The 1,153,433-nt window shown below is 40.5% G+C and overlaps 2 protein-coding genes and 2 long non-coding RNA genes across 9 annotated transcripts in view; 2 read left to right on the plus strand and 2 right to left on the minus strand.

Moving 5' to 3' along the window:
• The first annotated feature begins 79,844 nt into the window (after window positions 1-79,844).
• NR0B1 (nuclear receptor subfamily 0 group B member 1) lies at window positions 79,845-84,432 on the plus strand. The gene is made up of 2 exons (XM_081859948.1): window positions 79,845-81,294; window positions 83,229-84,432. Exons 1-2 carry the CDS (start codon window positions 80,562-80,564, stop codon window positions 83,471-83,473), a joined length of 978 nt encoding a protein of 325 aa, XP_081716074.1. The 5' UTR covers window positions 79,845-80,561; the 3' UTR covers window positions 83,474-84,432.
• A 6,624-nt stretch (window positions 84,433-91,056) lies between these two features.
• LOC309340252 lies at window positions 91,057-191,524 on the plus strand. Its single transcript, XR_014155884.1, has 7 exons — window positions 91,057-91,322; window positions 97,017-97,068; window positions 101,172-101,308; window positions 180,754-180,887; window positions 182,776-182,905; window positions 187,495-187,609; window positions 190,213-191,524. It is a non-coding gene; the product is annotated as an uncharacterized lncRNA (long non-coding RNA).
• On the minus strand, window positions 172,621-848,970 carry IL1RAPL1 (interleukin 1 receptor accessory protein like 1). Of its 6 annotated transcripts, none has more exons than XM_081858878.1 (12): window positions 757,377-757,408; window positions 741,638-741,710; window positions 734,154-734,259; window positions 506,492-506,771; window positions 457,483-457,669; window positions 453,144-453,297; window positions 334,842-334,916; window positions 207,993-208,125; window positions 206,593-206,738; window positions 189,597-189,740; window positions 178,322-178,492; window positions 172,621-174,484 (listed from the first exon to the last, which is right to left on the minus strand). In XM_081858878.1, exons 3-12 carry the CDS (start codon window positions 734,233-734,235, stop codon window positions 173,766-173,768), a joined length of 2,091 nt encoding a protein of 696 aa, XP_081715004.1. In that variant the 5' UTR covers window positions 734,236-734,259; window positions 741,638-741,710; window positions 757,377-757,408; the 3' UTR covers window positions 172,621-173,765. The 6 variants fall into 6 exon arrangements, with proteins under 6 accessions (XP_081715004.1, XP_081715003.1, XP_081715001.1 ...); XM_081858877.1 differs by lacking the exon at window positions 757,377-757,408 and adding an exon at window positions 755,904-755,985; XM_081858875.1 differs by lacking the exons at window positions 741,638-741,710; window positions 757,377-757,408 and adding an exon at window positions 847,937-848,967.
• Window positions 848,971-1,142,657: 293,687 nt separating this feature from the next.
• Window positions 1,142,658-1,153,433, minus strand: part of LOC309340270 — a 26,689-nt gene continuing 15,913 nt past the window's right edge. Inside the window, exon 3 of the long non-coding RNA XR_014155914.1 lies at window positions 1,142,658-1,142,775. This is a non-coding gene — a long non-coding RNA (uncharacterized lncRNA). The remainder of the gene's footprint in view (window positions 1,142,776-1,153,433) is intronic.

Raw genomic sequence — 1,153,433 nt, forward strand, 5'->3', positions numbered from 1 at the left:
GGCAAGTGGGCACTCTTATCAAATGACAGGGCAGGAGTTACACGGAGTAGGGCCTTTGCACTGGTGGTGCCCATTGTATGCCTTGCTCTTCCCAGACATGCTCTCTTTTGGCCTGTATTTTGGAGCTTTATATTTTAGGAATACTTTGGAAGAACTGGTTGACAATTCTTATCAGTTGCTGACGTATGAGCAGATTTTATTTGCTGCTATTCTGTGCTTAATAGAGTTGGCCAAGATGCCAGAAGGGATCCAATTTACAAGCTTTCTCCATCATCTGCACAGCAGGCGTTGTTTAACAGTGCAAAGGCTGAGCTGAAGCACTTCCTGCTGGTTACCTGTTTTCAGCAATAGGGGTCGCTGTTTGGTAGTACCCGATTGGTAAGCTGTCAGATTCTAGAGCTCCCTATTGGTGGTTCTTAGGTACAGTGGTACCTCAGGTTACATACGCTTCAGGTTACAGACTCCGCTAACCCAGAAATAGTGCTTCAGGTTAAGAACTTTGCTTCAGGATGAGAACAGAAATTGGGCTCCAGCAGCGCGGCAGCAGCAGCAGCAGCAGCAGCAGGAGGCCCCATTAGCTAAAGTGGTGCTTCAGGTTAAGAACAGTTTCAGGTTAAGTACGGACCTCCGGAACGAATTAAGTACTTAACCTGAGGTACCACTGTACAGTGGTGCCCCGCAAGACGAATGCCTCGTAAGACGAAAAACCCGCTAGACGAAAGGGTTTTCCGTTTTGGAGGCGCTTCGCAAAACGAATTTCCCTATGGGCTTGCTTCGCAAGACGAAATGTCTTGCGAGTTTTTCCGACTTTCCCCCCCTTTCCCCCCCTTTTTCTAAGCCGCTAAGCAGCTTATCTGCTTATCCGCTGAGCTGATAAGCCGCTAAAAGCTGCTAAAAGCCGCTAAACCGCTAATAGCGCTAATCCGCTAAGCCGTCAATGGGCTTGCTTCGCAAGACGAAAAAACCGCTAGACGAAGAGAATCGCGGAACGGATTCTTTTTGTCTTGCGAGGCACCACTGTAATTCACAAAATACAGAGCCCATTCATAAAACACAGTGGCATAAATCTCCATTGCTACATATTGAGTGTATATTTCAGCAGTTGAACATACATGTTTATGGCCATGCTGTAGTATAGTGTAGACTGTGAATAAAAGGTGGCTGAGCTAATTGTCTCAGGGTTTGGGGGGGAAGAGGTGACAAAACTGATTTCCAATAAGTGCCCCTCCTTTATTTCCATAACAAGTCCTTGAGTTTGTACTCTGAATGGTGACACCAGGGACCTAGAAGGTGCAGGGCTTGTCAGTCCAATCCCTGCACAGTCTCATCAGGGCTGACCTTAAGGCAATTGGAGCAATTGGGCCAAATTGGGCCCCGTGGACTGCTCCTAAGGGGGCCCCAGCACCAGGGCAATCTAGATGGATTTTATTTATATCTATAAGATTTTGTAGACTTTGGCTGTGAACTGGGGCCCTACAAGAAAAAAAAAATCAAGTTGGGCCCCACTGCTTCCAATTGGGCCCCACTGACTAGCCCTGAGTCTCATAGTTGCTGGGCCTGAGTTGCCCTGCCCTTGCACGAAGTCTTGGATTTACAATTTTGTGAGAGGGGAGACTGCGGCGCTGGGAAGTGGACAGGCTGGTGAGGCCCCCCTAGATTAAGAGGCCCTAGGCTTCAGCCTACTTAGCCTATACATAAATCCAGGACTGGCCATAACCCTGTAATGCTTTGTTTGCAGTTTCAACCCCTAGTACTGCCGGCCCAAAGGATCAGGTAGCAGGTATTGTGAAAATCCTTTGCCTTAGACGCTGCAAAGCTGCTGCCATTTAAACAGTCTTCAATGATGTAAGGCAGCTTCCAGTGCTTAAAATAAGCCCTAGCCAAAGCAGCAGAATTCAACAGAAATGTTGTGAAGATGCTGGGAAACAAATATTTATCTTTGTTCACTGAACAAGACGGTATAAATAGGTGTGCCAGCTAACAATTAGATTCAGTCAAGGAAGCAAGCTCATCACCTACTCTCCGAAAAACATTATTTTGAGGAGCTCATTACCTGATTTGCATCACACTGATTTGTGTGGTTGTTGTTTTTTAAAGGGAAAATGAGTGCATGGGATTTTGCTATTTGCATTACAGCCTTTTAGAAGAGAGCAGGAGACTGAGTCTACAAGTCTTGGTTGACCATATATGGAGGTATTTCATTGGACAGATGAGTGTGGATGGAATTTTCCTTTAACTAGCCTCAAACTGCTGTGGGGGAAAAGTGAATGTATGTTCCTAGCTCTGTTGGTAAAAGATTATTATGGTGACAGAAGCCTACAGATTCCTCTGCTATGAATAGGTGTATAGACACTAAACCTCCCCCCCCCCAAAAAAACTGAACTAGTATGCATTTTAACATGTTGCTGTTTCTTGAATGGTCTAAGTTGTTGATTGGTCCAAACCATCTGACTTTAGAAAACAAATTGGCAATGGCTTGGGGATCGCATTGTGGGTTTGAGGTACACCATGCTAAACTTTCAGACAGTTTGGAACAATGCCATTTTTGAAGACATATTTTGAGTCTTACAAAACATAGAGTTTGGATTTGATATCCCGCTTTATCACTACCCGAAGGAGTCTCAAAGCGGCTGACATTCTCCTTTCCCTTCCTCCCCCACAACAAACACTCTGTGAGGTGAGTGGGGCTGAGAGACTTCAGAGAAGTGTGACTGGCCCAAGGTCACCCAGCAGCTGCATGTGGAGGAGCGGAGACGCGAACCCGGTTCCCCAGATTACGAGTCCACCGCTCTTAACCACTACACCACACTGGCTCTCTACACCACACTGACGTAAATCATTCTGTTTTGTTTTGTTTGTTTTTGACCAGGAAATAGCAAAAATTTATTTGAGGTTGATAAATATGTGGGATGTGAGAGTGGGTTAAGCATTCACACATCTTCCATATATTTTATTCTATACACAGCTGCTGTATCTCAGATGCACATGTATTCAGAAGCAGAGAAACATGTACTTCCGTATGTGCTCTTGCACGTATACAGGTACTCATGCCATTGGTCTGTTTAAATGCTTGTGCTCGGAGGTTTCAGGTATAGGAGGAAAAAGTATCTCTGGGCTCCCCTATATCCTTTCTATAAATGTTAAATAATTAGTGCTGTAGCTATAAAGCTTATATATTCCTTGTCAATGACACCTTCAAGGTCTCTGTGCTGCCTACTGCTTGACCTTGGTTTAAAAGCACACAGAATGGAAACCTTGAAACCAAGATGAACAAGATTCATTCTGACAGAAACCAGATGCAGCACAACAGAAACACACACACACACACACACACACACACACTTTATTTCTCTCGCTCTTTTTCAATGCCCCCCCTCTTTTTTTAAACCAGTCTTTAGATTCCTGAGGTACAGGCTGACCTTTGCTGTACAATGCCAATTTCAATGTTCCAATTATAGTTTGCAAAGGAAGTAACTGTAGAAGCATTGTTCTATACCTTGCATATGGGAGGAAAACAAGATGTTCCCGTTTCAAACAGAAGCTGCTTAATGGAAAGAACCCATACTTTTTAAAACCCCAATAATGCCATGTGAAATTTGAACAAGCGATTGTTTACTGCTCCCACGATCAGTTCCCATGTGCACACCAAGGCAGACTCCCAGGGCTCCTCCAGGCAACCTGTTTATCATCATCATCATCATTTTTAATTTGTATACCATCTTTCTATCTTATGATACTCAAGGCGGTTTACAAGCTGGTATTTGTATACCATCTTTCTATCTTACGATACTCAAGGCGGTTTACAAGCTGAAGAAACAAAAAATGTACATCTTATAACAATCTAATGCAATACAAAAATGTGATAATAAAACATATCTTTAAAAGAGGCAACCTACATCAAAAAAGTAACATTCAACAACCATTAGAATAGTATTAAATAATAATAATAACATATAAAAGTTAAACAGAAATCCACTCAACAGTTACAATAAATAATTTCTAAACTATAATCAGTAAAACAACGGCAAGCCACAGTACATAAAATAATACAATACAAATTGAGAAGCAGAGACTAGAGGGTGGGGCAAGGCAGGTGGGAGGGAGGCCTTGCCTGACGGAGTCTCTCCCCTCACAGTTCTTCCTCCAGGAACAGCTCCCTTATGAGGACTCCTAGGGTGAGGCAAGGCAGATGCCTGACGGAGTCTCTCCCCTTATTCGGCAGCCATCCTGAATTACTTGCACAAAGCCTACGTGGTGGTTAGATTACATCTGGTCTTTATTGTGATTTGTTTGGGTGGACGTTATACAACAATGAGCATTTGTTCCACATTCATCCTTCCATTTGCTTACAGGAGCTTCAATCCACTGCCAAATACCTGATCCACCAGCACTAGGATTTACATGTGCAATGGGATTTCCCCTGCTTTCCTCTTACCCACGCACACAAGCCCACCTCAGAACTGCTCCAGAGGGTTAGGGGAGCCTTCAGAATAAATTTAGGAGAGGGTGTGGAGGATGTCCTGCTGCAATATATCCTTGTACCGACAGGACAGTTACTTAGCACTGCATTTGATGATGTCTTTCCATTAGCCACCAGTTCATCCCAGTTCATTCATTTCTTTTGCATTTCCCCTTCACTGTCAAACCTCAAAAAACCTACTTTTGTTTAAGGTGGATTTGTTGAACTAGGGCAGGAGTGAGGCACCTCCAGCCCATGGGCCAAATGAGGCCCAGCGCAGGTCCCAATTTGGCCTGTGAAGTTGTTCCCCATACCCTAACCATGTGCCCCATGCCTGTCACTGTATGTGATGTCAGGTGTGTGGCAAGTAGAGATGAGGTTGGATCTTGAGGATCATGATCATGGCATGGATCCTTGCAGAAAGCAGGGTTGAAGACGCCACCCACCAGCTGATGGGCAGTGACTTCAAGTTTGCTGGATCAAATGCATGACTGAATTCCCAGTGGGGACCTTGACTATGCAGTCGAACCTTGCAGAAAGCAGCTTTTCAGCCCTGCATCGGGAAGCACTGAGCACAGGGCTTGTCAAGCTCCTAACGCTGCAGTTCCCAAGGACCTGACAACCAGCTGGCTGACAGACCCTTACGAACAACTGTGCAAGGGACTTTGACAGGTGGGCAGGATAACCCACCTGCCAATCAACTGTCATAATGATTTCAGGTGATTGACAGGTGGGTGTCCCATCCACCTGTCAAAACTGGCCTGTGAGAGTGGGGACAGATAAGGATTTGGCCTACCAGGCTAAAAGATTCTCTACACCTGCACTAAGGCGATGGAACCCTTTCATCCACTTTAATCTTTCAAACTCCTGGGCCTAGCAGACAATTAGCTGGACAATGCTGATGGTATAAGAATATTTTAAAAACCTGCATTAAACAGAATTTCAACAGAAAATGGAACAGCTGTATGTCATCTTGGAGTGAATACTTTGAATAATTTCTTTTATGTAACTGACAGAAAATCTGAAGTCCTTTTTTCTCTTCTTTTTCTTTTCCTCTTCTATTGTTTCATTCTTTTTATATTATTTCTTCACATTCCACTTTCTTTCATTTTCTGTTGTGTCCTTGGCTCTGGGCTGTTATTGGGGTTCAAGGATTATCTTAACATGAAAGTGATGGATGGTTGATGAAGGACCCTGAGTGAGAGACAGTGAAGGGAAGATCTTGAGAGGCTGGGAAAAGAAAGCAAAGCTCCCAGGTGAGATCTGGGAGGGTCCATCTCTGTATGAGACAAGGGTTAAGTTACCATTTGAGAGAGGACTCTGCATTCTCTTTTTCCTTTCTCTTTTTCCTTTTGTTTGGATTAGTTTCTTTTATTTTATTGCATTATGACAAAGTTTTAATAAAATTTTGTGGGGGTAAAATGGTAGCACAGTTGGTCCACTCATTTGGCATGGTAGCTGCACACCCTAAGCCACCTGTAGCTGCAGTGATGAAAACTGGTTATGGATGCATGTTGTGCTTATTGTTGTCAAAGGGGTTTTATAATTTATTTAGCATCCACAAGCAGCTGAGGGTACAAGATATTGCAACAAGGTCAGTCGATTAGCTGCAGGACACTGGCAAACCTAGAGCAATGGGTGGCTTTTGCTGAGTGCCCGCTATGAAGTAAAAGCAGACAATTGCATCTAAGCTCTCAATTAGAGTAGCAATCAGTTTATTCTATATTTATACAATATCCACTCACTCCAGGCAGTGCCTTTTCAAATGACTGCATTGTTCTCTCTTCCTTCAACCTTGTGACTCATAATGCACCTTAGTCATGCTTAACCTTCAGAATTGCACTCCATCTCTTCTGATTGTTTAACACACAAAACTCAGGGAGACAACAGATAATCTTCTTCAGTAAAATGTTAAGGTAAAACGTTATGGGGTTTTCTCTCTTTTTTCTAAGCAAGGAAAGTTGTTGTTCAAAGATGGGCCAAGACATTTTGTTGCCTGAGGGAGAAAACTCCCATGATACTCTCTGTCAGTGGTAAAATATCAAAAAATGACAATATTTGATCACAATAATTGTTTCTCTTTATTGGAGCCCTAAAGCTGCTGTCTTAGGTGACCATTACCCTTTGCTTAAGAGGAGGACTAGCTTTCTACTGCAAACTAGTTTGCTATACAATTTTTCACAAACATTGATCTTGATGCCCTAATTTTCATTTAGCTTATTCCATGCAAATAATGAACTTGTGGAGCTGCCCTCCCTTGCCGAAAACATGGTCAGTACATCCATTGTGGTTGAGTGCCAGAGAAGGGGGAATTGGACTCTTCCTCCAATAATGGACACTGTTGAATCTGAGAGTGCTAGATCAGTTATGCAGGTACAAAGCAAGAGCACCACATGCAAGCCTTGAGGACCTGATTACAGAGGATTTTTATACCCCCAGTAATCCATTGAGATGATCTACGTGCAGAAATCAATCTCTATGGACAGGCCCTTTCAACAGATTGGGACAAACATTTATAGTAAGAAAGGGCAATGATATTTGCCACTTGTTGTATGGATAAGATTGGATTAGGTTGATCTGGCTTCGAATATTGGCTTAGTATATTGTATACTAACAGTTCAATCCTATGAAAGTCTACTCAGAAGTAAGCTCCACTGAATTTAGTGGACTTACCACTGCCAGGTTGTGGTCTACTAAGACCCCTAGATCCTTTTCACATGTACTGCGGGCAAGCTATGTGTCCCCCATCTTATATTTGTGCAGCTGGTTCTTCCTGCCTAAGGGTAGAACCATACGTCTGCCCCCTATTGGAATTCTTTTTGTTAGTTTGGACCTATTTTTATGATTTGTTAAGGTCACATTGAATTCAGATTCTGTCTTCTGCAGCATTAGCTACCCCTTCCATTTTGGTGTCTTCTGAAAAATTTGATGAGCGCCCCCTCAATTTCTTTGTCCAAGTCTTTTATAAAGACATTGAACAACAATGGGCCCAGGACAGAACCTTGTGGCACCCCACTTGTCACCTTTCTCCAGGATGATGAGGAACCATTGATGAGTCCTCTCTGGGTTTGGTCAGTGAACCAGCTACAAATCCACTTAACCGTTACCTCACCTAGCCCACATTTTATCGGCTTCTCCACAAGAATATCATGGGGGCGTTTGATCTTATTTGGAATAAAAACTGAAAGAAAATTGAATTAACATGCCATCACCTGTTGTTTGTGAGTTGATTTTACCAACGATATCACTAGAATTTCACTGTAAGATGAATTAGGAAGACAGGAAGCTGCCTTATACCAAGTCAGATGAATCTAGCTCAGTACTGTCTGAACTGACTGGCAGCAGCTCTCCAGGGTTCAGGCAGAAGCCCTACTTTGAGAAACCAGGGATTGAACCTGGGACATTGTGGATGAAAAGCAGATGCTCTACAACTGAGCAGCAGCCCTGGCCAACCAGGCACTGGGCAGTGAAATGGACACTTTTTAAATTGATTATTGCATATCATTCTGTTCCATTATATTCCTTTAAAAAAAAAAAAAGCACTACCAAATGCCTTTTAGAGTGTTGTGAATGCCTGCCAAAAGGATGTTTTATATAAATAAATAAATAATTGCAACAAACAGAAAGTCAACCGTGCAATCCTATTCATGTTTACTTGGAAGGAAGTTTCACTGTGTTCAGTGTAGAGAATGGGAAACGACAGCTTTAAGCAAAGCACTCGCCTCAATTCAAAATTTTTTTTTTTTTGAAGAGACATAATTGCAGCTTTGTGCTGTGGTATCTTTCAGATGTAGTCTTTTTCTAATGTTATCAGGGCTTCTATGAATGTCTGTAGGTGGAACCACATTGTGGTGGCAGGTGCTTCCCACCCACATTTATTAGAACTTGCGAATGAAGCAGCTGTGAGTTTGGCTGTACGCATGAAGGGCCTGTCTGCATGATGAGCAGGATCCCCAATCTAAATATGGGTTTGAGTCACCAAATGACATTTTGGCAGACACGATCGTTTCACTTCCAAGCAACTGCTGCACACCCCATCACATTTAAAGCTAATGTAGCACGCACAATCATTTTTGAAAACAATTGAGGAAATAGTGATGGGAAAACATGCAAACCCCCCCCCCAAAAAAACCAAAAAACCCAAAGTTTCAAAACAATGCAACCAATCAGGGCCGTCTTACCCATATGCGCTAAGGGTGCGGGGCACCTGGGTGCTGGGTTCTCACGGGCGCCAGGCCAAGAGTCCGGGGCCCGAGAGTTGAGTCTGGGGAAGAGGCCGCCCGTCAGTCGGAGCGCCATGGCGGGCTTTTCTGCTGCTCTGCGCCATGAGTTTGGGGGCAACTGAGTCAGCGAGACACTGAGGCAGCTGGCTGGCTCCGCCCTCCTACGTGCCTGGGACTGGGCAACCTGGGGGGGGGCAGGCGTATCTTTGCACCCTGGCGCCGCATATGCTTAAGACAGCCCTGCAACCAATACTTCATAAGGGAGTTGCTCCATCCTCTTTATCATTATGTGGCCCTTTCTTGAACCTTTTCCAACTCTAAAACATCCTTTTTGAGGTGAGGAAACCAGAACTGTGCGCAGTATTCCAAATATGGTTGCACCGTAGATTTGTATAATGGCATTATGATACTGGCAGTTTTATTTTCAATTCATTTCCAAATGATCTCTAGCATGGAGCTATCTATTATGATCCCAAGGTCTCACTCCTGGCCTGTCACCTTCAGTTCAGACCCTACAAGCGTGTACGTGAAATGATTATTTTTTGCTTCAACATGCATCACATTTCACTTGTTTGCATTGAATTGCATTTGCCATTTTATTGCCCATTCACTCAGTGTGAAGAAGTCCTTTTGGCGCTCTTTGTAATCTCATTTTACTTTAACAACCCTGAACAATTTAATGTTGGACATTAAACTAACTGGTCTGTAATTTCCAGGATCCCCTTTTAAAAATGGACATTACATTAGCTACTTGCCAGCCCTCAGGTATGTAAATACTGTACAATTACTAGGCATCATGCACAACCATAACCTGTCCCTCTATCAAAACTAGGCAGCAAGGAAGGCATTTGTCATTACACTTCACTTCAGAAATTAGTAGCATTTTTCTTTTCTATCCCAAGGAGTGATGTAGATTCACACACAGCCAGTATGACATTGTAACTGACATACTGGAGCAACTCTGGGCTCAAGGCTAAAAATAAAATTGTTGTTTCATCTGACATTCATTAAGATGTTAATTAACTAATTTAGCCCATTAAACAAAGAGCAGATCATATTTTACTCAAGGCTTCACCTTGAGCAAGGAACTCTCTCACATCAAAAAGGACTTGCTTGAATTGAAAAATGTATAATTATTAACGAGCAATTTTAAAGAACATTCACTCTTCTCTAGCTAGAAAGTGGGTTATTCGAAATAGGAAAGAAGGATCCTGTGGAAATTACTTTTGAAACTTAGGCAATTTAATAGAGAAGAGTATTTCCACAGAGTTTCAAAGCAAAGCTATTAATGCAAAACAATGTGTAGCAAAAAAGAACAAGGTTATACATACAAATTGACATGGGATTGTATAGCCCATGGACACTCTTTATAATTTTGTTCATGTAAGAAATGTTCAATACTTTGAAATATCTCTGTAATCCAAAGTTAGGTATCTAATTGCATAGCACGCCACACCAGATTTAGAGGGGTACCATGAACCCCCAAACCATGGTATACTGGAATTTATTCTTGGTGGGAGGATACTTAACAAAATTCATGTTCCACTTGATTGTAAGAAAACCTGCAAGTGATTTTTTTAATAAAATATATATATAAAAGAAAACATTACTATTATTGATAAAGCATATTTATCAATTCAAAAACATTCAGAAGAAGGTTAAAATCAACAATAGCTAAGAAGAGATAAACACATGTAACATTCTACATGACCTGATAGGCTTCCCTAAAGAAAAATGTTTTAAGCAGGCACCAAAAACAATACAGCAAAGGTGCCTCCCTAATTTCAATAGGCAGGGAGTCCCAAAGTGTAGGTGTTGCCATATCAAAAGATGGATTTCTTACGAGTGCTGAAAAATGCTTCATGTGGTGCCTGTAACAGTGCCAGTTTTGCAGGCTGAAGAGATTGAGTGGGCATATATGAGGGAAGGAAACTGGTCTCAAGCTGTTCATTTAGAAGCTATTAGTGAGTGATGAAGGGGTGAGTTATATTTTCAGGAAATGACCACTTGCCTGAAGATTGAGATTTGAAATAGCCATGATAGGGACATAGGAAAAGGCATTTCTTAACCTGACCAAGTGGTGGAAAGGCTATTGCAGTTACTGAAATGAGCATTTTCAATAGGCATTTTTGATGCTGCCTTTTCAAACCAGTTTTTGACTGATCATGTTTATGTACTGACTAAATTTTTAGCTAATTCAGTTTAGTTTAATCCAATAATGTTTGATCTACCATTGTTAAACTTCTGCCAGCTGTCTGCAAGCGTGGATACTTTTATGGAAAGGTGGGGTAATGTTGGAAAATAAACAAGTAAATGTAAAATCAACTTTTAAAAATGTTAATTCCTAATATACCTAGGACATAGCTACAGGAGGCAGGCCAGGCTCCTTCTGTGAACGTTTGAAGAACCTTCATTGAATTTTCATCGTTCATAAAATAAGGCATGCTTTTAGCACTTTCACTCACAAAAACATAAGAAAAAGTATGCCTGCAGTATTCTACCAAATAGCTCACTATGGTGTATTCTCAGCTCTCAGTTTTCTGGTCAGTGAATACAAAAGCACTGGAATGATTTACAAACATTTATTTTCAATGTTATTATAATCATTTTTTATTAACATTTTATTAAATTATTTCAAACGTATCAAGCTCTGTGTATGGGTTTGTGCTGTATTGTACCTCCCTGGTGTGCCACCTTAAATATCTGGCTACAAACCTGCACATGCCCCAAATAATAAGACCTCTAGTGCTGAAAGATTGAAAGGGCACTCTCTGGGATTTTAAAAAAATAAAGTTCTTAACTATTCCTTACGCTGAAACACCAGAAAATGCAGGCTGTTGTATTCTACTCCCTTCCCCCCTCAAAAAAACAGTACACATATACCCTATTAAAACATTCTTTGTTTCAGGTAACCAAAGAAGCCACAAACTTTTTAAAAAAATGCTCTCAGTGTGAATTCACCCTAGGATGGAAATTATTAAGGGAATTACTCTATGAACATGGAATAATATCAAAATTGCTACTTTTAAGACAAGAACTGCAAACAATTCAAAACACCTCAGCGGGAATCAGCGTGTTTTTACATGAGTAGAATGTGTCCTTTTATTTAAAACGCATCTCTGGGTTATTTGTGGGGCATAGGAATTCGTTCATTCCCCCCCCCACCAAAAAAATATAGTCCGGCCCCCCACAAGGTCTGAGGGACAGTGGACCGGCACCCTGCTGAAAAGTTTGCTGACCCCTGTGCTAAAGTGTGCTTTCAGGTTCCGCAGTGGGTCATTTCAGATGGTCATTTCTGACAAATAAACAACCCTTAAGATTATGTAGTTCATTTATGTCACAAAGGACCAGATTGGACATACTTGTTCAGTTCAGAAATACTCCCAGACTATGAGTCTGTTCCTTCAGAGGGAGTGCACCCCCTTTCAAAAGGAGGTTGCCAACTAATTCCTGAATATGGAAACTGCCCACCCACAACACCTCAATCTTATCAGGATTCAGCCTCAGCCTATGGGGTCACACTGCCCTGTATCACTCCCCATAAAGGTAACCAGTCAGGGCAATAAAAGAGCTGTTTGGCACTAAAACTGGTCTTGAAGCCAAACTGAAATGGGTCTAGATAAACTGCTTACTACTGGCATATCTGCAGCTGGATCACCTTGCCCAGGAACGGAATAATAGAGAATGATTGTGTTATAAAGCACTGAATCCCAATCCTTGAATTACTGATTTGTGAGAGGGCTATCCTCTTATCCCATGACTGCTAAGCTTATTCAGGAGTCTTGGGTGAGGGGCTTTATTGAATGCTTTTTGAAAGTATAAATGCACAGTGTCAACTGGATCACCTTCATCTGTATTTTTGTTAACAGTCTAATTTTTTTTTAAAAAAAAGGTTAGTGAGACAGGACTTAGCTTTCTAGAAATCATACAGGTTCTGCTTCAGCAAGGCCTGTTTTTCTATATGCTTGGTAAATTGATCTTTAATCATGATTTCCATCCATTTTCCCAGATCAAACATCATTAAGCTAACTGTTTTGGTTGGTATTGGCTGTGACACAAACTTCCACTATCCTAGAAAGTTATGTCAGATGTCCCTGTGAAAGATTTTGCTACAACCGTTTGTCAGCTATAGCAACAGAAATCACCAAGAGGTGTGTGGAGTGTTTGTTCTCCTCCTGCCTTGGCCTTTTGATCAGGGCTTCTAACAAAACTGCTATTTAAACATAAGCAGCTAACTTTCCACCTGGATCATTTTCAAACTACTTCTGGAAAAGTACCTCACGTCATCTGAAATGGTGTCCACTAAAGGAGTTCACATACCTGCTTGTTATGTTACTTATCATTGTAAAAAGAAATTGGCTTACGTTACTGACCTTGTGCACATTGTTTTGCTTAAAGGTCCTTGAGTCTAGCTTTGGGCTTAACTAAAAAGCCCAAGAAATTAAACTGTTTCAAAGAACAAAGCTGAAAGTCCATTGACAAATATTGTAACTCTTTTATTCCCCCTCACTAAACTCTTCTGCTTCTTAGAATCTCTGATCTTACAGGGCCAGCAAGGTTATCAGACTTATATGCCTATTGTCTTGTTTTGACTTGCCAAATCAATGTTTTGCTCAGGGAGCAGAACAGAAAGGAGTAAAAGGGAAGGAAGAGAGAATGATGGGGAAGGGGGGAGGGGGAAATGAGAGTCATGAAACTGTCAAGGCCTCCACGGTGGTGATGGTGTGGCTGCAAACATTACCTGTGGTCAATATTAATCAGTGCCTTGAAACACAGGCTCTTGGTGGGTGACAAACATTGAATCAGAGCATAGGAGTTTAAGGCTCTTCAGAAGGAATCTAAGAGGAAGGCAATGAAAGGAATGAAAGACAAAGTGTCAGGTCAAGAAGGTAAAGAGGAAAGGGATGCAGCCACATGATTTATATTTGTGCATAACTGTGTCTTGAATTCAGACTAAAATACATTCACACTGGGTTTATCCACACTTACCTTTTGCCCCACGCTTTCTAAGAACAGGTCTGTGCTTTAAAGCTCCATGTCTGAGCTGAATTGGAACAAACGGCAACTTGGCTTTTTGTGGGGAAGGCGCCGGGACAGAAAACAGCACATTTGGACACAGTTTTAAAGCGCATACATGTGCCTAGAAACAAAGCACAAAAGAAAGACTGTTGAGCTGATATATATATATAAGCTTATGGGATTACTCAGGAGCAATTACTTGTGGAATATAATTGTAAAACTTGTCTGTGAGCAGAACAACGAAAGAACACCAACAGTCAGTTCAAGGGACAGACAGTGGCACCCATGGATAAACCCTTTTGAACTGAGAGGTTCTGCTCAGTTTGTACAAGCTTGAAGTCTGGAAGCTTATCAGAATGAACTTTCTGAAACTTCTGCACTCGGAAAACGAGTCTCTGTTTGTTTGTGGCTCTCCACAAAGACAATTCTAAAGCTAGGGCTAGTGTATGGGAGAAATAAACATACCAGGAATTTACATAAACAAAGAAAAGGAATAAACTGGAGACTGTGAGGCAAAGAGCACAAAGGACAGATCAAGCGACCTTCCAAGTAAAAAATGCACTCCTGTTTTAATTATTATTCTTATTTCCATAGCTTAGGCAGCCTCCTCCCTATCTAAGTACAGTACTGCTAAACAGGGAGGGGAAAGACACAACCAAGGGAAAAAAGCATCAGCCAGTGTAAGGATTTCATACAGCAGCCAGGGCAACTCTTGGAGACTGTATGTGATGATTGTGCTAGAGTCCAATTTGCTGCAGTCCTCCTGTGGCATAATAACATTTTATCTCACCAACAACCTTGTGAGGTAGATAGGCAAAGGGGGTGCAGGGAGCTAGCTGTTCAAGCCCAATCAAAGAACTTCATGGCCGACCCATCTTAGCAGTCGGTCTAATGCTACTCCTTACACCAAATGGCTCACATACAGCTCTACAAATATGTTTTCTCCATGATTTCAGCTACAACAGCCTGAAATATCATCTTTGATGGCAAGACTGCAATTTCATTTGTTTAGACTGCATATACCTGGGTTCTCAATTTGATAGGAATGTTCATCTACTGAGCTTTCGTATATCACTGGATCTCCGTGTCAGGAAAAGCTTTACCTGTTCTATTTCTGTCTTCCATGTAAAAGGAATAAAGCCACTGCAAGGAGGGTGGAGGCAACCTTCGATGGCAAAATCAGATATTGTTGGACCTCAACTCTCATAATCCTTGACCATTTACTCTGCTGGCTGTGGCTGATAGGAGCAGGAGTCCAAAATATATATATTGGGGGGGGGCACAAGTCCTTTAGACATGTTCTAGCACACAATATTACCTCTTGAAGCTATTCTTTGAATGAAAAGGAGGAATTCAAGGTATAAAACAGACTCAGATAAATGCGTTTCACATAAATCCATAGTGTTTAGAATGTCAAAGACAAATGAAGGTTAGAAGAATGAATAAATCGACTATATTTCCTTTCAGCTTTTAGAACAGTTTCACTTCTTTTTGCCCTGTTTTCCGCCCTTCTTCTGTTTTCATTTTTGTTTAAAAAACAGCACCTTGACTTATTGGCTTTCTCCTCTCAATTTCCCTCCTGTATAAAAGCTTTGTAGTCTTTGAAGCACTCAGTTACGGTTTTTTGGGGTCACCGTCAGTTCAGTATCTGGTAGAAAAGTAAGTGTGACCTTCATATTCTTTAAAGATAGAATATTTCTAGCATAACCAATATTGTTGCTTTCACATAAGATTCTGGGTTGACTGGAAACATGGACTTCAGTACATCTAATGGCAAATTGAACATTATTATTTGAAGAAAAGAATATGACACAAGTTATAACTACCTGTATTGCTATCTGTGGCATTGAACTGATTGTTTATTAAAACATGCAAGACCATACTTACTATGGAAAAAGGAGGATGAGTAAAACATTAGATTTGGTTCAATGGTTTGCTAATGTGGAGGCCACACTAAACCATTAATGGAAATAAACTAGGGAAATAATCACATCAATTCTGCCCAGCCCCTGATTTGATTTAAAGCCACATAATCTGTTTTTATGAATGTGAATTATGTTGATCTGCATCTTGATCTAAGAGGACTGACTATATAAAGCTGAGTTGCATGAGTTTGTTGTTGTTTAGTCGTTTAGTCATGTCCGACTCTTCGTGACCCCATGGACCAGAGCATGCCAGGCACTCCTGTCTTCCACTGCCTCCTGCAGTTTGGTCAAACTCATGTTGGTAGCTTCGAGAACACTATCCAACCATTTCGTCCTCTGTCGTCCCCTTCTCCTTGTGCCCTCCATCTTTCCCAACATCAGGGTCTTTTACAGGGAGTCTTCTCTTCTCATGAGGTGGCCAAAGTATTGCAGCCTCAGCTTCAGGATCTGTCCTTCCAGTGAGCACTCAGGGCTGATTTCCTTCAGAATGGATAGGTTTGATCTTCTTGCAGTCCATGGGACTCTCAAGAGTCTCCTCCAGCACCATAATTCAAAAGCATCAATTCTTCGACATGGGTAAGAGATGGTAAAAAGAAGAGATCCAGTAGGCTTAGGTATACAACTTGCCTCAGGGATTGGTAAGAACACTTGAAAACCAACTTTGTCATTTCAGGCTGATTCTTGGAGCACTATCATGGGTTGCCTAGATAACAATATACTAAGCTGGCCATGCAAACTGACCATTGGTGTCACAGTAGAGACAAAGGGAACTCTACACAACATTCTTAGTTGGAAATGCAAGAATGGGGAAGGGAAGACTGCATAAGTCCATACTCTTGGTCACACTTCTTAGCTGTAGGAAAAGTCCCAAAGGGCTGAAAATTCATATTTGCCACCTAGAAGGTGAACTTTGCTCACCCAAACCCTTCAGATAATATAAGTGTTCCTACCCGTAATTCATCTTCTTTTGGGCCTTCTTCCCATACAACTCTTGTAACCTGAGCTGGAAAGAAAGCGATTTAGAAATAGTTGTATGTACTTCTTCCAATCAATGCAGACACTTCCATTCACATTGTGGCAATGGCCCTTCATCAGTGTCTGCCCCCAATGCGAATGTTATTCAATGACATACTGTACTTCCTTTAACTTTCATAGCTAATAGCTGTTGATAGACCTGTGCTCTATGAATATGTAAGGCCCAGCAGATACAGTAGAAGTCTTCTCTAGCCTGATGTTAAAGGCCCTTATGTTTCAGCAATGACAAACAGGCAAGCACCTTCTCTCCAGTAATAAGGTGGCATGCTTTCATAATTTATTTGAGATATATTGCTCATAGATCACATTTGGCAAATCTTGCTGGCATGTCACAGTTTAAACCATTAACCTTCAGGTTTCTGCAGCAACAATTTGTGTCTTTTATTTGTAGCAAGCTTTTAATTTGAATTACAAATTCCTTTGTGCTTGACTTATTAGTAGTTTATTGTAGAGTGAGAGCTTGCAGGAGTGAATTACTTTCCAATTTGAAGTCTTCAGTATCACCACATTATTGAAATTATGTATATCATCTCCTATAGGCATATCAAGTACACTTTTAAACATTCTAGGAGACAAATTCACAGCCTCAGAGATTATTAAATTGTTGAGTTGTTTATTTGAAGTGTATGTGTATGCCAATGCTGCATAAAGGTGTTTGTAGTGTAATATTCTCATTTACTGTTTTTTGTGTAAGATTTGAAATATTTTCATCAACTTGACTTTGTTCAGACCATGAGTACTAGAAGTCTGTTGATCAAGGACACACAGTTGCTTTGAATTTTTGTTTCCAGATTTAAATATTTAAAAACCACATTTAATTCAGTTTAGATTCCCTTTGGATCACCTGCTGCTTGAAATTAAATCAAATTGTTTTAAAATACAAATGTACTTGTTCAGGTAGGAGAAAGAATTCATGCGAGAAATCCAGCCATTACTCTCTTTTTCCTCTCTTAGGACAGTGGCATATCATGGGTTGCTAGCACCTGAGGCAAGACAAGTATCACACCCCCTAACCTTCTCGCGAGCATCATGCAGGGCTGCCCCCTGGAGACAACAGGTGGACTCTGTGGCTGCTCCTCATGTAAGTTACCTGCCACCTGCTGGTTGCCTGATTTGCCTTCTTGTGAGCTCCTGGCAGAGCAGCAGCTTCTGCTCCTTGGCAGGCTTGGCAGTGTCAATGAACCTCAGAACCCCAGATACAGCAGGCATAGGAGGAGGGTGGTGGGGAGCAGGCAAAGGCTGAGAAGCAAAGGGCACCTCAGAGCTGCTGCCTCCCGACTACAAGGTGAGGGATAGGGACCTTGCAAAAGGTCTTGGCGCCCACACTGTTATTCTGTGAGCTCCTTTGGGACAGCCTAAACAGCTTAGGCAGCCCATTGGTCCTCCTCTCGCTTGCAGGAGAGAGCATGGCTGGGCATGGGGCTTTATTTGAACAGTGGCGCAACAGGTAGAAGTTGAGGGAAGGGAAGGGAAGGAAGGCAGGATGGTGGTAAACTTTACCTTTCCTTCAGCACTTTCCCTTGACACTGCATGGTCAGAACCGGCTTTCCTGTGTGGCCAAGTTTTGAATCAGGGTCTGTCGCAGCTCCCTCCAATTTTCTGGGTAGTTGCAGCATGCATTTGATCAGAGTTTTTAAAAAATAATAATTTTTTGTCCTGGGCAACTGCCCCTGTGGCCCCCCCATGCTACGCCACTGTCTTAGCATTCCTATCTGTGATTTTCTCTAGTTCTGTGGTAGTTCTGTTCTGCATTAAGCACCCTATTCTGTACTTTCTATAGCACTGCCCCTGGCAATTAGTTGGTGCATGCTGAGACCCCAATAGGATGGCCACGTACACATCAACCAAAAGAGGAAATTCACCACCCAAAAAGTGAACGAAAAGGATATACATAGTTTGCATATTATAATAGATATGTCTAGAGGCAAATTTTGAGGGAAATACTATAATGTAAACAGAAATGCAAGGCATCTCACCACAGTAGGAAGACTGTGACCGGGTAACCTGTATGTTTGCTCAGTCTGTTGACCAGATGCTAACTGTTGATGGACAACCTCAAAGTCCCTGCTTTCTCTTCTTATGGTTCATCTTTAAACTAGATTTGGATTGGCTAATCCTTTAAATGGAGGGCAACTTCAAATAGTTGAATTATCCACTGACAGTCTTCTAAAATTAGAACTCCTCTAAGTAGAGTAGGGTGCATGCTGACCCTAGGCCTCAAAGCCGTCAGGCCCAGAATACAGTTTGGAGAACTTGGATTTGCTATACTTTGTATAAATGCCAGTCCCTCTAATTTTGTCTAGTGAACAGAGGAGTACTTTGCAGCTGAACTTCAGTCCCACATCCCTACAAATGAGCTCATGAACCTTGGTCTAAGCCTTAATTTGGCTCTGGTTGCCCTGGCCTCTATTGGACAACCTTCAGGCACATGTTCTGTTCCTTAATTTTTGGGAAGAAGAAAATCCTTAAGTGAATGGCTGAGCTAAAGGTAACCTGGCTATTAGAACTGATGTAAAGTGACAGAACGGGAGGCTGATGGATTGCCAATAGAGATGTGATGATCAGACAGTGCAGCTACCGCTTGATTCTTCCTCTGCTTCCTGCTTTCCCTTTATAAGCTGTTGTTCCCCATTGCTTTGCTTCTAGTCAAGACCAGAAATAAGCCATGTCAAAAGAGGAAGGATTTCAAGCAAAAGGCACCTCCTCCTGCCTGCACTTCTGTAATGGAAAACATACTCTCCCCCTGACACTGATTTTACATCTTTAATGTTTATTCATCCCCGAAACTTGGAAGTACATTTCATTTCCTCCCCCTTTTTTGCCATTTAAGGGGGTTTCCTGCAGCTGTACAGCATTTTCCTTTTTGTATGACACTGGCCCACCCACCACCCCCGCTTCTTTGAAAAATAGGGTGTGATGTCAAAGCTTAACAATTTCTTTATCTGTACAAAATGAACCTGAGGCACTTCAACAAGTACTTTCGTGTGTAATCAGAAGGTCTGTTCTGCAACAAGTTAACAAGTCTGATGGATGTTCTGAATTGAGTTTTTGAACCAAACAAAAGGAAGCCTGGGAGTGAGGAAGTTATAGACCTGCCTTTTAAATATATTTTATTTTCTGTTTTCTGAAATCTTCTTCGTTGAAGCACACTAAGTCAAAGGCCAGTGGATCTGTGTACTGTACATTCTGAAAGGTGTTGAAAACGCCTATGATGTCACTACATGAGGGAGATGCATTTTTCAGAGATAACATGCTGTGGGTCATGCCGCACTGTTATGGTCCCACAGACGTGTGTTCTTTTCTTTGTGATAGACAGTATATGTTTCTATCTCTTGTTCACTCTGATTAAAATGCAAGCAAGTAAAGGCAGGTGGGAGGTTAAGTGTACAGTTAGATAATGAAATGCATTTTCTGTTTTGCCTAATCCTCTATTGGTAATTAAGACTGTGCCCCACATTTTGAAAACAAATTTCTAATGCTTCTAAATACATGTCAGCAACAGATAGACACTGCCAAAATCTCAAAACGTTCAAAATTAAAAGCTTGATCATCATCAGCACCTGAATTTCACCATTTCCCCTCTCTTTCTTTTGTTTACAGATAGCTTACTTGACAGTAAGTACTATAAAATAATTATAAAACCATCCACCCCCAAAAGAAAGCATAAACAAGAAAATAACAGTAATTTATATTGACCCACCTTTGTAACAGTATTGTATTCCTAATAGACTTACAAAGTAATATATAGATAAAACTATACTACAGTTAAATTAACTGAAATGGTTTTTAAAATGTTGGATTTCGCTGGAGATGTAAGAAAGCTAAGAACACATTTACTGATGTATGATGGGATTGTTGTTTAATTACGGATTACTGGGAAGAAAATCCACAAAGTGTTAAAGATATCATTAGCTGGAAATCACAAGTGAACTTGACAACAATACTTTTAGGATATTTGCAACATTAGGTACAGAGAAACTCTTGTGTTCTTGTCATACATATGTCATATATACATTAGTGTAGATCAAACCTATCCATTCTTAAGGAAATCAGCCCTGAGTGCTCACTGGAAGGACAGATCTTGAAGCTGAGGCTCCAATACTTCGGCCACCTCATGAGAAGAGAAGACTCCCTGGAAAAGACCCTGATGTGGGGAAAGATGGAGGGCACAAGGAGAAGGGGGCGACAGAGGACAAGATGGTTGGACAGTGTTCTCGAAGCTACAAACATGAGTCTGACCAAACTGCGGGAGGAAGTGAAGACAGGAGTGCCTGGCGTGCTCTGGTCCATCGAAGTCGGACACAACTAAACGACTAAACAACAACAATGGTTGTGGCCCTTCACTTTCTGCCTCTGTTCCTGATGGCCTGCCCGCACATGCTTGCCAGCCGTTGGAAAGGAATTCCCCTCGACCCGCGGGATCCTGGGGCAGTCTTCCCACCAATGGCAGCTCAAATCAGTGGTCCCCCCGGAGGGCTCCAATAAAGTTCTGGCCATTTTAAATCCAGATCATTGTCTGCCTTTGTACTCTCTCACCTCACTATAGTATCAGGCCAAGGGGGTTGGGGAGGCACTGTGACTGGGACCACAATATCTGGAAGCTGTAAGTTAGCCACTTTTGTGCTCAGTGAGCCACTGAAGTTTGTTCAGTGCTCTGTCACTGGAGTGCACCTTCTGTCTAGCTCTATTTTAAAATGTAAGCAAAAATTGAAAGGCTGTGGCGTGGCTAATCCAATCCAATTCATATTGTGCACTTCTATTCTAATTAACCACAATTAACCACAGAACTATTAATATATGAGAGGAGAATAAATTAAACATGAACCAAGAAAATAATTTCTAGGGAATTTCACAAACAGCTGGGTTAATTTCTTTGTCTATTGCTATTCTGTTTAGCATTTCATTATGGTGTGAGGTCAAATATGGAGGAAACATATGAAAGAATCATATGTATTAAATGAAAATGAGCCAAATCTTTCTCAAAGCAGAGGTTGGAGTCTCATAGGAAAATGATAAAGAAAGAGACATTATACAGAGCTGAAATCTGAAATGTAGAAGTAATCAAATAAATAACAACACCCTGGATAAATGTAATCTTTCTTGAAAGAAGACTTAGTTCTGAGGCTGTTAGTGTTTTCAATTGATTAAACACAGCCTTGACATATTTGGCAACGTGCAAAACTAATGGGGCTGTTTTCCATAGTACCTAGGTGAGTAAGGTCAGACTTAAAGCCCGAAACAAGACAATTCCAAGTCTAGAGTAAATATAAATTGCGGGTTGCAGAGGGCAATCAGAATCATGTAGCAATTTCTCTATATTTTCGAATGTGTGACACAGTTCATTCAACCTAGTTTGCTTACATATTCAGCAACAAAGGAGAAGTTAGAGAGACTGAAGAGGCCTGGAAATTCAAAGCAACTTTTGCAGCCTGAAGTAATTTTAAATCTCTTCATTCAAAGGTGAATACCTCTTGATGGAGAATTTACACATCCATGTTCATCATTCAAGGACTGTAACAACAAGGGATAACCTGCATTTATCCAACAGCCATCTGTAATCAACCACTGCACATCATTATTTGTGAGCTTTTCCATCACATTATACACATCCCTAATGTAGGCAGTTTGCGATCCCCCCAAATTAAATAATAATAATAAAAATCATACCACATGCTTATTCTACATCTATAGATTTATGTTAACCTAAGGTTACCCCATTTCCCGGGGACAGTCCCCGGATTTACAAATCAGTCCCCATACAAAATCAATTGAAGCTGAAAAGTGTTCCCGGATTCATTGAAAAAAATCTGGTAACCTTATGTTAACCTGAACCTTGCAACCACCGTCTGAGGCCCTCCTTTGTGTGCCTCCTTCACGAGAAGTCCAGAGGGCAGCAATACAAGTACAGGCCTTTTCTGTGGTGGCTCCTCATTTATGGAATGCTCTCCCCAGGGAGGCTCACCTGGCACCTTCATTAAATATCTTTAGGCACCTGTCAAACATGTTTCTCTTTAACCAGGCTTTTGACTGATTAACACTCTATGTCATTTAAAAAGTGTATTGGGGGGATTATTTGGTTTGCTTATGCATTTTGTGTTATCATTTTGTATTTTTCTGTTGTGAACCACCCTGTGATCTTCCGATGAAGTGGGGTATAAAAGTGCAATACATAATAAATCATCATCAATAATAATAATAATAATAATAATAATAATAATAATAATAATAGTAATTTATTTATACCCCACCCATCTGGCTAAACAGGGCTGTCTTCAGATGTCTTCTAAAAGTTTGGTAGTTATTTTTCTCTTTGACATCTGGTGGGAGGGTGTTCCACAGGGCGGGTGCCACTACCGAGAAGGCCCTCTGCTTGGTTCCCTATAACTTGGATTCTTGATGCGAGGGAACTGCCAGAAGGCCCTCGGCGCTGGACCTCAGTGTCCGAGCAGAACGATGGAGGTGGAGACACTCCTTTAGTTATATTGGACCGGGGCCATTTAGGGCTTTAAAGGTCAACACCAACACTTTGAATTGTGCTTGGAAACGTACTGGGAGCCAGTGTAGTTCTTTCAAGACCGGCGTTATATGGTCTCTGCGGCCGCTCCCAGTCACCAGTCTAGCTGCGGCATTCTGGATTAGTTGTAGTTTCCGGGTCACCTTCAAAGGTAGCCCCACATAGAGCGCATTGCAGTAGTCTAAGTGGGAGATAAACAGAACATGCACCACTCTGGTGAGATAGTCTGCAGGCAGGTAGGGTCTCAGCCTGCGTACCAGATGGAGCTGATTAACAGCTGCCCTGGACACATCAAGTTATGCATATGCATATGTATATGCATATGCATATGCATAAGCATAGGATTTCAGGATTAAACCATGTGCAGTGCATTCCCTCCCACTGAATTGCTAATCATCTTAAAGCTCTTCCATGGTCTGGAAGCTTTAAAACTTTAGGAACCCCTCCTACCTTATGCCCTTCCCCACTCTCTCAGACTGCTGGGGGAGCTGGTATGCCATGTTCCATCCTTAATAAATATCAGAGCTGTAAGGGCTTGGAGCTACATCTTCTCCATGGTATTATCTGGTCTGTGGAATGCTCCAATGGCTGAAACATTTTGGCCTCAGCACTACTCACTTTGTACTGCTTTGTTAAGATACAGCCTAAAAAAGAGGGGAAAGATAGAGCTGGGGTGGGGGGTGGGTAGGAGGCTTGCTGCAGATGCCTCCACACGGTTCTGCCATCTCATTGAATTTTGTCCTAACATTTAGAAATATTTCTAAAGCATTTGTCACAAGTATTATCTTTTTTGTAGTCTAAATTTGTTACTTTGCATTTTCATCAAGAGTTCTCTTGTCCTTGATAGTGTGAGAGCTCAAGTAGCCTGGCTCCAGCTTTCATTATTTTATAACTTTTGTTATTTGGATGGGTTTCTCAGACAACAATCCAGTAGCCACTTACACGCGACTAAGTCATATTTAACTCAATGGAGCTTACCTCTGTGTAGATGTGCATTAGAATGTGCTGATAACATTGGATGCAATCCACATCTATTAAAATCAAAAGCAAATCTTCCTCTTAATTTCAGTGTCACTGTATTATATTCCTGGATTATGGGAAATGCGCAGGTCACTTAATTAGTATGGTCCTGTTAGCTCCACAGCTATCACAGAAAAAAAAATTGTATTTTATAACACAAAGCTATGGTTTTGCAGATCTCTTGATTCACTTTAACAATGTTCCTCTTCATTCCTATGAGGAGAATTTCTGATGGGATGGCCAAATAACAAGACAGACACCAGGACTGGGTTGAACTAGAACCATTTCACTGTCAGGAGCAGGTGTCAGGAATAAATCACATGGAGTACGTGGCATTAATGCTTTATTAGAAGAAACATGGTCAGCTCAGGAGCATCAGGCCTAACGAGCACAGCAACTCTTATTGGTAGGTCTTACCCCTATGAGGAAGTTGTGGAGGTTGCAGGTCCCTGTCTTTCCAAAGTTTCCTAAATCTCCTCCTCCCCAGGCTCCTTCCCGAGCAATCTGAGACTACACCAATATATCTGTCTCTGCTTCACCCTCTTCATACCTCTTCAGGTCCTGGGAGATCAGGGGGAGGGGAGCTTGTCACAGCAGAGGGGGAGACCCCCTGGCTTCTTCATCAGTCTGACTCATGTCTGCTTCTTGACCTCCCCCTGTCCTGCTTCCGATTCTGATTCTGATTCTGATTCTGGACTTCTCTCTGCTGCAGATTCCCTGTGATGGCCTGGGATTCGGACTCGGATCCCAGCCTGCACAGGATTCCCCGCCTCCAGAACCAGCTGAGCTGGGGCTGGGGCATGAGCCTGAAGTGTCCTCACCCATTGCCTGCAGGTGCTCCACTCTCAGCCCCGTCAGAGGAAGCTGAGGTTACCTCTGGGTCTGGTAACCCTCCAGCCTCTCCTGAGCTACAGAGGCTCAGGGCAGAGAGGTGGAGGGAACTAAGTTCCCGCAGGAGGAGTGTTCGCCTCCAGGCCAGGAGAGGCAAGTCTCCAGAGGATTGGGGCCGCCCTATGCCTCGGGGGAGATAAAAGCCAGCCAGCCCCAGTCACAAGTTGTGGGAGCAACATTGTTGGTTGCTAGTTCCTGCCTGAACCCTGTACTGCTTTTCTGCCAGAGCTCCTGACCCATCCTGGCTCCCGGCTTGCATGCCTGTTCCTGACTTCACCTGACTCCCTGCCCTGCACCCAGCTTCAGCTACTACGGACTGCCTCCACGTTGCACCTTTGACCACGGACTGGATTTGGACCTCGCCTCTCGGGTAATGCACGGGACCAGCACACTCCCCCTACTCCCTCTCCCCTTCAGTTTCCAATACCTCCTTCTTCCAATCTTCTCCCTCTAACCACTCATCGTCATCCTATCACTGAGCACTGAGCCTTCTTCCCTTGGGGGTTTCCCAGCTGGAGCTTCCCACCATTGCTCTGTGTCCAGCCAGTCCATGACATTTATTTAAGATTAAACTCATTAAACCCCTGTAGAGGCGGAAGCCTATTGGTGTGGGAGCAAACCTCAGCCTGGATGAAACTTCAGATGCTAGGGCAACTAAACTGCTGCTACAAGCACTGGAAGAAAAGCCATCCAGCCTGCCTGCCACTCCCAGGGCACACAATGGAGAGCTCTTGCCAATCAGTGTAGACCAGAAGCAGCCAACTTGGTGCCTTCCAGATGCTGGTGGAATATAACCCCCATCACTGAACCCTGACCTTTTACCATATTGTCTTAGGATGGTGGGAGTTGTGGTCCAACAATGTCTGGAGGGCAACACACTGACCACCACTGTAGACAATACTTGTGCTTTACTGTTGCTACTCTCCCTAGGATCTTAGGCTGAAGGGGAAATAATAAATTGATGATGATGGTGGTGGTAATGATTATAATTGACAAACTTGTTATAAACTAGCTTTTTATGTTCTTCTTTGACACCCCAACAAGGCATCATCAGAATGCTGTATGTATATGAGATGTTGGTTATTCAAGCTGATATGCCAATGCCTCAAAATGTTCCACATAACAACAGCATATTTTAAACATAACCAAGGATAGCAACAGCTGACTATCACTTGGAGAACCTAAACTGTTTTCAGCATCTCACTAGTACACACAAGGCCAGTTTCTATTAGTTACTAGGGTAACATGTATCGAAGTATTCAAATACCTTTCAAGGTTGAGAGGCTGCCTATTATCTCACTGTCATTGTCCTACCAATCAAAAACTTGTCCCTGTACAAAAGGAAATAATTGCTTGGATAGCATTTGAAATATTTTTTCATCCCTTTTTAAATTTTATGTTTCTTTTTTATTAGATCAATCATTACTTCTACATAAAGATTCCCTTTGGTTCCAACAGGATCCATCACCCATCACTCAGATTCTGCATATCATGTCTAATGTAGGTTCTGTAATGTGAATGGAAACAAAAATGTCAGATTTAGACCTCAGAGTCCATTTGCACAAATGCTAGATTCACAACAGACTATCTGTTCTTCGGCTCTTCATGATCACAGTTGACTAATGTGCCCATGATGAGAAAAAGCTACCCGTTTTCCAGCCATGTTGGTTGTTTCTGTCATGACCACACATTCACCGCAAGTAGGGAACTGCCATGAGCTGAATCAAAAAGTGTCAACCACAAACCGAGCCACTGTAGGAAGGAGCCCTTACTATATTTTAACAAATGCCTTGCCTTACCTTGAGGAACGTCTACACCCACATCATAAGAAAATAAAAAGAGCCCTGCTGGATCTGGCCAGGACCCATCTAGTCCATCATTTCACAATGGCCAACCAGATGCCTGTGAGACGCCACAAGCAGGATATGTGATTTTCCAAGCAATTAGTCTGCAGAGGCATACTGCGACCAACAATTGAGAGAGAACACAGCCATTGTGGCTAGTAGCCATTGAAAGCCTTCTCCTCCTTGAATATTCTAATCCTCTGATAAAAGTTCTTCACTGGGTGTCTGTGTCATCAGAAATAAGTCGAGTGGTGACCAATGCTGATCAGCAATGGCAGCTCAGTTATGGAATGTCCTCTCCAAAGAATTATGCCTGCCTGGTACCTACTCCATTGTCCGTTTGGTGCCAGTTGAAAATCTTTCTATTCTCTCAGACTTTAACTGCTTTCCCCCCTTCATAATTTAAAGAAGGGCAGATTTGCTGTGTATTTTAACATACTGATTTAAAGCATTTTAGTGCCTTTTGTATTTGCATTTGTCTTACTGAATTTTGCTTTAATTTGAATTGTAAAACATTCTAGGATAGTATTATGAATGTTTACACGAAATACTACTAAGGAATAGATGCCCCAGCCTGCCAAGTCTAGCAATACAATTCCTGGGGTGCGGGGGTAGGTAGACTCTTGCAGATCCATAGCAGAGAAGTGCCCACTCACCTTACTTATTGAAGCAAGAATTGGCCTGCTATTTCCTGTGGAAACTTGCTGGGAATAACGTCCCTTACAGAAATTCTGCCCATAGCTTCTAAGGAATGTTATTGGGAAATTGAGTATCTTTTTAAAGTGGTATTCAATTCCAGGGCAACAAAAACAAAGATGGAGCCCGAATCAGCTACTCCAGGGAGAAACAGTTGGTGCAGCGTAAACACCACTCTTAATATGAAAATAAACTGGCATTTACCATAATGCTAGGTCTCGTTTTTCTAACAGTTAATCAAAATGAAATGAAAAACAATATTATAGACTAGTATCTTATGCTTCTGCTGCCATGCGGGATATCTTTAGGGGAAGAAAAGTCTAAGGAGTAAACCCTACACAAACATAGGGTGGAGTCCCTAAGACGGTTGGATGGTGTCTTGTACGCCTCCTTCCAGCAACTCCTGCAGCCAAGCTTGTGTCAAATGTATTGCTCTGCTTTCCTTTGGACCACATTGGCAAGGCCAAGAGGGATGGGTCTTGTAATATGGGCAGCCCAGGACCTCCATATATACTGCCAGGCTTGCGTCCCAGGAAGGTCACTTCAGTGCTGCTAACACAGTGGTTTGACTTCACCCCTGGAGGCACACTCCATTGCCCACAACTGCATTTGGAAATTTGCATCGGTATATATGAATATGTACATCAGTGGGTGAATAACTGTGTCTAGCCCCCCCCCCGATGTAGGCAGTGTTTAAGTGACCACTTACACTGAGGTGACACCAATGCAGTTAGTGACAAAATTGTTCCCTCTGGGGCTATGCATCATGTAGCAGAGATTGGTATTTAAATAGATATAAGATACAACTGAAAACCAGTGTAAAGGTGAATAGTAAGATGGCAGGAGGGAGAGGGCTTTTGTTACCTTACTACTTTAACAAAAAGACACAATCAATAAGCAATTATTCCATAGTTCATAGATATCACTTATTGGCCACTCCTGATCATGAGAGGGAAAAGTACCCTTCAGTCTACACAAATTGCAATGACAATGACTGCTTTTGGGACATAGAGTGAAATTAACTTCTAGGTTATCCCCGTCAAGGGCCATTAAGTCCTGAACTATGAGGGACACTGTGAACAAGTCATATTTTAGCCTCCCCTGAGCACAAAGGAGGCAGGTTCTGCTCTGTCCCTCCAAACCCTGACCTTCACTGAAATTTATGTGGAAATGAAAAGGGGAAAAGAAGGCTGCAGCCCTGCCAAACTCTGATGATGTGACTCATTTTAATTATTGGTATTTGGAAATTAAATGGCCTAAGGCTTGTTTGGCAGTTTGTTTCAGGCAAAAGAATGATTTAAGCTGGCTACAGCATTCTAGTACCTTTTTACAGCAGGTGTTGTGTGAGGCACTCATTTTTCTTTTTACAGAATGTCCTTGTAAGCATAATAACAATTAGGAAGGTAGGCCTTCGAATCAAGATCACCTCTTCTCTCTGACATTCCTCCTTGGGGCTACTTCATTACTTATAATTTTATCAACAAACTTCCCACCAGCCCATCTTTAAAAGTGGTTTTGAATAATAACACCATATGGCTCCTTTAAGAGCAGAGTGTCTAAGGGACTGCACTAATAATGCTGAATAATGAGCTAACTGAATTTATTTTCCCATCAGCGCATTCTTCTCACCGCTCAGTATGCTCAGAATGCTCATTAGCAATGACAAAAAAGAGTGTTCACGTGATTTCTCATAGAAGAAGAGTTGGTATTAAATGAGGTTAAATTAAATTATCTCATTGTATATCCATGTTGTTCTCCTGGCTAAAGGTCTGATCTAGATTTGGTTAAATTTCAGATTTTAATCCTACCCCTTTTCAAAGGCCCTGCTCCTCTCATTACTTTCTATCTTCATCAAACCATAGTGTACAGTTACATCCAAACTGTGGTTTAAGCAGTCCCTCCAAACCAGGACTGAAAAAAAGTTTGATTCCTGGTTTGTAGTCTTCATTTTGAGGGAATCACCTTGCTGGTTCAGACGTAAGAACATACCATGGTTTTAGTAAGGCAGAGGACTGTATTCAACCAAACAGTTGTGCTAGCGGTAGCCAGCACAACGATTCTCACAAGTGCAATAGAAATCCCCTCTCCTTCCCCATGCCATCTCCAAATCTGCTCCAGAAGGTTGGCACAAGAGGCACTTTATCAGACTGATTGAATAAGCTTTATATCAAATGGGTGGTTCACATTCACAACATTGTTTAAAAATGCTTAACTCATATATCAGACCCTACTATTCATTTGAGACTTGAACCCCTGACTGCAAGCTTTACAAATAATCTGGGGTTTTTGCTCTGCTCCCCCCCCCAATATGGATTCACTAAAGAATACTCTGTATTTCATTGCATTTCTTGCACTAAGATATCTTATGTTGATTGGCTGAGCTTGTGTGATGACATGGAATGTTCATAAACGTTTCAGTTGTTTAGGACCATGTTGTCTGAATGTTTGCAGTCCAATATCTATGAGGGAGGGAAAACTTATCCATTTGACTGGGACTTAAGCTCTACACATGTCATAGATGAAGGAGGGTGTTTATGGGGAAGCCTGTGGACAAGGAAGCTATAATAGGGAGTAAGACCACTAGGAAGCCCATAGACACTTAAGAAAGGTACAGAATAGGCAATTGATTGAGAAATGGGAACCTGAGGGAAGGGTGGAATCATAGAATCATAGAGTTGGAAGAGACCACAAGGGCCATCGAGTCCAACCCCCTGCCAAGCAGGAAACACCATCAGAGCACTCCTGACATATGGTTGTCAAGCCTCTGCTTAAAGACCTCCAAAGAAGGAGACTCCACCACACTCCTTGGCAGCAAATTCCACTGTCGAACAGCTCTTACTGTCAGGAAGTTCTTCCTAATGTTTAGGTGGAATCTTTTTTCTTGTAGTTTGGAACCATTGCTCCGTGTCCTCTTCTCTGGAGCAGCAGAAAACAACCTTTCTCCCTCCTCTATGTGACATCCTTTTATATATTTGAGGAATATATAAATATATATATATATATATATCACCCCTTAACCTCCTCTTCTCCAGGCTAAACATGCCCAGCTCCCTTAGCCGTTCCTCATAAGGCATCGTTTCCAGGCCTTTGACCATTTTGGTTGCCCTCCTCTGGACACGTTCCAGTTTGTCAGTGTCCTTCTTGAACTGTGGTGCCCAGAACTGGACACAGTACTCCAGGTGAGGTCTGACCAGAGCAGAATACAGTGGCACTATTACTTCCCTTGATCTAGATGCAATACTCCTATTGATGCAGCTTTTTTAGCTGCTTTTTTAGCTGCCGCGTCACACTGTTGGCTCATGTCAAGTTTGTGGTCAACCAAGACTCCTAGATCCTTTTCACATGTACTGCTCTCAAGCCAGGTGTCACCCATCTTGTATTTGTGCCTCTCATTTTTTTTGCCCAAGTGCAATACTTTACATTTCTCCCTATTAAAATTCATCTTGTTTGTTTTGGCCCAGTTCTCTAATCTGTCAAGGTCGTTTTGAAGTGTGATCCTGTCATGGACTATTATTTTTTTAAACATAGAAAATGTTAATTTATACTTTTATTTCTATTTATTTATAAGGAACTCTTCCAGAGAGGAATAGAGAGCAGTAGTGATGGGTGGAAAAGAGATGGATGAAGGTTATACCAGCCATCACTGAACAGAAACATCTTTGTGACACATTGCAAAACCCCTTTATTTGTACTATCTTTTGTAAGACTAGCAATTCAAATACCTTCTTGTCTGCCCCCTAGAAACTTGAGTGCCTAGAAATTAGAAATTTTTAATAAACTCTGATATCTGGCACTTAAAATTCTGAACATACAGTAGCTTCTAAACAATTTATGCTGGTGATGAATAAATTCAAATATTTTCCCAGCTACCTCATAAGCTTTCAGTGCTTGTAGTAAACAGGTAATCTCTTAGAAATATATTGGTTTTTCTTATATTTACCTTAAATCTACTTCGTTTTCATGTTTGTTACTTACCACTAGTTAAATACACAAAATATTTTTTTTCTCAGAAACTAACAGTGTAATCCAATACAGTGGTACCTCTGGTTACGAACTTAATTTGTTCCGGAGGTCCGTTCTTAAACTGAAACTATTCTCTTTTTTTTATAAATAATATTTATTAAAATTTTAAAGGTTACAAAAAGAAAGAGTAAAAACACCATATCAAACAAAAACAAAACAACGCATCACAATAAGGAAGAAGAAGAAGAAGAAAAAAAGAAAAAAAAAGAAAAAAAGAAAAAGAAAACACAGCTAATCTTCCCATAACTTGTCTTTCATTTGCTTGTTTCCTTGACCTCCTCACACCTCCCTTTTTTGTATTCTAGTTCAGTTAACTATTTCAGCAAATCCTTTCCATCTTTTCCACTTTTTGTTCTGTAATTTATCTTAATATAATGTAACTTTACTTTCCCTCCTTTCACCAATTAACAGTCTATTTTTTCCTAAACCCTTATAACATTTCTGCTAAAACCACATAACTTTATTCCAACATCCTTCTAACATTCATTAATTTTACAATGTTTCTGTAGATAGTCTTTAAATTTCTTCCAATCTTCCTCCACCAACTCTTCTCCCTGGTCTCGGATTCTGCCAGTCATTTCCGCCAGTTCCATGTAGTCCATCACCTTCATCTGCCATTCTTCCCGGGTGGGTAGATCTTGTGTCTTCCAGTACTTTGCTATAAGTATTATTGCTGCTGTTGTAGCATACATAAAGAAAGTTCTATCCTTCTTTGACACCAATTGGCCGACCATGCCCAGGAGAAAGGCCTCTGGTTTCTTCAGAAAGGTATATTTAAATACCTTTTTCATTTCATTATAGATCATCTCCCAGAAAGTCTTAATCTTTGGGCATGTCCACCAAAGGTGAAAGAATGTACCTTCCGTCTCTTTACATTTCCAACATTTATTATCGGGCAAATGATAAATTTTTGCAAGCTTGACTGGTGTCATGTACCACCTGTAAATCATTTTCATTAAATTCTCTCTTAGGGCATTGCATGCCGTAAATTTCATACCTGTGGTCCATAACTGTTCCCAGTCAGCCAACATAATATTATGTCCGACATCTTGTGCCCATTTAATCATAGCAGATTTCACCGTTTCATCCTGAGTGTTCCATTTCAACAGCAAGTTATACATTCTTGACAAGTTCTTAATTTTAGGATCTAACAGTTCCGTTTCCAATTTTGATTTTTCCACCTGGAAGCCAATTTTCTTGTCCAAATTGTAAGCCTCCATTATTTGATAATAATGAAGCCAGTCTCGCACTTTGTTTTTTAGTTTTTCAAAACTCTGCAGTTTTAATCTATCTCCCTCTTGTTCCAAAATTTCCCAATATTTCGGCCATTTGGCCTCCGTATTGAGCTTTTTCTGAGCCTTCGCTTCCATTGGTGACAACTAAACTGAAACTATTCTTATCCTGAGGCGCGCTTTCGCTAATGGGGCCTCCGGTGTGTGATTTCTGTTTGCATCCTGGGGCAAAGTTCGCAACCAGGAGCAACTACTTCCGGGTTAGCGGAGTTCGTAACCTGAAGCGTTCGTAACCAGAGGTACCACTGTACAGATATAATCAGAAATTATGTCCCATTGAGTTCAAGAGAAGTAAGTATACATGCAGCCTTGGATTAAACAAGGACTGTACATGAATCAGTCTCAGAATTTTTGAGCAGGAAGAAAATTGACCTGGCCTTGAAATGCTGAATTATAAATTATAAAGACTAAACATATCTGAAGAGTTAGGTAATGTGCCCAAGTACTATTGTGATCATTCTGAATTGCCACACTTTGGGTGAAAACAGATTTAACAAAGAAGGATAAATTCTGCAAAGTGGGGATTGTAAAAGCTAAGCTGCTATTGTCTGTCACAATTGAAAAGCAGTATAATAAGTCTTACATACCACAAGGAATTATCTGCAGATTCTTCAAGAGTTTTAACTCTCCTACAGAATACTAGAGTTCCGAAGAATTTTCTAGTGGCCTTTATTTTTCTAAAAATGCTACTTATACCCTGTAAGAAATGTTTGAGCATGGCGGAAGGCTAAATGTTCACTGCATTCATCAAATGGATCATGAATGCTATCAGCTCCAATGGTACTGATTGTTAGGTGAAGGAGAGATGTTGACTTATATTAAGCCAAGCACCAAGCACACATTGTTAGGGTATCCACTCATCTCTTGAACCTATAGCAGGTCAATTGGTCTCACACTGTTGAGGGTGGAGCAGGGTTCTCAGGCCACAGAGAAGAGCCTAGACACAAAGGTTGCAACCATTTTATCTCTCTCCCCTTGCTTTCCCTTTAAAAACAGCATATTGTGAAATTACTGAAGGCCGCATACAGCATACTATTAGAATGGGAGATGAAAGATGAAGAGGTAAAATCAGTTATGATTAAATGGGCACAAGATGTAGGCCACAATATTATGATGGAAGATTGGGGGAAATTATGGAAAACTGATTTAAAATTTACAGATTGTTCCCTATTGAAGGAGAATTACATGAAGATGATGTACACATGGTACATGACACCAGTGCAGTTAGGGAAAATGTACAAAACTAGTTCAAATATATGTTGGAAGTGTAAGGAAAAGGAAGGGACATTTTATCATATGTGGTGGGATTGTAATGTAATTAAAAAAAATTGGGAAATGATATACAACGAATTGAAGAAAATGTTCCATTTAACATTTGTTTAAAAACCTGAAGCATTTTTGTTAGGGATTGTAGGGAAAGATCTGCCAAAAAAGCTGGAAAACATCTTCATGTATGCGACAACGGCCACAAGAATTCTAATAGCACAAGGATGGAAGACTGAAGAAACCCCAACTAAAGAATCATGGCAAGAAAAATTGATGGACTATGCAGAACTGGCAAAACTGACATATAAGCTACGGGACAAGGATAACTGTGACTTTAAAGATGAATGGGAACCCTTTACAAAGTATCTGAAGATGCAACAAAGCGAACTGGACTCATTGGCTGGCTTGGAATAAACATTCACAAACTTTTTATTGATAATAATCAGCTAAATAGTTTGAGGATCTATACAACTTTGTAACACGCAGAAAACAGCATTCTCAGAGAAATCAAAGACTGGAACTGAGGGAAGCCGGGGGGTGGGGGTGGGTGGGTTTTGTGTGGGAGGGTGGGGGGAGGGAGGAAAAATGGGGGGGGGGAGAAGGATGATATGTTTCTGGATAATATGTTTTGTTTTAGTTTTGAATAAAAATAAAAAATAAATAAAAATGGCATATCCAGCAAATCAAAGTAATATGCAAAGGTTCTGTCATGATTCTATTAATGCTGATGGATAAGGTACAGGAAATGAAATCGGATTAATTAACGGAGTTGAGTTCAATTTCAATTGAAAAATTAATCACACTTTCCAATGGCGAAAGCTCCACAAACAAGGGGCAATGTGACAGAATGGAAATTAGTCCTCCTTGCAATCATTTAGATACCAGCCTTCCTAGTCATTGCAGTTATAAAGCAATGAAATGCTAGCTGGATGCATTTTCACTGCGAATACTGGATTCTTCCCACAATCTGAAGGAAAGATGTTTGCACCCCCCCCCCAACTATACGTCCATCCATGCTCAGGTCAAGGGAAGTAATAATACTGCTTTGTTTTGCCTTGGTTCAACCACATCTGGAATACTGTGTCCAGTTCTTGGCACCACAATTTAAAAAGGTTATTGATAAACTAGAACGGGTGCAGCAGAGGCTGGCCAAGATGATCAAGGGTCTGGAAGCCAAGTCTTATGAGGAATAGTTGAGGGAGTTGTGTATGTTTAGCCTGGGAAAGAGGAGACTGAGAGCAGATATGATGACCATCTTCAAATATCTAAAAAGCTGTCACATGAAATATGAAGCAAGCTTGTTTTTTTCTGCTCCAGAGGGTAGGGCATGTACTAATGGATTCAAGTTAAAAGAAATTAGATCTAAACATCAGGAAGAACTTTCTGGCAGTAAGAGCTGTTCAACAGTGGAACAGACTCTCCTAGAAGGTGGTGGACTCTCTTTCCTTGGAGGTTTTTAAGCAGAAGTTGGATGGCCATCGGCCCTGAATGCCTTCCTTGAGATTTCTGCATTGCAGGGGGTTGGACTAGATGACCCTTGGAGTCCCTTCCAATTCTACAATTCTAAATTTCTATTATTCTGTCACACTGCTCCAAATAAAGACTCAGCTGTACACTCCACACAACAGGATGTAACAAAAGTCAGATTGAGATTATTTCTAGGAGAAACCAAAGGTGGAAACTACAGTGGAGAAGTGGGTGGGTGGAATCAGAAATGTTTAACCTTTTCTTAGCTGACTGCTTCTACATTCAAAATTGCCCCTCCCCCCAAGCTGCCTGCTTCTCACACGTTTGGAAAAATAGTGTGAAGCATGGCTGATGGGGAGGGTTATTCGTAATGGAATAATGGAATGAAAAGGTTAAGCATCCCTCCCCATTCACTGCCTCCCTCTCTGCTCCAAATCTTCCTCCTGAACTTGCTTTTTCTTAGGGCAAGCCGCAATTGGGTTTTTGTTACATGTTTTGGATCATGCTGCTGGTAGTATATACCCAGTGTGCTTGCACAAAGTGCAGTTCTTGATAGCTGAATCCAAGGGGCACCTCCACAGTCTCACATCCCCCACCTGTGCCACCAGAAAAGAGTGGAGAAGAGGTTGCAGTGGATTCTGGATTCCAGTAAAATCTCACAAGATCCCTTCAAAACCATCTGACAGCCTCCAGAGGCCCTGCACAATCTTGCCACAGCCTTACGACACTAGTAAACGAAGTTTCAGTGGGGATGGCAAGGTGGGGTGGTGGCGGCGGCAATTGCGCAAGGCGGCACCTTCCAGTTTTACCTTCAGGGGAGACACTGCTAGCCAGTGTGGTGTAGTGGTTAAGAGTGGTAGTCTCGTAATCTGGGGAACCGGGTTCGCGTCTCCGCTCCTCCACATGCAGCTGCTGGGTGACCTTGGGCCAGTCACATTTCTTTGAAGTCTCTCAGCCCCACTCACCTCACAGAGGGTTTGTTGTGGGGGAGGAAGGGAAAGGAGAATGTTAGCCGCTTTGAGACTCCTTAAAGGGAGTGAAAGGCGGGATATCAAATCCAAACTCTTCTTCTTCTTCTTCTTTGACTCATTGTGCAGTGATTTGCAATAGGGTGGCATCTCAGCTATGGAATTCCCTTCCGTCAGACCAGTTATGGAGCTCCTCCTGATCCGCTTTGGACATTTTGACAGTATGGTCAGTTGACACAAATTCAGAGGGGAAAAATGGGAGTGCATTCTAAGTGCATTCCCAAATATTTCCTTTCCTCCTTTGTAACCCAGATTGAACTCCATCTGGCCTGCAAAGGAAGACTTCTGCCGAAAGCAGCAACCCCCACTCTGGGCAGGGATTGGCTGCATTACAATGATCTCAATGGGGAATTTAAACTGTTGATGCACAGGAACATTGTTCCTTTTCAGGTGCAGCTCAAGTTTTGTGTGGGAGGGTGGGGGGAGGGAGGAAAAATGGGGGGGGGAAGAAGGATGATATGTTTCTGGATAATATGTTTTATTTTAGTTTTGAATAAAAATAAAAAATAAAATAAAAATGGCATATCCAGCAAATCAAAGTAATATGCAAAGGTTCTGTCATGATTCTATTAATGCTGATGGATAAGGTACAGGAAATGAAATCGGATTAATTAACGGAGTTGAGTTCAATTTCAATTGAAAAATTAATCACACTTTCCAATGGCGAAAGCTCCACAAACAAGGGGCAATGTGACAGAATGGAAATTAGTCCTCCTTGCAATCATTTAGATACCAGCCTTCCTAGTCATTGCAGTTATAAAGCAATGAAATGCTAGCTGGATGCATTTTCACTGCGAATACTGGATTCCTCCCACAATCTGAAGGAAAGATGTTTGCACCCCGCCCCCCAACTATATGTCCATCCATGCTCAGGTCAAGGGAAGTAATAATACTGCTTTGTTTTGCCTTGGTTCAACCACATCTGGAATACTGTGTCCAGTTCTTGGCACCACAATTTAAAAAGGTTATTGATAAACTAGAACGGGTGCAGCAGAGGCTGGCCAAGATGATCAAGGGTCTGGAAGCCAAGTCTTATGAGGAATAGTTGAGGGAGTTGTGTATGTTTAGCCTGGGAAAGAGGAGACTGAGAGCAGATATGATGACCATCTTCAAATATCTAAAAAGCTGTCACATGAAATATGAAGCAAGCTTGTTTTTTTCTGCTCCAGAGGGTAGGGCATGTACTAATGGATTCAAGTTAAAAGAAATTAGATCTAAACATCAGGAAGAACTTTCTGGCAGTAAGAGCTGTTCAACAGTGGAACAGACTCTCCTAGAAGGTGGTGGACTCTCTTTCCTTGGAGGTTTTTAAGCAGAAGTTGGATGGCCATCGGCCCTGAATGCCTTCCTTGAGATTTCTGCATTGCAGGGGGTTGGACTAGATGACCCTTGGAGTCCCTTCCAATTCTACAATTCTAAATTTCTATTATTCTGTCACACTGCTCCAAATAAAGACTCAGCTATACACTCCACACAACAGGATGTAACAAAAGTCAGATTGAGATTATTTCTAGGAGAAACCAAAGGTGGAAACTACAGTGGAGAAGTGGGTGGGTGGAATCAGAAATGTTTAACCTTTTCTTAGCTGACTGCTTCTACATTCAAAATTGCCCCTCCCCCCAAGCTGCCTGCTTCTCACACGTTTGGAAAAATAGTGTGAAGCATGGCTGATGGGGAGGGTTATTCATAATGGAATAATGGAATGAAAAGGTTAAGCATCCCTCCCCATTCACTGCCTCCCTCTCTGCTCCAAATCTTCCTCCTGAACTTGCTTTTTCTTAGGGCAAGCCGCAATTGGGTTTTTGTTACATGTTTTGGATCATGCTGCTGGTAGTATATACCCAGTGTGCTTGCACAAAGTGCAGTTCTTGATAGCTGAATCCAAGGGGCACCTCCACAGTCTCACATCCCCCACCTGTGCCACCAGAAAAGAGTGGAGAAGAGGTTGCAGTGGATTCTGGATTCCAGTAAAATCTCACAAGATCCCTTCAAAACCACCTGACAGCCTCCAGAGGCCCTGCACAATCTTGCCACAGCCTTACGACTCTAGTAAACGAAGTTTCAGTGGGGATGGCAAGGTGGGGTGGTGGCGGCGGCAATTGCGCAAGGTGGCACCTTCCAGTTTTACCTTCAGGGGAGACACTGCTAGCTTTGATTCATTGTGCAGTGATTTGCAATAGGGTGGCATCTCAGCTATGGAATTCCCTTCAGTCAGACCAGTTTTGGAGCTCCTCCTGATCCGCTTTGGACATTTTGACAGTATGGTCAGTTGACACAAATTCAGAGGGGAAAAATGGGAGTGCATTCTAAGTGCATTCCCAAATATTTCCTTTCCTCCTTTGTAACCCAGATTGAACTCCATCTGGCCTGCAAAGGAAGACTTCTGCCGAAAGCAGCAACCCCCACTCTGGGCAGGGATTGGCTGCATTACAATGATCTCAATGGGGAATTTAAACTGTTGATGCACAGGAACATTGTTCCTTTTCCGGTGCTGCTCAAGCTGTGCCTGCAAAGGGAGATCCTTTGTATCAAAGGAATTCTTTGATTTGAAGGAATAATCCAGAGTGCAATGTAAATGCATTCCTGGTTCTTCATTTGCACCAAAATATTAACGCCTTTTGAATTTGATGTATTCTTTTGATTGCTCTGCAGGAAAAGGTGGCTGTGATGTGCCCAAAGCAGCCTGGCAGGCCACTCTCTAAGGTCTACAGGGCAGAAGTTCCCTCTGCCAGCCGAGAGGTACATCACGTGCCATTGTTTTCACCCGGAGTTTTGTTGGGTGTCTGATATGCTTCGGCCAGTTGCTGCTGTATGTTCTGGTTTGATATTAATCTGGTTTTGATTGCTGTATTTTGTTTTTATCTGTTTTAATGTATAATGAGCTGTATTTGTTAGCTGCTGCCTAGCGGGACATCTTCAGGAGAATTAAAGGCTAAGGAACACACTCTACACAAATCTGGAGTGGAGTCCCTAAGGCAGTTGGATGGTGTCTTGTAGGTCTCATTCTGGCAACTCCCACAGCTAAGGTGGTGCCAAATGTATTCCTTTCCTTTGGACCACATTGGCAGGGCTGGGAGGGTGTGTATTGTCATCTGGGCAGCCCAGGACCTCCATGCACACTGCCGAGGCTTGTGCCCTGGAGAGGTCACTTAATGCAGCAAAAACAATTCAGGAAGCAGCAGTTATGAGTTACTAGTCTCTACAACCATAACAGGCACAATGATTCTCGAGTGGGTTGACTTCTCCTTCCGAGGTGCACCCCATTGACTCTTGGGACAGATGGATGCCAGCAACAACAACAAAAGCTGTATTCGTAGTTCACCATGATATCACACAAGGCATGGTAGGAATCATGTGTGTGTGTGTGTGTGTGTGTGTGTGTGTGTGTGTGTGTGTAGTGAGAATTCCCTCTGTAGCTCTCAGCATTTGCTCCCAAAATACTACCACCAGCTTTAGGGTGCAAGACGTTATTAAACAATTGTCAAGATCTCCCATTCATTTCATCACCCCACTTCTGGAACATATAACATACAAAGGAGGTTGCAAAGTGGTTGCTTGCCTCCTTCGCACTCCCTTGAGTCCTTCTGACACAACTGCTTCATCATTGTTGCTTATGCCCTTGCTCCGCCAGCAATTGGCGTTAATTTTGTTCTAAGTACAGTTCATCTTCTATCTCTACCTTCGAGCCTTATAGGCAATCTATTGTAATTGTAGCTTTTATATCATCTTGAGGATGCCCTTCACCTTGGTTTTACCCATATTTCTTTGTTCATCTTGTTTTCCCATGTGATACCAACTTAATATCTTTCCAGCATTGCTCTGCAGTTCAAAGCTTGTGCTCTTTCTTATCTTTCAAAAAGGAGAAGAAAAAAGGGAAAGGAAAAAGGACGCGTAATCTGTCTCCAGTACAAGATTGACACATTCAGGTCCAGAATGCCTTCTTAAAACAAAGGACAGGAAATATATAACTCTAGAAATATTGCCCCCCTATGAACTACAGTATGAGTAGGCAACAGTTTACAGGCCACAAGCTGACTGCTTATTTAGAGTTTTCCTCGAAACTTCAGGTAACTTCCCAGGAAACTGTGGCCTTTGCTGCATTTTACTTTCTAGCTGGCTATTTCAGTGTCTTACACTGGAAGGTAAAGGAAGTAAAACAGGGAGGAAATTGTGTGTGTGGCTGCTAGGAAACTGCAAGCATCTCCTGGTCTTCCCATCATAGGCTGCAATTCAGTCAGTCAATGTGTGTTTCTTCAATGGTTCCATTTCAACGGCATCCACTTCTGAAGGCAGAGAAAACTGCCTTATGCCAGGCCATACTATCTAGCACAGTACTGTCTACTTGGGCTGGTTACAGTTGAGGGCAGAGGAGGGAACTCAGGCAAATGTATTTCGAAGAATCTGCTACCTCATTCTTTTAACAAGAGGTACAGTATTTGTAATTCAACCAGATACCTTTGGTACACAAAACACACCTGTATCACTTACTTGTGGGTCCTTCCTTTCCTTATGTGGTGCACATCAGTGGTGCAACTGGCTCTAGGAAAAAAGTTAAGGAACCCTTCCAATTTTTGCCTGCATTTTCTTTTTGCATGCATACAGCGTTTCACTAGAATATAGCCTGCAAGAAGACATAGAGACACACTTGTGTTATTGTGCAGAAGCAACACACACAGTTCTCAGCATTTGCTCCAATCCAGTAAAAAGTTACTTATAGACAGTGCTTTTTTCTTAAAAAATGTTTACAGGTACTCTCATTTTCCTACTCATATTGAAATACTGCCTCTCAATGAGGCAAAACTTAGATTCACAAAATGTTTAGGGGCATGCGCCCCCACCCCCCGAAAAAACAACAACACTGCTTATAGAAGCTGTGGCATCCAGGTCCTGCAATTCAAATCTGAACCCAGGACATCCATGTCCAAGTCCACTGTTCAACACACAGGACCAATTTAACTCCTTATCATTGCATTTAGTTCAAAGATTTACTCTTCCCATTGTTCACTTTGCCCCTCTCCCCCTCACTCCATATTACTTGTTAAGTCACAGTGTCAAGGAGGTCAGGGACAAAATCGAGGCCAGCTTGCATTTGCATTCACCAAATGTCACCACACAACCTTCCATTAAAAAGCAAGTGTTTTATATATAATAGTAGAACTTTGGTATAATATGAATACAGTCAACATCTTAACATGAGAAACAACAATTTATGTTTAAGATAAAAGGAGCCTAAGATCAAAGGAATGCATAATAGTTACAAATGTAAGAAAAGTGTTATAGTTTTCACCTTTCGGAGAACCTATGGCTGGCTAAGCAAGTCCATTGTGTAGTTGAAATGCAGCTGAACACAGTTCACATTTTTATCATATTATAGATAAGACATAGGCTACAGCCTTGACCAGATTATTTACAAGGAATGTGACAGAGAAGATTGAAGGGCCTGTCATCCTTGCACTGTATACTATACATTGTCCTTCCATCAAGCTGAGATCTCATGAATGAATTCGTATTATGTAGTCTAAAGAGAAAAATATATTTGATTAGAATCAGCCGGCTAAAATTAGCCACTGAATTAAACAAGTCTATATAACACATTTGCCTTCATGAATTGAAAAGCCAAGCAACACACTTATGGAGTATGTTGGTATCACTGACACATACAATGAGACTTCTTTAATATATTATTATATATTATATTTAATATATAACACACTATATGCATATATAATGTACATATATACCAACCCATGATATGGCATTAACAGGTCCCATTAGTCCCCAGGGTTGGACTACCTGAATTGGTCCCCTGATCCATTGTATTCTGTTTCTTATATCAGAGGTGGGAGAGACCCGGCAGCCTTTCGATGTTTCTAAAGTTCAGGCTTGTATGTTAAATTTACGTAGATGTACCTGTCCATTCCACCAATGGGTGATAGTAAATGTGATAGACAGGCCATGTCAAGACACACCTTTATTTCACAATTGCCAACACAGATGGAGAAGCTACATGCAATAACCAGCCTGTATCCAGAGAGGAGTAAGAATGTGAACTTTCATCTGAATACCTGCCCTGATTTTGTTATAGAAAGGCAGGGTGTAAGTGCTAAAATTAATAATAAAGCACTGGGTGATCAGTCAATTCAGCATTGGATGATGGCACAGAATGATGTGCATCTGGATGTGGTGCACACATTCGTGTCTGCAGGTTGGCCCAGCCATGCAGCTTGACATCTAGTACAAATTTATGAGCATGCAGGAATGTGGCTGCCCTTTTTTCCTTGGTAGCAACAGCAACATTCAAATGATTTAAATATGTTCTTATTTTATATTTAATTGTACTGTATTGTTTTAGCATTTCCGTGTTTTCCACTGCAAGGGGAGGAAGGGCAGGATAGAAATGTGATACACACACACACACACACACACACACAAAAAAAAAAATATGTGGCAAGCTTTTAAGTTACCCATAATTCTTCATCCTGCAAGATGTTTCACAAGTTAGGGGTAATTTTTTTAAAAGAATGTTTTTATACAAAAGCACTTTTTTTAAAAAAGGCAACAGCAAAATATTGGCAGATGTTAGCATGTGGAAGGAGAACAAATATTGGCAGTCACACCGACTGCTGCTGTTTCATGTAGGAAGGGTATGCTGAGCCTCCCCGAAACTGATTACATGGTGAAACTGAACCAGCTTACTTAATTGCTTTGTTTCCTGTTCAGCTCAGTGATCTGCATGCTATGACAGAAGTTTAAAAGATACTCACCTCATTGCCTCACTAGATAGTTGGGCACAATGAATCAGATGCTTAATTACGTGGCCAGCCTGGACAAGGATAGTCTCAACACTATATTACCACACTACAGAAGTAATGTAATTCGGGCTTCATTAACATTTATTTAAAAGGATAAGCCATTCTATATATTAGGTCCATAGTCAGTTGGCACCTTTTTGAACCTTTTTCCTGTCTATTTCTTCAACAACAGAAAGGTTGCCCCCAAATAATAAAAGTTGTACATTTAAACAATGACAGGAGATTTGCTTGAAGAGACATAGTCAGATTAATTGTTGTGACTATCAGAGTTGATTAGGTTGCAGAAGCAATTAGAAGTGTATTAAGTGAAGGAGCTGTTTTTCTGGACTGAAGCCAAACAATGCTAGGGGTTTAGCTGCTTGATGATTATTTTATGAATATAAAGGTCAGAGCTCTGGGTGTATTAATAATCCATGTTGTTGGTTTAGGGGAAAGTAATTTTCATAACAAATGTGCTCTGAATGCATTACAACATTGCTATTGTAGAAAAGTAGACAGAAGTAGTGAACTTCAGCTGTTTCCCATCTTGATTTTCAACACCGCGCATACATTTGAAATTTACTCCCAACGTTATTGTATAAGACACAGTGTCAGCGTCAGTAAATAAATGTTTAAGATAAGATGCTTGAGAGCAGCGTCAGTCTCTTTCTGCATTGCTGTGCTCCCTCCCAGCAGTGAAATGTTCCAGGGACAAAATGCTTACCCAGGTTGGGAGGATATCACTAACGGCATTTTGAAATATTTATTTACAAATATATAGGTTGAACATACGTAGAAATGAAGCTTAAACACACAAAGACACAGTCAAAGACACAATCCCATGTCAGATCACCAAAGTAGTCAGCTCTCCTAGAAGACTTTTTTTTTGTCTTACTCAAAAAACTCCTAATTGCAGTCTGTCCCCCTTTGTTTCTTTTTAAAGACACACCCTCAGAAGGATTGTGTGTCTGTTCCTTTGGTTCCTTCCCACAGATGCACACGTAGGGACTTAGACTGCATCATCCTTAACTGTGGACACCCTACAAAATTTTCTGTTCAGTTCTTACAATTCACTTCATTCCAGTGTGGTCATGTATGGGGGGGGGGAATTCAACAATTAGCTGTCATGAAGACGCATCATCTCAGTGAATATCCTAGGCTGTTACCATTATTTGTGCAGTACAAGGCTCTGGCCATGTGTTGCCTTAAGGCTGGGATCTGCAATGTGGTGCCTAGGTGTCAAATCATCACCAGAGACACCTGCCATAGTGGCTACTAAGCTATCCCCCTGCCTCAGATGGTATATTTTTAAAAACCAACACAAACCCTCTCTGTGCTATTCTTCTGGCCGCTTGCTGTTAACTTGCTTGAGAGCAGGTGGGAAGAGGACACAAAAGAGGAGAGCCAGAGTCATGCAGGGAGGACAGGAAATGAGGTGGTTGGTGCCTTAGAGAGGGACAGATGGGGCCATGGCCAGAGGGCAGAACTGGGGCAGGAAAAGCAAAAGCCCCCCCCCCAAAAAAAGTGCCATGAGGACTGAAATAAAAGAGGTTGAGGTGACGGGGGAGGAGAAGAGGTGGTGCTATATGAGGTGTGTGTGAGAGAGAGGGGTGGGGTGGGGGCAGGGACGTTGTTAAGGGAATCATCTTGAAATAAAGATGAGGGAGTTAATTTAGATGTGATTCATTGGAATTAACTGGGTTGCTGTCTCAGTATTCTGTTGGGGGGGAAATGATGGTTTTGCACTGTTGGGTTCACACCCCAGCTGTGCCTTGCACTCAGTTTCTTGGGCATAATACTTGTCCTTTGTGACTAGCCATGCCCCTTGGAGGGACGCGGGTGGCGCTGTGGGTTAAACCACAGAGCCTAGGACTTGCCGACCAGAAGGTTGGCGGTTCGAATCCCCGCAACGGGGTAAGCTCCGGTTGCTTGGTCCTGCTCCTGCCAACCTAGCAGTTTGAAAGCATGCCAAAGGTAAACGGCGTTTCCGTGTGCTGCTCTGGTTCGCCAGAAGCGGCTTAGTTATGCTGGCCACATGACCCAGAAGCTGTACGCCGGCTCCCTCGGCCAATAAAGCGAGATGAGCGCCACAACCCCAGAGTCGGCCACGACTGGACCTAATGGTCAGGGGTCCCTTTACCTTTATGCTCTCTTGGCAGCCATTTGGTGCCCACAAATTAAAATGTCTCCACCAACCCCAAAAGGTCTGAGAGCCGCTGCTATGGGAGATGTTGTCATGGCATTAACAATAACATTCTGCATGTGGGAGGGCGGGAACTTTTATATATTCCTAAAGCCGCAGATTAGGTGTTCAAGACTCTCTAATTTAGAGAAAAATATCCAGCAGCTACCTTCCTCATATTTATAATGTTCTGGTCTTTTTGTGGAACAGCCCATATGGCAAGGGGGCAAGGCAGGTTGGTTGATGCAAACAAAAAGTTCCTGCAAGGTCTTTGAAATGGAATTTTTTTAGCGGTTTGGAAAGAAACAATTAAGCTCTTGACAAATAAGCACTTGCGCCAAAATAGTTTGGGCAGATTTAATAATAATAATCAATCCTTTCTAGCAACTTTGGAATACACTTCTTTTTGTTGTTGTTCACATCATTGGATACTTCCTGTTTTTGGCGTGTTTCCCTCAGGGTTGGTTGCTGCAGCACCAAGGAGAGCTCCTAACAAGGGTTGGTGAACCTTGTGCCTTTTGTGCGTTTGCTTCCTGTCATAGAACAACAGAGAGTTGGAAGGGACCCATAGGATGCCTGCAATGCATGAATATGCAGTTGGCCCATACAGGGATCAAACCCACAGCCTTGGCATTATCAGCACCACGCTCTAACCACCTCTCCTATTCTCCACCTGCCTTGTTGCAGAATTGAAGAAGTCTTCTCCAACCTGGTGCTCACTTCCAGACCTTTTGGACTGCAACTGTTACCATTCCTGATCATTGGCTATGCTTGCTGGGGGGAAAACATGATTACTTTAATTCACCTTGTGCTCAATAAAGTTGCAAGAGATACATAAATATGGAAACAATTAAATGAATAAAACACAATACAGTGGTACCTCGGGCTACAAACTTAATTTGTTACGGAGGTCTGTTCTTAACCTGAAACCATTCTTAACCTGAGGTAGCACTTTAGCTAATGGGGCCCCCTCCTGCCACCGTGCGATTTCTCTTCTCATCCTGAGGTAAAATTCTTAACCTGAGGTACTACTTCCGGGTTAGCGGAGTCTATAACCCAAAGTGTTTGTAACCCAAGGTACAACTGTAGTTTGTGGGAATATTATTTCTGAGGACAGAATTTTGCAGAATTTCAGCTGCTGAATTAAATAGCACAGTTTCCTACAATCTGATGATTCTGGATGCACTATTATTTCTCTGTTAGAGAAATTAAAATATATGAAATGAGAACATTAGAATACATAATGAAAGCCACATTCTCTGACCATTTTCCACATTTTCCACAGTGGTACTTCCAGTATCAAAATAAAAGATTGGGGAACTTTTATCATACAAACAACTGACTGCCTAAGACAAATGAATAGCAAAGTTACTGTACAGTTCTGAGGATCACAACATTTTCTTGATTGTATTGTGGATAAAAATAATATAGCTCAGGTGAGGGATGGAATATCTGAATGTCTTCTTTCAAAACCTATTTAACAGGAGAATTGCTAGCAGGTTTCCCGCAGGCATCTGATTGGCCGCTATGAGAACAGGATACTGGAGTAGATGGGCTACTGGCCTGATCCAGCAGGATCTTCTTATGTAGGGTAAGGTCATCATGTGCATGGATGGCAGAATGATTATTTAATCTATAAATTCTGGATTTTTGTGCAAGATCAGTTGGTGCCTGGAGGTGCTTAACAGTTTAAATAGGTTTATGCTATGACAGAAAAATACAAACCAAGGCAAGAAGAGATAAGAAAATTGTGGTAAGCTTTTTAATTAGTATTCCTTTAAAAAAACACACTACTATGCAGGGGTGTAGGAGTAGTTGAGAGATTACAGATTCAGCCCCACAGACTGCATGATTCTGAACCCTCTGATAAAATTAGAAAAGATACTTTTATTTCCCAAGTCAACATCACCTAGAAGTCAGAGAAAACCCAAAACCAATGGTGTAAACATATACGCTCAGTTTTCCCTCCTACCCAGAAAGGAAACTATAGGAAGCAATAAGTGCTTTGCATTCATTTTCCTTCGCAATCTGATTAGTAAACACAAAAATCTCATTTTTATCTTTTCCTTAATCCCACCGCAATGATAAGCAGGGCACTGCAATTAATTAAGAACTGTGGCAAAGCTTCAGTCAGGGAAAACGAGCCATGTATAATTTGTGTTGAAATCAAGGGAAGAAATTAATTGAAACAATTGTTGTGCAGCTTGTTGTAATCAGTGCTTTTTTCTGGGGATACTCAAGGATATGCAGTACCGACATCTTTTTTTCTAGAAGAAAAGCACTGGTTAAAAGTATGACACTTATTGTAACAACTTCATGGTGGGTACTGGCACCTTTTTCCACAAGAAAAACACTGGTTGTAATGAAAAGAAGATGCTGCAGGATTCTTAGAGTCTCCCTCCCCTCACAATAGATCCACTTTGATCTCTCAAATTATGTAATTATGGGGGATGTACTGCTCCAGTGCAGGTTGATCCTATGTACTTTTACTCTGATCCTATGCACTTTTACACTGGGCTTAAAGGTAAAGGACACCTGACAGTTAAGTCCAGTCATGAACGACTCTGGGGTTGCTCATTTTACTTTACTGGCCAAGGGAGCCGGTGTACAGCTTCTGGGTCATGTGGCCAGCATGACTAAGCCGCTTCTGGTGAAGCAGAGCAGTGCACAGAAACGCTGTTTACCTTCCCGCCGGAGCGGTACCTATTTATCTACTTGCACTTTGATGTGCTTTCGAACTGCTAGGTTGGCAGGAGCAGGGACCGAGCAACGGGAGCTCACCCCGTCACGGGGATTCAAACCGCCGACCTTCTGATTGGTAAGTCCTAGGCTCAGGAGTTTAGACCACAGCGCCACCAGCTTAATGGGGCTTATTTTCTAGTAAGTAGGGCTGCAATATAAAAATGCTGTGCTTTGGGAGCATTCATGTCAGAAGGAGCAACTCCTCTCCAGTGGTGATCACAAGGGAAACTGGTTCTACAGATTTATTAGAAAAACTGCTTGCATGCAGCACTGATGCAGCAACTGCCAGTTTGATCACACAGTCCTCTTTCCTTCATTGAACAGTTTTAATAACTTTTTTTAAAAAAAAACTTTTTAAAAAATAAAATGGACCAAAGTATTTTTGATTGCTTAACTCTAAAAACAATGCTTAAAAAATGTAAAGGCAGATGAGCTGGCAAGCCAGAGAAGAGAACTGCTGCTTAACTCGTTTCAGAGGTGTGGTTGAAGGAAGACAGGCTCTGCCTGTGGTGCAGAATACTATTGCAACTCCTCTTTTGATCTGCTTTGTTCACTTGCACTCTTTGGGTCAAATTAGATGTGATCCTCGTTGCACATTTATTTATTTATTTATAATGTAAAGAGCTGCAGGTGTGCTAAAGCAACAGTGGAACCGCAGGGGATGCGAGACTCTCATTCTCCCTGCTTCTGCTGAGGTGATGGCAAAAGCTGTCCTCTGAAGCCACTATTCATAGCAGGAAGGAATCCCCAAGTTGATGCTTCAGGGAAGTGATTTTCATTAGAGCCACAGAGGAGGCAAAAGGGTGAAATTCTCCCTTTCCCATCTCCTACAGTCCTACTGCTACTTGGGCCTCTCTGTAGCTTTTTGGTTTTTTAAAACAGCGTGTTCATAGCATTCCTGTCAACATGTGTTAAAATGCATTCATGCAATCAATGCCCCACCTAGTTTGGCCTTTAGTCTTTAGGTCCTTGAAGAGATGTTATTCACCATTTTTGCATGTCACGATAAACCATGGGTCTCAGGGTGGAATTCGACGTTGCAACATTACAAACTTGCCAGCTTGCCAGATCAAATGGTCTCCCGTTCCGTCCCCCTGCATGGTGTTCTGGGGGTTCTCCCTACCTTCTGAGCCAATTTAGGGGGGCAGAGGAGGGAGGGGAGAAAACACCACTGCAAAAGCAAAAGCCCTAGTGCAGTGCTTCCACAAACAGGGTATGTTATGTGAATCCCAGCCTCAATCTTGCATACTTCCTCTCCCCCACCCTTCATTTAATGCACCTCTTTGAGCACTTCAACAGCTTTTATTTTCAGTTTCCCTTAAAGTTGGCTTGTGTTGTCCACCCCAGGAATCATAGCTCCTCTCTACTGTGCATGTCTTGTGAAACCACGGATTAGCATGATGTTCAAACAGAACTGCAGTGTTTCTCTTTCAATAGGCTTCTGAAAAGGCTGAATGGGGATTTCAACTCTGCTGTTTAAACCACGACTATGCTGCTAGTGCAGCTGTTACACGCACTCATCATTTTCCAATAGTGTTGAATGCTGTACTTGAAGAACTGAGCTACCAAGTGTATGAATCACAGTATCCTTAACCAACTTGCTATATGAAGCCAAGTAAGCTAAAGGAGTGCTAACTTTTCTCTACATCTTCACTGGTAAAACAAGTTTAACCCTTTCTCTCACCTGGGTCCTTATAGTAATTTGGATAAATAAACTATGGCACGAACCCTGACTCAATAGATAAGCCTTTCAAGTATGATACACTAGAAAAAGATAGTGAATCCATGTAACACTTATGTAGATGTGTAGTGATTAGACCAGCATTCCTCAACCTGGTGTTTTCCAGATGCTTTGGACTATAGCTCCCATCAGGACAAGGGTGTCGGATAGGAATAGGGTTCAAATCCCTACACAATCACAAAGCTTATTTGTTGACTTAAGCCGCCCTCTCTCTCAGCCTAACCTATGATATTGACACAGATTTGTTTTGAGGATAAAAAGAAGAAACATGTACGGCTACCTAAGCTTTGTGGAGGAAGGGTATATAAAATGTAATAAATAACTAGAATAAATGAATCTATCTCAAGCTAATTTATGATATGTTGTCATCAAAGTTTTGTTCTTAGCATGCTAGGAAAACAGTTATATTATACATGTTCAAAGAAAATATTACACTGTTGCTGCCAGATAGTTTGCTTTAAAAAAAGAAAAGATTTTTTGTCATTTCCTTCTACACATGGGAAATAAAAAAAGAAATACTGAATTTAAGGTCACCAACAGCAGACACCACCTGATGTTACAGCCATACTAATTTACTATCAGACTGGAAGCATCAGCTTTGTATGACCTTCATCAAAAATACACCCTAGAGGGTTTATTGACATTATATATGTGAGTAACAGAATGGGGGACAGGTGACTCTTGAAGGAAATTTCTGCTGGCAGAGGTATTTTATTTAATAGTTTATGTGCAACTCATTGAACTATAAGAATATGCAGTTCACTGTGTGGCAGAATAAAACAGCTATTTTTGATTAGGAAGCAGACAAGCTAAAATTAGTTCATTATTTACTCATTGAAAGAAAATCAATTGCTAGAGCATAATCCTGTTAACAAAACCAGTCTGGCCTCAAGGCATATCAGCAGCATGAACTATTACAACACTAAATAAACAAGGGCACAGACCTTGAAATGATATAGGCACCAACCATTTCCTTGTTTCTGTGAAGGTTATAATCCAGCTGTGTAGAAAATGTATCTCAAGTTTAAACACCTTTGAGGATACCTAGTATAAATGTGGACGTGTTCAAGAATGAGAATATAGAAGACAAAATGGCTGTTGGGATAGAACAGGGAATTTATCTGAAGTTTTTGAAAACAGTATAGTTGGGTACTTCCCATTCACTTGTATGCATGTATATATGTGTGCGCACGCACAAACACACACTTGAAACCCCTGGGTTTATTCATCTACATGTGTACAGATGTACCATTAGCAAGTGTGCCATTAGAAACCTCAAACCTTCACTTTCTGCTCTTCTTGAGCAGCAGAAGCACCCATACAAAACAACAACAACAACAACAACAGAGAGAGAAAATCCATTTTAATGAGGAGGAGGAGCAGACTAACAATCCCTACAAAGCACTGAAAAAAATAAAGGTCTCAAACATTTATTTAATAATTTAAACTGTTTTTATTCTACTCTTCCCTCAAAGAAATGCTTCCATAGCAGCTAATAAATGTCAGTGATAACACAGTCCCTGTCCTCAGGTTTACAATCTAAAAGACACAACAAAAAAGGAAAAAGGATTGGGAAGGATGACAGGGCTGGAATGGCTGCTGTTCTAGCCCTACTTACCTGAGAGTAAGCCTCACTGAATTTAGTAAGACTTAGGTTTGATCAGAAATGGCACTGTTCCTTGTTTATGGGATTCTTGTAATAACCAGCTGGAATTGAAAAAAGAGGAGGCAGCCCATCTTTCAGCAGATGTTTTTGTTGTTTTTGTTACCTATTGTGTAGTAGCAATACAGACATTAGATGTTAGAAAGCCCCAGTGAGCACAGTATGATCCTGAGTTTTCCCATAAGAAGAGTGATCTGTGTCTTTATAGACATACTGTTAAAACCCAATTACCTAAAATTGCATTTGTCCCAAATGAGGTCATGTCCCTCTTCAAATATATCAAGGATTTTAAACTTCCTCAATAATCTAAATTCTCATTTCGCCTGCATTCCCATTACATTAGGATAATTGAAGTTTGTCTGTACTGTAATGCATAAAACTAATCAAAACCAATCTTTTTAAAACTACCGAAGACTTAAAGTCATGTACAAATGTTTACTTGGTGTATGCAGTCTCCAACTCCTCCGAAAATGCCAGCACCGTCATGAAAACCCTTAAGCCATGATAGCTTCTTGCTCTCTCATGCAGAGTCCCAAATTCTTATCTTTGTTGAAGTACCCTAACCAGAAATGACCTCATGTTGGAAGAAGTGGGAGGAAGAGAGAACTGCCAGCTGAGACTGACGTCTCATCCTCCTCTACTTATTGTGCTGCTACTCCTAGGAATCAGACAAGGCAGGGCGGGGGGAAAGAGAGAACAGTCTTGTGCTGGGTCCGAAGGAGGGAGCCAGGCCAGCTGGCTGGTAGAATAAAAGCAGCAGTAGCAGAAAGAGAAGAAGGAAGGAGGAGCCACCACAACCACCACCATCCCCGCCATGGGTGGCTGTGACTCTTAAGCCTGGCAGGCTTCCACCCACCCACCCACCCAGCCAGCCATGCCAAATAAAAACAAGTGGTGCTGTGCCAAAAAATTCTGCATTTTTTCAACTTCTGCCTATTAATTAATGAAAAAAAGAAATTGCATTCATAATGGCTCAAAGGTGAGAGGTAAAATTTAGAATAAATTGTGATGGGTGCTGTGCAGGGGTTTTTTTGATGTGCATACCTTATTTCCAAGGCGCCTGAGGAGTGTTTGCGAGGATCCTTTCTTTTATTCTACTTGTCATCTCAATCAGCTCAAAGCCACACACAAATTGAAATTCTGAAGTAATTCTCAAGTGCCCTGAGAAGGAGCAGTAAAATGGAATCTTGTCTAAAAGAGGAATACAGGTTCAAGAACCTAGAGGGCAGATTTCGGCACAGCAATTATCAGCACGGTAACAACAACAGCATCAGTAAAGTGCAGCTCCAGAAGACAATAGGCTATCAGCGAGACAAAATCTAAAGCTCTCATAGGCCTTATTTCCACATGCATGTACAGTACTTGTGAAGCAAAGGTACTCGCGATGTGTTAAAAATAGATCAGCCAGACAGCAATGGAGAATAAGAAGGTGAGGTTTATTGCCAGGCAATAAGGTACCCAGTTGGAATATTTTCCAAAGAACTGGGGACCTCGATTGACAGAAATCCAGAGGTCTTTATACCTGAGCAGAACACAGCAAATCATTGATCATGAGACAATCAGGAAGGATTCACAATATTGTCAGCGAGAATCAGCCAATCAGCAAGCGGTTGTCACGCAACTTGACCCCCGGTCAAACCTTGGTCAGCACCGGATTCCAGTTCTGCTTTCCGATGCTTGTAGTGACGCTCTGTCTAACCTTTCCCCCAGTAATGACAGGACAGGGAGCTTTGGACATTTTGTGGTTTTGCTCTTCCTGTTCTGTGGATTAATTTAGCCTGTATCTGAGGGGATTTTGTACCAGAATCTCTGATTCATGTCTTTCCCCCTTGTCCGGGGTGCACAGATATTTAGGGGAAAGGTCGGCTCCTTATTTCTTGCCGTTTCAAGCAGTTTGCAGCACAGCTTCCCTTTTGATTCAAAATGGATTATAAAGTACTGTAATCCTTGATTTGTATAAGCATATGTGGATATATATATTGAATATATTGAATATATTGGTTTCTGATAATTGATTATGTGGATAGCATAGGGGTAGCCCTTCTCCCTTGCCTCATTCCCCCCTTTTCAAGCTCAGAGAGAAGATTCATCTGACTCCTGAGCTTGAACACCACTCAAGACATCAGAATAAACCGTTGCTTCCTGCAATGGGGCTTGTTCCTGCACCGGAACCGGTTCCCTATGCATTCGCTCGTAACCATCGTCTTCCTCTGGCTCATCTGGCGCTGGTGGCAAAGCTCGATATATTGCCAGAATCTGAGGGTCAGTGAGATGTTTAACATTGCGGGCTATCATTCCTCTAAGCAAAGACAGACAACAAGGGATTACAGAAAGAAACAACAGAAAAACAATTCCTCCTATAGCTAAGGCGGTCAGAAGGCCATGCACCCACCCCTCTCCTGGGATCCATGACCACATCTTCCCCCAGGGATTCTGAGTGGGTGTGTTGTCAACTACCAGGGATTGAAGTTTTTCCAATTCATCCTCGATTGTCTTGTTAAGGTCGTGGAACTTAACCTGGCATTGACCTTTTGGGACAATTTTACAAAAACCACCTGAACGTGCAAGGAGGTAGTCTAAAACCAATCTATGGGTCATCGTCAGTTGGTTCAAATCCTCAACCTCTGACTGCAAAGAGCGCAAGACATGGGTGGTGGCATTGATAGATTTTTCCAGCCTGCATGTAAGAGCAAACAGTGCTTTCTTATTTTGCTCGGAAACTACTCCTGGGTAAATTCCCATTGAGAGGAATCCTATAAATCCACCCCCAACGCTCCCTACAGAACTTGTCAGATAAATTTCATCTTCACAGTGTTCGCCTAGGGCCGCCCTTTTCCGTCTGCTTGCAAGACGAGGTACCATGTGGTTGACCTCCACTGCAACCGGAAAGGTGAATGCCCCTACACCGACACACTGGAAATTTCCTGGGTGGAAATTTGTCGCCAATCCATCATATAGAAACCAGAGGTTAGGATCTTTAATCATCCAACCAGAACAAATGGACCCTTGTCCGGTGAAATTAACTGAATACTGAGGAAAGTATGGGTATAAATCTGATGAGGTCGTATTGCCCTGGTAGGAGGCATTGTGGGATCCCCAAAGCCAAAATTTATCCGAGCATTGGGTATAATTTCCCAGCCATCCTTTGTCAATGTGGTACTTAACTTGGGGCCAATACTTCCATTTGGAATTCCATACTCCAGTGGCATGACAACAAAAACATAGACCTTTTGTGGTTCTGGTATATCTGATATATCAATAGGGGATGTCATTCATTTCAGTAGGTGGGGCTGCAAAGAGACCACTCTGATTATAAAGTAGGCCTGCCAAAACAACATCAGGATCCTTGATTAATCCTGGTATAAGGGACATGTCTGCTACCTTCCTTGGGTGTTCATAATATAGGGTAGCATTCTCCCCATATATCTGGAACATGTGTTCAGCATGGTTTATAAAGACATTACCTACTACCATTGGGCCTCTCTGGAGCCACAAGCACATCAATATCAACAGAAGCTTCATTTTCATTTTCCCCATGTATGCCTTCAAGGTTGAACCTTATCAGTTCTGGCTCTAGGTTGATGTTAATACTGTGATCCTTCTTGTATAAACAAAATACAATGATCAGGACCAGAAGGAGCGAAATTGCAACAATTAAATAAGGTAGCAGGTACCAGAACATACCCTTCAGTGAGATATAGCCTCCCGCTCGGCCGCACCCAGTGGACTTATTGGTGGTCCCCAGGTTCTGATCAAACTGGTGAGGTCAACTCACACTGTATACACTTTGCAACTGCTACCTTGAAGGGACCTGTGGGTGGTGGAGGAAATACAACTACAGTGACCAGTGTAGCACCAGGAAAAGCTCTTTTGGGGAGGTGGGTAGGAGAAGCTTCGTATGGCTCTCCTTGGTTCCCCTGGCATGTACTCTTTCCTTGTATGTGACCTATTGTCTTGGACCTGCTTGTGCCCAATCTGGTATGTAGAGTTCCCAAAGAAAGAAAGGAATGTAACTACCGTATGCAGTTACCCAATCCACCCACTTGTCACGAATGTCCCCCTTTTTGTCCACCCTTGTTATTGTAATTTGCACTAAGGGTTTATGAGCAAAATCTGGCTGGAATTTAGGATTGACCGAAATTTTAACTGGTAGGGGTCCTCCCATACGCTGGTGCAGCTCCAAAATCTTCCGGTGTGCGTAGACTCACTGGCTTCCAGGTGCAGTGAGAGCAGACCTGTAGTCCTGTTGCCCGTGCTCCTGCCCGCTTCCGGAGGGGCTAGGTGCAAGGTTTCCTGGTGAGCTTCAGCTTCAGAGGGTCAGACGGGTTCAGCTCACAGTTCCAATGACCCTCAGACCGCTTCAGACGAGAATGATGAATCCACGGGGTTACTTCCGCTACTTTTACTGCAGTAGGTGTGGCCAGCAGAACCGTGTAGGGACCTCTCCAGCGAGCCGTCAGTGGTTCGTCTTTCCAATCTCGTACCCACACTCGGTCTCCTGGCCGAAAAGGATGAACTGGGTCGGATAAGCAGATGGGAATGCGCTGGAGACACCACCTGTTTAAATCAAGAAAAACACGAGAAAGAGCCTGGATTTGTTCTGCTGTTATCTGCCCCCCCCACCTGAGTCAAGTCTGCTGTTTTCCCCCTGGCTATTGGAGGTGGTCTCCCATACAAAAGTTCAAACGGAGAAAGTTTCAGTCTCTTTGTTGGTGAACATCTGATCCTAAACAAAGCTATAGGCAACATGTCTATCCATTTACAATGAGTTTCCTGGCACAATTTCGCTAATTGTGCTTTCAGAGTCCGATTCATCCTTTCTGTTTTTCCTGAACTTTGAGGTCTATATGCCGCATGCAGTTTCCATTGTATTTGCTGTACCAAAAAGTGTTGGGGAATTCTTGAATCCTTGAGGCAACCTTGTCCACGTTAACTGAGTCTTTGTCCCCTTGTAAGGATCCTCCCATTGAAATGCAAATATTGGCTGACTCTGGGAGGCAACACGGCAACAGAAAAATGCATCTTTTAAGTCCAATACTGTAAACACAGTTGCCTCTGAGGGAATCAATCCTAGGAGGTTGTAAGGATTGGGCAGACATGGATGCAGAGTCTGTATTTAATTATTAATCCTTTTCAGATCTTGGACTGGGCGAAACTGATCTGAATTCGGCTTGCGCACTGGAAAAAGTGGAGAATTCCAGCTGGACTGGCACTTTACCAAAAGCCCATATTGCAAAAACTTATCTATATGCAACTGCATTCCCTCTGCTGCTTGTCTTGGGATTGGATATTGTCGAGTTGCTATCGGCTTTGCCCCTGGTTTTAAATTTATTATGAATGGGGCTATATTCTTTGCCATGCCTGGTGGGTTGTCCTCTGCCCATACTCCAGGTGGGGCTCTCAGATTTTTGGGAATCTGTGAAATTTCTTTTTGAGAGTCTTTACTTGACAAAGCCACCATCATTTTCCATGCCTGTTCCCTAGGCACCTCTACTGTGACTATCCCAGATGCAGCCTGGGGTAATTTCATTTCTGCCCCTTTTGGTGTGAATGTAATCTGTGCCTGGACCTTTGATAGAAAGTCACGTCCCAGCAAGGGAATTGGGCATTCAGGCACATACAGGAATTGATGTGTAAGTGTTTTCCCTCCAATCTGGCATTCTTGAGGTTGCAGAAACGGTTTTAGGACCCTGTTGCCTGTGGCTCCCACAATTGTCACTGCTTGGTTGCTTTTTGCTTTTAATGGCTTCGTGAGCACCGAAAATTGCGCTCCAGTGTCTATCATGAAATTTACTAAACGGCTCCCCAGTTTAACCGAGACCATGGGCTCCTGGGAGCCTAAAGAAAGAGTTGAGCCCGGTCTCTCCTATGCATTCTCATTCTCATATTCCTCCAATTGCGCTAATCCAACAAAATCTCTGCTACTTCCTCTGTTTCTCACATATCTTCCTGCTTGCATCCTTCCTCTCTGCGATCCCCATTCACGTCCACGTTCCCTCTGATCCCTGAATCCACCTTCTCCCTCTGCTTCCCTTGCATCAGGGCACTCTTGCTTCCAATGACCTTCCTTCCTGCAAATTGCACATTGATTCCTTCCCAATGGCAGTCCTCTTCCCCTTCCACTTCTACCTCCACGTGCCCTACTTGAACCTCTCCCTTGGGCACCTGCATCAAATGCCGATCCTTGGCTGATGGCTGCAGCCAAAAACACTGCCTTTTGCTTCATTTCCCGAACTCTGTCCTTCTTAAACTCATTCTCTCTGTTCAAGAAAACCTTTTGAGCGATTGCTAGGAGCTGATCCATTTGCAATGTTTCAAAAGCGTCTAACTTTTGTAATTTCCTCTTAATGTCCGTAGCACTCTGAGCCACAAATGCCGCATTTACCATTTGCTTACTTTCTGGGGTTTCTGGATCAAAGGCCTGAATCTGTAATTGCATCCATTAATTTCCATTATTTTGAACTGTCATGGCTTCCTGGGGTTCTTAATGAATTAGTTTGTTCCCCCCATGCTCCAGACATTTGAAATGTACTGGTTCCTCCTTCCGCTCCCTCTGTCTGTGTCTGCCGGACTGACATGTCCTGGTTGAATTTTTCCTCGGGAGGGGAGGGTAACATGCTTTGATCTAAGGCAGCCGCTTGATTTGGCTGGGAAGGCAAATCCGGAAGGCTAGGCACATCCAGCGTTGCCGGAAAAGGTGGGACTGCCTGAGAAGCTTGTTGTGAGTTATTTACCGCCAGCTGAGATGGGCGGGGCACAGGTATCTGTTGGGCTTGTCCTGCCATTGCATTTTGACTTGGCAACACTTGCCCTGAAGGCGGCTGCATTGCTTGATTTGTGCTGCTATAATTGTATGGCGGTGGAGGGATTCCCTCCTCCTCTGGCGGAGCAACATAAATTTTCCTGTCAGCTGCAGAAGAATTTGTGGTTTTCCTGGCTTCCTGTCTTACAGCAAAAATCTCACAGCTGCTATTATTCCCCTTTATCCTGAGCCAGTCCGGATTTTTTAAACAAATAGTAGTCCATTTTGAAATATAATAAAACTGCTCCTTAAGCAAATCCGGTTTCTGCATTATTGAGTCCATAACTGCTTGACATAGCTCAATCCTGAAGGTACCTCCCCGTGGCCAATTTTTGACCTGTTGGGGCCAAATCTGCTGGCAATATTTCTTTAAAACCTCCTTACTTGGTTTGACCTCTCCTTGTTCTTCTGGGAAAACTCTTTTAAAATTTTCTAACATGCATTCTAGGGGTGTACAGGCTTGAACTGGTTTTGAACATTTTCCCCCCATAGTTGTTCTTTGCAAAAACTTTCCCTCTTCGCCAGGCAAGCTTTTAGCTAGGCAATTTCAAAAATAGGACAAGGAAACCCACAGCACACTTCCCCTTTTTTTTTCCCTTGCTTTTCTGCACTCATTCAGAACCCTTTTCTCCCTTTTTTTTCTTTCAAACACTCTTCCTTTTATATATATCACAGTCCTTACTCATTCAACCACAAGTCCCGGGACACTCTTCCATTCGATCATACACATACACACCGCCCTTTTCGCCCCCCTTTGCCTGCGGCGAAACAACTTTGGCAGAGAAACCCACACACACACACACAGCTGTTTTGTTTCTTGTTTTCCTAACCTTTTCCTGCAGAACTCCCTTATTCCCTCCTTTTGGGCTCACCCAGCTTCTCCTCCCTTTCCCTTCTGGGAATCCTTTTCCCTTTAACGGGAGGTTACTAGTGGGTCGCCCGAGTGTTGATCAAGCACTCATTTTTTATCTCAACTCACCGTGAGTTCCTTCCGTGGCGCGCTTTTCCTGTTGGCTCACGTTCAGATTCTCCTTCCTCGGTCCTTGCCTCCGTCTTGCCGGGGATCCGGGCCGAGGCGATTGCCCCCCTCCTTCGGAAATGATGTCCGAGTGGCGCCTGGAGCTGGAACAAGGTCCCCGACACGCCCCCCCGCAAGAACCGAGCGAGGCTCTTTTGGGTTAAAAAAACCCTACTGGCCTGTCTGATCCAGTCACGGCACCAAATGAAGCAAAGGTACTCGCGATGTGTTAAAAATAGATCAGCCAGACAGCAATGGAGAATAAGAAGGTGAGGTTTATTGCCAGGCAATAAGGTACCCAGTTGGAATATTTTCCAAAGAACTGGGGACCTCGATTGACAGAAATCCAGAGGTCTTTATACCTGAGCAGAACACAGCAAATCATTGATCATGAGACAATCAGGAAGGATTCACAATATTGTCAGCGAGAATCAGCCAATCAGCAAGCGGTTGTCACGCAACTTGACCCCCGGTCAAACCTTGGTCAGCACCGGATTCCAGTTCTGCTTTCCGATGCTTGTAGTGACGCTCTGTCTAACCTTTCCCCCAGTAATGACAGGACAGGGAGCTTTGGACATTTTGTGGTTTTGCTCTTCCTGTTCTGTGGATTAATTTAGCCTGTATCTGAGGGGATTTTGTACCAGAATCTCTGATTCATGTCTTTCCCCCTTGTCCGGGGTGCACAGATATTTAGGGGAAAGGTCGGCTCCTTATTTCTTGCCGTTTCAAGCAGTTTGCAGCACAGCTTCCCTTTTGATTCAAAATGGATTATAAAGTACTGTAATCCTTGATTTGTATAAGCATATGTGGATATATATATTGAATATATTGAATATATTGGTTTCTGATAATTGATTATGTGGATAGCATAGGGGTAGCCCTTCTCCCTTGCCTCACTTGAATATCATATACTTGATGGCTTGCAGCTGAATGGGTATGACTCAGTTTTTGTGGACTGATGTCCAAAGGGGTGTAAGTCAAAATAGAAAACTTGCAGAATTATCTATCTCAGTGAAGTATATTCAGATTGGTAGAGGCTCTTCAAGGTCTCAGAAAGAGGTCTTTCTCATCACATGCTACTTGATCTGAACTATCGTCCTTCCTTGTGGTTGGCTTGATCAAGCACACAAACACATCATTGCTTGATTTTGTAGGTAATGAACATGTATGTATGAAGTGTCACAGAAACCACAAAAACAGTTTTACAACAGCTTTGAAGTAAAGGCATTGTGATACAAATTGGCCTTCATGGAGTTAAACAAGCAGAATGTTTGAGTCATTTTAAAACCTAGCATTATTCTTCACCTTCTAAACAAGGACACCAGATTCAGCACAATGATTTTTTTAAATAATTCAAGAACAAAATAGATCAATGTCAAGAATTTTTCCTCGTATAACAGCAGAACAAATCATTTTTAATTCACTAGGAAAGGTAATCTTTGATTACCTAAATATTTCAGTAAAGCAAGCAGGTGCTGGGGACAACAGAGTAGGGTTTTGTTTTTTTGCTTTTTAAATGTATTCAGTTTTAACACTTTCTTAACATTTAACATTTTCTCACAGGTTTCTGAACTAAACAAACATCACCTATGGATCCAGAACAACAAGCTGCAAGAGATGATGTGCACATATAATTACAAATAATCTTACATTAGTTTCTATATTATAGTATCCAAATATCCTTTTGCAATGCAGTCAGGGAATCCTATTTGTGTGTTTACAAGATGTGAGATATAAAGTCCCACCATGTTGCAAAAAATGTTCCAGGGTTTCCTTTCCTCCGGATATACAAGGTTTGCGGGCGGGTGGGGTGGGGTGTAAGCTCAGCAATTACTAACGTCCACATGTTTTTTATTCCACAGAGACAGCTGTAAGATTTTAAAAATGTTGTTCATTGTTGTGCTTTGGATATTCTGGCTGCTGCCAGCATCTCGGTCATCAGTTCTTCAGAGTGGAATTGAATCATAGCATCACCTCATACGTTCGACAACAGTATAGTTTTATTGTTTGTCTCCTGAAGATTTTAAGCAGAGGCTGCTTTATTATTTTATTTTTTAACCAGATAAAGAGCACCAAAGTAATTAGTTCTTTCAGTCTGCCAAGTACACTAGTTTTCCATGTCTAATAAAAAAAAGACTGCCCCAAGAGAATTCACTGTAACATTATGCGGTTACTAATTTCTTACCTATTCTAGGTGAGATCCAATGTAGTAAAAGTGGGTGTCCACTTAGGATATGGCACTTCTTGCTCTCTTCCCCCTTGCAGCCTTTCGAGTGCCCTTCAAAATTTGCTCTGGGGGTTTGGGGGACCACCTGGAACAGATTTTGGGGCTGCATGGGGGCTAGACAGCAGAGCAGAGAAACTGTAAGTTCTGTAATGTAGGCAGATTTCCTATGTGCAAGCAGGCAGATATCGTTGGATAACATCCTCTGCTATCAATCACACACACAAATATCAGTCCTGTTGAGAGAACCCCACAGGATTGCCCTTCTCTGAACTACTTCTGGGACCCTTTCTGCACTTTAATCTTCCTGCTCAATTCAGGTGAAGCCTGAGAGATGTGGGCTAGAAATTATTAGGGTGTGCTTTGGAGCCTCATGGCTGCACTGGATTGCTAAATTGATGTGAGAATGTATCCATTCTTAGAAATACATTTTATGCTTTTTGCTTCTTTAATATATCTGTGCCAGTTATGTATTAAAAACCATACTCCAGATAAATTGTTGGTTAATGTGCTGAAACAGTATCTTGTTCTCATAATTTAGAGCTATAAATGCACCTCTATTCACCTTTCCTGCCCCGATAGCTCACATGTGTGCCTCTCAGCATAAATACTTTATTGTCCAAGGACAATTATAAAAGCTGGCATGAGAGGGTGAACTCTTGGGAAAGGAGAGATTAAAAAGCTCCGTTACGGATCCTTATTAGAGCAACAATTGGAGCAGTGATGCAGAAGTTTACAAGCCTCAGCAAGGAGCAACACAAACTAATTAGAACAGAAATAAATGACATTATGCATGGCCCACTAAGTGTGTGTGGACATAAAACTAAACAGTGACCTAGGTGTAATAAGAGTTTATTTGCTACATTACATTCCTATTATTGCAGAGCTGATTCTCCCATGAGTGATCATTGTTTGGATGCTCCTGCTGCACATAAAGGTTAAAGAAGCAGCTATTATTTTCTAAAACTACAGGTAGTGCAATAACTTGGGCAGCTAAAGCATGTTCTTATGTAATCATATATAAATTTGATTTTTTTTAAAAAAGAACTCTCTCAAAAGAATACACACACAAATGGAAGTTCAACCTTTCATAATGCTGGTGTAATATTAAAGAGCAAATGTGTCTGAGCTATGTGTCTCAGCTGGAATCTTCTGTGTCCTTGGTTCAGTGATGAGTTCCAATCTGCTAGCCTCAGCTCCTGATCAGTATTCTGTGTATTATTATCTATACACGGTTAGGGCTCTTTTGTGAGACGCTACTCACTGGTACAGAGTATTGATATAGAGTACTGGCACTGCTTGTTTTTGCTGCCCACGGCAGCCATTTTATGCTGGCACACACGGCACTTTATGCTGGCACACAGGAGAACTGGCACCTCATTTTTTTTACCTAGAAAGCACTGTTGCTCTGAGTGGTGTGAGATTCCAGGAGTTCCAGGCTCTTCCACGGTTTGTGTTTCTTGTTAAATCACGCACAGCAGACACTGTGGTGTCTTTATGATACACGGTTTATTTACACATATATACAACCTGAGCGTATGATGGAGAGGTTCACAGCATTAACACCCCAAGAAGGTCCTGCTTCTCCCATAGACACAGCCTTGGAATCCAGTAGAAATCAGGCCTGGCTCTCTGCCTTTCCAGCCCAGTACCGGTATATTATAGTATAGTGTCAAAAAATAAATATATTTGCAAAGTATGGGTAGATATCTTTTCAAAATGCTGTGTTCTATGTTACAAATCAAGCACTGCTAGGAATTGTTTCTTTTTGTTTTCCAGTGTATTTCTTATCAATAAAAAATTGGTGTGGCATAAGCCAATTTTTATTCAGAAAGTGTGGATCAGAGAAAAAAGTTTGAGAACCACTGCTTTAGTTGCTCATTCATTGTTGGTTCAAATCAAATAAAAAAGCAAGGACATGCTTTTAAATATTATCTGTTTTTAAATATATTAAAACTAGTATGGAAGAACTAATGACATAAGTTACAGTATATCTAGTGTAAATTAATAGTGTAAATATATCTATTTACTCAGAATTAAACCTCATTCAGTTCAACTGGACTTACTCTCAGATGTATATAGAATTGCAGCCTAAATTTCCACAGTAAAATATTTCCTGGAATTATGATTTCAGTTCTGCGGGTGGCTTTGAACAGCATATAGCAAGGCTTTGAATGTTATGGGAAATAACCATTTACACTTGGCAATGACAAAACATTTAAGGAAAAACCAATAATCTCTCTCTTTCTCTTATTTTTTTTTTTTTTATAATAATTTTTATTGATTTTACAACATAAACAAAAAACAAACAAACATAGTGCGACTTCCCCAAACCTCCCCTTCACTGCATCCAAATTTCAAAATTTTTAGCAATTCTTCATCCCATTTTTATATTTAATTCTCTTTAAAAAGGGTTTCTGCTTTATAAATTTCGATTTATAGCTGTAATTCTTTGTGTCCAATCCCCTGACATCTTAACATTCCGAAATTTTACAACAATTTTTAAGATAGATTTTAAATTTTTTCCAGTCCTCCTCCACTGTCTCTTTCCTCTGGTCACGGATTCTGCCGGTCATCTCTGCCAGTCCCATAAATTCAGTCACCTTGGTCTGCCATTCTTCCAGAGTAGGTAATTCTTCAGTCTTCCAATACTTCGCCAAAAGGATTCTTGCTGCTGTTGTTGCGTACATAAAAAAGGTCCTATCTTTCTTTGGTACCAATTGGCCGACCATGCCCAGGAGAAAAGCCTCCGGTTTCTTTACAAATGTCCACTTAAGGATTTTCTTAATTTCATTATAGATCATTTCCCAGTAGGCCTTAATCTTTGGGCAGGTCCACCAAAGGTGATAAAAAGTTCCTTCACATTCATTACACTTCCAGCAATTGTTATTGGGCAAATGATATATCTTTGCAAGCTTGACTGGGGTCATGTACCACCTATAGATCATTTTCATTATGTTCTCTTTCAGGGCACTACATGCCGTAAATTTAATACCTGTGGTCCATAACTGCTCCCAGTCAGCAAACATAATATCATGACCAATATCTTGTGCCCACTTAATCATGACTGATTTAACCGTTTCATCTTGTGTGTTCCATTTTAGCAGCAGATTATACATTCTAGACAAATTCTTAGTATTGGATTCTAGCAATTCTGTTTCTAACTTTGACCTCTCCTTCTGAAATCCTAGTTTTCTGTCCTGCTTAAAAGTTTCATTAATCTGGTAGTAATGTAACCAATCTCGGACTTTAGGTTTCAATTTCTCAAAACTCTGTAGTTTCAACTTTTCACCATCATATTCTATAATTTCACAATATTTTGGCCAGTCTGTATCCATGTTCAATCTTTTTACCGCCTTAGCTTCCATTGGTGACAGCCACCTGGGGGTTTTACTTTCAAACAAATCTTTATATCGATTCCATACATTATACAATGCTTTCCTAATAATATGATTTTTAAAATTTCTATGTACCTTTACCTTGTCATACCATAAATATGCATGCCAACCAAAACTATTATCATAACCTTCCAAGTCCAGAATGTCTGTATTCTCAAGAAGTAGCCATGGTTTCAGCCAGCAAAAAGCTGCTGCTTCATAATAAAGTTTTAAGTCCGGCAGGGCAAAGCCCCCTCTATCCTTTGCATCAGTCAAAATCTTAAATTTAATTCTGGGTTTTTTGCCCTGCCAGACAAATTTAGATATATCTTTCTGCCACTTCTTGAAACAGTCCATCTTATCTAAAATTTGCAATGTCTGGAACAAAATCTCTCTCTTTCTCTTAATAGAGTTTTATGCAATTCTAAGCAGACAAAAGACAGGTCAAACCTTTTGTTCTACTAAAATACATGAAAAGTTGGGTTCCCTCAAATGCCAAAAAATAGACATCTGAGCACTACTTTATCACCATGGAACAACCTGGCCATGTTTGATCCAGTTTAGCATTTGAACTTCCCTATGTTGAAATTTACCTTTTGCTTGTTTCTTGAGACTACAAAAGCATGTTTTATAAGCAAAGGCAAGAAATCTGAAGTATTTTTAACCTAAATTAGATAAGAATGTCTAATCTACTGTAGACTTTGTAAATGGCCTTGGTGATTTTAATGAAGGTTCTCTTGGGAGAAGGAAAAGGAAATCCCTAATAAATTGTGCTGTGCATAGTGAAGATAGCAGATAGTACTGAGACGCTAGTCAGCTGTTACATGTCAAAATGTACTGCCCTTCTGTTTATTATAAAACTTCTGTCACTGACCACTTTAGTACTTTCTCACACATTTAATGGAAGCAGGGGCTGTTTAAGAAAGTTGCTAGATTGTTGGTCAGTTGCATTTGAGTGATGACAGAATTTCTTCCTATGAGGTGAAGGACAAAAGAAAGATTTGCTTATATCAAGAATGCTGCAGACTGATGAATATGCTGAAATGGCATGCAACGTGCTTGAAATCCAAAAGCCAAGTTCAGGAACAAACATCTTCAAAGAATAATGGTTCATGGGAATAAAATGGAACAAGAGTTCTCATGATGTGATATCTTCCTAAGGAGGTGGGATAATTGCCAGGGGAGCAGCTAACTCCCTCTGGCCCTTCTTTCTATTGGTAATAGCCCTGACCTGTAGCCCACTAATACCACAATAAGAAAAAGTAGGCTCTGTGTGTTTCCACAACTGATGCATAGATTAGCAGTGTCTGAACCAAATTTTATAATGTTGTGTAGAATGTTATTGTCCTAAGATTTAGGGAACGTAGTCTGTGTAACATTTAGTGGGAAAAAATGTTCTCTACTAACTCATTTTTGCTTTGTCTTAACTGGAAATATAAAGCAAAACTATTTTTTTTTTTTTATAAATATTTATTAAAGTTTTTAAATATCAATGCACAAATAATAAACAGTCTTACTTCTGTCACAAACATAATTTCATCAATTCTTTGGACTCCCTCACGTCTCCCGCTCCCATTTACATCGTTAAAAGTTTTCTCCAAATTATCAACTTGTTTGCAATCTCATGTCCACTCATTCAGATATAATCTAGCACTTCTTCCAAAAAGATTTATATTTTCTTTAGTCTCACTTATCATCAAATTTAAATCTAATTTAGTGGTGGCCAATTTTTTATAATCTAGCATCCTTCTTAACATTCAACCAAATTACAATGTTTTTGTAAATACATCTTGAATTTCTTCCAGTCTTCCTCCATCTTCTCTTCTCCCAGATCACGGATTCTGGCAGTCATCTCAGCCAGTTGCATATAGTCCATCAGCTGCATCTGCCACTCTTCCAGTGTGGGTAGATCTTGAGTTTTCCAATTTTTTGCGATGAGTATCCTTGCTGCCGTTGTTGCATACATAAAGAATGTTCGGTCCTTCTTTAACACCTTCTGGTCGACAATACCCAGAAGGAAGGCCTCTGGTTTCTTAGTGAAGGTATATTTAAATACCTTTTTCAGCTCATTATATATCATTTCCCAGAAGACCTTCACCCTAGGGCATGTCCACCAGAGGTGAAAGAATGTTCCTTCATTTTCTTTACATTTCCAACATTTATTATCAGACGAATGGTATATTTTGGCGAGTTTAACTGGGGTCATGTACCATCTATATATCATTTTCATTACATTTTCCTTCAGAGCATTACATGCGGTGAAGTTCAGCCCAGTGGTCCACAACCTTTCCCAGTCCTCAAACATAATGTTATGCCCAATGTCCTGTGCCCACTTTATCATAGCCGATTTAACCATTTCGTCTTGTGTATTCCATTTTAACAGCAAGTTATACATTCTAGATAGTACCTTAGTCTTTGGTTCTAACAATTCTGTTTCTAACTTCGATTTCTCCACCTGGAACCCTAACTTTTTGTCATTTTTAAAAACTTCTTTAATCTGAGCGTAATGTAACCAGTCTCGCACCTTATCCTTCATTTTCTCCAAACTCTGCAATTTCCAATTGTCTCCATCTTTTTCTAATATTTCCCAATATTTTGGCCATTTGGCCTCCATATTGGGTCTTTTTCGGGCCTTAGCTTCCAGAGGTGAAAGCCACCTTGGAGTTTTATTTTCCAATAAGTCTTTATATTTTGTCCAGACGTTAAACACTGCTTTCCTGACAATATGGTTCTTAAAGGCCTTATTGATCTTAACTTTGTCATACCATAAGTATACATGCCAACCAAAAGCATTGTTAAAACCTTCCAGGTCCAGTACGTCAGTGTCTTCGAGAAGTAGCCAGTCTTTTAGCCAGCAGAAAGCTGCGGCTTCATAGAACAACTTTAAGTCTGGCAGGGCAAAGCCCCCTCTTTCTTTCGCATCTGTTAATATCTTAAACTTAATTCTGGGCTTTTTGCCCTGCCAGACAAATTTAGATATATCTTTCTGCCACTTCCGGAAGCACTCCGCCTTGTCCACAATCTGTAGTGTTTGAAACAAAAACAACATTTTTGGCAATACATTCATCTTAATAGCAGCAATTCGGCCTAACAAAGAAAGCTTCAGTTTTGTCCAACTGTCCAAGTCTCTCTTAATTTCAGACCAACATTTTTCATAGTTATCCTTAAATAGACTCAGATTTTTTGCTGTTATGTTTACCCGTAGGTACTTTACCTTTTTAACCATAGTTAGTTCTGTTTCTCTCTGAAACCGTTCTGACTCTGTATCTGTCAAATTTTTTCCCAACACCTTGGTTTTCTGTTTGTTTAATTTAAATCCCGCCACCCGACCAAAGTCCTGAATCAATTGTAATACTCTTTTCGTACTAGATTCTGGCTCCTGCAGGGTCAAAACTAGGTCATCTGCAAAAGCTTTAAGTTTGTATTGTTTCGCTCCGACCTGAATCCCTTCCACCAACCGGTCCCCTCTGATCATGTTCAAGAGCACCTCCAGAACCGAGATAAATAACAGAGGGGAGATCGGGCAGCCTTGTCGTGTTCCTTTTTCAATTTTGAACTCTTCTGTAACCACATTGTTAACTATCAATTTAGCCTTTTGTTCTGAATATATTGCTTCAATCCCATTCTCAAACCCCCGTCCCACTCCCATTTCTTTTAAATTTCCCTTCATAAATTTCCAAGAAATATTATCAAAGGCCTTCTCCGCATCTATAAAAATTAACACTGCTTTTGTGTTTATGTCTGTTTGCAAAAGTTCCAGAATGTCAATAATGTTCCTAGTGTTGGCAAACATATGTCTACCTGGGAGAAAGCCTGCCTGGTCTTTATGAATTACTTCATTTAGAACTCTTTTAAGTCTACTTGCCAAAATGTCTGCAAATATTTTGTAATCCACATTTAGAAGGGAGATGGGACGATAGTTTTTGAGTTGTGTCTTTTCAGTTTCAGATTTAGGTATCAATGTGATAAAAGCTTCCTTCCACGATTCCGGCGCCCTCTTCCCCTCCATAATTTCGTTACAGACCTCCATCATTGGTTGGATCAAATAGTCTTTTAATGTCTTATAATACTTGGAAGTCAAGCCGTCTGGCCCTGGAGATTTGCCCAGTTGCATGTTCTGAATGGCTTGTTCAGTCTCTTGTTGTGTTATTTTGTTGTTCAGGATTAATCTGTTTTTTTGTGACAACTTTGTTAGTCCATTTCTTTCCAAAAATTGTTTAATCTCAACCTCGTCTTGCGGCCCTTGAGTATATAATTTTTTGAAGTATCTCTGGAAGCACTTTCTAATTTCCATGGGGTTCTGAATATTTCTTCCTTCAATTTCTAGATTTGTAACTGTATTTAATTTTTGTCTCTTCTTCAACTGCCATGCAAGCAGTTTCCCACATTTATTTAGGGAACGTAGTCTGTGTAACATTTAGTGGGAAAAAATGTTCTCTACTAACTCATGTTTGCTTTGTCTTAACTGGAAAGATAAAGCAAAACTATTTTGAGGTGGGGAGTTGACTAGGCTTGGCTTTCACTTGGTGGACACCTACCTAGTTGGGGAGCAGATAAGGGTAGCTAGGATGCTTAGGAACTTAAGAATCAATGGTCTCTGTTACGAAGTCCATTTCTGGTCTCACTGCAGTGGAGCAATACTAGAAAACAGCAATGGCAAGATACCTTTCCACCATCATACTGAGATTGCTTCTGGTGACCTCCCTCTCAGTCCCAATTCAAAGAAAGGGAGGCCTAAAGACCCTGATGTTGGGAAATATGGAGGGCACAAGGAGAAGGGGACGACAGAGGACGAGATGGTTGGATAGTGTTCTCGAAGCTACCAGCATGAGTTTGACCAAACTGCGGGAGGCAGTGGAAGACAGGAGTGCCTGGCGTGCTCTGGTCCAAGGGGTCACGAAGAGTTGGACACGACTAAACGACTAAACAACAACAACAACAGTATCCTATTGTCTCTCCGCTACAGCCCTTCCCATTAAGCATCAGATTGCCTCCTAAATATATAGAGTAAAATTAATAAATTAAAAGCCCTTCCATAATTGCTATTTCTTATTTAGTTTATTCAATATAATGAGAATGTAGACAATAATTCTTTCCTACATGCTTACTCCATAGTTACCTATGGCTCATCATCGTAGCTTTAAATCATTCACTCAATTTCCTGAAGTTACACAAAGAACTGGAGGTTTGGATAATATTCAGATTTCCCTGTTGTCATCAGCTAGCTTTCAGCTGAAAACACCCTTTGCTTCAATGGTGATGCTGAAATATAACATCACAATGGACACTCACTGTCTTCTTAGCCATCTTACTTCCATTTGTTTAACCAATGCTTTTTGAGAAAGGCATTATACTTGGTATTAAGGTAGATGTTTGGGATGTGTTCAACTAAATTATGGAATGTGATACAATTTAAGATTTGTAAGTCCAAAGTAAAGCATTTGCTTTTTGGAAAAGGAATAAAATCTACCGGATGAAGTAACATATTTATTCCAAACTAAAAATCGATACTGCTAAGTACCCAAGGTGAAAAGAATACAATTAAAACAAGTGAGAAATTAGAAGGAGGTTATGTGATTCCATTATGTTAAATCAACTTTTCATTTAAAGAACAAAACAATACCACATTTAGAGATAAGAGATAAAGACGAACACAGTATAGTTAACATTTATCATGGTCCTTAGATAATAGTGCCAAAAGATGCAGATCAGCAGGGCCAGCCTAATAGGTTTTGGCAACTGACATGAACCATAAAATGGCACCCCCTCCCTGCCAGGAAAGAAGGGATAAGTGAAGATCTGCATCAGGAACAAGGGGGAAGTAATAAAGATCTGCATCAGGATCTGCTGCCCCTGTGGATCCTGCCACCCGAGGTGGTAGCCTCACTTTGCCTCATGGGTGGGCCAGCCCTGTAGATCTTTATCTGTTAATTTATTCATCAGTCGTTGCAATGAAAATGTTTCTTTACAGGACACACTGAAGATCTTGTATAGTATGACTCTAAAACTGCAATCCAATATACACTAGACTGGCTTACTTCTGTGGAGGCCTATATAATCTGCACTGTAACTGTCTAAAGATCCTGCTCTAGGCTTGCTCAGGCATTATGCTCCCCTCCTCTGCATTCTTGTGAAGTCTGAAAGCCAACACCCTCAGAGTAATTTACATTCAGAAGTAGTGTTGCCAGCTGCATATTTTCAAAAATGCTAATGCTAAGGAACACAGCCAGAGTAGAATCTGGTGAATCAAAGTGACTCAGGACTAAACCAACTGCTGGCATATGGGTGATGGTTGGCAGAATGTGGCAGGTCCTCATTGCAGTTTGGTAAAATCCACATTTTACTAGAGGAAGAAGAAGAAGAAGAGTTTGGATTTGATATCCCGCCTTTCACTCCCTTTAAGGAGTCTCAAAGTGGCTAACATTCTCCTTTCCCTTCCTCCCCCACAACAAACACTCTGTGAGGTGAATGGGGCTGAGAGACTTCAAGGAAGTGTGACTGGCCCAAGGTCACCCAGTAGCTGCATGTGGAGGAGCGGAGACGCGAACCCGGTTCCCCAGATTACGAGACCACCGCTCTTAACCACTACACAACGCTGGCTACTAGGATTTTAGCCTACAATACTGATTCATTGACTGGTCAGTTGTGACTGGACTAGTAAAATACCGGCAGTTTGGCAATCTTATGAGCATCTAGAAAGTGTAACAGTGACTTTCTGCAGAATGTAGGAGCACATCATTTCATGAAGAATGTAATTATGAATAAACTTTCAGGAATAACATAGAACTAGCACAAAAACGTGCACTTCTATGGGCATTAACATCCTGGAATTGCATTCCAGCACTCTGCATACTTCTATGATGAACCCATGTTCTTTTCAGAAAAATACTAGAAAATATTTTTAGTACCAGTGCCAGGAGAGCAGCCACAGAAAACCAGGCTTGATAGTGTATTTGAATGTCATTTTAATTTGTTTTTATTATGAAGAATCAGGGCATATCCTGGTGGGTTGAGATGGAGTCAATATAGACTCTTACACAGCAGAGGTGGGATCATGGTCTACCGGTGTGGGAAACCTCTGGCCCACACACCAAGCTTGGCATGCAAGGGGGTGAAGCTGTTTGGGCTGTGAAGCTGTTTTTCCTAAATCATACCCAAATCCTGACTGCTCCTTTGCTGGAGCAAGCTGTGCTCTCAACCCCACCCCACATCACAGAGCCTCCAAGTGTCCCTCTTTTCCAGGGATAATTCCAGATTTATAGAAACCGTCCTGGTTTCTGATTAGATCGCAGGATGTCACAATTTTCCTTAGGATGTTCCTATTTTCATCAGAGAAATGTTGGAAGGTGTGGAAGGGTGTCCCTATTTTCATCAGAAAAATGTTGGAGGGTTTAGAGTTATGTGACCCCCGAGCCAAAGAGATAAATGATAACTATACAGCCTTCAGAAGAAGGGATTTTTTTTTTTTTTTAGTGTTTAATGTTTTATTATGTTTTTATATATGTTGGCAGTTGCCCAGAGTGGCTGAGGAAACCCAGTCAGAGGGGCTGGGTATAAATAAAAAAATAATTTTCAATCAATCAATCTTTATTACGGTCCAGAGACCCAACAAATTCTTACAAAGCAATACACAATTCATACAGCCTACCGCCAGGTTAAACAAGCATTTTGTTCAAAAGATAGGGATCATTGGTTCTTGCAACCACTGATAAAAACTTTGCCACTGCTAATGTTCTAGCGTTTGTCCGGTCTTCCAATAGGAACCTTACATAGTGAGCCTCTGATTTTCCCGGGAAAGGTACCAGCAAGGGTAATATCAGTTCAGCCCTGGCTTGCTCATATTGACCCACACTGGTCTTTGAACCTCTGGAACATGAACACATTTTCCACACATCCTTACAAAGACAGAAATAAACATGTTAACCCAGGTCTCCTAGGCCCAAAGAGCCACTGAATGAAGTAAACACCAGGACACCTATGACTGAATAAATTAACAGCAACTGGAAAGTCCAGTTCTGTACAAGCTGCTTATCACTTTTGTTGAAGTTTCAGGTACTAATTTTCCTTGTCACAGGGAATTGCACAGGAAAAACAAATGTAAAGTGATTTGGTAAACTATCCTTAAGTAACAATTTAAGGATGTAAAGTTTGCTTACTTTAGGCACACACTTTGGTTGCATTTTTAAGTATCTGCATGTACTTCATATTTTCATTTCTTATATTAATGTGTTGCTGAACTTATTTCAGGCATATATATAATTGTACTCTGAGATGTCAAGAGAACATCCACACTGATTTTAATGTTGCTTTGAATGTGCCTATGCTTCTGATGTGTTCACAGCAGTTGAGTATTCCTATTTTATCTATACAAAACATCACCTCAACTACAATGGAAAGGTTAAATGTGCACAATGGGGGCCATGTGAAAATGAGAGGGAAACAGATTATTGCATACATTGTGAAGCACCCATACGGTGTGGATTTACTGCACAGTTGTTAATACAGAAACCAGCCCTCAGTTAAAAGTAATAATAATGAAACAAGGGAAGATATTTATTATATTCTAAAAAAATGTTGAGTTAACCTTTCTCAATTGCCTATTTAAATCAAAGAAATGACTTTCTCTCCTCATAACAGACAGTGTTAAAGCCTCCTAGTTCCCTGAGTTAAACCATTTAAAGCTGGAACAGCATCAGAAGTCTCCATTGCACTCGGTAATAACTCTTAATTCTCATCACCAGAAGAAAGAGAACAAGATGCTAAGGTCATCCAGCAACACAGGTAATAAATCTCATAAAATTGGAACTTGCCTCTACCAGTTTACTGAATAAGCCAACAAAACAGTTTATTATAGAAACTCCCATTTGGGGCTGAATTATGAGCACACAATTGATGACTATAAATGAAATATATTGCATGCAATTTATAAAAGGAAATTGAGAGTCCGTAGTAACTTTTTCTATGTTTAGTCTAAAAAAGACTCCTGCAGAGTATAAAGAAGCAAAAACTCAAATAAAAAAGGAACAACATTTATTTCAGGCATATTTGTTAAGGAAATGAGACACACTTGCATCTTCATCTATAAATGTTTCAGTTCAAGTATTCAATTCTATCAAGAGCTGCCAGAGAAGGTTGCACAGCTTGGTGCTGGGAATCTAAGCTGCACGTTACAATACTGGTGAAGTTAAGCCGAGTATGGGAGATTGTGGAACAAACTGTAAGTTCTGCCTTGAGTTCCCTCTCAAGAAAGGCAGGATATACCAGTAAATGAAATAGGCAAAAGCTTGTGCATATACGTGTATAGATACTAAATTATTATACACCTTATTATTCTGTTTATGTTCTTTGCCCATCTTTTTACTTGACACTACCCTTCTGCCTCTGAGCAAATTCTGCTGGAAATGTGCCATGGCTCCTTTTATCCTGCACTAGGGTAAAGGACATTTTTATTATTATCATGGGTCCAATGAAGCCTAAGTAGCAAGTTGAGGGTGTGTGTGTGTGTCTATCATTGTCAGACATCACAGGAGAGGGAAAACTTTTTGACACAGTGCCTATCCAGGCTTTGGACAGTGAGATTTCCATGGTAGCCAAAGAGGTAGGCAGTGAATCAGTGGGGCCAGCTGCACTACAGTAAGAAGGGGACTTGGAAGGACTGACCCAGGTCTTTTTGCCAAGGATGCATTGCTGCCTGTCCTGGCACAAACGGATCCAGCCTACCCACCAGAGTGTATGCTGGCTCCAAGGGGAGCCAGGGAGCTGGGACATTTTTCAACTTGTGAGTAAGCTTCCAGAGTCCACATGCCACTAGAGCCAGAACAAAAGGCAGGCCCAGTGGCAAAAATGTGAAGAGCAACAGATGTAACTCTTAGGACGGTATTCAACTAAAATTTACTCAGAAGAGACCCACTGAAATTAATACACCTAATGTAGTAATAGGGGATGTTGTTGGCACTGTGGGTTAAACCACAGAGCCTAGGACTTGCCGACCAGAAGGTCGGCGGTTCGAATCCCTGCAACGGGGTGAGCTCCCGTTGCTCGGTCCCTGCTCCTGCCCACTTAGCAGTTCGAAAGCATGTCAAAGTGCAAGTAGATAAATAGGTACCGCTCCGGCGGGAAGGTAAACGGCGTTTCCATGCGCTGCTCTGGTTCGCCAGAAGTGGCTTAGTCATGCTGGCCACATGACCTGGAAGCTGTATGCCGGTTCCTCGGCCAATAAAGCAAGATGAGCACCGCAGCCCCAGAGTCGGCCACGACTGGACCTAATGGTCAGGGGTCCCTTTACCTTTAATGTAGTAATGTTCTATACACACACTCCTCTATCCAGGCAAGGAAGTAGATAGAGAGTATCATAGTTCAAGGGTAGATGCCAGTCTGGCATAAGCACTTGAGAAGGATGTAGAAGAAGGCAGGTGAGGAGTATGGTCTGGTTAGAAAGGCCTGGACTATATTTGTCTTCTGGGCCTGCAGTTCCTAACTTTTGTTCTGCACTAAGAATTGTTAGGCTTATTTTTTACCATAAACTTAGGTCTAGCTTTCAGACATCTAGGTATCTGTGCATATAACAAAAGCACAAAGTACAACCACCTTTACTAACCTGGCGCCCTGTAGATGTCTGCTGGCTAGGTCTGATGGAAATTGTAGTCCAAAACATCTGGAGAACACTAGGTTGGCAAAGGCTGATGTACACCAATAATACTTGTTGGACTACTTTGTGAGTTGAGTGCAGTATTGCTTGCATCTCTGTATCTCTTGTCCTTGATACTGTCTTCTGTATTTGGTCAGTAACTAATTACAGTGGTAATGGGACGCGGGTGGCGCTGTGGGTAAAACCTCAGTGCCTAGGACTTGCCGATCGTATGGTCGGCGGTTCGAATCCCCGCGGCGGGGTGAGCTCCCGTCTTTCGGTCCCAGCTCCTGCCCACCTAGCAGTTCGAAAGCACCCCTAAGTGCAAGTAGATAAATAGGAACCGCTTTATAGCGGGAAGGTAAATGGCGTTTCCATGTGCTGCGCTGGTGCTGGCTCGCCAGCTGCAGCTTCGTCACGCTGGCCACGTGAGCCGGAAGTGTCTTCGGACAGCGCTGGCTCCCGGCCTCTTAAGTGAGATGAGCGCACAACCCTAGAGTCGGACACGACTGGCCCGTATGGGCAGGGGTTCCTTTACCTTTACTAATTACAGTGGTACCTTGGGTTACGAACTTAATTCGTTCCAGAGGTCCATTCTTAACCTGAAAATGTTCTTAACCTGAGGTAACACTTTAGCTAATGGGGCCTCCTGCTGCCGCCACACTGCCACCGTGTAATTTGTGTTCTCATCCTGGCACAAAGTTCTTAACCCGAGGTACGGCTTCCAGGTTAGTGGAGTCTGTAAGCCGAAGTGTTTGTAACCTAAGGTACAACTGTATTTAACAGGGAGCTAAGGGAGCTGACAGGGTGAGCTACAGGGACTCAAACCGCTTACTCCCTCAAGAAATTAGCCACAGCCAAAGAGTTCTTTAGTACTATCCTCTCCAATATTATTGCTATTTATTAATGATGATGATGATATGCACAGCAAAAGAGGCATTATCAAAGTCCTCCCCTTATGGACTTCAACTATGAGCTTTTTCCATTCTAAGTACATATGATGTACACTCATTTTCCTACACATGCTTTCATAGCTTAACCTTAACAAGGTTTACAGGGAAGTCTTGTGGCTTAATTGTCATGTTGGAAGTTTTACTGCTTGGTCTGCCCCCGGTTCACTCAGGAGCTTATTTGAATTCTGACTTGCTCCCAAGTAAGTATGCTTGGAATTGCAACCATAGTTTCATAGAGAGTAAAAAGTGATAATGGTGATGCATAAAACACTTAAAAAAAAATAAATTATTGAACAAGTTTAACAAATCAAATTATAAATCAATATAACCAAGTACAATTCCCCCTTTCCCCCCTCCCTCCCTCCCTCTCCCACCGTCCAAAGACTTCCCTCAGCTATCCTCTCTGATTTGTTTATACATGTTATTCTCTGCATGTTGTAAAATTGTACATATCATTACCTTATCTATCATATATTCTGCTAATAAATTTGTGGATGTTTATTCAAAATCTGCCAAAGAGTCCAAATCCTTTTGTTGTCTCTTTAGATAGTTTGTAAAAAGTTCCCATTTTTCCTTGAAGTCACTGTTGTCCTTCTCACATAGTTTATATGTTAACTTTGCCAACTCCACATAGCTCATCAGTTTTTCTTGCCATTGTTCTTTCATTGGGCTTTCCTCGTTCTTCCATCCTTGTGCTAACAAGACGCTGTTGTAGCATACATAAATAAGCTCTTTATTTTTCTTGGCAGGTCTTGTCCTAAAATCCCTAACAAAAATGCTTCTGTTTTTTTACAAATGTCATTTAAAACATTTTTTTCAATTCGTTATATATCATCTCCCCAATTTTTTTAACCTCTCTACATTCCCACCACGATACAAAGTACCTTCTTTTTCTTTACATTTCTAACATTTACTTGACCCAGTTTTGTACATTTTTGCCATTTTTACTGGTGTGATATACCATCTATACATCATTTTCATTTAGTTTTCATTCAAAAGAGAATAGTCTGTAAATTTCAAATCTGCCTTCCACAGCTTTTCCCAATCCTCAAATTGTATATTATGTCCTATATCTTGTGCCCATTTGATCATAACTGATTTGACCTCCTCGTCTTTTGTTTCCCATTCTAGCAGAATACCATATGCTTTCTTCAGCAGCTTCACTTCTTCTATAACCTCCTTTTGAAATCTAGAGATTGTATAGCTAAACCCCTTTTTGTTATCTTCCTTGTACATCTCATATAATTGCCTGTAATGCAGCCAACTCTGAAAATGGTCTTTGATTTCCTCATAATCTTTTAATTTCCATTTTCCTTCTTGATCTCTCAGTAAATCTCTATATGTAGGCCACTTCCCCTTTTTACCAAGTGGTTTGAGTAACGAAGCTTCAATTGGTGATAAACACCAAGGTGCTTTTTGTTTTATTAAATCTTTATACCTCTCCCGCATGATCTCCTGATTATATGATTGTAAAATCCTTTATGTACTTTCCCTTTCCCATACCATAAGTATGCATGCCATCCATATTTGTTATCATGACATTCCAAATCTAATGCTTCTTCCTTTTCCAGTTTTATCCAGTCCCTAATCCAGACCAAACATGCAGCCTCATAATACAATTTGACATCTGGGAGGGCAAAGCCTCCTCTTTCTTTTGTATCTGTAAGTATCTTATGTTTAATCCTTGGCCTTTTGCCCCCCAGACAAACTTGTAAATATCCTTTTGCCATCTTTTGAGGCAATCATCCTTAACCATTACTGGGACTGCTGGAAAAGAAAGAGCATTTTCGGCAACACATTCATTTTTATTGCTGCAATTCTTCCTAGTAGGGAAAGGTTCATTCTACTCCATATTTCTAAATTCCTTTTTATCTCGGACCATACTTTTTCATAATTGTCTTTATACACATTTATATTTCTTGCTGTTAACCATATCCCTAAACATTTTACTTTTTATGGATTTCTATCTCAATACTTTGCACCAAATCATTTTTCTCTTCTTTTAAATTTTTAACTAATAACTTGGTTTTATTTCTATTTAATTTGAATCCTGCCATTTCCCCAAGTTCTTGGATTTTCTCTATTACTCTAGGGAGAGAGTTTTTTGGATCTTCTATGGTAATTACTAGATCATCAGCGAAGGCTTTCAACTTAAATTCATTTTTTCCAGTTTTTATCCCTTTAATCTCTTTATTCGCTCTTATATTTCTTGCAAGTACTTCCAGAACCAGGATAAATAACGGTGATAGCGGGCACCCTTGCCTAGTTCCTTTTTGTATTTTACATTCATTCGTTATCACCTGATTTACAATTAATTTAATTAAGAGAAAGTATAAAAAGAACTTCAAAGAAGATGAGGAGGCATAGAGAAGAGTAATCAAGAAAAAGATAAAAGATGAGAAAAGAAAGTGAAGTAATAGATGCCTGTGGAGAGAGATGTTATAACTGTAATGATCTAGAGTTGCCAAGACTTCTGCTCTGCAGGATTCTGAGCTGGATTTGGTATGTAGGTGTGTGTGTATGGTTTTTTTGGGGGGGAGGGCTGCATCTATAAGTATATCTTGGTGGTGTTGGACAGGAAGAGGCCTCAGGAATTTCAGTCACATTGTTCCTGTTTTTGATGAAGAACTGGCTTTGGTGTAAATACTTTGTGGCTTAGCTGGTTTGTGGAATGCACTGCTGTTTTAGATACACATATCCAGGAATGACCTCTAGCACCACCTTTAAAATTAAACTTATTATGGATTTTAAAGTTAGAATAGGTAGCATAAAATAAAAATACCAGCAATGCCAATTCAGAGCTAATAACATAGATAACTAATAACACAGAGCTAATAACGCTGCAGATTTGTAATCTTGTGATTAAGAAAAAGGCAGCGCCACAGGCACATTCTTTTCCTTAATATTATAATATATATTTGCTTGCACTGCAGTATACGTTATTCATATATCCAGCAAGGAACTTAAAAATATATATAGTAAGAAAGAAAACCAAATTACTAGCGTGTGCCTGCTTTTTAATACCAACAATAACGTGGAAGCAAAAGTGGTTTGAAATTAAGCTTAAAAAAATAGTTTAGAGAATGTTCTCTAACACCTGGATTTCTTAGAAGGAAATATTCCTTTGATGAGTCTCCATAAAACCCAGGGCGCTTTATTAGGTCATTGCAGAGACTCTCTACTCGCAGGCAATTTAACTCCTTGAACTTTGCTCTGCAATTATTTGGCTGTTTGCAAAGAACCTCCTCGCTTTCCCCGAGCCCTCCATCGAAAGAGGGAATGGGGTGGCGAAGGCATGGCAATATATAAATATGGGCATTACTTTTGCCCTGCCCTTGAAGCCGAGTCTAAAGAAAGAGGAGGAAGGAAACGAAAGCAAGGCAACGCAATGCCGCCCGTAAATATTGCGCCTCAGGAGACGGCGGGGCCACATTGACGAAGGGAGCACAAAGGCGAGCGCCTCAGAGCCTCGCGCTTCCGCTGTGTAGCCGGGAGGAGGAGAGCGGGAGAAGGTGGAGTTGGCGCCGGGACTTGGCTCCGCTCCCACCCAACCCTCGCCCTCGCCTCTTCCCTCCCTCAGCGACTCAGGAGCGTCTGCGCCGTTGAACTCTAGCTGCCCGCGCGCTATAAAGTTAAGGGCCGAGCCGAGGGCGAGCACTCCGCTCGGCTGAGGGGCGGAAGCGGCGAGCTTTTCCCGCTCTTTCCAGCCCTCTTTTTCCAGCCGCCTCCCTTTGGAGCCATGGCGTGCGTGGAAAGATGCCGCTGCTGCACGGGCAGCCGGCGGCAGAGCAGCATCCTCTACAATATCCTGAAAAGCGAGGAGCAGCGGCAGCAGCAGCGGCGGCAGGCGGGAAGCGAGCAGCCGCCTCCTCCTCCACCGCCGCCGCCGCCTCCTCCACCGCTTAGTCCGGGCGGGCACGCGGCGTGTCCCGGCTGCTCGTGCGGCTCGCAGAAGCGCGTGGCTCTGCAGAGCCCGCAGGTGGCGTGCAAGGCGGCTTCGGCGGTGCTGGTGAAGACGCTGCGCTTCGTCAAGAACGTGCCCAGCTTCCAGGAGCTGCCCCTGGACGAGCAGCTGGTGCTGGTGCGCAGCTCCTGGGCTCCGCTGCTGGTGCTGGGGCTGGCCCAGGACCGCGTGCACTTCGAGACGGTGGAGACCACCGAGCCCAGCATGCTGCAAAGGATCTTGACCGAGAAGCGGGCCGAAGAGCAGAGGCAGCAGCAGCAGCAGCAGCTCCAGCACCGGCAACGGCGGCAGCCGCAGCACCATTTCCTGCTGCTGCACAAGACCCAGGAGAAGCTGGCGGCGGCGACCTGTGGCAGCAGCAGCAGTAGTAGCAGTAACAGCGGCAGCCCGAAGCTCCCGTCGGCAGAGGAGATCGAAGCCATCCAAAGCTTCCTGGGCAAGTGCTGGAGCCTGGACATTACCACCAAGGAGTACGCCTACCTCAAGGGGACGGTGCTCTTCAATCCGGGTAAGCGCGGGGAATTTGGCGGGAAAGAAGCGCGGGGAGTTGGGGGCGAGACATGGGTCACGGTTAGCTTCTTTTCCCACCATCCGCACTACCATGTTAGCACAAGGCACCACCTGTTGGATTTCTTCAGCTGGTTTCCTCCTGCCAAGTAGCTACGAATAGCACAGAAGCTCTGTTTAAAAAGCCTGGGGGTTTTTTTTGGGGGGGGGGGGAGGAATAGGTGTCGTGGTAGTTGGTCCTGCCTTCTTGAGCCTTTACTAAGAAAGTAAATGCCTTGCTTGAACATAACCTCAGAAGGTGAATTAGTGTGATGGCAACTCAAGTTTTGTTTTGCTGAGACTCTGGAAAGTCTTAGAGCAGTGGTTCCCAACATTTTTTTGGGCCATACTCCACCTAAGCATTCCCCCCCCCCCCGGACATATAATTCTTACTATTCAAAAAGAACTCCAATTCAAGTGGAGGAAGACTAAAAGGCCATTAACTGTTAATAACTTGTTCTTGAATTGGTTCCCTTAAAAATCAAATTGCCCCTCTCCTCCGCGTTGGGAACCGTGGTCTTCAAGGGTTTTCATTGCGCCAGCGACAGGCAGACTTGACAAGAAAGGGGAAAGCTCAGAACTCTCTCTACCTGTTCTGCTCAGGGAAATTTCCCCTCCCCTAAATATGGGCTATGTAATATCCTCGGTGAGTAACAAAAGTGCAATAAAGCATACTAGTAGGCTCGGCTTTTGGGGGAGAGAGAATAAAAACAGTTTCCATGTGCTCTTTTGGTTTCCTGTTGCTTAGCCTGGCAGAACAGCATCCAGTTTTATGTTCAGAAAAACAGACTGTACATGGAGCTCCCCCCCCCCCCCGATAAACCTGTTTAATCCTGGGCTGCAAAGCTAAGAATATCTTCATTTTGTCATCTTTCTCTCCTTCAGAATTTCTTATAAAACAGGGATTCTGAAAGACCCTTGTGAGCAAAGTTTTTCTTGTGCTCTAGAAACTCCCTGTGCTCTGATCAAGTACTGTGGTGTTTAAGGGTAGATGGTGTTTTATTGTGTATTAAATATATAGATTCACTTAGGGACTGGATGATTGTACTGAATTGTAAGGAAACATGTTCAAGTACCTCATTTTGAAACATTCTAAAAAGTTATTTTCAGGGGAAATTGCTACTTTGACCATTAAACTAACACATCTAGTGGATACTAATAATTAACATGTAATAAATAAATAGCAATGTAGAAGAAAGGAGAAAGAAGGAAATTATTGGTAATTATAAAAGGGTCAAATGAATTAAGCACATTTTAAAAATGGTTTAAGAAGTCAGAACCAGAGATGCTGCCTTAAGGCATTAGAAAATATTTACATTACATTCAGAGCTTTTTTATTTGCATTGTAGAACCTTGGAAGTATGGCTGTCTGCAGTGCACATTTTAATATGAATGATACTGGCTGTCAACAGGTTGTGGGCAAGCCTTCTTTTCTCTTTTGCTCTCTCCCTGCCATGCTATCTTTGTCAATTTGTGAACATTTTTATTTCTAAAAGCAGATTGGTGAGTTTTATAACTGATAGGTTTAGACATATTTGTTAGAGAAGTTAATAAATTTTGTAGAAAGTGTCATTTGTTCTTGGTAGTGGGTGGGCGTGTCCTCTGTTCCCTGAAATGAGCACGAAAAATTCCATTTTGTAAAAAGAAATAGAGTTGTACACTTCAAAACACATGCTTCATGTATTGTGTTTATATTCTTATAGTGGTATGATGACTATCAGACTTGTCTTGCTACTAAAAGTTCAGTGAAGTACTTGTTTGTTCTCCGTTAATTCTGATTACTTTCCAGCCATTTTGCACAATGGAGTAAGTCACTTCCAATTGTGTATATTGCAGATAAAAAGGTATTATGAAGAGAGGACTTAATGTTCATGTGTTTTCTTTTTACCCTTCTAGATCTGCCTGGGCTGCAGTGTGTACAGTACATCCAGGGACTGCAGCAAGAAGCACAGCAAGCCCTAAATGAACATGTCAGAATGATTCACAGAGGGGACCAGACTAGATTTGCCAAACTGAATGCAGCTCTGTCTATGCTCGGATCTATTAATGCTAATGTTATTTCCGAACTTTTCTTTAGGCCTATCATTGGAACAGTGAATATGGATGACATGCTGTTGGAGATGCTTTGTGCAAAATTATGAAGCCATGTGTGAATTATAACTACATAATAGAGCAATCCAACATGAAATGTCCCACAACAGAGTAGTGTAAAGTATTGTAAAATAAACTAACTTATTGTTTTTACATAGATAGTATTTTTGTATTCAGTAATAAAATATTATTTGAGTGCTCTTAGCTTTTATTAAATACTCATACCTTGAAAAGTTCCAGCAACATATTGCAGCCCTTAAAAAAAAAGAAAGAACTGTGTAATCCAATGCATCTTACTTCTAAGTAAGCCCCATTGTGTTCAGTGGAGCCTACTCTGGGCAAGTGTGCATAGGATTTAAGCCACAAAGTGCAACTATACATGTTTACTGGAACTAAGTCCCACTATATAGTCAGTGGAACTTATTCCCAGGTAAGTGTGCATAGGATTTCAGTTTAGTTTCCAAAGCAGAGTGAATTTTCTTTGGTATATCTTTAACTGAAACTTAGACAGATCTGTGTATTGTGTTCAAAATAGGAAGTCTCTCTTTTCCGTTATGTCATTCATTGTTATGATCCTATATTCTTGGAACGCATGCAAGACCAAATATGGTGTAATGTTCTACCTTTTCATATTTATCCTGACAAGTTATTTCATAATTTTTTTACTTAAGGGACTTTGGATAGACTTTATTATATCAGGAGAAGTTGGAATCCCTATAGCAGTGTTTGGATCAGGTCAAGGGGTGAAGAAGATTGTTTTCACTACACAAGTTATTTTAAAATCATACTGTTTGCATTTATGTAGACTGCAAAAAAGCCTGATATGTAAGTGTTGGCTGCAAGAGATTCAATACCATGTGTATTTGAAGCTGGAAGCAACTCTATCCTGTAAACACAGTAAATTGTAACAAAGTTGTAAGAATTGTAAATTAATGCAAACAATTTATTTTTTTCTTGCATGTTGTCTACATAGGCTGAGTCATTTATCATAAACTTGTGGACAAAAGCATCCTTGAAATCAGTGGCGTTAATCTAAAAGTTGAATCATTGTTGCAAGGATTAGAATATTTATGCACTTCTCTTATTTTGTCTTAAAAACATCACATGCTGTTTCTGTTTGCAAACAAAATTCCTTAATTCTATGTCAGTTTACATGGTGCAGTCACCTTCCAACACAAAGCTTGATCATATACCGGTAATTGGTGAACCTTTTTCCAGGTTTCCAAACTACATTTGTACTTCCTATAAATACACCAGAGTAAAGTCACTATAAGCTAGATGCAGTAATTAATGGATAGGGAACATATAATGCATTAAAAATACTGCTATAGTTATGTCACATGATTTATTGTTGTAAATAATGGGACAGTGAGAGAGCTGAGAAGTTGTGCATCTTCTTCACTCAGGGTGAAGAAAATTCACAACATTAAATTTAAAACCTTACATTAATGGACAAGTGTCATTTTCAATATTGTTAACACCACATAGATACATGCTGCATATTGCTGTTCTGTGCTGCATCCAAATCTACTGAGTGGTTTTAGAAAAGGACTAAAGTTTCTGTTTGGAACAGAAAGGAAGAAAGAGAATGCAAAATGACTAAATTTTGTAACTAGGTACATTTGTGTAGGTGTGATAATAATAGAAAACCACTGGAATATGTACTGCAGACCTGCAAAATATGTGACTCCTGAAACCAAATGCTCTCCATCAGCCATGGGTGTGTAACATGCAACCAGGGAAATAAAATGTTTGCTGACAGCTTGAGATCGGGGTGATTGAGCACGAGGAAGACTGATAAATATCTCACAAGTTTGACAGGCATTGATGAAAGTTTTTTTAATTGCATACAAATGCACAAAGGTTAGGTAGATGTCCCTGTAATGAACATATGTTTTCTTATTAAATTTAGGGTTAGGGTCTAACTCTGGATTTGTGTAGGGTTTACTCCTTAGCCTTTTCTTTTCCCAAAGACATCTCTCAAGGCAGCAGAGGTTTAGGAACAGTTTTCTTCTAGATGGGCTACTTTCCCAGGTTGATAAGACCCATCTGCCCCATATTATGTTGCTGTTAATTAGACATCCTGAAACCTGGACAAAGTTCCTCCCAGCTAGCACATAGAACACTGTAATTAATATGCATATGTTGATAACTTGCTCTTATAATTTACCATTCCAGCAAGAAAGTGGCATGCAACATTTTTTAATACAATAAATAGGAATTATAACCCTGGCAATGGTGGGTTACAAAGGGGGAGACGGGGAGACACATTCACCTCTGTCCTATAACAGAAGCTAATGAGTATAAGCTGACTTACACACAGATTGGGACCCTATACACACTTATCTGGAAGTCTGAAATATATTGAGCTTACTCTGGAATAGACACATGGGTTTGTACTGTCGGCTACTCTGTGAAACTGGAATCTGCACACAGTAGGGTAGTGCTCTATGCCTCTAGCAAACAGAGTTGTGTTCATGGTTCCTGATGCTGGGCTATGAACCATACATGCAGCATATGGTCCCTGCAAATTGACATGATATTCAATATACACTTTTCTCATTAGTGCTATAAACATCTTGCAGTGCAGATGCCTCTGTACGGTTGGCTGCAATCCAAACAGGTATGCTCAAGGGCTTGGATATTACCTTTTTCCCTTTGAATGGCAGAGCCCATATATCACAAACTATTGCAGTTGGTGTGTGCACGCGTAGGCTGTTAAAGAAACTCAAGCCCAAACTTGCCATGGATACAGTACAGGGCACTCGTCATGTGGTTCTTTTCATCTTGGCCCTAGATGAATTCAATTATCTCTGGGCTGAGTCCATTGTCTCATGAAGCTCTGGTATAAAAGATACAATGCACTACAGTAATACCATTATTAAATATAAAATACACTCTACGCTCAAATCTAACAAATAGTAGAAATCCATGCAGCTTGTAACAAAAGGTCACTTTAAAATCTAATTCTTACTAAAGCAAGATTAATGCAATACAGCACATAGTTTGTCTTTTAAAATAGTAACACTTCCCTCCCTTGTTGCAGTCCTCATGAAAGTTCCCCTGACCCATGCTGCAATTAGCTATGGGTTCTGGGTGAGAGGAAAGCACCCATTGACTAATTTGTTTGGCTTGAAAGGAATATAAGTACAGTACAGTGGTACCTCAGGTTACATACACTTCAGGTTACATATGCTTCAGTTACAGACTCCGCTAACCCAGAAATAGTGCTTCAGGTTAAGAACTTTGCTTCAGGATGAGAACAGAAACCGTGCTCCGGCAGCATGGCAGCAGCAGGAGGCCCCATTAGCTAAAGTGGTGCTTCAGGTTAAGAACAGTTTCAGGTTAAGAACAGACCTCCGGAACGAATTAAGTACTTAACCCGAGGTACCACTAATTTCTTTCCCTGCATGCTAGGAGCCTTATGAAAATTGGCTCCATCTTCATTAAATAAGCAAAAACTACGGATGTGATTGCCAACTATGCATTTAGCATCACATGTAGTAAGGCTGTTACTTATGAAAATTATGTGACAACTAGCTTGGGGGAACTCCAACACCCCCCTCACCAAACCACTAAGCTACCTCATGCATGGAGACTGTTGAAAAATGGGACAGATGCTATGCTAACAGAATCCCTATCCTGTTCTAAGCACCTACCGTAATTTCAGAAAACCACACTCACAACATGGCACAAGGTGAATAGACTGCTCAGGGCAATAGAATCCTGGTAGACCACCATGCCATGCCTACATCCCTCAGACTGATCCAGCTTCTGCCCATAAAAACCAAGTGGACATAACTTAGACCAATTTACCACACACAGACAGACTTCATTCACTCTCTGTGACATGCGCCAAGTAAGCATGTTCATAAATTGCTAGCAGTTTCAAATAAACTCCAGTTGATTTTTAAAAACACTACAATCAGACCAGATGCTACTTGTAAATAATACCGGTAATTAGAGAAAGTCCAGGGAGCTTCCTCAAATGATGTGTTATTAAAAATGCCAGATTGTACAAACAGCTAACTCACCCAGAAATGCTACCAGTGCAACCCAGTGCTAGGCATGTATACTCAGAAGCAAGTCCACGGAATTCAATGGAATTTATTTCTAGGTAAGTATGTTTAAGATTGCAGCCTTCATGTATAATTCCAAACAACATATAAAGCATCCCATAAAACTAATTGTGTAAAAGGATGACATAGAGAGGTTTGGAAAAATAACCCTGCCCAAGGACAGATGTACTTTTCTCTAACATCAGTTCTGAAATGTCAAAACAGAAATGCCTGGGATTTCTGATAAGTAAACCCTGCTTCCTTCTGATTCATTCTGGCTCCTTTTCAATTCTTTCCAGTTTCTGTCTCCCACACTGTCTTCTGACTCATGAACTCAAATTCTGAAAGCTATGGCCTCTAATTTCCCACCAAATAATGTGGGAAAGGTCCTATACATCAGAGATGGCTAACCCTTGGGCCAGCCCTCTGGGGTTCACATGCTAGCAGCCTGTGAGAACAGAATGCTGCCCAGCATTTGATCTGATCTAGCAGCGTTCTTATGATGGCAGTGGCAGTAATCGCCCCACTTGGTACTTTTTTTCACAACACTGAGATACAGAGTGGCTAGTGCTATGTTGCTTTCAGCACCCCCAGCCATCCCTGCCATTGCTGCCAGCCTCTGCACAACATCTGGTAAGCAGGGGCGGGGTCTACCAGGGTGGTACTGGATGATGGCATGAGGCGATACTTTGGCCACTGTGGTACTGTGTCTTCATACTCTTAGCATCTATACTTTGGTAGACACCTTTTATTAGGTGTATACTGACAAATGTTGATTTCTAAATAGTGTTTCCAGAGTACATTTTAGGCCTTTCAAGCTAAAGGTAACATCTTCACATGTTATTTAACAATCCTAGCCTCTATAGCCTTTGTTAGAAAACAGCTGTTGTACATTCTTCCAAACAGTGGCTGTCAAGGTTGAAACGAACATAATACCAGTGTCCTCCTTTTCTAATCACAAAGTTATTCACAGTAGAAGCTTGACATTTTTTCCTGTAAATAAATTTGAGATAGTTAAAAAGGGGAGTAATTTTTATTGAAAAGGCTTTTTGTGTCTTGCCATCTGCTTAAAAAAAATAAACAAAGTAGCTTATATGTTCAGGAAGCTTTTTCATTGGCTTTCAGATTTCTGTTAAACCTATGAGATGTAGATCTGTTAACATATATTAAATGCCGAATAATGTAGTTTCAAATATGATCCCCAAGGCCTTGCTGTGATTTTACAATAGCTATATAACTAAGAAGCACCACATAGTAACTAAAACATGAATAAAACTGCACCAATTATTCTGTGCATCTGAGGATGGGAGTACTTCATCTAGTGGATATTCTTGGTATTGCAGTTAATGTTTTAACATTTTTCAAGAAACCTCATGTGAAAAATGCTTACATTTAACATGCCACCCAAAGCGATAGGTGGTAATTGGAGAAATATATTTGTTGCAGAAAAATTACACTGTAGATTACACATTATCCTATTATAAAAATTCATATGGAAGTAAAATATAAAATGGATTAGTTATGAGAATAGCTACCAGGTACTGTCCTTACAGAACATGACAATTCTTAAAAATAAACAGCAAGGTAAACAAACTCTTTCTTACATGGTTTTTTAACATTAATTCATCCAAGTGAGATTTTGAGTTCTGCCAAACTCCTGGAGAATAAATCTTCATGCCACAAAGTATATGTAGAGGCACATCCTGGTACACACATAATTTGGCTGTTGTTTGTGTGTCTGAGACAAAAGCACCATAAAGCTGAATGGAGCTCATAAACACCCCCACCCCCGCTACCTTACAATACTGTGTCTTTATTATTTAAATCATAAATAAGAACACAGAGGGCCCCCTGAACCTAAGCACTTTGGTAGCAGCTGTCAGAGTTGAGAAATGGATAGCAGGTTTGAGATGAGATGGGAACTGGGAGCCCTGGGACAAGCCAGTAGTCAGGAATGAAGAGGAACTAAGAACCAAAGGACAAACCAGGAAGCAGGAGCAAGCCAGAAGTTAGGCCTGAAAAGCAACCAAAGAACACACCAGAGAACAACTTTGTTGCTCAAGGAAGGATCAACTGCAATCCTCTTGTACTACTTCCAGTCTAGGAGGAACCAGTGGCCAACTGGTGTGGACAGGATCAGTCCAGGACTTGAGAAGCTCCCACCTGAAGTTGTTGTTGCTATTATTATTACATTTATTATCTGTCCTTCACCAGGTCACAGAACTTAGTGGTTTATCACATGGGACAGCTGTCCACAGACCGCAGCAGCTCCTGACAAAAGCAATGCAGTGTTGACAGTGACAAGCAACATCTGCACTCACATGCAACACACAAGCAAGTTTATTATCTATTTAATAATAATAATGATTCTCCAGCATACTGCAGGGTTCATTCTTTCTGCTACCCCATCCCATTTTGGTTCCTTCTTCCATTCTGGTGCCCAGTACACTTTACTAAATAGGAGGCATGATGATGAGGGCAAGGTAGAATTTTGTTTGTGTAATCAAATGACAGTGATATGGAAAGTATTTATGAGCAACTAGTACATCTAGTCACTAGTACGTATTAGCAACTGGTCTTCCTTTGCATTGTTGCTCGTGTCTACAGCATTTTACTTTTGTGCTTTCTCCAATAAGTATGCATTCCTAGGGAATTTTGTGCTTTCTCCAATAAGTATGCATTCCTAGGGAATTTAAACAGAGAAAAAAAGAATGTACCTCTTATTTAATTCATGCTGTTTTCTGACACAACATTCAATCCTCTTCTGCAATGTGTGTCAAGTGGACTTCAGGCTCCTGGATCACAAATGCTTTTCAAAAACCAAGGGACAAATAAAAAGAAAAGATTTATTTAGAAGAAAAAACTGTAACTCCTGCAGTACTGCAAATAAATCCTAAGCAGACTGCAAAGAGCTCCACAGGTATTTCTTCAAACTGCTGGCCTAACTAGGTGTTAAAGGGGACCCACAGCTGCCACTAACTCAAAATGTCCCTTCATGTGCTTCAGTAATGTCTAGAAAAGTGTCACATGTAGCACATCACATCCACACACACACACTACACAGACACACACATATATATAGTATAGTAGTGTGTATATATATATATGTGTGTGTGTGTGTGTGTGTGTATATATATATATATATATATATCCACACACTATACATACACACACACACACACGTACACCCAAAGAACTGTTAAAGCACATGACTTTTCTCAAAGAATCATGAGAACTGTAGTTTGTGGGAACTGTAGCTTGGTGAGGGTGAAACTAGTCCCTAGGTTCTGGGATGGGGGAATCATGGGCCAACAGAAATTGCAGCAGGCTGCAACAGTCAAACACTTAATTGTGGCTGTGTTGTGTAGTTCAGACGCTACTAGCCCTTCATGTTGTTCTATTTCCACAATGAGCTACTTGGAGAGAATCACAAGATGTGTAAGCAACTCCTACAAGCAGGCTGCTACAAACAAGTTCAGCACTCAGTAGCAAGAAGCCCACCCCCTTTTTTCATTGCTGGTATTCCTTTCAAAAACAGTTTGCTATTACTGAAGTGTCCAGAGTCAGCAAAATCTTTTATTTCTGCCAGATAAACAAGCTTTCTCCTGCCCTTCCGTGTCTTTCCTGTTTGTGTGTCACACACTTTCTCCTCCTGTGTGATTTCTCGACTCTCTCCCTTTAGTTCCACACGTTGATTCAGTGTCGGGGGTTGTGCTAAGCCGAGCAGAGCAGGTTCGGTTATGGGAAAAGGATTTGCCAAAGCCTGAACAACTTGTTTGTTTTTGCCTCCCCGTCCTGCATTTTTGGTACAGACGTCTCTGAGGGAGCTGGGATTCTGTGAGTATTCACTTTTAACTATAATTGAATGGGGGGCATATTGCAGCTGAGTTTACTGCACTAAGAGCTTTTTGCAGCTGAGGGGAGTGTATAATCCAGTTGTACCATCAAGTGAAAATGTAAGATTATTAATTTATTTTTTATTATGTATTCAATTTGTCTACCACCCACACCTGTAGGTCTCAGGTTGCAATATACGAAGCACAAAATACATAATAAAAATAAACAAAAACAATTAACAATGCTTATGTGTATACACACTAACAAACTATATGTTCCTCAACGAAAGCCCCTAAACAATACTCCAGCCCACAGATCCAAAAATCCTAATGAGAATATGATATTTTACAACAATTTAAAACAACCCCACCCTCCAGATAAAAGAGCACCCACCCAAGTTAAAACCTCAGCTTGCTCAAAAAATAATTTTAACACAAGGGAAGAAGAGGCCCACTGGGTCAGACCAAAGGCCCAGCACTAGTCCAGCATTTTGTTTCCCATAAGAGCCAACCAAAAGCCTATGGGAAGCCCTATAGCAGGATGTGTTTCCATGGGCGTAGCCAAGGGTGGCTGGGGGCAGTTGCCCCCCAGATCAAGTAAACCAATAGAAATAACTAACTGACCAATCACATAGGTTCTGCCCCCCCCCCAAATCCTTGCTACGCTCATTCCCACTATGGTTCCCCAGTCCTTGATATTTACAGGCATAGATTACCCTGGAATCAGTGCTTTTTTCTGGGGGACGCAGGGGTACACATACCCCTAAACATTTTGTGAATCTAAGTTCTGCCTCATTGAGGAGGGGTAGTATTTCAATATGAGTAGGAAAACGAGATTACCCCTAAACATTTTTTTTTTAGAAAAAAAGCAGTGTCTGAAACTATATGCATAATTGTAGAAGCTTCTGTGGCAATCCTTTAATTACAATTGAGAAAGCGAGAACTGTGTGTATGTGTGCATTGCAAATTGCATGGGGCTGCCAAATCTTTGCCAATCTACTGCAGATTACTCAGAGAGCTACTGGTAGATCCCGATCACATTTCCTTCCACTTATAGAATATCATGGAGTGCCTGGCACTGAGTTTCATTATCATGGTGTAATATTTTATTCATAGTTTCGTAGAATTGTGGAGTTGGAAGGGACCATGAGGGTCATCTAGTCCAATCCCTTGCAATGCAGGAACATTTTGCTCAAACCCATGACCCCAAGATTAAGAATCCCATGCTCTACCAACTGCGCTGTTGGGCACACTATGTTTGGCCTGTTCTGAGACAAAGTATTTTAGTTGATTTAAACACAGAAAAATTATAAGAAAACAACTTTAGAATCAAACTATTATTTAGTCTTATCTGAAACATCTGGGATATGTATAGAGCATAGCTCTGAAGATATATATATATATATATTTGCCTTCTAATTGCTAGATTCTCTGCAAATGTTCACTATTAGGAAAACTTTAACTTGCTCTAGTTCAGCTAGGTGAATCCCATGACTTTCCTTTACTTATATTTGGTAGATTAAAAAGGTTTAAAAACTGCTATCTTAAAACACTAAACAGTAGACGGGGGGTGGGGGGGAATCTAGTTATGGGCATATCTAATTAAATCATTTATTCACAAAGCATTGAAATCCCAATGCATTGAGACAATGCTCTTCATCAGGAAAAACTACAAAAAACATGTAAAAAAAGAAGATGCAATGATTCCTGAACTGTCAGACAGAAAGGTGAAGTGATATGATGGGTAGTTAATTCTCTAATTGCTTTATCTTAATGACAGATCTGTTTTATCAGTCACTTACAATATATATGATTGTCTGATTGATAATCCTTGGGCATTCCTTCTTGATATATTTTCTTTTAATACAAAAAGTTGATATGAATGAGGCTTTTCAAGTTAATTTTTGTTAATTTTTTTTTAAAAAAACAGTCCAGCACCTTTATAGCATCAGTTCAAGTGGAAATTAGCATTCAGAGAAGAATCCTGAATGAGAACAGCTAATCTCTTTTGTTTGCTGCATTCTCAAAGTAGACACTTTATATCTGAAGTTAAATACTATAATTATTCCAGACCTTTTCCTTCACAAAGAGCTCAAGCTTTTATTTCAAGCATATTTGCAATGGAGAGGGAGAAAAGAGATAAAATTGCAGTCATTTGCCTACTGGCAACTCATAGAACCATAGAGCTGTAGAGTTGGAAGCAACCCTGCAATGCAGGAATCTCAACCAAAGCATCCATGACAGATGGCCATCCAACCTCTGCTTAAAAGCCTCCAATGAAGGAGAGTCCATAATCTCCCGAGGGTGTCTGCTCCCTGTTTAGTTAGAATTTCCTTTCTTGTAACTTGAAGCCATTGGTTCAAGTCCTACCCTCCAGGGCAGGAGAAAACAAGCTTGTCCATGTGACAGCCCTTATGATATGATTGTTGTTGTTTAGTCGTTTAGTTGTGTCCGACTCTTCGTGACCCCATGGACCAGAGCATGCCAGACACTCCTGTCTTCCACTGCCTCCTGGCGTTTGTTTAAACTCATGTTAGAAGCTTTGAGGACACTGTCCAACCATCTAATCTGTCTCCTCTTTCCCAGTCTAGATGTACTCAGCTCCCTCAACCATTCCTCATAAGGCTTGGCTTCTAGACCCTTGATCATCTGGGTTGTCCTCCTCTGCACACATCCAATCCAGCTTGTCCATATCCTTCTTAAATTGTGGCACCCAGAACTGGACACAGTATTCCAGGTGTGGTCTGAACCACCCCGTTCTGGGCTGGCATGGTGGGAGAGGAATCCAAGGCAGCAGAGCCAGAATGCTGAAGCAATCAGCTTAGGCATCAGATTCTCAGAAGCAGCAGTAGCCTCAGGTGTTCATCCTGAGCCTCTCAGCTATTCCCTTCTGTTGCTGAGTGGTTTCTCCTGGGCTGCTAATCTGGCCTGCTGTTTCAGGTGTGATGGAGGAAGCTATTGCATCACCAGTGTTTTAGGAAGATAAAATTAGCATTCCAACTGGCTTCTAGCAGTGAAATTGGGAGGGGCTGCCATCTTGTCCTTCACCTCAGTCACCATGTCTGGGGCTGGTCCTGTAGTGCAAAGATAGTTCCTAAAGTGCTGCTAGAGATGTAAAGGTAAGGCTCACAAACTAGAATTGCCTAATAGGCGGCCATTGCAGTTGCTGCAGAGCTGGCTACATACGTTCTTTCTTCCTAGTATTCAGCTGAGAGGTAAGTCATGTTTCACACAGCATGGCTGGGACTTGGTTTTCCAGCCCAGATGCAGATGTCAAGTGTTTTCTCATCAATCTCTTTCCCAAGAACTAGTAAAGCACCTGGCTGAGTCTAAGGTACAGTAGCAGCTGGCAACTCCACCAGCTTCCCATCTTGATGCTGCCACCATGGGGGCAAAACATGGGGCTCCATTACAGTGGGGGTGGGGTACTCAAATGGAAGTGCACAGCACCCAGATTGCAATGCAAGCTTCTATAATATGCTAAGCATATTTAATTGGAGAATACATGTTTGCTATTATCAAAAGGCATGAAAGAAATTAGTTACGCCTTATTAAGCATATCGGCTCAAGCAGAAGCATTACCCTCTGGAGGGAGTCTCAATGGCACTTTGATGTCGGGTATCAAACCAGTAAGAATGTGGCACCTGCTCTAGGAGCAGAATCAGACGCAAGGGAGCTTAACTTTTTATTTTGTTTCTTGGTGTGGTATTTCATTAACACCTCATCAAAGCCTCACTTGAACACACAGTGTTTCTCTTCCATCCGAGATTTACAATTATTAAGCACTTTCACCTGAGGTTTAAGGGAAGAGGGATTAAAAAAAATTACACTATTTTTAAAAATGGCATGTAAGAAATACTTGTAATATTTTGAAGGCCAGGATTCTAGCTGGACAATTGAGGGGGAAAATATGAATATATTCCTCTTGCTCTACCACAAGACCAATGAGAACATTTTTTGTTCTATAGAAATCTAAACAGATTAGATTTAATAGATTGGTGTGCTTGTAATAGTTCCTTAGAAAAATTATTTTCTTGCTATTCACACAAACTGCAGACAGACATATTTATTTTATATAGTGCAATATTTATATACCTCCTTCATACGTCAAAATTAAACTAAAAATGCAATAAAATTCAGAATAAAATAGCATCTACCTTGTCATTGGCAGGTAACTAGTAGAATTTAACTAGTATTAATGGCTAGCAAAGGCCTCCAAGAATAAAAGTGTTTCTCAGCAAGTGCTGAAATTACGTTACTTTATGTGCTTGCCTCAATTTAGAGGAGTGGCGGTTTCTTGGGAAGGACACCACTACTGAAGAGGCCCTTCCTCTGGTCATTGCTAAGATACCTCTGCAGGTCGCAGGACACATGTCTGAGTCATATGACAAAGCTAACATGTGGTGAATTACTGCTTTAAATTCATTCACACTGGAACTACTCTACATGGTGAATTACCACCATACAGAACCTCCCATTTTCACGTCTTGCCATTCATCTACTAGTTTCTTTTATCCAGCATGATAAGAAATCCAGCAGAATCTCACCCAAAATCACTGATGTAACTACAGGCTTGAGAATTATGGCTGAGTACCCACTATACCTTTCAAAGTACATTGGAAGCACAATCTTTCCCACAGAGAATTCTGGGTTCTGTGGTGTTCCCTTAACAGAGCTACAATTCCCCACAACCATTAACAAACCATTCTTTGAAGGTAAAACAATGCTTTGAATGTGTTTTAAGCTCATGGTAGAGACAGTGGTCCATTTAGAACCCCCAACAGTGGTTAATCCTAGAGGTTTTGAAAGAACAGCCCAGGGTGCTTTTGGGGTGTGTTAACACCAGCAATATTCAATGTGATCCGCTGCCGGTATGAAGGGGATGAATTTCCTTTGGGTCTCTTTAAATCTTTGTCTTCTAATTGTGGTTCAAGCCTCTCGGTTTTTCACTTATGAGAAAGATGCAACACGTCCCCCTCTCCCCATTCATGCTTTTATAGCATATTCCCCACTAAGTGGTAGATCTATGCTTATTTCTCAGTGTTTGAGAACTAGTAACACTCTGAAGCGATCATCCTCCCTGCACTGACTATTCAGAGAAAGTGCCTCAGGCAGTTCAAGGCCTTCGTTTTAGTCGAGACTTTGTAAACGGCATCTGCTCCACGTGAACTCATTAATGAAGGGCTCTTACCAAAGTGTCCCTTAGTGCTATCTTGAGACTCACTGCCTCTTCAATATGCTCCTAAAGCTACTACTTTGGAGCCACCTACAGGAAAGGGCATATGTAGTCAATAGCAAAGGGCACTTTCAATGGGTTTCTTACTGTGCTATTCAGTGAAGCCCCTGCTGTTGCTTGGTAGCCTTCTGCTGAATTAGCTGGGCAGTTTACATTGTGAAAAACCAGCTACATAAAGATTCTTGCCTGGCTAAAGCTGGACAATTAAGCAGACAGGGCAGCGGTTTGATTCTTTAGCCATTGAGTGTTTGGCATGCTAGGAAGTCCAATTGGAGGGCACACTGACAAGGAAATAGTAGATTCTCAAATTCTACCATCTTAATAGGAACAATACTTACTTTATTCGCTTCTTTTGCTTTTGCTTTTGTTTATATCTGATGGGGGAAACGAAGCTAGATTTGTGAAACTCAAGAGTACAATAAAAGGCTTTGTAAATAAAAGCCTTTGTGGTTTACAGATACAGTTTCCTATGGGCGGCTCCAACTATTTGTGGTTTGCAGCACGCTTCTGCAAAGGTAAGTCCTGTCTAACCTTTCAGAGTTCTTTGAGAGTATGGTTAGAGGTGATCCAGGACACATTATGTACTGGGCTTTCAAATAGTTTTTGATAGAAGTTCCTCACTGAAGGCTACTGAGTAAATGTAGCAGTCATGGGATAAGAGGACAGGTCTTCATGTTGTTGTTGTTGTTTAGTTGTTTAGTCGTGTCCGACTCTTCGTGACCCCATGGACCAGAGCACGCCAGGCACTCTTGTCTTCCAATGCCTCCCGCAGTTTGGTCACCCTCATGCTGGTAGCTTCGAGAACACTGTCCAAGCATCTCGTCCTCTGTTGTCCCCTTCTCCTTGTGCCCTCCAACTTTCCCAACATCAGGGTCTTTTCCAGGGAGTCTTCTCTTCTCATGAGGTGGCCAAAGTATTGGAGCCTCAGCTTCACGATCTGTCCTTCCAGTGAGCACTCAGGGCTGATTTCCTTAAGAATGGATAGATTTGATCTTCTAGCAGTCCATGAGACTCTCAAGAGTCTCCTCCAGCACCATAATTCAAAAGTATCAATTCTTCGGCGATCAGCCTTCTTTATGGTCCAGCTCTCACTTGGTTAACAAGCTGGCAGCAGACAGTATGAACAAATAGGCAATTCTCACAGTGTTCTAAGAAGTAGGGTCTGTATTAGGATCTGTGCCTTTTAACTAATTAAAAAATGATCTATAGTTAGGGGTGAACAGTGAAGTGGCCAAATTTGCTGATGACATCAAATTGTTCAGGGTGGTAGAAGCTCCAGAAGTATTACTCCGCATGTCACCCAATAAAGCTGAATGTTGGAAGAGTCAGGACAGACAAAAGGAAATAGTCACACAGCACACTGTTAAACAACAAGATATGGCAATGTCCATCAATTTGTATGGCTTTAAAAGGGATTTAAACAAATTTATGGAGGATAAGGCTATCAATGGTTATTAGCCATGCTGACTATGTATCAGAGGTGGCATGCCTCTGAATACCAGTAACTGGAACTGGAGGTTACTGACAAGGAAAGAAAAATTTGGGTCACAGTGGATAGCTTGAACAAAATGTTGACCCCAGTGTGTGGAAGCTGTAGTGGAATCCATGTTGGGAATCATAAAAAAAGCCAATATTCTAATGCCTTTACACAAATTTATGGTGTGCCCACATTTGGAATACTATGTACAGTTCTGGTTGCTGCACCTGAAAAAGGATATTGTAGAGCTGAAAAAAGGTACAGAAAAAGCACAGCCAAAATGATCAAGGGGCCAGAGCAACTCCCCTATGTGAAAAGCTACAATGTTTTCACTTTTCTTAGTTTATAAAAAAACAGGAGGGCAGTGTCATGATAGAGATGTATAAAATAATGCATGGTGTGTTGAAAATGAATAGGGATAAAGAATTGTCTCACCATACTAGAACTTAGGGTCATCAAAATAAGCTGAATGTTGGAAGGTTTTGGAATAGCAAATACTTTTCAACACAGTAAAAAGTATCTGCAAAGTATTGTTCAGCTGAGCTACCTCTGAAGTCTTTACCTTTGGTTCACTGGTATATTGCCTTGTTGATCACGATGTTATTTCAATACCGGTATTCATCAATATGGCGATTTATTGCACAGCCTTAGTGTACTATTGTGCTCATGTCCTGCTTGTGGATTTCCTGTAATCCAGTTGACCATTGGGAGAACAGATTGGTGGGCCAGAGAGGCCTTGGTCAGAACTAGCAGGGTTCTTCTTAAGTTCTTATGTCTTTTTAGTGGGTCATGTCATCCATGGAAATGTGTTACTGCTTTCTCTTTACTCCACTGTGAGGAGTACTGTTTCATCCATCTTCCTACTTCATCTTCCCAATATCACTCCAGCTATTTAAATCCTTTATCACTGACCAAATGAGTCATTTCCACAGTTTCTATTTTTGGGGGGCTTGTATTGATGCTTTTGAATTATGGTGCTGGAGGAGACTCTTGAGAGTCCCATGGACTGCAAGAAGATCAAACCTATCCATTCTTAAGGAAATCAGCACTGAGCTCTCACTGGAAAGACAGATCCTGAAGCTGAGTCTCCAATACTTTGGCCACCTCATGAGAAGAGAAGACTCCCTGGAAAAGACCCTGATGTTGGGAAAGATGGAGGGCACAAGGAGAAGGGTACGACAGAGGACGAGATGGTTGGACAGTGTTCTCAAAGCTACCAGCATGAGTTTGACCAAACTGCGGGAGGCAGTGGAAGACAGAAGTGCCTGGCAGGCTCTGGTCCATGGGGTCACGAAGAGTCAGAAACGACTAAACAATAGCAACGTATTTCACCCAGTCGTTCACTTATTATTCATGTTGTGCCACATCTAGTTTCTTTGGACTCGCGTGTTCCCCATGCCATCCTTGGATTGCCTCATATTCCCAGACAGAAATAGGGATTCCTTATGCTTCTACTATCTTATTCTTATCCCAGGGTTATTTTCTACCTCTATCTCTGCTGTGTCCATTCTTGACTCTTTATAACATCCCTTTTCTCTTTCATGTTCCCAGTATTTGCACAAGTTCATTTTTGTAACTGTAGGAGGAAGGAAATTGCCTTCAGCCAGCGATGCTGGAGCACAGTTGAAAAGGGACTTCCACTACTATTATGGCCAGTATTAACCATGCTGGAAACTTGCCCTCAAGTAACATTTCACTTCATCTGCCATGACCTAATATGTTTGTTTTTGTTTTCTTTTGGAAATGAATACAAAAAAGTTATATTTAAGGTTACATGCGATATATTTCTTGACTCCTATTTAAAATTACTAGGTTTTTTAATCTGTTATAATTTAATTAAGCTACAATTGACACTAGAAAGAGAAAAGGGTAAATTTCAATCAGAAGTGAAATGCAGAGGATTACAACCATCATATATACCAAGGTTGTGCTTTAAATTGCTCTCATGTGTCTGAGAATAATTCATCAGCACTATGGATGAATACACACGATGTGAACAGAATGTATATTATCTGCAAAAAAACCACCCTTGAAAAGTACTGTTGGTAAACATATTGGGATTAAAAATAGTAACTAATGGACCCCCCTACATATGATTTTGTATGTTTCTTTAATATTTCCTAATTTGCTGGTCTCTAGGGTGATTCAGACAACAATGTTGCAACCCAGCAATATTTATTTATTGTTTTATTCCTCCTTTCTTCCCAGAAGAGATCACAGGGCACCTAGCAACATGAAATGATACAACAATACAAAACAATTAACACATCAGCCAAACAGTTTCATTAAAATAAAAGCAGTTAAAATATCTGGTATAGGTCCAAACACCCATGGGCGTAGCCCGGCTTCATGTTGGCGGGGGGTTGGTGGGGCAGAACCTCAGTTAGTTAAGTATTTTTATTGATTTGCTCTTACTTTATTTAGGGGAGGGCAGCAAACACTGGGCAGGGAAACAAGTTGTTTAAGCTGCAGAGCTAAGCAAAATGTTATTGTGCCAGAATAAACACTGTTGGCTCCTTGTGTCACCTGACAGCAGCTTAGTGAGAATTGGCTGCCAACTCCTGGGGGCTGAGTCCTTTTGCTCACCCAATATTTTGGGAGGGGAGAGGGCTGGGGCTCCCTAATGTCTGAAATAATCAGGAAGTGGAGGAGGCCAAGGGCCCGGTCAGTGGTGGCAACAGCCGCATTGAAACCACCTGTTGCTGCCTTTGACTCTGCCCCGGCTCCTCCCGACGTGCGCATTATATCATGATCGGCTCCATCCCAAACTCCTCTCGCAAGTTGGCGCCTCTGATGATAATGCAGGCTTCTGGGGAGGGGATTGTGGCTGATTTGTTTCTCGCTGGTCGCTTTGCTGAGCGAAGCCATGGCTCAACCTGCACTTGTGGCTTAGTTTCCCCAGACAAATTACGAGTTGTAAACCAAGAACAAGCCTTGTTTACAGTTGATGGTTAGTGAACCATGCAAAAGGTTTAACAGCCTACATTCCTAATGCTTCACTGTGCTGCTTGACTTTGTGAGTTTAAAGTCTACTACTGGGGGCTCTCTCCATCTGGAGAGTTGAGTTTAGCCCTGTGTTTCTAATCTAGGCACCAAGGCTACAGGGATTCATATTTTTCCTCCCACATATATTTAACCCAGGCTGTTGTGGCTGCTTGGAGCCCAGTAAGACCAGCACCGGAAGCTAAATGCCTGATCCTCTGCAGCATTTCCCCTTTGCTTCTATCAGCCTTCTCTGGGGGAGAGACAAGGGATTCAACTGTGAATCATCTAGCCTGGTAAGAAGACCCACCCCCAAACTGCATTTATTTGTTGTCTTTCAACTTTCGTTTTGCTCTGTACTTGCACATTGCATTTAGATTATTTATTATTATTTATTTTCAATTTGTGTGCAGAAGGGCAGTTTTGTATGTGTATAGGTTCTGTGTGTGGAGAGGGGAGAGTGATTAAAAACGTGTGGGGGCCTGGAATAGGATCATTGACCCCATTTCCATTTCCCATTTCTGTGCATTTATTGCACATGGATTTCAGGAAGTATGAAGATGGCTACTTTGTGGGGCTTATTGAAACCAAAACCAAAACCGTGGTCCAAGTCGTTTGCTTCCATATTGTGGTTGCCAGACATCATGAGGTGGGGAAATAGTGCTCAGTAGCTCAACTCTGTGAAGTAGTCTAGGATGCCTGTTACTCACTGGTAGAATATTCAACAATGTTTTCAGTTCTTCAGGTGTTACTTTAGTCTCTCACCTGTATATGCCCCCCCTCTGTTTTATGTAATCCATCTAGAAATGAAATAATATCTGTTCTTTGAATTAAGCAAGAAATTCATATTGGAGAACGGTACAATTACATTTTAGGTAACATGAAGGGAACATGCAAGATGACTAAAAGTGGGAAAGAGCCTGTTCTGCCCATCAAAGGCATTATCTACATTGTCACTGAGAGGTGAGGAGAGGTCAAATTGGTAGTTCCTTTTGAGGAAGAATGATCTAAGACAGTGGCACATAGAAAATTGTGGAGTTTTTTGCCTGTTATTTATTGATTCAGAGAAGTCGCCTGCAGATGGCACTGTTCACTAACTGTACTCTTTCTTTAAACCCAAACATGACATCTGCATGTTGTTTTGCTAAAATTATTATTATTATTATTACTATTTCCCTTGGGATATATTTACTTTGTGCATCCTGAATGACAACTGGAAAGTAGAGGGCCTTCAATATGAAGGAGGGAAAAGTTGAAAAAATAAATCTTAATAATAATAACTACTACAACAAGAACCTAGATCTAGTGTTGATTTTAACAGCTATGTGTATTGCATTAGTCATGCTGTTGTGATGGTATACTTCTAAGGGGGCCAGTAGGAAAGTGAAACAGTGCTCCTACACCTTGCTATTATGCAGAAGAGAGAAATGCTGGGAGGCACAACTTTTCTCTTTAAGACAAACTATGCTTGTCGAAACTGCTTCTTCTGTACAGCTATCGAAGGTGCAGAAGCCCTGTGTGCTTCTTTGTTCAGTGGCAAGGACTTTGTGGTGCAGTCATGTAGGGTCCACTTCTTTTCCTTCTAAAAGGGGCAGGGGTTTGGGGAAAATAAATGAGAATCCTGTTTATGAACCATATGAGGTCTTAGAATATATTCTTTTTTTCCAGAATGACTTGTGATATCTGGGAGAAACATGCCATGAACCAGAATTCAGTCCCAATGAATTCAAAGCATGGGGCTATTTCTAGTAGTGTGGGGGCATCTGAGGGTGGGGGCAGGTGGGGGAGTAAAGCAGCCACAGTTTTCTCAATGCGCACCAGCACTCTTGCTCATTCATGCTTAGCTGTGGTTTGGCTTAACATTTATGTGTGAAAGAGCCCAAAGTATTTCAAAATCCACCCAGGACAAACTCTACAAAACAAACTGTAAAAACACAACCATTAATGTGTTGTGTTCTAACTCTTAAATTTAGTCCTGTGTCTTTTGCGCACAAAAGTATCTTGCATGGTTTCCACCACACGGTTTAGTTTTGAACATTTCTTGGTTCAAGATGGGGAATCCTGTGTAATACAGCACAGGAAGAGTAAAGTGTTGCTTTTTAAAAAAGAATACTGTGAGGTAATTGCAATGAAATGTCTCATCTGTTTATTTCTCTATCACCACTTTCCGTTTCTCACCCTTTTGATTTCACTGCCCCAATGTTTTCTTAACCCTTCAGTAGCTCTGTACACAGCTAGTGCTTGGGGAGATGAGATGAGCACTGTTCTTTTTAATACTGACAGCTTCGTCTGCAGCAAACTCTGTAGCCTTTAAATAGCATTTACCCAGGGGCACACCATCTTATACTTGGCAGCTTCTTTAAAAGCCAAATGTAAAGGTGTATGTTGCTCCCAGATCTATAGCTGCTGCTGCTTCTCCTTTTAAAAAAAATAAGCACAAATATGTTGGAACAACCAGATACAAATGTTATTGAGTAGAACAGCTGATCAAATTGGATTTTTAACCATGTAAAGTTAGGGACAGGGAATTGATAATGAACCTTTGATAATTCATGGCATATTTAACATGAACTATAGTTGATAGCCTGATAAAGTTGATAGCCTTTACTTGGACTTTGTTATTTTAACTCATGTGCAACTACTCATTCTACGTGCCTATTTTATAGTTTTGCTTTTCAGCTTTTATTTTTTTGTCTGTTGTCATAACTGTTCTCTCTGTTTTATATACATTATAAAATGAGATAATAAAACAAACTTTACTGGAAACACTGATGTAACATGTAAAAGCAAAGAAAAAGTAATTAACTATATCTGAGCTCCATCTGGTATTGCTTTCCAGAGAACTAGGGGAAACAATAAGAACTACTTGTCACATTATATTTTTAAAGGCAAAACTGTTGGTTTTTTGGTTTTTTTTAGTATAGGTGCCATGTCTGGAGTTATGTGGAAATGTATTTTGAGAAGCAAAAGGCATATTTAATAACGATATTGCGTTTTCCTTTGCAGTAAAATGCAATCACAATGCCACCTTGTACAGAGCAATCATGCAAAATGTTGTTTGGGCTTTAATAGTTACTGTTCCTTTAGTTAAATGCTTCCTGCTTAAAGTATGTGCACCATTTATTACTTACTACCTCCTCAGCTTGAAGGGGATTTATGATGAAGTGCCACAACAGGAGCTCATCATGATTTTTGTTTGGCTACCTATAGCACAATAGCAGTATAAAATAATGCCCCCTTTTTCCTGACCTTATTGTTTCATTCTTCCATAAGAAGAAAAACACTATTTATTTATTCATCTGGTTTAATCTTTATTTTAGAAAGATTAAACCATAGAACTTTTTTCAGTCCCTTTGCTGAAAGCTACCTGGGTCAAACTTGATTTTTGAAGTTTGTAAAATTGATATTATCCTGAGCTGTCCTGTATATATTGGGCAGTACTTTCTACTGCCTCCTTCTATTGTACGTGTTCCCTTGCAGTGAGCCAGCTTCAGAGATTCACCTGACAAAGAGGGAAACAAGTAAAATAAAATTAATCCTTTTTCTGGATGATGCATTGTTTAATATCCAAGTTCAAAATACCTCAACACTCTCTACCTGCTAAATGATACAGTGCAGCAGTTTTGTCATCTGTAGATTTATTCCTGTTCATAAAGTAGCTTGCTTTCTCTCTCGTTTGCTGAAACAGGCTGTGTCTCTCAAATATATGCAGCACGATGTATTAGTAAGTGACAGAAACCACCTAGCTGACAACAGCGTCCATTGGCCCAAGTGACCTTTGCTGTCTCAGTGCTTGGCATCTGCTTGAGATAAGGGGATCTATAATTAACATAATTATTCATGTTCCCATGACTGTCCCTCTATTCTGGTCACAACGTCCTTCAGTATCTGGAGAAAGACTTAACACAAATTCAGTGGATTTCTAGGCCTGAAGGTTGTACTTGCTGATGTTAGGAGGATGTGTATTTTCTCCCAGATGACTGAAGGTCTGAACTTCTACACATGGTAACCTTAGAGAGTGATAACTGTGCCACCAAAAGCTAATACAGCAGTAGAGAAAACCCTGACTGATTGTCTAAAATGTGTTGAGTAAACAAGAACCCTTGGGTGATAGTTGGAAATGGCAAACAGCCCTGTTATGTCCAAACCCAGGCTCACGGTTCAGCTGCCTCAGATAAACTATGAGCTGTTAACCATAGGGCCGATATTGGTTGCAGATCATTGTTTGTCTGGAGAGAGTCGAACCATGAGCCTGAGTTCAAATGACACTGTAAGCCAAACCACGGTGTAGCTTGACACAGAGCAGCAGCAAAATGATCAGGAAGGATAAAAGCAGCTGCAATCTGCTCTTCAGTAGCTTGCTTGTTGATGTTAAGCCATGGTTTGGTTTAGCATTATGTGTGAACCGCCTCACTGTTTGTCAATGAATTATTGGGTGACTTACCTGTATATTTGCCTGTCTCTACTGCAAGCTCACCTTTGGAAATGCAGCAATAAAGTGTTTAATAGGTATTGTTTCTGTATGAGAATCCACTGTCCCTGAGACGTTTACCTGTTTGATTTTTCAGATTTGTTTAACCTTCCTTGTACTAGGCAAGCAAATAATGTCAAGGTCAGCAGACTCGAAAGATGACAGCAAACTATAATTACAGTTCAGTAAACAGGGACCGTTAGCATGAAGCAAAATACCACAACTCTCTCCCACGCCTTTCCAAGGGACACACAAATATAAATGTTGAGTAGGAGGATTGCACATAAACAAAATGCACGCTGCTGTTAAATTCCTTAACTACTTCCGCAAGTCTATAAATTAAACAACACAATTTTTATTTTTATTTTAAATTACCTGAGTCGCATTAATTCAGATTAATATCGGTGGCTGGCATTTCAGTTTGAGGGGTGGGGCATTTGAAAATGATCACAGAACAATTAAAATCAAAGTGCTTAACGTAGAAAGACGTGACTTATTACCTCCCTTCACACACAGTCTGGAAATGCTAACTTGACCCTTGAGAATTTGCTCTTCTCTGAATAGCTTTCCTATCTTTTCTCCTGCTGGCAATGACATATTGATTTCTGTGGTATTTAGCTAAAGGTACTAGAGCTCAGGTTATGCTGGGGGCGTGGCATTTAAACTGATGTGGACTCATCAGTGATGTACAAACTTGCTTCACCTGAAATATCTACAGTGTGCAATATTTTTCTAGGTATTACTGAAATATTTACAGTATAATGCAGGCATCAACTTCTTTGATTCAAATATTTTCAAAAATCAATATTGTATTCTACTTTTGACAGGGCCAGTTTACTAGTTAGACAGGGACAGAATGTTTCAGTTGTTGTTCGCTTGTTTTTATGTATTTGTTCTTACATTAATATCCCACGTTTCCTCCAAGGAGCTCAGGGAGGCATATCTGCTTTTTCCTTTCCCCATTTTATCCTCACAACAATCCTGTGAGGTTGGTTAGGCTGAGAGATGGTGACTGGCTGAAGTGAGCTTCATGGCCAAGTAGTGATTTGATGTTCCAGGTCCTAGTCTAAGATTCATGGACTAAGTTGAGTGTGGACTGAGATAGCATGGATTTGAAGGAGGGCCTTGGATGATGAATTACAACATGGAATAGATCACACTGGTCAACAACAAATTTGTTGTCTGCGTTTTTTCAGTTGATTTAGGACGAATCTGATGCACTGAATCCAAAAATCACATTGGTTTTGCTCAATCAGGCACATTTTTGAGCTATGGCCACATGTCGTTTTTTTATGTTTTTGTTCACATGTACGCTTGTGTGGAGCATTTTAGAAGAAGTTGGTGGGGGTAAAATGCCATGTCGAATAATTGTTTTGATTGGAAATGATTATTTTAATGACAAGAAGTATTCAGGTCCGATAGTTCTGGGTGATTATGTCGAAAAGGGATCAGTTGTTGAAGGACATGAAGACAAAGAAGTGGTTCTTGAAGATGATGCTCCACATCCATTTTCCCAAAAGGAGTTGAATGATCTAGTTTGCGACCTCAGCTTGTCAAAGGACTCTGCCGAACTGTTGGCATCCAGATTGAAGGAAAAAAACCTCCTCTCTGACAGTGCTCGCACCAGCTTCTTCCGCAACAGGCATCAAGAGTACCTCCGTTTTTTCTTGGAAGAGAAGGACTTGGTGTACTGTGCAGATATTGCGCAGCTTCTGCTCAAGCTTGGAGTGCCACAGTACGAACCCAAAGATTGGAGACTATTCACTGACAGCAGCAAGCAATCACTGAAATGTGTTCTGCTACACAGCGGCAACCAGTTTGCCTCTATACCCCTGGCTCACTCGTCTACACTGAAGGAGAACTACGAAGCGGTGAAGTATGTGCTGGAGAAAATTGGTTATGATCAGCATAAGTGGTTTATTTGTGTTGACCTGAAGATGGTGAACTTTTTGTTGGGACAACAGTCTGGCTTCACCAAGTACCCATGTTTTCTGTGCATGTGGGATAGTAGGGACCGTGCTCAGCATTTCACGAAGAAGGACTGGCCTGTGCGGGAGGAATTGGTACCTTGCAGAGAAAGGAACATCATCAACGACCGTCCGGTGGACAGAGACAGAATACTCTTCCCACCACTGCACATCAAGCTCGGCTTAATCAAGCAGTTCACCAAGGCTCTGGACAAGGATGGTGACTGCTTCACTCACTTGTGCCAGGCTTTTCCAGGATTGACCAAGGAGAAGTTGAAAGCTGGCATCTTTGACAGTCCTTAGATCCGTCAGCTCATCAGAGATCCAGAGTTCGGAAACTCAATGAACGAAGTGGAACTGGAAGCGTGGAAGGCATTTGTTCTGGTAGTGAAGAACTTTCTTGGCAACAGTAAGGCCAGAAACTACGCATAACTTGTCAACAACATGCTCACTGCTTTCAGAAACCTGGGCTGCAACATGAGCGTCAAGATGCACTACCTATTTTCACATATGGACCGGTTTCCTGAGAACCTGGGTTCAATGAGTGACGAGCAGGGGGAGAGATTCCATCAGGACATGAAAGAGATGGAGACCAGGTATCAGGGTCGCTGGGACGCAGTCATGATGGCTGACTACTGTTGGACTCTGAAAAGAGACCTCCCTGCCACTGAGCATTCCAGGAGTTCCAAGAAACGGAAGTTCAAGCCCTGAAGTTTGAAAAAGGTGAAGCAACATGCAATTTACGTGTACTTACCTTTATCAATGCCCACCATTCAGTATGAAGTAATCAATGTTTCTATCAGGTAATCAATATATGTTGTTGGAAAAACATTTTCTTCTCTTAAAAACATAACAAATTCCTTCCAGTAGCACCTTAAAGACCACTAAGTCAGTTCTTGGTATGAGCTTTCGTGTGCATGCACACTTCTTCAGATACACTGAAACAGAAGTTTCCAGACCCTTCTATATAGTGAGAAGGTGGGGAGGGGTATTACTCAGAAGGGTGGTGGGAATGGGTGATTGGCAGATAGCTGTGATGAGCCTGTTGACGACTCTTAACGACTGCAATAGGTCTTACAGGAAAAAGCAAGGGGTGAATACCTTTTCACCCCTTGCTTTTTCCTGTAAGACCTATTGCAGTCGTTAAGAGTCGTCAACAGGCTCATCACAGCTATCTGCCAATCACCCATTCCCACCACTCTTCTGAGTAATACCCCTCCCCACCTTCTCACTATATAGAAGGGTCTGGAAACTTCTGTTTCAGTGTATCTGAAGAAGTGTGCATGCACACGAAAGCTCATACCAAGAACTGACTTAGTTGGTCTTTAAGGTGCTACTGGAAGGAATTTGTTTTGTTTTGACTATGGCAGACCAACACGGCTACCTATCTGTATCTTAAAAACATATTTAGGATGATATGTGCTGTCAAAAATCAGCTGATAATGCCACAAAAATGTAATCGATTTTGTCACAAGATCTGATTTTTTTCAAATCAACACAGCACAAAAACCTGACCTGATGGAGAGAAACGGATGCCATTTCCTGATTCAGCAGTGCAAAAATACCCTAAATCAGTTGTAGAAATCTAGACAACATGCAAAACGTAAAAAAATGTTGCCCAGTGTCATGCTTTAAGATCTCAAGTATGGAATCATAGAATCACTAAGATTACTTTGAATCTTCTGAGTAACTGATAAAATGGCCCCAGTTCTGCTTGTGCTCCAAAGTCAATGCAGGTAGCTTATCTGGCAGGTGATCTGCTTAGTTTTAGATACACATGTCTGCTTTACCATTGATATTGCCTTCATAACCTTTCTTCTAACATCTAATTAGTTTTGCATATTAAAAATGGGTTAAGCATCAGATGAACCTTTTAATTTCCTCAAGTTCCAAGCTGTTACTCATATAATATAATCTTGGCCCACCTTTAATAATTCCTCCTGATCTTTTACATTATTACCCTGGTACTTAAATGTGGTCCTCCTATCTACTCTTTGTGATCTGTTCTCTAAGCTGCACATATGCAGTTCTTTAATTTTACTTCCCAGGTCATAGCCACTAAGCCTTTTATCATTTTAAATTCCTCCCTTTGCATTTTTAAACAAACTTATCAATGTCCTTTTCTACATTCTGAACACTCAGAAGTGTACAACTCTTAATCAAACAGGAGAAAAGGGGAGAAAATGACCTAAAAATTTGCAACTGCTATTTTGTGATGATTAGTCTCCCAATTACCATAACTACTCTTTGATTCACAACCTTCTCAGGCTACAAACAATACCTACTGAGATGTAAGTCGTATTGAATTCAGTGGGGCCTACTCTTAGGTAAGTGGAGGTAGGATTGCAGCCTTAAACAGCAGTACTTCAATTTAAGGCTGTTTTCATAAATAAGCTTTGCCCTCAAAATACTTTTCTTAATTGTGTTGTTCTTATGATGATCTGAGTATTCATTAAAGCAACCACAGCTATTAATGTAGAAGGCTCAGTCGGATCACGGGCAGATTGCCTGTGGTGTGTGTGCTACTAGTGGCACAGTCAATAACATTTTGTGATGTATCTGGATGGAAGAAGGATGTTCTGAAGGCCTGGCTATATCATTAAGAAAGATTGTGCTTTTACCTATCTCTCCCATGCTACATTCCTGTCTCCTCTCCAGCTCGATAGACTAGAATGTGTCCCATGTGCAGACTTATAAAGGTTTGGATCTCTGCATGATGTGGTGAGCCACAGAACGGTGGATTGAAGCAGCTGCAGTTTGGAGTAGTTAAGTACCCTCAGGCTCTGAATTAGCCCACCCGGCTAAGATGGCCATTGGAGGACCTTCCTGGACAGAAAGGACTATATTAGGGTTTCCCATATGGGTCAAAAACCTTGCCTAAGTGCCAAGGGAGTGGATATATATATATATATACAACCAACTTCTCACTAGATTAATGTGTGGAGCTTGCCCATGTCTTCTATGTTCACCAGTGCAGATCACCATGGGTGGGTTTGTCTTATGTGTTTTTCTGTAGATCTTCTCCCAGTTACAGATTTGTTCTGCTGTTATGGGATACATACCTATTCTTGCAATAATTCTGAACTGCTCATTGATGTTGGGTCTTCCCTTGTCCTTGGTTCTGACCCGATTTGCTCATTGACTTCCTGATTCCACATCTTATCTTGGACAGCTGCTTATGGCTCAGCCCTGACAAGGACAACACCACAGCAAGGCATAAAGGGCTGCATGCATACTACACATGTGAAGTATCTCAGGCCAACAATGTTAAATCTGCCTTAAAGCTTTGCCTAATGGTAAGTTGTGAGGAAGCATGACATAAGTGCTGTCATACCTGAAACTTTGCAGTCACCAGCTCGTTTCTGATGTTCTGGTACAGCTGGACAATCTATTCCTTATGCCGCCATGGCCTTTGCATAGCTCTTTGGTATCAGTGTGTTTGCTCATTGCATACCTTATGCAAGGCTGAACTCACACAGGAAGTCATATTGTGGTCCTTGCTGTCCAGAAATTTAATTTTGCCCTGTCAGAAACTGTTCCTTTGAGTGACATGAGTGTAGTATTCTTGGTCCACCTCTCTTTCCACCCCCCTCCGTTTTCAGATAAACAAATGATGAAGGCATTAAGCTTTAACCTGGCAACTCTGCTCTGAATTTTATTAGGCAATATTAGACAGCTGAACAACAGATTCCATGCTCTCTGCACACAACCTATTAAGCTACCCTTAATTTTGCTGAGATTTCTGTAATAGTCTCCAAGATGCCTGCCAGTGAGAAAAGGACGCCATAAGGTCATTGAATGACATCTTTTCTTCATTGGCAGTCATTTTCACACTGACTAGAATTAAGGGAGCTATTTTGGTCAGTGACTATTAATATGGATTTAATGGCAAAGAAGCAAACGTTAAGTGTAGGGTTAAGACATTAGCAGTTTTAAATGCTCAACGAAATGCAAAATCAAGCAATATCTGCCCTTGGTGGCCAGCAAAGCAGTTTTCAATCTGGGCAGCACAGTTAGTAGTTTGGTCTACATAGGGTTAGGAATGTGGGCTTTTCAGAATAGAAAAAAAAAAATTATGGCCACTGAAAGCAACCTAGACCTGATGTTCTAGTTAAGCAACTGATCCTTTCACTGTGTAGAAATTACAGCAGTGGTTCTCAAAAGTACCAGGTGAGATACAGGCTCATTTCCTTCCCAGGGAAGTGGGGACAGGCACAAACTCTTTTACAGACACTTGGATGAGTCTCTTAATTGGGCCAGGAAACAAAATAACCACAAGTAACCATTGTTTTCTCAGGGTCTATTCACATGGCAAGTTGAGCCTGTGCCAGATGGTGAATTTTAACCTATGCTATTCTATAATCATATCAATTGTGATAAGGACAGCACTACATGTGGACTTTAGCCACACGGGGATTTTTACATAGATGCAGGATGACTTAAAGTTGGAGTAGGTTTCCATAAGTTATTTTATTTTATTATTTAACATGATTGTGTCCTACCATTCTATGAAGGTTTCACTTATGCAAGTTAATTCATTTGTCCTCACAACAAACCTATGAGATAGGTTAGGGTAAAAGAGGTTGAATGGCTCAAAGTCAAATGGGGATCCAATCCCATATTTTGAAGGTCTAAATCCAATGCTTTGTCTACTACACCAAACTGGTTGTCCTTCAAAGAATTATGAGAACAATTGTGAGAATTGTGTGTTTAATTACATTTAGAAAAGGCCAAAATTTCCTATTGGTTCACAGAAATTATAGCAGTACACACACATTGCAACAAATGTTTTCATTTTCACTCAGAAGTTCAGATTTCTGTTGTCTTATTAGCTTTCTTTTTCTTTTTGTTGTGACAGTTATGACTAGAAGATACAAAAGAATAGCATTTGCCAATGTCCTTTTTCTTACTAGCTCCCTATAATTAAGTCATAATGTTTCCTTTGATGCACATTTATTTTCATGGCAACCAAACCATTTTAGATAAACATTGCTTTTAACGATTTCTGTGTGGAATCTGGGGACTTATTCAATGATAAGTATGTTAACCTCAGGCAATTGTGTTACTGAAGAACCAGCTCTTATACAGCCATGAATACGGCATCTAAAATAATAGCAAAATAAATAAAATTAATAATAAGGTATTTTTGTGAGTGTAGGAAAAATGTGCCCCCTGCCTGAATACAAAGATTTCCATTTCAAATTCAAATGCAGTGTATGCAATTCTACAAGGGAGGCGAGACTCCTGTAATACGAATTCGTTTTCCAAAACTATTATGTTTTATGCTAAAGCATTTAAAATTCAGAACTTGAGTTATCCCATAAGCATAAGTTTCATCTTTCCCAGGAATAAATAATAATAATAATAATTGGAAAGGGAACTGCAGAGAAATGTTGGCAGACTAACTTGCTCCTGTTTTGCAAAACAAAGGCTCCTTTCATACTATGGTCTTTTAATGCTGCTGAGACGCTCATGTTCCACTATCAGCTGGAAACATGATTAAAGTGATGATTCCACCTGACGCCAAATAGAGCACTATTTTGCCCGTTGAAATCAGCAATGCTTCTTCATGCTGCAGGGAGCAGAAAGGCCTCCTTTTGAAAAGCAGTGGGCTGGAGGGAACCTTCTGAGATATATTCAGTGCGGTTTTTTTTAAGAAACGATGTTGCCAGTATTCAAAGTGAAGTTGTTACAGTAAGTGCAACACTTTTAACATTCTTTTTAAAAGGTGCTGGTACTACATACCCTTTAGTACCCAGAAAAAGCACTGTACACTCACTCACTCACTCACTCACTCACTCTTCTACACTAACTTCCAGACCAAGAAATGTGGCTGGAGAGTAGAGACCTCTCAGCACTTAGTGCTTCTTCTCACCAGCCATGGAACTGCTTTTGCCTTTGGCTAGTGTGAGCTTCCTCTTCTCATAGTTGCCTTCTATGCTGGCTGCTTTTTCTGCATCTCTCCTGTTCCACCTTGCCTAGGGCTGCCTGTCCACTACCTTTTGCCCTCAGCTTCTCTGAATAGCTGCTAGGCAAAATCTCCGCACATGACTGTCACCAGGATTTTCCCATTTATAATAATAATTATTTGTTCTTGCCCAGCCTGAGGCTCTGAAAATGAATAGGGAAATCCTGATGGCTTCTACTAGCAGCTTATTCGGTAGCCTTAGGGGAGATGGGTAGGGTATGAATGATGGCATGTAAAACGAATGTGGATGTCATTTAAACAATGAGTGAAAAAAGAAGTTGATTTTTCTGGAGTAAATGCTTCATTGATTGTGTAACCCAGCCAGATGGTCGGGGTATAAATTGTTGTTGTTGTTGTTGTTTGTTGTTGAATATGGACCAGTTTCAGGTGATTCTCAAGAATATAGCGCAAATAATGGATAAAAATGCAAAACTTTCCCCCTCGAATAGATGGATAGTGTGTTTGTAAAGGGATGATTGAAGGGTGGGACTCTTACACCTGATGTGCATGTTCTATCTGTTCAGTTGAAAGAGTCTAAAAACTTTTTCTCCCAGGCTATATTTTCTTGCACTATCGAAAATGGGAGTACTTGCAAGGAAGTGCTACCACAGGAATAAGTCATAAGCAAGAAAAACTGCTCAAAGTAGCTGTTAACATGGCTTTATGTGTTTTTTTCTCCCCATGATGTCCCTAGGCCACAATATTAAGCTCCCCTCTTCTGCTATTCCAAAGAAATGGGGTATACGTAAGCAATGAAACTGTGCATATAGTTGGCACTTTTTTCTCTGGTTGCAAAGCCAAACTCCTGTTGTGCAGTTCTGGAAGCTGTTGCTGTACAAATTGAAATGCAAGCCGTCAAGTACACAAACATAGATCCATCAATTTTGGATTGTAGCCTGTGCCTGACTCCGGAACAAGAACTTCATAGATCATTAATGTTTTTAAGATAAGAGTTTATATTCCCACATGGAAGAAGAGTGAGGTGGGTAAATGCAACCAGAGTCTCAGGCACCATGCCCCTCAACTTGGAGTGAGCTGCTTAAAATTATAGTCAAGAACTTATTAAATTCATTATTATTTTTAAAAATTGAACATTTATTTATTTTCTGAATTATAATGCCTTGGGGAAGTCTGTACAAATAAGTGGTCCAATTAAAAAAAGATAATGAATTTATTCAACAGCCTTTTGCTGTTGCCCAGAGAGTGAGATGTTTGCTTTGTGGGGTTGTTTTTTTTTAAGCTTTTGCAATTTAATTAAGAAAATGCTTCTTTTGTGCCAGGTTGTTGAAGGTGTGGTCTTTGACTGGTATTTACCAATTCTTATTCTTCTCTCTTTTTTAAGGTTATTTTCATATGTAATATTAAACCTATTTGGGCCTCTCTCATGCTATTCATCTTCTGCATCTAAATGTTCATTTGAGATAGAATGTGAAACTGAGTCTGCATTCCTGTATCCACTTAGTTGGGAATAAGGTACATCAAACTCAGTGAGGCTTTCACCTGAATATCTACAGAATAGTGTTCAGTGAAAGAGCTATTATGTACTTTGCACTTCCCTGATAAGTTCAGAGGCAATATTACAGGGTTTTGTTTCCTTGTGGATGTGAGATCAATGTAAACTGATGGTGTTTTTGGTAATACATTTGATTACAAGTGTATACCTGGTCAAGAAGGAGCAGATAGGCAGCCATATGACTAGCCCTAGCATTATTTTCCTTAAAGCAATCCAGAGTTCTTTTGTATTTGTTATGTTTCTATAAACAGCCACAAAAATCAGATGGCTTGAATATTTGTTTTAAATATTGCTAGTGTCAAGTTTGTGATATATGAATGAGCCATTTACAACATTTGCTTCCATCTGGAGTGAATGCAAAATGGCAAGTAAGGTTTAATGTGGATAAACATTGCAGCCCCCTCCCCCAACTTCACTTATAACAGCGATGGAGATACAGTCATACCTCTTGTTACGTTCGGGTCAGGTTACGTCTTTTCAGGTTGCACCCCGCGGCGACCCGGAACTACCAGAAAGGGTTACTTCCGGGTTTTCACCGCTTGCGCATGTGCAGACGCTCAAAATGACGCCACGCGCAGACGCAGGTTGCATTCTGCTCATGTTGCAAATGGGGCTCTGGAATGGATCCTGTTCGCAACCAGAGGTACCACTGTACTGGATTTTTCCAGGATGATGGGCAAATGGGTTTGGGAGCTGAGCAAATGGGACACTTCTAAATCACACCAGTGTATCCTGTGCTGATTACACTCCAAATTGAAACTGCTTCTTTCCTAATCAGTAGTTACATCCTCACAGCACCTGCAAAAAGAGCCTGGACCATTCAGAAATAGCAACTGATCATTAGGAAGCATTATGTTATAAAAATATTTGTCAGTTAGCAATGACTACAGATAATTCCTGCCAGTGGAGATTTTATGTTCACATTAGAAGCTAATGCAAAGGAAAGCCTTACAGGCTGATTTAAAGAAAAGTCAATTTAAGCTTTACATGTGAAAATACTTGTATTACTAGCCATTTCTAAACAATACCCTTTCTACAAATTCATGAATTCATATGCTATGTAAGTGTGGTGTTGTGCTTGCAAACCCCTGACAACAGCTGCTCTGAAGAGGGGGTGGGAGGGGAAAAAATGAGAACAGGAGATAAGCTGCATGAATAAAATTATCTCAAAAGGTTTGAGTGTTCCAAATAAGCTAGTATTTCCTGTTGCAATGCATTCCCTCCTCATAAACTACAAAACAATGAAGCGCCTCAAGATTTTCATTTTTTCTGCTTATTAAACAGGTCTAGTGTATTACTTAAATTCATCCAGTTCTAACATCAGTAGACTTCCATGGCATACAAAGAACGCCACATGCAAGCTGCTGAAATGCTTTTAGGATTTAACTTGGATTTAGGCAGCTGCAGTGCTTGTGGTTGCTAGGGTTTAATCTGAGCCAAGGCTCAGTCCCAGAAGCAAGGGAAAGCCCTGGAACCTGCACGGTGAGACGTTAATGCATTTGCAATGGTATATTTGTACTAAAGAAAAACCTCCAAACCTCTTTTCTTGATACGTACTTCTCTACCACTTTTGCAGAGATGTGTTGGAACATAGAACTGCCATTTCATGCAAGGGCCCCCCACCAACTGTTGCTCAGGGGAACAGGAAGATAATGCCCTCCAGCTGGTGGCAGATCTGTTTTTCAGCTACAATAATTAGAAGGGCTCATGCCCTGGACTTAAGTTTCAATATCTAGTACTGGGACTCAGAAACTTTGAAGTGTAAACAGGCCCTGTTTGTCCTATGATTTCACGTCGCAGGTCATATATATACGACCCCTTTATGCCTTTGCCATTTTCCTTGAGAAAACTTGCATTTTACTGTTGAATCAGAACAAATATCAATCTGCAGAAAACCCACCAATACCATGTATTAGATACCATGTATTAGATTGAACTGTAAATAGGCTCACTACAGAGGAGCACATCTGATCATGGGCAGTGTGCTCCCCCCCCCTCCGAACTGAGCAATTCCCTCTCCCCTTAATATTAGAAGACAGAACTCCTAAGTCAATATTTATTGCTTTTTGGGTGGTGGGGGGCTTCAGTTGTGCCACAATATGGCTTTGCTTAATTAACTAGAATTGCTACCCCTTGCTTCAGTTCATAAGGAACTTTACTTACCTTAAAGCTACCTAGTCTGGAATCCACAAAAACTTTCTAGGAAGGCAATATATAACTCAAGTGGATATTGGACATGCCTTGCTGAAGCATATGACGTGAGCATGTCCAGTGATATTTCATTTTTCGGTCTGAAGTTATTGTCCCTATCAGTTTTGACAAAATCCTTCATGTACATTTAAATTATATTCTTGTTGTATGGAGATTAACAGCAGGACAACAAGAATGGCTGCTTAACAGGTCACGGGGAGAGGGCAGCTACTGCGGTCCATTGTGGTGGGCTGCTATCTCCAGGGAGCAGTGCTGGGGCCAGTCAGTCAGCCGCCAGGAAATCCCCAGGCCGGCCACTTGGGATTGGCAGGCTTTCCCGCCATATGCTTATTTCAGGAGCTGGCAAACTAAGGCCCGTGCGACAGATCAGGCCCAATTGCCTTCAAGATCTGGCCCATGGACTGTCCGTGGATCGGTTTGAGGATTCTGTTCATTCGGGCTGCGCCATTCCCCTCCTGTGCCATTCCATTTCCCCCTCCCTCACACACACCGCGCCTCCTCCTCCTCCCTTCCTCCTCCTATATTATCTCTGCCCTGCCTAGAGGAGGAAGGGGGCTGGGCTGAGCTGGCTGAGCGCCATTTTAAGCAGCCCCTCTCCAGAGACAGCCCTTTTGCGCCACTCATCTTCCCTCCGCCGCTACAGCCCTGGTGCTCCTGTAGGCCAGAGAGCGGAGCGGACAAGCTCGCTCCTCCTACCCATGAGAAGTGGCAGCAGTGGCAGCGGCGGCGGCAGCCCCTGGGAAGGGAAGCACAGCGGCTGGGGCTGGGGAGGAGCACTAATTGCCCCCCTCGCCTCTTCTTCCAGCTCCCCGCCCCCAGTGCAGTTTCTCCGGCCCGCCACAAGGTCTGAGGGACAGTGGACAAGCCCACGGCTAAAAAAAATTGCTGACCCCTGGCTTATTTGAATTCCAGCCAACCTGGCTGGGTAGAGTGGGTGGGGCTACACAGCCATCTATAATCCCGAATGTCTTTATAGATGATGACTTTTTGCATGGTGTGGTAAGCTTTAAGAAAGCATGTTAAGTATGTGCGCTGATGCAATTTCTCTGAGAATTTTTTGCCTCACTATAATGGTGTTCCTTTTGTGCATTCCCTTCAGTCTTTCTCTCTCTCAACAGCAGTTCCTAAGGAATTAAAGGCAGTTATGTTAATAAAAATGTGTGAGTGAAAGTTAGAGGGAAATGAGATCAATTTTTATTGCACAGATAGGAGTAACGTTACATAATGATGAAAGTACACATTTTCTGCTGCTTGACAAAGCAGTCACAATTCATGCATAGGCATTTCTCTCATAGTTTTCCTAGGTTTTAAGAGCTGTCCTACAGAACCTGTTATCTCAGCCATACAGCCAAGAAACTTCGCACACCACTGAGCAGACATGCAGCAACTAATGTTTTTCTCCACATTTTCCCTCCCATTATTATTTACCAGTGTGTGGCAGTGATGCCACATAAAACTCATCCCATTTACTGTTCCTCATCATATGTTGACACTGTTGGTTCCTGGGCTGATACACATTTCCTCTGCCAGTGTTGTCTTAATTGTGAGTTAATGGTGATTGGGTGGAATGTTTTAACGGCTTTTGAAGTAAGGAGGGATTTGTGGCCCTGCAGATGTTGTTGGACTCTTTACTTCCATCAGCCCTAGCCAATATAGCCTTTAGTCACAAGTGATGGGAGTTGTAGTCAGCGGGCGCTGGTTCATTTGGTCAACCAGACCTACCAAATGAAATGTCAAGCAATTTTTTTAAGAAAAGCTTTCACCAAAATCTCAAAGCTGCACTTTCCTGTCCCGTACATCCTTCATTTTAAGTTAGACTGCATGGACCAATTTTAAACCAAGGTAGGACACTTAGGTTCTGAGTTTTAATAAAACATTGGTGTCCACAGTTATGAAAGAGGAAGATAGGGAAAGAATCAGAACGGGTGAAGAAACACAATGTTTCTCCCAGCACACAATCAACTGTGATAGCAAGGACCCCTTCTGAACCGAAAGTAAGGCACTTTTCAGTTTGGTGCTAAGTATTCCTAAAAACACAGATACTTTACTGTCTGCAGGAGACAAGAATGGGAGAAAAACACTTGGCCATGCCCCATGACCTCATTGGCCACACCTCCTGTGACCACCTAGCAAGATCACAGGTCCAGCAGGCAGCAGTAACCACTGGTTGTAGTCTAACAGCATGTGAGAGGCCATTTTTGCAAACTGGGAAGCAAGTTGTATTCATATCCCCTATTATTACTGAAATATGAACTCACTATTGCAGGTTTGTATTTGCTTTGCAGCTAGTCGTGTATAATTTTCTGGAAGACCTGGAAAACTGCTTGTTCTCCTCACCAGTCTATTCTGTTATTTCCAACTTAATTATTAAGAAAAAAATAAATGCCCTACTTGTATTCTTACTTGCATGCCAAACCTTATTCTGACTTCTAGCCTTAATTTTGTTTTTCCTCTCCCCCCCTTCTTCTATACTAAAATTTCTTCAGCCTTTTCATTATGGCATCTCCATTAGTTAACCGCCAATGCTGCACAATTACCTTTGATAATCGGGCATCCTGTGGGAGACCAGTTCTCTCATGTGCAAAAGGAGTAACAATTTTAAAAGGGCATATTTAGAAACAATAAGGGAAGTGGTTAACATGAGGCTGAGGGGCAAAGTAATAAAACTTTAAAAGCACAGACTCGGCCTGGAGGCCATTTAAGAACACTGTAGAAGAGGCACAGATGGTATGCATACCTCTGAGCAAGGGACTCTAAAGAGAGAAGGTGGCATGATTATGTAGAGAATTGCACAATTTTATTAAGAAAGGAAGAGCATCATTCAACAAGAAGAAAAATGGAATGCCGGTATATGCAAGTATAAAACTACTTGTGACAGGTAGATGAAGAATGCAAGAAATGGAAGTGTAACAGTGGAAACTAGCAGCATAAAACAGTAAAGTGACAATTGGTGATTCTTCCAACATAAACAGCCTACTGTAAAATGTGGATCCACATATAGAACTTTTGTGTGAGCAAAGGCATTCATTTTAGTGTCAAGAGACCTCTACATGTACACTATGATTACAGACCTATCTCAGCCTGTGAGGAAGCACCATCAGACTGTTTCCCCTAGCCTAGTGCATACTTGGAAGTGAATAACTGCATAAGCCTTCAAAACTCTCATATGTATTACAAACTGCAGCAGTGACATGGCTCCAGATCAATGATTAGGAAACTGAGAACCTTCTCAGTAATGGTGTATGTCCCATTTGTAGAATTCCTTCCACAGAGACACTAACATAGTTATCCTTTTAGTACTAGACAAAAGCGTAATTTCCTCCACATTCGTAATGTATTTTCTCTTTTAACATTTTGAGTTTTTATTTATCTTGTTCTCTTAACTATATTGGAAGCTCTGATGAAGAGTGGTGTAGAAAGGATAAAGATATAAAATCTTATATGAAATGATGCCTGCATTCACATAACAATAACCCAGTTTTTCTAGCTTTATTGTGGATCACTGTGAATGGACAGCATGCTGATACCTGTTGTCTGCTCCTGGTTTGCTTCTCCCCTGGTGTGAACATGATAACAAGCCAGCATGTCTTGGCTTCTCTTATGGCCAAACCAGGAATTGTTTCTCCCTAATAAGTTACGACCAGCTAGCTAACAAGAAACTATGACTTACAGTAGACTAGCTGTCTTGGCTTTTTATGGAGAAACAAACCACCGAGCCTGTTTTGGATGCAGCAGGAAGCACACTGCTCATTTGCAGTAAATCAAGATAAGGCTTATTACATGTGAATATGGCTAATGGATGGAGCATTGTCTTCATTCGAACTCCAACAGTGTCATACGCTGGCCAAAAAAGCCATTCTTCCCTTCCTCGCTACCTCTCTTTTTTAAAATTCCCCTCATTACTCCTCAAGCAGTAGCCTGAACCCACCACAATATTATTGTGTCCTGCTAGTACATTAGTTTCTATTATATAAGAATTGCTATCCTAGACAGAGCAGTTCTATGATCCTCCTGTGATATGAGCCCTGGTGTGCTACTTCAGTTCTGGATGTACAAACTAATCTGTTAATAGAGGCAACATTCTACCATTTTCTTAGGACACCAAGCAGTACAATCTGATACCGCCTTTATATTCTTCACAGATAATATTCTGTATGTAAGTTGTTGTCATTAGCAACTGTATTTATTTTTTTCTGACATCAATTGGACAAAAATATCATGAAGTGCTTAGATGATGTGCCAGTTGCCACAGGAGGCTCAAGAACTGAGTACTATGCCATGATCTCTTGTCTTTAAAGAGTATATATTTAGTAACCTATCATTACAGCTCTAAGCAGATAACATGTAATTTGTGGATAATGAACCACCTGGAGGAAAAAACAGGGTTTCACTTACTTTCCCATACTCTGTGTGTTTTTGGCTCTTCTGAACGGAGCCTATGTGTGAACATGCTGTACATATATAGGGTAGGTATACATGATCTGTACATTACAAAAATGTAAAGGAGAAGGTAAAGGTAAAGGGACCCCTGACCATTAGGTCCAGTCGTGGCCCACTCTGAGGTTGCGGCGCTCATCTTGCTTTATTGGACGAGGGAGCTGGTGTACAGCTTCTGGGTCATGTGGCCAGCATGACTAAGCCGCTTCTGGTGAACCAGAGCAGTGCACGGAAACGCCGTTTACCTTCCCGCCGGAGTGGTACCTATTTATCTACTTGCACTTTGACGTGCTTTCAAACTGCTAGGTTGGCAGGAGCAGGGACCGAGCAACGGGAGCTCACCCCATCGTGGGGATTCGAACCGTCGACCTTCTGATCGGCAATCCTAGGCTCTGTGGTTTAACTCACAGCACCACCCATGTCCCTGTAAAGGAGAAGGTGTAGCAAATAGGGGATCTAATGTTCTGAAAGTAGTAGATGGAAACATGTGTGGCTATGAGTTTAGCTAGGGCACACACTAAAGCTGTTATGTAAGCATTTAAGTGTATATATCATGCTTTATGGACACTCAAGTAACATTTTTCCTAACTTGCCAATTTGACATGGGCTGATGCTGATCTTCCACAGAGTTACTTCAAATATACACTTAGTTAAGAGCTGTCTGTCTTCTCCCTCCATCTGCCACAGGATGTATGTGAGACTTACCATTCTAGGTTGTGTTGCATTGCAAGTGAGGCATTTCCTTGTGTTTCCTTCTCTGTATCCTGGATATAGAAGCCATGGTTTTGCTTGTTTACTGCAAGTTTTGTTCATCCACTTCCCAAGTGCAGCAATGCTTTCTCCTGGAATCTCTGTGTACAAAAATGGTTTAGAAATAGCAGCAAGAAACATTGCCCTTTCTTCCATTCAGCTAGCCGATGCCTCATCTAAGGGCTGCTTTCAAAACCACTCCACACTGTAGCTGAACTCTGCTTGAAGGAGAACACATTGTAGTGGGAGAAACTAGGCTAGGGAGGTTAATTTAACCCTTGTGGTTCACAACCAGATTATTACCTCCTGAAAATGATGCCAGCCTAATACCTTACATATCAAGTGTATCATAAAAAGGAAACTCTGTGTTAAACATATGTGGCTGAGAGAATGCTGGTAGTGATGTAATTCAAGCAGAATCCTGTATGAGAGAACTGGAACAAGCAGTACTGTGCTACAGCTGCAACCACGTAATACATTGGTAGATCTGGTATTTCAATAATATATCTGTGCATTTGAAATGCTTATAAGCAACCTCTGGCCTGGAGGCCAACTGCAGCCTTCCAGGCCACTCTGCTTGGTTCACAGGACTCTCTCCAGAACACATACCCTCCTGAAACACACCCATCACCAGTTTTGCTTTGCATTGTCCTTGAGCATTTTTGTCTGGCTCTAGTATGATTTTGAACTCTAGTACGTAATTGTTTGGATGGAGGATAGAGAGAAATGTCTTAGTGTGGAGAAACCCAGTGACTGCACAAAGCTAAAATTAACATTATTGCTCTGACCAGTTTTACCTCACCCTACTCACCACCGACAAGTGGCCCCCTGATGGATGCACAGAGTGGGGTGTACTTCCAAATGCGAATGATTCCCCATCTCTGGCCTATAAGACTGCTCTGGTGTTACCCAGGTACTTAATTTCCTGCTCTTCACCCACTTCACCTGTCCACCAGCTCTGCAGTTGAGGGTTTTGTTTTGTTCTTAAAGAAGGTTGTTCTTCAACTGATGAATGGTACGCCCCCACCAATGTATGTTTTGTAGTACAAAATTCTCTTACGAGCTCTCTGTTAACTGTTCCTTAAGGTACATGCGTGTCTCCTTTACAGGCAAAAATTGGACTAATCTCATCATGAATTTGTGCTCATGTTGTACTTGCCTATACCAAAGAAAAAAAGCTTAAAGAACAGCTGGAAATCTTATCCCATCCATCTTGGGTAAATATTGTTAGAACCACTGTATATGTTTATGGGATTAGTATGGAGGCTGTACCTACTTTTTCTTCTACTAGAATTAAGCAGAGGCTTAAAGAAAGAATTCACCTCTATTCTAAGTGATGGGATTTGTATTCAGTTGCACATCTTATTCTTATTGGTACCCATTATACAAAGCGACACTTGGCTTAGAAAATTATTTAATAATCCTTACTGCTGCTCCATTTAGAATATCATTTATAGGCTTACGTCTCCAGTGTATGCCCTCTGCTTTCTTGGATAAGAGGTTTAATAACATTCCAACTCATTAAAGACTCTCTGTATTTGTGTGTCTGGTGAGATTGGAGATGTCTCCCATTACCTGTTAAGTTGCCCCTAATATGAGTACCATGGGCACAAACCTTTTACTTGTATCCTCAGGTCTTTTTAAAACTGACTCATTCTAGACTAGATATGTACATTTATTTCAGACAAAGATGTATTGATCCAAGTAGCAAAATCAGCTCTGGCAGCCCTGAGAATACAAGCCAGGTATCCAAAAAGCTAGTGGACGAGATGTGCTTCTGGTTCATTGTATTTTTAACAGCTTTATAGTTTATTGTAGAGTGGTAATTTGTTACAGGGCGAGAAGTATTATCTTTCTCTTTTTTGTATACAGTGGTGCCCCGCAAGACGAATGCCTCGCAAGACGGAAAACCCGCTAGACGAAAGGGTTTTCCATTTTGGAGGTGCTTCGCAAAACGAATTTCCTATGGGCTTGCTTCGCAAGACGAAAATGTCTTGCGAGTTCCTGCGTTTTTCCCCCCTTCCCCCCTTTTTCTAAGCCGCTAAGCCGCTTATCAGCTGATCCGCTAAGCCGCTAAGCTGCTTAACAGCTGATCCGCTGAGCTGCTTATCAGCTGATCCGCTAAGCCACTAAGCTGCTTAACAGCTGATCTGCTAAGCCGCTTATCAGCTGATCCGCTAAGCCCCTAAGCAGCTAATAGCGCTAATCCGCTAAGCCGCTAATGGGCTTGCTTCGCAAGACGAAAAAACCGCAAGACGAAGAGACTCGTGGAACGGATTCTTTTCATCTTGCGAGGCACCATTGTATATACCTGTCTTTATATCTTTTCTACCTGGGCTCCACCATAACTAGCAATCTCTCTATTGATGCTGAGCTGGACAAGTGTATTGGCAAGGCAGCTACAGCAGTAACTGACCTCTCTAAAAGGGTATGGGATAATGTGGTGCTAATGACCAATACGAAGATGAAGGTCTGCCAGGCTTGCATGTTGAGCACACTGCTTTATGGTAGGGATATGTGGCAACGTACACCCAACAGGAGCAATGCCTCAACATCTTCCACATGCGTTGTGTCAGGAAGATTTTGGGCAATGCATGACAGGTCAGTGTCTCAAAGAAAGACGTGTTTTCCCAAGCCCACATTCCTAGCATGTTTGCACTCCTGTCTCAGAGATGTCTATGCTGGCTTGGCTGTGTCCTTAGAATGGAAGACTAGGATTCCCAAGGACATGCTCTATGGGGAGCCGGCTTCAGCCACCAGGCCTGTTGACAGACCAACTCTGTGTTACAAAGATGTCTGCAAACATGACATGAAGGCTGGCTGGCAACATTGACATCGCTGTGTGGGAGTCCCTTTAGACAATGGCAGCGTCTGGAGACAGTCTGTCAGGTTGTGTATCCAAAGCAGTAAATAGAGGAGGAATGACTGCTAGGAGGAGTGTAGAAAAAAGAAACACCAAGGTGCATCTGTAGCAGCCAAACTGGATGCCTTCACTGCCACAGCTGCAACAAAACATGTCTCTCCCATCTTGGTCTCTACAACCACAGCAGGCACTGTAACTCTCCAACAGTTTTACTTGTAAAGTAAAGACTGCAGTTTGTGGCATGGCAGCATTGAAGGGATTGCTGCACTAGTGCAATATTGTGAGCAAAATCACAGTGCCTACTTGACAAGCTGAAATCATGACTTTGTACTTGTGGTTTTATAATGAGCGGGGAAAGCATGACTGACCTTGACTCTTCTGCATCACTGATGAGAGAAACCTGTATACCAGCAGTTATAACTATGATCAATTGATGGGAGTTAAGTGCAGCAGTACAATAAAAAGTGATGTAGTCAATGTAGTTAACTGCTTTTTGCCTGTGGAAATGCATCCCTGGTTTGCTCACAGCACTGCTATCCCTAATTTGGACTGCAGTTAAACTCTGGTTTATACTCCCTGATATTTGTTTCTTTAGAATTAAGTTATCATTGAAAGGCAACAAAGGGCAGTGCATGTATTTTTGTCTCCAGTAAACATTTATCCAGCACTGTGCAGCCCCCGACTGTTTGGAACCAAGTAAGTGGCTCTTGTGGTATCTGCTTCTGGGCTTTCATTGATGTGCAGGCACCCAAGAAGATTGCTGGTGTGATGATTTGTAGAATAAAAGGAGGGCACTCGTATACTCCATTCAGCCACCTCAAAAGTACGGTTAAGTGCATCAAAAACATGTAGCCCATTCATGAGGACTTCACTTAAATTCTCTCTCCCCATTTGAAAAGTTTCAAATGCAACTTATTTTTCTCATAAACTGATTGAGAGTGGTAGAAGAAAAATGCCGGATGAATTTTCAGCACAACACTAATATCTACTGCCCCAATTGCATATTCAAGCATTATTCCATCATTCATGTGATTTCTTTTATCAAAAACCAAGTTACAATTCATCTTTGACCTCTGTGTAGTTTGATAATATCTAGTCATGCCCAGTTGTGTCCCAGAAGAGTAGCAAATGATCAGATAGGACACTAGGTGATGGGATGAAATCATGCCAAATCTTTATTGACTGTGGTAGGCAGGATAAGGGTTGGCATGGCAGTAGGACCAGATCCATTTCATTCTACTCACGCTCTGTTGGTGGAATGGGATCTGCTGAGGTTGGACAGCACCAAGCCTGTTCCATGGGAGTTGGCCAGGTTGAACCCTGCCATGGTGCAAACCATGCTGGCAATGTCTCACTGGGCCACCGGGGTGAGGTATCTGGCCAGGCAGAGACCAACCCAAGCTTGGCGGATGCTGTGGCCAATCTCACGCCCCTTGTGTTCCCAACCTTTCATTATGTTGATCCTTCCCAATGCAAATTTCACCCTACGTCCCTCCATTAGGATGTAGCCTCTGCTTTTTGGAGCAGACATGCCTCCTGCCCCCATGCATGGACTGAAACATAGATATGTGAATGGTCTGCATATCTGCAAAGTCTGAGAAGAACCAAAAAAACAAACAAACCCTAACTTACGTTGCTGTCCAAGGGCAGCTTTCCCCCGCTTCTATAAATATTCTGAAGCTGCTTGAAGCAGCTTTGTAGATGCTGCATGAGGCTGCATGAGTAAATTATATTTTAAAATGTACCAGGAAGTGATTGTGCATCATAATGTGCAATCCCTTCCTGGCGAATTGTTCATAAATAAAGATGGCTACCCCCATAAATACATGAGGATTTTAATATCTGCTCTACAGAACCCGTTATCTCAGCCATATAGCCAAGTACTATAGTTGGAAGGGATGATGGGACTGTAGCCCAACAGCATTTGAGGGTGTGGGCACTTGTTTTCCATCCCTGATCTAGAAAGTATGTATACTATTTTTTTTTAAGGAAATGATGTTCACACACAGGAATGGAAGAGTAGGAGAAGGGACTAGGAAGTTGTGGGCCAGGACAGATAACTGAACAGTTGGTTCAATAGGTATGTTCATGCTTGATATAAATAGAGGAGTCTGACCACTCATTCACAAGCAACAGTAAATGCAACACTGCAATTTTTCTGATTACAATCCTCATGCTTGTAATACACACACTGCCTTGAGTTTGTACCGAAGTTATTCTGGGGAATTGTCTGAGATTCCACCAGAGATAAATTTGTCTCATAACCAGATCTTGCAATATGAGAAAATGTTCAAGGGAAGTTATAGAGGGAAAATAACTGTGCAATGTACTGTTATCATTTTCATTGCTAGTTCTTAACCACTGCATTTGAAGGATCCCCCAGTTTTGTCTGCTAAATTGCTGTTCCTTAAAAGCAAAAAAACCCTAATCCTTCCATTTTCAGCAAAAGACTCAGTCTTTTCTGCTTTTTTCTTAACACTCTATATGCAATAGAATATGATTAAAGTCACCCAGGAAACCAATCTTCGTAATAGTAAAGTGTTTATTCCATCTTTCTGTTCTGAATGCACTTCTTTTTATTTCAGAATCATAAAAATGAAACTATGTAACAGGTACCCCCCTCCTCCCAACTGAACTGTTAAATGTTATAACAGCTGTTGGACAAAGCAAGCTCCTTCTTCTAGGAGTGTGTGGAAGCGATATTACATACAGCAGGGACCCAACATAAACAGATCTATACCACTGCTGTATCTCTTATTGCTGTATCTCAGGAACCCAGAAGAATGTAAGGGAATGAAACCATTTATACCACGGGTAGGAATCAATGCAAACAGCAGCCACAAATGAAAAATGCTGGAAGCATGGAAAAATCAGTAAAGTGCATGACTGCAGAAGGGTTTCAGTGCAGGTGTCCATCTTCAAGCATTACTGAAAACCTAAGAAATACTTTTGCTAACAGCTTGAGAAGTTTGGGTTTTAGTTAATAAATCTAAAAATATATATCTACCCAAAAAATCACATGGCTGTAGGGAAAAAGTGTAAGTGTAAGTATTCCTGTGAAAACATTTTAATTAATTTAATTGTATCCCAACTTTTATGTCCCACAAAGTGAGACCCCTGGTACAGATAGATTAAATTCTAAATCATAAATAAGCAAGCAAGCATAAAACTATACACTAAAGTTATTTAAAGTATTGAATAAATTAAACCTTATGGGAAGTAGTATGTCAGGCATACATTGCAACAACAATTTATTGTTAGATTGCTGTCTTCCATGTCATTTGCACTGCAGGCAAATGTAATCTCAGATGTAGTGACGGTGCCAGTGTCTCCGCTGTGTCAGAGGTATTCCATGGAAGTTTATGCCATAATGAATGTGTTAATCTTTGAGCTGCCACAAGACTCTCTGTAGCTGCCACAGATTAACATGACCACCCCTTGGAAGTTGTTCCCTGTTAACAAGATATCACTGGATTTTAGCAGGCTTGTGAACTCATACTTGTGAAACCAGCATGGTGGCATATTAAAGGTGCTCATTGCGACATATGGTCAAATGCCACTATGTATTTACAGCTTATGTTGGGCTGGGGCTTGCATTAGAATTGGATAGCGTTAGAGCTTCAGAAGAGGATTCCTGTTGCCTTAACTACCAAGTAATTGCTCTGAGTGCTCACTTGAAGGACAGATCCTGAAGCTGAGGCTCCAATACTTTGGCCACCTCATGAGAAGAAAAGACTCTCTGGAAAAGACCCTGATGTTGGGAAAGATGGAGGGCACAAGGAGAAGGGGACGACAGAGGATGAGATGGTTGGACAGTGTTCTCGAAGCTACCAGCATGAGTTTGACCAAACTGCAGGAGGCAGTGGAAGATAGGAGTGCCTGGCGTGCTCTGGTCCATGGGATCAGGAAGAGTTGGACACGACTAAACGACTAAACAACAACAATTGCCCTCTTCGTTTGGGAGATAGAGCCCACTAAGAATGTGAAACATATGGATAAGCGAATGGATAAATGTGCCTTCTCTTATATTTATGTATGTAAGTTATATAAGGGACGTGGGTGTAGGGACGTGTGGGTGGCACTGTGATGTAAACCACTGAGTGTGGGCTTGCCGATCGGAAGGTCGGCGGTTCGAATCCCCGCGATTGGGTGAGTTCCCGTTGTTCAGTCCCAGCTCCTGCCAACCTAGCAGTTCGAAAGCATGTCAAAGTGCAAGTGGATAAATAGGTACCACTCTGGAGGGAAGGTAAACGGCATTTCCATGTGCTGCTCTGGTTTCGCCAGAAGTGGCTTTTTCATGCTGGCCACATGACCCGGAAAAACTCTGCAGACAAATGTCGGCTTCCTCGGCCAGTAAAGCGAGATGAGCGCCTCAACCCCAGAGTCGTTCATGACTGGTCTTAACTGTCAGGGGTCCTTTACCTTTACCTTTAAGCTGTGTAAACCTATATAGGTCTATTCAGAAGTGAGTCCTATTGACTTCAGTAGGAAATAATCTTAAGTGTGCACAGGATTGCCACCTTAACGTTATCTGTCAGATGCTATTACTACTAATGCTATTTACATGTAAGATGAAACCAAAATTCTTCATTTACTAATCCTGGATATGCATGAGCAGTGTCCCCTCGCACACAACCCTTGTCACTTTTCTCCTCTTAGTGTGAGCAGCAACACAAGGATTGTGCACTTAATTACAGCCTGCCGTTAAGAGCAAATACAGAAACTATAGTTAATGGCTTCAAAACAAACCAGAATTGAAGTCATGGTTGCTTTATTTTCCTTTCTTTGAAGCCATTAGCCAGAGTTTTACTGTGGCTAGTACTGAATTACGGATTGTTTTGCCACTTGCACAATTAAGATTTATTAAGCCAAGAGTTTTTGTTTAGCGTTACGTGTGAACAAATGCTGCATTTTTGTTCCTACTATGGAGGAAATGAATGCAACTTGAAGATTTCTTGTGTCCTCGATACTTGAATACCATTATGGCTCCTATAGTTGCCCAAAACAGCCCGGCATCTGGCCTGGGGAATGGATGTCTGTGATGTCTGTGATGCAGAGCTCCAATTTAAAACAATCTTCTGAGCTTCAGAGGAGCTAGATGTGAGTCTCTAGCATAGACGGCCTGCTTTTTTTGGTTGCCTTCCCTTCTCTTGCTTTCAACTCCCCTTATTAAGTATGCAGACATAGCATTGTTAGAGTTGCTTGTTGTGCACAAATTGAAACAGAGGAGGAAAATATCTAAGTGGAGAAACTTCAAAATGTACTTAGCTCACGCAGAAGAAATTGCATCCCTTTGCAAATTTATAGCATAGTACATTAGCCAATTGCAAATAGGAAAATGAAAATATGTGAGCTGGGACTGAAGCATCCCATTGCACTCCCCGCCGCCAAACTGTACTTCTTTTAGGGAGGCATAAGATGTCATATGAGAAGTATTGATAAAAATAGCACATATGGCAATTTAGAGCTCAGGCAAGTGTTTTGGAACCGTACCAGAAAAGATGCTATAGCATAGCTTCTGAAAATGAATGAGGGTTGAGGTGGGGGTGGGGGAGAAAGATTTGATTCATAATAGAAAACATAATACTTACAGGGAGTGTTAGCAATAAGTTAACAGCTAAGAAAATTCTAGTGCATCCTTATTCAGATATAAGTCTGAGAAAGAATTGACACAGGTCAGAAAGAGTACAAAAATCACTCAAACTATTAAATACACTGATGTTCACATAGGTTACAAAGGCAGAAATCTACGCACAGTCTAAGCTGTGGCATTAGGAAAGCATATGGCAAATGAAATATGCAGGAGTAATGCAGACTACAAAATGCAATCTAAAGGAATGCCAGAAGATGTTATAAGGATTGAGGAGGAAGATTTTTAAGTAGAGCAGAAATTCAGACAGACACAATCCATCCTGAACAGGACTGGAGAGAGGAGGGAAATATCTTATAACTAAAAAATTACTACTCCCTGCCTTTTGCTGCCTTATTTAAAAAATGTCTGAAGGCCAGACTGGACATAACAAAGTTCATCTCTCAAAGTTTGCTAAGTCGTTTGCCCATTATGAGGGAATTTTGATGAATAACAATGACATTTGGACATACAGTGGTACCTTGGGTTACATACGCTTCACGTTACATACACTTCAGGTTACACACTCCGCTAACCCAGAAATAGTGCTTCAGGTTAAGAACTTTGCTTCAGGATAAGAACAGAAATCGGGCTCCGGCGGTGCAGCGGCAGCAGGAGGCCCCATTAGCTAAAGTGGTGCTTCAGGTTGAGAACAGTTTCAGGTTAAGAGCGGACCTCTGGAATGAATTAAGTACTTAACCCAAGGTGCCACTGTATAAAAATGTAATCACTTTTATTGTTTGCTTAGAACAAGGGTGGGGAACCTTTTTTAGCCTGAAGGCCAGATTCCTTTCTGAAGGGCCACATAGCAGTGGTGGGTAAGGCCAGAGACAAAAGTGAGTAATGTAAATGTAACTTTTTACCTTTGTACAGTATGCTAGTTTCCCATCTAGAAAAGCAAGAGGCATCAGACTTGGGGGGAGAAGCAGGCTGGATGGGAAGGAATCAGTTTAATTGCACCCAGGCAGTGGTGCCAGTATTTAGATCCTCACTGCAGCTTTATGGGCTCCTGTTCAAGAGTGATAGATCATGAAATGACTTTTTTGGGTTCTCAGGCCTGGAGCCATAGTATGACTGCCAGTGTTGTGGTAGTTTCTCTCATTCAACAATGCAGAGATTGTGGTTTGTTTCCCACACCCCTTAGAAACTATTGTTTGATTCATGTGCAAACGTATGCAGATAATTCAGATAATTAATTGTCTAAGATTCCTTTATTAGGGTGAGAGCCCTAAGTTTCACTTTCTTATTCCAGAGCAGCTACAACTCTCTGATCCACCTGAGAAGTGAATTTCACTGGCAGACCCATAGTTTTGCATAATGCAGAATATATCATGCATAACACCAGCAGTTAAAGGGATCAAGAAAATATAGTGTAAATGTGTCAAAGTAGGTGTTCTACTTTGCAGTAATGCCTTCCTGTCATTTCAAGATAAACGGCACTAATTTCATACTGGCTTCAGCAGCCATCTGCTGTGTGGTGATCTGCTGCTCTTGCAACAGATGTGGGGAGAAAAGTAAGGATTCTAGGTCCTGGAAGTGCCTTTGGCTTGTATACATGATCAAGCTAAGAATTTAATTTCACTCAACTGTCATAGAAACGACCTGCTAGATATGTTGCTTCTATGGATTTTTCCAATGTGCCACCTTACGTTGTTCAGGTATGCTGGAACAAAGGGGGTGCGTAGGGTGTGTGTGAAAGCCCACAGCACTATGCTCAATCATCAATGAACTCAGTGGTTTTGGAAGCAGAAACAAGGGTACAAGGATGCATTTAAATAATATAGATACACGAGAAGGTAACCAGATACATAGATAGTCTGTGCCTCGGTGCAGTTATGTCCACAATATTTCTGATGGCCACTCAGTGACAGTGGTGTAGTTGTTGTTTTGTCCCATTGTTATCCCATCTGATCTTGCTTGCTCATGTGAGGTTACAACATATTTAAAACCAAAACCTAACATTCTCAAAATAGAGATTAAGCAACACGAGAAAATCCAAACCAAACTAAAACACCTCTAAGCTTTGTTTTCTTCTTTCCCCACAGGCTCTCCATAAAAACTGAACTCCAGTTGTTAAAAAGCAAGGCTGAGTAGGGGAACCTTCCATTGTTTCCAGAGAACCCAAATCTTGTTTTACTCTTCATAATATTTATTTAATTTATTTTTTAGTTACTTCCTTGCCATGGCTATTCAAATCAACTTACAATAATTTCTTTTAAGTTTATGCATTCTCTTGATTAACACATGCATTTTCCCCCATGAACTGTTAGTTTCTCTTAATTCACAGTAATTCTCTAAGGCTGTTAGTTTCTCTGATTCACAGCAAGAGTAAAATGTTTTGTATAATTATGCTTCTAATGTCTGAAGCAAGTGCTCAAGTGAGTCTATCTGCTTTTTCATCCCAAACTATTCCTTCTAAGAGCTCACAAGGCCTTTTACATGTGGTCAGCTATTAATTTCAGTTGCCCTCCAACTGGTAGCTAGCTATGAAAAATAAATACGGAGGACCAGAGTGTGGATGAAAACACATAATTTCTGGGGTTGCAAGTTCCCTCTCATGCATATGTTTTTATCAAAATTCTATGCTGGTGGAGGAAAGTAATTGTAGGAGATATTGCCCCTTGCCCCATAATCCTACCTGTGAATAGAAACTACCAATATGTGGAAGTACTAATCTAACATGTGCCTGCATTTGCATGACAATCTCCTTTTGCCTGCAAATTATTATTCTGCAGGATTTTCCAATGTGCAGCAAACAGAGTTTTCACTGTTCGGATAAGATTCATAATGAACGCTGACATTTCTGAACATATGGAGAAAAGAACATGGTGTTGCCAATGGTGACCAATAAAATGAAATAAAATACCCCTCCCCAATAAAATACCCCTCCCCACCTTCTCACTATATAGAAGGGTCTGGTGACTTCTGTTTCAGTGTATCTGAAGAAGTGTGCATGCACACGAAAGCTCATACCAAGAACTAACTTAGTTGGTCTTTAAGGTGCTACTGGAAGGAATTTTTTTATTTTTTTATTTTGTTTTAATAAAATGAAGACTTACACAAAGATGAACATAGATGTATAGTTTAAAATAAGCTTTAACTGAGTCGTATTGCTGAATGTATATTGTAGCTTGCTTGGGGGTAGTATAAATATTTTGGTAATTTGCTTAAAGGGTGCTGGGGTTTTTAAAGACTCGCCTTTAAAAAACCCAAAACAGGCAATAAAACAAGGCTTATTTGCTTCCAGTAATGTTCTTTGTGCTTTCTTTGGCAAATTAGTTGGAAAGTGGATAAACCAAAAATATAGAAAAAGTTTGTGAATATAGTCAATCTAAGTTTGAAAGTACAGTGCTGTAAGAAAACAAATCAGCAGTGCTGGCTGCATTTTTTATTTAACTATATTTAACTATATATATTAAACTATAGTATTTTTTCTGTTCTCTGTAGCTGTTTGAGACATTCTGTTATGAGGCCCTGAATCTGCCTATCTTTGTGCTTGTGAGGTGCTGTTTTAGCTGAGGATTGAATAAGTAGGTGACATTCAAATCTACACAATTATGAAGGAAAAATGAATTGGCAGAAATATTCTCATCTGTATGCAAATGTTTCCAAAGCTCATCATGTTCAAATCAGTTTACTTTTATTCATGTTTATTTTATTCTTTAAAGCAATGAATATTCATATATCATTTACTGCATGAATTCAAGTTAGAATTTTCAGTCTAGAACAGTACTTTTCACCCTATACTTGCCTGTTTTGACCCAGTTTGCATGTCATGATAAACCGTAATTAATGATTCATTGTAAACATGCTGAATTGCTTGCTTTGCTGCTTCCTGCTAGTGGAGAGAAACCAGCCATGATCTCTGGCTTAGTGTTACATCCAAATCAGGAATTGTGGTTTGTTTTGCTCCAAGCTGTTTGTTCTTGGCTTACCAATCATTTTTAAATAGCAAAACAAACCATAATTCCTAGTTCAAATGTAACTATAAGCCAGAGATCATGGTTTGTTTCTCCCAAATGCTAGTGAGCAGAAGGAAAGAGGGCAAGATAACTGAGGTTTACTGTGACACGTGCACTAGGTCATTCTTCATTTATTTTGTTGAGTGTTTCAGATACTTTTAAAAATCAAAATACCACAGGTATCTCTGTGTCTGGGGTATGAAGGTGAAAAACGTAATTTCTAGCCCAGTGCTTCAGCCAAAGTGTAGTTCCTCTGAAATCAGTACCAGAACAAAGTTAGCGTAACTGTAAATGAGATCATGAACTAGGATCAGAGATACTCATTATCCCAATTCCATTTCCAACCGGGGCTTGTCTTCTTTTCACAAATAACACTATCAAGTGTCATTCTTACAACTTTGTGATATAGGCCGAAGTTTCAAGGCTGAAGCACTGCCTTGTAATTGTCCTTATTATATCTACTATGTAAGCTTTAACCAGTTGAGTGGAGGAAAGGTGGGAAATTATTCTAATTACTCACTGCTTTTGATGGTTGTGAAGTAAAAGTTCCCCTTATATAATAGAGCTCTATCGGCAGAGTCAGTGGAATTTGAAAAATAAGTGTCTGCCACCACCAATCACACAAATGATGTGCTTTCAGCTTCTTTAGGAAAAGCAATGAGTTTATCTTTTGTGTGTCACTGCTTGCCAATTCCATTTGTTCATCTAACCTCTGTGACTCGGTTTGAGTAATGGTTCTACTCGAGTCAGCATGTGGTTTGGAATAAGCTTCACAGATCACCATCTAGTCACTGTATATTGAGTAGGCAAGCATTACTGGCAACTGTGGGGCTTATAAAATTAAATTGGAAATACTAGCTCCCTGTTCTTCATATTATATGAATGAAAGACAGCACTTCAGTGCTGGTGCAGATGAGAAGGTTAAGGCCTAAAGGTTTAATATAGACTTTATTTGGGATGTGTTGGAGACAGCTGAATTATTATTACATGGCCTAGGTTTCTATATAACTTACAAAGGGGGTGTGGTGCTATTAGTGCATAAACAGAGACTGCATGCAGGAAGCTTTGTATGACAAGCTAATTTTATCCAGCTACTCTTCACATGACGTAGTAATACTTCACATTGCTAAGCACCCAAAAAAGGATGTTGAACTGGTTTGATGAACGTTGCTGGCACCATGTGCCACACAATCATTTATTCACATGTGACTGTAATTAAGATCATGTGGCTGTAAGGTAGGTCAGTATTTTTATCAGCTATAATACATATGGGGGGAGGGGCGGTGAATGAGGACACAGATCTTTTAGCTCCTATGCTATGTTGTTGTTGTTTAGTCGTTTAGTCATGTCCAACTCTTCGTGATCCCATGGACCAGAGCATGCCAGGCACTCCTGTCTTCCACTGCCTCCCGCAGCTTGGTCAAACTCATGTTTGTAGCTTCGAGAACAGTGTCCAACCATCTCGTCCTCTGTCGTCCCCTTCTCCTTGTGCCCTCCATCTTTCCCAACATCAGGGTCTTTTCCAGGGAGTCTTCTCTTCTCATGAAGTGGCCAAAGTATTGGAGCCTCAGCTTCATGATCTGTCCTTCCAGTGAGCACTCAGGGCTGATTTCCTTAAGAATGGATAGGGTTGATTTTCTTGCAGTCCATGGGACTCTCAAGAGTCTCCTCCATCACCTTAATTCAAAAGCATCAATTCTTCGGGGATCAGCCTTCTTTATGGTCCAGCTCTCACTTCTGTACATTACTACTGGGAAAACCATAGCTTTAACTATATGGACCTTTGTCAGCAAGGTGATGTCTCTGCTTTTTAAGATGCTGTCTAGGTTTCTTATTGCTTTTCTCCCAAGAAGCAGGTGTCTTTTAATTTTGTGATTGCTGTCGCCATCTGCAGTGACCATGGAGCCCAAGAAAGTAAAATCTCTCACTGCCTCCATTTCTTCCCCTTCTATTTGCCAGGAGGTGATGGGACCAGTGGCCATGTTCTTAGTTGAGCTTCAGACCATATTTTGCACTCTCCTCTTTCACCCTCATTAAAAGGTTCTTTAATTCCTCCTCACTTTCTGCCATCAAGGTTGTGTCATCTGCATATCTGAGGTAGTTGAAATTAAGATTTCTTCCAGCAATCTTAATTCCGGTTTGGGATCATCCAGCCCCGCCTTTCGCATGATGAATTCTGCATATAAGTTAAATAAGCAGGGAGACAATATACAGCCTTGTTGTACTCCTTTCCCAATTTTGAACCAATCAGTTGTTCCATATCCAGTTCTAACTGTAGCTTCTTGTCCCACATAGAGATTTCTCAGGAGACAGATGAGGTGATCAGGCACTCCCATTTCTTTGAGAACTTGCCATAGTTTGCTGTGGTCGACACAGTCAAAGGCTTTTGCATAGTCAATGAAGCAGAAGTAGATGTTTTTTCTGGAACTCTCTAGCTTTCTCCATAATCCAGCGCATGTTTGCACTTTGGTCTCTGGTTCCTCTGCCCCTTCGAAATCCAGCTTGCACTTCTGGGAGTTCTCGGTCCACATACTGCTTAAGCCTGCCTTGTAGAATTTTAAGCATAACCTTGCTAGCGTGTGAAATGAGTGCAATTGTGTGGTAGTTGGAGCATTCTTTGGCACTGCCCTTCTTTGGGATTGGGATGTAGACTCATCTTCTCCAATCCTCTGGTCACTGCTAAGTTTTCCAAACTTGCTGGCATATTGAGTGTAGCACATTAACAGCATCATCTTTTAAAATTTTTAAAAGTTCAGCTGGAATATCATCACTTCCACTGGCCTTGTTATTTGCACTGCTTTCTAAGGCCCATTTGACTTCACTCTCCAGGATGTCTGGCTCAAGGTCAGCAACCACACTGCCTGGGGTGAACGAGACATCCATATCTTTCTGGTATAATTCCTCTGTGTATTCTTGCCACCTCTTCTTGATGTCTTCTGCTTCTGTTAGGTCCTTACCACTTTTGTCCTTTATTATGGTAATCTTTGTATGAAATGTTCCTTTCATATCTCCAATTTTCTTGAACAGGTCTCTGGTTTTTCCCATTCTATTGTTTTCCTCTATTTCTTTGCATTGCTCATTTTAGAAGGCCCTCTTGTCTCTCCTTGCTATTTTTTTGGAAATCTGCATTCAATTTCCTGTATCTTTCACTATCTCATATATAGTGAAATTGGGCGATTCTATAAGCTTTAATGTTTGGCATTACTAAAAGCTAGAAAAATCCAGACTGCACACCTTCATATTCTGGGAACACAAGATATCAGTGCAGTCATTTCCTAGGTGATAAGCAGTAATAGTTTGTTAAAATATATGCATTTGCTGGGTGCCAAGAATGGCTGTTAAGGACTACCATAGTGTTTCTCTTCTTTGAAAACAGGTGACTAGCAGAAGTCAGCATGCTCCCCTTCCCCACCACGAAAAACTAGAAATGCTCCAAAATTGATTTAAATTTGGGTTAGAGTCTACAGTTATGCAATTCTTGGTTACTCCAACAATATTAATAGTTTAAGACATTATTTAAATGTTGAGATTGCATGTATCAGAATAAATAAATAAAAGGCAGTATTTAAAAATAAATCCTAAATGCAGCTCCAAGTCTGGTGCTACCTGCTCATAGATCCAGTAAGAGAGAAATAGCAGTGATTAGCTATTTGGCAGGAAAGGAGGGAATGGCCTGCTGCCCCCCCCCCAATAGCTCATGGTACTAACTGAGGCAACATGATTACATCCCTGTGTGGTGAATCAGGTTGGGCAATGTGCAGCTCACACACTTGAAATTTGCCTTATAAGAATAGAAACCTGCTCCTCTGCAGATAGGGTCCCTAGCTGGACCAGGATGATAGGGTTTTTGGATTCACAGAAGAAAGCAAACAGCCCAAATGTGTTTACCATATAATGCTGAACACAAATACAGAAGCTGCCAGCAGGTAATTTATTCTTATTCAGGCCTGCCCAATTATTCTGCTGCAGTGTGGAAAAGCCACCATTACTGGACATCAGATGTGATGAAAGTCTGAAAATGGTCTTGAGAAAGAAATCAAATTACAGTGGATGCAAAAGGCCACAATTGACCATAATTTAAAAAACAAAAAGCCTCTGAGTTTGAAATGATGGTCCCTGGTCAAGATAAAAATGGAGCAGCAGGTCTCCTAATTCATACTGAGCACATAAAGTGAAATCATTTTATAAAGGTGGCATAACAAATCTGCCCTGTGTGCTAAAGAGCATGGGCTTAGAAAGAAAATAAGCATCTTGTGGAAAAGGCTGAGAAGAAAGCACAATCCCCAGCATATTGAAGCCTTTCATTATGGATGGATTGAATTTTGTTCTGTATGAAACAGAGCAAACAGATTGCCAACAAATATGTAAAATCCTGCCCTCTTTCTCCTGCTTGCCACCTTGGACTCCATTCTTCCTCAGATCCTGATATTTCAGGCACTGTTTCCACAGCCAGTGCGCTGTTCCTGATGCTATTCCAGGCACTGTTTTATTTTATTTAAATAATTCTGCTCTGCATTTCAAAGAACTCTCAGGATGGCATGTAATAGACTGAGGTTTGAAACATAGTCTAAAAGCAAAACAGAAAACAACATTTGTACACAATAAAAACACAGTAAAACAGCAGCAATAGAACTTTCTAAAACAGCAACTCAGCTAGAGTTAAAGGCCTGAGCACATAAATGTTCAAAACAAAACATCAGAAGTCTCTGTGCCAGACGAGGCTCTCTGTCTCCAAAGATGGGATAGCAAAACTGGAAGGGGAAGGCCTTTGCCCCGAGTGCTGTATATCTAAGTCACTTCCAGGCCACCTCTTTATTGCGTATCCATCCTAATTTGTTTGCATACAATATGAACTGTTTTTTGAGTGTTCATTTTGATTTGTGGGAAACCTTTGGCTCTCAAGGTGTTGCTGAACTACACCTCCTGTCAGCCTTAGGAAAATGGGCAACGACCTGGAATGATGGGAGTTGTAGTTGAGCAGTGTCTGGAGGGCCAAAAGTTCCCTACACTTGTTTTTCAGGAAGGTTACATGATGTTCAGTCAGGCAAATTTTATCACACCTTTTCTAGCTTGTTTTAACTTTCTTACTGCAAAAAGTTTGACTTTTGGGGGGAACTGGGTTTGTTGTGCAGGAACATTGAAACCACTTGAACTTCTCGAAACTGAAATGTGCTGGTATGTGATTGAATCTCACCTGCTGAACAGTGACAGTCTGGAAGACTTCATTGGTTCCATTATAGGCTGGCATTTCATTAATGTTTCCAAAGATATTCAAAAACTTCAGTGGTTTGCCAGTGATAGATATAGTTAGCATCAGTTTGATGAAGCCTGGGTTAGGTGCCTTGAAGGGACATGGGTGGTGCTGTGGTCTAAACCACTGAGCCTCTTGGGCTTGCCGATCAGAAGGTCAGTGGTTCGAATCCCTGTGACGGGGTGAGCTCCCTTTACTCTGTCCCAGCTCCTGCCATCCTAGCAGTTGGAAAACTTGCCAGTGCAAGTATATAAATAGGTACCACTGTGGCGGGAAGGTAAACGGTGTTTCTGTGTGCTCTGGTTTCTGTCATGGTGTTCCATTGCATCAGAAGCTGTTTAGTCATGCTGGCCACATGACCCAGAAAGTTGTCTGTGGGCAAACGCCGGCTCCTTCGGCCTGAAAGCAAGATGAGCGCTGCAACCCCATAGTCGCCTTTGAATGGACTCAACCGTCCAGGGGTCATTTATCTTTTTACCTTTATTAAGGTGTCTTCCAACTCCTTACCCACATTGCTGCTTTGGTGCCCCCTCTATTACGCTTACCAGGGGGTGGCAAACAACAGCTCTTTTTCTTTTCTTGTAAAATCATTTTTGCTGGGTCGGCAGAGCAGTGGTGAGAAGAAGCACTAGATGAACCGCTGCCATCTTCACTGTAGCCTAGAGTCATTCTGGGGGAAATGGTGGCTGAAGCTTCCTCTGGCCTTCTCTTCACAGTGGCAAGTTCAGCACAACTGCACGACTCCTTAGTATGGAGCCCATTGGCTCCAACATTTGTCCCACCATGCCAGATACTGAAACTGTGGCTGTGTTGGCTGGTGGATTATGCTGCAACTATACAAAAGAGTGAAGTGTCTTGTTTCTCCCAAAGAATTTTATTCAGCATTGCCAAGCAGTAGAGCATAAATGTCCTCCATTTCGCTATCCTTTCCCTGAACGCCTCCAGAAATACTGGCAGCAGGATCAGGGTCACCAAACAAAATGAATGCTCTTGACACTGGGGGGGCAGTGGCCATGGAAGTGTAAAAATTGTATTTGCATAGTTAATTATGTACATTATGTAACTGTGTCCTGTCTGTTCAAAAGGCACTTGACTGTGCGATCACAGAGCAGAGGCAGATTGTTCTGTTCATTTTCTCCTAAGAGATGGGTTGCTGTTCCTTTTTTTCCTGTGTTACTTTTAGGGCCAAGGACTGGAACAAATAAACAAAACAGAATAAAAATAAACTATATTGGATAAGTCAGGTGAAGTGCCTAAAATGAAAACTGGCTTGAAAACGGGCCTTCTTCCTTGTCCCATCCTTGTTCTTAGGGAAGTTCACCTGTGTTCAAAAAAGGAATGCATGCCTGGAGAACCTGCAGCCTCTCCTGATAAATTTCAGCAGATGTCCTTTCTGAATCTGATCAGTTCACATGGCCAAGGTCGAGGCAGTAATCTCCACATGCCCAGAGACATTCAATTCTTTCTTGTTATTTCACATGTTATAGGCCTAAAATGCCACTGCAAACATTGTAGATTTAAGCTTGAATGAACTTTTGGATCACATTAAGCCACTTACTTTAAGTTGCCAGAAAGTTGTAAAAGTCACCTCTGAAAATCAGTGGCTGCACCAAGTTTAGAAAAGAGGCTTCTGCTTCCTCAATTCATTCAGCTCCTCTGTGTGTCTTTGAGAAAAAGTCAGTTGGTATAAGTTTTCCTTCGTCATTTTTTGTTGCCTTCTAATTAAGTAGATCATCATTGTAGACTTAAAATGCAGGGCAAATGTTAACTCTACACTTGACTACTGTTTCATTATTAGACTTTGTTGCTTAGGCAAGGTTACTTATTGTCATGTGCTGAAATCTACTGTATTTTTCGCTCCATAAGACACACTTTTTTCCTCCTAAGAAGTAAGGGTAAATGTCTGTGCATCTTATGGAGCGAATGTGTGGTCCCTGGAGCCGAATTGCCCAGGGGCAAAAAGCACATCATGCTTTTTTTTTTTTTTAAGAAAGAGGGAAAGCGGGTGTTGAAACAAAGCCGCTGATCAGCTGATCAGCAAGCAATCGGGAGGGGGGGATAAGGGACTCTAGAGATAAAGGAGGCTTCCTGGGAGGAGGGAGCTAAAAGCACATGGAGCCTCAGGATTTTTGCATTGGGTCACCCCATATTCTCCATCAGATCACATGGCATGTCCATGGCTACAGCCTGCACAACCCCCCCCCCCGCATCCACTGTTTCGTGGGGCCACAATGGCGCAAAAACGAGGTTACAAAGTTCATCAGAACTATCCAGCAATATCAAGTTATAGGAAAACCAGTGCTATTAACAGTAACCCTAGTTGGTTAATTGATTTGGCAACTTCCATGCACATGACGTCTGAAGCTAATTCTCTCCCCCCAAAGAGTTAAATGAGATTCAGGTGAGAGTCATATGCCTTTGTCAATCCCAGCAGGTATATAACAGGAAGACCCGGCCTGCCCAAGCCGCAAATAATTCCAAGATCAGTCTGCAAAGACTGGGAAAATCCCATGTCCAACAAACCCTAAAGTCTGTGCCAGCGAGTGTAGAGCAGTCTTCCCATATCTGGTAGCTTCCAGATGTTTTGCACCACGGCCACCATCAGCCCCAGCCACACAGCCAGTGGACACACTGGATGTAGTAGTCCAGTGTGGTAGTTCAAAACATCTGGAGGATCCCGCATCACATCAGATTCTTCTGTCTCACTGTCCTTTGGCTGTTTGCAGGTATGTGAATAGACACAGAAATCATTGATCACCTCATGAGACACATGTATTGCTATGGTGTATCACTTTCAGAAACTGAGGCCATGTAATACAGTTTCATACTGGTCAGGAAGAAGGAAAAAGGATTTTGCTACCCTCAGGTAATTTCTGTTCATCTGCATTTCTTTGCTATGTTGTTATGATGTCTTGTTTTGAAAAAAAAACACAATAGCAATATGATAAAAATGAAATGAAATATGAATACAACCAGAAAACGTTGCAACAAGCAAATGTACTACACAGGCACTCTCATGACTGACTGCAGGTTGCTGTTGAATGTACAGTTGTTGTGTTGATTTGATATGGCCCTTAATCTGCCCACTTTGTGTGGGGTTGAAGCTCAATGAAGGACACAGGTGTGTGGCAGGATTTCATGCTGCATTTCCCAGGTGATTATATTTGCAGTTTTAACAGGGTACCTTAACCCAGGAAATGATTTGACATGAATCATTTTCCTTGCTCCAGAATCATCATCCTTTAACAGTGTCCCCATTTTGGTATACAAAACAAGATCAAAGTTTACACTGATCTATTCTGCATTCCTTTGAAAAGCTAATCTGAACCATTATGCTCCAGACAGCTTGTCTGCTGGAAGGCTTTTCTTTAATGAACCATTATTTTACATAGTTAAACATCTATTCAACTAAAATCAAACATTTTGCAATTTTACAGCTGGTCTAGTTAAAGAGACATTGTCAGGTCAATTTAGGAACAAATGTATAATTTTGCTCTTTAAAAAAAAATATTACATACATATTTCTGAACAGGGTGTTGAGAGAGGGGGAATGTTAGGGGCTGACTGCAGTATCTCTACAGAAATACTGTATCTACTATAACTTTCAAAATGTGACCTACATTTTAGTCAGTGAGCTCCTATTTCCTTCAAGATCATCAGATAAACTTTTACTGGAATCCTGCAGACACGTTGTTTGTCATAATTACCTAATTATGCACACTCCTAATCCCATCGCCACTGCCCCTCCCCCCACATTCGCTTCTAGTCCCTTCTCTTTCCAAATCTCCCCAAAGCATCTACATAGGCTTCTAGTGATTCTCTTTTCTTCTCATGCCTCCCCCTTTTCACCCACCTGCATCTCTCCCCCTTTCTTGTTCCTTTTCCCCATGTTCTTTCTCACCACACATCTCTATTTCTATCATCATCAGATAGCGAAACAGGGGTAGGCACTCTGACAAGGTAAATCTTCTAACTGCACTCAGCTTGAAGCGGCAATGTCTTGCTACAAAGCTGAGTAAAAATGGACTGTTAGACTTTCCCACATTTTTTCGAGCTACTGCAGAAATGTACTATGTGTGAGCAGCCACCCCACCATAGATGTTCATAACTTGAAACAACTTGAGTACATTATGCAACAAGAGTTATTCCATCTTAATTAATGTGGAATACCAAAGTCATGTATGTGGCATTTATCTCCTAATTAATATTCCCTGTGGGTTCGCCTGCTTTTATGAGGACTTCTGATGCTCCCCAGACCATTAAAATAAATGAGTTTGTGCTGAATATAATTTAGTCAAGAGGCATGTAAAATTTAGAATAACAGTCAGTTCACCTATGGAAATGGGTGATGCACAGATGCAGATTTATGCATACAGATCACTTGCTGGATTGGGAGCCACTGGTGTGAATGAGATGTGCAATCATTTGCAGATCGAAATCTGCTTCAGGTCAAGGATGCAGTTTATCTGTATTGTTCCGAATGAGATAAGCATTTTAATATACCTTTCTTTGCATGTATAACCTCATCTACATTTTCACACAATTTGTCGCACATTGTCATCTATTTTTGAAAAGGCATATCTTTATCTCTAGACCAATATTGGGACAAAAATAAACTTGCAGAACTTGTTTCATATAAATACCTTGTTTAGGTATGACCAGAGGTGAAGTAAAAGATGGGTGATTCACAGTAGTAGGGATGCGATAGAAAGACAGAACTTCACTCACTCTTTTCATCCAAATTTCACTATCCCTCCCTTCTTGATAGTGATTAGGTGGGAAGCTATGATGTAGTTATCCCTGCAAAGCACAACATGGTTTGGGGTTTTTATTGTCTTCCCCTTATTGGTTTCTGAGTGTCATTTTGTCAGTACTATTTAGGAAAGGTGTTAGCAAACAATATAAATGAAGAGACAAATAAATAGAGCTGTTAGTCATGTGTAATCAGACAGCTGCTGGCAAATTTTCATCACATTCCTAACAGCATGAGATTTGTGTTTAGAAAGTCTGACTTCACATGGAATCGAATTCCAAGTAAAAACACTTAGGATTGCAACCTAAAGCTGCATTATTATTATTTTTTGCAGAATGTAATGGTGCACTAACAGGTAGGACTTTCGTTCCTATAATAGTTCTGAAAGAGTTAATTTTGGCAGATAGAGTTTGTGAAGCAGGGGTGAGAAGCTACATACCTGCCAGGATTTCTTCTTCCATGCTGTAGGAATCCTGTTACATTTTGCTACTGCACAGTTAAGCTTCTGATATAATGATGAATGGGTTCATTTAAAAACAGAGAGATTAAAGTGAACCTTTTACATTAAAAACTGCAGCACTCACAAGACATTGCAATCTTATGTTGTTAATTATTAACAGGAAATACTTAAGTGAATTAGCACTGTAGTTGCGATGACATCAATATAATAGCCACTGTAAAGCCAACTGTTCTATTTTCATATGTTTAGTTTTATATATTCTTTGGTTTTACCTTTTTTTACACTTGAAATAAGAGATACTTGCCATATCTTACCTTGTATGGTGTAGGGGTAACCAGAGAGTTACTTTATGTTTGTATCTTTATAGTTTGAAACTAAATAAAAACAATTTAAAAACCAATTACCTTACAGGTGAAACTAGGAAAATTAGACTATCTTGGAAAAGTTCATTTATTTCAGTAATTCAACTTAAAAGGTGAAACTAATATATGAGATAGACTCATGACATGCAAAGTGAGATATGTCAAGCCTTTATTTGTTATAATTGTGATGGTCATGGTGTACAGCTAATGAAAACTGCAAATTAACAATCTCAGAAAATTAGAATATTAAATGAAATCAGCAAAACAAGGACTGCAAATAGAGCAATATTGGACCTCTGAGAAGTAGAAGCATGTATATGTACTCAGTACTTGGTTTGGGCCCCTTTTGCATCAGTTACTGCCTCAATGCGGTGTGGCATGGATACTATCAGCTTGTAGCACTGCTGAGGTGTTATGGAAGACCAGGAGGCTTCAATAGCAGCCTTCAGCTCTTCTGCATTGCTCAGTCTCATGTCTCTCATCTTTCTCTTGGCAATGCCCCATAGATTCTCTATGGGGTTTAGGTCAGGCGAGTTTGCTGGCCAATCAAGCACAGTAATCCCATGGGCATTGAACCAGGTTTGGTACTTTTCGCAGTGTGGGCAGGTGCCAAAGTCCTGCTGGAAAATGAAGTCAGCATCCCCATAAAGCTCGTCTGCGGAAGGAAGCATGAAGTGCTCCAAAATCTCCTGGTAGACGGCTGCGTTGAGCCTGGACTTAATGAAGCACAGTGGACCAACACCAGTTGATGACATGGCTCCCCAAATCTCTTTTCTGATGAGAGCAGCTTTTGCATCTCACTTGGAAACCAAGGACCCAGAGTCTGAAGGAAGAATGGGAATGCACACAATGCCAGATGCTTGAAGTCCAGTGTGAAGTTTCCACAGTATGTGTTATTTTTGGAAGCCATGTCAGAGCAGAGATGGGGACCCTCAGGCATGGGGGCCCAGTGCAGCCTCCTGGACTTCTCTGCCTGTCCCTTGGGACCTAATGGCTTTCCAAGAAATCATATTTATCTGAAATATTTGCACTGTCTTGATCTTTGCAGGTAGAGTAGAAAGGCATGCTGCTATTTCATTTCAATTGTAAAACACTTGTAGGTGATAGAAACACATGCAAACAGGCTTGAACAAACATTTTGGAATGCTTTGAATCTTAACCTTGACAAAACATAACAATGCTCTTCATCTCTTGATGCTGAAAACACACAATCATTTTGGTTATACAAATGAATAAATTGTTTTTAGGTTCTATTACATTATGGACAGCATCCCATAGTTACAGAGCTGTGTAGAACACTTGTAATTTTTATAGGATTTTATATTCTAGTGGAGGCTGATCAGAGCGAATGGAGCATTGCCCCAACTTCAGCCAGCTTGCCTTCATAGTTGCATCTGGTCCAGACGGTGGCACTGCCTGCTAGCTTTCTCTTCTTTAGTCTGAATGTTGCTCTTGTAGTACTCAGCAAGGAGGAGGATGGAGAGAGAGCCAGAATTAGTTGGCTTCACCTGTCTTTGTTTCTGGCTCGGCCTTCCCATTGTTTCTGACTTGCCTTCCACTTTGCCTATCCTAAAGGGCGCCAGCTACTGTTGTGAAATACCACACAATTTTATAAGTTACTAATTTGTAAATTTCAGTGGTGTTACAATTTCCGAGAAACGTTTGTTAAACTTTTTTCATCGAAACCACATTTGGAAACCACACACATAAATAATAAAACATGACATTACTGACAAAAAAAATGGGTCACTAGGGGGAATAAAATACCAAACATATTATTTTACAGCACATACTGTAAACCAGTAAAATGAATTCTTCAGTTGGAAAACAGAGTAATAACCGTGAGCTAATGAGTGCCTGCTTATCTATGTTGTATTGCAATATATGTCGTAGGTATTTCTCATCCATGTGTTGTTTCATTCACTGTAAAAGTCTGTTGTATATGGGGTGGAGTATGAAAAGGTTAAAAGAATAAAATATTCTATAGCAGTTTCCCCCCATTTGCTGTGATCGACACAATCACAACACATTCACATGTGGCACTCTTAGAATTTGCAATGCCAGTGCTCCCTGCTCTATGATATGCAATTATTTTTTTCCAAAAGCAAATGATTTCCACAAGCCAAATGAACCTAATTTGGGAAATACAGTTTATAGAAGTGGTTAATGCCTACTGCCTTCAGCAGCAATATAATCTATGCAATCTACTACATTTTCAGGGGGAATAATATTATATGGCTATCAACTACAACCTCAATCTTTTAATAAGTACCAGTTCTGTGCATCCCAGAACAATGCCCAATCACTCTAATTTCATGAGTATACATCTTTTTTAGTTCAGTGCAATCATGTTAGAATAGACAGACGATGATTGATGTTGATATTTGCCAGTGATTCAGTTGTCAAGACTACTGTCATGTCTATTTCATAGTTTCATGTCTGATTTGCTAAGAGAAAAGGATGGCAGTAGTGAAAACTGGGATGTACAGAGAAATGTTAATAAGGACAGGATGAATATTACTTCCAAGGTCTCCATGTAGACTGAAGGACAAATTTATCACTGTGTGGTTTTTATGATTTGGCAGCTGTAAAAAAAAAAGGAAAGCCAAACAATTACCTGTTTAAAGATCTTTCTTTCTCAAAGTGAGGCGCCAACACAGAATCCACAATCTGTTTTACAGAACTAAGCTTAATTCTGTGTTGGATTACTGCCATACCAAGTTTTTTTTTATAACAGTATATGTAGGGACTGATTGTCCATCCTACACTGCTTAAAGGACATTTCAAGCAGAACAAGTGATGTGATAAGTTGTACTGAAGTCAGAAGACAATGTAAAAAAGGTCTTTCAATAGAAATATTGTTACTAGGATTCAGGGTAAAGAGATTCCTTTACTTGAAAATAGCCTAGTGTTTCCTCACCCATTCTGCACACCAGGAATAACCAGCATGAAGCCTGCCAGATGTTGTTGAAATACAATTTTCATCATTCCTGAGTAGGAATGGGTAGGGAAAAAATTCACACTGAAAGCCAGATATATAAAATTTGCACTTCCCAAAACAATATTAGAACTTAAATGCAGCCATCTTTTGAAATTTAAACTTACCTGAATTTTGCAAGGCATTTTTCTAACCAACCTATCTTTACAAAAATGCTTATTTAGGGGAAGTCTACATAAGAATGAATGTATTCATGAACATAACATACAAAAATGCATATTACAAGATTTTGTTTCCAAAAAAGTGCACATTAGTCATAGTGGCATGCACAAATGTGTTTATGAGGAGAAATTCACACTAAAGTGCACAGGATTTTTTTTTTTTAAATCCACACATTGCTTCAGAAATGTGGAAAACTGAATAAAGGATTGGAGAGACAGAGAAAACTAGCTAAAAAATATTGGATACAAATACATACACAGATGCATAAGATTTTAAGGTTTAACATTCAATTGAAGCCAGAACTTTTCCTCTTGGGAATAATGAATATTCAACTAGAAAAAGACAATGGAACATTATTCAACACATGATCACAGTGGTGAGACTTTTATATACACAAATATCGAAAGATTCATCATTACCTACCATTGGAATGGTTGTTAAAATGTTTGGACTTAGCTGAGATGGCAAAGTTGACGTGTTTAATCAGAGACAAATCATTGTCAATATTTACTAAGGATTGGAAACTCCTTATGGATTTTTTGCATGAAAAATAAAATTAACTTATGATACCTGGGTGTGAGGATTTAAGAAAGTACTGGTTTATAGAACATGGAGTTGTTAGGTGTTATCTTGGTGCTGATGTTTTGAACAATTTTCTATATACTGTATAGCTGACAGATGAAGAATAAGAAGTTCTCTTTCCCCACACATTTTTATTTTTTGTTCTTTCTTCCCTTTTCTCTTTTTTCACTTTCTTCTTTACTTTCCTTCCTTTTGGTTTGTGTTTTTATTTAGAATAGGTTTTTTATCTTTCATAAAAACAGTATTTGATGCAAACCTTTGTAATTTCCCCTCACACTTCAATAATATATATATTATATATATTAAAGAGAGAAGTTGAGAGAACTGAAATGGATAGATCCTTCCATCCCTATTCCTAACTAATGACCATGCCAACTTGGGCTGATGGGAGCCGGAATCCAACAGCATCTGAAGGGCAACGCATTGGCTGCCTGCTGTATATATTATTAAACCCTGTCCATATGCTTAGCAGGCATAATTGCTTAATTGATGTATGCATATTTATATTGATTGCACACTTGCTTGTGTGTATTCAGATGTCCAGACAGTTCCTATTGAATTTATTGACTATGAGGTTAAAGCAGAACATTGCAACCTGGAGCCATTTGTCCCATGTAACAAAGCACAACAAGAAATGTATTGTGTTAATGTCAGGGAACTGCCATCGGAGCTCCAAATGGTGGAGGGGCTCCAGGATGCTGGGAGACCCTCGGATGCTGAGGAGGGAACCAGCAGGGGGAGAGGGGGAGTTTCAGCAGAAACAGAGTTGGAGGAACAGCTCCGAGACGCTTCTAGTGAGAACAGTGGGGAGAGCTCAGGACCTCCTCTTGGGACGCCCACTTTGCGCAGGAAGCTGTCACGTAGAGAATCTAGGCGTAGAGTTTCTGTCAAAGAACTCTTATGTTGGAGGAAATTCCGGAAACGCCCACTGACGGATTCTGCCAGCGATTAAGGCAGCCATGCATCGATGGCTGCGCGGAGAGGAACAGTTTTAAAACTGATAACTAAACTCTAAGAGTGCAAGCGCCTACACACAAGTAGCCCCATAGTTCATCACAGTTAAGTTTTAATGGGAGTAAGTTTTAATAAACTGGTATTGTGATATTATAAATATATTCCAGTTCTGAAGCCCTGAGGCACATGAAGGTCACCAAATGACACATTGTATCATTGTACAAATGATACTGGAGAACTAAAATAGAAACAATTTTTTAAATTACATTATTAGGATTATTTTTCTTAGAAAATCTAAAACTACAACATATTTTATAAAATACCAAAATATATACATTTGGTTTTTTATTTGAATGTTAAATGTATATGAATATTGCCTTCATCTCTTGTATATCTATTCCAAGTAGTCCTTAATGCACTAAACAGTGAACAGTAAGCAGCAAAACTAGTCCTGAAAAAGGCAATGTGTCTGTTTGACTTTATTGCTGAATCCTAATTATGGCTGATAACATAAACAGCAGACAGGACATAGCTTATTTTGCACGCATGACACCAGGCCAAGCTTGGCATTGCTTATACAGTATTTCTTTTTTTAAAATGCTGACCAAAATCTAAGAAACAGATAGCTCAGAAACAGACTAATACATGTAGACCAAAATCTGTCACTTTGCAGAACCATATTTTTGACTGCAATACTATTCAATTCCAAATACTGCATAGCAGTTGGATGCCAAAGAAGACTTCAAGCTTTTTTATGACTTCTTGGATGCCCTAGAAATGATTGATGACAAGCATGCTATCATTTTGTCACCAAGAGACATATAAAGAAATGAAATAGAAAGCATTTTCACAGCATGAAAACTGCAGGAGTGAGCAGCAAGGAACTTAGTACAAATCATATCATTACTTTTTTTTAATCAAGATGGCATCTACAATAAATAATTAAATATGAACTTTTATAAAGATTTTTAAAATTGCCTTCACCTTTCAGGCTCACTAGCAATATCTATAGTTTTGTATTTAAATACTTCTTTTAATTAATAGTGGCTTCACAGGATGCATTTTTAATTCATAGTATTGTACTAGATGTTAGTGACTAATCTAAAGAATTATTGACTTGTGTAAAATGAAGAATCAAATACTTTGCTAATGAACCCCATAACTAGGTTTAGTTCTTTAAGGTGAAATCCTGTTTAACTGCAGGCAAAGAAGCCTTCACTGGTATGGAAAAATGGATGAAATGATATCTTAAAAAGCAATTCAGCACATATTTTTTTTTTATTTTTTTTTAAAAAAACAGAGAGAATAGAGAAGGCTTTAAACTAACATCATGCTGTGGTTGACTGTTTTCAAGGTTGGACATGGGAGCTTTTTGTCCAATGAGTTACTGATCCACCCTAGACGTTGTTTTGATTGATAGCATATCTCCAAGGAAAGCCCTGTGTCCTACTGAAGATGTTATGTTAGGCTGCCATTTTCTAGAAATTAGCCTCTTTGCACCCTTCTAAATGAAGAAACAACTAGCAACCCTATTTGTATTCAAGATATGTGGTCTTATTGAATGCAAAAGGTTTTATTCCCATTACGGCTCCTATTATTTGCACATTCAATCATCATCCACAACGGCTGCATGCTTCGACATGTGGAAAGACACAGTCTATGGAGCAAGTGCATAAACCCTTTAAGTGAGGTCCCAAATTAAGCAAACACTTTAAAAAGCTGATTAACTTTAGGGCTTGCTCTGCATTACTTCTGAATATTGATGTTTTCCTGCCTCTAGGCTTGAAAAAATCTTTAGTGTGCCAGAATGGCATTTTGCTTCCAGGATGAAACTGATTTGGAAATAGAGCAGGCAGGGGGAACCTTAGGCCCAGGAGATGAATGTGGCTTTGCAGGCTTCTCCATCCAGTCCTTGGGACCCTCCCCAAGCTGTGCCCCCCCCTGCAGGTCACGCCTCCCATTAGCCCTGCTATGTGCCCTCTTTGCCTGCTTTTGCTGACTAGAATGTGCTTTTGAACACATTTGGGGAGGTAAAATAAAAAAATTCCTTCCAGTAGCACCTTAAAGACCAACTAAGTTAGTTCTAGGTATGAGCTTTCGTGTGCATGCACACTTCTTCAGATACACTGAAACAGAAGTCACCAGACCCTTCTATATAGTGAGAAGGTGGGGAGGGGTATTACTCAGGAGGGTGGTGGGAATGGGTGATTGGCAGATAGCTGTGATGAGCCTGTTGACGACTCTTAACGACTGCAATAGGTCTTACAGGAAAAAGCAAGGGGTGAGAAGGTGAAAAATGGCTTTGTCATGTATAATGAGATAAGAATCCAATGTCTTTGTTCAGACCAGGTCTCTCCATGGTTTTAAGTTTGGTAATAAGTTGCAATCCAGCAGCTTCTCTTTCCAGTCTATTTCTGAAATTCCTTTGTAATAGAACAGCTACTTTGAGATCTTGTATAGAATGTCCTGGGAGATTGAAGTGTTCTCCTACTGGTTTCTCTGTTAGAAATTTGGGGAGATGTTAAAGCAATTTTCACAGTAAAAAATAAAGCATATAATATCTTTTTAAAACCACTCTGTATCACCAGCAGCATTGCCTGCCTAACATTTGCTATGGTTTAATCCTATTCCAAAATGTAATAAAAAGTTGCCATATTTCCAATCAAGAAATGATTGTACAAGATTTACTTTCCTACAGCCATTTAAAATGAACTGCTTTGCAATCAATATCATTTGCCAAGCCCGCCTTCTCTGTTCTTTCACAGTTTGAGTAATATTCCATTTTCCCCACTGTTGTCATCTTTGCAGCAGTCAATAGATTACACACCACTTCTCAGTGTTCAGGTTTAACACTGTATTTCAAAAGCCAAAGCAATGAAATTAAAGGAACAATATAAAATGTTATATATTTTTTCATGTATACATCTCCCCAGTATTGACCTATGTTTACATACTGTCACCAAACATGCATGCTCTCTCTGACTTCTTTAACATCGTTTTGGTGTGGCTGAATACATTCTAGATGTGCAATACTGTTTATATGATATTTTGAAGAAATTCTCCCACACTGTTGAATTAACAGAGAATTAAGAATCACTTCTACCTACGTGGTTTGTTACACATATCTCTGGGGACTTGCATGTATCCGCACTTCACACTTCACACGTGACCCTTAAACATGCTTGCAAAAGGAAAGGAATCTTTATGTGGCCCAATCCGGCACCACCTTTGGCATGTGTCTGGGATTTCAGGATCCAGCAATTCACAACTACACCAAGAACTCAAATGTAGAAGCACCAGATTTATTAAACTGGGGTGGAAAGGAGATTCAATTGCACACTAAACAATGCAGCACAGTACATAAAGCATAAATCCACTAGTGACTCTCACCTTATACCCTGCTGCATTCACAACCCTAAAGTGGAGAATAAATTATTGGAAGAGAAAGAAAGTGAGAGTGAGAGTGAACATGAACACTATGCTAAAAAGTGGAGAAGAAAAGAGATGGGAGCATGTCAGTTTGACACAGAACACTAGGCGACGGGGAGAGGGTTAGTAGTTTACCCATCCAGTGCTCAAGTGTTGCGGGCATGTGTGTGTTCATGCCAGCACTAGGTGTCCGGGCCAAGGATTCTGTGCTGCAAGCTCTCACATGGTTTCAGACCCACTAATGAGCCCCAGTGTTCAGTTCTGTGTAAGGTTGCAACAAGAGGGAGAGCCAGTACCTTAGAGCTTCCAAGTCCTGTGTCCTGCAAACCTTATCCCTGGTGCATGCAACATGTCATATTCCTTTATATTTCAAACAGATCAATTACTGTGCCATAAAGCTTGGAAAGCTGGTTGGCAGTATCTATTTATTCCATTGATTCCCCGCCTCCAACAAAAAAACCCTCACTTTAATAGCTTGAGAGTTGCTATAGGAAACTTTTGCAGCACTTTTGCTCAGTGTATAAACAAGCATACTTTTGATAGGTGTTAGAAATGCTTGGGAAAAATAAGATTATATTACAAGTATTGGGATGCTCTATTTTGGAAACAGTTATTCAGGAAAGAAATTACTTACAGCATGCCCCTCTGTCAACCGATATTCTCCTATGTCTGCTTAATGTAGTGGATAGCTATGCACCATATGGTTCTTAAACAGAGCTTTTACGCGATCGCTTGATTGTGATTGTGTGTAACTGGAAAAATGAACCTCTGTTATTTAAAAAATGTGGGTAGATTAGGTATGGCCAATTTTCACTATGGGAAAAAATATGCCAACCATACTAGTAGAAAAATTTTGTGTCATTTGGATCTTCTTTCTCAACTTTATTGAATAACTTAAGAAGATTTATTAAGCTAACATGCCCATAACATGGGTCTGGTTCCTGCTTTTTGAATATACCTAGTTGTTTGAAACTTTCCTCATAGGGTGACTCACCACAAGGTGACCTTTTCATTTTTGTAGGTCACATAAAAGAAAATATCTCATGGCATGACATTATCACCCATTAAATAGGTCAGTAATGAGTCATCCGAATCCCCATGATCTGTGTAGGAGTTATGAAGTGTTTACAGCCCAGAACAGCAAAATTTTACAGGACATGCTTATAGTTCATCACAGCAGTATTGAGCATTTTTTAAAAATCTCACGGAGAGTCTTCAGGACAGAAACTCATCCTATTTCTTTGTCTAGTCTGAATCTTTCATACAGATGACCTAAAAATCAAAATAATCATAAAATGAACAAAAGCAACCCGGTAGTAAATAATTTTAGTGGGATTGGTCATACATACTGGAAGATTAACACTTGCTCCTAGATTTGAGTATAGGCTAAGAAGTCAGGAAATGAAACACTCAGAATTCAGAGTCATTATAATGTTTACTCCTGCAATAGGGATGCAGGTGGCGCTGTGGTCTAAACCACTGACACTCTTGAACTTGCAGATCAGAAGGTTGACAATTTGAATCCGCACAACCAAGTAAGTTCCCGTTTCTCTGTCCCAGCTTCTGCCAACCTAGCAGTTTGAAAGCATACCAGTGCAAGTAGAAAAATAGGTACTGCTATGGTAGGAAGGTAGCTGTGTTTCTGTGCTCTGTGGCACTCGTCAAAGTCATTGCTGGCCACATGGCCGGGAAAGCTGTCTGTGGACAAACACCAGCTCCCTCAGCCTGAAAGTGAGATGAGCGCCATATCCCCTAGTTGCCTTTGACTGGACTTAACCGTCCAGGAGTCCTTTTCCTTTACCATTTTACTCCTGCAAAACTTTATACAGTTACCTGGAAGTAAATCCCATTGAACTCAGTGAGTCTTCTGAGTAGAGGTGCTTAGGATTGTACTGTAAAAATAACTAGAACTTTTTATTATGATTTCTATGGCACCACAGGTGTGTTTAGCATTTGATGGACATGGTAAGAACCACTGTAATTAAAATTGTCGGTGTTTTTTCTCTATAAATATAATTTACAGAGTATATAATTAAGCCAGTAACATGCACTTGACCTTGGAAAACTCAACACATAATATAATCTTTGTATAATATTTCCTCCTCAAGGCTGTACCTAAGCAGCGATTTTTCAGACTCTTTTCCTGTTATGTTCAAACTATTGCCTGTGTAGACTACCTAAACACATGTAAAGGAAGAAATCACATGTTATCAAATGTTTTTCCCCTACCTGTGTTTCCCTCCCTTTCATGTGTTTGTTTGCCATGTGTAGACCTGTCCTCTTTTTACTCTTGAGAGCACCATGCACACTGATGGCACTATATATGGCATTAATACGATTGATTTGGAATATAATAAGGTAGCTATTGAAATGTGGCAGCTACTAAGACTACCCCACTGAGTTGCCACGATGTCAGAGGAAGGAGGTGCAGGGTGAGAAACAACGCTTGACAGTGTGGATGTTAATTTGTTTAAATACCTCTCAGAAGCATTGAAACAGTTAGAACTGGATATGGAAGAACTGATTGGTTCAAAATTGGGAAAGGAGTACAACAAGGCTGTATATTGTCTCCCTGCTTATTTAACTTATATGCAGAATTCATCATGTGAAAGGCTGGGCTGGATAAAACCCAAGCCGGAATTAAGATTGCCGGAAGAAATATCAACAACCTCAGATATGCAAATGACACAACCTTGATGGCAGAAAGTGAGGAGGAATTAAAGAACCTTTTAATGAGGGTGAAAGAGGAGAGTGCAAAATATGGTCTGAAGCGCAACATCAAAAAAACAGAAGATCATGGCCACTGGTCACATCACCTCCTGGCAAATAGAAGGGGAAGAAATGGAGGCAGTGAAAGATTTTACTTTCTTGGGCTCCATGATCACTGCAGATGGTGACAGCAGTCACAAAATTAAAAGACACCTGCTTCTTGGGAGAAAAGCAATGACAAACCTAAACAGCATCTTAAAAAGCAGAGACATCACCTTGCCAACAAAGGTCCATATAGTTAAAGCTATGGTTTTCCCAGTCGTGATGTATGGAAGTGAGAGCTGGACCATAAAGAAGGCTGATCGCCGAAGAATTCATGCTTTTGAATTATGGTGCTGGAGGAGACTCTTGAGAGTCCCATGGACTGCAAAAAGATCAAACCTATCCACTGCGGGAGGCAGTGGAAGACAGGAGTGCCTGGCGTGCTCTGGTCCATGGGGTCACAAAGAGTCGGACAAGACCAAACGACTAAACAACAACAAACTCGTTTTGACAGGAATGGACTGAATGGAATTTTCAGGCATAGTAGCCCCTCTACAGTGGATCAAGTCTGCATAATTTCAGACAAATGGGCCCATGGGGGCATCTTTCATGTGTACCTGATTGCATGTGCAATTGCACGTGAACATCTCTGGTGATGTGTATGGTATAAGCGCTCAATCATTCCGTCTAATCCCAAACTAGGGATAGAATTTGCTTTAAAAAAACCCTCAATTTGCATGAATTTCTTTCTACTGCCCATCTCACTTCTTGGTGTCAACAAAAGCAGGTAAATTTTTCCTGGTTCCACTAAAAATACTGGTTCTCGCACGATTATACATATTGCTGATAGAAAATGTCTTTTCAACTAATCAATGAGCTAATTAAATACTGAATCTATAGCAAATCAATAGGTAAAAATGGATCAGAAAGTAGATGATGTAAAACTATGTTTTTAAAAAAGCAAAACTAGCCAAGATAATACAAACATACTAAAGAGATCTGAGCCAATGGGAGCACATGCAAATGTATTATTTTTAAGAAGTATAATTATACATTTACTCAGAAACTATAATAACTCTGTAGGAACTGTTTTGGTCACTGTGGTAAATAATTGGTATTTCTTATAACTAAATACATATTTATATACCATGCTAGATGGGGTTTCAAGGACCTAGAATGGGTTCCCTTGGCTTTAAATATGCTGCAGTGTGGCTGATGTAATCTCCTGGCAAATACTGTGTTTTATCATTTTAATTAAAACTGGAAGAATTTGCAACTATTTAAAACAAGTTCAAGTAATATTCAATTAGTTAGATTAGTTGAATACTGTGAGTTAAAATAATTATTTCCTTGTGAAAATGCAAAATACAGTAACAGCAACAATGAAAACTGGAAAAAAAATCCCCCCTTAGCCCCCAAGTCTCATTGTTCCCTTGACACTCCATTCCCTTCATAGCAATAACTCACATGGGTGGGGGAACCCACTTACTGTTCCCCCATCCATGTGAGGGCTTTCCCTACCTCTACTTTCTTCTTGGTCCTTGCCATCATCTATCATCTCATAACATTCTCAAGTCCTTTGCTTACTGCTTGAGCTGTGCTTCTTTATTATTCAATCAATTTCCCTGAATCTCATTTGAACTCAAGAGATTACCCAGCTTCACAGGCCATGCCTTCCATCAAATATCTCAATAGTGTCTTACCAGTCCACACTGATCTAGTTGGTGTTGCAATTGTGTTCCATGTCAGAATGCAATGGTTTGGCAACACTTGAGTCCTTGGTAAAAAATCAGGGAACAAATTAGGTCAATTCTGGAGAAACTGGCTAATACAGAAGCAGCCCATGTATGTATGAGATCAGAGCAGCCAATATTTTGCTCTGCTTTATCTCCCCCCCCCCCCCAATTCCCATTTGCTTTCCCTGCGATATTTAAAACTTCATCGGTGGTATAATGCAATGCAGAGCTACATAAAAGCCTGTCCAAACTCTCAATTTTACAACATATGTTATATATTGTTATTCTTTTTATTATTAAATAATTGCTTACTATTGCTAAGTTTATTCATCGCTTTTTACAAGAATCTCGAAGTTTGCAAAGGGTTGATTTTAAATACAACAATGGCATAAAAACTAACAGAACAATAGAACATACCTAATACCTGAAATCCACTAACCACATAAATAAAAAATATGCATAAGGTGTACATGACCAAAGGTTATTTTGCTACCAACTACCAGTTACGTATAAGGAAGTCCAGATGCTCCATTCTTTAAGGCATATATCTGAGAGATACTGTGAACAGCAAATCATTGGATTATAATTCCAGTGGGATCTATTAAATTCAGTGCAGCTCTTCCAGAATTAGTGATTTCCACAATTTGGAACAATTACATTAACATTAAAGGGAGCTAATGTTCCTTTCCCTTTTCTTCTTAAGAAAATAAAATAGAATGAAAAGGAATAAATATATAAAAGACGAATAAGGTGCCAAGCAGTATTTTAGGTTTTCCTGTCTTCTGTCAGATTAAGAGAAGCATTAAAACAAGATTATTTTTCTGAAAGCAACTGAGTAAAATAAGGCTGCTCCTTATTTAGCATGCTTGTGTTTAGATATGTTGGGGTCTGTGTGAGTTGAATGAAGAATATACATAAAATCTAGCCATTCTGCACATTCATCTTTCAACATGTGCAAGGAATTGTGTTTATACTGCCTATGAAGAATGAACACAGGAGCTGCTTTATATACCATGCAATTCTGACCCAGTAAATTCTGACCATCAGCAGCTGTCCAGAGTCTTAGGCAGAGGCCCTTCCTATCAACTGCTGCCTGATTAATTTAACTGAAGATGCCAGAGATTGAACCCAAACTCTACTGTATGTGCTCTACCGCTGTTGAGGCTTGGAATAGACCATGCCCAGGTGTGGGCGGACAAGGATATGTACACAGATAGGCTGAAGGTTCAGCAGATGAGGCACAAAGGGCTGGGGTGATAGACAGGTTCCCAGATAAACTGAAGATCAGACACCAGATTAAAGGCCGGTACAGAGCCAGCACCAGGTGGAACATCAAATTACAAAGCAGCAATAGAGAGTTGACTGCAGAAACAGATGCAAGGTCAAAGGCAACCTAAGGCCCGTGGGCCAGGTACGGCCCAATCGCCTTCTCAATTCTGCCCGCAGACGGTCCGGGAATCAGCATGTTTTTTACATGAGTAGCATGTGTCCTTTTATTTAAAATGCATCTCTGGGTTATTTGTGGGGCCTGTCTGGTGTTTTTACATGAGTAGAATGCGTGCTTTTGTTTAAAATGCATCTCTGGGTTATTTATGGGGCATAGGAATTTGTTCATATTTCCCCCCGAAATATAGTCTGACCCACCACATGGTCTGAGGGACGGTGGACTGGCCCACGGCTGGAAAAGGTTGCTGACCCCTGATCTAAGGTAGAAGGCAGGAAAAGGTGCAGAGCAGACAGAGTCTTCATACTCAAGACAAGCTATCTGGTCAGATGCATTAGCTTAGCTGAAGGGTTTTTAAACATAGCTGTCAACTTTCAGATTTGAAAATAAGGGATCAGCAGCCTCACGTGTCCCGGTGACAGTCTACGGGGTAGCTAACAATCCAGGATAGCAGCGGGAAGCAGTGGGAAACGGCACTGGAAATTCCCGCAAAAAAAGGGAAGGTTGACAGCTATGTTTTTAAAGGACATTGTGTGCTACAGTTAAGTTGGTGACTCAGTGAAACTATCGTAGCTGGGAGGACTGCTGAATCTCTTTAGGCTAGAATTATAGTCTAAAGGGTGCCTGGTCTGCCTGATTTCCTGGGAGCCCTGAGTGCTGGTGGGGATGGCATCCTCTTGCATGAGACAATTTGGAGTGCTGAAATGGTGGGGAAGTCCTTTCCCCTTGCCACTTCTCCATTCCTAAGTGCCTTCTCCCTAAGCAGCTTTACAAGCACACAGAAGCCTATCAGCAACAGTTACACTCTTTTAGTTTGTGTGGGAAAACTGTCTGTGGACAAACGTTGGCTCCCTCGGCCTCTAAAGTAAGATGAGCGCCACAACCCCAGAGTCGTTCACGACTGGACTTAACTGTCAGGGGTCCTTTACTTTTTTAACAAGTATTTTGGCACTTACTCTCTGGAGCCGTTTTTTTCTGCATGTGCATATGTGTTTAATATAAATCTTGTCTAAGATGCTTGAAGGAGAAAGACTCATTAAAGCTCATCATTAAATAGACATTAAAATCAAATAAATAAGCATTAAATACCCATTATTATTTTTGTTTAGGACTAATACATTTCTAAAATTCCCCACCCTACATCCTTAGGACAGAATGACTCTAAATCTATGCAACAAAGAAAACAAATGCTTTTTTTCATAACTACTACCAGTGTAACTGAAAAGGCCCATTTCTGTAGAAAAGCTCAGCATGAATCTTAGAAGGACTGGGACGATAACACCATGCAAATGTGTGAAGTCTTTGTGCACACCCCCTCCAGATGTACAAGGCCTACCTACTTTTCTTCATGCATTTAAAAAATGAACAGCAAGTTTCAGTGCTTTTGTTTTTGTTGTTTAGTCATCTAGTCATGTCCAACTCTTCGTGATCCCATGGACCAGAGCACGCCAGGCACTCCTGTCTTCTACTGCCTCCTGCAGTTTGGTCAAACTCATGCTGGCAGCTTCAAGAACACTGTCCAACCATCTCGTCCTCTGTCGCCCCCTTCTCCTTGTGCCCTCCATCTTTCCCAACATCAGAGTCTTTTCCAGGGAGTCTTCTCTTCTCATGAGGTGGCCAAAATATTGGAGCCTCAGCTTCAGGATCTGTCCTTCCAGTGAGCACTCAAGGCTGATTTCCTTCAGAATGGATAGGTTTGATCTTCTTGCAGTCGATGGGACTCTCAAAAGTCTCCTCCAGCACCATAATTCAAAAGGAGTTTAGCTGTTTTTCTCTATAATAGTGAACAGGGAAACATGACACTTCAGGTTTCCTGAAGCAAAGTTGTGATCTGGAACTGAGATTCAGGCAGCACCCTCCAAAGAGTTCCAAGCCAAACTGGGCAGTTTTCTGAATTTGGGTCTGAGCTGAATATTATTGCACACCCTGGATATATAACACCTTAGATCAAGCATACTACAGCCATGAGTGCCTTTCCTACTTCGGTATTTATCAGCACAATAGCTTAGCAGTTCATTTTAGGCATTCTTCCAGTGCTGCAGTCCTACAGTATCAATCTAGTTCTAGCAAAATCAGTGGGAGGTTCATTAAATTTTTAAATGCTGTTCTCTCCCCCCCCCCCCCACTTTTTCCTTTTTGGTCAGCCTCTTTCTTTGTCTAGTTTTTTGTTTAAAAAATTCATCTGAAATCTGTCTCATTTAATCTTGCAAAATCCCTTCTGGTTTATTTGTCTTAAATCAATTGCCGCAACTTTATTGCAAGTTTATAAACTTATTTATTTGGGGGGAAACTGAGGTCATTGTTTTTCAGGGAAGAAACTTGTATTCAGTCAGAGACATGTCAACATTTGTTCCAGGCTTCCAGAAGCTGATGGGCATCTCTCTACAAATATGAATGGAAAATTACTTTTGAATTATGTGAGATGGTTGTTTTAAGTGAAATAGGGGCGAGGAGTGCATACTTGACATTCTTTTTTACAGCTCCTGGTGCTCTTTTTTTGGAAGGAGTAATTTAGTTTCCCCACAGATATCTCTTGATGTTTGTTAAGTTTTGTGTATTTTCAGACACACAATACTATGTAGCTGCCAAACTGATATATATCATCTTGACTATTCTTTAACACATTTTAATGCAGTGTTCACTGAGTATAGTGAACATTTCACTAGAGTCTGAAAGTAATGAAGCAACAGAGTACAGCATATTGTTTGTTTGTTTGTTTTGGATTTTATCAATGTTTACGTAAATGGCAATATTATTTTAAAGAAATTTAACATGAACAAATGGTCTTGTAAATTCACTGGTTATAAGGCCAGGTTATACTTCTACTCAGAAGTATGTCCCATTGGACTAAATTAGGCATATTCCCAGGTTAGAGAGTATAGTATTGCAGTCATAAGCACTTGAAATGCTCTCAGTAGAATAATTATGACACATACACCATTTAATTTTTTTGTTTATTGTCATGATGCTATAGCAGTGGGCTGTTTGGTAGCCTATACTATTGAGGAAACCTTTTAAAAAAGTATTATTAATGATGTTTATGGCCCAATCCAATAAAAGAAGATTTATGAGAGTTTGTGCTGTTAACCCAAGACACAGCATAGTCTACAATGATAATAACAAATCTAGTGAAATAGTGCTAGGTAAATTTCAGATGGATTACTTAGGCATTACAAACAAACATAGAGCGGCAATCCCAGTGGCCACTCTGCACCAGGACTCAATATTTATATGATACCTACCTAACCAACTAGGTGAAAAGGGCTGGATCTAGGCACATCAAAGAAGTGTTTCAGTTAAACACGTTGTAAATTTAAACAGGGAAAACAGATAGAGAAAAACAGGACTTCACAGCACCATCTGGTGGCAGTATCGCACTGTTTGTGTGAGCCTCGTCGGGATTCTGCTCCCTGTTAGTTTTTGTCTGTGGCCTCTGCCCATTAATAAGTGTCATAGGGATGTTGCAGTAGGTATGCTGGTTACCTATTGAGGTAAGAGGCAGGGTGCCAGTAGGAGGTACGTCGTATTCATAGCTTCGATAATAGTGTTTCTGGCGCATCTGGGAATGATACGTGTTATGAAAGGTGGAGCGCAGATCAGGATGGGCCGTGGCAAGAGCCGTGGAGGTAGCAGCAGCCATGGAAATTGCTGAGACCGTCTGCAGTTCCCCAAAGGGGCCCTGCTCACTGACATCTAAAATGTTATATTGCACATACAACGCTTTTTCTTTATCAATTTAGCTGAGTCCTGGTTATTCTCTTTCCCTCTGATAGTAACCTAGTGATGTGGGAATGAGTAGCAGGTTCCTTGCCATTTGGCACAGGCTATTAGGGATATTCCATTCTGGACAGCACCAGACTCTGTGTGTGCATGTATATGTGTGTGTTTGGAAATGGATGGGGGTTACATTTTAAATTATTTCTCCCCCCCTTTTTTAAAAAAAAACCCACAACTCCATATATATTAGGCCACTTATACATTGCCAAAAAGAAGGAAATGCATCATCCAATGGGGTATGGGTGAGGAGGGATACAGATTTGCATAAAATTTGCATATGCTCGTATATATGTATCATTGTGCATTTAGAACTGATTACTATGATTTACACAGAAACACAGTACATCTCACCAAGGTGGGGAAGAGTGTGAGCAGGTCACCTGTGTGCCTGCTCCATCTGCTGTCCAGATGCTAATTCTTGATAGGCAATTTCACACACTCTGCTTTCTCTTCTTCTAGTTTCTTACCTTTGAAGCAGACTTTGATTGGACAGTCCTGCAAACAGAGATCTGTCCTCTATAAAATGAGATACATGGTCAGCCTAATGCATGTAGTAAGCTAGGAAGAGAAGATTGTTTGTTTGTTTGAGTGGCTTCCCTGTGTGAAATGGTCTGGACCTTTCATGCAAAACTGAGCTGGCCACATATTATACCAAAGGTAGATTTGTATGTTCCTGGCAAGCAAGGCTGAACATCTGTTTCTGTTACACTTACTGGGCTCAGGTTTTGAATTTATCTTGTGCCACTGAGATCTATAGGATCATAGGGTTGAGCTGGCAAACAATCTGCCACTAATGTAGCCAATTCAAACAGCTTTCAAAACAACTCTGTAAAATTAATACTGGCAGTCATTTGACTTTTTAAAAAAAGTTTTCACACACAGTTTACTTACACTGTTTTATTTTTGTCTCAGTTTGCAAGAGGGGAAGGCTTACTGTGTCATGATAACTTTGCATTTTTGCCAGTAAAAGAGTAAGATCGAAAAGAAAACTGCACATACACCTTTTTTATCTGCTCTGAAATTATGCACTCACCTTTTATTTACTTTATGGAAAGAAAATCTATATTTTACCTACTTTACCGTGTATGTTTCCTCAACCTTTTCCCTTCCTGGGTGTGGAAAAATCAAGGTTTTTTTTTTAAAAAAATATTGCTAGCATGTGCAGCATTCTTAGGAATAAAAGTTGATAGAAATTCAAAAAATTAAGCCTGTTGCAATTGTTTCAGCAAGTCATGTGACTCCATGACTCCATCATGATCACAGGTGCCAAACAAAAACATACTAGTTGTTACAGAATTCAGTGTAAACATGCACAGTGCTCTTTGCATGTTTCTGCTGCTGAATCTCAAGAGACTGGACAGCATTTACGTGAAGTTGGAAAAAACAAACAAATATTCTTTGGATATAGGATTGTTCAGGTTTTTGAGAATGAAACTCTGTTATAGATCTCTTTGTGGAAAGCAGGTAACTTTATTGCTATGACTATACAGTAAGCACTTTCTGTTTAAACCTCAGTGTTTCTATGGCAGAAGTCTGTCAAAGTTCTGCATTCCACTGAGGGCATTTCCAGGCTGTCAATATTTTGGGGTGGGATTTGGTCATATCCCATCAGTGTAATTAAATCTGACCTGAACCCCGGTGAGAAGCAAACCCACTTCTCCAAAAGAGTGGGCTTTTTGCAATAAGGAAAATGACAGGAAAATAGATTGGAAAGTGTGGGATAACACTGGCTTGACCCATGGTAATCTGATCTCCCCACAAACAACTCTAGCTGAATACTCATTAAATAGCTGATGTCTCTGCAAACAATTCAGGCTGAATGCTAATTAAACAGGTCATCTGGGAGTGACCATAGAGGTAGAATTGAACTGAGCTAACTTGACTTTAGTGGGATTGTTGCTTTAAAGTAGAGACCTGTGTGATTATCCTGCTTTGGCGCTGTGTGAATAATTGTTTTGTAGTATGTCCATAACTTTGTAGTATGTGTATAATTGTTCCCATTCGATGTTTTCTAGGTGTTAGGAAGATAAATGTGAAGCATTCTAATGTAATGCTTAAGTTACATGTATAATGCTAATTGTTTTAATTGTCTTTCTAAGTGTCCCCAAGTGCATAATTACAGCTACTGCAAACTGTTCACCAGAGAACAAAAGCTCTGGCAAACACTCCACCCGCCTTGTAAGTGCATTGCTGGTCACCTGTTAAGCTTGTTATGAAGGGTGTCCCTAAAATATCCCCCTGCAATTTACCTGTCAAACAATGAAAAGCATCCTCTCCAAAAACAGCATACATGACTGCTGAGAAAATAAATATCCCTTTGATTAGAAGCCAAATCATATGAAACGGCTACCACAATAACTTCAGAATCGTGAGCTATTTTATTTAAAGTGTGGATGAGAAAGTACACTGCATGATCTTGCTCACGCAGATTATGCTTGTGGTAGGGTATATTAATTAGGGATGCGAGTGGCGCTGTGGGTAAAACCTCAGCGCCTAGGACTTGCCGATCGCATGGTCGGCGGTTCGAATCCCCGCGGCGGGGTGCGCTCCCGTCGTTTGGTCCCAGCACCTGCCAACCTAGCAGTTCGAAAGCACCTCCGGGTGCAAGTAGATAAATAGGGACCGCTTACCAGCGGGAAGGTAAACGGCGTTCTGTGTGCTGTGCTGGCTCGCCAGATGCAGCTTGTCACGCTGGCCACGTGACCCGGAAGTGTCTGCGGACAGCACTGGCTCCCGGCCTATAGAGTGAGATGAGCGCACAACCCTAGAGTCTGGCAAGACTGGCCCGTACGGGCAGGGGTACCTTTACCTTTACCTTTACCTTAGGGTATATTAATTATTACCTCCAGGGAGAAACACTCTCTTTTTAGCATCATCATACTCTTTTTGAGGGCGAATCACTGGGAATATTTCAGGCTGAACCCCTCTTACTATTTATTCCATAGCCCAGGGGTGGGGAATCTGGGTCTTTCTTCAGGCTGATGTACTCTAATTCTCATAAGGCTCAGCCAGCATGGCTAATGATCAGGGAAGATGGGAGGCGCAGCAGAGCAACAGTTAGAGGGCCACAGTTACCTACCCCTGTTGTAGCTTGTTTTCATATTTATACATAGAATAAATGCAAACAGATTAACATACACACAAGCACGAAGCTTAAAAATGGAAGCTGACGATTTTGTAAACTTCCAGTCAATTTTATTAACCTATCTTCTTAACTTCAAGTGTTGTTAATATAGAGAACAAGAACAAAGTATTACATCTTAAGGTATGATGGGGTTAAACTGCTCCTAGAAAACAAAATACTTTGAAAAATATATTAAATTAATTATATTTTACTAATAGTAGGTTCCTTTCAGGCACAGAACAGGGCTATCTATGAATCAGGAAAGTTTTCAAAGATCCATGTCACATTCTGCATGTCACTCATAAGCACTATGCATTTTACAAACATAAGGAAATGGGAGAAAGGTGGGGTAGCTTCCAGGTGAGGTTGCACATAAGCAACATATGTGGTCACTTGTTGCTTTGTGCTGGAATCCCAGGGTGGGAACCAAGAGTTGGAAGCAGGAGTTGGAGTAGGAAGCAAGAGGATTGTAGAGGGAAGCATTCCTTCCCTGCCTTTTGCTTCTACAATGCATATCATGCCCTGTTGAGACTGCTTTGTGGAGAAGCAGTGGCTATAAGGATTTTTGCACACAAAGTGATTCTAGCCTAACATGTTATGGTAGCACCAGAAAAAATAGTGGGGCACAAGGGTTGAGGGACCTTTGTAGAGGCTTGCACCGTATGCTAGATTTCTACAGGAGAAATGTGGCCTCAGTGCAGATTATAGACCAGGCATCCCCAATCTGCGGCCCTCCAGATGTTTTGGCCTACAACTCCTGTGATCCCTAGCTAACATGACCAGTAGCTGAACGTTGCAAGTCTTGAAAAAAGTATATTTTGTTCTATTGCTCACAAGCAGATCCAAAGCAAGCAAAAGCCTTCTTTACTTGACTGGAAATGTCCACAACTCTTGCCTCTCCCTTCTTGTTGCTCCAAGGGCCAGTTACTCATCTTGGGGATGTCCAGGAAGGAGCAATGTAGTGACAGATGCTCTGGAATACCTTCTTCCAGGCAGACTGCACCAAATAGTGTCATTTTGCCACTGAGGAACAGATTTCTAGTGGAAGGGAAGACAGGTGTGTTGCTTTGTTACTTCTTCAGTAGCAGAGTGGGTCTTTGTTTGTTTATTTAAATTAAAACCAGTGACGGTGCCCATCAGCAGTTAGCTATGAACCAGGACAGGGTAAAGGAGGTGTGCAGCTTGATGCCCCCCTCCCCAAAAAACCCCATACATAAGTGGATATTTCCTTCACAAGTCTCTCACAAAATTAGTTGACAATTTGGAAGAGTGGTTGGGACTTGGTTGAGACTTTTTTCCTCCTTCACACTTTAGTTTCCAGTTTAATCCGCACTGTAAGAATGAGGCAACAGTGGTGTGTACCAATTCTTCCGCTTCTCTCTCAGTTCTGTGGATTGGTGCAGTGCCTTTTAGAAGCTAATAAATCTTTGAATGGGAAAAGTATTGCTTATTCTTTTTTAAGTTTCCAAAGCTATCCAAATTTTAGAGCAGATGTGGTTAACCAATAGCCCTCCTATTTAGATTCCCACTACCATGGGAGCTGCAGGCAGCATGGCCAATAGTCAGGGATGATGAGAGTTGTCATTTACGAATATCTGGAGGTTAGCTACCCTTGATAGAAGAATCAAAGCAGCCTTCCTTGACCTTCCCCAATAACTTCCATAAGTGCATGACATGTGAGAAACTGCTTTTGAATCTGAATGAGTCCTCTGGATTACAAAATTTACGTCCCATAGCTTAGGTGAAATGTCATTTTGTCATTTGTTTCTTATGGGTTTGAAACCTGCGGTAGTTGTGGTATATGAATTGTTTAAAGTTCATTACTGCTGTTAAAAGACAAATCTTACATTATGACAACAGGTCTAAAACCGAAGTTTTAAATCTAAACATTTTATATTCTGCTTGATTTATGTGCCTTATATGTTTCGATCTCATCCTGGTTTATTGTAATTGAGAGAATGAGTATTTGCGTATCCCTTACTTTATAGTTGCCCTATCGCCTATTTAGCATGCTCTACTTTTGTATGTAGGTGCTTTTACCTTATGCTGGCCTGTGGCCATAATGAAGATTTGAGTTTGACTTACTTGACACAATTGCAGCTGATCAACAACAAAGATTATTTTTAGTTATTCTTGCCTATTAGCATGACCTTACCTTTATGGTTTTTCCAAGGTACATTTTGTCAACCTGAATGCTATGGGCAGCTGTCATCTCTTGCTTTATCCCCCCATATAAACTGTGAGGGAGACCAATTTAAGGATCATATTAAAACAATGAATGACAAAAAAACCACAGTGGACCAAATGATTTATATTAGTCTTTCTCTGGAGTAGCAAGATGGGAGAGAATGGTGAAGCAGCTAAAATATCTCCAGCGGCTATAGCCTGGCTCAGCACTTCAAAAGAATAACAACATTCTAAATTTTGACAGACAAATCCCTTCATGTTACCAAAATGATATGTGACGGGTATTTTCCTTTGCTCTCCTGCGAAACAAGTGCTTTTTACAAGCAAACTGCTAAAGATATTGAAATGTGTTATGAAGGCAGAGACTGTGTGTTGCAAAACTGTCTATGTTCATTTAATTCCTGCTCTAAGAGTTCCAAAGTGAGTAGAAATGTGTTACAATAAGCAGTAAGTGAGATTTGGATGAGAGTTGAAGCAGTTGCTCTAAATGATGTGCTGGATCTGCAAGGAAAGGGTTGTATTTCATGGTGACTGACGGAATTAACAAATGTGGTTCATCCCACAGCATCTCTGGTCAGCCTATGGATAAGCAGCAGCAAGTATACAAAGAGGCAGCTCTGCTAAAATGCAGGGTAATATTTACAAACACTGCTGGTACACTTGTAGGCCACATCTCCTACCAAGTTGATGTGCTCTTCCATTCCAGAAAAGGTCAATGGCTTAACTTAGCTATATATTTCTAGGAGTCAGATGCTTCTTCCATTCCAAAATGCCTATATCATCACATATTTTCAATCATGCTTTTAAAACCTGGATACAGCTTCTCTTAAAAGAAAAGAAAGAAAGGAAACAAAGACTTTGTTAGGTCCATTCTCCCAATACAGTGGTACCTCGGTTTACGAACTTAATCCGTTCCGGAAGTTCTTAAACCAAGGCACGCTTTTCCTAATGAGGCCTCCCACTGCTGGTGCCCTTCCACCCTTCAGATTACGTTCTTAGACCAAGGTAAACTTCTAAAACCAAGACACTATTTCTGGTTTTGTGGAGTTTGTAAACCAAATTGTTCTTAAACCGGACTGTTCTTAAACTGAGGTACCACTGTATATCTTAGGTCTAAACATGATTGAATTTAATGCATAATATTAAAGAAGGAAGAAAAGAATGTAACAGGAATAAGAGTGTATATGGTCCAGTTATCTATCTAGTATCCAGTGATCTCTGCTTGGTTCTGTCGGCTGGATACTAAGAATAGATGTATACATCTGCAAAAGTACTGTTAGAATTCTATAGGTCTTCAGCATTAGTGGTACAATGGTTATTCACATAACTATCTTTAAGGTGGAAGAATTTCCATGAGTTTAGTGATTTCCTTACTTTTCCGGACATTGGATCCAGGTTCACATTCAGCAGAATTTTCCTCTTGCTGGAGGAAGCTGAGAGGAGACAATCTTAACTATCTCTTCCCTCCCCTTGCAGTGTCCCTTATCCGTTTTGAGGGATTGTGGGACCTAGAGCAACATGAAAAGTACTACAGGGGATGGGAGGATGGGAGAAGAAGCTTTACTCTTCTGCAGAGTCTCCTCAAGATGTTAATGGCTTCCAAGAATGGAAGGGCTATATTTTATTTATGGAAGTCACTGTAGATCCAACTCATTGTGTATAAGTGTTTCCATAATTATCTCCTTATGGTGACATTTTCTTAAAAGTGGTGGTATGAAAAGGCTGTTTAGCAGTACACCTACTACTTACCTTGGACCCTTTAGGATGAGAAAAATCAAAGCAGATGGTGAATGGCCGCTTGTTTCAGAGAATAGTAGCTCCACGTTAAGGATGGTCAGGGACTAAGGAGGTTTAACAGACAATTACTGACTTAATCCATATGACCCCATATTAGCTGTGGATTTTGAGCCAAAGATGTAACCTTTGCCCAGTGATTGTGCTGTTGAATTTGACCACAGTCCAAAACAGATTTGTGGATACAGAAGTAAGCACACTTAGCTCTGCATTGGGTTGTGGACTTTTTCCCCCAAACAAAGTGCTGTGCTTTTATAGATAAGCCTTTAACATGGCTTTGCATGCAAACTTTCACAGAATGCTTCTCTCCCACCTCCTCCTTCCCCAGTAAAAAACAAAGGATAGAGCCCAGGAACTAGGGCAAATACTTTTTTTTCTTTTTATTTTGTGTTCTAACAGAATTTTAGTCAAACATTGAGTACGTGAACATATGACACTTCCTTTACTGTTTCTCGCACAGCTGTTTATAGAAGAGGAATACTTGGGCGGAATGTTTCTAAAGCCAAATATGGCGGTCTCCAGCCATTTGGAGCCTTTATCTCACATACTCTTCCTTTTCTCATTTGTTTGATTTTATTTAATAATATGACAAAGCATTATAAGAAAATCTTTTCTTTAAGTAGTGTGAATATCAAATAGTACCCATTAATCCCTGAATCATGCTATTCAAAGTGCTTAAATCTACATTAAAAATAGAAGAAGAAAAGTATTCCTGGTGAGACTTAAACAAACAAAAAACCTTAAAAAAAGAGAAACCAAACCTGCTAACACCTACAGCGTAGCTGTGGTCATACTGCAATGCTTTACAGTTACTTCACAACTCAGATCTAAGCTTCAAAAATATAAAAGAAAAGGCCATTGCACTGATTTACCTTTTGTTGGGAATTTGGAGAGTGGAGGGGAAAAGGTCTGAGATTTGGAATCTCATTAAAGGCCATTAAATTCCATCAGTACTTGGCAGGTGTCTATAATAGCCATCTTCCATTTTCAAAGAACAAAATGTGCAAAGCTGCTTTGTTGGTCCTGGCAGCTTTATTTGCTTGATGTGATTTATTTGGCACATGCCCAGGCTTTTATTTTGGTGGTGGTGGGGAGCACATACTAACAAAATAACATTATTAGAAAAGGACCTGAGTTAACTGTCACAAAAATGAATATTGTTAGGCAAATAAATGTCTATATACATCCTAAAGGCTCTTGAATATGACTTGCAGATGCTTCCTTTCCAGTTACAACATGAAACTGGATATTTCCAGTGTACAGGTTGAAGCCCACAAGCACCTCTAGAATGCAGGTTACAGATTGTTTCATCACATTGCATCTTATCCAAACCAAACTATAACTTGGCAGTCAAACAAAACACACAGTATCTATTATAGCAGCTGTTACTGGTCAGCTCTTTAGGAAACTCCCTCCATCTGCGGTGAATTCAATAGTTTCAAATAGTCATTTCCAGCAGTTAAATTGTTGCGTTTTGAGTGCAAGACAAACAAAAAGGTCACATTCTGTTCTGGTGTAAGTTAATCAGCATTAGAAGTGTGCTCCCAAAAGGCTAGTGCCATATGAAAAGCAATCCTACTGTTCCTCCCTTCCATGGTTCTTATGTGAAATGTGACTATTGCATCAGTATGTGTAAATATGGAGATTAATGCTGACTGTGTTAACATTCAGTGAATGAGGAGTTAATTGGCTCCATTAATGTCTATGACAAACTCTCCTTGAATTCTGTGTGGGCAAAAAAAATCAGTCCTGAGGTTTATGCAGAGAATGTTTCCCAGAGCCATGTTCCATGATCCTTCTTTAACTTTTTAAAGATGAAATCATACATTTAAAATAAAACTAGTTTATTTTATTCAATAACATTAATTGTTTCCAACATTTCTGGGTCTGATTTAAATATTACTCTTTTATAAAATATTGATGTTTGTTGGTATTTACTTTTGCAACCTCCTGAGATCTTCTTTAAACAACCTTGGAATTAAAAAAAACCCTTCTAAATTATTACTACAAGCTTCTTCTTCTTCTTTTAAAAAAAGATAAGAATGAATAATAAAGAATTCTAAATTCTGGATGTATCAGCAAAAAGAAAAGGCAATGACCAAACTTTAATATACACGGGGACTCCAAATCGGCTGCAAAAGAATTTTCTCATACTTCTTAAAAGACAACTTTTTCGTAATACAATGTGACAAACCATATTAGATATTGTCCTTCTGCTTTCCTTTGGTTTGGAAGCCATCACCGTAAATCTCTGCGGGGTTTAGTGCACTTCAGTGCCTATTGCCATACTTGCCTGATGAATGTAAATAATCTCATTTGAAGAATTTAAAGCAAGAAAGAGATCCACTGGTCCCAACCAAAAACGGAGTGGGGGAGGGAGTCACAAACACATCCAACACTTTCTCAGGAACTGAATGAATTAGAGTCGGCATGTTATTATCTTTATATAAAAGGAATACAACCAACTCATAAAATAAAGCATAACACCCTATTTTTCTTTCTACATACTCCATAGTGGTTATTGTGAACCAAGTGATACAGACTGGGTTGTGTATTTTTATTTTGTTTTGTTTTGTTCCACAACTATTAACTATGTGAAATGTTAAGACATTTAGACCACCTGTAATTTCACTCTGTGTGGTGCTGTAAAAAAGGCAAGGGTAAGGGGGTAAAGTGTAGCAGTGGGATAATGAATGAAGATAGGGCTATGAGACGTTAGTGGGGTCCTCCTAAGAACAAATGTCCCCCTCCCCACACGCACACACACACACTGGTGAATTGCTGCAAGCATGGCCGCTGGGAATCAGGCTAGGCGGGCCAACAAATGGATAGTGCTTCTGGATTCAACATAACTTTGTCCAAGCATTCCCAATAAATGTTTTAAAAAATAACACTCAAACTATACTAATGAAGCAAAAAGGTTTTCCTATCTATACAGCAGTCTCTTCATTTTTTCTCTTTTTTTAAAAAATGCAAATATACAAATCCCAATGACATATAAAACAAAGTCAAAATGTGAATGGCAGGAGACATGGGTAAAACAGGAAGACTGATGCTACAAAGAAATTTGCAAAAACATATGTACAAGACCCTGTTTTTCCTCATATTTCATAGATTGTAATGCATGTTTAACAGCAGCAGTCGAGGATGTAGTTCCAGGCACCAGACTGCAGACTTAGCTTCTACACAAGGGGGGCGAGTTCCCCCTTGCATTTATGTCACCAAATGACACTTGATATACTGGTTTCCCGTGGTAGGAGTGGCAGTATCGCACTGTTTGTGTGAGCCTCGTCGGGATTCTGCTCCCTGTTAGTTTTTGTCTGTGGCCTCTGCCCATTAATAAGTGTCATAGGGATGTTGCAGTAGGTATGCTGGTTACCTATTGAGGTAAGAGGCAGGGTGCCAGTAGGAGGTACGTCGTATTCATAGCTTCGATAATAGTGTTTCTGGCGCATCTGGGAATGATACGTGTTATGAAAGGTGGAGCGCAGATCAGGATGGGCCGTGGCAAGAGCCGTGGAGGTAGCAGCAGCCATGGAAATTGCTGAGACCGTCTGCAGTTCCCCAAAGGGGCCCTGCTCACTGACATCTAAAACCTGCTCGTGTGTGATGGGTTCTATCCTCTTAAAAGGCATTTCGTACTGTAAACGTTTCCAGAATTTGGAATTCAACTTGTTGCATTTTGGTCCGTGCCATTTAATAACAGTTAGGAGTTTGATGGTATGTTTCAGGGCCTCAACCTCCTGGTAGTTCATGATTCCCCGAAGTTCACTGCACTCAATCAGTATCACTTTAATTTCTCCCGTAACTAGCATGTTCCGAAGCCTCGTTTCCAGTTCAAAGATACTCCAGCCTCTTCTTACCACGTAGTTTGGAGTCATGACAATGATCAGTCGCTTGCTTTGGTCTACACATCTGGCCACGTCTTCTATGTATGCTGTAAAGCAAAAGAGGCTCAAGGTCAGGCAAAAATTATACCGGAGCTTCTAATTGCTTAAAAACAAAGTACTTTTTATTTATGCATTATGCAGACATTCAGTGCAGATTTACAAATAACCATTTGGTCAGTCATGTGTGGTAAATAAGAATTTCCCCCAAGTAAGTTACCATTCTTCATTCTAGGAACCAAGAAAGGAATACCCGTTGCAGAGTGCAACTTGGCTTGTACGGTAGGCTGATGTATCTGCATGAGAAAGGGTGGAAAGAGAGGAACCTTCATACTTCCTAGAGTGTTCTTCTAGTGCTGAGCTGTTGATTTTCCTTAAATGTTAGACTGATGATATTAGGGTTGCTGATCACACCTTCTACTCACCTTTCTTTTCTCTGTGCCTCCCTCATGAGAGCAGACATACATGGTGCTTCCTTCAGTTGAGATGCAAATGCAAGCATGGCTCAGTGCATCTCCACCTTAGCTAGATAAAACTATTATTATTATTATTATTATTATTATTATTATTATTATTATTTTATTATTATTATTATTATTATTATTTTACTTTTAATAAAACTTACAGGGTAAGAAAAGAATTAGAATATTTCCTTTAAAAAATGCATTTCCAATAATAAATGCTAGCTTTCTTACTTTCCTAAACCTAGAGTCTCGGTGTAATTGTGTCCAGGGTAAAGTGTGCTCCTCGAACTGGGTTTCGATATTCAGTTCATTTTCTGCTGCACATTCAACTCAAATACTAACATAGCTTTCATTTGTTTCACTTAGAACCAGACTCCTTTCTTTAAAAAGGGAAGAAGTTCTAATAACAAGTTTGTGGATATATCTTGTTCCTAGTAAGGCTGAAAAGGATAAAGTCTGGTCTGTAACTGGGACGTCCAAGTTTGGATAGTTCTTATAAATGAGAAAGACTTGGCCCCATCCTCCACAATGCAGGTCAGTGTCAATGGAGGCTTTCTGCAAGGTAACAATGCATTCCATTATGTCTAATAATGTGGCTCCTTTCCTGTTCCATGGAGAAGGAATAGAGCTCATTGATTTTTGGTAGCAAGCCAACAGGGCATTGGATTGTGGGAGACAAGGGGTGGTAATCTGCTAAATCAGCATGGAGGACATGGATAGGGTTGATACCTCCCACTGGATGTGACAGATAAGGTCCAACCAAATTTTCTGCCTCCTCTCCAGAGGTAGGAGCATGCCTATGCCCATGCAGAGCTTGTCTGAGGGCTGGGGCAGGAGCCTTGTTAGAATAAAGTTATGAACTCAAATAAAAAAGCAGCCAGTCCCTGGTAGGGCCCCCCCAGCTAGTTTAGCATTCCAAAGCCCTGGGCAAGTGTACCTGGCTCTTCCCTTCTCTTCACGGGCCTCAGTAGTAGGAGCCATCCCACTTCCCAGACTAACCCTATCTGTAGGATGTGAAGGAGGTGGTCTGTATAAAGTCTTCTGACTATTTAGTGTGCATTTTCCAACTTTTTCTAAACCCTTTGCCTCTATTTGTGTTGGCTGAGTGTGTTTCCTCTGCTTCCTGTTCTCCTTTTGATTCCTGCTGTGAGCCATTAGTTTTCTTCATCATTCATTGTTTTCCGTCCCCCTTCACATTTGTGATGATCCGTCCTGGAACAACCCCCTTGAAGAAGATAGCAGTGGTTACCCAGATCTCGTGGCTGATTGTGAAGCCTATGCACCCATTCTGCTGCATGTCATTGTGGTTTTCCAATGGTTGACATTTTTAAGGTGGCCATATGGGCTTCTCACACCTTCACTAGACACTCAAAGGTAGATGTGTTCTGTTCTGCTGATGTGGCATTTGATAGGAAGGCCCTGCAGAAAGTGGTGATGTGTTACAGTGGTGCAGGGGAAGCCTTCCCTGAGTATGTTTATTGCTCTACTAGATCCCTCTCCAAGAAATGTCCTCCATCCTGATCTGCCAAAACATGCTAACTTGAAATGCCATGAATTTCCATCTTCCAATTAGGATGGAGGGTATTCTGCCCACCTCTCCTTCTTCTGCACTGTTTGGTGGGTGTAGTAGGCTTAGGGCATCTGTGCTCACCCAGATATGTTAGAGCTTTCTATTGCCCTCTTTCCTTGGGACCAGGAACTTGTTACTTCAATGTGTTATCCTGTTTGAGGATGGTCAGTATGCCTGTTGAAGGTTTTGTTTCAGGTCTCTTGTGGGCATCAGTGACTGTCATAGGATGAGGGGTCATCTTTGCTCTCTCTCAGTTGGTCTGGTGAGTGGGATGACTCCTGCCCCTAAAGAGGAGGCAGAAGACCTGCCTGTCACATCCAGTGGGAGGTGCCATCCCTATCAGAGGAATGTCCTCCAGCCTAATCTGCAAATAGAAATTCACAGTAAGACAAAATTCCTGTTTTCCCACGTAAGCTATGTTTAAGGCTGATTCAAAAATTCAACCCAATAGAACATTTCTGCAGTAGTTGTTGTTGTAAAAGCTGACTTCTTAAATTTCATTGCAAACTGAACCTACTTTTTCACAGTTCAAAACAATTCAGTGTCCCATTATTTACAGACATAATATTGTGTCATTTAGGAATTCCACAAAGTTATGTGCTGTCTGCATATTAATTCAGAGGTTATTCTTGTACAGGCAGGGCATAATGAAGCCTTGTTTTGCCCCACTGTTTCTCTCCATGTAGGAACTGTGTCAGGTAGTTAAGGTACAATGGAAGGAATATGTACACCTTATTACTCTTCCAAGGATTGTAATTCACCTTATTTGAATCAGGAGATGAATTAGACAAAGATATCAGAGGCATGCATGAATTCCCTGTTCCCAGGGTTTTCTTCAGCCGGAACTCCCTGGCGATGGTGGGTGATCCGCCCTAAAAAAAGGTCAACAAGGGGGGGGAAAGCCCTTCCTATTTCCAATAATGGACTAATGAGGCAAGTGTCATGTTAGCCTGCTATATTTTGTGTGTGTGTGTGTGTGTGTGTGTGTGTGTGTGTGTGTACACAACTGGGCGCTGTTATACACCATGGGGATTCCTCTGTTCATGGTCACTGCATTCATGGCAGGATTGGACTGAGTGCCAGATGTTCTACAATTTTTGGTTGAGTTGAACCCGCTCCATTGTCCCATTTGCAGAAGGCAAAGTTGAAAGCATTTCAGTGGTCTTTAGGGTAAAGGGTATAAATCCACCAGAAATTACTAGCGATGTTCTGGTGGCTCATAGGCACCATTTTGTTTGACAAGAAGTCTCTTAGGAATGTTGTTCTTACTCTTTATTTTATTAGGAATAATACTATATCATCTGAAGCCAGGGTGAAGAAGATATTTCCAGCCCTCGTTTTGGGGGACTTTGAGGTGGTGGTGATAATGGTGAAGATCACAGCTGCGAGGAGGAGAAGCACTGTGAAATAGGTGCATTGAAAAAAGGTGACCTGAGAGGCATTTTCAGGGCACTTCTGAAAAGTTTACAGACAACTTTAAGCCTGGTCTTATAGTTAAGTGATATTTTTCACAATATGTTGTAACTTTGAATAATTTTATTTTGTATCCTCAATTTTTAGATACATTTTACATATCAAGTTCCTGGATCACAGGTATTGGGTTTGCGTGATTTATCAGTGTGTAATGGACATTCATTTTCTTCTTTGTTTTAGCTAAAGAGAATACATTGAATGTAATATTTGCAACTGGTAGTATTACTGCTAAACTTTACTACAGTTTTTTTATGAGACAGCATTGAAACAATACTGCATTAAATATATATCTTAAAAAATAAACACACACACACACACATATGTAAAGTACTGGTATACAAACAAACATGTATGTATGCACACACAGAATTGAAACTTACTTCCAGTTGGAATCAGATCTCTATCAGGAATGAACAATTTGTACCCATAATGCTTTTCAAGCATATCTGGTAGGATCTCAAGAGCAAATCTTTCTTCTTCCCCCGTTTCCTGATTCCACTGGTCAGGATCCACTTTGGTGTATGACAGGTATGCATCATAATCTTTGTTATCTGCAGTTTTAAAGGGAAGGGGAATAGGGACAGAAGAAAGAAGACAGACTTGATATTTGTGAAGCAGAATATTTGTTTGTGAGACAGAGAATCACCTTATTGGATGGGTGGCTTTAACAATAGGGACAAATGCCCTTTTTGGACAAACTTGGAAATTTTAGAGGATAGAAGGAAGAGCTTCACTCATTTTGATCATGAGAAACAACCATCTGCATTTAAGCAGAATTTTCTATTTAAAAGCTGATCCCTCAGGGTTCCCAATTGCTTTTTAAATTTCCACTAGTTTAAAATGTTACCACTCCCTGAAATCACCCTGTCTATTTCAAGGTGGAAGCTGTCACCTGAACTTTCGGCTTATTTACACACCATAGGTTTAAAGTACATGGCTTCTGGAGCTGTAGTCTGTTAAGGGTGCTGGGAATTGTATCTGTGAGTTCCTTTGGAGGAAGTGTGCTTTCAATATTCCTAACATGTATGGTGTGCGCACAGTTGTGTGACAAAAAGTACAGGCCCATCACGGGATCACGGCTCATGTTTTCAGTTACTGAAAACTTAGGAGGACGGATGTGCACATAGTGAAAGTTCAAAAGTAATCACGTACAGTATTGATTTCTTCTCTAGCATGCTATAAGCAGAAAAAAGAGGCAGATTTCTGGATTTCGAGAACACATTTTGAAAAAAAATTGTTTCAGTATTATATGCTCTACTGTTCAAATCATTGTCGGATTCAAAATTAGTATCTTCATTAGGATTTCAGGATTCAAATATAAACTTTCGAAATTTGCTTTCAGAAGGAGCTCTTTTTAGCCAGCATAGTCCTGATTTCACATCTCTCTTGCACACAGCATAGGTGTATGCCTTTCTCCCACAAGAACAAATACCTGTGTGTGGCACTACTGTCAATGGGAATAGGGATGGTGGCAGGGAACTCAAGTAATACAGCGAATAGGGGAAGGGGAAGGAGACTAGATCATCCCTTTGCTAATAAATTTAACTGAAATTCTATGGCTCAACTTGCCCATTTTAAGAAATATAATAAAACATGCATAATTGGGATTGTTGGAAAAACTGAAATTATAAATGCAAAGTTTTGCAAATAATGTGAGTGAGAAGAATTTGTTTGAGAAGTAACAGATCAGCCCTCCCCACCCCACCCCACTTCTAACATTCATTTGAAAACAAATCTGGTGGATGCAAGTATGTATAGGTAAAAAGATAATGGAGACTGCAGTGAAAGCCATCCTTTTTATTTCTGTTTCAATGAACCCAGTTCATTGCATTAAGGTGAGTTTTTGTTTTGAATATAATATTATTCCTTTTCCAATGGGAAATAAATGTACTCTTTTCAATATATGCATTCTGTTTGCTTACTTATAAGATTGAATGAAAGAAGCCACCATTAATTTTCATTAAGGGGTCAATAATGCCAAGTGCTCTGGAACTAATTCAGTGGAATAAGAGGTCACATTTTGATGTTTGTTGTGAAGAAAGTAGGGAGAAATCAATGGCAGGAGTAATGAAATGTTAACATCCATCTAACTCTCTAGACAGCATTATGCACAGGCTATAGAGAATATCAATTGCTTGTAAAAAGGTCTGATTGAATATCCTACTCTGTACCATACGTAATGCTAGTGATTCAATGCTGAATTCAGCTATTTGCTAACTTTTTTTTCACTTTACTCCTTTTTACCTTTCAGACACAGCTGTAAAAACAACAGTATGCCAACTTAAGGCAGTGCTGATGTCTGGCTATATGCAAGACAAAGCACAGACCCTTTGCAGATATGATCTCTGTATGTGGAGTAAAATGAAAAGGTCTCCCGTCTCTGACATTACATGTCTTGCTGCCTTTCCCTGCCCCCACAATATTCACATCTTAACTGCAGAAAGCTGCAAAGAGGAAACCTACTCATTTGGGATGCACTTGCATAAGTTCCCAAACAATTAAAAATCCCACATGTAGATGTCCCCATTGCAAATATGTGAGTGTTGGGGGCAGGGTGGGCAGGATACATGAGACTAAGGTAGGAAGCCAGGAGCTATAATCACAGTTACCCATCATGTGTTTAGTTCTAAGAAGATAAGAATCCTGCTGGATCAGGCCAGGGGCCCATCTAGTCTAACATTCTGTTCTCACAGTAGCAAACCACATGTCAATGGGATGTCAGTATGCAGAGCTTTGTGACTCGGATTCAGAGGCATACTGTCTTCTGTAGTGGAAGTAGCCATTTATAGTTTCCCTCCCTGTTTAATTACAGATATTGGTAAGAGAGCCCAACTGCCCATTCAACACTGGCAAGAACTTTGAGTACAGCTGAGAACATGGCAAGGCCAATCACAAACCTGTGTTCAATCAGGAGCTGCTATCTGGATAATATTCTGGCTGTGAAAGGTAATAGAAATAAAAATGTTCCTATTGAAACTGATGGAAAGCCCCCTATCACTGTCCCCTCCTTCTCTCTGTTCCTTAAATATGTCTGCTATCAACAAGTTCTTCAAGATTAGGAGAATTCTGATACCGTGAAAACACACTCACTGACGGGCTCCTGAAAAGAAAGTCAGAAGATACAGAGACTATTTTGTACGTAATAATTTTATATTACAACAGTAGGAATTTTTTTTACTAGTGAATGATATTATCTAGTTTTCTTTAGATGGGATAAGGAAGGAAGATATATTTCAATGAAAAGATGTGGTCATTAATGCAAGTTTAATATGAACAATGGTGCACTGAGTTGACATGCACCATCTTCACTTGCATATTGAAATCTGCTTCTCTGTGATGCAATTCCATGCTAATAGGGAACATGGGTGAATTAAGTGGCTACATAAATGTTCCATTATTCTGGAACCATCTATTTCATATACAGGTTACTGAAAGTGAGAATGTAGGCGAAGCTGAGCACAAGGAAAACTGATTCTTGAGTTGAATTTTGCGGTCACTATCATAGATACTGATCAGGCTTGAGGATTTAGAATTGCCACTAAAGCTCTTGTTATCTGGCACTTAATCTAGCAAATATCTACTGATTGTTATTTCACTGCTATAAGAAGATGGAATATACACATTAGCTCCAGTGCAATGAACAATTCACAGAGAAAGGCAAGTGGATATGTTTAAGAAATACCTACAAAAATATAACAACGACATAACATCTATGGCAGCGTTTGAATGACCCTTGTGTAAATTAAATACTACTCAGCAAGGCAAAACGGTACGATATGTTATAAGAAAGTACTAGAAACTATAGTAAGAGTAAGGTAAGAAGTATAAGTACATTCAATGTCGTAAATGTAACTTACATCGGGAAATGATGGGAAGTCTGTTTTCATATAATTTAGTTTATCAGATTTTTATTTTGTTTTATTTTTGTTTAGTTAGAAAGTATAAGAAAAGAGCATATACAAATACAAGTTTAAATCAATATTTAATGGTATAACTATTTAAGGCTGTACATATACCTAAGATTGTGTATGGATGTCAATTAATAAAAAAAATTAATTAAAAAAATGAATAACACCAAAAAAAAAAATTAAAATTGAGAAAGGCAAGTGTTGCTATAGATATTTTCAAGGCTTGCCTAGTCATTCGTCAATTTTACAATAGGTGAACCACCAACCTGAATCAGATACTATGGTTGCACCTACATCCTGCTAATGATAGCTGAATCCAAATCACAATGGATGGCAAATAAAAGGAATTGTCTTTTGGATAATTTTCAGTAGTACCAAAAAGCAGTAGAGCCATGAGAAAGTTTTGCAATTATTGACCTATGTCTGTTTCTGGAATTTTAGATTATTTACTGAAATGTGGACTCAATTCAAGTTCATAATGTGCAATTTAGAAGCTCTGCTGTACAAGCAACTCCATAAATATATTTCCAACCTGGACTTCTCGTAGGCCAAGCATATATTCTTTAAAAATGTAGTGGAATGCTTCGCCTTACTCTGACTCTACGTTTTTTGATGAGAGCACATGGCTGATTTCTGACTTTTTGCAGGCTAAAGATCAAACAGACAGAGAGTTAAGCTCTAGCAAAGTCTTAGATACATTGTCAGCTTATGCCTCCTCTTTGAATAGAACTTCAATTAATTTTCAAAAGCATGTAAAGAAGCACAGCTAAAATCTTCTATCAATGTATCTTGCAAATGAAGATGTGATTGATTTGTTGCTTGCACTTTGGCTCTAAGTATAGATTATGCCATTTGAAAGATTTGCTTTTTGTCAGAGTAACATGCTTTAGTGATAAAGATACTACCCTCTCTCCTTCTATGCGTAGGAAGAAAAACAGCACCTGCTATTGAGCATATAGAAGCTGGAATGCTGAAAACATTTACCAAGCCTCTTGAACTGGCAAGGAGATTAAAGGCAAGAAACTGATTTCTGAAATCTCTGTCTTGCTTTAATAGGTATTTATTCCAAATGCTGTTAGTATTGTAGTGTGCCACCCCAATCTCCAAGTGGCGCAAGATTCCAGGAATTCCAGGAGCTTAATATACTCTTAACTGGGAAGAGATCCCTTCAAGTCTTCCTGGCTTACTTTTTAGTAGACATGCATTCGATTGCACTGTTAGTTGCCTACTAAGGCTTCTCAGTACAATTCTAACGGCACAATCTATGCATGTTTACTCAGAAGTAATTAACCTCACTATATCTTATTCCCCAACAAGTGTGTATAAGATTGCAGGCTAAATGTACTTTTAATTGAAGATTTCCATTGGCTGCCATGTGGGAGTGGCAGAAACATATATTAAGTGCACTAGGGAACAGAGCAGACTTTATCGCTTGCACTCTTCTTATGAATTCATTATGCCTTAATGTTTAGAAGTCTCAATCACATAAATTATTAAATTCCAGCATTTCTGTGATGTTTTTAATACACACTTATTAAAAATGGATTATACAAATAGTTTGATGTTACATTAGACCCCGCAACATAATAGGGTGACATAAAATAAGCAACAAATTAAGCACAAGAAGCCCAACACACCATCATTTTCAAGTACAATAAAAACAGACCTATATTGTTTATTCTTTTGCTGACTTTCAGTTGTCAGCTCAGCTCTGAAATTGATATAGACACCAAATGCAATGCTATTTAATTAGTTGGACCCAAACTGAATGATCTATTATTAATGATAGACGTTTGCTTAGTTTTACTATAAAAACTTCAGAAATACTTATTAGTTGATCAGCTTATATGAAAAACAAATTCAACTCTTCAACACTTAGAACAAAAATCTCTCTATGCATTGCCACAAATTCTTAGAAGTCAGCCTGAGTTTGAGAGTCAAACTTTTGTTTTTCTCTGTTATGCGTTGAAATTTTTAATAAAGTATAAATTAAGAAAGAATAAGTCAACCGGTTAGGAAAAAGATAAACACTTTTGTAAGCTTTAGTGTTCTGCAACCATTTAAATAATGAGGTATTAAATGCATCTTCTGTTCCGATATTTATATGTCCAAGTCAAAATTTACCTACAGAATCTTTCTAAGGCATAGGGAATAAACTATGGCAAAATTGTTTATTTTCTGCCTTTCTATATCTGGCAGCTAATCTATTACAAACTATCCCATTAAAAGAAAATCCTGCTTATTTATTTATTTATTAGATTTAAACACTGCACCTTCCTCTAAGAAGCCCAGGTGGGCAAAAATCTAGCAAAAGCACAGTGTCATAGACTGAGGAGTTTGTATAGATGAACATGGAACTATTATTTAAATCTAAGACAAGGAAAGAGACTAGGCAGAAGGTCCTAGGTTCAGTCCAAGAACCTTCAGTCAAAGCATCCCAGTTAGCAGGATGGGAAAGGACATAAGCTATAGATCAGGCATAGGCATACTCAGCCCTCCAGATGTTTTGGGACTGCAACTCCCATGATCCCTAGCTAACAGGACCAGTGGTCAGGGATGATGGGAGTTGTAGTCCCAAAACATCTGGAGGGCCGAGGTTGAGGAAGCCTGCTACAGATCTTAGAGACTTGTTGCCGCTCAAGAAAGGGCATACAGGGATAGATGACCTAACAATCTGACTCTGCACATCCAGCGTCAATCAATATGCACCTATGAGTCTTACCAAAAACAACAACAGTGTTACGATTATTCAAATTCAAGAAAGTTGAACGTGTTGCTTTTTTACTTGGTGGAGTAATAATCTGTGTTGATAATTCTCATAAGATTAACTACAGAGGGTAACTGTGGGGCACTCTGGTAAAGTTTCAGGACAGTCAGTTAATGGAAATACAGAATCAAGTCGTTTGTGATATTTAGGAAATCAAAATGAATGAGGTGAAAATTCCGTGTTTACAAACTTATCTCTTTATGCACAACAAAGGAGTTGTGAAATAATAAATCGTCTAATGGGAAATAAACATAGGTTAAAAGGAAAAGCTGAATGGGCAATACTGTGCTTTAATAAGACTTCTGACGAAAAGTTACCGTATTTTTTGCCCTATAGGACGCACTTTATTGCCTCCAAAAATGAAGGGGAAATGTGTGTGCGTCCTATGGGTCGAATGCAGGCTTTCGCTGAAGCCTGGAGAGTGAGAGGGGTCGGTGCACACCGACCCCTCTCACTCTCCAGGCTTCAGGAGAGCCCCACCGCCAGCCCCACAAGCTTGGGGGACAGTGGGGAGGTGGAACGCCGCCATCCCACTGTCCCCCAACTTGGTTAGAAGGCTGGCGGGGGGAGAAGCTTGCTCCTCCCCGTCGCCAGCCCCGCAAACTCGGGGGACAGCGGGGAAGCGCAGCGTGCCATCCCGCTGTCTCCCGACCTGGTTTGGAGGCTGGTGGAGGGCTTCCCCCTCCCCCAGCCCCGCAAGCTCCCAGAGCGATGCCAAAGCTGCACGCAGCTTCGGCATGGCTCTGGGTCCCGTTCTGGGGGCTGGGGTTAGGGGAAGCAGGAGTCCTCTGGCAATGGGGATCCAGTTGGTCCTCTGAGCTGTCCAGGAGGTTGGATTCTAGGCCTGGCTGGTGAATTGGCCTATTGCAAGCAGGCTCGGGGGCAGCCTTTTCCTGGGAGGTGGGACCAACTGAGGCCAGTAGGCTTCACTTGGCTCTTCGGGTAGGCTCTTCGGGTAGTTAAAGCAGCCTGCCCCTGCTCCCTCATGCAGTTTCCTTGTTAGATACAGTGGTACCTCTCAAGACGAAATTAATTCGTTCTGCGATTTTTCTCGTCTTGTGAAGCACGGATTTTGGAAAAGCTTCAAAAATCACCACAGTCTTCAAAAACCTCAAAAAAGGCTACCACACCGCGTGCTATGAGTTGCTCCTCGAAGTCAAGTCGCAACTGCACCCCCTGAATGCATGGTTTCAAGAAAAAGGAAACAAACTTGCAAGACAAAGGAAACAAACTTGCAAGACATTTCCGTCTTGCGAAGCAAGTCCATAAGGAAATCCGTCTTGCGAAGCAACTCAAAAAACAAAAAACTCTTTCGTCTTGCGAGTTTTTCGTCTTATGAAGCATTTGTCTTGCGAGGTACCACTGTATAATCATAATAACCCTCAAGAGCTCTTTCAGAATATTAACATACCAGTTGCAAATGAATATCAGATAATGTGATTGTCATATTATCATGACATCTTTTGTGTCATTCATTCAATGCTAATAGCAAAAGCCCCAGGACTAGATGGTTTCTGATAGAATGGTATACGAGAATATTTATTTCCCATTTTACAATATAAATATTTTTTATGTCCAACAATGTATGAAGCTAATCTTTGAAACTTTTTCAATCCAGGAAGAAACGAACACAATATTGTTTTAACATCTACACAAAGGCACCAGCAAAGACTATATAAAGATCTGAAGTTGTGCCACTAATATGTGAATGATACCTAACTCTTTTTCTTTTTGCCATCATCTCAGGAAGCTGTGGAGCGACTGAACCATTGCCTGAGGACTGCGATGGGGGCCAACCAAATTTAATCTTAATCTTGGTTGTAGGATTTTGTCCCAAAGCAAATTGGGCATATTCAGAGAGATATGGGCATTGGACAAGTCAGATACAGCAGCCATGGATTGTTACAGGTCAAGTTTGACGGCTCAGACTCCGGGGCAGACCTTAGTAATATAGCACCCTGTGCGAGGCCAAAATTTGCTCCCCCCCCCCCAGCAGTCATGCCGCCTTCCCAAAGTCTGGTCAGTGAGGGACCAGGCTTTGGAAAGGGGGCTAAGGGCTCTGCCAGTGTCTTAGAGCCCTTCTGTCTCCTCCCCAAACCTGGGAAAGTGCTAACTAGGCTTTGGGAAGGTTGCTTGAGGTCTCTAGGACCTTGCCAGAGCCCTCACACCTCTTTCGTGAAGCAAGTATTTACTAGGCTTTGGGAAGGAGCACTCTGTTCAAAGCAGGCATAGGCAAACTTGGCCCTCCAGATGTTTTGGGACTACAATTCCCGCCATCCCTAGCTAACAGGACCAGTGGTCAGGGATGATGGGAACTGTAGTCTCAAAACAACTGGAGAGCTGAGTTTGCCTATGCCTGGTACAGAGGAAGTAGTCACGCTGCCCTAAACCCGCCTTTGTCAGGATTGGAGCATCAGACAGGAAAGAGGCAGGCATTGGGTGGTAAAATGTGAGTGATTGTATGGTGGTTCTGGAATTAAGGAAGAAATAGGCATAATTCCTTATCCCCTTCACTGCCAGTTGGAGCTCTCTGCTAGGAGCTCAAAGTGTTCTTTAGATGAAAGAAGCGTTTCCACCCCACAATTTGTTTGACAGAATTGTTACAACATTAACATTTTTTCTGCATACTTGATTAAGATTCAACTAAGCCCCCATGTTCAGGGTTAATCATGAATAGTAGAACTTACATATATCTTCAATTTAGCAAATGCCTGACATATTGTGTATTTTTGCTAGTGCTAGTACCTTCAAAACCAACATAATTTAGACATTACTGGAGTGAAAATTATAGCAAAGAGATATAAAGTGTGATTAGATGCTGTTTGTACTTTATTGATTTTTTCCCCTAATCCATTTTCCTCAATTTCTAAACTGTTAGATCTATTAAATGAATGTTCACCTCTATCAAGAGTCTTAATAAATTGGAACAAGTCAGTAATCAAGCCTAAAACCATAAGGAGAATGAACCTGTACTACAAGGTTGACTGTTCCAGGTGAATATTAATTTTTATTAAGTACCTAAGGTTAATCATAACTGTCAGTTTGTCAGGAATAATCACTGCTAAATTGAATTCTGTGCTAAAAGAAATTCAATCATATTTAAGCCAATGTGAAATAACAAAACCAAACAACAACAACGACAATAATTAGTAGCAGTAGTAGTAGTTTTCCCTTTGGATCCAGATAAAGATATTAACAATTGCCATTTTTATTTCACATATTTACATCTTATGATGTATATCTCTAATAAGCTGAAATACTACAGTTTTGAATTATACCACATATTTGTGTGGTATTTCAGGAAAACTGGAAATTGCATATCGTAAACTGCAGAGTATATGTATATGATTAACCTTCAGTGTGGGGCAGCTAATATCATTAACATCTCAACAGTAGCGGTCCATGAGCAGCATTCCAGAAGCAGTGGTAAGGGCAATGCAGTGGCAAGGTGGGGAAAGCTCTGGTTTGGTACCAATAGTGTCCCATAGGTTTACATGCACCTGTGGGGCAGCAATACTGCCAACCTGCAGCTCCCTTAACCCTTGCATCCTCCTTCTCCCATCCCATCCCCATGCATGCAGAATTACTGGAAGTGCTCCCGTTTCTTCACATGCCGTTGCTAAATTTCAGCATCTTATGGGGAACAATACACAAGTGTTTATAGAGTGCGGGAACTGTTTATTCTTATTATACAATGTTTTGTTCATTTACATGGGTTTTATCTCTTGTTGAATAAATCATTACTATGTACTTAATAATGTTGAAAGAATGGACTGGTCAGAGCGTATGTACTTTGAACGCACAATGAGAAATTTCTTCTGCAGACACCAGTTGCAGAGAATACATTTACACTATTTCCTAACTAATGTTTTAACACCAGGTGCTTCTATCAAGCCCTCTGGATACTACAAATTTTAGATTGTGTTAACCAGGAAGTGTTGAAAAAATGACTTCTCTAGGTCACTGAAAATAAATAAAGATCTGTTACAATGTCATCCCCAGAAAGTAGAATTAAACTGATCTAGATTTAGACAGATCTGTTTAGGACACACTCCTATGAGACACTGACAGAAGTACACATGTGTGGTTTAAAGTGTTTCTTAAATTTCTTGACCTGATCTGCAATGGTATTGTTGTAGAATAGTAACATTTTAGTAACCCCCCCCCCCGTATTTTAATATAGCACTTATATTGTAATTTCAAACATTCATAGTTGAATGTAAGCCCCACTGAACAAGAGGACATATATAGAAATATTCCTGGTCAGGAACAGGTCAGATTCCTGGTCAAACAACAGTGCTGAATTACATATGCATAGGCATATTTTCTTCTGACTATGGCCCCCTCTAGACATCCTTTTTATTGAGCATTCCTGATTAATTGTGTTCATGATTCTATCAAGGTGGTCATACGTGATCTTGCTTTCAAGACTACTTGCTCCTGCAAAAGTTTTGGAATCGTCTTACTGCTTCATTTCTAGTCAGTGCATATCCTGTAATTTTCAGCTAAAATTCTGTAACTGCAAATTTTCTGGGGGATTTCTTCTTCTCCCACCTTTGTGGCATCATAGCCATTCTGGACAGCAATAAAGTGGTAGTAGCATTGGGGAAACATTACAGAACAACTAATAATAAATGCACCACCAATGCACTGTTAGTGTGCCAATAATATGTTGCAGAATACACCTGCAATAAAACATCAGTTTGGAGAGGCCCACTGACTTGTCTGCATCATTTACACATCCTGATTCCCTCAGTTGTTCCCTTTAGCATGTTTTACTCTAGCTGTTTTATAGGCTTACCTATTATATACGAAGGAGTGGAACCAGCGAGTCTTCTTTTTGCTGTTCTTTGGTGATCTTGTGCTTTGACTGCGTTCTTCCTTTTTGTTGCCTTTATTTTAACTTTGTTTCAAATTAAAATTCCATGGGGTTTTATATATATATATATAAAGGGTATATGGAGAGGCTTGCTTGCTTACCTCCATCTAGTTCTTCAGCACCAAAATGATTCCTGTAGAATAGCATAATCTCAATCTTGTAGCACTTGTAGATAGTCACTAAACAAACAAGTAGCAGCAGAATAGCACCAAGCCCGCCAGCAAGCTCAACTGTATACATCAGCTCTGCAAAGAATTATAAAACTTAATAACCACCACATTCTGAACTAAAGGCAGCCATTTATTATCATGTCGTGGGGGCAGCAAATGCTGTCAACAGTTCTAAAATATATGATATTTAGATATTCTGTCTGTAAAAATAGCATGTGTTTTACTAGTTTGTGGTCACAGGTATAACACCATTTTTTATAGAACGCAACAGCCATGATTACCTTTTTGTTGTACACAACAGTCCTGTGATATGCAGTGTTTACATATGTAGTTGCATTGCTCAAGGTGTTTTTGTCAGTCATGTAGGATGAAGCTAAATATATACTTCCCCCCCCCAAAAAAATTTAAATATGTGAAGACAAATTATTTCATGTCTCATGAATCGGTTGTGTTTTAATATCTCTGACACCATTCTCTGTTGATATGCAATTCATCTTCCCTTCTCAACTCTCCATAAACAGGTTTGCCTTTTTTCTCTCTCTCTTAGATGTTGCAAATCACCCCAATTTGTCATTTCTGACATTCAGAGCTGGAACGTGACCACTTTCTTGTGTTATGTTGTACCACTGGAGATTGCATGATGGATTGAGATCACTGTCATGTAGGTTAGTTTTCAAGGATGAAAAAAAAAAATCCACACAACTCAAGACAAATGTAATCATACTGTCTGTCAACAGTAATCTCCTTGGTAATATCACTTATGGATAATAACTGCAAGTGTTAAAGTCATCATTGCCCATTGCCCTCACAATTACCAAGCAGTTGCATACGGGTGACCATACTATTATTCCTGCTGCTGTTAAAACAGGAAATGAGGGGTGGTAAAATGAAGAGAAACATTGCTAAATGTCATAAGGCTGTTGTATTGTTTCACAAGCTGTATTGAAATTAGAGATGAAGAATAGTCTGTCATTCTAAAAAAAAAAGAAAAAATTGAAATACATTATTGCTTGTAATATTTCTATCATTCAGCCTAGAAAAATGGCTGTGGCTCAACATAAAAAAAGCTTTAAAATACTGTTTGACAGATGAAAAGGGAAAAGAGAATGCAGAATTAAAGGACTGTGTTGTGCATGCACTACAGATTAGCGATTTTGCAAAAAAACAAGTATTATATTTATCTATATCCTGCCTCTCCCTCAAGGAGCTTAAGGTGCCCTGCATGGTATGCTCCATATTTCATCATCACAACAACCCTGTGAGGAAGGCAACTGTGAAGCTAAGTACTTACCCACAATATATTGGGCTGCAACATTCTTTTACACATATCTGGGGCCTGACCTGGAAGTTCATGGCGTGACCATGAATAAGTGAAGTAAGCCTGAGTTCCATTATCAGAGGGTATATGTACCTACTATTATACCCAGTGATGGCATGATGACTATTCACTATTCAGTTAGGTTTAAAACAAAACTCAAGAGCCTAGATCATCAAGAGTACGCTAGTCCATGAAAACGTATTATATTATAAATGTGGTAGTCTTTAAGGTGTCACAAGACTCCTTGTTGTTTGTGATAGAACCAACTGACACAACTGCCCCTTGGAAATTTTTGACAGGGAATTTTATCCCATTGTCATGTGTGCTATATTGTCATGGTTTTAGTTTAGTATTTGCTGCTATAACAATTTAATATCATATATTTCAATTATAGAAATACAAAGCTAGAGGGGAAAAAACATAAGCAATAATAGTTCTTTCCACTGCCTAGGTATGTTTATGCTTTTATTACTGAGATGCATTCAACTGCTATAAAAGCCTCAGTGTTCTCTAGAAGACAATAAAATGTAATTAAATATTATTTTTGTTCTTTTGCTTTTTTTTAAAAAAAGGATTTATTTAACACACCGTTCTCTTAAGAATGGTAATGTAACCTCCTTTATATTCTACAGCTTTAAGATCAGGAGTGTTGGTTCCACATATTTGGAATATTTCTTATCTATAGGGAAAAGATGTTTGTTTTCCTCAAATAAATAAACCCACAACAGTTTCATTAGAATAGTAATAAAATGGCTTAGAAAATAAATGGAAATGGAAATTGTACAGCACTGGCTTACTACATTGCTGTTTATCTTTTTCTGCCACATGTGATGCAGCCGTTCAGTGGTAACCAGAAGATGGGGATTTAATGTGCCAGGTTGCTAGGTGCAAAATACACCATTTATATTCCTGCTGTAATGATGATGCATTAAGACAAGGGAAAAATACTAGTATAGAGAAACTAGATTACAATTATTACAAGATCAAACAGAAAAAAATCATGATTTTTTTTTTAAAAAAAACAATTATTGTGTATGCTACTGAATGCTTATGCTACTAAAGACATCTCATTTGGAGCCATAGGATGTCTCATTTGAAGAAGACTTTCATGCATTTTAACAGTTAGAACTATAAAAAACCCCCACATCATATATTTGCTTCAGTTCTGATGAAAGTACACTTAGGTCCCACTGAAATCAACAGGATGTAAGTTTGCTTAATTTTACTCTAGATTGCACTCAATCCCTCCACTTCTCACACATTGCTTGCCAAGCCAGAATCAATCTGGAGAAACTGAGAGTATCCTCTATTGACCTTACTAATTGCACCAAATGCTTTTCATTCCAGAAGCAATGTAACATCCCATGCTCCTACATTACTTCTAGCATGGCATGTGTCCAACACAAAATCCACTTGTTGGTACATGTATCCAATCCAAAACAGTCCCATGACTCTCACCTCCCAAAAATATTTGGAACTTACCTGATTAAATCAGTACAGTTGGAAGGCTGTGGTCACATGACTTTACAAAATGTAAGCCAGAGTAGCTTGACATATCCAGTATTGTCAATGAACTCTTGCCTTATGCTACATTTTGCCTTATTGTTACAGGGCTGCTACATTACAGTCGTACCTTGGACATCGAACATAAGCCGTTCGGGAAGTCCGTTCGACTTCCCAAACATTCAAAAACCAAACCACGGCTTCTGATTGGCTGCAGGAAGCTCCTGCAGCCAATCGGAAGCCATGGAAGCCCCGTTGGACATTTGGGTTCCAAAAGAACGTTCGTAAACCAGAACAATCACTTCTGGGTTTGCGGCGTTCAGGAGCCAAAACATCCAAGTTCGAGGGCGTTCAGGATCCAAGGTACGACTGTATTGTTACAGGGCTGCAGCAGGAGCAAGTATTATACTTTATTTGAAAGTCCTGGAAGTGAGAGATATTTTTTTAATAGAAAATAATAATTTCCCACTTCAAGGGGAAGGAGGGAAGAAAGAAACAAGAAGTGAACACCATTTCATATCTGTTTAAACTTTATGTTATGACATTAAATTACAGGCCTTGCCCTGTTTAAGGACTGAGAGAGCTCTGAAAACTGCACAGGAAAATTACCAGGCATTTCCTTGGGGAAATGGCATTCTGTTAAACACAACAAATGAATGAGTGCTGGAGAGTTACATTTGAGGGCAAAGCAATCATTAGTTACAGGCAATTAACAATAGTCTTGCGGTAGCACAAGCCTGGATCTACTCTAATGGAAAAGTCCATTGATTGCTTTTCAGTTGTAGATTTTTTAAAGAAATAAATTGCTTCAATTTGAAACAAGATTTGCTACAAGCTTTCTGACCAATTGCTACACTTGTTTTCTTATCAAGATAGTTTGACCACAGAACCCAGTGAAAGAAACGGCTAATTAAAATAAAGTACCGCTATTCTCTAGACATATTGAATGATATCATGGGTAATAAATGCATTCATTTTACACTAATCCTACCGTAATTATCAGATGTACTTCTGGGATATCTTTGATCTGCACCTGGTTTTAATTTTTGATAAACTTCTCAGTAGTGTCACAGAGGTAATTTACTTATCATTAACTGCACTTGCACAGAGAAGTAAACAAATGGAAGAGTGCTCTCAGAAGCTTCCACCCACTACTGATTGAGTTTTTGAGAGTCTTTATATCCCCTACTTATCACATGCAAAAATGCTTTTGTATTAAACACTAGGCTGCAAAAATATGACTAAAGTTCCCAAGTATGTAATTATCTGTCTTCCCTCACACACACCACTTAAAATTGTATATATTTTACAGAGTTACCCTGGTCCCTAAACTACAGTTCCCTGCCCTGCAGCCATCGGGACCATTTGCATAGCTCTATCTAAATAGTGATTGGATTAAAAACAGAGAAACACTTTTTAAATTTTCATGCAGTTTGCTCAGCCTTTGCCTTCCTTCATTAAACATGCAAATTTTGACATGAAAGTAGAAACCCAGTTCTAGCAATCTAGAAATTCATCTCAGTTTTAGTCATGAGTATTTTGAACACAGTGATGGTGAGAGGAACAAGCATGTGAGTTGATCTCAAGAAAATAACAATACTACAAAGCATGAGGGCCTTCAGCCAAGCACTACTTTATATTGCACTGCAGCTTCTCCATGATTGCCTCACTGTTTCAGGAGCTGCAGTGCTGAATGGTGGTTGGCTGTCCTGATGAGCTGCTATAGGGACAGTCTCAAATCCCAACCTCAGAATGGTCTGCTGAAAACACCAGTCACCAACCAAGCATCAAATTACAAGAAAGGAGATTCTGACTAAACAGCAAGAAGAATTTTCTAAGTAGGTGCTGTTTGGCGGTGGAATGGATTCTCTCGGATGGTGGTGGACTCTCCTTCCATGGAGGTTTTGAAGCAGAGCAATGGCCATCTGTTACGGATGCTTTAGTTGAGATTCCTGCATTGCAGGCTCCCAGTACTTTTTCAGGCACAGTTCAAAGTGTTGGTGCTGACCTTTAAAGCCCTAAATGGTCTCAGTCCAGTATACCTGAAGGAGTGTCTCCACCCCCATTGCTCACTGAGATCCAGCACCGAGGGCTTTCTGGCGGTTCTCTCACTGCGAGAAGTCAAGTTACAGGGAACCAGGCAGAGGGCCTTCTCGGTAGTGGCACCCGCCCTGTGGAACGCCTTCCCACCAGATGTCAAAGAGAACAACAACTACCAGACTTTTAGAAGACATCTGAAGGCAGCCCTGTTTAGGGAGGCTTTTAATGTTTGACACACTATTGTATTTTAATATTTTGTTGGAAGCCACCCAGAGTGGCTGGGGAATCCCAGCCAGATGGGTGGGTTATAAATAAATAATAATAATAATAATAATAATTATTATTATTATTATTATTATTATTATTATTATTATTATTATTATTACTGCAGGGGGTTGGACTAGACGGCACTTGGGGTCCCTTCCAACTCTACAATTCTATGATTCTATGAATGTGTTTTCTCTCAATTCTCATCTGGAAAATGGAGTAGAATTATCTTTCTTAACCAGCATTAACTATGAATAATTTGCAAAAAGGATCCCCCCCCCCAAAAAAATACAACACATGGTATCATGTATAAACCACTTTGAGGTCGTTTTCTACAATCAAGTAGTATATACATTTTGTGAAATAAATAAAGCTTTGTAGTCTGAAGTTTTAAGGGAGTAGACTATTGTTTCTATTATGATATTCTAATTGCTCATAACATTGGGAACAATTAATAGATGTTGACACATAAAGTATGTTACCACCACATCATGTGTTTGTACCACCTTTAGAAAAATCAGCTATTTTGCAGAATTGTGCTCTATTGTAGTGAAAAGATCTGGAATTTCTTAGATCTGTAGTTGCTGCTATAAAACAGCTGCTACTATAAAACAGTTGCTGCTTTTTGTCCACTCAAGTCCTATTCCTCACAATCACTTTGTGAAATATAAGGCATAATTGATTCCTAATGACTGAAGAAGCTCATGAGATCAGCAGTTTAAGCTGGCTCTGCACTTGCAAAACAGTCTTGTATTTTCATTCTACTTATAGTTTTGCCAGTGATTTTATCAGTAGTGCCTGAGAGCCCTGCTCTTGCCACTTACCATCTGGCCTGAGGCGGGGCCTGACAGGCCTCACTCGGACAGTTGCTGTTACTGCTGGAGGGGCACAGAGTGTTTTTAAAATGTTTTTTAAAATTTCTTTTGAATTTTTTGTATGTGGGGGGTGGGGGTGGGGTGGATGTTTGGTTGGGCTTGGGGAATTTTTTTGATTTTTTTGTTTTTGTAATTTTTACTGTTTTTTTGTTTGTATTGTTTTATTGGTTTTGTTTGTTTGTTTGTTTAAGGTCTTATTTTGTTCTTAAGGGGAGGGGTCAGGGCTGCCAGGGAGTGGGCCCCAGCCCACAAAATGGCTGGGGCATGTTCCACAGGGGGGGGGGATGCACTGGGACAACCGATCTCAGTGATCACGGGTAGGAGGAGGAGTTATGCTAAGACTAGACCATGTCATTACAGAGGGGGCAGGTTCAGTTGTTGTCTGAGGACTATTCCTGCCTCCGGGTCTGGTCCTGACCGGATGGATACTAGAATCAGCAAGGGATACCCACATGACCTGAAGGTGTTGCTGTGCAATGCCAGGTCAATGATTCATAAGACCACTGCCATCCATGACTTGATCATGGATGGAGGATTTGATCTGGCATGTGTAACAGAGACTTGGTTGGATGAAGCAGACGGGCCTGTCCTTGCCGCTGCTTGTCCACCAGGTTTCTCTTACGCACAGCAACCCAGGTCATGTGGGCGGGGAGGGGGGGGTTGCAGTGATTTTTAGGAAGTCATTAGTTTGCACCAGGCGTCCTATTGGGAAGACCCAGTTTTCCAAGTGCATGTTCTGGAAGTTGGGCAAAGGGGCAGTACAGGATTCCTTTTGGTGTACCGACCTCCCCGCTGCACCAAGGATTCCCTGCCCAAGCTGCTTCAGGTCGTGGCGGATGTTCTCCTGGAGACACCTAGTTTGGTCGTCCTAGGGGATTTTAACATCCATGCTGACACGACCTTACAAGGGGCCGCTCGAGACTTCGTGGAAAGCATGGCCTCCATGGGGCTGTCCCTGAATAAGTCTGGCCCAACCCATAGTCGCAGACATGCCTTGGACCTGTGTTTACCTCTATGGATGTTGGTGATCTGACACTAAGTAAAAGCGAAACGAAAGAAGTGCCATGGTCAGATCACTTCCTGGTGCAACTGGACTTCTCTGCGACCCATCCCCTCTGCAGGGAGGTGCGACCAATTCGGATGGTCCGCCCCCGCCACTTAGTGGATGCAAATGGTTTCCAGAGAGTGGTAGGGGATGCTTTATCCCATGTTGATGGCCTTTCAGCTGATTCCCTGGTGGCCCGCTGGAATGTGGAGTTAACCAGGGCTATTGACTGTTTGACTCCGAAGCGCCCTCTCCGATTGCATGGAGCCCGGACAGCCCCGTGGTTTTCCACAGATCTGAGGGCAATGAAACAATCGTTGAGACGGCTAGAGCGCCGGTGGTGGATAACTCCGAATTCCGAATCTGACCGGACACAGGTTAGAGCTCAACGTCGAGCCTACCAAGTGGCGATAGCGACGGCGAAGAAGAATTTCTTCACCTCCTCTATTGCATCTGCAGAAAACAGCAGCAGGAGACTTTTTCAGGTGGTTCACAATTTAGTGGAACCACCTGCAACATCAGGGCCCAGTACGGGCCACATGTTCTCCTGCAATGATTTTGCAAAGTTTTTTGCAGATAATATCGCTCAGATTCGGGAAGAAGTAGACTCCACCGTGGGAGCAGGGCCGGAGTGGGAGAGTGCTAGAGTCCTGTCTAGTAAAGTTGCGTGGGATCAATTCCAATCTGTTACCTCCGAGGATGTGGACAGGCTGCTTGGACGAGTGAAGCCAACCACCTGTCTCCTGGATCCTTGCCCATCCTGGCTTATAAAAGCTAGCCGGGAAGGACTGGGCGATGGGCTTTGTGGGGTGGTGAATGCTTCCCTCCATGAGGGAGCCTTCCCAGACCCGCTGAAAGAGGCAGTTATTAAACCGCTTCTTAAAAAACCATCTTTAGATGCGGCCACGATTGCCAACTATCGCCCAGTCTCAAATCTTCCATTCTTGGGCAAGATGATTGAGTGAGTGGTTGCTGAACAACTCCAGGCACGCCTGGAAGAAGCAGACCATTTGGATCCCTTCCAGTCGGGATTCAGGCCTCATCATGGGACTGAAACTGCCTTGGTCGCACTGGTTGATGATCTCCGGCGGGCTAGGGACAAAGGTGAGAGCTGTTTCCTAGTTCTGCTGGATCTCTCAGTGGCGTTTGATACCATTGACCATAACATCCTTCTGGACCGTCTTGAGGGGCTGGGAGCTGGGGGCACTGTCATACAGTGGTTCCGCTCCTTCCTCCTGGGCCGTGTTCAGAAAGTGGTGGTGGGGGATGAGTGTTCAGACCCCTGGGCTCTCACTTGTGGGGTGCCTCAGGGTTCTGTCCTCTCCCCCATGCTTTTCAACATTTACATGCAGCCGCTGGGAGAGATCATCAGGAGGTTTCGGCTGGGTGTTCATCAGTATGCAGATGATACCCAGCTCTACCTCTCTTTTAAATCAGAACCAGTGAAGATGGTGAAGGTCCTGTGTGAGTGTCTGGAGGCGGTTGGAGGATGGATGGCGGCTAACAGATTGAGGTTGAATCCTGACAAGACAGAAGTACTGTTTTGGGGGGACAGGAGGCGGGCAGGTGTGGAGGATTCCCTGGTTCTGAATGGGGTAACTGTGCCCCTGAAGGACCAGGTGCGCAGCCTGGGAGTCATTTTGGACTCACAGCTGTCCATGGAGGCACAGGTCAAATCTGTGTCCAGGGCAGCTGTTTACCAGCTCCATCTGGTACGTTGGCTGAGACCCTATCTGCCTGCAGACTGTCTCGCCAGAGTGGTGCATGCTCTGGTTATCTCCCACTTGGACTACTGCAATGCGCTCTACGTGGGGCTACCTTTGAAGGTGACTCGGAAACTACAACTAATCCAGAATGCGGCAGCTAGAGTGGTGACTGGGGGCGGCCGCCGAGACCATATAACACCAGTCTTGAAAGACCTACATTGGCTCCCAGTACGTTTCCGAGCACAATTCAAAGTGCTGGTGTTGACCTTTAAAGCCCTAAACGGCCTCGGTCCAGTATACCTGAAGGAGCGTCTCCACCCCCATCGTTCTGCCCAGACGCTGAGGTCCAGCGCCGAGGGCCTTCTGGTGGTTCCCTCATTGCGAGAAGCAAAGCTACAGGGAACCAGGCAGAGGGCCTTCTCGGTAGTGGCGCCCTCCCTGTGGAACGCCCTTCCAGCAGAAGCCAAAGCGATAAACAACTACCTGACATTCAGAAGACATCTTAAGGCAGCCCTGTTCAGGGAAGTTTTTAACGTGTGATATTTTACTGTATTTTTGGTTTCTATGGAAGCCGCCCAGAGTGTCTGGGGAGGCCCAGCGAGATGAGCGGGGTATAAATAATAAATTATTATTATTATTATTATTATTATTATTATTATTATTATTATTATTATCATTATCATCATTGTAGCAAAAGCATTAAGGCATACCCACTGGTTGAACTGCAAGTTCACAGGGCTGGCACCTGCTAGCCTTATCCCCAGCAAGCTTGCCAACCACCACTCACATGTTCACAGAGAAGATCTGAAGAAGGGAGGTCCATCATCACCATATGAATTCAAACATCTGAACAGGGCATCAAGACCACAGTATTTTTTGCAGGTAAAAATTACTGTCCTTATAAAACAAGTATGCTGAATAATGCGAACCCCCCAGTTATTGGTCTGAAGTATAAACTGAAAAAACATAGGGAGGAATTGAACATCAAGCTAAGGTGATCATTCTATCAGGTCAAACATTTTGGCATGACAGAGTAATTCCCCACTGTGGGCTGTCCTAACCCCACAAGCCAGTTTTGGGTGGTGCAGTGTTCGTGCATGAAAGAGGGAGGGCATCATTGCGTAAAGGGAAGTCCCTGTGCAGGGCTTCCACTGAAGGAAACCATTAGTTGAATCCCACCCATAGCCTTGGTTCATAGATTTAGTAGTTTCATGTGATTTCCCCCCTTCCCTCAAAGAAGTGGGAGGTCACATGAATCACATTTCTCTGTGTTTGGATGTTCAAATACAGCATTTAGTTCACACTCAAATTATCTCAAAATGGAGACAGGAATACACGTGCATATGTCATCCACCATGATACTTCAGTAGTGCCTGGGCTTCATGTATGGGCAAAGCTATCTTCATGGTCCCGATAGTTGTTATTGCCCTTAATCATTGCCTTTTTTAAAAAAAATGATGGGGGAAATATCTTATCTGGAATCTAAGGAAGCATTACAGCCTAGTAATTTAAGGTGAAAAATAAAACAGGAGTTTAACAAGCCTAGGAAAGTCTTTTGTGAAGAACATTTAAATAAATTATTACTATTACTATTGTCATTACTATTGTCTACTCACACAGTAAATGAGCGCTCATTCTTTTTCTACCATAGTAAGGACAAATTTCCTTCCTGATATATTGGTGTATTCTTTTATACTCTTGAAAGCAAGTTACAGCACAATCCTATACACTAGCGACTTTTGAACACAGACTTTTGAGTAGACATATATAAGTTTGTGCTGTCGTGCAACAACAGAATTAAGGACACTTTCTTAGGAATGGAGTGAATGAGTGAAGCAAATTCCTACAAGTGCTAACTTAGGAAAACAATACAGAAGATTACACCATCTATCCCTGATCTTTATAGGTCACAAATTTTCAACCAGTGTGTCAGGACCTTCAGGTGGATTGCTACAAAGCTGTCACTGCCATGCTGGACACTTGCTAAAGCTACCCAGGCCAAAGGAGCACTACATATGGTGCCTGAACTAGGATTCTGATGAAAAATCCATTCTAACCATTTCTGGAAGGGCTCCAATAATGTGACAGGTGAAAGGTAATAAGTCTCTTCCCGATAAGGTACATATTTCTTACATGTCCCAGATCCTATACAGTAGCTACACCTCTCTTGAGGGAGTTCTAAATAGAGCAGGAGAATTCTAGTCACTTTGAAGACTATTTCTATGGTTTTCTAGACTTCTTCAGGAATAGAACTATCCTAGAATGCTGAAATGTTAGTTCCTAATTCCTCAACTGCCCTGCTTCCATTTCCCTGCTCCTTGCAGAAGTAGATTTTAGTGCATGAAGGAGGGAAGACAAGGAATTTTAGCTGCTTCTGATCAGATCAGTTACGTGTGATGGAATGGCTGTGAATGTCTATAGGGAAGGCAATAATAGCAGGTAAAAGAAAGTAGGAAAAGGTGTGAGGAAAAAAGAACTTGAAATGTGTGAGAAGATGGAAGGTGTCAGCAGAGAAGAAAAGGCAACAGGGAAGCAGTTTGTGATAAAAAGAATTGTGAAATAAAGTGAGACAAGCAAATGGCAACAGAGAAAGGATTCAGAAAGTGCAAGGAAGAGACAAAAAGAAGGAAGAAAGCAAGCTTCCATTGCTTAGCAGGATTTGCTGCTTGGCTGATGTGAAGGGAAAGAAATCCTGCTTGCTCTGAATGCACCAGAGAGTTTCTTCAAGATAGTTCTCTTGCACACCTGAACAGGGTGCTAAGCCACATCTGTCTGTCTGTCTGTCTGTCTCTCTCTCTCTCTTACACACACACACACACACACACACACACACACACATGCCAGCTGAGTGGTTGGCAAAGGAGAAACCAAGTTATCTTTTGCAAGCAAAAGCAGCAAAGAAAGAGAAAGAAAGAAAGATCTTTTATGTGACACAAACTGAATATAGCATCACTTAATAACTTTGTCATATTTACTAAGCTTACCTTTTAGCTTGAAGATAAGAATAAGCCATTTTATTTTATTTAATAAAATGTATAGTCTGTTTGATTACAAAACCTCTAAGAGGTTTTGATAGATAGAGTAAGAATCTTCATCTGTATCTGAATCACTGTTGGTACCAAAGCTGAGGAGGAGTGGAGGAACATTTATCCAGAAATTTCACGCAAAAAATAATAAACTGAAACAGATCCACAGGGACAAAATTTCTGGTGATCCATTAAAGTTTGGACATACGGGACCATTAAGACTAATTGATGCTAAGTCTAGTTTTACAAATGGCAGAGTGAGCTTTAGAACATCCATCACATATTTGCTATTGGTCTTCAACCTCATATCTGGATTTTTACCAAAGCGACAGTTTTTTTTAAATATAGAGGTTTAGACAAAGAAACAGCTTTCAGGTACTGGATAGCCGTGGGCAAAATATTACAGCTTCATTAGTGTCACAAGAGGGTTGCTTAATGGATTAGCTAAGATGTTCTTATAAGAGCATTTTATATAAAAATGAACCAGTGTACTATGAAAAGTAGAAGATACATGGGAGCCTACTGCTGGATCCTATGGACATAAATTCAGAAGGTCCACTCAGTATAATGTGACTTATTCCATTGCCAATAAGTATACTATTTAACAGATTTAACTATTTAACAGTTTTCCTCAAATTATATCTATATAAATAGATAAGTATGCCTAGATAGATAGATAAGCATAAGTACTCCAGGGCAGTTAGTGGCTGCACTTCCAGGTGTCTAGAAAGAGCCCTGGGAGCATATAACTTGTTTTGACTAGACCTATACTTAAAAACTGAAACCTTATTATAAAAAAATGTGGTCCTGTTGTTGAGCAACTTTGATGATGGGAAGAACAAAATGGTGGAAGGAGACGATGGATGCCAAGAAACTGTCATTTGCTACAAAGAAACAGAAAGCAGCAGCATATTTGTTCAGCTGGCATCATAATCATGGTAAAATATTAGGATAGTGTTAGAAGAAGCTTTTATCAAGGATCTGGATGGAAAAAGCAGGTTAAGAACATGAATTGAGGGAGAACATTTGAATTTTGTGCATGCACCACATTGCTAGTTTCAGTTGAAAAAGGAAGGCAAAGGTTGGGAATTGCCATGAAGTGTTTAACACCATATATTGAAAGGAGAGGCACAGGGCATGCAAAAAGTTAAGGGTGAGTAGTCCAAGTCGAGGAAGGCATTAATGAGTAGCAACAAACAGCCATGAGATAAACCTTGTACAAAACAACAAAATAAGATGCTAAACAACTTTGTGAAAGGCCCCCTACATCTTTGTCAGCTTGGAAGTTTTATATGCATAAAAAACCCAAGTTTTTTTTAAAAATGGAAGACGTAATTAGACAATTAGAGGCTACTTTGTAATAATGTTGCAGTGTAATTAAATAAGACTGCAGGAGGTTGGCTCCATGATGAGTGAAAGCCTCATATTTCAGCAGTGTGCCACTGAATGAGTATGTCCCTTCTCCATTTATTATTATGTTAGATTGCATTATTAAGAGCTTTTATATTTAAACACTATGAGCCTTCCTACCGGCTTGCATTTAAATCTCATGAAAGTATAAAGTTGCAGGACAGCACAATCCCGTCCATATATACATTTATAGAGAGCTTGTTATTAGTTTCAGCACCTGCTGGAGTTTGATGAGCATGTGCAATGCTCCAGTACAATTTGTGCAGGTTGTAACAGCAAAGAATTGTTCACAACAATGAAATTACAGTGAATGGAATCAACATTTCCCCTGTCCAATCATTTCACAAAACATTTGCAGCCTTTGGTATGTGCAACACTGCTTTAACTCAACAACCCTTAACACTAGGAAAGAGACTGAAAAAACCCCTAGAATTGATAGACACATAAAACAAGTGTGTTTGTAGAAGGATTATTGTGACTTCTTCAAATGGACATCTTACCTTGCTAACCTTTTAGATTTCTTTGCAAGTGTCAACAAATATTTACACACAGATAGTCTGATGAATAATGGCAATTTGGATTTTCACAAAGTGCTTCCAAAGGCCTTTTAAAAAGGCTTCTAAGTGAACCTAGAAATTGTTGTATACAACAGGTGGCCTTATTATGGATCGGCAGCTGGTTTAAAAATAGGAAGCAGGTGAAAGAAAGAAGGGGGCTGTGCTTATTGGCCTGTGTGCGGCTAGCTCGATGAGAAGTTGGGGGAACTTGGTTGGGAAAAGGGAGCAAAGCTCTCCAGTGAACCTGGCTGGCACTCGGTTCAGGACAAACATAAGGAAATTAGTTCTTCATTCAGTGTATGTCTACTATACAGGATTAATTGCTGTAAGATGTCCACTTGCTTAGACATTTGAAAAGAGAGAGAGAAATACATAGAAGATAAAGCAGTATGCCTATGCCCTTGCAATAAATAGTAGGGATTAGCTATTTCCCTTGCTTGGGTGTCTAGCCCAGGGGTCGGTAAACTTTTCAGCCAGTGGGCCGGATAGCCTGTGTGCGGGAGCGCATGCACCTGTGCGTATGTGCACACGCCCACTGCTCTCCCCCCACTGGCTTTTGGAGCAATGGCGGGGGAAGAGGAGGCGTCTATGGCTTCCTGTTGGAATCACTTGCCTGATAAAGCACATTCACAGCCACACCTTAGCCACTCTGAGGAAAATCCCTTCCGTAGATACAACTTCTGTTGTAGTGTGGCTTTCAAATCTACTGTGCTGACTCCCCTGTTTTGGAAGGCTTATGTTCAGTTGTCTGTGAGGCAACTAAAAATATACGTACATCAAGAACAGGTTGTGGCCAGCAACTCTCAGACAACACTCCCTGATCTCAAAGAAGTTCCAGCTTCTGAGTAGATGTTTTCCATTCTGAGTTGTTGTATCACCTCCATCTGCTAGGTTTCATTTTTGAACACTGGCAGACAGCCACAAGTTGTGCTATGCATAAACCATTCATTCATGCTGTGAAGATGGCCTTGTTGTGGATCTTGCTGCTATCAGAGGTCAAAATGATGGGCAGCAGAAGCAGGCCTTTTTCAGGAGTGGTGTCCTCTACTTCGAAATCTATCCCCTAGGAGTTTTGTCCAGCTAAGGCACCTTTAGCATGCAAAAAGCTGATTAAAAAACTCTTTTTCTTTCATAGGGCTTTTGATCGTTCAACATTTTGTGATTTTAAGCCTTCACCATTTTATATCTTCACTGCATGTTATGATTAAAACTGTTGTTTAAAAAAATTGTTTGCATATTATATTAATGTTTTGTTATCATATTTGTGAGTTAGGTTAATGGCATGATTTTGGCTGAAAGCTCGGCTAGAAATTTAAAATGGCAAACATACATGAATTAGAAATGGAGGCGCTGGGTTGCATCCAAATAACGTCACATGAAAGTTCCATCACACAAGGATTTCTGCTTGTGCAATGAAACACCCTTCTTTTCTCGTCTCCTGCACTCCCCCAATCTGTTCTAGGGGTTGCCCTGACCCTCTGGAGCAGATTTAGGGAATGCATAGGCCGTGCTGGGCAAGTGGGGAGAGAACGGAAAGTCCTATTGCTAAAATGGAAATATTGCACTCTTTCACTATTCCTTTCCTGAATATTAAATGAATAGAATTGTCCATATGAGATATACCTTTACAATGTTGTAATGTCAACAAATAATAACAATTACTAAATTGGTAAAATGAGAACTGTAACTTATTTGGCCTGCTGCAGAACCAGATAACCCCCACATTAATTTGTAATACTTTTTTTTTTAATAGCCAAGATGTAGGTCGAAGGAAATCTTACTTAAAAGGTTGCCATGGTGAAAAAGAAGAGCCTGCTAACTATGCAGAGTTTTTCCAGCTAGGAACTCTGAGACACTGCTTGATTTTGGTTTTATCTGTCACGGCTAATTTCTCGTTTTATTGAAAAAGTTGTCAAAATGCAAAGTATGTTGAATGCATGCATCAGGTACGTTTCAAATCTTACAGATGCAATCAAGTAACTTCTCAAACAATTCAATTCCTCTGCTATTTCTCCTTGCTAAACCCCTTATCCTATTTCTAACTTTTTGTTATTTGCAAAATTTCTCTGCACTACTGATAAATCATGTCCTCAAAGACCATGTGCAATAGTAATCTTAACTGATACTTTGCTAGGTAGCCATTGTTGCTATTACAATGTGATTGTTGTGAACTGCCCCGAGATCAATGGGTATAGGGCAGTACACAAATTTAATAAATAATAAATAATTGAAATGCTGTCAAGTAATATTGAATTTTTGTGATACCTTCTTTATGAATTTGACACACCTATTGTATTTTATTATTTTGGCTGCAATGTGAAGTAGCTGTTATTGTTGTGAATAACAGACTAACATTTCTGAATGGTGGATGAGAAGGGGAGTTCTATGAACTCCACCGCCATTGGACATTGAACAATGACCAAAAGGACACAGAAAGCTCATTCCACATAGATGCTTCCAACAATTAGCTGGTACAGACTGGTAAACGTATCTGGGTAGAAGCACAACTGCATTAAATTAATGGCCCACTCTGTTTTTTTAATGTGGTCATAGATCCAACAACTGCTGCTCCAAAAGTTGTGGGGTTAGATGGAGATTGTCCTATGTGAGTGCCCAGCCCGCGTACCCCAATTTTAGTAGGTCATAAATGGAAGAGCCTTAATCCTGCCCCCCATAAATGCAGCAAGTTTTAAATACAGCATTTAAGACGACCACCAAACAAACAGAAAACCCTCTGTGAGTTGGAATTAATCAGGAGCAAGTTTCCCAACTTTTGTTTGTTTATTCCCCATGATATATTTCAAACCTATTCCTTTTTGAATTATTTAGACTTATTTCTTACAGAAAATGATTAAACTTCTAGTGTCAATAGCTTCCTGCCAGGCTAGTTCTAGTAAATTTTTATTAGTTCCCATACTCACCGGTTGTTAAAAGTGTTTTCTATATAAACATTATTAAAAAGTGTATTTAACTGCATTCCTCCGACAGATAGCCATTTTTAATGATGGCTTTCTTTTTCTTTTTTTTAAATGTCCTTTTCCAACTGAAGGGGGAAAATGACTAACATTTCCCTCCCTCAGTGTACAGAGGACTAAGGAGCCAAGGAATAAAAATTGGGAGATAGCTGTACAAAACATCAACCATCTCTGTTGTTTTTGAATAAAAAAATAAAATATTCACCCCTTTTAAGTAGAATAACGGTAGCAAGTCTGCGGCCATATCCATTTTCAACATAACACGAGTAATTTCCGAGGTCTCCTTCTTCCACTGAGTCAAGAATTAATGAGATGGAAACTTCCTGTTCCCCGAGATGTTCCTTAAGAACTCTGTGAAAGAAAAATCAGTTTGGTTTTTCCCTCCATATATAATGTTGTTTACACTACATCACATTGAAAGATGATCCTGATGTGATGTTTCTCAGAAATGAAAGCAGCCTGGTTTCAAATTTGGTTATGGTTTGATGCAATCTTAATTAAATTATATAATGCCTTTTTCTTCTTCACTGTTAATGAGGACATTTGGTTCTGCAGATACTAATAAGAGCTGCAATTAATTTGACATCTTTAAGCATACCCTGATAAGATATCAAGGGGTTGTGCACAAATTATTCGTAAAAGGTTTACATGCTCTTTAAATCATATATTAGAAATATTTCTTGAAATTATGGTATATAAAGCAGGTGTTGAAAAAAGAATTTATCTGATTGATCTGACACCAGGAGTGCAATCCTGCACATGTCTCTATGGAAATATTGAATTCAGTGGCACTTACTCTCTTTTGCTTCCCATCTTGGTAAACTAAGGTACCGCTATGTTAAAAGAAATTTTATTTTTAGATGTTTCTCCATTGCTCTCATGGTACACATACAACCCCAAATATGCCCCCTCTTTCATTGCAAATAAATTAAGCTATATCCACAGAGGATGAATGTAAGCACTTTGGGTTTAAAAAACATGTAAAGATAACCTGCCATCCCTTGTTTTCCTTTACCATTTTAAGCAATAAAGGAAATAAAACATTTCACACTCCCTGCTCAACAAAGAAAAAGAATACAAACAGTTCAGGGTCCTTCTGAAAAAAACTCAAAATCACCAAACCCACAAACCAGTGAAAATCCACCACTCGGATTTTTTTTTTTTTTAAAGGCCTCAGAGTATGTAGGTATACATATTTGGGAAAGCTTTAGATAAGAAATGCAACATGTCAGCTGTTCATGTAATATTCTATATGAGAGCTGAGCTTTGTATGCTTATGTTGAAATATGGTAGACCTTAACATATTATTATTTAGCCTAACTGGAGATAATAGAAGCTTCTTCTAGATACTTTTGTACAGCCTCAAAATCTGCATTTTTTCATTTAAAAGAAAATTGTTGAACTTGAGCTTTCAGAGATAACTGTGTACATGTAAAAGAACACACCTTTTATGCCAGTCCCAGAGTGCACCATGTGGAAAAGCAGGCCTGCGATGCTTTAGTGCATTTTAAAAATAAATGTCTATAGCATCCTTCACCTAGCACTTAATTCACTAAAGAATTGCAGATTAGTCTTGACAAAATATATACAATTTCCTCACTTTACCTAATATCACTTTCCCAAACCCGACTTTCATCCAAATCTTCAATAAACTTTTCGCCTTTCATCCAGTACATTAAAGGGCTGACTTCTCCACTGTATCCAAAGAACGCTCGGCAGGTTAGATTAGCAGAATGGCCTGTTGAAAAGAATTAATAAAGAAAACATGTTATTCCAAAACTGGCGAAAATTATTTATTTTATTATCAGTGGCTAAGTAATGTTTCCCCATACAAACCTGAAAGAGCATAGCTTGAAAGCTGACCTTAGCATTCGTAACTTTTAAGAAGCAATTTTTACTCAAATATTGTCAAACTATTGACAGACACATTATCTAGTGCGGAATATAGATCTACTAGTTACAAAAGAATAGAGGCTAATCTTAGTCCTTGAACTAAGATTATCCACAGACAGCTATCCACAGACAGATTAAGTATGTGGTCTTCTTTCAAAGCATGGATTTTCCAAATATGGGATGGCTGCAGAATTCATACACTATGCCTCTACAATACACAGAACCCAAGGATCATACAATTAACGTTTTCCCTTAGAAAGTGATTTATCATACTACAGATAAGAATCCTGCAGGCTGCATTAAATTAATGTGGCCCTCAGCCTACCTCTTTCTGTTCCCCCATACCTCTGTGCAACCACCAACACTCTTGTTAGTATCATACAATCCAACCACAGAGTATGATACATAAAGTGTCATTATGGTTTTTGAAGTGCACATGCTCTTCGGTTGGCTTCAGTTATGTGGCCCCAAAACACTTTCCTGTGGTGCAGCGGTGGAGCTTCATGGTCCAGCACTGGGGGGCAGAGAGCAGGTGGGCGCAGGGCTGGCACGCATCCTGGGCCATGGCATGCTGCCTGTGGGGGCGTGGTGCCCAGCGCGCGTGGGGGAGCAGCCACGATTGCATCCCACTGGGATTGCGCTGCTGGGGGCGGTGCGCTCCTCCCGCACTCCTTTTCCTCCACCAGTGCATAGCTGTAAACTTTTCCCTTTTCTTGTGAGGAATCCTATTCGGAATAAGGGAATTTCCCTTAAAAAAAGTTGATAGCTATGCGCCAGTGCTCTGGGGAAATGTGGCCCTTGGCGCTCAAAATGTTGTTGCACCCCATCGTCAAAGTATTACGGGCAGTCACTTAGGCCTTATTTTTCATTTCTCATTCTACATCACTGAAGCGATAATACTGTTTGAGGCAAGCACTACGAGCTCCCAAGCACTTGTATTTCTAAATCCATAAGTGTTAAGTTTCAGCACCATCACAATATACAACAGAAAAAGATTACTGGTATCAGAAAAGTGCTAGATCTAAAATGTCCCAAAGGTAAACTAAATGATACAAAGTACACACACACATAAAATTCAGACCAGCAAAACCATGACTACCTAAAACAATAACGTGCTGGTGTATGGAATGCTGAAAAACTTGTTAAATAGGTTGCCCTGAATGCTGACTGACATCTTTTGGGAAAAGAAGCCATTTCCACTCTGCAAAACACTCAGCCATCATTAGATGTTACATTACAATGACTTCTTCACTTTAGATATTTTAGGTGAACATCTAAAAATATAGTGTGAACGTGATGAATGGGATAGACACGCATCATAAATGCGCATTTGTTACAGGATCATCAGTTGATGTCAAATGACCATGAGTTTTACTTTTAGCAGATGGAGTGCACCTTGGAATCAAGTATCCCTCAAAAGGAAGGAAGAAGGCCTCCTTCTGTTGTCCCATGCCACCAGCCTCACAACTTTTCCTTTGAGTTCTTTCCACCCAGCATTGCTCACCTGTTGATATCTAATCAGTGTACAGACTGAGCTAGCTGGACTGCAGGCCAAGTTATCCCTTAATCACCAACCTCATGCTCATGGGAGTACTGAGCCATGAAAGCCTGCTGAGCTTTTCCAGCCAGAATGAAGCAACCTGCTGAGATGAACTTCATACTCAGAGGGTTCCGTCAACCATTTACAGGTGCATATTAATGTGTGCATGGTGATCTTTTACAAGGATCTCCTGAATCAACAAGGAAGGGGGAGGGAGGTAATGTCAAAAAGACAAACCTCAGAAAAAGAACTCTCTTCTCATTAAATTAATGGGGATTTCCCCTCCTGGATGAAATATTTAAGTGTATTTTTAAACGTGGAATTCGAAGTTTCTGTTAAATATGAAATATTTATGCCTGGGAAATAAATTAGGAAAGAAGCACCATCTCCCAGCAATATTGTACAGATTACTGCTGAGCAAGGGCCATTAATATGCCAGGTGTTCCACTATAAATTAATACCGAGGCTGCGGCTGCTGTATAATCTATACTTTCCAGGCTGGCTGAGCTTGACAATAAACTATCGAGAAGGTCAGTGGTGGGTCATGCAGGCAGGATCTTTGTGACTAGCTACTACTGCTGTTACTGATGTCCTTGTTTGTTACTTTGAGCTAATAGCACAAGGAATAGGGGGTGTTGGTTCTTGCTTTGGGAAGAGCAGTTTCTTATTTAACAAGGCTATATGTACTCCCAAAAGTGAATCTGTTGCTTTCACTGGAATTCACACACACATGCATCATGCCACTTGTTGATGAGATACAAAAACATTGCAGACATCAGAGGGTTTTTAATTTTTTTAAAAATGGGATGTAATGTGCGCCAATCTTTCATCATATTATTTCCCCATATGTGTGTATTAGTAAGTGCAGATTGAGCTTACTGCCAGTTAAGTGTGCATTCCATTTAAAAATGCAGCCTCAGCCATTGTTTCACACTCATGTTTCTAGCTCTCTGCCCTGGGCTCATCTACCCTGGATTATAGGAAGCAACCATCAAGGATCATCTATATTGTGGGGTGTGGGTGGGAATGGGATCAGTATTCTTCAGAACCAAGACCCACATTTAATGCAAAAATGCATTTTGGACCCCCCCCCCTTTTTAAATCATATATTTGCATGGTGGTAGTGCTGCTGTTATGACCCACGATCCAGCTGTGGTCCACACCCACCATTTGAAGACCAATGGTCTGGAGATAAACTTCAGTTTATTCCTGCCCCACAGATCTAAGAACAACTCTAGCAAGATTCACTTCTTCATGCTTTAGCCAATCTTTGAGGTTCCTTCAGATTTTTAAATGGCAGGTAATTCATAGAGAGCCTTAAGCAATTATTGCTTTTGCAAATGCGTTTTTGAGCTAAGCTTTGAACATCTGGTCTAAAAATGATGCAGTTTGGACAATGACTACGCACATTATGACTCCCGTGAACAACCTCATCTTTCACTTCTTGCAGATGCAATATCATTGCACCTCAATGTTTACAGCCTTGCAAAGAGCTTAACTTTACAGTTGCAACAAAGATATATTTTCTGCCTCTTCCCTCCTACCCCGTAATTTGCTGCATCATGGTCTGAAATCTCAACTTTCTCCATGAGCCCATAAGTGGGTGCTTCCTAATTCATGCCCCAACAACATCTTAAAACAAGTTCAGCAATATAAATGACCATGTGGTGCTGAAGCCAATATAAAATATTGAAGATGTAAGTGGGTAAGTGATGGATAATAAAACCCGGTTTCCTTATGTTGTAAAGTATAATCACACTTTACCTGAACAAACTTGCAGTACCAACAAACACATTTCAAAGATAAACATATTCTTTCCTTACTCAAGTTTATTTATTTAAACTGGGGGAAAATCAGGCTAATCTAGACAACATGATTATGCAGACTCCAATGATAAAGATGCACTTTCTGTTCCAGCTAATTGGATTCAGGCAGAGGCTTTAATCAAAAAGCTTCTCTGTGATTTAAAATGGGAGTTTTTCTTGTTATGTAGCCTGGTTTCAAAGTGAACAGAATGTGAGGAGGACCTTAGAGCATCAGAGGGTGTTTGCTTGAAGACAGCCAATAGCATCAGCAATGACTACATTTGGTCTCACTGCTGTATTTCTCTAATTAGTAAAATGCTGGGCATATCCAGGTTGCTGTTGTGGCACCTTTTCTCCACTAGAGGACAGTGCCTATCTTTCCAATGACCAAAACATTTATTTTTAATCCATAGAGATTGTCTGGTATATAAGCTCTTAATTAAAAACACCAGCATTCGAATAACCTGCTAGTTGTAATTAGAAAACAGAGAATGTTTTGTGATTGAGTAAAATGTCATATTGTATGGACAGCTTATATTTCATTTGCAGCATTAGTCATACATGTTAGAATATCCTGCAATGACATCCATGTTCGCCTCTTATTTGTGAAGGCTCGTCACTGAAGGATATCTATTTCTTTTGGAAGCAGCAGTAATTAGCAGAATAGCTAGGCAGTTTAAATAAACCCTCAAAGAGACTTTTCGTGATTTGGAATCCTGGGCAGTTTTACCCAGGTCTAATAATATGCATAAACTTGGAATACAGAAAAAAGCACAGAAAATCTAAAAGAAAATTAAAAGAAAAATCATTTGGTAATGCTAATCAATGTATCGCAATGCACAGGTACCAAGGCAAACTCATATCCAATGGCAATACTAGATTGTATAAAGAGATTCTGCCAAGTCTGGCAGGAATAAAACATTTCCCTCCCACACCTTTGCTCACATTCTTTTTCTTCAGTATGAGAAGAAAGAAATGAAGTGTAAAAGGAAGAGAATTATCTTTTAAATTATCAGTCTGCCAAAATAAGTGCTGCAGGACTGCTTAAGGTGTCAGGAGCTAAGCAAGGGGCAGTGTTACCTGTCCTTGTGCATGTACAAGCAAAGGTGTGTGTCTCCTAAACATGTCCTTGTCAGATAATGTGGGGAACACTTAACTTTCCCCCACCATCTTCTGTGAAGGAGGAGGGAGAGCTTAGGGAAGAAATCATGTGGGAGAAGAGATAAGCCCTCCATCTCATTCATCACTTCTCTCCTGTGAATGCTGCTGTCCTCCACCATTACTGTTGTGAGGAAAACAAGGGGTTGGGAGCCTGGTGTTTGCCTGGTAACGTGGAATTTATGGGGGCAGATGTTACTTGCTGTGGAAATGCGGGGCCATACCATTTCCTCAGTACTACCAGAGACATGAACATACTACAAAAACTGCCCAATGACTTCATTACTTCGAGACTACACATTTTATGTAGTTATTAATGTATTTATTCTCCCTAAAATCCTTATGTACCACTTTTATATTTAAAAGAAAAGAACCAAATCTACTAGTGGTAAACACACAGACAATAAAAATAATAATTACGCAACACTTTCAAACAGCTAGAGCAGGGTTTCCCAAACTTGGGTCTCCAGCTGTTTTTGGACTATAATTTCCACTATCTCTAACCACTGGTCCTGCTAGTTAGCAATGATGGGAGTTGTAGTCCGAAAACAACTGGAGACTCAAGTTTGGTAAACCTTGAGCTAGAAGAACAAAATCCACTTCAAAATATAACAACACTGTTGTTAAAATCAACAAATAGTGTCCAGAGCCCACAGACATAAACTGGGTTCCTACTGTCTGTTGAAAAGCGGCTAGAGATGGGACCAGGTGGCTACCCCTTGGAAGGGCATAACATAACCACAGAAGCACAAGATTGTGCTCTGGTCTTATTTTTACCAAAGGCAGGGCTGGCCCAAGACATTTAACCTCCAGGTCACCCTGCCCCCATGATGACAATTCCCACAGATCTGGGTCCTCACCCCACTCCCTGTCCCTGCACTGCAGCCAGCCCCTTCACCGCAACGGTACCTTCGCTTTTGGCCACAATGCATCAGTGAGGGCGCTGTGGCAGCGGTGAGGGCAATGGGGCAGCATGGGAGAAGCCTTGGTGGAGCTGGCAGCAGCTCACCGGTGGGAGCAGGGAGGGAGAGGACAGGGGGTGGATTCTCTGCCAGAAGCAAATGGCTATACGTTGCCTAATGCACAGACTGCCCCTGACCAGAGGGCACACATCCACATGTATGCTTTGGGGTTTCACAGGGTTCTATCTTATCCCCATACATAGAAACTCAGTGGTTTGTATGACCCCATCTGGGGATTTGGAGTGCAGTGTCAGCAGTACGGGGGCAACACTTACTGAATCCAAATGAGGCATAGAAGTGCTAGATCAGCGCCTCGCTGTGATAAAAGACTGGATTGTGGGCAATAAGCTAAGGCAAGACAGAAGTACTGATGCTGAAATTTCTTCAGCTGAGAAACTTCTCCACAGGCTACTGTCAAATGGTGGGTGGCTACAAAACACAGGGCCTTTTCAGCAGTGGTCTCTCAACTATAGAGTCCCTGCCTGGTGCCTACTTTAATGTATTTTCAGCATTTTTTTTTATTTTTGCAGGCCTTTTTACATTTTTATTATGCTGTGGTTTAGTATTTTGTATTAGTTTAGCTCTGTCATACATTTCCCTTAGTTGTTTCGTATTATTTGTTTTATTCTGTGCTACAGTATCTTATTCTACTCTTGAGTGATTTGTTTGATCTGGTAATTTTGTTTTTGCTGTGCTGTAATTGTATTGTAGGTCACTGTGATTTTTAATGTTATTGTTTATTTCTTGCTATTATCATAGGCAGATGCAGTGCTCTCCCATCTTGTCAATGCCATGTGTCACTGCCAGGACCAACACAAGGAGGGGAAAGGGAGCAGCATGGCAGCATGGCAGAATGGAGTTTACGCCTTTGCTTTGTGCTGTTTTTCCACTGGAGACTGGCTTTCTCCAAGGCTCTTGTTTGCCCCTTGAGTTTCTGTTTGCATCATATAATAGCAGGCATAGGAAAACTCGGCCCTCCAGGTGTTTTGGGACTACAACTCCCATGATCCCTAGCTAACAGGACCAGTGGTCAGGGATGGTGGGAATTGTAGTCTCAATACATCTGGAGGGCCGAGTTTGCCTTTGCCTGTGTTATAGCTTTGTATCATGCTGAATAGTTTTTTAATGAAGAACTCCACTGAGAAAACACAAGGAATCCCAAGCATGGGATTCAAAGATGCAATGGGTTATATCCAGTATTATTTCTACTCAAAGTAGAGACAGTGTGTCCTATTTCGCTGTTTGAGGAAAAATGGGGCATACCACTTTGCTCTGCTGCTACTGCTGCTGCCACCACTTATCAGCTCCTGCCTGCTCTGCTGCAAGGGGAGAAGTGGCAACAACATTGTTACTGATCTTGGGAAAGGTCATTCCAATTTGGGGTGAGATCTCATCCCAAATCGCTCGAGATATTGTGTGCTCCACAATATTTTGCAAGATTTAAGGTATGCTCTTTCCCAAAATTAGTGCCAATGGCAGCGGGGCAAGTGGGGCAGCCACAGGTGTACTACCTGGGAGGCTTCTGCTACCTGAAGCAGTGACCTCATCTGCTTCATGGCTGGGATGGTTCTGAGTAGACCCATTAAAGTAAATGAACTTGGCTAACCTAGGTTAGTTAATTTCAACTGGTCTACTCTGAAAAGAACTTAGTTGGGCACAACCCATTTAGAGTTACATCTTCTTTGGTCCTGAGGTGACTGCAGAATTGACAGTTCCAGTAGTACAGCTGAACTTACATTCTTGAGGAGAAAGCATCTATCTTCCGGGATAATTGGTCAATATGATTCATGAAAATTCCTTCTTGACTCCAGGTATCTAACACCAAGCATAAAACAAAACCTACCCACTGATTCTCTGCCAAATACAGTGGTACCTTGGGTTAAGAACTTAATTCGTTCTGGAGGTCCGTTCTTAACCTGAAACTGTTCTTAACCTGAGGTACCACTTTAGCTAATGGGGCCTCTCGCTGCTGCTGCACCACCACCACATGATTTCTGTTCTTATCCTGAAGCAAAGTTCTTAACGTGAGATACTATTTCTGGGGTAGCAGAGTCTGTAACCTGAAGCGTCTGTAACCCGAGGTACCACTGTAAGAAGAAGCACTATTGTGGCTCCTTGAAGACTAACATACTTATTATAGGGGACCGGCTGGTGGAAGGAATTCAGGTCGGAGCGAAACAATATAAACTTAAAGCTTTTGCAGATGACCTAGTTTTGACTCTGCAGGAGCCAGAATCTAGTACGAAAAGAGTATTACAATTGATTCAGGACTTTGGTCGGGTGGCGGGATTTAAATTAAACAAACAGAAAACCAAGGTGTTGGAAAAAAACTTGACAGATACAGAGTCAGAACGGTTTCAGAGAGAGACAGAATTGAATGTGGTTAAAAAAGTAAAGTACCTAGGGGTAAATATAACAGCAAAAAATCTGAGTCTATTTAAGGATAACTATGAAAAATGTTGGTCAGAAATTAAGAGAGACTTAGACAGTTGGACAAAATTGAAACTTTCTTTGTTAGGCTGAATTGCTGCTATTAAGATGAATGTATTGCCAAAAATGTTGTTTTTGTTTCAAACACTACAGATTGTGGACAAGACGGAGTGCTTCCGGAAGTGGCAGAGAGATATTTCTAAGTTTGTCTGGCAGGGCAAAAAGCCCAGAATTAAGTTTAAGATATTAACTGATGCGAAAGAAAGAGGGGGCTTTGCCCTGCCAGACTTAAAGTTGTACTACGAGGCCGCAGCTTTCTGCTGGCTAAAAGATTGGCTACTTCTTGAAGACACTGATGTACTGGATTTGGAAGGTTTTAATAATGCTTTTGGTTGGCATGCATACTTATGGTACGACAAAGTTAAGATTAACAAGGCCTTTAAGAACCATATTGTCAGAAAAGCAGTGTTTAATGTCTGGACAAAATATAAAGACTTATTGGAAAACAAAACTCCAAGGTGGCTTTCTCCTCTGGAAGCTAAGGCCCGAAAAAGACCCAATATGGAGGCCAAATGGCCAAAATATTGGGAAATATTAGAAAAAGATGGAGACAATTGGAAATTACAGAGTTTGGAGAAAATGAAGGATAAAGTGCGAGACTGGTTACATCACGCTCAGATTAAAGAAATTTTTAAAAATGACAAAAAGTTAGGGTTCCAGATGGAGAAATCGAAGTTGGAAACAGAATTGTTAGAACCAAAGACTAAGGTATTATCAAGAATGTATAACTTGCTGTTAAAATGGAATACACAAGACGAAATGGTTAAATCGGCTATGATAAAGTGGGCACAGGACATTGGGCATAACATTATGTTTGAGGACTGGGAAAGGTTGTGGACCACTGGGCTGAACTTCACTGCATGTAATGCTCTGAAGGAAAATGTAATGAAAATGATATACAGATGGTACATGACCCCAGTTAAACTTGCCAAAATATACCATTTGTCTGATAATAAATGTTGGAAATGTAAAGAAAATGAAGGAACATTCTTTCACCTTTGGTGGACCTGCCCTAAAGTGAAGGTCTTCTGGGAAATGATTTATAATGAGTTGAAAAAGGTATTTAAGTATACCTTTACTAAGAAACCAGAAGCCTTCCTTCTGGGTATGGTCGGCCAGAAGGTGTTAAAGAAGGACCGAACATTTTTTATGTATGCAACAACGGCAGCAAGGATACTCATTGCTAAGAACTGGAAAACTCAAGATCTACCCACACTGGAAGAGTGGCAGATGCAGCTGATGGACTATATGCAACTGGCCAAGATGACTGGCAGAATCCGAGACCTGGGAGAAGAGAGGGTTGAAGAAGACTGGAAGAAATTTAAGATTTATTTACAAAAATATTGTAATTTGGTTGAATGTTAAGAAGGATGCTAGATCATAAATAACTGCCCACCACTGAATTAGATTTGAATTTGACGATAAGTGAGATTAAAGAAAATATAAATTTTTTGGAGAACTGCTAGATTTTATTTAAATGAGCGGATATAAGATTCTAAACAAGATGATAATTTGCTTGAAAAAATTTTATAACGATGTAAGTGGGAGCGGGAGACGTGAGGGAGCCCAAAGAAGTGATGAAACTATGTTATGATATAAGTAATGTTGTTTATTATTTATGTATTGTATTTAAAAACTTTAATAAATATTTATATATATATATATATAAAAGAAGACTAACATACTTATTATGGACTATACTTCCCTACCTGAAGAATGTTTTGAATACACATCTGCATTATATGTTGACTCAACCGTAGTATGCCGCTTGGCACCAAAATATCAAATGAGGGGGAAGGAGTTTTTGTGACACAGTCTTGAAATAAATAATCATAAATAATCATAAATAATCTAATCATTTTTCTGTGAAGACTATTTCAAAATTCTACTTAGATAACTCCCAATTTTTAATTTGCTTTTATGAATGGCTAGTATTTTACACCCATAAGCTAAAGCTCCCTCTATCTGGCCAAAACTCCCCCGCAACTTCAGCCAAATGATAAATCATAAAACAGGTACCAGGAAAGAGGAGGTTGTGGATAATCTGCTCAGTGTATTTCTTCTGGCTTTATATAAAGCAAAGGTTTGAACCAGAAGAGGTTAAAATTACCATCATCCGAGCAAAAATGAATCTAGACACATTCATTAGTCATCCTTAACATCTGCCAGTTCAGCAGAGAAGATGACACTAAAAAAGGGAGAGGTGTGCTAACACATACCCCTGCTTTGTGCTATTAGCACACAAAACATACTTTATGTAACTTTACATACAATTTTATATTTTATATACAATTAAAATATTCAAGAGTGATGTGGAAAATAATTAAAAATAGCAAAATGCAGAAAAATAATTCAGATACTTTTTTAAAAAACCTTAAAAGCTGAAGCAAAAGAAAGTTGAAAGAATATTATTAACATTTAAAAGTGAAGATAGCAGCAAAAAGATAAGGTTGTAAAAGTAAAAAGCATTGAAAATCTAGGTAAACAAATTTAATTTGCCTTCTGAGGTGTGTGTCTTCCTTGTTGCAGAAGAGCATTTCACAAATGGGATACCACCACTGAAAAGGCCTGCTCTGCATTGACCACCAGCCTGATTTCCCCTGGTGGGGGCAACCATAGAAGGGCCTCTTAAACCCTGGGCAGGGCTCTAGAGGAGAAGACAGTCCTCCAAGTACACTGGTCCTCAACCATTAGGGTATTAAACGTTAGAACCAGCTCCCTGGATGGAAAACAGAAAGAAACTGGAAGCCAGTATAGATATTATATGGCCAGAATTATGGCTCTCCACGTATGTTCACTATGGAAGGAATTCAACATCACACTATTATGATCATTCTGACAGCACATTTCTGTTTCCAAATCTCCTTCTTCTGAAAAAAACTATGGATTGGAGAAATGAAGGAATGAAGCAGGGGGTTAAAGATGAAATATAGACCATGGTCACATAAATTTGAATACTCTGCTGCACAAACTAAGTAATTTTATTTTAAATACTGCAAGAAACCTGCCAAAAATCCTACAACCTTTCTTCTTTTCCTGATGGTTGCCTCAGACAACAAGCAAATTTATTCACGGTAGGCACACATTCCACATCCTATTCAGTGGATATCATTAAAATGTCAACATTTACTAACAGCTTCCACCCAGACACTGAAGTTACTGCACTTTTCCTCCCAGTAAAAATAAGCGTGTCAAAAGCCATTGTGAGATAAATACTGAAAAATACTGTCTTCTTAAGTAGTGATTCTTCTTTGGTTCCCAAAACGGAAAGCCAGATTTACTTGACACTGTGCTAATCAGAAATATTCCATTTCTCACTGTGATTGTTTCATGTTGGTTAATGAGAGCTTGCATTAACCTACTATTCTTATCCTGGCATGCAGCTTGTTGTGCCAATCTCTGCATGCATTAAAGTGCAAAATTAGTCAAAGCAATCAATGGACCATTAAAATACTGATACCAGTTTCCTAAATGATCCCTGACAGTGACCTAGATAAAGAGTTTTGCGATCAGTGCCCTACTTATCAGATAAAACACACAACCCTGAATGAAATCTCTCATTCATTCATTCATTCATTCATTTCTCTCTCTCTCTCTCTCTCTCTCTCTCTCTCTCTCTCTCACACACACACACACACACACCTTACCCCATAGATAAATTTAACATAATCTGAGGTGGATCCAAAGGTTCCTTTTCTCCAGTTGGAGACTTCCTCCAACAGAATCTCCTTCCACTGAACTAATGGATGCTTTAGACTCACCCCTCTGTATCTAAATCCATCTTAAGAGACACAGGTACCATACTTGAAGAGGCAAATATGTGTGATTCTATGCTAGGAACTTGCCTTTAAAAATTAGCTTCTGAATGTCAAAGTTTCATCAACTTGATTCTCATGTACAAATCTTGTCACCCAACAAGATAAATCAAGAGCCTTGTGGCACCTTAGAACGACAAATTTATTATGACATAAGCTTTTGTGGAGTCTGGGCCACAAATGTTTATGCTATACTACATTTCTTAGTCTTTAAGGTGCTACAAGGCTCTCTGTTGTTTTTGCTGCAGCAGTTTAACACTGGCTGCCCCTCTGAAAATTGCCCTCCAACAGTTCATTTTAAGTTGCAATGACAGCTCTGTGTTCCCACTAATGTCAGCTGATCCCTGGTTCATATGATTTTTATGAACCTCACAGACATTCATTTTTAGCTTCAGTCTTCTTTATAATATAAAGTATGACATGTTTAAAAACCACTATCTCAATGTTAAGCTATACCCACAATGTCCAGCTATGTCTTTAATTTTCTTTAGTTTTTTCTTTAGTTAGTTACATGGTGAATACAATGCATAAGGAGTGGAAGTTCATCTGTTCTCTCACCAGCTGGAATCTGGACCACAGATTTGGTACCAATAGGGATGGGTGGGGTTTATTCAGATTGGTTCTTCCCCCCACCCTTTATTCTTTCCCCATACCCTAAGCCTCTTTGTTATCTATCACCAGTCCATACTGCCATGCCTTTAGCTGTACATACAAAGACAGACTCAGGATTCACCTTCTCTACACAAAACATTAGCTGCAGTACTTCTGGATTGACTCCCTGCCAGTTCCCTGTTGCTGGATTCCACCATTCAGCACCAGGGATCTTTGGTTGCTACCATTCTGTCAATCAGTTTTCAAACTAAATTTATAGCCTAATTAGAAATCAGTCAGACTTGTGCAATGATATTTCCTCTCAGGTAAGTGTGCACAGGATTGCAGCCTGAAGACTGAAACTGTATGTGACAGGCGCTGTAAGAAAAGAGTATTTATCTTCAGTCCTTTGTCTCCAGGAGTTATACACAGCATCTGTGCAAGTGTTTTCCCTATATCACCATTTGTCTTCTTTCTTGCTTCTCTAACAGCAGCTATGAATTGATTCAATAGCAAGGGAGATCTCTGTGAAATGGTGGATAATTGGCTGCCTCATCTCCTCTTCCTCTTGCCTAGCATAACCTTCTTTTTTTGTCTCTACAGAAGAGCTTTCTAAGCCTGCCCATGTACTTCAGATATCCATGCCCCTCTTATTACTGATCCAGTTCCACCCACCCTGGTAATCTTTTGGTCTTGACCACCCACTCAGTGTTTCTAGCAACAAAGCCACAGCTAAAGCATTAATTCACAGGCAAGGTGAGGAGCATGTTTTCATCATCCAACCCAGGGGTGACGATTAATTTTATTTATAACTTGAATCTATATTCTGTCCAGCATCACTTTTCATAAACCAGGGCAGGTTACAGAACACAGACTTAAATATAAAAACAATAAAATAAAAAATACAACAATAATGTGGTAAAACAGCAGATTCACAAAAACCAGTTTGCAATTCACACTTCAGATCAGTCTCCAGCAGAAACCTGGGTGAACAGGTATGTTTTAAAGTAGTAGCAATCATATGTCAGGAACCTACTTTAGTACAAAATTCTCAGGTGATGACCCATCGTCACTAAGAGACAGGCTAAAATTTTAAAGAGCATGGAATGGGAACATCTCAGGAACAATCACTGTGCTGTGCTAAAGAACTGCTCTGCTGAAACAGATCTCCAGCATACCAGTAATTAGTACAAAAGCCCTATTCAGATGTTCAAATTCAGAGTTAAGTGGAAACATGGAGGTGCTCCAGAGTCAAGCACGCTCTTGCCTGTTGTCCTCTGATTTTACAGGGGTTCTAACATTTGTGGGACCCTTCTATGGGTGGTATCCAACTCAAACATTCTCAAAATACACCCACTGATTTCAGTGGACCTATTATGAATATGACTGACATCAGCTATCACCTGGCTTTGGACACTCCCCCTCCAACTCCTGAAGGGCAATGAGATTAAGAGCTAAAACTCGTGCACTTGTACCCTGAAGAAAACTAGCATCTATGTTTACATAATGATTTCCCCTCTTGGTTGCAATAATAATTGGTTTCACATTTTTTTAAAAAAAAGAAAAAGCAGAAAATCAAATAAATAAATAAACCACTCAACTCTGAACACTCTGAGAGCTCTTCTGTAATCCTCAATCCCTCACCTTTCTCAGCCTTGAAAACTTATCTACTTTCACATCTCTGGTGCATGCTAAATCACAATAGAACTTCACTACAGGTACTGTAGTACTGCAACACTTGCACAGATTCACATTGTGATGCACTTAAGTACATGTCCAAAAACAAAGACAAATTCAAACTTTATATTGCATTCTAAAGGATGAAAATAACACATTTTGAGCCCCAAAGTAATTCCCTCTCTGGGGGAAGAATCAACTGCCGATTTACTTGGACACAGCCAAATTAAACAAGGATGCCAAGTTTTTGTAAGAAGCAGCTCGACACATCAATTCACACAGAGGCTATCAGAGAGCATAAACTCCTGTGGTTAAACCCCAACCCAATTTGTACATATATATTACCGAAGAGAATGTGTCAAAGAAGTCAAGTTTGTGCTCTCCAATGCTTGGCAGATAAGAAGTGGTTCCTTATTGTTGCATTAAGAGAGCTATTCTCTTACAGCACAGAAAAAAGAAATTAGCTTCTAGACATTTTAGCAGGCCCTTCCTCCTCAGAATGATAGCATCAAATGAGAGCCAGGAGACATTTCCAAAGCTGCCTTTTAATGCTACCTGCAAAACATAGCCTATGCTATGCTTTATATACATTTCTTATTAGTTCACATGAAGACTGGATTTACGCAACCATTATTTTCCACATAACCATCACGATGATCATGTAGGAGTCTGAAGTTTCCATCATGTGTCAGCAATCAGGATTGGAGTACTTCACAATGGAAGAAATACTCTTCTATGAAGAGGGGAACTTATGCACCATAAAATGATAATATGAAAATTACTACTTCATTATATGAACCCATCATGCGGTTTCAAATATGAGTTTCATATTATCATAGCATAATATGGTTTCATAGCATCACTCAATTATGAAACAGGCTATGAACATATCATGGGATGTTGCCACCCTTAGCTTTTAGTCTTCTGAGGGCACAGATTCCATAACCACCCTATTCCATTGCTATACTGGCCTGATAGTGAAAGGTCCTTTTCTGCTCACAATGTCTGATGTGAACTCAACATCTCTGCAATTTAAGCAGCTTGTCCTATTCTCACCAGAGGCAAAGAACACCTTCTTACATGCTCCTTTTGCCTTAATTTCATGTGTTTTGAAGCTGTTCACAGGTTGTAATGTTGGAAATAGGAAAGCTGTATACAGTGGTACCTCGGGTTACATACACTTCAGGTTACATACGCTTCAGGTTACAGATTCCGCTAACCCAGAAATAGTGCTTCAGGTTAAGTACTTTGCTTCAGGATGAGAACAGAAATCGTGCTTCGGTGGTGCAGCGGCAGCAGGAGGCCCCATTAGCTAAAGTGGTGCTTCAGGTTAAGAACGGACCTCCAGAATGAATTAAGTACTTTACCTGAGGTACCACTGTATTGTTATATAGCAGGCTGATCGTAAAGAAAGGGCGTTATTCTCAACACATTATATGTAGGGCTGCCTCTGAAGACGGTTCAGAAACTTCAGCTGGTGCAGAATTCGGCAACCAGTTTGTTCACTAGGGCAAGACAATTTGAGTATATTAAACTGATCCCTGCCCAATTGCAATGGCTGCCAATTAGCTTCCAGGCCCAATTCAAAGTGCTCAGGACCACAATACCTCAAGGACCGCCTCTCTCCATATAAACCGACCCGTACCCTTTAATCATTGTCTGAGGCCCTTCTCATGTGCCTCCTCCACTTGAGAGTGGCAACACGAGAATGGGCTTTCTCTGTAGTGGCTCCCTATTTGTGTAATGCTTTCCCCAGGGAGGTTTGCCTGGCTCCTTCATTATATATTTTTAGGCACCTGGCAAAAACTTTCCTCTTCAACCAGCTTTTTGGCTAATTAATAATCCTACAGCCTTATAATTGGGACTGTTATTATTTAGTTGTTTTTGTTTTAATTATTTACTTGTGTTTTTACCTTATATTTTATTCTGTGAACTGCCCTGAGATCTTGAGATGAAGGACGGTATATAAATTTAATAAAATCTAATAAAATAAACTTTCAATGTTCTTCCTGTACAACTAAGACCTCTTTTTGCACTTGCATAACTCCCCCAAATTTGGTTATGGTTGTGACTTCAAGCTAAAATTTAAATTCTGTTCCCTGGAATTTGAAAGAGTCTGTTAATGCAATGTAGCATGTTTGCCCAAAGGTACATTGAGGGGAAAACAACAAAAAGTTGTGTCCAGTGCTGTCCATGAGCCGAGGAAGGTTCTTTGATCCAGTAGATGGACCCATCAGTAGAATAGGAAGGTAAGCTATTTCAGCTGATTTGCCTTTCCCCCTGCAGCTCCTGACAACTTCCTACAATGTTCTGAAGGGTCCCCTAACCCTCTGGGGGCTGTTTTGGGGAATACTGGGGGATTCAGGGAAGGTTGAAGGTTGAATATGCAAAAATCTCATTCCTTCCATGCTGTTCTGCACTAGGTCAAATAAACTTCTGTCATTGGGACACCACTGGAGATCAGCAAAACCTTATTCCCATGTCCTATTTCCACAAAATATAATGAACTGAATTCTTTCTTTTGAAAATGGAGTACTAGTTGGTGTAAAATATTTACAGTTTTAATTATTTTTCTTTAAAGTCCATCACAAGAGTTAATTAATACTGTGTATATACTTTAGAGCTGAAATACTGGTTAGGTGGAAAATGAATAGGTAACTAGGAATATGAATATATGTATCAATTTTCACCACAGTAAGTGGAAGGGCAGGCAACTATATATGGCAATAATCCTATCCCATACACAGATATATAGTTTATTGAAGAATGCTTAAATTGACTCCTTGGATTTCCAGTTGCCTCAAAATATCACAGCATGAGCCATAACCTAAAGTAGCCATTTACAACTTCTCCAGAGTTATTAATACAGTTTTCCTGTCCTCATTTAATGTGCATTACAGCTAGCTGGACATCTTTATCTATTATTCCAACAGATAGAGTTTTTATTTTAACCTGCAGTATAGTTGTTATCATTAACCCTGCCTATAGTTCTAAATGGCATGAGAATTTGGAATGTGGTATAGTTTTCTAGATCCAATGTATGTTAAACTTGCCTGGAACCAAAGTGATTTACTGAAGAAGGGTTAAACCGTTGACCTTCGGGAACTGTTTTTACTTGGGAAACGCCCCCCCCCCAATCTATCAAAAGAAACTTAACATCCTTTAAATGGGATGAATAATGTTTAATATTGTCAACACATGTTATATATCTCAGATTCAGACTGTAGCTTATATTTGAAAAGAAGTGTCAAAAAAAGGCAAGAGAAAAAGGTTGACACGGCATTTCATACATAATCAAGGATCTTGAAAATAAAAAATCTATATAATAGATGAAGATGTAGCTTGCTGACATGAGGAAGAAATAACAGCAGAGAATGCAGATGAGATTTTTGTCATAGCATATGAAAAGAGCCAAGCAATTTCAACTCTCTGGGGGAAATGCAGTATTTAGACCAATGAAATGCTTGAATTTTGCAGTAAAGCACCAAATATAAAGGATTATTAGTTGGTGTCAATTATGTAGGCATTCAGAGAGTTTGTCATACAGTTGATCACAAGAAGTGATTACAAATAATTTGTATGCTTTTAGTGGCGAAACATTTCTTATGTTAGCAAAAACTGGCTACAGGGTCAGGAAACCAAGAATAAGAATAAATTGGCCAATTTTCACCATGGCAAAAGGTTAACCGTGGAATAACTCTCAGGGTTTATTAATAGACCCTGGTGGGGGAGAGAGTGGGAGGAGGGGAGTTTTGCCCTCAAAGCACATTTCTTCTATTTCAGGTCCCACTGAAATAAATCGGGCTTTTGGTGCTGAAATACTTTGATGATCTGGGAAAAGCTGTTGTCAGATATGACACACAATTTGCTTCAAGTTAGCTAAATCAAGAAAGGATTATGCTCACAGAGACCTAACCGACTGAAGTGAGTGAGCAACAGTATGTGATATGAATATTGACGGATGTGTAGTAGGAAGATATATGGACTTACATAGTGTAGGAGGAAGACATATGAAATCGTACTCAACAGGAGACCAAAATAACAATAGCATCTCGGGAGGGAAGTGATATGCAGCTGCAGGTTTTTTTGGGGTTTTTTAATGTACTGGAAGACATGAAAAATTGTTGTAATGGAGGTATTTGTCATTCTGCCTAACATTTTGACCTTGTACAAGCCTCCTCCAAAGCATCAGGTCCTACTTACATATAGAAATAGAACAAAAGCCCATAACGGTTTGGGTTAACTAGTAAGAGCCACACTTTCCAGCCATCTCAACAGATGATCTCTTGCAAATGGCTATAAGAAGTATGAATGTTATCAAGCAACCAGTGGCTACTCTAGAAGAAAGGAGAACATCCTTGTCTGATGTTGGGGGTAGCGTTGTTGGTTTTTTGTTACTATAAACCAGCTTTCCTCAACTGGTTTCCTTTGTTGAACCACATCTCCCACCAACTCCTTTTTCATTGAAGCTAATCAGCACTTTCTGAGCTCTACATTCCTCTCAATTAATGGAAATTGCTTCAACTTTGCTGTTCTTGAGAACAAGGCAATGCTATTGTAAATCTATGTTGCTATCTATTTAACATAGGTAGCTAGAAGTTGGTTTTCTTTTTTCTGAAGAGAAAAGAGATGGCTCTTGTCAGACTGCACCATGGAGCAACAACCATCGAGCATGTGTAGTGCAGTGCTACACTTAACTACCTGCAAGTGGAAATTCCTCAGTAAGGCCAGGCAACCAGTAGTAAAGGGTTCATGGAAGGAACTTTAAAACATACTAGAAAATTATTCTCTTTCTCCTTGCACAATGGGAAGGAAACAAAACAATTCAGTGCCTATGTATTAGTTTGGTTTAAGGATCATGGACAGAAAGAGCATGCTGTGTCTTGCTGAGTAGAAAAGAGGTCCATGGAGGACAAAGGGATATAAAGCTTTCAGATAAATAGATAAAAAGTTATGTAAAGAGACTACTGAGTCTTACACTGATAAGGTAAATAATCTAATTTGGCAGCTCTTATAATTATGCAGTTGACCTTTTGCACAAAAGAATGTAAAAATTTGCAAGTCCCTCTATGACCAGATATACAAAATAGAGAGAAGACACTGGTGAACAGTGTCAAGGATGTCTAAGAAATATCATCATAAGATTAATTGAGAATATTTTAAGATTTGTATCCTAAGTAGGGAGAGTAATAGCAGGAATATAATTGTGTGTTAGAAAAATATTATGCAAAGGCATAGTAGGAGTAGATTTCCCCCCCTCGTTATGTCAGCTGCAGGGAAATGTTCAATGCATATTGAGAATTTTAACGTCTAAAGGCAATTATATTCTCACTTAGTGTGTAATTTGACTTTCAGAGGGATTGCTATTTATCCAGAGTTATAATTATTAATGTTAATGATGTATCCAGAACATTTAATAAACTTAATATTGTAGCACATTCTACAGTCTCTCATTGCAAGAAGTTATTCCTCAGGTGTCTTGGTAGTATATTACTCCATTTTTACTGGTATCTGCAAAGCTAGAGATAGAGAACAATTTAATATTCTCTATAAAGGCCTAAATTACATGTTACCTACAACTACATGTTCTTCCTAGGGAAAAACAGCTTTTGGGAATGCATGGAGGAACACATGAAGGAGAAATGTTGAACTTAACCTCACTAGCCCACTGCTCCTCCAATCCAGTTTTTATCCAAATACCTTTCTTTTCTCTAGAGTTTCAGGTGTGTTTTTATCTCAAAATATGTATATGGATTACTTAGGAAAAGTAGTGGGGGTGGGGAGGTTGAGGGAGCCACCCCACCTTCCATTGCTTCTACACTACACTACACCCAAACTGCTCTCATAAAACTTAAGTGTTATGCTTTTGTTACACATGAAACAAAAAACACACCTATTCACTAAGGACTTTGACACTTGAGATATGTATAATTATAGAACCCACCATATTCTGGTTGTCAATTCTATGCAATTACCTTCTGATTGTAACATTGGTTTTAATATTGTATTGCAACCTGTAACTTACAGTTTTGCTCGCTGCTTCTGTTGCCTTGTCTGAATCCCTGTTGAATGCGAAATCTGATGTTACATTAATTCTGTTTTGGATTCTGTTAATGTGTTTGCTGTTTTTTCTTTACCTTTCCATTTTCCTGTTTTATCCTTTTGTGGTATACAACATATAAAATATTAAATACAAAAAACAAACAAACAAACAAACCCATGAGAACCCCCAACTTTCAGAGGTTATCAGAGGTAACTTTAAATATTGTTACTGCCACTCCCGGCACTACAGCTGCTACAGATTACTCCAGAACTTCCTGAAGGTGTTGAGTTCTGTACAAAACTCATAATAGAGACTTCCATTGTACCTGAGCCATTCTAGTTCTTGTTGCTTTGATGAAATAGAAGAGGTCAATCCATCTTTTCCTTCTTGTTTGTAATAGGGATCACACGCTTCCTAGGGTCACTCATACTAGGCTAAGCAATTCTTGTACAATTGCAGAGGATGTGGATTGAATTGCTGAGTTAACTTGACTTTCTGTAGATGGAGTGTTCTTGCCATTTCCCCCCAATATGCTCAGTATGACTAACTCACAGACTCAAAGTGAACTTTCAACACACAGAGAATGCTGTCCAGTCCCAAGATGGCTCACCAGGACTTCTATGCAAGACAGCAGGAAGCATGTTTCTAAACTACAAACTAGCAAGCATTATATCTCCAACTCTGTATTTAAAGAGAAAAGCCACAGCTGAAAAGACAAACCGCTATTCCTGACACAGCCTTGTTGCAATATTTTATATGTTGTAATATCCGTGCTGCTGTATTTTAGATCCTTCATACAGCCACAATGGGGTGATTATTCCTGAAAATACCACAGCAATGAAAAAAGAAAAGCTTGCAACAATTGTTATGTTAAGGCAATGGCTTTAAAAATCCCCCAATTTCAGGGAACTCTTTCCAAATTGATTCATCTGTCAGGGGACCTGTCTGTGATGCAAAGGATTCTCAAGAGCATTTTAGGAGATGCTTGCTAATTCTTTTAGGCTTTGCCACTGCTCCTACATGAATTGAAATTAGATACACTCAAGGCTGTCCCAGGACTTTAAGGTGGATAGTGGTCAAGTTGCTTTTTCAGGGAAACGTGTCAGTCCTTAGTGACTGTATCATCAAGGAATCCTTAATAAGCTTACAAATGCCAGATAGAGTTTCAAAACTACTGGCTTAGGCATTTTCCAGATAATAGGCTTCAATCCTAAATTGGCCTTCTCCATATAGAAGGCTCCTTGTAGGAGGGATTTAATCCAGCGGAAGCTCCCACAGTGGAAGGAGGTAGGTGGTTTTGGCAGATCCCAGACCCAACATCACCATTGTCTCAAAGGAATCCTCAACCCCTACAGTAGATTTTTTTGAGGACTAGGGAAACATTGGTAATCAGCAAAAGAATGTCGCCCTCTCTTCCACTGGGAGCAACTTAGGATCAAAGCCTTTATCCAGGGCCGTCTTGACCATAGGCACCAAGGGTGTAGGGCACTGGGCTCTCAGGGGTGCCAGGCCGAGAGTCCGGGGCCCGAGAGTTGAGTCCGGGGAAGAGCCCGCCCGTTGGTTGGAGTGCCGCAGTGGGCTGTTCTGCTGCGGGTGGCTCTGTGCCATGAGTTCGGAGGTGACTGAGCCAGCAAAATGCTGAGGTGGCCGGCCAGCCCCGCCCTCCTGTGAATCTGGGACAGGGCAACCTGGGGGTGTATGTGTCCCAGGCGGATCTTTGCACCCCGGCTCTGCATATGCTTAAGACAGCCCTGCATTTATCTGTAATGCTTAAAATGTAGAACAGTTGCTCACTTGTTACACGGGATTTGCTAAAGCAACTCTGTCTTGTGTTACTAGAAATGCAGATAAATGTGATACAGATAAATGTGACTTTTCTGATATTAAAAGGGCATAATATTGCCATTGGCAAAATCTGATATTCCTGCCTACTAGCACTTCCAATGCTCATGCATTCCTTTCCCTCCCTTTCCCAAGTGCTAACAGTTGTTATCTTGCACTTCCTTCAATAATATTTAATGTAGGTATATTCTGAGTGTTGCTGTGGCCAGCTGTGTCTGTGTCATGGATGACTTCTGATGACAAGAGTAGGGATGAGTGAGAACTATTCCCATTTAGAGCCTGGTAGGAGCTGTTGCACCTAACAGCTGGAATGTTAGTCCAGCCAGGCAACTCTGTATAGACATCTGGCTGGCCACTGTGAGAACGGGCGGGGGGGGGGGGGGAGAGCCACTGGCCTGATCTTATGTTCTTATGCCTTACACACAAGCAAACAGTAGGCTGAATCTCACATGCAATATTAATATTGACAAAGCAAGAAAATCTTGCATTTCCAGTGGTTCAGCCCAAGGAAAGGGAAGGGAAAATGCCCAACTTAACTTTAACATCTTGCCCTTTTTTGTAGTGTTGCTGAGTTAATTTACAACCTCTGATTTCCATCTAGAACCTTTCCTGGAGATATCTGGCATGATAAAGAAAGAAAGCTGGAGAACTCTGCCTGTTTTACAATCTCAGTATTGAAAGAAAAGCTATCACATTAAAATTTTCCCACCTAAAACATGAAAAAACAACCTCATGGACAAAATGGTTTCTTTGTTGTCTGCAGCTAGAGTTTTATTTCCACTTGGAGATGGATGTTCTGTTTTTCTGTTTGTTGTATTTTGTCAATGGTATTATTATTTCATATAGAATTATTTCAGCTGCCATTGTGCAAGAATCTTTTCTATTAAGCAGAGAAGAGATGCAGTCTAAATCACTCCTTAAATCATGACCTGATGCCCAAGAAACTGAGGAATAGGTATAAGGAAGAAATTTAAGAACTGCAGAGCAGTCCATGGAGTGAAATGTTAAGGGTAGTTTTAAAGTGCCCAAGAATCTGAACTGTTTAACTGCAGTGCAGTCAGTTATAGGTAGTCATTATCTCTTACTGCACTACCTTCAATTCCAGAAAAACCTGAGCTGCCTCTGGATAAGAAGACTTAATATTATGGGAAGAAACTGATATTTTCATTCTTTGTTCATGGATGTAGACAGTGATAAATTAGTAAATAGAACAACATTGAATAAAGATACTTGTACTTTCATGGTCATAATTTAGAAAAGAATCATACAGATCACAACCATAGATTGTGCATTTTAAGAAGAATGGAACCCATATTTAGATGATCATATATTGTACATGTCTATGTACCTGCTTCACTGCGCAGATGTCTGTGGAGACTGCAATAGACTATGGGTTCTCAGTGTGTGTACATCTCATATACACAAAATGAAATAATCTATGTATACAAATGTGAGACACATAAAGGTTGCTAGTTTCCATCTACTTGGGAAATGTTTTCTAAGGAAAAAATTCATAAAGTGTGAGGAGACCCATGAGGTAGATTCATGGATCTATATGACTGTTCCTTGCTAACTTCCAGTTTTGAAAACTCACAAATAAACAAATTCTTTCCAAATTTCCAGATCTATAAACCCTCTCTAGCTTCTGTTACACCTCTGGTTATTATCACTTGTTAAAAATAAACACTTTTTTTTACCATACAAAATATAAATCCCTACAAATACATATAATAGAACACCAAATAATTACATTTCAAAGTAGGACAACTCTCTAAAGAGATTCAAGAAACTTAAAAGTGAGACATATTAGGTGAACATAGCAACTGAACAAATCATAATGTTGTCCTAATTCTTACTTATATTCTTATTTATATAAAATACTTTTTATATAAAAAAGTAGAATCAAAAGGAGGAAATCTTACAATAACACTAATACAACACACATTCATAAGTGCTATAAATACAGCTGTCCTTTTTACAAACTGATCAAACCCTTTCTATCAATATGCACCCTCGGGTAAGCTGCATCTTTTATAGCCTCTTGTGGTAAAAATAAAACACTAAGTACATTTCTTTTCTTAACCATTTCCTCCCCCCCCCCTCCGTGATGGCAATGAATTTTTGACCATCTGTGTTTATAAAATATTAATAAAATATTCTCATGCAAGATTCAATCAGATACTAATATTGTGGGTGTTAAATACTGTGCTGAGTTAGTGGAGAAAAGAGGACAAGCCCTGTCAAAACATAACTGAGGTAGTTAGCTTGCATAAATCATTCTGTGTTGACAGAAGTGCCCTTCACACATTAACAGAGCCCCATGAGAACCACTTCACTGTAAATTTATCCCATGGCTCTGCTGTAACATTTAAAAGCCCACAACTAGATGGGCGGGCCTGATCATGTGGATCTTTCCTATGTTACTGGCACCCACGGTGCTACTGCAGTAACATCTAAAAAAGCATCAGAGATAAACTGGAAAGTGTTTAAACTAAAATGGATTGGATATTTGAATAAGTTGCATAAAAGCTCCTTCTTCAAGAGGGGAAAGCCCTCAACCTAGGGTGCTGTTATAGTTTACAGCACAAAGCTGAAAATAAATGTGCTATTTTTCACCAAAATATTGTTCCCCATTACTGAAGAGAAGTGATGGGCCTGAGGGTCTCATGCATTACAAATCTCATGTGCTTTAAATTGCTAGTAAATCACTTGCGTTTTGCCTTTAGTCGTTTTTGCCGAGCTCAGCATTTATTGCTTACAGCTGAATACAGCCACCTAAATCATCCATCACATTTTTATAACCTACTGTAGCTTTCCATTTCATACACCAAGGAACTGGCACATTTTCAGATAGTGCAGGACTGAACACTTTATTCATTCACTGAATAACACAACACTTTCCCTCCCATATGCACAATAGGTTTCACGATTTTGTTTTACAGTAAACTAGGGGAAAGGATACATCCTTAATGATCAAGCTGAAGGAAGTTTGATATACAAATTCTAGATTATTATTATTATTATTATTTACAATCCATTGCTCTATCGGCTTTTAAACTCTTAGGTTAGCAAATACATGCCTCTTTATATATGCAAGCATATTTGAGAAGAATTCTACATTTACTAAAGGTTTCCACGCTCTTTTGTATGCTTACATGACCAGGACAGTTTAAGAAGCTGCTACCATCTCTGCTGCTTTCTAGCATTTCATTACTACTTAGTAAGTGATATACAGAAAGCGCTTGAGATCCCTGCCAGGTTCAACTATATCTAGTCATCACTATATTTTCACAGGGTGTATTCATTCTGTCGCTGTATTCATCTCGCCCATTCTTGAGCTTTTGATCAGTGTTACTTTATTTTCTCTTGTGTTTCAAACGTTCTTTAAAAACACAAAGTGGGATTTCATTTATGTACAGATTTTTCTGTGACAGAATGGCAATGCAGATATCAACAGCTACAGTGTGTACACAAACCCATTTATTCAATGATTATTTTGCCTTAATTAATGAGACAAAAAAAAAAAGAGAGCTGTGAATCAATTGGTTCATTTGTTTCCAAAACTTTCTGCCGCTCAGGATTTCAGAATGTGAATAAATCTTTATGAACATGCCTGGGTGCTAATATCCTTAGTTGAGCACCTTCTCTCGGTCCCATTAACATGAGAGGCACAGCCAGTGTTCGAAACTCCCGTTGTTCCAGGCGCATTTTGCAACAGGGAATTTCATTAGTGTGAGCAGTTTATGAGCTCTGGGCGCAGTACTGCACCTAAGATTTCAGATTAAAACTGCAGAGTGGAAGGACAGGAGGGCCTTTTTCTGCCTCCCCACTTCCAGCTACTCTCTGAAGACTGGAGAAGAGACCCTCTTAAGAATATTAGGGGGTAGGCAGGGAAAGGACTAGGCCATGTGAAAAATGAAGATTTAATTTAGTTCATTCATTTTCAGCTTTGAATTCTTGTTATTAAAAAGTGCCTAAACATTCCATGGTTGCACCCATAATCTAGGCTTAAGATGCCATTTAGCTCCTAGCTTTCATATCTGTTTCTAACATTGGGCACAGCTGGTCGTAACAAGAGAGCCCTTTTGGGACTACTGCCATATTGTGGAATTTCTACCCTAAAGAGATTAGGTTTTAGGGTTAGGCCAGCAGGCTAAGACATTTCTATTTAGACCAGCCTACAGATTAAGACTCCTTGCCCAAATGCCTTTGGAATTCCACACCACTGGTTCGACTTGGAACAGAACACCTTCTTATTTTCCCACATAAAATGCATAAGGACCAAAAATAACAGAACTGTCTGCCTTGAATTCTATTTGGAGAAAGAAGAACTATAATTAAAATAATTAGCTTTCATTTCATTAGCTTACATATACCACAACTCTATATGGTTTATTAGCATTACAGTGGTACCTCTGGTTATGAACTGAATCCGTTCTGGAGGTCCGTTCGTAACCGGAAACTGTTCTTATCCTGAGGCGTGCTTTCGCTAATGGCAGAGGTGTGCAATTTCCACTTGTATCCTGGGGCAAAGTTCACAACCAGGAGCAGCTACTTCCGGGTTAGCGGAGCTTGTAACCTGGAGCTTGCGCAATCAGAAGCGTTCGCAACCAGAGGTACCACTGTACTATATAGGGTTCTGTATAATTTTGTTACACAGGCAAGATTGAATGATTATGTGAGACTTCTGTTGCATTCATGTAAACAATACATCTTAAGGGAGGAACATCCAAATTTCTTGTGTATTTATTTACTCACTAGCTAGATCCCATGAAGAGGTTATGTAAGGAGCTGTGCAGATAAATGCCCTATCAGTTGTCTCATGGGCTTCCAGATAACAGATCCATTCTACATTACACTTTCACTCTTGTGGTTCCGCCCCCTGCTTCAACTCCATGGCTGGTGCGCCACGCCCCTCCCCGGTTGGGCACCCAATAGGGAAGCTCGGCGGGGGTGTGGCTTGCTGCTCAAATGCGGCCGCGCCAGCCATTCCCGCCATTGCACACACATTTTGGATTGGTGACCAGACCCTATTCCGGGATGACAGTGTTCATCTTTCAGATCGGGGAAATGACATATGGCTGGCTAACATATCCAATAGTCTTAGGGATTGGTTGCAGCTGTGAGGGTATTGGTGGCGAGCCTTTTGGGCTCGGGTGGTGGTTAGGTATTGGAATGTGTTGTTGGTGTTTCGGGGGGCAAGGTGTGGCCATCGCCTACCCCTTCAATTTTGGGTATTCCGCTAAAGGAATCCGGCGGTCGTGGATCCTGTCTGATGCCCGTGTGGCGGGGGGCCATGGCACGACCCCCGGTGACATCAGGAGAGAGCCTATAGTTGTATTAGCATCAACAGGCTCCCCCTACTGGTGGTTAACCCTTCCTCAGACTCAACCCTCTCTGAGTGGGTGGAGTGTAATGTTCCGTGGTCCAATGCCTAAGCCAATACCTTCTCACATGCTGTAATCAATAAAGTTGTGGCCTTTTCCTTGCCCATTAACCTTATATACTGTGTCCACGTGTCTTTATTCCCCAAGCGGGGATCGGGTCCTCGAATCACAACTTACATTGAAGTCTGACTGTTGGTAGGGGTGGAGGGAGGATGCAGGTCAGAGCAGAAGATTCCCAACACAAATAGGATGTCTGCTGAGGGTACAGAAACAAAAGGCTATGGTGCTGTGGTAGCGGTGGTGGTTTTTACAATGTCTTGTATTTGTTAATAAGTAAACAGCAAACGAACAAAGCTCAGAATAATTTAATATGTAGCTATATTTGTCCCCTGTTCTCATGCCCTTATTTCATGCAACCATAGCAGTTCTTCCTGTTCCATCTATGACATTATGCTATATACAACAGCCAAGAGGATCCGGTGCTAAGCTGCCTGTACTTGTGAAAGGGCACAACCTGGTTATGTTGTGTTCTTAGCCCAGCTACAGTCTGTTATGCGTCATACCAAAATAGACATAAATGTTCCCAAGCTAGAGTGGCCAGTTATGCATTGCCAATAAAGTGAATTTGCATACCAAAAACAGTACGAAACAGGACAGCAATTTGCATAAGATTTGCATTTGGTAACTTACATGTCTGGATGCAAGTTTAGATACTATATTTTAATTCCGTTTAAATATAAATACATCTCACCATATTGGGGAAGACACAGGATGGCTTGTGTGCCTTCTCAGTCTGCTCATCAAGACTCCTACCCTTTATTGTTATGGTTCCTTATGTTTCAATCAGATGTAGACTGGACATCTCTCAAACAGAAGACGCCTAGAAGAGGGCTGTCCTCTGTCAGCCCTTCAGAAGAGAGGACTGAGCACATGGGTGCCATAATGATTACTCCAATCTTTGAAAGCAGAACAGCTGAACTCTTACCTCTCTCGCCCTGACCTAGCCACTGTGATCCACGCAACGGTCACCTCCAGACTGGATTATTGTAACTCACTCTATGTGGGGCTGCCCTTGAGACTGACCCAGAAACTCCAGCGGGTGCAGAATGCCACGGCGAGACTCCTTACGGGGTCCTCATTGCGGGATCACATTCAGCCAGTGCTATACCAGCTACACTGGCTCCCAGTGGAGTGCAGGATTAGGTTTAAGGTGCTGGTTTTAACCTTTAAAGCCCTATATGGCCTAGGACCCTCGTACCTACGGGACTGCCTCTCCTGGTATGTCCCACGGAGGATCCTATGGTCTTCAAACAGAAACATCTTGGAGGTCCCAGGCCACAGAGAGAGAGGTTAGGTTGGCCTCAACAAGAGCCAGGGCTTTTTCGGCTGTGGCTCCAATCTGGTGGAACACTCTGTCACAAGAAACTAGGGCCCTGCGGGACTTGACATCTTTCCGCAGGGCCTGCAAGACAGAGCTGTTCCACCAGGCCTTTGATTTGAACTGCTTTTATAATGAAATGATTTTAGAATGTTGTATTATTTTACTGTTGTTAGCCGCTCTGAGCCCGGCTTCGGCTGGGGAGGGCAGGATATAAATAAATAAATATTATATATATATATATATATATATATATATAATGGAGCAATCAGGGTCCTAACATGTCCATATGAATGACCTACTAGAGCAGGCATTCCCAGACTTGGCCCTCTAGCTGTTTTTGGACGACAACTCCCATCATCCCTAGCTAACAGGACCAGTGGTCAGGGATGATGGGAGCTCTAGTCCCAAAACATCTGGAGGGCTGAGTTTCGGGATGCCAATACATCTGGAGGGTCAAGTTTGGGGATGCCTGTACTAGAGCTATGAAATTGGGCACAAATGTGTGCTAGTCAGATTTAAGTAGTAAAGACAAATCGGAAAGGGGACATTAACAAAAAATTCACAAATACAAGATATGCCTTTACCATTGCAGATGAAGCTAGTGTGTATTATCAGGCTGAAACATTGCTTTATGTATTGGTTCTTGCATGCTTAGATCTTTAGTCACTATCTATTTTAATAACAAAGTATTGTACAAATTTGCTATTTCCCATGTTAGGAGTGCACCAATTTATTTTTGTTCAAGTAATATTGAGACCATTTCCCTTGGTCCGAATGAATCTGGTGGTGAGACAACTCCAAAGTAGCTTTGATTGTCAGCCTCATGTTCTGATAAAAAACTTGTTTTAGAAACCTATGATGCATGAATAGGTTTCAAGGTGAGCAACTACAAAAGAGGCATTATAGCCTACAAAACAGGATAAATGAAGGTTGTGAGTAGTACGGGGGGAAACCCCCTAGTTTAAAAATCATGCCACAGCATGAAACAAAATAGAAACCTCTCTCACACATGGCTGCAAGAATAATTACGGTTTCAAACTAAAAAGCACGAAGATTTGTTGATTTAAAAAACCCACCCCGTAGTATGTGACAAATTAAGTGATGTTACATTGGCAGGAAATATATTGTTAGATCTGAAATGACAGAATTTTGCATTAAGCAAATGTTTCAGGAAAAGCTTACTGCCAAATATTTCCTTCTTCTTTTATTTTTGCTCTGAAGACTGCTTAGTAACATTTTAGCAATTGGTTATAAAACAGAACACTTTATTGCCACTAGCTCATCTGCATTTAATATTCTATTCCATTTCAATTTTTTACATTAAATTGTGTGTGTGTGTGTGTGTGTGTGTGTGTGTGTGTGCAAATACCGGGAAATGCTGGCAACTTTTGTACAATAATTTATGTACAACAGTTCTCCAAAGGGAAGCCAGGTATTTTCACAGGGAATTATGGATTCTGAAAAACAATATTAAATCCAGGGGTCGGATGGGGTGGCGATGGTGCAAGTACAGGGAAATGCTGGCAACTGTTGTACATTAATTTATGCCAAACAATTCTCCAGTGGGAAACCAGCTATTATCATCACAGGGACTTATGGACTCTAGAAAGCAATTAGCGGAGCTCTGGAAAATGGCTCTGGAAGGTTCAACTGCAAAGACAAAACAGAGTTCTTGAATGACATTTTACTCTTGCTTAGTCTTTTATCATCATCATCATAAAATTTTACTTATATCCCACCCTCCCCAGCCGAAGCCAGGCTCAGAGCGGCTGACAACAGTACAGTGGTACCTCGGGTTAAGTACTTAATTCGTTCTGGAGGTTTGGTCTTAACCTGAAACTGTTCTTAACCTGAAGCACCGCTTTAGCCAATGGGGCCTCCCGCTGCTGCTGTGCCGCCGGAGCACGATTTCTGTTCTCATCCTGAAGCCAAGTTCTTAACCTGAGGTATTATTTCTGGGTTAGTGGAGTCTGTAACCTGAAGCGTCTGTAACCCAAGGTACCACTGTATATACATATTTTAAAAATATATTAAAACCAAAGAATAAAATAAAAACAGTGCAGCAGCAGCAGCCCTTTCAGAACTGACTGACAGCAGTCAGTTCCCAAAGGCCTGTTGGAACACGAAAGTCTTCACCTGCCTGCTGAGGGACAACAATGAGGAAGCGAATCTAGCTTCTCTAAGAAGGAAATTCCAAAGTCTGGGACTAGTAACTAAGAAGGCCATTTCCTGCATCCCTCCAAAAGACAAACCTCTGGCAGATCTATACAGTGAACAGCATTTTGGATCTTGTTCTTACGGTAGCACAGAATGTGCTAGGATACAGAAAATGAACTATTTTAGGATCAGAAGGCCCACAAAGTCTCTGAATATTTTTTCAGGATCCATTTGCCTAATCTCTAGAGCTACACAAGGTCCTGAGCAAAGTTCTACAACCATCTCAAAATATTCAGTGATGACACCCTTGTAAATTGAGTAGAATTTATCTGCATTTGCACATCCATATAGAACATCTGCAAGGCTAAGATTTCAAATCCTTCCATCACGTATTGCTCTTATCTTCCCAGTCAGACCTTATTTAATTGAGTGAGACTTTTTAACACAACAGATACAGTGTATATATTCTGCCATGTTTGCAGGCCAGCAGCCTCCACTGAAGGGAAAGAACAACTCCAGCTCTCTAGCAGCAGAAGCAAAAGAGTGTGGACCCCAAGCCACATTTCTTATGCCATCGGTTCCAGAATATGCTCTAACACTATTTGGAGCATCAGTATGGGCTTCAGCAAAATTTGCGGGTCCTACTAAATTTTTCCTTGGGCATATAGCATCATGTCCCAACAACTTGTTCAGCCCCAGATATAGGCTTTCCCATTTTTCCAGAGTTTTTACTTGTGGTAAAACACTATTTAATTGCTGAAGTTTCATCTTGTTGCTGTATTATTTCTGTTTTGTTAAGATTAATTCTATAAGCTGTCCTTGGAATATTTTTACATTGAAGGCTGGGATATGAATTGATGAAACAAACAAACAAATAGGCTTGGCCAGTGGGCTGGAAATTCTTTTGTTACAAATATTCACAAAGCTGCACACTGCAATCCATTCTTTGTTTTCAATCTGAATCAAACCTCTATGTAGGTCAGAGTGTTTGCCTGCTTATACAGTAGAAAGAGAGACTATAATACAAGAACTTCATGGGAGTGGAACACTGCACTGGATGCCAGGCAATGGGAACAGGAACATGGGAGCTGCCTTAAACCGAACCAGACCATTGGTTCATCTTGCTTAGAATTGTCTATACTAACTGGCAGTGATTCTCTCCCAGGCAAGTTTCAGGCAGGCGTATCTCCCAGTCCTGTATTGAGATGCTGGGGGATTGAACTTGGAACCTTCTGTATGCAAGACCCTTCCTTGGTGGCAATGAGATACTTTTTCTATCTTCAGTATATCTAAATACAGTAGAAGGCTTTTTATAGGGGGACGGGGACAAGCTAAAGCTGAACATCTCAGCAACGAAGATCAGCAAGCATTAGAAATGTCAAGCTATTTGAGACAGCAAGACTCTGCATGTATAGTGAATTACCCAAGAGGAATTAGTTCAAGTTTAAGTTGAAAATGAATACCATGGAAACTATGACCATTTACAAGGGATTGGAGCTGAGAGATGAAATTTTATCTCCACATGTTTTGTTGTACTGCATACTTCCTGCATGCTGTCACTGAAGCATGAAACCCATTAGTGAAATGAGCCTATTCAGTCCAGGATCTTCTATGCTAATAATGTTTTCAGTAGGCATCACTGCAAGGCTTATTCTGCCTAAAAAATAAACCCTGGGTTGTATGGTTAGTTGTGGCATTGCCACATAGGCAGTTTCCTGCTGTTGCATCATTTCCCTTCAAAGGAAGATGGAAAAGAACCAAGGCAACCTTGCTTTGCTGATGCTAGTCAAGGCACAAGAACTATCAATTTTAACTTTCCCAAACTGGTGGCACTAAGTTCCCATCACACCAGCCGTAAGAGCCATTGTTCAGGGACAATGGAAGTTATAGTTCAGCAACATCTAAAGGGCACCAGGTTTTCTGCAATTTATCCAGTGTGTCAGTGGAAAATTTCAGGGTGGAAAGAACTATAAAGGCAAAACATAAATTAAGTGCATTAGGTAGGCTGTGCATCTTCTTAAAAATTATTATGCAGAATACATTTTTTGTCTCTTTTGTTACAAACCTCCACAGAAATTATTAGCAACATTTCGCTTGCCCAGTATTTGATATTTGAATCTTATGAGTCCAATTACAAGTTAGTATAAGTGAATAGCTGAAATTCATTCTTCAGGAGAAAGATAAAGCATTGTGTGATACTGGGTGCAAAACCTGTTCACAATCCTGATTAAGACCCCCATGTGGTTCATTGTACTATCCAAGTTATCCCACACACAGAGAGAAAGAAGGATTTGCATCATAATCCGCTTCTTGCTTAAAACAATAAAAAGTGAAGCTTTCAAATGTATTAAATGATACTTTTGTCATTGAAAATTTTACAGACCTAGCTTCCTTTGATAAATAAGATAATTTGAAAACCGTCAGTTCCATGAAAAATAACAAAAGCTTCTAAAAAGTCACAGTTCATCATTGTTACTTAAAACGTGTATTATACCTTTTGTGACATCAGAACAAAGGGTAGGAACACTTAAAATAGTCTGATTGCTATGCAATTATTACCTTCTTACATATGAATGACAATCAAAACTTAAAAATCTGAGATAGTTGCCTGTCATGTTACTTTTTATCTTTCATTTTCTTCTGTGTTGGGAAAAAAACACCCCAGAACTCTTTGCCTGCTGCTACAAATGAATCTGTGATGGAAGATGAGAAGCAAAGCAATTCTCTGGCAGTCTGATTTCACAAAGTTTTAACTGTACATGATGGAAAATGTCACGAGCTGCTTGTTGAGAAAAACCAAGAGTTCTCTGTGGATAACACTTAGTAACTTCAAAATTCAAGGAACTTCAGTATACCTGAAGGAGCGTCTCCACTCCCATCGTTCTGCCCGGATACTGAGGTCCAGTGTCGAGGGCCTTCTGGTGGTTCCCTCACTGCAAGAAGTGAAGCTACAGGGAACCAGGCAGAGGGCCTTCTTGGTAGTGGTGCCCACCCTGTGGAATGTCCTCCCACCAGATGTCAAAGAGATAAACAACTACCTGACATTCAGAAGACATCTGAAGGCAGCCCTGTTCAGGGAAGTTTTTAATGTGTGACATCTTAGTGTATTTCTGATCTTTGTGGAAGCCGCCCAGAGTGGCTGGGAAAACCCAGCCAGATGGTCGGGGTACAAATAATAAGTTGTTGTTGTTGTTGTTGTTGTTGTTGTTGTTGTTGTTGTTGTTATTATTCTGCATTTGACCAGCAGATGACCACTGTAGCACTGCTGCTGCATTTGTACATCCCCAAAACAAATACCAGGTATGTGAAATATAGCATAGACGCAGCTACCTTACTTCAACTGTCCCAGTTAGCTAGAGTATGTCCCTGGTTGTCCCTTCTTTTGCCTTAGGGTGAAATTTATTAGTGTCAGTTTCTAGAATTGCCTTTAGGGCTCAACTCTCTTCCCAAGCTCTCTTAATGTTAAATGCTTCAGAAGAGTGAAGAGGTGGGTGCATTTTCTCTAAGGAGCACATCATTAATAAATGTCTGTGCGTGAACACTAGGGCACAACACAGAGGACATTTCAGATGCCAGTGAGGCCCCATCTTGAACGGTTGGTAACAGATTGTAGGACATGGGTGTTTTTCCAATGCATCATAAACTGAAATAACATCTTTTTACTTTTTTTTAAAAAAAGAGGGAGCAGACTAGTTATAGATTAAATGAAGACAGTAGACAACAGACCAGTCTTCAGCAATGTCCAATGAGAGGCAGCACTTGGCCAGATAACCTTGGTATGAGATTGAGGTGTGTAGGCCATATGAGAAAAGACTTGTATTAGCAAACACCAATCTTTCAGTGCTCTGAAACACCAATCTGCCAGAGCCTTGCCTCCTTCTCAAAGCCCAGCTTAAGCTTGAGCCATGAGGGCTGGGGGGAAGGCATCAAATGGTCTCACACAGGGCAGCATATTACCAAGCATATTGCCCTGATCACAGCAATATTCACAACGCTTCTCACAGCATATTGTAAGCAGGACTGTGATTGACCAATGTCCCCCTTATACCCCTGCAGAGTGTCTCCCATCTGGGGTTTTCTTTAGTAGGGGCTGCAAGTACACACAGAGCCCACAGGGAATCTATTCACATATAGCTCACTTCATATCATATGGTTTTTACCATTCCTCCACCAACCACAGTGGCATAAAGAGATCCACATTAAGAGTGGCTATATGTGACGAACGTCTTGCCACATGGACCAGTTTCCATTTCTCATGGCTTCAAAAGTAGTACCTTTGTACATCTAACCTGTGTCTTAAGCCATTATTGACCAATGCTGATGCCAAGAGTGAAATGTACCATAACAGCAACTTACTAAGCAGGTAACTGACTTAGAAATGAATTTTGCTATGTAGCACCATGGTGACTTTGCATGGTGACATAAATGGTGACACAAGAAGCCTGGGCCATCCACTCTTACTCCATCGCCTTTGGTTTGGGCAAACATAATCTTTCACACTCATTCCATCACCACCATTATTATATTTTCTTTCATTTATTCATTCTCATAGACTACAAAATCAGCCTAAAAGCACCAGTTCTAAGCCAGTTTTTTTTAATTAAGAAAATTGCAACAGAACTAATTGGATGATGTAACAAAGAAGAAAATTGATATGGAGTCTATAGAAAAAATAAAATAAAATTGTGATCTATTCATTGTAATAAAACACTAGAGGAAATCCTATCACTAAGCTAATTTAAAACTATTCTGGGAAAAGAATAATTGAATGTTCTCTGGGGACAAATCATGCATTGTAGTGGTGCCCCATTATTTCTTCAGGCCTTTTCTCATTTATTAACCTCTAAATTAACCTCAACATGAGTATTAAGAAAACACTACCACAAATCTCAATGGACCCTGATCTCCCTGTCTTTATGAGAGCCGCCAGTCATGTTAAATTATTTTTGGAGGTATTTTGTATCAAGTAATCTATATATTGAATTTGCAAAACAAGAAACTGTGGCAGATTTAAAGCCTAAACTATGCTGAAGGATTCATGAATATGCGGATTAAATAATCTTTTCCCCCACAGCTTTTCTCTCTACTTCCGTCCACCCACATCTGTACACTACAATGTTTGTTGCTCAAGAGGTTGCCCAGAAACAAGATTTAGGAGCACTTTCTCCCTTGAGAAATGTAATTAATTACTATTGTTTTCCCTCAAGGATTTCACTTTCAGATCATTTATTTTCTAGTGTCACTGATGAGCTGACTGGGAAAATGAAACACTTGAGTTTAATTACCAGTTAAAATTGCAGCTTTGTGAGCAGGTACTTCATCTTCTACTCTTTCTATAATTGTCTCTTCTTATGATATAATATGCAGTTGTATCTACTACATTTCACAATGTTAACAATGGCTTACTATCACTTTCCCGATTAAATGAATATATAATGATTATGGAATGAATTAAGAGTAGCCACAAACCTTTGGTGAGCAGCAGGTTTGATTCTTTCATGTATGTTTTCCACAGTCTCAGAACTGGAGAACCATAAAGATTTTGGATTAGTGTTACAGCTTTTATGGGCATTTCTAAGACTGGATAGTCAATTTCAGATTGTCAAACAAATGAAATATGTCAGTGTTGTGTTATGTGGTACAGTGTGTCAGGGGCTTCTTTTAATGACCACGGATTATAGCAATTTAGTGTTAGGTCTCTAGTTGAAGACCTGACCCTTAGAAGTCTGGCTCTTTCTCTGTACCATAAAACCTATTTTAAAGTTTGTGTTAGTAGTTATAAAAGAACAGGAAGTCATTATTAGATTCAAATATGAAAAGAGAAATGGATGTTCCCCGAGTTGGTGAGGATCATTTGATGACAAAAACAAAAAAAAAAACAAAACAAAAAACCTGAGCCTTTCACGTCTTTGGCCCAGTTTCATTGAACACTCTGCCAATAAAGATTCAGTGGGCACCTTCTGTGTCAACTTTTAAATGCTGAAAACTTCCTGATTCCTCTAAGCCTGTGCAAGAACTTAAGAGTTTATCCTTCCACAATGTTTTTTGTAAAAATTGTTTTAAACTTTTTTACACTTTTATTGTATGGTTTTTATCTTTTTTATGTTATAAATCACTTTAATATATTTTTTCATGATTTAGTGGTATATAAATATTTTAAGATTGATAGAAAGAAATGTTTTACTTGGGAAAAGTGTTGCGTATTTCTTTTCTTTTAAAAATATGCCTGTCCAATCTCCATCTGTGGTGATGTTAGACAGTGTTTTGCAGTACTTGAGCAAGCATGAGGAAATAACTGTTTAATGCAAATAACAGGTGATTGCTTAGCATAAGCCAGTTCACCTGAGCATGAACTGAAATGCAGACAACCTATCTTGAGCTATTACCATCAACGTTGTTTGCTGCTTATTCCTTCCCTAACAAGGGTTCCGTAGCATACTGACAGACAAGAAAAAGGCAAAGTACTTTTTAATTATATGATGAAAGTGGTAATATTTTTTATCTGTGTTCAGATAGGTAGAGTGGTTGCTTGAGGCCTAAATCTGATGATCAACATAAAGTAGGAGAACAGGACCCAAGTTTCTACCTACCAGCCAACATGGTCAACACTAGCAGATAGCAATTTCAGGTACTTGCAAAGGTCCAGAGGCGCATGAGAAGGTCAATGAGCACAGAGGTCTCAACCAAGTGGCAAAATTGCCTGTTCAAAAAATGCCTGGGTAGGCTTGCATAAACATTTAAAAAATGTGGTGCAAAAAAGCAATACAGCCAATGTGTTTTGGCACTTGAGGTGAAACACCCGCTACTTTCATGATCTTTTCTGGATCTTCTCACTCCCACACAGCAGCAAAGCTGGGTGGCAGAATCTCTCCCCTTTCACTGTCTCGGCAGGAGGGGAGGTGTTCTACAGAACTTTGCCACCTGTCCCTCTCTGCCCCTAGAGGCTGGGGAGAGCAGTGGGAAAACTGGGCAGTGGAATGGGGGTGCCATTGCCTGTGGGTTGCAGCAGCCTCATACTGCCTCAGGGCCAGGCCGGCTCTGAATACTCTCGAGACAGACAGACGGCTCTGTTGTCTCTCGAGACAGACGGATGCCAACAGCAACAAATGTATCATGAATTCAGTAAGGCTTTTGACAAAGTCCCCCATGATATTCTTGTGAAGAAGTTGTTGAAATGTGGGCTAGATGAGGTAACTATTAGGTGGGTTTGTAGCTGGTTGACTGACTGAACCTAAAGAGTACTCACTAATGGTCCCTTGTCATCCTGGGAAAAAGTGACAAGTGGAGTATCACAGGATTCTTTCCTGGGCTTTGGTCATGTAATTTATACATCTGCACTAACTGCCATGCAAGTCATACATTTGCACTTATATAATAGAACTATATTAATTAACTCTCTGTGGAATTTCAGTGACTTAAGGATCTGAAGCTTCTTGTGGCGATCAGGTCCTTCTAATGAGATCTCTCAATATTTTTGTTCATTCTGCAGACTTAGATGTCACTTCATTCCCTTCCTTTAAGCATTTAAGGAAAAGGTGGACCACCCTTATGAGATTTCTAAAAGATAAAACAGGATGAACTTGGGAAATGCATGGATGAAGTAGACAAATGAAAAACTATTAAGGCAATGATAAACGTGTGCAAAATCAAAGAGTGGAAGTGAAAGCAAAGAGAAATGAGGATAGGATGAACTAAAGAAATCACAGAAAGAAAGGAGAAGAGCTATATATGGTGCAATATTATTTATCTCTGTGGTCCAAAGTAAACAGCTTTAAAATGATATGAATAAGACAGGTTGTCAATAAAGGGATTCCAAAGGATAGTGACATGATGGTAGCAGAGAGAAAGGAGCAGAACTCTAGCAGTGACATTTTAGACAGATTAGAGGAGAGAAAAGTGACAGGCGGTGAGGCCAAATGAATTATAGCAACAAAAGCCCAGAGAAGCACTACAAAGAAAAACAAGCATCTCAAGCACACCTTCTGGAGAACAGTAGCAAAACTACTGGATCATGAGAGTTAATCTGTGGAGGTCTTATGTGATGAGGATCCTCTCCTGTCCTTGGGACAAAAAATGGAACTTGGTCACCTTATGGTGATCTATGGTTCTTATGTGCAGTCTATTACATATGGCCTAAGAATGGTATGCATAAACCCTATGCTCTTTACTTGAAATACTAGCCCTATCATCTACAGACCTGGACTATTTGTGGGTAAATGGTTTTATGATAAAATCTAGAGCTGGGAGAAATTGATAAATATATCTAATGATGTATATTACCTCATTTTTTTTTTGCTTTAAACAGCTGCATTTTCTGACATCAAATAAACTCCTCTTGGTGCATGTATGAGGTGGTGATTTTCTTTACTTTCCTTTTCCCCCTTTCTTTGCTTCATTCCTATCACATGTTTCACACCTTTCCAACCCCAGCTGTTTAGCAAAAGCAACAGAGAAGTCACAAATCCTTTTATAGACTGATATGTCATTATTCAACTTAATAACCACAGTAATGAGTGGCATGGTAGTGCAGTGATGCTCACCAAAGCTCCCAACAGCTGAATTGCTCAGAAGGAAGGGGCGGGGCATTGGAAAGGTTGCTACAGTGTTCCTGCAGTGCTTTCATACCACACTGACCTCCCCACAATGCCACCTTTCTCTCTTTCCTTCCCAGTAAGCTACAGTGTCAGGATGTGAGGTGAGCACTGCCGCGCCACCACGCTGCCCACTACGGAGTGATTAATAAAGGTCGAATAAGGAAGCCAGGATGAGAGTTGCGGCTTATCTGAGGAAATTACTAGCACTTCAAAAAGCCCTTATTTACTGACCAAGAGAGTGGAACTGATTGTTGAACTGACCTGGTTCACATGACAGTTTAAATGCTATTGTTATTACTGTGAGCTGCTTTGAGCTCAACGTTATTGTTGGAAAAGTGGAGTGCGCATATTAAAGTAAGTAAACCCATGCCTTTGCAAGACTGTGCAAATGTGTGAGCTCCCAGAGAGGAGCTCACAATCACTTTGCTCCTTCCGGGTCCTTTTTACTGCTGTGCCACACAGAGTTAAGCCAAGGTTTGACTTAGTGTGTCATCCGAAACAGGATATGTGCTTATGCTTTCTCTACATTAACCATGAAGTGTAGCCAAGGTTTGTTCTTGCAAGTTCCCCCTTTGCCCTACCTGTGACCTTCTCTCATCCACCCTTTCCACGTTCTACCATGGACTCAGCTACATTCGTAAAGATAAAGCACTTTATGTGCGTATAACACTGTGGCACCAGATAATGCTATGGAGCCCTGTCTTTTGCCACTGGGATTTCTCTGTATGAAGTTTACAATGCATTTATCTGAATCACTTTTTTTGATGTGTCTACATCCAGCCCATGTTTGGGTCTTTTGATCTTTCAAAAGGAGCTACCCTTCCTCCCTTGCTGATACCCTATGCCTAGAATTGATACTCAGAATGCTTCCACATGACTACCAACATGCCTTGAAATCCCTCCTCTAAACCCATCTTTTCAATAAAGCCATTGGAATAACCCGCTAATTCCAGTGCCTTACTCTCAATAAGCCTTAGTACAACATATAGCAAACCTACTTACATATTTGTTTCCTGGTTACTCCATTCCCCTACCCATTCCCTTATTCTTTCCTGTGTCTATTTTTACAGTCTAAGTCCCTTGGGTGGGGGACCTGTTCTCTATTTCTTTGTAATGTGACTTGTACATGGGTGGCACTTAGTAAACTGCTAGGTACATAGCTAGCGGGCTAGCTAAATAAATGAAAATGTTGACTGTTGAATCTTGAACAAAGAGAAGATAACAGATTACAGGGTCTGCCAGGCCAGCAGCATATCTTTAGGTTGAGAACAGTCAAATAAGACAAAGGAATGGCTGTGGGGTAGAGTCAGAATGACTTCACTAGAGCTAAGCAGAGCTACAAATATTAACAAATAGCCTATTTTCTCTACAGATATTTTGTGTCTGGCTATCACTGTCACATATTATTGACTGGTATGTTAAATCATTCTGCTAGGAAATGCTGCTGTATGTTTATCCCCCGATACAGTCTCTGTCTGTGGTGACAACACTTGAAATAGAGACAATTGGTTTTGGTGACTTTTGTTGGTCAAAAGTGCAATTATAGTGAAATCTGCTGAATGATGTCACTCTGCCGAGCTTGTATAATTTTCTCTAACACATTTCCTCACTTTCCAAATGCTAAACTACTGAGACACAGCAAACCTGCAATCACTAAGTCTGAATCACAAACATGACTGAGAAAGAACTGAATATACTGGAAAATAAAACCTTTGTATCTGGCTATGTAACATTTTAACAGAAGTGAAGAGCTAGTGTAATTCATAGGTTGGTGATATGCGGTTTGTGGAATCTAGCCAGACTCTGGACTGTGTCAGCGTTCTATTCCTCATGCTTAAAAGCATTATTTTTATAATGACAGGTTTGTTATTTGATGTATTTTTGGAGACACCATGTCTGCTACCCCTCGTCCAGGGTCAGTGGTGTCCTGAGGAGGCTCCTGAGGGGACAGATAGAGGGTTCCTGAGAGCCACATTTGTTGCCTGGGCCTGAGGTTTACCACCTCTGTACTGGAGCATTGCCTTGTGCAAATGTATCCTTTGGTGCTAGAGGTTGTGGAGTGGACAACTTGTATATGTCTGTACAACTCATAAAATATAGGCAAAAAAGTTTGTTTTGCAACATTTCCACTAGTGCAAATTCTTTTGAATGGCTTCACCAGCAGACCTGTTGAGTTGGATTCTTCTGTTATACAACACTGGGAAATAAACTTCTGCTAGAACAAGGACCCTTGTGCGAGTGGATGGACAGTGTCGGATACAAACCACATGGTTTTTCCTGAACACTGGAAAAAAGGAAACTCATAAAATGACAGTTTCTGTCTCACCCAAACTCTTGTCAGCTTTCAAGGTTAAAGCCATATTTGTGTTTTCAGTTTTTCCTTCTCATAATTGGTAAGGTTATATCTATGAATATTATAGTATCTAATCTGAAAAATTTCAAATAGGTTAAAAGGCAATCCATCATCTCCTTTAAAATGTGATATTAACAGCTTTATAGTTAAATTAGGCTTTGAAAAATGGGTAAAGGTTGTCTATGAAAAAGCTCTTTTTTATGACAAAGATAATTGAACCCATGGAGAGGAAAGTATAACCTGGAAACGATTTAGAAAATTCATCACGAAAGTGTGTCATTATATTAATTTAGAGAGAAAATCACTTTTTTATTTACCCATCTCTAATGAATTCATCTCACTGGGTTCAGAGAAGGGAAGGGAATTACAAAATTTTAATAATGAACATGTCAAACATTGGAATGTAACCTTGTCATACTCCACATAAGACTGAGTAGTTCCAATTTTTTTTAATGCCCTTAACAATCAGTGAAGGGTTTCTTCATATGTATATATATAATAAACATTTTTTTATTTGAAAGATAACATAAAATGACTTGGGAAAAGTTATATCCAATAAAACATTAGGGATGCTCTCACTTCTTGCTCTATTATTCAATAAGAAGGCACATGACTGTGAAAGTTCAATTCTAGAGTGAATGTGAAATAAATCAATCTTGAAAAGTAACTATTTATCATCATGAGATGATTATAAAGTATAGAACAGAAGTTTGAAGATGGCTGTGTCAAGGACTATTATTTTTTCAGCTCTGAAATTTGGCCAAAGTCAGAGTATGGAGACAAAAAAGTTTGAGGCTGATTTATGGTCAGCCATATATTTCAGTGCTAAAGTCAATGAGATGATCATAACAGAAATAATAAATTAGGACATCTGAAGGATTATTACCCATTTGTGCTGCATTTTAATGCATATTTTAAAATTACAAGTAGTAGTCTATACCCAAAGCTACCAAGGATATTAATTAATATACATGTTACATTCCGGCATTGCACGGGTTGGGCCAAAGGACTCTTGGGGTCTCTTCCAACCCTACAGCTCTGTGGCTCTCTGTTTTTGCTTTTGTAAAGTAAAGATACAAATAGCAACTGGCAGTAACTAATTCATTTGCATAGGTAAAAGCTGCACAGATTACTAATCATTATTACTTTTCAGAGTTCTTTTTCAAACTGAAATAGAAGTCTTAAGACAGGTCTATTTCCTGATGACTCAGCCTGCTATTATTCAATGCTTCACATGCTCTCTGTTTATGCCATCATACAGGCTACCATATATACTGTTCTTCTTTGTCCTAAATTTGCTTCAATCTCATCCCAATGTCCTGTCCCCAGCTAAAAGCTGTCCAGTCTCAACATCCCCTTCCCTGGCAGTTCCCACCATAACATCTCCCTATCCAGAATCATGGTTTTCTGAAAGATCTAGTATATACTAAAATGCTTGTCCACTATACATGGAACCCTTGGAGATGCTCTTATCAAGGGCAGTGATAATGAAGAAGAAGAAGAAGAGTTTGGATTTGATATCCCGCCTTTCACTCCCTTTAAGGAGTCTCAAAGCGGCTAACATTCTCCATTCACTTCCTCCCCCACAACAAACACTCTGTGAGGTGAATGGGGCTGAGAGACTTCAAAGAAGTGTGACTGGCCCAGGGTCGCCCAGCAGCTGCATGTGGAGGAGCGGAGACGCGAACCCGGTTCCCCAGATTAGGAGTCTACCGCTCTTAACCACTACACCACACAATGATAACCAGTGAGATGGCATCTCACTTAATAACCAGTGAGATGGCATCTTCTGCCTCTGCCTTCAGCAGGATAATCTGAAAAGAGTTGAATCTAAGGCTGCATGCACACCATACATCTAAATCACATTTAACATGCATGACTTCCCCCCAAGAACCTTGGGAACTGAAGTCTATCCCTCACAGAAACACAATTTTCAGCGCCCTTAACAAATAATGTTTCCCAGGATACTTTTGGGGGAAGTAATGTGTTTTCAATGTATGGTATACATGCAGCCTAAGATTAAATTAGTCACAGCTTGGTCTCACTGAAATCAGCGGGAAACGTTTTATCATAAATGACTTAACTCCAACTGATTTCAGTGAGAAAGAAATGTAAATAACTTAGTACAGATCCAACTCAAAATATTTTTTTGGCCCATCTGCTCCTGCAACTCCAGTTCTGTTGGTCTCCATGTGGCCTTAACAGTGACAGTACGATAATCTCTTAAGACAATATGTGATATATTGTCAATATTTCATCACCTTATAACACAAAGGTCTCAAGCTAATTTACAACAATGCAAAGAAGCAAAATATTAAAGTTGCATGCGGTTAAAAAAAAGGAACAATCATATTCTCATTCTCAAACACATCCGTACAATTACCATTAGAACAAAAGCCAGCAAAACCCCCCCAGGAACAGAATAGAAATTTAACAATCAAATGCTTGGGAACAGAGGAGAGTCTTGTCTGGTGCTGAAAATAGCATGTTGTAAAAAGTTGTGAGTTAGTGTCTTTCCAATCTCATTACTGCATTAGCTACTCCCTAGAATACAGCCTTTAAAAGTAGCATCACATTTAGTTCCAGTGACGGGAGGTTTTCATGGTTTACTTTTTGCTATTTTCCTATTCCCCAGTACCTTCAAATTTGAAAATGATCATATGAGACATGATATTCTGTTATCATGTACTAAGTCTAATATCAATGATTGCTAAATATGAAGCTGCAAAATTGCTGTTTTTTAAACCATGTATTATTGTGATATCACACAGCTGAAATCACAGTTCATTTTCTCCTGCCTCCCCAAACTACCTCAGTATTATTTCTAAACCAAACACTTTGTCCAGCATAGGTCAATTATGGAGTCTAGTTGACTAGATACAGAAAAATAAATGCTATTTGATGATTTTGCAGTTGAAGTTGGACTTCAAATCTAATACAGATGCTAACACCAGAAGTGCATGCATTAGTTAGAGTCAGGATAGGGGCCAAACACTCTTGCTGTCTCAGAGGCAACAGCAATTTTAATGCTCTTAGATAGACACTGAAATTCAGAAGATGTGAAGAGTGCTATGTCTAGCTAAATAAAAGCATTAAGGCATATTTGTATATGTGTATATTGTGCACGTTTGCACAATCCTACAAAATTCTATACCTCAGCCAGGGTGTCCTAGGGCCATGAAATAGATCAGATATCCTTCTCTGACACTGGTCTTCTGTCTCTGCTGTTGGGGAAGCAGATTTGAAATAAGATCCCCCCCCCCCGTCACAGAAACATCTAAGGCATTACCCCAGCTGACCCCCAGAGTTACAATGTTGGCTTTTTCTGTAAATTGGTTTGAACATGGTTGCTATTCCACCATCAATCCCGCCCAGACACATTAATTGCTACCAGATCTACGAATAACAAGATGAGTCATATAAATTGGCTTGAACTGGGGCCACATTATATCAGTAACATCTGCAAGAGAAATGAGAAGTGTGGGAAGCTAACCTCAGACCTCTACTTTGGGTAAGCCCAACCCTGTCCATGCCAAGTGGCATGGCAAAGCATAGTCCTGAAGCTTTCAGTGTGTAGGGATGCCTTTGTGTTCCCACCCCCTCCCAGAGCCCCACAACTCTGAGCAGATGTGGTAGGCTACCCTCAAAAACATTTCACAAAGGTCCCACATCCCTGAGTAGCTGGCCTCCAGAAACATCCTTCACCTTCCAAAGTGCCAAAGTCGCATTATCCTTTGCCACACTTGCCTGCTGAACAATGCTACTCATCCCCAAACTCTTACTACCGCCCTCCCCCGCAAGCCTTCAGTACAGAGTAGCTGGAAAAACTGGCCAACTGGGCCAACGTGTGACCAGGCAAAAATTTCCTATTAAGACTTGAAGCAACTGGAAATCTTGCACTGGAACCTAGGAGTGGGCTGGGCAGTTGAGAAGAAGAAGAAGAAGAAGAAGAAGAAGAAGAAGAAGAAGAAGAAGAAGAAGAAGACACAAACACACACACACACAAACCTCCAAATAGCCCAGAGATTTATAATCCTTGTGGACATGCTACTGACATGCTACATGCCACCATGCGTGTACCTATCCTGGTGTTGCATGCATCTCCTCCCTGCCCCTCCCCCAGTTGTCACAAATTGTGCTCTTGGGCCAGAATAGATAAATATTTAAATGTTAGTTAGGCTCATGGGATACACATCTCATTTTCCAGGAAGTCTGAGAAGATCGACATTCAAACTATACTGCAGGCTTCCTATGTGATATAAATGCAGGGCTGGCAATATAAACTAGCAGATTATGCTCTCCCAGCACTCTCAACTAATTAGTGTGTTTTTTTAACACCAGCATGGCCATTTCAAGATAAAGTTTCAAATATTTGTTAAGAAGGCTTTATGAATGCCTTTTTTAAATATAAGAACCATTGATGCATATTAGAAGCATTTGGGTTGAGGCTAAATATGTGATAGGGATTGAGGTGGTTTACCTTTATATATCAATACTTAATGGTTAAAACTCATTCCAAACTGAATATCAGTGCTTTGTAACATTTTAAAAAGCTGATAATTCTTAGCAGGATTTAGTCTGAGCAACCTCATACTGACATACTGTCATTTCTAAATGTCAAGGATTTTATGCCCACTTCATGAAAACAGATCTCATCCTCGGGGATAGTATTTGTACAGCATATCTTTAAAAGCCTTCTAAAATTCAGTTCAATAACCTAGAGTGACCTTTGTTCTTCTACGCAGTCCTTGAAAACACAGTGAACTTACAAAGAGTTGCTGTATTCTTTCTCTTTTTGCCAGTCTGAAAATTGGTTCCCGCACAATTTTACACACATGGAGACAGCATTGTGTATGAGGTAAGCTATGGATAATCCCTTATGTGTGGAAAAGGCACAAAGCATGGGATAAATCAGCCTCCTATAACCAGCATGCTCAACTCTAAATAATGGATAAAGATCGTAAACTGTCTTGCCAGGCTTAGCTATGTCACCCTCACCTTGGGAGAAGGCCTCCCAAACTCTTTCTTCTCGCTCTTCCACCATGTGAACCCTACCAGCAAGGAGTTCTAAGCCGGATGCTCCAAGCTTAGACTGTGTGGTTTAAGCAAGCCATCTTTGTGTTTCTGTACAAATAATTCAGAAACTCTTACCATTTTGGAACCTAAGTTATACTGCCTGCCTTTTCTTGCTGCTGTATGGAAAAGCACATGAATATGACCTTTGACAAGTTTGTAAGTAAACTATTTTTAACTTACCAAACGTATAGTCTCTTTCTCTGCTAAGGAAAGTGGAGAACTTTGGAAGCAACATAGAAAGGATATTTTAAAGGTCTAATGGACTATATTTCCAGGCTTTACTTTGCAGCATGTTTTGTGATTTTAAATCTCTGTTAGGGTTTTCTCACCAAAGAGTACTTGCCCCAAACCTGGCATTCAGGGAATTCCCTTTTATATCCATACCATCTGTTTCTCCCTTTAACCAAATACAAATTTAAAACTAAGACCAGGGTCTGCATGTCTATACAGTGGTGCCTCACAAGACGAAAAGAATCCGTTCCGCAAGTCTCTTCGTCTAGTGGTTTCTTCGTCTTGCAAAGCAAGCCCATTGACGGCTTAGCGGATTAGCGCTATTAGCGGTTTAGTGGCTTTTAGCGGCTTTTAGCGGCTTATCGGCTTAGTGGATAAGCGGCTTAGCGGCTTAGAAAAAGGGGGGGGGAGAGGAAAAAACCCCCGCAGGAACTCGCAAGACATTTTCGTCTTGCGAAGCAAGCCCATAGGAAATTCGTTTTGCGAAGCACCTCCAAAACGGAAAACTCTTTTGTCTAGCGAGTTTTCCGTCTTGCGAGGCATTCGTCTTGTGGGGCACCACTGTAACTGCACCAACCTGGAAAGTATGACTCCGTACATCCAGAAAATATGATACTGAAAGAAAGCCTTATTATTTGCAAATCTAGAGCTCAAGTTTTTCAGGTTTGGAGACCCAGCCACTTGTGTGGACAGCCACATTTTGGCAATTTATGGTGGCAGGATGAAAATCATTACTTCATATGAATAGCTTGCCCATATGGATTACTCCCTGAAAGGTTGCACCTCAAGCAACTACCACACCACTGTGGCATGTCTTGAAAAGATACATTTGAATGGGTATTGACATTGATTTGCACTCTTTTAACATATTCTTGTGACACTTTGGGCATCGGACATAAGAGCTGACAATAGGAAGGAATCACTATATATATTCCTTCCTTCAGAGCTGGGAAAGAGTCATGGCCCAACCCAACTGCCTTTTGGTCTTATACCTATATCAGCTAGGAGTGCAAATAGGCTTTTCTCCATGCCCACTTGTAATGTATAGTTTGGTACTGAGCCAATGAGGTTTCACCTCTGCCCTTGTTGTGTCACTGTGCCCAGAAGCACAGGCTCTAGCCAATGAGGACTCTGCTGCTGCTTATATAGAGATTCATTTTATTTTCTGATGTAAGGTGATGCTGTCACTCAAATGCCTGCTTAAACACAAATGCATTGTCCTTCTGAATATCAAATTGGTACTGGGTTAGATGTGTGCATATGTGTGCAATGACGTACACATCTTGTAACTTAAAATAATCAGGTATGAGTGCCAAATTTCAGGTTAAATAATGGGGGGGGGGAGGCGTATACAGTGCAAGAATAATGGGAGTCTAGGGGGTTGCAGCAATTTCATTGAACAAGCAATGCCACAGAAAGTTAAATCTATTCTTAATTATTTTGTTTTTTTAATTAAGAAGTAAATAACCTTATTAAAAAGAATACTTTCTCTTCTTGTCATGTTAGTTTGCTCTGTAAGAGACAATTAGTGCAGTCTAAGGGTGAATTATAGAGCTCATTTCATCAGTGAGGAGACAAGCTTTCTTTTATGTGCAATATTTGGCATTCCTTGTCAGCAAAGAAATTCGTGCTTTTTTACAGTTTAGTGTATCTTTGTTAGAGAGCAGCTTTCTGCATTTAATTAGGAGAGAGTATAACTGATGCCATGATAAAATCTGATAAAAGCAGTTTATATTGTGAAGTAAACTCTCATAGATGCACTGCTGGCTCTATGGATTTATTTTGACTGGATGGATGGATGAATGGATGGATAGATAGATAGATATTTTCATGTGTGTCCACATGAAAATAGTGTGATTAAATAAGTAAATATGGAGGTAAGTGAGCAAGTAAGTTAGTGTGATTAGAATCACAGTCTAAGGCAATGGGCCAGAGCACCATAGCTTTTATTTTATTCCACATGTTTTGAAGAAGCAGACAGTTTGCATTATAATAGACGTATGTTTTGATTACCTTTAAAGAAGCATGGGCAAAACAATTGCTTTAGCTGCTTTAACTGTTTTTAATGTGTGCGCTGCTTGTTTTTGGTGTTGTTGGTTTTTATTGTGGGAGGTGATATGTGTCTGGGAAGAGAGGAGCTGGGAGAGCATGTGGGGGCCCAATCATAGTACTACAGAGTAGGGGGAGGTATGGTGTGGGAGATGGGGCAGGCTGTGAAAGGAGCACACAGAGCAGGCAATTGGTGACTGTCATGTGCCGGCATATTAGTCCTGTCCAGTTCAGGCATTCTAAATCCCTCATGCAATGAGGAAGAGCCGGGATGTGCATGCTAGCTCTGCCCTTGTCTCCATCCCCATTGGCCTTGTCTCCATCCCCATGGGTTCTGAAGCTCTATTTGTGTGGGCGGCCTGCAGGGGTCAGCAACCTTTTCCAGCCGTGAGCCAGTCCACCGTCCCTCAGAACATGTGGTGGGCCGGACTATTTTTTTTAAGGGGGGGGGAAATGAACGAATTCCTATGCCCCACAAATAACCCAGAGATGCATTTTAAATAAAAGCACACATTCTACTCATGTAAAAACACAATGATTCCCGGACCGTCCACAGGCCGGATTGAGAAGGCGATTGGGCTGGATCTGGCCCCTGGGCCGTAGTTTGCCTACCCCTGATTTAGAACTTGATGAAATCAGGGTTCTAAAACAGATAGGGAGCCAGCATGAGTAGAGAAGGGCGCCAGCTGCAGCTGATAGTCTCTCTAGCTTTTAGAGGCTGACAGTAATGAAGGTGTAGCTAGAATATGTACCAATGGATGCACTCAATTAGAAAAATATGTAAGGAGAGTGATTAAAGTATTAGCAATGAACTATAGCAGTTTAACCACTGGGTTTTCTTGTACATTTAGCCTTCACTGCAATCAAGTACATTCATTGGCACACAAACTGGACACAGAAGAAAATTTGATTCCCTGCTTGCATGGAGCTCCATAGGTACATTAGGAAAGCCTGATCAAAGCCAGTGGTTTTAAATTTCAAAAACGGGTTGGGGAAGGTTTTATTTTTATTGTTTATAAAATACAAATAATTTTTGTCTTTCCATCTCTATACAGGGAATGAAAATGCAGACAGGTCCCCCCCCCCCAGTTTGTTTTTCAGTTGCACCAGATTGATCTGGTGATTTGAATTCTTATGAAACCTATTCTTTTTCATAGCATTTCTATTTAAGAGTTCAAAATCATACTGAAAGTGCCACTATTTAGTGACCTTTTACTCTGTTTCTTATGTATTGATTTTCTTCATCTGACATATGGCGTACCTGCCTACACCTCTTGTTATTTTGTCTACAGCAATTGTATTCTGTTTGGTGGCATGAACATCTTAGTTCTTTGTGCTTCTGTAATATAGTGTTTCCCATATTTTGATGAGCATTTGATATAGCTGCGGATATCTGCAACACCGGGGCAACCTGTGGACAATTCTGGGCTGACCCTAAGCACCCTGAAGTGGGCGAAATCACTGCTTACTGTGGCCTACTTTCCCGTGACAGAGGATTTTACAGGCACATAAGAAGCAAGGGGAATAAAGGACTTCCTGCTTCAATAAGGGTAATAAACAAAACCACAGAAATAATGCTATTAACAATCAATGAAATATGTTACTTGGTTTAGAAAGTTAGCTATTTCTGTTTCCTTCGTTTCCTAGTCTCATAAATTAAAAATGTAAACTGATACTATTAGATTTTTTTAAATTCATCCTCCAGACAGCATTAAGTTTCTTTCCTTAGAAGAGTGATTCCCAACTAGGGGTCCGGGGATCCCTGAGGGTCCGCAGAATGTGCCCAGGGGTCCGTGGCACCATCCCCTGCTGGGGGACCCATGGACAAGTTAAAGTGCACAGTGAAAGCCTTCCATGGATCATCCAGCCTCTGCTGGGAAAAACTTGTGAAAGAGTTGCTGGATGGCAACTGGGATTGGGCAAGAACCTCTGAGGCAGTTTCTTAGGGCTCTTGCCATTAGAGGGGGGTGGGGTGGGGGGAGAAAGAGAGGAGAGGAAAGCTTGCTCCATGGAATGGGTTCACATGCTCGTCATTTTTTTAAAACGTAAGGGATCCCTTCCCTTTGTGCACCCCTAAAGGGAGAAGTTTAAAGGAGACCCCACCTCACCCTGCTGGATGGGGCCAATGCAGCTTGTTTCAGCATTGCGATTTATCGCCAAACCATTATGTTCGGCTGGTGATAAATCACAATGTTGAAAACCCGGTATTGCCCTGCCCTAATGTAGACTGGATCAATTCTGAGTGAAGGTTTTTACTGATTATAAGTTATGTGAAAAAGCTTTGGAACATCTAGTTCCCTTTTGCTCCACATATCTTTGTGAACGAACATAAAAAAATCTGCTTGATGTTGAACCAGATTTGAGAATAAAAGTAGGAAATATTGGTCTGCTCAGAATTGTCCAGGAAGCATTTTTAACCACTTGTGGAAAAGTAGTGTGCGGGGATTTTGAACAGAGAGCTGGCAGAAAAGCCCCTTCCCCCTGCTGCTCTTTGCACTCTTGATCTCAGCCTTGGAGACTGCTGGGCTTTTCTTTACAACAACATAATGTCAGAGGAAAGAACATCACAACTCGGTGTCACGTGTAGTTTAAGCCTGACCTTGCTACCATGTGGCGTTCTAGATACCAAAATAAGTTTTGTTTCACTTCAAGTTTTTAATATGAACTTGGCACCAAAAAGTTTCTTTAGTGCAGCTCCAAAACATAGTCGTTAAAACTATCCCATTAATGAATGAATGTCCCTCATTCTATACCTACCTACCCCATCTTAGAGACTAACAAAGAAGAGAGAGTAGATTAAAATTAAATCTGCAAAGAAATCTCTCTTACTTGGCCATTGATTCTTCAGTCTTTCTCAGAACATTTCTAGACATCTTCCGATAATTCAGGTTTTTTTTATTTTCTTGTTATAGGAAATGACAGTCCTGCAGTTCTCACTATCGATTCAATTTAGGTTACATGCACATTTTTTAATGGCAGGGTAACATATATAGCAACTTACTCTTTTTAATTCTTATTTTACTTATTCTACAAACTGGGAGGCTGAAGGGTGCTGAAATAACATACCTAATTTGTTGTACTGAAACCTCTCACATCTCATACTCACTACAGTTTTTGATAAAACAGTTGGCAAATGCTCCAAGCTTACACAGAAGTGCACTTGGTTAAAGTAATAACGAGACCACAAGCCTGTGTTGACTGATGCCACATTTCACTTTCCATTATAAAACATATCAAAACTGCTGAACAACCAAATCTGGATAAGAAAACTTCAACACTACCTCGGAAAGTTCAGCCTTTCCCCTCGACAGAATCTGAATGCCTTACAATTGTCAGAAAATCAAAAGAATCTATGTTCAGCATTTCTGAAAAACTGAACTGACTTCTTATGTCAAAACATGGATGCATTTGTATTGAGCAACATAAAATCAGAAGTCACTTGCAGGTGTTTGAGCTCTACTACTTACTAACTCTTGGGAGGTATCTGAAGAAGTGTGCATGCACACGAAAGCTCATACCAAGAACTGACTTAGTTGGTCTTTAAGGTGCTACTGGAAGGAATTTGTTTTGTCTTGGGAGGAAGTCACACTAGTATTCCTATAACTTTCTGGAATAATTATAAAACAAAGCTATCTTCATTACTATCTTCATATAAAACAAAGCTATCTCTTTCTTTCCATTTCTGTGTTGTGTTGAACTACACTCCATTACCTAGGCTCCTATAGGGTTTACTTGACAAGAATTTCAAGTCTACCGAAAAGAAGAGAACTTCACTTTTTGATCATGTTTGACGGAAAGCAGGTTTTGAGGGAAGACAGCAGGTAGGAGAAGATTGAGATCTTAGTCCTGAGTTTTGTACTGAACAAGAGAAAAATAAGTCTTAGCTTCTGTCATCTTGCCACTCAGATTTCTTCTTTAGCCCCAGAAAGACAATAATAAGCAGCATATAGATCAACAGGAGGGGGAAATGCAAGTAGGAATATTAGTTCTGGAACAAATTATACTATGCTGAGGAATCAACTAGAATCTTGCAACAAATCCCCTTCATTATTATTATTATTATTATTATTATTATTCCTATTAGCAGCAGGTACATCAACCGAATCTAGCTTCCAAAGTAGATTCAGTTGGAAAATCAACAGCAAAAAGGATTTGCCAAACTGCTGTGGCAAGGAGTCTTCTGGAATTAAATGTAGTGAAGACAGTTAAAGAACGAAGTCACATCAATCCTTGATGGCTGAAATAAGTCTTGTAACTCAAATGATTTGCATCTCAAATAATTCTAATTTCTAAGTTATATTTGGATCTTTCCCCCTCAAAACGCAAGATTAATAACATATACATTTAACCCAAGAACCCTTGGGAAATTATACTTTCTATGCTCTGAACTCACTGGTGTGTTTGTTTGCATTTTCTCCCATAGAATTAGTAAAGGATTCATGTGCTGCTTGTGAACTTTAATTTGCCTTTCATTTCCTGCCCTTGTTTGAAGATGTGTAGATTGATATTTATATAGAAAGTGCAGATGGTGCCGTAAGCAACTCATCAGCCCCCAGTTTACTATTACACCAAACTAAATATGAAGCTATATGACCCCCAAAGTTATGTATTTTAAGCTTATCTCCTCAAATCTAGTATTCCAAAAGAGAAAAGAAAATCTCAAGGCCTCAGAGCAACGACACCGGTCCACACTTTGATTCCTCAAAAGGATCTTGCTTGTATAGTAGGGCTCATGTGTGAAATTTTGAACCAAACTGAAATACAGGCAAATCCCCACTTGCACACATTTGCATTGCGCACAACCACGTGCCAAAAGGGGGTACGGTGGGGGTGGAAGAAGTTGGAATGGACTTGCACACATCCCGCTGACAGGTGCAGTGACCCAGAATGGAATCCCCACGTAAGTGGGGGTACGCCTGTAATTAAATGATTTATAGAGAAGAAAACACATTGTGAAAGTGATCAGGATTTACTTTGTTTTTCATTATTTCTAGGCCAGTGAAGTATATATAATTACTACGTGCTACGTATGCCTCAGTGCTAGTTCTTCATGTCCATTATAGTTGTATAAATTTTGGAGGCATAACAGGGATTCTGGCACTTAGAGCTATTGGAAGTTTTATTTGCTGAAGCCTTTTTAGACTGCTAAATCCACTCCACTTGCCAGGGGGAGAAGTTGCGGTGGACCACATGGCCACCCACTCCCTTCCAGAGGTTCCTGGCCGTGTCATTTGCCAGCCAGCCAATCCGCTGGCTGGTGTGTGTGTGTGGCTGGGCCCCATTTAAACTGAGGCACGAGCCAGAGAGCTTCCTCTTGGCTCGCTTCCTCGATCTCCCTCCCTCCCTATTTTTCAGGTTTCGACATTGGCCTTGCTATGGACCTCGGTTGGTCACGTTGAGGGGCCTGGTAGGAATTTTTCCACTTGGCAAATTGGCACGGGCCATTTGGTTTTCACCTACCTCATAGCAATTGCCACAACTTTGTAAAGTTTGGTGGTTAGGCATTGGTTGATCTTACGATGGTGGAGGGGAGGTGTGGCCATCACCTGCCCCTCTAAGCTTAAGGGCATTCCATTAAAGGAATCCAGGGGTGGGTGTGTGGATCTTGTCTGAAGCCCAGGGCAGGGCTAGGGCCATGCCATGACCCCGTCGGGAACCCAGGGGGAGAGATCGAGTTGGTTTGCATCAACGGGGCTCCTCCTACAGGTGGTTGATCCTTTCTGGACTTCCTGCGTGATGGGCAGGAGTCAGATATAGTCAGATCAATTCCAATGCCTAAGCCAATACTGCTCACATTCTGTAATGAATAAAGTTGTGGCCTAAATTTGCCCAATAACATTAACCTAATATCCGTGTCCATGTGTCTTATTCATCAACGAGGGGGTGGTCTCGGGGTCTCGACACGCAATGTGGCTTTTTGTAAGCCTGTTTGGAAAATGCTGAAGAATTATGCATTAAACTCATGCTGAATGTAGGACTATGTAAGAGTAGCATCTGAAACAGTAATGTGGCAAGATCTGACTACAAAGCAAGTTCAGAAATAGCAATCTGAGGACTGTTAGGCAGGTGCTTAAACTGCTCACTACCTCCCAGCTTTAGAAAATACTATTGTGCTGTTAGGCCAAAAGGGATCAGGTAACATTCCCTGACCCATAAACAGCCTCTGGAGCAAGCTTCCTCACCAGCCTGAGTGACAGATATGTAGATATGTAAGGCAATGATACCAATGCTAAATACAGGTATTCCTGCTATACAAGTCAAAATCACCTGCCACTGTGTTTTGTTCATTGTTGTTAATTGTGAAATCAAAAGTAAGACATTGCATTTTGCATCTCATAAACAGTCATTTCTGTAAATAAACAGAGGCAAAAGAAGGTATATTATTTACTTTCTTTCCCATTGTAATTGGAATAAGATGACATTGGCATGGATTTTATGTTCAAGTACTGGCTATTGGGTAGACAATTCATTATTAAGCACTCATTATTTAACTAAAGGAATAAACCAAAAGACAAGTTCCATATTAAGCCTATGCATTTTACTATATTTATTATAGAACAAATGTCAAGAACTACTCTGGTTGTAAGTAGCATATAGCAGCAGCTTGTCTTCAGGATATTCTCGTGTGTTCCATTTCTTGCACCGAACAAATAACTCTGTGTTTTTAGCCTAATGTGAAATTGTAGAGAGCTCATCACATATAGCTCCAAAACTATACTGATCTGCTGATTTTAAGCATCAAGCTGATCTCAACTCATTTTGTAATACAGAAAAGGGAACCACAAAATGCACCTTTCATGATGTACCATTTTTTGATGCACGCTGCGGATAGGATGGGAAAGAACACATTCCATGTGTCAATATTTATGCTGCGATTATGGAGATGACTTCATAGCGGGCACAGTTGTGTTTTTACTTGAAAGGCTGTGCTAAATCTCAGCTGTACACATTGGGACCTTAATAACATTTGGAGACCACATTAGCTATAGGAACGGCAATTTGCCATGTGCTGACTCCAAGTGATAGCAAGCTTCCCAGCAATTGATTACTTGAATGTGCCTTCACTTAAGTCACTTCCAGGACCATTTTGTAAACACTACAAGTTTTTGGTCATTAGCTACTTCATTAAAAGAAAAACAAAAGAGATAGAGAATAAATGCTGGCACCACACATTTGTATTTGCTGTTTTATCCTGAAGTGGTAACAGAAAAATCTGGCTCTCAAGCCTGTTTACTTCCCAATATTGGCCTATTTTCCAACTTTTTATTCTTTTAATTTTAATATATAATCAAGATTAGAAAATCATATTCCCACAGAGAAGAGCATAATCTAAAATTGGCACAGCTAGTGTTTGCTGGGAATGCAAGAAGAGAGAGATGCCTCATTTGCTTTTAAAATTGATACATTGAGTATAGCACATGTAGGGAAGAATTAACTAACTGTAGCAAAATGTTTTTCTCAACTGCTTCTCTCTGTTGGAAACCCCACTATCAGACTTAAAAAACAAAGATAATGAGAAAGGCCTGTAAGCTGCAAAAAGGCACTGTCTATCTTTAATCATTTCAATCCCAGTTTAATGTGGAATATTATGAAGTAGAACAGTCGTCCTTTTTCCAACATCATTCTCAAATATATCCTTTTACAATTCTAATCCGTTTCTTTTTGTTTTGTTGCCAGGGATCATTTTTCAAGGCTCCATCGCCCACAGTGGAATCTGAATTACAACAAACAAAACGCTGCAACACTTTGAAGATGAAAGTGAATATAAATGTTGCCAGCAGCACAATGCAAAAAAGCAAGAAGAAAGACATGGGCTACATGCTGGTGTCTGACAATAGCACACATATGATATTCAGGATGCTGACGAGAAAGCAGTGGTAGTAATATCAGTTGAGGTCACAATTTGGACGTAAAAGGATGATGCAGCAAACTTACCAGGAAGCCCCAGTAGATAATGACTGTTGAATAAAATCCCTCCCATCAAAGATTTTAACATAATGTAGATCTTGATTAATGCTCATTTTGCTACAATAGCCTGCAGCATCTATAAGTATGCTATGAATAGGATTAGCTGCTGACCAGAACACACGTAATATTTATATGTGCGTGTATATACATGTGTAAAAGTTGTCATTTCAGGGAAAGTAAGCTAACAAAACCTGCCTTCCACCTATTCACACCCACCCACCCAACCTTTTTATAGCCACAGCTTTGGCCTCTGCATTCTGTTGCCGCCTCACCACTGCACTGTGTTCTGAAACTGGCATCTTCACTGCTAGATTTCAGCCCAGCATTCTGCTCTCACAGTAGCCAGCCAGCTGCGGATGAGGAGCAGGCAATTAGGACATGAGTATAATAGCTCTCTTCCCACTTCTGTTACTCATCAGCCTCTGATATTGAAGGTAATAAAGCCATTGTGGCTAGTAGCCACTGATGATGACCTTTTAATTGTGCAAAGCAATACAGTGGTACCTCTGGATGCGAACGGGGATCCGTTTCGGAGCCCCGTTCGCATCCTGAAGTGAACACAACCCATGTCTTCGCGTCGCGATTCGCTGCTTCTGCGCATGTGCATGACGTCATTTTGAGCATCTGCGCATGTGCGAGCGGCGAAACCCAGAAGTAACGCATTCCTTTACTTCCAGGTCGCCACGGAGCACAACCCAAAAACGCTCAACCTGAAGCTACTTCAACCCGAGGTATGACTGTACTTCTTTCAACATTCAGCTTCAGTGGGAGACCCTGAGTTATAGTATTATGATATGACAGAACAGGATGGAGGGAACTCAACTTTATTCACATCATGCATAATTTTATACACCTCTGCCACGTCCCCCTTATTTGCCTATTTTTAAAAAAACCAAAAAGCCGCAGATTAATTCAGTATTCTCAATTTCTAGTGTCACACAGTTATATAAAACTGGTCAGAGCAAATGATGGTTGGGGGACAAGCATTCAGTGTGTGTAAATGTGACAAGACAACATCTACATTAGGGTGTGTATCAGGATATCATCTTTCTATCAATACTCCATTATTTTTATGGCAGGTACGTTCATTTGCTAGCCACATCCACATACTCCTCTGAAAATACTTGTTTTTTTGGAGCGTGGGATATATTTAAATCTGTAAAATAAAATATAAAAATGTAAATATTCAACTACATGCAATGAATAGGAATGAAGGGTGCACTGGTTGCTTTTGGTAATGGAAATGCAATCTGTATTCCACCATTATCTACATGCATGTGAGCAATTTCACACTTTTGCAAATAGCTGCAAAATAATCACTAAGAGTGGGTGGCATTCTCAAGCTGCACACCCTATTATGGCTAAGCACAATTACACTTTTCAAACACTTAGGCATTTCACAGGAAAAAAGAAAGCAAGTAGAAACAACACCATGATTTTAATTAAAAACAAACCAACATTTCATTTTTATTCCTTCTTCTTAACATTATTTATGTGCTATTTGTAAGGCTCTGTGCCTTAGATTTAGTAAAGGTATAATGTAGATTTTAAAAATATATGCAGACAAGTTAATAAAATTCGTACAAGAGAATCTTTTTAGAATGCACATGTGCAATTTCAGTCCATATGGCCTTTTCTAACATTAAATATAACTATTGCTTCTGGAAATTGTCCCATAAATGTTAGAAAACTACCCTCTAAATTATAATGCAATTTTCTTTTTTGAATGGAATTTAAACATTTGGGTAACTATTGTTTTAATCACCAATGCATTATAGTTCATTTATTTGTTGCAATTATTTGAAGGGAGTGCCTCCGCCTAACTTTCATTTGAGGACAAATTAAATAGTATAAGCCAACCAGTGAAGAGCACATTTAGAGGTTTATTACATAAGGTACTTTTATTGGCTCCTGAATGGTAGGGTTTGATCTGAAGAAAGAGTCAGGAAGCACCAAAAACAATCCAAAAGCAGTACATGTGAAAAGGATCTAGGAGTCTTGGTTGACCACAAACTTGACATGAGCCAACAGTGTGACGCGGCAGCTAAAAAAGCCAATGCAATTCTGGGCTGCATCAATAGGAGTATAGCATCTAGATCAAGGGAAGTAATAGTGCCACTGTATTCTGCTCTGGTCAGACCTCACCTGGAGTACTGTGTCCAGTTCTGGGCACCACAGTTCAAGAAGGACACTGACAAACTGGAACGTGTCCAGAGGAGGGCAACCAAAATGGTCAAAGGCCTGGAAACGATGCCTTATGAAGAACGGCTAAGGGAGCTGGGCATGTTTAGCCTGGAGAAGAGGAGGTTAAGGGGTGATATGATAGCCATGTTCAAATATATAAAAGGATGTCACATAGAGGAGGGAGAAAGGTTGTTTTCTGCTGCTCCAGAGAAGCGGACACGGAGCAATGGTTCCAAACTACAAGAAAGAGGATTCCACCTAAACATTAGGAAGAACTTCCTGACAGTAAGAGCTGTTCGACAGTGGAATTTGCTGCCAAGGAGTGTGGTGGAGTCTCCTTCTTTGGAGGTCTTTAAGCAGAGGCTTGACAACCATATGTCAGGAGTGCTCTGATGGTGTTTCCTGCTTGGCAGGGGGTTGGACTCGATGGCCCTTGTGGTCTCTTCCAACTCTATGATTCTATGATTCTATGATTCTAAGATTGTGTAGCAGCAGCAGCAAATTGCATTCATTGGGTACAGTCTAGACGCCTATGCATGCAAAGGCTTCCTGTTCTCTCAGCCATGAACAGAAATTGCCCCCACACCCCAGAGTGAGGACTAACACATAAGAATACTGCAGTAAATGCTTGGTTTCCCTGATTGGGCCATACCACCCCAGCTCAAACCCTACACTGCCATTATACATGGGTGAGGTTCTCATTGCCACTCATCATGACAAGATGAGCTGAGGGGGACCCTGTTTCTCTACTCTGTCCCTACTGCCCAGCCTTCAGCAGGGCATGAGAAGCCCAAAACACTTCTTCCCCGCAAGAAAAAGCCCTGCCAGGTGTGGGTGAGTGAGTGGGGCAACTTTTCTCCACTGGCAAGAACTGGTGAATTCACAGCTGTGAATTCAATAGGGAATTCCAATGTATGTGCATAGAAGACTTCCCTTCACAGGTAAGAATGTTTTGTCATCAGCCAAAGTACACTTATAAGTATATTACAGCATTATTTTCTTTCCATATCCAACTGCACATTTTTTGACTAGCTGGGGCAGAATCTTGATGAGGATGAATATTTGAATGCACATCCCATTGAACATAACTACAGTCACTGATCTTTTGACTGACTAGGTAAAAGTAAACATTTCTCGTATGGATTCCTAACTATATAAATATAAGGCTTATCTTAACTAAAATTTGGACCACTGGAAACCCCTAGAATCTGCAATATTGGGATGAGTGACTATTGACAAGTGAATGCTTCGTTGTAGTAAATTTACCATTTTAACTAATTATTTCTGCCAAAATGACTCTGCAATGCCAGCTTTTTGGTGAAGTGGTAAAAGAGCCAAAACATCACTTTCCAAAATGCATTTGGCTGTAGAGAAGGGCAGATTTCATATCCTGGAACTGGCAACCAAGCATTCTGCTCTTCCAATCTCCCAGTCGTTTAATTGATGGAGGCACTGTGAACAGCCTTAGGCGATATGAATAACACTAAAATTCTCTTATTTGCATGCCCTTCTGGGAGAAACTGAAAACAAATCCAACTTACAATTCTATGGGGAGGGGAGTTTGGCGGGGGGGGGGGAGATGCCTCTTCTTGACCATTATATTAGCAAGGGCTAAACAGAGGCCACTAACTGCTCAAATAAAAATTGGCCCTTATACATATTAGAAATCACCAATCTGGCTTAAACAAGGCAATTCCCTTTTATGACAAGCTTGTGTTTTGTATCTACTGAGGCAGTTTCAGTCTTGCAGTTACTATATTCATAAAATTGTTATTATCTTCCGGGGAACTACAAACAAAAGACAAATTGAAAGTCCTGCTCCAGAATGGTATGAATGACTGAGCCCTATTCTCACCTTCTAAATTAAATGTGTGGAAAGAGGAATGGTTCTGCGCCTGCAGGGCCACCTCAACGTCCCCTGTTCAAAGAGCAGTTTGGAAGACGAGAATAGGTGACAAAAATAGACGGCACACAAAATCCTACCTGTTTCCCTTTTATCTTCTTCTGCCTTGTTCCTCACTCTTCCTGTTTACCTTTATTTCAATTACTATTCACTGCCAGGAGGAATGACGCCACTGCTAAAGAGGCGGCAAAGCAGATAGAAAAGTTTTATGAAAAACTGCTGCCGCTGTGCTGCCATCTTGAAAAAAGCACAAGAGCCCATTTACAGGCCATTTCCATCTGGCCCCACATTGTGAGCTGGAAGTTTTCCATTGGGTATCTGCATGTTTCCCTAACATAGTTCAAGTCTCTCCATTCTAATGATAGGATTATGGAGAATACCATTCGGAAGCTGTTATGCTTCGCGGAGCTTCATAATCTTTAATCCTTTTAATGCTGTCTTTTGCTGCATCACTGATGCCCATGCAGACGAACAGCCTGGGGTAGTTAGTGGGTTAAATAAAAACTGGCAGCCTTTATTTGACGTCTCTGTTGAAGTTCCCACAGCTCCTCTGGATGCTGAATCAGGTCAGTAAATAGGCCACTCAGTTGTTCTCAGAAATAACTACCCACATCTTTCTTCTTTCTCTTGGGAGGGCAGAACTCTCTCTTTGAAATAGTTTCAGAAGTAATCCACAGCTGGAAGCCCCATGACTACTTGATAGTAATAGGAGCTGCTCTATGAGAGCCAGCAAATCATGCAGCCTCATAGTAGATGGTCAGAAAAATGCTGTTTTGAGACTGCCCCCCCCCTTGGGACTTCTATTTTTTGAGGGAAGCTTATGTGCACTGTATATGACACAGACATCCAATGTTGGAAGTTTCAGGACAGATAAAGTACTTCTGCATGGAATGCATAGTTAAACTATAGAACTCACTCCCATAGGAGACCACAAAACTGCATGACTTTAAAGGAGAGATGAGCAAATTCATGGAGGACAAGGCCATGCTACACACACACACACACACACACACACACACGAGAGAATATGACCAGGTTTTATTTTCTACACATTTTGGTCAGCTTTCACAGCTGGCCATTATTTTTGGTTGCCCCCCCTCAAACCACCCCACTGTGACACCTTTGCACATCTGTGCAGAGACAGATCCCTGGCCCTTTCCAAAATGCTGGGGCATTAACAGAAGACTCTGGGAAAGAAGGGCAATGCTCTCCTATCATGCTGGGCTTTGCACACTCAGAAGTTGTAAGTGGGGTCCTACCTGCTTCCATGAAACTGGTGCCAAGCAGAAACGGGTGCAAAGTGAGAGGCTGCTCTCTCATTCTAGTCTTGCATTCTTGGCACGGTGCAAATAATTTTTGTTCTTTTTCAAATTCATGCCATGCTGACGCAGAGCAGATGGTCAATGGAAAGAGTTTCATACTTGCTAACAGTGACTTGGGTTTTTGTGTGAAGCCCAGCTTATGATTCAGCTTTTTTTTAAAGCAACTAGGTATAGCAGTAGTGAGTGGAAAGCCCACAAACAGTGCATTTTGAGGTGGTAGTGGAACACCAAAGACGTTGGATTCATGTGATCACCCGAGGGGCTTAATTCTCAAACACCTCAGCTGTGCCATCCTGGAGGCTGAAGGGCAAGAAATGTGTGAAAAACCACTTCTTCATTTCCTTCCCTGGCCACTGGTAGGGCATCAGATGCACAGTGGATCTGCTGCTCTTGCCTATGGAGTCTGCTCATCTTCAACACATGTAAGAATAAGCTTTTAAACCTCACTGAGAATCTCCCATCTCTTCCCCCCCCAAAAAAACCATCCATCTTCTTCCAGTACTGAAATCGGAAATGGCACCCCCGTTCTCTCTTCTAAGATACTGCTACAGATGTGAAGATTGGTAAACAAACGAACAAGCAAACAAAAAACCAATCCCTTTTGTAGCACAGGTATGCTTTTCTTCAGTTCAGCATAATAGTGGTCATAATGCTAATGTTTAATGTTAAATATTACTATCATTATATTCAACAGAACATACTATTTTAGCGGTATGCACTCGTATAGACTAGTATAGGACATGGTTAACATGAAATTAAAATAAATTTGTGGGTCTACAGACACATACTTCTAAATACGTGATGGTATGATTGTGTATAAATGTACACTTATATAAATATTTGTGCATGATTGACATTAAATATTTTCCTAATTGTTTTAATTGCACACATATACCACAGATTATTTAACATGTTCTTTTTTTTTTTTTTTTTTTTTAAATAATTTTTATTGGGTTTTTACATTTTATAACAACAGACACACACACAAAGACAAAGACAAACAAACACACAAATACAATTACATACCCTAAGTTTCTTTACCCACTTTCATTGACTTCCCCCCACCCCCTCCTCTTACATCCCAATTCCAAAGTTAATTCAGCAAGTTCTTACCTAACCTCTTAAAGATATTCACATTGCTTTTGAAAATTAAAATCTTTTGTTTATCTGTATTCAACTATCCAATTCTCTTATAATCATTAATTTCTTTTTTTTTAAGGTCGATCTAACTTCCCCTTCACAAATTTTCCCTTTATTATATTAATTATAGGTCACATTGACCAAGTAAAACAAAACATAACATTTTATAATTCTATTCTCTCCCCCCCCTGCCCCGGTTTCTGTCCCTTCCTAGACAAATGTCCAGAAAACAAACAAAAAATATTTCTAGCCCGGATTCCTCACGTCCGAGGCGTCTGATTCTCTGTCAGTCCCTCTCTGCCAGCTATATTGGTAGTCCTCTTTGATGGTCCTAAGACCTCGAAGGAGTTCAGTCAGAGTCAGATCATATTTTCTTTCATTCAGAATGTTGAAGAGTGTTTGCTGCGAAAGACCATCTAGTTTTCCATACTCAAGAGAAAAGTCCCAATCATATTGCTTTGTTCTTTCTAGTTTTAATATTCCAAGTACTCCAGGGGCTTCTCTCTTCTTCTTTCTCATCTTTCGCAGGTCTGTAATCCAGAGGTCTTCTTGCTCATACTCTAACGCTGCAGATTTCTGGTTGATATTTTCCACTTGTAGTGTCTGAACTCCTTCTTTTTTCTCTGTCAATTCCAAAGGCATCTCTTCCTGCTCAGCTGCAGAATTTTTATCGTACATCTCCTTTGTGCATTCAGCAGAGTTGTTTGTTTCAGGATTCAAGGTCATAAAAACTTTACTCAGAGCCATACTCTGCTCCTGCAGGATTCCCACGAGAAAAAACATTTTTTCTATCTCCGCCAGTAATTTTCCCTCTGCAGCCATTGTAATGTCACTAATTCCCCCTAGGGGGCTTTCAGTTATTTAGTAGTCCTTTTCCAATAATCTGTTACTTTGTTATTATCAATACTTTGTTTCCAATCGCCTCAGTCCAAATGTATCAGCTTTAATTCCAAGAGTTATTAAATAGCAAAATTCTTTACTTTGTCCGCCCGTTTGACAGCTTCTTTGACAGCTGTCAAACTCCTTTCACTTCTTCCTCCGGGACCCAAATAGGACACTCCCGGGTTTTTTGGGGGGGATACACACAAAGTTCCAAATTCCCTTTCTCTCCAGCACAAAAATCTTGTTCTATCAAATTTGTGAGAAACTTTTAAATCCTCAAAACAGTATTCATTCCGCCTTAATTCTCCGTTCCTTGCTTTGAAACGTCTATAAGTAGAGGGGGTGCGGACTTCCCTTTAACACATCCCCCGATCGTGCCGAATTCACAGGATAAAATTTTTAAAGTCCAAATTCCACTACTCACGGGTCCTTTGTTATCCAGTCCAAATTTGGGAAGAAAGTCAGCGCTCTCCGGCCATGGCTTGCGGCTTCACTCTACTGAGGTAGCGGTCTACTCTCAGCACCACGCCACTCTCCGTACCCTCTCCGCAGCCTTTAAAAAGGCTCTTCGTGGGTCGGGGAGGGCGCTTAAGGTGCCCACCGAGTCACCAAGTCCGCAGGCTTCCGCGCCTGCGGTTTCTGAGGGTCCCCGTGTCGCCGGCACGGCAAGACCCGTCCTCAGCAGAGCCGATTCCCTCCGGAGCTCGGAGGGAATCCGCCATTAGCCGTTCGCGCTAACCCGGAAGTCCTAGATTATTTAACATGTTCACAGCAAAAACTATCAGCATCTGCTGTTAGACCTGAAAGGAAATAACATATTATGAAACTGCCATAATTAACTACTTATAGAGTTACTATGGAAACAAAATGGACTCACACATGTATCACAGCTGTGTATGATTATGGAGCTGTTATTTTCATTGTTCCTATGGCTAATTAAAAAAATACATTCTTTCAAATTTGACTTCATTTTGTTGGATTTTCATCCAAATAACGTTTTTGTGTTTAACAACTATCTGAAGTTTATTGCCTTAATAAGAACATAAGAAACTTTCTGGGTAAGAAGGTTCTCACAGTGGAACAAAGGGAAGGAATTTATATAATAATAATAATAATAATAATAATAATAATAATAATAATAATAATAAAATTATTTATACCCCGCCCATCTGGCTGAGTTTCCCCAGCCACTCTGGCAGTGCCCCTCCAGGATTTCAGCCAAGGGTCTTTCTCAGCCTTAAACAGAGATGCCAAGGATTGAACCAGGGACCTTCTGCATACAAAGCATAGCAACATATTACTAATGTGTTTTTAAAAGTTTTAGGGGTTTTTATTTTTGGGGGGGAGGGGGGAGTTTTACATGTGTTTGATTCTATTTTAAATTGCATTATTTTATTGATTTTTTGTTTGTTTGATGCCCTGGACTTCTTTGGGAGGAGGGGTAGGAGAGAAATGTAATAAAATAATGGCGTAGCCTCATAAGCCCCCAGAATATCCCTTGTATGAGTAAGGGAATGAAGAAGCAAACACTAGACGTATCCTCCCCCATTCATTTATAGAATCTAAAATGTGAACCAGAGCTTGCATATGCCACACATGAGAAGGCTCTGCTTATATGATGCACCTTGAAAAGAAGGGTGGACAGAGCAGATTTCTATAAGCATGAAATCAGTTCTGGTACGCAGTACAAGGTTCACAGCAGAAGTTCTGGTCACTGTGTGGGAGGAGCATATAAATTCAAGGCTCGTTCCTTTGGCTTCCCATGTTTAAAACTGTACCGGCCATTATCTGTCATGCAGAATTTGGCGTCTCAACTCAACTGTCATTATAACAGCAGGTTTCTCGTTCTCATGCCTGCAGAGAAAATCTCTGAAATAGTTGAACAGTGCTGTGAAATATCAAATAAGAGAAAGGATTAAAAGTTGGCAGGAGATGTGACCTTCGAGCCTTACATTGGTCCTAGTCATTTTCCTAAACAAAACTTACATTTCCAGCTTTGTTGGTATGGCCCATCACACTGCAATATTGTGAAGCTTCGTTTTTCAGTAATCATTTGCTGATTCATATTCTGACAAATTCTGTTAGCTATAACGGTACATTATAAGCAAAGCCTACCAAGACTGAAATACGATCACGAAAAAATGGCTATTCCCTAGTACAATAAGCAAAGTCTAGCCAAAATGGAAATTACCTAAAGCTGCAAATCTATACACCAGAAATAGGGAACCTATGAACTTCCATATGTTGAACTATAACTCCCATCATCCCTGGCCATTGGCAGTGCTGACTGGGCTGATGGAAGTTGTAATCCAATAACATCTGGAAAGACAGAGGTTCCCCACCTCTACTATACATATTTATCTGTGAGTAAACCACACTGAACTCATTGGGACTCATTTCTGAGTATACGTGCATAGGAGTGTGCTGTAACTAAGTATTATTAAATGCAATATATCCTAATGCAGTGTTCTTCAGTCTTGGGTCCCCATGTATTGGACTACAACCACACTAAACTCTGAGCCAGGGATGCTGGGTGTTGTAGACTAGCAAAACCTGGGGACTAAGGTTGAAGAATGCTGTTGATCCCTAGCTAACAGGACCAGTGGTCAGGGATGATGGGAGTTGTAGTCCCAAAACATCTGGAGGGCTGAGTTTGCCTATGCCTGTATAAGTAGGTCTTCCATTGTATTTTAATAGTGGTTATATCTAGAGGTTGTTCAGTTGTTGGAAGCAGATGAGATGATCATCAATAGGGTAATACTTTTCCTTTTGTATTTTAGCTTCTATTATTATTGGATACTCAAGTGAATCTGTATTTACATAGCAGGTTGATATATCCAGTTCCTCTAACAATATAAAAGGCAAAAGCAAAACTGGTAGATTAATACACAAAGGAAACATCTGCATACTTGGGAACAATTTTGAAAGTAAAAGATGATTACCACCAATGGTACAATTTAGAAAGATATGATCTAATTATCTTTTGAGAATCTTCATTAACGAGCAATCTTTGCCTACACACATAAGCTTGGCAAGTACAATTATCTAAAAGGTTTGTTATGTTAATTTATTTTTTTGCATTTTGCAATGTGCAGCAGGGCACTCAAAAAGCTGAGCAGAATGTAATAGATGTTTAAGGGAAGAGTCACCAACTCCCCCACAAGCTACTATATTAAATCTATTCATCACATACTTTTGTCTACCTCCAATTTACTCCACTCACTTCTTTCAGTCAGCCTTACAGTGAAATACCATTTTCAAGTTGCTCTCCCCACCTTCCGCATTGTACCTGTGGGAGAGCCAACCTCATATAGCCAACATGCTCAAGTCTAATTAATGCATAAAGGGGTTAAGACCATAAAGTAAACTGCACTGCCAGGTGTAGCTCACCTTGGGAGGGATTAGATAATCAAACCTTTCTTCCTCTGAGTCTATCTGAGGAGCTCAATTTGTGAGGAGGTCTGAGCTCTTACATGCCTTTCTTGTATTCCTATATCAATAATTTAGGAACTTGCACCACCGTAACTAAGCTACGTTTTACTGCCTGTGCAACATTTTCTGGACGTTGTATGGAAAAGCACATGGATCTGACCTTTGGGGAGTTTGTAAGCAAACCCTCTTTAACTTATCAAATGTGTGATCTTTTTCTATGCTAGGGGAAAAGGGAAACTTTGGAAAGAACTCAGAAGGGCATATTTTAAAGGTCTAACAGCCTATATTTACACGCTTTACTTTGCTGCTCATTGCAAAGTAATCAACCCCACTCACTTGCCAACTACTTGCAATACCAGAGCCTTCTGGGTGATTACAACAACAAAGCCATGTTTGGATTTATATAGTTGGCACAACAGCTACAAGTTCCTTTCTACACCTCAGACTTCGACTGTGATGAAGAGTGCTGTGTAACTTGACAGCATGAATGAAGCACCTTTGGGTAACTTGAAAACTTATCAACTTAACCTATCAATTGCCTCCAGTTCATTAGATTTCCAACAGACAAAATTCTGACCAGCTTCAGGGTTGAGAGAAGGAGCATTTTTCAGTGGGAACACAGTATGAATAGAACCTGCTCATTGCATATGGGGAATCAGATGGCTTACCCCCATCCCCTTTTTTAAATAAAACCAAGGCTTATTTGAATTATGGTGCTGGAGGAGACTTTTGAGAGTCCCATGGACTGCAAGAAGATCAAACCTATCCATTCTTAAGGAAATCAGCCCTCATTTGGATACTTCCAGAGCTATGGCCACTGATCATCACAACCTAGTTGGTGTAAGGAACTATGAAGGCATGGCGTAGCAAACAGCTATTGGTCCACATGTTCTGTTTATCTTTAAGGCAATAGGAGTTTCAGCAGCAGTGTTTTGGAAATAGCATGAACCACTGAATAACTCATTGGTGTAGGTATCAATTTGTTGATCAATACTTCAGCCATTAAGGGTACTCCTCACTTGGCTTGTGTTTAGACCAAAACGAATCACAGCCTGACAGCCAGTATGTCATTTAATCAGGAAAGATATGTAACGACTATCAAGGAAGTATCGATACAGCTAGCATAACGGTACCTATATACTTTTATTCTCTACCCCAGATACTGAATCTGAAGAAGTTAGGTGTGACCTGAAAGTACTTTACCTATATATATAAGGTGAGTAATGCTAGCGCAACAAAAGAATTTTATTCATTTCTCACAAAAAATGAAGCAATTTCTATTGACAAATGAGACATTTGATTGTTTTCAAAGGCACAATTATTCAAAAAGACATTACAATTAAATACAGTTCAGCAGTTTAAACAACAGATGGCTGCCATCCTTTATGCTTCAATTTTTTCAAGTAATATTTTACTGCAATCTGAAAAGGATAATCTGTAATATTTCTTGCTTTTTTGTTTGTTTGCACAAAAGAGCAATCTGGAAAGGAATAATGACTTGAATATGAAGGGTGAATGTTTTAAAACAGCATTTTATTTTATTTTATTTCTGTTACATTGACTCTGATCCTGACACAGACAAGAGGCAGTATGAGCAAAAGAGGTAAAATTTCAGACAGATTGGAATAAAGGGAATCACTAGGTCCACAATATAAAAGATTGTGAAAGTTAATGGAAGTTATTGTATTGATTTTGACAGAGTAACATTATACTATAAGCCAGGTGATTGTGCCCTTATAAAGTTAAGTGCTTAAAAAAATACCTACAAAGTAATAACTACAGAGACTTCTCAGTAGCTGCACCACATCTATGGAACTCATTCCTTGGGAATTGCAACTGCCTCCCATACTGTTAAATTTCAGATGTCAAGTTTTCTTGCACTTTTGGGTCTTGATTTTTGCTCTGGGTCTTAACTGTGTTATTATTAATGCTGCTATATACTGCTACTATTTTAGTAGTATTGTTTTCAACTGAACATATTGCTGTCCTGTTATTACCGTATTGGCCCGAATATAAGCCTCACCCCTAAAATTCTGCAGGCACTCATACCTGTTCCAATTTACCATATGTCTGTTTCAGCAGCGATATCGTAAAATCCTATTTTTTGTAAGGTCGTGAATTTAAGCCGCACTTTAACTTTTCACGGTCGGAATTTGGAAAAAAAGTGAGGCTTATATTCAGGTCAATACGGTATATTGTTCATCAGCCTGGCTACATCAAGAAGGAGGACAGTATATAAATGAAATAAAGATGACAACAACAAATAATACTTGATTAACAAGTCTGACTTGTCACAGATATGTGGCATGGCCCACATAGAGCTAGATTGATTCTGATCATTAAGAATTATTTCTTAGATCTGGAACAGGTTAATCTTTAACAAGAAGAAAGAAAAAGTCAAACAACTTTAGAGAAGTAACAAAAATAACAGAAAAGAATCATGACGTATTCCGGGGGTGAGTGGGAATCCATTTAAAAGCTGTTGCTCAAGAGTGATCCATGACGGTGACCTTTTAATTGCAGATCTGGTAGTCCCAGAGTATGAGAAAGAGGGAGACAAATTAAGCCAGGAATTACTTTCTTTATTGAGCAATGTCTGACAGTGGATAAACCCTCCCAGCCTCAGAACTCCTAAAAGCTTTTCTCCAGTTCTGTCAAAGGTAAGCCAGGCTCTATACAGAAGTTGTTGCTTTTCAATCTCATTTTATTCCTTTATAAGATGGACGAAGCTTTGCATCATTAGAGGTCAGGCTTCCTCAACCTCAGCCCTCCAGATGTTTTGAGACTACAATTCCCATCATCCCAGACCACTGGTCCTGCTAGCTAGGGATCATGGGAGTTGTAGGCCAAAAACATCTGGAGGGTCAAGGTTGAGGAAGCCTGGTCTAGGTTATGTTTTACAAACAAGCTAAGGAAGAACCTGGGTTTTATATTTGACTTGAAACTTAAGTCTCTCTTCTCAGACCCAGGAACAACTCAATGAAAGCTCATAAGCATACTCACATGACACTATAGAGGAAGACATGGCCTGATCCACCTTTTTTCTCCATAAATATATTAGAAATATTCAATTATGATTATGTATCACATTCCTTCAATTAAAAAACCTGGATATGCACGAAAACCAGGATTTTCTGCTTTCACCAATGCACACCAAAAACAGGAAGGTTACTTAAAAATGGCATTATTCCATATCACATGTTACCATCCCAGTGATTTGTGGAACAACTTAGGAAAGGGGTTACACAGGTGGCAAGATCTCTTTGAATTATCATCTTTTGGGAAAGCATACAGAAACAGAATAAAATATGTAAGCTTATAAAGCCTCCATTTTCTTTCACTGTAAATGTGTTCTGGGAATGAGGTATGATACATGATTGAAATTTGCAGCATGAGTAGTTTTCTACACACTTCTGCCACTCGAGTTTGACAGAAAGCCCTCTCAAATGGCATAGTACAATTTCTAATAAAAAAGCAAATGAATACTAAGGGAGTAAAGGGACAATGGGAAAACCTATATTGGAATGTAAGACGCAAATAAAATATGCATGGGTGGCTGAAGCCATACTCAGCTGCACTGAAGAATGAGGGAGGCCAAGTGGTTTTATTTTTAGTTTGGAGGCTAGAAGGTCCACTTGCTTATATGGAATTAGCCAGCGGGACCAAGCAAGACACACCATGAGCATTAGTAGTAGGAAAGTGAAAGTTTATGATCCGTGAAAAATTGCCTTTGGGCTTTAAGGTATTACAGATTAATCCTCTATTACTACAGAGTAGCATCTAATAGACCATTCAGTCTGACTGCACTAAAAGGTGGAGAAAACATTGCTATTAGAGAGAGAACTGGGAATTAGGGTGCTTTCACCCACCCATACAATCATGTTGACACCAGTAGTACCCCACATTGAAGCAATGTGAGTTGGGGAAAATGCTATATCTGTTATTTACATATGAATTCCAAATACATTGCTCAGGACATACCAAGAAACACTGAGTGGGTTCAAAAGCTGAGTAAAAAAATACAATCTTTAAGTTGCAAACGTGCCTTTCATTACCGGATCTGGGGAAACACCATAGAAATTGGCTATCAAATAGTCACACAAGCTTGTGAGGTTTCAGACCCATCTGGCTGGCCTTAGTTTAAAATAGAATCATCACAGGACTGAGCTGAAATTTCTCAGAAAAGGATTCCCCCCACCCTTTTTTCTTTTGGGAGAATTTTTCTTTTCTGAGCTTCTCCTGAACTGTTGAATTTCAATCCTCCTCTGGAGAGTATTAAGTGAAAAAAATTCCCCAGTTCTATTATTATTTGTACCCCACCTTCTTCCCAAAGGAGCTTGGGGTGGTAGGTACCGAAATGATAAAACAACAAAACTAAAACTAAAATAAAAACCATTAAAAGCATCTAAAATATCTGAAAACATTTACCATTAAACACTATATTTTACAAGTTTTATCAGTATGACTGCACACACATTCCTGTTATACTGAAGGATATGGATACAGCATAGAGGAGAGGAATAAGAGAGAGAATGCCAACTTTTTATCTTCAGGTGTAAGAAATTTAATAAAATTGTAGTGTGTTTTCTTGTATACTCCTGGGAAGTGTACAAACAGACTGTATAAATCTTTTCTGCTTATAAACCAGAAATGCAGTGGGGCCAGGCAGAGATACCGCAAACACAAGGCGCACGTCTTGGGATTAAACAGACCACAGCTTTATTGATTGCAGATGACAGTAGGTTTTGGTGTAGGTATTGGGTGTGTATCCTGAATCATCTGGCCTTACTGCTGGTTGATAAATTGTCAGGGTCGACCCTGGATTAAGGATCTTTCCATGAAACACATAGAAGCATCCCCCAGAGGGTTGCCATCGAAGGATGTGCTATGGGCTATTCGCCCTGGTTTGGGCAGCTGGACAGCAGCACCTTACCCTGGACTCCTTTAACAGGGTACCCCACTTCCTTTGAGACATGTGTGGGGCTCCCAACCCCCTGCTCTGCCTTGACTAAGGATCCAACCCAATGCCTTATCTGCCCACAGGTTGTGACTATTGCCATGAGGTAGGCAAAAACCCCAGGCAGCCCCAAATTGACTGGAGGGAAAATTACGACCTAGCCCTAAATAATTGAGAATTGGCTGGCTCCAGGGCAGGCCCCAACAACGCCCATGGCCAGTGGAAGAGGAAGTAACATCCTGCGTCAATCACACAGGCCACAAAAGGCCTTCCCAGCCCGGTGGTGAGCTGAACTGGGCCACAACCACTGCCCCCACTGAAAGGTGAGCATCATTTTTAAATCTTCCCAGTCCTGCCAAGAAAAACCAGATGCCGTTTCTCCTGATCATGTGTGCTGCATTGCAAATAAAGATGAAATGGATGCTGTGGCATCCTTGACAATATGGCATCAAGAGATGATTATGGCCAATGTTTTATATACACCTTAAGGCTTCAAGAAGCAAAATTTTTATCACAGCTAAATATAAACAGAAAATCAATACCATCATTTCAAAGACTCATTTTGTCCTCGTTTCCCCCCCCCTTGCTTCCATGTGACTTGATTAGAATCCACTTTCAATTGTAAATGCTTGGAAAAAATAGACAGTGTTCTATGCCGTTCACCCCCATTGAATCCTATTCAACTCCAATACCGTAGTATCAACATAAGACCACTGTCAGAGTCACCCGTGGTCCCAGCTCACAAGAGACCAAAGTCCAGTCCGGCTTATGTACAAAAGTTTTTATTGAAGAACATTCTTAGCTTCACAGCCGAGCTCCGTGACTCTACGTCTGTTACGCTTAGACCGCTGAAGTCCCCTCTGAGTCAGTCCCGCCTCTACACCAGTTTAAGAGGCTTGTACTGGTCCACCTCTTCCTCTCTTTCCTTTTCCGCAGGGTCTTTCTGCCCCCCTGTGTTCTCTCCCTTCGGGACTCCCCAGAGGCTGAATCCTCTGGCGCCTCCTCCCCCCTCCTTCGGGCTTTGGGACCAGGCTCCTCCCCAGGACTCTCTTCACTTCCGCGCGCCTCCCATTTTGAACTTGGCGCGCGTACGTTGCTCCTGACCTTCCCTTTGACAGTTACACTGCCCTCGATACTACTTTCCTCCCCTTCCGGCAGGACGTCTTGCCCTGATCTCCTTCCCCTCTCTGCTTCCTGTTCTGCTCTTTCTGACACACTGGTCACTCCACCCCCTTCACTCCGTTCCGGCGGAGCAGCCGGTCCCGATCCCCAACTCCCACTGGGGGTTCCCCCTTCGTTTCCCTGCTCCTGACTGCTTCCCCCTCTAGCTCCCCTTGGCTTGACCAGAGGGGCTCCCTTTTGGGAGTCCTCCGATTCACTGGACGGACTCATGGACAATCTTGGGTCATTGTCGTCCTCTTCCTCGTCACCCTGGAATCCTTCCCCCTCGCTCTCTGTCTCCTCCCTCATCTGCGCCTCTCTCCCTGAACCCCTGACAACCACAATAATCAGAAACTGACTTAGAACTTGGTATTTATTTTGTTTTATAATGTGGAACTTCCTGCATACAGCAGAAGTCGCAGGTCACTACTGGAGTGGGAATGGAGTGGAATTGACCCCTACAGAGTCAAAACTTTATAGCAGGGGTCGGCAAACTATGGTCTGCGGGCCCGTGGACGGTCCGTGGATTGGTGTGGGGATTCTGTTCATTTTGTTTCTGCGTCGCCATTTTTCCCCTGTGCCATTTCCCCCACTCTCCCTCACACACACTGTGGCTGTGCCTCCTCTCTCCCTCCTCCTGGCTTCTCCCCGCCCTGCCAAGAAGAGGAAGGAGGCTGGGCTGAGCTGGCTGAGTTCACTAGATGACATTGAGGGAGAAGGCTGCCTCAGGAGAGCGAGGGAAATTCTTAGGGACGACTCACACCCCGGCCAGCACCTCTTTAATCTCCTACCTTTGGGCAGGAGATACAGAAGTATAGTCAGCTGCACCAGCAGGTTAAAGAACAGTTTTTATCCATGGGCTGTTGGGCTGCTGAATGGAAAAAAATAGTGGTGACTTCCGACAAGCACACAGAGTGCGAACAAGTCTGAGTGTATGTGTTGGGGGGAGGGGGGCTTGTTTAATTTCACTGCACACAGGTGGTGTAGTGACAATAAAGGTTTATTATTATTATTATTATTATTTATTATCTTTCTCGCTCTGCCGCTGGTGCGGTGGTGATCTGGCCTCCGCTGCTGGTGGGAGGGCCCTCATCCCACGCCCGAAGCGCGGAAGAGGTGCCGGCAGCAGCAGGCCCTGCCAGTTGCAATGCAGCACCAAACCCAGGTGAGGACCCTCCATCCAAACAATGACTATCATCAGCGCAGGTAAGAAACATTTTTAATTTTAATTTTTATCATCTACAATGCTGCCTGGCCTGCCTGGTGCTCTTGCATGGAATGTGTCCTTTTAAAATGCATCTGTGGGTCGTTTGTGGGGCCTCCCTGGTGTGCACAGTGTGCATAGGAATTCATTCATTCTCCCCCCCAAATATAGTCTGGCCCCCCACAAGTTCTGAGGGACAGTGGACCTGCCTCCTGCTGAAAAAGTTTGCCGAACCCTGCTTTATAGGGATGAATGAATGTCTATTTCCAAGCCATCTCATTTCCACATGCATCCATACATTATCTGGATGCTTTAAAAATACATATGGTAATGAGTAATTAACATATGTTACAAAGTATTTTCTCTCAAATCATTCATGTTAAAACACTTTTTTGAATTTTTTTACCCAATTAATAATGATGGCAATGATGATGATGTATCATAACATTAAGAAAATAAAGCTAAGGTCCAATCTGCCTATTAGTCTGAACGGTACAAATTATGTCAGTTCATATCAGAATTCACTATGAGCAAATTCCTCAAACATGCCTAGGAATGTGTATTGTATTGAATAGGTGACTATGTCAGGGATTAATCGAATGTTCTTCACTGCTGTGAAAGATAAACAGGAAACCCTGAAAAGAGCTAAAAATGAGTTTTTATGTCTTCTATGTAAGTCAATACAGAAAGAACATGTAAGTTGAGAGAATTCATATGTAAAATCTCTACAAGTAAATGTGATTCAGAAAGTTCTGGAGCATTTGATATTAGGGTATGGAATTAGTGCATTAAGCTATATAGTTTCTCAGATTAAATATTTACACTGTATTTATTTTACAGAAATTACTTTGCAATTATAAGAGTTTATTGGATGAATCTTTATTAAATGTTACTGAATCAGTTCGGAGTAATTGACAGCCTATGAATGACTCAGAAGTAAGTCCTACTGTGTTCAGTGGTACTTAGTAAGTGCATTTATGACTTGAAACCTTAGAAAACTACTAAACCATTTTCCAAAGTTAAGCTCTCAAGCTAGCGGAACAGGAGAGTTGAAAGATATTAATGAACCCAACTAGACCTGAACCAATTGCCCTCCCCCCAATGTTTTGATTTCCTGGTTTGCACAGAGGAAGGGGAAGCAAGACAATATTTCAGAAAAATTCTTCAAGGAGAATATAAATGCTGTCTTCTGTCAAACACATGTTAAAACATGGACAAATAAAGCATTTCTCTTTTATGAAAAAATCAGTTAGATGGATCCTGAATGGTTTTGCTTGTTTTACCCACTGGAGTTTGTCTCCTGTCATAACCAGAGCAGCTATTTTCTAATGTGCTTTTTGTATTTGCTAAATTTATATCCTGCACATTCAGTATGAGAGTCTTCCCAGGACAGCTCACAAGGAGACTAAAAGTACAACATGATACCGTATTTTTTGCTCTATAAGATGCACCAGACCACAAGACGCACCTAGTTTTTGGAGGAGGAAAACAAGAAAAAAAATATTCTGAATCTCAGAAGCCAGAACAGCAAGAGGGATCACTGCGCAGTGAAAGCAGCAATCCCTCTTGCTGTTCTGGCTTCTGGGATAGCTGCGCAGCCTGCATTTGCTCCATAAGACGCACACACATTTCCCCTTACTTTTTAAGAGGGAAAAAGTGAGTCTTATAGAGCAAAAAATACGGTACATTCTAATTAGAAAACAACAATGCTACAATGCAACAGCAGCAAACCCAGCAATAAAAACTCAAAAGAGCACAGTAAAGACAAAACAATGATCCCTAATTTCCTAGAAGATTGAAATGCCCATGTAAATATAAAATGTCTCCGCCTGGTGCCAAAGTGACACAGTGAGGAGCAAGGCTCTTTTCCCTGGGTACTCTTTTCCCATACGATACTCTCAACCAAGATGGCTGTCTCCCCAGTCACCACCCACCACAGAAGGGAATGCCAAAAGCTCCAGAGGACTACCTACTAGGGATAGGACTGCTATGGGAGAAGAACCCAAAAATACTTGTGTCCCAATGCTAGATAGGGTTTCAAAGTCAATCACCAGTACTTTAAACTGAAAGTGCTTCCAGATGGTAGCTTAAAACTGCAAATGGGTCATTTAGATACTGCAGACAAGTCCATAGCTTCCAAGTGCCCAAATTTAAGCAGGACAGCCACACTTTCTTTGAAGGTGCAGGGTGCCCCAATTTCGTGCCACCTGCAGATGGGAGCAATGGAAGTAGCTCCTGCAGTGCTTCCCGGCCTTCAGGAAGGAAACATGAGGCTCTGACAGGATCCCAGAGCCCTCCTGCCTCCTTCCCAAAGCCAGCAAGCACTTACGGGGCTTTGGGAAGGAGGCAGACGACCAATGCCTCCTTTCCTAAGCCGATCAGAAGTTTCCTCGGCTTTGGGAAGGAGGCATGAGGCCCGTGTCCCAATTTTTATCAGCAGAGTGTTGCAGCATATGCAGGCCACTGGCAATGGGTCAGTCCTGAAGGTAAGAAAAGTGCCATATTTGATGCTGATGTTTGGATGCTGCTGATGGTGTGCACGCTGCAGAAAAAACTTGTAAGTCATACAGCCTCGATCCCACAGTAAGCATCTGCCTGAAAGCACCCTGAGTCTGGTAATGAACTGGGTGCTAGTGGTCCATTAAGATCAAATCAAGTCAAATCACTATTTCACATTTTTAAGGCTTAAACAACAAATGAAAGTATTTGTTTCTAGCCTGTTTAAAAATGCTGATGTGCAATTTTTGTGGTTGCTGTTATGGTGCATTTACTCCTTAGCTGGGGACAAACTCATACTCTGCGTTTTGTACTGGAGATTAGCCATAGTTTGACTTCACAGCTCAGCTCCTGCAAGCGCTATCTCAATTGCCAACAGATGATATTTTAAAGGAAATGTCTGACTTCCTTGTAACATTTGCAACACTCGAGATGAAGGTAGATGCGTAACAAAAGCAAAGCTCTGAGGCAGTGATGAAATCCGGAAGTAATAGGGACCCAGATCACTACAAAAGGCTTCTCAACCAGATATACAGCTCCATTGACTTAAATAAGATTAAATCACTTAAAACCAAATACTAAAAATTTCATTGGTTTGCAGACTAAGCTAATGCTTGACAGGACCGCTGAAGCAACCCACAAAAGACTCTGTCCCTTGTTTCTACAGTGTCTCTTCAGATGGAAGATTATTGCCTTCCCCCCATCTGAATAGGGTCCATGCCTGGGCTATGCGGATGAAGGATACAAGTCGAAAGCAAAGGATGAATGCCTTGGTGCCTCTGTCTCCTGAAAGATGGCATTTATTTTACATTTCTGAAGTGTCAAAAGAAAATCAGTAAGTTAAGCTTATTAATATGCAGAGCACAGAAGAGACTGCACACACAGTTTGCTGAAAAGCCTGTTGCTAGTACGTCTCCCTGGATGCCTTTCCTCAACGCTCTCTGGGAAAATACATTTTGTCTTTCTTTATGTAGCCCTGCAGACACAGCAGTGAGGTGCATTTCCCCTCAGAAATCTTGGGCCCCAGTTGCTTTCTGGTGTGCTAAACAATGGTTTTTGAACCATTTATACTACTTGGGATTGAATGTATTGTGTATATGGGAGGGTAGAGAGGAAGAGAAGCTGGAGCCGTTTCCTCTCTCTCCCCCTCTTGCTTTAATCTTCGTACCTTCCTTCCCTATTTAAAATGCACTCAGGGAATTCATGACTCAAACAATCCTCACATCACAATTAATAAATCATGAAGAGGGGCATATTCTTTAAAAAATGCACAATGCATAAGTAATTGCTCAGCTACCAAGTGCTATTCATAAATAGCCTACATTTTAAAACAATGATATGGCTGAAACGATTCAACTGATTCAACTGGGGGGGGGGGAGGCTAATAAAAGTGAAGAAACGTAAAGACAGAAAAAGAGAAGGGGGACTGCAGGGCTTGATGGCTATAATGGAAAAGAATATTTTGATTTAGGACTTTAAAATGTGCTAAATTTAGTATACAGAAGTTATTAAAATGATTAATAATGACATGCAACTGATATTATAATTGCCTTACTAATCATAGGGGCATTATGCAAAGTTCTTTAAAACGAACAGCATCATTTGCATCTGTGATGTTGCTAATTAGTTTGGTGCTTTGTACTACCAAAAATGATCACAGAGCAGCAGCGTATATTTAGAGGATTTGAAACAGGAGGCATTTATTAAAATGTAACCTTCTAGGCCTGGTGGTGGTGGCGACTTCTGTCAGCCACTCTGAACTTTCTGCCCCCTTCATTGACTGTGACAAAGAAGGGCGATGCATTTTCTGTGGTGATTCATATACCACACTGACAGAAATCATTATAGTAGCTTACCCAAAATAACCCACAGCTCTTCGCGAAAAAGGCATTTAAAAATAATGTTGGAACACATGGTAAATGATGACAGCTACAAGGTCGTCTGAGCGGTGCAGCCGAAATTAATAACTTCCTTGTTACCATCTAGTAACCAAGGCAACAAGAGATACCAGTACAAAAGCATGAATATGGATTTAACATTATGCATAGAACCCTAGTGGGCAACTAATTTTTAACAGAGGCCAATTTTGGATTAAGGAAGAGTTGGAAGGGCTAACAGCTTGCCCACTGACTCACTCTTACCTTAGTTGACGGATAGGCAAAGGAATCTTTAGTCTCTCATCATCCTGAATGTGGATCAGCCTAGGCTGCAGAACTTTATTACATATCTAACCTATACTATGAAATGGGGGAGGAAGGCTTCTTAAATGCTTTCTCTGCACCTGAATAGGAAAAGGAGGTCTGTCGCAGTTGTCCCTCCTGCTCTTTAGCTGCTCACTCCAGTTGTTAGTGCCTTGACTCGTGCACAGGAGTGAGGTGCATAATCAGGGAGGGTTTACCAAAGCCCATGATTATGCTGACAGGGTTAAAGAGCCCTTTCTCTCTCTCTCCCAGTGTTCTTGTATGATAGAAAGTGTCTGAGGTGCACAATACGAACAGGGCCTGAATTGAGTCCTCACCCCCTGCCTGGCAGTTGCTTATTTCTAGCATAGAATAAGCTGAACACAGCTCCATAATGTAAATACAAGTAAAGGTAAAGGGAGTTAGGGTTCTGGATTTATCCTGAATGATTCATCTGAACCACCAGCCTCTACCTGAGACCTTTCCTTGGGTACCGTGGGCCATAGAAATCGGCATACCAATCTATTTTGATGTGATGGGAGAGTGCATAGGACTGCATTACTAGAAGAATATACTTAGTAGGTTACAAAGCAAAATGCCTATTGGTGCTGGACAACGTCCAAGTAACCCAACTTAAATTTTTATAAGTATTTTATTATTTTTCAGCTTCCAAGCACGAACAAGTGAAAGATTAAATATAAGATCTCAAACAGCCAAGTGTGCAATCATCTTTTTTGTAATTGACTAAAGTTGTGAACAGGCATTTTTGCTCTTCTGCTTTTGCTATTGGCGTTGTAATGTTTTCTTCTGACACCAGGTGCTGCTGTAGGGATGTTTTCTTTAATATATAAAGAAATAAAGAACGAATTGTACTATAACAACATTTGGTGACAGAGCACAGCATTACAGCTTAACATTAACTGCAAAACGAAAAACGCAGGGAATAAACCAAGCCACCACTTTTTCAATAATTGTCCATAATAAAACAGGGTAAGCCTCTTTGGTTCCGTGGGACTAAATCAGCATGTGGTGAAGAAATCGAGATCTGGCAAGTAAGTGCTAACTCAATTTCCATAACCAAGAGCCCAAGGTGTTCATAAAATGTCATGGCTGTCTTTCTTAATGTTTTATAACATGTGATACAAAGGAGCCAGGTATTGTGCTGACATTAAGCAGTTTTTAAAACTACTTCAACTTTGGCAGAGAGCAGATTAATACCTTATTAAATATGCACAGTTATTAATACTTTGCACAAGGAGTTTATTGTTGCTGCATTGAATATTTTAATAACCTTCATCCACAAATAGTGCTGAGGACATTATCACAAGCTCATTCATTTTAATTAGTTATCTTATAAATTATGCGAGTGGCATCGTCCCAGCTGCCTGGCAGCTAGTAAAGTGCTGTTTCTGTATTCACATGTAAATAACGGTGCGTGACAATTTTAAAAATGTTGATAAAGGATCGTGTAATTACTGCTATTAACACTACACCTTAAAACAATTGAGGAATGTGTTATACCTGCATAAAGGGAAAGCTGCTTTGAAGCTAAGGAACAAAAGCATCATCTCACACACTTGTTTTATTTCCTTACCTGGAAGCTGCAAATTTAAATGTACCATCAAAAACAATGTTAGCAACTAGCAGGCCACAGCAGAATATTGCGGTTTTAGAAATTATGCAGAATGAAGGCCAGAATACTAGAAAATGCATTTGTGCTTCATCCTAGGTTAAGTTCAAACACTTACTCCCATGTAGCCAGTGTGGTATTGTGGTGGGATTTGAACCTGGAAAGATCCAAGTTCAAATCCACACTGAAAAAGTGAAGCTTACTGGATTGCCTTGGACAAGTCAGTATCTCTCACCCTAACAGTTAGATTATACTCCAAGCTATACCACTAGGTTGCTGTAAGGACATAATGTGGATAGGAAAGAGCACTGAATTCTGCCTTGAGTTTCTTAGAAGAAAAGCATGATCAACATTTATAAAGGTAACATTTGGCTCAAATTTATGGGCAGATGAGGCCTTGATAAATGTGGGTTGGAGGCAATTTTTGTGTGTGGGGTAGTGGTTGCCAGTCATGGCTGGAGCTTCTCTCAGCAGCCACCAACCACTTTTTTTTCCTTCCAAAATTCCCTGGGAGTGATGTGATTTGATGACAGGAGCTCTTTGGATTAAAAAACAACAACCAGTGTCTGTTGGAGGAGCTTTATTGTCCAATATGAGTTTTACCACCTCAGATTTTGTCCTGTGAAAAACCAAGCAAAATTGCCTCCTCCTGTTTCATTTTGGCATGGATTTGGCCCTTGTGTTACAAGGTTGTACCGGGCCCAAGAAATGATCCTTGCAGCTTGAGCTGGAGTGGTTTTTAGCAGATAGCTATAGGTGACAACAGGATGCAGGTAGCGCTGTGGGTTAAACCACAGAGCCTAGGGCTTGCCAATCAGAAGGTTGGCGGTTTGAATTCCCACGACGGGGTGAGCTCCCGTTGCTCGGTCCTTGCTTCTGCCAACCTTGCAGTTCGAAAGCACATCAAAGTGCAAGTAGATAAATAGGTACCGCTCCAGCGGGAAGGTAAACACCGTTTCCGTGCGCTGCTCTGGTTCATCAGAAGCGACTTAGTCATGCTGGGCACATGACCCGGAAGCTGTATGCTGGCTCCCTCGGCCAATAAAGCGAGATGAGCGCCGCAACCCCAGAGTCGGTCACGACTGGACCTAATGGTCAGGGGTCCCTTTACCTTTACTATAGGTGGCAACAACAACACAGTCCTATAGAACAAGATGACAGAACACCACTTGTCATACTACAGCTCCCAGCGAAATCCACTCTGAGGTATCATCAGATCATCAGATGATCTGAGGCCCATCCTGGACAATGATATTCCCCTCTCACAGGTGTTAGGTGGTTAAAGCTGACCTGCTAGCCTAAAAGAGCTATCAAGAGGCAATAACATGCCACATAACAAGCACAGGAACAAGATCCTGCAGCAAACCTAGATGCCAATTCTGCCCTCTGCCATGACCCATGACTTGGAGACCTTGCAGTTCTCAATCGAGGACTCTGATGAGGAAGAAATTGAGGCTGCATCGTTGCAGTGAAAGCTGTCATATCTGATTTGGGGTCCTCTCAGCTGGAAGACACAGTTTGGTCACCCTCCTCTGAATCAAAGGATGAGTCACCTGCAGTACCTTTGCCTCCCCAGCCTTGCCGAAATCATCAGCTATAAAATAAGGTGAGTGCTCTTCAATTAGCCAGCCAGTTCCTTCAGGCATGCAAATCCTGCCACAATCCAGGATCTTGTCACTCTGCATAAGCTTCAGTTGGCTCTAGCTCCCTGCAGAGGCAACATCTTCTGTAGCTGTCTTCTGTTGCCAGCAGGGTCCCCTTGGTATGGTCAGAATTCCTGTTATTGCCTGCTCTCTGCTTGAACTTGTTGGACTTAACTTTGATAAAACAATGCCAACTTTTCCTGTGAGTCTGTCCACAGTGGAAACTCTCATATATACTCTTGAACAGCAGCAGACAGTAGAATGGAGCAGGGTGGGACAGCATAGCTTGCCTGGCTTCCTAATGCAGAGGGTCATTGCCAGTAACCTAGTGCTGAGTAAATTAACACCTATAGTGAGATGAGCGCCGCAACCCCAGAGTCGGCCACGACTGGACCTAATGGTCAGGGGTCTCTTTACCTTTTACCTATAGCGGGACAGGATACCATAATTTACTCAGCAACACTAAAAGGAATCTGTTGTCACCAATTACTGTTACTTTGAAGGTCATTTTGCATGTATTTTGACCTCTGATTGACTGTACTTTTACATTCCATTGTCATTTCACTCCAACCTTTACATTCCCCCCCTTTGCACCAGGGGTCGGCAACCTGTGATCCTTCAGATGTTCTTGAATGATATACAGTACAGTGGTACCTCGGGTTAAGTACTTAATTCGTTCCAGAGGTCTGTTCCTAACCTGAAACTGTTCTTAACCTGAAGCACCACTTTAGCTAATGGGGCCTCCTGCTGCCGCCGCACCGCCGGAGCACGATTTCTGTTCTCATCCTGAAGCAAAGTTCTTAACCCGAGGTAATATTTCTGGGTTAGCGGAATCTGTAACCTGAAGCATATGTAACCTGAAGTGTATGTAACCCGAGGTACCACTATATTCTGTAACCCTTGACACTGGTGGTGGTTAGAGCTGACTGGGGCTGCAGTCTAACAATATCTGTATACAAGCAAACACCTGACAAATGAAGATCCAACACTCCATGCATCTGATGAAGGGGGCTCTGATTCACGCAATCCTAGGTAATAATAAAATTGGTTAGTTCTTAAAGTGTTGGCACCAGAGCTAAGAACTTGAAAGAGGCAGGAATGTGAACCAGTCACTGAATAAGAAATTCAAAGTACCTGAGGATTAGTAGTAATAGGATCCTTCCTGCTGAACAGGAAACTTCAAATGCTCTGCCTTTAGTATTTATTTTAAGAGCTGTTATCCTTAGTAGGATTTCTGCAAGCCAGCCAGGTTAAACATTATATGAGTTTTACCAGAGTCTACACCATGACATCAGGGTGGGTTTATTTTGCCACCCCTGTCTCCTGAACAGCATTTTTCAACAGCTCTTCAGCTGTAGACACAGGTGCAAAACGTGTTATGGCCACAGTTTACCCTCTCAGTTTACCCTCTCATCCTGCTCTATTGGTATTTTTGAATAAAAAGGAAGGGTACGGAGTAAGGAAAAATCAGTTACTGCCACCAAAAGAATACATAGCACACAAGAACTCCATTCCAGCTAAAATTAACTGCAACTAAGGTTATAGTCAGGAACAATGCATGCACTAATTTGTCATATTTTCAGCATCTAGTATTTGCACAGCTGTTGATACACCTTATTCTAAACTTTTGGTATGTACAGGAAATATTGTGAGATTAGCCTACTATACTGCAATTAATGATATATGGAATTCTGTATATTAGGATTTATTGGTGGGGACACCATAAAGCCATAGAATGCCTATAGGAAAAAGCAGTGCTTTTTTCTAAAAAAAAATGTTTAGGGGTACCCTCATTTTCCTACTCATATTGAAACACTGCCCCTCAATGACACCAAATTTAGATACACAAAATGTTTAGGGGTATGCGTACCCCTGCGCCCCCCCCCAGAAAAAGAAGCACTGGGAAAAAGTAACTCTGAGTACAGCTGCACAGTCAAGCCAATAATAGGTCATCAAGCCCAAACCTGTGTTCGCTGAATGTTCTGAACAAGTGTGGCTTCACATTTTAAACTCACTTAACTTATCATTGTTTTTGCTCACTTCTTGCCTTGGGCCAGTCATCAACTTTCAGCCTAACCTTCTTTACCTGGCTCTGAGGTAGGTTAGGCTGAGACATATAGAAAGAAGTTTAAAATGACTGCAAAGTGGACTTAGTGCTAGTATTATAGGCATTAAATTTTGCTTCATTTGATGATGCAGCTTTGTAATATAAGGCTAGAAGGTTAAAGAGTTCCTGCATGTTTTGCTTTGCAATTTGGAGTCAAACTGAATTACCATTCTTTTTTGAAAAATTAAAAGTAAAAGTACAGTCTCCTTACTGGCTCTGGGCCTGGTACATGTGTACATGCTATATTCCCCCACTTTGGTGGCACTACTCCCAAGCACGCACGACTGCAGGAACACTCTCTGTCCCTTATCCAACTGGAGAGGCTCAGACCCTTACCAGAGTTCAATATTATATTTGTTGTGGATGGCTGGAGTCGCAAGATTTGAAGCTCATAATTTTCTAGGCAAATTTGAAGGATAGTAGTACAGAAAGATAACAGAACTAGGGTTCGCACAACTGTGTTTCCCATATTGGAAAATAATTAAACAATGGATAAACTAATTAAGAATGACCCTTGCACATTAGGACTTACAAATTACTTCCTGCTCCTTAGCACAAAAACACATAGATAATCATTCTGATCCAAGGCAGCTTTTCATTTGACTTCTAAACACTAAAAGCCAAGGAATCTTAAACTATAAAGAATGCTAGTAATTTTCTCATCAGCATTCACTTCTCTACTGCTCTTTCTGGCACAGACATACTCCTTAGCAGTAATTTATGCAATTGTTTTTGCAGCTACAGGATACTGTTCGATATCAAGCTATACCTCAAATGGAACAGAAACAAATCCAAACTGCAGGTCTAGATTCCATGTTACAGACAAATGCAATGTAGTTCTTAGAAGTAGTATTCATACACTTTCTTATTCACTTATCATGCAAAAATACACTTGTGATTCTGCAGTACAATGAGATGGTTACAGAGCCCTAGAAGATCAGTACACAAAGCCTATTAAGAGTCAGTGGATGCTATTTTCTTTTAGTTGTTATAGATCTATGACAGCCCGATCTAGGCAGAGCAAGGGAATAAAGGCTACTCGCAACAACAAACACTCCTCATTATTTTGGGAATTGGACTTTAAGACTGAAAGTAACAGCACAGAGATCTCTCCCTCCCCCCCCTCAAAAAAAGAGAAAGAAAAAAGGATGCTGTTTCCTGTGACAATTTCCTGACAAAGTATGCTAGGATAAGAAGGTACAGAGTAATAATAATAATAATAATAATAATAATAATAATAATAATAATAATAAATTATTTATTATTTATACCCCGCCCATCTGGCTGTGCCTCCCCATCCACTCTGGGCGGCTTCCAAAAGAATATTAAAATACTGTGATACATCAAACATTAAAAGCATCCCTAAACAGGGCTGCCTTCAGATGTCTTCTAAAAGTCTGGTAGTTGTTGTTCTATTTGACATCTGGTGGGAGGGCGTTCCACAGGGAGGGCGCCACTACCGAGAAGGCCCTCTGCCTGGTTCCCTGTAACTTGGCTTCTCGCAGTGAGGGAACTGCCAGAAGGCCCTCGGTGCTGGACCTCAGTGTCCGGGTAGAACGATGGGGGTGGAGACGCTCCTTCAGGTATACTGGACCGAGGCCGTTTAGGGCTTTAAAGGTCAGCACCAACACTTTGAATTGTGCTCAGAAATGTACTGGGAGCCAATGTAGGTCTTTCAAGACCGGTGTTATATGGTCTCGGCGGCCGCTCCCAGTCATCAGTCTGGCTGCTGTGTTCTGGATTAGTTGTAGTTTCCGGGTCACCTTCAAAGGTAGCCCCACATAGAGCGCATTGCAGTAGTCCAAGCGGGAGATAATCAGAGCATCTGGCGAGGCAGTCCGCAGGCAGATAGGGTCTCAGCCTGCGTACCAGATGGAGCTGGTACACAGCTGCCCTGGACACGGATTTAACCTGTGCCTCCATGGACAGCTGTGAGTCCAAAATGACTCCCAGGCTGCGCACCTGGTCCTTCAGGGGCACAGTTACCCCATTTAGGACCAGGGAATCCTCCACACCTGCCCGCCTCCTGTCCCCCAGAAACAGTACTTCTGTCTTGTCAGGATTCAATCTCAATCTGTTAGCCGCCATCCATCCTCCAACTGTCTCCAGACACTCACACAGGACCGTCACCGCTTTCACTGGTTCTGATTTGAAAGAGAGGTAGAGCTGGGTATCATCCGCATACTGAAGAACACCCAGCCCAAACCCCTTGATGATCTCTCCCAGCGGCTGCATGTAGATGTTACAAAGCATGGGGGAGAGGACAGAACCCTGAGGCACCCCACAAGTGAGAGCCCAGGGGTCTGAACACTCATCCCCCACCACCACTTTCTGAACACAGCCCAGGAGGAAGGAGCGGAACCACTGTATGACATTGCCCCCAGCTCCCAGCCCCTCAAGACGGTCCAGAAGGATGTTATGGTCGATGGTATCAAACGCCGCTGAGAGGTCCAGCAGAACTAGGAAACAGCTCTCACCTTTGTCCCTAGTCCGCCGGAGATCATCAACCAGTGCGACCAAGGCAGTTTCAGTCCCGTGATGAGGCCTGAATCCTGACTGGAAGGGATCCAAATGGTCCGCTTCTTCCAGGCGTGCCTGGAGTTGTTCAGCAACCACTCGCTCAATCACCTTGCCCAAGAATGGAAGATTTGAGACTGGGTGATAGTTGGCCATCGTGGCCACATCTAAAGATGGTTTTTAAAGAAGCGGTTTAATAACCGCCTCTTTCAGCGGGTCTGGGAAGGCTCCCTCATGGAGGGAAGCATTCACCACCCCACGAAGCCCATCGCCCAGCCCTTCCTGGTTAGCTTTTATAAGCCAGGATGGGCAAGGATCAAGGAGACAGGTGGTTGGTTTCACTCGTCCAAGCAGCCTGTCCACATCCTCGGAGGTAACAGATTGGAATTGATCCCACGCATTTGACTAGACAGGACTCTAGCACTCTCCCACCCCGGCCCTGCTCCCACAGTGGCGTCTACCTCTTCCTGAATCTGAGCGACTTTATCTGCAAAAAACTTTGCAAAATCATTGCAGGAGATCATGTGGCCCGTACTGGGCCCCGATGTAGCAGGTGGTTCCGCTAAACCAGTGACAGTTCCACACAGAGGACAGCCTTTTGAGTACTTACCTGATCCCAAGTAAACAGCCCTGGTCAGGAATGTCTAAAGAGGCCCATCAAAAAAACTGAGAGCCATTGTTCATCTTCTAGATGCTAAGTCTTGTCTCAAAATGCTACATAGGTATTTGGGCAACAAATAAATGTATGGTGTTTGTTCCAGGCAAGTGTACCCTCATGTTTTCTCTGTGACTCAGTCAAAGTAAAACTAAACCAGAACCTCAAACAAATTTGGATCAAATCTTTATTACGCTCTCCGCTCCTGCATACACACCAAGTTCAAACTGAAAATATTCTTACACTTTCATTGTAACATTAAAGCAACAGTTGCAGATAGGTAGCCGTGTTGGTCTGCCATAGTCAAAACAAAATAAAAAAAATCCTTCCAGTAGCACCTTAAAGACCAACTAAGTTAGTTCTAGGTATGAGCTTTCGTGTGCATGCACACTTCTTCAGATACACATCTTCAGATACACATCTGATGTGTATCTGAAGAAGTGTGCATGCACACGAAAGCTCATACCTAGAACTAACTTAGTTGGTCTTTAAGGTGCTACTGGAAGGAATTTTTTTTATTTTGTTTTGATTAAAGCAACAGTTCCAGACCCTTCAAGTAGTCCAAGTGCAGTTTAGAAGAGGAAATTGCGGAATGCATAAATGTCAGAGTACTACAGTGACATACCCTCCAACATTTCTCCGATGAAAATAGGGACGTCCCTTTGCATAATGATAATTTTACTATTTATACCCCACACATCTTACTGGGTTGCCCTAGTCACTTTGGGCAGTTTCCAGCATATATAAAAACATAATAAAACATGCAACATTTAAAAAACTTCCCTATACAGGATTGCCTCCAGGCAGCTCGGGGGTCAGATAATTCCATACCCTCCAACATTTCTTCAATGAAAATGGAAAGGAAAAGTGGGACATTCCAGGATCAAATCAGAAACTGGGACGGCTTCTCTAAATCAGGGATGTCCCTGGAAAATAGGGGAACTTGGAGGGTCTGCAGTGTACACCCCCTCCGTCTCCCTAGTGTACAACTAATTCTCACTGAGATGGCAAACTTAGGTCTAAAATGGACTGTTTTAGATATAATCTTTCTGCATATGCCAAGCTCATGTCCTACAGCTCTTCTCTCAGCAATCTAGTTTTCTATATGTTGAGAGTATTTTTGGATGGAGAAGCGTTCAGTCACCCACTGAGGCATGTCCCCTCTTAACTGCTGACTATTTTTGCTTTTTTAATGAAGAGAACTCTGGCACTTGGAAACTTAGGGGAGCTTCTTTTCAGTTATTTCAGTTCCTTAAACTTAATTGTATAGGTGTTACAGCTTAGGTCTTAATACTTCGGTTCCAAACCACGATGGTACTTTCTGTCAGTTTCCCAACATTCTGTAAATCACACCCCTGAGGCTCCTCTAGCAGTACAACAGACCCAGGGGATCATCACACCCCTCCAACTGATTTGGCATTCTTTCTCTAGAATATCTCTATACCCACATAGAGTGTTCCCTAACAACTCTACTGCTCATGTCCCCAATTCAGCTTCCAAGTTTTTCTTTCATCTGTATACTCCTAAAAAGACACTAGTCTTCCAAACTAAGCTCAGAGATGTCCTTCCCTGGCTACAGATATTTTTCTCAGAATGGATCTTACACACACAGTTCAGGAGCTATATGCTTATGTAGCTGAACCCCAAGAATCCCAATTCCCAGCTACCTTTCTTTTTCCCTCCCAAAGTCCTGTGTCTGCAACGCCCTCCCCCCAGCAAGCTGTACCCACAGCTAATCAGAGAAAAGCTTCCGCCCAGGACTCTGTAAGCTGCACTACTCTGGAGGGATTGCACTGCACCACAAAACTCTGATCTAGATGAGTTTTCCATCACACCCATCTATAATCTGGGGCAGCAAAGCCCAGACACATATTTACCTCTTGACCCTTGCCCATCATGGCTTAATAAAAGCTAGTCTAATTGGCCTGGATGTACGTGAAGCCCACAGGGCACAATGCATATAATGTTAATGTTGAATTCTATCTTGGAAGAAAAATGGAATATAAGTATGCTAAAGAGGTAAGGGCTTGTGAATATTTAATTTTCTTCTCGTGAACTACAGCTGAATCAGAAGAAGAAGAAGAAGAGTTTGGATTTGATATCCCGCCTTTCACCCCCCTTCAGGAGTCTCAAAGCGGCTAACATTCTCCTTTCCCTTCCTCCCCCACAACAAACACTCTGTGAGGTGAGTGGGGCTGAGAGACTTCACAGAAGTGTGACTGGCCCAAGGTCACCCAGCAGCTGCATGTGGAGGAGCGGAGACGCGAACCCGGTTCCCCAGATTAGGAGACTACCACTCTTAACCACTACACCACGCTGGCTCCATGAATCAGCTGATTCAATTGTGCTGAAGTCAATCACAGCTAAACCTGAATTGGAATTGAACTGGCTTAGTGGATTCAATACATATCTGACTGGCAACCCAACCAATGCATCAGCCTTATTCACTGTAATAATTAGATTACAGTTTGTGCTAATGCACCTGAAGTATCACCTTATTACTGGCCAGCTAACAAGATCAAGGACTATTAAACAGCCTTCCTGTACTGGAGTACAGGGGTATATGTGCCATTGTCTCTGCAGCAGTAGAACTGTGCAAGTACCTCGTGCAGCACTTTATGCTTCAACTGTAATACTCATCGTACCTTACTTACTATATATCACATTGCCCAGGTACAGTCCATGGAGCTAGACCAAGACACTTAAAGTTGTTAGTTTGACTTCCTTGAATGGCTGCAGGTCTACTGAATCCTTTGCTGCTCTTTGAGTAGAAGGCCTGCTAGTTCACTTAATAAGTTTTCAATCTGGACTTGATGCAGTCAAATACCCCTTCTGATCATAATCAGGATGCAAGCAGCACTCCAAGGCCAGATATGCTTCAGTTAAAAAGAAACGTTTTGCCCATTTTGTCTCAGAAGAGTTTCTGCACCCAGGATCCTAGACTAAATCTTTCAAAGAAACACATTTCATCATGCAGGCATTTTGATTACTTTTTCCTCCACAAAGTACCTAGCTTATTTGTCCTAAAAGGACTGCAACTGACAGTAAAAAGACTGTTTCATTTACTTTAAAGAAGAGGATTAGCATTCAAAATATCATGGGATCTTGGGTTCTCTCTCGCTTTCTCTTTTAAAGTGAGACAGCAAAGGATTTGAATTTAAATATATGCAAAACTGTGCTGTAATTATTTTGATCAGTGAAAAATAACTAATTCAGATCTACAGAAAATGTAGGGCATGGATGGCCAGTTAATTTGGTTTTTGTGTAATTAACGGTACCTCCTAGGGTTCTATGTTTTTCTCCCTCTTGCAGAACAAAATATTCTGGCATTTAGTATTAGCTATACACTTCATCATTCAAGCAGAAGAAATAGGTCCTCCTAAGAGCAATGCATGTACAGTACAAATGTCAGCAAGTGAGATGGCACCCAGCTATTTAGTAGCAGATTGGACTCTGCTCCCAGCAGGCATGCAGTGTCAAAATGGTCAAGGCCCGCAATTATTACTTCATTTAAGTAATGCCTCGCTATAATTTGAATCTAGAATATCAAAGGCTTCTACAGTCAGCCTTTATGCATCTAAGTGAGCAATGTTTACTTCCTTTAAGAGAAACACCAAACCGAGAAGAAGGAAGGGGTGTGAAAATGATATTCATAAAAAAACAACAAGGGGTAAATGAAAAGCAATTATAAAAAAATCTGCATAAAATAACTTACTGTGAACTACAGTATCCAATCTCCTCCTATAAAGGAGAATATCTGCTTGCTCCAGAAATCATTTATACATCGTAACTACCTGTGGGAAAGTTGAGGGTTCACTACAAGAGGCAGTTATGTGTTGTGAGGGGATACGGAAATAATGAAAGAGACACAATAAGTGGGTTGTGCTAGGGCCACCTTTATTAACAAAGGGGGAATGAACAGTGTGAGAAGGTAAACATAGTTAACCTGCATTGAGTCAGCCCACCCTGTGCATGGCAAGGGGCATGACAAGACATTGCATGGGCCTTGCTTTCTCATGAGCTGGGTTCCTGCCCCATCCCCTCTCTGTCTGAATTTCACAATTCTAGGCAGGTGAGACAGGCTAACTTCAAGAGAATTTCATATCTAAGCTAGCCTCTGGAGAGACTTATCACCTTAAGAGTTGCCTAAGAGTGTTCACCGGTTTACCTCTCTTCTCATTAACTTTCCACACACCTTCCTGCCACAGTAGCATGCTTTTTGAAGCTTAGGCTCCAATACTTTGGCCACCTCATGAGAAGAAAAGACTCCCTGGAAAAGACCCTGATGTTGGGAAAAGATTGAGGGCACAAGGAGAAGGGAACGATAGAGGATGAGATGGTTGGACAGTGTTCTCGAAGCTACCAGCATGAGTTTTACCAAACTGCAGGAGGCAGTGGCACAGGAGTGTCTGGCATGCTCTGGTGCATGGGGTCATGAAGAGTTGGACTAAACGACTAAACAACAGTGCAGTGGTGCTATCGAGGCAGGACCTCCGGGCAGAAGTCCAGGATGCCCACTCAGCAGAATGGGGTCGCCAAACACAGCAGGCTTGAATTACTTCATTCTAAAGTAAGCATAGTAACACACATTACAAACTAAAGGGGAAGGGAGCAGGCATATGATAATTAAGTCAAGAGTCTTAAATCACTCAGTTGCCCCACTGGTATCATTACAAGTCATGTTTTGATAGGGAGAAGCATTTCACAAAAAATTTGAGCAGGGTACTGTTAAGAGAACACTAAAATAGTTCATTTTTTTTAATCCTTGAAAAAGATTTTAAAACAACCAGATCACCTTGCAGCTGAATAATTTCAAGGTTGCCAGGAACAGTATATTTCTGCCACAAAATGCTTATTGTTGCTCTTCTTCTTCTTCGAACATATATAGGATGGGTACCTGTTTTAAGTCTCGCACTTCCATTTTCTAATTGAAGCAGCATTTCTGTTTTATTAAGAGCTTCAAGAGTTTTGAGTTGTTCTCAAAGTACCTCAAAGGTTTGACCTGATGCTGAAGACTGCAGTTTGCTGCCCTGTGTTCTTTTAGAAAGAAGAGTAGGATAGAAATTTAAGCAACAGTGAGGTGGACCTCAAGGATGCAAACACCCACATGTGCACATACTGCTTTAGGGTATTTCAAAACTAAGCCTAGAAACTTCAACACATCCAAACTCAGTGATAGTTCTTTATCAACATGCTTTGGATTCTCCTGTAGGAAAAATAATACTTATTATTCAGCTGTGCTCACTAGATTAATGACAGTTGTATGGTTAACTAAAAACAGTTGGATAGCTTTAGACATGGGAGTTTTCTCCTAAATAAATGTACCATGATGGTACATACCAAATGCCACGTGTTAAAGAAACTCTCAAAAAGCAAATGCGGGAAAGAAAAGTAAGGATACAATTATAGACTTAAATAGGCTGCAGATTGATGTATTGATCCATACTGCTAGCCAATTTAAAATGCCATCCAGTGTAGGTACTTTAATGACAGGCAGATCCAGCTGCCAATTCACGAAGCTGCCTGGGCTGTGAACCACGGTACAGCTGAAAGGGAAAGCCTGAGCAGCACATTTGCAAGGAGTGCCTTAAGTGTCAGCTTTGTCAGTGCCTTAGCATGAATATGTGAATGTGCAGGCTCTGGGAGAAGAGATTGGAGCTGCTTTTCTCCTCACTGGTCGGTCTGCTGTTGTGCGGCTTGGGCTAAGCTATGGTTTGTTTTAGCGTGTCTTCCAAATCCCGACTTGTGGTTTAGCTGTTTGCAGACTATGAGCTAGAATAAAGGTGTGTTCTATGGCTATTGCTCAGGGTTTGCCCCAGATCTGGATGCCTAATCAAATGCTGAGCCCAGGTTTGGATGGCATGCTAAGCCAAGCTCTGCCAGGCTAATGTATAATTGCCTTGAAGGAACCACTCTCAGCAGTTAGCTGAGCCAGGAGATCCGTCCTGCAAACAGATGCAAGCAACTGCTAATATAATTCCATCTCCTTGGTTTTCAAGAGTGCTGCCAATGTTGCATTCTATTTTTCTGTGTCAAACCACGCTTTATTCTGCATTGTAACAGTATCAGACACATGTAAGGCATAAATTAAAGGAAGACCACACCTTTGACTAGATTCACACTCATGTTCTCTTGTGATGTGGAAGTTCTTCAGTGAACCATGTAACATTAATATTGACACACACTCCACACCTAAATCTTGTAGGGGAGGGATAAATCCTGACAAATCCCAAAGTCTCTCTCTTTCTCTTGCTTTCTCAGTATATCCCCCAACTTCATATATATATAAATGTACCATGTAGGAAACTGACCTAAAGCAAAGTGTAAGACACTATGTTCCAGGAGGTTCCCATATGACATTGCACATGAAACATGATCTCTCTATGGCCTTCATCAAGGACCTCTGTATCAGCATCACCCTGAAATATATTCATAATAGCATATCTGCTACAAAGTATGTGAAACATTGCAATGCTCTAAAGCACTATAAACATGCTAAGCATTAGAATATACTAAATTTTTTATTAAGAAAGAAATCCACCCTTATCTTACTCTTCTTCCCTCTATTTACCACCAAATGCCAATTAATCACATTAGCTTTCAGCATACAGACATGTTTTGTATGTTTTAAAAGGGCAGGTGGGCAACTCTACTTGCCACAGAGGGTCTGAGAGAGAAAGGTTTATTATTATTACTATTTATTTTTACATACATGCATATTTTTCTCATTGTGAAATAATTTCAACATCCCAAAGTTTATCTCTAGCACTTTCCTTCTTCCACAATCAAAACCCAACATTCACTTGTCTATGGATTCATATTCCACACTAATGAGAAAGGAAACGGTAGCAAACTATCAGAGAAAACTCAGAGTATCACGTGAGGGCATATGAGGCTACTACACAAGTTTGGGTCTGTTCATGGGTTCATGTATGCTACTGAGGGTTACATGGTGGAAAATGTTGGGACATAAATGCAAGAAATATAGATAAATATATTTAAATCTAGTCAGTATATTCAATGATGCTTATTGGTACCCAGATCAAGCCTTTTCATTCAAATATTCATTCAAATATAGTGTGATTTAGCGCTTCTTTGCATGCGCAAGTGGCGAAACCCGGAAGTAACCCTTTCCGGTACTTCTGGGTCGCAACCTGAAAAAACGTATCATGAAGCAAACGTAACATGAGATATGACTGTACTGTGAAAAGACTATCCATTTCCAGGAACAGTCACAGCTGGTGAACCAGTCAAAGCCATTCCTTGGTAAAAGGCCCTTCACATCACTGAGGTCACCTGGCCTCCCAGTGACACTGATGGATCTATGAGTAAGCCATTTCTCTTCCCCGGGGAAATGGAGTTGCAGGCTGGATACGAGCCCGCTCCATGCGTGGGGGTGTAGCTAGCCCCCAGTCATACAGAGTCCCCTCTGCGCCACGCCCTAGGCCAACCAATCTGGCCAGCCAGGGGGCGTGGCGTGCTCTATTTAAGCAGCCCACGGGCAGGAAGTTGCCCCATTTTCTGGTTCCTGCTCCCGCAGTTCTCTCTCCCTCCCTCTCTCCCATTAGGCTCTTAATCCTTTGACCTTGCTATGGACCTCGGTTGGTTGCCTGTTGAAGGGGCCTGGTAGGAATTTTTTTCCACTTGGCAAATTGGCATCAGCCATTTGGTTTTTTGCCTACCTTGTAGCAAATCATCACAACTTTGTAAGGTTAGGCGGTTAGGCATTGGAGTATTCGGCTAAAGGTAAGGAGAGGTAGTGGCCATCACATACCTCTCCTATTTCAAGGGTATTCCGTTAAAGAAATCCGGGGGGGGGGGCATGTCCCCATCTGAAGCCCAGGCGGGGGCTAGGGCCGTTCCCTATCGGTGACCCTGGGGGAGTTCCTAGTTGATGTGCATCAACAGGGCTCCCCCTACTGGTGGTTAACCGTTCTGAAACTTCCTGCAGGCGGGCAGGAGTCAGATATAGTCAGTTCGGTTCCAGTGCCTAAGCCAATACCACTCACATTCTGTAACCAATAAAGTTGTGGCCTTTTTTAGCCCATTGACCTAAAATACTGGTGTCAAGTGTCATTCTTCCAACAAAGGGGAGGGTTCAGGGCCTTGCCACGCAACTCCAAACTGCCGGTGCAGCCCATCTAGAACTGGCTGTAAACCTAACTTCCACACATGAGAAGCATTTAAATAGCAGCAAAAATAGGAGTCATCATTACTGATAAACTAAGTCAATAAATTCCTTTTGTACAACTTTTCGCACTTTTCATGTTTATTCTTCAATTTGCTACAAAAATCCACATTAACTTGTTTCGAAGTAGGAACCCAGTTTCACAAAGGGTTTGTCAGTATGCGTCCCTAAAGAGCTATTAAAGGTGCAGTATCATGTATGTTATGCTTGTATGTTATGACAGCATTCAAATCTTATTTCCTAGCTCTCTGTTGCTCGTGTTAGGTACAAGAGATTCTATTCACTTTATGATACCGTTCATTCAGGGAATCTTGTTATGAAATTTAGCGCAAAGCAGCCCTGTAGGAGGTGACCTTTCGTACTAAATTAGCAGCAATATATTTTTTCCAAGGTGTATGACAACAGCATTTTTTTCATTTACTTCTCCTGCTATGTACATTGTGGCACAGCTGTACACAACTATATCAGTCAGTCAAGCTGTCTGGAAAAAAGGCTTAGATTGATTTGCCCTCAGTAATTTGGTTATGCAGGTGTGCTGAAGTGAAGCAGATGTTGACTGATGGGAGTGGGAGGGTAAGAAGGAGAAGGAGCTTGTATTTGCTGCTATGCTTTCTCACAACAGCATGCCCCAAAGATGCAGATGTCAAAAGCATTCTTAGACAGCCTGAGATGGAAACCTCTCACCTGCTTGCTTGCCACATCTGCTTAGATTTTAGGAAATCCATCACTTTATTCATGGCATGTAATTAAAACCAAATTGCACTTTTGAAAGAGACACAACAGTTGAATATTCAGTGGAAAATATGTATTTGCTTATCATTGGTTAAAAACCTCAGATTCTACTCTGTGGAATTATTAGGTAATAATCATATAATTTGCAATCTGATTGTGCCTGGAGTCATTAATTGCAATAAAATATGTTTAGAGAGAAAGCTCGTTCTGTGCCTTTAGACAAAACTGAAGCAGAACATTCAGTAATTTAATAAAGAGAATCTTGCTGCTTTATCCCCCTCAAGAGTTTTCATTAATTTGAGAATGTTGTAGAAGCAGGCAAAACAATGACTGTATTAGGAGGCTCTTCAGTTCAACACCACTGTCTATCTATTATAATAATAATAATAGAGCAAATGGGAATCAAACATGTACACAGGAAAATAACTTTGCAGCATAAACGGAGTATCAGTATTCAAAAATGCCCCTACAGAAGTACTTCACTAGTCACCACATGCCAGCAAAAAAACTGACATAATGATAAGTGAAAACCCATATTCAGATATATAACAGCCTTGTGCTACCATGTGATTTACAACATGGAAAATGTCCAACACTATTTTTAGAAAAGTCTTCTGAAGGTCATAATTTTTTTTACAAGGCAGCCCTTTGCTTTGGATTTTGATACCTAATGCACACTATTGACAGAGTAGACATAGCCAATATTATAGAGAATAATGAAGCAATGGCTGCCAAAATCATTGTGCCTTTGTATCCATTCAGAGGTGATGTTCTAGCAGAGAAGGATTATGTGGCTATCATGCTTAGTCACTGGAAGATATCTTCCCTAGCCTTGAGATACCATACACCAACAAAGGTCACCGATTCATTTTTAAGATAATGTTAGAAGAAAAACCAACATTTAGAACAAGAACAACAAAAGTATTTTGTAGAGTATGCTGCACCATCAGCAAGTTTTTGTAGGGGTGCCCTATGTACTCAACCCTTTTCAGTTGGCTCCTTGTGGTTAGGAAAATTTTGTGTGATCTGCATTTTTCAGCTGACAGCCTAAATTCATACCTTCTGGCCTAATAAAAGGAGCATAACTATCTACTAGGTTTTGTATTTAATTGAATTTTGTAATATAGTTCTTGGCTGAAGAAAATGAATTAAAAATGCACCTTTTAGGATGTAATGTATTCAGAAATGCATACAATATGTATTTGTGATAAAACTCATAGCTAAATATTATTCTTTTTATTATTTTTGAAGGGGAAGTATTTTTACTGACCCAATGATACAGTGCACAATCTGAGACATACACCCCTATATTCCTTAAAATATTATGAAGGATTCTGGGGCATATCTCTTGGATAGCTACTTCCTGCAGCAAAAATATCTTGAGCTGACCACATCTACAAACCAATCTGTTGTTGTTGTTACTACAGGAATTCTGAATACTGCTCATGTTTCCCTTGATAAAGTTAGACAAAATAGAAAAGCAAGCATGAATTGTGTAAAGAATTCAACGGTAACACTTTTACTGAACTGGAACATAAGTTCAAACAGGCAGCAGTCCTGTCCATACTTACATAAAAATAAGTCCCAATGGAAAAAGTTGTATGCATAGAATGGGGCTGGGAGACTTTTTATTTTGGAAGAAAAAGTTTCATTAAAAGCAATTGCACTATATGAGTCTAGAACTGGGTTGTAATGCTTGGAAAAGTGCCAGAAAACCATGGCTCCCCTTCTACACACACACACACACACACACACACACACCCCCCCCTACAAAATGTATAGCTGAAGATGAAAACTTCCACATGTACAGATGGACTAAAAATGCTTAAGATCCAGCTAGAAATGTTTCTAGGATGTTTTCTTCTAGTTCCAGAGAATAACATTAATTCTATCAGCATTAATGGTGGAGAACTAAAAAGAAAATGTTCTGAGAGAATCTGATGGGATCATTCCAACAGCCATCTTTTTCATTAAACATGATAGCTCACATATTTTCTTCCTCTAAATCTGTTTTTGTGTAGATTATCAATGGTGGTTCTAGTTAAGTTTATTTTTTTAGAAGAATGCTACCTTACGAACAAAGACAATAACTCATCTATCCCCTCTGGTCAAACATGCAGAAGACATGACAGCTTGGTTAACAAGAGATGACTTGAGTCAGAGGATAGATAATGATTTCTGTTAAGAGAAGATCAACACACTAGGTATGGCAGCTCATCAGGCTCCCTGCGAAGATTCCAAGGACTCATTTGCATGGCATTTCAGATGAGGAAGGGGGAGGAGAGGCTTTTAGAAGCCATCCCCACCCCATTGTCTGTAGCATGAGACGTGGTCCTAGCTTTTCAATTTATTACACACCACACTTTTAATTCCATTAAACCTATTTAGGTGTTTTGTTTACTCTAAACAACTAAAACATCCTGCATCAAGTGCCCAGGATGCAAGTCACCCATAAGCCTATTAAGCAGAATAAGCAGAATCTTCATTTTACTTCCCTTCTTTGTGCATTACACTGCTCTTTAAAAACCTGTAAGGGAATGAATATTTTGATGGTTTTAACATATCCCACAACGACTAACTGATACACTCATCGCTAATAATTAGTATGCTGGAATTCTGCCAAAGCAGCACAGTAATTAGCTGACAAAACAAACAAGTCTTCTAACTGGATTCATTGGCTATGATGATCGTATTGGCACTATATATTATGGGGAATTGCAAAGGAATTTATGAAGATGCACAGAAGTCTTCAGTTACTAGTATTAACATGCACCAAGTTTGACAGGGTTAAATTATGCATGCAAATATACAACTTCTGAAGAGGGTTCCTATTGATCCCCAGTTTCAGAATGTGCATCTTCAATGTTTTATTTAGTTCCAGTTCATATTTAATTTCACTACTGCCAAGTTTAATTTAAGACAACCAAGTGAAGGTCCTGTGTACCATTTCCAGCTGATATAAGGTATATTGTGGAAAGATGGTAAAGATATGTGATTTAAATCTTGAAAGGCAGGTTTATTGATTACTCCTCTATTACACCTGTTGGCAAATGATAATAAAAAGAGCCCTACTGGATTGGACTAATGGTCCATCTGGTCCAGCCTTCTGTTTCCCACAGTACAATAAATAGATGCCCCTGGGAAATCCAAAAGCAGGGCTTAAGATACACACCCAATGCCTACGCCAAAACATGCTAAACATCTGTAATTCATAAAGTTGTGGCCTGTTTAAATACAGTGGAACCTTGGGTTACAAACACCTCGGGTTACAAACTCCGCTAACCTGGAAGTAGTACCTCGGGTTAAGAACTTTGCCCCAGGATAAGAACAGAAATTGTGCGCTGGCGGTGCGGCGGCAGGAGCAACATCAGGAGGCCCCATTAGCTGAAGTGGTACCTCAGGTTAAGAACGGTTTCAGGTTAAGAACAGACCTCCGGAATGAATTAAGTTTGTAACCCATGGTACCACTGTAACAGTTGGTTGTGCTTTGGTTACTGCAACTTTAGCATGCCTTGGCTGCAACGCCCATTGCTTGACTGTGCCTGGATCCAAAACATGTCCTGTGATGTCTGATGTTCTGTCACACCATGCCCACTTGTATGGATGAATTTTAGCCCAACATGGCAGTATATCAATAAAAAAAGTCACAGTTCCATACAGCAACAGGAAATGCAGTGTAAAAGGAATATTAATAGACTTGGACATAAAGACTAGCATTATAAGCAGGAAAACTAACACAATAATCCCCACATCTCAATATTGTAAGAAATTAATTAATTTGCTTTTAGTTTATTTATTCAAGTCTCCTAAGATATTATGGCCTTGCTCCAATTGGAACACACCCCTAGCGAGATCATTGGCAGTGCCTTGATTTTTATTTAGGGAAATAGGGAATGCCCTCACCTAAGTCCCTGCTCCTTATACTACATCAACACTGATAGTGAGAAGGAGAAAGGAGGATGGAATGACATGAAATCAAATGCACTGTTATATTTAACATATCTATGATCATAACTTGTGTTTGTGTGAATGTTTAACCCCTTCCCTGCCATAGTTTCAATGAAAAGCATACCTCATGCTGCTATTTGCCCTGGGAAGGAAACACTGGGGGATATTTTCAAAGGAGGTACCTAGTTTGGCCTAGAAAAAGGAGAAAAGTTGATCCCACATTGCAGATGGTATAATGGATATGGAAAGGTGGAAAAACACTGGCCTAAGTCAATAACCTCGCCCCAGAGGGAGCTTGGTCCCCTGATGTCTTGATTTCCCAGGAGCTGTTCTAAAGCATCTCATCAGTCAACTGTTTAAAAAGCAATGGGTGAAGCTGAGAATTAGAATAGATAGGATCAGGAAAGCTAATCCCAGGAATTTGACCCTATTGAAGCCGGTGACAAACACAGTATATGAATTTATAAATGTAAATAGCATGATCTAAAGAAGTACCTTGGGAATTCTTTTTGCAGTATATGGGAACAACATGAATGAATACAACTAAAAAAAGAAAATGTGAACCATAGCAGTGGCTCAAAGAACAGAAATGTAAAATAGAGCAAGAATGCAAAAAACACTGAAGCAATTGATAGGATGAGGTATTGATTTGCAAATCAATTGCTACAGTTCATTACTATGGTTTTTAATAAAGCTCGTTGATTTTGTGACTTGGATTTCTGGATTAAATCAATCAGTTAGCAACTGACTTAGTCTAATATTACAGGCTAATTGCCTAACAAATCAAGTACAGACTTTGAACCAATCAGAATTCCATATTGGTACTATTTCTTCTGCCCACATATACAAGAGAGCTGTTTCTGGGACTTCTTTAAGGGTTACACAAGTAACAACACTTCAGATGCTGGTATTTGTAAAGGAGACAAGTATATTCTCACAGTCCCAACCAGATGCCCAGAAGAAGCCTTAATGCAGAACCTAAGGGCATGGATTAAAACCCTTTTACAAGGCTCCAGTTTTGCCTTTCCTTTTCATCTTCTTTATTCCACGTAGTTTCCAAATAGCATACTCTCTTTTAAGGAGCTTCACATGTTAGAAATTAATAGGATTTTGATTATTTGATTTTGTTATGAAGGGAGAAATGCCAGCTGCAGAGCAAAGCTATTAACATGACTTAATGTGTTGATGGCCCATCTAAGGGAAATCCTTGGGCCTGGGCAGACAGGTTGCCAAGGTGATGTGTGTTGTGGTGAAGGAAAAAAGTGTTTTTAGCTGGGAACAAGAAGGGAGAACAGAAAAGACAGGCTGGCTAAAGGGAAGCTGGGAAAGATGCCTTGGACTCCAATGCTGTACTCCTGTGAGGAACAAGTCCCTCTTGAGGTGACCATGCTGGTGTAAATATGTGAATAAATCACATTTCTTAAAGCTGTGACAGCCTCCACCATTGTCTTGATTCTCAAAGGAGCACAGATCCTGGGTGAGCACCTGAAACCCCTTGGAATCTTGCTCAGCAGACATTTTGCAACAACATGATTGCAAATTTGTTTGCTGTTGAACTGGCAGCAACCATTACTCAGTCTACATCCTTAATGTGAGTGCCGCTGTGAAACACTGGGATGAAAAGACATATGTTCACAATTTAGCATTTTCCAAGTACATATTAAATGTTCTGTGTATATTCGTTTTTTTCTAAAAGAGCTAGGAATGACACAATCTTTATAAATCTCTTTATAAAGATCAGGATGCTGAACTAGGGAGGACTCTGTCTAGGCCAGTAGAAAGGCTCTTCTTATGTGGGCCATGTACAGTGAGGAGGCACACCTGAATGCCTCTCGCATATTCTCAATAAGTGTAATGATCTTGGAAGACAGCAAGAAAGCTAATTTCCTGTGGCATTTAATGTTATCACTGCATGATAATACAAAATGATGCATGAAATTATGAGTATCAACGAATAATATATTTATAGCAAAAATGTCTGCATTATATGTAGGAATCATGTACAAAATTTAACACTTTCGCAGCCTGTTTATATTACCTAGAAGAAGGTTAGCTGTTTATTTCAAGTTATACAGTAAGGGTAGCAAAAATGCAGGGTCTTAGCCTAAGAATTCCTCTTGGAGAGTGGGCAATCATGCTATGAGTTGCTCCCTGAGGATGATCAAAGCAGAATATGCACAGAGAGGTTCTGCTAATGACTCACATGGCAAAAAAAAAACCCCTGAAGTGCATATGAAGTTAGAGTACATTGATTATTTTGTTATTTGATTACTGTGGAAATCAGTTCTGAGCAGTAGGCTAAGCATGTTTAACAGGCCAGCTGTGCATCAGCAGGCCTGGATTTTCACTGGGAATTAGTGGAATTTTAGAGGAGATTATTGATTTTTTGTTTGAAGCATTTGAAATTTCTTGACATCCCATCAAGCTGGTATAGCATGTGGACAGCACATAGGGATGGTCTGTGTGATCATCAGTAGCTGAGAAGTGTGTTTGAAGGATGAAAGGCAAAGACAAAATCCAGGACAAGACAAGGTGAGTATTTGGGGTGCATCTGATGCCTGGAACCAAGTGGTATCAGGAACAAACTGTGTTCTTTAAGTGAAGAATGTGCCCTAAAAAGAAAGTAAGGAGGAACAGGTGTGGGGAACATTGGTGGGGAATGGACTATAGATGGTGAAGAAAGGTAAGGAGGAGATAGAATGAGACATATGTTTCAGTCGATGAATCAGCAGTAGGCCAACTTCAGAGTAGAAGTATTTGCATTTATTATCAGTAAGACAATAACAATATGACAAAACACCTGAAGTCGGCCTAGCACTATACACATTTTTAAATCACAAAATGAAATCTAGTAAAGTAAGAATATGAACTAGCCAGACCTAGCAGAATATATGCAGAGTTCACGAAAGCGATTGGCAACTGGTTGCAGACAGGATGGACGAAGCAGGAACCAGGAACTTGTAGTTAAAGGTGTTATTATATACAGTGGACTATTTACAGGAACAGAACAGAACACAGATCTTTGACTAGCTCTCTCTTACACGACTCACAACTCTCAACCTCCAACTCCTATACTCACTGAACCCTGAACTAACACATTCCAGTTAGTAGGCCATAAATCATTATTCCCGTGAGAGAGCTTGACCAATCATGGAGATGTCTCCATGCCTCTGTATCACCAGGCAGATTACACTCCTTCACATTGCTTTGGCTGTCGGCCAAACCTAATTGACTCTTGTATGTGAAGCTGCACGTATTCAGATTCCCAATACACCTCATGGGAGCATTTCAGAATGTATGATATAAGAAAACAGCATCATAGATGTCAGGGGAAAAAATACACATTTTTTTAAATCAGCATAACAATATCAGCAGCTGAAAAGCCACAAGATTTTGGCACACCTTTCTAATCAATGAGGATGAAACTTGTGCACTTCAGATTCAAGATTGTTCTCAACGAAGGCATCGTTTTATTAGAGACAATTACCTAATTAGCCCTCTTTCAAGGTGGCAATGAATGAAGCATTCATTTCAACCTCTAGACACGGGGAAGCAAGGCTGACAGCCAACAATATATTTCACTTCTTAAAATATGTTGAAAACCAAGGAGACCAACTCCAGCAAATGAGCAGAACTCCATGTGATCAACATTCTCGCTGCATATGAAGGCTTGGTGGGAATGTCAATAATTACAAATTGAAATATTTTTTTAATTTCTTATTTAGTTGGCTTCTAAATAGTGTTTATTATGCTACACCCCCAAAAAGCATAGTGATTGATTAAGGATAGAGTACAAATTTCTTATATATTTGCAGGTTTTTACTATTTTAGAGAAAGATTAAAAACAATTGCTTATTTTCAGATAACAAAGACACTATCTGACTGATACCCAGATTTCAAAGGGTTTACTCAGAATATTTCTAACGCTGGATATCACCAGCTTATGTCACAAACATAGCACAAGAATTGTATTTTTATTAAACAAATTGTAAAACAAGCTTAAGGCTGGCAAAATTTTCAGTTCCTCATCCACTCAATACACGAAGGTTGGAGTGCAGGGAGAGTGCCCAGGGCACATTTCTCTCTATTGTCCTCCCCTCACACATTCTTTTTGAAGGTCTAAAGGAGGCTAGAGTTTATCAATTATCTCAAATTTGATACTAGACTTAAAAAAGCATTCACTATGGTTCTATCATGAGAGGACATGAAGCTTGTTTGCATTTATGATTTGACATGGTATCTGAACTGGAGTCTAGACAAGCAAATACTTTCACCCCTTTTCTGTTTTCATTCACCACACACCACGTGACTTTATAATGAGTCATGACTACTAGATGCACAAAAAGAAGCTGTCTTTCAAATAACTCTTCTTTCACCACTGAAGCTTGTCACAAAATAATCAAAACCTCTGACATGATCACAGCACTGAACTGTAGCATAAACACTCTGATTGGAAATACTGTGGAAAAGACAGGAGAAATCCTTCAAGGGTCATGCCTGCCACAGATTTACAACTTCAGTACTCTTAAGATAGTGTTGGATATTTTTTTTAATATATAAATGACAATAAAAGAAAGAAAGAAAGAAAGAAAGAAAGAAAGAAAGAAAGAAAGAAAGACTGTTATGTGTACATAGAGTACACTTAATAATGGAACCAACCAGCCTAGGATGAAAAGCTTCAATGGCTATCTTTTAATTAGAGGACGGACCATGTGGGAAAAAAGGATAAAAAGTCATATGACTTGGCATCAAGAGGAAAAATCTTAGTGAATGTGAAGTCCAGAAAGCTTTTATTATTCATTCATTAAAACTATTCCTTAAAAGAAAATAGGAACATGGCACATTTGTATAGCTGCTTTTTGCTATAATAACTAGCTCTCTTGACTCAGAAGGCAGAACATGCATACTAAAGCACAAGTGAAACAGAGATAAATGAGCTACAGCTACAAAGGTTATTCATTTCCTGAAGTTTAATTTATCAAGGCAACTTTGAGATTATTTTCTCTCTCTGCAAGGAAAATTGTTTGATCACTGGCATTAAACCATAATCTCAAAATAAATAAATAAATAAATAAATAAAAACAAAAAGGTAATTTGTTGCTCATGCAATCATCAGGTAAACAATATTTAATTATGGGTATGATTCTGGTTCCATAAGACACAACTTCTAATTGCTTTATCCAAAGCCTATAAAAGTAAGTGGGAGCTTTTCCAGTTTGGTATCATGATACAAAAGAGAAGCGTTATGCTTACATAGAATGGTTTGCATACTACACAGTTAAAAACTGCAGGGATCCAGCTTCTTTCATTGAAACATCTGGTTCCGGCCTTTATATTGTAGTCAGAATTCATTATTTGCTGAGCCAGAAACCTGATACTGTAACTACTATGGCTTAGTTATAGGCTGTTGGTCCTTCATTCCAGCTAATTGTCTGAACCAATTTGGAAGATTCATTTCAACTTAATGCATGTGCTGAAATATTTTCCAGTTGTGAAAATGCAAGTGTGGTCCATAACAGTTAGCAACTAGCTGTGTTTTAACATATTATGACAAAATACAGTAAAGTAGTACATGGTGCTGAAAAATTCTCTAAGGCTGCATATTACACAGATAGGATCCTCTCTCAATGATTATACAATATTTTTATTCAAAGCTCCAGCAATGCTCCTCAGTTTTCAGAATTTGAAGGATGAGTGGATTGTTCTCATTCAGCCTCTGTCTTAGCCAGCACACAGAATGATGAACAAACTTTACATGTCCCCCCCCCCCACCCCCAGTTTGAAAAATCTGAACAATTTGTCAACATGGAAACTTTCCTGACTGGGAAAGATGATCAGGTCCATTATGTGCTAAACTGCCAATTCATTTACACCACATTGGGAGTGATCATTCCAAACGAGTGAATCATGTGTTATTCAGTTTCCAGAGTTATACTTTTCTCGACCTTGCAAAAAAGGTGGACAGTGGACCCTCCAGATATGAATTAAATTCATTCCAGAGATCCGTCCACAACCAAAAAGTCCGTAGGCGGGTTTGCTGTGTTTGTAACCCGAAAGGTATGCATCCAGAGCGGTATGTAACTAGAGGGTCCACTGGGTTACAATTTGGTGTGAACTATTGCCATTCTTTGACAATTCTACTGGAACAACAACTGCGCTGCATGTAGGTCCAAATCATGGAAAAGCACAGAAACAGCTAGAGAGGATTGTATGTGTGAAACAGGTCAAGCCTAGTGAATTGTACTTACAAAAGGTAAACTTGACTGAAGTGTTTTTCCTCAAATGCAGTCAGTCAAGATCTGCAGAGCTTCCTGCAATGCCTTTTCTGTTATGACCAGAGATACTGCTATAAAGAGGCGAAATGGCAGGCTAGATAACATGAACACTGCGCTTAGGAGTCAACTGGGTACAGGTTTACATGCAAAATTATAAAGGAAGCAATCACATTAGCACATAAATATAACCCTGAGTTAATTAGCCCACCAAAATGTTTAATCAGTTATATTTTACCAATAAAACATGTTTCTAAAGAGGCATGACTTTTGAACTAACATCCATTTGCCAGCACAAAGAATCATATGGCAATGCATATGTATAAAATAGTTGCTCTCTAAAAGCTCCTTGGCCAAGAGATACAACTTTTGTTGTCAGTGTTGACCCTGAAGAAAAATGCTGATCATATAATTATTATGCTAACAGTAGTACTGTGCCACAGAATATTGGTCCAGACCTTCTCGTAACTTTTGGAAAGAGGGCTGAAAAGCCCCCCTCCCCTTAAAGACCGGGTTAGTCTTTGGAATGGGTGAAAGGTGAGAACTTTCATGTGATGTGTGGACTTACCTTAAAGACAGTCATAGTCCATGAAAGTTTATGCCATAGTAATAATAATAATAATAATAATAATAATAATAATAATATTTTTTATTTGTATTCCGCCCTCTCCAGCCAAAGCCAGGCTCAGAGCAGCTATCAACAAGTAAAAATAGCACAGTATATAAAATCACACAATCAATTAATTAAAATACATTCTAAAATCAATTCAGAATCAAATTAATGGCAACCATTGGGTTAGAGTTCTATGAGGATTACAGGAGGAGAGAGGGGGTCAAACTGTGCCTTGGTCAAAGGCCTGGCAGAACAGCTCCGTCTTGCAGGCCCTGCGGAAAGATGTCAAGTCCTGCAGGGGCCAAGTCTCTTGTGACAGAGCATTTCAGCAGATCGGGGCCACAGCTGAAAAAGCCCTGGCTCTGGTCGAGGCCAGCCTAACCTCCCTGTGTCCTGGGATCTTCAAGATGTTTTTATTTGAAGACCGTAAGGTCCTCCGTGGGACATACCAGGAGAGGCGGTCCTATTGGTATGAGGGTCCTGGGCCGTATAGAAATTTAAAGGTTAAAACCAGCACCTTAAACCTGATCCTGTACTCCACCGGGGGCCAGTGCAGCTGGTGTAGCACCGGGTGAATGTGATCCCACGCCGAGGACTCTGTAAGGAATGTTGCCGCGGCATTCTGCACCCGCTGGAATTTCAGGGTCAGTCCAAGGGCAGCCCCACGTAGAGTGAGTTGCAATAATCAAGCCTGGAGGTGACCGTCATGTGGATCACAGTGGCTAGGTCAGGGCAAGAGAGGTAAGGAGCCAACTGCTTAGCTTGGCGGAGATGAAAAAATGTCGCCTTTGTTATAGTTGCAACCTGCACCTCCATAGAAAGGGAGATGTCAAAGATTATACCCAAACTCTTAATGGATGGGCTGGCACTCATTGCGCCCCGCAAGAGATGGGAGTTGGGTTCCTATCAACAGATAGAGTTGGGTGTCATCAGCATACTGATGGCAACCCAAACCAAAACTCTGGACAAGCTGGGCAAGGGGGCACATAAAGATGTTGAAAAGCATCGGGGAGATTATTGCACCCTTCAGCACTCCACACACCAAGGAGTAGCACGACAACAGTTCCCCCCACAAGCGCTACCCTCTATCCCTGACCATAGAGAAATGAGCACAGCCATTGAAGGGTTGTGCCCTGGATCCCCACGTTGGTGAGGCGGTAAGAAGCTAGTCTTGTAGGGCGTGTGGAATAATCTATGTAGATGATCACTTTACGGGAATGAGACAAGATATGGGGGGATTTCCTAGACCTGAGGGTAGAGAAGGCCTTCAAACTACTCTGATAATATATATATAAAGTATGTGGTTTTGGTTTTAAAGTATAATGAGATGCATTACTGCTTTTACCCACTGACGCCAGGTTGCTTTATTAAGTCTCAGTGTTAAAGCTCAGCCTCCTGCCCAATCTTAGAAGACATTCTGAGAAGCCTACTGTATGTATGCCTACTCAAATCCCATGTTGGAAGGAAGTTGAGACGTAACTGGAATGTGTATTTAGTACTACTGTTCTTCAAAGAGTTATTACCAAAATGTGTGCTTTTTTGCTTCTGGGAGATTTTAGAGATACTAGTGCTTCAAATACAGTGGTACCTCTGGTTACGTACTTAATTCATTCTGGAGGTCTGTTCTTAACTTGAAAATGTTCTTAACCTGAAGCACTACTTTAGCTAATGGGGCATCCCGCTGCTGCTGCGCCGCCGCCGCGCAATTTCTGTTCTCATCCTGAAGCAAAGTTCTTAACCCGAGGTACTATTTCTGGGTTGGCAGAGTCTGTAACCTGAAGCATATGTAACCTGAGGTACCACTGTACAACATACCGTATTTTTCGCCCTATAAGGCGCACTGGCCCATAGGACGCACCTCGGGGTTTTTTTTGGGGGGGGGGAATGAATAAAAAAGCCCGAGCTTCCCCCAACCCCAGCCCACAGAACAGGCTGCCGCCTCAAGCCTTGTGCGCCCGGCGGGACCTCCCACCGGCAGCGCAATGATTGCGGACAGCAGTCTGAAGCACGGGGGGGGTGTGTGCTCTGCAGCCCACCCCATGCTTTGGGCTGCTGGCTGCCGCCCCAAGCCTCGCGCGCCCGGCGGGACCTCCTGCCCGGCGCGCAAGGCTTGCGGACAGCTTCCTGAAGCGTGGAGAGCGAGAGGGGTCGGTGCGCACCGACGCCTCTCATTCTCCAGGCTTCAGCGAAAGCCTGCATTTGCCCCATAGGACGCACACACATTTCCCCTTCATTTTTGGAGGGGAAAAAGTGCGTCCTATAGGGCGAAAAATACGGTAAATGTTCAGCAACATTTACCTACTTGTATAGAATTTGCTTAAGCTGTTGTTTTTTAAAATTCTAATTACAGAATGTTAGGCTCTGAATAAAAATATCTCAAATGAATCCCTGTGTTCATATTTTTTGGGGAGTGTTATTGTTTGTCTCTCACCTAGAACTGTACTAGAAATTTTATAGACATGAATGGAAAAACAAAAACAAAAGCCTCCAATCTTTGCAATGTTGGATGCTCCTAACAGAGGGTGTATGTTGTGCTCGGCCCTGAAACTCTTCCCTAACCGGCTTGTGGGCGGGGCTTGCCCTGCTCCAAGCTGGTGGTGCCACAGTTATGCCAATGGCCTTTAGCCAATCAGCAGCGTGGCAAGGATGGGTGTTGGGAGTATCTATTTGGCAGCATGACGTAGGGACCTCCTTTTGCTTCGCGCTGCTGAACACCCGCCCACCCACCCTTTAATTAGGTTGTGTTTGGCCTTGCTTTGGACTTTGGTTGGTCGCCTGTTTTGGAATGGGGGCCAGGTAGGAATTTTTTCCAATGTGGCAGATTGGCTGTGGCCACTTGGTTTTTACCTACCTATTGGCAATCGTCACAACGTTGTAAGGTTTGGCGGTTAGGCATTGGTTTAGGGGAATGCTAAATGGGGGGAATGCGGTTAGGCATTGGTTTAGGGGCTAGGGCAATGCTAGGACACCCGGGAACCCAAGGGGTGGGCACCAGTCAATATACACTGATGGAGCTCCCCCTGCTGGTTGTTTACCCTTCCAGGCTTCCTGCAATGCCTAAGCCAATACCAGTCATATTTGTGTTTTTAACAAAGTTGTGGCCAAAATTTGCCCATTAACATTTAAACTAAATTCTGTCTCCACAGTGTCTTTATTTCTATTCGGGATGGGTTTTGGGGCTCAAAGCACAACCAGGATTGAAAGATGAAATTACGTATTATGTGTTTCCTGTAAACAGATGCAGGTACTTCTGGAATTGTAAGGAATGTCTTTCTTTCCGTCTTTCTCTCTCTCTCTCTCTTTCTTTCTTTCTTTCTTTCTTTCTTTCTTTCTTTCTTTCTCTCTTTCTTTCAACGGATTGCTATCCCATGGCAACCTGTAAGTACCGGAATGGGTTACTTCCGGGTTTTGCCGCTTGCGCATGTGCAGAAGCGCTAAATCATGCTGTGCATGTGCACAGACGCGGCGCTTCAGCTTGGGTCAGTTCCGTATTACGGACAGGCCTCAGAACGGATCCCGTCCATAACACGAGGTTCCACTGTATAGAGTTTGCAACAACTTACAATGCAATGCAAAGAGGCAGTTGGGCCCTAAGCAGCAACCTGATCATGGAAGGTGCTGTTGCTGCAAATCACTGCTACTGCTGCTCCACGTAGAATCAGGCTGCACAGTGCCAATCTACATTTTTCCTTGGCTTATTCACCATGTCCACATTGCTGTCTTGCCAGGACAGGTGAGATGTACAGCAAATCTGTGCGGATCTGTGCACAAAAGTACTCAGTGGGTTTCTGTGGTACTGAATTTGAATGCTCACGGCTTCAGCATCAAGCACTTAGCGTTGTGTAACTTTATTAATACAGTGAGCTAACCTAGTTTTACGTGAGTGTATTCAGTTTCACCAGAACTCTTTGCAAAGAAGAAACTGATTGGTGATCAAGATTTCCAATCCAGTTTTCTTTTTCATAACAAGGAGAGGCTCATTAATATTGCATTCAGCCTCATGGATTCTAAATTAATTTTTCATTTATTTTCATGTACTGAGCACAGCAGAAGGACCTAGAAAAATGAAGATGCTTCAGGACAATAACATTACATAATTGAGGAATGCCGTATACAGCTACATTGAGTTTGCTTTGATTTATAGTTGTACTGATATTGTTTATTTCTACTAAAATGGCATTTAAAATGTCTTCTATCCACTAGGAAATCTGTCATCTTGCCATAATGCGATAATGGCTAGCTTTTTTATTATCTAAACAAATGAACATTTAACAGATGTTAATAGCAACAGATAAAAATATTCAAACACTAACAGATATTGACAAGTTCCTAGTAAGTCCTAACGTAACTGAATAAATGGACAGACCAGTGTGGAACTTCTGTTTTAGTCTGTAAAAAGCATTTATTTGGTTTTGCTTTACGTTGATACCAAGTATCTGACTCGGGACCACAGTGCACAGGGAAGCAAGGTGCAACCCACCCTTCCCAAAAGACATGGAGCGATGTGGGGGCGATTTTTTACAGGCTTGGGAATATACCCTCCTCTCCTTATGTGCTGTCTTGTTTGTTAGGTTTGTATATATATATTATTATATAATGTTTTTTTTTTTTTATTTCATAGGATGTTGTTCAACATAGATCTCTGCTGAGTCCCACCGAGAGAAATGGTGGGGTATAAATAAATATATTATAATAATAATGTAACAAGGGAAATAATGCAGAAATATAAAAACAATGAGCTGTCGGTACATTCACATTTACATGTAGTGGAGCCACGTACAAATTGGATAAGGCAAAAAGGACCCCTGGATGGTTAAATCCAGTGAAATTTGACTATTGGGAGGGCGGTCCTCATGTCGCTTCAGGCTGAGGGAGCCGGTGTTTGTCCGCTTTAGAGTAGCACAAAAAAAACAGGCTTAGGAGCTAACAACTACATAAATATTTGCTGAGACAGGAGAACTTGCACTGGCTGTATTTGAAATTGGCTTGGTTTTTATGAACTCTTTCAGTGAGCATCTGGTGGGGGTGGAATTATGTTTTCCATGAATTTAGCCCTGGCTTGTAGTGCCTCTCCATGCATGCAGATGTTGTCCCACATATGCACCTTATCGTATTACTTACCTGGGATTTAAACTACCCAGCCGCAGCCATGACTGAGATTTGTCTGGAGAGACAACTGATCCCCCTTTACCAAAATAAACAAACTCAGGACCAACAGAGGTTTGCAGATCTGGATGAGGGGTACCACAACCACACAAAATTGCCCCCCTAAATATTCAAGTGAATGGCCTAAATTAAATATATCAATATAATAACAATTAGGAGGACTGCTCAAATAGAATAAATTCAACACGGAGAAGACTGATTGGTTGGGTGATACAGTCACTTACTTCAGAGCAATAAAAAAGAATTTCATTGAAGGTAAGGGATCCACATTAAATAACTTCTGTGCATGAAACAATAAAGCAGCCTAGCTAGCTTGAAAGAGAAAGACTTTGGGGCAAATTAGGATATATATAATACAGTGAAGCATTGCAAACTTCACCTATTCATACTCTTAACCAGGTAATTACGAACTTTGGTGTTAACTGTTGTTATTTGCTACCCTAAAATACTGTTTTAATAAAATATTACAAGTTCCCAACATATAAATTAAAGGATGATTTTACTTTTAAGCTTTCACCTTTAAAAACCTCCTTTGACAGAAACTATGATAAAAAATTACTATGTCACTTATTCTCTCCCTTGCATTCGACTAGAAATCATGGCTGACGATGAACGGCGAACAAAGAAGCCTTGGATTTCCCCCCTCTAGCTGCGAAAAATGCAGAGATTTCTAAAAGGAGTTTCCCAGGAGAGACACCTTACAGGAACTTTCTTGAGCTAAAAAGGCATGATTCTGCAGTGCTAATCAAAAGCAATATATTCAGCCAGCTCCCTGGGACTTAGCCTGTTTGGTTGTGAATTGTAAGGCGTCACTTGAGCAATTTGAAGAGCTGCAACTGGGGCATTGCAGAAGGGAGTAAGATACACAGCTAGAAAAGAAGACTGGCCTCTGCTATGCCCTAGCTTCTGCACTTATTTTTTTCCCTCTGTTAAGAGGTTTGTAATCTATGCATGTGAATAGGATGACATGAAAAGCTATGGGGCCAAAGACGGCAGTAATTATAAGCAGCCAATGATCACTATAATACAAGTTTTGGTTCTCACCTCCACCTCCCTCAGCTTTGATACGCAGCCTTTCTTCCTTTATCCTGACAAACTAATTACCTTCCTTCCTCTGGAAACGTCACTGAAATTAAGGTTAATGGTTTATTTATACACCACTTCTAACATTATTTATTAGTATACAAGATTAAAGGGAGATGTGTTGCATTCTTGAGTGAGTGGGTGGTTCACTGTTTGTGTTTAGAGATTTTTAGGTAATGTAAAACTGCCTCACTTCACTCTCTGTTTTAATTTCATGACCTTAAAAAAAAAAAAGACTTTAGCCCTCCCACTAGAATTTAATTAGTGTATGTATGGGTCATGTTTTCCAACACCTGCTCCCAAATAATTGCCATGGTAAACAGAGAAACATTTGACATACATTTGACAAAAGTAACACCTTGGATTACTGCAATGCATCATATGTGGGGATGACTCTGAAGATAGTTCAGAAACTTCAGCTGGTGCAGAATGCAGAATTCAGCAGCCAGGTTGCTCACCAGGGCTCACCGATCCTGGCCCAACTTCACAGGCTGCCAATTAGTATTTGGGCACAATTCAAAGTGCTGATTTTGACCTTAAACAGCTCAGGACCACAGTACCTCAAGGACCGCCTCTTCCCATATTAATTGGTCTGTGGTCATAATCTGAGGCCCATTTTCAAGCGTCTCCTCCACGAGAGGTCTAGGGGGTGGCAACAAGAAAACCGGCCTTTTCTGCAGTGGCTCCCCGTCTGTGGAATGCTCTTCTCAGGAAGAATCACCAGGCAAAAACATTCCTCTTCTCTCAGGGCTTTGGCTAGTTAAACAAGTACAGTGGTACCTCGGGTTCCATACACTTCAGGTTACATACGCTTCTGGTTACATACACCTCAGGTTACAGACTCCGCTAACCCAGAAATAGTACCTTGGGTGAAGAACTTTGCTTCAGGATGAGAACAGAAATTGTGCTCCGGCAGCAGCAGGAGGCCCCATTAGCTAAAGTGGTGCTTCAGGTTAAGAACAGTTTCAGGTTAGGAATGGACCTCCGGAACGAATTAAGTACGTAACCAGAGGTACCACTGTAATAGCCTTTTAAACTGGGGGTGGGTATTGGTTTTGTTTGTTCCTATGCAAAATTATAAATTATCTAGGTCTTGACTCCAAACTACTATTATTATTGTTGTTGTTGTTGATGTTAGTTGCTTTATCTTCCAAGGACAACCCAAAGCAGCTTAACAAACAAACAAAACAAACCCCTACATAGATACATTAAAAGCGGGGGTAGGGTGGTTGATAGTGCCATGCAAAAACTTTCCACTACAGTATAGGCATTTGGCCTTTAACATGCCTGTTCCATTTCATGCACAACCCCAGGCTATAGATTGTGAAGCTGAACAAATTACAGCACAAAATGATAATGATAATTCTCTATATAACATGCCGAAATAGCTGTATGGAGCAATATTTTGAAACAGCAGAGATTTGTTGCACCTTAAAGTCCATCAAATTTATTATGGCATAGGCATTTGTGGACTAGAGTAGTTGCTATGAATATTTTTATTGAACCCTATTTCCTAGATGCCATTGAGGACATTCTCTGTTAACTGGATCCATGCTGCCCTGAAATAGCTGATTTTGTCCATTGTGTATCTGCACCCCACATCTCTGATGTTAAGTCATTTATCTCTGTAAGACCCTTTTCTTGGCAACACAGTGATTAATGGAAAAGAAGTGGATAGTTAAATATTTAGCTTTCATGTCACTACAACCTTGACAGAGACATGTAACAACCATACTGACTACAAAACCCTTTGAAATAGTGCCTTTATACAATGACTTTCTGTGCACTTCTCTAGTAATTAAAATACAGTATGTAAGAGCCCAGTTGGTCTGCATACTGCTGATGTGCTAGAAAGTGTGGGAAGCATTTTATCATCAATAATTCAAAACTATCCTGGAAGATATGGTAAGGTTTTAAATTCTATACAAGAAATTCTATGTCTCTGACTGTTTGTGAGTTTACAATATTATTCAAAGATGGGAAACTAATCTTGATGTTTTCTTTTTCTTTTCCCCCAAAGCTATTCTTCTCCATGTACTGAAAGTCTGGAATCTCTAATTTACAATCTTCTAGGAGAATTGCTCTTTCTCACACTTACACAGCTAACATACATGTGGACACTGGATCACAGAATCACGGAAGGAATCATGAGGGTTCCAATCCCCTGCAATACAGGAATCTTTTGCCCAATGTGGGGATTGAACCCACACACAACTGACCATTTCCAGTCTAGCCTGAAAGCACACCAGTGACCAAAAGCCTTATATCACACTAACAGTTTCCTCAACAGTCTGCTCTGCTCAATCAACCTATTCATAATAAAAAGAGCACCTGAGAATGTCAGGGTTTTATGCTCATAAAGCTACGGAGCAGTGAGGATTAGCATGAAGATTTCACTTTGCGATTTAACAGTATTGCTTTAGGTAGTCGGGAAACCAAATATCAGATGAGAAAATTATCTTGCACCCAAAGTTAATTTAAAAGTATTGCTCTTCATAATACAAAGTCTTAGCCAACATTGAGTCAATTGCAGTTATACTTTATTGGGAAGCTAACATGTCCACACAGAAAGTCAGGGCGAGTAAAGCTTAGTCATTGTAATGTAGAGCAGCAAGGGATGTATAAAAGCCCCCTGAGAAATTTATTTCATCTCAGTGAAACTTCCTCGACTTCCCTTGGATGTTTTTACTTGAGCATGAACCGCTAAATTCAGCTCAGGCTTTACTTTAGTCAAAATCCTAGAGCGGGAGCTCTAAAAGTCTCTTTGGTCAGATACACATCTGCACCCATAGTTATAATAAAGGTTGACATTCTGCAGACGTAGCCTTAGGCAAGTGACTGAAAATGAAGTTGATTTGAATTGGGGCTATTACATTTGCTATGAACTGATGCAAGTCTGCAAAAGATTTGTTTTTTATTGTGAATTGAGAAAATTACCAAAATGACAGTGTGCACTGATAAGGTAACACAACAGTATGACCTGAGAGGGAAGCTAAGTGCTATTACTTATCCATTTTAAAAGCCCAAAAGTAAAGGTTTTCTTGTTTATTTAAGGTATTTGTTGCCTGATTTTTGAATTATATAAAACTTCTAAAGCACATACAATATCCTGGAGGAGATGCCTATCATGCTTGTGGGTTTCATGGAAGCAGCTTCATTTGGAAGTGGAATGCTAGACTAGAAGGACACTTGATCTGATCCATGTACAGAATCATACAATCTCAGAATTGTAGAGGGACCCCAAGTGTCATCTAGTCCACCCCTGCCATTATTAGCTTTGTTCCCTTTGAACAAAGGTAGCTTCCTGGATAGGGAAAGCTGAGTCAGACTATTTAAACCAATTTTCAGTTTAACTCTCCAAGGATTGATTAATTCTAAGTTTTATTAGACACAGGGATTGAGCGGTAGCTGGCTCCTCACAAACTCATAACAGTATATAGGAAGAAATGCCTTAAAACATCAGTGCAAATCTTCTGAATAAACTCATTGGTTTTACTCTGTACCACTTGAAGCCCCTGGCTGTATACTCTCTCTGTGTGTGGGAAAACCAATATACGGTAACTTGAAAGCTGGGAAGCATAGACGTCTGGTGGACAGACATTTAAACAGACGCTAGCCTGACTGCCTGTGGCAAGTAAAAATCTACCCCCCTTGGGTAGTCAGGTGGGAAAGGCTTTGTTTTTCCCCTTACTAACAATAGGTGTGAGCAGTTGGCTACTAATTTATATGGATCTATCTGGAAGGCTACCATATTTTTTTTGTGATCACTGCCATACATCAGGACTTAGTACATTGCTGAGTTACATGAAGAAAATATTCATCATGCTTGATAGTATGCTTTAGTCTTGAGATGCCATACTAACAAATCTTACATGACAGTAATATGCTTAAATCTGACAATGGATAGTTAAGATGAAAGGATATAGAAATGTCAAAGCTCGAATAAGATCAAATGAAAGCCCTCCTATCAAAATACAAAACGTTGGCTATTGCTTTTCTCTGGAGTTAGGACTTGAGTTTATATTTACTAATTCACTTAGATTAGCTTTGCTGCACAAGAATCCATTAACAATCTTCTTTAGAATAACATTAATAAAACAGGATTGTCTTTATATTTTTTCAAAAACTGATATGTGATGTTCCTCAGTAGAATGCACATAGTGCAATTGTTTAATTCTAAACACGCACCAAACAACAGAATTATTAGAAACTTGGCAGAAAGCCCTTGGTACTAGTAATATAAAAAAAAAAACAAGCAATAAAATAGTTTTAAAGTGGAATCCTTTATCTACTTTCCTGGGACTGAGTCCCATTGAACTCAATGAGGATTACTTCTGCGTAGAAGTATATATTTTTGTGCTGTTAGCTACTGAGATCTCTGAATTCTGAAAGCTGCCAGAATTTCTAGTTAGGTGACGCAGAGCACTTTCAGTGACTTAGGAAAATGTCCATATGTACAAGGCTCTGTTTTATACAGTGTCAGATCAATAGTCCATATTTCTGATGGATAGCCAGTGCAAAATACTGAGTGCAGGTGTGTCTTATTGAGATACTTTAGCTGGAGATGCCAGATATTTGGTTTCCAAAAGCGAAGCATGTGCTCTGTGCCACTTGAAGGGAGAAAAAGTGGGTACACCTTCATGCCAACAGTAGAAAACTGGATAGCTAGATTGCACTTGTCCAACAATCATAGATGGATAGGGAATGGATGGAGCTTTGCAGAGCACATGGAGTACAAAGATCAGTCATACTGGAGCCATGCACAACTTTGCCATGCTGGTATTCTCTCATGCTGCCTGGGAATGATGGGTTGTAGTTCAAAACATCTGGAGGGGTGGCAGAGGTTGCTTTACGCACTGTATTCAGCATATATGATACATACTGTTTTATTATCATCCTTGTGCAATTTCTAACCTGAATGCAGCTGTAAAATTGTGAGGCAAATGTCCACTAAAAACTCCCAAGTGATTCCTAATTGCCAGCAGAGTCGAGGATAGTATTATGGTATTTCACTGTTGCCTAACCAGATGGTATTATGCCATGGACTATTTTACTATTTGGCTTACAGAACATAGCCAAAGCCACAAAGCCAAATTTACTGAGAAAGTGTTGACTTTCAACACAATGATTTACCACTCAAGAGCTGTATATAATGATTTTTTTTAAAGAAGGAGAATAGTTTTCTATTAAGAATGGGCAAGGCAAGAGGCACTACAATATGCAAAGCACATTGTGGTTACATTTATTGTGTTAATGGTTTCCTTACCAGAGCTACCCTATAATTCACTAGATATGGGGATTTCCTTACGGCTGCCAAGTTGTTTTTTTTCAGGTTAGGCCTTTGTAATTAATTGAGGATGAATAGAGCTGTTTCTTGGCAAAGAAATTCACTCAACTAATGATCAAATACTACTAATTGCATCATAGTTTCACCAAGGGTCACGTCTCACTAGAATTCCTGCTAATAGCTGTCCAAGATAGACAACAGCTACAGGAGTTTGCAAATCTTATTATATCTCATGACTTTCACACATTTGTGTGAACATGCATTTGTCAGCATTCATCCCAAACAATTTCCCCTTCCTTTAGCCCACTACTTCCATTCCATAATGGTCAGTTTAGTTGACTCCTAAGGGGCATGCATAGCTTTTATTTCTTGTTGTGACTGCTGGATTGTTACAGGACTACACAGAGCGGAATATATCTGAATCACAGTTTCATACAACAGCAGCAAATCTTTCATTTGAGAGATAATACTTCAGAGTCAACTTTTTTTTGCGCCTTAGACAAGCCAATTAACACTTTAAAAAAATAGTAACAATAAGGAAAGAAAAACACTGGATGGCTCCGGCTTCTCTAAGACCTCTGACAAAGATCTTCGTACACTTAATGAGAAGTGGTTTGCAGACAAAATTTCAAACATTTTACAAGTGCAAATATCATTCTAAGTGTTACAGCTTTAGAAGGGTCGTTGTTTCTCATACTTAATTAGAGCTAAAGATTTCATTGCCAAGTTTTTCTTATTTAAAAAAGGTACCAAAGGGACCAATATCAATACAATAAAACTTAATCAGCTCCCTTTGTAGGTCATATGACCAACATTGTGCCAGAGGAACTGCTGACACTGTGTAGGAAGTCTCCTGATCATGAAGTGATCAGATTTAGTTATTCCACTTGTTCTGTAATTTTATCAGAACTTCCAATCAGGGATAACTTCATGAAAACTTCAGGGATTCAGAACAACTAGCTGCTATGCAGCACCCCAAAGGAACACAAGCTAGTTCAAAATACTTGCCATATGACTCTGGAATACATTTCATTATATTAACCGGCCACTTTGTAGTTGCAGCCACAGCTTTTGTAACTGCAATAATAGCAGAAAGGGCAGCTGCTGCATCCCAACAGATCTTGATTCAGATAATACATTCTCAGTGCAACGTGTTCCTGGGGACACTCAGAGGACATCACTAGGAGACAAAGCTGACCATGTGAACTAGGCCTGTGATTTATATTCATGACAAGGGCCAGCTACTAACATTATTTCCCAATATTAAAGGATACAAACCATAAATCATGAGCTTCTTGCATAAGGAAATCAGTGCTCTCCTAGGAAGCTGTGATTTATACGATGCACTTTAATCAATGTTTGACAAATATTTCATCTCTAGCTACATTTGGACTTGGGGAAAGCAGATATTTGTGGCTATGTGTGAAGAGAAAACTTCCTGCAAAAATGGATACATTTGGTAGCATGCAGACACTGGTGCACTTGGCAAGAGTTTATTACAGGCAAAGTAGTGTTTCAGTTGAAAAGTAAAGAAAGGAAATGAAGGGTTGTAAACTGACCAGGCTAGCAAAATCAGAAAGAAAGAAAGAAAGAAAGAAAGAAAGGAAGGAAGGAAGAAAGAAATCCTGATTTGAAAGTATTTATTTTTTATTACATAAACTTAGATCAAAACTGAATATAGGAACATAAGCATCAGGAATACGTTTTTGTCAGTAAGAGCTGTTCAACAATGGAACAGACTTCCAAAAGAGGTGGTGGACTCTCCTTCCTTGGAGGTTTTTAAGCGGAGGTTGGATGACCATCTGCCATGTATGATCTAGCTGAGACTGCTGCATTGCAGGGGTTGGGCTAGATGACCCCTGGGGTCCCTTCCAACTCTACAATTTTTCGACTGTGATTCTATGATCCTGAAATCTCAAGGTTAGATGGTACCCTTTCAATCTGCTGTCCAAGTAAACTGGGACTGTGAGACTTCCCATAGGTGACTGAATCAAGGTCAGCATAGATTTCATACACAGCAGTTACTGAACAGAGAGAATCCATCCTTTTTTCTAAGACTCGTTTTCCTTCACACCACTCGAGAATGAAAGATTTGTATCTAATTTAAAGTAGTGTGTTTAGTGCTGAGTCTGCTTTTATTTACAATCTACCCTTCAGCTCCTCTGCTAAAAGTGAAATGGCAATTGCTTTTAAAACGACCCATTTTCATGGCGCTTCTATGTTAAAATTGTACTGCAAATATCAAAAATAGAAAAAAAGGTTTATTGAGTCCAACTTGGTGAACTGAATGTCCCTACATTGTTAAGAGTATTTCTTTCTATTTATCTTCTTAGAATTTATTAATCTTCCTCAAAGGTTTCAGTTGCTAATTTACTAATCAACTGTAAATTTCCAATTAATGAAGTAATGATAATTTGTTGAAGGAACAAACTTATTAGCAACATGATTTTAAGCTCATACAAAAAGCTGAGATGCCATATGAACTTATAAATGTAAGCAATAGATTTATAATGAATTGTAATTATTTGTCGAACCTTAATTATCTGTAGAAAGATTGCTGAGTTAAACCGTTTCTATAGTTAAAAAAAATAAATTCAGAGTTCTGACTCATAGTAATGTTAAGTTGCGGTTCTTACTTTGAAGTGAGTATGATTCACATCACGGATACTGGGACTGCAAATACATAATGCTTTAAAACCACATTCAAAGCACACATTTTCCCCTCCAAAGAATTCTGAGCACCGTACAGTGGTGCCCCGCAAGACGAAAAACTCACTAGACGAAAGAGTTTTCCGTTTTTGAGGTGCTTCGCAAGACGAATTTCCCTATGGGCTTGCTTCGCAAGACGAAAACGTCTTGCCGCTAAGCCGCTAATAGCCGCTAAGCCACTAATAGCCGTGCTTCGCAAGACGAAAAAATTCGCTAGACGAAAAAACTCGCAGAACGAATTAATTTCGTCTTTCAAGGCACCACTGTAGTTTGTTAAGTGTGGCTGTGAATTACATTGCCCAGAATTCTTTGAGGGGTGGTGGTGGAATGTGTGCTTGGAATGTGCATAGCTTGGGTAAAGAAAGATTCTGCCCAAAGGACTTCCTAAACATATGCACCTGTAGCTGAGCTGAGACTATGGTATTAAGTCTGCCAATAAATCCTTTTGCTCCTTCTCCCACTGTAAGAAATTATAGTGGATGCCTCCTTCCCAGTAGCCCAGGTGCTCTGTGTCAGAACTCCGCTCGGCCAAGCCGATAAGGCCTCGTCTTCCTCCGAGCTGAGCCTTTGAAATTGCTTCTGACGATTGATAAGGCCTCAAGCATATTCTATCCAGCAGGGTTCCCAGCACAGGGAAGAGACAAGAGGTTTGGCTACATTGTAAAGAGTTTTATTTCTAAACTACGCAGAACAGAAAAGACATCCTCTCTCTATGAAAGCAGAGAGCAACTGAACAAAGGAAACAGGAAACCACTAACGTCACATCCCGTCTCCTTTTCCCGTGTGGTCTCTGGAATGTAAACAGAGTCCTGTGACTCCACGCAGCTGCACAGAAACTAACACTCTGCAGGTGTCCACCAACTTCCTCCTTGTTCAAATTCCTTCTGTAAAGAAGGAACCACGCATTGGTTCTGTGCTGGGCTTTTTCCTATTGGGCACCTCTTCTCTCAGTCAGGTTCCTTTGCTCCTCCTCATCCTGGCAGTGTCTGCCTGCTTAGTTTGGACACTCTTCTCTGTTTAACTCTCCCTTTGTCTACACTCTGGTGCAGCTGAGCTACCTTTCAGCTATTTCACTAGGCTTACCAGAATGGCATCCTGGTAGATTGATGAAGGTTGCTGCCATTGTAGTTGGAATACCCTGGGGACCTTTCTATTACTGAACGAGGCAGTAGAGATGTTTCATGATGTAGTGTCATCCCTGTTGTACCATCGTGTATGGAGCAGAACTCAGCTCATTGCAGCTTTGTTGCTTAAAGCAGATGTTTTCATTTAAGAGAAAGGGGAAAATCACAAACCCACAGGTACCTTGTGTACTGATGGTAAACCCCACTGAATGCCCATGCCCCAAATAATTAGATGTTGCGTTTCCACCATGAAGATTGTTGAAAATCCTTGCTTTTGTTTAGTCCAGCAAAATCTGGAGGGTCCACAGGTTTTCCAGCCTTTATCTAACACAATCCTTGGACTAGTGGGGTGTTTTGAAAATATTGTTACCTATGCTCCAGCTTTAAGCAGGAGGTTCTAAGCAGCTAAAAAAGAAAAGAAAAGTGACAAAGAGCACAACTCCAACTCTTTTTTCATTTAGGCTGAGATGTGAAAGAATGCAGGCTGTGCTTTAGGTTGTCTGTTAAAATTTGTGGGAAAGTGAATCTAATTTTCTCTGTCTTCTTTGGTTTCAGAAAAGGTTTTTAGGCACCTCCTTTGGAAGCAAAACTGAGACTATTTCCTAAAAGATGATGACATCTTTGTGCTGTCTTGTCTAGTGAAGTGGAGCAAAACTCCTGCCAGGGGAAACTTATTTTGTTGTTTCTATAAACTGTATGGCCATTGGGGAGTTTTGTTTGGCCTGCCACAACTAACTGCTTTATAATTCTGCCTCAGTGAGGGAAGCGGTTGAAGATACAAGACAGATTTCTATGAAACCCTACTCCACAATTTTCTCTTACAAATTTCTCATATATTTTCACAGACAGCTTGGTGTCTTAAGCATTCACCTATTCCTTGTAGCAGTAAAAACAAACAAACCAAATATTGAGAGGTTGATCCTCTTGAGTAGAAAATAACCATGCGTATTATTAAAAGCCCCTCTGCAACTCAAATCCTAAATGCATTATTTAAACACAGATACTGATTAATTCAAATGAACCACTTAGTAAAAGCGGAGAAGAGCTTGTATTATCTTATTCTTGACCTCCATTAGCTTTCCTGTCAGAACTTGATTGAAACCTGTTCAAGAGAGTTAGTACATATGGTTTATACATTCTGTTTACACATTTTGAGAGATTTATTTTCAAACTGGCCTTAATTAATGTATTATTTACCATGTTGCTTTTCTACATGACGTATGTGCTTCATTGGAAACAGAATTTCCAGAATTTTCCTTTTATCTGAAATTTTAATATTTGCAGTATGCATTTGATCAGACCCACAGTGAGCTACTACTTCAACAAATGCTTTCTTATCAAAAGGTTAGACATATTTCTACCTCTCATAGGACTAGCCATTGCAAACCCAATGCTTTCTTATGTTCTGTGGTAAGTTTATAAAAATGTGCCTTCCCATTGTAAATAGAATACTGCTTCTCAGGTCAGGTTCAGAACTTCCGGCGCTGTCCACACATATGAGAATATGACCGTAATAATTTATCTTTAACACACCTAGAACTGCAGAACTCAGAAGCCAAACAGGAACTTGCAGTATGCCAATTAACTGTTTGGAGTCAGAAATTAGTACCAGCTTAATTATAATTTGCCAATCTAGTAATGCTTCAAAGATGCCTAATAAGATGTCTAATATTTCACATTCCTTGATCATAATTAAGTAAGACAGATGGTATGCAGTTAAACACAAGAGTCATCATAGTAATACAACAAAACATCAATGGTAATATTTAGAAGCCAAACTTGTACTCTGCAAAGTCAGGCAGACGCATAAATTCCATTGATATGATCACATACAAGGCTAGAATAAATCATTGCTTGTTCTTTTAAAAAGACATAATATTATAGAAAGTGCAACTGACTACCAACAAATATTATTTTCTTCAAACAATCTAATGTATATTGAAGCCCTGTTCTGGCAATATTGAGATTCTAATATCATAAGGGTAGTGTTTTTTCTGAGGAAGTTAACTTTTCAGGTTTTTAAGCAGAGGGTGCTTTCATAAATGGCTCTATATGTAAAAACAGATGCTTTAAAATGGTGCCAAAGTCCATCATGTAAGGCCTTTACTATGAAAAAAGTTGAGAATTAGTCTTAAGACAAGTAATAACTTGTAGTTTCCAAGTGAACATATGACAAAGACCCAAAAACCACATTCATTAAATGCCACTAACATAGCCTAGACCTGCCATGGCAGTGGAAGATAGCATTAAAAATTAGCAGTGGTGACAACACTCTATTCTGTAGTTACCAAAGAGTCACAAACATAACGCAGGGCATTTCACAGTGAATTATAAACCATTGAAATTCAGTTATAATCTGACAATCTGACAAAATGAACAAAGTAAATGCTCTTTTGGAGATATGAAAATATGACTTAATATAGCTTAAAAGTCCATGTATGGGTAAAACAAAAATTCAGTACATTTGGTTCAAAGTCAACAAACCATGTAGCACTCAGAATCATCAGGAAAATTGGCTTCTGTACTTGCAATACTCACAGCCTTCCCAAATATTTCCGATTATAAATCTTATCAACACTGACCATTGGCAGTTATAGCCCCAAAACATCAATTGAGCTCTTCAATTTGACTTCTCCTCTACTTTTAGTTAACTTCCCTTAACTATTACTTGTAAACAGAATAACTGCAAACTACGGAAAGAAAATGACACCATGCTTTTTAACAAAGATCAGTTATAATATTAAATACAATAGAATCAATGCAAATGTGTCATTATTATAACCTAACCTCAAACATATCTGCGCAAAAGCACAGTGCAATGTCATCTCTAGTTTTAATTTTAATTGTTAATGCCTTCATCAAACATTAAGACACAGCAGACATCAGCACTTCCTGAATGCAACTTACCCAGCTGTGTCTCCTGAATTGTCAGTTTACTCTCTGAAGGATATAAAAGCTTTGGTGGTTTTTCTGTTAGTGGTGCTGCAGGGAGAAAAAAAGAAGCATGGTCATTCTGAATATTCCTGAATAAGAATATTTTGACACCTGAAATCAGGGTATACTTTAAATAAACAGGAGTCCCCTAGCTCTCCGCTCCCCCCCCCCCGCAGTGTTTTCTGAAACAGTATTAACAATTGCTTTGATTTTAACAACATTTTCATTGGCGCATGTCTTGTGCACTTATACCATTATTTTCCCACTTTGAACAAACAAGTTTGGTAGGGTTTTGCAGTGTTTCATACACTATGAATTTTACATGCAGAGAAGGAATGACAGAAAAAGCCAGGGGGAAAAAACAGAAAGAAGGTTGGGACAAAAGCAAATGGATTTATACAGAGTGGAATTAAGAAGGAAGAAAATTGTGGTGAAGACTCAGAATTGATATAGAAGGTGGAAGGAAATTACTATATGGAATTAAAGTATGGGGTATGCATTAGTGAGAAAGGGAAAAAAATTAGTGATTTTAGTAAAGGTATTTCAAATAGATTAAGATGAATAATAAACAGGAGTGAGGAAGAGCCGCAGTAGTTTGAGAAAGAAATGTATACAATGTTTTTTGCAGAAATGTGTCATTCTACAACCTTTTTTTATCTCCTTGTTCAATTAATTTAATACTCAAAACCAAAATATCTGTGTACAAGGCAATTTGACACAAATGGGGGCACTTTAAAGTTACCTCTGATTATATTTTTTATTTATTTACAAAGGAAGATAAACTACCCTTCAATGTGAGATGAGCAGCTTCTCTAAAAACATATTTTTTAACGATAGCTTTACAGTTACCCATATAAATGTATTGAATTTATACCCCACCCTTCCTCCCTGAAGAGCCTAGACCAGCATGTAGATGGGCCCAGTAGTGGACTTTGGGTCCTCAAATTCCCATGGTGCCCTGTGTGACACTAAAATTCGGCACCCCCTGCCTCTCACGCTCCATTCTGCAGCATTGTTGTGGCGTCCCCTGCAGCATGGCTCCCAGTGCCACTGCTGTGGTTGCACCACCCTAAAACTGTCTCCGCTGCACCAGACATTGCAGAGAAGCTCTAAAAGAAATCCAAGCATGAAAGACTCATCATTTCCTTATCTTTTTCCAGCACTTAATTTCTAAGTTGGGAGCTGCTGAAGCTTAAGTCTTTCTGAAAGTCACACCTTCTATGCAAACTGACATTTATCAGGGATAAACTACATGAAACTTCACTGTGCGTGCAATAATAAAGTGGGACCTGCCATAAAATGTTGCAGTACAGAGTAGTATTAGGCCAAAGTATTCAGCCAGAGGGTTCCCCCGCCCCCAGGTTTTTGTTGGTGGGAAGAGTGGCTCCTAAAGATTGCTACAATCTTTAGCAATGGTGGCAAATTCTTATAATGCAGGCTTCCTCAAATCTGGCCTTCCAGGTGTTTTTGGCCCCTGATCCCTAGCTAGCAGGACCAGTGGTCAGGGATGGTGGGAATTGTAGTCTCAAAACATCTGGAGGGCCGAGTTTGAGGAAGCCTGTTATAATGTGTGGTAGGGATGTGTCTCTATTCCCAAGGAGCTGCCTTATGTTTCTCTCCTTCCCCCTTAAGACACACACAAAAGCATTGCCGTCACTTTCAGCAGTGGTTGCCTATAAATGAAGGATGCTATATCATGATATGGTTTTGTTGCCAGGGGCTTAATTGGTGATGGTCCTGTTGAGAGATGGCTGCCACCAGTGGGTAGCTGGAATGGACAAAATAGAATGAAGGAAAAATATTCAGAGGACAGTAGATGAGCGTCTACAGATATGCAAAAATGTTTTATTTTATCTATGTGTAACAATACATATGAGAAATCATTTAATAGCGCTAGATAATGGGCTGTCTTTAATTTGAAATAGACATGCCTTGCTTTAATTACCTTTGCTCCGACTACTTTTCACAAAGCACCCACTTAAAATTAAAATCAAGGATGGTTGAGTATTTTAGTCTACTCCATAATTTGGCATGAAGTTTATTTTATTCAGCCGAACCAGCAGTTGAAACAGAACATAGATCTATGGTTTAGTCCTTTCCAAACACTGGATCAATCATTCTACTTTTGAGGTGCACCCAGGGCTGCTTCCCATTTCTTAAAAATCCTCTAAAAGCTGCTTGAAGCAGCTTCAGAGCAAAGCACCTCCACTGTACTGCGTAAAAATGCTTTCAGAAACAGCGCAGGAAGTGGCTGCATATCCCTGTTGGGGCATGTGCAGAGTGCCCATTCAACACGCCAACGGAGTTTGCCAATGGAACAGAAAAACACCAGACAGTTCTAGTTAGACTCAGTCCCTTTACTGACAGTATAATGCAGTTCCATAACTTACAGGTTACACACAGTGGTAATATACAGCATACAGTCTTTCCATCAGCATACAGCCTCCTTGCAGTGTTCCAACACAGACTAGGCTCTGGCCAAGGGCAGGCACCAAGAACAAACTTGCTTCAAACACAAGAATCACTCTCACAGGCTTGCTGACTCACTCTCACATGATTAACTAGTCACAGGTGCAGGATAAACACACCCAATTAACCAGCATACCTAATTTAACCTGTTCTTGTCCTTTTTCTCTGCATGCAGAAGCCCTTATCCATTAACAATCCCATCCTGTGTAATTGTACACAGTGGTAAATTCAGATGCTCCCCTGTAGTCATGTGAGGACCCTGTACATATAAAAAACCTCATAGAGAGGGGTTTGTCTTATTTACAAAGACATGTATCTTTCCATGTACACATTTCCTCATCTCCTTCTCCTTCACTATTTCCAACTACGTTATTTGTTTGGAAGGGTTGGTTGATTGGAGAAAATATTAAATCACCTGGATATGATTCTTTTTCTTAAACACACACACACACACACACACACACACACACACACACACACACTAATTTGACTGCTACCTTATCAGTAGTTTGTCATATCTTCTATTTAAAGACTCTAAGTTATCAACACAGAGACATCTTTCAGAGAATGTCCACTATGCCATTTAAATGTAGATTTGCCTTTTTTTTGTCAAGCTCAGCTCAATTATTCCTTATCAGATAGCATTTCTACAGCCACTGTTCTAAATCTCTTAAGTCGCTTCAAAGCAGACCTTCTGTCAAAGGTAAAGCAACTGCTGGAATAATCCTAGTACAAAGGACATGTAGGATAGGGAACAACAAATTCCATTTATTTAACAAACTGATACATTACTTACCTGAGGCCTTGGACCTCAGGTGGCAGCTTTCCGTGTGAAAAATAATAGACTTTTAAAACTGCACAGGGATTAGGGATGTTAGCCTCACAATACTCTTTTGGTGTGTGAGGTACAACATATCTGTAGCATCAGCCTGCCTTACAGCAGCCCTGTCATTGTAAGGGAAACCAGGCTATGAAGTACCGTAGTTGCTTGAGGTTCTGTTTCTATGGTCCCAGCCCTTGACACTCAAGATCTTACTGAGTTCTAGCATATATACAGCAGAATACTTGCCTTCTGGCTTGCTGTAGCTACTCCATTCCATAAAAGGCCTGTGAAACTGACATACCGTAAGTATACAGATATTGATTGGCTTGATAAAAATGCCGCTATATTTTCTATTGACCTTTTATTTACCTCATCGCTTCAAACAGACCAGTCCAGTCTATTACCTGCTTTCAGAGGAATTCATGTACAGTGGTGCCTTGGGTTACAGAAGCTTCAGGTTACAGACGCTTCAGGTTACAGACTCCCCTAACCCAGAAATAGTACCTTGGGTTAAGTTCTTAACCCGAGGTACCACTGTATCTAAATAACTAATTATACATCTTCACTCAGCATTCATTTGTTAATATGATGCCTTTACATTATTTCACCTATTCAATATTTTTTAGAATCACAGACGCATCTCTGAAAGCCCTCAACTTAACTGAGCTCAGTGATACCTTTTCACAGACATTGCAACCAGTAGCGCAAAATATTTATCCCATAGATCAGGGCAGGCCAACTTGTGTCCTTCCAGAGGTTAGACTGCAACTCTCATCATCCCAACCATTGCCGATGCTGCCTGGGGCTCATGGGAACTGGAGTAAAACACTATTTGAGAGGCCACAGGTTGGCCAGCCCTGCCATAGATTAAAGATAGTTAGCCTCACTAAATGTTATATTCAGCCTCCCATCTACCTTTCTCCAAGTCTGGAAGGAAAAGGAATGGGTGGTGAGAACAGTTAGGATTTGTATAAATTATGGGTACTATTAATGTAAGAAGTCCTGTCAGGAAAACCCCTTGTGCAAGTGGGCTTCTCCCCTCTCCCTCCATGTACCCTCCCAAAGTTGGATATGGGGGCTCAGGAGAACTCTATAACAGTGTGCAGTGGAGTGGGGGATTGCTCTATCTGGCAAGCCTAAATGCTTGCTGTGACAGAAATATCACCTATATATACAGTATATACATATTCATTTAAAATAAATGAATTCATTTGAATAGAGGGAGTCGTGCACAGTTGAAAGCACATAACTCTTAACAGTAGCAATCATGTGCATAATTAATGTGTCAAGAGAGCGCTGTAAAGTAGAGCACAATGCAATTTGCTCTTCTTTCAGTTTAGCACCCCTAAAAAAATTAACAGCAGTTCTAGAGCATGCATTTGAATAAGAATAGTGAACAGTGGGGAGTCAATTGCTAAACAAAGCATTTCTGAAACAGACCAACTCCCTTCAAGGTGATTTACCACCTATGTCCTACAGACTAAGAATGGCTAACAACACAATCCTAACCGTGTCTACTCATAAGTCCTGTTGAATTAAACAGGACTTACTCCCAGGTTAGTGGGTTTAGGATTGTAGCAGGTGTCTTACACCTGCCACAAAAATACCTTTAACAAATAATCTATTACAAAGTTCCCATCTACTACCAGCTTGGTTTTTTGGGGGGTTTTTTGGTTTTTTCCCCTACTACTACCAGCTTGTTCAGATATCAGATAATCATTTTCTTTTTTGTTACAGTGAGAATTTGAATAAATACTAGATTTCTAACCCATATAGTCATAACATTCTCTTTCCCTCATTTAGACAATAGGTACTGGGATGCTGAAAACTGAAGAGCTCATGTAGTGAATCCACCATGGAAACAGATGAACCATTAAGAAACAAGGGTCCTGTTGTTATGCAAATGTATTTGGCAGTAAAACTGGGGACAGAAATGCATAACAAAATGTAGGAACTGTGTAGGCAAAACTGTTTCCAAATGACTGTTCACAAAGTTTCAAAGTAATGTGGCCCCTAATGACCAGGGACAGGTTGGGAGTATTTGGGGTGGAGAACACATGTGCAAACAGATGTTGAGATTCCTCATTATCTGCTCATCTCTAATTGAAGCTGACATGACATTTGAGCTAGTCTAGTAACTAAGGGAGGCTGCACATATTGCTTCTTTTCTATATTAGTCTTCTTGAACATTCACAGCAATTCCCAGTGCTCGGCCAGGGAAAAGATAAATGCTCTAAAAATCTACAATAACCAAAATGGTGCCCTCACAGATGGATATGCTGTCTTTAAAAAAAACGCTACCCAGGAAAAACAACAAAGACTGATGGGAAGAAATATATTAGCTTCAAATGTTGCAGTGCAAGATTAACACTTTATTATGGATTTTGCACAATGCATCTATATAAGCTTCTGATCTGAATTATATCCATTCTCACTTTGGTGACTGTACATTCCTACAATGATTTATAAGGCAGGGCATTGTATTATCCCATTTTTCAGAAGAGAATGTTGTCAACTAAGTGGCTGTCATAAGGGTCTCCAGTTAGGCTCTAGCTGACTTATAATTTAAACCCCTGTCTTCAACATGCAACCCACTTCTCTGAAATAAAATATGAAACTTTTGAACTGTACAGCAAAATTTAAGGTATTGCAAGTCTTTCCTAAGATTCAAAAGGTCTTCTGATTTCTTAAAATGCTTAAAACTGTTACAAATAAAGTAGTGCAACACCTTGAAAAGGGTTGTGATATAAATCTACTAAAATGAAAAAAGGGAATGACATGATTCAGTTGTCTTATTTAATACAATGTACTGCTTGTCAGGACAATGCCAATTGAATATCTGTCTATTCAAGCCCTTTTTTCATTCTTAAAATGGTCGTTCCAACTGTAATACTGCTAATGTTGCACTACCTAATTGTTTTCTAAGTCCTTCCAATTCTCTTAAATATAATAGAGCAGATACTATTATACTGAACTAGCTTTAACTGACACTCAGCATTACATCATTAAGCTGGTAACTTTCTGTAAATTATATCTGCTCAGCATTCCTTTCCCCCCTCTTTTTTTCTTGAGAGCAGGAAGTAAACTCTCCACAAACTTGCTTGTATTTAGCAGTCTGCAACATAGAACAGTCACTTTTCAAAGGTGGAATTGTAATCCTGGGCAAACGAGGTTGGGTGGCTTAGGTTGATATAACTGCTTGCCCTTCCTATAGCTCCACATGCTCATGGGATGTGGGTCAGACAGGCAACGAAGCTAAAGGCAGGATGAATAGGTGGAATTCCAACTCATCCTGTAGGCAGACCACCATGCAGCTTAAAGAATTCTGAGAGTAAAGGAGAATCTGTCTGCTGAGCAAAAATTTCAGCCCATACACTGGCAACCTCTCACCTAGACCACTGCAGTCCTTTTCTCTTTGGTCTTCTGTGGTGCCATCTTGGCCTGCTTACATGTATCTAGCATTCTGCAGTCAAACGATTCCATCCCTTCCTTGCTTTGATCAAGTAGTTTTGCACCTTAAATCCCTACACTAGCATTCTGTCTGCTCCTGATCTGTCCAGTTCTGTGGGACATTGAGACATTAGTGGAACAGGTGAATGCACATCAAAGCACAGAGCAGAAAAGAACAGAACCTTGGACAGTTCAAAGGGCAGCCTGCAGTCTGATCTGTTTTCCTCCTAAGAGGCAGATAAAGATGTTGCCTCTGCAGAAAGCTAGAGCCAAATGAAGTCTTATGTGGACTGTCAAGACCTGGAGTTTGATAGGTTCCCTGGTAGAGCCAGCTGACCACAGATGTCTGTGCAAGTTATCAATGTCATAAATTGACAAAAAGGGTGAGGGGACCATATCCTTTTCAGTGTATAGACGTTTCACTGCCTTGTTAACAGGAGGTGATGCCCATGTCTACTAGAATATCAAAAATATTTAAAAGCCAGAGATACGAGAAACGCCAAAATACGAGAATGGCCAAAATATTTTGAAATTTTAGAACAAGAAAGTGGTAAATTTAAATTACAGAGCTATGAGAAAATAAAGTCTAAAGTACGAGATTGGCTCCATTATTATCAAATAATGGAGACTTTTAAACAAGACAGGAAAATTGGTTTCCAGGTGGAGAAATCGAAACTAGAGACAGAATTGTTAGAACCCAATACTAAGAATTTATCAAGAATGTATAACCTATTGCTGAAGTGGAATACAATAGACGAAACTGTTAAGCCAGCTATGATTAAATGGGCACAGGACATAGGTCATGACATTATGTTCGCGGACTGGGAACAGGTATGGACCACCGGTATCAAATTTACGGCATGTAATGCCTTAAAAGAAAATATTATGAAAATGATTTATAGGCGGTACATGACCCCAGTCAAGCTCGTGAAGATTTACCATCTGCCCAATAATAAATGTTGGAAATGTAATGAAGCCGAAGGTACCTTCTTTCACCTTTGGTGGACCTGCCCAAGGATTAAGGCCTTCTGGGAAATGATTTATAATGAAATGAAGAAGGTACTTAAATGTACTTTTCAAAAGAAACCGGAGGCATTTCTCCTAGGCATGGTTGGCCAATTGGTTTCAAAGAGGGATAAGATTTTCTTTATGTACGCCACTACAGCAGCAAGGATCCTTCTAGCAAAGTATTGGAAGACACAAGAATTACCTACACTGGAAGAATGGCAGACGAAAGTGATTGACTTTATGGGACTGGCAGAAATGACCGGCAGAATCCGCAACCAAGAGAAAGAGACAGTGGAGGAAGATTGGAAGAAGTTTAAAGTATATCTTAAGAACTGTTGTAAAATAGAGGAGTGATAAAATGTCAAGGGGAAGGAAGATGCAGAATTGCAGCTAAAACTGTTTGATGATTTAAGGTGAAATTGAGAATGACAATGAGTTTAAATTTAAAATTTAATTGGCAAAAAGGGTTGTTGAAAAACTGCAAAATAAGGATGCAAAAAGGGTGAGGTACGGGGAAGTCCGAGAAACGAGGCGTATGAAAATGAGGTTAAGAAATGATATTTTTTGGGTGTGTTTGTATTTGTTGATGTTTGTGTGTTGTTGCTGTTTAGTGTTAAAAATTGGAAAATTAATAAAAAATTATATATATATATATAAAAAAAGAGAAACGCCCCTCTTATGTTCCTTCACTTATCCCCTCCCCCCTCCTGAATTCCACTTCTCCTGATCTTTGCTTTCGCTGGAATTTCTAAACGTATTTGTGAAACCATACCATGTAACTCAATACGTTCTTGGACTGGTTAGAACAGAACTAGTGTGCTAACAGGACTTAATTCTATTGAGTACTCACCCCCCTCATCTCCTTCCCTTGCTCCCTGTTCTGCCTTTTCCTTAGTTGTCCCCCGCCCCTTATACAGTGATTTGTATGAAACATTGTTTGGAAAAAGAATGAATAAAAATCTTAATTTTAAATTCCAGAATTGTTGGCCATGCAGTTTGTTTCAGCTTTCAATTCCTTCAGCTCATTTGTATCCCACCCCGCCCCCACATTAATAAAACACTATGGAAATCCACATTGCTAGGTCCAAAGGAGATACTCAACTGTGCGACGATGTTCTTCATAAAGCTACCCAGTCACTCTTTTGCAAGTAATGTAGTTCTTTGCTGCCATACCTGTTGCAAGGAGGCTATACCAGGCTTTATTTCTCTATTGGAAATGTGTGCTAAGATTTTACCTCTCCACTGCCTTGAATTTGAGGTAAAAAAGAAAAAAAGAAAAGACTAAAGTGGTCACAAAATGCTCACATCAATCATTGCTGAAAGCAAAGGCCTTTCCACACACCCCATTCTTAGCTGGAGCTTTGAGTTGCCTTTTTGCTTATCTTCCTGTTGTAACTTCTTATCCGTGAAATGTTTGGGAGTGAAACACTGGGCTATTTCTGTTTTCTCTGGATTTATTGTGTATCTTGTTTTCTATCACTGAGTAGGAACAACAGGATTAAATGGAAGTAGCAGAGCTGCATGTCAAATTGCTTCACTAAAGCATGACTCGTGCGCAGAGGGAAACAAATGGACACTTCTCTTGTGCTGTGTAATTCTGACAGCCCACTTAAAGGAGGGTTATAGGACTGTGTGGAACCCACAAGTGCCTAACTACGTATTTTTATACATATGTACCATTATCACAACTAAGGTGCTTGTTTGTTTGTTTCTGTAAGGCCCTTAAATATCCCTGTTCAAACAAGTTTATGTCCAATGAACACGTGGAAGCAGATAAGCAGCCTATGACCCTTCCCTGACTTCACACATAATTTTCCAACTTCCATCTAGTATTTTTTATCATTTCCGCCCCATCTTTCACAATCAAATTGTCTCAAGGTGCTATCATCATTCTGATGAATCTTTAAACAGATGTTGTTCTGTTCATATCAAAAGCAGAAGGCTGAAGAATAAAAGTAAGTAAAAATATTCCAGCCTTTTATAAGTGTTGGTCCATATTCATTTATTTATCACCACTACTAATTGATTTTCCTATTTATACCCCACCTTCTAAATGACTTAACAACTTAACAATTTATTTTAAATACAATGAGTTACCAGGAAGGATTGTATGTACATACAAATTTACCTCCCCTAAGGTTTTCAGACATCCCAGTTCCAACTGCTGCTGCTAATGAAAGCCTGGGAGATGAGCTTGCCCTGAAATGCATGCTGGTGCAGCCAGAATTTAGTCTCTCACCGAGTAAGGTTTATGTACCAGTGCTACTGCTGCTGCCTCAAATAATTTTGGGTTCCTGATACAAGAGGTACTGGAGGAGTAAAGGTTTTCACAATGCTCACCCCATCCTTCAGGTGCTCCACTGCTTACCTCATGAAGCAAATCCCCCTTCCTGGTGGCCTTCACAGCTTTTGGACTACAACTCCCATCATCACCATCCATTAGCTATGCTGGCTGAATCTGAGGGGACCAGATGTTCTAAGAGCTTTGACAGTGAGTGAAGGTTATGGGAATTAATACAGTAGCTGCTACCTATGAATCAGGACTGTTTTCTGCCCCAGCTTCTTACTGCTCACTAAACTCTGTTGCCTTTTGAGCTTCTGACACTTCTTCCTCCTAGTCTGCCCCCTCTTTTCTCTATGACCACTCAATGTCATCCCACCACCAATTCCCTGGCTTCTTCAGCTGGTGTCTCAACCACACTTCTGCATCCAGCCAGTCCATGACATAGGAGCCAACAAGAAGTGCCTGATTGTGACAGCACTCTTACCACTTGTGACTACCCACAAATGGTTTTCAGAGGCACACTGACTCCAACTGGGGACGAAGAACATAGACCTCATGCTTAGAGTCCACTGATAGCCTCATCCTCCAACATTTGAAAGAGTATGAAATCTGTTGAGAACTAGTTCTGATCCACACACTTGTTCAAGAGATGAGGATCAGGGCATTTGATATACCAATTTGCAAAGATCAAAGCCCTATTTAACCTATTTAACTGTCAATGACTGTAAATCCATTTATGACACATAACTCTGCAAACCAACTGAGGAGCTGTGAAGCTTTGTAATATACAATCATTAGCATAGCTAGGGTGGTGGGCAGGGGAAAAACAACACCTGACTGTTGATGCTTTCCTCTTATAGAATAGACAATGAGGGGAAAATTCACATTTTTGGCTTTTGGGGTTTTTTTTTATTTGTTTTTGTTTTGCTTTAAGCAACCAAGCAAAAACAAGGCAGCTGTTTTTATGTGCTCAGTCCTGGAAGGTTAGCATAAATCCCAGGAGAAACAGATCAGCTTCTCAAGTGCAGATGAGGCAGGCAAAGGTAAATGATAAATAGCATCAGATGCCCCCACAATTTATCATAAGGTTCTCCTTCCTTATGTGCTATGCTATACACACAAAAGTATATACACATGGCTTATCAAGGCAGTCATCCAGTCAAAGATGGCTTTAACCCTGCATAATCCTTATCTAAACACTTTTTGAAGTCTCAGCCCCTCAGGAATACTTGCTTTTGGGGTCTCTCGGCAGTTCTCTATTGTTACAGGGCAGTGGGAAGAAACATCTGTTATAGTGTCTGTGTGGTGTTTTTTTAAAAGCTGTTACTACAAAATGGTAATTCTCCAAAGAGTGGGGAATGTGGCATATAGCAATATAGTTGGGCTCCTTTTAAAAACTACCTACTATAGAAATCAAATCAATATGGAGAGTGCTCTTATACTATTTTCAATGTGCATGCATCTCTTTCTGCAGTTACTTGGCAACAGACTGAGATTAGAAATCGTAAGCACTTGCTCTACAAAAATGCTACAGGAACTGGTGGTTACACAATCACCAATTTATTCCCAGTTGCACCGAAAGGACCTTGTGGTTCTGAAGAAAACAAGATTTATATGATAAAAGGAATTCACAGAAGGTCAAGCCCTACACAATGAAATTGATTTTTTTTTTTGCTGTGGAAGAAACCAAACCAAAATTTCACAGTAGACAAAATGGTTTAGTGAAAAAGACACTAATACGCTAGTAAAAAAAAACCCCCCAAACAAAACATAGTATATTAAATGAAGTTTTTGTTTCTGCATTCCAAAAACAACAGCACAGTTTTTCAAGCCTTGACAGCTTTCTTCTAGCGCTCCACACTTTCCTACAAGTAAACCCCACTGAACAAAGCAGGATTGAAGTAAACATGTATAGGATTCAGAGCTATTTCTGAGTGCACATGATTAGGATTATGCTGAACAACTGATGTCACACACACATTGAATTTGGAGTACACTATTGCTCACAATGGGAATAAGTAAACATGCATAGGACAGACTGTAAAGTCACATTCAGAATGGGCAGGAGGGTTTGTGTGTATTTATACGGGTATTTAATTCCATATAGAATTCTCTCTGAAATCACCATGCATGATAGGACTGTGATTGTGTTAGCACCGTGGAATGGGATGGGGGTCTGTGACCATGAACTACGCAAAAGATATTGGGGGGCCCAAAACAGCCCATCCTCCATGAGCTGGACAGGTCTGAGAGTATAGGATGACCAAACAGCCAGGCCCACAAGAATGCAATCATTTGTGTGAGAAAAGAGGTGAAATATTATCACTTGCCACAGCACAGTGCCCCCTCTCAGTAAGTGAGAATTCAAGGGTTTACCCACACTATTACCCTTGAGAGCTTTGCCAGTGTGTACAATGGCATTCCTAATAATACCTTTCTGATTTCATTCTAAAAGTAGTATTTTAAGGAATATAGCAGCATCTATAATATGCATTAATGACACTGATACCTCACATTTTCTCTAAGAAGCTCAATATAGTATTACATAGTTCTCTCACTCTTCATTTTACCCTCACAACAATCCTGTGAGGTAGGCTAGGCTAAGAGGCAGTGACTAATCCAAGGTCACGCAATGAGCTTCATGGCTTGAGGGGATTCAAACTCTGATATTCCAGATCCTAGTCCAACACTCTAACAGCTATACCACACTGCCGTATTATGGCACCTTGAGTGTCAGTGGTGCTTTGGAGTTTGTGAAAGGTAAATACTTGAATACTAAATGTATAGAAGGCTAGAACTGTCTATGTGCTACTGCTGAACACATATCAGTGATCAGAAATTACTAAAAAAAAATCCTTCCAGTAGCACCTTAGAGACCAACTAACTTTGTTAATGGTATGAGCTTTCGTGTGTATGCACACTTCTTCAGAAATTACTATTCTTGGTAATTTTTTAATCTAATTAATCTATCAAAACCTGTAAACTAAGCTTCTTCTCCAAAACTCTCCACTTAAATGCTCCCCCAACAGCAAAAGTTCTATCACTGCAACTCTGCTGCATAATATATTGCCACTATTTATCATTTCAACGACATTTTCCAGTGTACAAATTGCCTTGGAATTGCTTTAGCATTCATATCTTGTTTATCCTCACAATAAGCTTGAGAAGTAAGCGACTATGCTGAGAGACTGTGACTTGCCTAAGGGCAGCGATATGAGCTTTTTAGCTCTGCAGGGATTTGAACCTGGTTTCCCCATGTCCAAAAACATTTTGTAAACATCGCATGACAACTGGAAGCAGTCAGATACACTCATACCCCGAGATCTGGGTTTTTTTAAGAGACAGCCAACTTTCTTTGAATTCTTTCCACAAATCCCCACGACTATAGCACATTAACTGCAGAGTCTTGAATAATCCCATTATCAAAGCTGATTTGCACCACATCTTTCCAGTTATCCTTCTGCTCAATCAAAGTTGATACTATTCACTCTCCTGAAAGCCATTCTTGTACTTAGATGTATGCTTACAACCATTTCGCACACCAAAACTGTTTCACAGAATTTAACAGGGAAATAAAACCAGCAATTGTGTGCTGCCACACAAGCAAGTTTGGAAGAGTCTGCTATGGATCAGTCTGCTATGAAAAGCAGACCAAACAAACTCCTTGTCCATTAGTGATGTTGGGGATGCTGCTAGAGCTGTGGTCTAAACCACTGAGTCTCATGGGCTTGCCAATCAGAAGGTTGGCGGTTTGAATCCCCGCAATGTGGTGAGCTCCCATTGCTCTGTCGTAGCTCCTGCCAACCTAGCAATTCGAAAGCACACCAGTGCAAGTAGATAAATAGGTACCACTGTGGCGGGAAGGTAAACCTAGTTTCTGTGCGCTCTGGTTTCCGTCACGGTGTTCCGTTGCACCAAAAGCGGTTTAGTCACATGACCGAGAAAGCTTTCTGTGTCCTTTACCTTTACCTATTAGTGATGTTCCAAGAGTTTGTAATTACCATACTTTTTCCGTGTATTAGACGAAGTTTTTTTTTACTCCAAAATAGTGTTTAAAAAGGGGGCTCATCTAATACACGGGCAGTACATTGGGGGACCGGGTGATTGGTTGCAGCCTCAAGCTGCAGCTTGTCAGCGGTGATTTGGTGAGTGATTGTTGCCTTGGATTGGCTGCTCCTGCATTAACTGGGCAGGTGATTGGTTGCTGCGTCAAAGGCTGCCTTGGATTGGCTGCTCCTGCATTAATTGGGCAGGAGATTGGTTGCTGCATCAGGGGCTGCCTTGGATTGGCTGCCGCTGTGGCAATTGGGTGCTTGGTTTCCGGCTTGTGTTTGCCAATGGGCAGGTGCTTGTTGGCTTCTGCGACGCAAGCAATGCTGAGCTCTTGTCTTTAGGGTTAGTGATTTTCTGCACCCTCCAAAAGCTCAAGAACCTTGGGCAATCCCCCCAAAAGCCCAACAATTCTGTGCAATCTTTCCCCAAAGCAATTCCCCCCCAAATCTCAGCAACTGTAGGCAATCCCCTCCCAAAGCTCAGCAACTCTGGTAATATAGCCATCTCCCTCCCCCATTTTCTTAAATTATAGCCCCCCCAAAATAGGGGGCGTCTTATACATGGGGGCATCTTATAGACGGAAAAGTATGGCATTACCTTGTTCAAAATGCACATTTGCTTGTAATGCATCAACATTATTATGTATTATGAAGCTGTGTCACTCATTTTCCCAATAAATTCTTCCCAAACTTTGAATGCAACACATGACTCTGCACATGCTTGTACCAGTGAGTTTTCAACTGTGTTTCAAAATAGCTTGCTTTCATCCAGGTTCTGGACAATCTGGTCCATAAGACTGTAGCTAGAAAGCCTGGATCAGGGCACAGGTGAAACTGTCTTTTTAAATTATACTTTTGTGGGATTTATATTGCAACAAAGTTTTCTATAAAATCAATCCAACACATCCAGATACGTCAGAATCAAATGCAAAGCAACCCAACCTTTTTCCATCTGCCACAATAACTACCTAAATCTGAACTTAAGAAGGCCTAGCAAAAAAAAAGTTTCAAAACCTCATTGGCTGCATAATATTTGGCAGAAGATGGTTCCAAAATCAGGGTGGTACCACCAAGAAGGCCCTGTTCCAAGTTCTGATCATACAGAACTCACTAGGTAGTAGTATGTCCAAAAATGTCTCCCCAGCAGATCTTAACTCAAAGGCAAACCAGTACAGGGAGAGGCACTCCTTCAGAAAACTGGGTTCCAAACTATTTAGTGCTGTGTAAGTCAATACCAGCACCTTTGGGTGCAGTATTGAATGGGGGGGGGTGTCAGTGAAGATCTCTCAAGAGATGGTGCCAGGTAGCATAGATGCATTCTGTACTAGATGCAATCTCTAAGTTGTGTTAAAGGGCAACCCCATGTAGAGTACATTAATTAGTTGCTTGGTTGGGCATGAATAGCTGTTATCAAGCTACCTCTATCCAGGAATGGCTGTAGTTGGTGAACTAGCCGTAGGTGGCAATGGGTACTCTGTGCCACTGTGTCCACAAGCATCCAGTGACAAAGTGAAATTAAGGAGTACTGTCAGACTACACACCTGGTCCCTCAAGGCAAGGGAAGTGTAATCCCATCCAGAAGAGGCTGATCACCCAATTCCCATACTGCTGATCCATAGTACCTTCATCTTGCTGGGATTCATCTTGAGATTCTTAGTCCCCATCTGGTCCATCTGATTCTGATGGGAAAGAGTGATAGACCTGGGTGTCATCAGCATACTGATGGTACTTCACCCAAAATCCCCTGACAATTGTTCCAAATTGTGTCATATTGGAAAGGAAACAAGAAAAATCCCTCCAGGACCCTAATATATTCAGGCTGCTGAGCTGCTTTGAAGGTGTTCAGACACGTTTTGTTGGGGACCACATGTGGCAAGAGTGTTTTTGCATAGGCAACTGATTGGCCACTGTGGAAACATAATTGTAGACTAGATGGACCATTGGCCTGATCCAGTAGGATTCTTCTTATTTTCATACATTCACAGAATTTTGAGTCCCTACATTCAGGAGCTCTCCATAGTTGTGACCTGAAGTAACAGGTGTTCTGCAGTTCTCTGATGACTTAACAGAATCATTTAATGAAAAATTTCCCACAGTGATTAATGGCCAGGACTTGCACACACAAAAAAGATGCAATTACTGAGGGGCAGTTAAAAATTACTGAAAAATTATGGTGCTGTTTAACAACAACAGCAACAATTAAAGCAAAAGCATTGCGCCAACAAAGTGAACTAGGAGATACCGTAACTCTTTGAAAATAGAGAGCATCCACTAATAATGTTGCTAAATTATGAGCTGATTTTAAATTGAGCTAAGGGGCCCATTACTAGTAAAAATTGGGTTGTGTGCACAGAAATTATTTATTTAGAAAAACAGGAGCAATATATCCTTTAGCATAACTGCAGGCTTAATCCTAGTCCAGCATCAATATCTTGATAATTGTATGAATGAGGAGAGGAGCCTTGCTGCAACTGCAAATCTTGCACTCTGTTTTTCTAATTCCTAATTGCAGCAGCTTCCCCTGGTCCCATATAAATCAGCAAAGTAATGAAATTAACTACACTGGATACCCAGAGTGTTGGGTGAATCAATTTCATTCCAAAGGCAATGGCGGGGGTGGGGTAGGGCAGGACCTATTGGAACATCTTTTTTAAAAGAGGGGGGAGATAAAATCTGAAGTGATGCTGAAGGAGGGTAAGGTACCGTTCAAAGAAAAATATATTTATAGAACTAAAATGTTGGTGTGTCGTTGTTTTTTTTAAATTAAGGTTACCAGTACTGCTGTGGATAAGTACCTATGATCTCATATATTTTAAAACAATTTCAAAAATAGTACACCAGTGTTATGGGTTAAGGGGGCTGCTTGTGCGTAAATGGTTGAGCTCTCAACTCATGCAATCAGTTTCTAAACTCTCCCAGTCCGCGGAGCCATGGGTGCATGGCTACCTCAATCGCTGGCAGAATCCGTCAGTGGGCGTTTCCGGAATTTGCGCCAACATAAGAGTTCCTTAACGGAAACTCTCCTTCTGGATTCTCTGCGTGACAGTTTCCTACGCGGAGTAGGCGTCCCCAGCGGAGGTCCTGAAACCTCTCCGCTGTTCTCACTGGAAGTATCTTGGAGCCATCCCTCCGACTGAGTTTCTGTGGGAACTCTCTCTCTCCCCCTGCTGGTTCCTTCCTCAGCATCCGAGGCTCTCCTACCCTCCTTGAGCCCTTCCACCACCTGACTCTCCGATGGCAGTTCCCTGACAACCAGTAAGATAGTGGTAGGTGAATATAGGAAAGGTAGAATGAAATATAATGGAAATGCAGATAAGATTAATTCCTCATTATTGAAGGAAGAATTAACACTGGGCTACAATTTTTTACTTTTTGAATGTTGTCTAGATTTCTACAACTGATTTAGGGAATTTTTGCACTGCTGAATCAGGAAATGGCATCTGTTTCTCTCCATCAGGTCAGGTTTACTGTAAACTGAATGGTGGGCATTGATAAAGGTAAGTACACGTAAATTGTATGTTGCTTCACCATTTTTCAAACTTCAGGGCTTGAACTTCCATTTCTTGGAACTCCTGGAATGCTCAGCGGCAGGGAGGTCTCTCTTCAGAGTCCAACAGTAGTTAGCCATCATGACTGCGTCCCAGCAACCCTTATACCTGGTCTCCATCTCTTTCATGTCCTGATGGAATCTCTCCCCCTGCTTGTCACTCATTGAACCCAGGTTCTCAGGAAACCGGTCCATATGTGAAAATAGGTAGTGCATCTTGACGCTCATGTTGCAGCCCAGGTTTCTGAAAGCAGTCAGCATATTGTTGACAAGTTCTGCGTAGTTTCTGGCCTTATTGTTGCCAAGAAAGTTCTTCACTACCAGAACAAATGCCTTCCATGCTTCCAGTTCCACTTCGTTCATTGAGTTTCTGAACTCTGGATCTCTGATGAGCTGACAAATCTGAGGACCATCAAAGATGCCAGCTTTCAACTTCTCCATAGTCAATCCTGGAAAAGCCTGGCACAAGTAAGTGAAGCAGTCACCATCCTTGTCCAGAGCCTTGGTGAACTGCTTGATTAAGCCTAGCTTGATGTGCAGCGGTGGGAAGAGTATTCTGTCTCTGTCCACCAGAGGGTCGTTGATGACGTTCCTTTCTTTGCAAGGCACCAGTTTCCTCCCGCACAGGCCAGTCCTTCTTTGTGTAATGCTGAGCACGGTCCCTACTACCCCACATGCACAGAAAACATGGGTACTTGGTGAAGCCAGACTGTTGTCCCAACAAAAAGTTCACCATCTTCAGGTCAACACAAATAAACCACTTATGCTGATCATAACCAATTTCCCCCAGCACATACTTCACCGCTTCATAGTTCTCCTTCAGTGTAGTCGAGTGAGCCAGGGGTATAGAGGCAAACTGGTTGCCGTTGTGTAGCAGAACACATTTCAGTGATTGCTTGCTGCTGTCAATGAACAGTCTCCAATCTTTGGGTTCGTACTGTGGCACTCCAAGCTTGAGCAGAAGCTGCGCAATATCTGCACAGTACACCAAGTCCTTCTCTTCTGAGAAAAAATGGAGGTACTCTTGATGCCTGTTGTGGAAAAAGCTGATGCGAGCACTGTCAGAGAGGAGGTTTTTTTCCTTCAATCTGGATGCCAACAGTTCGGCAGAGTCCTTTGACAAGCTGAGGTCACGAACTAGATCATTCAACTCCTTTTGGGAAAATGGATGTGGAGCATAATCTTCAAGAACCACTTCTTCTTCTTCATGTCCTTCAACACTGGAGGCATCTTCATCACTAATGTCAGGAAGTTCTCCAAAGATAGGCACTGGAATTTCATCACAATGAGCTACAGGACGACATGCTGATTGAAGATCAGGATACTTGAGGCTGCTCCGGTTCTTTCTGTTGATCCCAGCCACACCAATTTATGGAAGATTTCAAGGTTTTATGACTTCAAACTGATCCCTTTTCGACATAATCACCCAGAACTATCGGACCTGAATACTTCTTGTCATTAAAATAATCATTTCCAATCAAAACAATTATTCGACATGTCATTTTACCCCCACCAACTTCTTCTAAAATGCTCCACACAAGCGTATATGTCAACAAAAACGTAAAAAAGGACATGTGGCCATAGCTCAAAAACTTGACCTGATTGAGCAAAACCAATGTGATTTTTGGTTTCAGCGCATCAGATTCGTCCTAAATCAACTGAAAAAACGCAGACAACAAATTTGTTGTTGACCAGTGTAATAGGTCAGGTTATAAGTGCCACAAAATGTTGGAGGGTGGAACACTTCAGTTAATAGTTCCAGCTACTCCATTTCCTTTTCTTTCCAACCCAGATTTTCCTTCCTCAGCAAGCCAGTTTGCATTCAGTGTCCATTGAAGATGCATGTTGCTTATTTGCATGTTTTGGGAGCTTTTCTGAAGGGTGTGTGTGTTTTGTGGCATGGCTAAACTGGTGCCAATTCCAACTACAATGAAAAACTTTGATTTCTCTATGGGCAGTTTTCAGTGTTATAACTGTGGCCTCTCCAGACTATGCAAAGGTATTTTCTATACCTTTCTGTTCTTTTTATCTATGTTCCTGTGTCACCCTGTTCCAACTACTACAATTCACTGCCCTCCGACCTATCTTTCCCACACCCCATTCCAGCACATGCCACTGAGTTCTTATGGGGCTGCTTTTGGATGGACATGTTTCCCCTTTAAGGATTTCCCAAAAGATTTTTTGAGCATTTGCAATCTTTGATAAGAAGAGCCAGCTGGATCAGGCCAATGGCCACCTAATCCGGCACCCTGCTCTCACAGTGGCCAAACAGTTGCCTGTGAGAAACCAGCTAATGAGATTCAAGCAAAAGAATATTGTCCTCTCCTGTGGTTTTCAGGAACTGGTATTCAGAAGCGCAACCTCTCTCTTCTAGATGGTGTGGTTTTGGGGTATTGTTCATCCCATGTATTTTATTTTTAGTTTGAGTTATAACTCTTACATAAAACTGTGAAATGATTTCCTTTGTCTTTGGTTTATTATTTGTTGCTCAGTAATATTTATAGGGACGGGGGTGGCACTGTGGGTTAAACCACAGAGCCTAGGACTTGCCGATCAGAAGGTCGGCGGTTCGAATCCCCACGATGGGGTGAGCTCCCGTTGCTCGGTCCCTGCTCCTGCCAACCTAGCAGTTTGAAAGCACGTCAAAGTGCAAGTAGATAAACAGGTACTGCTCTGGCGGGAAGGTAAACGGCGTTTCCATGTGCTGCTCTGGTTTGCCAGAAGCGGCTTAGTCATGCTGGCCACATGACCCGGAAGCTGTACATCGGCTCCCTCAGCCAATAAAGCGAGATGAGCGCCACAACCCCATTAGGTCACGACTGGACCTAATGGTCAGGGGTCCCATTACCTTTTTAATAATATTTATATACCACTTAATATACAGAGGGAAGAATTCAACACAGTGCTAAGTTGAAGTGTCATAGCAGTGTAATAGGTGTACTAGCAGAATGGCCTATGCAAGACAAGACACAGAAAGTTAGTATGGTTCTCATAGCTGGTTGCACAACAGTCTTCTTTAGCCTCAATATCTCCTGTTGCACAACAAGCTTCTACTGACACAACTGTTGTGCTGGATTTCATATTGGACAACTATTATTCTCATGCTTATACAAGGACAACAGCTCTAATTATTGGACCGATAAATTATGTAATGGTGGATGTTTGAAAGTTTACATGATGTTCACATTTTTGCTATAAAACTGTATATAATTGCAATGTATGTTGTTTACAGGACTTTATTAATAAGTGTTGCCCTTGAGAATGTTGATAAACTGCTTATATACTTTACTATAGTCAAGTGAAATATATATATAAATAAACATAAATAAAAAAATATTATTTTAAGACAGTTCCAAATATTCACATTCATGACGTTATTTATCAAGTGCACTATCTAATACCATAAATATAAACATGCATCTGCTAAACATCACCAGTCATAGTTCTGGGAGATTGTGCTGGCTTTTCCATGACACTGCTTGAAGTTATTTAAAAAGAAATACAGCAAATCAGTTTTGCCAAAGACCACAATGATTATTCATAAAATTCCAGCATGTGTTATACATGCAATGGGAGCTCTAAATGTCTTGAGAAAAATTATTTTCTTAAGGAACTTAAGGAACAAAGACCCTTAAAAAGAAAACAAAATTAAACAGATACAATTGAACTGATTTAGATTTCTTTAAATTATGTCTCATTTTATCCATTCTTTTTTCCGACTGCCAGTGCTGCTACCAAGGACTTGCTTATAGTGTGTGTTTTGTCCCTAAATGAACTCTTCTATATGTGGGTGTAATGAAGTTAATTACTTGGAAACTTTGACAATCCTGTTGATAAGCCTGAAAATGTTCAGAGATCTCGATTAATTGGGATATTCATCCAAACTTCTAATAGAAAACCCACCATTCTGGCAGCCGGATATTTGCATATCTTGAGGAATTCTCAATAAAGTGGTTATTACTAAATTCTATTCCCCACTGCTACTACAAGTTGAATCCAAATGTCTAATTTCCCGCCAGTGTCAAATGTAGGCATGGTCAGTCATAGCATGCTAGCAGTCTTAGTTTTAAAAGTTTAGTAATAATTGCAGTTGTATTATTTAGATAGGTTGTGGAAGTTGCAGGAATGTAAGAATATATTCAGACTGACAGCTACTGTTCCGATATCCTAGGATGAATCTGTAGTTGTGAAGCACCTATATTTTGCAACTATGAACACTATGTATTTTTAAGTGGAACCCCTGTGAATTTCTACAAGAAAGAAGATTCCACCTAAACATTAGGAAGAACTTCCTGACAGTAAGAGCTGTTCGACAGTGGAATTTGCTGCCAAGGAGTGTGGTGGAGTCTCCTTCTTTGGAGGTCTTTAAGCAGAGGCTTGACAACCATATGTCAGGAGTGCTCTGATGGTGTTTCCTGCTTGGCAGGGGGTTGGACTCGATGGCCCTTGTGGTCTCTTCCAACTCTATGATTCTATGATTCTATGACCAAAGTGTTTATTATATTGGATCTGTTTAGCTATTTAATGGCAGATATTGGCAGTGTTATGTAACGTCAAGGTAATTCATGCTTGGTTACAAATATAGTACAAATACAAATCAGTAACTACATATTGTGGCCCATAGGATAAAAGGCAACAGGGAAGTACAAGTCTTTTTTTAGCTTTGGGGCCTGATTCTGAGCAGTGTCTAAAGTGCTCTCAGTCAGTAATTGCCAGCCATTTTACTCAAGACCCACAGGTTGCCCTTATTTGCAATGGAATTTTTTTTTTTAATCCCTTTATCAGTTGGGCGTGTGTGAAATTTGCAAGCTGGCAATGTGGGACATGAACATAATAAAGGCTAAAATAGCCACATTCAAGTACTGATTGCATTGTCTTTTATTGCAAGTGGGACTTTCTAGGAAGAGCATTCCAGCTCAGGGTCCCTTCTAAACAGTCAATATTCCAGCTGTGGTCTCAATCCCTCCTTTTCCTCCCCACCCCGCTCAACAGACACTCAACACTGAACACAGCTACGGTACTTGCTGTGCTTAGTTCACACTGGGCTGGATTTTTAAAATTGCACCCTTACAATTTTTGTTTTAAATTGTACTCTGCAAAGCATGCTGCTTGTTCCTCAGTAGTTCCATTTCAAGACTATCCACACCCTATATTTAGAGCACATTTAAAGCCCACAGCTTCCCCCAAAGTCTCCCAGAACCTGTAGTCTACCTCCCACAGAGCACCGATGCTTGACAAACTACAGTTCCCAGGAAAATTGGAGGGGGGAATCATGGGCTTTAAATGTGCTTTAAAAGTACAGTGATACCTCGGGATAAGTACTTAATTCGTTCTGGAGGTCCGTACTTAACCTGAAACTGTTCTTAACCTGAAGCACCACTTTAGCTAATGGGGCCTCCTGCTGCTGCTGTGCCGCCGCCACACAATGTCTGTTCTCATCCTGAAGCAAAGTTCTTAACCTGAAGCACTATTTCTGGGTTAGCGGAGTCTGTAACCTGAAGTGTATGTAACCTGAAGCGTATGTAACCTGAGGTACCACTGTATGGTGTGGTCACTGGCAATCATTGTCTGAGTTTGCTATTAGCGTGAATCATGTCTGTAATAAAAAAAGATATGATCTACAATTTTACCAGTATAGTATAGGGTTAGATTTGTCTAATAAAACAATATTATTGTTAATGCTTTAAAAAAGCTTTAGCCATGAAGAAATAGATGCTCTACACTTGCTGCTGCATAACTACTGAAATCACCTTGTTGCTGTGAGAATTTGAAAGGTTCTGTTATCACAGAAACCTGTCATATCATGGCTGCTATAAAAGCTGTTCCCTGGAGATATTTGTTTGGTAGCTTCTAGGACCAGCATTGATAGAAACAGTAAATTGTGAGTCAGAAGGCAGCTTTCAGAACCATTAAGTCTGAAAACCCTTTTTGTAGGAGAATATAAATAAATATTCTGAATATGTGGACATGTGCAGGTAGAAGATTTCTTCTTCTGGGTATCTGTCTAAAAGATCTTGGCACTTGAGACCCTTTTTTATTCAATTGCCTGAATTAAAATAAATCTCAATTTTATCTAACGTTTTGCTAGAAATGTATTTTTCCGGGAATAATAGAGCTCAGTGGGTTTGAGCTCCCCCCCCCCAATATGACAAAAGCAGCTTGGGTAGACTAGTACTAAATTAAGGGACAATTTTGTGTTTGAATTTTAGGGGTGGAGTTTTCTTTTAGGGGTGAGTGAAACATCTAAGCATTTCTGCTGGCTTACTCTTTTCATTGCTACTGCCAGTTTCACAGTGGCATTTCTGATGGACACTGGCTCCCTCCCAAAGGCCCACAGGAATTATACAAAATCATTGTGTATCATCTTTCCAAAGACGCATTCTGTAAAAAGAAACAGCACCTAAAAACAATACATAACAACACTGCAGGAGATCTGCCCGGAAGCCCACCTTCACTGTCACTGGTAAGCTTCCTCCTTTGCTCCCTTTCCTATGAACTGTCCACGTAAAGTTTGCCAGTCCAGGGATCAAACTGGAAGGCAGTAAAATAACTGAGGAATGTGTGGATTGCAAATGGGCAAATGTATGCAGATGGGATTAAGACCCTCCTGCTTCCTTGAGTTTTGTGAATTGGGAAGTAAAAGTAGGCACTTTGCCTCAAGGCATATTAGGGAATGAGATGGAGTGGGGTGTGTGGAAATGGTGGATCAGTTTGGATCTCAACAAAACATAATATTCCAGCCTGGAGAATTGGCTAACACATATTCTGTTGTTGTTGTTTAGTCGTTTAGTCGTGTCTGACTCTTCATGACCCCATGGACCTGAGCACGCCAGGCACTCCTGTCTTCCACTGCCTCCCGCAGTTTGGGCAGACTCATGTTTGTAGCTTCAAGAACACTGTCCAACCATCTCGTCCTCTGTCGTCCCCTTCTTCTTGTGCCCTCAACCTTTCCCAACATCAGGGTCTTTTCCAGGGAGTCTTCTCTTCTCATGAGGTGGCCAAAGTATTGGAGCCTCAGCTTCACGATCTGTGCTTCCAGTGAGCACTCAGGGCTGATTTCCTTAGAATGGATACGTTTGATTTTCTTGCAGTCCATGGGACTCTCAAGAGTCTCCTCCAGCACCATAATTCAAAAGCATCAATTCTTCGGCAATCAGCCTTCTTTATGGTCCAGCTCTCACTTCCATACATCACTGCTGGGAAAACCATGGCTTTAACTATACGGACCTTTGTTGGCAAGGTGATGTCTCTGCTTTTTAAGATGCTGTCTAGGTTTGCCATCGCCTTTCTCCCAATGAGCAGGCGTCTTTTAATTTCGTGACTGCTGTCACCATCTGCAGTGATCATGGAGCCCAAGAAAGTAAAATCTCTCACTGCCTCCATTTCTTCCCCTTCTATTTGCCAGGAGTTGATGGGACCAGTGGCCATGATCTTCGTTTTTTTGATGTTGAGCTTCAGACCATATTTTGCGCTCTCCTCTTTCACCCTCATTAAAAGGTTCTTTAATTCCTCCTCACTTTCTGCCATCAAGGTTGTGTCATCTGCATATCTGAGGTTGTTGATATTTCTTCTGTAATGCTATCCAATTATAGTTTTCATTTTTTTTCTGCTATGTTCACCTGGACTAGATAATGGATTTTTTTTTCTAAAATAATATTTATTAAAATTTTTAAGGGTTACAAAAAGCAAAAGTAAAAATAATAACACCATATTAAACAAAAACAAAACAACACATCACAATAAGGAAAAAAACCAAAAAAAGAAGAAAAAAACACAAAAACAAAAACAAAAAACACAACTAATCTTCCCAACTTATCTTTCATTTGCTTGTTTCCTTGACCTCCTCACACCTCCCTTTTTTGTATTCTAATTTGATTAACTATTTCAGCAAATCCTTTCCATCTTTTCCAATTTTTGTTCTGTAATTTATCTCAATATAATGTAGCTTTACTTTCCCTCCTTTCACCAATTTTTTTAACCTTATTTTAACATTTTAACATTAAAACTAAAATACTTATATATGCTTAACTCCTTATAACATTTCTGCTAAATCCATAAAATATCAATCCACCATTTTTCTATCACTCATTAATTTTGCGATATTTCTATATATAAACTTTAAATTTTCCAATCTTCTTCCATCAACTCCTCTCCCTGGTTTCGGATTCTGCCAGTCCTTTTCGTCAATTCCATATACTCCATCAACCTGGAGATCTTATGTCCGAGGCTCTTAACTCTTTTCCAGGTCCCTTCTGCAGATCTTCTTCATATTCTTTAATGCTAGAGAGCAAATCTCGAGAGAACTCCATCCTAACATTACTTTTATTCCTTCTGGATAGTTCAGCCAAATTTCCATAGTTGAAACTAGAGTCTATACAGTGTTTCAGGACGTATTTCAAGATTCCTCCAAATCCAAAGGCCCCCAAAACTTCAATCTCCTTCAAATCCAAGTCCATGTCCCAAAATCAATTAATCCCTGGATAGAGAGATCTTTCCAACTTTCCTTCTTCAGTCCAAGCCGGGATCCAATCCTCAAAATCTGGCTTTTTCTAGATTCAGTCACAAAAGGCCTCAATTTATAGTCCTCAATTTGCTTCTGTAGAACTAAGGATCCCGCTTGTGTTATTTTAGGTTCAAAAACAATGACTTTCTCCTTTTCCTCCACCATTTGTTCTGCCAAGGTAGGTTCCTGTGCCAGGTCCTGAATTATTTCTGTGTTGGTGCTCGCTTCTTGTCTCATATTAGTCACTTTCTGTTCCAAATTATCAATTTTAAAAGTCATGTCATCCATCTTTTTATGAATCTCTTCCAGCAAATAGTTTGTCTTACATAATGCAGTCAAAATAACTTCTCCTATCAACATTTTGTATGGTCCAAGGTCAATCTCTGGTTCTCAGAATCCTTATAATGGATTTCTTGTACTTGTCTCACAAGGAATCATATAGTGCTATGAATTAAACATATTTGCTTGGATGTTGTTGCCCTACAACTCCCATGATCCCTAGCTAGCAGGACCAGTGGTCAGGGATGATGGGAATTGAGTCTCAAAACATCTGGAGGGCTGAGTTTGAGGAAGCCTGGTATAAAGCAATAGAAATAAGAAGTAAAACAAAACAAGAGACAGAATAATGCCTAACAGAGAAATAAACTAGTAGGATATAAAATGCAGGGAGGAGTCACCGAAAAAGGCATTTCATAGGGATTCACCACAATGAACTTACAGGCAGTTGCAGAGTCCCTGAGTATTTTAGGAAGATGGGAAAAGAAATCCTTTCTTCATTTTACTGATTTTTCTGTTAGAAGAGACATGGTTGAAGGGGACACAAATCTATGGGGAATGGAAGGATACCTAGAAGCAATGATTTGAACAGCAAAAGGTAGAGGAAATATTAAAGGAAACCCAGCCAGATGGGTGGGGTATAAATAATGAATTGATGATGATGATGTATTGTGTTGCCATTGGAGAGGAGGTAGTGTTGTGAGCCAAAAAAATGGCTTATCTTCTGAGTTTACGGCAATAAAACTCAGAGACGAGGAGTTAGGAGTCCAGTGTTGTTTATAGCTGGGCAATAGGTTACAGTCGAATTGTTTCACAAAACTGCAACCCTGCCCAAGGGTCTGGGCAGTGGTATTTATAACATTTCAAACAAAGGATTTCAATTTTCACCAATCATGTACATCGCTACCTCATTTCATGTTTAATACACGTGTGCAATAAGCATTAGTAATTTCTGCTGATTCAGCTCTGATTCCCAGCACTTTCTGTTAAAATACTAATTTCTGTTACACTGTGTTAGTGTGCATGTTGGGAACCTGTGTTACACGTAGCCATTTGAACCATGCATCAACTTATGTTCTAGCGTATGAGCTGTATCTTTGTGATTCACATATTAGCTGTACTTCTGCCCCAACGGGGGGTGGGGCTGGCAACTTGCAAAAATAATCAGTTTCATAAAGCAACAGGTTACCATAACTTCTCTATTAGAAGCACACTCAAGGATTTATAGGGGTTCACATTATCATATTTATTGCGGCCCTTTGGGCCACCACCACAGTAGGAACTACACCTGTATGCATCTCCCGCCTTCCTTCACCTCTGCTTTGACCTACACAGCAGGACAGACCACATGAGCATTAATTCAGCCATGCTTCCAGCACATTTCTGTGTGTTTTACTTAGAAACCTAATGCTAATACAAGTGTGCTGAATTACTGTCAAGTGACACAGAATAATCTGCAGCGCAACAAACAATAGCGCCTCATCTAGCACAGCAAGGAAGCTTAATACAGCATAGTACATTAAAGTAACTTTAAATAATAACTGAGCAGACCAGCCATTGTCTGACATACTTCCAGTAGTGGAAGCAGTAGTAGGAAGCAAACAAAATAAAGGAAGGAGAAGAAAAGAGCACTTCAGAAAATCAAGTTAGAGAATATTCCGGATGCTAATAATAGCACTATTTTCAAAGGCGTCATATGTCTGAGAAGCGAATAAAAGCCATGTTTTAGTTTACTTTGGAAAAGTAGAAGAAGAAAGAACATTTCAATAACTTGTTTTCACTGACTTATTATTCAAATTCATTGGATAAGGTGCATGTTTCAAATGCTAATAGCATATTTGAACTTTTCCCCATCATCATTCCTTTTGATATTTATGGTAGCAATACACAGGGAATTTATTAAATTCATGTGGGAGCCAGCAGTCCATGAGTATTTCTATATATATTCATCAACATGGTGCCATTTAACTATCCAGACTCTTCTGTTGCTAACTTTGAAAAGGATGTGGTTCATTTATGACAGCATCCAAGAAACAAAACAAAAACAACAACAACAACAACTGTGTTAGAAGGCAGTATAATTGTTCAGTTCACACTCTGGAGTCTTGTAGCAAAATTAATAAATATGTAATTAAAAATTGTGAATGGACAAAATTTTTTAGGTCAATGAATTAGAAAAGGAAATATATCTCAGAAAACAAGTTATTCTGCATTATTTAATTTTGATTTCTACTTTTTGCATGGATTACCGGTACTCTTTAGACATTCCAAAACATTATCAGAATTGAAGTACAGTAGCAGGATGCACTAATTATTTAAGCATTTTGTTAAACACATATATGTTTACTTAACGAAACAAAACATCCAGGTTTTAACTTGCGAAACTTAATTATATGGCCCTGTAGACTTCTGACAATGTCTTACTATATTTTACTATCTATCAAGTCTGAAGGTCCTAGATATAGCAGGAGATATACAGTTGGCTATAAGATACAGATGAATTGAAATTGAGGTCATATCTGTATGGATCAAGATAAAAGTGCGTTATCAACAGCTGCTTTATTGTATTAAGAACCTGAAAAACTCTAAACACTGTATAATCAATACAGATAAAACTCAGATTGAGAGACAATATGAAAATGGGTAACGAGGGGGGAAATAAATAAACAATCCAGAAGTAGAAGAAAATACTCCAAATGTTCAATAAACTCTAGTACTTACTAAATCCAGGCACCCACAAACTCTCACACCCCCAAACCCATAAAGTTTAAAAGACTTGTTGTAGTTGGGGGTAGATACATGAGTGGCATGTCAAATGTGAACTATGCCTGCATGTTACTATCTTAGTAACATCTGTATTTTTTAAAACACAGTGTGTATGTTTCAGGAAGCAAAAATAATTATCATATAGTCATGATTCATATTTGATTTGCTCCTTGCATTGTCAGGGATGATGGGAGTTAACATCCAACAATATCTGGAGCACCACTTGCCTCCTTTGGCTGGTTAAAACCCACATCATAGCAATTATTAAAGTTGTAGAGTTTTTTAAAAGTTTTTTTTCCCAGTAATGGCAATGTGTTGGCATGGAGAACACCAAACTGCGGAAGCTTGCATTTTAATGATAGGTTCTCAGCACTTTTAAAACAGCTGGTCAAAAACCAATGTCTGCAGAACTATACCTAGAAGGATACTCAATTGACAGGATAACGTATTTTAAATCTGGCTAGTGTGTGCAAGATCCATCTTTCAGAATATACTTATCTCCATAATAACCATTTTAATAATTTGAATTAGCTTGAGAACCCTAACATTAAATTGAGATCAACTGCAGGCTATCATGGAAAAATGTGAGCATTTTAAAATGTATGTATGTATGTATGTATGTATGTATGTATGTATGTATGTATGTATGCAAGATTTATTGGCACATTTGCGATAAGTTTTGGAGTTATTTTTATAAAGTTACATTTTTCTAGTTTGAAGATGATGGTTTTTTAATATTTAAAAGTAGAGAACACTCTGAATAATAGACAGTAGAGAATCAGTCATAAAAATTGAAAAACTGTATATTTTTTAGATGTATATATTTTTGTTTTTCCGAACTGACAAACATATGTATGAACATCAGTTTTCAAAAATCTTTCACTCTCATGAAAATGGTGAAAAAAAATACAGATAACAAAACTTGAGAAAAATAAGGGTGGAAAGAAGATTTGTGCTAGATGGAAAAAAGATGAGAAGAAACCCATTGCAACATTTATGGTCTTCTCATTCTCTCTGGGTATTGCAAACTTTGTATTAAAAGAAAACTAAACCCAATACTTCTTTGCCTATCTCCACACTTTGACTTCTATACAAGTAGACATTCAGAATAACTTTTGAAAAGTATGTACATATAAACTACAAGAATGAAGGTTCTGTATATCAAGTCAGGGACATTACCTTTGTCAGGATTCCTGATCACATAGGCACCTAGTTTGGACCATCATATATTGGCTTAGTAAGATAGGATATGAATGAGCTTTTTGTACCCACACACAATCATTCTACTACTTCTTTGTCGTGGCTTCATATCCCTGTGTTGTTCAGAAGCCATTAAACGATAGTTTTCTGGTTCAGACATAATGGGGAACTATAGTTAACTAAAGACTTCCTGGCTTGTTTGTATGTTTGTTTGCTCTTGCAGAGAGGAGCAAAGCAGTTGCGTTCAGGCTATTTCATACCTTGGGAACCAAGATAAGAAAGTCCAAATGTTGCAAAAGTCTATTTCAAACAAAGAGAGGCAGGACTCGAGCCTGTTCTTCTCTCTACAAGTGTTAATCTTAATGTGTACAGATACCTAAAATATGACCTATAAAATATGGTATAAGAATAAGAGTTCTGTATTCATGAGGCTATAAAATAATTTAACAGTTGTCAGGGAACTGCCATCGGAAAGGCAGGCGGTGGAGGGGCTCTCGGAAGCTAGGAGAGACTCAGCAGAGGAGGAAGGCACCAGCAGGGGGAGAGAGGGAGCTCCCAAAGAAAGAGAGTCGGAGGGGTGGCTCAGGGAGACTTCCAGCGAAAACAGTGGTGAGGTCTCAGGACCTCCTGTAGGCACACCCACTCCTCGCCGGAAACTGTCGCGCCGAGAATCCCGAAGACGCGTTTCCGTCAAGGAACTTTTATGTTGGAGTAGATTCCGCAGACGCCCACTGTCGGATTCTGCCAGCGATTAAGGGAGTCATGCTTAAGGGGCTCCGCTGTAGACAGAGTCTTGAGAAACATGCCCAAGATCTGAGGGACGGAACTTTTACACACAAGTAGCTCATCATCCCATCACAACAGTCCTATGCAATGTTAGCAATGCCTAAGTCCACCAACATTAATAAGCCTAGGTCTGCAAAGAATTATGCTGCAACCTTGTATGTTAAGGAGATAAATACAACCAAATGATAAAGCTAAGTAATAACATTGGTAAAATTTGTTATTAGTACAGTACTGTGTACAAGGCGGAAAAAGTCTCTGGTGGTGGCTGGCACAGAATGTTCAGTTCCTCAAGGAACTAAACAGTTTGTAGTTCATCTTCTATGAGGGAAGGAAGTTTGTCAGCGTGATTAGGCTTAATATGCAGTACTGGGGCAGGCTAAGGACTCAGAAAAGGTCTCAGCAAGTACAAAATCTAGTCAAAATGGGGTTTGGAGGCAAGAAGGTTGAACACAGACCATAAAAATGAGGAAAGACTGCAAAATTTGAGCCTGAAAGGAAGGTAGGTCAGTTCAGAAAAGGGGCTCAGAAGACAGGGAATTATTAGGAGCTAATAAGATAGGGGGATACTGTGAAGAAACATGACAATCCTTAGGGAGTTAGAAGTGTTGTATGCTATGAAGATTAAGGGAGTAAGACAAGAGGACTAGGGAGGTTCAAGAGAGTGGTTAAAACAGTCTTCCCCAACTGGGTGCCCAAAACATCTGGAGGGAACTTGGCTGGAGAAGGATGGGCTAAAGCAGGCACCCCCTGCTTTAGCCATCCAGCTGTTTTGGGACTACAACTCCCATCATCCCTAGCAAACAGGACCAGTGGTCAGGGATGATGGGAATTGTAGTCCCAAAACAGCTGAAGGGCCGAGTTTGGAGATGTCTGGGCTAGGTCTAGAGACTACTCCTTTATATTGAACTTCCACCAGTTTTGGTTTCTAGTACTGTAACTATGACCTGATTCGTAAATTTCACATATTGGCTTGAATTAATGAATCAATTATTTGGCTGCAGAGTTATAGTCCTTTAAGAAGTCCTGAGTGGAGTTTTAAAAACACTGGGTTGAATCCAGCTAAGTCGTTATGTGAGCAGAATGACTTCCATGAATTCAGCTAAACTTCCCTTTATCCCCTTTGCCTATGTGTACCCCACACTGCCATCAAATTTGCTTCAAAAGGTTGAGGGAACCCCCAGACCAGATTTGGGGTCTGATCAATGGAAGGAGAAAAGGGAAAGTTCTGCTGCACTCGCCGAGTCACCACACATGTGCAGTGATTTAGCAGGATCAACTGTCTACTTCAATCTCTTCATGACCATGAATGTAAATATATGTCTTACATTGCAATATGAACTTATGAACACACTTCCACACAAATGCACTCCTGGGGAACATAATATACTCCATAGCGTGTGTACATGATATACTTCATATATAGATGTGCTCTGAGGACATGTGAATGATTTGTGTGTTTTGTTTTGTTTTGCAAAGAGTAATTAGGTAAAAAATTAGAATATAGGTATACAATTTGCAAAAAGTTTAAATTAGAGCTATATTGAGAACTTATGGCTATCTAAATAGACTACAACTATACATTTCATGAGTTTTGTGGCTTGTATTTAAATGCCTAACATTATTTGAATGCACTTTTCCATGTGATTTAATTAGCTATAATCATACTGATCTATTTAAAGTGGATACCCATGATGCATGACATGTCCTTTCAAGGAGGTGTACAATTATTGTGGAAATGAATGTAATAGTAGAATCCACTAGCCCAAGGCAATTACAATTACAAGAAATGCTTGTTTAGTTAAAGGTCACAATCTGATGCCTTGCTTTTCCCTGTAATACTCTTGTCACTGTACAAGTTCAAACAATTAAGGCACAGTTTTTAACAACCATGATTTAACAGTATAACTTAAGAGCCAAGCTTAAAACAGATGGATAAATCCCATGTGCTTCCCCCTTTTCTTTGCACTTTTCAGGAGGCTCCACTAAGATAAATGAAAATGGTTATTTTAACACCCATTTTCAATCTAAGTATATTGTTATGATACCTTTTCCTTTGGGCATTTTTGTTACACTATGTAAATTTTATGTAACAGTAATAATAAACTAAAAACAAAGGTTTAAGATATAAGCATAGTATTACACATGCATATCATTAACATTGTTCCCATGGCTATTTTTCTAATTGCAGAATATTTAAATATGCCTTACATAGGAACATATGTCAATTATTTATTGCATAAAAGTGTTTATATCCTACCTATTATAAGCCATCTCAAGACAGAGTAAAAGCTAAAATAATAAACCAGAGCAATGTTTTTTTAAAAAATTATTCAGTAATTCAAAGGATACCATTAATTTATTCCTGATCTTAAACCGATTGAATACACCCAGATATTTTTAACAAGCAGTGGAACTTCAAGTGGAGGTGAAGCCATAGGAAGAGGACTGACAAAGAGAAAACCCATACCCTACAACATTTCTCCAATGAAAATAGGGATGTTCCATTCCACAATGATAATTTTACTATTTATACCCCACACATCTAATTGGGTTGCCCCATCACTCTGGGCAACTTCTAACATATATAAAAAGATTATAAAACATTAAACATTAAAAAAAACCCTTCCATATACAGGATTGCCTTCAGATGGCTCCAGGGTTGGATAACTCCATATCCCTCAACATTTCTCCAATGAAAATAGGGACATCCTAAAGAAAAGCGGGACATTCCAGCATCAAATCAGAAACCGGGATGGTTTCTCTAAATCAGTGATGTCCCTGGAAAATAGGGACACTTGGAGGGTCTGAAAGCCCTCCTCCTGGTTGCCGCTAACTGAGATTTTCAGCACAGTTAAGAGGCAATATTTTGACAGGGACGTTGGGAGACAGGCACTCCTGCTAGTATCCTGCTCTCAGGTTGTTCAAGGCTTTATTGGTTAAAAGCAAAACTTTGAACCTGGCTCAGTAGCTTATTGGTAAATAATCCAGCTCCTATGGAAGCAGTGCTATATAACTGTGAAGCCCTTCCCCAGAAACTTTGGGGAATTTTGCTGAATCATCAAAATGTCAGGGAAAACCTGGATTTATGGCCCAAAAAAGCTCAACAATTTGGGTGGTTTCCTAAAAAAAGCTCAATTTTGCCAGTCAGGAATTTCACTTTTTGAAATATGGCAACCCTAACTGTATATTCATAACATGTGTAAAGGAATATCACTCTATGTTGGATGGAGGCACCTTCTGTTGATGGAGCTCCCACTCATGGAAAGTGCTTCCATTCCATTTTTTGCAATCATGCCTTTCCTTTCTGTGGTCTTGCCACAGCCTGCCATACTCAGCAGAGTCCGCAGCCCTCAAAGCTTTTTTTGAAGTCTGTCAGGGGAAAAGGAGGCAGTAGTAGTCACCTTCTGCCCACTCCCTTCTGCTAGTGTATCTATGATTCAGTGTATGATTTTCTTATTGTCTATAGCTATGTATGTATGGCCACAGAATTCATACGTAAGAACTGTTCTTTGCTTTAGTGCTTGAATATAAGGCTTAACAACAAAAAGAATGTGGGTAATGGTGCATGTATGAGAGTATATTGTATATATTTTTTTACTCTTTCCTTCAGCTTCTTTATTAACCAAGACAAATTTGCTGTAGACTACAACCCTGGAATCTTCCCACCAGATGAAAGGCTTAGGGAATATATTTCAATAAAGCTCAAGTTAAATCAATCAAATACTGTTGTCCTTCCTTCTCCATCTACCCACTGACTTCTAATGTCCTGGCTCGGGAAGCCAAGACTCATTGCCAGAAACTAGTCCTCCAGTTTTCACTGTAACACATTTCAGCTGCACCAGATGTAACATTATTAGTCAGTTTTCCATTGACTGCCAGCAAGCTGAAGTTGTCAAAAAGCATTTGGTACTGACAAAAGACGGCACAGAATTCTAACAGCGCTACAATGCAGGGCAATGCTTATACAGATAATTATTTTAGTTAGCATAGATTCATCTTGATATGGCCTGAAACTGAAAGCAATGCTTTCTGTGTCAGGACAGATATCCCTTAAATTAATATACTTCATCGACCACGCACAGAAACACGGTTAACTTCTTTTCTGAGCTATTCTCTGGTATGTGCATATATGTGTGTACACATACATAAAGAGACCTCACTTGCAATTTTTGTGGATCCCTGTTCATTAATGTAAAATGCAGCACATATTTGCTTACCAAGGACAGCTGGTAACTTTTTTCAATAAAATCTGTAGCATTGATATTTGGAACTGAAAGTATTTGCACTGAAAGTATTTCCTCTGTTGTATATGCAGGTAAACTAGAAACTAAGAGCAGTTGGAGTTGCTACTTGGAGCAGAATATGCTGACTTTTGTTGCTGGCTGTTTTGCAATTAGTAGAATACGAGCTTCCTTTCAATTTTCCATGTGAATTTCAAGCTTGCATATTAACCAACCATGAGTGTCACGAATGTATTCCTATGTATGTGCATAGGGGAAGGCATTGTACACCTTTGAATATATAAATTCATCTGAAAATGCTATTCATACCTTGGTGGAATGTTGCCTGAAGAAGCGCAGAGAGCCATCTGAATAAAGAGGCCTAAGGCATCATGTTGAATGTTTTATACTGTCAGATCATGTCTTGGGTTAGAAGATTGATTTCTTATCACCAGTCACAGTATATTAAGCTTTTAAAAGGTTAAGCAGATGAGCTGAGTAGTTTTAACTAGATGAGACATACTTCAGATCATTATGCCCTCATCAGAAAGCAAGGGAGCATTATACTGCCATTCATTCATCAACAGGTTGGAAAGGAATACAACAGGACTTATTTTAAATACAATTTGCTTGATTGGATTCAGATTTTCTTTAACAGACTATGTACAGATCACATTTATTTTGCAGCATAATTAAATGTCAGGAACCCTGTATGGTCTTTGTGACAGCCAATAAATTATCAGAATACAATGTTGAAGCCAGCCCGCTTTACAAAATAAAGCACTCAGTTGAAATATGAGCTCAAAATCTTTATCACATTTCCCCCTAGAAGCTCTGTCTCTTCAGGTATGATACTAACATATTATATAACAGTCAGTGGGTATTTGTTTCCATGGTAACTAAAGTTATTGCATTCATATTGGCATGCCCATCAAGTGTCTAAAAAACCCACAATAAAGATAAAATATTCCAAAATGCCAAGAAACATTGTAGGCCAAAATAGATTATTTAGAAGTAAACCTCAGCTTTTCTGTGGAATATATTTGCAGGTAAAGCAAGCAGTTTTGAAGGCATTGTTATAAAATATGTGCTTTAGCCAGCCTAGTTGGCAAACATTACATTTACAGGAGAGCATTCCTTACTTTTACCTTGTAGGTTAATCAATTGCAATTAAGATAAGATCTTCCAGGGTTGGGGAGGCATAGTGCTGGGAAAATCTGAAGAGGACCGGGGGCCACTAGGGGCGCATTGGAAGATGGCCGACAATACCATCTCTCCGACCCACACGGGGTAATTAAGAGGCTGTTATGGGAGTAGGCAGCCTCCCTTGTTGCCCCAAGGAAATGGGGAACACTGCCCTTGCCTGCTGTGCCCATAAATCACCCCCTAATTCGAAAGAAGGGGCTGAGGGCCCTAGGCAGAATGCCCCCGTGTGGACCTCGGCTCTCCTGGACGCTGTCTCTGATCGCGCACTAGTTGCAGCAATTTGGAATAATTAATTACAAAAGAAGCAAATGCACATATTTCAAGTGAAGAAGGGGAGTGAAGTCTGCTAATTTAAGTGACCTCTGCGAAAGAAGACGACGGGCTGGAGAAACAGGAATATTTTACGCCCCAGTCAAACTTGCTACCCCAGTCAAACTTGCTAAGATATATCACCTGTCTGATAACAAATGTTAGAAATGTAAAGAGGCGGAAGGGACATTCTTTCACCTCTGGTGGACTTGCCCGAAAGTGAAGGCCTTTTGGGAGATGATTCATAATGAACTAAAAAAGGTACTTAGATATACCTTACCTAAGAAACCGGAGGCCTTTCTTCTGGGCATTGTGGACCAGAGAGTACCTAAGAAAGATAGAACTTTTTTTATGTATGCTACCACAGCAGCAAGGATCCTGATTGCTAAGCATTGGAAGACACAAGATTTACCCACGCTGGAGGAATGGCAGACGCAGTTGATGGACTATATGGAACTGGCTGAAATGACTGGCAGAATCCGAGACTTCGGAGAAGAAACAATCGAGGAGGACTGGGAAAAATTTAAAGACTATTTGAAAAAACATTACAAGTTGTATGAATGTTAAAAAATGCTCTTTTTAGAAATTCTTGCTTCAGCATTGGCAAATTAATGAAATGGAAATTAAGGTACAAGAAGTTAAAGGTGGAATAATGAAATAACTTTATTATGTTTAAGTTAAAACATATAAGATTTGGGTTACAATAGTTTTGAAATTAGGCAACATGATAAAATGAAAGATACAATAAGTTTGGAAATAAGTTAACAAATTGCTGATATTTTGTATTACAGAGAATGCAGGGTTTGGAGGATGTGGGGAAGTCTAATAGATGTGTTGGAAAAAAGGATTATGGAAATTTGTAATTTCTCTACTGTATTTTTCTATCTATGTCTTTATTTCTTTTTTCTGTACTTCATAAACTTAATAAAAATATTATAAAAAAAAGAGAGAAGCAATAAGACCTTTTGGGAATGGCGCAGCAATTAATTCGGAGTCGCCATCTTGCCAAAGGATTTATAGCCGGGAGGAAGAACGGATTTGTTTTCAGACTGCATTCCTAGTGAATCTTCTTAGAGGTTTTGAGAAAGGAGGCAGATTGGTGAAGATTAATGACGCTAAGACTGTTTTGATGTATGGAAGTGATGTTATATGGAAAACGTCTGGATATTGCTACTGGATAAAAAAAAATAATATCCACGCAGGATTACAAACTGTTTTAACCAGCTTGCGGAGACTATCAGAGGTCACAAAGAGAAAGGAAAAATATATGAAAATAACAACAAGAGATGTGGAAAAATAATAAGAAAGGACTGGATAGTACTGTGAACATCATAAGGTTAGATTTGTGGACATTAAAACAGCAGTAAGAAGCAAGAAGTTGATTGGATCCCTTTGGAACTTGAAATATGGGTACCCACAACAAAAATTTAAAATTCGGCTGTGTAATTTGGAATTTATGTAATTTGGTTTGATTTGATGTGATTGGTCGGTTAATAAAAAATTATTCTTAAAAAAAAATATCTGAAGAGGACCATAGTCTGGTGATAAACAAAGAGGATGGAGTCTACATCTGTCTGTATAATACAGCTCATACACCTTAGCCATTTAACATCTTTTCCAGAGAAAAAAAGAGAATTAAAGCATGTTCGCAGTTTCTTAAACAGAACTGTTCAAGAGAATCAGGCAGTAATTAACCTGGCTCTTTGGGACTTAAGCAATTATTAAGGAAAAGTTGTTATGTTCCAGTGGGTTGATTTTACCTCCTGAGAAGATGGTTGCACTCGGCTGATGAATTGTGTTAAGTAATGTAGCAATATATTATAAATACAAACCTAAACAATGAGGTTCTAAGAACTGATTTGTTTAGAAGCAATGAAGTAAGTTAAGAACTTATAAAGTATTTTAACAAGAGTCTGGATTTAACTACATACTCAAAAACAACTTGAACTACTGAATACCAGCCTAACTAGAAAGTGGAGGGTGGGGTGGTGGCACTGAGTCTCCTTAAATATGTATGCAAACAAGTTAATATCCAACCTTCCTACTTGTAGGAAGCATTTTTTTTTTTTTGGTAGTTTGAAAAGAGCACAGCTTCAATACTTGACAGAAGTGATAATAAAGGTAATGTGTATTTTTTTTTTATTCCACAAACCAGAATGCAAGAAAATGTCTACATATGCCACTTTTGCCATTTGTGTGTGATATTTTATCTGTTATATTAAGACAGGAATGCTATATGTGGCACAAAGAATGAGATTGTAATAGTCAGCTCCTAGGTACTTGACCACAGCTGACAGTTCTGATCATGCTACTGCAATGGTGGGTAATTCATGGACCTTATTAAATCAGAGGCCCTACTCTGCTTCTAGGATGGGACACAGACTATTGGATCCTCAACGAATTTGATTCTCAAATCTTTATTGGCATATATACAGTGGTACCTCTGGTTATGTACTTAATTCGTTCCGGAGGTCTGTTCCTAACCTGAAACTGTTCTTAACCTGAAGCACCACTTTAGCTAATGGGGCCTCCTGCTGCTGCCGCACCACTGGAGCACGATTTCTGTTCTCATCCTGAAGCAAAGTTCTTAACCTGAGGTACTATTTCTGGGTTAGCCGAGTCTGTAACCTGAAGCGTATGTAACCTGAAGCGTATGTAACCCAAGGTACCATTGTACAAGATTCCAATAAAGAGCAGTATAATAAAATCACTCAGCAAAATCTGCATCTAACACTTAAGTTAAAGTTGTATAATATTCACGAAGTCTTTCATGTTGCAGAAACCTGGCTGCTATCTCCATCTTAGCCCCATCCTGAGTAAACCTAAGGTAAGTAAATCCTACATTTATCTAAATGTCACTCCCTGCTAACCACTAACTGATTAATGAACTTAGATCAAATTGCCTGATGCAAGGGGCTGTGCTAAAGAACATGCATGACTGATTCTCTGTGTCTCTGTACACAGGGGCATAGTCTTGCAGTGAGTGGTATTTTCTGGTATCTCCTCTGTAGCATTGTTGAAGGTGGCACATTCAGTCTCACTAGCATGTACACCCTGTGTTGATTCAGATTGGTCAAATAGGAAAGAGCATTGGCTATTCACATTGCACAATCTCAGACTTGCACAGACACTGTTTCTGATTTGTTTGTTGACTATCAATCTGCGTTTAAATATATCAAACACAGAATTTTCTGAAAACTGAATTTTCCGCAAACAGGAAGTTTAGTGAGATTTCTGTTTCACTTTAATTTTATTCTTAATCCCTCTTATTAGTATTCAGCTGTTGACCATAAGAAGACTTGCATGTATGGTTAAACAAAACATACATACAAGCTCCAGAACTCACAGGAGGAGTTGAGAGTATAGCCCACAGAAACAGTCCTGTACCTCCAACATGTTCTCATCTTCATAATGCCTGAAAATGATATCACTTCCTACCAACCACTTTGTAGTATAGCTTGAAAGAGTTCCAACCCAGCACAAAGACATGTGTGCCCACCATCCTTTGCAAGCTGTAGTTCAAGCCCACAACACCAGTCTTGTTATATTTTATTGATATGATATGCATATTACTTTAGCCATGTGATAAGCATTAAAAGGTACCCCTGACCAAACAGGTCCAGTCGTGACCGACTCTGGGGTTGCGCGCTCATCTTGCTCAAGAGGCTGGGAGCCGGCGCTTGTCCGAAGACAGCTTCTGGGTCACGTGGCCAGCGTGAATAAGCCGCAGCTGGCGAGCCAGCACCAGCGCAGCACATGGAAATGCCGTTTACCTTCCCGCTGGAGAGTGGTCCCTATTTATCTACTTGCACTTTGAGGTGCTTTCGAACTGCTATGTGGGCAGGAGCTGGGACCGAGCAACGGGAGCTCACCCCGTCGCGGGGATTCGAACCGCCGACCTTTCGATCAGCAAGTCCTAGGCTCTGTGGTTTAACCCACAGTGCCACCCGCGTCTCTAAGCATTATTTGATGAGAAATAGCATCACAATTGTTGTGTATTATTCTTTTTTTTTAATAATATTTATTAGAAATTTCCAATTACAAAAGAAATAAAAAGAACAAAACATCCCAATTTAAAATCTTATTTTCAATAACATCTTTCCAGGACTTCCCCTCCCCTCCCCCTCTTGTATTCCAATTTTTACAAATAAATTCAGCAAATTCTTATCCCAGATTTTGAACTTATTATCATTAGCCCAGTTTTAAAAATATTTTCCCATCCCCTAAAATCGACCTGTTCCCTTCCGCGCGTTCCCTCCTTTAATATACAATACAGGTTAAAATAATCAAATATAATTAATTAAAATAAAATTGTAAAATATAATTAAGATAATCAAATATAATTTTACGCCCTTTGGATTCCAAATTTCCCTCCCCCCTTTCCCGGTTGCGTTCCCAATGTTCATCAACGTCTGATGTCTTCCTGGAGCTCCCACATCTATCTAGGCCATAGTCCTTTACCAGTCATCTTTAATTTCGAATGTCCAATCTTGGAAGGAGTCTATCTCAAAAAGGCCCATTTCTTCCATCCAGATTTTTATATTTAGGAGTAAAAACTCCAATTTTATTTCTTAGACTTTTCAAATCTGGATGTCCCAAATGTTCCCACTTCCAACTTTATCCAATTCTTGTTGTTCTTGTTGTTCTTGTTAATCCCTCTCCTTCTTTTTTTTTTTCCTGCTCTCCTGCACAAATGTTCTAATTCCAAAAGCTTCTAATTCCTCTGCAGAGGCTCTGTTATTCAGGAACAAAACATTATGCCAAGTCCCTTCCATTCTTCAACAGATAAATCTATTGTCTCCTTTAGTGTGTAGACCTCTGTAGACAAAATAGTGTTCCATTCCTGCAGTTTCCCAGGAGATAAAAAGTTCTATTCAAGTTCCAAGCCAACAATACTTGTAATATCCCTCAGCTCCTCTAGGTGGATTGCAATAACTCAGTTCCCTTCCAGATCACGCCCACCAGTCAAAATAACTTGTTATTCCTTGTTTTAAGCAATTTGTATCCAATTTATAACAAATGTAACCGGCAAAGTCCTCGTAACAAAGTTCTCATTTTTGTTCTTCCGCTTTGACAGCTCTTTGACAGCTGTCAAAACCTCTCTTTCTCTTCTCCCGGCGCTCTCACAAATCGCTCCCGGGATTCCGGGGGGGGGGTGCTTTTTAATTCAATTCCACTTTTCTCCTCCAGCTCAGTCTTATAATTTTCCATCGCGAAGTTAGTAACTTTGTCAAAATAGGGTTGCGCTCGATCTTAGTTGTCAAATCCTTTACTTTAACTCCTCTACGACGGGGGGGGGGGGGGGCTGACTTCCTTTTTGCGCCTCCCCCGCTCGCTCCGAATTTTTTAAAAAAATTATCCCCCTTTTTAGTCCAGGTTCCAATTACTCAAGGGTTATTCTTTTAAGTCCAAATTTTCAATAGAAGAAGTCAGCGCTCTCCGTCGAATGGCATGCGGCTTCGCTCGGCAGGGGAAGCGGAGGACTCAAAGCACCACCCCCCCTGTCACCCATTCCGCAGCCTTTAAAAAGGCTCCTTTGCGGGTCGGGGGGCGCAAAAGGTGCCAGCCGAGTCACCATGTCCATGGGTTTCAGCGCCCATGGTTTTTGAGGGTCCCCGCGTCGCCGGCGCTGTAGGACCCAGCCCCTGCCGAGCAGGCTCCCTCCGGAGCTCAGAGGGAGTCCGCCATTCGGCGATGGCGCCAACCCGGAAGTCTCCTGTTGCGTATTATTCTTACTCAGAGGTTGTGTGCTGGCAACAATTGGATTAAATTTGTCTAAATGTTTATGATTAGTCATTGGTTGCTTAGAGAGCATCTTTCAAACAAGGCCAATTTGATGTGTCTTTTTTGTGAGCAAGCTGATGCCAAAAATCAAGTCTGCAATGCGAAATATGCCAATTTAGCTCATTGTTTTTCTTTCTGGTAGTAGATTCTTTGGGCTGCAAACCTCCCACAACAACCAATTACCATTTGTAGTTCCAGTTGCTTACAGAAACACCAGTTTGTGTTTTAGTCATATTCCTCATTTGCAGAACAACTTCAATATGATTTGCCTTGAATCTTAAGACAGATACAGAATACTTCTAAGTGGGTTCCTCGCTCCCCCAGTATCAAATATGGGAAGGGGCAATGTTACAATTTCTCAATTATATTTCTTTGCAAAAATCTACATACATACGTAATTTTGTATGTCGCCTTTCCACAGTACAAACCATGCTCAAGGTGGCTTACAGCATAACAAAAATAATCATAAACAATAAATAAAACATTAAAAAATAACAACCAAACTGAAAAAATTCCAGATAAATCACAAGATCTAAAATAAATATACAACAACAACAACAACAACAACAACAACAACATTCCTCCCGAACCCCCCAGCTGAAGAGTCTGTTCAGCAGCCCCAGATTTTGCAGGTGGAAAAGGCCTGCAAAGCAGGGAATTGGTTGTCCAGGAGTCAAAGTCAAGATTATCAATACAGTTTTTGCTTTAATGAACTTAGATTGACGATAACTATGTATAAAATAAAGCTTTGAGACATATTACTGGGGCTTGGAGAATTCAGTATCTATGTAGACATTTTCATGAGTCCTTCTGACAACACTTTAGCAGTGACAAGCCTTAATCAAATGGTTATTTGCAAGTACGTAAGTCTCTCCTCTTCATTCTGCATATTCTTTGTTGCAAGAAAATATGTCTTACTCTGCTATAATACCAACACAACAATGCATTATTTTTAGCCACTGAAAACATTTGTTATTTGGATCTATTTGCAACAGTGGTGTGTGTGTGTGTGTGTGTGTGTGTGTGTGTGTGTGTGAGAGAGAGAGAGAGAATTGTGTATGTTCAATTTCAATCTAACTGATTTTGAATCCAGACTAGACAGAAGTGATGATGCTAAGCAGTTCTTATGATTTTGAGAAAGTGGGCTTTACCTGCTAGGAATAGGGAAGAAATTCAATTTAGTTCACATTAAAATACGAACTTGCCTAACTGGCACAAAAACACTGTCAACCAAAATGCAACCATCCTTTGAAATTTGCACCTCTCTGAATTTTGCAGTGCAATTCTACAGCCAAATACTGCATACAAAAATGCATATGCTAAAGGAAAGTGTCCATACAAATACATTGGTGAAAATAGCATATAGAAACGCAGGATACTAGGGAAATTTGCTTTGAAAAGTTGTATACATTAGGGAAACTTGCATACAAAAATTAGGGAAAAGGGGCAATCCTGGTCAATAATGTGACTTGTAACAATAAATAAATTGCAAAGTGATGCGAAATCATGAAGATCTGAACATAAACATGAGAAAATGAGAGAAACTGAAACTGACATTACTCAGCCTATTTTTCAATTGGCAGTGGTGCTTATGAGTATTATTTTATTAGCTGTATCAGACTGGATGCAAACCCTCTTTGATTATAAGGGTGCAGTGATGATGATCCACATCCCAGTGACCATGAAATTGGATTGTTGCAATACATTAAAAATGGGCCTGAATTAAATAAAATTGTACTGGTTATTTGTTAGTATTGAGGCTGAAATTAGAAAGCTTCTTATTACTTTTAGAACTTTTAATTGGTGAGTTTATGGGTAACCCACGCCTTATCTTCCAGATGTTGTTGGATTATGACTTATATACTTCCTGACTCCTTTCCATGTTGGCTAAGTTCCACAACATCTATAGGGCACTATTTTGGCTACCCATGGCCTAATCCCTAGAATGCCTTAGGAAAGGCCTTCTTTCAAGGAAACTTTCCAGTTGCTTCAAAGATTCTGATTTCTATTTGTGAAATGAACTTGTGCAAATTGAGGCCATATCTATTGCAGCCTTCCCCAATATGGTGCCCTTCAAATAATGTTCAACAAAACCCCCATAATCCCTCATCACCGATCCTTCTTACAAGGGTTGATGGCAGTTGTACAGTGGTACTTCGGGTTACATACGCTTCAGGTTACATACGCTTCAGGTTACACACTCTGCTAATCCAGAAATAGTACTTCATGTTAAGAACTTTGCTTCAAGGTGAGAACAGAAATCGTGCTCTGGCGGCGCAGCAGCAGCAGGAGGCCCCATTAGCTAAAGTGGTGCTTCAGGTTAAGAACAGTTTCAGGTTAAGAATGGACCTCCGGAATGAATTAAGTACTTAACCCGAGGTACCACTGTAATTCTAAACATCTGGAAGGCACCAGATTGGGGAAGGGTGTTCTGTTGAACTGGTATGCATTTTACCTTAAATTGGTAAGTTTTTTATTTTCATTTTCAATGGCTTTTAAGAAATTTATGTTGTCTTCCTTTTGCTGCTTTTCTGTTGGTACATATTTTAGTTAATTTAAACTTATTTTGATTTTTTTTAAGAAACACAAGCGGTTATTCTTAACAGAAACCAATTAAACATACAACAAAAAGTATCCAAGCAACCAAATCTTCGCTATTGCAATGTCTACTTTTGTATCTTTCTTTCCATCAAGCAATCAAAGGTATCCTGACATTACATGATGTAACCCCACCCACCTAACAATACAATGTGAGTCACCTCGAACGCATATCAGTGACATCATGAGAAGAATATATCATTCCATCTCAGTTTCTACCTTTGTAAGATAAGTCACAGATCAAGTGAATCTCCCTTTGAAGTCTTATAAGGTTGAATCACTGTGTTTGTATTTAAGTTCCAGGCCTCCCGCTCCAGCCCACTGCATAGGAAGGACTTTCTCCTTTGGCCACTAGGATTCATTCTTTCTCTTCACCACCTCCAAATGTGGTAAAGCAAAACATTTAGGGATGAGAAAAGTTCCAGAAAGGCATTAGGGGCACAGCTCTCAAATTAAGCATACACTAAATTCCAGCAGCACCTCCGCCACCCCATGTTAGAAAACTGAAATCAAATTGTTTTTAATGTAATTGCTTTAGAATCATAGAATCATAGAATCATAGAGTTGGAAGAGACCACAAGGGCCATCGAGTCCAACCCCCTGCCAAGCAGGAAACACCATCAGAGCACTCCTGACATATGGTTGTCAATGTGTTACTGATATGATATATTTTATCTCACTCTGTTTGTAAAGGTAAGGATATCAAACAAAGAAATAAAGAAAAGCAAGCAAGCAAGGTTTCAAGCATGCATGGTCCTGAACAAGCTGCGTGGTTCCGTGTTGGAATCACAGTAGGCTAGGACAAATAGGAGAGGAGAAGGAGTCTTCCCTTTTCTGGTGCTCGGTGTGCAATATGAGAGGCCACAAGTAGTCCCTGAAAACTATGGTTTCCCAAGGAGCAGTGTCACATGATTAGTCCCCAGGAGATACTTACAGCACTGAGCCAATGTGGTGGTGTCCTCCAATGTTAAAAGTAAAGGTAAAGGTACCCCTGCCCGTACGGGCCAGTCTTGACAGACTCTAGGGTTGTGCGCTCATCTCACTCTAGAGGCCGGGAGCCAGCACTGTCTGCAGACACTTCCGGGTCACGTGGCCAGCGTGACGAAGCTGCTCCGGCGAGCCGGCACCAGAGCAGCACACGGAAACGCCGTTTACCTTCCCGCTATAAAGCGGTACCTATTTATCTACTTGCACTTAAGGGTGCTTTCGAACTGCTAGGTGGGCAGGAGCTGGGACCGAACGACGGGAGCTTACCCCGTCGTGGGGATTTGAACCGCCGACCATGCGATCGGCAAGTCCTAGGTACTGAGGTTTTACCCACAGCGCCACCCGCGTCCCCAATGTTATTAGACTACAAATCCCATCAACCTTCAGTGTTGAACATGCTGGCTAAGACTGATGGGTGTAAGTGTCAACAACACCTTGAAGACACCATGCCAACTACCAATGTTTAAACAGCATGTCAGATACTAGAGAGGAGAGGATAGGAGAAAGGGAAACCTCAGACCTCCCTTCCTTCTGTTTGTGTGCCATGGCTTGCTGCTGCTGCTGCCACTTCACCAGCCTTGTAACTGGATATGGGGTGAGTAGGAGAGTTATTTTTATCCAGATAAATTAAAATGTGAGCCAGATAAGAGTTTGCAGGTTGTAATAGAATGTCTCATATTTAAAGTGCATGTTGAAATTTTCTGAAACTCATATTGCTGAGCTCAGAAATGCCAGTCCTAGCAATATCCCTTCGCTATATGAATCTTTGGCCAGAACCAGCGTGGCAACTATGTTCCTAATTTATGTTCTGTGCATGGGATTAAGAGTTATTAAATATATATATCTTATTTCTGAGTGATTTGAGACAATGATAGGTAATATAAATGAAAAGAATAGAAGGAAAAGACAGTCCTGAGAAAGAAATTGACCTGAAAATACTTTTATGATTTTCGGAAGAAAACGATGACACAGGTGAGTGTCCAACCAAAAGAAGCACTGTAGGGAATCGACATCTTTCTTGGAATTCTCAGAACCTGGAGTCCTACAACCACACTTAATATGTGTCCTTTTATAATGTTGAACTGCTTTCATGTATTCTTTGCAGTGTACTTATTAAAGACAAACAGAGCATTTCCATAATATGTCTGTAACAAACCTCCCTTTTTTACAGTTATGGCAATTTCAAAACAGAAGATGACACGTTAAAACATGTTAGTTTTATGAAACATAGAATGTATGTTCCAAATCTGTAAGTGTTCAGTTTGTTTTGAATAATCATTTGGAAAGATTTCCCATGACTTCAAGGCCAAACCCCAAAATGACTTATAACTAGGGCATAATAACAGGTCATAATAACAGGTCAAGCTTCCAATACAAACATTAAGATAATGGCACAAATGCCTTACCAGTTAATAGGGGTGTGTGTGTGATTATGGGGGTAGGAATACAGAAATTTTATTATTAGCACAGCTTTGTGCTATCCCCTTCTAGTGCTGCTGTGAAGGATAGCTTTGCTATAGGGGAGACAGCTGTTCTGCAGCTGCATTTTTTTTTTTACTTGATTCAATTATCAACAACCATTTTGGTTTGGTTTAACATGTTGTGTTACAGGATCTCAGTTTTCACACAAGCTACAAAATACTGGGGAATTACAGCCCTTAAGAGAGATCCCCATAACAGCAGCGTTATTTAGGCAATGTTGATACTGTATGGTATCCTATCCTTTTGCTACTTACAGCTTCACCAGTTCTTTGGAGATGGGTGGCTGTTGGTGGCAAAGTGCTGGACCAGGGTCCCAGATTTGCCTGTTCACTGGAATAGAAACATGGAGTCTACGCAACTGAAGCTAACTTTCCATGTTAACTTGAAGAGTTAATAATTACGGTGCTAATATTACCTAATAATATTTGGTGTATACACCAAATACAATTGAATATTGTTGTTGTGTGGAAGTTGAAAATCATGTTTCAAATATAAGAATGTGGGCAAAGTCTGGGTTTAAGTTCTTGAAACTGCTGATCTGGAAAATGAAGAGATTTTACTTCAGTCTCCAGTTACAATATTGATTCCCCTCCCCCCATTTCCTAAAAGTCATGCAATCTTGTTGTTAGACCCTTTTGATACTTCAGTGCTTTGAAAACAACCTTACAGCCTTTGCTATTTAAAAACCTGCAAGAATAGTTTCATTGTTGATGCGAGACAATTCTATCAGTCAAGCTATTATTAAATAAGATACATCTTGCTCATTTAGCCGAGATGCTCCCATCATGCCATTTTATAAGCAATTAGCTGGCAAAGGCAGGGAGCCATCACCAGTGACAGACTAGCAGGCAAGATGTGTCACTATGGTAGCAGGTGTGCAAAAATTAATCAGAATTTGTGAGGCAAGAGGGACAGTGGAGCCAACAGCAAAATAACAAAAACCACAGTGAAGGCAGCTACTCTTTTATAGCAAAGGGATACTTCAAATGCCATGGCCATCACATGTAGATCCACCATGAAATGCTTCAAAATGGCAGCAGGTTTATATGCACACCTTTTAAGGTTGTTCACAACATGCACCTTACCCATCAGATTGGGGATTTTCACACCAGGGCCATGTAGGTGTGGTGCTGCCTTAGATACAAGCCTTTTCTTTGATAGAACAGCACACACAGTGGTAGTGCCTGCAGCCAGTAAGATTCTTTCTCTCAGATTGTGGAGCCAAAAGACTCAGGTCTCTGCATCTCAGTCTAAAAGTGCAGTTTGCCCCCTTTGTTTCCCTTTTCAGACACATGAAGACCAGGATTATACTACAGTACACTTAGCTTGAGTGATGGGAAGCATGCTCCCTAGCCACCTCTGTGATAATCTTTTCCTGTTCAGAACATCCCAAAGAAGTCCTGTACCGAGAAGCAATAATCCAACTATAAGCTTCCATGGAGGCACATCACCTGAATATCCAGGGCTGTTAATACTCCTTTGTCAGCTTCAAGATTCTGGTTAGGCATTGTCTTATCAGAGCAACCCACAAAGATAGGCTTCCTATCGGATTTCTATAAATAGTACTATCACAATATTTATTCTTCAATTCCTTCTTTACACTTGGCAAATGCAGCACATTACTGAAGTCTTTTCATCCATATATTCTGCGAACAAACAAGTTTAAACGCGACCAAAAAAATGAACATTGATTGACTTTGATTATTTGCCACAGATGGGTAAATGCATCATAGCAACTTCAATGCAGCCTATGGTACCCAAAGTGGGCATTCCAGGGAATAAGAGCTTGATAGGAAAACACTATATTGTCCAGTCAGCCTGATTTGCCTTGCACAACCTTTATCTCCTATCTCCAATTGAAAAGAAGAAACAAGGATGGTCCTTGGGGTACATGGTTTTTATTTTATTTTTAAACCCATATTTCAAAACACTCCTCATTTTGCCCACAGACTAAATCAGTCTGGGATTAGAACCAGTCTCTGTGTTAGTCAGCTTTGAGCCTGCTAATAATGGTATAATACTTTGTACAAGTGGAGCTTTAGCAAATAGCTGCCTGTCGCTTATAGAAGCAAGTGAAATGTGTCATGGGGTAAATACGACATCAATGCTGGGTCACAAGCAGCATAACAGATCAACAGGGCACTTGAATCCAAAGTAAAAATGGCTTCCCTTTGGAGAAAGCTGTCAAAAGTAGCCAGCCGTAATCACAAATAGAATGGTGAATTATAGAATGAAAAATTCCCTAAACTGCCCTGAAAAATCAGAGCATTTATATACAGGTCACAAGATATCCCGTTCTTCCTATTTCAGCCTCTGAATCTTTTAACCTTGTTTTCCACTGGGGTTTTGTCATGACTCTGCATATTATTTTCGCCTCCAATCACAGATAATCACTTTATGCATTCTTCTTGCTCCCTTGTTGCTTGAAGTTCTTCATTGATCCCCCACCTCCTTTCCACTGTGCTTGTATCCATGCCAACAACAAAAATGAATGAGCCTGTCTAGGACTGTTTCTATAGTGGCAGCCAACAACTCCATCATTGCACACCGAAGCCATGGCAGGCAGCATTTCATGTCAACGGTGCTTGTGTATCTGTGTAATTTTGATTCTGCCCTGTAATTAAGAGCCATTTTGTTAACATAACAGAAATGAGGGGAAGTTCTGTTTTGTTTGCTAGTGCACTGATCGCATAATAACTCAACAAAGCCACATAGTATAGCAGAAGCTTACTACAGAACCAATCTCCAGGGACCTGCTTGTTTCATTCCTATCAAGGTTTACATGTCACTGCAGATGAACTTTCCATATGTTACCCACTGCGGGGTGGCAACTGCTCAGTTTAGCTTTCCAGAAACCTCCATATTAAATGTAAACTAATATCATATATAATATGGTAGTTTAAACAAATGGTCAGGCTGGTTTCAAATCTCTGGCTTAAAAAAACAACAACCCCAATTTTTATTATTATAAATAAAATTATTATTTTGAAAGAAAGAAACTACTTGATTCTTTCTCCTGAGCCACACAGAATATGCTGAGGTGAAAAAGTAAACATGTGAAGGTTCAGATTTTCCACAGAAAGAAACACCCTCGCCTTTTAACGGGAGCATATATTATATTTAAACAACCTTCTCTCCCATGACAAAGCAAATGAAATCCTGTGATTGCAGTGTCACTTTCAGAGTTCCTCATAGTAATCAAGTAGACTATTTCCTTGAGGCATGTATGAATAAATCTGCTAACAGACACAATGATTGCCCTGGGATGTAAAATAAGACTGCTTCTTAGATCTCACACTTCAATATATCTATATAAACTGCACCTTAGGAATTGGCGCTTTTAACAAACTTACGTATTTTGCATTCTGTAACTTTTAATTCAGGGTCAGTAGGCTCTAAATAAAATACAGTCATTTGAAACTAAAGCTAGTTTCAAAAGACCAATATCCATTTACACTAACTGAGAATAAGAATCCTACAAATCTTTTCTCATATATAAGCCCCACTGTGTGCAATAGAGCTTATTCACAGGTATAGAATTGCAGTGTAATAATACGATTCAGGGTCTGGATTGTTTTTCATTCCTCAGTAATCATTTAGGTGAATAAAGCAATGAATGAACTTTTATGAGTATGGGTCATTAGCAATATAATATTTTATCTATCTGCAGGGGCGGCCCATCCCATTAGGCCACCTGAAGCGACACATGAAGTTGCCACCTTCCCTGCCCCTGCTGAAGTCAGGGTCCCACTGCTGCTGCTGCCTGCTCCTCTCATGGCAGGGGGATGGGACATGCCCATGGAACTCCATTGCCGGTGTAGCTGCCTCCCATCCCCACCCCCAAAGTGAGGATGAGCTGCAAGAGCTTGCTGGAGCTTCTGCTCACTCTTCCAGGGGCACTGTCAGGGAGTGGACTTGATGGCAGACAGGCACAGTGGCAAGATCTGCCATCTCTGAATCCCAGCAGGATCCCACCACTTGAGGCAATTACCTCGGTGTGCCTAATGGTAATACTGGCTCCATCCATGCCCACATTGAGCTGTGATTTACCGAACTACAGTGGTACCTCGGGTTACATGCACTTCAGGTTACATACACTTCAGGTTACAGACTCCGCTAACCCAGAAATAGTACCTCGTGTTAAGAACTTTGCTTCAGGATGAGAACAGAAATCGCGCGGCGGCGGTGCGCCAGCAGCGGGAGGCCCCATTAGCTAAAGTGGTGCTTCAGGTTAAGAACAGTTTCAGGTTAAGAACGGATCTCTGGAACGAATTAAGTACGTAACCAGAGGTACCACTGTATGTATTTTGTACAGCTAGAATATCCAAACAGAAAAATTCATACCACTGCCTTATTGCTGCCACATCAGGCTCACAAATTTTTAGCCTTATTTTCCTCCAGATCCCACATCTCACATCTTCTCTACTAAACCTCTAATCCCCAGTTCTCTCCACTTTGAACTCAGCTACATTATTTTATCCTCTCTGCAATTCTGTCTGCCCCTTCCCAACATGAAGCCTTGTCTTTAAATTTGTATCTTTCTGTATCTTCTTTTGGTCTTCAGAACCTAAACACTAATTTATGTATAAATCCCCACCCTCTTAATACTGCTTATTTCTTCACTTCCTCATTTATCTCTTTCTCCATTGTAGGGCCAGAAGATTACAGAAGGCAGCAAATGTAATTTGATACCTCCTGCCTGCAAAACGCAGCAGCTCTGCACATTATGTAGACGCGCTGAAAAGGGATGTGCAAGTAATGATTGTTATTGTCCAGGATAATGTCTGGTCACTTTGGGAATGATATGTCTGGCAGCACATGCATAAGAGGAAGAAAGGCTGTTCAAAGTAATGTGCAAAACCATTTGAGATACGGTACATTTCTTGCATTGTTTAAACTCTTTTGACTTCTCTCTGAAATAATCAGACAGTTGGTTTGATGAGAATTGCCCAAATTCACTATGAATTATGCTTTAGATTAAGATTCAGTATGTACCTGAGGATAAACCTTCTTCCACATTCCCCAAGTTGTTTCGCTATTGCTACTGTTTGGGCTTCTGTCACAATCATTCAGTACAACATTTCACCTACAGAAAGACCCACTCTCAAATTACCTTTAGAAATGTTTTGGTGGCAACTCTTACTATACACCGGGTCTTGAAATATTTCTATAGAACAAAGGTTGGGTAGCATTTTGCTATTTTAAGGGCCACATTTCTTCAGGGATAATCTCTCAGGTGGCAGGTGAGTCCAGAGCAGCCACCATCTTCTGCAACTCAGGGAAACTTAGTTTTGTTTCCCAGCTGCACAGCTTTCATCTCTCCGCCCCCTTTCAAGACAACTTTACTAACAGGCAGACATGGCTGTCATTCTCTAGAGTGCTGCTTGTTTCTGTGCTTTTGCCTGCAAAAAAAGAACAAAACCATGGTATTTCCACATGTTTACAGGTGTGACACTAGTGGCAGGTCCTGCCACTCTAGGATTCAGCTTTTAGAAGAAAGATAATTATAATAAATCCAAGTCACTAGAAAGGATGCTGGAAGTCTCTTGTATTTTGGAGACTGATGCACAATATGGAGCATGGGTTTGTCTACGAAAATATGGAACGCTTGTGATTCTCAGTGGGGAGAAGCTATCAAGCATCAGGATAATATCTTGTATTAATATCACTGGTGTGAACTCATTAAACTGCTTTGAAAAATCCATTGGGTTCTGAATTTCCCAATTCAACACTTCCGTATTTCTATCAGCTTCCAACTCACTACAGTACAGGCATATTGAAGTCAACATGCTCAGACATGCCTCTCAAGATTAATTGAAGTGTAAAATATGGAAATAAAAGACCTCTAAAAACTAGCTTAAGAAGGTGAAACAATATAAGAAATCTAAATGAAATTCAAACTTAACGGAGTGGTGGCTGCAGAAGAAACAAGAATGGAAACTTTTCTTTCATATCTCTGGTGGTTTATACATGGTGCACACTTGATAAGTCAAGTGAGGATATAGAATTTCATGTGTTCATTATGAACTGTTATTATGGCTATTTATTAAATTTCTATACAACACCCGAAGATCATAGAGTGGTTTACAACATAAAAACACAAAAATGCAAAGCGCATCTACACCAAGCTGCCTGTATCCTCCTCATGTACATAATATCTAATTCATACATCACAGTCACTGCCATATATACAAAGAAGCAACAGAGAAAGGCAAAGAATCTTTGAAAAACTGTAACAAGAAATTATGCGTGCTCCATATGTGGTCATAAAGAATAAGACCAGTGGCACACTTGAATAAAAATTACGTTCAATTTTCTTAGTATATTTATCACCAGCAGTCAACTAATTTTTCAAAGCAAAGTTGTCCTCTGATAAACCTTATGTCAGCAAGAGAAATTGATATTATCATGAATAATGATAATGTGCACATCCCACAATATATCATATGTTAAGACAGTGGCATTACATCATTAACATGTAGTGCTCAGGTGTGATTGCACTTGATCCATTGTATGGTCATAGGTTTGGATGAAATTTAATCAACTTAAATAAAAGTGTTTTGGCTTGCCTGCTTTATGGACCACTCAGAAGACTATGTGCTTCTGAGAAAGGTATTAATGCAAATTATTTTTGGATCAGTTGTAGATACTTGATAGTAAACCTAAACATTTGTGTTTTTTGAATCAAAATATGAGAAGATATGTTGCACATATCTGTTATGCGAGGGATGAACACCTCACTAAGATATGAAAGTCATTTATATTATTCCACAAAATTTATACACTGCTTGATTGCCTCAGAATGATTTGTGAAAATAATACAATAAAATTATCAGCAAAAACAGTGAAACACAACTATTTTAAAACTATTTACTTTGTATTAATGCCACTGACATTAGTAACACTGACCTGGTCTACAAGTTATCGTCACACTCTTAGTCAAGAACAAGCTATATGGCTTGCAATAAACAAGGAGTTGCCTTGATCTTTGCTTATTTCTCATGGTTTGTTCGGGAGAAACAAACTGGTTCACACATAGCGCTAAGGCTTAGCACATATCACTGGGGCTTGTTTCCTCCTGGCTGGGCAATGGGAAGAGCTGGGGAGGTGCTATTAGAGCAGTATGCACTTACACACTGCATGTTCAGGATGATGCATAATTTGTTTCAGACAATGGTTTATCCATTTTATGTGAGTGAGGCCACCCATGGAATGCTCATAGATTATGGGAATATTTAACTACACATATATGCAAAGGCAAAATATAGTCACTTTTGCTGTTTGTCCATGAAGAGATTCCTGTATCAGCTAAGCTGGAGGCAGTTAGAAGTAACCTAATTTTAAAGGCAAATTCTTTCCAAATCTATTAAACTAAGTTGACATTGTTTCTTCTAATCTGAAGTCTATTACTTAGATGTTCTCATTCGAAACAAAGGAATTAAAAAGAGCAAAAAAAATTTAAGCAACAACAATCCAAATCAATTGAAAAACTGTATCTAAAACAATTTATGAACAAAGAAGTGTGATTTGTGCATTTAAACAAACAATATTTTACTCCCTAGCACAACTCTTTCTGCCAAAAAATGTGGCTGAAAAATCAAGTATTCACACCGCATTTGTTTTCACTTCTATCCATGAGGGCAGTGATTTGAAGCAATTACACACAACAGTTTATCTAAATGAAAAACCACAGTATGAGAGGGCAAGATTGTCTGCTGCCTTTAAATAAACATTAAACATTAAAGACATGATCTAGTCAAAAGCAAACACTTTTAAGGCACACAATTACAATATTGGAAATTTAAGCACATTAAAATCAGTAAGACTTAAAACATGCTGAACTTTGGCTTGATTGCGCCTTGAAGGTGCTTGGTACAATCAATACTGAACATTTTTAGTATAGTCTCTATGCTCCTGTGCATGAAATCCAGCTCACAAAGTATTTCTCTTCATTTCTGATGCTCAAATGTGGACAAGCCCTTTGCTGTATAAGGGTCAGAAAACCAACGGCCTTCCAAAACTGTAATTCTAATAAATTTGGATTAGTAGATGATCAAGAACAGTGTCATTTAAATAAGCAGATGATCACCAATTTCATTTAAACTGTTACACAGTATCAGTGGAATTTACCTATGTAAAAATTAAGGTAAATGTTGCTATCAAGTGCTGGAGGTATAAAAGCAAATCAAAGGAAGCAGGGATCATATATGTTTGATGCTAGTGTAAAAAGATTCAGTGCTTTTTGTTGACTGTTGAACAAATGTTTTGACACCTAAACATCTATTGAATGATGTTTGGGGGTTGCATGAAAAAAGAGGTAAGCTGTGTATTAATATGCTTTCAGCAACTAAAATGTTAATAACTAAATGAATAGTGCAAGGCAAGAAAACTTCCTTTTATAGGAGAACAGTACCATAAAGTTTGGTTTTGTTGTGGTGATGCATAGAATTATAGCTATGTTTTATTTGGGTATGGATAATTTATGTGCACTTTATTCATATATCAAAGAGTAGGATCTGTTTTCAAGATATTAGGAATCTAGATCCTCTCATTCCCCTATGCTGAAGTTTGTAAACAAGCCTTAATCTTATTATAAATTATTTTTTCCTCTCTGCTTTTGGTGTGTTTGTGATTAAAGTGATTAAAGACATTAATAAGCAGAATCAGAAAATTGCTAGTGGATAAGATAAAAGGTTTAGATCTGATTGGTACAAGTTGTTTTTCATGGGGATTGTGCATGGGCGTATCTATTGTATATGTGCAATTTTATCTTATTATTCTTTTCTTTATTATATATGTTGTTCTAAATAAAATAATTTCGTTTGCATGACCAGGTGGCGACCATCCCAGCCGCCAGGGACAACCAGTAAGTAATAATGACACATGACCACGTGTTATGGATTAAAATTTGGCCACAACTTTATTAAACTTTCAAATGTAGAAGACCTTGGCTTAAGCATTGGGCGTATATCCATCCCAGTCCCCCCAGCCAGGGGAACTGGGGCACCTCAGGGTAAATGGGATATAGGGGTTCTCTGCAAGACGTATGTGTACGCAGGCAGCCCATCCCATATCCCCGCATGCAGGGTAGTTCACTGATGACCTTTCAGTGTATGTTCAGTGACACTCATATTACAACCCCTTTAAGAGGGGATCCTGGAATCCCTGCCACGGGGGGTGGGGTGAGTTACCACTTCATCCCCCCCCCCATTTTAGGAAAGAAAAGACTACAGGATTCTGCCCAAGGCCTTAAACTACCAAAGCTGTGATGAATTGCTACAGGGAAGACAAAACCTGCCAATGCAGGAAAATTTCTTCCCGGCTCTTCAACAGCAACCAGTCAAAGACCATAGCAGTGCCCGCTAAACAGGAAGAAAAAGCTTAACCTGTAAACATGAAACATTCAACAAAGGGAGGGTTGGGTGGGTGGGTGAAGCTCCTGAGCCAACTGCCTGGCTACTGTTGGCTCCACCCCCTATTTATAAATGGGGCTGGCCCCACCTCCCAGCAGTGTAACTTGGCTACTGAGGCAAGGCATTAGCCTCCAAAGAATAACACTAAGAGGCAGGCCAGCCCATACAAACTGGTAAGTTCCCTGGGGTCCGATGCATCACACGTGATCCCGCAAAGTGCACCCACAGTGTAAAGTGTGAGTGCTCATTCTTTTAAAAAAGTCACTTGAACCTGGAGTTCTACACTCTCCCTCCCTCCCTCCCTCCACCTACCTTCACAATCCAATAGTATTTGGATCTGATTTATGTAAAAATAAGTCTCTGCTCCCCCCCACCAAAAACAACAACCCTCTAACCAAGTTGAATTAGGAGAAGTTATCTGAGATAATTGGTTCCAGCTCTAGTCTACAGGAAGCATATGCTACAGATATTAATTCTTTCTTCCCATTTTAGCCATATGTTTTGTTGTTCTGACTAAAGCCATTGAATTAAAATATACCCTGGAGGCTAATTTTTCCCCTTTGTAGGCAACTGCAGAAATCACCACAATTATGCATGTTCTTCAGTACAATACATTTCTCAGCCTATCTTCTCTAGAGAGATGTAAGGCTGAAGAGGCATGCAAATACAATTGCTTCTCTGCAATGAGTGCAACATATGTGTGCTTTTTGTCGGAGACACTGATCACAAGAGGAAAGCTCAAAGATGCAGGCCCTTAACCAAACTTAAGTAAACTATAAAACAGGACATTATTTTTGCCTATGGAATACCTAACCTTCTGCAACAAAAATAATGCAGCACAGAAATCTTGATGGCAGTGAAGCAGCTGTAGTTCCATTGTTATTTTCCATTTCCATTCATGAAAATGAATGGTAAATGTTCAGAATCCTGGAAGGATAACGTTGCTCATAGAGAAGATGTGCCCCAAGCACAGTAGCTTACACAGAAATCCCATGCTTGTGGTAAGTTTATGGGTGTGATAGGATCAGTGCTAAATTTGCCAGCAATGGAAAGGCCTAAGTTTCTGCAGAAAGGTCTGACTGTAAGGGAGCACACTGCCTGAAAGTTGGCTGTGTGCAAAGCTTGGCAAAAAGTCTTTGTCAGCAAGTCAGGGCTTAAATTGGGATGGACACCTGCTGAAGTAGATGGCAGGATGAGACAAATACATTTGCTGATGACATGACCATAGACATGAGCATGATGAGAGTGCCTGAAGAACACAACCCAGAAAAGAGAATGTGAAATAAGACATTACCCATAGGCTAAAGGTGGCTTAAGATGTTGCTTGAGACTTAAATACCCTCGTAGACACAAGACATGTTGCTGAACATTTGCTCAGAATGATTCGGGCTTATGAGGAATTATGCGGAATTTACTGTGGAGTATGACTTTGCTACATGACCTTACTCTTGAAGGATACTGCAGGGAGTGGATTGAATCTATGAATCCTGGCTTTGTTGAAAATACTATAAGGGAGAAACAGCTAGTAGAAGGGGATGGGAACGGGGGGCTCTGAGCATAAACTATTCAGCACAATAAAACTGCTAATGAGTTGATGAAGAAAATCTGACATTAAGGTGACACTAAGGCACCCAGCAGAGACCCCTTGTTCAAGGGTGCAATCGTTTAGTCTATCTGTTCTATCAATTGAGCCTTCCAATTTCCTGACCAGAAAAGGTGTAGATTCTATGTGCATCTGAGAAGGGGGTAGGCATTCTACTGCCCAGAAGAAGTGAACCCATGAGAAAGAGCTATTGTTGTTTGATGCCTCTTCTCTTAACCCTTGGCTCAGTTGAGCTCCTGGCTTGTCTGTGTTGTGCAAGGTGCCTTTCATCTGCATTCTCTAATATGCATGGGGAACCTTTAGCTCAGAGCTTTCCAGTCGGTGTGACATGGCACGTTAGTATGGCTGCTGCAGTGTCCAGGTGTGTCACACAGATGTTCCTTGTGTTCCTCCTGGGACTGAAAAGAGGTTATTTTAACCTCCAGTTTGCTAGTAAAACTAAATTACTGTGCCGCAAAATGATGCATGTCCAAAAAAGAGTGTCATCAACATGAAAAGTTTGGAAAGCTCTGTCTCCATTTTTAATTAACTGCATTTTTAATTGTTGTAACCCACCCTGGGACTTTAGGGTGAAGCACAAGTAATAAATTAAAATAATACTACTTTTATGCTCCTAACAAACAAACAAGAACAAGGTGCAACAGAAAGGAAAGATATGCATTCTCATATAATTCACAACAATCGATAAATCAAGGTTCATATAAGTAATCAAGGACATCATAGTCCCATTCCTTCACACTACTCCTTTGAATGCTAGTGCTTATCAAAAAAACATGACTCATTTTTCCTCACAAGAATTAGCCATAGCACCAATCATTCAGCAAAACAGAGAGTGCAGACAGAATTCCATTGCAACTCCCTACAAAGAATTGTGTGAGCATTGTGTCAATTACTACATTATCTTCCTCAACAGGTGAACCCCCAAATATAGATACTAGAGTTACTGTAGTTCCCTGATTTCAGAAGTTACAGTGAGTCTTGGAGTATGCAAAAGCACCTAGGTAATATAACACTTTTATTCATCCCGAAGTCCAGAATCCGTCCCTATTAGACTTATTTGTTGCAGGTCCAGCACCCATTATTCACTTTCATTCTGATGTTTTTCTTGTCTGTCCACAGGTAAGCAGGATGCCATTCAACATACCCAGTAGGAAAGATGTTTTTCACTCCACTGTCCACAAGCAAGTTAGCTGTGACCAAATGGAATCTTACTTCTGTGCTCCTGTGATGTTTCTGTCTTTGGCCTGCTACGGTTTTTGATCCTTTGCAAAGTATATAACAGATAGTAATGTAACAGATACCATGCAGTGATGAATAATAATAATAATAATAATAATAATAATAATAATAATAATAATTTATTATTTGTACCCCGCCCATCTGGCTGGGTTTCCCCAGCCACTCTGGGCGGCTTCTAACAAAGATGAAAAATACACTAAAATGTCACATATTAAAAACTTCCCTGAATGTCAGGTAGTTGTTTATCGCTTTGACATCTGATGGGAGGGCGTTCCACAGGGCGGGCGCCACTACCAAGAAGGCCCTCTGCCTGGTACCCTGTAACTTGGCCTCTCACAGTGAGGGAACCGCCAGAAGGCCCTCGGAGCTGGACCTCAGTGTCCGGGCAGAACGATGGGGGAGGAGACGCTCCTTCAGATATACTGGACCGAGGCCGTTTAGGGATTTAAAGGTCAGCACCAACACTTTGAATTGTGCTCAGAAATGTACTGGGAGCCAATGTAGGTCTTTCAAGACCGGTGTTATATGGTCTCGGCGGCTGCTCCCAGTCACCAGTCTAGCTGCCACATTCCGGATTAGTTGTAGTTTCCGGGTCACCTTCAAAGGTAGCCCCACGTAGAGTGCATTGCAGTAGTCCAAGCGGGAGATAACCAGAGCATGCACCACTCTGGCGAGACAGTCTGCAGGCAGATAGGGACTCAGCCTACGTACCAGATGGAGCTGGTAAACAGCTGCCCTGGATACAGATTTGACTTGTGCCTCCATGGACAGCTGTGAGTCCAAAATGACTCCCAGGCTGCACACCTGGTCCTTCAGGGGCACAGTTACCCCATTCAGGACCAGGGAATCCTCCACGCCTGCCCGCCTCCTGTCCCCCCAAAACAGTACTTCTGTCTTGTCAGGATTCAACCTCAATCTGTTAGCCGCCATCCATCCTCCAACCGCCTCCAGACACTCACACAGGACCTTCACTGCCTTCACTGGTTCTGATTTAAAAGAGAGGTAGAGCTGGGTATCATCCGCATACTGATGAACACCCAGCCCAAACCTCCTGATGATCTCTCCCAGTGGCTGCATGTAAATGTTGAAAAGCATGGGGGAGAGGACAGAACCCTGAGGCACCCCACAAGTGAGAGCCCAGGGGTCTGAACACTCATCCCCCACCACCACTTTCTGAACACGGCCCAGGAGGAAGGAGCGGAACCACTGTATGACAGTGCCCCCAGCTCCCAGCCCCTCAAGAAGGTCCAGAAGGATGTTATGGTCGATGGTATCAAACGCCACTGAGAGATCCAGCAGAACTAGGAAACAGCTCTCACCTTTGTCCCTAGCCCGCCGGAGATCATCAACCAGTGCGACCAAGGTAGTTTCAGTCCCATGATGAGGCCTGAATCCCGACTGGAAAGGATCCAAATGGTCCGCTTCTTCCAGGCGTGCCTGGAGTTGTTCAGCAACCACTCTCTCAATCACCTTGCCCAAGAATGGAAGATTTGAGACTGGGCGATAATTAGCTATCGTGGCCGCATCTAAAGATGGTTTTTTAAGAAGCGGTTTAATAACCGCCTCTTTCAGCGGGTCTGGGAAGGCTCCCTCACGGAGGGAAGCATTCACCACCCCACGAAGCCCATCACCCAGTCCTTCCCGGCTAGCTTTTATAAGCCAGGATGGGCAAGGATCCAGGAGACAGGTGGTTGGCTTCACTCGTCCAAGCAGCCTGTCCACATCCTCGGAGGTAAAAGATTGGAATTGATCCCACACAACTTGACTAGACAGGACTCTAGCACTCTCCCGCCCTGGCCCTGCTCCCACGGTGGAGTCTACTTCTTTCCGAATCTGAGCGACTTTATCTGCAAAATCATTGCTGTTAGACAGATTTGTACAACAACCTGAATCCCTTATGTAGCATTAAACTAAAGACAACAGGGCTGCTTGATGCTGAATATTCCATGTATGCTGCTTATTCTTGGAACACAACACTGAGATTGAAGACAGCACAGCAGGACAGACAGAAGATTAAAGGAAGTACAAAGATGTTAAACCAGCAGAATATTCAGTCTGTTTAAACTATGCTCTTGTATCAATTTTGCAGAGGCCATATAGGCATTTCGGTTTCTCCTCCCTTCTCTCAAATGAATCAAGAAACCATTCATATACCCTTTTATTCATAGGCCTCAGTGAGTGAAATGTAGCACAAAGCACAGCCTTAAGTCTTCGCACTCTGTGTTTGCTATTGATCATTAAGAGAGAGAGAGAGATCTTACATACCCACCGCAGTGTGATTAGTTTGTACTTCTCTGACTTTATTGATCATGTGTCAGTAGAAATTTTTAGTAACAAAGTATGTTCTGACAACACACTTTAAATGAAATAGTTGACGGAAAATCTCTTTTAAAACTCAAATGTCAAAATACAATTCAAGCATCCAGAAGACACATGCGCTAAAGCAAAAAATGGGAAAAGATAAGCATCTAAATAAGAGGGAAAGGCTGCTAGTAACTAAGAGGAAAGTTTCAAAAGGCAAATTTAATTCCCTCCCCCCAAAGTAAAGTGCTGTTCTTTACATTCTTTTCCTCTCTCTCTCCCCACCCCAGAAGCTAGCTACAGTGAAAACTGTTCACCTTTCCTGTGCTACAAGGTCAGATCTGCTCATTACTTTATGCCTGAGCAGTGAGTGTATGGAACTATTGTAAAGAGAAGGTGAGCTGAGGATATGAAAAGGAAAGAGGAATCGGAACAAAATGATAGGGCAGGTGTCTTAATGTTAAATCCAATGTAAATTAAACAGCTACAGGGCAGAGCCAAAATTTCCTCAGAAAATAATTTTCTATCCTTGTTTTTCAAGATCCTTCTGAACTGCTGGACAGCAGAAGTTCTATCCTAGAGATTTTTTGGTGAAATGGCCTCCCAAATCCATGAATTTTGGGTGCATCTGTGATATTGTTTGATAGTATTCTAATATTGTTGAAGGAATCAATGAGCTCATTTGTTTCTGCTTGTCGCTCTCCTCTCTTAGCCACCAGTATTAACTAACAATAGGGATTAATTAAATATGGTGTGGCCCAATATTGATTGGAAGAGAGCATTCTCTCCCAACCCAGCCAGAAAATTCCACACACACCCAGATATTGATAAATTCTCCCTCTTAATTTTTGTTCCCCAAATAGCATGGACAGGTTTGGACAGCCATGTTCACTCAGCCCTGTGGGGCAAATGCTTGGGGAAAATAATAGCTATTTTGATATGAACATGGTATCAAGGTATGCACAGAAAGGTGAGGAAACTATTTGTGCAGGTGATCTAAAACGGTTGGGGAAGTGGCAACAGAGGGACAGTAAAATATAAAACCAAGTTTCTTAGGTCACATGCAGCCTGAAATATATTACAGTGGTACCTCGGGTTAAGCACTTAATTCGTTCTGGAGGTCCATTCTTAACCTGAAACTGTTCTTAACCTGAAGCACCACTTTAGCTAATGGGGCCTCCTGCTGCTGCTGCACCGCCGGAGCATGATTTCTGTTCTCATCCTGAAGCAAAGTTCTTAACCCGAGGTACTATTTCTGGGTTAGCCAAGTCTGTAACCTGAAGCGTATGTAACCTGAAGCGTATGTAACCCGAAGTACCACTGTATAGCTGTTGTGGTGCCAGAGGCATCTACAATCTAGTTCAGTGCCGAAGGGCACAATCAAAACCCCTGACCCATCACACTGAGGGGTTTGGGTGGAGGTCTCACTCTACCCAGTCCAGAACAGCTCTGCTGCTCTCTGCTTTTGGACAGCCTATCCTCTGGTGGTAGCTCATGCAAAATCCTGAAACAAGATGTTTGGGGGCAGGGAGGGGCTGAGCCATTGTGGGATCTGCTGGATTCCAGGCCAGACCCACTGATGTCACTTAAGGGCATTGGGTCCAGTTTGGTTCGTATCACTAAGCAAGTCCTGGTTTTTGCCTGCTCCTTGCTATGGTACAAGTGCTATGGAATACTGCTCCTTGCTATGGTACAAGTGCAAGAATCACACCATCCATTGATTCTAGTTTACACATGGGAGTAATATATGACTGGATATTTTGGAAGCATCTTCCATGGTTCAGTCTTTGAACCACACCTTTTTCTTTGCCAATTAAGTGTGTGATTGGGTATGATATTTGTATCTGGGTAAGGTGATAATAACATATATTCTGAAATGCTTCCCTTTCATAGATTACTTGCTAATGGCTTCTTCTTATAAACTGTCTGGGTCTGGTTACCATCCTTTGTATGTACATAACTGGCCTAAGGCTGTGATCTTTCATATATGCACCTTCTTGGAAGTAAGCCCCGAGGGAATAACTTTTGCTTGCACACTTATAAGATGGTGCAATAAGATTACAGCCCCGTGCACAAACATCCCTTTGACTACAATGGCACTTGTATCTCAGAAAACACTAATAGGGTAAGGCTGTAAAACACTTTCGCTTCTAAAGTACTGTTCTTTTTTTCCCTTGTTCTTCTTTTAACCGGAAAAGGGATAATTCAGACATGTTTCTGTAGCCCTGAGTGCAAACACCATTTCAAATGCTTGATTCCCACACTACCGTGGGTTATGATTTTTATTTTATTTGAAACAGCCTAAAAAAACCCCATGATTTGAAAATGTGGAAATGTAAAGCAGAGGCTTTGAAAAGGCCCAACCAGATATAACAAGAGAGAGAGAAAAATAAACACAATGGGATATAATACTTTACACAGCCATCTCTTTCTAAGCAGCTCAGCCAAGTTTAACATACATACATATCTTAATTTATATTTATTGTTCAGAAAGCATGATAATTTGATTGCACATAGGAAGTTTAAAAGTGCAAACCACCATATTCAATTGATCTAGTAAGACAAACTTATTAGAAACCATAAGTTCTGAACAAAAAGAGAACAATTCATTCTCTTTCTTTTGTTAACCCATCCATGATAAAAGAATGGAATACTTCTACTTCCACATAGGGATTTTGAATACAGCAATCCTTTGATAAACAACTTAGCCCTCTGCATTTACCAACTCAGACTCTTTCCATGATATCTTCCAAGACGCTCACACACTATTCATCCGAAAGCTGTTTTCTTCTATGAAGTGAATTAATAGAGATAAAAACTCTGAAATGACTTTAAAAAAGAGAAAACGCTTCAGGAGCTGCAGTGAGCCAATTATGTATTCAGAACATATAAAACATAATTCTCACAATTTCCAGTAGTCATATCTACATATTAATAATATTTTTGATCTTAATAAAAACAACATAAATTTAAGAAGGAACTATAATGGGGGGGGGGGAGATGGTCTTTTCACATCACAATGAACACATTGTCTGGGATGTCTTTCCATAAGACATTCTACAATTTAGTTTCATTTGTATCCCCCACTGACCTCAGAAATTTAAATTACAATTGCCTACGCTTACCTGACAATCCTAGGCCATATCTATGTAGCAGAATCAAATTACTACCCACCTGGGAGATAACATTAAAAGAAAAGAGAAAACTTGCCCCATGAAAAACCTTCCTGCCACTGGAAAACTAGCAGGTGATTCAGTTTGGTTCTAGCCTAGCTCTTTTCCTGCTATTTTAGCTTTCTGATTTCAGGGCAGAAGGGCGCAGTGAAAAACAACAACAAACCCTCCCAACTTAATAACTTTACTACTTTAATCTCCAACCACTATCATTCACATTCTTTGCTGGGTGCTTCTGTTTGTGCACAAGAGCTTTTTGCATGAAGGTGCTGCCCATATTCTCTTCTATGAGTTGGGTAGGACCTCACTTAAACCTGAAGAAAATGATGCACATAGAATCAACTGGATTTTTTCACAGTCTCCTCCTGTCCATTTAGAGCACTGCTTCATTCCTATGCCTCACAATTTTTATGAAATAAGTTGGAAGACATTATTTGGTTAGTTCACACACTAGTGGATCTGCGTACTTCTTAGATGTGCTTCAGAGCGCACATGACAAATTTGACATGATGTATGATGCAGCTGCACATATAAATGATAAACCTGACTTCCAATGTCCTTCCTTCTCAAAAGTGGAGGGAAGAGAAAAATTAGGTGAATTGTGCATATATGCACATTCATATACCCATGTCACATGGCTGTATTGTATATGAAGGATACATGATTAGGTGAATTCCTGTTTTAATGCTAAGCTATTTCTTAGACCAATAGGAATGCTATATTTATTTTACCACCTCCCTTCTTTCCTTGTTATATTATGCGTAAAAGCCCACAGAGTGCAATTAAAATGTTTTATTTAAATATGGAGTTTTTGAAAAGGTGCTGCCCTGAAGCCTAATATATAATAATCTGATGTCTCTATTATGGCACAAAATGCAAAAATGGGGGGAAAAGCAGGGTAGTAATGGAAATAGAATTTTTATTTTTAGTCATTAGTCTCTGCAGACTTCCACCTCTTCTATACATGAATTCAGGCAATATTGGCTTCATATTTTGTATTAAACTGCAGCATAAGATATTTGGAATCAGTAGTGTATAGTATGAGGCTCACAAACCTTTAGTGTTCCTAACCATGTTGAGGACTGGTCCTACCATTAGGCAGACTCAGACAGCTGCTTCAGGCAGCAAGGGGGGACAGCGGAAACAGCTGAGTGTACAACATTGCCTACCCTGCTCTCCCTAAGCTAGCCTGCTGCCCTCAGGAGGATGCACTGCTTGTCGTGTCCAAGTAAGATTTAACAACCAGTCTGGTTTGCTTTTCTACACGGAATGTGGCCAGGCAGACACAATTTTGTCCTTCACCTCAGGCAGCAAAATGTCTTGGAATGCCCTTGAACATGATTGCTTGAGGAATTCAGACTGAAATCCTGTCTACACTTCATTAGAGTTAAGTCTGCATTGATGCAGTTCCTTCACCATGGAAGGTAAACATGATTGTTTGAAGCATTCAGGGAGAGTCCAGTGCATGCAGACATGCCCATTCACTTGACAAAAAATGCACACAGAGCTGCAATACATCCAATTTAGTAGGACCAACTGAAAGGGAGATTTTAATTTCTTAAAACTCTTCCTCAGCTTGGATATTGAATTTTAAAAATGTGGGAGAGAAGCAGAAAGAAAATTACTGCTGATAAAAGGGCATGGAATGTAACTTTAGTCCAACATTATAAACCTGACACAATGGATCTTGGTGGAAGCTCTTTTCACCATGCCTGTGCTTTCACCAGAAACATTCCCCTTTCTTCTCTCCCCTCCTCCATTTTTTTGTTCAACATCTAACCTGAGAAGAAGTTATACGAAACTCAAAAGCTACTTCGTTAGATTGTGAATGCCCTAATAAATTGGATATTTTGCTACAGGCAGTCAAAAATTTGTGAAGCCCATCTCTTCTTTTTAGCATTTGAGGAAACCAGTAATTTGGATAAATTGCTAGTATTTTCATAAGCATTCCAGAGCTATACCGGAATGATGGGGTTGCTTTAAAACACATTTAGTAAGTGAGCCATGATTGAGGAATGATTTACTGTTTAGCCACTACTCCCCTTCTGTGTGTTGCATGTGGAGTAAAAAAAGTAAGGTAAAAGGTAAATGACCCCTGCACATTTAAGTCCAGTCAAAGGCGACCACTGCAAAGGGGTTGCAGTGCTCATCTCACTTTCAGGCCGAGGGAGTGGCGTTTGTCCACAGACAGCTTTCTGGGTCATGTGACCAGCATGACTAAACTGCTTCTGGTGCAACAGAACATTGTAATAGAAACCAGAGTGCACGGAAATGCCATGTACCTTCCCATGTATCTATTCACACTGGTATGTTTTTGAATTGCTAGGTTGGCAGGAGCTGGGACAGAGCAGTGGGAGCTCACCCCATTACATGGATTCAAACCACCAACCTTCTGATTGGCAAGCCCAGGAGGCTCAGTGGTTTAGACCACAACACCACCTGGACATGTGGAGTACTCCAGCTTCACAATGCTGTACAGAGGCTGGAGTGATGCAGAGAGGTAAAGAAAAGCTTGTGGACTCAACTGCCCCTGTGCACCCCTACCTGATAAATCTGCACTCACATCTGTGTGCCCAGGTCCCAGTGTAACAATCATGTATTGTGATTGCTGCAGTGAAAAGCCTTTCATTTCACAGCCCTAAAGTGTCACTGGGACTCTTGAAAGCTAGAAACCAAGAGAGAAAACATACTCTGACTCTTGGATGCTTTGCTGGGTCAGAGAGCTTTGTGCCCTGGGCGGCAGTTGCTATGCTCTCTGACCCAGTAAAGTATCTCAGAGCTGCTGTTACTGCTGCATTTGTAGTGCCACCTTCTTTTGGCAACAGCAGTGGCTGGATGTGAAATAGGATGACGGTGCTGTGCTGCTTTGGCACCATTAACTACTGGTAATTGGAAGGCTATTGCTTAGCAGCACTGCTAGCGTAAACTCAGAGCAGCAGTTTGGGTTCACCTGGAGTTAAAAAGACCATCACAACTGCATGATCCCCCTTATCCCACGGTGTTGGCTGAAAGGGGACAACAAAAGAGGCACAAGCCTTCCTCGTCATGTACAACAGGTGTGCAAATCCAATAAAAGGTGGCATTGCTCTCAGTGCTGGCTGCTGCACTAGTGGCTCCCTACCTAGGCCATGGTAGCTCCCCTTCTGTTCTAACCTCTGCTGGCAGCCCTGGTTCTCTATCCTCCAGTGCATCTTTGCATTCCTCCACTACAAATTTCAGAAGGAAGGCCTGGTGAAGTTTGGGCTGAATGTAGCTACTCCACTCTGCAAGGCTCACTGAGCTGGTCTGCCCTTGGAGACTAATGGAATTGGATGGATTCCTGAATGCTTTGGGGGATTTTCTGGTTGACATGGCTGGTGCTCCTGTTGAGATCCTTGTCTCACTGTGGAGTGATTGCTCCTGAGTGAGTGCACTTGCCATTGCAGTGGAGCATTTACGTCACTTTGGTATTCCAATGATCGTCATGTGATAAAGCAGGAGGGTCAGTAGCTAGAGTTCAGGTGGTGTAAAACTCAGTCCAGCCTCACCAAACATGAGTGAGGCTGCACCACCATGCCTACCACAGAGTGGTACTGGCAGTGAAGAATGCTTACATTCCCTCAAGTAGTCATCTGGCAGAGGTCTGCTGAGTGTAGAGGCTATCTTGACACACTGCATCTTGACACACTACATCTAGAAAAATAGCTGATCTTCTCAGGAAAGGAAAGTGTAGCTGGTGGCAGTGGGCAGAAAAGCAGACAGAGATATAGAAGATGCTGCAGGCTGGAAGCAATTCTTGTGAGGGCTGTTGAAGCAGCAGAAGACTCCAAGAGCTGGAATGAATGATCACTATTAGCACATTGAACACAAAGGTACTTCTGGGATTGTTAGATAAACTATATTAGGAAATCCCTGCAACAGAAAGGTCCAATATACTGCCAAACCTGTGTGAGTCTACTGCTAAATTGGCAGCCACAGAAGCCTAATTAAAGATATGAATTATTACACTTTGAAACTACATATTATATTCTTTCCCCAAGGTTCCTTTAAATATCCCTGTTTATCTATGTGATTAAATGGCCCGTTGTTTGTTGCCTACACGTCAGTATGATTGGCTGGAACTCACCAGGGCTTAGACAGAAGTTCCTAATACGGACATGCTTTCGGCACTTTTCTTTTAATTTTGGTTGCACAAGTGCACTGTTGATTTACATTGCAATTACAACTGCAAAGACAACATGATTTAAAGGAAGGGACAGGTCTTGGAGTATGCTTTATTTCTAAACTGAGTCGTATCTTTTGACCTGCAACCCCTCTAGCTATATTTGCAAATGTGTGCATGTGGGTGGTGCTTACTCAGCGGTAAGAAGATCCCATACTCATGCTTTTGTTTTCAGATTTTTCAGCAGTTCCCCTTCTCTAACTGATTCATGAGGGAGGGCGTGAAAAAGGAGCCACTGCCCATGTGAAAACAAAAGAAAAACAATAGCCTGCTTTTGCAAGAAGCAAACAATTTTGCAAAATGGAGGAGTGGGATTCAGCACAGCAGTACCTGACATTACATTCATGAGGGGAAACAGCCCACATGTTCCAGGACTGAGAATGAATACCCATGGGGAGGCCACTAGGGCGCATTGGAAGATGGCCAACAATACCATCTCTCCGACCCACACGGGGTAATTAAGAGGCTGTTATGGGAGTAGGCAGCCTCCCTTGTTGCCCCAAGGGAATGGGGAACACTGACCTTGCCTGCTGTGCCCATAAATCACCCCCAAATTCGAAAGAAGGGGGTGAGGGCACTAGGCAGAATGCCCCCGTGTGGACCTCGGCTCTCCTGGACGCTGTCTCTGATCGGGCAGTAGCTGCAGCAATTTGGAATAATTAATTACAAAAGAAGCAAATGCACATATTTCAAGTGAAGAAGGGGAGTGAAGACTGCTAATTTAAGTGACCTCTGCGAAAGAAGACGACGGGTTGGAGCAACAGGAATATTTTACGATGAAGATACACCAAAGGCTGGGTATGTCGGCAATGGGACTGAAAAAACCTTTTTTACTTTCCTTCTATGTGATTTACAAGAACCCCCCCATATTAGAACCGTCGGTTTAAATGACCAAAGCAGGATGATTAAGGTCTGTGTGGAGATAAACTTTAACCAAAAGTATGCTTTATGGAGATCGAGAAGCAATAAGAGCTTTTGGAATGGCGCAGCAATTAATTCAGAGTCGCCATCTTGCCAAAGGATTTATAGCCGGGAGGAAGAACGGATTTGTTTTCAGACTGCATTCCTGGTGATTCTCCTCAGAGGTTTGAGAAAGGAGGCAGATTGGTGAAGATTAATGACGCTAAGACTGTTTTGATGTATGGAAGTGATGTTATATGGAAAACGTCTGGATATGGCTACTGGATAATATATATATATATATCCACGCAGGATTACAAACTGTTTTAACCAGCTTGTGGAGACTATCAGAGGTCAAAAAGAGAAAGGAAAAATATATGAAAATAACAACAAGAGATGTGGAAAAACAATAAGAAAGGACTGGATAGTACTGTGAACATCATATGGTTAGATTTGTGGACATTAAAACAGCAGCAAGAAGCAAGAAGTTGATTGGATCCCCTTCGGAACTTGAAATATGGGTACCCCCAACAAAAAATTTAAAATTCGGCTGTGTAATTTGGAATTTATGTAATTTGGTTTGATTTGATGTGATTGGTCGGTTAATAAAAAATTATTCTTAAAAAAAAGAGAATGAATACCCCAGAAAAAAAAGCATTGCTGCTGCAAAAATAGTAATTCCTTGAACATTTTTATGAAGCCTGCCTCCCCAAAGTACCATTTCAGATTAGGTGGAGATTCCTTCCTTTTCCAGGTGTGAATTCTTGAGAGCTTTCTTTTCATTCCCATCGAAAATAGCTTTCATGCATATAGTTCTTTAGCTTTGCAAGTTTCAGATTTTATATTAGGCTGCACGGTGCTGGCGATTCCTTGCACAGAGACAGCCAAAGAGTGGAAATCAAGCTCAAGTTACGTAAAACAAAGCTGGTTCTACAAACTATGACAGGCAGTATTATCATGGTAACTCGTTATAAATCAAAGTCCGCTAATTAGGGAAGAAGTAAGTAAGTGCAATTCATGGAAATTTCATTCTATGTAAACAGCAGGGTGGGTGTGGTCAGACTGCTAGCAGGCAAAGCATCATTCTAGAGGGATTTGTATTCTTGAAGGTGGCACTACAAAATCTTAGAAAGGTATCCTGAATAGTTGAATTTAGCACACCATTTGCAGTTATCCTGATGGTAATAATTAGTCACTGTACTTTAAAAAAAGGTAAAGGACCCCTGACAGTTACATCCAGTTGCAGACGACTCTGGGGTTGCGGCGCTCATCTCGCTTTACAGGCAGAGGGAGCCAGCATTTGTCCGCAGACAGTTTTTTTGGGTCATGTGCATAGCATGACTAAGCTGCTTCTGGCGCAATGGAACACCAAAACCAGAGCAGCGCACGGAAACACCGTTTACCTTCCTGCCAGAGATACCTATTTATCTACTTGCACTTTTTGGTGTGCTTTTGAACTGCTAGGTTGGCAGGAGCTGGGACCGAGCAATGGGAGCTCACCCCGTTGCGGGGATTCAAACTGCAAACCTTCTGATCAGCAAGCCCAAGAGGCTCAGTGGTTTAGACAACTTACTGTTAAATGTGTTTACTATTATGACACAGAAAGATATACGTAAACATTTGTGCATGTGTCCAGCCTTAAATTGTGCTGCTACTATAGTGGTTTGAGAAGTAGTTGGCCTGCTAGGACAATACTTGTTTTCTACAGCACAAAAGGTATCCCCCTTGCATCCCAGATGGAGAAGGACTGCCCTTCAGCTACATGGAAGTAGTCCCATACACCTAGCTCCAGCATAAACATGGGTAATGAAAGGAGAAGCAGAGGGGATTTGAATGGGAGGTGGAGAATTGCTATAAAGCTTCCATAAGATGGTGTTGTTGCACAAACAGAAGCTTGTGCTGCAACAGCTACAGTTGAGGGAGGTTCATACTGTAAGGGAATTTGGCGAAATAGCTGCACTGACTGATAGAAAAGACTTTCTACTCCGCCAGGGTACAAAGAGCAGAGAAATAATGAGGCAAAATTAAAACCGTAGCACATGGGTTCGAGGCTTTATCTTAGTTTAGCATTCTACCCTGATCTCAGTTTGCCTTGGCTTCACAGTGTTATTGTTTGTGGGTAAAACAATACCAACTCAGGGAAGAAGATTATTGCTGTACAACAAGGCTTTTAATCATCAGGATTGCAGTAAATTGGAACTAAGTTGATTAAAGAGATATATGACATGAGAAATGTAGTAGGAATAAAGAGAGAGAGCGTGAGAGCGCAATGCACATCTCCTTCCACTGTCCTCGTTTCTATTATTTCTTCTAACCGCTGCAAGGCAATTACAAGGAGTTGTATTTCCCCCCTATAATAACAATTCCTATTACTGTTCTGTTAAGCATTTAGAAAAGTCAAAATACCTTCAAACAGCAGAGCACTAAGATTACAAAAAATAATAAAAAATACAATTTGACCTTCAGCAATCTCAGGAGTAGAACTCTATAGAACATAACCTATATGAAGGTTCTTAGAAAAAATCCCTGTTAAATCCGAGCAGCAAGACACACACATCATTTCAAAAAGCAATCTCATTAGGAAAGCATAGGGAGGACAGAAGTTTGCTCAAAGGATGAAGGAAAAACCTTGTATCTTCAGAGATTTGGGTGAGCAAGGCATTTTACCTGCTATGTGTTCTTGGAGAAGCATTGCTTTCTGCAATGAGATGAATCCCTTAAGGGGAGCCAAAGATGCTTATATTTTTTCTGGTCACAAAGATGTCAAGTGCTGGGAGTTGAAAGAAACAGGAATTGACACGAAGAAAAGCTTTATTGGTTGTATAAACAATAATGAGTGCTCTCCAAAACATGTTGTGTGCAGCTCTACTTTATCCATTAGAAAAGAAGAAGAGGAATAGTACTAGCTGCAGAGAAGCCTACATTGGTGGGAAAGACAGGATACTCTGTGTCTTGGGTCAACCCCTTAGGGTCATCTAGGGCTTCAATGCTGTGCCCCACCTTGCTCTACCCAATTCTGCACTCTGGTGGTTTTTTTCCTCAGAAGCTAGATAAACTACTTGATACCTAGCTCCTCATCTCTTGCCCAGCTTTTCTTGTTGAATATTCACAGTGATAATTCCAATACAGGTTCGGCTCACTCCCTCTAATACTGAACTCAGTAACACTGCTCAACAGGACAGAAGCCTAAAAGGGATTTGCTGAGAATTAACATACTTGCATGACTCCCCAAGTAAGCAGAGATTCAGAAAACCTGGAAAACCCAAGAGGGGTGGGTGGGGTGGAATTCCCACATAAGGCTTAGAACACAATTGCATGTCCCTGTGATGCATGCAAGCTTCCCCCGTTCTCTGTAGCAATCTATTTGGACCAGGACTCACACAACTGACTTTCCAAAGGCCCCTGACTGTGTATAGGGGCATATGGAAGAATGGGGAAAGAGAGTACTAGGGCTCAGAACGAAAGATGAGGAATGGTAAGAGGTGAAAGAGAAATAGTGGAGAAGGCATGGACAGAGGCAAGGAGGTGGGAGTGGCAGGAATAACAGAAAAAGAAGAGCCATGTAAAACAAGGGGCACAGGAGGAAGTGAGAAAGAGGGAGTCAAACAGAGTGATAATGGATGGTAGGCAAGCAGGTGAGGAGTTGGTCACTAAACTCTTTAAATCAAGGATAACTTTTGGTCCCAAGGGTCACCGTCTCCCTTGGCCAACCTCCAGGGGCTGCATGTGTGTGGCTAAAAATCCCAGACCCTATTCCCCAGTTGATCCATGCAGGTCAGCTGAGAAGAGGGAGTTATTTGCTCCTCTGTCCTCCCCAAATGATCAATGTGCAACTGGGAAGGGAGCGATCTGCATCTCCATCAGGGCACTGGGCTTCATCCATCCACAGCTGTGTCTGTTTTCATTTTATGTCACTGGTTGGGTTAGGGGTGGGATAGAACAAAATTGCTTAGGGGACAGGATCAGATGCTCAAATTGGGCTTTAGCCATCCCTGCTTTAGTTAATACAATCTGCAACATTTTGTTTGTTCTCTGCTTGTTCTGATCTGTGTCTCAAAGGCCAAGCAATACTTTTTTGGCTCCCGGTATATCGCTAACAGCACAATATTTGTCAGTTAGTTAGTAGTATACTGCTAGGAAATACTGAATTAGTCAGGATCCTGATCAATACACTTCTGATTGGCACCACTAAAGTAGCTGTAAGCTGTACTTTTTGGAATTTGCAAGAATTAGCTTGCAGACTTAAAAAGGATGTCCCTTGTTTTTATAATCCCTCCATTTTTTTTCCATGCACAGGAACCATGTTTTCAGAGACCAACTACCAAAATTTGCTTACAAGTCTGCAAATAGTGTGATTTGCTTTTAAATATTTGGTTAACAATAATTGTGTGGTTTTCAGAATAAAATGGAAATGCTAAGATCAAAAATAGCAACATTTTGTCTAGCCAGTCTCTTGCCTCTCAGACAGAACTGCCATGAGATGTTGGATAACTGCTTTTATCTACATGCCAATATTCTAGGTTCTAAATAAAATATCCTAGTTAAACTCTTGCTAATCAGTCTAGCAAGTCCACCACCTTCCATTATCTGTGTGCTTCGAGGTGCATATGTACATATGAGGTTTCCTACACCTCAGCAGACAGTATCTCTGTCATGCAGATCCTAACCGACCTACATAAATCTGGACCAAAAATACAGTTTAATTACTTACTGACATTTCACCATTGACAAGCCATATGTGATGGAGATTAGCTAGCGTAATGTTTTGAAAAGGTTCTAAAGAGTCCACTGGAACGTGTAATTCATCTGCTTTAATATGTACATTTTGCTGAACCAGCACAGTTAGTTATTTTCAGAGAAGGATACAATTTAAACAGCAGAATCTACTTTTGATCACCACTTTGAAAGCTTCATTAGCACATTGCTATTCAGCACTACAGCTGCTTCTCTTTAATGGCTTAAAGTAATCAAACTGTAAGACCATCCTTCAGGAGTCCTCAAAGCAGCAGAGTATTTATATAGATATATTACTGTGGCTATAAAGGCATATTCAGAATACAGCACTTCTTTTCCAGTGCACACTGTTGCTAAACACAGGAAAGGAAAACCAGCTCTCTCTAAGGGGTTTTTATTTTTCTTCTTAATCCCCAAAGATCTATTACAAAAATGAAACAGAAACACTCACATCCCGTCTTCCATGAAACTTTTAGCCAACTTCGTAGTAAGATCGCAGCAATTTATAATAGCATCCCCATAATTTAAATTATCTGCAGTGATCAAAAGTACTATATGCACATTTCAAATCACAAATTAGTTTTTAAAATATGAAATACAAGTAATATTACATGCATTGTAAGAGCTTATAATTGCCTGAGTGTTTCTAAATATGCTTCTATCACTATTGGGAATTATTTCAGTCTTTGGACAAATGGGTATTAAGAACAGAAAAAAGCTATACATGTCTCAAGTACTACAAAGTGCCTACCATAATGCTGCTCAGAAGCATGGTAGTTTTGACATCAATGAAACTAACATGCTTTGCCCAACTTGCCTCTAAAGTTACGAGGAAACGTGTGCTATGAGTCCAGGCTAGTGCAAGTTTGTCCTGGTGTTAGTTTATGTCTGCTTCTTAACTCATAAAATCCGTTTGTGCTCATGTTCACCAAATGGAATTCTATTCAGATTCTCATTTGTAGCAAGTCCATTTGGGCCTTGCTTCATCTAAGGCATGTTGAAACTACTCATAAGTGCAGCATACTGTCACAAGTCTCCATTTTCGTCACCCAGGCACTGGTGGATGAAGGTGGGAGTGGGTGTGGGGTGGCTTGCCCCGGGTGCCATCCCGGGGGCGGGGGTGACATTGCAGCCGCCCCCACCCCCAGGATGCTCGTCGTTTGCCGCACACCCCCGATGCGCGCCACGCCCCCCAGGATGCATACCACACCCCCTGGGATGTGCGTCACGCCCCCTGGGGTGTGCGCCAGCCACGCCCCCAGATGTTCGCCGCTCCCGGTGCCGGAGCAGATAGCTCCGCCACTGCACCCAGGTCGTACTTCATCTTCTTAAACATGCAGAAATGTGCACATTTAGCACAAATCCAGCTAAGGTCAGTGAATGTACAGTGGTACCATGGTTTACGAACTTAATCCATTCCGGAAGTCCATTCTTAAACCAAAGCGTTCTTAAACTAAGGTGTACTTTCCCATAGCAGTGGGGGACTCAATTTACAAATGGAACACACTCAACAGGAAGTGGAATATGTTCTGCTTCCAAGGCAAAGTTCACAAACCAAAACACCTACTTCCGGGTTTGCAGCGTTCTTAATCCAAGTTGTTCATAAACTAAGCTGTTCTTAAACCAAGGTACCACTGTACTAATTTAAATGAACAGCAAGACAATATAGCACACTTTGACCTCTTTACTGCTGTTCCTTTGAGAAAATGATAAGTAATGGATGGGAGCTATTTAATTAAAAAAAAACTCCTCGTGGTTATGCATGATTAAATTCACAGGCCAATAAAGATTAACATATAACACTTGCTTGTTTTTACAATGCTCCATGGGCATATAGAGCTCTGAAAGGACAACAGTTATCCCTGTGTGAAGAGTTAATATTGTTAGAGCAGTAGATTTGCTTTGAGTGCGGCATTTTTCTGGCAGATTAACACACAATCTGTGTGGGGGGGTGTCAATTCATAAATGCTAGGAGTTCAGTATTATATTATATTATATTCATAAAGCGATTTGACCTATTTTTGATGTTTTCCTTTGATGAAGTAACTAAAACTGTTGAATTTCAAAAATGCCTTTTTTATATAATTGATGCACAGGAACACAGCACCAGATTGAAAGGAACTATTCTGAGCCATAGTGAGTAGGCCTGCTGTGGATTGATTAACTGAGCTTTCCAATAGAAGAGCATGCATATTCTAACCATTGGATTCAACTTCTGAGGAATTGCTTGAAATTCAGAACTGAAAGCCTACTCGAATTTTTCTGACCTATAAGGCCTTTGCTAATTTAGCCACACATGACATATCATAAATATTGTGATGTCAGTGAAGTTAACTCTTTATTCAAAGAAACTAAAACCACACAGGCCTAGTGGTCACGGCAACTCATCCCAGTCTTGCCCCAGTGAAGCAGTTACAATGACTGAAGGTCCCTACCTTCCCACTACTCTCTAAGGCTCCTCCCCCAATTCCTAAGGCTCTGTTGCCTTGTATCTTGTTGCTCTGCCCTCTCCATTTCTCTGCATGTTCTAGGAGACATGGGGGTAGGGGAGCTGGTTGCAGCAGGAGAGGGAGACTCCCTTGATTCTTCGGTGGCCAGCCTCATTGCTGCCTCTTTGCTTCCCTTCCTCTGTAGCCTCCTCTTCTTCCTCTGAGTCTGGACTGCTCTCTGTGTCAGACTCTTCCCAATCACTAAACCCTGTTGCCTCTTAGCTTGCAACACTTCCTCCTCCCAGTCTGCTTTCTCTTCTCCCTATGACAAGACATCATCATCCCACTACCAACCTCCTGGCTCGAAGTCTTCTTCACCTGGGGGGTTCTTTAGGGGTTCCCCAGCTGGTGCCTGCCACCGCTCTTCTGCATCTACCCAGTCCATGACATTAACATGGGTCTTTCTTTGCGCTTGATCCAGAAATTGCAGTTAGTTCAGAATACTGTGGCATGGTAGCTCACAGGACTGAGAGCTTGTTGGCATATAACCTTTGCTCAGAGACCTGCAGTAGCTGCTGATTTGTTACCAGACCAAGTGCAAGGTGTTACTATTAGTATATCATAGAATTGTAAAGTTGGAAGGGACCCTGAAGGTCATCTGGTCCAACCCCCTGCAATGCAGGAATCCCAGATAAAGCATCCATGACAGATGGACATCCAAGCTCTGATTAAAGACCTCCAAGGAAGGAGAGTCAACCACCTTCTGAAGGAGTCCGTTCCACTGTTAAACAGTGCTTACTGCTAGAAAGTTTTTCCTGCTGTTTAAACCTTTCTTGCAACTTCAATCCATTGGTATGTGTCCAATCCTCCAGAGCAGGAGAAAGTAAGCTTGCTCCATCTTCCATGTGGCAGACCTCATATATCCTCTCAGTCTCCTCTTTTCCAGGCTAAACAAACTCAGGAGTTGTTTCCAGACCCTTGATCACCTTGGCTGCCCTCCACTGTACACTTTCCAACTTGTTAATATCCTTCTTAAATTGTGGTGTCCAGAACTAAACACAGTGCCCCAGGTGTGGTCCAATGAAGGCAGAACAGAGTAGAATTTTTACTTCCCTTAATTTGGACACTATGCCTCTGTTGATATAGTATAGAATAACCCTTAAGAGTTTGGGAGCAGTTTACTTAATGAGATCACCTTATACCATATATGCCAACACTAATCCAGACTTTTTGAATGTTGACATGCATTTTAATCTGTTTTACAATTTATTGTTTATTTTAATTATTTTTGTCTGTTTTAACCCTTTTGGGGGGTTACTGATAATTTTTTTGTTTTGTTCCTTTTTTAAACTGCTTTGTTGTTTCATTACAATCAAGAGATATAACATTTTGTTTTTGTAAAAAATAAGCCTAATGGCAAAGGAATATTGCTACTATATTCCTCCCTGCAACAAACCCAGGAAGTCTTATTATTCTAGAACCATTTAGACTTTCAATCAACAGCTAGAAGAGTAGTACTTCCCTTTGTCTGAGGTGCTATGTCAAGAAATGCCAACACTCATAAGCCATCCTGCTACTAGACAGACTTAGAAAGTTCGTGAAATAGAAGTGAATTTTTGGAAGCCAGCAAAAACCAGAGACTTCAGTTGTCAGTCAGAATTTAAACAAGAAAAAAAATAAAGGTTACACATTTCCTTCACTCAACTGACACAGAATGTGGTCTCTGACGATCTTTGAATGATCCTACCCCCTAAGGTTAGAAGGAAATTCAGGTTTTTTTTAATCCAAAGCATGTGGCACTGGAAACCAAATCCTCATTGTAACATTGGCTTAATAATTAACTGGATTTCCTATGATACAACAGATGTTAACTTGGAAAAGAGTTCCATTCACAGCGGCATTGGTTTTTGGTATTTAATTTTGTATATTTTCCCTTCTTTGAATTTTAAATTATTTGCTACTCCAAGAAAGGTGACTATTGCTTTTATTTTTAAAATCACTTTTTACAGCTATAGGCAATATTGGCCAATGAAGTAAAACTGACAAAGTCTCTTACAATGGAAGAGAACTGGGCATCCCATTCATTCCTCTTGCCAAGTGGCAAGAATGATTTTATCATTATTTCTGATAGATGATGGCATGGTTTTAATGATACTGATTCTACAACTTTAGCCCCCCTTCAGCAAATCATTGTTGAACTTTACACACTGGGTATAAATTTTAAAATATTTATGTCCACTTTGCACAGCTTTAAATCCATTATTTGTAATTATTTGTATTTGTAATTTGTATTGGAATGTTGAATAATGTTCAATTGCCTTTTCATTATACTGTGAATTTGTTGACATATGTAAAAACAGTCTTCCCAATATATATCTATACGATCCAATACTATGCACCCTAGTTTTTCAGCAAGACTGACTTTTACAAAATATCAAGTTCTGCTCCAAGGAAAATTCAATAGTTTAAAAAAACAAACACATTTGCCCTTGGCTTATTAAAGTTCACCGTTACAATACTGTACTAGAATATAAGAGATATATAGAATTATAATGGCTGTTACATATTGGTGCAATAACATGTAAACAATACATGTTAACACTGCTTTAATTTTATACGCTTTTATGTGTTAGGGCCCTTCCAGACATCCTCACATTGTTGACGGTGAAACTGAATTAACAGGAAGGTGAGCCTGAGATATGTTAAGCAGTTTCAGCCTCAACAGTGTCCAAGACAAACACAAAAAGAGAGGGAATTGTGTGTCATAGAGTTTCCCCCCATTCACAATCATATCTATCCGCAGAATTATTTCCATAAGAAATATTTCAAGAGGCGGGGATGCAGCTGTGTTTTACAACCTGCACCCCACTACCAATGGGGCCATTTCACCAAGCATTTTTCTGAGCAACAATGGTATTTTTGTTTGTGTAACAGCACCCATTTCTACTGCCTACTGCCTTGGAATTATGTTCAGGGCATTGAGGAGTGTACAAAATGGCAGCTGGTCTGCCAACACAGGAGCTTTTTTCTTTTAAGAAGGTGAGTAAAACAGAATAGACCACTTATAAAATATATTTACTGACAGAAGGATAACAATAAGCTGGCCAAGCTTCTTGAAACATTGAAACTCTGTGTCTGTTGTCATCTTTCTCTCCCCACCCCCGATGGCCTCAAACTGCTGTTATCTGAGACACTGAAATATGGAGTGTCTGCAATCTGTCCAAAAAATCACATCTGACATTTGTACTCCTTCACTGTACTGCAGGGAATGTATAAACCATTCCTTCTCCTGGCATTTATTTAGGATGAGAGGGGATAGGAGAATGTGTGAAGGGATACCTACAATTATTCTCACAGGGGAAAACAGTGGCACAATGTTACTAAGGCACCACAAATACTAGCTTTGCCTACATCGTGTTAAGTAGGGTTAAGTAAACTTTACTGCAGAAAGGCAATCTGAGCTGGGGCAGCTAACATTGCAAATACTGACTGAAAACAGTTTTAAAGGCGGGAAGTTTGGGGTGGGACAGGTTGGTACCTCCCCCAGGGCATCAGAACCCAAAGCAGCAGCCTGAACTCTTACCTTGATGTGGATGAGTTGACCAGATCTGTTGAACCAGTAGCTCTGGAGGGTGAGGTTCTGGAAATCAATCCAGGCTTCATCACTATGTCAGCTGAACTCTGGGTTCTTAAGAATATAAGAACCTAGGAAGAACCTTGCTGAATCAGGCCAAAGGCCCATCTAATCCAATACTTTGTGAACCAGGTGCCTGTAGGAAGCCCAAGCAGAAGCTGAATGCTACAGCTTTCTCTCCACTTGCAATTACCAGAGAGTGGCACTCAGAGGCATGCTGCCTCCAACAGTGGAAACAGGACATAGCCATTGTGGGAAGAAGAAGAAGAAGAAGAAGAAGAAGAAGAAGAAGAAGAAGAAGAAGAAGAAGAGTAGTTTGGATTTGATATCCTGCTTTATCACTACCCTAAGGAGTCTCAAAGTGGCTAACATTCTCCTTTCCCTTCCTCCCCCACAACAAACACTCTGTGAGGTGAGTAAGACACAGAGACTTCAGAGAACTAAAAGAACTCATAACCCACCTGCTCTCAGCAGCCAGAAACATCATAACCAGACACTGGAGAGACCTGTCAGGAGTAAGCATGGTCCAATGGTACCAAATAGTATGGGAAACAGCCCTACTAGAAAAATTAACTAATAAACTGAAACTGACACGGGGCCAAACAGAAGAAGACGCCTTCACCCCGGTATGGCTCCCCTTTATCACATACACAGCCCAACAGGACAATGACAATAATCCACCAACAGCATACAAATCAATATGGCTAACCTGATCCAAAACACCCACCCACCTCACTCACACACGAAAACAAAGATCACCACAGCCAATCACAAGCAAACAATCACACCCTAAGCCAACCCCAACCTCCCTCACCACCAAAGGAACACAAGTGAACAACACAAGCAACGCTGACACCAAACTCTACATACATTAAACATAATAGAAACACCGCCACCCGACCCCACCCCCATCCATCCTCCCTCTCCCCACCCCCCTTTCTTTTTTCTTTCTGTTTTCTTCTCCCCCTAATGCCTCAACAAATGAAACGGATTTGTAAAAACGTTACATGGAAGAAGAAGAAGGTTAAAAAAAATACGAGGCACTACACTTCTGTAAAACAAGAAAATCCTTAATAAAAAATATTTTTTTAAAAAAATGTTAAATGGCCTAGAAAATTTCCAAATATTTCCAAGTATGGTTTTAGTTGGAGGTGACAATAAACAGGGAAGACCTTTTTCTTTTTTCCTCATTTCCTTTATTGTACAACGTAAGTTGTGCTTTTATACCCCATTTGTAAGCTTACAATTTTATAAATGTATCCATTTCATTCACTCCAGATTTTTTTTCTTTTGACTTTATTCTCAGAAGTGTTTTGTCATGAATGGATCTATTATTTTGTTCATATTTCTTTTTCTCTTTGTGTGTATGGTCTGCTTTTCTTGTTGAGATAAACAAACAATATACATAAATATAAAATTTCCAAACACCGGTAAATAAATGATGTGAAAATATTTTTTTTTTTAAAAAAAGGTTAAATATCTGGGGGTTTGGTTGATGAATAAAAATGCAATGTTATGTCAAAATGACTGAAAATATGAAATGTGGTTATAGTAGACTTACAGAGATAGAGAAGAATGAACTTATACCTGATGAGTAGAATCTCAGTAGTGAAAATGAATGTACTACCAAAAATGCTGTTTGTTTCAGACTGTGCTGCTGATCAATTCGGTTACCTGTTTTAAACAACAGCAGAGACATAACAGTGCAATGCCAACTTGCATTAGGATAGATTTTATTCACTCCTGCAGGTGCAAGGTATCATCTGATTATTAATTTATGAATTCTTAAGATTAATAAGATAATTTTTATCAGTTTTTATAATTCTGCTTTCCTGGTTTTTATAACTCTGTTTTTATGATGCAGTTTTTTTCTATTTTTATGTTGCTTGTCTGCATACTTCTTAGAGGTTTCTAAATATTAAGTAGGTTGGAAAGGTTTTCAAATGAACAAAATAAATAAATTGTCCTCGCCTTGCTGAAAAAAAAAAAGAAAAGAGAAGTGTGACTAGCCCAAGGTCACCCAGCAGCTGCATGTGGAGGAGTGGGGATGCGAACCCGCTTCACCAGATCACGGGACTACCACTCTTAACCACTACGCCACACTGACAGCCTTACCTTCCATGAATTTGTCTAGTTTCCCTTTAAAGTCATCCAACTTGGTGGCCATCGATACCTCAGGGGACAGAAAATTTCACTTCCAGGACTTCACAATTACATTTCTGCATGTCTTTGGCACCAACGTGAACCACAATTACTGACTCCTCCCCAGCACCATCTGCCAGACTGTCTAGATAATTTTTGTTTTGGAAATTTGGCTTTGAAGGATGCATTTAAACACACGAAGCCTTTTTGATTAATTGTAAGGCAACAATGTTATGCATTAGTTTGCCAAACTTAGGAGATTAAGCTTTACTTAATGCCCACCATTTTATCCCTCCAATTTCCCCAGCTTTCCAGCAAAAAAATGGCCAACTGGGCATTTTATTACCCACATTAACATGTAATGTTTAGTTTTATTTCAGATTCTTGTAGTATCCACACATGGGAAAGCTGAAATGATTTGAATTAGGAGCAGATGGATTTGAGGCTTTTCAGGTGAATCTGAGATAAGACAACTTATTTGAAAATGGCTCCTAATATGTTTAAAAATACACTCAAGTTGATACAAGTTTGGGAAGTTAATGCATGTGTTAGTACAAGTATTGGCAAATCACAATTCTTGTATACATGCTTAGCATTAACTTACAGATCTCTCTCTCTCTCTCTCTCTCTCTCTCACACACACACACACACACACATTGCCCTTGTAAAGAGATTCATGTTTTCTCAATGTAGGGGGAATCACCTAAATCTCAATTTGAAGGCAAAGTGCTCAAGATTCACACTTATCATATTAGTGCATCACATTCACATGAAAATGCACTGAGAGTTTCAGTATTGTAATCACCATCATGAATGAATTACAGTTCAATGGAGAAGTCAAATGGCAAGGTCAAAGTCAAAGAAAAAAATACACCATACAAACCAATCTAGATTTCACCCATGTATGGAAATGGATATGGAATAATGCACTGGAAAAAAGTAAATCTGTTAATCCAACTTTGATTAATTCTAGCAGAGGCCTTAGAGATGTATTAATGAACAAAAATATTATGAAGATATTAATAAGTGCATTTCATTAAAGATTTCTACCACATACAGGAATTAGTATATGACTGCTTTTTATTATTACCATCTTCAAGAATAAATAGGGAAGAGTCTGTCCAAGAATGATTACAGCTTTTATCCGTTCCTCAAAGAGCTGAAGCCTAGACACAGACCTCACAATATATTTAGTCAGTGGGTATTTACTTTAAAGTAAAATAGACTCAATAGACTCCACTTCAGCTTACAGCCATTGAAAGCTCCCAAACTGCAGCCCTGCATGTAGCAGCCTACAGATATTGTCCATGTGAGATATGCATGGGTTATTTGTTGCATTCCCTGTATCTTTCTTTCACCAAGGAGGAGTTGCACTGCCTAATAATAATAATAATAATAATAATAATAATAATTTATTTATACCCCGCCCCTTTTACAAATGGCAGTAAAAAAGTTTACTGCAATACAAGAACAGAAGTAAATACATATGTTAGAGCAGCATTCATTGATTGTCAATCTAGAATTCAGTGTTGGGAGTTAGGTCATAAAAAAAGAGCAGAGAGTGAACTACATTTAAATGCATGTAACTGCACATGGTACTAAAGTCTTGATTAATTCCGCTATATGAAAGTGTTCAAATACGTTTCGAATGCATCAACTGCAGAATTCATTTCCAAACAGAAATGAAAGGTCTAGTAGATATCAAACAGAAGCTTTCTTCCAGGAGCTGCTCTACATCCATTCAGGAGATGGACATCAATGAGCTGCTTTTTTCCAAAGATAAATCACACCTCTTTCTATTTCAAGCTGCGTTTTCCTCAGACTAATTTCTCTGCAAGCTATCAGTTTAGGCATCTGGCAAGAGTGACTGACCCTCATCCCTGTGCAGCTGGAGTCGGGAGGAAGATGAACTGCAAGGTGGGGTAGAAGAAAGAAAGAAAGAAAGAAAGAAAGAAAGAAAGAAAGAAAGAAAGGGTAAAGGAGGAGAGAAAGAGATGGTCCCTTCTGCTCTGCTTTTGGCTCTTACCCCACATACCACTAGCATGTTCCCAAGAAATTACCCCAGAGGGAATACAGCACTTGAGAGTCAGACGGCTGCCCTTCTCTGCATTAAACTATACAAACAGGGGACTATAGAATGTTACAAGAGCATTTATCTGAAAGTACATGCCATTAATGCTCAGTTTTATTACCATTTAAATCAAAGATCTTATCAATAAATGAACAATTAAATGCCAGATGTTTTTCTTGCCTATGAAATGTACAATTATTTACCCATGACAGTGAAGGGCATTGGCTAGGTAGTACATCCAATTAACTGACCCGAAGAGAATCTGCATTTCTTACGAACTACCGTAACTTGTTTAGTTTTCAGGTACTAAGTACATTGCAGTAATTTAAAGGATACTAATAAGACGCTGGCTTCTGTGTATTTTACTCCCATAAAGAAGAAAATTCTCTGCAAACACTGCTGTAGAACATTGTTAGCTTCTTCATCTGAGATAACATTAATTCCCATAACAGGGTTCAATGAACTAAATATTAGCCCATCCAATGTACAAGGCCCATTAATGTAAACCACCAGGACTAACACTCAAGCTGGATGTTGCTGGTGCAATGCAATTATCACCAGCAATCAATTTCCATTTTCACTTGTTTTAAGATAAGCAATGGAATTGTTAATGATACCACAGGCAGAATGGATTTTACAGCAGAAAAATAGTCAAGAAAATATAGCACAAGAAATAGCATATATCACACCTAAAGCAAAGTAACGTAGAAATAAAACCAAGCACTATTAATTTATTCTCTATTCATCATTTATTTTGTCTTTTTTTACTTGTTTCATGAGATAATCCAGCTAATACCAAGCATTTTAAAATCCCTTTTATTGTAATTGTGGAGTTATGCACTTGCTTAGGGCTGCAACCCTAAACATGCTTGCTATAGAGTAAGCTCCACTGGGATGCTGTGGGGCTTGCTTCTAAGTCAACACGCATGGGATTGCAATGTAAGTCATTCCTACTGAAATGAATATAATTTAAAAGGGCTTCGTTGTAGGGAGAACATGAGCACTGCTTTTATAGACAGTCACCATGAATTGTTATAAAATACCATACCATACCATACCATTCCATATAATAACATGTAAATAAAATGAGCAATTAGCCATAAAATCAGCCTACTATTTTCCCCCTATTTGTTTGTCTTCATCCTGCACTTCAATGCCTTCAGGAACTGGGCAGCAGCCTTACTAGGATATAATGGTAAGGAGAGATTGCCAACCACCTGGCATCATTATTACATCACGTTACAACTTCAAAAGAGGTTGTTGTCAGCATCAATCAGCTGACTGGCACTGAGAACAGGTGTGATTTTGCTTCAACCCACACCTACAAATGGACATATTTCCTCTGCAGAGTGGCAAAGCTGCCTGTAAATGGGGGAAAATGTCTGTTTCCAGGTCCAGTTTGAAACCAAACCATGCTAGCAAACAGGCTACTTTGAAGTAGCTTGGTGTCAGCACCAATCAGCTGTTGGCCCTGTCAGCAATCCCCACTTGCCAATGAACAATTGAGAGTATACTTTAAGCTCCCAATTGCTCCTTTGCCACTGTACCTTTAACCACAACAGGTGGTTTTGGTGAGGCAACAGCCCTGCATTAGGACTCCTGTGGGAACTACATAACTCTGTGGGGTGGAAGTTTTGCGCCATGGTGTTATTCAACTAAATAATTGCACAAGTGGAATAACTTCTGCTTGTGCAATGGGACTTCCCCCCTCTCCTTCCCCTGCACATGCCTTAAACCACCCTCAGACCTGCTCCAGAGATTTGGGGAATCCCCCTAGAGCAGATGTAGACAGTGCACGGGGGGAGAACATTTGCCACTATGTTGAATATTACTCCATTGTTTTAGCAGCAGCTGAAGATCTATAGGACCTCACCCTGGAACCTTATGATGAAGTGGGGATAACATATCCTATGAATAAATATTTAGATAAATAGGAACCATCATTCCAGAGGTCAACCTGGGCTTTTACAGGACTATCAAACAAGGCAACTGGGAACTCATACACAGGCATGGGTAAGTAAGTATCACTTGAGAAACAGCAATGCTTGCCAATGTAGCAACCAAAACATGACATTCCAGAACAAGTAATCTGAAGGCCTCCAATTCCATCACCAAACCACTCCTGTCATCTCAGGCACATGGACTGTTGGGCAATGAGATAGGCAGCACTCCAATAGAATCCCTGTGCTTTCTCTCTCAGCACAAGATGCATATAGTCAGAGTCAGCAGACCTGAGCAGAGGGAGAAAGAACCCTTTAGACCACAGCATCTAGTCTTAATTCAGAAAACAAAACAATTAACAGGAAGGAGTTACAGAGGTATGTTACTAAAATAAATCAGCAGTCTATTGAATGGGACTATTCTAGTACTTTGTGATTAATTCCAACAGTTAATATACCAATATTTATCTATGTAGTTAAACCTCCAGAAATATCTAGCTTTTGTTAAAGGAAAAAAAGGAATTGCAGTATGCATTAATCATTTTATGTAGGGAATAATAAACCTTATTCAAACTGATGAAACATAGTATAAAAAGCTGTTTGAATACCAAGTTTCTCTAAAATATTTATAATTAGCAGCTGCAAAAACGACAGCTGCATGCTAGCTGTAGTTCTGAAGAAGCATATGGATAAGTAGGCTCTCCAAATGTGGAGAAAAAATATGATGCTAAAAATTATTTGCAAATGCAATATTTAATTGCAATGAACACAATTAAGCAAAGTTAAGCATGCTAAATCCTATTGATTTGAACAGAAGTGCTTATGAACATCTAGAAATCATTCTCATTAGAATCTTTGAGACTTTAAATCCCCAGAAGTCCACCGTAATACAAATGCATTCATTTATATCAATCCCTTGTTATCTTTCATTCTCTGCCCACTGTCAGGCTTTCAGATGTTAAGTTCTTTGGCACAGGTGATGTGGCACCTACATTTTTGTTTATGCAGTAAAGTAGCAACCCATCTGATCAGCAGATGTATGTTCTGGCTGCCAAGTGAGGTTGCTTAAACTGCATTGAGCAGAGCCAGGTGATCTGGATGCCCAGCCTTCGCAAGTGGAAAGCACTTTTGGTCTGAGAGGGCAATGAAGTTGACAGGTGTTCCTTTTAGGCATCTGACTGCTCTTGTATTTTTCCCTGAACACTGCAGGTTTAAAATAGGTCACTTATTAGGTTTTGTGTGTCCACTACTCTCAGCTGTTCCCCAGTCAGCAGAGCAGGCCAATGGGAACTGCAAGGAGAGGAAGGTTTCCAACCTTCCCTAACCCTCAAGTGATTCTGATGAATATTACCTCTCCCCATGCTGCTATTAAGCTTGTTCCTAAATGGGAATTGCAGGGGAGGGGGATATTTAGCCAGCTGAGAAGGGTTACCTAGTAGGGAAAAGACAGCTGGCAGAGACATTGCGTGAAATACCTCTGATCCTAACCCACTGCCATTTCCGGCGCACCCATTGCTGAAAGTTTATTCATGAAAATCCTGCTCTTCATGGAAGAATAAACAAACATTTCTCTTATTGCTGCAGTTTTTTCGAGGCTTTAGGGCTGGGTACTGTCAGTTCAGAAACACAGCATACATGCACAGTCAAACACCAGCTAGGGAACATAATGTCTTAACAGAGCATTTGCTGCCCTGCTACTCACACCAACCTCTGCAGAAGGGGGGGGGGCAGTAACACTTTCTCAACTGATTGAGAAGCTTCCAACAGCTCATCCGATTTTTCCTGATGAAAGAGAGCTAAGGAAAAATAGTGAACTATTAAGTGACTTTGAAAGATGACTTGATCCCACAGCTTGTATATTGTAAGATCAAAGGTATATATTATAATTGACATTGCATTTTTATTGCTTGGTATATCAAGTGTGTTTTGCATTATATCCATAATGCTGACATAAGCCTTATGAATTCCTGGTATGAAAGCATTATTTATTAACTGCAACTGAGTTTTGTTCACAGTCAACACAACAGTGTTTGTCAATCAATGTTGGTTTTTAAAGGGAAAGCACAGTCGGTGTGACTTCCCCTGCTGAAAACCTACTGCTAACCTATGACTTGGGGCTCAAACCCATGGGCTTGAGATTAAGAGTCTCATGCATTACCAACTGAGTGGTATACCTGCAGTTACCAACCTCCCTTTTCTGAACTTACCCCACAGTAGCAGCACTGTAGTGGACTGAGAGCTAAGTGCCTGTGGGGCTTCTAGTCCAGTGGGTAAACCCATGGCCAAGTGGGAGGGAAGAGTGGGACAGCCATCAGTCTTCCTTACCCAGTTATAATGGACCAGAATTGCTGGTCTGCTCCTGTTCCATCACAGCCCTGCTACCACTAGAACCACCACCTGATAAGCCCACAAGCAAGTGAGTGAGCAAGCATGTGAGCCTTCATTGCAAAATAGAACCAAATGAATAGCAATTCTCCATTGCCCAGCATCCCCCAGCCCAATTTCTGAGTTTAGAATACAGAATATTTGGTATACAGTGGCACCTCGGTTTAAGAACAGCCCTGTTTACGAACTATTCAGTTTACAAACTCTGCAAAACTGGAGTGTGTCTCGGTTTGCAAACTTTACTTCAGTCTAAGAATGGGATCCAAATGGTGGGAGGGCACCAGCGGCAGGAGGCCTCATTGGGGAAAGCGTGCCTCGGTTTAAGAACAGTTTTGGTTTAAGAATGGACTTCTGGAATGGATTAAGTTTGTAAACCGAGGTACCACTGTATAGTATATTAAGCACATGGTGTTGTCTGTCTTCAGATTTGTTGGTGCTGACTTTTAAAGTCCTGAACGGCCTCGGCCCTGTATACTTGAAGGAGTGTCTCCATCCCCATCATTCAGCCCAGACACTGAGGTCCAGCGCCGAGGGCCTTCTGGCGGTTCCCTCACTGTGAGGTTGCAGGGAACCAGGCAGAGGGCCTTCTTGGTAGTGGCACCCACACTGTGGAACACCCTCCCATCATATATCAAGGAAATAAACAACTATCTGACGTTTAGAAGACATCTGAAGGCAGCCCTGTTTAGGGAAGTTTTTAATGTTTCATGTTTTATCGTGTTTTTAATATTCTGTTGGGAGCTGCCTAGAGTGGCCGGGGTATAAATAATAAATTATTATTATTAAATTATTATAAGGTTCAAAGAGAATGGCAAAATATTGCAGCTGACTCTTAACAAAAATGAGAATCCAAAGGACATACATGCAATCTCATACACTATATAATACTGTTCAGACAGAATCTGGAATAACACCCACAGATACAATATTTGTCCTATTTTGATTATTAATGAACTACTAGATCCAGATTTTGCATATATATGTTTCTAAACTTTGCTTTGAGATAAGGAATAGATATGAGTTAACTACACCCATCAAATGTACCATAGATTCTGGCATATTAGGTGACTGGGCGTATAAGATGACCCCCCAAATTGGCAGCTGCCAATTTGTGGGCTCGTCTTATATGCTTCGGCAGCTTCGCTGGGCAGCGGCAGTGGGCTGCAGGCTCCGCGCTAGGAGGAGCTGCCTGGCAAAGCTGCCCAGCGATGCTAAGCCGGCTTCACTGGGTGGCTTCCTCCCAGAGCGAAGCAGAGCCCGCCGCCCAATGCAGCCATACCCGGCGTATAAGACGACCCCCGACTTTTTAACCTCTTTTCCGGGGTTAAAAAGTCGTCTTATATGCCGGAATCTACAGTATGTAACATATAAGCTGGAGTTCTTTCTGAATGCCTATCCCAAATTATGCAGCATCAGCTACAGCAAGCTTCCACCCAGTAACCTGGACCGCAGGTGTGAAAGTGTTTTAAGGCTAAGATGTTCTGCTGTTTAGCTATTTCCATCACTATACTTTGTCAATGTTGTTTGCCTATAATAAAAGAAACACTGAATCGCCATTTTTAGTATAAAACCCACTTTAGCACCCCTGAATTTTTACTAGAAAGGAGGAATAGAATACAATCACTCGTGTTTATGAATGCATTCTAGAAAGCATATTACAGTGCTAACACCTACCAGGGAAAATGTAAGGAAAAAGCAGAAAACAGATAACAGGATGCATTATTGTTAGCTAAAAAGGAATGTGGTTTTGCTTTCTACCTGTTCTCAAAGCTGGAGGAAGCCAAACTGACAAAAGGGAAATCATGTTTTTTATTGAAAAGAGAAATGCCATTACTATTTGGATAATAATTCCAGCCTGACTGCTCACACTGCTTTCTGGTCTTAGCAAGACTGAGTTCCATTCTAAGTCAATAACCATTGCTTATTTCTCCCTTAAACAAGCAAATTCTCTCCTGTTCCTGTACTGCTTTTCTTTTATGTCTGTCCATAAACATCTCCAACATGGTGTGTGGCTAAAAATAAGCATTAAAAATATCACAGAAGGCGAGCAAATGTTCCTGTTTCTTCTACAACAGTTAATTAATTTTATTTTGCAGTATTTGTTGAATTATTAATAACAAATATTGTATTAAAACTAACATGCTAATTCATATATACTAGGACAGATTAAGAAATAACAGAACATTTTAATTTGTACTAGAAAGGGATTTTGGGAAATGAAGGAAGGTTGAATATTGGAAGAAAATATTAGGTAGCTCAATCTTCCTGACTTTTGAAATCTGTTCCAAATGAATGAACTGTGACTGTATAGTCCACAATATTCTTTAAGAGATTTTTAAAGATGTCACCTTTAAACTATGGCATTCATCTTAATGTGGAGAACAGAACATGACCCATTCATCATTTACACAACCAATCCTTTTGTAAAGGAGTTCAAACAAAAAAACTATTTGCTCAGTAGCTAGGATGTCAGCAGAGCAACTAGGATGTCAAGAAGAGGATTCCTTACAGATCCCAGTTGCAACCTTATGAACATCTCTTTGTTTTTGGACTTTGGTGCAAGATGCAGTTTTCAGTGGTGTATGACTGGCAAAGGCAGTTGCAATTATCAGGCAAGGGAATTTCTGTTTTGTGTATTAGGAAGGGGGCAGACCTGTGGGAAACATTTAAATCTGATTACACACTCTTTTGTGTACCTTTATGTTGGGGCTGTAACACCAAATCAAATTACGTTTGCCCACATGCCCAAATTGCCTTTTTCAACATTTTTGGGATATAGTGGTAAGCTGGTCCCTCCCATTGGGGGCACAACCATGCACATCCAAACAGCTGCTGGGGTACTCCCCACAAACTGGATGACCCCCCCTTTTAATATACCACTTAAGCATCAAAGCTTTTAAGTGGTTAACACAAAATATACATTAAAAATACCAAACAGGCATTATAAAATAAAATTACATATTAAAGTGTACATCAAAGGAACATGTCTCTCTTTTTTAAAAAAATAATTTTTATTAACCGACCAATCAAATCAAATCACATCACATCACATAAATTCCGAATTACAAAGCCGAATTTTAAATTTTTTGTTGGGGGACCCATATTTCAAGTTCCGAAGGGGATTTCAATCATCTTCTTGCTGCTGCGTTAATATCCACAAATCTGTCCAAATAATGTTCATAATTCTATCCAGTCCTATCTTGCTGTTCCCACATCTCATCTTATTCATATATTTTTCTTTTTTCTTTGTGATCTCTTCTGATAATCTCCTTAAGCAGGTAAACACCAGTTATAATCCTGTGTGAATTTTTCCGTTCATCCAATCACCATATCGAGATGGTTTCCATATATCATCACTTCCATAAATAAAAGCATTCTTTCCATCATTAATCTTGGCAAATCTGTCGCCTTCTTTAGTCCCTCTGAGGAGGCTCGCCCACAATATGAAAACAGATCCATTCCTCCTCCCAGACATAAGTCTTTCGACAGAACCTGCCAAAATGGCGACGCTGTTTTTTACTGCGTCATCCCAAAGCTCTTATACTTTCCACGATCTCCTTAAAACATGCTTTTGGTTAGAAAATTATCTCCACACAGTCTTAAATCATCAGCTTAGGTCATTTAAGCGGCATTTCTGACTTGGGAGGGATTCTTGGTTAATCACATAGAGAAAAGAAAAGAAAGTCCCCCCCCCATCCAGTCCCGTTGCCGACATACCGAGCTTTGGTGTGTCTTCTCATGATATATTCCTGTTTATCCGACCTGTCTTCTTTCTCAGAGATCTCTTCAATTAGCAGTCTTTACTCCCCATTCTTCCTTGAAATATGTGCATTAGCTTCCTCCTAATTGTTTCTTTTGAGTTGCTGCAGCTAGAGGCGCAAATCAGAGACAGCGTCCAGGAGATCCGAAGTCCACACAAGGGCTTTCTGCCTAGTGCCCCCACCCCCTCGAGTTCAGGGGTGGTATAGGGCACAGCAGGCAAGGGCAGTCCCCCCCACTCGCTTGGGGAGGGGCCGGGAGGCTGCTTACTCCCATCACAGCCTCTTAATTACCTTGTGTGGGTTGGAGAGATGTGATTGTCGGCCATCTTCCAATGCGCCCCTAGTGCCCCCCCCAAAGGAACATGTCTCAGTAGGATTTCCTAAACAAAAAGGGTTTTTAGCAAGTGCCAAAAGCAATACAGTGAAGGGAGCTTCCTAAATCAATGGGCATGGAGTTCTAGTGTATAGATGCTGCCACAGTGAAGGGTCGAATCCTTGCAAGTCCAGAATGAACATTATGTGGTACAGATTGCAAAAGGGCAGAAAGGAGTAAGGTAAACTGGTCCCACGCTGTTATGTGCTTTATATATTAACACAATGAATTTGGCTTAGCAAACTACTACAGATCTCTGAGCAGGGGTATAATATGTTGACAGGGATATGTGAGCAATTGTGCTGCAACATTATGCAAGGGAGATTGCAGCTGGGTTTCTGAAACGTGCATATCAGGCTAAAGGGTTTTAGGTTTGAGAATATGGTGCATGCAATGAAATAACATGCAACATGCAAGCTCCCTATCAATTTGAACAGGTGGTCTGTGATGGCCTGGGATTCGGACTCGGATGCTGAACCTGAGGGATCCCAGCCTGCACAGGATTCCCCGCCTCCAGAACCAGCTGAACTGGAGCTGGGGTATAAGCCTGAAGGTATCCTCACCTGTGTTGGATCCTCAGGTGCAGGCATCAGCTGAGTCTGCTCTGGCTCCTGAGGTGATGGAGGACCCATTGCCTACAGGTGCTCCACTCTCCGCCCCGTCAGAGGAAGCTGAGGTTGCCTCTTGATCCAGTAACCCTCCAGCCTCTCCTGAGCTACAGAGGCTCAGGGCAGAGAGGTGGAGGGAACTAAGTTCCCGCAGGAGGAGTGCTCGCCCCCAGGCCAGGAGAGGCGAGTCTCCAGAGGATCGGGGCCGCCCTATGCCTCGGGGCAGATAAAAGCCGGCCAGTCCCAGTCACAAGTTGCAGGAGCAACATTGTTGGTTGCTAGTTCCTGCCTGAACCCTTTCCTGCTTTTCTGCCAGTGCTCCTGACCTGCCCTGGCTCCCTGCTTCCATGCCTGTTCCTGACTTCACCTGACTCCCTGCCCTGCACCCAGCTTCAGCTACTACGGACTGCCTCCACGTTGCACCTTTGACCACGGACTGGACTTGGACCTCACCTTTTGGGTAACCCACGGGACCAGCACATGGTCAAAGACACAGATCAATAAAGTTCATGGATGAAGGATGGAGAGCAGATATCTTTACTCTAGGGAATTCTATTAGGTATTTGTCTTTTAAAATACATGTTCATGCATTGTGAAAAAGCATCAACATTTGACTAAGACAGACATATGATACTTTTTGATATAAATGGTTCCAGTTCACAGAGAACATTAGTGGTATTAAATTCATTTGTGCTTTCCCTATCATCTTTAAGCAGAAGGATTATAGTGAAAGAAATATTTTTATGCTTTATCTACAGGCTCACAGGGAGATGACTATGGCAGACCTAATTACATTCACAATGAACTCTCAGAAAAGTGGTGCAGAGGTGAAATTTTCATTAAAACAATTACTCATATCTTCATACACTAATTCATAAACAGATCCTAAACTGCAGAGTGGGGAGTTTTAAAACTGTATCAACTACATTTCAGCAGCAATGAACGTTCTCCACGCTTGGCATGAGAAGGTGTGTACTCAGAGCCTTTTCAGGGAGAAGAGAAACAAATTGAAAGAAGAAGAATGGATTCAGCCTCCAAATTAAACTGAGGGTGTAACATTCATCTTAGCCTGTGACTCTTAATATCAGAGTTGTGGATTCAGGCCCCACATTGGACAAAAGTTTCCTGCATTGCAGGGGTTGCACTAGGGGCCCTTGTGGTCCCTTCCAACTCTACAATTTTCCATGAATACATGAGTAAAATTTAAGAGCACACTGGGCTTAATATATGTCATAAGTCTATGTCATTACCTTGTTAGCGTTCAGCATTAATACTCCACGAGATAACAAACATGTAAGTTCACAGTCAAAAGTTATATGTATCCTTGTTGAAGACTCTTAAGACAGATGTTTTCTATGTGCATGTACTGATGTTTTATTTAGATTGTACAGTCTCATAGGGGAACTACTCCTTCAAGGGTTCCAGTGAGCACAGTTGTGTTTTGGACAAACACTCTTGCACTTCAAGCAGCTTCACTTAGGGTTGCCATATTTCAAACAGTGAAAAGTTGTAGGGCTTTTCTGACAAATTTGCAAAAAGAAGAAATTTTTGAGCTTTTTAAAAGAAAAATTGCCAAAAGCGACACTACCGACATGGGTTGCCATTTTCACAATTTCTGCCCAGACATTGCTTCCAACTGCAGTATTCCAGATGCGTCCAGGAAATTCCGCACGAATGGCAACCCTAGCTTCGCCGCAATTTTGCAGCACCATGATTCAGAAATATATTTATTTTTTGTTACATTTCTGTACTGCCCTTCATCTGAAGATCGCAGGGTGTTTCACAACATTAAAATACAAAATGAAAACACAAAATACATGATAAAACAAAAACAAAACAAATAAATAACCCCTCTCCCACAAACATGTTAATCATTCAAATGCCAGGTTGAAGAGAAACATTTTCACCTGATGCCTAAAGTTATGTAATGAAGGCACCGGGTGAGCCTACTTCGTGAGAGCCTGTTCCCGTGTTGCCACCCTGTGGACCTCTCATGTGGAAGGCACCTGAAGATGGTCCTAGTTCAACACCATATACTTGTGATTTACTTCTTCTTTATTTGCTCTGGGACTGGTACACAATGCTTAGGGATCTATTTACATCATGCATCATACATTCCATGCCACTTCCTTGTGTCTGGTCACCTAACACCAACATCAGACATTCAGCTCTTCGCCTGGGCTGAAACTGCAACCTGCCAGAACTTCACTGCTAAGCATGATGCGCTCCCTCCATTCAAACGTACAACAACAATGACACAGTAGACATAATATTTTGGTGGAGGATCATATTCTAAAGCAGTCTATCAATTTTTATCACATTTGAAGTTAAGCTCTAGTATTTATCTTTCCATTGACATGAATAGCACACAACACACTTCAGCTTCTCTCTTCAAATCTAATAATCTTCTTTTTAGGCTGGTTGATGTAAAAATCTGCTTCAGGCTTTTAAAAAAAATGTCTTAAACTATTCCAATAATTTACTGTATATTTTTCTTATAAATGACACTTGCTAAAGGAATATAATAAATATATTGATTGTGTAAACTTTATTTATAGACATCAAAAAGTTTTGTTTTTTTTCAGTTAAAAGGCAGTTACAGAAAATTTACACATTTATGCTATAGCTCGCATCTGCTTTGAAGTAGTCAAACTCCAGGGGGAAAGGAATTACTTGGGCACTTTTAAACAATAACCCATTGCATATGTTCAAAGTGATTACAATTAATAAGGAGATGCATCACAGCAGCAGGCTCCATCCCAACCTATGCACATAAGTCTAAAGAGAGCCTACTTCCACTCCCTGGCTCTCTCCTGACATTCAGACTAATGCTGGTAGATCAGGGACAGAGCCCATTGGCTGACGGTCTACTTAACAATATGCTTTCATTGTACCTACTGCAATCACTGGCAAGGCACTCAGTTTTATGTTTTGTCAAGAATAGGATTGTGACATAATAACAAGGCACTATCTTTTTATTTGGGCTTGGCTGAGTTGTTTGTTTGGTTAGAAAGCTTATATTGTATCCCACTATATGGCCCTGAGAGGCCCTCAAAGCAGTTCCTCTGAGGCAAGGGATGGGGTGAGTGACCACAATGCGCTCAGCCCATTAAGGAGATTCTTAGCATTCTTAATGATGGCACTTCTTCTTCTTATATAGGGATTCTTCTACCTGAATATGAAAAGGGATGCAGGTTGCGCTGTGGTCTAAACCACTCATAAGGTCAGCAGTTTGAATCCACGCGATGGGGGGAGCTCCCATTGCTCTGTCCCAGCTGCTGCCAACCTAGCAGTTTGAAAGCATACCAGCACAAGTAAATAGGTGCCACTGCGGCGGGAAGGCGAACAGTGTTTCCATGTGTTCTGGCTTCTGTCACGGTGTTCTGTTGCGCCAGAAGCAGTTTAGTCATGCTGGCCACATGACCCGGAAAGCTGTCTGTAGACAAACACTGGCTCCCTCAGCCTGAAAGTGGAGAGGAGTGCCCACCCTATACAGTGGTACCTCGGGTTACAAACACTTTGGGCTACAAACTCTGCTAACCTGGAAGTAGTACCTTGGGTTAAGAACTTTACCTCAGGATGAGAACAGAAATTGTGTGCCGGCAGCGCAGCGGCGGCAGGAGGTCCCATTAGCTAAAGTGGTACCTCAGGTTAAGAATGGTTTCAGGTTAAGAACGGACCTCCGGAACAAATTAAGTTCATAACCAGAGGTACCGCTGGACTTAACTGAAGGAAAGAATTGGAGTGACTTGGTCTTCTTTCTCCACCTCTTCTGTAACTTATAATAGTCTGGGTGGAGTCACAGATTTTACCATTATGAGCTCCAGAGATCAGGTAGCCACATTTCATATACTACAAAATACGTAGAGAGATGAGGAGTGTTAACCACTTGAAATTGTTTCTTCTCCCAGGCCTATGTAATGTTCAAAACATTTCATGAAAGAGACAACATGGAAACTGTTATTGTGAATAGGTCCAACTGCACATTTTGGTTCAAAATCCCAGATCTGCCATCTTTTGTTTACACACTTTTTAACAGATGATCACACTGTCAGCCCGGAGCAGAGGCACCCCTTGTACATCGCCTTCATAAACCTGACAGAGGCCTTATCAGCTGAAAATTACTCTTCACACTATTCAACAAGATAGGATGTCCACCTAAGCTTCACAATATGATTGTGTCCTTCCACAAGAACATGCCAGGCACTATCCAAAATGATGGCTCATCCTTAGACGCTTTCTCTATAATGAGCTGTGTGAAGCAGGACTGTGTTCTTACCCCAATTCTCTTTGGCATATAGGCAGATAGAGAGATATAGTGAAAGGTTATATCTACAAAATATCTACGATGAAGTGGGTTTTTGTTACAATAAAAAGTATTAGCCTTCAAGGAGTTTTTACTGGCATTTCTGTTATAAACAAGGACAGATTTTTAAAGAAAGCTCCCCCTTTACAAGTTATTAATTCTCTCAGTAACAAAAAACCCATTCAAGAGAATAAAAATATTTTTACGGTCACTTACAGGCTTATACATTTTCTTAGGGTTCTTACATATTTATATGGCATAAATCATATTCTTTTATATACAGCAGTTAAAGGGCATTTATTCACCTTCTGATACCATAGATGGTTGATGGTTTTGGTTGAAATGGGTTTATCTGTAACTCAGCAGAAAATAAATGAAGTAGCTTGGATCTTCTCGGTTGATAAATTTCAGAGCAGAAATGTTCTGGGGAGACTGCATGCATTTCATTTTGTACTTTAAACTTCCTTAACTTAGTAACAGGGCAAAGCACCTCTTTTAGCCATGAGTGTCTGATATAATTTAAATCTGGAGCTGATTCATGGATTTCACAATTGCACTGTAGTCTCCATGGACATATTCAGAGTAGCCCATTACGGGGTTGATCATAGGTCTGGTTTTAAGGTTTATTTGCTGCTGAATTTAGTTAAAAGGTGAATTATGTTTGAAATTGGAATTTCCATTAGAATACTGTTCTGAAAAAGCTGTCAATCTTCAATTTTAGTTGAATCTACAGCACAATAAATTATGTAAAAGATGCATCATTAAACATTCAGTATCCTTATGATACCTTTCAATGCAAGTAAAACACATATTTTATATTTCATATCTACTTAAAGTCTATTCAAAGCTTCCTCCTTTCCTCCCTCCCTTTCTCTCACCCACACACCCACACATGTGCATGGTATGGCTGAACACTCATTTGTTTGCCTTGAAAGCCGCTAGGGAACCTGTAGGCATTCTTTATACAGTTGAGTTTATATTTGCTCCCTACCAGCAACTTTCAGGGCATGCAGCTGGCTGCATTCTTGCTGTTAAAATATACAATGCAGATGAAACAGGTTTGGAATTATATGCTCTGATGATTTGGTCCCAGATAAAGTCTGACTGCGGCGTTTTAGGCCAATGGAAGTTTATAAAATCGTGTAGATAGAACTGCAATAGTCCAGTCTTGCATAGATAATTTATACTGATTTGGTCTTCTCTAAGAAAAGCTATTTTATAAATTGGAGCGGATAAAAGGCACTCCTAGCAACTGCTGCCACCTAGGCACCCATAAGCATTGGATCCAGGAGATCTTCCAAGTTGCATACCTATGCTTTAGAGATAGTGCAATGTCTCCCATGACCTTTACATACTTATCCTTTATAGTGGAATAGTTTTTTTGTTTTGCCGGGGGGGGGGGGGCATGTTGCCACATGACATCAGCATCATTCAGCTAATATTCCGGAATAATGCACTTAAAAACCTGCATTTTCTTATACCACGAAAAAACTGACTTTTGTGAACAATACAGAATGGATCCTAAATATTTTCAGTTGTACAGCGTGTGTACAAGCATCATCCTGCTTTTGGTGTGGAGGGTGTGGGAGCTGGGGGGGGGGTGCTTTGCTCTTCACTGGCACTGCCACTCTGCTGAAGCAGCTTTCCTTCATGTCCAGCAAGAACTTTGCCGTAACACCAATAGCTGTGTACTTTGTGTACTTTATTTGTGTGCAAATAATTACCATCTGCGGCTTAGTTTGTAGGTAATGTGAAAAAGTGAAAGGCTTGATAGGCTGAGACAAAGAATACTTTGGAGAAAACATCTGGTGCTCTTTTTCAGTAAATCATGTCAGCCTGTCCTCCACACATGGAAACAAAAGATGCAGTGGTGCAGAACAGGATCAGTGTGTGCATTTGTTCTTCCTTCTGCTTTGGCTATTTTCATCGAGGGCTGTGATAAGAGCAGACAGATAGGCTAGGCCACAAAAAGATTTCAAATTCATCGTGTGGAACAGTTGTTTCAACAGGTAAAATGAAAAGGGCAGGGGGAAGAAACCCTACAGGAGATCTCTTGAGGTTTAGGAATCCCACAAGAAATCACTTGAGGCTGACAAGTAGAAAAGTGGACACGAAGCACAAACGTGAAATCCATTTCCTAGACCTTCACACACACACACACACACACACACACACACACACTGTTGACAATGTCACCAATGGCATTTATATACACCAACCCATGTCAATAGAACTATGCCAATCTAGACACAGTAAAAAAAATAAATGGTGATATTTGTCACGATGGGTATTTGCTAAGACTTCTAGCAGATATTTCCTGACAGATTATTTATTAAGCATCAGGCACACTGACACAGTGTGCCTGAAACTCACAAGCTACAGGAAGACTGTGCCAAGCCCTATGCTCATTCCTGCTTGTCCAACTGGCAGCATGGGGAGTTATTACAGTGCCAACATATGAATAAGAAACTCTTCACTGTTTTGTGTCCTTGTGCACTTCAAGCTAAACAATAAATCATTGCTCTAGCAGCATGGTAAGCTGCCCCTTAGGTGTAGCCTAATCTAAAGCATGTGATAACAAGAAAATATTTTTTTCCAGGTATGCAACATTTGAATTTTTATGAGACAAATGTGAGAATATTATGATGTGAACAATATCTGGTATGAAAATAGTTAACTGTATGAAGGAAGCGGGGAACCAAAGAGTTGCATGTAGGTTCTGCTGGTAGTTAAACTGTTACTATTGCTAAAATGGTGACTATGGGCACATTCACACCATACATTTAAAGCTCTGGTAGGGGAAATAGGGGTCTCCTAACCATGCTCAGCACGCTTGATAAACAATAAATTGAATTATCTTTGATTTTTAGACACTAGCCTTTTTTATATAAAAAAAAGTGCAAAAGCATAACAGTAAAGAGTTTCTGAACTTACTAACTCAGTTCTGATTTAGCATGAGACTTTTCTTTTTTAAAAAATGCCCTGCTAAGGCAAATTTCAAAGCAAATGCAGTTCAATGTTGTCATATTGCAAGTTGTAAGGGGTTGCGGTGGGGAGAGTGAATTATGACAACCTTGCAGTGTTGTTCATAATGAATACTGCAGGTTAGGCTCGGAGTGATTTACACAAAGCCCTGCGTTGTTGTCACGACCCTTATTGGAGGTGGGGATCTGTTTACCAACAAGGAAATGAACTTAAATGACATCGGTGTTTATTAGAAAACCCAGAAGAACCATTTATACATGTGTTAAATCCTGCAAATTTAACATCATTCATATGACAAGCACAACTTTAATGACTTTAAGACAGAAGATAGGTAGGAAAGTAGGTAGATATCATATGGGGGAAATAGGCTGTATGTTGAGACCCTTCCAACCCCTGGATCCAGCAGGTGTTGAAATATAAGTTAGGCTGGCTTCTTGATGAGGTGATTGCCTGCGTGATGGACCATTAAGGGGGGGGGGGTAGGAAAGGGGTCTGTGTGAGATGGCAACTGGGTGGTGAAATGGCAAGTTGTGGTTAGATAAAAGAACAATACCAGAGCTGAGGGCAGAGAGTTTTCGATGATGTGAGCTACAAACAAGAGCAGTAAGCTGGAGAGACAGTAAGTGCGATGTTTGATTTCTGTTTGTATGCAAGGAAACCATATGTCATAAAGACACTTCAGTCTCCACTATGCCTTATTAATTCTGGGTAAGCAACCTGGAGCCCCTGGAATCTCGCACCGCTCAGAGATTGGGGTGACATGCAACAATATGTACGTATATGTTCAAGTTTTCACTGAATTTGAACCACTCTCATGCAATGTGAAGTCTAGTGAAAAAAGTGAAAAATGAAATTCTAAACCTTTTCCTGACTAGTACTAAAAATAAACGCAGACTGTGAACTCAAAGTTCTTTCAAAAATCAAGTTAAGTTCAGTCTGATCTAGGCAAACTCCATATTTAGGGACTTTTCCCAAATGTCAACTGTTTGTTCTTTCTTGTGTCACAGGATCTATTTTGAATTCTGTTTCTCATGCACACACCTTCAGTCATTTTCTATGTGGCTTCTATCTTTATATTGTTCTTAACAGCACAACGAAGTGTAGAATCATTTAATATCAACCATGCCAAAGAGAGTTGTCCAGTCTAACATATTGTACGTTGTTTGGCTGACGCGGGTGGGGAGACAACATGAACTGTACCACACACCAATCCTTTTCAGCTACATGCTTTAAAAAGGAGCACAAAGATTGTGATAAAACAAACATTAGCAATATTGCTGAAACAGAAGGCAACAACATGGCCAGGATGGTGGGTAGAAACCCTCCTTCTCTCCTGAAAATTCAGGAACAGATACAGCCACCCGCCTACCATCCAACTGTGCTGTTATCATATTTGCTGCTTTAGCATTTCAGACAAAATCAGTCTCAGGAGATCCTAAACTCAGCCAGTCTGTGGAATATAGAGGCATAGGAAGCTGCCATATAATGAATCAGGCTATTGGTACAACTAGCTTAGTACTGTCAACACTGACTAGTAGTGAATCGCCAGGTTTCTAGGCAGGGGATATTCCTTGCCCTACCTAGAGATGCTGGGGACTGAACCTGAGGCCTTCCATGTGAAACAAAACCACTGAGCTACAGCTGTTCTTGGGACCGCATCAGTCTGTGCTGGTTATGTGATCATTGCACTACTTTTTGATATCTCAAAATCAGTTTTAACTTTTTACAGATTACTCCAATGTCCTTTATATATTATTTTAACAATTGACCATTGTGTCTTAATTTTAAATATGCCTACACTGATGGTAAAAGGATGATCAATAATAAGAATTATAGACAACTAAGTCTGCATTCTAGTACATATTCTTTCTTGCTTGAGAGTAAGTACCGTTGAACTCAGTGGGAATTATGAGTAGGTTTGTGCTGCAAAACAATTTCCCACTCGATAGTGGTAATACATTTCTGTCATTCTAAAACTGCTGACCAGAGTAATTAAATATGATATTTTGCATGTATCCTTCACTAAAACATAAGTATGTGTGTGTGCGTGCACCCACCCACCCACATACCCACACACAGTTTAAATTAAAATTGGTGCCAATTACTCATGGAAAAGCCTGGCATAGCAGCCTACTTAGAAAGTAGTTCTTCATTGTCAAGCTTTGTTTGATTGTTATGAACAGCGCTGTATAATTTTAAAAAGCCTTAATATCTCGCACATATATCTCCACCATCAAATCAATATTTATACACATAATTCATTTTGGAAAGATTTAGACATATTCATTGACCAAATCATTTTCTGATGCCATGCAGAGGGAGGGTAAAGTTGACTCAAACATAATTTGTTTTAACATGCCAATTCATTTAAATGCTGATTAATATGAATTTTTCAATAATGTGGGCAGAACTAATTGGGTAAGAAAGACTCACATAAATGGCCTACCTCCATAGTTCCAGTATTAATATACACTATTCGACATGCTGCTGGGTGCATGCATGTGAATTGGAACTCAATATGGAGAGGATGCAGCAGCATTTCTGTTACCAAGAGCAAGTGCAGAAATTGTTAGCAGAGCCATTTGAATACAGTGGTACCTCGGGTTAAGTACTTAATTCGTTCCGGAGGTCCGTTCTTAACCTAAAACTGTTCTTAACCTGAAGCACCACTTTAGCTAATGGGGCCTGCTGCTGCTGCCGCGCTGCTGGAGCACGATTTCTGTTCTTATCCTGAAGGAAAGTTCTTAACCTGAAGCACTATTTCTGGGTTAGCGGAGTCTGTAACCTGAAGCGTATGTAACCCAAGGTACCACTGTAATGCAAGTCCGATTTCAGAGGAAAAACAAAATGATAATATTTAAGAATAAATAAACCAGAGGGGTTCTGTCTTTTAGTTAGATCATGCTTTGCTCATAGCAGGGATATTCAACAACTAAACCTTCAGAGGAAAACTCCCTCAAAACTGCACAGCTAATCAGAACTTGAGTTATCTCAGGAAAGATAATGCCCTTCTGACTGGTTGGCAGTCAATACCTCTCCCACTCCCATCCTCTGCATTCAGGGGTGTAGGAAAGGGGGGCAGCGGGGAAGATCTGCCCCGGGTGTCATCCCTGAGGGGGAGTGACAAAATCCCCCCAGGCACAATCATCACTATGCCGGATGGCACCCTGGCATGATCGCGGACGCGCCAGATTGCGCCCCTGGTGCGATCATGGGTACAATTGCTCCCGCTCCCGGGTGCACGGCATGTGCACCACCCTGGGTGTCGGAGCGGCTAGCTCCGCCACTGTCCGCATTGGCTGATTGTCAACAGAATTAACCCTTAGGTTACTAACTAGTCCTTAGGTTACTAACCCTAAGGATTCCTCTGTTGCACCTCAAGCAGAAACAGAGAGCCTGCTGGTTCCCGTTAAGGATCTGGAATGGCATGTGAGAATGTGTTGCCTCTCCCCAGCAAGAATTACCCTGCTTGCCTTAACCATGGTTAAGGCTTACATCCAATTAGAAACTAGGGTTTGAAAACCAGGTTCAACTCTTGGTTAACAGCAAACGCAGATCAATCATGGTTATTGCTTTACACTTCCATTGACCCAGAAAGAGAATGGAAAGATGAAATTCAGACTAAACAACAGGAAGAACTTTGTGGCCGTAGCAGCTGTGTGACAGTGGAACAGACTCCCACGAGAGGTGGTGGACCTCCTTCCTTGGAGGTTCTGAAGCAGATGGTGAATTGCCTTCTCTCATGTATGATTTAATTGATTTAAAGGCTTCTTGCTTCTTTCATTTTGGGAATATCTTTTAAAAATCCATTTGTTTTTAAATATATACCTTAGCCTGAAAGAGCTGGTTTCTAATGAAGGTAAGAAGGAAGCGACATTTAGATTCAAAGAGGGTTGACATTTTTTACATCAGCTCAATTTGCAAACATGTCCAAAATGAGTTACATAAAGAAGTCCTTAATCATATTGATAGAGCCTCCACAGCAAGGAGCATAGTTTATGTCAGGCAACAAGTATGATAATATCTGGCTTTCAGTTTAAGCAAGATGCGGAGTCTTTATTGAAGTAAATTAAGCTCAAGAGTTGGCAGACACAACCTATCAAGGGTACTTCGTAGAATTGTTGATTTAAACTAATAATAACTGTTATAGAGATGTACCTTAAGAACTGGATAAGTTTTTGTTACAGCACATCTCATTTTTTCAGCTTATTACAGTATGATTTAAATTCAAAGGAAATAGTAAAGAAGACACAATCACTTGCTACTCCAGAAACATCTGTAACTGCTTTTCCCAACTATGCAGAAATTACTTACTTTTTCACACCTATGTATAAGAAAATTAGTGTCTGATCATCAAGCATCATAAGCATCCTCATCAGGCCATCTGCTGGATGCTTAAATACATAACAAGAAAGAATATGCAATCTTGCACAATGGAATACAATTGTATGAATCTTTGGAGAGCCAGTGTGGTGTAGTGGTTAAGAGCGGTAGTCTCGTAATCTGGGGAACCGGGTTCGCATCTCCGCTCCTCCACATGCAGCTGCTGGGTGACCTTGGGCCAGTCACACTTCTTTGAAGTCTCTCAGCCCCACTCACCTCACAGAGTGTTTGTTGTGGGGGAGGAAGGGAAAGGAGAATGTTAGCCGCTTTGAGACTCCTTAAAGGGAGTGAAAGGCGGGATATCAAATCCAAACTCTTCTTCTTCTTCTTCTTCTATCATCTCAGTAAAGTGATTCAAGGTACGACTCTTGGAACTAACATGAGTGTTGTTGCCTTCATCATTTGTATGTCAGAGAGTGACTTAACAGGGCCACCGTTTAACAAGCATCATTTCCCCACCTGACTCCTCCATCCTTCCCCTCATCAACAGGTGTGAAGTAAGACAACTTTTCACGAATAACAGTACAGTCATACCTTGCATCTCAAATGTCTTGGCTCCCAAACAAATCGACTCCCTAAGGATCAAAACCCAGAAGTGAGTGTTCCAGTTTTCGAACATTCTTTTGGAAGCCAAATGTCCGACAGGGTTTCCTTGGCTCCCGATTGGCTGCAGAAACTTCCTGCAGCCAATCAGAAGCCACGCTTTGGTTTCTGAATATTTTGGAAGTCGAATGGACTTCCAGAACGGATTCCATTCAACTTCCAAGGTACGACTGTATTCAGTATATTTTTTTATAAAGAAGTGATAGATTTATTTATCTATGGAGCACAGGTAGCAATAAAGCAAAGTTCCTTGGATATTTCTACCAATGTACTTCAGGGATCATTTGTAAGTGCCAAACTGGTAGCTTGCCCTCTGTTACCTATTCCACATCCATTTTCTCTATGGAGATTACCAACCAGGTCACCAGTTAGTGTTAACTGTAACAGAGCTCTTTTTTTTTTTTTAATAGTCTGGACATTTGCCATCCTGGAATTAGAAAAGAGCAGCAAAGTGGATTTTTAAAGAGCAAACTGCCATTTGAGATTAGTATCGTTTGGTCACTATCAACCAGGATCAGTTTTGAACTGATGAACTAATGTTGAAAAGGTATTTTTCCTATTAATCAAAGAGTTTTCTCTTATTCTGTTTTGGAGCTGGTTAGCCTGCAGGATGTACAACAATCTATGAAACTAAAGGTTAAAAACAAAATGGAGATTTGAGCAAATACCATTTATGAGAGGTATGTATAATCCTGTACACATTGCATTGTAATTCTATAATAATGAAAAATTCCCATAATTATCCACCTATTACAGCTCCCCATAGTTGTACTAGTACCTAGTCTCTGCCACACGTTCCACTAATAAAAGAAAATAAGGTATTACTCTCCAATATTTTTGTGCAATGACAATAAAAAATTATAATCAATAATAATTGACAATCTTATATTTTTCTTGCACTGCAAATCGAGTAGAGTATTATTTATATTGTTTTAGTATTTTTTCCTTAAATAATATGATAGTGAAGATTACATTTTTGGAATCCTTCCCTTCCCTATCAATGATAAGTTAATGATTAGCTATACAGTACATGACTTAAAGCGATACAACTTATTTTGCTTCACTACATGAACATCTAACTTTGGCTGTTATCCATTTCCATGCACAGTTGTTGTTAGAGATGGACAAAACAAACATAATCTGGTACTTGTGCCTCACACACAAGTAGATCAGTGAGTCTATTCCTACAGTCTGCATATGCGGGCAGTCATCTTTTCCCCCATGAAATGTCCCTGGTGGTCATTAGTCATTTAACATCTAGTTTAATATAATTTTTGGAATGTGGATTCTTATTTCTATAAATAGAAATTAGCAAGTTGCATAAGGCTCTCTTTACATATTCCCATCAGCTATACTTCTTGGTGAGTCTCAGTAAAGTAAGCAGTGACTCCTTTCATAATTTCAGTTAAAGTTCTACCCACTCCCCAAGAAAGCAGCAGAATATTGGGGGGGAGTGGGGGTGGCCCAGCCTTAATTTACATTGCTTTTGGGTTTTGTTTTTTTAGAAAAATGCAATTTAGCAAGCACATTAAAGCAAACAATAATCTTTCTTTCCCTCTTGTTTACACAGAATGAACAATTTCATTTTTTCTGCTCATGTTAGCAAGGCCAAGGTATTATTATGATCCTCTAGTAGCTGTATAATATCTCTTGTCTGAGCTAAAAGCATACACAGGATGTTTAGAATTCAACAAACATGTTATTTTTCTGTCTCCACTGAATAATCCATAAATATATGTAAAAAGAAAACAAAGATCCATGAAAACAAACCTTCATGCTACACTGCCATGGCCGTCACCAATTACTGCCATCATCCTTAGTATTTCAGGTCATCTTCACATGTCACAAATCTGTAACAATTCTGAGAGCTTGAGCATATGAGGATTCTGTGAAGGATGTTGTACAGGGTGAGTCTTTTAAAAGAGGCCGTGTGGAACATGTGTACTCTGTATCCACAGAGCCTCTTTTAAAGGATTCACCCTTATAATTCTATGCATATGAAATCTTAAATGTAAACTATTTGTTTCTTCTTGAATAGTAGATTATGCCAGAGAGGATAAATAGGTTTGGTATTTATATCTTTTATTTCATTGTAGAGAAATCACTGATATAGTGTATACGTAATTACCATTTTGCATAGGGGTTACATTCCTGATCTCTGTGTGTGTCAGTGGAGCACATGGAAGCCCACCCCATCCCACCCCCAAATCTGGCCACTTCTGGGTTGTGGCAATCCGCATGTGCACAGTCACACACATACTGAAAACACATACAATTAATTATCATTATCATCATAATTTATTTATACCCCGCCCATCTGGCTGGGTTTCCCCAGCCACTCTGGGCGGCTTCCAACTGAATATTAAAAACAATACAGTGTCAGACATTAAAAACTTCCCTAAACAGGGCCACCTTCAGTTGTCTTTTAAAAATAGTTGTTTATTGCCTTGATATCTGGGAGGGCGTTCCACACGGCAGGTGCCACTACCGAGAAGGCCCTCTGCCTGGTTCCCTGTAACTTGGCTTCTCGCAGCTAGGGAACCACCAGAAGGCCCTCGGTGCTGGACCTCAATGTCCGGGTTGGATGATGGGGGTGGATACGCTTTTTCAGGTATACAGGACCGAGGCCGTTTAGGCCTTAAAGGTCCGCACCAGCACTTTGAATTGTGCTTGGAAACGTACTGGGAGCCAATGAAGATCTTTCAGGACCGGTGTTATATGGTCTTGCTGGCCACTCCCAGTCACCAGTCTAGCTGCTGCATTCTACATTAATTGCAGTTTCCGAGTCACCTTCAAAGATAGCCCCACATAGAGCGCTTTGCAGTAGCCCAATTGTTGTTTCCTGTATATGCATGTGTAATGCAGTCATGATAAATGAAGAATGAGCTGAAAGATTTTAACCAAATTCAGTGTGTACTGTGCAGGGCTTTTGCAGTAACAGTGTTGGGCTAGAAATTATTATTTGTTTATTATTTTGGAATTTTGTCACATATGTCTTCAACAAACTGCCTGACTGAGGTGAAATTTCAAACACAAGAGCTTAACTTCTGTATTGGTGTTGTAACATAAAAATACGTATATGAATATTATGTACTTGAAAATGCTCAATATGACCCCTGTATAGTGGGAGGCCTTGTAGTGTCCAGTCAATGCAGCACTGTGCACAGCCAGCCTTCCTGGTCCAAGTTGAATGTTCTATTGACAGCATAGCACTGAATTACATGTATTGGTTGACTGATATAGTCAAACTGTAAATGCAAAACATTGCAAAACTTGCACTACAATCTTTGTATTGCTATGCAAGAGCTTACTTTAAAAAGAAAAAAAACCACTGTTTCCGTGTCTTAAAACAGGGGTTTTTTTGGTATTAATTTTCCTCCAGAAGCAATTTAGAAATCCCATGCTTAAAAGAGGTAAGCAGTGAGCAGTATCAGGGAAGGAAGAAGGGAGGAAGGTGCTGACAAAAAGAAAATTGATAGACATTTTTATATTTCAGATTTCCATTTTCACTCATATAAAAAAGGCAGAATATGAAGGAAATCCATCGATTTCTATCAGTCCTCAGTCTTATTTTCATGAATTCATATCTCTCATTTTAAAATTAATCCAGTTCTTGATATGAATTAAATGCACCAAATAGAGAAAAACTATACAAAAGGAATGAAAAATGTCGCTGCTGGTTCCAATCTCTTCTCTGTATTCAAACAATTACCATGTATTATCAACCTCCCAACAGAAGAGCAAACTAATATGTGATATTGTTTTGCTATCCTATACCCAGGAGAAGTAAAAGTGAATACTGGGAGAAACACATAAAAGATATTATTTTAAATATTATAATACATTTTAGATATCTTCTCTCTTTAATAAGAAAGCCTGTGGGGGAAATTTCCCAATGTATTGGGGTATTAGAATTAAAGAAAGGGGATTAAATACATAAAGTTTGCTGAGAGTAAATCAATTAAATGATTTTTGTTTATTATGATTTTAAATGCTACTAAATGAAGGAATGTACAGGATATGCTTTATATTCCTCTTTTATTAGCACTGTAGGTATAATTTAAAAGTTTACAGTATTCTACTGTTTCAGAAAATAAAAACTACCAAGCCATATCAGAGCAAAGGGCAGTGAAGTTTACACTATGTTCTATCTACAGACCAGGCGTTCCACCCTGTTTCTGCATTAATCTATCAAAATAAAATAAAAACGGCATATAAATAAAATTAAAAATTGCATATAAATACATATTTAAATAACTAGGTTTAAATGCATTTTCTTTCAAACTAAGAATTTCTCAATGTATTTTTCTTTAAAATGTATGTTATATTGTATTTTGGCACTTTTTTAAAAGCTGAGAAATATGGTGGCATATTCAGGCAGTGCAAAAGCAAGTGGATAACTAAGTGCACTTGTGCATGTTAGTCAGGAACCTGTGGATAAGTTTATGGTGGATTTCACAAAGATGAAATTCCTCAAGTATCCCTAAGGTCAGTCAAGATAAGTTCACAAGCATAACACGAGAGAGAGAGAGAGAGAGAGAGAGAGAGAGAAAATCTTATGGTTTACTCCAAGAATCTCATAATCACAGCAGTGTCTTTCTCAGCTTTCAGAGAGCCGAAGCCAATGTCAGCAGACAGAACTTTCACAATTTTTTTTTAAAAAAATATCTTACAACTATCATTAAGTCTTGTGCCAATTGATTTCACAGGTCAATTTTAGCATTCAGATTAACTTAATAAAATACTAGTTTATTCACAATTAACTCCAATATTTATTAAAAAGAGGAACGTATAAATAAATCCTCTTCAGATGTTCTTGATTCTGGGTTAAGTAAATTTGTGTATTGTGGGGTAGGGTAGGGGCAGAAGGATGAGCATAATAGTTCCCCTCCATCACTGTTCTGGTCACATTTAATGAGTTGGAATACAATCTTCTGAAATGGGAAGCCTTCAGCACTTTAAGAAAATGAAGTTTCTAAAATATGTGCAGTCCTCTATTACCTACTTCAGATGGTCATCGTCCAGTTTGTGTAGAGTAACAAGAACAACAATAGGATTGGAAGTGGATCTAACACGTTCATCCATGAAGCACTCCCTCACACATGATTACTTAACACAGAGATATTATGGTTACAATCTAGTGAAAAAGCTCCATGTCTTCAGTGATGGTTTGTTACTCTGACTTTGCATTATAACTTTCTTTTTCTTTTTCAAAATCATTGTATTAATACTCATCAGTTCAGAGAAACCACTATGATCTTCTTACTATGGTTTTTTGCATTAAGCATTGTGTGTGTGTGTGTGTGTGTGTGTGTATTGCGACAAAGTGTCATTGAAAAACCTAAGTAATTCATTTAATCATGTTTTCACATTGGATAATTTTATCTCTACTCCTAATTTTTACAAGTGTTTGTGTAATCCCTATATTTGCATATTTATTGACATTTGCAAGATAGGAAAGAAGTATGAACTGAGCAACCATGCTTACAAGTAAAATATCAGCTTTGGATATGAGTAGCCCAGATACCTTGTTTATTAGAACACCATCTCATATTACTCCCTTAGGAGTATTCTGTACTCTGTGTACACCAATTATCCAAAGTTTCAAGGGAAAGGAGGGTAAATAATAAATGATACTGTAAGGACATTGCTGTTGAGTTTACCATACTCTAGGGGAACGTAATATAAAAATTAAATCTCCTAATTCTGCCACTATAATAGGAAACATTAACATCAAATGTCACTTAACTGCATTTATGAAGGTTAGTTAATAAGCATCGTGGGTACCTTAAGACTGAATTTATTTAATTTTTGTGGAATCTTATTCAACCAAAGGATTATTAGCACAAGATATATTTTTCTTTCTACATAGGATGCTTCTAAAATATCCTCATCCAAATTTCTTCCTGCCGTTTGGAGTTCTGAAGCACCTGCTCTTGTTTGAGAACTGGAACCGATTAATTAGAAATCCTCCATTCACCCCCCACCTCCACAATTTTGTAGATTCAGACTGTACATACACAGCTTGCCTCAGCTTTGAGGTTATGTACTGGAAACAAACAAACAAAATTACAGGTAATGCTTCCATGATATCTAAAATAGACACTTCTTCCAACTACAATGATATCTTCCACCCATTTCAAGCCCATATAGATCTGGTCTCTGAAACAATGAATCATGATAAAAAGATTTCTCCTTATCCATTCCTTTTCTGATCCTCTTGTTCACTCTGTGCTGCATTCTATTCTTCCTCAATGGCAATTAAACCAGGAGAATTTGTAAAATTAATTCTGCACAGAGTTCTTCAGCTTTCTCCCCTCTCCCAGAGACTTATGTGCACATTGATAAAGTACTGACAAAACACCTGGAGTATGGAAGATGCAATCTTGATGTAATCATAAACCTAACTGCATCAAAATTATTTTTGTTCGGCATTTACTGATAGGCAGATTGGTTAAACACTACCCAAAATGGCAACTTTGTATTCCAGAACACCAGGTTGGTCTTTGGGTAGTGTTTTGTCAATGCACACATATGCTATTAGTAAAGCATTGAAAAAAAAGGAATCCATTTAATTGTGCATACAGTTCTATCAAGATCACTTTTTTTGCATGTTTTATCAGTACAAACATCGTTAATATAAAGGATAATATGCAAAATTTGCACAATCACTTTCCTTGGTTAATTAAAGGGGAAGGACATCTATATATCTTGAAAGTATGTTAGCAGCTTGAATGTACTTATTAAAAATTATTAGCTTATATTGACTTCATACTGTCAATACTACTAGGGGTGAATAAGACACTCACATTATGAAAGAGTTTATTTAGCGGAAAATCAATTTAGAGGATGGCTAGCTGTATGCTTTAATTGAGATTCCTGCGTAGCAGGGGGTTGGACTAGATGTTCCGTGGGTCCCCTTCCAACTCTACAATTCTATGATTCTATTACTGGACTTTTCTGTTTTGCCTAACTATCATATCACATATTTGTTTGATACATTGTCAGGGAGACTTTTATTACCACTTCTATTGCACCATGTTTCCCAGGTCCCTGAGATGAGATTAAGCACGGCAGATAAAGATGGTACAAATCTATTTTTGTAGCTATTAAAAGCCCATTGGAATATCTGGAGCACAGAATGTCTTGATCAAAAGGAAGCTTTGGAAGCATTCATTGTGCTGCCGCTCATGGGGGTGGAAGGGGAAAATTTAGCTGTTCCCCATCTTGCTAATCCAGGAATCTAGACACAAATAGGAAGATTTAAAGGCTAGGAAGCAGAATATAAAGGGCAATGCTAAATGGCTAGATTATGAAAGGTGCAAGGGACAAAAAAGTAAGTTTTGATTTCTTATTTTAAGGTAAAAGATACAGATATGAATGTTATACGAGGTTTCCTGTATGCCCATTTAGAAGCTAGACTTTGGTAGAAGAGTATAGAGTTCTATAACAAGCTCCAAAGAGGCATTGATCTCACTCTCACTGTCACCACTCTGATTATGAAGCAAAGTGTAGGGTAAAGCCATGACCAAAACTGGACAGATTTAAACTAGACTGGGATTGAAAATATTTGCATTTCAAATGGCAAATTTAAATGGCAGTGCTCTGGCGATTGTCTTGGTGTTTTAGAATTTTGATGGCTGCAGGACTGCACTTACCTTAACACTACAAGGTGACTGAGGCTACTGCATGTATTCCAGATAACAAATTTCAGGTCAGTCACAAACACACAACTCTGATTCATCTTGTCGTTTATCTGTCAGACTTTGAAACTGTGGGTGAATGTTGTGTTTAATAGCCTCTGTGTAGTTCTGCAGTACTTGTGATGCTTAACATGCTAACATTTATTAGCTGCCAACAACCTTTAATTATAATGGCCACTGAAATATCTCTCAATTAAGTCACATCATTTAATAGCAGTTCAGAAAATGCTCCTGCCATAGAAAAAGGGGAAGTTTAATTCTTGATCTACAGCTTTTCTGTTTCCTTTACAAAAGTGTGTAAACTTCTGTGACATTTAATGCAGCACATTTAGGCAACATAATATGTAATAAATGGAAAGTGATCTTTTAAAGCTCTTACAAGTTAAATACAACTGTATCTAGCTGGAGTCATATTGTTACAAGTCATCACACTTTATCTTTCCCATTTACAGTTATGACTACTGTTTCTTTAGTGAGAAAGCAATATTCCTCTGCCCTAATAGTGTAATTTATTATCAGCCAAGAAGATTTCAAGGCAATCTGAATTTTATTACGCTTTCAATATATTTACATTAAAGATGCCTTGATAGTATATTGCTGCAGACAAGTAGCAACGTATTATCATCAGGGGGATGGGGTATAATTTCCCTTCAGCAAAGATATGTTAGTGTTCCATACATAATACTGAATTTAGCTATATACAGTACCTAAGAACATTATGTCAAAACCATTCTATCTAAAGGTGTCTTAGAAGAAAGTAAAGGTGCACAAAATTCAACATTTCAGCTAGATAAATTGAAAATAAATGTAAATGCTGAAGGATCATTGCTGACCCATTAATATAAAAGGACATTTATAGCAATCCCTTCTTCTCCTTTTAATCTGGCTGTCATAGAGATGCATGAAAATGAATTTAAACAACTAGGACTTCCTTGATCATTTTACTCAGGCTGTGTGCCCTATAATTATATGAAACATTTCTCTCCTAAAGACTACCAGATGTGCACTTGATTTATTGTTGCACTCCTTCATAGAAATATAAGATGGCCATGCTGAATCACACACCAGATCCTTCCAGCCAAGTAGCCTATTTTCTGACAGTAATCCTCCTCTAGAAACCTCAGAAGAATGGAATGTGGAAACCATTTCCCACAGCTTCTGACATTCAGAAGCATGCCAGCTCTAAATATGAAGAATTTTGATTGCTGTAGAGGTTATTGTTGCAGGTTGAGGCTGCTACAACAGTTAGAGAATCAGTAGGATACGGGTTCATATCTCTACTCAGCGAGAACCTGAATGGGTGACCTTGAGGCAGTTACTATCTGGTAGTCTAGCAAACCTCACAAGGATAAAATGGGTGGGATCCATTCTGCCACCCAGAATTCCTTGGATAAAGGGTGGAATTAAAAATAAATAATTGATAGTTTAAAAAATGTTAATAGAAAAACAAATGTTTAAAGTTTATCTAAAGCGACTTTTATATCTTCTCCCAGCTGCTTGGGAAAGGACTGCAAGAATGTTTAAATAACTCAGGCACACAGGCAAGGTCCCATTCCATCAGTTTTTCTCATGGAATCGGCACTTCCAATTTTATGAGAAAAGAACTATGTAATTAGTCTCTGCAGGAGCTGTTTGTGAATATATAGAATCCATGCAGCTGGAGAACATCTAAAGGGTACCTAAATTGTACATACATTTAGAAATCCAACAGCAGTAGTAGGCTTAAGTACCAAAGTGAAGTAGCTTGTTGAACAAGTGGCATTTCGGTATTCACAAATGCTAACCAGCACAAATTGATAGAGGCCAATGAATGTTTCTCTTCCAGACTCGGCAAGAAAGAGTTCAAAGGAGTCAGACAAACGTGTACTTGGATGTTGCAGGTGACTGCTTGCAAAGGATTTATGACTATGTCTAAAAGACCCAAGGTTAAATGACCAGTTCTTTGATCTTTCTGAAAATGTGTGTATTTGTATTTTGAGGGGAAGGGAGGAGTGATCATACTTGTATCTACCACCCAAATCAACATACCGTATTTTTTCGTCTATAAGACGCCTCCATGTATAAGACGCCCCCTATTTTGGGGGACTCAGATTTAAGAAAATGGGGCAGATGGCCCAGTGTATAAGACACCCCCTAATTTTTTACATTATTTTTTAGGGAAAAAGCCTAATCTTATACAGGGAAAAATACAGTATATAATGAATATCTACTTGAAGATATAGTTCAATGCATACAATCTGGGATTCAGAATAACAAAAACCACCATCACTGGATGTTCTTCATCTCCATGTTGAACAGCACAGGAGCAAGGATCAAGGCCCTAAGGTTGTCTGCTTCTCCTTCAACATCTGCCCATACACCACAGGTGTCTGTAGCAAGGGGACCTTTGCACATCTCATTGCATGCACGAAGACTTCCTGTATACAGCTTCCTATATATGTGCAAAGGCTCCTTTGCTTCAGACAACCATGCCATGCACACATATGCCATACCAGGCACGCCCCGGGTCATGAGTGGGGCTGCTTGGCTATTCAAGACAGGAGTGAATAACAACAGAACTGGGCCAAATAGACTGAATAAGCAGAGAATCAAATTCTAACTCATGCATGCCCTCGACAAAACACATTCTTCCCAGGCTTAAGTTGTGATGATAAAAAACCGGCATGGATCTATATTTCTTAAGTTACATAAATGATTTAAACATAATCATAAATTTGATACGATATAACATCACAATAAACTTTTCACATACATCTCGACCAGGAATAAATCACAACTATTAATTCCTTTAAAAAGAAAGAAAGATTGAATATATTGGGAGAACTCATTTTCCACATTTTTTTTTAAAAAAACAATAAAACACAGATCACTTCACTACTATATCAGTAGTTTATCTTATTGGATGTTACTGTTGTACAAACACCTGAGCAAACAAGATTTAGGACACCGAAGGAAAAGTAAAATTGGTGAAACTGCAGCAGCATAGTCAGCACAGGGTTTGAAGCAGTGCCAAAACAATTTGCCACAGCCCTTCCTCTCATTTTGCGCAGAACAATCCAAAATAACAGAGAGCAGAAAGGTTCAGAGAATGGGTTTTCTTGATGGAAATCAAGTATTTAATATACACAAAATTATTCCATCAAGCTGTATGCAACACCAACATTTGAATACTCATACTTAATAGAAATATGGCCAGTATAAAATGCACCTGAATTATTTCTTCCACCCCAACTATATTCCTGAAAGTGAGTTGTTATGTTTGTGATTATGCATACATTGGTTAATACCTTTACTTAGAATATTGTTTTTAGTCACCAGAGATATGCTTCTCCATTCTGCAATGTTTCCGATTATAGTTCTACAACAGCTTTCATACCTCAACAGCATTAATTTCAGGGCACAAACTCACAAAGACCTTCTAGAACTCCCTTTACTTCACCTTAAAGTGAGTGATCTACCTGCAACTCTTGTAAACAGATTCAAGCCCATTTCAGACTTTTAGAATGCTGCAAAACCACACTAAGAAACCTAACAACTGGAAAAAAGCAACCATATCAGCAAAAATGGAAAACTAGCAAGAGATCCAAAATAAGACCTTTCCTCATTGTCAAAAATGTATACTGGGAATCTCTGGTTACCTGTAACTGTTAATTCTGTAGTTCTTCTGACAAAAAACATTCCATATTTTAATTCGCACGTGTAATTTCCAATGTCATCTTCTCTGACCTCCTGGATAACAAGAACGTCCTTCTTGAATACAATACTTGGCCTCCAGGTTGTGACTTGGCATTCCTGTGCAAAGATAATTACAGTGCCTCAGTGACTACAGTCCTTGTACTTAAATCTGAAAGACTGATTCATTTCCAAACTAGCAAGCTTTTAAAAAGGTGGCACAAAACCAAAAAAATTCATTAGTTCTGTAAACTAGAAACTATTTTGGATCACGTTCAGAGCATTTGAAAGTGCATTATTTCAGTTTTTCACATAAAACTATGCACCTAATTCGACCAAGAGGGGCTTATTGTGCATGCTTTGTATTTGCCCAATAGCCAAGCTGAGATGGCTAATGGGTCATAGGTACTGGGGAAAATTGCAATGTGGACTGTAAAGGAGCAAGGCCTCACCTCTGTGGATGGACAGTCTTTTCCATTTCAGTTTTTGTGATTTATTTTTAAAGCATGAAAAAGTTGGACTTAAGTTGAATGCATTTTATATACATTTGTCCTCTAAAACAGTAGCAGCCGGTGAAGTGTAATAAGGTGGAGTGATGTTACCTGGCCTCCCAACATGGCAGTCGGTGCTGGTAACCAAGAGGGAGAAGAGGAGCTCAGAGCAATCCAACATTCCTGCTGTGGCACCTGCAGTGCTCCAGTCTCCTCACTGCCTCTCCCTCCCAGCAACCTCCACATGGGTATGAGGTGCTCAAGCAGTGGGAGATCTTCATAATTATTTATTATACTTCTCCTTGTATTCTGAACTGAGGGTGACATTTATTCTTTATTTGTCAAGTAAGATACCCAATGTTGATGATTAAGCAAAAATCACACGTTTGCTATCTAATTATGACAAATTTGTGACAGAGTTGTGAGATTTGCTGTGGCCAGAAAGCTGAAGAGAAATTTTATTGAGGTTAAAATGGTGAACTGAAAGGATTTAATTTGATTTTTAAAAACATATTAGTTCCTTTGGCCTTTTGTATTTTAACATTTTTAAACTTCTGTATACTATTATTTTGGGCATATTTTAACATAAAGATATATTTTGCTTGATGTTGTTCTTTAATATTGTACTAATGTGGTTGATATGACCATGATAGTCAAACAACAACAATAAATTACACCCCATAAACTAAACCTTCACATTGGGAACCCAGGCAAACAATGCTGCCCTATCCTGTGCTGCCCCGCCAGCTGCTATTTCTCCAAAATATGCAATTTTTATTATGTTCTAATCCATTTCCCCCTAAAATTCACATTTGTATTCATTTTCCCCATAAACTTGTATCTATTTTGTGAAACTGTGTTGAAGAATTCAGAAAAGTACGTAATCTGCCTGACATAAATCTGGGACAGATGAAGTAAATCAGCTTGCTTCAAAATGTGGGCAGAACTTTTTTGTGTCAATCTGTATTATCCACAAAGGTATCACATAGCCTCCTTTGGATTATATTAATGGGAGAAGACTAGTTTTAGATCAATATCATGCTGATTTGATGCAGGACCAAGTAATCTGATAACCATGGATTATACAATAATCCACCCACCCATCCATTCATTCATCCATCCAGGGATTTTACAATCTATGGGTCACTTGTTCTAAGAAACAAAAGTGTTTTTTTTTAAGCAACACAAAACTTATATCAGGTTTATATCAGCTTTCTCTTTGGTGAAGTGCTGTTAATTTGGGCTGATTATGTAATATCTGAAAGTGCCTTAGGAAACATCTTGAGGTACTTTATGATTTTTCAAACATGCTGAGCCACCATAATGCTAACTTATTTTCTATTAGATAGAAAAAGCTCAAAGAACTCATCACTATGACAACAGTTTGGATACCAGTCAGAGATTTTACATCCCTGAAAAGGTTAGAAAGTTCCTTGTACATTAACATTACAGTTGGGACTTCTGTAATAAGAGCGAAAGGAATATGCTTTACAGTCAAGCAGACAGCAGTTAGCATTGCCATCTTTTTTCCGACAGGGCTCCTGGGCTGTGTGACATGCAGAAATACAAATGGTAAAGATTTTCTCATGACTGCTTCTCTATTCCAGGGAAGGTTTCACCTGATGAGTTACTGCTAGATAGGCAGCTGTTAAGTACACAATTATTAAAAGCAACAAAGGGAAAATATAGCTAATGTTGGGGAAGAGCAGAAATATCTAGTGGAATAGTCTCTACTTTAAAAATTACCTCATTTATTTGTTTAAAGGATTTATAATCCACTTTTTGAGCATGCAGTATATGTAAGATGTAATATAAGCCAAATGTAATATAAAACCATTCAACATATTCACTAATAATACACTAGCCTAGAAGCCAGCACAAAATATACAATCAAACACGAGAAATGCAAATTCAGGAGATGTTGGCACAGCATCCCCAGTTTATGACCCAGCTTATATTACACATCAGAGGCCTTAGTGAAAAGTTAGGTCTTCAAGGCCCACTTAAATGCTATAAGGAAGGGGGCATGCCTGACCATAAAAGGAAATGAATTCCATTATTGCAGGACCACTGCCAAGATGGCCCTGTTACAAGTGCCTGCCAGCCTAATTATCTTCACCTAATTGTCATTCATAAGTAGAATCATTAATGCCTTAATTATATCAGGAAAAGCCAAATATAAGGTGTCACTAATGTAATTCCATTTATGAAATTACACAACTATTCACACTAAAGTAAGGACCAGCATTTGTTTTGGAACTCTTATACATGAATATTAAATAAACTTCACTCTTTAAAGATAAATATACTATATAGATGGAAAACCCTTTTAACAAACAGTACAGTTTTAAATTTTGCACTGCTTTGCTTTTTGGAAGTACATTAATTTGCATGCATTTATTTTTCAGTGCTACAGGAGATTTTGAACACTATAATCCTTAAAATCAGCTTCTGACAACCTATGACAGCATGGAGCCACCCACCCTTTGTCCTTGTGCTGGAATGTGTGCAGAGGAGGGCAACCAAGATGATCACGGGTCTGGAAACTAAGCCTTAGAAGGAACGGTTGAAGGAATTAAGTATTTTAAACCTGGTAGAGAGGAGGCTGAGAGGAGTTATGATAGTCATCTTCAAATATCTAAAGGGCTGCTCACATGCAGTATGGAACCAGCTTGTTTTCTCCTTCTCCGGAGGGTAGGACTCAAATGAAAGGCTTTAAGTTACAGGGAAGGAGTTTCCAACTAAACATCAGGAATAATGTTCTGATGGTAAAAGCTGTTCGACGGTGGAACATTCTCCCTCAGGAGGTTGTGGACTCTGCTTCCTTGGAGGTTTGTAAGCAGAGGTTGGATGGTCATCTATCATGGATGCTGTTGTTGAGATTCCTGCATTGCAGAGGGTTGGGCTAGATGATCCTTTGCTTCCCTCCCTACTCTACAATTCTATGATTCTCAAGTTTTACATATTCTGCAGTTGACCCAGGACTGCCAACACTAGCATGATGTACTATATTTATTTACCATGTTCAGCATAGGACTCAGGTTTAAGGCACTGGGAAGCAAGGAAAACTAAGCTCTAATGCTGCCACACATTTTTACAGCAGTGCCCATGCTCTCCTTCCTACCACTTCTTAAATGGGTAAGGGTAAGCAGATGCAAATAATGACATAACTAAGAGTGTGTAAGCCTACAAAACAGGGTGGCAGGAGGGTTGGCATAAACTAGGCAAAAATTGAACCCATTTTGAATCTAACCCTGAATCTAACCCAAAGGGCTTGGGTTGCATATGTGTGAACTACTGGAATACAATATTCACTATGCCTATCTAGGCTACTGTATATGTTGAGGCCAGCCAAGCCCAGATCAGGTCTTCTTTGTTGAGCCCACTATCCTTAGATAATTCTGCAATGGCAGCTTAGCTATGTCTGATGTTTGTTGGATAAAACACACCTTCACACGATGAGCTAGATTTAAAAAATCTCACATTTCAGAACTAGAGAGCTAGCTATATTTATTATTACTTTACATATTGATATATGCATATATAGCCTTGAGGATGTATGTGGAGAGGGAAATAAAACAACCAGAATAGAAATATGAGAGAATTTCAAATTCAGTCATTGCTGAATACAGAAATGGGCATTTTACTTTCCCAGCAAGTATTCTGCAGCCGCTCTCTTTCTCTGTATCCTTATTAGTTTTCTAAATCACACCAAGCTGTATTTACTGTTCAAGTAAATTCTTCAGATTACTGGAAATGCATCAGAACATTTAATATTTTGTTGGAAGCAGCCAAAGCTTTTCATATTTCTTACCTTATACCACAGGATTTCAGGCTCTCTATATGGTATTAAGAAATCCTGTATGTCAGGGCATGAGATTTCCTTGCTTTTGCTAAGTTCAGCTTTTTCAAAGTATTTCATCTTTGAATTGTAGCAGAGGCCAGTGTCATTTTCACCCACTGTCAGCGAAATGGATACTTTCATACAGTAAGTAGAGTTTCTGCAATACAGCAAATAAAAATAATGGTCTTGTGAATAATAAAACAAAAAAGCACCAAACATTGAAATAATGTGTTTTTTAAAAAGTTACAAGACTCTTATGTAAAATAAAGAAAATGGTATATTAATACTTGCATTAATTTGCTTGCAATTTTTATTTAGTCACTAAGAATATAAAGAATGTAAAGAATATTTTTAATTCCTTATTATACGCTAGAGATATTGCTTCTTAAAATTCCTTTATTTCTGTATTTCCTGCAGGAAAAAAAAATCTTCCTTCAAAGACAGTGGCAGTGTTAAGACGCATTAACCAGCAAAACTGCTAACTGCCCTGCTGGCAAACACTACTATAGCAGCTCCCAGGGCTATACAAATCAGTTTACAGCAAATAATTTCAGATCCAGACAGGAACCTCAACCATGGCACCATGAGCTAGATTGTTAACCCAGCTATTGATCAGATCAGAAAAAAGTTTTTCAAGTGAATAAAATATATATTTCTATAGTATTTAATCAAAACAGGTCTCAAACCTTTCATTTCCTAGAATATCAATTACTTGCAATTGCTTTTAAAGAACAAGAACTACCAGCTTGTTTACCTTACAGCATAATTCTATGCACATTTGCAGTACTTTGAATAAAATCCAGAGTTCAACAGAACTTACTCCTAAGTAAATGTGCATAGGACTGCAGCCTTCGGCTCTGTATCCTTGCATTACAAAATCAAAATCCTGTTCAACTATTATGATTAAGCACTCTCTCACAAGCTTTTCATTGACAAGTGATGGTGGTGCTCATCTCGCTTTACTGGCTGAGGGAGCTGACGTTTGCCCACAGACAGTTTTTCCGGGACATGTGGCCAGCATGACTGAGCCACTTCTGGCGAACCAGAGCAGTGCACGGAAACACTGTTTACCTTCCTGCCAGAGCGATACCTATTTATCTACTTGCACTGTGTGCTTATGAACTTTAAATGCCTTTTGACCTCTAATCTGGTAGATGTGTATCTGACAGTGAATACATATAAACTATTTTTCATTTTAAGAATAATTTTTATTAACCGACCAATCACATCAAATCAAACCAAATTACATAAATTCCAAATTACACAGCCGAATTTTAAATTTTTGTTGGGGGTACCCATATTTCAAGTTCCGAAGGGGATCCAATCAACTTCTTGCTTCTTACTGCTGTTTTAATGTCCACAAATCTAACCTTATGATGTTCACAGTACTATCCAGTCCTTTCTTATTGTTTTTCCACATCTCTTGTTGTTATTTTCATATATTTTTCCTTTCTCTTTGTGACCTCTGATAGTCTCCGCAAGCTGGTTAGAACAGTTTGTAATCCTGCGTGGATATTATTTTTTTTATCCAGTAGCCATATCCAGACATTTTCCATATAACATCACTTCCATACATCAAAACAGTCTTAGCATCATTAATCTTCACCAATCTGCCTCCTTTCTCAAAACCTCTGAGGAGATTCACTAGGAATGCAGTCTGAAAACAAGTCCGTTCTTCCTCCCGGCTATAAATCCTTTGGCAAGATGGCGACTCCGAATTAATTGCTGCGCCATTCCCAAAAGCTCTTATTGCTTCTCGATCTCCATAAAGCATACTTTTGGTTAAAGTTTATCTCCACACAGACCTTAATCATCCTGCTTGGGTCAGTTCAACCGACGATTCTAATGAGGAGGGGTTCTTGTAAATCACATAGAAGGAAAGTAAAAAAGGTCCCCCCCCCATTCAGTCCCGTTGTCAACATACCCAGCCTTTGGTGTATCTTCATCGTAAAATATTCCTGTTTCTCCAGCCCGTCTTCTTTCGCAGAGGTCACTTAAATTAGCAGACTTCACTCCCCTTCTTCACTTGAAATATGTGCATTTGCTTCTTTTGTAATTAATTATTCCAAATTGCTGCAACTAGTGCGCGATCAGAGACAGCGTCCAGGAGAGCCGAGGTCCACACGGGGGCATTCTGCCTAGGGCCCTCACCCCCTTCTTTTGAATTAGGGGGTGATTTATGGGCACAGCAGGCAAGGGCAGTGTTCCCCATTTCCTTGGGGCAACAAGGGAGGCTGCCTACTCCCATAACAGCCTCTTAATTACCCCGTGTGGGTCAGAGAGATGGTATTGTCAGCCATCTTCCAATGCCCCCCCAGTGCCCCCCCATATAAACTATTTTTCACTGCTTGTCCTTGCAGATACCATGTGTCTCAGTGGCCCTAAAACTTCCACAGAAAACACATTACTGTTCTATAGTTTGTCCATTTTTCAAATAGAAAATATGAAGGAAGCAGAGAAAGCCGCAGAACTTCATTTACATAAATGGCAAATATCTAACTTGAAAATGAAAGCAGTAGCATGCTGGTAAACATCTGCACCATTGTAATTTCCCTGGATATGTAGTGCCCCTCCACCTTTTCCTTGAGGGCAAGCAAGGACAGGCAATACAACAAATGCAGGCGTGTTTCCAGGCCCTTCTTCCTCTATGAAGCTTCACACATGCCTTGTTTGCCAGCTGGATATTCTCTCTGGAATTCCTACTAAAATATGTGCATCTGATCTCTATGAATATATGATGGACCAAAGAGCTGTTGTAGACAATACTTGCCTAGAGCCCAACTCCCTTCTCCTGAAAGTTTAGCTACCTAATCCCAGATGCATGGCTGTCAGTTGTCCTGTTACTTAGTCAGAGACACTCTATTATGATGTCTGGTGAGAAGTGATTTAACAGCAGGGACTATGAAGGAACATTCATGTCTCTGTAATGTACAATCCATTTTGTTTGGAGCCATCAGTTGTTAAGTTCATTATGTGCTACTGAAGCAAAGGTTTGGGGAGGGATGTAACACAGTGGCAGAGCCTTGCACTGATCACAGCTCTGGATTTATCCCCATCATATTCAGTTATAAGAATCTCTGAACAGAAACCAGGAAGGATGTCTCACCGTGACCTTGAAGAGCAGCAGCCTGTCATAGTAGACAAGTCCTGAGGTAGATGGATTTATCATCCAGAAATATGAATTATCAGTAAACTCGCTATATTCAGTTTCTAAGACTAGTTCATTTGAAATGTTTAACATGTAATTTTTGTGCAAATGAATCTTTTGCATTATTTCTCTCTTCCATCTTCTCTTTCTTAAGATGCCAATGCATAATAAACAACATTGTATGAGTGATTCGTGGAGCCCAGTATTTTATTTATTTATTGCCAAGATGTATTTTAAAAACATAACTTTAAATCCCATATGAAACATTTAACATTCAGTTTTCGTATAAATGAGAAGGAAACTGCATTCTTTCCCCCCGTTTTTAGTTTTGCAGATAACAGAAGTACACAAAAGAATTCTGCCGAAGAGAATTATCTATGCTCAAATGTCTTAAAATGCTATTGTACATGCTTCACATGCTAATATATTAAGCTAGCTTGCCATATTTCAAAAAGTAAAAACCAGGACACCCCCAGATGTCAATTCTGCCTGTGAAATCCTGGTAACGTCTGGAAAAGTCCAGACGTATGGCAGCCCTAATTAAGCAAACTACAAAGCCAAATCTAGGAAATATTATTCAGGTCACAAAGTTCTTAATACATCTAAAATAGATTCTGAGGTACATATTTTAGTTTTCAGCATTTTGTTTACATGAAACTACTGTGTAGAATTAAGGGACAGGCTATGACATTTTCTGGACAATGCCATTTCTCCATATTTTGGTAACAGTTTCATAGCAGTCTTTCTGGCATAAGCAATTAGTACTTCTTCATATTAAAAGGAAATCAATGCTGAAGCCACATTCTAAAGTGGAGCATCACATAGTGACAGAGACTACCTGAGGCAATTTCACTTCAGTAGGCATAACTTGAGGGACACGGGTGGCGCTGTGGTCTAAACCACTGAGCCTCTTGGGATTGCCGATCAGAAGGTCAGCAGTTCGAATTCCCGTGATGGGGTGAGCTCCTGTTGCTCGGTCCCTGCTCCTGCCAACCTAGCAGTTCGAAAGCAGGTAAAAGTGCAAGTAGATAAATAGGCACCGCTCCGGCGGGAAGGTAAATGGTGTTTCTGTGTGCTGCTCTGGTTCACCACAAGACCCGGAAGCTGTACGCCTGCTACCTCGGCCAGTAAAACAAGATGAGTGCCGCAACCCAAGAGTCGTCCGCGACTGGACTTAACGGTCAGGGGTCCCTTTACCTTTTAGGCATAACTTGGGGAGGGTGGGAGAGGTAAATGCTTTTTTCAGCAACTAAATCAGCAGCAACAAACACACTTTTATCATATAATGTAACTTATGCTAGCAAAAGCATTGAATGCTTAATTTTATTCAATTGCTAAAATGATATCTAATGCTACATATACCATGACTGACAACAGTACAATAAATGGTACCCCACTAACTTCTGATAAATGTATATATTCTTTGCTCCTCAGCACATACAGCCCTGTTTTATTGAATGATGACTGCCTCATGGGCTGGAGACAAGTCCTGGGTAGCACCAGATGCAGTCTGTTGCTCCTATGTTCACAGTAAAATAAGCATGTTAAAACCAAGCTCCGCCAATCATAACCATAAACAATCCACAGACAGTCCCCTATGCACTGAAAGAAAATACAAAGGGAGTTGTGAGGCAGATGGTATAGCACCACCACTGCAAAGGGAAGTCACCCCCCCCCCATCTACAGGTTCAACTTATGTATGAACACACCTGAAGCATGTAACTAATGTATACATGTAGTGAGGACACTTGATTGGAGCTTTATGCATACATGCTGGCATGTTTCTTTATTTCAAAGCTCTAGCCTTAGTTTCATTTTCAGATGACCAAGATTTAAAGCTATTATTTCTATATTACAGCACAAAAGTGAAACCAATGAATATATCCATAGAGTGCATGGCATTTGGCTATATATGTGAATTATCAGGCAGACATAAATATTTACTAAATATTATTCCACCTCCCTGAAAACATCTACTTTTTCACATAAGGAACTTTGATATATGAATCCCTCTGGACCCATGTGTGTGGGTGAATAACAAAAAGAAACAGCTGGCTCCCTGGCTTCAAATCACAGGACTTGCACACAAAGAGCCCCGATAGCAGAGTATTAAACTCACAAAAATAAGCAGTGCAGTAAAGCGTGAGGAATTTAGGTTGCAATGAGCAGATCACAAAGTGTTAAATAAGCTTAAAATGCTTAACTTACTGATTCAAGGTCTCAACCATGCATTGTTTCATGCAGCAGCAACGATAATGCAGGCAAAATACTATTGAAAGTACAGAGTGTAGTCCCAAACATGTACTGTATGTTTGGGAGAAGCTCACACATGTGCTCCTTGATGGATTACATGATGCACAGAAGAGACAGAAAGCTTCACTCTCCAGATATATAGGCCTGGATCAAAATATCATACCACTACATAACATTAATGCCCCCCTCAAACAGGTGTAGGGAGTCCCCAGTGTTCTAGGACAGCTATTAGGGATGGGAGGTGCTGGCAATTGTAGGCAGACTACAAACTCTAATATGAAAGGAAGTTCCTTCCATTTGTGCAGTGGTATCTCTGGACCAAGCATATTGATTTGGATCTAACCCCATCAGGATGTATAATGTCCACATGATGCCAAATGCAATGAATGATTTCTGGAGTGAAGAATAAAAGATACATGGATTCTTCTATTTTCTTCAGTTTTGTGAACAACGTGGTTACAACATGTAGTGTCTAATAAATTATGGATCATTATGAGCAATTTTCTTCGTGTTAATTGGAGGCTCTGATTCAAGTGGTTAAAATCCAAATGGAATTTCCCTGTGGGGTTTTCATTGTGTATCATAAAATTGGTGCAAACCTCACAGTCAGTGCCCTTTTCAATATTTTACCATTACTAATGTAGCAGAGGATCAACCAGCCTATTAGCTTCCCATGTTTATAAATTGAAGAGAGAACAATTAATCTGGATGAACTTTAGTTCATTAATGATACGGATGGGTAATAAAGACAAGTCTCTCAAAATGCTATCTATAATAGTAGGCAATGTTCCAAAGTATTCCATTACTTAGAGGATGAAAAATGATGTGAGAAGACTTGATTGAAAACTTAAATTTAATGCAGAAATACTACTGCTATTAAAGTGGGTTTTTTTGGGGGGGGGCAGAGGATTGGAATTTATTGCTCTACCTCCTTGTTTCTCTCACTGTTTATATGCATAGGGAGAACAGGAGTGCAGGCAACAAACCTCTCGGATGGCTGGTACATACTGTAGCTGCTGGCTGGGAGCAACTGGTGGGGCACAGAAGTCCAGGTGTGGTGTGTGTGGCATGTGTCTGTACACTACTGTCAGCATAGGGGCATGAGCTGGCAGGTTTTCCTCCCTTCTTCCTCTGCTTGTGTTCTGGCAGCCACCTGGTCTACCATAGGCTGCAGTTAGGGATGGAAAATCTGACAGTTTTGGTTTTCCTCAGGTGATGATGATGATGATTGGTTAAATTTATATACTAGTTGCAGCCCAAGTCTTGGTCTCAGTCATTGCTGTAGGAATCTTTGACTTGTTCACAAACTAATTTTTGTGGACCAGGTTTTTTGGCCGCTCTGTAATGCATGCTTTGGAGGCTAACAATGGAGATGGATGGTGTGGCTAAATAGGTCAATTTGATCATATTTTGGCATGCATGTGCGGAAAATGGAAGGGTTGTAATTAACAATGAAAAACTTTTGCAATAACTGAACTTTGTAAACCTTTTGTGGAATAAGTATAATTGTTTAGGAAAATGAAGGCCTGGCTAGGGCGAAGGCGGTTGTCCTCTTATATACCTGCTGGGATTGACAAGGCATCTGACACTCACCTGAATCTCATAACTCTCCTGATAGGTGATTTGGTCTGCATCCACAGTGTGGAAATAAAGGATGAGATTGCCCACCAGATACCAGGCACTCTACTATTCAAATTAGGCCTCAGTATTTTTGTTAGAATCCCCTTCTCAATGAAGTAACCAATTTTAATCTAGAATTTAAATTCTCAAAACTTTCTTATTTGTTAATTAGGTAATTCACAAAATACAGAGTCCATTCATAAAACACAGTGTTCATTCATAAAGCAGTAACATAAATTTCCATTGTTACATATTGGGTGTATATTTCAGCGGTTGTATGTACAGATTTATGACCATGCTGTATTGTAGTGCTTTTGTAGCTGTGAATAAAAAGTGGCTGGGCTCATTGTCATGGGGTTTTTTTTTTGGGGGGGGGAGCGACAAAACTGATTTCCAATAAGTGCCCCCCCTTATTTCCATAACAAGTCCTTGAGTCTGTACTCTGAGTAGCGACACCAGGGACTCAGAAGATGCAGGGCTTGTTAGTCCAACCCCTGCACAGTCTCATCAGGGCTGACCTTAATGCAATTGGCACAACTGGGCCAAATTGGGCCCCACATGCTGCTCCTAAGGGAGCCTCCAGACCAGGGCAATCTAGATGGATTTTATTTATATCTCTAACATTTTGCAGACTTTGGCTGTGAACTGGGGCCCTACAAAACAAACAAAGAAAATCAAGTTGCACCCCACTGCTTCAAATTGGGCCCCACTGGCTAGCCCTGAGTCTCATAGTTGCTGGGCCTGAGTAGCCCTGCCCTTGCATGAAGTCTTGGGTTTGCAATTTTGTGAGAGGGGAGACTGCGGCACTGGGGAGTAGGCAGGCTGGCGAGGCTCTCAAGATTTAGAGGCCTGAGTTGCCCTGCCCTTGGATGAAATCTTGGGTTTGCAATTTTGGGAGAGGTGAGGTTGCCTGCTGGGGAGCGGGAGGGCTGGTGAGGCCCCCTAGATTTAGAGGCCCTAGGCTTCAGCCTACTTAGCCTATATATGTCTGGCACTGCCTATTAGAATAACAAGTTACAAGCAAGGTGGCCACGAGTCTTATTTTACAGTAGGGCAGACAGTTCTCTGTTTGAAGGACTGACCTGCCCAAGTCTGGTTTAATGATAAAGAACCCTAAGATGGGAGAGAAGGGCTTCATCAGTAGAAGCAATTTTGGGTTCCTTTGGGATGAAGAGCAGGATATAAATGTAATAAGGGAAGGCTATTGTTTTACTGGTGTTTTTTTTAAATTATTTACTTGTTTTTATCCTGTATTTTATTCTGTAAACTGCCCTAAGATCTTATGGCAAAGGTTGTTATATAAATCTAATAAATAAAAATAAATTAATGAATTTCAAAACATTAAACAGCACGACCCCAAAGTCCTAAAAATCATTATGCATAAAATTAATCATAAAATGTCACCCTCCTAAATCAAATGTTTTCATAGCACAATTACATGCTTAATGAGGGATGGTGCTCATTAATATTCAAACAGGCCTGATTAAATAGAAGAGTTGAGAGCAAGTGTGAACCTCAAGTTCTTAAAACAATGGACTAAAAAAAGAGCAATTCTGCTTCCAGAAGCCAGTTGTTTATGAACAAGAGATAATTTTTAAAACAATCCATCACATGATGGAATAAATTCAGACCTTACGATTCTGGAGCAGTCATTATCTACATGAACAAAGAATTCTGGGGGATTATAGTCATGCCCCATGCTTGTTGTCTGGTTGTGCAAAAATCAGCTCACACTGAGGACTAACTGGATACAGCAATAAAATCTGTTAAAGATAGCTGCTCCTTACTACACCTTACTACACTCTTTCTTTGTCTTCCAGTTTTTACTCCCTTTCTGATTTATTTCATGTAATAAATCAAGGGTTACTGTAGGTAAAATAGTTGCTAACCCAGGCTAACTATTGTATAAATAAGCTCTTTGGCTTATACTATGGTACAAATTAAATTCAACAGTATCATACAAGGGATTTATGTGGCTTACTTCCTGTAAAGGTAAATCAACTTTCAAAGAAGTAGGCTGCCCAGCACAATGAAATAGCCTTCTATTAACACCATACTTACAACAGCGCATAAAAGTACCACAATGTATTTGTTTTAATTAGCTAACCAAATTAATCACACCAGGAAGTGGTGATCTAGTTTACTGCATGCTTCAATTCTCAGAAGCAGTAAAAGCATATCCCATTCCAATAAAACAAGCCCACTTTATGATCCTGAATTGCTGCGGCTTTTCAGCATCATCTGGAGACTACGTCATGTTTAAATGTCCCTTGCTGTACAATTTGCTGGTTGCCAAGTTATGCCCATTAATTGATTTATAAGACTATTGATCTTTTGGCATATTGATACATTTGAGGGTGGAAAAAAATCCTTTAAAAAAATGAACACATATCACATATCAAAGGAGAGGGAAAGAGGGAAAATCATACAGGGTTGCCTTCCCCAGGTTCACAGAGACAACAAGAGTACATGGGCAATCAAGATTCCATCCTATTGCCCCATAAAGGTTTGGAGGAGAAAGCCACAAGAGGGTGCTGCCCTGAATCAGGTAACTCATGATTGTTTCTCCTTACCTTCCAGAGTCAGGAGCCCAACTTTCAAAGCAATTGTGTCAGATACAATTAAGTCTTCCTCCCGTGAAGTAACTGGAGCAGGCTCTCGTTGCTCTTTAAAATATGCAGTGTCACCTGTGTCATTTATGTAGTGTAGTTTCTGGGAAACACTGGCCTGCAAGCGCTCCAGTTGCAGAACAGCCTTTACCAAAGATGTCATGGGCTATGAAGACACTCAAACTCTGGACACAAGAGAGAAACGTCCTAAGAGGAAGGCACGCTTGGCAAATCCACACCATGATCAACTCTCGCCCGGAAACCAATGTCTCCACTGTGGAAGGACGTGTGGATCCAGAATTGGCCTCCACAGTCATCTACGGACTCATTGTTAAAACCGTGTTTATGGAAGACAATCTTACTTGGCTACAAGTGATCACCAAAGAAGAAGAAGAGTAACAGTAGTTTCCCATGGGAATGATATCCCAGGTTATGATATTTTGGCACCTGATGTGACATAATGGCACCCGAGGTGAATGACAGAATGGTGTCCTCTCCAATATGGAAGAAAGTAAGTGAAAATCAAGAACAAGGGTTTGGGGTGGGTGGGTAATAAAGACCTACATTGAGAACAAGGCGGTGAATGAAGGTCTACATCAGGAAAAAGGGCAAGAGGATCAAATCAACATTACTGTTGGTGGTTGAAGTGGGGATCAAAGACTAATGGGGAAGGGGGGCTGCTTTGAATCACATAGGGCAGGTGCAGAGCATAGCTGTCAACTTTTCCCTTTTCTTGTGAGGAGTCCTATTTGGAAAACGTTGACAGCTATGGTGCAGAGCCCAGGAAACTGCAGAAAGCAGTCCCTACCATTTCCTTCCTTGGGGTGGGAGGAAACCAGTAGCGCTTCCTATTTGTTGAGAGGCCACTGTAGAAGGCGGCAGCAGATACATTCTCCAAGGAGGGTGTGGCAGTAGTAAGCAATGCATTCCTTGGAGGCTGGATCTGCTGCCCCTGTAGATCCTGCTGCCTGAGGTGACTGCCTCACCTTCCTTCATGGGTGGGCTGGCCCTGATCAGGAAGTAGCAGTGGTCATGATAGCATGTATTTACAGTGGTACCTTGGTTTAAGAACAGCCCTGTTTACGAACTATTCGGTTTATGAGCTCTGCAAAACCAGAAGCAATATCCCAGTTTGTGAACTTTACCTCTGTCTAAGAATGGAATCTGAATGGTGGAAGGGCACCAGCGGTGAGAGGCCTCATTAGGGAATGCGCGCCTCGGTTTAAGAACGATTTTGGTTTAAGAATGGACTCCGGAACGGATTAAGTTTGTAAACCGAGGTACCACTGTATTTAAGGGCAAAAGCTGAACTTAGAAGCTGGGACTTGCTACAAAAGCAAGGCTCAGGTTCAAAGGTTCTTATACCCAGAGAGGGGAGTAGTTTATGTTACACACTAGCCACGTCTATTAAGGAGTCAGGCAGCACGTCTGTTTCTTATACCTGCCCTTTAAATAAAGGTCTTATATTGAGCACATGCTTTAAGGAAGCCTCTGTGTGAAAGCAGCCATGAAGGGCCAGAGCAGACAAAGTGGCAACACTGGCCAGTACATCTGTCTTTTGGGCAGATGGCCCTCAACACTTGCTCATTTTAAGAGGGCTTATTATGTTCTCCAACATCACTTAAGAGAAGAATGTACAAGTTGAATGGACTCATATTATTATAGTTATAGCAAATGGCAAAACAACTGGCACTATTTACAGGCTTCTCACTTACCTACCCAGAAAGCTGTCTGTGGACAAATGCCAGCTCTCTCGGCCTGAAGGAAGGTGAGCACTGCACCCCATAGTCGCGTTTAACTGGACTTAAGCATCCAGGGGTCATTTACCTTTACTACATAGTGGGACATGATTACTACCACCAATGAGATTGTAGTTTGGGCTTGGAGAGCAAAATTTGCTTAGTTGGGTAGTGCTACATAATTTCACTATTTTGAACGGAATCAGGCAATATTCAATTAAAGGACTAGATTAGCACTCATGTTCCTGGTACATAAAATCTAATTAAGTTTGAATCAGATAACTCGAGCAACTGTATATTTTAGTCACATATAAAATTTTGTTACCTCACATTTATTTACAATAGCCCTTCCTCCCACGCAGCTTTTGATCCCCCTCATCATAAATACTTGGTTATGGGCTTGCCAACTCCCCTAGTGAAGAAGCCAGTAAAGAGATTTTGCTTCAGCATTACACAACTCTGGCTCATTTTATCTCTCATTAAAAGTCAGAGTCAAACACATTATTTTGAAGGTATGAAAATCAATATTACACTGGCATGCTCCCACAGCTTAATCCAATTCAAACTTCTCAATAAAAGAAGTGCTAGGGCAATTTATGACAACATGCTGTGTGAAGAAGGAGTGAAGAAGATGGCTCAGATGAATAAAATTAAGTGGAGTTCTATAATATCCTCACTGAACATTAAAATAGAAAGTAAAGTTTATTGTTGAAATTCTGAAGCAAATATTCCACTCCCGATGAAGAACATGGAATTTCTCTAACCTTTAATATGGGTGCTGTGTGGCAGCTGTAGAGTGCACATAGATCTATTCATTTTAGTGAGGTGGAAAGCTCTGTGTACACATTCAGATGCACCCTTCAAGCTGTCTCCTATACTGATGTGTATAGGGAGACCCTTATCTTTGTGGAAAATGTGAGTACAGCTACCAGGGTGTCACAGGATTAGAGCTAAAATATCCTATAACAATCACTGTACATTCATCTAAATGGGTTTGGGGATGAGAGTCGTGCGGAGGCAAGTGTATACCCTGTACATATGCAAGTTCCACATACTATTCCCAAAAGCAGATTGCCATTAAAAATGTTTTAGTGGCAAGTGGCTTTGGGGAATTGTACTAACATCTGAGCAAAAACAAATAAACATACAAAAAGCCTCAAATAAAATGCCCACAGCTGGTTTTTACTGCACATAATATGGTATTAATCAAAGAATTTTCACATTAAGCACATTTCTGATGGTGGCACCCACTTACAGCTAAAGGGAATCTGACCCATGAGATTCACTAACTATTCAACCCATTGTAAATGTGTGTTTTAAATTATTATTATTATTATTACATGCACATTGAATCAGAGGCTTTTGTTGTGATAAAATTAATTATTTTAGCACTTTGAATTTAAAATTTCTTACACCCACAAACAAGTTCATTGGCAATCTCTGTCAAGTAACCACTTGAATAATTGTGGCATTGTGAATAAACTGTATGACTAGACTAGGCATGAAATGGGTTCAAATCCCTGCTTTCACATGAAACTCAGTAGATGACTTCATCATTCAGCTTTACTTAATTGCACAAGACTGTTATGAAGATAAAATTGGATAACCCAGATATTGGAAGCATATTACTATCTATGTGAAAGAAAGATTAATTATGCAAGTAGATTTTATGTTGTGGACATACAGATGAGTGGGACAGGAATTGATCTTTGCCCTACTGCCTTGCCAACCTTGCTTTTGTGCTCTTAAGTAAATAAAGCTGTGGCCTGATTTTACCCAACACTGGTGTCCAGTCTGAGTTGTTTCCACCGCACAGGCCACATATATGCACCTGCCTGGACAAATTAGCACCTTCTGTAAAGAAGCAGCCCGAATGTAATTGTGACTAAGTCAACATTCAGCTAGCATACAGTATTCAACTCTCATATCAAACAGCAACTTATTTTGCTTTGGAGCAGATGTGTTTATTATCTTTCAGGACCCAGTTCTCATTTGCACCAAGGTCCCCTTTCTCTGCTGGAGGACTGAAAAGAAAACACATTGCAAATGACACACAGTGTTCAGTTCTTGTTTTGTAAGCGAATTTGTTAAGATTTCAGCATGGAGGGCAATGAAAGAAAACATGCATTGCATTTTAATAACAACCTGAAATTCTTTGCTTTTATACTTTTCTCAAGGACACTTTTAAGGTAATAAAGATTAGGGTAGTACCTAATGAACTAATTCCACCAGGGCAAGGATTTCTGCTTGTGGAACAGAAACCTCCCCCTCCCACACTGCATGTCCTGTCAATCTGTTCTGGAGGCTTCCCCTCCAGAGCATATCTAGAAAGGATACAGGATGTGCAAGGGGAGAGGAGAGAAGGGAAATTCTGTAGCATAAAAATAAATCCTTGCATTGATAGAACAAGGTGGTCAAATACTCATAGTACGTATAAACATTCAGTAGAGTATATATAACAGACCCTATATGTGTAAACATATGTAGCCATGTGTTCAGGAATCCTTCAGAATGGAAGCTTCCCACATGATGGTGCAGATAAGACCTGTGTGGAAGGTTTTTCCTCACAGTATAAGTCAGGTGTGGTCTCTGTTTCTTCTCCTTCTGCTCCATGAACGTTCACTTACCATATGGTGTACACTGATTGTCTGAAAAGGGCTTGTGCCAGTAGAGATATTAAATAAACACATATGCTCCTCAGAATGTGGTAAAAAAAGAAGTGCTGATTCACTGCAATAGCTTTTCTCTCTATACAAGGGTGTTCTGTGGAGGTTGTTTTAAAACACTCTCATACTGATTCATGCAAAGGAGAACAGTCTTTGGAAATGATTCAACATCAGACAACCACCACCACATACTCAGTAAACCACAAATACCTGCAACAAATGCGGCTTTTGCCTCAAAACTATTTTTACTTCTTGTGCATACAGCAACAGAATATTTTGTGACTAAGCTACATAACCATTTTGTTGTCTTAAGTTCTCCATACATTGCCTAATTTCTGGGTAATGAAAGGCAGCAACACTTCTTTAAAAGGGTAGAAGCATAGTTCCTATTTTCACTCCTGAATCAAAACAATATGATTTTACTATAATACATCCGATATTTGCATGTGCACAAGTCCCACAGAAGTCAAGACAACTTGCAAGGGCAAGATTGCAGCACACAGAGCTACTATTTTTTAATACAGAAGTAAATAAATCTGCAATGTTTGTACTGTGATGGTTGTTAACACATACTAATGAATGCTCCTTTGAGACTGGATGGAGTTCTGTTCACTTCATTATTTTAGGTGTGGAATACTCAGATAATGAAGTAGTACTTTTCACAGTTATTCTAATCATATCACACACCATAGGAAGCACCACGGAGTGCAAGTAATCTGCAGAATCCAGCCATGAGGAAAGGAAAATGTTGCAACATGTCATGTTTTTACCCATGGCTCTACCACACAATTAGATTCCACACATCACCAACTTCTAACATGGATGCACATGAGCCAGGTGAGTTTACAGGTATATCCCGTGTATGATGTATATTAACTTTTGTAACTTCCAGATATTGTGCAACAGCCAAACACCATTCCATATTGTCTTTCAAATAAGCTTAAACAAAAACCAGTGGGTTTTATCCAACTAAGATGTCCCTTTAACCCAAGGACTTCTGTCTCCTTAATGGGACTAATCTGCTCTGTGGGTCCCCTAACATTCCAGGATACCATAACTGGGTACACCCCACAGTATGTAATTGAATACATAACATGCCTCTATTTTAAATAAATGTCTTATTTAAAATGTCCTGCATTCTATAATCATATGCGTATTTAACTCGTTCGTTATTGATAGCTTTAGGAGCAAGGAACAGAGGTCAGAAAGATTTCCATATATATTGTGAGCTATTTAAAAAACAAAAACAAAAATCTACTTGAATCATTTCATACAGACATATCTGTAGGGACATATCTTGAGGGAAGAATCATATTATCTTGATGATGATTCAGCATGACAGGAATCAACCACAGAGATACACTGGCCTATCTATATTTAAAGAAAACAATTTTAAAATCAAAGAGCTCTTGTTTGTAATAAATTAATAATATTTCCTGCAAGGTGTGGGACAGTTGAAAAAGTAGAAGCAGCATGATATTTCATATTTTTCTGTGGTTGCAACTGCACAAATATCTGGAGAAGCAAACACTTTTGTTACTTCTTGTCTGAAATTGCTTCTTGCTAGCGATATCTGAAGCAAGAATACAATGGTATATTATGTATACATTACGTATATACGAGTACCTTACCAGAGAACTTGAATTATATGTCAAAGATTCCAACCTTGACAGTATTCCCTTTTCCTGAGTGTTCATCTTCCTAGGAGGCAGGCAGGAAATATGCCATTATGGTACTTCCTCCCAATCCACCAAATGGTTGCCAGCATGGGAATCCATACAGAGTATTCCCCCACCAGCAATAACTTCCATTAATTTTAACTGAAGAAACATTATCTACTTTTGCATTCTTTGGCATAAGCACATATCCTTTTTCTAATGGAAGCCAACAGCAACACTGAATAAAACATTACAAATAAGCTAACCTTATTTAAAGGAAGGAGAATAATACCAACAGTAAAACAGAATAGTAGTACGCAAATCATCACCATGTTCCAGACTGCTTCCAGGTGTTTGGGTATGAGACTCAATCTTAAAACCCAATGACCCTACTCTGTCTCTTACCATTACTAGTGTAGACACTCCCACCCTGGCTCTCACTCGCAGAGGCCTTATGCCCACTAATGAATGGGGAAAGGCGCACTGGGACTCCACTGTTGACCCTGCTCCCTGGTGTCATGCATGGTAAAAAAAGGTAAAGGTAAAGGACCCCTGGACAGTTAAGTCCAGTCAAACCTGAAGTGGGTCTCACCTTGCTTCAGGCTGAGGGAGCTGGTGTTTGTCCGCATACAGCTTTCCAGGTCATGTGGCCAGCATCACTAAGCTGATACTGGTGCAACGGGACACCGTGACAGGTGCCAGAGCACACGGAAATGCCATTTACCTTCCCCCCATTGCAGTATCTATTGATCTACTGACACTGGCATGCTTTGAACTGCTAGGTTGGCAGGAGCTGCGACAGAGCAACGGGAGCTCACCCCGTCGTGCGGATTCGAACTGCCGACCTTCTGATCGGCAAGTCGAAAAGGCTCAGTGGTTTAGACCACAGCGCCACCCGCTACCACCAGGAGCTGGCACAGAGCAATGGCACTGACCTGACCCCTGGAAATCCTGCAGTGTTGCTGCAGAAGTCTGGATTGTATTAAACCTAGACATGAGCAGTCTTTCCCTGTGCAGATATCTGCACCAAGGTATAGATGCTGCTCCAACATGCATGTTCCTTGTGCGCAGGGGCTCCAACATGCATGTTCCAACATGCATGTTCCTTGTGGGTCTAGCAGGGGCTATTTAAACCTGTGCCCTCCACCCACTTTTGCTTTCTAATACCCACTGAGTCCATCTTAGGCTCCATCCTAGGTCTTCGTGCTAATCAGTACAGGGCTGAGTAGGAATATTTTTCTTATCTGCTAATTGACTCCTGCGAACAAGCTCCCCCCCCCATTCTGTGTTGCATGCTGTTGTTGTGAGGGCATAGGTAGTAGGTGTGGCTGGTAATCTGGTGACATTTGGGCAGGTAGGTGTGTAAGATTGGAAGAGTGGGATGATCAGATGGTGAGCACCTTCAGGCATCTTTGGTGGAGATATTTTGGGGCACATTTTGAGGCCAGCCCCTCTGGGATTTGTAACTTGCAGCAGCAGAAAGTCTTTGGGGTTGCCCTGTCTCATCCAATAGGAATTGCGTGCCCCTAGGCTGGGAAGTGGGTCAGAAATGCCCCAACTTACCTTAAGGGTAGGGTTTGGGTAAGAAGTTATTATTAGGTTAGGCACTTGTTCTGAGCAAGTTCTTTGGAGTTAAGCTGCTCCTGCATAGTGTTAACCTTCTGGCGATATCCATACTGATTAAAATACAGCCCCACACATTTGTGTCTTGCCTCTTCTTTACCTATTCTGATCACAAAATACTTTTGGCAGATCAGAGTAGTACTAGAAATATCTTCTTGTCACTACGGTTAGCATCTAGAGTGCTTGACAAGATTTAAACATTTAAATGAGATTTAGTTATTTAGAGCCCAAACCAGCCTCACCCTGAAGGATGGAGAACTGTAACAACAGAGGAAATACATATATGAACTACAATACTGGAGTCAGAATAAAATTGTGTGAAACAAATATGGAGAAACAAAAGCACTAAAAGCATAAAACAACCCCCAGACCAAATGCAAATATATTATAAAGCATTTTTAGTCTTTGTTTCATGCAACAATTGTTTAATGCAACAATATGAAAACTATCAAGGGATACTATATGCCTAGAAACAGTCTAGCAAACACTTCTACAACAATTATGTAACTGTGAAATAAGGAGTTTTGGTGGAAAGGATGACAGACCTTCGGTTGTATCTGAACACAATATCATTCCTTTTATCACTTGCCCTCATTCCAGTTTTAATAAGCTCTCTTGGCTCCCTTATCTTTTTATGTTCACTCCACAGCAATTAAACAAAAATGCAAATATCATCCTCAATTTTATAACAGTGACTTGTATAAAACTGCATTAAAGTGATATATTTGTTAAATGATCTATATACTTCTGTTACACTGTGAATAAATTTTATGCAACATCAGCGCATACACATTGAATATATGCATGTGTTTGCATGCTAAATGTGCATGGAATGATTATCCATTATAATTCCATCACAAGTGCTGAAGAAGCAATAACATTTGAAAGGCATAACTGGTTTAATAGGAGAAGAGTGAACACTGAATTCTGAATGACTGCTTCAAATGATTGTCCAATGTTAGAGGGAGAAAATAACCTTCCATATATTATTTTCAAATATTCAGACAAGATTATGTTAAATACAGTGATTGAGGTTATTTTTATTCTTGCTTCATGTGAGAGGTGACTTTGTCTATGCAGTTGGAAAATTCCTCAGGCACGCAAACAGCTTTATGGACTTGTGAATTCCCAGTGGAGCTTCTGACTTTCAAAAAGTAGCCACAGATCGCTTGTGAAGATCTCCCAAGTTTCCATAGAATTTCTATCATCATCATCATCATCATCATCATCATCATCATCATCATCCCCCCAAAGCAACTTGCAACAAATATAATAAATATTAAAACCAACTGCAACAAACAGAACCAATAAAAACACAAAAAGGAACAAGACTTACAGAACCTGTCCCAATAAGAGAGGCTGTAAGTAATAGAAGCTCTTCAAATTGTGGGCCAAAGGCCCAGGTAAAAATGAAAGTTTTTGTTTGGTGCCTAAACAGATAAAGGTGGTGGAAGGCGAGTCTCCCCAGAGCATTCCACAGTAAACGGTACTTCAGAATATTGTAATTATCAAGACATGATACCAGCACTTATAAAAGAGTGGTAGATTTAGTGGCACAATTAAGAAGTATGCTATGTTATCAGGAAGAAAACTGAAAATAAATCTCTAATAAAAAGCAATTTGTCCATACTGTCTTAATAATCTGGAACAAAATAAGAAAGCTGTTATATGTTTTCCAAAGATATGGATAATAATTCATCACAGAGATAGATGTACTTAATCCCACTTTTATATGCCTGTTGTCTTTGTTCAGCATGTTAAAAAGTAGAGACATCACCTTGCTAACAAAGGTCCGTATAGTAAAAGCTATGGTTTTCCCAGTAGTGATGTATGGAAGTGAAAGCTAGACCATAAAGAAGGCTGATCGCCGAAGAATTGATGCTTTTGAACTATGGTGCTGGAGGAGACTCTTGAGAGTCCCATGGACTGCAAGAAGATCAAACCTATCCATTCTTAAGGAAATCAGCCCTGAGTGCTCAGTGGAAGGACAGATCCTGAAGCTGAGGCTCCAATACTTTGGCCACATCATGAGAAGAGAAGACTCCCTGGAAAAGACCCTGATGCTGGGAAAGATGGAGGGCACAAGGAGAAGGGGACGACAGAGAACGAGATGGTTGGATAGTGTTCTTGAAGCTACCAGCATGAGTTTGACCAAACTGCGGGAGGCAGTGGAAAACAGAAGTGCCTGGCATGCTCTGGTCCATGGGGTCACGAAGAGTCAGACATGACTAAACAACAACAATAACAATCCCACTTATTTCAATGACTTGAAGAATGCCTAACTTTATTTTGCATTGTAGCTATAACAACACTGGAGTAGATTCAAATGGAATGGATGGGCTTAGAAATAACTACTATGCAAGCAAAATCATTAAATGAAAGACACTGCTATGATATATTACACCATAATGTCTCTGAGAACAAAGTGTACATTTTTATAACAAGACCACATTTAAATGGTACATAGTACCACTGTGGTTTATGTAGCATATACCAAAATACTTAATTTTGTTATGTTTAAAAGTTCATGAAGACTTACAATCATTCTGAAAGTGACCTACGGTCCATTAAAACCAATATGAGTAAAGGAGTAGCTAGGGCTACAGTATAAAATTTATACAAATGCTACACAGTATACACTGTGTGCAAAGTAGTAACTGGAAAATGTTTAGCAGCGTGAAGCACTTTAAACAAAATAAGAGCACCCTTCTAAGCAAAATTCTATGTTCACTATTTAATACTTGACAAGGTTTTCATGTTCTGTTTCAACATTTTTGGAAACCGTAAGCAGTGTGAACTTCCTTTTCCACTCCCTTTTCTTCTCTATGTACTATTTTCCCCTTATCTAGCTCAGTGCAGCAACTACTGTGTTCTTAGGAGTTGGAAAGCATATAAAAGGTGAAACAAATAATAAATAAAATTGTTTTTCACTCAAGATAACCAGTTCCTAAGACTCCATTGGGGGCAAAGTCCAAGGAGCTATGCACTTTTCTGGCAGCAAGCTGCGGCAGAAACAGCGGGCTTGACTGAAAGTTTTTCTAAGAGTCAGACCCTGTCACATAACATGTTCAAGATGCTCTTGAAGTTCTGACCTAATCTTGCTGTTTCTTACTTTGAGCAAAAGCTCCGTGGTGACACAGAGGCTCCATGTCACTACAGAGCCTGACATCCTGATTGAGAACTTCCTGTGGACCTGAGTCCTGAAAGTACTTATTGTATAGCACATGAAATATTGAAAAGTAAACACTATGGCCCTGATTCCAAGAACTGCACAGGCACCACCATCTACAGAATAAGTCCACAATGACACCCATAACTAAGTATGGGAGAACATATGTGCTCGTGGCACCTTGATGGTAAATTATGGCTTTACAAGCATGTGTTGTTGCTGTTGTTGTTTTTAAAATATATTTTTATTAAAGATTTCTTAGTTTGCTAAAATACGTGCATTGTCTCTTTTTTCAAGTTGCGTTTTCTACAGATCAGTTTCATTTGTTGTGAGACATTAGTGTTGTTGAAAGCAATCCAGTTTAAGCATTTGACTCATAGTTTAGTACCATGAAGTAGTGTTTTATGGAAAACTTTGGAGCATATATAAAAATTATTTCAAGTGTCTTTGACATTACAGGTCTGTTGGTCTTCCCTGAAATGTGATTTATATTAAGAAGAACATGGATTTCAGTTTTGCGACATACTTGCTATGTCTTCTGAGTACCTTAATCACTTTTGCTTCACTCTTAAGGTCTGTTCCACAAGACTTTGTCTGCATACATGTAAATCACCACTGTAAGAATCCTGGGAACTGTTATTTACATCTCACAGAGCTATAATTCTCAGCACCCTTAACAATCTACAGTTTCCAGCTTTCTTTGATAAGGGTGTGTGTTTTAATTTACATAGCCCTAGATGCAGGACAGAAAGCCACTAAACCAAATAAATTAATAATCCAATATATTTAACACTGTGTTGTTGTTTTTAAAAAACCAATTCATTATTTAAGTTATAATAACATGTAATGACCCTCACCATAGTTCCACCAGAAACTGCTGGTGGTTGAAACAAAGTACAGATAACATTATTCTCAATCCATAGGAGTCCTGTAGCTTCTTGAGAAATACACAAGTTTAATATAGTTTCCCCTCAAACCAACCTCCATCCAATTTGAACATGGAAGCTCTAGTTAAGCTGAGGTGTGTACATTTCAGGCTCAGCACGTGAAGACGACAGCTTCAGTGAATTGGAATGCTCCGGAGGGGTGTTATTAAGTAATGGGCATAAGGGTAAGATATAGTCACCTGCTCTCTAGTCTAGTGTAAAAATGTGGCGTGAAAGTATTTTGTTTTGTGCGACTCACCTCTTTTATTGAATTTATATTGTACTGTTTTCATCAGTTCCCATTTTCCTTTGCAGCTGCCCCAATCTGCTTTGGAGGCCTTTTCGTTCCTCTGGAAAACTTTAGGTGAGACTTAGGGAGGAATCACAAATGCTTCCTTCCTTGTTCCACTGATGGAAGCCTTAGCACTAGCTGAGTGACATCACTGGATACAACTCTAAGACTTTATATATTTTCAAAGTCAGAGCCACTGCTGCTCACAATATTTGCAAAATACCAGAGGGCATTCATGGACTTCAGCTTAAATTGGTAAAAGAAGTAGTGCTGGAAATGCCTTAACGTTTTTAGTAACCATATATTTGGGAAGTGCTTAACACATTTTGTACATTATATAATGTGAGCAATGTAAGTTATGGATAAGGCTCACGTGGCCTTTGATCCATGCAAACAACAGTTCAACACAGGGCAAGTTCAATCAATGTCAATAACATTCTTGAGCCAGAAAGTACACTGACATAGATCAAGGACACTCAAGGAGGATGCAAATTGCACGTGTGCCTTGTCAACATTTAGCAACTGATCCAGAAAAAGTAAGTAACGGGCAAAGCCAGGAGAAGTTTAGTAGTGTCAAAATTATGGCTTTTTTCCGGAGGATTTAAACACAATCCCAAGAAAACATAATTTCTCAATACTCATGTTGGAAATTAGAGATTGTAGTGCCATCTATGTAATCCGAGATGTCAAGTGTTAGAAAAACGTTGATATCTCATGCAAGTGATACTGCCCTTAACGTTAACCAGCCAGAGGACCATGCTGACACAATGCTAGCAAGATCACTTGCAATAATTGTTGGTTTAGACACATAATTAATTGCATTCTTATGAATACGTACAGTTTCAAAACACTAAGTTTTTTCTATTGTCAGCTCTGCCAGTGTGCCCATGCAGTCCCAACCTTACTGCCTTCTTTTCTGGCATTGTCAGGGGGATGACTTCATGGTACTGCTCCAGTCTCCTGGTGATTTCTGAGTATGATACACCATGAAGTACATGTAGTACATACCAGCACATGCAGAAGTACATACAAGTACATGCATAAAGACTCACAGCTCTGGAATAAATCAATTGCAGGCATGTCCTTCAGGCTTTATATGCATAGACCACACAGTTTTTTAAATCAGATACTGTGCATATCAGGAGACAAAATGGGAAGGAGACCTGATCCCAGTTACAACTATACACAACGAAGGGGACAAGTCTCTTAAAACTGAAAAGTCAGTTGTTTCTTTGGTTTGTCGATTTGCAAAAATAGTGAAGACACTAGCTGCCTGTATGGTTCTCTTTTACATTTGCATACAACTTCTTTGGCTCATGGCCTCTTCTTCTGAGCAGTATTGGGATTCAGGTCAAAACTGGTGCCAAAATATACACAATACATTTTTTTCCAAGTGTACAATTTGAACACCAAACTGAACTGACAAAGCTGTAAACAAATGTAGCAAGGATGTGTAGTAATTACTTATGGGGCTGCCCTAAGTATCCTCATTATCTGTGGTAGGCAATTTCAGTGAAATCTGTGGAGACATCGTTATACTTTAAGCATTTAATAAAATTGTTTCCATGCAAGATTATGACAGCAAAACAATTAAAATTCTTGTCCTAGGAGAGCCAAAGGCAATGCAGCTAACAAAGTAATTTAGGATAGTTCAGTTCTGATGCAATAGTTGGTTTTCAATGAATACTTCTGTTTGCCCAGCTGAGTTGCAGTCAAGAGACTGAAATCACCCTATTAGAATAAGATTCAAGGAAAACCTCTACAGAGTAACATTGTCACCAGTAACTGAAACAGACCAATTGGTATAAAGACAGAATTAGAATACTTGCAAATGAAATTATTAAGGCACTTTACACACTTCATCAATTAAAAATTATAGTAGTTTAACCAAGGGAGAATAGGAATTGCATGGACAGGCGGAGTCCCCAGATCCCGAGCGGTCCCCCCCCCCCGTCATGTGGAATAACGACTCAAGACAACGTGCTATGGGATTAAATTGGCCACAACTTTATTAAATTTCAAATGTGGGTAGACCTTGGCTCAGGCATTGGGCGTTCTCCCTCCCCAGTCCCCAGCCAGGGACCTAGGGTGCATCATGGTTATCAAGTGTGTGTGTGGGGTGGGTGGGTGGGCCAGCTCTGGAGAACATATGTTCAAGCAGAGATAGCCGCCCCCGTTACGCTGCCGCAGGGGAGAGCAATGACGACCTTTCGGCGTATGGTCAAAGCCTCCCTTCAGAAACCCCTTTAACGGGGAACCCTGGTATCGCCGCCGCAAAGAGGAAGATGGACTAAAGGATTCCGCCTAAGGCCTGATACTGCCAAAGTTGTGACGTTTTGCTACGGGAAAGGCAAAACCTGCCAATGCAGGGAAATTCCTTTCCAGCCCTTTAACAGCGACCTTAACGTAGCAGCGCCCACATACCTGTGAAGAAAAGTTAACCTGCAAAACCTGTGAAGAAAAGTTAACCTGCAAAATAAGACATTAACTGAGAAGCTCTGGAGCCAAGTGAGGATTCCCAGGTAAGATCCTCACTCTATTGTGTGGGCAGGTAATCCCTCCCCTACCTGGCCTGGTCTCCTTGGCAACGCTTCCCCCAGGTAGGATTGGACAACTGACTGAGGTAGGCGGAGACCTCCAGGTATCCCACCTGAGGGAAGGCAAAGCCAAGCCTATGCTGATGGAGCCGCTCCAGATCTAGGGGCTGCGCGCGTCCACGCAAAGGGCGCCCCCCATTTTAAGCGGGGAGCGGTCATTCCCATAATCACTGGAGTTCCGTGCCTCTTTGTCATACGGGTTTGCGGCCATGAGGAAAAGCTAAATACAAACCTTGATGGTTTATTTATTTAACAGATTTATCAGCCATTTAGTTATTCCCCAAAGTGGTTTCCTTACAATATTAAAAACACAAAACCATCTCAAACTATTTACAAACATCATCATATAATATATAATTGTATGATGATGTAAAATTTGCCATAATAATGAATCCTATAACACTACCATGATCACGTTTTCTCAACATCTGGTGAAAAGGCTGAAACTCATTCTGTCACACTTAAACTGATAACACCATTACACCTTCAGAAATATGCCCCTTCTGGGGCGAACCTTGATGACAATTCAAAAATGTTATGCAGTGCAGCATATACTTGCTGCTTTCTAGTACAGTGTGATAGACAAGACAACTATTTTGCCACTATCCTATCACCTTAACTTGCTACCTATTAGTTATTACAGGTGTCTCCCCACTTACTCGGGGGTTAGCTTCCTGGGTACTGTGCATATACATGGAATTGTGTACTGTGAGGAACACCATCTAAAAAGCCAAACTCTTCCAAAAATCCAAATAATTCTACCACAATTGCTCCCTCCATACCTGCTTTCTCAAACTCCAGCTCTCTGAGGGCCTCAAAGGCCCCTGGGATTGCTAGGTATTTTCCCACTCATTTTGGGCTGCCCCCTCCCCCCGCCCCCGCTTTCTGTAGTTTAAATAAATTTATTTAATTATTTCCCCTCATGTAAGTGGGGAGATGCCTGCATCACATTTAAATACCTACAGGTTTTTTTTTTTTAATGTGTTTTGATAATATGGAGTACTGGTACCTCTTTTTTTGCTGCCCATGTCAGCTATTTTGTGCTGGCACCCAGAACACGTTTATCAAGATAGGAGCACTGGAACCTCATTAAAAAAAACAACAACCAACAATCCCACACCCTAATATAAATACCTATTATTTTAGGTTGAAAGCTGATTATGACATACAAAGCCTTCAAGATCCTGTGTCCAGCATATCTGAGATATCACATACTGTCCATTTTTCAATCGCGATCTGTAAAACTGTCTGAGAGCTTAATTTTAAGCTTATCTTCCGCAAGCCAAGGCTTGTCAACTGGGTGATTTCCAGCCTGCCCCAATGGAACAGACTTCAAAGGAAACTTACGGAGCATCTTCACAAACTTATACGAATCTTTATTCCAGCTGGAACAGATTCCCAAATACAATACACATTGCATGTCCAGGCGCATTGGTATTGGGTTAAAATAGGCCACAACTTTTTATTGATTACAGAGGTAAGTAGGCAAGTAGGTTGGGTGGGTGAATTCCATGACAAAATCCAAAGGGGGGGGGGACCCCAGGTGCTGCAACTCTGCCCCCTCTAAGGCCCCTAATTGGTCTGTTTAAGGGGGCTTGCTGCCAAGGTCAGCATAGCTATAGGAAGAGGCCCTGAGCATCTCGTCCATGGTTGTGTCGTCCAAACAACGTTCTGCTTTTGCTTATATGTATTTTACTAGCAAATAGAACAATTAACTTTATACAAAATCCACTAGACATCTATGACACTGGTCTAATATAAGCACCGAACTTACAAACTAATAAGGTCTTCAAACCATGGATTTGCTTCGTTTACTGGTGAAAATGTGGTGTATTTTTTTCCCCTGCCACAGAATCTAATGTGTGCTAAATGGTAGAAGACCTATCTAGTAGGAAGGCTTTCCCCACATGATTTGGTATTCCTTCCAGTAGCACCTTAAAGACCAACTAAGTCAGTTCTTGGTATGAGCTTTCGTGTGCATGCACACTTCTTCAGATACCTTGATACCAAGAACTGACTTAGTTGGTCTTTAAGGTGCTACTGGAAGGAATTTGTTTTGTTTTGACTATGGCAGACCAACACGGCTACCTATCTGTAACTGGATCTATGATTTGGTATGTTAGTCATGTGCATTAGCAATCCATGGCACTGCCATCAAATGGTAAAGACATTTTCCTGAATTATTTGGTTGGAGTTGTCACTATAGTCAGATGGCTACAGTGTTTGATTTATATATCTTTAGTATTAGTATTGAATCTCCTGGGAATCAATTTCACTCGATCACCCTATGTACTAAGTTTTAATACATTTTAAGACTACTCATTTTTCTTTTTTTTTAGATGTGCTTTGTTCTTTTATGTTCTGAAGCTAATTTAGAAAATAAACATATAAACAGGAAGTTGATCCAATGTTACATTTATGTTTCAAAATCCCACCCTCCATGTGTAGACTGACTTTGTTTACACTTCTATTTTTTAATTCACTGCCTCTTGGTGATGTTGTACAATAATTGGCTGTCTGGAAACCACTTCCTTTTGGTAATTTTTTTTTTAAATAGAAATTGGTCATAACTTCTTTTTTTAAAACCCCCCAAACTTTAGGTATCTCTTAGTAAGCTTAAATACACTGCTTAGAATATACATATAAACTTTTTTTTCAGACCTCAAGCTATTTCAGTAAACACTTTCTCTAAACCTTTTCAGAAGGTTGTGTTATAAAATTGTGCTATAGACACTGTTTTATAGCACAATTTTAAAATTCTTACCTACTTAAAAAAAAAAACCGAGAGGCTATTCTGTTTGCTATTGCCATATTAAAGGGAATGCTACCCTATTTCTATATTACCGGTATGTTTCTATCTTACATGTAGAGATTACTTCAGCCATAGCTATAACAATGTACAGGAAGGTCATGTTTAATCGGTTATCTCCCATGACTTATGAATCCCTTTTAGAGTAATGGCTTTCCAGGATAGATAAAGCCTCCTATCTGGTAATTAATCTTTGTTTTTAGATGCATGATCTCACATTTGCCTTTATTAGAATGCATTGTGCTTGGTAAATGAGCTTACCAAGAATGCAGATCCTTCTGCCCCTTTATTAGGAAGCCACTCATAGGCATGTTGATTTCTTTGTTAAGGTCATGAAATATCTACTCCTTAAAGTAGAGGCAGATCTATCACAATCATGGGTGAGAAATGGAAGCCAGTCCAACATAAGAGAAATCAGATGAAAAATGCCTGAACTGCAAGAGTTTCAAAGTTACAGGCAGAATATGTTTCTTCCTTCCTTTTAGGTGTTTCAAACTGTTTTATTGTTGATGGGGAAATCATAGTTTAAAATTATTTGATTGGAGATGTCTCTTCCAAATTACAAATTAAATAATTACAAATTAAATAAAATATCCTCCAAAGGATACTCATAATTACTACAGGTCACCCAAACAAATGCATTTGGATGCCGCACACAGATAAAAAACTCCACCACCACCTTTAACTCCCGAAACAGTCATGAATTCTAGAGTCAAAAGTTAATTTTAAGCTAAGAATGGCATACTTCTACAATATTTTAACTACTAGCTGAGCCAGTAAATACTAAAGTGGTCTAAAGTTTTCTGTACCTTTGCAAGTCGCTAAAAAACTCTACATAATTTATGGCATAATGAAAAATTGAGTGTGGCAGAAAAAGGCACTTGATATAATTTAAAAGAAACCACAGAAATCTAAATGCAGGAGATTTCCTAACACTGACAAAACCCCCTAATATATCAACTTGAGGAGGACATGGTATTTGTAATTACCAAGGATATGGTAATTTTGAATTTGGGGCTGGATCCTTGTTTTTTGTTATGGCAGAACAATTTCAGATTGGCTTGGGTCTAGAAATTGCATACAAGGCAAAAGACTTTTATTTGCTCATTATGAAATTTATGAGATCTTCATAATTGACTGCATAAACCTGACTTGAAACAGAAAATAGTTGGCACACAGAAATATCTCCTTTTTTCAGAATCCAAGAAACATCTTCAAGAGACCAAAATATCATGTTCATGTCACAGGTTAGTTAGGCCTGTTAGTGGCCAGATTCCAGGGCTATCAGTTGGGGGGGGGGGTCCAGAAGTGGCTAGTTAGCACAGGTGAAGATAGACCTGAGTTAGCTTCCAGACATGGCAGCCAAGTGAGCCAGAACAGAAGCAGGTTTGTGTGTGTGAGAGAGAACTTGTGATTTGAAAGACGTGTGCTTGCATCTCTTTTTAATTTTACTTTTTTAAAGTGCAATCCTATACTCACTTACATGGGAGTAAGCTCCAATGAACTCAAAGTTGCTTAGTTCCAGAAAGCAGGGACAGGATTGCAGCTTATGAGTTGACATACATAGGCTTGTGCTATTAGCTAATTAGTTTAAGCCGCAGTGAATGCTAGGAAACAATCACCAGTGATGTGCAGCCACCATACAAATTAGATGTAGTGTGGTCTTGGAAGGAATTATAGGGCACATTATTATACTATGGGATGCAGCCATCTAAAGGCGGCAAAGTGTTTCCAGGCCAGGTAGGTCACTGCCGATATATTGTTTGTAAATGATAAGGGATCCTTCTGTTTGTTTCTTTTAAAAAAATATTTAACTAGCAAATGGAATGTCAATGGCAAATACATTTCCTCAGAAATGAAAAGCAAATCTTCAAAAATATTCTAGTGTTTTGCAGCAGCTTGTTCCTGCCTAGGGCTGTAGAGTCTACTCGCTCCCACATGGTGGCCTGGCAGAGTGAAAGAGGGAACAATTCAGAAAGCTCAAAAGCTTCTTGTGTGGTCATTCAATCACCTCAAGTCACAGAGGAGTCTTCAAAAAGGGTAGGATTAACTAGCTCTCTATATTACAAAATGCTAGTATTAAATATTAAGCATTCATTTATAATGCTACTAATCCAGGAGCAAAGGAGAAACGTTAATGCCATAGTTCTCAGTCCCTGGACTCCAAAAGCCAGGGGCAAAAGCTGTTAAAAGGAGGGAAAACAAGGTCAAAGACCTTGGAATAAATGACACAATGAGGGATCTGTACTGCTGGGAAATGAAATTCATAAGGTGATGTAGTCTGATTACAAAGTCTCCTATCATCAGCAACAGGATAAAGCAGGTGCCTTTGTTTTTGACATCTGGTGTCATCCTTTCACTCTGTTGCATCAGAGGAGTGCTCTGCTAAAATCTTAGATTCCATTAAAAAAGAAAGAAAAAAGAACTCAAGACAGTTAAAAACGATCAAATATCAAGCAACTTATGAAACCAAGTGATAATACACAAATCAGCAATAATAGTTTTTGGCATGGCAAGTCAAAAATTAGCCAAGCATAAAACCACAATGATTTCATGATTCAATTAAAAAGAATAATACATAGAACCACATTAAAAAGTGAAACGGCATTAATATAGCACACAGAAAAGGAAAGTACTAGGACTTGGGAGACCAGGATTAAAATCCCCACCTGACCATAAACCCCGCTGGGTGTCCTTGGGCCAGTCACTGCCTCTCAGCCTAACCTACCTCACAGAAAGGAAGGGGAGAACTCTGTACACCACTTTGAGTTCCGTGGAGGGAAAAGTGGAATATAAATACAATAAACAAACAAACATGAAGGATTCCCCCTTCTAGTAGGTTTTAAGGCTTTAATTCAATTATCCAATGCCTAGTTTTATTATAGATGTAGCACTTGGTTAATATTAGTTGAAAATATGATGCAAATCATCATGTACCACCATTAAAACATCTATTGCAGTAGTGAACAAGACAAGAAACTACTGTACAGGGTTGTGTGTGTGTGTGTGTGTGTGTGTGTGCATGCACACGTATTGTCGCATTCTAATCTTTGAAAGTTGACTCCTGTTCTCAGATAGGTACTATTGATTGCTCGAGCAGCTCCAAATTATTATCATTTTCACATTTTCTGTGAATTGCCAAGAGGTTATTTCAATACCGTCACATCAGGAATCTTTCTCTTACTCTCCTGCTTCATCTTACAAAGATAACTGCTGTTAAAATCATCTTCTCCGTTTATGCAAAGCCACCTGTACTCCAATATCAACCTTTTCAGAACATTCCCATCTTCCTCATCATCTTTTACATCTCATTTCTAGCTTATCTATTGAATAAGTCAAACCCATTCAATGGGTTGGTGCCACCTGGCATTGCTGTTGTTGTTGTTGTTGCTGCTGCTGCATCTTATTACACACCCTTCACTGGAAGGATTACAACTATTTCAAATACAATATTAAAAACAATTAAAAACAACTGCCAATCGCAAAATAGGATGGGTCCTAAAAATATACATCTCAGGTCTCAAAGGCCAGGGCAAAGAGGTATATCTTCAGTACTTGGCAAAAGCTGTATAGTGAAGATACCAGATACACCTCTGTGGGCTGAGAATTCCACAGTCACAGAGAATGTCCTCTCTCAGGCCAACACCACTCCAAGTTTCTGAGGTTGGCAGACCTACCAAGAGGGCATCTCTCCCAGTCCACCAAAGTGGGGGTCTTTAGGGAAGGAAGCAGACTTTCAGACAGTTGGGGCCTGAATTGTTTTGAGCTTTAAACACTAGCATGAGCACTTTAAACTGGGCCCAGAAATGAAGTGGCCATAGTGCAGCTGTTTTAAAAGAAGAGTTATATGAGTTCTGAAGCCCAGCCAGTAATCTGGTCACTGAATTTTGGACCAGATGAAGTTTTCAAGTAATTTTTAAGAGCAGCCCATAATAATACAATCTGGAAGTTATCAGAGCACAGAGTTCTGTGGCCATGTCATCTCTGTACAAAAGGGGATACAACTAGAAAACCAGCTGGAGCTGGGGGGGAAACACATCTAGTCACCAAGGCCACCTAAGCCTCCAGTGACAAGGTTGACATGAGAAGCACCCCTAAGCTATGGGACATATAACACCTCCGCTGTTTCATGAATCAGCTTCAAGTTATTGACCCAGATGGAACAAAGAAACAGCTAAGTGTCATCGACATATTGGTGATACCTCATTTCAAATCTCCTAATGACAGCTTCCAGTGGTTTCATATAGACATTATATAGCATTTGGGGTGGAGGTGGAATCTTGCAGGTCACCAAAGGACAACTCCCATGGCTCCAAAGAGTAGCCTCCTGTAACTAGCTTCTGGAAGCTGCCCTGAAGGTAGGAGCAGAACCACTGAAGTACAGTGCCAACCATTCACACTTATCTGAGATGCTGCAGAAGGTCCCTGTGGACAACAGTATCAAAAACCACCAAGAAAACAAAGTGAATGAGCAGGGTCACACACCCATTATCTCCCTATCTTGGTCAGGGTGACCTAGGCAGTTTCAGTTCCATGACCAGGCCTAAAGCCAGACTGGAATGGATTCAAGTAATCAGTTTCCTCCAAGTATACCTAAAACTGAACTGCCACCACTTTCTCAAGCACCTTTCTCAACAAGGGGAAATTTGACATTGGACAATAGTTGTTTAACATATCTGGGTGCAGAGAGGCCCCTATAGCAGGGTCACACACAGCAGCACCACCACCTCCTCTAAGGCAGATGGTACTTTCCCCTCGTCTAGTGAAGCATTAATCGTTCCCTGGACCCACTTTGTCACACAAACACACACCATGGTTAGCTCTAAGAAGTCAATTTGGGCAAGCGCCAAGGAGCCAGGTGGTCAGCCACACTTCCTTAAAAAGCTTGTCAACTTCCTCAGGTAGCAATCATCAAAATTGATCTAGATAGAGAAGCCAGTGCTCTAGACAACTCCATCACACTTATTCTAACTGTGGCATCCAACTCTGTATAATCTGCATGATTTTGTCCTAAACTGCATTGCAAGTTGTTCCAGCAGGCTTCCAAGTGTGAGAGAGCAGTGCTTTCTTGGCCAGATGACAAAAGCCCATTTACCACTCAGGAAAATGCTGCCAGAAGCTGCTTGAGGACACAATGTTGGCAAACAAGTAAGCTTTGTTTGCTGCCGCCACGCCACCATTACGTGGTAGGCATAGCAGTGCAACCTCACCCATGTTTCGTCATGTTCAGAGAAAGACTTACACAAAATGGCTTTAGCCATTTATAAGACATAGATTTTCTTGCTAGTAAAAATTCTGAGCTCTGCACAATACATAGATCTAAGGGTCTAAGACATAGAGTCATAATTATTCCTCCCTTTCTGATATGCACTTGATGCATAGGCCATTGATGATGGCATACAATTGGACTGTACCTGGGATACCCTCTTTTACTTTCTGGAATTCTGGTCTCTGCCAAAACTGAATATTCAAATACATAGAGAAGAAATTCACAGCTTGAATCCCTTACCTTGAATCTTTGTTCAAAATTTACAAATACCCATATTATTGAATCATGGTTTATATTTATATTAGTGTGACTCACAATGAACACTGAAGTCCCGATTCCAAGTGAACCTAGCAGGGCTTTAATTCAAAAGTATTTGTCACTGTTGCCATGGGAATTTTATAGACATTTTAACTTTTATTTGGGTCAGACACAATATTTCCTATTTAGCATGCAGCGGGAAAACATTTTAGTTTTTCAAAGCCTTTAATACATTGGTAGAAATAAACCAGGATGCCTTGAAATAATATGATTAAGACTGAACCTGTTTCCTCAATAATATTCTAAATTTATGAGTTGAGTCAACTGGAAACATCAAACGTACCAGTAAACATTGATCCCAATACATAAAATGTAGTCTAGTGATTTGACAATGTTAGAACAAAGTTAAGTTCCACTTCAATAGGCGTATGACTCTGTACTGAGATCATTGTCTGCAGATGAAATGACAAAATAATATACCTTCCAAAGTCAGATCAACAGACAGACAAATCTCATTTGCTGCTTTCTTTGATAAGAAATTTAGCTTCAAAACGCTAATCCTAAAACGTGTTATGGGTAGATTGGAGTTTGTATGAACTAGTGCACATAATGAAATAAAATTATGTATTATAAAATGATAAATTCAATTGATAACTGGTTTTAACATTCTTCATGATGTATAGTTAATGATTTCTAAGAGCTTATGAAAATCTAAGCCCATTGTTGCATGCATCGCTGGGGAATGAAAAGGAGCGTTATTGAGAGAAAAACTTGCTGAATCTCAGATGATTATATTATCTGCATGTAATTTATTTCAACTCATTTAAGCCTGGTTTCACTTTCTTCATTTGCCTTAGAGGACTTTTTCCTGAGGACCAAGCCCTGTCTCTACTTTCCCAAACATGTGCAAGTAGCTGTGTTTGGTGTTTGTTTGTGTGTGCGTTTGTGTAACCATAAACTGAGGCATTAATAGTTCCACCCATGTGCTTACCAGAGACACTTGTCCCTTGTCCCTGGTGGGAAGGACTCAAGGGAGCATATGAGAGGCTGCCGCTTGTGCAGCACCTAGAAAAGAAACAGCAGGCATTTCTCCTGCTGCTTCTGCTCTCACATTTGCATGAACCTTTGAAGAAGGGACAGAAAGAGTGGGAGAAACTCCAGCTGTTTCTTGCCTTCTCCAAAGCTTCCAGAGCGAGAAATGAACCCGCCTCTCTAGCCAACCCTCTAGGCAACATCTTTTCCTTACCTATAGAGGGCTTTGGAGCACAAAAGCTCCCTTTTCCTATCTTCTTCAAAGCTTCCTTCAGATCAGAAAAAAAAAAAAAATGCTGTGTTCCCCCCTTGAAACATGGACAGCTGGAAGGAGAAGCATCTTGCAGCAAGCTTTGGTACAGAAAAAGAACCATTTCTCTTGCTGTTTCTGTCCTTCTCCAAAGCTTCACACAAGTCAGAAAATATTTTTTGGTGACTGCATCTAGAGGGCTTGGAAAGAAGGTGAGTCCCCCCTGCGCCGCCAAGAGAGATTTGTTTGAAGAACAAACGAAACAGCAGGCATTTCTCCCACCGTTCTTAACATATTCTAGCCAAAACTCCCCTCTTTCTGAATCTCTGTGTGCTTGCCAGAGGGTTTGGGAAAGAGGCAGAGTCTTGTTACTTCCATAATAGTTTGGGGCAGGTTAAAACAGCAGCAGCAGAAGCTCCAGCTTTTACTTGTGTTTCCACTATACTACATCACAATCTAGAAAAAACCCAGAGCCCTTTCATGAAGTTCTCTAAATGTAGCAAGAGGGTGGGGAGCTGGTTGTGAGGACCAACAGAGGCTTGGGCTAGGAAGCCATATTGATATTTGTAGACTCCTGGATAAGCTGCCTTTCCCCTAAAAGAGGCTTCCTCAAACTCGGCCCTCCAGATGTTTTTGGCCTACAACTCCCATGATCCCTAGCTAGCAGGACCAGTGGTCAGGGATGATGGGAATTGTAGTCTCAAAACATCTGGAGGGCTGAGTTTGAGGAAGCCTGCCCTAAAATGTACATATTTTAAGAGATCCTTCAAAAGAGCTTCCTTATGACATCGTAACTACCATAACCTAAAAAGTGGAGGATGAGGGCAAATAGCCTCTAAAATGTTTTTTTTAATTAAAGGTCAGTTGAAACAATCAGAAAAAAAAGTGCTGTATACAAGCTTTTTTCTTTCCAGGGAAGTTTTAGAGAAGCTGTCAGTGCATGGTGGAAGAAAATAGATATTAGTAAATATGAGGGATTTATTTATCTTATTCATAAGATGCATCATAAAATAAATTCTCTACCTGGTATTCAGAAAAATAAAGCACAACAATAAAATATTCCAATAAAAATCTATAAAAAGTTTAAAAAATATGTTAGGAATTCAGTGTAGCAGTAAGGAGATCATTACATCAGTTCAAGCATTGTAGCTTGCCAGATAGAGTGATCACCCCTCTCCTTCCCCTGTGCATTGTTCTGGGATTTCCCCTGATACCCAGAGCCAACTGGGAGGCACACAGGGGGAGCAGAGGGGGTGAAAAGATCTTTTGTTCTAGCAAAATATCTTGTGCTGGCTTCCGCTATGAGGACTCATTAGTTGAATTCAGCTTGAAACATTTAAAAATTTTGCGCTAGACATGAACAAGTATTTCTGGTCTGCATCCCTTTCACCTGTGTTCATTCTTGAGTCCACTCTGTTCCATGTCCACATTAAAGTCTTATACAGCGTGTTCTCCTTCATGTAGAGCACATGTTGCGGTGGGGTCTAACAGCACACCCCCTCTTGGTTACTGGGCGGGGCCATTTGGATGGCCATGACTGTGATTGGGCCAATTTGGGTTGTTGGGGGAGATTTTGATGTTACCATTTAGAGGGTTGGCCCGAAGGTTATATATTCTTAGCACACAGCTTTTTTCAGTCTCTTTTGCTGCGTGCATCCAATTGCCTGCCCACCCTCCCTAATTTAGGGCTGTTGTGTTTGACATTGCTATGCCTGTCATGGGGTCGTCTGCTTTTGGGGCAGGGGCCTGGTAGGAAATTGTCCATTGGCAGATTGGCTGGTGCCATTTAGTTTTTGCCTACTGCGTAGCAAATTGTCACAACTTGTAAGGTTGCAGTTAGGCATTGGTTAATTGTTGGTTGGTGGAGGGGATGTAGTTGGCAGTGCCTGCCCCTCCAATGCTGCTGCTGCAAGGGAATTCCATTAAAGGAATCCAGGGGATTGCCATGCTTTTGTCCGAAACCCTGGTCTGGGGCTTGGGCCATGTAAGCCCCTGGGAGCATGCGGGGAGAGGTGAGGGCCTGGGGCTCAGCTCCATTTTCTCCCCAATATTGTTTTCCCTTACTGGCTTTTGCTGGAATCCGGAAGTCAGTTCTGTCCCTGGACAGGGACAGATAGTCGGAACCGATGCCTAAGCAACCACTCACATTTATGTATTTTAATGAAGTTGTGGCCAAAATTATGCCAAAAACCTTAAACAAAAATTCTGCATGAATTGTGATTTATTTAGGGGGTGGCTTGGGGACCTTGTCACACAAATAATAAACAGGAAATGCTGCCGTCATGCTGCAGTTTGCTTGGCTCATGAGGGGTGGCAATGCAAACTAGATATGATGGTAGACATTTGAGACCTGCTGGACCAGTGGAGGAGTGAGATGGAAGCCCGAAGGTAGGCAGGTGTATAGGGAGGGGGTGGTAAACAGGTGTACCTTCAACAGGTTACCTACACTGCCCATGGTTGGTGACTGCCTGATCTCAATGGGTAGGGGAGCATTCCATAAGGTAGGTGCTAACATACTTATTAACGAAAAACTTTATTGACTAAAGCAGTCCAGCTGACCCAGATATTAAAATCTTCAGAGGAAGCCCTTCTTGCCTCTGGGTGAAGCCAGCACTGGCTATAAGAGATAAGGCCTTCTCTGCGATGGTCCCCTGTTTGTGAAATTCCCGTCAGAAGTATGGCTGAAGTATGGAAGAAGTGGCTCTCTCACTATTTCACCTATGTTGCCACTTGAAAACATGTGTTCACCCAGGCCTGAGGAGGCAACTTTTCTTTTGAACAAAAACAAAACTTTCTAAAATCACAGCAGTTTCTGCAATGGCAATAAGTAATGCTGTTTTAAGATACCGTGTTTTTTTCTTACTTTTATTTTTTTCTACCTCTTGGAACAGATGGGTAGTTTTAAAAGGAAGCTGCTAATTGCCTATTTAAAATAGTTTCATATGACTCACTTAGAATCAATTCCTGCAATTAGCAAAGTAGAAGCTACAATAACCTTTTGTACTTCTAAATTGTAGGATTATTTTACTTTTCCCTTCTTTCAACAACAAAGGTGTTAATCTCACTTTTCTAAATGCAGAGGTATTAAAAATGTAGTCAGACAGCAAGGGGGTTTAGAAATTAAGAAAATGCAGAGACATCTTCAGTTAATGGTCACAGTCACTTCACACTCTTGTATTTTTGCTTAAAACAAATTGCCACCAAGAGTTTGATATCTAAATGGGTATTAGTCTTCTTGACGCATGCAAAGATGTTTGTGTTCTGATCACAGGAATTCCCTAGCTTATAATGCTATGTTTTCTTTTAGTGAAGCTATTTTTCTACACCAATTCATAAATACATATTGAGTGATGGAGGAGCAGCTGCAAAACACTGTATAATGTAGTGTGACATGAAGGAAACCGAGCATACTATCTGAGGGGCATAGTCCAGGTTCACATGATGATTTCCCCTCAAGAAAAAGGGTGCCTGTCCGCCTGCCCCCCCTGTGTTAGTATGTATAGACTCACAACAACATATTTTATGGGGAAAGGTGGGGGGGGGCAAACATCATAAAAGAGAATAATGGGTGGGATTCAACTAATAAGTCCCAACAGCAGAAGCCTACACAAAGATGTCAGCTTGTGCAAATCAGCTTTCACCCACTCCTCATCCTGTTCCCCAAGCCCCTCAAATGGGCTCTGGGGGCTTGGAACAACTCCCAGAACAGTGTGCTGGGGAAGAAGAGGGGCACTGATCAGTCTGTCAAACTGAAATGCTTGCCATGATGGAATTATCGACATTGTGTGACACTGATTTCCTCCCTATATCCCAATGATCTAGGAACCAATGCTATATCCAAGTTGACTCATCCAAGTCCAGTAAAGTCCAGTAAGGTGGTCAGTGTTCCCAGCCTGCCATTTTACATCATTACCAAGCAGACTTCCTCTTGTGAGGTGGGGGGTGACGGGCAGCGGGGCAGGGCAGGGTGGGGAGGATAGTCCAGAGAAAAGAGGTATTTTGGAGGGCTTATCAATAAGCCATGGGTGGTCAGAAAGATTGTTTCCAGCTGGCCTACATGGGGCTTGTAGTTTTCACTCTGCCTCAGTTAGACAGCATTGGAAAGCCTCTTCTCTTCCCCAAGGGGAGGGATTGTGAGCAGGTCTTGCTTCCCGTGCTTCACAGTGGGGATGGATGGCCCACTGCGTCACTAAGAGTCCCTGACCTGCGTCATGCCCACAGCCAGCCAATACGGCTGTCTGGGGGCATGCGTGGTTTGCCACTTTTAAATGAGTGTGGGACTGTGGCTCAGTCTGTTTGTTTCCTGCATGCACAGATCTCGCTCAGATCTCCTGTGCACGAGGCGCTTCTTGGTTCAGAGCTTTTCTTTCAGCACCCTTGGAACCTTCCTTCCTGCTCCATCCTGTTTAGGCAGCCCTGTTTAGGGAAGCTTTTAATGTTTAATAGGTTATTGTATTTTAGTGTTTTGTTGGAAGCCACCCAGAGTGGCTGGGGGAACCCAGCCAGATGGGCAGGGTATAAATAATATATTATTATTATTATTATTATGGGACGCGGGTGGCGCTGTGGGTAAAACCTCAGTGCCTAGGACTTGATGATTGTAAGGTCGGCAGTTTGAATCGCCGCGGCGGGGTGAGCTCCTGTTGTTCGGTCCCAGCTCCTGCCCACCTAGCAGTTCGAAAGCACCCCTAAGTGCAAGTAGATAAATAGGAACCGCTTTCTAGCGGGAAGGTAAACGGCGTTTCCATGTGCGGCGCTGGTGCTGGCTCGCCAGATGCAGCTTCGTCACGCTGGCCACGTGACCCGGAAGTGTCTCCGGACAGCACTGGCCCCCGGCCTCTTGAGCGAGATGAGCACGCAACCCTAGAGTCGATCACGACTGGCCCTTTCGGGCAGGGGTACCTTTACCTCTATTATTATTATTATTATTATTATTATTATTATTATTATCCTGTGGGTGCCAACTGGCAAACACCTGAGCCTGTCTGCTCTCACCGTGCGCAGCCTCCCCACTCTTCAAACAGCTGATGTTTGGAGGGTTTCAAAGGGCTTTCTTTCTGCGGCTGCTGCAGCTTCCTTTCTGCAGGGACTTTGGTGGCTTGAAAACATCGTTGTGTGTTGGAGGGTAGGTTGTGGCCATCACCTACCCCTCCCCTTGAAGGGTATTCTGTTAAAGGAATCTGTCCGATGCCCAGGTGGTGGCAAGGCAATAGCACAACCCTCCGGTGACTCTAGAGGAAAGCTTCCAGTTGATTTGCATCAACAAGCTCCCCCTATAGGTTGTTAACCCTTGTGTAACTCCCTGCAGAGTAGGAAGGAATCAAGTATAGTCTGTTCGGATCCAATGCCCAAGCCAATACCACTCACATTCTGTAACCAATAAAGTTGTGGCCTTTTTTTAGCCCATTAACCTAAATTACTGTGTCCATGTGTCTTATTTCATCACAAAGCGGGGAGCGGGGCCTCGACTCACAACTACAACCCATGTTCACTTTAAGGAAAGGAAACTTCTAGGCATGGTCAGGAAGATCTGTGTGTATAGGCAGAGTAGTTCAAATACATTAATTGAGCGAAGAGGCATAAGAAACTATACCAACCTCTTGGTGGTGGTTCTCCCTCTGTGAAACACCTTCCCTGGTGAGGTGTGCCTGTTGTCCTCAATACTCAATACCACCAGGAGAAAGCGTGTTCTTCTTCATGGAGAGCACGTGTTGCGGTGGGGGCTGCCAGGACACTCCAAAATTGGGGGGCGGGCTAATTGATCGTTGGCCACTGATGCGATTGGGCTTCCCTTGTTGTTGGGAAGAAGTTAATGTTGCCATTTATTGACTGACAGCCAGAAATAGTAAAACTCCTTGCACGAGGCTAGGGCTTCCTCTTTTCGCCCGTGCATTGGATTGCCCGTCCCTCCCTAGAATAGGGTTGTTCGCTTTGACCTTGCTATGCCTGTCATGGGGTCGTCTGCTGTGGAGCGGGGGCCTGGTAGGAATTTTGTCCATCTGGCTGATTGGCTGCGGCCATTTGGTTTTTGCCTACTGCGTAGCAAATCGTCACAACTTGTAAGGTTCACGGTTAGGCATTGGTTTATGGTTTGGTTAGTTGAAGGGCATGGATTGGCTGTGCCTGCCCCTCTAATGCTGCTGCTGCAAGGGATTCCGTTAAAGGAATTGGGAGCTAACTATTGCTTGTCCACTCTGTCAAGGGGGCTCGGGCCATAGCAATGAGCTCCTGGTTGCATTTGGGGTGAGGGCAGGTTCCCTGCTCCGCGTAACCCCCAAGTGTATTCCCCCATTCTGACTTTCGCATCGTGCGGAATGTCAGTCTGTCCCCCATGGTGGGGGCAGATAGTCGCAACCAATGCCTACGCAACCACTCACAAATTTGTATTTTAATAGTGGCCAAAATTATGCCAAAAATCTTAAACAAAAATTTCTGTGTGATGTGTGAGTTATTGGGGTGGACCTGGGGACCTCGACACGCAAAGTTCAAAACATTCCTGTTTATCCAGGCCTTTCATGGCCGACAGACACCAGCCATTGCAACCTTGAAATTAATAGCTGTGAGGATATGTGATCGCTTTAAAATGCTTTTAGATGTTTTAAATATTTTGGATGGTTTTATATAGTTTTTAAATGATGAAAACATGTTTTATTTTTGTTGTTATTCTATTGTTTTAACACATTGATGTTTGCTTCATGTTTACTCCTTTGGGAGGAAGGATACACACACAGACACATGCTCATGTCAAGCAATGAAGAATGAACACTGAGACCTTAAAGATGATACCTACAAGGCAGGCAGCTCTTCCTGTCACTACCCCACCTCTTCACAAGGATAAATTCAGGTACAGGGTGGGAGGGCTTTTGCTAGTTTCCTTGGGTTTTTTAAAGCTTTCTCAAGAAAAACCCCCAGAAAGACCCTGCATTTTTAAATAATTCTAAGGGGAAAAAACACCAAAGCTCAGAAACACTGACGAAAGCCAGTCACATAACCCATCACTCATTTTAAACCTTTCTACGCATGACCCACCTTCCCACTCCTTGCTACTAGTCTTCTTGCTGTTCCTGCCGGTTTGTCATGACAACAGTGCTTTTCTGCTCATTTGGGACTTACCTTGTTGATGGTCCTTAAATACCATTTTGATATAAATGAAAATGAAGGCAGTGGCTTGCCTTAAGACCCCGACTTACAAATTCCTCTGCAGAAATAGCACAACTGTAAAGCAATATTCAATGAGACAAGGATGTTCATAAAACAAGTGTTGTTTAACTAGACAGCTACAGTCTTCTTCACCCTTTAAAGTTCTTCTCTACTCCAGAGGCATTCTTGCCCAGGAGCACGCATTCAGTTAAGTGATCCTTTAAAATTTCACATTCATGCTTGGTTAAGCATAAGGGGGGGGGGGAATACAGACTCAAATATATCCAAGTCCTATGAGTTTGATAAAAATTGGCTGCGAAACGTATGACTTCCATCATATCTCTGCCACCCTGTTTATAGTTTGTTTTTTTTAAAACAGCATACAAAATCTGAAGTTGAACATTTTTGAGATGCAGAACAGAAGGCCTAATTTTGAATCTAAGCAAGAAAGTGTTGATTATAATAGTCACAGTTCATTAGGCTGCATCTCTAAAGTTGCCTTGAAGATGCTTTCTTAGAAGCTTAATGTCTGTTGTATATTTGGCAGAATAATGTAAGACCTATGGGTTAACAAAAATATGGCATTTTGTTTGCTTGTAGATTTGTTATTTTATCTTGCTAAAGTGTGATAGCTCCACTGACCACTGAAATATCAAAATGAAATCTGAAATATCAAAATGAAATCTGATACTCAGTTTCAGATCAAAAGCTGAATCCATTTTAAAGAGGACCTGAAAGATGTGCAACAATGGTTGGTTACCCAGTCAGGGGTGGCAGCAGTTGCAGCCCATCACATCAGGCTCCAAGACCCCCTCAGAGCAATGTCTTCACTCTGGTCTCCTCCCACCCCTTAAAAAGTTACCTAGAACTGACCTCTGCATTGTATCATCTCCTTGATATCTGAGATAGTAGAATGAACATTAGTCAGCATATTACAGACACCATTGTATGTTATATATTTAGACCTAAGTTTAAACACCACACAATTCTAAAAAATGACAGGGAACATATAAAGCACAATGTCATATAATATATCACTGGAGCATGAGACATAAGAACAAAAACTGATATTAAGTTTTGGACAACTTTTACATTTCCGGTTTGAACTTCGCACTCATTTTCAAAGTGGGAAGAATGATTCACAATAAATTTTAATGAGACATCTGAAGGAAGAACTGTTGAACATTACGTTTTAGTAGTTATTAAGTTCAGACAAGTAAGTAACTCAATAACACATTTCCGTGATGTCTGACTCATCGTAAAATTGGAATGGTCATCTCTTCCAACCACCTGCAGGAATCTCAACTAAAGCATCCATGACAGATGGACATCCAACCTCTGCTTAAAAAGCACCAAGGAAAGAAAAGTCCGCCACCCTCTGAGGGAGTCTGCTCCACTGCTGAACAGCTTTTACTACTAGCTTTTTAGTTTTGAAAAAAGAAGAAGCTAAATGTTGGGAAATTTAGGACAGACCAAAAGGATGCACTTCTTCACACAGCAATTCACTCCCACAAGATGCAGCAATGGCCACCAACTTGGTTTTAAGAAGGAATTGGAAAAATTCAGGACAGCTAAGGGTATCAATGGCTTCTACTCATGATATGTACTACCACCTGGTATCAGAGTGGATATGCCTCAGTTGCTGGGGAATATGAGTGACAGAGTGCTACTGTGCTTATGTTCTGTTTGTGGGCTTCCTGTAAACAACTGATTAGTCACTGTGAAAGAAGGATGCTAGACTTGATGGGCTTTTGGTCTGTCCAGCCAGGCTCATTTTATGTTCTCTTATGTTACCTTTGAACTAGCTCACTGTTGTGTGACCAAGAATATTACATACTGACCCAGAAAATCATATTGGTACAGGAGGAAGACAAGCTGATGCATCTGTATCAACAACTAAGGCTACAATATATGATTTAGAGAGGTTATGAATCAGTATAAAAATAAACAAGATTTGGCCATACCCATTACCCAAAGGCATTTTTTACATCCCTATATTGATATAATCCTAAATACTTGGTTTTTTTTAGCCAGGTATAAGAGCGCTCCAGATGATTGTCAGCAAAGTGGTTGTCCTACCTGCTTGGCATAGAATGCTGTTGTAATTAGCTTAGGTCCCATGGTTACATATTTAAAAACTGCAGGCTTGAATATAAACTGGATGATTTTTATAACACATTATAACACATGTTATAATAAAACTCCTATATGCTCCTATACATTGAAAGAAGCCCTGCATCAAGCATGAGTATTCATTAAGCATAATCATTTTATAGGGAGTTGTAGCTGGCTACAGTAAACTATATTCTCCCTTAGAATCTGAAGACTGATGAGTCATTAAATCGAGACTGAACAGGAAAAAGTTTGAATTTGAAACCTAATACCATGCTAGAGCCACTCTAAAAACATAAAAGTTGTCTAAGCAGAATTCCTATAAAAATACATTCATTATACAATACCTTAGTCAAACAATAGTTAAATTCATCAGTGTGTCTAATGCAAGTCTTTACATTCAGTAATGGTCTCCTTCAATTTTTTCAGTGACCAATCTAGTGATGCAGACAAATTTCTGTAAATGAAAACCAGTTTATTCCACACAGTGAAAAGGCTCATAAAAGTAAATGGGCTTTATATTTAATGTGAACCCCTAGCAATCTCCTCAATGTCAATGCTCTTAGGGTTATAAGAAAAAGTTACAGCTGTGGTAATGCCGATTGTTAGTATTCATTCCCCATGGTAAATCCCAGATCTGTTGTCCAGTAGAATGCTTTTTACAGCATTTACAACAAAGAAGGTTGGGATTGTACCAATATTGTCTTCTTTTATTAGAATTCTGTCTTTTTATTACACACCTGGAATGGTATTCATATCTCCACTCATATGAGAAAATGGGGGTTAATGCTACCACAAATACAGCTTTATCTGAAGGCATTTTGACAGGTTACAGCTTGGAGATTGATCCTGTATCTTTACATTTCTCACTTAAGTGGCAGGTTCATAAGCCAAATCTTTCCCTGCCTGTTTTGACTCTGGTCCTTTCATTTGTTTCCCTCAACAAGAGCCAAATGATTCCACAAGTATGCAGCATACCAGGTAAACAAGGATGGCTGAAAAGGTAGGAGAAAATAAATGGGACCTAAATCCTACTGTGTTATCTCATCCTGTGTTGGGCATATAAGCATCCTCTTATATGGGAAACCAGGAGCATGATGGGCATTGAGGTTGGCGTAGTGCAAACATATGATCAGCAGCACTGAATTGGCTGTGCCAGTGTGTTCACACTGTGCCAATCATGTTGCTGACTCGCCCCTCCCAGTACGCCAGAGTGATGACTATGACGAGAGATCAAGTAAGCAGCAGCGCCCCACCAACTGCTTCTGGACTGTACACATCCATAAATGTTTCGAGCTTCCAGCCAGAACACACTACAAAATCCATTGATACAATGGATCTATTCACAACTTAAGAATTCCAAACAGGCGTTCTTCAAACTACAATATTCACCCAATGAAGTTGGAGTGGAAAAACATTTTTTTTTAAAAAAAAACCTGACTGTACTCAGGAATAATCTACTAGAACAACCCTAGAAGAATGATAGAACATGTTATTTATAGTTCTCAGCTGAAACCGCTCAAATGTATCATCAATTATCTATAACCAATACTGGACAAAGACAGTTTCCATGGGCCTTGGGTGGTAGGCCGGCACTTGCTGATAGACAGTTTCTCTCCTAACTAAAACAGCTATTCACCAGCAACAGCAGGCCACACAGCAGAGATACAGACATAGGGAAGAGCCAAAACAGAGTATCTATCTATCTATCTATCATCTATCTATCTATCTATCTATCTATCTATCATCTATATCTATCTGTCTATCTATCTATCTATCTATCTATCTATCTATCTATCTATCTATCTATCTATCTATCATCTATCTATCATCTATCTATCATCTATCTATCTATCATCTATCTATCTATCTATCTATCTATCTATCTATCTATCTATCTATCTATCATCTATCTATCTATCTATCTATCATCTATCTATCTATCTATCTATCATCTATCATCTATCTATCTATCATCTATCAATCTATGTGATATTGCCTTACCTATGCGAGGATGCATTTGTTATCAACAACTGTTTTATGGATTATCATGGAAAATTATGAAATTATCAGTGTCCTGCATTTTTTCCTGCATTTTATTTCCTCTGACATCACTCCTTACAATCCCCCCACAACCATGATATATACCTGTAACTTAGGACAACACTTTAATGCTTTTGATAAATTGCAATCCACAATAGCTTAAGCAATAACCATTTGCTAACGCTTAAAGAGTCCAGACTCTTAGAAAATACAGACGGCTTAAGCTTTTCGAGAAGCCCACAGGTCAGTATATTCATCTCTATTACTAATAAATATAGGTCACATATCATGCTAATATTCTTAATTATGTTTTGAAATCCAACAATCAATAACATGGCAGTTCACAACCAGGTGAAGAAGCATGATGCTTTTTATGGTTCACAATGTGGAATTAAAAAGCTCAGCATTTATCTATAATGACTATAGATTGTTTAAATAAATGGTCAAAATTGTACAGCACTTTCAGAAGAGGGAACAAATTGTGAATTGACAGATAAACTGTATAAATTCGCTGTAAATATGGTTCTTTTACTGTAGGACACCATTAAGACATGTCCTTGAGTCTAAGCAATTATTGACCTTTACAGCCTCTTCATGTGTTGTACTTCCTTTCTGAAAGTGGATATAATAATAATAATAAGGAAAAATACTTATTGTTGAGAATGGAGTGCATAATGAGGTAAGACTAGATGGAAATCTGCAGAAAATAGGAAGCTATTGCAATCATTTCAATAAGAAGTATCAAGGACTAAAGATGACAAAGACTACACGGTCCACTTCTGGGTTTTCTCACTCCTGGTTATGAAGTCAGACAATCTTTATAACAGGTGTGCTTTCTTCCCAGTCACACTTTCAGGAGTGTAATTTATTATGGATCTTGCAGTATGCAGGTAACTGAGTCATATCTACAGACATGTGTCAATGAAGAGCTATCAGAGCTTTTACAGTCTTTCTGCAAAGGGCAATAAGCAAAATGTTACAACCCATTTAGCAATAAACTGTGCATTTTCTCTGCAAGGCTTTTCCTGCACTTTTTATGTGCATCATTTAACCTATCTCTAAATTTAATTCTATATTCTCTGGTAATTTTCAAAATCTGAGTTGGAGCCCAGATGGTTTCTGTTTTCTCCATGGGTAGGAAAATATATCTCAGTATGAATCACTTTAGCGATGCAGAAAGAAGTGGAAAAGCAGAATATGCATTTCAAAAGCAAGAACTGTGAGAAGTGATGCGCTGTATGGGAGCTGCTTGTGTCCATGTATGCATCATTTAAGAAGGCGCTGAGATAATCTCAGTCCCATTGCAGAATGCAACTGAAAGATGGCTATAAAAAGGTGCAAGTTAAAGAAACTGTTTTTGTTCAACCAGCTCTTCCTTCAGCAATGATTTCTATATATATTCTAGTAATTCATATTTCCATCATGTAGAAAACTCTGCAGATTTCAAACAACAACAAAAATCCGGGGGAGGAGGGCAGACTGGATTTCCTTGTCTTAGAGAATGCAAGGATTTGTCAATTTCAGTTCCCTCGGTCTTTCATTTTTCTAATTCTCCATTCAGTTTTTCACATTTTATAGCCATTTGCTTTATAAAAAATCCATCAGCATTTTAGTGTGATTTCCCTCCCTAATAAACACATTGGTATATGCAGTTTTAACTAATGCACACATTTTTGAAATTTATCCAATGTAGTGCATTTTTGTATGTTATTTTCACTAATATCTTAATTATTATGTTTCAGTTACAGATAGGTAGCCGTGTTGGTCTGCCATGGTCAAAACAAAATAAAAAAATTCCTTCCAGTAGCACCTTAAAGACCAACTGAGTTAGTTCTAGGTATGAGCTTTCGTGTGCATGCACACTTCTTCAGATACACTGAAACAGAAGTCACCGGACCTTTCTATATAGTGAGAAGGTGGGGAGGGGTATTACTCAGAAGGGTGGTGGGAATGGGTGATTGGCAGATAGCTGCGATGAGCCTGTTGACGACTCTTAACGACTGCAATAGGTCTAACAGGAAAAAGCAAGGGGTGAGAAGGTGAACAATGGCTTTGTCATGTATAATGAGATAAGAATCCAATGTCTTTGTTCAAACCAGGTCTCTCCATAGTTTTAAGTTTGGTGATAAGTTGCAATTCAGCAGCTTCTCTTTCCAGTCTATTTCTGAAATTCCTTTGTAATAGAACAGCTACTTTGAGATCTTGTATAGAATGTCCTGGGAGATTGAAGTGTTCTCCTACTGGTTTTTCTGTCTTGTGGTTCCTGATGTCGGATTTATGTCCGTTTATTCTTTGGCGTAAGGTCTGGCCTGTTTGTCCAATATAGAGAGCTGAAGGACACTGTTGGCATTTTATGGCATACACAATGTTAGACGATGAGCAATTAAATAGTCCCGAGATGGTATGTGTGATGTTGTTGGGGCCAGTAATGGTGTTGTCCGGGTGTATGTGGCAGCAAAGTTGGCATCTGGGTTTATTGCAGGCTCTGGTACACTGGCACCAGAGCCTGCAATAAACCCAGATGGCACCAGAGCCTGCAATAAACCCAGAGCCTGCAATAAACCCACTGGCACCAGAGCCTGCAATAAACCCAGATGCCAACTTTGCTGCCACATACACCCGGACAACACCATTACTGGCCCCAACAACATCACACATACCATCTCGGGACTATTTAATTGCTCATCGTCTAACATTGTGTATGCCATAAAATGCCAACAGTGTCCTTCAGCTCTCTATATTGGACAAACAGGCCAGACCTTACGCCAAAGAATAAACGGACATAAATCCGACATCAGGAACCACAAGACAGAAAAACCAGTAGGAGAACACTTCAATCTCCCAGGACATTCTATACAAGATCTCAAAGTAGCTGTTCTATTACAAAGGAATTTCAGAAATAGACTGGAAAGAGAAGCTGCTGAATTGCAACTTATCACCAAACTTAAAACTATGGAGAGACCTGGTTTGAACAAAGACATTGGATTCTTATCTCATTATACATGACAAAGCCATTTTTCACCTTCTCACCCCTTGCTTTTTCCTGTTAGACCTATTGCAGTCGTTAAGAGTCGTCAACAGGCTCATCGCAGCTATCTGCCAATCACCCATTCCCACCACCCTTCTGAGTAATACCCCTCCCCACCTTCTCACTATATAGAAAGGTCCGGTGACTTCTGTTTCAGTGTATCTGAAGAAGTGTGCATGCACACGAAAGCTCATACCTAGAACTAACTCAGTTGGTCTTTAAGGTGCTACTGGAAGGAATTTTTTTATTTTGTTTTAATTATTATGCACAGCTTTCACCTAATACATGGTTGCAGAAATGCATTGCAAAATATGGATAGGTGTGTTTATGTTTGCATATAGTTTCAGAAAGTGTGAATTTGATAAATTTGGCTTTGAACACATACTGAACTGAATTTCTCTTCCATCCCTTCCAATAAGCAATATTTTCCTAACACTTCCAATAAGCAATATTTTCTTTCTCAGGGGACAGCAAAGTCATAGATACAACTTTTATGCCTATCCCAAATGATGACATGTCAAAGATGATATATTTGAAGCAAACTAATCCAAGGTCTACATAAATTAATAAAATTAATTTCTATTATAAATTTCTATTATAAAGCAAATAAATGTAAATATACTAAAGAGGTAAAGATCATGGTTCAATGATAATATAAGATTCATCAGGTGCTGTAAAGACAAAGAAATGTTTATATAGCTTTCCTTTGTGACTTGTTGAAAAATGTAAACCACATACCTTATGACACATGCATAAAGCCCACTGTCTTGGGGCACTGTTGGACGAAACCAAATGGCATCTTCCTCTTTGCTCATTCTAGTTCCATCAAAAGCTATAGGCTCCTCAAAGTCTCCAGGTCCAGAGCTTTTGTACCACATTAAACTGAGTCCAGCACTTTGTGCTAGGGTGTAATTTGCTCTTATATATCCATAAAACAATGCACACTTTATACGAACAGGTTCTCCCACTAAGACTTGATACTTCTTGTAATCCACTGACCAGTCAGTACACCCATCCGCTAAAAGAGAAAAGAAGAAGAAAAGACAATTATGTGGTATACTGCTGAATATACAGCACAGTTCATACTTAATTTGTAATCATACTTCTTTGAAGTTGTCATGCCAGAGTTATTGATTCAAAGCAAAATACTTTAGATTGGTTTCACTGAATATGCAGCCAAGACTGACCACAAAAATTGCTTTCCCTATTGGTGCCATATTTTCCACAGTGTGGGACAATCAGCAAATCTCATCAACCTACTGGATATTTTAAGTGATAAGTAAGAAATTATCCTTTCTCTTCACTATATCCTTAGGCTGAATTATCACAAAATATTTGATTGAAATATGTGCAACAGAGTCCATCTAGCCCAGAGGGTGTCATAATCACTGAACAGCATTAATCAAATATCTTCAAGTTAATAACAGAAATGAAAGAAGGGAATTATCCCATCTTTTTAAAAATGTGGCAAGTTAATGGCTGCAAACTGGAAAGTTTAGGTTAGATCCTAAGTTAGGGGGAGGCGAGGTATTAATGTTAAGCCTAATTGCACAGCAGAACAAAATGTCAAGATAAATTATTCAGGTCATTATGACTGGGTATTCTACAGCAAATTTACTGGAAATATCTGACTTTTCTGTATTTAAAATTACTAGGAGTTAACCTTGTGGTTATGTGTGTGCGCGCGCACGCACACACACTTATAAAGATTATAACTGCTAAAACTATCTAATCTAATCTGATCCTGTGAGATAGAACAGGTTATTTACTCTGAGGAGCACCACTTTCCATTTAATCTACTTATTTAGAATGATATGAAAGGGGAGGACAATATTCTAGACTCCTGTCTTGCTTACAGCAAGCCAGAGCTGAATATGCAATTCTGAGTTTCTCTCCTTGAAAGCTTGGGGCAGGCCTAACTCTAAATTTGGAGGCCAGATCTCTACCGCCTCCCCCACAAGCCTCCTGAAAAATCCTTCTGATTTTGGTAGTGGTAAAGAAGAGGAAAAAATAGATACAGTCCTGAAGTGAGTGGAACCCAACATTTGACCATTTGATGACTGGATAGAGGGTAATAACTTCCTCCTTAGCTGATCTGCATGGACCGTGCACCTGTGTGAGTAAGAGTGCGTGGAATGGCCACATCCAATTTTGGCCAATCCAACCACTTGTATGTGGCTCCCAGGGGGTTGGCCAAAGTTGAATGTAGGCTTCAGGCCATAAAGGGTTAACCATCGCCTCCTTAGAGCATTGCTGAATGCTAGACAGTATGATAGACATTATCCCACAGCTAGGCAAAACCTTAAACAACTCCAGAGTTCAAGTTACAAGAACAGCTTTATTTAAGTCAGTATGAGAAAAAGGGAGAAAAAAGGGAGGAGTTTTAAAAGAAGGCGGGGAGTATTCACTATCTTGCATAATGTACAAATATCTTCAATTAACATGAAACCAGCATGGGTTATCCCAGGCCATGCATCAAAAGGCTTAAGAACATGCCTTTTTTTTAGCCCCTGGAGATTCAAGACAGGCAGGGCTGTTAGTCAGCTAAAAAGAAGACCAACTAATCAGCAATATTAAAAAGCAGAGGGGGTGAGCTTGCAAATAACACTTTTGCCAAGTGTTTTAAGACAGTCCCCCCACTCCTATTTGAGGCTCTGGAGGCTGACATGGGAGTACAGGGGCTATATTAACAGCGAGAAGGCTTAGAAGCTGTTGCAGGCCCCCAAGGGTGCGACTGCCAGCTGGCTGTCCAGCGCATTGGAAGCCCCTTCACAAGGGATTTGGAGAAGTCAGTGGGGCTGCCCACCTGTCAATCATGTGGCATTATAACGGTGTCATGTGGCTGACAGGTGGGTAACCCTGCCAACCCCTAAAAATTGGCCCATGAGGCTACGCTTGTCTTGGGAACAGTGGTCATTAGATGGCTACAACAGCTGTGATAGCTCTGTTCTTAGGAAAGTGAAGCTTGTATACATAAAGAACTATCTATATGTGCCTTTTGTTCATGAAGTGTATATGATGACGGGTTCAAAACACATATAACAGTTCACGATTAACTCAATTTTCCAGCCCATTCCATATTCCACTTTGTAGCTGCATACAAGTGTTTTGGATGAAACACTTGCATAAATTATACATAGACATGGGGAAAAAACATTTTGTGTCATAAGCACAAGGAGCATGAACATTGTCTGTCCCCTAGTTATATAGGTAGTCCCTAAGTCCTCAATTACATAGTTCAGAAATATGGAAGAATTTATTATCCATTATCCATTTTCATTCGTGGTTAACAGAAGTTTGGCTATGCAGAACTGTTAGACTTAAGTTAGCTCAGCTGATAATATATCATGCTGTAACACTCAATGATTATCCATTTATTTGTGGCACTTAAAATCCACATCTGCATATTTATTATGTTGGAAACCACTTTGCTTTCAATCTGTTCAATGAGTTTACCATGCTTTTAAATTTCAAAAAATACATACTATAAAGGAGTATTCAAATGAGTCCTGGGAAATGCGAAATATTTTTAAATCTTATGATGGTTGGCTTGTTGCAAGTGCAACAAATTCAAAATATCAAAAGCTAAAATACAGAGAATATTATCATCATAATAGCAATACTGTATCAGGAATCCAAGTTTGGAGAAATAGCAAAAGTCTCATCAAAAGCACCTTACACTTAGTGTTAAACACTGAATCTATAATCTTAGGCACACAAACCGAAACTCATTCCTGCTGAGCTAGAGGTGCGGCTTCTAGAGAAATGTAATTGCTAAGAAGGCTTCCCAGCTACCCCACATTTTCAAACCATGATTGGATCCTGCCAGTCCTTGATAATTCCAGGTCAGTCCTGAGACCTTGTCTGATCAAGAGGCACCACTGTCTTTTTCTACCACTATGAACCTGGCAATACATTACATACACCAAATGTAGTAGACATATGTAGCTAACCTTTACCTGTTCTAAATTCTGAATCTCTGCCAAGAAGATAAGATTGAAGGGGAAAAACACAGGATAGAGATTTTGCTGAACATTTTTTTTATCATTTCATTATTTGTCTATATTTAAGTTTCTCCTTAGAAGCCTCATTCCGTGCCCCAAAAGTGTGGGATGCCTTTCCCTGGTGGTTTTGCCCAGTATCTTGTCCGTGCAATGGGCTTGTGGGGAAAAAGCTGTCCCATGAGTCCTTGCAAAGAGGAGGGAAAAGCCTATATGAGACAGTTTCCCCTGGAACAGCTTCCCGTTCATCCTCAGGTTGGAGCCTTCACTGAACAATTTTCGGTTGCTGGTTAACAGGACCAGAAATGGTTTTTTTCTTTCAACCTGATTGGCACTTGGTTGAGGGTATTTTGTTTTTCCATCAATGAAATTATGACCTTCCTTTGTTAGGCAAAGAAGTTGTTTCTTGAGGGCGGAAATGGCATTGGGCAGGATCAACATAGTATAGGAGGCCCCCATAAGGGGTCTGAGGGGAGGATTGACCACAGCACTCCCAAGCTTAGGTTGGGGTATCTGCCTGGCTAGAATCTGCACCCGGGTCACCCAGTGAGAACTTGCTTGCCCTGCCTGCTGCTGTCAATAAAGAACTGGCCTGATTTTATCCCACCACCATTGTACAGTCTGGTTATTTTGCTGCTCTCATGGGTCACATAATGCGCTTGCCTGGGCAATGTAATTTTCATCTGGAGTTGCAAGCAGAGAGGAGGGAAAGTTATTCCTGCACAAAAATAAGGTGAAAAAGCAGCAGCCAGTTACATCCGTTCTCCTGTGTTTTTAATTGAAATCCCATTCTCTCTGCTTATCTCTGGGAGATCCTGCAGTATTCTCAATAGGGGTGTGCATCAGAATTGGGCAGATTCCATATCTGAAACAAAATCAGGCTCTTTCTGAAGGATTTGGGACTTCTGACCTAAAGTGAGATCCTTCCAAAGAACTAAAAACCAAATCAGGGGACACCTAACTAATTTGGGGCAATCCATAGATTCTGACATTAAAAAGCAATAACAGTACAGTATGTCTGCAAAAAGAAAGAAAGAAAGAAAGAAAGAAAGAAAGAAAGAAAGAAAGAAAGAAAGAAAGAAGAAAGATGGCCTCCAAGCTTTCAGTATAAGATATATACTCTAGCATGGAGAGAAGGCAAAGGGATGACTCTTTTGCCTAATTTTTAATACGAGAGGGCTCTCCAATCACTTTAGGGGGAGGGTTTTTGCAGTAATATATCACCTTATTCTTGCTTTTGGTGCTAGTAAATTCTGCAAGTGGTACTTGCTGAAAAAAATGCTGAACATTCAAGTCTTTCTACTTCTGTGTCATATGCCTAGACATCCACTCTTGTCAAATCATTTTTGTCACCGCAGGAAAAACCCTGTTGTTATTTATCTAAAATTTTGCAGGATTTATCCCCTTAAAAGGAGCTGCCAACCTTGCAAATTTCACCCACTTCTGCTTTTAAAAATAAAATAAAAACTTGAAAGGTGAGGAGCACACAAATCCCAGACTCTTCATGTGAAAATTGGCTGACCTTAACCGCTCTTGGAGGACTACTGTGTTGTAAATCTATCCAATTATGTCAAAGGGGGTGGGGAGTTATAGCTGTGCTTAAATGTCCCCAATAATAGCAAAAGGAAAGGCACAAAGTTTAGGATAGACAGTGGTACCTCAGGTTACATACGCTTCAGGTTACAGACTCTGCTAACCCAGAAATAGTGCTTCAGGTTAAGAACTTTGCTTCAGGATAAGAACAGAAATTGTGCTCCAGCGGTGCGGCGGCAGTGGGAGGCCCCATTAGCTAAAATGGTGCTTCAGGTTAAGAACAGTTTCAGGTTAAGAACGGACCTCCAGAACAAATTAAGTACTTAACTAGAGGTACCCCTATAATGAATAATGATTTGGATTTGAACCTGAGCCAAATTGAAGCTTCTAGATTAATCTAAACCAAACTGCTCTGTTTTCTGAAGCACTGTATCAGGGTTGAAATGAAACCTTTTCAACAGCTAAAGCTTGTAGGCTAAAGCTTGGTTCCAAACGATAATCACTATTCAAGTGTAATGTTTTATCAGGTCTTCATTGCTTGCCTGCAATATGGATTATCAGCCAACTGCTCATGTTCCTGTATCTAGTCTTTCTAGTCCTTTTCTGTCATCCCCTAGACATACATGAAAGTACACACATTTCTCAAAAGAGCTTTCTTATTTTTATTTTTTTAATTTAGGCTAGTGATCAGAGACAGGTGCTACCAGTGGTGGTGGTTATTTCAGCATTTTGCTACTCATTACCACATTCATTTATGTAAATTCACCATATTTATGTTTTAACTTATTACACACCCAGAACTGAATGAATGAAAAAAATCTGTAATTGCCTGCCAAACTTATTATAATCAAGGTCACTGTGGTACCTATGAAGACTATAAGCACCATATTTAACCAAGAGAACTGTATATAGAAATGGGTGGCTAAAATGTATTATTAATATGAGTTACATGTAGCCATGCATATGCACTATACTTGAGAAAAAGTTTTCTAAAAGCCCATTCCAGATAAATGCAGATGCAGCAGTGGCTGGGGGAATAAACATTCAAAGGATAATAATGAATGGATTAGCAAAAAACTAAAAACAGGATCTATTTATATTTTGCTGTAGTGGTTGCTATGTCTGGTCAAGTTTGAAATCTTCATTAATGACTTAGATGAAAAAGCAAATAATACACATGAGCAGTAAACTTGCAAGTCAGGTGGCTAGAAATTGTAAAAAAGAACTATATTGTTCACTACACTTATCAGCTTCTTTTTATCTGACCATTTCCCCTCCTTCTGTCCCATCTGTGGAATAAATTGTTGCAGTGATGATGAACTGATAGATTCACTAGGCTCAAACTTCCCTCTGTCCAAATTTCCATTACCACACCTTCCTACTACCAATCATACTTCCTTCTTACTTTTATAATTGAGGAAACACTTGAATTATTCAAAAAAATGAAACTTCAGAGATCCTTTTAATGAAGTGGCTGAAGTACCTAATCTCTGTTTTAAGCTGCAAACAGTTATTGCACCTGATAATAGCACAATGTAGGGAATAAGATGAATATCATTTACCCAGTTGTTTCCTTGAATAGCTTTTGCGGATGAAGTAAACCACAGTATATCACTGTCCTCATAATGAGATCGTTCTGCTGGATAAACAAGCTCCCTGCAGGCTTTACCTGCTGATCAGACCCAGCGAACCAAATATTTACCCATTCTGAGGGGGCCCTCGCCGCCATCCTCAAAATTGCACACACTGATTCAAGGGAAAATTTGATTCAGAGAAGTAGAAAATTGAGCCACTAACTCCTGGGCCTGTTGCTACAACCTGGTTTAATAACAGAGCTTCAATTCAATTTCTACATTCTGTGAGGTAATACAAGTCCCAGAGTTTCCAATACAGCTCAAGAAATCTAAATTCCTGTTATATCTTACCAATTTAAGTAGAGAACTAAAACAAACCAAAAGTCCAGAAAGGGAAACTGTACAAACAACATGTAAAAAGGGCTGTAATAAAAACCATAGAAGATATGAGAATTTTTACATGCCTGGTTTACAAATAATATAAAACACAAAGGTATTTAAGATAAAGATTTTTTAAATCCTTCATTCCTATCTTAATTGCCAGCTAGCACTCCTACTGTACCATGGCCAGCTATCAACAAAACTAGTATGTTCAGAAGCATCTTTGTATATTTTACAAATTGTTTCTTTTTATAAGTTTAGCACAATGATTTGTAATTTAGCAAATGAGGTAAATAATATTTGTGAATTTGTTTCAGACGTGCAGAGAAATTTTGGGAGGGGCAAGGGAGATAATATGTGGAGATGCTGCATTACGAATGGATAAACTAAGCTAGTTTATGTCATTTGTAGCTGACACCAAGCTGGGAGGGGTAGCTAATGCTGCAGAAGACAGAATTGGGATTCAGCATGAACTTAACAGATTGGATAACTGGGCCCCAACTAACTTAATTTCAATAGGGACAAATGTAAGGTTCTACACTTTGGCAAGAAGAACCTGCTTCATAAGTATAAGGCGATGGACACCTTGCTTGCCAGTAGTACATATTAAAAGGATCTAGTGGTTGTAGTACTATGTGCGCAGCTGTCTCCTGGTGGGCAAGCTTCAAGCTTTGCAAGAGAGCAGCTTCAGTCTTCACCTAGTAAGCCATGGTGCAAAGGTGTGGGAGGTCTGCAGAATGGAAAGAGGGGACTTTGGGGGAGGCAAGGAAGGGGGGGTGAGATGAGCACCCTCCCACCACCGCAGAACCTTCTCTCATTCCAAAGACATGTTTCAAACAGTCAAAAACACCCAAGGAGGGTACAAATCAGGGCTGTATCTGATTCCCGAGCCCGATATTCCCTATTCACATTCTCACCTAATACCCTTAACAAACAACAGGGGGACACAATTTTCTAGTTTGCATCAGGTAGCAAAATATCTTGAGCTGGTCCTGGTATTGGAGCACTCTGGGGAGGAACCCACAGCACCACGGAGAGCTCCTAGAGAGTAACTTCTCCCAGAAAGAGTTGGGCATTAACTGAGATTTTTTGAGCCGCTATCTCCAGTCTGCCTCTGCTAGGCTCTGCTCCCTTTTGAAGAACTAAAATCTCTAAAGGGCCAATCCTGTGGCCAGAAGAAAGGCAATTCTGCATTGGACTGGCAAGGTAGTGTGGGAAGCACAATTATCCAAGCACAGGAGAAGGTGCCTATGAGGTCCTGGTTCCAATTCTATGGCTCCTTGTGTCATGGCATCTGGTTCAGTGTGCTGCAACCTACTAGATTTGGGTCTAGTATAACCCTGTTCACTAGATTCCAACTTGGTGCCTTGCTTGCTGCTGGACTCCACGCTCATGTCATCTTCTCCTCAAAGTCACCATTCATACACACCCCATCTTAGTGTGGGGGGATAGAGAGCTTTAGGCTCCCCATCCTGGCTTATTGAGACTTCAGTGTGGCTTTCCCTATTGGCACTGGGAACAGCTAAGTAGCACACAGAGCTGTTATATGAGCAGCGAGGAGGGGAAAGGATGAATCAGCTAGGGAGAGACTGCGTGGTAAGCAGTTGTAGGTCACATGCTTCTACAGGCCTAGGATTCCCCACAAGTGAGGGCTCTGAAATGCTCAACACTTACTCTGCAAAAGTTGATGGAATAAATCAGAGAAATCCATATACTTCAGCTTAATCAAGAGTCTCTGGGATGGTTCCAATAGACTTTGGTGTGAAATGTAGTTTCAGAATAAGCTGTCTGCAGATCTCATGGTTCAAAATATATGTGCAGCTTCTTCCCTTCCCTTTCAATTCACATTGCACTATGTATCCTCATGAAACAGTTTTGTGCTTATAGGTAATTTTGCATAGTTGACTCGGAAGCTATATGCCATGGGGGTAAATACAGTGAATTGGTAAAGTAACCTCAATAGGCAAAGCTAATGATAAATGCTGTATCTTTACTGGAAACACATTATAAGATGGGCTGTTTCAATCAAAACACACTTTAAGGCACAGAAAAAAAAAATACTTTGGCTATAGCCGAGCATGTGAAAACCAGACTTGGATTTTCAAAAGAGGTTAATGGAGTTCAGTACTCAAATCTCATCAAGATTTATAGAAATTAGATGCAAAACTCCCTTGGCTCCTATAAAATTCCCAGACCTTGTTTATTTGATAGCTGGCAATTCCAGGTAATTGATTCAGTCTCTCTGTCTCCCCCACCCCTGAAAGAAAACAAACTGGTAGTATAAGAGATGGAAAAACTAACCCCTTAAACAACCCTTATACATGCCATAAAAATCAAACATACACAAAAAGGTGCTTTTTATGACACATTCACAGAATGTGTCAAATGTTACTGTCTCCACATTCCTCTCCCTCACCTCCTCTCTTCAGGTGTAATAATTTTCTTCTTCGTACAAACCCACTATCCTACTGACATTAATATAGCTAAAGGAATAAATGTTGGTTCATACTCATCTAGGAAATGATATATTGTCTTTTCCTGCTTCTATCTAAATGCTCTAAATCTGGGAATCTCTCAGATTTCATCACAATGGTGACCTACCAATCCTATCTGCATATTGCAGTACAAGTGTTGGCTGCTTCAACATGACATATAAATACAATTTCCATTCTATTAAAAATCCATAACCAAATTTTTGAACACAGTCCTTCAGGGCTGTACCACATCTCTGCCTGGTGTCAGGGAACTGCAGGCAGCGAGGGAGGAAAGAATTAGAGGATACAGGGAACGATCTCCACTGCTCAGTACTGAGTCCTCCTCAGAAGACAGAGAAGAGGATAGTGAGTCTGGGGAGGAAGGGGGATCCACGTCACAGGGGAAAACGGAAGGGGCTGAGCCGTTGACTCTGTTGGTCTCGAGAGAGAGGGAAAAGAGAAAGTAGTTAGAACAACGCGTCATGAGAGACGGGTCGCTTTGTTTATTCTGCATGTAATCTTGTCAGAAGGAAATAAAGAAAGGAATTTATGGCTGGCTGCTGGGAGTGTTTCTCTGCTAAGTGCAGCAACGCATGCAGCTGGCTAGCTGACACCTGGACAGCTACTACACATTGGCTCTTTAGACTTGATGAGGAAGTGAATGTCAGCTGCATCATTAATGACCATCATGCCAGAAGCTCCCCTCCTTTCCCTATTCTGACCTTCCCCTTCAGTTTGTTTGCTGCAACACATCGAACAATCAATTCTGGGTCCTCTCACTATTAATCTGCACCTAACCAGCCCATGACAATGACATTCTTATTAGATTTATAGTTAAATCTACTGTACATAGTAGCTAAAATCAAGTTGAATATGTGACAGCTTTCATTCAGGCAGCAATTCCTAAAAATTATTCTGCAGCACATTAGTGTGTCCCATATACACTGGCAGAAGTGTGCCTGTCTTTTCCCCATCCAGAATGACCTGTCTTTAGCTGTGATTCTTGCTCTGCAGGGGGGTTGGACTAGATGACCCTTGGGATCCCTTCCAACAGTACAGTTCCTTGATTCTGTGAATTCTACAGAGATGGATAATCCAGCACTATGTTTTCTTAATGCACCTTTGAGATGTCTTATTTCACATACAAAATTGGCTAAGGCTTGCCAGTGCATGAACACCAAGTGAATGGAAAGCCATTTAAACGTGTGTGTTAGTACTTATAGGATTCACAATCACAACACGAGTAGAGGATGTAGGTCTTGCATACCTGCCCTTCCTCTTCCACCTCCCCATGTTGAATAGAAGGCTTCTCATCATGTTCACCTGACCTTCAAACGGCCTGTAGAACTTCCCATTCAACAAGGGAAGGTTGGAGTAGAGCAGGTAGAAACAGAGTGCATGGGGGTATTGGGGAGGCAGTAGTGAGAATGGCCTGAGAATATTCCACATGTGTTATTTCCAAATTAAAAGCAGGATAACAGGAGGAACACATCTGATGGATGTTCCATTAAAAGGGGCTATCACTGAACTCAAATTTCTGTTCTCTTTTCTCATGTACACTTATTGCTCATCTGGCAATAGACACTCCATACTCTCCAATAGCTTTTGATTGCTTTCTTCACCAAAGGCTCCTGAGTAAATTTAGCAGACATGGAATAAAAGGATGGGGACTAATATATCAATAACTGGTTTAATAGTTTAATAGAGACCCATAATAAACTGAAGGATGTTAAAGATGGCGACTTTCAGATCTGTATCGCAACCAGTTGCTTTTAACTTGTACATAAATGATCTGGAGTTGAGGGTGAGTAGTGAGGTGATGAAGTTTTCTGGTGGTACCAATTAAACACTTAAAAACTAAAAGGGTACTGAGGAGCTCCAAAAACATCTCCAAACTGTGTAAATGGGGGGGGGGAATGGAAAATGTGGTTCAAGGTAGTAAAAAAATCCTAACTTTCTGGACGATAAGGCTCTCACTGGGTACTAATGAGGATGATTATATACAGCAGGTGATATTCATCTAACTTCTACTAAGAATAGAATTAATGAGCATAACTAAATTAGGTCTATTAATTTAAATGGGTCTGCTCAGAGTAAATCTTAGTTGAATACTACCCTGTATCCAGAATCAGAGGTAGCAGACCTCTCAATACCAGTTGCTTAGGAATGCAAGCAAACGAATACTGTTGTGCTCATGTCCTGCTTGTAGCATCTGGTTGGGAAACAGGAGGTTGAGGTAGATAGATTTTTTGTGTCATCCAGCAGGGCTCTTTCTATGTTATCAGTGTTGCCAAAGCACTGGCAGACACACTTCCTTCTTCCCATCAAAATCAGATACAGTCATACCTCGGGTTACAGACGCTTCAGGTTGCATTTTTTCAGGTTATGGATGCGCTGAAATCCGGAAGTACCGGAATGGGTTACTTCTGGGTTTTGGCGGTCGCACATGCGCAGAAGCACTAAATCATGCTTTGCGCATGCACAGAAGTGCAACCCACGCGTGCGCAAAATGTGCACATGGATCACGTTCACAACCCGAGCATCCACTGTAGACAGAAGCTGGATACTAATAAATCTAACACTATATTAGGGTTTTTTAAAAAAATAAATAAAATAAAGCGATGATGGTTGTCTGAGGTACAGTCATTTTATACAGGATGTCAATGAAGTTAAAACTGCGGTGGAACAACCTTATAACCTGGGTGTCCCTGTGAGAGGAAACATTACAGACTGATGCTTCACTCTGCTTGATCTCTGTGCACCTTTACAATCTTTACAATGCCTCAAAGGCACTGAGGTAAAGAAAGTGCAGTATATATTTTAATGTCAAGCCACAGGACTGAAACAGTTTTTTTATCTGAGATTATTTAGAATTTCCTTTGGGGCTGAGATTTCTAATACATTCTCTTAGCCTCTCTTAACCCCACTGTTCTTATATCCTGGCAACATATGTGCTATTGTTTTTCTATGCACTTTTTACAGGGTAACAATTTACCATTGGCAAGTTTTTGCCACCTCAAGATTCGTAATCTTTTAGCATGGAAGGAAGCTACATGGAAACAAAGATCTGCTACAGACTTGCGGAAAACTATTTCTACCATGCATCCCAGGAATCTCAACACCTAGCAACATATTTGTATACTTATTTCTGATTATATTTCTCAGACACATTATTAAGAAATGTCTTGAGTACAAGAAAAAAAGAGTGGCTAAAAAATGACATGTAGATTTCTTTTGTTATATATTAAAATAAATAAACCCAATTATACAAGGCGATTCTGCATCATGTTTTTTGTCTTTTATATGCTGTGAACCATCTAAAGAACACTGTTTGAGAGGAGGTACAAAAGTATAACAGCAAACAACAGCATTCTGGGAATGAATGAATGAATGAATGATTTGCTGTGGTTGAAAATACTGTAACAGTGCAGGAACACTGCTCTTCCCTTTCTTTGTCCATCCCTCTCCCAGTTGGTTGCTCAGAGATAGAATGCTAATAACGATGCTTATTTAGTTTTACATTATGATAATAAACATAAGCTCCAGAGGTGCATGAATTCATTTAAAGATGATTGGAGAATCTAACTAAATGGGGCCCCTTCAGATGTACCTCTGCACAAAACAAATGAAACTGCCTTAGAACAATTCCACATCAAGATGTTCTGGGGAACAAAATGATCATCAATATGTGCTTTGCTACTCTGCTCCCATGGGGGTCAATAAAAACAGTTTTTTTATTAAAAAAAAAACAGGTGGGAGAAAGGAGATACTCAAAATTGAACATGAAACACACATGAATAAAACATGAAAAATGAAAAGTAGGTTTCAGTATTTAAAAGGTGAGAACTAAATCCTAAAGCTATCTTTCTCCTTGGGCATTACAAGGAAGCCTCGTGCATCCTGACTTCAGGCCCAGCCGGTGATGCTGACCAGCTACAGAGCTTTATGCCTTATACCTCTGAGCAGAGAACTCTCTATGCTTCTGCTGCAGAAGTTCCAACATGCATCTATGACAAGCAGGTTAGACCATTCAAGATGCAATCATCAGTCACTGCTAGGATGATGAACTTGGTGTGGTTGGGAATTAATTTACGGAGCCGATTCAAATTGCCACTCTCAGTCTTTTTTTTTTTTAATAATATTTATTAAAAATTTTCAAATATAACAGAAAAGAAAAACATCCAAATTTAAGGCCTTATTTTCAATGTCATCTTTCCAGGACTTCCCCTCCCCTCCCCCTCTTGTATTCCAGTTCTTTCAAATAGATTCAGCAAATTCTTACCCCAAGTTTTAAAGTTATTATCATTAACACAATTTAAAAATATTTTCCCATCCCCTAAAATCGACCTGTTCCCTTCCACGAGTTCCCCTCTTTAGTATACAATACAGATTAACATAAAAAAATAGAAAAAAGAATAAAATGTAATTTAACACCCTTTGGATTCCAAATTTTCCTCCCCCCTTTCCCGGTTGCGTTCCCAATGTCCGTCAATGTCTACTGTCGTCCTGGAGCTCCCACATCTAAGCCATAATCCTTCACCAGTCCGCTTTGCCGTCTTTTTAATAGTCTTTGCCGTCTTTTGGTCATCTTTGATTTCGAATGTCCAATCTTGGAAGGGGTCTATCTTCCAACTTTGTCCAGTTCTTGTTATTCTTGTTGTTCTTGTTGTTCTCTCTTCTCCTCTTTTTTTTTTCCCCCCTGCTCTCCTGCACAAATGTTCTAATTCCAAAAAGCTTGTAATTCCTCTACAGAGGCTTTGTTATTCAGGAACAAAACATTACGTCAAGTCCCTTCCATTCTTCAATAGATAAATCTATTGTCTCCTTTAGTGTGTAGACCTCTGTAGACAAAATAGTGTTCCATTTCTGCAGTTTCCCAGGAGATATAGAGTCCGATTCAAATTCCATGCCAGCAATACTTGTAATGACCCACAGCTCCTCTAGAGGGATTATAATAATTCAGTTTCCTTCCCGATCACACCCATCAGTCAAAGTAACTTATTATTCCTTGTTTTAAACAGTTTATATCCAATTTATAACAAATGTAACCAGCAAAGTCCTCGTAACAAAGTTCTCTTTTTGTTCTTCAGTTTTGGCAGCTCCTTTGACAGCTGTCAAAACCTCTATTTCTCCTCTCCCGGCGCTCTCACGGATCGCTCCCGGGGTTTTTCGGGGGGGGGTTATATTTTAATTCACATTCCACTTTTCTCCTCCAGCCCAGCTTATAATTTTCCATCGCAAAATTAATAACTTTATCAAAAAAAGGTTGCACTCGATCTTAGTTGTCAGGTCTTTTGCTTTAGCTCCTCTACAACAGGGGGGAGGCTGACTTCCTTTTTGCACCTCCCCCGCTCGCTCTGAATTTAAGAAAAAATTTGTTCCCCTTTTTAATCCAAGTTCCAATTACTCACGGGTTATTCTTTTAAGTCCAGATTTTCAATGGAAGAAGTCAGCGCTCTCCGCCAAATGGCATGTGGCTTCACTCGGCAGGGGAAGCGGAGGACTCACAGCACCACCACCCCCTGTCACCCGCTCCGTAGCCTTTAAAAAGGCTCCTTCGCGTGGTCGGGGGGGGCGCAAACGGTGCCCGCCGAGTCACCATGCCCATGGGTTTCAGTGCCCATGGTTTTTGAGGGTCCCCGCGTCGCCGGCGCGGTAGAACCCAGCCCCTGCCGAGCAGGCTCCCTCCGGAGCTCGGAGGGAGTCCGCCATTTGGCGATGGCGCCAACCCGGAAGTCAGCCACTCTCAGTCTTACCCGCCTTGTTGCTACCCCTATGTAACACAGAGATAATAATGTGTTCTTCAGAGTTATCTAATGAATAATTGGATAAAGTATGTGAAATACTTTGAGCACCCAGGAGTGGTGCTATATAAATGCTAAGATGAATGTTGAATCATCTTCCAGTTGCTTGGCAACCATAAGGGTTTATTTCCCTTTTCCTAAGATCTGGCTAAGCTGGTACCATGAAAGGCTAAGAAAGGAAACAGAGAAGGACGCAAAGTTGAGTGAGAATGGCAGCAGGCAGGAGTGGCTTCTTTCCAAGCAAGAGAGACATTGCAATATCAGAGGAGAATCAAACATAGGCAGAAGAAAGAGGTGAATATAGATGCTAATCTAGATTGCCCAGAAGCTTCTATATATAAATATAAAAAAGTATACACAATTTTTAATGTTGTCATGCTTATATGTCTATGTTCATATTTCACAAGGAACACAGAAGTAAGCAACTGATTTTCTTGCAAAGCACATCAGGTACAGGTAAAAAGTAAGAAGAAAATCCTATGCGCTACACTGCAGTAAAACTCTGATGGGATTAAACTTCACTGTATGGCATACAGTATATTTTTCACGCATATAATAGACAACATAAATTGGATGAGGCCCATTAGTTTAATCACATGATCCTCACAGTCACCCCCTCCAAGAACTTTTCTATTTTTGGTTTTACAGAGTTAGGTTCATTAGTGACCATGTAGGAACTAAAATATGGGTTTTTCTTTTTTGTGAATGTGAGAATTTAAGGTTCAATATTCATTGGAGGCTTAATAATTCTTTTTTGCAGCGTTTCACATGATTATCTGTTTCCTGGATGACATGACATTTTATATTACAGAGACTTAGTTGGAAACTCTATAGCTAGGGTCGCATTGAGATTTGCACTTCAAACAGGATTAAAATCCTTCTATTTCACACTTCGTTGATTGAATCTATTTTCCCAATTTAACACAATAACTTTTCAGAGCACAACTGAATTTCCCATGTTATTTTTTGTAAAATATTTATTGCCTTCTACAGAGAAAATGCATTTATGTTTGACACCTTTATGACACTTGCCCCCCTTCATCAGTCTCACAGATTTTTCTTCTTCTTCAATCCAGATGACCCACAAACTCTAAACAGCAGGGAAACGTGCACAGCTACAATTCAGACAATATAACCTTTATGCATCTGAATTATTTAGCTTACCTATCATATGCCAATTTGCCATAGTATGCAAGAAAAATGCCGAAGGGACCATAGGATTGCTAGAGGCTCTTCAGATTTCTTTTCTGAATTGTGTTTATCAGCATTTGCCTTTATTGTGGTTAATTAAGGACATACTAAACAATTACCAGGTTATTTTCTTCTGTGCATAAATAGTTACCTTCCCTAAATATGATCATTATTTATTTTCATTGCATTTCTGTTCCAATATTTGTCCACTAACTACAGCATACATCACCACCTCACAACAACCGCAAAGTAGTCAAGCTAACCTCACAACAACCGCCTCACAACAACCGCAAAGTAGTCAAGCTAAGAGTTAAAGACTATCATTATCCTAGAGTGTGATTGAAAGTGAGAGACGGAATTACCCATAGGGCCAGTCCCAGGTGTCCATACTAATCCTAGAGCACTTGCAAGAGGAGTCCATTGTCCAAGTACCTTTCCAGCCTGGTGAGGTAACATTGCCGGTCTCCAACATCCAGCACTCCAGCTCAGAAGCCCTAGTAGAAACACAGTCTCCCCCACTCAATCAGAACCAATGATTGCAAAAGCAAGTTGGATCTCTTTAAAGAGGTGAAAAGGGAGACACATACAAGAGGCAGAGTTTATGAAAGCCAATCACTAAAGCATATTCTAAAATTATATTGCAGTTATTCATACTAATAAAGACTCACTCATCCATAAACATTCTATATATTAATCCAGTAAGTGAGGGAATTCTTCTAGAGCATTTTAGGGTACATTCAATACAAGACTTAGGTTTTTCGTAACTCAAACAAATATGGGAGAGCAAGTATTGTTTTTCATTGTGTATTCAAATTGAACTGATTTCTAAATAATAATTCTATTTTTATTTATTGCATTTATAATTTGGCTCTAGCTTTGAAGCTTGGGCACCTTTCTATGCACTTACAACACTGTTTTGGAACACTATTGGAAACACTATTGGAAAATGAATATTTTGGGTTTATATGCAAAACTGTAGCATCTCTGAATGCTTACAAGGCATAAATAAAATAATCATTTTTAAAATACCACAGGTTCATTTTGTAGTAGTTTGTGTTATTCTAACAAGACGATGCCTGTGCAATGCTTGTAGTCCGTTAACCTTGTGGGGGGTGGGAACCAGGAAAACACAACCTCCTCCTTTTTGCAATGGGATACAGGATTGATGCATTTGCAGAACATGTTGTAAACACATCTCCTAGTACTCAGAACAGTGGCTTGTGTACTCAGTCAGTTTGAACCGAATATTATAAGTGGATGAATACTTCGTGATGAACTTAAAATGATTGTTGGCTTAGCTCTTTTGCTGTTTGAGAATCATTTGAAAGTGGATGAATTTCATTAATCTCCCCAGTTAATGCAAACATGTTCTAGCTATATTGTTAGGCATGTTCAGTTCCCTTTGATTAGTGAAAACATATGGTATATTTCTGGTAGTTTAAGTAATACTCTGGATAAGCAATACATTTCAAATTCAATTACTATATTAGCAGCATCACAAAATGGTACTTTCAAATCAGGCAAAAGTACCTGTGTTTAAACATGATTAGGGATATTTATATGAACAAATGTTATTCCTCCAACACTGTGGATATGAAAAATCTGCTTGTTCAAACATTTGCCAGTGGTACTTCTCATATGACACAAATATGGTTGAATAAAGCAGCTGTTCAGAATTTTAATTCTTTAACCAGATTTCAAAGCTTTCAGCTCCTTATGTTTATAATCTCTCTCTCTCTCTCTCTCTCTCTCTCTCTCTCTCTCTCTCTCTCTCTCTCACACACACACACACACACACACACACCCCACCACCACACCACCCGTGACTGTTTATTTTCTGATGCTGAATTCTCACTACCACCACCATTATTAAATAAGTGTTATACAGAGTAACAAGGAGAAAACAGGTCCCTCCTCTGAGAATTTTATAATCTAAATTCTGGATAGAGATTAGAATACCAGAATGTGACAACAGATTCCTAGGAAAGAGAAAGTTGAAGTAGTTGGAATAGAGTGAGCAGAGTACGAATTTGAGTTTTTGCAGAAGGAGCAGAGAGGAAGGGACACAAAATTCTCTACTTTGTTTATGGATATGGAAATAGAGAGGAGAACTGTAAAATTATCCTGACAGTTTGAGGTGAGTAAAAAAAAAAGAAGAAAAACCCTCAGAAGATGTATCAGCAAATTATTTCTAGGAATTTTTGGCCTATCTCCACACAGCAGAACATTTTTAAAGTTACATGTTTCCTGTTAAAGCTTGACATCATATATAGGTCATCTAGGTTGACATTCATGTGCATATGTACTTCACCTTCCTTGAGGGAAAACATCTGGATTCTCTGTAAACTAACAGTTACCCATGAATTATGCTACACATAATCATCTAGAATTGTCCGCAGTCAAGTACACATGGCATATATCCACAAATGCATAACTGATGGGGAAGAGAATAATTTCATAAAACTGTATTGTTTTGAAGATTCCTTTTTTTTTTTAGCCTATGACCTAGCTAACTGAGAAGGTTTGTGCCTGTCTACCTTTTACTGTACAGAAGTAGCTGCTTTTAGGTACTGTATGTAGTGAACAGTCATGCAATTTGGCACCGCACCCCACCCTAATTATTCTTATTCTTCCCAGTATGTACCCATATAAATATAAATGTATGCATGCATGTATGTATGTATGTATGATGATTATTTTGTGCCCCTTGGCTCAGCACCCTGTGCAGGGGAACTGCCCACACTGCCCTAAATCCAGCTTTGCTCTCACCATAGTGTGTCTGATCTTACTTTCCTCCTACTAACATGAGCCACCATATGAACCAGGTGGTTTCACCCATTCAGTAGTAGGGTTTTCAGATGCCTAGATCTTTCTCAGTGGTAGATTCTGGGCTTTCAAATTGTAGCAGCGCGTTGTGCAATGCCAAAATTCAATATGCACGCCTCTCACCTTCCGTTCTAAGTCATTGTTGTAGCACCCAATGCTTGCAAATTGGTCACACTCCCCTAAATTGGTTCCTACTTTGCCCTGTGCTACAGCAAACTGTATAAGCTGTAACAATTATGGCTGTGACCATTTGTAACCCTTTTTCTCTCTTAGTGTGATTCTTGCTCTTTCAATCCATTCCTTCTCTGCGCTACAAGTGGAACTCTATTTACCTTACAAATAAGTGGCTTGATCATTGTGCTCCAGATAGGAGCACTTGACTTGAGCCTACATATTTATCATGCTTGTTCAAACAAAATATGGACATTTCAAATTCTAGCATGCAAACATATGGCATATCAAATACATTTTGAGAAATAAACTGACATCTGTCCAGAAAAGTAGTATTGTGCCATTCCCTCTGTGTGTTTTCTTATTTAACTCCCACATAAATTGCACCCCTTTCTACATTCCTATCCCAAACATGGGATCTGTGTTTTGTATTAAATGAAGGCAATGTATGCTGCAGAGAAGTTCTTTCAGTGTCAGAGCCAACAGACCAAACACAAGAGTAGGTGATTCTCTTTTTGACATATGCTTTGTTTTAAACGGTATTTTAAAGTCAGCAAATGCAGCCGTAATATTATCTGTTATAAAAGATTAGGCATATAAGTGATAATTAAACTGCTGAGCAGCTGCCAAACCATCAGTGCTGACACATACAGCCACTGAAACATTGAGGTGTTATTGAAAGACAACGGCAATAGTATTTTTAACACCTTCATCTATTCTGTTATGTTGACAAAATGCCTCGATTATACTACATGGTTTGAGGACACCATAACACAGTCTACTGTGTTGCTGCTGAGCAAAAGAGAGCCAAGGATCTCCCCGCCCACAGCACTTCCCTTTCACTCTGCTTTAACCTTGGTTTATTTGTTCTCCCCAGGATGGCCTCCTGGCATTTGGTTAAGGGTTTCAGCAACATTCCTGCAACCCAGGAGTGGTACGAGGGAAGGATGGGGCTGCACAGCTCCCCTGGCTTTACAGTGCCAAGAGGGGAAGAGGTGAGGTGGTGGCAATGGCAGTGGTGGGTTGGTGCAGTGGAGGCACAGTGGCAGAGCCAATTCAACTGATTTCCCAATGCCCTATCCCTCCTTCTTGGTAACATATGGTACTGCTTTGATCAGAAGATGTAAAAGGAAGGCATTTTATCAGCATACTAGTTACACTGCAGCCCAAAGTTAAGTGATAATTTAATTATAACAATTTAAACTCTGCAACCTGACTTTTCAACATTTGATTAACGGCCCGAAGACAAAAATTTCAGACTCAGAGGATTGGCTACAGTTTCTTTTACATATTTATGCTAACTTTTCCATAAGTTTTCATTCCATGCTGTGTAAAAGTAAGAGCCAAGAGCAAATTACAATCCTCCTTTCACTTTTTATACATTGCTCCTTTTATCCCTTGCCTTGTCTGCTGCACCTTATAATTGTCGTGAGGAAATAAATGGTTTAATCTTAACTGAAGGTGAAAAAGCTTCATAAAATTCTTAATAATTAGAAAATTGCACCATAACTGGTGTTTTGCTGTAAGGAAGAGAAAAGGGTAAAAATAAAATAATATGTAGAGCTGTCAGCAGTAATGAGATAAAAATGAGATAAAGTAATACATTATTATGCTGCTAGGTAGTAATGCCTTCTCTACGTATCCTGGAGTATAATAATGGCAAGGCAATGGGTGAGATGTGTGAATTAAAATTAAAATAGAAAGTAAGAAAAAGTTCATCAGTGCTTTTGAACCTTTCCACAGAAAAAGTAAAATACCTGTAAGGTTACCATATATTTTGAAAATTATTTGACCCTATAAAATCTATTTTGTTTTGCTACAGGGACATAATGGAAATGTTAGCTGTTACTATTTCATAGTTTGTGTTCATAGCAGATGTTTTCACCATGCATAAAGAATTTACAATAAACTGGTGGGACACACACACACACACGTATTTTAGTTTTTGTTGCCTCTCTTCTCATAGGACCTTCAAAGCAGCTAATAAAGTAGAACAGATAAAAGTACAAAATATGACAATAAAAGAGAAAAAATAATAAGCATGATAGCAGAAACCATTTATACTCTGTCATAAGGATCAAATAATCTCTTGTAGGCATCAAATCTGGCCCCTTGAGGAATGCTTAGACTTGACACACCAAAAGAGAAGAGAATGCAGGGCAAGAAGGCCTGTTAATTGGCCAATTATGAAATAGAAAGTAGAGACTTGGAATATCAATTTTCAACATTTTATCAAAACACCCGGGTAGCAAAATTACTTATTTTAGGTATTTTTGCCTAATAATAATAATAATAATAATAATAATAATAATAATAATAATAATAATTTATTATTTATACCCCGCCCATCTGGCTGAGTTTCCTCAGCCACTCATATGCTGAGAGGCTAGTTGTTTGCTTTGACATCACATCATTTCAACAGAATCTTTCAGAAGAGTGCTGTGGGGATTGGGAAGAAAGCACTGTCACCATGCCAAATGAATGTCTTCATTCAGTGGCCTGGATTCTATAAGGCTATGTCTGAGACCACACCATACAAACATGAAACCTGCTTTTTTTCAGGGTTCCGAACTGAGTGGACTTGACAGAGCCCTAAATAGCTCTGTGTACATAAGCTCCGTGTATACATTTAAATTATTTTTGGGTACAAGGTCTGTCACCATAACCCTAGCTCCTCCCAGATGTAGTTAGATTTTTATGGTCCTTGTAGCACTCATGTCTTGTGCTTTGTTGACACTGTTGCATTGATAAATATTTGGATCAAGGTAACCAAAATGATTCTGGGCACAATGTTTAGTAGGAAAACAAATATATAATGAATATATGAAGATTTGTTGTACTGACTGAATTCAGAACTGGATTACTGCAATGTCCTCTTCGTGGGCTTTCCCTTGCTCTTAGTCTAGACACTATAGTTAGTACATGATGCTACAACATGATTGCTGACAGGACTGAGGACTTGCAACATATTATAATGCCACTCAGAGTTACTGTATGCACTGACTGCTAATGTTATTGGGCCAAGTTCAATGTTTTACTTGTAGTGTTCAAAGCTCTTAAAAGCTTTGAACCAGTTTACTTGAAGGATCGCCTTAAATGGAGATTCCAGGGACTGAATCTAGACCTTTTTGCATGTCATTGATGAGCTTTAATACCTTCCAATAAATTTAGATCAGAATTATGGTGCAGCATAGATGACAAGTGAAATTTCATAGTATGTTTATTTGCATATAGCTTTAAAATGTTTTAAGTATAGAATGTTAATGGCAAAAGGCACCAAAATATAACATGATAGATTCAGTGTCAACTTCAGGCAACTAAAACTCATTCTAAAACAACACATTTGATTGCTTTTAAGAGCAACCACATTGCCCAGACTCTCTGGGCAGAGGACAACACTGATAATCTTTATGAGACTATATACATTTACAGCATTTTTTAAAAAATACCAATACCGTAGTTTAATTGTTCTTGAGCATCATTTCTTTTTCTGAAACTAGGTATGTTGATACACAGAGAAATTGGCTTTGTGTTTGTATCTTAATGTAATCTTTCAGTTTAAAAGCCTTGAGACAGGGCTGAGAATCCATTACACTTTTATTCAAAAGGGTATTAAAATTTAAAAGTGGAAATATTTGCAATGTTTTCAAATGAGAAACAAGTTAATTAACAATGCAATTACACAAGCTTTTATATGTGTTCAAGCCCACATTCTACCCAGAAATGATTAGCTCAATTTTCATAATGTCCTCAGACAAGCTGTCAAACCTGCTTCTTTCCTTTGATTTATCTGCAAAAACCACTACCTTACTAGTGTTAAATTATTCAACATCACTAAACAGAATATTTAGGGGAATCTCTTAAAAGCAAATCATTATTCATGTCAAAGCTTTGTGTTATTTGAATTTATACATTGCAATTATTAATAGGTCATTCAGAAAGTTTCACTGCAATACATATATAGGTATGTATATTGATATAGACATATAGATATATCCATCCATCACTATGTTGCTCTGTTGCCTAATAATTTTAGAAAACATTATATTTGCCCATTTTAGGAGGACATTAGGAGGTCACTGATACATTAAAAGGTGAGCTGTTGTTTTTCTTTTCAATCAACATAAATTAAGTCACTGAAGCAGATGAAATTATTTCTTTCCACCTATTAACTTCTCCCAACTGATTCTTTTCTAGCAGAAGTATGCACATACATCTGCCTGTGTGCATTTATTCTCTCTCTCTCTCTCTCTCTCTCTCTCTCTCTCTCTCTCTCACACACACACACACACACACACACATATTCTTAACCAATGAGACTTAGGCCTGACTATAGTTTGAACTTCATTTTGACTCTGAGTGGGTTGACATTACCATCTCATAGTGCAGTGAATTCCCAGACAAATTAGGAATGGCTAAAGGACTCAACTGGTGTGCAGCTATTTGGAGGGCAACTCAACAAACAGCAGTATTTTATAATAAAGCACAGGATACATAGGCATTTTAGATAGCATCATGTGAACTTAGATTTAAAACCTAGCACTGGAAATGCAGTGAGTGTATAGAGACTTTAGAGACTATAATATATAATTTCAGATCAAGACTGATGTATTTACCGCTACTTTTAATAAATAGTGATATCTATTGCTTTACAGCTACTTTAAAGTTATGCTACCGTATTACTATTTTACTATTGTTTCATGATTTCCATTGCATTTTTTGTTCCTCAAGTATTTTGAGATGACTGGTGATCACATTATACCAGATCACATCACCATAATCATCATCCTATTGTCGTCATATATGAATGGAAGATGCCTTATGAAATTAAAAGACAGCATGGATATATATTTGTTGAATAAATAAATAACAGTCCTGAACATTTGTGAAGAAGCAGGGCCATTATTTCCAAACCATGCCTGGACCGCCTTCCTCAGCTCCAGGTCTCATTTCTCTTGTTTGTTCCTCATTTTACTTCTCACCAATGATTTCTTCCTGCAAAAACATTCTCCCAAGATAATCTGACCATGTATGAGTCTGCACAGATATCAGCAAAAGGTTGTACCAGTGGTCTATTCAGTTCTGTGTTTCTCCACCCCCATTGCACATATAGGTCATGATCTGCAAATAACAAAACAACTAATTTATTGTGACAGGAGTTCTTGATTTCTGGAAATAAATGAATGCAGAGCTAATGGATCTTATATTGACACACTTAGGGTTGCCATGCTTTTTACTCAAAAATGTTGAGTTTTTTTAGTTGTTAAGCCAAACCACAATTTTTCAATTGACTTGCCTAAGATCCAGAAAACGGAAATTTTCCCCATACAGAGACACGCTGTGGCCTGTTCTGTAAATGTGAGCACTGGATACACACAGGTTGTTCAACATAAAAATGCAGTGAGTTATATTTTTATAGTGTGCATATCCAAATGGGTTACTTTTTTGTCATGTTTGCTCAGTGATGGCTTTCTATTTGAACCATTAATGGTGACTGGATGACAGAGAATTATTATCCTGTTTTGGAGATCTTGATATAAACAAGGTCACTGCATATTTCAGAATATATCAGTGTCTGTTTTCATGGGGAAAGGAAAGCCTAGTGCCATACTATGATGTTAATTGGGCCACTGGGAAAAGATATCGGGTAAGTGACTACCCTAGATATTTCTTGACTGTGAATGGATCTTTGTTGCTCTTGAATGTATTGACTTTGGTTACATTTCCTACAGAAAACTCCTATTTAAATAATGCATAAAGGTCTCTCAAACCTGCTCCATATCAATGCAAGTTACAATGTATAGCAAGGTGTATCCTGGGACATGAATCACTGGCACACTAAACAACCGTATTTGTAATTCCCTATTTCTCTCTCTATCACTATTAACTAACAGATTATTTATCAGTGCAGGAGGAAAAACTATACGATACAGGACAGCTATTATTGCTTTAAAAAAATAAAAAAATAACATTACTGCTGCTAAACATGCATCTGAATGCTAAACAATATAATATTAAAATTATGAAAATAACATTCAAATTATGACCTTAAATTTACCATATTAAGCTTTTTTATTTTTATTTTTATTGAAGTTGAAAATTACTTTCCTCCAGCTTTTTTGTTGCAAAGGGGAGGGAGCAAGCAGACCTGGTCATATTGAAATACAAGAAAGTCAAAACAACCATTACATACTGTGTTATGGTTCTATCTTAGTGACCTTCATTCAATCACACTACCACTAATTTTGGAGTTCTAAGGAGAAATCTGATTAAATCGCTGATGTGCCAGTCTGAGTGAGAGGTGAAAAGAGGCTAGGAATCACCATCCATTAAATGCACTTGCTTTAATTTTTGTTTCCATTACATCAGCATTACCAAGTTCATAACATTACTTTTTTTAGAGGGACAACGATCTATTCACTGTAGCCTTTTGTACTGATGCACACCACCCCAATCTCTGAGCAGTGAGAGATTCCAGGTTCCAGGTGCTTACCCAGGGTTTTGTGTTTCCTTTTGGAAATGAGGCACAGTGGATATTGTAGTGTCTTTAGGATATATGGTTTGTATACACGTATATACAACCTGAGACTACAATGGAAGGGTTCACAACATTAACACCTCAAGAGCATCTTGTTTCTCCCATAGCTGCAGCCTTAGATTCCAACAGAAATCAACCATTGCTCTGCCTCTCTGGCTTTCCAGCTTGCTGTTTGCTTCTCTGCCACATCACTAACCTCTCTACTCTAAACTCCTACTTTATCTGTTGAGAGGGAGCTCCACCCATTAGCCATCTCACACCAAGTCCACTTGATCCTTTGTTCTCTTACGGCCCATTATCACCTCAAAACAAGAAACTGGCTTAATTAGCTGTGATTAGATTTTGACACTTGCTGGATCCTGGGATTAGGGGTGCCTGGTACTCTAAACTCATAGCAATATTACAGGTGCCCTTCAGCTGTTTGCCACAGGATAGTGGGAATTGTAGTTTAGCAATATCTGGAGGTCCTCAGGTTTCATATTCCTGGTCTAGGGACAGGAACTATTGAGATTTGTACGTGTGCAACGTGCAATTCAGATCCATGAGATTTATCTCCAAGTTGCCGATCTGCCAAATGCCCATGCAGACTTCTGTTTGGGGCCTTTCTTGTTCTTCTGCGCATAACATATGAGCTACATTCAGGTATCTGAAGGCTGAACTGCTCATGACCCTTCCATTACAAAATCTCATTTTTGCCTTGTCCGTATTACTAAGATCTCAGGGTGGTGCAAAATATACTAGCCTAAAATACCCACTTCACTGATGGCTGAAACTCCTTTCGTGTTCACTGCATTTCTAGGGAAATCCTAAATCATGAAGGCAGTAAGGTTTTTGACCAACACACCTCAGTAAATAGCTGAGTTGCAATAGCCTGATAGAATGCAATTCCCTGCATTTCCTCTATTTCTTGCAACCCAAGGATAAAGCCTAATGTTGTAATAAATTTTGTCTGCACCCTGTAATGGGCTCACCAGTTTCTTTGATCATTTTTCTCCCTATGTAAGAATAATATAGTACTTGCAAAGCCCTTTGACGGGGAAGTATTTGGCATGTAGCCTAGACATAAACTATTATTTACTTTTAAAGGTTAGTTTTTAAATAAATAGGAACATGCAAGTCAGTGGCTTTATCATTTATTCTACTTTGCCTCAGCTCACCTCCAGCACCTCATTTCTCATAGCCAGTAAGCTGTTTGCTTACATTTAAATGTAGATGTCTAATGCAGGATCTTTTCTGTTGATATGCACTAGATTTTTACAGAAAAACAGTGATGGAATGGTGGAGCTTTGTCTCCACCCACTAAAGCACTAGAGATAGCAAACTATCTGACAATGACATGCCCCACATTGCCCAGGTATTTGGTACTGCAAGAATATTACAACATGTATATTTCAGTGAGTGTCATCTGAGAACATAAAGAAACGGAGGAAAATCAAAGTATGAAGAAACAACACACATGAACAAACAAATGAATTCTTGCTTATGTCTACTCTATGTCCAGAAACACAGCAAACTCTCACAGGGTGAAGCACAATGTAATTATGTCCAGTGCACATGATCTCCCAAGACATGTCCACTGTACACTATGCATTGAATTTGCATGGCAGTTGGTGACAAATGAAACCAAAATTAGTGTGAATTTTGCTTTCCATGCAATTCAACTGTCTTCACGTTTGAGTCTTAATGCTACCAAAGAACACTATTCTGATCCATTTAGTAGTTCTCCTCATTTAACAAGCTAGGACAAAATTAACCTGAAACTTTCACATCAAAACCATCTATTGCCACTGACATGGGAGTGCCTCCACCCTCTACACACTGCTGCAGGGCTTCCTTAAATAATAAATGTTCAAATCTACTACATTCCTAATCTATTCAAAGCACTGTAACACTTATTGATTGGTTATGGAGAGCTCTGAAATTTCAAGTGCCCTTTAGAAGAAGTTCTTTTAATTCCGTTTCAAGGGATTCCAGAAATGTTTGTGCATTAACACATGGTGGGGTCTTTGGGGTCATGGTACCCTGGTTGTGCAACAACCTCCCTTTGGAGATATGGTTGGTGTCAACTCTGCTTTCAGCACAAACTTAAAACCTTTTCCTATGTACTTATGTGATATCAGCCTATGGAGTTTTTGCAGTGTCCTCTGATTTTTAATATGAATTTTAACGGTTATCTTGTAGTGCTATGCTATATTTTATTAGACACAAAGTCAGAAAAACTAAAGCACAGAATGAACTCAGGCTTGCTAGAGAGGTTAAAAGCAACAAAAAAGGCTTTTATGGGTATGTTCGTAGCAAAAGGAAGAACAAAGAAACAGTGGGGTCACTCAGAGGAGAAGATGGTGAAATGCAAACAGGGGACACAGAAAGGGCTGAACTCCTCAATGCCTTCTTTGCCTCAGTCTTCTCCAATAAAGAAAACAATGCCCGACCTGAAGAATTTGGAGCAAATGATTCAGCAGAGGAAACACAGCCCAGAATAACTAAGGAGACAGTACAAGAATACTTGGCTAGTTTAGATGTAATTACAAGCCTGGTAGATGAAGGGAACGCAGTGGATGTAGCCTACCTTGATTTCAGCAAGGCATTTGACAAGGTGCCCCATGATATTCTTGTAAAGAAGCTGGTAAAATGCGGTCTTGACTATGCTACCACTCAGTGGATTTGTAACTGGCTGACTGACCGAACCCAAAGGGTGCTCATCAATGGTTCCTCTTCATCCTGGAGAAGAGTGACTAGTGGGGTGCCACAGGGTTCTGTCTTGGGCCCGGTCTTATTCAACATCTTTATCAACGACTTGGATGATGGACTCAAGGGCATCCTGATCAAATTTGCAGATGACACCAAACTGGGAGGGGTGGCTAACACCCCAGAGGACAGGATCACACTTCAAAACGACCTTGACAGATTAGAGAACTGGGCCAAAACAAACAAGATGAATTTTAACAGGGAGAAATGTAAAGTATTGCATTTGGGCAAAAAAAATGAGAGGCACAAATACAAGATGGGTGACACCTGGCTTGAGAGCAGTACATGTGAAAAGGATCTAGGAGTCTTGGTTGACCACAAACTTGACATGAGCCAACAGTGTGACGTGGCAGCTAAAAAAGCCAATGCAATTCTGGGCTGTATCAATAGGAGTATAGCATCTAGATCAAGGGAAGTAATAGTGCCACTGTATTCTGCTCTGGTCAGACTTCACCTGGAGTACTGTGTCCAGTTCTGGGCACCACAGTTCAAGAAGGACACTGACAAACTGGAACGTGTCCAGAGGAGGGCAACCAAAATGGTCAAAGGCCTGGAAACAATGCCTTATGAGGAACGGCTAAGGGAGCTGGGCATGTTTAGCCTGGAGAAGAGGAGGTTAAGGGGTGATATGATAGCCATGTTTAAATATATAAAAGGATGTCACATAGAGGAGGGAGAAAGGTTGTTTTCTGCTGCTCCGGAGAAGCGGACACGGAGCAATGGTTCCAAACTACAAGAAAGAAGATTCCACCTAAACACTAGGAAGAACTTCTTGACAGTAAGAGTTGTTCGACAGTGGAATTTGCTGCCAAGGAGTGTGGTGGAGTCTCCTTCTTTGGAGGTCTTTAAGCAGAGGCTTGACAACCATATGTCAGGAGTGCTCTGATGGTGTTTCCTGCTTGGCAGGGAGTTGGACTCGATGGCCCTTGTGGTCTCTTCCAACTCTTATGATTCTATGATTCTATTAGGATCAGTAACAATGAAGTGTTGGGTAGAAATATTTAAAAATAATAACAATACCTAGACAGTAGTGCACCAGACATACCTGGCACTGTACACTGTAAGGTGGCTATATGTATTCCTCTTCCCCCATCTCTGCATACAGGTGGGAACCAGGCCAATTACAGCTCTCTACTACATATACATACAGTCTGTCACAGTCAAGAAAGAAAAACAGACATGTTGCCACCTTGGTGTAATGGTGTGGGGGGCATAAGCTATGCATGTTCTACTCATTATATTTTTAATATATGAAACTTCTCTAACTTTAGGCAATAAAATCACTTGGTGATGTATTGGGAGAAAGAGGGTTTTTTGTTTGTTTGTTTGGTTCAAGGCTGCAGTTTCCCTCAGTTCCTCTTTTTAGGCAATTATCACAATGTCTCAGACAAGCAAACGTGGTGACAAGAATTCACATAAGCCAGGTTCAATGTAATTCATTTTAAACTTCTTTGCAATGTGGAACAAAAGTTTAAAATAGACACTGTCAAATAAAGTAACTGTTGACAGACTTTTTTCTTCAAGGTTAAAGTGACATGTTGACAGGTGATTCTACTTTTAAATTTTATTCCTTCCCAATTTAACCTTTTTTTTTTTTTTTTTTTTAAAAAAAAGCCTTTTTTGACTGCTATACAGCTTCCATTTAGCAAGATGAAACACACACACACTGCAGCATTACATTGTTCTTGTTAATTGAATTCTCTGACGTGAAGCACTACAGAACAATACTGGAAGAACTTGAGGAGATATGTTGCATTGGGGGATGCAATTATTAGAGGGCTCCCCATTCACATCAGGCCCAAGTGTGAAACATTTAGGTCATGTACGCTGCTTGCCAAATATTTAAGGGCACAGAGGGCATGTAAGAAGTCAGTCACAAGGGACAAACAATAAATCACTGTAGAGCTACTATGTGTGAGATAGCTTATTTAAACTCCTGTTTACAAAGTGCATAGAATTAAACTGGGAACACTGAATGTCAGGCAGACCACTTTTTGCACAGCAAAACATGAGAACTCCCTTAAACACTATAGAAATTAGAGCTTCATTTACACACAAACATTCTCTCTCTCTGAATCAATCGATGTTATGCTATATGTATAAATGTAAATGTATTCAGTGAGAATATGAATATTCATATTTGCCTTCTGAGGTTCCACTTTGTAACACATCTCCTTCCAGAAATCAGGACCAGCAATAGAATACTCTGTCAATAAGAGACATTGTTGCTCTTAAAGCAATACTACTAGGATTCTTGCAAACCACCTCCCCCCACCCTGCGCGTTCAAAAAAATCCCAAGGATCTTTCATCCACAAGGGGCAAAATATGCATCTTATTAGCAACTATAGATGCCTGGTGTCTAACGCAGAGGGATCTGGGAATTCACTGAGGAAACACGAATATTCTAAATGTCAGATCTTGGTTTAATTGTAGATGAAATATGCAGTAGCTTGCTCAGAGTATTATACAGCTGTACAAATATTTTGAGACTGGAAATTCTAACCTGCTAATGTTTCATGCAGGCAGGATGCCTTGATTTATATTCTGGATGAGAAGAAATGAATTCAAGATCCCTATCCAGCCCATGAATATTTGTAAATGATTTGGGGCCTGAAATTATTATTTTCTAAGCCTGTCTTGAGGTATATACAAGATAAAAATCCTAATTGTATTATTTGTATTGTATCACATTACACAACAGTGAGCCTTGCCACTTATGCCATTTTCTCTACATTTTTTTTGGGGGGGGGTGTAATTAAACATAAACTAATTCTATATTTAGTTATCCACATGCACATGTTTGGAATTTGCTGATTTCAGGAACATAAATACAGGGGAAGCTAGATACCAATGTTTACACACAACGTGTGTTGTAGCAACAAAAATTGCAACCTCACATTTGTAGTGCTGCAAATAATGCCCATTTTGATTTGTGAATCAAAGGCTAGAAGGAGACTTTTATACTGTAAGTGTGTGGAGGAAAAAGTAGGCTGTGGCCATAAAAAGAATACTGAAGCAGGGAAAATCAAGGGAGTGTGGGATTGACATTTTATTCAGCCTCTTGATCATTCATATTCATCTTGAAATATCTACTGATGCCAAATAAAACTAATCTTCCTGACAGTGCATTTCACCTAGTTCAATGAAGGTGCCATAAATAAAAAAGTAAGTGAAAATTAAATTTGAAAACAGTCATCCTGAAAACTTTAAAATAACTTTCAACTTTGTTTTATTTAAAGATATAAATGTGCTGCTGTTACATTAAAGTTGGTAGCTTTATAGACCCTTCCTCCTTATTTTTATGACAATACATTTTGTTCCATAAGTTGTCTCTACTCTTGACTAGTGTTCCAAAAGAAATACTTTTTTTGGTGATAGCCAGATTTATTTGCTGCTCTTTTGGTTCTCCTATACTGTACATACAAGGACATGAATTAGATTACTTCTCACAGCAGTTTTGGGGAGTTGCTTTATAGACTTTATTTTCTTGCTCACTGACTCTCCCAGGACCAGCATCCGCGTATGGCATCCTTGATCAGTTCTAGGCTCCCCAGACATGCCAGTGCTGACACCTGCCAGATTCTCCATTCTGAGAATGATGGCTCTGACCAGTGCTGAGTAGTTGGGTCTAGCTGCCATATTAATGCCCTCATGCACTTGACCCTTTTTGGATCAAATGAAAGGATTTTAAATATAGCTAAAGCATTTTTTGGGGACGCAGGTAGCACTGTGGTCTAAACCACAGGGCCTAGGGCTTGCCAATCAGAAGGTCAGCAGTTTGAATCCCCGCAACAGGGTGAGCTCCTGTTGTTCGGTCCCAGCTCCTGCCCACCTAGCATTTTGAACGCACATCAAGTGCAAGTAGATAAATAGGTACCACTCCGGCGGGAAGGTAAACGGTGTTTATGTGCGCTGCTCTGGTTCACCAGAAGTGGCTTCGTCATGCTGGCCACATGACCCGGAAGCTGTCTACAGAAAACCGCAGACTCCCTTGGTCAATAAAAGCGAGATGAGTGCCGCAACCCTAGAGTCATCCATGACTGGACTTAACGGTCAGGGGTCCCTTTACCTTTACCTAAAGCATTTTTACAACTGTGCAATTAATACTCTATAAAATGACACTTCAAGAAAAGCCTCAATAAACAAAAACATATTTAACAACTGCCTAAATATTAAGACACTAGGCATTTGTCTAATTTCAGTTGGTAACACATTCCAGAGGACTGGAGCGCCAACACTAAAAGCCCAGTTCCTAGTTATTCTTTTTTTGCCTAATTTTGATTGATAGTGAGACATGGCAGTCTGGCATCATTCCTACTAAGGCTGAACTTATTTCCTAAGTGCTAATATTTATGAAGCTAAAACACATTTAGCTCTATTCATCTTTACGTAAAACAGTTCAGTTCTATGATCTCCAGGAGAGTTTCCCATACAATGTTTTGGATCTTGATCTCTCTCTGCAGAAAGAGAAATAAATTTGTGTTGTGTGTTTTCAGACTCAATTCATGCCTTGAAACAAAACATTTCAAAAAGTCATTCTTTGAAACATGATGCTTTAAAATTATATTTAAAAAGTAACATTTTAACTAAATGAATCTATTATTCCTAAAATTATATTTTTTTTCACAAGTTGTCATAGTAGATACTTATGCACACACAAAATGTTTCTCTCATTTTATCTCCCTAACATAAACAGGTATTTATAACTGTCAGATTAATAAACTGTTTATTCTTAATAAATTAAAATTAAATAAATTAAAAATCACTGTAAGGGAATGGGCACTATTTGGGTACAGTTTTCTATGAGCTGAATTTTGCTAAGGGCTAGCTGGCTATCCATGTCAGCATATCTAGCCTGGTCATGTCAATAAATGGGGTTGTCACCACATATAACAAACTGATTATTAGCCTATATAGATATGTGGTCTGTTCAGTCCAAGCTATAGGTGTTTGTCTGTTTATGTTGTTTCCCTGAAACCTGGATTACAGAATTACCATATTTTTACGTGATTGGACGAGGTTTTTTGACTCAAAAATCATTTAAAAAAACTGGGGTCGTCCAATACACGGATAGTGGCCGGGGGCGGGGGGAGCGCCACTCATTGGCTTCCCCCGATGCTGCAACGAGTGATCTGGGGGGTGTTTCCTGCCCGCAGCTGCGTGGGGGGGGGGGAAGAAGTTGTGTGCTGCCAGCCAGCTTGTTGACAGGAGCTGCGCGCTCCCGGGGTTGTTTCTGTTGAGTTGTGGGCAAACATACCAGACGACACAGCGATTCTTCAAACAGCTCTTCTTTATTCTGAGGCCAGAACTGAACTAAGCTGAAGGGCTCAGTCAGCCTGCTTATATAGAGCTCCAGTACCTTGTTACTGTAACAACTTTCTAAAACTATCCAATCACTGAACGTCACTTTCGATCCTTCATTTGCATAACTATCTACAGTATTCCCCTGCTGGCCCAGGGTGAGAACTTCAGTACATAACAGTTTCCCGCGCACGGCTGCATCGGGGGAGGTTTTGCTCCCACCATCCGGATGGCTGGCGGGAGCGCAAATTCCCGCGATGCTGCTGCAAGTGGGAAATGATCTAGGGAGTGCTTCGTGCCCGCAGCTGCGTGGGGGGAGAGGCTCAACAACTTTGGGCCATCTCCCCTCATTTTCCTAAAATTGAGTCTCCAAAAATGGGTTCTTATACATGGGGGGTGCCTTATAGATGGAAAAGTACTGTGGTTTTTTGTGGTTTTTTTAAGTCTTCAATATCCTCTAATTCCAATACGTATTCATTTATGAATACTGGTGATTATGCAGTCAAAATGACACAGTCTACTCATGTAAAAGCACCAGGAAGGCCCCACAAATAACCCAGAGATACATTTTAAATAAAAGGACACATTCTACTCATGTAAAAACATGCTGATTCCTGGACTGTTGGCCGGATTTAAGAAGGCGATTAGGTCGGATCTGGCCTCCTGGCCTTAGTTTGCCTACCCATGGTCTAGATTTAAAAAGCGGGAATAGAAACAATTCTATATAGAAACACAGAAGCATTTGTACCAGGACAATGTTCTCAGAAAGAACAGTGCATTCCGGTTCCTTAGTCCCCTAGAGCACAGGGCCCTGAGGACTTGATAATGAAGATAGCTACAAGCATTAGTGATGTCTTTGCTTGTGCATTGCTTAGCTCACGTCTTATAGACCTTGAAGTTTCCAAGCAGCAGAGAAACTTGCAGTCATCTCCAGGAAAACAAGCAGCTCAAGAGATATCCTTGCAGTATTAGGCCACTATCAGATCAACAAAACCCATTTTGACAACATTGTTAATGGAGAATTATGAATAGAGCCACATTTATGCAACCTCAGCATCTGAACAACAAAATACATTTCACAGCATGGCGGCATGTGAAGGCTCTTTTTCAGCTCAAGAAAATAGGAGTTACAGTATTTAAAGGTAAAGGGACCCCTGACCATTAAGTCCAGTCGTGGCCGACTCTGGGGTTGCGGCGCTCATCTCGCTTTATTGGCTGAGGGAGCTGGCGTACAGTCATGTGGCCAGCATGACTAAGCCGCTTCTGGTGAACCAGAGCAGCGCATGGAAACACTGTTTACCTTCCTGCCGGAGTGGTACCTATTTATCTACTTGCACTCTGACGTGCTTTCGAACTGCTAGGTTGGCAGGAGCTAGGATCAAACAATGGAAGCTCACTCCATCGCGGGGATTCGAACCACCGACCTTCTGATCGGCAATGTACAGGACATTATACAAACAATGTCTATTTATAAAATTGCCACTAGCGTCCATACCTGTACTATGCTTTTGAGATTTGCTGGCATGGCAAAGGCTTCACTCTGGTTTGTGAGTTTTATCAGATTATAGTTTGGACACAGCAGCTTGTTTGAATGTTAATTTGAACCAGGAAACAATGGTTACCAGTTTCACAACAAATGAGGATCCTTAAATCCATGTGAACCATTGTTTAAGATCCTTTCTTTTTCTAAAGCAGGTAGTCATAGTTTCACAATAAATTGCAGACAAAGCTGGAATTTATGGTTAATTGAAGGCTTCCACATTTCACTCAGGGATACCACAAAATGAGAACAGAAGAGGATGTGTAGGTAGGCAAAAGCCTCATTCTTATCTTGGCTTATTACACCTATATAGGATTACCAAATGCATTCAACGACAAACTATGGAAGTAATTCGTAATGGGTATAAGGAGGTCAGAGAAAGGGGAGGAAGGAGGAGAGGGTTCATTCATTACCAATGCTCCAAACCATGAAAATGAAGCCTGTGAATTAACCATAACACAGGCAAATGTGTTCACTTTTAGAAATTATCTAGTGACTCATAACAGATCTCATAAAACAGTTTTGCTATATCATGCAAACGAATACAGAATAAAAATCCAGCAGTGCATATTGTTCAACAACATTTAATCAATTTTATTCACTTCTGAACATAAGTTGTCCCATGGTATACCTTTTCGAAGATGGCAAGATAGTTTCTATCCTAAACAGCCTTAAAAAGGCAATTTTGAAAACTACTAAGGCAAAGTTGTGTTAATTTCCTAAGACTGCCAATCCTGTGCATACTTAAAGGCAGGCAAGTCTCATTAAGCTCAATGGCACTTTCAGATACATAGGATAATGCTGTAAGGCTTTATTGCTGTAGTATTTGCAGAACCATCCCTAACTGATAGTTTCTCTAAGACTAGTATCCTGATTTCCACAAGTTCCTGTTGTCTAACCCTATGAAGCAAAAGGACAGGTTTACAAAAGCAGCATAAAAATTCTGATTATAAATTTAGGATTTATTTCCTATATATATTATGAAGGTAAATTAAACATTGATCTTCCACTTGCCAAATGGGCTAGCAGGAAAAGCCAAAGTAAACGTTACTGCAAGTTTCTCTTTGGAGGAACATATATGAATATCCACAGTGGGGGCTTTTTCTTGGAGGTTAACAGAAGTGTTCCACACTTCTGCTGAACTCTCCCTCTTGGATACAAACTGTTCATACAAATGGCCAACTCATGCAAGTAATGTAATGATTGACAGAAGATGACAGATCAGTTCCTTGAAGAAACATTTTCAACATCAGATGTCACTTCACCATTCATAAAATCTGAACTACTATAACTCAGTGAGTCACCTCTTCTTATGTTAACTGCTCACAACAATAGATCAAGGGTAGATATACAAGTGAGACAATTAAACTAATATAAATCACATTTTTGGGCCAGGTCCTGGACACTCATCTCAACTATTGATGGGAACCAGGAAATGTGAACCACTAAAACTTCCTGTTCCTCCATCTCATAAAATATGCTCTAGGAAAGCAGATGGATTCTTGTAGAAATGAGTACGTTTAGTAGTGAAATAATGTATTAATTTTATGTGACCAAATGCTTTTAAGTCACAGGCTCCCAGAATGTCCTCAGATTATTGTTATTATTATTAATATTCACTGAAATGATATTTGGCTTGCCGTATATACATCATGGTCTTGTAAGAATAATTGTTCCCAACTCTTTATGGTAGAGGGAATCTAAATTACCATGCTTACTACTAAAACATCATGGAAGCATAATCTATAATAGAATCTAACTACAGTCAAAGTCAGCAGATTAAAATACTTTAATGCAAATTGAACTGACAATAAATCTTACTGATAAAGGATGAGAATTAAAAGTGCAATCTTGGCAATTGCATGTAATTTGCATATACATTACTCATTATAAGACTTAATGACCACAGAATATCTTCAACATTTAACATACATTTGTGTCTGAATATATAATGAACATATATGTTGCATAAGGTCAAACCATAAAAAGCAGCATTTTCAAAATCAACTTCCATCTCTTTAAAAGCTTCTAATGAGATCACAACAGAATTGAATTCCTTCATAATATACACAGACATCATTTCTCATAAAGTATACATAGTCTTCCATAAGAAATAAAGTTTCCCTTTATGTTTTATTAAATCTTTACACAAAAGGATATTTAATAATATGACATTGCCAGATACAGATCTCTACCCAGAGCACAAGTTGCTCTGTATTCCTACTCTCTTCCTATAAAACTTTCTGCCCAAGCAGAAACCATAAGCCAGATCAGAATGTCACCTGTATAAACTAATTTCAAAGTATAAAAAGAGAAAAACCACTATGCAACTTAAGTCATAAACAAATATAAACGATATAATTCCAAATTTCAAGAGATTTCAGAAGCTAAAAGAATACATCATAAGTTGAAAAGTTACAACGTGTTCAGCACATTCTTTAAAACTTATCTAGTAGGACAAAATCAATTGTTGAAGAAGTTGTTTATAATAAATTCAGCATTTCGATTAAAATATGAATTGAAAGCATGTATTAGTTGTGCTTACTTATCCCAATTCTGCATTTTTAAAATAAGGATTTCCCAATTGCCCCAAAAATCTGCCCCTTGTGAACAGTTTCCTACTCTTTCATCAAGTTGTTTTGTAGTGCATGAAGAAGTTTTCTAAATATAGCCTTTCCTTATAGGGCAGTTGCTCTCTGCCTCTGATAATCTAGGCTGTTCTTTTCTGCAACTTTTACAGGTCTGTCATTTTTGTGATGCAGCAACGAGAACTGTACACAATATTCCAAGATTTCTGTATCTGATCATACTTCAAACACAGTTCTGAACTACTAGAACGGCAGTTGTGAACAGATGCAGAAAGCAAGAAAAAAGAAAAGAAGATAGAGTTATTTTGGGAACGTTTTCATACCATTGAGAAATGCCAAGTTTCAGAATGACAACTGAATGTCAGAAAAGATTGACCCAGCACTAACTATTTATTTATTTATTTATTTATTTGTTTATTTATTTATTTATTTATTTATTTACAACATGGAATGGAACATGTTTTACTTGCTGTTTATTTCATCTTATTGTTAGAATTACTATAAATACTTTTTGTGATTTAGGATGTGTTTGATTTTTTAGAAAGATGGGATACGAATGTACAAACGAGCATAAATATCTGATAAAAACCTTAACCGTATGAAAATACATTTGAGGTATTTCATGAAGCCCTGTCTTTTCCGTTTAGACAAACCTGCAAGATTGATTTTGGCAGTTTTCCATAATTCATACCTTTACCTCAATCTGTGACCTCGATTTAAACACGGCATTTCCAAAGTCACCTGAGTCAAATGCTTTATCCCTCTCAACTTATCATCAATCATTCAGCTTTCTTAGCTACTATGTAAACTTTAAAAACCCCTTTGGACACTTAGCAGAACTCACAAGCTTAACTGTGACTAATAGAACCTGCATTTGCAGTATAAATCCAATCCAGGCATTTTGCATCCAAGCTGAGAAGAATTAGTTCAAGTGATCAATATAACTCCAGAGCTTCTCTTAACATAATGATTACTTAAGACATCTTAGAGCTTTGTAAAAACCAATAATGCCTGTCACGAAAATGTGTTTCAAAGGGATGTCCTTTTACTTTGGCAACATATTGAGCAGTATTCCTAAGCTCCATGATGGAGTACACCTAGAGTGCTACAAACACCTGGATCTGGTCTTCGACCACCCAGTCTACATTCTGAGAATCAGCACTATTAATTTACATCTTTCTTTTCCAAAAAAGATTCTCTCTCTCGTTTCCATATCTGCCCCAATTCCCAACTGCCACGAGAAGTTAATCAGGATTGGGAGTGAAGTGAGGAAGAGAGAGTATTTAACATTTTCCCCACACTAGGCGGCATTAGTTTCTGTCTTGTCCTTTGTTCGCCACAATAAGCATTGCTTCCATTCCACTATCATTCAGCTTCTGCTAAAACCTAAGTTACTTAACTCACTATCCACTATGGCCAAAACTAACATAATTAATTACCAAATTAATTTCAATTTCTTTCAGGGAAATGGAAATGTCCAAAACAAAGTAGAAAATAATTATTTAGGTAGCATTTGTGGTATAAAAAACCCCAAATACAGTTCATATATGTTTGTGTGATTTCCATTCCTGAATTGCAGCAATTACTGCTTCTGTTCCCATTTCTGATGGAATTCTGCAACATCCATGCCCTCCTCAATAGGGTCCCAAAGAAAATCACTCCAAGATGGCAGCTGCATATGGTATGCAGAAGCAGTAACTATGGGTGAAAAAGTCACAGGGGGGCCTTATGAGGAGCTGTTTCCATTCATATAGGAAGCAGGTTTGTAGCCTCTTACTGTTCAGGTGGAAATCAAGCACCAAGTTACATAAAAGCTCTTTTTTTTCTTGCAAGGCAGCCTTCTTTTACAGAATCCAATTGATTCATCACTTTAAAGTATGTATTAGTGGAAATGTACAGACCATCATTTAAAAAAAGACTTCTGAGATTTCAGAATATCAATAATGAGGGGCAGGTTTAATAGAAACAAAAATATGAAGTGATTCTGCTTATATATGTAGTGTATATAGATTGGTTCATGTAGAGTGCAAATTGTAGGATAAGACTGTTCCATACTCTCTTGTAGATTGTAATATGAATGCAGACACATCAAGTTTACTCAGAGTCGATTTGGGGTTTTTTAGATAGAAAACTTAATAAAACAGACAATACACATGAAGAAACTTAAAAGTCAAACTTCAGCCTAATCCATTAAACTCTTAGAATGAAAGTTAGCCATTTTAAACAGCGATGCAGCCTTTAGCCTAATTTCATGCAGGTGGGGGAGAGGATGGAGGAAAAGCAAGAGCATATGCTGAAATGGATGTAGCAGCAGGAAGAAATGGGAAAAGCCATCTGTAAGAGAGCAGTCCAGACCTCTGTCCTCCTTGAAAGTTGCTGGAAAGAGAAAGAAAGTGTGTGAGAGAAAAGGGGTGGCAGTGAGGGGAGGGGGAAAAGGGTGGGGGTGGCTGAAAGACAGGTGTGGTTCTGGCCACTTTTGGCTCCAGTCCCAAGCACTGCTGATTTTGGCCCTATCAACCACTGGTTCCAGCTCCACCACAGCTAGATGACAGCTAGATCTAAACCTTCATAGTGGCAATATTCCAAGCAATATTCCAAGTATTTCTAGGCCTGGCCAGGGCGAAGGCTTCTTATATACCTGCTGGGATTGACAAGGCATCTGACCTTCACCTGGATCTTATAACTCTCCTGACAGGTGATTTGGTCTGCAGCCACAGTGTGGAAATAAAGGATGAGATTGCCCACCAGATACCAGGCACTCTACTATTCAAATTAGACCCCAGTGTTTTTGTTACAATCCCCTTCTCAATTAAGTAATCTATCTTAATCTAGAATTAAAATTCTCAAAACTTTCTGTCAGATTCTAGAGCTCCCTATTGGTGGCTCTTAGGTAATTCACAAAATACAGAGTCCATTCATAAAACACAATGTTCATTCATAAAGCAGTAACATAAATCTGCATTGCTACATATTGGGTGTATATTTCAGCGGTTAAATGTACAGATTTATGGCCATGCTGTAGTGTAGTGCTTATGTGGCTGTGAATAAAAAGTGGCTGGGCTCATTGCCTCAGGGTTTGGGGCGGGGGAGTGACAAAACTGATTTCCAATAAGTGCCTCCCCTTTATTTCCATAACAAGTCCTTGAGTCTGAATAGTAACACCAGGGACCTAGAAGGTACAGGGCTCGTCAGTCCAACCCCTGCACAGTCTCATCAGGGCTGACCTTAAGGCAGTTGGGGCCCCGCGTGCCGCTCCTAAGGGGGCCTCTGCACCGGGGCAATCGAGATGGATTTTATTTATATCTCTAACATTTTGCAGACTTTGGCTGTGAACTGGGTCTCTACCATATATATATATATATATATATATATATATATATATATATATATATATATATATTTCAAGTTGCACCCCACAAATTGGGCCCCACTGGCTAACCGTGAGTCTCATAGTTGCTGGGCCTGAGTTGCCCTGCCCTTGCATGAAGTCGTGGGTTTGCAATTTTGGGAGATTGGGAGACTGCAGCACTGGGGAGTGGGCAGGCTGATGAGGCCCCCCAGATTTAGAGGCCCGAGTTGCCCTGCCCTCGCATGAAGACTTGGGTTTGCAATTTTAGGAGATGGGAGACTGCCCGCTGGGGAGTGGGTGGGCTGGCCCCCTAGATTTAGAGGCCCTAGGCTTTAGCCTACTTAGCCTATACACAAATCTGGCACTGAGCAGAACCTATGCCTACTGTGTTTCTATGCTAACTAACTGTATGTTGGCTAAGAAGATGCCTCAGTTATATTAGGGTATTTATATGTTGGGGTTTTTTTGGGGGGGGGAGAGAATATATTTTGATGTTCAGTTTTACTAATTATTGGTTGTAGCAATATTAGTCACACTCAGCATAGAGAAACAAAATTAATGAACATTACTAACATAGGGTAGAATTTAATTGGATGAAACTCATTGTTTTTATTCCACTTTTATAGCCAAGCCAATACAATGCAATTTAAAAAGTAATAAATTAATATATAAAATGAAATACAATAAATCTCAAAACAATCTATGAAAGTATTGTAGGATTCTGTGGAAGTTATTTTCCATTTGATGTGTTGACGATTGTGATGTCTGACTATTTAGCCTTTCCTTTTGATGAAAGTTTTCTTACTTTCATCTTTGCCTGCTAGGTAATTTGATAAACACATGCAATTCTTATATAAAGCAGTATGTGAAATTTAAATAGTTCTCTCCCTCAACTTTCATTTGGCAAGCATATTGTCCATCAGCTTTACTGCTTTTAATGAATTTAATCCTTTTTAATTACAAAGGTGAAGAATAAAGTTTATTTAGGGCATTGAATGCCTCTTGAAATGGAATGACTCTGGCTAGCAGACAAATATAATTGCAGTTCTTCATTACCCTTCTGGCCCTAATAGACAGGTATTTTTTTCTTCACTTCATTTTCAACAGTTTTACTTCCTCTAGAATTTTAACTGGACTGTACAGTCCAAAGGAAGAAATGAGGAGGGAGAATGATGAGGAGTAAGACATGAAACTTGTTACCACACTTTCTTAATGTATGTATTTTGGTATACAGGTAAACCTATTTTCTCTGTTGAGGGAGTAAGATCCTCAGGAACAATAGGTAATTGGGGGAATTTAATCAGACACTCAGGGAAACACTATCCTCTGAGGTCCCAGGCTCATTGTTGTCAGTCTGGCTAAGCTGGCCCAGAAATAAGTGCAATTTTCAATTTAACAGGAGTGTGGCTAACTTTGGAGGATTTGGTTGGGTAGAAAAGCATCCTTGAAATGTTTCTGGGAGACAGACTGAGCTTTGAGAATTGACCCGGGAATGAGCTTACATCAAAATACAGTAATAGACAAGATCACAGTCAAATTTCTACAAATTCTGCCATAAGGAGCAGGCAGAAAGGGAAAATTGCATCAAGCTAAAGGCAATAGAGCAGGTGTGCTCAGTGGGAAGGACTGGTGTTGCAAGAGCTTTTCTTAGGTAAATACACATATATTAGGTGCAAGGTTTCAAGAATGGGCACCATGCTGGATAGGGTTGATGGTTATTTTACTCTGATGCATTTGGAAGGCATGAGGTTGGGAAAGGCTCCTGCAGAAACATTTATGTTTTATTTTAAGAGCATATATGGAGCAGGGAAAGTTATTTCACATATGGTACAGTGGACGCTCGGGTTGCGAACATGACCCATGCGGGTGGCACATTCGCAACCCACAGCGCCATGGCTGCACACACGCGGGTTGCAATTCGGTGCTTCTGTGCATGTGGGAGCACCGAAACCCGGAAGTAACCCATTCCGGTACTTCCGGGTTCAGCGCGGTGCGCAACCCGAAAATGCACAACCTGAAGCGTCTGTAACCCAAGTTATTACTGTACTTCTGACTGTGCTCTCCAAACAAGAAACTATTGTGCTATTTGCATAACTCATACTTAGTGTGTGTGTTTTTGTCATGTTTGCTCTCAATTTGAGTTTTCTTTCTCAAATAAATGGAAATAAATGGTGCCTAAGTGGTTTAGAAAAACCACACATTTCTTCAAAGAATTTCCTTTTTATGGAAATGATTAAATTTCTCAAACTAAAAAGGTAGCGGTGACTGTTGTTGTTTCAAGAAAATATAAATACAAAAGATTTGAGATAGGTTCCTTGAGCGCCTGAATTCTTGGTACACATGATGTGGTTATTTCGTAAATTCTAAGAAAGAGACACTGTTCTGCTTTTGTCCTATTTTATAAGTGTTTGTTTAATGTAAGCCAAAATGAGATTTAGAATGGTTGCAAAAACAAGAAGAAAAAAACAAACTCAAGAGCAGGGAATAGCCTCTTTTTAAATATGCCACAGCCAATTCTCAGCACAAGACCTGCAGCGACGCTGCTTGTTGAAATATAGCCTAGACCAAGACAACTCTTGGAAAACAAAAACAATTATTTGCTTGCCATGACAGATTTCTGTGTGCTTTTATTACTTAAATCTAAGGAGCAAAACATGACGCACAATGGTTGATAATAAAAACTACAGTGTGGTTTCAATGAGAGAAGAAACTAAGACTACCCATGTCTGCATTTGAATTTTTTGCATTAATTGTTTCTAACTTGCTTGTTTCTTCCCAGATGAGAGCACAACAGTAGCCCTGTTTAGGTGTTACTGAACAGAGTTAACAAGAGAGTGAGGGCAGCAGGGAAGAGCACAGTAGTTCTGATTTGGGGAATTAGCTGTTCTTGGGATTTCTGCTAAAGACAATTGTACATTTCAGGCAGGATTGCACTGAATATCAATACCTTGCTTTTTTGTGGGATTTAACACCAACCAATAAAGAACCAATATGAACGTGCTTTTTCCAGAGAACTAGCAAGAGTCACACTAGGAATACAACAATTTTTTTCATATGTGAAAGAATAATGCTTTAAAGTCAAGAACATAGCACTATAAATGATTTATAAGTAACATGCAGTTACAGAAGCATACAGAATTAAAAAAAAATATTAATAGGATATTACACAGGCTAACTCACCCACACACTTCCTGGACCATATGCTTAGTTACTATTGTAGATATAGAGGGGAGAGATTAGAGACACAGAGTTTGCCTAATGGGACAGGAAATGAACAGGAACCTTAGAGATTCAACTTCACAATGCAAAAAGAGAAAGAACCAAGAAGAAGAAAATATTACATGCACAGCAGTTTTTCACATCTCATGAGAGTCAGAAGTGGGTGAGATTAAGAAAATTAGAAAGATTAGATTAGATAAAAAATTAGAAACAGAGAAAGAAAATAGAGAGTTGAAACACTATAGTTACTTGTCTTAACATAAAAGGGGCATGATTAACCCTTTGGATTGGGACATTTGGTTTAGCAGTATCACTAGAGTGTAGGGATTCACAGCTAGTCTTGCTAGGTTTTGTTTGTTTGTTTGTTTGTTTGCTTGCTTGCTTGCTTGCTTGCTTGTTTGTTAATCCAGTGACAAAATAGTGATAGGTTCCTGGCTTTAACCTGGGTAGCTCCTTCTCATTGTTCACCACAGGTTCCTAGGGTTCCCAATAACCTATAGAATCTTTCCCTTTAAGAAAGACACTAACAAGTACTTCTCTCCAGAGGATTCCTGAGTAATTCTGAAAAAAAGAATAGAATGGGGAGAAGTGGTAGTAACTGCCATCTGCTAGTTTGACTGAGAAACATGTTGCTCCAAACCAGCATTGATTCAAAACATTTGAAGGCAAGATGTAGTAATTTAATTTTAATTTTACACTGGGATCTGAAGGCCTGTGTACATATAGATGAATAGGTGTATATCCTCCTCCATGGGAATGTGAACTAGCCCTGTCTGGTCAGGGTCCTCATGGAGGGAGACAAATGTGCATCCATCCATATGCCTATAGGACTTCCTTCATACTGATGCCTATTGTACTTTGCTTGGGTGTGTGACTAATGCTGTATGTTGGCATCTAAGAATGGGACTTCCTCACTTACACACATGAGCTACATCACATACTCATACTGATTGCCTGAAAAGGCCTATTGTCTCCTGGTTGTTACATTCTCCCATCTGTAAATATTCGGCATTCAACAGCTACAGCAAATGACTAAAGACAAAAGAGGAGTGGGGAGAGAGAGAGAGTTTAGAGGAGGGAAAGAACTGGTTTCCCACAAGTGTATGTCAAAAGTGAATGCACCTTTCTTTATATACTAGACAGGATATACATTTACACAGCCCCATGAATTCAAAAGAAAAAGACACCTGGAAACATTAAGAATAAATTAGGCCTGTCAACATCTACAAAAGAAGAAAAGGAAAGGGAGTTTTGGCATATAGGCCAATGATGCATTGTCAATATCTCAATATATCCCCCTCTGAACTGAAAAGAAAGACTTGGATCCATGATATGATTAAAAACAAATGCATTTAAATACATTATTGCTCAGATAAAGCAAAACCATCATTCATGAAGAAAGACTGTTTTCCAGTGAATGAATAACTGGATCTGCTGGTCAGAATCTGCCACTCTCATCTCTCCTAGGATCAATTGAAGCAGAATAATGCCTGACTGTGAAGTCTTCCTATTCTAGGCAAGGCAAATCTATGGCACCTGACAGAGCATTAGTTTTGTGTGTGTGCCAGTTTTCAATTTAATTATAAAAAGAAGAAAGGATGCTGAGAAGACTAACATGTCAGTAACTATCAAGATCATTAAAGCCAACCCCTAAGAACAAAATGCCGAGTCATCCTCAGAAACCTGAAATGGAAAGGCTCCTGGCCTTTCATCAAACTCATTTTGAATCACTGCCCAGAACCACTCTGCTTATCAATTACACCAATCTGCTCACATAAAAATTACAGCTGCAGAAAGTGTTTGCACCTCTGGTGAAGGGAAAATAAGAGAACTTCCAAAATTGTATTATGTGATCCAACAGCTATTTGTCAAAACAGACCCTGTTTTTATCACAAGCTTGAATCAGTTCATTAGGTTGTACAGCTGCCAAGGAACAATACTGCTGACCTTCAGATTGGTCCACATGGGCCTACTGAAAGTGAAAAATTTAACATTGTCCTTGGCTTTCAGTCTTGTGTGTTCCTCAAATAACTAAAATTGATGTGCTTATTATTGGGAACTAGAACACCTCCGGATGTTGATCTATACTGCATCACTTTGACAATATCCATTAACAAAAATTGTGGTTACACTTGGTTTATGTTGGTATAAAGAGAAAACAGCACATGATAAGATTTTACCCCCAGTGGTTCAATTGTCAAAAATCTCTATTAACTACAGTATATCCAAGAATTACCACATAGGATCTCCCCTCCGACTTTTAAGAATTCCACCCCCCAAAGAAGAAAGAGAAAGTAATAAGGTATGAAGAGTGTGGGGATCCATTAAAATTTGTTCCTTTTAATATAGTTTCAAACTGTTTCTCAAAGAGGATCAACATTTCTATATAGAATTCTTTAGCTCTTTATTCAAATGGATCCAGACAGGGTCCAAAACAGGATGAGATACCAGGTTGGAGATAAATAGCATTTTTTGTAGTCACATTTAACTGCAGGGAAAGCTAATTTTACTGATTTAGACAACTAGCACCTGCAAGTAAGGAAAATGAGTGCAATCATGTTCACTTTTCAAATATGCAAGTTTGAATGATAACAATATATTCCAAATTGCAAATGGTGAGATTACACAAAATGTACTTTATAAGACAGCACCTATTACAGCAGAGAGATATACTTACCCCAAGAGAGATATAATATCTCATTTAATCATTAAAGAGCACATAAAAGACTCAAAATCATCTGTACATTTTAAAGAGTTTGCAAAATGGATTCAGAACACTGACTCATAGATAGGTCTTTTTAAAAATGCAAAGTTGGTATAGCATATATTTACAATAGTATGCTTAAAAGTACTACTCTGGGTTCTTCTAGAATGTAAGCACATTTGAGAAGTTATTTTCCAAGATTCACTGAATGTTGCCAAGTGTACAATTTTAGCTATGCCCTTTCAATCAGAACCAAACTGTCTAGGCAATGTATACTTCTCAATGCGTACGTCTCAAATTCTTTGACCTGAGTTGGCCGCTTTTCTTCAATAATTTGTACATTATTTGCTTTTAGTCACTTCTTGGAGCAGTGATGAATGCAAGTGAAGGCAGACAGAGGTTGTACTATGCCACTGTAGGATCATATAGTGGTTGGATTAATTTTGCACGTAGCAAATCAGTGCCATAGAGGCCTGAAGTATTGAATGCCATCGTGACCACAATATGTTTAGTTGCGATAAACATTTTGTTAATATTTTTAATCCAGAAATTTATTTTGGGCTAATGAATTTTTTATCAGTGCTTTCCTTGTTTTTCAATGTACACTCTGACCTTCTCTTGCGCTCTGCACTTCATCTGACAGTTCACATGTAAAAGAGTCTCTTTCCCCCCTCAAAATCTGGACTTTGTACCCTGATGTCAAAGTGTACTATTTATGCCCAAATGTACTGAACAAAAGTGGCATTATTTAAGGAGCCAAAGATCAAAATGTTCATGGTTTAATATGCTGGGGGTCATCACTTCTTGAACTGTCTGCATATTTCTGAAGTGATGTATAGCTCTAAAATTTGTGTCCTTGGTTCAGCAACCACATACAACGGTTGGGGAGGGGTAGTTAGGAGAATTATGTAGTTGCTGACTTATGAAGAATGTATCTGCTGTTCAATGCCTTATGTAAAACTGTAGTGAGAGATGGATTCTAGATGCCATATCAGTATTCAGATGTTTCTCTTATTTAATAATTCATTTTCATGAGGATTCCTGCTGTAATGCCTCTGGGCTGAAGTATCTTCTATTTACATTGCCTCTCCTTGTAGCACTTTAATGACTTTTTGATAGGCCCCATAATTAGATGAAATTTTATGAGAAGCAGTGTTTCTTTTTTTCCCTTATATTGCCAATGCTGTTGAAGAACTGCTGGATTTTTTTAAAAAAAGACTATGTTGTGTAACAGATATATTGTAATGAATATATATGCAACATCACCAACCATTAGCTGGCGCTGTACCATATCCTTAGTACTTAGTTCAGGTTTTATGTCTTGCCTTCTTCTCCTGTCCTGTCTGTTGTGTGCTATCTTAGAAATATTCCAATACAATATGGTTTTGTATTGGAGGTTTGTGCTGCCAGTTTCACTGGGAAATCTCTCATACAGTATTTTATTGTAAGTCTGCATTGTAATGTTGTAGACGTGTGGAACCATAAAGGTTCTATGAAATGCTCTGCCACTATGGCAATTCGACAAGAAAAATTGAGCCATTTGTTTAGAACTGGATTTGCCTCTTTACATTTTTTAAGGTTATGGCTTACTTTATTGTGGAATGATTTACTTAGCATTCTTTGACTTGGGCATTTCAGGATGGTTTGTGGGATTCCTGCCCTGTAACCTTCAACCTTGCATTCAATAAAAATAAAGTCAGTGGGTTGATTCTAGAAAGGAAAAAAAATCTTATTTTCCTAAAACCACACAGGTTTTTCATGTTTCAAGATACAGCATGCCTAGTGTATGACTAGTGTTGGCTTAAAAGGTACACATTCAAAAGTATATAGCAATATCTGATAAGTTGTGTTTTGCCCTATGTTCATCTTTTATAACTAAGTTTTATAATTTTGTGTTATCCAAATATTTCATGTGCATGGTTTGAGAAAATAAAGGAAACAATGGAGTGCACTATTAAAAATAAAATTTGGAAGCACAATTGATTTCTAGGAAAGCTGAACCTGAGAGAAGGATTGATGAGAAGCCAACGCCATTATGAAAACTGTCAAATAAGGTACTGTGATGCAGGATTTAAAGGTATTTCCTTAAATATTAACATGTTTAGATCTGCTGCTGATATGTTTTGGCTACAACTCCATGTCCACAAATGCACTCCTGAGCTTATAAAATGTAACTGTGTATATAAAGCTGATTGCAATATAAATTATTTCTCTTTTATTAGTCCTAAACACTCTAGTATTAAAATAATAACAATCTCCTAAAATGTACGTGTTTCATTATCATCTTTTTGCAATTTACAACAGATCATCAAGCAACCTAATCTTGCTATGGTGAGGTAATTTGTCTACACCTAGATTTAATGGTTCCAACCCAACACAGAGTAAAGCATGTTTCTAGCCATTTGTTTCCACAGGCCTAAGTGTGCTTAGCTCTGTGCTGAATTATGGCCAGTAAGTGTTTTCAAATATGAAAAGATTTGTCCTATTTTTAAATAACAAGTCAGTTATTTCATAATATGCAAATTGTACACTGTCACCCAGATACATGGGAGGGATTTTTAACCAGCTATAATGGTCCATTAATACAACTAATATATCAAATTACAAGATGGATAAAATAATAGAATCTCTTGGAACAACCAGCCAAGTCCTGTGTCATATGTACAAGCATCCTGCTGCCCGTCAAACGGTAAGACAAGTCTTTGCAAGTGTTCCAACCAAACATTTGCAAAAGCACAAGCCTTTGGCAGCATTCTAAGTGACCTCACAAAAAAAAGCTCAATGACACTTCTACCACTGCCTCTCCTTTCCCCTGCAGCAAGTCCCAGAAGTTTACTTTATAGAACTGTGGTTAGTCTATGCCTTGGAAGAAGTGAATTACTACTGCTGTCTATTCCTGGCCAAGTGTGGGGAAGCTCCCTGACCTGTGCTGAAACTTTGGCAAAACTGCAAGCTATGTTGTTAGATTCAGGTAGGTAACCATGTTGGTCTGACACAGTCAAAATAAATAAAAAAATAAAAAAAAAACGTCCAGAAGCACGTTAGAGACCAACTAAGTTTGTTCTGGGTATAAGCTTTCGTGTGCATGCTCACTTCTTCAGATACCATGTTGTTGTTTCTTTCTTTTACTATGAGTCATCAGGGGAGATTACAGTGATTAAAAAAATACAAATATGACTGTTAAAGCCCTGTCTAAGCAACTCCCCGCCTGCCCCGCCCTCCCAAAATCTGGGATTTGAAGAGATACCTTTCGCTAGGCAAAAAAACTCAAGTGATTTCAGTTTCAATAGCCTTTTGGTATTCAGTGTGTAAGTTACAGTAACTACCATTCAATAAACTTAAGCCTAAACCAGTCTCCCTTAACTTGATACCCTCCAAATATTTTGGGCATTGGGCCAGGCTAGGGTATTAGGTTTAGTTTATTTGTTTATTATATTTGTATACTGCCCTTCATCTGTAGATCTCAGAGCAGTTCACAACATAAAAATACCAGATATAAAGGTTAGTCTAAAGCATTATTGAACATGTATAAACAGTTCGCTGGATTCTGGTCTTTATTCCTGACTCTAATTACTGAACTACAAGACCTGTAGTCATGTGTTATTCACATGTAGGGCATATCTGTGTTGACAGCAGATCAGAGCTTCACATTTAGCCCTGTCCCCAAGAGCATGAGTCGTTTCTGCAACAAAGCTGTGTCTGGCACACAGTTGTCTGCAGAGAAATTCCAATGCACAAGCATTTTCTCATGTGCAAGGGCTCCACACGATACCAATCCTCTATGTGCAAGCAGGTCCTTGAGCGTTGCATTTTCTTTGCAGACATTTGCATGCAACACATGGCTGTTGCAGGAAGAAGTGGTGGTGTTGGCTGCAGTGCTAATACCACAGTCCCACTTTGCTGTCAACATGGTTATACTCCACTCGAGAGTAACACATGAAAAGGGCCCAAACATCAGACTTATCTCAGAAGGATGGCAACAAGGTTAAGCTGAAACCATGAATAGTTAACCTTTAAATCATCAAGTCCAACTTTAGCACAATCACTCTGAAGAGTGCAATTAAACTGATGACAGAGTGGTGGTGGTGATCATAACATCAGTCATTCCTATGTCACTGCAAGGTGAAGGCCTTTTCTGTCTATCACACTGAAGGTTGTTTTGTTGTAAACTTGTCATGCTTGAACAGAGCAGATTGGCAAGGTACAATATAAGGGGAGGGGGGCGGTTTGCACATAAAGTACACTGAAGAATCAAAAGGAGTTCAGCCTTAACCAACCTGTATCTTTAGATCACAGTGTTCAGTTCAACCACACTGCGTCCCTTTCCCAAAGTGAGCTAGAGGCAACTATAGAACACTAAAGAAAGATTGCCATGGATAAAGCCTTTAACAATGTCAAAGATGATTAATGAGACAGATAAGAGAACATCCTCTTTTTGACATCATGGAGCAAACAGGGGAAAGGGAAAGAAAGTATAATGTGTCGATATATAACAAAAGGAAGTTATAAGGTGATGGCATTTCTTTCCCAATCATGTTGTCCCATTTATCATTGAAATCTGAATGTTCCCACACATTTCTGAACACTGAAAAATATTGTCCTCTTCCAGAATAAAGAAAGCTGCTATATATAGGTGAAATTTGCTATAAAAGGACTAACTAAACTACACTTTAAAAGTTCACATCCTGTATGTCTCCTTCAAACTCTAAAAGAAGCCATATAAGAGTGAAGCGTATTATATTTAGGATCATTTTTGTTTGTGAGAAGTATAAACTCTTAATATTTCCAAGAGCACAGGTGAAGGACCCAGCTTAATAAAATTTGGTTTGTCTGACACAGCCTGGGAGCAATAAACACAAGGAGCCTTCATGATGCAGCATAGATATCCTCAGTCATTAAGAGTTTTATAGAAGCAACTTTGGAGTTCTCTGAAATGAAGAAACCCAATGATGAACAAGTATTGCAAGGAATCCAGTGAATGATACTACACTGGGTTTATCATGTTTCCTGTGTTGAAACCTGGATGCTCATGAAATGAGTAATTTGGGAATGAAATGCATACAAATGTGATTTGTAAAACAGATAAAACTGATAGTTCAGTAAAATGCTTTCTTTTTGGGTGCAATTGCAGCTTTTGGAAGCTTTCAGAAGCTGACAGTTTCCAGTGATTTGCTCTTTCTGTGGGATGCAGATAAGTCCCAGTACATATGACTCAATCTGATTCTGTGTACTTGCTTGAATCATCTTCATTCATAAGATTGCTTCCTGCAATACAGTTTTAATTCATGGGAGAAGGTGCCACTCATGAGTCACTACAGACATATTAAATGAGGGAAAATACGTCCTCAGTGCTGGGTTCCAAACTGTGTGGAAAATCCTAGCCTTCTGAAAATTACTTATCTGCTTTTGCAGATGAATTCCTTGAACATGCGATGTCTTTCCTGGGTAGGATGGAGACACTTGCAAAAATTACAAGAAGGTTTTGCACGTCCATATTTTTGTTTATTAATTTTCTCTCTTCATCACTTATTTTGAAATGTACTAGCAGGTATGTAATACTGGTGAAGTCAGGCTTTTTCTATGGAGACATAGTACTTTTGAATGACTTCAGACTTTCCTTTATCATCATGTGAATGATTCCTGTGGAGATAGGGACTTAGGAGGTGGGTCTTGAGATCATGCCCTACTTGTATGTTCATTCTGGATGTCTGGGCTCTGTACAGCAGAAAAGGCTAAATATCAACTGTCAAAGATGCACCTTTCTGGCTGACTGCAACCAATGGATTGCAGCTATCATCAGAGTACTGAAATGCTGATACTAAATAAGGCAGCAGTAAATGGAACTTTGAATTATTTCAAGCATAGACAAAATGCCAGGATTTGTCTAATCAGGTGAGGACTAGGTCCAAATTCCCACCCAGCCATGTAGCTTTGATAGTTGTAGGAAAGTCTTCTTTGGCTGAAATCAGGCTTATCTCACTGGTCCAAGGCAAGGCTCAAATTATTCTCTGAGCTTTACAGAAAAGGGGTGAAATACAAATGAATCATAACATTGCTAAGGCTATCTTAAGTGTTAGGAGTCAGAACACTGTGTTAAAACTTATTTTTTTTCATTACATACTTGTTAGTTTTTGAGAAGGGCTCATTATATGACATTCATCACACTGCCTTATATGTTGCCACAGTTCAACAGCTTCACAGAAAATTAAGAAAACTTTTTTAAAAAAACATAATCTGCTATTGTTCTTTATCACATTAAAGAGGAGTGAGGTGCAACCTAGGAAACCCCTGCTGGCATAAACCATTCCAGGGTTTACTCAATACCCATTGGAGCTGGTGGTTTAACATAACTTGTCACCATCCACTAAGAGAGTGCCAAAGAGGATTCTCTAACATGGTACTAGTAAGATTACATGTCATGGTAATAGGACACTGAGGTCCAGTTCTGAGGGCCTTCTGGCAATTCCATCAATGTGAGTAATGAAGTTACAGGGAACCAGGCAGGTCCTTGTGTTTATACACCACAGCGAAGTGGCAACTATGATGATTGGGTAACGTATCCATTGGGCTTTAAACCAGTTCAGAAATGTCTACTTCAAAAGAGAAATACAATAATATATATAAATACAATAATCCAATCTGTTGCTTAGAAGCCATTCTAGTTCTTCGGTTTTGCTAAATCAAGCCATATACTGACTGCTTTAAAAAGACCTGCTGACATTCTAAAACAAAAACAAAAACACCTCAGTCACTCCATCCTAATTCCATTCCTTGTCTTGTGTGATCAATGATCCACTCAGATGCATTGTATCACCTCTATCATTGGGCAGCTCTGCATATCCTGTGGCTATTCTCTTTCCTTTTGGCCTCATTTCCCTTATCTTTTGCTACTAGCAAGGCTTCCTTGCCTCTGAAAACTGAACTCTCTTTTCATTTTTCAACTGATATATAATTCCATCTGTCACCAGAGTACAATAAAGTTTGGTGTGGGTGGGTGTGTATGAAATGCAACTGCAGTTCTTGAAATATTAGTTTATCCCAGCCAACTTCATTGAGGGCAGGGGATCAAAGGACATGTTATTTCATTTAAAACAAACAAACAAACAAAAAACAAAAACAAAAAAACACCAAAAAACCAAACCACTTGGCATATCTTATGTCATTGTCTGTAATGTATCCTGAACATTCTATTTCTATGTCTAATTAAGAGACTCTTGTAGAGATCTACATAGAATCATAGAATCATAGAGTTGGAAGAGACCACAAGGGCCATCGAGTCCAACCCCCTGCCAAGCAGGAAACACCATCAGAGCACTCCTGACATATGGTTGTCAAGCCTCTGCTTAAAGACCTCCAAAGAAGGAGACTCCACCACACTCCTTGGCAGCAAATTCCACTGTCGAACAGCTCTTACTGTCAGGAAGTTCTTCCTAATGTTTAGGTGGAATCTTTTTTCTTGTAGTTTGGAACCATTGCTCCGTGTCCGCTTCTCTGGAGCAGCAGAAAACAACCTTTCTCCCTCCTCTATGTGACATCCTTTTATATATTTGAACATGGCTATCATATCACCCCTTAACCTCCTCTTCTCCAGGCTAAACATGCCCAGCTCCCTTAGCCGTTCTTCATAAGGCATTGTTTCCAGGCCTTTGACCACTTTGGTTGCCCTCCTCTGGACACGTTCCAGTTTGTCAGTGTCCTTCTTGAACTGTGGTGCCCAGAACTGGACACAGTACTCCAGGTGAGGTCTGACCAGAGCAGAATATAGTGGCACTATTACTTCCCTTGATCTAGATGCAATACTCCTATTGATGCAGCCCAGAATTGCATTGGCTTTTTTAGCTGCCGTGTTACACTGTTGGCTCATGTCAAGTTTGTGGTCAACCAAGACTCCTAGATCCTTTTCACATGTACTGCTCTCAAGCCAGGTGTCACCCATCTTGTATTTTTGCCTCTCATTTTTTTTTGCCCAAGTGCAATACTTTACATTTCTCTCTATTAAAATTCATCTTGTTTGTTTTGGCCCAGTTCTCTAATCTGTCAAGGTCGTTTTGAAGTGTGATCCTGTCCTCTGGGGTGTTAGCCACCCCTCCCAGGTACAATCTACAATTGTACGTGTATTCTAAGATTGATTTTTGAATGTGTCAATAGTTGATTGCCACAAAATTCTAAAACAATAACTTACCTTATGATTTATTGTATGAACAAGACTGAATAATTTCTATATGAAACAGAAGAATAAACTATGGCAAATATTGCTGAGAGTGAAGCATCAGTCAAAACATTTTCTCTGGTAGGCAAAGTATAACCATTTTTCTTGTCAATAGAATTTCATCATATCTCTGGTCAACAAGGTGATATCATCCTAACCTTGGCAAAAAAACCAACAACTTATAATCTATCCCTGAGGAATAAACACAGCACACTAAATCAAGTTTTCTTAGTGGGTACAGGCATGTGCTATAAAGCTGTGAATTATTACTAGAACAGTATTTCCTTGCCTACTTTTATATCACTAGTTACCTGGGAGGGAATAATCTACAGCATGTGCTCCTTGAAATACAATGGACGATAGGACAGTGGAACCAAGACTCAAATGAGGTAACAACTGGAAATATACTGGTAATTCAGCTTGTGATGCACAGGACAGGCTACAGTGTGCAAGTACTGAGGAGGTGGAAGTGGGAGGCATGTTATTCACCCCATCAGGAACTGATCAAATAAGACATTCTCTAAATCTTGCCAAGATAGATTTTGGGTTACTGGCACAATAGAATCTTGTATTTCCATATAGGTGCATGGTCCATCAAGCACAAGGGGGACAGCAACAAAAATTCTGTTGCTATAGTAACAGAGATATCACCATCACTCCCTTGCTTTCTGCCTGGATGCTGCTGTGCAATGCCTACATCCTGCAACTATGTAAACTGAGTGGGCCACATATGCTATTATCTCTAATAATTCTATTGAGAACATCACAGTCCTGACATACTGTAGTCACCATTGCTTTCTCTCTGTTCCCATTGTGATGAGAACCAAGTAGCAAGTATTAGAGAAAATATAATAGTAATGAGTTTCCAAACAAATGTTCTGGTTATTTATTTATTTAGCTGATTCAGTGTGTGTGTGGGGGGGGGGGGGAATCCACAATTGAACTAACTACACATTATAGTTTGCTCACAATTTTTGCTTGGTTAAGGAACAAAGTGAAACACTTGCAAATTATTCCTACACTGTCATGTTGTACACAACTACAAGGGAATGAACAGGCTTTTTGTTGATATTCATTTATCAATAAAGGTTACAGATTCTTTATGCAGGGGTGTGCTTCCTGATCCTTTTTGTTAGTTTGGAGACAGAACAAGGTGACCTGCAAAGAGCATTTATCTCAAAGCTGTTCAGCCATCCCAATAAAAAAATCAATCATTTAACCTGTGCCATGTTACCTGAGGTTATCTGGAAGCTTTAAACCAAAAGAAAACAAACTGAGCAGTTATTTAAACACGAAAACAAATATCAAAATATTTTGTAAAATAATAACAATTGACACATGTTCATCTTCTTTTTATTTCTCTCTCCACTTTCCATCTCTGCTTTCCTCACTTCACCTACCTCACAAGTTGCTCTATTTATTTGGGAACTGCAAGGCATGAGGAAATGGGACTTGCTGTTTATTATTTGAATTATAGAAGCATATCAAAATAATTTTAATTTATAGGCATAGCAAATATATTTCCTGGGGTTCGTGTGTGTAAAACACAAGGCAATTTTCAAAAGAAAACCTGATGAAGGCACTTAGCATAAAGAGGCTTAACATTTTAAAAATAGTACACTCTTGCTTGCATGGAAAAAGTAACAATAATGCTTTTTTTCTTTTCAAAGTATGTGCTTGGTATATATAAGTGAGCTACCTATACACATGGGGAGCAGACAGATTGCCATGGACTGAGATGATGGAGTGAGCAACACCCAGGGTCAATTACAGGGAAATACCAACTCAGTCTGAACACCATTCCAGAGCCTGTCCCACCGACAAACTCCCCACACGCCCTGCCCCAGCAAGAGTTGGAGTCCAGATAGATCAGCGAACAGTATTATAGAGGCCAGCCCTTATAATACTTTTAAGTATAATGAGTTAAATGACTAAGACACATATTTTACAGACTTACTAATCACAGCATCTCTTCTTACTGTTTAACATGTATAAATGGTAACATATAACAGACACATGGGTTGGCCAAGCCTACTTTCATGAATTCCCATGTGCCGCTGGATTTCAAGCCAGTTTTTATTTCTCTGAATTTCTCTGACAGCTGTTTAAAGCTGTTTTCTATGAAACAAACACAATTCTTTTTTTTAAAATATTTTTTATTAAGGATTTTCTTGTTTTACAGAAGTGTAGTGCCTCGTTTTTCTTCTTCTTCTTCTTCTTCTTCCATGTAACGTTTTTACAAATCCGTTTCATTTGTTGAGGCATTAGGGGGAGAGGAAAACAGAAAGAAAAAAGAAAGGGGGGGTGGGGAGAGGGAGGATGGATGGGGGTGGGGTCGGATGGCGGTGTTTCTATTATGTTTAATGTATGTAGAGTTAAACAAACACAATTCTAAACACAAAAGTCCTTGATCTTTACCCAGACTTCTGAACCCCCCCTAAAGATTATGTGATACTAAAGATACTATGCTACTGTATGCTGATCTTAAAGTATATGAACAGATTGACACCTATGGTTGCCTTGCTTTGTTGAAGCTCTTTCCTCTAAACCGCTTCCTAGCCCTCCAGACAGACGGGAAGTGTCCAGGGAGGAGGAAAGAGACAAAGACAGATGAGATACAACCTTTCTCTCTCCTCCTCCCATTCAGCAGCTTAAAAAAGTGTAAGAAAAAAGTACTTTGCCTTGAATCAAGTCAGAGTGTGCCACAGAATAACTGCAGAGTTCTGCCACTCGTGACACGGTGTTTCAATGCTTGTAGACAGGCCACACAGCATCAATATGGGATGACAATGAGTTATGAAGCTGCAGTGTCACAGCATAAACATGACAACTTAATAGCATCCCTCTGTGATTATTTACTGGCATTCAGTGACTCCACTCACAAGCAAAATGGCTTTCTAGCACTTACAGGGCGAGTGTCACCACTTCTTATTGCAAACATCCAAGAACCAATGATAGAGAAGCATATACAAATTTATCAGTTTGATTCTTTTGTCACTTGTGACCAATGTCACATTAAAAGCAGATAAAGATAAAGGATGTTTATGTATCTAGTCTATACGGACTTGGGTTGAATCTCCAAGTGCATTTTGTCAATGGCAATTCAGAGCTCACTGTGCCCTTGCTGAATCTACATTTGCATGCATGTAAAAATACTAATGCTGTAGCATTTCACAATGATGTGAGCATACTGCTAGCAATGTCCTCTGACACCCTTACAACTCAGGTTGGAGAAGAAATCTGACTTCTGTGACTATGGTAGCCATAGTTACAAGATCCTGCTTAAAGATTGCAAGTCCCTCTCAGACTGTGCCTTAGGTTCCTGATAAATTAGAGCTATAGTGTTCTCTGTCCCTGGTTGAGTGTTTAGTTACAGGAAGTTGGAAAATGCGATGATCAAATATGCACAGCCAGGGTACCATTTGTTTTTGTTTTGATTTTTGCAAAATGTATGTGAGAACAAGAAGAATATAAGAGTTGGATCAGATCAAAGGCCCATCTAGTCTAGTATCCTGTTCTCACAGTGGCTTATGGGATGTTTATGGGAACACTTATGAAAAGCTCACAAGCCAACCATGAGTTTAACATGTCAGCCTGATCAAGGACTTGGGACAGAACTGTGTGGCAGTGCAGCAAATTAGATTAGTCAATCTTATGTGGACACACTTTGAGATGTCATTATGGTGAAGGGGGATACCCTAGACTCCCTCTAAAGAACTGTGGGTGCTGAAATACCAACAATATCCCCTTTCAATACAGAACAAATAATCAAAGTTTTGGGTGGGATACTGAATAATAAGGACCTCCCTCAATCAAGAAGTGCCTGGCTAGGTGGAAGCAAAGCCATACCTACAATTCATAGATAAAGAGTTGGTAGCAAGGCTTATTCTACCTCAAATGATTCACACACATCTAGTTTTGCAGGATATCACTTTATTAAGTTAAATAAAGTTGTAGCCCTAGTTTAGCCCATGTCTTGTATGATGCCTCTATATCCTGGTCCGTGGCTTCAATAAAGCCATGCCACATGATTTAGCCAAACAGTTGAGGAAGATTTTTTTCCAAAAAATCCCCCAATCCAGCCCCCTAGTTTCCTGTAAGCCACTTAAAAATGTCAACAAATATATTTATTTAGGAAGGGAGATTGCCCAAACAAATGTCATCTTAAGATACAGAAAACAATCACTGTGGACAAAGCGTGTTCTCCTTCATGGAGAGCACGTGTTGCAGTGGGGTCTGCTGAGCCACCGCTCTGTTACCAGGCAGGGTCTCTAAAGATGGCCTGGGGCAGTGATTGGTTCACTGGGTTGCTGGGGTAAAAGTTATGTTGCAATTTTGGTGGGAGGGGTAAAATGTTTAAATACTCTGCACGCAGCCTGGAGCTTTCTCTTTGCTGCGTGCAACGGATCACCCGCCCTTGAGTAAGGGGTTGTTGCATTGACCTTGCTATGCCTGTCATGGGGTCGTCTGCTGTTGGGGCAGGGGCCTGGTAGGAATTTTGTATCTGGCTGATTGGCTGGGCCATTTGGTTTTTGCCTACTGCGTAGCAAATCGTTACAACTTGTAAGGTTGCGGTTAGGCATTGGTTATAAATTGGTGGAGGAGGGGTTAGGATAGGCTGGGCCTGCCCCTCCATGGTTGCTGCGGAAAGGGAATTCCGTTAAAGGAATCCTGGGGCTTGCCATCTTTTCGTCCAATCCCTGGAATGGGACTAGGGCCGGCAAGCCTTCATGGAGCATGCGGATAAGAATTGAGGGTCTGTGACTCAGCTCCATTTCTCCCCGACTTGTTTTCCCGCACTGTCTTTCGGTGGTGCCCGGAAGTCAGTTCTGTCCCCAGGTGGGGGGACAGATAGTCTTAACCAATGCCTAAACAACCACTCACGGTTTTGTATTTAAATAAAGTTGTGGCCAAAATTAGGCCAAAAACCTTAAACAAAAATTAAGTGTGAGTTGTGAGTTATTTGGGGGGTGGCTTGGGGACCTCGACACGCAAAGCTGCTTTGGGCAATCAAAGAGTCATCCAAACACAGGCATTTTTTAAGAGAACACAGAACACAAGCATGTAGGAAAATCTTGCTAAATTTATGCAGTGTGGCTCAGTAAGATACATTCATGGTTATGGAGAAACAACTGCTGCCAGGATTTTAAATGGCTTGCTAAATGTTATATGCCTATTTTTTTGGAGTGAGGGGGTAGAATCCTGTGCAGTGAAGTTTCCATCTCACAGGGGAAGCTATGCAGAAAGCAGGCTTCCATCTACAAGTGTTTCTCCAATGCATGGGCTGGGCTAGGGGGAGGGATGGTCCTGATGCAGTTGTGGGGGCATGGCCAGTAGCTGCACCAATTCCCTACTAGCCATCACATGGACTGAATGCCCAAATGGGGTATATGTGTAAAATGTGTGGCTTGTCAAAACCCTGAATTTTGCAGGTCCATTTACGGGGGGGGGGGGGTGTTGAGGATTTATAAAAACCAGTGAAAATACCATAAAAAGCTCAAGGTGTTTACCACTAGGTTATGACATGGATGGGGCACTTTTTTTCTGCCTAGCTATCTGAACCTCAGTTGTTTTTTGCTGCCATTCCCATGCCATTCCCCTTCCCTAGTTGCACATTCCTCATCCCCCCCATCCCTGAATTCAAAAGTTTATTATCTGGGAAGTTTCACCTCAGGCATAGTAAAATATGACACTTGGAACTCCTCCAGACAAAACATTTACTGAGCAATCATCCTGATTCCCTTGCACAAAGCTTGTACATTTCCCCTATTTATTAAGCATTCATCCTGATTTGTTTGCAGGAAAGTTATATGCCTTTCCATCCATCAATCAAAATGCACACTTTTTAGTGCATTTCACTATCACTGGCCTGCATTTAGTGCATTTCACTATCACTGAAATCAACCTTTTAAAAAAATAAATAAATTGGATTTACCAGAGTCAGAGCACTTTAATGTGCTTTAGCTGTGTAAATTTACGGTATGTGACTGAATCCCTCTCACAAGATAGTGACAGTCTGGAGGTAACCTTGGCATGATTTCCTAAAATAAATATGTTAGAGTTTGTTTATCTGTATAAGCAGCAAGAAATGCATATGAAGTCCCTATTGGACACATGCTGTTGTGACTCTAATCAAGTGAATGCATGTTAGCAGGCTCTAAAGATAATCAGATGGAACTATGATTCGCATTTCTCGTTCCTCCATGAGAATGTAACACAATAAACCCTTGTTCTCATCAACATTTTACCAGTTGGAACTCCTATTATAACTTGCCATAGGAGTGGCAACATGAAAGCCATGGATACCAGGTCATGATGGCTATGACTGACACAGCGCAGGAAAACTCATGTTCACTGTGAATATGTATGCCAAAAATGTTTTGAAGCTAGCTTAAACAGAATATATTAATTTATTGCTAGGGATACTTATGAAGTTCTCCCAGAACAAGCTTCACACACGACATCTTATGGTAGCCAATTCATAGTTACAGTACGTACTGTGTGAGGACGGACTTCTGTCTGTCCTAAATCCTCAGCTTCATTGGATGACCTTGCACTCTGATGTTATGAAGGTTTTCTTTCTCTCAGATGCTTTCCCCAAGCAAGAATCCCAACATTCACCTCAAAATTTTGGTTTAGCTTCAAAAGTTTACTTTAAGCAAATGTCATGGGCTGGCTTGATGCAGAAGAGTGGTGGGAGACACCCGCTCCCGATACCTGCCGTGACAGCGAAATATGGCAACTAATACATTTAAGGCATATTCTTGGGACTATACATAGGAGAGAATAGCCAGTCAGACAAAACGAGTACAAATAGACAATACCAAGTGGTAAGAAGAGGACTGAGTTTATCTCACTGCATCCAGTGTGTCTGGCTGTATGTTTTACAATGCTACCAGCTGATAAACTGAATTGTTTTCCTATTGTTTGCTTCAAGAGCCTGGCCCATTTAGTAGTTCTAACAAGAAAGGGAAAAGCCTCTGGAGGCTGATAGATGTTGTTCAAAAGAATGAACAGCTACATGTTTGTTCTGATCACAAAGTTGTAGTGTGACAAAACAAGCAAACAAAAATAAAGGTTCTTAAGTAGACAATTCGTCTATGAATCTATAGGAAGAATGAGTGAAATATTTGGATTGAGTGATGTGTAATAGCTTGTAGACATATATCTGGACTTGCTGAATTCTGCTATAGCTGCATAAGTAATAAAAATTATTTTTGTATACACAGAATGACAAAGACTGCTTACCATAATTCCCATGGTGGCGGCTGCTGAGGCCCAGTGAGGAGCTGAGGGGGAGAGGCAGTTAGCCTGCACAGTTGGCTGATGTCAGGATTGGCCTTGGCCAACTGTGGGGGCTTGCTCACTGAATAATTTTACATTTAAATGGGCCAATCAGAGACCCAGAGGAGTGGGTGATGCCCTTCTGGCAGACCTGCCTGAACCAATCTTCGGTGAGGTCTGCTTGTGGTCATAAAAGCCAGCTGCATTGGCACCTGGCAGCACAGTCAGAATTGGTCATGCTACCCACCCACCCTGTATATTGTGCCTCTGCACAGTGATAAGCGGGCAGTGCACATACATGACCTTGCTATGGAACTATTCAGTTGCCGTATTTGGGGCCCAGATGGAATTTGCGTGCAGATATATTGGGCTGGTCTGAGGGTTTTCCTTCCTCATAGCAATTGTCACAACTTTTGGCAGAAAAAGGCATTGGGTTGGACCTTTAGTCTAAAGCTAGGGGTGAGTGTCCCACTCCCAAAAGTGGAATAAAGCTCATGGTATCCAGATAAAGGTGTAGAAGGGTAGGGTTCTTTCTGGAAGCCCACACGGGACCTGACTGGCCACAGAGCATCTCTTGAGTGGTGTGCTGGTGGGATTTCCCCATTAGATTTGTGTCGGTGGATAGTATCCCTTCACCAGGATTGACAGTGATGGAGATATCAGCCAACAATCAGGTTGGCTGATTCATGATACATACCCAATGCCTATGCCAAAATCTGACTTACAACTGTAATCATTCATGTTGTGGCCACCTCAATCCCAAGCTGATATCATGTCTTTCTTACTGAATACACACTGTCAAGCCCCTCCCTCAGTACCCACCAGTGCTCTGCGCTCGCAATGCAAAATCCAAATTTAAGAGTGTGCTGAAACCATTTTTGGCTGAAGGTAGAATACAAGTCTGAGAAATGTAATATAGAGATTCAAGATCATTCTTTTGCGTGGACAGGCGGAGTCCCCAGATCCCGAGTGGTCCCCCCGTCATGTGGAATAACGACTCTAGACAACGTGCTATGGGATTAAATTGGCCACAACTTTATTAAATTTCAAATGTGGGTAGACCTTGGCTCAGGCATTGGGCGTTCTCCCTCCCTAGTCCCCAGCCGGGGACCTAGGGAGCATCAGGGTTATCCAGTGTGTGTGGGGGGGATGGGCCGGCTCTGGAGAACATATGTTCAAGCAGAGATAGCCGCCCCTGTTACGCCGCCGCAGGGGAGAGCAATGACGACCTTTCGGCGTACGGCCAAAGCCTCCCTTCAAAAACCCCTTTAACGGGGAACCCTGGTATCGCCGCCGCAAAGAGGAAGATGGACTAAAGGATTCCGCCCAAGGCCTGATACCGCCAAAGTTCTGATGTTTTGCTACGGGAAAGGCGAAACCTGCCAATGCAGGGAAATTCCTTTCCGGCCCTTTAACAGCGACCTTATCGTAGCAGCGCCCGCATACCTGTGGAGACAGGTTAACCTGCAAAACCTATGAAGAAAAGTTAACCTGCAAAAGAAGACATTAACTGAGAGTGGGTAGGGTGGGAGAAGCTCTGGAGCCAAGTGAGGATTAACAATTAAGATCCACCCTCTATTGTGTGGGCAGGTAATCCCTCCCCTTACCTGGCCTGGTTTCCCTGGCAACACTTCCCCCAGGTGGGATTGGACAACTCGCTCTGGAGCCAAGTGAGGATTAACAATTAAGATCCACCCTCTATTGTGTGGGCAGGTAATCCCTCCCCTTACCTGGCCTGGTTTCCCTGGCAACACTTCCCCCAGGTGGGATTGGACAACTCGCTGGGGTAGGCGGGGACCTCCAGGTATCCCACCTGAGGGAAGGCAAAGCCTATGCTGATGGGGCCACTCCAGATCCAGGGCTGCACGCGTCCACGCAAAAGGCGCCCCCCGTTTTAAGTGGGGAGCGGTCATTCTCCTCGGGAACATTTTTGTGTGATGGCTATTTCATACTTGGTTGGGAAAAGTAAGATCATCAAGATTGATTACAAATCTAGGACTTTCCAAAACATGTTGACATATGACTAATCAATTTAAAGCTTGTTGATATTAGATAATAGAAATTAAGACGATTTTGCCTGTGGCAGGGATCACAGTGGGATGGAAAAGAAGGGATGTGGGGAAGGTTTCCTCATGGGGATGATACGCCAGTTTGCATCTAACAGGATAGCAAACTTCAAGAGAAGCATTCTAGACTTACCGGTACTCAGTCTACATCTGTAGATTTTTAGACCCATGACAAAATGTGTTGCAATTGGTCAAAAGTCTTGAAAGGTTAGGAAATTAGCCTTTGTAATATGAGATATAACATAAAATATGCTGTTTTCCATTATGTGTTTTATTGATCTTGGTGATTTCTGATTGTCTATAATTATTTGAAGATGGACTTATTATATTTAGTTTCCCATTTGGATATCAAGACACACTAATATATTACTAATCAAATGTACATGAACAAAAATTTCCCAGGTATTACCAATTTATATTAGTGTTATCTGTATAAAAATTTAAATGCCAATTACTTCATTAATTTGCTAATGATCATACTCTTCAATAATTTATGGGTGCAATATACATCCTGCTGTGCAAAGCAAACAATGTCCTAACAGCTGCTAATACAATTCAGGTAGAACATGTCTTGCACATAGACAGTTTCAAATTGTTGTATCTCTGGAATAGGGATCTCGGGTAAAAGATGATACCTTTGAAGAGAGTCTGAAAGCTTCATGGGGTCCAAAATACTGTAGCCATGTTTTGTCTGGTGCTTGCAGCTCAAAGAATATAATGCTGATTCTGTGTCAGAGCTTTCGGCTTTTCCCCTTTTGGCTTCCTGACTCAATTCAAAGTACTAGTAAAACCCCAAATAGCTTAGCACTAGATCACCTTAGATAATGCTTGTTCTCATAATAAGGTAAAGGTAAAGGTAAATGACCCCTGGACAGTTAATCCAGTCAAAGGTAACTATGGGGTGTGGAGTTCATCTCGCTTCAGGCTGAGGGAGCCAGTGTTAGTCCACAGACAGCTTTTTGGGTCATGTGGCCAGCATGACTAAACCTGGATTGGCAAAGCTTTACTATAGTTCCCCATGCGTCAGTAATCTCAAGGCTTGATTACTGCAATGCGGTCTATGTGGAGTTACTGCTGAGGTTGCTCTGGAAGCTATTCCTAGTGCAACACATAGTGGCTAGGCTGCTTCTGGGGGCAAATTACTGCCAGCATATAACACAATGCTTGCAAGAGTTGTGCTGGCTGCCAATCTGCTACTAACCAAGTTCAAGGTTTTTGGTACTAATGTATATTAGGACCTAGACAGATCAGAGATGGTCTTAGCCCTTATATACCCAATAGATCACTGTGGTCTGTGACAGAATGTCTCCTGCAAATTCCAAAAATATCAGTAGCATGTGGGTGCTCCTATTCTGTGGAATACCATCCTTGTCAAGATGTGATAGGGTCCCAATTCGTTTTTGTTTCAAGTTTTTCCAGCTGGATGAAAAGGTTCTGGCTTAGGGATTCATTTTGTATTGTTTTAAAATCTACATTTAATAGTTGTTGGTTTTGGTACTGCCTCAAAAACTACATTTCAATGTTTTTAAGGTACGTTTGTAAATTGCCTTGAAACTAATGTATAAGGCAATCATTTATTGCCGTTTTCATGCCCACGGTCGAAGTTAAGAAGGAAGGTAATCTGTGGATGTGGAAGCGGTAAAACAGGACTAATCTATATTTTAAGTATGGCTTGAGGATAGTTTTCCCAGGGTAAAGATATGCTCATGCCTTGACTTAGTTTAGATGAGTGTTGTTGCAATACTGCAAATTCATGGAGAATCTAATACAGAATAAAGCTCATTCGTATTTCAGATGAAGTGTAAGTTACTCCTGTGCTAAATAAAGATTTGGTCTTTCATAGGAAGGTAAACATAAGAATATCACAGGGAGCTTCAGCACTGTTGCAGTTTCTGATGCTGGCAAATCCGCTTGAAAGGTCAAAAGAAAAAGTGTAATACTGCTATTTAAACTGCATGTTAAGAATTGAGATTCCAGCAAGCTAAGCATTACAATCATACTGATGCTAATACCCACCCTCCAAAGCTGGCCCAGTACCTTTACAAAATATAATGACAATATTAAGATGTATCCTGACAATGCATAAACCTAATCCAGGCCTTTATGGCATTTAGGCACAATGGTCTCAGAGAGCCTACCACAGAAATAACATCTTATCAATGTTTAACAGAACTCAGCACAATGTTGGATATAGACTTATAGGCCAACAGAATTACACATCATAGATCAGGATTGTTGGTCATCAACAGCAAAATGTGCCTGATTTCTGTACCAGAGACCTTCCCTCTTCATTAGATTATTATTATTGTTTCTTCTCTTTATTAAAAAAAAAAATACTTAAAGCATTTAGAAAATAATTAAGGGACAATTCTATAAAGAAGATCATCCAGCTGAAGGTCTCTAGGAGTCCGAAAACCCTTCTATGACAGATATGCTGGAGGAGTAACTTACATATTTTGAAAAGATCATTGCTTACAGAATGACTAAAAGAGGACATGAGTAGGACATAGGAAGCACACTTGTACCTTCACTTTACAGCTATGCCCCCAATTATAGGGAAGCCTTATATCTGCACCAACTGCATCAAATTTTCACTCAATTCACTTCATTGGAAAAACATATAGCTTTCCTTGTCCTTTCTTTCAGCATGGGGTCTTGCTTTAGTTTTGCTGGTTGCTAGCACTTCTATCCTAAGGGACATGGGTGGCGCTGTGGGTTAAACCACAGAGCCTAGGACTTGCCGATCAGAAGGTCGGCGGTGCAAATCCCCACGACGGGGTGAGCTCCCATTGCTCGGTCCCTGCTCCTGCCAACCTAGCAGTTCAAAAGCACGTCAAAGTGCAAGTAGATAAATAGGAACTGCTCCGGCGGGAAGGTAAATGGCATTTCCGTGCACTGCTCTGGTTTGCCGGAAGCGGCTTAGTCATGCTGGCCACATGACCCAGAAGCTGTACGCCGGCTCCCTCGGCCAATAAAGCAAGATGAGCGCCGCAACCCCAGAGTTGGTCACGACTGGGCCTAATGGTCAGGGGTCCCCTTTACCTTTAGCACTTCTATCCTGAGTTCTAGTGTTCCTTTTACTCTGCAGTACCTTTCACTTTACGGAACTGGCTTTTTGAACAATAAACGACCCTGTTGCACTAAGTTTCATTCACACCCATGAACATGGTGTGACACAACAGCAGATGTCATTGGACATGACACCACCTGTCGTGTGCATGTATGCTTCTGTTCCCCCATAATTCACCCATGAAAATGGCAGGAAATAACTGTATGCCAGAATACCACCACAAATTTAATCACATGGCAGGAAAATTACAGCAAATAATTCCCATGCCATTCCTGGTTAACAGAGTTGAAAATAGACTGTTTTTCCTGGAGGTAATCAGCATGGAAGTGAGTACTAAACTTCCCCGTGATTTACAGAAGTGGCTTTTATGTCATGTGAAATATCACATAAAATGTGGAAATGATCGGGGGGGGGGGAGGGTATTAGGAAAATGGAATAAAGTGCTGTCTGAATGCATCCATTGTCAGTGACAGCCTCATCCAAGACACCATGGCAGAGCATAGGATATCCAAACAAAACACAGCAACACCAGTGTAACAGCAAGGCTCAGATGGCAGGGTGCTTTGTCTGACCTAGGGTCAATTACAGAGCCCACAAGGTAGAACAGATATTTTGGGAAGCTCAGAGAAAGCGTCATGGCACAAAATAGCATAACACACATGGGAACTTGGACACATTGCTAACACTTCTCTACCTAGAACCCCAACAGCTACCTCACCTGGGGACTTTATACACAAATACCCAACAACAAATCTCATTCAACTGGGGAAGCCAGTGGAGCACTCCACACAGGTAAGTAAGGGAATATACAACTGCTGCCACTGTCTCCCCAACCCACTTTGCATTATGCAAATACTGTGTCTTGTCTGAAGTATATTGTTCTAACACTCTTTGTGAAGTGGCACGACATGTGCTGCTATGCTGTCTGCCAAGCCACTGTCTGAAGCACAGCATATCTACTTGGGTGACTGGTTGGCCACCCCATTCAGATGCCTTTCCATTTCAGGATCTTCTCTGTCTCATGAGAGTTGATAAAGCATTTGACACTGAGAGATATGGTGTTGATATTTCTGTTGCTAGGAGTGGCAGATCGGGACTGGGGGCAGGGGAAGAAGCTCAATGAGTTAGGGATAGTGGCTCCTTCAAGAGCACAGCATCTAACAGCAACATTAACAATTGGGATTGTGATATGGTAGAAAGCACACTCACCAGGAAATGTGTGAAAATTGATGCCAGGATAACTCAAAACAAGCAGAAATTGATTCTTTGAAAGTGTTTTGTGATTATTATTATTACTATTATTATTATCATCATTATTTTAGTGTAACTGCAACCATCTTACAAACTGTATAAATATCATGGGGCTGCCTCTCTCTGCTAATTATCTTACTATCCAGTAGTCTACACTGAATAGAAGAACAGATTATTTGCTTGCGCATCTCATGAAATAGATCTTCATGAATAATTTATTTAATAACCTCAAAGAAAAAATTGCTTATCTAGCTTCCAAATTCACCTGGCCACATAAACCACAGCAGCTGATAGCCTATGTTTACCTGCTGCTGATCTATAGGAAAATTCATTCTGTTCTTTACTCCTGTGTGTCCCAGTAGAATGAGTGTAAAGAACATGCTAACAGGCATTCTTTGTAAGCAGGACAAGCCTATGCAAACACATTAATATTCCCCTTCAACATTACATTTGCCTTGGATGGAACAAGGCAGAGAAAACAGATAAATGAGATAGGACACAGTTCTAATGAATCAGCTCATAAATGCAAGCAAAACTCAAATTCAGGAAGCTAATATGAAAATTGATCGGCAAATCATACCTCAGTACTACCACATTCTTTTCTATGGCATTTCCTCTTTATTTAGGTCAAGCAAAACAGTACAATACCTGTGCACAATCCTGCCTTCCAAAGCTTTCTTCCAGCACCTTGCCAATAACCTGCATCAACACACCTGGGAGAAAAGGGTCAGGAATGCTCAAGGAATTTGCCCCACCTGGTCTAGTGTGTGGACTTCAATTTCATTTGTCCACTGACATTTGCAGTTTCTGAATATTCCAACAGTGTTCACATCAAAGTATGTTTTTTTCAAATGCATATTTTCAGGAGAAATGCTTAAATACAAATTTCAGTGCTCAATTTTGTGCTTTTAAAATGCAAATTAATGTGGAAAAGGGGCAGACTGATGAATGCAAGTGAAAATGATCAGAAACAGTTGGATTTGCTTAGAAAGTGCTGCATTTTTGAATGAAAGGAGTTTTGTAGGTGAGACAGACAGCTGAGCTAGACCACAGTTTAATGATGTAGTGCCGCAGAATTCGGCCACATTGCTGGAACATCTCTCTGATTGGCTACCAAGACGGCTAGCCAGAGTGGGGTGGAGACAGCACTTTGGGAGCAAAAATAAAAGGAGTAATTTCTGGGAGAGTGTTCTGATAGCTGAGAGATTGTTTGGTCAGATGGACTAGATGACTCTTCTCCAACTCTGAAATTATTTGATTCTAAGAGACTTGCTTTCCACATCTTCTGCTGAGTGGCAGGTCTCTTACAGAAACCAGGACGGGTAGGCAATTAAGCACAGTGCTTTTTTTCTGGTATGAATACCCCTAAACATTTTGTGACTCTTTTAACTTTTGTCCATTTACTGTATTTATTTCCCCCGATTTCATGAGTCAAAATGAGAGTTCTCCTAAACATTTTTAAAGAAAAAAGCACTAATAGCTTTTCTTAATATAGATGTCCAAAGTCTTAGTTTGTGATTAGCTGGAGTCTTCACAAATCTTAAAATATACATATATTTCAGAATGTAAGAACAATACAATGCTCCTGACAAGGATCTCTCAGTTTGCTGCAACAAGACTGTCTTGCAGTCACACTCTGAAATATATTTATATAAATGGCTGCAAAAAGGATCATGATTGATTAATTTTACTAGTTCGTCTAGAAGTACAAAACATTCACTGGAATATTCTTAAGGTATTTTTTTGTTTTCACATTTGTTATAGCCATGACACTGAATAGTTAAAGAGTGCCTGTCATTATTTTGATGTTATTCATGCTATAGTGTATCGATGTCTTTTGAAAGTAAGACCATGACTCTAGGGTGAGAGCTTAAAAGGGGCTTTGGGCATTTTCATTTTGAACTCTTTTATATCCACTTCCATTTCACAGTGTTATATTGTAAAAGTATTTAATGCAAGATTAATATGGCTAGTCCCGAAAGCACAACATAAAACACTGGTTTAGTTAAAAATCAATGCCTTCATTCCAATAGATTTTATCGTTTGTGAAACATGCAAGACTGACAGTGCTTGAAAGTCTAGGTTTCCACAAACCAGTTATATTGTTAACCAGACCAGACCAGCAGTAATTAACCCCAGAATTACATACGCACCAAGACTTATGTTAGATACACCTGAGGACACTTATCCTGTTCAGGGACTATGACTGTGCCTGGCCTGCTTTGACACTTTTCCTGACATTAACAAAGGTTTTGATCAAATATGACCAAAACCTTAGGGTGAAACTGAATGTATATTTCACAATCAAGGTTTTCCATACATTTGGTGTTCCACAACATCCCCCCCCCCAAAAAAAATGACGAGACGGTTAATGAATTGAAAGGACAAATAAGAGAGGTATCAAAAAGAACTTTATCATTGGAAGAAGGGATGAAAAAGGTGAAATTAGAAATGAAAGAGGTGAAACGGGAAGAAAAGAAGATGAAAATGGAGATGATGGAAATAAATAAAGCACAGGAAGATATTAAAGATGCAATGGCTATGAATGAACTAAGACAGAGGGAGGTGAATCTGAGGCTGAGATCTGTGCCGGAGATACAGAATGAAGACATTAAAGAGAGACTGATAATGGAGATAGTGCAATGGTTGGAGTTACCAACAGAAGAAGTGGTAAAAACAGTACAAAGTGCATTTAGAATGAAAGTAAGATCAAACAAAGCAAGGAAATTCCCAGGGGACTGCCTAATTACATTTAAAGATAGAGAAATGAGAAATTTGATACTACAGAAGAACAGAGAGAAAAGATTATACATAGATGGAAATTACATAATCATTTTTAAAGATATACCAATAAGATTGTTGAAACGAAGAGATCCATATAAGCCATTGGTACAGACTCTCAAGAAAAATAAAATCGACTTCAAGTGGGAATTCCCTGAAGGAGTCTCGTTTTTCTACAAAAGCAAGAAGCACAGGTTAATAAACCCAGAAGAAACAGGGAAATTTTTGAGAAAATACAAGGAACTAAAGGCAGAAGAGGAAGAAGCCAAGGGTGCAGATGGAAGGGCAGGATCTAAGGAAGAGTCAGAATCGGGGGAGGAAAAAGAAGAGAACAGAAAGAAGTCAGATGAAGAAGTAGAAGAAGGAGGAGAGGAAAAGGATACGTTATAAGAAAATTATTTTAAATCTATTTAATTGGAATCCATCATGGTGCTAAAATTTTGGAATTGGAATATTAATGGGATGAATGATAAGAAAAAACGAAATAAAATTGAACAATTTTTGAAAAAGAAAAATTTGGACATTATATGTTTAGAAGAAACACACGTGGCAAGGAAACACAGAAAAATATTGATTAATAAAAGATTAGGGAATTAATTTGTATCTTTGGACAAAGAAAAAAAGAGGGGTAGTTCTATATATCAAAAATAAAACTGAATCTCAACAAGTCTTTAAAGACGAAGAAGGAAGAATTATAGCAGTTCAGATCAAATGGCAAGGTGAAAATTTGATAATTGTCGGGATCTATGCACCTAATGGAAACAAGACTAATTTCTACAAAATCTTGGAAGAAAAACTATTTGACTATATGGATCAAAAAATTATAATAATGGGTGACATGAACGGAGTGGTTTCATTGGAAATGGACAGACTAAGAAAAGGAACAAATAAAGAAGGGAAACTACCTAAGACTTTTTTACGATGACTAAGAACTGTGGTTTGATTGACATTTGGAGACTCAGAAACCCATTGGAGAAGCAATTCACTTATTATTCAGAACCAAATCAGTCAATGTCAAGAATAGATCAAATATGGGTTTCGAACGAACTGACACCAAGAATCCAAGAAATTGAAATACAACCTAAAGTAATTTCGGATCATAATCCAATAAAGATGGAATTAAAAGGTTTCGAGGAAAGGACTTATAGATGGAGAATCAATGAATATCTATTAGATGATCAGCAAACTTTAGAAAAAGCGCAAAAGAAACTAACGGAATATTTTGTGGATAATATCAACAAAGGGCCAAAGATGAATGTGCTTTGGGACGCAAGCAAAGCAGTTATGAGAGGCTTTTTCATTCAGCAGAACTCATTGAGGAATAAAAATAGAGAAAAAGGAAAAAAAGAAATTTTGAAGCAGATTATGGACAATGAACAAAAACTAATTAGAAAACCAAATAACCTAAAAATTAAGCAAGAAATTAAGACCTTACAAACTCAATTTGCAATGATAATAAAGAAGTGGAATGGAATATAAAAAGGTTGAGACAGAAAAACTTCGAATTTGCTAACAAATCGGGCAAATGGTTAGCGTGGCAAATCCAAAAGAAAAAGGAACAAAACACAATTAATAAAATCATTGTAAATGGTGAAGAGATAGTCAATCCGAAAGAAATCAGAAAAAGATTCTTGGACTTTTATAGACAATTATATAAAAATAAAGAAAGGAACAATATAAAGAAAATAGAAAGATTTCTAAAAGAAAAAAAGGTACAGAAGATCCCGACAGAACAAAAAGACCAGCTGAATGCCCCAATAGAAATGGATGAGATAAAGGAGGTTATAAAAGAATTGAAAAGAGGAAAGGTCCCGGGACCAGATGGATTTACATCAGGTTACTATAAAGAAATGAGAGATGTATTGTCAACACCATTGAAAGAAGTTATGAATAATACCTTAAAAGAAAGAGAGATTCCAGACACATGGAAAGAAGCATTTATTACCTTGATTCCAAAACAAGACTTGGATTTAACACAAGTCAAAAACAATAGGCCTATTTCATTATTGAATACGGACTACAAAATATTTGCAGGGATTTTAGCGAAGAGAATGAAAAAGATATTGTTGAAAATCATCCATAAAGATCAAGCAGGTTTCCTTCCAGGCAGACAAATGAAAGATAATATAAGGAATATAATTAATATTTTGGAATATCTGACTGCCAGGAATGAGAAACAAGCGATATTAATGTTTGTGGACGCAGAAAAGGCCTTTGACAATATAGCATAGGATTTTATGCTGAAAAATCTAGAGTACATGGATGTGGGGAAAGAGTTCTTCAATGGAATTAAGGCAATATATACAGAACAGAGAGCTAAACTGCTAGTCAATAATGTAATTACAGAGGATATAAAAATATCAAAAGGAACAAGACAGGGTTGTCCGCTCTCACCACTATTATTTATAATGGTCCTAGAGGTCTTTTTAAATGCGATTAGACAAAATAAATCAATTAAAGGGGTAACAGTGGGGCAGAATGAATATAAATTGAAAGCCTTTGCCGATGATCTGGTTATAACAATTGAAGAACCACTGGAAAGTGTAAAAGAAGTTTTGGAAGAAATAGAACAATTAGGGAAAATGGCAGGATTCAGACTGAATAAGAAAAAGACTAAAATAATTGCTAAAAATATGGAACAAAATAAGATAGAAATAATGCAACAACAGAAGGAGATAGAGGTTGTGAAAAAAGTAAAATATTTGGGGATTTGGTTAACACCCAAAAATATTGACCTGTTCCAGAATAATTATGTACCGGTTTGGAAGGAAATAAGGAAAGATTTAGAGGTGTGGGGCAGAATGAAACTTTCCTTTTGGGGCAGAATTTCTATGATAAAGATGAGTGTGCTTCCAAAGATGCTATTTTTATTTCAGACTATCCCCATTATAAAGGAGATTGGGATATTCAAAGAGTAGCAAAAAGTGATTTCAAGGTATATCTGGCAGGGCAAGAAACCAAGAATAAAATATAAGTTATTAACAGATGTTGAAGAAAGAGGAGGCTTCGCCCTGCCAGATATGAAATTATATTATGAAGCAGCATGTCTTTGCTGGTTAAAAGAATGGATAAAATTAGATAATAAGGAACTATTAGATCTCGAAGGTTTTGATAACAGATTTCGATGGCATGCTTACCTATGGTGTAATAAGAAGAAAATTCCTAAAGGTTTTGGGAACCACATCTTCAGAAATATATTGGAAAATTAATAAAAACTTTTTTTAAAAAAAATAAATCATTTCCAGTAACATGAAATTACCCTTTTTGCATGGATGGGCTAATAATAATTTTAAATAAAAATTTAACAAAACCAAGTGGTTGGAACACCAGCCTGCAAATCATGTCACATTATAATGACATGTGACTAACAGGAGCAAAAAATCTTCTTCACCTCTGCCCTGCCGACAGAGTGTTCCACAGGACTGGAGCTGCAAAATTAAAGGCTTGGTTCCTAGTGAAGGCTGACCATGGGAAATGACCAGAAGTATCCATCACAGGATCTCAGTGATCAATTTGGAACATAAAGAATCAGATGGCCTTTAGGGATCCAAAGCAAGTTGGACTTTAAAAAAGAGAGTTTAAAACCTATTGAAGCCACATGACACACAAAGAATACAAGTTCGATCAGTGTGACACTTCTTAAAGTGTAAATAACCAAAAATCAACACTTAATTCCAATAGGTTGTATCAAGGGGTACTTCAAGAGGAAAATCCAACACAAGTTGTGCTAATGGAAACTTTTTGTGTGAGGGATTTCACAATCTATTGTGCAACAAATTTACAAGCAACCTGCCTGTGGATTCTGCTGGTGCAAAACATTCTGCTGGTGCAAAGTTACAAACAACCTGCCTGTGCATTCCGCTGGTGCAAAACATTCTGCTAGTGCAAAACATTTCACCACTGTAACAAGTGTACAGCAAAGTGATGGTAACTTAGCACTGCATTGGGTACCACATTAAATTAATGGTTACATTTGTCTGAAAATCTGTCATATTGTGAACATGTGGGAAAACTCCAGGATAGGGATTTAGAAAGGCCAGGCTAGGCAGAGTTGATTTTTGCTAGTATGCACAAAAGAATACCAGAAGTAAAATGGTTCAATAACAGAAGTCAACTGAATATGTAACAGCAGCCATTACACGGAAGCAAAAAATAATCGACACAGACCACCTGCTGACAGAACATCAGTAGAAATGTAATGAGCTTCACTTTACAGAGGAAAATCTGTAGAACAGATACTGCAAGGCATGTAACTTTTAGAAAATGAATAAAGAACAACCAAGGTTAAGAGAAGCATGCTCAATCTAAGTCATATAGCACATAGGCGACAATTATTCACACAATTAATATTCTTGTTCAAAAACAATTTTTCACCATTTATTAGATTCGTGAGAATGAGACAACTACTTACAAAGTGCCATGCAAACATATAAGCTATCTAAAATAAAGTGAACTTGCAGTGTCAGATTTTACTAATTTCTTACAACTTCTTGACTCAATTTTTGTTTTTTAGGTACCGTAAGTTCAAGAAGAAGGTAGCTAAGTTCTATGATGTTCCCGGTAGCTGTGAAGTGCAGACTGAAGACAGAGTGTGAGTGTTCTATCCCCGTTTCGCCCTAGCAGTCCATAAAGTTGAAGAGCTGCTACTTTGCCCCCGACAGGGCCAATTTATTGGGGTTGGTTGATAGCCCACTCCCTGAGCACAATTTTCAATATAATAATATTGAAGTAGTATCCAAATGTAAAAAGTAGGGCAGGTTTAGCAGATGATCACCAAAACAGAATTGAAACTGGATGATTGCAACATAATTGCACTTGTGTTGTAATTTAGCTTGTGGGGTGTCTCATGGATAAATCAATTAATCTTATAGTACTTTGAATATTTCTCTAGGGTCACAAAACAATGAACTAAGAAGACATATGTGCATTTCTGTTCAACCTTAAGAATAAAATACAAACTACAACACAAAAATCTAAATTAACAAAATATGTAACAGGGCTAAAGCCAAATTATTACCAACCTTTTCCATACAGTTCTTTTCTTTTAAATAGATTTGATCACTGGCAGTAGCACACATCAAGCACTGCAAATTAGTAATAATGGGACTAAACATGCCTCAAGTGCCCTGATTATGAATAATGTCATACACCTGAATAAAATAAGCATTCAGTGTTGATACATTTTGTGGGCGAGATTTTCTTGCCAATGATATAAACTAAACAACCTCCTAATTTAGCTAAAAGTATTGTAAGAACTATTCTATTGAAAACAAAATTGATGCAGTAAAAATAACTAAACATAGCAGGAAAAAATAACTACATTGTTCAAAAGTCAAGACTTAAAATGAAAATATTTGATTAACTTACGTAAACATAAATGTCCCAGTGGCACAATGGGTGTTAACCAGAAGGTTGGTGGTTCAAGCCCACTCAGGGACAGCTGTGGCCAGGATTCCTGCATTGCAGGGTGTTGGACTAGATGACCCTTGGGTTCCTTCCAAGGGTCCCTACAAGTCTATGATTTTATGAAAATTACTAAAATGTCAGTGAGGTTAAAAATAATAAAAAGAAGAAGACCTCCAGGTAACTACCTCTGTGAGCACTTAGAAAAGGATGCTGTGATTACCAAGACCCTTAGTGAATTTCTCAAAAACAAATCATGCCAGATGAATCTCTTCTCTCTCTCTCTCTCTCTCTCTCTCTCTTGAGTTACAAGCTTAGTGGATCAGGGGAATGTTGTGGACATGTGTATCTTTATTTCAGTAAGTCTTTTGACAAGGTTGCCCATGGTATTCTTGCAGAGAAGCTGGTAAAATGTGAATTAGTAGCTGGTTGACTAACTGAACCCAAAGAGTGCTCACTAATGGTTCCTCATCATCCTGTAAAAAAGTGACAAGTGGGATGCTGCATGGCTCTCTCCTCAACATACAGTATATATAAATGACTTGGATGGAAGTATTGAAGGTATGGTATTCCAGTTTGCAGATGACACCATCTGGAGGGGTAGCCAATGCCAATGCCACTGAAGGCAGAATCAGGATTCAAGATTACCTTAACAGATTGGAGAACTGGGCCAAAACAGACAAAATGGATTTCAATTGTGAAAAATGTAAGGTTCTCCACTTAGGCAGGAAGCATGAGCTGCACAAATATAAGATGGGGGCACTTGGCTTGCCAGTAGTACATGTGAAAAGGATCTAAGGGTCCTAGTAGACCACAAGCTTAACAGGAGTCAACAGTGTGATGCAGTAGCAAAAAAAGGCTAATGCTATTCTAGGCTGCATCAACAGAAGTTTAGTGTCTCATACCACATTGTTATGCCTTGGTCAGGCAACACCTATTGTACTGTGTCCTGTTCTGGGCACCACAAGGATATTGACAAGCTGAAATGTGTGCAGAAGAGGGTGACCAAGATGATAAAGGGTCTGGAAACCAAGCCTTATGAGGAATTGTTAAAGGAATTGGGTTTGATTAACTTGGATAAGAGGAAGCGTGATAGCCGTCTTTAAATATCTAAAGGGCTGTCACATGAAGGATGGAGCAAGCTTGTTTTCTCCTGCTCCAGAGACTAGGGCCTGAACCAATGGCTTCAAGTTATAAGAAAGGAGTTTCTGACTAAACATCAGGAAAAACTTTTTGACGGTAAGAGCTGTTCAAGAGTGGAACAGACCCCATGAGAGATGGTGGACTTTCCTCCCTTGCAATTTTTAAAGCAAAGTTTGGATGGTCATCTCTCATGGATGCTTTAGTTGGGATTTCTGCATTGCAGGGGTAGGACTGGATGACCCTCTGGACCCTTTCCAACTCTATAATTCTATGATTTTGGAATTCTTTTAGTAAGAAACAAATCTCCCTGTAAGAAAACAATTCCTCTGCCACTGAATGGAGACTCAAATAATTTTATTGGGGTAGTTTACCAAGTTCCTTCTTTATCCTGCAGTAACGTTGCTTGTGTGAAATAACAGTACAGAAAGTAAAAATGCTGTACCACACCCAGGGCTTTGATGGCTCATTGCATTGAGGGACTCTTTATTATTTTCCCCTCTCCTTTTCCCTGCAATGAGAGAAAGTTTGACTTTATCAGTTCCAGGGCTGGGTCTGATCTGTGGATGTCAGAGGATCCGTGGATATGGATCCAAGGCTCACCGATCACACTCTCAGCCCACTTTAAACATACACTGACAGTACACCTACTGCAGCAGAGCTTTGCACTGCCGTATTGGGGAATTTTCTGGAGGCATGATTTCCATTTCATAAGTGGAGCCCCTCTCCAACATGTATTCTAGCTTTTAGCTGGCTTTTGCATTCCTCTAATTCATCAGAATGGGTAGTAGGCCATATCCATATGCCTGAATAAAGTCATACAGTTTAAGTCTGCTATAATCGTTGATATAAAACCAAGCATTCCACCACCCTAAACCTCTAAGGGTGAATAACATAAACTAAAAGAAACTTGTTTTCTTTCATTTTCATTTTCCAATTGTTTGATTAACAACCAATGACATGGGCTGCACTCCTAAACACTTACCAGGGAATAAGTCCAATTAAACTCAATAGGATTTACTGCCAAGTACATATGCACAGAATTGCACTGTTAGAAAATAACTTTTACTTTGTATTTTTGGATGCATGGGTCTGGAATTCTTTCTAATAGATTATGTAAGTGACCACATTTGTATTTCCAGCATGAATATGTGTCAGAAACATAACCTGATAGTATACAATTAACATTTTATATCAAACCATGCTTTATATTCCCTTCCCTTTCCAACTTGCTCACCTTTCCATTTTCCAGATGTTCAGCTTTGGCTAGGATTGGCTACTTTTGGTGCCATTCTTTACAGTCCAATAGATGGTGCTCTTTATCCTTGGATTTGTTTTCCTTCAAATGTTTTGTTTGTTCTCTAATATACAGTTAGCTTCTGTGCATCTTTAGATTGGAACACCTGAAAGGGGTATATTTTAATATTTTTCTGAATTATTTAATAATAGACTACATTTTTAGTGTTATTGGAGATTCCAGTGATCAAATGAGGATGTGTTCTGCCCATTAAACACTGGCCCTGCCATATATATCTTTAACATAACAGCTTCTTCAAAGAAGTGGGAAGGGTATTAAATTGTGTCCTCCCTAAAAGAGGGTTCGTGTTACGGTGAGACTTGGAGACTGACCTCCTGGTTGTGGGTGGGGATATTGGACAGCCACAACACCCAATTGGTAGATCCTTTGTTGCTGGGTTTAATCTGGCCAATGGGGTGCAGTCTAAACAGACCGAGGGGCCTATATATACCTATGCACATGACCCAGAGCTTCCTCTTTCGGCTCATGCATCAGAACACCCGCCCACCTCTCCCTACTTCTGAGGAATTTTGCAATTGACCTTGCTATGCCATTGCGTGTTGTCTGTTGTCGCAACAGGGGCATGGCAGGAATTTTCCCCACTTGGCTGATTGGCTGTTGCCATTTCAGTTTTGCCTGCCACGTAGCAATTTGTCACAACTTGTAAGGTTGCAGATAGGCACTGGTTCATATGATAGGGAGAACCATCTCGCCATCCCTGTGTGAAGGGTATTCCGTTAAAGGAATCCAGGGACTCTGCTTGGTTTGGTCAACCCCCAAGAGGGGGTTGTGTCCATGCCTGAGTCCAGGGGAGCACCTGGGGGAGTGAACATAGTCTGTTCCTGGGCTTTTCACCTGCCTCAGGTGTTCACCCTTGGCTGACCTATACTCGTGCCCTGGGTCAGCACTGCCTGCAAGGGTGCAGGGAGCTACTTGAACCAGAGCCTATGCAACCACTCACTTTTCTGTGATCAATAAAGTTGTGGCCTAAATTCTGCCAATAACCAAAACTAAATTTTGAGTCAATTGTGTGTTTATTTAGGGGGGAGGTCTCTGGGTCTGAACATGCAAAAGATGCACACCACATCCTGGCATTGGGTGTTATTCACACAAAAGATATTCAATCAGTGGTCATGGGGATTTCATGACACATTTACAGTGTCATAGTTCCTTATCAGGAACAGACTGGTATGGTTAATATTAGGGACAAACGGCTTGAGAAGAACCTTTGCAAGGGAATTACCGGTAAATGCATGCAAATTAAAAATCCAAAACAAAACAATGTCCAAAGCCAATTTGGAGCCAGAGCAAGCAATTCCTCCCCATTGCTCCTATGAAGAAAGTCAATTGCCCTTCCAACAAGGTAAGGGCACTGGCTAATCATGCAGTGCCCTGCAGAAATCCCAAAGGCATACGATACAAGGGCAAATTGTCACAGAAACCAGCAACCATTGCAACTCCTGTCACAAAGCAGTCTGCGGATTACAGCTATCATTCTTTTTTCTTTCTTTTAAATTTAAACACTATTTTCCTGAAACCCTTTTCCAGTTAGTTATTGATCACAGGTCAGACACTTGCTGAGAACCAATCTTGGAATGATTTTACTATTATTTTGTACCTGCTTCTTTTATACAACCTGGGCTTAGAGGTAAATGATAAAGAGCCAGCCTTTTAGATAATGATGATTTCATCTAATGGTGGTCCTCCCCCGCCCCCACTCCATTCTAGGACACAAGGCCTTTCTGCTAAAAATGTGGTTACAATGTAACTGCTTTTGAAATAACTGCAGTTATAATAAAATGACACTGAGAAAAAACAAACAAATAAGATGTCAAGTGCAACGTTATTTGGTGCAAATAACGCCCATGCATGCTTAGGACAACTTTCAGAACTAACATTATAAAAGAAACAATAAAAGTATAAAAAGCTATATCAAATTAAATATCACTAGCTTTATCTCAGCTGCTAAATGTTAAACTAACCAAGGCAATCTTACAGTGTTTCCTCTAAATGCTCAGTTGGAAGTTTGATGCATTTCATAGAAAAGAATCATGCACATAGCGACTACCAAGCAAACCCTTATTCTCATTATTTTGCCTTCTCACACATAGCCCAGTAGCAATCTGCTATTGTGGGAATATTCCTCAACTCATTCATAACATCTAGTACACTGGGTAAAAAGCTTCCATATTGGCAGCAGATGACAAGGAAATCTGCCTCATGTGAAGGTCCTGACTATAAGAAGAGCTCTGCTGAATCAGGCCAAAGGCATAGCCTGTTTTCACAGTGACCAGCACAGGTGCAAGCTCCCTGGGGCCCGGGGTGCCCTAGAACCCACAAAATTCCCCATGGAGGGACTGGGCACGCACAAGTTTTGGTGCCAGCTTGGCCAAGCAAACTGCATGATACCCATGATTGCAGGGCCAAGCTGGCACGTCTGGTGACCAAGCAGATGCCTGCGGAAGCAGGATATAAATGCAACAGCACTCTTCCCACTGGTAAGTCCCAGCAACTAGTAATCAGAGACACAATGCCTCTAAACTAGGGACAGAGGAAGAATCTTTTAAAAATGGATTTGTATATGGAATTTAGCAGTTCAACTTGATAAAAGTTTTGCCTGCATCAGACCATTTCTTGCCTTAAGCGCTGACTTATGTCTGAGCAGCTCATGCATAATCATCAAGAAAAGAAGCCTGACTAATTATATGCAAACTCATAACCACAAAATATGCAAAGTGTAAAATGTATAGAGGAATCCAAACTCCATGTGGTACTATATTTCTGCAGCATAAAAGTATTAACATATAAGTATTTTGTTACAGTTACATGCATTGTTGTATATTTCTGTTTATATTCTGGTTACTTCAGGAAACCCAAAGTGTATATGGACATAATATGAGCATACTATAATAATATGAATAATAATGTCCATACTAAGAAAAAATTATTTGTATTTTTGGTAGAATTAGTAAAAAAAGAGAGACCTGCTTCTTTCACATCGACAACAAGGAGTGTTGGGAATTGAAAGAATCCAGGCAGATAAGTACAATATTTTTTTTTTAAAAAAAGAAAATTCCACCTACACTCAGAACAGTATGGATATTCATGGCTGGCCATTATGACAGATGAGCAGTGTTACCACATGCAAACAATTTATTATCAGGACAAATTAATGCATTTACTAACCATAATTTAGGGTCAGTTTATTTTTGCAGTGGTAAATAGAATCCTTAATATGGTAATCTTACCACTGCATTTTAATTTGAAATGAATTCTGTGTGCTTTGTAAGATGACAATGATGATAGCAGCCTTCTTTTCATGAGGCATCTGTTTCACACATGTGTTTTTTTCTGTGATACTGAGTCACTAAAGCACTGTGAGTAGGCTTTGACACCTATAATGTTTGAATTACAGCTTACCTGAAATACCTCTCTCATTTTGGCCACTTTCTTTGCATGATGCAAAGTTATGGGTGACATTTAATGCTTTGGTGGGGGTGAAAGGAGGTGAAGTCAGTGGTGAATTTAATGTTAGTGATGTCAGTGCTCACCTGAGTCTTGATGGCTGCCTCTTTCACTTGGATGCCACATATTATGAACTCATTTGAGGGAAACACTAGTAAGAAATGCTCAACAGACTCTGGCCTGGTTTGTACAACAAGCTAAGCCAAACCTTGAGTGTATGAACATGGGGTCCCAGAGAGGAGCTCATGAGCTACTTTCCTCTTCCCCAGTCCTTTTCACTGCCACATTGAGTTGAGGCTTGCTTAGCAATGTTGTTTGAACGGAGGCTCTGATTAGACTCTCACCTTGTTCACCATGAACTGTGCAGTGGGAAAGCAAAAGGACCAGGAAGGAGCAAAGTACCTGTGAGCTCCTCTCCAGAAGCCCACATGTTCACACACCCTTGCTAAGCCAATGTTTGGCACAACATGCCATGCAACCTAGCTATATCTATAACGCAGCATAAGGAACCATGCCTGAATCATTCACTGCCTAATTTTAGAAAGGCAAATACTAGAGGAAGCTGTTATATTGCTGCTCCTATGCAGTCTTATTTCCCTTTCAATTGTTTGATTCTTTAAAATAAAACCTTAGCCACAATGATTTACAATAGATTATTGAGAGCTACACACAGGAATAAATGGGACAAAAATATTTTAATAATAATAATAATAATAATAATAATAATAATAATAATAATAAGCCCTGGAGGGCAATGTTGAAGAATGGGGATTCCCGTTAGGTAGTTCCTTCTATGCAAAATGTCTTCAAATTACCCACATCTGTAAGCATTCAGTGTAGCTTTGTGCAGTTTCACCATAATGCATATTGCATATTGATTGTTTTTGTTGAAGTATCACCATATAGGATTTATTTTACTGCTGTTCCTCTGGGACTTTCAGTGAAACAAGACATAGATCTCATCATCACAAGGCAACATCACAGCAAGAGGGGAAAGGAAGAAAAGCTTGTATATAAAATAACTGTACAGATGAAATGTCAACTTGAGCCTTGAAGGTTTGAAATCTCCTTACTGTCGCTATCATAGCACAGTGTAAAACAAGAATTTCTGGTGCTTAATATTTATACCACACAAAAATAGCTGCTGCTACCAGTTTGAACTGCCTCAGAAAAGCCACTGATAAATGCATCATTCAGGAGAAGATTAAACACCTCTTCTCCAATTCCTTTCTCCCGACATGACATCAACATTTAGATTACAATGGTTGCCTTTAAAGTTAAACCTACAATTCTGAATGAGGGCTGTGGTAAATACATTTGTATTTGCTATCTGTTTGAAAGAAATTGCTAGCCTGCCATGTTATAACACAGCCTTTCAAGCCTCAATACTTGCTAAACTTTTTATTGTTAATAATGTTAGCTGCAGGGATCTGTGCAAAGAGGCAAATGGTTTAGGGCTAACAAGGAGGAAACTGCAGGTGATGGCACATTTTTTAAACAGCTGGAATGCTTACTTATTCAAAGATGCTCAAAAATGCAATAAATAAGAGATAATCACTTTAACTATGCACTTATGGAAAATGACTTGAGGGAAACCAAAGATTTATAACCCTAATTTAGATCCAAATGTAATTCAGGAACCTTTAATATATAGAATACATAATCCTAACTAGAGACCTATCCCTGGATTATGAAGGTGATTGATTTTACAATACACTTGAAGATCAGTGATCTTCTGTTACAAATATCAACACATAACTGTATTTGTAGTCTATATTGTAGTAACACTTGTCTGAAAATACATGTTTTGGACCCTATTCAGCAAACAATACATTAAACAATGCCTGCCAAGGGCCTCAAAACTGATCCAGATGTGTTGCAAAAAAAGCAGATTATCAAGTAACTGAAGGACCTTAATACATGGCTATTGTACATAATGCATGTTATAGGAACTTGCAGGGGGGGGGGAGGAAGAGGAAACATTTGTATCAAATGCATCAATTAATTTAATATATTTAATAAATATTTCATTGTTGGGTTTTTTTTATAGCTGACTATACATTAGAGATAGGAAACCCGTAGTCCTCCATATATTGTTGGACTGCAATCTCCATCAGCTAGTTAGTTTGGCCAGCTGTCAGAGATGTTGGGAGTTATACTCCAGCAATATTTGGAAGGTCACTGGTTTCCCTTTACATATATGTATATGGAGGAGGAAAAAAACCCTCCAAAATTTCAGGTAAAATAAAGGTAATAAGAAACGGCCTGACCTCTTAAAAGGAGAGACTGGAACAAGCCAAGTAATCCTAGATGTCTTCCTCCCTGTGCTTCAGTTGCACAAAATAATTCCCCCAACCTCCGTTTATTAAATGCTACAATGCCAACCTGATCATGCAAGATGTATCATCTTCTATATTATGTTGCCTTTTGTGGCGTCAAGATTTAGGAAAGAAAGAATGAGAATGAGAGGGAGAGACAGAAATCATACTTAGAGTTATTGTTCTTAGAGCCTGAAAATGACACTGTTGCAATATGTAGTCATGCCCCAATTTCCAGTGCTCCTATGCTGAAGTCAGCAAATAAAAGCTCCTACAGTGGAGAATGCTGAGATGCCAACCTGTCAAAACCTAAATCAGGGATTATCTTTGTGATGCTTCTATTCCTTTGAACAAGATTCCCTTTGGTGGCTTGCCAAGTTGCTGCTTTGCTGCATATTGTCATGTCTGTCAGTCTCGCTAAAGACATCAGGAACTGCCAAATGTTTGTATAATAAGTGAGGATTGTGGTTTCTCTGTCTTTGCTTGGCTTAAAAATAAATAAATCTCAGTTATTCCTAACATGACAAGTGCAATGCATGTTACCCACGCGCGCGCGCGCGCACACACACACACACACACAATTACTGTCTGAAATGATCCTTAATAAAAAGTAATAGTTATCTCTCTAGATTGAGAGATTTAGCTGTAATTATGGAATACTTAAGTCCTTGGTATGGATCCTCTGTCAGACTTGTTGCCAGGACACTTCACACATTACAATGAAATAATGCTACATACATAATAAAAGATGGTTTGTTCTTTTGCTCATACAGAAAACTGTATATACCATGCAAACAGGAGTGCCAACTTGAACAAAATATTGCGGAGGCCTAGGTAAGCCCTGGCCCACTAAACAGATCACAAGATGCAGTGCACACACACCATTTGAATGGCAGTGCCCATCAACTTGGGGGGCAGCTCCCTCCAATATTTTATTGGGAAGGCTAAAGAGACCTCAGCCCCTAGGAGGTGGCTCCTATGCAAAGTAAAATATGGCCATTTCCAACCAAAGTCATCTGTTGTTTTGTATTCACACTTCTTAATGCAATGAATACTGTCCTTTCTCCCCTCCGAAAATGGGTGAATACAACCTTTTATTTATAATCATTTATATCATAATGTATTTATTCTATGGATGAATGAATGTAAAAAAAATGGACGTGAAAAATGTCACATTAGAAAACAAAACTGACATGGATTTTGCATTCTGATCAATCTTCATCTTTATGAATTCATGTTTATGTAGTGAAACCTCTTCTCTTTCAAATCTTTCTCTAAAGCTCTCTTCCTTTGGCTTATCCCCAGTAGCCTACCTAGATGAAACAAATCCTAAGTATGCATAACAACGTTTGTATATATTCCTCCTCATTATGCTTTCCTTTTTTTCTCCGTTGATGGCTATCTACCTGCTGACAACATTCGGATTGCAGGGGTGTGCGGGTAACCGAGGAGCTAAGTGACAGTGTAGTTCAGTGTCTCTAATCGCCACAAGATTACTTTGATACATAGTAGACTCTAAGCACGTAAGGTTTTAAAGCTCTAGCTGTGCTCTGGCATGGACATCAGGGTTCAAAAAACAAGCTAGCCAAATTTTATATTCAAGAAGAAATTGATGGAGCCTTCATTTAGGACTCAGAGAAGGCCTCAGATTAAGAAATGGCCAAGGGAGGAACAAGAGCAGAAAAAGATGTCAAAATGTTATTGAAATGGAGGAAGACAGATAATCAAACGGCTAAGTAACAAGATAAGGAAAGCTCTAGTTTGTGATTGGGCAGCAGCCTTGGACCCTTTTGAACAGAAGTTAGAGATTCTATCTGAGCGAATTGCAGATTTGACTAATAAAAGCAATGAAGGAAAAAAAAAACCCTCAGCCCTAAACAACCAGGCAGACATTCAAATGCTACAAATGGAGACTGAAGACCTGGCCCTATAAAACTGGAGGAACAATCTGATCAAGAAAGGAGGAGGGGGAAATCACATTTGATCCCTTCTAGAAAATCAGGAAAGAACATAGAAAGAACAAAAATAATTTACAACCCAGCTGGCCCAGACAAAGCAGAAAGCCCCTCCAAAGCTGCAACATTTTATCATGGATACTTTCTCATGAAATATGTGGATTTTTCTAACTTACGCAGGTCTAGCCAAGGCATTTGTATCAAAATGTCATCACAGGAATCATGACATTTATTTTAAATGAACCACAATGAATTGTCAGTGAAGCCCAGAATCTGAGTGCCTTTAATAGCTGAAGACTTCACTCAAGTGCATTAGGGACTGAGTGGTGCATATCTTATCCCTCAAAAACATGCAGCAGATGGGAAAAGAGTCAATTTTACAAACACCCCAACTAAAATGTCTGGTGAAAAATGACTATTATAAGACATCATTTATCCTGAATATTCCCTGAGCACTTCTGCTCTCAGACTTCTATGCATGAATCTTGTAAGGACACGAACCACAGAGTCCTAAAACATTTCTCTTAAGGTGTCCGCAGTCCTCTTCATGATGTTTTTGTTGGTGCAGCAGACTAATGTGACTAGTGCTATGGCAAAAGGAAGGACTTAGTAGAATGTCATAACACTAAGATCAATGACTATTTCATGTTGATCATCTTACTATACTTGTCCTTGAACAAATAGTTTGCATACAAATGATTCTAAAGACAGGTACAATAGTTCCTGAAACCTTCACTAGTAAATATTAAGAGCATCTTATGTGAGGATGTGCTTGCATCACTAACAAGCAACTGCCTTGATTTCTGACAGTCCACGCAGCAGACTTGGGACAGAGGAAATCATGTTTGCACACGTGCTACAGTTTACAACATGGAAAATGAGCAAAACACAACTTCTTTTAGGTTCATTGGCTCCCAGTACGTTTCTGAGCACAATTCAAAGTGCTGGTGTTGACCTTTAAAGCCCTAAACGGCCTCGGCCCAGTATACCTGAAGGAGCGTCTCCACCCCCATCGTTCTGCCCGGATGCTGAGGTCTAGCGCCGAGGGCCTTCTGGTGGTTCCCTCATTGCGAGAAGCAAAGCTACAGGGAACCAGGCAGAGGGCCTTCTCAGTAGTGATGCCCGCCCTGTGGAACGCCCTCCCATCAGATGTCAAAGCGATAAATAACTACCTGACATTCAGAAGACATCTTAAGGCAGCCCTGTTCAGGGAAGTTTTTAATGTGTGATATTTTAGTGTATTTTTGGTTTCTATGGAAGCCGCCCAGAGTGGCTGGGGAAACCCAGCCAGATGGGCAGGGTACAAATAATAAATTATTATTATTATTATTATTATTATTATTATTATTATTATTATTATACTAATAGGGCTGACCGTGAGGTGTGGAAAAGGTTTATTGGTAGGGCCTGATAGCAGGGAGTTGAAATGAAATTTTAAGCTGTTTTCGTCTATTGCAGTTGCACCCCTTTAGGGAAGTTTTTAATGTTTGATGTTTTATCATGTTTTTAATATTCTGTTGGGAGCCACCCAGAGTGGGAAACCCAGCCAAATAATAAATTGTGTTGTTGTTGTTAATGATGCACCCTAGTGGGGCAAGCCGAGTAAGGTACACACAGCACAGGCAGTTATCGACTGTAACATATGCCAACACTTCATCCAACCTGGTGATCTGTGGTTGTCCAGCTTTTGGGCCTACAGCTGCTGCTGTTGAATACCAAGTCAGCTCTGAGTAAGACTGTCTCTCATCTATGATCTGATAGTGGATGAGGAGGCTGATCAGGTCTGTTTACACAGGGACTTGGGTGGGTGAGCAGCAGGACAGAGTTGGTCTTAGGCCCAGCTCACCTGGCACCTATCTTTAGGTACCTAACAAAAACATTCCTCTTATCCCAGGCCTTTGGCTAATTAGACCATCTGCAGGGGGTTATTGTTTTCATTTGTTACTATGTAGTGCATTTTTATATTGTAAACCTCCCTGTGATTCATGTATAGAAATGTAATAAATAATAAATATGCCCATTGCAATGTATTTTTATCTCAATTCCCATAGGATTACTGAAACCAGAGAAAAGATAGGCTTAAACTATGTACTAATAATATTCTGTTCATATATTTTGTCAGAAGGAAACAATTTTACAATTTAAGAGCACTTTTGCAGGGCCCTGGCTCATGACAGAATCATTAGAGACTGGAATGAATAATGTATTTTTTAAATCCTCTAATTATAGACTGACACACACCACAATAGCTCCAAGGAGCTGCTCTAGTTAATTGTGTCAATTCCCAAACTATTCTTTTTCCAGTATCCTTTTCCAGTATCTCTTGCTAATAAGCAGCCCCTATCAATAAGTGCTTCACTAGTGGATCATAAATCAAGATTCATTATCCTCCCACAAAGAAATTATAGTGAATGGAACTGTGGATTTCTCATAGTCTTCAGGTCTCTTGTAATGAATGAAGAAAAACACAGCAGTCTGTTCTATATGACTCTTCAAAACATCTTCATAGTTTCTGTAAAATTAAATACTATGATATACAACTGGATTTTTCTTTGTGTATGTGCACTATGCTAACAACAAAAGTCCAGTTTATTTCTTTATAAAACTAAGGGATTTGAATTTTAATATTAATCTTGCTGTACACAAAAACTACTTCTTTCAGTAATGTTTTTGGCATTAAGGGACAAGAGCAATATTTTACCAAGATAATGTACTAAAATAATAATCTCTAGTTTCCTGTTTATTTGTTTGCAGATTTATAAACCACTTCACAACTAAAAGATACTAAAGCAGTGTGCTATAAGGTAAAATACAAAAAGATTACACAGTAAACTGAAATAAATTAAAAAATTTCTATGACTATGCAAATGATGATGATGATGATGCCCATATGTCTGGGTTGCCCCAGCGACTCTGAGTGGCTCCCAACAAAAAACAGTAAAAGCACAATACGACATCACACACTAAAAACTTCCCTAAACCGGGCTGCCTTCAGATGTCTTTTAAAAGTCACATAGCTGTTTATCTGTCTGACATCTGCTGGGAGGGCATTCCACAGGGTGGGCACGATTACTGAATATTTCAGAAAATGACTGGAATTGTGGGGAAGTCTGTTATGCAGACCACTATTTCCATAAAATAAGTAGCAATGCAAATGCTTAACTTACTTGTACAATAGCATACTTATATTGGAAGTCAGATGAGAAGCTCACATCATGTACAGTAAAATTGCAAATCCAATTATTACAACAGGAAAAAAAGGAGGAAATATACAGAAAAAGAAATCAGTTGTCTTTCTGTATCTACTATATATTTTGAAAATAGTTTGTCTGTTTCTTCTCAATAGGTTGGGCTGCCTCCTGAGATACTGTCATCCTTGGCATGAGGATTTCCAAGGGAGAGGCAGTGGTTTTAGTCAATGATGGGCAATCAGCTGCCATTTTGAATAGAGAAGGCTGTCCAAAATGTGATTTTGGTATGATGTGACTTTATCTTATTTTTTGTATGAAAGGCCAAACCAAACTATGTAGACTTTGAAGTCAGCATGAGGTTCCCGAAGGGAGGGTAGCAGTTTTAATCAATACTGGGATGGCTGCCATTTTTGAATCAAGATGGCAGTCTGAAACATTATTTTGACACTTCACCCAAACTTTAGCATGAAAGGTCCAAACTGTTCTGATTTCAAACTCAGTATGAGGGTTTCCAAAGTGGGAACAGGATGCTGGGCGGGTCTGATCTAACAAAACTGTTTCTCTTATGATCTCACAACAACAAAGTGGAAGAAAACTGCACCGAATTGCATATCTGCATGTATTATCCAGTATAACGAATAATCTACAAGAAAGCAACAGAAAAAGCAAGCAAGTTTTGCAGATAAAACTTTAAGAATTCCAGCCGGATCTGCATGCCTTCTTATGAGTGGAATCCATGACATATTGAAATGTATTACAACAATTTTGTTCCTAACTTTTCACAAGTGTATCATTATTAGAGCTGAGTGAGGAGACAAAGCCTAACTCCTTTCTGAAGCCTTTTCTGCCAAAATACAAGTCTCTGCTGATCAGTTTGCTGACAAGAGAAGAGCAATACTTTGAAATTAATGATGGTAGACTGGCCTTTTGTGCCCTTGTGGCCGCTGGAGCTCAGCATTGCTGCTGCAGTTTCAACAGCACATGGTATTTACGGTATAATGCCAACAACAACTGTATAATATAATCTTTAGTTATAGTCATGTTTAATTATTGCTTTGGACTTCTGCGGTGTGCCCTTTCTCTCCCTCACTTAGAATGTTGAACTTCTTGTTAATTAAGTATAAACTTTCATTAAATTATTCAGTGACATGTGCCCAAACTAATAAAGCAGCTGCAAACAAAGGAAAGAATTGTCATTGTTTTGAAAATAAATGGTTCCATACTTTTGATCTTAATCAAACTGGAAAGGAAAATCTGTTTAGACATCTACATCAAAAACAGGTAGCCAAATTCCACATTTTTTAAAATAAGTGTATCACTAGGAGCATCTGCTGAAAGAAATTTATTGGACTTCTGCATTATGTCATGACAGAAACAAGACAAAAAGAAATAGACTGAGAAGAGAATTGTGACCAAGATCATACTGGTTTTAATAAATATTACTATTTACCACCAAAGATCATCAAATTGCTGTAGGACATTCCCCAGGTATGCAGTAAATTCTACTGGCAATTTCACCACTGAAAATACCTATAAATGTTGCATGTGAATGGATCCCTTAACAATCCTATAAACTAAAAATGAACCTTGGAGAACTGACATTATTGGTAAGCAAACTATCTGTGCTAACCACTCAGACAGACCATTTGAGCATTCTGTTTGGGTAATAGAAATAACCCACACAGTAACCATTTCTTCCCCTTCCTTAGTAAATCAGACACGTAACAGTATACAAATAACTGTTTGGAAGTGTAGCTTTTCCCTTGATAAACAGAAAGAGGTTCTTCCACCACATTCAAACAAGCAAAGTTCCTTCACAGTATCCCATGTATTATGATCAGTGTTGCATTACAATGGCCACTTACCCTATTTCAGGTGGGCAATGGTTGCAGCTCCTTGCTAAATCCTCTATTTCAAACTGCCCAATCCTGGGCATCTGAAAAGGCAGAGCCTCACTGGTAGACCAGGAAGTGGATGCTTAAAAGCCTATTGTGCCTGGCACCTTCAGTGCAGTCAGCAGAAGAACAAACCCTCCCTCCCCTCGTGTCATGCTACTGCAATGTGTCTTGTTTAACCTTATTTTGCATTCTAGCTTGCTTGTTTAATCATATCTTGTTTAACCATAATTTCATTTTAGGTTGCTTGTTTTAACAATGTTTGCCTCCCTGTACTACCTAACCTTGCTATGGTTACCAGTGTTGCCATATTCAGAGCTGGGAAGGAATTTGCCTGCAGACAGATTGGGCCTGTTGGGAGGTTTTGCCTTCCCTATAGCAAAATGTTGCAACTTTCAGCAGGTAGGGCATTGGGTGGAATCCTACTCATCAAGGTCACAGTTGAATTGGTGCTTCACTGTAACCAAATACGTACTCAGGGTATCCCATTAGAGGGGTCTACGTGGAAGTCTCTGTCCAGAAACCAAGCACAGGGTAGGTGGCCATTAGAGTTTTCAGCAGCAGTGTGGGGAGACCATAAACCTTGGCACAACCCTATCAAAGTTTCAGCCCTCCAGAAGAAGGCTAGAATGAATATACACTCAATGCCTGAACCAAAGTCTACCTACATCTGAAATCAATAACATTATGGCCATTTTTAACTTGCGCACTAAAAGTGATCTATCTAGATAAATTATATTTACTTATTTTGAGCAAAGAAGAAATCTGTGCACATAAAAGCCTTCAGTTCTCATGAATTTTCTTACTAGCATTTTTTTTTGTCTCGTGCTCTAACACAAAAACAGCATAGGGAACAAATCATGAAGGTCACCAAAACAAATATAAGAATGCCCCCAACATGATTTCAACATGATTTCAATTAACAAGTGTCAGGGAACTGCCATCGGAGCCAGAGGAGGAGGGAGGGCTCCAGAGGGATTCCGGAGAGCGTCCCAGGAGGGAGAGAGGCAGCCCATCTTCTGGGGAAGGAAATCAGCGTAGCACCAGTGGAGAAGGGGGGCAAATGGGGGAATCGGCGAGGGGGCTCCATGACTCCTCGCCAGAGACCAGCGGGGAGAGCACGGGTCCTCCGCTGCCCACACCCTCCCTGCGCAGAAGGCTTCCACGCAGGGAGACTAGGCGTCAAAGAGCTTCTTTGCTGGAAGAAGTTCAAGAAACACCCACTGACGGATTCTGCCAGTGATTGAGACAGCCACGGATGAGTGGCTGTCCGAACAGAAAGGGTTCACCCAGGTAACCCAGCCCAGCGTGGCGCCGATTTACGCACAAGCAACCCCAGAACCATTACAACAAGATTTTAAACCATCTCAAAAATTGCATAAATAATAAGAAATTGAGCATTAAAATATAAAAATGGTGCCATTTAAATGCATAAATGAATTTGAGAGATAATGTAGCAGAGGCTAACTAGTTCTCCTGGTTTGAATAGTACTGAAATGTTAAAAATATATATATAGCATTAGAAATGGATTTGACAGGCAACTTGTCGGAAAGCAGCTCTTCATCTGGCAAGTTTTTCTTCTTATAAGCCATTAAAAGTTGGCTCTGTATGGCCTATTCTACTTATAGCTCAGGGATGGTATAGATGGAAAATGGATCCTAGTCATTAGTCTACTGGTTTAGAAATTGGTCCAAAAAAAGTAGAAAAGGGGTAACTTTGTGTTTGTTCTTGGATGACAGTCCACATCACTTTTTATCCAAGACTTAATATAGTTCACTAGAACATAGTTTAAGAATCTTTGATGTACTGACTATACATTTTGTAGATACCAGAATAATGGGAATGATATAGGAAGCTGCATTACTGTATATCAGGGATAATAGGAACATAGGAAAGTGCCTTAGATTAGACTGTCCATCTAGCCCAGTATTTTCTACTCTGACTGGTGACTACAGAGTCTCAGGCAGAGGGTTTTTCTTGTCACCTGATACCCCATTCTTTTAATAGGACATACCAGGGAGTGAGCTCCTGTCAACCTAGCAGTTCGAAAGTAGATAAATAGGTACCGCTCCAGCGGGAAGGAAAATGGCATTTCCGTGTGTTGCTCTGGTTTGCCAGAAGTGGCTTAGTCATGCTGGCTACATGACCCAGAAGCTGTACACTGGCTCCCTTGGCCAATAAAGCAAGATGAGCACCGCAACCCCAGAGTCGGTCACGACTGGACCTAATGGGCAGGGGTCCTTTACCTTTTACCAGGGATTGAACTTGGGATCTTCTGCATCTAAAGCATGTGTTCCATCAATGTGGTAGAAAGATGGCAAAAGACCTGGAAAGTTATATATACGTCACAGGAAAGGATCAGCCAAGGAGAGGAAAATCTGGCTGGCACTTTCACCGATGAACCAAACAACAACATAATCCATGTTATTGGAGTAAGATTACTCTGTGTCTCCTCTGCTAAAGCATATAATCCAACCTATGGTGCAATGAATTCAAGCACCAGGAAAACCATGCCTTTATTATTGCTTATCAGACAACTGATCCAAAATGTGGCTGCTTAGACCATATAACACCAGTCCTAAAAGATCTACAGTGGTACCTCGGGTTAAGAACTTAATTCGTTCTGGAGGTCCATTCTTAACCTGAAACTGTTCTTAACCTGAAGACCACTTTAGCTAATGGGGCCTCCCGCTGCCGCCACGCTGCCGCCATGCAATTTCTGTTCTCATCCTGAAGCAAAGTTCTTAACCCGAGGTACTATTTCTGGGTTAGTGGAGTTTGTAACCTGAAGCATCTGTAACCTGAGGTACCACTATACTTTGGTTTACAGTATGATTCTGAGCACAATTCAAACTGTTGATGCTGACCTTTAAAGCTGTAAACACCCTTAGCCCTGTATACCTGAAGGAGGACCTGCACCCGCATTGTTTAGTCCGGACACTGAGGGCCAGTTCCAAGGACATTCTGATGAGAAGTGAAGTTTCAGGATCTTCTCAGTGGCACCTGCCCTGTGGAACACCCTCCCATCAGAAGCCTAACAGAGTGGCTGGGGAAACTCAGCCAGATGGGCGGGGTATAAATAATAAATTATTATTATTATTATTATTATTATTATTATTATTATTATTATTATTACAGATAAACAACTACACAACTCTCCAAAGACATCTGAAGGCAGCCCTGTATTGGGAAGTTTGATGTTTGCTGTGCTTTTATTATGTTGGAAGTCACCCAGAGTGGCTGGGGCAGAATGAAATAAAATGCTAAAAATAAAATAAAATAAACCAGTTGGTTGGAAAGGACAGTTCCTGCTGTATGGTTATAACTGCAGCTGGACTGATGTGTCTAGAAATGATGCTATGTAACTATTTAGCACCCTTTCTAGTGTGTTTGGATGGGGGGCAGGGGAGATGGATTTCCCAATAGGTCCATGTGTGACCAGTGTAAATTGGTCTTCATTGCTGCTTATAGCATACAAAAATGTACCTTTTGAATGTCTGCTTCCATTAGTCTTAAATTCTTCTCTTTTCCCAATTGACTTTTTCATCATAGTTCCAAGAGGCATGTAAATTAAGCAGTATGATTGAGATCAATAGGGGAGCAGTGTCTTACAACTGAGTGGAGAATTGGTCACAGACAGATTAGCAAAATGATAACAGTTAATAATGCCACTTTTACACCATTTATTTATAGGCAATGAAAAGCTCAGTAATTAAAACTCTAACCTTTTCTAGTTTTCACACTTCTGACTACAAGACCTCTCACATTATCACAGGGTTTTTAAAGCTGTTATTTGCATTTCTGAAGTTGCCTTCTTTAAAGAGATTTTGCAAAGGAGGGTAGGCAATGGTTTTAGTTTAAAAATTGTGCCTCTCTATATGTTCATTTTTGGGGGTTGAGGGAATCAGTAAAGACATATAAGAAAATGTGCCTCCTAATTTAACAGTTATTAAAGTATTTTGTTGTTTTTAAATCCTACCCAGAAATCTACCTGAGTATTGTCATTACTCTTTAGCTTTGCTTTTGACACATGAGTCCAACCCCATGCAATGCAGAAATATCAAATAAAATTATAGATGGCCATCCAACCTTTGCTTAAAAACCTCCACCACCTTCTGAGGAAGCCTGTTCCTCTGTTAAACAGCTCTTACTGTCAGAAAGTTATTTCTGATGTTTAGTCAGAATTTCCTTTCTTGCAACTTGAGTGCAGACCCTTGCATTTGCCCCTACTGAAATTCATTTTGTTAATTTAGACCCAGTTCTCCAATCTGTTAAGCTCATTTTGAATTCTGATTCTGTCTTTTGCGGGATTAGCTACCTCTCCTAGCTTAGTGTCACCTGCAAGTTGGATGAGCACACCCTCAATTCCTTCATCCAAGTCATTTATGAAGACATTGAACAGCAACAGGTCCAGGACAGAACCCTGCAGCACCCCACTTGTCACTTTTTTTCAGGATTATGAGGAACCATTAGTGAGCACTCTTTGGCTTCAGTCATTCAGTCAACCAACCACAAATCCAACTAACAGAAATGTCACCCAACCCACATTTTACCAGCTTCTCTGTAATAATAGCATGGGGGACTTTATCAATAGCCTTACTGGAATCAATGTACACTATGTCCACAACATTCCCCTGATCCACCAAGCTTGTAGCTCTATAAAACAAATGAAATGAGATTCATTTGGCATGACTTGTTTTAGAGAAACCCATTATGGTTCTTAGTAATCACAGTATCCGTTTCTAGGTGCTAACAAACCAATTTTGTATCTATACTACAGGCATAGGCAAACTCGGCCCTCCAGATGTTTTGGGACTACAACTAACATCATGCCTGGCTAACAGGACCAGTGGTCAGGGAGAAAATGAAAAGAAACAAAAAAAGAGAAGAAAAAATTGAGAGAGAAATAAATTTTACCTCCGATTAGACTCATTGTACTGCTGTTCCTAATTTGGTCCTAAGGCAACAATTTTGTTTCAGTGTCGGACACCCATCTGTCAAATGGGAATAAAAATAATTCTCATGTGGAAGGTGGACACCATATAGACTGCTTTGGAAGTTTTGCAGAAAGCTTCTGCAGGTGTCATTAGGTCCAGTATGGATGGCCCTCATCTTAATGCCTAGAGATTAAGGATGTTTGTTGTCTTTAAGTTTAATTTAGGAGTTAGCCTGAATTCAGAAGAGCACACATGCTCTGAGCTGAGCAAGACAGACAGCTGGAACTTTGATGGTGCTGCACCACCAAAATCAGTGGCTTTAAAGAGGAGTCAACAGGATGGAGGAAAGGGAGAAATTCAAATAAAACTAAACGTTACCATCTGCTGCAATTCTAACCCTTAAAGTTGTCTTAGTGTCAAACCACAGCCAGAATAGTAACCCCCATTGTGCCAGCTGCAAATGTGGATTAACAATGTAAGAATGGAGAGAAACAATTTACTTTCTTAGTACATGACAGGCTTGTACAGAATATTTACTTTAGCCCTATCAGAACATGTTAAGGTGCCTGTGGGAACATTTGAGGCCACATCTGGATGTCATGTGCACCAGCAACACTTCTGAACTGATGCATATTTGACTGAGTGTAAAGGGGGATGGTTAATATTTCAAAGGGTTTCAACATGAGGATGTGAGGATGGGAACTCTGATTAGTGGGGTTTCCACTCCATGTTAGAAATACCTTGTGTGATGAACGCAACCCCTTTTAGACTCAGTCAATTACATGTTAACTTAGGAGCATTGCAGGCATGCACATCACCCAAGGAGTGAAGTTAACTCCATGCATTCCTTAGGAGCAGCTTTGTTCCAGGAAAACACCTGAAGACAGTTTTGATCATTCCAAACAGAACGGTGGTGGCAGGTCATTTGTTAGCATTTCACCTCATACAAATCAATATAGCACCTTACAACATTTGGTGAAATAAATGAAAAGGAATGTTTTCACATTTTGCAGTGGTAGCTTTTAACAGAATGAAAACAATCTCAAGATGATCCACTCTCTAAACTTTAAGATTGTAATTAGAGCAAACTCTCCAGTTATATTGATACCGGGAAAGGGTATATTGGCACTAAACTTATCATTTGCAAAACAACTGCACATGAATGTTGTTAGAAGTCTCTGTTTCTCAACAGGCTTAAAAACTAATCCTTTTCCATAAAGGCATGGATGTGTCACAGCACAGTAGTTCCATTGCTAGGAAACCGATCTCTGCCTGATGCACTAATGAAAGAAATGCTGTACATTCCTGATAACTCTTTGTAGGTTAGCTTTGGTCACAAATCTTTTCATGGTTAACACACAGCACTGTTGCATTTAAGTACTTCTCACTGCCTATATGTTGTCCTGAACAGTAATTCAGTAAATTCAGTAAGATGGAGAGTTTTAGAAGATGGAGGAACCAGTGACTCTTTGCTGTGTTGAAAAGTTTCATTCATAAGAATCCTTTACTGCTGTTCTATTATCATCAGACCAGACAATTTCTATCCTCATCCTCTACAGATCCACTAAGGAATTTGCAACACTGCACTAGAAGAACATGTTGAATGTGTACAATGTGCAACATACTAGAGATAAGTGGCTTTTGTCAGAATCTAATTCTGAGAGGCTGAACCAGCACTATCTCAACAGCCCCAGCATTTGTGCTGGTTGCTGCTGGACCACTGGGGAGTAGCAAGCTGGGTATTGGCCTTTATAGCAACATCACTGCACCCTGGCAGACTGCTGGGATTGGAAAGGAAGGGAATCATAGTTTGCCGCATGAGGATGCTGTCCTTCTGGAGAGCACTGCTTTAAGTGGCTGCTTGCCTAAATCTGCCTAGATTTAAATCAAATAAGAGCACAGCTGTTTTGAGAACTGTGAGGCCAAAGTAGCATTAAATTGTGAGGACAAAGTAGCATTAAAATGGCATGTTACTACTGCTTTACCTTCAACAATTAAATGTCTTTATTTTTTTCCGTTTATATCCTGTCTTTCATTAGTTCACGACCACAGGGTTGGAGGCAGCATAAAATATACGTAAACATTAACAGCACAACTATGAATTAAGCAACAATAAATTTCTCCCAACAGTTTTGACTATTTTCTCGAAAATAATCTGAGAGACATACTTTGTTGTGTAGTAGTATCTCTGCACAAAACTGTCAAGTTAGCATTAATAAGCTTTAAAAAAGCAGCTGAATATAGTTCCACACTCCACTGTATTGGGCAGATATTTGCAACATGTATAATGACTGTGTGATTCCAATGTCTGATTTGAGTTAACTTCTTTATATACCTGCATAGAGTTTGATCTTTTCCTTCCTCAACAGAAAACAAAGGGTGGATTGCTCAGTTTTGGTCCATTATGTTAAAGCTGTCATGCTTTCACTAATTAATTTTGCAAAGTACCACCTGTTGGCCAAGTGTTTCAGAGCTGTTAGATTTGCCCTCATTTTTTGGGTCACTGTCTGTTTAGATTCTGAAGGGCTGAGAAGCATGACAACACATACAAGGCCAGAGGCAATGTTCTCATAGTGGAAATGCTGGATTAAAAATGCACACACACACACAATTCCCCACCCCCACCCCCAGCACATGCAATGAACCACACACAAGCTACAAAGTATAGCTCCAAGGAAATAAACTTCAGGATTTGCATATTTCTACAGAAACTGGAATCAAGATATATTGTAGCTAAAAACAGCATTCACACACACAAAGTTATCACTATTCTTTGCTATCTCTAATTTGCAGCAATGACATTAATAATTCTCATAGATGAGGGGAAATGTTTAGGGCCAATGATCTAAAAATATTTCCAGAGATCTAAAAAACAATAATAACAAAATAAGTTCCTACCATATTTAATAAATATTTAGAGGTCTGGCAATTATAAAAACAGCAGTTGTCTGTTAATGTTTTTAAAAGGAATGCTTTCCCACACCATTGCTTTTCAGAAAAAAACATCAGCATTGGTATTATCCACTATCAATACCACCAATATCAGTGAACTTCTTGTTGCTATTGTTTAAAATCAATGGACAGTGTCACAAGAGCAATTCAAGAAAACCTGCTCTGAGCAAGACAGCTAGACATATCCTAGAACAGAGGCAATTTAATGAGAATTATTTATTTTTTACAAAATCAATATTTGTTAACAATTTGCTGCAAAATCTGGGTCAACGAATTTACCTTATTTTGTTTTGTGTGTCCCCCCCCCTCCCGAATTAACCACACTAAGAATGTATCAAATAAATGCAATCTTAGGAGTTCAGATTAAATGAACTCCTTTAAAATGTTTATTCACTGTGTCTAATTGTAATAAAATATTGTTTGACAAATCAGAAGCATGTTTAATACTGCTGTTACAAAGAATGACTACATTGAAAGCACATCAGTTGCTGCACAAAATATATATGTGAGACAGCTGGTAGCCAGAAAAGTTATATTAAGCAAACAACGCAAGGAACAGAAAGGGAGAGGAGGATTTCAGTATAATGAGCAATGTGTTTGAACTTCAGGATACTCAGGTGGCAGTGGAAGAGAATGTTAGGGGAGACAAACATAATTCTGACCACAGAATATGATAGTAAACCCCTGTAAACCCAGACCATTCAATGGGTCCATGAAGGAAACAGTATGGAATGCATCAGCTTAGGGGCCACTAGGGGCACATCGGAAGATGGCTGACAATAACATCTCTCCGACCCACACGAGGTAATTAGAAGGCTGTGATGGGAGTAAATAGCCTCCCTACCCCCCAAGGTTGTGGGGGGCTGTCCTTGCCTGCTGTGCCCTACACCACCCCCGAATTTGTGGGGATGGGGGACTAGGCAGAAAGCCCTCCTGTGGATCTCGGCGCTCCTGGATGCTGTCTCTGATCCTCGCCTCTAGCTGCAATAACTTCAAAAGAAACAATTAGGAGGAAGCGAATGCACATATTTCAAGGAAGGAGTGGGAGTAAAGACTGCTAAAAGAAGAGATCTCTGATAAAACAAGACGAGTCGGAGGAACAAGAGTAAATCATGAGAAGATCACCAAGGCTCGGTATGGCAAAGGGACTGGATGGAGAGGGGGAAAAAACTTTCCTTTTTTTCCTCTATGTGATTAACCAAGAATCCCGCCCCCCACAAGTCAGAAATGCCATTTTAATGACTTAAGCTGTGGATTTATGACTGTGTGGAGATAATTTTCTGCCCAAAGCATGTTTCAAGAAGATCATGGAAAGTATAAGAGCTTTGGAATGACACAGTTAAAAATACCGTCGCCATGTTGGCAAGTTCTGTCGGAGGACTTAAGTCTGGGAGGAGGAACAGAGCTGCTTTTATATTGTGGGTGAGACTCCTCAGAGGGACTTAAGAGCGACAGATTTGCGAGATTAATGATGGAAAGAGCGATGTTATTTATGAAAGCGATGATATATGGAAACCATCTTGATATGAGGATTGGACGAATGGAAAAATTCACACAGGATTATAATTGGTGTTTATCTGCTTAAGGAGATTATCAGAAGAGATCATAAAGAAAAAAAGAAAAAATATATACGAACAAGATGAGATGTGGAAACAGCAAGAGAAGATTGGATAGAATTATGAACATTATTTGGACTGATTTGGATATTAACGCAGTAGCAAGAAGATGATCGGAATCCCCCTTCGGAACTTGAAATATGGGTCCCCTCAACAAAACTTTAAAATTCGGCTTTGTAATTCGGAATTTATGTGATTTGATTTGATTTGATTGGTCAGTTAATAATTTTTTTTAAAGGAATGCATCAGCTTGATGTATTTTATTATTATTCACTACCCACCCTTAATCTTAAGGTCCCAAGGCAAGTTACAACATAAAATGAACATAATAAAAACAGTTTAAAATAACTTACAATCACAAAAATAACGCAGGCCCCCAAAGTAATATGTATTAAGGCAATTTCTTGCTATACAAGAATGACTGGTATTGCATATAGTTGGATAGACCAGCGACACTGACATTTCAGTATGCCAAGTACTTGACAGCACAGATGCAAGCTAGTTCTACAATAGCTAAAGAAAACTGAAATGGGGATTTACCTTGAAGATAAGGATGCATTAAGGGAAAGTCACATCTCTATTTAGGATGCTACTGTGCTACTGCAGCTGCTCAGGGGGCGGGGAACCACACTGATCCATCTTTACTATAGTACAGGTGAGAAGATATTAGAGAAACTATTGTGGGAATGGCCACATGCCCCACAACCACTCTTCTCCTGGTAGTAATTAGGCTTGAAAAACGTGTTTTTCCTTTCCTTTCCTTTCCTTTATACTTAAAACTGGGTTCTCTTCTTGGAGTATGAGCTGGGGAGGCACTCCTAATCTCCCTACCGTCTATTTGCGTGTCGAGGTCCCCAAGCCACCCCCCAATAACTCACACATCACACATCAATTTTGGTTTGGGTTTTTGGCACAATTTTGGCCACAACTTTATTTAAATACATCCAAGTGAGTGGTTGCTTAGGCACTGGTTCCGACTATCTGTCCTTGCCGAGGGGACAGAACTGACTTCCGGATTCCAGCGAAAGCCAGTGCGGGAAACAAATTTTGGGGAGAAAATGAAGCTGGGCCTCAGTCCCTCACTTCTCACCCTCATGCTCCTGGTGGCTTGTACAGCCCAAGTCCAATGCCAGGGACAAGGACGAAAAGAATGGCAAGCCCCTGGATTCCTTTAACGGAATTCCCTTTCTGCACCACCATTGGAGGGGTAGGCACTTACTCCTCCACCAACCAATTTGAACCAATGCCTAACCACCAACCTTACAAGTTGTGACGATTTGCTACGCAGTAGGCAAAACCAAATGGTACCAGCTAATCAGCCAAATGGACAAATTCCTACCAGGCCCCTGCCTCAAAGCAGACAACCCCATGACAGGCATAGCAAGGTCAAGCAAACACCCCCCCCCCAATACTGGGAGGGTGGGCGGGTGATCCGGTGCAAGCAGCCAAGAGAACGCTCAAAGTTGGGCGACCAGTATTTAAAATCTCTGACCCCTCCTTCAAAATTGGCAACAAGCAGTTCTCCCCAGCTTAACCAATACACTGCCTGGGTCCCTCCACAAATCCGCCCAGCAACAATGGGGTGGCTTGTATCCCCCACTGCAACACGCGCTCTCTGCTAGGGAGAACACATTTTCCAGGAGGTTCAGCCTCCCGCAATTTATTTATTTTTATTTATTCATTTATTTTTTACATTTGTATAACACTGTTTACAACATAAAAATACAATATAGTAGAACAAAATGCAGGATAAAAATAAGAACAACAAAAAAACCCCAACAATGCCCCCCCCAATTAGATTTGAGAGTAAAGCATGTCTTATCTTGGCTTCTTTCAAGCCTAACATTAGCACAGGGCTACTATCGAGGACCGGGGGTTCATAGCTGGGCAGGGAAGGGTAAAAGAAGCTTTTTATTATAACTTGTAGAAGGTTTATATTTGAAGCTTAATTGCAGTGCAGTGGGAGGTGTTTTTGGCAGGGAGGGTCATAGCTGTATGTGCCCAGGAAAATCTTTGCAGGCTCATGTTTGCCCATGGTCACTGTGCTGGTAATTCATTGAATACACAGCCAATAGAGGTGCAGTGGTCATGGACACACTCCATTTCAGTGCAGTTCAGTATACCAATGAAATGTGATGCATGCAACCAGATTCCGGGAAACAGGGAAAACTTGTTACTTATGGGAACTAGAAATGTTTTCTGAATATTTTATCAGACATTGTTGTTCTCTGTTAGCTTTTACATCTCAAGTTTAAATAAAAAGCTCTAATGAAATATCAAACCCCATAATAATAATGGGGGGAAACCCTGAAACAAATTAAAATGCAATCATTAAGGCAAGGTACATGGTGGTGGTGGTGGGGATTAAGGAAGCCGCATTTTCATCATTGTCAAAACTTTCTGGCCTTTTCATTCATATAGATCGACCATTCCCCTGCAAATACAATTTCGCTACTACCTGCCCTCTTAGCATAGGGCAATTTTTTCCATTAACTATATTTCCTGTCTTTTTGCAAGGTACTCTACAACCTAAAGAATTGATTTTTATATTCAAGATGAATCATATTTTTTTCTGCCTTGAAATAAGATTCATTACAGCTTTGTAACAGGCAGCACTAGTGTATTTGAACTCAGAAAGTCACTTTAGTAGTCTGAATATTGAGCCTAAACTTCAGGCTAGTTCTGCCCCGCAGCAGGGTAAAACAATCTAAATCAGGCAGCACAATAAAAGGATACAGATAAAAGCAGAAATTGGTGCAGCAAGACTTTTAAAATGCATTGACTCTGGCAGAATTGGAGGTGGGGGGAGGTTTCTCTTTTGGGTTCTGCTTCAGACAGCAAAATGTATCCAGAGAACAATGCCTGTATGTTAATAATAATAATAATAATAATAATAATAATAATAATAATAATAATTTATTATTTATACCCTGCCCATCTGGCTGGGCTTCCCCAGCCACTCTGGGCGGCTTCCAAAAAAAAATATTACAATACTGTAATACATCAAACATTAAAAGCTTCCCTAAACAGGGCTGCCTTCAGATGTCTTCTAAAAGTCTGGTAGTTGTTGTTCTCTTTGACATTTGGTAGGAGAGTGCCACTACTGAGAAGGCCCTCTGCCTGGTTCCCTGTACCTTGGCTTCTTGCAGTGAGGGAACCGCCAGAAGGCCCTCGGTGCTGGACCTCAGTGTCCGGGTAGAACGATGGGGGTGGAGACGCTCCTTCAGATATACTGGACCGAGGCCATTTAGGGCTTTAAAGGTCACCACCAACACTTTGAATTGTGCTCGGAAACGTACTGGGAGCCAATGCAGGTCTTTCAAGACCGGTGTTATATGGTCTCGGCGGCTGCTCCCAGTCTAGCTGCCACGTTCTGGATTAGGGTCACCTTCAAAGGTAGCCCCACATAGAGCGCATTGCAGCAGTCCAAGCGGGAGATAACCAGAGCATGCACCACTCTGGTGAAGCAGTCTGCAGACAGATAGGGTCTCAGCCTACGTACCAGATGGAGCTGGTAAACAGCTGCCCTGGACACAGATTTGACCTGTGCCTCCATGGACAGCTGTGAGTCCAAAATGACTCAAAGGCTGTGCACCTGGTCTTTCAGGGGCACAGTTACCCTATTCAGGACCAGGGAATCCTCCACACCTGCCCGCCTCCTGTCCCCCAAAAACAGTACTTCTGTCTTGTCAGAATTCAACCTCAATCTGTTAGCCGCCTTCCATCCTGTTTATGGTTCTGGATGTAGATATGCTAAGAAATCAATTCATTAGGTGAGGGCTAGCCAACCCTTTTCTGCCTGAGGGTTGTCATAGCTTGAAGAGCTGGCTTCTACTTTTTAAATATGGATTGCTGTGACAACTCTCATTTTACATACCCATGGAAAAAAGGACAAATGGGAACCCTACGTGTTGGTCAATCCTCTGATAGCCACGTTAGTGGAGAGTATGGCCAAATTAAAAGTCGACATCGTCAAAGTTGTCATGGAAACAAAGGAAAGTTGTCTTTCCTTTGTGCACATCCACATGTACTCATACATACCACACAAACAGTGCACACATGACCTGACCATGAAGACTGCATACACACTCACATTCCCATCACAGCATTGAACTTGTCGGATAGGTTTAAATCTACAAAGTCTAATGCTACAATATGATGTGGTTTAAACTTCTCATCCCAGCAGAGCATTGCAACAGGGAAATTTCACTTGACTCTATAAGGAGCATATCCATCTAATCCTATATTCATGATTTCATACTGCTGCTGCTTCAAAGTAGCGGGCAGAACAATATGTATAAATTAAAATTACAGTGAAACAGAGCAATACAAATGTACCTAAATATAAAAAAGAATGACAACCTACACATAGGTGATCACAAACATGCTAGTCACAGTTCTTTATTTGGTTCCATGTTTATTTATTGCTTTCAATATTTTGGGCAAATGATTGGCTCTGCAATAATGTAATATTGAGTTAGCACCTGAAGTTCATATACATATGTTGAACCTTGAAATGTGATCTTCTGGTGGCACTTGGGTTCCAGTTACATCATGAAGCACATTTCAGCTACAGTGGAATTTGGATGCTGGCACTGGAACACTGAACAGGCCTATAGATAAACATTTCTCTAAGTGTTTATCTTCCTCTGGGATCCGAAAATTATATTAGCTCTTCACATTATTTCCAACAGATGGCTAAGCTGTAGTGAATGGAAAAGGCTCTGCCTAAAATTCAAGCCATTTGGAGCTTGAGGACCATATCATATCCCATCAGTATTCACTATTCTTTTTCACTTTTTGTTCTGAGCTGCTTGATTTACTTTTAGCCTTACTATATTGTGACATACCTGTCCAGATACCAGTCTCCCTGGATAAATAAACACATATTCTATCTTAAACTATGGTGATGAGATGGATATATACTAGTGCAGGGCAGGCAGCTTGCAATTTCGACTTTTATGAAAATTCTGGTGCGTATACTGATTTTGGTAGCAATCCTATGACTTTGGGAGTAACTTGCATTTATTATTTCTGAGTAAACATGCATAGAATTGCTCTGTAAATCTATTTACAGTTTGCTTTAATTTAAGCACAGGTTTTCCATTAGGGTGTTTTATTATGCTCTGGTCCAATAGTCCAGTGAAGCAGGAAAAATCAGAAAGGTTACTGACAGAAAGGAAAGCGAAGAAAGTATTTCTGTCAAACCAGCATGGTGCGCACGCACACACACACACACACAAATATTTGTATATACTTTCTTAGGTCTCCTTTCAGTCAGTAACCTTTCTGATTTTATATAGGCTGCTTGATACTATAAATAAATAAATAAATAAATAAATAAATAAAATACGCCACACATTCAAAGCGGTTTACAAAATATGCATAAGAAGAATATAAAAAGTATGTTGCCAAAGTCCACCCAGTTCAGCGTTCAGTCTCCAGTACCAGCTAGTCAGATTCCTCTGAAAATAGTAAATTCCTGTGACTTTCAGTTATAAAAGAAATAGTCTTTATGACTGAAAAAGATTAAAAATTAATGTTCAATATAATAAAGTTATGTGAACTCAAACACTAATCCAAAAATGTCATTTAAACAAAAAATATTCGGTATTAATATAGCTAATGCTGGAGAATTCTCTACAAAAAACTACATTTTTACATTACATCGTTTTGAATACTATTAAATATGCGCAATGCCAATATTTGCGTGTTCAGACCCAGAGACGCCCCCCCCCCTAAATAAAGACACATTTGACTTAAATTTTAGTTTTGGTTTTGGGCAGAATTTAGGCCACAACTTTATTGATTACAGAAAAGTGAGTGGTTCACTGCCCAGATACTCCCCTGGACTCAGGCACGGGCACAACCCCCTCTTGAGGGTTGACCAAATCAAGCTGAGTCCCTGGATTCCTTTTAACAGAATACCTTTCACATAGGGATGGCAAGACTATTCTCCCATCCCTATCGCATGTGGAGGACTCCCTGGTCCTGAATGGGGTAACTGTGCCCCTGAAGGACCAGGTGCGCAGCCTGGGAGTCATTTTGGACTCACAGCTGTCCATGGAGGTGCAGGTCAATTCTGAATCCAGGGCAGCTGTCTACCAACTCCACCTGGTACGCAGGCTGAGACCCTACCTGCCCGCGGACTGTCTCGCCAGAGTGGTGCATGCTCTAGTTATCTCCCGCTTGGACTACTGCAATGCGCTCTACGTGGGGCTACCTTTGAAGGTGACTCGGAAACTACAACTAATCCAGAATGCGGCAGCTAGACTGGTGACTGGGGGCAGCCGCCGAGACCACATAACACCGGTCTTGAAAGACCTACATTGGCTCCCAGTACGTTTCCGAGCACAATTCAAAGTGCTGGTGTTGACCTTTAAAGCCCTAAATGGCCTCGGCCCAGTATACCTGAAGGAGTGTCTCCACCCCCATCGTTCTGCCCGGACGCTGAGGTCCAGCGCCGAGGGCCTTCTGGCGGTTCCCTCATTACGAGAAGCAAAGCTACAGGGAACCAGGCAGAGGGCCTTCTCGGTAGTGGCACCCGCCTTGTGGAACGCCCTCCCATCAGATGTCAAAGCGATAAATAACTACCTGACATTCAGAAGACATCTTAAGGCAGCCCTGTTCAGGGAAGTTTTTAATCTGTGATATTTTAGTGTATTTCTGGTTTTTATGGAAGCCGCCCAGAGTGGCTGGGGAAACCCAGCCAGATGGGCGGGGTACAAATAATAAATTATTATTATTATTATTATTATTATTATTATTATTATTATTATTACCAGTGCCTATCTGCAACCTTACAAGTTGTGATGAATTGCTGCACAGCAGGTGAAACCCAAATGGCTACAGCCAAGTGGGAAAAATTCCTGCCGTTCCCCTGTCCCAACGACAGGTGACACACGACGGCATAGCAAGGTCATTCGCAAAATGCCCTAAAATTAGGGAGAGGCGGGCAGGTGTTCCGATGCACGAGCCAAAAGAGGAAGCTCTGGGACATGTGATTAGGTTTATATAGTCCCTTGATCTGTTTAGACTGAACCCCATCGGCCAGATTAAACCCAGCAACGAGGGAGCTACCAACTGGGTATTGTGGCTATCCTATATACCCACCCACAACCAGGAGGTCAGTCTCCAGGTCTCACCGCAACACGTGCCCTCTTTTTTGGAGGACATGATTTATCAGAAAGCTATATATATAGTTATCAGAAAGCCATATATATAATATACTTAGCATAGAGATATGTATATGCAACCTATATGTTCACTTCAACTTGGCTGCCATTAGCAAAAAAAGTGACCAATTGATAAACTTTTCATTTTGTGTTTGGGATACTGACATTTTCCTGAAGTAATCTTTTACATCAACACTCTTGCAGACCTTGCAGTCTTCAACCCCTGCTTCCCCCCTTTTTCTTTTGCAGTGATAATGTTTGCTTCCTAATCTCTTAGCTATCAAAAGTTACAGAGACACCATTTCCTGTAGGCTACTTTACAGCTAGAATGAAGCAGTATTTCAGGCCATCCGCTTCCTAGGCAAATCTAAGCATAAAGGACTAATCTGCTGGATTCTGACAGGGACACAAACTATGAGCAGACTGCAATCACTTTCCATCTAAAAATGGGAACAGCTGTACTAAACATATGGAGCTGCCATGGAAGAAAAGCGCCTAGGTTTGTCGAGTGAGACCCTAATCAAAGTGATTGATGCTGGATATGATGCACCAATTCAGCAGAAATCCCTTTTGAATGAAGACACTCCGGAGATAAATACAAAATGCTCAAATAAATGGGACAGCCTGCAACACCTGCAATACCTCAAGGATAAATGTTAATAGTCTTCTGAGTTATGTTTGCTATGAATCATTTTCCTCCAACACTAAATATTTAAACATAGAAAGTGCAATGGTAAAGTGGCCATTGGCTCAGCGATTATACCAAGAATGTCCTGTTGGCAGAGCTGGTACATAATCGTTAAGCAAAACTTAACATGGATCCAGCTGTTCACCTGCTATTCAGTCAAGATTTTATAGTTTCCCAATAAAAAGAATGTTTATATTTGGTACTTGCCTTGAAGAAGAGTTCACAAAAATTACTTTCAGGTATGATGCAATCTGAATCCCAGGCAAATTCAGCTCTCCTGCTAAATTTGCTTTTGCTGAAAGATCAGGTGCATCTTGAACTAGCCTTAGCCTAACGTCAACACACCTGCAGAAAGGGAAGATCAAAATGGAGATTGGTGGCAAACACCAATGCACCTGGTGGTTTTGCAGGCAAGGGCAATGCTAGGGCCTACAGTAACACAAAATAATGGCTCTTTTCTACTTTGAGACAGAATCAAAGCTTTGGAGTATTACTCCTTATTTTGTGTATGCTGGACCAGCCTTGCTTCCAGGGTTTATAAGAGGGAGGTCATAGAAGGAGATTTTGCCTTCGCTCCTTAATAAGGAGCCTCACGCCCACTCCTCATATTAATATGTTTGCTCACGAAAAAGACATTCCCATGATGAAAATTGTAACTTGTGGCTGCTTATGAAAAGATAGGGGAGAAATTCAAATCAGTTTGAATCAAAAGGGGCATCTACCTAATTTGCACTTTCTGAAGCAATATGCAAATTGGATGCAAGCATGTCTATATTAGGAGAAATATTATATTGTAGACTCATGTAGAATGTAGAGAACTGAATTTAAGACTAGAAAAATGAAAAACTGAGAGAACTAAAATTGACAAATTCAGCCAAGATAAATTAGATGCTGGTATTTTGAGACAATATTTATTTTTGCTTTTATATCCCATCTTTCCTTGAAGGAGGTCAAAGTGACATTCATTGTTCCCCTTCTCCATATTACCCTCATAAAAACCCATCAAGGTAGGTTACACCAAGAGATGGTGATTGGACCAAGGTTACCCAGTGAGCTTCATGGCTGAGTGTGTATTTGAACCCTGTTCTCCCAGGTCATAGTTCAACACCTTAACCACTAAACCACACTAACTCTATATACTATTATTTTAAAAAATCTGTATACCTTTCTTATACTAGTGCTTGCTACCTTTAGAAATGTGTAGGTGATGTTTAAGTTTGTAAACATCATCATAATAAAATGTTAATTATTTGTATGCCATCCATCTGACTGGATTGTCCTAGCCACCTGTCTCCTTGATCCTTGCCCATCCTGGCTAATAAAAGCAAGCCGGGAAGGGCTGGGCGATGGGCTCTGCAGGGTGGTGAATGCTTCACTCTGTGAGGGAACATTCCCAGATCCGCTGAAAGAGGCGGTCATTAAATCGCTTCTTTAAAAAAATCTTTAGACCCAGCCAGTATGGCCAACTATCACCCAGTCTCAAATCTTCCATTCTTGGGCAAGGTGATTGAGCGAGTGGTTGCTGAACAACTCCAGGCATGCCTGGAGGATGCAGACCATTTGGATCCCTTCCAATCGGGATTCAGGCCTCATCATGGGACTGAAACTGCCTTGGTCGCGCTGGTTGATGATCTCCGGCGAGCTAGGGACAAAGGTGAGAGCTGTTTCCTAGTTCTGCTGGATCTCTCAGCGGCCTTTGATACAATTGACCATAACATCCTTCTGGACCGTCTAGAGGGGCTGGGAGCTGGGGGCACTGTTATACAGTGGTTTCGCTCCTTCCTCCTGGGCCGTGTTCAGAAGGTGGTGGTGGGGGATGAGAGTTCAGACCCCTGGGCCCTCACATGTGGGGTACCTCAGGGTTCTGTCCTCTCCACCATGATTTTTAACATCTATATGAAGCCACTGGGAGAGATTATGAGGGGGTTTGGACTGGGTGTCCATCAATATGCAGATGATATACAGCTCTACCTCTTTTTCAAATCAGAACCAGTGAAGGCAGTGAAGGTCCTGTGTGAGTGTGTGGAGGCAGTTGGAGGATGGATGGCGGCTAATGGATTGAGGTTGAATCCTGACAAGACAGAAGTACTGGGGGACAGGGGGCAGGCTGGTGTGGAGGACTACCTGGCCCTGAATGGGGTAACTGTGCCCCTGAAGGACCAGGTGCGCAGCCTGGGAGTCATTTTGGACTCACAGCTGTCCATGGAGGCACAGGTCAATTCTGTATCCAGGGCAGCTGTCTACCAACTCCACCTGGTACGCAGGCTGAGACCCTACCTGCCCGCGGACTGTCTCGCCAGAGTGGTGCATGCTCTAGTTATCTCCCGCTTGGACTACTGCAATGCGCTCTACGTGGGGCTACCTTTGAAGGTGACCCGGAAACTACAACTAATCCAGAATGCGGCAGCTAGACTGGTGACTGGGGGCAGCTGCCGAGACCACATGACACCGGTCTTGAAAGACCTACATTGGCTCCCAGTACGTTTCCAAGCACAATTCAAAGTGCTGGTGTTGACCTTTAAAGCCCTAAATGGCCTCGGCTCAGTATACCTGAAGGAGCGTCTCCACCCCCATCGTTCTGCCCGGACGCTGAGGTCCAGCACCGAGGGCCTTCTGGCGGTTCCTTCATTGCGAGAAGCACAGCTACAGGGAACCAGGCAGAGAGCCTTCTCGGTAGTGGCACCCTCCCATCAGATGTCAAAGCGATAAACAACTACCTGACATTCAGAAGACATCTTAAGGCAGCCCTGTTCAGGGAAGTTTTAAATGTGTGATATTTTAGTGTATTTTTGGTTTCTGTGGAAGCCGCCCAGAGTGGCTGGGGAAACCCAGCCAGATGGGCAGGGTACAAATAATAAATTATTATTATTATTATCATCATTATTATTATTATTAAACACTCAGGGCAGCTCCCAACAGTTTTTTAAAAACATGATAAAACATCAAACATTAAAAACTTCCCTAAAAAGGGCTGTCTTCACATGTCTTCCATAAGTCAAATAGTTGTTTATTTCCTTGACATTTGATGGGTGGGCATTCCACAGGGCGGGCACCACTACTGAGAAGGTCCTCTGCCTGGTATATGCAGTGCATATAAAGTACAGTGGTACCTCGGGATGTGAAGGGGATCCGTTCCAGAGCCCCATTTGCATCCTGAACGCAACATAAGCTGTGATGGCGTGTGTCAGAGTCACCCGTGGTCCCAGCTCACAAGAGACCAAAGTCCACTGCAGCTTATGTACAAAAGCTTTTATTGAAGAACATTATTAGCTTTACATCCGAGGTCCGTGACTCTACGTCTGTTACACTTAGACCGCCGAAGTCCCCTCTGAGTCACTCCCGCCTCGACACCAGTTTAAGAGGCTTGTACTGGTCCACCTCTTTCTCTCTTTCCTTTTCCGCAGGGTCTTTCTGCCCCCCTGTGTTCTCTCCCTTCGGGACTCTCCAGAGGCTGAATCCTCTGCCGCCTCCTCCCCCCTCCTTCGGGCTTTGGGACCAGGCTCCTCCCCAGGACTCTCTTCATTTCCACGCGCCTCCCATTTTGAACTTGGCGCGCGTACGTTGCTCCTGACCTTCCTTTCGACAGTTACACTGCCCTCGATACTACTTTCCTCCCCTTCCGGCAGGACGTTTTGCCCTGATCTCCTTCCCCTCTCTGCTTCCTGTTCTGCTCCTTCTGACACACTGGTCACTCCTCCCCCCTCACTCCGTTCCAGCGGAGCAGCCGGTCTCGCTCTCCAACTCCCACTGGGGGTTCCCCCTTCGTTTCCCTGCTCCTGACTGCTTCCCCCTCTAGCTCCCCTTGGCTTGACCAGAGGGGCTCCCTTTTGGGAGTCCTCCGATTCACTGGACGGACTCATGGACAATCTTGGGTCATTGTCATCCTCTTCCTCGTCAGTCTGGAATCCTTCCCCCTCACTCTGCGTCTCTCTCCCTGAACCCCTGACATCCATCCCCCCCTCGAAGCCCCCCCCTTCCCCCCTCCCGGCCCTCGGAGGCAGGTCGTGGGAGCCGCAGCTCCTCGGAGGTAGATGCAGGATACAGTTCGTTTGCTTCAATGTCCTCTGCTAGCAGCTCGGTGTATGTGTGTTCGAATGCGGGTTCTTCACCCAAGGTGTTCTCGGCTCCCTCTTCCATTGCTACTTCGTCTGGTGCTGCCTGCCAAGGCCCCGTCAGCCATTTCTTGCGCCAGTCGTCCTCTGGTTGCTCGTCCCACCAGTAAGAGGGTTCTGTGTCTACCCCCGAACACGATCCCCTGGGCGGGCTTGATTCTGGCGTTCTCTCCTCGGCGGAAGAAAAGCCCCTGAAAGTACTGTCTGAAAGTGTGGGCGTAAAGAGCCAGTCATCAAAATACTCGGCTGGCATGGGTCTATGCGGGAAAAGTGCATGGAACTCGTCTTTCAGAAGAGGTTCGTCTAAAGCGTAGTCCGGCACCCAAATATTGGCACTGGCCGGGGTACCCTCTCTGGCTAGAAAGTATTCTACTCCCTCTACCCCCCATCTTGAGTCCAGGATCTCAGTGACCTCGTTGAGTGGTTCGGCCCTGGGCGCCCCCTCCCTCTCGGGTGACTGAGTGCGTGCGTGCGGTACTGTTTCAGACTCCTGAAACCTGTGCGGGGTCTTGTAGGGAGTGAGCACCGACCTATGAAAGACCGGGTGCACTCTGGAACCTTCGGGGAGGGCCAGTCGAAAAGCTACAGGGTTAATCCTAGCCTCCACCTGGTATGGCCCTAGCTGCCTGTGTCCCAGCTTCTTCTTAGCCAACGACCTGGCTGGCATCGCTTGGGCCGCTAACCATACCCAGTCCCCCACCTGGATGTCCTCTCCCACTCTCCTATTTTTGTCCGCCTGCACCTTATATGCTTGTTTGGCTAGCTCCAAATGTCTCCGCAGCTCCTCGTGCACCTCTTGCAGCTCTGCTGCGAACTGGTCGGCTTCTTGCGTCACCCCCTCTCCCGGTGTTACGAACCCCGGGAAGGTTCTGGGATGACGACCATTGTTCGCGAAGAACGGCGTCACCCCCGTCGACGCATGCTTCGTGTTGTTGTAGGCAAACTCCGCCATCGGCAGGTAGTCCACCCACGGCGCCGGGCGCTGATTGGCGTAACATCTCAGGTACTGCTGCATGATCGCGTTGACTCTCTCTGCTTGACCGTTGGTCTGCGGATGCCTTGCCGACGTTAGGTTGATCTTGACATGCAGGATACCTAGAAGCTTCCTCCAAAAAGTAGAAACAAATTGGCGCCCCCTATCGGACAGGATGGATTGTGGCAGCCCATGCACCTTGAACATGTGATCGATGAAGAGTTTGGCGGTCTGTTCCGCCGTCGCCACCTTCGCGCAAGGAATGAAGTGCGCCATCTTGGTGAACAGGTCCACCACCACCAGCACCGCCGTCTTGCCTCTGGAGCTGGGCAGGTCAGTGACGAAGTCCAGCGCCACCCTCTCCCACGGTTGCTGTGGCGTCTCCAGCGGTTCCAGTAACCCCGCTGGCTTCTGGTGCACTGGCTTGGACCTCTGACAAGTGTCACACCTGGCGACGTAATCCGCTATCTCTCCCCGCATCTGGGGCCACCAAAAGTCCCTGGCCACCAGTTCTATTGTCTTCTCCTTGCCGAAGTGTCCCGCACTGGGGGCGTCGTGCAACTGCTGCAGAACCCTCGCGCGGAGCTCTTCGCCCGGTACGTAGAGGGCCCCTTTGTGAGTTAACAGCCCGTCGCGTAATTGGAACTCATCTTCTCTCTGCGAACCCCTGCGCAGCGCCTCCATCTTGGATTGTGCAAAGCGATCTACTTGCAACGCACGTCGCACCGCGTCCAGGTCGACTGCGATGGTGGCGCACGTCCACGCCTGCGGTGCGAAAATGTGCTTGGCTGCCACTGGCGCTGCTTCCTCGAGATATTGCGGTTTCCTGGAGAGCGCGTCGGCTATAACGTTGGATTCTCCCGGGATGTATTCTATCCTGAAGTCGAAATCCGCGAAGAATTCAGCCCAGCGCATGTGTCTTTGGCTCTGGAGCTTCGCCGTGCGCCAATACTCTAAGTTCTTGTGATCTGTGCGGACCTGCACTGTGTGCTTGGCACCTATGAGGAAGTGTCGCCACGCTTTGAAGGCAGCGTGGATGGCCAACAGCTCTCTGTCCCATATGGTGTAGTTTTGCTCCGCCTTGCTGAGCTTTCGGGAGTAAAAGGCACAGGGTCTCCAATTTCCTTGGGAATCTTCTTGCAGGAGCACGGCTCCCACCGCTCTGTCTGAGGCGTCGGTCTCTACTCGCATGGGTCTGCCCGGATTCACGTGCATCAGCTGCTCCTCGGAAGCGAAGAGGCTTTTAAGCTTCCTAAAAGAGCGCTCCGCCTGTTCCGTCCAAGCGAACTTCTTCTTTTTGGAACTGAGGGTGTCCGTGATTGCTGCTGTCTCCTTTGCAAAACCCCTGATGAATTTGCGGTAGAAATTGGCGAACCCGACAAATCTCTGGACCTCCTTCCGATTGCGTGGGCTCTTCCAGTCTAACACGGCGCGGACCTTGACGCTGTCCATGGCCAGCCCCTTGTCAGACAGCTTGTAGCCGAGGAAATCCACCTCCGTCACATCAAACTGGCATTTCTCCAACTTGGCGTAGAGCCTGTGTTCTCGCAGTCTCTGCAGGACCTCCTTCACGTCTCTTTCATGAGCCTCCTGCGATTCCGAAAAGATCAGGATGTCGTCGAGGAAACACACACACTTCTTGTAGAGGAGCCCCGCCAGCACGTGATGCATAAAGGCTTGGAAGACGTGAGATCCATTTTGGAGACCAAACGGCATAACTCTGTATTCATACGTGCCCAGAGGCGTGAACATGGCCGTCTTCCACTCATCGCCCTCCCGGATACGGATGAGATTATACGCTCCACGCAGATCCAACTTGGTGAAGATCTTCCCCTTCCGCACGGTCGCTAGGAGGTCATCAATCTTGGGCATGGGGAAGGCCTTGGGCTTGGTCATGGAATTTATGGCCCTGAAATCCACAATGAGTCTTTTCTGGGGCGTGTCTTTCTTCTTTACAAAAAACACAGGACTGCCCCCCACTGCTTTGGACTCCCGGATGAATCCACGCTTCAAATTATGCTCTATGAACTCCCTGAGTTCTTGCATCTCGTCCTCAGACATGGAATACAGCTTCGCAGTCGGCAGCTGCGCCCCCGGCAACAGGTCGATCGCGCAATCGTAAGGTCTGTGGGGCGGCAGCCGGTCAGCTTCCTTCTCGCAGAAAACCTCCAGGAAACTCTCGTACTTGCGAGGAACTGCCTGCGCCATGCCAAGTTGCAGCTGCTGCTCCGCCCCTTCCTCCTGGCCGGACTGGATACAATGTTGAGCACAGTACGATGAGCAAAAGGTGATCTGCCGTTGGTACCACGCTATCGCAGGACTGTGTCTCTCTAGCCAACTCATGCCTAGTACTATAGGCGTGTCCGACAGGCGGGTGACATTGAAGCTGATGACTTCTCTATGATGTCCAATCCGCATCTCCATGGGAGGCGTCTGTTGCACAACTTGTCCTCCCAGCAATTTCCTGCCATCAACCGTGACTACGTTTAGAGGCGTTGTCGCGGGCAGAAGCGCTATGCGATGCTGCTTGACGAAATGCACCCCCACAAAGTCCGCGTTGCTCCCAGAATCGATCGTGATGGGGACTTCCAGGGTGGTTCCGTTCGGCAACTGGAGTGTTGCAGTGAGCTGCACCGTTGGCTTGGGTGGTAAAGGGTCTGTACGTTGCAAAGGCACTGGGGACTGCTCTACAGATTCGCCTGGCTGAGCCCCAGCAGCTCTGCTTCCAGCCAGGCACTGTCGTTTCCCTGAGGCTGCTCCTCTTGCATCACTTCTGCTGCCACTGTTGCTAAGGCTGCAGTGTGCTTCTGGGGCCTCTGGGGGCACTCTTTCGCCATGTGTTGTGCACTGTCACAGATGTAACATTTCCTGTTCCCTCTAGGAGGCTTCGCCTTTACTGCCCCGGATGCTGGGACTCTGGCTGTTGCTTGAGCCTTAGCACCACCAATTTCCATCGGTTCCTCCCCCTGCCGCGCCAGAGGCGAGGGATGTGCCTGGCTGAAGTCTCTGGGGAGAAAAGGAGGCGTCCTTGCTGGTGCACGCGCCTGGCGTCCCTCCTCATTGTGCCAAGGACGTTCTTCGTGCCGTACCCCTATTGCAAGAGCCCTCTGCACGACGTCCTCCAGGGTCTGAGGTCTGTCTCCCCTGGCAAGTTCATCTTTTATGGGGCCGCTGAGACCCTCCCAGAACAAATCTCTCACTGGTTTGCAGTCCTTCTCCCAGCCTAATACAGTCAGTAAGGCGAAAAATCGTGAATGATACTGACGCACAGTGGCTCTCCCTTGCCGCAACCCGTGCATCTCCCTGCGTGCAAGATCAAGATCCACGGTAGACTGGAAACAAGCGTCCATCGCTTTAATAAATTCATCAGAATCGCGGCGGGCAGGGCCGTCTTCGCGCCACAAATTGCGCAACCAAGCTCTTGCCTCCCCATGCAAATGAGACACAATAAACCCCACTTTCTCCTCTTCATCTTTAAAGTCATTACGAAGCAAATGCAGTGCATACAAGACGTCTGCTCTGAAGCTTGGGTAGTGCTTTAGGTTCCCATCGAAGTGGGTGACTAGACTGCCCCCCCGCCTTCCAAGTCCAATCCCCTCTGATCTGGACCCTGGGAACCCTTCCTTGCTTGCACGCTCCCACCTTATTTGCAGGTCCTGACAGCGCTTCTCCGCTTCATCACTCTTCTTCTGAGATGCAATGACTGCAGCGGTGAGTTCTGTAACTGCGCTTGGCAGTGTTGTCAGCTGCTCCTCCGCACTCATGGCTGCTACCGTTCGTGAGCTTTGCAAAAAAAAAAATTGCGTTCTTGGAGAGGGGACTTGCTGTCAGAGTCACCCGTGGTCCCAGCTCACAAGAGACCAAAGTCCACTGCAGCTTATGTACAAAAGCTTTTATTGAAGAACATTATTAGCTTTACATCCGAGGTCCGTGACTCTACGTCTGTTACACTTAGACCGCCGAAGTCCCCTCTGAGTCACTCCCGCCTCGACACCAGTTTAAGAGGCTTGTACTGGTCCACCTCTTTCTCTCTTTCCTTTTCCGCAGGGTCTTTCTGCCCCCCTGTGTTCTCTCCCTTCGGGACTCTCCAGAGGCTGAATCCTCTGCCGCCTCCTCCCCCCTCCTTCGGGCTTTGGGACCAGGCTCCTCCCCAGGACTCTCTTCATTTCCACGCGCCTCCCATTTTGAACTTGGTGCGCGTACGTTGCTCCTGACCTTCCTTTCGACAGTTACACTGCCCTCGATACTACTTTCCTCCCCTTCCGGCAGGACGTTTTGCCCTGATCTCCTTCCCCTCTCTGCTTCCTGTTCTGCTCCTTCTGACACACTGGTCACTCCTCCCCCCTCACTCCGTTCCAGCGGAGCAGCCGGTCTCGCTCTCCAACTCCCACTGGGGGTTCCCCCTTCGTTTCCCTGCTCCTGACTGCTTCCCCCTCTAGCTCCCCTTGGCTTGACCAGAGGGGCTCCCTTTTGGGAGTCCTCCGATTCACTGGACGGACTCATGGACAATCTTGGGTCATTGTCATCCTCTTCCTCGTCAGTCTGGAATCCTTCCCCCTCACTCTGCGTCTCTCTCCCTGAACCCCTGACAGCGTGTCTGCACGTGTTGTGTTTTGCCGCTTCTGAGCATGCGCGTGACGTCATTTTGAGCGTCTGCTCATGCACGAGCGGCAAAACCCGGAAGTAATGCGCTGTTATTTCCAGGTTGCCCTGGAGCGCAACTCAAACGCGCTCAACCCGAAGCACATTCAACCCGAGGTATGACTGTACACCTGAAAGCTGAGACAATGAATCTCTCTGGTACCTTCCCACCAAATTTCCTTATGTATATGGACAGATCTCCTCCTCCTCATGCAAAAAAATCCAGAATGTATTAATCCTAAAAATACAGAGGAAAGAAAGCATGTCCTTGGATAATTGTATAAACCTATGGTGCTTAGTTACTGGGGTAAATTGAGGACACACTTGCAGCTTCCAACTGAACAAAATTTCCTGTGTAACTATCCAGTGGGTATCCCTTGGTTTCTTGTCATTCAAAGTGTGGCCTAGAAATATTTAAATAAATTACAATATAAAGAAAAAATAATACAGACATTTGTACTGAATAGTATGTGCCTGGTAGAATGATGACTGACATCCTTCAACTCTCCATATAAAATTTAACATTAAGGAGTGTGTGCAATTTTTCAGCTTAATTGAGAAAATATATTGAAGACTGATAATAAAAAACAAACAAAAAACTAGTCACTGCAACACAATATGCCTTTAAATTCACTAAGTGTTCTGTTATCTTTCTTCACATTCCTGCTCTCTTGTACTTGAAGTGCAGTGTAATTCTATCTCAAAAATATTTTAATGATATTCATTACTTCATGCAAATGAAGTGAGCTGTAAAATGTAACAAGCATATAAATACGAATTCATAATGCTAATTAGAAAACCGTTAGTGATCTCCTTTTCAATAAAAACACACCACATTAATGCATTATGCAAAGTAAATACATTGCTATAGGTCCCAATAATAAAATTTTAAGCAGACCTACGTAATTTGTGGTCCAACAAGATGAACATAACTTGGGAAATATATATGGTTATGGGCCAGAGCTCACCTGCTTCTGAAGATCCAGGTCTCCTGAGTGACTCAAGTTGTGTCACAATGGACTGGTAAATGTGTTTTATGATTTGCATTCAACTTGGTAGGTCACAAGTTATACCACTCAGGTCTAGAGTAGCTGGTATATATATGTGATGTATGTGATGCTGAACTTAGTGCAGACACCCAATCAGCATAGCCCACAGCAGCCCCAAACTTCTGAGCTCAAGCAATCTGCCAGCTTCATCCTCCAAGAGTGGCTGGATTACAGGCACGCACCACCGTGGCACACTGAATATAACTACAAATTAGTGTTCTGACAAAGCTATTGCTACTGATCATGTTCTTCTGTTCCCTTCACCTAATGATATGTATCAAAGCTGGAAAACACACACACACACACACACACACACACACACGTGTGTGTATAGGGTTGTACTCTCTCATAGGCAACCTACCATGGGCCAGTGGTGGGTTGACCCAGAGGCACAGTGAATGTGACTCTTATTATTGTACAGTAAGCTTAATTCCAACACACACTGACCTCATACTGTATGGCTTGATCACAGATTTATGCTAGTACTAAAAGTGTAAGGGAAAAATGGGAATCTTATTTTCAGAGTAAGTCACAGTAGGGCAGGAGTTCTTCATTTGTGTTCAGGAGGAGATAGGATCTTGAAAGTGGTAGTGATTTCCATATAATGATCCAGCAGCTGGATAAGTTTAATGCACTCTGGCAGAAGGCCCTCACTGATACAAATTAGATTTGTGGGGATAACTGAAGTGATGCCAGGCCACTTCAGTTTTGTCTTCATACCTCCATTTTGTCTGCTTCCAACAGGGGCAGGCTGTCAGGACCAGCTTCCATTGAAATTAAGTGGAAAGAGCCCCAACATCTGAATGCCATCTGTGGTACAGCAGCGTTCAAGCATTTGCCTAAACGTACAAAGTGTAGAACCCAACATGGGAATGTTGGCCCAAACATTGCAAGACAAGATGGCTGCTTTTTAGATCTTTGTGCAGTTGACATAAAGGTCTGAAGTTCTTCTTCTTGTTGTTGTTGTTTTTATAGTGTGTTCAACTGAAACCCTAATAAGTCAAAGGTTCCCACTCATGTGAACAGTTTAAGAACCCTTTCAGACATTTGTGTGACTAAAAAAACCTAAAGAGCGGCTGGTGTACCTGGGGATGTTTGGGAAGCAGTTGTGTGCATGCCCTTGCCCCTATTCCCCAGTTTAACTCCTGCATGCCTGAAGTTAAAGGGACTCCTGAATGTGCTAAGCCAATCTGCTGTATCTTCACACAGAGAAACATTCTGCAATGAGAACCTCAACTGCTTTTCTGACCGACCTGGCACACAAAGTGCACACCAAATGACTATTACCCACTTTGCAAAGCGTAGCCTTGGTATCTGCAGTCCTGTTGTTTTCCCCACCCCCCAAAAAACTAAATCCATTAGTAGGCACCCTTGTTGTTTGTGGCTTATCTAAAAGAGGTATATCTCATTTTCTAAAAGTGGCTTTTGGACCACTAGGCTGCATGGCCTTACCAGCATCCACACTGCATACTCTCTCTTCAAGCTCCCAGCTAGATGCCCATATTTCATCACAAAGTCCACATCCTGCAAAAAGCCTTTTTAAAAAAATCTTTCTGATTTCAAAAGACTGGAAAAATAATGAATTTGGTGCTCAGGAATCATGCTGAAGATATTAATAATCAAAATTCAAATATATACTAAGTTAATATTTTTAAAAGGTAAAACCTAAACTTGAAGATTTGTCCTGTAGTGTTGTTGTGGCAATAAATAAGATAATCTACAGATGACCACACTTTTATTTAGAAGTCCTCACTGAAATATTCATCTCAAGTTTATCTACTGTACATTAAAAAGTAAACTACTTCTACTCCATTTAATAATGTATCATAATTAGTTAAGGGTAATTTTGAATATGCAGTACCTCAAGCAATATCTACTATAGATTCAAGCCAGTAAAATCCAACCAAATTTGAGTAGTTTTAAGTCCCACTGATTTCACTGAGAAAGTTAAGAACATGCTTAATTGTTTCTTACTGAAATCTATGAATTATCTCTGACTGAAAACAGTTGAAATTTGGCAGGAATGTGCCTATTCCAATGTCAGATTCATTCTTAAAGCATATTCCAATGTCAGATTCATTCTTAAAGCACCCATATGCTTCACTTTGGGGATGGTCAAGGCACATAAGAAGTGGACTGAAATACACAACCTAGCAATGAAATTGAATTTGGTGCCCACATAATAACCTGCCATCACCACTTCTAATAGTTGCATGCAAGCTAATCCTTTGAATAGGTCTAAGAAAAGATTTCTATAAATTGACTATTTCAGACAACCTCTAAAGATGCTGACACACATGACTAATGTTGTCTGGTGACTTGGTAAACTGATGACTAAAGCAGATGCCCAGTACAACTGTATGGAAGATTTATTTCTCATTTACCCAAGCTGTAGATCTAAATCTAACAGAGTGAGATTTAATGCTTCTAGCTGATAGAAGCACCTGCTTATTAATATATTTCTTAGACATCAATAAGCTTATTTATCCACCTGGTTCCCAGAGAACTAGTAGCAATTATTTTCAATGTAGAGTGCCAGTATTGTTTTCATGCAAAGTAAAATGTTGATGCTATACTAAACACTCAATAAATTATCACTTGCTATGATACAGTATATCTCCACAGATCTGTTACTCAGATTCACAAAGTCATCTAAGCCAGAATTCTTGTTCTATTGGAATCCAGGGGCTCAATTTGCTCTGTCCGATCCCCTCTCAGGGGAAGGGCCATGCCAGAGTTCCTGGGAGCATCTGGGGTGAACTAAGAGGCAGAAATCCGCCTCTGTGGTCCCCCAGTATGTTTTCCCTTACTGACCTCTGGAGGTTCCAGTTGTCAGTCCTGTTCCTGCCGGTGAAGGTTCAGGTAGTCCGTACCAATGACTAAGCAACCACTCACATGCTGCAATCAATAAAGTTGTGGCCAAATTAATACCAAAAATCTTAAACAAATGTTCTGTGTCCTGTGTGATATATTTTGGAGGGGGTTTGGGGGTCTCCACACGCAAATACTCCATCCTGTTCCTGCTAAAATAACATTAAACCTATTGCTTTTAAATCTATTGTTTTTAAATTTCCTGTTTTCAAATTTCCTGTTTCTGTAGCGTGTAATGTGTTTTTACTCTTTGGCATTTTAAGCCTGCTAACATTCACGCTACACAATTGCACCACCCATGCTGTTTTAAGCAGCTACCACACAGTAAATGGCTGTGTGATTCCATCTCTGTGTAGCTCCTGAAGGTGCTCAAAAACAGTTAACTGATATTTTATTAAATTTTTGAAATGCAGTCTGGTAGTTGCCATGTTATGTATCAGAAGCTCTCCTGCATATGTTCAAGACATACTGAAATGAGTTAGATTCACTGAACAGGTTCAGACTATTTCATTTTCTTTTCCCCCTCCCTCCACATTCTTCCCCTGGCTGCTCAACATAATGTAATCTTAGATGGCATTCTACTCTCTTAAATTTGGTGTTTCTTCCAACAGCTACAACTAAGAAATGTACCTGGGGAGAAATGAGACAATAGTGGGAAGGCCAATTGCGTTTAAACCCTTCTTGGTCTTCTTGGAAGCATTTGGTTATCTACTGTGGGAAGCAGGATGCATAATTTGGTGGATATCCCCACCCCTTCTAAATCAGCAGAGCTCAGATTTTTTTTTTTCCAGCTAACAAGATTTCCCCTTTTGAACAGTTCTTGACAGTGTGTGATCTTTACTCTAGTGCTACAAGGATAATTAACATTAATTTTTGCCTCAGGTGCAAGTCATACTGGGGCTTATCTCAAAACCTATCAATTGCATTAATTAGTGACACTGGCAGTTGTGTGAAAGCTAACCATGATGCAATAAAACACGTAATTCTAACTTTAAAGTGTTATCCTGTGGTACCTCGGGCTACATACGCTTCAGGTTACATACGCTTCAGGTTACAGACTCCACTAACCCAGAAATAATGCTTCAAGTTAAGAACTTATCTTCAGGATAAGAACAGAAATCGGGCTCTGGCGGTGCGGCGGCAGCAGGAGGCCCCATTAGCTAAAGTGGTGCTTCAGGTTAAGAACAGTTTCAGGTTAAGAATGGACCTCCGGAATGAATTAAGTACTTAACCCGAGGTACCACTGTAACTGAAAATGCAAGGCCCCTCACCCCCAGTAGAGCTCCAACTCAGATAAATGCCACTTTGATCCATTGGACCAGAGGCAGGGGTGCTGGGTCATAACTGGGTCTGCACAAGGGACCCTGATGCACCAACTTCAGATTATGTACTCTTGGAACCTGCACCCTGAGGAACCAACCCCCTCCATGTTAGGGGTAACATCCCCACAGCAGTCTGACAAGATAGGCAATGAACCTTGGAGGTCTGATCCAAGGGGAGAGGGACTAAGGTTGAAGCCAGAGGCTTCTCCTTCTAAGGCCTTCCACTCTTTGAGGAAAGGATGAGCATAAGGAAGATGATATGGCCCTGGAGGCATTAAAAAGCTTCATTTTATCTCAGTATTAAAATGTGTGGTTTTGTGTTCTGGGACTTCAGATTCTAGTGATGTTTTATATTCAGATTGTTTGGCAGGTTTTGCCTTTTTTGAAGTGGTATTTAGTTTGCAAGAGAAAACTATAAACTCAAAGGTGTGGTTTTGTGTTCAAGGCCTCAGACCCCAAACTGTGCCTTGTACTCCAAGCCCCAATGGCAGCCATTTTGTTGTGGTGGCCAAAACGGTTTTTCACATATCCAGATTTGCCTGTGAACTCAGAAAGGTTGGTGACCTCAATGTTTATCCCTAGCCACAGCCAATAATATGCAATTTACTCTGTGTGCCAAATAACCTAATTAGAGAATGGCAGGCCTGACGCAGTTCACAGCCAGTTACAACTGACCTGAAAATATCTGCTTCACCCAGCAACATCCTGCTATATGCCCTCAGGCCATTGTGTCATACCCTTTAGCAAGATGGATGCAGCCTAAATTTAGAATATTTATTCCAGTTTTCTTTTTTCAAATGACATCTGTATAGTGTCCCACAAGCCCTCAAAATTCTAACTATAGGATTATTTTAAACTTATCTATGTTCTCATGAAAACCCTGCCACTTTCTCCTCTCCATCCCTTTTCAAAGGTGTTCTTTCCTCTCTATTCCTGTCTGCAAAAATAGGTCTATTAGCATTTCCATGGATTACTATATCCCTTGATCCCTGCCTATTTAATGAGCTGTATCGGAAGCTATCTTCCTTACCTGTGCCACTCTGATCACTCCTTGTCTTGACTCAACCCAGAAGCTTCCTGTCTAATTCCTTACAGTGTTTAAAGTCTTTTTGTCATTTCAGGGCCTTTCATATTGTTTCTTATAACTAAATCTCAGTTATAATTTCTTACTGTTCATATTATGCTTTGTGAATTTTGCCTACCACTAGAGTCAACTCCCACCCCTAGGTGTATAGAACCACATACTATTCCAATAAGGCTTCATTTTCCCGGAATGCTAATACCCCACCTCTTTAACTACTTGGTGACAATGAAATATTAAAAAGATTACTATGTTGTCTGCCCAGCTCAGTTTCTTAGCACTACCCAACAGATTTTAACTTCATCCATATTCAGATAAATATCTACCATAAAAAGGTAAGAAATTGAGGTTGAGGGTGGAGCTGTTGACTTGAAAAGACTAACAGACTATTGCTTTTCAGTTCTTTCCTTCCTTCCCCTTTTAGCAATTACTCTGTGTGTGCTTAGGGCCTGAATTTACACATGTGTAAAAGTGAAGAATACTTAAAAAAAAAATCCCTCTGGCATCCCTCTCAAATACACCACAGCTTCTTTTCTCTGCTTTTTCCAGGTTTTTACTTTAATTACCACTGAAGAAGCTCAACTGATTGCTGCCATACTAGCAAGGTATATCAATGCCTTTTTTTACCTGAAATTTGAGAACTTCTGCTTTTTGATGTCTTACTTGTTTATTTTATTAGAAATGTTGTTTTATTGTTCTATTTCACTAGGTTAAATTTACTTTATGTTGCTTTTGTTATTGTTATAATAGAAAAGTAGAATATAAATAATACATTAGTTAAATAAACAAATAAATACGAGGACCCCAGCCAGTGCCTAAGACCACCAAGAATCAGTGATAGATTTATTCATGCAAAGCACATATATAGGAATTAACTCATTTGAAGAAAGTTGAGTATGAATTAAGATCTACACAGAAAGCACCTGTGATGCTGGAGGCCTGCCAGCTTACTGCCTTCACAAGTCTGCTTCACAAATACATTATTATTATTCATTTCATTTCCATACCACTTTGTATTTTTAAGATAAAAATCTCAAAGTGGTTTACAACCTACATTAAAACGTCAGACGAAACAACCCAGAGTCAAACGTTACAGAAGAAAGCCAAATATACATTCAAAGCAACGTAATTAACAGCAAACTAAATATTATCTTAAAGATTTACAAATAAAACATTACTAAGGTGATCAAGTACAGAATGCACTTTTAACACAGCAAAGTTAACAAAAAAAATCTTAACATTTTAAAAAAAACATTTCTAAAGGAAGTCAAATATAAAATGCACATTTAAAACAGCACAATTAGCAAGAAAATAAAATATCCCCAGTTATGGAAAAACTGCATGTTGCTACAGAAGTGGAGTGGAGAAACTCTTGATGTATGACATTGCATTACTCATTGATATTTACTAGATGTTACTAAGACAGGAATAAGGAAGAAATGCGGATGAGCTGTTAGAAGCCATGTGTTCTCTATATCATGTAGAAGAAACTAGTAAAATTTCTTAATTTTTTAAAAAGTGAAGTTAAAATACAAAAGCTAAAAAGCAGTGTTGTGCAAATTATCCTCTATGCATTCATGGTTCATAGCAATGCATGGTTATTATGGTACGCAGATATACTAGGGAAGGAGAATAAAGATGTTTTTAAAAATCTTTTTGCTCCAAATTCAGTATAAATTGCATGACCTGGAAACAACTCGTGGACACAATTAAAGCGTTAAAACAAACAAAATCTCCTGCTGTACTAAAATTGAATGTTATTTTGAGCACCCTTAAATCATTAGTGTAGAAATGCATGATAGGGCAATAAAACCACTTTCAAATTTGGGTCTTTAAAAAATTAACAGATATTTGTACTTAAAGTGCTATATTCCTAAATAAACCTCTACCCATTTTTGCATAATGTATTTGGGCTAAGAGCTCCTATTAGACTAAGAGCTCAAAGGCACTAAATGAAGCCACTAAAGTTTTTATTTGTGTAGGTTGGGGGGTGGGGAGTTAGATGCTGTTTCCTTCTATTTGCAGCTGCATAAAGCAGTCACTTTAGAAAATGAACACTTTGTTAAATTTATAGCTCTTGTGTTCTCATTTAGTCTAATCTGTGCTGGCTCAGCATAACTATGCTGTGAATGCTGCACCTACTTCTCAGCAAATTCTGCATTGGCTGACAAAAGGGAAAGAACACAAAGCCCCCCTTGGAACATATTTCATTCTTGGGACCATTATGTTATTATAATTGCACATTTCACAAACAACCATAAAAAAATAAAGAAAGGAAGGAAATATCATTTCAATTAAGCACAGGGTACTTGAATGCACCCTTCTTTGATCAGTCACAACTTTGAGATAATGTTTACCTCTTAATATTGGCAGGGTCGTAATGTATGTTGACAAAATGATTAAGGAGTCAGACAGTGCTGTCAATTCTTTCCTAGCATAAGACATGCTTTTAAAAAGCTTACATAAGCCGTTTTCTCTGACTGTGAAAGTTACTTTTCATAGAATTGTTGCTATAACATTTATGAAATTACCTTGATAAATTCATAAAGCTAATTAAACACTTTACATTGTTTGTTATTTATTAAAAATAAACCTAATTCAGACTCCCAATATTTATTGCTCCAATAATTAGGTTATGCTGTATTCCAGTGTAATAACATGGTTTATAAGTCACATATATCGATCAGTTATGCTGTCAGCTATATTATGTCAGGACCCCAGAGTCCACCATTGACCAAGGCACCAATTTGCAAGCTAATGAGCTTGACTGAGCTCTTAACTCTGAGACTTACATTGGTGATCAGTGGACCACTGAAGATACAGCTGGCAGACAGGAGCCTGATAAACCAGCTCCCAAGCCCAAAGACCTGCAAAACCAGAGCCAGGACTTTTATTACTTCCATTCCCTGGGCCAAAGGAACCAAGTACCTCCCAGACTGCCTTGGCAGTCAAACAGCACAGGGAACACAGCAAGTGAGAGGCTGTGCAGCAAAGAAGTGCCCTTCTAAAGGCCTTCTAGTTCTCCAAAAGGGGACAAAGCATAGAAATAGGTTAGAACAGGCATAGACGAACTCGGCCCTCCAGATGTTTTGGGACTACAACTCCCATCATCCCTGATCACTGGTCCTGTTAGCTAGGGATGATGGGAGTTGTAGTCCCCAAACATCTGGAGGGCCAAGTTTGCCTATGCCTGGGCTAGAACATGGGGCTCAAAAGTCCTCTTGTCAGAGCAAGGTGCTCACTAGGACCTCTTCTTGATGCTGAAACAACCAACCTGCCTTACCCCATGGACTACTATGCTGGATCAAAGCAAGACATGATATACCCTGCAAATCTTTCAGATTATACCACATTACAGTGGTACCTCGGGTTACATACGCTTCAGGTTACATACTCCGCTAACCCAGAAGTAGTACCTCGGGTTAAGAACTTTGCTTCAGGATGAGAACAGAAATTGTGCTCCAGCGGTGCGGCGGCAGCAGGAGGCCCCATTAGCTAAAGTGGTGTTTCAGGTTAAGAACGGACCTCCGGAACGAATTAAGTACTTAGCCCAAGGTACCACTGTATAATGTTTTTTCTTATGAAAACTCATGCTGGGGGCGCGGCGGCGGGGGGAAGTGTTAGTTGAAGATGCCTTGTTGTATGCTAGATATCATAAACAGGCCAAAATTACAAAACCAAGACATCATCTGAGTTCAGTCCATGGTTTAGCATTATGTAGTTTAGTGCTACCCAAATGGGCTTCCCTCGCTTTATTCTCCTCCTCTAGTAAGACAACAAGGATGAGATCAGCAGCTTTTGCTTGCATTTTGAACTAAATGCGGTTTAGTGTTATGGTTGAAACCAGGTAAATTGTGGTTAGTATTAACTATCATTTATTGAACAAGCTAACAAAATCCATGGTTTATGGTCCAATAAATATTAGTTAAGATTTACCACAGTTTAGTGCTCAGGTGCAACTCTAACCTGTGATTAACTGAAAACAAAAGCTTCTGATTTTTTATTTATGGCCATACCCAAGAAAAAGGGGGAAGAAATGCATAAACCTGGTTATCATTTAATGCCAAACCATACTTTAGAATTACATCCAAACCAGGCCATTATTTCAACACAAAGTTGTAGAAGTGGGACAAAGGAGAGGGATCCTGAACTCAAAACATCAATGAACTGAATACAGAGCCCTGTTTGCAGAAAACCTTCAGAAATTAAATCTGTTCCAACCCATGTTGTATTACACTTGGGAAACTGTGCAAGGTGTATCAGCTCATCAACATCATTAACCCAATAAATTTGCTGTGCTTTACCAGTGCCACTGTTATTTCTTCTTCTTTCTACAATAACAATTAAAGCTTCTTTTCAGTACTCAAGGCCATGTGAATTTGCAATGCAGTGATTGGGGAAGCTATTGGAAATGAGGGTGGGAGATGAGAGAAGTCCAGTATAGCAGGGGACACACAAACACTTCAGTGTGTCTAAAAGGGTTGGATGAAATGTGTCCATTATATATTCAAATTTTCTATGCTATAAATATTACCATGAGCACTATTTCTGTTCATATTTAATCAAACATTAAAAGATGGAATGGCTTAAAAAAAAAAAGCTATGTGATTCTTTATTAAAAAGAAGAACTAGCCATTATATTCTTTCCTATTATCTGGCAGACTTCGAAAGGTAAGAATAATACATTTGTATTTCAAGTTATTTTTTTCCCTTATAAGAAAGCAGCTTTTATTTCTTTTCCCAACAATGAAAGACTAAAATGAGTGCTGTGGCTTTCTAAACACGAAAGAAATTCTCTCAGAGGTAACAGTAGCCATCGAATAATCTTGGCTGTACTTTCGAAGGGTGAATGAATATCTATTTGAAGATAAAGTTTCTTTTCTTTTGTGTAAACTTGATAGGTTTTTGCCCCATTCAGTGATAAGCTCTATCTCCAAATCTTTTTTTTTTTTTTTGGGGGGGGGGGTGCTTGCATTACAGACATCCCATCCTGAAAGTATAGCATTATTAGTTTTGTTTAAATTCATAGGATTTTATCCCCTACACTTTTCATTCTTAGTAATAATTGAAATGTTAGGCTTCTACCCTTTGGCTGTAATATAAAAATCATGATGATTATCCATTTCAACCACCATTTCTACTGTGACCAACTATCTGTCCCCATTTCTTTCTTTTTTTAAAAGAAATATTATTAGCTGTGTTATTGTTCTCTTCCAAACCAGTGATGGACAATACATTTCAGTGTGTGCCCTGTTTCATATAGCTGGTTGTGTTTTCTTCTCTTCACATGCACTATGTTACAGTAGGTATGGTATGCCAATTCTAGGTGGCGGTGGTGAGGGACTTCTGCTTAACCCTGTGGAATGCCTTAGTCCAGGTGTCAGCAACCTTTTTCAGCCATGGCCCGGTCCACCGTCCCTCAGACCATGTGGTAGGCTGGACTTTTAAAAAATAAAAATAAAAATGAACCAATTCCTATGCCCCACAAATAACCCAGAGATGCATTTTAAATAAAAGCACACATTCTACTCATGTAAAAACACCAGGCAGGCCCCACAAATAACCCAAATGCATTTTAAATAAAAGGACACATTCTACCGATGTAAAAACACGCTGATTCCCGGACAGTCTGTGGGCTGGATTGAGAAGGTGATTAGGTTGAGAAGGTGATCCAGCCCCTGGGCCTTAGGTTGCCTACCCCTGCCTTAGTCTCATAAATGGCATGGACTTGGAGATAGACTACTGTGGATTGGAGGTGGCAATCTGTTTTTTTCTCATATATATATATATATATATATATATATATATATATACATACATACCACATTTTTCGGCCCATAGGGCGCACCGCCCCATAGGGTGCACCTATTTTTTGGGGGGGGGAATAAAGGGAAAAAAATATTCCCCCCCCCCAGGCGTGGGGCTGGGGCGGGGGAAGCCCGAGCTTCCCCCGACCCCAGCCCCCAGAACAGGCAGCTCTCCACAAGCCGTGGGAGAGCTGTGCGACTTTGCGCAGCCCTCCCATGGCTTGCAGAGAGCTGCGTGAAGCCCGAAGCCTGGGGGCGCTGAGCTCAGCGCGCCCCCAGGCTTCGGGGTGCAGGCAGCTCTCCACAAGCCGTGGGAGAGCTTCCTGAAGCCTGCATTTGCCCCATAGGACGCACACACATTTCCCCTTCAGTTTTGGAGGGGGAAAAGTGCGTCCTATAGGGTGAAAAATACGGTATATAATTGTCTTTCAGCACCATTCACCATGATATCCTCCCATGTGCCTGAATTGAGAATTGGGTCACAGTCCAAAAGATGGGTTCTGGGGAATTTCTGCTCAATCCCATGACGCCTATGCTATCTGAATGGATAGGGTTCCATTTTACCCAGTGGTCACTGGTAACATTTGGACCTGATGAAGCTGCAGATTTTGACCTTGCTGCTTTCATTGCAATAGGACTTGTACTTCTTTAGGAAAATGTTCCATTACGCCTGCGTGGAGTGCTATGGTCTCCTCTATTCTAAATCATCGCTACCATCATAATCTCCACATCTATCAACATAGAAATAGTATGATTTTTAGGCAAGTTTTATTCTATACCACTTATTCCGAAAGGAAGCCATACCACACAAGATAAGTCTAACCTGCTGGGAGCCTGAGGGCCCCGTTCCTGCCTCTCTCAAGCTGGCCAAGGGTAGGGCCTGACAGGCTTCATGAGAACTGCTGCTGCCCAGCAAGGACGGGGGTACTTTGGGGAAAGTTTTGTTGGGAGTCTTTGCTGTTATTGATATTAATCTTTGTATCTTTATTTTTATGTGGAAATTGTTCAGTTTGGTTATGTTGTTTTTGATGTGTTTTATTATTATTTTTTATGACTACTTTGCTATGTTTGTAACTATGTAAATATTTTCATATTGTAAGTCGCCCTGAGCATTGTTTTGACTGTGGAAAGGAAGCATACAAATAAAATGATGATAAGTTTTTGAATTCATGTATTGTTTACACCTCCAAATCCATTGCCAAAAAGTTAAACATACAAAAACTTTTTAAATGTGAAGAAAACTTGCTACTAGTTGTATGCAGTTTTCTTCTTCCAGAAAATTTATTTAACTATTCATTCTCCAAAACACTTTCCCCCTCTAAATTAGAATAACAAGTTATTCCAGCCAATAGAGGAAAACTGATTGTTTCATTTGAGCCAGGGCACATTACAGAACAGCATAACATATTAGCAATGCATGCCTTAGTACCGAAAAATTAAGGTAAGTACAACAAAAAACCTGCATCCCACCCAAAAGAATTTCAGCAACATTTTAGCTCCCCTTTGATAATTTCCAAATGCAGTTTCTTTTCTCATTAAGTGATAGAGGATGATAAAAACATTTGCACAGCCCTAGCAAGAGGATTTAAAAAGAGGAATATTATCACAATTAAATTTATCCATATATAGTTTGATACAATTATATAACTGAAAAGAAAATTGTCTGGTTGCCATATTTCAAAAAGTAAAAACCAGGACACTCTGAAAGTTGTTTTTTATGAGCTTTTTTAAGGAAAATGCCAACCAAGAAAATGCAATTTTTTGATTAACTTGTTAAGATCCAGGACACAGCACCGCCTTTTGGAAATCCCCCCGGACATCAATTCACCCTTGAAATCCCAGTAATGTCTGGGAAAATCTGGACGTATGGCAGCCCTAGATGTGACCCTAGTGCTATGAACTTTAGAGAAAGGTGATATAAAGCATGGTGTCAACATGGTAATTTTTCTGTGGTGGTTTCATTGCACGAATTTGCTAAGAAATCTGAATTTAACAAGTAGTAGCCATGAAAAAGCCATTTTTTTGGGATGTAGTATTGCTTGTGAACATAATACAGATTTTGGACAAAGGGCATTAGAATGAACATTGGATGTCTTGTAGTTCTTCAGTCCTAGTTGTTAGCTATTTCCCCCCAAAAAATTCACATTCTGGTGAACAAGGCTTCCTTAGTTAGATGCACTTTCAAAATCTCACACTGCTTAGCTCCATTTATCATCAGCTTTAGAAAAGTCAAAGCAACCAAAATGCTGCCAGTATTTCTTTTTGTAGTAGGGGGACACAGATTTGTGTTTGTGTTGCTTGGTGTTAACCTGAGAGCAAAATCAAAATAAGGAGCTTTGTTATTACCTCACAAAAAGAGCAGCCTTTTATAGTCCTTAATTTGTTTTCTCAGAGATTTTTCTATTGATTTTAATTAAACTTTCCCTTAGCTTGCAAGGCTACAGATCTTAAAAAGGAAAAGGGAGGACAATAGTGACCCCCCCTTCCTTTTGGAGAGCTCTGCTTAGAATTCACTGGAGGGGTGTTTAAATACCTTCCTAGCTATTAAGTATATGGCCTATATGAGCTTCTTCTATAAAGTTCCCAGTATAATAAAAATGGTAATTCAATAGGAATTAGATGACATTAGTCTAAAATGATAAAACTTTTGCAATATTTGTGGGAAACATGATGCTGGACCAAGTAACTTAACTGCATGGTAGCAGCTTTAAGAGCCAATTCAAGCATTAAAGTGGATTCATAGTACATTATTCATAAGACTTTATGTACCATTTCTAGAATGCACATGAAAGAACCTGTTTGAAAGCACCACGTACATCTATATCTCCCTACACATGTCAAGGCAGCACACAGAAAACAACTAACATGTCTAGCAAAGGAGAAAAACTTTAGATGTGAGTTTGATGTTCTTTCAGACAAGTAATCCTCTCCCCCACAGCTACATATCCTAGAGGTCGTACAACCACATGGAAACAACAACTATGAAAAAGAAGTGATGTAAGAAATTGTCCTTCCTAAAAGATACTTGCACATCTTATCCCACAAGACTAGAATAAGATTAAAAAAAAAAAGACTACATTTCACCACTGACATAGCAACTGTTTCTTTATTATTTGCTATTGATGGAGTTATACTCCATCTGAAGGAGCAGGTATGTAGCTTGGGGTCCTTCTGCATCCTTTGCTATCGCTTGAGGCTGAAGTGGCTTCAGTGGTGCAGAGTGCCTTCCATCAGCTGATGACCCAGCTGCACCCCTGTCTAGATGGGGATATCTCAGTCTCTGTTGTCTGTGCTCTGGTGACCTCTAGGTTAGACTACTGCAATGCGATATATGTAAGGCTGCCTCTGAAGATGATGCAGAAACTTCAGCTGGTGCAGAATTCAGCAGCCAATTTGCTCACTGGAGAAAGACAGTTTGAGCATATTTCACTGATACAGCACCGGCTGACAGTTAGTTTCTGGGCCCAGTTCAAAGTGCTGGTTTTGACTTATAAAACCTTAAACAGCTCAGGATTGCAATACCTCAAGGACTTCCTCTCTCCATATGAAGCTACCCAGACCCTGCAATCATCATCTGATGCTTTTCTCCATGTGCCTCCTCCACGAGAGGTCCAGAGGGTAGCAACACGAGAATGGGCCTTTTCTGCAGTGGCTCCCTGTTTGTGAAATGCTCTCATCAGGGACGTTCGCCTGGCGCCTTCACAAAAACATTTCTCCTCTCCCAGGCCTTTGACTAATTAAACAATCTATGGCCTTTTAAACTATGGGTTTTTGTTGTTGTTTTGTTACGTATTATTGTGTATTTAAATTGTAAACTGCCCTGTGATCCTCAGAAAAGGGTGGTAAAGAAATTTAATAAATAATAAATATAAAAATAATGAGCATGCTAAAGGAAGAAGAGGATAGATTTCTGTGCACCTTACTAATATAGCATATATCTAGTAAACTGAAGTTCCTCCTTAAACTTAAAGTCCATTGTTAAAGAAATGCCTGGAATAACATATGTTTTGCTTCTCCCATAGTAAATCTTAACAGTGCAGAACACTCCATGTTTCACAGCAACATAAAAGATACATCATAGCCATTAACCTTCCCCCTTCGTTGCAGATAAAGTAAAATAGGACCATTCTTTACAGTAATAGTAATGCACCTGTTCAGATAAATATTTCTCTTGTTGCAATAAATCTGGGCATTTTACAACTGCACAGCTTACAAACTATAAAGACAGTAATTAAAATAGGGAGAGATCAGAATACCAAACAACCTGAACAAAATTTCTCTCTTCCTCTCTCTCTCGTGCATGTGGGGGATCACTTTGAAATGTAGAAGTGGATCACATTTAATCCATTTCTACATTTTACTCAGTGTTTTACCTGCCTATTTATTTATTTCATTTATGAAATGCTTCTAAGGAAAAATCTCAAAGTGATTTCAAAATGCCATAAACACACATGTACAACAACTGGATATATAAACACAATTTAAAGATATTACATGTATGAAAAAAGCTAAAGCAGTTGCCTGACTGGCATGTTCTCTCCCTCTTGGTTGATCGTTCCGGAGCTTCAAAAGCTTTCGCCAGCCGGAACATCACAGCGACTGATACCAAGAGGCGTCAGCGCTTAGGAACAGCAGAGTGTTGGCTGTTTGTGTAACAAGCTCAGTAGCACAGCATTTTGGCTAAAGTACTTTATTTACATATAGTACACTCTGAGCATCCTGCCTCAGCTCTTTCCTCTTTCTCATCAGGCAGCAAAGAGAAAGAACAAAGGACAATAGTCACACGCAACAGAACACAGTAATACAAAACATCCTGTCTCTGTCATTTCCCACAATGTGGAATGAAAACATACACCATCATGTGATAGAAAACAATCCCATGACTGCAAGCATGGAGCAAGAATCCTAACAATATAAACTGTTCCAAATCCAATATAACCAACTGGGATATACAGCATCACTTGGAAGGGTTGTTGAAAGAGAAAAATCTTCAACAATTGCCAATAAGGCAATAGCAAAATTTAGGGTTGCCATGTGTCCTCTTTTTCCAGGGCAGGGCCTCCTTTCCAGGGTTAAAATTTGGGACAAATTGCATTTATTTGCTTTGAATGGCTGTTATATTTTTTGCTCTTCAAAATATGGCAACCCTACAATAGCTCCTGTCTGTTAGGCAACAGGAAAGGGTTCCTAAGATTAGGTGTTGCCAAACTTAAGGCCCAATTCCAACATTGTGCTTGTATTGCTTTCATACATTAACAGATATACAGATGTGTAGGGTGATTGCAGACAGGGAATCCTTATTTTATTTATTTAATATATCTAATCAGACCCAGGTAGACCTGCTTACTTTCAATAAGGTGGCTAATACAAGTGCCCTCAGACCATGTTCTGGGACCTTCAATACATACCCTTTCAAAGCAGAAGAATATATTCTGAAGTCCTGTCTTTGGTTAAGCATGATATCAACTTATATTAGGATTCAGATTAACATTACTAGAAGACCAAGCTTCCAAAAGACTTAAACAGCACTTTTCTATTTCTAAACATAAGAAATGATTATATTAGTTTATGCCTGCTGTGTTTATTCTTGCGGATGTCATATTTATTTATTTAGAACATTTGCACTCCATTCTTCATCTCAAGGGCTGTCAGAATAGCCCAAACAATACAGCAACATATGAAACATCTCACAACAAAATAACACAGCGCTACACAATCTTCTTTTTTTAAGTCGGTCTCTTAACAGATTAAAAACACTTGCTAGGAAGACTAAAAGGTATGGATGATAAAAGTGTTTTCATCTGATTCTGAAAAAAAACATCAGAATCAGCACCAGCTGTGCATCCCAGGGGAGGGCATTCCAAAGTTGGGCTCCACTCCCTAAGGGGTGCCATCCTAGTTTCCCAGGGTACCAAACACTTATCCTCTGAAGGAAGGGAGATCAGAAGTGGAGCTACCAAACCAAGGAAATAATAATATCCAAGTCAGTTCTGGATAGAGAAGGCTGTCCTTAAGGCACACAGGTTTCAAGCTGCACATGTCTTTAGAGGTTAAACACATTTTCAGTCTTGTCTAGAAGTGAATTGGGAGCCACTGTAGCCATGTTCCATGTTTGTGAATTCCAAGTACTCAGCTCTCATACTTTAACAGGTTAAGCAACAATACATATTTGCACACTTCAAGCTATAGTGAGGGAGGTCCTACATTTTCACATAGCAAATAAGTCTCACTTGAGAAGCTTGTACAATTGATTTTTAAATTGCTTATGTACATTCATGGAGTGACATTTATTTTGATAAGCTGACTCCAGTGTTAATGCAGCATACACTTGGATCAATATGACACTGAATGAAGACAACCTGCATTGCTGAATATAAGCAACATCTAAAGGCAAGATAAAAAGTCTACTGAAATCCATCAATGGAAACTCCACATGGATTTCAATGGACTTTGGATAAAGGCCTATTAAAAATGAATCCTGAATTTATTCTTATCCACAGGTCTTGTTACTATTGTGCTTTAGCAGAAGCCAGGTTGATTTTATTCTATTTGAAAAATTAATTGCACATTTGTCTGTACAGCTGAAGTCTCAAGAATTGCTGTGTATTTTCATAGGCACAATCTGTAGTGTCTTTGTAAACTTCCTGGTAAAAATGTATTAGATTCTATAAGTGTATGATGTGTCCAATTCAATTTTTGCTATTACAATTTAATATTACAAGTTGAAGAATTAAATGTATCATTTACTGTGCAGATTGATAACGCTAAGGGCCGTTCAAGTAACTATATCAACTTGTATAAGGCATTTTGGCTTTGAACGGGTCTTTAGCAAGTGAAAGAAAGCGTACAATTCTTCTTCCTTCCAGTTTTATAAGCCAGGACCCTTAACCAATAATAAACTTGTACAAAAGCTTCCGTGAATAATAAAGCCTGCATCTGGCTCCAGAAACAGCACTAGTCATATTTAAGAAGGAATTTCACAACTGAGGCACCTGTTATGAGAATGCCCCCCCTTTTCCTTCAACCAATGTAAGTGTCAGCTGCAGTAATTCATAAACCAATTGAGCATCCAAAATAGCAATCTAAAAAGGGGAGAAGTTGCATTTGGTCAGCTTCCCATGTTTTGACTCCTATCTTCAAAATTTTCAGTTACCTCTAGTTGGTTGGTTCCAAGCTGGAAGTTGCAAACACAAAGTGCCTTGGCATGAGCACATATTAGTACAGTTAGGAGCTGGTGTGGATGTTTTGACTAATCTCAGCAGCTCTAGTGGTAGGTGCATATAACACCGGGCAAGTTATAAGGAATTTGTGAGGCTGGTATCTTGCCAAGGCTTGGTTGCCTGTGTGGGTGCTGAAAAACAGTGATGTCTGATCAAGCATACATTGATCAAGCATGCATAGCCCTTTGTGTACAACTTCATGCAGTAATTACTCCAAATGCTTTTAAGAGTGGAGTGAGATCCAAACATAACTAGTCCAACATCTTTTCCAGCAAAAAGGATGTTGGCAATCTTGCTGAATATGAGTCTCTTCACTTCAGATCACTTTACAGTACTTGTCTGGTAATGAAACAGGATCAGGTCACAAGAAAGAATATAATATCACACCCTGGCTGCAGAAGGAGTCTGGGCAGGAGTAAATTTACAAAGGCAGCAGAAGTGAGGCAAGGAGCCATGTCCCATGGTGGATTTCTGTCATTTGTCAGCAATGGGGAGGAGGAGGAAGGTGGAAGATAAAAGGGATAATGCACCCTCTCCCCCTACTTCCTCTGAAGTCTTTGAGGCACCCAACTTGACCACCCTGCTTACAATACGAGATTAGCTGATCACAATATTTGGGGCCTATGAATTATTATTTTTTGCTCCAACAGTGTTTGATTTGTTGCTGGGGTAGGGTTTTGTTTTTTGTTTTTGCATATTCCATACTGTATGACAGTTAGTGGTGTAATTAGGTTGACACGTTTAATTGGGGACAGAAAATTGGTGAGTACCCTGAGGAACTTTTCAAGTGACCAGTGGGCAGGTTAATCTGTGTCACTTCAGAGTCTAGTGGCTGGAAGGAGCATGAATCAGCAGTACCTGCCTCCTCAAATTAAAGGTGTGGCAGTGGGGAATAAGGGTTGGGAGTAGTACTAGCTTGACTCCCTGCAGGGTGGACTCACCAGTTCCAACAGGCTTAATAGCCTAATGGAACATTGGGGTGGTTCCCAGCATGTGGTCTTGTTTCCCTTATGCAGCTTAGAAATTTTTAAGTTACTGGGTTGTACAGTTGTACCTTGGAAGTCGAACGGAATCTGTTCCGGAAGTCTCTTTGGCTTCCAAAACATTCAAAAACCAAATCACGGCTTCTGATTGGCTGCAGGAAGCTCCTGCAATCAATCAGAAGCCGCAGAAGCCCCGTTGGATGTTTGGGTTCCAAAAGAACGTTCGCAAAACTCGGGAGCCAAAATGTCCGCGTTCCAGGGCATTCGGGATCCAAGATACGACTGTATTGTTCTTAGATATTTAAACTTAGTTAATAAAATAAAGTTTCCCTAGTTTGCCCCACACTTGTGTCTTGTCTATTTTTTTCTGCTCTCCTAAACAATTTAATATTGGGCATTACTTAACTATACCCAATGCTCAGTCCCTGCTTAAGTTGTGAAGGATCACTTACTGAAGACATGTCTTAATTTGAGCTGCAGCAGAAATGCCTGAACCCATTTGCAAATATTAATACTCAGCCCTTGAATTTTCGGAATTGGTTGCAGGGTTTTGGGGTAGGCTTGAGCAAAAAAAAACCCCAAAAAACACAACTCTGATAGATGGAAGTAGCCCAGAGGAGATGACTTAACAATATACATTTTACAAATGTGTCTGCATCTGAACACAGAATTTTAAAGAAAATAATTTTTAAAATGCTTATTACATATGATCTGCCCAGTAATATTGATTGTAAGTGACAACATACCAGTTTTGTTTTCTTTCATTTTTGTTATTGTTATTCCATCCTCTTTTTGTCTCTTTTGAAAAATGTGTTTGTTTGCTGAAGTTTGGTTTCTTAGAAGTAATGTAAAGAGCTGTTGCTGTGTTTGTCAAATTACTCTGTCTTCTAATATAAGGAATGGCATGGCGGTTCCAACAGCTTCAATTTCAAAGAGGAAAAATCTTTAGGTTAGATTGATTGTCACTATAGAGTTTGCTAAGAAAGCAAACAGAATACCAGGAGACAAGTGCTACATATTGCAGTACAAAGCTAATGAGAATTCCTAATGAGAATACCATGCACAATGCAGCACTGGAGTGGAGATTTCCCTTCCCTTTCTGTTCCATTACAGTGTCAGTTTTTTTAGATGACAAGAACAAATCCTTCTTTAGAATTTGAAATATGTTATATTGTGGATATTTTTCATCAAGGACAACAGTTTGATGGGTGACACTCTTCCAAGATACAGAGACAAGCAGATCACAGGAAAAAAGGAGTGGGTTGTTCTATACTAGTCCACAAAGCAAAATCTTGCATTAGTTTTCCTGGAGGGAAAGCAGAATTGTTTGCCTTTTAATTGCCCCCCTCCATGTCCTGTGCAGTCCCACAAAAAACAAACTAGGCTTTCTAATTACTTGGGCATGCTTACTGCTTACCTATTGAACAGTAGACAAAGGAGGATCAAAAGAAGCTGCAGAAAAAGCCCAAATACAAAAAGGCAGGGTACAAGTCGTTGTTTTCTTGACACTTTTGAGTATCCAAGGGCTTCTTTCCGCATTTCTTTGAAAACTGCTTGGGCACCTTCTCACCACAGGGAGGTCTGCTAGGTGAGTGGTAGGTCTGAGAGGAAACCTGAACTAGGTGAACTGCCTCAAGAAATAACTTTCTTCTTGATTCCTGAGTAATGGGAGCATTGTGTCCTTTATCACCCTTATTGTTGTGCTGCATTATAGTTCTTTTGAAGGTCTGCCAAACCACTGCAGATTGCTCAAGTGCATTGATCAAGTTCAAGGAAACTTTTTAGAACTGTTGGCTTCCTCTAAAAAAAAGGGGGAGTACATCACCTATTTAATAACTAAGACAACATACATTTTATGCAAGTTTAGAAACCACCATCATATAACTACATTACCAAGTAAATATATATCATTTTCTTTTGTTCCTGAACATCTAAAATCACACTGTTTGTACAAAAGACTCATGCCTCAATGCTAGCAAGAAAACTGTTTGAGTAAATACTTAATTTGCTTTGGTATTCATTGCTAACTCAGTGTGGGCCCAATACATATTTACAACTGTATAACTGCATACTTTTCTCATGATCTTCATGTTTTGTGTACAGAAAGATCTAGATGCACTGCACTGCAAATTTAATAACACTGAATGGTAACTCATTTCAGGCTAAACAATCAGCACATAACAATCACTTCAGGAAGGCTTGCATCAGTTTAATGCATATCACCCCCTTGAGAAGACTCATGTTAATTCCTTTTTAATAGCTTTTTAAAAAGGAACCGAACACCTACCATGACCACTGAGGGACTGTTGGTTACCTTACAGTATATTATTCACTTGGTGTTTGACTTCTAAAAACAAGTCAGAACCTAATTTCATAGAGGAAATCAAAAATATTAACTCATCAGTCAAACAAAGCTTCAACATCTGCCTCATCAATGGTGCTACCTCTATTGCCCAGCAAGCCTGTTTGTGAATAGCTCAAATTCTGAAACACACACAAAAAGGTAAAGGTAAAGGGACCCCTGAGAATTAAGTCCAGCTGTGAACAATTCTGGGGTTGTGGCGCTCATCTCGCTTTACAGGCTGATGGAGCTGGCGTTTGTCTGCTTCTGCAGACAGTGTTTCCAGGTCATGTGGCCAGCATGACTAAGCTGCTTCTGGCAAAGCCAGAGCAGCACACAGAAATGCCGTTCACCTTCCCACCAGAATGGTACCTATTTATCTACTCGCACTTTGACATGCTTTTGAACTGCTAGGTTGGCAGGAGCTGGGACCGAGCAACGGGAGCTCACCCGGTCGCGGGGATTCGAACCGCCAACCTTTCGATTGGCAAGCCCAAGCAGCACAGTGGTTTAACCCACAAAGCCACCTGCATCCCGAAACACACACAAGGGACTTATTAAAAAAAAATATTCAGAACAAGTGAATGAAACAGATAGATATGACCTCACCTGGTATTTTAACTCAAATCATTAACCCAAAAATATAAAATGAAAGAACTTGAATGGTGTCATAGGACTTGGGGAAATACTTACTCATCTTTACCAACCCTGAAGTCCCACAAACCCCTCCCAATCAACCAGTTACCTCTAGAATCATATTCCCCTTTCCCTATGTTACAAACAGCAAAGGTAGCAGGATCAGTAGCAGAAGAAGCATGCATGAAGACTGAAAGGAAGTTCTTCTACCCTCCTTCCCTCTCTACTGGCAAACAGTGTAAAAATGAAAAGCCACGGTGATTACAGGAACTGAAACTACAGCAGTGGGGAACTACACTTCCCATGTTCCCATGGACTGAGATGTCTTATATTGCTACTGTCATGTTTTTGTGTTATGGTTATGATTGCCTTTTTATAATTCAAGTTTTGATTTTAAGCTGCCTTTAGAGTACTTGTCACAGGAAAGTTATGTAAAAACACTACTAAAAATACATACTTGAGAGATACATGAACATGTGTTATTTTAAGTAGCAAGGGGGAAGAGTAGTGAGTGAAAGAGCCTGCCATGATGGCACTGGAGGGTAGCTGGATGCCGTCTGGCCAGGTGTCCATTATTATATAGATTTTTAGTTCCAGACCTGATCACATGGGCCCGAGGTGTGTCCTCCTCCTTAGCTGGCTATTAGAAAATAGTGGGTTTTTTGCTTTGCCATCTTAGAAACCAGGAGCTGGCCAGGTATAAAATCTGTGTATGGTAAACTATTGAGGAATGACAGGCCCAGTTTAGCATGACTAGTGCTGCCTTCCCACTGGAGGTACACCAAAAGGAGAGGTGTTTCCAACTCTAAAGGTAAGCTGTCAAGATTGGAAGAAAAGATGAAAGGTGAGTGAAAGACAGACAGACATACAGTGATGCTTACTGCCCGTCTAGCTGCCAAGGAACCTGAAACAGCTAGTGGATTAACAGCAAGATGAACTGTGCAGCTAGGACAGTACCCCAAAGACTCAAAATACCCAAACAGATTGGATTTCAAGCAGTGGTAGGGATCCCAAATAACCAACTAGACTTCATTTCTGATTAGAATACAGTTTGGCTGGTGAGAACAATACTTAGAGTAGACTTTAATTAATATGTCACCTTTTCACAAGGGATGAATTAGTATTATCTTGACCAAGTGCCACATTTATAATATTTACACGAAGTATGAGGGAATTTTACAGAATCTGAGTGGTCAAAATGTGGTAAGAGTGAAATGCAGTACCCACCTTTTCCACCTTCAGTAAAAGCATATTGATAATGGAGGGGAGGGGGAGGGTAAAGCAGCTGATTATGGAGTCCAGTTTGTGAATCAGGTTTGTGAAGAAGGCTCAGTAAGAACTTAATATTCCATACTGAGGCTTATTTAAGGTTTAGGATCTCCTCCCAAAATGTTGTAGTGCTCATAAGAGCTTTTCAAAATCCATTATATTCACTCTATCTCATACAAGATCAAAAGCCTGAATAATTGGAGAATGTGGTTTTAAACAAGCTTCTTCATCAAGTGGGCTGATCCAAGTTCCTCTGCAGCTATTATTAGCAGAGCTAAAAAGGCAAAAAACGTAGGCCAAAGTCTTAGGAAGACATTCACGAACAAATCCTTAAAATCCCTTTACTTGGAATTTCTTTCTTTCTTAAAAGAAAAAAGAAAAAAACTGATAGCAGGAAAATGGTTTACCAGCAACTACTAGAGCATTTCATTCAGAAAGTTATGACATGATAACAATGTGGCAAAACCCTGATACTGCTTAACAATGCACTGTTACTTTCTATTAAAAGGGAACAGAAGTACCACAATATGCAAAAGAGAACACAAACAATATATTTAAATATATCCATGTGATACGATCCTACTAAGGTAACCACTGTTAAATCCCATTTAGTTTAAAACATGCTGAAATCTCTTCTGCTGAAATTAATGAGACTTAAAAATTCTGAATTGTGACAATTTGGTGATATCTACAACCTAACATCCATTGACATTTCAAGTTAAGAGTTCCTTTTACCAGAAAACTGTTAATCCCAATATGCACCTGTCAGGGGCTCAGGAGCAGAGGCACAGGGAAGAGAGGAAATGGAGAGCGAAGGGGAAGAATCTGAGGGCAGCGTAGGAGAAGATGACAGTGGCCCAAGAGATTCCATGAGCCTCTCCAGCGAATCAGAAGATTCACAGAAGGGGGCGCCGGTGGCCAGGGCAAGGGGGGTCCAAAAGGGGACACTCCAGAAGCAAGGGGCCAGCGGGGACTCCCAGAGCAGCAGTTGGAGATCAGGACCAGCTTCCCCACCAGAGCGTAGTGGGGGGGAGGAGTCCCAGATCTCGGGGCCAGCGTCTTCCCCAGCAGGGAGAGAAGATGAGTCAGGGCTGACCACGCCTCCATCGGAGAGTCAGGGAACGGAGGGGAGGTCAGGTCCAGCTAGCCTCCCGGAAGAGGGAAGTAGTGACAGAAGCAGTGTAATGGTCAGGAGGAAGGTCACTGGGTTGGCGCGAGAGCCAAGTTCAAATGTACAGGCGCGCGGGACAGCAGAGAACCCGGATTGGGAACCAGGTCTTAAAGCCCGCCGGAGGCAGGGGGAGGAGTCAGGGGACTCAGCGTCAGAAGAGTCCAGAAAGGGGAATGCCCCAGCGGACAGGAGGACCCAGAGGAGGAGAGGGCAGAGGAAGAGGTGGAGCAGGTCTAGAGTCTTAAACTTGGTGTCAGAGGGGAGGAGATTCAGACGGAGCTTCGGCGGTCTAGGGTTTAAGACGTAGAGCTGCGCGCCACGGTTTTGAAATAGAGACTGAACTTCAATAAAGACTTTTGTATATAACAACGACCTGGCGTTGGTCCTCTGTGAGCTGGGACTTCGGGCAGCTCTGACAGCACCCAATACATATGCAGTGTGCATTGCACTGTTAACATGCAGCAGTGCTTTTTTTTCTTTTCTTAAAAAAATGTTTAGGGGTACTCTCATTTTCCTACTCATATTGAAATTCTGCCCCTCAATGAGGCCAAACTTAGATTCACAAATTGTTTAGGGCAGGCATGGCCAAACTTGGCCCTCCAGCTGTTTTGGGACTACAACTCATCATGCCTAGCTAACAGGACCAGAGGTCAGGGATGATGGAAATTGTAGTCCCCAAACAGCTGGAGGTCAAGTTTGGCCATGCCTGGTTTAGGGGTATGCGTACCCCTGCATCCCCCCAGAAAAAAAGCACTGACCTGCAGAATGGTGGAGTTATGGTTTCAATATAGTACTGTATATCTCAATGCAGGGGTGATATTAGCATGCATGACTTACTCCTGTTCCAAAGCCTCAACCTGGGCAGCTAATGCCTGGACCATGTCCTCTCCCTTATTAGATGATCTATTATTTCCTGCTTAGCTGTTTTGGCACATAAACTTCGCCCCACATTTATGTGGTGCCTTCTTATGACCTATCTCAGAGTCACAATGAAAACAGGAAGGTAGGACAAAACCTAAAAAAGAAATCAACACCAAAATCAGAGCAATACTCAAAAACCACCAGAGAGGCTGCCCAGGCAACAGAGAAAGCAATAAATTACAGGTATCAGTATTGCCGCTGCCCAAAGAAAGGATGATTCCTGATTCTATTCCTATAGACCCATCCCCCATGCAGAGGGGTTGATGCTGCAATAGAAATTGTGAAAAGCTCTACTCCTAGTACAAAATTTTTAAAGGGTTGGGGTTTACCTAGCCAAGCAGTAAGTCCACCAGAGGTCCTCCAGAGATACTTAGAATGGAACTATCTAACCCAAGCAAGCTTGCATAGCACCTGGTCCAAGCCCTTTTGATCAGGTAGGTTGGACAATGAAGCCTTCATCCCCTGAAATGGGCCTTGTGAGCCAAGGATCAGGTCTGGAAACTGCCTACTCAGGGCCAGCCCTACTATGAAGCAGACTGAGGCAGCTGCCTTGGGTGGCAAATTCTGAGAAGTGGAAAGAGGCTAGAAAGGTGCACCATGTGGTCTGCCCTGCAGTTCTAAGTTAGCTTCCTGCCCTAGCATGTCTGGCACACCAGTGAAGTGACCTGAAGCAACCTGCCTCGGACTGCATGTTCCTCTTACCCTACTGAGGCATGGGTCTAGACCTGGGGAGAGTAGCACTGGTAGCATATTACGCCTCAGGTGTCCAAAGTGTTTAAACCATGGGATCTAAATAGGCAGATAAAAGAGAACAAGGCCTAAGAGTTGGGTAAGATTAAAAGTCTACTAGCTATGAGTTTAAGCACGTGGTTCTTAATAGGCAAATATCATGCTGCCAGAAAAGCCATGCCTTTGATGGCCCCTTTGGAATGGCCTTCCCCAATAACCCCCAATCTTATCTCCCACTGAATGCAATCCACAATTGTATTTGCCACCACCACCACCACTCTGGTGGGATCATGGGCCTCGGAGTTGCTGTTCCAAGGTGCCCCCACTCCAAAGAGCTCAAATGGCTGTCTCTCAATCTGCCCACCGTGTCTTGGAAGCTGGCTGAATATCAGGCCAACAATCATGGATCTCTGCAGTATGGCTTTCAATCTCTGCTGCCACATGAAAGGATTCCATCCGCTTCCTGTCAATCAACCTGCTGCACCTTGAGAAGTTTGCAAAGTGGGTCACTGCAGCACAGACAGTGCAAATTTCACTCTCCAATGCTGTGATGCAATAGGAGGGAGAGAAGGATGGAGAGCTGTTCCTCATTGGTCCCTCATCCCTCATGAACAAGGTCATCCCTCCCTCTAGAAGAGACCAACTTGAGTAGGGGTGGGAACTGCAACAAATGTTTCCCCCACTAGTGGTGGGAATTTTATTATCCAAACACAAGGTAACAATAAGAAGTCTAAAAAGACCATCTTATTCCATGGCAGATTATTAACTCTTGTGTGTTATCTTCACGACTGAAGAGTCTAAGCAAAAGTCTACTAATGCAACAAGGGAAATGATAGGACATTTGCTGAAGCAATAAAGTCGAATCACACAACCTCAAGGGCAGATAGAATGGAGATGAGTAGGACCTCTTGTTGAAGATAAAGTGGCATAAGACAAGATGTGAAGGAATACCCATCTGCTTAATCTGCCATATTCAGATAGCTATTAACATTAGTTTAGGGGAAGAATAAGTTGATCCTCTTTCTAAAATTCATATGCCACCAACAGAGACGCAGCACCCCATTGTCATCACTATACATAATTAAAGATTGATACTATCACTGAAGGGCTTAAATCACAGTTGGGCATTAGGGACAAAAGAAGGAAAAGGTCACAATGTGCATAAATATTTACATAAATAGTTTATAATGCTAAGCTGAAATATCTTAGTCAATACATTTCCATGTTGTATGTATAAAAGAAAAGAACTCAGAACATAGATTCTAAGATCTGCTTATAAATGTAATTCATTTATCCCTCTCTCTCCCCTATCAGTTTGGTACAGAAGCAGCAGCTAGCACAGCTCATCAACATACAGACAGATCACATGTTGTAACTGGAATCAAGAGACATCATTTCATGAAGCAGAAGCAGCACATGATACAGTTACAGGTAATTTCTCTTCCAATATTTTATTTGTTTGTACGAATCAACAAAAGTAGCAGCAAACCACCACCTCAGGAAAATGCATACAAGTCTGCATCATGTGTAACTAAATCCAGTAGCCAATGAGGTAAATAAAAAAGTGAGTCTATTCTAAGTGAAGTGAGCAGAGAAGGGGGAAGGTGGGTGTTAGAGGTGCAGAGATGATACTGAAACCGGAGAGTAACCAGCAAGAGGGCAGATGTTGATGAAATGGGCATATAGATTTAATCTCACTTCCTCTTTACCCTTCATTATTGCCACAATACTGCTTGGCTCAGATTTTTGAGGCAGGTTCCTGAAGGGCTAGAGGATGTCCAGAACAACCTCATGAACAGGGGGAAAGAGGAATGCCCACCAACTCACCATTCATGTTCTAAGGGGTGTCAGAGTCAAGACAGAAAACTCATAGTCTTTGAACCATGTTGCGGTTAACTAGCCACTCAGACACAGCAGCAGAGAGCAAGAATCATAGGCTATTTGTCTCCTGACTAATCTGTGCATGCACAGATCTGAGCACAGGATCTGCTCTTAGTCCTAGGGCTCATCCACACTTCCACTTGTGGGTCTGAGAAGTTTTTCTTTTGTCCTGCTTTCCTCAGGAAAATCCACTGTTTACTGCTGAACCGTAATAAATGTCAGTCCACAGAAAACCCAACTGACATTTTCTGATTCAGCAGTAAACAGTGGGTTTTATCAGGGAAAGCAGCAAGAAAATCCTCTTGAACCCATGTCTAGAACTCATGGGAAGTGTGGTTGAGCCCCTAATGCAGGCATAGGCAAATTCGGTGTGCAAGACTGGTGTGCAAGATGGTGTGCAAGATGGTTTATTGCTGAATCAGACTGGTGTGCAAGATGGAAGCAGGTTGCAGGCAGAAACTGTTAGATAGGCCCATGCATGATTTCTGCTTTATGTCAAGGCTGCCGCTATTGGTGAAGCAAGAAGTACTGGTGTGTTAATGCTATGAGTCCCTCCATCTTAGGATCAGGTTGCATCTGCAAATAAACTATATATCATAAAGACACCACAGTCCTTCCCTCCAAAGAAACCAAACCCTACTTAAGAGATTGGGGTGGTGTGTAGCTACAAGTTAAATCTGCCGTATTTCCAGTTTCTCTGTGTTGTCATTGCTTTTAGTTATGAAATATCTGTTTGTAATTGTCTGTGGGAGAAGTTGCAGTTCCTTAATTAAATATGATAATGAAAAATGCCTAAGCAGTTTTTTTTTAAAAAGTCATTTTGCAAAATATACATGAAAACAGACATTACCTAGCATAATAATACCGCCTGTGTACTTTCCATCTCAAGTTCAAAGAAAGGGTGTTTACCAGCAGGTATCTGCTGCTAGAGCTAGAAATAATATTCTCATTACCAACAGGACAGGGAGCATCTTCAACCCAGCAGTTTATTTTAAAAAAATGCTTTTATTTAAATACCTTATTATTTCCTCTTCTCAAAGATGGCAAGGGTATTTCATTTTAATGTTCACTATCAAGAACTTATTTATTTTTGTCAGCTAAAATATTCAGTAGTGTCTCTAGATATCCACTGTATACATTTTCACCCACCCAATCAGTCTTTGGTCTCCAAACTCCACCGTATGTTAAACATAAACCACATCTATAGGAAAAATCTGCTTCAAACAATAACAGAATGTCCATCATTATGCTGGGCTCTGTGTTCTGTCTCAGACAAGTGGTCCCAGCTAGGGGACAAGATTCAAGCCGAAATAGGTGTGCTAGGCACAGATTCTAGAGACCCCATATCACATTCTGCTGTTTCCATTTCAGGATCCTGTAAACAAAGTTAGGGTGAAAAGGCAGGCCATACAGAGATTTAAATAGGGCTGCAGCTTCTTCTGAGAAGATAGCTCCAAGCCTATATAAGTAATGTAAAATGACCTTTGCTTTAATTTGGATGTTTAGCTTATTTTTAAGTTGCTGCTTTGTTAAAAGTGTTTTATAGATTGCAATTGTTTCACTGATGATTTGTTAATTATTTTATATGATTTATTCTATATTTATGATGCTCTGTTATGTTTTATCATTTTATTGCTATTTATTGTTTGTAAGCCACCTGGGGATTCATTCAAATGAAAAGTGGCATAGAAATATAATCAATCAAATCAATCAAGAACCCTGATGTATAGAGCCTCTACTCTTAAAGGGGCACATCCTATTTTTGGAGTCATCAGACTCAGCTATACAACTGCAAATAAAACATTTTAAATGTGTTTTAAGTGCAATATACAATGTGACACTAGATGGTGGTGGTGAGCCTTAAGGAAAATTCAATGTAATTTCTAAAACGCTTTTTAAAAAAGCGTTTTCAGGACTTTTAAAATATGTGTGTAGATTCCACCATTGACTTCACTAGCACTGGGAAGATTCTATTATACAATCTCTTCAGGTTGGAAAGGCATCACAGCCTCCTTCAGTGCTGGAACATCCAATAAGGCATGGATGCTGAAGGCTTGTTCTGAGGGCAAATACGCTTCCCAGTCAAAAACATCCTCTGTGTCTATGGTCTCTTCTATGATGTGGAGTTGGAGACATGGGTCAAGACACCCAGTGAAGCTGATACATGGCAGGTATCCCTAGTGAGTGGCCTTTGCTCTCAGAGAACCATTGTACTACACTTTAGGCCACTGGTATGATCACTGCAGATGGTGACAGCAGCCACGAAATTAAAAGACGCCTGCTTCTTGGGAGAAGGGCAATGACAGGCCTAGACAGCATCTTGAGAAGTAGAGACATCACCTTGCCAACAAAGGTTCGTATAGTTAAAGCTATGGTTTTCCCAGTAGTGATGTATGGAAGTGAGAGCTGGACCATAAAGAAGGCTGATCGCCGAAGAATTGATGCTTTTGAATTATGGTGCTGGAGGAGACTCTTGAGAGTCCCATGGACTGCAAGAAGATCAAACCTCTCCATACTGAAGGAAATCAACCCTGAGTGCTCACTGGGAGGACAGATTGTGAAGCTGAGGCTCCAGTACTTTGGCCACCTCTTGAGAAGAGAAGACTCCCTGGAGAAGACCCTGATGTTGGGAAAGATGGAGGGCACAAGGAGAAGGGGACGGCAGAGGACGAGATGGTTGGATAGTGTTTTCGAGGTTACCAGCATGAGTTTGACCAAACTGCAGAAGGCAGTGGAGGACAGAGGTGCCTGGCGTTCTCTGGTCCATGGGGTCACGAAGAGTCGGACACGACTAAACGACTAAACAACAACATGAACACTAAAACACCAGTGTTTGAGAATTCAACTACAGGGAGATATACGCCTTTAATAAGATAGAAACCATTTCACAATCAAGGCCACCTTGTAAAAATTATTAATAAATTTGTACTAAGGATCTTCTTGAAGTTTTGTTTTCCTTTGCTGTGAAGTCCTTTCATTCTTACATTTTAAGAGAGAATAGCAAATCCAGTTAAATGAGCTTTGAGATTAAAGGACAAAATCCTACTCTTCATTGTTTTTCCCTTTGCTGAATATATGCTTTCTTTGTTCTTATTGCTAGACTTCCCCATAATTTACTGTTTCTCATTTTACTTTTATGAAAACTGTTCCTTGAGAGCCACATAAAATGAATGTTCTTACTGCTTTCATTTTTTTTCCTGAAGAAAAGGGTTTAATAAGAGGTGTTTATCTGAATGTAATTTTCTTTGCATTTGGTGAAGATATTTATCTTTTTCTTCACTTTAATGGAGAAACACATCGTCAGAATCAAAGGAATGATTTGCATCCTATTGTTGGGGGGAGCACTGTTTCTGGGAACTGCACATCTAAATTTAAAACTCTACTTCTAATCCTTTAGGAAAAATTCTTCTCCAACATTCAGTAGTGCCACACTAACTTTAAATGCTATTTAATACCTGCTATAGTACATAACGAGTTGAATCTGGAAAAACTTTTAATTAACATTTGGATTGGTAGTGTTAGAATCAGAGTAGCTTGTCTTTCCCATCTTAAACCCCACATCTACTTGCACATATATTGTAGAAATGTGCACATGAAAAGCACATGTATTATATTGGTCTTACTGGAGGAATTAATCATCTTTTCCTGCTCAGTGTGCAGTCGGTGACAAACTACATTTAAATTAATGTGAAACCATGATTTCTTGCCATGTGACTGAGCCACAGAAAGCCTCAGGCTTGCAAATTTTCGCTCCCTTCTCTTCTTCTGTTGCATGCCAGATTTGGAAATCAGAAATGCCAATTTCTAGCTTTAAACTAGTAACAGCTTCCTATGATATTTGAACTCAAAGAACTGCTTGTTTCAGCCATGGTTAAGTGATATCACACTATGGCTTCAGATTTGGTTTGTTCCGAAACCTTAAACCAGGAGTGGGGAACTAGTGGCTAGCAGGTCAGACGTTACCTCCTCCACCCAAACATGCCAACTTCAATAGGTGGGACAATTTCACCTGATTGACATGGAGAGCACACCTTTAAAGGGGCCCACTATAACTACTGAACAACTGATAGGTGATTCCAGTGAGCCCCTTTGAAGTCCATATGCAGGCAATTTGGATTTTCTTGGCAAAGGAAAAATGTCGGTTTGCAGGTGAGGTTGCAAGTGAGACATAAAGAACACACACAATTTGGGCATCACAGCAAACTGGTTTGCTTCAAACTGGAGATAGATAGTTCCAATCTTCTCCTCTGGAGGGAGTGCACATGCTTCAGAGGTTTGTGTAAGTTAGTGTGCATAGGAGAAAACTATGGCTTACCCTTATGTCTGAACTGGGCCAATGTATAAACTCAACAGTTAAATACTTTCCCATAGAGTCCTTTAAAAACACACACAAAAACCGTTCTGCTTATGCTACAGCATAGTTATTTCTAAACATGACAGCATAGTAACTCAGAATAAATTTCAGCTCCTCATTGTTTAACTGAAGCTTTATTGTTTTGCAATCACTGCGTAATTTTCATCTTAATATAACACATTTTGCTCTCTGGCACAATTAAAGCAAGTGAGGTTTTCCCTCTGGGGAATTCACTAAAGCAATTTCATTATTGCATTCAATCCAGCTGCCATGCATATGACACACAAAAAATGAACTCACTGTCATTTGAAACCCACACAAGTTTCTAAGTTCATCAGAAAGTCATTTTTAAGGATTTGAAAACCTACTAACCATAGCAAGTTTTATGCCCGGCAAATACATAAATTCTATAATAGGTATCAGGGATGGCTGTGAGAAAAACTGCACAGTATGTCATCAAAGAAAGATGCAAAGCAATTGTTTTTGGCCATTGTTTACACATGGATTTGTATTACATTATGTAGCTGGCAATACATTTATTCAGACACAAAAAGAAATCATAGCAAACAATTTGCTGGTGCTTAGATTAAGAATGCAAGGAAAGTTTGCTGGAACAGGCCCATGGCCCACCTAGTCCAGCATCTTGTTCTCACAGTGGTCAACCAGATGCTGTAGGAAACCCATGAACAGGATTTGTGCAAAATAAATGCCCCTTTCTGTGGCTTCCAGCAACTGGTGTTCAGAAGCATTACTGCCTCCAGCTGTGGCAGCAGACCAAAGTCATCATGGCTAGTAATCTTTGATAGCCCTCTCCTCCATGAATCACCATCCATATATTTCTGTTTTAATTATATGGGTGTGTGTGTGTGGGTGTGTGTGGGTGTGTTCCTATTGCTGTATTTTGGTTACATCTTTTTGTTATATAACATTATAACCTTAACAAGAACTACAAATCTGCGGGTGATCCCCAAGTATACAACCAACCAATCAACCAACCAACCAATCGTCATAGCCAATTCTGGATTTTTGCTGAGTGTATCTATATGATACATGTGTTTTAAAACGTATTTGTCACATTCATATTTGATGCTTTTATGTGTATGATTTGAGTTGTAGCTATTTTAACAAAGCTTTATCCTGGCTTTACCCAAAATGCCTGAATAGATCCCAAAATAACCCAATAGTGGATTATATTCAGCTACCATTTACACAGAGTGAATCCACTGAAATTAATGGATATGACTAACATAGATCCATTAATTTCAATGGGTCTACTCTGAGCCAAAAGTTACCCATTACCTAATTGGCCACATACTGAATTAAGGTTACTGGGGAGACCTCTCTTTTGGACTTTTTAGCACATTCACCAGGTCAAGATGGCTTTGGCTAGTACAAAGAACAGTAAAATGGGCTGTCTGCTAGAGAGTATGTTCTTTATACCTTTTGTTTTACTATCAATTACTGTTATAATGGACAATGAAATACAGCTTACAAAGTGACATCTTAATGAGTTTTTAGACTTTCGGATTAGATTTTTTATTATGCAAGTAATATAGTTAAGTTGCGTTTGATATAAATTTATAGATCATTAGCTAACTAATTCTATCTAATGTGAAACATCGTAATTTAGCTCTCATTAATGGCAGTTAATTTTGTGTTATTTAAAAGGTGATCACTCCATTCTACTTAATTTTAGCACAGGGATGAAGAGCACTATAGCTTCAATTATGGTAATGTAAACAATTTAAATAATCACAAGAAATGTTGAGTTAATGACATACTTTCCCCACTGAATGACAGGAGTACAACAGCATTAAAAATGATTATTACCTAGCACATTAAAACTGCCTAGCAAGGGAATAAATCAGAACCATATTAGCTTTTCTAAAAAAAATTATCATATGGATTATGTAATATTTATTTTGAAAAATAATCCTACAAAATGATAATGTTGACGTGTTTATCTCTGTGAAGCATTTACTGAACACATACATTTCCTTACTGAGAGATCACTGGAGACACATAAAGTGAATTACACTGGTAATAAATGGATATAGTTATAACGTACGGCCTTTACTCATCTCCATAGACTAGTAAATACAAACAAGAAAAGACATATAGCAACACTATTACACTTTTTCTTTTTTGGTAAGCATGAAATATTAACAAAATAGTCCATCTGAAGACAAAAACTGGTAGAGTAAAAATGTAATAAAGATGAATAACTTGCAAAATGCCCATCCCTAAATATATTGCCATGTATTATTTTAGTTGCTCTACTAAGTGGAGGGAAATTTATTTATTTATTTATTTTCTTTCTTACCTATTTATTATTTTAAAGAAGGGCTAAGGGTACCTTTGGCTCTCTAGATGTTGCTGAAATACATCTATGATCATCAGGCTATGTTGGCTCTGGCTCATAGGCTTTGGGCTCTAAAATATCCAGAGGGTTTTAGGTCTCCTATCCCTTTCCTACAGTGATTCGCAGCATATTAATTCTCTTACATGTTTAACAGTGCAAACTTAATCACATTTATAGTTAAAAGTATATCCCAGCATGTCTTAATTCCAAGCTTGGTGGTTAAAAATGGAGTAAAAACATGCCTCATGTGCATATACAGGTCTCTGGGAAACAGAGGTTTGAAGAACTGATTGTACACCACAGATGAATGAAATTTTATACAAATGAAACCTTATACAAATTTCATTTGTGCAAGAATTTCAATCCAGCAAAATGAGAATACTTTTAGAAATATTTTCTGCACATAGGATTCCTGCATCAGTCATTCACACATAAGGTTGCTGCTGTCAAGAGGAAACTGAGTCATATGCATCAAGATCGTTGCACGTATAAATGCATTTGTTCCAATAAAATGATTCCTCTACTGTTTATGCATTTCAACTGTATGGTGAAATCCAACATTACATGTGCGGAGTTATGCTCAAACAGTAGGGCTTCACTTTCCTCTGCTCTATCATTAGTCCCTACGCACACACACTCCCAATAAAAATATTCTGTAGAAAGTAGTGATGGGCACATCTGTCACTTTCAGTTTTTCTCGGTTTCTCATCTCTCCAACTTTAAGTTTAGTTCTCCACATTTCCACATCAGTTTGTACATTTAGAAAAAAATATCCTCATGGAAATTCATCACTCTGTCAATAAAAAGTCTACTAATTCTAGTAATAAAATCAGTAAGCAATTTAAATTCACAGAGGAGGATTTAAAAGATTTTTTTTCCAGTTAACAGCTTGTTTAAAAATCCATAATGAATAAGATGTCAGCATATTATGAACTATAATATCAGATTTAGTACATGTCTCACATTACTAAGTATTTACCTTTAAACAATTCTAAAGAATATGTGAACTTTAATTATACAGCATTTAAAATCTAGATTCATCACTTTTTTCCTACAGCAGGTCTCAAGTGTGTAATTAATTATTGTTTAGTAATCACGGTTGAATGCCCACTAATTAGATTAAAACAAACTCCTCATACAATGATATATCATTGGATTCTACTGAGTTTCCTCACCCCCGCTATTCCTCACATATATGTCTCTTAGATTTCCTGACTACAACTGTGTGTTAACAGTTTATCAGAAGAAGAAGAAAAACTGTACTTTCTTCTTCTTCTTCATTGGTGCAGGGAAGCTAAAACATTGGTTTTTTGTTGTTGTTTTCTTTTAAAAAAACAGGAAACTGGGCCAGAGTGAAGCCTGCAACTGCACAGTCTGCTCCTCAGCCAGCTATAGATTGGCTGATTCAAAAATGGGGATTTGGCAGGAACCCAGAGGCCTCCACAGCAACCCTAGGGGCTGAGCAATGGCCATTGGAGCAACATGGCTTTGGGAGGATGGCGGGGCTGTGTGCCAGAACGCAAATATCGCCCACCCCTGGAGACTTAGTGAATGGCCATTATGTGATCATGTACCAGCAATAAGCCTTTTCATTCTACGTAAGACAGAAAGGTATCTAGATCAGTCTTTATGCAAACGAACAAATGGATACAAACATGACACCAGAAATGTCATTATCCATAAACCAGTGGCACCACATTTCAACCTCCCAGTATATTCTGTAACTAACTTTAAAGTCATCATTCTGGAACTTCAAAGGAACAATATGAAGTGAAACAGCTGAATTAGAATTCTAAAATAAATTCAATGTCATCACATGTGGGTTAAATCAATAGAATGGATTTTTTTATCACACTATATGTGTTAATTAGTTTACCAGTCTCTAAATATCTGTGCTATCTATGACTGTTTCCTATAAATGGTTCTTTCCCCATTACAGGTGGTAATATATCAGCAATTGCCATCAATCTGCTACTGTTTTAAAAGGTTAAAGGTGTGCTTAATTAGCATATGCTTAAGCTCTAATTATCACAGACTTTAAAATTTGCATCTCAACAAATTTCTCCTTATGCCAACTAAGATTTCATTCCACTCATCTGACAGAGTGGGCTTGAGCCCATGGAAGCTTTTGCCGTAAGAAACGTGCTAGTCTTTAAGATGCCACAATACTATTTGATTGTTTAAAAACATTGAGATGACATTAGATGACACCAAATCAGTAACATGACTGTTGATATAGAAGTTTAAAAATTCACTTATTAAAGCCCAGATCATTAAGCTCAGTAGCGGCTGCCGAGGTGGCATTTGTGGGACATCATTGTTCTCCCAGCTTCCCGACATAGCAAGTTGCTAGAGTTTACCAATAGGGATAGGGTGTGTGTGAAGCACGGGGAGCTTGACACTGTGTAGCACCTCACAGACGTAGCAGTGGATTGGGTCCACTGCCATGTGCCACACAGCACCAAGCTTCCTGTGCCCTCCCCTCCCTGTAAGCACCAGCCACCAGCTGTGTTGGGAACCTAGCAGAGCAACTGTTTTCCACCTGCATTGCCCCACTGGCCACTACTGATTAAGCTGATATATGGAAAAGCGTGTTCTCCATCACGGAGAGCACGTGTTGCGGTTGGGGATTCCAAGACACCTTGCTGTTTCTGGGCAGATGGTTTGGCCAACTCATAAGCAGGGGCAGGCTGTTACTGGGGAAAATTACATGTTGCCATTTAGTGATTGACAGCCCTATTTGTTAAATACAAGGCACGCAGCAACGGACATCCTCTTTCGCTGCGTGCTTCGGATCACCCGCCCTCCCTTCCCTAATGTTAGGCTGTTTGCTTGACCTTGCTATTGCCTGTCATGGGGTTGTCTGCTTTGGGGCAGGGGCTGGAATTGGTTGCTGGGGGGGTATGGATTTGGCTGTGCCTGCCCCCCAAAATGCTGCTGCTGGTGGAGGGGTATGGATTTGGCTGTGCCTGCCCCTCCAAAATGCTGCTGCTGAAGGGTTTTACCGTTAAAGGAACCCAGGGGCTCCCCCATGCTTTTGTCCAAAACCCCCTGGCAAGGGGCTAGGGCCACGCAAGCCCCTGGGAGCATGCTGGGGAGAGGTGAGGCATGGTTCCCAGTCCCATCTCTCTCCCCAGGTGACTTACCCTTCCTGACTTCGCAGGGGGTGCGAATGTCAGAGCTGTCCCCGTGCGCGGGCAGTTAGTGCTACCAATGCCTAAGCAACCACTCACATTGCTGTATTTGAATAAAGTTGTGGCCAAAATTATGCCAAAAAAATTAAACAAAAATTGTGTCAATTGTGTTTTCCTTTGGGGTGTATTGGGGACCTCGACACGCAACATGACAACAGCACACAACTGGCAATATGCATGTGGGAACTACAGATTTTCTGGTAAAGTTATATGCATTTACAAACTATATTGACTGAGACATGGATATGCTGGGTAATAGTAGCCTCACTGACAGATGGAGGGATCTATTTCATGAAATGTTTTATGAGAAGTAGTCTGTGAAATGCTTTGCTTACTAAATAGTGATATTTGAATAGCATCTATAAACCTTTGCTATGTTGTTTCACATATTCAGCAGTATGTCAGATTCTAAATTATCTTTAATTAATGGTGTCCAGACAGTATGTGTCTCTGCCAGAGTGGTGCTATATAGAGACGTTATGATCACCCCGTGGGAGGTGCGGATAGGTATACAACAGTCTAATAATGACTAAAAGGGTTTGGGGGCCGCTGTTGAATTGGCCAGTTGTCCCTACCCTCAGCTCTGCCTGGTGGCAGTTGTTAAGGGTTACCTGTCAACTTGGTCCAAAGGCCTTGTGTTTGTGGGTGGAAGCAAACAAGCAGAAGTTGATCGCCTCCTGCGGCATGTGGTCTGGGAAGGTCAGGAGATTTCACAAATAATGGAACTCTTACCTGAGGCAGTGTTGGGTTGTGGGCATCCCTTAGTCACTGTTGTCAGGCATGGCCTGCAGGTGCTAGAGGATTCCCTTTGACCTGGCAGACACATTGGGGTGAACGTTGGCCAAGAGGGCCACGGTGTGCCTGTTGGGCTCTTACACCAAAGGCCCACACAGCGGGGAGGGAGGATATTAGGAAACCTTGCTGCATCACACAGAGTGCAGCAGTTAACTTGCCCAGGTGATGGGGGTAGAAATTACCCCCATCTATTAATGAACACCTGCCCAGACTTTAGTTGATTTGGTTACAATGGTTGAATCTGGTTGACTAGTTAATTGGTTTTGCGGATCCTTAAAATGTTGTATTTAATAAATACCATCAATTTATCCACATTTGATTGTCTTGACTTTTCTCCCTGGTGTGCTGGTAATCAGATTCAGGACGGGAAATTGGCAGGAACTAGTGAGTGTGGTGGCTGGGCAACCTGCAAATAGTTGCGTGCTGAGGTCCCCCAAAACACCCCTACCCCAATAACTCACACATCACTCATAAATTTTTGTTTAAGGTTTTTGGCATAATTTTGGCCACAACTTTATTAAACATACAAATTGTGAGTGGTTGCTTAGGCATTGGTTATGACTATCTGTCGTCCCCCCCCCCCCCCGCCTTGGGGGACAGCACTGACTCCCGGATTCCAGCGAAAGCCAGTGTGGAGGAACAAGATCAGGGATAACTGGAGCTGTGGCACAGACCCTCAGCTTCTCCCCGCATGCTCCCAGGGGCTTACGCGGCCCAAACCCGATTCCAGGGGTTTGGACGAAAGGATGGTAAGCCCCTGAATTCCTTTAACAGAATTCCCGTGCAGCAGCAGCATTGGAGGGGCAGGCACAGCCAATCCATACCCCTCCACCAGCCAATTTAAACCAATGCCTAACCGCCAACCTTACAAGTTGTGATGATTTGCTACGCAGTAGGCAAAAACCAAATGGCACAACACTAATAAGCCAAATGGAAAAATTCCTACCAGGCCCCTGCACCAATGCGGACGACCCCATGACAGGCATAGCAAGGTCAAAGCATAAGCCCAAAAGGGAGGGCGGGCGGGTGATCCGGTGCCCACAGCGAAAGAGAAAGCAGCTTGCTGTGAACCTTGTTTAAATAACCTCTGTTCCCACCCCCAAATTGGCAACATCAAATTTACCTCAGCAACACCAACCACCAATCCAAGCCAGGCCCCTTCAATCTATCCTGCCTGGCAACTACGAGGTGCTTTGCCTGGCCCCATCTGCAACATGTGCTCTCCTTTAGTGAGAACACGCTATCCTGTTTAACCCAGGACTCATAGAACATGCTTGCATGATTGCTTAGATGCCACATCTATAATCTTCACTTATTTCCACACATCGCTTCAAATGTTTAAATTTACTGAGTATAATCAGGTCAGCCATGCCTTCTCCTTTCTCCTTTCTGGAAAAGCCAGAAAGAAATTTAATTTTAGAGGATGCAGTTTTGCCCATTAGCCAAATGGCTTGCAGATTAGGCTTAGGCTTCAGTTACTCTGGGTATGCTGTTTAAGTTAAATTATGACTGCATGTACCAGAAACTATACATGGAGCTATAACTTAGGTACTAAAGGTGATTTTGTTTGAGGCCACTGATCATATAAAACATACCCATATCTCCAATAGAGAATAATTCAGCTTTTTAAAAAAGGGATACCAGATTTATTATATATATGCATTTTCAGCTCACATAATATTATTCATTTATTTATTTATAGTATTTATAAATTACCTTTCTGCGAATAAGGGCCCCAAGGAAATAACCTTCATTATTTTGAGTTGGTAAAAGAAGAGGTTCTAGCCAAGCTGTAACATTTTCATTTTAACAGAATACAGTGGCTCTGCTGTTTACTAAACTGCATCCGTCTAGGCAGGTCACAGCTCTCTGTATCTACAAACTGCAATGGGGTGTGACTAGATCAAGTTGTTAAAGGAGAGGAAGTGAACAAACCCAATTCCCATGTTAGCTAGGCAGGGACAAATTACTTGAGTTACAGACCGGAACATGTATTCACCCATAAGTCTGTTCTATCCCATTTCCACATTAATGTACTTAAAAAAATGCATTGAAAATTTCCATTTAGAATTTAAATATTGATTTTTAAATGACTTTTCTCTCAAAATATTTATTTATTTTAATTTATAAAATTTATATACACTTGATTGTATATACTTTCTCTTTAGCAATGCTAAATATACTTTCTCTTAAATTACACATTTCTAAATGTCGCTTCTCTCAAAGCATACATTTTAAAAGGTATTTGGTATGTTTTAGTTTTGTTTAGCCAGGAACTGTGCCTCAGCATTAGAAGATCATGGAAAATCCAGTGAGTAGTTCCATTCCATTCAACCCATTAATCTGGGAGATGTGGATCAAGTCTGTTCCTAACAGAATTCACAAAAATGCTGTTTCTCAAACAACTTAATACCGACATTTGTTTACAGTTGACTTGGACTTTGTGACATCATCAAAATGTAAATCATTTGTGAAGAATGCCAAAAACACTGAAACAATTGTGTAAAGTAGTTTTGCTTATTTTGGGCCCATAAACTAATAGATTGCCTTCCATGCAAGCCAAATTCTCTTTGCTTTGCTTTTTTCTTTTTGGCAGTTGCAAGATAATTCTGATATATAGAGTTAGTCTGCACACAGGATCTATAAAAATGGAATGTAGAAGGATTTATGTGTATGATTTACACATTCATCCTTTTAGTCATCACTTATTTAGGTAGGCTTTGCTGTATCTGTACAATTCTATCAAAATGATTTACTCAGAAATTCCCAGTACCAATTTACTAAGTTTTTCTGACAATGGAACATCTTGAACTTAAACTATAAACAATAACTCATAAAATCTCTGTGTTCCTGAATCATTCAGCAGTTCTTTTTTTTAAATAGTTCATATACTTTGATCCTAATACTCCAATTTTTTCCATTCTGCAGTTCTCAACTTTTCTTATTCTTTTACTGGGCTGCATTTAGCAACAAAATGGACTCTAAAATAATTCTTGATTAGAACATGGCAACTTTAACCTTTTTGAGCTATTGTTCATTCACAAGCTATGTATCACTGAAGACTAATGGTAGAGCAGCAACCCACAAGACTAAGAATAAACTCTGGGCTAGGGATAAAAGGACAATTCACCCCATGCACTGGTACTATCATCTAACACAGACAGTGTCACAATTCTTCTTGAATTCCTGCATAAGATCGTGTTTAAGTAAGCTAAGCTATGCAAATGACTTTTGGAGCAGTGGGGGACAAAAAAGCTGCTTTATACTGAAAAAGCGTGTTGGGTCTACATGGTTTGGCATTTTTAACTTTCTGAATTATCACCAGCTCTCAAGGGTTTCATAGAGGAGTCTTTCCCCATCTGGATATCAACTTGGAATCTTTTGCACAGAAAGTATCATCAAGGGGGAAATTGCTCAAGTCTTACTTCAAAAGCCATACTAGAATGAGCCAAACAGACGACGAAGGTTTCTGAAATTCCCCTATGATAATTGAAGTTCCATATATTTCAGAAGTGGAACCAAACCATTAAGAATTCTCAATTGATTCATTTTTAATTTCTGAATTTTATATAGAGTGCAGAGTGAAGATGAAGGAGCAAAAGGCTGCACACTGAAAAACTAACTGCAGTTAGGGGCCATTTTTGTGTTGGTACTAGCAAGGAAACAACTAATAAAATAAAATAAAACAAAGTAGACATGGGACTGGGCTGAATGGAGAGGTTTGAACGTCCCTGTCCAGTCTAGAAAGTGCTGGAGGTTCAGATTTTTCCCCTTCACCTTACTGATCATCTAATGGGTAGGGGAGCAATTTTAATCTCCATTCTAGGCACTGTCATGGGCTGGATGGATAGATTTAAGGCTCTGCCCAGCCTAGCACTATGTCTACTTATATTTTTTCCTGTGTTAGCATCGAAATTAATGGGGTTTTGGGAGGCCAGAATAATTGTTAGTTGGGGAAGATCAGGCCCACAGGCTGAGGTTTTCTCATCCAAGCTTAGGAGTTACCTAAGATCTCTAAGGTGGAGAAATTCCTGGCACTATCAACAACTATGTTCTTCCAGAACTCCTACATTCCCATTAAATGTGTATTAAATAAACTATCAACACACCGTCTAACAAACTATAGTTTAGATGTATTACAGTGATAACTTACTGAGGGCTGTGTACCGTGGTTTCCAAAATGAGTGATTTTTATCCCTATGAAATCATATTCACTTTTCATCTTTACGAAGAAATGGATGTGTCAGCTACTTAAGAACTTGAGAACATTTCACTGAAAAATATCTCACTATTCTAATTTGTTGGACTACTATTATTAGTATTTTCTGGATTTATAAATTTCTATAATTTCATTATCTAGGGCATGCTTTATAAAACTATTTTCAAAGTAAGTACTCTCTCAATCAAGAAGCATTGCTCAAGCAATTACACTGATTTAGAGTATTATCTTCTGAAAAATGAACAAAGTTCAAGAAACAATTCCAAGGGAAAAAGGGATAAGAAAATTAGAGTTAAATGATGCATTTTCCATTACACTATGTAGGGCAGAGCTCATTTTTTAATATATGCAATTTTCAATGTGCTTTAATTTAGTTTATACAGTTACAACCATTCTCATTAAAGCCCAATTTTGCTACCTTTCTTCACACTGAACAATGACTGACTCCATGTAAAGGCCCATTGGCTTCTAAATGTTCCGTATTCATATTCAACCTGTGTAACTACCTAATAATTTTGTTCATTTTGCTATTGAACATGATAACAGCAATCTTGTCCATAATACCAGGGTAAACCAGGGCAAATTAAAAGTACTTTCATATGGACTTGCTTGAAGCCCTATTTGAACTGATGTGTATTACCTCTTATCATGTTTCAAAAGAAGAGACGGATGAAGTCAAGCTACACTGTGTGTGAGGCAGAAGCTCATTTTCTAACACAGCAAGGGAGGAGTCAAACATCTTCAAAAACAGAATCCCCATGTAATTTACAGGACACTGTTCTGGAAATTCCTGGAGGAAGAGGAGAAGACCTCAGAGTAGGGAAGGGAAATAATGGCCACCATGTAGAAGATCACCAAAGAGGTATATCTGCTTTACATAGGTCAGCTACAGGTATTACATGTCCAGCAAAGAATAAACTCTAAATAAAAGAATCCCCTGTCTTAAGTCAATATACTGTCTGCATTAAGCCTAGTGATTAAGAAAATAGAAAACACAAAGTATTGTGTGAAATTAGATCCCTTGTTATGAAAGTCTTATAAACCTTATTTTCAAGTTGTTGGCTTATTATATTTTCTAAATGTATGTGAAAAATAAATAGAGAGATGCACTGATGCATTACAATTTTGATTCTCATTGTAAATTTGAACTATTATTGTAATGAAGAGACGAGAGATGGGGAGTGTTATCATGGATACGGAAAGTTAATTGTGGTTCCAAAAATATACAAGCAGACATCTTAATTGCCCTAAGCTATCTGAAATAAAATGGCATTTTAATCAAAGGGAACAAAATTATTATGATGCTCCTTCTGCACAATTATTTCACCAAGCATGCTTCTTAAGTACTGCTGTCAGCATTGAAGTTCCTCATATATCTCTAGCATTTATGGAAAGGCTGATGTTAGCAATGCAGAATGAACAGCGCAGCTATGAATGGTAACACAAGTTTATTCCCTCTCAAAAATGAAATTACTTTAGCTTTGCACACTTTACTGGATATCAATTATTAGCTGGCAGTAACCTAAGAGAATAGCAAATCTTATACAAAGGAGAAGTATAGAGTCCCTCAAATTCTTTATAGGATGGAGAATGATAGGAACTACTGAATGATGCATATGTGACTGTGCTACAGGGACAGAGAAGACTGTTTCAGGTTTTCACAGGTTGAACCATGTGTGGATGTCTCACACTTAGCAGAGTCCTCTGTACTGATCATATGGGAGCATCTTTTGCTGCTCCATTTTGTTTTTTTATGTACTTTCTGTAAATTTGTTTTAAATTTGTTTTAATTTTAATACAACCCTCCCTCTTTGTTTTAGAAAATAGCATACACATTTTTTTAATAATGTAAAATAATGTAAAAATCATGAATGGACTTATTTTTGATGTGCCTGTACTCATTCTTTAACCCGAACACTCTGTTCAGTCGTATATCACATGCTACAATAGGATTCAGTATTTCATTTTTGGGATATCTGGTTTTCAGCATCAGTTGTGCGCACAGATCTTTTTTCTGTTGAACATATCCTACTGGACACATTGCAGTATAATATCAAATATATGGGAAAACCTATAATAAAAGGATTGAAACATAAAAAGAAAGCAAAGGAAAGACGTACAGAAATTGATCTAAGACACAAGTGGGAAAGTATTGTTACACATCACCCCATTCTCTACTGAGCAATGCAAGATTCCAGGCGTCTTGGCACTTAACCAGGGTTTGTGTTCCTTTGGAATAAGGCATGTCAGAGACTAGTTGTTATGTACTGAAGTTCTCACCCTGGGCCAGCAGGGGGATACTGTAGATACTTTTCACTCAGGTCCACATATGCAAATAAGGGATTGAAAGTGAAGTTCAGTGATTGGATAGTTACAGAAAGTGTTACAGTTGTGTTGTAGTGGAGGTCTATATAAGCAGGCTGGCTGAACCCTTCAGTTCAGTTCTGTTCTGGCCTGTGAATAAACAAGAGCTGTTTGAAGAATTGCTGTGTCGTCTGATATGTTCACCCACAACTTAACACTAGTATTTTTATGAAATATGGTTTATTCACACATATTTACACCTGAGTATTTATGGAGAGTTCTCAGCATTTACAACTCAAGAGAGGCTTGTCCTTCCCAGCAGCACAGAGCCATCCTAAGTGCCTGTGTCTCTCTGTAATACGTTGTGCTGCAGCCCTTAAGTCCCCGCATGGAGTCTTCCCACTTCCTCCCTTTCCTTCCCAGCAGAGTTCGCAGAAAACAGCTCCTCCCCTTCCACTTCCAGTCCCCGCGCCCCTCCCCCAACTGAGACGTCCTACCAACCTCTGTTTCTCAAGCCCATTGCAAAAGACGTCAATGGTAATCCTACCCCAAAAGCTACTGGTCAGAGAGTCTTATGTTCTGCCAATGGCTTACCAGTATCATGAGGAAACTAGATGGTATTATTTCCAGCCCTTGCTAAATTAATGAATTTATGAGTTTGCTGAAAGTCTAACCCTTCACTGACTCTAGAGATTATTTGGGGTGATTCCCCACCCCCACACTGCAAATTCATAACACAATAACTTTCAAAATGTTCACTCTAAGAAAACAGGAAGAAATAATAAAGAAGAACTGAGAGGAAAAACGAATAGCATTGCCGAAACAAATGTGGTTTTTAAAATCCATATTTCTGAAAGATGAGGAGAGAGTTAGTGGATATCTTCAAGGGATTTATTAATGTAGAATGGTCATAATATGTTTTAGCTGATATAGGAACATGTCCAGATTTTTATGACTTTGCTTATTAATATGATTAGCTTTTCATCAGAGAAGTGATTTATATCACTTCTGCATACCTACATTCCCTCAAGCTCCAAGCCCCAGAAATGGCAACTAATTATTTCACAATGTTGAAAGAAAATGGATAAAACCTTTGCTGTCTCACTGTGTTGAAAGAAACACAGGGAGAGACTAGTGGGAGTGTATCATAAAATCTCAGGTAATGACATGGTAGAGACAAAGCAGATACAGTTATACCTCGGGTTACAGACGCTTCGGGTTGCGTGATTTTGGGTTGCGCACCGCACCAAACCCAGAAGTACCGGAATGGGTTACTTCCGGGTTTCGTTGCTTGTGCATGCGCAGAAGCGCTAAATCGCAATTTGTGCATGTGCAGAAGCACCAAATCACAACCCATGCGTGCGCAGACACGGCACTGCGGTTTGCAAACACTGCGGTTTGCAAACGTGCTTCCTGCACGGATCACATTCACAACCTGAGCGTCCACTGTATTCAGACTTAGCAGGCTGAAAAATGAACAAAGCTTTTGCCCATACATGCAGCATCTTCACTCATTCAAGCACAGTTTGAGCAAACCAGCAAACCTCTAATTAAGCATGGTTTCCAGTCTGTTTGAAACAAGGCTTTGAAATAATTGAAGATATTAAACAACTTGAAAACTGATGCAGTTCCAGGGGAGGCATCCAGAGCACCTGCTTAGTCAGATTTTGCAGATTTTTCAGTTCTGATGACCCAAGAAAGTGAATGAGACACTTGAATCAGTCTCTCTGAGCACATGTAGCCTCACTCATTGCTCATCATGGCTGATTGGAAGAGATTGACAAGAGAGGTCCAGGAATGCCTCCTTGTGTCAAGGTGGTGCCAGATGTGCTGAAAAAGTTGAGAGTGAAGCCCCTCCTAAACAAGATTTCTCTAGACCTGGATGTATATGAAAACGCATGTCCTTTTCTGTATCTAGTAAACATAGTGTCCTGGCTTGAATGAAACTATGTCTAATTGTAGTATTCCTGGTTTCATTTCCTGTTGTGTGAATACAGTTGCTACATGTAGACAAAAAAGTCTTGTTACTATATTGGTTTATGAACCTGAGATATGATCATCTGAAGCAGATTCACATCCGAAGTACCCTGTCTGTTGTTTTCACCAGTCTAAACAGTAACACTATGTTCAATTAAACATACTTCCTATTAGGTGTGTTTCAGAATGCAGGCTTCATGAGTATCTGAAATGCTTTGGATGGTTGTTGCACTGACATGCTGTAAAATATTGTGTTCTTTTAGTTTAGCAGGAAACAACTACTCAAATTGCTCAATCTTGAGAAGTGCCATTGAAATAAATAGAGCTATTCTGGAAAAAATAGATTAATGACCACAACTCTAAAATTATCTAAATACCATGTGTTAGATTTAGAGCTAAGCATGTCAACGGGGGCTGGCTTCCATTGGCAGCCTTTTAGTACTAAAATGTATCTTGAGGCAATGCTGAATGGGGTCAACTGTGGCGCAGGATGGCAGAGGAAAGTGAGGATCCCATAAAACCAGGCTGATAGGCATGTCTAGATCCAACCCCATAAAAGTTTGAAGAAATCTAGGCTGACTTAAGTAGATTTTAGATATTGACTTGCATTTTAAAAAGCTTTTTTGGAAACTTGTACTCTGTACCCCTTTCATGGATCACTGCCTTGCCGTGGCGAAGGGGCTTGAATAACTCAGAGAAGCTATGAGCTATGCCGTGCAGGGCCACCCAAGATGGACAGCTCATAGTGGAGAGTTTTGACCAAACGTGATCCAGCTGGAGCAGGAACCAGCAAGCTGCTCCAGTATCCCTGCCAAGAAAACTCCATGGACAAAGACAACAGGCATAGAAAAGTTATGACACTGGAAGATGAGCCCCTCAGGTCGGAAGGCGTCCAACATGCTATTGAGGAAGAGTGGAGGACAAGTACAAGTAGATTCAGAGCTGATGAATCTATCTGATCAATCCCATGGACTGCAAGAAGATCAAACCTATCCATTCTTAAGGAAATCAGCCCTGAGTGCTCATTGGAAGGACAGATAGTGAAGCTGAGGCTCCAATACTTTGGCCACCTCATGAGAAGAGAAGACCCTGATGTTGGGAAAGATGGAGGGCACAAGGAGAAGGGGACGAGATGGTTGGACAGAATTCTCAAAGCTACCAGCATGAGTTTGACCAAACTGCGGGAGGCAGTGGAAGACAGGAGTGCCTGGCATGCTCTGGTCCATGGGGTCATGAAGAGTCGGACACAACTAAATGACTAAACAACAACAACAACTCTGATTTTAAAATAACCTACGGTGGGGAAAACTATTCCAAGGGTAGAAATTGCCACCCACTGTGGTAACCACAATGTCAGTTACTATACACATGCTACAATTTTAGCCTCTGATTCATCTGCAAAAACAATTTAGAACACATTGCTTGTGTCATTTCCCCCAGAAAAAAAAGATATCTGGCTTTCAAAGTAATTAGCTTCTGCCACTGTAGTCCAGGAAACTTTCAGTTGCGCTATTTCAATCAAATAATGGTGAAATGAACTGAAACATAATTAGCACTTTTGTCCTCAAGTCCTAAAAATAAAGTGAACTGAAACATAAATGTAGCCATGGAACTAGAAAAATGAACCATACTTTGTTCACCATTATCATGAAAGAAAAATAAACAATTCAGTGTCACAAAATAAAAGCTTGACTTGCATGAATTTGTTTTATATATAGTGGAACACTGACTAATTCAGCCAGATGGAATCATATTACACTGCTCTAGTTTGCATGTAATGCTAAGCCAAACCATGGCCAAGCATGAATTAGTAGCATGTGTCCACATACACAAAATGAAAATCACTCTCCTGGTCCTGCTCATATGTAAGCAAGCAATGAGTGCAGATATTTCCACATCAGTGGCCTGATTTCACATAATGCTAAGCTAAACTATGACTCAGTGTGAGGAGTGGGAGATGAAACAGCAGTAGCAGCGTTTGGACGTGGCTAGGAGCAAGGCACACCACAAGGTGGGAGGAGGCAGGAAATAGCAATGCCAGAGAAATTCCTGAATCAAGAGCAGAAAAAAGGACTGCAGAAGAAGAAAATGTTGGTCCTGTTACACACTGAGAAAGAGGCAGATAGGGAGCTGAGAGTGAAGATAGCTGTGACTTTGAAAGTAAGGGAAGGAAAGCTAGCTGGAAGGAGGTACATGAGAAGAAGGCAGAGCAAAGACTGAGACTGATAAATATCTCAGGGGAAGGGAAAGAGACAAGAGGGCATTAGAGGAACAAGGAGCCCCTGAAAGAAGGTAAATGGGAGATATTGGCCTGTGGATAATTTAACCTTGCTAGGGGTTAACTGGCCAGTTCTCCCTCAGCATAAGAAAAAAAGTGGGTCAGGAAGGTTTTCTGAGAATTTATGAGTTTAGACATCTCAGTAGTGGGCCAGAGGAAGGACTGAATGAATTAGGCAGTGTGTGTTCTGTGATGATAAGAGCTAGGGGCATACAAGCATGAAGTACTTCCCCAGCTGCTCTTTGCATGCTGGATATCTGAGGACACTTGGGACACCAAGCAGTCCTTCCTCAACGTCACGCTTTGCATGGACAAGCAAGCACGGTACACTGAGCAAAATCTTGGTACGTGTGCAGGTACAGAGTGAAATTCACTTCTCCTCTCCTCCTGTTGCTGCCGCTCTACATAAAGCTGAAGCATGGTTTGGTTTAGCATTATGTGTGAACTTGGACTTGTGGTCTATCTCACCCTACCAGACCACATACAGTAAATCAAGACCAAATCTTGGTTACAGGTCATGGTTTATTTGGTTAAAAAATAAAAACAAAAAACAAACCCTATGAGCTCAGGTTCATACATAATGCTCAGCAATGCCATGGCTTAGCTGAAAAAGCTCCAATGTTTAATTCCTAATGGTATGAGTTACTGAAATGTCAACTACAGCTTAAGCAACATGACCATAAGACATTCAAATTAGCAATAATTGACATCTTTCTAAATCTCTTACCTGAATAACTTCCCAGGATCTATAGCTTTGATGTTCCCAAAGACTGAAGATTAACTTCCATGGCATTACTTTGCTCCTCTTCCTGAGAAATATTATAGTTTTGTACTTAGTATTGCCCACACACCTTTAAAAATTGCTTGTGATTAGAGCTTCCATTATCTAATCAAAATGCCTATACCACTGAGATATAAAGGACAGATGAATTTAAATTATGCACAGTATTGAGCAATAATAAATTTATGGCTATGGGAAGATTCCACACTCTGTAAGCCTACTGCATCTGCCTACTTTCACTGAAAAACAATGATTTGACCTAGTTTTTCAGTATAAAGTTAAAGGAGAGGAGCTTTCAATGCTGAGCTATTTATACATTCTCCATATTTCTCTTTTTCAGAGTTTACATGACTTTTTTATAAACGTAAGGCAGTTCTCTATATTACACTTGAAGTATTGTTTGAAATGAACTACAGCAGATATATTCTGATCATATTAATTTTCTTATTAAAATTGCATTGCATTTTGCAACAGAAAAGACATTTTGTTAAGAACATATAAAGAACTAATCTTTTCCTATTTTCTCTCAATTTGAGACACAGCAAGCACGCCTTGGGGTACATATCCTGCTGTTCTCAGAGTTCTATATATATTTGACGTGTTGTGCTTATGTCCAAAATAATGACTTGCTTGATCCAGCTGAATTACCTGTCGTTAAAGTGATTATTTATAGGCTGTATAAATGAAAATAATGCCATTGTATTGGCTTCCAGTGATGTAAAGGCATCTACGGTTACCATTCATGGTGCACCATGAAAAAGACCACAAAAATGAAGTTAAAAGCAGACTGTGACATGAGCTCATTTCCATAGGCCCCTTCAAGGAAAGGACATTCAAGGAAAGGGCATGACTTACATTTCTGCTTGTGAATATTTCCCACACAAAGCAGACTGAAGCAGTTAAAATGATGGCTAGACAACAGCAGTGTAGGGCTTGTGCTGTCTCCTGAAATGTCTTTCTATGATAATAGATTTTTACCTTTGGTAGCAAAATGGTAGTACACTCAATGGGAAGGGAGAGGGAAGAGATACCAAAGAAGGTGTATTGAGGAACCAACCCCAACTAATGTCCTCTAAAAACTTAGGCAGAAGACATATCATCAACCACAACAGGTAAACACCAGCAGTGGGTTGAAAAGGTACCATTCTCTATGTTTTATGCCATGGATCCCAAAAATTGTCAACATATTTATAGAACAAGTCTTAAGATTTGGGGTTATTAAGTGAAAAAGTATATCTTAACAGAAAGATAAATGCATTCTCTCTCTCTCTCTCTCTATATATATATATATAGATAGATAGATAGATAGATAGATAGATAGAAATAGGAAAACAAACAGAATGTCAAGTTATATTACTGTTCCCTTTTTATTCCAAGATGATGGCTGCATTTTTATAGACTGTGAATATGCTTAAGTGGAATGCTCATTTGCATATAGATGCATCTCACAGAGAGAAGAATATTAGCGAATTGTAATAACTCTGATGCAAGTGCAAACCTCTTTTAAAGTTGCTGCAGGCAAATCAGTAAAACAATTAAATTCTAATATAAAATTGCTGCATCACATATGTTAACATATACCATGTGAAGCCATAGGCTATTAGAACAGTAAATGTCATATACATCTACATCAGTTGTAATAAAATTGATCAACATTAGTAGTGCCTTGATGCAGCTGCTTCTGCTTTGCATACAGTTTATATTGAAAACCAAAACATACAAATGTCTACATTTTAAAGGGGAAATGTAACTATGCTAGACTATTTTTAGTTAAACAAAATCAGAGCAATATTGCCATGGACAATTCTAACCTGCTGTTTAGGGGGAAATGATGCAAAATCTGAGCTAGTAATGGTGCAGTATGTATTTCATTATGTATTGATTAAAGCTCTCTTGTATTATTGAGTGTTTGATGAAACATGGAAATAGAAATTTTAGAGTCTTCTGTAATGATAGATCTATTGGCTGGTGCCAAATTTATATCTACAGAAGAAAGACCAAAAAATTACTCAATTCACACTTCTCAGTTTCATAAAATGGGTGATGTCCCTTCCTAAAATAGGTCCAGTTTACTATTAATTAACTTTACCTCAATGCCTAAGACTAGGTCAACAGAGCCAAAAGTGAAAATTGACTAATGTAAAAATAAAAATTAGGGAAAACATTCATGGTCATTTATATTCGTAAGTAATGAGTGTAAAGGTCACTTGGAGCAATTGCTTTTCTTGGTTTTAGGATCATATTCCCTATTATTGTTCTCTTTTTACAATAGGGGCACACAAATTAAGATGCTATGTCACATTTTTCACTCTTGAATAGCCGCAGACTCAAACATTTCATTACAGATGACAGAAGCCTCACTCTCAATCAGAAATGCATTGTTTGAGTCTGAAAGCCTCTGCCGAAAATAAATAAATAAATAATCAATAATGATGCCTTCAGTTCATTTGAGTAACCCATGAATAATCAACAGCACAAGCAAATCAACTCTGACTGGATGATGTGTTAATCTCTGATGCAGCCAGGAAAACGATAGCACATGATTAGAATGAATAATTTACAAGCACCATTACAGTATAATGAAATGAAGAATTGGGAATGATAGAAACTGAAATACATCCTTGCTCCCACCCCTTTGTGTCTCCTTGGATTTGTTTAATGTTGGTGAATATCATCAAGCTTTTGGAGACACTGAGATGGCCAAATATCTTTAGCAGTGACAGAAGTACTGCAAATGTCTATTCAAATTTCATACCCACCAACAATTCGGGGGAGGGGGGGGAGGAACATCCCATTTCTTCATGTAAGATCCTGGCGGCCATTTGGGGCGCTGTGCAAGATCACACTCCGCAAAACTGCTTTAGATTACAATTTGCTTTAGATAATTTTTATGGCTGCTCAGTCCTAAGTATTAGCATTTTGTGGTCTCAGGAAACATATTTCTCGTGAATTTCTGTAGTCATGACAGGCTAGATGTTGCATTCCTGACCATCTCTGTTCAACTCAATTCAATGGGGCTTACTCCCAGGAAAGTGAGTTTAGAATTGCAACCTTAATATGTTACTTACAAATAGGTCAATGGGAGGGGAAGAAAGAACAGAAGAATTGAGGTTTCCCTTTTCATGCATGCTCTAATATATGAAATGAGACCTGCAATTTGCAGGAGGGAGCGAAAAAGCATGAGTCACTATTGCTTCCTTCCCTGCATCATATATAAACTGGTTCAGAGGCCCAGATGAAAATAGAAATGCTGCCTCTAAGACTTTTACTGTTTACACTTAATTTTAGCTTTGGACTGTGACAGCCAAATGGGACAAACTGAAGGGTTATAGAAACCAAGTGCACAATCATCCTGCCAAGATAAGAAGGGAAAGGAGACAGATGGAGGTAAGAGGAAGTTGATTATTCCTCCACGTGTGCCCCTTTGTTTCACTTCCGTCTTGTCTTTCTGACTCATAGGAGTGTTTCCATTCCATCAAGCTGGAATTCTTTAACTTGAAATTCAATATGTGGTGATGTGTGGCAGGACATTCTTGGTACTAGTGCTCCACCTGTGGAATTCTACCCCTTCCCAAATAAGCCTGGCACAAATTATGATGAGTTTTTGGCACCAGCTAAATGCCTATCCATTAGTTCAGGCATTGGGGTGAATTGTTGGCTCCTGGCAGGATTTCCAAAGGCATCTGGTTGGGCACTCTAAGAGCAGAAGCATGGACTAGGTGGGTGCATGGCCTGTTCCAGCAGGGCTCTTCTTAAGAGTCTATTGTCATTAGGCTTTATTGTTACTGTTGGTATTATTTGATGGTTTTACTAAGTAGTAGGCTTTGGGGTAGTCTGATTGCTACTAGCAGTGAAAAGTGGATTAGAAATATTTTACATAGAATGAAATGAGTAAATAAAACAACTGGAGATGCCAGGGATTCAATAGGCAAACACGGCATGCTCTGCATGCAAAGCATGTGTTTGTCACATGCACAAAGCATGTGTTTCTCCAGTAGGAAACAGCTAGATATTGGTAGCATGTATGAATAACCAAGAAGAAGGTCCCTCCTTCTGTTCACTGGTGGACACTTTCACTGGCTCAGCCATTTCACACACTGCAAAAGGGAGGAAATGGTAAGCAGAGTTACTGCTAGGCCACTTGGGAATGTAGGTGGTGCTGTAGTCTAAACCACCAAGTCCCTTGGTCAGCAGTTTGAATCAGTGTGATGGGGTGAGTTCCTGTTGCTTTGTCCCAGCTCCTGCCAATCTAGCAGTTCAAAAGTACACCAGCGTGAGTAGATAAATAGATACCACTGCAGTGGGAAGGTGAACGGTGTTTCCATGCACTCTGGCTTCTGCCATCATTTCTCGTTGCACCAGAAGCGGTTTAATCATGCTGGCCACATGACCCAGAAAAGATGTCTGCAGACAAATGCTAGTTCCTTTTGGCCTGAAAGCAGAGATGAGTGCCACACCATGGTCAAATTTGACTGGTCTTAACCATCCAGGGGTCTTTTACCTTTCACCTAGGATACTTGGCATGAGAAGCTTGTTCGCTACCTTCCTTGGTTCCCATACAAACTAATTCACTGGTCAACCTAGTCTCCAGTGAAAAGCATGTTTTGAGCTATGGTGAATGATGTGTGGAACTTATGGCTCAATACAATCAGCCCTAGTCAGCATGGACAATAGTCAGGGGTGATGGGTGTTGTAGTCCAGTAATGTCTGGGGAGGCTGAGGTTCCATGTTTTAGTCAATTAATTTTGAAAACCCTTACCACAGAATGAAATGATACACAGATCAGAATTAGTATGAACACCATTTTACTGGATAATAAAAATTATTCCTTTTAAGAAGCTGTAAGGCTAGAGTAGGGAAAAAAGAGAGTAGAAAACTGATACTGTCTCCAATCTAACAAATGATATTGTCTGAAGTATTTTTGAATACAGAAAATGTCATTTGCCTAACAGTACAGAATAGCATGTGCTGCACAAAGATAAATGGGTCTCCTAACTCTCAGTGTGACTAAAAACTCTCACTGTGGATGATCTTATCTGATATTTTAGCAGGCAAAACTATTGGGATTTTGTTTTTATCTGTTATCTAAAGCTGATACTCCTTTTCTTCCATGCTGCTTGTACTGCTACTGAGTGGTTCTCCTGTCTCACTGACAATATAATTCAAATTCTAGTGACTGCAGTGGCCCCGGAAGGCATGGTGAGTCTGCAGGGGGTGCCCAGAGGAAGCACAATTAAGAGATTAACTTCTCTCCCCAGTCTCCCTGTGTCATCTTTTTAATTGTTTTTAAATCTACCTCTGCTCTCCGGTGCTTTTACATACTAATGAGGTTTGAGGATTGTTCAGTTGGCTAAAACTAGTAATAGTGTTATTTTAGCACTGGGCCAGTTGTGAATATAACTGCACTTTGGCGATAAAAGGCATGCCAGGATCTGATGGCTGTAGACAGGAGGAAGATTTCTGTTGAGATATATTACTTGAGTCTGCTTTTGTGGTAAAAAGGTGTGAAGGGTTGAGGACATAAGTGGGCTCAAGGATGCAACTACTGAGTGACAGAGCCCCAATAAAAGCTTCACTCTCTAGGAGAAACCTATTGTCGTCTCTCAGCTATCAAAAACTGCATTGGTGTGACTATACCAACCAAGGCAAAGGCACAGCATGTTAGCTCCAGAGCTGATTACTGATAATAAGCTAAAGGTGCAGAGCAGAGCAGAGCAAAAAAAAGGAGACTAAAAACCACCATATCCATAAAGTAAAGAAAAACAGGAGCTGGAGGATAGTCTGGACCAGCATAAGAGGGCAGGAAACAACTGTGCTACAAGCTTGTCAAAATGTGAGAAGCTACCTATGTTTTAGGGGGTCATGCAAAAGAAAGCAGATGATGCAAAAGCCAAAACAATTATTACATAAACATAAAGAATATAGATTAGATAGCAACACATTATATATAAAAATGTGTGTGTGAGTAGAATATTATTCTACTGGTCTGGATAGCTGGTTTTAGAGAGGGCTTGATAAAAGTGCTTTGTTTTTGCTGATGTGCTATGCTACTATGCTAGTACATACTGCTACTACTTTATTTATCATATTTGTTAAGTATTTTTAAATTTTTGCATGCTTTAACATCAAAATCAGAGAGAAAGGTAAGAGTTTGTCACAAATCCTGTCACAATCCTATTGACAATACACTGAGAAGTCTTCCATTTGTACAAATGTGTTTTACAATTTTTACTGAGCACGTTAAGTAATTTTAAACATGATCTTTGCTCTCTTTTTAAAGTTTGTTTATAATTTTGTATTTTGAAAAGGATGCTTGTTCTAAATTCGTTTTAAACACATTTTAGAAATCAATTTTGTTGTGCTTTCATGCCTGATAGAGCACAGTTCTCTCATATTCCCTGCTTAAGCTTTGCCCTTTTTATATTCCTCTGCCACTTCCAACTTATTATTCCAGTAATACTTTTGTTTAAGCCAACTAACACAGCTACCCCAATGGAAGTTTTTGAACTTTAGTATCTCTCCCTCAGAAATGTAGATCCTATTAATTTTTAAAATATATGTTACTTAGTACTTGGACTGTACTCAGACTTTGCATTCTTATTATAACAGAACTAGATGGCATATGATTCTGTCTGCCTGTTAATACCACCCCTGCACGCTACAGATCACTCCTCACACAAGCCTGCACAAAAGAATCTGCTTTTACCACATGAGTCAATGGAATGGAATGGAGCATGACATAAAACTAAAGTAAAGAAAAAGGCAGAAGTTATTTATACAGTCCCTCTTCTATTAGTCATTGTTTCTTCAAATGTCCCAGCCTTGAGGTAAAAACAAAAGTTGACACAAGAGTATATGGTATTGTCAGGGAACTGCCATCGGAAAGGCAGGTGGTGGAGGGGCTCTCGGAAGCTAGGAGAGACTCAGCAGCGGAGGAAGGTACCAGCAGGGGGAGAGAGGGAGATCAGAGAGAAAGTGAGTCGAAGGGATGGCTCAGGGAGTCTTCCAGTGAAAACAGTGGAGAAGTCTCAGGACCTCCTATAGGTAAACCCACTCCTTGCCAGAAACTGTTGCGCCGAGAATCCAGAAGACGCGTTTCCGTTAAGGAGCTTTTATGCTGGAGTAGATTCCGTAAACGCCCACTGTCGGATTCTGCCAGCGATTAAGGGAGTCATGTTTAAGGGCTCCGCTAAGGACAGAGTTTGAGAACCATGCCCAAACTCTGAGGGACTAAGCTTTTACGCACAAGCAGCTCATCATCCCATCACAGGTATATTTTAAAATCCATTCAACATTCTTCAGTCTTGCTTTGTTTAATTGTAAAACCCACCACAATAATTCAATATGCAGCTGCTTTGCTGCTTCCATGTATGTTTCCATGTATGCGTCATATCTATTAATTTACAAAACAACAGAATATGCACATAAAAGAATGAAAGTCTCTTCCACACCATACATTTAAAGGATTCTTAAAAAGGTAAAGGGACCCGTGACCATTAGGTCCAGTTGTGGCTGACTCTGGGGTTGTGGCACTCATCTTGCTTTATTGGCTGAGGGAGCTGGCGTACAGCTTCCGGGTCATGTGGCTTCTGGCAAAGCAGAGCAGCACACGGAAATGCCGTTTACCTTCCCGCCGGAGGGGTACCTATTTATCTACTTGAAGTTTGACATGCTTTCAAATTGCTAGGTTGGCAGGAGCAGGGACCGAGCAACGGGAGCTCACCCCATCGCGGGGATTCGAACCGCCGACCTTCTGATCGGCAAGTCCTAGGCTCTGTGGTTTAACCCACAGTGCCACCCACGTTCCTAAAAGGATTCTTATCCCACTGTAATAGTAATTTCTTCCCCGCAATAATCCTGGGAATTGTGGTTTGTTAAGGGTGCTGACCTCATAGGTCAACCACCCTTAACAAACTACAGTTTTGATCCCAGGATTCTCCATGACTATTAACAATGGTACAATAGTGCTTTGAATGTATGATGTTGCTGAATGATGGAGGACGTGGAAGAAGTACCATAAGAAGTTTGTGTGGGGCATACAATTTCTTTTAGAAAACCAAACTACTTTAAAGTAGCATCCCATCCCCACAAAAGAACAATAGTAGCCGAACAATGACGCAGTATTCATGGAGCAAAAACTATTATCTGGGTAAGAGAAATGGAAATCCTGGTTTTCCTAAAAGTTCAAATTTGTTAAAACATACAGTAAAATTATTTGACAAAGAGCAAAACACTGTTGGGGAACAAAACAACTAAGAACAGCATCTATAAACATTATCCAAAGAAATTAATTCAGTTTCCTCATTCACAACTAACCCTTCAGACAACCCTCTGGAGCAGGGGTCAGCAAACTTTTTCAGCAGGCTGCTGGTCTACTGTTGCTCAGACCTTGTGGGGGGCCGGACTATATTGGGGGGGGATGAATGAATTCCTATGCCCCACAAATAACCCAGAGGTGCATTTTAAATAAAAGGACACATTCCACTCATGTAGAAACACCAGACAGCCCCCACAAATAACCCAGAGATGCATTTTAAATAAAATAACACATTCTACTCATGTAAAAACACGCTGATTCCTAGACTGTCCGCGGGGCGGATTTAGAAGGCGATTGGGCTGGATCCAGCATCCGGGCCTTAGGTTGCCTATCCATGCTCTGGAGTGTCAAACAGAGAAAGGGATGTAAGCTTCAGGAAAGAGAAACAGGAAGAACTTCATGCCATCAAGGAGGGTGCAAGGCTGGGAATTCCAGAATTTGGGTGCAGCTGCCAAATGCAAGTTTGGGACATACAAGAGGACCTCTGTTAATTATCCTTATCTGTGATCATGTTCATAGTGGAGCATGATCATATTCAATTCGTATTCAGAAGCAGAAATTCCAATGTGTTGTGCAGCTGTAAATGCCTAAAATCATCTCAAAATTCACACAAGAATAAAAAAGTAACCTTTAAAGGAAAGAACAACACTCCCCGTGCTCATTCTTAAATGCTGTTTAGGACATTAATGCCTTCAGAACTCCATGTGGCAGTGTGCCACATCAGAATACAATGGATAACTAAACTATTAGACCAAATGAAAGCACCGTATTCTCAAAAATTGCATTATAGAGCTTTTATGTTTGACAAAGAGTTGAGTCCAAACTCAAAATGCTGCACAATTTCAACAACAGGAGGAGCCTAATAAAATGGACTTCCTTAGGGATATTCCATCTCATTGTCTGGGACCAAGGCAGCAATTCTCTATATTAAAGTTATAATGACCACTGTTGGACTGCTCAGCTGCCAGAACAGTACTCAATTCAATCATCATAGCAGCAGGCTGCCATATTTTTCATCATGGCCCAAGATTTTACCTCTTTTGACTATGCAGTTAGAGATATGTTGCCGGGGGGAGGGGTGCCAATCCAGTGTAATATCTCAGACAGAAGCATGACTGCCTCCAAACTGTTGGTGCAAAAACGTAGGAGACTTATAGATTTAAGGCATGCAGAGGGCTCTGCTGCATAATGCCTGAAGGTATGGTGCTGGGAGATGGAATAAATTGCCAAATGAAAGTTAACAGATGCATTGTCTTTAAGGATGCTGGAGTGACAAAAATGCTTCTGTTGTTTCTTGTAACTCAGTGTTCCTAAGGATTTTTATTTTAGAAACCTTCATAGAATAGCATTTTGTGCATAACTGCTCCTTTAAAAAAAAAAAAATTATTAATTTTCCAATACAATTGTACATTTTTTTCCAAATTTTAACAAATTATCTCTTTTTGGACTTTCTTCAGCTTCTCTGACAATCATCTGTATTTATCTCTTCAGTACGCATTCCCTTCATTTGCATAACTGCTCCTTTTGTACCATCATTGTATATCTGTGTCTAATACATACCTCCTAGGTTTAACTCGGCATATATAGAGACAGTCAATAATGAAAGGAAACTTAGGGGGTTGTTAAGAGAGGAAGAGCTCTGCAGTTGATCCAACAATCCCTAAATCAAAGGCCCACATGTGCTTTGCCCAGTGCTGGCTTGCTGTCCTCTCCATCAAGGCAAACAGGTCTCCCTTGGACTAGTTAGAGAGACTGCACCTGAATTCCTTCCCTACAGTCCAGCCCTGATGCCTAAGGGTACAGGGAGCAGCCTAGCTGAACTCTCAGCTGATCTCCAGCTCCGACACATGTACTATGCATATTAAATGGAAGCATATTAAATTCATGACTAATCAATGCCCCATTCTTGGCTATCACTCCTTGCTGTGAAAGGAGAGAAGCAGAATAATACCAGGAATGTGGAGGGATCTCTCATCTGTATCAGTTTCTGTGTGCATGAGAGAACGACATATTAAAGGGGAGGGGGAAAGGAATTATTATCCCAGCTCCCTCTGGGGAAGGAATTCAATCTAGTTCTCATTAAAAAGTGAAACTATTTAATTCACACTCTCCAAAACAACACAAGAAACAAAACTCAGTTGGTTAAGCATTAGACTCTTAACCTTAGGGCCATGGGGTTGAGCCCCATGTTGGGCACAAGATTCTTGCACTGCAGGGGGGTGGACTAGGTGACTCTTGTCATCCCTTCAAACTCTGCAATTCTGTGATTCTATGAAAACACAGCTATCCTTCAAAATCCATGCTTCTTTGAATTTTGTGGTGCAGTTCTCCAAGCAACGTTTACAAAAATATTTTTATTAGGAGGAAATGTTTTCATTAATATATTTACTTTTAAGGACAACATACAAAATGCATTATATCAGAGAAAATAATTTGCAAAAAAATTTACATTTGTCAAAACAGCATACAAAAATGAATTTATTAAGAAAATTTGAGACTTGAATGCTAACCAGCTTTAACTGCTGCAGAAACTTGGAGAAGTAAATTTCTGATTGGAAGAAAACAGTAACAGAACTGAAACAGACACATTGTTCTATAGATACTGTGCTGCCTTTTTCTTTGCCTCTGCCAATGTCATTTCTGCCACTTGCTGCTTCTTATTTCCTTAGCCAGTCATTTTGCCTAATGTCTTTCAAAAAATTCCAAAAGGTAATCTTGAAGTTTCTACAGGCTTGAAATATTTTTTCAGTAGAGACTTCATAGTGACTTGTTTTTTAATTGGCCCAAGCACCCGATCCACTCCTTTCAGTTTTGACTTCTAGGGACATAGGGAGCTGCATTATAAAAGGACAGTGTTTTTCTTTAATTTTGTGTTGTCTATTCTGAGTGATTGTGGGTCACCAGGATCTTAGGCAGAGGTTTTTCACATAATAAATTCTTAAATAATAATCCCCATTAAACCCTGGAGTGCCCCACAACTAGCAGAGGCAGATTTTGGGTAGCATAACCAGTGTGCCCACATTGGGTGCCAAGAGTCACCACAGGGCCCCCTACAACAATGACTTAGAATGGAAGGCGAGGCTGGGGGTGGAGACCAAGTTTGGCCTTGCACAGAAATTTGAAAGGCCAAAGCCAGTCACTGCTACTGGGGTCTGATCCCTCTCTACATCAGAAATGACTGTGAAAATTTAATTCAGTGTGATAAAATTGTCATATGACTTCCTCCCAATAGCCACAGTTCGTAGAGCCGTATGTACATAAATGGGTGTGCATAGTCTCAGTGACAGCGCTTCTTGCTCCGGCACTGGGGGACGGAGAGCAGGCGGGGGCAGGGATGATGCGCCCCCCACACCCAGGGGTGGGGCACGTGTCCCAGGGGTGGGGCGGGGTGGGGCATGCCACCCGCATAGAATGGCACACCACCTGCATGGGTGCACCGTCCAGTGTGGGCGGGGGAGCAGCCGCGATGGCACCCTGGGGATCGAAATGCCGGGGGCGGTGCTCTCCCCCCCACTCCTCTTCCTCCGCCAGTGCATAGTCTTTGCGTGTTGCATTACAAGCTGCGCTTTAAACGCAGGAAGAGTTTAAAATGCAACACCCTCCCTGTTGTACAAGCAAGAGTATAAATTTATGCAGCATGCATGAGTGTTGCATTGATTTCCATTGTCGTAGAAGTCATCTTTAATTTCTTAACTGCTCAGAAACCTCAACCTGGAATTACATTTTCTGTGGATATTAGTTGATCATTTATTTACTCCGGCTGTATCCCTGAGCAGTGCATGACAATGATTTTTCAATAACTTTGACTGCCATCATGATATCTGTATTTTGGACTAAAGGAGGTTGAGTGCAATAGAGGAGAGAAAAGAGGCCTGCATTTTGCCTTGCATCTATTGATGGATGTAGTTTCTAGGAACCTGATCTCACTGCCACCTTTCAAACACTTTTCAAAACATCCCCAGTAAAACATGCCTTTGATTTTGTTGTAATTGGTATTTAACGGCTATAAAGTGCTAGCTTAGTTCATAGTGGTCAGCAGAACTCAGAAGGGCTCAATGTATTTACAGTCAAATGCTATGTTGAACTATCAACAACTAGTTTGGAGTGAAATCAGTTGGGTGGAGCATGAAAAACATTTAATTCATTTCTGCTAGGGCTTTGCGGCGTTCAAAGAGAGAGAATATCACCAGATTGTGTTGGCAGCAAGGGGAAGCAGTGATTTTGCTCTTCCATTTTCAATTATATCCCCAAAACATGGATAAAATATACTTATATAGCCCCAAAACAAGGACAGTGTTTTGAATCAGCCGTATAAATTGCAACAGATACAAAACGAGGATGAGGGAGAAATTAAGGATTTACCATTCAGGTGGGAAGATATGGGACTTGATCCAGGGAAAATTAGTCATGCTTAAATCCCATTGAAATTAATGAGGCTTAAAATTAGCAGAAACTGATTGCTTATTGCTCATTGCTTTCAATGGGACTTAAGTGCAACCAACCTTACCAAGATTGGTCCAACGTGTGTGGTATAAGCAGGTAATTCTGCAAAGGATGACATTAAACACATGTCTCCTCCTTCACTTCATTTCCCCAAGTGACTCATGCTTCCTTTCTATCTCAGAATGGCAACATCCAAAGATGTACCAATTAGTCTGTCCATAAGAATATAATTAGGGTTTCTTATAATATTTTCAGCTAATATCCAAAGGAAAAGTTGAAGTTTAATGTTAATTTCTACATTAAGTGTTAAATAGATGTCACTGGCTATGTTCAATGTCAGACACGTATAAAAAGTTTACAAGCCGCTAATCTGTAAATCAGAGTCAAGCCAGTGTGGTTGTGTCACCTCATCAAATTATTTTGCCAGTTTATTTTTTATTTATTTTGACATTTTTAATATCAAAGCTAAATAAAACATTTATTTATTTTTAAAAAACTTAATCTGAGTTTTCTAATATGAAATTATAACATTATTAAAAACACAGCATGCTTTATGAAATAAGATAATTTAGAAATAGCCAGAAGTAAAAAAACCCCCAAAAACTTACATTCTGCTTGGATTTCTCTAATTTTCCTTAGAGAATAACACCAACTAGTCTCTAATTTAGATAATTTACTTTGAGCAAAGGTCCCACATCACAGCATGCCATGACCTATATGGAAGAAGACAGCATGCAGAATAGTCATCAGACCCTTTCACCCTCCTCTATTTCCAACTATAGAACTACAGGGGTTGTCACAAAATGGCTGGAAGGGGCAACAAAGGTTTGAATGCTCTAATTATGCTATGGTTCCCAACTCCTTGAACTCACATATAAGGGAATGGAAGTTCCCAGAGCAGTAAATAGAGAATGTTATATCAGCAATTTCACTACAGAAATCCAGTTTTTTGTTAAATTGTATGACATTTTGTTAAATTGTATTAAATAGTATGACAATATTGTGGAATATTTTGCAGAGAAGTGTGTGTTGAAATCTGATGCTTCCACTGATGTTAATTAAGAAGTATTATACTTTTTAAGATTCCGTCCCTCCAACTTAAGTACTTCTGGCATTACTGTACTATAATCTACAAGCTATTTTCACAAGTGGGACATAAGATAAAGTGTTGATGACTGTGTTGTACATACTCTGCAATATTTTGAACTTGTGCTAAAATAAATAAAAAAATAAAAAAATAAAAAGATGGTGATAGATAGATAGATAGATGATAGATAGATAGATAGACATGTTGTTGTTGTTGTTTAGTCGTTTAGTCGTGTCCGACTCTTCGTGACCCCATGGACCAGAGCACGCCAGGCACTTCTGTCTTCCACTGCCTCCCACAGTTTGGATAGATAGACATACAGACAGATAAATACAGCTAGTCTCCAAAACATATTCTTACAAATCGGTAAAGTTGAAAAGTGTAATAATTACATGCCTTCCTTCGTTTTCTTATGTCTGGTGCTTCAGAAAACTTTCCTATCATATTCTCGAAAACCTCTCTGCCATTGTAAGGGCTTTTTCCCTTTGAGAGCTGGGATTCTTGAGTGTCTAGAAGACCTCCCTGCAAGGTGCTTCATACCATTTCCCCCCTGTTAGTAAAGTGAGTGTTCCATGTGTGGACATGCTGAGATACCAAGCAGGTAACAGGTGAGTTTATATAATGGATTTAAACATCTAGAAAACATGTGCCCATTGAAAGATGGATAGCATTGAAGCTGACTAGTCTTCAAAAGCTGACCAAAGGAGTAAGTGAATTTATTGCAGAGAACTCAATGCACACACAGACAGAGAGAGTGGAGCCAAGCAACCACCCCCTGGTCCCCTGTCTGTTGGCAGCTGGCCAATATGTGTGGTACAGTCATCTACCAGCTTACAAACTGTATGCATAAGTAATGTGACTAGAAGGTATACGTTCTCATGCAAGGGCAGTATGGGCATACCGATGAGGGAGACTCTAAATAGAGGCGCTAAATGTACCGGGACGCGGGTGGCGCTGTGGTCCTAACCACAGAGCCTAGGGCTTGCTGATCAGAAGGTTGGCGGTTCGAATCCCCGTGACGGGGTGAGCTCCCGTTGCTTGGTCCCAGCTCCTGCTCACCTAGCAGTTCGAAAGCATGTCAAAGTGCAAGTAGATAAATAGGTCCAGCGGGAAGGTAAATGGTGTTTCCGTGTGCTGCTCTGGTTTGCCAGAAGTGGCTTAGTCATGCTGGCCACATGACCCGGAAGCTGTCTGTGAACAAACGCTGGCTCCCTCGAACTACAGAGCTACATGAGCGCGCAACCCCAGAGTTGTCCACGACTGGACCTAACAGTCAGAGGTACCTTTACCTTTACCTTTACCTAGGCTCTAAATAGAGAACCAAGCCAGTTGACCAACCAGCAGGATTCCTCATGTTATCTTTCTTTCACCTGTGCTGGTGCTAGAGCCACCGATCCAATGACTGAAGCTGCCATCTATAGCTAACTTCTTTGTGGTGCTGCTCCAATGGGGAGACCAGGTACGTAAAGTCCAGTGTCATACATGCTAAATGATTTCAGCTGCCCCTGTCTAGCACAAATAAAACAAAGCCAAAACAAAGCCTGTCTAGCACAAATAAAACAAAGCCAAAAAATGAGGGTGGGCAAACTGGGATTTCTGCTTCTTGAATGGGCGAGGAAGGTGGTTGTTTGTTTTCTTCTGCTCAGTTTACTGACTTACTCTAGATTGATTCTTGCCACAGCCTTAGCTGGTTACCAGTTCATTTATATCTTGGAAGCAGTCTAAATAACTACTTTATTAACTTCCTCCCAACCACATACCTGCTTTATGCTGTGGTCTGATTTTTTTAATTTTATTTTGGAGTATTTTGTACAAGATGATCAAGAATAGAATCTAGATAAAATATACTTTAGTGATTCCATTTTATTCACACAACCAAACCTTTCAATCGTCTTATGTGGCCTACAAGAGAAAGGTGACTTTGAAGGGCATGTTCACTAAGATTCTGATTTTAAGCAAGTCTCCTTCATGCTGCATTTAGGGCCTTGAGTCAAGCTGTGAACTCAATAATGTCATCACAGTTTCTGTACAAACTGGAATCTATAATCTCTCTACCCTCTCACACTTGTGAAGGTGGCTTTGGATATTTTTAACACCCCAAGGCAGTCATAGCAGAAGATAGCATAAGGAATCAAGAACACAGTGAAGCCACCTCTAGTTAAACCAACATTCCAGCTACATTTTTTGTTGCTGACACTGAAGTGTTATGGCTGTTTCTTCAGGCTGAGTTACTTCAATATTTTATTATTATTATTTTTAAAAAATCATATTCTTCCTCAAGAAAAAAAGACAAGAAACAAAAATATCACCTGCAAGGAACCATGCATCACAACAACCAAAGATGCAAGCTTCAAATTATGTACTGCCTTTTCTATACCTAACAAGGAAAATCTAACACCTGAATTTTTTATTTTTATTTTTTTACCAGCACTAGCATTCCATAAGCAATGCTTATTTTGGAAACAACAACAACAACACCCTTATTGAGTTACAATATATCTGGTTGCCAGCTTTAAAAGAAGTCAAAAGTGGGGTGGGGAGAGAGAAGAGACACCTACACAGGAACTTAAAGGCGTTTGTAGGAGGGAGGATGGCTTAGGGAGAACTATTCTAGGACATAGTGTTGCTAGAAGGATCCCTTGGTACCTTCCACTGACAGTTCTAATAGTTTTAAACTGTCAGCTTGAATCAAAATATAGGAAAGGTTTTCTACCAATATCTCAGTAAATGTGTATGCTAGTGTCTTTTTAGCAGTGGTGACACCATACTTATGCTTTCAGGTCTCGGTTTTGCACTGTGGAAAATAGGAATGCCTGATTTAATTTGATCTGCGTGAATCCTTGTATGAAACTACCTGACCCACAACTCTCAGAACTAATATGGATTGGACCATAACAACCCACCACATTTTGCACTTTTTTGAATGTTGTGAACCAGTTTTCTGCAGCTTAACCAATATCAAAATGCCCAATTCAGTCTGTAAATTGACATATAATAGTATACATGTAAATATAGATGTATTTTGGGAGATGTAAAATTTTAACGTGGAATTTGTGATACTAATGTGGAAATAGAAATATAGCTAAAAATACACAAAAATGAGATGTGCCTCAAAGAGGCACCTTTCCCAATTCTTAGTGGCAAAAGAATGAAGCTAAATCACAGTGACAAAAGCCGTTCTCTTATTGCTATCTGCAGTGTGGGTGTGGGTGTTTAGAATTGTAATGGAGATCTTGGCTAGGGAGGGAAGGGCAGATATATACACAGTGGTGGGCTGGATGAGGACCAATACACTGAATAATGCTATGAGACTCACTTTGGGTGAATGGCTCCAGGTCTGGGAAATGGGGGATTTGCCTGTTCTACACATATGGAGTTGTACTCCCCAAACAGGTGTACAGTGTAGAGGTGCTTTTATAACTATATTTCTCCATGGACACCCAGAGTCAGTGGGCTTTGTGGACAAGACCACCTATCACCAGCTTCAGCTGGTGCATTTCTGAGCTTGGGCCCTATGACTTGTGCACTGGTAAGTTGACATTTAGACCACTCTATTGAGCTCTATTTGGGGCTTCCCTTATGGCTGGTCCAGAGGCTGTAGCTGGTATAGAATGCCACATCCCATGTGAGGAGTAGTGGCCTTTACCAAGCACTTATCACATCGGTATCAAGGAATTATCACAGTCTACCTATTAGCTACCAAGTCCGTTTGAAGGTCTTGTTACATACAAAGCCCTAAAAAACTCTGGAGCAGGTTACTTGAAAGATTGACTTCCCCTCCACTGCCTGTGGAGGGTATAGAGATAAAGAAATGAAAACTAATAAATCATGCTATGACCTGATGATTATGGGCTTTTGGTAATGGAGGCAGACTGTTTCACTGATGTGCCAGTGTCATGGAAAGCTCTCCCTGCTGAAATATAAGACAGCCCTGCCAACTTATATATAGGTATAAACACACACCTCTTTATACAGGCATTATTTTTATTGCTTTGGTCTTTTGACTTACATTGTTTTAATGACACTGTTTTATTGTGTATTTTAACTATGGATATTTATATTTAAGTTGGATTGCGCACCTTGATTTTGAATTTTTTATAAGCAACTTAGCAGTATACTCTAGCCTTAATTGATATATTAATTAATTCAAAGCTTTCACCCTTCCACACACTGTGGTTCTTATAAAGATCACCTCCATGCTTAATATTACACAGTAGCAAAAAAACAAGTGATTGGCAATACATTTAGCTAGCATCTTGTTTAGTTAGATCCCAGCCCTACTTTCTAGCAAAATATGTCCATCATTACTGACCTTGATAATGCTGTAAAGCTTCCAAGAATTTTGTGGTTACCTAGAACACACTTTAAATATCACACTGTTCCAATTATAGGGCAGTCCTCTATTTGAAGGGGTGCTCAGTCCACAAGGAGTTTAAAGATAAATAACCCTATGGTAGGTCAAGTGTCTTGAATTTTCCTATCAACACTTAGTTCCTGCACAGCGGACTGAACTGGAATAGTGTTCACTTATTTAGTCTTTCTCATTATGGTGAGATGCAATGTATTTCAATTTAAAATATATGATTTTTTTTTATCTAAATTGCGCTTACACCTACAAATTAGCGTGTACACATTTTATGCAAATTGAATCTTATTTTGTCCTCTTTTGGGGTGTTGAATTTCCATTTTTGGCAATGCACAAGTAACTGCCCTATTCAGCTATGAGTTGGGAGATATGGTTACATGCTGTGGCGCTGGCAAGGAAATAATATCCATAATAAATTGAACTGTATAATGTCAGCACATCATGGGAGAGTGTTTGGGCAGTCATTACATGGGGATAAGTCTGATTCATATAGTTCTCCTTTAAAACAAGCTAACAATGAATAAATGAGTAGTAAGATGGTGATACCAAAAAAGGGGTAAAACTTTAAGATAGCTGACTCTTTGCAAGCATAATAAAAGATGAATCAACTCTGGTGGGCAAATCATAGGCTGTAAATCTGTATGGAAAAACACTTAGAAGCATTCCTGAATCAGAGATATTTCAAGGCCACAGAAATCTATATTTTGCATTAATCAATTTGGTTTACATTGCCAATGCAGCTTATCACTATGTGCAGCAAAGATAATTTACTTGATCTTTGCACTTCATTCATTTTAAAATTATTTTAGTCAGCACATTTATGGAAGAATTCATATACTAAAATAAAATATAGTCAACATTAAAGGTGCCAAGGGGCTGAATATATCACCATGCATATTCAGTCTGGTGTTACATTACTAACAGAGTATTGAAAATGTATGTATTTGAAATTCATAAAATTTCATCTTTTATTTGAAATATACATGGAATAAAATATCACTATTTTCCTACTGCATTTCTTGTAGACATATGAAAAGTACCAAATACATTTTTTATGATAGAAATTAACCAGATTGGGCTATAATTCCTTGTCAAGATACTACCATATTTACTCGAATGCAACGCACAACTTTTTTGGTCAAATTATGTCACGAAATTAGAGCGTGCATTAGATTTGATGGTGCATAAGATTCAGTTGCAAGCTTGAAAAACACCGCTGACATAGCAAATACTTTTTTTGGTTTCAAGGTGTGCATTAGATTCAACGGCACATTATATTTGCGTAAATACGGAATTCCTGCTCTGTGGTGCAATCTACACTCTGGGGATATTATTGTTCCAACAATCCCTACTGTCTTCCAGATGTATTCTTAGCAGGGCCCATTTCCCCATGATGGAAACTGCATGTTGCTCCACAAATGTGCATATGAAGAAGGCACCTGTGAACAGCCAACAGTTTCTCCCCATGAGAAACTCAGCTAGCAAGCCATTGGTTGACAATGAAATTTAGCACATCCAATATAAATATGCATATAGAAGTTTGAATCTTTAGTTGCATATGCATGCACAGCATGTGGCTCAATGTGGTGCCTTCCATAGTTCCAGTTACAGATAGGTATCCGTGTTGGTCTGCCATAGTCAAAACAAAATAAAAAAATTCCTTCCAGTAGCACCTTAAAGACCAACTAAGTTAGTTCTTGGTATGAGCTTTCGTGTGCATGCACACTTCTTCAGATACCAGTACTTTTTTATTTTGTTTTGACTATGGCAGACCAACACGGCTACCTATCTGTAACATGCACAGCATTAACTCTGAGACAATCACAGAACAAAAGTCACAATGATTTCATCATTGTAGCATGTTATTTAAAACAGGCGAAGCTGAATGTTACTTCAAAATTTGATGTTTCTTAAAGAGACAGACCATAAGCCAGTACAAGTAACAGATCCCTTGCAGAAGAATACAATGGAATTATGACAAGGCAAAGAAATTGCAAGCAAATAGTTGGAAGCTTTCAAGAGGAGGCTTGCACAGTATCTCCTGTGTACACAGGAGTCAAAATGACAACCTGTCACTTTGCCAATGGCTTAGCCCAGTGGTGGCCAAACTTGACCTTCCCACTGTTTTGCGACTACAATTCCCATCATCCCTGACAACCGGTCCTGTTAGCTAGGTGTGATGGGAGTTGTAGTCCCAAAACAGCTGGAGGGCCAAGTTTGGCCACCACTGGCTTGGCCATTTTCCCTCCCAGACTACAGGAAGCAATGTTCTCTGTTACACAGACATCGTTTAAAACAAAGCAATTTGACAACATCCCGACAAGTGGTGTGCATTTGCTTTAAAGGTAAAATATACTTAGTTTTTAAGTCCTACAGTATAATAAAGTAGTTATATAATCTTTCATGATCTCCAACTTCATAAAATGCTCTAGGGCGAATACAATAATTGTGAATGTGTCTGCTGTGTAGACTAGTAGAATATTAAATAACTCAGCTGACTGATACAATAGATATCAGGAAAGACATTTTGAAAAAGATTTATAGTGCATCTGCTCAGAAGCTTAAGGCATTAAAGATATTCAGATAGACACACTGACTAAAACTGCAACTGCACCATTCCATCATATTTAGAATATGTTCCTCCTCTATATACCTCTGGTAATTTTCTGGTATCCCATATGCAGTGTACGACTTATCACACAAGGAGAAAATAAATTAAAATGTGGTCGTGGGAGGGGATCTGTCAAGGCAAGAGATTTAAAATATACCAGTATCTCATATAAACTGTATTAATATAATGTGTGATCAAAAATAAAAGGGAAAGAAAATCACATTTGTTTGCATATGCACTCAAAGTTTTATCTAGCTCATCAATATTCCTTTTAATAATAGCATTTTCCCCTAGATAAGTGCTTGATGTGAATGTACCATTTATGAAGTGCTCCTTTAGCATCCTAGTATGCATTTCACTTCAGAAATATATTCATATATAAAGGACAGCCACTTTCCACTTTGAGTTTTCTGTTTATGAAATGACCTTCAGCCTTCTTCATTTTAAATTAGTCTGTTCATTTCTTTCACAACAGACTTTTTCAACAGCTGCAATGCTAAGTGGTGCACTAGCCTGATTTAAGGTAAAAAAAGGAAGCTATAAATGCACACTTACCTAGGATAAATCCCACTGCACACAACCCCAAAGGTGAGTTATTGGACTTACTTTTCCCATTTTGTATCATTTGACTTCCAGATAAACATGTTAAAGATTCCGGTTGACCACTGTGGAAAACCGGATGCTGGACTAGATGAATCATTAGCCTGATCCAGCAGGCCTTTTCTTATACTTGCTCTTTTCAATTTTTCTGAGCATGCCTACGAACAGATGTTTTTAAAAATGTAGCAACTGTGAATATGCTTATATATCTCTATGCATAAAGCACATCCATGAAAGGTATAAAAAACTACTTTATGCTAAACTACAGCCCTGATAAGGATTTGGTAACATGAGGCTGCAAAACTGGAAAGAGGGCATTGAGGTGTCCCAAATTGTTGCAATTCCCAGTGATCAATCATGTAAAGGTAAAGGTAAAGGGACCCCTGACCATTAGGTCCAGTCGTGACCGACTCTGGGGTTGCGACGCTCATCTTGCTTTACTGGCTGAGGGAGCTGGCGTATAGCTTCCAGGTCATGTGGCCAGCATGACTAAGCCACTTCTGGCGAACCACAGCAGCGCACAGAAATGCCGTTTACCTTCCTGCCGGAGCAGTACCTATTTATCTACTTGCACTTTGATGTGCTTTTGAACTGCTAGGTTGGCAGGAGCAGAGACCAAGCAATGGGAGCTCACCCCGTCACGGGGATTTGAACCGCCGACCTTCTGATCGGCAAGTCCTAGGCTCTGTGGTTTAACCCACAGCGCCACTTGGTTGATAAGTTACTTGAATAATTGCACCAATTAATGTATAGTCATTCCACACATAAATATGATTCAGTTGTTAGTGATGTTTTGCATATGAAGAAGTTGAAAACCTCAAGCAATTAGTCCAGATTAGGCTCAAAGATAAAAGATTGTTATGCAGGTCTCAAGATGTCAAGGGCTGAATCATAGAATTGGAATCAATCCCAAGGGAAATCCAGACCAACCCCCTGCAATGTTGGAATCTGGTCTAAAGTATCCAAGACAGATGGCCATCCAACTGAATATGCAACAAGTATCACCACAGAATTAATATATGTATTGTGAGATCATGCCTGTTCCACTATTCTGCTTGTTTTACCAACACATTATATAAATCTGAATGCCTGGGTGCCAGCTCCATTGAAAATCTGTGCTGCAAGCACCCCCCCCCAAGCTGTGTGATTCAGATGTAGCCCTACCCATGTGGGATCAACTTTTGAATAAGGGGCTCTCATATGATCATGAGGTGCCTAATAGGATTCAGGAAATCAGATAGATTTATGTCAAAGATGAAAGTCAGTTCTTAAGTACTACTGAAATCTATTGCAGATTTTAATATATTTAAATGAATTCCATCATTATTATGGAAGAATCAGAAACACTTGTTTAAGAAATAAAGTGTGAACTTCCCCTGCTGAACATAATATAAATAAAGCAAAGAAAGAATTTTAAACTACATACATGCTTTGAAAAAATCTGATGACAATGTTTCAAGTTTAATAAAATCGGACCAGACTGGAGAAAACACTTTTTTTTTAAAAAAAGTGATTACATCTTAAGAGATTACTTTAGTACAGTGGTACACTCAGATATTTTAAGCAATGCAGTTCTTCTCCTTAGCTGTTAAAACTTCCTTATTGTCATTCAGCTGAGTACAGAGATTACGCCCACACAAAAAATATCATGCCAATGTAATGGCTCTAAGCAGACTGCACAAAGGACCATTTGTCGCTTGTTGATGCTCTGAGGTCTCATCTACATATGTGCTGCTCATGTCAAGAAGGTGGTAGGACACAACGGTTTGGGAGCAACTGAGGACAGTTTATCACTTGACCACTGCCAAATCATGCGGTGATTTGTGTGTATGGGTGACATATATGGACACTTAAGTTTGCTTAATTAAGCCTGTCTGTTTCCAGGAGTTTCTTCCTGGAAAAGGCAGCTCCAACCATTATCATACATGGCATAGTAATATTTAAAAAATCGATCCCATATAGGGATGCCTTTGAAAGGTGTTCAGAAATGATTTGAAATTGGAAACCCTAAAACAGCAGGGAATTTGATGTAGAGGCTCAATACTGCTCCACCAACCATCAGAGTTGCCATCAGAGAGCCCCACCTGCCTTCCTTCTTACAGTCAGTTCAGGTGTGGCATTTACTGTCAGCTTCCTCCCCATTAGACTTGGTGTTGATCTTGTAAAATTCAGCAGGGAGAAGAATGGGGACAGAATTAGTTGGCTCTGCCTGTCACTGACTCTGGCTCCGCTTTTTGTTGGTTTCTCTGCTTTCCACCCTACCAGTCTGAATGGTGTGCTCATGCAATGCTCCCCCTTCCCATATTCACTGAACATGCAATGGAGAAAGGTGTTCAGAAACACCTGTAAAGAGCTACAGAAAATCATCAAGTCTGAGGGAGTGCCAGGCTAGAATTCATCAAACCCAATCAAGTTAAGTCTATCAGTATCTACAAGTCATGGTTGCTATATGTACAAAGTGCGGGAGTAGGTGGGAAAGTGTCGTTCTTATGTTCAGTGAGTTTCCCAGAGGCATCTAGATGATTCTGGAATACATAGGTCTTTGGTGAACCATAAGGATACTTCTCATGTGCTCCTTGACATGTAGTTTTGTATGTAGCCTTTCTCCTGTTGCTTGAAATGATATAGGCCAGACAATTTTAGTTCCTCAGTGATATCTAGACTTCAGTAAGGATAAGAGGAACCAAGGTAATTTGCAGGGGTACAACTAACTACACTCCCTCTTGATTCCTGCACATCGTGGCTGGTGAAATCAATCCAGGGAGAACTGAGGTGGGTCCAAGGAGTGAATGTTCCTTTTGTGAGAGTGGTACCTACTGCCTTAAATGAGATGATAGTGTGGACACTATTGAAAAGGCCAGTGGAATGTAACAACTATCACCTGGTCACAAATATTTTCTGGGGAAGATGATCATGAGGGTCATGGCAAAACAACAGTAGACATTCCTGAGAAAGACTGATTATTGGGATCAGGCCTCAGTTTGGGACCAAATCAGCCTTGGCTGCCCTGATGGATGACCTATAATGGGGCACTTCTAGTGGTACGTCATGCCTCTGAGGTTCAGTTGGCCTTCACTAGGACCAAGCCATTAGTGTGGCAGGATCAGCCCTGTGGAACTCCCTACCTGTACAGGTTCAGCAGAAACCATCCCCGTCTTCTTTAAGATGTCCTCTGAAAACTGTCTTGTTTAGACAAGCCTTCACAATATGCATTTCTTTTGTTCACCAACCTATATATATATACACACACACACACACACACACACACACACAGAGTGGTACCTCTGGATGTGAACGGGATCTGTTCCAGAGCCCAGTTCGCATCCTGAGCAGAACACAACCCACATCTGCGCGTGTGCACGGGTCGCAATTTGCTGCTTCTGCGCATCCGCGTGACATCATTTTGAACGCCTACGCATGCACGAGCAGCAAAACCCAGAAGTAACCCGTTCTGTTACTTTCGGGTCACTGTGGAACGCAACCTGAAAATGCTCAACCTGAAGCAACTTTAACCTGAGGTATGACTGTATTCATTTTATATTGATGTTTTAAGTTTTGTTTTATGGATACATTTTCTGATTTTATTAAGTACGTTGTGTATCATCTTGCTATATCTTACTGTAGTTTAAAAATATTTTAATGAAACAAACTAACAAACAAAATTTCTGTGTCTTCTCTGGTCTTGTGTTCTTAAAATGTGTGTAAGGACACTGCGGGGGGGGGGGCGGAGACAGTCAGAATAACTTCTGCGTAGCAAGTCCAAGATAATGGCACATTATGAGTTGTTGGTGGTGGGGAGTTGGAAAAAAAAATGCAGTTTGGACTCTTTCGTCCTTGCCTAATGTCCTAGTGTACTGAAATAAAATGCAGGCTGATACTCTTCCTGTGTCATCTTTTCAATAAGTTTTTGCAAGGAGCTTTAATAGGTTTCACTATTGAAAAGAAAAAGAACAACAAGACTTTTCATTTAAGGATTTGAAGAGCTTCCCTATTCAGACCAGTGCTCTAGACTGGCATAGCAACGTGTCTCAACCAGGCTCTCTAGTGGCTTGGTAAGAAGCACTTCCCTTCCATACTTACCACCAATGCCTCAAAATGAAGAAGGATACTAATATAGGCAAAGAATACCCCTTAGCTGGAGAGCTGGAGAGCTGTCAACAGTAAGATTACCAGGCGTCCCCATTTCCCGGGGACAGTCCTCGGATTTACAAATCAGTTCCCTGACAAAATCCATTCATTCCTACTGAAGTTGAAAAGTGTCCCCAGATTCATTGAAAAAAATCTGGTAACCTTAGTCAACAGTAACCACAGGATAAAAAGATCCTTCAAAGAGGAGACAGTTCCTATTTTCCCATTCTTCTCTTCATTCTAAAACCTCGTTTGTGCCATGTTTTGAGAATTTGAACTCTGCATGTTCCTGATCACAATTATGGATATATTGTTCTAACTAGAGAATCAGCAGAGAGTTTTATAACTTTCCAGCCCTTTGGCACACTTCCTGGCATACTCAGTAATGACTATACTTACTCTTAATTGCCTTCAACACACTTACACAAGAGTTACATTTAGTTGAATTATTTCCTGGATTCTCTCTAATTAATCTGAAAGCAGATGCTTTAGGACCTGAGCTGATTAATAGTTGCAAGACAGCTAAATGCCTTGTGGAAGGGAAATCTCTCTGAAACATATGTACATACAGCCCCACTGTTGTCATCCTGGCACTTGTGATTCTGATGCAAGCTATTTTCAGTTAAGCATGTTACCATCTCCTCAAATAGTCAGTTCTAGTTCAGCTTCAGAACTGTATGAAGCTAATTAATCTTTTGAATGAACACAGTTTTGTAACATATGTTGTGCAATGTTTTTAGAGGACTATTATAAATACACACATTAAGCTCTAATTATCAGCTATGGCATGCATGGAGTAGAGAATCACAAATAGTAAAAGTGTGACGGGAATGCTGTCATCCACTCAAGTGCTGGGTCAGATGTGGAGTCTTCCTTGGCACTGAAATGGATGGAGAGTTTTGCTTTTTGTGTCTGGATCAGGGTGTTACATGCAAGAGATGATTACAATTATGGATGAGTTGTTTTTGCCTTCTTGCACATGGGAAATAAAAGACACTTACTGCTATACATTAAATACGGATATGGCAACTACATATCATGCTCCCATTTCAAAAGCATTTCAAAAACACAGACAACAGTACAGATCTGAATCATTGTGATCCACCACGGGTATGTGCAGTTGGCTTAATTGTACATCTTGTTCACTATTCAGAATGAAAGATGGTAATATAAATAAACACAGAAATGAATATTTTTTGTGAATGACATATGCAACAGCCTGTACAATTAAGGTCTCTCTCTCTCTCTCTCTCTCTCTCTCTCTCTCTCTCTCTGTGTGTGTGTGTGTGTGTGTGTGTGTGGATATCCAGTAATAATACTCATAAACCTGCTGTTTGTTCAGGACAGTTATGTATTTCCAGCCATGAATATGCAATTTTCACTTTGGAACCAGGAAATTATGGATAATTTCAGCATCCCTGTATCCAAATGTATGCTTTAATTATGTACACAAAATTTTACTCTAAAAGAATTCCAGGGTTGAGGAACAAGACTGAAGCAAGGAGGTAGGAAATGTAACACATATGGTGAACTTAGGGCCCTGGGACGATTTGTGACCTGATGGCCAGATAAAGAGATGGGCAGAGAGGCTGGATTGAACTAAGGTCATGTTATTTAAGAGTAAAACCCTTGTGGAGGGAAAGCACCATTGGTGTGGGAGCAAACCTGAACCAATGCAGTTTCTAAGGAGAATAAAACCCCTGCCTATAGGAACTGGAGACATGACTTTCCAGCCTACCTCCCATTCCCATGAAGGTGAGTAGGAAGGCTTGTGCTGCTGCACTTCCCTGCCTAAGGCTTTTATCGCTTCTGCTGATGAAGCAGTTTAGCCTCAAGGGTGACCCCTGTCCTGCCCCAGGGCCCAGAGAGTAAGTCTCAGAGTAAACCCTTCACCCAGAAACTCTGCTCTAAAACCATCAAGAATTCCAGTGTTGAGCAACAACAAGAAGATCAACAGAAAGAGGTAAGAAATGTAATACATAAGATAAATTCAGGGCTCTGGGATCTTTAATGGTTGTTTAGATACTTGGGAAATTGCCTTATGCCGGGTCAAGCCAAAGTACTTATCTGTAATGACTGGCAGGCAACATAATGTCCTCATTTCAGAAAAGATTCATTCCAGCCGTATCTGCATGTCAAACTGTACTTGGCAAAATTGCCACTTCTGTCAGACTGGATTCTGTTTTGGGATGTTCAGAAGAACACAGCTCATAAAGTGACAGATAATAGTTTGTGTCTAGTGGCCCCCTACAATTGATGTCAGCCTATCTCAGCTGACTACACATTCAGCACACATCAGAAAAGCCCTGTTCAAGCCAATCAGGTCCCCTCTTGTGTGGACAAGCTTTATGCATGTGCATCAGTAGGCATGTAAACCCCTACAAATTATCAATTTGTCCCTTGACACGGGGACATTCCCAGGGGAACTGAAGGAAGCAGTGGTGTGTCCACTCTTAAAGAAAACTTCATTAGATCCCTTAGACCTATCCAATTACCACCCAGTTTCAAATCTTCCATACCTGGGTAAGGTAATTGAGAGAGCGGTTGCTGAACAGCTTGGTAGGTTTCTGGAGGAAACATCGGCATTAGATCCATTTCAGTCCGGTTTCCGTCCTGGTTTTGGGACGGAGACAGCTCTGGTTGCCCTAACAGATGATCTCCGTAGACAACTGTATCGAGGCGGGTCAGGACTGCTGATCCTTTTAGATTTGTCAGCAGCCTTTGACATGGTCGATCATGATCTTCTGGACCACCGCCTCGCAGACGTGGGGATACAGGGCATAGCCCGTAACTGGTTGTGCTCTTTTATCTCTGTTCGGGGACAGAGGGTGGCACTAGGGAGGGAAATGTCGTCGCGCCACTCCTTGGTGTGTGGAGTGCCGCAGGGTGCAATTCTCTCCCCGATGCTTTTTAACATCTTTATGCGCCCCCTTGCCCAGATTATCTGGAGCTTTGTGCTGGGCTGTCACCAATATGCTGATGACACTCAGCTCTATCTGCTGATGGATGGCCACACCGACTCGGCCCCGAACACACTGACCAGATGCTTGGAAGCTGTGGCTGGATGGTTTTGTGGGAGCCGATTGAAACTAAATCTTTCGAAGACAGAGGTCCTATGGCTAGGTCGGGATGGCATGGGGATGAGGGACCAACTCCCTTCTCTTGCGGGGGCCCAATTAGTGTCATTGCCTTCCGTTAAGAGTTTGGGTGTAATCCTTGACGCCTCCTTTTCCATGGAGGCACAAGTTACAGCAACAGCCAAGGCGACATTTTTCCACCTTCGCCGCATCAAGCAGTTGGTCCCTTACCTTTCCCGCCCCAACCTGGCCACAGTGATCCATGCGACGGTCATCTCCAGGCTTGACTACTGTAATTCGCTCTACGCGGGGCTGCCCTTGAAGCTGTCCCAGAAACTCCAGCGGGTACAGAATGCTGCAGCGAGGCTCCTCATGGGGTCTCTGCCATGGGAGCACATTCACCCAGTGCTTTTCAAGCTGCACTGGCTCCCGGTGGAGTACAGGGTCAGATTTAAGGTGCTGCTTTTGACCTTTAAAGCCCTTCATGGACTAGGACCCTCGTACCTACGGGACCGCCTCTCCTGGTATGCCCCACGGAGAGCCTCAAGGTCCATAAATAACAACACCCTAGTGGTCCCAGGCCCTAAGGAAGTTAGATTGGCTTCAACCAGAGCCAGGGCCTTTTCAACTCTGGCTCCGGCCTGGTGGAACGCTCTGCCTCATGAGACCAGGGCCCTGCAGGATCTGATTTCTTTCCACAGGGCCTGTAAGACAGAGTTGTTCTGCCTGGCCTTTGGCTTGGAGCTAATTTGATTCCCTCCCTTCCTCTCTTTCTTTTTTCTTTTCCTTCTCCTCCTGCGATGAGGCTACATTTTAATATTTTAATGTTCCATTATTTTAATGTTGTATTTTATTTTTGTTTTTAAGTTGTAATCATTCATCTTGTTTTTATTATTGCTTGTAAGCCGCTCTGAGCCCAGCCTTGGCTGGGGAGGGTGGAGTATAAATAAAAAAATTATTATTATTATTATTACTAATGGGAATCAAATGTGTGTTCATCTAGGACCCTTTATTACGTGCAAGTGTATGGAAACCAATGTGCACAGCGATGCAACCCCACATTCATTTAACTCAGAAAGGGGCTAGTCTATGCTCTCTATTGTCATCATTAAAATAGAACCCACATGTGCTGAAGAGGCTATTGGCACTTTTCACAGATCCCCAAATGAAAGGGGTTTATGCGTGCTGCTACAGTATGAAAATATAACAGCAAAGAAACATTTATCTTCACCTCAAATACCATATAGTGGAATGAAAACTGGCAAATTAAAAATAAATAAATATATTTGGCAGCAAGCTCAACCATAGCAGTATTTCATAATTGGTGCTCAAACATGTTTCCTTGCATATCTATGGCTACATGGCAGTATGTCAGAGTGCATGCTTGGATGTATGTAGAATTTATTTTTAATTGTACAGAATTTGTCATATTCTTCATTAGGTGGACACTTTGCTAATTTTTCTACAGACATAATTCAACTGATAAGGATTAGAGTTGAAAGCCGTTATAATGGCTTTAATATTTTATTTATAGGCAGAGATGAAAGGGAGCAGGAACTTCTTTCAAGAAAATTGTTCTCCGATTTGGAAAACATCCCTGGCATTTTTTTGGAAGATCCTCGTGAAGGAACTATAGAAGTGTTCATTTAATCTTCTCTGATTGGCTAGTATTAACAATTTGATCTGTATAGAATATGCTGCTGTGCTCTAAATGGATTTTATTTGTTCTTCACATCATTGACATCTATCAAAAACCAATTGGGTACATAGTATTGTGGTGCACAAAGTTCTTTTGAGCTCCATTGCTATTACCACCACTTACAATACTTGCACAGCTTACTCTACGCCACTGGTCTTCAACTGGTGAGTGAAGAACCAGTAGAGGGTCACGGCCTGATTCAAGGTTGTTGCAACAGGAGCACTACCACCATGAAAAGATACAGTAAAAGATTAAGAAATGGTTTCCCAAATACATGTTTGGGATAAAAGTGGGTTCTGGGTCCGAAAAAGTTAAGGACTGAGTCAAGGCCTGCTACTCCCTTTTCCTGTCCTCCTTCCCTTCAGGCAGGGCATTTGTAACTAGGCTGTAGTTAGCTCTGTTTTAGGACAATGTTTTTATGCTGAAAAATCAAGTTATGGTATCTACACACTTTTGCATATAAGTCTTATCTATGGAAATCCAAGGTGAGAGGCCAAGAAAAAGGCTAATAATGTGGAATATATATTGTATATATTGTAAGGAAGCAACCTTTGGGCATTAATAAATTTTAGTATTATGAGAAAGCAGAATCCGGGATGGAATGGGCCCAATGGGTAACTTTATACCTATCTTAAATAGCAAGTACAAAGAGCCAGTTCAGAACTAGAAGCACCACTCCTGTTTCCTTAAAGAAACAATTAAATTAGACTTAGCAGTAATCATACGTTTAGCTAAAGAAGCATTTATGTTTTCAGTGATTAAATTCTATTTCTCAGGAAATTGATTGATTGTTCTAAAGGGCTCAGTTTAAAAAGCTGACAAGCTGATCACTAGTTATAATTGATTTAACAATAAAAGGTTTTGGCAGAAGATGGGGATGTGTCAGTGTAAGTTCTATGCAGAAGTACATTGATACAAAAAAGAAGAAGAGAGAAATTAATCAATACACAACTCTTAACTAGGAAACTAGCATTAGATCAAGCTTTTTCAAACAACAACGCCCCCCCCCCCCGATTAATCTGTTAATGCTTAGCCAGGGCTTTTCATATATGATAAACAAAAAATAAATAGATTAGAAATGCATAACATAGCAAGAAAAGCAGAATTCTGCAATCAATGGATAGTTTGTGAATGTAGCAGTTATTTGTATGATAAATCCTCTTTTACTTGTCACAAGCTGGGGCAATGACACATGAAGGTCACTCAGTGTCCATACTATGACCTGTCTATTCAAAATATGTTCAGCCCACCCTCACCACATCACTTCTGATGCTTCACCAGGCAATGCTCACATGCCTTTCAAGATTATATTCACAATATTTAGCACCAGAAGTTTGCTTTAAAGTGAATACTTCAGTTTTTCAGACTGCTGAATTCTGCACCCAATATATTTTTGTGCTGATTAGTAATGTACAAAGCAGTGGTGCTCACCTCATCTCTTTTTGGTCATATCACTGCTGCTTACCAGAATTTTGGCTGGGGTGGCGTAAGTTGGCAATGGGGCTGGTGTGGTGCAAACACACTGGCAGAGCCATTCTGAGGTTCTTGCCAGTGAATATGCACTGTGCCAAACTTGTGTCTTCCTCTCAGCACGTAGTTGCCATACAATTGACCAGAGGTCAAGTGTGTACTACTGCCCACACATACTGCCCACTACTGGAAAAGCCCATCCCTCTTGCCTACTGGGGGAAAAAGATCATCTGGTCTTTATAAGCATTTCTGCCAAATATCAAAGAACCAAAGGTGAATTTTTCAAGAATTCAAGGTTTGCAAATATTCCAGTGATTCTCCCATGCTGAGGACCATTATTTCAAGGCCAAGGCAGAGCCAGGCAGGCCCAGCTTGTGTCCTACCTGTTGATGGTTACTGTTCTTGGAGATGATGGGTAGTAACATCAGGAGTAGTAGATTAACCTCATTTACAGTAAGCCCAAATTTTGAATGGTCTGGTTTGAATGGTCTCTCCCTCTAAAATTTTGTTGCACTACTAATGTTTATATTCCGTTAACTGCAGCATATGGATAGCCTTGAGTAAGGCTAGTGAAAAGGTGAGTAATGATAGTAAATAGGTATGTAACAAAGGTGCACACCAGCTCTGTGCAGCCAGAAGTATGAGGAAAACAAGGGTAATTCAGGTGAGGTGAATTCACCTGCCAGAGTTGGATTATGCCATAGAGAAGGCATCTTGTTTCAAATCAGTCCCAAATCACTCAGAGGATACTGGTGCCCACAAACAATGAAAAATTACGACTCCATTTTTTAAAAGAGTAGCTAAGCTGACTATGGCAATATTCTGAACTCGTTGGGAGAGAGAAAGAAGGGAGAGATGGGAGAGGTCCCGGTGGACAGGTCCAGGTTTTCATTGCAGTGAATTACCGTATTTTCCCAGGACACTCTAATCATAGTGATTTGTGGGAAGGGATGTTTGCAGGCTTTTAGGAGAGCTCACAAGGCAACTCCACTCCCCACAACTGGTTTGGTAACCAAAAAGATACCAGTTCTTCTCAGATATTCATCTCTGCTTGAAGTAGGAAGATGACAACACTATTAATGCATAAACAAGGGGGAAAGCAGTCCAATGCAATTGTTGATTCAAGTCTTTCTCTAAAAGGCAAGAGGAAAAAGCTCAGTGTTTGCAGTATGTGAAAGGATAATATTGTGAAAGAGATAAATGATCTCCACAAGCTTTCCAAGAAGGCAATATAAATAACAAATGGCAAATATAATTAACAGCCTAAAGCTGAGGAAAATAGGAAGTCATTTCACTTGGGCTGCATGAGCAATAATAAACATACTCCTTTTTACCAACTAAGCAGAATAATTTAAAGACAGAATGGGACAAAGGAGGTTAGTGGGAAATGGACAGTATTAATCCCATGGCTATTGTTATAGAAATGAAAGAAATAACATGGCGTATTTGCATTGAAAATTCCTATTGGCAACAGATTATATATTTTTCTAAGATACCCTGATGATGGCAATGAACATGGTCTGGTGCCAAAGTTGAACATGTGAAGAATTGGTTCTTAATCTGGTGTGATTTAGAAAGCTAGATGCAAAAAAGAATATATCCAAATGGCACATGGAGATTCTCCAGTGGTAATGAAAATCTAAATAAACAGCCAGTTATCTTGCCAGTTTTAGGTTAATCCATTTGAGTTTACAGTTTTCACTTCACTGCCTCCCTGTTTAGAAAAGGTTTGAGAACAGGGCAAGACACAGAGAAAGTCACTGAAGTCTATTTCAAGAGAGGATCTGTAACATCCCTGAAACTGCTACATCTTCAAACAACTGTAGCAGTGTAGAAAAGAGTAGCAGAACAGAAAATATATGAATCCATTTCTCTCTTAATTTAAGCAAAGTCACAGAAGAAAAACTGCATACAAAAAGTGAAACAATGGAGAAAATGAGAAATGTGGAGATTTCTAAAACAAACAAATAAAGAAACATACAAAGTTTATTATATACTGATATTATATACATCCACAAAATAACAGGGAGCTGCAGAGCAATATAAAATCATTAAAAAAAGATTAAAAGCAGTACAAAGGGTGGTATTCAACTAGGTTTTACTCGGAGTAGACCCACTGAAATTATTGAACATGACTAAGTTAGGTCCATTAATTTCATCAGGTTTACTGTGAGTAAAACTTATAATGTCACCCAGAACAATCATCAAGAAAACTTAAAAAAACTGCAAAAGCCTGTTGCCATAAAAAAGTATTCAAGAAACACCTGGAAGTGAGGGTGGCTGCTGAATAAGAACATAAGAAGAGCCCCCTGGATCAGAGCAATTATCTATTTAACCCAGCATCTTGTTCTCACTGTGGCCAAACAGTTGCCAGTGAGAAACCAGCAAACAGAACCATGAGCACAAGAGCACTATCCCCTCCTGTGTTTTCTACCAACTGGTATTTGAAATCTTTGCTGCCTCCAACTCTGCAGGTACAACATAGCAGTCATGGCTATTAGCCTCTGATAGCCCTCTACTCAATGAAGCGGTCTAATCTTTTTTCCCCCTTTCAAGTTGAGGGTCATCACTGCCTTCTGTGGTAGTGAGTTCCATAGTTAAACTATGCATGAAGAAGTACTTTCTTTTACCTGTCCTAAATCTTTCAATATTCAGGTTCATTGGATAGCCATAAATCTCTGCTGGAAAAGCGTTCCACAACATGAGACTGGCAACACTAAATGCTTGACTTCTAGTTGAGGCACCATGGACAGTGACTTAAAAGTCCTTCTCCAGTTGATCTCAGTGATATTTGGGGTAAAGCGGCAGTATTCCTGTTATTTTTGTGTGTGTGTAATTGCCACTTGCTAAATACAATAAACCAAACTGACTGTTAACTGACTGTAATATGCTGCCAGTCTTTTGCCCTACTGCATTCTGTTGCCATATGTCCAGATTTTCCTAATCCCCCCCCCCAAAAAAAACAACTTTTTCTGGACAATTTCCCCAAAAAACCCCAATTTTTTTTTTGACCAGAGTTTTACTTCTTGAAATATGGCAACCCTAGGATAGGTCCAAGGGCAGCCCTACATAGAATTTATTTGATGGAGCTATTTCAAGCCAGGTTGATGGTTTTAAATGACATACAGAGATAATTTCCCCCTGTACAGTTAGCAGGACAGCTGATTTGTCAGCAATTGGGGTGCTAGAGCAGTATAATGACTGCTTTCTACCAAATATATAGCCTAAGATTTATCAATAACATTGTGGCTAGTTTGCACCCAGCTGTCGCTGTGTGTGGCCTATCCTTTCATTTGCCTGGTTTTTCAGTTGCAGGCAGAAATAGTAATAAATCTTTTTTGATTGCATGGAGACTACTTCACAATTCTAACAGATGCTTTTCTCATAGATTAATATGAAATTATTTTGATTATATTTGGATTATGTTAATGTGTCCCTTAAATGAATGAATATGTGCATTACTATTTTCTTCAATTACTATAATAGTCATACTATAATGATTACCATTGTTAAAGGAGGAATAACTTAAATTACCTTTAAGTGATGTTGCACTGCACAATATATTAAATCATTCAGATTAAAACAAATGCATAGCTGTAGACCTAGCCAGACCAATTATAGAAACCAATGAAAGGAAACAGTGATCATAACTACACCTTACTTGACTTCCTTCAAAGTGAAGGCTACCTTCTGCTTTTAGAAACACAGCATGTCATGTACCCTGTGGATTACAGAGAAGCTAACAACAGTGAGAACTCTCACTGTGAACACTGGCTGCCTGAGAACCTCGGAGAAAGATGTATCATAGGTTAGTGGGAAATCACAGCATGCAAGGATGGGATAAAAGTATATTGAAAAAGGAAGAGTCCGATAAAAAGGAAAGGGTCAGCATCTGGTTCATTTTCAACATCTTAGTTTTGTACAAATCACACCGTGTTATAAAATTCATAGCTACTTTCATATAATCAAACATGCATTCAGATAAAACTGTTGTCTTTCAATGCCTGTTTTCACAGTTAGGCATAAGCAAAGAGCCACAATTCTCATAACACTTGTCTTAAAAGTAGACCTTCAAAAAGACAGATGAAATGAACTCTGTTGAAATGTCAAACCCTAGGGTTTGAACAGCATAAATGAACACGGAATACAGAATATAGTGAAATATGAGTGTTTCTAATTTGGAAGGGATCACTCACTTGATAGGATGATTCTTGTCACCTATTTCAGGAGCAGCATTAAATAAATGCCTTTGAAGTCACAAAAATTAGAATTTGACAGTGTGAGCTTTCCTGCGATTCAATGTTATGCTGCATCAACTGTGCTCTGGCCTGACTGCTCCATCAATTCAAAAAAGTGATTCCGAGGACAGACATATGAGGACTTCACAGCTGCTGCTTTCACATGCTATTCTTTCTCAAACCACCTGGGAATATAATTGATGCGTGATATACAAATCCTTATATCAAACCATCTAGTGCTTCTGCAGACGTGTTTCTGCCACACTGACTTTACCCTTTCTCTCCCCCTCTCCTAAAAAGCAGCAGAAATTCAGCTACTGAGAGGTCAGGTGATCCATGCCACACTGCACCACCATCCTCTGGAAGGAGAAGGGGCAGGGTGGGGCAAGGAATTTGAGTAGGACTGCAAACATAACAAATGCTGCTCTTATGACTTCTGCCATTTCATTTACAAATAATCAAGAAATCAAGTAAGGAAGAGTGTTAGAGTAAATTCAGCAGTATAGGGGGGGATATGCAGTAATGGGGGGAATATGCAGTAGTAATGGATAACTAAAATGAAAATGAATATATAAAAGAAATCAAGTAAGAGTGCTCACATATGCCATGCTCCCCACCTTGCCCTAAACATATTCCCTTCTTGATCCTGAACAAGTCCAATCTCCAGATACCAATTGTTTGGCATATCCATATGTCCCTCTGTCTCCCTTTTATGAGTGTTAAGTTAATGGTATTACAAGATATACACACATTGCCAAATTTCAAGTAAAAACAAGATCCCTAGAGTCAGGGCTGGCCTTAGACATTTTGGCTTCTGAGGTGAACCACAAAATGATGGCTTTCCACCCCCAGAGAAGAAGGGGTAACTGAAAAAAATGAAAGATCCACATCAGGGTTTCACAAACCTGTATCTCCAGCTGTTTTTGGACTACAGCTCCCATCATTCCTAGCTAGCAGGACCAGTGGTCAGGGATGATGGGAATTGTGCTGGTACTCATAGAACAATAGAAGTACCATGGGAGCAGCACAAAACGACTGTCATGGGCGGTGGCGTGGGGAGGCAGGAAGGTGTGGTGAGTCTGTACCACTGACTATTGTCACAAGAAATCACTAAGAATGTGTCATCCCATCCATAAGATGCTCAGATCCCAGATTCACGTAGACTATGTTTCCTTTTAATTGGTGTGATAGGGATAAAAATTCTGAGTTTTGTTATTCAGTGGTTTCCATGACAATTTATTATAGAATCAGATATTGGATATATAATAAAACAATCAGATACTAAATATGTAGTGTAGAATACACACCAATTTGGGTTTGCATGCTGAATATTGGAAGCCTACCATTGTGCACGAATATAAAATACTATTAAATACTGCTGGGTATTTGACAGAGAGTGAAGGAGGTAAATTCTGACACAGATTGAGCAGCCAAATTAATAATGCTTTAGGGCAGACTGTGTGGTATTATATTACTGAACAGAGTGGGGAACATCTTGAGTGCTATTATACTGAGTTAGCAATCACCACACACTAAGGAAAAAGCAATTCTCTCCATTGCCCTATTGAAAGCCGAAGTTGTTTCTTTGGTTTGTTCTGTGGAAACATGGATTTTATTAAAATGAAAAGGATTGTTCATTGACAGGGTTGCTAAGTTTCTCCTAAAGCAAAATGTTGAAGCAAACTTGCCGTACAGTCTAAAATTTCTATTCACCAGCTGGTTTGCTTTTCATCCATATGTTTTGAACTGTTCTTTTTTGAAAAAAGGGATTACAAAAATCAGCACTGCATGTGTGAAAAGGTAAAGGGTAATGAATATGACAAAGTTATCACATAATCAATGAAAAGAGATATGTAAAAGAGTAGCAAAAACAAGTTGAGATGCAATTATTATTTTTAAACCATCTTAAAATCACAATCCAGTAGTGTAATTCTTCTAAATGCAAATGAATAGAAGCATAATGTTTAGTGAACATGCCCTGGTATATTGCACCTTTGGCAGCAAATATGTAGATGGATTAGTAAACTGGCAAGTATTTCCCCAAAGGTAATTCCATTGTGTGTTAAATCAAATTGAAAAAGAAAATAGGGATATCATGTTCTTTTTATTAGCAACAGAAAAATACATTCAATTACTAAATATTGGGAAGCAAGCTCAGAAATTTCTAGTGCCTCTTTGGCTTTTGAAGATAAGAGACAAATAAATGAATCTGGCTACATGATTAGGTTTTGAGATGATTCTGTGTTTAACCCAAACGTAATAACTAATCACACACTGGAATAAATGTTTGGTCTTGTATCTGATTGTTTGAGTCAATGTATATTATATAAGAGGTGATGACCTGGAGATCATCTAGGAGTTTGGGGTGAGGTGTTATCAGCATGAAGATTATTTAAATATAGTTTTACATGCATTTCTGTTGACTGCATTGATGCTACTCTTTGAAATTATGTTGTTTTGATATATTTGGCTTTACAAAGAATTAAAATTACAGTGAAAACAAATTAATACATACTGGAAACTTACGTGCCTTAAAACTGTTCAAGGAGGGAACACTTTTTTCTGAGAATTCAATTGAAGGGCTATCGCCAGGGAATTTTTAGGTTATATTCAAATAAGTTCTACTGAAGTGGACACATTGGATACAACTCCCCTCTTTTTACAACACTGAAGATGAATCTGATAAAACTAAAGACTGCTCTAATCAATGGGAAGACTCCAACTCTTTGGATCGGGTTCTGAAAGCCATTACTATCTGATCATACCATTCAGCATATTATCAAAACATGTATGAGCTGTTCTCAGATACTTACATAGAATGTACAGTGCTGATAATGTGGTAGTATTAGTTATGTATTCAGGCACACTCAGAACTGAAATAAAAGTCAAGCACAAGGAAGTATATTCACTTTATCTAGACGGTAGGATATAGACTTAACTGAGTTCAGATCTTAAGCAAGATTATTGTTATTATTATCATTAACAACAATAAGAACAACAACATGAAGAAGAAGTTATAAAGTTTGTTCATTGTATATAGGCAGAACTCAATCCTTTAAAATACTCTAAAATATTTGTTTTTCTTGTTCCAAATGTGCTCAGCTATTATGTAAATAGGATAGAAGGAAGTTGTTATTGGTTGTGTTTGAGGCTCTTCAGGACAGAATTGGATATCATTTCCCCTTTAAAACAGTGACGTTCCCTGTTTTAGCCAGGGGCTGAAATGTGTATTTATGTAGCAGAACCCCCCCCCCAACAACTTCATAGATCCATCTATAATATCAGAAAACAGTGGGGAAAAGGGAGAAAGTGTGAAGAAGATGAGGCCCTAATGAAATGATAGCAGGTTCAGCAGCTGCAACATTTAAAAACCAATAAAAAATTGACATACACGGGACTTTGAGCAGTACTGCATGAACATGTTAATACCAGTTCCTTTTAAATTATGTAAGGAACTCTCTGCTTCTCTTGGATGGTGCCAGCATTTATACTTGCTCCGGCTAATGGGATCTCTTAAGATTAATGCTAGTCACACAGCAGTATAGGGTTCTTGGTATATAGTGTTTACAGTTATGGAGATTAAGTGACTCCTGCTTCCCAAATTAAACAGAATTGCCTACAGCAGATACAATTTAATACCACTAGCCCATACCAGTGAGATGGTCAGGGAAGTATATTGATTACATGGTTGCTACCAAATCAGAAACAACCACAGACACATACAACAAATGTCAAAAAGCAGTTATATATTACAAACATTTCCACAGCAAACAGCAGTCTCTTTATAATCAGGTATGTAAACCACCATAAATGTCTTACAGAGTGATTTAAATGTGTATTAAACATAATCTATCTGACCAGGTCATATATTAATAGGCTCAAAGTATCAGCAATTCAGATGCATATAAGAACATACATATGCACAGGCATGTAACAATGTTATACTCAGTGTTGGCAAAAACTGCCTGCATTCTTTTACCAATGTTCAGGGTAAGTGGTGTGTCCTACCACTCTCCTCTATGTGATATCTGAAACATCTGGTCCTAAAAGCCCCATAAGAATGGGAGGCATAGCTACCCCAGGCCTAATGCAGGTGGTCAGTCCTTGGGAAAATCTACTTTTTGTATTCCACCATTGTGACAACTGCCCATTTATTCTCATTATCTGCTTTTCCCCCTCTTTCTTTACCAGTTACTGATCCACAAGACAACCTGTTTACTTCCCCTTAACTGCTAAATTTACTCAGGAGTCTTGGGTGGAAACTGTATCAAATGCTTTTTGAATGTTTAACTACACAATGGTTAATGGATTGCCCCTGACTATATGCCTGTCACTCGCTAATCAGTTCTCCTATTTACTTTCAAATTTTGGGAACTTTGAAGTGCCTTCAACCAATATCCGATGTCTTCTCTACTGGCAGTTATTTACTCACCTAATTTCTATGAGACATTCACTCAAAATTCACACATACAAAATATTGATGCATTTTTAACAATGTACATGATTCCGATCAGGCATGCCAACTTGAATAAAATAATGGGGAGGGGGCACATAAACTCTGCTCCTCATAATCGATCACAAGATGTCTGTCCGTCTGTCTGTCTGTCTGTCTGTCTGTCTGTCTGTCTTTCTCTCTCACACACCCACCCACCATTTGAATGGAAATGCCCATCAACTTTGGGAGGGCCTGGGGGTAATCAAAAGACTTTGACGCCTAGGAGTTGCTTCCTATGATTCCAAACAATATGGATGACTTTTTTTTTCCTGCCCAAAGTTTCTGGATTAATAGACAGCACTATTTTCTATTCTTCTATGGAATAAATATGAGCTTATAATATAAATAAAATATAGAAACTAATCATTACCATTTTATCGTCTAGACATTCTTGTTTTCTACCTCATTCTCCCTCATATGTGTAGGAGGAAAGGCAAAGAAAATGCACTTATTTAAATAGTTATTTATTACAGCGCTCCTGATCTGTAAGGACAGACTTAAAGGAAGGCATAGAGGACAGAGCTCTTTTTCTCTAGTAGAATAGCGCCAATTCTGCTAAATATCAAATATAGGTATTACTTTGCCTAGTAGAAACTTGCAAAAACTAAGAAACAGTTTCTGCATAACGGATGTGAGTTAAATGCTGAAATACTATATCAAGAGTTAAATGCTGAAATACTATATCAAGAGGCTCTATTTTTTCTTGAAAACAAAGTTCCATGAAAAGAGTCTCTTCAGACTTCCATTAATGTAGCAACAAAATAAAAACATGAAGGAAAACAAATTAAATGATAAAACGCTCAGAGCATTTTTATGCCTTAAGTGTTGTATTCCTACCTGTTATGTTGTAAATTTTAATTAGCCATGGACAAAAATGAACATCATGTAAAGGTGTTTTTACAAATCCGTTCTATATTCACAGAGGTATAGGCCACTTTAGAAGTGACTTACAAAAATAAATACACTTAAAAAAACCAAAAGAAAAAATATTTTGTTTATTTGTTCGTTTACCAGATTTACTGGAACAGTAACTCGTCCACATCATCCTGAAAGGCGCTATATGCTTTGGATGTCTTAATCCTGCTAACAGTAATTATATGCTGCATTTCAGCCCTTTTAGATTTTTGAAAGTGTATTACAGCATAAATATAAATACAAAATTAAAACTAATTTGAGAAAGAATAAAGAAAACAACATAACAACTGACAGGTCAAATTAGAAATCAAATAAAATACACATGCATTCACAATCACCAGATGCTTAGCAGAATTAAAACAGGTTTTGCCTCCGTTTTTGCCACATAAGAAAAGGATATTGGGGAAAGGGTATAACACCCTGCCTTGCAGAGATGTGATTTGAATCCAAATCCCCCATCACTAAGCTGCTACATGTTTAACACACACACACACACACACACACACACAGCGCACACGTGAGGGTTCCTGTTCACAAATATCATGTATAGGGATGGGCTGAGAAGCTAATTCCATCCTATTTCAGTCTCGATGACACTAAATCTGTTCTTTCTTATTTTGCACAGATTTTTTGAAAGACCACCGAAAGTTTGCATTCATATCGTTCACGTTTTGTACACACTTAAAAAAAATTAAGCACAGACTTTTGAATGTAGTCATCCATAAAATACATATTTGATATGCATCTTCTAATATATTCCACTCACCACTTCCAATTCACCCCATTCACCAACTCTGCCTACCTGCTAACTACCTTGCCAGCCCCCTTCCTCCAAACCTGACCAATCCCTCCTCCTTTTACACTTGACTAAACTCCCCTACATTTATACCTCAGCCATCCATTTGCCTATCCCCTCATGCCTCGTCCCATTCCTGCCCCTCACAACCCAGCCCTTCTCCTTCCGTCACAGCTTGCCCCATCTGCACCCCCTTTTATAAGAGGGTGGTAGGTGCTTCAGAAAGCAGATTGCAGAACTGTTCTCTATAGTGTCACCCGCTGTAAAACACCACTGAAGTTGTGTGCCACATAGAGGGAGAGGAGCTTCAGAGAGTGGTTTGTTTCCTTATTCAATGCGGCTCCAATGAGGTTTGACCAGGAGGGTGGAGGTGTTTTACAGAAAGTGATTTGCCAAACTGCACTCTGAACCCTCCCCCCCCCCCCCATAATGATGTTCACTAGAGCCGGGAAGCCTCTTTGCTACTGCTCTCGAGGATATATACCCTTAAAGGCTATTATTATTATTATTAATATTATTATTAGTAGTAGGAGTAGTAGGCAGGAGGAGGAGGAGGGTGGAAAAAACCAGTGGCTGGATACAGAAACTCTTGTGCTAGTTAGGAATCACTTTCTAATGTGAAATGGTGTGGCTATGAAGAACTGCTTTAAGGATATGCATTCCAATCTATATTCTGGAAGTTACAGTATTCTAACTTATTCCAGTAATTACTAAAAAGCAAGGATATCAGGATATTTCCACTGGTGTTTGAAACCACAGAACAGAAAACTTTGCAAAAATAGACATTTAACATAACCAATTTCTGCTTAAAATATCTAACAGAATGGTAACGGAAAGCAGATTTCAATTACATGAATATGCACTGTTGAAAAAGATGGAGATGAGTTCAAGTGGCTCATGGTGGAAGTTTATAGCTTTGCATCTCTCTGTACCTTTTCACTGAAGTGGAAATGGGGGGGGGGGGGAATGCAGTACAGAAAGAGAGAAAGAAGAGGTGACATAGTATATCCCACTCCATAAGATCGACAGGGCACAAGTGCCATTTGGATTCTCTTATCCCACAACTGTCATCTATTATTAGTAATTTTATCTTGCTGCAGCAGAGGGAGAGGTGAAACAAGACAGACTTCTCTATCACTTTGGATGGAAATAATTGCCGCTTGTCTTTCTCCCCTAGCATTTCTTAATTGTGGACACAGTCCTCTTCCAGATAAGTAATGCGGCCTAAGCACAGTAAACTGTGGAATCCTATGCTCAGTTCCATAAGATGGGTTGGCATTTGTAATATGAAACCAACACTCTCACAAAACTTCAGTTCCCATTCTGCATAGGGCAATAAGAGAAGCAGAATCATTCCCATTACAGTACTGAAATTCTGGAAAATGAGAGTAGTGGGTTTTGTTATGACTTTTACCACATCTTATTGTACCAAAAATAACATTTTGTATAAACTGGTGTTGCATTACAGAGCAGTGCAAAGATCAAAGACATTGATGGCACAACCCTAACCACGTCTTCTCAGAAATAAGTCCTATCTTATCTATCAGCTCAGATTACTGCACCACAAGACTGACGACTCTGACTTTCTTTGGTATACACACACAACAACTTTACTTTTCACCCTATAGCATCTAAATACAAAATATAAAACTGAATATGATGGACATCATTTCAAAAAGGCTAAGTTGAACTGTATTACAGGCAATGAATTGTCACTGACAGCACAAGTACCAATGTCAACAACAGTTAGCAAAAGTCAACTTTGGTAAGATGCTGTGTCTCCAAGACAATAGATGCAATAATATTCTATGCACAATCTAAAGTAACAAGATGCCAGTCATACAGGATTGTTCACATTAACAGTACATATCCAACCCAATTTTGATTGAAAATTTGGCTATCTTCGTAATAAGCCATTTAATACATTCCATTTAAATCTTTACCAAGGATTTTAAAACCACATAGCAGTTCTGTGTCACTTCCCACAATTCTGATGCCACTTGGCATGTCAGTCAAGTTGAGCTGCCCAAATATGCACAAAATTCTTCAGATAAATTATTATTGTATGTGCTACATTAAAAATGTAATAAATGTTGCAATGCATTTCTTCTTTCAGTTGTTTAAAATAACTGTGTTGCTGCAAAAATAAAAAAGGGATAAAGGGAACTTTTAGAACTTACTATTGCCTTTTATCTCCAGTCTCTTAGACAAGTTGGTTCAAGGGAGAAGGAATGTTACATTCTCTTTTTCTGAATGATTTGAGGTTAAAAACCACACATGGAGGGTTTTTTTTTGTTTTTTTTAAATGGCACTTAAAAGCAAATACTAAAATTTCCCATACAGCAACACAACACACTTATGGAAGAATAACACATTCACATCCCATACTCCCCTAGAATTTGGCAATAGCTTTTTTATTATTTATTCTAAGAATCTATTCTCAACTATTTCTTTTGATTTTTCTTTCCACTTCTTCACAGACTGAACAATTGCTTTTTATGGTGCTTTTCTGAATGATTTAGCACATGTTCTGACTTTAAGTAAAACTGTGTCCCAGGCTTTGTGGAATAATAGCAAAAGCAAATGTGATTTTGTGACTCTTTCCTCACACTAATTATTTTATGCTATGAAGGTTATTAGACTGAACTATAGTTAGATAGAAAAGTAACAATAAAGCTGATTCATTTATTACTATGGAATTTTCAGAAATATTTCTTCATATAAGGATTCTCACCTGTGGATTAGTACTAAAACTGTTATCTCATCTCAGTGATTCATTGCTTGTGAAAGTCTGCTAGGAGAGATTGAGATGGGACAAACTGCAGTCTACAAGGTTACAATGCAATCAATATGCAGATTACTTCACACTCTAAATCATAATGAACAGACAAACAACCCTAGATGTCCTTGTATCTGAGGGAAGCTGCATAACAGAAGTAGCTAATCTTAATTAAGATGAATAAGATATTAAGGAAGATCACATCTCCTATCTAAAATTTCAACCGGACATAAAGAAATTGGGGTTTTCTGGGTATCTCATTCCTTTGAGCCAATACATTAACAATTCATTTATTTTCTACTATACTAAACCCATGGCTTCCCTCATTGGGGGCTACAACTGCCCTCCCCAGTCTACAATGCATTCTATGACCTGTGTATGTCTGTATTTTTTTGAGAATTTGTGTTGCCCGGTCCAAGGGGTCTGCATACAGTAAAGTCAACTTTGAACATAAGATCAGTCCTGCTGGATCATGCCAGTGGCCCATCTAGTCCAGCATCCAGTTCTCACAGTGGCCAAACAGATACCTATGGGAAAACTGCAAGCGGGACCAGAGCACAAGAATATTCTCTCTTCCTATAATTTTCAGCAACTGGTATTCAGAAACAAACTGTCTCCAACCAGGCTGAAAATCATAGGCGCCATGGCTAATAGCCATAGCTTTATCCTCTATGAATTTGCTTAATTGTATTTTAAAGCCACCCAAGTGAGTGGCCATCACTGCTTCCTGTGGAAATGAGTTGCATAGTTTAACTACGGTATGAGCTGTGTGAAGAAGTGCTTTATTTGATCTATCCTGATTCTTCAAAGTTCTAGTGTTATGGGGAAGGGAGAAAAAAAACTTTTCTCCAGCTACTCCATGTCATGCATAATTTTACACAGTTCTGTCATATGATCACTTGCCTTTTTTCAAAACCACCAAGTCCCAAGTGCTCCAACTTTTCCTCATAGAAGAGTTGCTCCATTTCCATGATCATTTTGGTTGCCCTTTTCTGAACCTGTTCAAGCTTATCTGAACCTGTTCAAGCCCTTTAGAGGCAAGAAGACCACAGCAGTACGCAGGATTCCAAATGCAGTTGCACCATAGATTTGTATATTGGCATTATGATATTAGCAGTTTTATTTGGGGTTATTTTTCTGCTGGAACTTGCCAGAAGTCAGTTCTGGCACCTCTCAGGTGGGTGCCATTGCCATTCTAAGAGAACAAGGGACATGTTCATAGTAAGTTCCGGAACCTCTTTTTCTAGAAAAAATAGCACTAATTTCAGTTCCAACCTATCACGGAACTGTCCATTTATTCTTACTCTCTACTACCTGCTACTTAACCAATTCCAAATCTACAAGAGGACCTCTCTTCTTCCTGAGGAGTCTTTGGTGAGGTAATTCTTGGTGCAATCACTGTGATGCCAATACAATTGGGGAAAGTCTGGATCAACCCTCCCCAACTTGATGTCTGCTAGTTGTTGCTAGACTACAACTGCAACCATTGCTGACCACTGGCCATGCTGGCTATGTTGGCTGGGCTGATGGGAGTTGTCATCTAAAAGATCTGGTATAGATTCACAAGCTTGTTTATGTGCTGAATCTATGTCACTAGACAGTATGTTGCTTTTTGAAGTGAATGAGCAATGTCTAGAACTACTGAGCATCTTCACATATGAATATTTATCAGAATCCGTTTTCCCTTGTCAAAAATTATGGAGAATTACCCTTCATCTTACTGCTAGTGATATCTTTCTGGAAAGGACCATCTTCACTTAGCTCAGACCAGTGGTTCTCAAAAGGTGTGATGTACCACACTGGTGTGGCAGGAGCTCATGGCAAGGTAGAAAGATTCAAGGACAATCAAAGAAACATGTAAAGATTTCAGTATAGTATAGTACAGTACAGTGGACGCTTGGTCTGTGAACGTGAGCCGTGCGGGAGGCACATTTGCAACCCACAGCGTCCACAACCTGCAGCACCACGTCTGCACACACGTGGGTTGCGATTTGGTGCTTCTGTGCATGCGCAAAGTGCGATTTAGCGTGAGTGCTAAAACCCAGAAGTAACCCGTTCTGGTACTTCCAGGTTTCGGCGCATCCGTAACCCGAAAACGTGCAACCTGAAGCGTCTGTAACCTGAGGTATGACTGTATAGTATAGTATATTTTTAATTTGCAGACTATGGATGTTTTGGAGGTGGTTCATATTCTGATGTAGCTGTATTGTTTTATACTTTCTGGATGCCGCATGATCATATTATACAGTAGTTGTATTCTGTGTTATGAATCAAGCAGTGCTAGAGTTGTTTATTTTTGTTTTCCACTGTATTTCTTATCAATAAAAAAGTCATGTGGCGCAAGCAAATTTTTATTATGAAAGTGTGGCCCAGAGAAAAAAGTTTGAGAACCACTGATTTAGACTAATCCAGTTGTGTGAATGCTGTGACGGTTGTCTGCTACAACACTATACCTGGAAGCTCTAGAAAAACATCAAACATTCATACCATTGTATTAAAAGCTATAGAACTGACCAGAGGGTCTGACATTTGTCTTAAAAAATATTATTGAGACACCATTTACTATAACATTCTTCCCATAATTGTCTTAGTAGCTATAGGTAAAAGTGGGCTTTTCAACAAGGAGATAAAAATACTTTTGCAAAACAACTACAGAAGATGTGCATTTTACATAAAGGCGATAGCAGCAAAAAGAACCCTAAGCAGAAGTGTCAGCAATTCCAGTATTGCAATTTAAAGCATGACCTTTTCCTTATATGCTAAGCTGCTTCTTACATGGCTTTGTGAACACAATGCTGCTCTTTTTCCTCCATTATATTTGAGAGCGGGAGAGCCCTCAAGTGTTTCATATTTAATCTGGGAAAGATTTTTAAAAGTTGCAATCATGGCAGAAAACTCTACGTGGCAGAGGTATATCTGCTGCTTTCAGTTTGTTTCTTTTCTTGTTGGCAAAACTTATCAAAGTATATGTGAAACCAGAACAGTAAGATATAGATCATACTACTCTTGGACTGTGAGAAAATGGAATCACTTGAAACAGTGACTCTGTGTGCATGCAGATGTGCCCTTCTTAATTCATATGCCTCTTTGTCTCCAGTTACCTGCCATGGAACTATTGTCTATGAATTGCCTAAAAGAAGGCAGTGGAGGACATAGTGAAGAATGAACAAGAGGAACTGGTTATTTTTTAAAAAGAAAACAAGTCAGAATAAAGTTAGGGAAATGAGAGTAGGGCTAAGGCTAAAGAAGGTAAGGATGTGGGAGAAGCAACAATGCTACAAAAATAGTTAAAGAAAGGTACAGTATATTGCATGAATTAGCATGGCAGAAAAAGAAATAGGAAAGGATATAACAGGCAGGATATTTTGTTTTTGTTGACAAAACAGCCTTATAGCAGTAAACCATGTGAAAATGGGATTGTATCTGCCTAAATCAGATTAAAAGTAAAGGTAAAGGTACCCCTGACTGTTAGGTCCAGTCGCGGACGACTGGGGTTGCGCGCTAATCTCGCTTTATTGGCCAAGGGAGCCGGCATACAGTTTCTGGGTCATGTGGCCAGCATGACTAAGCTGCTTCTGGCAAACCAGAGCAGCTCACGGAAACGCCGTTTACCTTCCCACCAGAGCGGTATCTATTTATCTACTTGCACTTTGACGTGCTTTCAAACTGCTAGGTTGGCAGGAGCTGGGACTGAAAAACGGGAGCTCACTCCGTCGTGGGGATTTGAACCGCCGACCTTCTGATCGGTGTCCATGTGCTTACTCGTCTACTTATTTCAGTGGGTCTCTTCTGAATATGCCTTAGTTGGCTAGAACCCAGAGAGTTTTATTCAAATTTGTCTTACCTTGCCCATTTGATAAATGTTGGCAATATGATATGAACACCTTTGATAACATCATCCTTCCACCACACAGAAAAGAACGCAACACATAAACTGTGCACACCAATAAGTAGCAGCTTGAATAAATAAAATAAAATAAAATAAAATAGTTGTATTCCAAAGCTTGAGAGAAGGAAAACCCATTATGCAAAGAACCAGTGCAAGTGTGCTTCCCAGTTGCTATGGAAACATTTGCCTTGAGTTTAACAAAACAGTAGACATGAGGAGCAATGCTCTGTGATAGCATAGCAATAAGAAAAACTTTCCCAAAGTTTCTGCTTCCTACTTGCAACTCACATAGAGTAGTCAGGTATGCATTATCAAAAATAAGGAATTGCGTCACCAAAAAGAGCACCAATGTGCATAAAATGTGCATGTGGAATACACATTTGGGAATGATTACTATAATTTAAATAGAAATACATTTCATCCTAGCTGGGAAGAAGCCATGTGACCTGTATCCCTGCCCAATCTGCTAACCAGGTGCTGCTAACACTTGGTGGGGATTTTCAAGGCTCCTGGTCTCCAATTTTATGGTTCCTTATCTTTAAACTAGACTGGACTAGACAGCCCTCAAACACAGTATATATTCAAATGACTGTGCAGTTTCCTATATAGAAATTGTCATCAGATACAATGGGAGGAGGGAGGAGTGTAAAGCAGTCCTTATTTAGCTAGAGTTAAGACTACTAGGCTAGTGCCAATTTATGAATTGTCCATAGCAGACTGTCCATAACACCATTGCCAATTAAGTGATGAGAAACACAGAAGACTAAGAATTATTCACAAGACAAGCAGCGTGTATACTTTAAATTCATTTGAAAGCATGGAGCTCCAGTTGCGTCTTAAAAGAGCTTCTGAGGAGTGCATATCAGCTTAAACCACATCTAAGATTTGTTTTATTAATTACCCCATATTGTTTTATTTCCTCATCTGTATGACATCCCTTGTTTTTAGTTTTGTTTATTTAATATCTTTGCAAAACCACCAGATGGCATTGCAGTGCTCAATTATTTTATTAGGCATTCCTTATACAAAGAATTGATAGAAACCATTTGAATCTTCCTTTTCTGGTCTACTTCCCATTTGATTAGTATTTCAACTCTCCATTAGCAACAAATCTCAATTCTCTTTAATAGGTGCCTAGTGGCTCAATCAGGAGGAGGAATATAATAAAATTTAATAAACATCACTTCTTTCTGGAATGTATGCAGAGGAAATTATAGCAACCATGCTGGAGTTAAACAAAATTCTTGCAAATTACCAGGGATGTAAAACATGTGCCTACCAAGAAGCACATTTGTTTTTATTTTGGCTTAGACTTTAATTTGAGTTGCACAATAAGATACCTTCAGAGAAACCATGGGAGCCAAGCTATTTAGAACACACTTCAATAAAGTTGGCTAAACATAAATAAGAGGCATAGCTAGTTGCTAATGGAACCACCACAGGTTTCTTTTCTGTTTTAGAAATAGGTTCTTTCACTTCCAAGCTCTCTTTAAAAACCACCCAACAAACTGGCAAAGTTGTCTGTGGGGCAGGGTACATACTTTGAACTTGAAAGACCTTATTCAGCTTCAAAACAGGAACACACATCAGTATGCTGTCTTTTTATGTTGTTATTTAGGAAATTTTGTATATATATATTTGGCATATCACAATATGTATCTGATATGGAGTTCCAGCATCACCCAAAATGTACAAAACACAAAACAAAATATTTACATATGTCACACTGGGAAACACATTTAAATGAATTCATTTCACACTTTTTGTGTCACATACACTGTATATTAAAGAAACAAATGGAAGCTATCAAATATGCTATCCACTATAATATCACTAGGATGCCTTGTCAAAGCTAAAAAAAATGTGCAGGAAAATTCAGAATTAGGCATGACCTCTGAAGACAGCTATGCAATATTATCTATTCACAAATTAGAAAATAATCACATCATGCATTGTGACTGACTGGGGGAAAACAACAACACATTTCTGCAAAAAGAAAAGAAAAGAAAAGAAAAGAAAAGAAAAGAAAAGAAAAGAAAAGAAAAGAAAAGAAAGGATAAAAGCAGGAACTAGCTAAAGCCCACCAGGTCATGTCTGAGGGAAGGAGTGACAGGGAGCACAAAAAATAACCATGCTGCACTGAAGCAGTAGATTGTACTATATATCTCCTAACTCTAGCTGCCCAACAAAACCCTTGGACAGCTAGCATGCCTGGCAAATCAGAGCCAGAGCCAATCATGTGTCAATGTGATGTTCCACAAAAATACCCAATTGGTCCTTTCATTTCAGTCCCCTCAGAGAGAGCAATTTCAGCAATATGTGCCTAATAACAGTGGTGCAAATCACAAAAAGGTCACTAAGAATGGACATGACACCAGGCCTTGAACTGGGAACTCGTGGACAGAATTTGGGACCTGGAACCATGCCCACAAGAAGGGGCTTCAGAGCCTCTTCACAGAGAGAAGAGGAGTGTGCAATATCAGTCTCAGTACTTAGTGGATAATGTGAAATTCTGGATTGACTAGACCTTTAATGGATACTAGAAACCTAGCATTCACCCCTTGCTTTGAGAACAAGAGAAGTACTTTATCAGTACTGCTCAAAAGAATCCAAGCTTTAGTATCTGTTCTGAGGTATATTTCAGGTACAGGCTCAGGAACGATCACCCACAGCCTCAGCATCAACCAGATGTTGTTGTACTGTCAACTGCCATCAGCCCCAGCAAGCACGTCCAGTGGTCAGGGATTGAGGGTCACAGGTACATCATCCTTTATCTACAAGGACCATGACACATCTGGTTCAACAGGCATTGAACAGCATGATGCTCAAAGCAGACCCATTGACAACATCGGCTGGAAACCAAAGAACAGGAGACAATGGGCTTGAGTAGAGTGTTGGTCAAGGAAATACTTGGCTCTGACCTAGAAGCTTATACTCCTACATTGTCTCCAGTGACCAATCTAGAGTCTGTTGGAAGCAACAAACAAACAAAAACAAGCACCACTAATAGTGACTGTAAATGTACTGGTTCAACTAGAGTTTTTTGTTTTTGCTTTATTATGAATTTCTAGCACTATATCCTAATACAAGCATAACCACAGATAAGGAAGACAACGTACTAGTGCCCTCAACAGTGTTTCATGAACCACAATTCATTGCTGCCCAATGATAAGAAAGCTTCCAAGTCCTATAAGCAGCCAATCAACCACAACCTGAAATGAGACTCCAAAAATTATTCCATCAATCCCACAAATAGTAAAGGCAGAAGAACTGAGAACGAAAGAAAAATGTAGGAGATGCAGGTCATGGAAAATTCCAGGAGCACCAATCTATCTTGATATGCCTATTCATTGCAGTGGTCCTCAAAGAATGCTTGCTTTAAAGGATTCAGTCTTTACCTGACTACCTGTCTCTAAGCACCTTCAACCTGAAATATCTGTCTTCTGGAATGATACCTCCCTGAGTTTCAAGACTGCCCAGTGCTAATATCTTTTTGCTGACCAGTGCTATTTCTTTCAAAAAATGTGAAACATTTTGAGTAGTTTGGGATGCACCTTTGTTATATAGATAACAAGAGGAAGTTACATTTTATTTTGAAAAAGTACTTTTAGGCAGGGGTTTAGCAGACCCTGCTTCATACCTAATAGAAGGTGACGTTTACAATCCTATACATACTTAGTAGGCAGCATGCTGCACATAGTATCAGAGGTTTTACATTTCAATAGACATGTACAGAATCCAACTGTTTATGCTTAAGAATAAGTTCTACTGGGCATGATTCTGAGTAAATATGCATAGGGTTTGTATGTTAGACAGTGATGGCCAAACTTGGCCCTCCAGCTGTTTTGGGACTACAATTCCAATCATCCCTGATTACTGGTCCTGTTAGCTAGGGGTGATGGGAGTTGTAGTCCCAAAACAGCTGGAGGGCCAAGTTTGGCCATCACTGATGTAAGAGATGCAAATGCAGGTTGTTTCTTTCCAGAATACTGTAATATAGGGAGTTCAATCCCAAACAGTGTTTCTTCCCAACCTATAACTTTGATACGCATTGACTCAGAAGGCTGTGGATTAGAAGAGTCCTCACAAACCTTAGCAATTAAAATAACCATGCAGAAGTTTCTGTGCTGAGGTTAGAGCTTTTCCTTGAAGATATTCATGATGTTACTATTACATTGGATCCTTCTTTTGCAGTTTTTTTTTTTAAAAAAAAACTTCTGAGAATGAACTGAAATGTCCTGGGGGTGAGGAAATCTGCTCAATTCTGGTATCAAGAAATATTTTTCAAAAGATACATCTTCATATGACTTTAAAGGTTTGCCTTTTTAAAAAAAATGAAATAGATACTCCCAACACAAGTTTCATGCTTTCAATTTCAGTGCTAAGAACCATTCTTCATAAAGACAAATTTACTCAGCACAGCTGTAAAACTTTGCCTTTGAAAGAGAATGTTGAATTTCTCATAAACAAAGTCACAACTGGGCTTTCTATTTTAAGCTGTTTCTTCAATTAAGTAATGGGGAAGAACCCAATATGAAAAGTTACATGACCTTTGTTACCTTAATCTGGTGGATTTTATTAAACTTGGAGTGTCTGAGACACATACATAACAGCAGAACATGGAGGCTGCAACACTTATCTGAAAGGTAGTAAAAGCTCAAAGGCATAGTATTTCTTTCAGTGTGTTGAATAGTTGTTTCCATTAAAATGAATGGGGTAGCCTTGGGAGCAGGAGTTGTGTGTACACCTCAAAGGGAATCCAAGTTGTTTTCTCAGGAAACACATTCAATTTTAATTTTTAAAAGCCTCAGATCTATTACTGGGTTTATGACTGCACTATGTAAAATGTTAAAAATATATTTAAAAAAGAAGAAGTTACGATGAAGCCATGTATATGTTGCACATATACCCTTATTTATTTTGCTTAACGATTTCACAGAATAGGGGAGAAAGCAGGCTCAAGAATCTGTTTTGAAAAAATGCCATCAAGCTGAGTATTGAATAATCTACAGAAATTTGTCTATCTCTTTGTTTATCTTGTTTTTAGAAAGAGTTCCTTATACCAACAGAGAAGCAAAAAACAAAGCTTGTGTCTTTGCATAAACAAAGTGTGTGCTTTGAATTGCTTAAAGGACCATCACTTTTTATTAAAGAGGTGAAAAACACACATCGAAACATCTCATCGCCCTACATTTTTCACAACTTGTTGTCTGATCTTCTGAAGAAATCAGCATTAATCACTAGGTGCAGGAATTAAGAACTGAGTAAACAACTTTTGTTTTGTCTTATGAGTTCACCACAGATACAGATTTCAGGAACAAGTTGGAAACCATTTTAATATCAAACCGGTATTTTATTAACAAAATAAAAGCAGAATTCTAAGCATTATAGCACTTAACATGTATATAAGAAATGGTTTGTTAGAACTTCTTTTCCTCTTCAAGAGTTTGTGGGAAGTGAGTTTCAAAATCACACTCATTAATGCAGATAAAATATAATTTATAACATAGTAATCATCTTTCCAGACAGGTTGGGAACATAGTCTGGGAGGCATAAGGCAGGCATTTAATTGCAGATGCAGATGGACTGTTGTTTAGGCAAAGAACTGAGCATCAACACTGGTGAACTACTGAGAGAAACAGGGGTGTGCCTGACAAGACAGGTCTGTTGAACCATCTCCCATAAATTGGGTAGCAAAAAGCAAATAAAAAAATTAAGAAACCATGGAGAATGTAAATAACTGAATTAAAATATCAGTCGTGTTTGTAGCAAACCAGTACCACCATCTTAACCAGCTGTTTAGAGATATCTTTGTTTAAATATACACTATTTTATCCAAAGTTTATTTGATTTGATTCAGGGGCATAGATTCTGGAGATTTTTATTAGATGCATTCCAGTGTTTCAAAGATACTGAGGCATGGTATGAAATGACATTCAACATCATAAACTTATTCTCATATGAAACAAGGAAAACATATCATTTTATTGTATAAAGTTCAACACCTGTAAGTTCAATCAAAGACAATGCTGAAAACTGTTATACCTTCAGAAATAAGTTTGAATTCATGCCAAGCCATCATCAAAAGGATGTGGTTAAGACACAACATTCAATATAGCTTACAAAAAACATTGTTGTCACATATATAGTATCCTTAAATAAAATGATCAATACTTAGTGTCCAATGGACCACAAAGCTGTCCTAGGGGAGCTCAAGGAAGATTCAAGCACACAGATTCAAAAAATATAATCAAACATATTGAATTGACCACAAAGAGATACCCACATAATATCCTTTTAAGCATTCTAACTTCAGGTTTGTTTTTGTTTTTTTAACAGAGTCAGCATATTGATTATAAATGGCTGCAACTTTGTAGGAATCCCTTTACCTGTGAAAAGAACTCCCCTCTTGAGATCGTTTTGCCCCAAAACCCTTTGGGAAAGTAGCAAACACATTAATAAAGGATGGGTGTACAGAGAAGGGCAAAGCATTCCCATGGCCAACATAACTTTTCTAATGCTTCTGAGCATGGAGTTGTGTGTAGCTTACTAGGTAAAACAGAAATGCATAGAAGCTAGCTTTTGCGCCATAACTAGCCATGTACAACAACACACAATCAGCACCAAATAGGAATGAAAGTCCTGCTGAGCAATGCTGGTAGCCATGGAACTTCTAATGCAGTACAGCAACAGAGGGAATGACCTCAGTAACAAACCCTTTTGACTACAAACCATTTAAAGGTTATGCCTTCAGCAATGTCTTCAGGTAGTCGAATTTGACAGCAAGAAATCACATTCACAAGTAATTCCCCTTCATCTGTTATAAATATGAAGGACATCAGTGGCAGGACTGTGCAGCAGCACTAAGCCTGCTCCCTCACATCTTCCATCTTTTCAGCATGAATGCCTGAAGAGGATCCCTCTGCACATGAGCAGCTGCTTATGTGTAAGGGCTCTGCTATTCAGACACTTGTGCCTGATGTGCAGAAATGAGTGGTGGATCTAGCTCAATGGATGATGCTGGAAGGAGGGTGGTAGCACAGTTGGTATAATGAACTTAAGATGCAGCCCTAAAAATGGCACCAAAGCAACTTCAGATCAAGCCTGGGAAAAGATGAAGATGGAAAAACCAACATGAAAGACTGGATACAATTTTTAAGGGCTTTCTGACACCTAGAAGCCACCTTGAAATAGTTCAAATGCAACAATTCAGTACAGCACTGATTGACCACAAACCTATTCCTTTCAGACCATTCCCAACTCCAAATCAATTTCTTTAATTTGCCAAAGTAGCAGAGTGCTAACTATGAAGTTGTTTTAGAAACTGAGTCAAAAACATTAATGTAGAAGCTATACATAACCATAGGAAGGGGAAGAATGGTTGCAAGTGCCTATATAAACTACAGAGCTCGATATAGTCTGTGTATAGATATAGCATATGTTTCTAGATGCTGTTATATGGCCTGATCTCTGCACAGAACATTATATGACCTATTCATACATTTCCAAATCCAAACAGCACTTTACAAATGTCTCTACAAATGCATTGCCCTAATTAATGGAAAAGAGAATGTCTTCTTACCTGAGCCCCTTTTGGTCACAACCTTCAAACTCTGAACAAGAGTAGCATACAAGAGAATTAAGTGAGGAATAGGAGCTTTCATCTTCCAGCTCTCCAAGGCTGTTCCCTGAAGCAGAAGGAAAAGATATATTTTGTTATGTTTGTTTGGTTTTCGCTGAAATATAATTTTTGACATTAAACAAAGGAGACTTCGATAGACTGTATCAATTCATCCCATGCGGTAATTTTCTACCTACTATTAAGGAAAGTTCCAGAAATCAGAATGAAATTTATTATTATGCAGAAATCAAAAATACAAAATTCCTATTTCAGTGATAATTGCTCTTGTTAAAAGGAAGAAAAATTGCAGCCACATTTCAATATACAGTCACATGTGCTTTAGCACATTGAAATCAATGGGCTTTAGTGCCTTTAGCTCTGTGCTGGATTGTGACTTACAACTTTATACTTAGCATGAATATTTTATTGAGCAATCTTCTGCAATGTGGAAATTAAACTCTATTCCAAAATCAGTCTGCAAATCTGATTCCTTAAGCCTTCAATACATCATCCATCTGTAGCCTCCTAGAGGCAAAATATTGGTTTATTTTTTAGATAGTTCCCTATATTGGAAGAAAAATGTGCTCCTATGCAATTAGCTATTAGAATTATAGAGCTATTGAGAGCCTGAAGGCTAAAATTGCCCTCCTGAAGCCAAGGCTGCTCTCTTGCATTGAGACTGGAACACACTTAGACAGCGTATGGAGCATTCATGAACTGCAGAAATTAACACCTGCAAACAAATAAGGGGGAGTGGGATCACACCTGTGAGCTTCACTTGATAACTAGGTATTCAAGGTCCCAAGCCTATGTCTATAGGCTCCCTACTTTCAATCAGAGATTGTATAGGTCCCTGTACAAGTGAGACCTTGAACACTTAGAAGTGGGGTATGGGCCAGTGGGCATGATGCCAGTTTCTACACCTGCATAGGGCTTTAAATTAATTCATACAACAAATCTTACATTATTCAGTTTGAAGTGTAACAAACACAGTGAGAAAGAATTGGAGAGTCATGCTACAGAGAAAGATGAATAGTCCACATACACTATTATGCCTATTTTGAAAGAAAAAGATAACAAACAGAGGGACGGGTGGAGAACTGTCAGTTTTTCTAATGCAGATTTCATTTATTTTATTTTTTTAAGAACTAAGAACATCAGACTTCCAAAAAGCATTATTATAACCTTAAAGAAGATGAGAAAGCTGGAAAATGTGGCTTGACAGTCACTTTTTCTACCAGTTTAGAAACATAATACTTATATCTTTCATGTCTACAAATTTAGTAGTTTGGGCATTGCCCTCGAGAACCTCGAAGTATGTAAAAGTAACGCATTCCAATTAATCAAGCAGCGGCTCCATGACCACGAAAGACAGCGCTTGTTACCTCATACTCCAATATCTTGCTACAGAACCTGTGCCAACTATCTAAAAGATCTACTCCTCCCTTCCCATCGAAGAGCCTTTATACTTGCAAGACTAAATGCTTCCCCTTTCTCCGTGACCAAAGGCAGATGCTCACACATTCCATTTCAAGCCCGTTTGGGTGCCTGCCATCAAGAAGCACCTGATTCAATGGACCACATTCTCTTAGATTGTCCTTTACACAGCAGACCTCGCCAACTGATGCTGAGCAAAATTTTGGACCTCCGGCCCACAACTCTGAGAAGAAGCCAAATAAGGTTTCTCCTGGCAGATCAGGACAAAGATATTGCTGCTTTAGTAGCTTCCTTTTTAGCCGCAATTTTACCCAAAAGGGTTCTCAAAGAACTATCCTTTCAGGAAATAGACAGGGCATAGCAAAATATCCAAATGCACACGACCGTAGTGTGACCTTATAACCCTTGATAGCTTGTCTTTTTAATTATTATTATTATTATTATTATTATTATTATTATTATTATTATTATTAATCTTTATTGTCATTGCCCCCTCTCAGGGACAACGAAAATTACTTGGCTGCTCCATCCACCCAGGTAGGGCACTCCACACAAAATCAGAACAACTATAAAAACACTAATTAAAACAATACAGTATAATTAGTATAATTACAGTATAATTATTCCAGTTTCTTGAAGTGTTTTATACTGTGATGCCAATAAAGGTATTTGATTGATTGTTTGTTTGACTGTTTGATTGATACAAGATTAGAGGCAATCCCACTAGACCCCCCCTGTAGGGGGCAAAAGGAAACAGAATCCTTGGGGTAATAAAATTCTACTCCCCCCTTTTAAACCAAAAATGTCAGTGTTACACACCTTGATGCTGGGGGGGAATGCAAGGTGATTATAGAAAGAAAAAATCTGTTCCATGTCAATATTCAGCCCCAGATATTGGTATTACAGGGCCTTCTCAGTAGTGACACCCACCCTGTGGAACACCCTCCCACCAGATGTCAAAGAGAACAACAACTACCAGACTTTTAGAAGGCAGCCCTGTTTAGGGAAGCTTTTAATGTTTGATGCATTACGCCCCTGTGTGGACCTCGGCTCTCCTGGACGCTGTCTCTGATCGCGCACTAGTTGCAGCAATTTGGAATAATTAATTACAAAAGAAGCAAATGCACATATTTCAAGTGAAGAAGGGGAGTGAAGTCTGCTAATTTAAGTGACCTCTGCGAAAGAAGACGACGGGTTGGAGAAACAGGAATATTTTACGATGAAGATACACCAAAGGCTGGGTATGTTGACAACGGGACTGAAGGGGGGGGACCTTTTTTACTTTCCTTCTATGTGATTTACAAGAACCCCTCCTCATTAGAATCGTCGGTTGAACTGACCTAACCAGGATGATTAAGGTTTGTGTGGAGATAAACTTTAACCAAAAGTATGCTTTATGGAGATCGAGAAGCAATAAGAGCTTTTGGGAATGGCGCAGCAATTAATTCGGAGTCGCCATCTTGCCAAAGGATTTATAGCCAGGAGGAAGAACGGACTTTTTTTCAGACTGCATTCCTAGTGAATCTCCTCAGAGGTTTTGAGAAAGGAGGCAGATTGGTGAAGATTAATGACGCTAAGACTGTTTTGATGTAAGGAAGTAATGTTATATGGAAAACGTCTGGATATGGCTACTGGATAAAAAAAATAATATCCACGCAGGATTACAAACTGTTCTAACCAGCTTGTGGAGATTATCAGAGGTCACAAAGAGAAAGGAAAAATATATGAAAATAACAACAAGAGATGTGGAAAAACAATAAGAAAGGACTGGATAGTACTGTGAACATCATAAGGTTAGATTTGTGGACATTAAAACAGCAGTAAGAAGCAAGAAGTTGATTGGATCCCCTTCGGAACTTGAAATATGGGTACCCCCAACAAAAATTTAAAATTCGGCTGTGTAATTTGGAATTTATGTAATTTGGTTTGATTTGATGTGATTGGTCGGTTAATAAAAAATTATTCTTAAAAAAAAATGTTTGATGTATTACTGTATTTAAATGTTTTGTTGGAAGCTGCCCAAAGTGGCTGGGGAAGCCCAGCCAGATGGGCGGGGTATAAATAATAAATTATTATTATTCAGAATTTGTATACAATTTTAAGAGTATAAATAAAAGCTACTTATGCAGAGGTGAAGCAGAACAGATGCAACTTAAGCTATGTCACACTATATTGCTGTGTGATACTGCAGGCCTGAATTGTACGCTTCTGTAACCAAAATTCCATTTTTCAGTCAGTGCACTAAGTGATGCTGCAGGAAATCCTGATGCTGATATCTTCAGTCTTCATGATACTAGAGAGAGTCAGCTCCTTGCTCAGCATGAGCCTAACAAATACCGTCCAAAAGAATGAGTGACTTTTACATAGCACTTTAAGATCAACGGATATAGTGTGATTGCTAAACAGAGCCGAGCATGCTCATTACGGTCGGCCTGCTGAAGAGAACATCTCCTATTGAAAAAGGAAATATAAAAGTATAAAGCCTTGCCATAATAAAAACTGAAGACAAAGCCTGGTGTCAGAAAAGGCAACAAAGAGCACACAAGAAAGGCCTTTGGCAGATAAAATTCCCATTCATCATCTCTGTAGCCACTAACATTTATGGGGGCCACTTACGCATGTGAGAAGAAAAAAAGAACTTCACGAAACTAGGAGGAGGGCACCAATTTGTATAAACTCTGCAAATGTTGATGTTTATGCATAGATGCAAATTTAGAGCTGATTTCTATTCTTTAAATATAAATTCATACATTTACATAGTAAGGGAGACTGTTAATAGGTGTTCTGTGTCCCTGTTCCATCTCCTAGTCCAGGAGCAGTTGGCAGGCATTTTCAAGGCCTCTGCTCTCCTTTCTTTGTCTTTAAACCAGACTTGGACAGAAACAGCCCTTTTATACCTTCCAACTTTTCCCAGTGCAAAACCCGGACACACATATTCTGGGATGTGCTTCCAGATGAATCACATGACCCGTGCCTGGCTCTTGCCCCCCAAAAGCACGTTTTTGGGGGGTGAGAGCATTTGAGAGCCTGGCACCCAAAATGGATGTCAAGATCTTTTAGAAAAAACAGGATGTCTCTTTTTTCTGGGGAACCCGGAAGGTATGCCCCTCAAAGGAGGATTCCTTCAAATGGAAAACTGCCTGTAAAGTGGTACACGTGGCCACCCTACAAACACTTTGAATATTAAAAGTAGTACAATATCATGAGCACTTTACAGATCATAACAGGGTGAGATGGGAAGCAGGAGCAGAGGAGACCCCTACTTCAAACCCTCACCCTCAAACTCTACAAAAGATAAAGATGACATACCAAAGGGAGGAGGGCTTGGCTGTGTACCCCTGCCCTACTTTCTTGTGACTGTTTACACACAAGGTAATGAACACCCAGATCAGACTTCTGCCTCATGTTGGATACCTTTCAATAGGACAGTTCCTTTGAAAAGGAAAATGTAAGGCACACCGAAGCTAATGATAAACTGTCTTATGCAATAACTTAATTCTGACATGCAGTTGTTGACAATAAAACACTGCCATATGAACTGCATGAAAGTTGCAACATTTAGTCCATGAATTCCCAAACGGTTGTGTGTGTATGGTGGTCTCCAAGCTTCATTCACTTGGTGTATGGTGTGCCAGTGGATTTGTGGTTGAAGACGGGAGATAGCACATCCATTGCATTATATATATATATATATATATATATATATGCTTTCGTAGATTTTCACGGGTACAGGAATGCAGGTTTTGGTGTCCTCGGGTGTCTTCCCGTGTAAAAGTTGGGGTGTCTAGGCGACGTTGGAAAACCAAGGGATCTATGAAATACCCTGCAAAGTCTGCCCAGCCACGTACATTGGACAAACAAACAGACGAATAAATGCACGTATCGCAGAACACAAGAATGCCGTCAAAAAAGAAGAAAAAACTTCCTCTCTTTTCCAACACATGAAAGAAACAGGACACGAAATTAATTTTGCAGATTCCAAATTGCTCTTTAACACGGAACATCACCACAAGAGAATAATCATGGAAGCCATCGAGATAGAGAAACACCCTCACAACATGAACAAGCGTGACGACACATCCCGCTTGCCAGACATCTGGAAATTAGCCCTCCCCACAAAAACTGACACCAGATCCAGAGGCACACAGAACGCCAACACCAATCAACCACACCAGACCCAAACCCAGACCCTCTCCACAGATGAATTACAGACACCATCCAGTAGCCAATCCATGGTGGCACCTCCGGATGCTGCACCCCCCTGCAATCCCTACACAGATCTGGCTGACACAAGCCACAAAACCACAGCTCGCCCCTATACACGAAGCCAAGCCAGAGCACAACTAAGTACAGTACAGCCATCTTCTCAGGAAAACTCTTCACAAAGTTCAAGAGGTCAAGACACAAAGACTTTAACAACTAATCCACACCTAATGACCCACCTAAGTGGTACTCAGGATATCACTCAAGAAATCACTCAAGATATCTCTCAAGTAATTAAGGAACAAAAGAAGAAAAGGCACACTAGCCTGGGAACTTCCTCTCTGCCCAGAACATTGGAGGCTATACACCACACCCCCTCTACAGTATTTATAGGAACTCAAACACTGAGATCCTGCTCTGTTCCAGTAACAAGAAGCCGAAAGCACCAGCCTGAAGATGACGAGTGAGACCTCGTCGAAACGTCGCCTAGACACCCCAACTTTTACACGGGAAGACACCCGAGGACACCAAAACCTGCATATATATATATATATATATATATATATGTTTGTTTTGTTTCATTTTATTACAGTTTGAATTACCGGTATATAGAATTGCAATTTTTACAGCAATTTTTAAATACAGTGGTACCTCGGGTTAAGTACTTACCGTAATTCGTTCTGGAGGTCCGTTCTTAACCTGAAACTGTTCTTAATCTGAAGCACCACTTTAGCTAATGGGGCCTCCTGCTGCTGCCGCGCCGCTGGAGCACGATTTCTGTTCTCATCCTGAAGCAAAGTTCTTAACCTGAGGTAATATTTCTGGAGTCTGTAACCTGAAGCGTATGTAACCTGAAGCGTATGTAACCTGAGGTACCACTGTAGTCTGGCGGGGGGGGGGGGAGGCTTGGAAACCAATGGGTTAGTCAATTTTGATGGACATGGGAACTAAGTAACTAAGTCACATCATTCTAGTTTAGAAAGATTTTTTTAAAAAACCCTTTTGAAATTTAGTCAGACTGAACTTAGACTGAAACATAGTAACACAGCAACCAAACTGCAGTTCATACTTAGCTCTGAAAGTCAGCGCTGAGTCTTAGTATGGTCTTTCCTGAGCGGGGAATAGTGCTGCTCTCACAGTGGCCTGTGGGAAAGAAATGAAGCCAGTTCCACGGCTGGGGCCCATTTTTTCTGCATGTTTCCATGAGAGAAGCATCACTAGTTTCTGCTATTCCCATGACTCAGCTTGTAAAAAATCATTCTCCCTGTTCTCTTAGGTCAAGAGCCTCTGCACCTCTAGTTACCGAAGAGAATATAAAATTCAACCATGTGTAGATTTTCCCGTCATAGGGCTGTCAGCAATGCTCTTTCATAAAACTCTTAAAGGTGCAGGAACCTTTTGGATGGGGGTTCTGTCTTGTCTTTGTCTCTCTGCTTCCTAACCACCAAGCCTGCATCTTGGGCTTTCATATTGCTCTCCTCCATCAGTCACTCACTTTTTTCAACTCTGAGGAAGCACTACACAGTGTTTCCTTTTGTCCCAGCAGTTCTAGAGTACAGTGTCCTTCTCCTATCTCATCTCCTTTAGCTGGGTGTACTCTCAGGCAATCGCCCTCCAGGGTCAGCTTTCCCATTTCATCACACACTTTCCTGACACTGGCATACACACACTTCCCCTAACATGGTTTTTTTTTTTCCTGTGCATGCTTTCAACAGCTTCCCCTTTGCATCCCCTTCTCCAGCCTGTTCTTAAATCCTCATCACCAATGCCCCTCTTCTTTTCTGTTCTTTATCTCTTGCACTCACCCTTTTCACTTAAGATCTTGGTTTGTCTTTCATTCCCACCAGTCACATTTTTTTATTGGCCCTGCTCAGCAATCTGAAATTTTCAAGAGAAAATGAAGCTTTTCCTGACATATGCTTTTCTATTAAACCTGGGTGGCTGAATTGAGTCTCCACACACGTATTAGTAACTGGTTTACGTAACAAGTCTCTATATAATTCCTTGGCAGGATCCCTAATGCACACCTACAGCAGGATTCCTCCTGGGCTAAGGGAGGACACGAAATGGGGAATGTTGAGGCTGTGCTGTGCATTTGATTCGCAGTACCTGAATACAAAGCAATATAGAAATGGTAGAGGGGGAAAAAGCATCTCAAGTAATCAATTTCAGTATGTCAGGTTACTTTTATAGGCAGTGAAGCAGATCCAGTTCTCTAATTTTGCTGTCTCTTGGCTATCTGCCCAACGGCTTCCATTTTAATTCATCTTGCAGTGTTAAAGGGCCCAAATAGAACAATCCAGTCTACTTTTGCCTTCCCTCTCCATTCGTCTTCTGCCATGGCTGATTACATAGCTTCATTTATGGAATTCAGTTTGACCCCAACTCTCTGGCTCCTTGAGATTTCTAGAGCCGGGCCCTGAGAGAACCTCTGTATTCTTAAAAGCTGCACAGAAGGGATGAATGAGTTTTGCTTTAACTTTATTTGCTCCTGGGAGCTCTTTGCACTGAGCTTTCCAGTCTCACACAGTTCCCATTTGGTATAGCCAATAGGAGCCAGAAACCATGGCAACAGATATGCCACAAATGCCCTCGTTTGAGAGCATTACAAACACACAATATAGATTACTTAGAGACTTCTGGCCATTTGTAAACCTAAGACTAAACCCAAATTATGTCAAATCATTTCATAGCAGATGAGCTTCAGGCTAGTTTCTGTTTCTGGACTACAACTCCACTGGCCATTCTGGCTGGGGCTGATGGGAGTTGGACATCCAACAACTTTATACTGTAAACTGTCCTGTGATCTTCAGATTAAGGGTAGTATATAAATTTTATTATTATTATTACAGTGGTATCTTGGTTTAAGAACTATTTGGTTTACAAACTCCACAAAACTGGAAATAGTGTCCCGGTTTGAGAACTTTACCTCGGTCTAAGAACGGAATCTGAATAGTGGAAGGGCACCGGTGGTGGGAGGCCTCATTAGGGAAAGCACGCCTCAGTTTAAGAATGTTTTTTATTTAAGAATGGGCATCCGGAAGGAATTAAGTTCGTAAGCCAAGGTACCACTGTATTATTATTATTATTATTATTATTATTATTATTATTATTATTATAAGTTCCTATATAGAAATCATTATTTCCTAAACACACAATAAACAAACAGACATACAGACAAGGCAACTAGCAACTTATTTCATTTGGGCAATCAAATATTTGTACGAATTGAGTTTATGTTTACATATTGAATTAAGGTTACAAAGGAGACACAGACTACAATAACAGAGTGCAAATTCCATTGGACTTTATTATAATGCAACATGATTTAGAGAAGCAGAGATGAGGAAAATCCTGAAAGTTCAATTTTCTGCCCTTGGGAAGCATGGGCTAATGGCAGCTATATACAGTATATATATATATTTTCTGACTGCTGATAGCTTGTGGATTTCATACTCGAATTTGCTTTGGTGAATTTACTACAGCATAATGCAATCATAAAAGGGCCAGTACATTCAGTAGTCTGAAAATTGACAGTGCTGTTTCGGCAAGAGACAGTTTGGATATGACAGCTCTTTGGTAGTCCCATAGAAGACTACCATCTGTGGAAAAGATAGCAAAAATGCCTTTTCCAGTAAGTTTGATCTGCATTAAATCTGTCTGCTTGAAAATTTCAATTTCCATATTTTTAAATCCTAAGGATCCAGATGCAAATCTTCATGTCTAGTGACATCAGGCAAGCACCTTTTTTGTACAGCTTTTGATGCCTGCTAAAAATGTTCTTCCCCAAGCAGCCTATAAAGAAATGAAAATCTATTAGTAACCTTGTTTTTAAAATTTGGTTCATTTTATCTCTCTCTTTTTCAAATTTTATGAGGTTTTTGTTTTTAGTTTGTTGATTTTATCAGATGCTTCCCCAAAGAATACATCAGAATCTCAGATCTTAAATGTAGCCTGTAATGAACTATCTATCTATGAAAAACTATAGCAAAATAAAAACATCCAATAAGAATAAACAAAATACAAGAAATTTCCTTTAAACTACCACTAGTTTTAAAATTACACATCTATAAATGTCCATTGATAATATCACAATAATTAATTCATTTACTTTTATTTGTAAACATTTGTACCATGCTTTTCCATCTGAAGATAGTAAAAGCAACAAAGATTAAACATCAGTTGTTCCTTTGCCAGCTTGACTTGTATTTGGTGATGTGTACATTTTACAAACAACTGCAAGCCAACTTGCTTTCAGCAGACACTGGACCCCACCCACATTTGGTGCAAAATTTAAACAGTGTCATGCACAAGCTACACACACTGTGAAGCAACCAGCACTGAATTTTAAGATTCCACATTTTATCTCTCCTACACCTGATATCACATGAGACCAGGTGAGTGACAGGTGGGCATGATCTGGACAAGTTAGAATTACTGGCCAAATTAGGAGGTCTATTGAGATGAATTGGGGGACCAAAGGTTACCCACTCATGATTTAAAGCAAGGTTGGGGAACCCATGACCTTCTAAGTGTTGTTGACTTCATGTATTCCATGCCTTTTTATTCAAAGGTCAGTCAAATAGAATAAAATGGGTCTTGCTTCTGAGTAAGTGCATATGATTATTGCCTTAGCACAGGCCAGGACCAAAGCAAGGCTCATCTTGCATATGTAGAGTAGAAGGAGAGATTTTGGGACTCACAATAAAATGGCAAAAGTGGTAAAAACCTTCAGTGTGAATTAGTCATTTCAAATTACATCTTCACAACTGCAAAAGGAGAACAGTTCAGTATGTATTTATCTGTGCTCCAGTTGAGGTATTGCATGTTCTCCTTGCCACACACATATGTGACAGCAAGACCTGTTTCTATTATGTGGAACAAATGATTTGTCTACAGCGGGGTGTCACCTTCCATTCTAAACTGCTGCATTGAAAGAAAACGTTCAGCATTTTTATAATTTCAAATAGCTCATCATCATACAATTTCAGACAGCCCATTGAGTCAGAAGATTATGGTGCTTCCTCAGCACTTCTTTTCTCAGTTTTACATTCAATATACTAGACAATTATGTCAATTTCACTTCTGCATTAAAATAGTGATATGTTGTGCACACGGCAAGTTTAGATCACCACTGCTTACTCTGCTCTTTGATAAACACTTAGTTGCTGGAAAATGTTGAATGCTGGATTTAACAGTGCTATCTGAAACCTAGACTATTCTGCTAGCAAATCAGATCCTCCTAATTGAGGGTCCATGTTGTGCGCGGGCCCAAGGGCCCCCCCCATCCTTCAGAGGGTGGGAGATTGAGCCTAGTCCATGTGATGGTCCCACGATCACACCATGGTCTATTGGCCAATCAGAGATCGGTGGTGTGATTGTGGGGGCATATAAAAGGAGGCAATGTGTTTCTGGGAATTCACCTGGCTTCGCAGCACCGAACACCCACCCGCCTGCCCTGTATTTTAGGTGTCTGCTTTGGCCTTGCTCTGGACTTTGGTTTGTTGCCTATTTTGGAACAGGGGCTGGAGAGGATTTTTCCATTCGGCAAATTGGCACAGGCCATTTGGTTTTTGCCTACCTCTTAGCAAGCATCACAACTTTTGTAAGGTTTGGTGGTTAGGCATTGGCTTATTGTGATGTGGGGGAGGGGAGGTGTGGCCATCATCTGCCCCTCCCGGTACAAGGGTATTCCAGTAAATGAATCTGCGAGTCTGGATCTTGTCCAAAGTCCGCTTGAGGGGCTAGGACCCAGCAGGAACCCCGGGGTGAGCTTCAGTTGGTTGCCATGGACGGAGCTCCCTCGTTTGGTGTTTACCCTTCCAGACTTCCTGCGAGGCGGGCAGGAGTCAAATATAGTTACTGCCAATGCCTAAGCTAATACCACTCATATTGCTGTAATCAATAAAGTTGTGGCCTAAATTTTTGTCCATTAACCTTAAACTAAAAATTCTGTGTCTATGTGGATTTATTTATCCTTAGGGGTGCACCAGGGTCTTGATGCGCAATTATCTGCCCTATGACATGGAAAACAAGTGAACTTGAGATACAGTGGTTCATATCCAGAGTTGCCATGAAAGTGAAGTGAAATCAGAATTCTCTTAACATTCCCCAGATTGGAATGCCATGTACAGCTCTGCTCCTCACATCTCAAAAGTGATATTGTAGAGCTGGAAATGGTGCATGAAGAAGCAACCAAAATGATCAAGGGTTATAACATTTGAGGCTTTTAAGTTTCGGCTGGAGAAGACGGGGGTGCAGAGAAAGGGGTGACATGACAGACATGCATAAAAGTATTTCATGGTTTAGCGACAGTGGTTAGACAGATTTTTTCTTCCTCTCTAATAACAATAAAATCAGGAGTCATCCAATTAAGCTGGATGTTGAAGAGATTCAGGACAGACAAAAGGAACCATGTCTTCAAATAGTGCATAGGTAAAATATGGAATTTGCCGCCACAAGATATAGTGATCGCTACCAACTTGGATAACATTTAAAAGGAATTAAATAAATTAATGGAAGGAAACCAGCCCTGAGTGCTTACTGGAAGGACAGATCCTGAAGCTGAGGATCCAATACTTTGGCCACCTCATGAGAAGAGAAGACTCCCTGGAAAAGACCCTGATGCTGGGAAAGATGGAGGGCACAAGGAGAAGGGGACGACAGAGGATGAGATGGTTGGACAGTGTTCTTGAAGCTACCAACATGAGTTTGACCAAACTGCGGGAGGCAGTGGAAGACAGGAATGCCTGGCGTGCTCTGGTCCATGGGGTCACAAAGAGTCGGACAAGACTAAATGACTAAACAACAACATAAACAACAACAAAGGCTATCAATGACTACTACTGAAGATGACTGTATTACCTCAAGAACTGGAGGAACGATGCCTCTGAATAACAGTTGCTCGGGAACAGAAACAAGAGAGTGCTATTATTTTCATGTGCTGCTGGCATCCGGCTGGCCACTGTGAGAGCAGAATGCTGGACTAGATAGGCCTTTGGTCTGTTCCAGCAGGGCTCTTAAATCCCTTTAAGTACTTTATTATTAGTATTATTTATTAAATTTGTATACCGCCATTCATCTATAGATCTCAGGGTGGTTCACAACATAAAAATACAAGATAAAAACACAAAATGCATATTAAAACAAGAACATCCCCTCACACACACAGAACAACAACCCCATCCCCTCCCACAAACGCATTTAAAAGGATATAGGATATTAATGAGCCAAAGGCCTGGTTGAAGAGGAGCTTTTTCGCTCAGCACCTAAAAGTGTATAACGAAGGCTTCCATTGACTTCCAAAGGGAAAATACTCATAACCAGTGCTGACCAAGCAAGTACTTTTTAATATTTGCTGGGTTTCAGGCCCACTTCAGAAATATATGAGGGGATATTTGACAGAGTACTTTCACGAGAAAAGTTCTTCAAGTGATTTTCTATATGAGTAATGTTATAATTCATTTAGCTGGGCATGTAGTTTTTCCTCACTGTTAAGTATGCTAAATATTTGATTAAATTCTATACATTGTTAGAAAAAAAATATTTCATAATACAAAATTACTGATGCTGGTGATTTCTGAATTGTTAGTTTAGATTTGCCAGGTCTTCTCCTCACAAATCCCGCCATTTTTCAATGGATCAGTTTTTAATGCTTTTTTTTTTTTTAACAGAGTGTCATGGGAATGACTGAGAAAAATATACTGTCATTAGTCTTAGTCAGCTGTCGTTCACAACAGCTAAACTAATTAGTGTCAATGTGCTCTTCAAACCAAACCACTCTGCCGTTCTCTGTCATGGTGAAGTAATTTAGACATGCCCTGGTTAATTTATGTTTCAGTGGTGACAGTTTATGCTGGATCTTAGTGAAAACTGTAATGCTCTCAGTGGACTTGACACTTATCGCTGTGTTAATGCATTTCATCCATCTTTTCCCTTTCCTTAGTGCTTTGATCCTAAAGACTTTCGCTCTTATTCAGCAAGTCCTTTGCAAACTTGGCAGTGAGGAAACTGAGGAAACTGAAGAAGGCCTAATGTAGATCATCATAGTTTATGGCTGATGCTAAGGAAAAAGAGTCCAATGCTTCAAGAGTAATTTATAAAGAAATGCCCACCTCTAATTAGTGCTAAATTAACAACAAAGTGTGCTTTAATAAAACACCTCAAACAGGATACTGCAAATCACAGTATAAAGCTTCCAGCTTTTCATAACCTACCATGCCACTTAACTCAATAAGAAATACAGAAAATAATAATAATTAAAAATGAAATTTACACAATACTCTTAACAGCACACTTTCAGCATTTATTGATCTTCTCAAAATAGGGCTTTTTGGTGGCAGCATCTTGGTTATGACCACATCTCTAAAGAGAGAATAACCTAGCCCCTTTTATTTTTTTCAGGTGGGCAGTCAAGATCTTTCTAATTTGCCTCACTTTTAATGTTTTCTATCTGTTTCTTATTTTGGCATTTTGAAGTGCTCCTGTTTTTTTACCGTACTAATATATTTAATGACTTAAACTGCTTTGGGGCCTCTAAAATGTGCCAAAGAAATGTTGTAGAAATGTACTATAGAGTTGTAGTTCAACAACATCTGGGGAACCCTTTGTTGGCTACCTATGTTTTAGAAGACTAACAGTCTGTGGGAGATATTGATTGCAGAATTCATTTTCAGAAAGACATCATACAAGAGCACTAGCTAAGCATCTATAGACCCCCCAGAGAATTGGTTGGTAGAAGGGCAAATCAACCATACCATTTACACATAGGAGCTTCTGTGTAATAATTCAGAGCAGAACAATTTCTACACGGATTGCCATCATTTAATTAATTTGTAAATGTTTCAAGCATCGGTGATTTACAATGCCTAATAATCATCCTGTGAAGTTCACTGAAATTGTGTAGAGAAATGGCTGGAAAATTAGATGTGATTTTGAAAATCAATATTGCTAAGTGCTGAGAGGTCACTTTTTGGTGCTGTGGAATAGTGTTTTGAAGGTGGGAGTTTCTCCCCTATTTATTACATATTTATTTCATGTCTTTAAGCTTCAACCTCTTCAACTTATAGTAGAAGATTCCCCCTGCCTCAAAATATGTGAAGGCAACAAGTGGAAAAGAAGCTAGATAGGTTCTAACCCTTCACTTAAATGGCATCTGATTTTTGCATTGACAGATGAGGGAAAAAACCAGACACAAACATTTGATGCAGGTCAAGGAATGTCTCAAATTCCATTAACTGGAATAATTTTTATGTGCACAGAAACTAGATATGAAGCTTTGGCAGATATGTTTATCTACTTGAATGGGGAATCTAGAAACACATGTTAATTTCACATATAAGTTCTACAGTATACTAACTAGTTAGGTATCCATTTTAGCTTGGTAATGTTGTACAGTGGTGCCTCAGGTTAAGAACTTAATTTGTTCTGGAGGTCCATTCTTAACCTGAAACTGTTCTTAACCTGAGGTACCACTTTAGCTAATGGGGCCTCCTGCTGCCGCTGCACCATCGCCGCCCGATTTTTGTTCTCATCCTGAAGCAAAGTTCTTAACCCGAGGTACTATTTCTGGGTTAGTGGAGTGTGTAACCTGAAGCGTCTGTAACCCGAGATACCACTGTTTACCAGCCCTGCACAGCTTCAACTCACCAAGCATCACACTAAGAGACTTGCTAGCCCTCCTGTTCCTACTTCTTATTTGGAGCTCCAAGACCAGGATGGGGGCTGTTGGGAACCTGACAAAATCACAATGCATGCCTAATGATGAGTCATGGTCTGTTTGATGAGTTAGGCAAATTGCACAGCTGCAATGATGCAATGGACAAAGCATCATGTTTGAAAATGTTAAAAAAAAAAATGTTGGACATTCATTAGCTGGCTTTGAATAAGTCACTATTTCTCTAACTGTCTATCTAATAGGCAGTTGTGAGCTCAATGGAACAATATTCAAGTCTTTGCACTGAAAATTCACACCATAATGAATACTAAGAATACAACCCCAAATTTAGCCTTGACTCCTTTTGGTGGAAGGGTGGGATATAAACTTAATAAATAACCATAAATAAATAAATAAATAAATAAATAAATAAATAAAGTCATTAAACCAAGGGGAGACTCCTGTTCAGAAGCCACACCTAAAACTAGGGATGTGTGGACTCATTAATGTCTGGACTGTCCTAGTTTTGCATGGAGAGGGGACTAAGACCATCTTGCATTATTTCTGCGCAGAGTCCACACAAAAGTCCTCCGAAAAGGTCAACACTGGCATTTTTCTTCTAGAATCTCACTAGCCCCTCCCCAGCTCCATAAGATACCAGGCAGTTTGGGTGTGATCTCTCAGTTGTCTTCTAATTAAACAGGTTAATTCCAAATTAAATTATATAAAAAAACACACCAAAGAATCTTGTGACACTTTAAGACTATCAAATCATAAGATCCAAGCCTCTTTGGCTTAACCTTTATGAATCATTTACATATAATTACTGTTTGGTTCCGCTACAAACAACGTCCTGCAGAATTCTAGAATAAGTAACATGAATAGACCTCAATGCACATTTTAGATTTAGAAGGGGGCGGGGACAGGAGCTGTACGTCCCTAAAGGTAGATAATTTCAAAAATATACTTCTCAGCAGACTTAATGCAGGATGCTTTTGCCCACTGCCGCATGAAGAACATGATCTACTAGTCTCTAGGCAATCTTATACTCTCTACTTTGCCTTGCCTTAATAGCTGCAATCATTAAACACTATGGAATTGAGTTAAGGAGCTGCAGGGCTCCCCTTTTCACTTGCTTTGTAAGTTTATTTTATGTGTAATGTGCATATTTTGTAAGCATTTTCAGAGAAACTATATTAACTGTAATAAGAGAATCCTTAAGCAGACCTGTTAGTGAGTGCAGATACAATGAGTCAAGTAATGCATAGATACAAGTAACCCTCAGGTGTCATATATATTAAATGCATAAACAATTACTACTGAAGATTTTGTTTCTCTTTTATACATCAGTTGGTAAACTGAAATTCAATCACCACATATGTAATACAATTATGCATTGCTATTTTGTTAACAATCTACTACTTTTGGAGGCAAAAAATGCAAACACAAGGGAAGGCCCTTGCTACTCTATGAAATTGCACTGCAAAGGTTTTTGAGCCCAAGGCAAGTTGTTCTTAGCAAATACAACATTTGATATAAAAATGCCTGATTTTATCTATGAATCTACTGAAAGAGCTAGTGTTGGACAATTCAAATGAGATGTTTATTTTTCAGACTTCAGATTGTAATCAGTCTTAAAGGTAGTATTTTTGAGCACTAACAACTGATTACACTTGTTTCTGGCCTAAAATGTATATCATAGAGGCTACCCAGGTTGGGGGCCAGGCAGTTCACTACTACCACTGTCTGAAAGTGTTAAGTCAGAAATGCATCATTACAATCAGGGACTGACTTAGGAAGCCAGGGACAAGTCCTCTCCCTCCGCCCACTTCAGACTATTATACCCCAGGAGCACCTTTATCTTTTGAGTTAGAAAAGTAATCACAACACATTCAATACAATCTTTAATAAATGCAAGACAGACCATTTTCAACTTTGCTGTAAATCATGTTCCCCCCCAATACAACCAAAACGTAAACAGCACATTGATTACAATCAAGTCTACCAAAAGTCAATGAAAGACCTCCTAGGATAAGCTGAAAATTATTGTGCAGCAATCTGCAGGAAAGGGTTAATCAAGGTCACAAGAGCAACCCATACTGAAATCAAATTCTTGAGGTCATAAGAGACTAAAAATGTCCACATTTACCTGGAAGTACATTTAACAATTTCATAATGCCGAAGCCAGGGAAGTAACTGACAGAAGCATATGTCTCTCTAAATGAAAACTGAAGATTTTAAATAATACTACTTCCTGTGAAATATTAGCCTTTTAATTATGATGATGAAACTTAAACAACATGAGTTCACAGGTACCTGTTACACATTTACAGACTTGTCACATATGAATACCTTAGGACCATTCTACCACTGCTATAGTAATCATCCCAGAAATTATGGAAAATATACATAACACTTCAAGTCAGACAAATTTGTGACTATGATTCTTTGACTGTATATAATCACACAATGAACTTTGGCTAATAGTAACCAGAATTGTCATCAGTAACTACAAAGCATCACTTAAACCAATGTAATTAAACTTTTTTCTATGGTTTCAGAAACATAACATGCAAAAGGCAGTGGAAAAAGATGGGAAAGGAGCTTTCTATGGAAAAAACAAGGCCTTGTTCATCAAACACAGTCCATTCCACGTTTCACAACTGAGTGCTGGTTAATATAACAAGCATTCACCATCTAATTGCCTCATGACCCAAAACATTCAGAACCATCAGCTCCATGACATAGTTACAGGGGTCACTGCTGATCATCCATTTGTGGTAAAAAATAAAAGAAAGAAAAGCTGCCATGATTATGTAAATGATGAGACTTAGTGTTCATACATCATTACAATGTTCAGTGTGTTTCTCTCTGCTCTGCAACAGAAATTCTTACATCAGGGATGGGGAACCTTCGGGCATTCAGATGTTACTGAAGTCCAGCTCCTAGCATGGCCAAGTATCAGGGTTCATGGGTGTAGCACAGCACCCCCAATCCCTGCATTACATCAACCTTGTAAAGAAGATTACTATTGCCACAGTGTGTGTGTGGGGGGGGTGCAGCTGAGCTTCAAAGATTGTGGCTTACTTATGGTATCCCAGAAAGTCCATGGCTGAAACAGAATTTTAAGCACTTCAGCTACTTAGCCATTATACCAACTAGATCACATGTCCCCACTTAGAGGTGCTAGTCTGCATAATCAGTACTCATTTTAATATGGTCCAAAGGAAAGCAGAGCAATACATTTGGTGCTAGCTTGGCTTCAGGAGTTGCCTGAAGGAGGAGTACACCCCATGACCCCTTCCTGTATATATATTCCTGTAGATATATTAACCCCCATCCTTGTCATATCCATCTCACTTCCATTAGGGTTTCTTATGGGTTACTTTATGGAAAAGATACAATCTAAAGAACAAAAAATCATGGCCAAAGTGAAAGTGGTAAGAAATTTTATAAAATCTGTCCTCAGACCACTAGATCTAGTTTTCTATCCAACACCTTCATTATTATTTTTTGCAGCATTATTTATTCCTTTTAATCTTCCTCTTGACTTGTTCTGCTGTGTTTTCCCCGCCAAAAAATATTTGCTTAGCACCTGAACTTTACAGAGAAAATTCATTAAACATTTACACTCTGCTTACATCTTCTCCTGACATGTAAAAACAAAGTAGACTTGTATTACTAAAGTAGACAAAGCACTGGAGAATACACTGTGAAGAATAATCCTTAGCAAGCAGGACTTTGTGAAAAGGAACTTGCTGTTCCGCGGTTTCTACAATTCTATATCCAGATGAAGCTGCCTTTGATTCAACATATTCCAATGTTGGACAGAATCTACAGTGTCGTAATTGCACTGCATTGAAATTAGTGGTTTATCCCCTGTTTGGGACCTGATGCAGCTACCCAAGGAAAACTTTTTGCCCCCTAAGATTCCACTTATTTTGATGGTGGAAGCCAAAAAACCCAAAGCAAAGCAAAGCAACAACAAGAAAAGAAAAGAAAACCCCAATAACCTGACCTGGAGAGGCAAGCTTCCATGTTAGAAGCTGCCCAGAACAGCTGGGGCAACCCAGTCAAATTGGCAAGGTACAACAAATAAATTATTATTAGTTGCAAACCTTTCAATATAGATGCACATACATCTCAGAAGCCCTTAATCCTCTGACCAATTGATGGGTAAAACTGAACTTTAATATGGGCATTCCAGGGTGTATGCACCATTGACACCACACATTTAGTGGTTCAAGAGCTGGAAGTGTTACTCTGGTATACTAAATTGTTATTTTCTTTCAAAAGCTCACAATCAGTGTAACCAAACTCTACTGAGATCCAGTTTCAGATTCTGTCGCCAAACCTTCAAGAATTGCTTTATCTCACAGATTGCTAAAGCAATAAATGGGAAGATCATTAAAGTGCTTTGCATAAAGAAAATGTACTGGCATGATGCAATGAGTATTAGTATTGATTTCTTTCTTTTTACAAAGCTAGGTATTCCTAAAATTCATGAACGCTAATCTGATGGATTTAGTAAGGAATAGCATTTTGAATTATATTACTGTCCTTGATCCCCATCAGATCATATACTAATTCTTCTGTGCTTGTCTGGCTGACATTTTATACTTCTCCAGATGACAGATCATAGAGAGCAATGTCTTCTTAAAATAATCAGCACATATGGGTGATGGGAATAGAGCAATACTGCCTAACAACTGTTCTGAGGTATTTTAGAATCAAGAGGAAAAGGGTCATAGCATTTGTCCAAATCTATCTGCTTCCTCTTCCAGTCCTTCTCCTTTCCCCCCTTCTCCTTCTCCCCCACTATCTTAGTGACACTTGACAATGAACCAGGTAGCATTATCTGAAGTAATGATGCACAGTCAATACGAATTCCATCAATCGACATGGATAACCTTCAGGAATATCAAGAGTAAGGTGACTTTGCTACTGGGAAGAAATGATTTGCTATTCAAAAATTATGATATCAACTTTGAAAGTTGTTATAAAAAATACATCAATTACACAATTGTTTTCCAATCTTTTTTTCAAGCTACATTGAAAGCTAACATATCTTACATCCAGTGTGATATTCCCCATTCCCTGATTCACCAGGATTGGCCTTTGGAACCCAATGTGGTGGCAAGAAGAGGAGCAACCGGTGTTTCCAGCACTCTATATTGTGTGTGTGGGGGGGGGGGGGAGAGTAGAGATTCTGGGAAATCCCATGATAGTCTCAGAGCTAGTCACTGGATGTACTGGGCTCCAGAGTGTACCTGCTTAAAGACTTCACCTTCCAGGTCTACTCTGGAAGCACATATGGACTTCCAGAGCTTGCAAGCAGCACAGCCCTCAGGAGATCTCAGAGAGGTAGCATTGGCAAACTTGAGGAATAAGCTGAAGATACGACAGAGTGAGGCAAAACAACCAATGGAAGAAGAATTGGGGAGTGAGGAGCTGACCGCCTGGCCACCTGAATGGCAAGTAGGATGTGTGAAGAGCAGCAAAAAAAGTTGGACAAATACAAGAGCTGAAAGTACTGAGGGGGAAGCGGCATGGTGAAGGGATATTAGCAGCTGGTCACTCTTTATACAGAGCAGAAAGCAGCTCCAGAGGGCACTCATTCACTCCAGTTTGAGTGGTGCTGACCAGGAATCGCCCCACTTACCCAACAGTAGAATGGGTGAAGCCGTGCACCAGCAACACTCTGTGCAATGCGTACATTATACCTGGCCTAACAACCCATTGGTGGCCTGGCTGAAGGCAGTGAGGCTTGACTGCCTCAGGAAACTGCAGCAAGGCCTAACTTTGTGTGCCTTCCTTCACAGTTGGCACCAGTGTTGCTGGTACAACACATTGGCTCTTTACTACTACTTAAAGGTAAAGGGACCCCTGACAGTTAAGTCCAGTCGCAAATGACTCTGGGGTTGCGGCGCTCATCTTGCTTTACAGGCCGAGAGAGCAGGCGTTTGTCCACAGATAGTTTTTCTGGGTCATGTGGCCAGCATGACTAAGCCGCTTTTGGCAAAACCAGAAAAGCACACGGAAATGCCGTTTACCTTCCCACCGGAGCGGTACCTATTAATCTACTTGCACTTTTTGACATGCTTTCAAACTTCTAGGTTGGCAGGAGCAGGGCCTGAGCAACAGGAGCTCATCCCGTTGCGGGGATTCGAACTGCCGACCTTTTCATTGGCAAGCCCAAGGCTCAGTGGTTTAGACCACAGCGCCACCCGTGTCCCTTTTACTATTACTTATACAGCTATAAATATGATCAGCTTCTGAAAAGGGAGGTCAGCAAGGAGTAGTATCCTATAAGCTGAGCACTCTGCTTACAATTTACATTGGTAAGTTCCAATTAGGAAATTCAAGAGTTTCTGCTAAAAAAAAAAAAGCGAACAAGGGTTCTCATGCCATCTCACCTCCTTTCTCCTCTCAACACCAATAGAAAGACTCAGAGCTCCTGTCAGCAGCAAGGCAAAGTCATGATGCAGCCAGCACTGCCTGGAAAGAAGGCATCCAGAGGACACACCACTCCAGCCTCAGGAAAAGACCATCGAACAACCAGCCAAATCCAGCCAGACACACCCTACAGATGCTTTCAATGGCCCTAGAGGTGGCTATCAAGTGCCATGATCAAATTGGGGTTCCAAGTCAGGCAACAGAAACTTTGTCTCCCTTGAGCAAGCCACCAAAGCAGAGCAAACAGCATGCTGCCTCATCTAGGGACTTCTCAACTGAACTAAAGGAGAGTTTTGGGAAACTAGCAATCATGGATAGGCATTCAAATGATATGGAAAAGGGGAAGTTTGGGAAAAGATTTCACTCTACACCCAAAGTGCCCCCTTTCATTAAAAAATATCCCTGCACTAGATCATTTCACAGAACACTAAGAGTGATGGCAAACTGTTGATTCACCACCAAAAACATCTGACTGAAGGAATGTCTACAGATTTGTGCAGGCGCTTTCTAGTCCAGGAGTACTAAGGGGGTTGTCCTCAAACAAAGGTGGCTCAGAATATAAATTCCTTTGGATCCTCTTTGCCCAACAAATCCACGCCTGTAAAAACTTATCATCTTCCTCTTCTATTACTATATTTTCAAACAGATAATATTATGAACACTAAGGCATAATCATATCTTAAATGAAAGTTTAAAGGAAAAGGTATCGGAGGTTTCTTAAAGGGTATAGTGACTCCTTGTTTTCCAAAATTAGTTAAATAAGCATGAAAAATGGAATGTTACTTTAATCAAGGAGTATGAAAGAAATTTTGACTTGATGTTATGATTATGAACACAGGAGGAACTTAATTGCTAGGTTAATTTTCTTGTTACCTCAGATGTGTTTTAATGAAACACTGTGTGAACTCATTGGATTTGTTGATTCTTTTAATATGTCTATTTACTTTCCTGTTCCTTGCATCTTCAATCATGTCTCGGTGCATAAGCAGGTACTCTTTCTAAGCATATCTATGTTCACAGAATTAAAATGAGGGAGAAAGAGAGTACTCACACTTATGTTGATCATAACAAAAGCCTTATGACATGTATAAAGCAATGCTGCCTACTCGGATGTTTTAAATACCACTATAAAATAAACCAGAGGTGAAGAATTTCCAGCTGATGGGCAGAATCTCTAGTTATAGTGAAAACAAAATAAAAAAATTCCTTCCAGTAGCACCTTAAAGACCAACTAAGTTAGTTCTAGGTATGAGCTTTCGTGTGCATGCACACTTCTTCAGAAGTATCTGAAGAAGTGTGCATGCACACGAAAGTTCATACCTAGAACTAACTTAGTTGGTCTTTAAGGTGCTACTGGAAGGAATTTTTTTATTTTGTTTTGACTATGGCAGACCAACACGGCTACCTATCTGCAACTAGTTATAGTGACTTACCCTAGGCCATGCCCTTCCTCAGGCCACACCCCTCTCTGGACCTGCTGCACATCCTCATCTGCTTTGGCTTGGCAGAAATGTGTCATTGCACTATCATAATGCCTCTTGCTTAGACAGTTGGGTGGGTGGAGAGATTGTGGGTGTAGATAGCTTTGTGATGGGTCATTAGCTACTTCATTAACTTTGTCTTTAAGGTGTCACAACATTCTTTGTTGTTTTTGCTTCAGAAGACTAACAGGGCAACACCTGTGGAAAGTCATTAACTCTGAAATGGAACATGCAAGGAAGGTAACTGATTTGTAAATATCAGTTGATGGCTGATGTATGCATGTCTATTGTGTGCTATGGGGGGGAGGTTAATAATATGTACATTTCTTCATCAGCAACTGACAAAACAGAACATTGACTTCTGCAAAATAAACTAATTGTGATGTTGGGAAAGATTGAGGGCACAAAAAGGGACGACAGAGGAAGAGATGGTTAGACAGTGTTCTCGAAGCTACCAACATGAGTTTGACCAAACTGCGGGAGGCAGTGGAAGACAGGAGTGCCTGGCGTGCTCTGGTCCATGGGGTCACGAAGAGTCGGACACGACTTAATGACTAAACAACAAGAAGTGGCATGGAAAATACCAGTTGGAAGTGCCAATCAATATCAGAATAGACTGAGGTACATATGTTCGTACATCCCTTACAGTAGGATATGTTCAAACCATGTCAAAATCACAGTTTTTCACACATACTTCTTGCTATTAAGGCAACCATGTTCAAGCATATAATGTAGTCAGGCAAATGACTCGAGGAGGGCATGGAGCAGGCCTATTAATGGCTATGGCCTATGGAGAAGTGGTGTGGCCTGAAGAAACAGCAGTTCCAGGGGAGAATCCAGAGGTTCAGGTTTACCACCTCTGCTATACGGGGTTTGTGCACACGCATTCCCTCAATTATCTCCTCACCTCCAATTTTCGCTTTTTCTAGCTGACATCTCAACATTCTGTACTTTTGGGAATTTCATTGTCAGTCTATTTGGGAGTTCTAGAGGATTACAAAAACAAGGAAGCCTATATATACTTTTGTATATGTACGCAATTCTCTGGATCTTATTTTTAGGTGGCCCTGTTACACCTGCAAAGTAATAGGCATCTGGGCACCCAAGCTCACTCTTAGGTAGAACATATTCACCACAGTTACAACTTCACCATTATATGTGCATCTTTAAAATTAATGGCATTTTTCAATAATCATACTATTAGTAGTAAAATACAACGCATTCCACCCTTTAAAATTCCAGGTGTGAGGGGAGGCATCCTTAACTGCAGTGAGTCATGATAAATATGTTCAGGTTAAGAGAACATGTGAACTACAAGAACTAATTGAGCAACAGTGCTGAATTGAATATGCTGTACTACTAACTATTCTACGTGAAGTAGTATTCTTTCTATTCTGCAAAAAATAGCATGCCAATCTTTCCTATACTATCCATTCAAGCCAAGTCATATTCAATTGCGTCTGTGTTCAGGAAGAAAGTAAGATGTCTTTCAGGAATATAGATGTATCTCCTCAGTGAAGATCCCTGATAAGCTTTCAAGGAATCCCAGAGTTATAGGGATGGAAAGGATAGTAGTTTTTAATCATTATGTACTCTCTGCCTTGAGCGCCTCATATATTTTTTCTTTGTAAGAAGCAGCCATGGGTCAAGATAAAAATCCTCTCTATTCCTAAAATGATATTAGTTAAGAAAGGGGGGGTAAGAGTACAAATTATGCCCATAAGTCTTCTCCTTAGCAATTTTGGAGGCGATCTGGATGAAGACTATAGAACAGGAGCAAAAAGGTTATAACCTGCTTCTCTCTAACTGAAATTGTAACTCAGTGGCAGTGCGTGTGTTTCCTATTCAGAAGCCCTAGCATTTTGAGTTGAAAAGGATCAGCTAGGTGGTGATAGGAAAGATCCTAAGGATATTGCCTTAGATCCTGGAAAGCCACTGTCAGTTAGGTAGACGATACCAAGCTAGACTGGCAAATTCTCTAGCCTGGAAATTTCTTATGTTCTTCCAAAGCAGTCCAAACGTTTAGATTTGCCCCTTTAAAAGCCCTTAAAAGCCATTCCTTTGTTTTTTAACATACAGATAGCTTGGGTCCCTCCCTCCCCTCTTTTGCACTTTGTTGAATGCTTTATATTATTATGGAACCACTCGACTGCCAACCTTTGTGTACCTGCTCTGACGTGTGTTTGGCAAGGATGCAGAGTTGTTTGATGGTGTTTGAATTTTTTTTTTTCCTTTTCACATAAAAGAAAGGATAAGCAAAAGCAAAGATTCATCAGCTTATGTATACAGGCTTCTCTGTTGTGAAGGCTCTAGCAGTGGGATATGGGAATTGAGAAATCCAATCTAATAGGCTGAACAAGGGAGAGTGGTCTGAATAGGGGGGAAAATCCATGGACATTCAGAATGTTCAGGCTTGCACAGGCTTATAACAACATACAATACTCTGGGGAAAATTTGAGCTTTCAAATTATAATTTCCATGGCAGCACCAACAATGGGTGCTCATTTCAAACAATACAGCTTCTAAAGCAACCTTGTTGTGCTCATTCCCTTTTGTTCCAAAAAGAGGCTTAGATGTCTGTAACTATTGGTACACACACACACATATGTAACGCTGGTCTGAGGAAAGTAGAGTAAGATTTCTTGGTTATGGAACCAGAGAAACGTAGAATGAATCTTCTATCAGCAAGCAGTGGCACAGTGTCAGACACAATGACAACTGTGAGTCGACAAGTGGTGGTAATCCACACATATAGCAGGGGATCTCCCTTGCCAGTAATGTCAGTGGAAAGTTTTCCATAATATACCAGCTCTGGTTTCAGTGAGTGCCTGGCAGGGTGGGAGTTCTTGAAAGATGTGTTTAGCAGGGTGACATTGTGAGGATCATCTACAGATATCAGCCAGTCTGGTGGTTGGTGGGGGGAAGTAGGTGTGGCTGGAGGGGTGGGTCAGAGAGGGGTTTCCAAATGCTTGCCATCTGTTAACTGCTATAATATCCCTCCCCTCAGACATATCACTGGAGATTAATCCATCATGCTTGATAGTCTGGTGGTGCTGTTATTAATAAGGGAAGGGCTGCCATAGTCCATAGGACTCCTTCACCAGGAAACCTCCATTTAGGAGCTTGATTTGAGGGCTTGCATAGGGCCTTCTAGCATACGGTCATGAATGCCTGAATAGTTGAGTCAGTAGAGCATGAGATGCTTACTCTCTCACGGTTGTGGGTTTGAGTCACACGTTGGGCAAAAGTTTCTTGAATTGCAGGGGGCTGAACTAGATGACCCTTGTGGACCTTCCAGCTCTTTGATTCTATCTTGATTAGGGATACTGTTGAGTTGAAGCCCACCATCTCTCTCTGAGGTTGTTTCCTGTGTGATCTTAGAAGGAGACTGCAGTATTTTTCAAGAAAATGCCTTAGGGGTGGCCAAGGATTTCCTATTTAGCTGACTCACATCTGAGCCAGAAGAAGAAGAAGGGGGGGGGTTGGACTTGATATCCCGCCTTTCACTCCCCTTAAGGAGTCTCAAAGCTGCTAACGATCGCCTTTCCCTTCCCCACAACAAACACTCTGTGAGGTGAGTGAGGCTGAGAGACTTCAGAGAAGTGTGACTAGCCCAAGGTCACCCAGTAGGTGTATGTGGAAGAGTGGGGAAGTGAACCTGGTTCACTAGATTACAAGTCCACCGCTCTTAACCACTACACCACGCTGGCACTTTCAGTCCCCAGAAAACAAGAGGCAAAGGAATTGAGACCCCTTAAAACATGGTCCCTGAATAAGCACAAACCATTCACTATTTCATAAATTGTTGTGATTTATGATATATTTTCAACGAAGAAAGCAAGTTCCTGGAAGCATGTCTCTTACGAACCACATAGTTAATGGTAGAACCAAGTTTTAAATTGTTCTGAACTGAAACAGTCGCATAATTTTCATGAACACTCATCACAGATCTAAATAGATGTGCCCTCTCACTTTTCAATGCTAGGTTGCATTTATTTTTGAAAGAGCATGGAACTCTTCACAAGAGGATGGGCGCCAGGTGGAAGAAATGAGCATCCTGGTTGCTATGGCAACCATGTTTCCACCTCCTCACTCAGATCCTGTTGCATGTATTTGTATATCTACCATGTGGGTATACATTCAGATGTACATCCAAATATATTTCCTCCTGGAAACAATTAGTGTATTGTACCGACATACATATTTGTATGCAAAACCATCCATATTGTGTAACTAGTCTCACATTACATGCCAAGCAAAATCCCAGCCATGCAGCTTGCTTTTTTTGGAGCAGTAATTAAAGCATAAAAGCACAGTTATGCAGCTTTACACTATAAAGCTGGATTTACTGAAACAGGGTACAGAAAAACTAACCAATTTAAACAATCATATTTAGTAGAAAGGGTTTATCAACTCTCTACCTTTTGGGGGATGAGTTGTAAACAAGAAGTTTCTAGAATTTTCTGGTAACAGTTTTCCTCTGTTACCTTGACCTGGATTTTCTTAATTTTATGCAATTGGTTATTTCATCTCATTATTTTATGCAATTGACACCCAATAAAGGCCGCTCTACCTTGGAGGGAGAAAAATGATTTTCTTTCATGAAACTGCTTTTTTGTTTCCTTCTCTTGATCTTGGCTAAGACCCGAGGTTCAAGTTTCTGCTGGCAGACTGAAACTGGCTGATGAACAGAGCACTTGCAGACAATGAAATCACTAGTGCTGTGTTGTAAGACAGAGAACATCAGTCTGGCTTTCTGAACAATAGCATCATACTTTCTCTCATTCAGACCAAGGCAAATACGAAGACTCTGATTGGCCTTGATGATATTGTCCTGTGGGCAAACCTGATCGGTGATGTGGTTTCCCCTTTGCTCAATGGTACAGCAGATGCTTAGCATACAAAACTATCTCAAGTAAAGACAAGCATTTTCAAGTATGGCTGGGACTGCAGAGCCTCTACTGGTGAATGTAGACAGCACTGAGCTAGAGGGACCAGCAGTATGACTGTGTAAGGCAATGATTTATGTTCCTATGTACTGTGAAGTAAACATATTCAGGATGTGATTCCCGTAATCCTATGGTGAAAAATGACATCAAAGAAGTGCTAGGATGGTAGAGCACACAATCATTAAAAAAAGAGAAGGCAGTAGTAGATGGAAATTGATTGATTAAAGGTAAGCTCCCCACGGGGGGGGGGGGGAACACCTCACTTTCACTCCCTGAAACAGCTATTTAGCAATAAAAAAGCAAAAATTTGGCACAGCATTATTTCAGAACCACGGCTCCAAAACATTAGTCATTTTAATATAAATTACAAAACTGCAATTTTTGTTCCTTTGGAGATGTCAGTTCTCATGCACTTAGCATGCATGTGAATTTTTACAGTACTTAAAGCACAGGGTTGTTGTTTTTTACAGCATGATTATGGCACATACATTAGCTAGAGCCCTGTTTTACCGAAGTAAATATAAACCCTGAGTCACAATCACCATATGTTAAAGCACTGTAATGTGAAGCATTTATGAAAGAGAGAATGAAAGCTTACTGGTGGTGATTTAACAGAACAAAACACTACAGCATATACCCTTAAACAAAACAGGCTAGCAAAGAATGAATAAATAGGGAATGAGAAAAAAATGAACCACAGCAATATAAAAAAGGTTCCCTTGTTTCCTGGGTAACACAAGTCAAAGATGACAATGATCACACAGCTGAGGTAGGCCTTTCAAATGAAAAACAAGCAAAATGCCACATTGGCAGACCAAAAATACCACATCCTACTTCGACAATCACCCTGTTAAATTTTTAAACATAATAATAAAAATAAAAAGAGTGACTGCTGTCAGGTAGTTGGAATGCAACATATCTAGCTAAAGGCAATAAATAGTAGCTAGACTTTGTCTACACATGATGAGTAGAGCTAGACTTTGTCTACACATGATGAAATCTGGTCTTTCCTACTAGCATGAACTCCATGAATACTGCACCTAAAGGCGAAGACTGGCGAAAAGGCTATTAAAGTGCAGTGAGCAGTGTGGGGAAGTTCAGCAAGCAGCTTCTGGAGCTGGCCAGAGAGAAGAGAACTGCCTGCAAGCCTGGTGCATAGCAAACCAGCAGAAATACCTGGTAGTGGTGAGATTGACTAGCTGAGGCAGAAGGACAAGAGTAACTAACATATAAAGGGTTAGGAGCTATGCTTTTACAAGTCAGTCCTGTATACGTTTCTGTATTATGCACAACTGTCATTTAAAGAAACAGTAACCAATTTAAGTATTTACCTTTGAGCACTGAGGCTGAATCCCTACAAGACAGAAGTACTGTTTCTGGGGGATAGGGGGCGGGCAGGTGTGGGGGACCCTCTGGTCCTGAATGAAGTAACAGTGCCCCGAAGGACCAGGTGTGCAGGACCAGAAGTCATGGACGTGCAGGTTAATTCTGTGTTCAGGGTGGTGGCAGGTAGACTGGTGTTTGGGAGCAGCTGCTGGGAACATATAACACCAGTTCTGAAAGACCTACATTGGCTACTAGTACATTTCCAAGCACAATTCAAAGTGTTGGTGCTAGCATTTGAAGTCCTAAATAGCCTCAGCCCAGTATACCTGAAGGACCATCCTCCCCGTCATTTAGCTTGGACACTAAGATCTAGCTTCATGGCTCTTCTGGCAGTTCCCTCACTGTGAGAAGTGTTTCAGGGAATCAGGCAGAGGGCCTTCTCAGTGGTGGTGCCCACCCTGTGGAATGCTCTCCCATCAGATGTCAAATAGATAAGTAACTATACAACCTTTAGAAGACATCTGAAGGCAGCCCTGTACAGGGAAGTTTTTTAATGTTATTTTCTTTATTTATAAAGTGTGCCTGGCTGGTTTTACACCATGTCTAAAGTACCACGGCTACTGGACTATAGATTAAAGTTTTCTTTAAACAGCATAATATAACTGTGTGGTGACAGTAGAAGATTTTGAAAAAATAAGGACAATGGTACAAGTGGGAATAAAACAAGAGCTTGGTGAATCTGCAGTGATCAATAGAAACTGGTTGTCCATATTTAAATTGGAGTGACAGTCCACACAGGGGCTGAAAATGCTAGTGTAGGAAAGTTGAATATGACACAAATACTTATTTGTTACTAAAGTCAAGGAGTTGATTCTTGTAGAGACAAGCATATTACAAAGCTGAAGTCAGGTCCTTAGTAAAGAGTTGTTACAGCCATAAGTGCCAACTCCCTGTGGCCCTGGGTGCCCGAGGACCCACAAAATTCCACATGAAGAGGCTGGGCACCCACAAATTTCAGTGCCAGTGTCATGCACACTGCATGGTACCCATGGTCATGGGGCCAAATTGGCACTCTTGGTGACAGCCATAGAATCAACTCAGACATCTCAGAATACAGCTGGGTAGAATTGCCCAAGTTGTTGATTTGTTTGCTACATTAGTGGCCGTGCAAGCATATGCATATTGATTGTACACTAATTCCTGCTAGCCCCCAGCTCATGTTTTGCTACAAAAATACCGTGTGTGACTTATGTTACTTAAGGTTAGATGTTAGACAAGAGGACTGCAGTTGATTTAAGCCAATACATTTATCAAAGCTAGGTGGGTTTGCCTTGAGTTCTTCTTGGTGACTTTTAGTGATTATTCCATTATCTTTGCTTAAAAAGTGAAAAGCACAAGCCGTGTCTTGATATTAATTCTTTGTGAAGAGAGGAAAAATGGTCCTGACTCTGAAGCTTTGCAGAAAGATTTTGGAAAGGAAATTCCTGCAAAGCATGTCCAAAATATCGTTGTGTTACTTGCAGTACAATCTTGGTTGGCTGCCAAACATGACATCAATTCCATCCTCAACAAAGACAGACATTGTCAGGACTACTGGTAACGATGCTCAGATTTTCTCGCTTCTTTCTTCTCATACCAGCAAGAAATCGTATAATTTCAGTTAATTAGCCAGCTCTTTCATGAGAACAGAAACTGTAAACAGAAGTTAACAGAGAAGTTCCAAACCATAACACAAAAAGTAAATGCAGTATAAAAAAAGAAAACAAAACCCCAAAGTATCGTTAGCTGACAATCCTTTACAAATAATTTACCAATTTCAAATGGACTCTCTTTGTCATATGCTTAAATTTGTTGGCTAATATATTCACAAAGCTGAAACTTCTAAAGTGAATTTTCATAGTACAAAGTACAGACAGCGAGTTTCCTTCCAATAATGCAATTGGATAAAGTCCCATAAATCTGAAAGTATTAAAATAGTTTCACTGTCTCTTAGAAACTCTCATTAAAATGGAAGGGTGAACTCTTTCATAAATAGTTTGAACAGTGGTTTTACATTTATATGCAATCTTTATATGAGGAAAACATTTCAATACAGTAGTGTCTCATTAAAACTACAAGTTGTGCTTTAATGTAGACCAGTTATAAGACTTTGATATTACTCGTGTAAGCATAAATATGTGCAAATGCATATGCCGGTTTCCAGACCAGTTCTATTTGTTACATACCAACATCTGAATTTATTTCACAGATTCAGAAACTGCATGGTTCTACTGCATTTCCTGTCCAGAGAGAAGCAGGTATAAACAGTGTGTGTACAGGCCCTAACGTCCATGAGGGTGCCATAGGCAAATATGAAGATGAACAGGCCATTGTTCAATGTTTGCTATTCACCTTAACCGGGACTGACCACTCAAGATACTGAAAATGAAACAAACAAAAACAAAAACCCCTGTCCTGTGTCCTTAATTAAAGTAGCAAGCTCACAACTTTGGAATCCCCTTGAAATTAAAGTGGCTGTCTGGTATATTTGCTTAGGTCACAGTGCAGGAGTAATAATGCTTAGGACACTGGAAACAAATGTGCTGAAGATCAGGTGCAAGATGAAACATTTTATTTCAATAGTGCTAAGTGACAGTTCTATCTTATGGATTCTGAACACAGTTCTGAGGTACCTGTCAGTTTATTATACAGATATTGTTTGTTTGTCTGCATTTTCTGCTTATTTCTCTCTCCCTCACCCACCACACACACACACACAAGCCCTCTAGAGGCTTGGCAGGAAACGTGTAACCATTCTCCAACTCTTGCTTATGACAGTCAGCAGAACATTAGAAGTTACATGTAACAAATACAGTAAACTGGAGACATACAAGACAGTCTGGACAATGAGGGGTGTGTGTCCTGCTGTATATCATTTAAAATTTTTGATATACTAATCCAATTACACATTTACAATGCAATCTTATACCCAGAAGTAAGTCACAGTTTAATAGGGTTCACTCCCAGGAAAGTATGCATAACACTGCAGCTCTAGTTTTACAGGCGACTTCCTTATATGAAAACAGTCCCAATTCATGTGTTTCTCCTATGTACAGGGCAAGTAAGTTGAAAGGGGCTTGAAGCCTCATTCCTAAATCATGCTGATGCTCCTGCCTCCACCATTCACATCGATGAGTCGAGGGTGATATTGGCAGTAGGTACTATCTTTAAGCATGGAGACCCTCTCCACGTTTTAAAACTCTAGTGGCCCAGAGTTCTAAATTGCAATGTGAACCTCTACACATACAGAAGGTTCCCTGCTGCTGATATTATCCACAACACGGTGACAGGAACTGGGAGGTCAGGAGGAGCAGGGAAAATCTGGAGACATCTCTGAGCCCCCTTTCATCATGCTTGCTCTCTATACTTGAGTAATGTGAGGAGAGGCTTTGTGCCTCTCAGATTCTGGAGTGACACTTCAACAAAATTGTCAGAGATACATGCATCAGGTGACAGTATACAGTGGTACCTCAGGTTACAGACGCTTCAGGTTACAGACTCCGCTAACCCAGAAATATTACCTCGGGTTAAGAACTTTGCTTCAGGATGAGAACAGAAATTGTGCTCCGGCACAGCAGGCCCCATTAGCTAAAGTGGTACCTCAGTTTAAGAACAGTTTCAGGTTAATAATAATAATAATAATAATAATAATAATAATTTATTATTTGTACCCCGCCCATCTGGCTAGGTTTCCCCAGCCACTCTGGGCGGCTTCCATCGAAACCAAAAATACACAAAAATATCACAGATTAAAAACTTCCCTGAACAGGGCTGCCTTAAGATGTCTTCTGAATGTCAGGTAGTTATTTATCGCTTTGACATCTGATGGGAGGGCGTTCCACAGGGCAGGCGCCACTACCGAGAAGGCCCTCTGCCTGGTTCCCTGTAGCTTTGCTTCTCGCAATGAGGGAACCGCCAGAAGGCCCTCGATGCTGGACCTCAGTGTCTGGGCTGAACGATGGGGGTGGAGACGCTCCTTCAGGTATACTGGACCGAGGCCGTTTAGGGCTTTAAAGGTCAACACCAGCACTTTGAATTGTGCTCGGAAACGTACTGGGAGCCAATGTAGGTCTTTCAAGACCGGTGTTATGTGGTCTCGGCAGCCGCTCCCAGTCACCAGTCTAGCTGCCGCATTCTGGATTAGTTGTAGTTTCCGAGTCACCTTCAAAGGTAGCCCCATGTAGAGCGCATTGCAGTAGTCCAAGGAGGACACGGCCCAGGAGGAAGGAGCGAAACCACTGTATAACAGTGCCCCCAGCTCCCAGCCCCTCTAGACGGTCCAGAAGGATGTTATGGTCGATTGTATCAAAAGTTGCTGAGAGATCCAGCAGAACTAGGAAACAACTCTCACCTTTGTCCCTAGCTCGCCGGAGATCATCAACCAGCACGACCAAGGCAGTTTCAGTCCTATGATGAGGCCTGAATCCCGATTGGAAGGGATCCAAATGGTCCGCATCCTCCAGGAGTGCCTGGAGTTGTTCAGCAACCACGTGCTCAATCACCTTGCCCAAGAATGGAAGATTTGAGACTGGGCGATAGTTGGCCATACTGGCCGGGTCTAAAGATGGTTTTTTAAGAAGCGGTTTAATGACCGCCTCTTTCAGCGGATCTGGGAATGTTCCTTCACAGAGGGAAGCATTCACCACCCCGCAGAGCCCATCGTGGTAAAGGTGGTTCCATTAAATTGTGAACAACCTGAAAGAGTCTCCTGCTGCTGTTTTCTGCAGATGCAATAGAGGCGGTGAAGAAAGTCGTCTTTGCCGTCGCTATCGCCACTTGGTAGGCTCGATGTTGAGCTCTAACCTGTGTCCAGTCAGATTCGGAGTGAGTTTTCTGCCACCGACGCTCTTGCCGTCTCAGCGATTAAGAACTCTTGAATGAATTAAGTACGTAACAAGAGGTACCACTGTAGTTTCTTGTCCATTTGTGACAGGTAAACTTCAGACTATTTGTCCCCACAATAACTTGCCTGGAAAGTGAGATTTTCATGTGAGCAGGGACTCTTTTTGGTGTGCCTGGCACCACTGGCGGAGGAAGAGGAGTGGGGGGGGAGCGCACCGCCCCTGCCAGCGTGATCCCCAGGATGCCATCGCAGCTGCCCCCCCGCCTGCGCTGGGCACCCCGCCCCCACAGGTGGCACGCCCCATGCCCAGGATGCGCGCCAGCCCCGCCCCTGTCTGCTCTCTGCCCCTGGTGCTGGAGCATGAAGCTCTGCAATTGCCTACCACAAGAGTGTCATGAGACAAAGTTTCTTGAGAGCAGAAGCAGAGCAGAAGAAGGAAGGCAAAGGCCTACAAGGTCTATGCAATCATTCAAATCTGCTGGCTGTAACTGTTAACAGCAAACTGCAAAGTCACTGTGACTCATGACTCATCTTGGGTGATGACTCATTCTCCCCTATAAAAGTAGCCAGCCTCTCTATGGGCCTCAGTCAGTGTCTTGTCAGTGCCTGTGTGTCTCAGTTAGTGCATGCCTATGTGAATGTATTGTTGTTGCAGACAGAGGGGCTCCAGGACTCTAGTTAATCACTAACTAAGACTGTGCCTCTGTGAAGAGTCAGATAGCTGCTATGAGCACTCTGTGTATGCTCTTTAACTATGCTGTTTATGAACAACTTTATTTTCTCAAGTAAAAGTTTTATTCTGTTTATGAAGAAGACTCTGCATTGATTAATTTACTGCTGCATGACAAGGAGGTGGGTGAAACAGATGCAGGTCAAAGCAATGACCTTTTCAGTGCTGGTGCTTCATAAGTGTCTCTGGTTTCTCAGAGCAAAAAAGACCATTAAACACACACACACACACACACACACACACACACTCTTTAACATACAAAAAATGGCAATGCTCATGTCCTTAGAAACCTATTTTTCTCTAGGTGACTAGAACCTGAGAGTTTATTATATATATATATGTTTCTTGGACTATTTTATAAACTTCTATATAGCTCTATTTCCAAAGTAGCCCAGGAAAAAAACTTGCAATTGCCACCACCATCTAGTATTTCATGGTTCTTTTTCTTTTTTGCAATAATAGCAGCGATTAATTTTAGCAATCCAACCAATTAATTATAATTGGGTAATTATATGCTACCTATCTAAATTCTTTGCAATTTAAGCTGAAAGAGGAACTCGGTGCTGGAGTAATCTCCAAAGTTTATAGAAAAATGATAGGTGCCAAATGTAATGATAAATGGCTTTCAGAGACTGATAGCCCTGTTTTATAGAACTGACCCTGAATTTCTCCTAAAGCAAATTTTGATGTGAATTTTTATGCTTCTGATCAGGGGGTGGGGAGCAACTGCAAAGGTATCTGCATGCCAACTAGATCCATATTGCCCATAGATCCCCTGGATTACCGTAAATGGTTATTTTCCACTTTTTACAAATATGGTCATCTTCTGATCTCAACAGTGCATCACACTGAGAGACATATGACAAATGTATATATTCTCCATTGACCAGAAAGAGACTCTGAGGTGTAACATGACAGAAAAAAGAAGTTAAGTGTCCATCACTAAAAAAGTATACCTCTATATGGAGGGTTTATGAACAAGTAAGGCTGCTACAGTCCATCAACAAAACATAGTCAAGATCTTCAGTCTGAATAACTCTTATTTCAATGTATTTTATTTTATAGGAATACACTGATGCTAGCCATTTCTAGAATCTTTTTACTCCATATATTTGTGCAACCTATTTCCAACATGAAGAAACCAAATATACAGAAGTGGAAATCCAGCCATATTCTTCAGTAGCTCAAGCAGAGCTTCCTACTTGCTGGTTTCTCGAATATATATACAAGCTATCCAAGGTCACGGCAAACGGTAACTAATTCAGTCATACTCTTTGATTTATCTTGTCAAGTGCTTTGCCAACAGTCACAAGTTCCCCTTTTATCCCCAGGTATGCAGCACAAATCAACAGCTCTACACAATTTCGCCATTCCCAACCAGTAGGTAGTAAGGGCATATATTCAATTTATTCAAGCAGTGCTACAATGTGGCATAATAACTATTCCAGGAAGACATGCTTGAAAATATTGCTTGCAGACAGGAATCTCTCAAAAAATGTTGTGAACCAAGAAATGAGATAACTGAAAATGGTCAGGGCATGATCTTAACTTACATTTTGATTCAAACCTTGAAATCGATTAAGAATAAATATGCATACTGGCCTTCCCCAACCTAGTGTCCTCGAGCTGTTATTGGATCCCAACTCTCATCAGCCCCAACCAGCTTGGCCAATGGTCAGGAATGATGAGAACTGTAGTCCAAAGACGGGGAGGGCAGCAGGCTAGGAAAGACTGTTGTATGGCATTATACAACAAAGGAAATCCCGCGTTGCAAAGCAGAAAATTCTGAACAACCACAAGCAACACGTGGCTAATGAGCTAAGAAAGTATTTACACACAATTCATAAACAGAAAATATGTAAGAGTCACAAATAATAGGTGTCAAAGAAATGTTCCATGGACAAAAATAGAAGGCGTAGTCAGTCAGTATCAAAGACCACTGAGATGGAGGCAAAAAGCCTTTCAACAGGATAACGAACTGTTTCAGTAACTACACTATCAAGTGATTGCTGATCCATTGCTACTTAATGTACCCCTAGGGACAATTTATTTGCTGATGAAGATTCATTATTGAAACAGTTTGTTATCCGGAAAAACTGTTCTACGTTTGGAGCACCTATCACCCCACATTTGCAGCATTTTGAATGTTCAAAGGCATTTTGCCTCCATCTCAGTGGTCTTTGATACTGACTGACTACGCCTTCTATTTTTGTCCATGGAACGTTTCTTTGAACTCCTATTATTTGTGACTCTTACATATTTTCTGTTTATGAATTGTGTGTAAATACCTTGTTAGCACATTATTAGCCACGTGTTGCTTGTGGTCAATCAGTGTTGTATGACATTGGCAGATGGGGAAGACAGAACTGCCACCTCTAGTCTTTACAAGCTGCATGATGTATCAAAATTCCACAAGAAAAGTTTTGCCCAGCATGAGCATGGTTTGATAAAGTTTCATTGAACTGCTGCCTGTTGCACAGCTGCTAAAATCAGATGAGGCTTGACAGGATCAAAGCAGGCCTAGGAGCAAATAACGTATTTCCTCTCCTTCCGCTTGTCGTCTCACACTATTTCTTTGCACAACCAAGAGGGTGGAACTTTACTCTTTTAGATATTGCTTGTAATTCACATTGTAGACACAGTTATGCTCATTATGGAAAACCAGCTGTGCCAGGTTTCCATTAGATATGTGAGAACAACCCAGACTAGCATAGTCTGAAGCACCTGTGCATGTCCACTTCACTCATTTGAAGTATTGGAACAGAAACATCACACAGATACCCATAGGAAAGAGTCATGTGGAGATGATAGATCTTCAGCTTGATGTTTGTAGATCACTGCTAGATGAGCAAAACCTTTTCCAGCTTTGAGATGTGGGAAGGACATAGTGTGAACACCATAAAATGACACCAAAAAAGTTTCCTAGTAGTTGGCTATCGTGATTTTAATCAAAATGTTACTTTAAAACTGTTAAAAGATAAAGCTTTAAGATTAACGGCTTCAAGAGACTGGTTCAGTATATGGAAATAAATCCAGTGAGAAATTGCAGGGTTGTCCACATCTGAGCATTATTTTGCTGGCAATCTACCCTCCACCTTTCAAATGAGACGAGTGTACTCCACAACGACACATATTTGAATTTGTATATGAGGAGCAACTTTGGTCTTTCCCATCCATGCCAACAGACATTCCCTTTGGTGCCTGTCCTAACGTCTAATTTGTTGATTCTATTACTTTGATTAGGGTAGGGCATGCATGAAGACAGCTGTGCACACACACTTCGTTTGTTTTTGTTTTAAATTCCCCGCCCGCAAATTGCTTTTTTTTAGTCTTGTGTTTTTTATCTTGTGTTTTTATTTTGTGAACTGTCCTGAGACCTATGGATCAAGGGCAATATAGAAATTTAATAAATGATGATGATGATGACGATGATAAATCTCTCCCCCCTTCCATCCCATCCACTTTTTTCTACCCTCCACAGTACACATTTAAAAGCTTTTGGAACATCTGCCCAGCTGTATTACTTAATTTGTGAGTTTGGGAAATGAAACTGGAAAGCAAGCTCACTGTAGGATTCCCCAATTGATTTATAGAGGGAATGTGTTACACTACTTGAAAGACTCCAGATGATTATAACACATTAGTGAGTGATCTGTTAGACATCTATTTGGAGACTTGTACATGTCCACACAATAGATGTCTGCATTTCTATAGATTCCCCAAGGCATATTATATAGTCATGGTTCAAAAATGGAAGAAATGGCTAAATATGCTACCCTACTTTAAGTTTTATTTTTGAAAGGATTTTATTTTTTAAAGGGCTATTGGAATTATATGATTGTTAGCTGTCAATATCATATAAATTCAGAAGTAGGACTACACTGCAGCTTGCTTAAGAGGCCCGAAACTGTAGGGTGCGATACAGCATGTTATTCAGAATTCCTTTGGCTCAAAACACACCAGTTGTACTCATATAACTGTATTTGTTAATAAAGTTTAAAGGATATGGAATTGCAGTCAGTTAAAATAAAGCAAAATAATAACATCTGACTTTTGAACTTGCTTTCACTGTTAGGATGGGTTGATGGGAGACTGACAGTTCTTGAGGGGGTTATAGTACCTCAAAAGGAGCAGATACATAGCTTGGGGTTGCTCCTGGTTCCTTTGTTGCCGCTTGAAGCCCAGCTGGCTTCTGTAGCACAGAGTGCCTTCTGTCAACTTCAGCTAGTGGTCCTGGTATGCCCAGGCCAGTATTTCTCTTAACCTGACCTTTATATGCTTCTGGGCACCTGGAACAGAGCTTCATTCATCACTAGGCTACTGGGCTAATGTGAGAGAGCCTAGGGTCCTCTGTTCATGTCATTTAGAGGGCCAAAGGAGGAGTATATGGAAGCGTTATTAGATTTGACCTACGTTTAACCTACCAAGCTGCATCACAACATTTGGAGAATAGCAGCGGCATTGTGGTGTTTGCCGGCGACTGGGGTGTGCACCAAGCAGGGCATGTAGGGTGAGCTGAACCTGCCGCACCAGCCCAGCCCACAAGAGCCAAGTGGCAGGCAGGGTGGGAAAGGTATCCCTGCATGGGGGCACCTGGTTACTGCTCCCTCAAAATTTTGCACCAGGGGCTACAGCCCCCCTCCACAATCCCACATGCCACACTCCTGGAGAACAGCATTAAGATAACTAAGTTCTGATCCACACATTCATTCAAATGGTATGAATTGGGAGATTTTGTACAGATATTTTCAAAGATTAAGCATTCCTAACATGGTCCACAAAGCACCAAAGTAGTGTGCACCACGAAAGTCTTGCTGCAGCCATATATGACCTAGCCAATGAGCAAAGCATGTGTGCCAGAATAATCTCCTGGAATTCTTTTTTGAATGGTTTTCTGCAGTTTAGAGCTGCACATCTACTTTGTTCAACTGATACAAAAAAAAAAAATGGTGAAGGAGGCTAAATTAATTCATAATTAATTCACAAATGATCAGGTACTTAATAAACTAGAAAATGTTTCCCAGGAAAGTGTAATACTTGTTGGAATATGTGGGGAGAGGGAGAGCAGACTTTTTTTTCCACGATCTTATACATTAGTATTTTTAACCATTATGCAGTTTAATTCTCAGGTTCGTTAATCATTTTTGCAGTTGTTGTGTTAAAGTGTTCCTGTTAACACAGAGAAAGTGAAAATGAAGTAATTAAGAGACTAATAGTCACAGCCTTTTTGAGAGGAAAAAATAATGAACCTGTTAATATGTTGCCTAAATGGAATGGCTTGCTAATTGGTTGAGCTGTTCCAGCTGCAATGCATGTTCAAATTTCCTTGCAAACTTTTTTTTTTAAAAAAAAATTAAGACAGACATTTATAAATTTGACAGTGCTAAATCAGGAGTGATTTAAGCAAACCTGGTCCTTAAAGTAATTCAGTCTGGCTCCAGATCCTTCCAAATTCTTATCATGAATGGTAAAATGTTGGCTGACAAATGCAATGGGGTAAACAATATTTTCAAGGTACAACATATAGGTCAAAATCTAGTATTGTATTTTTTTGGATTTTGCTTATGCTCCAAAACTGTGAAACATTACTGCTCATTGATAGTACATTTATTGTAGGCTCTTGAGGATGATTCCTCCATTGTTTTTATGTTGATCCCAGATTGCAACCTGGAATAATTCTGAGAAATGCAAGAGTTCAGGCAGCTTCTTGAGAAAATTAATTGAGGGACATTTGAATAATTATGGAATATGCATTCAGATATCCTTTTCATTGAAAGCAAAGGAGCATCTGGACATTCTCAGTATATGGATGGGCAGTTACTTTTTTTCTTCCTAAAAGAAAAGATATACGGAATACTAAAAGTCAAGTAAATAAATAAATAAATATCCTTTGTGCAACCCTAGTTATAAGGATCTGTTATGCATTTTCTCGTTACAAAAATTACAGCTGATATTCCTGCCCTGAATAACAATTCTTAGAATACGAATATTGTGCTTGCCTCCATGACAGCACTAATGCTGTTTCATAATGATTTAACTAGAGCAGCCAGGTATTCCATATATTGGTTCACATCCTCTTTACAGTGCTATGAATTCTTCCCCTGATTTATATTTAGCAACTACTTATGCTTCTTAGGATTTTGTTTCTGTGTCATTCTGCTATGAAGACATTCGCATAAAAAAACCACTCACTTAAACACTATTATAGTGCTCCCTAGATGGCAAAGTGCTTTTTGGGACATAAATACTTAGGGTGAAATTCAATGTCACACTATTAGAAATATTCCATCTACGCAAGCATATCAGCTTGTCAACAGGAATGGTTCTACTCCCCTATGTGTTGTTCTGGGGTTGTCCCAGGGTCTATGGAGGGGGAGGTCTCATTTGCACATTCTCAGGGGCACTGGCGGAGGAACAGGGGTGTGGGGGGAGCACACCGCCCCCGGTGGCATGATCCCCGTGGGGTGCCATCACAGCTCTCTCCCTCCCCACTGGGCCCCACACCCCCAGGATGCACACCACGCCCCTGTGGACGATGCACACGCCCCTATGGGTAGTGTGTCACGCCCCAGCACGTGACCACGCCCCTGGGATGCATGCCAGCCATGCCCCCGCCTGCTCCCCCCACCGCCAGAGCTTGAAACTCTGCCACTGCTCAGGGGAACCACAATTCAGGGAGGATGGGTCTGGACCAAGGACTTTCCAACATGATTACTGCAAAATGTAATAGGGGCTTTAAAAGGGATGTGGAGCCTATTGCTACCAATGGCTAGTAGTCAGGATGATTGTGTATTCCAGTATCAGAGACATGCCTCAATTGCAGTTCTTGGAGAATGCAAGTACAGTGTTGCCCTTCTAGATGAAAACTTCCTTTGAATCTCCCTGTAATACTTTGCCTTGAAATCTATCAGCAGATTCCTCTAGAAATGTGTGTGTGTGTGTGTGTGTGTGTGTGTGTGAGAGAGAGAGAGAGAGAGAGAGAGAGAGAGAGAGAAGTTTCTAATGATTCACTTTCATTATATCCTAGCATCTTTTATTTGCTTCTTATTTTCTGCCCTTGACCTGACATTAACCTAAAGCAGGCTTCCTCAACCTCGGCCCTCCAGATGTTTTGAGACTACAGTTCCCATCATCCCTTACCACTGGTCCTGCTAGCTAGAGATCATGGGAGTTGTAGGTCAAAAACATCTGGAGGGCCGAGGATGAGGAAGCCTGACCTAAAGTCACCCTGTCAAATCCCTGTAACTATTCTAGAAGCACAAATTTCTTTTCCTTAGGTTAACTTTAGAATTCTAAATAATATCCCATCTGTCTTTGTCAGTCATAAGACACATTCCTGATCACCTTTTTTTTTCTGCAAGCACTATTATCATAATTATTTCTTCATATTCTCTTTGAGTCATAGATTTCAGTTTTTAGCAGCTGTCCCTTGTCACCCAACTTTCTGAAACAAGTGATTTAGTACTTTATCAATGGGATAAACCTTGATTTGAAACCCTTGTTCATTATAATGGTCTGCTTACCTGGTTTGACTCAGTACCGCCAAGTGGCCAGTGCAGGGTGCAGTGATGTACTGGGCTCACAGCCATCAGAGGCCTGGGACTCTGAGCTTTCATTTTTGAAAGAATGTTTATAGCCCTTCTAGAAGGAACATTATGAAGCTAAACATGCAGGTACCTTCTATGTGATTTATGTGAGATTAGCCTACCCTGCCCACCTTTCAGGAGTTTTAGTCAATGAATGAGAGCTGTGATTGACAAATTAACTGTTTGGAAGCCAGGCTTTAGGAATCCCTGGGATCTCAAAGACCGGTGGTTTCCCTCTCTGTTTTAGTGTTCTTTTCCTGCTTCTGTTTCATTTTCTAGTTATTGGAATTTCCATAGTTTGTCTTTATTTCCCTCCCCACCCCCCTAGAAACTAGAATGCATCTTTCTCATGATGGGTTCATCTATGATCAGGTACTTTGCAGAAGTTATTTTATGTGAATACTACTAGAGGTTCAGAGTGGTGGACTCGTAATCTGGCGAACCGGGTTCACGTCTCCGCTCCTCCACATGCAGCTGCTGGGTGACCTTGGGCCAGTCACACTTCTTTAAAGTCTCTCAGCCTCACTCACCTCACAGAGTGTTTGTTGTGGGGGAGGAAGGGAAAGGAGAATGTTAGCCGCTTTGAGACTCCTTCGGGTAGTGATAAAGTGGGATATCAAATCCAAACTCTTCTTCCTCTTCCTACACAATGGGTGTGGGAGGGTTTGTTTAACATCGACCCATGGCAAACAAAAAATGTAAAAACTTTGCAAAGAGGATTAGGCATGTCTCCTGCTATGCAGGAGCTCAAGTACATGCAAATCACATTTAAAATGCATGGCAACCAATAAAAAAATCATGGGAAGTGTAGTTTAAAGGTGCTGGGAATCATAGCTTTTTGAGGGATGCCCTACAGTTCCCAGCATTCTTTAAATGTGTCATGTGGATGTGACCCTACAGTACCATGTTATGCATACCAATTAAGAAGCAAGTATTTTTCTGTACAATGGGGCTTTCTCCCAGGTAAGTGGGTATAGGATTGCAGCCTAGGCTTTAGTTTAGGGTTAGCATGCAGGGGCAGGGCTCTTGTGTCTTTAACAGGTGTGACAAGGCAGAAATTCAACAGGTTAAGCCTTTTCTAGCATGAAAATACTAGGGAAGCTCCACTTTTCACACCTTGTCTCTCACATTTTATTACATATTACATATTTATCCACATATTTATACAGCGGTGCCCCGCAAGACGAATGCCTCGCTAAACGAAAAACCCGCAAGACGAAAGGGTTTTCCGATTTTTAGCGGCTTCGCAAGACGAATTTCCCTATGGGCTTGCTTTGCAAGACGAAAGCCCATAGGGAAATCTCCGGGGACAGTGGGGAAGCGCAGCGCGCCTTCTCCTCTGTTCCTGGACCTGTCCTGAAGGCTTGCGGTGGGAGGTCCGGGAACAGAGGAGAAGGCGCGCTGCGCTTCCCCACTGTCCCCGGGGCTTGCGGTGGGAGGAGGGTTTTTCCTCCCCACCGCCAACATTCAGAACAGCTTTCTGAATGTTGGCGGTGGGGAGGAAAGCCCTCCTCCCACCGCAAGCCTTCAGGACAGGTCCGGGAACAGAGGGGAAGGCGGCAGCGTTTCTCCTCTGTTCCCGGACCTGTCTTGAAGACTTGCGGTTGGAGGAAGGTTTTCCTCCCCACCGCCAACATTCAGAAGGCTGTTCTGAAGGCTGGTGGTGGGAAGAAAAGCCCTTCTCCCCCGCCAGCCTTCAGAAGAGTTCCCCGCAGGGCTCTCCAAGCTGCAGATAGCCGCCTGCTGCCCCTATCCGCAGCTTGGAGAGCCCTGCGGGGAAGTCCTGCAGGGCTCCCCAAGCTGCGAATGTCTGCCCCGCGCGAGGGGCGCTCTGCTTCAGAGCGCCCCTCGCGCCGGACAGCAGGCTGCTATCCGCAGCCTAGGCAGCCCTGCAGGAACTCTTCTGAAGGCTGGCGGCGGGAGAAGGGCTTTTCTTCTTCAGCCTTCAGAAGCCCTCAGACTGTCCCCGGACCTGGTCTGAAGGCGGTCTCCCTAGGAACGCATTAATTGATTTTCAATGCATTCCTATGGGAAACCGTGCTTCGCAAGACGAAAAACTCGCAAGAAGAAAAAACTTGCGGAACGAATTAATTTCGTCTTGCGAGGCACCACTGTACTCTACTGCACCTATAAAAAGAGGACACAGATTTGCATACGACACAAAGCAAACCCGAATTTTATGCATACGACACAAAGCAAATCCGAATTTTATCCAAAAAAAATAAAAAATTATGCAAATTTTACGCAAATTCTGGCGTGACCCAGAAGTCCTATTAGCATTGGTTTGACTTCAACCTTTCCTTGTCTTTCTGAAATATTTTTTAGCCTTTCATAAACAAAATTGGAGCAATTATTGATGAAAATTTCAGTAATAAGATGACAGTCAAACCCTCCCCCCCCCCCCCGCTTTCTTTGGGTAGGATTTTCTCATACCTTGGATTAAGAATGACTATTTTGACATGAAGCATTTTTTTTGAGCTATTTGTCAAGGACTTTTAAAAATGCATGTTGTTTTTTTTAAACCACCAATGCCATATTTGCATATTTGAATATTCAACCTATACTGGAAATGATTTGTTGGATCTCTTATCCCATATGCATGGTGTGGGAGCATGAAACTATGTCTAGGACAATCTAATCTTGTTTTTTTTTTAAAAAAATGTTTTTATTAATTTTACAGAATAAGAAAAAGAACAAAAAATAAAATACAAGAGTTTCATAAATCATATTTCTTTTACAGAATCTTTTGGACTTCCCCACATCTTCCCGAATCTGCATTATTTATAATACCAACTTCAGCATTTTGTTATCTTATTTCATCACTTATTGTATCTTTCATTTTGTCATATTACCCATTTCAGTATATTTGTAACCCAATGTTCATAATACAAAGTCCTCAGCTATTTATTATCTTATTTCATTACTTATTGTATCTTTCAATTCATCATGTTACCAAAGTCAAAATTATTATAACCATGATCTTATGTATTGTGATTAAAACATAATGCAATAAAAAATTTTCTTAATTTCACCTCTATCATCTTGTGCCTTAGTTTTCATTTCACCTGATTACCATTGCTGGGGCTAATATTTCCTAAAAAGTGCATTTTCTTAACATTCATACAACTTATAATATTTTTGCAAATAGTCCTTAAATTTTTTCCAGTCCTCTTCCATTGTTTCTTCTCCCAAGTCTCGGATTCTGCCAGTCATTTCAGCCAGTTCCATATAGTCCATCAACTGCGTCTGCCATTCCTCCAGTGTGGGTAAATCTTGTGTCTTCCAACACTTTGCGATGAGAATTCTTGCTGCTGTTGTAGCATACATAAAAAAAGTTCTATCCTTCTTTAACACATTCTGGTCTACAATGCCCAGAAGGAAGGCCTCCGGTTTCTTAGGCAAGGTATATCTAAATACCTTTTTTAACTCATTATAGATCATTTCCCAAAAGGCCTTCACTTTCGGACATGTCCACCAGAGATGAAAGAACGTCCCTTCCGCCTCTTTACACTTCCAGCATTTATTATCAGACAGGTGATATATCTTAGCAAGCTTGACTGGGGTCATGTACCACCGGTATATCATTTTCATAATATTTTCTTTCAGGGCACTACATGCCGTGAATTTCAATCCGGTGGTCCATAGCCTTTCCCAGTCCTCAAACATAATTGTGATGGGATAGTGAGCTGCTTGTGCGTAAAAGCTTGATCCCTCTGGGGTTTGGCTGGTCATCCAAACCGATGCACTAACGGAGCCCCCAAAACATGACTCCGTCAGTCGCTGGTAGAATCTGACAGTGGGCGTCTACGGAATTTACGCCAACATAAAAGCTCTTTGACAGACATGCGCTTTCGAGACTCTCTGCGTGACAGTTTCCGGCGAAGGGTGGGCGTTCCCAACGGGGGTCCCGTTACCTCTCCACTACTCTCACTGGAAGCATCCCAGAGCCTCCCCTCCGCTGTGACTCCTGCACTCCCCCTGCTGGTTCCCTCTTCTACTGCAGATTCTCTCCTATTCTCCTGTAGCCTGTCCACCACCTGTCTCTCCGATGGCAGTTCCCTGACATCCACCTCCCCCCCAGGGCCCCCTTCACCCCCTCCCGCCTCCTCTCCCACTGGCGGTGAGGGCGGAAAGCCCCTGAAGGAACTCTCCTCGTCGTCCGAGGATTCTAACACTTCCAGCCACGGCGTACCGTCTCTCTCCCCGTCTTCCTCTTCTTCGTCGGAGTCGGCTTCTTCACCCACCCCTGACTCTGGGAACCCTTCAAACTCTCCTTCCTCATCGGTGGTCCCAAAGTGTTCCCTTCTAAATCGAGCCACGGGTTGCGGTTTTCTTGGGAAACGCTGATGAAATGTTTCTATTAAAACCTCGTCATTGACTACCTCTGCTGGTACCCAAGTGTTTTCCGACTCTGCTTCCCCCTCCCATTCTACCAGATATTCCACCTGATTCCCCTTCCACCTGGAATCAATGATTCCTGCCACGTTCATGTCGCGCTCTCTCTCTTCTATCACGGGCGTTTGGGTGGCCTCTCTCTCACGCTCCCCCCACTCGCGTCCCTCTCGGTACGGCGACAGTAATGACCTGTGAAATACTGGGTGTAATTTCATGTGACTGGGCAGCCTGAGTTTGAATGCCACTGGGTTGACCTGCTGTATGACCTCAAAGGGTCCCAATCTTTTGGGCCTCAATTTCTTACTCCCGCCCTTGAACGGTAGCCCTTGGGTGGACAACCACACCCGGTCCCCCACCCTTATAGTTTCACCTTCCCTCCTATTTCTGTCTGCTTGCTTCTTATATTCTTCCTTGGCTTTCTCTAAGTTAAGTTGAAGCTGACGGTGGATCGCCTCCATCTCTTCAAAAAAATATTCCGCCGCCGGCACGCTCCACCTCTCCCCTCCCTCTCCTGGGAATGCCCGGGGGTGACACCCATAATTTGCCAGGAAGGGACTCATCCCTGTGGACACGTTCTCCGCGTTGTTGTAGGCAAATTCTGCTAGAGGTAACTTATCCACCCAATCATTTTCTCTGTCTTTTACATAACACCTCAGGTATTGTTGTAAAACCCCATTTGCCCTTTCCGCTTGCCCATTGGTTTCTGGGTGCCGGGCAGTTGAGAAATTGAGTTCTACGTGCAGTAAGCTCATAAGTTTCCTCCAGAACCTGGAAGTAAATTGTTTCCCTCTGTCGCTGACCACCCTCAAGGGGGCGCCATGCAACTTGAAAATATGTTCTACAAACAACTTGGCGGTCTCCTCCGCTGTGACTGCATGTGAACAAGCTATAAAATGACACATCTTGGTTAATTGATCTACCACCACCATGACAGCTGTTTTGCCTTTGGATTTTGGCAGGTCCGTCATAAAATCTATGGATACTGCCTCCCATGGCCTTTCGGGCGTGGGTAAGGGTTGTAATAGCCCCGCTGGCGCCACCCTCTCTCCTTTCGCTCGCTGGCACCTGTCGCAACCCCTGACATATTCCCGTACGTCCTCCCTCACCTTGGGCCACCAAAACTCCCTGGTAACCAACCACATGGTTTTGTGCTGTCCAAAATGTCCCGCTGTGGGGCTGTCATGCAACTGCTTGAGTACTCTGCCCCTCAGTTCCCCGTCGGGTATGTACAGTGCCCCTTTGTAATACAACGCCCCGTTCTTTTCTTCGAACCCCCCTGTGTTCTCCTCTGTCCTCCGGAGCTCTCTGAGTTTCTCTTGGGCGTATTCATCGTTCTCCGTACCCTCTATCAGTTCCCTCTGCCCCACCAATGCCGCCCCACACACCCAGCGGTCTTCAGGGATTACATGCCTTGCCTCAGGCGCTCCCTCCCCCTCTAAGTACTCAGGTTTCCTGGAAAGAGCGTCCGCCCTCACGTTCTCGGAGCCGGGCACGTAACGAATCTCAAAGTGGAATTTGGAGAACTCCTGGGCCCATCTCACTTGTCTCTGGTTCAGCACTCGGGCTGTTCTCCAGTATTCCAGATTTTTGTGGTCAGTTCGGACTTGAACCTTGTGCTGCGCCCCAATCAGCAAGTGCCGCCATTTCCGGAATGCTTCATGAATGGCGAGCAGTTCTCGGTCGTACACTGTGTAGTTCCTCTCTGATTTGTTCAACTTCCGCGAGAAGAATGCACACGGTCTCCATTCAGACGTATCTTTTCCCGGCTGGAGAAGAACGGCCCCCACCGCTCGGTCTGACGCGTCAGTCTCCACTCTCATTGGTTGTTGTAGATCCACGTGCAAGAGTTGCTCTTCCGACGCAAACGCCTGCTTTAAGCGTTCGAACGCTTGTTGCGCTTCTCCCGTCCAAACAAATTTCTTTTTGCTACTAAGACAATCCGTGATGGGCGCTGTTAAATGGGCAAAGTTTTTGATGAACTTCCTATAGAAGTTTCCGAAGCCCAGGAACCTTTGCACGTCCTTCTTGGTCTTTGGTGTTTTCCATTCCAGTACCGCTTGAACCTTGCTGGGATCCATGGCCAATCCCTTGTCAGACAACCGGTACCCCAGGAATTCCACCTCCTTGGTATGAAACTGACACTTCTCCAGTTTCACCCACAGCCGGTTTTCTCGCAGCTTGCTCAGTACCTCTCTTACATCTCGCACATGCTGCTCCTCATTGTCTGAGTACACCAGAACGTCATCTAAGAACGCTACGCAGTTCTTGTAGAGCAGTGGCCCCAGGACGTGATTCATGAATGATTGAAAACAGGCGGAGCCCCCTTGTAATCCGAAAGGCATAACGGTGTACTCAAAGGCCCCCAAGGGGGTGAACATAGTGGTCTTCCACTCATCCCCCTTTCTCACACGTATCAAGTTATATGCCCCCCTAAGGTCCAGCTTGGTAAAAATTTTCCCTTTTCTCACCCGTGTTAGAATGTCATCAATTCTGGGCATAGGGAAAGTCACTGGTTCTGACACTGCATTTAGGGCCCTGAAATCACATACAAGCCTGGGCTTGCCCGTGTTTTTTTTGTCCACAAAGAACACTGGGCTGCCCCCCACTGCTCGTGACTCTCTGATGAAACCTCGCTTGAGATTCTTGTCAATGAACTCCCTTAACTCCTGCATCTCACTGTCTGACATTGCATACAGCTTGCCCACTGGCAATTGTGCTCCTGGGAGTAAGGTAATTTGACAATCAAAGGGTCTGTGCGGGGGCAGTTTATCTGCTTCTTTTTCGCTGAATACGTCAAGCAAGTCAGCGTATTGTGGTGGCACCCTCCCTTTGTCCATCACTTCCATCCCTGCTAGAGTGCCCCTGGCGCCTGCCTGAGCCTCTCCCTCCTTGCAGTGTTCTAGGCAATGTGCTGATCCAAAGGAAACCACTCTCTGATGCCAGCCTACTAGCGGATCGTGTAGCGCCAGCCAGCTCATACCCAAGATAATAGGAGCTCCTCCCAAGGTGGCTACGTTAAACGCTATCAGTTCGGTGTGTCGTGCCACCCTCATTATCATTGGTACAGTCTGTTGGCTCACTTCTCCTCCCAACAGCTCCCTCCCATCAATCGTGGTAACCTGCAAAGGCTTACTCAATGGGATAGTCTGTATTTGGTGTGCAGCTGCAAACTCTTTGCTCATGAAATTACATGAGCTACCTGAATCCAATAGCGCCTTTATCTTCAGTGGGTGTCCGTTTGCCAGTTCCAGCAACACCTCTATCACAAGCGCTGGTCTTGGAGGTTCCGGCGTGGGCACATTCATTACTCCCTGGCCTGGCTGCTGTGCCCTGATGTTGGCAACCAGGCGTTGGCTTTTGCTGGCTCCGTGATTTCTTCTTCCTCCTTCCCCCCAACAGTTCCCGCCATCCCTTGCCATTCCTTCCTTTGCGGACAGACTCTGGCAAAGTGACCTGGCTGTTGGCAGAGATAGCATCTCTTGCCGCTCTTTCCCTCCTTCTTCCGCCCTTCACTGGTGTTTGAAACTGCGCGCGCGCGCGCTGTTCCAAGTTCCATCGGCTCTGCTGGCGGGAAAGGCTGCTCCGGAATCTCTGGAATGCGGACGTCCTTCCAACGTTCCCCCTTTCCTTCCCGCTTTTCCATAGCTCTAGCTTCCTGGCGTGCTCCAATGGACAGCGCTGATTTAGTCAGCTGATCCATAGACTCCGCCCTAGGCGCCCGGGAAAGTTCATCTTTCACTGCCGGAGAGAGACCTTCTTCAAACAGCATTTGAATAGGTTCACTAGCAAGGTCCCACCCAAGTCTATGAATCAGCATGGTGAACTCAGTCCAGTACTCACGTACAGATCGGCTCCCCTGTTTACACGCCATTAACTGCCTGCGCACCACTCCCTGCTCGATCTCGCTGGAAAACATCAAGTCCATGGCGCGGAAAAACTTCATTGTGTCCTTTAAGATTTCATTATTGGCTGCCATCAGGGGCCGAACCCAGTCCCTCGCCCCTCCCTCTAGATGGCCAATCACGTACGCCACTCTAGAGTTCTCGTCGGGGAAGTCATCAAACAGTAGATTGAGAGCATATTGCATCTCTGTCCTAAAAGCTTGATAGTTCCGGGGATCCCCCCCAAATTTCTGCACCAGTCCAGGCACCCGTCTGGCAAGTGGGGTGGTCTTCCCCTTATCTGCATCTTGAGCCCTCCTCTCCTCGAGCCTCGCCGTTTGCAGTGCCAGCTGGACCTCCAACGCCCTGTACCTTTGTTCCAGGCTTGGATCTGCGCCAGCTCCCGCTCCTGCTCCTCCGGTTCCGGATGGTTCGCTCATGATGCCTTCTGCTTGCACAAGCTGCTTTCAAAGACTGTCAGATTGCTGTGATGGGATAGTGAGCTGCTTGTGCGTAAAAGCTTGATCCCTCTGGGGTTTGGCTGGTCATCCAAACCGATGCACTAACGGAGCCCCCAAAACATGACTCCGTCAGTCGCTGGTAGAATCTGACAGTGGGCGTCTACGGAATTTACGCCAACATAAAAGCTCTTTGACAGACATGCGCTTTCGAGACTCTCTGCGTGACAGTTTCCGGCGAAGGGTGGGCGTTCCCAACGGGGGTCCCGTTACCTCTCCACTACTCTCACTGGAAGCATCCCAGAGCCTCCCCTCCGCTGTGACTCCTGCACTCCCCCTGCTGGTTCCCTCTTCTACTGCAGATTCTCTCCTATTCTCCTGTAGCCTGTCCACCACCTGTCTCTCCGATGGCAGTTCCCTGACAATAATGTTATGTCCAATATCCTGTGCCCACTTTATCATGGCGGATTTGACTGTCTCATCCTGTGTATTCCATTTAAGCAGCAAGTTATACATTCTTGAAAGTAATTTGTCTTTAGGTTCTAACAATTCTGTCTCTAACTTCGATTTTTCCACCTGAAACCCAACCTTTTTATCTGTTTTGAAAATTTCCCGAATTTGAGCATAATGCAACCAGTCTCGCACCTTGCTTTTTACACTTTCAAAACTCTGCAGCTTCCAATTGTCACCATCTTTTTCAATTAGTTCCCAATATTTTGGCCAGTAGGCCTCCATGTTAAGTCTCTTACGTGCCTTGGCCTCCGCCGGTGAAAGCCACCTTGGTGTTTTGCTCTCCAATAAGTCTTTATATTTTGTCCAGACCATAAAAATTGCTCTTCTAACAATATGGTTTTTGAACATTTTATGAATTTTAACCTTGTCATACCACAAATACGCATGCCACCCAAAAGCGTTATCAAACCCTTCCAGATCTAGGACATCGGTGTTCTCTAACAAAAACCAATCTTTCATCCAGCAGAAGGCTGTAGATTCATAATATAACCTCAAGTCTGGCAGGGCAAATCCCCCCCTTTCTTTCGCATCTGTTAGTATTTTAAACTTAATTCGGGGCTTTTTGCCCTGCCAAACGAACTTAGAGATATCCTTCTGCCACTTTCCAAAACATACCACTTTGTCCACAATCTGCAGGGTCTGAAACAAGAATAACATTTTCGGCAAAACATTCATCTTTATAGCTGCTATTCGGCCTAACAAGGAAAGTTTTAGTCTTGTCCAAATTTCCAAATCCCTTTTAATTTCTGACCAACATTTCTCATAGTTGTCCTTAAACAAATTCAAGTTTTTAGAAGTCAGGTACACCCCTAGGTATTTTACCTTTTTAACCACATTTAATCCTGTCTCTTTCAAAAACTCATCTGCTTCTGTAGACGTTAGGTTTTTTGCTAAGACCTTAGTCTTTTGCTTGTTCAACTTAAATCCCGCCACCCGACCATAATCAGAAATTAAATCCAAAACTCTTTTTGTGCTAGGAACTGGCTCCTGTAGTGTTAATACCAAGTCATCTGCAAATGCTTTCAATTTGTATTGTTTCACTCCAACCTCAATGCCCCGAACTGACCGGTCCCTTCTAATCATGTTCAAAAGCACCTCCAGGACCGAGATAAACAATAATGGGGATAGAGGGCACCCTTGTCGTGTCCCTTTTTCAATATTGAATTCCTCCGTCACCACATTGTTTACTATCAATTTAGCTTTTTGATCTGAATATATTGCTTCTATACCATTTTCAAACCCCCGTCCCACTCCCATCCCTTCCAAATTTTTCTTCATGAACATCCAAGAAATGTTGTCAAAGGCTTTCTCCGCATCAATAAAAATTAACACCGCTCTAGTGTTAATATTTGTTTGTAAGAGTTCCAAAATGTCAATAATGTTTCTCGTGTTGTCAAACAAATGCCTACCCGGGAGAAAGCCTGCTTGATCTTTATGAATCACTTCGTTCAACACTTTTTAAAATCTATTAGCCAAAATATCTGCAAAAATTTTGTAATCCACATTTAGGAGTGAGATGGGACGGTAGTTCTTAAGTTGAGTCTTTTCAGTTTCTGTTTTAGGAATCAATGTGATGAAAGCTTCTTTCCACGTTTCTGGTGCCTTCTTACCCTCCATGATCTGGTTACATACCTCCATCAAGGGTTGTATCAAATAGTCCTTCAAAACCTTATAATATTTGGAGGTAAGTCCATCAGGGCCTGGAGATTTGCCTAGTTGGAGGTTCTGTATGGCACTCTCGATTTCCTGCTGTGAAACTTTAACATTCAGGATTGTTCTCATTTCCTGGGAAATTTTTTGTAATCCGTTAGTTTTAATAAATTGATCCATCTCAGATTCTTTCTGCGGCCCTTGTGCATAAAGATCTTTGAAATATCTCTGGAAACATTTCCTAATTTCTTCAGGCTTCTGAACCATTCTCCCTTCAATCTCTAGATTTGTGACTGTATTTAGTTTTTGTCTTTTTTTCAACTGCCATGCTAGCAGTTTCCCACACTTGTTAGCTGATTCGAAAGATCTTTGTCTCATTTGTTTAATTTTCCACTCCACTTCTTGATTTATCAGTTTCATGTATTGGGCCTGGAAAAATTTCACTTCTCTCAGCACTTCCTTAGACTTGGGCCTGGATCTTAACTTCCTTTCTCCTTCACTTATTCTCTCCAGTATCTTCTGCTTCTTTTCATACCAGAGTCTTTTCTTTACAGTGTTTTGTTGTATTAGAAACCCTCTCATGACCGCTTTACTTGCGTCCCAGATTGTTCTTTTTTCCACCGTAGTGTTTAGGTTTATCTCAAAGTAGTCTTTCAAAGTTTTTTGGGCCTTCTTCACAATCTCCTGATCTCTAAATAAAGTGTCATTCATTTTCCATCGGAAGGATCCGGTTATGTTTAGTCTCAATTCCATTTTCAAAGCATTATGGTCGGAGCAAGTTTTTGGGCAAATTTCCACTTTTCTAGTTTTAGGTGCCAGTCCTTTAGTTGTCCATATTTGGTCGATTCGTGTCCATGACAGATGAGCTTCAGAAAAGAAAGTTCCTTCTTTTCCTAAGGGGTTCTTGACTCTCCATATATCAATCAAATCCATATTGTCTGTCATTTCAAAAAAAGTTTTAGGTAGTCTGCCTTCTTTTGTTATATTTGCACTCTGCGACTTATCCATATTTACAGAGACAACCCCATTCATATCTCCCAACATAATAATGTTGTTATAGTCTAGATAGTCCAGTAAAGTCTCATGCAGCTTCTTAAAAAATTCCGATTTTCCATCATTTGGTGCATAGATTCCTAATATCAAAAATTTTTCTCCATGTGTATAAATTTCAATAGCCAAAATTCTGCCTTGTTCATCTTTAAATAGAAATTTCGGTGACAGGCTCTCCTTTGCATATATCACTACTCCTCTTTTCTTAACTCTGTCCGAAGAAATAAATTCTTGGCCTAGCCTTTTGTTAATTAGCACTTTCCGATGGAGCCTTGTCACATGTGTTTCTTGCAGGCAAATAATGTCCAATTGTTCTTTCTTCAAAATGTGAAATACTTTCCTTCTTTTTTCTGGAGAATTTCCGCCATTTATATTCCAACTAAGAAGTTGCAGAGACATCCTGAATCAATTTATAGGCCTTACAATGGGGTGTCTAGGTCCCCCGTTCCCGGCGGTGGCAGTGATGGTCCAGCTCCAGGCTGTTTGGTTTCTGGTAATGGAGGTGGCCAAGACGCAACTGCTCCTTTCTGGAGGTCTTCCCCGTTGTCGTGAAGAAACTTCTGCTGGTCCTCTGGTGTTCTAATTCTTATTTTCCTTCCTTTATAGCTAAATGATAGTCCTTGCGGGAACTCCCACCTATAAGGAATTGTGTTGTTTCTCAACAGCTTTGCCAGTTCTATGTATGAGGCTCTAAGATCCAATAACAATTTGGGTATATCTCTGTAAATTTCAGCCTTTTTACCTTCTATCTCTAGAGATTTTTTGAAATGTAGGCCTAGTATCTTGTCTCTTTCTTCTCTTGATCTCAAAATAACCAAACAATCTCTGGACTTGTCTTTCTTCACCGATCTGCCCAGTCTAAATGCAGTCACAATTTTAAAGTCTTTATCCTCTTCTATTCCCCAAAATTTGGAGAATAAAAGTGTCAAAAATCCCTCCAAGTTACCTTCCTCCAATTCTGGGACAGCTCTCAACCTAAGGTTATTCTCCTTGTTTCTCAATTCCACCATCGACAGGTAGGCCTGTTGTTCCCCTACCTGTCTTTGCAGAGGCTTGATTTCACCTTTAATCTCATCAACTTTTTTACTTGCTTGCTCCGCTTTTTGATAGGCTTCCACAGCTAATTTATGATTTTCAGCTGTAGCTCCTTGTAAATTCTCAATTGCCTGTGTATTCTGAGAGACCTTTTCAGATAATGCACCAATAGTAGATGTTGCTTGGTCTATTTTTAGTGATTGATTGTCCACTTTTTGATTTAAAATTGCTAATTGTTCTAAAATTTGTTTCAAAACTGTGTCAGATCCTCCTGTTGCCATGTCCTCTTCAGCAGGCTGTTCGACCTCCACCTCCTGTGCTGTCAGGACGGTTGGAACAGATGATCTGCGATGATGAGCTAAAGTTGTTTGGACAAGTTGCACAGGCTTCCTTTCTTTTTCTTTTTCTTTTTCTCTTTCTTTAGCTTTGGCTGCTCTTGTTTTCCCTGTGCCACTCATTCCACACCTGCCTCTTCTTCAAGGTCAAGTTATCCTTTATTCCATGAGAAAGCAAGTCCAGAGTACAAACAATTAAACCACAGAAATTCCAAACAAAGTATGTTTCCCAGGCCTCTGTAACTCCACAATCCTCTAGGGGGAGTATCTTAAAGTTTCAGGGAAGGAGAGGATTTTTCCGCCATTTAAAGTTTCTGTAATCTCTTTTTTAATTTGTAATTCCAAGACAAAAGGAAGGTTCGCAGAGTCCTCTACTTTTTAAACTAAAGCCGCTAGGAGCCAGAGTGGTAATTGCAACAGTGTTTTAAACATTTAAAGTCTCAATATATGTAGCAACTTAAAATCTTGTTACTGTAGTCCGCAGTTTGACAGCTCAGTTACGCACTGACAGCCCGACGACTTGCGTTCTTAAAGCAAAGTCCCAAATACAAGTCCCATAGGCAGAAACAAGATCTCTCTTAGTCTTTTAAATAAGAAGACTGCAAATTCTGTAAATGCACAATAGTTCCACTTTACAAAGTTCCCATTAAACGCCTCAGCGCTCCTCTATGTCTATGCTTTGATCTTGTAAGCAGTATCGGGAGACGGACTTCCTTTTACTCGTCTCCCGTTTTCAAACCCGGAAAAAAGATATTTTGAGTCCAAATTGTAGTTCACTTTACTCACGGGTATGTTACTTGCCAAATTGATGTTCACAGGAAGAAAGGTCGGCGCTCATCAGCAGCAGCCGCGCGGCTTCGCCTCCCGCAGAAAGAGCGATGAACTCACAGCGCCGCTCCCCCTTTCGCGCTCCGGAGCCCCTTACGGGGTCCCTTCGACACTTCTGGGGGAGTTCCTGGCGCCCGCCGAGTCCCACGGCCACGGGCTCCCTCTGCCCGTGGTTTTTCCTAACGGGTCGTCGCTATGCCGCAGCGAACGACCCTTTCCTGCGGAGCCCCTCTTCAGAGAGTGAAGAGGACCGCCATCGCTGTTTCGCGCCGCCTCCGGAAGTGTAGGACAATCTAATCTTGAAATACGGTTGTCTTTTCTAAGAAATGGAGCTAGTTAGCAAAATGCATTCCTGCAGAGTCTTTTATGCACATCACTTATGCTATAGCTAACACTGTACCCTTTAAAACATGGGTAGGCAAACTAAGGCCTGTGGGCCGGATGTGGCCCAATCACCTTCTAAATCCAGCCCGGTCTGGGAATCAGTGTGTTTTTACATGAGTAGAATGTGTGGTTTTATTTAAAATGCATCGCTGAGTTATTTGTGGGGCATAGTAATTTGTTCATTTTCCCCCCTTCAAAATATAGTCCGGCCCCCCACAAGGTCTGAGGGACAGTGGACCATCCCCTTGCTGAAAAGGTTTGCTAACCCCTTCTTTACAAGGTACAGTAGCATTTTTTCAATGATGTTATTGAAAACAATGGGGATTCTTGGAAGTTTGTGAGGGGTTTGGTGCTGAGAGGATCAAGCATGGTGGATAAATTAACAAAAAAGAGAGCTTGTCTGTCATTTTTTCATGGGAATTTACTGACCTGAGCAATGCTCAAAACATCTATCTATCTATCTATCTATCTATCTATCTATCTATCTATCTATCATCTATCTATCTATCTATCATCTATCTATCTATCTATCTATCTATCTATCTATCTATCTATCTTCTATCTATCTATCTATCTATCTATCTATCTATCTATCTATCTATCTCTATACCTACTGTACCTACCTACTTACAACATATCTTTGGCACCCAAACTCTAGCTCACAGAGTACTGTACATGGAAACAGAACGCCAGTTAAATTTATTTGCTTGCAATATGCTCCAGATGGAAGAACCAGATGGATGGATGGATGGATGGGACAAGCCCTATTTAAAATGGCTTGTTGCACAATGACAAGCTTTTCACACAGCAGTGTTAGCTCTAACATTCTACACATGGAAATATCTTTTCTGGTTCACAGAGACTCTAGCTTGTCCACCAATAGTCCTTTAAATTGTCTTTTAACTAGCACAATAAAATCACTAGACCTAGCTGGTTACATTTAATATTTATGACATTCTCATACTACTTTTCAGAGGATATTCATGTAAGGACCTTTCGATTTATAGAAATGGTTAAAGTAAGGGAAAAAACAAAAAACAGAAAAACCAATCCCTGCCGTATATTCCACACATAAGTTCTAGTGTTTGTAGGGAGACTTTGATAAACAATATGGTATTTGTATCCATTCTCTTAAAAATAATAATGTCTCAAGCCTTTATTAATCAAACCCACAAACCTCGCTCGTATTACAATGAGGCACACAAAGCACTGGGATATGATCACAAAACAAGATGTCACAGAGGCCCTTCAGGGAACTGATAGCAGCATCATAAGCAGATATTGCTGTCATTTATTGTGTACACAGTACTTTTATGTGCAAAGTGCACATAACATTCATTTTGTATGCCTTCACAACAACCATCTGTTGCAGTATTATCCCCATTTTGGAACACATATTTTGACTTCTGTTCCCACACAGTAGAAGGCAAATGGGCACGGTCGCATCAAATCAGTTATCCTAAATTATTATCCAGTTATCTATCCATCCAACCAACAGCCTCTGTATTGTGATTTCAACTATTCAGTCATGTCACTGATAAAATTCTTTAACACTTCTCAAGTGCTACACACAAACATTTTTTAACAAATTGTAACTAATCAGGCAATCCAATATTATGCTTCTGTAAAAAGAACAACAGAATGTTTCTCAAACTGTCTGAAAACACACATTTACAATATCAGTCAAGGTACATTTTATCTATTTTATAAGTGCACAAAGGGAGACATTGATCACATACACTATGGCATTTTTGCTGAGCTCCATAAATGACCTTTCATAATTGATATTTGTCTAGACTAGAAGACTGAAGTTTGCATGATGCATTTCTCTGCGGCTGGCAAATGAACAGTACTGCAGAAGTAAATTCTGAGACACAGGCGCTCAACTTGATGGTCTCTATAGTCGTACCCCATCCCCCAAGAATGTCTGTAGGCAAGATGAGACCAAAAAAAGCTGTGTTCATCTATTATATATCCCAAACAGCAGCAGTATATACTATAATATCATTTGTATTAGCTGTCATTGAATAGTGAGCTGGCAAAGGATAGTGTAGTGGTCACTATGTTAGACTCTGGTTTGTATCACTGATCAGCCATGAAGCAAATGTGGAAGTGAAGACTTGTCCTCCAACCTCCCAAGCTTAGTCCACTGGCAAGCACGACTCTATCATATGATCCCATTGTTCCTGATGTGAAAAAAGTACCAGAATTGTGCTCCCCCCGCCATGCTGCCCCAGTTTACCATTTGCAAAATGTTGACTAAGATCAGGACAAACTAATGAGCAAATAAATAAATAAATAAATCTGTCAACCTACTTTTTCCAACTGAGCACATTCCCCCCCCCCATACACAAAATGTGCAGCAACAAGGCCTTCAATCTTCCTCAATTTTGGAAAGGTGGTTTAGTCTACAAGTTTCCTAGAGTCTGTGAATGCACACAGAACATTGCAGACATCACAATAGGATGCTTGGCACACCTTCAGTTGAATCAAATGTATGCTTAAGCTCTGCTTATAACAACTACTCAGCAGTGAGATTATCTGAACATAGAAACCCAACAAAATTTAGGGTTGTGCAACTTCAAAATTTAGAGCCCAGCTTATACAGAAAATTTGGGTCCCGAACTTTGGCTGTTAAGGATGAAAAAAAAATATTGCTCTACTATCCTGTAGTGCTCCCATCTACATCATTAATAACCTGGTATCAGCCAACTTTTGAGTTTCCGATATCCGCCCCCCCCCCCAGTAGAGTGCCTTGTGAGAAGATGGAAATACCAGCAGGCTAACTTTATGACCACATGAACTATTACCCTCCCTCCCCCTAACATAATGGATGTCTCATATTAAACTTATTTGCTTTCAGTTTTCCATGCTGTCTTCCACTTTGATTATATGTTTTGCATTTCAGAACAGTTTATTTTCATTCAGTCTAATTGCTGTACATGATCTCTGTGCTTTTATACTGCAATTATTTGGCTGTTCTTTAGGGCACAAGCTACACTGAAGTAGCCTGCATTCACTAGTTTCTTTTGTTGTAATGTATTTATCCATTAATTGACAACAGCAAATATATTAGAATTTTCTCATTGGGGTGCTCTGGTGGCAACAGAAGGACATTGTGTTCCAGTCTCTAACTCTATCAATGTCCATAATTAACACACCATCTTAAACACATTGACAGACAAGCTTGTAATTGTTTCAAAGCAGAAATATCAGTGCTACCCAAACACAAATTTATTGATTGCATGCTGTATGTTAGAGCAAATGTTAGGTTAGAAAGAAGCTTGGGGAGCATTTAGAAGTTGCTTTAAATAAGCTCTTGACTGAAAGAGGCAATGAGGCCTCCAAAAGAAACAAATGCACAGAGCTCCACAGTTAACTTGATTGATCAGCCTGGAAGTACACTAGAATTGTAATATTTTGCTGTTTGATTTATATGTAGATGATTTTAATTTTAGGAATCAAAAGTGCTTGTTCAGCCATTTTCATTCCTACAGTCCAGATGTGAGGTGTATTTTCAACCTGTATTACCTATGCGCCTTCATTCTAACTGATGAGCAAATTGCCAGGCCAGACCCAGACATGTTATTTAAAAATATGCCTATCGTTCATGGTATTAGAAATCATAATCATTATTGATTTTGCTTGTCACTTTATCTTTACCCAAGGCAACCCAATGTGACTTATTCTCCTCAAATCCATGCATTATTCAAAACATACTGGGTGTAATTCAAATTTGTGCTCTTTTGAGTGTTCCATCTGTGGAAGTATTGTAGCTTGCCAGATGGAACAACCCTCCCTCTACTCCCTCATGGGCTGTTTTGGGGGTTCTCTCAACCCCCCTCAAGCCAATTTCAGGAGCACAAGGGATACATGGAGGAAGGAGAGGAGGAAAAGCCCAATTGTGCGAGTGCCAAATCCAACTCTCTGGCAGGCCAAAATTGGCCCACAGACAAGAAGTTCCCCATCCCTGTTTTAAACTATGGCAAAATAAATAAAATAAAAAATAAAAAATTGTCCAATAGCACTTTAGAGACCAACTAAGTTTGTTCCGGGTATAAGCTTTTGTGTGCAATGCACACTTCTTCAAATACCATGCACACGACAGCTTATACCCAGAACAAACTTAGTTGGTCTCTAAGGTGCTACTGGACAATTTTTTTTATTTTTATTTTTATTTCGACTGCATCAGACCAACACAGCTACCTACCTGAATCTTAAACTATGGCATTTGTTAATGAGAAGCTTAACATCATAGTTTTAAAAAAGGACAGTGTTTATAATGTGATGAAATGTTTACTCATTTCAGGAAACACAAAGCTGTTATTCAGTATAGTATATAGTTTAGTTTATGCAGGGGCCACTTTATTTGATAAAGTTACATGAACTTAAGTGTAGTTGTATATACACAGATGTAAACTTTTCACCTGCTGTTATAGTCTCACTGGAGTATAATCTGTAAATGCCCAAATCAAAAAAGTCACACTCCCAAATATATATTCTTTGGACATTATGATATTAGTTGTGTTTGTTTTATCCCCCTTCCCAAAATATAACATCTCATTGGTTTACAACCAGTGGAAATCATGCTTTTGTGCTTTTCTCTGTAACCATGGCAACTTCATAAATAATGACAATGATCAACTGAATAATTGAATGTTGAAATTGTAATAGTACTGTGCACATAGTCTTCAGTCTGTCTTATCTGAACCTGCTTTAGGAAGGTTTTTAGATGCAGCCCAATCTATACACGTTTACTATCGCCATCAGTAGCTTGCTTCCCCTAAGACTTCTCTTCATATGCTTTGTAGTTTTGTTGTCACCAATGCTTCTAAATCAATGGCATTCCAAGTGATCGCTATGTGGAAAAGAAATAAGTTGCCCACTGAAGTGGACTGTGCATACACAAGTATACATAATGCTTTCCTCAAAAACTGGTGCTTCAAGATAAGAGCCGGAGTAGGTACAGTGGTACTTCAGGTTACATACGCTTCAGGTTACATACACTTCAGGTTACAGACTCCGCTAACCCAGAAATAGTACCTCGGGTTAAGAACTTTGCTTCAGGATGAGAACAGAAATCGCACGGCGGCAGCGCGGCAGCAGCAGGAGGCCCCATTAGCTAAAGTGGTGCTTCAGGTTAAGAACAGTTTCAGGTTAAGAACGGACCTCTGGAACGAATTAAGTACTTAACCCGAGGTACCACTGTATTTGCTTGAGAGATTCTCCCCCCTCCCCCCTTTTGTAAATCTCAGTGCAGCTGACCTGATCCATGCATCCTAGACCAATGAGAGAATTGGAACATAGCTGTACATTGGATTTCACACTTTCTCAAATATTGTGGTGCAGTTCTCTGCTCAAGACACATAACAAAATGTGTTTAAACACATATTTAAATACAACTTTTTATAATAGATTAAATAATAGATTAATGTTTATATGGGACAGAATTGTCTTGTAAGTGAACATACACAAAAGAGGCACAGACCCGAAATACACAGATCCATCCATCCATAGGCAAGAAGTAATCTATGGCTATAGACATCAAGCAGTGAGCCCCCAAACCCAAACTCTACTCCCTGTGCACCACATAGAATCAGGGAATTGTAGTCCAAACCCATGTAATGCATGGATCCCTGCAATACAGGAACATCATTAAACCACCTCAGGCCTGGTTTGGGAAGCCTAAAGCTGTCTTATCTAGAATTTGAACAAGTGCAGTAACTATAGACATATTTAAGTTCTAGGCAGACCCTTTGAATGTAGACCAGTTTTACTGGTTATTTTTTGGTAATTGCTATTTCGATGCCGGCTTCTGCTGAATTTTTACTATATATTTTTGTTGTAAGTTATAGATGGCTTTCAACATGTTGAGGACCATAGTGAGGAGGCAACCCTGAAAGGAAGCTTGTAAATACTGAAAATAAATAATAAATAAAATGACACAACTTTCTCCCATTTGAGTGGTAACAGGAAATGTGTATACATTTAACACACAGCCCCCTCCTCGTATTTTGTGCTCACTGACCACATTCCCATGTATGCATTTAACATGAGTTTAAAAGGAACTGGGCACTTGCAACACTGTTTGGGTTCTTCCAGATGGGGGCCTTGCATTGAAAACAGGTAAAAAATATCAGATTTATCTGGGGGCATCAGCTTCTCACATTCACCCTGATGGCTTTTAATTACTACTTGTCGTCCACACCAGCGGGTAGAATAATCCAAATGTCTCTGGGCTACCAGTCATTCCTCTCTCACCTTCCATCACCTTTCCCCATTCTGGACAATTACACTAATTGGGTAGCAAAATGTCCCCTTTTCCCCATAAAATAATAGAAGCAAAGCCAGAAGAAATTCATGTTTATCAAACGCGGGCATATGAAAGTGGGGGGAGAAATGATTTAGAACATGTTTAATTTTCTTAATGCCAGTAAAAGCATTCTGCAATACAAAGAAATAAACAAAATGTTCCATCCTGAGGATAGAAAAAGGGTGAGGCTAAAGCACATTCTTATAATGCTGGGGCTTGAAGGCTGATGATGAAAGAGAAGTGGATGCAGTTTTTGCTGTCAATTCTGCTGGCACCCTTAAAGTGCCCCCACTGCCTCCAGCTCTTCTTTCTCCTTCCACCCAGTAAAAAGCACACACAACCCCCACCCCCTTTGTTCAGGTACTAGAGATGTTGAGATTTTTTATCCCTATTTGTAACTACCCTGTACTATAACCCTGATGTAATTACCTCATGTTGCAGGCTGGGAAAGCAGGAGCTGAAAGACTTGTGACAACCCTATGACAAAATACTCTACAATGTTAATATCCAAATATTTTAAACTGGGATAAGAGATAACACCACCCGCCCCCTGTATTACACTTTTCATATTTTAGACAAGGGCTGAGTTTGATAGATTGTGGTTTACAACAACTCTTTAATGAAAGCTTTAAGAACTGTCACCTACTCCATCTTTATTTGTGTCTCAGATACTGACTTCCTCTGCAAATCTTCACAGAACACCTATTACCAAGATGGACGTAGAATGTAGAACAATTACTTAGAATATATGGATACTTGAAGTAAACCCATTTTGCTGACTACATCAAAACTGCCTTGGGGGGGGGGGGTCACAAGATATAAAATGTTTCTGCATAAATAAAAACAGCATGAATGTCTAATCACACGGTGATATTGAAAACAGAATGAGAGTTGTAGTTCAGGAACATCTCAAAAGCCAAAAGTTCTCCACACCTGATTTACTGGAAGGAAAAACATTAACACCACCCTCAGCTACCTCCCAGCAATAAATAGGCTCAAATGCCCATAGCCACTGAAATTCTAAAATACTCAGAGAATGAGGCAAAATAAGTGGGTCTCTTTTGCAGGAGTGTGTGTGCTACGGACAACACATACACGGAGAGGTCTTGAGCAGGACGTTTTCTGATGGTTTCGATAGTTTGCAATAGCACCACATTTATGGTTTATATTTTGAATGTGTGAGACTTGTTTTAAAAAATCCCTTCTTGCCTTTAAGGCTAGAAAGAGAGAATTTTGATGAGATCAAGTAAAAGAAAAATCCCTGAAAATTGTTAGGTTGGGTTTGGCTGCATAAAATGCTATCAGAGTTAGTGCATTTTAAAGTGTCTGAGATTGAAAATGTCTCATCAAAACCCGTTGCACATTCTTTCAGAGCCTGAGGGAGCATCTTAAAAAGTTCTAACTCATTATGCTTTTACTGTGAAGATATTTCCTCTACAGAAGTTTGATTCGATTGAGGGATGGGGGGAGAGATGCATATGCAGATTTTTGTAGGCAATATAATGTCAGTTGTGCTTCGGTTAGTCAGGGTAAATACAACTTGGTATTTGTATTTCATGTGTTTCTCCATTTCTTTCATTGTAGGAAAACCTGTTGAATGCTGTAAAAATGCTTTGGCTATTGGACTTCAATAACTTGATTTTTAAAGCAGGGGTGAAACATGAAGGACACACAGAGCATCCAGGTCATATACACTATTCAACGTGCATCTTTTCAAACAATTTAAATTAGAGTTAGAATTCGAAGAGGCTGCTATTTAGGGTTGCCATATTTTGAAGAGCAAAAAAGAGGACACATTTGCTGACTTCTTCTTTTAACTATGGATTGCTATGGCGACTCTCATTTTACATACACATGAAAAAGAAGACATGTTCTGGAAAAAGAGGTCAAATGGCAGCCCTTTATCGCATATCTCTGAAAAATTGGCAGTTTGATGTGTAAGCACTTTTAGCGTATTTTGCTCAGTGATTAAAGTTTTTCTCGCTACCTGATTATAATAATGTTTTGTGTTAGAATTGTATGGATATTTTGCTCTTATGTGCTTTAAGTAGTAACTATGAAGTAACTCTTAAACAGATACGTTACATTTTTCATTTTTGCTTGCATGTTCAGAATTATTATTTCTTTTCCTAACTTATACCTGATCCTCAATATTTGTCCAAGCGTATCTTGCCTGTCACACTGGTTTAAAATTATGGTGTGTAATGCTACTGCAGCACTACAGTTGACTTTCCCATACTAAGCACTTATTTTAATGAAATACCAGGTCTCCAGAGCACTTCAAATGCTACTGCTGATAAAGGGGGAAATGAGGAGATGCAGTCGAGAAGTGGCAGCTTTATAATATGCAAAAGATTAAAACCCATGATTCCTCAAACTTCCAAGAGCCAATTCACACATTATTCTTTGTATATGCTTTCCAAATGTTGGGATCACATTTACATTTGCTGACCTAGCAAAATGTAATATGCAGACTGATGTCACAGACACGCAAACTGATGTACTAATACAATATCCAGAACACACTGATGTAAAAGAGCAAGGCAAGGTTTGTGGACTGCCTCCATATAACATGCAAAGTGCTCAGTGGGTCGAATTACATGCCCTGCTTCCAATGCGTGCATTTAAAACAGGGATGGAGGGGTGTCTTATGGTCCTCCAGATGTTGTTGGACTCTTAACTCCCATCAGCCCCAGGCAGCATAGTCCTCAGCATATAACAAAACAATAAAAATACAGATTATTTTTTAAAAAATAAAATAAAAAATAGAATAATAATTGAAATACAAAGCATAAGATTCTCACAGCTACTAGTTTCACAATTGCCAGATCACAGTATCCATCAGCCACCAAGGACCTGAGTAAACAAGGTTTTAAAATTGTGTCTAGCCACCTAGTACATGTAATTCAAAACCTGCCTTGGTAAGTGGGCTAAAACTGGGCTACCCAAGCCACAGGTGCTCAAGGAAAGCTGCAGTGAAGTCTTTCTGCATTTGGTTGGGGAAATGGTTTAAAGATTTAGGAATTAGACTAGTACTGCATAGCAATAAACTTATTTACACATCCCTATGCTACCTTCTCAACCGGTACATTTGTAAATAAATAGTATTCTCTCCTCCTAATGTAAATTATGGTAAAGCTAGTCTGAATCTCACACTGCTTGTGAAATGGGGAACATGAAAAATTATTCGGGGGGGGGGGAGAGTACCTCCCATTTCTTTTACAAATCATAGTGTGAAAATTGGATCTCATATGACTCAGTGACGAGCTTCTTCAACCATCTTCTAGCAATCTATCTACAAGCATTTAAGGAATGGAATGGAAAATATGCATAGGAGGCAGCCCTTATGACTGTGCTTTCTTCCATTGTTAGCATGAGCTTAATGAAACGAATATGCTTTGTAGCCATTATCTTTTACAGATATCTTAGTAACTTATCTTGGGACATCTCATTTTCAGTGTTTAATTTTATCTGCTCATTTTATGGGAACACAAAGTGTTCCCATTTTACATTCCTCAACATCATCACATAAAAAGATATGCAAAGGGAACACTGAATGATACTAGGATGCATACATTTCAAATAAGGTCTGCAATAAAGAAAGATAGCACCACTGAATTGTTAGCCAGTTTGAGCAGGCAGCTTATAAAACTCTCACAACCATTTAAGGCACCCTTCCATATGACTAAAATTACAGCCATTTAACAAAATTGGTGAGTCCGATGTAAATATTAGGGGTTGCATTGATTTGACAATGGTGTACAATTAAGGATACTACGTATTGCTCCAGACAAACTATATTCTTCAAAGACAAACTGAGCAATGCATTGAGCATTTTCTTACTGAAATCATATATTCCACTTAATAAATTCTGCTTCAAACATCTAGCCCTTACACAAAGTAAAGCAGGAATTCCCTGTGTGAATTACCTTCTGAAACAGATGGAAATTAGGAGCAATCCATTAATGGTGCTATAGGCCAAACCAAATACCTTGTGCCATCTCAGTCCCTGAATGCTCCTGTAGAATGTCTCATGAGCTGGCAAAACTATGTTCTTGCATAGCAAGAAGGAAAGGGGGTTGTCCAGTTTAGGACAGAAATTCAAAATGAATGTCTTGCTTATCCTATTTTTTCTTTCTTAAAAAAAGAAACTCACTATGAATAAATGGTAGCATCTAACTTTTTCAGAGGTGGAATCTACCTTAGGAGGGAGTGTATAGGATTTACTGGTCAAGCCAGGGATCTATGTCAGGAGCCAGACATTTTGCCTGGGCTGATCAGGGAGGCTGTACAGTGGTACCTCGGGTTACATACGCTTCAGGTTACATACGCTTCAGGTTACAGACTCCGCTAACCCAGAAATAGTGCTTCAGGTTAAGAACTTTGCTTCAGGATAAGAACAGAAATCGTGCTCCAGCGGCGCGGCAGCAGCAGGAGGCCCCATTAGGTAAAGTGGTGCTTCAGGTTAAGCACAGTTTCAGTTTAAGAACGGACCTCCGGAATGAATTAAGTACTTAACCCAAGGTACCACTGTACTCCTAACACTGTTGCCATTCCCATTTTCAGCACTGACTTGAGGCTAGCTCCTATATACAAACATGCATTGTCTTCTTATAGTCTCTCTTTTAGTTTCTTCTCAACCTAAGTGATGTTAACTCCTTCCCTCTCCTGAAACTCCCTCCCAGTTCTGGACTGTATTCTTGGCTTCGGCACTGAGGGTTTTCTTTCCCAACTTTCCCTCTGCTCTTTCCTCATTGGCACAGTGATTCCTCAACAATTTCATCAACATGCTACTATACCTGAAATGATATCTACAATTGAACTAGGGCCTAGTTCAAACCCAGTTTGATTTCAGTCTTGGCCACCAAAATTGGGAGAAAGCTTTCAGGAGATGGAATTTGCAAATAATGAGGGGGCATGTAGGTGGGTTGGAAACCATGCTGCTTATTTCCTCCCTGAGAGGGAGTGCAAGAGCTGCTTGCCATCCACAATTTCCCAAAAAGGTACTGGTAGTGGTGTATAGTACTACTCCCATTGGCTTCTGCATCTATCCCTCTCTTCAGTGCTTACTTCTGGGGGGACGCAGGGGTACACATACCCCTAAACATTTTGTGAATCTAAGTTTGGCCTCATTGAGGGGCAGTATTTCAATATGAATAGGAAAATGAGAGTACCCCTAAACATTTTTTTTTAGGGAAAAAAAAGGACTGCCTCTCCCCCAAAATATTCTTGGATTTCTCATCAAGCTAAAATGCCTCATAATTTCACGACTCTAAATAGGATGGTGAAACAGGAAGGGCCAGGATAAATTGAACACAGTTGCTTGCAGCCATGGTTCTGATGAAAGTTCCCTGTTTCCATGTTACATATTCTATTCTCTGGCTAAAATTGTGAAAATCACACATGCAATGTTACCGCAGCCATTAAAAGAATGGACTGTAGTTCTGGATCCACTGTAATCCAAGCCAGAAACAAAGCTTTCTCAGACAGGACCTACTGATTTCTATGAAGAAAAGAAGTATTCTGATCTGACATGGCAAATATTTGTTTTCTCAGTGCCTCAGATAGTTGCAACTGATTTTGGCTCTTGACTTCATATCCCAAAAGTCATTGAAGTGGAGATAGACATTTCATAATCATCCCCTCCCCTAGGTTGGATTTGAGCCATCCTATTCCACAATGGCAGAGCATTTCAGGCTATCAATGCCTATTTGATATGATATACCACCTCCAGTATCAAGCATGTATGAGTGCCAATTGGTAGGAATCACAAGTGCAGAGAGTGTTGTATATGGGAAGCTTGTAGGCTTCCCCATGGCATCTGGTTGGCCATCGTGAGGACAGAATTGTGGACTAGGTGGGTTTTTATTCCAATTCAGCAGGACTCTTCCTTTGCTCTTATTAAAACAAAATAATTTCTACCTCCACCAGCATTTAGCAGAGTGAAAACCAATAGTTACTTCTATTTCTAAACCAATCCCATCTGCTATTTAGTTTCATTAGAACTGAACAATCTGAAAAGGGAACTTCAGAGCAGCTCCATGGATCCTAGTCACCACTATTGATTTTGCTCTTATTACAGCTATTCCAGATCCAATGGATCACACTGTATAAAGAAATAAGATGAGAGCAAAAACGATCCAGTCGGCAGAGAGTAAGAATTGGTCATCATGGTATGGCCTTGGGCAAATCATTACCTCCCACCATCATTTCCCTATATGTATGATTAGAATAATAACCTACATCTTACAGGGCTGTAGTGTCGGCAAACCAATGAAGATGGTAAAAGCACCCTGCAAATTAAAAGTTGGGAGTAGAAATTAAATCTTTCACTTGAAACACAGTAACCTTAATGTTCATTATGCACAAGAAGCTGGTTCACACTCATTTCATTGTGTTGGCTCGGCAGGATTTGAGGGAGCTAAATGCAAAAATAATGCTGACTCCAATGTCTGAGAAGATAAGACTGAAAATAAATGCATGGAATAGTTTTGGACAAACCTTTACAGACCATGAATGCATTTTAATAGGCTAATTCTGTTAGGCTAACCCTATAGTGGGAGAATGGGGAGAGGGAATAATGAGGCCCTTCTCCCTCTGGCAGTAGTCACAGTCAAAACATAGCTGCTAGCAAGAAATTGAGCAGCCTAGGTAATTGGTATAGGAAGGTCTTCCAGTGCTCATCATTCTCAATAGAGACATTGAGGTGTGTTAAGGACAGGCTAGAGGCTGACAGGGTTACTCTGGGAAGCATGCAATAGCTACCGCTCAGTGGCTGGCTCCTCCAGCAACCCTGGAGGCATGATTATATTCTTTCCAGGCATAATGCTTCTCTCTACTTCCTGGATTCCGCAGGTGCAGCAGCCTGCAGCTCCCCATGGTTTCACAGAGCCTTAATTTAGCTCAATATACATTTGTCCAGATATTTTATAAAAGGCTCTCTTTTTTTCCTCCCTTGGTCACTTAAGGCTCTGTAGATATTGTATTTCAGAAAATCTAATTCTCATGGAAATGTGAAAAACCACAGAAGCTGCATCACCCACAGGTATCTTCGTAGAGCATATAAATGATGCCAAATAAAAACGAAAATAATATCCTTGTTGTTAAACTTTGAAAGAGACATCTAGCAGCCAGACGCCAAATCTGCCTTTTAAAGGAAGTTCACATCATAAAGAGGAACGCAAGAACAGAACGGTGTCTTTGAAAAGACAATCTTATATGTCAAAATGCTGGTGATTAAAAAGAAAGGTAGAAAAAACAACAGCCCTCTCCCAAATATTTCCTGCTGCAAATCCATGCAATGGAGATTTCTTCTCCAAGTGAAAACACCTGTAGGAACTTGGATGGAAGGTAAAAAGAACTTAATTAACATTTGATTGATTTCAGTGTGGATTCATAAGACAAACAATGGAAAACCCTGAAGCAAAGTATATGCCATGTTCAACTGATACACTGGAGAAAGCCCCCTTAGATCCTAACAGGGAAAACCAAACACAATTTGAATCAAAGCATTCTTCTATGCCTTTAAAGCTGACAGTGTTGCCCATTGCATTCTATTATTCGGTAGGCATTTTTAAAGGAAAAAAACTAAATTGGAGTGTTTTAATAAAGACATTCTTGTTTTATGTATTTTGAAGTACTTAAAAAACTGGCTTCAACAGTAGGTGTATTAACTGTGCACCTTAAGTACAACCCAGTCTCTGGAGCTCTCCTTCCTATTCCTTGGTCTAGGGTGGCAAACACTGTGGTAAATCAGAGCTCAGAGCCCTAGAATAGTGTTATATAAGACCCTGCTTAAAATAATACATTATCTATTCTGCTGAACCTTAATTATTGAATTCAGGCAGCTTTGCACAATGTAGGTAATTTCTTACACTTAATTTCTATGAAAGCTTTCTGTGTATGAGACATTTCTCTTTGACTACAGGAGGCCTAATATAAACTTTATATTATAATAATTTTCTTGTCTGATCCAGCAATCTTTCTACCAAGATAGGTCTAAAGATATACCTGTCATTTGGATTAATGGATATTACAAAATGGTCAGCCTTTGGGGTACACTGCAGACCTCTTTTTCAGGTCTGATCCAGCCCAAAGCAGATTGATCCATTTCTACTCCCATTTCTACTCCCATCTAGTCCGATTCTCTATGATATTTCTAGTTTCAAAAATCCACAGGAAACACATTTATTGCACACTGACACCATATGTCTCTGCTGAACCTTTATTATTGAAGTCATGCTTCATGCAACACATGATTTTTAGAGACATTCTTGGTTCAGAGGGCAAGCAGGAATAGCATCAAGCACTATAGTTAATAAAGTGATGCGCCTTGATTAAGCTGTGAAATATCTTGACAATGGTGTCAGAAAAGGATGGCCTCCATGCAGACCAGTATATTTCCTATGGGCTTTTGAAACCCCAATATTGCAGACAACTAGACTAGATGATATTTACTCATATAATTCAGAGTTCCATGGTCTTCTAAGGATTCAGTGTATTCTCTCTTGTGGCATAGTGTGTGTTGTTCATGCTTCTGTGTCCATATGCTGAGTTTAAATCATTATTATCATTCATTGCTTGTTTCTCAAGAATTGAGAGTATATCCTGTAAATTGAGCACACATACAAATATCAAGTGATTTATCTTTTTTTAATCTTTCCTGGACCACTTTCATTCAATAATAATGTCAAAGAACAAATATTGGCTATGTTATAGGCAAATGAATTGTTATTAAAGTTGACTGAGATTTTCAGTGATGCAGTGTCTTTAAATTTTTGTATTTAATTTTTTTTTCATATCCTTTCCCTATAGTTTGTAATAAAATAAAATTAAAATTAACTACTTTTATCGAGGCCTTTTATCAAGAAGTAGTTTGAAACTGTAAGAGCATTTATTTTCCAAATTATAGTGAAATTGGTATCCACTTCTGGGAAGAAAGCATAAAAGCCTATAAAACTCCTATTGTAGCTTGCAAATAGCTATTTGCCTGGTCACCTGCAGTAAGAATCATCACCAAATGAATGAGCAGAAAGGCTTAATTAAACTTAATTAAGGCTGCTGATGTGCCACAAATGACTAACATAGGGATTTAAAGTGTTTGTCTTGATTTTATGGTTATGTTTTCTTGCTCGGTATGTTATGTAGTTGTGATTTAATTTTTTTTTTTTTTTACTATTTTACTTTGTATGCTGACTATTGTTATAGGGTGGCTTATAAACTGAATAAATAAATAGGGGTAGGGGGAACTACTAATTTGTTTGGGAGACTGACCCGCTGACAAGTGAAAATAAAATCTCCTACTGAGTGCTGTATTGACTTAAATTTTAAAACATGTGATCAGTTTGTTCTCTGTCATACTTCTACATGCAAAATCAGTGGCAATACTATTTTTTAGAGGAGATAGATTATTTGTCTACAAGAAACACTTCTATGAATTGTAGTGTGCATAAATGATTTGATAAAAGTTGGTTTATATGTTACCAACTCAACCTGTCAAATCACAGACCAGAATGATATATCACATTATAAATAATCTGGGCATGGATTGTTACTGCACGGTGCCAAGAACATGCTTGCTGCTAAATTAATGTCCTAGGAGTGATGATACTCTACTGTCAATATCCAATAATCATAGCTATTTTACCTTTTCTGTTTCACCAGAGTTCTCAAGTTGTTACTCATTATAGCAAAGCCAAAGAGAGTGATCCCACTTATGCTGAATGACAACAGAGATCCAAATAGCAGGTATCAAAAAATTTAACCAAAGACTACAAATCTTGATGCATTATGAGCAAAACCACTTTTCATCCAAGGATGTCCATAATACTGTTTTACCAGCCATGCCTTTCATGAATGTCTGCTTACTCAATCGTCTTAAAAACAACAACACTTGAATCCCAACTGCTGGTGAGTTTTAAGGCATAGGAACACATTGGTTATTATTTTGCTTGAACATAAATTTCTCTACAGATTTTACTTTTTTCCATTAGTGAGGAAAATAAGTAAGGAATACAGCTGAATGACATTTCATTGGATATTGACATTTTTTAATTGATACATACAAGTGGAACCTACAACAAAATGGAATTCAACATAATGTATTTCCAATAACTTTAGTTTGCTCAATGGAATGATCTCTCCCCCTCCACAGTGCTCTGGGGATTCTCCAGACTGCCCAGAGCAGATCTGGGGGCATGAGGGACATGCAGGGGCATAGAGAGTGGGGGAAGTCCCATTGTGCTAGAAGGAACCCTCATACTGGCTCCTGTTAGCACACCTACTTAGTTAAATTTGGGTTAATATTAACATAGAGCAGAACGCTACTGTTTAGGATTTCAGCTAGCCAGCCAGCCAGCCAGAGATGCCTTCCTCCAGGACAGTCATTTCCTTTCCATACACACCCATTTTTATGGTTTTCTCCACAACAGGCACTCAGTGTTTAGTCCTTTTCTTGTGGGGTTGTGGTTCACTTGTTCTCAGCTCCCCATTTTAGTTACAATCTTGTCAGCTGTCAGTTCTTGTATTTGTTATTATTAGAGTCAAGATCCATTTACTTCTCTATTCTAAACAAATTGGCATGAATAGTGCAGAGAGGAGATGTGCATGCGAGATTTGCATGGTATTTCAGTGTGCACAATAGAACAATTATTCCACCCTTGAAAACCAAATAGCATCCAAATGAAACACAGTGGACTGAAAAGAGAATTCCCATGATTAGATTTTTGCTTCTCAGATGGTCCGAATGGTGGAGGGATATGATGTTTCACAGTTCCTCCTTAACCACACAACTGCCTATGCTTACTCAAAAAGATGTATCAGAGGATTGGGGAACCCCTGCAGGACAGTATAGGAGGTGGGCATGGGTGGCTCCCTCTTCTTCCATGAGCAGCCTTTGCTAAATCAGAGTCACCTCTGCAATCGATCCAACAAAATAGTCTATATTCAAAGGACTAGATGGCTAGAGTGCCAAAAGAGATTTTAGACTTGGTTGTTTCTATGAGCAAATCACCCATTATCCATGGAAAGCTGTTTCTGAAGGTGATTAACAGCAATTTCAAAAGCATTCTGTCAAACAACTGAGGGGGGGGGGTTGTCAACTATGAAACTACAAAACATATACTGGATATGCCTTAGCTCTTGGCAAGCCTAAAACAATCCACTGGATTCACTACTGCATTTCCAACAGCAGATGTGATTGAAAGAAATGATGTTGCGTGGACAGGCGGAGTCCCCAGATCCCGTGCGGTCCCCCCCCCCGTCATGTGGAATAACGACTCAAGACAACGTGCTATGGGATTAAATTGGCCCCAGCTTTATTAAATTTCAAATGTGGGTAGACCTTGGCTCAGGCATTGGGTGTTCTCCCTCCCCAGTCCCCAGCCGGGGACCTAGGAAGCATCAGGGTTATCCAGTGTGTGTGTGTGGGGGGGGGGTGGGCCAGCTCTGGAGAACATATGTTCAAGCAGAGATAGCCGCCCCCGTTACGCCACCGCCGCAGGGGAGAGCAATGATGACCTTTTGGCGTACGGTTAAAGCCTCCCTTCAGAAACCCCTTTAACGGGGAACCCTGGTATCACCGCCACAAAGAGGAAGATGGACTAAAGGATTCCGCCCAAGGCCTGATACCGCCAAAGTTGTGACGTTTTGCTACGGGAAAGGTGAAACCTGCCAATGCAGGGAAATTCCTTTCCGGCCCTTTAACAGCGACCTTAACATAGCAGCGCCCGCATACCTGTGAAGAAAAGCTAACCTGCAAAACCTGTGAAGAAAAGTTAACCTGCAAAATAAGACATTAACTGAGGGTGGGTAGGGTGGGAGAAGCTCTGGAGCCAAGTGAGGATTCCCAGGTAAGATCCTCCCTCTATTGTGTGGGCAGGTAATCCCTCCCCTACCTGGCCTGGTCTCCTTGGCAATGCTTCCCCCAGGTGGGATTGGACAACTGACTGAGGTAGGCAGAGACCTCCAGGTATCCCACCTGAGGGAAGGCAAAGCCAATCCTATGCTGTTGGAGCCGCTCCAGATCTAGGGCTGCGCGCGTCCACACAAAGGGCGCCTCCCGTTTTAGGCAGGGAGCGGTCATTGCTGAAGTTTGTAATCGCCTGGTCCAGATTCAAAATAGAAAATTTCCCAGCCCATGATGCTTGAGTGCCTTGCAAAATTGATCATCATTTCCCTGAGAAGTTATTTTATAGCCTGGAATGTAAAGTGTAGACTGTGCTTTCAGCTTAAGTATTTTCTGTCTAAATGCTGGACACTAATCACAGTAAATCACAGCTGAAGCTAAAGCAGGCCTCTTCAAACAGTGATTTTGAGGAGACCAGGGAATCATGGGTGAAAACTGTTTTTTGTTCTGTCTCAACCAGCCCAAGCTTTCCAAATGTAAAAAATAAAGTGGGCAAAATTTGATTGAGAAGAAAAAAGCACTCCCACTAAATCTGTGGTGTGGAAAACCAGGCAGGTAAACATTACATGGGGTGTGGGGCTTTTGTTCCCAGCAGCTAGATGAAAATTGCATTTTCATTCAACACCTTTGAAATCTTGTTTATCTCTGAGGAAATCACACTAAATCAAATGAGGTGAGGCTATCACATAATAGAAGAGAATGGGCCAAGTCAGGCAGTAATTAAAACATGCCCTGGAAATTTCAGCTTCAGCTTTTCTACTAGAGTTGCTTCTCCCAAACACGATAGGTAGCTTTACGTCTCTTAAGTGCACTGTAATGCCAAATCTTACCTCAATTTTCATATGTGGTGCTATACAGATAAGGAAAGGTGAATCCACAGTAGATAAATAGCTGATAGCCAGAGGTAGATAAATAGCTGATAACCAGAGGCTTTTCTCCTGGGCATGGTTGGCCAATTGGTGCCAAAGAAGGATAGGACTTTCTTTATGTATGCTACTACTGCAGCAAGAATTCTTCTGGCAAAGTATTGGAAGATGCAAGAACTACCTACTCTTGAAGAATGGCAGACAAAGGTGATTGACTTCATGGGACTGGCAGAGATGACCGGCAGAATTCGTGACCAGGGGAAAGAGGCAGTGGAAGAAGACTGGAAGAAATTTAAAATATATCTTAAAAACTGTTGTAAAATTGAGGAGGGTTAAGATGTCAAGGGGTAAGAAGCAGAGAACTACAGTTGTAATTAATAAATTTACGGGAATTTTTTTTTTTTAAAAAAATAATTTTTATTAATTTTACAACATAAACAAAAAACAAACAAACATAACGCGACTTCCCCAAACCTCCCCTTCACTGCATCCTTATTTTAAAATTTTTTTAGCAATCCTTCATCCCTTTTTATATTTAATTCTCTTTAGAGCTTTTTTCTAAATTTCAATTTTTACAGCTGTAATTCTTTATATCTAATCCCTTGACATCTTAACATTCCGAAATTTTGCAACAATTTTTAAGATAGATTTTGAATTTTTTCCAGTCTTCTTCCACTGTCTCTCTCTTCTGGTCACGGATTCTGCCGGTCATCTCTGCCAGTCCCATAAATTCAGTCACCTTGGTCTGCCATTCTTCCAGAGTAGGTACTTCTTTAGTCTTCCAATACTTCGCCAAAAGAATTCTTGCTGCTGTTGTTGCGTACATAAAGAATGTTCTATCTTTCTTTGGAACCGTTTGGCCCACCATGCCCAAGAGAAAAGCCTCTGGTTTCTTTATAAATGTCCACTTAAGGATTTTCTTAATTTCATTATAGATCATTTCCCAGTAGGCCTTAATCTTCGGGCAGGTCCACCAAAGATGATAAAAAGTTCCTTCGCATTCATTACACTTCCAACAATTGTTATTGGGCAAGTGATATATCTTTGCAAGCTTGACTGGGGTCATGTACCACCTATAGATCATTTTCATTATATTCTCTTTCAAGGCACTACATGCCGTAAATTTAATACCTGTGGTCCATAACTGCTCCCAGTCAGCAAACATAATATCATGACCAACATCTTGTGCCCACTTAATCATAGCTGATTTAACCGTTTCATCCTGTGTGTTCCATTTTAGCAGCAAATTATACATTCTAGACAAATTCTTAGTATTGGGTTCTAGCAATTCTGTTTCTAACTTTGACCTCTCCTTCTGAAATCCTAGTTTCCTGTCCTGCTTAAAGGTTTCATTAATCTGGTAATAATGTAACCAGTCTCGGACTTTAGGTTTCAATTTCTCAAAACTCTGTAGTTTCAAGTTTTCACCATCATATTCTATAATTTCACAATATTTTGGCCAATCTGAGTCCATATTGAGTCTTTTTACCGCCTTAGCTTCCATTGGTGACAACCACCTGGGGGTTTTACTCTCTAACAAATCTTTATATCTATTCCATACATTATACAGTGCTTTCCTGACAATATGGTTTTTAAAGTTTCTATGTACCTTTACCTTGTCATACCATAGATATGCATGCCAACCAAAGTTGTTATCATAACCTTCCAGATCCAGAATATCTGTATTCTCAAGAAGTAGCCATGGTTTCAACCAGCAGAAAGCTGCTGCTTCATAGTAAAGTTTTAAGTCCGGCAGGGCAAAGCCCCCTCTATCCTTTGCATCGGTCAAAATCTTAAATTTTATTCTGGGTTTTTTGCCCTGCCAGACAAATTTAGATATATCTTTCTGCCACTTCTTGAAACAATCCATCTTGTCTAAAATTTGCAGTGTCTGGAACAGAAATAACAATCTCGGCAGTACATTCATCTTGATAACAGCAATTCGGCCTAACAAGGAAAGTCTCAGCCTAGACCATATATCGAAATCTTTCTTCACTTCCAACCAACATTTCTCATAATTATCTTTAAATAAGTTCACGTTCTTAGATGTTAAGTTCACCCCCAGATATTTTACTCTTTTTGCAATTTCCAAACCGGTTTCTCTTTGAAAGCTATCTTTTTCCCCCATCGTTAGATTTTTTCCCAAGACTTTTGTCTTTTGTTTGTTTAATTTAAAACCTGCTACTTGACCAAATATTTCAGTTAGTTCCAAAACTCTTTTTGTACTGGCTTCTGGGTGTTGTAGTGTCAAAACTAGATCATCTGCAAATGCTCTTAATTTATATTGTTTAGTTCCGACCTGTATTCCTTTAACCATCTGGTCCCTTCTAATCATGTTCAGGAAAACCTCCAGAACCGATATAAACAATAGTGGGGATATTGGGCATCCCTGTCGTGTCCCTTTCTCTATTGGGATCTCGTCCATAACCATACCATTTACAATTAGTTTGGCCTTTTGCTCAGAATATATTGCACCTATACCATTTTCAAAGTTTTTGCCTACCCCCATCCCTTGGAGATTCCTCTTCATAAAACTCCAACAAATGTTGTCAAAGGCTTTCTCTGCGTCCACAAAAATCAAAACTGCCTTTCTATTTATGTCAGTTTCCAGAAGTTCTAAAATGTCTATAATGTTCCTCACATTGTCTGACAATTGTCTACCTGGTAGAAAGCCTGTTTGGTCCCCATGAATCTCCTCCAACAAAACTTTTTAAAATCTTTTTGCTAAAATATCTGCAAAAATTTTATAATCCACATTCAAAAGTGATATAGGGCGGTAGTTCTTAACCTGATGTTTCTCAGTTTCTGTCTTCGGTATAAGTGAGATGAATGCTTCCTTCCACGATTCGGGAGCCTTTTTCCCCTCCAAGATTTGGTTACTAACTTCTTTCAATGGTTATACTAGCCATTCCTTCAGTGCTTTATAGTATTTCGCAGTTAGTCCATCTGGTCCTGGTGATTTCCCTAGTTGCATATTCTGGATGGCACTCTCTATTTCTTGGTCTGTAATTTTCTCATTCAAACTCCTTCTATTTTTTTCCGAAATTTTTGGTAAGCCGTATTTTCCAATAAATTCTTCTATCTGTTGTTCACTTTTTGGCCCTTGTTTGTACAGTTTCTTAAAAAAACTTTGAAAACAATTACTTATCTCATTTGGTTTATTAATAAGCTTCCCGTCTACTTCGAGTGATGTCACCGTGTTTAGCTTTTGTCTCTTTTTCAATTGCCATGACAGTAGCTTCCCACATTTATCTGCTGACTCAAATGTCTTTTGCTTCATTTGTTTTATTTTCCATTCTATTTCCTGATTCATCAGTTCCATATATTGTGTTTGATGAAACTTTATTTCTAATTTACGGGAATTTAATGAAGGGAACTAAATGGATAAATTGACTAAAGGGTTGCTAAAAAATTTTAAAATAAGGATGCAGCGAAAGGGAGGTAAGGGGAAGTCGATTGAAAGAAGGTACAAGAAAATAAGATTATGAATTTATTTATGTTTGATTTGTTTATGTTTATGTTTGTTTGTATTTCGTGATGTGTTTATCTTTTAATTATGTGTTTTAAAAATTGAATAAAAATTATTATAAAAAAAAAGATAAATAGCTGATAGCTGATATTGTGAGTTACTTTTTTACCAAAGTAAGTCCTCAATAAATTTAACTTATTATTATTACTATAGATCATGTACTGGAAGAACCCTTCTCTATGGAACATGCTGCTTCTCCAAAGAGCTGATGACTCCTAACCCCTACATTTTTTGTCCCCATAATGTGTCCTGTCTGTAAACCTTAGAGGAAAAAACCTTTTAGAAAATGATGTAAAAATATGTAAAATATTTGCCCACAAAGCATCCATAGACAAACAATGCAAAAATCAACAAATATTTTATAAGAAATTACAGTGGTACCTTACAAACACCTTCAGGTTACAGACTCCGCTAACCTGGAAGTAGTACCTCGGGTTAAGAACTTTAACTCAGGATGAGAACAGAAATCATGTGGCGGTGGCACAGCAGCAGCAGGAGGCCCCATTAGCTAAAGTGGTGCTTCAGGTTAAGAACAGTTTCAGGTTAAGAACGGACCACTGGAACGAATTAAGTTCGTAACCAGAGGTACCACTGTATATGATAGCTAAGAATGTGCAGATAGCTAAGAAAATAGAGCAGAAACTTTAATGACCTGAACAGAGCCAGGATTTCTCCTTTATTCCTGGAAAGGAAATACTTCACTAAGCAGAATAATAATAAAGATGAAGCCAATAGAGTATCATGATTCATCACTATAGCACTACACCTCACACTGCTATAATTCATGAGCTATAACATAGCTCCCTTGACCCTTTCAGCAGTTCAGCTGTAAATCCCTATTGATAACAATTGTAAACCTGTGCTGTAGGCAAAAAACTGTTGTATGAAAATTCAGTACCATTTCCTTGCACGTCTTTTGGTTGTCGAATAAATTATTTCATAGGCGAGTGATGTTACTGTTACAGCCTGTAAACACACAATTTGTTTCTTAAATGTCTGTTCTTATGTCTCATTGTGACAAGAATGAAATAACTGGTCAGGATAAGCCACAGAGACCACCATACTTAGATAATATCAGTGTCTGAATTTCTGTGACAAGATCATTTCAGCACAAACTAGATGAATGGAAATTGCCATTATCACCAGATATGTCTTTTTAAGGATTATACAAAGCCCTGAGAAGAAACAGAATTAAACAAAGATGGGGCAAAACAATAAATCATAATCTACTCACTACTATAAAGACTCATTGTCTCAGGTGGCAAATTGGGAACATAAAATGAGCCTGCTGGATCAGACCAATGACCCAGCCTATTCTCACAGTAGCCAGTGGTAAGCAGACATGGGAAGGGCAGCAGAATGCCTGCATGTGCCCTGAGATTTGGCATCAAGTTAAACCTCAAAAACTGTGGCAACCTCCCTGTACTACGCGTCTCCATCCCACTGTACAATGAGTAGCCACAGACTGGCCTAGAACCTCTTCTGCCTATCCGCCCCAAACCCACACCATGGCACACCTCCTGAATCTATGGCTGTGCTGAAAACATCTCCTGCACTTTTCAAGCATTCTTCAATCAGTCTTAGATAAGAAATTGCATTTGAAAAAATATGGTGTGTGTGTGTGTGTGTGTGTGTGTGTGTGTGTGTGTGTTGGCCTTGCTTATAAGGTGCCAAATGTTATACATGAGGATCTTCCCTTTCATTCTTCAAATCATTTCTCCAGTGGTTTGCAGTCTTCCTGGCTGCCCACAATTTCTGAAAAAGCCCATGTCATCTTGAGCTGGGCTGCGCTATGAGCACGGGAAGGAAAAGAGGTTGCTTACCATGTGCTTCACAGCTCTTCATGGATTGTTTGATTTTTATTCGTGGTTTGTTTGATTTTTAAAGTGAAGGTTTTTCTTTTTTTTACTTTTAAAGATGTGTTTCTTAAAGGCAAAAAGTGTAAAATGGTAAGAGGTAAGACTTCCTTTAAACAAAATATGAAGTGCTGACTGGCTGGCTTCCCATGCAACAATTAAAGCTCAGGGGAAGGTGTCATGCCATGAGGTAAATTATTGCATTTCCTCCACAGATCAGTAGCTGTAAGCAGCTGGAGAGGCTGTTCAATATAAGGGGGGGGGGTCACAGACACCACCCTTAGACAATATGCAACAATAAATTAAGCTCAATCTAACATCCACTGAAGAGGAAGAAACATGGAAGCCTCTTTTTCAGTAAAGGACAACCTTGAAAGAAATTAGGGAACAAATTTTAGCACAGCACTACCACAGTGCCTAGATCCTATCATCAGTAGCTGTCTGGCCAGTGCCCTGCCAGGCCACAGAGCACCACTTCTTCTTTTTGCCTGAACATTTCCAAAGCAACAACAACAACAGTAGGGGCAGTATCTGCTCCTTTGATCACCTCCAGCCTGAGCACAAGATTGGCCAGAGGTCACACAAGACAGAGGACAGAAAGTAGTTATGTCCTACACAGGATATCAGTTCTAGATTTAAACTTATTTCTAAAGGAGAAGTGAAGCTGGAACACACAGCAATTGATCCTATGTCTACTGAGGTCAATTGAAGGATGCTCTATGACTTCAATGGCCCTTAAAGTGGACCAGAATGTACAATTCATAGCAATTACTCTTCAAAAGGGATCTCTTGCCAGTTCAGTCTTCTTCTCTGTCAGTCTTAGCCACTGAAGGTGTCCTTTGTGTATACAGAAAGATATCATTTCTATCTTATTGCCTAATGGTGAAAGGATATAAAAAACATTTACAGAACCACTGTGGCATGAAGAAAACCTTTTGTTCTTATGTATTTCTTTGCAATTCTCCACACATCTATTCCCAGTCTATAAATATGCCACCCCTTCAACTATTTCATCTCACCAGCTGTGCGTAGACTTTTTAAAATTTTATTTTGCCCTTCACACAAATACATATTACATTCATTATTTGAAAGGAGATACCAGCAAACCACCAAGGCTGTTGTCTGCCTGGGTTCTATGTGGTGAAAGAGCAGTGGATTTTTTTCACCAAGTACAGTTAAAAGTGACTGAATCCACTGAACATATATATTAAGGGTGGTTGAGTGGTTAATGTGCACAACACTGGCCATTGTACACATTCACCAGGCCTTGAAGAGGAAACTGCACATTTCCTGGTCTATATATATAACCTTCAAGAGGACTTGGGAAATGTGCACATAATGACTGAATCAGGATTGTGCTAATGGGAGGGAATAAAACTCTCATCTCCCTGAAATCTCTCTTGTGCTGATCAGTTGACTGGGGAACATATGAAAGGGTGAAAAGGAACCTAGATTGCAGTGAAAAGTTCATCTTTATCTGGAGCTCCTCCTTCTTCCCCCTGCTTGGCTGACTGGTGGGAGGATATGCTGTGAGCCATGTAAGATTAGGCAGCAAACCAGAAGTAGCCCAGAGGGTCCAGACTGGAGACTTCTGATCAACAAACAGAAAAAAGGCATCTTTATTGGAGTCTACACATACTGACCTCAGAATGTGCATATGACCTGGAGCATGTACAAAATGCAGTTGAGATATGTATATGCCCAAATGCCTCTTGGGGATTTCCCACATTGGCAAGAAAATGGACAAAATTCAGCCAAGAAATATCCCCCAAAGTCATAATCCTTCTTCATGGAAGGATGACATGTACATTATCCATGAGACTTAGTGAATGTGCACTGTGGTTGGTTGTTATACACATTAGCCACTTGACTTACATTTCCCTTAATGTATACAAGGACTTGTGTTTAGACCAGGGGTTGCCAACCTGGTCCCTACCACCCACTAGTGGGTGTTTCAGGATTCTAGGTGGGCGGCAGGAGGTTCTACGGCACAAGCTGAATCCTCCTTCCATCGAGCATTGGTGGGCAGTAAGAAAATCTTACCATCAAGAAAGATGCATTAGTGGGTGGTAGGTATAAAAAGGTTGACTACCCCTGGTTTAGACCGTGTTCGTATATGACACTATCTTTATAGAAGACCCAGCTTCAGCATCAAATAAGGTACTTGCCCTGTCATTGCAGACAATGGGAGAGTTGTGCTTTCTGTATTGCTGAATCATGTCCAGAGTGCTCATGCATTAGCTGAACATTGTTCTCTCTATCTGGAAATCCATCTTACTCTTTGTCATTTGGCAACAGTCCCAACAGAGTCATACTTATTCAAGCAACAACTCAGGTCAGGTACACGCTTTTCTGGTCAAGAAATGTTTGAAACAACAACAACGTGGCTTTATTGTTACAAATCTATCCCTTAATTGTGAACTTTCATAGTGACCTCAAACTAGGTGAGCTTTTGTCGGTTCTCTCGGGTTGAAATTTCCCTTGTGATCTAACTTGAGAGAGAACTTGCATTCTGAATTGATCTCTCTTCCACCTCAGTTCATTCTCAAGCTCTAAAATTAGCTGCTGCTTCTTTTTTATAATGTCCCTTTTCATCACAGATACCTCATTCAGTTTTAAAGCATGGAGAGAAAAAATCAATATCTAGAAGTCTAGAAAGTCAAACTTATCACCTTCCATGCTGGAAACAAAAGTTTAAAATAGACTGCCATAGTGCTGCACAATGTAAGCTACCACTAATCCGCCAACAGATTTTCAAGGGCAATAAATTTCATTGTCTATTACCTACACAAAAGAAGAGCAAAACTTCTGAGATAATATGCATTGCAACATTTCTGCCAAGAGACATTTTCTGTTCTAGCACAAATATCCAACAACAGCAGATGGATCTAAATGAAAAGGCAACAGCTAATTAAGTAAGTTGCTTTTCTTATCAGGTGAGTATTATAGATCTGGACAATTTTATGTTCTCCATTACCATTTTTTAAAAAACAGTATAAATTATGAATCAGGAAATCTTCCAAAGCAACAAGCAAATAAGCCTACTGCTGGAAAACAGCAAACAAGCTGACCTATTCACTAGTTCAGGTTGAAATGCACATACTTTAACCAGGTCTAGGGGTAAAGTGATTATTCACTTTTCTTCGCTGACACAATGCAGACTAATTCTGGTATTACATTATTTATGCATGCATCCTTAAGACCTTGATAAATGCAAGGAAATCTATCTTAAGAATGGCTACAAGCATCTGTTTTACTGCAAAGACATGTGCTTGACGGACCAGCTTTTGGTCTTTTGCCAGTTAATATTTCTTTGCTGCAAAGCAGCAGTCCTTGCAACTTTTCAAATACAATTTTTAATTTTCCGATAATCATGTTACTGCTGAGAGATAAAGCAGACAATAAGACTGAAATTATAACACACACAGGCATTACAGTGAATTAACAAACACACATTTGTTATAATTCCAGGGTAATTTAATAGTTTTGCCCAGGGTTAATACTTCAAGATATGCTATTAGCCTGTCTCTGAATTTTAATCCATAGCCTACCTCTATTACATTTGAAACTTTCCAGATACTGATTGGTAGGGATTGCATTTTTAAAGCTGACTTTTATATATTCTTTTGACACCTGAAGACACATGTATTTACATGCTTATAGGCTTCAAGTTACTCACATGCCTATTTTCTGACAAAGGTATGGTCTTGGCCTCCTGGCTTTTAAGGAGAGATAATGCTAAAACAGAATAGATTAGTCTGCCAGCATAAGCTGCAGAGCACTATGATAAAAATGAGAACAAATCCAAGCCTTTCTGGCTGTCTTAGATCAAAACCTTTGGACTCTAGTCAGTGGCTGCTTCACATGCCAGGAAAGCAGTAGCTAAGTTCACACATATGATGGTTTGTAAAATGTATTTGAGAAGGAAAACATAAATAGTAAAAGAGAGAGAGAGAGAGAGAGAGAGAGAGAGAGAGAGAGAAAAGCAGCAGAAACAAAAAGTCTGTCAGAGTCTGTCCATCTGTGAAAATATTTTCAGGGAAAGGGTACTTCTGAGTTGAGAAAGACCAGAATACAATTTTATATCGGTAAAGAGTTCCTATGACCATTATTCCAGTGGCACAGAAAGGTGCCATTTTGGTCCCTTATAGACTCTTGTAGTGTTCTGGTGCTGTTTTCTGTTACTTAAGGGAATTAGCAATTTTGTTGAATATGCAGTGATCAGAAAGTCCCGGCAACAAAAACAAGAAACAAGAAAAATGGGCCAGTGATTTGGCAAGTGTAGCCAAACAGATCTTTCAAAGAGGAAATCGGATGTTCCATGCACACAGTCTGAGGCTCCAGGCAAATACTATGTCCTCAGGACTCAATAGCCTTTATTAAGGCAATAATAAAGTAAGCCTTGTTTTGACACTGCAGCTGGTGAAATCTCTTCAAGTTGCCATCCTCCAAAATTCTCTCTCCACCACTTCCCTTTAGTATTTGAGATGACCTGGAAATAACCCTGCTATGAGCAACAGGACTGCATATTAAAGGTCAAACTGAATATGAAATCCAATTGGTTGCAGCTATTTATAAATTACCATGATAAGAAATATTTTTCATTATGCTGTAATTTGCAGTCTTGCATGTGAATAGGAAAGAAGGGGATTTATTATAGCCCATATTCCAAACCTGAAGAGACAATAATTTTGGTGTGTGCATATATAAGTATTTGTTTTTAAAGAGTTAGATCTAGATTTAGTTAAGCTTAGAGCAAACCCATCAAAATCAATTGAACTTAAGTTAGTAATGGCTAACCAAATCTCACTGATTTCAATGACTTATTCTAAACATTTTGAACTCTCTGCCCACATATAAATGTACAGTTCATATGACTGGAATCTGCACAGGCAAATATGCCACTTACTTTCTGACTCATTTTAGTTATTTAAAATATTTATATCTGCCTTTCTGCCTGGCAGGAGGCCTCCAAAGCAGTTGAAACTATGGAAGAATGAATATATAACAGCACAGCACATAATAAGATTCTTTTTTAGAGGCAGTGGAAAATTGCACACACTTTTAGGGGGTGATAATGGACATTATCCATCACCAAGCGGTAGATATCACCGCTGATATTGCTGTTTCAAAAGAAATGGGAAGGGTTGCTATTTTCCCCATAATGTCTCTTAAGAACTTAAAACCAGCCCTAATGGATCAGGCCAGTGGCCCATCTAGCTCAGCATCCTGTTTTCAAAGTGGTCAACCAGCTGCCCATGGGATGCCAACAAGCAGGACCCGACTGAAAGAGCACCCTCTCCTTCTGCTGTTTCCAGCAGCTGGTATTCAGAGGCATAAAGCCTCCAATTGTGGAGCCCACCCATCATGGTTAGTAGCCACTGACAGCCTTATCCTCCATGCATTTGTCTAACCCTCGTTGAAAGCCAATCAGGTGGCCATCGCTGCCTCTTGTGAGAGCTAATTCCATAGTTTAACTATGCACTGCATTCATTTGTCTGTCCCAAATCTTCCAACATTCAGCTTCAGTGGATCTCTACAAGTTCTAATGTTATGAGAGAGGGATAAAAACAAAAACAAAACTTTTCTCTGTCCACTTTCTCCATGCCATGCATAATTTTATATACTCATCTCTTGCCTTTTCTCTAAACTAAAAGCCCCAAATGCTGTAACCTTTCCTCGTAGAAGTGTTTTTCTGCATCGCCTAGAATTGATTCTATGTCATGAAAGCATTAGGTGATTTCAGTGGGGTTGCTATCAGCATGAGGGAGCCAGGTATGTATGTGAGAATGAGGTTTGTCCCCTGCCCTTGAAATTCACAGCACCACGGAAATGCAAAAGATGTAAGGAAATGTCATTCTCTTCTGTTTTGACAAAATTTGGACCAGCACCAGAAGATCAGCCCATTCCTGGTCTGTTTACATGCATGTTTTGGATCTTGTCACCTGGAAGTAGCCATTATTACATCAGGCTGCAGCAGAAAAGGGAAGAGAAGGGAATGAAGCCTACTCTGCTGGTATAGCAACTTTGGGTGCTTCCCCTCTGGTTCCTTTCCCACCCTAGCTGGTCATTAAAAGAACTTGTATCTAAGATACTGTATTGTTCATGGGTTTGCTTATTTCATTCTCCCTCCCAATCCATTTTCCTTTTGTGTTGTGTCCTTTTAAGTTCCTGACCCAACAACAGCTAGGCCATATTGTGTCACACACTAGTCTTGTTGTAAATACAGACTACAGTGTGAAATATCTATTAATCCAAGAACCAACTGAGCTAGCAGCAGAAGGGGTGACTGAAATGCCCTGTCATCATTGCCATCTTCAGCTGCTGCTATTTTATCAGCTGGGGCATGGGCCCTCCTCCACTTACAGAGGCTGTTAGAACCAAGTGCTCTGTGAACATGGTACCAGTAAGACAAGCTGGCACCATGCTTGCTACCTTCTCTGGACTCTGGCTATATCAAGACCACATATTTCAAAATACATGGTAGAAAATTCAGAGACTGGTTGTTGTTGTTGTTAATAATAGTTACTTTATTTCCTCTTAGTTGTTTGTTTGTTTGTTTGTGGATGGGAGGAAGGGAGATGTAAGACAGCTTTTGCTGTAAGAGCTGTATTTTGGCATAGGGTAGTCACAGAGATAAGAAAATGGAGGAAAAGAACCATTGTGCACAACCTACAGTTAGTTAAAATAATTTGCTATTTCTTATTTATCTGCCTTAATTCCCCCAAAGTAGCCAAACAATAGGTAGATTGTAAACCCTTTGGATAAAGAAATGGGCAGCGAAGAAGCTTCTCTAATATTCCGTGAACAGTATATAATAAAAAAAGTATATAATGAAGTATTACTTACAATATGAGCTCATTTCTCCCATCTGAGCACTTTGTGGGCAAATCTTTTTACCATGCCATGGAACAGATAAAGGTGCTTCATAGGTACCTCCAATTGGCCACCATCACCTAAACTACTGCTCAGTTTTGCATATTTACATCCCATTAAATGCAATGTAATTCAAGTTTCTTTAATTAGTTACAGAGGGGGGAAATCCTGCATTAATGGAATTACCGCTTAATAATATTCCCTGTTGCTTATATTTATATAAAAGATGAAGCTGACTTTGTTCATTTGACTTTGCTTATACTATCCTACAGGATAATCAGTGTCAACATTTTCTTTCTTTTTATATAGAAAAGCTTATTTTTAAAATTATTTGCCACCTTTCCCACCTTTCTTGAAGCATTTATAGATTATACTAAGTTGCACTAGTGGAGAGATAATGGGAAATGAAAACAAGCAGATGCAATTTTGCTACCTACATAATTAATTGCAAACATCATAGTTCAGCTGTACATAGTCTAAAGCTGCCAAAATCTGTAGTCTTTGTGCTGCTGTTATTCTAATGTTGCAGGTCAGAAAACAGAAAACAGCTGTTCAATATCTGAGGATTTTGCTAAATAATGCAAGACTGAACAAACAATGGGTTATTCTGAAGCAGTGTCAGAAAAAAAAAGAACTAGATGGGGAAATCATTATTTTCAAAATCCTGTTTTTATGGATTAATGGTGCATGCTATGTCATGAGTCACTTGGGGGCGGGAGTTGCTTAGTTAATAGTATAAGACACGTACTGCTATTTTTTCCTATAGAATCCCTTCACACATTTTTCTACAAGGGATATACAAAAGGTTGACCATTAATCATCTTAATATATTATTGAGGGTATAACAAATTTTATGAGATTCAGGTAGGTAGACGTGTTGGTCTGACGCAGTAGAAAAAAAAATATATATATATATATATATATATATATATAATAAAAAAATTGTCCAGTAGCACTTTAGAGACCAACTAAGTTTGTTCTTGGTATGAGCTTTCATAACTGAAGAAGTGTGCATGCACATGAAAGCTCATACCAAGAACAAACTTAGTTGGTCTCTAAGGTGCTACTGGACAATTATATATATATATATATTTCTAAATTTTATAAGGTTGTACACATTTCACAAGTAATATCACAAGCAGTTGTTAGTAATATATACCAAAGATTACATTCAAAAAGATATTTTGTTTAGATGATGCTTGGCATCTTCCACAATAGTGTCTTGCATATTTATAATTCCACCACATACCCAAAATGTGATTTACTCTTCATTGATCATTTTACTAAGGCTTTTAGTGTGCTTCTAATGCTACTGCTTGGTTATCCATGATACGGGAAATACTTCAAGCAGATTTATATATTTATTGTATTTATATATTGCCTTTCTTCTCAAAGGAGCACAGGGTGATGTTATAACAAAACAGCTGACAGCTAAATGTTAACACCAAGTTAGGCAAGCATACAGTGGTACCTCTGGTTACATACTTAATTCACTCCGGAGGTCCGTTCTTAACCTGAAACTGTTCTTAACCTGAAGCACCACTTTAGCTAATGGGGCCTCCTGCTGCCGCCACGCAATTTCTGAAGCAAAGTTCTTAACCCAAGGTACTATTTCTGAGTTAGCGGACTCTGTAACCTGAAGCGTATGTAACCTGAAACGTATGTAACCCGAGGTACCACTATATCTCCAAAGGAAAGGATTTCCACAATGGAGGTGTCACAATGGAGAATTCCTTGTGCTGCATTATTGCACAACAGAACCTAGCCAATGGCATTTTTAAGGCATTTGCCTAATTTGCAGTTTCCAATGTTATATGCAGATCACATGATAGTTGTCAAGTGGATTGTGCACTTTCCCCAAATGTTGCAATGCACATTTGGTTCAACACTATGCAACCACAATACAAAAAAGTGCATTTTATGGAGAAATGTATAGAGCAACATGTGTCTGGAGGGAGGTAATGCATTGAAATCATGAATAAATGCATATTTTATGTACAGAACTTGTATCTTAGGTGAAAGTGCATGCAAAAATGCATACAATTTTTATGTGTATGTTTTAAAGTCTGAAGAAAATGGGACAGAAGACATCAAGATTTAATACATCTGAAACTGACATGGAACTGAAAAATGCTGATCCATCCATCTTTACTTGCAAGTACTTGTGCAAAAGTCTCAAGACTTAGACTGAAATCCTTCTCATGTTTCCAAATTAGCATTGAGAGAGTTGGAAATTTCATTGTGTTTTCCCAACGGCTTGCAAAAAAAATTACACAGAAACTAGTAAGTTCAATACCACAGCTTGCTAGTTCTACACAGTAGACATAATTTAATAAACAAACAATGGGATAACTTAATCCTTCACAGTTGTTTTAGCACTTTAAGTGTAATTTTCCATCCCCTTTTCCCCAGCTGACAGAACACTTTGGAAAAACTCTCACTGCCTTACTAACCAAATCATTCCACTCCTTAGGTTGATATCCAACATTAGTCATACATTGTAAGCCACTGGGGGTTATCCAAGGCTCCGACTCCACACGAAGACAGAGGAATACCATTGGGTGATAGAGAAAAGGCAGAAGTGTTCAACGCCTACATTTCTAAAAGGAAAACAGTGCCCAACCTGGTTTGTAATGAATAAATGATGCAAGAAGAGAGTTACAGCCCAAGATAGGAAAAGAGGTGATAAGGCAACATCTAGCTACTTTAAATTAAATCTCCAGGGCCTGGTGTGCTGCTACTCAAGGCTACTAAATAGCTTCCAGATGTCATCTCAGAGCTTCTGTCTATAATCTTTGAGAATTCTTGGAGAACAGGTGAGGTCCCTGCAGACTGGAGGTGAGCAAATGTTGTCCTCATCTTCAAAAGGCGGGGCGGGGGGAGAGAATACCCTGGTAACTATTGACCAGTAAGCTTGATGTTGATACCAGAAAAGGTCCCACAACAGATAATTAAACAGTTGGTCTGTGAACACTTAGAAAAGGATGCTGTGTTTACTAAGACCCAGCATGGTTTTTTCCAAAACAAATCATTGCCAAACAAATATAATTTCAGTTTTGTACCCACTTAGCTGGGAGTAAGCCCCGCTGAATTAAATGTGGTTCTGAATTAACATGTGTACCATTAGTGTTATGACAGCTAAGTTCCAATCCTGATGAAACCTCACAAGACTGGAGGTCAGTCCTCACTTTCTCACCCCTTATTTACTTGAATTTATTTATATCCTGTTGTTCTTCCCAAGGAGGTCAGAGTGGTATACAATAAGAACAGTAAAAAGCAATACAATATAGCAGTCAATATGAAACAACAGGAGATAACACAACAGCCAAATGTATCAACAATGAGATGGCTGGCTGAGAGTTTGGATATTGCCATAGGAGCAGGAAGATCAAATCACACACTTCGGAAGGATCTGTATTTAGTTTTAAATGACTTAAAATCTTAAACCACCAACTCAATGATTCAGCTAATGCTGTGTACTCTTTGTGGGAATACTCTCAAAGAGCCAGAGGATTGTGCAAGCGCAAAATTTACCTCCTCACCGGCACTTTCAGATAAGAACATATTTAGCAAATGTTGCACTGGCTTTCTCTTAGTTTCCAGAGGCAATTACGCAGTAAGCTGCCTTATGCTGACGCAGGCCAGCGGTCGATCTACCTCAGTATTATCTATGACTGGTTGTGAATTGTCAGGGTGTCAGACAACAAGTCTTTCCTAGCCCTACCTAGAAATGCCATCAGGGAACGAAGTGTAGGCAAAGCAGATGCTCTCACACTGAGTCATGGCCCTGTCTCCTGTTTATTGTAGAATTTGTTGTTTCCAGCTTATAAAACACCAACAATACACTACGGGTGGACAGAGGCAAGGGAGCTTCTGTCCTCCCCATCCCTCCTCCCTTTCGGGAAGTTCTTTTCCAGAGCATACAAGATTTATGCTCATAGTGGCTTAAACACTGAGTACTTGGTATCTAAACAATATGATAGCAGTACTGGATGACAACCCCAACAACACATTTCTTAAACTGTTACTTAAAAAAATAATAATCTCAGTATTATTCTAATAGTTTTCTTGAACTGGCTAGCCCAGGCATAAGGGCGCATTTATAACACAGCAGTAGCTAATGTGATATCTTAGCCAACTTGATGCCCTCCAGCTGCTGTCGAACTACAACTCCCATCAGCCCCAGCCAGCATGTCCAATGATCAACAGTTGCTTTGATTTGATATTTGTATTCCACTTTTCCGACAACAAATGTTGAGCTCAAACTGGCTCACAGTAATCACAATAGCATTAGAATGGGGGACCAATGTAAACAACCATAATATCAAACACACTAAAGCAAATAACAACAATAAAATCAACAGTAAAATCTCAATAACTCAAAATATCAGAAAGAGCTGCTGATCACCAGCCTTGTGCCAGATGACATTCTCTCTCTGGGAAGGGGCTTATTTGCTCAATACAGCAGGTAGCACACCCCCAGGCAATAACATCTTTCATAGTTTTTAAATGTGACTTCTTTTTCACCCTGCTGCCAATCTTTTTGATCTGAGCCGAAGGCTGGGCCCAGTCTATCTCTGCTTTCAGGCTCTACTCCAGCTCACACCTGATGGGAGTTGTAGTAGACAACCCGCTGGATGGCAACAAGTTGGCTACCGTGGCCCTAAACATAGCAAAAGGTGGTGGTGGGAAACTGCACAGCTCTGTCCAATGCTCCCCGCCCCCTAGAAAAAACAGGTGCTAGTACTCCCCATAAAGTTGTTACAGTAAGTGCCACACTTTTTAACAACAACAAAAAGGAGGTTCCAGTACTACATACTATTGAAAAAAAGCACTGAAAGTGAAAAAAAGCACTGAAAGTGAAAAAAAAGCACTGAAAAAAAAAAAGCACTGAAAGTGAAAAAAAGCACTGAAAGTGAAAAAAAGCACTGGCTCTATCCAACTCATTTGTTCTGAAACTAAAAGACTTCTGTTGGTACAACACTATATGAACTTCCTAGGAGTAAGCCCCATTGAACTGAGCAAGACTTACAGGTGAGTAGACATGTTTAACATTTCACCATAAGTCTTGAAAGAAACTACAGATCTACACTTGAAATAGAAATACGGATCTATGAAACAAATCTAGGACTATGAAAAGCATTTCAGATTAGACTATGATGTTCCAATAAGGTGTCCTCCAGATAATTTGGTCTACAACTTGTTCATTGCTGATCGTGGGTCAGGGAGGAGAGTATTACATTAGTACAGTGGTACCTCGGGTTACATACGCTTCAGGTTACATACGCTTCAGGTTACAGACTCCGCTAACCCAGAAATAGTGTTTCAGGTTAAGAACTTTGCTTCAGGATGAGAACAGAAATCGGGCTCCGACGGCGCGGCAGCAGCAGGAGGCCCCATTAGCTAAAGTGGTGCTTCAGGTTAAGAACAGTTTCAGGTTAAGAATGAACCTCCGGAACGAATTAAGTACTTAACCCGAGGTACCACTGTAACTCCTAGGGTAGAACCGCTTATCCAATGGTAACAACTTCTGAACTTCTTTGTAATTATCTCTGTAGAGATACAACTGTATCATTTGTAGCTGCAAATGTTACTCTCTTCACTCCATTTCCTAGCAGTTGTGGGAGTGTAGCAAAGATTCATGCACATATGTCAGAAAGCTACAAATGAACAGCCTCCCTCACAATTAGAGATGCTACTAAAAATAGCCACTATGCGGAAAGAGGTCATGCAATTCTGCCATGAGCCTAATAAGTCTCGTGCTGTGCCACACAGAGGCAAGAAATAATGCAAGTGTGTCAGTGCTTAATAGCTAGTTCTGCACCAGTGCTGTGGATGGATGGGATCTCTACTTTTGTTGGGTCCCTTCCCCCCCCCCAGTTTAGTTAACTCACAACCCAAATTGTTTGTGTTAGAATTAATAGCAAGGGTAGGGATCCTTTCTCAGCTCAAGGACTGCAGACGCTTGTGGGTAACCTGTGAGAAGTTACATATCAGTGGTTGGTGCAGCCAAAGGCAAAATGTGTGGCACAAAGGGAATGACTCTTGCCTTTGTACCGTGGACTACATTCCAGCTATGCAAGTCTGCATACACACCCAAATAAATATCTCTCCATCCAAGCAACCAAGAAGCATCATCACAGTTCAAAGACACATTCCAGCCAAGCAACAGAGTGTGGAACAAGGCCAGTGATATGTCTGAGGAAGAGGCCTGCAGATTCACATTCAGCCCCTGGGGTAGAGGACCTACCCTGGCTCACAGGATGGCCCTGCAAAATTATAATGTTGCAGTTTGAAACATAGGCACCAACTCACGGAGCTGAGGACACCTCAGCCCCCTCCCAAGTAAGTTGGGACAGGGCTGAGCGCCTCATTCTTGAGGGGCTGGGCCTCTCCAAGCCTCCCTGCAACAGTGGTGGACCACGCTGGACCTCCCTGCTGTGGCAGGTGGTGTTGCTGGGCCTTGCTGCAGCATTGGGAGGCATTGTTGGGCCTCCCTGTGGCAGTTGTGAGCTTCACCATGCCTCACTGGGCCTTGTTAGGCCTCGCCACAATGGCAGCAGGTCTCGGTGGGCCTTGCAGCCTCATCACACATGCATGGCAGTCTCCCTGCCCCCAGTGTTGGGTGGGACTCAGCATGCCTTGTTTGAGGATAAATATAACATCTATATCTAACAAATGACTTCAGCTTTTTCAGTCACCAGGAGTAATCTGAAATCTATCACATAAACAGAAGTTAAACATGTTTGACCTTCTGGCTACTCTCCCTTGATGGCTATTGCTCTGCCTCCAGTGTCAGAGGCAGTTGCCTTCTGAATACCATTTGCTGGTGGGGAGAGTGCTATTGCTGGCTACTGTGAGGACATGATGCTGGACTAGATGATCCAGTGGGACTCTTCTAATGTCCAAATATCTAGTCACATAGATATTCTAAAAGCTTACCACCCTGCTGAGAGCCTGAGGGCCTGCTTCTGCCTCTCTCCAACTGGTCCAGAGTGAGGCCTGACAGGCTGATAAGGGCTGCTGCTGCCCAGCAAAGAGTACGGCTTCTTCTGTTAAATTGCTTTTAAAAAATATTTTTAAAATTGCTTTTTAGTGTTTTAACTGTTTTCAACCTACCTCCTATGCCCTTTTAAAATGTGTTGGGGGGGGCTATTGGATTGTTCTTGTTTTTATTTTGATTATGCTCTTTGTGGTTTTATGTTCTGATTTTATCCTGTGAACTGCCATGAGACCTGCAGGTATAGGGCGGTATATAAATTCAACAAACAATAAATAATAATAATACAAATGCTGCAAAACAAAACCTTAAAATGTCTACTGTATAATGGAATGACTTTGTGGGAGTGGTGGGTATAATATGTTTTTAGGAGCCTAGTCATTTTCCACACATACAAAATGTTGTATTTTCTACATTAAACACTCCATAGTACATCTTAAACCATAACAATTTTAAAAATGGCATCATGCAAAATACTAACTAGATTTAATAGCATTGGTAAGCTATTAAATGGTAAGCTATTAAATTAAATTAATGTAAGTCAAACTATTTGGGCACTATATCTTATCTGTCATCCAAATTGTTCACCGAATTATATGGGGTTGAACTGCATCATAAAGTTTACTATTCCAACAATGAATAAATAAACTTTATTTCTCAAAAAATAAACCACTTCCTGCATCACTTCTTGCTCTTTTGGTTAAGACTTGGGCCATTTTATAATAGTTCAGAGAGTACTCTAGAAATTGCAGTTTTGGGGGAGAGAAGTATGGAAATGTTTTCAATTAAAAATCCCTTTTGAGCAAAACAGGAGATCTCACATTGCACTTTAACATTGCTTCAGAGGAAATTTGTCAAGGGTTACCATTCAAAACAGCTTTAACATTTCCCAGGTTTACATCTGTATTAACTGCTATAGGTTTGGCTTTAAAGAGTTTAAAACTATTTACATTTTTATGGGCCATTGAATAAATGTACCCCATTTTGTTTGAACAACTTACTTCATCACTAGATGCCAGGGTATTTCATATTAACTAATGGTTGTTTTGCTGTTTCCCTGGTGTAACAATAAACATAGACAGGCATTGAGCTCAAAACAAGGAGCAGCAATGTTGAATGAGCCACTGAGTACTTTTCACTTCTAATACCATGATGCTTTGTGTATTTGCATCTGCCTGTAGTTTAAAGGCCACTGAGATCTCAAAGTGCTAGGTTATCACCTGGGCAATATTTTACGGGCATGCATCATTTCAGAGCTCCTAGACTGACAATGGATTTCCTGGAACCCCTAAATTATATAGGCACCCCCTGCTTCTTTCCGCCCTGTCCCCTTATCCTTTTGTGTCTTGGCTTTTAGAGTGTAAGGTTGAGTGTAAGGTTACTGACCTTTGGGAGCCTTCGTTACAGAAAAAAAAATAGAATTAGAAATCAATTAAAATGACTATGCCAATCCAATATCAAATGTACCCCAAACAAAGTTATACAGATAAAATATCCTTTAGAATTCCCCATGCACAACATCATGTACAAGTAAAATAAAAAATGCCATTACTGAGGCCTTTTCCAGGAAAGCAATATGGTTGCACCTAAGACATTACAGGAACATAGGAAATTGCTTCATACTGAGTCAGACCATTGATCCATCTTGCTTTGTACTGTCTACACTGACTGGGTCTGTCCATGCCACCTTAATTTTTATTATGTTAAAGATTATTTCTGGTTTGGAATTAAGGTCAGAGATTGTTGGCTCATTATCCATGGAAGAATGGAGAATGACTTTTCTTCCTTTCTGTGAAACATAACTTACAACTGTCAAATCTGCTTGAAAATCAGAAATGCTGTTGACACTTCGACATTTGTGGACAAGGAACTGGAGGGGGCAGGTTTCCTGCTTTGTTTGTTACTTAAATGTTCCACCCGGAACCAAACTTTTTTAAAAACAACATTACACTCCCAAGTGCCACAATGGTGAATAAATTATCAGTCATTATATTCTGTCCAGAACCTTGTAAATGTGTTTTTAGTTTCTCAACCCCTGTGGCCTTGCTCCTTTCATGCTTCCCATACAACGTTTCTGCACTATAAATAAATGGTACTTTGGAATCACATCACAGCCAGAATTTTATGCCATATTTAGCTGGCTTGAATGGCATCCTGCCTCACTGAACAACTTCCTTTGAATGGCACTAATTGTTTGTCAATTATTATGTTCTCATATGGCAGGAAGCATCATGCAAGAGTGTTGGTAAACATACTCCACAGGTTTCTCACAGGGCAAGCCTCTAATGTAGGTAGTCAGCACTGAAGCCCGTCATCAAATCTGAGGACTTTATTGCTTCCTTTAAAGGATGCTAGAAGCACTGTGCCCTCAACTGGGCTGAGGGCATCTCTCAGCAAAACATTCTGCAAAGATCTTTCCAAGAAAAGAGAAACTGTGTCCTCTAAAGGTCGCTTGGTCAGAGTTGCTGTTAAGTCTCACCACCACCTGAAGTGAGATTGTTGGTTGCTTTAACATTTGCAGATCCAGTTGGGATCAGATTTTTGTCTCTGTGTTTTGTGCAAAATGATAACTAAGAAGAGAAAATTATAGTGGGTTGCAAGGATGGTTCTTTTTTTATGAAAATACCCAAGTTTTTAAAAAAGTCCTTTACAAACCTGATTTTTTAAAACTGTCAGATACAATTAACTCTTGATGCTATTTATGGTGATGTTGAGGGAAGTGAGTAATTTGTCTTTTATGAAAATGGGCAAAATATTGGGTTTTTCACCCTATACACCAGGAAGCCATTTTCCCTAAACCACACCCACTTGCCCATCAGCTAGCATCACTGATGATGAGCAGGAATTAAATCACTTCTCAGAAGTGTTATTTGAAGGATCCAACTCCCTTCATTTAAAAAGAAGAGGGGGCAAGATGCTTCAAAGAGTGCTTTTGCAAAATGCTCCCATTACAGGCTGAAACGGGAGAACAGGGGCAGTCTTACATTTTGCAAGCCTTCCTAAAAATTAAATTTAATGCTTTTATTTATTAAATTGTATTGTAAACTACTCTAGAATATTGTTCATGAAGAACAATATGCAAATAAATTAAATAAAAACCAGTAAATACCGCTAGGCATGAGAATCAAAAACCTTCCTATTGCACTATGCCATGTCTGTGCCACTGTCTTTCCCCATTTGCTGTCAGTGATATTTGGTGCATTAATTCAATCAGATATGTCTGTGATCTTTATTCATTAAACCTATTGTAGTAACATCTCACCAGAAAGAGCACTGAGGACTCTGCGCCTCTGCTTGGTAGGCAAAATGAACAAAATTCTCTATGGCTTAGTCACTAGACTCATCCCTGCTGGAGCTAAGAACTTTATCAGGAAGTTTTAGATGAAAATTGGTTAGCATTGGGTCAGCTGATACCATTTCCCTTCCAATATGATTAATAAATCTGGAGCAAGGGTCCAGTACTACAGGCAGCTGCAGAGCTTTTTTTTTTTTTTTTTTTTTTTAGAATTTCACAAAATCTCTGGTAAATAAGCCCCTCCAAGCCTGCTAGCTGCTTTGACTTATCTTCCAGGGATACGTCTATCCATGGGTGCGCATTTGCACACATACACCGACATGGATGCAGTGTCTGAATTTATCAGACTTCTGCATTTCTGTACAACAGAAAGGACTGCTTCTGGCATTGTCACAAAGCTTTTTGACTGCCCTTGCACTGAAGCAGTCTTCTGAAATTAGCCCAACTATGTGGCAGTCAGTCTGGCAGAAACCCTCAAGAGAAATTGTCAGCATTACTATTAATTTTTTTTATGGAGGCGTTGAGTGTGCGTGAAAGATATCAAACAGTTTCCATATGTGAAATACAAGACCAGTAGCCTGAGGAGGTTGTTGCTGAATGAATGTGGTTACCGCAGTAGTGTGTTTATAATCCTAGCTATGTATGTCAGTATTGTAAAGGTCAAGACAAATGTGACCAAAGCCTCAGTTTAACTCATATATTGTGGTGCATTTAGCATTCATATACCTAAGTATATGAAATAATATATGAAATAGGAACTTTCTTATCTGAGAAAAGAAAGCACTATATAACAATATCACAGCTTGCTACCGCACATTGGGTTTGGGATTGCATAAGGGAAGCATTTTCCATTTGGCTTGGGGAGTGAGAGGGGGGAAGGGATGGCTTTTTGATCTCTTCCAATTTGATAGATCCCTTATCAGACACGCAGAGCCTTGTAAAAGAAGGCAAAACATGAACATCACCACAGAGTCTGTGACCCTAAAGTTGGGATGGGAATGATAATTACAAGTAGCTAAGGATATAGAAACAGAACAGAAATGAGACTGTGCAACACTACAGATAGTCTCTGGGAGTAAAGGGGAGCAAACTAGCCTGCCTTGTGGCTTACTTCAATACAAGTGCTCTTTATAGTCAATAACTCTATTGCTGAAATTCTGCTCCATCCCAAGGATTCTCAAAAGCATGGAGAGCTCCCACGGATATAGAAGGATCCCCCCAGTAAAAAATTGTCACCTTCCATGAGTTGGAAGCAGTGCTGGATTCACGTATGAGCTATAGCTTAGGGCCCCACTCTCTTGCTCCCCTCCAATATACTTCTTCTTAATTGTATTTCACTATTCTTCTTCTTCTTCTTCTTCTTAATTGTATTTCAGTTCAACAATTACTTTGATAAAATACATATTTTGTTACGTACAAATGGCTTTAGATACCTATTAGATTCATAAATTACGGTACCATATAGCATATATTCAACACAAAAAACAGTGACAATTTGTTGTTGACAAAGGACAGCTGGACATATAAAGGGCCCCATTACCTTCAGTAGCTTAGGGCCTCATCAAACCTAAATCTGGCCCTGGCTGGAAGGCAATAGATATGACAACACAGGGTTGTGCTAATGCACTTGTACCCAATGCCTCCCTCTACATTAAGGCCTGAAGAAGGCCCAAGCAGATTCAGTAACACAGGAGGGAAGGTCTTGGCTTATAACACTATGTTGGTACATTAACTACCAGCCTATGTGTTTGGTTGCTGCAACATTTTTTTAAAGTCAATTCAACATGCAATTAGACATATTGCTGAAGCTGCTACCATGCATATTCAAGCAACTTCTTTTATCCTGCCAAATGCCCATTGCTAGTCTTAACTATAACAAGATTAGTGTGCCATAGAGTTTAGACTGAATGCTAAGTACAATCAAAGTGCTCATGTATATCCCCCAGTGTCATGTACACCATCTTCTATCAACATTGCCTTTCGGCTATTTACATTAGCCACACAGGGTATTCCCTATGAACAAGAATGAATGGACTGGAAGAAAAAGAAAAAAGGAAGATACAGAAACTGCTGAGCTGACATTTCATTCCCTATAGACATTTCACCTGACCTTGAGGTCATTATCCTTAAGTAAAAGAAAGGAAATGATCAAGTCTGTAGGATACTTGAATGTATATGAGACCATTATACTGTATTGGAAAAAGACATTATGGTCATAATTCATTGTCGTTAAGTCCCACTGAAATCAATGTTGCTTAAACATGCTTAACTGTGCTGGTTTGTGAAGCATGTGAAAGATGAAAATGAGGGACTAGGAGCCAGGGTGTTTGCATGTCTCACTAGCACATATGACCTCATTTTGACTGAATTAACATTAAGTTTAAAAATGCCAAGGATTATTGTAACAATATGTTGCACAACTGGAAGTAATGAACAACATTTTCCCATGATTTTGCTTGGCACACCACACCCCGAAAATAATTGCCAGAACTCCCTTTGGTATTACAAATATTGTTTTGCATTCATGTCTTGCACCACAGCTATCAAGAATCCATTCTTTGCATTTCTGTTATGCTTCCTGCTCTTAACCATGCTCAGGTGTTGGACTTAACATGAGAGTGATAAAACTGGGAAGAGGGCACAGAGGGTGCACACAAACCCTGACCCTAACATTCCTGGGCATATTGGGTGCTTTTTAAACCTTTGTGAAATTAACATGACAATTTGAAGAAGGTAGAAGCAAATAAAATTGTGTGTGCTTAGAACTCTGCAACTGGTTTCCGATTTGATCTCAGAATGTCCCGTTTTTCCTTAAGATGCCCCTATTGTCATTGGAAAAGTGTTGGAGGGTGTGGAATAGGAAGTCCCTATTTTCACTGGACAAATGTTGGAGGGTATGGAAATTTAAGCTCATTTAGCTGAACATGCAAAGAACACCACTTCAAACCCTTCCTGAACTGGAGCCCGCAGGGACACTGCCAGGTAGGGTCTAGTATGTGGGTTCCCATCCCCATTCCTTTCTCTCTGTGTTATAAGACTGTATGAGGACAAATACCTGAAGACTATTCAAGCCTCAACAGCATTCTTAAAGGTTTGGCTTAAAAAAATTCATACAAGATGATGTGTTCCTTTCTAATCAGATATTATCATATTAAAAACCTAAGCAACATTAATATGAAAGGAAATTACAAAGCCCAGTGCAAACCTTGTTAAATAAACTTTGATTACAATTAAAATAGAATCCTAAAGCTACAATTTCACCTCTGGTGCCAGCAACACTTCACCTACCACCTGCTGTGGGAGCCTGACTGATAAAATATACAATGCTCTCTATCTCCGTTCCTCAAAGGTAGAGTTGTATGGTGAATATTAACAGATAAAGAAATGCACACATCCCACCACAACTTTTGAGCATCAAACCTTTTTAGACACATAGCTCCTCCCTTCAATATTCCTTTCCTCCTCCCAGCAGTCAGCATTCCATGCCCACTGAGCATCCTCAGCCCTCATTTGGCTAGTTTTCAAGTTTTTTTCCTTCTGGAAGGTGGCAATGTAAACACTTGTTGTCCTGTGCACACCCACCAAGAAGGACAAACAGCTGGTAGTTAATTCATTATTGACAAAAGCATGCACTTAAAGTAGCTCTTAAGGTGCACTACCCACCCACTTCTGGCACCTATGTAGCTGGCATTAACTTTCCCAGGAAGCAACAGTGGGACCATGCCCACCCTGGGCTTATGTACCCTCCTGTCAGGAGCCAGCCAGCAGTACATCATGCCATGCAACTTGGAGTTAACTCTTCATTAGCAAAAACATGATCAACATAGTAGTGGCAGGTAGTGGCATAGCATGGGTTGCCAGCACCCAGACCCCTGCCCTTGGCCAGAGCATAGTCTGTATGCTGTAAGGAGGCTGTATCTACAACTTTATGTAACTGAAACTGAATTATACTGTCAGTAAAGCAACTCTTGAGAGTCCCATGGACTGCAAAAAGATCAAACCTATCCATTCTGAAGGAAATCAACCCTGTGTGCTCACTGGAAGGACAGATTCTGAAGCTGAGGCTCCAATAGTTTGGATACCTCATGAGAAGAGAAGACTCTCTGGAAAAAACTCTGATGTTGGGTAAGATAGAGGGCACAAGGAGAAGGGGACGACAGAGGACAAGATGGTTGGACAATGTTATAGAAGCGACCAACATGAATTTGACAAAACTCTGGGAGGCAGTGGAAGACAGGAGTGCCTGGCGTGCTCTGGTCCATGGGGTCACGAAGAGTCGGACACAACTAATCGACTAAACAACAACAACAAAAGCAACTGACTTTTCCTAGAACTGTTTGGTGTTTCACTGATCTTTTGCACACTCCACGTCTTAGGGTGGGCACTCTGCACATGCCTCAACAGAGTTTGCCATATCACTGGGTGATGCCAAGGAGATTCTAGGCTCATAGACAATAAAGTGGCTTTCACAAACTAAAAACACAAAAGCATAAATAATATAATCTTTTAGACTTGTTTGCACATTACAACTATATATGTCATATTTTCAAGCTGATATTTTTGAAGCACATCTTATTTTTGACCTTTTCCAAAATGGCATCATTAGCTGATAACTCTCTTTACTTACTCTGGACCATCAATTATCCAAAGAAGTATGGTTAAGAAACTGAAAAAGCAGGGGAAACATTGCTGGCGTAGATATGTGGCCAATAGCCTGTTGTTGCCAAGCCCTATCCTAACTCATTTGGAATATATGCATGGAAAGCTTTTAGTGTCTTCAAAAATTCAAGCAAATGCTTTTGAATTTAAGAAAAGGAATATGTGCCATGGAAATCCACTGCAAAACTGCACAGTTAATAACTATTCAGAATCACACAGCTAGCACTGTCACACTTAGAAATAAGAAATAGTAACTAGGTTTTTCTTACAGACTTTCATAGTCAACAATTAAAGCCGTGGATAGTAAATTGATCAAATTTGCAGAAGACATCAAGCTGGGTAGTGTTGCATATTCCATACAACGTAGTAACATTCCAAGTTCCTGCTGCAATTTTAAATTATGTAAGAACCAGGACATTCAGGTTATACAAGATAAGAAAAAATAAAAGAATAATAATGTTGTGCCCAAAATTTCACCTAGCTCAGTCGGTAGAGCATGAGACTCTTAATCTCAGGGTTGTGGGTTTGAGCCCCATGTTGTGTGAAACATTCCTGCATTTCAGAGAGTTGGACTAGATGACCTTTGTGGTCCCTTCCAACTCTATAACTCTACTGAACTGTTCCCCATCAATTTATGAAAAAAGAACGTGCATTCAAAAACTATCAATAGGGAGAGAAAATTTCAGTGAAATTCTCATGGTTTCCGTTGTACTGCTACTTTTAGTTTGCAATTGTCCTCTCATTCTACAAATCATTGGTCTGCCTTCTGCAGCTTTCCATTATGCCCATCTTTCCTGAAATCCCTATAATGTCCTCAGCTGGATTTTCCTATAACCATGGGAAGGCTACCTACAGTATACCTAACAGCTGCCCTTAAAACAAACAAACACACACACACACACACACACACACACTTGATGACTTATACTTTTAAAGAAATCAGTACAAAGCTCATTTTGGTTTGGCTTTGTTTCAGTAAACAAAAGGACTTTCCTTAAAAACAAATCAGCAACCTCACTAATCCTAGTTGCCCAGTATCCAACCTTCATTTACAACTCGGGGGATGTAACCTATCATATGTGGCTTTTTCAGATTCTGAAGCACAGGCAGCTGGGGAGGCTGCAAAGTGAGAGAGTCATGTTTAATAGAAAGGAAAAAAATGCCCATGCCATCCACAGCCACCTAGCAATGATAGCATAAACTCAACCCCACACCCACCAAAACTTTAAAGTGCTTCCCAAAAGAGACAGAAAAATGGAAACCTCTTTTACAGTGGAAGAAAACCTTCGAGAAGTTGGAGGGTAAGTACACAGGTAAAGTAAAGGTAAAGGGACCCCTGACCGTTAGGTCCAGTCGTGACCTACTCTGGGGTTGCAGTGTTCATCTCGCTTTATTGGCCGAGGGAGCCGGCATACAGCTTCCGGGTCATGTGGCCAGCATAACTAAGCTGCTTCTGGCGAACCAGAAGCTAGGTGGGCAGGAGCAGGGACCGAGCAACAGGTGCGCACCCCATTGTGGGGATTTGAACCGCTGACTTTCTGATCGGCAAGTCCTAGGCTCTGTGGTTTAACCCACAGCGCCACCCACGTCCAAGGTAGATGAGTCTAAAAAGTGATGGTGGCTCCTTTACCAGAAGTAATGTTCACCCTTAGGCTACCTGACACTCAAGTGTCACATTGGTTTCCGGATGTGAACTATATTGGCATTATTTTCAGCTCTCCTATCCCACTACTACTCCAACTGTGAACTACAATGCAATGCTCCAGTGTGTTTGTAAAATAAGCCATTTTCAGTTTTACTCGCAGATGATTCTCTGCCAAGAAATGCAAAAGGGTACTGGACTTCATAACAGTAAAACAGTACTGGCATTATCTTGTCTTGTGCATTCACACTTTTGGCTCTACAGACTGGGTAAGGTTCAAAGAAGAACAATGAAAATAGCAATTTACTTGAAATTCCACATAGTAATTTTTACAATATAAAGAATATATAAAGGAACTGAACTGGGTCTCTGGGAAAAAGAAGATGGAAGGAAAATGTACATGAATAAACCAGATGGAAGGAAAATGTACATGAATAAACCAGGCTTGTTCCCAACTTAGTAATGAGAGTAGAAAATGAAAAGTAATATGAAGACATATTAAAAACTAGGAAGTCCAAAACAGAAAGTGTCCAAACAACAGTCTGTGAGCACCTAGAAAGGAATGCTGTGATCACCAATAGTCAGCATGGATTTCTGAAAAATAAGTCATGTCAGACTAACCTGATCTCGTTTTTTGACAGAATTACAAGCCTGGTAGATGAAGGGAACGCAGTGGATGTAGCCTACCTTGATTTCAGCAAGGCATTTGACAAGGTGCCCCATGATATTCTTGTAAAGAAGCTGGTAAAATGCGGTCTTGACTATGCTACCACTCAGTGGATTTGTAACTGGCTGACTGACCGAACCCAAAGGGTGCTCATCAATGGTTCCTCTTCATCCTGGAGAAGAGTGACTAGTGGGGTGCCACAGGGTTCTGTCTTGGGCCCGGTCTTATTCAACATCTTTATCAACGACTTGGATGATGGACTCAAGGGCATCCTGATCAAATTTGCAGATGACACCAAACTGGGAGGGGTGGCTAACACCCCAGAGGACAGGATCACACTTCAAAACGACCTTGACAGATTAGAGAACTGGGCCAAAACAAACAAGATGAATTTTAATAGGGAGAAATGTAAAGTATTGGACTTGGGCAAAAAAAATGAGAGGCACAAATACAAGATGGGTGACACCTGGCTTGAGAGCAGTACATGTGAAAAGGATCTAGGAGTCTTGGTTGACCACAAACTTGACATGAGCCAACAGTGTGACGCGGCAGCTAAAAAAGCCAATGCAATTCTGGGCTGCATCAATAGGAGTATTGCATCTAGATCAAGGGAAGTAACAGTGCCACTGTATTCTGCTTTGGTCAGACCTCACCTGGAGTACTGTGTCCAGTTCTGGGCACCACAGTTCAAGAAGGACACTGACAAACTGGAACGTGTCCAGAGGAGGGCAACCAAAATGGTCAAAGGCCTGGAAACGATGCCTTATGAAGAACGGCTAAGGGAGCTGGGCATGTTTAGCCTGGAGAAGAGGAGGTTAAGGGGTGATATGATAGCCATGTTCAAATATATAAAAGGATGTCACATAGAGGAGGGAGAAAGGTTGTTTTCTGCTGCTCCAGAGAAGCGGACACGGAGCAATGGTTCCAAACTACAAGAAAAAAGATTCCACCTAAACATTAGGAAGAACTTCCTGACAGTAAGAGCTGTTCGACAGTGGAATTTGCTGCCAAGGAGTGTGGTGGAGTCTCCTTCTTTGGAGGTCTTTAAGCAGAGGCTTGACAACCATATGTCAGGAGTGCTCTGATGGTGTTTCCTGCTTGGCAGGGGGTTGGACTCGATGGCCCTTGTGGTCTCTTCCAACTCTATGATTCTATGATTCTATGAACTCACAGTGTAATCCTAAGTGGGGTCGTGGAACAGCTAAGTGGGGAATCTAGTCTTGCTGACTTGTGACAACCAGACTTGAAGATGTAAGCTGGTTCTTTCTTCATTTTCACAATGCCAGCTGCAGGCTGATGTAGCTGACGGGAAGTAAGATTGGACCCCTTAATGATCTGCAGGGTTTGGGATGCAGTGCCCCACCCCAGAAATGCCCTGTTTCTGCTTTCTACCACAAGCGGAAGAATGGCCAGTGGTAGCTTTCCACATTTCTGGGGACATCTGGGGCCTCAGCTACTGCACAGCCTGCCACCACGAGGGTTCCCCTACCATGGTGGAGAACCAGTGTACACCATGTTAATCTTTATAGCCATCAGCAGAGCTAGAATTGCACTCTCAATAACCCAAATGGCATTGAATAGTTTTGTTTTTTTCACATGCAGACTAACATTACCACAAGTAACTGTTTTGGGCCTTGATTTATACAAATGTATTGCAGTGTCATCATCTATATTTTTAAGGCTCATTTTAAATATGCCACATTTACAATAAATCAATCATTATATCTTCATCTAGAACCCCTGTTCTCTTGTGTGTTAACTTTTGCAATACTCCCATTTACTGACTCATTTATTACTATTTTTCTATCTAGAAAAAAAAAGTTGGTTAGTTTGTTACTGATTCCCTCCCCCACATCTTCTTTGGAAAGAGCTTTTATCTTAGGGACCTATTACAATCCATCTCAATACATTACCAGAGTGGATGAGTCATTCCTAGAAGTTTCTGTAGTCTGTAGGCTGAAAACTTTGAAATTTCTAATTACATATTTCCCTATAGCAAATTAGACTGAGCTACACACATTAGATTTTAATAGACCAAGTACTTATTGGTTCAAATGACAGGAGGTGTCAGCTATCCAAAGTAAGGACGATTTTCTATTTTTTTAAGAAGCCATAAAAACATGGAAAACAAGTTGTGTCCTCGTGAGAGATTGTGATCCAAGTTGTCATGAGAGATGGTTGCTTCCTAGCGCTCACTGAGGGCACGGTATGTCCTTATAGTAACTTTGAGCAAATATTTCAGTCCGTACCTGTCCCTCAGAGATTGGGCAGTTGCACTGTCTCAACCTGCCTGCCTCAACCATTATACAGACTTCGGCAGGTAACAAAGGAAGCTGAGCCATACCAGGTCAGACCACAGTAGACTGTACTAAGTAAGCAGCAAGTCTTAAGCAAAGATCTTCCACAGAAACTGGTTCTTGATAATAATAATAATAATAATAATAATAATAATAATAATAATAATAATTTATTTGTACCCTGCCCATCTAGCTGGGTTTCCCCAGCCACTCTGTTGGCTTTCACAGAGACCAAAAATACACTAAAATGTCACACATTAAAAACTTCCCTGAACAGGGCTGCCTTAAGATGTCTTCTGAATGTCAGGTAGTTGTTTATCGCTTTGACATCTGCTGGAAGGGCGTTCCACAGGGCGGGTGCCACTACCGGGAAGGCCCTCTGCCTGGTTCCCTGTAGCTTTGCTTCTCGCAATGAGGGGACCACCAGAAGGCCCTCGGCGCTGGACTTCAGCGTCCGGGCAGAACGATGGGGGTGGAGATGCTCCTTCAGATATACTGGACCAAGGCCATTTAGGGCTTTAAAGGTCAACACCAACACTTTGATCCTTCTTTGTTTGTTAAACTAGCTATACCAGGGTTTGAACCCTGGATATTTTGCATGTGGTATTTCACTCAACTATCATTGCTCCCCAAAGCACAGAAGCTTTGCAAGTATGTTTGGCCTATACAAGACTATAATAGTTCAAAATGAATGAATAAAAGGAAAGCCTTTTTTTTTTTTTTTTGCAGGTTTTGCCATGCTTCCAATTTAACACAGTTGTGCCACACTAAGAACTGTGAAGCTACCATTTAATTGAACGAATAGGAGGGGATATTTTAAGTCTTAACTATTCAAACAGCTGGCACATGTATGGACTGTACAAATGCATGTGTGCGTGCGCGCACACATATATAACTCAATGGAAACAATGTTTTTCACAATACGACAGTCACTAGCTTCCCATTGATAAGGAATGTCTGAGTACACGAAACGGTCTAAGGAATACATATGCCTTTTGGATCACTCCCTTTTATTTCAGTGGAAGGAGATAATCAGTAAACACAACAGAAGGCATCTGCAGATCACCCCTGCCTAGTCAACTGGGTAGTAAAACTGTTATGGGTGGGGTACTAGACCTTTCCCACCAGCTGTAGATCATAGGCTAATAGTTCGTGTGTTCAGCTCATGCAACAATATGCACGTGCTACAAATGGCAGCATGTGCCACAACACTGACCAGCCTTGTTTTGTAGTTGCATTGTAGTCAACTGGCAATAGGACAATGAAGCAGAACAAAAGCATCCAGTGTCTAAAACTGTATGCAACAGTATGAGTAGATATCTTTCATGGAAGAGAAAAAGTTGCATTCCTTGACTGTCCAGGCACAAAGACTATTCATTTATTAGCTGCTACGACTGAAATGTCATATGTGGAAGCAATATTCATCTTTTCCCTAAACACTGTTTATAAAAAGCATATCAAATCAATAAAAGCATTCATTATAACTTCATACCTCCTGTGGCCTCTCTCTAATCTATATTTATTTACACTGCAGAAGTCAAATGCACACATAATTGAATTGGTGAATTAGAGTGCCTCCTCCTTCCTCCTCCTCTCTCCCTTGCTTCAGACTCCCATTAAAAGACAGAGAGAGAGAGAGAGAGAGAGAGAGAGAATACCCATACAAATATAACTAACCCAACAAACTGCAATTTTTGTTTCAGGGTCTTCAGTGTAAATGTTTCATTCCATATCCCCTATGCATGATGGATGGTCACAAGATAGAGGCTTACAACTGAAAATGCTGACATAATCTTATCTAGAGCTGTGCAAATGGTGCTGCTGCTATAATTACACTTTATAACTTAAGCAACACTTGATAAGTTGCTACTTTTTAATCATATTAATCAGGACTTCGATGTTTCAATTGCCATAAATTAAAAAAGAGAGGAGTCTACTCTGTAGAAATGGGAGGTTGGCCAAGCAATAAAAATTATATCGGTTATAAAATATAAAAATAGATGAATACACTTTACTGCAAACAAAGCAGATCAAAATACAGAAAAGTACTTTGGTAATTAGCTATGTTTTATTTCCACAGCAGAACACAGAGTTAAGTAATTTCACGTTATACTCAAGATGCACATTACCCCAGTATCTACCAACAGATTATTCCATGCAAGTTTAATCAGAAATTTGCCTGAGGAATTTTATTCAAATCAATTGGCTGTGATTTACTATCACCCATAGATCAAGTCTGCTAAACAACAGGGAAACAAATTCTTAATCTTTCTTAACAAAAAGGAGTCACTGCAATTTTCTTTATGCCCTTGTTTTTAGAATCAGAGTTTCTATCTATCACTGCAGAAACCTGAAGGCCTAATTCTTTTTCAGGCTGACATTGATGGCAAAATTAGTATTGACTTTACCGGCCCTTTAATTGTATCCTGGGAAGGCAAGGTTAAATAATATTTCTTTTTGTAGAGAAGCAGTTTCCTGCATATCAGAAGAATATCCTATACACATCTTACACCAGCTGTTTGTACAATATTGTACATTATGCAAAATATACATTAAAGATCATGAAAGCAAGGGTCAAATTGAATGTCAGTACAATTCAGTGCACAGCTGGTGCACCTAAATTATGGAAATCAATGAGTTAATAGGCCTATGGAAATCAATGAGTTAATATCCTTGCAAATATTCTTATGATTTATGAATATATTCTTAATTATAAAGCCTTCCTTGTCTCACACCCTCCAATACTGCTTCCTTGAATAATTGCTCTCACAAAATACTTGGTTTGTTACAGGTCCTAGAGAATTGTTGCTCTGATGTAAGCAGCACAGGAAACCCTATAAGTAATTAAAGAATGAGAGTGTACACAGTGAATCGGAAGGGGGAAAGAGAGAAGTGTCAGAGAGAATTTCCAGCGTTAGGAACATTTCTGAAAATTACAAGAGAGATCCTAATGCAAGGGAGTTGCCATAGTGCTATTCTGACCCCTGAAGGATGGAAACAGGAGTTAATTTCCTATCTGTATTTTCCAATCACTTAATATATTCCATGAATGCCAAGCCCTACCCTGCATTAGTGCAATCTATTAGTGTCTGCCTCTCACTGCCCCCCCCCCCCTTGAGAGAGAAGACACAAAATGATGAACCAGTTTAAAATAGAGATGTGTAAAGTGGGTTGCTGGAAGACCAAGGTCCCCATCTGTTAATAAGCTGTGTGTACCTTTTGCAAAGTTCTTGAGAACTGGCTATGCCTTCTGCTTGACTAAGAAGAGGTGGTTGATGCATCTCAAACACTGCAGATCCCGTTTTCTCACTTCTCGCTAACCTATCTATTCTACACTGTTCCCCCCACTTTTTTTGACACATTGAACCTACATGGTGCAAGAACATGGCTTATGTCTTGGTTAGATAATTTATTTCACAGATTCCTAAATGGAGGAAGAAGGTTCTATACAGTTCTGTGTGTGCTTTCCATGGTTCTCTTCTGGGGAGAAATTCTATTTGGCCAACGTCAGTTCTATTTGGATGACAGTAGTAGTTGTGCTGGTAACTTTTCCTCATTGAAAGGTAGTCCCTTTTGTAAAGGATATATCAGAACAATGCCATGCTGCCCTCATTTAAACACATGGAATCATCCACCTTTGATCTTGCCTTGAGTTTTATGTAATCACACTTCTCTGTGCTCACAATTACCTCGCCACCATCCTGCCTTTCAAAGGTGACAGCTGTCAGTCATGCCGAGGCAGAACTCTTGGTTCTATTTTGAAACTGAAAAGGGAGGCTAGGTGGATGCTGGACCAGCAGATACCTTCCCTTAATTCGCCAAGCTGCTGCTTACAGTTTTCAAAGTTAATAACCAGCTAAAGCTTCATGGCACATTTCCTGCCACCAAGACAAGTGATGACCTAACACCTTCAACAATCAGAGGGAGTCTAACATTAGACACGTTTTGGAAATCGAAAGAGAAGCTTCTGTTGCTGTGTTCCCATTCTCTAAAGGAGCTTTCACCTGGGTGTGGCTGCCCTTCCATTCAACTCCCCCACCCCCCAGTTAATTTACAACTCATTCCTCTTTAACCTTTTCAAGGAGAACTTCTGCAACAGTGAAGGGATTTTTTAAAAATAAATAAAAATAATGCGTCCCTCGGAACAGGTGTGGCTGAGTTAATCACGGTGATTCTCTGATGCTACTGTCCCGGAGAGAACTGTGCTGAGGAAGGCTGGAGGGGGGGGGGATCTCAGCTCTTCCACAATAGCAAAAAATGACTCTCTTTCTCCATTCCGTCGACGGTAGCCATCCAAAGTTAACTCAAGTGATTGATACACTGTATGATTATGTTATTAGATGCAATCAAGTTACATAATCATTGATTATGCACAGCTACATCTATCTTCCTCCATATCCAGCTGCAACCTCCCCTCCCATCCATAATGCATGAACCATCATCAGCTGCACATGGGAGTCTATATTCCTGCACACACTATAGAACTTTAGCATTGCAGTGCATTGCATTGTACCACGTCATCACTATTGATTCCCACAGTCACTCCCCCCTCCCCCTGATCCAAATGCATTTTGCAGAGAAAGGTTTAACAGTGGGCATCGCTCGGTGTGGAGGGAATTCCAGTTTATTTCATCTCCACTCCACAGTTAAGTGCCCTGTGCCCATCTTGCCCCCAGCCAGCTGCAGGTAAGGCTGTGGCGAGATCCGATCTCTCCTTTCCCAGATCGCCAGCGCCTTTGCACGTGGCTGGGTCTTAAGGTGTCAAGAAGACATCAAGTTAGCGGGCGGAAAAGGAAAACGCCTCTCCCAAAAGCAGGTGGGGGGGGGGGGACGACAAAAGCCACCGAGGACAACCTGAAACAATTTGAGCATCCTGGTTAGCTCCTGCTACCCTTCAGGTTAGCTCCCGACGCCCCCGATGCCATATCCACGAGCAAACACATGAACCCTCCAGAACTAAAGCCTCACCGTGCCAAAATAAATCCAGATTGGCGCTTTAAAGTTCAGCAACTTGAACCAAAATAATAAAAATATAAAATAAATGAAGGCTCTCTGTCTCCGTTGCCGATCCAAGCGAATGCTGCACAGAGTTGGGGGAAAATATATAAATAAATAAATGGCCTCATCTTTGAACCGAGAGATGGGAGCCCATTTCATGTTAAATAGGTTCCATCACCGGGGGCTCCTGTGACTGCTGTAGATCCCTTTGAGCCAGAAAAGGGAGAAACCGGGGTGGTGGTGGAGTGGGAGCAAGGAGGAAGCCTGTTTGCTCAGACTGCATTCAGGCCGATCTCCCACACCAAGGAGGCATGGTTGGGGGGGGGGGAGACCTTGCTCGGGCTTTGATTTATCGCAAAATGCACTCTCAGAAATACCTACTGCAGTTGTTCCTCTGAACTGCCAATAACGACGAGATCTTTCCCACCTCCCCCTATAGATATATATAAAAATCCCCCCACCCCCCTCATCAGTGTAATGCAGCAATCGGGAAAAGTAGTCTTTTCAGTTGCAAGCTACCAAGTTTAGCAACGCCTCCGAGGGGCTTTTATTTTTATATAGCTTTCTATGCATATATACGAAGAGGAAGAAAAATGAGCTTACCCACCACAGTCTTGCAAAATAGTCGTCTCCTTGTATCAGTCAGTAAGGTAATTGCTGGTCATCACAATGCGTAGTCAAGGAATCCACGATTAAAAAAAAAACCCAACAACAGGAAAAAACCCAGAAAAACCCAAAACTCCTCCGGGTTCTTTTCCCCTTTCGCTGCTAGCAATTAAGACGAGGGAGAAGATGCCCATTCAAGAGTGCCAAGTTCACCATCCAAGCAGATAATTCCATATAGAGCTCAAGATCCGTGGCCAGATTCGCCTCCTGCGAGTTCTCAAAGTGGCCAGGTTGTTCCGCGGATGGTACAATCCAGGTGGGAAGCAGAAATTAAAATTAGAAGACGGGAAGAAGAGCGAGAGGGAGAAGGAGAAGGAGCTGGCTCAGAAGGGGGGAAAGCCAGAGGGAGAGATGGATAACCCCAGAAGTCCGCGAGCTCTTGGACAAGCCTGGCTTGTGAGCATGGAGCCTTCTCAAAGCCCCTCGATGCACCTGGAGAAATCCCAATGCCACCATGCAGTCCCCGGGAAGCAGGAATCCGAAGGAGATTTCACAAGTATCCTACAATCACCGATCCGACGGGGTTTTCCTGGTACTGTACCGCTATGTGGAAAGCACACACGGCTCCTGCTGTTGGAGAGGAAGTCTCCTGGGTCCTAAAACTCTCAAATCGGCACAGAGGGGATTTTTCCCCCCCTTAAAAATATATATTGGAAGGAAAGGAGAGAGAGGGTGGGGGGAGGGAAATCCCACAGTTGTCGGTTTGCCCTGAATGATGCTAATCTTCTGTGCAAATGACAAGTGCACCAACCCCAAGGAGCAGGTCGTGATGAATTAAAGGCAATCCAGCCCAAATATCCTAAGGAAGAGAAAGGGAGGGAGGGAGGGACGAAGGCAGAGAGGGAGCGTGTGTGTGAGCGTGTGAGCGAGAGAGAGAGAGAGAGAGAGAGAGAGAAACTGCAATGCATAAACGATTCCAGTGTTTCTACAAGATCGGCTCATTTGATTGAATGCATTCTCTGCTTTGCTGCAAGTCATAAAGAAGGTACTGTTACTGCCACCCAATGGATACTTTAGTACTAGCCAATCCACAGTCAACTGCCTCTCTGCAAAGCATTAGAGAGGAGACGGATTTGAAGGGGGGGGGGCAGGCGGCGGGCGGGTGAGGGACAGGAGAGAAAGAAGTCATTTCTGCCTACTACCGGTGCCAAGGACACACATTATCACCCACAGCTCCTCTGCCCACTTTTCCATGGGGCTTGGGAGGCTGGAGATCCAGCACAAGCTAAGCCAAAAAGCTTGTATACCAAGTCCTACACTGATCGGTGGTTGTGCTCTCTTTTCTCCCTCCCTTCATGAAATTTCCCAAGTGAAGGGTTGTTTTAAAAGCGATGATGCATTATCTATTCTTGGTTGGATTTGTGTGTGTGTGTGTGTGTGTGTCTATAAAGCAAACTGTGGGCCTTGCTGTTGCCATGGGATCTTCTTTGTACAAACTCTCCGAACTGTGTGGGAACAGTGCAGGTTGTGGTTTTTTTTTTGATGTAATTTTTTAAAAAACTCTTTATATAAACTCTCTTTCTCTCTACCACCCCTTTAAAAATTCTGAAAATAGGTAAGAAGAATCTTGCTGCATTGTTGCCAATTAAGACTAACAGGAGCTGCAAGGTGTATCTAATTAGGAATTTTAATTACTTCACCAAAAACAGAAAGGTTCAGTTGCAGATGTCTGGAGCATCAAACAACTGCTCTGCGAAATTTTACACTTAGTTTTTTTCATCCGCCTCCTTTATTCCTCACCCCCCTAAATCTAGATATAGATAGAGAAGGCAGTGAGGCCTTCTACATGAGTAAATGTGTGTGGGAGGTGGGGAAGAGAGGGAAGCCGGAAGGCAAACTCTTGCAAGCCTGGGGGTGGGAGGGATCATAAAAATCAATGGGACTTCTGAGTAAACATAGGCTCAAGCTATAAGAATGCCTAGGTGATTCATATTACGCTACATTGGTAATATTCTGTAAAAGGACTAGGCTTGCCTCCATTTTGGTAGCAGGGCTCCTGTATCTAACAGGCAGAAATTCAACAGGTGAAGCTCTTCTTGGTATATGGAGGCTCCAATGGAGAAAGCACCTGTTAAATGGCTGCCATGACACGGTATGTAGCAGCTGCATTAAGGCAAGCTTTTCTCATTATTGCAATGGTAAGAAAAGCTCTACCAGTTGACTGTTCAGCTGGCATGCAGCATTTGATGTACCAGCCCTGCCTTATGCGAGCGTGTAAATATGCAACAGACCAATGAGGATACACAGAGTGCAACTATGCTACTACACTATGAGCTCCCAGGGCAGAGCAAAATTTTATTGATGGGCTGTAACTTAGTGGCATAGCATATATGCTTTGCAAAAAGAAGCAGAGCTATAGTTAGGAACTTTTAGACTCTGAACATTATGATCTTATGGCCCCTTCCTTTAGATGTTAGTGTGTACTGTGGCATAGTGGTTAGAATGTCGGACCAGGGTTCAAATCCCTAGCCAACCATGAAGCTCAATGGCGACCTCGGGCCTGTAACTGCTTCAAAGGGTTGTTGTGGGGGATTAACATCAACCAATGGAGGAGGAGGAGAACCCACTTATGCCATCTTAAAGCTGCTTGAAGAAAAAGTGGGGTATAACTGCAATAAATAATATTGCTTCACTTATTTCAAAGAGCAGCCAGCACTCTTCTTTGTGGAGCCCTCCATAACTGGAAGCCCCAAATAGAAATGTAAGAGAACAGAGTAGGAGATAAAAGAATTGTCAGTATCTGTAACAGAACCACCTTCTTCCTGGATATTAGTTATAGAATTAGAACCATGGTGAAACCATGAAATCAATGGGCTTCAGTTAACTGGCTCTAATGGGTCTACTCTGAGGAAGAATAATGATGGCTATTATCCCATAATTATTAATTATCATGCTTAACTTTCTAATAAACTTGGTTCCCCATTTACTGCAGCATCTGAGAGGAATTTTCATTTAAGCAACCATGGGAGTGGTTGGGCAGGGAGGCCAACAGTAGATGGAGCCACAACCAATAACATGTGGGGCCAACTATTTCTAGTCTTGATCCCATCCTTTTCTATGATGAGTTTCACAAAGACAACACTGGTGCTGACAAGGGGTAAGCTGGCAGGCAGTGCCTTTCCCTGGATTGGTTGTAAATGAGAAGGCAGGCATTTGGGGGCTGGCTGAGGGCAAACTGAGCATGGTGGGACAGTGTCCATTTCATTCCAACAGACTCTGCCACTGTATGGGACCAAAATGCATGTAGAACAGTTCTATCTATCTATCTATCTATCTATCTATCTATCTACCTATCATCTATCTATCATCTATCTATCTATCTATCTATCTATCTATCTATCTATCTATCTATACAATTGGCCACCACAGATGGAATAACTCAAAACTTAAATACTATGCACTTTGACTTAGGGGGCAGGAGAGGAGGGGGAGGTGCTTCAGGCAGCAAAATTTCCTGTTACTGCCATCTATTTCAGGATGCGGGTGGCGTTGTGGGTTAAACCACAAAGCCTAGGGCTTGTCGATCAGAAGGTTGGCGGTTTGAATCCCCACGACGGGGTGAGCTCCTGTTGCTCGGTCCCAGCTCCTGCCAACCTAGCAGTTTGAAAGCACGTCAAAGTGCAAGTAGATAAATACCAGCGGGAAGGTAAATGGCGTTTCTGTACACTGCTCTGGTTTGCCAGAAGCGGCTTAGTCATGCTGGCCACATGACCCAGAAGCTGTACGCCAGCTCCCTCAGCCAATAAAGTGAGATGAGTGCCCCAACCCCAGAGTCATCCGTGACTGGACCTAATGGGCAGGGGTCCCTTTACCTTTACCATCTATTCCGTACTGCAGCTGATGAATGTCAATCAAATCACCCCAAAATTATGGTTCTACATTTCAGCTCCCTTTCCTATATTCCTATATTTCTGCCACCTTTGAAGATTCATTGCTCTGGAGCTTTGACAGAATCAGTTTTATTCTGTCCCCTTTAAAAACGTTGCTGTGTTTGATACTAAAATAATATGTAATGTAATGTCATTTTCTTTGATGTGTGTGTAAGTTATATGGCAACAAAACGCTTGATCTTAGGCCTTCTGTTCAAGACTGTTCTATCTTTTTTGATTGGGCTTTCAATTAAGGATGAGTGGGATCCCCCCAGAGCCACTTAGTTATCGTTCCACCATTCTGTTATGCTTTGGGTTGTGCTCTGATTATCTTCTGGCGAAATAGAATAAAATGTTGATGAAATGTGTGTCTGTGTCACCCTACTTTTCCAGAAGAAGTAGAAAAATCCTGTACAAAGATCAGTGTCCCATCAAGTATTTGTTGTTGTTAACATATTAGAAAGGATATTAGGTATTTACAGAAAAACAAATGCAAAATGTTCTCCAGTATTCTTCCCCTTTCTCCATTTTACCCTAAAGTAAGGACATTTTCTTTACATAATATTATATGTCAAAAACCCAGTCCTTCCCATAAACTCCCTACATCCTACAATCTGACCAACTCCCCCCTCCCCGCACACACCAGGGTTTTCCCAGGAAAGAAAAAAAAATGCTATTCCTTTGAAAGCACACAAATGACCAAAGGGAAATCCCAATCGAACTACAGAGTCCAGCATTGTCAGTCTTGCTCTGGTAAAAAAAAAAATCAAATAATTTGGAATAAAAAATGCATTTGGCAGTAGACAATTTAGTAAGAACTTGTTTTTCATAAATCTACATTTAAAAAAACAACCAAAAATGGTAATGATCGTATAATAAAAAAGAAATTTAAGTGATACATGATGAACGCACTCTACTGGATTCCCTGGATTCCCCATTTTGTAATATGTTGGATCTTGGATATCAACATTTGAGGCTTTTTAGTTTAGAGAAAAGGCATGATAAAGGAGCATAAAACTGTAAATGGCATAGAGAAAATGCAAAGCAATATGTTTTCCTCTGTCTTTCATAATACTAGAACTCAAGGCCACCTAATGAAGTGCTGTGTTGGAAGATTCAGCACAGAAACAAAAAAACACACTGCATGACGAAACTATGGCATTTGTTCCCACAAGAGGCAGGGATAGCCACCAACGTGGTTGCCTTTAAAAGATGATTAGACAAATTCATGGAGGTGTGACAAATTTGTTTTGTTCATAGGGGAGATCTAAGCCTGATTTCTATGTAGGAAACACTGAGTCTCAGTTAGGCTTTTCACCTCAGTTCCCTCTGCAACAGCTGCCATGCTAAGGGGGCATTAGTCCCCCTCCATATCAGCACACAGGAAATTTAGGATTTAAAGACGGGTCTTAAGCACATAAGTTGAGCAAATATATTTCTTTCACTTAGTAGCACTTAATTAAGCATTGCAGAAGAAGAGGTAAGCAGGGTTGGAAACATTATTAAATGCAAGCTAGCATTGCAAATCTAGCATGTTGATGCATTGTTGAAAAACCCTAATTAAATAATAATTATCTGAATCAGCATGGCTATCTAAAACACAAGCAAAAGGTGATATGGGAGTCTACGGGAGTGCAAAACGGCCCATCTCCAAGTTAGAGGATTTGCCCTTTAGCAGGTTCCCCAAAGAAAGCAAAAGTACAGGATGTGAACTGGAGGCAGAGGGTCAAAAGGCTCCATTTCAGTTCCAGAGCTGTCCTTGGTGCTGAGGCAGCTGTACTGCCTTGCCTCTTGGGCTCCTTTGTGGAAGCAGCACAGGAAATGCAACCCAATGCCATAAGAGAGCCAAATGGACAATATGGAGTCCTGGTGCTGGAAATAACATCAGGAACAAAATCTTATCCTGCGACGACTGCAGAACAAGTAGATCAACACAATGGAAGGAACCTTTGACTATTACATTGTCACCCAGCATTTTAATCTACAGGTCAACACCACAGATAGGTTTGGGATGTGGTCCAGCAGAACCGCTATTAGGAAAGCAAATTGAAACACCTAATTTCAAACCATGGTAAAGAATATCACTCCAAAGTGGCCGTGCCTCTTTGGAGTGCCAGGCTAAAAGAAATTATGAGTGTTTGTATAACCAGAACAGTTTAGTATAAAAACTACCAAGCTAAGAGCCAAGAGGCAGAGTTTATGTTCCCCTCAATGAATAAAAGATATGGTAGACTCTAACACCTACATGGGTAGTTGTGAAACAACAACGACAATTTATTACTTGTACCTTGCCCATCTGACTAGGTTGCCCCAGCCACTGTGGGCAGCTTCCAACAAGTACAAAAAAATACGTGATACATCAGACATTAAAAACTTCAAGATAGAGAGCTGCCTCCAGATGTCTACTGAAGGTTATATAATTGTTTATGTCTTTGATAGGAAGGCATACCACAGGGCAGGCACCACTACTGAGAAGGCCCTCTCTAGTTCATCAACTTCATTTTCTGTTGAGACTGAACAAGAAATATTTAAGAGATACAAGAGGCACCTTTTTCCTGTTCCTGATCTTAAAATATGTTGTGGGCTAGCCATTAAATAAATAAATAAGCAAACAAATAGTTTAGCATTGTAAGAGTGCCTTTTCCACCTCCTGTTCTTATTGAGTCCTGCTTTTTTCCTCACAAAGTGCAATCCTATACATATCTAATCAAAATAAAATTTCCACTCAATCCAATGGGACTTGCTCCCCTGTAAGGGAGCATAGGATTGCAGCCTCATACTCTACCCCTCACTCGAGTCAAATGGTTTTGGAAGGAGCTGGTACAGATGAGGGTGGGCAAGGAGGTTATGTTCTTACTGGAGCTCTGCAGTTTAACAGAGGTAGAGCAGAAATGATATGTTTGTTTCAAAAGGACTAGAGGACAGAATTTATATCCACCAAATCTCTTTTCAAATGCAGTTCGCTACCATTCCCTTGCCCATAGCTGGGCTTCTGGCCTTGAAGTCTGGCCTGGTGAAAATCATTTATATCCAGAAGTTTATGTGTGAGGTGTGGAAAATGTTAAGAACCTGAGTGGGAAACTCCACTTCTCCCTCACAAGTTAGACTTCTGCCCACAGACGCATTAGCTTCAAAGCAGATTCTTTTAATAGAAGATGCCTGCTGACATTTTAAAGCAGTAACCCCCAAACTATTTCACCCAGTGAATCCTAATTTCCTTCATTTGGTATCTGTCAGACTTGTTTTACTTTAGTTTTCGATTCCCATTTCAGAATCTATTTGGATGCTTGATTACATCAAGAACATAATGGTAAGCTAGTAAGAATAATTCCCCTTTGGTCAATATCAGCAATTAAAGACTAATTCTACATGAGTTTTCACAGTTTGAACTCAAGTTGCCCAGTTGAGTGTTATAACAAGCCCACATTGTCTTTTCAACAAGCATGTCTTGATTCTTCACTTTGCCTTTGCTCTACATTTCTAGATTTTGTCTGAGTGCCAGCACATAAAGGAAAGACAATTGAATTTGTATATTTGCTGTGCTTTTAATAAACTTATCATTTGACCTAATTTTTGGTGGGGGAGGTGTGTGCTTGAGGTCACAGTACTATTCATTCTTAATTGGGAATAATGTCTAGGAATCATTTTGAGCAAACATGCACATGTCATGCTATAAATTACCACCAAATCTCTCCTAAAATGGATAACCAGGGGAATTCAATGGAGTGTGAATAATGGCATGAATAAAATTTTCTGATGGAAATAAATGTATATATGAAAAAAATAAAATTGTTATTAATGAAAGTTTGTTTATTTACAAAAGGATTTCTATCCCACACAATTTATCCTGAAATGGGATCTTCAGGGCAGATGACAACTAACAATATCATGAAAAAGAATAAATACAACAAAAGTCATGGTTGTTCAAGTGGTATGAAAGCATTTTAAATGTACAGTGTGGACACGACCGTAGTCTCACTGCTTTTTTCAGCAGCCAAGTAGAAATGGCAGAGTCCTGATAAACATAATCAACCAGTACCTTAACAATTTCATCCCTAGAGACAAGTTAAAGGACAGGGGGTTTCATGTGGCCTCTTTGACTGTTGTGTGAAGAAACATATGTACATATTATTATTATTATTATTATTATTTATTTATTTATTATTTATTCAGCTTATACACCACCCTATACCCAGAGGTCTCAGGGCAGTTCACAACAAGACCACAACATATAATATAAAATCAAACCAAAAGCAATACCGCCCCCCCCCCAAAGCCACATTCTAAGAGGGTGTTGGATGTCAATAAGATCAACCAAAGGCCTGGTTAAAAAGAATGTTTTTACCTGGTGCCTAAAGGTGTATAATGAAGGCGCCACATGAACTTCCCTGGGGAGAGCATTCCATAGACAGGGAGCCACTGCAGAGAAGGTCTGTTCTCGCTAGCCACCCTCTGGAGCTCTCAAGGAGGAGGCACACGAAGGAGGGCCTTGAAGATGATCTCAGGATCCATGTAGGTTCATATGGAAAGAGGCAATCCTTGAGGTATTGCAGTCCTGAGCCGTTTAAGGCTTTATAGCCTTGCTTTCTTCTGCCGTAGCCCCAGTTCTAAGCATTTGGCTCCCAATATGACCACATAAATTTCTGATAAAAGAGTAACCCTGTCTACCTTGCTCCCAAGATTTCAGGGCAGTTGGTTATTCTGTTGCAGATCAGGTTTAAGCCCTATTGAAATGTCCAGCTTAAACAAGGTCAATCATGTGGAGATTTATTACTGACACTTGCGGAGGAAGAGGAGTGTGGGGGGCTGTTTCCCCACGTGCGCAGAGTGCCACGCCCTGTAGGTGGTGCGCCATGCCCTCAGGACATGCACCACACCCCCAGGACACACGCCACACCCCTGTGGGTGGCGCACCATGCCCCCAGAACACGTGACAGCCCCACCCCCATCTGCTCTCAGCCCCTCGGTGCTGGAACAGGAAGCTCCGCCACTGATTACTGACCCATCATGTCTGCACTGTGCCCCTGCCAATACACAGAGTTTTCAGAAACTCTGAAGAGGAGAGTCTCTGCAGGCCGTACTACCCATAATATGAAATAATATTCTGCCACTAAAGATATAATGGAAGGAATGAGAAACTCAGTGAGCACCTTTCCCCTTCCGCTTAACAGGAGCTGCCCAGTCAGGGGTGGACCTGATACTGATGCAAAATGAAGGAAGGACTGGGACAAAGCCCACACTTTCAATCTCTCCAGCTATGCCTTCCTGTAGTAACAGCTTCTAAATGAGAGAAGCTGGCTTTTCTTTGGGGGGTCATATCAGTCAGTTGGTGGTGGATGGCATCATAGACAAAAGTGGGTGGGGCAAGAGACAAAATTGGGGCAGAGTTTGTAGGATTGCCCCCCCACAGAATAAGAAGAGGGGTGATCCATAGTATCTGAGGGGGCTGCATGAAATTGGGCCACATATTCCCCACCATTGTTCTAAAAGGAGCCTATCCGTTTACTTCAAAAGCAGTGCCTATCTTGTACAACTTAATGTTGGTAGCATAGTGCTTTTGCGAAAAGCGGCATCTTTCTGTGGAATTTGTTGCACATAACAGTTGCAGTTAAAGTATTAAACATACTTGTAGGAATCAGCTCTTAACTTCCAACTGCAAGCAGATGTACATTTCTCCCATGGGTGTATGCTTCTTCCACCCCTCACCTACCTGCCATGATATTTAAACCACCTCTAACACAACTGCCAAGTGAACTGGGCACATTAAACATTCTGTGGCAGTACCAGGTAGACTGATTATTCCCTCATTTACGATGAAATGTGCCCAGATGCCTATGGAACAAAAGAACTGGTCCGACATAGACATCAATAGGGTTTGCACAAAAACAGTTCTTAAGTACTGTTGTGTGGGGTTCTGAATGTTTCCCCAGGCCTTTAAAGAAACATGAGAGACTTAGTGGGAGGGTATTGTCCTACAGCCACATAGCTTTTGAGCAACATACAGTTTAACAGAATAAACCAATTATGAGGCCTCATGCAGCTTAATAAGGATTCCAGCCATTCCCTGTCAGGAATCTATAAACATTTTGAAACAAACTTTTGTCAGTTTCATGTAGAAATTCAAATTATCCCAAATACATTTCCTGCCCCCCACCTTGTATGCTTCACGTTAATTATTCTCTTAGAAGAAATGTCTCTATGAAGAAACACTGCCGTTTTAGCATATCCAGTAGCAGCAAACATAATCCACACACCACACAGAGAGAACAAGCTTCAAACAATGAAGAATGAAGGTCAGCGGCTCTGGAGAGCTGACAGAACACTCCTGTAACTTTGGTCTACAGACCTGGAAGAAAAGTAGCTCCAATTTGGAGTGTAGAGCTTTTGCCTCACTTGATCCTAAAATGTTGTTTTCCCCCAAATGTCAGATTTCTTTCTTCCAGCAAGGGCGGGGGGAGGGGAGGGGAGACAACTGTGAAAGCACAAGCGCTTCTTGAACGAAGAGAGCTGGTTGGCAATGCAAAGGAGAAGGTTTTGTTTTGAGAGCGGTAGAGATAGATGAATCGGGACAAGGGGAGGAAGGGAAAAGGGATAATAAAAGCAGAGAAGAATGGAAGAGTCTGAAATGAAGGTAATGTGATCAGAATTTTGATGAAGAGGCACAGACAAGATGAAAGATCTCTCTCTCTTTCTCCCCCTCCCTCCCTCTCATTTTCAGTGGGTAAAATCTGCCCTGTTGAGACACACTTGTTCTTCTTTTACAACACAACACTGGACAAATGGGACTCATGATCAGCATTGACAGCATGGCGCTACTGACAGATCCAGGCCTGAGAGAAAGGCTAAGCAGCTGCTCCCTGATTCTACTACTATTTTCTCTTCACAGGGACATAAGATTTGCAGGCATCTGCATGCTATTTTTCACCCACACTTACTCTGTGATGGGGGCAGTGCATACATTTCATCAACGTAAAATCAAATATTAAATAACTTCAAGGCCTAGTTCAGGGATGGGTAAACTAACAACCTCCCCTCCCCCCCCAAACTCCAACTTTGATCAGTGTCAATCAGAATGGCCAGTGTTGGATTACAACCCACATCAGCCTTGAACATCTCCTGGGGGCATCAGGTTTCCTGATTCCAGCCTAGTTGGAGTCACATTGTCGTGACCATAAAGCATAATAAAGTCCAAAAATGGGGCATGGGGAGTGATGACTGTTTTTGAAGAGTTCTACTTTGGTTTGGATTTTTTTTTTCAAGTTTTCTTCCATGCTGTTGTGAACCCTAGCCTCACCATATTGCATACTTTGAAGTAACAAGTTCTTAGCTAATGGTGACTGGGTTTAAGGAGTGAATAGATTCAGAGGTTGAGGCAGCTACACTGACACTTGGAGTGGCACACATACTGTGCACCTGGGGGCGGGGCTAGTTGCCCACGGCAAGCATCCCAGGGGGTGCTATTGGTAAAACCTATTGGTGTTTCACAACTTTCTGACTAGTCGCAGGACCTTAGCCAGACCTAGCAGAGTATATGCAGAATCCACGGAAGCTTAGCAACTTGGCTGCAGACAGGATAGATGAAGCAGGAACCAAGAACTTGTAGTTAGGTGTTTATTATATACATTGGACTATTTACAGGAACAGAACACGGATCTTTTGCTAGCTCTCTCTGACACGACTCACAACTCCTACACTGACACAGAACTACTGAACACTGAACTCTGAACTAACAAATTCCAGTTAGAAGACCATTAATTATCACTCACTTAAGAGAGCTTGACCAATCAGGGAGTGGCCTCCATGTCTCTGTTATCACCAGGCAGACTTACTCCTTCAGATTGCCTTCTGGCTGTCTGCCAAACCTTAATTGACTTTGTGTGAGTAGCTGCATGTACACAGTTTCCCAACAGGTGCCGCCTGCAGCAAGCGTCCCAGGGAGGGGGGTGCCACCTGAAGTGAGCAGTGAGCGTCCTGGGGGTGCCACCTGTGGGGAGCGCAAGTGGCCCAGGGGGGAGGCACGGCAATGTCACCCCCCTCAGGGATGACACCCGGGGCGGACCACACCCACTGCACCTCCTTCCTCCACCAATTAATAGATTGTATATAAAACCCAAGGGATGTCATCCATCTGCTACCAAAGTAAAGGCCTCTTACTCTAGTGACATTACCTGGACCACTGGATGTGCAGAAACATCCTTATAATGCAGTGGAAATAAGGCACTTGGTTCAAGGTGATCTTAAGGCATTTGTGATGGGAATAGACTTAACATGACCAGCTCCATATTTCTAAGACCAACCTTGCCTCTTTTCCCTACTAAGCTGTCTGCCAGTTAAAAACAAAAACTAACGGAAGAACAAATTATGGTTATCACAGAACTCTAAAATAGAGAATGAACACTGAGCAAACAGTCAGGAAGGCCACATCTTATGGATTCTAACAGGAATCTATTTCAAGTATACCAAATGCTTTGCCCTGTCCAGTTGAATTAAAGGAAACTGCCTGAATATCAGGTCTCCATGCCATTTTATATACTGCACTTGGGCACATGGAGCTAGAATCAGAACTCTGATATTATAGCACATGCATATTAAGACCTATTAGAAATGCACCAAAGTTACTTAAGAATGGATATATATATATATATAGGAGATGATTTATCATCTGTATTTTAATCTATTTATCAATTAATTGAATATTTTAAAATAAACTTGCATGTTTTACAAGAACTTCAATGTAGGGCTGTTTGTGAAAAGTGCAAGATAATTTATATTCATTATTATAGAAAGCCTTTCATATTTTATTTTTCATCCTGTATAGTTGATAGATAGATGATAGATAGATAGATGATAGATAGATAGATAGATAGATAGATAGATAGATAGATAGATAGATACAGACAGCCTAAAACAATTAAAGCAGGTGTCTTTAACCTAAATATCATTACTACCAATTTAAGGTTCCTGCCACCATTGGTCATGCCAATGCAAATTGCAAACCATTTAAAGGAGGAACGTGGGTGGTGCTGTGGGTTAAACCACAGAGCCTAGGACTTGCCAATCAGAAGGTCAGTGGTTCAAATCCCCGCAACGGGGTGAGCTCCTGTTGCTCGGTCCCTGCTCCTGCTAACCTAGCAGTTCGAAAGCACATCAAAGGGCAAGTAGATACATAGGTACCGCTCTGGCGGGAAGGTAAACGGCGTTTCCATGCGCTGCTCTGGTTCGCCAGAAGCAGCTTTGTCATGCTGGCCACATGACCCGGAAGCTGTACGCCGGCTCCCTCGGGCAATAAAGTGAGATGAGCGTCGCAACCCCAGAGTCGGTCACGACTGGACCTAATGGTCAGGGGTCCCTTTAACTTTACCTTAATAAAGAGAGTTCCCCACCCCCATCCCCTGGTCATCCCCTTGAATTTGAAGTTGTCCAGTGAAATGGAGTGGTAATAAGCAAAAATAAGCAGACTAAATTAAATATTGTTATACTGCCACAACTGCATGCCTGGTCATATCCTTTGTCAGGCAAAGGAATATAATATTAACATATGATTGGGCAAAAGAATACAATATTAATAGGGGCATAAAACAGTTGGTGATTTCTCTGGAATGTTCCAAATGGGGGGAAAGGGCACCAGCAGTTTGGGGAATGTGACATGCATTCTTTGACCCCCACTAACTGAGAGGAGGAGCTGATGAAGGTCTGTGAGTATGAGAGAAAATTATAACATTAACAAGTTTTGGGTCAATGAGAAAGAACTGCAGTACTGAGAGATAGAGGGATTGGCAAAGAGCTAGCTGAAATCTGGAAGGCATCTTGAGATGTTATAGTGCCCCTCTGAGGATCTGATGAGGAGCACTAGATTTGCAGTTTATAGCAGGGGTAGGCAACCTAAGGCCTGGGGGCCGGATGCAGCCCAATCGCCTTCTCAATCCAGCCCATGGATGTCCTGGAATCAGCGTGTTTTTACATGAGTAGAATGTGTGCTTTTATTTATAATGCATCTCTGAGTTATTTGGGGGGCATAGGAATTTGTTCATTTCCCCCCTCAAAATATAGTCCGGTCCCCCACAAGGTCTGAGGGACAGTGGACCGACCCACAGGTGAAAAAGGTTACAGACCCCTGGTTTATAGGAATGCTAATAGTCACCCAGAGTGGCTGGGGAAACCCAGCCTTATGGGCGGGGTATAAATAAATTATTATTATTATTAAGCTGTGTTCATATCAACTAACGTTCTGATTCAAGGGTGAGTAAACTCTGACTCTCTAGATACTGGACTTCATCAAATGTATTCAGCACAGCCCATGCTTAGGGGTGATGATAGTTGTACTCCAGTAACATCTAGATGGGCAGGATTTCCCCTTCCTGCTCTATTTATGTATTTGCAGATACATCTAGTATTACAGAAAAGGCTACTGGATAGCTCAGTTCGTTAGAGTGTGGTGCTAATAATGCCAAGGTTGCAGGTTTGATCCCCATATGGGACAGCTGCAAATTCCTGCATTGCAGGGGATTGGACTAGATGATCCTCAGGATCCCTTCCAACTCTACAATTCTGTGATTCTATATCCTTCCAAAGGTAGCTGAAGTGCTGTCCTTGAATCTCTTTGACACTGTGGAAAGTGCCAAGTGCACAGTTCTCTACGCACCCTATGATAAACTTTCATGACCACATGTTGATGGATTTTAAAAACAAAGGATCACGCAACTCACAGGGGATAGATCTCTCAAGACTGATTAGTCATGGAAATTAAATTAGATTCCCATGTTCAGAGACAGCATACTTCTAAGTATCTGATGAACTTCATGCCCTGATAGTGAGCTTCCAGAGGTACCTAGCTGGAGATGGCATGCTGGGCTATATGAACAGTAATCATTCAATGTTCATCAGGTCGGAAGCAATGAACTGGTTTTCTTCAGTGTGAGAAAGTTTATTTCAGGAATGTATTTAGGGCTGCAATCTTATACATACTTAACTGACCCTAAGCCTTGTTAATGGGACTTATTTTTGAGCAGAAATGTATAGGGTCACATTGTAGGTTTCTTAACACATCTTCTGTTTTGTGTCAAATAAAAGGAGGGCAAATAAACAGTGACAAAGGGACCTCTGAAAAGCAGTTGCACTGACTTTTGTTTGACCTCAGCTTCATGAAGTTTTAAAGTGCAGACTCACCTCTGAAGTGCCTCGAGGTAAGAAACCTTTCAGATTTAGCAGGAATGAAAGAAAGTGTTCCAGGCCAAACACAACATTAGAAATTAGAACTGATAAGTCAGATACTTATAAAAAGAAGTGAGTCTTCAAGATGAATAGCTTTAAAAAAACCCACACAGCATCTGATCCTCCTCCTTTCACAAAGGCGAGACTTTTTTTTGAAGACAATGGGAATCTCACCTTGATGAGGAACAGAAAGTCCAAGGTCATGGCCTTAAGTACTGCAGATGGATTTTACTTCCCGCTCCAGGTTGAGAAATATATTCAAGGATGGTGCATAAAAATGTGTAAGATGCATTTCATGGGATGATTGATTGATATTGCAAGACGCTGTCCTTACAATTTTGAGAACTCAACGCCCTTGCTGCAACAACAGAGCCCCCTGCTGGCTGATTTTGACACCTTTAGCCAACAGTTCCAGGCCATGTACATGGACCCCGACCCAGGCCGCTTAGAGACTGATCCGGGAGATGAAACAGAGAAATCGGTCGGTGGGGAAATATGCTAGTGAATTTCAGCTGCTGGCACAGGACTTAGTAAACCAGCTTCAAGAAGGGCTTTCAGACCCAGTTCTAGATGAACTGGCCCACATAGAGTGCCCAGCGGACCTTTAAAGCCTGATTCACCTGTGCTTCAGAATTGAGGGATACCTATAACAATGCAAAGCCCAGGGCAGGACTTGTCTGGTGGCACCTTCTCCATGGGGTTCCATGTCCCAATCTGAGGAGGAGCCAATACAGATAGGGGGAATCCACCCTTATTTGACAGCGGCTGAGAAGGAACGGAGATGTAGAGAGGGACTGTGTCTCTGCTGTGGAGGCTGGGGACTTATGGCAGCCACATGCATGTCAAAGAGGGGGTCCGCTCCCCACCCAGGAAATGGAAACCCCCTGGTTTAGATGGGCTACTAAGCCAGGGTCTGGCATGTACTGCTAGTGCCAAGATGCCTTGCCCCACACCCTCCAAGCGACTGGTGGTGTCTGTCGCCCTGACACTTCCAGGGAGACTAGCCTTGCAGACCTGGGCCATGATAGCTTCAGGGGCTACAGCCAACTTCATGGACATGGCAGGGAATCCCCAGACATCCCATCCAACCACCTCTTGTGGTGGAAACCACTGATGACAGGCTTTTGGCCTCAGGACCAGTGACTTGGGCTATGAACAAGCTGTAGTTGCAGGTGGGGACATATTGAAGAGGCAGAGTTCTATTTGGCTTCTACACCCCATATCCCCATTGTGTTAGGCCTGGAGTGGTTGGAGGCCCCTGATCCTCACAGCAGTTGATCCCAGAGCACAATCAGCTTCAGTGCCCTGGACTGCATGGGCCATGTCTGTCTGGCACCAGCAGTCCTGGCAGCAGGAACGGAGAATGGACTGACTTGCCAACCTGCCTGCCAAGCTTGCTGATGTGTTCAGTGAAACAGAAGCAGACCTCTTGCCACCTCATCATATGGCTGCCCTATTGACCTGTTTCCCAGGACAATGGTTCCTCTTCATGCTGGAGAAGAGTGACTAGTGGGGTGCCACAGGGTTCTGTCTTGGGCCCGGTCTTATTCAACATCTTTATCAACGACTTGGATGATGGACTCAAGGGCATCCTGATCAAATCTGCAGATGACACCAAACTGGGAGGGGTGGCTAACACCACAGAGGACAGGATCACACTTCAAAATGACCTTGACAGATTAGAGAACTGGGCCAAAACAAACAAGATGAATTTTAATAGGGAGAAATGTAAAGTATTGCACTTGGGCAAAAAAAAAAAAAAAAAAAAAAAAAAGAGAGAGAGAGAGAGAGAGAGGCACAAATACAAGATGGGTGACACCTGGCTTGAGAGCAGTACATGTGAAAAGGATCTAGGAGTCTTGATTGACCACAAACTTGACATGAGCCAACAGTGTGACGCGGCAGCTAAAAAAGCCAATGCAATTCTGGGCTGTATCAATAGGAGTATAGCATCTAGATCAAGGGATGTAATAGTGCCACTGTATTCTGCTCTGGTCAGACCTCACCTGGAGTACTGTGTCCAGTTCTGGGCACCACAGTTCAAGAAGGACACGGACAAACTGGAACGTGTCCAGAGGAGGGCAACCAAAATGGTCAAAGGCCTGGAAACGATGCCTTATGAAGAACGGCTAAGGGAGCTGGGCATGTTTAGCCTGGACAAGAGGAGGCTAAGGGGTGATATGATAGCCATGTTCAAATATATAAAAGGCTGCTCCAGAGAAGCGGACACGGAGCAATGGATCCAAGCTACAAGAAAGAAGATTCCACCTAAACATTAGGAAGCACTTCCTGACAGTAAGAGCTGTTTGACAGTGGAATTTGCTGCCAAGGAGTGTGGTGGAGTCTCCTTCTTTGGAGGTCTTTAAGCAGAGGCTTGACAACCATATGTCAGGAGTGCTCTGATGGTGTTTCCTGCTTGGCAGGGGGTTGGACTCGATGGCCCTTGTGGTCTCTTCCAACTCTATGATTCTATGATTCTATGACTCAAATTCGGAAACTGAATTGACCATGTTACGCGAGTTCATCACCAAGAACCTGCAGAGGGGTTTTATATGACCCTCTTCCTCACCAGCCACTACTCCTCTACTATTTGTGAAAAAGAAGTCAGAAAAGTTGTAGCTTTGCAATGATTACCGGTGGTTAAACCAGGTCACCATCTGGAATCGGTACCCGCTACCCCTCATTGCCAAGACTTGCGGAGGCCTATAACCTGGTGTTCATTCGTGAGGGTGATGAATGGAAGACAGTGTTTCAGACACAATACGGGCACTGTGAGTACATCATAATGCCCTTTGGCTTGACCAATGTGCCCACTGTCTTCCAGCATTTCATGAATGATGTGTTCCATGACCTCCTCAACTGCTTTGTCATTGTTTACCTTGCCAACATCCTGATCTACTCCTCCTTGGCCACTAACCATTAGTGTAGCACCCTGCTTGTGGTTAACGCTTAGCTGGAATGAAATATTCAACGCAGCAATAGAGAAATTAAAATAGTAATTTATTTGTCAGACAAATAAATAAGAGGCACAGTGGTACATGGTTACCAAGCTCTGGCCTGGCCTCCTGCCATTCTGGCCAGCACTTATATTCCCTTAATCCAGCCCCCTTTGCTCCTCCTGTGGCTGCCTCTGTCCAATCAGCCTGGTTGAAATTCCTATTGGCTGTTTGCTAGAACCAATCACAAAAGATACACCCACAAAAGATACACCCACTTCCTTGCCCTTATAAGGGAGACAAAGAGCTATATATATGACATATAAGTAATAATATATCTTACATGGAATCTTAATTACCAGCTCACCTCTTGCCCTCCTTGCCCTATTGCCTTCTAAAACAAATGGTTAATCTTACATTTTTATGTTCAACAGATGTCAAGGATCTTGAGTTTCACATCAACATTGAAAGATTTCCTTCATTTAATGTTTCTAAACAAATGCCTGACAACTATATATCAAGACTGCTTGGATGGCGTCTTCTGTCTGGCAGGGGGGGGGGCTAGGCTGGTGGCTGACTTAATTTCAGGATAAATACAACTCTTACAACCATATGAAATAAGAATCTAGCATTCCTTAAATCCTTTGCATAATTACATTTAAGCCAATATATTTAAGCTAATATATTTCATACATTTATCATAGGTAGCCTCTTAAAAGAATAAAGCTTTTCAAAGTAAAAAGAAAGAAACTCAGTAAAACACAACTTTTAAACAGAAACCTCTTCAGTGTACACCTCCCCCTTTCACCCCCCTTTCCAGCCTCAAAATAAAATAGGAAGAAGCTCCTTCTTCTGCCAAGCCAGTTGCCTTTCCAACATTTAACACATTTTAACCTTTTTAACTCTCTCAGTTTAAGAAACAGCTTTAGAAGAGACTTTTCAAAAATGTTCTCTTTTTCTGTCAGCTAAATGTTTTTTTCCCATTTGCTCCTGGCCTTTCAACCTTAGAAAGAAGATCTGGCTCATTTTACTGGGAGGCACATTAGTATTATCTTACCCCATTCCTAATGGTGTTTTTTCAGCCTTGGGGCAGCATATGTAATTCTCCCTTTTTATGACTTTGAGAATTGTTTTTCTACTATAAATCAATGGGGCCCCCTTGTCTTAGGAGAATGGCCAAGGTTTTCTCTGCCTGGCATGAAACATTTGAAAATCCTTTTTAAGCTCATTTTTAAATACAAGCCTTGATTGAAATATATAGAAGCTTTGATAAAAATGCAGGCTTATGGTTAGGTGCCTCATTCCCCCCTTTCAAGCTCAAGGACCTTCATCCCAAGTGTCCTTGATAGCTTGACCTTCATCATATTCCTGAGGTAAAGCTCTGTATAGGGCCATGATATGAGGTAGAGTTTCATTTGAAACCATCTTGCTAATTGTACTTCTAAAACATGAAATGATACATGGCATCATACATAAAACCAATACTACTACTGTCAAGAAAAACAAGCAAGACAATAGTATCCCTTTGAGTCCTGTGACATTAGGTAACCAGTTGGTGAGCCATCCCATATCCCATCCTTCCCATGTTTGTACTGGGACATGTGCTATATTCTCCATCTTTGTGGCCAACACACGGATTGCCTCACCATTATCAGAAATGTTAAAGCAACAGGCATTCCCTGTCAAGTTCAAGACTCCACATAGGCCTCCTTGCCTGGCAAGTACATAATCCATTCCCATTTTCAGCTGCAAAATGGCGGCTCTACTTTCATCCAACTGTTGTGCAATAAGTCTCAAACTCTGGGCCGTTGCATTGGTTACAAGTTCCACTACTGCTTGCAATCGAATTATTCTGTTTAGATTATAAATAGGATCCCGTGCCCCTTGTATGAGCTCACCAGGATTCCAGGAGGCAGGATCATAATAGGCTATAATGCGCTCTGGCGGCCAATCATCAGTACCGCTCCAACTTTGGGTACTTCCTCCTGCTATATGAGAAATATCAGCATTCCTTCGTGTTCGCCTGGCCGAACTAGTGGGCATAATCCACATTGGTGGTAATACCCAACCCAAGAAACAAGTCCCACTCCATTTGGAAGGGAGTTTCTTGTATGCCCATTCTCCACATATCCACCACAACCATCGGGTCTGAGGTTTTTGGTACGTGGAGTACAGAAGGCGAAATACCAAAAGGGGTAGAGAGTTCACAGTGCAGTATGTTAGATTGCCTTTTTCTGTCACAGTTATGTTCCACACCACTTTCCATGCGTGAATAAAAGGAGGTGCACAGGGCAAGGTATTCCGAGTTCGATAGGTAGTACCGTGTGCCCAGGTATGACCATTCTTCTTATAATCCCAAGTATAGTGACAATGAGAAGAGCCTATCATGGGAGAATCAGCTGCATCTGATGATTTATGTACACAGAATTCCCCTTGTACAGGTATAACTCGTAATGGTTTAGTTGAGTTCCATCCGGGGAAATTCTGTATTTCAGTTTGGTGTGGCATTTCGCTTACCATACCAATGGCATCTAATGGTATCGGTAATAAGGGCATACCTCCCTCTGAATCATCTGGCCCAAGAGAGCAAACAAGGCAATTGGTCCTATTTGCAACATTAGCTACCATTTCAGCTAAACCTACCCACATATTGTGGTCATGGCTGAATCCATATTTAGCCAATTTGGTCAGATTCAAGGACCCTTCCCCTTCCCAAGGGATCAGGATTAATAATAAAATCATGTTGATGTCTAGTATATGCATTCCTTCCACAAAAGATTACCTTATTGTGATAGCAAATAATTATTAGCCCCAATATAATTCCCCCAGTGACAGAAATGGGGAACCACCAAGACCAAAACATATATCCCGAGGATCCCCAATGAGTAATATCTCTGATAATTGTTCCACAAAGGGGGGGGGCAGTCAATCAATTGTATTAGAGAATCTTTCCGTTCACAGTCGCTGGTTCAGACGCTCCTCAAGCTTCAGGCGTGCGCAGGTCAGCCAGCTTCCAGGTTGTGGCTGCAGCAGGCCGGTCGTCAAATGTTGCCCGTGACCTAGCCCGTTCCCGGTAGGGCTAGATACAGGGGTTTTTGGAGAGAGTTAGTTTTAAAGGATTAGAGGGGTCACCTTTGCACGTCCAACTGCCTTCGGACTTCTTCAAACGAGAGTGATGAATCCAGGGGGTCACCTCAGCTACCTTCACCGCTGTTGGAGTAGAGAGCAAGACGGTGTAAGGTCCACGCCACTTAGGTGCAAGTGGATCACGTTTCCACTCTTTCACCCATACGCTATCGCCAGCCTGGAACTGATGAATCGGCTCGGCAATGCTGCACGGCGTGCGTTCGAGGGCCCACCTGTTAAGAGAAACAAAAACACGGGAGAGAGATTGCACTTGTCCCTGTGTCACATGATCTCCTATTTGTTTAAGGTCAGCTGGAATATCCTGAACAAAGGAGGGCGGTCTCCCATACAGGAGCTCAAAAGGTGACAACTTAAGTCTTTTTGTGGGTGCACACCGAACACGAAACAGTGTTATGGGTAACACATCTACCCATCCCAATCCCGTTTCCTGGGTTAATTTTGCCAATTGGGTTTTCAGAGTCCGATTCATTCTTTCAGTTTTCCCTGAACTCTGAGGCCTATATGCTGTATGCAGTCTCCATTTTACTTGTAGGACTCGACATACATCTTGTACTACTTGATCAATGAACGCTGGCCCATTATCACTTCCAATGCATCTAGGTAATCCAAACCTTGGGATCAATTCAGTGAGGAGTCTTTTAGTTACCTCTCGTGCCTTTTCAGTTCGGGTGGGAAAAGCTTCAACCCATCCGGTAAGAGTATCTACAAACACAAGGAGATACTTGAATCCCTTAGAAGGGACCAGCTCTGTGAAGTCCACAATTAGGCTTTCCATGGGGACGTATCCCACATGCTGAATTCCAGGAGGTTGTACCGGTCCCTGCCTGGGATTGTTTTTAGCACAAAGAACACATTTCTGTGAAATGCAAGTTGCTAATTGTGATAGATTAATAATATACAACTTCCGACTGAGACTCTCTCTAGTTGCAGTACCGCCAAGGTGAGTAGATTCATGATAATTTCTTACAATTGTGCCTGCTAGATGATGAGGTACATAAATCCTATTGTCCGGCAGGATCATCCAACCGTCCTTCACAACTGCTCCTTCCTGTTCAGCCCACTTCCTCTCTTCTGGGGTATAGTGAGGTTTAACTTCTTCTGGAACTACCTCTGGTATGAGGGCTGCTATAAATCCTCCCACAGGCTTTTGGGCTGCCTCTCGGGCTGCTTTGTCAGCAGCATGATTTCCTCTGGTTATTGGATCCCTTCCTCGTCCATGACCTTTGCAGTGCATTACAGCAATCTGTTCTGGAGCCCATACTGCTTCTAACAGGATTTCTACTTCAGGTCCATATTTCAAAGCCTTCCCGTGGGCTCCGATTAGACCTCTTTCTTTCCATAGAGCTCCATGTGCATGCAGGGTTAAGAAGGCATATTTTGAATCAGTATAGATGTTTGCCTTACATCCGGCTGCCAATTGCAGAGCTCTAGTTAAACCTATAAGTTCAGCCTTTTGTGCTGAGGTGTCAGCAGGCAAAGCTTCAGCTTCCACAACTTCCTCATTGGTGACCACAGCATATCCTGCTCGTCTGGCACCTTCATGCAGGTAACTGCTACCATCCGTATAATATACAACATCTGGATTTTTCAATGGCTCATCTTTCAGATCAGGTCTACTGGAATAAACTTCATCCATTACTTGGAGACAATCATGTGATTCCTCATCATCTACCTCTGGTAGGGGCAGCAAAGTCGCTGGATTGAGCATATTCACTACTCGTAGATGAATCCTGGGATTTTCACACAATAGGCCTTGGTATCTAGCCATCCTTGGGTTCGTTAGCCAATAACTACCCTTATATTCCATGAGTGTCAGAACAGCATGAGGTACATTCACATACATCGTCTGGCCAAAGGTAAATTTATCAGCTTCTTTGACAAGGCTCGCAGTGGCCGCTACTGCCCTTAGGCATGGAGGCCATCCTTTTGCTACTGAGTCCAATTGTTTAGACAAATAAGCTACTGGACGGTTCCAACTTCCTAATCTCTGGGTCAGGACTGCCGCTGCAATCCCATTCTGTTCATGTACATACAGCTGAAAGGGTTTTTCCGAATTAGGCAATCCAAGGGCTGGTGCCTCCATAAGTCGTTGTTTGATAACTAAAAAGGCTTGTTTCTGCTCAGGTCCCCATACGAATGGGTCCTTTTCTGCACCTCGAGTGCTTTCATGTAAGGGCTTGGCCAGACTACTGAAATCAGGTATCCATAGTCTACAAAACCCTGCTGTTCCCAGGAATCCCCTAAGTTGTTTTCTTGTGGTAGGTTCCTTGATAAGGCAAATAGCTTCTTTCCTCTCTGGTCTCAATGCTCGTTGTTGGTGTGAGATGTCAAAGCCCAAATATTTGACCTTTTCTAAACATAACTGTGCCTTTTTCTGGGAAACTCGGTAGCCAGCTTCCCAGAGCAAGTGGAGCAGTTCCTCTGTCCCTTCTTTACAGGTATCAAAATCCTTTTCAGCTAGTATAAGATCATCCACATATTGCAGAACCACCTTTTCTCCCGGTGTTGAGGGGTAACTTGTTAGATCCCTCGCCAAGGCAGTGCCAAATAAAGTTGGGGAATTTTTAAATCCCTGGGGCAATCTTGTCCAGGTTAGCTGGCCTTTTGTTCCTGTCAAAGGGTCTTCCCACTGGAAGGCAAATATAGGTTGGCTCTGTGGTGCCAGCCGGCAACAGAAGAATGCATCTTTCAAGTCCAATACAGTAAAAAATGTTGCTTCTGGTGGGATCAAACTCAGCAAGGTATATGGGTTTGGTACATTTGGGTGCAAGGTCTCGATAGCCTGGTTTACGAGCCTCAAGTCCTGCACTGGCCTATATTCATCTGTCCCAGGTTTTCGAACAGGCAAAAGGGGTGTGTTCCATTCTGATTGGCAAGACTTAAGCAGACCATATTTTAATAGGCGGTCCAAATGTTTCTGGATGCCCTCCGCTGCTCGCCGGGGTAAGGGATATTGCTTTACAGATACAGGGGTAGCCATAGGTTTTAGGGTTACTACAATTGGAGCTATATTCTTAGCCATTCCTGGTGGGCTATTTTCGGCCCATACTCCTGGTGGCACCTGTAGAGTTCGGAGGAGCTTGTTTAATTCTGTATCCAATGTGGGCTGGACTTGCAAGGCTGACATTAGGCGCCATGATTGTTCCTTAGGTACTGAGAGGGTAATTATTCCTGCTGCTTTTGATGGCAGTTTCATTTCTGGACCTCGAGGAGTGAAAGTGATTTGGGCCTGCAATTTGGACAGCATATCTCTGCCTAAGAGAGGTATTGGACACTCAGGTATATACAAAAACTGATGGGTTAAACGATGTCCCCCAATCTGGCATTCCAAAGGTTGGAGGAAAGACCTCTTGGCTGACTGTCCAGTGGCACTTTTAATGACTACACTTTTGGATGCCTTTTTCTGCAATAGTTCTGGGAGTACTGAGTATTCAGCCCCAGTATCAATCATAAAGTCTATTAAATGGCTCCCTAATTGAATCGTGACCGTGGGCTCCTGGAAGCCTAACTTTATGGAGTCCGGTCGTTCCTAGTCTTGAGTAAAATCCTCTTCTGCCAGTCCAATGAAATTGTCTCTACTCCGTCCCTGTCCTGGTCTCTGATATCTTCCATCTCGGATCATTCCCCGTCCCCGTCCCTGGTTTCTTGGGCCGGAGCCTGGGCCTGGGCCTGGGCCTGGGCGTACTTCTTCCAACCTCAAGGGTTCAGGACACTCCCGCTTCCAGTGACCCTCCTTCTTGCAATTTGCACATTGATTCCTTCCCAGTGGTGGATTCCTTCCTCGCCCTCGCCCTCCATTTAAGGGGCGGTGGTCTTGCTTCACTGCTGTGGCTAGCATTACCATCTTTTCCTTCTGCCACTTCTTCTTCTCTTGCTTCTCAGCCTCATCCCTATTCCGGTAAACTCGGCGTGCAATGGCCATAATTTGGCTCATCAGCATCCCTTCCCATCCTTCTGATTTCTGAATTTTCTTACGAATGTCAGAAGCGCACTGGGCCACAAATGTAGCAGTAATCATTCTGCTGTTTTCAGGGGCTTCAGGGTCAAAAGGAGTCCATATACGATAGGCTTCCTGCAGCCTCTCTAAAAAGTCTCCCGGACTCTCATTTGGTTTTTGTTCTACTTCTGAGACTTTAGACATATTAGTGGGCTTCTGGCATGCCCTACGGATACCTTGCACAAGTGTCTGGCGGTAGGTGGTGAGTCTGGCCAGGTGAATTGCATTGTTTGGATCCCAATTAGGATCTTCCAAGGGAAAGTTATCTTGGAGATGACGGTCAATATTATAAATATTTCCCACTCTGGCCTGCTCACGCAAATATATCTGTGCCTTTTCAATTATGTCTCTCCTTTCCTCAGTGGTGAACAGAGTATTTAGGAGCTGGCGACAATCTGTCCAAGTAGGGCTATGAGTATTTACTATTGAAGTCACCAAGTCCATCATAGCCTGAGGTTTTTCTGCAAAAGATGGGGTGTGTGTTTTCCAATTCATCAGATCTGTAGTTGTGAATGGAATATATTGCAGGGTCGAAGTTCGAGGTGGCCGTGGTCCGGGTTGCCCATTAACCAGCGCAGGCTCCTCAAGTGCATCAAATACTCTTCTAAGAGGGGCTACTACGTGATCTTTCTCTTCACTTTGCTCTAGGGGCCTCAAATCATAGGGGATGGTATCTGTCGCAAGGCGTTCTTTTAGCAGCTTTATACGCCTGGCTGTATTGCTTGCTGACCGAGCAAGGTCTCCCTGTAACTTCTGTAACATTTCTCTGGGACTTGGATGTACAGGGGTTTGGGGTGGGCAATCAGTTGTTCCACTAAAGGAGACTGTAGATGGAGGTCTATTAGGAGTCACAGGTGGAATAACCACTTCTGCTTGGGCTTTATTATAGGACTCCAATGCCTCCTGAAGATATTTATCATAATCTATCAAGGAATCAAACTCTGTGACTCCACTCCCATTATTCATTCCAGTTTCTTGCCTTGGGGTTACAACTGGTGGAGTGTTTGGATTAAGCTCCCTTCGATGTGGAGCATAGGGTGGAGGTGGAAGCACCTCTTCCTCTGGCCCCTCAAAAATGGGTTTGAGTTTATTTGGCAAGATTCCTTTCCTAGCTTCGGCTTTTACAGCCAATAATTTGCATCGTTTGACTTTGCATTCCCTTATCCATGGAGGATTTTTATTTAATGTGCTCAGCCAGGAATCTATATATGGAAATTGTTCTGGGCACCCTCCAGTTTCTTTGGCGATATCAGTCCAAAGTTTGCTTACTAAATTTATATCAAAAGTTCCCTGAGATGGCCATCCAGTAATTTGTTTTGGCCATTCTAGTTCACATAACGTTCTCAAGCGCTCTGGCGTCATTTTGACTCCATATGCCCCTGAGAAGGCTTTCTTAAAATTATTTAACATACACTCAAGAGGTGTATTTTCCCCCTTTGAACCCCCAACTCCCATTGTATGGCCCTGTGAAGTATCCACTCAGTCACTCACAGACGCGCTTTGTGGGTTTCCTTGCCTAGATGGAGTCGCCTCACTAGGAACCGAAGTACTGCCCACTCCACACTCAGGTCAGCTACAGATTGCTCTGTACTTTCTCACACATACAATGCGCTGGATACTTCACCACACTCTACCTCCCAATCCTTCCCTTTTCCTCCACCAGACCACCATCTGATGTACCCAACCACCTAGCGTACTCAGTTTCCCCTTACTGAGACGCAGAAGTTTGATCAAGACTTCTCTTCCTCCTAATTAATTGGAGGGCCAAAAATCCCTTTGTGCACTTACCCTTGGTTGGTTCCCTGTTTCCCCCGGTCCGTCGCCGCCAGTGAGCAGGGTATCAGACAGACGAGTCTTCTGCGTTCCCCCTGGAAAAATTTACCAGTGCGCGCTTTGGGTAAGCAGTTGTCCTCTCTCTTGTACCCTGCCCAGTAGGGCGAAGGGGCTGCGTTCCAGCAGACCACTTATCCGAGTCACGGCACCATAAAATGTAGCACCCTGCTTGTGGTTAACGCTTAGCTGGAATGAAATATTCAACGCAGCAATAGAGAAATTAAAATAGTAATTTATTTGTCAGACAAATAAATAAGAGGCACAGTGGTACATGGTTACCAAGCTCTGGCCTGGCCTCCTGCCATTCTGGCCAGCACTTATATTCCCTTAATCCAGCCCCCTTTGCTCCTCCTGTGGCTGCCTCTGTCCAATCAGCCTGGTTGAAATTCCTATTGGCTGTTTGCTAGAACCAATCACAAAAGATACACCCACAAAAGATACACCCACTTCCTTGCCCTTATAAGGGAGACAAAGAGCTATATATATGACATATAAGTAATAATATATCTTACATGGAATCTTAATTACCAGCTCACCTCTTGCCCTCCTTGCCCTATTGCCTTCTAAAACAAATGGTTAATCTTACATTTTTATGTTCAACAGATGTCAAGGATCTTGAGTTTCACATCAACATTGAAAGATTTCCTTCATTTAATGTTTCTAAACAAATGCCTGACAACTATATATCAAGACTGCTTGGATGGCGTCTTCTGTCTGGCAGGGGGGGGGGGGGGCTAGGCTGGTGGCTGACTTAATTTCAGGATAAATACAACTCTTACAACCATATGAAATAAGAATCTAGCATTCCTTAAATCCTTTGCATAATTACATTTAAGCCAATATATTTAAGCTAATATATTTCATACATTTATCATAGGTAGCCTCTTAAAAGAATAAAGCTTTTCAAAGTAAAAAGAAAGAAACTCAGTAAAACACAACTTTTAAACAGAAACCTCTTCAGTGTACACCTCCCCCTTTCACCCCCCTTTCCAGCCTCAAAATAAAATAGGAAGAAGCTTCTTCTTCTGCCAAGCCAGTTGCCTTTCCAACATTTAACACATTTTAACCTTTTTAACTCTCTCAGTTTAAGAAACAGCTTTAGAAGAGACTTTTCAAAAATGTTCTCTTTTTCTGTCAGCTAAATGTTTTTTTCCCATTTGCTCCTGGCCTTTCAACCTTAGAAAGAAGATCTGGCTCATTTTACTGGGAGGCACATTAGTATTATCTTACCCCATTCCTAATGGTGTTTTTTCAGCCTTGGGGCAGCATATGTAATTCTCCCTTTTTATGACTTTGAGAATTGTTTTTCTACTATAAATCAATGGGGCCCCCTTGTCTTAGGAGAATGGCCAAGGTTTTCTCTGCCTGGCATGAAACATTTGAAAATCCTTTTTAAGCTCATTTTTAAATACAAGCCTTGATTGAAATATATAGAAGCTTTGATAAAAATGCAGGCTTATGGTTAGGTGCCTCATTAGCAGCATGTATGCACCGGGCTGCAGAGGTTATGACAGCATTGTCTGTTCACCAACCTCTCAAAGTGTAAGTTTCACAAGTCTAGCATTGACTTCCTATACCATCGCATCTCAGCCGATGACATTGCCATGGACCCTAGCAAGGTAGAGGCTATTTTATCCTGGCAGCCTCCTTGTAACACCAAGGAGGTGCAGCACCTCCTGGGCTTTGCAAACTATTGTTTGTTCATCCCACACTTTGCTCAGGTGACAGAACCTCTGACCACCCTCCTTCAGAAGAAGGCTGTGCTTGTTTGGGATGGTGCAGCTCAGGGGCAATAGATGCCTTGAAGGTGTCCGTTTGCATTTCTTGGTACAGAAAGTATTGATCTGATGTATAGATATATTTTCTATTCTAATTAATTCAAGAGGGTTCTGGAAGCTTCTCTGTGTGAAAGAAGCAAGCAGTCATAATGTTTGGCTTAAACTGGTTCTATTATCTTTTTCTGTCAAGGTCATGCTGACCATAAAAGTAAGGCCAGAAGGAGCCATGGTTTCACTTTCTCTTTCTACCTCTCTTCCTTCTGGTGTGGTGTTCTGTACATAGTATGCTTAGTGTTAAGGTTTAGACTCATTATAAGTTATTTTAAGTTTAAGTTAAGTCTGCTGCAACTGGATTTCTTATGGACAGTGCCAATCCTGAATGTATTGGATTTGTGACCATTATGCTTATTTGCCTTAGCTCCGCTGGATGAAATATTAATTGCCTTTGGTCTATTTTTGGAGAATCCTGCAATGTGTTTACGTTTTTTACTCTGCTAACTATATGTTGGAATTCTGCTCTGGATCAATATGAGTTGTTGCATCGAGTTTTGCCCTGCCTTCTTCCAAACTCAGGGTTGAGTGCAATTTCTCTAGCCCAGGTTTTGTAGGGCTAGACTGTCACTCACAGGCCCAAGGGCCTATAGCTCCTGGAGGGCCCCCAAATGATGTCACAACAGCAGTTCCCATGGCACTTTCCTTCTCATACCAGACATGCTCATTAATTCTGTAGGAACTACACTCCAGAAGTAGCCCACTGTGAACAGTTTATATATATATATATAGAAACAAAGAAAGAAACTCAAAATGAAAATATATTGCTGCTGCTGTCAATTGGCTGGTAAGCTGGTAAGGACAACAAGTGTTCCAGGCATGCTGGTAGACACTTCCTAATCTTTATTCAAAACTTCTTTTAGAGCTTGCTGGGTGATCTTGGGGCAGCACATCCAACAATCCTTATTAGATGTATTGAACAAGTTGGAAATGGGAAGTCTCTCTTTCCCATGCCTGCCAAGGAGGAGTGTGTGAGAACAAATATCATTTTCTTTTTTGAGGGGGGAGTGTCTGACTATGAACCTCAGTAGTCCTGGTTCAAGAACTGCTGTGGACTTGGGCTTTTGTCAAGTGTAATGAGATAATCAGAAAATGATGTTTTAAAAAAGTGTGTCCTCCTCAAATGATATTCTAAATACCAGATTCTGCAGCCTGCCTACTGTACTGCAGACAACCAGAATGCAGACACCCTGCTACTGTTAGGCCTATTTAAAATTATTGAATTATAGAGGCCATCCATTCAGGGACAGTTTGCAAATGAAGTTTTGTGCATATGATTAACAACTCTTGTTAATTAAAATTTCTCTCTAGATCCCTAGCATAGGGACGTGGAGCATGTGAGCTGCAGACAGATAAATATGATTGATGGTAATCAAATCCATTGTAGTCTTCTGAATAAATACAACATTAAGCTGAAAGAATTTGAAGTGCCAAGCCTGCTGTGTGACCTTGTTCTACCCATTTTGGATTCATTCTGCCATAGGAAAGGTTATTATCTTGTTACTATTACTATGAGTTGTTATTCATGTAACCTTCCCTTCTTGTAGGAGCCCGGGGTGGCTAGCAATAACTGTCAAAATAAAGCCAGCAGAAAACATTTAGGACCAATATTAACAATGAAATATAAATAGTGATGGATATATTTGTTCCTTTCAGTTTCTCCAAGTTTTTCATTTTTTCTAATCAACTTTTCCACATTAGTTTATTTAATTCATTTTATTTATTTCTACTATTTTGAAGTTGTCACTGGAAATCATCAGCATGTTAGGTGCTCATTCCTCTTAATATATTCATGCTTGTGTGGAATTCTACCTAATACAGACATTTTTGCAAGCCATTTCCTACCATATAATGCAGTTTCTCTGTGTTATTTCAACGGCTATATGCATTTTTATGCACACTTTCTGCTACTATGGACATTTCTGAGCACATCATTTGGTTGAGGAACTGCATCACAGGATGTGGAAAAGCATGAACTCCAAAGGCTTCTGCATTTTGTTTCATGTATAGTTTTGGGAAGTAAGAATAGGTGGCTTCCCATGAAACTGTAAACTGAACCAAAGTTATCCCCATCCTTAAATACATTACAGGAGAGAGTAGTGCTTGGAGTTTTGAACTTCACTCTAGCAATCTACCAAAAGCTTTGAACAATCAAGTCTCTTTTAAGTTGTTGTTTGATAGATAATAGCATGGTGGACAGCCATATTTCCACGAGAAGGGAACTCCACAACATCAGAAACTGCCACACAGGGCTATGAAGCAAGGTGACGTAACCATTTCAGGCTACAGGATCCACAGAGGCAGTAGATCTCAATGCCAATCTCCATCCGTGCCCCTTGTTCCTGATGTAGATCTTCACTCACTTCTTTTTCCCTGACAGTGGGGGGGGGGGCATTTAGGGGTTTGCCTGAAGCACAAAAGTATCTTGTGCAAGCCCTGCTGCCACACCATCTATTTTTTGACTGGAACTTTAATCAGTTTATACTGGAAATCAATGGCTGATAAACTGATTTTATGTATTTATTTTAAAGTAAGCTCCTATGCAGTCATAGGTAGAGTATCATACAACTGGGAAAGACAAACGTTTTCCTGATCAAAACCCCCCCACCTAGCTGCTTGGGACTGATTGTGATTTAGGAAATGATGCAGGAGAAATATTTAAACAGCCTTTAAGATATGATACGATATGATATGATACGATATGATATGATACGATAATCTTTATTGTCATTGTCCCATAGAGAACAACTGTTCCGTACAATTTCTACATTTTTTAGTGGCTACATTTTCTTTCATTTGTTGTTGTTTTTTTAACCACACAAAATCACAGATATTTTGCATAACATGTCATTTGACACTAGGCTGATTAATTTGTTGGGCAAATTTTAATTAGTAAAGCTGATCATTGAAGTTATTATTTAAGACTATAGTATACTACTATAATTAAAAAAGAAATGCTATAGATAACCTTTAGTTATAGGATTGACTGGCAGCTTTGTCCATAGCTCCTCACTCTTTCTTCAAACTGTCAGCCATCTTCTTCTTTGGCAATCACTTGTAGCCACGTAAGATTGTCTTCCATAAACACGGTTTTAGCAATGAGTCCATAAGTGACTGTGGAGGCCAATTCTGGATCCACACGGCCTTCCACAGTGGGGACATTGGTTTCCGGGCGGGAGTTGATCACGGTGTGGATTTGCCAAGCATGCCTTCCTCCTAGGACATTTCTCCCTTGCGTCCTGAGTTTGAATGTCTTCAAAGCCCATGACACCTTTGGTAAAGGCTGTTCTCAAACTAGAGCGCTCAGAGGCCAGTGTTTCCCAGTTGTCAGTGTTTATACTACATTTTTTTTAGATTTGCCTTGAGACAGTCTTTAAACCTCTTTTGTTGACCACCAGCATTACGCTTTTCATTTTTAAGTTCAGAATAGAGTAGTTGCATTGGAGGACAATCATCAGGCATATGCACAACAATATTGAGGTTTTGGTAATATGCAAATTTACTTAAGTAATTAATAGATCAAAAGCCTGATTAATTTTCAGTAAAATCTTTTCCAGCTGGTGGCCCACCCTGCTTTTTCACTTTTAGGTTTCTTGTGTATATCACACAGAGCCAAACTGGTGGTGCTGAGTTTGTTCACTATATCAGGCTTCTACAGTACACTGGGTAAGTTCTGCTGTCCTTGAAACTTGGAAAATGCCAGTGGACAGATAAACAGTTTGGGGAATAGCTGTGTCTAATGGAGCTATCACAAAACAACTTTTCAAAAGCACTTAGTACTGTTAGGACAGCATTAGCTTTTACATGTCCCCAACCTGAAACCTACCAGAAAGGCTTTAGCAGAACCAACTTTTTCAGCAAGAAGTCTGCTCAAAAATGTATCACCTAGGAAATCAAAACAGTCCATTCACAACAACAAATTATAAGCAGAATCTATTTCACCTTCCTCATTAGGTATAGTTAATTAAATGTGTGTCTTATTCCCTATTATATGTTTGTGAGCTTAAGCATATTTTGTGTGTGGCGTTTTCTGATGGCACTTATTTCTGGTGATGAAGGTAGTTTTTGTCACTGTATTTACTGTGCTTTTTACATGGGTCTTTCCCCCTTCTCTTAAATCTGCTGTTGCTAAGAGTACGCAGACATGTTCAACATTTCATTTAGGTATGTTGATGTATCACTGATTGTATAAATTAGTCAAATCCAGATGAGATAATGAACTTCATAAAAAAAACCAAAAGGGAACTTATTATTTGACCACCTTGAGTAGGAGATACCATCACTACGCTTTAGTGATGAACAAAGAGCAGGGTGATTTCCTCCGAGAGGTTATTTTCCATCAAAATAATTGGACTAGGCCAACAAAATCTATTTGCCCTGCAGATCTTCATTTGGCTCTGACACAGGAAACACTCTAGTGCCAGGATTAGACTTGAAGATTCCTTAATGATTTGGCTATGGAAGTGCTGTGGTTTACAGGCTGAATAAGAAGATTCTTTGGTCAGTGAGGAAGATAAAAATCAAATTTACTTTCAAACACCCGAAGCAGTATTAAGACACTCAAGATCATTTGAATCAGATACAGACTAGCATATCTCTAAGCATGGAACCACTGTTAAAATAAATTCTCTGAGCTCATATTTTAAGCAAAGCAGATATCCATTAAATAATCTTTCTTCTCTTGCGGGAAATTCCCAGTGCTGTGATAGTGGGGAAATAAAGCACCTGTTCCTTTTATTTTCCAATGTGCTTTTTCAACTCACTCTTTAAAATGAATTCTTTGCAACTCCCACCACTACTTCAGTTAGTTCTTTGACTATCCCTCTCTTGCTGTCCATAAATTTAGTAAAGCAAACAAGGTTCTTTTTGAATTGCCATTTCCCCCTTGATACATGTCTGGCTGCTGCAGTCCTTCAAAGGCAGCCAGAGCCTCTTTCAAGCTTGTTTGTAGTTAAAAGTCTAAATTGGAAGCTGGTCTCAAATCTTCATTTTGCTTTTTAAATGCAGGCATCTTTGCACATGGTAAATTGTAAATATAAGTAACTGTGAAATCACCCAGCCATCTTAGAATCTTTCTTAAGTCTTGGACCTGTGGGAAGAAGGAAGACTTCAGGCGAAATGTGACAACCTCGAATATTGATCTGCCATTGGATCAGTAGGTGGCACTCTTCACTCTGAATTAGTTTCTCACCATAATGGAAGGTGGCACTGAACTGGATGGACATCTGGGGAAGAGTGAGATATAAGACTGAACTTTTCAGGATTTGTAATTTTCAAGTTGGCTGTGCTCTAAAAGTGTGGGGTGACAAATAAAGAGATTTCCTATTTTTCTGCAGCTCCCAGTATTCCACTGTGTTCCCCAGCATCATTGGGAATGGAAAAGCAGAAACTGTTCTGAAGAAGAATTGTGCCGCTATTGTCCCATGAAACTTTTACCACCTAATCCCGATTCATGTGTACGCTAGGAGTAATGCAGTGTCGATCAACGATTTTGAAAAGATCTATTTTAAAATCACCCCCCCCTTTTTAAATAGAAAAGCAGACTTTTGTTTCCTGACATAACTAAAGAATCATAACAAAATAAAAAAAAAATCCTTCCAGTAGCACCTTAAAGACCAACTAAGTTAGTTCTAGGTATGAGCATGCACACGAAAGCTCATACCTAGAACTAACTTAGTTGGTCTTTAAGGTGCTACTGGAAGGAATTTTTTTTATTTTGTTTTGACTATGGCAGACCAACACGGCTACCTATCTGTAACTGGAACTAAAGAATCATGTTAAGGTTGATTCATTGCAAATCAGATATCCAGGTAAATGTTTATATCAGGTATGGAGAATTCCAAGCCAGAGGTCAAATTAGGTCCACTAGGAGTCCAAATTTGGACAGTAAGGCTAGCTTGGGCAATCCATGGTACCTGCTTCACCCTGGTGACACACCTGACATTTCCGTGTTGGGCTGCAAAGGAACAACTGGGAGCATAAGAGTGTGCTCCTGACTGTCCAACAAGCATTGGGTTCCACTCTGGAGTTTGCAGATGGGAGCTCCTGAATAGAGCTAATACCTGTTGCAAGTAGTGCTCAGTTCATATTCTGTGCTAAATGCCTGCCCACTGGTAAAGCTTCCTTTGCAGGCATGGCCCAGATTCAAGCCACTCCTGAAATAGAACATTTTCCTTTCACAGTCCAGCTTGAAAATCAGGGAAAGATAGGAAAGAATTGCAAGCACCTTTCTCTTTGTTTTCCTTTGACATTCAGCTACCTATTGTTGTGATGATATCAGGTGACTGACAGGTGACAGGCAGGCAATCCTGCCTACCCACTAAAGTGGTCCATGGAAGGTCGGAGGTTGCCAGAATCCCGCCAGCTTCCTGGATCTTAGTGCCCATCCTAGTCTATATATACTGATTTCTAGAAGGTTTTGCCCCTAGATAAGGTTTGCAATAATTAATCAAGGAGGATAAACAAAGACCAGAAATATCCTACAGCACACCCATAGCAAAGTATTAGTAGGGGAAATAGGAGATCAAAAACTTACTTTATTTATTCTAGATCATTGCACAAATAAATGATTTTATCATTATTTCTAGCATAGATATCAATATTTTCTATAGATTTTTATTGTGTTTTTTAGTAGGGATATTTCAGATAAGTAATTCCCCCCCCCCTCATTTCCATTTGCAGAGGAAACACTAGGGAGAGAGGGGGGCCCAAGGTTCACCCAATGGGTTTATGCATATGCAAGTATTTGTACATAGGGTTTCCATATCTTAGGCCAACTCTTCATTCCCCAGACCGCTTTTACATGATGAATCTGAAGGCTGTCTGGTTAATGATTTATTTGCAAATGCTGTTTTGGATGCAATTGTCCATGCCATGAAATCCCTTATATCTGTTTTTGTTTGTTTTTAGCTTCTGCCTTTACTTAATCATTGTGCTGCTTTTCTACTCACTTTTTATGCTATCTAGCGACAAGATGATGTAGTGAGTAGCAACCTTGTTTCCTCTTAATTGGTTTAGGTGAATGAATGTCTCTATTTAAATATGTAATTGACATTTCAGATCATATCTGAATGTGCTGAGGGAATCAGAGTGGCTCAGCCTTTTTAGTAAGGCCAGATCTGATGGCACCAGTTCTGAAACAGCTTCTGTGTGGGAAAATCCCCGAGCGCATGTTGAGCTCCTAGGATGGCACCATGAAATGATCAGTTCCTGTGGAATCTGGGCCTATAGTTGAACTAGTGGAGGCAGTAATTCCTGTTGGGGGGAAATGCTCATTATCGTGTGCCATATGTTGCAAATAAAATAGTTATTATATGGTATAAAACATGATGGGATACCATAAGGTTTTTTTTAACCTAAAGTGAATTTATAGAAGGAAATCAAATTTCCTTATGTATCCTACATGTTAACAGCTTCATACACACACACACACACACACACACACACACACACACACTAAAAAAATACCATTGCTGTGTTTTGAGTGTACTACTTTGCATGTTTTTCAGTCAAAGCTGAATTTAACAAGAAGTCCTCACCCAGGACAACTATAGAAATCTAAAAATAATAAGCAGCAAAATAAATAAAATAAAATAAAATAATTTCAAAGGCCAAGAAAGAAACAGTATGCTACTCCCTTTCAGTGATAGTTTGTACTCCTTTTAAAGAAGTACTGGAGCAATTGATTACATGCTGCTTATAAAGGCATCTGCACAATAAATGGCAGAATTGAAGATTCTACAGTCTATGGTTCAATTGTTTAACAAGGTCTGGGTCTGAAATATAGTTCTCCAAGTCTCCATCTCTGCCCACACCACACTGTCTCCCTAGCCACTTTCTTTACCAGCCCTGCTTTGCACCCTCCTTGAGTGTTTTTGCCTAGCTGGAATATGTTCCTGAACTGTGATGATGCTTCTTGCATAGAGATGTAGAAGTAGAGGTGTGTGTGTGTGTGTGTGTGTGTGTGTGTGTGTGTAGAAACTAGCCTCCTATTTTATATTTGTTGCTCTGTTCACTTTTGCTTCTGCCACAGTCAGTCACTGGCATGTGACTCCAGGAAGGTTGTCCAGAAGGAAGGCAGCCTCAAGCTGAAATGTTTTTGTCATCCCTGTTATCATAACAACTAACCCAACTGAAATGACAACCACCACCACCTGGATTTTAGTATTCTTTTGGCCAACACTATAATCCGATTCACTAGCAGCATGTCTCTACTGATTCCAGTGAAGAGGCATGTAGATGGTCTCCTTGTCAGGAATTCAGAGGCAGGATGGGCTGTAGGTTAGTAACGGAACGTAAGCTTTATATCCAGAATGGTATCTCTAGGTGGTGTGGGGAAAATGGCTGTCTGAAATCTTGGAGAGCTGCTGATAACCATTGAATCCGGCAATCACAGTGTTGGAAGGGACCTTAAAGCTCAGTCAGCCTTCTGTTGGTTCAGGAAATCTACGACTACATTTTCCCTGATAAGTAACCATCAATTCTAGTCTTGGCTTATAAATCTCTAACAAAGGGAGAGACTGATATCTTCTTTGGTAGACAGCTCCTCTGTCAGGAAATTTTTCCTAATGTTTAACCAACCCCCCCCCCCCAAAAAAACCCCAAAAGCAAGCAAACAAAAACCCCTTCTAAAATAATTCACCTATTCTGTTTCCCATTGTGAGTGGCATCTCCTCAGGTGGCTGAAATGGCTCCTCAGACCTGCAGAAAGTGCTTTTCTTCTACCTCACTGATTAAAGCACTGAGAGAGACAATCTCATCATAAAAAATTGTGCCGGGCTCCTTCTGATGCTTAACAATCTTCCTCTCCAGTTCTTTCAGCTGAGCCAGCAGGAGCTTTCCTCTTTCCTCTGGAAAGTCATCCACTTGCTTAAATTCAGAAACAGACTTCCATTCTCAGCTTCTGTTTAGTAAGATCCCAAGATATCTTTGACTACTTTGGCTTAATGTGCTTTTTAAGGCACATGAAATCTGAATACAGATAGTTCACCAACTATGCATTTGTTCATATTACTAGCTGCCAGTTACGTCTATACAATGATAGTCTTGGGAAGTGGGTGGGTGGGTTATAGGACCCAGTAGGCTCTGTAAAGGCAGGTGGGAACACAATTCCAATAATATTTCAAGGATACGTGAGGGTTCCATTAGTGATGATTGCAGTAGGTTTCTTTTCTGCATGTTCAAAGCATATTCCACAGAAGTACATCACAGAGGTTTGATGAATTCCCCATACAAAAATCCATAAGACATCTATCTACTGTGGATTTCCACAGAATAGCGGCTGCATTTTCTACTGATTTTGAAACAGATGTACATTGCTTCAAATAAACTTGGATTAAATGGGACATCCTTTGGCTTGCTGTGTTGGTGCTTCTCGCTGGTTGTGCACAGCTTCTATTACTAATGTTGAATAAACAGCTGGATCAGGCGGAATCAATTTTGTGGGGAATGGAGGTATAAATTACAAGGCCTCCCAAACCATGCCTCCAAAATGTATCAGCTTGACTTCTGTAAATGGGTCTGATCATTATACATTGAGCATTGTGTGGTCCTTGAGATGTCAGCGTATTCACAACCCCTACCTACTCTCTGTGGCAGATGACTTCCAAAGGACAGATGAACCGCAATTCCTATAGTCTCTAAATGACTAGGTATTCAGCTTTGTTTCCATGAACTGGAATGAATTGTTCCACAGAGGAAGATTTGGTATTTGTGAGAAATCTTGAGAGAAATTATTGTTAGCCACCTTGAGTGTACAAATAAAGCCTAAGGATTCAAAAAACAGCATAGATCACCTAAAGTGCTTTTCATATATGTATTATATATAGAAGGAATAAGCAGTTCAGCTGGTGATGAGGCAAGATATAAAATGACCATCTGCCTTGTGTCTTTTTTGTCACTTTAATTTCCCAGGAGGAAAAATCTTAAAGAAATGAAGTATTTTATCTGAGTTTCATTCACTTAACAAACAGCTTAGCTCTCTGACTGTCTATTCACATGTCAAATATTATTGTGGTGTATATGTTAGGAAACTCTTGTGTATCCCCATAGACACAGAGTTGAATGTCTTCAGTAGCATCCATGGTAAAGGAAATTGTTCACAACAGAAAGCTAATGAAGGCTTGCCCTTTCTGATCTATTTTCTTAATTAGTGTTTCTTAACTACTATTAGTACAAAGCTGCAGTATAAAGTGTAGACTTAAAGTAAATCATGAAAGCATCTCAAGTGCTTTTATCTACCATAACAATGTACAATAAAGCAGAAAATGCAGAGATGTGTTTATTTGTATGATTCATTGGGTCTGAATTAAAGAGAAAATGAAAACAGCCCCTTGAAAAACAATCACATTTTCAAATCCCATGTCCTGTTATGGTTTGCTGTCTGCTTATTGATTTTTAATACAACATCATTATTAGTATTAGTATTAGTATTAATAGTAGTAAAAAGTCAATCTTGCCTTTCCATTGCATTACAGAAGACACTTAAGTGACCATACATCAAAAATTTAAAAGCAATCAACCTAAAAAACTATAAACAGAATCTTCCAAAGTCGCTAGAGTTGCCACTGATTCGATTTGGGGCTGCAGATGTTGCTTTTTAGGTTAGATCCAATCAGTTAGTTTGGACTTAGCATGCTAAGAGAGTGCCCAGATTTGGTATTTGCACATATCTTTGTCAGTGGGGAGTTAGATCTATGAGTCCATCTGCTAGGAGCAGGAAACTTGGAAGTATGTGCTACTCTTTTCTATCATGTGAAACACCCTTATTCTTACCAGTAGTGCTCCTGAAAACCAAACAAAATTCACATACTTCCATATGGCCATTTATAGAAAACCTGATATCCTCTGTCTGGGGGCTAATGAATTCAGGGCTCATCCATACCTCCTTTTGCCCTGCTGCTTCCCCCTGGGAAAACCTGAGGTTTGGTGCTGAATTGGAACAAACAGCAGTCGGGTTTTCTGCAGATTGCCACTTATTCCAATTTAGCACTAAAGAGTAGGTTTTCCTGGGGAAAGCAGTGGGTCAAAGGCAAAACGGTTCAGACTCATGCTAAGAAAGCACAGGAAAACTGGAAATATGGATGAGCCCTCAGAGTCCAATGTGAGATGTATGGGTAACAAATATTTTATCATCCAGTTATTGGTTGTTTAAAAGAAAGGGCAGGGAAAATTACTTGCTTCAGAACTGGAAAATACTGTGGGTGAATGGCGTGACTGCCTTATTCCCCTCCGTAGCTGATTTGTTAAAAGAATCCATCCATCCAAAGTCATTCACACACAGACACATGCATAAACACATACATAGATATACCACAGGAACATTCATATAAAATAGAGCACAAAATGATTGATGTGGGAGATGCAAGAGCATAATTTCCCATAGATGCTGCTTATAGTTGCTGTGTCCTCTGTGTCCTTGCACAGAAATAACACAGACATGACATAGTGCTTAATAGATCATGGCTTCTCTACTGTGTAAATTAAACGTATCCATAACTGCCTAGTATGCAAGTCTAGTAAGCCTCAGATTAACAATCCCCCAATCACTAGCATCAGGCTCAGAAACATTAACCTGGTCTGGCTCCTTAGCTGGTAATGCTATAGTCAGTGAATCAGTATCCTGGTCACTGCTGGACTCTGGAGTCATAACAGCTGCCAAACAACAAATGTTGCAAAATTTAGTGAGGGACATGTAAATCCAAGAGCTATTTAAACTTATTTTAAAAATTCACAATGCACTCTTTTTCCATACAGAGAAACATGTTTTTAATGTTCTTCATTGCTGGCTTTCTGACTGAATATATCACTCCCTCCCAAGAATATAGCTGTATGTGAATAACAAATAGGCAACTGATTGTATGCCGAATATATCATTGCTGAGCCACAACGTGCAGAGCTCAGTGGAGTGGGAGACCAGCCAACCAGAAGAGTCTCTGAGGTGGATTTGCCTGGAGGCAGAGTCAGTGTCCAAAGTCAGGTCCAGTCCTAGAGTCGGACAAACAGCAGTCCACCTGGTCAGATGGTCCAGGGATCAGGGAATCTGACGAGTAAGATTCAAGATGAGCCAGAAGCAGCAAGGTAGGACCAGGAACCACAAGTGTTGTTTCTAGCACCTGACTGCTGCTGGAAGCTCTGCTTAAGTAGGCTAAACCCAGCTGGTTCTCAACAGTGCCTTCTCCTTTGTGTCCTTGAAGGCAGATCAGCTGTGGGTGGAGTCACTTCGCCTTCTCCCCCTTCAAGATGCTGTTCAACAGGCAAAGCTGATTCCTGGCCCATGGCAGAATATATGGAATTCACAAAGAAGGCCTACTTCAAGCACTTTGAAAACATACTCCGAAGGTCATAGACAAAAGGGCTAATGATATTCTGTATTGCTTTGGTGGCTCCTATTGAACATCATTCTCTTATTTAGATGCACCTCCGTAATGTAACAGAAAGTCATTAAACAAATTAGGATTCTTTGGCAGCTTGAGGAAGGGCCAAAGAGTTATAGTGTCATTAAGTGACAAAGAGAAAGGAGAACTGTCACTCACTTCACTGACCCTCAGTCTTTTTACCATACTGGAACATGTGATGATCTGTGTCCATACACTTTAAATGTTAAAATCCTGTCTAATGCTTTATTCATTTTTTTATTTATACGCATTTGTAGCCCTCTTGCCTTCACTATGCAGTCTCAAGATAGGAAACGTGCAGGTTGTAGAGCACATAAACCATCAATTATACCATATCGAACACCAATAAGTCTTAAATATATTTCTGGCAGAGTCATTCTGGTGTCCTGCTGGTGTGCTGGCCCCAGTCCGTCCTCCCCTCTGTTGGTGGCAGGGGGGAAATAGGTATAAAAGAAAAGACCTGCTCCGACCATAATGCGCTGAAGATGGATATGACACTATTGCCAACCGGCTCCTTTAGATGGAAGATGAATGATAGCTTGTTTAGAGATCAGGAGATTCTCAAAAAGGCCCAAAAAACCTTGAAGGATTATTTTGAAATAAATATGAACACTACGGTGGAAAAAAGAACTATCTGGGACGCAAGCAAAGCTGTGATGAGGGGGTTCTTGATACAACAGAACACTGTAAAGAAAAGAACACAAAATGAAAGGAAAGATAAGATTTTGCAGAAAATTAAAGAATTGGAGAAGAAATTAAGATCAAACCCGAAGTCACAGCCGATTCTGAGAGAAATTAAACTATATCAAGCCCAATATTCTAAATTGATAAACCAAGAAATAGAATGGAAGATTAAATTAATGAAACAAAAAACTTTTGAATCGGCAAATAAATGTGGAAAACTGCTAGCTTGGCAGTTGAAGAAGAGACAGAAATTAAATACAGTTACAAACCTAGAAATTGAAGGAAGAAATATCCAGAACCCCATGGAAATTAGAAAGTGCTTCCAGAGATACTTTAAAAAATTATACACTCAAGGGCCGCAAGATGAGGTTGAGATTAAACAATTTCTGGAAAGAAATGGATTAACAAAGTTGTCACAAAAAAACAGATTAATCCTGAACAACAAAATAACACAACAAGAGATTGAACAAGCTATCCAGAACATGCAACTGGGCAAATCTCCAGGGCCAGACGGTTTGACCTCCAAGTATTATAAGACATTAAAAGACTATCTGACCCAACCAATGATGGAGGTCTGTAATGAAATTATGGAAGGGAAGAAGGCGCCGGAATCGTGGAAGGAAGCTTTTATCACATTGATACCAAAATCTGAAGCTGAAAAGACACAACTCAAAAACTATCGTCCCATCTCCCTTTTGAATGTGGATTACAAAATATTTGCAGACATTTTGGCAAGTAGATTCAAAAGAGTGCTTAATGAAGTAATTCATAAAGACCAGGCAGGCTTTCTCCCAGGTAGACATATGTTTGCAAATACTAGGAACATTATTGACGTTTTGGAACTTTTGCAAACAGACATAAATACAAAAGCAGTGTTAATTTTCATAGATGCGGAGAAGGCCTTTGACAATATTTCTTGGAAATTTATGAAGGGAAATTTGAATGAAATGGGAGTGGGACGGGGGTTTGAGAATGGGATTGACGCAATATATTCAGAACAAAAGGCCAAACTGATAGTTAACAATGTGGTTACAGAAGAGTTCAAAATTGAAAAAGGAACACGACAAGGCTGCCCGATTTCCCCTTTGTTATTCATTTCGGTTCTGGAGGTGCTCTTGAACTTGATCAGAGGGGACCGGTTGGTGGAAGGGATTCAGGTCGGAGCGAAACAATACAAATTGAAAGCTTTTGCAGATGACCTAGTTTTGACTCTGCAGGAGCCAGAATCTAGTACGAAAAGAGTATTACAACTGATACAGGATTTTGGTCGGGTGGCAGGATTTAAATTAAATAAACAGAAAACTAAAGTGTTGGGGAAAAATTTGACAGATACAGAGTCGGAAAGGTTTCAGAGAGAAACAGAACTAACTATGGTTAAAAAAGTAAAATACCTAGGGGTAAACATAACAGCAAAAAACCTGAGTCTATTTAAGGACAATTATGAAAAATGTTGGTCTGAAATTAAGAGAGACTTGGATAGTTGGACAAAATTGAAGCTTTCTTTGTTAGGCCGAATTGCTGCTATTAAGATGAATGTATTGCCAAAAATGTTGTTTTTGTTTCAAACATTACAGATTGTGGACAAAACGGAGTGCTTCCGGAAGTGGCAGAAAGATATATCTAAATTTGTCTGGCAGGGCAAAAAGCCCAGAATTAAGTTTAAGATATTAACAGATGCGAAAGAAAGAGGTGGCTTTGCCCTGCCAGACTTAAAGTTGTACTATGAAGCCGCAGCTTTCTGTTGGCTAAAAGATTGGCTACTTCTCGAAGACACTGACGTGCTGGACTTGGAAGGTTTTAACAATGCTTTTGGTTGGCATGCATACTTATGGTATGACAAAGTTAAGATCAATAAGGCCTTTAAGAACCATATTGTCAGGAAAGCACTGTTCAATGTCTGGACGAAATATAAAGACTTATTGGAAAACAAAACTCCAAGGTGGCTCTCACCTCTGGAGGCTAAGGCCCTAAAAAGACCCAATATGGAGGCCAAATGGCCAAAATATTGGGAATTATTAGAAAAAGATGGAGACAATTGGAAATTGCAGAGTTTGGAGAAAATGAAGGATAAGGTGCGAGACTGGTTACATTATGCTCAGATTAAAGAAGTTTTTAAAAATGATAAAAAGTTAGGGTTCCAGGTGGAGAAATCGAAGTTAGAAACAGAATTGTTAGAACCCAAAACCAAGGTACTATCTAGAATGTATAACTTGCTGCTAAAATGGAACACACAAGACGAAATGGTTAAATCGGCTATGATAAAATGGGCACAGGATATTGGGCATAACATTATGTTCGAGGACTGGGAAAGGTTGTGGACCACTGGGTTGAACTTCACTGCATGTAATGCTCTGAAGGAAAATGTTATGAAAATGATATACAGATGGTACATGACCCCAGTTAAACTTGCCAAAATATACCATTCGTCTGACAATAAATGTTGGAAATGTAAAGAAAATGAAGGAACATTCTTTCACCTCTGGTGGACATGCCCTAAGGTGAAGGCCTTCTGGGAAATGATATATAATGAGTTGAAAAAGGTATTTAAGTATACCTTCACTAAGAAACCAGAGGCCTTCCTTCTGGGTATTGTCGGCCAGAAGGTGTTAAAGAAGGATCGAACATTTTTCATGTATGCAACAACGGCAGCAAGGATTCTCATCGCAAAAAATTGGAAAACTCAAGATTTACCCACACTGGAAGAGTGGCAGATGCAGCTGATGGACTATATGCAACTGGCCGAGATGACTGGCAGAATCCGAGACCTGGGAGAAGAAAAGATGGAGGAAGATTGGGAGAAATTCAAGATGTATCTACAAAAACATTGTAATTTGTTTGAATGTTAAGAAGGATGCTAGATTATAAAAAACTGGCCACCACTATACTAGACTTAAATTTGATGATAAGTGAGACTAAAGAAAATATAAAAACTTTATTGGAAAAAGTGTTAAATTATATTGGAATGTGTGGACATGAGATTGTAAATAAGTTGATAATTTGTTTGGAAAAATTCTTTTTTTAATGATGTAAATGGGAGAGGGGGACGTGAGGGAGTCCAAAGAAGTGAAGAATTTGTTGTTATAAAAGTAAGATTGTTTGATGTGTGCATTTATATTTTAAAAAAAACCTTAATAAATATTTTTAAAAAAAAAAGAAATAGGTATAAAAGAAGAATTTCCTGGATGCCAGGATCCAGGTTTGGGACAAGTACTTTTTGGTGAGAGAACGCCAGCAGAGATTTAAAATCACAAAATGTGCAGCAAAGTGAAGCATGGAAATATATTGTGTTAGATCTTTAAAATAGGATCCTGTGAGTTCTAAAACTTCCCTCTCTAAGAAAATAAATTTAAGAATTAAGATATAATTAAACAAAGAATTCATATGAGACAGACAGATGCCAACTATCAATAACTATGTGCCCTAATTGGCTGTCTTGTTTGCTCAGTTGAGCCTCATTCTAACCAAGCACTCATTAATAATAATAATAATTGACTCAGGCTCCAATCCTAATCCCACTTACCTGGGATAAGACACACTGAATTCAGTGCAATTTATGGCAGAGTAGACATGGTAAGGATTACAGCCTGAGTTGGAAGTCAGTGATATTATCTATCATCTGTTTCTTAAATAAGTTTGGGCATGTGGGCTTTCCTCCTACCATTGACCTCCACCCATTCTTCAGCAGCACTCTGCCTGTGCTAGAAACACAGGCTTAACGGGTCTCCTTTTCCTCTTTCCAGACTACTCTGTCTCTGCTTTTCATGCTTGGAATCATCCCTGATCCAAAATGAACTCAAAAGCTTCAAAGACATCAGCAGCTCTCTGTATAATAGTTAAATTTAATCATTTTACATTAGATGCAGTTGCCAAGTTCACTCTTAAGAGTTAATGCATCTCCCAAAATAAAAAGCTGCTGAAAGGAAGTTTTACTGTCTGCTGCTTCACTCTGCTGAGAATCTTAAATGAACCAACAGAAATCAGAGAAGATTACCTCAGTCAAAGTTAGCACATTGGGCCTAGTGCCCTTGAAAGGCAGTAGATTAATTCCCAGCATTATCAGTCCAGTCAAGAGTCATAACCAGTTTCAGTGATCTTTTGAGTTTGAATGTGTGCGGCAAGAAGGTGCTCTTTCAAGCAATTGCCTGGAGGACGAAGGATTTCAGGCCTCAAACATTACAGAGCTGATGAGAGCAACAGGAATAATAGTTGACAAGAGTGGAGCACTGTTACAGCAAGCCTGGAACAGAGACGCTGCGCTGCCAGTGCTGTTAAATGTTACCGTGCGTACCAGGCAAAGGGGTGAATGATATAAGCAGAAAGGAACGAGAAACTTGAGGGAGAGAGATGTGATTCAAAAGATGCAATGTGTCTGAGCATGATTTGAAGGTCCTGTTCATTTAAAGAGGATGCATGTGGCTTTTTTGTGGATGGAAAAGGTTAGATCTCCTTTGGAAGACATAGAATATTTTTGGTGATTCTTTTTGGGAGGCATGTTTGGTAAAACCTATTTACAGAAACAGATATAGACAAGGAATAATACATAGAAACACAGGAAGCAGCCTTGTATTGAGTCACACCATCAATCCATCTGGCTCAGAATTGTTTACACTGATTGCCAGTGGCTCTCCATGGTTTCCGACAGCAATCTCTTCCAAACCTTGCTGGAGATGCCAGCGACTGAACCTGGGACCTTTTGTATGCAGAGCAGATGCTCGATCGCTGAGTCACGGTCTTTCTTCAATAGCGGTGCATTTACAGAAGCACAGATTGAGAAATAATAATACATGGAATCTGTTTTATGCTGAGCCAGGCCATGGGTCCATCGTGTAACTCAGTCTTGTCTGACTGGCAATGACTGTCCAGGGTTTCAGCCAAAGATCTCTCTCAGTCTGACCTCGTACCTTTTGCATGCAAAAACATGTGCTGTATTATGGAGCCATGGCTTTTCCTCAATAATGACACATATGAACACAAAAATTACAAAGTAGCTCAAATTCTGTGTAGAATTTCAAACACAGAAAGCCAGGCTGTCTCTCTTAAGCATCAGCAACCAGCTTTTAACACAAAGCACATTCTGACATGGGGATTACTGCATAATAATACCAGTTCTTCTGTCCTAGTTTCTAGTGTTCGTTTTACACGGTACAGTGGTACCTCGGTTCTCAAACTTAATCCATTCTGGGAGTCCGTTCGACTCCCAAAACCAAGGAGCGGCTTCTGATTGTTTTTTTAAATAATATTTATTAAATTTTTAACAGAAAAGAGTTACATAGTAATAACACACAAACAAAAAAAATTACAAAAATACAAAAAAATTAACATAAAAATAAAAAATAAAAAATAAAGGTCCCTCTTTTATAATATCTTACATTCATTTACTTATTTTTGTGACTTCCTCACACCTCCCTTTTTTGTATTCCATTTAAAAATTTATTCAGCAAATTCATAACCTCATATTTTACCCTTAATTATTTATCTTCACATATTCCAACTTCAATTTTTCATCTAATATCCATCCCTTCTTGCATATTCTTATTTTACCTTATTACTAGAACCACTTCATTTTATTCCAACGTCATTAACATTCAATAATTTTACAGTGTTTCTGTAGATAGATTTTAAATTTCTTCCAATCTTCTTCCACCGACTCTTCTCCCTGGTCTCGGATTCTGCCGGTCATTTCAGCCAATTCCATATAGTCCATTACTTGCATCTGCCATTCTTCCAGGGTGGGTAGGTCTTGTGTCTTCCAATGCTTTGCAATGAGTATTCTTGCTGCTGCTGTGGCATACATAAAAAAAGTTCTATCCTTCTTTGGCACCACTTGGCCGACCATACCCAGGAGAAAGGCCTCTGGTTTCTTCAAGAAGGTATATTTAAATACCTTTTTCAATTCATTATAGATCATTTCCCAGAAAGCCTTAATCCTTGGGCACGTCCACCAGAGGTGAAAGAATGTACCTTCAGTCTCTTTACATTTCCAACATTTATTATCGGGTAGATGATAGATTTTTGCAAGCTTGACTGGGGTCATGTACCACCTGTATATCATTTTCATAATATTCTCTCTTAAGGCATTTCATGCCGTAAATTTCATACCTGTGGTCCACAACTGTTCCCAGTCAGCAAACATAATGTTATGGCCGATATCTTGTGCCCATTTTATCATAGCAGATTTTACCGTTTCATCCTCAGTGTTCCATTTCAGCAGCAGGTTGTACATTTTTGATAATGTCTTAGCTTTGGATTCTAACAATTCTGTTTCTAGTTTTGATTTTTCCACCTGGAAACCAATTTTTTTATCTAGATTATAAGCCTCCCTTATTTGAAAATAGTGAAGCCAATCTCGCACTTTATCCTTTAATTTCTCGAAACTCTGCAATTTCAATTTGTCACCTTCCTGTTCTAAAATCTCCCAATATTTTGGCCAATTGGCCTCCATATTGAGTTTTTTCAGAGCCTTCGCTTCCATAGGCGATAACCACCTTGGGGTCAAGGAGCGGCTTCTGATTGGCTGCAGGAGCTTCCTGCACTCAAGCGGAAGCTGCGGCGGACATTCAGCTTCTGAAAAACATTCACAAACTGGAACACTTATTTCTGGGTTTGCAGCATTCGGGAGCCAAGCTGTTTGGGAGCCAAGCCTTCCAAGAACCAAGGTACCACTGTATTTATTACCTGTTGTGTTATGGAACTGTGGTTTTTGAATGATATACTGCCATGTCATGCTAAATTTCATTCACACCAGTGGGCATGGTGCAACAGCAGACATTATCAGACATGTGGCCACATGTGCACTTCTGCTCTCCCATGGAAATGGTGGGAAATAACTGTGTGTAGGGAAACCACCCCACATTTCGTCCTGCGACTTTCAAGGTCAACAGGGTTGCAAATGGATTTTTTTCTGGAAGCAATTAACCCCAAAATGAATGCTAAACTTCCACTACTTTCTGCTGGATTACCAAGATTGGTTTTATATCGTGTGAAAGATCAAATAAAACGTGAAAATTATCTGGTAAGGAAACGTTGGGGCAATGGAATGCAGTGTTGTGTGAATGCAGCCACAGCCAGCACAAAATTAACACTTTTAACTCCAACCATGAGTGTATGTCAAGTTTCCCAAGAAAACTGTGTGTTCCATAAATTAAATGAGGTTGTAAAGGTGTCTGCTACATTAAATGACCTTTAAGTCAAATCAGTGAATCTTGCTGTACATAGCTACTGCTTGTATGGGTTGGCTGTTGCTGAACATCATTACCATAGCAGATATATCTTGATCTTTAGATCCCAGCCTATCTTTTCAAGTCCCAGCACTCATACTATAAAGCTCTTTTGCTAACTCTCAAAATGTTTTTCTGAGGTAATATGAAGTATGTAAGGTAAACTTTATGCACTTCCTCTGACGAATACAAATAAAACTTTGTACCACAGCTTTCCCCCATTGTGAGGAATATTCAACCTTGGTTTTCTGCTGTTAAAGGTGTCATACCTTTCCCTGTTAGCCTGACAAATTTCTGCTCACTCATTTTCTCCGACTCCTTCAAGTCTCTTAACACTTGAGGTAATTAACACCTCTGCTAATTAAATTTACCATGCTTGGGACCTGTTCATGTAAAGCACTCCTGATGCTTTATATTGTTTTTATATTGCTTGTGATGCTCATATCTCCTGTGTCATAGCAGAGATATTCTGCCCGGTGAAAGGAATATAGCAATAGGGTTTTTTTCATATCACACCACTGTTTAACCATATTACTGGTATATCCCCCTCCTGCAAAGCAAGTTGCCTTACGCATATGACCGTTGACTTAATTTCGTGTTGGTGGCAAGGACAGGAAACTGGGATGGCAGAAAGACAAAGAAAGGGAGTAGCCCTGTCACTTTTGACACTGACTGCACTAGCCACCAGTTTGTGCCCCCAATAATTTTTTTCAAAGGAAATGGCCAAAAGCAGCAGCAGCAACAGCAACAACAACAGATTGGTCATCCCTGCTGCAGAGACAGAAAATTTAATTTGGTAACAAGTGACTAATAACGCTAATGAATAAATGAATGAATTAATAAATGATGCACACAAGTTTTACGTAACTTAATTCTGAATATACTTACAAAGGATTGTTCTTTAAGTTATTGAATTCATTCCAATATACTTACTCATTGAATTGGTGTTTTAATTTGTTAAAATTAATTTAGTTGATACAGCTTAGTTACATTGATGCACCAATATGGATTTAATGTACGAGAGAGAGAGAGAGAGAGAGAGAGAGAGAGAGAGAGAGAGATTTTATTCATACCTCGCGGCACGAAATCAATGTATCAAGGGCAACTTCAGACACACCTATTATCCCAAAGTCTGGAATTTTGAGTATGGTTGGATCCTGCTCCCAATCATTCGCAGAGTGGCTGTTATTTGGTCTCTATGATTTATTATTTTGTCTACCACTCAAGGAATGTCTGCTTTTCACTCAAATCTTACTTCAGGAGTATGAATAGGCTCTTCAAACGTGTGTTTGTCTGACCTAAAAGGGAGAAGATGCAAAACATAACTTACGTGTGTTATAAGTGCAGCGCCAGCTGTGCTGTAATTCTGTTGCATATCAAATGCTTATGTTAGGAAACATAGTCTTGCTAGTTGTTCATTCTAATAGGAAGATGATAAACCACTGCTGGCTCTGACATATTTAATCTGTAATGTAGCCTGGTGTCTGCCACCTTCTGTGAATTTATGGAAGTAACTTAAGAGAAGTGGGAAACTTGCAGCCTTTCAGATGTTGCTGGACTGCAACTCCCATCATTCCTAACCATTGCCTTTAGGTTAGACCTGATGGAAACTTGAGTCCAGCAACACCAGGAAGGCCACAGGCCCCTCATCTGTGCTCCACCTAATGTTTAGAAGTCCCTATTAGTAGAAGTAGCCAATATGGTAGTCTCTATTTGTTGTTGGACTATAAATCCCATCATCCCTGACAATTAGCCATGCTGGCTGTGGTTGATGAGAGTTGGCAGTCCAGCAACAGAATTGTAGTCCAATAGCATCTGGAAGATGCTACCTTGATTTTACCATAATAGGGCTGTGTAGATGCATCCGGGTTTGAGGTATAGGGCCCATGGATTTGGGTGAACAGAAGACTTGAAACCCAATGTACTGCTATCTGTGCCTTTGTGTGTATCACCTCAGGTGGAAAAACCTCAGGCCTGGGGGCCAAATATTGGCCTCCATCCCTTTCTATCTGGCCCTTGTGACTCTGACCAGGTCGTGCCCCAGGTCACACTCTCCACTGCACCTCCCTCAAGTGACTTTCCCCATTTGGAATGTGCCCTTGGACTGCAATAGTGCCTGCTGCTTGCCTCAATGCCACACTCACCTTTGCCACACCCACCATTGCTATGTGGCCCTTGGTTGTCCATGGAAAGATGTGGTCCTCCAAAGGCTTAAAAGGTTTCCTCAACCAAGGTCCATAGCCTTTGTTGCATTCTCGAGGGACTTTTCTTAGCCCTATATAGAAGGAAATAATATAACGGCTTCTGTAATGTTTAAATAAGAACTGACATAACTTTCTAGGATAATCATGTTATGATGCTTAAATCACACAGTAACCTCTCTCCCACCAAAAAACAGGAGCATAATATGTCCTGATAGGTAAGCCAGTAGCCAGAGATAGCTCTACTACGCATCTCAGGGATACTTAAACATCACAAATGGAAAACCAACTGTTTGTGTGCTCAAGGCAAAGAGGGCAGAGGAATGAAACCTCCATTCAGCAAAGACAGTTTGTGATTCATAATAATGTGATGCCACTAGTCCATATGGTATACTAAGGACTGGTTCACACATGCAGACTTGACACTTTTCTTTCTCCAAGTAATCCCATGGCAACAGATGGTGTGCTTAGTGCTATAGGCCAGGATCCAAACAACCATGTCAAGAATTGCATGTGCCGAAGGTGCTTTTGGACTTTCTCAAATAGCGGTTTCCTATGCCACATGGCAAGCTGTTTTTGAAGCTGAAAGGATTTTGTTGAAAGCTGTTTGTGGCCTGCTGCTTCAAAGGAAAAAAAAACATTACCAGAAGTTTCAGTGTAGATGAGTCAAGTAGGTGCTTTAATATCGACTTGGTATCCAATATTTGGATCCTATAGTTGCTTCAGTGAACAGAAGTTAGGTAACAGAATGTTAACTCTGAACTGCTTTGAAATTCATGATCAAAGAGGGATGTCCTTAATAATCAGGGACACTTGAAAGAAGATGGCATTTACTGAGTCATTAACATGCATGGTAAAAAGTAAACATTTAAAGAAAGGAATCAGTCCCATATGAGATAATTGCAAATGACAACAGTTTGAGCAGATCTATGTCAGTGCAGTTTATTATGCAGTAGGTTTTACCCTTCCTTCTGTAAGATCTTCTAAATACTTCACATAAAAATTAATGCTTTACAAGCTGGAACAGCTTGAAACTCATCTTAATATAGGGATACATACTGAATACTAAAAAAAAGGAAAGAAAGTCATTTGAAGGTGAGGAACCTAAAACAACAAAAAAAGATTTATTAAAGTCTCATAACATAAAGCATTTAGAGGGCATAATTTTCAATTAATTTATTCAAATGATTGGAAGCAGCAGGGGTATTTGTCCAATGCCAAGAGTTCAGCATCTTAAAGTTAGGTATAATTACCTTGTTCTTTAGCAGATTTCTTCTGGAAGACACCATTGAAAGGGTACAAATCTCATTTGCACTATTTCTTTATTTCCAAATATTTCTGTACCACCAAACATTAGAAAAAATAGGGAATAATGACAAAATGGCAGGGAAGGGCAAAGCTCAGTGATAGTGTGTCTGCTTTGAACATAGGTCCTAGGCTGAGTCCCTAGCATTTCCAGGTAGATCTCTCACCAGTAAGTGCAGATAAGATTGAGCAAGACCAGACTTGGTACAAGAGGGATTCCTATATTCCTAGTCAACATGGAACTAGATGATGCTAGTGGCCATTAGGAAATCAGTTTCCCCAGTCAATATATGTTCAATATATCGGATACCTAGGTTTGCTGGGTAAATGTTGGCCTGAGTTCTGAATTTTTAGCAAAGCCTAGATTCTGGGAGATCAAGGTGTGGACTTAAAGTTGCTTGAGCAGAAACCATTCCCCAGTAATTCGTAATATTCAGGCCATCTGGTGGGGAGATTATCTTTTCCCTAGTCTCTTTTTAAAAGATAAAGACCATTCTTAAGTTTACACTCATGCCTAGAAGATGTGAAATGGATTTTGATGACTGGTGGCTACAAGTTTGTGTGCTTGTTTATGCTAGTATTGATGGGTTTTATTTTTTTAAAAAATAACTGGTGGCTACTAGCTGCTGAACATGCATATGTATGAGCAGGAAAATACTGTTTGGCAGTGAGAATGTAGCCAGCTAAGAAGACATAAGTTATTGAGAATGAGTAGAAAGAAGGTTCTGGGAAGGAAGGGTAGATCTTGGGGATATCAGGCACAGGCAATAAACTCTGGACAATGTAAATAATTACAAGCATAGTAGAGTTTCGGGCATCATTTGAATGTGTTGCGGCCAACACAGATCATATGGAATCCTCCTAACATCTTATAGATTAGGAGGCTGCTTTTCTGATGTCAGCACTAATATGCTGTGGGACATAGGTGAGTAGTTTCCTGCTGTTTTGGACTTCTGCCACAGGCACATGTTGTCCATGGCTAATGCAGGGAAGACCAAGAGAATGAACACAGGAGACTGGTATTGGGTTCAATTAGGCCACAACTTTTATTGATTACAAGTAAGAGTAGGTTTGGCTAAGGCACTGGGCCGTCCTGCTGTGTGATAGGAACCTAGTGGGGTCAACCCTGGGAAGTCACTCCTAACATGGATTGGGTGTCATGACCCCACAGAAGGCTCTCTTTCTCCTAAGTTTTGGCAGAATTTTGAATAACCCTGTTCTTCATCAGGGCTCTGCCCTCTTGTACCTTTTCTACCACATCTTTCAGCACGGCTTCTGCTTGTGCCTTGTGAAAATTTTAGATGTTCATGCACAGGCTTCCTTTTCCTCTTCTTTGTGACAGAGGAAATGTGACCAGCCTTGAGTGTTTTTGAATGCTCTACAATGCAAAACTTACATTCTGTGCAACAGTGTGATCATGCTAGCACCACTCCCATCATCATCATCATCATTATTATTATTATTATTATTAATTGAATTTATATACCGCCCTATACCCGAAGGTCTCATACCAGAGTGCATGGCACACTCTTCTGCAGCAATGAGTTCTCTTCTGTCCTTATTTGATATTCTGTTGGGTGGTGTATAAATTATTATTATTATTATTATTATTATTATTATTATTATTATTTACATATCTGCTCTCACATTGCATCCCAGAAGATCAGCCACACAAAATAGGCTAGTTAATACCTCCTTGTGGCTTTAAAGAAGATATTGCTTTTAATATGATAATATGTATGTCGCCAGCAGTTGAAATTTGTTGGTTTCGTAAGAGAACAAGCACTCTGTTCAAATGAGCCTATGCATTCTTTTGTGCTAACTTGCGTCAGTTGCCTGCCCTCCAGCTCGAGCTGACTCCAATCAGCAGCTTTTTCCCTAGCCTATACTTAGGGAGATATATACTTCCCAGACCATTTATACTTAATTCCCAAGATTAATGATTCACCTACAGCTGGGATGGTAGTTGTCCAGGACTGAGAGGTCTGAGCTCATTAACCAGTGCAGAGCCAACTCAGTAAAAGCAAGCAAACAAAACCTCCAGACTGAACATTTAAAAGCTGCCTTTAAGATCTCAAAGCTACTGATACTGGGCTTCCCAAAGTCTTGGATTTATTTTCCCCCTTTCAGGCTCAAACTACATTTGATGGCAAATTCAGATCTGTGAACAAGATGGAAAGTGATGGATGTGAAAGTGAGGTCCAATTATGACAACAAAAGAGGCACACTGGTGGGGAAAAGTAAGCTTCATTTTATTTTTATTTTTTTATTTAATTAAAACATTTGTTACCTGCTCTTCCTTACCCTAGAGTACAAGAATTAAAATTTTCTTCTCTCTACTATATAATTTGTCTGTTTACTTATGCACTTGTACACTTCCTAAGATATTGTAACCATAGGTTCCTGAGCTCAAGGAGCTGTTTTAACAGAATTGAAACAATCTCTCTCACTGTTATGTGATGGGGCAGAGCCAGGCACTACTCTCACATGGGTAAATGTGTAAAACACATGCTTGTACAACAAGATAATCACAAAAATTGGCTGCCAGAAAAATAAAAACAACTTGAACATAACCCTCTGTTATGTTCTTGATGTTTGCGCATCAAGACCACGGCGCATCCCCAAAAATAAATAAATACACACAGACACAGAATTTTAGTTTAAGGTTAAGGGGCAAAAATTTAGGCCACAACTTTATTAATTACAGCAATGTGAGTGGTATTGGTTCGGCGTCATGAAGCCAGGTGAATCCCCAGAAACGCATCACCGCCTTTTATATGCCCCCACGATCACACCACCAATCTCTGATTGGCCAATAGGCCATGGTGTGATTTTGGGGCCACCTTGTGGACCAGGCTCAACCTCCCACCCACCCCAGGATAGTGGGGGGGGGCCTTCAGCCCGCACGCAATGTGGACCCTCAATTAGGAGGATCTGATTTATATTATTAACACGTAAGCTAAGGAAGAACATAATTTCTATACTGAAACTCTTTCTCTGATTGACACATTGTTAGCATACTTCAATATATATATATATATATATATTTGCTTTCGTAGATTTTCACGGGTACAGGAATGCAGGTTTTGGTGTCCTCGGGTGTCTTCCCGTGTAAAAGTTGGGGTGTCTAGGCGACGTTTCGACGAGGTCTCACTCGTCATCTTCAGGCTGGTGCTTTCGGCTTCTTGTTACTGGAACAGAGCAGGATCTCAGTGTTTGAGTTCCTATAAATACTGTAGAGGGGGTGTGGTGTATAGCCTCCAATGTTCTGGGCAGAGAGAAAGTTCCCAGGCTAGTGTGCCTTTTCTTCTTTTGTTCCTTAATTACTTGAGAGATATCTTGAGTGATTTCTTGAGTGATATCCTGAGTACCACTTAGGTGGGTCATTAGGTGTGGATTAGTTGCTAAAGTCTTTGTGTCTTGACCTCTTGAACTTTGTGAAGAGTTTTCATGAGAAGATGGCTGTACTGTACTTAGTTGTGCTCTGGCTTGGCTTCGTGTATAGGGGCGAGCTGTGGTTTTGTGGCTTGTGTCAGCCAGATCTGTGTAGGGATTGCAGGGGGGTGCAGCATCCGGAGGTGCCACCATGGATTGGCTACTGGATGGTGTCTGTAATTCATCTGTGGAGAGGGTCTGGGTTTGGGTCTGGTGTGGTTGATTGGTGTTGGCGTTCTGTGTGCCTCTGGATCTGGTGTCAGTTTTTCTGGATCTGGTGTCAGTTTTTGTGGGGAGGGCTAATTTGTGGGGAGGGCTAATTTTGTGGGGACGTCCTAATCTACAAAAAACCTGATGGCTCCCTAGGACACACTATCTACCGGAAAAAAACACACACCAACCGCTACTTACATGCACAATCACACCACCACCCTGCACAAATAAACTCCGTAGCCAAGACTCTCATCTCCAGAACCAAACGCCTGGCTGACAAAGACCACTTGACAACTGAGTTACAGAATCTCTCAAACGTGTTAATTGCCAATGGATACCAGCAAAACAGGATTACGAAGCTAATCCAAAAGGAAACACCCCCCAAAAACCAAGACACAGAAGAAAACAATGGCATGGCCCTCCTTCCTTATATCAAGGGCACTACAGATAAAATTAGCAAAATCCTCCATAAACACAATATCAAAACAGCCTTTTGCACCAACCAAAAAATAGCCAATATCCTCAGAAACCCCAAGGATAAAATCCAGTTGGAAAACCAAGGGATCTATGAAATACCCTGCAAAGTCTGCCCAGCCACGTACATTGGACAAACAAACAGACGAATAAATGCACGTATCGCAGAACACAAGAATGCCGTCAAAAAAGAAGAAAAAACTTCCTCTCTTTTCCAACACATGAAAGAAACAGGACACGAAATTAATTTTGCAGATTCCAAATTGCTCTTTAACACGGAACATCACCACAAGAGAATAATCATGGAAGCCATCGAGATAGAGAAACACCCTCACAACATGAACAAGCGTGACGACACATCCCGCTTGCCAGACATCTGGAAATTAGCCCTCCCCACAAAAACTGACACCAGATCCAGAGGCACACAGAACGCCAACACCAATCAACCACACCAGACCCAAACCCAGACCCTCTCCACAGATGAATTACAGACACCATCCAGTAGCCAATCCATGGTGGCACCTCCGGATGCTGCACCCCCCTGCAATCCCTACACAGATCTGGCTGACACAAGCCACAAAACCACAGCTCGCCCCTATACACGAAGCCAAGCCAGAGCACAACTAAGTACAGTACAGCCATCTTCTCATGAAAACTCTTCACAAAGTTCAAGAGGTCAAGACACAAAGACTTTAGCAACTAATCCACACCTAATGACCCACCTAAGTGGTACTCAGGATATCACTCAAGAAATCACTCAAGATATCTCTCAAGTAATTAAGGAACAAAAGAAGAAAAGGCACACTAGCCTGGGAACTTTCTCTCTGCCCAGAACATTGGAGGCTATACACCACACCCCCTCTACAGTATTTATAGGAACTCAAACACTGAGATCCTGCTCTGTTCCAGTAACAAGAAGCCGAAAGCACCAGCCTGAAGATGACGAGTGAGACCTCGTCGAAACGTCGCCTAGACACCCCAACTTTTACACGGGAAGACACCCGAGGACACCAAAACCTGCATATATATATATATATATATATATATATATATATATATATCTCAAATTGAAGAATTCAGCACCACAAATGGCATGTACAGGGGTGTAGACAGCATGATGAATGTGTGTGAAGAAAGATTTGGTTAGTGAAATACTTGCAACCAACAGTCGTCTCAAATATATTGATTTAAAATATAAAAAACACACAACACACTAGAGCAGAAGAGAAATGAAAAAATGGATTAGAGAATATTTGCAGGGGCAGAGGAAGGCAGGGTGTGGGAAAGTGAGTCGACTTCCCTCACTTTCTTTCCTGTTTCATTTTCTTTTCTGTCCCACCAGCCTCATGTGCTCAGCTTTTTATCTGAGTCATAGCTACAAATCTAAAGTAAGGCAAGAATTTACAGGGTCTGTCATCAGTACCTCCTCTGCATTCCAAAAGGGAAGTTTACTTGGGAAGTGGGGAACAAATGAGCATGAATCTCATGGCAAGCTACGACTGAATTTGGAAAAATCTGGGCTTCCAAACTGGATTCCAACCCCCCACCCCAAACTCTGGACCCTTCTCTATCATTACATGGAAACACACTTATAGTTGTCTGTCAGGGAACTGCCATCGGAGGAACAGGTGGTGGAAAGGCTCCAGGAGAATAGGAGAGATTCTGCAGCAGAAGAAGGAACCAGTAGGGGGAGAGCAGGAGCTCCGGCGGAAGGGGAGTCGGAGGGGAGGCTCTGGGATACTTCCAGTGAGAATAGTGAAGAGGTAACAAGACCCCCCTTAGGAACTCCCACCCTTCGCCGGAAACTGTCATGCAGAGAGTCCAGGAGGCGCATGTCCGTCAAACAGCTTTTATGCTGGAGTAAGTTCCGTAGACGCCCACTGTCAGATTCTACCAGCGACTGACGGAGTCATGCTTTGGGGGCTCCGTTAGTGACTCGGTTTGGTTGACCAGCCAAACCCCAGAGGGATCAAGCTTTTACGCACAAGCAGCTCATTATCCCATCACATTGTCCTTAGACTGAGTGATGCTTCTGAGTCTTTGAATGTGATTAACGTTTTCTTCTGTTCCGGGAACTGGCTTTCTTTGGTTTCTTTTGCGTTGTTCTCATCTACCCATCTATCTTAATAGAAGATCCTCATTAACTTGTCGCTTCATAATAATAAAAATCATGCACAAATGTCTTGGGAAACCTTTTATACATAACATGACCTTTCTTCTTATTTTAGCAAAGTATGCACTTCACTGCTTTGGAACACCTGTGATACATGAAAACCTTGATATTGTAATAATTAGCTTGCCACCCTTAATGTGTCAGAGGTTGAAATCCCCTATTTTGTGGGAATTGTTTCTATAAAATTTTTTGAAAAGGGTTTAAGGAAGCAAAAATTATTTATAATTATTGGTGGAGTAGTGGTTTTCTTATACCAAGGCCATCTACACACCTTTCCTGCCCCAACCCCACACAACTGTGTACAACTGCTTGCTTACCTATCTACATGCAATATGAGCTATATTGCTTTTCTGGGAGAAAGCCAGTGGGTGGGGAGGGGGTAGTAGCATTGTATGTGTGGTGCAATAACTGCATAGACATAGCTGCACTCAAGACTTATGGACTCCAAAAAGCTCTTGATGGAGGTTTGTGATGCATACAAGACAGTGTTAATATACCTATGCAAATGTGTCAAATTCAAAGCCATTTTGAAAGTGTCATTCATCACAGGAATGAACATTTGAATAACCAGCAGCTCTCCAAATTTGCTGCCTCTTCAATGCATCATTTTACACACTTCATGCCTAAAACAAGAGGCTGCCCTTACTTGTATACTAAAACAAAGTGTTGTGCATGTGAAGTGCCTGCATTTAACCTGAGCTGTGCCAAATGATGAGGAACATTGGAAAGAGGAGGAGGAGGAGGAGGAAGAAGAAGAAGAAGAGGAGGAGGAGTTTGGATTTGAAATCCCACCTTTCACTCCCCTTGAGGAGTCTCAAAGCGGCTAATAATCTCCTTTCCCTTCCTCCCCCACAACAAACACTCTGTGAGGTGAGTGAGGATGAGAGACTTTGGAGAAGTGTAACTACCCCAAGTTCACCCAGCAGCTGCATGTGGAGGAACGGGGAAGTGAACCTGGTTCACCAGATTACGAGTCCACCACTCTTAACCACTACACCATGCTGGAAGGGGCTGCAATAATAATAATAATCTGTGTCTTCTTGTTTTACTGAAATCATTCTCAACCCATTGGTTGTCCCAGAAGGATGTGGCTCATGTCACATACTCAGTAGCAAAGCCTGCAGTTGGTTAGAACTTTAGCCCTCTAGTGCTAACTCCACTGCTCTCAAGGCATTGAAAGCAAACTATGTGAAGGAGGAAGCCTCCACAGAGCTTCCTCCTGTAATGGTTTCCTGCACATTTTGGAGGGAAGGCCATGGACTTCCACACAGGCCCCTAATTTTTTTGATAAGTTTGGATTGTGTTAAGAAGGCTTTTCTTACTTCTGGTTCAAAGAATGAGACCAGGCATTGAAAGCACATTCAAAGATTGAAAATAGTTTCAAGACTTTTATGTCTGCAAAATATTTCTTGATTACTTTTCAAAATGATGCTAGGGTTGCCATATTTTGAAGAGCAAAAAAGAGAACATGGGCAGCCACTGCAGAAAAGACCCATTCTCATGTGGCTACCCTCCAAACCTCTCATGGTGGAGGCACACAAAGAAGGTTGTTTGTTGACTGTTGATGTCTCTGACCCTTGCAGATGTGTCTATAACAAATTGCTTATTCTGAGACTCAGTAAGGAACAGTAGACTTTATGTTACACAATATGTCTTATGCTCATTAGGGTTAGCAAAGTTGCTGATTAAAATACATACATTAATTGTTTAGGGACTGCAACTAATAGCATTGCAGTTCATGCAATGTGACCCAAAGGCTCTTGTGATGAAGAAGACAGCTGTCTTCTTCAAAATTAGCAAATCCAAATAATGTCGAGGTAGCATGTAATCTGCAGGTGAAGTTTGCAGAGCCCTTCAAAATATAATTGCATGTTGACTTTGGATATTATTAGGATTAAAAGGCATGAGCATGGTGTAAAGAGAGGAATTGATCCTGATAAAACCCTGATAAAACTTCTGTTAAATAGGAAAGTGGTAGAAGAAGCTGGAAAAGTGCATGAGAGAAGAAACCAGAGGAATGGGGGGGGGGGAGAGATTGCAATGTTATACTTAGCCTTCCTTTATGATCTGCCTGAAACACATCAGAGGGACGGGAGCAGGGATCCTTAGCATGAGGGTAAATTCAAAGTGATCTGGCATTTCATGAATTGTTTTTGGTTTTTTAAAATTTTTTTATTAAGTTTTACAAGTAAAATTTCCATCAAATCACATCATTCAGCTTTACATTCAGCTTTCTCTGAATCCTTTGACTTGCCACCACCCCTCTCTGGTTTCCATTACACTCTCTTTTTCTATACAGCTTATCCAATTTTATCTAAATTATTGTTAATATTATCATCTTTTCCTTTGTACTATTTTATATTACAAGTATTAATCTAATCTTGCCAAAGTTTTTAATTGTTTGCAATGCTCTTTTAAATACATTATAAATTTATTCCATTCTTTCTTAAACTTCTTCTCCCCTTGGTTTCTGAGTCTTCTGGTTAACATTGCCATTTCAGCACAGTCCATCATTTTCATCTGCCACTCATCTCGTGTTGGAACTTTATCTTCCTTCCATTTCTGGGCCAGTAATACTCTCGCTGCTGTTGTCACATACATGTTGTCACATACAGAATTTCTGTACCTAAAATGCCTAACAAAAAAGCCTCTGGGGTTTTTTTTAATCAAATGTTATTTTAAACATCTTTTTCAACTCATTATATATCATTTCCCAGAATGCTTTTACTTCCTTGCACATCCACCATATATGGTAGAATGTGCCGTTTCCCCCCTTATATTTCCAGCAAAACTTGGAAGTGGTTCTGTACATTTTTGCCAACTTCACTGGTGTTAAATACCACCTATACATAATTTTCATATAATTTTCTTTTAGAGAACAGCAAGCTGTACATTTTAGGTCTTCCTTCCATAATTATTCCCATGCCTCTAATTGAATGGCATTTCATGATTTGGCAAGGCCATTTGTTGCAAGGATGCAGATAGTAAGTACCTAAACCAGGGTGCCTAGGGTGGGAGGCGCTCTTCAAAAATGCGCAAAAGTTTGAAAGGCAGGGGATGGCTTGGCTGAGCGGGAAGTCATAGGAATATGAGGGCCAGCAGGAGCTCTTCCAAACAAAGATGATCAAAGAGCTCAGAAGTCTAAGTCTTGGTAAAACAAAAGTCAGAGTGGTACCTAAAAGTAGGGTTTCCAGGAAGACAAAAGGGTAGGCAGACAAGATGGAAACTATGAATCTAGATGATAGAATGGGACATCTTTTAGACTGTGAGAGAAGATACTTAAATTGTAAAATATTTAGCTGAATGCTGAGGATTCTTTTGAAGTGTTTGAATTCTTCAGTTATGTGAACCAAGAAAACAAACCATTTTATTTTATTTACAACCTCCCAAAACTTTATGTCTGTTTATCAATCCAAGTACTAGACCTCTTGTGTGAGCTTTCCAGAGTGTTGTTGAGGGCTCCTTGGTAACGGGTCAACAATGCAATCAATTAGCAATCAAAATGGAAAGATAACTGATATTGTTCACTGAAAATCCACTGGTAGCGTGAAAAGGAGACCCCTCTTGAGGAAACACCACAGATCTATAAACTTTTATTTTATGGCTTCATCCAAATCCATTTTTAAATCAATGGGAACGTTCCCAACAATTTCGAGTGAGCTATGGATCATAATGGCTAAGACATGATGTGCTCTGGCTAAAGAACTTGAAAATCACAAGCAGAGAAGTAAAAAAAAGGGAAGTTACTATAAAGATTATAGTTAAAGAAATAGTGGCCAATTTTTCTCCAGAACAAAGTCTAGGACAAGTCTCTGTCTGTCTGTCTGTCTGTCCGTCCATCTGTCTCTCCTTCTTTTGTCTTGTTTGCTTTGCAAAATGCTGAACATGTAAATAATACATTACTTCATTTCACATCTATTTACATGGTAATTGGTATTGTATGATGTATTAAATTATCAATTCACTGGTTGAACATTTAGTTTGCTGTATGGTTTTCTCATATATTTCATTACTGCAATTTAAACATTCCCTTTATGCATTTATGTTAAAGTTTCAGAGAACACAGCACAAGGCATTTGCCTGATAGGTTAAATGATGGTTTATTCCACCTGAATATATCAGTGCTGTTCTGAAATCTGTCCTCCAGTTTCTCAAGTTGTCATCCCCTGCAGAAAAGATTCCAATTTCCTTTCCTCATTCTCAGGGCATTTTATAATTTCTGTGGGTTTTGAGCTGACATTACTGTTGTGAAGTGGCCACATCAGGAGTATGTTTCTCTTTCCAGTAAACATTTCTCCAGCACTCACTGAAAAAAGATTTACCTCTGTCACAAGCACTCTCTGATCACACCTACTCTAGGAGGTAATACAACTCTTCTCACCATGCTAACCACTTAGTGGTACTGCCTCCATCCTGCCTATGGGCCTCTTAGCTGGCACCAGGGACCCTTTTAGCCTTCAGGCTTTGGTCCTGGGAAAGGAAAAAAATGTCAGTGAACTCATCCAGTTGACATCTATACACATTCCCACCATAGTCCTATATTGGAGCAACTTTCCAGAGCAGCCTGACTCATGGGAGTCCCACTGTGTAGCCATCTAGAGCAATTATAAACTTGGGCCATGCCCAAAGTGGTCCTTGGATGTTTGACTGGGTCAAAGTAGTAGTCATTCCCCCCCCCCACACACAAAAGTTAGCCACCACTGTCTTAAAGCAGTCAACACCAACAAAAAGACTAAACATTATTGGAAACTAGCTGAAAGAGAGTGAGGAAGCTCCAAGGACTGCCTGGCCATCACTTGCCTGGCTGCCGAGTGTCTGAGGTTACTGTCAACCAACCCTGAATTTAGTGTACTATCGAGTGTGTCCCACATTTGCCATGTTGTTTTGCATGCCTTCCTCCACGCCACTCAATCTCTTCTAGTAGCTATCAAATCACAGTAAAAGAGCAAGCAAGTAGCTGAACTAACCAGCAAGACTCCTTGTCACTGCAGCTCACAAGATCTGGGCAGGATAAGGTTGCTGTATGCACAATACCTTCATGCAAAATATATACTGAATGAAGAAAGAACCCGACACGGTTTGATTTCTCCTTCACCTGACAGCTAGATAGTTGTCCTGAAGCCTGCTGGGATAGTCAGAATGGATGTTTGGCAAACCCTACATGCTATTCAAAGATCTAGGCCATGATTCAGAGAATTACCTTAGGTTGTGCAAAGAAGCATTTGACTTCATGTTGCATCCCAAAGTACAGCTGAATTTCCCTCAGTTGTCAAAAGGAATGCCTTCGATGTACTCAGCCCTGTGGCTCAGTGGGAGAGCACATGCCTTATAATAATGGAGATACCACAGATTGAACATGGGGACTTTTGTAGACACAGTTTATAAAGAAAATGGTTGCTCTGTAGTGTGGTCATTAAAAAGTATCTCTTGAGACCTTGGACAGCTCCAGATCACTGGAGCAATACTGAGCTGGACTGAACAATATTCACTCTGGAGCTCAATATAAGGCAATGAGTTTCATGTGAAAAATTAGAAGCATGGTGTGGATCCTGGAGTGTTGATATCAGCCACAGTTTGTTTTGTAGTGTTCTGTGAAAAGTGGTCTGATGAATCCATAGCAACTTAAGATTCCTTCCCTTCTTCTCTGGGTTGTTGCTGAAGACATTCTCTTCAATCATGATTAGCAACATCCAAGACATTGCAGGTTATACTGATGTTTGCTAAATATTCATCCTGCATGACTCATCACAACTGTGGATGCATATTCCCAACTGCATATAGAAATATGTCTCTAAATTGAATAAACAATTACAGGTTGAAAAGTGCAACGATTACAAAGTACACTGCAATCAGTATAATTCCATGAATTACATTGCAAACAGGTTCGGTCTGATTCATCCCTCCCTCCCCCTTCCATCTTACTCAGGTGAATAAACTGGGATGCAAAAATATTTCTCAACAAATTAGGTTGGCCTTCTCTTCACAAAATGTAGTGATATAACAAATTTAAATGTTTGCAACAAGAAATGCTTGCCTCTCTCTCTGCATTTGAACTGTCCTGATCAATGTTTCATGCTTGATAAGCAGACATGTGTGTATTTCATTAAGCCTCATCAAGCAGGCAGTAACTGGAGAAATATGTTGGATTTCCTCCCACTGGTACTAGTTTGATGGTAGAATGTGGTAGGTTAAGAACGTTAGTTAGGAAAGGAAATCTACAAATGGATCCTGCCTGTGTTTCAGGACTGATAAAAATGGCCTCCCCAAATTATCCATGTTTTTGTTGGTGGTGAGGAGGCATTTTTCCAACTATTCCAGTTGTGGATGAATGAGATGAACGTCGCCAGCAGCTTTCCCCAGAAAACTCTCTTCTGAGAAATTTTGGTTTCCTTGACATGGAATGAAACCCTCTTGTTATTTAGTTCATATTTATGCATAAAGGAAACAAAACATTAAGAGCAGAGCATTGGAAAGAATAAGGGTCAAGATCATTGCTTTAAAAAATGATATTCAAATAACATTAAATAGTACTAAAGTTGCATCCATAGTTGCTCCTAAATTCGTGGATAATGTAACCAGGAATAACATAAATTAGAAGGGCTGCTGGATATTCTCTAGGGGGAGACTGAAATGGTCCAACAAGGCAGGAGCAGCTTCAAAGAAAAATCTCAAAAAAATGTCAGAAAATTCTTTTTAAAAATGTTTTATTTTATAACATTTATATTAGCACATGCTGATTTCTTCACATATTTTTGCAGCATGATGTCTGCAGTATGTTTTTCTTGTGTTCTTTGCATTTGATTTTACCTTCTAAATATGCCAAGTAATCAAGATTATTATCACATGTGAGCTCTCTCTCTCTCTCTCTCTCTCTCTCTCTCACACACACACACACACACACACACACACACACACACAAATACAGTGTGCTTTGAATTTCAAAGGGCTGCTGGCAATTATTTTGAGTGCCCTGACCCTGCTTATTGAGGAAGTGAGCTCAGGTGTTGAACAAAGCATGCAGAAAAGAATATAAAGAAGAAGGTGTCCCAAGTCCCAGGTTACTGAGGAGTTTAAAGGTTAAAACCAATAGTTTTAACTGAACCCAGAAACAAGCTGATAACCAATGTAAATCAAACAGAATTGATGAAATATGTTCTCAATACCCAGGCCCTGATAACAGCCTAGTAGGAATGTTTGTTGTTGTTGTTAACCTCAGTTTTCCTAGCAATTCAGCTTTTGAATGCTTTTCTGTGTAGAGCACATTACACCTGCCTAATCTGGTAGCCATTACGCATCAATGACTGTGACAAGATTTTTGTTAGGAAGGTATATCAGCCAAAGCTGAAAAAGTCACCTCATGCTACTGGTGCTACCTTTGCATCTAAGAATAGTATCAGGTCAAGGAACACTCCTAAGGTACAAACTTGAAGTTTTTTGAGAAGTACTATCTCATCCAAGATAGGCTGGACACCCAATCCAATGTACAGATTGTCCACCTATCAACAGTGCTTCCATCCACTCTAGATTAAGCTTCAACTTGTTCTCTCCCATTCAGTCCTTCACAGCTGACTAACAGCCATCTAGGATATCCACACTCCTTGGGATCAAATGTGAGTGAGAGATATAGCAGGTTGTTATCTGCATATTGATCGCTCCACAGATCAAAAAGATATAATTCACACATTATTTGCTATAATGACTGCAGTGGATATCCACTATCATGATAATGAAGATCATCATACTCTAGATTCCTTATCTCTATCTGTATGCTATCTTTCCCTGCTATTCTAGCATGTTATTTTCCACCTTATTTTGGCCAATTTTTGCCTTAGGTGAGTCATTTATCACTTTTCTAATATTTCACATCACTCCCAATCTTGCCTTTCAAATTATGCCCTGCCATATTTTATCAAAATTGATGATTTTACATATTTGTCACTTCCCTTGGTCCAGAACCTGGGTGATCTCTCCTCTGATGAGTAAATATTCTGCTGTTTCCCAAACTAGGAGGCCCCGGATCTTATTTTAAGTCTTCTCATTGCACTTTTGCTATTTCAATTGTAACACTTTAATTTCAAGACTGAAACCAAAACTTGCTGCATTTGCACGTAACTGCTGAAGAGGAAATATACCAAGAGAGACACCAGGATAAAAGAATTACAGTAGCAGGTTTTTTAGAGCAAAAGGTCTTGTAGCGCTTTAAGGACTAGCAGATTTATCACAGCATAAACTTTTTGTGGACATGAAGTTGTCATTTGGAGTAAGGCAACACTGCAGAGTGGTATGAAGCCAATCCGAAGTAACCCATCATAGACAATGTAGTCAAAGCTAGAGGTTTATTACCAAACCCCATGGAACTCAACAGGACCAACTTCCAATTAGGCAAGTATAGTAGTGCACCATTTGTTACTGTTTAGAGATTCTTCAGAGCCTTATGAAGGCATCCTTCTTCTCATACAATGAATATAAGAGATGGGACATGCTAGCTAGCTCTTCCCCTCTGTTGTATCTTTGTATCTTTGTTGGCCCCATTGCCTTCTATGTGTTGGAGGGCAACTATAGGCAGTGGGGGGCATCCATGAGAACATGTTTCCCACTACAGCTATTCACCCTCAACTACATGGAGGGCAGTGGAACTGGGGAAAGGGATCCTGTGAAGGAGACAGCATGTCCTTGAACTCCCTCATGCAATTCTAATCACATGGGAGACCTGAACACTCAAGAGAGCCTCAGAACTGTATTTCTGTGTGGTGCTTGTAAGTCTAGGTTTTCAACAAAGAATTTATATCTTCTCACTTAAAAAGAAGCCCCACCCCCAAAACCACCCACTCCTCCTCCAATGGGAAAGACAATATCTTCACCCACCCTATAACTTTTGCTTTTTCAAAAATGTTTTGCTTAAGATACAGTTCAAACTTTTTGCAAAACAAGTTTTCTTTTTTGAAAAAGAAATATTCTCAATTGAGGACCCCACGCCTGAAGAAATAAATACTCCCACCCACACCCCTTCACAGAAGTTTTAAATAAGTATTAACTGTTGTCAGATGAAGGGTTTGCATTATTGTCTCAGAGAAGTGAAGCCATTGATTTAGCTTGACCGTTTGCTGTGTTTGTTTCTCAGTTTCTTTGCCATGTGGTAACTAGATTGAACACTGAAATATCAGATGAAGTTTGATTCAAACATTCCAAGGCAATTCTACAGTTTGTGTCAATCCCAATCCTGTTTTCAAAGGAAGGGAGAAAATGCAAAATATAACCAAGTAGCTACTGGATTAAGTTAAAGGTGCTGGTTTAGGTGTAAAAAGCTCTATGCAGCTCTATTCTGATAACAACCAACCGACATGTTACCACAGACATGTGCATTGTGCCGAGCCCGCAAGTGACTTTTAAAAGGGTAAAAAATGGCCCTAAAAGAGCACAAAAAGGACAAAAGACATGAAAACAGCACCTAGCAATCCCACAACCATTTGCAAGTGTAGCCCAGGAGCCCTTGCACAGATCATTGAGGCCTGCGGACAATTGAAGCTTGAAGAAGAAGGTTTGGAGGGTGTGATAATGGTGGAGTTTAGCAGAGTTTGGTGTCTGGTAAGTGCTTCTGGTTTTTTAAAGGATTTTTTTCCAAGGGTTTCCAGAGGTTTATAGGGTGTTTGCAGGCTTTGCAAATTGTGTTTCAAATGTAAAAAAAAAATTATGTAAATTTGTGGTGCCTCGGAATGTAATTTCCACATAAATTGGAGTTGCCTGTACACCAAGGTGAGTTCAGGAAGTTCTGAAATAGGGAAGATTATCCCTCACCTAAAACTTTTACAGTACCTTGTGCACATTATGTATTCTGCAGGGAAACCCAGGCTGAGATCCCACAAATATTTTTAGTGTAATTCAAAGCAAGACTATCATAAACAGGGTGTGTATTATACATAGGTGTGTACTATTATACATTTCAAGCTCAAGAGCTGCTCCTGTACCCATTTTTAAGAGGGCTAGGAAAGAAGCCCTCTTCAACACTGTGTTTAAGTAGTTAATGTTTGTTAATGTTTATATGAGCTTATTTCCGCTGAGGAATAACTACTGTTTCATATGCAGAATATATTGGGTTGGATCCAGACTTTGCTCCCACCAGCAGGAGCATCCTCTAAGTTCCATTCAGGGGCACTCCCACTAGTGGTGGTGATAGTTGGAGTGATATTTTCCAATTCTCCCTCCCTCTGCAGCCCCTAGGACCACCTCCCCACTGTTCCAGACAGTTGCAACCTTCTAGAATGCTTAAGGAAGAGCAACAATTGAGTCACTTCTCATTTCTCCAGTAGGAACTGTTGTCTGGATCAAAATCATTCCATAGATGGAAGAAACAAGCTATGAAAGGCAAGCTCTAGATGAATTTTTCTCAGTTCACCCTGAAGTGTGAAACCAACACGGCACTCTTCATTTGTATTGGTTTTCTCAGTTCTTCTAGAGGGACAATTTGCCCTTCTCTGAAGTATTTTCTTGATGCAATCATTTTCTCTTCAGTAAAGGCTTCTGTCAGCTCGCTGTACACTGCATGGTACATAATTCAAGGGGAAAAGGAACAGCTGGCAACAGCTATTAAATCATCTTGTTCGTCTTCAAAATGTGAGAAATGGCCTGGACACACCTAATGCTGACCACCACCATGGAATAAAAATGCATTAAATCCACATTCATGAGGAAAAAAATGTCACCCATGATAAAACAACTTCCACTGTGCAGCTGGCTGTAAATATATTGGGCATTGATATTAATTTGCAAGGGTGGGTTGCTAGATTGCTTGGAAAACAGCTTAATTAACTAAGTGAGGTGTAAAGGTTATGTTGAAAGTGGAAAAAACAGAGCTCTGTGAGATGGGGAAATGGGGGGGGGGAATCAACCAGTGAAAACTGATTTATTTTTTTAAAAATGAATGGAAAGGAAACTAAAGCATGCTTAGGGGGGCTCTGATAAAGATATTCAATATGCAAATTGAAAAAGATATGCAATCACAAATCTCTCAGATCTGCAACTTGGAGGCTAAGAACTTTGTTGCTGCACTAGAAACAGTATTGGTTTTGTCATAGCTAGCTGTTCTGAATACCTGCAATACAATAAAAAATAGTAATATTTTAATATTCTAGTAGCTGTTGCATGGGTCAGCCCCTCTCACTGTGAATTTCCTCCTCAATTCCTTAAATTCAAATGTAGGTAATATTGCTCAAAATCTCAAAAACGATATATCATTGTGATGGTTGCTGTTAAAGGACCGGGAAGGAATTTTCCCTTGGCAGGTTTTGCCTTCCCCGTAGCAAAACGTCACAACTTTGGCGGTTTTAGGCCTTGGGTGGAATCCTTTAGTCAATCTTCACTAAATGCTGGGGGGGGGGGAGGATTTAAGTGGTGACACACACACGCCCCCCACCACTGCGGCGATCCCAGGGTTCCCCGTTAAAGGGGTTGTCTTGAGGGGAGTCACTGGCAATATGCTGAAAGGTTGCCAGTGCACTCCCCTGTGTTGCGGTGAAATGGGGGGGGCTCTCTGCTTAAACATATGTCTTCCAGAGCCAGCCCAATCCCCAGACAGATTGGTTAACCCTGATGTGCCCCAGATCCCTGGCCGGGAACTGGGAGGGATAAACGCCCAATGCCTAAGCCAAGGTCTTCCTGCATCTGAAAGTTTAATAAAGTTGTGGCCAATTTTAATCCCATGACATGTTGTCATGAGTCATTATTCCACCCGGGTGTTGCTTGGGGTCGGGGGTCTCTGCCTGGGCATGCAATGTGCGTATCATGGGTATGTACTGTGATGTGAAGTTCTATGATTTTAGTTCTGCTGTTTAGCTAATAAGAAACAAACATGTTTTGCTACAAACAGAGAAGAATCTGAAGCCAGATGCCAACAGTCCTTAATTTTCCTTCTGATTGCTTTCATTAGGCATTTTGATGAGCTTTGCCTCAATCTTTGTTCTGAGAAAATAGCATATTTTGTAGCAGAAAGTTTTCGTCTGACAGCTCAGGTTGCAAGATCTAAACTGCAAGCTTTTAAGTTTGATTCCAAGTTGTTCTTATAACACTTGAACTGCCTTCCCCTTGAGCAGTGACCTGCTTTTAACTCCCCATAAAGGATGGCCATGGGGATTCTGTCAAATGACATTCTGGCCAGGTGCCCAAGTGACTGTAGAGTCAAGCTTGGTTGAGGAAGGATTCAGAGATGTTACCTCCCTCAGCATGAGGGGTTATTTTGAGGGCAACAAATAAAGGAAAGCATTTTAATGCTTCCTCAACTTGATACAAAGTACTACAGCATCCTGAATTTTAATTAAAATGCCTTACAAAGTCTTTTTTTATGAAACACATAAGTAGTATAAGCTAAGCCAGCCTTCTTCAGCCTGATGGTTCCAAATGTTCCAGGTTGTGTTTTTCCCAGTAGTGATGAATGGAAGTGAGAGCTGGACCATAAAGAAGGCTGATCGCCAAAGAATTGGTGCTTTTGAATTATGGTGCTGGAGGAGACTCTTGAGAGTCCCATGGACTGCAAGAAGATCAAACCGATCCATTCTGAAGGAAATCAGCCCTGCGTGCTCACTGAAAGGACAGATCCTGAAGATGAGGCTCCAATACTTTGGCCACCTCATGAGAAGAGAAGACTCCCTGGAAAAGACCCTGATGTTGGGAAAGATGGAGGGCACAAGGAGAAGGGGACGACAGAGGACAAGATGGTTGTTCTCGAAGCTACCAACATGAGTTTGACCAAACTGCGGGAGGCAGTGGAAGACAGGAGTGCCTGGCGTGCCCTGGTCCATGGGGACACGAAGACTCAGACACGACTAGATGACTAAACAACAAAAACAAAAACAAGTCCCATCAACTTGCAAAAGCAGGGCCATGTTGAATGAGGCTGATGGGAGTTGTAGTCCAAAATATCTGAAGGGTATAATGTGGGATAGGTAGGTGGCTGACCTAAGCTAAGCTCCTGCTTCAGTGTGTTCATTACACACCCTGCTAGGCAGGTATTATACAGGTCAAGAAACCTCTAAAATCAATGTATGGAATTTTTATGGAAAATAAAATTATAAAACTATATTGAAGTGTGCAGATATATGGCTATGTGACAAAATGTAAGTACTCTTGGGTGGGGAGGAGACTTCCATTGTCAGCTTCCTAGACCAGCATTTGTACAGCATATTTCTCCACACACTTGCATAGATAAACAGTTGCACTGAGGAATTTGGCAGATGCAACTCATCTTGAATTTGTGCTATATATGATTGGTGAACTGGTCCTGTTTTTCTCTGGCTTGTGTTTTATAAGAGATTTCCAAGCAGAGGTCCAAAGTACTCTGCTGATGTCAGTAAAGCTCTATCAAAATTAATGGTGATGAATGTATTTACAGTGCCTAGCAATCTGTATGGTGTAAACTCTAGAATAAATTACAGATCTGATTAGGAAAAACCAGGCAGTGCTATGCCACACATTAAATGTAAATGCATTTTTCAAACACTGTATAATTCAGTTCAACTAGAGATTCTTACACCCGAGAATAAATGTTATTAAACTCGCCATGGATGTTTAATTATTGGAAGTGATTGTATGATATAAGTTTGTAAGATAATATAATATTAAATCCAGTTTCTTGTTTAGTTGTATTAACACATACCAATATCCAGTTGTGTATCTCAATGCAATCTTACAAGTGTTGATTTATGCTTTGTTCTAGCAGTGAATAAGATATCATATGATTGACGCTTTTGCAAATGCAATATACAGAAACAATTTTTCTGTACTGAATTTCTGATATGATTCATTTTGCTGATTTTCTCTTATTTACTTTGCTCAGTAAATGGTAGTTTACTAGATTCATGAAGTGCATGACTTCTGCATCAAGCAAAGACTGTAAAAATTGTGTGTACGTGTTTGTCACAGAAACAGGTTCTTTTAAGCTTTTGTAGAAACTTTGAGCTAAGCAGAGATGGCTCAGGCTGACCTTTATTTAGCCCTGCAACACTACATTGCCCCAGAATAGTAAATCTGCAAGGTGAAAACCTTTTTTAATTAGCTGAGTACCACGCCTGTGTTGGGGTTTAGGGTACATAGTAAGGAAATGTTTAAAACCAATGTTTAAAACAAAATCTATGCAATATATAACCCTGATCAATCAATAGATGCAAAAGGAGTTCGGTAAAATATATAATTAAGTTCAAGCTGCTATTCATTGCAGATCCTTTAATATTATTTTGGTTTAATTCAAGAACTGTGGTCACACTTCCTCATTCCTCTGCACACAAAAGAAGATTCTCAAGCGTCTTCTTTGAGAAGTCGAAGAAACTGGCCTTGAGGACTGAATTCAAAATAATTCCCCCTGCTGCCATCCCTCTCTCAAGACAGCCTTCTGATTATTCTTTCAATTGATCCTCAAGCAGGCTTGAGGAAAGTGGGAACTTTGAGGCAAACACTTCATTGATGCATATACAGGTATTTCTCTCTGTTATCTAGGACTGAGCCATAACAGTATAGCTGACTGACAGGGACCAATAATGAGTGCTGGCCTATCTGGGTGCTTCTTAAAAAATTTCCTAGGATTGAAGCAAACATTTTCAACTTCTGAGAGTTTTGTCCTGTACAACTGTATGAGATCTCAGCTGTCCATAGTTGACAACATTGGTCTGATGTCCAAATGATGAATCAACACTATCGAAATATATGCAGATTTAGATGACACCATATTCCAGTTCATCTCTAATTACCGAGCAACATTGTACTGCTTTGTTCTCTCGGGCTTGATGCGTTTGTGTGTTTACCAAACATCATCATAAAATTGCTTCTATGGAGGAAGCATTCCGATTATCCAGTGAGCCTTCTAAAGGGCTAGAGGAACCAATTTGCATTACAAAGCACAGTTGTTATTGTGTTCAGTGTTCATAAATATGCTGTTAATAATACACGTCTTCTGCAAGTGTGTGCTTCTTTTTTAATGTAGAGGAGGGGGACTTTGATTTAAATAATGACATGAGTGTCATAAATATAAGCTATGCTATGTTGCCACCGGGCCTGCCGCTCACTCTTGCTCCAACACAAGCGGGGGGGGGAGGAGGGGGAGCAAGCAAAGTGTTCTTATTTAAATAGTAACAATGAGGAGCATAACAGTGTTGTGCTGATATAGTTCCTAATTGTGCTGACACCATGCTGACCTCAAAAAGCCATTCCGGAATTGCTGACAGATGCTGAGTGGGTGCATGGCACAATGCAAAGCCTACTTGTGGATTAATGAATCCGCTGCAGAGCACATTGGAAGCATCCCTAGTCTGCTGAAAAGGTAGCACAGATGCAGCTTGAGTTTAACAAAGCTTGATCCTAACCATGTTTACTTGGAAATGTGTCCCACTGTAGGTAAGTGAGCATGGGATGAAATGGCAATGATCTTAGTTTAGAGCAAAGTGAGGAATGGCAAAATACTATTTGGCTGTGTTGGTTATCTTACCACTACTTTCTTTTTTATTAAAAAGAAAGGAAAAAAATGCTACCTTAAATTAATTTTCAAATACATTTTGAAGAATTGACTAAAGGAAATTGGAAAAGGTTAGGCATGCATCTCTCATATCTACCTACCTACCTACCTACCTACCTACACATTTGAAGTCAATTTTAAAACTCCCACTGAACTTATGTAGATTGCATCTATCCATGGAATTTAGTTGGGGTGCAGTGCAATCATGCCCCATTGTTGAAAATTAAATATTGTACTATTTGAAATGAGATAAACAAATATATTTACATCGTATATACATACGGTAGTGGGTGTTTACACAGGCTGTGGAATTTGGGCTTCAGATTTCAATTAACTTCTTAAGTTTAAAAAGTGCAATATGTTCAGTTCTTGTTGGTCACATGTGTTAGACTATTGCAAAGACTCACGATAATGATTTCTGCTCTTGCAGCTTGGGCTCACTCATTTTAGAGGCACCACCTGGCAATTCCTCCTGGAATGTACTCAAGGCGCTTCTGCCTTAGTTGCTACTCAGCAGAGGCAAATGAGTTATTAAGTCTTTGGGGTCCCTCCTTGTACTGTTCTAGAGGCATTGAATATTCCCCCATCTGTGTTGAACTGTAGAACTTAAAGTATGAGCATTGTGGAAAGGTCACACTTTACACTTGAGTCACTACTCATATTAGTAGGTGGCACTTAGCAGTGCCTGGTTACAAAGTAAAGGTTTCAACCATATATGTTTGTTGCTTTTTTCTTACATTAATTAAAGCTTTAGATGACAGGCAAATTATTGGTCTTGGAATCTTCTCTGACAAGTCCTGAAAAGACTGTTTAAAACATGTGTTGTGTACTACTGTTAGCCAAGTTACTGGGTTAAGCACTATTATCATACAGCACATGACAGTGGGTTTGGTGTTTCATTAATTATATAGAATTCAGAGTTCAGTGTGGAATGCACTAAACTGTGTATAAAAGCTACATATTTTAATACAGTATAGGAAAACCTTTCCAACAATATATAAATGTAAGCCTGTGTATAATTTATGCCATTCAGATGACTTGTTGCAGGTTCTCTGCTTTTCTTTTAGTAGCACTATACAGAATAATCCTTCAGTGTTTTCCCTCCTCCTCCTTCCTTATGTTGCCTCCACGCTTTTCTGAAATTTAATATTCAAAGCAAACTGCTATCATTTCAGGGGGGAAAGAGGAGAGAGAGATAATCCTCTAACTTCTCATTTAAAATGTGGTGTACACAGCATTGATATTCCATATCTGCTGTAAGGAGAATTGAGTTTTATTTTTCTGATATTAAAAGCTACCAAATAAATAACCCATCCCTTTAAAAAAAATAAAAATAAGGAAACCATCTTTCATTCACTTTCTTGTGGTTTTTTATGCCCTTTGTTTCGGCCATTGTTTCCATGATCCACTGTTTCTTCAGCACCACTTTCTGCTGACTTTGCAAAACCTTTTCACTCCATGATCTCAGGGTAGATGCAGTGAACATGATTATGCTACGGTGCCACCTTTCTGATATGGCCGAATGATGATATCATTGAGGCCAACAGAAATCCTTCCAAGTAAGAGAAGTAATGCACAACCATTGTCAAAGCAACTGGGCTCACCTCTGCTGTGGTGGCTATTTCATTGCCTGCTGTATTTATGATGACCAAGATGGGAGGGAGAGATGAAGGAAAAGGACCAGGCACAAGTTTCTGGTGCCCTGTAATTTAACAATATTGCTAGTTGTCTCCTCACAGTTATGTATTTAGTGCATTTTTTCCCTAAACTGTATGGCTAGGAATGTACCAGTTATGTTTTAGTCATTATACTTTTTATTATTTATTTATTACTCACCCAAAGTTCCAGAGTTGGGTCAACACATTAAAACACAATATTAAAAGCAACTTACCATTTCTTATCAATTCATATTTCCACATGCTGATTAGATTTGCAGGTAAAGTCAGTAATAAAGGCCCCATCTGCACTATACATTTAAAGCAGCATCATACCATTTTAAAACCTTTTTAAATGGCTCCCCTCAAAGAATCCTGGAGATTGCAGTTTGTAAAGGTGCTGAGAGTTGTTGGGAGACCCCTATTCTCTTCGCAGAGCTACAATCCCCAGAGTTCCCTAGGATGTGGAATTGCTTGCTTAAAAACTCTGGGAACTCTGCTACTGTAAGGGGAAGGCATTAAATGTATAGTGCACATGAGCCCAAGGAGGTGAGACACAGAAACAGGAATTGAACAAGGACTCTATTGGTTACTGATCTCAGCAGAGGGCAATACTAGTGTGGGGCATATCTAAATGATAACTGCCTTGGGCGACCACCTTGTCCAGGATAGGAGACCTGTCATCATACACTCTACCTGAGCTGCACCCTTAAGGTGTATAAGGAGACTTTCCCACACAATTTTTAATGGGTGAGACTAAGCTGCCTCCAATATGCTCTTTGTATTCAGTCCACGTGTCACACAGTCTGGAAAAGCTGGCCTCTCAAAATTCCCATCACCCTGAAAGGTGCTTGTGCATTGTCACTTAATCATCTCACCTTCATTCCATCCCAGCACCTACATGCCAGTGTGACCAGATTAACCTTTTAAACCATACCCATTTCCTAACTCCAGTCTTTTTGATAGCTCAGTTGGTAGAACGTGAGACTCTAAATCCCAAGGTTGGTTCAAGTCCTACATTGGGCAAAAGATTCCTGCACTGCAGAGGGGTGGACTGGAAGACCCTCATGGCCCTTAGCAACTCTACAATTCTATGATTCTATGAACATCCTCCAAAGCATACAGGGCAGAGTAGGCAAAACACAAACAAACCCAAAACCAAACCCTGTCCATCAGGTCAATTTTTTATGGAGAAGCAAAAAATTCCCTAAAGCGACTAACTGAAGCCTATATTGCAGCCTAGGGTAGAGCAAGTGGATGCCATGTTGGAAAAGAGGCCCAAGATGCAGTGTGTGTGATCATGTTGCCTGTATTCCCACTATCGACTGATGTGCAGTTCATACTGTGACTTGTATCCAATGTAATGCTAAGTAGCTATGCTGTCAGCACAAGGATCTCTGCTTGCACAGCAGGACTTTCCCCAAAAATCTGTTTTGGGGTTTCCTAACTTATCTACTTTCTGTTAAGCAATATTTTCCATTTCTTCGGACCCAAAGAAATTACATAATTCATTTTCCTTTTTACACAAAAAATCCAAAAGGGGTTCTCTAATTATTCTTGTTTTTGACTGTTTTCTAAGCATGGGTCCAAAAGCTTTCCCCACCCCACCCTACTGCTTGTTCCAAAGTTAAAGGGCTGTTACCACTGAAATGAACCTTTCATAAGTCTCACCTTGCTCTGTTCACCTCCTTGTCCCTTTACACCAGGTCGAACTGTTGTGTTGCCTGAAGCATCCTCGCCTACTTCTGGCATTAGCACACAGTTACAGTGTATGGCTTTCTCTTGTCTTTCTTTCTTGTTTGTCTTTCCTTTCATCAGGTCTCTTTTTCTGCTTCTCTTTTCCTTAAATCCTTCGCTTCCCTCCCACCCTTCCTTTACATCTTTGATGCTGCTTCATGCAGCTTTCCTTTGCCAGTTTGCCTCTCTGGACTGTCTTTGAAACAAATCTTCTTAACCTCACAATCTGCCACACCACTCCCCTATTTCTGGACCAGGGGTAGGCAACCTAAGGCCCGTGGGTCGGATGTGGCCCAATCGCCTTCTCAATCCGGCCCACAGATGGTCCGGGAATCAGCATGTTTTTACATGAGTAGAATGTGTCCTTTTATTTAAAATGCATCTCTGGGTTATTTGTGGGGCCTGCCTGGTGTTTTAACATGAGTAGAATGTGTGCTTTATTTAAAATGCGTCTCTGGGTTATTTGTGGGGCATAGGAATTCATTCATCCCACCCCCCCAAAAAATAGTCTAGCCCACCACATGGTCTGAGGGGCAGTGGACCGGCCCATGGCTGAAAAAGGTTGCTGACCCCTGCTCTGGACCATCCGACAACAGCACATCTCCATTTTCCCTGCTTGTCTATGGACTTGAGCAAATTGATAGTTTGCACTGTTTATTGACAGCTTTCACTTCAGCAGTTAAATGGGGCTGAACATTCCATGACATCATGGTGGCTCTCACTTGACAGCCTATTTTTAGCTTATTATATGTATATGAGATATAGCTTCACCTATAGATGCCAATTTAGGAATCCAGCTTAAAGTGTCCATTAGGTATGTAAAAATCATTAATCAGTGTTATGTCAGTCTCTTAGGTATTGAATATTTTATTGTGCTAATGCTTCTTACAGTAACAGTTTTATTAAATCAGATACTTAATATTATGATTCATAAATAGCATGAAACCTGGATACATTAATCAGAAAACTAAATTGGAAGTTTAACAAAGATTTATAAACTAACACACTAAATCTGAACTTTAAAAATGTTAGGTTCATTAATAAGAACTTTTCTATGCAGCATATATAAATCAGGGCAAATGTACCTGAATCTGAAAGTTACCGTATATAAATCAGAACTCTGAAAGCTACGGTGAATAAATCATGTCATATATATTGCAGTTAGGGGGTTTTAAAAATGGAAAAATTATCTTATTTATCACATCAGTGGTATAAACTCCAGAGACAGAATCTTTAATATGTTGTTTTATTTTTAATGGAAGGATATTATTGCAGTCACATGACATCTTACTTGTGACACCATATGAATGCAATCTCTAGGGAGCATTGTGATCTCTTGCTCATCAATAAACGTGCTGTTGAATGTGAAAACAAAATTTACTACAAACAAGATTGAACAATGCTCCAGAATACAGAATGCTGCTGTAGTCTTCACTTCTAAAAATGTATCAGCTGCATATGTGCTGCAATGTAGATGCAAATAACTTTGATAACTAGGTATTGATGCTCCTATTAACAAAGCAAAGCACGTAGCTAGTTTCTAGAGAGCTGCCCCTAACAAAGCTGTGCACTAGAACATCTATACCTATCAGGCAAGGATGGGGAATCTATAGCCCTCTGGTTAGGACTATAACTCTCATCATCCAGCTTAGCTGGGATTGATGATAGTTGGATTCCTACAACACCTGATGTTTTTCCCCATGTGGAATTCATTCTTAAATGAATGAATTCCACATGCCAGAAACAGACCCTATTGATTTCTAGTGGACCAGAGTTTGAGGATTAACCCAGTCTTTTTCCTGCTAGAGTGCTGCTTCCCTAATAGTCTGAGGAACATCAGTGGTGCCAGAAGTTAAGTGAACACTGAAAGAATTAGCCCTTAGCATGAGGCAGCTGTCATGTGGCATGCTTGGCAAATGTATCTGCAGCAGCACACAAAGTATACAGCTGTGCTTATGTGCCACAAAGGTATTGTAGCTCTTTCCCAAACAGTAGAGAGATTTTTGAAGAAATCACCCACAGATGTTTCCGAGAGAAGGCAAAACGGAACAATGGAGATCAGTCAATTCTCTCTTAATGAAAATATGTAGGCAGTTGAATCCTTTAGTGTATCAGTGAGAGAGATAGGCAGATGTATAACTGGGGATGTGTTCCAGGCTCACTTTTACAAAATGTGACAAGCTCGTTATTGTTTCCAGACTCCCACATCGTTTTGGCCCATAGCAATGCAGTTGCCTGGACCAAATACACATGAAAGGGAGATGGCAAGTTGTCAGCTTTTCAAACAATTCAGAACGTATCTCCCATTATGAAATGGAAATGATTTCATAGAGTCACATCCTGGTAATGCTGCAAAGAAAATGAACCTAAAATCAGTGTGAAGAGAGACATTAGCTAAGGATAGTGTTCTGATGCTTATCACTTTCTTCTTAAGAAAAGGAAAATGACTGGGGTGGGTGGGATTTGAATCCATAAGAATGTTCATGAAGTCATCATGTACTTCTTAGAATAGCCTCTTCATGAAAATCATTGGTGGGTATGATTTCCCACATCTACCTGCATGCCTTTGTGGACTTAAAAAGGGGGCTATAGAATACTTTTGAGTGCAAAATGCAAGTCAATAAATATATCTAATGGATATAAGTATATTTTTGTGGATGTGCATAGGGCTACATATGTGCGGAGAAACTACCTGCTTATTCTTTTCAATAGCAGCCCCATTTTTAAAAAACTGCAGTGATAATAGAATCAAAGGAAAGAAGGAAAGCATTGCTACAGGGGTCACATACAAACCTGCAAAGGATGAAGGGTCAAATCAGTTCATTCAGTGTAATTCACTGTAAACAAAATAAATGCTTCTCCATCATGAACACTTTTAAGAAGAAATGGAAGCCTGTCATGCTTGTAGCCTGGCAAGAATGCAACAGCAAAATGCCCTCCTTTAATAGGTGTGCATTTCACTATAGAGAGCAGGGGTGAGGATTCCTCAAGTCCGGGGTGCAAATATGACCCTCTAAGTCCCTTAAGATTCTACCCTGACCATACAACTTCCTGTGCTGCACCCCTCACCAGCTCTGCATTGCACCCTCTTGAGTGTTTTTGCCTGAACTCTGGTTGCCCTTGAACTCTGATACACTTCTTTCTTGCCTGGATGGAAGATGGAGACACATGGGTGAGTGTGTAGAAATCAGTCTACTGTATTTGATGCTCTGACTGTTTGGCCTCTGGGCCTGTCCTCCACTGGCAAGTGGCTTCCAGAAGATTGTCCAGAAGAGAATATGGCCCTTGGGCTGAAAACTCTTTCCCATCTCTCATATGCTAGGGTTACCAGATGTCCCTGGTTCCCGGGAAAAGTCCCTGGATTAGCAAATCTGTCCCTGGACAAATTCCATCCCCGGAATGTCCCCAGAATTGCAAATCTGTCCTTGGGAAACGTGGCAGCGGCAGCCTCAGCAGCCCGGAGCCAACCTGGTAGTGCAGTTGGCTCTGGCTGACATTTTTCCTCGATGGAAGTCCCCATATGATATGTCTTGTGCGCAACACATCATATGGGGACTTCAAGTGAGGAAAAATGGCGGGCGCCACAGCAGCGAGCAGCTCCTGAAGCCAGCCAGAGCCAACTGCGTTACCAGGCAGGCTCCAGGCTGCTGACTGCCGCTGCTGCTGCCACTACCAAAGGGGAACCGGGGACGTCCGGCGGTACAGAACTCCTTCCCCCTTCCCCCTTTGACTGATAAGGGGAGGCTCTGGAGTTGTGGGTGGGGGGCTGTTGCCCATTTTTAAAAAAACACTGCACATTTACGTTTCACAGGGTGTGAAAAAAGGGCTTTGCACCTTTATACAATATGCATGTGTGCTCAGGCCTAGGGTCTTTTGTGTCACCATCCCCACTACTGACTCCCCATTGCTAATCAGCTTTTTTTTAAAAAAAAAAAAAGTGTCCCCAGAGTCATTGAAAAAAATCTCGTAACCATATCATATGTGTCTATCACATAGATGGCAGGGAGATAGGGGTGAAGGATTTCCAAACTATTCCAAAATGTGATAGTGAGTAGCCAGGGGCATTATAGAGAATTCCTGTATTCTATAGTAACAAAAAGGCTATCCGTTGAACTGGCTGAGGAGGATCCAGCTAAAGTTGTGGCTTCAAGCTCTGACTGGGCAGAATGAATAGATTTTCAGCCCTTGGAAATAATTCACTTTCATTTGGCTGTTGTCTTTTTGCGGGGGAGGACCCAACTGTACTCAAATTCAATAGCTGCGAAGAATAGGCCAGGATTCATAGGAATGTGCATTTATTTATTTGTTAACATTTTAGTCTCATTTTTCCTCTGTGGAACTCAAAGTGATGTACATGGTTCTCCTCCTCCCCATTTTAAATTCCCTACAACTCTGTGAAGTAGGTGAGGTTGAGAGAGTGTGACCAGCCTAAGGTTACCTAGTGAATTTCATGGCTGAGAGGGACTAGAGCCCTGGACTAGAGCTCTAACTGCTACACTACACTGGCTCCAATGCTGCTGCTCTCATGCAGCAAACATCCACTGGTTCAGTTGAACTTCTCCTATTCCCCCATAGCCCACCACATGGGGTGGGGGGTGGAATGGAGAGGGAATTTCCCTGTGCTTTTCTGGGATCACAAATTAAGAAGAGGAAATGAAATCTGATGTAGGCATGGAAATTGGCCAATAGATGTGTTTAATGTAGGGAGTAGTTCTATTTATTTACTTTTTTAAAAAAAGAAGAACAACTATCAAGTGAATGGGACTAAACAAAGAAAAGGGGTTCGATACAAGCAAAGGCAGAAATATCGCAAAATAAAAGGAAAGGAAATGGGTACGGTTGTATGTTCTAAAGAGAAAGATGCAGAAACCATGGGGAAACATAATGAAATTGTAGTTTGTAATAAAATAATATTGATGGGAAGTAAAGCTGTGATCAAGGAAGAAATTGACTTTGACGTACAGCGGGTAAATAATAGTACACTGAAAGATACAGTAGTAACATCAAAGATTAGTTTTTAAAGTGTCAATATTGAAAGAGGAAAAACATGTTAACAAGAGAAGTAAAAACAGCCTACAGAGAAATGGTTGAAATATAGCAGAACATACAGGAACCAAGGAATTGCAGGAAAGAAAATACAGTAAAGAGCTTGCAGCCCCCGTCGCAGTGCCTCCCCTCCCCGGCCTAATACTATGTGAGGTGTGATGGTACAAATGCGTGCTCTGACTGTTGGGGATAAAGGCAGAGCATGAGGGGCCACAACTGTTGCCCCCCATGGAAGCACTGAGTGACCATTCTTTTACATAAAGAATGAACACTTAAGTGTACTCAACAAGGGTCTATTATAGCATGATCAAATCAAAGTTAACCTTTTAAAATACCATTCACTACAGTAGAGTTGTTGTCCTTCGGATGTCCCTAACTCACAAAGGGTTTGAGACACATCGGCTAACCTCACCTATTTTAGCCAGTCAGTTGAAGCCATTCCTGGGGTGTGGCTGCTGTCACATGACAACAGCTTCCGGGAGCGACAGGTGAAAGCTGAGTGCAGGGTAGGGACCAAAGGTGAAAAAACTGCCGCAGAAGGAGCATGGCATGTCCCCCACCAGAGGTACTACCCCTCCTAAAACCCCATACACCCCACTTCAGTACAAGGATACTAATAAAATATATTTATTTGTTTATACCAAACTCACCCATTTTAAGCAATGAAATTTAAAAGTCCTTGCCTGAGGTTCAACATGACAACAACTTCTTCTATATGGCACTTCTGAAATAAGGCAAGCACTGACTTTGGTGTGCTTTTCGCAATTGCTAAAGACTCACCCATTCATCCAGGCATTTTTGTGTTGTCACTACTAAACCTGGGCATGCTATTGTATTTCAGTGTTTATTGTTGATGTTATTGGAATTTTATTGTACTGTGTGACCACCTAGGTATCACCAATAATGGATGGATCTCATGTATTCTCTTTCAACTGTATAATTTTATCATGTTCACAAATGGGATGGCCAAGAAGTAGGTTTGCATAAGGACATTTCTGGATCTAACACATGATTGTCAAGACTGTCTATTAGGATAAAGTTACAGATAGGTAGCCATGTTGGTCTGCCATAGTCAAAACAAAATAAAAAATTCCTTCCAGTAGCACCTTAAAGACCAACTAAGTTAGTTCTTGGTATGAGCTTTCGTGTGCATGCACACTTCTTCAGATACACTGAAACAGAAGTAACCAGTCACTATATAGAAGGGTCTGGTGACTTCTGTTTCAGTGTATCTGAAGAAGTGTGCATGCACACGAAAGCTCATACCAAGAACTAACTTAGTTGGTCTTTAAGGTGCTACTGGAAGGAATTTTTTTATTTTATTAGGATAAAGTTAGCAAACAGTGTCATATTTTTCACGGCCATTATACTTTGGTATCCCTAATCTGCAAAAGGCAGATATGCAGTTTTTCATTATATATTTTCCAAATTTGTTTCATTTCACACTATTACATATTGTTTCCTATTTAGTGGTATAAAGACAGAACTGGCTTCCAGCTGGAACATAAAGACTCTGGTCTTAATTGTCTATTAATTCAATTGGAGATAGTAGTGAATAACCTTGTGTTATTATTATTATTTTAAAAAAATTGTTTACAGAGGGTCATGTATGCACCTTCTGCTTAATAACTTTTTTTATTGACTTGTACAGGTGCAGGGCCATTTCTCATCATCTTCTTCCATTTAAGTTGCAGACCAGCTTGTTATCATGCATTGTAAATGATTTCTTAAAGAAGCTAGCTAACAGTGTAGGCTTCACCATTCATGCAACAGCATTAACTATGAAATGTCTTGACCAAGGATTCACCATTTCTCCATCCTTTTTTCATGGATCTACAACATACAGAAGCCCTGAGTCAATATTCAAGGCACTTAACCACTTCTGCAAACATGCAATTTTCACTTCGGGAAAATGAAAACAAAACTATGGTTGCTTGTTGCTTTCCTCTTTCGCATATATTATCTCAGTAATTGTTGCAAGAACCCTGTCACATAGGCTGGCATAATTATTGCCATAGTCATGGAGAGAGAACACCGAGCTTGAAAGATAACAGCTTGCCTAGTCATCATCAGTCATTGCACCCACACCCCTGAAATAAAGAGATCAGATTCATATATTTATGAAGTTTACAAAAGGATTGACGACAGGTTGATGTATCAACCTAATAAATACTCTTTGTCCATTAAAGGTGTCCTATCAGACTATGTTAGGGACGCGGGTGGCGCTGTGGGTAAAACCTCAGTGCCTAGGGCTTGCTGATCGCATGGTCGGTGGTTCGAATCCCCGCGGCGGGGTGAGCTCCCATCTTTCGGTCCCAGCTCCTGCCCACCTAGCAGTTCGAAAGCACCCCTAAGTGCAAGTAGATAAATAGGTACCGCTTTATAGCGGGAAGGTAAACGGCATTTCTGTGTGCTGTGCTGGTGCTGGCTCACCAGAGCAGCTTCGTCACGCTGGCCACGTGACCCGGAAGTGTCTCCGGACAGCGCTGGCCCCGGCCTCTTAAGTGAGATGGGCGCACAACCCTAGAGTCGGACACGACTGGCCCGTACAGGCAGGGGTACCTTTACCTTTACCTTTTTATCAGACTATGTTAGAAGACTTTTCCTTAACAACAGATGAAAAGCCCTGTTGGATCTGGCTAGTTGTTCATCTAGTCTAGCATCCTGTTCTCACAGTGGCCAACAGCTCTTCCTCAACATTTTATAGGTAAGTATCTCTATCTGGCTAAACTTCCTCTGACACCATGGCTCCTCACACTGCTGTAATGAGAAGTGTCTGCAAGTATTGCTGTCCTCCAGTCTTCACAGCTTTGTGTGGGTGAGACAGGTAACTTCTAAGTGGCACTTGTGTCCCTATCCCCTCTAGCCTCATGCTGTTGGAAAAGAATCATTAAAAGATTCCTCCCCCAACTTGCTATAGCTTTGTTCCCCTTGAACTTGCACTTGCCAACTTATGATAGTACACTTTTCCCACATATAAGTGTAGCCTAGGCAGCTGCCAGCAGCCATTAGGCAGCTGCTGCCACCACCGAGCTAAGGCTGAACCTAGACTTCTCAACTCCATTCATATTTCCACATTGGACCATCAAAAAACGTTAGGCTTGTTTTAGGTTTGACTATTAAAATACACACCATACTTCATAAGATTGTTAGAAAAGTCCTGTTGGATTTCACCAAAGGCCCATCTAATCCAGCATTCTCTTCCCATTTATGATTCCAGGAAACTGCTCCCAGCCATGGAGGTAAAACACAGCCATCATGGCTAGTAGCGACTGATAGTCCTATCCTCCATGAATTTGTCTAATCCTCTCTGAAGATTTGTCTAATCCTCTCTTTTAAATCAGAACCAGTGAAGGCGGTGACGGTCCTGTGTGAGTGTCTGGAGGCGGTTGGAGGATGGATGGCGGCTAACAGATTGAGGTTGAATCCTGACAAGACAGAAGTACTGTTTTGGGGGGACAGGAGGCGGGCAGGTGTGGAGGATTCCCTGGTCCTGAATGGGGTAACTGTGCCCCTGAAGGACCAGGTGCGCAGCCTGGGAGTCATTTTGGACTCACAGCTGTCCATGGAGGCACAGGTCAAATCTGTATCCAGGGCAGCTGTTTACCACCTCCATCTGGTACGTTGGCTGAGACCCTATCTGCCTGCAGACTGTCTTGTCAGAGTGGTGCATGCTCTGGTTATCTCCCGCTTGGACTACTGCAATGCGCTCTACGTGGGGCTACCTTTGAAGGTGACCCGGAAACTACAACTAATCCAGAACGCGGCAGCTAGACTGGTGACTGGGAGCGGCCGCCGAGACCATATAACACCAGTCTTGAAAGACCTACATTGGCTCCCAGTGCGTTTCCGAGCACAATTCAAAGTGTTGGTGCTGACCTTTAAAGCCCTACACGGCCTCGGTCCAGTATATCTGAAGGAGCGTCTCCTCCCCCATCATTCTGCCCGGACACTGAGGTCCAGCTCCGAGGGCCTTCTGGCGGTTCCCTCACTGCGAGAGGCCAAGTTACAGGGAACCAGGCAGAGGGCCTTCTCGGTATTGGCGCCCGCCCTGTGGAACACCCTCCCATCAGATGTCAAAGCGATAAACGACTACCTGACATTCAGAAGACATCTGAAGGCAGCCCTGTTCAGGGAAGTTTTTAATATGTGACATTTTAGTGTATTTTTCATCTTTGTTGGAAGCCGCCCAGAGTGGCTGGGGAAACCCAGCCAGATGGGCGGGGTACAAATAATAAATTATTATTATTATTATTATTATTATTATTATTATTATTATTATTATCTGAAGCGATCCTAAATTGGTGGCAATTACTTTATCTTGTAGAAGCAAATCCCATTGTTGTAATAAGATGTGTGGAGAAGTACTTTTTTTTGTCCTGAATCTTCCAACATTCAGCTTCATAGAAGCTGTTGGGTTGTCTTATGAGAGGAAAACTTATCCCCATGCATGTATTAAAACCATGCATGATCTATTACACCTTATCATGTTCCCCACTTATTTGTCTTTTTTTGTAAACTAAAGGCCACAAATGTTGCAACCTTTTCTCATGGTGGAGTGGCTCCAATCTTTGATCATTTTGATACTTGCTTTCTGACCTTTTTTTGAGCTTTACAATAACCTTTTGGAGGTGCAGCTATTGCTTAAGCTGTTTGCCACTTTATTCTTTGCCTATCTCATTCAAACGAAGCAAGGAAGGCAGGGTGGCAGGTGCTAGATCCTTATATGTGACAGAGGTGATAGATTTTATATTACAGTAATTAGCTCTGCGTCTCTTTATAACCTCTGAAAAATCCAAGAAATGTGCTACGGAATATCTCAACAATATTTCATAATAGACTTGGCAGGGAGAGCTATATAAAAGACACAATTTCTTAGACATTTGCAAGTTCTCTGGTGCTTCTCCTGGTTCTCTCTGTTGTTCTTATGCAATGCAGACATGCTGTCTCCTTGCATGAAGTGACACGTTAGGACTATGAGAAGAGCCTACTGCATCGGGCAAAAGGTCAGTCTAGACCAGCATTCTGCTCTCACAGTGGCCAACCAGATGTCTCTGGTAAAGCCCACAAGCAGGAGCTGAGCACAATAACATTCTCCCCTCCTGCAGTTTCCAACAGAAAAATTGCAGCAGGAAAACCGTGACTGATCTCCATTTTCCAAAACCACAAAAAACTAAATTCAGCTTATTTTTATCAAGTGTGGTATGTGGGGTGGGATTGTTTAATTTATTCTTTACTCCTGAGCTATTATAAACCACGTTCCTCAAAGTTGTACTACATGGAAGAATTGTTGTTGTTGTTGTTGTTGTTGTTGTTGTTGTTGTTGACTTGAAGGTTTCTTTGGAGAATTTCCCAGCCAATTCTGGGATACTGAGAATGAGCAAAAGTGGAGAAGAAAAGTGAGATGTTTTAAGCATAGGGATCCTATTATTAAGTGGCCCCATACTTCAAGTAGCAAAGAGTTGTGACATTCATTAACAAGATATTTTTCAACAACAGCAGTTTGAGTGCAGTTTGAGAGGCATCTTTCGGGGAAGGGGGAAGGTAGCCCCTAGGCACAGTTGAGTCACTGAACAGCAGAATCTGTCCTGTTGAGCCACACAAAGTGGCCCACCAGCCTCCACATCTGTCTGGGAACTAAAGCACTCTGCCAGCTCTCTGGACATCCTCTCTAGAGAGCAGGGCAGAGGAATATTTTATTTCCAGCCATAACATGAAGCAGCAGCACAGCTCTTTGGGAGCAAAATGCAGCATTTTAAGCCACCTCAGCACCCAAGGGGGTGGGGGTGGGCCTGAAGCAGTCTCCTTTATTTTGCACAGATTCTTCTGTACATAATAAAAGATGGTGGTTTCAGCCCTCTCCAGCCTGGTGGTGGAGTTGGGAGCACTGGAAATGCTGCAGTTTATTTTCACAGAATAATCTGTGCAAAGGCTTCTTCATGGTATGTGAACACTTATTACACACAACACAATCTCAGGTACAGGAAAGTTTCCAAGCTACCAACATAGCTACCAAATATGTATTGTGGTCAAATTGTAAGGAATGAACTTGATGCTGGTTTCACATTCCATGGCCATGTTTAGATTCTCATGTTGGCACAGGGACTCCTTAGTTATCTTGTGGCATCATTATATGGTGCAATCAATATTAGGCAAAAATGAAAAGTTCAAAAAGCCTGTAGAGTTTTATTTGACAAAGGCATATTATTTTAAAGTACAGGCACAGCATTTTAAATTGGGATATCATCTGGAAAGACAAAATAACATGCTATTGATTGAACTGCGACTGCTGTAATCTCTATTGACTACAAATTGCAGGAGGTTGCTTTACAAAAACATTTTTTAAAGTATTCTTGGTATTCAGATAGAAAACAGAATTCCAGAACACGCCTTTATTGATTTCTCCTTTTTATATCCTCTTCCCACCACATTATAGTTAGCATATTTTACCTTCACAATAATCCTGTGAAATACAATAGGCTAACTGAGCCTTTTCCAACTTGGTGCCTCTAGGTGCTTTGAACTACAACTCCCACCAGGCTAGTCAGCATGGCATATCCAGTGTATTGCCAGCTATGTGTGCCTAGTATTGCAACTTGAATTAATCAGGCTGCCTTGTGAGTAGATTCCTACAATACCGAAGAGTTAAACATACACTGGACAGATTTCCAATTGGGAGGGAATGTTTCCAAGTTGTCTTTATCTGAATGTATCATCAGATTTTTAAAAATGACCTTGCCTTGTTTTTAAAGTTGAACTGATATACAGTATTAGGATCACACATTGGTCATGTGTCTCCTTCTCCACCACCAGCACGGATTTTTGCATGCACTGTCAGCATTCAGTTTCTTTACTTCATTCATCTTACTTACACATATATTATGAATATGTACGTGCACATGCATGACACCATAAAAAACTGTGGCCCTGTGCTATGATTTGTTAGCAGAAAAGTACAGGGTAAATATTGTCCAATAAATAAACCAGTGTTGTGCCAATCCCAGTCCTCCTCTACCCTCTGCACCATTACAATATGTGCTTCTTGCAAAAGAGGTATGTCTGCCTCTTTCACATGGAACAGGTTAATTGTGTAAATAAATAATAATCACAGGATGGGGGTGGGAGTAGTGCATTTCCCTTATCATGTTAATGAGGTGGACAGCGGGTCTGGTCCATCTTTTAACAATGAAAAAAAGAAAAAAAGGGGGAAATCTCCACATTTGCTTGCAGTGGTGCAGGGCTCTTCCTGGTACAATCATTTGACTATCTCTGTTCTCATGATTATACCAGGAAGGGTTTCTGGGCCGAATGACCATCTGCAATGGCTGCTTACCTAGAAATCTTGGGGAGCGGTAGTGTCTGGTCACAGTGGGACGGTGGCCTCTCCGAGCCTACTTTACCCTGCATGTGTCAGGGAATGGCAGGACACTGAAGAGTGTGAACCTGGGGAGTGGGGGGGGGCTGGAGTCTGACTTGGGAGAGGGGGGCAGGGGTTTGTGGATACAGTGGTACCTCAGGTTAAGTACTTAATTCGTTCCGGAGGTCCGTACTTAACCTGAAACTGTTTTTAACCTGAAGCACCACTTTAGCTAATGGGGCCTCCTGCTGCTGCTGCGCCACCGGAGCACGATTTCTGTTCTCATCCTGAAGCAAAGTTCTTAACCTGAAGCACCATTTCTGGGTTAGCGGAATCTGTAACCTGAAGCGTATGTAACCTGAAGCATATGTAACCTGAGGTGCCACTGTACATGTACAAGCCAGGAGGCAAGAATCAGGGGGAGATCCAGAGCTGGAGGGTGGAGCAGAGGAGGGATCAGAAGACGAGGAGGAAGAGGCAGTTCAGGCAAGTGAAAGGCCAGGTGCTTCCCCACCCTCTCCTGCACCACTGTCTCCCAGGGCCAAGATGAGCAAAAAAAAATTTTCACACAGCTGCAGTCTCTGGCTATCTGCATGCAGCCTGTTGGGAAAAGGTGCATAAGCTGGTGGAGAGGGAGTTGTTCCCTGTGGCTGCAACTGCTCTATAGAGCATGGACCTGGGAATAGCTGCCTAGCCATTAGACTGGTGTGCACAGGTATCCAGAGCTGTAGAAGTGGATGCTTAACTATCTGCCATGTGCATTGCTTTGGCTGGAAGCACCCCTGACAGCGCGGCTGTTTTGGGAATGCTCACACCTCCTCACCACCCCCTTACGGTCAACTATGAGGTGCCTGATAAAGGACTGAAGTGGAAGAAAGGTGCATCTTCTTTGTTATTAGTTTTATCTTAATGAAAAAAAGAATCTTTCCTTGGGTACTTCACTTTTATAGACAGCTGAATTTTAAAACAGGTGGGGCAGGTGGAGTGATCCTAATTTGCTGCATGTGTGAAGAACCAAAGGTTCTCCTGCAGTCAAACACTGCTACAAGTAGCTGGGAGGACTGCAGGACTAAAGGTCAAGCATCTAAGGTCTTGGTTGCTCCAAGGGCATCCTTCACATTCATAATGAGCGGAACGGAAAAGAAGGGAAAGGATGGTCAGTGGCAGAGAACCTTCTGATAGCCTAAAACCAAAAAAGGCACTCAGTGGGAGAGAAAGTGAACTTCACCAATAAAAGCAGCAGTGGCAAAGAGGAGAGGAGAGGGATAGCATATCATCAAAGCCACTGCTGAGCTGGATATCATTCAGTAGCCTTTATCGAAATATCACCAGTGGTGAAAAGCAAAAGATGCAAGCGGTGCCTGTCTCTCCATGGCGCCAGGCAGGGCACAAGGGCAGCCAAGAAAAGGTAAGGAGAGCATATAGCCTGCTGACTGGACTGGAGGCACAATATGCAAAACAAACACAAGATGAGCAGGGCACTGAGGTGCCTGCCTTGGAATGGTAAATCTGGGATTTGGAGAATGCTTATTGAAAAAGAAATGTAAATGAAAATGCACCTTAAATATGCATTCAGTGGAAGGCAAATATGCTGTACATTGTGTTTATAATAATAATGATAACAATTATTATTTGTACCCAGCCCATCTGGCTGGATTTCCCCAGCCACTCTGGGTGGCTTCCAACAGAACACTAAAAACAGAATAAAATTTCAAACATATTGAAAATACGGTTACATAGTCTTTGGATAAGCAATCAATACTCAAGTACTAGCATCTTATAAATAAGTGACGTTTTAAGATTTCTGGAATTGTGCAGGGAAATATGAGACAAGGTGTTTTGGAGGTGTTTATTGTAGTTGTTTTTTTTTTTTTTTTTTGAGAGAGAGAGAGAGAGAGCTTGAATGCTCTCATGTGTGTGTGTTACAGTATTCAAGAGTGGCTTACAGACAGTTCCAACCAATAAAATGAAAATAAAGGCATAAGGCTGACAGACATAAAAGCAGGGGGAAATAGGGACAAGATCTGAGAAGAAAATAAGAAATAAAAGCTCTGCCATACATTACAATTTTCCTTCATGGAGATAACCTTCATGTGGAAGTTATTGTTAGTATTTATTAAGGGCTGGAAATTGTACTAATGCTTTACAAAGAATAAAATAGGCAAGTCCCTGACTCAGTAGCTGATCTGAAAGGACAGGATACAAAAGGGAGAATGGAAGAGGAAGAACAAGAAAACAAAGCAAATCTGCAAAGTTCCAGGGCACACTTTGATTAGCCTGGCTCCCTTTCCTTATGGAGACCAATTACCACTGTAACAAGAATGATGGCAGCTGAATCACTGCGTACAACTGTTGACTGGACTGTGTAAGTGTGATTGAATGAATCACACTTGCACAGTACTTCACACATTGCACATCCACTTTCCTATACAGGTTCATCTGTTCTTTTGAAACCTGTAGTGGGTGGAGGAGCCCTGAGAAGGGGGGTGGGCAGCAGCAGGTGAAAGCTAAGGAGGGATGTCTTTAGAAACAATCCCTGTAGGGCGTTTTCTTCTGTATGTTTTATATGTTCTATTTGTTAAAATAATAATTTAAAAAAATGGAAAAAAGAAACAATTACATAACATTTTAAAACATGATTTTGAAGGTCTGGCTTGATAGGAGCACAATTCTCACCCAATCTAAGTTTTGAAAAAATAAATAATAATAATAATAATAATAATAATAATAATAATTTATTATTTATACCCCACCTATCTGGCTGGGTTTCCCCAGCCACTCTGGGTGGCTTCCAACAAAATATTAAAATACAGTAGTCTGTTAAACATTAAAAGCTTCCCTAAACAGGGCTGCCTTCAGATGTCTTCTAAAAGTCTGGTGGCTGTTTTTCTCTTTAACATCTGGTGGGAGGGCGTTCCACAGGGTGGGTGCCACTACTGAGAAGGCCCTCTGCCTGGTTCCCTTTAACCTTTAACCTCAGTGTCCGGGCAGAACAATGGGGGTGGAGACGCTCCTTCAGGTATACTGGACCGAGGCCGTTTAGGGCTTTAAAGGTCAGCACCAGCATTTTGAATTGTGCTCGAAAACATACTGGGAACCAATGTAGGTCTTTCAAGACCGGTGTTATGTGGTCTTGGCGGCTACTCCCAGTCACCAGTCTAACTGCCACATTCTGGATTAGTTGTAGTTTCCGGGTCACCTTCAAAGGTAGCCCCACATAGAGCGCATTGCAGTAGTCCAAGCGAGAGATAACTAGAGCATGCACCACTCTGACAAGACAGTCCGCGGTCAGATAGGGTCTCAGCTTGTGTACCAGCTGGAGCTGGTAAACAGCTGCCCTGAACACAGAATTGACCTGCGCCTCCATGGACAGCTGTGAGTCCAAAATAACTCCTAGGCTGTGCACCTGGTCATTCAGGGGCACAGTTACCCCATTCAGGACCAGGGAGTCCTCCACACTTGCCCACCCCCTGTCTCCCAGAAACAGTACTTCTGTCTTGTCAGGATACAGCCTCAATCTGTTAGCTGCCATCCATCCTCCAACCGCCTCCAGACACACAGGACCTTCACTGTTATGTAACAACTTAACATTCACCACCTTCACTGGTTCTGATTTGAAAGAGAGGTAGAGCTGGGTATCATCCGCATACTGATGAATACTCAGCCCAAACCCCCTGATGATCTCTCCCAACAGCTACATGTAGATGTTGAAAAGCATGGGGGAGAGGACAGAACCCTGAGGCACCCCACAAGTGAGTGAACACTCATCCCCCCCCCACTTTCTGAACACGGCCCAGTAGGAAGGAGCGGAACCACTGTATGACAGTGCCCCCAGCTCCTAGCCCCTATAGACAGTCCAGAAGGATGTTATGGTCGATAGTATCAAACGCCGCTGAGAGATCCAGCAGAACTAGGAAACAGCTCTCACCTTTGTGAGGAGATCATCGCCGGAGATCATCGACCAGTGCGACCAAGGCAGTTTCAGTCCCATGATGAGGCCTGAATCCCGACTGGAAGGGATCCAAATAGTCCGCTTCTTCCAGGCGTGCCTGGAGTTGTTCAGTGACCACTTGCCCAATCACCTTGCCCAAGAATGGAAGATTTGAGACTGGGAGATAGTTGGCCATATTGACAGCATCTAAAGATGTTTTTTTTAAGAAGCGGTTTAATTGAAAGGATCTGATCTGCAAGCTGACTGATTCTGCGCCTTGGGCCAGGGTGGAGTCACTCATGGGCAAGTCAGCTGCGGAGACTTTCTCATAGGTTGTCTCTATTTATAGTGTGCCCAGCAGCTGAGTGGAGCCCTCTCTGTGTGGCCCTCAGGAATCTTTCAAAGCCATTGCTGCACCCATCACCCTCCCTGCTCTGCACCTTCCTTGAGTACTGTTGCCTTAAATTCTGATTATGCTTCTTTCTTGTCCGAAGGATAGAAATGTGTGTTTGTGTAAATTTCTGACTTTTTATGGCTTGATATTGCCTCCTGCACAAAGTTAAGTGCCACTTCCATAGCTCTAGTTATCCTCTGGTCTCCCACCACTGGAATGTGGCCCCCATAATTGCCTCTGATGCCCACCCCTGCTGTACACTATCAATTTTTTACATTATATATCTAAAGCAAGACTATTTCATTCAGTATGTTTTATGAGACATGTTAAAGCACAATACATATTCTACTCTTTTCATAAGGAACAGATACATTCTGCCTCTTTGAAACAAACTAGACAGCTGTAACAAAGAATATGTATCAGTGTTACAAATATGACTGTCCAAAACCTCTTTTGTCTTTGTCTGCAATGTGTTTCTGTGTCTGAACAATCAACAATCTTGAATTCCATTTTGTCACTTTTGTTTGAAAAATGAACATCTTCATATGTTCCAAAGGGTTGTGATTAAAAGCAATTGTCAGATGTGTTTTATAAGTTGCTGTATACTTTGATATTATATTAACATGACCAAGTGTGTCTAAAAGTGAGCTTAAATATATTTTTTTAGTAATGGGTAAAATAAATGACAAACACCATGAAACTAGATTACAGCATATGCACACAGTGCTTATCTATAAAAGGATGTGTTTTCTCCATCTCTCTCTGTTCTGTAATCCCTTCTTAACCAAGTAAAGGACTACATAAATATGTCAGAGTTCTTACAAATATACCTTTCTTGGCATTTCACAAAATGTTTATGATTCATATAGACATACACATGTTTATCTCTTTCCTTTCCATGTCACACTCAGAGAAATACCCTCTTTTAAGACATAATCAACCAGGTATGCTGCATGTGAAAGAGACCACTCTAAACATTGTTTTCTGGTGTTATTTGAAGAATAATGATTTAAACTAAGACACATAGCAATATAATTAATTTCTTATAGAGGCAATTTTCGACTTACACTGGGGATAGCACATAAAACTAAAATTGTGTATAGTCAAGACACGTTGGGTTCAATGGTGGGTGGGATTGTCAAAGCCTTTTCCCCCCTGGACAGTTGCTCCTTGTTTGTTTGTTTGTTTGTCCAAGTGCATAAAGCTGAAGTGAAGTTGCAAGTTACCTGCATCTCAATTAAGCACAAGCAATCATTCCATTATCTGAAATGTATTTGCCCCCAGACTCCAGAATAAAACAATAATCAGCAGGAACTTTGTTTAACACAACTATCAGCTCCAGTATGGGTATGCCATTTTCCAAGTTGAAGATCAGGAACAATCATTTTCACATCTCTTCGCTTGAATTGGTGATCCCAACCCTTACAATTATTGTGTTGAGTATCAAATGGTCTTGACTCTTTTTCACTGCCAATACATCTCTTTTTGTGTCAAGGGGGCCTTTTAAGCATTGACAGTCTGAAGCCATTAAGCCTTGGGGAGAAGCCAGGTTTTCGGGCCTCAGCACTGCATCCGGCCATTCCCTAAAACCACCTGCCAATCAGGTGGCATCACTGGATGCTGCTTGGCAGAGCATTCCCTGTGGTGAACACACTGGTGAAACAGATCCCTGCAGAGAGCAGGATCAAAACCTCACCACCCATAGGAAGAAAGTTCAAGTCTTTTTCAGCTGCTTCACCAGCATGTTTCCTGAACCAACTTTGGGGGCAGCCCCATGAATAAGGAATAACATTATTCCAGTCTGGAAATTGCCAGAACTTGGACTCCTGTGGCTCAGTTTCCCTATTCAGAAAAGGCCACAGCTGAGAATTCAACTGAAATTGGGGGGAAGTTATTGGTTCAAGGCTGGACTATGTAGCTGCACACCTTCTCCCTCAGAAGTGGCAAAAAGACAAAATCTCAAATACAGGGACAACCCCACAGTGCCTCCATTCTGTCAGGATTTAGCTTCAGTTTATTTACCCTCACCCAGGCCATTATTTAAGACTAGCATATTGAGGACTGTGGAAATTTTGCTTAGATACTGATTATCAATATTCTTTTTGTCATAATTTCAGCATTGTTATGGGGTACAAATATTGTTGCTTCATTTGTGGAGCAATGCTCTGAAATTCATACTTTAGTGATGACGCAGATCTTTGGCTGGATGTTACTGAAAGTCAGATACTATTGTATGAATCACATTGTGGGAATTATATCATTGATAAATACTGTTTGCATCCGGTATTTCATAGTCATTTATTCAAGCATAACAATTTTTGATGAAACAATGCATCTGACGTATTTTATTCTAAATTAAGATGCAGTCCAGCGTTTTGTTTCAGTTCATCCTGTTTAACCTTTTGTATCTTGTGTATGATACTAGTTGTGATCCCTTGCCGTATACTACATTGTGCATTAGTAATCACTTTCCCTCCTTCTTGTTTATAGAACCATCACCATCTCATTAATTAACATGACTCATTCAGAAAAATCTGTCCCTTCCTTCCCAGAGCTCCCTGTTCATATCTAGCAATCAAAGCCTGGAGTTCTTAATATGAAATGTTATCTTTTAGGTGCAGAAAGGAAACAACAAACATGGCTGTGATGGAAAAGCTCCTTTCATATGCTGATACCAAGCTGTGCACAGAGGGAATGCGAGGAACTGGTTTGTTTGCATTCACAGCCAATAAGTTATCAATAACATTTGAGCAAAAGGAAGCCATTGTCCAAAGTAGGGATGAAGTAAATGTACTCTCAATAATTCCCCTTAAAATTCTGTTTTACAGATAGTGTTGGTGACTTCCTGATGCCTTCCTGATGTCAAAGATTCTTTGAATGTTCTCTCAAGGAGTGTTTGCCGTATCATAATATAACAACCATAGGTACAATTTGTGAGCGGCCTTATAATAAATGAGAAAACAGGCCCTGGCCAAATAGGGCTATAATCCAATGAAGATAAGAAAAGCAAAATACAAAATTGCCTTTGAAGCAGCGGAAAGAAAACACAAGTCAGTGACTGGAGAAAGAGCTTGCCACATCTCCTGGCACTGGTACCACTGTGGCTTACCTGAAGGAAGAGGCGTGAGACTGTGAGGATAGCAGCACTGTGCATTTTGCATATGCTTTGTGTCTCCTGTGCATATTGGAGGTTTCCTGGTTTTAAACAGGATAAATGGGAACTCAAGTGTGGAGAAGGGACAGAGGCCAAAGGTTTGGGGGCATTTGTCCTGCACGCTTCCCACCTACCTCCCCTTGGTACTGAGCTTAGACCACTGGTTGTCAGGTCAGAAAGCAATACTTTCCTGCCAACCTCAATTGGACATTGATTGGGTTTCCCCCCTCAGTGAAATAAGGCTTGGATTTGTTAGAAGTTGAGAGAATCGTGGGCAGAAATGGCATAGCAGAAGGAGGCCCCGTAAAGGGCCTGAGGGGCAGATTGTCTGAGGCAATCTCCAGGCTCAGGTTAGGGCCTCTGCCTGGCCAGAATCTTTCACCTCAGTTTTCCAGTGAGACCCTGGACGTCTGACTTGCACCACACCAGAATTCAGTGCTAGATGACTGCCATATAGTGGGTTTGGGGCACTTCCAGACTCCAGTGAAATGGCATTCCATCAGCATGGGCTGAGTGGAATTACCTGCTGTAGTCGATAAAGATGTGGCCTGATTTCACTGACCACCAATGCCCTGTCACAATTATCTCACTCTTGTGGAGCCACAGAACTGCCTGGGCAATGTTGTCTTGCTGAATGGCAATTAATGAAGCACAATAAAAGAAATGGAAAACAGATGAGCAAGGAATAGAATCCAAAGTCAGAAATCATGTCCATGTTCAAATGGAGACATTACTCACTAACAACTGGGTTGGGTAGGGTATGTATTCAGTGTTTCTCATTATGCACTGAGACTATGACCTGGAAAACACCCCATGTTCTTCAGTTGTGCATTGTAGAGGTAAATCAGTAATGGGAACTAAGCTATATTTCAGCTGTTATTCTCATTAAGAGTCCCCTGGTGAGCTTCTGAAAAACCCAGGGATCCTCAGAATATAGGTTGAAAGCCCCTGGCATACTATATCTGATTGTTGGCATGCAATAATAATACAATTTATTTGAGACTTGGCATTGAATAGTATTTTATCTTATCACATTTTGAAAACTTATAAAGGTACTAGTATCTGAAAGCAGTTGGAAGACAGCATACAATGGTAATTTGACAATTGACAGCATATGGCATTTTATATTTCATATTTGAAGCTTGCCAAAATCAAAACTATCATGAGACTCCAACAAGTTTAAAGCATCTGGATTTCAAATTATGCTGTCTAAAAAAGTTATTATTTTAAAAATGTCTATTTGCAAATACACATTTTAGCTTTCATCAAAACTATCAGAAATTATTTGATCATAGACATCTGTACAATTGGACACAAGGTATATTTTTCTCTCATATTTTACTCATCATATAGTACATCATCATTAAGCACATGATCATCCATATTTTATTTATTTCAAAAACTTGTTTAACCTGCATAACTTGGATAGTATACAACTATTAAAAACTGCAGGTGACTTTATTCAATGATTTTCATAGGATAAAATATTGGTTATCTAGGCTTTTTTAAAAAAAATCAGCTCAAAATAATATTACTTATGGTGTGAATCTATAAGTGTCAATGCAGAAGGGAGTTCCATTGGATTGTATGGGGACTGTTCATAGGAAAATGGGTATTGGATTGCAGGAAAAAGCTGTAGGCCTTAGTCTGAGCATTCACTGAGCCATGAATTGCTTTCCATCATTTTCTTGAACCTTATTGGCCACGGAAGTGCTCAAGTCCAGATTATGTTATGCTGCTAGTACAGCATCAGGCTCTACCATCACTGAAGCAGGCAAGGAATTTATGTACATCCATCATTCTATCCCTTCACACAACCCACAAGGCATCCAGCATCTCTCAGACAACACCACCATTATTATTTGTTCAAGTGCCCAATGGGATTTTTAAAAACTATCAAATTTTGATTGTTTTTAATCACTCCTCACCTGTAGTACTGAAATACTAAGGGAAATACTCAAAGCACACAGTGGAACAGAGCAGTTAACATAATACCTGAGGCTTCAAGTATCAGCTGTCAGATTTAATATCAACACCCATAAGCCTAGTTTACAGCTAACAACCCATACAGGTTTTTAATAAGAAATATCAGAAATAAGAAAGATAAGATAAGGAGTTTTATGAGACTGAATTTTACAGTTGGAAAGCATCCTGAAGCTCATCTACTCCAACCCTCTGTAATGCAGGAAGCTTGTCATTTGTCATGTGCCCAAAGATATACATCAGCATACACAGCAGCTCATACAAGTTCAATTTGGGGTATGTAAAAGATTCAGCCACTGGTCCCATCGCCTTCTGGCAAATAGAAGGGGAAGAAATGGAGGCAGTGAGAGATTTCACTTTCTTGGGCTCCATGATCACTGCAGATGGTGATAGCAGTCACGAAATTAAAAGACCCCTGTTTCTTGGGAGAAAAGCAATGACAAACCTAGACAGCACCTTGCCGACAAAGGTCCGTATAGTTAAAGCTATGGTTTTCCCAGTAGTGATGGATGCAAGTAAGAGCTGGACCATAAAGAAGGCTGATCGCCGAAGAACTGATGCTTTTGAATCAATTGAAATGGAGGAGACTCTTGAGAGTCCCATGGACTGCAAGAAGATCAGACCTATAAATTCTTAAGGAAATCAGCCCTGAGTGCTCACTGGAAGGACAGATCCTGAAGCTGAGACTCCAATACTTTGGCCACCTCATGAGAAGAGAAGACTCCCTGGAAAAGACCCTGATGTTGGGAAAGATTAAGGGCACAAGGAGAAGGGGACGACAGAGGACGAGATGGTTGGGCAGTGTTCTCGAAGCTACCAACATGAGTTTGACCAAACTCCGGGAGGCAGTGGAATAGCCTGGCATGCTCTGGTCCATGGGGTCATGAAGAGTCAGACATGACTAAATGACTAAACAACAAAAGATTCAGATAAATTCCAAATGAGGAACTGAAGTTGGGCTACTTTGGGTAGATTCTAAATTTCCCCAAAACTAAACAAACACACTGAATGAGGACCTCTGAAGTGGTTTGGGGCTCTTTGGTGATTTGCATGCTTTTAAAAATAATAATAATTATGCAGATAGTGAGTCTGCAAAAATGGAAACATTTATCCACAAGCTTGCCGTATAAGGAAAATGCCAGGGTGGCGAGGAGAGGCAGGGAAAGATCTTTTGTGACAGACAGGTGTAACTTTTAATAAGAAGAAGTTATTTTACCAGGAGTTTCAATCGCAGTGCTTTGGGAAAGGGATGTTGAAGTAATGCTATCACCCTGTTATTGTCTCTTCTGTACTCCTTGCTAGTTCTGCTAGCAGGGCTTGCTTGGAAAATGCTGGGCTTTCAAGTCCTTGTGCTTCTGTGCCATTTTTCCACACATCCACTCCTGTCAAATCAGCTAGCACATCGGGTTGTATTCTACATTAGTCATGCTCATAGTAGACCCAATGAAATTAATGGGCATGACTAAGTTAGGCCCATTAATTTTAGAGTCTACTCTGAGTAGAATTTAGTTTCTGTGACTTTTGGTGCCAATTGAGCAGCATACAAGCCTGAAGCTCTCCTTTTTTTTGCCCCATTTATCATAACTCTCTAGCTTCCATACCTGACTTTCTGAAATTATGCAGGTTGCTTTCCTTGGGGCACATCCACAGTGTGTGACATTTTCATAATAAAATGACCGCCCACAAAACCACAGGGACAGAAGGAAATCATTTTTAGTCCCCTACAAACCAAAATCAATCTTAAAGGTAACTAAACTAAAAGTCCTGGTTCTGTTCAACTAATTTGGCAGGATTCTTACCTATGGTACCTCTCTCATATACAGTATATTCTTTCCATACAAATTGCCCATAAAACATTAGGGGTTATTAATATGGAAGATTTTTTTGGGGGGGGGCTAGAACGCTAGCCCCCCTCTCCCATAGGCAATGGATCTTAGGGTGCCACTTAGTTTGCCCTTGCTTTAATCCGGCTTTGAGTGTAGATGCAGCACTGTACCCAAATGGGGTTTCATTTAAGTCTGACTTTCTCCCGGTTCCTCCCATTACACACCTAGGGGTTCATGCAGTGCTTTTTTCTAAGACAAAAAAAAATGTTTAGGGGTACTCTCATTTCCCTACTCATATTGAAATACTGCCCCTCAATGAGGTCAAATTTAGATTCACAAAATGTTTAGGGGTATTGCCCCTCCCCACTTCCCACTTCCCCTTCCCTGTGGAACGCCCTCCTGTCAGATGTCAAGGAAATAAACAACTAGCTGACTTTTAGAAGACATCTGAAGGCAGCCCTGTTTAGGGAAGTTTTTAATGTTTAAAGTTTTATTCTGTTTTTAGTGTTTTGTTGGGAGCCGCCCAGAGTGACTGGGGAATCCCAGCCAGATGCGCAGGGTATAAATAATAAAATTATTATTATTATTATTATTACGCCAAGTTATGGAAGCTCTGTAGTAGAGGCAGCAATGCTTACTGCAGGTATTCCTTCACCTGTGGAACCCCTCTTTAAATTATCACGATCCATGGACACAGGGAAGGATCATGTCCATGATGTATTTTTATATCTGATTTTACACATGCAGTAATTTTCAACAATATCATTTTGAAAATAAATTGATCCTGATATGATTAGGCCATTGCTATTTATCAGTTCACTATAGATTTCTCAGTGATTCAAAGCCAACTGGTGATCAAGCAATTGGGTTAATCGTGTCCTGAAAATCTGGAAGTGCTTGTTTCCTTCTGCCTCTTAGACAACCTCATTTCTAATTTTAATATAATTTTTATGTAATTTTAAAATCCTGCTTCTTTTAATCTAAGATGTTTTCAGGCAAATTGTGTTCTAATTGCTTATAAACAGGTTCCAACACAACTATTAAAGGAAATTTTGATTGCCCAAGGTAACTAGATATAATTATCTGACTTCATACAAATTAGTTATCATTGATCATGCTGACATTTTGTGGCTGGGTGTGTTTTTTTAACTGTAAGGCTGTAGCCTAAAACATATTTAATAGAGAGCAAAGCCAATTGAACTCAGGCATTTATTTCCATGTAAACATGCATTGGACTGCATTTTAAATCCTTTCTTTGTTAGTCAAAGGATTTTCATATACATTTGTGATCATGATGATTTGTGATACCGATAGATTATTTGCTTATGGCTTATTAATGACATTGGTTAACAAATATCCTAACAATAGCAGTATTATTACCACTGTCTTCTTCTTCTTCTTTGGCGATCACTCATAGCCGAGTAAGATTGTCTTCCATAAACATGGTTTTAACAATGAGTCCGTAAGTAACTGTGGAGGCCAATCCACACGTCCTTCCACACTGTAGCAGGGATGGAAAAATATTCTTCAAAGCAGGCCCAGTCAGTGGTGACTGATGGGGCAACAGAAGTAAGCCTGTGTTACTCTCCTGGTTTCCCAACGCTGCATTTCTCTGCCAGCTACTGAGAGGGAAAGTGGAAGGGATGAGGCAGCAGGGAACTCAGCATGTTGTGGCCAGGGTGTCAGGATCAATGCCAACTGCTACTGACTCCAATGAATACATAACTGTATATTTCTAACCAGTGGCAAAGCTGCATGCTCCGCTACCCAGGGCAGAGAGCAGGCGGGGGTGTGACTGGTGCCCCAAGGTGTGTGGTATGCATCCTGGGGGCATGGTACTCTGCCTGCAAGGGCATGGCGTGCGTTCTGGGGGCATGACGCGCCGCCTATGGGGACATGGCACCTGGTGGGTGGGGGTGTGTGCAGTGCGTGTCCAGGGGGGCTGCTGCGATGGCACCCTACTGGAATAGTGGTGTCGGGGGTGGTCCGCTCCCTCCGCACTCCCATTTCTCTGCCAGTGTTTCCAACTCATATCTGGTTCTTAAACCTTACCTGAACCACTTCTTTGATAATTAGTTCATGCATCCATCCTTTGACAAGATAAAAGCCCACAGAAAATTGTCTTATATGGAGTCAGATGCTTGGGTCCATCAAGCTAAGCATTGTCTATGCTAACTCTACAGAGTTTCAGACAGGAATCTTTGCCAGCAATAGCTGCTGATATCAGGGATAGAACACGATACCTTCTGCATGCAAAGAAGGTTCTCTACCACTGCAGTTTAGCCCATTAAATCATTTAATCTGGCATAATTCAATTAATTTAAGCATCTGAGACTGGGAAAAGGCCTCCAGTCTGAAATAATGTGACTCTCCAGGGCACTATGCCTCCCTAAACCCCCATTCATGTTATCACGTTGTGTACTTTCGAACCTGTTGCATTTGAATGCAATATGCGGACTCTTTTCTGATCCAGTACACTCTGTAGGGGAATCATATGCTATAATTATGTTTTTCCTTAATCTCCTTCATTATTTATGATTATAACCTTAATGTTTCCTAACTCTTCTATCTCCTAAACTACTTTATTATCCAGTGGGGCTTAGTTTATCTCACCTTTGCTTCTGCTTCACAACTATTTCGGAATATTAAACCTCAAATTCAGCTCAGTTCTACTAAGCAACCCCAGGCTATATCGCTATTTGGTCTTTTCTCATTTGGATTTTTGCTTCTTGTAATACATCTTCAAACTTTGTTCATGGCTTTCATAAATCATCTCCTCCCTCTTTCTGGGAAACAATAGCAAAAGAAGAAAAACTAAATATTTGGTGGAGAAATCTTATGCTTGGCTGGCAGAAGAATCCAGCGCCCAATTTCAGGTGATTCCTCTTCCTGCTGTACCTCTGGACATCGCAGCCCATGATGTCTGTTAGACAGCTGTCGCAGGTCATTTGATGCTATGAGAGAGACTATTTGGTTTCCATCTCTATGGTAAGACACTTTATTTTGTCAGTCTCCCTTGGTCTTGTTTTGGTCTTCCTTTCAAAATAGAGAGACAGGTTTACTTATAGAACTCAAGCACAAAAATTGTATTTTCTATTGAGTATCTGCTTCTATTAAGCTACCTATTTCCATGATAAAGGCAGATTATTAATTATGGGGTTTTTTGTTTTTTAAAAAAAGAACATTTCCCACTTAGATATTTACACTGCAGAATGAAAATACGTCATAAACTGTGAATCTTTCATTTACAAAACAGACCACTTACCAAATTGGAAAGCAAAGCAGGTATATAGTTTAGAGGTGAGCTTCAGAAAGGAAATGTTGGCAGCAACACATCCTATTATTTTTACACGCACACAAATACATAAAAGACTGCAATTAAATGATTTTGAGGAAATATTAGAACAAATGCCACAAAGACCTTGGCAGAAGAATCAATCATGTATATAATTTCATCAAATTTGTAATGTTTAGAAATGCTTCTTTTCATATTTCATATTTTACTTCAGCAGGAACTAATCTACAGCCTCCATAAAAATTGAACAAAGAAACTAACAAAGCAGTCCTTCAGAATGCAGTGGTGAGATGCATATATCATCTCAGAGCGCCTAATACTACCAGAATAATAAAATTAAATAATATCTACAGAAAGATCAGCTTGATGCTAGGGGGAAATTGCCTCTTGCATATACTTTGATCGGCTGGCACACAGAGGACTCCACATTCACTTCAATGGATAAACAAAGCAATGTTCAGCTTTGAGGTTTTGAATTTAAGCACAATCAGTGGGTTGGATCCAGAGATCACATAAGTAGTGTTTGGTTCATGGAAAGGGCCTCACAAGAAGGGGAGGATTTCCCCTCCCCCCACATTTTCTCTCTTACCTGTAAACTTCTCTATGCCTAAAAATGACAAGGTCCTTCCAGAACAGCATGGGGAGAAGGACTTGGTGGTCGTGATTTTGAAGGCGCCTGAAGGTTAATGGTGAACAGAAGGACATCTCTGGATCAATACCATGAGAAGTGCATTCATTTCAACTCAACAGGAGCTGAAACTAATTTTCCCATGTGGGAAGGACAGTTCCCCTCAAAACCATTTCCCTCAAGTTCTCCTCTAAAAGTCATCTCCAAATTTTGATTTGAGGTATTTTCTGTCTGAACATCCAGTGGGTGCACACACAATCACTGAATTTTCACTGATTATATGATGGCATTTCTAGGATCTGTTGGTATTCTGACAGATGACATGCGATGACAATTCCAATTTGATAACTGATAGCTCATGAAATTTCATATTTGAAGCTTACCAAGATCAAAACTCATGAGAGATGTCAACAACTTTTTGTGTGGAATAGTTTATTTTTAAGCCATCTTTCCTCCTTAAGGCCATTTAAAGCTTTTACATACAAATCTCTAATGTAAACCTTTCACAATCCAATTTTGAATCTGACATTTTTCATTCAACATTTGCACTGGATGTCTACAATCACACAGTAGAACAATATAATTGTCCTGGCCCAAATTATATTTTTAAGTCTTTTTTTAACAGAGTGTGTACGTTGCTGTGTGAAACTCTGGACAGTTGCACACACATTTTCATTTCCAGGCGTGCCTCTGTGTTCACATGGGATGACTTTATTCTCTTTCTATCTGGTAACCAGGAAGGAAGAGGAAGAAACAAATGGGGCTTTCTTTCTTTCTTTCTTTCGGTGGGGTTGGGGGAAGGAAGGGAAGAGGTAACCAATGTCTAGTAAGTAGAGGAAGGCAACCAGGGCAGTGTGGCAGAAGTTGGGAATAAAGACAGGGAATAAAGACCTGGTAGAGCAGCTAGCCAGCAGACCTATCATCAATATTTGACAATTTTAGACATGTACCTGAACCATGCAGTCCTGGCAGGGCCTGTTAGAATTCCTGCTCCATGATTGCAGTCATGGGATTTTTGTCTATCACTTGATGGTATATGTTTTGACTCCACAGAGTGGAAAGTGATGGAGACAGGATGTTTCTGTTACTGTGTTCCGTGAAATGGGACTATTGTCTTTTGGTTTTTTTCTCTTTGCTGTCTGATGCTAGAAAAAGAGGGAGCCATGTTGCAGTACTCCGTGTGTGTTTATATGTAAATAAAGTAGATTAGCCAAAATGCTGAGTTGCTGAGGTCTGTTACGCAAACTGCGAAGACTCTGAGGATCCCTAAATGTGCCGATGTCTGCTGGCACTGGTTGCTATGATGTTCAGACTGAATAAAGCTTTTGAAGCTCCCAAATGATCGACCAGGAGGGAGAGAACATGCCAATTGGGCATGTGTCTCTGCCAGGGTCCTACTCGAGTGTAGGATGAGCTCCTCACAGGGCCCACCTCTGAGCCACCACCATTTAAACAATGTTGTCCTGTGATCAGGCTCCGAGTCTGGAACATGCCATGTTAATTCACCAAAATGCATCCAATGTAGCCTCACTCCGGGACACATAAGGGGTCTGGGTGCTACTATTTTAATGTCCCAGAATACCCTGGAATAATGCTATAGGGGCATTTTGAGGAATTAAAACAGCGACTCCTAGGCCCAGCCACTGAAGAACTGTTGCTGTCCTTCATTGGCACTGGTGCCTGCCAAGCCTGCCACAGGACCCACTAATACACTAAAGGGCAGCTTACCAAAGGTGGAAACAACCCTGTGTGTCGCTGCAACACTGTGGAGTCCACCTGCATAAGAGGTGGAAATATTTAGGTCCTCCAGATGCTGCTGAACGACAACTCCCACCATACCTGACTATTGGCCATACTGGCTGGGACTGTTGGAACTTGGATCCTAAAACATCTGGAGAACTTCAGGTTTCCCATCCCTGACCTACATGGAAATAATTTTGTTAGGACAAAGGGTTATTTTTTGTTTTTTTCCTCCCTGGTAACATAAAAACTGATGTTAATAAAATAGTTCTAGATTGCATCTAAAAAAAACATGTAATGCAATACAGATCACCTGACAAAAATGCTTAGTAGCGGGAGAACTCTCATAATCTTAGCAGTCATTTATTGTTTGTTAAAATACATTAGAAGTTCAATTAGACAGCAGAGTAGGATATAAAATAAGACCCAAAATGGTCACGCAACCATGAAATAAGTAAAAATAATTACCGTCAAAATAACTTAAAGAGGGAGTAAATAATGATAGAAATGACTACACTACACAATTAAAAATTCCCATGCAAGCAGTTTTGACACAGTGACAAAAAGATAACTTTGTACCTACACATAGTGTACAGAAAAAAATAAAAGCATCATTGGCAGGTTGGTGATTACTTAACAGTCAAATGTAGCCAAATTAATCTCGAACCAGTTCTCAACTTATTATTAATCCTTTTATATTAAATGGATTAGTTTCTGTGTTACAGGAAATTCTTTGTGAGAAAGCATTTTGTCATTAATCTACATATACCCAGGAAAAGGAACTCATTTCTGCATTAACAGCCTCATTTCCAAGGAGGATTACTCACATATGCAAAGATCAATGATGGCATTATTAAATCTCCTAGCCCTTTTGCTTTCCACTAAAAAGCTGATCTTGCCAATTATTTTAGAGATATATAGAACTCTAATTTTAGTGGAATATTTTTGGCAAATTGGAAGGATGTTGAATATTTTATACCACACTGGACCTTGAAACACTTTAAAAATGTTTAATGCTCTATAGCACCATTGAGCTCAGAAGAATTGTTAAAATAATCTATCTCACGAGCAATTTTTTCAACTATGGGGATATTTTTCTCTTCATCAATTCCATTCTTTCTTCATATAAAACAATGAACCAAATGACTCCAGCTGTAAATATTATAATTCTATATTCATTCTGACTCCGACATGCTTTGTTTCACTGCCTGTAACAAGAGCATCTAAGGGCCTTTGCTCATAGGACATGTAACCAAATTGCCTCATATTCCAAGAACATTTGCTTTCCAATATAATAAAGCAATAACAAAAACCAAACTCTTCGTGGTTTCTTTTACAGAATTTCCATCTGAATGGTGGTATACAGTATCTAAAGCATTTCTACCTTAAATATTATTTCATTATTGTTCATTTTGTTCATATCAACCCTTTCTATACCACTTAGTGTTGTACAATGAGGTTGCAAAAGAGATACAGAAGATAAAATCAGTTAAAATTAACTATAAAATCAGTAAAGCTTACTTAAAATGCCTGCTGAATTAAAGCCTTCACCAACTACCTGAAGGGTGACTTCTGTTTCAGTGTATCTGAAGAAGTGTGCATGCACACGAAAGCTCATACCAAGAACTAACTTAGTTGGTCTTTAAGGTGCTACTGGAAGGAATTTTTTTATTTTGTTTCAACTACCTGAAGTTCAACATGCCTGTTTGCCTTAGCATACAAATTGTATTGCTGATGGAAAGACAACCTCCTATAGCTAATTAGCATACTCTGTAAAAGCCTTTTGCTATCCAAAAGATATCACCCATCAGCCAACATAACCATATACAAATTTAGTTGTGATGTCTGGCAACTAATGATGAATGTATGTGTTCAGAAAGCCAGCTGAATATATTGGGGGGGGGGGAGAGACCCTTTGGTGTGGCCCTCCAGATTCATACATTTCCGAACATAATTTAATCTCCCCCCAGCTCAGTGCACATTCATGTACTTTTGTGTGTTGGATAAAAATAAAAGCAGCTTCCCACACTGCTTCCTACATTTGTCCTTGGAACGCCTTCTTCCACTCCCCCTTCTTCCTTCTTTCTTTTTCCCACATCCATCTGGAGAAGCAGACGTATTTCAATTTGACAAGAATCAGTCTCACTTGTCAATCAAAAGAAAACCGACATGTGAGTGTGTGTGTGTGTGTGTGTGTGTGTGTTTCATATTTCTTGTTTGCTCCGAAAAAGCCAGCCCTTTCAAATTTCCAGTTATAGAAGGTTGCAGAAGATTACAGATTATGCTGACTGTGTGGGTTTATTTTGGGGCTATCTTTTTTAATAATAATAATAATAATTTATTATTTATACCCCGCCCATCTGGCTGAGTTTCCCTAGCCACTCTGGGCGGCTCCCAATCAGTGTTAAAAACTGTACAGCATTACATATTAAAAACTTCCCTGAACACGGCTGCCTTAAGATGTCTTCTGAATGTCAGGTAATTCTTTATCTCTTTGACATCTGATGGGAGGGCGTTCCACAGGGCGGGCGCCACTACCGAGAAGGCCCTCTGTCTGGTTCCCTGTAGCCTCACTTCTCAATGAGGGAACTGCCAGAAGGCTCTCGGCGCTGGATCTCAGTGTCCGGGCTGAACGATGGGGGTGGAGACGCTCCTTCAGGTATACAGGACCGAGGCCGTTTAGGGCTTTAAAGGTCAGCACCAACACTTTGAATCGTGCTCGGAAACGTACTGGGAGCAAGTGCAGATCTCTCAGAACCGGTGTTATGTGGTCCCGGCGGCCACTCCCAGTCACCAGTCTAGCTGCCGCATTCTGGATTAATTGCAGTTTCCGGGTCACCTTCAAAGGTAGCCCCACGTAGAGCGCGTTGCAGTAGTCCAAGCGTGAGATAACCAGAGCATGCACCACTCTGGCGAGACAGTCTGCAGGCAGATAGGGTCTTAGCCTGCGTACCAGGTGGAGCTGGTAGACAGCTGCCCTGGACACAGAGTTAACCTGCGCCTCCATGGACAGCTGTGAGTCCAAAATGACTCCCAGGCTGCGCACCTGGTCCTTCAGGGGCACAGTTACCCCATTCAGGACCAGGGAATCCTCCACACCTGCCCGCCTCCTGTCCCCCAAAAACAGTACTTCTGTCTTGTCAGGATTCAACCTCAATCTGTTAGCCGCCATCCAACCTCCAACCGCCTCCAGGCACTCACACAGGACCTTCACCGCCTTCACTGGTTCTGATTTAAAGGAGAGGTAGAGCTGGGTGTCATCTGCATACTGATGAACACCCAGTCCAAACCCCCTGATGATCTCTCCCAGCGGCTTCATATAGATATTAAAGAGCATGGGGGAGAGGACAGAAGCCTGAGGCACCCCGCAAGTGAGAGCCCAGGGGTCTGAACACTCACCCCCCCCACTTTCTGGACACGGCCCAGGAGGAAGGAGCGGAACCACTGTATGACAGTGCCCCCAGCTCCCAGCCCCTCTAGACGGTCCAGAAGGATTTTATGGTCGATGGTGTCAAAGGCCGCTGAGAGATCCAGCAGAACTAGGAAACAGCTCTCACCTTTGTCCCTAGCCCGCCGGAGATCATCAACCAGCGCGACCAAGGCAGTTTCAGTCCCATGGTGAGGCCTGAATCCCGATTGGAAGGGATCCAAATGGTCCGTTTCCTCCAGGCGTGCTTAGAGTTGTTCAGCAACCACCCGCTCAATCACCTTGCCCAAGAATGGCAGATTTGAGACTGGGCGATAGTTGGCCAAATTGGCCGGGTGTAAAGATGTTTTTTTAAGAAGCGGTTTAATGACCGCCTCTTTCAGCGGGTCTGGGAAGGCTCCCTCACAGAGGGAAGCATTCACCACCCCGCAAAGCCCATCGCCCAGCCTTTCCCGGCTCGCTTTTATCAGCCAGGATGGGCAAGGATCAAGGAGACAGGTGGTCGGTTTCACTCGTCCAAGCAGCCTGTCCACATCCTCGGAGGTAACAGATTGCAATTGATCCCATATAACAGGACCAGACAGAACTCTAGCACTCTCCCGCCCTGGCCCTGCTCCCACTGTGGAGTCTACCTCCTTCTGAATCTGAGCGATTTTATCTGCAAAAAACTTTGCAAAAGCATTGCAGGAGATCTTGGGGTCCCTACCAGGCCCCGGTGGTACAGGTGGTTCCGATAAACTGCGAACCACCTGAAAAAGTCTCCTGCTGCTGTTTTCTGCAGATGCAATGGAGGCGGCGAAGAAGGCCCTCTTCGCCGTCGCCATTGCCACTTGGTAGGCTCGACGTTGAGCTCTAACCCGTGTCCGGTCTGATTCAGAATGAGTTTTCCGCCACCGGCGCTCTAGCCGTCTCAACGATTGTTTCATCACCCTCAACTCCGGGGAAAACCACGGGGCTGTCCGGGCTCCATGCAATCGGAGAGGGCGCTTCGGAGCCAGACAGTCAATAGCCCTGGTTAACTCCGCATTCCAGCGTGCCACCAGGGAATCAGCTGAAAGGCCATCAACTTGGGATAAAGCATCCCCTACCACTCTCTGGAAGCCAATTGGATCCATTAAGTGGCGGGGGCGGACCATCTGAATCAGTCCCACCTCCCTGCGGAGGGGAAGGGTTGCGGAGAAGTCCAGTTGCACCAGGAAGTGATCTGACCATGGCACTTCTTTTGTTTCGCTTTTAGTTAATGTCAGATCACCAACATCCGTAGAGGTAAACACCAAGTCTAAGGCATGTCCGTGGCTATGAGTTGGGCCAGACTTATTCAGGGACAGCCCCATGGAGGCCATGCTTTCCACGAAGTCCCGAGCGGGCCCTTGTAAGGTCGTGTCGGCATGGATGTTAAAATCCCCCAGGACAACCAAGCTAGGTGTCTCCAGGAGCATATCCACCATGACCTGAAGCAGCTCGGGCAGGGAATCCTTGGTGCAGCGGGGAGGTCGGTACACCAAAAGGAATCCTGTACTGCCCCTATTGCCCAACTTCCAGAACATGCACTCAGAAAACTGGGTCTTCCCAATAGGACGCCTGGTGCAGACTAATGACTTCCTAAAAATCACTGCAACCCCCCCTCCCCGCCCACATGACCTGGGTTGCTGTGCGTAAGAGAAACCTGGTGGGCAAGCAGCGGCAAGGACAGGCCCATCTGCTTCATCCAACCAGGTCTCTGTCACACATGCCAGGTCAAATCCTCCATCCACAATCAGGTCGTGGATGGCAGTGGTCTTATGAATCATTGACCTGGCATTGCACAGCAACACTTTCAGGTCATGTGGGTTTCCCTTGCTGATTACTGTATCCTTCCGGTCAGGACCAGACATGGAGGCAGGGATAGTCCTCAAACAACGACTAAACCTGCCTCCTCGGTAATGACATGGTCTGGTCTTAGCATAACTCCTCCTCCTGCCCGTGATCACTGAGATCGGGTGTCCCAATACATCTCCCCCTGTGGAACCTGCCCCACCCAATCTATTGGCTGAGGCCCACTCCCAGGCAGCCATGACCCTTCCCCTTAAAAGGCAAAATACAAACTATATAATAATTTAACAGAATAATAATAATAATAAAACAAAACAGAACAAAACAAAACAAAACAAAGCAAAGAACAATAGTGCTGACTCAGTGCTTATCCCACCCCAAGCAAAAATAAAATAATGAAATAATATAATATTATATATTATATTCCCAATTTTATTTGTATTTATTTTCAGACATTTGTAACCTGTCTTTATATCTCAAGATACCCAATATGGCTAACAACTGAAAACACCCAACAGGGCCTTTGCTGCTTTACTGTGCTTTTAAATAAAACTTACGCTTTTTCTCTTTTAACATGCTTTTAATTTAGCTGCTAATTGTTTTGTTCTGACTGCGTTAGAAGAAATGTTTTCTGTTGTTATTCTTGTTGCTTTTTGTTGCTTTAATTATATATGATGCTCTTCAGCTCAGATTTCTTGTAGGATGCATAGAGCTCTCCTCAAAGTACCAATGTGTGTGGTGGTCAACTGTCCTCTAGGTGCCTTGATATGGCCTGGCACAAGCCCTTCCAAGCACTACTCACACAAAGAGGTTACGGAACCATGCATTTAGCCAATGTCATATGGATCCTCCCAGAACCTCACACGCCAAAGGATAACTTTGGAACCAGAGTCTTGTCTATGTAAGTTTCCCACATCATTTAGAACGCTGGCAGATGGAAGGGAAACAATGTAGGTACAAAGTTGGAGAGGCATCTATCTGATGTAGTCACAAAGATGTCCAATCAGAATAAGGAAGGTACAGGAAACAGTTCGGCTGACATAGCTATTTGGGCACAGGCATAAGGCAGGTTGTAGCAAAGACTTGGTGGGTGAGCGAAAATGCTTACTGCCTTGCTTACAGAACGTCTCAGACTTCTTCCTATATTCACTTTACTTGTTTAATTTGTGACAGATGCTGTGGTTTAAAAAACAAATAAAATTATAGATAAGGAGATAGATATAGACCATGGGTAGGCAAACTAAGGCCTGGGGGTCGGATCCGGCCCAATCACTTTCTAAATCCAGCCAGCGGACGGTCCGGGAATCAGCGTGTTTTTACATGAGTAGAATGTGTTATTTAAAATGCATCTCTGGGTTATTTGTCTGCCATAGGAATTCGTTAATCCCCCCCCAAAAAAAAATAGTCCGGCTCCCCACAAGGTCTGAGGGACAGTGGACCGGCCCCCTGCTGCAAAAGTTTGCTGACCCCTGATATAGACATATAGTCATATATATTCACTTTCAGTATTTTAGCGATGGACCAATAATGTATGCATAATATGGTCAGCTGTGATGGAGGTTCTGGAACTAATAGTACTTGCATGCTTACAAAATAGAATATGAATAACCTAAAGACTAAAATGTTCCCAAGGGTTTACAATTTTGCTACCCACAGCCTACCTCTTTCATCAGAAGAACATGGGTTCCATATTGATGAATGTCGAACTGTTCACTCTCATTTGGAGTAAAACAAAAAGTTCTTTTGTAATTAAATTTTACTGGTTTTACAATTTCAGCTTCAACAATTATTTTCCATCAAAAAAGAAGAATGAGAAATACATAATATCCAACTTGAAGTATAAGAACTAAAATAAAATAATAAAAAACGTCTTTTCAGAGGTTCTCTTTAACCTCCTGACTTTCTTCCATTTCCTTTCCTGGTTCATTAAATATATATATATTCTGCATAATTATACATGAACCTCTTTTTTCTTATCCTTATTATTTTATCCTAATTACATACCATCAGTTTTTATTGTTTCAGTTCAAATTTCCTTCCATAAACTTTATCATATTTTAACTACTTGCAAGTGTTTTGGCAAAGCCTGCCAATGTTTCTGCTTGTTTACAATATTTCTGTACATATACAATAAATGAAGACAAAGAGTTCTTCTTCATTGGCAGAATGCGAAGAAGACTTAAGGCAATTTTTTTTGTTTATTTGTTCAATGCATAGTTCATAGCCCTGTTTGTCTCCGCATCCCTCCAGATATGCCACTGTTAATATGAAATGAATCTGAGTACCTGAATGATGCAAACTGAGAGTTTATAACCTTAAAAGTATCTGCACACCAAGGGCAAAGAAATGTCAGTCAAGTCAGAGCCAAATTAGTTCATACAAGTTAATTAAGTTTTATCAGTAACGCCCCCCTCCAATCCTTTTAAGGAAATAATCTTTCCAAATTCAGGTTAATTGACTTGACAATTTGATTCCAAGTACTAAGAACGGAGGCTCTCGCTCCACAGGTCTACCTCATGCATAACTCTGATTGGAAAGGGTGTGTTTCTACAGATTGCCAAGATAATTTGTTACTCTGAGGCAGTCTATAAAGCTTTTCAAAAGGGCTTTTACAACAATTGAGATTTGATCTATTCATTTCAACATCAGGGCTACTTTCAGATAAATTATCCTGATAGGGACCTCTCCCATCTTTTGCTAATAATGTCATCTGTTGGAAAGCAGATTTCTTTGAGTTATGCCATTTCGCCTGTAGCATTGCTGTCCCTGAGAGTGCTTTTGCAGCGTATATTTGATCAATTTGTACTATCCAGATGAGGCTTCAGTATATGGTAATAATTTCCTTTGTGGTTGCCATCTGTCTTGTGGTTCACCGAGTTCCATTGCACCACTTCTTCCTTTAGCTGACTAACAGTACAATCCTTTCCACATCTCATCAGAAGCAAGCCCCTTTGAGTTTAATAAGGTTTACTCTCACATAGGTTTTGCAACCTTAAATAGTCAAAATCTGGCATTTTGCTTTAAAAGGAAAACACCAACACCTTTTCCCCCCCATACAGTCAATGTGACAAACCTCAAATCTTGAAAGCAGCTGTAGTATTGTTTTCCACTGACCTTTGCTTTGCTTCTGAGACCATTTTAGTTTTCTAATTACAGTGTCTGAAAGAACATCCTTGTGTGCTTTAAGATAAAAAAAATTAACATTTTAGGTGTAAAATATATATGGGTCTGCTCATGTGGACAAAGTCTATTGAGTAATATTAGACAGGATATTTAAGTCAAGCCAGTTATTAATGATACATTACTCATAAGTAAGACCTCATAGGAGGATATGGAAGTTTCCCTGCCCCATTTTTCTTACATTAAGATAGCCTTCTTTTATTTTCTTATGTATTTGAGAGAAAAAGAGTACTTGAAATGTTACAAATTAGCAGAAGATAGAAAGGCACTCTGGATTTTGTTTAAACATCTGTTGTTTGCTGGTGTGTTTTTTTAGTATTATGAATGTTTTTTACCTACTTCTCTTCCTTGCTGCTAAACAAAATGAAACAGAAAATATTCATAATAGTGGGAGCATTAAGTTTATCAGGAGGACTTGTGAATAGACTTATCTTACTTGTTAACCCAAATATCCCCTATTTGCCTTGGTATTTGACTGATGCACATCCCAGGAGAAGGAGAGATGACAGATTCAATGGTTATCACGGAGATTATTGTGTTGTGTTACTCCTTCAGTTTCAAAGGCAATTAATAGACTCATAGACTTGTAGAGTTGGAAGGGACCGCGAGGGTCATCTAGACCAACCCCTGCAATGCAGGAATCTTTTGCCCAACGTGGAGCTCAAACCCACAACCCTGAGATCAAGAGTCTCATGCTCTAGTCTCATGCCCTACCTACTGAGCTATCTAGATATAAACTAATTACTCAAAACTTTTCTCAGAGGAACCAAATATCCACTAATTCACAAAGCCTCTGGAAAACTGAAAGCCATAGTGGAAATGTTGTTGTTGTTTAGTCGTTTAGTCATGTCCGACTATTCGTGACCCCATGGACCAGAGCACACCAGGCACTCCTGTCTTCCACTGCCTCCCGCAGTTTGGTCAAACTCATGTTCATAGCTTTGAGAACACTGTCCAACCATCTCGTCCTCTGTCGTCTCCTTCTCCTTGTGCCCTCCATCTTTCCCACCATAAGGGTCTTTTCCAGGGAGTCTTTTCTTCTCATGAGATGGCCAAAGTATTGGAGCCTGAGCTTCAGGATCTGTCCTTCCAGTGAGCACTCAGGGTTGTTTTCCTTAAGAATTGATAGGTTTGATCTTCTTGCAGTCCATGGGACTCTCAAGTGTCTCCTTCAGCACCATAATCCAAAAGCATCAATTCTTCAGCGATCAGCCTTCTTCATGGTCCAGCTCTCACTTCCATACATCACTACTGGGAAAACCATAGCTTTAACTATACGGATGTTTGTTGGCAAGGTGATGTCTCTCCTTTTTAAGATGCTGTCTAGGTTTGTCATTGCTTTTCTCCCAAGAAGCAGGCGTCTTTTAATTTCGTGACTGCTGTCACCATCTGCAGTGATCATGGAGCCCAAGAAAGTAAAATGCAGACAGTGGTAATGGGTAAGGTGCTGTGGATAATTATGTCTTCCAGTTACGTTGTGCATGTGCATCAGTGGTGGAAAAACCTGTGGCCCTTGGATTCTAACTTCCATGAATCCCAGCCAACATGCCCAATGGCCAGGGATGAAGGGATATATACCCCAACATCTGGAGAGCCACAGGTTTCCAGCCACTGATGCAAAATTAGTTGGGTGTTACCTTGTGATTTAGGCATTAGAAAGTAGATACTGATTCCTATACTAGAAATAATGTATGGATCTCCACGCTGTACATTCACATGCATGAATTTCCCTTTGTCAACTCACCTTCCCACACTTCCCAACAATATATCTGAACTCAGCCTTTCCAGACTTGAAATGTTCTGTCTCTCAGTTCTACAAATCTTGCACTATGCTGCCAGTCACTTTTTGCAGCAGCCAGGACAGGTTAGATAAGTGAAAGGTGAAGAGGTGGCCAGGAATACACTAGGGGTCACAGCAAGGCCGGATTTAGGTTTGATGAGGCCCTAAGCTACTGAAGGCAATGGGGCCCTTTATATATCCAGCTGTCCTTTGTCAACAACAAATTGTTGCTGTTTTTGTGTTGAATATGATTGTTGAACTGAAATACAATTAAGAAGTATATTAATAGTAAAATACAATTAAGAAGAAGTATATTAACTGTGAAATAATTATTAAGCTCTAACTTAAAATGATTGGGGGGCATTACTTACTTCATAGGAGCCTACACAACACAAAACACTATTGCTGTATGTAGGTTTTATTTTATTTGTTTTTTATCGTATATTTTGGAAATGTATGTGCAGTTTCCCCCCCCTTTAATTATTTGGGGGGGGGGCAAGAGAGTGGGGCCCTAAGCTATAGTTTGTTTAGCTTATATGTAAATCCAGCACTGGCCATCATTATGATGGGATTCTAAATCCAGGATTGGTCTTGGAAAAAGCAAATCTCACCCACGACAGACATCAAAGAGAAAAGGGGGGGGGGGTGGAAATTTACTAAATCAAGCTTTGCAAGGCATCATAGTCCAGTGACAGGACACACACACTTTGCATGTAGAAGATAGCAAGTTCAGTCGTGGTGTCTGCAATTAAAAAGATCAGATAGCAGTTGACAAGAAAGCTCACTGCTGCAGACTCTGCTGCTCAGCAAGGAAGAAAAATAGTCTGCCCTGATTGATGTGAGGTAACTTCCCACATTCCTATGTACTAGCTCCAGTCACACACATTTCCACAACGAGACTTCTGGAGTCTTATGAGAACGTGGTAGATGCAGCCGCCACAAAGTAATTGACAGTGATGGGTCAAATATCCCCCCCCCCCCAATATAAATCACATGTCCTCTTCTGGAGATAATTGTCACTGATATGCTGAAATGTTTGAAAGTATCCTTTGCCAAAAAAGAAGAAGAAAAAAAATACAAGCAAGACAGCAAGTGGAAATGCATCAGCGTGGGTAATTTGGAGACACATTGGGGAAAATATCCAAGCCAGTTTCTCAAGGTGCTACCCTCTGCAAGTCTACTCATTAGTAAATTGAATTTCATCCAATGGGACTTACTCTCTGGCAAGAAATATATCCTCTTTGAATCTCAGTTACATTTTCAGAAATTCTTTGAGATTCTCCCATTCACCGAGAAGCTAAATGTGAAAAACAACAGCTCCCATTCTAACTAGCAAATTCCGATAATAACAGACCAGGTTCAAGTAGTTATTTCCTCAAAGAATTCTGGGCACTATAATTTGCGGGCGGTTGCTGGGAATTTTTAACTCTGTGAAGGGTAAACTACAGGGCCCAGAATTCTATGAGGGAGGAAAAAGTTATTTGGATGGGTTTTTAAGATTTCATATATATACAGCCTTAGAGATGGCATGATTTTTTAAAAAAATCTTATTTTCTTTGTAAATTGAAAAAGAAAAGAAAGGGACTGGAAAACACTGTACTGGAAAACTATTTGGTGTATATGTTTGCACACAGATGGTGCACTTTTATACTTGCCAATTCTGAAGTAAATGTCTGTGACAGCAATGGAATTTGCTACCAGGTAGGTATGTATGTACAGGATTACAACCAAAATTAAGATCCCTTGTATTTTATTCTTTTTACTATAAGATATATGCATGTATGCTTGTACACCTAGTCACTGATGTTTCTCTTACTGCTTAATTTTTGTGCTAGCTATTCCTTAGGATGGTGGTGCTAACCTGTGCCCCTCCCCATGTTGTTGGGACTACAACTTCTGACATCCCTGTTCATTGGTCATGCAGCCTGGGGTTGGGTGGGAGTTGGAATCTAACATCTGGAAGAACAACTCTTAGAAGGGTGAATGGGCTTTCAATGAGCAAAGCAGTATGATGATCACAAATCTGAAGCAAATTAAAAACAACAACAACACACAAGACAGCCAATGCAGTTTCCCTGGGCATATGCTTATTGACTGCTATGACAATCCTTTAACCCAAATAATCTGAATATTTCATCCTTAGATATTGTACTGCAGGGTATCAAGGGCAGCAGAGAGAGTGACCAAGGGCAATGGAGATAGGCAATAGGATAGGAGCACATTGTGCATTGCATCCTAAACAGACTGAATCCTGTGGCTAAAACCCTAAACCAGTGATGGCCAAACTCAGCCCTCCAGCTGTTTTTGGACTACAACTCCCATCATCCCTAGCTAACAGGACCAGTGGTCAGGGATGATGGGACTTGTAGTCACAAAACAGCTGGAGGGCCAACTTTGGCCGTCACTGCCCTAAACCAATTCAGGAGGCAATCACTCCCATTGAACTTCTGAATGAACATGCTTAGGAGTGCGATATGAAATGTAATAAGTAATAAAGAGTACAGTGCAAGTGCACACATTATTACCTGCCTCAAATATGAACATCAACCTCATGGCTTACAAAGTTCTGTTGCAATGGGTTACACAAATGCTTTCTAGCTTGGCAGTCTTTGGATTGGCCATTAATCATATATGCTCATATGGTGATTTTGCAAAGTCTCAGCTATTCCCCATTCTTCTGCTCAACACAAGAGCAGTCAAAAGATAGGAAGAGGAAATCAAAGAGAAGCAAATAAAGGAAGAGGGGGGGAAATCCTGATGAGAAACAGTTGAAATGCATTTAAAATGTATACTCCTCCACATCTATCCAAAAAACAAAGAGAAGGTGTAATTTGGAAAAATGCACTGTAAACTGTTTTTCAGTAGATTTGGGGTATGTTGCTGCATTAAATAAGCATTTAAATGCTTTCTAGAGAGAGAAAAGGTCGCTTCCCACACCCTCATATCAGAGAAGACAATGCTTTAAGAAAATGATCTTCTTTAGAAAACTGCTCAGCAGCACTGCCTCTTAAATGGAATATCATTTAGAACAAAAAGAAGAAGAGACATCTTTCAATCAGCTCTCTTGTGTTATCCTTTAATTAGTCTGCATTATCAACCCACCTGAACTTCTGAAAGGAATTAATACATATGCAACAAATGCTCACATTAATCAGATGAAATGGTAGGTTTGGGGCATGGAAGCAGTGTAGTTAGCCTACTATTTATTCCTCATGCTACTCAAAAGAAGTCAGCATGTGATCGCTCCTTTATTTATCCATCCACCTGCCCCATAAGAGAAGGAGAGAAGGGAAATACATCAAGAAGAGGTATACATTCATACATCTGGCTACCTTGTGCAAACTCCTTCAGTAGCATGTGGAGCTACCAGCAAGGTTGCGGGTACTTCATACAAATGAAAAAAACTTTTGCATGAGCAGCTCTTGGTTGGAGAGGTGACTTCATATAGGTGAGTGTGGAAGGTGTGGGGTGTGCTTCTGTTTAAAGAGAAGTACACTACAAATTTCAAGAGTTCCTCAGAAAGTAAGATATGTGGCTATACGATATAGGCAAGTATCCCTGGGTACTCAGTCCTAATCCTCCCAGTGTTATACAAGAAGTAAGACCATAAAATGTAGGTGAATATTCCAAAGTATTCAGTTAAATGCCCCTGTCACCATAATATTGGCTTGGGTGCTGTTTCTTCCATGTCCAGAACTCTTGGTTCTGAATATGGATTTCAGGCACATCAGCTGAAAGGTCTCTCAAGTTGAAACCTGTCCTCAAATGTCTCGAAAGTTTCATTTGCTGTTAAAAGGCATTAGTTTTTCTGCCACCTTTGCAGGAAACTTTACTTCTACTTCTTCTTCTTTTAGAATTTCAGTGGTCTTGAAACTGAGCTTACCTTATTGTTGCTAGAAGGCTGAAATCATTTGTATGTTTCTTCTTCCCAATGCTTTGCAGCCTCCCTGGCTGCCCACACTTTCTGAGCCAAAAAAGCCCCATAGGAGAAGTTGGCTCAGTGCATATTTAATTGAAGCAAAGGAAGCCATGGAAACTGGTTCACTGGTGTGTGTGTGTGTGTGTGTGTGTGTGTGTGTGTCCAGAGTGATTTTTTAAAAGCAAAAAGACTTCACTTGGGGAGGGGGACTGTCATGAGCACAGCAGACAGCCTTCCCAGTTTCTTGCATTGACAGGAAAGCCTAGGCAAAGGCACAATGGGGTTCAGGAAGTGCCAGAACCCAGGAATCAGAGAACTGTTGAGTAGGAAGGGATCCTACCCCTGCAATGCAAGAATCTCAGTTATATCATACATTACGGATGACCATTCAGCCTTTGCTTAAAACCTCCACAGAAGGAATGAGAATCCACGACCTCTCATGGGAGTCTGTTCCACTGTCAAACAACTCTTGCTTTCAGACAGGTCTCCTTTCATGTAACTTGAAGCCATTGGTTCAGGGCCTAGCCTCCAGAGCAGAAGAAAACAAGCTTGCTCCATCTTCCCTTAGATATTTGAAGACGACTATCATCTTAGTCTCCTCTTTACCAGGCTAAACATACCAAATTTCCTCAGCTTGGTTTCCAGACTGATTATCATTTTGGTTACCCTCCTCTGAACACATTTCAGCTTGTCAATATCCTTCTTAAATTGTGATGCCCAGAACTGAACACAGTACTCTAAGTGTGGTCTGACCAAGGCAGAACAGAGAGGGCCTATTCTTTCCCTCGATCAACACACTATTAAAGCTTTTTCATAACACAATAAGATAAAGGAAACTAATCTAAATAAAAACAAAAACAGGGAGAAAAAGAGAGAAGAAAATGCAGAATCCTCTCTCAAATGATTGTCTCACCCAGAAAGTGGTGAACTCTCCGGGATTTCACCGGTGACATCTGCACCAGCTACAGTTTCCTAGGCATCTTCAGAAGCAGCCCCATGTATAATATGTTGCAAAAATGGAAGCTATAGACCACCAGAAATATGCATAGTGAGAGAAAAAACAAAACCTCCCAATTATTGAAAAAGAAAAATCATGAGAATGTCAATTCAATTTTCTCATCCCTTTGATAATTTTGAATGCCATGTTTTTCATTAATTGATCAAGAATGGTAAAAGAAGTGGAAGAAATGTTTGTCACAGAACTACACTCGACTTCTAAAATAAACCTTTACCTTTACTGAACTTCAGTATGCTGAACTTAAGCACGTAAATGGATAAAACCCAAGACTGTACTGACATCCATCATTTCCATTTAATCGAAACAGAATGTCTCTTTATTGCTTCTCCTTAAAGACTGCTTTGTTTGTATTCTTGAGATTTGCCAAATGTCCTCACTATCAGTTTTCAATGATTGAAGCCATTACTATTCAAAAGCTTTCCCTGTTTCTCTAGAAGCAATCTGCCACTTCATCAAAACAAGAGAACACCACATACAAGGCAACTTCTCTCGGATTATCTAATAACATTTCCTCACTAGCATACATTCTGAAGCAGATGGGCTAAAGTCAACATCCCCCCACAGAGCAAAATCTATTGAGATTTATCTTGGCATTCCACTCGCCACATCTAATACACAAGTTATCTGACTGAATGGCACAACTGATGCCAACTTGTTCTTTTGTCATAACCTCTTTTTAGGCAGTAATGTCAAGGTGACTACACACACAACCCAGCAGCACCAAGATGATGAGATTCAAATGCTTATAAATAATGCATCTGGCCATAATGCCTGGTACCCAACCAGTATTGATTTAACTGATTGCATTGTCTTTATCTCAGAACTGTTGTGGGAATTTGTTAGCGACATGCATTATGGCAACCTAAAAGTGGATGTGATGACTACATTTGCAAATATTTTCCTCTTGGTTGTTCAGTGCATGTCTAAAATATCCAACGTGAACTATCAGGTAAGACCTTTTCGTGATGCCATTTCTTTCTTTCTTTATCTACCTGTCTTACCTTGAAGCAACAGACATAACGACAATGACCATGCCCTCAACAGATAGGAAGAAGGGTAGCCTTTGAGCCAGGTGGAACTGGTGAGAGACAGTCCTGCAAATGTTAGATGCAAGCAGTAATTCTGTAGGTGTGTGTGGCTGTATGGCATCTGTAATGGAAGCTCCAGTGTAATACTTCTTTTCCAACTTTTTGTAAAGTAACAGTGCAAATAAAAACATTTTTTTTAATTTTTTGAAGAAATGATACAAGCTGGAATTGTCAACGTTAAATGAACTGCATAGGAAGAATTCAACCTTGTGCTCTTCTGAGCTTGCCAGATGAAATACCCACCCGCCCCCCCTTTCCTCCATATTCTGGGACTTCTCCTGACTCTCCAGAGTGGATTTGGGAGAGCTATGGGAAGAGGAGGGTGGGGAAATCCCCATTTTCATGCTAACAGGAACCCTTGCACTGGCTTCTGCTGGCTTGCCAAGTTAGTTGAATCTGGGTCTGAATTCATTTCAACTAAGTCATGCTCTGAGTAGACCCCTTGGAATCAATGGGTTATGTCCAATGGGTTATGCTCAATGGAATGGTGACTTAGGGAGTTAAACAATTCTCAGAAATACCTCGAAATCCTCCAGAGCAGACTTAGGGGACAAGTACAAGGAGTTATGGTGCTGGAGAAGACTCTTGAGAGTCTCATGGACTGCAAGAAGATCAAACCTATCCATTCTTAAGGAAATCAGCCCTGAGTGCTCACTGGAAGGGCAGATCGTGGAGCTGAGGCTCCAATACTTTGGCCACCTCATGAGAAGAGAAGACTCCCTGGAAAAGACCCTGCTGTTGGGAAAGATGGAGGGCACAAGGAGAAGGGGACAACAGAGGATGAGATGGTTGGACAGTGTTCTCGAAGCTACCAGCATGAGTTTGACCAAGCTGCAGGAGGCAGTGGGAGACAGGAGTGCCTGGCCTGCTCTGGTCCATGGGGTCACGAAGAGTCGGACACAACTAAAAAACAACAACAAGGAGGAATCACTGAACATAGCACCTCCCCAATTTGTTGGCATAAGCCGTTAGTCAGTTGGGCAAAACCATAGACCTGCATGAGTCTGTGTACCTACGCTGTATATTACTTACTGGGATACAAGCTTGTAAGCAGAACAGGAGCTTTTGGGGACACATACCTTAAACCCAAAGCAGGCATGCAATCTAACATTATTAATTAAAAGTCATACCTAAAGGGGAGCACAGGTACTGATGGATTCTCAATTTATTCACTCATTAAAAAGAAAACAGAAATTCCAATTTTCTGAATTCTTGACATTATGTTTGCATTAAGACTTTGCTTTGCTTTTGTTGTAATGAACATTTTAATTAATGCGCATTTTCTGGCTGATGGCTTATAGATTCTTTCTGTGAGGGTTTTCTGGACAGCTGAAAACAATTTTGGCCTGTATTTCAATTGTTGTGCCATGCTGTTCCTATTGTTAGTAAGGAACATACTACACCTTCCAGGATAGATGGTTCATTAGCACATTCATATGCAAAACGGACAGCTTCCATTTTTAAAGAACTTAATTAACATGTAAATGAGAGTAGCTTACTTGCTCACAGAATAGCTAAACTATGTAATGCACTTGTAAGGTGCAGAGGAGACATATAACAGAAATAGGCATATAAAAAGAGACCAGAATGTTTCAAAATTGAACAATGAGAGCACAAAACACATATAATGCATTTTTTTATTGGTGAACAACATGTCCTTTATTATATGAATCCATACTTTTTTGGGGGGGCAGGGCTTTAAGGACCTGAACATTCCTCAAGGCAATTCCAATTCTAACTGAAACTGTACAAGAATAATATGACAAATGGAAAAGTCAAATTAAACTGTGCCACTAGGAATATATTTATATAGCCTGGCACAGGATTAGGGCACATTTGAAGTACCTAAAGCAACACTGCTGAAGAAAATAGGTGAAGAGTTGTCTGAAGTCAATCCCTTGGGGTACAAGTTTATGCTAAATGATAGACTGCAAGACTATAATCAGTTGCTTGTCGAGGTCCCCAGGACCACCCCAATAACTCACACATCACACAGAATTTTTTGTTTAAGATTTTTGGCATAATTTGGGCCACAACTTTATTGAAATACAAATTTGTGAGTGGTTGCTTAGGCATTGGTTGCGACTATCTGCCCCCACCATGGAGGACAGACTGACATTCCGCACAATGCGAAAGTCAGAATAGGGGAATACACTTGGGGGTTACGCGGAGCAGGGAACCTGCCCTCACCCCAAATGCAACCAGGAGCTCATTGCTATGGCCCGAGCCCCCTTGACAGAGTGGACAAGCAATAGTTAGCCCCCAATTCCTTTAACGGAATCCCTTGCAGCAGCAGCATTAGAGGGGCAGGCACTCAACCTACCAAGGGCAGGCACTCAACCACTGCCCCTCAACCAACCAAACCATAAACCAATGCCTAACCGCAACCTTACAAGTTGTGACGATTTGCTACACAGTAGGCAAAAACCAAATGGCTCCAGCCAATCAGCCAGATGGACAAAATTCCTACCAGGCCCCTGCCCCAGGAGCAGACGACCCCATGACAGGCATAGCAAGGTCAAAGCGAACAACCCTAATTCTAGGGAGGGCGGGACGGGAAATCTGATGCATGGTCGAAAAGAGGAAGCCCTAGCCTCGTGCAAGGAGTTTTAGCATTTCTGGCTGCCAATCAACAAATGGCAACATTAACTTCTTCCCAATAACAAGGGAAGCCCCAATCGCATCAGTGACCAACGAACAATTAGCCCGCCCCCAACTTTGGAGTGTCCTGGCGGCCCCCACCGCAACACGTGCTCTCCATGAAGGAGAACATGCTTTACTGGGAAGTAAGTATCTTTGAATTCAATGGGGCTTGCTTCTGTGTAGATACATAGAGGCTTGCACTGCAAAGTGTTTATGCAATGCCTGCAAAGAACTTGCCTGTAAATTCGCAGCATAAATAAAATCCCCATGCAGAAGATAACAGCAACTGACCCTAACAAAGCAAACACATTCAAATAGGTAAATATGGACATGGTTCTTGAAAAATATCCAGTGAAACAAGGTAATCCAGCCTGGGGAGATCCTGAGTCAAGAAGTCTAGCAGGGGCAAGCACTTTGCTAGCAATTTCCATGGAGAATGATCTTGGATCTGCTGCTCCCTTTCTGTTTTACATTCCACTTCAATTTATAATAGGTCTCCTTCTGTGTCATAATAAAATCTGCCAAAGTCTGGATGAGATTTTAAATCAGGTTCCATGATTGCACAGATTATTGCTCCCCTACCTGTGGATTGTGGATGGGGAAGTGTGGGAAGGAAGTAGCAGGAGGCCAGCAGGAAGCCATTGTAACCAGACAAGTGCAGAAGAGAAGGGTGGTGTATTTTACTGTTTTGAGCCAACGTTCTGGCTCAGTTTCCCACTCTGAATCAGCTCTGCCATGCAGAAGGGATGGATGAAAGCAGACATTGTGGGGTTTTTTAATGGTGCAGCAGAACTTTCTAAAGTACAGTGGTACCTCAGGTTACAGACGCTTCAGGTTACAGACGCTTCAGGTTACAGACTCCGCTAACCCAGAAATAGTACCTCGGTTTAAGAACTTTACTTCAGGATGAGAACAGCAGCGGGAGGCCCCATTAGCTAAAGTGGTACCTCAGGTTAAGAACAGTTTCAGTTTAAGAATGGATCTCCAGAACGAATTAAGTTCTTAACCCAAGGTACCACTGTACTGTCTCAAAGTGGTGGAGCAGAGGGAAGCATTCAGGCTCCGTTTTAGATGGCGAAATGTCTTGAAGTGACTCCCACCTCTGCAATTTCATTTAAGTTACTTATTTGCACATGCCTAATTTAAAAGTCAGCTTTCATATGAGCTTAAGGAAAGCTCCCAACCAAAGACTGCAGCTCCCCAGTACACGGAAATGTTTACAGTGCCACCGCAGCTAAAATCAATACTGGTGAAACTTAACTACTGTACATATATTGCTTAATTAAAGACATCATTTACTGCACCACATTTCAGTTGTTCAGACTATTTGTGGTATTTCTATAATTAAGGCAGGAAGCACTGTAAATTCCTATGCATAGTCACATAACACAGCATGAGAAAGGTTGGTTTTATAACGATGCTGATGGTACACTGTGACCTATTCACTTGAATGTATAAATAACTTGGCATATTTCTTCTTCCCAACTCTTAGAAACAGAAAAGGGGCTTAGTGTTGCTGTAAAACAAGTTCCTTTTAAAATTTATAGCATTATTGGAAAAGAATCAGCTAAATCTTGGAAAACTGTTATTACAGTTTTCTAATTCCACGTTTCCAAAGAGCTTAACAGATACCAGACATTATCTTAGTTTTTTAAGTGGATGTAGTACATCAAGGTTCAGAGCAATATGATTACAAGTAGCCAAGCTGTAAGACCTTACAAAATGGGTTTATTTCTATCTGAAATGGCAGGTGAATCTTAGCTAGAGAAGCACAGCCATTAAAAGGAGGAGCTAGAGGGCACTCAGAGAACTAGAGGTAGAGAACTGTCAGAGATCTGATCTATGTGATTAGAGAGGTGCTTTACAATGACAATAGACAGGCATTTGACATTTGAGGCATGCTACATAATCTCTATGTTTCACTAAGTACAACAAGAGAGAGATTTTTACTAAAAGAAAGAAAAGTATTATGAGAAGACAAATCTTCCTAGAAGCACCTTATGGATTTTATTAAAACAGCTTGCTGTCGCTAGACTGATTTTGGGATCTCAAGTACATATGACTCCCTGCCACCCTCATTTAGGACAAATCTGCTGTAAAAAGGATTGCCCATGATTCTAATCTTTTGCCACTGAAATTGAAATCCTTTCACTTATCTAAATAAATCTAATTGCAATAGGTTTTCTGGGTGAGGGGTAACAGACATGGCATGCTATGATTGATAACCACAAATTATTTTCAGCGAATGTCACAATTCATCTTTGTATATAGATTGGTTTGTGCTACTACCTGTTTAGATGGTAGGGATCTGACTTTTGTACAGGAGTATGCAATGTCATGTTTGAACAACTTGAGACCCATGCACTTAAAGGAGTTCTTATCCCAGTACCATCCAACCTGTGCATTATGATGCCCTGCTCACAGTCACATCTGCTGGGACAGTTAGCAGAGTAGTGATGTGGGACAGGGCATTCTCAGTGATAGCACCCACTTATGTAGCCCCTTCCCAGGTGGCGTTCAGTTTGTCCCATATTATAAGTGCAGGTTAAAGAGGAGGTTGAATCCTGCAGGTTAAAGAGGCAGGGGACTGTCCCTCCTCCACAAAAATAGCTGTTTACTTGACCCTTTTCCTATGTCGTGAAGGCTGAAATTTCAATTCAGTGGAGCAGGGTCAAGATATTAACTGATATGCATGAAATTTCAGATATAGCTATATAACCCCTAGTGTAGTAAGGTAAGATCTTTGGAGTGGGCATTTTTTAAAAAAGTTTTTTTTTTAATAAACCACCCCAATATATATGCACCATCAGTGTTTATTGATCTCATTGTAGCTTTATGTTTTTTATCTTGTATATTGCCTTCAGCTATGAAAGTGCAGTCTAAAAATATATAAATAAATAAACAGAAAATCTCCAAAAAACAAAACAAAATATGGGCAGTTGGAGAATGCTGTAGTAGCAATGAAGGAGGATGTTTTGATACATACTTTAATGCTTGTAGGCGATTGTCATGCACCCAACAGGATGGCTCATTGCAATTTTAAATTGCATTGGCATGATGTCACATAGCCCATCTGTATAATAATGACTCTGGATTCTATTTTATGAATTGTTTTGCAGCAATAGAGCTATGAGGCCGTTTTATTATTAGTTGATTCATCACATATTTTAATAGTAAAGCAAAATCTATTGCACAGAGTTCACAGAAGGGGGTTTTTATTTGGGTTTAAACGGCGGAAGCTGCAGCCTAGATATTTTAACCAGCTATTCATCTTGCAGAGTGCAGGAACCTGATGCTATTAAAGAGACTTACACAGTGCTGCAACTATAACCTCTACTTCATGATTACAGTAAGTACAATGCAGGGATCCTAGATCAGTAAGTACAATACCGGACAGGGAGCTTGTGGCCCACCAGATGGTGTTAGACTTTGGTGCCTATCATTCCTAATTGTGGGCCATACGTGCTTGGGACTGATGGGAGTTCAACAATATCTGAAGGTCCACAGATTCCCTATCCCCACCCTACACCTTTAAAAATGCTGTCGGTAAGTATCCAGCCTATACTTTGTTACTTCTCAATGACCCTCCCATACAAATGCCTAACATTTCTAAAAGCTCATTGCTGGTGATCTGACACTAAGTAAAAGTGAAACGAAAGAAGTGCCATGGTCAGACCACTTCCTGGTGCAACTGGACTTCTCTGCGACCCATCCCCTCTGCAGGGAGGTGGGACCGATTCGGATGGTCCGCCCCCGCCACTTAATGGATCCAAATGGTTTCCAGAAAGTGGTAGGGGATGCTTTATCCCATGTTGATGGCCTTTCAGCCGATTCCCTGGTGGCCCGCTGGAATGTGGAGTTAACCAGGGCTATTGACTGTTTGGCTCCGAAGCGCCCTCTCCGATTGCATGGAGCCCGGAGAGCCCCGTGGTTTTCCACGGATCTGAGGGCAATGAAACAATCGTTGAGACAGCTAGAGCGCCGGTGGCGGATAACTCATTCCGAATCTGACCGGACACAGGTTAGAGCTCAACGTCGAGCCTACCAAGTGGCGATAGCGACGGCGAAGAAGACTTTCTTCACCGCCTCTATTGCATCTGCAGAAAACAGCAGCAGGAGACTCTTCCAGGTGGTTCACAATTTAGCGGAACCACCTGTAACATCGGGGCCCAGTACGGGCCACATGTTCTCCTGCAATGATTTTGCAAATTTTTTTGCAGATAAAATCGCTCAGATTCGGGAAGAAGTAGACGTCACCGTGGGAGCAGGGCCGGGGCGGGAGAGTGCTAGAGTCCTGTCTGGTCAAGTTGTGTGGGATCAATTCCAATCTGTTACCTCCGAGGATGTGGACAGGCTGCTTGGACGAGTGAAGCCAACCACCTGTCTCCTGGATCCTTGCCCATCCCGGCTTATAAAAGCTAGCCGGGAAGGACTGGGCAATGGGCTTCGTGGGGTGGTGAATGCTTCCCTCCATGAGGGAGCCTTCCCAGACCCGCTGAAAGAGGCGGTTATTAAACCGCTTCTTAAAAAACCATCTTTAGATGCGGCCACGATGGCCAATTATCGCCCAGTCTCAAACCTTCCATTCTTGGGCAAGGTGATTGAGCGAGTGGTTGCTGAACAACTCCAGGCAAGCCTGGAAGAAGCGGACCATTTGGATCCCTTCCAGTCGGGATTCAGGCCTCATCATGGGACTGAAACTGCCTTGGTCGCACTGGTTGATGATCTCCGGCGGGCTAGGGACAAAGGTGAGAGCTGTTTCCTAGTTCTGCTGGATCTCTCAGCGGCGTTTGATACCATCGACCATGACATCCTTCTGGACCGTCTTGAGGGGCTGGGAGCTGGGGGCACTGTCATACAGTGGTTCCGCTCCTTCCTCCTGGGCCGTGTTCAGAAAGTGGTGGGGGGGGATGAGTGTTCAGACCCCTGGGCTCTCACTTGTGGGGTGCCCCAGGGTTCTGTCCTCTCCCCCATGCTTTTCAACATTTACATGCAGCCACTGGGAGAGATCATCAGGAGGTTTGGGCTGGGTGTTCATCAGTATGCAGATGATACCCAGCTCTACCTCTTTTAAATCAGAACCAGTGAAGGCGGTGAAGGTCCTGTGTGAGTGTCTGGAAGCGGTTGGAGGATGGATGGCGGCTAACAGATTGAGGTTGAATCCTGACAAGACAGAAGTACTGTTTTTGGGGGACAGGAGGCGGTCAGGTGTGGAGGATTCCCTGGTCCTGAATGGGGTAACTGTGCCCCTGAAGGACCAGGTGCGCAGCCTGGGAGTCATTTTGGACTCACAGCTGTCCATGGAGGCACAGGTCAAATCTGTATCCAGGGCAGCTGTGTACCAGCTCCATCTGGTACGTAGGCTGAGACCCTATCTGCCTGCAGACTGTCTCGCCAGAGTGGTACATGCTCTGGTTATCTCCCGCTTGGACTACTGCAATGCGCTCTACGTGGGGCTACCTTTGAAGGTGACCCGGAAACTACAACTAATCCAGAATGCGGCAGCTAGACTGGTGACTGGGAGCGGCCGCCGAGATCATATAACACCGGTCTTGAAAGACCTACATTGGCTCCCAGTACGTTTCCGAGCACAATTCAAAGTGTTGGTGCTGACCTTTAAAGCCCTAAATGGCCTTGGTCCAGTATATCTGAAGGAGTGTCTCCTCCCCCATCGTTCTGCCCGGACACTGAGGTCCAGCTCCGAGGGCCTTCTGGCAGTTCCCTCACTGCGAGAGGCCAAGTTACAGGGAACCAGGCAGAGGGCCTTCTCGGTAGTGGTGCCCGCCCTGCGGAATGCCCTCCCATCAGATGTCAAAGCGATAAACAACTACCTGACATTCAGAAGACATCTGAAGGCAGCCCTGTTCAGGGAAGTTTTTAATATGTGACATTTTAGTGTATTTTTTATCTCTGTTGGATGCCGCCCAGAGTGGCTGGGGAAACCCAGCCAGATGGGCAGGGTACAAATAATAAATTATTATTATTATTATTATTATTATTATTATTATTATTATTATTCACAGTTCTTTCTTCCCACCCCTTGCAGTGTTTCAGGGGCCCTTGGGCAAGATGTTCTCATTGGCTCTTCTTTTCTGGTTGACCCACTACTGCCATTTTGTTTGCCTCCCCTCCTATCCCAATCCTCAGAAACACTTTATCCTAACTCTGGTAACTCTCTGTGTGCTTGAAGATGACTGGTGAACTGTCAGCAACAGCAAGGAGAAGGATCAAGAGGAAACAGACCCTTTGGGAATTGGCTTTTGACCTTGTTTAAAAATACATATGGAAATAGTTTCATTTTAAAGGTCAATTTGGCTTTCAAAATCACTGCAGTATATTTTTATTTACACTGGTTTTTGGCATCTGAGGTTAATTCAACAGTTGAATTTGATTTGAGGCTTTAATATATCAGCTATATTGTGATTATACGCAGTATAAGCATTTATTTATTTTTGTATATAGAACTTCCACCTTAGATTTCTAGGGGGTTATGCTAGGAATATGTTTGTGTGTACATAGATGAGGGATTAACAGAACAGAGTTAAACTAAGAGAAATATTAAATAATGCTATTGGCAACTTGGGGACTAGATTACCTTCAGGAATGCCTTACCTTGCCTAACCGCTTAGATCTTCTGGAGAGAAACTCTTGGTTGTGCTGTATACTTCTGTGTTTTATGGTCAATAACATGGCCTCGTGAAATGAGTATGGGGCATTCTGTAATTGTTCTCCCATATTTCATGTGACACCCAGGGCAGTTGTATTCGATAGCATATTTTGCATTGATAGACAGGTGACATTCTATTTCAAGTAATAGGTCTCACCAGTCATTGTGCGTTTAAAGGCAACAGTTTCCCTAAGATAAGTACAGGTGATTCAGCAATTGAATTCACAACAATGTGTTCCAGGAACCATGATAGGTGGTTTTCAGGTAGCTTTTACAGGTAATTTGTGTAGCTTTGGAGCCTGGCAGAAAGGAATGAATAGAGGATGGTGATGGTTTTCTCAAATTGGCTACCAAAAGGACAACTTTCCTAATAGAAAGGTGATGGTGAATAAAAGACTACCACAAAAGGGATACAACGTTCCTTCTGTAATATATACATAATGGCTTCATCTTCTTTATTAAGCATTTTTGAGCAAACGGTGGGAGCCAAAAATATAAATTCTTTTATTTCCTCATTCGATTTAGGCATTTGCTTTCTGCTCACTACTTCAATAACACAGAGCTTTCAGTAAACTGGCATCATCTTTATTAAATTGCACTGATTATATCTAATGGATAACAATACAAGGGGAGGGAGAGAAATATAGTTTTAATGTTATGAAAAGTCCCTGCTCTTCTGGAAAATTTGTCCTTGATGTCGGTGCTTGGACACATAATTGGAAACTGAATTGGCTAGTTGAGAACCAGAGACATATTTTGCAATTTAGCAAATTTATTTTTAATATACCACAAGAGGGATACTGTCTACTGGCATTATTAAGATATTATTTATGAACATTGATTTTCACCCAAGAAACTTTTACATGAAATGCAAAAGGATTGTCCAAATGTCAAATCAAAGAAGCTTGGTAATAAGATTTTTTATTCTATTTCAAATCATTATATGCACCTGTTACATTATTAAGCAAAAAAATAGCTGTTTCACAGGAAGTAGATGGGTATAAAATGCAGACACAGGTATCAATATACATCTTTTCAGGCCCAGAACAAGCATATGGCATGGGCAGACAAGTGTTAGAGTTTGAGATGGCCCACCATGACTAATACCAGTGCGACTCTATTTAAATAAGTAAGTAAGTAAGTTAGTAAGTAAGTAAGTAAAGGCCAAGAGCTAAGAGGAGAAGCTGGTGGCATCAGTACCACTGTTCTCATTTCTCACCCTGCTACTGCCAGTTGGCACTATTCACTAAACTTGTTTGGGGAGATGGCTGCCAGGATATCACATTGTAACTCCATCCCTACATCTTTTGGAGGCACTAGGAGCATCACCTGATACTGGCCAACCTGCCTGCCTGCCAGCCTACCCTGACAGGATCAAGCAGTGGTAATAGAATAAGCTACCAACTTTGCCTTCTCTCTCTCTGCATTTAGTGGATGGAGCCAAGGAAGAGAAACTGGAGAGGTGACAGGAAGCCCCATTACCCCGTAGGACTTACTTGGGACATGGGTGGTGCTGTGGTCTAAACCACTGAGCCTCTTGGGCTTGCCAATCAGAAGGTCAGCAGTTTGAATCTGCACGATGGGATGAACTCCTGTTGCTCTGTCCCAGCTTCTGCCAACCAAGCAGTTCAAAAGCACACCAGTGCAAGTAGATAAATAGGTACCGCTGTGGTGGGAAGGTAAACGGCGTTTCTGTGCGCTCTGGTTTCCGCCACAGTGTTCCATTGCACCAGAAGCGGTTTAGTCATGCTGGCCACATGACCCGGAAAGCTGCCTGTAGACAAACTGGCTCCCTCAGTCTGAAAGCAAGATGAGCACCACAACCCCATAGTTGCCTTTGACTGGACTTAACCGTCCAGGGGTCTTTTACCTACTTGGGAGTAAATGCAAGTAGGATTGTGTTGTCATTTACTTTATTTTTTTACTTCACCTCTGTTTGAAAATAGGAATTCTGAATGGGTTACAAATGCAGGTGAACAGCTATGAGGGAAGACTCATCTTTGAAACAGCCATTTAAAGTTAAATGGTGGTTGTATGTATGCATGCATGTATTGCATGGAAGAGGGTGAGGTAGGATCAGAGTACGTTGTTGTTGTTCTTCATTTGCATCTATTAATTATTAGTCTTGTTCTCTAGGTGATATACAACCATTTATTGGTTTCACTTGATGATCTTGATTCTATGGCCACTGTCCAATAGATGCTTTCATCTAAATATGATTGTTTCAAGAATCATCATATGCCAGCAATCACATTTCTGGTAGCCAATTTGTTGAACACATTGCATAAGGACAGTGTCTATCCTATGCAATAAATAAATTTAGCATTCTTTTGAGAAGTCCAACAAACAAATGGAAGAGCAGGAGGTTGTGGAATCAGCACCCAAAAGGCTGTCAGATTCCATGAAGAGCAGTGAACGATAAACATCTTCACTTAATTTCATTTCTATAATTTATTGATTATGAAGCCATTAATTGGCCGTTAAATGAATTGTAGAACACTCTGGCACGACAATATAATTAATCTGTTCAAGTAATATTTTCATATCTTTGATTCACAATGTGCCTCAAAGCCTGCTTTTGAAACCTTTTTCATAAGAATATCTTTTTAGAATGAATCTTTTATGACAACATAAGCATCAACCGTCATAGTAGTGTACAGCTCTTGCCCCCAGGGGGAATCAACCACCATTAAGGCATACTCTTCACTTACTGAGGTTTTGTTTCAGGTGGAGGATAATTATTATTTTTCAATGTTTCCTTCCTTGCCAAAGAATGCTTCTGCATCAAAAATGCAGTTTCATTCTGCAGATGGTGATAGCTTTACAAACACATCTATTGTTAGTTTGAAAGTCAAGTGATCATCTGTGTAGGTGTATGTGTGGGAGCTGTGCAAAGAATTACAACGGTTTGCTTCCACTTTGGCAATTCATATGGAAGAAGAAAAGTCCATATGAACCAATGTTCTGCTCTTCTGGCATTTTAAATCCTTTTGCTATAACAAAGGCATTTCACCACACAACCTACTCAGAAAGTTAGTTTTTAGATACCAGAAGGCATTTTCTTTCTCACATTCAGTGCTCTCCAAAAATACTGTGTACACACTTATTTTGGACATCAGATTCATGCCAGATAAAGAAGCCATTCTACATAAAAGTGCCACTTTATAATGCTCCTTAAATTTTACACGCTATATGAAGCAAAACCAGTTTGCAAGAAACATTACATATTATATATTTATACACTATTGAGGGAGATTTACAACAACTTTAAATCAAATTGTCATCAAATACATTAAAATACAACAGTAAACAAAGAAGTAGAACAAGGGTAGGCAACCTAAGGCCTGGGGGCTGGATGGGCCCAATCACCTTCTCAATCCGGCCCGTGGAATGTGTCCTTTTATTTAAAATGCATCTCTGGGTTATTTGTGGTGCCTGCCTGGTGTTTTTACACAGGTAGAATGTGTGTTTTTATTTAAAATGCATCTCTGAGTTATTTGTGGAGCATAGGAATTTGTTCATCCCCCCCCCAAAAAAAAATATAGTCTGGTACACCACATGGTCTGAGGGACAGTGGACTGGCCCATGGCTGACAAAGGTTGCTGACCCCTGAAGTAGAATATACTCAGGGCTCTTTTTCAGCTGGAACTCACTGGAGCACCTCTCAGGTGGTGTCAAGTGTGCGTTCAGGAGCCAGGCCCTGTGACCAACAGGACTTTGCAGGACTGGGGCCTTCCTAAGTTTGTTATGAAAAGGCAAGGTGTGGCCTCACAGGTGAGGCTGATTGGTAACTCACAGCACCTGGCGGCAAGAGCCAGGAAGGAATATAAGGTCAGCATTTCCCTTCGGCTCTTTGTCACAGCAACACGCTCCCTGCCTTGCTGCATTTGGCTTCTTGCTTCCTGATCCTTGAACCTTGGCTTCTTGACTCCCTGCTTCTTGATCCTTGGACCCTTGACTTCTTGACTCCTTGCTTCTTGATCCTTGGACCTCTGGCTTCTTGACTCCTGGCTTCTGGACCCCCGTTCCTGCTCCCACCCCACCATCTTGTCCCCGGTCCTGACGTCCCCTGCCGGGACTTCGATTGCCTGTGAACCAGACTGTGACAGGTGGGCACCATTGTCATAGAATCATAGAATCATAGAGTTGGAAGAGACCACAAGGGCCATCAAGTCCAACTCCCTGCCAAGCAGGAAACACCATCAGAGCACTCCTGACATATGGTTGTCAAGCCTCTGCTTAAAGACCTCCAAAGAAGGAGACTCCACCACACTCCTTGGCAGCAAATTCCACTGTCGAACAGCTCTTACTGTCAGGAAGTTCTTCCTAATGTTTAGGTGGAATCTTTTTTCTTGTAGTTTGGAACCACTGCTCCGTGTCCGCTTCTCTGGAGCAGCAGAAAACAACCTTTCTCCCTCCTCTATGTGACATCCTTTTATATATTTGAACATGGCTATCATATCACCCCTTAACCTCCTCTTCTCCAGGCTAAACATGCCCAGCTCCCTTAGCCGTTCCTCATAAGGCATCGTTTCCAGGCCTTTGACCATTTTGGTTGCCCTCCTCTGGACACGTTCCAGTTTGTCAGTGTCCTTCTTGAACTGTGGTGCCCAGAACTGGACACAGTACTCCAGGTGAGGTCTGACCAGAGCAGAATACAGTGGCACTATTACTTCCCTTGATCTAGATGCAATACTCCTATTGATGCAGCCCAGAATTGCATTGGCTTTTTTAGCTGCCGCGTCACACTGTTGGCTCATGTAAAGTTTGTGGTCAACCAAGACTCCTAGATCCTTTTCACATGTACTGCTCTCAAGCTAGGTGTCACCCATCTTGTATTTATGCCTCTCATTTTTTTTTTGCCCAAGTGCAATACTTTACATTTCTCCCAGTTAAAATTCATCTTGTTTGTTTTGGCCCAGTTCTCTAATCTGTCAAGGTCGTTTTGAGAACTGGGCCAAAACAAACAAGATTATAATTGTCATTATAAGAGAACAAGGGAGGTGTTCATAGTGAGTTCCGGGACCTCTTTTTCTAACAAAAAATAGCACTGAATATACTTAATAGTGTAATAAGATTCTACACTGCTGTTGTATGTATGTGTGTTTAAGCTTTTTAAAAATCAGTAACCACAACAACTAAAGAATATTGCAGGAGTGGAGAACATGTTGGCCTCCAGATGCTGGACTACAAGTCCCATCATCATGGCCATTTTTCATGTTGGCCAGGGCTGATGAGAAATGGTATCCAGCAGCATCTCTGACTGGTCACAAGTACCCCACTGCTTCAGTAAAGAAAACCAATAACATGATCACAGTTTAATTACTTTGCAGGGACTCATATATTTCATATTGTAAAATTATACTCAATCAATCCAAGAGTGTACAGATAATGTGTTTGTACTTAATTTTCTGGATTTCTCAATTAATTTAACAGGACATAGGGATCCAATCACCAAACATGCTCCTTCACAAACAGAAAACGTAACCCTCAGTTGTATTGAGGGGACGTGGGTGGCGCTGTGGTCTAAACCACTGAGCCTCTTGGGCTTGCTGATCAGAAGGTCAGCAGTTTGAATCCCTGTGACAGGGTGAGCTCTCATTGTTCTATCCCAACTCCTGCCAACCTAGCAGTGCGAAAGCACGCCAATGCAAGTAGATAAATAGGTACCGCTGTAGCAGGAAGGTAAACAGTGTTTGTGTGTGCTCTGGTTTCTGTCACGGTGTTCCATTGCGCTAGAAGTGGTTTAGTCATGCTGGCCACATGACCCTGAAAGCTGTCTGTGGACAAAGGCCAGCTCCCTCGGTCTGAAAGCGAGATGAGCGCCCCAATCCCATAGTTGCCTTTGACTGGACTTAACCGTCCCGGGGTCCTTTATCTTTACCTTTTTTACCTGTACTGAATTGTCAAACATTTCTGGCTAGAGTTATAGCAATAACATAGCCAAAGAAGAGACATGTCTTAAAAATAGCCTATAACAGGCATAGGCAAACTCAGCCCTCCAGATGTTTTTGGACTACAACTCCCATCATCCCTAGCTGACAGGACCAGTGGTCAGGGATGATGGGAGTTGTAGTCCAAAAACATCTGGGGGGCTGAGTTTGCCTATGCCTGGCCTAGAACTATCAGAGCACTAAAACACCATGATGGCATGTCTCTTGATACTCTGTAGAAACCAGGATGACCACTGTCAGTAGAGCAGTATAATAGGTTAACTTGATCCACATCTATTCCAGTGTGTTCTAGCTTTGCATATTAGATACACAAAGTACTACAGCACAATACAGCAGCATATAATGAATGATATTCTGAGGGTAAAAAAACTCTGGAAGGAGAAGAAACCCTGAGTAATACATATGGTGCAATCTTCAATGGAGCAAGGAACTGACAGATGAATCCATTGCCATCTGTCTCCAGCTTGCTAATACAAAAGAATGCAAACACAGATGCTGAACGCAACATTGCTGCATATTTATTCTCAATTTTGGTAAGAGGGCACAGTCATATTTCCCCCTTTAATGCTCTAAAATATAGATTTACGCACAACCTCTACCCCTCTGCCCCAATAATTTATAACAACAGTTTCTATTTAGTTGCAATGCTGCACCACGAAGCACAAAATCATTACATTTAATTTATTTTGTGTTTCAGCTGAAGGGAAATGAAGTGATTTGCCTATGAGACCACATGGAAAAATAATTATCAGAGACACATTTACCATTGGGAAAATTTGAAAGAACTGGGAATGAAATACTTGTTTTTATGAAACAGATTTCAAGTGACATCCAGGATTTAAATTTCAGAATGTTATAACTGAATCATCAGACACTTGATGCATTATACTGAGGCTAAGAATGTATACGGACCCAACAACAGTGCAGATGGGACCCTAATATTAAGGGTGGGGAGGGGAGGGAGAACATACCTCTGAAAAGGCAGTGAATTTATTTATTTGGTTTGGGGTTTCTGCCCTTCAGAACTAGCCCCATGTTAAGCTCTCCATAGTGTACAACACAACTTCCCTCCTTCTCTAACAAGGGTTGTTTTGTCAAAAGCAGCCCATCGTGTGGAAACGATGGCTTGGGGGGATGCATAGCATAAGGACATTAGGGAGAAGTCTGATATGGGCTGCTTTTTACATCGCATACACTGCATTCCATATTACATACATTTCACCATTTATTTATTAAATTTCTATCCCACCCTTCCTCACAAAGGGATCCAGGGCAGCAACACAGGCATGCTTCATAAAGCCTTCCGTTTGGCCCCAAATTATTAGATTCAAAAGGTTTCTGTCTCAAGCGAACAGCTCACGTCTCCGGCAGTTGGTACAGGGCTGCTTCAGCTGCCTGTTTGTTAATATGTTAATGGTATGCGCTGCTCATTTGTAATATTTGCGCAGTTGCCATTCTTTTCATAATCGTGCGCTGGAACTGAAAAAAGGTGGGAATGAGAAAATGGCTTTCCTTTAATTGTATAAATTAGAATACAGTGAACATAATCAGAGATATCTGCTGCTAAGAGGTTGCTAGGTAAATGCCATTAAACCTTTAATAGCAAAGATGCCACTTCATCATCACTGAATACCATTTCAGATTACCTCGGAGGAATTCAACTTACTTGGAATGCCGACAGTATAACTGAAGACCATTAGTATCCAGATAAACTTATAAATATAGGTAAACATGCATGTCCACAATAAATATCAATTGCCGATTCATATTCCTCTAAATGGTGCAGCAGAAATTGTCTCTCTGACTGAGAGCGGGGGGCGGGTTGATCTTGCTTGGTGGTCCTTTGAAATCAGCCTCTCTGCAGGGAAGTCAATTGCAAATGAGAACCCTGACTACACAGGATCAGTGCCTGCCCAGCTGTTCCGTGCAGGTGCCAATCCAGCACAGTGCTCCTTTGCAAGCGGCTTCTTTGTAGACAAGCCACTTGCAAAGCATCACCCTGTACCATGCAGAATAGATGCCTCTGCTAAAAGAGCCATTGATCCTGTCTGGTGCTTCTTGAAGGATGGGTCTCAGGAAGAAAGGAAGGTAAGGCAGTGGGTTCCTGCCTTCTCCATTGTGTATGATCTAAAAACAAAGAAAACATCCTCCTTGCCCTATGCAAATGTATTAAAATTTAACCGAATTGACTAATTGTATATGCAAATGCATTCTAATTTAATTCAACAGACTAATTGAATAATACTCATATGATTAACCAATTATAATGTCTTATTTGAGTTACAGTCCTAGTCTGTCTTTATGTGTGTGTGTGTATGATAATGTCTAACATGCAGCTACCAAAGCAGCTATGAAATGGAAAACACCATTATAACCTTTTCACTTTGGGAAAGGATTCTACTATTTACATATTTGATTTTGGGATGTGTCCTGTTTCTGCAATGAATCTGGACACATTTCTGTACAAGCAGTTTTCTAACTCACTAATGTTTACAAACTAAGAAGGTAAAGTATTAGGCAAACCTTTGTGTGAAGAAACTTCAGAACTTTGAGGTCAGAGAAGGGGGGAAACGTACAGATGTGAGAGTTACCTGGTTCCACTCTTACAGCACAGAACTAATTTGCATTGTGTGTCCCATGAGGGTTATTTCTATGTATGTGTGAAAACAGTAGCATGCTCAGATTGCAACCCTATATGGTATTATCTAGGAGTATGTCCCACACAACTCAATATAATTTACTTCTGAGGAAAGGTAAAAGGTAAAGGACCCCTGGATGCTTAAGTCCAACCAAAGGTGACTATGGGGTGCGGCGCTCATCTCACTTCAGGTCGAGGGAGCTGCCGTTTGACCACAGACAGCTTTTCAGGTCATGTGGCCAGCAGAACTAAACTGCTACTGGAGCAATGGAACACCATGATGGAAGCCAGAGCACCCGGAAATGCTGTTTACCTTCCCACCTATTAATCTACCTGCACTGGAATTCTTTCAAACTGCTAGGTTGGCAGAAGCTGAGACAGAGCAATGAGAGCTAACCCCACCTTGTGGATTAGAACCGCCAACCTTCTGATTGGTAAGCCCAAGAGGCTCAGTGGTTTAGACCACAGTGCCACCTGCGTCCCTTCTGAGTAGACACAGATGGGCTCTTAAGTGTCAGGGTGTAATTCAGTTTGTACTGTGGGCTGATGGATCTGCATGAGAAGGGGTAGAGAAAGAGAGAAACCTCCAAACTTCCTAAACTGTCCTTCTTGCACTGACCTGTGTTGATCTTCCTTCAGTGTTGAGACTGATACTTTGAAGTTTGCTAATCTCACTTCCTACTTCCCTTTGTTCTCCTATTCTTTGTGCCTCCCATTTATGAGCAGACATATTTAGTATGGCTCTTCACTTGAGGTGCAAAAGCAAGCATGGCTCATTGCATCTGCACCTTAGCCAGACTGAACTAGGGCTCCTTCATATCAACCTACATCTGGATGGTTAAGTCCAGTCAAAGGTGACTTGGGGTTGCGACGCTCATCTCACTTTCAGGCGAAGGGAGCGGTGTTTGTCCACAGATAGCTTTCCGGGTCATGTGGCCAGCATGACTAAACCGCTTTTGGCACAACGCAACACTGACGGAAACCAGAATGCACGGATATGCCATTTACCTTCCTACCACAGCGGTGGTGGGATCTACTTGCAATGATCTAGTTGCAATGGTGTGCTTTCGAACTGCTAGGTTGGCAGGAGCTGGGACAGAGCAACGGGAGCTCACCCTGTCACGGGGATTCAAACCACCGACCTTCTGATTGGCAAGCCCAAGAGGCCACTGACAGAGGAAGTGGTGTGCAGGGGGAGCGCACCACCCCAGCAGTGCGATCCCAGTAGGGTGCTGCCCCCCACCCACGCTGGGTGTCACGCCCCTGCGGATGGCGTGCCCTGCCCCCAGGACACGTGCCAGCTGCGCCCCACATGCTCTCCGCCCCCCAGTGCCAGAGCATGAAGCTCCGCCACTGCAAGAGGCTCAGTGGTTTAGACCATTTTGGTCTGTGTACATATATCTCTAGCACTGTATTATTTGCCTGTAACATTACTAAATGGACATAATTCTTGGCATATCACCTATTTTATTTTTCCTCTGGTTTTCATGCTTACAACTAAACACAACGCTGTATGAAGTACAAATCCTCATAAAAATTAACATTGTTTTGGCAAAAGGAATTTGTGCAAACTTTTATAGATATGCATTTAAATTGGAAGCCTTCTGAGGTAAAGCTGTTTTCAGCATTAGTAAGGTCTTGAAGCAAGGTAAGAGGCTATTTTAAAATTCAGTTAACCACTTCAATACAAATTCTCAATGTCCAAGGGTTCTTCATATTTCTGCAATTGAAAATATTTAGGTATTTGTTTTATATTCTAAATCACCCTGTGATCTTCTGATGAAGGGCAGTATAGAAATTCAATAAATAATAAAACTAAATAACAAGGGAGGAGGTTACTTCCATTAACAGATACAGGCAGAAGCTGCAGATCCATTGCAGCCTTTTTCTTCTGCCTCTGTCTGTCTCTGTTCCATGGCTCTGTGAACTTTGCTCACTACCTTTTGTGGAGAGAGATCTGTGGGAAATCTGTTTTGTGCCCTCAGCCCTCCATATCTGCCCTGCCTCTTTGGTCAGTTTGGCTTGGGTCTTTTTCTCTGCAGGAAAAATCTCCTCTTTTGGCTTCTTGACCTCTCTTGTTGTGGTCTTTCTTTGTCTTGTCCTTCTCCCAACTCTCCCTCCTTCCTTAATTTATATTTTTAAATCCATAGGTGCACACCCTAATGAAACGTGTAGTTCATGCCTCTGAACAGGTTATAAATGTGTTAGGTAAATAATTACCATATTGGCCCAAATATAAGCTGCACCCTTAAAATTCCGCAGGCATTCACACCCGTAAATGGGAAATGTAGAAGAAAATCATATGGGTACTAGAGAGGACCCATAAGTGAAAGCAATGAATGGCATTAGAATTAAATGCACAACAGTCTTAAGCTCACAAATTGGCAAAAAAAACTTTGTTCTGTTCTACTGTGTGTCTGTTTCAGCAATGATATCACAAAAGCCAATTTTTGTAAGGTCGCGAATTTAAGCAGCACTAACTTTTCACGGTCAGAATTTGGGGGGGGGGGGTGCAGTTTATATTCAGGCCAATATGGTAAATTACTTAGTCCCAGGTGCATAGAGGATTGCAGCCTAAATGGCTTTGATTTTTGTGTGCAACATGTTGTTGAGAAGGCAACCTAAGAACGTTCAGCCAAAAGGCTTAGATGGTGCCTAGAAGGCTGGGTGCATTTGCAGGAGAGGCAGAACGGGAAAATCCTTTACACTGATTGGTGCAGTCCTAAGGTGGTCTGAGGAGTGGGGCAGGGCTTGATCCCCATTTAAGGGACAAGCTGACTTCTCCCCAGCCTCTCCATTTGCAGCACTGTCTCCCAGTGTGCTTCGGCATCGCCACTAGGGAGCCGTGTAGGAATTTTTCCAATCCCCATTTTGGATCTGCAGATTGGTTTTTTGCCTACTTCATACTGAATAGCGGGGCAGAGTGCTAGATGGACTGCTGTGTTGTTTAAATAGGTTAATCTTCTGGATTTGGTCACTTTTGGCAGTTAGGTGCGGGAAACGAAATAGTTTGGTTTTGTCTGGTGATGCCCTTCAGGCACCTTTCGAGTGATGGGTCAGCCCTGAGGCTCACTTCTCAGACTCCGCAGTTCAGAGAGTGAGATAAGGGCCTCCTTTGAGGCCAAACTTCCTCATCCACCTGGGGTTCTGCTGTCCCAGGGGGTGGTGACAAGGAAGGCCTCCCTACTCACCTTCCCGGTGTGGCCCGGGAATCAGGGCAGGCTAAGAAGCCATGCCCTAATTCTTTAAGCAAGGGCAGCATGCCCTATGGCTATAGTTATACAGTGAAGTTAGCTCCCAGCCCATAGTCATTCCTCTGCTGATTATAATATGTGGTTTATATAAAAGTGGCCCAGTTCAACCCCAGCTTATGTGTCTGCCTCTTAATTTGCTTATTGGGATGCAAACCAGTTATCCATTTCTCATTTTAAAATAAGCAGCAAACCTTTACCCGCCCCACCCCCACCCCCAGTACTCTTTTTTTGCTCAACATGCTTCTCTGCTTAAGACCACTTTAAAAGCATCAAGGCAATTATACATATAAAGAAGTTATTATCTGCTGTACATAATTAACCTTATAGCAGTGTTCTCCATGACAGTGTCCTGTTAAGAGTGCCAGTATTAAAGTACTATTAAAGAGAAAACTGATTACTGCCATTTATGATTTGCATCTATTCACGTAGATGCAACAGAAGTGTTAATATATTATTGGATGACTACTTTGCAGTTCTATACTTGACTAAATTAGCATTGGTGATTGTGATAAGCACCTTATAACATGGAAAGAAACAATTGCAGAGATTTTAAATTCATGCAGTTGAACACTGGAATTATCAATACCTTGACAATGCAAGTAACAGTAACTCATTTGAGGAAAATCTTTCTACAGCCCACAGGAGATGTAGTAATATAGCATTTTTGTGTTCACAACATCAACTTAAACCAGGCATGGCCAAACTTGGCTCTCCAGCTCTTTTTGGGACTACAATTCCCATCATCCCTGACCACTGGTCCTGTTAGCTAGGGATGATGGGAGTTGTAGTCCCAAAACAGCTGGAGGGCCAAGTTTGGCCATGCCTGCCTTAAATAAACACAATGTATGGGGGGGTGTTGATATGTTGTCCAAAATGGCTAGTTTGTCTCCTTGATCTTTGCCTCATTATTAAAAAACAATGTATACTTTCAACCGTCTAACTCTCTCACTAATATCATCAGCAGAGAGTGAGATGAAGATTGCTTGCCCTAGTTTGGTGCCCACAATATAAAATTTGAAGACCTTTAGAACTGCTTTCAACATCTGAACTAAAAATGAACTCAGGCTGCTGCATTAAGTACAATAATAAACCATCCCCAAACTACTGCTTATGCTGATTTTTTATTTTTTTAAAAAAACTTTTAAAACATATTTTTAGTGCACACGTAACTAAAATATTTAGTTACTAAAACCTGGTGCCCTTCATACATTTGTTTCTCTAGCCCCAGGAACCGCTGCTACTCTAGACAATGGTTGGAGATAATGAGATTTGTAGTTGGGACAGCGTATTTTCTCCTGTCATAAGTCAAAATCAATATCCCATCCACCATCAAACACAAGGAAGACAGAGAAAGAAAACATGTATTTTCCCCTCACACTTCAGAAACCACAAATGGGATGAGACTGAATTATGTAAATAAAACCATATTAGGTAAGAATTTGTAGCGGTGATGTTACAAATTTACATGTGGGTGGTACTAATAGTTATTTACTAAAAATCATAAATTGGAGTTCAGGAATCATATGGGAAAGTTACCAGACATTAGCACAGTAAAGGTCTGGCAAAGGTGAATTCAAACTACCTATATCTACTGTTGCTTGGAAACAAAAATGCTTCTTTCAAATAGAAAAGCTTTGTGATCATATTGGGATGCTGTTAAACATGTGATTCCTGCAACAGTCAGGGGAGTGTCAAAATAAACTGCTTCATCTCATTTCTCTCAGTCAAGGGTACAGCTGCTTCCTTTCCCTAGATGATCACAGCCTGGGCTCATCTTCTACATATGCTATAAGACGATATGGAAATAGGAAGATGCTATCTGGTTCAGTGACAACAGTGCTTTGGCAATACTCAGCTATACATCTTGTTCTCACCAAACAGAGGCAGGCACTGTGATTATTCTTATGTCCCAAAACCTGGATGAGATAATTATGTGGATGAAAAGCAGCTGAACAAACCCAGCTTGACTGAGACAGATGTGATGCTCTTTGAAATGAGAAATGCTCCAGGGCCTGGCAAAACTTCTGACCTCACACAATGCTGAAGTGGGAGGAGGACTAAGGGGAGGAGAGGGAAGTCTGTTCTCTAGTTATCCAGGTGATAGATAGTCACCACAGTGCTCTGTTCGAAAGTTGTATTTTTAGAAATCATGTTTGTTTGTTCCTTTAGTCTCTGGGGTAGCCTTCTGAAATAGATTCGACCAGATACAGACCAGGGAAAAATGCAAAGAAAATTAACTTCAGAGAACAACTAGAATAGCCTCTATTTGTTTACAACTTCCTGGTACCTGAAAAGAAATACATTCAGTTTCTCATAAGCCAAGAATCAGGTTGCCTGATTCAAAGCCATAAGTTTTCCTCTACTACTGTGCCAAAATCTGACTCCTATTTTCTTGAACATTTTCTTCCTCTGTGAAAGAAGCTTCCATTTTTCTGCTTCATTCTCAGGGCATTTGAGATCTTTTTCTTTTTTAGATCTTTGTGTGGGTGTGGGGTTTTGAGATTATTCTGTGTTTTCAACGTGGGCAAGAATGACATGTTTTCCCCCCTTTCAATTTGACGCTTGTTCACCACTCTACGGTCCCTCTGGCTGCCTATGGTTCCTGATCTGAAAAAAGCCTCATGGGTGGAATTACCTCACAATGTCTTCCCATGAGCTTTAACTAACCTGCAGGCACCCAGGAAGGCTGCAGAATGCAGACCACTGGTGAGATGATTTGCTGAGTTAAATAAAGGGCACTCTCAAACATGCCTCAGCCATATCAAAAGAAATGTAAGCAAAACATAACCCCTGCACTCACGCATGAAGATTTCACCAACATTCTCTATCCCCTTTGATAATTTTTGAATCCAGTTTTTTTCACTATTTGATGCATAGTGGTTGGAAAAGATGGAGAACTTTTTGACACAACACAGTTCCTTTTTTAGTAGTTGTGTGTGTGTGTGTGTGTGTGTGTGATTGAATGAAAAACCATAGAGGAGAAATATGAAGCTATTGGGCTGTTTTGAAACCATGTTTATTTGTGAAGAAATGAACAGCACACTGTGGATGCTATATATTCAGAGAAATATAAATCATAGTTATAGAATGGTATAGCTGGAAGGGCCATCTAATCCAACCCCCTGCAATGGAGGAATCACTTCATGCTAAACTAAGATTCCATTCGGATATTCCTGAGTATAATTGTCAACCACAATCAAATTCTAACTCACTCCAATAAGAACTAGAGGCGCAATAACATTCTGAATCAAAGTTCTGTGTTTAGCTGTAGAATCTACATATCACCTAAGCTCTCTAGAAGAGGTGGCTTGTATAATGCATTGGCAGGCATTTGTCATCAACGAGTTCGTCTAGTTCAGGCGTGCCTTTTTTCAGATTTGATGATTGATGAAGTGAACATGTGTGAGGGCCGACCAAAGTTCTTGAGCTTTTTTGGGGGGGGGGGGATTGAAGTTGTTGAGCCTTTTTAAGAATTTTACCCCAGGACATATACTGCCATGCGGGCCAGATTAAATCGACCAGCAGGCTGGATTAGGCCCCTGAAACGGACTATGGACATGCCTGGTCTACCTCAATTATCTTTTGTGAAGGTGGATGTTAGACTAGGTTTAACAGACGCACTGCATACACCTGGTAGTTCATTTCCAAGTCATGCCTTTCATGACCGGGAAGTAATCTATGTGTATACAGTATTACTTTATTTCCCCCTACTTCATTTTCTAGCAGATTGATGATGTTTTGATAAACAGATCTGATAGTGAACTGTGCAGTACATGTGGTGCCACAGGAAGACTTTTAACACTTCTTAACAGCTTTTTGGTGTTCCCCTATTTCACTGCACTTTGAAATACTTTTTGACAAGCCTCCATAAATCTAGAAATCGCATCTGTTCCAGTGTGGTTATACTTGACGGTTGAAGGAAATCTTCTATAAAGAAACACATTAGTTGATCAATACTGTTGTCTGTTTACTTTGGAAATAGACCAATTGCACTTAACAACTAATGCTCTTACTAGCAATCCATTTCTGAAAAATCAAGTCATAGCCTCATCTTAGGGGTGTGTGTGTGTATGGCAAGATTATATAAATAGAGGCACCATATGTCAAGAGGAAAAACATCTGAGCAGAGTCTCTTTCCTCTCACATGATAGGCATAATTTCCCCTGCCCAGTTGTGGAAATGCTAATTCACATGTCCAGAAACTGATGGTGCTTCCTGAAAGGACTTAATTTGCAAACAGCTGATAAGAAGAGCAGCCCTACAGCTGGTTCAGGCCAAAGGCCCGTCTCCCATCGTCTTGTTCTCATAATGGTCAACCAGGTGCCTGTAGGAAGCCCACAAGTGGGACATGAGCTCTGCAGCCCACTGTCCTGACTTGTGATTCCCAGCAACTGGTATTCAGAAGCATACCAGCCTCTGACTGTGACTCAGTGAAAGCCATAGTTGGGCAGCTCAGCTCTTAAGAACTGAGCTGAATCTCCCCTTCTTGCTCTAAAAGTGGCACGATTAGAGACCATATGTCCCAGAGGTTCCAATAAAAGTGAATCTAAGGGGGATGGATGGGATGTTCTGTTTTTCATTTTGCTCTCCTTTACTGACCACTTATCCACCGCATGCTCTCCTCTAGTTCTTTTAAAACTGCTATCTGGGGATGATGGGAGTTGTAGTAAAAAAAAAACCAGCTAGAGACCCAAGTTTGGGAAACACTGACCTAAGTGCTCAGTGATAATTATGATAACAAGTTGAGAGTGTCCTGTGAGAACAAGTGTACTAAGGGACCAATTAAACCACAAGAATGGCCTTTATAATAATGCACAGACAAATGAATCTTCTTTGCTACGGTTACCTGGCCAATGACTCTATAAGAGCCATGTGGGAGATATGACTTGCTCCTTGAATCAATGTCTAAGATCACCATAATTGTGTTGAACTTTGTTTTCTCCTCTGCCAAAAAGACTTCAGATTTATTGGCTCGCTCTTTCAAGGCCTGCCTAAGCCCTGACATGTAGAGATGTTTATTAGACTTGCAAGCAGTAAATCATGTACTTATAGAATACCGTAGATATCATTGTGTCCCTACACTGTGAATCACTACTATACTTAAAGCGACATTAAAAATTTAAACTTACTTATAAACAAGGAAACTACATCAAACAACTACCATGCCTTCAGGGTTTGTTTAACCTAAAAACACAAATCTTCTGAAACTACTAGAAAGGGTTTGGAATTAATATAGGACAGCAATAAGAAAGTGTTTTATTTTGGAGAATATTCTCAGCTGATTACTGTGACAGACAAGAGAAGATACCTGAATAGCTCCTAAGGATAGGGAAAGCAACAGTTTATATACATGTATATAGTGTGTGTGTGTGTGTGTGTGTGTGTGTGTGTGTGTGTGTGTGTAGTGTGTGTATAAAAGCAGCTGAAGTCCCATTAATCGCATGATGATAAAGACTACCTGATACACAGCTAAATGGGCATATCTGTAAATCCCGCCCCCACCGCAGTACTCATTTATGACAGCAATTTCAACCCACAGGAGAATTTTCAATCTTTGGCTGAAATTCATACAAGCTAAATACATGAAACTGTTGAACAACCATCCTGAATTCACATGCAATGAATTTAGTGTTAGAATGGCCACTTAATTCCTCCATAGTATTAATTGCAGCAAATACATAATTGAATTATCCGAGACTTACAGCACAATCCAAACCGTGTCTGTTTAGAAGGAAGCACTATTGATTTCAGTAGTAGAGTTAGGATTGCAGCCTTAAACAATTTTAACTGCAGTTTTTGCAAAAATTCAAAAAGAGGATTGCTTGCTAGAGGGGAGAAAAACCATATGATTTTATATATGCCTTGTGCTCATTTTTTTATTTAGAATTCAACTTGTTTAGTGTCACATTCAAATAATAAAATCCTGTACATTTAGGATAAAATCCTGTACCAATGATGCACAGCTGAGGGGCAAGAGGATTTGGTGGGAGCCCTGCTATGCTTTTGACATACTGGCTAAAATAACACCACAAAAAATAGGCCAGCACCACCACCACCAGAGGTTATGACAACAATTAGTGAACAAGGGATGGAGTTGTGCACAAGACAAGGGCAGGACAGAGAGAAGCACACTTACAGTAGCTTCAGGCCTGCCACCCTCATGCCACCCATTTCAGTAGGAGGGAAAATGGAAAAACAAAGTGTCATGAAGCTTACTAGGATACAAGAGTATGATTGGTACAAATGGGCTGTCAACTCCACAGGGAACAACTGGCTGAATGCTGCTCAGTACTGGTGGAGTCAGAGTGGGCCTTCCTCAGAGTCTGCGCAGGCCAAGGCGACTCCTTGGTCCCCGTTGAATGGGGCTGATGGAGACCAAAGAGAGAGGGAGAATGAGCAGTGGAGGCTGCTCTGTTAGGCTGAATGGGGCATTGGCCCACCAACTGCAGCCTGCCCTTAGCCAGCTGCCTGCCTTCTTACTTACATCCAGTCCAGGGGGTGGCACGGGCTGCCACATTGCTCCTCCTCCTCCATTCCGGTGTTCTCCTATAGAATTCAGTAAGGAGGAGAATGGGAGCAAAGCCTGAATTAGTTGGATCAGCCTCTCTTTGGGCTCTGGCACTACCTACTGTTGGCCTCCTCCCTACCTTCTGCCCTATCAATCTTAATGGCCATCGATAGCCTTCGTCTTCATGAATGCCATATTTTAGCTAATAGTCATTCTTTTTGCCTGTCCTGAATCTCTCACCATTCAGCTTCATTGGATGACCCCATTTTCTAGGGTTTTTAAAAGAGAAAAACTTTCTTTTTCTACTTCCTCCACACTATGTATAATTCTATATATTTCTATTATGTCTTCACACTCAACTTTTTTTTTCTAAACTAAAAAGCCTCAAATGCTATAACCTTTCCTCATAGGGGAGTCACTCCATCAGTTGAATGTGATTCTGAATAGGTTAAATTCTACATGATATAATGGGCACAAGATATTGGAGAAGTAATTACTTTTGGCACTTGGGAATACATTTTGAAACATGCTAATAATTTTCTCTCTTTATGTAAAATCTGATAGAGAAACTGATGATGACTAGATGGTATGTGACACCCAACAAATTATATTAGATGAATAACAATTATGGCCCAAAGTGTTTGAAATGTTAGAAAGGAGCAGGTACATTGTTCAATTTATGGTGAATCTATCACAAAGGAAAAGAACATTGGATACAGATGAATATTATTATTGAGAAAATCACTGGTTTATAGCTACTTTTAAATTATCTGATTTATTTACACTTTTCCCCCACTTGCAAGCCTCCCAGATCCTAGGATGTCAAATGATAGCTTTCTAGTGACAGCCACAATGCCTCCCAATTGTGGAAATATAACAACAACAACAACAACAACAACAACAACAACAACAACAACAACAACAACAAATTTTATTTATATCCTGCCCTCCCCAGCCGAAGCCGGGCTCAGGGCGGCTAACAACAATAAAACAGTACTACAGTACAACAGAACACAACACTCTAAAATCATTCATTATAAAATTAATTCAAATCAAACCAATGGCAACCATTGGGCCAGAGCTCCGCGAAGATTGCCGAAGGAGGGAGTCAGGCTGTGCCCTGGCCAAAGGCCTGGTGGAACAACTCTGTCTTGCAGGCCCTGAGGAAAAATGTCAAGTCCCGCAGGGCCCTAGTCTCTTGTGACAGAGTGTTCCACCAGATCGGAGCCACAACCGAAAAAGCCCTGGTTCTAGTTGAGGCCAGCCTAACCTCTCTGTGGCCTGGGACCTTCAAGATGTTTTTATTTGAAGACCGTAAGTTTCTCTGTGGGACATACCAGGAGAGGCGGTCCCGTAGGTACGAGGGTCCTAGGCCGTATAGGGCTTTAAAGGTTAAACCCAACACCTTAAACCTGATCCTGTACTCCACCGGGAGCCAGTGCAGCTGGTAGAGCACCGGGTGAATGTGATCTTGCAGCGAGGACCCCGTAAGGAGTCTCACTGCAGCGTTCTGCACCTGCTGGAGTTTCTTGGTCAGTCTCAAGGGCAGCCCCATGTAGAGCGAGTTACAATAATCCAGTCTGGAGGTAACCGTCGCGTGGATCACAGTGGCTAGGTCAGGGCGAGAGAGGTAAGGAGCCAACTGCTTAGCTTGGCGGAGATGAAAAAATGCCGCCTTTGTAATAGCTGCAATCTGTGCCTCCATGGAAAGGGAGGTGTCGAAGATTACACCCAAACTCTTAATGGACAGTGCTGGCACTAATTGCGCCCCCGCAAGAGATGGGAGTTGTCCCCCCAATCCCATATCGTCCCGTCCCAGCCACAGGACCGCTGTCTTCAAAGGATTTAGCTTCAACCGGCTCCCACATAACCATCTAGCCACAGCTTCCAAGCATCTGGTCAGTGTGTCTAGGGCCGAGTCAGGATGGCCATCCTTCAACAGATAGAGTTGGGTGTCATCAGCATACTGATGGCAGCCCAGCCCAAAACTCCAGACAAGCTGGGCGAGGGGGCGCATAAAGATGTTGAAAAGCATTGGGGAGAGTATCGCACCCTGAGGTACTCCACACACCAAGGAGAGGCACGATGACAATTCCCCCCCAAGCGCCGCCCTCTGTCCCCGACCAGAGAGAAACGAGTGCAGCCATTGAAGGACTGTGTCCTGGATCCCCACGTCGGCAAGGCGGTGGTCCAGGAGTTCGTGATCGACCATGTCGAAAGCTGCTGACAGATCTAGAAGAATCAGCAGCCTTGACCCGCCTCGATCCAGCTGTCTACGAAGATCATCTGTTAGGGCAACCAGAGCCGTCTCGGTCCGATGACCAGCGCGGAAGGTAAAGTTGCATAGGGGAGAACTGGTAGCAAATGATGTTTTTGTAAGATGATCCTTTGTGGTAGGTCTGCTTGAACAATTTAAAGAGCAAAGCACATCTTATGCTGGGCAGAGGGTGGGGCTGGAATGACTGCAGTTGTCCCTGTGCTTAGTTGCCTGGTCTAAGCTGGTTTGCCATCATCATTAACCTTTCCCCTCTCCTCACCAACTGTGTCAGCAGGCAGGAGGCCCACCAACTGCAGAAAGCCGGAGACTTCCGGGTTTAGCGCCATCGGTAATGGCGGAATCCTTCTGACTAGGAGGGATTTGCTTCGAGGGAAGTGGGTCTTACCGCTACGGCGAAAGTGGGGACCCTTCAAAAATCACAGGCGGGTGAAGCCTGTGAGCGTGGGGATTCGGCGGGCACCTTTTGTGCCCCAATTCGTGGGGAATCCCGACTACGGGTTCCGGAGCGAAGCGGGGTGAGTGGCACGGTGCTGTGAATCGACTGCTTCTTCCTCGGAGCGAAGCTGCACAGCCGTTACCGGAGAGCGCTGACTTCTTCTTGGGACAATTCAATCTTAAAAGCAGCTACCCGTGAGTAGGGGAATTTTGGAATTTTGGAAACATAAAGAGAATTAATTTGACACCGAAGCGGGGAAGGTTTAAACAGGAAGTCCGCCTTCCGCTTTTGTAAATAGATCAAAGCAAAGAGATTACAAGCCAAAGCCTTGGAAAATTGACTTGAAAAGGCTAAATTTCTGAAACAAAAAGCATCGAACCCCCCTCCTAAGGAAGCAGGGGTAGGAGGGGGGAAGTCTTGGACTATATATACCTGCAGAGAGAGGGAAAGAACTTAAAATCCATCGCTCAAAACTTGGGAACGGGCTGCCAATAGACAAAAGACTGCATGCTTTGAACTGCGCATTAACTGTGACAGACGACTCGCTGACAGCTCAGCAAGAGAGATACACTGTGGTTAGTTTTCCTCTTCTGTCTTTAATAACGAGGGAAAGTTACGGAAAGTAGCTGAAAAGTAACAAAAATTGGAACTGTTTACTTTTTTACTGTTTGAGTTTAAAAGGTGTTTTTCTTGAACTATTGCAACTGTTTCCCTCTAGAGGAAGATTCTGAAACTGTCAAATTGCTACTAGGGGAATTTTCCATTCTCCAAAGACAAACTGCGTAAGCTGGGACTGACCTTGGCTCTCCTATTGTTTAATTAAGTGTTATGGCAGATGGGAAAGAAAAAGTAGATTTGTCACTCCCAGACAAAACAACAAGGTCTGGGAAGAATTGGGCGAGAAAGACCATCTGCTGTTGGTCTCTCTACTTCATCTGCGACTGTACCATCACAATCTAAGCCTAGTGGAATGTTATCAGAAGATGCTTTAGCGATTGCACTTGCTAAGATTAATGAATCTTTGGAGCAACTGAACAAAAGGGTTGAAGAGACAAATAAGAGGGTCGAAGAGACAGAGACTACAGTGGATGAGACAAAAGTGAAAGTAGATGCAGCAACTACTAAAATTGATTTAAACACAGAAAGTTTAAATAGTTTGGGACAAAAGGTGAACACCAATACAGAATCCATTCAAAAATTGCTACAGGAATCTACTTTGACCCGACAGACTGCAGATGAAGCTAAGGAGAAGGCTGCTGCCGTGGAATTTAAGATAACTCAATTGGAGACAGAGAAAGTCCCAGACCTACAGAGGCAAATTGAGGACCATAAATTGACGCTTTCTATGATTGAACTTAAGGAAAAGCAGACGAATTTAAGGATTAGAGCAGTACCTGAAGCGGAGAAGGGCAGTTTGATAGACTTTTTGACACAGGAATTGGCAGAGTTCTGGAAGTCGGATTTGAAACAAGAAGAATTTAAAATCGTGAGGGCCTTCAGACTGGGAAGAGGAGGAAAGAAGATTAAGACAAGGGATTGTCTGATTACCCTCCGATCTAAAGAAGAGAGAGACAAAATTCTGGGTCTGCATTTTCAGAATCCTTTGACAATTCTGCAATCAAGAGTGGAAATTTTTAAAGATATTCCGAAGCATCTTTTGGACCTTAGGTCCAGTTTTGGAGATTTGGTTGCCCTTTTAAGAAGGAACAAGATCATTTTTAGGTGGGAATTTCCCCAAGGTCTATCCTTTAGTTTTAAAGGAAGGAAGACAAAAATAAGATCAGTTGAGGAAAAAGACAAGTTTCTGAGAGACCACGGAGCGGATCTGCAGAAAGAACTTGGAAAAGAGCCTGGAGCTTTGGACAGAAGTTCCCCGAAAAAAGGGAAACCAACTCCATTGACAGAACTAGATCAAGCATTGGGTGCTGTTGGTGGAAAAGCAGAGTAACTACATCATGGCACTGCAAGCACTAAGCTGGAATGTGAATGGACTCAACTCCCCGGAAAAGAGACGGAGAGTCTTTCATTTATTTAAAAAAGAACATTTGGACTTGATTTGTTTACAAGAAACACATGTGATAAGGCTACACAGGAAAATTTTGAGTAATAAAAGATTAGGTCAAGAATTTATTTCATCAGACAAAGTTAAGAAAAGAGGAGTAGTACTTTATGCAAAGGAGAGCCTATCACTGAAATTTTTATTTAAAGATGATCAAGGAAGATTTGTGGCAATTGAAATTTAATCACAAGGAGAGAAATTTTTGATACTAGGCATTTATGCACCAAATGAGGGAAAATCGGAATTTTTTAAGAAGTTACATGAGACTCTGTTGGACTATTTGGAATACAACATGATTCTGATGGGAGATATGAATGGAGTGGTGTCTATTAATATGGACAAGGCACAGAGACAGGTAGTCAGAAAAGATGAACTGCCCCAAGATCTGTTAGATCTTGAGCTTGTTTCATTGCATCAAACCTGATTGCTGTGCGAGGTTGAGGCAGGCATAGCCATCAGCCTGCCTAACCACTTTCAGACCTGGTGAACCTGCCACTCCATACAGCCCAACTGGGGGAAAGGTTAGGATTGTAGCCTAACTCTTTGTTCATTCCTGTTCAGAATGGCATGGTTTTTATCTTTCAAATTAATGTGTAGTTAGAATTTAGCTATCCACCAGATCTCACACTACTCCAAATGTTGCAAGCTCTTTGCAGTTTAAATATAGCAAAAGATGTACTTATGTATTTGAGCGGAAACACAAATGTGTGTGTGTGTGTGTGTGTGTGTGTGTGTACTTTAAATATGTTTTATAAATGTGTCTTTTGTAATGATTGTTTTAAGAACAAAAAGGAAAAAGTCACAAATCAATGCAGGAACAGAACAGAGTCAGGGGTGGGCAGTGGGAAGAGATGGGAGTCAGACATACCCATGCCTATATTGTGGAGATTTTGTTCCTCCCCAGTGATTTTAACTGAGTCAGCCTGCATTAGTAGCAATGTGAAGCATTTGTAGGCAGTCAGAGTTCAGGAGAACCTTGCAAGACAACTGCTGATACCTTGACAGCTTCATAAGGGCCACATTCACACTATACATGTAAAGCACTATGATAGGGCTGCCATATTTCAAAAAGTGAAAATCCAGACACAAAAGTTGTTGAGCATCTTCCATTGCATCTGTAAGCAGCAGGCTGGCTTATGCTGTCTTATAAGGCTCCAGCCCACTGCTTGAGGTGTCTACTATCCTCTGCTTTATGGCAAGCCTAGCTATCACTACAATCAGATCAAACAGCTGACCAATATAATGAACTGTGAAACTTCCCTGCATGAGGCAATGAGTCAGGTGGCATATAGAATCATAAAATCATAGAACTGTGGAGTTGGAAGGGACCACGAGGGTCATCTAGTCCAACCCCCTGGAATGCAGGAATCTTTTCCCCAGACTCTGACAACTGAGGTATCCCAGCTATAATATGCCTACTCCAAAGCATGAATTTCCATGAAATTGCAAAACCTTGTTTTTGTTGTTTCTTACAATGCATGGCCTGGGTAGATGATTGTTTGCACCTAAATCATTAGACAGTGTATACAAGCTAAAAGTAAAACAGATGGTTCCCGAAGGCTTATAACTGAAATATTGTCAATACAAATATTACCCCAATATTTAATTATGAACATAGAACACTTTATTATTATTTTAAAGCCCTGTCATCTTGCTGAGTAAGCCCAAATAATCACCAATTTCTCTAGGTAAACTTTGGAAGCCCACAGGCAAAAATAAATGGTACATATGACCCTGCAGGTAACAGAATGAATTTGTTTATCTCTTCACTCGAAAAACCATAGAAACATCAATATAACAAATGAAAAATACAACACTGGTTTCAAACAATGTAATACTATTTGCTTCTTCTTTCAGCTTACTTGTGTATCTAAAAAAATTGAGGAAATGCTGCAGAAAACCCGAAGGTCTAATTAAACTCAAATTTGTGAGGTAGTTCAAGGTCAAACAAAAATTTGTTTGAGTTTCTTTGCAGTTATGGTGCAGGTTTTTTTTTTTTTTTTTTAAAAAAGCAGATATCATCAGCAAGTGAGTTGATAATTATGGGAATTGCAGCAGGTGTTTAACAAATCCATGTCTTCCCATCCCTGCGGAAAAACCCTCCTTTAAAGCCTATTTTTGATTTGGGGGGAAATCCATTGGTACCTTATTTGAGAGAAACCCACCTGATGGAATATTATCTTCACTGTAACAAATGGAGTGAAACTAACAGTTAACTGTTGTTTTTTTTAAAAAAATCATGTATGAGAGATTACCTCAGTTGTTGGTTTCATATGGTGTTTGATGTGGATGGAGGCCATCTTAAGGCCAGTTGTTCGAAATTGCAGGAGAGGTGAGTGCTCTTGTACTAGGATCCTGTTTGTAGGACACAACCTGAAAAAATGTAACATGAAGCAAACATAACATGAGGTATGGCTTTATTCTACTACGGTAGGTTTTGGAGATTGCACAAAAATTAATCTGGAGCCCATACGATATAATACTAAGAAAGTATCTTGAACCGGCAAGACCTAACTACCTAGCTAACATTTTATTTTTTGTCCATGACACGGTCCCCTACCCTGCCGCTTTAATGGTGATCTGCCACAAATACTGAAGTTACCAGAACAGGCTGGCTGTTGCTGTTTGCAGTTGCTGTAGATTCCTTACTCCTTAAGTTGAGTTCTTAGTTGCAAACCCTCTGGTGGCAAGGAAGACTTTTTTTGTTTTATGTGTGTGTCATGAAAGATGAAGGAAGAAAAACTTTCTAGTTTGTAGGAAATTCAGATGGTGTTGGGGGATCAAACAGTGTGACATTTGGACAAATGTATCTGGCACATGACAGTTTAACAGGCAGTTAGCTCTGACCTCATATAATTGATTTCTCTGTATAATCACAGAGAATAGCTCTGTATCGTCACATTTCTGTCTGCACTTCCCCATTAAAGCAGTGCCAGCATTTTATGCTATGTTGGCCTGTTAATCATCTGACAGCTATTTTCAGAACTACCTACCACAGCTGTTTGTGACTCTTCTTATTAACATTAACTATTCAGACATTTAACAATGAGAAAGCACTTCCCTGCATGAGAGCGGATCCTGCACAGGTGTAGAAAAAAACAGCTTTATTGATTTCAGTAAAACTATGTTAATGTATACCAGCTGTGGAATTGGCTTATAATGTTTGGCTAGCAAGTGACATAACCACAGTGATTAACTCGCTATTCATTTCATAAGTCTCTTTTGAACAGATGCAGTCATTCAGGATAATGAATGTGAAATTGTGTGAGCTTTTTTGTGTATCCCATAGTATTTGGTGCACAGGAGATCACCCAAGTCATCCATTCATTTTTGATGGAAGCTCTGATTAAAATGAGGCATACAATGAATAAAGGCTAATATATTGGCCCAGATAACACATTGCATGCCCTGCTTGCTTTATTAAAAGGAAAAGGTTATGCCTGTGTTCACCTTGCCTTTTCTCTAAAATCTGATATCCAGAAGTATCCAGATGAGTAGTGAAATGCAATGGGCATTTTATACATGGATGATAAAGGTAGAAGAGCATTGTTTTGTCAATAGTCATCATATTGAACCAAAGATATTCAGTGTACTAGTCACTAGGCTGCAAGAGATGGCTATTATGTTGTTGTTGGCATCTATCTTGACAGACAATGGACTGTGCCTCTGGGTGAAGTCAAACTGCTGGAGAATCACAGCACCTGCTATGGCTGAAGAGGCTGGTAACTCGTAAATGCTGCCTCCGGCATTGCTTTTGCTGTGTTAGCAGCACCAAAGTGACCTCTCCAGGGTGCAGGCCTGGGCAGTGTGTATGGCGGTCCTGGGCTGCCCAGATGGCAAGACCGCCCTCTCAGCCTCGCTGATAAGGTCCAAAGGAAAGCAGAACAATAAATTTGGCACCATCTTGGCTGCAGGAGTTGCTGGACGGAGGCGTACAAGATGCCATCCAACTGTCTTAGGGACTCCACTTCAGATTTGTGTAGGGTTGACTCCTTAGCCTTTTCTTCTGAAGATGTCCTGCAAGACAGTGAGTACGGATTTTCCCCTCCACAGCACTTTCAGTAATTGCCTTCTTGATCACTTGGACCCACTATTGGTCTTGTTCGCTCAATTTGCTGGTGCCTAACTTTACATGCAGGAGAAGTCCCTAACTCACCAAGGATTTGAGACCCACTGGCTACCTTACCTGTTTTTGTTGGCTAGTCATAGCAGTTTCCTGGAGTGTGGCCGCTGTTGCATGTTGATAGCTTCTAGGAGCCACAGGTGGGAACTGGATGCGATGTGGGAACCAAAGGTAAACAAACGACCTCAGAAGTAGCACAACATGTCCTCCACCAGAGATATTACCCCTCCCCTAACATCCCATACCCATATTTTTATGTGCATGGCTAACGTGCATATAAAGCATAGGGCTGAGTTGAAGGTTATGACTGGGACTATGATCTGGCAAAGGCTGCAGCCAGTGCTGGAGTGTGAACAGGTCATCAGGGAGAGGACAGCTAAGGAGAAAGAAAAGGAAGCTCAGGCCTAAATGTTTGCAAGGTTGCATTTCTGGCAGCGGCAGGTTCTCCAACATCCTATGGCTTACAGGGGATGGGACAAGCAGGAGGTCTGAGATAAGGGCACCTTCCTGACCTGTTTGCTATAAGGAGGCACAATGAAGCAGAGATGCTTGGCTGATAAAGGAAAACATGATAAAATGGACTCTGTGGGAAATTACCACTTTACTTGGTGGTCAGTTTCATCTTGCAAAGTTCCTTTTAAATTAAAACTCATTCTAACTCCCACTTGAAGTATAATTCCTAAATAAATTCTAATTACTCTCACTCCCAGTTAAAATGATATCTAAAAGTGTACAAATTATAGTACAAGGCATATAGTTGATCAAATTCTTCTTCCCAAGTGAACTGAGGAAGAATCTTATCAAATGTAAAATATTTTAAAAACAGCATTTTATTAGCTTGTCACTCTAATTTAATAATTTGAAACTGCAGTATTACATCTGAGATAACAATCCCAGGGGTCTTTAATTCTACCTGCTATGTGCTACCTTTGAACAGACATGAGAAAAGAACACTGTGTATGCATATTTGACCTTTTATTCTGTACATTTTGAATTTACATCTATAGTGCATCGCACTTCTAATGCTCAGATCACTTAACATGTTAAATAAATCTACATTTTAAAAATGACCACATTCCTTTTTAAATAAGCTCTACTCTGTATGGTGGTGTGTATGTGAGAGAGATGCATTTTACATCCTGGAAAGATTTGGGTTATGGCATTGGCAGACCTCCAGCTTAAATACATTACGCAGCGATGGAATAGAGGAATTAGCACAGCCTCTTCATAAGCTCTCACACTCTGACCCTTAGGGCATCAGAGGGCCTAACTACACATTATGCTAATAGGGTAATTGTGATCAGCAAAACAGCACATGGGGAGGGCATGTTCAAACTTTCCCTCTCCAGCTGCAATCTCTAAAATTTCCCCCATGTGGCAATTAGCATTAGTTGAGCAGGGGGAACCTCTCATTGATGCCAGTGAAATGTCCCCTCTGCCCTTACTCTCCTTGCTGTGTAGGGTTTTGTTTTTTTTACTGAGAGCACAGCTGGAAATGGAAGGCTTAAATATCGCCATCCCACAATGATTTCTAGTCCTGATGAAAATTCTCTCGTGCCTAGGATTACAGTGTTTAAAAATCCTAATGTGGTTTCTAGTCTTACCATTAACGTAACTGGCAGTTTGACCATGAGACTCATAATTTGTCTGACTGAATAGGGTCAGTAAAGCAGTTAGATGATGGCTTTACAATTTCCCCAAAGCAATGTTGATCAGGAGGACACTTGGACATAGGACGGATTAATTCTCACACATATGCTCATTCTATATAGGTACCAGCTACATTCACCTCTATATAGATCTGCACTGGTAGTAGCTACATTTGTTTCCCCAAAATAATACCACCTTTAAAATAATTGGTGTAATGCATACTTGGTCTGCAAAAGGTGCATTTACTTTTTTTTATATACTCTGTAGCTTATTTTCCCCCATTTATGAATTGTTTCCCATAAAATATATCAAAGTAATTTCATAATAAATACATCAGCAATAAAAATAATGGCACAAATACATCTATAAAAACAATTAAAAACAATTTCACATATAAAAACAATTAGAATACTTTTCTATATAAAGGCAATTTCAAATTAAATGTAAATCTCCCCTTCAAAACATAACCTGCACTTTTTCAAAGTACTTGAAGTTAAACACAGCCATGTGTGGAAATTTATGCTTCTCTGAATTTTTCAGTGCTATTATCTAGCAAAGTAACATGTGCAAAAATGCATTTACTGTGGTAATATTAGTGGCAATAATGTGTATACCATTAGTGAAAATTTATTTCCATATATATATATATATATATATATATATATATGGCAAAACTGCATACAAAGATTTGCATATTAGAAGTTTAAACTAAACTAAACTGCTGGTGAATTTTCACGAGTACCTTTTAAAAAATCACACACCGTTGTGGAAATATGAAGGATAGAAATTAGGATTTGGGGGTGGGAAGAAACTGAGAGAAACTGACAGAATCTGCTTCATGGGTAAAGACTTCAGTCGCAACATTGCAAGAGACTCTTTTTATGTGAGAAGCGCATTTGAAAAGATGGTAAATATGGTACTATTTCAAAAGAAGCAGCTGAGAAGAATAGGGAAGGATTGTTATGGATAGAAGTGCTTTCTCTTCCCATGGTAAGGGTGGGAAAAACTAAATGTCCAGTGATGTACCAGATTTTTTCTTAGTGTAAGAACTCATAATAATTACATTCTGTTAAGAGAGAACTACTGTTTGTGGATGGTTCTCATGCCCAGGATGGGAATTGGGTAGACTGTTCTAGATGGAACTGCATTTACCTGAAGGATGTGTGGGTAAGCTATATGACAATTTCCTTCCAACTCCTGGATCCAGAAAATGTTTAAATCTAAGCCAGGATTCAGATTCCTGGAAAAGCCAGACTAGCTTCCTGAGGATGTAATGCCCTTAATATGGTCATTCGGGTAAGGACGTGGTTCTGTGCCAGAGGGCAGATGGGTGGTCCCCTCCCTCAACTCATTGGTAGTCAAAGTCCAGAGTTGGGAGTTGAGTTATGTGAGTGAGAAAGTAAAAGCAAAGCTACAGCAGTAGCCAGACAGAGCCATTCCTGATTTCTGCTTCATTCCAAGACTGTGGCTTTGAGAGAAGCATGAGCCTTTTTGGGTGCTAATGCTGGGAACCCCTCCATCGTAGGCTCAGGTTGTATATATGTGTAAATAAACCATGTACTATAAAGACACCAGAGTCTCTACTGTGCCTCATTCCAAATGTAACATAAACCCTGGGTAAGTACCTGAAATCACTGGAATATTGCACCTCTCAGAAATTGGGGTGATGTGCATAAGTATGTAATTTTTTGATGAAGGGCACCTTGATCCAACATTGTTACCAGAGGCCTTGGTAGCTCCAGTGACTAGGAGTGTTTATGTCCAGTTCCAGCTGGTTTACCAGTTAGTCTTTTCTGAACAGTGATACTCGACATGGGTGGCGCTGTGGTCTAAACCACTGAGCCTCTTGGGCTTGCTGATCAGAAGGTCGGCGTTCATATCCCCATGAAGGGGTGAGGTCCCATTGCTCTGTCCCAGCTCCTGCCAACCTAGCAGTTCAAAAGCATGCCAGTGTGAGATAGGTACCACTGCAGCGGAAAGGTAAACAGTGTTGCTGTGCGTTCTGGTTTCCGTTACAGTATTCTTTTGTGCCAGAAGCAGTTTAATCATGCTGGCCACATGACCCGGAAAGCTGTCTGTGACAAACACAGGGTCCCTCAGCCTGAAAGCAAGATGAGCGCCACAACCCCATAGTCACCTTTGACTGGACTTCCTGGGGTCCTTTACCTTTTTTTTTTTTTAACTTGACAGTGATAATTCATGTCTGGTAAAGTTCTATTTAGACGATTTAAATGTGTTCTATTTGGGGCTACAACTGGTGCAGAATGCAACTGTAAGCATTCTGGGCTATATTGCAAGAATGAGGGTTATAGCACTAGTTCTGTGGAGTCTGTGCTGAGTGTTGCTTTGTTATTGGGCCCAATATAAGGTGTAAACTTTGGTTTATGAACCCGTAAACAACTTAGAACCCAAATACCTGAATAAGTGTCTCTCTTGAGATCTACTGAGCCGAAGCTGGAGATCAGTAGCCCTTTCCAGGGCGCTGCTAACGGGTGTGGCTCATTGTGAGGGGATATGTGCTGGGCCTTCTCTGCGATGGTGCCCCATTTTGTAAGTCTCCTCCTGAGGACACATAGTTGTTTCCCACGTTCTGCAATGCACTCCATACAGTGCTGCCCCTGAAGTTGGCTCAGAAGCTGCAGCTACTGCCCAATGCAGCACCTTGACTGCTCACTCGGGCAAAATATCAGCACCATGTTACGTCTGTGCTGAAATAACAGCATTGGCTACCACTTAGCTACCCGGCTAAGTTTAAGGCACTGGTACTGGCATGGGAATCTCAGGACTGAAGACTGAATGGGGTCTTCTAGTCTTCTCTATCTGGCCCTTGAGACTCTCCCCTAGACCATGTTTTTGCCTAATTTCTAAATGTAGCCACATGTATCAAGTGAAATACATAGTGACCTTGTCTCACAACAAAATACTTGAATGGAACTTCATGTCATTCAAAGAATGGTACATTTACTGTGGAACATTAAATTACAGGATTGTGTCAGAACCTGAATATTCAACAGCAGATTTGAAAATATGAATGCAACACATAAAATGGGAAACAATTAAGGCATCCTGAAAAGACACTATAGAGTTCATTTTTTACTCTAATAAAACATCACTTTCTAAAGAATGGACAGATTGCATATGTTATTGGTACTTAACATTTATTCCTTCAATATGCATGGTGGAAGTTTTCTATACAAAACCATTTTTTTCCTATGCTTCTTCCCACACTGGGGGGGGGGGGGATGACACTGGTAGTCTGTGCATTGTAGTATGGAAAGACACAATATCCTGATATTTCAGGAAGGAACTGTGTGTTTGTATGTGTCCGAAAATACTGACTGCCCTAAGCATTAACCTTCATGTGTAAGTAGAAAATTCATATCAGTCACTCATGAAACGTGCGTCTTTGGGGTAATGTAAACCCCCTATGACAGTCTGACAAATTATTTTGCACATGAATTACATACTAATCCTCCTGCTTATAAGAATAGATCAAACTGTCAGGCCATTAATCCATCTAGCGCAGTATCCTGACTTTGATAGTGGTCAGTATTGGCTGCTTCAGATAAAGTTATAGAAAGAAACAGTCAGCCAAATCATGTTTTTCTACTCCTGTTGAGTAGAAAGGGTCGCTCATTGTTAAAACAGAATTGTACTTACAGAGCGAAATGAAACCCCAAAGGTTCCATTACTTGACTTTAGATTCCTTGGCTTCCTTTTATATGCTGTAGGAGATTGTTCTATTTTTATACAGAGTAGTAAGGGATATTTTCAGGATTTCTGGTATCATTTAGGAAAGATTTACTGCACATTACCTTTTTCTTTTAAAGATAAGGAAAATGAATCTTTGACATAGTCTTTTGAACACAATATGTGCTGCACATTGCTGTGGCAAAACACTCATCTATACAAGAGCCTTGGGGAAGAAGCTTTTTGGCTCATTCTTGTTCATAGATACATCTTCCAGTTCCTGGAGGCATGCATAAACTGTGCTTTAAACCTCAACACAGCAGCTAGTCTGGGCATTCTTTTCCATTCCATTGCATTCCTGGAGAAGGAATGGTGTTGGAGAAGCCAGGAAAACAGGTTCCTTCCTTCCAAGTCCTAACACCATAGAGATATTGTCTACATGTGAGTAGGTTCTGCAAAAAAGAGCAGCTATGATGTTACTTTGGGGGAATAATAAACAGGAGCTGCAGAAGAATCCATTTTGTTTCAATTGCGCTGTTTCATCATAAACGGAAGACGACATAAGATTCCTATTGTATAATGATGTGTGTGTTCTGCTTCATCTCATATGTGCTACACAACCAAGTCATTATTATTTTTTAGTGGGAAAACCTGTGTGTGTGTGTGTGTGTGTGTGTGTGTGTGTGTGTAAAAACAAGATCTAATAGAAAAGCTCATTTGCCAAGGAAGACATCTGTGTTGGGTGGTTTAAAAGCTCACAAGGAGTAAAGTGACTTGTGTTAGCCCATATCAGCTACAAGCTGCCAATAGCTGAGGCCTCCGTTGACTTCATTGTGCTCAGTAATACACAAGTAGGTATTCAATAATAAATTAAAAATGCAATGTATCATATCTGTAATTAACACCAACATTCTTTTGGCTTGCCAAATGTCCTACTTTACAGAGGACAGTGTGCAGTTTAACTGGTTTAAAAAGAATGAACCATAAGAAGGGAGATCAGAGGTCTTGAAGATGCCCATTGTCATCATTGGACATCAGGCTGAATTGTCTGACAGGTCATTTAGTCACAGTCTACCCCTCTATGGTGAGATGTATTTCTGTTCAAACTATGCTAATTTTAAAATTTGCATCTATACACATAAATTAACATGTGAACATTTTATGCAAATTGATGTCCTGCTTTATTCCCCTTTTTGGTACCATGTTTCCTCTTTTTGTGTGATATGTAAGAGACCACCCTATTCTCCTCACAAAGCCTATGTGCCCGAGAAATAAGTGTGGATTTGATCATTTAGAAGAGTGGTTCCCAATTAGCTACCGGCAATCACTGAGGATCCCCTATTTTTTACATAAGCAGCATGAACGGCTGAGATCATTGTGTGATACCTGTGGTGCCTTAAAATTGGCTGCCCTGCTTTCCCTTGCGTGAGGAGTGCTATATTCTTGCGTATTGCCAAGTCAAAATCTCTATCACAATATGATTTCCAAAAAGATTTTGTCAAATATATTGCAAAATCACACAGCACTAAAACAGACCATAAAATTTGTGATATCACCATGCAAAAATTACAAAAGAAATAGTTGGGGGGAGGCAAGGGATGGGGCGGCAGATCCCCTGGGTGTGTTCCCCGGACCCCTAATTGGGAACCACTAATTTAGAATATTGCCCCGAGAAAGTCAACTTGCCAGTGATGGCTAATCTGTGGCCCTCCAGATTGTTCAATTCCCAACACCCCCAACCACTGGCCATGCTAACTGGAACTGATAAGAGCTGGAATCTAACAACTTCTGGAAAGCTATAGGTTAGCCTGCTTAGCTTATGATAACATATAAAACCATGAATAATTTAGGGCCCATGGATTAAGGTTAGCAAGACCTGCATGTGGTCCTGCCATGGAGTGAAGGCCATGGGATGGGAATCTATGAGAGGGTCTTTTCTGTGATGGCCCTGTGCCTGTGCCTTCCTTCTGAGCTGAATAATGCAGCAACCCTGTTGGCATTTTGCCAACAGGTGAATGAATATCTTTTCACTTAGGCCTTTTGATGTCCTGACATGTCACCTTCTTTTTTAATCTGTTTCAATACATATTCTGTGGATGATTTAGCCTTATTGATACTGTTCATAAATAGTTCTAATGTTCCCACCCCAGAGACTGTTTGGTGAAAGGCTGGTTATAAATAAATCCCAACAAATAAATCTTTGTTCACTGGGCCTCTCAGGCTCCTGTTAACAAAAAGCTTGTGAGCTGTTATTGCTCAAGGTTACAACAAATAAAAACATATGTAGCTATGTGCTTATGGGACTGGGATTTTAAAAATCTTTTTAAAAAATGTATTTCAAGATGATTGTGACTGGCTACTGTTACTAGGATTATCAGGAAAAGAACTGAGGAAAGTAAAATACTGTCCTTGAAGATTCAGTAACAGTGCCATTACAAAAACGGATCTTTGCATCAGGCATTTTACAATGGATTTAGTTGTTCAGTGCATTTATTTCACTTTTAATTGAATAATAATAAAATAAACGATTTACATAATAATATGCTGTGACATTATCATTTTTTAAAAAAACAGTAAAGCCCCATTTATCTGAGTTTGTTGGTACAAGCATTGAGTTCCTTGGATATTTCAATTCACAAAACCATATACTGTGCTATTTTATTTTATTTTTACAAAGGTGTGATGGAAATTCTGACTAATACCTATCTAATTTCAGGGGGGATGCTCACATGTCCAACTGCAGATTTTTATATTATTTATTGATGGAGATGAAGGCAAAAAATAGAAGGCATCTGAAAATGATGGCAATAGTTCATGATACGGGGAATCCAAAAACATTTGTGACAAGAAAACCCATAGCCACACATTTTATTGTGAGTGTTGGGGGGCGATCAAAATTCAATCAGAAGCAACACAATCTAAGCACTAGTAGTCCAAAATGTCTAAATTGCAGTATTCGTTCATTAATTTCTTAAAAGGCTATTTTCCTTTGGGATAGGAGAGAAATTTGCTTGTTGTTATTTTGTATTTTAATGAACAATTTCCAAATGCAATTCTTGAACCAATGTGTTAACTGAATAGTTATCATTCAAAATTCACACTTCTCAGAATTTTGTGAGGCAGTTCTCCAAGCAACAAATGCATAGCAAAATAATATGTACAAATACATTATCTTATGGGAAATGGCTTACAAAACTCCAAAAAGGGAGAAATTCACACTGCTGTTGAATTGTTATGAGGATGTTGTTTTTTATTTAAAAATCACAGATTTCTTGGGAAATGTGCACTGAATTTAAGAATGGAAAAATGATTAACTAAAAGAAACTAAAATTGACAGATTCCTCTAGAGGATTTCAGTTTTCTGTTTTATTCTCAGGGCACTTCAGTGTTTCTTTAAAAGTTCTATAGGTGTGGGAGCTTGTTATTTTGAGGTGGCCTAGGGTGAAGGGTTTGTTTGTTTCGTTTCCAGAAAATATTCATCTAATGTTCTGCAATCGTCCCTGGAGCTCTTGGATCTGAAAATGCCCCAAGGCAGAAGTCAACTCATGATATTTTCTCCTGTTTTTAATTGAAATACTGGTGCCCAGGAGTACTGCAAAGTGTAGATCACAGGTGAGATGATTTGTGGAAGGAAAGAAAGTACCTCAAAACTAAGGTATGCATGACAAAACCCTGCACTACTCTTCATACATTTTGAATGCCATTTCTTTTCTCATTAATGATTGGAGTTTGTTCTTTAAAAAAGGAAAAGGAAAAAGAAAAGAGCATATTTTTTCACCTTTACATAGAGGTAGATACTATTTAAAAAAAGAAAAAAGCTGAACAGTAAAACATGGACCCTGGAATATTCCTGAGAGAACTGGACCCCATTTGGATGAGAGTTGTGCTCTCATAAAGGGCTTGATCCTTGAATCTTCAAAAAGCACTCACTTGAATTAAGTGAGAGCTGTATATGATTTTGTGCTGCTTTCTAATCAAGCATTGAGCAATCTGGCCTGCAATAGACACATATGAATGAAAAGAGCTCAAAATGTGGGAAATAATTTAAAATGCGTGATCATTGTTATTTTTAAAATAAGCAGAGGATATGTCTCCCAGACAGCATCAAACTCTTAATAAAGCAGATTCTTCCATATTTCTTTGTAGTCCCCCCAGTTTCTTACAATTTCAAAGAATATAAGGCCTGTTGAAATGAATAGAATTGATTGATGGGCTGAGAAAAGCGTAATGATATACAGCATACTTTAAGTAATTGGGAGGTGTGCATCAGGCTGTCACTGTACAGACCTTTGTTTAGAAACGTCAAGTTTAACATTCTTAACAATAAAGAAAATGAAGGACAAACATATTAATTACACTTCCTGCAAATATCAGAATAGATGGTGTTGCAGTATCGGGACAGCTAAAGAGATAATGCAACAGAGACCCAGGAATGGTAGGTTATTTAGAAAAAAAGAAGAAACATCTATTATGACTATTATAAGAATTAAAATTAGTTTCTTAGGGAGTCCATTCTAATATGTGAGGTTAAGGAGGGAAACTAATTTATAAACTAATCAAAGTTCATCACCATTATTGTGTTATATGCACACGAATGCATATAAAACAGTCTGAATGGTTGTTAATTTATCATTAAGAGGGAAAGGTTGATAGTTGAAAGCTTGCTCAAATCAGACAACCACAGAAGCGAGCAGGTGAACCTCAGCCGCTGCTCTAGTAATTCAGCGCATTGTCTGAGCCTGTCATCTTTCTACTAATGTAAAGGTCAGTTAGGGTAACCAGGAATGTAGGTTTGCTCTCTTAGCTATTCTTTTGTACGTAATGAAATATGCAGGCACAAGGTAAGTCCCACCTGAATTAATCTGTGCAATTCAGTTTGGTCTAGAGAAAAGGAGATGCTCATTTACAGCTCATTAAGATCTCCAGTGACCTCTTTAGATTTACTGGAGATTTTTTAGTTGGGATTTGTGTTGAGGCTTACTACAAGAGTTATCCTTTTTATAGATTTATATTACTTACATTACTATAAGCCTTACCCTTTTTATATTTTTATCCATATGATACATATAGATCCACATATTTATATCCACATAGTAATCTGGAGACAACTATCAGTATTAGTTCTCATGTTATTCTTGCAGTTAAATATTCATTAAAACATTTCCTCCCATTACTTATTAATCCCAGCAGAATAAAAAAAGAGGGGGCAAAAAATTTTCTTAGCATTGATGTAATGGAAAATATTCCTTCCTAACCCCATTCTTTGGAGAGATTCATATAGGCATGAAGCACATAGAAGCCAATTAAAATGCAGGATGCTCTATAGCCCAGCTATGCAAAGAAGTCAATAGAACACAATTGTATGTATGTATGTATGTATGTATGTATGTAGTGGGGGGGGGGTTCTAGGAAAAACTGAGCAGTTCACATGATAAAAACTCAAGAAGAAAAACTTGCAGGCATCAGTAAAAACATCCCGCTAAGTAAGTTTGCACATGAGTTTCACCAAACTGCGGGAGGCAGTGGAAGACAGGAGTGCCTGGAGTGCTCTGGTCCATGGGGTCACGAAGAGTCGGACAAGACTAAACGACTAAACAACAACAACAAAGTTAGTTTGCAAGGAGGAAGGTTTTGGAAAGCCAGGATAAATATTTGTGGCTTCTAATGATGAGAAAAACATTTCATAGCTGGTGTTTACCTGATTGCAATAGGCCTGTCTTCCCATACGTACCTATACCAGTCATTTGCAGCAAATAAAAATAAACCAGGATTTTGAAAACATAACTATTCACCTGGAGACAATGTATGTTCACCACAGCTAGTCAGTTAGCTGTCTACCTAGACTTTAATAGCCAAATAGAGAATAGTTGTCTGCGTCCATAAAGTTAAGCAGACATTTACCAAGTAACTTCTTTTATTTTCTGATCAAGTGGTGAAAATCATCAGAACTATGTGGAAAGATGCTCACATTAATTATGGTGCTGGTGTTTGCAGTGACCTGGTTCAGCTTACAAATGAGTGCAAACTGAGTACTCATTAGTTAAACTTTATAGACTATGGCACTAGTTCAGAAATTGAAAAAGCAGCTTAGGGAATTTTAGAAATATAATGTTTGGTGATGAAAATCATTAGCTATTTGTGAGGAATGTTTCACAAATAGGATAATACACTTGAGCAAGAGGGAAAGCTGACTATGGAAGCACCTCCAAACCTAATACACGCATGCAGCTTTTCAATAGGTTCAAAGCAGTTCACATAATACAATATTCAATGTTGTTGCAATTGTTGCAATATTTGAATTCTAAATTCTCAATGTAGTTTCGTCTGTACCCTTCCTTGGTTTTACTGGATTATTGTGTTATTTACTGAGATGATTTATATAAAGCTCTAACAATACTCTGAAGTTACTGCTATCTTAGCAAGCTATAAACAGGTGCATTAAGGTCTGAAATGATCCCAAGGACTTCAGGAGAATCTACGCATCTGTTTATAGGCTTGATAAATGTTCTTTTTCACATATACTACATAGGAAAGCACTATTTTTTCTGGCCATACTATTTTGATCCTGACTTGAGAAAATCTAAAAATGTAATCTAAGAGAAAAAAAAATCATTGTAAGTAGAGAAACATCATACACCTGTACTGATTTCTGATGTACTGTCTCAGCTAAGCAAGTTAGGGGATTTATGGAGTAGTGCAATGATCTCAGAAATCCTTAACAGTGATCCCTACAATGAAGGTTATTTATTGGGCAAATGTTAAAAGCACTTTCATTGATGGATATAGACAGTTTTCTTTTATTTGAAGGCTATATTTATGAAAAATAAAAACTCAATAGCTGCCCTCTCTTTTCATTTTGCAATATGAAACAGTTGCACTTTGTCATTTCACAGATTTTGGCTTTTTCCTTTCCTCCGAACTGCAACAGAATGATTTGAACACTTTTTCTGGCTGGGAGACTTTTCACTGCTAGACAGCTCAAGGTATACTGAAATATAATTTTAGATAACTGACAAAAGAAAGGCCTTGTAATGGTTGGTCTTGGATCTCATTTTGCTCACCTTTAGGACAAAAGAGGCATTATTATTGCTCAAGAAACCATTCACTTACTCTAAAAAAGAGAAATAAATCATTTATTTTAGGCCATAAAGAAAGTTGAGATGCACAAATCAGGGCATTTGGTCAAATCAAATCAGGGCATTTGGTCAAGGTCCAACTTTTAGGTACATTGATACTGCTGCATCAGGGGGCAGCCGATAGACTATCCTTTGGGGCAAAATAAGGGGGAGCCTTATTTCCTATCCTTTCCCCCATCCTTCTTTCAAAAGTAGTGAGGAATATCCTCTTTCAACACCCACCTTCCAATAATTAAAGAGCTTATAAGGGATGAATAAGGAAGTTTTAGAATAGTAGGATCAGGTCCACAATGGAGAAGAAGTAACCATTTCTTTGCAATGGACCATTGATCCTCCATAGACTGTTTCCTTTCTACTAGATCTGGAAAAATCACTTTACTTTTCCGAACTCAGTTGTTTTAAATATATATTCAGTTAAAGGATGTAAACATAAATATGTTATATATTAGTATAGGTTTGCCATATTTCAAAAAGTGAAAATCCAGACACAAAGTGTTGACACTGCTGACATGGGAATTTCCCAGATGTTTTGCCAATTTCCAGCTGCCGCATTCCGGATATGTCCAGGAAATTCCAGACGTATGGCAACCCTGTATCAGTATTACTGCTGTGAAATAACGAATATAGGTTAAATACTTAACTATAGATCTATAACTCCATATATTAAATACCAGTACAGATATTTAAAATAATACCTTTCCGTTTCAACAGATATAAGACTAAATTTCTGATTTAGAAAGCCTGGATGGACAGTGTTGTCCAAAACTACTTATAATATGGGACCATGTTTTGTTTTTATTTCTGTGAATCATACTGAGCTTAAACTATGCTCAGTGATATACTCTGATTAGTTCTCCCTGGAATTCATTGAGTGAATATCATATTTTCAACTTAATTGTGATGATATCTCAAACTGTGTTCACTAATACATTATGTCTGCAGATATTATTACACTCTGAGTCTTGTTGGTCTTGTAAAAGTCATGTAACTGCTCCTATAAATGAGATTGTGTTCATTATTCATCTCTTGCTGATGCTTGAAATTTAGCCTCATGCTTCAGACAGAAATAGAATCAATCCATTAAAAAAATGTTTTTCTAAATTTTTCCAATATAACAACACAACTCCCCCATGCAATAAAAACAATCCCCTTTCCTTCAATGCTCTTAACTGTTTAGTTATTTTTTCCATGAGAGCCAGAGTCCAAACCTTTTGTTTCCAAGCAGACAACTGCAAATTATCCAATTCTGAGCACCTGGTAGATGAGCACAACCAACCACAGATAATGTGATCAGTTCTTCATGTGGAAGGTCCTTCTGTCTACCATTAATTTTTTTAAATAAAGCCAATTGTGGCATACATTGAACAGAGTGTTTTGTGATCAAGCTTGTTTCCTGTAAGACTGCAGTCCAAAATGTATTAACAGTGGTACATATCCACCATATATGGTACATCGTCCCAATACATTCATAACCCTCCAGCACAGTGAAGATGCTTGAGCAATGATCTGAATACATTATTGGGGGGGGTGTCAAATACCACCTGCGCACCATTTTCAATTTGTTTCCCCCCTAACTCAATCAGATACAGATTGAAGTGGCTTTTTAGTCCACATTGCTCCAAGTCCAAGAATCAGAAAGTATTCTGCACATTATTGAAAATGTATTTGTAGAGGTGGCTGTCAAAAGATGTCAGATTATGTGTTGCTTGGTCCCAGTGAGCTATTTCTAAAAAGTTCCACTTGATGGAGTTGAAGCCAGTTCATACACCTATTGTCCAGTTTGACTGCCAATTTTTTACCTGTTAATGGTTGTTGGCTATCACACAGATCCCACAGCTTATATAAACCCATTTCACTCCAACTAATAAAAAATTATTAGCTGTTTCTATTATAGAAGAGGGAGTGAAACTGGAATAGAATCAGTGATGGAATCAATGGTGATCCAAGTTGCGTGGGTAGTGCTGTGGTCTAAACCACTGAGCCTCTTGGGCTTGTCAATCAGAAGGTCAGTAGTTTGAATCCGCAAGATGGGGTGAGCTCCTATTGTTTTGTCCCAGGTTCTGCCAGCCTAGCAGTTTGAAAACATGCCAGTGTGAGTAGTTAAATAGTTACCGCTGTGGTGGGATGGTAAACAGCATTTCCGTACACTCTGGCTTCCATCACGGTGTCCCGTTGTGCCAGAAGCGGTTTAGTCATGCTAGCTGCATGACCCGAAAAGTTGTCTGTGGACAAATGCTGGCTCCCTCGGCCTGAAAGGAAGATGAGCACTGCACTCCATAGTCACCTTTGACTGGACTTTAACTCTCCAGGGGTCCTTTACTTTTACCTTTTTAGGTGGAGATAATATTTTGTTCCAGTGACCCAATTAGCAAGGTCAGTTGGTTTAAATGGACTGGTGATAATTGCTTATGGATTAATATGGTTTTCAAGTTATAGAACTTTCTGGTGTCTAACAATTTTTTTGGTATAGATGTATATAATTGTTATATACGTACAAACATATATACATATTTGTATGATTTTTTCTTTTCTATAGATGTATACAAGCATTACGCGCGCGCACACACACACACACACACACACAATATACATATTTTTCTGTGTTTTTTGTTTTTAGTTGATCAAATTTAATTTCAAAGATTAGCTGTTCTGCATGCAATAAATACCTTTTAGCAGCACCTTCTCATTACGTTGACTGACTGCATAGTTAAGACTTTTGGACTGGCACATGATGTAATGAATTATAATAGGACCTCAATGAGTCAATATTCAATTAAACAAGATAAATGTGGTGTGTTCCAAGTAGATAGACTGTTCAGGTCCCTGAACAGCTATTAAGTTATTCACTATAGTTCCTAAAGGGAATTAAGTATGCTGAGAACCTTTCAAAGTTTTCAGAAATCCAAGTTGCCCTGCTATTTAAGCTTTTGACAATTTCACAAAACCAAAGAGATTACATAAGAATAACCTGCTAGATGAGGCCAATTGCCCATCTAGTCCAGAATCCTGTTCTCACAATTGATGAGTTTGTCCATTTTTAACGCTTCCAATTGCCTAATTATCTGCTTTACTGCAAATACTGAAACATCTTGGTACTTTTAACTAATTTTGCACTCTCTAAACACTCTAAAGGCTGTGTACAGTGCAGTGGCGTAGCGTGGGGGGTGCAGGGGGGGCCGGCCGCACCGGGCGCAACATCTGGGGTTAGGGCAAATCCACGGGTTAGGGGGCGCAAATCCACGGGTTAGGGGGCGCAAATCCACGGGTTAGGGGGCGCAAATTACTTGCCTTGCCCCGGGTGCTGACAACCCACGCTACGCCACTGGTACAGTGGTACCTCCGGGTGTGGACGGGATCTGCTCTAGAGCTCCGGTCGGATCCCGAGGTTTCTGCAACTGTAGGGACTGCTTCTGCGCATGTGCGTGGCGCGGTAGAGTGCTTGTGCACATGGCAAAACCCAGGAAAATACTTCTGGGTTTGCCGCGTACGTTATCCCGAAGGGTATGTAACCAGAGGTGAACGTAAGTAGAGGTTCCACTGTACTTCTCCAAGTTCTGTGATGCAGTTGGACTACAGGGCCACCATACCACAGTTTGTACACCTGTGCAAATAGATCTGCCAGCCCTACTCCTCCAGTCTCAACTTCAGCGTACTGATCTATGCTTATACCTATATAACTAATTGTCCATACCAGTGCACATGGACAACTGTACATATGTACCAGAGTAAACAATTAGGACTCTACCATGTGTGTGGAGGGGTTCTCCTGGTTGGTCCAGGATTCCCGCTCAATGTACAGATCTTTGCATGTATGCTTCTTGTAGCTAAATGGGTGGCTGGCAGGGAATGTGGCTGGTAGTCTGTCAGCAATGGGTGTGGGCTCTGCAGCATGACAGTATGACTGCCCCCATGCATTCATTTAATGCAGGAGGTGTTCTCCGTGAACACAACTGTAATTTAATATGGCATGAATTCATTTTCACTGGTTTATTTCAGAAGCTGGCATTAATCCATTTCCCCATCAATGGCAAGGAACAGAACATATTTCATTCTGTGGGCTTATAGTCATAATAGATTTTAAGATCATAAAATGTCTTCACATTAATCTCTCAAATGCAAACACTTGCACTATTTAGGATGAAATGCTAAGCAATTTTTGTAGCCTCTTCCATACCATCTTAGTTGTTGATCAATTTCTCCTTTACGGCATCCTAATTGTTGAGCCGTCTGCACCTATTCCCTAAAGAGCACATGCCATCAAATTAAGTTTGTAAATCCAACTTTAAGCCCAGAATTTCTGGCTGGAGCCCCATTCACTTCAATGGAACTTGCCACAATGGAGTACTTCAACATCAGTTTCCTTTCCAGACTGTATGATGAAATGACTCTCTTGTGGTGTCTCAGTGCCACACATGTACAATGATGTTTGTCTGTCTTGGCTTGATTTGAGCTCCCTGAGGCAATAGTCTGTGTATTTGTAATCTGTATGCATAATGCTAGCAAGAAAACGTAATTAAATATGAATTTATCTGAATATAGAAAAATAGGAAGCCTGATGGGAAAGACAACTACATATTGGAAGAGGGAATTGTGGGGAAAGGAAAACTGTCATAATTTTGTAAAAACACAATTATTGGAGGGGGTGGTTGATGCCAAATTTGACAGTTAAGGCAAATTGGCATATCACAGACAATATAGTACCCCCTAGATGTTGTTGGGCTACAACTGACATCAGCCCCAACCAGTCTGTGCTACAGTTAGGGATGTTGAGAGTTGTGGTCCACAACATTTTGAGGACACTATGTTGGTCTACCCCTGGGGTATCATGTTAAATTGAGAATAAAAGGTAAAGGGACCCCTGACCATTAGGTCCAGTCATGGCCGACTCTGGGGTTGCAGCGCTCATCTTGCTTTACTGGCCGAGGGAGCCGGCGTACAGCTTCCAGGTCATGTGGCCAGCATGACTAAGCCGCTACTGGCGAACCAGAGCAGCGCACGAAACGCCGTTTACCTTCCATGTAGTGTAAAATTGGCTTCTCATATTGCCCCTTAGGAACTGCAGTTCTGACTAGAACCATGGATGAAAAGTTCATAGGAATTTGAGCCCCTTCCTTCTGAAACTAAAAACATACAGAAAAAGTCTGGATGAGGAACAGCAAGCAAACAAGACGTTTGCAAGAAATAATTAAGTGAATGTACCTAAGTAGAGAAGACACTTGTCAGACTAAAGGCTGCTTGGTCAGATAATTTACAGCAATCAGCAAAGGTGCCATCTAAGAGTTAACATTAAAGGACTCTTGCATCTGTGATTACAGAACAACTAGCTTTGTAGCTCACGTATAGCTACAGACATCAACAAAAGCTTTAATGGAAGTTTTAAAGACAAAAAGGCTAGCTTAAAAAAAGATTCTCTTCTGTACCTACAAAGAAAAGTAGTTGGCTTTGTGCAACATACAGTTTCACAACTTTAACTCAACTTTTGTTAAGATAAAGCACTAACATTTTGTGCATATAGCTACAAACCAGTCTGGCCCACCTAGATAGTGATTGTGTGTGTAAAAGTAAGCAGAATTGTGAATTGCAAAAGAGTGTCTGAAGGAAATGACTTTTGGTTTCTAATATGTTAGACCAGTACGTGCTACACTCCTGTGTGTTTTAAATCAGGTAACCACAAATTTTGCTGACATCTCTTTACCTGTTACAGGCAAAGGATTCAGCATAACTACTTTGGCATTTCATTCTGTTTGGAAAAAATTAAAAGAATTCTTTCCATAGTTCATAGCTAGACTATGGAACTAACATCTTTGTCAGTGTAGATTATCACAGTTGTAGATTTGCGAGGGGACAGATGAAAATAATGTCTAGTCTTCTGATCATCAACCCACTGGCTCTAAGGAGATCAACTCATGATTCTATATAATTATGTGCCATAAGAAGAGAACTGGTGTACATCTGAAGGTTGCCCATAGAAAACAAATTATGTTTCATCACTGTACCCCAAAGTTTTTATAGACACAATGATCTATATCTACTGGGTGAAACCATTTTAGTAAGCCACATGGTAGTTTTAAGAAAATCCATGCTCACAGCATATAGTTTATCAATAGCATAAAAGATCCTGTGGGATAAGAAATACCTTTTATGTGTTAAAGGTTGTTTATAGAAACTGCAAACATAAACTTGCTGCTACAGAGTTAGAATCAAATACTGCAAAAAAATGACAATCCTGAAGGTAAGTTTATTGTGTAGTATAATAAAGCACAAGAACATACTAAGTGCAAAATGCTTGGAGTTGTGTCCTGATTTGTAAACCTGACAAATTTACTAAGTATACCAAATATTTGGTATTCAGAACAAATGCAGGAACTCTCCTTTTTTTTCCTTTAAAAAGCCATTAATAACAATACAGTTATGGAATGTAAGAAGGAAATTGAGATGTTTTATGCAACTTTTCTGCATTTTATAGGAGTTCATAAATATTTGCTAGTGCTTTCTGAAAATGCATTCTTTGTACTGCATTTATTAGAGAGAACAATAGACATTACTGGTTATGGCTGAGAACTTATGTCTTCCTCCTCACACATTTCAGGAAAAGGCAAGTCTCTGTATTTGCATGCTGTTTGAAGGGGCGGGGTATAAATAATAAATTGTTGTTGTTGTTGTTGTTGTTATAGAATGGGAGATATATGTACGGTGGTACCTTGGGTTAAGAACTTAATTTGTTCTGGAGGTCCAATCTTAACCTGAAACTGTTCTTGGCCTGAGGTACCACTTTAGCTAATGGGTCCTCCTGCTGCCGCTGTGCCGCCACCGCGCAATTTCTTTCCTCATCCTGAAGCAAAGTTCTTAACCTGAGGTACTATTTATGGGTTAGCGGAGTCTGTAACCTGAAGCGTCTGTAACCTGAAGCGTCTGTAACCCGAAGTACCACTGTACACACATAGAAAGCACATGCATAAGCTCTTCAGCCAACTTTTCCCTGCTGACATTTCCATACATATGACTCCTCTTTCTATATTACTGAAGAGGATTGGTTGATACCATACAGTATGGAGGAAACTTGGAGAGCTAAGCTTTGAAAAGAAATAAAGCAATTAATTTCAGTAGATGCTACTGGAAAATGATTTGAAAAGTTGATTCTTGTTTTTTTTAGGTCATGCTTTTATAACTCAGCCTAAAAGTAATGAAATCCACTAACATGCAATCCTATACCCTACATAATAGGGTATAGGACTGATAGCCCGCCACCCTGGCTTCCCACCTTTCATTTATATTTGCAATGATGTGAATATGTTTTAACAACTGTAGCCAGTCTAGGATAACATAGCTATCCTTGCCGAATTGCTATTGCGCCTTTGTCTGATGGTCAACAATTCACATGAATCTGCTCTGGCAATTTATTCAGACAATGGAACAATACCCAAAGGAACAGGAACCCTCTGTAATTTCGCATGTGTGGTGTTCTGGGATTGCCCTTGTTCCTGTGACTTGTGGGAAACTGGGAGGATGGTGAGCACAAACAATTTTTCTGCCTGCCCAGTGCCTCTCCTTCAATAGGGCTACTGGGGCATTACTGTCATTGGTTTCCATCTTCATTAATTATGGTGTGACCATTTTCCGTTTTTCTCCAGATCCACTCTGATATCTCAAAATGTCGACATCAACATGTATATTTATATTTCTACAACCAAGTAATGCCTCCTCCTTTCTTTCTCTCCCATTTTTTGTTTTTTGTAATTTAGTTGCATATTTGGACATTGAGTATTGCATGATTACACAAAAACTAATATCAAACAAGTTGGCTCAAAATATAGCCAGATTCCAAGGTGCCAAGCTTTGTATAGTATCATAAAATTAAAAATCATTTAAATGCACCACAAAAGTTTAAGCTGTTTCTTGCTGAAGTAAATTTTGATGGCTTAGCTGTAAACTCATGAAATAGGTGCATATAATGGAAGCACTGACAGAACCTTAACTACAGCAGTACTAGTAGAGCTGCTTTAATTATAATTCCAATAGGCTGATTACAGTGGAAGCAAGAAGAATTGATTTCAGCCATGAAAGACATTAAGTCCCTGTTTGTTATTGATGTAGCTTACTGGAGCTGTTCTGAAGATGGAAATCTGCCCCCCCCCCGAACCACATATCATTTTACAGTATTGGGAAGGAACCATCTTTTGCGTTAATTTTTATTTATTGGTCAAGGACAGTTTTGCAATTAAGTTGCCAGACCTGGCCACACTTTCATTTAAACTGATCTCCTTTAAGACGTTAACCTTATTTCCAAGATATGCAAGTTTCTGCAACTGCCCATTACCGTACATTACACTGCAAAACCTGGTCAAGAGTAAACACCTACAGTATGAGTTGTCAATCCTAAAGGCAATTGGAAGCATCATTATAATAGATTATCCCCTAGCTGTCATAGAAAAGATTGGAAGGAACTGTATGTTGACATCTTCTCTCTCTTATTCTACAAACCTGTAGTGCTAAGTGAGGTTTGTTTTCTGCTGTGGCAGAAAGATTGTGGGTTCATTACTAGCTAGAAACAGTATGATGAAGTCAGGCATTGGTGACCTCCAGGCTAGACTATTCAGGTAGTGCAGAATCTGACCGTTCACCTGATATGCACATGTATCATTTGTTTTGAATCATCTTTGCTGGCTGCCAGTTTGTGCCTGACTCCAACTCAAATCACTGGCTTTTGCCTTTAATTCTCTAAATAGCTTAGAATATGATTGTCTCAAGCAACATTCTCTCCTCTATGAGAAGGCTCTGCTTCATATTCCAGCTTGTGGAAAGGCTAGAATAGCACTAGGAGCAAGACCTTCGCTGTAGCAGCTCCAATACTATGGAATTCTCTTGCAAGGCATGTACATACAGCCTATTACTTGTTTTTGTTTTGTTTGTTTTTAAAAGATTTTATTGGATTTTTACAGTTTTACATTCAATGAAACAACACAATACAGTATAACATTTGTCATATAAAAGAAAAAGGACCCCCCCCCCTCCTGTGACTTCCCTCAACTTCCCCTTCTGGTTCTTTAAGTATTTGCTACTTCTGCTTAATTATTATATTATTTTTATAATCTTATACCTTAATACTTTTATTTTCTTATCAGTTTTATACCAAAATTTCCTTCATGATTACATCTTACAGTTAATTTCATTCCATGTTGTCCTTACTTAACCTTTGATCTTATTTTCTTACTTGTGTTTAATCAAACCCTGCTAGTGAGTTCATATCTTTACAGTATTTCTGTAAACACAACATAAAAGGTTCCCAGTCTTTTTTAATTTCTTCTTTATCATTGTCTCTGGTTCTTTCCATCAGTTTCACCATTTCTGCATATTCCATAAGCTTGACTTGTCATTCTTCTTTTGTTGGTATTTTGTCATCCTTCCATTTTTGGGCTAGTAGAATCCGAGCTGCCATTGTAGCATACGTAAACTTCTTCTGCTCTTTTGGTAGTTCCTGCCCTATTATACCCAACAGAACAGCTTCTGGCTTTTAACAAATGTTATTTTAAACATCTTCTTCTTTCATTATATATCATTTCCCAATAACTTTTACTTACTTTACAATTCCACCACATGTGGTAAAGCATGTTCTCCTTCATGGAGAGCACGTGTTGCGGTGGGGGCTGGCAAGACATCCCATACTTGTGGGGCGGGCTAATTAATTGTTGGCCACTGTTGTGATTGGGCTTCCCTTGTTGTTGGGAAGAAGTTACTGTTGCCATTTTGTGATTAAAACTCCCTGCACGCAGCGTAGAGCTTCCTCTTTTTGCTGCATGCATTGGATTGCCCTCCCTCCCTCCCTATATTTAGGGCTGTTCGTGTTGACCTTGCTATGCCTGTCATGGGGTCGTCTACTCTTGGGGCAGGGGCCCGGTAGGAATTTTGTCCATTTGGCTGATTTGCTGGTGCCGTTTGGTTTTTGCCTACTGCGTAGCAAATCGTCACAACTTGTAAGGTTGCGGTTAGGCATTGGTTTTTGGTTTGGTTGGTCGAGGGGCATGGATTGGCTGTGCCTGCCCCTCTAATGCTGTTGCTGCAAGGGTATTCCGTTAAAGGAATACAGGGGCTCACCATTGTTTTTGTCCAAACCCTGTCAAGGGGCTAGGGCCATGCAAGAGCCCCTGGGTGCATTTGGGGAGGGCTGAGGGCAAGTTCCCTGCTTCGTCGCTATCCCCAAAATGTAATCTCCTTTCTGACTTTCACGGGCATGCAAATTGTCAGTCTGTCCCCACCGGGGTCATATAGTCACAACGAATGTCTAAGCAACCACTCACATTTTTTGTATTTTAATAAAGTTGTGGCCAAAATTATGGCAAAAACCTTAAACAAAATTTCTTTGTGAAGTGTGTGTTATTTGGGGTGGCTTGGGGACCTCGACACGCAAAACGTACCTTCTTTATCTTTACACTTCGAGCACTTATTAGCACTTGTTCTATACATTTTTGCCAGTTTGACAGGAGTTAAATACCATTGGTACATCATTTTCATATAATTCTCTTTCAAAGTTTTGAATCAACTTTCCATAATTTTCCCCAGTCTTTCACAGCCTATTTCTTGTTGTCCTTTCACAGAGAAGGAAAACTCTGCTGCTATCACTCTGCCAGTGGTAGGAACTGAACAGGATTGTGTTTTCAGAGACCTTTGGAGCCATTTTCCCAACACCAACAAAGGAGACAAAATATGCCAGCCTTTCAGCTTACATAGATATGTTAAATCTGATTGAAACCAATGAGAGGTGATTAAAAATAAAATGAAGCCCAACAAAGAGACGGAGAAAGAATCACACCCACCTTCTGGCCTGATTTATATGTGAGTCCTGGAGTGCTTAAAAGGTAAAGGTAAAGGACCCCTGACAGTTAAGTCCAGTCGTGAATGACTCTGGGGTTGCGGCGCCCATCTCGCTTTACTGGCCAAGGGAGCCGACGTTTGTCCTCAGACAGTTTTTCCTGGTCATGTGGCCAGCATGACTAAGCTGCTTCTGGCAAAACCAGAGCAGCAAATGGAAACACCGTTTACCTTCCGGCCGGAGCGGTACCTATTTATCTACTTGCACTTTGATGTGCTTTTGAACTACTAAGTTGGCAGGAGCTAGACTGAGCAACGGGAGCTCACCCCATTGTGGGGATTCAAACCACTGACTTTCCGATTAGCAAGCCCTAGGCTCAGTGGTTTAGACTACAGCACGACCCGTGTCCCTGTCCTGGAATGCTTAGGAAGTAATAATTTCTCCATCATAACTTTACACACACACACACACACACACACACACACACACAATCGCCATTGTATTAAGACAGCTGCTGCTGCTGCTTCTTGTTTTATGTCTGCAAATCTACCATCACATGCTGAATATTATGCGTGGATCATCTTATGTACACACAGGAAGTTCCCTTTTATCATGTTAGATCATTGGTCTCTTTGGTTCAGTACTATCAATAATGATTGGAAGCAGTTCTGCAGAATTTCCAGTCCTATCTGAAAACTCTAGGGTTTGATCTTGTGGCTTTCTGCAGGCAGAACATGTGCTCTGACACTGACCTATTTATACTTGCCTATATTTCCATAGTGCAAGTAGATAAATAGGTACCGCTTTATAGCGGGAAGCTAAACGGTGTTTCCGTGTGCTGCTCTGGTGCCGGTTCGCCAGAGCAGCTTCGTCACACTGGCCAAGTGACCCGGAAGTGTCTGTGGACAGCGCTGGCCCCCGGCCTCTTAAGTGAGATGGGCGCACAACCCTAGAGTCAGACACGACTGGCCCGTACGGGCAGGGGTACCTTTACCTTTATATTTCCATAACTTGAAATTAAACCATCACAAATAGAGATTAGATTACTAGGTATTTAAAGTTTATTCCATTTACCAAGCAGGATCATGAAAAAGTAGATTACTTATTTGGTGTTCAGCTAGGCATTTCCCCTCTTATTTTTCTCCAAAGATTGCTTGTACATTCCTGAGCATTTCAACTTTGATCTGCTCATGCTCACCTGCTATGCTGTGATTACATGGATGAACTGCAAAGAGGCCTCCTCAGCTGAATTGTCAAGTTAAGGGCATAATGCTCTATTGAGGAACAAATACTTCAATTTAAAATTCACCAGAGTGCTGACTTCTTGTGCAATGGTGATTTTGTTTTTGCAAATGGCTAAAAAGGATCATTTGGCAATCTCAGTTGTGTGGGAGAGGGGAGAGAGGGGTGGTCTTTTTAAATCCATTTCTTTACAAACCAGTGTCCCATATCACAAATGAGAAGCATAAAGGGAATTATTACTGCAGAATGAAGAGGGGCAAGTTTCAAAGAGGGAAAGAGATAAAGACCAGCAATATTCTTGTAAACAGCTGGTGAAATTGTTTGCAAAGGCAACACAATCACCCTGATCTAGTAAGGGACAGGTTTTCCCAGCATAGGAAACTTCCTTATATCCAGTCCGATCAGTGAGTCTCCAGGATTTTAGGCTGGAATGTATATATAACATATTAAAGTGGTTTACCACAGTAACAATACAATAAAAAAATCATACAATGAAAGCATCCCCCACCAAAAAAACTTAAGAATAAAGATCAGTAACCAATTGTGTGTGTGTGGGGGGGTACTCTTAGTTGCCTGCATAGGCCTAGAAGAATAGAATAGAAAAGTTTTCAGCAGGCATTTAGAAATTGACACAGATGGCGCCCACTGAATGTCTATAGGCAGAATATTCCACAGGATTGGGCTGATGGCACCAAATGTTCGTTTTTTTCATTGTTGTCAAATGAGCTTGGCAGAGAGACTCCTGAAGTTGATATCTGTGATCAAGCTGGGATAGAAGGGTTCAGGTGATCCCTGAGGTACCCTGGACCTAAGTTGTTCATGGCTTTGTAAATAAATACAAGGAAACCCCCCCTCACCCAAGAAGCACACAGTGAGGGGGAGGGGAATTTCCTTGGGCCTTGCTGCATAGTCACAGCATGCAGCTGGCAGCTGGCTCAGGAGAAGGAAGAGTTGAGATCTTCCCATCAGTCCACCTCAGTGTGGTGCTCTCCAGATATTTTGGACTACAACTCCCATTGTTCCTAACCATTGGACAGGTGGGCAGGTGCTAATGGGAGTCATAGTTGAAACTTCTGGATGGTAGCATTTTGTTTAGCACTGCTCTATACGGTGGCTCCAACATATGCAGCACGCCAGTGTGGTCTGAACTCACCACTACTGCTCTAAGTTGTAACTACTGCATGTAGCAATTAACATATGGAGAGAGATTCCAGTGGGCATTTGTGCAAGAGGTATAATGTGTAGCAACTAGTGCTTTTTCTCTGGGGTACGCATAACATAAATATTATGTGAATCTAAGTTTGGCCTCATTGGGGGGCAATATTTCAATATGAGTAGGAAAATGAGAGTAGCCCTAAACATTTTTTTAAAGAAAAGAAAAGCACTAGTAGTAACTACCAGAGTGTAGCAAAACGATCTACAGGAGAGAGGTCCCACTGAAATAATAGGCAGTGGGACCTTTCTTGAGACTAGAGCAGGAAATACCTTTAACTATGTAGTGGTTTTCATACTGTTGAAGGAATGCAGCCAAATCAAATGTCTGTTGGCCATTTCTAATATACTGGATAATTAAGCATTGCATGTTTCATCTGTAATGTCACAAATAACCCTTTTTTGGCATTGTGGTTTAAATGGATCCATAGGGTCAGGGATCGATATGATCACCAGACATATAGATCATTCATATGCAACACAGATTGCTTTGTAGGATGACTAAAGTTGGTTGTGTGTATATAAACGCCATTATTCAACTTGCTTATTGTTCCAGAAACAATGGGTGACAGGTGAAGTGTTTATTGACTGACAGCCTGTGTTCATGAACTATGCATCACTACATAAATTACACCCTGAATACATAAATTTAAAAAATGGTATCATTAACATTCTAGATGGTAAACTTCTTCTTTTTAAAGTTGAAATTGTGCTCTTTTTTGCACATGCTTTGTGCTCAAGTCAGTCCTATCTGTAAACTCCAGAATGCCTAATCTGCACATGGCATCACATGAATCAACGCTAGAAAGCAACTTAGTCAGTGGATCCTTGGAGAATATTGCCAGGGACAAGGAAAGATGGATCATTTCTGCATGCTCCCTTTTTCATATTATAATTACAAGAATTGTTTAAGTCTTTACTGCCCACTGTAATTATAGGCACTAAACTTCATTCCCCATTCAGCAAGAGAAAGACAATGCAAAATCATTTATAGGTTTGCTCCTGAAGTATTGTTTCAAATGCCATCAAGCAGTAACTCTCCCTCTTTATAAACTGCTCGTGGACATTTTTCAGCCTGACTCATATATACAGCAAATTACTCTCTCCTTTTGGGCATCCCTCCCACCTGCATTTTCTAATCCATCTTTGGTTTCTTTCCTGTCATTTCATGTAATCTTATATTGCAGGCATCTCTTCTGCATATTGTGTAGTTTGAAGCAATTTTCCCCAACCACCCACAGCCACCCTAACTCAAAGTCTACCTTAAGTTGATTCCCCAATCTTGCAGTATAATTTCATTGCTTACTCCCATAATTGTTTTCTTCAGTATATTTTGGGATTAGAAAATGGCTGGAAAATCCTCTTCTAAACAGCCTTTAAATCAGAAAGACCCGCAACGGGAACAATCTAAAGAAAACCAGTGTACCTAAAATTTGTTTCCTATTGAAACCAGTCAGCTCAATGCTCAGCTACCCACTTAAATCTCATACATTTCAGTTGGGTTTATGTGGCATAAATTGGGCACAGTGGACAATATAAAGATAAAAGGAAAGCAGCTATTTCAGGAGAACTGTAGGACTTTTTTGCATGTCTTTTCTCAAACAACGGTGTTGGGAAGATACCTGCAGAAACTGACTGCCTTCTAAATTCTGTAGTCTTTCATAAAAACCCAAGTATGCAAACTCTTGAACTTTAGCTTCTGTAGTAGAGGAGTCTAGGGGACTGTGGAGTTACCCTAGGTTCCAAAATTTATTACGGCAATTTCAGGCTAGAAACTTGAAGAGGCTTCTTTAGTTTGTAAACTATATGTTTCTCCAAAATAATTTTTGGTACACAGATTAGAATGGAAGAAATGTAATTTCACCCCCCAATGCATTGTATTTATTTATGTACCATATTTACACCATGCCTTTCATATTAATTGTCCAAGGTGTCCTACATTTAAAAAGTACTTATCTTCAAAAAAATGTTAAGGCAACCTAAGACACCATAAAGCAAAACAGAAAGACTTATCAACAGCAGAGAAATCAGGCCAAACTAAGCAGCACAGCGGCAAATGGAAAGATGAGGGAAAATAAAATGCATTTTACCTGGGTTCTAAGTGATCAGAGCAGTCACAGGGACATGTCTTTGGGGAGGGTGTTCAACAACCACAGGAACTATAATCAAGAATCCCGATTGGACTTGCTGACCCAGATAGGTTCAAGTGAGGAAGCACTGTCTTAGTTAGCCTCACTCAGAGACAGGACATATACACGTGCTTGCATCTGGACCCAACAGATGCTAATGCTGAATAGGGGCAGAAAAAGGAGCCTTAAAAAGCCAATGTTACCTGCGTCTGATCCTCTTTGTCCAGTTGTTTCAGTAGCCACCCAATTTGGATAGCAGCCAGTGGGTCACACATCTATTGAGAAGGATTGGTTTTATCCAATTGCAACAAGAGAAAAGCTTTTTTTTCCACCAACACTAACACCACTTAGATTGGGTGGTGTTGGGTCAAACCAAGCAAAAATTCCAAAAAGAATGGGAAAAATACAGAGAATATCTTAAAAAGCAGTGGCCTCAAATTAATACTTGAACTTGTTTTGATTAACTTCTGCAAAATAATTTATGGTACTCAAGTTAAAAACAGAAAGAAAAAGGGGAAATAATTAAAAAGGAGACAGTTTACCAAAAATGATAAAAGAACCGTGCTGAGGATGAAGGAAGTCAATTGGAAGAGAAGAACTGAAATAAATATATATTATTGACTATTTGTTTTGTAGAAGTTTTTGTATGTTATCATGTTTTATTTGTACTTTTTTGTTTTATGTCTTCTTGTTGTTTGTTTCTCTTTTGATTCTGAATTTCTGTTTCCATGTTCAGTTTGACAAGTGTGTGTGTGTGTGTTATAAATAAACTCAATAAAATTTTTTTAAAAAAAAATAGATTGGGTGGTGCGTTACAATTAGTGCCATGAGGCATATAATAATGCTGTGGGACAGTGAGTTAGGCCAGTACCAAAGAGAAACTAAGCACTGACCATGATTGTTAGTTTATTATATTGAAATGCCTATTTGAATTTATAAAGTGGGTAATGCACCTTTGAAATTTAGCTTTCAAAACAGTTTGTAAAACCCAGATTTGTGCTGACAAATAAAACACTCAAATTTAATCCCCTATAGCAACTTTGGTTGAGATTTGAGTATCTTTCACATACAAGGCTTATGCTGAAAGTAAAACAAAACACAAACTGAAAGGAAGGAAATGCACACTTTGTTAGCCTATCTAACTTAAAAAAAACCAAATGTATTGATTAGGCTAAAAGATGAATCAAAATAATTGAATATGATGTTCTTTTAGAAAAGACATGCTATAACTACTTTTTCTCATTTTAATATGAGTTTCTTGATTGTTTTGTTTTGCTTTAGAAGAACCACCAGCCTTGCAGATAACAAATGCATAAGCTTACAATTGTTTTTGAAAGAAATGTCATCTTATGCCATGATATGCATTCACCGATTGGTTGTTTCAAGTGCTCCCTTTTTAAATACATGCTTCCCTGTAATAGGACAAGGTTTTATTTCTTAAAACCATATTGACTTCTCATTTCTAACACTGTGGAATGAGCATATATTTGAGTTGTTATGCGTAAGAATGGGGGCTCAAGAACCAATTTTCTGCAAGTAAAACTGCAGCTCGGTACTAACTCTGGGTGTTTGGATTGTCTGGAATTCTGGCATACTAGTTACATGGCACACCATGATCTGGGTTTGTTATACTATGAAGCAGAAAACGGTCCCACCTTTTTACAGTTGGCCAGATCTGCTGGTCTTCTGCCAAGATCCATCTCCAGTAATTGTACTGAGCTAAAATGAAAATAACCTGTCTTAAGAGGTTGTTACTCAACATTCTCAGTGACTTTCCGGTCCTAATTAAATATATTTACATGAGTCCTACTGTAATTAATGGGACTTCCTGGTAAGTGTGCTTAAGATCACAACTTAAAGAGAGATTTTCCTTCATGGTTCTGAAATTAAAAGGGAGCAAGATACTATTTGACAATTATTGTGTCAGTCTCTCCCTGGTAGGCTGTTGAGATGCTAAATATTTGGCACAACACACATTAATCCGTTTTCTGAATAAGTATGCATGCCGGCTAATTTAAGTTTCATTAAAACAACAGCAACCAAGAATGGTCTTGTGTCAGTGAGTAAGAGGAAAATACCAAAAGTAAACTTTCACAAATAATTCTTTCTGTACCTATCACTCTGCTCAGAACTGAAGGGCTTATGTAAGCACGTCTGTTCTATAATTCACATAGCTGTTCTTTTTATTTCTTCCTCATGTTTTTATTTGAGTAAGCTCTTATCCACCATACAGTCATATAAATTTTCCTTCAACATGGCAACACTTGAAGGGCACAGAACATCAAAAGAGCCATTAGAATAGCTGGAGATAGCAGCTGCCCCCAGATGTGGTATTTGTCATTCTGCAAATATAGTGGCTGCTAAACTTCCATGTTGATCCTATGCCATCTTTATTTCATCTAAATTTTATCTATCAATATATACAACTCTGAGTCCTTTCTTAGGCAGCTAATCAGGAGCAGAGGTGGGGACTGCATATGCAAATGGAACAATGCAAGATCCAGTTAGTAATGCCATAGCAAGCTGATAACTAGTGAAGATGCTGAATATCAGAAGGGGACCTTGAAATATGAGTTTACATATTTCGCCCCCATTTTTTTTTGCAGCAGCTCCCACTTTTGAAGTCACAAGCCAGTTTAAAAAGTGACTTAGCTCTTCTGCAGTAGGAGCTGCTGATAAACTTCAAAGAAAATACCATGTTTTTGTTCCACCTCTTCACCATTGCCTACCTAAAGAGCTTCACTGGATATTCCAGCTGTATGCTGAATAGGATGAGATTATGTTCCACCTGAATTAATGATGGCTTAACAGGTAGAAAAAATAATTTGGTGAATATTAGGAATATTAGGATTTCTTCATGTTGCTCTCCCGTGTGGCTTAGGTGTGTATGTGAATAGTAGGAACGTATCCCAAGTCAGACCATTGATCCACCTGGCTCAGACTATGCCAACTGACATTGCCAAAGGTTTCCCAGCCCTACTTAGAGATGTCAGAAATGGAATTTGGACCTTTTGAATACAAAGTATATGCACCACTTAGATACAACGGGCCACCAAGTGGGTAGAGACAATCACATGAGTCTTTCCCACCCAGCCAGGAGGAAGACCAACAATCTTGTGGAAAAGATCCAAGAAATCAGCTTGTGGCTATTTTGCAAGGCAATCCAGTATCAGTGATACTATGCAGTTAGTAACAGCATAACAAGTTTATAAATGGTGCTGAATTTCTGGAGGAGGCTTTGAAATGGAGTCTATTTATTTCATCCCTGTTCAAGCTCATTCTGAATCAATCCAAATGCCACCATATTTGGAAAGAGCTTACCCTGTCCACAGCAATGGTTTCCATCTTCATGGGCTTATGGTATCTGGTAGATTCTGTTGTGGAGCTGAGGGGTGATTAACAAAATCAATCTTCCTAGCAAACTGGGAATATCCCATCACTCACACAGTTTAGGACATTTCACACCTTTCCTCAGCAGAGTCTCTTTTTCTTTGAGAAAAATAAGTGGCTCACATAAATGTAAACTAAACTTTAATAATAAAGGAAACTAACAAAATAACAATGAGGCCCAGTGTTTTTCTTACAGATTCCTCATAGTCCTTGGCAGAGTTTCTGTTGGCATAGCTACTTCCTATTGAAGCCCACATGGCAACATGGAAAAACGATGATTGCCAATATGGAAAGGTTGGGAGAAATGTGACCTTAATTAATCAATGTGTCATGGATCCTATGATGTAACCACTTTTTTGCTTTTCACAGATAACTATAGGAATGGGATACTGCCATCTCAAACTCTACTGGAGGAAGAGGAGCAGGAGAGGACAGGGGGTGAAGAAAGACCTGTGAGTGAAGCAGCCATTTCCCCATTCTCCGGACTCCCTGGGGAACTCGGCACACCTGCTGCCTCTGGAACCAGGTATGGAGAGTGCAGCTGAATGCGACAAAGCTGTGGGCAGCCTGAGGAAGTACCATCTAACTTGAGCCTGCCCATAAAAAGCAAGTTTAGAGTGAGAAAATAGGGTGATGTCTGCTGTTTCCAGGAAACCTAGTTGTGGTTGAGCTGAGAGTTTGTTTGGACCCTGGGTGAAAACCTGGAGGATGAGAGGGAGAGTGTGTCAGAAGGTAAATAAACTGACGTGTGTGTGTGTGTGTGTGTGTGTGTGTGTGTAACTTTGTATTAATGTAATATTTTTATATGTAACTGTATTTTTGTAGTATTCTGTTTAAGTTGTCTGCTGTTGCTTCAGTTTTTTGTACACTGCTTAGAGATATTTTTAATATATTAAGTGGTATAGAAATTAAATAATCAATCTAACTAACTAACTAAAATACCTGCTGCTTCAGCAAGCATTGTGGCTATTGGCTGCCATGTTGGAGGGTTCACCTGTACACATTTAAAGCGGTGTGTGAGAGAGAGAGTTTAGAAGGATGCTTTTTTGCTTTTGCAAAAAGGCAAAGCAGAAATGATCTGGAAGCTCCGAAATTGTATATTTGCATTTCCTTACAATATTGATATGAGACGCATGACAGCATCCAGAGCTGCATCAATCCTTCCTAACTGTCTGAGAAAATATGTGCTGTGTTACAATGAAAACAGTTCACCAGCTGTTTATGTGAAAATTATTTGAAGAAAAACAAGCATGGCCATATGGTGTTCCAGCAATACAGTGGGAGCATGAGGAATAAATTGTGTAGGCTGTGGTAGATAATGGTCATGCTAAGTAGGGTGTCAAATGTTGGAGGCACATTACATTAATAGTTAATCTCTCCTTTTATCCTCTAAATGCTTACATTTCTTAACAGCTTGTAGTTGGGAAAATGAGTTAATAAGTCATTCTGATGAAGAATTAATTTTTGTGGAGTGACAAAATATTTAATATACTGCACAAATCCAAAACAGTGCCTAATTAAATGATTTTTAAGAAAGGGGGAAAAACTGCATTAATTATGTGATTTCAGAGTAATAGAACATCTGCTAGCCTCTTTGCGGGGATACCACACACACACACACACACACACACACACACACACACACACACACATGCCTTCTGTAGATGCAACAACAGCTAATGATTGTGGGCTAAATCAAGGATTTGTCATGAATTGTAAGCAAAGAACAGAACTCAGAAAGGGGGGTAGCAGAAGCAAAGGAAGAGGCTTGTCTATGACAGTTTTGGCAGAGACTTTATTTCTCATTCTTTCTGCCCTTGGATATAGCACAAATTGACCCTCCTGAAATTCCTTATGCATACAGCTATTAAAGGAGATTCATGGCTCCCATTGCCTACTTCATCTGTTCACCCTAGGCAGAACATTTCTGGTTTCTATCTTACTATTTATTTGAAGAGTAGATGTAACTTAGGCCTCTACTTGGCATAAGTTGAGTTGGCTGGTGAATTGAATCACTAGGGCCAAAATCTTATCCTTTCCCTTCCTCCTTGGCATCACTTATGTAAAGGGAGATTGTGGTGAGGATTAGCATCTCTGCTAAATGGTACTAACATTTCCATTTTATATATGCTGGCACAGAAGCAAATATTTCAGTGTAACCAATTTACAGCTGAGAATTATTAGGACAGGGTTGTAAGTTTTAAACAACTATTGAATGCTCATCATTGGAAGTAGTTTGAAAAACAATTGAAAAATGTTAATATATATAACAACGGGGAAAGGGGAATGCATATTTGGGGATTTTTCACATTAATGTCTGCCATGGAACTTCAGTCTGTCAAAAAAATTCCTAAACAAATCATGGGATGCTGAGGTAAGTTCTAGACTCAATATTCAGTTGATGCACTGTTGGGCTTCATTTCATTTTTTTTGTGAATGGAGGGTGGCCCCAAAAAAGTTTGTTGTTGTTTTTTTGAAAAATTGACGCTATACTTTAAGAAGATGAGTTTTGATGAGGAAGTTGCCTTCCAGCTGTTAATTTTGTTGAGAAACACTTGATGAACCAAAGATTCCCTGGAAAGAGATTGAAAGCTACTGGTATATTATATTTGGCACTATTTGACAACAGTATTAGGCAGTTATTTGATAGTTCATATGTAATGTTTTTATTATTTAACTGCTTTTGTTTGATAACATTCATAGTTATTATTATCTAACACTATTTTGGCTAACAACCAGGATTGAAAATTGAAATAAGATATTTCAAGCATGCCAAAATTAAAACAATGCCAACCTAATCCAAGGCATTTGATGTTTCCTCCCCACCCCCACCCCCAAAAAACGTATTGCACTACAATTTTGTGTAGACATTCATTATCTTCATTAGATATTCCTAATTTTAAAATGTGAAGAATAACTTTGGGGAAAATGATTAAATTTCAACCATGTGCAAATATTTCTTTCAGCACCAAATGCCACATAGTTTAGCATGGTTAGAATGATCAAAATGGTGGCTTAAAATGACATGGCAGATGTCATTACTTATATTGAAAATGTTTGCAAGATCAAAGTTTCTTCCCTGGATGAAATAATTTAGATTTCACACACTTAATTTAGAATAGGAAAGCTGTGGATTCTCATGTAAACTGACTCGACCCACACCTTCGGGACTAATCTACGGAGCATAATTATCCTTCAGGTTTCTCACCTTTCTGAATTATGCAACATAATTCTCAACTTCTTTAAAATGTATCAATATGTGAATTTTAAGGATTAAAAATATTTAGAAATGTATGCTTTTTAAAAATATATATTGTGTGTGCTAAAATACGATACAACACAAAATCAAGATTCAAATTGGGATGCATATTTGAATACACTTTTTCATGTGTGCAAATAAATGTAGGAATAGAGTGAATTTATGAAGGTACAGGACCCTATGGTGAGGCAGATTGAGGCAGCTGCCTCAGGTGGCAGGTGCTGAGGGGCAGGGAGGAGACAGAGCTGTGAGTGCCACGTGGCCTGTCCTGTATCCCCTGTGCTAGCTGGCTGCCTTCAAGTGCACTGGAAGATACTTTCACCAGCATTGGAGTAAGATTCAACTGCCAATCTAACCAGCTTCTGTATGTGCCTTGGAGGAAGGTGCCATACTGTCCTTCGCCTCGGGCAGCAAAAAGTCTTGAACCAGCTCTGTGACGGTATATATTCAAAACTGATATATATTGGAAATAAATAGATCTACCCACCTCTACTTTGGACTAAGTGCCATTGAATTCAGTGAGATTTACTTCTGAGAGGACATACATAAGTTTGCACTGTTAAGAAAGAGGGTGAACTGTCAAGTTGTAGAGAAAATCACAGCAGGAAAATCAAGAAAAGCAAATAAAAGAAACTTTTTTTAAAAAAAAAAAAACTATTTTGTGGCATGTATCATGTTGTGGTTCATTTTCATCTGTTTCTAAACATTGCTTCAAACAGAGCTATTTCCATTGAGCACTGCGCTCTGGGGAAAGACACTGACTCGGATTCCATTGTAAACTTGCCAGTACATGGTAACACGCTGATAAAGATCTTCACTGTCAAATAGAAATTTCCCTGTAAGAATGCTGATCTTTTTTTGCAATCATGCAATAAGGTATTTGGACGGTCCCGTAAAAAAAAAAAAAAAAACCAGGAATTATCTCAAACTTTAACTGGTGTGCGGAAAGAGTTCCAGCTGAGACCACAGTGGGGAGGAAATGGTTGAAGAAGATAAAGGTAGTTTGTGTGACTTGGATATTCCAGAATTTAATACAAGCCAAATGGAGATTTCTGGCTGATGGCTTCCCAGAGGTGCTGTTGTGTTTATTACATAGTAATGCTGTGTTTTTATGATTAATTTTAATTGATTTTATCCACTGTGTGCTATCTGTAATTTTTAAACATCAGTAAATAAGTGGTATATAAATTACTCACTGGAGGGACTAGTCTGCCTCTGTGTCACTGATTTTACATTAACAAAATGGCTGGTGCAAGGGACCTTGGAACTGGGGTGCAGGGTTTAACCCTTTGCCCCCCTCTACCTGCTATTCACAATTAATGGGAAAGGTCCGCTTGAGACCATGGTGGGAGCAAAGGGTTGAGGCTTGATCACCTCATTGTCACAACCCTGATCAGCTTAATCCCTCTCTCTCACAGGCTATTTGTTAAAGAAAAATCAACTACATAATGACACACTAGGGCAAGTATATCAGATCTAGATTGGCCCATAAACACTTGTATTTGTGTGCAGTATCCTATAATGTCAAACAATGAAGCTTAGTGTTGTTTGACGATGCTGATATGCTTTCCCCCTCATATCAATGTTTATATGTCCAAGGGTAATTACAGTCATTTTCCCTTCCTTAAAAGGAACCAGACGTGGAGCCTTTTTCTGCCTGCCCTATTGCATCACAACAGATACAGTCGTACGTCAGGTTAAGTACTTAATTCGTTCCGGAGGTCCGTTCTTAACCTGAAACTGTTCTTAACCTGAAGCACCACTTTAGCTAATGGGGCCTCCCGCTGCTGCCGTGCTGCCGGACCCTGATTTCTGTTATCATCCTGAAGCAAAGTTCTTAACCTGAAGCACTATTTCTGGGTTAGCGGAGTCTGTAACCTGAAGCGTATGTAACCTGAGGTACCACTGTATAGGTATTTTAGAAGTTTGGCAGCACAGGCTCATGCATATTTACTCAGAAGTAATCCCCCCTTTGTTCTTACCCCAAGTTAGTATGCATAAGCCTGCAGCTTCAGTATCACGTAACTTGTCAAATATAAAGACTACTTTACATCACTATTTGTGCTTCTGCATTCAAACAAAAACTGCAACAATGCCCATCCAGAAATACTTCAGTGGAGCAATGGGCAGTGCACTGCACTTTAGGATATGGTCTGCAAATGAATGGTTAACATCTTCAGTGTTCCCTATTCCAAATATTTGTTGGGAGCAAAGATGAGGCATATAATCTCTTGTGTGGTATGCACAAGGTATAGGAGTCAGGGGCAGAGAAAGGAGGGTGTGGTGTGTGCGGTTTGCCCTGGGTGTCACTACTGGGGCGGCGGGTTGACAAAATGCTGGGCGGCACTCACTACAGGGCCTGCAGTGCGCCCAAGCCATGCATCTCTCCTGGGAGAGACACAGTGGCTTGGGCACGCAGGCTCCATGCTGCCCAAACGGTCCGCCCGCTGCCTCCCTCCCCCCCAGCTATAGGGTGGCTGAGTGGGAGGAGGCAGGCAGACTCTGGAGGCCCCGCAGTGCGCCCCGCCCCACCCCATGGGCGGCTTGCCCTGCCCCCGGGTGCTGCGCCCCAGGCACTTGAATGGCTTCCTCCGCTGTTGTGAGGAGCACCAGTATTGATGCTGGAAGAGAGATACAACCATGGCTCAGTGATAGAAGGTATGCTTTGCATGCAGAAGGTGCCATGTTCAATTCCTAGCATCTCCAGGCAGAGTGGGGAAGGTGAAACCCTGGCGATCCACTGACAGTCAGTCTATTTTGATATGAGGCAACTCCTTATGTCGCTTACAATGTGTCATTTTTTACATGCATACATGTGCATGCTTCCATATCTTAAAATTCCATACTAATAGACTTACTCTTTAGTTTCCCAGAACATGGAAGGGGACCATTTATTTTTCTATTAAATTTCTAAAATCACCTCTCTCCCCTAACATATTTGAATATCATTGCTCTACAACATGATCATGTTGTCTTTGGGCTCATTATAATAGGATTATTGGAAGCTCTCTTTTTTTTACGCATAAGAAACTATGGATCAGTTCCCTGTACATCTGATTATTGTCATGCCTTTGTCAACTCTATTTGGAAATAAATTCCTTAGTTACCAAAAACAAAACAAATAAACCCAGGTAAGGGAGTTACCCTACTGTAGACAATTCTCATTTGGGTGGAGGATCATGCATGGGTCTATTGGCAGGTGATGTTAAAATAACTGAATCTTATTAACAGGGCTTTCTTAGCCAGTAAATTTATTTCTGTCTCTCGTGGCTACTGCTAATATGGGACGCTGGAGTCCATTAATACAGTATAAAGTGCTAGGAAGTCGAACCATCTTAGAGATTTAGTTTGGAAAAATAAATTGCATTGTCCAATTGGGAATTGTATATCCTCCAGTACTTATAATCTCTACATCCGCTTAGTTAAAAAATTAAAATAAAGCAGAAATTAAACAGTTTTCAGAAACGAAAACAATTACGCTTCATTGGATGAATAACAGCAGCTTTAGAAGGGGCATAATACACAAAATAGAAAGTGGCAGTTAAAGCTAATTACATCTTAAGATAAGTATGCAATTGACAAGGATACAATTTTCTTTCACTTATTTGTGTTTAGCAATTTTGAGCAACTCACCATTATGCTGTTCATGCAACTAAAGTCAAATTTAGTTGCATGAACAAGAACATTTGCACATATGGCCTGTAACCTATCAGCAGATGGTTTGAACATGGCACAAAGAAAGGTTTCATGCTATTAGGAGGTGTTTGTGCAAACCACGCTTAAATGATTGTCAGCTGTATGCGGAGATCAGCCATTATTCTGTATGGAACTTCAACATACTCAGGCGGCAACACTAGCCCCATTTACTTGGAAGTTAGCCTCACTGAATTACCGTAAATAGGACTTCTGAGTAGACCTGATTAAGACTGCACGATTCTAGGCAGCGACATGATATTAGGCAGCATTTTATACTGTTGGATTTTGTACTGTGCTTATTTATCTTATATGTGAATGACCTATGGCCCAAGCATTAATCAACTACAGTGGTACCTCGGTTTATGAACTTAATCCGTTCCGGAAGTCCATCCTTAAACCGAAACCATTCTTAAACCGAGGTGCTCTTTCCCTAATGAGGCCTCCCACCACCAGTGCCCGTCCACCATTCGGATTCCGTTCTTAGGTAAAGTTCGCAAACCGGGACACTACTTCCAGTTTTGTGGAGTTCGTAAACCAAATCGTTTGTAAACAGGGCTGTTCTTAAACTGAGGTACCATTGTACTGGAACAACAACAACAACAACAACTAGTTATAGGAAGATAAAATAAAGATTTTCATAATTCAAGCAGAAAATATTTATTTATTTTCAAGGTGCTGCCTGAGGAGATATAGGATTAAGAGCCACTATGCTATTGGAAAGTCAGAAACTCTGCCACCATGAATAAAATGGGACACCTTGGATACATAGTCAGAGTATACTTGATGAAACTGGATGATTTGCTTTTCAACATGTTCTGAGTCAAAATAATCAAACTGACTTACTTTCAGATTTTCCACATTAAAAAAAAAAGCATGCACATTTTCTGACGCTTAGGGTGGGTTTCACGTAATTAGGAATCACTGTGCAAGGACTCCTACTTTTGGAACAGGGTCTTCTCCCACACACAGCCCATGAAAATTCCCAAAATTTGGGTGGGAGGCAAGAGAGGGTTTGCCTTTTGTCTGACAAGCTGAAATGCTTGTGCAGTCAGAAAATTCATCATAGTGCAGCCAAGGGTTAAAGTCCACCCTTGGGGTGTTGTTGTTGTTGTTTTAAAGAAATGTATTTAATTTATTTTAAATTCGGTCCTTGTTAACCAGAACTAATTTAAAACTGCAACAAATGAAAAGTTGCACGCAATATTTGGGATTGATGAGACACCTTTTCAGCACAACAACAAATCCTAGCTTCTAAAAATATACCTCATCAACAAACCCAGTTAACCATCCTTCCATGTCTTGCTTTCCAAATTCCTTTCACCCCTACAGCTGACAACTTCCCACTTTTCCACATTTCTTTTTTTTTTTTATAAATATTTATTAAGGTTTTTTTAAAATATAAATGCACACATAAAACAATCTTACTTTTATAACAACAAATTCTTCACTTCTTTGGACTCCCTCACGTCCCCCTCTCCCATTTACATCATTAAAAAAATTTTTCCAAACAAATTATCAACTTGTTTACAATCTCATGTCCACACATTCCAATATGATTTAACACTTTTTCCAATAAAATTTTTATATTTTCTTTAGTCTCACTTATCATCAAATTTAAATCTAGTTTAGTGGTGGCCAGTTTTTTATAATCTAGCATCCTTCTTAACATTCAAACAAATTACAATGTTTTTGTAGATACATCTTGAATTTCTCCCAGTCTTCCTCCATCTTTTCTTCTCCCAGATCTCGGATTCTGCCAGTCATCTCGGCCAGTTGCATATAGTCCATCAGCTGCATCTGCCACTCTTCCAGTGTGGGTAAATCTTGAGTTTTCCAATTTTTTGCGATGAGAATCCTTGCTGCCGTTGTTGCATACATGAAAAATGTTCGATCCTTCTTTAACACCTTCTGGCCGACAATACCCAGAAGGAAGGCCTCTGGTTTCTTAGTGAAGGTATACTTAAATACCTTTTTCAGCTCATTATATATCATTTCCCAGAAGGCCTTCACCTTAGGGCATGTCCACCAGAGGTGGAAGAATGTTCCTTCATTTTCTTTACATTTCCAACATTTATTGTCAGACGAATGGTATATTTTGGCAAGTTTAACTGGGGTCATGTACCATCTATATATCATTTTCATAACATTTTCCTTCAGAGCATTACATGCAGTGAAGTTCAACCCAGTGGTCCACAACCTTTCCCAGTCCTCAAACATAATGTTATGCCCAATATCCTGTGCCCATTTTATCATAGCCGATTTAACCATTTCGTCTTGTGTGTTCCATTTTAGCAGCAAGTTATACATTCTAGATAGTACCTTGGTTTTGGGTTCTAACAATTCTGTTTCTAACTTCGATTTCTCCACCTGGAACCCTAACTTTTTGTCATTTTTAAAAACTTCTTTAATCTGAGCATAATGTAACCAGTCTCGCACCTTATCCTTCATTTTCTCCAAACTCTGCAATTTCCAATTGTCTCCCACTTTTCCACATTTCACTGCCAAAGCCTCTCACATGCCCAAACAGCTCTTTGTTGTCCTCCCAGTGCAAGCTTCTTCTTTTATTATTCAGCTGTCCTTCTCCAGTGACCAAAGGCCTTCTTTGCCCAGTCTACCAACTTTCCTCTTGGCTCCAAATACTACATTCTCCCCAAACTTTGACACCTGTGCAACTAATTTAAATGGAATTGAGAAGTAGATGAGGCGTACAATCAAATCAATCAATCAAATTTTATCATGCGGTTACAGGCCTGTTAAGATGAGGCATGCAATAGTAGCAATTGGTAGGTTAGTTCCTTTGTTTTACTGAAGCTGTTGCTGTTGTATGAATAGCATGAATAATTTGTGTGGACTATGGTGGTGGAATAGTGCTGCGGAATGCAGAAGGATCACAGAGCACTAAATAAGGTCACCAAGACTTGTAATAAGGCAGAAACTACATCTACAATAGCTGGGTGTCTAGGAGTATTCTTTAACATTTTAGTTAATATTCAATGTACTTTCTTCAGCCAGTAACAGTTTTGCATCTCAAATTGGCACAACAACTTCAGAGTGCCCTTGCTGGATCAGACCGCAGGCCCATCGAGTCCAGCATTCTGTTCTCAACTGCTTAATGAATACAACCTATATTCTTGAAACAAACATTTGATATGACAGATGTTTCTTTCCCACCATCTAAGACAAAAATAACATTAGAGCTTTTCTTTGGAAAGTACATTCATGCTCAGTCGCCTGAGCATAACATCTGTGTTGGCTTGGCACTTTGGTAGATGAAATGAGAAATAATTTTGCATCGTGAGTCCTAGCAAGTTTCATAAATTCACAGAGTGTGATAAGGTTGTCAGCTGCAGTTCTTGTTTTTCTAAATCTGTGCCTGAGATATTTTGTTGAGAGCATTTGCCTGTGCCCACCCAGCCAAGGAAGGCAACTGGCTGATAGTTAATTCATTATTGACAAACACACACACTTAGATAAACTCCTAAGGTGCACCGGATACACACACGGAGTGGGAAGGGGTGTGTGTGTGTGTGTGTGTGTGTGTGTGTGTGTGTGTGAGAGAGAGAGAGAGAGAGAGAGAGAGAGAGAGAGAGAGAGTGTTGTAGCACCCATGTGGCTGACCTGACCTGAACTCTCCTTCCTTGGAGTTTTTTTAGGCAGAGTTTGGGTGACCATGCCAGATCTAGTTGAGATTCCTGCATTACAGATGGTTGGACTAGATGACCCTTGGGGTCTCTTCTAACTCTACAGTTATATGATTCTATTGTTCTATTCTCTCATGAAATAGAAGGTGGGGGAGCCATTCTCCCAGGTGGGAGGTGAGAGGATTTAACTCTCTGTATGTGTGAAAATTAGGATAAAATGGTGCTTGACGACTTCATAGGTATATTTATAATTCTGCATAAACATCATAAGGATTGTGGCCATGGGAAAAGGAATTGCTGGATATATATTAATTGCCTGCAGAACCATCATTTCAATTCAGCTTCTGACTGCAGAATAGAAATACCATAGCAGTACTAACAGGACCTGATATGAAAGCAGCACATAATCAATACTTGTGGGTGTATAGAGATGTCTGGGATTCAGAATTTAGTATGATCACACAGGGATCTGGCAGTGACCCAGAGCAATCAGCTAGAGCCTAGTCTGTGTAAATGGAACACCTTGGCATTCCTCTGCATATGTAAGCGAGGTTGCAATTCTGAACAACTTCTGCAATGGCATCAGGAAAGCAAGATGTGAGGCTTATTCTTGGAAACTTCAAAAGGCATTACAGTATTGCTGTACATTGTAATGGTTCTATGAAATGACTGTGACGTAACAGCTGAGTATGAAGCTTATTGAGTGAAAGGGACTGGCCTGTGCCCTGGTTATCTTAAGAGATAAGAGCGAAAGAAAAAGTGCCTAATGTAGGGACGTGTGTAAAACTCTTTGGAATAAGTCCTATCAAGCTCAATTGACTCAGCCCCCCACAAACGAGCTGCATACAATCAGCCTGCAAAACTCTTAAATTGAGAGTTCCTTAGAGCAATTTATATGGATAGTACAACATTTCCTAGAATATATATGGCTATTCATTTGAATCACCCTTCCACCCAAAGGAGCTCAGGATGATATACAACAAGTATACAGTGGTACCTCGGGTTAAGAACTTAATTCGTTCTGGAGGTCCGTTCTTAACCTGAAACTGTTCTTAACCTGAGGTACCACTTTAGCTAATGGGGCCTCCCGCTACCACCCTACTGCCGCCGCGTGATTTCTGTTCTCATCCTGAAGCAAAGTTCTTAACCCAAGGTACTATTTCTGGGTTAGCGGAGTCTGTAACCTGAAGCTTCTGTAACCTGAGGTACTACTGTAAACTGTTCAACACAGATATCAGTATAGAAACAGTTGTCACTGAAACAATAAAAAAGCAGATCATTCGAAACAGTAATTCATATATTTCTGCTGAGGATGGAAACCACCACAATTAAATTTATAAATCCATAATTAAACTTCAACATAGTTCTAGTAGTTGATACACCCTGTACTACTTTTCCACATCCTTCCACTGTCACCTGGCAGCATCCATTACCCTAAACTACAGTGGTACCTTGGGTTACAAACTTAATTCATTCTGGAGGTCCCTTCTTAACCTGAAACTGTTCTTAACTTGAGGTACCACTTTAGCTAATGGGGCCTCCTGCTGCCACCACGCCACCGGAGCATGATTTCTGTTCTTATCCTGAAGCAAAGTTCTTAACCTGAGGTACTATTTCTGGGTTAGCGGAGTCTGTAACCTGAAGAGTCTGTAACCTGAAACATCTGTAACCCGAGGTACCACTGTACAGCAGAAAAAGCATAGAAGGGTTACTCAGCTGAGAGATCAGCACTTGCTCTTCTTTTCCTTTAATGATTTTCTGTTCCACCTGGCCATTACACAGAGCTTTTAACCAATTACTATGGCCTGAGTTTGCTTTTTCCTTCTTCTCCCCCACCATTTTCCTTTTGTGTCATGTCTTTTGGATTGTAAGCCTGGGGGGTATGTCTTATATGTCTTATAGATCTTAGTAAGGTACCTTGGAAGTCTTTATTGGCTGAAATGGGGAGAAGGCGGTGAGATAAATAAATTACGCTTTTCCAAAAGAGCAACATATTCATGATGTTACACTTCCCAGTCCCAAAGTTATAGGAGCATCACATCCCAAGTACTTTTGTGCTGGCACACCAAGCCCAAGGCACTGAAATTATATATAAAACAAAGCAATTTATTTTAGTGGTGTGATGCCAGCGCTTGAAATGTTAAAACATTATGGGAGTCTCTCTAAAAATATGTTGCAGTTCAACAACAGAATACTAGGCTTCAAGTGTGAATGAATGACGGTGAAATTAGATAGTTCACATCCCACAACACTTCAAACCATATGGCTCAAAATGGGTCCTTCTTGTAAAAACAGTTTTATAACAATGACAAATGATGCCAGTGATGGAATTAACACCTTCTTCTGAAAAGTGAGGTGTTAAAACCCCAGCATGCTTGTGGACCTTTAACTCAGACTTCCCGCAACCTGAAGCCCCTCAGAAGTTTTGAACTACAAATTTTATCCAGTGGGAGAAGGTTACATGAATTTAATTGAAGTGTAAGATGTAATGGCAAGTGTGTTATCATTTATTTTCTAAAACAGCTTATCCTCTTCCATTGCCTACACTGCCAAGCTCCTGGGATCAGTGAAAGTACATAAATATCATTTTAAAATACCATTTCAGCATTTGTTTAGGAGTTGCTCAGGATTATTTTCTGTTCAATTCTGCACATTTGCTGGTTTCAACACAGGTTGGTATAACAGGTGGATAGATGTGGGAACCTGCCCACCCATAATCACAGGTAGAAATGAATGTTTATTTTCCTAGAGCTGCTTGCCAGAGACGTTCAGACAAATATTACCCTTGGGCTACATTCAAATGGCACTTAATTTAATCTTCATTCCATTTCCTTACCTGCTCGTGGTTGCATTTTGTGTGATCTTTCATACAACATAAAAGCCACTCCTGGAAATCTTGTGGAATCTAGAACACATCCAGCACACATTTCCATGTTAATTGTTTCCGGGGCGAGGGGAACTTGAAAGCCCATTAACTCAGAAAATTGCAGGAGTTGGTGAAATTTGGGGAGGTATACCAGCATACGGTTCCTTCCTGCCATTTAAAATTTAGCGTGGCATGTTGGTATATTGATTATTATTTTTAAGCTACAGTTCCTTAACACAAGTGTAAAAAGAGTTTTAGAAATTGTCACAGAAGTATTAGCATTTTAACCAGTAAAACCAACACAATAGACTCCACAATAAGCCTGGTCTATTCAAACTTGGCTTGTCCCACAGAATCACTACCATTTATCCCTGACTGATTTCTTGTACGTTTTGCTAGCAGTATTATAGGTATAAGTTCAACAGACACAATACGCCTGCCACCCTGCAGATATAGTTAAATTAAAATGTGGCCCTAGCCTAGCACATCACTTGTGTCTCACAACTTAATTCCTGGGTCCAGTCACAACTAATACCACTGATTTCCTGCTATGGCATTATCAAACCACCCCATGGCCAGCTTCATCAGGCAATCCCAGAAATGATCCAGTCAAGATGTTTGCTCTGAATTGGGACCTTCCGTACCCTAACCTATTTCTCCATATATTGGACACTGAAACATACGAGAGCCTCAGGGACTTGGCTTTTTCTTAAATAGATGGTTTTTTAAGTTTTAAAACAATATTGTTTCAAAATTGTTTTTATACTATCATAGCTATATTGTCAGCTACTTTCTAGAGTCCTTTGCCTTCATTAGTGGGATGTGAATGCCTAAATAAACAAGAGTATATGATTATAAGCAATGGTAGGAATGCACACAATTCCCACATGTGCAATGTACCATACTTTTCCATGTATAGGATGGTGTATTTTTACTCTAAAATAATCTCCAAAATCGGGGGTCGTCTTATACATGGATAGTGCGGAGTGGCGCTGGGCAACTGGTTGCATCTGCGAGCAGGAGCTTGTCAGTGATGATTGGCTAGGTGATTGGTGGCTGCGGCAAGGGCTGCCTTGGATTGGCTGCTGCTGCTGAGGCAATTGGGTTGGTGATTGTTGGCTGTGGCAAAGGCTGCTTTGGATTGGCTGCTGCTGCGGCAATTGGTTTGGTGATTGTTGGCTGTGGCAAGGGCTGCAATGGATTGGCTGCAGCTGTGGCAATTGGGTGTGTGATGGCCAGCTGCTGGTTGCAAGCTGGCAGGCACTTGGGGGTTTCGGTGTTGTGTGCTATTGGCAGCGTTTGTCAGTCGGGTGAGTGATTTTTTGCACCCCCCTCCCAAAAAAAGCTCAACAACTCTGGGCCATCTACCCCTTATTCTGAAATTGGAGTCCCCAAAAATAGGGGGGGTTATACATGGAATAATACGGTAATTTGTTTTTCCTAACTAAATTTTTCAGTCCCTTTGACTTCCCAGTATTTTTTACTCAATGAATGGACCCCAAACTTCCATATTAGCAGTAGCCACAAGAGATGAAAATAAGTTCAAACAAAAAGTGAAAAGGTATGGTATTTTTATTTTAGTTTCCTTGGCTTAACTCTTTATTGAGGCAGCAGTCAAATAGGAAGGACCATTTGGTGGATTTCATATCACCTGATGCCATCTTCTTTTACAATGAGTCCATGCAAAGAAGCCTTGCATCTCAGTCCTTGGGAGTGAAGCCTGTAGATCTCAATGGCACTCCCTGCCAGGAAACTGCAGTTTCATTACCTCTTTCAAGAGCAGAAGAAGCAAGTGCATTAATAGCTCTCCAAAAGCTGAATATTGTTTCCGAAGTGTACTTTCATGCTAAGGAAACATCTGTCCACACAGCTCTGTGAAGCTTTCAGATGCCCCAAAACATGGAAAATATGAAAGACGCAGAAGTTTCACTCAAACAAATTTATTGTTTTTTGACTCTTAGAAATGTGTATTCAGTTTGCTAGGAAGGTCTCAGGTGTTCCTCTGAGCTCTTCTATAATGTTTTCATCTCTCTCACTTCTTTTGAATGGTATATCATACAATTGCTCTATATGTAAATTGTAGATAATCTGTAGTAAAAATAATATTAGCTTTTGTACCTTGTTTAACAGTCCCTGCAACTACTGTCTATTTTAGCTAGGAAAAGCATGTTTTTCATCATTCTATGCTGGGCAGGTAGAACCATTCTCTAAATTACAGCAGGGGTGGGTAGACATCAGGCATATGGGATCTGGTTTGTTCTCTTGGAGCACCCTGAAGTCTGGAGCTGGTGCAAAATAGTGGTTTGGCAGAAAGGGCACAAATAGGGAACAGCCCAGTAATATGTTCTTAGGACCAGGACTGAGCAACCAATCTTGTCATACAAAAGTACACTTCTAACCACCACCATCTGAGCACCCTAATTTAGAAGGGAGCAAACCATTTTGACAATTTGGGATTCAGAAGCCCCTTGCTATCTACCACAAATCACCCAGAAATCTGCCAGTATATCCCAGCCTCCTGCTGCCCACCTTCTGAATGGCACGATCCTGATATGAGTATTTGATGCTGCCTTATCTTGTGGCCTCATATAATGTCTTTATGCTGTGGAGTATCGTTTCTCCCTCTATGCATTCATTCTGAACTGTTTATTGATAATGTCTAGAATACATCAAGAACCACATCGGTTCTTTTGCTTCTGCCCATCTCTGCTCTCTGCTCTTGCAGCAATGTTTCCTTTTATTTTGTGCTTCCATTAAAACAACAGCGAGCCTTAACTATGCATGCCAGGAGCAGCCAAAGCCCATGAAAGCATCACAAACAATGCTGTATTATTTATTTATTTTTTTATTTATTTAAAACACCATGTTATGCTGATGCCATAGCTGTAACTGAGACAACTGAGGCAGTCAAATAAATTCACACAAAATGTGTTGTTGAAAATGCACATGGTTTTCCACCCCCTCTTGTCTGAACTTTACTCCTAAAAGTCTGAAGTGGTCATTCGTGCTCTTCTTATTTGCTACTTCACACCACTTCTCCTAGAGCTGCAGTAGAAGGTTGAAGCTGTAGAGAAGGCAGGAGTGGTTTGGCAAGGGAAGTGATAACTGAAAAGACAGTGCTTCAGCCTTTTGCCATACACAATTTGTCAAAACATTGAAAGAACAGACTTGGGAGTTGTTCTGTTTTCTTTTTCTTTTTTTAAAGAACTGAAGAAAAGGAAGCTGCCTCCCTATGTGGCACTGCTGAAAATCCTGCTCACAAACAACCTTCATGTTAAGTGTGTGGGGAGGTGGGCTCATTTTTGCTGCTATCCATACAAGTGATGGTATTTTCAATGCTGTTGAATATTGGAGGGCATGTGATCATCACCTTTTTGAAGAATAAGCTGAATACATTAGAATATATTTTGAAAGTACAGTGGTACCTCGCAAGACGAACGCCTCGTAAGACGAAAAACTCTCAAGACGAAAGCGTTTTTCATTTTTTGAGTTGCTTCGCAAGACGAAAATGTCTTGCAAGTTTGTTCCTTTGTCTTGCAAGTTTGCCCTCCAATATTCAACATTTCCTTTTTCTTAAAACCGTGCATTCAGGGGGTGCAGTTGCGACTTGACTTCGAGGAGAAACTCATAGCACGCGGTGTGGTAGCCTTTTTTGAGGTTTTTGAAGACTTTGGTGATTTTTGAAGCTTTTCCAAAATCCGTGCTCCGCAAGATGAAAAAACTCACAGAACGAATTAATTTCATCTTGCGAGGTACCACTGTACAGGAATAAGAACTATACCCTTTTAGAAAACTAGAAAAAGAACACTGAATAAGAAATTCCAGAAGAAATAGAGCAGTGAAGACTGTTGGGACACTGCCAGGGAGACGGAGGCATCAGGCAGGCCCCAGTCGTCTCTGGACGATCACCGGTCTCCCGTGGAACAGCATCAGTCAATTAGCGACACAAGCCTCAGAGACATTCCAAGACCCGTGCACACCCTTTCAACAGAGTCTCCACAATGAAAGATTCAGACAGGAGAGCATATTTACAGCTTTATTCAAAGTAGTTCAGAACAAAGGAAAAACATGACTGCTTGCCTCCGTGTCCAGGAAAACAGCCGGAACAAAAGCTATATACAAAACGGAAGTTCCCAGCGAGAACAGTGCTGGGAGTAAACAGGCATGTGATACACAACAATCATGCCTGACCCTTTTAAGGTGGAACGGAACTATCCTAACATCCTTCCCCTTTCCATGTAACCTGTAGTACCTGTGGTTCAACCCAATTGCAACCTCTGTACATAAACCTTAAGTTGTTCTCTGTTAACAACCTTAGACAACAGATCATAAGGAATTTCATTTCCTAACAAAGACAAGCATGTTTCTCTGTTTCTAGACAGAGATGGACAAATCTGTTGCTTATTGTCAGGAATGAGCCAGTTCCAAGCGAATGTTTACAGCCAACTGCAGAAAGCAGCCAGGAACAAGGAGACTTAGATGTTAGTCAGGCAGGGGAGAGCCAGCAGCTGCGGGCTCCGGCTCTTCCTGACCTTGACAGGCGAGCTGATAAGGCAGCAGCTGAGAGCAGGCTAGAACACAGCCAAAGCTCACAGGAAGCACTTATTGTCTCTGACACTTCTTTAAGAAATGTCTTCAAGATATATTTTTGAGCAGAGAACTGCAGCTGCATAAACTGGAGAAACGTGAAATCTGATGGACAGCTACATTTCAATCTGCACATACTAGTCTGGGACGCAGAAGGTGCTGATCAGAACAATTCATGCCCAAATATGCAAAGTCTGAATTCCTCCCTGTTTCTTTGAAAGTTATATTTGGCCCCTGAGATCATTATATTCTCTTATTTTTAACCAGAGATCCTGTCAGTAACCAGACAGTAGAGAAACAAGTAGATTAAGCAGAGAAATACTGACACATTTTCATTTGAAAAACCTTTCCTAAACATTACCTGCTGATAACATTAACTAATAAACACTAGATGCAATCATAATTAGGACTGAAATAATAATTTCAACACTACTGTGTATAGACAAATTCAAAAATCAATATAAGGTGAGAAACATGCTAATATTCATTTGAGTGAGTAAATCAAATTAAGAAGTGAACAAAATGTTATGGAATAGGATGGAATAGCATTAGGCTAATAATGCACATTATAATTGAGTCATTACAATAATGGTACATCATCTCATTGCAGTATTTGCTTTCCCTTTCAAATAGAGCAGGAAAGCCGATGGAGCTAAGGAAAGGTGATGGGGGATGAAAGGTGACTCTCTGAACTATGGTTGCCTGATAGGCAACTTGGGATACTGTATTTGCTTGGAAGCCACTGGTGCTGTTCATCAGTCTGAGATGTGAGAAACTCCAACACATTTATAGAAGCAACAAACAATTTCTGAAGGAACTGTTTTTGAGAAGTATGGAAGAAACCCCCCCCCCTTAATCCCTGCTCACAGAATTCTGGTTCTGCTGATGACTCATTTCAACTATCATTCAATATAACCTTAAGTCATTATATATATTAAAAGGGCAGCTGAAATGAGTAGAAGTGGAATTATTTAACAACCTGATTGTGGCTCCTCAGGGTTTGAGAATGGATTAGAGGGGTAAAATGCCTTGAATTAATAGGTTCAAAAGAAGGCAATGAAAGTAATAGGTGACAAGTTTAAATTCTCATAACTTATTTATCCCATCAACATATTCTATAAAAGGTCTGCAATCATACAACTATGTGTGAATGAATTTTGACAAGAAATAGAAGCTGCCAGGCAGCTGAAATTGTGAAAGAGTGGTCAATATTTTTTTCATTTGATGAAGATATCAGCAGGCTACAGAAAAAGATATGCAAGTATCTGATCTTTTTCTCTTACAGTTAAGTTACATTCTAATATTTGTCCCTGCTTTTAATGAGAAATTATCAAGTAATGATGATTTGCACACAGATAGCCTTACTGGTTTTGAACCTCTGTTCACAGGGGAATCCACTTGCCCAGCAAATTCAGTTGTGCAAATAGTTGCTCTTTCCCAGTTTAGAACATGTAGGAAGATTGGTGGTGAACAAAGCAACTATCACTTCACTTGCCAAGCAAGATGAAATACAAAACCCACCTACCCCAAGCTTCATATCTTAGCAATGTCAATAATAATACCTGCCATTTGCTGGTTTCACCATGCTAATATTTTTCTCCATTTTTTCAGGAGCCATTTGATAAAACTGCTTCTGCAGTGCCTTGCTGCTTTCCTGTTTTAGACAGCCAAAGATACTGTTCAAACAGAGCTCACTGGCCTTCTTAATGACCTTCCACTGAACATGTTATTAAATGACAGATTTGCTGGCCCGATAACAGACCAAAACACCCTCTGCAGGTATCTTTGCGTGGCACCAGGTGCAGATGTTAATCCCTGCAGGCCAAATCTCAGCAAGCAACATGTATGGGGATATGAAAGAGGAGATTCCATGAGAGTGATATGCTTCTGAGTACTCTACAGCACAAGGAAAAATAATTGAAAACGCCTTTAAATACGAAAAGAGGAGACACAAGGAGGAAGTGTGCACTTGATCTATCTAACAGATTACTTGCAGCTGGTGGAGGGGGGGGGAACCCCAGGATATCATTAGCAAATGTGAATGATGATCTTCTCCCACCATTGTGTCCAAGGATATTTGCTGTATTTTCAGGGTTTCCCTCTGCCTATTTTATTTTTTGAAAAAGAGGTTTTTAATGGCAGTCTTCTACACTCTCTTTGTGCATTTGCAGTCAGGAGCTATCTATGAGGCTACTTGCTAAGGAAAAATAAGATAATAAGAAGCCACTCCAACTCTTCATACTTTATAAGTCAGAGCAGGGGGAGAGGACATTCCTCTTAAGAGAAAGGTAGTTGTTCTCAATACAATATTTTATTTACAATCTGCATTTTCTGTCAAACTGTCACTCAGAGGAGCATACAATAAAAATACAATGCAAAGTTCATAAAATATTTAAACCTATGAAGAATCCTAAAAATCCCAAGTAACTAACTAAACTAGGCTGAACGTACCACACATTGATTTAATGTGTGACAAATTTATCATAATTATGTGATCATAGACATTTAAGCAATCCAGCTGACAGGTGATAGTTGAAGTTATCTGTGGTAAATGCGACCATGTGACTAGGCTACAAAACTAATGTTGTAGTGCTTCAGTCTTAACCCAGGAATAGTTTGTACGGGTAAATTCAAATGTGAAGGAATAGCATACAAATAATAGTTAATGGCATCGCCTGTTTGATCTTTCACTCCCATTTAAAACACACACCTGTGTACGAGGAGATACCTCACAAAAGGGAAGTGACTAAAATACTGTAATTTAACAGGCTATTTGTGTGTACGTGTGTGTGTTGTAGAATTATGTACATGTGAGAACATAATGTGATTCCCATTTCTTGGGCAGTGGTAAATTTCCCCCACCCCTTTCCTTTGTGAAAAAGTCTCAAGAGGCTTCCTCCTGAAGGGTGGGGTAAGAATGTTTTCCAGTGCCTCAGTGGACCCATTTCAACTTCCTACTAAATAGATGGATTTTGTCAGGGAACTGATTTGTAAATCTGGGTACTGTCCCCAGGAAACAGGGACATCTGGTAACCTTAAGTTAGACTTCAGTCACTTTGGAAAGGGAGGGCAGGGATATTTTCTCCTCCCACTGACTCCCAGCAGACAGGAGAGACTCAGCAGAGGCTGAGGAAGGGCTGCGGACAGCCAAGGAGGAATGCAGCTCAGATGCATTATTATTATTGGCATGTAGTATGGACAGGTAAATAGATTTGATCATTGGTAAGCATCCCATAGCCTTACAAGCGTCGGCATTTCTTCTGCCTCCTTCCACTGCTGACTGTCTTGGAAGGCTGCTTTATTTGGTGTTCTTGGGGCCTGTAAGTTACACACACACACACACACACACACACACACACACAATGCTTAACAGCAAGTGTGGAATGCACCAATCAGGCTACAAACAGCCAGGGCTGCCATTGAAAGGAGATGGGAAAACTTTGACTTGTATTATGACATTAGCTTTGCCTCGGTTGGTAGGCATGATGTCTTTCCTCATGTCTGCACATTGTAAACCTGCCTGCACTTTAAGTTGGATAGAAATTCTCAAGTTGTACTGAATATCTGGTCTCCCGGGTTTTCTAGCTGTGTAGGCAAAAAAACTGTTCTATGTCTTCTTAGCTTTAACAGTTAAATCCACATTAACAGTTAAATCCTAAAGCTTCATGGAAAATCCAATGCCATTAACAAATCATTGGGTTCCATCTAAAGCATCTGAAAAACATTTCATGGGATACTTGTGCTGGCAGAACTTAGTTGCATAAAGGAAGACACAGCTACCTTATCACATATTTTTGTGCAGCAGACAACAAGAATAAGCTGTTATGCAATAAGCTTCTGCAGTTGCATTGAATTTCCATTTTCTACAACCTGCCATTTTGTGCAACCTGCCATCTGCTAGCACAAGGACTCTTGCACAAGTGGACAGAAAACATTGGATACATTCCATTGAACCCCAATATTTTCTGTGTTTTTTCCCTAATTTCCCCCCAGACCTCCCTCTAATTTAAAACATGGTATGTGTGAAATCCTGTGTAGTGTGCACAGAGGAAGCATTATTGAGGCTTTTCAGTGCTCCTGGGCATTTAATTCAGGGACGCATAACCTTGGCCTTCCATCATCCCTGACCACTGGCCATGCTGGCTTGGACTGAAAGGAGATGGGAGACCACAGATTAGTATTCCTGGCTTAATTCAAAGCTTCCTTCTTGCAGGTTTTACCCTTTTATTGCTTGCTTTGTGAAGCCTCAGTTTTAATTTCATTTTCAGCTGATTATGGAAAAGCAATGAGCAGAACTAATGGGGTCTAGTGTAGAGCAACCATACTCTTTAAAAAAATGGGTATTTTAGGAAGTACCTGCACATTTTACTAGATTAGCTACAGGTTTCATAGACATTTGAAAGGGAGTAAAGATTTGTTCATTTGATTCCTTTTGTGAATCATTTTCTATAAATTTTCTGGGAAAATGGAATCAAATAAAATATCTGTACCCCTCCCTTTTAACCAATAAATCTCCAGGAGCAACCAATTAAAGAAACAACCAATGTTCCCCTCCCCCAAGTGATGTGTAGTTCATCTATAGAACTCATTGTCATTTGTTCAATAAAATATACACATTACAAATAAATGCAACAAGCATGTGATAATTCAATATAAGGGCTGATGAAATACAGCTTCAAAGAAACTTCATTTAAAATGTAGGCATTTGTTGCTTGTACATTTAAGGGCAACTCACTTTTCCAAATTAAGCGACTAGAAATGCCAGTGTTTTGCTGCATGGCCAGAAGCTCTGATGTGCACTTGGAGCAATGTTTTAATTTTAAAAGCTCTCAACCTCCATCTTTATTGTATGCTAAAGTGTGATCTGATACTGAAGTGAACATAAGGACATAATAAGAGACTACTGGAACAGGCCAATTGACCATCTAGTCCTATAAAAGGTTTGCAGGAGCGACTAAGGAAATCTTGGGTTTGATTAAGAACTGAAATCAAGGAAGGGGGAAAGAACTGAAATCAGCTTTCCTTATACACCAAACTTTTGCTGGAAACAGAAATTGCTTGCAAATGGACAAATATGCACACACACAAAAAGAAAAAGGGAAGAAAACAAAACCCTCTTATTCCCCTTTTTCGGGGGGGGGGAGCAGTGCTCTATTCAACTACACATTTTCATGTCATTCTGGGGTAGTCTAGAAATACAACTCTGGAAGAATCCAGATTCAAACATTATGAGTTCTACTATAGCTACTATCCTAAAAATCAGGAGACAAATTTGGTGACGGAGAATTTCATAACCATCTCTGGGAATCCCCATAGGAATTGCCGTTCCTGTGTCTCACTCTTTTACTGGCTTCCCAATTTTTCTTTCTTGGTCCGGAGATTTTGACAAGAGACCTCAAATTGCTCAGGTCAATGTTTATCTGTCGATTTGTGCCCAAAAACTTTTCAGAGCAAGTTCAATCATCCACCCCTCAATGAAACAGAATTACAGTAGGGCTGTTGTTGTTGTTGTTGTCAGTGCTTTCTTTTTAGGGGGTACTCAAGGGTACACAGTACCGGCACCTCTTTTTGTTGTTAAAAGTGTGGCACTTACTGTAACAACTTCATGGTGACTACCAGAACCTATTTTTTCCTAGGAAAAAAGTACTGGTCATCATTATCATCATCATAATCAAAAATTTGCATATATACTGAGCAAGGAACACCAATCTGCTCACTTTTCTACATGCTATTATAGGGAAGCTTTGTTGGCCCATTGTCATCTGCTGCCCTCAAGGCAAGCTCAAACCTGTGGCAACACCCTCTGCTTTGTTTACTGATGCAGTCTCTTGTGGGCCTGTCGGCATTTGGAATATTGCTGCCTCTTCCTCTTCCTTGTCCATTAAAACACACTCCATAGTTTGGTCTCATTGTGTCCCCTTCATCCTAGGTTACATAGAGGGTGTTCTGGAGGGACTAGTAAAGGTTCCACAAAGAGACCTCCCCATCACACTGAAGACTGTGATCATGCTTAGGAAGAAAAGGGAAGGAGGAAGCTAAAATGGAAATCGGAAGATTGCCACTAAAGGAAGATTATTCCAAACAGAGTGTGACCTCCGGTGGAGTTTGCGCTTCATTCGCAAAGGACTAGAAAGGAGGAGGGTATCCTTGCACTTGCTATTCCTTTCTCCACTATCACTAATTTATCCTATTTTGAATTCAGTACAGTTGAACCAGGAAGAACATGTCTAAAATTTAATTGCCAGCCTCTATGGGTTACACTTCCATGCTTTAATGCAAAAGAAGTCATATTTTCAGACTGCTGCAACTAGGTCTTTTCCCCCAGTGCCGCAGTACCCCGTATATAAACATCTTCAACCTGTTATTGCAACAGAGGACATAAAAGTTGTTATAGCTTTCAAACTGCAGTAACTGCACTACATTGCTCAGAGCCAGAATTATGATCATACAATTAATTACACAACACCTGCTTTAATGCCACTTTAACACTGCCAGAATGGGGAAATGTGACTTGAGTGTAAATGAGAATCTGTGGATGCAATCACAATGTATTGAAGAACACAAGAAGTGCCTACTGGATCAGGCCAATGGCCCATCTAGTCCATCATCCTAGTCTCACAGTTGCTAACCAGATGCCTGTGGGGAACCAGCAAGCAGGATTCAAGAACAAGAACACTCTCCTCTATTGTGACTTCTAGCAAATGGTATACAGAAGCATTGTTGCCACCAGCTGTGCATAGCCATCATGGCTAGAAGCTCTTGATGGCCATTTCCTCCATGAATTTGCCTCTTTAAAAGTCATCCAAGTACATTGGATGGAATATGTTGGTGCGGATTTTGGTCTTGTTTGCACACTACATATTAACTGTATACATTTTCTTGGATTCTGCAAAGTAATTAGGCTGAATTTATGTATTTATGTAGGCCAAGGGCTAACAAAAGGTGATGATTAAGTTACTTTTCTTTGACGTTTTCTATTCTGATCACTCCACTTTTCAGAATCTTACATAGTTGTGTAATAGTGAATACTAGGTCATGTTTGGAACTTCCAAAATGTGAGGTTTTTCTATTACAATATTCTCAGGTTCAGTAAAAAATTATTAGAGGGAAGAAATCAGTTGTTGAGCTTCTTCTAGGGATGAGGAAAGCCTCGTTTTTTAGGGGTGCAGGGCAAATACGTTGAGCTTTTTTTTAAGGGAGCCAGACTTGTTGAACTTCTCTGAGGGGAGCCAGTGATCTACCACAGACATCCAGTGATCTATCGGTAGGACATGCCTGGAGTATGTGATGGGAATGTAAATCAGGGCCTCCTTACCAGTAGTGCCAGACTGAAGAATTAATTCCTTGGGAGGCCAGTCTGGCTCCTTATTGACATTTTGATATATATGGTGAATAGCATTCTTTACATGTTAGTTAAGTTATATTGCCCATTTGTTACCTAATATGTTTAATAGCACCTTATATTTTTATGTTCTTCGTATGATAGTTAAAGGGCCTTTTCGGGGTCAAAACCACTTTCAATATAAAACACATATTCTCTCTCTCTCTCTCTCTCTCACACACACACACACATTTGGAGGACAATAGGAGCATTTAGCTCAACAATAGTAGAAACAAGTTGAGAGCCTGTAATAAAATGTTATGGTATACCCTAGCCTCAAAGAGCAGTACTTCTGTTAAGGGTTCTACCAGCCTGAAAAAAGACCATTATATTACTGGCGCTTAAAGGAGGTAGAAGTTTCAGGAGAGGATAAGGGAAAGAAACACATATTTTTCTTTTCCATGCTCTTGAAATCTTTTTCCTCTTGTGCTATATTGTACTAAAAAGCTCAGGTTTGGTGCTAAAAACCAGACCCAATTTCTTCTTCCTTTAATTCATATAGGAATGTACTCCTACATATCTTGAAAGTCCTTCAAGCTTGCATAATCCCCTACCTTATTTGGGGGTCCTTCAGGTTTGCATTCAAATTGACCATCTTGGGACTGACTGTATTAGATGACAAAAGTGAGAACATGCACATGACCACCTGAATTTGGAATTAGAATGATGACACTTCCCTTTAGAAAGAAAGTGAGGAAGAGGAACATTTAAAATATTCCTTCCAATAAAACCAGACCATATTATTGTGTGGCGCTACTGGACAGGCTAGATAGAATATGTTAATGGAGGTATTAAGAAAAACAGGTGGGTGGGCCTAATGAAGTCAATTTAAAAAATGAAAAGCAGATGATGGAATTTTCACCCTCTTCTATTTTCTTTACACAGATGCTTCCACTTCCCACTTCAGGGCATGTCACATTCTTCTCAATAGATTAATGATGAAGAAATAGAATAATGATGATGAAGTAGCTATTGTTTACTCTCCCTGCAGATTTCCAACTTCCACTTTAAAGCTGCTTTTGGGATAGGACAGCAATTAAGAGTTTGCTGGGCAGAATGTAAATTTTATTTTAAAAGGTAATGACAGGGTACTGAAAGATGCAGTAAAATATTAGACAGCCAGATGGATTTTTATTTAAGGGGGAAACAGAAGGACTGAATCCCTTCAGATTTTTCTTACAATAGCTTGAGTCTAAAAAAGCCGGTCTGTTCAGCTATCCTTGAACCTAAAAACAGTGCCAGTAATTTCCAAAAGCAATTGTTATGTAAATTTCCATTTCTCAACAATATGTCAGCTTCCATTTGAAATGGAGATCATATGTGGAAAATAGAAACAGACGTCATTTGCAGCCTATGACTCCGTATAGCACTGTAGCCTCAGCATAATTTCAAATGTGTGAATTTTATTTTAAAAATATGCAGAATTTTGCAATTTTACTCCAAGATCACAGCAACATTGGTAGAAATCCACAGCACATAGTGACATTTACAGAAAGCTGGGGCACAACCCAGCAAAAATAAGCCCAGTTTAGACCAGCCAGCTGGCAATAGCCTTTGAATGAGGGTGAACTAATTGCTGCACCACCACCCCCAGTGTAAATGCCTAATGTGGAGGTCCATAAACATGTTTACTTTTACTTTTGTAAAGATGAAAAATGCTCATGCAAATCAGACTTTTGTGCATTTTGTTCATGAAGTGCTGATAGAACAAATTTGTTTCAGTATGTAGTGGAGAAGACATCCACCATGTGAAGCCTGTCAATGTCTGGTTATGTTCTGACTGAAGCATTATGGTTATAACTAATTCCCATTCTAAGGCATGAAATGGAATTTAATCATAATTGATATAAGTCCTGTTGATATTAGGATGATGAATCTTTGATAGAGTCTGTTCTGTGTGCCAGGCATACACACTAGGTACTAAATATACACATCCTAAGCGTACACATCAGCCACAGTGCAATGTAAAAATATAAGCTTGCCCGGTTTTGTCCTCTTGAGAATGACATAGGAAAAAGACTAGGAAGAATCCCCCCCCCCAAAAAAAACCTTTTATCATATTACTGGATTTGATCACTTTAGCCACAGCAAGTAGCTATGACTAATCTCACCTTCACTAAACCACTGGCCTTTTCTGAGTGTTCACATAAGCTTATTCTAAATGACTTAGAGCATCAGATATTTGAGATGGCCTGATTCAGTTGATTAGCCTATAAGGAGATTGCAGAGAAGCTGAATAAATTCTTTGCATCTGCCTTCACATTGGAAAATTTGGGACAGATAAAATAAAAGTACTTCTTCACACAGTACATAAACCATGGAACTCACTCCCAAAGAAGGCAATGATGCTTACCAACTAGGATGGCTTTCAAAGAGGATTAGAGAAATTCATGGAGTATAAGGCTATGTTCTACCTCCACAGTTGGAGGCAATAAAGCTTCTGACTACCAGTTGCTGGAAATCACAGGAGGGGGAGAGTGCGCTTGTGCTTGGGTCCTGTTTCCAGTTTTCCCACAGACATTAGGATGGTCACTGAGAGTCTAGGATGTTGAACTAGATGGGCCACTGGCTTGATCCAGCAGGATTTAATGTGTTCTTAGCATCATCTGTCGCTAATTCAAATTGTATCATGCAGAAGCAAAAGCCATGTTAGGCAGATGGTACAGTAAAGGTAAAGGGACCCCTGACTGTTAGGTCCAGTTGTGGCCGACTCTGGGTTTGCGGCGCTCATCTCGCTTTACTGGCCGAGGGAGCCGGCATACAGCTTCCAGGTCATGTGGCCAGCATGACTAAGCCACTTCTGGCGAACCAGAGCAGCGCACAGAAAGGCCGTTTACCTTCCCGCCGGAGCAGTACCTATTTATCTACTTGCACTTTGATGTGCTTTCGAACTGCTAGGTTGGCAGGAGCAGGGACCGAGCAACGGGAGCCCACCCCGTCGCGGGGATTCGAACCGCCGACCTTCTGATCAGCAAGCCCTAGGCTCTGTGGTTTAACCCACAGTGCCACCTGTGTCCCTTCAAGATGGTACTAAACAGACTGAGAACAAACTGCCACAATCCAAAAAGCTTCCAGAGTACAAATGCAGAGAAAGGTATGGGATCTAGCCCTTAAGCAAGACTATCAGAACCTGAGTTTTCAGCACCCTGGACAGATCACTGGGATTTGATCAGTTGTTCTAATGGAGGTTCAGCACAAACTGCATCTGATACTTCCTGAGTTGACAAGTGGGAGAGACAGAGACAAAAAAGTGGATTGCCTTACACAGATAACTTTTCCATCTGCTCCCATTTGGTGAGCAGAAACTGTGGAACATGTGTTCTTAGCATCATCTGTCGCTAATTCAAATTGTATCATGCAGAAGCAAAAGCCATGTTAGGCAGATGGTACAGTAAAGGTAAAGGGACCCCTGACTGTTAGGTCCAGTTGTGTATCTGAAGAAGTGTGCATGCACACGAAAGCTCATACCAAGAACTGACTTAGTTGGTCTTTAAGGTGCTACTGGAAGGAATTTGTTTTGTTTTGTGGAACATGAGTTTCTGGCAGGGAAGCTTCTGGTTCTCTGTCGAGTTCAGCTATTCCTGGAAATCCTGAGTCAGAGGTATTGTGTTCTAAGAGAGTCTGACTGCCAGGTTACGGCACACTATCAGGGCTGGAGTCCAGTGCCACTATTACTAGCACTGCCTCTTTCTGTCAGCATCCTGAGTCCTGCTTGATTGAGTCATGACATCAATCCATACCTTTGGGTTGATACAAAACATTCTTTACATTTCACATTTTCATTCAAAACTATACATCTTTGAGAAATATTTTTTAATGTCTGCATTTAAAGGAATACATATGTAAAATACCCTATACTTTGTCTCAAGGTGTCTTTTGTAGGAAACTACTTTAATCTTTATCTAGCCAGAAGTTTGGCAAAGATAGAGTTTGAGTTTTTGTCAAGCATAGCATGTTAAAAACCCTTTCACAGAATCAGAAGTGACATTATATGTAATGCACTATAATGATCACGCACCAGCAGCTTTGCAAGTAGACTCTTCTCTGTCATTCTTGATTTCTAAGCCTCTCTCTCTCTCTCATATTCCCAATTTCATGCACAAAGATTTATCCTTTTGGTGTGTTCCATATATCATTTATTTCTACTTTGTATTTTTAAGAGAGAAAGAAAAGACAAGCATTGACCATTCATTTATGCCTGATCATGTGGCCATATTACATACTAAACAGATAAGTACCCATAGCGCCTTCCTATGTCTTTCTTGTTGTTATATATTTTTAAATGACATTTAAAAATAGTAAGTGGAGGGGATATATGCACAGAGAGGATATTCCACAATATCAGTGCTATCACTGAAAAAGACTCTGTCTCAGGTAGTAGCACTACTAGTCTCACACAAGGGCAGCAGTTTATTTATTAAATTATTTTCTTACATTTACATCCCACATTTCTTCCATCATGCAATCTATATCCAGGTACTCACCAGACCCAGACCTCCTTAGCTTCAGCCAGACAATGGCCTCGTGTGCCTTCAAAGTATACATTGGGACTCGGTCTCAAAGTAGAGCTTCAAATCCCTATCCTAGCTGGAAAATGCAGGCATTTCTTGAGCTATTTGTATCAACTGGTTCTATATATCCCTTAAAAGTTCAGTAACATCTGTTTTAATTTGGATTTTTTTAAAAAGAAAGAAACCAAAGCATTGTAAAAATATTTCTTGCTTTCATAGTAAATGGTTTGTCAAGGTCAATAACAGAATGCCCTTCCTTCCATAGAAGCCAACTTCTAGGGGTTGAGGTCCCTTCACCGCCCCTAATAAAATATTAGAGGCTTGTCTGCCCCCCTCCAATTAGTGGGGCTTGTCTGCCCCCCTCCAATATTTTATTCAAATAGGCACCCCTGCTACCTTCTCAGGTGTGTTCAGCACCAACACTAATGGAGTTTCAATGCCAGGTAAAAACGTGGTCCAAGCATTTGGCTAAAGTGGTGCCTCTTGCTTGACTGATGTAGTATTGTTGTTGAAATATTTGATTTTATATTAAGTTGTATTTAAATGAAATGTTGCTTTATTGAACTGCCGTATGGTTCCTAGCTCCGGGAGTGTGCGAACAATGAAGAGTAGGTTATAAATAATTCAAATAAATAAATAACACCAATGGCAGCCTTCTATTTTATGACATTTCCTCTTTACAAAAATTGACATCAGTTTGATTTCTTTCTGGATCAAAAACAAATAGCTGACTAAATCCCATTTCCTCTCTGAGTCACTGTTGTGAGAGAGTTTCTTTCAACGTCATAACTTGGTTTACAAGCTCAGTGTCTCTGTCATTTTCACAGTCTGGAATGTTCCTTTCCTTTTGAAAACTGGGACTGTGAGATTACTTTCTGCCTTTCTCACTACCTCACAATTAAATTCCTGAGTGGCATTACAGATAACATGACCTTTCTACCCTGTACCTTCAGCATAGTACCTTCACAGGAATCCATTTCGATCTCAATTGTTTGCCTTGTTTGAATGATGAATGAGCTCCCTTTGACATGCTTCCGAATCAGCTTGGTATTTACGAGCACTCTCAGCAATCATTCAAAGAAAGCTTTCTGCTCTCAGAGAGCTGTCTCCTGGCTTGTAATGGTGGCACATGTAAGCTGGTAGTGCCATATGCATAATCACTTTAGCCCCTGGCAATTGTAGTCTGATTAGATTAAAGTTCTAGCAGACATGGAAGCCACCCTTTCATGACTGGCTGCTAGCAGCTCTCTTCCTAGCACAATGAGGCATGCTAAGTGCCACCATTTTTATTTTTATTTTCAGCACAACAGAAGCTGGGCAGAATGCACAGATTGGACAGAGATGGAGTAGACAGAATGTTCATTGAAGACATGACCGAACAACTGAAACAAGTTTGCTGAACTCTGATTCTTCATGCACATGAATCTCACTTAAGATCCAAGCCAGGGAAGAACTTCTGGGGAAAGCAGAAGTCAATTCGTAACATAGCCAAGTGAACATTAAAGGCTGGGAAAATATTTGTGTAGTAAACCAGGTAATCCAATACCAGTGCTACTTACACACACACACACACACACAGAGAGAGAGAGAGAGAGAGAGAGAGAGAGAGAGAGAGAGAGATCTACTGAGGGAGGGGCAAAAAAATCCTCTGAATTTTGGGGAAAGGGGCTTTGGAACTTCCTATTGGTATGAAGTGGCTGGGATCTGTGTGTTTTCTTGTTAACAATTTATGTGCCTTTCTCCAGCACTCTGGACGAAGGGAAAGGAGAATGTTAGCCGCTTTGAGACTCCTTCGGGTAGTGATAAAGCAGGATATCAAATCCAAACTCTTCTTCTTCTTCTTTGATGCCTTCCCATCTGTCAATAAAAGCCCAATAAAAGAACTGACAATAAAAGCCCAATAAAAGAATTGCTGCCACCAAAGTTCATGATGTAACATAGCTGGGATAAATAGCTGCAAAATCAAGTACATTAATTCACAAATATGTTGAACATGAATATGGTGCTTATCTCTTGAAACATTTTTATTGCCTGTCAATGCAAAACATACTTTCAAGATTGTTTGCAAATTAAAATCATAAGGAATTCAAAAGATAAAAAATACAAATCACAACAATAAAAACATTTCAATCCACACCAGCAATAAAACAGCAGCAAGTTAAAATTATCGTTGAGAAGAGTCTAGTGTAGACCCAACACCATTATTTAGTTTGGAGCTGGTTTAAAAATGCATTATGTACTTCTAAACTATTGCAGTTTGACAGTTTGTAAATATCAAGCAGATTGGATTCATATGTACTTTTTGAACACCACTGCTAATGACAAATGTATGCACACTGTGTTTAAGAATGTCTTCAGTATGAATGAAACCAATTTCAAATTGTCACCCTGCATTGGGAGCCTATGACCAATGAAGCAGAAATGCTTGGACTGGTGGAGCAAGAGTCTGACGTTGAATTCTTCCCTTTTTATTTAAATCAATATTATAATGCTTTATTGTTTGAACTGCTTTTGGAGAGGCATCTGGGCAATAGGTAACCTAGGTGTTTGTCTGCTATTCACTGTAGGAGTGTTGACCTAGTGAGATGCATTCTTATTACTTTCCTTTTTTGTTTGCTGATGAGTCTGAAATATTTTTAAAGCTCTTGCAGACAAGTTCCCCAGTGCATTTATACTGTGATTACTGCTGAAGCAAACAGAAGTGTCTTTTCCTGATCTTCCTAGCAGAAAATTAAACAATGTCACAATTCAGAATGGTTATGCAGCGACATTTTCCCAGCAGACTTTTGCCAGAATATAATAATTTGGGAAATAATGAGTACATTTTCCAAAATTTTCCCCTCCACTCTCCAAATCAAAAGGTGTGGTTGTGTTAGAGAATCACACACACAAACTTTTTTGCCTAAATGCCTCTCAGATCTAGCCTTAAATCTGCCCCTTACATAAAAGGGCACACTTTTTCATCCATACAATGCATAACTAACTCATGGAAGTGAATGAAATGGCCCTTTGACACAGGCCCTGCTCTAACAAGGCAGCAATTAAAAGGCATGCTGTGCAATTATTTTGAAAATGTACTGATAGAACAAGCTGAGATTAGGCAAGTTTCTGTATCCTTGGTGTCGAATTTCACTGAGATTGGTGGCTGTACTATTAGGCTGAGTGACCTCTCGTGGGGAAGGGGGGAAGGCAAGGACCAGTTTGCCTGAGTTCTACCCAGCCATTCCCATTGCCTTGAGCCGCTGCCACTCTGCTATTCATCCCAAGCCCTTCCCACCTGCCATATCTTTCTGTTCTCTTAACTGGTTCCCCAGAGGAAGCAATAGTTAATGATTATTATTAACCTGAGCTGTCTGTTTGTCTCACCTAGTTGACTTCTCCCAACACATCATACAGAGTGCCATTGCGAGAGAACTCTAACCAAGCAAAGCAAGAGTAAGGTTGATTGCCCAGACCATTCACTCCAGCAGGTATTGCGTAGCAACATTTATCTTCTTATTTACTATTTAATAAATGAGTGTGAGCCAAAAATCTTCATCTGAAGATCACAGAACTGTTTACAATATAAAACACACACACAAAAACAGCATTTGGAGTTATTTGTGGATATAAGCTCAGTACTATATCTTTAAGTAAGTGATGTGGACAGGCTGCTTGGACGAGTGAAACCGACCACCTGTCTCTTTGATCCTTGCCCATCCTGGCTGATAAAAGCGAGCCGGGAAGGGCTGGGCGATGGGATCTGCGGGGTGGTGAATGCTTCCCTCTGTGAGGGAGCCTTCCCAGACCCGCTGAAAGAGGCGGTCATTAAACCGCTTCTTAAAAAAACATCTTTAGACCCGGCCAATTTGGCCAACTATCGCCCAGTCTCAAATCTGCCATTCTTGGGCAAGGTGATTGAGCGGGTGGTTGCTGAACAACTCCAAGCACGCCTGGAGGAAACGGACCATTTGGATCCCTTCCAATCGGGATTCAGGCCTCACCATGGGACTGAAACTGCCTTGGTCGCACTGGTTGATGATCTCCGGCGGGCTAGGGACAAAGGTGAGAGCTGTTTCCTAGTTCTGCTGGATCTCTCAGCGGCCTTTGACACCATCGACCATAACATCCTTCTGGACCGTCTAGAGGGGCTGGGAGCTGGGGGCACTGTTATACAGTGGTTCCGCTCCTTCCTCCTGGGCCGTGTCCAGAAGGTGGTGGTGGGGGGTGAGTGTTCAGACCCCTGGGCTCTCACTTGTGGGGTGCCTCAGGGTTCTGTCCTCTCCCCCATGCTTTTTAATATCTATATGAAGCCGCTGGGAGAGATCATCAGGGGGTTTGGACTGGGTGTTCATCAGTATGCAGATGACACCCAGCTCTACCTCTCCTTTAAATCAGAACCAGTGAAGGCGGTGAAGGTCCTGTGTGAGTGCCTGGAGGCGGTTGGAGGTTGGATGGCGGCTAACAGATTGAGGTTGAATCCTGACAAGACAGAAGTACTGTTTTTGGGGGACAGGAGGCGGGCAGGTGTGGAGGATTCCCTGGTCCTGAATGGGGTAACTGTGCCCCTGAAGGACCAGGTGCGCAGCCTGGGAGTCATTTTGGACTCACAGCTGTCCATGGAGGCGCAGATTAACTCTGTGTCCAGGGCAGCTGTCTACCAGCTCCACCTGGTACGCAGGCTAAGACCCTACCTCCCCGCGGACTGTCTCGCCAGAGTGGTGCATGCTCTAGTTATCTCACGCTTGGACTACTGCAATGCGCTCTACGTGGGGCTACCTTTGAAGGTGACCCGGAAACTGCAATTAATCCAGAATGCGGCAGCTAGACTGGTGACTGGGAGTGGCCACCGGGACCACATAACACCGGTTCTGAGAGATCTGCATTGGCTCCCAGTACGTTTCCGAGCACGATTCAAAGTGTTGGTGCTGACCTTTAAAGCCCTAAACGGCCTCGGTCCTGTATACCTGAAGGAGCGTCTCCACCCCCATCGTTCAGCCCGGACACTGAGATCCAGCGCCGAGGGCCTTCTGGCGGTTCCCTCATTGCGAGAAGTGAGGCTACAGGGAACCAGACAGAGGGCCTTCTCGGTAGTGGCGCCCGCCCTGTGGAACGCCCTCCCATCAGATGTCAAAGAGATAAAGAATTACCTGACGTTCAGAAGACATCTTAAGGCAGCCCTGTTCAGGGATGTTTTTAATATGTAATGCTGTATTGTTTTTAATACTGATTGGGAGCCGCCCAGAGTGGCTGGGGAAACTCAGCCAGATGGGCGGGGTATAAATAATAAATTATTATTATTATTATTATTATTATTATTATTATTATTATTATAAAAGTTAACTTCCCTAAGTTGAAAACTAGGCTGCATAATAAGGCGCTGAATGAATATTCAAATGTTTAGTCATTGTATTGCATAGGAGTGGGTAGTAGCAGCATAAGCCAAGAAGCCCATGAACCCAATCAACTGTTCATATCTATCCAGGATCCAGCTGGCGGTCAACGTTAAAAAATGCCAAAGCCAGGTTTTTCTAGCTACATGATGCAAACTGTTTTTTCCTGATCCTTAGCCACTGATAATTTGGAACACTGGAACATATTTGTCTTAAAATGGAGTTATTTATTGCCATATCTGTCATATCATACTGCACTAATGGACTCAAAACAAAATGTAACAGAATATAGCTCAGTCATGCGACATGATGAGCCCTTCAGTAGGTTGTGCTTGCATTTTTATTTTACTTTTTTGGGTGAGAAGTACAACCTCAAAAATCTTTTGGAGGAGTCCACACAGTAATGGATTGTGTTGTTTTAAAAATTACAAAACATGGAAATCAACAGATATGCAAAAATCAGGATGCCTGCCAAACACCTGCTCTTTGGAGCTGATGATAAAACAAAACAAAAAGAATCTGTGGCTCTTTACTTCTTTTTCTTTTCTTCAAATCCCTATTTCCAAGACAGATCGACACAGTGAGAAGAGGAGGAAGAAATAGAGCAGGATGGATATAGCTACACGGCATATTCCTCATTAAGCATCACTCATGGAATATTGTTTTTTAAGTGGTGCCACCCTTTTAACTGCCAGCATTCCAAAGTATCATGTGAATAACTGGGCACATTTCTAAGAATTTACTGAACAAAAGAAAGTTTAATTTGACTAATATATTTATACATTATAAAATTGGATTCAGCCATTTGAAAGCCAGTTGTGCCTATATGTAACTAGAACCAAACAAACAAAAAAGAATGAGTGTGAAGCAGAAATCACAATATTAATCTGCACTGATAATTTTAAAAGCAGGTTTTTAGTGTACTGCACACACCCTTTTCTGTTTTATACCTCAGGCGGTATTACCACAGTGGTCGGGATGTGAAAGATGTTGGATAATATAACTAGGAGCAATAGTTCTGCAAAATCAAATACATGTCTTAATAATGACAATGAGCATCAGTATATCTACACTTTCTATTTATGCAAGTGCCTTCATATAGGCAAAGCTCCACAGTGATTCACAAATAAAATAAACATTCAAAAATAAAGCAATTCAAAATGTAAAAGTACAAATTACAATAATAGCATAACATTTCACTCTACACTAGCAATAAAAAAGCATCAGCGGCTACAGTTGTGTGGCAGCACAAAAAAAGCCAATTCAAAAAGCCAATTCAGTGCTAGGGATCATTAGGAACAAATTTAAAACAAAACTGCCAATATCATAATGACATTAGGCAAATCTATGGCATGACCACACTTGAAAAACTGTACACAGTTCTGGTCCCCTCACTTCAAACAGGAGATTGTAGAGCTGGAAAAAGTTCAGAAAAGGGAAACCAAAATGATCAAGGCATTGCAGTGACACGCCTATGAAGAAAAATTGGAAATTAAAAAGATCGGGCCTCCAATATACTACAACCCATCCACACCAGCTAATGTGTCCATAATTGACCAACGCCTGGTGATTTATGTTTCAGATGTATATACACATCTGCAGGGAGGAGTGGGTGGCACTGTGGTCTAAACCACTCAGCCTCTTGGGCTTGCTGATTGGAAGGTCAGCAGCTCAAATCCCTGAATGGGGTGAGCTCCTGTTGCTCTGTCCTAGCTTCTGCCAGCCTAGCAGTTTGAAAGCACACCAGTGTGAGTAGATAAATAGGTACCGCTGCGGTGGGAAGGGAAACAGTGTTTCTGTGCGCTCTGACACTCATCATGGTGTCCCATTGCGCCAGAAGCAGCTTAGTCGTGCTGGCCACATGACCTGGAAAGCTGTTTGCGGACAAACACCGGCTCCATCAGCCTGAAGCAAGATGGGCGCCGCACCCCATAATCGCCTTTGACTGAACTTAACCGTCCAGAAGTACTTTACCTTTACCTATTTTTAACATATCTGCATTGCCTACATAGTTGGTTCCATGGGAACGATCCTCATTTACTGGTAATTTACAGCTGAGGGACTGTTGTATGATTTAGATTTTCTCCTCTGCCAGCAGAAAGGGAGGTTCATGGTGGAGAGGAAGGCCCAGTACTGAGGATCTTCTTTATTGTTAGTGGGGAATTCTTTTGCCTTCACTGTACAGCTGAAGGTACACCTTGCAGTGCTGGCCCGCCCATTAGGCAAATGAGACATTTGCTTTGAGCAGCAGGGGGAAGTGTTGCAATATTATTGCCCCAGGCTCCCACTCACTTCCGTTACTCACTGCCACTGCTCTTCCCCCTTGTTCTTTTAATGTTTTGAAACCACTAACTTTGTGGCAGCACATCTCCCCCTCTGCCCCCTCCTCTGTCTCCCTCTGAGGAAGGGAACAGGGTCCTTACCTAGAGTGATGCATTCTGAGGCAAGTGGCCCAGAAGAATGCCTAAGTTGCCACCACTTTTCCAGGGTAGCTGGGTATTCTTTTTAGAACAGTTTAAAGTAATGGTGGTGTAGGCATTATTTTGGGTCACCTCTTCCAGACTATAACACTCTTAGGAAGGATTCACATTCCTTCCTCAGTGCAAGGCATGTAGGAGGAGGTGGGATTCCGTCAATGCATTAGCACTGGCAGAACCTGAAAAGTAAGAAGGGGGGAGGGGAGGGAGAAATACCAGCAGTGGCACACCTTGCCTTGGGTGACACCATGTCTTGGTGAGACTGAGTGTGCCATAGGATGTTGGGTAGGCTTTGAAAATACCATGTCCAATTCCCCCTCATCGCTGCAACATCCCTTCATAAAGGTAAAGAGGGTGGGGATGCCAACTGTATTTCCCCCACTTATTAGTTCCAGTGGGACGGATGCTTAAAAATAAAGGTGAAAAATAGGAAATCTACTCCCCACACCCTTTAACCATGGACATTGTTTACTGCCAGGACTTAGCAAGTTCAAGTTGTCTGCCACAGTATCTTCCATCAACCCCACCTTAGAATTGCTCTGTGTGACAGGAAGATTGGTTTAGTTCAATGAGGTGTGGATAGGGAGATTCAAAGTTACAAGTAAACCCTATTCTGAAAGCATTTGTCACTCAATTATTTCTAAAGAGTAAGCTTCGCTTATTCCACCTAAAGACTTTAAAATATATCTATTGTTGCTGATAGATTTGATGTGTTAAAGAGTACCAAGGGACTGTTTGGTTTTTTTTGTATAAGAACACAGTTATACACACACTCTACATCAGAGTTCTATTTGAATTCTAGATCGGTCTACCTCAAGGTCTTATTTCTGTTAGAATGAGAGTCACATTTCTTCATGAACTGGGAATGGATCCAAAAGTCAAGTCCCTTGTGTTCTCAGTTGTAGGAGATGTTTTTGCCAAGTAAAGTATTTTTATGTCTGTCATTTCTCCTCAGAGACATACACCTCCACTTTCTCTGTTGAGATCTTTCACTGATTAAATTAGGGGAGAAAACTAGATTCTTTTCAATAGTGGTGTTTTTTTTTAACCCACCTCTACTCATGGCTGATTTAGAAACACAATGACCCATACAAAATCGCAATTAAACAGCTTAAAGGAGTATTTCAGTGAAGCTTGTTTATGACCTGCTCTAAAAAAAATAAAATGAAGTGTAAGCAAGAAAATGAAGGTTAGAGAGTGATAGTGTTTGGGCTGAAAGTTTCAAATATAATTCAGTCAAAGAAAAGAGAAAATCCACCTGCAATACAATACCAAAATGAGACTCTTTGGTTATAGTACTGTTGCACACACTCTGAGTGGTTTAACCTTCCAGGGGTTCCAGGTGCTTATCCAGGGTTCGTGTTTCCTTTTGGAATGAAGTAAAGTGCAGACTGTAGTGTCTTTCTGATATATGGATAATTTACACATATATGCAGCCTGAGCCTATGATGGACGGGTTCACAGCATTAACACCCCAAGAGAGTCCTGCTTCTCCCATAGCCACGACCTTGGATAAGCATCACTTTGTCTCTGGCTTCCCAGCCTGCTGCTTCAATCTTCTAGCTTCTAGCTCACATATCTCCACTCCCAACTCTGGCCTTTGTCTTTCTAACTACCAGTGAGTTGAGGGAGGGGGCCCCACCTACCTGCTGTCTGGAATAGATTTCACACCTTTTGTTTACTTACTGGCCCCATTACCTTTCCTATCTCAATGCAGAGCGGATGACAAACTGGTTGGGGTACCACCAAAAGGACTTTCCCTCAACGATTTCAGCACCAACAGCTTAGTATGTGGTATACCTGTTTCTCAAGAGTATTATAGTTTAATTTTAATTGTGGGAATATAAAACATTTTTCTCTTGTCACTGCATCTTCTAGCTGTGATAAGACTCTGTGAAACTGTGGTGGAAAAGTGAGCTATGAATCTGTTGACTTCAGTTGTTATAAGTGCATATTCTACCTTATGTCTTGTTTATCTAGTATCATCACCAATGTCAAAGAGGTATTCAGATACATCCAAGCTCCCTAATAGCTCAGTAAGTGGAAGGTTGCTTTGCAATAATTTTCTTTAATATAATTATAGCCTGTGGTCTTACATTATCATTACAGATTTCCATCTTGATGTCCTTCAGGTTTCGTTGACCAGGCCTTCAACCTTCATCATGATTTCAATAGAAAGTGGCTGCATTTTACTTTCTGCTGAAGTCAGTATACCTTATTGCACACTGTCCATTTCTTCATTAATCAATGTTATCAATTTAAGGATGCTTAATCTACTCAAATGTTGGGGTTTCAGCCAGAAAAGAAATTTCTTTCTTAATGTCAGATAGAAGGGGGTTATAGTGAGCTAAACACTTTTCTGGAATAAAGTCACGGCTCTGTTTTCATTCTGCTAAATTTGGTAATCCTGTGTATATACTTGCTTTTGAATTAAAAAAAAAACACTGTATAAGATTGGGCTCCAATTACCTTTAGCCAATGATCTTTCCCAGATTTGATTCAAACTCAGATAGAAAATGTTAAAATAAACCAAGGAATGTATAGCTTTCAAAGAGATTTAACTGGTCATCAGAACCTTGCCATGAGGAAGAATGTCCTATATCTGCCAAAATTCCCAGTTATAAAAATACATTAGGCCCTTTCGTGTAAGTTTTATTCATAAGCAGATTTGTCAAAAGCGCAGTACATTTTTGAGCAAGTGTGAAGAATGTTTGTTTTTTCAGACCTTGCTGTACTACAACTCCTCAAATCCCTAGGCATTGGCCATGCTGCCTGAAGCTGATCAACAACATCTGGAGGGACAAAGGTTCCCCACATCTGTTTTACAATGCACCTCAGAAATCTCAGTTTTATTCAGGGTGACAGTGCCACAAAATGCAGTGTGAATGCCCTCCTTCTTAAAGAGAGATTTCTGTGACAATCCTATATTATTAAAATACTGATGTTGCGTGTTATTACTATTAGGAAATAACCAAAGAATTTGGTTGGGTGCCTATTTGTGTTTATTCAAGCACAAGGAATATTTTCTTTAATCACCATCCTTTTTTAAAATTATGAAATTATCATTAGGAAGCCATAGATTAGTCAATGCGTGCAGGGCTATTGTAAGAGATAGTGTCATCTGAGACAAGTGATGCCTGTCACTAATGTCTTACACTTTTTTTAAAAAAAATATATTTGCTGCTATGTTAGCACCTCTGCTTCCCTGCCTCACTCAGAGGAAATTAGAAACGGGATCTTTCCTCAGAGCAAAGCATTCTGGGTGATATGCCAATTGTCTCAGATGGCCTCATGAAAGTGTCCGCCTTTCAAACAATCCACCCAGATGTCAATTCCACTTTTGAAATCATGGTAATGTTTCAGTCATGAGCATTGAACCATTTGGTTCAGCATAGCCTGATTCACCATAGAAGGTCTACTCTGTGAAAACTACAGCTGTGTGTCTCGTATTCCATATGAAAAGAAAAACACACAACTTCGTTTCATGAAAAATCTGTCTGTGAAGCTGAGAAACAGTGAAGTCAATATTGAAACTTGCATCTTAAGACTATTATTCTCACCTGCTGATTGAAAACTAGCTCATAATCACTTTCCCAGGTCTGTTTGCTACTCACTCTGAACTGAGCTACTGCAGTTTAACAGGAAAATATTATTTTTAAAAAAATCTATGTGATTTGCAACATCTCAGTATCTAGCTATGTGGAGCAATAAATTAACAAGCATAGCTGACTAATTGCAGAAGCTGATCTAATACATTATTTTATTGGCTTGTGCTTATTTTTCCAAATATGTAGATGATTTCCCCCTCCCCCCTTTAGTACTATGGGAAACTAACCAAAACACTACACTTATTTAGAAGAACATGACAATGAAGCTGTGTCTAGAATCTTGCTATTTTATCAGACCTGTGTTTCACTTCACTTGTATGATGTATAACCACTTGTCTTCATTAAATGTCAGTGTGGGATATTTCATGTTCATATTTCACACTTCCATCCTCTGCCTTTTCTTCTTCCTTACTCTGTCTTGCTACTAATCCTGGTAGCCAACAGCCTTTTAATTTTCATCTATTTTGTCCTTGGGTGGACTAGTTTAGTAGCTGGAAGATTATGTGTGCCATCTGTATTCTGCTATTATCCTTTCTATGTCTTAATAGGACCAGAGAGACAAACAGATAGGATATCTAATGTATTCTAAGTGGGTCAGTAGAGGGATAGGTTCTGTTATTCAAAATGGCAGTTATGCTACTATTACTTTTGGTAGTTTCAGTGATAGTTATAGGTTAAGGTTACTAGATTTTTTTCAATGAATCCAGGGACACTTTTCAACTTCAATGGATTTTGTATGGGGACTGATGTGTAGATCCAGGGACTGTCCCCGGGAAACGGGGACATCTGGTAACCTTATTATAGGTCATTGCAAGCAGAGGTGGGAAGGAGGAGGAGGAGAAGTCCTGGGATGTGGGTCTCAGCAGAAACACAACCCTGTAAACTGGCATTTAGCTTTGGTGGAAGTGATGGGAGAATGTTCTCTATCATGCAGTCAAAAAGAAAAACGATCCCCTCTACAATCCTCAAATTTCTGATTCTTTGAAAAGGTAGAAGCAGATTTCTTTCCAGTCTACAATATCTTGGCCAACTGTATGGGGACAGACAATGGAAAGTTCGTGACTCAGAGACAAAACTAATTGCCAGGGGCAGTGACCTTTTTGCTGCAATACCTCCAAGTTGAATATCCTGCCAGTCACCGTGGTAAATCACATATACTTGCTGATACAGCATTTAAGACTTGTCAAATTCAATAAAGTAAACTGTAGATTAATGTGATTAACCTTTTGCTGATCAGCTCCCAAATGTGAAATTTTCATCTTCCCAGGAAACGTTTTTTCAGCATAAAAAGGTTAACAATCTGATTAAAAATACATCTTCCTGCAGAGATTGGTTATTTACCCCTCTAATATTATTGTTATCATTAGCGCTGGTGGTAGAGGCAGCATTTTTCAGTCACTACATATGTTCTATAAGGGACATACAACAATTATAAGTAAAATGTAGCATATAGTATAAAGAGATCCAGTAAAAAAAAACTCCAAATGGCACCACAAGAATAAAATAGAACAATCATAGTAAAATAAAAAGAAAGCTAAACAACCTTATAAGGGCTTTGGGGTGGAGGAAACTATCACCAACCATTACAAGTAGTGTTAAAACAGACTTTCAAGATACCGGTAATATTCTGCCATCAAAATCATGCTAAAAGATCTTGGTTTGTATCCAAACAAGTCAGACTCAAAGCTTTGAAATCAATGGACCAACTTCAATCTATTGATTTCAGTGGATCTGTTCTGCGTATACTGTAATTTAGTGCAATACAACCCATTAAATAATGTCATTATGGGTTGCCATCCCATAAATATTTTCCTGTGAGTAAGCCCCACTGAACTCAATGGGACTTACTTTTCTACAGATGTGGAGGGGTTTTTTTTGATGTTACCATAATTTAGAATGTTTATGCTTAGAAATTAGATTATGTTTAGCTATTAGATTTACATAGAAAACTAGCATTTAAACTGATCCTCTGGTTAGTGGATAACACTAAACCATAGTTAAAGTTGATCACTTGAAACTGCCACTGTAGCTGGTTTATAATCTCAAGTTAAAACACACTAATTAACCAAGGTTTGCTGATGGCTTATAAAACCTAGTTAAGCATAGCTTAGCTTTAAATCCAAATCTGGACATGCAGCTTAGATCTGGTTAAGGACTAAACAAGGCTGATGGGTTTGATATGTGGTCATGATTCAGTTTTAAGATAGCATATTCAGTTTTCATTTTAAACAAGGATATATAGGAAGGTATCTGACTTCCCGTCATACTTAATAAATCATTACTTAGGTCTGTTATTTCCATGTTTCTACTCTGCATCTAACATTGGATAGCACCCAGAGATACTTACAGTAATAAAAACATTAAAATCCAAAAGTGCCCATTGCAAAATTTAAAATACCAGAGTTTTGAATTTTAAAAAATAATTTATTTTTATCTATACTGTTAAGATGCTTTCACAAGTGTTTAGACAGAGATAAAAGGTTATGTGGTCTATAATTGACCACAAAGAAAGCAAGCATGTTTTCAAGGTTCACATTTATCAGTTAAGTATATTGTGCTTTCCTCGTAACAAATTCCTCTGAGTATATGTTTGCTTTATATTAGGATTAAACTGAATGTTTTTGCTGAAGAGAATTAAGAGCAGGCTATTTCTATTGCAGAGAAGTGATTGATTTAAGGAGTAGCTGCCTGGTGGGAATGCTTTGTCCAGCAAATAATTCTGACAAGGAGAAATGCCAGGAAATGCAGGGAAATTTCTATAGTGCTGTCTGGGAGACCTAAGAGATTTCCAATCGGAAACGTGTCACACTGTTGTTCGGTTTGAAAAGAGAATGCTCTGTCATGCTGTTCTATGTATTTGCCAACATTTATCACACTTCTCTCTTGGTTGTGATGTATCCTATCCTTGCCTTTGCAAAGAAATCCCCAAATATCACTCTGACCTTGAGATCACACCTAAGGCAAAAACAATTTTGCACAACTTTCCTATTGCCACCTTGCCCAAAGCGATTGTGGTGGCAAACAGCCTGCACCAACGTCGGTATAACAGGGCTCACTCTGGGCTATTTATGCCTCTCCTCTCCTTCATCCATTTCCATTTTCTGGCACCTACACTCCTATTCTTCATTCAGTACAGGCACGGCTGGTCGCCAATGAATGTTGAGTAGGATTGGCCTTGCAGGCTGTTCATATACAAACACCCCTACTGCATATTGATTTCATGGTGGGTATACTTAGTGAGTAAAAGGGTAAAGGTAAAGGGACCCCTGACCATTAGGTCCAGTCATGAACGACTCTGGAGTTGCGGCACTCATCTCACTTTATTGGCCAAGGGAGCCAGCGTCCAGCTTCTGGGTCATGTGGCCAATATGACTAAGCCGCCGAACCAGAGCAGCGCACGGAAATGCCATTTACCTTCCCGCCGGAGCGGTACCTATTTATCTACTTGCACTTTGACGTGCTTTCGAACTGCTAGGTTGGCAGGAGCAGGGACCAAGCAATGGGAGCTCACCCCGTCACGGGGATTTGTGAGTAGCAGCTGTTAAATAGGTTGTTTGTCTATGTTTGCAGGTAGTTGTGGGAAATTATCTGGTAGGAAACATATTGTGAGTACCTTTAGGTATCTTTAAGGGTGAAGAGTCTCCTTCAGGGCTGTGAGACTCACTGTCATGCTAAAGGGGACTTCAGAGACCAACCTTAACACCCACTCAGAGTTGTGGGGCCCAGGAGGAGGTGAAGAAGAATGGCCTGTCAGAGTTATGTGAGTGGAATTCCCTGATACCTGATACCTTGTGCAGAGTATAAATCAATAAGCTTTCCACACCAAGAAGAGAATTCCAATGTTTTACTGCAAACTGTCTTCAAACTTCTTACAAAACATTGCAAATACAAATCAACACATTGCTCTTAAACAGCTAGCAATGCAGCCCCAGTCTTTGTTATTACTTGTTAACATAGTATAGTCTCTCTTTGGTCCCAGAGAGATTCAGATATGCAAGTTGCATCCTTAATATACTGACAGCTTTTGAGAGAAACCCAAACTCCCAAGGATGAGTCATCAATCAACATAACAGCGAAACATATGCAGATGAAATGCTAGCCATTACCATTAGCAGGGATGGCTCACCCACAGTTTGCTGTGAGCAGTTTGTATTCCACTCCATTGTTTCACACTGCAGATCTGTTGTTGTTAAATTAATAAATGTGGCTGAGTTGATCCAAGCTTTTGTCTCACCCATGTGGCCACAATAGCCTATGTTCCCAAATATCCTGTTTATTACCTTTTAAAGCCCTGAGCAGCCTAGGGCCAAGCTACTTGAAGGACTGCTTCCTTCAAGATCAGCTGATAAATGTGGCCATTGCCTTCTGATGTGCCCATGGACTCAACACAGAAGGGCCCATGGACTCAACACAGAAGGTGCAGGGCAGCAGCTTGTTTGTGCAACTCTCTGCACAAAGGTTAATGTGATATGGAATCCCATATATGTTGCCCAGAATAACTTGAAGGTATGTTATGAAACCCTCCGTAGCATATATTAACAAGCCTCTTTTAGATTTACATGCTTGTCTACATGATTAACCATATTGACGTCTCACATTCTCAGAGTGATTCCAACATTAATAGCTCCTTTCCTCAGATGCACTTGCCTACACACACACACACACACACACACACACACACACAACCTCTCTCCAGGAAGTCCACCTCATTCTCACGAGTCTCTCATGCCTTTACTGTTTAACACCATCTAAACCATATGGAATATGGTCTCGTTCTGTCACTTTCTGATCATCTAAGGCAGAAGTAGCCAACGTGGTACCCTCTAGTTATTACTGGGCTCCAACTTCCATCAATCCCAGGTAGGTCATGGGAGTCACAGTCCAACATATGGAGATTACCAAGTTGACCACCCTTGATCTAAAGGGCTCCAGGACCACCAAAATGACTGTGGCTCTCTATGTAAGTCTGCTTACTAAGCTGAACTGTTCAAGAAGATAACAAAGCTGTTGCCTTTACTTATCATGCATACTCACTGCTTTTCTCCAATTTTCCCTTTATAAAACCTGATTGATTCAGAATTTGGGCTTGATGAGATTCCTATACCACCCATGGACAGACTGCACACTGTCTAAACAAGTTGAGTTATGCTTCAGAGTTTACATTGATGAGACATAAAGAGAGGAAATTGGGCTGATTGCTTGACTAGCAAAAGACAGAGAGCTGAACTGGTTGTCCCCAATTCCTGTTTAAGTAGACCATAAACTGTGGGAAGCTCACGTGCCCTGCCTTAGGCTGGCTAAGTGGGGGCAGAAGTAACAAGGTAGAGAACATATTTCTGGCAGTTTGCCCACAGGAGCGTCACCAGAATAGGTCCCCCTCCCCATCTCCATGGTTAGATCCTGTCTCTCTTTGCTTGGATTCTGCTGACGTTTCAAGATTTTTCATTTTCAGCAAATCTTCGTTTTTACTGCTGTATGTAATTTGATATAGTAGTTTTCTGTCTGTCTGTCTTTAGTGTTGTTTAAGTTTTATTGTTTGTTGTTGTTTATATTTACTTGTTTGTTTGACTTTGCATCATGAAATTTTAGTCTGAAATAGAGAAAAACATATGAGCAAGACCAAATACACACACACAAACATGTTGTTGTTGTTTAGTCGTTTAGTCGTGTCCGACTCTTCGTGACCCCATGGACCAGAGCATGCCAGGCATTCCTGTCTTCCACTGCCTCCCTCAGTTTGATCAAACTCATGCTGGTAGCTTCAAGAACACTATCTAACCATCTCGTCCTCTGTCATCCCCTTCTCCTTGTGCCCTCCATCTTTCCCAACATCAGTTCTTTCCCAACATAAACATACATTTATATAAAGATTAACCCGACCACACACATTATTGTATCAGTGCTATTTTATTAGCTGCTTTGAGGGTCTCTGTTAGCAGGTGAAAGTGGGTAGCACATTTACCATTAATTATAAAAATAAGCTGACCTTCATATACTGTACATAAGTCTCTGCAATAGATCTATCATTGAGAGATGTGTATTAGACTTTTTTTATACAAAAAAGCACACAAAACAATCTAGGTATCACAATGACCTTTGATACCATAGGTATGACATCCTTTTGGACCATCTAGAGGAGCTGTTATACAGTGGTTCTACTCCTTCCTTCTGGGCCATGTCCAGAAAGTGGTGTTGGGGGATGAGTCTTGCTCTCTCTTGTGGGGTTCCTCAGGGCTTCATCCTCTTCCCCATGCTTTTTAACATCTACATGAAGCCGCTGGGAGAGATCATCCTGGGGTTTGGGCTGGGCATTCATCAGTATGCGTATGATACCCAACTTTACTTCTCTTTTAAATAAAAACTAGTGAAGGCAGTGAGTGTACTATGTGAGTGTCTGGAGGCGGTTGGATGGTGGTTAACGGATTGAGGTTGAATCCTGACAAGACAGAAGTACTGTTTGGGGAGAGGGGACAGGCTGGTGTGGAGGACTCCCTGGTCCTGAATGGGGTAACTGTGTCCCTGAAGAACCAGGTGCACAGCCTTGGAGTCATTTTGGACTCACAGCTGTCCATGGAGGTGCAGGTCAATTCTGTGTCCAGGACAGCTGTCTACCAGCTCCATCTGGTATGCAGGCTGAGACCCTACCTGTCTGTGGACTGTCTCGTCAGAGTGGTGCATGCTCTAGTTATCTCCCGATTGGACTACTGCAATGCGCTCTATGTGGAACTACCTTTGAAGGTGACTCAAAAACTACAACTTATCTATAATGTGGCAGCTAGACTGGTGACTGGGAGTGGCCACCAAGGAAACAAACAACTATCTCTGACTTTTAGAAGACATCTAAAGGCAGCCCTGTATTGGGAAGTTTTCAATGTTTGATGTTTTACAATTTTTTTATACGTGCTATAAGCTGCCAGTGTGGCTGGGGAAACCCAGCCAGATGGGCAGGGTATATGTAATAAAATTGTTGTTGTTGTTGTTGTTGTTGTTGTTGTCTTCAAAAGATGAAACAAATGGACAGGCAGTAGTATAAAATCTATTTGTCTGTGACAGAAAAGTTCACAATTAAGCTAAGTGATGAAGACTGGTGGAAAAATATAGCTTATTTTTAGTATAGGTTTTAGCTTGGCTGCATGATCTACATTAACATTCAGGCAGCAGTACTGCCATTCTTAGTAAATCAGAGATATTATGAATATGCAAAATAGAAAAAGCTTTTTTATGTCTGCAGTTTGTCTTGCATGTTTGGAGGAATAGGTAAACAAGCACAGATTAATCTGCTTTATAGGGGCTTTTTAAAGTGACAAATTAATAATTTTCATAACAGAGTAAAATATGTATTATTTCCTTGGATTTTATTTGTATTTGGCTAGATCACTATGTCACAGTACTGATGTTTCTCATCTTCTTTTGCTAGGGTGTTTTAAAGAACCACCTACTCACCAACTTCCACTGGGGTACATGTGCTCGTTGCAGCAGAAACAACAAAAGGTCTTGAGGCAACTTTAAGACTAACAAATTTACAGCATATACAGTGCAAGATGGCTTACCTCCACATAAATGTGTACAGATTGAAAAGTTTTACCTTATTATGGTGCAACTTTTCATGGACCAAAATCTGCTTAATCAAATCAATGAAGTGTCATCCCAAGTTTGCAGATGTATATACACACGACTGGATAATGGAATAGACAATAGCAAGTTAAGAGGGGAATGGGCTGCAAAAAAATAATTTTAAAAGACAGTTAATTACATGAAAGCAAAATGGCTACAAATTTGCCAATTGACAAGGCAGTGCTGTTGATAAAACAGATATCTTGGCATTGGTAACTTTAAGGAACCCCTCCATCAAGTAAACTGATCCCATCCTGCTAGGGGCTTTCTATATCAATAGTAACACCTTGAACATGGCCCGGTAACAAAATTGGCAGCCATTTCAGATCTCTAAGCAGAAGTGCAATATGCCGGCAGGGTCTCACTGCTATCAGCAGTTTTGCTGCAGCATTCAACACTAGCAGCAGTAAACCAACTTTGAAGTCACCAGTGCCTGGATGACTGAGCTCAAGCTCCCCCAGTCCAGGAACAGCCACAGCTGTTGTACCAACCAAGGCTGGGAAAGGATGCTGCTAGTTACTAGCCTACCTGGTCTTTCAATGACAAAGCTGGATCCAGAAGCATCCCCAGACCACTTATGTGAAGGATCAAGAGGGTGTATCTCCATCCAGGGCAGGGAATTTGCCAATTTATTGGACATGGGAGCCACTTATCCACAGTGCCTCCATTTTGCCAGAATTCATCCATTCCATTACAGTTGTACCTCATGTTTCATAACTTCCAGGTTATGGAATCTTCGGGTTACGGCCACGGCAAACCCAGAAGTGTATACTTCCGGGTTTTGCCACTTGCGCATGCGCAGAAGCGCTCTATCATGCCATGCTCAGAAGAGGCGCCTATAGTTATGGATTTTTTGGGGTTCGCACAGCACCCCAAAATGAATTAAATCCATAACCAGAGGTACCACTGTACTGTATTCCACCACTGTATCCAGGGTCCACATAGAAATACAGTGATACCTCGGGTTACATATGCTTCAGGTTACAGACTCTGCTAACCCAGAAATAGTACCTCGGGTTAAGAACTTTGCTTCAGGATGAGAACAGAGATTGTGCTCGGGTGGCACAGCAGCAGCAGGAGGCCCCATTAGCTAAAGTGGTGCTTTAGGTTAAAAACAGCTTCAGGTTAAGAACGGACCTCTGGAACAAATTAAGTACTTAACCCGAGGTACCACTGTAGATCTGAGTCTTCAGTATCCTGTTGAGACTTCCCCCCAAATCTCCTAAAGACTACTTCCGATGGCTTTGTGTAGATATTAAATAGCATTGGGAATAAAAGAATGCCCTGCAGCACCTCACAGCACCCCACAGCCAAGAGGCCAAGACACATTCTCCTTATGCTCTGTCTCTGAACTTGGCCAAATGGATAGGAATGGAACCACTGTAACATAGTGCCCTCCATTCCCATTTTATAGCGTAATCCACGCTGATACTATGCCCCATGGTATCAAAAGCCAAAAAGATATCACGAAGCAGGAGTAAGGTACACAGACAAAGCCCATGCTCACCTTATTCAGACATGAATAACCTAACAAAACTTCCCGTGATATGACTGAATTTTGGTTCATGATCAACCTGTCCTCCTCTTTTTATTAGGGCCATAATAAGTGCTGTCAAATTATCTGCCAGACAAATACGGCAACTTCAAAAAAAAAATTGCTAGTTTCTAAAACCTTTTCTTTAGAATACGTTTAGTGTTGTCAGATAAAGTGTGTTTATTAAGAGGCCAGAGGCCATTGATAAAGAATTATGCCTTGACAAGTGGAGTTCTAGGCTATTTTATATGCCTATACTAGAGTCAAGTAATTATAATGAATGGCATAGTTATAATAATGAATGGTATAATTTATAATATGGCTGAGACAGTTTAAAACTGGCACCTACTAATTCTGGGACATTACATCTTGATTTTGGATGCATTGGTTTAATTTAATTATTTTAATTTAGATCTCAGGCTATGCATTAATAAAAAAAAAAGTCTGCTGGCAGCAGCCATGGAAAAACATGACATATCACTACCAGTATGTCACGAGACTGACTCAACAATGTTAGCCCTACTCAGGAATGGCAGATGCAACTCCATGCTCCAAAGAGGAGGTGCTCTCGTTAGCTCTTATAAATAGGATATGCAGGCAGAATTTTGTTCAATAGTATAGCGAGAATCAAGGCCTCCCCTTTTTCTAGCCAGGGAGCTAAGTCGCTTTTCAATCTGACATGTGAAATTTTTGCAAATGCCGATCAGTGTAGAGTAAAAAAAAAAAACAGAATTCTTTACTCCCCTACTTGTTAACGTCTCTCTTTTTCTAATTGGCCAGAACCTTAGATGGAGGGGAAATCAGGATTCAGCAACTAACATTTGACATAAGATTGGCATTAAATAGAACTCTCCAAAAGGCTAAATTATAATCCACTAGAGGAGCTTTTCAGATTGGCTCATACTACTATTATTTTATTGTACTGTACATTCCTTCTTTCAAAATTCCAATCCCTTTTTCTCAGAACCTTTCACTTCTCACATGACGATAAACATTCTGTATGTATTCAGGAAATGTAGCATCTTTGTCATGACTTCAGCTCTTCTTGGTCTTTGTTTTTAGATGCCTAGTGAATGGGGGGAAATAGTCCTTTCAATTCATTTAGAGATTGACAATTTGCTTTTGTTTCATTGTTGTTTTTAAAGCAATGACAGAAGAGTCAGCATCTCGACATGCTTTTATACTCTGGAGCTAAGTGGTGGTAAATGGGGGGAGATCCAGGTTTGAGTGGGCCTTGAGTAGTGGCGGATCGATTATGAAATTAATAAAGCTTAAACTTCAATCCCCTAATCCTGGAGGGGCTCCAAAAGTGACTTTAGTCCACATTGCTTTGAAATTTTGGGTCTAGTAGACCCACATGACTCAAATAATAATAGATTAAATATTTGTTGTACGTATTTCAGCATGCCTGCCGTGCTCTGGTCCATGGGGTCATGAAGAGCCAGACACGGCTAATCAACAACAACAACAACAACAACAACATTTCAGCAGTCCCAAAGTTTAGAGTCAGTAGCACAAATGCTGTAAAGGTGTGGTGATCTGTTGTGGAACAAACCCATTGAAGAAGATAACAGCGGTTACCCTGAGCTCATTGCTGGTTGAGAAGGGGCCTCTATAACAGTTCCAGCTTCAGAGCCCCCCAAATGTAGGTCCACCAATGTCTTTGTGGAAGGTGCCTTCTGTGGGGTTCATTCCTTTCCTGCCCTGGTTGTGTAACCTCAAAGCAGTGGAGCAGAACAGCAATAGCAGTGTCCCAAGCAGCACCACACTTTTAGGTCTAGCTGCCATTTTAAGTCCCCACAATTCCCTTAAATGGTCTCTCTCTGGGCCACTGTGGAACATTTCAATGGCAACTAGACCCAGCTGCTTGCAATGTCAAGCCGGATATTTTACAAAAAAAAGGATTACCGGTACCTCAGGACATCAGCATGAGTCCTGCCAAAATGCTGGAGTCCCAACAGCTGCTCAAAGATGCCAAATACTGACAAATATGCCTTGTGGGTGAATATCACACTGTTGCTGATGGATTTGCACTAGTAGCAATACAGAGCTACAGAGAAGTTTATTGTCTGGAGATTTTTATAATTACTGTAATGTGTAGCTGTGTTTGTCTGAAATGGCCACAAAACTTGGTCCTAGTATCGGTAAACCTCGGTTATTAATACCTACTTCTTGTTGGTAAATCAAATTGCCTCTCTCATGACTGGAGTTATTCACACTAATTAAGATTTGTAAGTTTTTCCCAGATGTATTCATATTCAATCCCTTTCCATAGCCACTGAATAAGTTTCTGCTAAATGGACAAAAGTGCCCTTTGAGTTCTCCATAAATAGCTCCTTGACAAAATTAACATCTTCTGAAGTCACCTTTTCTATGTCCAAATCAGACAGACAGACAGACAGACAGACAGAGAGGTGCCCGTTCCCATCATTATTGACTTTCAGTGGAATTTGAAAACATTCCTGTTTACTCGGGCATTTGATAGCTGAAGGATACTTACTGTTCTTGCCAGCTCTTAGATCACTGGCTGGGAGAATGTTTTTAACCATTTTTAGAATGTTTATTTTTTTTTACTTTTGTTGTGGATCTGTTTGTCATGCTGGGCTTATTTGGGAAGAGAGACAGGATTGAAATAAAATCATCATCACCATCTACTGTTCCATCCTCTCTGTTATCTTTTAAGCCAGAATTAGGGAGTCTCATGGTGCACCATGCTTAAGGAGGCTGATATTAATAATCCTCAGTGTCCAAGTCTTACTATTCTTTGGGCGGTGGGTGGGGTGGGGAGAAATAAAAAAAAATCCTCTCAAGATACTTCAAACACACCAGCCACAGTACTCTGATCCCGGCAATTGGTTTGGAGAACAGAAGCTGTTGTAAGCAACATTTTTATTTTTAGTTCCAAAGGAAAAAATGGCAGAGACTATTATCATAAAATAATTTCCTCATTGGGGTAATTAAATGACTAATATAATCCCCTTGGGGTGCAGTTTGCTTTATGGGAAGGAAAACTTATTTTGTCACATTAAGTTTTCTTTTCCTTCCCCCTCGCAGAGATTGCTTGAAAACACAAGCACCGCAGCTCCAGCTCTGCAAAGAGCAATGAATCTCTTTTTAGAGCAGTTCAGACACTGTAATTTTCTTATTGATGCTGGGAAGCAGAATTCTTCATAGGTTTATTGTATCCCTAATCTGTGAGTTGGTGATATAGGAATGCATTCTGCTCCTTTTTAATGCAAGTGCTGTTCATTTAACATCCAGTGATTTGTCCCAATGTAAGGCAGCAAAGGATTTGACTCGGAAGTAAGTGCCGGTGTGCTTCAGTATAATGGAACCTCCATTTAGCAACGTTATTGAAATGAAATTATGACACAATTAGATGTATAGACTTAGAGGAAAACTCCCAGCTCTCCAAATTACCTGTGTTGTCACAAAAAGCAATTTGAAAAGAGAGAGTGCATGTAGCCAGCTGCCAGTAGAGGTTTATTTTGCTGACCTATTTCAAATGGGAAGAGAGAAGTTCATGTACCAGGAAATTGTCTCAGTAAGTTAATAGTTATTTTATCCAAGCCTATCCCCATGATTCATAAAAAAGGGGGTGGGCAAATAAATAAGGGGCAATCAAATGTTAGAACAAAATACTAGTCTCAAGCGTTTACAGTGGGAATCTACTGAAAATTTTCAACCTTGTTAGTATCCTGCTATACAATAAAACACCATTGCCTCCCCTTTCATTTTTCAGCAGCCCAACATATTTTGCTTGTTTTATAAAGTGAAGGAGAAATATTTTTGCTATGGGGAACTTTATTGCATTTTTGTATTTGATTTTCATTTTGAATGTTCTATTCTGATATTTTGGAAAGTTGTATTTCACAATGTAAGATATGCTATAAGCCACTTAGATATAGATAAATATATATTTGAAAAATGTAAAGCAGTAAACACATGAGCTAAATAAAATGAAGTGTGTGTGCATGTGTGTGTGTTACCACTTATCTGTCATAATAAAGTTTACATCTGATGTAACAAAGCAATCAACAAAAAGCAAATAAAATCAGGGTTCTTTCTGTTCTATACAAATTACCCTGACTATCCTATCCAAACATTACTCAAGAAGATAACTTATTATTAGTTATAAATGTGATATCAATTAGCCCAGCTTTATACATAATTTCTGTCAAAACATTGTGAACTCATAGCTTGCATTTGAGAATAACCTGTATACTTTGCTATATTCAATAAAAGTAATCCATCATCATAAAATTGTCATATTTTTTTTTTGCCTGGATCTAATAAAGCACACTAGCTTAACCATCAGAGTCAACTCCTATGATTTGTCAACCCATTGTCGAATAGATGGTACAACATGCAATCTCCACTTCCTCACATAGAGTATTCTGGCTTCTGCCAACATATGTTGATAAAATAAAATAGAAAAATAGCTGCTTGGTTGTGATACAAATGTTTCTAAATAGACCACCCAAAGTAGTAGTGTGTTACACAAACACACGCACCAACTAATTTCTTATCAGGATCATATTCATTGGGAGAAGGACTGAAGAATTTGGAACAATACTTGTTCTCTTGGTAGAACTCTATTAGCCTTTGCCCTGCTTCGTTTTGAACTCCAAGGCCAAACTTGCCAGTTGTTCCTTTTATCTCTTGACTCCCTGCTTTAGCATTCCAATCCCCTATAATGAGAAGAACATCCCTTCTTTGGTGTCATTTCTAGAAGGTGTTGTAAATCTTCATAGAATTGATCAATTTCAGTTTCTTCAGCACTGGTAGTTGGTGCATAAACTTAGATTACTGTGATGTTAAAAGGTCTGCCTTGGATTCATATCGAGATCATTCTATCATTTTTGAGATTGCATCCCAGTACAGCTTTTGCCACTCTTTTTGTTGACAATGAGGGCCACTCCATTTCTTCTATGGCATTCTTGCCCACAGTAGTAGATATGATGGTCAGCCGAACTGAATTCACCTATTCCCGTCCATTTTAGTTCACTGATGCCCGGGATGTCAATACTTATTCTTGCCATCTCATTTTTGACCACATCCAGCTACCCAAGGGTCATGGTTCTTACATTCCAGGTTCCTATGCAATATTTTTCTTTACAGCATTGGACTTTCCTTTCGCTTCCAGGCATATCCGCAGCTGAGCAACCTTTCGGCTTTGGCCCAGCCGCTTCTTCAGCTCTGAATCTACTTGTACTTGTCCTCCGCTCTTCCTCAGTAGCATGTTGGACGCCTTCCAACCTGAGGGGCTCATCTTCCAGCGTCATCATTTTTATATGCCTGTTGTCTTTGTCCATGGAGTTTTCTTGGCAGGGATACTGGAGTGACTTGCTGGTTCCTGCTCCAGGTGGATCACGTTTAGTCAAAACTCTCCACTATCTCCTATCCATCTTGGGTGGCCCTGCACAACATAGCTCATAGCTTCTCTGAGTTATTCAAGCCCCCTTGCCATGACAAGGCAGTGATCTTTGAGGGAGGATAGTTCTCTTATAAAATTAAAATGAACATGCAGTGCTTTTTGTGAAAAGTGAGGTACTGGTACTCATATCTTGATAAAAGAAGACCTCTGAGTGGCCATCCCTTTGTTGGAAGAGGACAGGACAAGGGGAAGTAGATTCATGTGCAAATGTATTGCTTTAGGTGAAATTATATGTGGATGAATATCACCCACCTTTAGTCCAAAGCATGACAGCCCACTCTCTCATTTACACTTGTTCTGCATGTATAAACGTGGGCAGAGTGCCAGCTTGTCAGGAGTGGAGTTGTCTGTTGAGATTTGGTTCACTATGCTTTAGAAAGCAGTACGTACAGAATGGAGCTATGTGTTAACATAATGTTTTAAATAGCACAACTACATGTGATAGCACAGAGCATCTGTATCTAAGAATAAAATGTTTTTTTCTCTGCCATTTCCTCTGCTGCCTCCCACCCTTCTAAACAGCTCCCACCCTTCCAAATAGCTCCTTTTTGTCGTGAAATAGACACTACAGGTAAACAGCAGTGGAGAGGGCTTAGCAGACAAATGAGGAGACCTTAAAGAGCCTCTCATTCGCTGGAAATTGTACGTACTTCCTGCTAGCAATCATGCAGCTTTTAATGCTCAGAATCCAGATAGGAAGAAAACTACAATTCTGTGCTGCCAGAGCATGCTCATGAACATGCTGAGATTGGTCATGCTAGCCAGGCCTTTCCTCTGTCTAGTGAACCACTCCTGCCCATTAAGGTTTCCTTCTTCATAAAGATTATGTTTATTTGCTGAGGAGGGGGTGGGACTGGTAGTCAGTGTCTGGCTAGGTACTAAAATAAAAGTCAAAACTGGTGTAAACTCAAAATGTAAAAAGGCTTTCTGAACACTTGAGCACACGTGTGAAGGCAAATTTGAAGGCTGTCTCGACCCCATCCCTGTTTATTTTATTTTCGAAGTTTACAGCCATTGATATTATCAAAAAGGGTCTTTCAACAAGATGGTTATAGCAAAGTTCTCTCTGCTTTAAAGAGGGGTGGGGGGTAGCCAGCTATTAGAATTTTATACAATGCCACCAGTTTTGTGTCCCAAAATTGCCAATATGCTAAAATCCAGATTATTGGAGGGTAGCTAACTGATCCCTGTATGCTCTCTTTAACTATATATCATTTAGGGAAATGGAAATCATACTCCGATTAAGGATTAAGGAGTACCCTTCCCTTTTCACTGGCAGGGTACAACAATTCTAACCCAGGAGGAAAAAACAGATGTGTAGATGAGGAATAAAATGACACATTCTGCAGATCTTATCCAGAGCTGAATGATTCCCCATAGACCTGCACTGCATCATTTCCATTTTCATACACCACAGGGAAACTGCTCAGGAGTTAGCACAGCAGAGGCACTTATTCCTGCAGCAATAACTGCCAACACTCTGGGTGTTTTTTGTTTTTTAAAAAGGCCACATAGGAATTGTGGTTTTCTATTATATGTGCCACAACCTATTCCATGCTACCTTTCCTTTATGTAGTTTGAAAAAAAAAAAAAAAGTTGTTTTTAATTTCTGTAGAGTCACAATTTATTAAGCTATTTCTGGCTCATTTCTGTGCATCATATTCTCTTTACAGTTCAACTACTTGTTAGAAGTAGATGTGGAAATTATTGCTCTTAAGTAGGAATTGATTAGAGGGATATTCTGCTGAGTCACTGCTTCATGAAACTTCAAAAATACATTCACCTTGGGAGTCTGATCTTAAATGGACCATAGGAATGAACGTATCTTAAATTCTGGGTTCAAACCCCCAAACCTATGCCCAGTTTGAAGCTCAGCACAGCTCTGAACAGCTTATCAGTGACTAACAACATAATGCAAATCCTATTGAATTCAAAAGGACTTTCTCTCAGATAAATGGGTTTAGGATTGCATCCTAAATCTGTAATGCAATCGATAGTAAATTCCATTGAACTTTCATAAACATTTACCCAGGGTTGCCAAAAGTTGGAAGCAGTGTCTAGGCGCAAATCAGGCAAATATCCAGGAAAATCCGGATGCATGGTAGTCTATATATTGCCCCCCCCCAAAAAAAAACTCAACAACCTTGGGTAAAACTAAAAAAAGTTCAACAACTTTGGCCAAAAAACCCAAAAAAACTTTTCTGTCTGGATTTTCACTGTTTGAAATATGGCAACCCTACATTTACCTGTTGAACTAAACTCAATTTCCCACTGAAAACAACTTCTGATTAGACATAGAGGATCACACTGTTAAATCTCATTGGCTTCTCAGGCTAAAACTGCAGATTCTATTTATCATGCCATCATTCAGCCCACTCCCATCACGTAACTGTTTTCATGACAAATGCTGGTTGAGCAAGTCAAACTGCAAATAATCTATGACTACTGTGCCACATTAAATTTCTGCACAGATATTTCCAACACATCAATGCCAGAGTTTTCTACTTTTATGTCTCCGTTGCATTTATGTAGAGTCACAGCCACAGTGAGCCTAGGGCAGGCATGGCCAAACTTGGTCCTCCAGATGTTTTGGGAGTACAACTCCCATCATCCCTAGCTAATAGAACCAGTGGTCAGGGATGATGGGAATTGTAGTCCCAAAACATCTGGAGGGCCACGTTTGGCCATGCCTGGCCTAAGGTCACTGGGGTAGGGGCATAGGAAACAATAATTGATGTGATATCTTTCTTGGGATGGAAACGGCCACCACTTTATTGATTACAGAGGCAAGAAGGCTTAGGTTTAGGGTTAGGCTTAGGTTTAGGCTTAGGCTTAGACACTGTGTATGTATCCTGGATCAGCCAATCTGGTTGTTGGCTGATAATTTCACTAGGATCAGTCCTGGGTTAAGGACTTCCATTTAATGCACATCTAATATGGGTGACCCCTCCAGGAGCCCAATTGGGAAGTCCAATTATGGCTTGTTAGCACTTGTCTGGACAGACAAACAGAATCTGCCCCCCTGGACCCCTTTGCTGGGGCACCCTGATACTTTGATCCAGAGGAGAGTAGGTAAGGATTCTTCCTACCTGCCATGGGCCAGGAATTAGCTTTGTCTGCTGAACAGCAGCATGAAGAGGAAGAAGGCAAAGTGACTCCACCTGCAGCTAATCAGCCTTTAAGGACACAGGGAGAAGGCACTGATGAGAACCAGCTGGCTTCAGCCTTCTTAAGCAGAGCTTCCAGCAGAAGTCAGATGCTGATAACAACATTTGTAGTTCCTGGCCCTACCTTGGTGCTTCCTGCTCTTCTGGACCCCATTATCATTGGATTTGCTGGACAGTCTGAGGACGCAGATTGCTGTTTGCCTGACCCTAGGACTGGACCTGACTTCAGCTGCTGACTCTGCACCCAGGCAAGTACACCTCAGAGACTCTTCTGGCTGACTGGACTCCCACTCCAATGAGCTCTGCATGTTGTTGTTCAGCAATGAGACTATGACACTACCCCCACCCCACCCACACTCTATGCAGCCCTTTTGGTAAAGCCAAATTAACTAGGAAGAATTATAGCCTTGTTGAATGAGACTCTCATCAGTATAAATCTCACACACACACACACACACACACACACAGAGAGAGAGAGAGAGAGAGAGAGAGAGAGAGAGAGAGAGAGAGGAGAGAGAGAGAGAGAAACAAATAACTCAAGGTTATTTAGATGAGTTGTCTTTCTTCTTTGTGTGGCTTAGATGGAAATACTGCTGCCTACTGCTTCACAAGTACATTCCCTATGGCCAAACTTGGCCCTCCAGCTGTTTTGAGACTACAACTCCCATCATCCCTAGCTAACAGGACCAGTGGTCAGGGATGGTGGGAATTGTAGTCCCAAAACAGCTGGGGGAGGCAAGTTCGGCCATGCCTGCCCTATGGGGAACACTGTGGCAAAGCAACCCCTGCAGCCAGCAGGATCCAATCCTGCTAGGATGTTCTTCCTTAGTGTTTTCCTTTAGGGGAACATGCTGGCACTGCTTGCCACTTCTTGCCCAATACCCTGCCCCTGACAGGCCTGGATTGCTCTGGGCTGTCACCACTTGACTTGCCCAAAGTCTGGATTCCCCTGATTCAGATAAATTTTGTTTGGGATTTGGCCTAATCTGTTGCACAGCCCAACACTCCATACAAGATTTATAAAGAATGGAAAGTCCAGCTTTTCAGATAATCTTAGATGTTGCATTATCACCCTAGCATGACTCCTGCAGGCATGAGGAAACAACGAGAAGGAGCTGAATGATGGAAAGTGACCAGCCTGCCCTGCCTCATTGCAAACTTTAAGCTTTCAGGATTTAAGAAAATGGGGTAACTTGAATGAGGTGGATCAATCAATCTTTCAGAGGCAGGGCTTGTGAAAAGTTAATTTAAGAAGCTTATGTTCCTATTTCTCACTTTCCATTAGGGATTGGGAAGAATTTAGTTTGGTCCACATTTGAATGCAAACTCGCGCAATTTGCATTTCATGGTGCAATATGCATACTGAAACATAGCTATCTTTCAAAATTCACACTTTCCAAATTTTGTGATGCATTTCTCCAGTCAAAGAATGTGTAAAGAAAAAAGTGTGCATACTAGGAAAAGTGTGCATGAAAATGCACATATTAGGGAAAGTAATATTTTAAAATGCATATGAAGCAGAATTGCATGCATAAATGTATATATTAAGAGGAACGTGTGCTAAGATGTTGACAAATTGCAGAACAAAATTGCAAGAATGTGGCAAACAGAACTTGAAAAATAAGAATCTGAGATAAACCAAAAATTGACTGACTTGCCCGCTCCTACATCTTCACACCAATGGAGGATGAATTAATAAACACTTCTGGGTCAGGCAGCCTGGCCAGGTGTTCTAGCATTACTTTAGAGCAGTTCAAAGTAGTTCACAAGCCTAACTGAGTAGTGGATAAAAAGGGAGGTGAGGCAAGCTTTTATTGTTGTTTCATCAGACAAACAATCCACATATCTTAAAGTTTTGCTTGCTTTTTAGAATGGAGGTTGGCATTAAAAATAATGGGAACAAGAGCATCATGTGGGTCATCACATACAGCTACCCCTAATTTCAGAGCTCTCTATACTTTGAGCAAAATAACTTTGATGGGCTACATTTTCAAGACAGGATGAACTTTTCACACACCCAGTTCCTATTAGTTATTTTATTCTTCTGAGCTATCAATTTGTTGTGATCTATTGGTTTTCTGTTGGCTATTTGTAGCAAATTATTATTCTTCATGGGTAAATTTTAGCCTAACTAGCAGATATTGATAAACAATGCAGCTTTAGGTGCACCTGTATCATGCAAACTGAAGGGTGTATTTCGATTTCCACATTTGCTTAATTGCATTCAGGGAAGGGATTGTCAAATGAAAAGAAAAAGAAATGAAGGAAATGGATCATTTAAGAGCACTGGAGCAAACCTCTTCTGTTTCTGTTATATCCCTGTACATGTCTCTCTATATAAAATATGCACCACCACCAACAGCATTATAAAGCACTACATGTGTCTACTGGACCTCAGGAGTAAATTTTACCCTAGTGGCTTAATCTTGCTCCAAGTTGTCTTTACCCTTACCCAGGATTTGACATTCTCATAGTGAAAATTAGCAATACTGATTTCTTACTTGTAATGTTCTTTGGGAGGGGGGATGCACTCATTAGGATATTTGGATACATTGGACCGCCTTCTGTTGTTTAATACAAGTCCAGTATTTTAGTTAGCTTCTGTGAGGGGGTGGGGAATCTGTTTTGGTTTGTTTTCTGCTATGAGCTCAGTATTCCCCTCATTTTTATTTTCCAGGGCTTCCTGGTAGCCTAATGAGGGATTTAAGTCAACATTGTGAGGTCCAGTGTACTGCAATAGATTGTGTTAGATTATAGTTATGGAATGGGATACCAATAACATAGGGATGCGAGTGGCGCTGTAGTCTAAACCACTGAGCCTCTTGGGCTTGCCGATCAGAAGGTTGGCAGTTTGAATCCTTGCGGCGGAGTGAGCTCCCATTGTTCGGTCCCAGCTCCTGACAACCTAGCAGTTCAAAAGCACGCCAGTGCAAGTAGATAAATAGGTACTGCTGTGGCAGGAAGGTAAACAGCATTTCCGTGTGCTCTGGTTTCTGTCACGGTGTTCCGTTGCGTCAGAAGCGGTTTAGTCATGCTGGCCACATGACCTGGAAAGCTGTATGTGGACAAACGCCTGCTCCCTCAGCCTGAAAGCGAGATGAGCGCCACAACCCCATAGTCTCCTTTCACTGGACTTAACTGTCCAGGAGTCCTTTACCTTGCCATCAACATATATTTTAAAATGTCATTTTGAAACCAACCTTTAACTATTCCAGCTAGGACTTTAAGTCCACCGGATCCCAATAGCAGATTGGTACTGGAACACAAAGTGTGTGAGTTAAAAACAACAACACCCTCAGATTGGAAAATGTAATGATTAGAAACTGACTGAACTGATAATGTTTCATATGTATGGCTTTCTAAAGCCCCTTTGCAATTCTGTTACCCATATCACAGAATGAACATATTGAGAATGTTTCCCTCCTAGCTCCTTGTTACTGCCCCCCACACACAAGCACTTCAAATAAGAAATCAGTTCCTTTGTCTCAAATATGTGTTTTTCTTCTTCTTCTCATTTATAAGCTGCATCTTATGCTTAACAAAAGAATTAATTTCAGAAAGCACTTTTCAGACGTTAGCAAAGCAGGCAGTTGTGATTATCATTCAAATCAAGATCTCTTATGAAGAAATTAGTATGCTAGCTCAGATTTTCGGCCTTACTGTTTGCTTCTGCCTTTTCTCTCTCCCCCTCCCTTTCTCCCCTCCACTCTATCGTGTCTCATCAAATAGTGTGATCCACCCACAAACCTCTCCCTGTGTTATTATCCAATGTCAAATCTTGTCATGTTTTTTTTGAGAGCTTTGGCTTGGTCTGCATATAGAAACGTGCTCTGTTTTAACAAAAGCTTTGATTTTAAGCTGACATTCGTTTACCAAAGTTTGTGACTGTGTGAGTACATTGTCTTCTATTGGTGTAAACATAATTTATATAAATGCTGCTTTCACCTGTAAAATTGCCTGTAAATCAAACTGGTGCATGTCAAATCCAGACTAAAATGTGTGTGTGTGTGTGTGTGTGTGTGTGTGTGTGTGTTTATATAAAGATTTGCATTTCTTTAATTAAGTCACATTTCCAAGCTATTTCTAGAGGTACAGCATCTCTGTGGAGACAAATCCCAGAGAGCCAGTCATGCTGGTTCTCAAATTAAGACAAGAGGCAGTAATTTAAATAAAGCAGGATCACAACTTTATTAAGACAAATTATCTGCAATGGAACTAAGGGCTTGTCCTGTGTCCCACGCTTTCTAGGCACATTTGTCCTGGGTCTGGGTGGTTTTCTGTTTGCCATTTTGCTTTTTCCAGAGCAAATGCCAATCTGTGATAAGCTCTCTCCCCTCCCCCATCCCCTAGAACCAGGAGAGGCATGAAGAGGGTGGAGGAGAAATTAGATGCATGCCGTCGCAGTCTCAGATTTCTTGAAAAAAGCACTAGACAGAAGGAGACTTTGCTCACTATGGGGAGGCAAGGACCTTTAGACTCAGCAACTGATTTCATGGAGTAAGATCCACTGGGAATGAGCTACTGCACTCATTAGGCCTGACACTCAGCCAAGTCTGTGGGAAATTTTTGCTAATAGTTAACTCCAACTTTATAGTGACCCGCAATGCTCTCTGAAACTAAGCCTCAGGATACACCACTCCAAAGTAAATAATTGTGAAGGCTAAAGTATTGTTAATGTATACAGAACATAAAAAAAAACAACCTAAGATCAAGGACAGAAGGAAATAATATCATCCTCACCCACTCATTAAGCCTCAATGAGTGGTTCTGTGCCTTTTTTCACAGAAAATTCTGACTTTCAACATTTATCTATCACAGTTCTATTCCCCCCTCCCCCCCCACAACACTTTTAAATACTTAGACACTATGGAATGAGGCACAGAGGACTATAATAATAATAATAATAATTTATTATTTGTACCCCGCCCATCTGGTTTCCCCAGCCACTCTAGGCGGCTTCCATAAAAACCAGAAATACACTAAAATATCACAGATTAAAAACTTCCCTGAACAGGGCTGCCTTAAAATGTCTTCTGAATGTCAGGTAGTTATTTATCGCTTTGACATCTGATGGGAGGGCGTTCCACAGGGCGGGTGCCACTACCGAGAAGGCCCTCTGCCTGGTTCCCTGTAGCTTTGCTTCTCGTAATGAGGGAACCGCCAGAAGGCCCTCGGCGCTGGACCTCAGCGTCCGGGCAGAACGATGGGGATGGAGACACTCCTTCAGGTATACTGGGCCGAGGCCGTTTAGGGCTTTAAAGGTCAACACCAGCACTTTGAATTGTGCTCGGAAACGTACTGGGAGCCAATGTAGGTCTTTCAAGACCGGTGTTATGTGGTCTCGGCGGCCGCTCCCAGTCACCAGTCTAGCTGCCGCATTCTGGATTAGTTGTAGTTTCCGAGTCACCTTCAAAGGTAGCCCCACGTAGAGCGCATTGCAGTGGTCCAAGCGGGAGATAACTAGAGCATGCACCACTCTGGCGAGACAGTCCGCGGGCAGGTAGGGTCTCAGCCTGCGTACCAGGTGGAGTTGGTAAACAGCTGCCCTGGATACAGAATTGACCTGCGCCTCCATGGACAGCTGTGAGTCCAAAATGACTCCCAGGCTGCGCACCTGGTCCTTCAGGGGCACAGTTACCCTATTCAGGACCAGGGAGTCCTCCACACCAGCCCGCCCCCTGTCCCCCAAAAACAGTACTTCTGTCTTGTCAGGATTCAACCTCAATCCATTAGCCGCCATCCATCCTCCAACCGCCTCCAGGCACTCACACAGGACCTTCACCGCCTTCACTGGTTCTGATTTGAAAGAGAGGTAGAGCTGGGTATCATCTGCATATTGATGGACACCCAGTTTAAACCCCCTGATGATCTCTCCCAGCGGTTTCATATAGATGTTAAAAAGCATGGGGGAGAGGACGGAACCCTGAGGCACCCCACAAGTGAGGGCCCAGGGGTCTGAACACTCAACCCCCACCACCACTTTCTGAACACGGCCCAGGAGGAAGGAGCGAAACCACTGTATAACAGTGCCCCCAGCTCCCAGCCCCTCTAGATGGTCCATCCCCTCTAGACTACTTATGTTTCAACAACATCCATTACTCAGAGTAGTGACTCATTCATGTATTCTCATTTCTTTGTGTTTATGAATGAAGCCAAATATCTTGAGCTCCATTATCTGCTCCTAGAACAAATATTTCATAATTCTAACAAATGAGTCAGATAGGAATAGGGTTGCCATATGTCCGGAATTTCCTGGACATAAATGGGATTCAGCCATTGGGAAAAGCGTCTGGGCAGAAATAACTGAAATAGCCAGGAAAATTTGGACATATGGCAACCAATGTCAGAAGTGTAGATTTTTGGCGAATTTCCTTAAAATTAGCTGAAAAGGTTCTTTTTTTAAAATTTAGATTTTGGAGTGGGGGGGGGGAGCTCAACTTTTGTATCCGAATTTTCACTTTTTGAAAAATGGCAACCCTATATGATAGGAATATAGACAAAATACATTGTATCCTATTATATTTACAGGAAAATTGTATACATGTCTACTCACAAGTAAGCTCAGCCACCAGTAAGTAGCTCTTCTCCTGAGTGGAATTGGGATCTGGTTTACTTTACACTGGCTGATCTTAAACCCAACTTGCTTAACACCAATTTTTTGAGTATAGCATTGCTTCCTATATCTAGTAAAAGCAAACAAACTAGAAAACACCAGAACTAGAAACCTGAATGCCTGCATAGTAATGGTCCCCAAAAATGCATTAAACAGCCTAGTTATTACTTTGTAAAGCTATAAGCCAATACATTAAGAAATTTACAACTTCTACTTTGAATTATTTGAACAACCAGGAATAAAGTGCTTAAGGGAGGAAAAAGCTATGCAGACTTTCAGATAATTGTAGGTACCTTATCACACAGGTTTACAATCACATCCTCCAAGACAAGATCAGCCATTATCCTATAACACTCTGCAGGGCTGCAGCCCAACTGAGATCCTTGCTGTGGTTTAATTATGAGGATATTTCCAGATAGGCACTGCAGAAGATTTTGACAAAGAGAGAGGTTGGTGGTAGGTCATTTTTATGCCCCTTCATGCATGCATGCCTGAGGATGTAGATGAGCTCCTGAAATGTGTTGCATCTAATGCAAGGGTTCCTAATGTTTCAATACTGGGTCACATGTATTTCAATCTGCTCCTGAAATGTTATATGTATGAAAAGTAATTGCCCTCAATATCTGCTTTAAAAGCAAAGTTTTCAGAAATTTTGAAGTGTAAAACTTACCTTTTCTGCATCAGCTGCAATGAGGAATTCTGCTGGTGTTGATGTGGTCTGTAATGATATTGGTGATATATCTTAAAACTTTGAGTGTATGGGGTGTTAAGAAAAGGGTAGTACTTCTGGTGGGGGTAGGGACATATCATGCTCCTTCTGGGGTAGCCTGCCCACCTTTGGTCTTCACCCTTCACTCAGTTCTCACCTGTGGCTCCTAGAAGCTGTCAGCATGTGACAGCGACCACACTCTGGGAACAGTTTTGACTGCCTGGCTAAACCAGGTGCAGGTAGCCAATGGGAGAAGACAGGCACATGGGACCAGTAGTGGGTCCAACAGTCAAGAAGGCGGTTTCTGCACATACTATAGAGGGAAGTGAAGGGCAGATGGGGCTCCTCAACCTGGGAAGGGAGGAGAAGGGAAACTCTGACCTTAAACCTCCTCTTTCTTGCAGAATATCTTTGGGAGAATAAAAGACTAAGGAGGAAACCGTACACAAATCCAGAGTGGAGTCCCTAAATCAGTTGGATGGTATCTTATATGCCTCCTTCTGGCAATTCTGGCAAGTCAAGCTGGTGCTGAATGTATTGGTCTGTTTTCCTTTGGACCACATAAGCAAGGCTGGGTGGCAGGGTCTTGTCATCTGGGAAGCCCAGGACCTCCATGCAAACATCCCAGACTTTTGCCCCAGAGAGTTCACTTTAGTGCAGCTTATGCAGTGGTTTCACTTCTCCCCTCGAGGCGCACTCCATTATCTCTTGAGACAGATGGGTGGCAACAACAATCTTAAAACTTTGCACCATTTCATAAAAGTAGGTGCTTCTTAATATTCTCTTCTGAAGTTTGTGTCAGTCACTATGTTCCGAGTTAATTAGTAAATGCTTGGAAGGGAGCAGAGAAATGCAGTTTGTATTAGAATTATGCTGAAGGGTTGGTGAATACAGCCGAGACCTCTTAAATTGCATAGCCTTGGTGAACAGTAAATCTATTTCTTTGTTGGGTTTTCAAATTAAACAGTTTCATTAAGTACAACATTGATTAACTATACAGTCAACTTGAAGAAAACAGATTTGCTTAAGTATGTTATTTAAAGGTAAGTGAATTGCTTATTTATATGAATTTAAAATTTAGGAGTAAAATTCACTAGGGAGCCTTACACACAGGCATTAATCTATGGATATATTGGACTATGTGTATCAAGATTAAAATTTAGGGGTGTGGAAGTAAGCCTGTAATTCTCATTCCTTGCTAAAACTAAAACTCCCCCGTGTCCCACAGATGGTTGGTGCTTTGTGATTTGATCTTTTCTTACGATCCAAACAGTTGTAAAATGCCTTTAAATCATTATGTTAATGGTGGCTATATTTTCAATAATGCATTTAAAGGTCTTTAAAAGTCTATTCTCATACTTGTGCCGTTTTTGTATGCAAAATGTGACCAATGTATTAATTTCATAGTCGGCATCCTATCTTATCCACACACAGTGAGTCTTGTTGAACTTAATGGGGCTTACAATTGAGTAGACATGCACAGGATCGTAGCATCACTGTCTGAGATTTCTTTTTCTTGCGGCTTTACTTTTGTTGGAAGTCTTCATGACTAAGCCTCAAAGGACTGGGAGTGGGAGAAACTATAGAGCAACATAATTTTGTTACTATCCAATTCATGCTGTTGCAAATCTGTTGGATCTAAGATACAAAGGCAGCAATGTAAGTGATGCTAGAACTTCTGCATCTGACTGGATTACAGAATAAGCAGTAGTCTTACTGCTTGATGTTGGAAAGATACTTTCAAATGGTGCCGAGTAAAAGTACATCTTTCAGATACTTGGCAAAGGTATGCAGCCTGAGATTTTGCGAAGCATATCCCTCCTGCAACATGCTGGCAAGGCATCCAATTCCTTCTCCTCTTGCTTCTTACCTGCTTCAGATTCCTCCATCTTCAGTATGTGAAAGAACCTGGTTTATGTTTGGAAGTACACCAAATCAAGAAATAAACTGGCATTTTGAAGGGTAGAAGCTTGTTTCAATCTGGGCAACATTTTTAGAAGTTCGTGATAAATATGCCGACAAATATGGAGAAAAAGAAATTGATAGTGATAGCTTAGAAAGAGACTTATTAAATTTCATTAGTTCACTGAGCTTTGTCTGCTCTTTTTATGTATGCTTGAAACTGTGCCAGACTAGAGAAGGCATAATATTTTTTTCAGAATAAATACTAAGTTATTTTAATACAATGATTTCTTTATTAACCATTTTTTGCCTTCTCCTCATAAACTTGGCAAACCAAAGAGATGCAAGGTTCCTTTCAGTTAAGCAACTTGCCGCTCCATTTCTAGCAAATAAATAAAAATAAATTCATTTTTTTATTATGGTCTGAATAAACTATGATGATTATATAGTAAACCAATTTATAGATAATCCATTTTATGTTCCTAAAGCAACAAAGTGATTTTTAATATGAGAAGAGTAATTTTGAAAAATAGTATTGCATTATTTCAATTATCCTACAATTTTTTGTTCTTTTTCTGCCCCCCACTCCTAGATGGCTTTAAAATTTCCAGAAACGTCACATCTCTATCCCTAGCTACTGGTGGAAAAAATGAGGTACATAAGTGACTTTGCATTTAGATATTTGGTGGCAAGCAGTAAAATGCTTAGATAACTAAGTAAAAAGTTTTAGTCTAAAGTAGATAAAACAAGCACTAAGATGTGAACCACCTACTCCAAAATAAGTAATCTCTGTTGGAGGTGGATGGTCCACAACCCCCTGAAAATAAAAGTATTTTATTTTTCTGTCTCATTTGGAGGGTGCATTAGAATTTCAGTGGGTGTAGAGTTGAGCTTACCTTATCATTTCAAGGTGTGTGTGTTTTCCCATTCATTAAACCTTATCCATTGCTTTGGCTGCCCACACTGATATGAAAAAGTCCCATGGAGGTCTTGCCTCTTGACATCTTCCTCAGGGCATTTGTTGAAGCCTAGGAAGCTAAGAAGGCTGGCAACTAAGTGTCCTCACTGGTTTTGTTTTCAAGAAAAGTCATTATTTCATCTTTAAAAAGCCAAAATATTACTGCATTTCTTCATTAAAAAAACAACCCAACTTCACTTTACAATGAACAGCTGCCAAGTTATATAGTAGAAAGCGTCTCCAATTTTCCTGTGCATACAGGAAAGGCTAGACAAAGGTGCCATGAGGGTTTCAGGAAGTGTGGACTCTAAGGAAAATTGCAAAGTTCAGACCACTGAAAAATGACTAGTACAATGTAATGGCATTTAATAGTGCTCCTCAAAAGCACAACAGATGCCCCAAGCTCCCATGGGAATTCCACCTCCCCATTGATAATTTTTTATTGCAATTTCTTTTCACATTGATTGATGAAGAATGGTTGAAAAAACAGGGGAGAATTTTTTGGCACAGCACTTATCTGATGCCTGAATGGGTTCAGTTTAAGTTCATGTTCTCACTTCCATCCAAACAGAAGTTAATTGCTTCAAGCTGGAAGTTTGCTTTGAAGAAACTCTGCAGGCACACCACATTGCAACGACAAATACAAACAGGGTGGCCTTTTCTTTAATGGATGAGCAATGTGCATTCTCTGGTTGTTTGTCTTGGTACTTGCTACTGTGATTTTCCCACTCTACACTTCTAAGGAGGTGTAAGTCCTAGTACCCTCTTGAAAAATAAAGATTGGATCATCTCCTCTTTAAAGTGCCATTTAAAGGATAACCTTGCACCATGGATCCTGTAAATTTTCTTATCATTTTATTGAATCATTAAACAATAAGAATGTTTCCCTCTCCTCAATGGTTTATAATAGAGCAGAATCTTCTCATATGCGCTGAGAACCACCAAGCAAATGTCACTGGTTGAAATTGACACTGTTGTTATGGATTGGAAATGCATTGTGCGAATAAAAGAATGGTAACACTGTGTGCTACATAATCAATCACAAATAGGGCAGAAGTACATTTCTTCTTGTCTTGCATCTACGAACATGATTTTAGTGTATGAATTCTAATAGGTTATTAATATTAGCAATAAACCAAGATGTATGATATTGCAGTAAGAAAAATGGTGCTAGTGATTGCAGAAGCTGTAATGGTGACAAAAATAGCATTTGATTGCTAGAAAAAGTAATTACAATGCAATTCTTGTTGGTATGATTTTTTAAAAAAGATTACTGTGTCAGCATCTAAATAGGAAAAAAACAATAATTTAATTTGTCTGTTTTCATAGCCAATAGTGCTGATGATGTTTAAATTATGAATAGTTAGAATAGATCCTCCTTTGGAGATGGATGTCTTTATACTTGTAGGAAAGGTGTTAGCAACTTATGTAACAATTCAACAATGATTCTCTCACTTCAATTTGTTAGCATAGAGAGGGGTTTTTTTCTGTATATACTCTTAGTGAAAGAGTATGAACACTTTTGAGTGATTACTTCTTGTGGAGAATGGATGTTGAGAGTTTAAAGAGAAACCCACTTTGATCCTTTGCTGTGAAAATGGCTCCACTTAGGGATGTTTCCACAATTCATATTAGGGATTTCCCCACCATTTGAAGTCAATCAAATTCTAGTGCAGATTATGTGATTCTGGGAATTGCAGGCACACTTCTAAGTGCATTTCTAAATTTTAGGCAGCATATACACCCATTCAGTATTACAGATACAGCAATAGGCATCTATCACACACTTTATCTATACAACACACCTTCTTCTTCTTCTTCTTCTTCTTTGATCACTTGTAGCAGAGTAAGATTGTCTTCCATCAATATGGTCTTAATGGTGTGTCCATAAGTCACCGTGGAGACCAATTATGGACCCACATGTCCTTCCCACAGTGGGAAAATGGGTTTCTGGGCAGGAGTTGATCACAGTGAGGATTTGCCAAATGTGCCTCTTAGCTCGTTTCTCCCTTTTGTCCTGAGTTCATGCTGCTTCAAATTCCATGACACCTTTGGTAAAGTCTAGTTCTCCAACTGGAGCGCTCGCAGCCCAGTGTTTCCTAATAATCATACTTAAACTGCATTTTTAAAGATTTGCCTTAAGAGTGTCTTTAAACCTCTTTTGTTGTCCCCCGACATTTCATTTTCCATTCTTAAATTGGGTATAGAGCAGTTGCTTTGGAAGATGATAATCTGGCATACAACCAACATGACCAGTCCAACAAAGAATCATTGCTTCAACAGTGGTGACCTTTGCTGCTTCTAGTACACTGACATTAGTTTGCCTAAACAAAACAAATTCCTTCCAGTAGCACCTTAAAGACCAACTAAGTCAGTTCTTGGTATGAGCTTTCGTGTGCATGCACACTTCTTCACACTTCTTGGTATCTGAAGAAGTGTGCATGCACACGAAAGCTCATACCAAGAACTGACTTAGTTGGTCTTTAAGGTGCTACTGGAAGGAATTTGTTTTGTTTTGACTATGGCAGACCAACACGGCTACCTATCTGTAATTAGTTTGCCTGTCTTCTCAAGTGATTTGTAATTCTTTTTGGAAACACCATTGATGGAATCTTTCAAGGAGTTGGAGATAGTGTTTATAAATAAGTGGTCCATGTTTCACAAGCGTACAGTAAAGCTGGAAGTACAATAGCTTTGTAAACAAGCATTTTGGTTTCCCTGCAAATGTCCTAGTCCTCAAACACTCTGTGCTTCAATTGGGAGAAAGCTGCACTCAGAGCTCAGGCACACCCCACCACTTCATTGCCCATCATTGTTCCAGGGGACCCTTCAGGGCCCTCTCAGCTTGGCACCCAATGTAAACAAACTAGTAGCACTCCCCTAAATCCAGCTCTGGATCCAGCCAGGGATCAGACTCAGAACTCCACCATGGGCCATTTTGATAAGTAGGAAAGGCCACCCAATAGTCACCAGATGTCAAATGATTTCAGGTGATTCAACCTCCCCGCTCCCTCTCTGTCCCATTATGCTAAAGTTACCAGATTTTAAATCCGGGGACTGTCCCCAGGAAACGGGGACATCTGGTAACCTTACATTATGCATCAGTGACTTGTCTGGAGGGAGGTCAGGTAAGCCACCACAGCTGTTACTCTGGTTGCTCCTTTTCAGTTTGGCTCCATGCATTTACCAGGCAATTCTTTTGAGAGCAATTCTTTGTGTAAATTTGAAAAGAGCAATTCTCAAGGTAGTTAACAGTGATAAATATCACTCCTCAACTTCTCATCACCTCCCAAAATAGATGAATATCTCCATTATGGTATCCTGCAATGCCAAACTATCCAGCCACTGGAAATGATTGTGTCAGAAATAAGTTGTCTGATTCCATATTTTGAATTCAACATTGTCCTAGAAATAATTAGTTTTCAAACAGCTACATCACAAGTGCAATAGCAGCTTATGAACATTCTCACTATTGGCCCCAAAACAAATACTAAAGTGTTTCATATTCTGACCAATACTGATATACAAATGTAAATTTCAGTAGTTTTTCTTATAGTACCCTACAAATCCAGATATGTGTTCAAATTTGCGGTGCTAAAATAGCAGACATTCTGCCCAGCACATTCACTTTAGTTTGCATACTCCATACTTCCTGCACTCCATTCATGGCGCCAGAAAATGTTACTTATCTATCCAGTGTGGATGTTTCTATGGAACACTGCTAATCACTGATAAAGAGATCTGAATCAAAGTTTAAAGTGGACCCCCCCCCCAAAAAAAACCCCTTAGAACTCATTCAGTGGAATTCAATGTAACATTTAGGAGACTGTTCCATCAGTGCAAGCATTTCTGCTGGCCCTCTGGAGGATCTCCCACCCTTCCAGAGCAGATCTGGGAAGAGGCTGGGGAGTCATTTTTGCACTAGCAAGAGTTGTTCCACTGGTTTCCACAAATGCAACCATGTAGTTGAATCTAGCCCATAGTTTTTAATTAATTTTTAATTACACTTAGCCTTCCTTAGATTGTGCTGTTGATCTGTATTATTCATAGTATAACAATTTTATTGATAAAATCATTTTGATGTAAGTTGATTAGTAAAGATGCAGAAGTGCAAATGTTTCACATCAGCTGTATTTCCTAATAACACATCTGGATTGACCTATTAAAAGGACATAATCTCAGATTAGAACCCATCTTTAAATTTTTAATGTAAAATTACATTAATTATTATTCACCATTATTTTTTTGTAGCCAGAAGGGAAATTCCATCTCATTATGGAGTAAAACAGTTAGACAGGTACGGTGTAAGAGGGGATGTTTATTTACACAAAGCTAGAGGGATAAAGGCGATAAGAGCAGGAGAGAAGAGTTAAGGAATGGGATTAAGCTGAGAGTATACACTAAGAGTGAAAAGATACAAAATTTAAAAAGAAGAAATGCAAGCAAGAAATAAAGGGAAGAAAGGAGAGAAATGGTCTAGGGAAAGACATAATGACAGAGTGGGGGGATAACAAAAGGGAGTGAAGTTGTGGATGGAAGAGAAAAACACAGTGGTAACTGGTGCCCATTGGGATGGGTTAGGGCACCACAGCCAATGGTGATTTAGCAAAAGCCAATGGTAGGCAGAGTGAGATCTACTGGCAGGTGGAAAAAACCAATTCTGATTTTGTCCCCTTATTTTCAATTGCAGAGATATGAAGAACACTTAACTACTTCAATACAAATTCTCAATGTCTAACTGAATTTTAAAATAGCCTCTTACCTTGCTTCAAGACCTTTCTGTGCCATTGCTGGCTACTCTCTGCTGGGAAAACAGCCACTCCTATCCTCCATTCATACCGCCCACAACAGGTTGAGAAATATTAGGTTTTGTTTGGGACATAGTGGCATGGGCATCTGTTTGTTCAGATCACACAGCACTCTCCTCCTCAAAGCATACCTTCTAAAAGGTAAAGGACCCCTGGACGGTTAAGTCCAGTCAAAGGCGACTATGGGGTGCAGTGCTCATCTCGCTTTTCAGGCCGAGAGAGCCCGCGTTTTATATTCTGAACAATACTGATATACAAATGTAAGTTTCAGTAGTTTTTCTTATAGTATACTACAACATCCAGAACTAGGTTTCTACTGATACCACGAATTTCAAATACAGTTGTACCTCGGTTTACGAACTTAATCCGTTCTGGAAGTCCGTTCCTAAACCAAAACTGTTCTTAAACTGAGGCATGTTCTGGTACTTCCGGGTTTGGTGCAGTGCGCAACCTGAAATCGCACAACCCAAAGCGTCTGTAACCCAAGGTATGACTGTATATTGACTGGTGTTCACCCCTCTTCCACCGTTCAGATTCTGTTCTCAGACCAAGGTAAAGTTCTCAAACCAAGACACCATTTCCCGTTTTGCCGAGTTTGTAAACCAAATCGTTCTTTAACTGGACTGTTCTTAAACCGAGGTACCACTGTAGAACTAGAAATGTAGAAAACTGTACAGTGATGAAACAAATCAGATTTCCTACTTAATATTAGAAGATAAGTACAAATTTCCTTTACTTAATAACGTCTAATGTACCATCTTCTTTTGATGTGCAGCTAATAGGAGGGTGTCGAGATATAAGCTACCAGAACTGTTAAAAAAAATCAATAACAAATGAAAAGTCAAAAGAAAGTACAGCTCTTTAGGGAAACTAAAAAATGAGCTGAAAATACATTGAACATATGTTATATGCCAGAAGATGCTACTTATCTATCCAGTGTGGATGTTTCTATGGAACACTTCTAATCATTGATAAAAATGTGACATGGGCATATGGAAGGCCGATGGAGATCTGAATCAAAGTTTAAAATGGACATCCCCTCCCCCAAAAAACTTTGTCCACAGACAGCTTTCTGGGTCATGTGGCCAGCATGACTAAACTGCTTCTGCAGACCTTTACCTGTGTACCTTATACCGGGGGTGGAGGGGAGAGAACAGATTGGCGTCTCAAATTCCAGCAGTTTCCTTCACGATGCCAAAATTCAGTGCCCCTCCACCTCTCGCACTCCATTCTAAATCATAGTTGCTGTGTCTGTGGTGGCTCTGGCCTTTCTGGCTCTGTCACAACCCCTCACTAGTTCAGGTAACTTATTGCAAACATTGTTGTTCTGCTTTCAACAAAGCTAACCCCCACCAACCAACCCAGCAGAGACACCGCCATGCTAGCTATCATGTGCTCTGATTGTCATGAGCATGAGGTATCACTGGCCAATGCAAACACCTGCCACCCTTGAGAGTTCTTGATTGGTCAATTAATTAGACCAGGATGCATCATCTAGGCCTGTCACTCTTTCCTTCCTCCCCATGTTGCTCTTCCCTCATTTCTTCTTCATGAACTAGGGTAACTGCTGCCCATAAAGTGCCCTTCCAAGTACCTTTTCCTGTGGCTGCCAGTCTCTGTAGGGAGAGAATAACTGAGGGTCATTGTCACTGGTTGTAAGTAAGATACGAAGGGGAGTCTGGCTGTGGCAACTTGAGCCTGTCCATTCACTCTAATGTACCACCCTGCACTGGATAAAGGATAAAAACATGCCTCACTGATCAAGGTGAACGTAAAATGATAACTCTAAATTGGCATGCTGTTTCCCAGTATTAATCCTGGTCCTTACCACAGATTTGTACTGATGAAATGGTTAGGCTTAGTTTATGAAGAGCTGCTCAATTCAGCGAGCACCATTTATATTGCATTACAAAGGAAGCAGGCTGCATAAATTATTGATGTCTATGTGTAACGGAGGAAATGGACAATTTCCCCCTGTACCCATTTGAACTCTTTAGTTACAGCATGTAACCACTTTTTAGAAGTTTCTTTAATTGAATTGTTGTGTTCTTTTACTGATTTTACTGTGTAGTTCAATTACTGCATATTGTGTTGATCCCCAGGGGGCAATCGTAGGAAGATTTGTTCATTTCAGAGAGCAAGGATATAAGAAGATATATTTTTGAAAGTCTTAGAAAGGGAGAGGAAGGGAGGGGGAGGGGGGCATCATTTCTAGGAGACATATCATCTATTATTTCCTGTGAAGAAAAGACGAGTGAAGGGGAAAGAGCTGTATGCAGACGCTGCTGTTCACAGTTTGCATGTGGGGAGGAAGGCTAAAAACAATTTTGCATATATTCAATAACTAAGAAAGGCTTTGGAATTTAAAATGGGGGTTTTGAGTTTTGGGTTTCCCTGTGCAATTCTTTTTTTTTAATGCTGAAAATTATTTATTTAAAAAGTTACACCATGCTCTTCTTTAATAGAAACCAGATGGAAACAACTAATCATACCTACCACAAAACAATAGTAAACCAGTTTATTTTTAACAGCAGCATAATAAAACAGCTGTTTTAATCCAGAAAGCAACATTCAATATATGCAAACTGGGGAAGAAATACCCCAAATGAAACAGGAGGAAATGTGTGTGTGTGTGTGTGTGTGTGTGTGTGTGTGTGTGTGTGTGTTTGGCATATGAAAAGTATTCAGATTGGGGCTTGGTCAACTTCCGGGGGTGGGGGTGGTGGCATTCCACAGCATTTCAACAACATAAAAAGTCCTATGCGTTGTTGATTCTCATTAATTTGAGGCATTATATATCTACAAATTTAATGGAAGTAGTAATGATGTATATACATTGTAGCAACAGAGCAGTGTGACCTGAGCACAGCCTGAAATGAAAATAAAATGGACACAGTCATGAAAGTGCTGAATCTCTTTTCTTAGCAGTTTCAGGTATTTCTTATAGTTTCATTGGTGACCAACTGGCAGATAAGCATTGATTCAAACAGGTAGTGCAGGATGTAATCAGGCTAGGCCTGGTGCGCACATGGTGCTTCCCTACAGGAGTGTATTCAGGTCCATGTTATCATATCACAAGCTTATCATTTGAATCAAGCCTACACTGTGAATACTCTGTAAATATGAGAAACACTTGTTGAAACTTTCTGCTTCAATAAAGTTTACTTGAATGCACTCCCATGCATGTTCAAATGACCCACTGTATTGAATAAGGCTTACTCCACGGTATGTACACGTAGGACTGTAGCCTTAGAGAGGTGCAGAATCATCTTCACAAACGTTGACAATCCTTCAAAACTTTCCTACAAAACTTCCACAGCTACCTCTTCTAAATAAATTTTCATATTTTGCTCAAGGTGAAAACTTCTGGCAACTCTTGTATTAGGTTCTATGAACTTTATCCAGTTTGTGGAAGGTATTCTCTTCAACCTTGGATTGGCAGCTGGGTGGTCACCATTACTCATGATTTCCACTGTAATGCCATCCCTAACAAAATTTGCTAGCATTGTTGGCATTCCTGTACAGTGGTACCTTGGGTTAAGTACTTAATTTGTTCTGGAGGTCTGCTCTTAACTTGAAACTGTTCTTAACCTGAAGCACCACTTTAGCTAATGGGGCCTCCTGCTGCCACAGCGCTGCTGGAGCATGATTTCTGTTCTTATCCTGAATCAAAGTTCTTAACCTGAAGCACTATTTCTTCTTTTTTAAAAAATAATTTTTATTAACAAGCCAATCAAATCACATTAATTCCAAATCACATTAGTTCCAAATTATACAGCCAAATTTTTAAAATTTTGTTGGGGGTACCCATACTTCGAGCTCTGAAAGGGATCCAAACATCACTTTTGCTACTGCTTTAATTACACAGTTCTGTCCAGTTCTGTCCAGATAGTCTCTTTGTTATTTTCCTCATCTTGTTGTTATCATATATTCCTTTCTTTGTGATCTCTGATAATCTTCACAAGCGGGTTGAAAATAAACATATCCTGTGTGGATTTTACACTCTCCAAGAGCCATATCACATAAAGGACAGGCGCCATTTCCACACCTCCGTAAAGAACATTCCCACAGTCTGTCCGTTGATTTCCACAGGCTTGCCAATCTGTATCTCAGGGGGCCCTGCCAGGTCAAATTCACATTCCAATAACCATGCATTCACATTCCGATGACCATGGTCCTCCTCCCCCTCATCCTCCTGTGGGCAGGCCTGTCTTAACGAATCTCCATTTTGTAACTGTGTCACAAAGCTTTCTTTACATTCCCGATGATTCCCACCAGTCCTCTCTTTGATCAGTAATTCATTTCCACACAGTTCTTAATCTCCTGCTTGTGATTAGTAATTTGCAACGATTCTTTCTCTCTCTCCGGGGGGGGGGGGGGGGGAGGATTACTGGGTACTCACATAAGACTAAAAAAAGAAAAGTTTTTTCCTCCCCCCCCCTTTCCGTTTTGCTCCGACATACCAATCTTTTAATGATGAGTCTTCACTTAATTTATTGTCCAGCCGGTCGCTCCGCATCACAGAGATCCCATTAATCAGCAGTCTTTACTCCCGATCTTCACTTGAAGTATGTGCATTTGCTTCTTTTTCCAATTATATATTTTGAGCTGATGCAAACCAGTGCACGATTAGAGACAGCGTCCGGGAGAGCCGACCCCACCTGAGGGCTTCGTGCCTAGTGCCCACACCCCCTTCTTTCGAATCCGGGGGTGAATTATGGGCACAGCAGGCAAGGCAGTGCCCCCCATTCCCTTGGGGGGCAAGGGAGGCTGCATACTCCCATATCAGCCTCTTAATTACCTCGTGTGGGTCGGAGAGATGTTATTGTCGGCCATCTTCCAATGCGCCCCCTGGTGGCCCCCAGCACTATTTCTGGCTTAGTGGAGTGTGTAACCTAAACCGTATGTAACCTGAAGCGTATGTAACACGAGGTACCACTATATGTTTTTCTCTGATGAACATTTCTTTCAGGATGGTGCAGCAGCTAAGTCAAGTTTTAGTTTAGTGTGCCATCCAAACCCAAGTTTTCATAACCATAATAGTTCATCTCTCTCCTCTTTACCCATAACCTGTAAGCAAGCGTAACACTAAGCCATAGTTTAGCTTAGCATTATATGTGAATTCAGTTATTCTTGTGGGGTTGGGGTGGGATATCATTATTTATTTTGTATGTTTCCACCTTATTGAAGTAAACTTTCAGTTTATTCCATAGTCTTTGATGAGACTTAATCAATACAATTTATTAGTCCAAACATCTAACAGCTGCCTACTTATTTGTTGGTAGTTTCAATTTTTTTTTAAATAATAAATAAATTATAAATTACTGGCAATTGGAGCTATAAGAGCAACTTAGCTGTACAGCAATCTGCTGTGGCCGGTGGAATTACGTTAGTTTACCTAGAAATATTGAGATATATTTAGAAGCTGCACTATCTGAACTGCTATAACATTTCCTACCAAAGGATGCTAGACTGCATGCAGCATGTGTGCATTTCTCTATCATTTATTTCCTTAAAACCAAAGGTCAGCACATAGAAAATTTACAACATAAAGGGTCCAATTACTGGTACAAGACACCTACCACATCAGCAGAAGTGTCAAGCATCATATACTTCTATAAGCTGATTAATCCAATGCAGTGCAGCAATAGGCAGTACTTAGCTCTTGCAGATTTCCCCCAGCAGCTACTGCAAACATTGCACTTACAGAAGTCATATATTTATCTGAAACATCCAGCATAAAACAAATCTTCTCAGACAGCAACAAATTTGAACCTATTCTTACATTCTTTCCTATGGAACTCTGTATGATGGCAGTACTATGCTGAATCCTTTGCCTCCGCACCCGAAAGAAGACTCAGGACAACTTATAATTATCTGCAGGGAGAATCAATTGTTACTAAAGAGAGAAGCATTCCCCTCACACACATGGGCTTGTAAGGCGGCTTAGCCAAGGACTGGAAGAAAATTCTCCCTCCTAGCTAAATGAGGATTGGGTAAAATCAGGGGTCAGCAAGGTTTACCTCACCTGGGCCGGTTCACTCCTGTGGAGAACGCTCCATGGGCCGGGTCGCGTCTGCGCAGATGCAATTTTGGGCACCTGCACATGTGTAGATGTGATTTCTGGTGCCACGGAAGCGAGTCCCCACTCCCGCTGTGCTGGTTTGCTGAGCGGGTGGCTCAGTTTCGGGGCGGCTCGGGGGCCATTTAAACAACCCCCGTGGGCCGCAGGTTGCCGACCCCTGGGGTAAATGAAGCTCAACCTGTGCATCTGGGTCCTGCTGTCTAGCATTCATTTGGGCCCTAATTGTACCCACAAGCCTCAAGCTATGGGTCATCAAGGTTGAGCTTACTTTATTATTGTGTGATGGTGGTGGTGAGTCGCATGTAAGCATTTCTTTCCATTAAACATTTCTACAATAATCTGCTTAAGCTTCATGATTTGGAAAAGTCTCATGGATTACCACATGACATCTTCCTCTGAGCTCTGTTTTTAGCATGGAAAACCAAGGAGGCTGGCTGGCTACTGAGCACCTGATATCAGTGTGACCACAAGTTTTATTTTTAAGGAAGTTGTTCCTCTTATTATTATTATTTTAAATAATCCTCACTGATTTCTTTGAAAGTAAAGAGACTTCATAAAAGATGACAAAGAACAGTGGCCAAACAAAGAACAGGTAGCCCCCATACATTCCCAAGCTTACAGGAAAGACCAGTTAAGCATATCAGAGTTTTTTCTGGAAATGTTAGCACTCAAGGATATTGCAAAGTGCAGACCACTAAAGAGATCATTTGCAGAATGAGACAAAGGGCAGTCACAAAATGCTCCTTAGCTACAGTACCTTGAAAGTAAAATAAGCACAACAAAATCCTTGCACCTACCCATGAGAATTTCACTAAACGTCTCCTTTTCAGCATTTTTGAATGCAGTATCTTTTCCCATAAATTGATGGAAAATGGTTGTGCGGGGGTAAATGCTGGAATCTTTTTTTCAGCAGAGCACTAGCTTAAAGAGAGGACTTGAAATTTAATTTGGCTTAGTTGCATTGAAGTCAACTAAATCAGGACTAATTCAAGCATTCTCTAACTGATGCATGGATTGCACTTGATAGCGATCATAATGAGTTGGTAAATTTTAAAATGTATTTGTATATAAAACCACGAATGAACGGACATTGACGAATACTTTGAACCTTTATTTTATCCAAATAAATAACATGAGCCTCTGCACTCATTCATTATTCATGATCATATTTAATTCATTGCAGTGCATTTATAAAACATTCAAATGACTTACTACAGATGTTTCTGTTTGCTGGAGCAGAATGTCTCAGAATTTAGAAATTTGCTTAGGAATTTAGATCTGGGAACCTCTGGAACCTCTAGGTACACCTCTGTCATTCATGTGACAAATCTGCATATGTTGCTTTGTTTGGTGAAATACATGGAGAATTACATAATCCAGCTTCAAATATTCTTTACAGCAAGGATAGCTAACCTGTGGCTCCCATCTGCCCCTACTCCCATCTGCCCCATCCAACATGGCCAATGGTCAGGGGTAGTGGAAGTTGCAGTTCAACATTTGAAGGGCTATCCCTGCCTCACAGGATGCATTCAGTTTTGGAAAATGCACAACTTAGAGCCAATGCAAGCCAAAGCATGAAAGAGCTAAAGAATGTGGGCTATTATCTTAATATAACACATCGGCAGTGATGCTTTTGTTCTTTGCATTTCCTTAGATCTGCCTTGTTAAACACACATTTGCATCTAAAAGCAAACAAAGATCATGTCACTCTAGCCTTACAAGGAAGAAATTGTTGCTGAAGGATTCCTAGTGCCTTCTCAGTTTTCTAGTTGATACTGAAAGCACACTTCCTGAATGTCACGTGTCAATCAAACTGAATAATCTCAGGCTTTCCGGGAAAGTGAGTGGTTCAGAGTTTCTGGTGGGTTTTATCTAAATTATTTAATTCTTTGGCAGTTTACAGGAATTAATAAAAGCAACATAAACACTTGTTAGGCAGTGTCATCAATGTATATGGTATTTATTAAGGTGCTCATTGGCTCTATGTGAGCCCTGAGTGATTCAGGGAAGATTTGTATGCTTCTGAGTTGAATGGAACCGTTAATAAATAAGTCAGCGCAAGTCGGAACAGGGACTCCCGATTCCAGATTGCTTTATGACACTGATTGTCCTAAAACATGCAGAATGATCCGTTCTTAAACCAAAGCATTCTTAAACTAAGGTGTGCTTTCCCATAGCAGCGGGGGACTCAATTTACAAATGGAACACACTCAACAGGAAACAGAACATGTTCTGCTTCCAAGGCAAAGTTCACAAACCAAAACACCTACTTCCAGGTTTGCAGCGTTCTTAATCCAAGTTGTTCATAAACTAAACTGTTCTTAATCCAAGAACCCCTGCATTCTCTGATTTCAAATGGTCTACTCTGAGCATGACTTTCATGAATACAACCCATGTTTTCTCAGATCACTTTTAAGTGAGAATGTGTATATATCTGATAAATTTTGAGGCAGAAGTGTCAGGCTTCAAGGGACCTCATTACAGTGCCATTTATACTCTGCCCCTTGTAGAGCTGCCTATGCTCCATCCCTCTTGGCTACACCAACACCCCACCCTATCCCCACAACAAGACAACTTCCATGGGCTGCTGCTCACCGCCCTCTCTCTCAGGCATTTCAGCAGTGGGTGGGAGGCACTGCCACTTTTAAATGGAAGCCAAGCTCAGTTTTCATCTATGGTGGTTGCCTAACATGTTTAATTACCAAAAATGTACTAACCTGCCTCACAGACCTAGGTAGATAGATAAGAAGGAAGGAACAGATAGCTGTCAAACTGCTGACCCCCCCCCAAGCCTCCATATTATAACCATGGCAGAAGTATTATAACCTTCTTCAGAAGGAAAGAAGCTCCAAGCTTCCTGTGGAGTCCCAGATTAGCCGGCTCTCTCCTAATGCAAAGGATCTTGCAGAAACCCAAAGTCTAGCTTGGCAACAGCCCTTTCAGACTTTACCCTGTCCTACTTTTCTTGCAAAGTATCATCGTGGTTGTTGTTTTTTAAAGGAAACTAGATTACAGTACTGTATAAACCTCTTATAAAGATTTGCTCATGCTGCACTGATTTTTTTAATTGATAAGAAATACACTTTATTATAACACAGAACATAACTACTTTATAAATATGATCATGGGACATGCAGAAAGTATAAAACAATGTAGCTGCATAAGAACACGAATCATTCCAAAAATATAATTATAAATGAGTCTTCTAGATCACAGCTAGGATTGTCCTCAATATCACTTGATGCTCTTGCTCTTATTTTGAAGAAAAAAATACTATATTTTTTATACATACTATGCTATTCTACACTGAAATGTTTAAATGATTCTTTGATTGTCCTTGAATCTTCCCAACATACTTGCCATTCTCTGCTGCCACACCCTTTGAGAACCACTGCGGGGCATACCCAGGAATATGTCTTATTCAACTTTATGGGACTTACTTCAAAGTATGCATAGCACTGCACTGCTTTCCAGTCTTTGAAGACTGTTACTGGCATCTTAGTATTGTCCAGCTTGTTGGTATATAGGCTCTAGTCCCATATCACTGTAATCTGAGATTCCACTCCTTTTTTCATCCAACTTTATCATTGTCTAAGAATTTGAATATGTTCCATCTCATGGGAAACTTCCTTTGTATAATTACTAAATACAGCGGTGGAAGGAACATAACTGAACAGTTCAGAATCTGACACATGAAGGACATATCAGAACTAACTATTTAAGTAAAGCCAAACTTGTGAGACTTTTTGGGCCCATAGACACATGAGGAAACAAGCAAGCACACTCTGCAACCTATTCTGTTGGCTACAATGCCCTGCTTGTTTCAAGGCCAATTTCAGTGGGAGGTGGAGAGGGGACCCCATAAACATCAGGGGTGACCTCTCTCAACATATGCACACCTGCAGGCTCTTTGCTCATGCCCCCTGCATAATGGAGTTGATAGGTAGTGTTATGACACCAAACAGGACCTACCAATAGTTTGTGCTTTTGTCCCACAGTTCTGCAGTTTTATATCATGCCAGTGTGAACTAAGCCTGTGATACCAGACACGCAGAGGGATCTGTTGAAGCCAACTGGACTTATTTGCCAAGTACATTCTGAACTGGAATGCCAGGCTGCTTTCAGATCCAGGTTTAATCCAAGCGTTTCAATTTTATCTCAAGCTTTTCACAAATGTATATGGAGGTATTGTGGAAGGAAAGAAAGCATCTTCTCCTTTCATGCTGCTGCTAAGATTGTGCAGATTCTCGAGGGACTCATATTCTAAATAAAGTATAGTGGCTTCTCCCAGAATGATGTGTTTAGCTGAACCCTGTGTTAGCAGAGTCCAAGGCTTGTGGAGACAGATTCAGCGACTGCATGTTTAAATGCTTCAATCTTGGGTATCTGTGGTTTTTGGGGGTTTGTTTTTTTAAAAAAGCAAACTGAAGTCAATGAGCGTTAGAGTGTTATACAGCATGAGGCTGTGTAGTGTGAATTGTGCAGCTATGCCACCTACAGCCGCAGACAAGCATTTGTATCAGGAAAAGCAATTTTTTCCTGTCATGAAAAGCAATAACAAAGAGAAAGGCAGCCCAAAATGTGATATGTCTTTCCAGATGAGAGCTTCCCTTATTTCACTTGCAGATTTATTGCACTGAGAGATGGTATGGCTGATAGCTTTCCCCACAGCAAATGAATTGATATGTATAGTGAGATTTCCAAATACAAAGAGGCTGGAGAGAGTTGTGTACAGTATTGAGAGGATGCACACATCTCATTTTCATGCGGCTATTTAAATAGGCTTTGGCTATCAGTATTTCCAAAATACAAAGCCTAAAGGAAATGAAAGGAGTTTATTATTATTATTTATTTTATGAACTAACATATGCATGTCTAATTATTTTTAGACATATTTTGAAGCACCCAGCATAGCACTGCTACCTAAACACAATTGCACTACATTATTGTGTCCTGAATGTCATTTTATGCTTTGCCTTTATTTTCCTTATTGACGACTGTAACACTAAGGGCCCAATTCCTTTGGGCCTTAGCCCCATGCAAACTCAGTTTATTTATGTACCTAAGAATTCACACCCCACATTTAGGCCAAAATTAGACTCCAAGAGAGGTAGCAGGTATTACAATAATATAAAAATATCCTATCAAAACACCACAACACAAAAATGGAAAGCTACAGGGAAGGACCATAGCTCAGTGGAGGAACATCTGCTTTGTATGTAGAAGGTCTTGGGTTCAATCCCTGGCATCTGCAGGTAGTGCTGCAAAAGAAATCTTTGCCTGAAATCTCAGAGAGCTCCTCCCAGTCAGGGTAGACAGTCCTGAGCTAGATGGACCAATGATCTGGCCCAGTATAAAGCATCCTCTTATACAGTCATAACTTGGATCTCAAACACCTTGGCTCCCGAACAAATCGGCTCCCAAATGATCGAAACCCGGAAGTGAGTGTTCCGGTTTTCAAACTATTTTCAGAAGCTGAACGTCCAGTGTGGCTTCCATGACTTCCAATTGGCTGCAGAACACTCCTGCAGCCAATCAGAAGCCGCGCCTTGGTTTTTGAACAGTTCTGGGAGTCGAACGGACTCCCAGAATGCATTCTGTTTGAGAACCAATGTAAGACTTTATTTATTATATTTATATTTATATTCAACCTTCAAATATTTACAGTATTTATAAACTATAAATATAATTTATTTATATTATCCAGAATATAATATATAACAGAGATGGGAGCCTGGGGGTGGGGGAGATAAAACATAGCTTAGCCTAAAGCCATTGTGAAATCAAAATTTCACAGAAGGAGCCAATTAGTTCTCTTCTTGAAGGAGGACCATTGACAGGAAAATGGGATCAGCAGCACTTGCAAAGGAGTGGAGGGTGCAGAAGGCATCTAAACGGTGTCCTCCTTGTATCCTGTCAATTATTTACCACAGATAGCAGTTTTTTTAGCTAGCAACATCATCTCATGTTTTATTCTTCAAACATACTGAGCTGGAAACAAATAAGTTTCTGAATTTTAACTAAAATAACTGTTCCTTTGTAATCCAGAGATGGGTCAAAGTATACCTAGCAACAAATAGGGTTCCTTTGAAACTAGCGTTACTACCTGTTGTAATTCCAATAAGGCACTATGAGTCTTCAAAGCAGGGATGCTGAAAAATGCGTTGCCTTTTCTCCCTTAAAAAGAGAGCATGAAACGGAGGCGGCGCGAAACGGCGATGGCGGTCCTCTTCACTGTCTGAAGAGGGGCTCCGCAGGAAAGGGTCGTTCGCTGCGGCATAGCGACGACCCGTTAGAAAAAACCACGGGCAGAGGGAGCCCGTGGCCGTGGGACTCGGCGGGCGCCAGGAACTCCCCCAGAAGTGTGGAAGGGACCCCGTAAGGGGCTCCGGAGCGCGAAAGGGGGAGCGGCGCTGTGAGTTCATCGCTCTTTCTGCGGGAGGCGAAGCCGCGCAGCTGCTGCTGATGAGCGCCGACCTTTCTTCCTGTGAACATCAATTTGGCAAGTAACATACCCGTGAGTAAAGTGAACTACAATTTGGACTTAAAATATCTTTTTTCGGGTTTGAAAACGGGTGACGAGTAAAAGGAAGTCCGTCTCCCGATACTGCTTACAAGATCAAAGCAAAGGCACAGAGGAGCACTGAGGCGCTTAATGGGAGCTTTGTAAAGTGGAACTATTGTGCATTTACAGAATTTGCAGTCTTCTTATTTAAAAGACCAAGAGAGACTTTATTTCTGCCTATGGGACTTGTATTTGGGACTTTGTTTCAAGAACGCAAGTCGTCGGGCTGTCAGTCGTAACTGAGCTGTCAAACTGCGGACTATAGTAACAAGATTTTAAGCTGCTACATATATTGAGACTTTAAAACACTGTTGCAATTACCAATCTGGCTCCTAGCGGTTTTAGCCTAAAAAGTAGAGGACTCTGCGAACCTTCCTTATTGTCTTGGAATTACAAATTAAAAAAAAGAGATTATAGAAACTTTAAATGGCGGAAAAATCCTCTCCTTCCCTGAAACTTTAAGATACTCCCCCTAGAGGATTGTGGAGTTACAGAGGCCTGGGAAACATACTTTGTTTGGAATTTCTGTGGTTTAATTGTTTGTACTCTGGACTTGCTTTCTCATGGAATAAAGGAAAATTTGACCTTGAACAAGAGGCAGGTGTGGAATGAGTGGCACAGGGAAAACAAGAGCAGCCAAAGCTAAAGAAAGAGAAAAAGAGAAAGAAAAAGAAAGGAAGCCTGTGCAACTTGTCCAAACAACTTTAGCTCATCATCGCAGATCATCTGTTCCAACCGTCCTGACAGCACAGGAGGTGGAGGCTGAACAGCCTGCTGAAGAGGACATGGCAACAGGAGGATCTGACACAGTTTTGAAACAAATTTTAGAACAATTAGCAATTTTAAATCAAAAAGTGGACAATCAATCACTAAAAATAGACCAAGCAACAACTACTATTGGTGCATTATCTGAAAAGGTCTCCCAGAATACACAGGCAATTGAGAATCTACAAGGAGCTACAGCTGAAAACCATAAATTAGCTGTGGAAGCCTATCAAAAAGCGGAGCAAGCAAGCAAAAAAGTTGATGAGATTAAAGGTGAAATCAAGCCCCTGCAAAGACAGGTAGGGGAACAACAGGCCTACCTGTCGATGGTGGAATTGAGAAACAAGGAGAATAACCTTAGGTTGAGAGCTGTCCCAGAATTGGAGGAAGGTAATTTGGAGGGATTTTTGACACTTTTATTCTCCAAATTTTGGGGAATAGAAGAAGATAAAGACTTTAAAATTGTGACTGCATTTAGATTGGGCAGATCGGTGAAGAAAGACAAGTCCAGAGACTGTTTGGTTATTTTGAGATCAAGAGAAGAAAGAGACAAGATACTAGGCCTACATTTCAAAAAATCCCTAGAGATAGAAGGTAAAAAGGCTGAAATTTACAGAGACATACCCAAATTGTTATTGGATCTTAGAGCCTCATACTTAGAATTGGCAAAGCTGTTGAGAAACAACACAATCCCTTATAGGTGGGAGTTCCCGCAAGGACTATCATTCAGCTATAAAGGAAGGAAAATAAGAATCAGAACACCAGAGGACCAGCAGAAGTTTCTTTACGACAACGGGGAAGACCTCCAGAAAGGAGCAGTTGCGTCTTGGCCACCCCCACCACCAGAAACCAAACAGCCTGGAGCTGGACCATCACTGCCACCGCCGGGAACGGGTGATCTAGACACCCCATTGTAAGGCCCATAAATTGATTCAGGATGTCTCTGCAACTTCTTAGTTGGAATATAAATGGCGGAAATTCCCCAGAAAAAAGAAGGAAAGTATTTCATATATTGAAGAAAGAACAATTGGATATTATCTGCCTGCAAGAAACACATGTGACAAGGCTTCATCGGAAAGTGCTAATTAATAAAAGGTTAGGCCAAGAATTTATTTCTTCGGACAGAGTTAAGAAAAGAGGAGTAGTGATTTATGCAAAGGAGAGCCTGTCACCGAAATTCCTATTTAAAGATGAACAAGGCAGAATTTTGGCTATTGAAATTTATACACATGGAGAAAAATTTTTGATATTAGGAATCTATGCACCAAACGATGGAAAATCGGAATTCTTTAAGAAGCTGCATGAGACTTTACTGGACTATCTAGACTATAACAACATCATTATGTTGGGAGATATGAATGGGGTTGTCTCTGTAAATATGGATAAGTCGCAGAGTGCAAATATAACAAAAGAAGGCAGACTACCTAAAACTTTTTTTGAAATGACAGACAATATGGATTTGATTGATATATGGAGAGTCAAGAACCCCCTAGGAAAAGAAGGAACTTTCTTCTCTGAAGCTCATCAGTCATGGACACGAATCGACCAAATATGGATAACTAAAGGACTGGCACCTAAAACTAGAAAAGTGGAAATCTGCCCAAAAACTTGCTCCGACCATAATGCTTTGAAAATGGAATTGAGACTAAACATAACCGGATCCTTCCGATGGAAAATGAATGACACTTTATTCAGAGATCAGGAGATTGTGAAGAAGGCCCAAAAAACTTTAAAAGATTATTTTGAGATAAACTTAAACACTACGGTGGAAAAAAGAACAATCTGGGACGCAAGTAAAGCGGTGATGAGAGGGTTTCTCATACAACAAAACACTGTAAAGAAAAGACTCTGGAATGAAAAGAAGCAGAAGATATTGGAGAGAATAAGTGAGGGTGAAAGGAAATTAAGATCCAGGCCCAAGTCTAAGGAAGTGCTGAGAGAAGTGAAATTTTTCCAGGCCCAATACATGAAATTGATAAACCAAGAAGTGGAGTGGAAAATTAAACAAATGAGACAAAGATCTTTCGAGTCAGCAAACAAGTGTGGGAAACTGCTAGCATGGCAGTTGAAAAAAAGACAAAAACTAAATACAGTTACAAATCTAGAGATTGAAGGAAGAATGGTTCAGAAGCCTGAAGAAATTAGGAAATGTTTCCAGAGATATTTCAAAGATCTTTATGCACAAGGGCCGCAGAAAGAATCTGAGATAGATCAATTTATCCAAACTAACGGATTACAAAAAATTTCCCAGGAAATGAGAACAACCCTGAATGTTAAAGTTTCACAGCAGGAAATCGAGAGTGCCATACAGAACCTCCAATTAGGCAAATCTCCAGGCCCTGACGGACTTACCTCCAAATATTATAAGGTTTTGAAAGACTATTTGATACAACCCTTGATGGAGGTATGTAACCAGATCATGGAGGGTAAGAAGGCACCAGAAACGTGGAAAGAAGCCTTCATCACATTGATTCCTAAAACAGAAACTGAAAAGACTCAACTTAAGAACTACCGTCCCATCTCACTCCTAAATGTGGATTACAAAATTTTTGCAGATATTTTGGCAAATAGATTTAAAAAAGTACTGAACGAGGTGATTCACAAAGATCAAGCAGGCTTTCTCCCGGGTAGGCATTTGTTTGACAATACGAGAAACATTATTGACATTTTGGAACTCTTACAAACAAATATTAATACTAGAGCGGTTCTAATTTTTATTGATGCGGAGAAAGCCTTTGACAATATTTCTTGGATGTTCATGAAGAAAAATTTGGAAGGGATGGGAGTGGGACGGGGGTTTGAAAATGGTATAGAAGCAATATATTCAGATCAAAAAGCTAAATTGATAGTAAACAATGTGGTGACGGAGGAATTCAATATTGAAAAAGGGACACGACAAGGGTGCCCTCTATCCCCATTATTGTTTATCTCGGTCCTGGAGGTGCTTTTGAATATGATCAGAAGGGACCGGTCAGTTCGGGGCATTGAGGTTGGAGTGAAACAATACAAACTGAAAGCGTTTGCAGATGATTTGGTATTAACATTACAGGAGCCAGTTTCTAGTACAAAAAGAGTTTTGGATTTAATTTCCGATTATGGTCGGGTGGCGGGATTTAAGTTGAACAAGCAAAAGACTAAGGTCTTAGCAAAGAACCTAACGTCTACAGAAGCAGATGAGTTTTTGAAAGAGACAGGATTAAATGTGGTTAAAAAGGTAAAATACCTAGGGGTGTACCTGACTTCTAAAAACTTGAATTTGTTTAAGGACAACTATGAGAAATGTTGGTCAGAAATCAAAAGGGATTTGGAAACTTGGACAAGACTAAAACTTTCCTTGTTAGGCCGAATAGCAGCTATAAAGATGAATGTTTTGCCGAAAATGTTATTCTTGTTTCAGACCCTGCAGATTGTGGACAAAGTGGTATGTTTTGGAAAGTGGCAGAAGGATATCTCTAAGTTCGTTTGGCAGGGCAAAAAGCCCCGAATTAAGTTTAAAATACTAACAGATGCGAAAGAAAGGGGGGGATTTGCCCTGCCAGACTTGAGGTTATATTATGAATCTACAGCCTTCTGCTGGATGAAAGATTGGCTTTTGTTAGAGAACACTGATGTCCTAGATCTGGAAGGGTTTGATAACGCTTTTGGGTGGCATGCGTATTTGTGGTACGACAAGGTTAAAGTTCATAAAATGTTTAAAAATCATATTGTTAGAAGAGCAATTTTTATGGTCTGGACAAAATATAAAGACTTATTGGAGAGCAAAACACCAAGGTGGCTTTCACCGGCAGAGGCCAAGGCACGTAAGAGACTTAACATGGAGGCCTATTGGCCAAAATATTGGGAATTAATTGAAAAAGATGGTGACAATTGGAAGCTGCAGAGTTTTGAAAATGTAAAAAGCAAGGTGCGAGATTGGTTGCATTATGCTCAAATTCGGGAAGTTTTCAAAACAGATAAAAAGGTTGGGTTTCAGGTGGAAAAATCGAAATTAGAGACAGAATTGTTAGAACCTAAAGACAAATTACTATCAAGAATGTATAACTTGCTGCTTAAATGGAATACACAGGATGAGACAGTCAAATCCGCCATGATAAAGTGGGCACAGGATATTGGACATAACATTATGTTTGAGGACTGGGAAAGGTTATGGACCACCGGATTGAAATTCACGGCATGTAGTGCCCTGAAAGAAAATATTATGAAAATGATATACCGGTGGTACATGACCCCAGTCAAGCTGGCTAAGATATATCACCTGTCTGATAATAAATGCTGGAAGTGTAAAGAGGCGGAAGGGACGTTCTTTCATCTCTGGTGGACATGTCCGAAAGTGAAGGCCTTTTGGGAAATGATCTATAATGAGTTAAAAAAGGTATTTAGATATACCTTGCCTAAGAAACCGGAGGCCTTCCTTCTGGGCATTGTAGACCAGAATGTGTTAAAGAAGGATAGAACTTTTTTTATGTATGCTACAACAGCAGCAAGAATTCTCATCGCAAAGTGTTGGAAGACACAAGATTTACCCACACTGGAGGAATGGCAGACGCAGTTGATGGACTATATGGAACTGGCGGAAATGACTGGCAGAATCCGAGACTTGGGAGAAGAAAAAATGGAAGAGGACTGGAAAAAATTTAAGGACTATTTACAAAAATATTATAAGCTGTATGAATGTTAAGAAAATGCACTTTTTAGGAAATATTAGCCCCAGCAATGGTAATTAGGTGAAATGAAAATTAAGGCACAAGAAAAGAGAGGTGAAATTAAGAAAAAATTTTATTGCATTATGTTTTAATCACAATATATAAGACCATGGTTACAATAACTTTGACTTTGGTAACATGAAATTGAAAGATACAATAAGTAATGAATTGAAAGATACAATAATGAACTGAAAGATACAATAAGTAATGAAATAAGATAATAAATACCTGAAGACTTTGTATTATGAATATTGGGTTACAAATATATTGAAATGGGTAATATGACAAAATGAAAGATACAATAAGCGACGAAATAAGATAACAAAATGCTGAAGTTGGTATTATAAATAATGCAGATTCGGGAAGATGTGGGGAAGTCCAAAAGATTCTGTAAAAGAAATATGATTTATGAAACTTTTGTATTTTATTCTTTGTTCTTTATTATTCTGTAAAACTAATAAAAATATTTAAAAAAAAAAAAAAAGAGAGAGCATGATGGGGTGGGGAATGTTTAAATATTGCAAATGTCAGAATTTCCAAAAAGGCTTAATTCTTGATGTAGCCCAGTTAAGTTGGTAGGTGGCTGGAGGTGAGAGAGCTCAGTTTCTTTTTTGATGAATTTCCAAGATAGCTCATTCCTTCTAAGGCTGCAATTTAGCTTGTAGCTCCACTTGATCAATTGGTGAGACAGAGAGTTAAAAGAACACATTTATTTAAGGGTACCTTGTGTTTAATTGGCAAAATAGATGAATGGTTTAAAATAAAGATTTTTTTTTTCTGCTGCTGCTGAAAGGATAAAGCCTTTACCTGTGGATGCTGCTGCAAGAGACTTTTGAAGAGGCTGCTAGCCCTGACGGCTATACTCTGCCTCCATAAATGGAAGCAGTAATGTTTCTGAATACCAGTTGCTGGAAACTGCAGGAGGGAAACATGCAAGGTCCTGCTTGTTTCACAGGCATCTGGTTGGCCGCTATGAGAACTGGGTGCTGGACTAGATGGATCATTGGTCTGATCCAGCAGACTCTTATATTCTTATGACTTAATTCAGACATCATGCAAATAGATGGTTTGGTGCAATGTCTCCTTGATGCAGCCAGAAGAAATGCCGGGCAGACTGAACACAAGGGTACTAGTAGCTCTAAATCATGGTTTGGCCTATACAAGTCATGAGTCGTGTGAAATTTGAATTGATAAACAAAACTGAACCAGCAAAAATGTTCATTTATTAAATAATGTCATCTCACATTTAATTAAATTTCTCAAAGAAAAGCACCCATATAATTATATCTTTAAATGATTAAGGGTGCAGTCCTACATTAAAGTAAAGTTGGCTGAAAGGCATTGGCAGTGCAAGAGCTGCTCTGCCAGTGGAAATCAACATATGCTGGCAGAACAATGCTTATGTCATCATAAGACCCTCGGTATGTGAACAGGAAGTTTTGCCTATGTAGCTGCTCCGATGGTTGAGCTGGAGTTGATAGATGGCTCCATCAATGTTTCCATTTTATTTTATTTTAAGTATGTTCCCTTGTTTGCTTGTTTGTTTATTGACTGTTTTCATAGGTCTCTCAAATGATGTCAAATTAAAACCTCTATCTATATCATCTATCTATCTATCTATCTATCTATCTATCTATCTATCTATCTATCTATCATCTATCTATCTATCTATCTATCTATCATCTATCTATCTATTTAAAATGCTACTTACACCCATAGGTACCCAGCTATGGTACTGTGTAATGCCCCAAAAACTTTCTTTGTGTAAAGCCTCTCAAAGGCATAAGTTTTTTAAAATAAAAACTGGGTCCTCTGGTGTGATGTTTTACACTTTGCTTGCTTGCTTGCTTGCTTGCTTGCTTGCTTGCTTGTTAGACAAAATTATACCCTGCTTTTTATCACATCTGGGTCCCAAACTGACTTTAGCATTTCAGCCATAGCCATTTTGAAATGTGGCCCTCCGACAGTTGATTTTGAGTTAATGTAGCCTTCAGACTGAAAAGGGCTAGCCACCCCAATTTTTGACATCCAAGTCATAACACTGCATTCTCTCTTAGTCCCTCGCCTTGTAATTTGCATGGATATTATTCATATTTACTCCTTGCCTACTATGCATGGTCCACAAATGCCAGAGGGAAAGACTGTGTTTGTTTGTTTGTTTGTTTGTTTGTTTGTTTGTTTGTATTTGCAGAGGATGGAAGAGTTTTGGACTTTCCTCTTTGCTGCTAGGTAGTCGTACTGCATGGCATGAAGAATAATAGAAAATACTTCTTTCTTTCAATAAAGTCTACACAGCTAGAATTGGGTAGGGAAATCCTCATTTCTTTCATCAAAAAAGAAAAGAAAAGCTTTAGGGAGTAACAGCGCATCACTTATATATTTACTGATGTGGAGAATGCTAGAGCAAGGTCTAAGGGAACAGACCCCCGACTGGATACAACATGTCCAGTAAAATGCTGGAAGGCATAGCTCTAGCTTGGAGATGTAGCCAGACAGGTGTCAAATGTCAGAACAGCCTGAACTTTGCCAGAGAAAAAGCATCCCTTCATTTCTGTAATTTTGCTTTAGGCTTTTTGTGCTGGATATTTAGAGATTTCGAGGCATCATACTGGTACCATTCCTAAAACAAAACCAAAAGAAGTACCGTAATTAAAACATTTAGCTACTTATGTAATAAGTGTATTCTTATATTATTTGGGAATAAATACTATGCTTTACCTGACACAAATGCTAGACTTTCCCAGCATAGGTTTGAGCTCATCTAGGGACCTCCATAAATTAAAGTGCCTTTGTTATCATTCACTCCAGCCACTGCTCCCCCCTTCCAATCTCTCTCATAGGTCTGAAGGGTTATTTTTATGCACTTGTACAGAATGATGCCACATCAACTCAGGTGAAACATGCCAGGAGGGCCCTGCTGGGAAACATAATAAATTGAGAAAGTGGTGGGAAAGTCACATTGGACACAAATCACAGTAGCTGTCTTGAGGAAAGAGATCTGTGGGAAACTTAGTGTGCCTTAGCAAGTGAAGTCCATAATTCTAGACAGCCGAATTATGGAGCTCAGAGCCAAATGCTGAGGTAGCAGATTTGTTTCTATGTCCAGCCTCCAATACTTATACAAGAAAACAGGATGGAGAAAATGGGTTGCCTGCCTGACTAAAGATATATTCTTCACCATCAAACTGTTGTCCTATATCCTCCTATGCTTAACTTAGTGTGGGCCACTGGGTTGGATGGTTTGAGTTTTAGAAGCTGACTTGGACCATCATTTGAAGTGCAAAGCCTCTTGCAATTAATGACAAAACCAAGCAAAATAATTTACTCCAGAGGTTTGACTCTCTATTAGCTTTGCATGCCACTGAGACTAATCCGTTGATGTTGTCTTTTCAAAATCATCCTAACAGCCTCCTGCCTATTGTTTTAGCTTTGCCAGCAAATCTTTCGAATGATGATGATAAGGGCCCAATTGCATGTGACATGGGAGATTAGTAATTGAATTGCCCAATGTCTTTAGCCCTCTTGTGTTGATTGCAAAAAGGGAACTCTCCATGCATTGGCACAGAAGTCCACAGGAATGGAACTTGCACGCAAGCAACTTCTCACATGCATAGATCAATATGTAAAATCCCAAACACAGGACCAGTGATATGAAACTTCTCCCCAGTCTTTGGGCTGAGCCCCTTTCTTGTAATTAATGTGTAAAGGAGGATAATTTCTTTTGCAGACATCATCCAGTGAGTCATTATAATTTGGATTGAAATTTTGAAGGTAAAGGAGAGAGGTTTAGCTCTTTTCCTGTGCTGATTTCCTGATATAATTTACCTCATTTACCTCACTATTAACCACAGAGGCAAAAATATGTAAGTCCGGGTACTGTGTCTATATTTTCCACTCACAGCTAGGGATGAGCAAATTTGTCAGTTCTGGTTTCTCTCTGTTTTCCTCTCCACCTTCAATCTTAAATTCAGTTCTCCGTGTTTGCTCATCAGTGCCACCATGCTGAACACAACTGCTGCTTGGCCACCTCCAGTCACATGTGTTAACTCTGAGCGTTGGCGGGGTGTGGTGGGGAGAAGGAGATGCCTGCAGTCTCCTTTCCCCACTGACCATATGCTCAATTAGGTTTTTAACTCCTAATTAAACTGTGTACCCCCAACTGATTTCAGAGCCCAGATCCAGGTCAGGTCAGCCCTGGATTATTTCTAGTGGGACTGGGGCCCAAATTGAATGAAGGAGTTAGTGCACCAGGGGTGGACTTTGGTATTTCCAATTTCAGCACTGTCTGTGTGAGCCCAAAATTCGGCACCCCACCTCTTGTCTTCTATTTTGTACATGTATTACTTCATATTTGTGACATTCTGCAGTGTCCCCCTTGCCTCAGGGCACAGTGTGGGGAATCGGTCATGCTGCCCTAAATCTACCTCTGCAAGCACAGCCCTAAACCACTGACGTTTGTAACTTCTAGGCTTCGGCTTGTACAGTAGAACCTCGGGTTGCGGACGGAGGCAAGTCTGCAACTTGCAGCGTTTGTAACCTGCAGTGCCGGGTCTGTCGCAATTTGGCGCTTCTGCGCATACGCAAGCGGCGAAACCCAGAAGTAACCCTTTCCGGTACTTCCAGGTTTCCCGCAGTCCACAACCTAAAAACACGTAACCCGAAGCATTTGTAACCCGGGGTACCACTGTATGCGCAGGGACCCCTGACCATTAGGTCCAGTTGTGACCGACACTGGGGTTGCGGCGCTCATCTCGCTTTATTGGCCGAGGGAGCCGATGTACAGCTTCCAGGTCATGTGGCCAGCATGACTAAGCCGCTTCTGGCGAACCAGAGCAGCGCACAGAAACGCCATTTACCTTCCTACCGGAGCAGTACCTATTTATCTACTTGCACTTTGATGTGCTTTCGAACTGCTAGGTGGGCAGGAGCAGGGACCGAGCAACAGGAGCTCACCCCGTCGCGGGGATTCAAACTGCCGACCTTCTGATCGGCAAGTCCTAGGCTCTGTGGTTTAACCCACAGCACCACCCACGTCCCTCTTTATTTAAGTATATATTAACATTAAAGGGACCTTATGTTGAAACCTCCACTACATATCAGGTCTCTATCCTGCCCACTTGTTGTCTTCTCTGTTAAGCCCTCCTAATGGCTTGCCATTTTTTGCACGCCGAAGCCTCTCTTCTTCTGTTCATGGCCCCTTGTTCTGGGCCTAGTCCTTCATTTATGTCTCTTCTTTTGACCATAAGGTTTTGCTTCCCCATTAGTATGTACTGTGCCACCTCCACCCTGATCTGATGCTTCCTTTCCATGTGGCAGCTCCTTTGCAGTTACTGTATACTTTGTCCAGTGATGATGGATGGCTATAGCCAACTGGTAACTGATTTAGTAGAGGAGACAAGAATATGGTCCAGTTCTTCTCCAGCTCAGGGAACATACCAAGCCCTACTTAGAAATGCCAGAGATTAAATCTTCTGTGTGCAACACAGATGTTCTGCTGCTGACCAATGGCCCTTCCCCATATTAAGGATATGTGGCCAAACTCACCTGCATTCAAATACACTGTTGCCTGTGTTTCTGAAAAATAATTAAGCATAATGATCAAGAAGTGGCCCATGTAAGAAAGGCAGTGTCAGGCTATTCTGATGATGGGGAAATTAAATCCATTTACCTTTCCAGAGGGAAAATGGTTATGAGAGATATTTAAGGTGGCTTAAATCATTCAGCTTTTTTCAGTAGCTGTCAACAACAAAGACATTAAGACTTCATTTGCAAGCTTTATCTTTAATGTAAAATGGCAGCAATTGACATTTAAGAATTGTCTGGTAGAATGCCTTGCATTATACAGGCGAAATCCAGGAAGTGCTAATGCTGAATGCTCAACATCTTTCATCTGTCACCACCCAACAATTAGTTCTTGTTTACAAAATAGATGGCCCACCTGATCTTACCTTCCCAGTTTCTGATTTGATCCTGGAATGTCCCACTTTTCCTTAGGACATCCCTATTTTCTTCTGAGAAATATTAGAGGGTATGGAGTTATCTGACCCCTGAACTGTCTGAAGGCAGCCCTGTATAAGGGTTTTTTAAAATAAAATAAAAATAAGTTTATTGGCATAAATGTATAATGTTTTATTTTGTTTTTAAATTTGTTGGAAGCAACCCAGTCAGATGGGCAGGGTATAAATAGTAAAATTCTTATAGTTGTTGTTGTGGAATAGGACACCCCTAAATTCATCAAGGGAAGTGGGTGGCGCTGTGGTCTAAACCACTGAGCCTAGGGCTTGCCGATCGGAAGGTCAGCAGTTCAAATCCCTGTGACGGGGTGAGCTCCCATTGCTTGGTCCCAGCTCCTGCCAACCTAGCAGTTAAAAAGCACGTCAAAATGCAAGTAGATAAATAGGTACCGCTCCGGCGGGAAGGTAAACAGCATTTCCGTGCACTGTTCTGGCTTCACCAGAAGCGGCTTAGTCATGCTGGCCAGAAAAAACTGTCTGCAGACAAACATCGGCTCCCTCGGCCAGTAAAGCGAGATGAGCGCTGCAACCCCAGAGCCGTTCACAACTGTTAGGGGTCCTTTACCTTTTTACCTAAATTCATCAGAGAAATGTTAGAGGATATTTAGGTGTTAGGGTAAGTGTTGGGAGCAGTGTACACTAGTGTACATTAGTGGTGCAGTTTTTTCCTGTAAAAAGTCACATTTTTGTACATTAAGGTCATGGCAGCAAGAACAAGTGAAGGACAGGTTATTGTTTAAATTGTAGGGAAATGTTATAAAATGAAGGAAATGGTAAATGGGTGAGTTGCAAAAGGCCCTTCTTATGGACAGCCCCCCTCCCTCCAAGTATGCCTTGTGTGTAAGATGTGTTCGTTATTCATATGAAAACTAACTGCAGCTGCTCACAGAGGACACTCCGCTGCATCAATTAATGTGCCATGATAAATATGAAATTTACATCCTTCACACCAATTTAGTTACAAAATAATTAATTTGATTCCAATGTTAAATTAAGTATGGCAAGGAGGTTTTAGATTAAAGTAAAGACAGGAGGCGAGGGGCGGCGGGGGGGGGGGGGGGGAGAGAGAGACACACACACACACAGACTTCAGCTTTGGAAAGCCTGGAGCGTATTTTGCACTGCACCTTGGAACAAACAGCTTCAACTAAAGAGTTAGTTAGCCTCTCTCTTTGATGGCTGCATTACCAAGTCAGAGTCTTCGGGGCCTCGTGAGGCTCAATGACAGAGAATATTGTAGTAGCTAGATGTAGGACACATAGAATTCAGACTTTTTGATCAAGTTGTAATAAACAGCTTTAATTAACTGGGCTTCCCAAGGGGATTAAAGAGAAATGAGGAGCTCGGTTTTTAAGAGTTGAACCTCTTGTCTCTGTTACGTGCATTCAGCCAGTTTACAAACAGGATCCTCTGAGGGCTTGCTTCAGTGGAAGCTGAGCGGACAGTGCAATTGATATATACTCTTGTTTGGATTCATATAGAAAGCTCCAGGCACCATCTGTGTTTGAGAGCAGTAATTAAACAGAAGACTTCCTTCTCCTGTTCCCTCCTTGCCTCCAGAGTACATCTGTTGAATTGCAATGGAAAGGCAGAGATGGTTGAAAACGACAGTCTCCAATATCCATACGCATTCCTTTCTTTCTTTTTATATATAAAAAAGCTATATTGGTATTCTGTTAAGAAACTGTAAATTAGTCTGAAGTATTTTTAGTAAGTTGGGTGGGGAGAAAAATGTTTACATTTCCCATACTGTTTCAGCAGGAATAGAAGCAAAATCATATGAGATTGCTCAGTCAGTAGAGCATGAGACTCTTATCTGTGGGTCCTGAGTTTGAGCCCCACATTGGGCAAAAGACTCCTGTCTTGCAAGGAGTTGGAGAGATGGTCCTTATGGTCCTTTCCAACTCTACAATTCTATGATTCTATCAAAGACATCTCTTCCTTAGACACAGAATCAAACTTTAGGCTCTTAACTGCAGAGGCATATAAAAAGCTTGATTCCACAAGCCCCCAAATTATTCTGTTTAGGAGAATATTTTTTGCCCTGCCAGCCCCTATGCCCCAAAGCACCCCACTTTGGTGCATGAGAAGAAGAGAGGGGGAGAGTTTAGCATTTTCTTTCCATCTTGTGTAGGCCCAATTTAGCAAACTCTGATATATTCATGTTTTAAGGTACAAAGATTGGAAGCAAATGGTTTATTTCAAAGCCAAAATTTTATATAAATCTTGGACCTTATATAAGCTTTCAGTTGCTACTCCTACATGAAACTATGCAAGATTTAAAGCAAACCCTTGCATCATATTTCAAGCTTTCTACTACATTTTGTTCATGCTACAGTTCCAATCGATTGGTTCAAAAAGCATTAGTAATATAGAAATCAAATCATTCTGTTTGACTTTTTTTCATTCAGGCACCACAGACAAATGTTTAATTTGCCTTTCAGCTGTACCTCTGAAAAGAAATATTTATAAAACCTATCAGTCGCCCTCAGCTTATCCCAAGCTTGAAAAGATGTTAGAGTAAAAGGTCCCATATTAACTGAATTAAATTGGGTAAACTAATCTCCAATATCTTAAATCTTCACATGGCTTTTACAGAGCCTCTATTCTCCATGGGTATTAATGCTGCTTCACAACTTCACAGAGGAAACAAAAACTTTAAATTTCATGAAAGATTTTCTGTATTGATTTCTTGAAAGTATCAAGTCTTTCATATCATGCCAAAGATTTGGATTACCTATTTATTCATTTTGTAAAAGTTGCATTGCTGTTTAAAAATATTAATAATATATTATATTCAGGAACATTATACAGTGGTACCTTGGATTACGTTACCTTTGGGTAACGTAATTTCGGGTTGCGAACATGTCAAACCCAGAAGTATATACTTCTGGGTTTTGCCGCGTGCGTGCACAGAAGCGGCGCCTCTGGATATGGACTTTTCGGGGTAAGTACGGACCCCCGGGACGATTTAAGTTCATATCCGGAGAGTCCACTGTACAGCATTTCTGCATAAGTACTGAAACTATTTCATAACCTGGAAGATATGATGATGGTGATGATGATGTCTGGGGGTTGTTTATTTATTCTTTGGCAATCACTCGTAGCCAAGTAAGATTGTCTTCCATGATTTTTTGGATATTGAGCGATAAGCCAAGCTTTCTTAAGCTTCTGCGAAGATATTTAGGATGTTTGGAAGTCATCCTCTGAGTGTGCACACACTACGTTGTAATCAGCATACTGAAGCTCTATGATGGAAGTTATGATGACCTTACTCTTTGCTTGCAGCCTACTTAGATTAAAGAGCTTTCCGTCTGTTCAATATATGATTTCTACACCAGTGGGGAGTTTCCCTTTGACAATGTATAGGATCGTGACAATGAAGATAATAGAGTTGGAGTGATAACACACCCCTGTTTAACGCCTGGTCGCACTGTGAATGGTTCACTTTGAGAGCCATTGTTATTCTTAACCTGGAAGATATGATGATAATGGTAATGATAATGATGATGCTGTCTGGGGTTGTTTATATAAGAAATACAAACAAAAATGTGTTTCATTAAAAAGAGACCAAAATTTGAAGGCTGCTTCATATCTTACATTATTATTCCATTGGAATGTAACAGCAGTCTTCATGAAATATTGAAATATATGCTAATTTTCCTTAATTGAGACATTCTGGAAAAACAGTTTAAGCATCTTTATAAAGTTAATTCAATGTATTTTAGTCATTGGATGATCAAGGGATATTCAGCAATTATTTTGAAAATGTGAGGTATCAAACACCTGCTTTTATACTTGAAAAATTGACTTAGACCTACTCTCAAAGTGCTATCTATTATCCGAAACTTGTGGGGGTTTCAACTGAATAATCCATATCTATGATATCATTTAGAAACTCTCTCACAAACTCATCTCAGATTACATAGCCCGGCTTCTGCAGAGGGTATGAAATTGAGTTAACTTCCCCAATATTCATATCCTGGCATGCCAGCCCAAATGTCTGCTGAGACATCCACTTCCATTCTACGTATCTAAAATAGTTCCCCCAATGCCCTGTTCAAAACCACTCTTTGAAATGTTTCAAACCAACTCTGAGCATAAGGAAATTTATTGTTGAAACTTGCAAGTCCCGTGCTTCACAGTAAGTGCTACTTCATTCTGTTTTCAAAATAAGACTATGATAACAGCTTAGGATCTTTCCACAGACAAGTGGCAAGTGACCTCTCACCTGGGTCCTGGCCAAGCATTTTTGTAACCTCATATTGACCCATCTCAGCCTCTGCTAGCACTTGGCCTCGACTTGGTCTTGTGGCTTTGCAAGAAACATCTGACATCACTTTCTCTTCTAGCTTTTGTATCTCCTTACCCTGGCAATGATGTGGAAACCAAGCTCACTGCTTAATGCAGTCTTTTGCTCTGTAGCAAAAGAGGGAATAAGATGATGGCTCTCCTGTTTGCTGTGTCCTTTCAGAGGTCTTCATAAGGCTGATGTAGAAAGGGAAATCCTATTTAAAGGGAACAAAAAAATTGTCCAGTAGCACCTTAAAGACCAACTAAGTTTGTTCTTGGTGTAAGTTTTCGTGTGCATGCACACTTCTTCAGATACACTGAAACAGAAGTCACCAGACCCTTATATAAAGTGGGAGGCTGGGGTGAGGTTTTTCTCAGGAGGGTAGTAGGAGATGGGTGATTGACTCAATGGGTATGGTAAACCTGTTGACGACTGTTAACGACTGCAATTAGTCCTACAGGAAAAAGCAAGGGATAGTATGCATATGATTAGCATACCTGAATCTAGAACCATGGAAAACACCACACTGAGCTGCATGAAAGTCCATCAACTCTACCTACCTGAACCTATTTAAAGGAGCCCGTCTGACCCAAAAAAAGCAATTGTACTCAGCTAGATAGGTCGTTTTAAGATTGCTTTTTCCCCAGTGCTGGGAAAAGTGCCAAATCACTACAAAGCAAAAAATCTGTTTGTTTAATCCAGGGATAACCAATGTGGTACCCTCCAGATGATGGGCAACAATTTTCATCAGCCCCTGCCAGTATGGTCAGTGGTAAGAGATTATGAATGTTATTGTTCAGGCATAGGCAAACTCGGCCCTCCAGCTGTTTCGGCACTACAACTCCCATCACCCCTAGCTAACAGAACTAGTGGTCATGGATGATCTGCGCTGGTCCTGTTTTTTCTGTCATCCATCTTCCAGTAAATCCACGAAGGTCACAGCAACTTGGGGGCCTCACAGACGGTACTTTGCCAGCCCTCCCTAAAACCTGGCATCAGTCCTGGCATTGTTAAACCTGTTTAGGTAAAAAAAAGATGCTATCTCTAGGAACACTGGCATTGCATCATTCTGTTATTCATTCTATGAGTTCTTTGAGGGTCGGACTCATAGAATCATAGAATTGCAGAGTTGAGGATCATCCTCAGTCCAACCCCCTGCAATGCAGGAATATGCAGCTGTTCCATATGGGGATCAAACCTGCAACCTTGGCCTTATCAGCACTATGCTCTAACCAACTGTGCTACCCAGAATGGATTCAATTTATAAGAAAAGCAATTCTGGTTAAACATTAGGAAGAACTTTCTGACAGTAAGAACTGTTCAGCTCTGAAGCAGTGTCATCCCTCTATTGCAGGGATTTGGACTAGATGATCCTTGGGGTCCCTTTCAACAATTCTATTCTTTTATCCTGTGATTTGATTTATTTGTGTGGGATTTTTTAATTTTATTTTTAAAAAGCACTATCTTTCAAGGTGTACCAGCCTTTGAAGGCTATCCACTAGTACACTATCAAAACAGTAAGTATAAAATGTGGTGTAGCCTGACTGGCTGTTTTCTGGGGCAATGAGCATTTCTTTTATTTGTGCTGTGATTTGTACTAAATATAATTAACTTTAACTAGGGATGGGCTTAGTTTATTTATTTCCAATTTTCAGTTCCTATCAAACAACCAATAAAGGGTAAATTCAAGTCAGATTCTTCACAGTATATTCTGTTCCCTGGAGATGATAAGCTCCTGATTATCTGACAGTTACTTCCTAGCAAAGCAATCACTTCTGCATTTTCCCCTCCAAAACAACTTTTAAAAAATTGCTTCCATTTGTTATTTAAAATACTATTTGTTTAAATAATTCCTAACACTCAGCTGCTAGCTCTGTGGCATAATTAGTGTTTAGCCCTTTGGTTAGCTTTGATTGTTATGTGCCTTTGTCCTGCAGAGAAATGTTTCTGCTGCTACTTTAGTATGCATGAACTAAAACTATGTTTCCACTTAATGAAAGAAGACGGAAAACTTTGAAGCAAATGGCTCCTATGCATTAAGCTCATTATTTATTCATCTGTTAGAGTATAATCCACTTCCCTTTATCTGAATTTTGTAAACCCCATCTCTTCAGTATGCATGAAAAGGTATGCCACCTGGAGAGTGTTGAAACACAATTAGTATATACGCACATGTAAGAAATACAGCCAAAATTAAATGTCTACAGATGCGCATTTTAATCTGGGACTGGTCAGGCACAAATGAGCATGGACAAAAAGCTCATTCAGAACTCCCGGAGCCTCGTTTGACAATTTTCCCCACTTGAAAGAAATGTGGTTGTGGAATTTCTTCTATGCACACAATAAGACATTGCCTGTGGTGACTTCTAACTACATAGTCACAGCAATCCTATGAAGTAGAATCGCAGAATCGTAGAGTTGAAAGGGACCCAAGAGTCATCTAGTCCAAATGCAGGAACTCAACTAAAGCATCCATAACAGATGGCCATCCAACCTCTGCATAAAAACCTACAGTCCCTAGGCTCGCTTCTTGGCTTGTACCTACACCTGTAGGTACAAAATAACACTGCTGCCAAAGTTCCACCAATGCTGCACTTAAACCACAACAGAGCTACTTGTGCCTATCTTCTGTAAATTAAAACTACTACTTTATCCCTCCCACCATTTTTCCTAACATGCCTTGCCTTCTTCTGTTTACTTACCAGGATGGGGCAGGAAAGGGGAAAATAATGGCCATCTCTCGTTTGTTTGGACATTCTGAGGGGTGGGGGGATGTTGTAGCCCTTGGGACTGGTAGACTTACCAAGGGCTACAAGTCCTAAGAACCATTAGTTCTTTTCTCCTAGTTTGCTGTTCAGGAGCAAGAGGCACCCCTTCTCTAATTTCGCACTGCTTCTAGCCCCACTACTACTGGATCAGTAAGTAAAGGGGGAGTTTGTTTGGTGACTGAGGGGCTAATGAGGTTGTTTTGAATGGCTTGGGAAAACAGCTTTTATTTACCTGCCCCAGGGATGAGGTGAGCATTCCTGCCTCACTGAAAACTTGGACCCAATTTGTGTGTTAGCACTCTTCACCCTCCCCCTCCCCCACCAATTAAAACAATTAAAGACAATGAGCCAGAAGAAACCCAACAACCTTAACCAACCTGAGGGTTTGGACTGGTTTACAAGCCCTCCTCCAGCAAAGTAGGGCAGCAAATTGTGAAAACAGAACACATCACACAATCTGCCAATTTCCCCCCGTTTTACTGACAAGGTTTCACTGATGATGTTAGGCTTCTCCTCCAGCCTTGCCTGTCTCAGGTATTCTAATGTTCCATTTATATTTACGTTCTGTTTTTCAGAACAAACCATGATTTACTTCAGCATTTTGGATAGTCTGAAATCTTTTATGTTGCGCTGCTTCTCCTGGTTCATAAGTAATGTGGGGCCATATTGGCTTCTCAGTTGAAACAATGCATTCAAAGCCTTCTGCAGCTTCTGTTGCCCTGTTGCCTGTGTGTACTCTTGTAGAATAGAATTATGTCTAATGAATATGGTAACAGCATGTTCTCTCCACATTTGTGGTTTGTAAGTATTTTTCTGGTACAGCTGCTCTTAATGTACCTCATAAGCCTGGTGTGAAGCAATATAAAATGGCTGGTGTTATTGCCATTACCGTTATTAACAGCTCACTTTTCTCTTCCTTTTCTCCTCCTTCAGCCTCTAATGGAAAGCAAAACTGCACATACAAAACAAACCTTGAAGCAGTTGGATTTAACAACCTGTCTAATTGCCTGGTAAGATACCGCTTGACAACAAGATTTTAAAATGAATGCAGTACAATATTGCTTCTGTATCATTTTTCAAAAATCCAGTTCCAATCTGATCTACACAAATCAAATGTCAACAGTCTCGTTCAATGATTATTTATTATCTGACCTTCTTGTACTCTCAAGATGTACCTTTGCCAGTCACATAACTGAGTCCATCTGTTTGCCTCTGCCTTCGTAGGAGGTGAGCAAACTGGAGACCCTAAACATGATTCACATCCATCCAATAGAAATAGAATGTCCCTTAACTGACTGGCAACAAAATGTTTTGGGAACTGGGACTCCAGGAAAGAAGGCACATGAGGTTCCTAACTCAAAAAGGAATAAGATTTCCTTAATGCAGACACATGCCATATAGAATACACTGCACCGTCATTTGATGGCAAAATTCACAGTAGACAAATTGCTGGAACATATGGACAGGACATATTTGCTCCTAATATATTGTGTTTAGCCTGAATGATTTCTTAGTCTTTCTGCTCCTATATACTTTGCTATTCTTACTATTTTTCCCAAAATGTAGATCTTGTGAATGTCAATATATGTTTTCCAAGTATCCTCTTTAATAGATCTATATAGTTGCTCAATATTTCATGGCAAAATGTCACATTAGCATTAAACAATGCTGAGGATACCCAATTATAAAGTTAAATATCTACCCTAAGACATGTGCAGTGGGGTGTACTGAATGCTAATCAAAAGCTATGACCTGTATCATTATGCTGGGATTATGACCTTGGAAGCCATTCTACTGAAACAGGTTGAGTCAGCCATAATACTGAGATCAGCTACCAACAGCAGATGGTACAAAGCTACTGGGAGGAATTATAATCTTCGCCTAGCCCAGCTAAAGTCAGGTGATGTACTGAAGCTGTTGGACAAGATAGACATCCTCCGATTTCATTAGGACTCAGTTACAACTAACTTTAGCTAGATCACAACCCAAATTAATACCTGCATCTGAATATGACTACCAAAAACCATTGCCTTTGGGGGAAGGACCATAGCTCAGTACATACTTTGCAACTAAGAGGTCCCAAGCCTCAGTTTTCTGTTGCTCCCCGTGAAAGGATCTCAGCTTGTGGGGTTAGAAAGCCCCATGTTTGATTCTTGGAAAGTTCCTTTCAAACAGGCTACACAGTCCAACAGTCCAGCTTGTTATAAAACAGTTTCATATGTTCATGCACTTGAAGTGGTGTAAGGTGAGAGGAAACTTTTGCCAATGGTATTTTCACTTTATTTGCATCACTAAATTTGCAAGGCTTAGGCATGCAGCCAGATGGAATTACCTTAATGCATTTCTGTCCACAATACCCAATATCTAATAAGTGTTAGCAGAAAACCTAGCATTGTGTATAAGCAAAGAAATGCTTTCACATATTGTGATATTCTGGCAACACTGATGCATTTCAGTCTTAAAGGTTTTTGTTTGAATATAAGACCCATAAAAGTGGTTTGGGATATATGCTGCTCTGTTACTATATTAGTGATGTACAACTGACTCATCCAGGGTTAGAAGAAATATTGGTAACTGTAGTACTATATAATACCAGAACTCAAAATTTAGTATCAGCATGTTTGGTTGTTGTTTTTTAGTGTATCGGGGAACTGTGCATGTGGATTTATTTTATGTATGAGAAGTATCTAGTTCAGTGAAATCTGGCATCTGTGTCCTTGAGAATGAAGTTTTAAAACCAGTATTGAGTTGATCTCTGCCCCCCCCCCAATTAACTATATAGAAACAGATGTTTCTTTTTTTAGATGCTTGAAAGTGTTACCCCTTTTCAAGGAAAGTGTTTTTGAGACTTTTTCTTTTTTACAATCACTTTTATTTTTCCACACCAATCTTGAATATTTTTACATGTAGCTTTGTGATCAAACTCCAGAGTAAAGGTAAAGGGACCCCTGACCATTAGGTCCAGTCGTGGACAACTCTGGGGTTGCGGCACTCATCTCGCTTTATTAGCCGAGGGAGCCGGTATACAGTTTCCGGGTCATGTGGCCAGCATGACTAAGCCGCTTCTGGCGAACCAGAGCAGTGCACGGAAATGCCATTTACCTTCCCGCCGGAGTGGTACCTATTTATCTACTTGCACTTTGACGTGCTTTTGAACTGCTAGGTCGGCAGGAGCAGGGACCGAGCAACAGGAGCTCACCCCGTCGTGGGAATTCGAACCGCCAACCTTCTGATCAGCAAGTCCTAGGCTCTGTGGTTTAACCCACAGTGCTACCCACGTCTTGCATCCAAATTTTTTTTCATGTGATTCTTGCACAGACATACTTACCTGGCAGGATAGATACAGTTATCACATATTTAGGTTACTATAACTAAGGACACAACTCCCAGTTGCAGCAAGGGCAGACTTTAGATTTTCTAATTTTAGCAGCACCTTGTGAGAGGTGCCTCGCTCCACCTTGTCTTCAATTCTGCTCAAGTCACTATACTATGTCATAGTTGTGATGCCTTGCAGTGCCCCCTAGGCTTGGCACCACCTCTGATTGCAGTTTCTCTCTTTCTCATCTTTCCAATCTTAAAATCAGTTCTTCACATTTCTACAGCAATTTGAAATATATGGATAATTACATATGTCAGCATTCATATGCATTTTCTTGTGTTATTTTCGCATGTGCACATGTGTGTGCACATGGCACATTTTTGTATACATTGGTTAAAGGACAGCATCACAAAATTCAAAGAAGTACGGATTTTGAAGGATAGCTGTATATAGGTGCACATATTGGTCACAGCATGCAAATTAGGTGGTTTTTCATTAAAATTTGAGCAAAAATGACTTCCCTCCCAATTCTAGCAGATACCAATAATGGAAATTTGTGATAAGATTTATAGAAAGGTTTAGAAATCCAGTCCTGAATATATTCAATATTTAGTTTTAAAAGTGTGATTCCTTTTTAAATCATTAGCTGTGTATTTTTTAATGTGTAATTATAACTATATGAGATAATCCGTCACCCCTCTTTGAAGTAAATGGAATTGTGCCTTGTTTCTGAACAAAGCCAGTACAAATACCACTGTATTGTTTTATATTTACCAAGTGTAGAATACCAGTAATTTGGAAAGAAATGTAAGTGCTATTTAGGAATAATAACATTGTTACCCACCTTGCCCTCCCTAAATGGTGCCTCTGGGCATCTTTGAAGGAGAGTGATCAGATTCCTATTATCAACCACTAACAGACACAGGAAATTGAATTAATATAGTAAATGTTGAGTAATTTAGTTAAGGACTTTCTGTTCATAGGGGCCACTGGATCACAGAGCCCTTAAATAATTTATTCCATCTTTAGCTAATCAATTCAATTGTGCATGCCTGTTGATAATAGGAGTCTTACCAACCTTTTCCAAAAACACCCAGAGGCACCATTTAGGGAGGGCAAGGTGAACACCAGTGGGAAATATTGTACACTTGCACAGTCATTTCCCTTTGTATACACTATGTGTTTCCCTTGTGTAGAAGATAATAGGAAATTATTGTGGGCGCCAGAATCATTGCATGCATTAAAGCCCCTTGTTCACAGCCAATGAGTCTTATACACAAAAGAATTTCCAATTATCTTCTACACAAGGGAAACACATACGTAATATATCCACTGGGAAATGCCTGTGCATGTACAAAATGTTTACCTCTCTCATATAAGGAAAGGAGATTTTTCCATGTGTGAGGGATTCAGCACATGCAACTAAAGGGCTTTGTGGGCCCTGTGCTTTGGCCAGTGGTTTTAGCGTCTAAACATAAAGTGCGGGGAACAAGACAAATTAAAATATATAATGGGGATTCTAATGGTTAAGGCCTATTGATGTGGACAAACCACTTGAAGGGCTCCAGCTAACCACTTGTCCTCTTGAACCTTGCTCACAGTGGTTCACAAGAGTGAGCCGGAAGGGGTCAGCTGGTTGAGTCTAGTGAGTTGGAAATGTCTTGTTGTGGGAGGGAACTGGTACCATTGGCCCTTAAAGAGGTGGCTGTGCACCCTCTCCCTGAACTCTGTAGTTTTATTTTTTTTTTTATAATAATTTTTATTGATTTTACAACATAAAGAAAAAACAAAACAAACATAATGCGACTTCCCCAAACCTCCCCTTCACTGCATCCAAATTTCAAAATTTTTAGCAATTCTTCATCCCATTTTTATATTTAATTCTCTTTAAAAAGAGTTTCTGCTTTATAAATTTCGATTTATAGCTGTAATTCTTAGTGTCCAATCCCCTGACATCTTAACATTCCGAAATTTTACAACAATTTTTAAGATAGATTTTAAATTTTTTCCAGTCCTCCTCCACTGTCTCTTTCTTCTGGTCACGGATTCTGCCGGTCATCTCTGCCAGTCCCATAAATTCAGTCACCTTGGTCTGCCATTCTTCCAGAGTAGGTAGTTCTTTAGTCTTCCAATACTTCGCCAAAAGGATTCTTGCTGCTGTTGTTGCGTACATAAAAAAGGTCCTATCTTTCTTTGGTACCAATTGGCCGACCATGCCCAAGAGAAAAGCCTCCGGTTTCTTTACAAATGTCCACTTAAGGATTTTCTTAATTTCATTATAGATCATTTCCCAGTAGGCCTTAATCTTTGGGCAGGTCCACCAAAGGTGATAAAAAGTTCCTTCACATTCATTACACTTCCAGCAATTGTTATTGGGCAAATGATATATCTTTGCAAGCTTGGCTGGGGTCATGTACCACCTATAGATCATTTTCATTATGTTCTCTTTCAGGGCACTACATGCCGTAAATTTAATACCTGTGGTCCATAACTGCTCCCAGTCAGCAAACATAATATCATGACCAATATCTTGTGCCCACTTAATCATGGCTGATTTAACCGTTTCATCTTGTGTGTTCCATTTTAGCAGCAGATTATACATTCTAGACAAATTCTTAGTATTGGGTTCTAGCAATTCTGTTTCTAACTTTGACCTCTCCTTCTGAAATCCTAGTTTTCTGTCCTGCTTAAAAGTTTCATTAATCTGGTAATAATGTAACCAGTCTCGGACTTTAGGTTTCAATTTCTCGAAACTCTGTAGTTTCAGCTTTTCACCATCATATTCTACAATTTCACAATATTTTGGCCAGTCTGTATCCATGTTCAATCTTTTTACCGCCTTAGCTTCCATTGGTGACAGCCACCTGGGGGTTTTACTTTCAAACAAATCTTTATATCGATTCCATACATTATACAATGCTTTCCTAATAATATGATTTTTAAAATTTCTATGTACCTTTACCTTGTCATACCATAAATATGCATGCCAACCAAAACTATTATCATAACCTTCCAGGTCCAGAATGTCTGTATTCTCAAGAAGTAGCCATGGTTTCAGCCAGCAAAAAGCTGCTGCTTCATAATAAAGTTTTAAGTCCGGCAGGGCAAAGCCCCCTCTATCCTTTGCATCAGTCAAAATCTTGAATTTAATTCTGGGTTTTTTGCCCTGCCAGATAAATTTAGATATATCTTTCTGCCACTTCTTGAAACAGTCCATCTTATCTAAAATTTGCAATGTCTGGAACAAAAACAACAATCTCGGCAATACATTCATCTTAATTACAGCAATTCGGCCTAACAAGGAAAGTCTCAATCTTGACCATATATCGAAATCTTTCTTCACTTCAGCCCAGCATTTCTCATAATTATCTTTAAATAGATTCACATTCTTAGATGTTAAGTTCACCCCCAGATATTTTACCTTTTTAGTAATTTCCAAACCCGTTTCTCTTTGAAAACTATCTTTTTCCCCCACCGTGAGATTTTTTTCCAACACCTTTGTCTTGTGTTTATTCAATTTAAAACCTGCTACCTGACCAAATATTTCAATAAGTTCCAAAACTCTTTTTGTACTAGTTTCTGGCTGTTGTAGTGTCAAAACTAGGTCATCTGCAAATGCTCTTAGCTTATAATGTTTAGTTCCGACCTGTATACCTTTAACCAGCTGGTCTCTTCTAATCATGTTAAGGAAAACCTCCAGTACCGATATAAACAATAGAGGGGAAATTGGGCATCCCTGTCGTGTCCCTTTCTCTATTGGAATTTCATCCATAACCATACCATTTACAATAAGTTTGGCCTTTTGCTCAGAATAAATTGCACTTATACCATTTTCAAAGTTCTTGCCTACCCCCATTCCTTGGATTGAACTCTGTAGTTTTAAAACATATATTAGCTAGTTCCTCTCCCTTCTTAGGCAAGATGCTCAAGATGGCGGTGGCAGGTATACTCAAGCTTTTTCAGTCCAGGTTTTGTTTCTTGTTTTCATTGGAATTCTCCAATATCTCTAACTATATGAAACCCACACTGGGACCGCACGGTGAAAGGCTAAAAATGTGCATAAATTGATAGATGAAATTTATTAAATGGTGTCTTTTCCCATTCTGTCAACCCATACTAAGTCAGAAATGAGCCCCCCACCCACCCCAAGCTAGGGATATTCTGACAAGCAAAAGTTAATCACCTGATTAAATGCTCATGAACAGGGTGAGCAGGGCTCCAGCCTGTGAGCAACATCAACCACTGCTTCTGTCTTTCCCCCCTGTTTTCAAGCCCAAACCTATTTATGAGGAATGAGCATGATGTGAAAAGTAGAAAACAACTCCAGACATGAATTGTATCTAACTTTATAACTATATTAGGGTTTGGGGGGGTTTTTTGTTTTAATTCTAAGCTTAAACAATTGAGACAGTTAAAGCATATGTAGCTGTAGTATGAAACTTGTTGAAAACTTAGTGGGACTTTTTTATTTGAGCAGAGTATTTTTCTTTTAAAGCTGTTGTAACTTTTTATTTTGTTTCATGCAAGCCAACTTCATAAGGGCACCTATCTTTGCTTTCTCTTTATTACCACCTTGATCTGACCACACTGTTCTGTTCTCATGGATGAAACAAACTCTATGAGGCAAACCTGTCCTGAAAAATATTATCTTCAAAAGGTTGAGTCATCTGTTTGATGTACCATTTTATAAACCATTAAACCATGTCCAAACTATAGGTCTTTCAGGAACATAGTAAGGAGACTGTGAAAACAAAGTCTAATAATAATGAACTTTTAACAATACAGTTGTACAATGTAGTAGAACCTATTGATTAGCAAATAGTCAACTTGAGGTTTGATGTCTGTGTATTAAAAAAAGGGGTCAGTGCTGAAAGCGGGAAGATTATTTTAGGAGATTTTAAAGTGATATATATATATATATATATATATATATATATATATATATAGTTATTATGTCTTTATCAGCTCCTCAGATTGATGCCTACAATAATATTCAAACAAAACAAATTATAGACATAATTATTAGTATGGATGGTATTAGTATGGATGGCAAACACTGCAAATAAATTCTAAGGAAAAATGCAAACACCTGGAATTTCTGGACTCCAAAAAATATTGCAAAATAGATAAATTAATAGAATCCATGGGCCCTCAACTGATTTTGGTGTAATAAGTGTTTATGGAATGGGCCGTAAATAGAATATGGTAAACACTCAAATCCCATAGCATTGCTACAGCTATGCATGTGAATTGGTTTCTGCCTTCTATTAGCTTCCTGTTTTAACTGTTTTATTTGTTATGTTATTTTAATGGGCTTGTTTATTGTACATTTGAATTATTGGTTTTTGTTTTAATGTTTTGTCGAACTGGCCTTATACTGTATTTTAATTAGGTGTGGTCGTATTTTTTTAACAGGTGTTATATCTGTAAACCACTTAGAAACCATTTTAGTAATAAGTAGTAAGAGCAGCAGCAGCACCAATAATAATAATAATAAACCTGGCTGCTTGTGTTGGTGTTGAACACCACCCAGACCTGATTGGGCTTTGCAAGGAGATGGAGATTTAATTGTGGAGAGGATGAGGAG

Source organism: Podarcis erhardii, assembly GCF_964252035.2.
Source record: "Podarcis erhardii genome assembly, chromosome: 4".
Lineage (NCBI taxonomy): Eukaryota > Metazoa > Chordata > Lepidosauria > Squamata > Lacertidae > Podarcis > Podarcis erhardii.

What these genes read in the sequence shown, in the direction of transcription:
- NR0B1 (XM_081859948.1), top strand. Translation starts at nt 80,562, where the DNA reads ATGGCGTGCGTGGAAAGATGCCGCTGCTGCACGGGCAGCCGGCGGCAG. An exon ending in GACGGTGCTCTTCAATCCGG is followed by an intron (nt 81,295 to 83,228) that starts GTAAGCGCGGGG and finishes TTACCCTTCTAG; the next exon opens with ATCTGCCTGGGCTGCAGTGT.
- IL1RAPL1 (XM_081858875.1), bottom strand. Translation starts at nt 734,235, where the DNA reads ATGAAAGCTCCTATTCCTCACTTAATTCTCTTGTATGCTACTCTTGTT. An exon ending in TGTGACCAAAAGGGGCTCAG is followed by an intron (nt 506,772 to 734,153) that starts GTAAGAAGACAT and finishes TTTCTCTTTTAG; the next exon opens with CGGATGGGTGTACTGACTGG. An exon ending in CGTTATTCTACTTAAAAGGG is followed by an intron (nt 189,741 to 206,592) that starts GTGAATATTTTA and finishes AATTCTTTGCAG; the next exon opens with AGCTGATGTATACAGTTGAG.